General features: G+C 37.2%; 3 protein-coding genes, 1 long non-coding RNA gene, 1 other non-coding gene and 4 pseudogenes across 28 annotated transcripts; 6 read left to right on the forward strand and 3 right to left on the reverse strand.

Moving 5' to 3' along the window:
- On the forward strand, positions 8,360-127,766 carry LOC110260856. 3 transcript variants are annotated; one of them, XR_002344376.1, is made up of 4 exons: positions 8,360-8,642; positions 26,902-27,024; positions 117,375-117,501; positions 127,691-127,766. It is a non-coding gene; the product is annotated as an uncharacterized LOC110260856 (long non-coding RNA). The 3 variants fall into 3 exon arrangements; XR_002344377.1 differs by lacking the exons at positions 117,375-117,501; positions 127,691-127,766 and adding exons at positions 60,585-60,767; positions 61,555-62,399; XR_002344378.1 differs by lacking the exons at positions 117,375-117,501; positions 127,691-127,766 and adding an exon at positions 61,555-62,399.
- FAM19A2 (family with sequence similarity 19 member A2, C-C motif chemokine like) lies at positions 251,190-752,738 on the reverse strand. 3 transcript variants are annotated; one of them, XM_021091914.1, is made up of 6 exons: positions 751,206-752,729; positions 416,952-417,073; positions 411,159-411,265; positions 305,460-305,612; positions 304,273-304,397; positions 251,190-253,352 (listed from the first exon to the last, which is right to left on the reverse strand). In XM_021091914.1, exons 3-6 carry the CDS (start codon positions 411,262-411,264, stop codon positions 253,341-253,343), a joined length of 396 nt encoding a protein of 131 aa, XP_020947573.1. In that variant the 5' UTR covers position 411,265; positions 416,952-417,073; positions 751,206-752,729; the 3' UTR covers positions 251,190-253,340. The 3 variants fall into 3 exon arrangements, with proteins under 3 accessions (XP_020947573.1, XP_020947574.1, XP_020947572.1); XM_021091915.1 differs by lacking the exon at positions 751,206-752,729 and adding an exon at positions 419,009-419,024; XM_021091913.1 differs by lacking the exon at positions 416,952-417,073 and having other exon boundaries at positions 751,206-752,738.
- Positions 434,721-435,993, forward strand: LOC106510316 (annotated as a pseudogene).
- Positions 719,570-727,151, forward strand: LOC110260692 (annotated as a pseudogene).
- USP15 (ubiquitin specific peptidase 15) lies at positions 823,601-941,770 on the forward strand. 9 transcript variants are annotated; one of them, XM_003481646.4, is made up of 22 exons: positions 823,735-824,148; positions 843,153-843,280; positions 852,848-852,978; positions 863,559-863,685; positions 871,208-871,353; positions 876,653-876,714; positions 890,371-890,457; positions 896,996-897,140; positions 918,993-919,166; positions 920,926-921,084; positions 921,164-921,388; positions 927,257-927,340; positions 927,431-927,525; positions 927,623-927,814; positions 928,725-928,840; positions 929,288-929,560; positions 929,919-929,989; positions 930,336-930,451; positions 931,048-931,197; positions 932,462-932,565; positions 935,988-936,076; positions 939,802-941,770. In XM_003481646.4, exons 1-22 carry the CDS (start codon positions 824,060-824,062, stop codon positions 939,982-939,984), a joined length of 2,946 nt encoding a protein of 981 aa, XP_003481694.1. In that variant the 5' UTR covers positions 823,735-824,059; the 3' UTR covers positions 939,985-941,770. The 9 variants fall into 9 exon arrangements, 8 of the variants coding, with proteins under 8 accessions (XP_003126389.3, XP_003481694.1, XP_020947578.1 ...); XM_003126341.6 differs by lacking the exon at positions 890,371-890,457 and having other exon boundaries at positions 823,601-824,148; XM_021091916.1 differs by lacking the exons at positions 823,735-824,148; positions 843,153-843,280; positions 852,848-852,978 and adding an exon at positions 862,213-862,880 and having other exon boundaries at positions 939,802-940,251.
- On the forward strand, positions 985,319-1,105,946 carry MON2 (MON2 homolog, regulator of endosome-to-Golgi trafficking). 12 transcript variants are annotated; one of them, XM_021091927.1, is made up of 37 exons: positions 985,342-985,898; positions 999,928-999,991; positions 1,001,043-1,001,128; positions 1,011,290-1,011,417; positions 1,012,397-1,012,528; positions 1,016,000-1,016,129; positions 1,018,482-1,018,579; positions 1,020,115-1,020,240; positions 1,022,221-1,022,415; positions 1,033,119-1,033,243; positions 1,033,629-1,033,765; positions 1,034,821-1,034,974; positions 1,038,618-1,038,856; positions 1,040,892-1,040,973; positions 1,041,716-1,041,900; positions 1,042,615-1,042,727; positions 1,043,349-1,043,453; positions 1,043,797-1,043,877; positions 1,043,956-1,044,029; positions 1,044,119-1,044,209; positions 1,049,634-1,049,735; positions 1,050,660-1,050,662; positions 1,050,843-1,050,953; positions 1,052,669-1,052,844; positions 1,055,056-1,055,218; positions 1,058,096-1,058,389; positions 1,061,321-1,061,519; positions 1,064,099-1,064,727; positions 1,069,351-1,069,494; positions 1,070,101-1,070,118; positions 1,070,407-1,070,535; positions 1,075,293-1,075,483; positions 1,079,121-1,079,181; positions 1,080,306-1,080,429; positions 1,085,191-1,085,398; positions 1,088,436-1,088,518; positions 1,099,585-1,105,946. In XM_021091927.1, exons 3-37 carry the CDS (start codon positions 1,001,062-1,001,064, stop codon positions 1,099,746-1,099,748), a joined length of 5,061 nt encoding a protein of 1,686 aa, XP_020947586.1. In that variant the 5' UTR covers positions 985,342-985,898; positions 999,928-999,991; positions 1,001,043-1,001,061; the 3' UTR covers positions 1,099,749-1,105,946. The 12 variants fall into 12 exon arrangements, with proteins under 12 accessions (XP_020947592.1, XP_020947586.1, XP_020947594.1 ...); XM_021091935.1 differs by lacking the exon at positions 1,001,043-1,001,128 and adding an exon at positions 1,007,606-1,007,686; XM_021091929.1 differs by lacking the exon at positions 1,050,660-1,050,662.
- LOC102157755 lies at positions 1,018,586-1,019,457 on the reverse strand (annotated as a pseudogene).
- Positions 1,036,427-1,037,627, reverse strand: LOC110260832 (annotated as a pseudogene).
- Positions 1,112,023-1,112,107, forward strand: MIRLET7I (microRNA let-7i). Its single transcript, NR_038501.1, has one exon. It is a non-coding gene; the product is annotated as a microRNA let-7i (primary transcript).

Here is a 1,141,287-nt window from a genome sequence, read left to right on the forward strand (position 1 = left end):
TATATGAAGAAGGATATGAACATAAAACAGAGATCCAGATTAAAAGGGCAAAAACAAAAATTACAATAACAGATAAAAGGAGTCCTCAATTTTGCATGGTATCTTATAAACGCAGCTCTTTGCATTAGTTTCCCATGGCTGCCATAAAGAATTACTGTAAACTCGGTGAAAATAATATAAATTTAGTTTCTCATAGTTCTGTAGGCCAAAAGTCCGTAATCAAATGAATGTTTGTAAATTAAATTTTATGTGAATAATCTAAATACCAATAGAAAAAAAGCCCATTATAGTGGTCAGTACCAAATCCCCAAAATACGAGAGTACTGTGTTTGTAAAATAACTGTTACTTTTAAAATGTGGTAATTAATGTAACCTTAATTTTATGATTTAATTAAGCAAATAAGAACACAATTAACAGAGGGTATTACTCCAGTGGACCCAAGTGTTCTGGTCAAATATTTTTAGAAATTAATCAATCTAATAGCAACATTTCAATGGCAAGAAAAGTTCTGTGAATGGATTTATTTTACTAGTGAAAAATGTCATTCACTCTAAATATAGGAGAGAAGCACACAGATTTAAAGTAAATGCATGAATATTAAAATTATTTGAATCCTAAATTCATTACTTATTAATTCTATGACCATATATAAGTTCTTCAATGTCTCTGTACCTCGGGTTCCAATTTACAATAGAGATAATCCTTCTTTCATCAGGTTATTGTTAAGAGTAAATGAGTGAATATGTTTCAAGCACTAAGAAAAGTAAGGGCTAATAAAACCTTTGTATAATAATTATCATTTTTAAAAATAACCTGTAGGTAGAATCCTCAAATATTTTAGCAATACCTTTTTAGGTATAAAGCAGCAAAATATATCAGTTCTAGTTCTTAGCTAATTATAAGCATAAGAGTCTAGAAGCTAAAATATTGTACCCAATGGCTTCAACTAAATAAACTTTAAAAATATTTATTAAATGCTTTCTTTGTAGCAGTTATTGAGCTGGATAGTAACTGAAAAACAAAAATGAGTAAATATTAATTTCAGCCTTCAAAACTTTACAGTTTATTTAGGAAGACAAATAATTATACAATGATACTCAATACCATATTATAAGTACTACTACAAAACAAAGGCCCTGGAATAGTAAAGGGGGAAGTTATTAATTTTGTCCATGTGGGTTTTGTAGTTCTGTAATAAAACGAATTTACTGACACTCGTTAAGATGGACTTTAAAGTGTTAGCTTGATAAGGACAACGTATGAAGCAGAGTGTGTCCGTAGACCTGGGAGTAGGGTAATTGGAAGCAAAGGGCATGTATAATGGGCTGAGGGTAAGTGAGGAAGGATCATTCACTTGAAGCTTTATGCACTGGGATGAGGCGTCTGTATTTTCTCAGTGATAAGGGGGAATTGTTAACATTCTTTTTTTTTTTTCTTTTTTGAGCAATGGAAACAGCCTATCAAAACTATATTTCAGAAAGTTATATTTGAATTAAAACTGTTTTAAAAAATAAAAGGAAGGCACTCAAATAGAGCACTCTTATATACAAATATCAGTCTACATAAGGAATAATGAGAACCTAATCAATGCATAGGGGAATATTGGGGGGGGGGCAGAAATAAATGACATTATGCAAGTCAAATCAACAGGATTTTTTGGTTGCCTATAGAGGAGACCAGAGACCTCAAAGCTATACCAAAAAAGAGCCAACAGGAAGGAATAAAATCTTATGGGCAAGAATGAAGGGTGGCAATGATGCTAGGTGAGTACAGAGTCACAGAAATAAAAGCAATTTTTTCCCATAAGGGAGAGATTGCCCCTCACTACCTATACCTATTTCAAAAGAGTGAAATCTGACAAATGTTTAGGCAAATGGGTGGATATATACATACACAACACATATATGTTGTAAAAATGATGGAAAGCCATGAACAATAAAGAATCATAAAAGATTAGGAAAGAATTTCATATGGCAGGGATGATTTGGAAAGTATCAAGTCTGCTTGCTCTCAAAAATAAAAGATTGAGAGAATAGGAATTTAGAGATATTTTAGGAAAATGGCAGTAACAGTAAGACAAATTTAATATTTTTGTAAGGGAGGATACAGTGGAACAAGACATGAACCTACTTCCTAAAACAAGAGCTTAAGATTGGAGTAATTATGGGCTTGAATAATAGAGAGTAAGCTCAAGGGAATACATTTAATTCCTCATGTTGGTCAAAAGCAACATGAGCTAAATAAAAGAATTATTCAAATGCAGTGAGGACATAATACAATATATATATTTCTCACTATTTTATGACTTCTAGTTATACTTACCTGCCAGGGAGATGAGAGGAATACAGAAAGCAACGGCAGAATGAGTACCAGGGCTGTGTCACAAAGCAGAAATGGTGGCTATTCTGCCATAAAGTAACTTAGATACTTATAGCAGGGCCATCATGAAAGTGCTAATCATGGCTAGGTATAGAAACAAAAGGCAAACAAAGTGATGGACTAAGAAAGGCAGACGAGTACAGGGAAAACAAAATCAGATAGAAAACTGAATCAACAAGTGAGAAAGAAATGGGAGAAGTCAAAGGAACATTGGGAGTGACTCTTTAAAGGTAAGTTAGATGATGCTTAGGAATTGAAGCTAGAAATCTTTGCATTAAGGGCATTAAGTAACAGATTATTAAAACATATTTTCTCCTGTTTTTTAGCAGAAACAAGATATCAGACCAAACCATGGATCAGAAGCACACAAAGAGCAGGGGATAGTCAGATCAATTCTTTCTACAGAGTACATTAAAGACAATTTTTAAAACATATCACAATTACATGATTTACTTCTTTTAAATAAAATATATTAGATAATCCTGGGCTTATGCACGGTTTTGATTTCCACTGTCATCAGTTAACAAGATGCCATAATTCATTTACTCATTCTTTCATCCATTTAGCAGTTGAGTATGTTCCATATTCAAAGCACTACTCCAGAAAAATGTCTACAATAGGATACAGATGTGGTTGCCATATAGTTTACTATACAGTTACAGAGATAAACACAAACTAAATGATCATAAACAGGGATAGAATATACAAAGTTGCCATGAGAGCTTAAGACAAAAGAAGCTGACTAGTCAATGAGAACATTCCTTAGGAAATAGCACTTGACACATGATAAATGCAGGTGAGCAAGTAATAAATGCATATGTGTATGTTTGTTAGGGATAGGAGAGAGAGGGTGGTCATAAGCAATTATGTATGCAAGACACTGTATGCAAACACCTGTGAATGTAAGAGAAAAAGGCATATGCCAAACATTTCATTTCAGGAACTGAAAACAGTCCCGTACTATTAGAACACAGAAACAGACAGGCAGGGGGATACAGCAGGTTTCTATATGCCGTATTTCTATATTAAATATTTTAGCCTTTATTCTAAAGGCATTTGGATACTAAGCAACTCACATAAACAGGAGTTGTCATAAGTAGATTGCATTAAGATCATTCTGGCTGCAGGGTGGGAAAGAGGTTATATAGAAGCCAGTGCAAATAAAGATTACTTAATAAGATATTGCAATAGACCAGAAGATATAAAGCTGATTGAATCAAGGGTTGGAAGGGGGGAGAAGTTGATGAATTTATAGGAAATTTAGGAGGTTCAACTGACTGACAGGACTCGGTGATGAATGGCATGGAAGTAAAGGTGAGGAAGTTGTCAAGGATATCTTTTTTTGGTACAGCTAGATGAGTAATGGTCTCATTTATTGGGATAGGGAACTCAGGAAGAACACCCTGTTTTGGAGCAAGTGAACTCAAGTGCTTTATCTGTGAGATATCACATCTGATATTCCCTTGAGACTTCTTGGTGGCAGTGTCAAATTAGCAAATGAATATTCTGTTCTGAGCTCAGTGGAAGGGTCTAGGTCTAGGCTGTGAGGTTTCTAATAACAGGATGGAGAAGAATACAACTGCAAAGATGTGGTCACCAAAGTAGTAGGTAGTCCAGGACACCAAATAGCACGTAAACAAGGGAAGGAAGGTTTGGTTTTGCTCCATTTCATTTTTGCTTTTGTTTTTGTTTTTTCCAAAGAGGGAGACTGCAATAAAAAATGCTTATCCCTGCTGAATGGTCAAATAAATTAAGAAGTGAAAAAATGCAAGATGGCTTGGGGGATATAGAAGTCATTTAATAATCTCAAAACTATTCAGCAGAGTGGTAAGAGTAAAAATAGATTAGAGTAGGTTGAACTCAAAGTAGGAGGTGAGAAAACAGACATTGAAAACATTAATAACTTGGTCAAGAAGTTCATCTTAAGAGAAGATGTGGGGGAAGGGACCCTTCTTCCAGCCACTATGAAGTAAATGGAATTGAACACACTCTTCCAACATAAACAACTAGAACACCAGACATAGAATATGGAACAACCATTTTAAGATATTGGTGAGGAGGCAAGGAGACACTGTGAGCCCAGAAGAAAATGAGGTACACCTGTATTTACCTTCCTTTTCAAACTAGACATTCCTTGGCAGAAACAGCTATCCTGCGTGTTCATGAAATTCTGGCAGAGATGATGGAGTTCCCATCATGGTGCAGCAGAAATGAGCCTGACTAGGAACCATGAGGTTGGGGGCTCTATCCCTGGCCTTGCTCAGTGGGTTAAGGATCCGGCGAAGCCATGAGCTGTGCTGTAGGTCGCAGATGGGGCTCGGATCCTGTGTTGCTGTGGCTCTGGCGTAGGCTGGAGGCTACAGCTGCCATTAGACCCCTAGCCTGGGAACCTCCATATGCTGCAAGTTCAGCCCTAAAAAGGGCAAAAAGACAAAAAAAAAAAAAATCTGGCAGAGATGAGGAGATAGAGATGAGCAATCAGCAAAGGATGGTGGTGAAATGTGCAGGACAAATTAACAAAGAGAGAGAGGGTGGAGGAAGAAGCTACACAAGGGAAAAGTTCAAGAAATCTGCATAGGGCTTTCCTCAAACCTTCTGATGACTATTAAGCCACAGATGCATAGGTAGAAACTCCATGAAGTTAACTGAAAAAAATTGCCAGGGAACTTTAAGAAAATTAACTTCCAGAAACTTAAATGTAAGGCCAGATACTATAAAACTCATAGAGGAAAATATAGGCAAAACACTCTTTGAGGTAAACCAGAGCAATAACTTTTTGGATCCACCTCCCAGAGTAATGAAAATAAAAATGAAAATAAACAATGGGACCTAATTAAACTTAAAAGCTTTTTCACAGCAAAGGAAACCATTTAAAACAAAAACAAAAATACGACCCACAGAATGAGAGAAAGTCTTTTCGAACAAAGCAAACAAGAAGGGATTAATCTCCAAATACACAAATAGCTCATGAAGCACCATATCAAAACAAACAAACAAACAAACAAAAAAACCACCCATCAAAAAGGACCTAAATAGACATTTCTCCAAAGAAGACATAGGGGTGGCCAAAAAAACACATGTAAAGATGCTCAACATCACTAATTATTAGAGAGATGTAAATCAAAACTACAATGAGGTATCACCTCATACCAGTCAGACTGACCATCATCAAAAAGTCTACAAACGATAAATGCTGGAGAGGGTGTGGAGAAAAGGGAACCTCCCTAAACTGCTGGTGGGAATGTAATTGGTACAACCACTGTGGAGAGCAGTGTGAAGATTCTTTAAAAAAATAAATACAGAACTACCATATGATCCAGCAACCCCACTCCTGGGCATAAAACCCAGAGAAAACCGTAATTCAAAAGAATACATGCACCCTGATGTTCACTGCAGCAATACATAAAATGGCTAAGACATGGAAACAGCCTAAATGTCCATTAACAGAGGACTGGATAAAGAAGATGTGGTACATATATACAATGAAATATGGCTCTGCAATAAAAAGAATGAATAATGCCATTTTTAGCAACATGGATGGACCTAGAGATCACAGTAAGTGAAGTAAATCAAAGACAAATATCATATGAGATGATTAACATGTGGAATCTAATAAAAATGACAGAAAATAATTTATTCATAAAGTATAAACAGACTCAAAGATTTCAAAACCAAACTCATATTTACCAAAGGGGAAACTTAGGCTGGAGGGATGGATTGGGAGGTTGGGACTGGCATATACACACAAATATACACAAAATAGATTGGTAAAAAAAAAGGACCTATTACATAGCTCAGGGAAATCTATTCAATACTCGGTGATGGCCCATATTGGTAAAGAATCTGAAAAAGAATGGATATAAATGTATATGTATGGCTGATTCACTTTGCTGTACACCTGAAACTAACACAACTTTGGAAGTCAACTATACTCTAAAAAAAAATGCATTTAAAAAAAGAAAGAAAGTAAAACAACTTCCAGAGCTAATATAATACTGGAATACAATAAAGTTCTGGCCAATAAAAAGGAGAGAATTCTTCCAATACCAAACGATTTAGGAGAAACACTAAAAGGGTGATACTTTATTAGTGGTGCGCAACAAATTTTGTAACAGTGGTTCTCAATTAGGGATGATTTTATTTCTCCAGAGACCTTTGCTACTGTCTGGAAACATGTTTGGTTTTCCCATTTGGGAAAGGAGAGACCAGGGATGCTGATAAAAATCCTGCAATGCATGGGACAGTCCTCCACAGCAAAGTATTATCCATCTAAAAAATCAATAGTGGTGAGCTTAGAAATTCTGTAGCAGCGTAGAATTACCGTCCTTACATGTGGAACCTCAGGGGGTTCCCATGTTTTGCTTTTTCAAAGGAAGGTTTCCTCCATTGCCCGGGAACAGCTGAAACTAATAGCAATATATAAGTCAAGTTCCCTTGAGCCTTGCCATAAATTGTGTGAGCCTCAGTCTCTGTGTCTCCCGTTCAGGGCTCTCAGAACCTTGCCATGAGTGGGATCCACTAAATGCCACAAGGAGTTCTGACACTCATGTTCACGGAATTATCCGAGGGCTGCTCCTGAAAGACGGACACAGCCTTCTTTCACAAGCCTGTATGAGACTGAGTCATCGAGGTGGTACCTATGTGTTGATGTGTTGTGATTCTCACTCATGGTGAACACAGGGTGAGTTCAATCATCTCCTGGCTGATGAAATGCTGCCACCAACCCTTGGGCTTGAGAAGCTCTGTGAGGTAGTGGATAGTCATCAGCACCTGAGGGTAGTAAGGTGGAATTAGGTATCCCTGACCCTCTTCATCCTACCATTAACTCTGGCTCCCAATGAAGTTACTTCATCATGTCTACAGGATCATCTGTCAGGCAGTCCTCTAGGTGTGACCCTGCCCCAACCTCCAAAAATTTTCAAACCATTGCTCTTCTGCTTATGCCCTCTCTTGACTCCAATCTATATGCTGAGGGTATGCTTTACTGGGTTGGCTTTATGTTGTTCCAGATGAAGAACGGTCATCCTTTGAGCAAACGACACTGCTATTAACACTCCACCCACAGACCCTTCACCCATACTCCCCATTAATGACAATGAATGAAATGTAAGGTTGCTCTCAACCTTGAAAAAGATTACATTTTAGGAATGTAGTTACTGCAGAATAAAGAACTAGAGGAGAAAAAGGTAGAAAATGGGCTTTTCTACAGGCATGCTATAAAATTCTGACTGGAAAATTTATCATAAACTCAAAACAAATTATGTGCCTTTTCAGCATACGCCAATAAGACATAGATTTGTACTTATCACTAATAAAAAGCATTCCTACAATATTCTTGCACGTCTCTTAACAACTCACAAATGGGGTAAGTAGTACATGTTAGAAAGTAAAAAGTACCATGTAAAATCACATTTGAACCTGGTAGGCATTCACAAATTCACTGTAATCTCACTTTGAAAGAGATTCCTGAATGTAGATCCACTGAGTTTTTGCTATTCTACCTTGCGCAGGTGCCTTCTACAAAAATTCCTCTGTGTGGCATTTATTTAAATTAGCCTCCATTAAAAGGCTGCCCTATTATGTTTATTGCTTAAGGTAGTATTAATGTAACCTGTAGTAGATTCACAATATTGTGTATTGAATTTTAACTAAAAAATTAAATTTCAAGATAATTCGGCACTTTTTCCATTTAGTTTTAAAACATATTAAAACAAAAATGCATATTAAAATTGAAGTCTTAATATTATGAAAATGAATGGCACAAGTAGAGAAAATAGAAAAATGTTTAGTAAACCCATTCTGAATTAAAGAATATGAAGGACGTATTGTCTTTATTTTGAATGCTGCTTTCTTTAAAGAAATCTAAACTTTGGGGTAGAGTGAAAGAGAAAAACAGTAACTAAGTGGAGCTTTATTTTCTTGGATCTTTTGTACTTTCTCCATTATGAGACTTAAAAAAAGAAGCTTCAACTTACATAGGAACTGCGTGGAGCGGCGTCCGGAGCTTCTGGGGCTGCTGAAGAAGCAGGCGCAGGTGTGAAAACACACCCTCCTCGAGGGTAACCACCTGATCCACGCGAGACTCACGGGGCCACAGGGTCAGCAGGCGTCAGGGTGAGCTGAAGCGCTGGTGGATGCCCACCACGGGCTTAGTGCCTTCGAGTGGCCTAGGCTTGCTGGAGCCCACCTCCTTTGAGATGAGCCGGTGGCCTCTATTTGCTGGGGCCTGATAGAGCCAAGGAGCCACCTGCTGGAGTGACAGGTACGCAAGGGGCGAGGCCTGGCGGGGGTGGCGGGGGGAGGGAGACGCAGGGCTAGACAGTTTCTGGATTCATAGATGCCCGCTGGAGACCTGGTGTGATGGGAGCCTCCTAGGGCGGTTGCAGACCGCAGGCGCCAGGTGAAAATGGGGCCTGGTTTTCCAGGAGCCCCGAGAGAGCTCTACTGTGAAATCCATGGGGGTCATGGAGCTTGCAAGCGCTGGGCTAGGTTCTTGGGAGCCCAGAGGGAGCCACCTAAGGCTGTGGCAGTGGGCATGGTGTTGGGAGTAGGCGGAATGTGCAGCGGCTGGGTCAGCAGGGAAGACCAGAGCTCACCTAACTCGGCGCCCTGGGCCAGGTGTCTCTCCGCTTACACATGCGCATGAGCATGCGGACTGCCAGGATTTGGCGGAGGGGTGCGGGATGGAACCCACGTGAATCTGCCTTTCCCATCCTCCGCAACGGGCCGTTTTTTATTGCTGTCCTTCACTCCTTAAAGGGGCCTTTCTTATTGCTGTGCTTTCTCTTGTTGCTGTGCTTTCTTATTGCTGACCTTCACCTGGAATCTTTGGCTCTTGTGAAGATATTTTCTGAGCAGATAGGTGGGGGATTGGGGGGCGGGGGTTGCTGAGGGGTAGAAATCCCTGTGCCGGTAGTTTGCTCGTGTCCAGACAAGAATTTCAAAAAAGTTATTACAACTATGTAATACAAAGGAAAGTTTGCACATAATGAAAAGAGAAATAACAAAAAAACTAAATGCATCTTTTAGAGATAAGAGATTTCATGTATGAAAGTTTTAACCAGCTATGTAGATACTGTAGGAGAAAAAGATAAGTGAGCTTGACAATATAGCAAAAGAAACCATCCAAAATGAAGCACAGGGAAGAAAAAGACTGAAAAAATTGAAAACTTTCAGTGATCCAAGTGACAGTATCAAGCATTCTGAATTATGTAGTTTAATATTTGGGAAATAGAGAAGAATTTGGGGAAAAATATATATATAATAGATACTATATTATATGGAAAAATACTTACTGAAAACCTTTCTAATTCAATGCAAAGTATAAATAGATACAAAAAACACAAAGACCATACTAAAAATATCATTATCAAATTGCTGAAAAGTAAAATAAAACAAAAAATTGGACAGAAGCCACAAAAGTATTTCATTGTCCATGCACAGTGAAACAAAGATAATAGTCACACATTTCTCATGAGAAAGAGCAAGCCAAAAATAATTGGAATAGTATTAATGAGCCTAAGAAAGAAAACTACAAGCCTAGAATTTTTATTCAATAAAAAACCTTCCTCACAATTTCAGGAAAAATAATTTTTTTTTTTCCCAACAGCTAAGTATATCGCCAGCAAAACTGAATGCTTAGATTTTACTTAGAAATGAAAGGATGTGCATATAACCACTGACATTTTGTGTGTTATATTGAATTTCTGCTTGTTTGAGTACATGGAGTTTTAACCTGGCATCACTGCCTTTATGAGCATGATGACTAATCCTTTTTCCTAAACTCCCTAAATGGGTTTCCAGATACATCTCTCAACTAAGGGCAGGTCTTAGTAATCATAGTGTAAACACAGCCAAGACTAAATAGCTGTGTTTAAAAAATTAGTTAATATCCCTCACATTTTGTAAATTATTTTCTCATTCAGATTCATTTAACGAATACATTATTGAGGAACTTGACTTTAACATGCAGTCCAATTTTAGTATTTTATGCATTATTTCAATATATTATTTGGAAGAATTTTCGGTATTTTCTGCCTGTATTTTTTTAATTTTTTTTTTGTCTTTTGTCATTTTAGGGCCACACCCACAGCATATGGAGGCTCCCAGGCTAGGGGTCTAATTGGAGTTGTAGCTGCTGGCCTACAGCAATGCAAGAGCCACAGCAATGCCAGATCTGAGCCGCATCTGTGACCTACACCACAGCTCACGGCGACGCCGGATCCTTAACCCACTGAGCAAGGCCATGGATGGAACCCGCAACCTCATGGTTCCTAGTCAGATTTGTTTCTGCCACACCATGATGGGAACTCCTGCCTTTAGTTTGGTAAAATTGGAATAAAACCAGTTGTTTGGTGGGATAAATTAATATGTGATTTATACTAATTTTAATTTTACTTGAAGAATATCTTCAGGATTATCTGTTTCACCTTGCTCAACCCACAAGAAAGTTAATTAAAATTTTGTAGATTAATTGAGCAAATTTCAAGTATTTTTAAATGTAATTTATCCTGGGTTTTTTTTTTTTTTTTTTTTGTATTTTTGCCTTTTCTTGGGCCGCTCCCGTGGCATATGGAGGTTCCCAGGCTAGGGGTGGAATTGGGGCTGTAGCTGCTGGCCTACACCACAGCCACAGAAATGCCAGATCCCAGGCGTGTCTGCGACCTACACCACAGCCCACGGCAATGCTGGATCCTCAACCCACTGAACGAGGCAAGGGATAGAACCCTCAACCTCATGGTTCCTAGTCAGATTCTTTAACCACTGCACCACAACGGGAACTCCTATCCTGTTATTTTTTAACTTTTTGCTGTAATGTGTAAACCAATTTATTGAATATGCTAAAATACTTATGCATTCTATCATCCATTATTTATTTTAAATGAAATATTTTTTACCTAATAATAAATATGTATAGAAAAATCTTATCTGCAAGAGCTACACCGCCCTTTCTAAGAAGGAAAATATCCTGTTTTTCACTAGAAAATCAGACTGAACAGAAATCTCCTTCTTCTATTTCTATTCAACAAACTCAAGATCATTTTTTCTCTAAAATATGTTGTGTCATGTGAACATCACTTAAATATAAAGAATGAAAAAAGAGCTCATTTCATCCATTCAAACAGTTCTCAGAGGAAAAATTTACTGTCAGCCCAAATGGAAGTAGCTCAACATGATGAATGTTTCTTAGAATTGAGTCTGTCCACCAAAGGTAAATGTATAAATTCAGGAAATCCCATGTACGTATATTCAGATTGCTGCAAGATTTTGACAGCATTGAGTATTGCCTTAAAGATTTCTTCCAATTCAGAGAGTTATTTTTTTATGAGTAGGACTTTACTTTAAAAAAAAGACTTGAAAGTGTTTTCTTATTTTGTTTCCCAGTTGATTATTGAGTTGAGCATATAAAATCCTCATGTTGTATTATGACACATAGGTATTATAGATGTTTTTTTCAACATGTAACACATGAATGACAATAATTTCTTTCATTGCTAATAGTTTCAATGTATCTGGCCAAAGGCTAGATCAAGCCATGGTCACTTGTATGGAAACCAGTAATTGCAGGTAATGACTCCAATAAGAACATGAAAAAAAGTGTGCATATATGTGTATATCACATACATGTGCACAAGCATACACATTAATGTGCACACACACCATTCACACACCACTTGCAATGTAACTTGAAACAATAAGTATGGGAAATAGAAAAAAAGCAGGTTAAGCATGTTCATATACCATTTCCAAATGAAAAGTCACAAAGGGAGTAAGGTCTAAACTCTGTAATTGATGATCAAAAGCACTTATGAGCAATGAGAGAAGACTGCAAAATATTTATATCAATCTTTACAGACATCCTCTCTTACACTGATAAAAACATATCCAGTATTGCCGCAGACATTTCCATTGATATATTGTTAGTAGCATCCATCAATCTACAAGCTGAATTGAGATATCAGTGAAATTTGACAGTCTTCTGATGTACTTTCTAAGGACTGAATCTTTCTGCTTTTGATCTTTCCCACTTCAGTCTCCAGCCAATTTTACCTCAACATCTTGCTCCATTGCATTTTGTAACTACTTGATATATCTTTGTATTTCCTGTTATTTGTAGGTTAGTGTTTCATGGTTTAAGCCTCATAATGGGGAAAGAAAAAATTCGACAATATAAACTTCTAAGTTACTATCTTTCCCTTTCATTTTAACCCAAAGCCTAGATTTCTTTAAAGATAACAATGTTTGGAGTTCCCATAGTGGCGCAGTCGAAACAAATCTGACTAGTATCCATGAGGTCACAAGTTGGATCCCTGGCCTCACTCAGTGGGTTAAGGATCTGGCATTGCTGTGAGCTGTGGTGTAGGTCACAGATGCGGCTCAGATCTGGCATTGCTGTGGCTGTGGCATAGGCAGGCGGCTGCAGCTCCGATTCAGCCCCTAGCCTGGGAACCTCCATATGCCATGGGCTCAGCCCTAAAAAGAAAAGAAAACAATGTTTAAATAAGTCATTTATACTCTTTAATTCAGAATACATGTTTACTTAACATTTTTCTAATTCTTCTAGAATTAGATACCTTTGTCATTTATTTTTATAATATTAAGATTCACCAATTTCTTTTCAATATGCCTTAAAACCAAGTGAAAGAAGTGTCAAATTATCTTGAAATTAAATTTCTAATTAAAATTCAATACACAATATTTAAATCTACTACAAGTTAGGCTAATACTACCTTAAGCGATAAATGTGAAAAGACAGTATTTTAATGGAGGCTAATTTAAGTAAATGCCACTCAAAGGAATTTTTGTAGAAGGCACCTGTGTAAGATAGACTAGCAATAACTCAATGGATCTACATTCAGGAATCTTCACAGTTGGACTACAATGTATTTATGAACACCTATCATGTTCAAATGTGAGTTTGCATTGTACTTGTTACTATATATTTTTAAAATACAATTCATTCCCCATATTGTTAGTAGAATATGTAAGAATAATAATCATAAGAATAATGGCTAATATTTATTGAAAGCTTATATGTGCCTGATCTGTACTTTATGCAGGTTTTTTTTTTTTTTCATCTGACTCTCACAAGGGGAGTTCCCATCGTGGTTCAGTGGTTAATGAATCCAACTAGGAACCATGAGGTTGTGGGTTCAATCCCTTGCCTCACTCAGTGGGTTGAGGATACGGCGTAGCCGTGAGTTGTGGTGGTGGTGTAGGTCTCAGACACGGCTCGGATCCCAAGTTGCTGTGCCTGTGGTGTAGGCCAGCAGCTATAGCTCTGATTCGACCCCTAACCTGGGAGCCTCCATATGCCATGGGAGTGGCCCTAGAAAAGGCAAAAAGACAAAATAATAATAACTCACAAGGATCTTATGAAATAAGTAGTATTATTATACTTCTTTAACATAAAAGGAAACTAAAGTTCAGAAAAACTAAGAAAGCTATCATATGAAGAATACATGAGAAACATTCAGGAGATAGTGAACTAAACAACTTGTCTGAAATAAGTTGATATAGGACAATAGTAAGTGGAAAATAAGGGTGTGTAAACAGTTTTAAGAAAATATAGTTCTTGAGAGTTCAAATAAGATATTTTGAGAGAAAGTAAAGAGTGTTTAACAGCTTAATTTTGGAATCAGACCACAAAGAGTCCCATCTTCATCATTTAGTGATTACATGACCTTGGGCAAATTTCCTTAAGTGTAAAATAAGGATATTACTAATACATCACAGGATTGTTCTGAAGATTAAATGAGATGAATGAGACAATGGATGGTGGAAGCTGTTAGTACATGCTCAGTAATTTCATCATTGATCTGATTCTATAGAAAGAGGAAACCATGTTGCCGAGGTCTTCAGGACATCTCTTTGTTGTAAATAATAAATTAGAAAAGACATACGTTGGGTGGAGAAATGCCTGTTAAAAAGCTAAACTGCATTGATTGCTAGAATTCTTTCTTTTAGGGCCTGGTAATGGCAGTGAAATGGAATATAATGGAAAGTAAGCGGGGGGAAACTCAAGGAAAGGAAATACATTTGTGAAACATCTGCCAGTCTTGGACAAGTTCTGAATAGAGTTCAAGTCTCCAAATTTAAATAATCACAAATTTTAATAGGTGGACTTACATCTAGACTCACCAAATGTTTTAATTTCCTCTGTTACATTCCTGCCAAATAGTTTTAGAATATTCATTGAACAAAATACTGACAGCCTCTTAAAATATATCATTACTTCAAGCAACTTTAACTGTATAAAAGCAAACTCCTCATTATAGGGACTTGGAATATTTCATGTTTATTTGTGTCTGAATCTGTGTAGTCTGATCCCATTTCCATACACGGTGTCCTCCAGATAATCTAGCCTCTGCTAAATTTTCTACAAATTAAGTTCCTCAACCCATTCAATTGTTTGCAGGCTGAGGGGCTTTTTATTTTATTTTTTTACTGTGCTGACATTGGTTTATAACATCATGTAAGTATACATTATATTTCTTCCCTTTTTGGGGCCTTTTTTTAGGGCTGCACCCATGTTATGTGGAAGTTCCCAGGATAGGGGTTGAACTAGAGCTATAGCTGCTGGCCTATGCCACAGCCACAACAATGCCAGAGCCGAGCTGCATCTGCAACCTATGCCACAGCCTGTGGCAATACCAGGTCCTCAACCCACTGAGTGAGGCCAGGAATTGAACCCGCATCCTAATGGATCCTAGTCGGGTTTGTTACCGCTGAGCCAAATGGGAACTCCCATCATGTGTACGTTATATTTCTACTTCCGTTGATACTAACAATGGGCTCACTACCAAAAATTCAGTTTCCATTCATTGCTATACAGTTGACCCCCTTTGCTCATTTCACCCTCCTTCTACCCTTCCCCCTCTGGTAATCACCACTCTGTTCTCCATGCCTATGTGTTTGTTTTTGTTTGTCCTTTTTTTTTTTTTTAAATAGTCTACCTATGAGAGAAATCATATGGTAATTTTCTTTATCGATCTGATTTATTTCACTTGGCATAAATACCTTCAATGTCCATCGATGCTCTCAGAAATGAAAATATTTCATCTTTTATAAGGCTGAGTGGTATTCCATTGCATATAGATAAACACCGTATCTTCTTGATCCATTCATTAAAAAAAAAAAAGGAACAAAGCTGAGTTTTTTAATCCTCTCACTATCATTGCTCCTCTTACTGAGCTTTGGTCTGTCACATCCTCTTTTAAAGAGTGGAGCTCAATATATGGCCCCTCTACGTTAAAGTAGAGTAGGGGAGGGAAGCTAAACCCTTTGGTACACACAGTGTTGTAACAGAAATGTACTTAATGTTCTAGAGATAGAAAAACATCAACTCAGTCGGCCTAGAGAGGAATGACTTTTGTGAAACAGAAATCCTCACCATAGGATATAATATCTGAACTTGGATGGTTAGTAATATCTGAGTTGGAAGAGAATGACATCAGACCATATCTTTCAATGTTCAGAATGTGGGGGAAAAAAATACAGCACGCTAAAGAAAAACTGCGAATCCATGAGGGATGAGTTTGTGAAAAATAAGATTGGAAAACAAAGTTGGCAAAGAAGATGAAAACAGACTGAATACTCCATGTAATATGCTAATATTGTAGCAAAATAACGTATCTGTTCATGAAATGGCTTATTATTATTGTTCTTAAGATCACTAAAATCACTCATTTATTTTGCCCATATTTATTTCTGCTACCAAGCTACATTTTACCCAACCTTCATTGAAGCGCTTAATTCATTGGATCCGACATAAAAGTCATCAGTCACGCATGTTACTGGTTTTTTCCTATCAGGATTCTATTATACGTTTCTCTTACCTTCCCATTTTCCCATGCTCCCTAAATTTGCTTATTGTGTTTTAACATGAAGGTAGTGGTTAGAAGACAGTAAATTAACCCTTGAACAACATAAGGGTTAAGGGCTGTGGCCCTCCACACAGTGGAAAATCTGTGTATAATTTCAAATCTGTACCCTTGAATCTGCATCTACAGATTCACCCAACCAGGCAGACTGTAGATCGTATAGTGGTACACCTCGCATTGAAAAAATTATGGGAATGAGTAGACTCTCGCTGTTCAAACCAGTGTTGTTCAAAGGTCAAATGTGTTAGGAATTCTGGCCTCAAACATGATGTACAAAAATTAAAAGACAATAGACCTAAATATAAAATTTAAAGCTATAAAACAGCTAAATGAAAGCATAAGAAAAAATCTCTGGGGAATTGGGTGAGGAGTTAGTATCTTATATACAACATCAGAAGCAAAAAAAAAAAAAAAAAAAAAAAAGAAAAAACCAACCCAAAACAAAAACCCAATGAGTTAACCATAATTAAAATTAAGATGCTATTTTTTTTTCAAAAATCACGTATTTGGGGTTCCCATCATGGCTCAGTGGAAACAACTCTGACTAGCATCCATGAGGACACAGGTTTGATCCCTGGCCTTACAGAGTGGGTTAAAGATCTAGCATTGCTGGGAGCTGTGGTGTAGGTCACAGATGTGGCTTGGATCTGACATTGCTATGGCTGTGGTGTAGGCCAGTGGCTATAGCTCTGATTTGACCCCTAGATATGCCATAGAGGTTCCCAGTCTTTCCTTTCCCTGAAAAGACCAAAAAAAAAAAAAAATCACATATTCAAACAATAGGGAGAAAATAATTACAAATCACATATCTAATAAAGGACTTGTACCCAAAAAGAAAAGACATAATAAGTAGTCAATTTTATTTTTTTAATGATTTTTATTTTTTTCCATTATAGCTGATTTACAGTGTTTTGTCAGTTTTCTACTGTATAGCAAGGTGACCCAGTCACACATACATGTATACACTCTTTTTTCTCACATTATCATGCTCCATCATAAGTGACTAGATATAGTTCCCAGTGCTACACAGCAGGATCTCATTGCTTATCTAGTCAAATGATTTTAAAAGATACTTCACCAAATAAATAGCTGGAAAATAATCACTTGAAAAGATGCTTAACATCATTAACCATTAGGAAAAAGCAAGTTAAAGCTACATGAGATACCAATGCAAATCTATTATAACAACTAAAATGAAAAAGGCTGACCATATCAACTATTGTTAAGGATGTAGACAAATTGGAACACTCATATACTGCTAGTGGAAGTGTAAAATGGTACAACCACAGTGTGACAGCAACTTAACAAAATTAAACATAAATACCATATGCATTGCACTCCATAGATATTTATCTAAAAGAAATAAAAGCAGGAGTTCCTGTCTTGACGGCGCAATGGTTAACGAATCCGAGTAGGAACCATGAAGTTGCAGCTTCAATGCCTGGCCTCGATCAGTGGGTTAAGGATCTGGCGTTGCTGTGAGCTGTGGTGTAGGTCACAGATGCAGCTTGGATCCCGCGTTGCTGTGGCTCTGGCATTGGCCTGCGGCTACAACTCCTATTAGACCCCTAGCCTGGGAGCCTCCATATGCTGTGGGTGCAGCCCTAAAAAAGACCAAAAAAAAAAAAAAAAGAAAGAAAAGCATATATCTATACAAAGGTAACTACATGAATATTTATAGCAGCTTTATTTATATAATCACCTAAAACTGGAACAACCCAGAATGGATAAATAAATTGTGGTATATTCACATGTTGGAATATTATTAATTAAAATAAATGAAATATATGAAAATACACTAATACATGAAAATACACAGATTAATCTCAGAATAATCATGTTGAGTGGGATGAGAAGAGATGGACAGGAAGAGGCAGAAGAGAAGAATCACAAAAGAGCATAAGGAAATTTGAAAGAGGTTGATGTGCTCATTATTGTGCCTATGGTATGTATTTCACAAATACATACATATTTCAAAATTATCAAATTATACACTTTAAATTTGCACAGTTTATTGTGTGTCAATTACACTTTGATAAAGTTGCTTTAAAAGATATTTCAGATAAATCTTTCAGTTTCAACTTAGCCTCCAACAGTTTGCTGGGTGATAGATGTCCTCTGTAAACCTTGTTTTCGTGTGAGTCATGGAACTCACTAATAAAAAACCAAATTGACATTTCTCAGCCGTTTCTTAAGATCTCAGAGGGAAGGAGTATGACTCAGATGGGCGGCATCTCTTGAAGCCTGGGAATAAGGACTCTATAGGAGACCTGACTAATCACAAGGTAATACATAGGTCTGGGCAATATATTATTGTAAATGGTGTGGTAACTTCATGGATACCTTAAAGTATTTATCATATTTTTCCTAAATGTTTATTTTACTTGTTTACTTTGTTACTTAAACTTGGGGCATCTTTTTTTAGATTGAAGAAGTTGCATTTTTTTTTTATCCATTACCTAGCCTAGCTCCTGGCACTCACTTGAACCCAGTAAATATTGGTTCAACGAATAAGTGAATAGAAATGGATAACATCTCATATGCTATAGGATAAAAAATCATAACAGAAGAAATACTAAGAATTATTCACCGGGAGTTCCCATCATGGCTCAGTGGTTAACGAATCCGACTAGGAACCATGAGATTGCGGGTTCAATACCTGGCCTCACTCAGTAAGTTAAGGATCCAGCGTTGCCCTGAGCTTTGGTGTAGGTCGTAGACGGGTCTCGGATCCAACATTTCTGTGGCTCTAGCATAGGCTGGTGGCAGCAGCTCTGATTAGACCCCTAGCCTGGGAGCCTCCATATGCTGTGGGTGCAGCCCCAGAAGACAAATATATGTGTGTGTGTGTGTGTGTATGTATGTATGTACGTATATATGTACATGTGTGTATATATATATATAAAATTATTTGAATTTGAAATCATAAAATATAGTGAATATTCTTCCTTTGCGATCATTGACCTGGAAGGGATGGAATTGGAATGTCTTTAGAGGAATATTCCCTATTAAAATATCTATTTCCATGAGAAAATACTACAGCCATTTCTACCTAAATGAAAAAAAAAAAAAAAAAAAAAAAAAAAACCACCCAGGAGCATTGTACTCAGGGTTCTAAGACATTACATAAGAGTAACGGGGAACTTTTAATTTTTTGGACACTTATTAAAAGTTTTGGGGCTTTTTTAGCTAAAAATATTATCTGGTAAGTTCTTGACCTTTCTTTCTGAAAACGTCATCTTCTAGAAGATACAAAAATTGATGGTTGAAACCACGAGTGACCATATGGATTCAGATAAAAGGAGATAGAAATAGAGATGATGTCATTGGGAAAGTGTATTACTAACTTCTTGGTTGAATAAGGAGAATGGATATGTTCCTGACACAGATCAAAAAGGTGGGCATCTTTAGAACTTCCATTGTTCCTTGAACTCCAGATTGATTACACTGGGCTGGCCCCAGAATACTGTCTCTTATTATCACCATCTCGATCCACAGCACACCTTGATATTATTATCAACAGTAATTAGTCCATTTTAAAAGGAATGAAGATTGGTAGATACAATATGTACTTTGGGTCTTGACATTTGAAATTGAGGGGGTGAGTAGTTTTGTAATAAGAAATGTCAAGTATATTTATATGTCTAGAGCATTGAAGAGAGTTTTGTTAATGAAGGTTTTGGAACCTTATGTATAGAAAGGAGATCAAAGCTTTGGGGGCAAAAAGAGGTATTTAAGGGAAGGAGTATATACGGGGCAAAGAACAGCAGGCCAGTGATTAAAGCTATTACCCAGGGAGGTGGGGGAATATAAGCAAATATAACAGGAGTCAAGGTATTTGCTAAAATGTTAGTTACCAAGTTTGTATCAACTAGCGCCCACTTTGTAGGTTAAGAATCCAAGAATCCTTTAAGGCTGTAGCCTACCGGAGCATTACTTACATTAAGGCATTATGTTACAGTGTAATTTCTTTAGGTATTATTTTAATTTTTAAGACATGTACCTAAAAGCACAGAAACATTATAACTGGCAAGAATGGTAAAAAGCAAATGTACGTATGTCTAATTAAAACCATGCTTCTGTGGCCACCGATACCACCTTGGTTGAATATCTTTTATATGCTACTTGAAGGAGATCTCTGGCCCTTTAGAGAAACTCATTTTTGGCAGAAGTTTGAAAGCATTCCTGGTATTAAAAAAACAAAAATCAATGGGCGTTCCCACTGTGGTGCAACAGGATCAGTGGCATCTTGGGAGCACTGGGATGCAGGTTCGATCCCTGACTTAGGAGGTTAGGGATCTGGCATTGCTGTGGCTGCAGCTTAGGTTGCAGCTGTGGCTGCAGCTTAGGTTGCAGCTGTGGCTTGGATCTGATCCCTGACCTGGGACCTCCATGTGCCTGCAGGGCAGCCAAAAAAAAAAGAAAGAAAAAAAATCAATGAGGAAAAAAGAAAGATGAGTAAACTCTTATTTAAAAACCTGTGCACTCAATCGATTACCTCTTTGCAACCTTTCAGTGAAACGGGGCTTCTTTAATTTGAACTGGCAAATCCTGTGTTTTATATTTTGTAGCTTGGCTGAAGTAGAGGTCAGAGGTTTACTGTAGGACAAGTCATAATTGCTTACGTATTATATTAAATTTAGATTTGGCATTTTTATATATATGCATATTTTTTTTGCTAAAATGATGAGACGTGAAACTGGTCTACTTTCATCATTTTCTATTTGTGAATTTTTTTAAAAAATCATAAATTGTGCTTAAGGAAAGCATTGACGTTAAGTACTGTCTCTTTAAAATGGTTTAATCATTTATTCCCTCAAGTAGCCCTGAATTGCTTTGAATGACCTTGTGGCATTTCCTGAATAGCCTTTCTTAGCAGGCATGCACGAATATGGGAATAAAATTATGTGAACTGTAATAGTATGCAGTGTGAATCTTTGACATCTCTTTTACGTCCTACCCCCAACTACCCCTCTCAAGGGCATACTCTAGTCATGATTGTCACAAAAGTGTACTGAATTAAGTTAGAGTGTACTTATTGATTATTATAAGGTGAAATGTACTCTGCTGCTAGAAGTGTCCCTACTTTTAAAAAGTTACAGTTGAAGAGGCAAGATACAATTCCATAAAACTTGTAATATAAATTAAATAGTAAAATAACTCAACCAACAATAGACTGCTTAGAAGAGAAAGAGATTACTCTAAGCTGGAATGACTGACTAATTAAGAAACCACGTGACAGTGGAGATCTGGCTCATTAAAAGCTACTCAAGGCTAAAGATTTGATTCCTCCCGGTAGGATATCCCAGTAACTTTTCCCTCAATTCTTATTACAGGGACCTCATTTGCTTCTGTCTAACTACAGATGCTCACCTTTTACAAACAGGCATCTCCACAATTGATTCATAATATACCCCAGTGAACATCCCACAATCAACTCCAACTAACCTTCCCCAGTGGTTTTTTGATTGCACGATATATTTTGGATCACACAATAAATCCACTGAGTAATATATACTAGATGCAAGTTGGAACCTACAGGTATGGCTAGAATGGCTAGAAAAGGCACCACAGAGCAAGCATACCAATGTTTGTAAGGATTTACCCCTGGCAGGGCTTCTGGTGCATAGACCACCTAGCATCAGTGTGCTGACCGTGCAGTGAATCATCCATGAACATTAGAACTAGGAGATAGGTGTTAGCTGGAAGCCAGGAAAAACACAGTTTTGTGGGGCAGAGCCACTATACTCTCTCTAGCTTATCATGAACAGTCAAAGATCATGTGTGAAAAAAGAATCCAACATATAGAGGAAAAGTCCTGGCTTGGTTTTGGGTTCTAAAAAGAGAGCTGATCAAGGAAACTAGGAGAAGAGGGTTTAGAAGTACACAAGGGATACAGGAATTGCCAGGTAGAGCCCAGAGTACCCTAGGAATTCCACTTAAGTGAAGAAAAGGACTTAGGGAAAAGTCTAGGGCTGGCCAGAATATGATGATATGTCAGGAGTGGCAATTTTAAATAATGTGGTAGGGAAAGATTCACTAGAAGGTGCCATTTTAGCAAGGTACTATAGGAATAAGGTCTAGGTCCTTCCTTCTTCCTTCAGTGTTCTGCTAATGAGGAGGAAATTTCATTGCATGATAATGATGATTATACTTGTATTTCTTCCCCCAGTCTACTCTAATCATGAATTCAGGATTTGATTTTGTATTGAAAACGTTCAGAAATAATAAAGCCAGATAAAGTCTGTTCTCTTCATGGAGGAAAGAAATTATTGCTACCAAACAGTATCATAGACATATCCAATCATAGAGATTATCAATAAACACCGATGATTTAGGATTAAGGGGGAACCACATTCATTTATTCATTCATTCACATAGTACCACTCTGTCACATTCTGTACATTGACAGATTCTGGGGAACAAGAGAAATAGAGCCCTTGTTTTATGTAGCTCATACTGAAAAAAGGTTCATCTACAGGGTATGATGGAAACACCCAGTTGCACTCCAGATCCACATAAGAAGTCAGTGGAGTCTTGCCAACATAAAACTGAGGTTAAGAAATGGAATAAATGAGAGATGAAAAGGAGATTAGGGGAGTGAATGCTTCTGTGCTAAAGTGGAACGGTATAACTCAAGGAAGAATTTAGAAAGTTTATTAAAAGAAAAATAGTAGCTATATGCTAAACAAAAAGAGAAGAGTAGTTGGCTATGAGACTTCAGAAGTGCATGAATAGGCAGGAACAAATGTGGCTCATTGAAAGAGTTTGGTCTCTATAGTTCAAGAAATGGCAAGCCAGAGAAGCATTTTAAGCAGGAGAATGAATCCATTTTAGGAAAATCCTTGACTTATATTTGTGAGGTTTCACTTGGCAGCTGAGTTGAAAATGTGTTAGAGTGAGGCAAGCATGGATGTTGGGAGGTCAGGGGCCTTCTACGTAGTTTAGACCAGTTTGTTCAGCGGTCGTGGACAGAAGAGAACAGGACTTATGATGTGGGCAATGAGAGATAGTGATAAGTCAGGGATGAATTTTAGGTTGATGTTATCAACACCTAAGGAGATTGAGAAAGCCGTGTAAGGGACATAGGATTCATTGGAATTAAAGGTTTGGAGGATTCTAAGAGAGAGGCAGAGAAGCTTAATGATGGCTGTGAATGGGGAACAAACAGGCATGATCTGGGCTTAACAGTAAGTTCATAAATACTAATTCCACTATTGCTAGCTCTCATCTCCAGTTTATTTTCCACACAGCCAACAGAATGACCCTTTTGAAATATAAGTGGAACATTTCACTATCTGATAAAATCCCTCCAGTGAATTCTCATCCTCCTGAAAAGAAACTCATGATCTGCATATTCTACCCTCATTCTCAGCCTCTGCAGTCACAACCTCAGTTTCCTCTTAGTCCCCATCTTGCTCACTTTCCTCTATTCCAGTGGTTTCCTTACTTGTCTATGATTAATGCCCAATAATTCCTATCTCTGCCTAGAAAGACTATCCTCCAGTTATCCTCATGAATAACTCCATTACTTTATTAATGTCTCTACTAAAATCTCACAATATCAGAAAAGCCTTCATTCAGAAACATCTAAAAAACACTCTTTCATTCTTTCCCTACTCTTTTATTTTTCTTTTCAGGCTTCATCACATATTGTTTAATTTATGTGGTAATATGTTTATTAAGAATAAAAACTCAGGAGTACCCGTCGTGGCTCAGCAAGTTTAGGACCCGACATTGTCTCTATGAGGATGAGGGTTTGATCCTTGACCTTGCTCAGTGGCATTGCCTTAAGCTGTGGTATAGGTCACAGGTGTGGCTTAGATCTGGTGTTGCCGTGGCTATGGCTAGGTCTCAACTGCATCTCCAGTTGGAGCCCAGGGAACTTCCACATGCTGCAGACTTAGCCAAAAAAAAGTATAAGCTCATTTCCTTTCCTCATGTTACTCTAATGCATGGAACATAGTATGCACTTAATTCATACTTGTGAGTTGACTATAGATTTTGTTCAGAACTTCTGCTCACCAGTTTCCCTTTCTCTTAGACCTCTGCCCTCTTTAAATACTAGTGGAAGTTCTCTGATTAAATCTCTACTAACTCAACTTTCCAGATTAACCAATGCCATTTGTTCCCTCTATAAATTCAGCTGTCCAGAGAATACTGAAATCTCCCAGCTGTTTAGACTACTTGCTAGCATTTTTATTTACTTCTTCTACCTGTAAATCAATAGCATTGGTTTCCAATCTGTTTCTATCAGTTGGACTAGTCAGAGTCATTACATAAAGTAATTTATTCTTATGTAAATAAATATGATATGAGTGTGAAAGGGAAAAACTGTTTTTTCTGTGAAAACTAATTTGAATAATATGGAAAGACTTGATAATGGCATTTATATTTAAAAACATTGCTATTTGCTGTTAACCATAAAAGATGGAGGGAAAAAAGGTCATAAATATCCAGATGAGTCACTCAAGTATTTTTTTTTTTTTTGTATACTTATGACCTTGTTCTATTTTAAACATGTTCAAACTGGAAATCTTTGGTAAGGCCTTATGAGTGTGGTTGAAAAGAATGATGTTGAATGTCAGTGAGTGAAAAAGAAAAGTCTTGGTTAGGCACCAAAAAATTGATAAGAATACATTTATATTTCAGTTTAAAATAAAATGCTCAGGATATTTATGAATGCTTTTAATTCTCCAATTTAATTTTTCTCATTAATTAACACTGCATGTATTAGGTAAATGGATTTCTCACCCTAACCCTATACATTCTCCATGTTCTGCGCTTCCCTCATTCATCTTAGCACAGATCAAAATGAAGTTTCATCTTGTCTATAAACCTGGACCTACCAGCTTTGGTTGACCTTAATTCTATGTCAGAAAGCTACTTGTATTGCTAGGGCCACTGTAACAAAGTACAACAAAGTAAATGGCTTAGACAACAGAAACATTTTCTCATAGTTCTGGAGACCAGAAGTCTGAAATCAAGGTGTCAGAAGGGTTACGCTGCCTCTAAAGGTACCAGGGAGAGAACTGTTCCAGACGTCTCTCCTAGCTACTGATTGTCCCTTGGCTTATGCTAGCATTCCAGTCTAATAGAGGGCATTCTCCCTGCATATGTGTCTGTGTTCATATTTCCCTCATTTTATAAAGATGCCGGTTATATAGGAATATGGGCCCACTCCAGTATGGCCTCATCTTAATTTAACTAATTATACCTGCAATGACCTAATTCCAAACAAGGTTACATTTTGAGTTCCTAGAAATTAAGACTTTAACATATGAATTTGGGGTGAACATAATTCAACCCATAGTAATGCCTAATGGAAAACTTTGAATGCAATAGAAACTTAATAAATTCATAAGAGAGATATTAAAAAGTGAATCAGAAAATATGTGAATAAGTGAAAGTATGAATGCTACTAGTTTTTTTTTCTATTTTCCTACTTCCTTTTTCCATTATTTTGCCGATCCTATGATTTATCCTCTGAAATTCAGATTCACTTTTCTAGCACTAATGGATCTAATAAGCCAACTCTGCAAATATACAAATAGATTCAGCTATTTAAGAACCTTACAAAGCTGTTTTTCATTTCTCAAATTTAACTATACACAATAAATGCTTATCATTTTTTTGTGCAAAACACAAACTTCATTCTACACAGGACTTTAGTTCTTGCCTAAAAATTTAAAGCGATGACAATTTTGGTTCAAGATTATACAAAACACACAGAGTATGTTTGGAGAATCCTTTTGACTAACAGTGGCAAGTACAACATCACTGACAAGTACAAGTATTAAACCATTACTTAATAATAAAACAATAATAAAACAGGTAAATGTGTGAAAATGACAATCTAAATGACATACTGACATGCTGGTGGACTCAGGCAGGCATAACCAAATTAAAGTGAAAGTCTGAGCAAATATTCATTGAACACAGAGTTCATCACATAACCAGTTTAAATATATTAAGTGAATTAAAATATCCAGTTACACAAGCATTTATTAGCCCACTGGTGATCATACAACTCAGCTTTGCTTATAAGCCATAATGACTAGGTCACCTTATTATAGCTTCAGGGGTTTTGGTTTTGCTTTTGTTTTCTACTCATAAGGCCCTTTCTTTTTTAATAGTGAAACAGTTCTTACATTGAAACATTAACAATGCTTACATCTTCTCCTTGAAATAACGTGTAATTCATCATCAGGACAGATTTCTTACAAATGACTCATTTATCTCAGCATGCAGTCTTAATCGTAAAAAATATTCAATGACTTAATATCAGTGATGGCTAAAAAGACACACACATCTAATTTACTTATGCTTTCTTGCCAATTTTTAAAATATTTAAGTAAGACAAGATGATTTTTTTCATCTACTATGAAAAAAACAATTTGTCTTAAAAACTAAGTTGTAGCAAATAATTCTATCCTTACTGAATTCAATTTTGGTAGTCAGTAATAACTACCAGTAACATATGAAGAGACTGCAGTAATATATGACTTTTTTCAATTGATTTGGCCACTGCCTTCCAACTGACAATCTAGTTTTCAGTTTATTTCATTTTAAAAATCTTAACCTGACCTTCAAAGAAAAAATCTCATCGTATTTCTCCCCCTTCATTTCTATTAACAGCATTACCATTCTCTTCATCAACCAGACTGAATTCTGAACTTCATTTATCCATTCAACAAATAGATACCCAGGGACTGCCAACTGAATCTCAGTGGAACTGTTCTAGACTCTGCGAATACAAAGGTAAGAAGAGACAACTTGCAAACAAAAATTATAATCAGACACCATTTCTCACTCGTGGAAAAAAATGAAGAGTATAAAAATGGTAAGTTCTGTGGAGGATGTGGATTATCAGGAATTGTTACATACGCTGGGGGAGTAACTTGATCAACGAGTTTGTAAGACATTTTGGTATTGTCTATTAAAGTTGAAGATTCACATCCCATATACCAAGAAATTCCACTTTTAGGCACATACCCTAAACAAGCCCATAAATGTGCACACTAGGACATATATAAGCATGTATGTAGTCATGGTGTAATGATCCATATGGCTAATGTATGTCCTTGCCTTCCAAAAGTGAAGGACATCCAATGGAATTATAGTGAGAGGTGAGTATTTAGGTGTTATCATTTCTTAAATATAATGATTCCATTGAATGAATTTTTCTTTTCTTTCTTTTTTGCTTTTTAGGGCCATGCTCGCAGCATATGGAGATTCCCAGGCTAGCAGTCGAATTGGAGCTCTAGCTGCCAGCCTATGCCACAGCCACAGTAATTCAAGATCTGAGCCACGTCTGCGACCTACACCACAGCTCAGGGCGACACTGGATCTTTAACCCACTGAGTGAGGCCAGGTATCGAACCCGCAACCTCATGGTTCCTAGTCGGATTCGTTTCCACTGCACCACAGCAGGAGACTCTGCCTTTGAGTGAATTTAATATGAAAAAGTAGTAGTGATAAAGAAACACTGGTGATCATAAAACAGAAACAAAGTCATGAATGATACAAACCAATAAGTAGAAGTGACAGAGAATCCATAAAAATCACAGAAATGAAAATAAAGCTATTGATTTAGAAGTAATTAGGAAAACTTTACACTTGCACAGTCAAGAGAATTAGTGAATGGAAATATAGCACACCCGGAACACAGCTCTGCAAACTGCTGTCTGTAAAATCCACTCCAAACCTACAGCACCATCCTGCACTGAGTTTAGGTGTTACCCACTGGCTTAGGAATTTAAATGAAGCTTCCAGGACTCCAATTTCTATTTTAAGACTAACTCTTCCCTGCCTGATTCTGCCTTTGTGGTGTGAGGCTACATATTCTACCACCAACTCTGTGTGTTCTGACACTAGCTCAGGCATTTATTTGCTCTCTGAATTTGTATGATGAATTAACAGTGTGTTCATGTGTAAAAATGAGGAAAATAATAATGCCTTCTTTGTATTTTGTTAAGATTAAATGAGGTAATATATGCAAAATCCCCAAAGAGGAGTCTAGAAAGAACATGGAATGTTCCTTTTTTTTTTTCTCAATTCATATTTCATTTTGGAATAGTTTCCCATTGCTGATTTTGCAAATGTATCCATCTTTTCTTCTGCAATGTCTAATAGGCTACTGATCTCTTCTAGTATATTTTTCATTCCAGACATTGTAATTTTCATCTCTAGAAGTTCAACATTGATCTTTTTTAAATATATATCTTTCACATTTTTACTTAATGCAATTCATCTTTCGTCTACCTTTTTGAACATACGGGACATAGTATAAAATTGGGTTAATGCCCATGTCTGTTAATGCTATAAATCAGTGTTATTTCTGGGTCTGTATCCACTGATGGATTTTTATCCTCATTATGGGTTTTATTTACCTATTTCATTTTATACCTGCTAATATTTGACTTGGTCTAGAAATAGTGCATTTTTACAGATTGTTAAGCTATTTTCTAGGGTACAGTTTATGCTGTACAGAAACAGTTTCGTCCTTTCTAGGCTTGTTTTTCAGTTTTGTTAGGAAGAACCAGAGCAATCTTTTATTTGGGATGATTTTACTTCACTACTGAGGTGATACCATTTGGAGTACTCTACATAATGCACCTTGATTTCAGGAGTTTATACTCTGGCAAGTGGGATCACCATCCATGGCCCTATGTGAGTTTGTATTGTTTGTTCCTCCTGTTCTTCTCAAGTGGTTCTTTCTCCAGCCTTTGTGTTGTTTCCTGACATGTAATCGGTGCTCGACTGGAGACTCTAGGGAGACTCTGAAGACCTCTGAAACTTCTTCTCTCTCTTCTCTCTCATTCTCTATGAAACACTTTACTCTGATATGTGAATAGCAATTACCTTGGCCTTACTGTGCTTGCAACTCAATCTCCTCAACTCAGGAAAAGCACCAATATCTGAAAACAAATGTCTCATATATTGTTTTCCAATATCTTAGCTATTTCTAGGTAGAAGAGGTAATCTGGTCACTGTTCACCCTCTTGGCTAACAGCATAAATTTTGTAAGCTATTATTAATAAAGGTACTTTACCTTGAATCTTATCTAGCTCTTAATGTGTGACATTGCACTAAGTAAGTGAGGATATAAGTGCATGTGTATTAGCATCACAACTCCAGTCGGGAAAATACCATTGCTTTCAACATGTCTTTCAGCCATCTATCCAGTGACATTGCATTGGCTCACTGACCCTTCACCCACATCATCCCAGAAATGCTCTCATTTAATCAATTCACACTTCCAGTCATCCGTTCTCCCCTCTTCTGTCTCTTCTCTTCGCATTTACCTCCGTGGAAAGATAAAGACAACAATCCTCTCCTAAATTGCATGTGTAATGATTTTGATCTTTTCTTTGCAGATTTTGCTTTTCACCCTTCACTCAGGCTCTCTAGACATTACTTTATAAACAAAGGTAGTTGTTCTTTCACTAAGTAAAATGATTATGTCAAAGGTTGAGATAGTAAATATAGTGATCAGGTATTCAAGTTATGGAATTAAACTGCTTGGTTTCAGCTCTCACCTGTTCTACCACTTGCACCCCAAATGACTTTGAGCATACCATCTCTTGGTGCATCAGCCTTACTGCCTGAAAACAAAAATAATCATACACCATACTTCAAAGAGTTGTTTTGAGAATGGCACAAGTTAATATACTTTAAATACTTTGTATAATGTCTGGAACATAGAAACTCTTCATTATATGTGAGCCATATATATTACAAGTAATATGAACAAAAAAACCATCAAGCTGCTATTTATCAATTCAATTTTTCAGTTGAAAAAAATTAAGTTCACACGTGTTGAGGGACTTACACAAAACTTAATAACCAGTTAGTTGCAGAGACTGAATGGACCTCATCTCTTTTTGAACTTTAACAAAATTCAAAAAGTTGAACGCTAAGACTGTTACCCTCATTCTTATTCTGACTGTACTCTTATAAAAGCAATTGTAATCAGAAATAATATCATTCTTTTTTTTTTTTTTGTCTTTTTGCCTTTTCTAGGGCTACTCCCATGGCATATGGAGGTTCCCAGGCTAGGGATCTAATTGGGACAGTAGCCGCTGGCCTACGCCACAGCCACAGCAATGTGAGATCTGAGCCATGTCTGTGACCTACATCACAGCTCATGGCAACACCAGATCCTTAACCCACTGAGCAAGGCCAGGGATCGAACCCACAACCTCATGGTTCCTAGTCGGATTCATTAACCACTGAGCCGTGATGGGAACTCCAGAAATAATATCATTCTTAAGGCAATCAATGTAAATAAGGCCACTACAGTTACTGTGGAAATGGCGAGGGACCTGTTTCTGCCACCAATATAAGACTTAAGGCCCACTAAGTTTCCTAGGAGTCTAGAAAACTCTACAATAATATACAATGGCTAAACCTGAAAACAAAAACAATACCAATTGTTGATAAAGAGCAAGTGGACCACTCATACATTGGCGGTGGGAATATAGTTTAGTACAACCATTCCAAACATATCCATTAAATTAAATGTACATTTATCATATGACTCAGCAGTTCCACTCCTATGTATTTACCCAAAAGAAATGAAAACTTAACAAAACAACTTATACACAAACAGCCATAGCAGTGTTAGTCATAACTGTCAAAAGCAAAAATAGCTCAAATATCCATCAACATGTGGATGGATAAACAAATTTGTGATATACTTATGAAATGGAATCCTACTCAGCAATGAAAGAAACAAGTATTTATGCACACATTAACATAGATGAATTTCAGATATTTATGCTTCCTAAAAGAAACCAGGGACCCAAAAATGAGTTCATTTCAGTGAAGCTCTAAGACAGACGACATGAATCTCTAGTAAATGAGCAAAGATCAGTGGTAACCTAGGGTAAAGCTGGGGAATTTGAGTAAGAAGGGATATGAGAGAACTTTATTTTGGTAATGATTAAGTAGGTAAATACACTTGTCAAAATGTATCAAAATATGCACTTAATATGAGTTTTGTTATTATAAACTATATCTCAATAAAGTTGATGAAGAAAAGAAAGTGAAATTGGCAAAAGTTTCTACAAAGACAACATACATTCCTAGTGGACTTACCATTTAAACATTTTTCACTTAGCATCCCTTAAAAATTGTCTATTCCCTCAAGGTCTTTTAATTTCCTACCTCTCTTTGTGTGAAGTTCCCTTTCCCGCAAGATTCATAATACACTTCTTTGAGATCTCTGTTGAATGGCGTCTTATGAAAGACATCATCCATGTAACATAGTTCACCTAATTTTTCTTCCCCTCACTCCTTAATCTTGCTGATTTTTCTTCATGAGCAGTTATTACTACCTTCACACTATGTGTGTGTTTATTGCCTGCCTTCTCCCGCTGCTGAAAAAGAGAGAGTTTTTGCTATTTCATTCATCTGTGTGAATGAAAGCCACAGACATGCAAGTGCACACATAAACCTGCTTGATGATATTTGCTGACCAGTTGTTAGCAAGCAAGAACACAATGGCAAAATTAGATATGCGGTAGTCCACACACAAGGTGGTTGCTGCTGCTGCGGGCTGGCTGAAGTTAAAATTGGAGGGAATGGAATTAAAATTATAAGGTAATAGAGCAGTGGTCTTCAACACTGGCTGCAAATTAGTAGTACCTGGAGAGCTCTTAAGGAAAATATGGCTAATATCCAGGCCCTGCCACCAGAGAATCTAATTTAACTGGTCTAGAGTTGGGTCCAGACATTAATTTTTAAAAGCTCCTTGGGTGATATCTATGTGCAACCAGGGATGAGAACCATGGACACAGAAGAACAATTCACCCCGTTCTTGTTCTTTGACTTTTGCTGAGGCATTTCTTCAATATACCCATAGGCCAAAAATTACGGCCACTTTCTTGGCTTCAAAGCTCAACTTTCCCAAGCAAGGAGCAGGGAAAACTTATGATTCTAGGCATTTATGTTAGTGGCAAATGTCTGTGGGTTTTTGTCAGTGTGTGTGTATCTACAAGTATAAGAGAGTATGTCTGTGAGTGTGCCTATCTCTGAGAGAAGGAGGAAGGAGGGAGGGAGAAAAAGAAAGGAAGGAAGAATGTGTGTCTATCCTAAGTATTTGAAACACACTTTTGGATTTGTTCAAAAGACACATGGCACAGTTAGATAATTTGGTCGTTTATCCAAGTACCATGACATTTGTTTGGTTTGCATGACTTCATGATTTTTTAAGTATTCTAAGACATAGCCTCCTGGCCAAAAGCCCCTTCTTTTATAGCTGGAATGCTAAAAGCCAAGTGCCAACTACAGGGGTGGCATCTAGTCTCTAGTATAGGTTGCAAAGTGTGCAGGAATGTTTGCTTCTGAGATAACCTCCTGGTCAAGGAGGAACCAAATATTTGAAGGATGGGATGAGGAGTCAAAAACCAGGCTCAAAGTGGGAGGATAAGTAACAAGGGGACAGCCAATAAGATCAAGTGCATTGGGGAGTTTCTGTTGTGGCTCAGCAGTAATGAATCTGACTAGTATTCACAAAGATGTGGCTTCCATCTCTGGCCTCACTCAGTGGGTTAAGGATCCAGCATTGCTGATCCTACGTTGCTGTGGTTGAGGCATAGGCCAGCAGCTACACCTCTGATTAGACCCCTAGCCTGGGAACTTTGGCATGCTGCAAGTGTGGCCCTAAACTTAAAAAAAATAATAATAATAATAATGAAAGGAAAAAAAAAAGATCAAATACATGGCTTTGAAAAAGAACAAAATAAACTGAAGCTTTAGACACCCTGAATATGATGTGGGCTGTGTCGTATCTGCAGCTTCATTTGGATGTGGACACGACCTGGTCTTATTGCAGCAAGAGTCTATTCATTCAGTTTCGACAGCTTTGAAAAGAAAGTATAGCAGTGAAAGGAGAAAAACAAAACAAAAGAAAGTCTTCATTTAATTACTTTGTCTACATAATACACATATGTTCAGAGTTAATTTTTTATTTCAGTAAACAGACTGTTTATCCTGTCTTTACCCTTTGGCTTTTATTATTTAGAATCAGTCTAGATCATTGGTCATTGTTAAAAAAAAAATAGGTATTACTAAAATGAGTTGAACAAACTACTTACATTTTTATTACATCAAAATAATTTTAATATTAAGTAAACGACTGACTGCAGGTCAGGAATAACTTTTTAATATAGTTGCATAGAAAAAACCTTGAGCTCTCAAAGCATGTACATTACATGATAGTTTTTTTCTACAGTACCAAGAATATCCTTTTGGAAATGGGAATATGTCTTCCTAGCAGGAGAAAAATTCATATATGAGAAAGTTTTGTTACATTTGAAGGCAAGTTATAGTGAAATATACAAAGGAACCATAAAGTATACAGATTTACATCAAAGATTAGAAGAAGAAAACAGGAAGATATTGTAATAGACAATGTGAAAATAAGAAAGTAAGATTTCAATCATGGTAAAATAGCCAGATTTTCCAGTTTGAATACATCTAGCTCCCCCTAGTTTTTGAAAGCATTTTAAAATATAGTCTTATTTCCAAATCATGCCTTTATATTAAGAAATTGAATTCTTCCAACAAGACAATCACATCATATCTTTAATAAAGCTTTCAGTGAACTATCATAATTACCACTAAATTTTTTTCAACCCCTTATCAGTTAGGGTCTAATCAGGAGACAGAAATCACACAATAATTTGAACAAGGAAGGTTTAATATTAAAAAATATAAACGACTTCTAGATAATTAGCTACTCAGAGGCATAAGAAGAAAATTCTAAAGAATACACTGGAGCTGAAAAAGAGTACCTAAGGTAAAAGGGGCTAGGAGAGGGGACCCTTTCCCAAGGCTGGTTTAGTTGTTGTTTGGAAGAGTATGATTAAAACACACTGAAGAACATTTAATGGCATTCCCCAAAGCCAGGGCTCATCATAGTCACTGCTCTGAGGCTGGTAGGTGGGGAACTTCCGGACAGTGTTAATGAAGTTCACTGACTGACACCCCAGGGGGCTGCTTGGAATTCCACAGAATTTGTAGTAGCTGCAGGGATGGGAGGGAGTAAGAAAATGTTGAACTTATCAGAAAGCCATGTGGGACACCGTGGAACTCCTGGAAATCACCCTGGGGTAGAAGGTGGGGAAAGGGGTTCTGAGGAACTAGGAAAGATGCCCGTGTGGGATGCCAACCAGGAAACCAGATGTGGGACCTGAGGAACCTGCAGGAAGGCTTCCCCAGAGACGCTTCTTCCGCGGGGTGCTCTGCATGCCCACTTAGGATCAGTCAGTAGGAAGCCCATCACAGCAGAAAAAGTAAGAGAACTCCCTTCCTCCTGCTGCATCCCTCCTACTCCCTCAACTGGCAAAGCTTAACACTGGGCCAGCTGGCCAGGAAGAAATACAGTACCACAAGCAGGGCAATGAAGGGTAAATTTAGAGCTGAGAGGCAATACATTGATATCCGACACACCACCCCCTCACCAAATTTTTAATACTGTTCATGTCAAACTAGCAGTGGTTTGGAGTTCTATATATATATATATATTTATATATATATATATATATATATATATTTTTTTTTTTTTTTTGTCTTTTGTCTTTTTAGGGCCATGCCCTCAGCATATAGAGGTTCCCAGGCTAGGGGCAGAATCAGAGCTACAGCTGTCAGCCTACACCACAGCTGTAGAAACACCAGATCTGAGCCGTATCTGCGACCTACACGACAGCTCATGGCAATGTTGGATCCTTTTTAACCCACTGAGTGAGGCCAGGTATCGAACCTGTGTCCTCATGGATACCAGTCGGGTTTGTTAACCACTGAGCCACTGGAGTTCTATTTTTGTATAAATGAGTACAATGCTAAAAGGCCTTTCATGACTAATTCTGATATAAGTTTGTTACAACATGATCTATATCTAGCAACTACTTCTCTTTCAAGATCAGTGTCTAATAAATTTAGAAACTCAGAACTTCAGTAGCTTTCCAAAAATATCAATTACAACGATCAATTCATAGTTAATTTTTCTTGGATACTTTGAGGGTAAGACTTAGTGTAATACTTAGTACTTCCATTATCTATCAATGCATTAAAGATTGACAGTAACAACATTAATTTTTTTTCTCATCTAATATGTAACTAGGTGGAATGAAACTAATTCACTCTAATTTCGAATAATTCCCATGTGAATTTTAAAATACATAATTTTTGCTAAAAGTCGTCTTTTTCCCAACCCAAAATATTTGCAGAAATATACTTAAAGCAGTAGATGAATTTAATGCTTTTTTAAAAAGTCACTGAATAAAATAACATTTAAAGAAAAAAAAAATCACCTGCTTTTCTAAATTTTCTTTTTTCTTATAGTTTCAGTTGCAAATACTCTTTATTTGGAATATAGAATGACTGACAAGACAAATGCATTTCTAGACGTCTCTGGCACTACTTAAATGTGAATATTTAATTTTACAGAAATATAGACCTTTACCACAGCTCTGTCAGGACAAGATGACTAAAAGCAAACAACCTCCAGGTCACAAAAAAGAGTCAACCTTCCTAGTAATCTTTCCATTGAACTCAATTTAATACCATCATGTTACTCATCAAACACATCTAAACAAATGAACCTAAATGACATTATTTGTTTCACAACTGGCCCACTTGATAAAAGAGAATTATTTTCCTGCTCAATATTTGAAATGATAATGGAATCTATAATAGACCAAAGTACTGTACTCTATCTTGTTTATAAAAAAATTTCAACATAAACATGTATATAAATGTACTGCAAAACACGGGGATTATTTGTACTGAGTATAACTGCCCACTCTTCTTTCATGTCATTAGGCTCTACATGGATTGTGTACAAAAGGGTAGAAAAAACGAGGAGGGCTTGAATCTACAGCAAATAAAACCTTTGATAAAATTGGTTCTCTTTTGGAGTTCCCGTCGTGGCGCTGTGGTTAACGAATCCGACTAGGAACCTTGAAGTTGCGGGTTCGATCCCTGCCCTTGCTCAGTGGGTTAACGATCCAGCGTTGCTGTGAGCTGTGGTGTAGGTCACAGATGCAGCTTGGATCCCGCGTTGCTGTGGTTCTGGCGTAGGCCGGCAGCTACAGCTCCGATTCAACCCCTAGCCTGGGAACCTCCATATGCCACGGAAGCGGCCCAAGAAATGGCAAAAAGACGGGGAAAAAAAAAAAAAAAATGGTTCTCTTTTATAGCACATTCCCTCACAATATGCAAAGTGCATGCCAATAGATGATCTCATGTATTCTATAAATTGAATAAACACAGGGTCCAGGTTTCCACTGAGTATAAAATCCAAGAGGCCAAACAAGCAGGAGAAAGGACAGATCCACACTGCGTAGAGCCCCCATGGAGCAATGGACTCTACCTAGCACCAGCCTTCAGAAAGAGACACAGGCCCAGTTGCCTGTGAACTGGCTCCACACAGCACCAGTAATGGTGTATCATGAAGTGAAGGTCACTTCATAGGGGTCAGGCCAGTCGCATTTTCCTTCCATATTTGTGGCAAATATCTGTAAGCTGTTTATATAAAGAGGAAGTGGCATCAAAACCCTGAATCTGTCTACCTCCCTTCAGGGACCGCTGACGCATATGTGCTTATCTCAGAGAAACATTTGCTACCATCTTCATGGAGAATTATTTTCCTTTGAACATACCATAAAAATCTCTGACAGTGCTTCTGCTGGAAACTCTACTTGATAAAAGGACATACGTGTAGAACCATTTTAGGTGAATGTCGATTGCAATTCTGAGTCCCCCGGAGATATTTCTTCTCTCGTTACAAAGCCCAAGGAATCAGTTCTGATACTGTCTTCTAAATGCAAAAAAAAAAAAAAAAAAAAAAAAAAAAAAAATGCAAATTCTAGTGAATGTTCAAATCCCAACCAATCACAACTAATTAACTGAATTTTTGTGAAGCAGTGCGACCTAAATGATATGGGAATTATGCCATCCCAAGGCAGAGCAAAATGATGGAAAGATTCTCTCCAAACCCAGTGAAAACTGTCATTTCACTTACATGATCCCATTTACAATGTGGAAAGTCTGGAAGTCATTGTCAAGACCAATCACCTCAAACTTTCTGAAAACCCTGACACTCTCACATCGATTAAATGACTATCTGAGTAATGTGGAAATGCAAGCCACTCTTGGCTGCGTAAGGGTTAGTTTATGAAGGAACTAATTCCTGGAGACCTTACCCATCTCTCTTCAATTGCTATATTAAAAAAATGCTCCCAGGATTAAAAAAAAAAAAAAGAAAACTTTAATTGCCATTAGAACTATTTTAAAAAGATTTTTCTGTCTGTTTGCATAAAATCTGTGTACCAACCTCAGTCACACAAACACATAAGGCATAGAAAAGAGTGGCCACAATCAGTGACAGGTAAATCTGGCAAGATGATGCCAATGTTGATAAAGGCCATTACTTGTTTTCTCCCAATATATGACTTTTTCATCTTTATACTGCTCTCTTTTTCTCACCAAGTACCTTTCTAGATTTCATTAATAGAATCTTGTTCTCAGCAAACTAAACTAGCCATGGCAGTGGTTAATTTCCAGTTTAGCCAATAATGGCAAAATTCAAATTTTTTCAGAAATGCATTTGCATTATAACACTTCAGTTTAATTTTGGTGTTGGTTGTTCCATGTGATATCTCAGGACACTTCTTGTGAACTGTTTCAGATCTTCTCAGCCCCACCTTTTATTCCAGCCACTGGAGCAAACACAAGTTCTGTGAAATTGGCAAGCTTTGATCAGATGAAATTTTGAAGTTCCTTTCCTCAGCTCCATACCATGACCTTTTCATTTTCTGTCCTGAAACTCCAGAATGCTTCACTACAGGACATGTACTAAACCTTCTTGGCATCCATATGTGAGAAAGGCTCTTTGGGGTAGAAGAAGAAACTTGTGAAGAGAGGAATAAACATTGTCTTGAGAAGTGACCAGAGGTATGGCCATCTGAGCATTTGCTTGAAAGGAGGAGGCTAAAAAATTGGAGATAAGGAGGGCTGGTAAAGAAATAGAATGAATGAACAGGAGTTGGAAAATCATGGGCAGACTTCTGTAAAATCAGAAAGCAGACATCAGGGAGATGCAATAAACACCAAATAGACAGAATGATTAGGCTGCTTTCATCATAAGCATCCTAGAAATGGCGCAATGGGTAGATGAATGAAGAGCCCCTTGGTGGCAGATGCAGGGGCCACATATGGGCCCAACAGAAAGGACTCTAATGCTCCTAGGAATAAGTAACTAATGCTGCTGGTTCTCAGTGTTAAATCTACCAAGAATAGAAACCACTATAGAGCCTTTGCTATAGTGGCAGATACATTAAATTGGTTCTCTTCTGTTTGGAAGGGCTAAAAGCTCAATCTCATGGAGGCAGAGTTACCTATTCCAGGCATGTGCTTTCTCTTCTTTCCCTCAGTATCTTAGCCAACACCATGGTCTGAGGGCTTGTGGAACACCTGATCCACAAACATGTAATCCTGTACAACACAGCACCCAACAGGACATGCACTTCACAGCAAAGAAAGCATGAGAGTGAGCCCATTGCCATGGGATCAAATGATTGTATCACATACTACATACTACACATACTAAAGAAGCTAGCCTCACAGAGCACTGTAATTAATGCCTTTCCAAACACACAGCTGAAGTGCTAGGTCAGTACCACATTCTGGAAGGATGGTCTGCTATTCTTTAAGATGGGAGATATACACTCAATCAGAGACCATTGCATGTGCTATTTTCGCAACAGGGAAAAAACATGGGTCCAGGAACAAAAGAATAGAAGCAGGAGAGGGATATTATCTTTAATGAGGAACCCAATATTTTCTAGTCTCACAACTCTCGGCTCTGCCAAGTTAGAGATTCTTGTTTCCAAAAGAGGTGCTATGTTGCCAGGGAACACAATGCAGGTCCTGTTGAACTATAAGCCATGGGGATACTTTGTACTCCTTGTGTCTAGGAACCAAAAGGAGAAGTCATCTTCTTTTGGGGAGTAATTTACCATAACCAACAGGAGGACATAGTGCCCTTTCTGCAAAATGGAGGCAGGAAAGAATACGAATCAAATACAAATGATCCACTTGGGTGCCTCTCAATATTCTCTTATTCCGCTGTAACTATGAATGCAGCAATTCTGACCTAAAAAGAACATGAAACCCCTTTTATGAAGTCCCTAAAACTTCCCTCACTCAGCAGTATTGTAAATCAGAAACAATATACATCCCAAAGTGTGGAAATTAATACCAACATCAAAAATTTAAAAGATTTAGGTGAGTTGTCTATTATATCCTCAATCCATACGTTTGTTGGGCCCTGCAAAAACTAAAAGAATAATGACATTGAGCTCCATAAATTTTGCCAAGTGGCAGCCCCATTCACCACTGCCATGCAAAACGAAGTATCTTCAGTGGACAGAATAATGAGGCACATGGTACTAGGTAAGCAGATATTGATCTGATCAATGCACTCTTCTAAATCTTTATCAATAAAGAGGATCAAAAGCAGTTCTTTATTACTGCATGAGAAAACACATATAGTCTCTTTGGCCCATGATTATATTCATTTTCCTGCTCTGTCAAAATGTAGTCTTTAATGATCTTGACATTGGAAATGGACTGTACCATAGTTACTCTTTTGAAGTATAATTTTAAAAAACCTTCTGGAAATAAATTCTTATAAATTTCATATCCAAATATATAAATCAGAGTTTCTGCTATGGCACAATAGGTTAAGAATCTGCTTGTAATAGCTCAGATTGCTGTGAAGGTGCCGGTTTCATCCCCAGATGGTGCAGTGTGTTGAAGGATCATGTGTTGCCATAGCTGCAGTGTAGGTTGCAGTGGTGGCTTAGATTTAATCCCTGGCCTGGGAACGTCATACATCTCAGGTATAGCCATTAAAAAAATATATATATATACACACACACACACACACACACACATATAGACACACTTTTTTACCTTAATTACCACGTTCTCTGGATTATATCATAATTTATCCAATTATTTATTGATAATGCTTCCAATTTCACTTATAAACAATGCTTCACTGATATCTAGATAATGTGTGATTTGTCTGATAATTCTCTAAGAACATAGGACTAAAATTGAACTTAATAGGCCAAAGGATACATCCTTTTAAAAACCTTAGATACATATGCAATCACCTCATGAACTATTACCCTAGTTTGCATTGGCACTAACATTTCTTGATATATTTACTGACATTGTGTAATAAGAACAGAAGAATTTCATCTAATAATGCTTTCCTTGGGGAAATCTACCCCTCCTTCTCTTTCTGTTTATTTTTTATTTAGTTCTTAGCTACCCTAGGATATTTCAATAATAGAAGAATACCACTGAACTGCTTTCTTAGGTGTCTGGTTTTTTAAATGGAGTGTCCTTTAAAATCTTTGTTAATGGCCCTGATAAATTTGGATATTGATATTTGGAAATAAAAGATGAAGCTGAACCGATTGCTTCATATAGGAGTAAATAAAGAATTATGAAATTCTCAGAGTTAGTGTGAGATCTGGAAAGCAGAAGAGGAAAGTGAGAAGAAAGAACAAAAGCAAAGGAGAAAGAGGAAGAATGCACACTGGATCAGAAGGGAACACACGGGAGAAGAGAGATAAAAAAAGGGTCGGGGAGGGGAAAGGGAGGAGACAGAGAAAGTCGGGGAGGAGAAAGGGAGGGGACAGAGAAAGAGAGAGAGAGGGAGTGCGAACATAGGCAAGTAGTCATAAAACAGCAAGAATGGTAAATTTAAGAAGCAAAGTAGGATTGGCACAGATAATGAGGACATTTGGATGGGAAAATAAAAGCTTTTATAAGTCATCTGTGTTAAGATGTGCAATATAGATATTTGAAAAATCTTCTGTAAAGTCTACCTTTTGCATTAATGTCATTGTTCAAATGGAAAAGAGAGGGGAACTTGGGGTAATGCTGAGCCCCAAATCCTTCATCCACTTGGCAGTGATTTACAGTGGTTTGTTGAAATTTCTGGTGTACTGAAAGGGTAATTCCAGGCAACTTTGGACTAGTGAGAAAATATTTAACCTGGGGTCAGAAGACTAGATCCAAGTTCTGGTATTACCTACTAAGTGATGATGAGAGAGTCATTTAGAGCCCTCCCAACCAAGATTTCTTCAGTAGGAAAATTAACAAGATACTATGGAACATTCTGAGTTATTACACTAGTTAAGTATATAATTTTTGAAGAAAAAAGATTTGCATAATATATTCCACATAGTAAGCAATCAAATGCTGGCTGAATGTAAGAAGACTATAATCCTTAGAAATACAATAGAAACCACTCAGAAAAAAATATGTAAACCAATGGTAATTAATAAGGAAGGAGGCAAAGGTATTTTTACAACTCTAAAAATAAGAACTATCCAAATTATTTGACTCTAATTTGATTCCATCTCTTATTCATAAAAATCATATTATTGAATCAATACAGATCATATATAACTGAAAACATCTTTGAAAATTCCTATAAAGAAAATGTAAAGTATTTTTCATTGATTACCTTTTTCTATCAGTTATTTTAAAAGATTTACTTCAAGAAATATTTGACTAAAACCTAGCAATATTGTGAGTTCTTATGATTATTTAAAATGATTAAACATTAAAAATTATTTATAAAATACAATAAGAATTTTCTACTTTTTGAGTTTCTTCATATTTATTATTTTCATAATCAATCAGAGAAGTTTAGAGGAAGTGAGCTGCTTAATTATCATAGTCTATTTGATTGACATAGAAATATATTGAATTACTTGCAAAACTGCTAACTATGTAAATCTATTTCTTTAGAAGATATTGACTGAGAAAGCCCTAATAATCTAATGTAAAAATATGTACTTTGACTGTTTTTAAAATATAAATTATTGATCCAACTAACAGCTCCAAAGGAGCTATTAATGTCATCATTAAAGATATTTGACGACTTTTTAAAGGAATGATTATTCATCTAATTGACCATACAGTTACTTTGGTGGAGTAATGGTATGACATCTAATATCTACTTAAATACTTTTTTGAAACTACAATTATTACTCTTCATTGTACTGTTACATAAAGGTAAATAATCACAACTATCAACTGTCCACAGAAGAACAGAAGTAAGAGCTCACCCTTGTTCCATGGAGTTATTTTCAACATTGTAACGTCAGGATATCACAACAGAAATGAATTTACTGTCAGGATGCCTTTGGAACTTAAGTTTGAGAATTGCTGTACCCTTAATGAATTAAATCCATTTTCCTAACTTCCTTCACTCTCACTTTGTTTTCCAGTCCTCCTTCTCTCCTTCTTCTCTCCCCATTTTCCTGCATCATTCTCTCTTTTTAATCTTACTAACAATTGTACATGTGCTCAGTATAAAATTATATACTGCTTGAACCTGGTGGCCCAAATTAAATATACCTGATCTTTTCATATTCTGGTGGAGAAAGGAGAAAAGTTGATGAAAATTTCTGGCACAGTATAGTAAATGTTATGATAGACATGTACAAAGGCATCATAAAAAGATGTCTTCTAATTCATATGAGTCAGAGAAGGATATCTAGAAGCCAGGATGATACAGAACCTGAGCATTTTAGAAGTCTATTCAGAAAGATCTGGAGAGAGAGGGTACATGTGTCCATGGCCCATGGCAAAGCATCATATTTGACTTATTCCAACATCAAACCATCAAGTGAATAAATTTTCGTTTTTTGGATTTCCTGGAAGGAAATGTGACTCCTACTGTCTATCTCTTAATTAAGAATGCACATTTATGTTTAACTAATGCTACCTTTAACTTGTTGCAAGAGAATACCATGCCTGCATTTAAAAATAAAAAATAAATAAATAAAGCTCTTCTTTATTTGGAAAGCTTAGCAGACTGTCAGTTTTTGCTCTCTCCTTGACACTGTTGGAGGGCTTCTAAGGTCTTCTATCTGGCCCTTCTATAACTTAGACAAAAAAGAAATCAAAGGCTGGTGAATTTGTGTTGAAGCAACACACAAGTCATCTATTGTTTCTGATTCTGGTGTCCCCTATTGTTTATTAGTTTGAATTAGTATCATGGTTTCTACGGAAGCGGAGGACAATCACTAAAAATGTCCTTGCTTTATGTGGTGAATCAGTTTGCTGACAGAATTTATGATAGCAGGAAAAGTCTGGAATTGGAGTATCCATTGCAAAATTAATTGATATTCTAAAAGGACAGGGGAAAAAAAAAACAACTGCACATGTTAAGATTATCATAGAGCAAAAGGATTATATAAACAATACAGTTCCATTATCATTGGCTAAGACATATCCTCAACATTAAGTTGGACTGAAAATCAGGCTAGCAAGAATATAAATGCTCACTCTTTCTAGGGCAAACAGCAGAGTTGTACTGCAACCTAAGAATTTATAACACCAAATTTCTATTTTTGGATTGTGTGCATGTATTTGCGGGCTCAGGATTTGAAACGGGTTTAACAGAAATGTTACAGCCCTAATAGAATTATATGTAAAAAGATAACCTGATAAATACAGATATCTGTATTTCATTTCAATATGGCTAGAATGTGAAGTATATACTTGTGTGCTAACATATGTTCTTATGTGGGTTTTATGCTGTGTGCATTGAATAGAAGTAGCAAAGTGATGAAACACAAATCTATAGAGGTAAGTAGGGAAATGACCTGTTAAACTAGCCTTATATAGCCAAGAGGGTATTTGGACCTTATCCTAGAGATTAGGTAGAGATCAATCAAGAGCAAGTATGGAGGGAGAATGATGGTTTCTGGAAAATTTACTTTGACACCTCAGTGAAGGATGGATAAATTGGGAATGGATCTAAATGAAATTAAGCAGACCAGTAAGGAGGTCTTGGATATTGCAATAATTCAGTCAAGAGATAATTGTACTTCAATTATCACTGATAGCATTGAGAGGAAATGAAATAAGATGAAAAGAATCATGCAGATGCTTGGTGGTGAGTTGTACAACAATGTGAACATACTTACCACTGAACCGTCCCTTACAATGGTTAAGACCGTAAATTTTATATTATGTGTCTTTATCACAATGAGAAAAGCAGAGAAAAAAAGGGAAAATGAAAGTATATAGAAATATTTGAAGGAGTTCCTGTTGCGGCTCCTCAGGTTAAAAACCCCACAGTATCCATGAAGATGCAATTTCAATTCCTGGCCTTGCTCAGCGGGGTTAAGGATCTGGCATTGCTGCAAGCTTCAGAATAGGTCTTAGATGCGGCTCAGATCTGGTGTTGCAGTGGCTGTGGTATAGACTGGCAGCTGCAGCTTGGATTCGACCCCTAGACTGGGAACTTCCATGTGCCATACTTACAGCCCTAAAAAGAAAAAAAGAAAAAGAAAAGAAATATTTGAGAGGCAGGATTTATTTTAGGATCAACTTAATGTGGGTATGAATAAAAAGAAGGAGTCTGTGGTGAATGGGAAAGGTGGACATTCTCAGATTCAGGAAATACAGGGACATTCTCAGATTCAGGAACAACAGGAAAAAGTACATTTTTTTTTGACTAGAGGAAGGAGGACAGGCTAGATCATGTGTTTATTGTTAGACTTGTTGATTCTGAGATGTCTGTTGCCATCTAGTTTATGATGTCCAACAGGCAATGAGAAATATAGATGTGGGCCTGAGGGGAAAGGTCTGAGTGAGGAATATTGGAGACATAAATTTGAGTCATAAAATTTGAAGTCATAAATAGAAGTCATAAAATTTGAACTCAAAACTACAGGGGTAGCAAAGAGAATGCCAAAGAAGGTTAGATAATATGAGAACAGTTTCAAGCTGATGATTGAACCCTGGTTACCCTGTGTGAATGGGGCAAATGTTGGAATAATAACCCTGGAATAATGAAGAATAAACTGTCAAAAAAAGAGAAAAAAGGGATTAGGAAAGATTGAGATCACAAGATAAAAAGGAGGATAAGATCTCAGAAGAGAAAGCCGTAAGCAGTAGCAAACAGTGGGTGCAGAAAGAGTAAAATAAAGTCATTCATTTATACTTAGGAAATATGAATAGTTTCATCCAATGTTGGGCTCAGAATAAGTCAAGAGAATTGATAAGGAAAACCCAATGACAGAGTGAGGCATATGGTTCAGACATGATCCAGACATAAAGCTCAAGCTTGATGTGAAAAGTTAGTGAATAAAACCAGCAACCACAGGGAGATGCAGAGTGTGTAGACGCAGGATGAAACAAAAGTGTTTATTTATGTTTTCTCTTGTTTTATTTTGGAATGGGAAACATTTCAGCTTATATTCTGCTTAAAAGGCTTCAGTGTACAGAGAGAGATGGAAGGTTCATGGTAGCAGAAGAAATAATGAGAAGAATGGGCTTGTAAAAGATGAGTGATTTATTACCCTGGAACAGAAGGAATACTATCTCTGTTAAGATATCAGGAAAGAAAGATAGGAGAGATTATCAGGAAACATGTGGGATTTTATGCCAAATGATCTCTATCAGGAGGCAGAATAATATTATTGCTATAAGCTGAGGCTATGAAAAAGACAGTATGGGGTTCAAACCCCAGTCACATCACTTTGAAAAGTTGCTTAGGTCTTTTCAAGCTTATTTCCCTATTTGAAAAAAATGGGGTAATATGGAATTAATGGGGAAAACTTTTATCAAGTGATTAATGCATTGCATAGTAAGTGCTCAATTCATGTTAGAAGCTTTATTTCCTTTAGGAAAAGAAAGAGACAATTTCCAATGGCACTAAAGAAGTCAACTACATGATGAAGGTTCAGAGAGAGGGATGGGGATTTGGGATGGTGCTTGACTTCAAGATGTGTTGCATGGCATTAGGATTTTGCTGAATGACATGGGGAGACCAGTAATGCCATTCTTCAAATATAGTAGGCTAAAACACCAATTGTTTTATAGCTTTCAACTCATTCTTTCTCCATACACTCTTGTATTCATAAAGCTTTAATGCTCAATCGAGATATATTTAGCAGCCTGTATAAGGCAAGTACTATCCTAGGCTCTGAATAAAAATGAATAAAATCACCAGATTAAACAGCCAAAACGTCTGCCCTCATGGAGTTTTGGTTAAGTAGGAGAATAATAATGAGCAAGATAAATTAGTGAACTAGACAGCATGATAAATGGTGGTAAATGCTAAGGAGAAAAAGCATGGCAATAGGAAGAAGGAGGGCTACAGTGTTAGATGGGCTGACAGGGAAGGCCTTTCTTAAAAGGTGAATAAAGAGACAAGCGATGAGGAATCAAGTTATGTGAATGACTGAAACATTCCAGGCACTGTTTGACAAACACAAACACAAGTACCCTGGGACAGAAACTCATCGGGAATGGTCTAGAGGGCCATGTTGACTGCACAAAGTGAATGAGAGCATTGTGAGGATGTGTTTTTACACCAAGTGAGAAAGGAAGCCACCAATGACACTTTAAAAGCCTTGCTCTTGCTCTTATGTTCAACATGGGAGAAAATATTGGGCAGGTAGACTAGCGAGGAGGCTATTACAACAACACAGGCATGAAATGCGGATGGCTTGGACTCTAGAGTGGTGGCAGATGAGTGGTGAAAAGAGGTTGGATTCTGGATGCATTTTGAAGGTAGAGCCAAAAGCGTCAGTTACCAAAGTGATATTTTAATGTCCCTTTCTCTGACTGCTGCACATGACTCTCATTTAGTTCTCAAGATGAAGACAAAAGACAAACACTCACTATATTTCACCTCCCCTCCATTCCCTCAAATTACCTTCTGTTCATTTCTGACATCTGACAACATACATTTCACAAATTTCAAGGACAGGGATATTACCGTTTAGACTTCCTCTATCATAAGTTAAAATGTTTTTTGAGTAATTTATTCTGGGGTAAGTGTTCTGAGTTTAGTCTAAACAGTAATATTGAATACTTTGACCTTATGCAAATGAGGACCTTTCTTAATCTCCCCCTTTCCAGTGATGGAATTAGGATATTAATTTCTGCCATTCCAAATTCATTCACAGGCGTATTCAGGTCCAAACTGATAATGTACGCTGTAGAAAATGTCATTTGTTATTTCTATCACCCCTCATATGTAAGCATCTTCCAAAGAACTTTGTCTTTTACAGTTTTTCAATCTTCTCATAATAACGAGGTTAATTTGTATTGATCTCCGACCCTCTATATAGCGAAGGAATTAGTAGAAACTAGAGATTTGATTCTTCCCAAATTACTAGTAATAGAGATTGACCTTAGCTAGGTTACAAATAGAATTTATTTTGAAATAAAATCATAACCAATATATTTTTTTTTGGTTTCTCTATCTAAAAAAAAAATGTGTTTGTCTTTCTTATGGGTCCCCCTGAGTCCTCCTATCTAACTTTAAAGTATAAATATCCAATGTTATAAGCTAGAACTGAAAAACATGCTATTAACAATTAACGTTGATGTTGGAATACCCATACACTCATTATGAAGTCGAAGAGAACCAAGTCAGTAATTCACAGTCCTGTGATTCTATATGGTATACTCAAGAAAACCATTACAGGTATTTATTTGTTATAAATTATACACTTTGGATGGGGGGGAATAAAGCTATGTAGGTAAAAATCACAAGAAGAAACCATCTTTCGTATCACTTTTAAATCTATTTTATTTTATTTATTTATTTTGGTCTTTTTAGGGCCACACTTATGGCATGTGGAAGTTCCTAGGCTAAGGGTAGAATCAGAGCTGTAGCTATTAGCCTACACCACAGCCACAGCAATACCAGACCCAAGCCGCATCTGAGACCTACACTGCAGCTCAAAGCAATGCTGGATACTTAACCCACTGAACGAGGCCAGGGATCAAACCTGTATCCTCATGGATACTAGTCAGATTTGTTTCCACTGAGCAATGATGGAAACTCCTCCATTTTATTTTTAAAAATGTTTATTTTCATAATGAGCTGCATATGCAAGTTAGAGAAAGCAGCTTGATTATAATGCGTTATTAGTTAGGCAGAGTTTTAAGTTGTTACAGGAAGGTTATTACTAGACTGTCAGTTTAAGTAAATAAGCAATACTGTTGAACAATTTGACCTTCAAGTAAAACAAATGGAAATTCATCTACTAGGGTTTTTAAATAAATCCAACTGCAAAATGTTTTAGAACTAATATGATTTTCCCATTTGTTTTGACATTTTAAAAATAAGTCTTACAAAATTTTCTTCCTTTTATATTAGTCCCTACTAATATATATTATTTATATCTTTCTGAACCACATACTTGATGGAAAGTGTTAAATTATATGATACTTCAAGACAATAGGAAGTCACAGAAAATGCATGCACTATCAAAAATTTACTTGTGAAATGAGAGCTTAGCTGTTTTATTATTATTCATCTTTTAAAAGACTTTCAGGAAATACATGTGTATATTTAGAGGAAAGACTATTTATAACAAGACATTACTTATTCAAAAACAATCTGGTTTCTGTCTAAGCACTGTGTCAAGAACTTTAGGTAAGTCCTCTGTCTCATACAGGTTGAGTGACTCATGTAAAATGCAGACAACAATACCTGGTCCATTTAAAGATAGTGTAAAGGAGTTCCCGTCGTGGCGCAGTGGTTAATGAATCCGACTAGGAACCATGAGGTTGCAGGTTTGATCCCTGGCCTCATTCAGTGGGTTAAAGATCCGGCCTTGCCCTGAGCTGTGGTGTAGGTCGCAGATGCGGCTCGGATCCCGAGTTGCTGTGGCCCTGGCGTAGGCCGGTGGCTACAGCTCCAATTAGACTCCTAGCCTGGAGAAAAGGCAAAAAGACAAAAAAAAAAAAAAAATGAACAGTCTTTAAAAAAAATAAAATAAAGGTAGTGTAGAAAAGTGGGGCTGGGATCAGCTTAAAAAACAGATAATCTCACTCAGTCAACAATGCTCTCAGGACCCACTATAGGCTGGGCACCACACCTACATTGGGTAATGTGCCAGGTGACCAAGAGCCTAATGCTGTATTCTAAGATGCATGTTTTTCACATTTTACCATCTCTGACATTGCAGTCCCTGTTGCAGCAAACAAATGGCTTCATATCTTCAATTAAACAGTCATTCTAATTCCCTGTACTAAAATAGAATTTTTTAAAGGACAATAGGTAGAACTAAACTGCCTTGAAGTGAAGAGAATAGAGGTTAAATATATGAGTGAATCGTAATACTTTTAAGTTTTATTCAAGTATAGTTGATTTACAATGTTGTGTTAATTTCTGCTGTACAATAGAGTGATTCAGTTATACATGTACATTTATCTGTTCTTTTTCAGATTTTTTCCTATGTAGGTTATCACAGGATAATGAGTAGAGTTCCTTGTGCCATACAACAGGTCCCCGTTGACCATCCATTTCTTTCTTTTTTTGTCTTTTTTTTTTTTTGTCTTTTTAGGGCCGAACCTGCAGCATATGGAGGTTCCCAGGCTAGGGGTCTAATCCGAGCTATAGCTGCTGCCCTATGCCAGAGCCACAACAATGCAGGATCCGAGCCACATCTGCAACCTACACCACAACTCACAGCAGCACCTGATCCTTAAGCCACTGCTCGAGGCCAGGGATCGAACCCACAACTTCATGGTTCCTAGTCGGATTCTTTTCTGCTGTGCCACGACGGGGAACTCCGACCATCTATTTCTTATACATTAGTTTGCATATGCCAATCTTCAACTCCCAATCTATCCCTCCTCCCACATTTCCTCTTTGGCGACCCTAGGCTCGTTTTCTATGTCTATGAATCTGTTTCTGTTTTGTAAATAAGTTCATTTTATCATTTTTTTAGATTCCACATATAAGCGATGTCACATATTTGTCTTGCTCTGTCTTACTTCATTAGGGATTTAGTATGATAATTTCTAAGTCCATTCATGTTGCTTCAAATGGCATTATTTCATTCTTATTTATGGCTGAGTCATGTTCCATTGTATACATGTACCACATCTTCTTTGTCCAATCCTCTGTGGATGGACATTTAGGTTGCTTCCATGTCTTGGCTATTGTCAATAGTGCTGCAGTGAATATTGAGGTACATGTATCTTTGCAAATTATGGTTTTCTCCAGATGTATGCCGAGGAGTAGGATTGCTGGATCATATGGTAGTTATTAATATTAATTATTATTAAGTAATATTATTAGTATTAGCAATATTGAGCATTTTTTCATGTGCTCTTTGACCATCTGTATGGCTTCTTTGGAGAAGTGTGTCTTTAGATCTTCTGCCCATTTCTTGATTGGATTGTTTGGGTTTTTTGGTTTTTTTTTAATGTTGATCTGTTCCTAGAGTAATGACAATAAAAACAAAAATAAACAAATGGGGCCTAATTAAACTTAAAAGACAACCCATAGAATGGGAGAAAATATTTGCAAACAAAGCAACTGACAAGGGATTAATCTAAAAAATATACAAACAATTGATCCTTTGATCCTTTTTCTTATGCCACTGTGTGAGACATCCTATACTGGCATTTACCTTTTGTGCTTTTAATAATGTTTATGTGTGCAAACACTTTGATTTCTCAAGTCGTGAGCTACTTGAAGCCAAGGATGATATCGTACTTTTCTCTTTCCTCAGACATGTGAAGAATAGGCAATCATTACGCATGAATGGAGACATGATCATTGAGACTTGAGCTACAAAAGGAAGCATTTTTCCTCTTTCTCCCATTTAATTTACATTTGTATTCCACAAATAACAGATACCTTGTAAGGATTCATTTCCTTCGATTACTAACTATATAGGTATTTTTCAAGGAGTATGCATCCATGTTTGTGTATATATATACACATTTTTCTTTATTATGGTTAAAATCCAAATTCAATATTATTGCGTGAATACTTACATTCATTTGGACCTAGTACTATATTTGTATTTTGAAAAATAGTGGATTAGAAGTTATAATTAAAATAATTTCAGACATCTGGCATTTGACCTGTTCAAAATCATTTGACTGAGTCTACCAAATATTGTGACTCTTTATTTTGGGTTCTTTCTTAATATAAAGCACATAATAAGCCACAACTAAATATTTGGGCATCAGCTAAGGCTAGATTTTTTTTCTACCAGCTAGCTAGATTTTTTTTCCTCATGACCCACAACCTCTACTGTGGATCTGTGCATGACACCAGACTATCCTCTCCCCTGTTGTCAAGCATACAGATAGACTCTCACAGGCATGGCTTACACAATTTCTCAAAAAGTCTCTTTTCATCTGTTCTTAGAAGTTTGACTTGGTTTAGGGGAATTTCAACTACAAGAGCCAACAAGCATCTTGCCCATGCTGTTGTAAACAAAGGATCTTGGTTTTGCAACTCAGGGATGCCCCTAGCTTCCAGAACCATGTGTACCACTTGTTCTGAAAACTTGCAGAGATAGTATCCTTTCTCCTCTTCTTCCCACATGCCCTCTCAGGCTTTGTCAACCCTTTTATCATTTTTTATTTTGTGGGTTTAGCTGTCTCCTACCTTCACAAAAATTGATTTGTTAATTTTGTATCTTTTGGTATTCCTTGATGCTTTTGGGTAATTCTCGGGTACGAAAAGAAGAAATGCCAGCTTTACACTATCATTCTTAAATCCGATATTCTTTGGAAATGTTTCTATTAAAGCAGGAACCATTGAATACATTTTTACCATAGGTAAAATAAATTTCTGAGGACCTGCCATTAGAAGTAATTGATGAACATCTAACTGTCCTCCACCTATTTATTCCGCCTCCATTGAGTTATTGCTACTTCCTTACCTCCGGCTCTAGGCTCCAGGGAAGTCACACTTTAAACTGGATTCTGCTCTACCAGGAATTACATAAAATCCCTATTGCTGTCTCCTAAGTTGAAGCAAACAGGTTGACTACCATTAAGGAAGGTCGTTTTGCTATTGGTCCACTCTCCCCCAAGCACCCTGTCAACACAGTAGAGCATTTTTCTCCCTTTGAACCATTACCATTCATCCAGCCTGGTAATCTCTGCATCAATAGTGTATCTGAACTTAGGGTTGTTGTCATTATTGTTTAATTTGGTTTTGTTTATTTCAAACATTCTGCTAATTTGATTTAATTCCTAGTCTAACTTTAGGTACTTATATTTTAAGCTTTTCCAGTTTTGGGGGGATTTACAATGAAATGCATTCTTAACCTCCTTGTGGATGCTCCAAACCTTACTGAACTTCAGAACTGGAAATACATTCCTTTACACCCACTTACTTGGTTCGAAACCTTTAACTCTCACTATCACACCTGAAACCCAGCCCAATATGTGCCTCTCATCAATGTACACTGAATCCATTGCCACTAATTCTCCTCTATCTCAACCACCTTTTAGTGAGCTATGAATGTCCTCAGATATATATATGTATATTTTTAACCATGCAGAAAATAACATTCTTCATAGTCTTTAAAAGTTAAGTAGGAGCTTTTAGTTCTTAATGCTTAGCACTGACTGTATAGGCTTAAAGCAGATAATGTTTCAAGAATCAAGAGAAGCACAACATGAAAAGTAAAGGAACGGTGCCAAATTGTAGCTGAGTGAACAGCTGTGGCCTAGATCGAGAAGAGCTATAACAGTGGTGCTCTCAATTTAAAATGAACCCTGTGAAAATTCTGAATGGCAGATCTCAGAGAAACTATATTTAAATATTCTCATGTAAAATTAACTTCCTTTTATATACACAGCAGTAGGTGATAGGAATTCAAAGCTTGGTCTCCTAAACAAATTCCAACAAGCTCTTCTGTAATACATTTCTTTGTATTTCTGCTTATCTCTCTATACATTAATTATGGATGTTTGTGTATTATCATTTGAGAATTGGTCAACTTAATAATTAGCAAGATAAATGTTACTGAAAACATTTTTTAGTAGGCTTGAAGAATAAGATGCTGAAGTCCCTGCTGTGGTACAGGTGGTTAAAGATCCAGTGTTGTCTCTGCGGCAGTGCAGGTTCAATCCCTGGCAGGGTGCAGTGGGTTAAGCATCCAGCATGGCCACAGCTGTGACATAGACTGTAGCTGCGGCTTGGATTGGATCCCTAGCCCAGGAACTTCCATGTGCCACAGGGTGCAGCTGAAAAAAGAAAAAAGAAAAAGATACTATTTTGTCTTAGAGAGTTGTTATGAACATTTACTAGAATCAGATATATAATATCATTAATAAATGTGTTTTACAGTATACAAAATATTAAAATAAAATTAAGACAAGTTTAATTTAATAAATGGATTGGTTAGTTCATTGTTTTTTTTTAATTGAAGGAATGAGAAAATTATTTACTTCTTGAAGCAATTGTTTGTTTCACTGAGGTCTTCTCCTATGTTAAAAGAAAAGGCAGGAGATAATCAGTGTAAATTTGGAATGAAGAAAATCTTCCTATGAAAATAATAAACCCAAAATATGTAAATACAAAATAAAAAGGAATAAAAAGGGGTATGATTATTATATATTATAAACAAAGTCCAAAGATATGTGATAGATTGAGAAAAATATTGGCAAAATGTGGGGCAGATAAACAGTCAATAATCCAACCACCACCAAATGGCTATACATGGAGAAGAAAAAGACAAACAACCTAAAGAAAAATCAAAAAATGATATGAGTAAGAATTTCATAGAAGCAGAAATCCAAATATTCAATAACTCTATGAATTTCTAAGTTTATTCCTAGCCTGGGAAATGCAAATAAAAGAACAATAAGATGCTATTTTAAAACTATCAGATTGGCAGAAATGTAAGATACACAATCCAGTACTAATACAAATAAATTTACATCCTAATTTACTAGTAGTCCAAGTATAAATTGCTGCAGATACTTTGAAAATTAATCTTTGAATATCTATTAAAATTAATATTAAATGCATATTTTGAACCTGCCCAGCTTAGGAAGCATTTCTATAGAAATAAAAGAATTGGTATATAAGAATACCCATACACACACATGGACATATATTGTAGCATGATCCGTAGGAAAAAATTAATACAGAGAGCAACCAAAATAGAGAACAGTAAGTAAATGATTGCATCGAATGATCTTGCTTTCCTTCAATAGGATAGTCAACAGTTATTTTAAAAGTATGTACCTAATTAATAGCTATTAAATGGAAGGGTACCCAGAATATACTGTTAAAATGAAAAATAAGCTGCAATATAATGTGTGCTAAATGGTCTAGTTTTAATAAAAACAAACAATTGCAAAAATAAGAGCATAGTTTATATGGGTTTATATGTTTATGTATGTTTATATAAGCATGGGGAAGTAGCATATGGACCAGGCCACTAAAATTGGTAATTCTGCACAGAGGAATGAGAGTTCGAATACAAAATCCATTTCCAACTTGAGAAAATAATTTAATAAAGCAAAACCTTAAACGTAAATATTTAATAGAAAACATAGCATTTCTCTTCTTGGCATTTATTTTAGTGTAAGTAATGAAATTGGAATCAAACTTCAATTTATTTTCTCCAAGGTTAGTTAGTTGTCTGAGCACCATTTTTTAAATATCCCATCTTTTCACTCACTCGTTTGAAATATTATTTTTATAAATATCCACATTGATTCATCTCATTCTGTACTACTATTACACTGCTTTAATTTCTGTAGCTTTGTAAAACAGTCTGTTATATAGAAAAACTATCATTATTCTCTATTGTAATTTTGTTAGGTATTATCATATGTGAATTTTGCCATATAAAGTTGTATAACATTTTGTCAAATTCCAAAAATTTCCAGTCAACATTTGATGAGGATTATGTCTAATTTACAGTTTTGTTTAGGGAAAATTAATATTTCACTATAATCAATAGCTCTTTCTCAAAAAGTATTTTTATTTAAGTATTTTTTTCAGGACATCAGAAAAAGTTTCCTTTTCTTCCTATCAGTTCTGCACATTTTTTATCTGTGAATGTATTATGCAACTATGAAATAAGCTATTTGATTCAGCCTTAGTTGATAAAAAAACTAAGTTCACTCTTTAGCCCAAATAATTCAGGAACCTAACAAACACACTTCAGTGGCTCTAAACAGAATTCAGTGTTTGGAAGTGGTTCTTAATGTGAAATATAGTCCATGTCCTTACAATTAATAAACAATGCTTTATTCCAAGTTCTATGTTTTTTAGTTTTATCCTTTATCCTGTCTTACCTCATACTAATAATTTTTCAATATATATGCGGGAAAAGAGCATGGAACTGACGGCAATCACAATTTTTGTTAAGATATTTGGAAAATGTCTAAATAGAATTTATTTCTCAATTTATAGTTTATTGGGTTATAGTGTTTTATATATAAGATGAACATTTTTAAATGCCTTTGTCCATATTTGAGATAGATTCCAAGATAAGTATCTAAAATTTTAAAATATTTTTAAAATCCAAAAGCAAAGAATGATAGTATGGTATAATTAGAATAGTATTATATCCAAAACCAATAAATTATTGTGAATTTTCTTGTTTTTCTTTTCTTTCTTTTTTTTTTTTTTTTTTTTTGCTGCAAAGCAAAATTTATTCAACAAATGCTTAACCAATCATTTATTCAACAACAGTTTTGAATACTTAATGTGTGCCAGGAAATGTGGTAGATTCTGAGCACACATAAAGTAAATCAGTGGAGCATACATAAAGTAAATCAGCAAATACGACACAGGATGTACCATTTACTGCTTTGGTCATAAGCCCAGGGTGCATGACAGACACCTCAACTGTTCAAGGTTTTGGTGAGACGGGGAATGTGGTATTTTAGGGAAGGCTTCTGAGAAATGATATTTAAGTTGAGAATTAAAGAGGAGTAGGGGTTAATATGCAGAAGTGAAAAAAGCGTTCTGGGTAGATACTTCACTGTGAATGTGGTAGGTTCAGACATCTATTCGCAGTAGACCAAAGAAAGTGTATATTTGACTTTGCTGTCGTTTGTTACTTTTTTAACCCAGGAAATAGTAAATAAAATCCAATAATACCTACATTGTACATATAATACTTGCAAATGTTAAAAAAAATAAGTTTATCTTCAGTATCTATTAATGAAATGTCTGTTGACAGAACAGATATAACTATAGTTATCAATTCTTAACATACCAAAAGCTTTAATTTCTATTATATGAACTTCAAAACATCTTTGATTTATAATTTCCTATTTTTTTATCTTTAAAGCATTTAAAGACACTGGAGCAATGTAATAGTTTATTCAAGATTTTAAGAATTCACCGCCAAAGAATGAATCGATATGACTCCTACTGAATAACCAAGGTTTCAATGAAGAATATTTTCTTCCAGATGAGATAAGCTTAAATAGAATTGATATACTTATAATTTCAGCATGTACTAAAATATTTAATATGCAGAGCTTGCAGAAAAAAGTCAAGATTTCAAAAGGTTCAGAGAGGGCAAAACTCTTTTTGGCACAAAAGTACTAAGTAATTAAAATAATATCAATAATACTAAGTACATTTGTGTTCTCTGTAGCAAAGCCTTACATTCTCAATATAAACTATTGTCAATACACTTTTGTCCTCTATGTCCTCCCTGCAAATAGCCAGGCTCACACTGCCTCCATTCCTTTATTTATATAGGTTCAGTGGTTGATGTGTTGACTCACCTCCATCAAGAGCCTCTTCAAGCTCTTCTTCTTCGTGAAGCTTTTTGGTAGCAATCTAACCCCTATCAATCCTCCCATCCTCTGAAGGACCACGTTATTAATACTATGCATTTTGGCATTGTTCCTCAAACAGTGACTGAGTAGTGCCTATTATGTGCTAGGTAGCAGGGAAGTCAATAATAGATGAAGCTTAATGACTTCTCTCAAATTGCTCACTGTCTAATCAGTGAGAGAGACATGGAAAAAATTACAGTGGAAAGTGCTTTTTTTTAAACATATTCAAGAAATGCCATTAGGAAAACAGAGGCTAGAGTAGTTGGTTTAGTCATATTCTATTTTTATTTAGTTGTTTTCATGTGCTATGTATGCTTTCATGCATTTCTTCTTTGCCTCCTGGCTCATAGAAGGCACTATAACACTGAACATCTATTGGTCAGATGAGTAGAATGTTTGAATGTATTTTCATGAAAAAATAACAATGTCTTTGTAATTTTTCTTTAAACATAAAATTTAAAAACATTTTAAAAATAACACTACTATGTCTGTTTAAAGAAAAGTCATATTTGTATATTACTCAAGTTCCCATTCATTCCATATGTATTTCCCCTCTTAATTATTTTGAATCTTGTTCTCAGAGTCTGTTAGCTTTTTCCCACATCCATTTTTTTTTCTCTAGAATTCCCCTGCATTCCTCTAAATTGTTAAAAATCTCTAAGATGATGCAAATTGATTAACATGCAGTAGTTTGAACATGAATGCAAATTTGAACTTTGAAAAATAATTATGTAGCCCCATTTAGGATTATGATGAGGAGAAATCAGCTGGCTACATGTCCATATGGAGCCAAAATGCCGAACGCCTGACTACTAGACCAGTTTCGCTCTAAAAAAAAAAAAAAGAGAGAGAGAGAGAGAGATTTATAGTTCTTTATGAAGGCAACCTGAGATAACAGGATACATCCTATGTTGTAACAATTTTCTTGCACCTCCTAAAATGTGGTTATATCAGTTTCCTATTGCTGCTGTAACAAATTACTTCAAATTTAGTGGTTTAAAACAACACAAATTATCATCTTTCAGTTTGGGATGTCAGAGACAAAAATGGGTCTTAATGGGCTAAAAAAAGCACATGTCAGTAAGCCTGAGTTGCTTCTGGTGGTTCTAGGGGAGATTTGTTTCCTTATCTCTTCCAGGTCTAGAGATTAGCCACCTTCTCTGGCTAATGGCCCCATTCTTCTGTCTTCAAACCAGCAGTGTTAAACAGAGTCCTTCTCACAGTGCATACTCTCTGGTTCTCTCTCTTCCACCTGCCTCTTCTTCTACTCTTCCCTGGTGATTACATGGAGCCCACCTTTGGAGGCCAGGGTAATCTCCTCATTTCAAAGTCACCTGATTAGCAAACAATTCCATCAGCTACCTCGATTCCCCTTTGCCATGTTGCCTAACTTTTTTTTTTTTTTCTTGGCCATTTTTAGGGCCGCTCCTGCGGCATACGGAGGTCCCCAGGCTAAGGGTCTAATCGGAGCTGTAGCCACCGGCCTACGCCAGAGCCACAACAACGCAGGATCCTTAGCCCACTGAGCAAGGCCAGCGATCGAACCCACAACCTCATGGTTCCTAGTCAGATTCGTTAACCACTGAGCCACGACGGGAACTCCATGTTGCCTAACTTTTTAAATCTGGGGATTAGAACATGGATATCTTTGGAAGACCTCTATTATCTCTAGCATGGTGCTCAGAAAATATCTGCCCTGTTCTGATCAGACAAGACAGAACAAACTTTCCAGGGTTCTACAGAGAGTGGAAACAGGACAGGATACTCCCTCTGCCCTTAGAAAATTCAGCACTATGACTTCCCACTCAGGGTGAGTACTGGAAACTTTTATTTTCACATGAGTTAGGGATTCTGTGTTCTTAGGAAGTACACCTCTTGACTCTGTCTTGTGAGCAATAAGCCTCACTGGATTAAGAGCAAAACAACCTGTTTTCAGTGTTCTCTTTAGAAGTTAATTTTAACAACTTTGATGATAGAGATTTTACTATTTGGTCATCAAATTAAAGCTTATCCTGACTAGACATTGCTATTGAGAAAATTCAGGTGCCATGTCTGTATCGTGGACTGGAGAGCAGCATTGCTTTAGTAGCTTTTATACTGATCCTGAATTTAAGCCTCATTAGTTATAGGCTGAGGGATTCATCTAGCCATTCAGCACACATTTGTTGAAAACTGCTTTCTTCAAGGCCATGGGCTAACAAGTGGGGATTCAAGGGAAATAAAGACTGATGTAGTCTTATCTAGATAAACTTAATGTTTTACCAGGAGACAGAGATGTGAAACTACTCTGAATTATACAATGAATTATTTAATTACAATTGTGGCCAGTGTTGTGAAGAGCAAAGCTCTCTATATGTAGTAATTCTCCAACTAGCATCAATTAGGTTAGAAGGAAGAGCTTACAAAAAGGAAAAGAAATCACTAATGAAGTGAAAAAGTTACCTGTTTAGTTCCCCACTGGGTATGTATCACTTTGCACAGTGCATGGTATTTACTAGAACCCTATTAAATATTTACTACATGAAAGAAAATGCTAGAATGGAAAAACCAGAGCATTTTTATTAAGAACTATATTATTAAAAATGTATAATATTTGGACAGCAGAGCAGCCTTACATAAACCACATTTCCCATAGTTTTATGCAGAGGGAAAGGGATGATCTGTATTGAACAATTCATCCCTTCCTGCTTTGTGCTAAGTCTTTGGTTGGGCTTCCTCACAATTTCTAAGCCCACACTGAAGTAGTAGAGTGAAAAGCAGTCTGACGTATCTCAGATATTGCAGTAAATAGAGCCAGCGTGCTTGAGTCTAGGGTTTAGAGTCAAATCTGAGGGCTAGACTCACTGAAATCACACCCCCAGCAGCCAGCCTGAGAAGGGCTTAACAGGAGATTCCCCCCAGGGACAAAAAGACAGCACGGCTGGCAAGTGCTGATGAGAAGGCAAGCACAGAAATTAGGAATATGCTTGTTAACATTTGTCGAATTGCATCTGTCCTTACTATACTCTTATGTCTCAGGGTGTCCTATGAAAGTCACAGAACCCACATCCCACGCTGAGCTTCAAGGATTTCAGGACACTCGTAATCTGATAACTGCCAACACTTATCTTGAGAAAAGGAGGTGTGGAAGGAATAAAAGGAATACTCTTCTCTTCTAAATCACCATGAAATAAAACGGAAAGTGCATATCAGAGGGAGACCAAAAAAAAAAAGTTTTATTCATATTCTTTTCAGAATATGTATCATTTCACAATATAGTATGAAAATTAACCCTATCATCTTCTCACATAATATATCAAAGAGGAAATCAATTGTAACTTATTTCTTCTTCCTCTTCCTTAGTTTTAAAAATCTGGCCTAGAAACATTAAGAAAGGCAAAGCAGTCTCACAATTCTTTCAGTCAAAGAGAAAATCACCTTGAAGTCAAACAAAGAATGTCTATCATCTAAAGCAGAGATGAAGGAGATCTGATTAGAATCAGAATTCCCATCACTACATCTCTACTCGCCATGCCAAAATCAGGAGCTATTGATTCCCTTAATTAAAACGGACCTGATATGGAAATACTACATTGAGACCAATCCCTCATGGACAAATCTATCCGGATTTCTATTTTTTTGGCTCATACGTCAGAGATAGACATGCTTAAATTTGCAATTAAATATTACAGGAACATGATGCACACTCATCCTCTGAAAAAATCCCAGAGGAAAGAGCATCTGACAGAAGGGAGAGAAATGACGGGAAGTGAGAAGAGGAAAAGATGACAAGAGCTCAACACAGAACAATTGAGTCAAAGGAGCCAAAATAGAAAATAAAGAAAAAAAGGGAAAAAATAATCATCAAAATCAAGGTGAATTATGCAATAATCCCTGAAATCTCACAAAGTACATATCCAAACTACTTGAAGTTTCAAGTGGGTACAGACCTGTTTTAAATCCAACATCAAAAGATTATTTGTGTATTAGCCCTAAAAATGTGAATCAACATTTATTCTTACTCCATCTCTCTCTAATACTGTCATTCTATGAAGTTAATTTTAAGATAGACCTTGGCTAAGAAATAAGAGACTGGATAAAGTTTATATTCCTTTTTTGTTGTTATTTTTTTCTTTTTCTTTCTTTTTTCTTTCTTTCTTCCTTTCTTTCTTTCTCTTTTTCTTTCTTTTACTAATAAGCAGTAGTAACTATAATTCAAAGGAAACATCAGCATTCTGAATATATGCAAACTGACATCAATTAATGACTCTCCACGTTTGTTTTTTCTTTCTCATACATTAGTATTCATAACTTACATATGAAAACAAAGTGAGAGATAAGAGAGTAGGAAATGGAAGGATAAAGGCAGGAAAAGAGGAGGGAAAAAAAAGAGAGAAAGAAAGTGTGTCACTTCATAAGTGGACCTGGTCATTAAATTTTCATTGCAAGTTATTTCAGTTTTACATTTCAAGTACTTCAAGAGTTTAAAATAGTTACACTTCTTCTGTTTATTAAATGGCAAACTGGTTTATAATGTTCTTAGGTCTGAAACCATGATGCTGGCATCTGAAGCACAGCCAGTTCTCTATGCTTATAAAACTGTCCTAAATATCTATTTCCTCTGTGTATTATTAATAATGAATTTTTCTTTTCCTGAGACAGACTTTTTTAATATATGCACATGGGATGCTGTTTCAGTGCAAAATGCAGCATAAAAGGAATGAAACCACTGCAGCGACTTGCAAGATTCTGAACAGAGAATGAGGAAGGCATAAAATCATCCTACAAGAAATGATAAAAAGAAAACAGAAGTAAATGAGGTCAAAACCGGTAAAACAGGAGGCGCTACAGAGACAAAAGTGTGGGCCAATTTGGGAGAAGAATGACTAAAAGTCTCCAGACCTTACATCTGGTTACCCTGATTGTTTCCTTTAGAAAGGCTGATTTCTACAGACCTCTGTCAATGATTCCTCTCCCTGAAGGAGGTCAAAGAGAAAAGTCACAGGCCTAAAATGCTGTCCCTTGTGCTAAAGCCCATGATACCAATCCTAGATTTAACACCTACCCTAATTGCGGTTTCAGCCTTCCTCCGAAATGTAATCTTAACCAGTTTGGAAATTTCCACTCAGAACCAATGAGGTAATCTGTCACAAGGAGCCTCTACATCCTCCTTCCCAGAGGAAGAAGAGGCAATCTGCATATTAAGACCCTTCCCAGTCCCTTCCCTCTTCCTCCAAACACAGGAGCAACAAAAGAAAGTGTCCTGGCCTAAAGAAAATCCTCTTTATTTTGCTAATAGCTCCCTTGTGCCACCCTTCTTCCTATAAAAACTCCCTTTGGTACAACCTCTCAGGGAGCCCCCTGTTGGCTAGATGGGATGCTGCCTGCTTTATGAGTCAGTGAATAAAACAAATTGGCTCTTGATACATGCGATTGAATTTCGATTTTTAACCAGGACCACAGCTGATTGATTAATATGTCATGTCATTTAAGCAATAAACATGTCAAAGGCGTTTCTGCTACTGTGTTTGTGGCACCTTGAAGCTCAAAAATATTCATCAATTCAAATTTTCTTTGACATTCTACCCAAATGGTAGAGGGAAGCTATCACCATGCATTGTCAGCCAGTTTTTGTTTGTTTTTTTAAAGGAAAAGTATTTAAATCATTAATTTTTCAGGGCATGGTTTATATATTAAAGAATTGATGATCATATGCAACTCACAATTTTCGCCACAGTAGAGAAGAAACACAGCTGAGAAAAAGAGGAAACAGGAGTTCCCGTCGTGGCGCAGTGGTTAACGAATCCGACTAGGAACCATGAGGTTGCGGGTTCGATCCCTGCCCTTGCTCAGTGGGTTAACGATCCGGCGTTGCCATGAGCTGTGGTGTAGGTCGCAGACTCGGCTCGGATCCCGAGTTGCTGTGGCTCTGGGGTAGGCCGGTGGCTATGGCTCCAATTCCACCCCTAGCCTGGGAACCTCCATATGCCGCGGGAGCGGCCCAAGGAATAGCAAAAAAAGACAAAAAATAAAAAAGAAAAGAGGAAACATTCTTAAATCACAGAATTGTAAGTTTCCTATCTTAGCTGTCATCCTTGAAGAGCTGAGGAAGCCATTCACGATTAAGAGGGCAATGAGCAAAAGAACATGTTCCCCTTTGTTTTGTCAACGACAAACTGGATCTTTTAAATGTCCATGGTCTGGTTCACAGAAGAGTTTATGAAAAACCAAAAGATTAAAATTAGGAGCAAATTCTCCTAGTGGTCTTGTACATTATTCTAAGAATCTACTGTAAGATAAGTGATAAATGTTTAGCCAGACTTATCAAGAAAGAGAAAGACCCCAAATAAATAAAGTCAAGTGGAAGAGGAGAAGTTACAACTGACACCACAGGAATAAAAAGGACCATAAGAGATAACTATGGACAATTATTCAGCAATGAAATGGGCAACAGGGAAGAAATTGGATACATTACTACAACCCACCAAATCTCTCAAGACTGAATCAGGAAGGTGTAGAAAATATTAAGAGGACTAAATTGAATCAGTAACCAAAAATCTCCTCACAAAACTATAGAGGGAACATGCCTCAACATAATTAAGATCATTTGTGACAGTCCCACAGCCGACATCATACTCAGCAGTAAAGAACTGAAGGTATTTCTTCTAAGATCAGGAATAAGACAAGGATACCCACTCTTGCCACTTTTATTCAATATTCAGGAAGTCCTAGCCACAGCAATCAGAAAAGAAAGAGAAATAAAAGGAATCCAGGTTGGAAAGGAAGAGGTAAAACCGTCACTGTTTGCAGACACCCTGATACTATATTTAGAAAATCCTAAAGATTCCACCAAAATATTATTCAAATAAATAAATGAAGTCAGTAAAGTGACAAGATACAAAATTAATAGATAGAAATCTGTTGAGTTTCTATACACTAATAACAAACTATCAGAAAGAGAAATTAACAATCCCATTTACATTGCATCAAAAAGAATAAAATACCTAGGAATAAATTTAAGAAGGCAAAAGGCCTGTACTCAGAAAGGTATGACACTGATGAAAGAAACTGAAGACAACACAAACAAATGGAAAGATGTGCTGTGCTCATGGATTGGAAAAATTAAAATGTTAAAATGACCTTACTCCCTAAGGCAATCCATGGATTCAGTGCAGTTCTTAACAAAATACCAGTGATGTTTCTCACAGAATGAGAACAAATAATTGTGAAATTTGTATGTGTGTTGGGAGCCATGCCTTATGACCAAGAGGGAAACCAGAAACTTTGGAAAGAGGAAAACAGCTCCTTTCTCTTGCGTTGTTCCTCCAAGACCGTCTATCCATTAGGCAAACACTGTGCTTGATGGAAAATGAGAAGCACACACAAAATCCAGCTCCTCTGTCACAAAATGCAGAAAGGGGGTGGGTTTTGAGCTGAGAGTTAATAAATTGACAACTCATATACCCTGTGACTACAAACACTACTTATTTTCAAAATGCATCATTACAGAGAATTTTCATATTTTAAAAAATAATCTAGGGTTAAGCCATTTTAAATATTTAAAAAATTTTGACTATCTCTGCATCTATTTTAATTTGTTTATGTTGGAAAATGAAAAGTTCAGGAAATTACCCAATTCTGTGAAAGAGTTTCATATATGATGAAGTAGGCTTCTGCAAACTCTCTAAAAAGAGTTTTAGGAGAAACTTATCTTTAGACACCACGGGAATGAAAATGACCACCAGTTCTTGCAATGCGCAAGTTATTTCTGCTTTTCTTGGTCTGGAGATTTTGGTCCCTTGAATCCAGGACTTGGGCTAGGTCCTTCAATTTCTTCTCTGCTCTCCTTCCCCCAAACCCAGTTTGTCCCATTATCTCAAGTTGGATGTATCTGTTCCAGCATTTTCATGAGACCTTCCACAGAGAGCTGTTAGGGAGGGGGAAATTCCCTCTTCTTCCTCTCTTAAGATCTTGTGATTGGATTAATAATCAAATTGACACAAGACAGATTAACAGGAGAAAAAGCAGCAAATTTTAATTTGTGTTTCCTGGAAGCCTCATAGAAATGAGACCTCAAAAGTGGTCAAAGCAGGCACAGGTACATAATTTTGAGAGGAATTGAGAAGACAAAGAAATTCAGGTTTGGGTGCTTGATTAGTGAAGAATCTAAACAGAGTTTGGGCTTTGAGCAGAAAATTAAAGACACAAGAATTGTTTATACAGGGTCCTTGGCCCCAAATTCCCTACCTCTGGTGATGAATGTCCTTCTACTTCCAGATGTAAGGAGAGCAACTTTCACATGAGAGATTTATTTCCTGCTTTAAGGAGACAAAGAAGAGAGTCAAAATGTACCTCTACATCAACTGTTCCTTCAGTAATTTTAATTCAAATAATCACTATGCCATTGAAGCATATTTTGGGGTGGCTTGGTCTGGGCCCCAACAAAGTCCATTTTTTGTCCTGGTCTCTCACTTGGGCCAAAGACATTCCTCAAATGATTGAGTGGGTTAGATATTTATACTGAGAGTAGTTTAGAAGTTCTCCCCATACCTGAATAAACATTTGCATCGAGGGATGTACAACACTCTCTTTATCTGCAACTGAGATAACAAATATCCTAATTCCCCCCAAAATTAGCTCTCTTTTTCACGTACAGTCAATAAAGGATCTAGTACCCTAGTTTCTTACTGCTCATGTGCCAAAGGTGGTTACTAATATATTAAAATATTGAAATATAAATATAAAATTATAGAAAAGTTGGTGGAAAATACAGTAAAATATTTTTCAGATTGGGAGACCAGTGATAATTTTCTTGGCTTTTGGAAGAAAAAGTCACAAAGGAAAGACTAGCAGTTTCAAAATTTCAAAAGCATTTTACAATGAAGATCAGTGAAACTGAGTGACATAGGAAAGCACCAGCCTGCTATATGGAAGTGTTCATGTATGACAAAGAATTAATGTTCATATTCTGCATAGGTTACATTTGAATTTATGAGAAAAATATCATATTTTTTAAACATCATGTTTTTAAAAAAATATGATTTTTTTTTTAAATATCATACTTTATCCCAAAGGATATGAAGGCAAGAATTATGAATGGATCATTAGCAACCAAGGAAAAACAAATTCTGAAAAGATGAAAATAGTTCATCCTTACTGCTAAACTTAGAAATGCATATAAAATCAATTAAAATACCATTTTAATCCTACCGAGTTGCAGGGAAAGGAGTTGCACTCAGAGCTATTTATATAGGAACTAAATAGATAGGCTTATACAATGTTTGTTGAAGTTTGAGTTGAAAAACCCTAAAGGTAAGCAATATAATAATATATACCAAGAACAAAAAAATGTTCATTTTGTCCTGGAAAAGTCACCTCAGAAATTTATCATAAAGATAATTGAATGGAAGGAAAAAACTCATTAGGTAAAAAAGAAACTCATCATGGGGTTGTCAAATGCTAACTACAAATACACACAGGCATGCTTCCTACATTTTCTGAATAATACATAGCATAAACCTTGTAAGAAATATTATGCTGTGCATTAGAATCATAATTTTGAAGACCATGAAGAAACTCAGGCAGTTTACATTGTAAAGTAAATGAAAAAATAAACAAAAAGAGGAATTTACACTGTGACCAGTTACATAATATATACAGTTCAAAAGACTGGCAGTTAATTTGTAAAACTGAAAATCATGTTAAGAGGCTGGGATTAGAAATAGTCTATTTTGCTAATATTTTAATAATTTTATATTGCTCTTAAGATTTACCAAAAAAGGATGCTATTTTGTTCTTTCAAGAATGCTATTTATTTCCGTAAGGTAAATCATTTGTCATTTTTAGCAATGCCATAAGAAAATTATAAAAGTTTCATTTGCTATGAATATAATTAAATTTTAGTTCACAATAAACCCTATTAAAATTTTGATCTACAGAGAGGGAAAATTCTTGGAGAGAAGAAGAAAAGCAGGTGAGATTTCCTCCTGTTTAAGAGAAACTCAAACTATCATCTGTACCCTGAAATACTGCATACTCTGCTCATTTAACTATATAAAAGGAAAAAATAAAATCATAAAGACAAAAGAATTGGGACACGTGTGAAATTATTAGAGCATCTGCATGTCACAGAAAATAATCATAAGCTATTTTTCAAGCTAAAGTACTTATGCGTCCAGCTACAAGAAACTGCAAAAACTTCTGATGTTTTATCAAACTAAAGCTCCAGAGACCTCTTTAAGATCTGAAAAAGATTTTGACAATAAAGTGCAAGAAATAGTTATATTAATTCCAAGAAAAATAAGTCACCGAATAGTAGATATGCCTAGGGAATTCTTATTGTTATGAACTGATGATGAAAATATTCAAACAGTTCTCATCTTTTAGGAATCACAACTCAAGAGTACAGTTTTTTTTATTAATTTGGCTTTTATTTTTTTATCAAAGATAAGTATACTGGTAATTTAAGGCATCAAGTAGTTCTAAAGGATTTAAAAAAAAAAACAAACAAAAACAAAAACAAAAAAGCAATCTTTTTGTGCCCCATTTCCTCTCCCCAAAGGATTCATTTTAACTAAAGCTTTTCAAATGCACTTCCTTATCCCTAAATAGTTGCTCATAGTGATACTTTTAAATTTTATTTCCATTATCAGGCACTATGAAGTAAGTAGATAATGCTCTTGCCATCACACCCACATTCACATTTCCCAACCCTCTAACTTCTGAATTTAGTTAAGATAAATATTCTCAGTTTTTCTTTACTCGATACATGGTTGTCGCTGCTGACCTATTCTTTACCAGATTATTTTTGCTTTCCTGGACAAGATTTTGTTTTCCCCAAGGTTAATTTTTTCCACTTTTTTGCTTAGCTTTCTGTGTACTTACCACTGATTTAACCCCCTAAACCTAACAAGATGTGTAAGCCTCTCCTCAATACACTGAAACAATTAGTTATTACATTACTTTCATGTTTTTAAAGACATCTTTTCCAACACCATTTGCCCTGCATTAGCCTGGTTGTTCTCTGAATCAGAGGCATCATTGTTTTCCTGAGAACCTCTCTTGCTGGTATCTTGACATTTTCTTTGCTTTTCTTCTTTTTGGAGCACTGTGTTTTTTCATTCCATATTTTCCTGTATATGGAAATAAAAATTCTAGATAGGAAATATTTTTCCATCAGAATTAAGCCATTGCTCTATTACTTCCCAATTTCCAGTGTAACTATTAAGATTATCTAATGACATTCTGATTATGGACATACTGGATCATCTTGTTGGTAGCATTTCAGAATTTCAGAGTTTTATGGGCCAGTGTGTGTTTTTCATCCAACATGCTATCCACCTGCAGGAGAGATCATGGAAGTAATATTCATTTCTGCATATTTTTCTTCAGTTGTTTCTTAGATGGTTTTCTATTCTATGCTTTCTATTTTCTCTCATTCTAGCTATTGTACTATTCTGAGGTGGATGATCTAGATTAGTTCTTTAATCTTTTTCTCTTTTCTTTCTTGCTTTTCATATTCCTATCTCTTTGTCCTATTTTCTGGAGATTTTTCCAACCTTATCTTCTTATTCTTTTATTTGTTTTTTATTTCTATGAGATCTTAAATTCCAAGAGCGTACTTTTAGAGCTAGATGTTCCTTTTATGACATTTTTTTCTTATGCAATTGATACAGTACATTTTCTTATTGTTCTACAAATAGTAATGATATTTTAAATATTTTCTTTGGCTTTAAAAGTCTATATTTATTCTAAATTGAGAGGCCATATAATATAGTGGTTATCAGCATGGACACCAGTAACTATGTGCCTGCATTCAAGTCCAGGCCACACTACTTATTAGTTAAGTGACCTTGGGAAAATTAGCTAACACTTCAATATCAGTTTCTTTATCTGTAAAAATTACATATAATCGAGTTGTTCTGAAAGTTAAGAGACTGATACATACAAAGTACTCACAACAATGCTTTCCCTAAAGTAAACTCTTTATGTGTTATGTGATATAAGAAGCTGAGAATTTATTTTCCCATTTTTTAGTTTTGGACTTTGCCACTCATACACCATTTCTTTAAATATATTGTCATGTCCACCTGTAAGCTCAGGTCTATTTCTAGAGTACTAAAGAGATGATTGAAAACTGTGCCTGCCAAGGGTCTTTTAATTTGCATTCTTCACCATAGGCTGTTTAGTGAGGAGCCCTGAACATCAATATGTTCATATCAGAGTCCCAGCCGTGGTGCAATGGGTTAAGAATCTGACTGCCGTGACTCAGGTCACTGGGGAGGCTCATGTTGGATCCCTGGCCTGGTACAGTGGGTTAAAGGATCCAGCATTGGTGCAGCTGGGGCATAAGCTGTGCCTCGGATTCAGTTCCTGGACTAGGAATTTCCATCTGCCCTGGGTGTAGCCATAAAAAAATATGTTCATATCTTGGGCTTATCAGTTCCCCTGCATGAATAGTGCACACCTATCTGCCAGACAAAAGGAGATGGCTGAGTTTTCCAACTGTCAGTGAAAATTTTTACTTAAGCCTTTCCTTAAGATTATTTCCTACCCATTACACTGCTTTATGCTTTCAGGAAAATAAACTCCAGTATTCAACCTGTTAGGGATGAGCTAAATTAGGGAGAAGATCTGTATGACCAAGTTCCTTTTAAAACAAATTTTTTCATTTAGGTCATTTCTCAGATTTCCTTGTATCTGGCTAGCAATCATATGCTCTGAGCTTGTAACTTAGTAACTACTTAATCACAACTTTCCAGGTTTCCATGCTCTCAAGAGAAATGGTTTCATATCTTGTTATAAATCCCTTTGCTATTTTTAATGGGACTTTACAGAGAATAAAGGTGATTGTGAATGTTCAATTTACCGTCTATATCCAGAAGTTGAAATGACTAAGACAATGAAAAGCAATTATTAGTGAAAAAAAAATTGTCTAGTTGAACCTAGGCATTTAGCTCTATAAATTTCCCTTTCTTTACAAGCATTGATATTTTGGGAATAGCACTGCTGAATAATTACACCCTGTATCCATTTAAATTTTTTTTTCTCAATAACAAAGCAGGAAAAAACCTTAGTTCTGAATCCAGCCATGATACTCACTCCTTTGCTCAGCCAGCATTCAGAGAAGTTCCCTACAGTAGTGCTAGGATTCAGCATCACCTCCCATGCATTGCATTCTTCTATTTGTGCTTAAGAATGTAAACATATATGAGGTTGTCTCTTTGTGAGGTGTTATATCTCAATTTTTTTCCATCTTCCATGAAAATGGTTCCAAAAGGAGATTTAAAAAAGGCTCAAGTGCTTCAGATAGAGCTCAAAGAAACATTGTCTTTGAAAGTGATTCAGAAAAGCTCAGCAAAAGTGAGTGACAATATGAGAAAGCAGCAACTGGAACATCCAGTTTTTGGTGTATAAGTTATGGCGAGAGAATGCTTACTTTTAAGGTTTGAATTTGCTACAAGCAACACTGTACTTCTAAACAGAATGTGCTTTCTGGTAAGAGTTATTTTAGGAAACATCTTTTTTGCCTCACGCTCCATTTAGGAGAAAACAAATTAAAGGGATGAAATTGGGAGTAGGCGTATTACTTTTGTAAAACAGAGTTTCAGCAATGCTGACTAATATTGCCAAGCTTAGCTATTCATTTATTCTATTTTTTTAATTAAATAAAATTATAAGTGAATGGTCAGACGTGTTATTTCCTATATCCTTGATTGTCACTATGGAGTTTACAAGCAATGACTATCACTAAAACACTACCTTAGTGTTACTATGGTGGCAGCAATACCTTCTGCAGATAAGTATCTGGAGGGCCTTCATTTCTGGGCCATGGAACCTACTAAAGATACAATGTGACAACAGTATCTGGATAACAGCTCAACCCTTGTTATTATCAGAGGAACACAGTGAATGATTTAAGCATATAAGGAACACTAATGAGTGAAAGATTTCCCTTCCTACTTATAGTCCATCTTTTCTGTAAAGTTAGTTCCTGGATTTATCAATAGCTGTAACAGAATAGCTGCTCTGCAAATTTCTCCAGACTAAACAGAATTATTAAATTATTATTTATCTCACTAAATTAAAAAATATATCCAATTATTAAATTTAAGCATCTTCAGGATGTCCCATTATGTACTCAAATTCAAGATAGCCTGAAAAAAAATCTTTTTTAATGTGTAAAATGATTTCTGATGTACTCCTAGAATTTGTTTTATTTGGCATACATTAAAATTAGATCACTACTTACTTATTTCCTTTTTAAAAATTAAATAGCTATTTATAAGTACAAATATATACATTATATATTACTGTATTTTATCTACACATATATTTTTGAGCAAAATAATTAATCCCCTGAGACTTCCCATGTAAGTTTACCAACCCTACAAAAACATCTCTCTCCATCATCCAAAATACCCAATGCCTTTGACTGTGATTATGCTTTGATTTGGAGAGGAATGGAGAATAAGATTGTGACATCATGTGGAAAAATGAATTTAAATTATCATAGATAGGCAACAATATTCATTATAAAATATCAGAAATTTAAATCACTGATTCCCCATTATTTTCTTTTCCTAAATCATACCCAAGCTGTAAAACAGAAATGTGCCTGGTTGCCTGGCTGAGTGATGAGAGCATGTGTCACACACTGCCTATTCAGACACGCATTCCCTGATAAAGATTGAAATTGTAGAGAATGTTAATAACAGAAAGACGGACTCTGGAGTTCTTCTGTAGAGGCTATTACTTGATGCAAATGAAAAATGCAGAGCACAGTGCTCTGGGCTCTTTGGCCCATTCTGCTGAATTGAAAGGGAAAATTGAAAAGGCTCCAATTATTCCATTTATTACCTTGATGAGTTTTTATAACATGAAATGAATTTGTGATTAATGAGGATTTTATGTAGATGGTACCTAAAAGAACTACATCTACAAAAAGAAAATAATATTATTTTCTGGCTAGTGAATGTGAAAATGAAATGCAAAATAAAGTTGATTGACTTAAATTTAATATATAAAAGGAAGCACTGCTTAATAGAGTATTGATTAAAGATATAAAAAGAGATGGTGACAATTCATCAAATATCCTTGTTCTAGGTCCTCAGGGAGGCTGCTTAATAAACATCTTTTCTTATAGCTTATTTATATTTTCACATTACTCCTTTCATATCTTTTTTTCTATAGAAATATCAAAATCATACACTCCCATTACCAGTAGCACATACTTATATGAAAATATTATTTTAAAAAACTCCTAGTTTATTTTAACATCTTAAATTGGATAGATCTCACAGTAGAAGCATGTGCCAAAGGTTTCAGAGTAAATATAATTAAAACACATCAGCTGAATTAGTCAATTAATTCAGGCTCAAAACTAGAATTAAAAGATAGATAAATATATCCATAATTTGTATGTTCTTTACATTTTAATTTTTCAAGTAATTAAATATATATTCATTCACATGTGAAATTTATAATATAATTTGCTTCCATAAAACATTTGTACCTAGGACTATTTTATAATATATAAAATATTAAAATAATATTGATATTATTTAAGAAAATTAGTCTTAAATTATTTAAGAAAATGCTTGGTTTTCTTATTGAATTTACCTTCCCTTTCCTTTTATTAGGTGTTTTACTCTGCACATACAGAAAACTCACAACTTCAAACCACATACACACGCATACACACACACATACACCCCCCTTCTTCCACTCAATTTTTAGCACTGTGAAAGAGAAAAAAATCCACACAGACTCTCCCTAGGGTTATGCAAAAACAATTCTGAATCTTAATTTAAGAAAAAAATTTACTCTTTATGCAACAAATTCATCCTTTGTTTTCCTCTAAGTCTTGACATATAAAGTGATGGGTAGGTCCATAAGGACCACACTTCAGCCCCCATGAGACTACCTCATGGCGTGCATATTGTTATATAACTCACAAATCTTGGAAATGAACAGAATACAGGAAAATCACCCTACTTTTAAGCATTTTCTTCTTTTTTTTTTGTCTTTTTGCTATTTCTTTGGGCCGCTCCCGCGGCATATGGAGGTTCCCAGGCTAGGGGTCGAATCGGAGCTGTAGCCCCCAGCCTAAGCCAGAGCCACAGCAACACAGGATCTGAGCCACGTCTGCAACCTACACCACAGCTGACGGCAACGCCAGATCGTTAACCCACTGAGCAAGGGTAGGGACCGAACCCGCAACCTCATGGTTCCTAGTCGGATTCGTCAACCACTGCACCATGACGGGAACTCCTAAGCATTTTCTTCTTTTTCTTGATCCACTGATTAATTTTGCCCTATGCTTGACAATATGAGCCTACGTGAGAAATCTGCAACTCTGTGTGATAAAAGTGCCCATCAGTACTCTTCCATCCATATGTGGCCAAATAAATGGGCTATGACCCAGTACAGGGTGAATGGCCAACTTAATACAATTGACAGTCTGGTACATTGACCCAAGAAACATATAGGTTGAATCAATAGGTTTGAGGGACACTACATTGAATAATTCTATTATGTCTTATTTGGGTTTCATAAATATATTTCAATATATAAGAATGTGAAAAAATATAGCATTATATTTCTTGATGATAGAAAAACAGGATTAAGAGTAGCATTATTTTTGCTCACAAAAAAAGGACCTAGCAAAGTTGAGAAGACTCTAGGGTAGAATTATACTCTCCTTCTTGAATGTGATAAAAGAGTAAAAAGATTTGCTAGACTCGTATTTTAAAAGGAAGCACAAGATTTTAGACTTGAAGTAATAAATAAACAAAAACTTAGTATATGTTTTGCTCCAAATTTCTCATTTATGGTAAAAAATGTACAGTGCATCTCTGTATGTCTACCTATTTTTATGGTCAAGTATAAGCCTTCCTGCCGTGTACTCCCAAGATAATAGAAACTAAGGGCATTGTGATGGAATAATTTTGAACCCTCATAAAAAGGTGCTGAATATGGTTTAGTATTATTATTAATCACTAGCTATGCTCAGGATCAATATAGCTTCATATTAAGTTGAACTTAGCCTGAATTATGCCTGAAGATATATTTAAACAATTATGTATGCTTCTACATAGCTATGTGGACCATACAACACAAATTTTCCAGCTCAATTCCATTGTTATAATATGATATTTCATTGTCAGCACGTGTCCTGGTTTTTATTTTGAAAAATTTAGTCACTTTATATATTGGTGCTATTCCTTGATTCATGATATTTATGTGGTATATTCTAATTAAAATTTGCTCTTGCTGCTTTACCAAATACAACTCTCCATGGAAATAATATTGAAATATCATATTATTTCCAAAGTTCATGAGCATGTATTTTTCCTTTTATCTATTTAGTCCAAAAGTTGGTGTGAACAATGAAAGATAATACTACATTTTTTTAAATGATTTTTATTTTTTCCATCATAGCTGGTTTATAGTGTTCTGTCAGTTTTCTACTGTATAGCAAGGTGATGTTTGTTTGTTTTTTAGGGCCCCATCTGTGGCATATGGAAATTCCCAGGCTAAGGGTAGAATCGGAGCTGCAGCTGCCAGCCTACACCACAGACACAGCAATGCAGGATCCAAGCTGTGATCTACACCATAGCTCTTGGCAACACCAGATCCTTAACCCACTGAGCAAGGCCAGGGATCAAACCTGCGTCTTCATGAATACTAGTCAGGTTCGTTACTGCTGAGCCACAACAGGAACTCCCAAGATAATACTACATTGTTTGCCACCCTTCCTTCTTCTTTACAGTCATGAAATTACTAAATCAATCTTAGTTGCAACGTGCACAATATCAATCTCTCTTCAGTCTAAAAAAGTGAACAAAGAGGTTTCCCCACAAGTTATAAAAGCCATATCATCACTGAGATATATGAGGAACACAGGTTGCAAAGACATGTAGCTATTCATAACTTTGTAATATTCCTTATGGCTTATGAAGTAATTTCGCATTTACGTTTTTTACATTTTATTAGGACTGACTCTATAAGGTTCCCATTTAAGAGAAACAAAGGTGCTAGATAGAGCAAGATCCTAAATGATGGGGTTTTTGTCAATTCAACTATGTTGTCTGGGTCCTTAGGAAAGATGTTACTACTGAACTAGTAGGGCAGACAACCAACTCCCAGGAATATGTTTCTGCAAGCTATTGCTTAACCATTTCCTCCCTTTTAATATTCCAATAGATGGAAATGAAGTCAAGAACTCAAAGTTGGCCCAAAGAAAGTTGGGTAGAAGTTGAGAGAATAGATGACTCTGAACATAATTTAATGGCGATATTTTTTGTCTTATATTTATGCCTTCTCTGGTTACTCAGATAGGTCAACTGATCGGAACAAAGAAGAATAAGCCAAAAGAGATAAATATACCCTTACAAAAGAGAGTGTAGTTGTTTTAAAACATGAACACAGATTCTTCAACATTCTGACCATCAAGGGAAGGAGGTCTCTGCCCCTTCCTCTGAGATCTGGATGGAACTATGATGACTACAACCATAGAGTAAGATGGACATAACCCTGTATGACTTCTGAGGATGGTTAATATAAAACCATGCAGATTCTGCCTTGTTTTATTGGAACACTTGCTTTTGGAGCTTCAAGCTCCATATCTAATTATCTTGAAGTGTTCATGCCATGAAGAAACCCAAGTCACTGGGAGAACCTTCCAGACATGCTAGTGAAGAGTCTCCAGGTAATTCCAATCACTAGTCACTCAAGTCACTCATAGCCACCTGGGTTTTCCCAGTTGTGGCCCAGATATCATAGTGAAAAGTTATCCCCCCATGTCCTTTCTAAACTTCTGAGCATAAGAAAACAATGGTTGTTTTACATCTTTCAGCTTTGGGGTAACTTGCTACACAGTAATAGACACCAGATACAATGGATAAATTTGATATATGTCAGGACCAGGTTTTATTCCCCAGCTTTTCCTAGGAGGAAGGCTTTAGTAAGATAAGAGGCCGAAAGGGAGAGAGGAACACATTTTGCTTTCTAATGAATACAAAGAGGCTAAGAGAGGCAGTCAGAAGGAGCAAGATATAATTTTGTTGTTTTTATAGCTATTTCTGGAAAATGTGAAAATTCTAAATTTTCTAAAACTCCAGCAGCAGAAGGGCTGGAATTATCTGTTTCCTCTTCTGCTGCAAAACACAGACAAACAGGAGAACCCTGACAATCTATTAAAGAATGTAATCTGGATTTTGGAAGGAGGACATAGTGGTAGAAAATACAAAGAAAAACACTGAAGAGGAGGAGAAGGGGGGGGATGGAGAGAGAGAGAGAGAGAGAGAGAGAGAGAGAGAGAGAGAGGAGACTCCAAAATGCCCATCTGAGGTTGATGCTGTTTGCACCAACAGATGAGCCCAGACACTTTTTGCCCCAATGCTCTAGACTCCCACATTTATAATTCCTTATGATAATGTGTATGGCGGCACTAGGGGTTATATTTTGAAAGGTTTATCTAGTACACTGTTGAATAACCAGTTTTGGAAATGATTCCCCTAAATATCAGGTATAAAGTCAGCAAAGTTGTTGAAATGTAACGGAAGAGTAAAATAAGGCTTTTGACATGGGAAATCTCACAAGGAAATAATCAGAGTAGCCACAACACAGTAGGTGTGGCATCCTTGCTTCAATTTAGGACTCAGAGAGCAGCGGGAGTAAAAGAGGGAAAATAAGTGACAGCTAGACTCAGAGAGGTTATACACACTCAATTGCAGTTTTCTAACATCTAGTTCAGTACTTCCAGCAATCTGGAAACAAGAATAAAATACCCACAGTGAACTGATCTGGACCATCTAGAGGTAAACAGAGTATCTTGAGTTAAAAAAATAGTGTAGGAATGGAAACTAATTTTAGTTGCTTGCATCAGTGCAGATGTACAATGAGCAAAGAGGAGTTTCACTTCTCCACTTAATTTTTGGGAGTTGAGATAGAGTAAAATATATTCAGACAAAATTCGCATTGAAAAAGATAAATGCACTCCTATGTTCATTGCAGCACTATTCACAATAGCCGAGACATGGAAACAACCTAAATGTCCAATGACAGATGAATAGATTAAGAAGATGTGGTATATATACACAATGAAATATTACCCAGCCATAAAGAGGAAGAAAATAATGCCTTTACTGCAATATGGATGGAACTAGATACTCTCATACTAAGTGCAGTATGTTAGAGAAAGACAAATAATGTATCATATTACTTATAGCTGAAATCTACTATATAGCACAAATGAACCTATCTACAGAAGAGAAAATCATGATCTTGGAGAACTGACTTGTGGTTGTCAAGAAGGAGGGGAAGGGAGGGGGAGGGACTGGGAATTTGGGGTAATAGATGTAAACTATTGGCTTTGGAATGGATTAGCAATGAGATCCTGCTGTGTAGCACTGGGAATTATGTCTAGTCACTTTTGGTGGATCATGACAATGTGAGAAAAAAATGTATATATGTATGTGTAACTGGGTCACCATGCTGTACAGTAGAAAAAAAAGTAATATATTGGGGAAATAAAATTAAAAAAATAATAAAAAAGAAAATAAAAAAAGAATCAACCGAAAGCCTAATCCAACAGACTGAACACTATCAGTTCTCAGAGAAAGTGACCATTTTAGATTTTGGAGGCTTTATTTCTTTCTTACTTACCAGGAGTTTATATTTCTTTAGTAATCTCATAATCTTATTTGTAATAAAAATAAATCAGTCTTTAAGCTTTATCTGACCAGTTTCCTACTAGAAATAACAAAAGGAAGGGGTCATTTTCATACTTTCTTGATAAATTTTAGCACAGAAAATTCATGTCTCCCCAATGACAAGACAATATATTTCAAAGATATAAAATATCTGGAATATCTGGGAGGAAGGCAGGAAAAAAAGACATTGTTTATTTGCATTTTAATAGAGTAAGAATCCCATTTTGAAAACTGCTGCAGTTTCATTTTAAACCAAATCATGTTTGAATACACCCATTTCAGCATTTTTAAACACCTCTGTTTCCCATTAAGCCACTACATACATTTAATTTCCTCGGTAGAAACTCCACCGAGAAAACAATATACAGAAAATATCATGAGCACTTTGGGCAATCCACTGACAGCTGTAATAGTACTCGTGTAGTATGTTCCATCTCATTGCCCAGAAAAGTACTGAATCTGACAAAATAGATTTTTACTCTCCTAAATGGACAGCCTCCACTACACTAGCTCTAAGATGACTACATCGTATTACCACTTTTTAAAGGAAAATTTTATTTACATATTCTTCCTTTCTCCTTGGCCCTAAACCAAATGAATTGAGGTAGCTCAAATGTTTTATTTTGTCCTTTGACATTTTAAATCATGTTGAACATCTAAAGAACCTCTATTGTAAAGCTGTTTATTACCAAATATTTACAAAGGTAATGGGAAGGGAGGCAGTGTTCATTCACATAAGAAAGAGACTACAAAATTGGAACCGTTGAACTACTATTTATGTAATGAGTTCTATAACTTCTAATTTTAAGTTAGTGCCACTTATTCCTCTGTTGGTGAAACTAACTTTCACTAAAGTTAATTAGAAATAAATGCATTACATTGAGAGATTATTCTACCCATCAGTAAAACTGATCCTAAGATGTTTTGATGCCGGTCACTCTAAAAGTCATCAATCTTGAAAATAACATTGTCAATTCTTTATTATCTGAAAGTTAATCTCTCTTCTCCTCCTTCCCTCCTGTTTCAAAGGAAGAATTACCCCTAGTCTTTTTCATGGCTAACGTGTCTATCTCTATTATGCTTTCATTTATTGCTGCCTTTTACTGAGAAATCCTTTGCTGGTGGAAAACATTTTAAGACTTGAAAGAGATCGACTTTCAGAAATAAACAGATCTTGGTTCAGACCTTGATAACTTACTGTTTCCTAATTTCCAGAGGTCTGACCTTGGGGAAATTACTCAATCACCTTGCGCCTGTAGGTAAAGAGTTTCCAAAACCCTCTCCTCTATGGCATGGAAATTTAGTCATTGGTTAACTTTAGTCAAATGACTCCTGCATGGGAAATTTCGTTTACACCAGGAGGAACTAGAATTGTACTATGAATACCTTCTGGGAAAGCCATAGGCACGGGCTTCCCTAAATGTAAAGAATCTTGCAACTAGCATCTTCCTTGCAAGGACTCTGCAAACTGTGCTTGTAGAGTTGCTAAAGAGCTACTGGCTTCTGTGGAGCATGAGACTTCTAAGTCAGACACACATTTTATCCCTCTGATAAATCTCATCTCCTAATACCTGAGTTGTCTGCTGGACTGTTGCATCGTCTCCCATAAGGAAAAAAAAAAAAAATGTTTGATGCTTCCCTGCTGACATTTGTGTTCCTGTATATCCTTCTGAGCATTTGGTGTTATGTATGGCCTATGATAGACTTATAAATCTGAATGTTTGAACCGAAGAAGACACACCCCCTTTGAACAATGTAGAAGGATAGTAAAATTTACCTTCTAATGATAATATGAGGATTACATCAGATTTATTATATTGTATGTAAATGCATACACATATAGTGATTTCAAACACACCTATACATGTTTCTTCACATAGGTGGTGAGAGCAAGCTCACTGCATTGGAATTTTATCGCAATTGTACTTTAAGGATGTGTTTGTAATATGTGATGTCAATATTCCCCTGGTAATTGATTTGATGAGGGCAGGGGCCACAGCGTTCCCTTTAATGTTCCTAGCTCCTATCAGAGTGCTGCCACATAATAGGTAGTCAGCTTATGTCTATTCTTTCCTATCACTGCCTTTCAGTGGAGAGATCCCAAATTGAGATCTGCAGAAGGCCAAGTCCTTATAGTTTTAACAAGAGTTACTCCAAATGGGAAAGAAAAAGACTCATCTGGGAAACACCAGGTTAGGTGATGATAAACAAGTTTTCTTTTTATTATAGTACTTTTTGCAACTCTCCAAATTGGAGTGGAATGGGAGAAAGAGGCATATACTTACTGCTTGTGCAATTCCATCCCTCTCTTTTTAGGGCCGTATTTTGAGATGGGTTTTGTGCAGGAAATACTGCCAGAAATTGAAAGATAGGTCCTCTTGGAGCTGTAAGTGTTCCTGAATATAAACAGAGGCAACTAATTCTCTCCAAAAATTCCACAGCAACTAATATTTCCCTTTAGAATTTATCCTATTGTTTATTGAACATTTCTCAAACAGCTTGTCACAGATTCACAGCTTGTTTGATTATACATATGCCCCCCCCCACAGATTAATCATTCTGGATGATAACATACGAAGTAAAAACTAAGCGTAAATCCTTAGATTTATTTAATTTATAAGTCCTTTTAAGGACTATTTATGTATAAGTCCTTAGACTTATAAATCCTCAGATGAGTTCTGAAACCAGAAGAATCCTTAGGTGCTGGGTCTGTGGGGATGATTCCACTTGGTCTGCATGCAGGTAACTATTGGAACATTTGCTTTCCACAAAGTCGAGATGAAGTTTTGAATTAGATGCAGCTGCCTTTCCCGGTTTGGGACTCCTCAGCCCTCAGTTCAATGACAACAAAGCATTACCCCCCTTATGGCTTCTAAAGCTCTCTAACATTTTCAAATCTTGGAAAGAAACTGTATTCCATTTTCTATAGTATCTCTTTCCTTGTTGGCTTTCCCAACTCAATCATAAATACCACAGCAAGGAGTTATTATTATGGCTCAGTGGGTTAAGGACCCAACGTAGTTTACCTGAGGCTGTGGGTTCGATCTCTGGCCCCACTCAGTGGGTTAAAAATCCAGCATAGCTGCAAGCTGTGGCATAGGTCACAGATACAGCTCAGATCCAGTGTTGCTGTGGATGTGGCATAATTTGGCAGCTGCAGCGCACATTTGACCCCTAGCCCAGGAGCTTCCATGTGCTGCAAGTGAGACCGTAAAAAGAAAAAAAAAAAATTAAAAATAAATACCACAGAAAGAACAACTATAAATCACTCATTCTACATTCCCAGGATCAGCACATAGTATGTCCTTACCAAATGTTTTAAAAATTAACAGATGAGGAGAAAGAACTGATCTGAGTAAGGAAGTCTGTAAAATCTAGAACCCAGTATATATGAACACCAAGAATTTTAAAGGCAGGGGAGAGAGCTGTATTTGTCCAGATAATAATTGATCTTTCTGTTTCTGCAAAGAGGGAGAGGGATATTTAATAAAATTCTGTCATTAGCTATCATATCCATATAAGCATTTACTGAGAACTTAGGACCTTCTGATGATTCCTGCTATATTCATTAGGCTTGATAAATACTTGTGGGGTCCTGAGCACGTAAGCTGTCATTAGTTTAAGGTAAATAATTAAATATATAACATTTTAAAAGAATTCTCAAAGAATGTAAATCTTCTCACTCAGGATAGAGCAATTTTCTTATTATTATAAAAGAAGCTATATAACTCTTAAGCCTCAGAAATCTGTAAGAAGAGTGAATTGGGGAAGGGAACCTATTTTACTTATGAAGAGATTCTGGGGAAGAAAAGAGATAAATTCATAATTAGATCCTAAAAGACATGAAGCTTATTAATGTGCCAAATGTACTATACCAAGAACTTTAACACACAGAAGACAGTAAAAATTGATCTTTAGGAAGCATTTAAGGAAATTTTGTCCTATGTTTGTAGTAGAAAGACTGGAGGAAAGGTCTAAGGGTCATAAGGATATGTTGCAAGGAAAAAAACCTTATTTTTACTCTTAGCAAAAGCAAATTGGAAATGTGTTCATGGATATCTGATTTATTTAACTAAGAAGGAGTCCCTTCACCCACAGGACTTTTAACCAACATCTTATAAACAAGCCCTCTCCATTCTAAAAGATCTCAATTACTCTAGCCCTTGAATGAACAGGAAATATGCTGATTACAAAGAACCTAACTCAAATTGAACAAAAGAGGGGATTTGGTTGGCTAGAAACTCCAGTACCTAATGAAAGAGTTGAACAACCAAGTGAACAAATGAGCTTATGTGGTCAGGCAGTGATGCAGACTAGACCTCTACAACTGGAGGAACAAGAGGCCAAGCACACATAGCACTATGCCAGGCCTCAGCTCTGCTGCCTTCTGCATGCCAGTTTCACTCTTCTCTCTCATGACAAACTTACAAACTGCCCACGTAGCAAAAATATGGTTTCTAATACCCCTTAAGTTTATGTTGGAAGTGCTTCAGCATTGAAAGATTCTTTGGACTTACTTTCTAGATTCCGAGGGAGTGTCTTAGTTTGGATAGGGTGCTCAATATAGATCAATGAGGAGTTCCCGTCGTGGCGCAGTGGTTAACGAATCCGACTAGGAACCATGAGGTTGCGGGTTCGGTCCCTGCCCTTGCTCAGTGGGTTAATGATCCGGCGTTGCCGTGAGCTGTGGTGTAGGTTGCAGACGTGGCTCGGATCCCGCATTGCTGTGGCTCTGGCATAGGCCGGTGGCTACAGCTCCGATTCAACCCCTAGCCTGGGAACCTCCATATGCCACGGGAGCGGCCCAAGAAATAGCAACAACAACAACAGCAACAACAACAACAACAAAAAGACAAAAAGACAAAAAAAAAAAATATATATATATATATAGATCAATGAACTGTAATCAGGGGAGCAAGTTCATCTAAGAACATACCAATTCCTTCAGGGTCCCTATGAATGCAGGGAAGAGAAGAGCTATTTCCTTAAGAAGGAGAGTTGCTCCCAGAAGGGTTGCTCCCAAACAAATCAGATTTTCGTAAGTAGAATAATTGCCCCCAAAGATGCTCATATTTTAATCATCCTAATGCCCAGAACTTGTGAATATATTACTTTCTATGGTAAAAGGAACTTTGCAGATATGATTAAGATAAGGTTCTTGAAATGGAGAGATTATACTAGATTGCTGGCGAACACTTCATATAATCACAGGGTCCTTATAAAAGAAAGAAGGGGAGAGGAGAGTCAGTCAGACAGAGATGTGAAGATGCTATGCTTCTAGTTTTGAAGGTGGAAAAAGAGACCATAAGGCAAGAAATATACTCTGCCTCCAGAAGGTGGACAAGGCAAGGAAACATTCATTCTGAACCTTCAGAAGAACACAGCCAGGCTGACATCTTAATTTTAGCCTATCAAAACCCATTTTGGGCTCCTGACCTCTAGAACTGTAATATAGTAGATTATTATATATATATATATATATATATATATATATATATATATATATATATATGACATGACATATATATATATATGTGTGTGTATGTGACATGACATATTGTTTTGAGCCACCAAGTTTGTGGTAATTTGTTACAGCAGAAATAGGAAACTAATTCACAGTCTGTCTATTGTAACATTCCTTCATCTTTAAGCAGGAATGTTACATTCCAACTCACAATTTTCTGTTATTCTGAAAGAGTAATTTAAAAAAAAACTTCACCATCCCTGCTTATAGTAAATTTATAACTTTCGGCAACATAGTTTCTAACGCAAGCCCTCTGAAACTAATATCTAAAAGGCCATCAAAGTACTTCGTAGTGGATAAGTCATATTTCTACTTCTTTGAAAGACAGACCTATCAGTAGAATCCATTGACTGATATTCCTTCTGGAAAAGACTCTTCCACATCTTTAGGTTCGTGTTCTCTCTCGCTCTCTCTCTTTTAAGATTTTAATTTTTTCTATTATAGTTGATTTACAATGTTCTGTCAATTCCTGCTGTACAGCAAAGTGACCCAGTTATATAGATACACGTTCTTTTTCTCACATTATCCTCCATCATGTTCCATCACAAGTGACTAGATACAGTTTCCTGTGCTATACAGCAGGATCTGATTGTCACCCTCTCTTTTATATTGAGTATATTTCACAATTAAGAATTACATACATTTAAAGCATACAATTTGATTATATATATATATGGGGGGTTATAGGACTCTTTTAATTCTCTACTATTGGTTTCTTTTGTTGTTTTCTCTTCTACTGATCCCTTAAATGTAAATACCCTTCCCTCCAGTCTATGATCTGTCTCTTCTCTACATACTTTTTCCAGAGAATCCTGGCTTGGCACATGAAGACATGCAGGTTTCAATCCTGTTTCTGACAATCAGTTATTGGTCAGACTATTTAGCATGACTGCATTTCCCCCCAGTGACCATAATACTTGCTTATATGGGTATTCAATGATCAGAAACAACATCTAGAACACATCTGCACATAGCATAGACAATAAATTGTCACTTTATTCTTTTGCTTTCTTTATTTCTCCTTTCATCCTTTTATAGTTGTCTTTCTCTAACACTGTTCTTTCTTATCGAATTCTAAAACTGCCTACGACACATCTCCATGTGGATGCCCTTATGGCCACATGTCTAAAAACCACCTAATTTCTTCCCTCTTACAAACCACAACTTCTTCGCTTAATATTATCCTAACGGAATCACAAGTAGTCGGTTCTGTCACTTGACTGGAACTTAAATAAATTGCCTTCCAACTAGCTATTTCTTAAGACCAATTATCATAACATTTCTAAACTGACTTCTACATGATATCCAGACTTCTATTTCCAAACACTATTTTCTTTTACCCCTGATTCCCAACCATATCATCTTCACTTTCTGTAATGATACTACCTTATAATTTGAAGGAATTGAGTTCTGATGAGCTACTCATCTTGCCATCTCTTCACCTCAAGTTTTCTTAACGTCTCCATAACCTTTTACCCTTATGCTTCCATCAGAGAAAAAAGAACCCCCTTCCTCTCCATCCACCTTTGAAAGGCAGAAAACCTCATAGCAATTAAACAAAACAAAACAAAGCAAAATAGGTTGAAGACTCAAAAAGACCTGGCTTTGATGCCAAGCTTTTTTCACTTATTAGCTGTGTGATAGCCATCAATCTATCTCTTGTCTTGTTTTATTAGCTGTAAAACAGGAAAAATATCTACCTCAAAAAGCTGAGATGATGATTCAAAATATTAAAGCTATGAATGGTGCCTTTATGCTCTTCCTGATTCCATTTCCTTTAGTAATACCCCTCTACTAACTGCCATAGTATTCTCTCTTATCACTAGACTTCTGACATTAATCAGATCTTATTAAACTGAAATAGTCTTTGAGATGAAATGTGTTTCTTCCAAACCAGATCACCATTCAGGGGTTGCCAGAATCAGCAAATTAAAAATACAGGACAGTCAGTTAAATTTGAATTTCAGATAAACAATATTTTTCAGCATAAATTTTTGGTATAAGTATGTTGCGTTCAATATTTGGGACAGAACTATACTAAGAAATATTCATTGTTTATCTGAAATTGAAACCTAACTAGATATCCCCATAAGATTGCCTGGCAACCTTAACCATATGATATATATCATTTTAGGGGTAGATGGGATCTTAGAAAAACCTATGCTTTACTCCTTTCAAGAAACTTAAATGGAAAGAGTGTTGTAAAAGTTAAATGGGTTAATTTATACAAAGTAACCAGAAAATGCAGAGCACATGTTGTTTGTTGAATAGTTACCATTTACTAAAACTTTTGAAAATCTTACAGGTGCTTCTATTAATACTGACAAATATTACTGTTTTATAGATGATCAAACTTTGACTCAAAAACAGTAGGTGATATTATCAAGGTCTTGCTGATATGTAATGGTGAACAGAGAGAGGGGTAGAGGGAGGGAATGCATTAAACTAAAAATGAACCACGCATTATTCCTCCAGGTTTTTGTGTCTTAACAAAGGTAAGTGCATCATAGGTAAGGCATTAACAGACTTCTACTCCTGCTGAGTGATTCATGCCATGGAAAACAACCTGTTTTTCTTTACTCCTCTCCTGCCAGTGGATAATACTTTATCTTACTAGGAGTCATTTTCATTAGAATTGGTGAAAACAAGTATTTAAAATGAACTATTTTTATTCACACCCTAGCTAAGAGAATTCAATTCTGAGGAAAACAAATTGCTGTCCCTCTTTTTTACAGTGGACCAGTATGTGCCTGATGCCATTTTCTAGGTCTTCAGTTTTGAGATACTACAAACCTAACAGGACCAAACCACTAATGAGTATAGGAACAGAATACTCTCAGGATATCTCATATTTAAAAATACACTGAAATATGTCTATTTTGTATGATCTATAACCTCCCACATATCTATTAATAAACACACACTGTGCTGGAGAAACAAAGTACAGAGGTGTAGTTATAAGTAGCTACAGAAGAAACTAGAAGAAATTATTATTTGTCTTCAAACTTTCAAAGCTATCTTAAGTATCAAAACCTATTTTATTTTGAGTTGGCAGTGTTAAGCCTACTGATCACCTAAAAGAACTCGCAAGAAGCCTAATTTGATAATTCAACTCTTAAAAAGTAGAAAATCTATATTTATTTCATTTTGAAACTAAGTGGCTATAGTACTTATCAGCTTAACAGAAATACAACTTGATTTGAACCTGGACCCTTTGGGTAAGAGCTATGGTAAAGAATAGAACACATCTGAATTTTTTAAATTATCGATTAACTTAATTAAGAGCCAATACTTTGTTTTCCTATTGCATTTAATTTGTCAGCCACACTATCTAGATTGAAAATCAGTAGCAAATATGTGTCTAGACTTTTATTTCATATTACATTTTTTGAGTAATTCCTGGACTGTAGGGGTTACTCAATACTATAAATGAAAAATAAGACCGTGAAAGAAAAGTGCAACATTTTCACTAACCTCTCTTAAAAAAAAAAAAAAAATCGCTTCTAAATAACTGCTTCAATCACTTTTGCTTGGCAAGCAGCAGGGATTTTCTAAAAGTTTTTAGTGCTTGCAGTGACACACACACTTGGACAAGTTTACCTTCTTATCCTTTGTGGTCCCTTTGCAAGAGTGAAAAGAATTAAGGGAGCAAATATACTTTGCCTCAATCAGAATTCTAGGTGTAACCTGCAGGAAACTTTCATAACAACCATTTGCTATAGCCAAATCAGTCACAAGCACTCTTCAGGGGACATTTTGTAAGATGGGTTCACCATAGGTGGGACAACTTCTGATGAAAAACCCTTAGGATAACTAGTACATGGCAGCATCAGTGGGGACCTGGCTGATTCAGTTAAGGATAGTACCTTCCCAGGCAAATATATCATAATCAAAGAACTATTGTGTCCAACCTATAAGGCATTTTAACTTAAATTCCTGAAAATAATTTATGTTGAAGGACATAATTAAGACCCAAAACATCACAGTTGGTGAACTACATAAAATTTATGAAACAGTAAATAATTAATAAGGATCCTGTCAATTATGGTATAAATCTGAAATTTCTTTTTGAAAGTGTCAAATATTGTTAACAAAGGTATATATATAACCAAGTATTATAGGTATAGCAATAATAAAAAAGTGATTCTAGTTTAACAATTATTAGATTCCAATCAATTTTTGTAGCTACAAATGTCAAGTTACAGTTTTTACATAAATTACTTTATTATAATACAGACACAACAATTTATAGAATTTATGTAGGAATTAGCTTTTCTAAACTTATAAAATCTTAAAACAAAAAAAATTATAAAACTATGAAACCAACAGTATAAAATTTTGCATCAGTAATTTAAAAGGTTTTTTTCTTTTTCTTTCTTTCTTTTTTTCCTTAGGGCAATCTATAGCATATGGAAGTTCCCAGGCCAGGGGCTGAATCAGAGCTGCAGCCACAAGCCTCCCACAGCCACAGCCACAGCAACACGGGATCCAAGCCATGTCTGCTACCTACACAGCACCTCATGGCAACACCAGACCCTTAACCCAATGAGTGGGGCCAGGGACTGAACCCAGGTCCTCATGGATACTTGTTGTGTTCGTTACCCCTGAGCCACAATGGGAACTCCAGATTGTGTTATTTAACAAAACTGAACAATTATTTTTTTGTTGTTGTTAATTTTTTTTATTGTTATTTCCCCATTACATTTTTTTTTCTACTGTACAGTATGGTGACTCAGTTACACATACATGTATACATTCTTTTTTTTCACATTATCATGCTCTAACATAAGTGACTAGACATAGTTCCCAGTGCTACACAGCAGGATCTCATTGCTAATCCATTCCAAAGGCAATAGTCTGTATCTATTAACCCCAAGATCCCAATCCATCCTGCTCCCTCCCCTCCTCCTTGGCAACCACAAGTCTGTTTTCCAAGTCCATGATTTTCTTTTCTGTGGAAAGGTTCATTTGTGCCCTATATTAGATTCCAGATATGAGTGATATCATATGGTATTTGTCTTTCTCTTTCTGACTTACTTCACTCAGTATGAGAGTCTCTAGTTCCATCGTGGCTCAGTGGAAATAAATCCAATTAGTATCCATGAACAATTATTTTCAATGCCTATGTGATACATATTGCTGTGATAAAGGTTTTAAATTTAAAAAATGCATGTGTATTTTTTATTGTGAGAATATACATAAAATTTATCATTGTAGCTATTCAGTGTACTGTTCTGTGACATTAAATATGTCCACATTTTTGTGCAACCATCAGCACATCCATATCCAGAACTTTTTCATATTCCCAAATTGAAACTCTATGTCCATTAAATATCAACTCTCCATCTCCCCTTCTGCTCCCTGGCAACCACAATTCTACTTTCTGATTCTAAGAATTTTACTGCTCTAAGTATGAAGATATATAAGTAGAATCACATATTTGTCCTTTTATGACTAGCTTATTTCACTCAGTGAAATGTCCTCAAGGGTCGTCTATATTGTATCATGTATCAGAATTCTCTCCCTTTTTAAGGTTGAATAATATTCCACTGTATGCATCACTGTTTACTTAACCATTTATTGTGGAAGGACACATATTACTTCCATGTTTTGGCTCTAGTGAATAATTTTTTTATGAATATAAGGGTACAAATATCTGAGTCCCAGCATTGGTCTTTAACTGAAGAAGTTGGTTAATACCCATAAGTGAAATTATGAGATCATATGGTAATTTGATATTTAATTTTTTGAGTAATTGCCATATTATTTTCCATAGCAGCTGCATCATTTTACATTCTTATCAGCAGCCAAGTTATATTTTTGGACTGACCATCTTTGCTGCTAAGAAATAATCTCAAAAATTTGAATGGTAGTCCTCATAAATCCTTTATTTTAATGGATTAAGATTTCTCCTTAAAGCCCTGTTAGCATTCTATTACTGTTACTTCTAATTTTGACTATTTTGGGCTCTTTGCATTAGCCCATATGTGTATTAATGGAACAAATAGAGAAAAACATTTCTCTGTGTCTACTTAGGAAAACAAGTCTTCTTTGTCATTATCCTGATTCATTTGAAAAAGATTCAATATCTCTTTTTTCTAATAACTAATCCTTGTGTGCTTCTTTTGCTGTTTCTCAGGACTGAGTTTTCTTTGGATGCAACCTCAGATTTGCCAGGCAGCTAAAGGCTGTTAGTGATGTCCTGGGTCACATTCCCAAGACAAGGAGGATTCTACCCTGGTTTTGGCACCAATAACCTCACTGATGCTGTCTTCTCTCAGGCTCTGCAGGTGGCCACAACTTCCTCTCCCATCATACTTCATCTTCACCATCCCATCTTCTCAATCGCTGTTTGACTTTTGGATTCCAGCCATATACCAGTTTCTGGATTTTCATACTTCCCATTGTTTGAGGCAGGGAAAAAAAAAAATCTGAGCACCATTTTGTTAAAAAAAAAAAAAAAATATATATATATATATATATATATATATATATATATATCACTCATCCAACTCATTCTGATCCTAATTTACCCCTTTAAAGAAGAGTAATTCAGGACATGTCTGGAAGAAAACATAGCAGAAAAACAGGTGCCTTTATTAATTTTAAGAGAGAATTTCTATTCTGAAATATAGTGGAAGTGAAAGAAAAAATAAAAATTTAAAATATCTGTACATAAAGAATTGCTACAACATGGATAGATGGCCCTGGAGACATAATGCTAAGTGAAATAAAACCAGAAACAGAAAGAAAGATACTGTGGTATCTCACTTATATGTGGAATATAAAATATTCAAATCATAGAACAGGAGAGTAGAATGGTGGTTACCAGGGACTGGGCATAGGGTTGGAGGGAGTGGGCAAATGGAGACATGATGGCCAAAGGGTACAAAGTTTCAGTTTTGCAAGAAAAATGGTTCTGGATAGCCACTGTATGCCATGATGCCTATAGCTAACTGTATCATACACTTAAAATTTGCTAATAGAGTAGGTCTGTATTAAATGTTCTGAACACACACATAAAAAAAGGAAAAAAAAGTAATAATAAAGGGGGTGGTGGAAATTCGGGGAGGTGGGGTGATGCATATGTTTATGGCATTGATAGCAGTGATGGTTTCACCAGGTAAAAACTTATCCTCAACATTAAATATGTACAGCGTTCTGCACATCAGCCATACCTCAACAAAGTTTTTTTTTTTTTAAAGAAAACATGTGACCTAGAAAGAAATGCCTCAAAATATTGTCAGTAATTAAGTAAGTATTGAGATGATCAAGTGGTTTGTTTTTCACAGATATTTTTATGTTTTCCTCTCAAAATAATTATCATTCTCCTTATCAGAAAAAATTAAATAGTCAATTCACATAATTAATGATTTAAACAAAATGCAGAGTAGTGAGACCAAGTGCATTGGAAACAGGTCATCTTGAGCCTGGATCTTGCATTCCACTGCAAACTAGCCACATGTGCTTGGTAAATGGCATAAGTTCTCTGAACCTAAGTTTATGCACCTGAGAATCAGGTATGAGACAGTTAACTTTAAGGACTGATGCAAGGACTAAGAGTAAACATAAATATGAAGCACTAAAATGTGGTTTGTGATAGATGCTCAACCCATGAGAGCCAATATTACACCTTGTTGTAAAGTTTTTACCTTTTAAGCATCTTTTTCCCAACCTCTGGAAAGCCAAAGACACCATGTTTAATACACCAACGCTCTGGCTGGTGTTATTCAACTCAGCCTCAACACTTAGAAGTTTCCCAGCCCTGCCTGCACTAATGATTCCCAGCAGGAGGAGACCTGTCTTTTATTCTTCCCTGTGAGGCTCTGGCACCATCACAATGACTGGTTATGTTTCTCACAATCCGTCCTCCACTCAAGCTTTGTTCAGAGTCCTGTAAGAACATCTCAGAAAGCAAATTTGTGTTAGCCCAGGTAAACTTTGCTATCCTGTGGCACATTCTCACTAAGTCATTAAATGCTCTAGAGTAAATCCTGCTGCTCTACAGTTTAATAGGGAGTCACTCAGAGTTGCGGAACCAATTACATTCCTGCTCCCAGCAGCCCTCTAAGGAAAAGGATTGACAGATGACACACAGAGGTCTGGTTAGTGAAAAGAGTTGCTTTTCCCTTAACTGCAACTTAATCAGCATGGTAGTCTCAGTGCTAATGAACATTAGTCCAACCAAATTCCAGCTGGAAGCAACCCAGAGAACTTTTCCAAGGCAATCATTTTCTAAATGAGAAGATTAAAGTCCAAAGAGTGAGTAAACTACTGGGACATAGTAGACACTGATTATGAGCTTGGTGAATGAATTAGCTTTTATGTCAGGGGGCTAGATTATAGTACAAAAAGGGATAGCTAATATACTTCAAGGGATTACTGTTCCATACTATTCTGTGTTTTGCGTGTGTTAATTTAGGAACCTCGCCACAACACATCTTACAAATGAGAAAACTGAGGTGTAAAACACTTTGGTAATTCAACCAAGGCCACAGATCTCTTATATGGTAGAAACAGACTTTGATTTCCAAAAATATGTCCCCAGATCCTGTACTCCTATTAAATAGTCTGTATGCTTCTTCACATTAGGGCTCCTGTCCTGCATTTCTATTTTTAAAAATATCTAAGTCCCTCCATTTCTCTCAAGTTCAGCCATTATCCCCTCTCCCTTCTATTCCTGAAACAGCCCACTAACTAGTTTTCTTATCTCTAATCATCCCCCTCTACTATCCTTTTCAGAACCATCAGACTAATCCTTCTAAAAGACAATATAATCATACCATTCTCCATGGTTCTCCATGGCTTAAGGCTTGCAATGCTTCCTTCTTATCCTTGATATATAAATCAGCTTATCAGCGGCTCATAGGACCCTTCATATTCATTTCCCTTTTGAAACTCCTAGGCCTGTCATATTGAATTTCTTTCACTTTCTACACAGCAATATTCTCTTTAACCTCTAATCTACCCTTTGCCCTTTCTGGCTAATGTCTATTGATTCCAGGTTGCAGCTTATACTTACTCAGCAAAGCAGCCACCCAACCTCTTCCAAGTCTTGCTTGGGTGCTCCTTCTTTGTATGTGCTTCTCTGTCAAAAACATACAAACAAACCAACAACAACAACAGCAAAACTACCAACCGATCATACCATATTGAGCATTATTGTTGAGTTGCCTGTTTCTTCCATTAAATTATTTACCAAGGGAAGACAGACTAAATTTGCCTTTCCATTGCATCCCATTTGCCTAGGAAATCTGGTAATCTCTCTGTACTTCAATTTCTTCAACTAAAATGAAGATGAGGATACTTTTTTCACTGAATTAAATGAGAAAAGACATGTAAAGTGTGTAGTACCTGACACATAGTATGAATTAACAAATGGCAGGAGATGTAGTTTTTCAATATATAGATAATTTATGATATATCACAGGAAGGCAGGACAATTATATTACATTATATTCAATACCAACTAGAGTGGTCTCTGATATGTTTAAAATGATATTCAGATTTGATTTTGAACAGTTGTAAGTTAAAAAAATGCTAAGAGAAAGGATGAAGATGAAGAGGCAGGAGAAAAGAAGGGATTTGAAAAAGCTGGGCTTCTGGTGAACTTGAAGGGTCCAGGATCATCCTGTGCAAAGGCCCTGTGGTCAGGGGAGCTCAGCTCAGCTTCCTAAGGGAAGGAGGAATTTACCAGGGTGGAAAAAGAAGTTCATAGGGCATATTATTTCAATATGGAATATCCTATATTATTTAGGAAAATCCCATTTAAATTATGGGGGAAAAATCACCTTATCTGCTTGCTTGATCTTGCATTTTTCTTAAAAAGAAACAAGACATTTATTTCACAACAATAGATGAAAGACAAACTTTACAAACGATGTCTAAGCTGACCATTTTAAACTCATTCATGCTAAAGTAGAACTAGGCTATCAGCAAAGTGTTTGGCAGTTTTTAGATTCTTCCCATGTTCATTTCTATAGGCAGACGGAGAGCAGGAGAACTTTAGTGACATTAAAAGTTGAAGTGTGCAGCTAAGTCTTTGTGTTGAGGGTGGGGATAGGCAGGGTGGCAACAACCATCAACACAAGATACAATTCAAAGACTTCCTAAGCTTAGCTCAGTTTAGGGCAGCTGTTGGTGGGAATGAAAAGAAATTGTGTATAAAGATGTTTTTGTCTTATTAAACCTGGAACTCATGACGTCTTGCTTTGTATATTTTAGGGACATGTGTAATTGTTTAGTGTAGAATCCCAGTTCCTATGGAAGTTCTTAACCTTTGGGTTGTGTACATAGGAAACTTCCCCCCCAAGAAGTTAGCAACTAACAACAGAAACTACAGTGATGCCTGTGTGGTCTAAATGAAGGGGAGGCTCCATCCACCTGAAAATGCATGGTTATGTAGGGACCTAAACACTTCCCCTCCAGGAGAAATTGTGGGTACAGAATGTGATGCACTTAAAAAAAAAAAAAAAAAGAAGAGATGCGCTTTAATAAGGGTTCTCCAGTGCAATAAACCAGACACTTAGAAAGATTTCACTATATATACATATACCCTGTGTGGATGTATATGTGTGTGTGTATATATATGACAAAATAAATTACATGTTATATATATGATGGAATAAATTACGTATTTTTCCACACATGGCCAGCAAAATAGGAAACAAAGTTCTTATGGTAAGTAATTTGACTTGTGAGCACTAACTACATGACAGCATGCTAAGCATTGCCTTGTATCCTCGTGTATCCTTGTAACAATATTGAGAGACATTCATTGCTATCCTTATTTTACTAAGTAGAAATTGAGGTTGATTGGGGTTAACTAAATAGCCCAAGGCGACTAGGAGTACATGGCAGAACCAAAAGCCAAGACGTGCCCAATCTTCCTAGGCTTAAAAATTAGGTTATAGCCCCAAACCACTGCAAAGATGATCCTCTTCTGGTCTCCAAGTGAATTGCCACCCTTACAGGAGCACCTGACTTGGGATATGCATACGTGTAAGCAATGACAAGGAAAGGCCCTGGATGATACAACTTCAACTCCAAAGGAATAAACAAAATCAAGGTTTGCCTATCCAGAAAGCTGCCCCCTCAAACTATAAAGAATGCTGTTCCTTTTGAAATCCACCCTCATGGTGTCAGGCTGCCAAGCAAGCGTCACCTTGCTGGAAGATACAACATGATTTTCTAGAGGATCCCAGGGCCTCCTACTCCCCTTACACTCAAAACCCCATATCTGCAGCCTCCTATTTGCTTTTTCGTTATGAAAATGCCCTCCAGACCCAGATATAATATCAAACAAAAATAACTTCTTATTTAATTTAGAGATCACTTGAGGCCAGAACAGGATTCTTACAGCTTAATCTTGTTTTTATATCAAACATCTTAGTTGAAGAACAATTTACAGTCATTGATTTCCCCAAATTCCCACTCCTAAAACATATCCCTAATGTATATCTCCCAAGAAGTTCTGCATTAGCAGATTATGTTATTTTAGGTACATTGAATTTTTATCTATCAGACATTTAAAATAAGGTAAGCAATAACTAAAAATACAACTTTCAAATTGTCTAAAGAGAACTTGATAGCCCCGTTTTTCCTATACTCTATAACAGTGAATGAAAGGAAATAAATATATGACTATCAAATCTAGACAATATTCTTCAGAGACAATTGGGACTATAGTAAATCGATCTCCCTATAAACTACGAAGTTACATAGCATGTTACGTACAGTACATCTCAGACATTAAAGTGGGGGTGAGTTACTGCAGGATCTTGTTACATTTGAGAATTCTATTCCAGTAGGTTTGCAGTAGGACTGAGATTCTGCATTATCTAACAAACTCCTGGTTGATACTACTGCTGCTGGTCCAGGTACCAAATTTCTAAGAGCAAGAACCTCATCATTAAGGAGTGGCTCCTGGGTTAAATAGCCTGAGTTTGTATCTGGGCTTCAGCTTAACTATTTTGGGTTCTTATGTGCATTACTTAACACACACCCCCCGCACCCCCGACTCAAAAATCATCTGTTAAGCAAGACTACTCAGAATGTTGTTATATAAGGCAATGTATGTGAAACATTTATCACAATGTTTGACAAATAAGAGAGGTAGAAAAAAAGGAACCAGGAGGAAGAGGGGAAATTAGTGAAGAATTAATGTGTTTTCTCTTAATATGGCTGTTTAACAGGCACTGAGAGACATTCCAGAGCCTCACTGAAATAACATAAATGTGTGTGTTCACTGTTTCACAAATATTTTTAATATTTTTAAATGTTATAGTTAATTTACAATGTCGTGTTTGTTTCAGGTGTACAGCAAAGTGATTCAGTCATGCATAAATATCCATCTCTTTTTTTTCAGGTTCTTTTCCCTTATAGGTTATTACAAATTATTGAGCATAGTTCCATGTGCTATATAGTAGGTCCTTGTTGTCTACTTATTACATATATAGTAGTGTGTATATGTTAATCCCAAACTCCTAATTTATCCTCCCCCCCATCTCCCTTGGTAACCATGTTTCTTTTCTATGTCTCTGGGTCTATTTCTTTTTTTAATGTAAATTCATTTGTATCAATTATTTTAGATTACATATATAAGTGATATAAAATAATATTTGTCTTTCTCAGTTTGGCTTACTTCAGACTTACAGTATGATAATCTCTATGTCCATTCATGTTTCTGCAAAAGACATTATTTCATTCTTTTTGGTGGCTGAGTAACATTCCATGTATACATGTGCCACATCTTCTTAATTCACTCCTCTCTCAGTGAACATTTTGATTGATTTGATGCATTGGTTGTTGTAAATAGTGCTGCAATGAACATTGAGGTGCATGTTTCTTTTTAAATTATGGTTTTCTCTGGATAGATGCCCAGGAGTGGGATTGCTGGATCATGTGGCAACTGGTTTTAGCTTTTTAAGGAACCTCCATACTGTTCTTCATAGTGGCTATACCAATTTATATTCCCAGCAACAGTGTGGGAGTGTTCCCTTTTCTCCACATCCTCTCCAGCATTTATTGTTTGTAGACCTTTTGATGAGGGCATTCTGACTCATATGAGGCAATACTTCATTGTAGTTATGATTTGCGTCTCTCTAATAGTTAATGATGTTAAGCATTTCTTCGTATGTGTGTGTGTTTTTGTTTTTGTTTTTGTTTTTTGGCCATCTGTCTGTCTTCTTTGGAGGAATGTCTACTTGGATCTTCTGCCCAATTTTTGATTGAGTTGTGCTTTTTTTTTATATTGAGCTGCATAAACTGTTTGCATATTTTGAAGATTAATCCCTTGTCAGTTACATCATTTGCATCTGCCTGTCTTCTTTGGAGGAATGTCTGTTTAGATCTTCTGCCCGGTTTTTGACGGAGTTTTTTTCTTTTTGGTATATATTGAGCTGCATAAGCTGTTTGTATATTTTGAAGATTAATCCTTTGTCAGTTACATCATTCACAGATATTTTCTCCCATTCTGTAGGTTGTCTCTTTTTTTATGGTTTCTTTTGCTGTGCAAAAGCTTTTAACCTAATAATTATTTCAGTATATATGCATATATATTCACTATTTCACAAGTATATAATTACATATATGTCCTTTTAGTGTCAACCCACATCTTTACTTAACCTTTTTCCAAAATAATAAAAATGAATAATATATTGATGAGCACCTGCAGGACCTAAAGAGAAGATATAAATAGCTCACTGAATGTGAGCTTCTTGACAAAGCTCAAAATCTTAAGGCTTATTCAAAAGCCAGAAATTTCAGGAAAGTCCTGAGCTCATGAAATTGCCAACACAGGAAAACCTCTGCTACTGCTAAGACTACTGAGAAATTTTGACAGCCATGTGGAGCTAATTTCCCAGCCAGAGGAATTTCTAGTCAGACAGTAATGATAAAAGGTTTTTTAGAAAGCATAAAAGTTAACTTGACTAGTAGGAAGAGAAAATGTTTCCAGACAAGGGAAATAGCATGTGCAAATGTCATATGATAAGATGGAGTATGGTGTGAAAAAAAAATCATTGGAAGAGGGCATCCCTTCTGGTACAGCAAAGAGCAAGAGGCTGTGTGGTATGAGATGAGGATAGATACTGGAGCATGCCAGATCATATCTGACCTGAAAATCATAAAAGGAGGTTTGTGTTTATCTTAAGAGCATTAATATGTTTTAAGCAAGCACTGACATAATCATATTTCAAAACTCACACTAGCTTTAGTATGACGTAAGGTCTGGAATGAGGCCAATGCTGATACTGACTGGTTAGAAGACTATTCAAATCACTGAACACTATGATGATAGAGTGAGAGGTGGGGACAGTGGTGATACATAGGCACTGGAAATCATTAAAGGATTAAAAGCAGTGAATCAGGAAGGTAAGGTTGTCATTTTAGAAATAAGTATGGTAAAGTAAAGATGGCAAGCCCCAACGAAGATCAGTTTAAGGGTTTTGATAAAAGTACAGAAAAAAATATTAAGGTCTGCACTAAATTGAGAGGTTGGAGAGGAGAGGATGGATATAAGCAACACAGAAATTAGAACCCCCCCTTTTTTAACCATGTTTTTAGTGTTCACCCAGGATTTGGTGACATCAGCAAGGGAAGAATAAAGAAAAAGAGAAATGAATTTGAAAGCTAGGTCAGAGGTTTGTGTTTGCATTATGAGTGAATTGAGATACTCAATATACTTAAACACTCAGCATGGTTAATGCTTAATGTATGTCTTCCTTTAATCCTTCCACTTTTGTGCTAATAAAATTTCAGTGTCGCAGTCATTCTCACAAGACTGTAAGTCAAATAATAGCATCCAAGTATGATTTCCCAAATACTTCCATAAAAAGGAATTGTGTTCTGACCCAGAAGTTGATATGCAATGATTTAAAAGCCAGACCTCACTGTCACATTTAATCAACTGTAGCTTTGTGTGTGATTACACTGTATGAATGAAAACCGTTTTGTCAAGGGTCAGTGTCTGAGTCTGTAAACTGGATTGAACCTCCAGTGACGCTGGTCATCACAGGGTTTAGCCATCTGAAACCTGAAACCAGAGAATCAAATCTTACGAACTGAAACACATTGGGAGTCAATAGGTCAATGTAGTGTTGCGCTATTTGCTGTAATGACACTCAGCAATCACACGGATGGATTGGCAGAGCAGTGTTCGTGTGAATCACTGCCGTAGAGTTATCCTGAGTTCATTTTTAGTTTGATCTATAAAAGAGCTGGAAAAGACACCTGGCAATGTCCCTAAAGGAGATGCTGTGACTTAGGAGTAGACAATGCCAAGATGAGTGTCTATTTATCTTTATTTGCAGAGAGCTGGGTAGCAATGCAGCCTGGGAAAGTTCCAGGGACACAGCTCACCTTTGGTGATGAAGAGATTCAGTGCTCTAAAGGAAAGAACCCAGACTTTGAAAGTAGACCAGATAAACCTGGTTTTGCACTAAGGTGCTGCACTTTCTGGCTTTGTGAGCTTGGGAGAGAGAGCTGAAGCACATTTTCACCTGTGAAATAACAGTGACGAATTTGTACCACATGTAAGGACTAAAACGCCAATATGCAGAAAGCACATGGAAAAGTGGCACACTCGTCACGTATAGGTGTTTATAAATGTGTATTCTTTCCCCTCATTTCCCAATAAGTGGTTCAAGACTTTAGTGTGCATATGAAGCCCCCAGGATGTTTTAATAGCGTAGGTTCTTAGTCTCCACTTCCCAGTAACTCTAACTCATAGTCTAGAGTAGTACTCAAAAATATATATCCCAAAGCATACCAGCGACTGATGCAGCTGACTCGTGGACTGACCACACACTGAGAGAGTGTTGTAAGAAAGATGAGACAGCTCCTCAGGGACACAAAGGGGCAGTCCTGGAGCTACTAGGAAAAAAGAACTAAGTTCTGACTCAAAAGACCCTACAAAAAGACTCAAGTTTCCTGGAGGGGTCTAAAATCTCCACGGAAAAGAAAGTCCTTACCTAGGACCAAATGAGTTTTTTTACCCTGTATTTCTATCTCAGAATCCCTAAGGAGCAAAGTCAGTGTTCTCCTCATTACCCCTTCACTTAACATTTCCTTTGCTCAGTTTTGTACACAGAGCTCTCACATTAAGAACAATGAGTCAGTCAGTCAATCCTCTCCATACAGGATATACTACTTAGGTATAATATTTTATATTGTGATCAAACACAGCAGCAAGTGCAATGACATTCTACCTGATTTCCAAAAACTGTTCATCTCCCATTCATTCACCTTGGTGGCCAACTGCCCCCTACCCCGCCACCCCCAGCAGTAGTTAGTTGAATGAACCAGCTATTCTCATTTCCACATATTTTTCCATTCATCTAATAGCCTTGCTCCTCAAGATGTGTGAATACATTAAATCACTCAGTGCTGAATGGTGGTAAATCACAGCTCTACACGCCTGAATTCCACTAAAGCCACTGACAAGAAAACCTCATAAAAGAAGATCACTCAATACAATAATCTTGTTCCAGATATGATTTGGGGGGTGCCAGAGGCCATAAAATGGAGAAAAGGAGGAGAGGAAGAAGATGTGACCAGGCAGCATGAATCAAAATTGGAAAGAAAAAAAAAAGGAGGGGAACATTTTAGATGCCTCCTTTTAAAATAGCTTTGCTATAGAAAAGAATGAGAAAAGATTTTCCCCAAATCACAGTCCTTTGGGAACAAAACTAAGCTGGGCTTTGTAAATAAGAATTTAAAACTTAGGAGGAAAATAGTTTAAAAGTCACTAATCATCAATTTCAAAAGCCAGAGCACTTTCAAAACTCCAAAAATTTTTTTAAAAACCAAACCTCCAAATACCCCTATATTTAGGTCTTTTTATGGTGCCAGAGAGAAATCAAGAGACTGGTAATCAGCACTTTTAAGATTAAATTCTAAGTGCCCCCAGACAATCAGAAAATGGAGCTTTCTTCTCTTTAAAGGTTTATATAGTATGTGACTTGACTGAATGCAATCAGGTAGAGAACATAAAAAACCTTATTCTGAGTTAAAACCAAATTTCAGAGGTATAGGGGAAAAGGAGGACCCCAGAAAGGTGGAAAGATAAAATCATCTCTTACAAGGTTTTAAGACAATATCTTTTGCCATATCTATATTCTTTATAGCTGTAAAAGGCAAGTGGATTAAGGAATTGTTTGTTTTAGTGAAATTATCAACGAAAGGTGTCTCTTGGTCTCCCATAAATAATTAGTTCTAATGAAATGCATTTTTTGACATTTTTTTAGGGCTTCACCTGCAGCATATGGAAGTTCCCAGACTAGGGGTTGAATCAGAGCTGTAGCTGTTGGCCTACACCACAGCTCACAGCAACACCAGCTCCTCAGCCCACTGAGAAAGGCCAGGGATTGAACCCGCATCCTCATGGATACTAGTTGTGTTCATTACCACTGAGCCACAATGGGAACTTCTTCCTCTTTTTCTTTTGCCTGTAATGTACTTTTAACTGTGCTAAAATATGTTTATACGCATCTTTCCCCAGTCACATTTAATGCCTAAAATAAAGTTCACCTGTCTTCTGGTTTCCATAGAAAAGCCTCTAATATACCCAAATTTTAATCACTAAGAAACTCGTCTTGTGAAGGATTAAAGAAACCTTTTGAAAGTTTTCATGTGCGTATTTCCTCTTGAAATATTCCTGAAAGACTTTGAGTGAAATATAATGTTCATTCAGCAAAAATTCATGGAGTAGCAATTGTTCCAGCCTCTCTGCTTTCCCAGTTTGAGCCTGCTTCATTGTGAAAACTGGCTGTGCAGGGTTATAGCACCCACACACCAAGCTGTGCTCCCTAAAGTCCACAGCCCTCCTGGCAGAGTGCCTTTCTTGCATGCCCTGGGCACACCCTTCTGGTTAAAGGGATGGCTACAGGGGGAATACACATGTTAGATTCAATCTCCACCAATCACTAGCCTTAGAACTGCTTCTAACCCCAACATGAGGGTTATCAGGCCACTTGAGCCACACTGTGGCTGTATTTCATCACCAGCCCTAGAAAAATATATAATGTGCCTAAAATTTTTAGCTCTCACTTGCTCAGCTCTCAGGTTCAGCAGCAAGCACTTTGCTCCTTAGTTCATTAGGATCTTGTGAGCTAGATATGGTAACCAGAATAACTAGTTATAAGCCCATCTTGCCCTGCCCATCCTATGTCTAATAATATGGTTTCTACTATCCCTGTGCCAAAGACCCTCATGTGGTCCTAAATTTTCATGGTAACATTAAACATCAGCTTAAACCACAAGGCTACTCACAACCTGTAACACCCACTTTTGTCCAGCCTCCTCTCCTGCCCCTCCAATAAAAAACATATATATATATATATATATATATATATATATATATATATATATCCCCATTGCTACAGGCCTACTCCATCAATTAGAGCTCTGTGACTGAGATCTATATCTCCACACTATTGAATGTTCTTTCTCTCTGTTTATAAACCAAACTCCAACATATCCTTCAAAACTCTACTCAGGCATAGAAACTCCTGGAAGCTTCCCAAGGTCCCCCCTTATCAAATCTCTCTCACCTCTGTGCCCCAAAGATCTTCTGTCTGGAAATCCATAGTAACCTTGTCACTGTTCATTTACTGGTCTGTCAGCCTCAAACAATTTGACTCATTGATTTATTAGCATGTTACCACTTTAGGAGTTCTTTCTACATCTGCTTTCATGCTAAGTACCCAGACTTCTGTTATCTTTTAAGTAGGACATAAAATTGTTTTCTCTATTTCAAAGAGGAAAGCAGTCTCTGGTGGGATAGGGGATGACTTGCTCAAAGCTGAACAATGAGTAAATCAAGTGAATCGTGGAACAAAATTTTGATCCTACAAAGCTTTCAGTTTGCCAGTTTCCAATACTATCTTGAATGACAACGGCAATGCTTAGTCCTTGTTTAAGTAGTGAGTAGACACTTGCTGATAAGAATGAATGAATGACACTGTTGATCAGAAGATGATTAAGTACTTGACAAGAGCTGTGCCCATCAAATTCTCTCTCCCAAGAATTTACAACTGGACTAAGTTCAAAGAGTCCTATCCTGGAGAATTTATTCAGTGACAAATTGGTCACCCAGCTCACAGTCTTTTTCTCCTTCAAAACCTGCCATTATCTGGGGAAAAATTTGATACCCCATCCAACATGCTGGTATCTCACATGTCCCAGAAGCCTCAACAGGCATCTCCACATACACGTACTCTTATCTTGATCACCTTTCCCTGAGAACTGACTCTAGTCTGCAGAGATGACCCAAGGAAGTCCTTAGGAGTATGTAACACATTTCATGGTCATGGTTGATTAGATTAGAAAAGGTACAAGACCAGAACTGTGCCAATCAGATTTTTTTCTGCCAAGAATTTAGAATTGGGCTGGTCAACTGAACAGAGAAAAACATTTAAACTCTGAACCTGGGAAATGGCCTTGTTTGTTCATGTACATGTCAAGCAGTGAAATCTAGTGTAGAGAGAAAGAATATAGAAGCAGATACATAAAGCCAAAGCAAAAAAAGATACAAAATATTGCTTGAGTATTTATTGTTTTATACCTACTTTTACAGCATGGCTTAGTTCCAGGCTGCCCTTGGGTTTGTTCCATGAACTATCCGTATATATACTATATCTCATAAATTTTCTTTATTGTTTTGCTTGAGTTACTTGAAGAGTTTTAACTAAGATAATTCTTCATGTCTAAATACCTTCTCTATCATTTTTATTCAGTCACATGAACCTTGGAAAAACCCCAAATAGCTTTTATGTTACAGAATCAAACTTGGGTCTGCACATCTGTGTGCAGTAAAGCCCGTTTACTGACACCAGGTTGTGTATAGAAAACTGCAGTGTTTATCATAAGGTGACCAACAGGGAGTCCAGGGCAGTTAATGCTCCAAAAAGCCCAAACTCCCAGATGAGTATTAGGAAAGCATTTTCGAAGGCAAAAATAAGGGAGAGTCAAGCTTGTGTGCAATTCTCTGGTTGTTTGATGGTGGGGTAACAGGGACATGTCGCAGGTGTTAACATGATCAATCCTTAAGCTCCAATAGTTCTAGAGGCTACTGTGCTTATGGTCAACATGTAGTTAACTTCTTCCATTTAGGATGAAGGTGTAGCATCCATAAATAACTCGGAAAATGTACATCAGATGCTGTTATCTATGTATTTCAGGGAGGAGCTAAAGATTCTGTGACTGCCTTATGGTTGATTTACTGTTTAAAGTGTTACCAATTTTCCTGGCCCAACTGCCACTTCTGTTACTACATGTTCATAACCTTTGAACCATTAATTCTTGAACCAGGATTTTGTGATTCAGGGGAAGCCCAGGGGACTACAGCTTTTCTACAAATAACAGGCAGGAAGAGGATATGGGGAGAGAATTCTGTCCCTGGAACCCATACCTCCAACATCACTAGGGCCAATATTTCCTGATAAAGAATTTTTTTTCCAACTCAGTTTTTTAACTAATTTCTCTACCTATTCATCAACCTTATTGAATCCTCTATCTCATTGGCACCTCAACCTTCTTCTTTTCCAAAATCATCCCAATCTGTGTTCACTTCCCTCCCTATTCAAATTAAATTTCACGGGCTTTCACTACTACTGCTTGTTAACACACTTAATTTCCTTGCCGCTTTGACCTTCTCTAGAATCATCTAAAAACAAAACATGATGAGCGCCAACCCTAAAAACCAACATGGAAGAATCCAGTTACCACGCCTTTTTCTGTACCTGCACTTGGACATTATATATCTATATGCATCTAAGCCAAGCACTGTTCCACGTGTTTTGCTTTCAAAAACTCATGTAATATATGAAGAACTGTTATTTGTATTTTACAGATAAACTGAGACACAAAAGGAGAAGCAACCTCCCAAGTTCACACATCTAATAAGAGGCAGAGCCAGAAGTCAAATCCAGGCAGGTCAGGCTTTAAAGAATCTGCTCTTATTTCATCCTTCTTCACATTTTACAGAAATTCTCTCAATGTCCCAACAACAAATCAAAATGTAGATAATGTGCCCCCATTCTTTCCACTTTTCTGCCACCCCTCCTATGAGAATAATTTCCCTTGTTATGCCTGGATTCCCACCCCCTATACCCCATATTCTCAGAAATCTTACTCTGGTTATTACACTCTTTCTTCTGTGTCTAAACCCTAAGATTCTAATTTCTGGAGAATTTCCTATTTTTAAATTCCAATTTTTTTTATTTATTTTGCTCTTACATTTTTTTAACAACCAAGAGATATTTCTTGATACTGATATTTCCTTCTTAGTCTAACTCCTTTCTTATTTAAGGCACATAAAAGCTTTTCTTCTCTATAAAAGGACATTGTTTATAATATTTTGAAGATGACTTTGTTTTCTCCATTACCTCTGTGTCATGCATGATTTTTCATCTCTTTGATTATTTTGATCTGTCTTTCATGATTGTGGTTTGAAAGTATGCTGTGTGTTCTTTGGCTATAGACTTATCCTTAAAGCACTGATGACCTAGTAGAATCACTATGTTTATGGAAGAGCTTTCCAGTATTAATTTCTATGCAGGAAGATCTGAACTTGTTTGGAAATTACAAAATATATCTGGGTTGGTTCAGTTTGACATCTGTTAGAGGTTGAATTGTAGCCCTACCCCTCAATTCATATATTGGAGTCCTAACCCCCAGTACTTCAAAATATGAACTCAATTGGAAATAGGGTTGTTGCAGATGTAATTAAGATAAGGTCATACCAGAGAAGAGTGAGCTCCTAATCCATTATGACTGGTGACCTTATAAAAAGGGGGACTTGGGAGACAGTGATGTGTACGCACGTGTGAACACACACACACACACACACACACACACACACAATATCATGTGAAGATTAAGACAGAGATTGAGGTCATGCAGTAGAATTCAAGGAATGCCAAAGAAGACTGTAGGCAAGACACCAAAAGCTAGGAGAGAGGCATGAAATGGATTTTTTTCCTCATAGATATCAGACGGTACTTTGTTGTGGCAGCCCTAGCAAATTAATAGAACACCTCTAAACGAGCTTCAGGAAATTTTGTTTATGGCTTCTGCCACTTAAGGAGAGGGTGATAAATACCAACTGGGATACCCATTTTTCAGTATGTTAATTTTCAATTCCCCTGTTTCTAGTCTCATTTCACTGCACAGTGGAACACACACACACACACACTCATTCATCCTATTGTGTTCAGTGTCCTGAAACATTTTTATTTAATTTCCTCAGAGAAAAAGTCCTCTGGATTGCTGTGTATATGTGAGTGTCAGAGGTAGGGGGGCCTTGGTTCTTCTGACTTTGGCAATTATGGCAATGGCTCAAACACTCCATACGCAGCAGATCTTTAAGATATCTCTCTTTTCTTCCTATGCCTGCAGTTTATTTTTTGTGGTCCAAGGGTTTCTCTAAGACCTGAAACTTTAGAAAGGGTCTTGAGTTATTTAGAAGTACTGACAATTCAACGATGTTTGTATCTCCTTCTGTAATAGCTTAGTTTCTAAATTTCCGTGCTCCATAAATGACATCATTTATCTGTTGGTATTTTCAAAAATGTGTGGCATTCTCATCATCACCATTGTGGATATATATCTTTCTTATTTTAGCCTCATTTTGGTTGGTTTCTAAAAGTATGGGGTCAGCACGTGGGAAAAACTTTTCTCAACAAAACTTCATCAGCATTTAAATGTGTTCCTAAATTTGTGTTTCTTTTAATTCTACATGTCCTCTTACCTACTGTTCTGTCAGCCTCTCGACAAAGTGAATTATTTATACTCTTATCTCTATTTCATTACCTTTCTCTCTATCTTCACACATCTACCTTCTGTCCCTGCCAGCTCCACTAAAAGTACCCACATAGGAGTTCCCATTGTGACTCAGCAGAAATGAATCTGACTAGGATCCATGAGGATACCAGTTCAATCCCTGGCCTTGCTCAGTGGGTTAAGGATCTAGTGTTGCCATGAGTTGTGGTGTAGTTTGCAGATGCGGCTCAGATCTGGTGTTGCTATGGCTGTGGCATAGGCCAGTGGCTACAGCTCCGATTTGACCCCTAGCCTGGGAACTTCCATGCGCCATAGTGTGGCCCTAAAAAGATGAAAGAAAGAATGAAAGAAAAAAAAAAGATAGAAAGAGAGAGAGAAAGAAAGAAAGAAAGAGAAAGAGAGAAAAGAAGGAAGAGAGAAAGAAAAGTACCCATATAATGTCCCCTAAGATTTCCATGTCATTAAATCCAATAGACCCTATTTCAACTTCAAGGCTATTCATTCCAGTCTTATTTGTTGACTGAGTCTCTTCTCCCTGAGCTTTAAATATTGGACTTCCTCAGGGGTTTCTCTGAGGTACATTTCTCTCCTGAGGCTACTCTCTTCACCATGGTTCAGTCTATTCCCGTGGCTACACTTACTGTGCATTCCCTTGTAATTCTTAGAGGTACCTCTCCAGCTCCAACTGTCTGGGAACCACGGACCCATATATTCTACTGTCTATTTGATATCTCATTGTAGATTTATTAGAGGCATTTCAAACTAAATAAAGAAGTTATTTAAAAAGATGATATGTCAGGACCATATGAGATACAGAAAAGTAGGAGTGTGTAAAGGAACTGCCATAGTAATAACCAGAAGTGTAGAGGAAATTAAGGATGCTTGTTGTCAAGAAAAACAGAATAGAGCACTAGAACCTTGGGTTTATAAATCAAGGTATTGTTAAGATCTGGTAAGAATCAACACATAGGGAAAATAGGTATTAGGTGATATAAATTTTGAAGGAAGAATGAGAGTTTCAGCACAACTGTGATTTTGCTAGTGTGGAAGCATTTAGCGAGGGCCTTTGGGCAGCAAAGAAGTCAAATGATGACACGTAGTGCGAAGGAGCCAGACATTAGCCTTTCTATCCTCACAATCTATCCCAATATTCATCCTGATAACAGATTCAATTATTCGTATGCTATTCATGTATAAATTATCTGTATTTTATTATTTCAAATAATTCATTCGCTGTTTTCAATTATCTCTCAAGTTACAGCTATATAGTGGTACATACATAACTCATTTTGACTATGCATCATTTATTCCTTAGTTTAGCTCCACCAGCTAGATCCCCACAACTCATGAATGGAAGCCCCTGCCTCTATAGGAGGGATGAAATGGAGAGGAAGATCAGTGGGAGGTGTGACCTCTGTGATGTCTGTGGAACTATTTCTTGTTTCTCCTAGGGATTCTTAGTTTTCCTCACCAGTGAGGGAGTAAAACCTTTCCACAAATATATTGCTGAGGAACCAAACTTGAGTCCACTTGGCTGGTACTCAGCAAAGTCAATCCATTGACGTCAGGTTGCAGTGAAGGAAAATATAGCATTTATTGTGAGGCACCCAACATGGGGCCAAGCAATGAGAATAGGCCACTCATGATCAAAAGACCCAAACTCCATGATGTCTTTAGTGGAAGAGTTTTTATTTTATTTTATTTTTGTCTTTTCAGGGCCATACTCACGGCATATGGAGGTTCCCAGGCTAGGGGTCTAATCAGAGCTGTGGCCGCTGGCCTACACCACAGACGCAGCAGTGCAGGATCTGAGCCGCGTCTGCGACTTACAACACGGGTCATGGCAACGCCGGATCCTTAACCCACTGAGTGAGGCCAGGATCAAATCCACAACCCCATGGTTCCTAGTCAGATTCGTTTCCACTGTGCCATGATGGGAACTCATAGGGGAAGAGTTTTTAAAGGCAAAGTGAGGGAGAGGGTTGCAGGGTGCCTGATGAGCTCATGCATATTCTTATGATTAGTTGTTGGTGATGTAACCTGTAGTACTTTGGGAATTTCAGTCATCAATCATCTGGTTCCAACTGGTCTGTGAGCTACATGCTGGTGGTCAGCATGCAAATAACTTCTTCCACCTGGTGGGGGTTTTGGTATCTGCAAAACAATTCAAGGATATGGTTCAAGATATTTTCTATAGCACTTGAGGGAGAATTAAATTTCCTTGACTTTGTTTTATGGCCAACTATTATTATTTTGTCTTGCTTGACTGTTTTCCTTTGTCATTGCGTTTTTTCACTTTTCTGATTAAATTTGCTCTTTGAAACTCGGAAAAGGCCTAGGAAGCTAAAGCTTTTTTACAAACAAGAGGAAAAGCCATGAGGTAGAGGGGTGTCTATCCCCAAGAGTCCTACAGAGTCCTGCTCAGTTTCAATATGAGTGTCTGGTGCCACGGTTACTTTCCTACCTGTGTTGTTGTTGTGAAATGAACTGTGCTTGTTTGACACAACAACAAACATGCCCTTTATTCTGCAAGACATCTCATATCAATGGTCTCATATCATATACTGAGACTTTTGCTTTCTATCTCCCATAGCTATGACCCCAAAAGGGTAGAGGTAGCTTCCCCAAGGCAACTGGCATTGCTTCACAACCTCCTCAGGAGCTTTCCAGGTATAATCGGAAACTGTCCCCTGTTCTTAGCTGGGGAACACCAAGGAAAAGGTAAATCACTCCAAGTTGGTAGATGGCAGGTTTTGTTTTGTTTTGTTTTGTTTTTAGGGCTGCACCCATGGTCTATGGAGGTTTCCAGTCTAGGGGTCGAATTGGAGCTACAGCTGCCAGCCTACACCACAGCCACAGCAATGCCAGATCCGAGCCATGTCTGTGACCTACACCATAGCTCATGGCAATCCTGGATCCTTAACCCACTGAGCAAGGTCAGGGATCGAAATCCACAGCCTCATGGTTCCTAGAAGGATTCATTTCTGCTGTGCCATGACATGAACTCCAGTGGCAGGTTTAATAAGCAAGGGAACTTATTTATGATGCTTGTCTTATGTAGCTGCAAGACAAATAGATTTCCACAAATGTCTGCCAGAATCTTAAAAGTTTACAATACAGACCTTACCAGGATTCAGCCAGGTGCTTAGTCCAGCCACCTTCATCTTCACATTTCTAGTTCAAGGATGTATCCTTGGAGCAGCTTCTGGGAGTGGGAAAGGCAAGCTGAGTGCACATTCCAAGGATGGGGTAAGGAGTAGGGAGCCTCCAATTGTCTGGTTCCAGTTTGCACATCAAGTGGTGATCACATTTTCTTTATTACCTCTTCCAACAAGCAGTCAGATTACATTGTTCTACCCTTTGTCATTCTGATTGTTCCTTATTTTCCACCACCACCCCTCACCCCCGCCATGTCTCATCTTAGAGCCAGTTTTTGAAATTGTTGTTCAACATGGACATTCATTTTCACAGGGCAAAAGAGGCTCTCACAAAACTCTAAATTTCAGCCCTAGCCTTTTTCCAAGGAACTGATCTTTTCCCTATGTCTTCTATCTTCCTCGTTCTCTATAGTTTAGTCAGTTGCAACTTGATAATGTGTCTCTTTGGCACTGTAACTATCCATCCTTAAGCTAATATCGAGAAATAGAACCCTTTTTACATTCCTATCTTAAAGATGATGATACTAGTCACTACTTAGACTAGTTAAATTATTTAGGAAATTCATAAAGCTAGTTAAATGAGATACTATCTGTAAAATATTTAGCAGATAATTACACTTCTCACTACTTCCATACCACACCACCTGGCTGAATCATGATAATCTCTCATCCAGATTATTCCAATAGACTCTTCATTGGTCCTCCCACAGTTTATTATTCATTCTCATACAACACCACGTGATATTTTTGAAACATATTCTCCAGTGGTTTCCTATCTAAATCTCTCGGGAGTCAAAGCCAGAGTCCTGACAGTGCCCGATGAATCTGCCTTTGACCTGGTCTTCTATTACGTATCTTACTTGATCTGAAATGGCTTTCCCTTCCATTATCTGCCCCTGCCACATGGTTTCCTTGCTGCCATAGAGTGCACCAAGCATGCAGCTACTGTAAGCCTTTGCACTGTTTGTCTCTGCCTAGATAGCACCTCCCCTCCACCTCCTTCCCTCCCACCCCTGCCACCACCCCGGGTATTTGCCTGGCAGGATTCTTTATCTCCTTAAGGTCTCTGAAGCAATGCCCCTGCAGCTTGCCAAGCCACCTGATTTCAAGTAACTAATTTTTTTTTTGTTACTCAATGAATTTATCACATCTATAGTTGTATAATGATCATAACTATCCAATTTCACAGGATTTCCATCCCACAACCCAAGCACATCCCCCAAGCCCCCGAACAGTCTCTTTTGGAGAACATAAGTTTTTCAATGTCTGTGAGTCAATATCTGTTCTGCAAAGAAGTTCAGTCTGTCTTTTTTTCAGATTCCACATGTCAGTGAAAGCATTTGATGTTGGTATCTCATTGTATGGCTGACTTCACTTAGCATGATAATTTCTAGGTCCATGAATTTTGCTAAAAATGCCAGTCTTTCATTCCTTTTAATGGCTGAGTAATATTCCATTGTGTATACGTGCCACCTCTTCTTGATCCACTCCTCTGTCAATGGACATTTAGGTGGTTTCCATGTCTTGGCTATTGCAAAGAGTGCTGCAATGAACATTGGAGTACATGTGTCTTTGCGAGTCATGGTTTTCTCTGGATAGATGCCCAGGAGTGGACTTCATGGATCAAATGATAGCTCTGTGTTTAGTTTTCTGAGGAATTGCCATACTGTTTTCCACAGTGGTTGCATCAGTTTACAATCCCACCAGCAGTGTCATGGGGTTCCTGTTTCCTCCACACCCTCTCCAGTACTTATTGTTTGTAGACTTTTGGATGATGGCCATTCAGGCTGGTGTAAGGTGGTACCTCAGAGTGGTTTTGATTTGCATGTCTATAGTCATGAGTGATGTTGAACATCTTTTCATGTGGTTTTTGACCATCTGTATGTCTTCTTTGGAGAACTGTCTATTTAGATCTTCTGCCCATTTATTGATGGTTTTTTTTTTTTTTTTCGGTATGGAGCTGCAGAAGGTGTTTATAAATTTTGGAGATGAATCCCTTGTCAGTAGATTCATTTGCAAAGAATTTCTCCCATTCTGTGGGTTGTCTTTTCATTTTATTTAGGGTTTCCTTTGCTGTGCAGAAACTTTTCAGTTTTATTAGGTCCCATTTGTTTATTTTGGTTTTCATTATCAATACTCTAAGAGGTGGATCCGAGAAGATGTTGCCGGCATTTATGTCAGAGAGTGTTTGGCCTATGTTTTCCTCTAAGAGTTTTATAGTGTCTGGTCTTTAATCCATTTTGAGTTTCTTTTTGTGTATGGTGTCAGGGAGTGTTCTAATTTCATTCTTTTATATGTGGCTGTCCAGTTTTCCCAGCACCACTTATTGAACAAGCTCTCCTTTCTCCATTGTATATTCTTGCCTCCTTTGTCGTAGATTAGTTGGTTGTAGGTTCATGGGTTTAATTCTGCAAGCCACCTGATTCCAAATTGTAACTTTCCCATGACTCTCTGAACTCCCAATGTCCTCTGTATTTAATTTTCCTCGATGATATTTTTCACTCTCAGATATGCTCCATGTTTAGTTATTTTGTTTATTGTTTCTTCTCAACACACACACACACACACACACACACACACACACACACACACACACACACACGTTGTAAACCACAACAGTAGGGATTTGTCTCTGTTTTGTTTTCTGTTATGTCCCCAGTGAATTGAAAACTGCCTGGATACATAGTGTGTGCTCAATAAATATTCGTTGAATTAACAATGGAAATTCTACCAGAGTGGAGCTTAATAAATATCTGGTATTTTTATTATTGCTGTTGTTCTCTTGTCACTGTGTTATCACTATTAGTATTAGTCAAAATGAGAAACCGGTTCTTCTGATGTCACATCTCAGTGATCTTCTTATTTATCCAAAAATACTGTGGGTGAGAAGACAAAGAGAGAATAAATTATCACAGCAAAAAGAGTAAATAAATAAATAAATAGAAATAAAAAGCACTACAATATAAGAACTAATAAGTTTTATCAACTGTACACTGAAAATATGAGGGATACAGCAAAACTGTTCAAACATGTTACATATTCCCCCACATTATCTCCCAAAGTAGCATGGAGGTTAGTGATGCAAATAATGATACAGGTGTTGTTATCAGAGAATAAGCATTACATGCTTCAAGATGCATGAATGTGTACGTACTAAGAGTACTTGGAGAAGGCATTTCTTTAGTCAACAGAAGGTGCTGGGAGGAAAAGTTTATAACTCTTTTCCTTAAAAGAAAATATTGAACTTTTTCCTAACCTGGGACTGGGGGGCAACTAAATACACATGCTTTATAGCTGTCAAAAAAATGAAAATAACTCTAAAAGCTGTTCTCCCTAATTTTGAAGGGTATTAAACCATTCTGATGAAGGTAGTCACATTAGAATTTCACCTAAAAGATACCTGCTGCCTCCTGAAAGAAGTATTATTAGCCACATACTGTATTTATGGTTTATGGGCTGTGTAATACAATTGCTCACCTCCTGTCCATGTCACAACCTGCCTCATTTACTGAGACCCCAGGGTTACAGTCAGTGTCTTATACTAGTTGAAGGAGCTTTGCAATGTCATGCAGCCCCATGAGCCTTGTGTTTTCGTCTGTAAATGGCTATCATTGCATCCTTCCCATATGATGTTGTGATAATTCAAGAGGTGGTTATGTAAAGTTCCTGGCACAGTGTCTGGAAAATAGCAGGAAGTTGATAATTGCTAATTTTGTTTCAGTTCCCCCAGATACCCAAACCAGGGGGCTCTTGCTCTGACTCATTCATCTGATCACCTAATCCATGTTAAATATATTACCCTTTACTGATAATATAAAATATTCTTACTGGAAACTGTTCTATATAAATGCCAAAATAAATGACAAAGTTGATAGTAATCTGGCATCTAAAATACATTATAGAAGAGAAATTTTGAAGCAGATGAGACATATGTAGCTGACTGACAACTTTATCTCAGTAAACCCAGATCAGAATTCTCTGTAAATACTGTTATGAGATGATTAAACAGGGTTGTAGTGAACACTTGTTTTTGTTGCCCAGTTTCCATGTCTTCTTCTCTGACAAAGTCTGCATTATGAAAACGGACCCTGTCCTGCTCTCATGCTCTGTTTTTAGGGTGAAGTGACTGCCTTCTTTGGGCCACCACATGGTACACATGGCCTGGGCTAGATCAGGCAATGCATTCCACCCATGTGTTCACACTGTCTCTGAGATGATACTTGCTATGAGTCTCACCAGTCAGAGCCAAGGAGAACAGTCTTTAACTCTCACGTAGCTCTTCTGTTATACTGACTATGCTAAAAATATTAACCTGAAGCTGTGGGTGGCCCCCATGTACAGCCTAGGAATGAAACCATTCCAGAGAAAGTAGAAACAAATAGGTGTTCTTTCGTTATAATTTAACCTTGAATTTAAAAGTATGTGTGGCAGAGATCATTGCCCTTTTCCTTTTAGCACCTACCAATCCCATGCACAGCCTTGGCTTCCTGTTGCCAGCACCTGCAGTTGTCTACCTGAAGTCTGCCTCTGGCTGAATGAGCATGATCCATCTGAAAGCACAGGAGGTTTGAAATGCTTGAAAGATATAGCCCCTTGAAACAGTCAAAAGTGAAAAAAAAAGTGAATGAGAAATAAAAATGAGAGGATAAATAACCCAGCTTCCTCACTCCTTAGAGTTGAGTTAATTCTGAGACTGTTCTGCAGCATTCCCAGGTGAGCCTCACTTTTCCACAGAGTCCTTACCTGGCTTCACTCCTTTCCTCTCTTGCTTTCCAAATTCCCTGCCAATACTTCTTTGGGATTACTTCCAAAATAAAGTACAAAAGTACACAAATCATTCTTTTGGAGTCTGCTTCCAGGATAATCCAACCTAAGACAGTTGTCACCTGAGTAGCCCCAGGAAATAAGCTCTCAAGCTAGAATGCTTAAATTTGGTCACTCATAGGCCACCTGATGACAAGGCTGCCTCTGCTGGTTTTTGCAGTGGAATCTCTGATTTGAGGTAGAATCAAGATTCCTAAGACACTCACCTGTGGCAGACTGGGATAGGGTAGAGATGGAAGGCAATGCACAAGCTTATGCAATGTCCTAGCCTTTAAAGGACATGGGGGTTTTGGCAATTACAACCATTTATAGAGTTGGTAGGCTTCTGTTGTTAGCCAAAAGATCCCTGAAGCAAGAAAACAAACCAATGATCAAAAGAAATTCTTATTTCCTGCAGGCAGAGGGAAGATGGTGCTGAAAATCAGGCCCAAGATTTTATTATAAAGATTTTGTTAGGAGTTTCCATCATGGCTCAGTGGTTAGCGAATCCAACTAGTAACCATGAGGATGCGAGTCGATCCCTGGGCTTGCTCAGTGGGTTAAGGATCCAGCATTGCTGGATCCATCCAAGCTGTGGTGTAGGTCGCAGATGCGGCTTGGTTCTAGCATTGCTGTGGCTGTGGTGTAGGGCAGCAGCTTTAGCTCTGAGTTGACACCTAGCCTAACCTCCATATGCTGTGGGTATGGCCCTAAAAAGACAAAAAAAAAAAAAAAAGAAAAAGAAAAAGTGTTACAAAAAAAGCTTCATAGCCCTGGCTAGTACCCTTGGAAACTTAACAGGGAAGGAATAATGCCCTAAGGATTAAGATGGGGAAACCTAGGGCAGGGTCAGGGGATCTTTCTCTTTGTTAGAGGAAAACAGCCACCCTGCTTGGAAATTCTTAAAAGCCTCACCTGAGCAGATGTTTCACAAAATTATGCTGTTCCTTTCCAGATATACCCCCATTATGCCACTGTTTTAGACCATGGTCTCTCAACAGTGACATTTTGAAGAGAATAATTTTTTTGTTGTCAGCGGAAGTGGGGTATCCTGAGCATGTTCTAGCAGCATCCCAGCCTTTACCCACTAAATGCCAATAGTAGCCCAATGGTGACACCCAAAAACATTTCCAGACTTTGCCAAATGACCTGGGGTGGTAGAGGTAGAGGGAAGAGAGGAACAAAATTACTAATAAGGTCAAGCAGGAAAATATTATACTAAGGTCAAGGAGGAAAAGGATTATTTATTTATAGAAAGAGCTGCAGGACCAGACTTATACATATGTGTCAGCAGGAAGTGGCGGAGGACATCTGGCAGTGGTTCTTAAGGATACTGGCATGGTAGGATTAATAATGCACTCCCCCAAAGTTAATCCATGAATTAATGTTAATTCATTAATCCATGAACTAATCACTAAGCCCCAGAACCTGTGAATATTTTCTTACATTGCAGATGTGATTAAGTTAATGATTTTAAAATAAGGAGATTGTCTTGGGTTATTTTGGGCCCAACATAATCACAGGGTCCTTATGAAAGGGAGGCAAGAGGCTCAGCTAAGAGAGAAGATGTAAGGATGGAAATAGAAATCAGAAAGAGGAGAGAAGATGAGGAGGAAGGAGCCGCAGCTGAGAAATATAGGTGCTCTCCATGAAGTAAATAAAGGGAAGGAAATGAGTTCTCCCTTAGAGTCTCCAGAAGGAAAGAAGCCCTAGCAACGCATTTGAAACACAATCTCCAAATTGTAAGATAAGTGCATGTTGCTTTTAATCTGTGGTAATTTGTTATAGCAGCAATAGGAAACAAATGCACTTGACCAATGAGGAGGTACTATAAACCTGTATAAAGAAAAGTTTGCTTATGTGACAGCACATGGCCTATGACAAAAGTTTTAACTCCTGGAAACAATGCCTATTGCTGATCCTAATTTATTGCTAAAAATGTTTCCTTGGAACTTGGCAACAATGATGATCTTTTTTTTTTTTTTTTTTTTTCCAACAGTGATGATCTTTAGTAAGGAAGGTATGGAGATTACAGCCACCTTGGTGGAAGAACAAGGGAATCAAAATGCTTAGGGAATGCTGCCATGAGCACATGAGTTCAGATACCTCTTCAAGATATCTGTGGACATACACCCAGAAGTGGGATTTATGAGATATGTGTATATATATATATATATATATATATACACACACACACACACCCCATATATATGGTAGTTATATTTTTAAGTTTTTCCATAACCTTCATATTATTTTCCAAAGTAGCTGCACCATGTTATACTCCCAACCACAATGTATAAAGGCCCCAATTTGTCCACATCCTCACCAGCACTTGCTACCTTTTAAAAAATATGGTGGCCATCCTAACAGGTGTAGTGTGATACCTCGTTGTGGTCTCAATTTATATCTCCGTGATGATTAGTGATGTTGAATGCCTTTTCATATACCATTGGCCATTTGTATGTCTCCTTTGAAGAAATGTCTGTTCAGGTCCTGTGCCTGTTTTTTTTTATTTGTGTTATTTGTTTTTCTGCTATTAAGTTAGATGAGTTTCTTATATATTATTGGATATTAACCCCTTATTGGATATATAGTTTGTAAATATTTACTTCCATTCTATAGGTTTCCTTTTTGTTCTGTTCATTGTTTCCTTTGCTGTGAAGAAGTTTTTTAGTTTGTATAATAACTAAGATGTGGAAATGACCTAAACGTTCTTTCAGATTAATGGCTTGAAAAAAATGTGGTATATATTTACCATGTAATATTATGTAGCTTTAAACAAGAGTAAGTCCTGAAATAAGCGACAACATAAATGAACCTTGAGGACATTATGCTAAGCCGGTCACTTAAATGAGGTATCTAATAGTCAAATTCGTAGAAACAGAATAGGATGGTGGCTGTAAGAGGCTGGGGGAAGGGATAATGAGGAGTTGTCCAATAGGTATAAAGTTTTAGTTATGTGAGATGAATAATTTCTAGGGATCTGCTAGACAACTTATTACCTATAGTGAACAATATAGTATTGTGAACCTCAGAGTTCTGGTTGTGGCCCAGTGGGTTAAGAACATTACGTAGTATCCATAAGGATGTGTGTGAGTTCAGTCCCTGGCATTACTCAGTGCGGTGTTGCTGCAAGCTGTGATGTAGGTCACAGATGAGGTCCGGAACCAGTGTTTCTATGACTGAGGTGTAGGCCAGCAGCTGCAGCTCCAATTAGACCCCTATCCTGGTCACTTCCATATGCTGCAGGTGCGGCCCGAAAGAAAGAAAGAAAGAAAGAAAGAAAGAAAGAAAGAAAGAAAGAAAGAAAGAAAGAAAGAAAGAAAGAAAGAAAGAAAGAAAAGAAAGAAAGAAAATTGTGCACCTCGAAATTTAAGATGGTAGGTCTCATGTTAGGTTTCTTACTAATAAAAAAAATGGGCAAGGAAGTGGTCATTTTAAATGGATTTTTTAAAGTCTATTTGACCCATCTAACTTACAACTTATTATTTTCCACAGGAGGGCACAATAGACGTTTTTCCGCTGCTTAGTACTATACTACTGATGGGGCACCAGAATCACGATGGGCTCAGTGGAGGCTGCCATCTGTAGACAAGAAAAAAGGATAGGAGATAATGCCCTGGAGGTGAGCTCCCTAATGTTGATTGAGATGATCAGATTCTGGAATATCAAAGGCCAGCAGGTTACACTTAACCATCCAGGGCATGCAAGTTGAATAGAACTAATGTAACAGGCCAGTAAGATCTAGATAAGAGCCAATGGCCTTAGACACACAGGGATCTGCGGTTATGACGATTAGACCATGATGTTTCTAGGGGCAAGATAGATGTTCAGTCAGTTAAGGAATACCTAATACTTGACTAGTATATCCAAAAAAAAATTGAGATCAAGCAAGCTGACACAAAGGAGAAATCTCATCCCTCATCCAGTTTCTAGACCTGAGCCAGTTCTTAAACACAGAACATTCAGTTCAAGAGCAGACCAATCCCTGTTGAGGAAGGACCCTGAGATTTTATAGGAAGTATATAAACTATCAATTCATCTAATTTTTTCTCAGTGTGACCTAAAACCATCTATCAGTTACTGCCCCACCCAAGAATAGATAAATACCTCAATCTTTTGAGAGCTATTGGACAGCAGATAGTAGCTGTCATTAATACCAAAATGCCATCATGGCCCTGATTTAGGGTGGGGGCATAGAGAGGCCAGGTGACTAATGGCATTCTGGTCCAAGTTTATCTCATAGTATGTTGAGTCCTCTGTGTCCACATGCCTACTCTATGATCATTTTCTTAGATTTTGAAGCAAGGTAGATATACTAAGTGCCTGGTAGGACCCTCACCAGGTTTGAGACCCATGAAGTGAGAATAATTATGGAAGTAAAGACCAAGTGAACCCCTCCACCCCACCCCCCGAAAACCCTTCCACATCCCAACAAAGTAGATACTTAAAAAAATGAGAAAGGTGTGACTATCCCCTAAGATCCTATTACGCACTCTCACGGCTCCTGCAAAAACCACATCTGGCAGTTGAAGTTTTTCAAACCCTATAGGAACTTATTTGCTTGGAATGCAAAAATTCATAGACTTACTCTGGTGCTATGTTGGTTCTCAGGCTCTCTGTCACAGCATAGTCCAAAGGGACCTTGATCATCGTAGACATTGATTTTCTTGATCTTTCAAAAAATCACCATTGCTGGTCTACTTTAGTAATTATATTAGGTCAATCAAAGAGCTAAATAAGAAACTGCAAGTATCTCGGATACTTTGGTAAGGTACATGTGAAATAGAGGGTAGGAGATAAACCCTAAAGATTAAGAGTTTTACAACATCCATAAATTTTTGGGGGATAGAGAGTTCGGGACATCCTAAGACTCCCCCTCCCCCTAGTTAAAGGACACTATCACACCTTGAACCTCCCAACTCCTATTATTAAAAAAGAAGTTCTGTATCTCCATGTTTGGTAGGTCTTTTGAATTTGGTGGTAGCCTGTGTGCATTTGGGAATATTGCTTTAACTAGGTGACTGCCACTAGCTTCAGTAACTTCCGGATGGCTCCCTCCCCTCCTCACCCCATGAATTTTATCCAGTTGCCAACTTGAGGAATCAATGATAAAACAGAATGAATATGTTAATATAAGGAAAGAGTAGGTCTAAGTGGTGCAAGAGTAGACTGTAGGTGAGGCTACATTCCCATATACCCTTTGCAATCAACATGACTGTGCATGCTTGGAGTGTCCAACTTCAAGAACCTACAACTCTGTCCCTGGTTTCTCTCTGCCCATAAAAATGTTCAGCTTGTACTTCTGGCAGCATAGGTGCCTGAGAGTCAATGTGCCTGTGAGCCCTCAACCAATGACAGAAGAGATTCTATCTTTGCATGTCCTAGCTTCTTCTCCTCTTAGGAAGAAAACACACCCAGGAGTCTAGCTAGGTTGCCCACAGTGATAATATGTTCATTTATGCATCCTATATTGGCTCTTCCTCTTGTCTACCCAATTCCCCACTCCACTGATAGTACTCCAAAGATCACATCACAGACAACATGCACTCCAATCTTTGTCTACTTCTAGGTTTGCTTCTAGGTTTGCTTCTAGAGACTACTAATCTAAAGCAGAACCTGCAGTTTGGTCTAACTCAGAACATTTTTGTTTCTGTGAGCTAAAAATTTACCCTGTTTCCATAAACCCATTTGGTCCAGATTTTCTTTCACTGGCAGCTAATGAGTTCTACCTTTTACTAGCTCCATTTACTTTTAGAGAACAAACTCTATTTGCACAGTTCTCTAGATGAACATTAACTTTTCTTAACCATTACCAATCATGATAGAGATTTTCTAAAGTATATACTCCCCAAAGCCAGGAACCACAGCACTGCTTTACTTGTAACCTTCACAATTCTCTGAACACGACCTATATTCCCTTCTGACTCCCATTTTCTAACCACAATTTCCTGTTTTTCTAACTCAAAATTTTAAGAATTAGAATTCCTTAGTTTTTGCTTTTATTTTTCTCATAATCCTCAAAAAAAAAAAACCCACAAAAACCCTACTTCATTTCCCCTTCTCATACAATATGGTTTCAACTTTAAGCTTCTTACACCTGTTTATCTTCTAAGCATCACACTAAATGCCTGCAAGACAACCTGAGGACTGTGTCTCAGAACCCTAAATTAATCTCAGTCCAAAACTAATTATTCGCCATTCCCATCTCTCCCATACTAAAACTTAACTTGTTATTTCTTCTTTTTGTAATAATGATTGTTATTTTTTCCATTATAGCTGGTTTGCAGTGTTCTGTCAATTTTCTACTGTACAGCAAGGTGACCCAGTCATACATCCTTTTTCTCACATTATCATGTCCCATCATAAGTGACTAGATATAGTTCCCAGTGCTATATAGCAGGATCTCATTGCTAATCCATTCCAAAGGCAATAGTTTGCATCTATTAACCCCAAATTCCCAGTCCATCCCAATTCATCCCTCTCCTCCTTGGCAACCACAAGTCTGTTCTCCATGTCCATGATTTTCTTTTCTGCGGAAAGATTCATTTATGCCAGATATTAGATTCCATATATAAGTGATATCATATGGTATTTGTTTTTCTCTTTCTGATTTACTTCATTTAGTATGAGAGTCTCTAGTTCCATCCATTTTTCTGTGAATGGCATTATTTTGTTCTTTTTTATGGCTGACTAGTATTCTATTGTCCACATATATTTTAAGTAATTTTACCAACCATAGAAAGCCTCAGCACTAGGAAAAAACTCTCTCTCCCTTTTTCTTTCTCCCTTTCTTTCCCTCTTTCCTCACTTTCCATTCTCTCTCTTCTTTCTCCATCATCCATTTAACAACTGAGCATGACCCTTCCCCTGCTGCCAAAATTACATCTATAAAAACTGAAGAGAAAAGTCAGAGGGCCAAATAAAACATTTTGTTCTAATTGACCCATTATAAATAGGTATATGAAATAAGTCTGACCATTCAGGGCTAAATGAGAAACGGTTCAGAAATTAATAACTTAAAGTGTTACATAAGTATCTAAAGTCTCTCCCATTCTGTCATTCTTCATATCCAATTAGTCAAGTCATATTAATTTTAACACCTAAATATTTCTCATTTCTATTAACTCTATTCTCCCCCTTGCCCTAATCACTTGTATTGGGCTTCTTAGGGCTCTCTCAGAACTGCCTAGATTATTGCAGCCCGGCACATTTGCAGCCTCTATACTTTTGCTGGAATGATCTTCCTGAAAATCCAAATTGTATTATCTTTCTTCCTATTTAAATCCCTCTAGGTTTTGGTTGTCTTAAATCTGAAATTCAATCTCTTGACCATATACATCCCTTCATAATCTGATATTGTATTCCCTCTAGTCTCAAACCCAGCAGATTTCCACATACCAGTTTCCCAAACTCATCTGGCTCCCAGTATCAACTCAGACATCACCTCCTCTTGGAAGTCTTCCCTAACTCTCAAGGGTGACCTAATTAAGTGCTCCCACTCTACCCTTATGAACTATATATATATATATATATATATATATATATATTCCCATTTACCCTAAGGACCTGAAGGCAAGCAAGTATCCAATCTCCAATTAGTTTCCAACTTTGATTTCCTAATGCTAAGCAAAGCGCCTGTATGCAATGAGCTTTCAATAAATACTTATTGAAGAAAATGAATGAGTGAGCAGATACGTATTGCAGGTGGCATAGCTTCGCTACATAGCATTGAGAGTCTATAGTAATAATTCTAAGTGTTTATTTGCTTTCTCAAAGGGCCTTCAAAGATGCTCCACAGAGTTTTAGAAACACTCCCCCTCTGGGTACAGAGGAAGAATAGGGCAGCTCAAGTCTTCTAATGCAGTCTGAGCAATGAAAGGTCATCTATAGAGCAATGTAATATACTTCTTTGGAGCAAAGCCTTGTGGCATATTTTCAATAACTTAGCAATGCATTATGTATTGTCAATAATATCCACACTGCTGCAGAGTAGGTTTGCATGTGACTAGAGCACAAGGTCACAGGAGAGTTTATGGTGCTTGTAACTGAACAGCATAAAGTCAATCTAAAGTTCAGTGAAGGAAATAACACCACTGACAGCATCACTGTCCAATATGAGACAAATAAATTGCTTTTATGATTAGAGACATGTAACAGAAGTGTCCAGTCTCCAATTCATTTCCAACAATGAGTTCAGCTCTCAACTAACCCTGCCTTCAGGGCCAAGCAGGTTATCATAACACAGCATAACACCATCACATGCCTCTTTCTATAACCCCTCCTCTGCAGTTAATTCAAGCCAAATGCATGTGAGCACATACACTTATGCACATGCACACAGAAGAGCTATGTATTACTTTGTGCCACTATCTGACCCAGGTTTGACGTTATGCTCCTAACAGCAGAAGTCCTCAATTCATATTCGTCTATACTTTCTTCTCTTTCTAGGCATTGCTCTTTGTCAAGCTCAAATATCAATTAACTTTTGGAAGACATCTAGTAGCCCATCTTGTTCAAAATAATCATACCTCCCTCCATTCTATTTCCCCATGACCTATGAATAAAACACATATTAGAATAGATATATCAAAGTTATTCTAATTATTTGTTTCCCTTTATCATTTTTTTCCCACTTGATGGTGAACTCCTACACAGAAGGATGCTGGCACATCTAATGTACTCATTATGTGTTGTTGAATTAATCAATCATTATGTGGCAGTTCTGGCTTTCCCAGTTTTCTTTTAAGAGTGCAGCTTTACAAACAGATAAATAATCCTTCGCAGAGGGTCAATGCCAGTGTAATTCCAATATCATTCATATCTAGAAAAAGAAAACCTAGCTTACTTGGTCTGTCCAAGTGGTTAGAGCCTTATATCTCAAGCATGATAAGTTTTCCTTTGCAGCCAGACTGGCTCACACTACCCTGCATACATTCAATACTAATCCCTACCTTGATTTATTTAATCTAGAGAGCTCTTCCTCCTCTTCTCTGCATATATAATACTTAGCTATCTTGTAAGATCTCATTGAAATCTCATTTCTTCCATAAACTTTTCCCACCAAGTCTGGTCTTTACTTATCTCTTCATCCAGAGGCAAAGGCTATGCTTAGCACCTGACCTAAAGCTATCCTTATGCTATGTTTACAATGCCTTGATTTATATTCTCTACAAGATTCAGCACTTACAAATCTTTTCCCATATTGCTTTTCACCTATTTTTCTCATGTTATCTCCCAAGCCCCCTAAAATTTATAGGACATTCTGATGTTTCCCTCTTTTTAGCATTTAGCAGATAGGGATCATTTACACTATAACCATAAGCCGTGTCAAGTGTGATACCTCCTCACGGGATACTGATTAATTTCCTAGACATGGCTAAATCTGGGACCCTTGAGTTCAAAGATGATATTAAAATAAAATAAAAATTTTATATGTAATTACATTTTTAAGAAAGAGAGAAAATTAGGCCTTTGGCTACTTGACAAATTGGGAAAAGAAATTTTCTTTCCTTAGGCTCAAAATAATTTTGATAAGCACTAAATTAATGCCAATACTATAAGTTTATAGCAATATTTATATGATAAGTATGAAAGAAGTTTATATTCAGGGACACTGAGAAACTGAAAAATCTATCTGTAGCAATGTAACAGAAAACATTACACTAAATGTCTGCAATAAGCATGTACAAGTCGAACTGTACCTCTCAGAATTCCTATAATGATTTTGAGTTCTAATCTCAATGCCTAACACATAACTACATTAGCAAAAGAATAAAAATATATGGGACTTATAATACCTGATACCATAAAACCTGCTATACTAATTTATGTAGAGAGGTAACTTACATAATTTACATTCTCTTTCAAGGAGAAAGTGGGAAGCACAGGAAACATTTATCATAAATGTACATAGCTGGGTCTTTCAAAGCATAACATTTATAGAAAAGTATTTTATTTAAGAAAAGAGGAACCCAGAGTTCCTGCCATGGCACAGTCGGTTAAGAATCTGACTACAGCAGCTCGGGTAGATGCAGAGGCATGGGTTCAATCCCTAGCCCAGTGCAGTGGGTTAAAGGATCCTGTGATACAGCAATTGAGGCATAGGTTGCAGCTGTGACTTGGATTCAGTCCTTGGTTCAGGAACTTCCACAGACCATGGGTGCAACCATAAAAAAAATTAAAATAATAAGTAAATAAATAAATAAGAGGAACTTATATTCCAATGGTTTCCCAATACCTGAATGTTTGACATTATGTAAATTTGGACAACTTGCTTTGTTTTTATTTCTTATTGAGATATAGCAAGTCTGTGGAGACAAAACTGGACAGTTTTGCTCAGTAATGATTTTGTGAAATGTCTGTAGCCTTCAGGAGGAGAAAGGAAAGAAACTTCCTTTATCACCCATTGTGATGCAAGAGCTGTGCTTGTTACTTAACCATTATTATCTCTTGTACTACCTTGTTGATGCCTATGTACAGGCTGATCCAATCAAAAATATTCACTTGGAGGCCATTAATTTTTTAGTAGTGCAATGTACTGTGTATACCTTTAGCAGATTTTAGCATTACAGCTGTACAATTTACTGTTTGTATGACTTCTCTGGACCTCAACTTCCTAATCAATAAAATAATAGCATTAAGACTTCTACCCCATAGGTTTGTTGTGAAGATTAAATTGAGTTTGATATTTGTGCATTTAGAATAACGCCTTGGCAAGTAGAAGTGTTCTCTAAATGCTTACTGATATTATTTAAAACTAATTATGTAATGAATTACTTCCTGTTCAGGATGTAGTTTTTGCTGAAGTTGCTTCTCAGATGTCAGTCTTGAAATGATTCTTGCAATGTCTCCAACATGGAAATGAAACAATAAGCTTAACTTACCTTAACATGAACTCTTTAAAAGATTTAGTAAATTAGGTACTTTGGAGATGGATGTTAGGGGTTAACCAAACCATATTATAAAAGAAATGATAAATACATTTAAGTAGTTTTGTTTAGTAATAAATATTTTCAAAAGTTAGAGCCATTGAGGTGCTGGTAAATCACTCTTTTGGGCACGGAATGGAAACCTCTGATTTTTTGTGTTCAAAGATTTTTTTCCCACAAGGTAACATTCCTTAATACCAGCTAATATAATTCTTAGATAATTTACATTTTGGTTCTTATGAGCTGTCATGAGCCAGCCCCACAGACTGTGGGTTTGGATGTATTATCCACTTTTATTCTTGTTCTAACCAGAAACCTTCCAGGGACAGGGACAGGTACAGGGCATTATCTTTGTCTTGTACATGCTTTTCCATGTAGTACCTGTTTTGGTTCCGTGTGAGGAGGGCTTTTTGACTGCCTATGTATTTACACAATCTCCAGCCATTATGTCACAAAGGGTTTTAATGTGCCAACTGCCAAGTGAGCCCCACACAGCAGGATGTAACATAAAGGTCACTGCCCTGTAGTCACCCAGCTGGATTCAGCCTTCAGTGGCGTTTTGTTTGTTTGATCAGTCAACAGCTTTCTGAAATGCTGAATTAATTAACAGCATCTACAAATTAGGAGATTTCACACAAAAACATAAATTCTCAGTTTGTCTTACGAAGTTTGACGAACTGACAACACCAAGTCCCATCCCACAAGGCTCTGTCTTCTTGGAACTAAATGGGTACTGCCCCCTTTGAAGGAAGCGTCCCATACCCTCTCTGGTTTACCAATGTGTTTTCTACCCCTCCTGCCTCCCACCCTGGCCATTTTTTCTCATTTCTGTTGCCTGCCTTGCCCCTGAAAGATTTTGAGTTGGGATCTGCGGCATAATGTGTTTTTTAAAAAGCAAAATGCCTTTGGAGTTAGACAAACCTGGAAACAGGTCCAGCCTCTGCTACTGACTAATGTGGGAACATAAGCAAGCGATGAAAGTAGGCTCGGTCTGTTTCTTTCTTGAAGAAATGAAAATAGAAATGAAAGTCACCTCATAGGGTTATAAGGAGGACTAATCATTGACAGCATATGACAACACCTCTCCCAGCACCATCAAAGAATGGGGCTCCATACATGTGGCCATTCTCCCATTTCCCCTAAGCTGAACTCTTGCATCCCTTCATATTTTGTTCACATCACTTTGGCTAAACTCAGTTTCTCTTAGGCTGTGCTCACTGAATTAGCCTTTTTTTCTTTTCTTTTTCCTTTTTTTTTTTTTAAATCATTTATTTTGTTCCAAGTTGTGTTTTCTTTGTACAAGTGCCATTTTGCTCAGAAGTGTCGATTATGTCACTGATCTCATTTTTGCACTCTGATCACACTAGTCATTCTAACTCTGCAGGACACAGGTCCATCTGCCTGATCTGACCCCTAGTCTCATCTGTCCATGCACAGTGAAAGAAATAGGGAGATACCCCAGGGATTTAAACTGGAAAGAACCCTTCACTAAGCGATTCAACAACCCCTGCCTGGCTCCACAGAAAAACCAAGTTCAGATTTTTAAAATGAATGGGGTCCAATGTATAACATGATAACTGTAGTTGATAACACTGTATCATATAATTGAAATTTGCTAAAATAGTAGGACTTAAACATTCTCACCAAGTAATCAATCAATCAGTAAAAGATAAGCATGTGCAATACTGGATGCTTTCATTGAGGGGGAATCCTTTCACAATGTATACATATATTAAACCATCACATTGTACACTGTAAATATCTCACTTTTTTTTTTTTTGTCTTTTTTTTTTGCTATTTCTTGGGCCACTCCCGCGGCATATGGAGGTTCCCAGGCTAGGGGTTGAATCGGAGCTGTAGCCTCTGGCCTACGCCAGAGCCACAGCAACACGGGATCCGAGCCGCGTTTGCCACCTACACCACAGCTCATGGGAACCCTGGATCGTTAACCCACTACGCAAGGCCAGGGACCGAACCCACAACCTCATGGTTCCTAGCCAGATTCGTTAACCACTGCGCCACGACGGGAACTCCTATCTCACATATTTAGTGGTCATTTTTACCTCCATAAAGCTAAGGGTGGAAGGGGACAGAAAACAAGTAGCTTTGTCCTCTGTGTGTGCCCTGTTCTTTCAGTTTGAACCTTTTTCCCACTCACTGTTTTTGGATGAGGTAAAAACGGCCAAAAATCTAACTTACAAACCAGTTGCTCATTCCATTCATGTTTTGTTCTCTACAAAGAAATATTTTATCACTTTATCACTTTTACTTTGATAACCCCTTCCTTCCCAACACATATTGCTACCAACAATCTAACTAAATGAAAATACTTGTACTTTTTGTTAATAATAATTGTATAACAGTTTTATCTCCCTTCTTTACTTACTATGACCTAACAAGTTACGGACCCCTGTTGATTCTACCTCCATCACATATCTTGAGTCTTTGTGTTTGTGTCTCTGCTATCATTAACCCTACGCTGAGTCACCCCAATTTCTCGCACGGAAAACTGCAACAGTTTCAGAGAGGCTATGTCAACACACACCTTAACCCACATGAATCTTGTCTCTATCCAGTAGCTAGAATGACCTTCTAAGTTATCAAGTGTTGTCAGGCTTCTGGTTGAAATAATTCAAGGATTTCATTGCCCTTAGGAGAAATTTCAAATTACATGCCATGGCACTGTGAGGTAAACTGGTAGTACAGCAAGGAATAAGACAGACTTAGGCCCTGCCTTCAAGGAGTTTAACTTTTAGTGGCAGAGACAGTAAAATAATAAAAATGTAAGTAGCTCTACGATTATAATTTTGGTTGGTTCTGTAAAGGAATTTTCAAAGATAGCTATTTAAATGAGTTTATATTATTGTTATTTTTATTTTGAAGGTTGCTATGGCAAGATTCTGGTGTGTGAAGAAGATGGGACAAAGCTTTAATAAACAGCACTTTCTTACAACTAAAACAATGTTCTCTAGGTGCTCTGTGTGCATTCCCCATTGAATTTTTTGTAGAAGTCCTCTGTTTATTCTTTTGTAAATATGTATTGACCACTGTGTGTGAGGCATGGTGTGAGGAAAGGATGTTACACAAAAGATTAAGATAGAAAAGAGAGAGGGAGATTAAAACCATAAGGAGAAACAGTAAAATTACAATTAAAATAATTACTGAAAAAGGGCATTTGAGATGTCATGATAGATGTAATAGGAACTAAGATTAGGGGTCCAGAAATCTTTAAGCCAAACCCTAATAGATGCATTGGACTTAAAAAAAAGATAACAGGGAGTTCCCATCGTGGCGCAGTGGTTAACGAATCCGACTAGGAACCATGAGGTTGCGGGTTCGGTCCCTGCCCTTTCTCAGTGGGTTAACGATCCGGGGTTGCCCTGAGCTGTGGTATAGGTTGCAGACGCGGCTCAGATCTCGCGTTGCTTTGACTCTGGCATAGGCCAGTGGCTACAGCTCCGATTCGACCCCTAGCCTGGGAGCCTCCATATGCCGCCGGAGCGGCCCAAAGAAATAGCAAAAAGACAAAAAAAAAAAAAAAAGATAACAAATAAAAGTAAGGAAAGATACAGTGTAAAATGAAGGTATATGCCATGTTAACATGAATTAAGATTAGAAAACTGGAGTAAGATAGATTTGGTGAGCAGATTGTCTCCATTTTACAGATGAAGAAACTGAGACAGGGGAAAGCTAATAACCTGTCCAGGATCACTTAACTATAAACTACTATTCAAAGATTTGAACCCAAGGCTGCCTTACTCTCAAATCTATTCTCTGAACCATATGTTATGTCACCTTCTTGCATTCTCTCCACAAGTTAGAAGTATGTATTTTAGTCAAGAATCCAATATATCTTTTATTATACACTTAAAAGAGCATGTCCATATTATTTTAAATAACTATAGAATTTTAATTATAAAATAGATTTTCACACATTAAAAGCTACCTAACAATTGAAAAACAATGATCCACATGATAGAGTAGGAGGGTTTGTTAATTGCATAATTAATTTCATTGATCTAAAAATCCAAATCGCTTAATTACCTAACTCTTAGAGTTTAGCAGTCTCTATTGACCAAAATAGTTGGAAAATTGCCAAATTCACTTTTGAACTCCAGGTATAAAGCTTTTTCAGGTTTTTTGTTGTTGTTGTTGTTAGTCATTTCAATGCAATTTTTTTTTTTTTTTTTTTTTTTTTTTTTTTTGTCTTTTGCCTTTTCTAGGGTTGCTCCCGCGGCACATGTAGAGTCCCAGGCTGGGGGTCCAATTGGCGCTGTAGCTGCCAGCCTGCGCCAGAGCCACAGCAATGCAGGATCGGAGCCAGGTCTGTGACCCACACCACAGCTCATGGCAACGCCGGATCCCAACCCACTGAGCAAGGCCAGGAATCAAACCCACAACCTCATGGTTCCTAGCTGGATTCATTAACCACTGACCCAGAACGGGAACTCCTCAATACAAAAAAATTATTTTGACAATATCTCTATAGGGATATCTCTCCATATCTTAACATGTTTAAGTAGAAAGATATATGCAAGATACTGTTAATTGAATATCCCCTTCCTGAAAGAATGGAGCGGTTCAACGATCTAGGTAGAATAATTGCCAAATCAAGAAGGATTACCATTTTCCTTAAACCTTCCCATCTCAGAATTGGATAGGATAGGAATGGGATTCAGTCCAGACTACATGTGCCTAAGTCACATGTCAACATTCGCACCTGGTGATTATCTGGCATATAAAGGAAAAGCCCTAGTGATGAGATATCCACTTCTCAAAAAAGTCCATTTAGGAGTTTCTGTTGTGGTGCCATGGGCTAAAAATCTAACTGTAGAAGCTTGGATCACTGCAGAGGCGTGGGTTCAATTGCAGGCCTAGCACAGTGAGTTAAAGCATCCAGCATTGTCATAGCTGTGGCATATGTCACAGCTATGGCTCTGATTCGATCTCTGGCCTGGGAACTTCCATATGCTCCAGGTTTTGCCATTAAAAAAAAAAAAAAAAAGTCCATTTACTCTTCAGAAAACTTGGTCAGAAAATTTTCTTCATCTGGAACTGCAGTCACTTTCCAAGGGCTCACACTCATTCATCCCAACTGTCCTATGTGAGGTATACAGAGCAGATCTCTTTCCACTTGAGTATAATTAGCCTACTGGACGTTGTTATACATCTGTTAAAATACCTATTTATTAACAATTAAAAGCAGAATAACTGTTATGTTACATTGGAGTTTTGCCTCCTAATGGCCAGTGTAACTAACACTGTCTTTCTGATTCTAAATTTCTATGACAAGGAAGCACTGTTACTACAGTGCTGTCTAGCATGCTACCCAAAGGTGTTGCCAGTTGTGGAAATGTTGTCAGTTGCCTCTGTATTTTCCTTCCTGGGCTGACTCACTGGGTCCCTAGAAGCAGTTTTCATAGGAAATAGCTGTAACTTCTCTGAGCATGTCCCTAATTCATTGTGTTCCTCTAGAGATAATGGCTCGATATGAATTCATTGGTAACTATGCATATTTTTCTAAGCTCTTTTGATTACAAAATTTAAAAAAAAAAATACTTAAAGAGAATCCATTGGCTCAAGTAAGTGAAAAGTTCAAGGGAAAATCTTTCTACAGGCCTGATGGGATACAAAGGCTGCTGGCAATGAAGTCAGGGGCAAGTAAGTTGCACTTGACTGTGTATTGGCTTCATTCTGTGGCATCAGCTCTCTCTCTCACATTCCTCCAATATAGCAAAACTGTTGAACCAGAGCACTCATTCTCCAGTTATTCTAGCAAAATTCTTGGGTTGATATCAACTTCCTGGCTTGCTCACATGTCTACTTTGAATCCAAAAGCTTTGGGTTAGTTATTCTGTTCCCTTTGGCCAGGTCTGAGCCATGTCCCTATTCCAGGAGGCAGTATCAATTCCACCCAAGTCACATGGGCTAAAAATGAAAAATAATGTGTTCTTTTATAGCAGTATAAAGAAGGTTGGGCAGGTTAAAATACTGATATTCCTTACACTGTAAAACATGTATTGTCTTGCATGCCTTGTGATCAGACAGAGGCATAGAAGAAATTACTTTTTGAAGTGACTGCAAGATTCTACATGTTATAAATGGCCTATAATTCGTGATTAGTGACTTTAAATTAGAAGGATACTAGTGTGAATTTGTCCAAACTTTGAATATTTTAAATTCACAGGCATATTTAGTGTACTTGGCACAGTGCTTTGGCCATAATAGATGCCCAGAAAACATTTGTAAATTGTTGTTGAGATTTTTTTTTTAATCAAACTTAACTGTATAACACCACAAAATGGTGAATATATTTTCAAATATAAGTATTATAATCAGGACCCAATTATAAATTATGAAGGAGTCCAGAGATCCATCAACAAAATAAAAGATCTTGAACAGCAAAGTGCCATTCAATAGGCAAAGAAATTTACATAGATTTGTTTATTTAAAATAGGTGAGGGGGACTATAAGAAGGTTTGGGGAAAAATACAAGGAAAACTGTGGTATCATGGAAAAAGAGGGAAGGAAAATGTTCATCAATAAAACTTCTTAACTGTGAATAATACATTTAATTATTAAAACTGAAAGGAGAGTAAACATTCTGTTTACTTTGATTTAACACACTTCCTCCTTTTATCTCAAACTAGAAGATGAAAATAGACAGGTTCATTGTAATTTTCTAAGCAGTCAGTCTCGCTTCTTGATTACAGCATAGATTTTTCATGAGTTCACAACAAGGCAGGGAAGTTGTTGATCCAATGAAAAGAATTTCCATGGGTTTTAAAATTAATTTAATGATAGCTTTCTTACCAGCACTGAGTGAATGAAATTCATTTGCAAAACAAAACTAAAAGCTACATTTTTCATTATAACTTTTGAAAAAATAGTAAAATATAAAATGAGAACATTTATCAATAATCATTTACAAATGCATAATTTAAACTAACGGTGTTAGTGATGTATAAAAAGAATAAGCAATTAAGCAAATCAATAAATTAATTTAAACTTAAAAGTCTCAATGACAAAAAAAAGACATAGAGAATGACAGAGATAGTTAGGATCAGTCTTTTTGAGAAGGTAATATTTTCAGACAGAAATGATGAAAAGGCGTCTTCTATACAAAGAATGGAAGAAGCTGTATCCCACACAATGAGAACAGCACGTGCAAAGGCTCCAAGACCAAATGATGTTTGCAAATTTAATGAACTTTATAAAGCCCTGATGCAGCAAGGGCTTAATGTACAAAATAGAAAGATTTCAAACCATGGAGGACTTTAACAGCTATAGTAAAGAGTAAATTTTAAGGACAAAAAATACATCACAGGTTTTTAAATATGGGAATGATATTTGATTTGTGCACATATATTTATATAAATATTAAATTAAAATCATCAGATATATGTTTTATGGGAACATGATATCCCCATCATTAGAATCTCTAGTTCTCCCACATCCTTTGCTCAAAAAAAGGAAATACTTTAACTACTGTAAAAACTCTCTGGATGCACCTGAAGAGAAAATAAGTAAACTCTACTTCTGGAAATGGCAAAGAGAATAATCAGACTTATTAAAGAGAGTTAGAGAAAGTTCTAGTGAGGGATTTGGAGAGGGGAAAATAGAAAAAACTCACTGGAAAGAAAAATAGCATTAACAAACTCAAGAAAAAACACTTATTGAACACTTACTATAGGCAAGATGGTATTAAAAGCCCTTATTTATATAAAAAAATCTAATTCCTGCGGCCATAGAGTCTTTACACAGTTGAACTATTTAATACTCATAATAACGAGATAATTTCCATTATTATTCCTATTTACCAGAAAATAACAGAGTTCTAGAAGTAGTAAGTTCCTTTCCCAAGGTCATAGAGCTATCAAAGGATTAGAGCTGAGATACATGTGAGTCCAAGTGGCCTGGCTACAGAACCAGCACTCTGAACATGTTCTGTTACACAGAGGTAGAGTTGGCTTTGCTTGGAGATGCTTTTTTTTTTAATGAATTTTATTACATTTATAGTTGTACAACTATCATCACACTCCAGTTTTATATCATTTCCATCCCAAATCTCCAGTGTATCCTCCCACCCCCTCAACTTTGGAAACCATAAGTTTTTCTATGGGTTAGTATATGTCCTGCAAAGAAGTTCATTGTGCCCTTTTTTTTAGGTTCCAAATGGAAGTGATAGCATATGTTGTTGGTATCTCACAGTCTAGCTAGCTTCACTTAGCATGGTAATATCTGGGTCTATCCATGTTGCTGCAAATGCTGTTATTTCTTTCCTTTTAATGGCTGAGTAATATGTATCACATCTTCTTTATCCACGCCTTTGTTGATGGACACAGGTTGTTTCCATGTCTTGGCTATTGTATACAGTGCTGCAATGATCATGGAAGTACATCCATATTTTCTTTTTTTGTTTTTTTTTTAATTACTCAATGAATTTATTACACTTGTAGTTGTACATATTCACATTTTCGAATCATGGTTTTCTCTGGATAGATGTGCAGAAGTGGGATTGCTGGATCAAATGGTAGTTCTATTTTTAGTTTTCTGAGGAATCTCCATACTGCTTTCCACAGTGGTTGCACCAATTTACATTCCCACCAACAGTGTAATAGGGTTCCCTTTTCTCTAATAAATACCCTCTCCAGAATTTATTGTTTGCAGACATTCTGATGATGGCCATTCTGGCCAGTGTAAGGAGGTACCTCATAGTGGTTTTTATTTGCATTTCTCTAATAATTAGTGATGTTGAACATCTTTTCCTGTATTTTTTGGCCATCTGATTAATCCTAGAGAGTGTTCCATGTGCGCTTGAGAAAAATGTGTTTTCTGCTGCTTTGGGATGGAATGTCCTACAAATATCTCTCAGGTCCATCTGGTCTAAGGCTTCATTTAGGGCCTGTGTTTCCTTGTGGATTTTCTGTCTGGATGATCTGTCCATTGCTGTAAGTGGGGTGTTAAACTCCCCCCGCTGTTATTGCATTATTGTCAATTTCTCCTTTTAAGGCTGTCAGCAGTTGCCTTATATATTGAGGTGATCCTATGTTGGGTGCGTATATATTTACAATTGTTATATCTTCTTCTTGGATTGATCCTTTGATCATTATGTAATGTCCATCTTTGTCTCTTATAATCTCTATTTTAAGGTCTATTTTGTCTGATGTGAATATTGCTACTCCAGCTTTCTTTTGATGTCCATTTGCATGGAATATTTTCTTCCATCCTCTCAGTTTCAATTTGTATGTGCCCCAATAAGTGAAGTGGTCTCTTGAAAACAGCATATATATAGATCTTGCTTTTGTATCCATTCAGCCAGTCTATGTCTTTTGGTTGGGGCATTTAGTTCACTTACATTTAAGGTAATTTTTGATATGTATGTTCGTATTGCCACTTAAATGACTATTTTTGATTTCTTTTTGTTGCCCTTTTTTCTTTCCTTCTCTTGTTCTCTCCTCTTATGGTTTGATGACTATCCTTAGTGTTGTATTTGAGTTGATTTTTCTTATTTGCATGTGTATCAATTGTAGATTTTTGGTTTTTAGTTACCCTGAAGTTTTGATATAGGAGTCTATATATATAAGAGATTATTTTAAGTTGTCGGTCTCTTAATTGCAAGTGCATCTCCAGTGTCCTGCATTTGTACCCTCCTCTTCTCATGATTTCTGATTTTGGTAGCATAATTGTGCATGATGATTTTGTATCTTTACTGTATATATGCCTTCACTGGTGAGCCTTGTCATTTGTAGTATTTTTGTTTCTGGTTGCAGCCTCTTCTTTTGTGCCTAGAGAAATACCTTTAGTATTTGTTGTAAAGCTGGTTTAGTATTGCTGAATTCTCTTAGCTTTTGCTTATCTGTAAAGCTTTTGATTTCTCCTTCAAATCTGCTGGGTAAAGTAATCTTTGTTGAAGTTTTTTTCCTTTTATCACTTTAAGTATATCATGCCACTCCCTTCTGGCCTGCAGAGTTGCTGCTGAAAAATCTGCCAATAACCTTATCAAGGTTCCCTTGTATGTTATTTGTTTCTTTTCCCTAGCTGCTTTCAAGATTTTCTCTTTGTCTTTAATTTTGGTCAGTTTGAGTAATGTGTCTTGGGGTGTTCCTCCTTGTGTTTATTTTATATGGTACTTATTGTACTTCCTGGATTTGAGTGAGTGGTTCCTTTTTCATGTTAGGGAAGTTTTCAGCTATTATCTCTTTGACTATTTTTTTCTGTCCCTTTCACTCTCTCTTCTCCTTCTGGCACCCCTATAATACAGATGTTGGTGATTTAACATTGTCCTAGAGATCTCCAAGACTATCTTCATTTCTTTTCAATCTTTTTTCTCTTTTCTGTTCTGCATCAGTGATTTCCACTAGTCTGTCCTCCATCTTGTTTATTCATTCTGCCTTCTGTAGTCTGCTGTTGGTTGCTTCTAATTAATTTTTTTATTTCAGTTATTGCATTTTGCAACTCTGCTTGCTTAAGTTTCAAATCTTGTGTTTCTTTGCTCAATGTTTGCTGTAAATTATCAATATTTGCCTCCAGTTTATTTCCAATGTCTTGTATCATCTTCAGCATTATCAGTCTTTTTCCTAGAGGCTGATAATCTCCAGATCACTTAGCAGTTTTTCTGTTTTTTTTTTTTTTCTTCTTCCCTTATCTGAGTTATAGTTCTCTGCCTTTCCATTTTTATAGGTTTTTAGTGTGGTCTCCTTTTTGCAGACAATAGAATTGTAGCCTCTCTTACTTCTGATGTCTGCCCCCCTTGTGGTAGGGAGCTTGCTGTAGGCTTCCTGATGGGAAGGACTGGTGCCTTTGCACTGGTAGGTGGAGCTTATTCTTATCCCTCTGGTAGGTGGGGCTTTGTCTCTGGGTGAGAATAGAGGCCCTGGGGTCTTTAGGCAGCCTGTTTACTTATGGGTGGGGCTACAATCCCACCTGCATTATTGTTTGGCCTGGGGCTTCTCTGCCCCGATAAATGGGTCCAGATTTTTCCAAAATGGCCACCTCTAGAGGAACACTCACTGATGAATATTCCCAAGACCTTTGCCTCCAAAGTCCTTCCCCCATAATGAGCCACAGTCACCCCTTGTTTTCCCAGGATATCCTCTATGAACTGCAGTCGGGTCCAAACCAGATTCCTATGGAGTCTCTGCTTTGCCCTGGGACAAAGTGCACATGAATGACTATGTGCACCTTTTAAGAATGGGGTCTCTTTTTCCCCAAGTCCCATGGAGCTCCTGTGCACAAGCCCCACTGGCCTCAATGCCAGATGCTTGGGGCTCTTTCTCCCAGTGCCAGATCCCCAGGCATGGGGACCCAGTATGGGGCTCAGAACTCTCACTCCTGTAGGTGAGTCTCTGTGATACAGTTACTTTCCAGTCTGTGGGATGCCCACTGGGCAGTTATGGGGTGGCTTATATAAATTTTTCCTCCTACCATCTTGATGTGGCCTCCTCTTTGTCTTCTGAAGTAGGATATCTTGTTGAAGGTTTTCAATCCATTTGGTTGAAGGTTGTTCAGCATTTGATTGTAATTTTGTTCTTTTTATGAGAGAAGCTGAGCTCCATTCCTTCTAATCTGCCATCTTAATCCAGCTATTCCTAAAACTGTTGAATGAATTAATTTTCTGCACTGTTCTATGAGCCAACCAAGCTCACACATCACTTTCTTCCCATAAGAAGGTGTAGTGATTTAGAAATGCAGTCAATATGCAGGAAACTCTAAGAATCTTAGTAAATACTGGATCCCCTCAACCTACCATTGTGCTCCTCAAATACCAGTTATAATATTAGACAAAAAGACTTTCCTTAACCAAACTTCAAGCAGGTTCCTCTGTGTCCTCTTCTCAACCTGCCCTCATCTTCCAATTCAGTTTCCTGCTAAATCAGTTTGCCAAGAATCCTCCTTGATATCTGATTATTTTTGTCTGCTTTTAGCAAGAATCCCGTGAATCCAATTTAGCAAAATCCCCCTACACTTGATATCTAATCAAGTTCCTTTTGTGATTTTCCATCCATGGATCCCTTACTCTGCTTATTGGCTTCAAGTCCCCAGCTGTCTTTGTTGTGTTGGGAGTTAAAATCCATTCTATACTGCATAATCTCTCTCTTACTGCAGTAGTTTAAATAAAATCTGTCTTGCTATTTTTAGCAAATGTTCAGTACATACATTGCTTTTACAGATTCTAACTTTCAGAAAGGTTCTGTTTATACCTATCCATAAAACAAGAGAAAGTGGAAGTTCCCATTATGGCACAGTGGCAAGGAATATGGCTGGCATCCATGAGGAAGTGGGCTTCATCCCTGGCCTCACTCAGTGGGTTGAGGATCCGGCATTGCTTTGAGTTGTGGTGTGGGTCACAGACATGGCTTGGATCCCATTTTGCTGTAGCTGTGGTGTAGGCCAGCATCTCTTGCTCTGATTTGACCCCTAGCCTGGGAACTTCCATGTGCTGCACCTGCAACTCCCCCCCCAAAAAAAAAATTTTTTTTAAAAGTAAAGAAAAGAAAAATAAAAAGTGATCATATCTAAAATATTTACTTTAGCAGAACACAGTGCAACAATACTACATTGTGGAACTATATAAAATCTATCACGACCATCCAAAGAAAAAGAGAGCTCTGGTATACATAAATTTTTATGTTATGTATATACTATAATATGAATTTAACAAGTGCTACCCACCTGTGTATACACGTATAAACCACTTAATGTTGGAGAAGACTAAAAAAAAAAAATCACATTTTAATACACCCGACTAAATCTTAAAATTTTTAATTTGTGTGAATCCATTCAAAAATGATAATTTTATATAGAAAGATGAAAGGGCCCATCAAAGCAAGCTGATTTTTAAAATAAAATTTAAATGTTCATAAGGAATGTCTAAGTGTCTCTTCTCCATAGTATCACTCAAAAGAGTAAAGCATCCTCTTGAAACACTATATGAGCACTCAAACCTTCTCCAGTTTCTTTTATTAATTCTTGATGTTTAGAAACTCATTTTACTCTTATTTCAAAAAGTTATTAAAAGAGTAATTCATTGCAAATATCCAGACTATTTTGAGATATATAAAATATAAAGAGAACATCCTCCTTAATTGCCTCCCACAGAAATAACTACTATTAACAGTGTGTGTATTTTTTCAAGGTCCTTTTTCTCAGTCTCTCTTCATTTATATTTTTATATATATATATCTTATGTGTACATATATAATATACTATATATGTATATAATATATATGCATGTATGGGTCAAATATGGATTTATACTGAACATATTCTTCTACTGTTTTTTAATTTGACTACGTATCAGTATACATTGGGCTTTTCTCTATGGCATACTGATCCCCCACAATCTATTTAAGTGCACAGAAATCTGCTTTTAAACTAGCAGCCATTCAGAAAATGATGTAAGGTGAGACTTCATCAAGATTTCTATTAATCTCCCTATTAATGAAAAAGGTTTCAAGGAGCAGAGGAAATATAAATGAGTACAAATGCCTATCAGTTGAGAAAGGAGGGAAAAACTCCAGCTGGAGTCACTCACCACTGCCCAGGTCTAACGGTGAAATGACAGCCTGAATTTAAAGGCCTTCCATAAGGAAATCCTCCACAATCACATAGCAGTGGAATATAAAATGATCTTATAGCTAACAAAATACATATTGGTAATAGGGGAGTAGGGCATTGAAAGCTGATTTGGGGGCAGGCTATCGTTAGAGGAGAAGGCTGTCATCCTAGTGATGTCCGGGTCCTGAGGGTTGGAGAAATAGACTCCGTCAGGACTGGAGCTCAGGAAATGGAGTGTAACAGGTCAAGTACTGTATCAATTTGGGGCAGGCTACTGGGCAGAAGTGCTCCCGGCATGGGTCAGTGCCCCAGCCAAATGAAAAAGAATATAAATAGATCCAATTAAAAGCAATCCCTTTTTGGAGGTCACTTTGGCCTTAAAATAAGACAGGCAGGCAGATCTGCCTATCTTTGGTTAACATTTGGGGGAAGCAAAAAGCAAAACAAAGCAAAACCTCTCTAGCCTTCCATGGCTAGAAAGGGATAAGTACCTGGGATGGAAGGAATAAAATTAAGTTCCAAGATCACAAATAGATTATCTAAAGAAACTTATGATAGCTACTTGGAGACTGCAATTCAATTTCTGTTGCAGAAGTGTGACCTTAGAAAGTTAATTATTGTTGTAACCCTTCATGGCTAAGTTTCCATAAGCATTAAGAATCAAGAGTTAAAAAAGGATTGTTTAGACAATTAGGGAAAAGACCATTCAAGGAAAATATTTTCTTTATCTAAATTAGCTCGATTGGCAGACTACATAAAATGAATTCACAACATGGGTAAAAATTTCACAAATATTTATGGAACACTCTGTGTTCAAAACACACTCGGTGCATTCGTGTAGGTTTTTTATAATTTAATTGAGGCAACAGTTATGTGAAAGGGTTACTATAAAGAATGTAACTCAGAGTTAAGTGACATATCAGAAATCATTGTTAGCTAACAGAAGAGCACTTTTTGTACCAAATTCTCCATACACCACAGCTTTAAGATTGCTAAAAGTTCTACTTCTCTTAACAGAAGCACTTTCTGCAACACATGATGCCTGGTCATACACCGTGACCCATGTCACTTTTCTTATAGCAGGGTCACTGGTTAAAACGTCCATGAGGTTGCTCACAGGAAACCAGGGTTTCAGCCCTAGAACTGCCCTTAACTGTAATTCCAAGCGAGTCAATTCAACTGGCTTTGATTTTCTACAGAGGGAGTGGGTTGGTAAAAACGAAGGTCTTTTCTAACTCCACAATGCAAACTCTAATGATTGTTAGTATCAATCTTATGAATCTTGATCCAGATTTAGTAAAATGTGTCTTGAGAACCCACTGAATAAAAGGTAATGTGCTAAATATTTTTCAAAAATTAGACATTTTTTCCCTCCCAATAATCCCATGGAGTAGATATTATTGTTCCTATTTCACATTCTAAAAAACAACAGGCTCTCAAAAACTGTAGAAAATAAGCTCTCACTGATTTTAAATGATACAAACCATAATTTATACCTAGGTATTCTGACAACAAGTACAGTTCCTCTATCATGACCACCCAGCTGTCTCTTGGTCATGGTAGATGAATTTAATTTATATCTGCTCCATTACTTTAAAACTCCATATCAGGACCATTTTTGGGGTTGAGGTTCAAGGAAAACAATGTATAAAAGTTCAACAACATAGATTTTTTGGAAAATTGCAGTCAAACTGAAATATATGACACTGACTGTAAATTGCTAACAACTTTAATCAGCCTGAACCATTCACAGGAAGAAAGTCTGTTACTATGTTTGCATTCCTAAAACCAAAATCCTGAAATATAATTTGGCTAAGGGAAGGGAAGTGTGATGACAGCATTTGTGTCCTTAGTATTATCCAAAAGAATCTTTTATAGTTTTATCTTTTACTCAGTTTTTGGGAGAGAACACAGATACCGGCATCCTTTATTAATGTTTTCCTCTTGAAAATACATCTGGTTTTCTACATTTTGAATACTTTCTTTTTGCTGCTTTGCAAGAGACTTAAGCTATTTTTTCCACTTTTATTCAGCTGTAATTGAAATATACCATTGTATTTTTCCAAGATATGCAACACAATAATTATATATTTAAAATTATATCTATCTATCTAGCTAGCTAGCTAGCTAGCTAGCTATACCGAAAAATACTTGCCACATTGTTTGGTTAACATACACTTCCTCAAATAGTTGTGTTTTTTTTTCCTTGTGATGAGAACTTTTATGATCTACTCTTTAAGCAACTTTCAAAAATACAATACAGTATTGTTATCATTAGTTACCATTGCTATACATTATATCCCCATGACTTACGCATCTTCTAATTGGAAGTTTATACCTTTTGATCCCCTTCATCCATTTCCCCCATCTCCCAACTCTCACCTCTGGCAACCGCCAAAATGATCTTTGTATCTATGAGTTAGGATTTTTATATTCCACAAGTAAATGAGATCTTTCTCTGCCTAACTTATTTCATTTAGCATAATGCCTTCAAGGTCCATCTATGTTGTTACAAAGAGCAGGATTTCCTTCTTTCTATGACTGAGTGATACTCTGTTGTATATAAAGACCCTGTTTTCTTCATCCATTCATCTGTCAATGGACATTTAGGGTTGTTTCCATGTCTTGGCTATTGTAAATAATGCTGCAATGAACATTGGCATGCAGATGACTCTTCAAGAGGGTTAATATTTTTTCCTTTAGTATATACTCAGAAGTGGAATTTCTGGATCATATTGTGATTCTACTTATAATTTTTGAGCTGACCTCCATGGTGTTTTCCATATTGGCTGTGCCAATTCACATTCCCACCAACAGCACACAAGGGTTTCCTTTTCTCCACATCCTTGCCAATGTTTATCTCTTGTCTTTTTTGATAACAGCCACTCAAATAGGTGTAAGGTGATAGCTTATTGTGATTTTTAAGAGAACTTAAAATTCTTAAAACAATGACAAAGAATATTTCCTAAGAAATAAGGCAAGATGAAGGTCACGAAATGTCATTTCAATAAACGGTACACATTCATAAGAATAGTCAAACATAACACACACACATACATATACACTTCCTCTTTGAAGAAAAGCACTTTAAAACCAATTATCTGCAACTCTAGCAATCTTTAAAAATAGTAACAATGATAAGGAAATGTTTTTATGACTATGCTCACTTGTCTGGGAAACATATTCAAAGAACTGAGACCCTCAGGAAATTAAAGTCTACTGCCTAGACACAGTGCTAAAAAGTTAAAATCTATCAAGACTAATTGGACCATAACTAGCAAATGCATTAATTTCTATTTTCATTGGGTAAATATTAAAGGGGACTGTTATCTATGTGGCAATTGGCACTCAATGCTGTTGGATAATTCTTATTGGGTAAATTGTAGCACTCACTATCAACAATGAATAGTATCTGGAACATGGAATAAATATACATCGGTCTCAAATGATCCCTTTTTTATTACCACAATTTGTAGTATCATAGATAGATTTTTTTTTTCCTTTTTTGGCCGTACCTGCAGCATATGGAAGTTCTCCAGCCATGGATTGAATCCAAGCTGAATCCAAGCTGCATCAGTGGCAATGCTGGATCCTTCACCCACTGTGCCAGTGGCAACTCCAAAAATCTTTTAACCGAATGAGATCTTATGTAATTTATTCTAGGAATATGATAAATATAATCTAGGAAAATGAGTTTTTTAATCTTTCTATTGAGGATGTGGCACACTGGTAGCACTTTAAACAAATTTTGTGCTTAAAGACTTAATGTGCATTTTCTGATCACCATAGTCATACAGTCTCTATATATTCCTTTCCCTTTTTTTGGTATATTTAAAAAATCCTTCTTATAACAGTTATTTGTATTTATGCAACCTTCCAAAATTGATGAAATTCTCTTAAATAGAGACTCTAAAATATTAGCCCAGCTGCTGAATGGAAAGTGAATTAAATGAGATAGGAAGAAGAGCAGTCAGAAGATCATAACAACTCAGGGCAGGGATAGAGATAGGGCAAGTGAAGTCGATTTCAAATTTATCTGAATCTGGAGTTCCTGTCATGGCACAGTGGTTAACGAATCTGACTAGAAATCATGAGGTTGCGGGTTCGATCCCTGGCCTTGTGCAGTGGGTTAAGGATCCAGCATTTCCATGAGCTGTGGTGTAGGTCACAGATGCAGCTCAGATCCTGCATTGCTGTGGCTCTGGCATAGGCCAGCAGCAACAGATCCTATTAGACTGCTAGCCCGGGAATCTCCATGTGCCATGAGAGCAGTCCTAAAAAGGGACAAAAGATAAATAAACAAACAAATTTATTTGAATCAAACAGATAAGGAACTATGACTAAGCAGGAAGTGTGTGGTGATACTTGTCAAGAACAACTCTTGTTCTTCGCTTTAGCAGTTATGTCATTGGTGGTTGAACTTTCTTATAGGTAACAGCTAGAAGAGCAGTTTAGGAGACAGAGGCAAGGTATATCAAAAGTGTATCTGTGCATATTAAGTTGGGATATCTGTAGAAAATGCTAGTGAAAAGGACAAATTTTGGCTATAGGGGTGAGGAGTGTAGAACTCAGAACAGATGTCTGAGTTGGAAAAACCTGGGAGTTACCACTGAGGTAGGAGGTAGATGGGCCCCTGGGCTGACAACAGGGGGACTTAGGCTGAGTAAAGTGGGTCTTGCGTCTCCTTGACACATCGAGGAGAAAGTTAATGGCAGGAGCTCTGCTGGAATATAAAGATAAGATGACCACTTCAATCACTTCTGAGGTCAAGGAGACCTCCCCAATTGCACATGTGCAGAAAGACTCCTAGGGGTCAAAATGGGAGGGGGCACCAGGCCATAGTAAATCCTGATACCATCCCAGAACCCTTTGCTTTGGAATCCATCTTTGCCAAAAGATGAGCATGCATATCAGGAGGGCCCTGGGTCCAGTCAGTTGTGAGAAATAAAACAAGATAATTGGCCAAAGGAAAACAAAGACCTGGGAGAACTGTCCTATGTAAGTGATTTAAATCACCTCTCTGGTGCCCTCCTCATGGAGGAAGATGCCTGCACCCTCACTTCTCCTTCGGGCGTGTATTACTGCTTTGCCTCTGCAGTAGATAAACTACTTCTCTGTGCTCTCCCACATGTTGTACTGTCTTTCTAACAATAAGTTTTGTACCTGTTTTTATAGTCTTTGCCTTCTTGAAACATTCTTGCTTTCAACAGGGGTCAAAAATCAGGGGAATTCTGCTTCTAGTCCCCAGCTAATCTAGTGGCCAGGATTCCTGGTTTTCACCCAGGCTGCCTAAGTTCAATTCCTGAGCGGAGAATTAAGATCTTGCTCTAAGCCATCACTCATTGCTGTCTCACCAAGATCACTACCACATAGATTCCACTGTAAGCCATGTCTTAAATAGTCTAGGAAAAGAGCACCAAAAAGGAATTTAGGAGCATCTTAGGCCAATTCTGTTTGAACTCTCTTACTGAAAAATCAGGAAAGGGGTCAAAGTCACCAAAGGAGATGCAGAAAAAGATCCAAAGGAAAAAACAAACAAACAAACAAAAAACTAAAAGACTAAAGAAAAAAACTGTTTCAGAGAGGAAGTAATCAATAGTATTATGTTCTGCTAAGTCTAGTCAGATAAATTTTTTAAAAATCCATCCTCTTCTGTACTGCAAGAGTCAGTAACCTCAGCAAGAGAATAGTAAAACAGAAGGTTCATATATGAAGAAAATGAAAAAGTAACTGCAAGAAGTCTTTACAGGAGTTTGATTGTGGGAAGAGGTGGAGAAACGGAGGGGTAGCTCTGTTTACCAGGACTATTTATGCCAGCTGACTCTAACAGACAAATCCAAGAACTTCACACGGTAAGTGGTTATGTCCACACAGTGTTCAGTGATGGCACCTCCACCCCTGTCCTGTAGTCATGCCATCTGGAACATGTGGTCTCTAAGTTCACTGTGGTAGGATCTATGGAAATGGTACACCAGCTCTTAGTGTTACCTATCAGTTTCCACTCACAATCCATGAGCCAGGACCAGTCTTAGGGCCCAGGAAACTCATAAATTTTAAGAGAGCACTTGAAAAAGTTGGTACCCACATACCCCTTTACAATTAAAATTGAAGTAGCATGTGGGATCAAGAAATATTTTATTTGTTGATTGGTTTGTTTGGTTTGCTTTTAAGATGAAAGATATTAGAACACATGTGTTATCTGATGCGAATAGGCTGAGAAGGAAAGCAAGAGTGAAACAGATGCAGAAGAGAAGGAAAATCTCAGAAGACATTTCATGGGAAGGGGAAAGGTAATGGGATCCAAAACACAGGAAGAAACTAGCCTCTGATATTTTATCTGCTGAATTATTGTCATGAAAGGGGGCAATGGAGATTGGTGGAAGAATATTTATCGATTAGGTGATGGAAAGATGAAGTGCCAATTTGACAACTTTTATTTTCTCATTGTAATTTGAAATAAGGTTATCAGCTGAAACTCATGTGCATGGTGGGTTGGAAGGCCAAGAGATTGAGGAACACAGTAAAGACATGAGATAGTTTCCATGGAGAAAAGTCTTTCACTGGAAATCTACTTGATTTATTTCCTGCCGGTTTTCTCTCAAATATTCAGTTCTCCAACTATCCTAAAATATTTAATATAAACTGAATATGCCATATACCTGCTTAGCTTCCATGATTTTATTCTTGCTTTTGCTCTTCCTAGACTATTTTCCCTACCTTTTCTGCCTTGCAAATCTTCAATCATCCTTCAGCTCTTGACTCAAGTAGTGTCTCTTTAATGAAGACTTTTCATTACCTCAGGAAGAGTTGGTCCCTTCTCCTTCCTCTTCCAGTAATCGGTGTCTCCTCATTAGACTCGAAGTTTCCTGATATTATGAAAACTTTATTCACAGAACCCAACACAAAGCATTGTACAAAATGTGGAGATGCTTATACTTGCCAGTGGGCCAGTTATTGACATTTGGTAAAATATATTAAAGATTGTGAATAAAGCTTGTCACTCTAAAAATCTGACAGAAATATAAACTTTAATTGTTTAAAATATAATTCAAAATAGCAAAACAGGACAGAAATCAGCCCATATTTACTAACAGAGAATGGGTGTTTTCTGCCACATAAGCAGCCAGTTCCAAATCAGACACACTGTAAATAACTAATTAAAATATCATTCTGTTGTAATAAAAAAAAATGTCTTAAGCCATCTAACCTGCTTTCCCCAACTCATTTAGCAACTTCCTTACTATATAAACGCCCTTTACAAAATAGACACCAACTTTGCAGAAGGTATTTTTGAATAATTGAAATATGAAAGCAAAATTTTTAAGGCATGCCATCTGTTTTGTTTTTCTTGGAACCCAACAATTTTATCTTTCCTGAGATTCAAAATTCCTCACCCTTTATAGCAATTCATTAAAACTTCACAGCAGGGGAAAGTGAACAGGAGAATCACAGCCACAGGATATGAAATGTAGCTGTTTCTGCTCTGGTTTCTGTATTCATACCCCCAATTAATCCTGGGCATTTCTACCAATTTGAATTATTCCTCTAGCTCTATAGCCTCCATAGGCAGGAAAATTTAGAGACAATTTCTAATTTGGCAAATCAATTTTTAACCAATCTACATTGACATGGGGGAGGCTTCCATATCTCATCATAAATCTAATTAAAATCACCACTATTTACGTAATAAAAGTATTGCAATATTTCTCAAAATCAAATTAAAGTCCAGAGTTCCAAAGTTGTCATCACCACATGCACGCTTGCATATTATTAGGAAGCAATGTATAATGAGTGGAGGAACAGTTTATAGGGAGCTGAAATTTATTTGGCTATGGAAAAATTTGGGAGCTTATTCCTTTACCCTTAATGAAGTTACAAAATTCAGTGTCACCTCAAAAGTAGAGGAAGCCCGCTTTGCATGGAAAATCTGAAATGAAACTGGTACAATGGAACAAACACTGGTCACATTTGTAAGAGCCTCAGGTTTCAGAAATCCTACCACTGCCTAGCTGTGCAATTTAGACTGTATCTAGGTCTCGGTTTCCTGACCTAAGAAATGAGGGCATTGGACCTCATAATTTCTAAGATTAATTTAAATACCACAATTTGAAGAAATGCAAAGGCTACAGATAACATTCATGTCATTGTGGAACCTGTCTCTATTCCTTTCATATTATCCAGTGCTGTGAAACTCAATAGATGTTTAATAAATGGTTGAGTAGTAAATGAATGCCTATAGATAAGCAGGTATATGAAGAGACTTATAAGTCAACAGATTGAAAGAAAATAGAAGAGAGAAGCATGGAAAATGGGTGACTAAAATTAAAAAAAAATAATAATAAGACAAATGAAATGTGTACTTTTATCTAGCACATTGTCCATAGCTTCTTACTTTCTTGCTACTTATTCCTCTTTCAGGTACCGTTTGCTCCAAAGCCAGCAGTGAAAGAGCTTATTATGTATAAAGTATCTGTTTGAGTTAGTATTTAGGTCAACAACCAGCATCAAAAAATCCAAAATAATAGTGGCTTAATTGAGGAAATTTGTTAGTTTTCACTCACGTAAATTATGCTATTCAGAGTTGATGTTATAGCTCCATGACCATCAATAATGCAGGCTCCCTTTGTTCTTTGCTCTAATTCATTTTTTAAAAATAAATTTTATTGTTGAGTATAGTTGAGTTACAAAGTAGTATTATTTTCAGCTATACAGTTAAGTGAATCTGTTGTATATATACATGTATTCATCCCTTTTCAGATTCTTTTCCCACATAGGTCTTTGCACAGTATTGAGTAGAGCTATATATATAGTAGGTCCTGATACTTACCTATTTTATTTATAGTATTGTGTATATGTCAATCCCAACCCCCTAATATATTCCTCTCCCCTCCATGTTTCCCTTTGGTAACCATAAATTTGGTTTTCCAAATCTTTAAGTCTTATTTCTGTTTTGTAAATTCTTTTATATCACTTTAGATTCCACATATAAGTCATCTCATATGATATTTGTCTTTTTCTGTCAGACTTACTTCACTTAGTATGATAATCTCTATGTCCATCCATGTTGCTTCAAATTGCATTATTTCATTATTTTTATGGCTGTGTAGTATTCCATTATACCTCTGTACCACATCTTTATCCATTCCTCTGTCAATGGACATTTAGATTGCTTCCATGCCTCAGCTATTGTAAATAGTGCTGCAATGAACACTGGGGTGCATGTATCTTTTTGGATTATGGTTTTCTCTGGGTAGATGCCTAGGAGTGGAATTGCTGGATCATATGGTAGTTCTATTTTTAGTCTTTTTAAGAAACTCTGTACTGTTCTTTATAACGGTCGCACCAGCTTACATTCTCGCCAACAGTGTAGGAGGATTCCCTTTTCTCCACACCCTCTCCAGCATTTGTTGTTTGTAGACATTTTGATGACTGCCATTCTGACTGGTATTAGGTGATAGCTCAATGTAGTTTTTATTTGCATTTCTTTAATAATTAATGATGTCGAGCATCTGTTCATGTGCTTTTTGGTCTCTTTGCTCTCATTCTTAAAAGGAAGATTCCACCTTGCAGCCAAGAGGGCTGATGAGCTCTAGCATAACTGCATGTAGGAACTAAGGGAATAAAAAGGAAGAAAAAAGACTTGTCTTTCTTTGAGGGACACAGCACCTCTTGTTACATGCAAAGAATACAGCTACATGGCCACACAAAGATACAAAGGCTAAAAAGTCTAATGTTTTTCTGGGAAACAGTTATTACCACTAACATTAGGAGACTGCCTAATACTCTGAAAAAAGAAGGAAATGGATTTTGAGGGATGATGTGTCCCATTGGAATCTTGTGCTGGAGTCAGAGGGAGAGCTGTGAAATAGCTTTTAGATACACCTAACTTCCACTTTCTGGGTCACTCTCACTCTTGTAACAATCGCTTGTTTCCTCCCAATCTCTCTTAACGTGGAGAAAACTAGACAAACTCCTCAATTTTAATCTATTAGATACTCAGTGTGTTATCTCTCTAAAGAATGTTTACATTTTTAAAGAAAATCTCAAGAGGTCAAAACTTAAGCCTAGAATATAAATAAATATCTTATTAAAAACAGTCTCATTGAATAAAGTTCTCAATGAAAGAAGAGTTTTAGGAGGCACTCTCCCCCGAGCAGCTCAAATACTACTATTAAGCACCATCTAGTTCACCTAGCAGTAGGACTAACCTTGAAGCACATTCATTCTTGTTTTTGCTCCAGTAATTTTTTGTACCATTCTTCTGTTGAATCATGGTTTTTTTTCTTGCTATGTTCTTATTAAATGTTACATGGTACATAAGAGAGTTTTGTCATTATTTTAATGCTATAATTAAATTTGATCTTCTAAATCTAAATGAAGATTGACATCATTGAAAACTTCAGATTACAAATTCATCAGAACTATAACTATCAAAATCTTAGTAGATACTAATTTATGGATACTAATGTATTCATACATATTAATATTAGTAATATTAAATTTTAATGGTCAATAACTATGCTAATTAGAGCAACAATAATGAAATTAGTGACATCTATTACTATAAGACATTCCAATTTATGGAAGAAATTCAGCTTTTCATAAGCTCCACTGTGTCTAGCTATTAAAGCACAGGGATCACTTTTGATTCCATATTGTGAGTCACTTATCATTCACTTGCTTTGCTTTATAGCCACTATAGTCTACTGGATGAATTCCAGATTCTAAATTAAATAGCAAGGAACATGACAGCTCTCCATATCTATAGATTTCTTTCTGTTTAAAACAATGTAGACTGCTTAAAATTGGGCTAAAGCATCTGGTAGGTGTTATTTCACTTAAACATGGTTCATTTTTATCCCAAATTAAAATGCTGGAAAATTTTAGGAAGCTTTTAAAGATATCACAGTTATACTGAGGAGTTGGGAATAATCGGGACATGGTTCCATGACCACCTCATCTACCAATATGCAAATTTCTCAGGCAGTATTTGTTTTGGGTCCCTGGGCAATTCAATTCAGACTTGGTCAAAGATAACGGTACATAAAACGAAGAAGAGATGTGCATAAAAATATCTGGGAAACATTTCCAAGTGCAAAGTCCTGGGTTTCAAACTTCTATAGTCATAGAGTACGGATAGAATGCAAAAAGCTTTTTTTAGTTACAGGAAAATCAGGTGATTCTCATAGAGGTTATGGTAGGCAGAATACTCCCCGCTCCTCCTCCTAATCCCTGGAACCTGTAACTTTTTACCTTATACAGAAAAAGTAACATTGTAGATGTGATTATGGCAAAGGACTTTGAGATGGGGAAGAAGAGCCAGGATTACTCTGGTGGGCCCAATCTAATCACACAAACCCTTTAAGATAGAGACCCCTTCCTAGCTGCAGTCAGAGGGAGCCTTGATTAGAGGTCAGAGAAATGCGATATTGCTGGCTTTTAAAGATGGAGGAAGGGAGCCTTAAAGCAAGGAATGTAGGTCACCTCCAGAAGTTATAAAAGGCAAGGAAACAGATTTTTTTTTTTCTCCTCGAACCTCCAGAAAGGAATGCAGCCCTGCTGACACCTTGATTTTAGCCAATGAGACCTGTGTTGGACTTCTAACCACAGAACTATAAGGTAATCAATGTGTGTTGTTTTAAGCCATTAAATTTGTGATAATGTGTTACATCAACAATAGAAAACTAATACACAGGTGGTCTGAGAACCATGCCTCAAATTCCTATTAAGCTTTTGAAAATACTGAAACACAAAATCAAATGACATTTGAGTGGAATAAATGTGGCCTATTCCTCAAAAGGGAAAATGTTTTCTTTCATGTTTGATGATTGTTGCAATTCATTGGTGGGGGTGTTGTTCTTACGATATGGATCTAAAACATATGTGAAATTGCTTTTCAATTTCATCAAAAACTAAAAAAGAGTAAGGATAAAAAAATTAAAGATTCTAGGAGGGAGAAGGGGAATGAGGAGGAAACAAAAAATGAGAGAAAAGAGACTTTCATTGACTTTTATTGGGAAAGTAAACTGATAAAGGATTTTAATGCTTTCCTCTTATAAATCCAAAGTCTTGACAAGCCAAGAATATCATGAAGTGGCCTAACAAATAGCCACAGCTGTTCCATAATGTAGTAGAACTTTTTTCTGAATATGTCAGTGCTGTTATGTCCTGGGAAGCATGTGTGACCAGTAACTTGTGCTCTAAATTTGGCTCACACTCACCATTCCTTTTCAATCAAAAACACTTGTATCCATTGTTTCCAAACATGTTGACTTTTCAAATTTCTGTAATGAAATCTCTGAATCTACTAGATGCTGTAATTTCCCAAATCCTGAATTTACACATTTTAAAACCCAATAACTCAACTTAATTCCTTTGTCTCTTTTCTAGGGCCAACCACAAAGAAAACCATAAAATGGGGAGAAGTATTTCTTTGAGTGAGGGTTTTGCCTTGCTAGAGTCTGCCCTAAAATTTGGAAACCCTAAGGCTATGTAGACGGCTCTTAAATTGTAAGCCCCAGGCTGGGGTAATCTGGAGGGCATGTGGAAGGTTTGAGTTTCCATATTTTAAAGCCAAAGGTCAGATTTAGGAAAAGTGGAAGTTAAAACACGTACTAGTTAATATGATGATGTACAAGAAAATGTGTAGATGAAATAACTCTCCTGCTTGGCGTGAGTTAGGAGTCCTGGTAATTGACCTCAGCCTTGATCTAGCTAAATAGGCCATCAACCCCATGTGAACTCTCTTAGGAAATCCACCTTTTTCCCTTGGATATTTTTTCTTCAGTTGAATACTCTTATTTACCAGAAATAAGTCAATACTTGCTGCCCTGACTTATATCTGCTGACATATTGATCCACAGGAATCTTCGTCTCCTTAAGTTTTCCTTCTCTGTTAAAATCCCATCCACCTTTCAGGCTTTATTTCTCCTCCATACTGCTCATGCCCATTCAGTACTCCAGTTCTCTTGATTGTTATGTCGGAGCATTATAGGTAATCCACAGACCTTCTTTATCACTCAGAGTTTCCTCTCCTGGATTCTAAACTCCCAGTAGGCTCTGATTAATGAAGTAGAGCAAGCCAGAATCCAAGAGAGACCTCTAGTAAGTTACCTTTCAAAATATTACCCAATAATTCACTTTACAAAATACAGTCATATTTGAATTGAAAAAATATTTTAAGGCAATTGATGCAGATGCAGGGAAGAAATTTTAAAATGTTCATCCTTTTGAATTGAACTAAGCATGCACAGAAGAAGGGATTTTTTTTCATGGGATGGACAATTTTTGTTTGTTTGTTTAATTGAACCTGAAACCCAAGCTAAGGGATCTGTAAGAAAATGAATTATACTGAGTGGCCAGGGCAGTATGGCAGCTTCCCCTCAAAGAAATAGATGATGCTGACACTGCTGATAACATGTGTCACCCTCCCTACATAGCCCATGCAAGAGGGAGAGAAATGAAAAAATGGATCAAAGACTTGCATATAAAAACAAAATCATAATTCTGAAAGGAGGAACATAGAATGCTCTTGTAGTGCTTATTTTTTAATAGAGAAGCATTCTTTGTTTTTTACATTTTCATTATAAAAATTTCAAATATATAGTATTGTAGGAAGAATGCTTCCCTAAAGATGTCTACATCTCAATACCTGTATCCTGTGATTATATTACTTTACAAGGCAAAAGGGACTTTGTAGATAAGATGAAGGTAATGAATTTTAAGGAGAATACTTATGGATTACCCAGGTGAACCCAATGTAATCACATGAGCATAGTTAAAAGCAGAGAGCTTTCTCTGGCTAGAGTCAGAGTGATGTGGCAGAAGTTGGAGAGATTAAAAGTGTGAGTGATTTAAGCCATCTTTGCTGAAGGGAGACCATGTGGAAAGCATGAGCAGGAATGTGGCAACCTGGGAGGAGAGACTGGGCTTTGCTGATAACCAGAAAGAAAACTAGGAGCTCAGTCTTACCAATAAAAGGCATAAATTTGGTCAACAACATGAATGCCCTTGGAAGCAAATTCATTCCTCAAAACCCTGCTGACTAATTGAATTTGATTTTGTGATACTGTAAGCAGAGGTCCCAGCTGAACCACTCTGTACCTAGTCTTCTGACCTACATAGTGTGAGTTAACAAATTACAAAAGGAGTAGAAAACTAATTTATATTTTTAAAAAATTAAGTGCAATAAACATCTATGCCCACTGCTTAAATTCAATACCCCTAAACATTGTCATATTACTTAAATATTTATGTTGTGTTTTGCTCAGTCATTTCAAAGTGAGTTAAAAAAATCTGACTTCATCACTATTTTATGCATCCCTCCAAAATAAGGATATTCCAATATAACCACAGTATCATTATCAAAATTAACAAAATTGAAAATATAGTCAGTTTTGTTTATTATTAAAACATGAATTTGCTTCAATATAATCAATACATTAGGAATAATTTGAACATAACAGGACTTTGAATTTGACTTTATAAACAAGCTATAAATGCTTACAGCTTTTCTTTAATTTGGACAAGATCCAATCAAATATAACAGATTGCATTTGGTTATGTCTCTTAAATCTTATCTATTAAAAGCACTTTTTTTGGTAATGACACTGATTTTTAAATCAGATCAAGTTTGTCTTAATAGAATCTTAGATTGTTTCTGGGCTTATCTGATTTTTTCTTCATGATTTAATTTAACTTGTTTATCTCTTCCTTATATTGTCTGTAAAATATTAGTTAGAACTAAAGTCTTAACTATAATCAAGTTGTATATTTGGGAAGAGCAAGTCAGTTGATAGCTGTAAACAAGCCTTCCTTCTTCTCTCCTTTTTTCTTTCATCCACTGGGTGTATTTGTTATTCTGTATAGACTTCTATTGTCAAATCAAGAAAAATGTTTAACTTTTCCTTATGGATTTCCAGAATAAAGGATAGGTATAATAGGAATATGGGATTCCTAAGCATGGTTAATATACTCAAAAGTAGTAAAAGAGAAGATTATATAAATGAGCTACAAATTTTAAAAAAGGATGCATCATAAAATTATGATAAAATTAAAAGAAAAAACTGGAAATATTTATTACTTACTATAAATAGTAACTAATTTCCCTAAAAGAAAAATCTTCTATAAATCAGTAAGAAAAATACATTTCAGTAGAAAAATGAGAAAAACAATTGTCAGTATAAAGAAATGCAAATAACTCAAATATAATGTGCTTAGTATTTACCTCACCTATCCAGTCACCAAAGATCTAAGATGTATCAAAGATATCAATGTACAACTTTTGTTAATGTATTACACATACACTAATGATAAAAATATATTTTTATTGAAATATGGAGAAACAGATGTTCTCACATGTTGCAGCTAAAAGTCAAAATAGGTACAACCTTTATCAAAGGTCACTTGGTAATTGTTAGGTTTGTGGAGGGAGGAACAGATAAAGCCAAATTGGTAAAGCAAGAGAGATTTATTAAGGCATCAGATGGGGATGAGCTGAGCTCAGGATGACACCAGCCCCGACTGTGAGGAAATGCTATGCTTATAAAAGGTTTGTGGCCGGAATCTGTGGCTGGAGTTCATGGTGGGAACTTGTGACAGGAACAATGAAGAAGGAAGAGGGGAAGGTCAAGGGATGGGAGGGGGTCGAGTCCCATGACAGAAGGCAGTTAATCCTTGTAGGTGGTTAATCTATGCAGGGAGTGGTTTCCCCAGGCCATTGTTTCTTGCTGCCCAGCATGAGCATCCACATTCTGGGAAAGGGTAGAGATCCTGTGCCTAGCAGTGCCCAAGTCCATAGCAGGTCTCCAAGGTGAACAGCCACATTTGGAGCGGGGGGATGGGGTCTGTCTCCATCCTCCTAGAAATGATCAAAATTAATTCATATATTCTTTGAATCAATTCTTCTTAAGAATTTAGCCTATGGATATTCTTACAGATTAAAAAACTAAATACTTAAGTTACACTTTAATAAGAATTTGCAAATTCTAAATATCCATTAGTTGGGATTGACTGAATTTGGGCAGGCTTATATAATGGAATACTATGCAATCATGGAAAATGAGGCATAATACTGTTAAATAATTTAGACATATTAAGTAAAAATATAACATGCAGAACAGTGAATATAGGCCAAAACTGATACCTATTAAAAATATAGGTATGTGCAGTTCTCGTTGTGATTCAGCAGGTTAAGAACCTAACACGGCGTCCATGAGGATGCGAGTTTGATCCCTGTCCTCGATCAGTGAGTTAAGAAGCTGGAGCTGGTGTTGCTGCAAGCTGCAGCACAGGTCTCAGATGTGGCTTATATCTGACCTTGCTGTAGCTGTAGCAGAAGCCGGCAGCTGTAGCCCCAACTCAACTCCTAGCCTGGGGATTTCAATATGCCACAGGTGTGGCCCTAAAAAGAAAAATTAAAAAGGTATATATACCAGGGGGCATGCACACATCACATACACATAAGCACACATGTGCATGCACACATCACACACACATTTGCTTATATATGCAAAGGAATCTGCAAAAGTAACTGATAGCAGTCACCTCCTGGGATGAGAATTAAGTGGCTGGAAACGATGGAGAGAAACTTTGACAATGTAATCTCTTATACTTTGTGAATGTTATGCTTTGTGGATATATTACCTGTCCAAAAATAAAATAACCTATTACTGGAAGAGATCATTTAATGAGTGAATCTAGCAGAAGGGAAAAATTTAAGGACTTGATTCTTAGTTCTTGAGGCAGGAAGTTGGAAGTCAAAGTGTCAGATGGGTTATGCTCCCATTGAAAACTTGAAGGAAAAAATTTTCCACTTCTTCTAGCATCTGTTGGTCCCAGGTGTTTCCTGGTTTGTGAAAAAATAACTCCAATCTCTGCCTCTGTCTTTACACCACACTTTTCTTAAATGTGTTTCTCCAAATTTCCTCCTCTTACATAAGAACTAAATCCACCAATTCAGGATTTAAGCCACATACCACCCAGGCCAGGATGACTTAATCACAAAATGCTCAATTAATCTGCAAAGAAAGACCCTATTTCCAAATAAGGTCACATTCTGAGGTTTCAGGTGGACGTGAATTTTGGAGGGAGTGCTATTCAACCCACAACACACCTCTACCAGGGCACTGAGAATTACAGCATTTATTCTGAGCCACGTGGGTTTAATGAAAAGGGAAAGTTCTGTGGCTGTGAGAAAGAAGGCTAAATTGATTTAAAGGGAACAAGCTGTCTCTGCCTCCTTGCACTAGCTTGGTTTTATTTTCACCTCACTGGTTGTTCCTTTTTCAATCATTACAGTTTTCTTTCTTCTTTTTTTTTTTCTTTTTTTTTTAAACTCTAAATGTTAGCATGTCTCAGATCCCAGTTTTTGAATTTCTGTACTCTGACTTCCTTAGGGAATGAGGTTTGTATCCAAAATCTTTAAGACCCTAGCTTCACATCATGCCTTCACCATTGTGTCCAAGCCAGGACCATGGATTGAGTCTCCAAAAAAGGTACCTCTCAGAGCCATGCATTTCACTCTGTGCAGCCTTTTTGGCAGCTCTGGCACTGGCTATTACACACACATCTTTTTGCTTCCACCACTTTCATTCTCATGCCTCTCCCTCATGCTTTTCCTTCTATGCAGAATTCTTCTGCTTCTTCATTGACCTTGTTGCAACTCATTCTTCAATCAGCTAAACACAGCTTCCAAGAGAAACTTTCTTCAGCCTATCACAAATTAGTCTATGCCCCCTATTCTATACTCTCATGGCTCTCTACACTTTTCCATCAAAGCATGGCTTTCCATTAAATTAAATTCATTTCTGCTGCTGTGTACTGAATGAAAGGCAGCATGGTAGAGAGGTGGAGAGCACAGGCTTTGGAACCAGTTCAAATGGGTTTAAATCCTGTCTTATAACTTCCTAGCTTTTTGACCTTGGACAAATTGCTTGACTATGTTCAGCTTCCTCCTGTGTAAAATAGGGTGGATTTGATACATACCTATAGTCGTGGGCATATGGATTAAGGATATGAATGTGTCTAAATGTAGACACATATGAATGATGCATGTGACACATACATGTGATACATGGTTCAGCCATGGAATAATCATATGTAGGCAGAAAGATATTGTCATTTCTGAGAACTTTAGTTACTATGGAAGCTGGAATTGATCATTGCAGATGATTTGAGGTACGATCGCCCATTTGGTTGCATTATATGTTTCTTTAGAAAGGCTCCATGTACATGTGTGGAAGATAGAATAGATTAGCTCAAATATCCAATTCCTATTTTTCCCCTTTTCTTGCCTAAAATATAGGTTCAAGAGCAAAAGACTGGAATTATAAGCTTTCTATTGACCAGAAATGACTAGGAAACAAGGTCTGACCACTGACAAAGTTACAGAAACGCCTAGGAGGGAGGGCTTTTCTCTTGCCAAATCAAAAGACATCCTTACAAGAAGAAGGCTTAAATGGTGTTTACTTAATCTTTTGCTCAGCTTCCCTGCCCAGAATTCTTACATGGGATGCAGCAGACTTTTGTACCCCCAGGGGATCCAAGTACTTAAGAATGGTAGGGTGAGAGAATGGAAAGAGCCACGTACCTTGATGACTTCTTTGTATGATTACATCAGCCCTGGATGCCCATACTGGACTTGTTATTATCTGAGAAACATTAACCCTAGGAGACTGAGTATACAGACAGTGGCCTGCTATATACACCAATAGAAATCTGATCCACATAGAAAGCCCAGGAAGCTAAACCACAGTATGCAGCAATGAGCCTAGAATGCTCAGCAGTCTTTCAAGGGTGACAACTATTTTTTTCTCCCCCTCACAACTCAGGACCAACCAGCAAAAGCCAATGTTTCCCTCCAAACCAATCACAGAAGGTGCCCAATGCCTAGTTAGCCTTCCTCCCACACCCCAAGCCAATAACCTCTAATAATCAGAGCACATGTGAAATCTTGTTTTTTTTTACTATAGAATTTTCCCACTCCTCTAATTGCCTTTGAGTCACTGCCAAATGCAAACGACAATGTCTGACTTCCTTGCTTTAGAAAGTTCTGAATAAATAGCCTCTGTTTTTTCTCATTTGGGTGGTCTTCATTTGTTTCTACAACACCATATGTGTTTAAACATCTGTTTTACCAGCTTTTCTGTTACTCAAAGCTAAGTGAAATCTTGAGGCACCCTTGTGGTTGCTGTTTTTAATGAGCTATTTAACTAATAAGGCAAAGAAATCTATTCTGTAGTGCAGTGCTTCTCAAACTTCAATGTGCATATAAACCTCATGGGTTTCTGATTGAGGAGGTATGGGGTAAGGTCTAAGACTCCAGTTCTAACAAGCTCCCTGGTGATGACAGTGCTACTGCTCTGAGGCCCACATTTCGAGTAGAAGGCTATAACGGGTATCTTCCAGCAAACATTTAGATTTCCACATTTAACAACAATGTTATAATTAAAAATATCAATTTTTCTTTTTAATAGGGGGAGAGGGATGCCAGGAAGGCATGCATCTAGTGATGTAATGAACATGGTTTTTCATGTTCTCCTTGCCCCCATATTAATTCTTTGGGGTCTAAAGCTTCTCTAGGTTTCCCTTCTAGACCCTCTGAGTAGGCAAAGTCAAAGAGTTTATCGAAATTCACTAGAAGACCAAGCATCTAATCTGAATCCCTCATTCAAACACTCTTCCTTGTGAGATAAGATGAGAAAACTGTGCTTGTCAGCCTGGGTGCTGCAGTCCTTGACCACCCATCGGTCACACAATCTGGCCTTCCAATATCAAAATGATGATGCAGCAGTGCTTTGGTAATGAGAGGAAAATGTTTTTAGAATGAGCCTGCAAAAGTGCTGAGTCTCCAAGAGATAAATAGAAGAATGAGAGAGAAGGGAATTCATCAACAACTTCACTATATGCCACATTTTTTTACATTCAAAATGAACATACAGAATTTCCCAAATCACTTCCTTATACAAACACTGTAAGAAAGAGGAAAGGCACTTTACTATTAGAAATAACAAGTTTACTTATTTTTAACAACATGGGAAGGTATGCTCTGAATTTGAGGGAGGTTTTATGTCCTAAAATTTTACTAAGACTGAGCTTGAAACTTTGTTCAGACAAAATCTTCACCAAAGGTCCTGTCAACAGAAGAAATCCTTGAATCCTGTATTTACCATTTTTTTTCTGGATATTTCTGCATGAAATCAAATAAGGGTTAATTTCTATGAGTACTTAGGAGTTGTTGCAATCTTCAGTCTCCACTTTGTGCTAATGCAGTGTCAGAAATACTGTGAATGAATCTACCAAACGCAAGCAGTTTTGAGATTTATAAATCAGACCGGCTGCTCCACTCCTCGAAAATAAAGGCATCATCATTCCCTTCTCCCTAACACCTGGGAGTCACCAAAAGCATGAAAAGCTGTTGTAGTTCCTGATACCTAATAAATGGATATTTAAGTATATGTACTAGTGATTATATCTTATAGTGGTAATTGACAATCTTTGTGTTCTGATAGCATAACAAAGTAAACATAATCTTAAAACATGGTAAATGACCAAGACAGTCTAATGCTTCCCTGGACTAAATTTGCTTGACTTAGTTAAATGGGCTTGACTCTAGTCCTGAGCCCCCTTTTCAAATAGAATTTACATTAGAAAACTTGGCAATTCTGAATTCTTTCCTTGCCCCTTTGTTATGTACATCTTCTTAAGAGCTTTTTACCGATTTTACAACCTAGAAATGCCTTTCTGAAGGACCTGAGTGGTATCCCTTTGAAATGAAACCACTGAGAAAACAATGGCAAGCTTGAACAGGAACCTAGTATACTTTGGGGCTTCAAGGCTCTTTCTGTAGGAGGATCTTCCACTTCACTGAGGGGCAAAGTTCCTCATTAGGATCTTTCAGCCTTGCTCTTTGGAGAGCTCCAGGAAAACCTGAGATGGGAGAAAAAAAAAGAGACAGGTATGTCGTGCTGCCTCCTGTCACTGCAAGTGGATGCAGAGCATATGGACATATTGCACTTTCATATTTCATAGATGATATAAGATGACTTAAAGCTGATTCACCTGCTCCAGAGTGGACAAACAAGAGGCTGTCCTCCTCCAGGCTGAAGCTCTGGATCTACCTCCCGGTGTCTGTGGGACTACAGGAACCTAACTCTTGTGGGTGCCTTACTCCCAATTGTGAAACCCCCTCTGTGAGAAAAATAGAAAGTTTCCTTTTCTTTTGGGTGCCAGTTAGCCAACACAGGTGGCCTCAGACGCTTCCCACCCTAGCTCTTAAAAACTCTCCAGCCCCTTTTTTCAACTGAATTGAGCTCGAAGTGCATTTTGGTTTCTCTCCCCTTTTGTAGTAATCCTGAAAAATGTCCTTGTTTGTTTTATTTTATTCAGTGCAGTTTTCACTTTGACTTAGACGCATGTTCAAGTAGGTAACCTATCAAATGTTTACAATTGAAGAGAAGTAATAAAAGAAGACAATTCTCTAAGTAGTACTTATCAACCACCACAAAATCATGAACCTTCTGGGTTGGAAGAAGACACCGATGAAGTAATTTGTAAAGAAGTAGCGGTATAGAGGGGAAAGACACACTCCCTGTTGACTGTCAAACCCATATTCTGCTGTGAGGGGAGTCTGGCACGTATAGCAACAACTGTGATTCAGTAGGGTAATTGCTTTCAGAGGGGTGCATGCACTGCATCTTTAGAGGGTCAAAAAAGAGTCTCTAATTTAGATTGGGGACATGTTAGAGAGCAAGTGGCATTTTAATTATAGCTTGAAGGATCAGTGAGTATTAACCAGGCAGAAAGTTGAGAATAGTTTATCTAAGTAGATGTGTCGTTTAGTTGATGGCTGGTTCATAGTGTATATGTGGAGCCCTAAATTCTTCCCCTCACCCTATAACACATGTATTAGCAGGCAGCTTTAATTCAACTTGCAAAGGAAAATCTGCCCATGTTTCCTAATCTCTACACTACTAAAGATAAGTTTGAAAAATAGAATACATGTTAAGGTCTTCATTTCAGAAGCTCATTGAGCCTCTGAGGCTTGAGCAAGGTCATAACACTGGTAAAATGCACCGGTAAAATGGCTAGCATAGAATTCAAACTCTGCTCACTCCCTCCATCATTGCGTCCCCATCCAGTCAGAGGTTTCACCTGGGTCATTCCAACAGCTTCCCAACTAGCCTGCCTGCTTCCACTCTTTGCCCGCCTCCTTTTTTCTTTTTTCTTTCTTTCTTTCTTTTTTTTTTTTTTTTTAAATGGGAGCATGAATGTCTGTTCTACCTCTCTGGTTTAATGAAAGGTTTTACAAATATACTTTGAGGCTTTTGATCTATTTTTAAAAACCTTCCCATGAAGTTACCTATAAGTCCTGCATCAATAAATCAGGGAAAAATCTGGGCCGATATGGGTCAGCTTCTCCCTTTTCCTTGGGATCTCTGGACTTGTGAGAACTTGGCCACGGCCTGCTCACTGCCAACCGAAGAAAGGGCCTTGGCCCCAGAGGAGACTTTTGTACTATTGGCTTCCTATTAAGGGACACAGGTCAAATGTCACCCGACTGGCCTATCTAAAGTAAGACTTTCACTCCCATCGCTCTCATAGGAAGCACTGACATTAATTTCTTTATAACATCACTCAGTGCCTGACATTTTCTTCATCATTTGTTTTGGCTTGGTTTTGGCTTGGTTTTCCACACTGGAAAGTAAATCCACCAGAGCAGGAATCTTTTCCTTGTATATTTCCAAAGCCTAGAATCATACTTAGCAAGTAGACAAATAGTTGTTACATGTATTGAATCTACAGAAGTAATGAAACAGGATGACAAAAGACAGTTGTGTCTAGCTGAAGGCCTCAAATTTCTAAGCATAGAATCTTTGTCCTCTTCAAATAGAGGAATTTTAAAAATTAAAACTTTAAAGCATTATGCAAAGTTTCTAAAACTAAAAAAAAACAAAACAGGAATTTAACTTTAAAACAATGATTTTCATAAAGCAGATTAGTAAATAGTTAAAATAACTATAGCTATGCAGAATACATGTTATCTATTGGCTAGCTGAAAAAATATAAATACATCAATAGACAATTTAGGACTTGGATACACCAAAAATTGTCACTTTGATTAATTGCCTAATACCTTAATATAATGTAAATTTTCTGCTTGCTTATACTTAAGACCCTGAGAAATGTAATTGGGTTCTCTATCCTATATGAGTAATCTCTAATTTTCATATTCAATAAATCAGTTTTAGTCTCACAAAAATATGCTGCTGCCTCTAGTTGTCTAAATAGAAATATTCATTTTGTAAATGAAATCAGCTGTAACATGACTCATTAATCTGACATCATAGGTGATTCAAAGGGCATGATTTTAATATAATTGTCTACCTTGTACAATATAAAAACAGTTTTTAATTTGATGTCAATATCTCCTGGTCATTTGCTGGTTGTTTTATGTTTTTATTTTTTCCAGGCTACAGGGTTTATTTTGTTGTTTTTTTTTAAGATTTTTATTTTTTCTATTATAGTTGATTTACAATGTTCTGTAAATTTCTGCTGTATAGCAAAGTGACCCAGTTTTATACACACACACATTCTTTTTCTTACATTATCCTCCATCATGTTCCATCACAAGTGACTAGATATGGTTCCCTGTGCTATACAGCAGTATCTCATTGCTTATCCACTCCAAATGCAATAGTTTACATCTACTAACCCCAAAGTCCCAGTCCATCCCGTTCCCTCCCCCTACCCCTTGGCAACCGAAAGTCTGTTCTCCAAGTCCATGAGTCTATTTATTTTCTGTAGATAGATTCATTTGTGCCATATACTAGATTCCAGATATAAGTGATATCATATGATATATGTCTTTCTCTTCCTTACTTCACTTAGTATGAACATCTCTAGTTCCATCCATGTTGCTGCAAATGGCATTATTTAGTTATTTTTTATGGATGAGTAGTATTCAATTGTGTATATATACCACATCTTTTTAATCCATTCATCTGTCATTGGACATTTAGGTTGTTTCCATGTCTTGGTTATTGTGAATAGTTCTGCAAGGAACATACAGGTGCATGTACTTTTTCAATGAAAATTTTGTCTAGATATATGCCCAGGAGTGGGGTTGCTGTGCATAAACTTCTATATTTAGTTTTCTGAGGTACCTCCGTACTATTCTCCATAGTGGTTGTACCAATTTACATTCCCACCAACACTGTAGAAGGGTACCCTTTTCTCCACACCCTCTCCAGCAGTTGTCATCTGTTAACTTGTTAATGATGGCTATTCTGACTGAGGGGAGGTGGTACCTCATCGTAGTTTTGATTTGCATTTCTCTAATAATCAGTGATGTTGAGCATTTTTTCATGTGTCTGTTGGCCATCTGTATACCTTCTTTAGAGTAATGTCTATTCAGCTCTTCTGCTCATTTTTCAAAAGATTGTTGTTTTTTTTGCTGTTTGGTTATGTAAGTTGCTTATATAACTTAGAGATTAAGTTCCTTCTGTTGCATTGTTTAAAACTATTTTCTCCCATTCTGTAGGTTGTCTTTTTTCTTTTTTTTTTTTTTTTTTTTTTTACAGTTTCCTTTGCCATGCAAAATCTTGTAAGTTTGATTAGGTCGCATTGGTTTATTTTTGTTTTTATTTCTCTTCCCTTGGGAAACTGACCTAAGAAAAACTGCTGGTTTTAATATAAGTCTCAGTTAATGTGTCTAGCTTGATTTAGAAAAATCTAAGGCAGTATATATCTGAAGCAAAGATACTGATCTTCCTGAATGACAGTGTTTAAATTTCCCACAGTCCATATTCTCCAAAATAAATGTATTAATATAAGGCAAAATGCTCAGGAATTACAAAGACAAGAGATAATTTTTTTCTCTTAAGACTTCATTCCATTGATCCTAATTCCTCCTCTCTCAGTTAAGGCTTGGGTAAGGCATCTGGGCGACAAGATTATCATTGCTCCTGTCAAGTGACATTTGATTAAGCCAAGCTTCTAGGACTTATATTTAAAAGGACTAGATTGTGTGCTAAAAAGTTAATCTTTGTGTTTCTGATTCAATTACATTTGTAGATTCAACCAGGATTTTTAATTCTGTCTCTTCTTCCATGGGTGATTACTTTGAAGGAGTTCCGATAGTCTAAGTCACATTTGCTGTTTCTTTTGGAGATCTTCAAGTGCAGTAATATAGGTAGCCTTAGAAAACATCTGCCTGTTTATATTTTTATAAGGTAAGGGGTTTATTTCATTCTTTTAGCTATTGATTATTATCAATCTTGTCAATTTTTCTAACACTTATAATGTTCAAGCTGCTTTCAAAAAACGAAATGTCTTAAAGACTATTGATACTAAAATAAATATTTTGTAAAAAAAAATTATACAAACATAAAGCCAGACATAAAATCCTTGCATTGATAGATATTAACTACTATAAACCTGAAATTAAAGGAAATATTAAACAGTAAAAAATCCAATAGTTATAATTTTATTTGTTGTGATGGATGATATTATGTCACTGGAATTAAATTGCCAAAGTTGAGGTTTAATAGTTAAAAGATAAAACCTCAGGTCTAATTCTATGTGCAGTACATTCCTCAATTCTAACTTACTATTAATTCAGAAAATGGATTTTTTCAAAAATAAGAGTGGGAAGAATACTAGTTTTGTTATTTTAGAAAACTCAGACAACTACCACTTATAAATCATGGCTATTCAGCATATTCTCAACCTCCAATTTTAAAAGTCAATTCATAACCCTGAAAGCTTTCTCATTCAAATTAGCATTAAATTGAATTAAAATCTAATGCTTGATTGAATTGGGAAAATAAACATTCTTCATTTCGTATTTACTACCATAGTTACTGCTAATGAAAAATTGTAAATGGCCTATACAAATTGGATTATTATTATACATCTGGACACAATGTTAATACTATAGTAAGATTTCAGCACAGCTTCTGTGTACTTGGTGGGCCTATATTACTTTGTATGTGATCCTTCAGTTTCTCAGTGATGTTCTCTGAACTACCTCAATACCTTCTGTTATATAGTACATCACAGGATATTCAGCCTTCATCTGGGGCAAACAGGATCTTAAACACAAAAGTAAATGTTGTCACTGTAACTGTGTGAAAATCCTCAACAGTAACTCTTTAACCCCCAAGAATTTATCCCCAGATCCATGGAGGTTTTGACTTTGATTAGGTGATAATTTACCAAACCACAAAAAGTGTAGGTAAAATTGGTGGGCATAGTGTGTGTTTGAAAGGAAAGACACTTCCTTTTCCTTTTCTTTTTTGACTCCCTTCTTCCAGCATACTCCCCCCTCAACCCTAACAATGGAGTAGAGGATGAGGGCTCAGCATAAGTAAAGTCGTTAGCCTTCTTTTGTGTGTCTGCTGATTTCCATATTTCATCTCATTTAATCCTCATGCCATCCTTGGTCAGTCAGGACACAGGATTTCAGAGAGATTTTATAACTTGCTCAATCCCACAAACTAATAATTGCTTCAGTCAGTTTCCAAACCTAGTTTTTTTCTTTCCAAAGCTGAGGTTCTTTCCCCTGAAGACTTAATCTAAAGAGCCCAAACCATCAAATTTAAGTCATCATCATTATTTTGGTTCTTTTATCCCCCCAAATAGAGCAAACTCCTTAAGAAGAGGTGTAGTGTTATATTCAGTATCGTCGAAGGAGTCCAGGCTAGTGTGATGACTCATACTTAGCCATGATGACTTTTCTATGAATGAATAAATGAAAGAACTGATGGAAAAATAAAAGAAAATTTACTCCTTGATATGAAATTTATATCTTCAAATCAATCCACATGTAGATCATTCTCTTTGCAACTGGAATGAGACAACATTCCAGAATGACTAACTTCAAGAAGCTTTCATTGACAAGCTTAGAAAACAGAGAGCAGAGATGGGGACTACGGCCTCGTGGAGCTAACCCTAGAAAATGTATACCTTCTTGAAGATAATGTCGTTTTATTAATTACTAAATAAACTTAAGCACCATGGGATACAAGAATCAGGGCCCGAATGATGCCCTATGTAAATAAAAAGTCTGATAAAAAAGTTCTGTTGACTCTATTTGCCAGAGTTTTTTTAAAAAGGCAGGGGAGGAAAATTCCTAATCAAAGTTCTGGACAGTGGTCTTCCTTCTGGATTACTAAAAATGATGCTTGTATCTTCTCCTATACTTTCCATTCATTTATTTGTTAAGCTAATTATCATTATTATTACCTACTATTTTTAACATTGTGCTGGATTTTAATGAGTATGCCAGGAATGTTTTTTTACACTTTGTATTTGTCCTGAGAAAGAAAGAATATCAGTAGAGATAATAAAATAATAATTGATGCAAACTAAAGCAAAAATGCAAGACAGTATATAGACAAATGCTAAATTAATTGGCTCTCATCTTAAATATAATCAGGAATAATGACTGTTCCACATCTTATAATATATAGTGCAGTGAGCAATCACCCAAATTCTATATTCTCCAATTATTCTTCATTTATATCTTTGACAAGAATAATTCTTCTCAAAGAGTCTTACCAAAAGGAAGTATGGGAAAGCTATGCAAGTATTCTCAGTTGAAATAAATTGTCAGCAACCAGAAGCTTTACAATGGTAGTGAGTTTCCCAAAGATGAGCCCCAAGTGTGTTTTTATTTAGTTTTAAGGCTATTGGAATGAAGTGGTTTTGCCCATAAAGCTCTCATATCTTAGGAGAAGGGAGGCTAAATATCAAACTAATCATCTCACAGTTGCTCTCCATTCCTTCCAAAAATAGCACATTTTAAAGATGGCTACTATATTTTTTCTAAAGTTAGCAAAATAAATTTATGATGAACTACCCAAAAAATGCATGAAAATAAACAGAAAAACAAATTTTTGTTGAGTCTTTTTAGTTATTATTTCCAACAGAAAAAGCATAAAAAGATAAATTTAGATCCCTGTGAAAATGTTCCTACTAATTAAGATTTATATTTTATTTAATGTTAGATGAATACTATAATTTACATGCCAATTCTCTCTAACATGGCATTTATGAATATAAAGTTAAGTTCAAATATCTTGGAAATGTACTATTTAAATTTATTATTTAAATTTTTTATGATTTCCCCAATACAGTTTTTTTCCTACTGTACAACATGGTGACCCAGTTACACATACATGTATACATTGTTTTTTCCTCCCATTATCATGCTCCATCATAAGTGACTAGACATAGTTCTCAGTGCTACATAGCAGGATCTCATTGCTAATCCATTCCAAATGCAATAATTTGCATCTATTAACCCCAAGTTTCCCATCCACCCCAGTCACTCCCCCTCCCCCTTGGCAACCACAAGTCTATTCTCCAAGTCCCTGATTTTCTTTTCTGTGGAAATGTTCATTTGTGCCATATATTAGATTCCAGATATAAGTGATATCATATGGTATTTGTCTTTCTCTTCCTGACTTACTTCACTCAGTATGAGAGTCTCTAGTTCAATCCATGTTGCTGCAAATGGCATTATTTCAGTCATTTTTATGGCTGAGTATTATTCCATTGTGTATGTATACAACATCTTCCTAATCCAATCATCTGTTGATGGACACTTGGGTTGTTTCCTTTTCTTGGCTATTGTGAATAGTGCTTTGATGAACATGCGGGTGCATGTGTCTTCTTTAAGGAAAGTTTCGTCCAGGTATATGCCCAAGAGTGGGATTGCTGGGTCATATGATAGTTTTATGTATAGAACCTCCATACTATTCTCCATAGTGGTTGTACCAGCTTACATTCCCACCAACAGTACAGGAGGGTTCCCTTTTCTCCATACCCCCTGCAGCATTTGTTATTTTTGATTTGCATTTCTCTAATAATCAGGGGTGTTGAGCATTTTTTCATGTGCTTGTTGGCCATTTGTATATCTTCCTTGGAGAACGGTCTTTTCCAGTCTTTTGCCCATTTTTCCATTGGGTGGTTGGCTTTTTTGGTGTTGAGTTGTCTAAGTTGATTCTAGAGATTAAGCCCTTGTCTGTTGCATCGTTTGAAACTATTTCCTCCCATTCTGTAAGTTGCCTTTTGGTTTTCGTTTTGGTTTCCTTTGCTGTGCCAAAGCTTGTCAGTTTGATTAGGTCCCACTGGTTTATTTTTGCTCTTATTTCTGTTGCTTTGGAAGACTGACCTGAGAAAACATTCATAAGGTTGATGTCAGAGAATGTTTTGCCTATGTTCTCTTCCAGGAGTTTGATGGTGTCTTGTCTTATATTTAAGTCTTTAAGCCATTTTGAGTTTATTTTCATGCATGGTGTGAGGGTGTGTTCTGGTTTCATTGATTTTTGCCTGCAGCTGTCCAGGTTTCCTAGCAATACTTACTGAAAGGACTGTCTTTTTTCCATTTTATGTTTGTGCCTCCACTGTCAAATATTAATTGACCAAAGGTGTCTGGGTTTATTTCTGGGTTCTCTATTCTGTTCCATTGGTCTGTCTGTCTGTTTTGGTACCAGTACCATGCTGTCTTGATGACTGTGGCTTTGTAATAGTGCCTGAAGTCTGAGAGAGTTATGCCTCCTGCTTGGTTTTTGTTCCTCAGAATTGCTTTGGCAATTCTGGGTCTTTTGTGGTTCCATATAAATTTTTGGATTGTTTGTTCTAGTTCTGTGAAAAATGTCATGAGTAATTTGATAGGGATTGCATTGAATCTGTATATTGCTTTGGGTAGTGTGGCCATTCTTACAATATTAATTTTCCCAATCCAGGAGCATGGAATATCTTTCCATTTCTTCATGTCTTCTTTAATTTACTTGATGAATGTTTTATAGTACTTGGCATATAAGTCCTTTACCTCCTTGGTCAGGTGTATTCCCAGGTATTTGATTTTTTGGGGTGCAATTTTAAAAGGTATTGTATTTTTGTATTCCTTTTCTAATATTTCATTGTTAGTATACAGAAATGTGACTGATTTCTGATTGTTAATCTTATATTCTGCTACTTTGCTGAATTTGTTGATCACTTCAAGTAGTTTTTGGCTAGAGTCCTTAGGGTTTTCTGTATATGGTATCATGTCATCTGCATAGAGTGACAGTTTTACCTCTTCTCTTCCTATTTGGATGCCTTTTATTTCTTTCGTTTGTCTGATTGCTGTGGCTAGGACTTCCAATACTATGTTGAATAGCAGTGGTGAGAGTGGACATCCTTGTCTTGTTCCAGATTGTAGTGGGAAGGCTTTCAGCTTTTCTCCATTGAGTATTATATCTGCTGTGGGTTTGTGGTAAATGGCTTTGGTTGTGTTAAGGTATGTTCCTTTTATACCCACTTTGGTAAGAGTTTTTATCATGCTGGGATGTTGGACTTTGTCAAATGCTTTTCTGCATCTGTTGAGATGATCATGTGATTTTGACTTTTCTTTTGTTAATGTGGTGTATGATGTTGATTGATTTGCATATGTTGAACCATCCTTGTGAACATGGGATGAATCCCACTGGTTGTGGTGTATGATCTTTTTTTTTTTTTTTTTTTTTTGTCTTTTTGCTATTTCTTGGGCCCCTCCCGCGGCACATGGAGGTTCCCAGGCTAGGGGTCGAATCGGAGCTGTAGCCACCAGCCTACGCCAGAGCCACAGCAACGCAGGATCCGAGCCGTGTCTGCAACCTACACCACAGCTCACGGCAACGCCGGATCGTTAACCCACTGAGCAAGGGCAGGGACCGAACCTACAACCTCATGGTTCCTAGTCGGATTCGTTAACCACTGCGCCACGACGGGAACTCCAGTATGATCTTTTTTATATGTTGTTGGATTCAGTTGGCTAAAATTATGTTGAGAATTTTTGCATCTACATTTATCAATGATATTGGCTGATAGTTTTCTTTTTTGGTGGTATCATTGTCTGATTTTGGAATTAGGGTGATGGTGGCTGTGTATAAGTTGCTCTTTGTATGTTTGGTAGAATTCACCCGTGAAGCCATCTGGTTCTGTACTTCTATTTGTAGGGAGTGTTTTTATGACATATTCAATTTCATTTCTAGTGATCTGTCTGTTCGGTTGATCTATTTCTTCTTGATTCAGTTTTGGCAAGCTGTAAGCCTCTAGAAATTTGTCTATTTCTTCTACGTTGTCAACTTTGTTAGCATACAATTGTTCATAGTATTCTCTCATGGTTTTTTGTATTTCTGTAGTATCAGATGTGACTTTTCCCTTTTCATTTCTCATTTGGGGGGGGGGATTTTTGTTTGTTTTTTCTAGGGCCACACCCGAGGCATATGGAGGTTCCCAGGCTAGGAGTCTAAATGGAGCTGTAGCCTCCAGCCTACCCACAGTGACGAGGGATCTGAGCCATGTCTGTGACCTACACCACAGCTCATGGCAACACCGGATCCTTAATTCACTGATTGAGGCCAGGGATCAAACCTACAATCTCGTGGTTCCTAGTCGGATTCATTAACCACTGAGCCATGATGGGAACTCCCCTATTTTGTTTATTTGGATTGTTTCTCTCCTCTTCTAGGTGTGTCTAGCCAGAGGTTTGTCAATTTTGTTTACCTCTTCAAAGAACTGGCTCTTGGTTTTATTGATTTTTTTCTATTGTGTTTTTTATCTCTATTTTATTGATTTCCTCTTTGATCTTTATTATTTCCTTCCTTCTGCTCACTTTAGGTTTTGTTTGTTCTTCTTTTTCTAATTCATTTAGATGGTGGGTTAAGTTGTCGATCTGAGATTTTTCTTCTTTTTTGAGCAAGGCCTGTATTGCTATGAACTTCCCTCTGAGCACTGCTTTTGCAGCATCCCATAGATTTTGAGTGATTGTGTCTTCATTATCATTTGTCTCAAGGTATTTTTTACTTTCCTTCTTGATTTCCTCATTGACCCATTGGTTTTTTAGTAGCATGTTGTTTAGTCCCCATGTAGTCAGTTTTTTCTCATTTTCCTGTGGTTGTTTTCTACTTTCATGCAATTGTGGTCAGAGAAGATACTCGAAATAATTTCTATACTCTTAAATTTGCTGAGGTTGGCTTTTTGATCAATTCTTGAGAATGTTCCATGTGCACTTGAGAAGCAAGTGTATTCTGATTTTTTTTTTTTTTGGATGTAATGTCCTGAAAATGTTGATTAAATCTAATTTTTCTATTGTGTCATTTAGGATCTGTGTTGCCTTACTGATTTTCTGTCTAGGGGATCTGTCCATTGATGTGAATGGGGTGTTAAAGTCTACTACTATTATTGTATTCCCATCAATTTCTCCTTTGATGTCTGTTAATATTTGTTGTAAGTATATGGATGCTCCTATATTAGTGGCATATATATTGACAATTATAATATCCTCTTCTTGAATGGATCACTAACCATTAAATAGTGTCCTACTCTGTCTTCTTTATGCCCGTGGCATACCTCTCCCCCACCCATGGAGCACTGCTCCTTAGCCCCTCAGACTGTCCCCACACAGCCACCCCCAGTCCTCTCCCCAAGACTGACCTCCAGAGCCTGAGTCTCAGCACCCAGCCCCACCCAAGCATCTCAGGCTATGGTGACCAAGACGGTGGTTCAGATGATCTGTGCGGCTCTCACTCTGCTTTGCTGTTCTCAGTCCAGCTGCAGCACTTATCTTGGAGACTTTGAGGTCCTGCCAACTTGGCTGATCTTTCCATTAGTTAGGTGGCTTCCCAGGATGTGGGTTCCTTTTTTTTTTCACTGCTCCCTCTTGGGAATGCTCATCCAGTTCTGATTCCTTCTCTCTCTCTCTCTCTCTCTCTCTCTTTTTTTTCTTTCATTCTACCCAGTTATGTCAAGAGTTTCTTGCCCTTTTTGGAGGTTTAAGTTCTTCTGCCAGCATTCAGTTGATGTTCCGTGCGAGTTGTTTTACATGTAGATGTGTTTTTTTGATGAGTTTGTGGGAGAAGGTGAACATGACCTCTTACTCCTCTGCCATCTTGCTCTGCCTCTGGAAAAGTACTATTTTAAACAATTAAAATTTTATCAATTTTTTAACAAAATTAGTGTTGTAGTTGCATATAGTTTTCTGTCATTTATTTTTACAATGTTAGGAAATATTAATGAATGAATAAAAACTGCACATATTGATATGCTATGAGGAGAAAAAAATCTTGTTCTTCCTTTTTTTAACCTTTTAATTTAGTTTGAAAATTTCTACTAGCATTTAATACTAATAAGATTTCATGATGTCTGTTGTAAAGCTAAATCATCATTGTTAGAATAGCATAGGGATTATGTTAGTTTTCCAGATCATCTTCTTAGTCAAGAGGGAGATGAACCACACTCTTGTGGATGTTCTTTTAGTTTATTCCCGACAACTTTCAAAAAAACATATCTATAGAAAGGAGACAGGAAGAGAAGAGACATACAATCCACAACAGAGAAATATATTAGTAGATGCCACTATGCCAGTTCATTCAGTGAACACCTCGTGTGTGCCAGGGTCTGCATTAGTCACAAGAAATGCAATGGTAAGCAAGGCTGTCCTCATATACACCATCACAGAACTACATTCTGGTTGGAAATGAGACGAGAAAGTGCCAGGATTCAAGATAGGGCACAGTCAAAAGCATAAATTAGCAAGTCCTCTCACAGAAATGAGATGAAAATGAGCTTGACCTAATGCAACATATAAATAGAAGACAGTGAGATAAGATAATGGAGAGGTATTGAGGATGTGAACGGATACAGCTGCAAATCTAGGATTAATGCCTTTGAATAAAATAGAAAATTGAGTCTTAGACATAGTCTGGAATGATCTGCCTCAAACTGTAAACAGATGTAACCACTCAATGAGTTTTCTCAAAACATAAGTCCATGTATTAGCATTATTTCATCAGGTTGTGTTCCACTGTGTGATAGTTTTTGGTCTTTTGTTTCGGACATTTCCAACATAGTATTTTAAAATGTAGATGTCATGCTTTTTTTGTGTGGTAAATATGTTTTGGAAGAGCAATTTGAAAGATGTAATTTATCAGTGGACAAAAAGAAATAAATTCCCAGGCATAAAAGCATTATAGAAGAAATAACATTCATTCCATTTGTTCAGTACTTTTTTTAATGGCTGCCCCTGTGGCATATGGAAGCTCCTGAGCTAGGGATTGAATCTGAGCCACAGCTACAACCTATGCCACAGCTGGAGCAAAGCCAGATCCTTTAACTCACTGTGCTGGGCTGGGGATCAAACCTGTACCTCCATAGCAACCTGAGCCACTGCAGACAGATCCTTAACCCACTGTGCCACAGCAGGAACTCATTATTCAATACTTTTTTTGATATCTACCATGTACTAGGTATGGTTGGTATTTCAAGTAGAAGACAAGGAAACAAACAAAAAAATGTCTTTACCTTCATGGAGTTTGCATTAAAGTGGGTGAGAATACACAAATTTTTATAGGAGACAATGATAGGATATGTGTGCAATGAAGAAGAGTAGAACAAATATAAAAAGGGATAAAGAGGGTGAGCAGGCAGCATGGATATTTCAGATACAGTGAGCAGATAGGAATGTTATAGGAGGTGACATTAGACCAAAGATCTGAAGGAAGTGAGAAATGAACCGTAGAGGATATGAGTATAGGAGAGTGAAGGAGGTCTTCCAGGAAGAGGGAACAGTAAGTGCAAATTCCCTGAGGTGAGAACTTGACATGTTTGAGAAATGACAGGAGAACACTGGGGCTGTGAGCAAAGACAGAAGTGAAAGGAGAGTTGGACAGAGAGGTAATCACGTAGAACTTTGTAGGTCACAGTAAAACAAATCAATTTTGTTCTAAATATCATGGAAACCAACTGGAGGGTTCTGAGCAGAAAAGTGACACAATCTAGCTTGCATTTTGAAAAGATATCATTTCTGTTTTGGGAATAAACTCTAGGACATGCTACCAGAAACAGGTAAAGTAGTTAAAAGGCAATTAATAATAATCTAGGTAAGAGATTTGGTGACTTGTGTACATGGAAGTGGTTGAGTTGATTACAATTGGCTAGATTCAGACTATAGTCTAAAAAAAAAACCCAACAGAATTGTTAATGGGTATGACTGATGAAAGGAACATATAAGCAGAGTTTATGACAACACCAGAGTTTGGGAAGTATACACTGTATGTAGTGTGCAGTCATGTCATTTATCAAACTGAGTGCCATTAAGAAAGCAGATTTTGTGGGAAACAGGAAAAAAAAATGAGACTGAGAATTGAAGAAAATATTGGAGTGTTTTTCTTAGTCCAAAAACAGAAAGTAAAAGCAAGAAAGAGAATAAAGGTGAAGGCAGAAATCTTAAATGAGACTTTAAATGCAGTGATTGTGTTTGGTAGAAATTAAAACTTTTAAAAGTGCAATTACTTGACTTTGTAATTGACTAGTTCTGTTGTCAATTACACTTTTGTCACATCATTGGCAGCCCTTACATTGAATAGTCATTTTATTATCATTGTATTATACTCCCCTGGAGAACTGCTTTAATGGTATATGAATGTGTCAGTTGCCTGAAGGCTCAGACAAGTAAAGCACTGTAGGTCTGTGTATTCATATCTTCTTGTCGAGCCTGAAAGAGAAGATGTAATAATCTAAGTGTCTTTCTCACATAGAAAGTGATGGCAGCCTTAGAAGATAATGATCTTCCATGGGGTGGACAAACAGCCAGCATGCTGTGCTATGCTACTGATGCCCTCCCAGGGCAATTTATTAGTCAGAAGTTTTGAATTTCCCTAAGGGGAAAGGAAGCCTTTCATGGGCATAGGTTTCTTTAGTGAATGCCTATGACAGAGCATTTCTTCTTCATTCTGTGTCACAAAGCTGCTTATCTATTAGGAAGGGGAAAAGTCAGCTTTGATAAATTGAAAGCTTATTTAAAATTCTCTAGCTCAGAGTCATTCTCTCTCAGTGCCTTTTAAGTTTTTACATTCCCTATTTTCAAGCTAAAGGGAAAATGGGGAGAAAGGTATCCCTTCTAACAAAATGCAGGGCTTTGATGGCTGGAGTTTGGTTGCAAAACAGTTTATAAGTTACAAACATTGATTACATTAACTTCCAACTGCAATTTTTATAGCTATAAAATAAATAGTATCAGAATTGCTCTTAAAAGAAAACTCAGAAAGACCACCACGTGCACTTTAGCCCCTAACCCAAATTCATATTACAGCTGCTCACATTATCCCTTCACAGTAACACCATCCCCATTTGAATAGAAATAACTTGTTTAGGTGTGGGTTTGATCTTCTATCAACACCCTATGGAAGCTAATGACAGTTTTATGAGAACTGTGTTGATCTTAGCCTTATATCTGGGGATAAAAAAAGGAGTATCTGGAATTTGGGTTAATTGTAGGGCTGAAACTAAACCTACTGCTTTTCAACCTTGTCTCGCTTGGAATGTCATTAAGAGGCATGGAAGCACAATTGAGAAATCTCCACAGAGCTAGCAGGCGGGTCACTATGTGACTTAGGAACACAAAATTGCATCCACAAAAGGTTACTTAAACCTTTTCTATTGCTGTTTACCCCAAATCACCTCCCTTATCGGCAAGCTAAATTAAAAGTTTTGAGTTACAGTTTATCTCAGGGACCACTAAGGAACTCTACCTCGTAGAGCAGATGATTCCTCAAACCATTCATCATCCTCTTTGCTCATACTCATCTTTGGGCTCATTCCATGAGGATTTTTTTCTCCTGTTTGTACCATTGCTGTTCTATTGTCTTAGTTCTCTTCATGTTGAATGGAAATATTAACAGCTGACACCCAATACTACCTAGAACAATGTAAGACTTGAATAAATGTGGGCTACATTAGCAAGTTAATTTTAATAACACATCTGGGAGGACATATCATGTCTACCTTTGAAAAGTTCTAAATTTAAGTAGTTGGGTGTTGAGGGTGGAGGTTGCTAAGGAGATGATGACTATCTGAGCAGAGAGAAGCACAAAGGGCCCTTCTGGCCATTACCCAGGATTCCTTAGAAATCCTCACAGTTGAAAGAGCTTTAAGACTAGAACTTTAAGATCAGAACCTACATATTATATAATATTTGGGAAGACCTTCTCTACTAGTTCAAAATTTATCTTTAAAAAGAAATCACCTTTCCCTTAAAATATAAAGCTATTATTACTATTACTACTAGAATCAAATCCTGCTGGCCAGAACTACTTGAGGCAGCATTGGCCTCACTTGGGAGACTTCAGATATATCCCCCCACCCCTCGAGTCTCAAATCCTACCTGGAGCTGCTGGATCCAACTTGCAGTATGGTAAGGATCCCCGGTGATTACAGTGCTCATTAAAGTTTGAGAAGCCCTGGCATGGAGAACAAGCTCTGAAGTCAGAATAATAATAATGGCAATTCAGCATGATGTGTCCAGTACAGTCAAGCAATTTATATTATCACCAACACTTTTTTAAACTAACAATAACAAAACAAGCCAATGAGGAGTAACTTTTCCACATGTAAGTGCTATCATATGATATTTGTCTTTCTCTTTCTGACTTACTTCACTTGGTATGAAAATCTCTAGTTGCATTCACGTTGCTGCAAATGGAATTATTTGCTTCTTTTTAATGGCTGAGTAGTATTCCATTGTATATATATACCACATCTTCTTAATCTATTCAACTGTTGATGGACATTCAAGTTGTTTCCATGTCTTGGCTAATGCGAATAGTGCTGCAATTAACATAGGGTACATGTATCTTTTTTTATTTTGGGGCCACACCAATGGCATATGGAAGTTCCTAGTCTAGGGGTCAAATTGGAGCTGTGTCTGTGACCTGCACTGCAGCTCCTGGCAATGGCGGATATTTAACCCACTGAGCGAGGCCAGGGATCGAACCCATGTCTTAATGGTTACTAATTGTGCTACTACTGATTCAAAACAGGAACTCCACATGTATCATTTTGAATGAAAGTTTTGTCCAGGTATATGTCCAGGAGCAGGATTTCTGGGTCATATTATAGTTCTATATTTAGTTTTCTTAGGAACATCCATACTGTTTTCCATAGTGGTTGTAATATTTACATTCCCAACTACAGTGTAGGATGCTTCCTTTTTCTCCACACCCTTTCCATCATTTATTTGTAGACTTGTTAATCATGACCATTCTGATAGGTATGAGGTGATACTTCATTGTAGTTTTGTATATGACACAAAGGAAAATAGCCACAAAACAGAAACAGACTCACAGACATAGAGAACAGACTTGTGGTTGCCAAAGGGGAGAGGAGAGGGAGAGGAATGGATGGGGAGTTTGGGTTGGTAGATGCAAACTATTACATTTAGAATGGATAAGCAATGAGTTCCTGCTGTATAGCACACAGGGAACTATATCTCTTGGGATAGAACATGAAGGAAGATTTTATGAGAAAAAATATATATATGTATGCTGGGTTATTATGGTGTACAAGAGAAATTAACAGAACACTGTAAATCAACTATACTTCAATAAAAGAAAAAGTAAAAAAGAGTAATTTGTCCAGTCACACACCTAATGCAGGCATACCTTGTTTTATTGTGCTTCACTTTACTGTGCTTCACAGCTATCACATTCTTTTATAAAATTGAATCTTTCTAGCAACCCTGCTTTGAGCAAGTCTATTGGTGCCATTTTATAACAGCATTTGCTCACTTCATGTTTCTGTCTTATGTTTTGGTAATTTTTGCAGTATTTCAAACTTTCCATCAGTAAAAAGATTACTACTCACTGAAGGTTCCAATGATAGTTAGCATTTTTCAGCAATAAGATATTTTTAAATTATGTACCTTGTTTTCTAGACAACACTATTGCACACTTAATAGACTACAGTATTTTGTAAACATGACTCTTATATGCAGTGCAAGAGAAAAATTCATGTGACCTGCTTCATTGAGATATTTCCTTTGCTGTGGTTGTCTGGAAGCAAACCCACATTATCTCCAAGGTATACCAATAAATAGAAGCAGAAAGTAGAGGGATAGTTAAACTCAAGTTGAAGGCTGAGTCTGCTGCTTACTGGTTCTAGGTGACCTTGAACAATTTCCCCAAACCTTCAGGGGCTTTCTTATCTGAAAAATGTAGGTGTTATATACATCCCACAGTTGTTATGTAGATTAAATTAGATTACCTTTATAAAGAATCACACATACATAGATGTTATTTATACTTTAGATATTTCTGATAATCTTAGGGAAAAAAATAGTTATCCTGTTGAAAAATAAATGTATTCAATCATCATGTTTTGGTTTTTTTTTTTTTTTTTTTTTTTTTTTGGTCTTTTTGTCTTTTTTGGGGCTGCACTTGTGGCACATGGAGGTTCCAAGGCTAGGGGTCTAATCAGAGCTGTAGCCGCCTGTTTATGCCAGAGCCACAGTAACACCAGATCCGAGCTGCGTCTGTGACCTACACCACAGCTCGTGGCAACGTCGGATCCTTAACCCACTGAGCAAGGCCAGGGATCTAACCTACAACCTCACAGTTCCTAGTCAGATTCATTAACCACTGAGCCACTACGGGAACTCCCAATCATCATGTTAGATGTGAGATGGGAGTGAAGGTAACTACAACAGACATATGAGACTGTGCTGAAGAGAATGTATTTAATTTTCAGATCTTTGGCTGGGGAAATACATGCTATATTCCAGGGACAGAGACCAGAGAAGAAACTGCAGATCTGAATCCTCAAAGAGGAACTAAAAGAAATCATGGAAGGAAATGTTTAAGTGTGCATCTATTGTTGCCGATTAGCAGTTGATTTTAATCTCAAGTATTTAAGGTTATGATAATCATTTTGTCATGTGACTTGCCGTAGCTTTTCCCATTACTTGTTTTTGCTTTGTTTCCTTTTCTTTTCTTTTCTTTTTTTTCTTCTCAAGCCAGGAGTTTACTCTATAGGATAGACAAAGAAGAAAGACATAGAAAGATGGAACCTATTAAGTGGTAAGGTTAAAATCATGTTTCTAGACTCCTGATACTGTGCTAGGCCTGCCACTCCATGAGGCAAACTGAGCAGTCTCTTGCAGTGTTTGAAAGAAATCAGATAGAAGAAAACAGTCTGGAAACAAGCAGTGTGAGACATGAAAAATATCATGTGGCTGTCAAGATCCTCATTTGCTTTAACCTAGGTGCACACACACTGTATTAGTGCCCAGTTAACCCCTACATGCACACACACACACACACACACAAAACCTATATCCCCCCTGTTTATCTGCCACCAATGCTTTGCTTTGCTAGTGATCAAAGTAGTGTTTCTAAAATTATATTTAAATGGTACCTTTGAAAAAAATTGATTTAAATTTCCTTTAAAATATATTTTTACCTTGAAATCGATCACCTGGTTAAAATATATTTTTACTCTGAAATATATTTTTACCTTGAAAGGAGCATGCTACAGTACAAGCAGGAAGCACTGCTAGAGTTCCTAATACTATTTAAGCCTCCAATTTCCTAATTATCGCTTACTTCCTACTCCCTAGAATGAACCTGTTAGTATATGTTACAGTATTAATAGATCTTTTATTAGCCATTGTGTTTCAGAATTGCTTTTCATATAAAAGCCTCACACTAACTGTGTCTTCCCATTGATCTTACCTCAATGTGCTCCTTATAGTCATTTCAAATGGCTAATAACTTGCTAATATAACTTTACAGGTACATTTTGTCCCTTTCTCTCCACTGATTGTAGACATACGAGCTCATTAAACACTGTGAAAGAACACAGGCTAAGGCCCTTTCTTTTAACAAGCCAGCCGTGTGAAACCAAAGTCTACGCTCTTTTTCTTGTAATGATCTTTCTGCACCACCTCCAAAATACCAGGAGGTGGGGTGCAGGGAGGGAACATTGCACGGAGCCACTTCTACAAGGGATAATTAATTTGGGGGTGTTATTTCTAAAGTTTTCTTTCAGATGTTGCTTTAATCTTCTTGTTGCTATCTTGTGTCACTTCCAAGTCTCATCAGTGCAGTTAGCTGGCTGAATGAGGAGCACGTCAAGGTCATACCGCACAATGAAACTGGTGTTGAGGCAACTTCTGCAATAACATTGCTGATTCCAGCCCAGAGCTACCTCTAATAACACATAAAAGGCAACAAGTTTCTATCACTTTGCAAAACAGCATCAAGGACAATGCGAGTCTGCAGGTTACTAACACAGTTACTAACTAAAACATAGGATTTTTCTAATTCCAGTAGTCCATGTGGTTGCATTTGATTATTTGAGGGGTTAAATTGGAATGGAAAGTGTTTGTACTAGTTCAGACTGTTTAATAAACTGCTTACAGATCAAGGAGAAATATACCTGAAATTTTTATATATTCAGTAACACAATAGAGGCCAGTTGATAATAGAACCAGTAAGGCTTCTGTAGAGTCTCTTGCTGAGTTTACTGTATTATTTATATAAAACAAATATTGCATACCTGCTGGAACAAAATCAGTACAGAGTTTAATTTTAATTCTATTACCCAAGTTAAATTAACGCAATATGACAAAATTGTTCAATAATTGTATTCTTTTATTATACCTACTGCTTATGCTTATGCTTTCAAATAAAATCAGTCAGCTCTTACTAACAGTGTTTTTCACTGGAGACCCTTTTAGTAAATGTCTGCTTCCAAAGTCTTCACTCACAATAAACCCCTACTGACTTAATTCACTTACAGATATTTTCATAACCTCTCTCACACAAACATAAACGTTCATGGGTTACATCCAAGAAGTTAACAGGCCTAAGATAACAGCACTGCCATGCTATGAACTCAATTCCTGCTCTACTTTGAGGGAGAACATAGGATGCTAGCAAAATAATGAAATGCAATACATCAACCTGTCTGCCTAGAGAACTCAACTTGCTCAGAGTAAATTAACTTAAACCACCAATCCAGAGAGTTGAAATGCAAATGAACCAACATGGCTGCACTGCTAATGCCATCTAGTTTTCACCATAGTAGTAGTTTTCAGTGACTGGAACACAGAGATAGTGGCTCTCACCACTGTGGTTTTGTAATGCTATGTACACATTGACATTCTAGCCTTTTCATCCATGTATCGTACTTATTTCTTGGGATGAATTTTTTTCCTAGTGATCTTGGGTCTCCTAAAGGTAGGGAGCATATTGTGGTTTTTAACTTGTCAAATGAATGAACAGGTGAATAAATTAATTGACTATTAACATGTGTATTTTCTTTCAAATGACCTGAGCTCTTCATTTCTAACTTATGTGTTTAATATTAATAGTATTTTATGTTTGCAGATATTTTAAATTGCAAATCTATGATCTCACTTTATTTTACTAATTATCTTCTGAAGCATTTCAAATGCAACTTCACCCATGAAAACTTTACTAATTCTTCTGCTATGATCTCTTCCTCTTTTGAATACCCATAAATGTTTTGGATACCCATAGCACTTGAAATGTACTTCTGTTTCAGAACCTTTCTTACTCCCTTTAATATAATTATTTGTGTAATTCTTCTATTACCCCAAACCCAATATATGCTAAAATTTTCTCAAGGGCAGGCAAGGACCACCTTTTCACAGTTGCTAAGTTCAGTATGCAATCATATGTATAGGGAGGTGTTTGATTCACTGTAACTTAACTAAAATTATTGATCACAAAGTTTGGCTCAATATTACAAAATATAATTTAGTGATTTCAAAAAGTAAACCATAATCCCCACCTATAAAAAGTCTGGCCTTAGAAATAAAATGCATGAATTTTCATGCAATTCAACTAACTCACCAAAATAATTAATTTTGGCCAAAATTGTTATGGATGGGAAAGAAGCAATTTTTTTTTTCCCACCGTACAGCAAGGGGGTCAGGTTATCCTTACATGTATACATTACAATTACAGTTTTTCCCCCACCCTTTCTTCTGTTGCAACATGAGTAGAGAAGAAACAAGAGCCATAAATTTATGAAGAACAAGTATCAGGAGCTATGCTGTAGAGTGGAATGAGCTCTGCTATTTACTATTTCAAGTGACCTTGGCAAAATTGCATTGCCTTTTAGGAGTTCTAGGAAGTGGACAATCATATCCATTTTATTACAAGAATGAGAATATTTCTGAAGCTTCCTTTAAACTTTAAGATGCTACACAAATATGTTTTTAAACACAGAGGATATGGCTTCAGGAATAGAAGGAAATGAAGATGGATGAGAAGGATAAGGTCATATTGAAAACTCTCAAATCAAACAGAGCAGCTTGGATCTGAAGAAGTAGAAAGTAGAGCATATGCATCCATCTTTAATGTGGAGAATGACATTATAAAAGTAGTTTTAAGATGTATAATCAGGAAGTATTCAGAAGTGAAATAAGTCTGACAGAGAAAGACTAATACTGTATACACTCACCTGTGTACAGAATCTGAAAGAGCTGAACTCCTGGAAATACAAAGTAGATTTGTGGTTTCCAGGAGCTGGGGGAAATGAGATGTTGGTCAACAGGTATTAACTTCCAGGTGTTAAATAAATTCTGGGGGGTCTAATGTAAGGCATGTTGACTATAGTTTACAACATTGTATCGTGTACTTGAAAGTTTCCAAGCGAGATCTTGAATCTCTCATCACCAAAAATTGGTAATTATGTGAGGTGTTGGAGGTGTTAAGTTAACCTTATTGGGATAATCATTTTGTAATATATATGTATCAGATCATTCTCTTGTATACCTTAAACTTATTCAATGTTACGTCAATTATATCTCAATAAATCTAGGGAAATGGGGATACAGTGAATTTGTATGTGTAGGAGTATGTACCAGGCATCAACATTTTTTAAAGCATACCACCCGATTCTAATGTGAACCAAATTAAGAATCAGAATATATACAGTGCTTATCATACTGTAATAGGCATAAGCTCTGCTTTGGGACATTTTCAATATGTATATTTTGATGCAATGACTGTGAGTTGTACCTGAGAGTCTGTCTGTATTTGCAGTAAGTCAGTTATAGATCCTACCTAGAGATTATCATACTAAATGAAGTAGTCAGACAGTGAAAGACAAACATCCTATGATATCACTTACATGAGAAATCTAAAAATGGATGCAAATGGACTTATTTGTAGAACAGAAACAGACTTGCAGACTTTGAAAGCAAATGTGTGGTTACCAAAGAAGATAGATTGTGAGGGGGAGGGATGGACCTAGGGTTTGGGATTAACATATGCACACTAAGTATATGGAGTGGTTGGCCAATGGGGACCAGCTGTATAGCATAGAGAACTCTACCCAATATTCTGTGATAACCTATGTGGGGAAAAGAGTCTGAAAGAGAATGGATGTGTGTATATGTGTAAATGAATCCCCTTACACTTTTTTTTTTTTTTTTTTTTTTTTTTGTCTTTTTGCCTTTTCTAGGGCCGCTCCCGCAGCACATGGAGGTTCCCAGGCTAGGGGTCTAATCAGAGCTGTAGACGTTGGCCTACACCAGAGCCACAGCAACTCAGGATCCAGCTGCGTCTGCGACCTACACCACAGCTCACGGCAACGCCAGATCCTTAACCCACTGAGCGAGGCCAGGGACTGAACCTGCAACCTCATGATTTCTAGTCGGATTCGCTAACCACTGAGCCACGATGGGAACTCCACCTTACACTGTTATACAGCAGAAATTATCACAACATTTTAAATCAACTATACTTCAGTAAGACTTTGAAATATGAAAAAAATCATTTTTAAAAATGATCTGCAGTTCTTAGAAGTTAAAATTCTTGTACAGTATGTGACATTTGGGAGAAAACTTTTTGAAGTAGTTTTCTTTCCCCAAGTTTTATTGAGACATATTTATCATAGAAGATTACATAAGTTTAAGGTATACAAAATGGTGACTTAATATATGTATATATTGCAAAATGATTACCACAGTAATTTTAGTTAACATCTATAACTTTATATAGTTAAATCTTTCCCTGATGATGACATCTTTAAGAGTTACCATGTTAGCAACCTTCAGATGTATAAAATGATATTGTCAATAGTCACCTTGGTAACTGTTGGTGTATGTTCCATCCCCGGAACTTACTTATGTTATAACTGGAAGTTTGTACCTTTTGAGCACCTTGACGCTGACTATTACAAATCTGCTCTGTTTCTGTGAGTTTTGTTTTTAGATTCCATATGTGAGATCATAAAGTATTTCTTTCTCTGTCTGACTTACTTCACTCAGCAAAATACCTTCCATGTTGTTGTAAATAGCAGAATTTCCTTATTTTTTACAGCTAAATAGTATTTCACCATATGTTTATGTATGCAAGTATAAGTAAGTACATATGTAAATATATGTGTATATGCAAACATATGTAAACATACATACATTATATGTATATATCACATATAGATATGTAGACGTATGCATATGTGTAAACACATATGTGAACATATATATATATACGTGCGTGTGTATATATGTATGTATTCCATATTTTCTTTACTATTCATCCCTCAATAGATACTTAGGTTGTTTCCATGTCTTGGTTATTTTAAATAATGCTGCAATAAACATGGGAGTGCACTGTCTTCAAGATGGTGATTTCATTTTCTTCGGATAATTACATAGAAGTGGTGTTGCTTAATCATTTGGTGGTACTATTTTTTACCTTTGGAGGACCCTCTGTACTGTTTCATATAGTGGCTATACCAACTTACATTTCTACCCACAGCTTTTAAGAGTTCCCTATTCTCTGTATCCTTGCAAACACTTGACTCGCATTTGACAATAACTATCTTAACAAATGTGAGTTGGTTTTGATTTGCATTTGCCTGATAATTAGTGATGTTGAACACTTTTGTATGTTCCTTTTGGCCATTTGAATATTTTTTTTGGAAAATCATCTATTCAAGTCCTTTGCCGACTTAAAAAATTGCTATGAGTTTTTTATTCCTTATTTGTTTTGGATATTAACCTCTTATTAGATATATAATTTGCAAATATTTCATCTTTTTCTGTGGGTTGAATTTTTGTTAATGTTCTCTTTGTTGCACAGAATCTTTTTAGTCTGATGTTGTCCCCCTTGTTAATTTTTGCTTTGTTGCCTTTGCTTCTGTGTCAAAGCTAAAAAATCAACTTCCAGGACTAATGAAATGAGTTTACCCCCTATGTTATATCTTAATGTTTTATGGTTTCAGGATATACATTCAAGTGGGTTTTTTTAGTTAATTTTTGTGTATGTTGTAAGATAGGGATCTAGTTTCATTCTTTTGCATTTTGAAAATTGGCTGTCCAGTTTTCCTAATATCATTTATTGGAGAGACTATCCTTTCTGCATTGTGCATCTGTGGCTCCTTTATAAGGCAATTGACCATATAAGTGTGGGTTGATTTCTAGGCTCTTTATTCTGCTCTTTTGTTCTGTGTTTCTGGTTTTATGCCAGCATATACTGTTTTGATTACTACAGCTTTGAATATAGTGTGAAATCAGGAAGTATGATGCCTCCAGCTTTTTCTTTCTTTCTCAGGATTGCTTTGGCTATTCAAGATCTTCTGTGGTCCCATACAAATTTTAGAATTTTTTTCTATTTCTGTAAAAAAATGCCATTGTAATTTTGATGGGGGTTGCATTATATCTCTAGATGGCTTTGAGCAGTATGGATACTTTATCAATATTAATTAATCTGTGAACAAAGCATATCATTTATGTGGTTTCACCTTCTTTCATCTACATCCAAAGCTTTCAGTGTACAGATCTTTCACTTCCTTGGTTAATTTTATTCCTAAGTGTTTTATTGTTTTGGTGCCATTGCAAATGAGTTTCTTTTTCTGATATTCCATTATTAGTGTATAGAAACACTACTGATTTTCATGTGCTCATACTGCATCTTTACTGAATTCTTTAGGATTTTCCACATATAAAATCAAGTCATCTGCAAATAAAGATAATTTAACTTCTTCCTTTCCAATGCTAATGCCTTTTTTTTTTTTCTTTCTTGCCTCATTGCTCTGGTTAGGACCTTCAGTACCATGTTCAAGTGGTAAGAGTGAGTACCTTGTCTTGTTCCTATTATTGGCAGAAAAGTTTTTGCCGTTAAATATGATGTTTAGCTCTGGGCTTGGCAATTTTTTTTAAACTTTGAAATAAATCTTTTTTGTCTTTTTTTTTTTTTTTTTTTTTTTTTTTTTTTTTTGCCTTTTCTAGGGCCACTCCTGCAGCATATGGTGGTTCCCAGGCTAGGGGTCTAATTGGAGCCATAGCAACGTGGGATCCAAGCAGCGTCTGTGACCTACACCACAGCTCAGGGCAACACGGGGTCCATAACCCACCAAGCAAGGCCAGGGACCAAACCCGCAACCTCATGTTTCCTAGTCAGATTCATTAACCACTGCACCATGACAGGAACTCCTAAACTTTGAAGTAAATTTTAAAACACACAGGAAAAACACTCAGCAAGCCTCAGTGATTGAGAGACCAGAGTCAAGGAGACTAAGCTAGGAGACAACTGTAGGAATGTAGGCAAGAAGCGATTGAAGGGCAACTAGAACAATGGCACATAGAATGCAGATCAAAAGGGAGAATACTATGAGACATCTTTTTTTGGCCTTTTTAAATTATTTTTTATTCAAGTATAGTCGATTTACAATGTTCTTCCAGTTTCTGCTCTACAGCAAAGTGATCCAGTCATACATACATATACACCAATAAAAAACTTCCACAAGTGATTCAACATGCTTTACTTCTTTTCTAACTGGCTGGAAAGAGATGACCCCTGAGGGCCACGTTGTGAACCACAGATTGAAAATGGTAATGTCACAAGAGAAAGGAACCTAGGTTTTACAGCATGAAGAGAAGAGCCACCCACCAATCAGGAACATCTGTTCAGATGTCATGGGAGAAAAAAATAGACTTCTGATAATCTACTGAAATTTGTAGTTTTATCTACTATAAAAGCTAGTAATATCTTAGTTAATAAAGCCCTATTTTATTTAGGCCTGGATATGGCTGAAGTGACACATTTCTGCTCCTTTGTCTTTATGAGTTAAGTATTTTGTGCTTGGCCGCTCATTGGCTAAGATTTTTGTCTTGGGTTTAAATTTCAAAGCTCTAACTTTCTTTCACTTTCTTCCTCAGCAGTAAACAATTTTACTCTGTCTAATTAAAATTCAAAACCAGAGATTATTTATGCATCTCTTCTCTCCCTACTCCTATTTCTGTGACATAAAGAAGAAAGAAAACAGTAAAGAGAAAACAGGACTCCTCAACCAAGGTTATTCTGTATCAGTGAAGAAAAATAAACTTGAGTGGTGATAAGATGTGTCCAAAATATCTCAGGATGTGTAGGAAGATAAGCAACAAAGTGGACTCTCAAAACCACATTCCAAGTTGGGAAGTGGTCTAGGAAGCTGTTCCGCTTTAGCGTAAGTAGCTCATATGAATATTGTCCACTCAGTTGGGCGAAGTCATGACCTGGAAGACATGGGAAGTAGTATCTAGAAAACTCTCTTAGCTATTGGACCCCCTACCATGTAGGTTTTTATTCCCTTCCACTTCCCACAGAGAGATGCACTATATTTTCTCTGTGCTTTGGGGTCCCTGCCATGGCTGATGGCAGATATATTTCCTCTGGACCCTGTCTCAATACTTAGAATTTAAGACAGGCTTTATGTTTTATCAACACCCTTCTTTGTTGGGATGTGTATACAAGTTCATTTATATATTTGGTCAAGGATAAGTAACTCTCTTATTTCATCCCCTCACACAAGTACCCCTTTTCCTATGCAATAATGTCATAGTTCTCCGGGCTCAGAAATAGAGTCCTTACAGAATGTTTTAAGTAGTAAAGGAGAAGCTATTTAAACTGGTCATTTGACCCCAAACCTCTTTCCTAAATAATACTACTCAACAAACATTTATTGAGCACCTGCTGTGTCAAAGTCACTGTGCTTAGCTCTTCCTATGAACAAAGCAGGCTCAGCTACTGCCCTTGTTGGAGATTGTGGTCAAATAGGCTAGAAGGGAAAAATAGAGAAAGTATATTATGTTCTTGTTGCCATAAATTAGACTTTTCTGATGATTATCTGAATTGAAAACATCTTTGTAACATCATTAGCAATTCGAAGGGCCTAAGGAATGTGTTATTTAAAATACACACATACTATGCCTTTGAGTCACAATGACTGTTGTGAAGTGTTTACCTACATTTTCTCTAGTAAGTTTGTACATACTTCACAAGAACCATATTTTTATATCCTTTTCATTGCCAAGCATACTACCTGGCACCTGGTAAACCCTCAATAAATATTGTAGTGATTTCTGCAAATAGGTCTGTGACCAGAATGCCTGAGTATTATTTTTGCTGGCATGAAAAATATGGCTTCCCTCTCCTGCTACCTCTTACTATTCATATGAGAACCATGAAAATGTGCCCCACTGACTGTGAAAAGAGCTCAATCAATCCTGGAGAAATCTTCATTAAACTTGTTTTCAGTTCAGACTCAAATCTTCTCAGACTCTTGCCAAAATCTCTAACATATTTCTAACTCAGGGAAATGATGTCTGGCTATATCCTCCTACTCAGAGAGGAAAAAAACAGGGCAAGTTTACATGCTTGCCCTTATTTCAAGAGAAGGGGCTGTAAGGTACATTCATCAATCACTCTCTACAAAGTAATGAGAGAAGTAAAATCTTTGGGAAATCAATAATAAGGTGAGTGGGTGTGCAGGAGACAGATGGCAGAATCTTGAAAATCAGAGTAATTTCAATGACAGAACTTCCTTACTCCAGATACTGTATGAAAGTATTACTGGGAATATTTGAAATATCAAATTCTAAAAAAATCCTGAGAGTAGTTATCAGAAAAAGCTTTGGAACTGACCTGACTATTCATTTGATGTTGACAGCAACTCTTTCCAAATGCTTAATTAAAACTTAGTCATTAGGTTTCATAAACTATTTATGTATACATTCTTCATAAAATAGGTATTTTGTGAAAGACAGATTCAATTTGATTTAGTTCTTTATTTTGTGGCTCCATGAGAGGTTACATTTCTGTATTACCATCAAATACTTTAAAAGTGCATGTACACCGGAAAGTTACAAACATATATCATGTCCTGGCATAATTAGAAGTATCTGTAATGTTTTTACTAGCCTGTACAATTATAATAAGTGGCTCAGGTAATAAGTCAGAGTGGAAAAGAGGCTTTCATTCCTTATTCTCCTTAAAACTTTTACTATTATCAGATTATAACAAAGCAAACATAGTAAGAACTGTACATCCCTAAATTTTCATTGGTAATTGAAAAACAACCAACTTCAGTGAAATCCAAAAATTAATCTTATTATTTTGTCTCTGCATCTAACTTTTGCAAACTTTTTGGAATAGGAATAGATAATACCATCAAGTTAGTTGATGTCATAAAGATAAACTAATTAAAATGCAGATACTCAGACTTTCAAATCAAGATTGACTCCACCACATTTTACGGCTTCCCATAAACATTAAAATACAAGGCAATGCTCTTATTAACTATTCAATCACATTGTGGTATCTATAAGATTTTTCAAAGAATGAAATGATTCCATTTAAAAGGGGAGGGAGTATAATATTCAAAACTGAAACACATTGAGAAGTATTATAGTAGGCAATAATAATACATTGATATATCAGACATATCAGGTTTTTATCAAGAAAGACATGATTAATGAACAACCAAAATTAAAATTTTCCATAGAAAATGAGATAGAAGAAAGTTTGTATTCCCCATAAATATGTGTGTATGTGTGTGTTTATATGTGCATGTATATCAACCAAATAAGAGTATAAGGTGAGAGATGAAATCCCCTTAGGAATAAACTTCTCAATTAAAAATGGGATCGATTCTCCAAGGCAACACTGTTACAAGAGTAACCACATGGACTGGGTCGATAACTAAGAGAGAACAGTCTCTAAACCATTCATATCTTAACTCCTGTTTCCATAGTTCCTATGGCTTAAAATGCTAAGTTTGTACACCCCTACAAAAAATTTCCCACTTCACCTTCAAATTTAAGGGTTATCTTATAGGAGGTGATAAATAGAACCTTCAGCTGATCCTGAGAAGAAATTCAATTTGATTTTTCCTGAGGCAGCATCCTGCCACCCACACATTATCTATCCTTTGAGTTGAAATAGCTCTTAACATTCAAATGAACAAAAGTTCAAAATGCAGAAAATAGAGCTTTGGAACTATTGAATTGAGGTCCAGATCAGACTACAAAATTTAGGGAGAGTAAAACCCAAAGCTGGGTCCCATCACAGTGAATACATGAGTTCATACATCTATTGTAAATAGCCCTATTGGAAAAAGTTGAGGGAATCTATGTGCAGGTAGTCATCACACTAGTGTATTTGTCTTTGGTCATCCTTTTACCACCACAATTGTTTTTAGTGTTGAAAGATCATGACAGGGCAATTATAGAGAAATGGTCATCATAGGCACCCTTTCCGCATTATGGAGTACAGTCCATAGTGAGAAGGGTGTTTTTGTTTATTTTTCTCTATCTGGGTACAGTTTTCCTGTTTACAGTCCTTTGTTGGTTTTGTTTTTTTTTTTTTGTCTTTTTGTCTCTAGGGCTGCAACTGTGGCATATAGAGTTCCCAGGCTAGGGGTCGAATTAGAGCTGTAGCATCTGGCCTACATCACAGCCACAGCAATGTGAGATCTGAGCCACATCTGCAACCTACACCATAGCTCAGGGCAACACCAGATCCTTGACCCGCTGAGTGAGGCCAGGGATCGAACCTGCAACCTCAGAGTTCCTAGTTGGATTTGTTTCCGCTTCACCACTATGGGAATTCCTACAATCCTTTGTTTTAAGCCAAGATTACCAAAGTGGCAGCTTGGTGTTTCCAGTCCTTGGATTGGCATGACAACACAAACATTCAAAGGGAGTATTAGCATACCATGCTAAGGACAGGCACTCAGCTCCTCTGGACTGGCTTCCACTTTTGATGCTTCCCTAAAATTATTTTATACCAAGAAGTAGAAATGTGGCCTTGGTTTTTCTGGTATCACAAATCATATATGAAGCAAAGGGCAAATTTCATTCACCTTATAATAGAAAAGAGGCATGAATTTCTACCAAAGAAAAGTCTGATTTTACAAATCATGTTTTCCTTTTAGATGATAAATTCATAAGATATCAAATTAAAAATAAAAATTGCCATTATGTTACCATCTGTATAGAACTATCACTAGGATTTTAAAATATTTTTCATGTTTTCATATAAATTCATGCATGTATTCATACGTATATGGCATTTTTATTAGCCTACATTTTTACTTATCATAGGTACTCCATAATTAAAACACTTCGTAGAAATTATTTTAATGGCTAAAGAATATTTAAACATGATTATATCATACTACATTTCTTTTTACTTTTTTCCAGTGCTTTGAAAAATATTTGACATAACTTATAATTAAGTTGTATAACATGGTTTGATATATGTATATATTCTAATATGATTACCACAAGTTTACTTAACATACATTACCTCACATAGTTACGTTTTTCTTTTTCTTATGATAGAGATTTTAAGATTTATTCTTTTAGCAACTCTCAAATATGTAAGACAGTACAGTTAATGATGGTCGCCATGCTATACATTACACTTCCATGACATTTATTCTTGTAACTGTAAGTTGGTAACTTTTAACCAGATTTACCCATTTTCCACAGCTCCCAAGTCCTGCCTCTGGCAGCCATCAATATGCTCTCTGCTTCCATAAGTTGTGTCTTTGCTTGTTTGCTTGTTTTTTAGATTCCACATAAAAGTGAGATCATACAGGATTTGTTTTCCTCTGTCTGGTAAAATTCTTCTATGTTGTTGCAAATGACAAGTTTTCCTTCTTTTTTATGTCTGTGAATAATATTCCATTGGTAAGCAAAAAACACACTTTCTCTACTCATTCATCCATTGATGGGCATTTAGATTGCTTACATGTATCATTGGTGATTGTGACTAATGTTGCAATGAACATGGAGGTGCCAATATACTTTAAAATAGAGATTTAACTTCCTTTGATGTGGACTCAGAATTGGGATTGCTGGATCATATGGTAGTTCTATTTTTGACTTTGAGAAACATCCATAATATTTTCCATAGTAGCTACACCAAGATACATCCTTATCAACATGTACAGGGGTTACTTTTTCTCCACATCCTCATTCACACTTGTCTTTTTGATGAGAGTCATTCTAACCAATGTGAAGTGATACCTCATTTTGATTTTGATTTCCCCAATGATTAGTAATGTTTAGAATATTTTCATGTATGTTTTTTCAATTTGTATGTCTTTTTTGGAAAAAATGCATATTTAGTTCCTCTGATCATTTAATTAGATTGTTTTTGTATTGAGTTGTTAATGAGTTATTTATAAATTTTAAATATTAACCACTTATCAGATATATGGTTTACATATATTTCCTTCCATTGTTTAGGTTGCCTTTTGATTGTGTTTGTGGTTTCCTTTGCTTCACAGAAGTTTTTTTAGTTTGATATAATTCTATCTATTTATTTTTGTTTTTGTTGCCTTTTATTTTGGTGTCATATACCAAAAAATCATGGCCAGGGCTAATGAAAGGAGCTTACCCCCTATGTTTTCTTCCAAATGTTTTATGGTTTCAGGTCTTTCATTTGAGTCTTTAATCCATTTGGGGTAGATTTTTGTGTACAGTGTAACATAGGGATTCAGTTTTAGTCTTTCTCATGTGGCTGCCCAGTTTTCTCAATACCATTATTGAAGAAGCTCTTTCCCCATTGTGTATTCTTGACTCCTTTGTCATAAATTTGACCATTTATCTGTTAGTTTATTTCTGGGCTCTCTGTTATGTTCTGTCAATCTATATGTTTGTTTTTATGTCAGTGTCATACTGTTTTGATTACTGTAAGCTTTGAAATATAGCTTGAAATCAAGAAGCGTATTGCCTCCAGCTTTCTTCTTTCTCAAGATTGCTTTAGCTATTTAGAGTATTTTGTGGTTCCATATGACTTTTAGGATTCTTCTTTCTATTTATGTGAAAAAATTCCATTGGAATATTGGAAGGGATTGCAGTGAGTTTAGAAATGGCTTTGAATGGTATAAACATTTTAGCAATATGAATTCTTCCCATCCAAAAACATAGAAATTCCTTCTCTATTTATCTTCTTCAATTTGTAAGATGTCAATGTACAGAATTTTTACTCTCGAACTTTTTTTTTTTTTTTTTTTTTTTTGCTTTTTAGGGCCACACGCATGGCATACGGAGATTCCCAGGCTAGGGGTCAAATTGGAGCTGTAGCTGCCAGCCTAAGCCACAGCCACAGCAACACGAGAACCAAACTGCAACTGTGACCTACACCACAGCTCGTGACAATACCGGATCTTTAACCCACTGAGCAAGGTCGGGGGTTGAACCTGCATCCTCATGGATATTAGTCAAATTTGTTAACTTCTGAGCCATGACGGGAATGCCTTAAATTTTTTTCATAATTATTTAAAAGTTTTGGATACTACTGTAAATGGGAATCTTTTCTTTTTTAAAGAAATGTATGTATGTATGTATGTAGATATGTATGTATGGGTGCACCTGCAACATGTGGAAGTTCCTGGGCCAGGGATCCAACCTGTGCCAAAGCTATAGTGACAAGCTGGATCCTTAACCTGCTGTGCCACAAGAGAACTCTGGGAATTTCTTCTAATCTCTTTTGCTGAAAGTTTATTCTTAGCATATAGAAATGCAACTGATTTTTGCATATTGATTTTGCATCTTACAAATTTCCTAAATTTATTAGTTCTAACAGTTTTTGATATTTTTACAGTTTTATGTATGTAATACTATGTTATCTTCAAATAGAAACTGTTTTACTTTTTTCTTTTCAATTTGGATGCCTATTTTTCTTGCCTGATTGCTCTGACTAGGACTTCCAGTAATATGTTGAATAAAGTGGTGAGAATGGGATCCTTTTCCTATTCCTGATCTTAGTGGAAAAGCTTTCAACTTTTTCACTATTGAGTATGAAGCTAGCTGTGGGCTTGTCATACATGGCCTTTGTTACATTGATATACGTTTCCTCTACACACACTTTGTTGAGAGCTTTACTATGAAAGGATGTTGAATTTTGTCCAGGGCTCTTTTGTAATGATTAAGTAATGTCGAGTAATGATTTTTTATCCTTCATTTTCTTGATGCAACATTTCACATTGATATGTGTATGTTGACCAATTCTTTCCTTGGTAGGATAAATTCCACTTATCATAGTGTATGATCCTTTTAATGTATTAATGAATTTGGTGTGGTAATACTTTGTTGAGGGTTTTTGCAACTATATTCATTAGGAATATTTGTCTGTAATATTTTTCTTATGTCCTTATCTGATTTTGGTATCAATGTAATGCTGGCCAAGTAAAATGAGTTGGGAAATGTTCCCTCCTCTTCTATTTTTTGGAAGAGTCTGGAAAAGATTGATATTAATTGTTCTTTAAATATTTGGTACAATTCACCAGTTAACTCATTTTATCATTTTGATGGGAAGTTTTTGATTCCTGATTTAATCTTCTTAATAGCAATTTTTCTACACAGGTTTTTTTGTTTCTTCATAATTAAGCCTTAGTAGGGTATATATTTCTAGGAATGTATACATTTTTCCCCTAGGCTCTCCAATTTGTTGGTGTAAAATTGTTTATATTAGTCTTATCATCCTTTGTATTTCTATGGTATTATTTGTGATGTTTCCTATTTGATTTATAATTTTATTTGAGTCTTTTTTTCTTGGTAAGTCTAACTAACATTTTCTTTTCATATGTGGGACATTGTAGCAGAGAATTTTGATGGCTACCCAAAGACCACTCCCTTTCTCTTTCTTCTTTGGTCATACCTCATTATAAAAGCTGAAAAGAACTATCCATCAATTTCCCAGGCTCCTATATAGTCAGGATACTCAGGTGCCTAAGCTCAGGTCATGAAAAAGACTGGTGGAAGAAATACTCTTAAGGAATTTGCTTTTCTGATAAGAATAGATGGAAGAAGAGAGCTGCTTGTGCCTCCTGTTCCTCCTTCCTTCATGAGCATGATGTTTCAAGCCAAACAGATTTCCTGCAACTATGTAGTGACAAGAGTAAAGATGAAATGCTAATGCAGTATGGATGGATGAACAGAAAGATAAAGTGAACCTGAGATCTTGCTCATGTTGTTTACCTGCAAAATTAACCCTGCCATCATCGTTACATAAACAGTAAATGTGCTTACCATTTGAAAACCTTGTGTAATACCTAGCCATCTGTTTACTACAGCCAATATTTTTTCCCAGCTGATCATTTAGGTTGTTTTTAGGTTTTTACTATATAAGACAATGATGAGTGAAAATTTCATATACAGACTTGTATCCCCATTTCTTTATATAGTGTTTAAAATATAAAATGAAATAAATGTCAATTATGTGTTTATAGAAAATTAATTGATTTTAATTTTAAAATTTCAACATAGAGCTATAGATAACATTATCATTTTGAAACTAACATCTCATATTCAACAATTCTAACATATATTTTTGTTTTAAAGTGATTTAACATAAAATAACATTCTTAAAGGAAATCTTAAATTAGCATTTCCAATGCTTTTTTTCAGACATTTTATCTTTATATTTATAATTATTGCATTCCTTCTACTTTTTGCTTTCTTTCCTTTCTTCTAAATAATAAAAATATTTAGAGCTATAAACTTACCTATGATATCAACTTTGATAAAATCCCACAATTTTTTTTCTATGTAGTACTTTGTTCTATTAGATTTTGACACAATAATTAAGTATTGTGTTTTCCACAGAGGAGTTGCTACTTTGTTGTGGTTGTTAATTTATAAGATGGTACTTATTGTCAGAGTTATTATTTTACCTGCTAACTCTGTTTATACTAAACTGAAAATCTCTGCAATTTCTGCTTTTGCAACCAATTATTTTGCAGAGTATTGCCTCTTTTTTTTTTGCTTTTTGGGGCTATACCCATGGCATATGGAAGTTCCCAGACTAGGGGTCTAATCGGAGCTACAGCTGCTGGCCTATGTCACAGCTTCAGCAACACAGGATCTCAGGCACATCTGCAACCTACACCATAGCTCATGGCAGTACTGGATCCCTGACCCACTGAGTGAGACCAGGGATCAAACCCGTATCCTCATGGATACTAGTTGGATTCATTTCTGCTGCGCCACAATGGAACTTCTTCGTATTTTGTATTTCTTACAGAGACATTTAATAAGAACATAAATTCTCTTCTCTGGATAAGGAGCTTAATATATTTCTATTAATCCAACTTCATTAATACTACTCAAAACTGAGATATCCTTATTTAATTTTGACTATTACTAATCATAAAAACTAATAGTGATGTTAACCTTCTTAATTGTAATTAAGCTTTTTCTCATTTCTCCTTGAATTCCTAAAATTTAGTTCCATATTTTGATTCACATAAACTCAAAAATTTTACAGCTGTTATAATTTCTTTGTGTTATTTAATTCTCAAGTATATGAAAATACCCTGTTTTTTTTTTAATGGAAATTTTATGTTTTATTGTTATATTTTTATTCCTTGAAAAGCATGATTAAAGTAATAACAACTCTGGAGTTCCTGTTGTGGCTCAACAGTAACAAACCCAACTAGTATCCATGAGGACACAGGTTCGATCTCTGGCCTTGCTCAGTGGGCCAGAAGATCTGGTGTTCCCATGACCTGTGGTGTAGGTCGCAGACGTGGCTTAGATCTGGTGTTGCTGTGACTGTGGTGTAGACCAGCAGCTGCAGCTCCCATTCAACCCCTAGCCTGGGAACCCCCATTAAAATACCTTGTTTTCAATTTTTCCTCTTTAGTAATTTTTCATTTGTTCTTAATATAACATTCTGTTTTATTTCTAATAGCTTTTACTTACTGTAGATTTACTTACATTTTTATCTTTCTGATTAAAAAAATAGGTATGTCTATTTCCTATTTTACTCAGTTTTATTATAACTAAAATGTTTGTCATTTTAAAAACATTTGTATTTTCACACTGACTACTATTTCCTTCCTTTAGATTTCTTTTATTATATGGTCTTTATTTGCTCTTCCTTGTCCTGTTATAAACGTACATAAGCTGTGTTTGATTCTATAATGTTTTCCTCAAACTTTTCCAAAAAATGCGCAAACTCTGTGATTCTCTCTCCTTCATAAAGGTTTTCTAAGAAAAAACTAGCTTAGGAGATGTTAACAGGTAGTCCAAATGGTCAAAAAAGCTTGGCGTGTTACAACCCCTCTGACATCTTAGTGGCTTATAATAACAGGTTAGCAGTGTCTCTCCGATCTTTGGGGTGAGTGGGCTCAGCTTGGAGTTTCTGAGTTTGTCAGTTGGGACAGGTTTCCAATCATTAGAACCCACAACTGTGGCAGATACCCAGAGTGACTCACTGTGACAACTGGCAGCTGATCCTGGCTATTGCTGAGACTAAGCTGGGCTTAACCAACTAGAGTGCCCATATACACTTTTAACATGTTACTTTTGCTTCTCACAAGGTTGTGATGACTAAGTTCCAAGATGGAAAATCCTAAGAAAAACTCGTTCTAAGAATCCCAAGCAGCACATGTAAGATGACTTTAGCTTCGGAAATCCTAAGAAAAACTTCTGATGCATTAAATTTCTCAGAAAAAGTTAAGGCCAACCCAGATTGAAGAGGAGGGGAAATAAGTTCCACCTTTCATTGGGAGAACAATAGTCTCATACAAGGATGGAAGGAATTGCTAGAAGCCATCATTTAGAGACTAACAAAACTTTCTCATAGTTACAATATATTTGAACATACTGAAGAAAACCCTTGTGTAACAGCTAACAAAATTACTTATTCTAGGCAAGTCTTTTTCTCACATAAAACTTGTCATCCTTATAGCAATATTCCATATACAAGTAGTTTCAGAAGTGTTGCTTTAGGCCAGTACTAATAGAAATATACTACCAAACACATGTAATTTTAAGTGTCTTAATAGTCAAGTTATAAAAACACAAAATAATTTAGTAGCATACTTTATTTAACCCATTATTTCTAAAATATCATTACAACATGTAATCAACATAAAAATTAATGTTTTCATCTACTTTTGGAAATCCAGTGTTGACATTTATTGTTTCCATGTTGATTTTCTGTCTAGGTGATCTATCCATTGCTGATAGTGGACTATTACTGTGTTGCTGTTTATTTCTCCTTTTACTTCCATTTGTATTTGCTTTATATTTTTAGGTGACCTAATGTTAGATGTTTAAATATTTACAAATGCTATGTTTTTCTTAATAAATTAACCTCTTTATCTTTTCATAAGAACTTTGTCTCTTGTGACCCATTTTTAGCCTAAATTCTGTTTGGTCTCTTTTGGTGAGCATTTGCATGGAATAGTTTTTTTCCATCCCTTCACTAACAGTCTATATATATTATTATGGTTAAAATGAGTCTGTTGTAGGCAGCATATCATTGTATCTTATTTATTTATCCATTCAGTCACTCTTGTATTTTGCTTGGAAAATTTAATCCGTTTATGTTTAAAGTAACTATTGATAGGTATGGACTTACTATTGCCACTGTATTAATTGTTTTCTGACTGTTTTGTATTTCCTTTTATCTTTTTCTCCTTTTCTTCTCTCTTGTCTTCCTTTGTGATATCATGACTTTCTGTGGCAGTTTTCCATGATTCCTTTATCTTACTCTCTTGCATTACAGGTTTTTCCTTTGTGCTTTCTTTGAGGCTACATAAAATATCTTATAGTTAAACAGAGCTCCACAATCATCTCTGGTTGGTTAGGATTGCAATCTGCTTTCCCTAGCAAGGTGGTGCCACTGGCAGGAGTCTGCAATTAGTCGGTGCTACAAATTGGACTCCTCAATTTTTCCTGTCAGATGGGGCCTTAGGCTATGCTCCTCAAGTGGAGCTGTCTGGATTCTGCATTCAGGCAGGGCTGCAAGTAGAGCTTCATGATCAGATAGGGCCTCAGGCTGTGCTCCACAATCAGGAGAACCATAAACTGTGCCTGAGATAAGACTGGCTCACAGACTGGGCTCCACCATCAAGCAGATTCTGATTGTGCTCTGCTGTTATGCAAGGTTACTGGCCAAGCTTCCTGGTTAGATGGGGCATCTGGCAGAGCCTTGCAGTTAGGTGTGTCTGGAGGCTGCTGGGATTCTTGGTTGGACAGGGCTGCTATCTAGGCTCCCTGGTTAGGTGGCGCCATACAGTGTACTCAGAAATCAGGCAGGGCTATAGGTTGCACTCTGTTGTTTGGCAGAGCTAAAAACTGGGCTCTGAGGCTGGGAAATTCCATAGAAGGATTTCAGAGGTTGGCTGGAATTACCGTGTTGGTTTCCTGGTCATACAGGGCAGGCAATTTTGCTCAGCAATTTGGCAGGTCTACTGATTTGCTTCCCTGCTCATAAAATGTGCTCTGCAGCTGCCTGGAATCTATAACCAGGCTTCCAGGTGGGGTGGGATGGGAGGCTGTGGCTCAGCAGTTGGACAGGCCTGCTGCCTTGCTTTCCTGTCTAGATAGGACCATAGAATGGGCCCCAAAGCTGATGTGGCTATTGGCTAGGGACCCAAACCAGGGAGAACTGCTCACTGAATTCTCTGGTTGGATGGTGCCACAGCTGGAATTTATGCTAGGGCAATACTGGTTTCTGTAAGCTGATCTTCCCTTTTCCATCTATCTTATCCATGGTAATCTAGGCACAGTCAGTGATGCCTGTGAGGCAAAACCCAAGTGGCCCTTTTAAAAAGTATCCCACAAGAAGCAAGACGTCTGTCTTGGGCTCCTTTTTGCCCCATGGAGAAGCTGGAGGCCATGAGGGATCCTCTCAATGTGGCTCTGTGCCAGCCTGATGGAGGAGCAATGCAGTCTAACTGAAACCTCCTACCCTTCTAATGTGGTCCTTCTCAGCCTCTGTGGTCCAAAGGAGTGCTTCTGCCTAACTTGTGGGTTCTGGGATTTTCACAAAGGTGTCTTGTCTATGGATAGTTGCTAAGTGGTCTTGTTGTGAGTGGGACTGAAGTTAGGATGCACCTATTCTGCCATCTTAATGATGTCACCTTGTTTCTTTTTAATAAGGACAAAGTAAACTGACTTCAGATTGCCAGTAGAAAGAGTATACAGATGACCCTTCATTTTGCCCCTTGGCTGTTATAAAACAACTGCTGTTAGGTTGAAAATAAACAGATATAGAAAGAAATTCATAGCTCACTTGTGTTGATCCATAGGAATTCATCTGGTAAGACTTTGCTGAAGAAAGGTAAATCACTGTCCACCCTCCTTGATTGTCTATCAGAAACAGAAATTGTTTCAGTGCAACAGGCTGCATTTCTTCCTTATATAGGTATAGTGCATGAAAGACCACATCTTCAAGCATATACTGTATACACATCTTTCATTCTTCCCTCTCATCTATAGTATTTGATACAAGAAAATCATATATATCAGAATTGTGTATTCTACTGTGTACCATCTTCAACTTCCGACTCTACTGTTTCATAGTAGATACAAGCCCCAAAGGATGTAAGAATGCACTAAATGGACGTAGGGAGGCAATATGCTTGATTCTGCTTTAGAAACCAATACTACACAGTAGGGGATTGATTGCCAATTTTCTTGTTGCTGCACAGTCTGCATCAAAATGCAGGAAGTAAACAGCAAGGAAAACTAAACTCACTTCATGGTAGATAATTCTATTTCAAAATGGCAAAGTATGTCACAATGTTATATCTTACTTCAGCTCCATATGCTCTAAGGTTATTGTAATTTATTCTCAGTCTCATGCTTATGGTACTCTTAAATGCAATGAATTTCAGATATCAACCAGTTAATCAAAATGTTAATTTATCCAATGTAACTAAAATGATAACAAAATAATAATACAGCGACAATAGTGATGAGTCCCGTGTTAGCCTTATAAGGGCCACGAGAAAGCGTTTGTGTATTCTCTACCATTTTCTACCTTGAAGAAAAGCACTGCCCAGCATAGGTGAAGTAAAAGGACATTATTTGGTAATGATGCCAGGGTAGATTTTTTTACTAATAGGGAAAATAATTAAAAACCCAATTCTCCATGGCACAGGTTCTTTGCCTTTTTCTGGCAGAGGATGGCCTCTATTTGAAGTGTCACCTTTGGATCTTCTTGTGATCTTGATACTTTGTAACACACTACAGCCAGTACAAAGAAGCTGTTAACTATCTCCCATTTGATAATGGATCTTCTGCTGAAGTGGTCGTTCTTCTCCTACTAGAGTGATAATTCTCAAAAGAAGTAAATTTTGCCACAAGAAGGCATTTGGTGATATCTTAAAGTCACTTCACATGCTATAATGTGCAGGATAGTCCTCCACAGAAAGAATTATCCATTCCAAGATATCGATGTGCTAAAATTGAACAATTGACCAGAATGAAGGCTATGAGGTAGGAAGTGGATAGGAAGCCAAGAGCAGGTGATATAGGTACTTATTATTACATCTATTTCTAATTTTCACTATCACAGTAAGTCTGCCATGTAAGTATTACTATCTCCATTTCACACACGAAGGAGTTAATAGTGTTTGTGTGTGCACACATTTGTAGACATGTAGATACATAAATATAGATATGCAGATACATAGAACATTATAAATAACCCTACAAGAAATGTTTTAATTACCTTTTTTTTTTTCAGTGTTGCAGAAAATATTATGACAGTTCAAATGGGTTACTTTGACCGATAGCTCACAGAGTCAAGACCTAAATCCAAGTTTGTCCCACAGCAAACCGTTCATCTTTCCATGGTACCACTCTGATTCTACTAACAGAAATGCATACTCAGTCATCTGTGAGCCACTGGTGAACACTCACTGAACTGCTCTGCTGGGTAATTGAACCTGGAAAGTATCAGGTAGCCTGTATTCACATTCATGTAATTTGGTGTGGTTGTAGAAAGTGTTTTTTCATATACCATCCCATCCTCAAAACAGACCAGCATATTGTAGCTCTACAAATCAAATCAGTCAATATTCACCACTAGATCTTTCTGCTTCTTTCTATTAACCTTTACTAGAAAAGCCATTCTCACCTTAACTTTTCTCATGTTCATCATAAGTGTTCTTGCAGTGCTTCCCAAACTTTTGAACAAACTGGTAATATTTACTCAGCCACTTGAGATATTATTTGCTCATTATCCTGGGGCTTTAGCTACTCCAAACCCTCTCAGGCCACAGGAGCTGAAAGGATTGATGTTTTGACATACCAATCCACCCACACTAGTGTGTAGAAGACACTGCTTGAAAATATCTGTTTATCCTCACATGCAGGCTGTATAAGATTTCTCCACTTACTCCAGTGCCCACCAAAAGATGGTAAGCAACACTACTAATATGTCAAGAAGAACATGAATTTATAATCAAAATTAAAATGATTACTGCCCACCTCAGATGTCTTAATCTCTATAAACATAATACTTTCGTGTTTCCTAATATTTTAAACATTATAGAAAGATTAATTCAATATTACCTAAATTATTACTGGAAATAGAGTAAAGAAAGTTGTCTTAAGAGAACACAAATAGCTAGGCTCTTTCTCTCAATGTTTTTTGTCATCATCAACAGAAACCAGCAAGAAAAAGTGAATTATGGTACAATTATGTTCTTTCCCAGTGTACCATTAATCCTTACCTTTACATGCTACTATAAGTCACTTTACCTAACAAAAACAACATTTTAATGATATATTAGCTCAAATTTAGTATATGTTAGGAAGTAGAAATACGAATCTCCGACATAAAAACATGTCAATATGAATGAATTTCCTTCTGTGTCCATGTCACTTTTGAGGCTATTTTTGCCCCCATTGGATTTTGATCTCTTCAAGTAACACTTCCCAATGCCCATCACACCATCATAAATAAGTTTTAAGCTCTTTTGAATTAAATAATTTCACAGTTTCCTCTTGGCTAACCTTTTTCTCTAGCTAATCTTGAATTTCTATGATATGTGAACAGATCAAATAATCACATGCATCCACTTTCTTACTTGAATGTGATAATTGTGAACTTCTTGCAGTATTTTCTATTACTGTAAATAAGATCACACTGAGTCACTTCATCAAAGCTGCCGAAAGATTAACCATTTGTAGGAACAGAGTGTATTAAATAATCTAGCTTGCTTGATGGGTTTTAGTAAAAACTGAATTGTGACTGGGAGAGATTGTAGAGTTTTCAAATATAGCATCTCATGTTAGAGGACATTTAGTTGTATTTTTATGGCTACAAGCTTTCACCTTTCTATGCTAATGATTCTTAGTAAATCAGTAATTTAATATCCTAGTGAAAAGAAGGCATGTTCTTGTGGAATTGCAGGAAATAAGACGCCAATCATCTGTGAATTAATTGTCCAAAATATAACCCAACAATTCAAATATTATAAACTAATGCACCTTTTTTCTAAAAACAATATTTATAAATGCTGTTGCTACTAAGAGTAACACCCACACATTTAAACAAACACCCCTCCTCCAAGAAACATACAAATTTCACCCCCCTTCTTCCAAGTAGAGACTTGTTTATGAACTGAGAAAAAAAAAAAACTCAAAAATAATTTATAGATGTGCCTCATAATTGGCTGAATATTAAGAAAAAAACTTTTCAAGTGTAAGTCTGTTTAGGCCTCTCTCCTGCTCAAAGTCTTTAGGGTAAATACAAAGCACTTTACTAGCCACCCAAGGCCTGAGGCTCTCCAGCTTCATTGCTCACCCCTCTTCACCATGCCTTCTGATCCAGGTTTGGTCTACCTAATGCTCCTTGAATTCACACACCAGGAGTATGGTTTGTTATTTTATGCTTTTGCTTAGGAATGTCTTTCCAGACTTCTGCACCTGATGAGCATAATTTTTTTTTTCACCGAGAGTCATCAGCATTCCTGCTTTACCTTGTGCCCGTGGCCCTAATTTGCCACTTCCTTCTTATGCTACCTTGTAGGAACCTCTACTTTGGTTACAGCATGAATTCTTCCACAGAACAAAAATGTGTGACCCTCCTCCAAGAAACATGCAGGAACTTAGAATGTGAATTTGTTACAGTAAACTTAAAACTTGTGGCAACCTGAACTTACTTTCCCTTATAACCACGTAGCTTTGCTTAATTTGTTTTGAACTTGTGGTTTTATATGACTACATTCTCAAATAAGTAAATATAGTTGTCTTAAAAGCTGACATCAGAATTCTTTTAGAGAAAATTGCCTTTATTAGGAAGCACATTTTTTAAGCCACAGGGAAAAGGTAAGCCCCTGAAGGCATGTGTTGGCAGGCTTCAGGAATACAAAAGCTATCATGAAATTGCTCTGCATTAACAATGAAGAGGAATTTGTTCATGGGAAGTGAAGAAGGAAGAAGAGAGGAGGGGGAGAAAAGAGTACAATAGAAGATTTCAGCGAGGGTGTTGAATAGTGCAGAGTGACTTAGGAACAGGATTATCCTGTTATATTAAGTTGATTTCACTGATGTAATGCAGACCTGTTCATCATCCCAAATATCATAATCTGTACTAAGGAACAGAATTCCACCTTTGGGATGTCTAGGAAGTGGCAGCTGGAATCAGGTATATCCATGAGGACACAAGAACTCCCGATATTTGCAGGTGCATTTTCCTAGGCATTGACAACAATCTGTAGAAAGCCTGTTAAGTCGGGAGTTCCTGTGGTGGCGCAGTGGTTAACAAATCTGACTGGGAACCATGAGGTTGCAGGTTCGATCCCTGCCCTTGCTCAGTGGGTTAACGATCCGGCGTTGCCGTGAGCTGTGGTGTAGTTTGCAGACGCGGCTCGGATCCTGCGCTGCTGTGCCTCTGATATAGGCCAGTGGCTATAGCTGCAATTCGACCCCTAGCCTGAGAACCTCCATATGCCACAGGAGCGCCCCAGGAAAAGGCAAAAAAAGACAAAAAAAAAAAAAAAAAAAGAAAGCCTGTTAAGTCAATCTGAGCTATACTTTAAGGACAGTCTGACTGAATCTGATAGCCGGTATGGAAGAAAATCAATCATGGCAGCATTTAGTGTAAGACTTTGTTTGAAAAATGCTTAGCAAGAGAAAGCTCCAATGGATCTTTCTAATTTGAGAAATACGACTGGTAATTTCATAGAATTTTAGCAGGGAGGTTTACATAATTTTCAGCTAACTTTAAGAGCAGTAGAAGGGCAATAAAATGAAAAATAAAACAGTTAATTTTCCCCTTTGAAAATAAAGAGACTTCTTCCTTCTCCCTTTGCTTACAAAATTTATTTTAGAAAATGTGTAAGTTCATTCTCTGTCCTTCAAAATGTATGCAAGTCTTTTTGGAAGTTTTTAAGCCTTTTGCCAACTTTATGACCCAAGAGAGTCTTTCTCAAGGACCTGGGAGCCATCTCTTTGAAGGGCATCAGGGAAGATGGTACCTTACCTCCCCTATGTCTAACGGGAGGGCAGGGAACTAACTTCGGCAAGTGCCTGACTCCAAGTTGCCAAAAACTGCCTCTTGTCATAAAAGATAAGAGAAGTATTTTTATTTTCCTTTGGTGTAAAAACAATGAACTAACGTAGTTATCCCAATTACCAGATGAGTTTAGGATGAAAGGTGAGTGACAAATGATGCTGTCAAGTACTCTGACTTGACTAATCATCATTTATCTTTAGAACATGTATGCAGTGGTTTGTATTTGCTTCCCTATATTAAAGGTTTGAGGTTTCTCCTTGATTTTGCAATCTCTTTGTAAATTTCCTATAGTACCCGTCACATTCTAATTTAATGCTCATTCAACAGTAAAAAATTTTTTCTCTATTATCTTTGTGGTGAGCTTTCTGTATTGGGAGAAGATCTTGTTTTTAATTATTTTTCCACAAACAATTGGTTTCTCCCAAAAGGAGGAATTGTTCTTGTGGATTGGCAACCATTGGGCAATTTGGATTTTATTGAGGGAGAATGGGGAAGAGTGGTATTACGTAGTTAGAGACCAATATCTTGTGCAAAAGAGGGTGGGAGAAAACACCTGTGGGAAGAGGGAGGATGTGAGGACATGTAAGAACCACAGTGGAAAATGCTCATTCGTTGTCTATTACAATGAATTATAGAAGTTAACAACAATTACTTACTGATTTGAATGTTCCCCCTCCTCTATACACACTGACATCAAAGGGATTGTTTAACTCATCTGTATCCTTGCTGTCTAGCATATACTACAATATAATACTGATTTTTTTAAATTGATATATGTGACATAACAGTGTTTAAGGTGTATAGTGCGTTGATTTGAAACTTTTATATATTGCAATATAATTACCACCAAACTTTACCTAACACTTTTATCATATCCCATAATTATTTCTTTTGTGATGGGAGAACATTTAAGATATAGTCTCTTGGCACTTTTGAAGTATGTAATGCCGTGTTATTGATTATCATTAACATACCGTGCACTAGATCTCCAGAACTTACTTATCTACCTTTTGCAAGTTTGTCCCTTTCAATAACATCTTCCCAGTGCCCCTTCCTCCTAACCCTAGGCAACCACTATTCTACCCTGCTGCTATGAGTTTTACTTTTTTAAAGTGATCATACAATGTTTGTTTTTCTATGTCTGGATTGTCTCATTGAGCATACTGCTTTCAAGTTCCATCCTTGTCGTCTATGTCATTCCTTCTTTCATTTGGCTGAAAAACCATCTTTTTCTCTTCATCCACTGATGGACACTGAGGTTGTTTCCAATTCTTGGCTGAATTGGAAATAATAAATAATGCTGAAATAAACATGGTATACAGATATCCTTTTGATATCATGTTTTCATTTCCTTTAGGTATATATTCAGAAGTGAGATAACTGGATCATGTGTAGTTCTATTTTTAATTCTTAAGGAACCTCCATACTGTTTCCCTTGGTAACTGTACCAATTTACATTCCCATCAACAGTGCACAAGGTTTATTTTCTCAGTATCCTTGCCAACACTTATTATCTCTTTTCTTTTTAATAATAGCCGTTTAAAAAAGTGTGAGGTACTATGTCATTGTGGTTTTACTTTTAATTTACATTCCATGATGATTAGTGTTGTTGAGCATTTTTTTCATGTATCTGCTGTCATTTATATGTTGTCTTTAGGAAAATGTCTATTTAGTTCCTCTGCATATTTAATTTACTTAGTTATATATTTATTTATTTATTTTTGCTTTTTTAGGACTGCACCCACGGCTTATGGAAGTTCCCAGGCAAGGCGTCAAATCGGAGCTACAGCTGCTGGCCTACACCACAGCAGAAGCAACACAAGATCCAAGCCGTGTCTGTGACTTACACCCACAGCTCATGGCAAAGCCTGATCCCCAACCCACTGAGTGAGGCCAGAGATTGAACCTGCATCCTCATGGATACTAGTCAGATTTGTTTCTGCTGTGTCACAACAAGAACTCCCCCTCCACATATTTTACATTGTTTGTTTAGTTTCTTACTGTTGAGTGGTATGGGTTCCTTACATATTTTGGATATTAACTCCCTACTGGATATAGTTTGCAAATATTTTCTTCCATTCTTCATGTTGTGTTTTTCATTTTATGGATTGTTGCCTTTGTTGTGCAAAGCTTTTTAGTTTGATGTAGTCCTACTTGTTGACCATCTGATCCTAGGATTTTCTGTGTTGGAAAGTTTTTGACTACTGATTTAGTCTCCTTACTAGTTACTGTGCTGTTCAGTTTTTCTATTTCTTCATGATTCTGTCTTGGCAGGTTGTATGTTACTAGAAATTCATCCATTTCTTCCAGGTTATTCAATTTCTTGGCATATAATTGTGCATAGTAATCTCTTAAGACCCCATGTATTTTCGTGGTATCAGTTGTAATGTCTCCTCTTCATTTCTAATTTTATTCATTTGAATCCTCTTTCTCTTTTTCTCAGTTATTCTAGCTAAAAGATTGTTAATTTTGTTTATCTTTTATAAAAAACCTATTCTTATTTTTCTTCTTTTCTGTTGTGTTTCTGATCTCTTTTTTTCATTTATTTGCACTCTGATCTTTATTATTTCCTTCCTTCTACTAATTTTGTGCTTAGTTTGTTCTTTTTGAAACTAACAGCTGACAAACTTTTGCCAAGTTCTAGATTTCTATTTTGAATTAATTTTAAAACAGGTCTAGCTATTAATTTTAAAACAGGTCTATTCTTAGTGTGAAAAAGAAGTCTTCTTATACAATGCTTGTCTTTAATGACCTATTTCTCTGTTCATTTGTTAGAAAGATTAATTATGCTCCCCAGAATCTAGTTATCTGAATCTGCTTTTGAAATTTGGCTTTTTCATTATGTTGGTTTTGTTTGTTTGGTCTGGTTTTTAATCTATTTTCTTTTAATAGCCTCTTTGTCACTATTCTAACACCTTTTCACTCTTAAATATTCATTCAAAACTTACATGTTCCACAGTATAGTTTTCAAGAAAACTTGGACTTTTAAGGATATGTCATTCTCATTCTTAGTATAGTTACCTTGTGGTACTGGACACTCTCCTCCTTATTACTGCCCATGTAAGCATGCACATGCTGATATATCCCTTGAAAATCCCACATCCAGCCCTCAGGGCTGCTTTAATCAAATCTATAATCTCAAGGGGGATATATAAGCATTTTCTTCTCTGCCTCCTCTACAGTAACACTAATCACTTTACCATAGTCATGTCTAAATCCTGCAATACTTCTTCCATCAGACTGAGAGATCCCAGAAGATCAGAAATATACTCTATTTGTTATAAGCATCTAGTGCCATTTCTAGTGCTTAACAAATTTTTGCTGATTCAATGAATGAATCGTAAGTTCTCCATTACAAATGAAGTTCACTAAATTAGACCAGGATGAGGAAGAAATTTTATTTAATCTCCATCTCTGGATAGCTAGTAGTAACCACATGGGATTATGTTGAGGACTCTGAATATAAATATGTAAATAAATAAGCATGTAAATACACCTAACACTCCTTGACTACTATAATCAATTAGCAATATTTGGTATGAACTAGTAGAATAGTCCTGGCATGAGTGATACATATTAACCATCTTAAGACCAAATTTTAAAAATATGTATTATATTTTATAGTCAGTTTTCAAAGATCGTAATGTAATTTAAAGCATTTGATTTTTCACAGCAAACTTGTTTCCTGCTATACAAATGGGTAAAAAGAGAATCAAGCATGAATTCACTTTCCAAAGCTTATAACTTATAAAGTTAAAACTGGCTAACCTGGGACTCAAATCTGACTATTGTGCACTTCTCTATTACCTGTAATTATACATAACTCATGTGCAGACATTCCCAAACTATGAATGGGTGGCTATCATTTTAGCATCATTACAGCAAGGAAACTGGCTGGAAGGTACAACTGAACAGTTTTACCAAAATGTATCCAAATGTCTCTTGCAAATGTCTATGATATTAAGTTCCTAATTATGTGTTCTTATACCATTCAGTGCAAGTACTACATAGTCTAAGTGATTGGAGGTTATTCAAGAGTAAGTTTAACAACAGCAATGTTCAGATAGTGATTGAAATTTATGGTGAAATTAAGTTGAAGCCCTTCCTATTTGCTTTGTATTGCCTGGAAAAGTCAAATTAGCATAAATAAACAAATACCTCTAACAACTATGATCCAAGCATAATGTAGCTCAGAAATATTTAAGGGGAAAGAATAAGACATGAAATAAAACTCAAGAAGGCAGATGCAAAGCATTAGCCTTTGCATGTATTTGGTATTTCATTTTCTTATTCTATATCTTCATGGTTTTGTTTTGTTTTTTTCCCAGTCCACCTCCTCAGGGATTTAGAATTGATGGTCAGCAAGAGCAATTCCAATAGTTTCTGCTCTTCTTGTAATTCTTCTAAGGTTTTGATCTGTAGTAATATGCCCTGAACTGGGGGGGTAGGTATAAAGAAGTTAGGGGGACAGAGGAGGGGAGTCAGGAAGGTAGTACATAGATGTGGGAAGACGTCTTCTTGTTAGCATTGTGACTGATAATGCTTTGTGACCTGTAGATTTCTCATAGGTCTCTGCCTCAGTTGTCTCACCAAACAGCTGGGATAGTAACATGGAGCTGTGAAGGTTAAATGTTCAAAATGCTTATGAAAATGCCAGGCCTATGCCATTCACTCAATAATTATAAGCCACTAGTAATAAAAGCAGATGCAATTATCAAATTATTATTTTTTTAAATAGAAATAATTTCAGAGTAGTATTAAGACAGAGCTAGAAAGTACATAGATTCTGGCGTTCTGCGTATCTGGCTTTAAGTCCAACCCCCGCTATTTATAAACAAAACTCTTAACCTCATTGGTGCTTAGTGTCATCATTGGCAAAATGTATCTGATAATATTTCATGCAAAGATCTACAGTGAAGATCAGGTCTTTCACATTAAAAAAAATCTTTGTAAATGAAGACTTTTAACTACATAAATGTTGGCTACCCTATTCTCACATATATTCAGCAGAGCCAGTGAGTTGAGTGTGATAAAATTTTCCTGACTAAAACCTCTAACAGGCCTAGTGTAGATGTTTTTTTCCACATTAGAGATTATTTCTGTCCCTTATACAAATGCTTCTAAAGAAAGAACGTAGAAAGCTGTTAGGTCAATTATACCCTAAGATAGGGCTAAATGTATGAGAGATTTATGCCACTCATTTCCACTCTGACAACTACATAAGATCGGATTTGAATAGAGTGTTGGAGATAGAGAGCAGAATCAAAAGAGAGAACCAGAACACAAAACACTGTTTTGGAAGGGCAGAAGTGAGTAATTGATTGTATGAGCAAAGAGAATTAGACTTCAGAGAAAGAAGGCACGGAGTTAGACCTAGCTTGAACTTTCTGTTATTTTCTTTTGATTAAAAACTATGAAGAATATAATATTGTCCAAAACATTTTGCTCATCCATTTTTTGAGTCCATTTTCTTCATTATGTTACTTGCCGGCTTCCAAATTCATTCCAATTAACTACAAACACCACATATACATTCCCATTTTCTCTAACCACTGATGGGAAAAATACCTCCTTTATCCTAAATTACTTGGTGTTTTTTTCCCCAAAGATTCTGTGATGAACAGTGCACAATTCTAATGTGTTCCTGAAACTCACTTTATAGAAATGGTAAACAACATCCTAGCTACCAGAAATCTCTGTACTGACACTGCCATCCTGAAGGAGCAGAGAACAGTAAAAGAGGCCACCTGTCAGCAGGTCTTGGTAAAATAGCATGCCTCCTTTCAGAGCAGGCAGTAGCTATTAGCTCTTTAATATGGAAATGAGCAGTCTCAGCAGCGTTTCAAAACTTCTGAAATGTCGCTACATACATTTCACCACACATGCATAAACCGCAGAAATTGCAGCCACCTTTCCAATCTCATTAAAAACATCACTGACAATTACCTTAACTCAACTATTTTGCTTTGAAAACCATAAACTCTCTCTTCTTCTGTTTCTTATCCTTAGCACATGTGTCTAGACTTCCTTACAAGGAGCAGCCTTACCTTAGCTGTAACATTTTGAGATCTACGCAGAAGGTTGTAAAATTGCCCATGTTCACAATTGCGTCCTGTGGCATTCCTAATGCACAAACGTATTGTGTTCCTCTCAGGATATTCTTCTTTGCCTAGTCATAGCAAAGCCACAGTGAGGTCTTTGTGGACATTAAGAATTAATACTTTAGGTAGTAAGCAGTTTGGGGGCTGAGAGGTAAAGATAAGGTAAGAAATAAGGATTTAAGCAAATGCAGATAGATATATGAACTTATTTCCAAAACAGAAGACTTACAAAGAAAACAAAATTAAGGTTAACAAAAGCAAAAGAGGGATGGGGGAGGAATAAATTAGGAAATTGGGGTTAGCAGATACATACTATTACATATAAAATAGATAACAAAGACTTACTGTGTAGTACAAGGAACTATACTCAATATTTTGTAATCATCTATATGGATAAAGATTCTGAAAAATATATATACACATACACAAACATATACATATAAACATATACCTATAATACACATATATATATATACTGAATCACTGTGCTTTTTGCCTAAAACTAACATGATATTGCAAATCAATTACAATGAAAAATTTTAAAAATTAAAAAAAATGAGGGTTTAAGCAAAACTTAGCCCATAAAACCAGTTCTTCCAAGGTTATAAATGCTTTGGGTGGGTCTTGCATTCATTTCATATTGTACTCAGTGCAATGTCCTACTCAAATGTGCATCAAAAATACCTATTGATGATGATACATAGCCACGGCTTTTAATAATCCCATAGCAAGAAACCCAAATTGCCAAAATTTATTATAGCTTTTTCCCCAAAAAATGCATTCTCTTCCAATTGCCGAGTTATATAGAGTAGTAAAACATTTCAGCTTCCTAATTATGTTCTGGGCCTAAATGCTTTTTTCTAACATTCTCATTGCCCATCTGTATTTTTATTAGGCTCTTGAATCTTGGATGCTTGTGAGTGGACCTGAGCAATGCTCTTCTTTTGAAACTTTGTATTTGCAAGTATTCTCTTCTTGGGAGGTTGAAATGTCTCCCAGGAAAAAAAAAAAAAAAAAAAAAAAAACAGGAACCAGGACCCTCTCTGAGCATTTTGAATACTAAAATATTTCTCGTGGGCCAGAATACGCCTATGAGTACAAACTTCAAAATTAACACAGCGTTCCTTAGAGGGAAATCTGTATAAAGGAAACAGCCTGGATTAATGATCTGGCTATAATGGCAAGACCTAGGCATGTTTGGAGGCGATATCTAGGCTAGAGCAGGACTTGAACTAAGAAGAATCCATGCTGATCCAGTATTCCTGGCAACTTATACATCTTACACATCTTACACAAAGGGCAAAACCCCAACAGAGAAGTACCAACACACTTGGCTCTGAAGATTAATACAGGACACACTTTGATTGAATGCAAGATCATTCTCCGGCTCTGCTAAACCTGGGCATGTACCTAAATGCAACACTCACAGACTTCTGGCGTTCTCAGCAGCAGCACAGCCCTGGCTTCCTCATGCACAGCAATTTCTTGAGCAAGTAATGTACACTCAATGGCAGCAGCACTGCCTCTGGCCAACTCAGGGGTTGATGAGTTCCATCTCCAGTGCATCACTGACTCCAGGGTCACCTATAGGAGAAGCACATTCCTAAATTAATGAGCATCTTTGGTATTTAGAGAAAACATATAAGGAAGTAAACCAAGGAAAAGACTGGGATTTTTGCTAGTTAATATGTGGAATGTTAGAGCTTTGGGACCTGGGACAAAATGTAAACTTAACCTTAATCTACTAAGTTGTCCAACTGATGTACGTAGACTTTTCCTCTCCATAATTCAACCAGCAAGAACCCTGGGGATTATCTGGAAGAAAAACAAGCAAATAAAACTAATGATAATGTAGAATCTACAGAATTACAGTAAATGAAAATGTCATTTCAGTGGTACACATATAGAGCTTGAAATGACATATTTACCTGAACCAGTTTCCCTGCACAGTGTGTGGGAGCTAGTTTAATAGGGTTTAGTACATCAGAGTTTTCCCAACCAAGCTCCCTGCAGCCGAAGCACACATCCCTCATATTGAATACTGATCACCTTACCTTCTCTCCTGGGTAGATGCCTCTCCTCTACCTCTTCCAGCTGATGCCAAAGCCATGGTTCACACATTGAGCAGTCCTGACACACCTAAGGAATTGACTTATCTTCTTGTTTTTAGTCACCATCTTCTTCTCCTTCCCTTTCCTTCATTCAGATAGCATGTCCCTTGACAACCTTGTAGAGCACTCACTTTGAGCTTTCAGCTACCTTTAGCTCATCTATTGACCCTTCCTGACCCTTCCTACTGTAGCATCCCTCTAATTGCATGATGGTCAGTGGATTTTCACTTTCCAGTTTTAAAGGAACATGAATTTAGGAGTTCCCACACTAAATCAGCAGAAATGAATCTGACTAGTGTCCATGAGAACACAGGTTTGATCCCTGGCCTCACTCAGTGGGTTAAGGATCTGGTGTTGCTGTGAGCTGTGGTGTAGGTCAGAGACTCAGATCCGATCTGGCATTGCTATGGCTGTGGTTAGGCTGGCGGCTATAGCTCCAATTTGACCCTTAGTCTGGGAACCTCCATATATTGTGGGTGCAGCCCTAAAAAGAAAAAAAATGGAACATGAATTTAGAACTGTGAAATAAGATGATTGTATTTTAAAATAAATACAGGGTTTCTGATAATCTGCTACTTGGATACTTGAATCTTTATTTTTCCCTGTTTATAATTAATAATTGGATAAAAGCTCTCCTGATTTTTCTATTATTTTGGCAAAATAATCACTAATTAAAAGCATATAAAACCTTATCAATTCTGTTTTGGTATCATATAGGCTTATGTTTTCCTAAGGTATGATAACTTATAGCTTTTGGAAAAGATCTAAAAGAAAAAGAGACCCAGAATATCTACAATCAACTATATCCTACTACCTTATTAAATAGGAAATGTAACATTTTAGCAAAGGAAGTTAAAACAATGAGTAGTGACAGGCAGAGTTCTTCACAGAACTTAAACTTTTCATGAGTCCATTCACTCCCAAGCTAGAATAGTCAATAACTCCCCAAACCCTATTCTCATATGTCAATCCCTGCCAAGACTGAGAGGGAGAAAGGAAATGTGACCTTGAGCTGCAGGACAGTGAATGAAGAGAAGAATGAAGCTACCTTACTTTATTCCAATATCACGTGGATCTGTGCAGTAGCAAACAGGAAAATATAGTTGGTGCTACTTAAATGTAATTGATAAAGGCTCTACAACTGAAAATATAAAATATATATATTTGTAGACAGAGAGCTTAAGAATTGTCTGTGTCTTGGATGTCAAGGATGACACAAAGAAATGATCACATAAGCATGGTGAGCTAACTCCTGTGCAGCAGAAAAGAGGGTTAGAAAACTACCAAATCCATAACCTACATGGAGAGGCAAAAATCAAGGCATTTAACACATGCAGTCTAAACTACACAGTGCTCAAGTTTTCAAGTTAGGAAGATATATTGATTGGTGTGATAGCCAAATTGATGCTGTGAAGAGACCCCCAAATCAGTGGTTCAAATATGATAGAAGCTTGCTTACAGTCAAAGAGTGGCAGGAAGGTTTCACTCCATCAAAATACCTGTGATTCAGAGGGAAGGGCAGCCCTACCATCTTGTGGGCATTGTCATCATCAGCATGGTAAAAATGGGTTTTCAGCCAGGCTAACTAGTAAGAAAGAAAAATGGAGCTTGAAGAAAACCATCTTAAAGCCCAGTCCAAAAGGGAAATTTTTACTTCTGCTTATATTTCACTTCTGCTTACATTCTGCTAGACAGCAAAACATGGTGGACATCTAGCAGAATTTGACTTCATAGATGCGCTGTATACATAGACATATTTTCATTTGGGTTTAAGAGAAACATCTTAGTTGGATGAATGGTTGTTGGATGATTGCCATTTATTAATGGTTTTGTAAATACTACAATTTATATGATCTAGTTGGTGTAAGTTAACTAACCCTTTTTATGTTATAAATTCAGTGTCCTGAGTTTAAGAACTAACGACTTCGCAAAAAAATTCATTGATCTGGATGAACCTAAATTGCAGAGATTACTGCTGAGAATAGGATTTCCTGTAGTGGCTCAGAGGTTAATGAACAAGACTAGTATCCATGAGGATGCAGGTTTGCTCCCTGGCCTTGCTCAGTGGGTTAAGGATCTAGCATTGCCAAGAGCTATGGTGTAGGTCGCAGACGTGGCTCAGATCCTGCGTTGCTGTAGCTGTGGCTTAGGTCGGTGGCTACAGCTCTGATTCAGCCCTTGGTCTGGGAGCCTCCATTTGTCGTGGGTGTGGCCCTAAAAAGACAAAAGACCAAAAAAAAAGTGTTGTGAATTAGCAGAGTAGGTAAGCCACAATATCACTGAATAATGTCTAAGTAAGAATATCTCTAGACCTTCCATTTGCTGTGTTACCCAGGATCTGCATATCTTTTCCCATCCTCAATTTTCTTTATTGAAGCAAGTATTTTCCATCTTTTTATATAGTGAGCAGTGCAATATACATGTACACATATATAATAGATCATTGGGAAATACACTATACCAAAACCCAGTAATAGAATGTGCTATGAGGATGTGAAGAAAAGGAAACCCTTATGTACTGTTTGGGGACGGGGGAGTGTAAATTGGTACAGACAGTATGGTTTTCCTCAGAAAATTAACAATTAAACTACAGTATGATCCAGCAATTTCACCTCTTGGTTTATATCCAAAAGAAGGGAAATCAGGATCTCAGGAAGATATCTGCACCCCCATGTCCATTGCAAATTATTCATAACAACTGAGATGTGAAAATAACCTGTCTCCTACAGCGGATGAATGGATAAAGAAGGGGTGGTGTACATATACAATGGGATATTATTCAGTCATGAGAAAGAAGGGAAACCCTGCCATTTGTGATAACTTGGGTAAATCTGGAGAACTTTATACTGAGTGAAATAAACCAGAAACAGAAAGATAAATGCTTTATTTGGAATGAATTATATGTGAAGTCTAAAAACCATTAAACTCATAGAAGTAGAGAGTAGAAAGGTGTCTACCAGGGGGTGCAGGGTTGGGGAAATGGGGAAAATTTGTCAAAGGGTCCAAAGTTGCAGTTATGTAGGATGAATAAGCCTGGAGATCTAATGTTCAGCATGATGACTATAGTTAATAATACTGTATTGAATACTGGAAATATGGAGGAGTAGATTTCAGGTGCATTATAAAAATGATAACTATGGGCGGAGATGTGTTAATTAGCTTTACTTTAGTAATCATTTCACTTTACGACATGATTTGACATATGTATATACATCTGATATATGTATATAAAATCATTTTGTATACTTTAATTATACATCATTCATATTAAAAGCATTTTAAAATGTGCTATATACTGACCTGAAGACAAACTGACTCCTAGTGTATTGGAAAGAGGAAGACTTTTCAGGGAGCTCCAACTATACGGTCCATAGAACTCCTCTCTTCCTTCAAAGCAAAGGTCCAAGAGGTTATGAAGTGTTGTACATGTACTTAAAGGCCAGACTATCCACTGCTTTTTGAACCATTTATTTTTACCATTTCCCTACTAATATAATAAATATGTGGGAGGGGTTTATGACAACCTCAAGGATTTCCTGATCTGAGAGGAGGAGGGAACATACCTTTATTGTTGTCTATTAAGAAGGTGAGTTTAAAGCATGTATTTAACCTGATCGTCTTGAACTTGATCATTTGAGAGTCATAGAGTTGAAGAGCCACACATTCAATTTCCCATTACATTGATCTCAGAAATATCCAAACAAAGAGAATGGCATATTCTCAAAAATGGAAGGTTTCTACACCTCTTCTGAGCTGTGAGCAGTGGCTGAATCTTCAGAAAGTTGCTTTGAAACAGGTCTACATCATCTCAAAAAAAGCCTCTATTGGTCTTTTCATTTTTATGTTGGCTCATTTCGCTGAAAAGAAATGGCTTCATCCCTATAAAAATATCTTCTAGTACAGTTTTTATTTGTGTATAAGTATTTCTTATAAGAAGCAGAAGATCATATAAGGAAAATGAAGGAGGTAGGTTGTCTTGCATCCTGATAGATAAAAAAGTTTTTGCAGGCAGACCAGTAGATAGCCACCCATAGCTTGCTAGTTTTGAAATGGGCCAAATCATAGGTTTGGGCTCAGTTTCCTCAGCTATAAAAGGGCTATCATGTTTATTTCATGGCCCAGTTGGAAGATGAAGCGAGAGAATATATGGAAAGCACTTAAGATAGGGCTTGGAACATGGTGAGCAGTCATCAAGCATATCACAGTTACCTACTATTATTTATCCTTTGATGGACTTTGGGTTTAAGAATAATATTGACCAGTTTTATAAATTATGGCAAAATATTGCTATGGTCTCTATCTAGATCTGCAATCTGTAGTGTCTTTCATTAGTATTTAAATTGGTGGTAAATAGGTATATTTCCATAGCACTTTGAGATAACGTTTCCCTATATGTTTCAGTGATGACTGATGGTCAAAACATCCAAGACTCAGTATGCTTGGGAAACTGGTAATGAAGCTTATAGAGCTTATTGAAAATGCCATTTAACAAAATATATTAGCCCATTCCAAATGTCATCTTTAACTCTATTGTATTTCAAGTTAAACGCCATGCAAAAAACAGATCTAAAAGGCTTCATTACTTACTTATTTTCAAGGGCATGTGGAAAAGGTCACCAGTTGACAAAAGACAGGGTCTCTATAGTGCCTCTCTGACAAAATGGTAGAAAGCAAGCTAAGCACAAAACAGTCGCTGGTAATGATTCCTCACTTATTAGAAATCATCAGTGTTTTCTGATTTCCAAATCTTCTTTCAAAATAGAATCTGATCATTTCACTCTTTCATGGCATCATTTTTTTTGGTATCCATTAATGTAACATTTCCTTCCACATTCAGTCGGGGAGATTTCTCTCTTGTGAAACGTCACTCTTCATAAATAAGGGTAGTGCAAGTTTTCCATCACTGTAATAGTTAAGCGAGGGCAAAGCTGAGTAATGGAAACAGAAGGAGAAGTCACCTTGACAGGCCTATAACTGGGAAAGCAGCTTAAGGCACCAGAGCTTTTATTGTGAATGAGTGGAGTGAGTTTATGTCTATTCACCAAACAAAATATATTTAAATAATATTCCAGCTTGGAGACAAATCAAGGAAATTCTTCTCAAGTGTTTTCACTGCTCTTTTCGGTTATAAGAAAATATGCATTTGGAAAACATTTTGGAAAATAAAGAAAATTTAACTGTACTTTCTCTAGGCCTTATGCAAATTACTGATGTCACTTTAGGGTCCTTTACAAAAGACTGTGACCTGAAAAATAAATGAAGTGCTTGCTATTGACCCTTCATACAAATACTAGTATTTTTTTAAAATGTTTGGGTTTTGTTATTAATATCCCACAATAGGTTTTAGAAAATCAGTTATATTAGACAACTTAGAGTTTTATTAGCCAAAGTAGATATTAAAAAAAAAAATAGACAATAAGGAATTTACAAAAATAAACATGCTACTTTAATATACAGCTCACTGAGTAGGATCCTTTTCCCTCCCTAATTAAACACACAATTGCATCAAATTGCCATTTGGTATCAGTGAAGTAAATCTCCTTTGACCATTGTCATTATTATTTTTTACACAATGCGGGAAATGGCAGCCCTTCACTTTATGTGACAAAAGTTAGAAGAATGTTTTGAGTTGCAAATATGGAGAATATCCTATAACTTTTAGTTTAGGCAAAGACTTCGCTTTAATGATCTGAGGAGAAATCAAACTGCCAGCTCAATTTTATTGACATTTAAATTTCAGGTAGGAAATAATTTTGTGTGACCCAACAATGAAAATTAGAGAGATTTTGGTAAAACAAGACAAAACAAAACAAAAAGAACACGTAGCCTTTAATGTTTATTGCCTATCAAAAAGATTTTCCAAATTTAATAAAATGTAATGTGTTCCTGCTTTGGTGCATTAACATTTCCCATCACACTTTCAATGGTGTGGTGATCATTGCTTAAAATTAAATTAAATTCAAGCAGGTCTCAAAGTCTAAGTGCAAGAGCCATCCAGTTGCTGCATGACATTTTTCTGGAAATGATAGAAATACAGAGAATGATGCTGATGTGAATTTATCAGGAATATGCCTTGTGGCACCCACTAGGCAAGCTGAGTTCTTCGTGAAATAGTTACAAAATAGCTTGTTTTGATGGAAGCAAATAGAGACCCTTTCAGTGAGTTCAGGCCCATTGCAACTGAGAATTTGTAAAATCCTGCACACTGACTCTACAGTGTACACACTCCTTCACTGTAAACCAAGCAAGCTTTGTCCCAAGTGACCTGGGAGTGACGGCACATGTCTTATTGGACATTCCAGGACCACCTCTTTCAGCTAGGAATCCCTGTCCGATACAGTTCTTCCCCAATAGTGTTTATTGCCTAAATATAGATGCTTATACTTTCTAAGTACACACACACAGATGCTCACATGTGTTATTGGAATATTTTAACATCCTTTTATTTAGAATTTCTATTATCCATCACATAATGCATAATGTAAACAAAAGTTAATACCAGGAGATTTTTTGGTAAAGCCAAGAAAAATCCAGAACTACCTGCTGAAGTATCGAGATGAAATTTTCAACCTTGTATGTGTTCTATATATTTTCCTGGTTTCTGAGCTTCGAATCTTTATTTATGAATGCATATTGGTGGTGAATTTGTTATCAAACTGAAAATCATGCTGCACGGTGTGACACATACAAGTATACTTACGAAGAAAATAGAAGAGTATTTTTTAAAAACAGAATTGTTTCAAGAAAATGAGGTATGTTGTCTTTTGGGCCTTTATTATGTTCCCTGAAGAGATTGCCCATCTGGGCAATATATTGGCAGGACTGGTCTCAGACTAAACTGAAGTCATGACCTTCAAACCCAGAGATCAGTATAAAAGGATAAATGTACTAAATGGGCCTGGGTCTAACTATAGACTTGGTATTGGAAGTTCCATTAGCATAAGTCTTAATGTGCTTTGCTGAAAGGAAATTCTTAAAGGGCCAAGCCTGACAATTGTCTTCATATTTGAATGACCTTTTAAAACTATTACAATAAATCTATAAAACAGCTATATGCTGCTATAATATGATGGAGCCCATGGTTATCCTGCTATTTTTTTCTTAGGCATTATCCTTTTTGCTTCTATAAGCAATGCTATAAATTTTGAGTACAACTACCCTTTTATAGGAGATATTTAACATAAAAATCAGCCTTCAGCACTGTTTGACCTGAATATTACCAAATTATAAATCCCTTCATTCTCAGACAAGTAGTGCTCAGTTTTTTTGATATTCTACATGATCATTGCATTGCCTTTGCCAGGCTGATTTGTACCTGAAAAGCAAAAGATAGAGTAAAGCTACTTCTTACCTTAACCTATTGTATAGTTAAATTAATTCTACATTTTATTTGGCGTGTGTAATTAAATCACTGATAACAATTTAAACCATCTCCCTTTAGGTGACATCCTTTCTTTGGATTCCTGATTGCTGATGAAGTAGCCCCAACATGTCTTCCAATTGCCTTGTCTCTACATGATAAAACAGTTAATCCTTGAACAACAGGGGTTTTAACTGTGCTGGTCCACTTACACCCATTTTTTTTTTAATAGTAAATACTACATGATCTCTATTTGGTTGAATCCCTTCATGTGGAGCCATAGATATGGAGGGAATCAAACTGTGTATAAGGAGGGCCAGCTATTTGTTATAGATGGATAGTCCACTGCATGGAGGGTTGGCTGCCCCTAACCCCTGCATTGTTCAAGCATCAGCTATACAGTGATTCTAAGTCCACTGCTGAGCTGATTTAAAATCCCAGGTGAATATTTAAGCCTATGGTAGCACGTATCTTTTCCATAGACTAGACCGACAAATTGGAAAACCTCGTTTGCTTAAATTGTCAAGATTCATCTATATGATGAATTACTAAAAACATCCATATGATTATCCTTTCAGTTGTTTAACAGGGAAAAATATTAAGGAAGTTTTGTCTCCCAGCATATTTGTTTATAGCCTATCCCTACAAAGTTTTGATAAGGTAGAAATGTGGTAAATGCTTGTATCATCTGATCAAAGCGTGGGGTCATCAAAGATAATCTACTTTCCACATTCCTCATCCAAGCTTAAATTTATCATATTGAATACACAAAACTCAGATTTCTACTTTTCTCAGCTTCCCAAAAGTGATTGTCAAAAAGGACATAAAACTTACTAGCCAATTTACTGGGACCCTGAAAGAAACCCAATGTAAGCTAAAGAAGATACTGTTCTTAGACCTTGGCATTTGTTACAAAACGTTATGTGAACACTTGGTCTTCAAATCTAGGGTTTTTTTCCCCCTGTCACCCATGTCTTAACTGAGTTTATTATTTTTATGAAAACTTTCTGTTAGCATCAGTGACGGAGGGAAGGCCAAGGACTTTAATTAAAGAACTCATGAACAGCAAAAGTCAGAGGAGTTCTTGTTGCATTTTTCAGTAGGCCTTCTTAACCAGATGTTGCCTAACAAAATAGCATGTTACCAAAAAGAAGTGTTTTCTCATAGAACGACTGACAGAAATCATGATTCATACTATAAAAGTAGGTGACAGTAATATGCAACAAATCTTACAAATATTGGAGAGTCAAGCCTCAGGAGAAACATAACAATTCTATTTCAAAATAGTCTGGCTGATTTGAACCTGAATAGATATTTGTTCACACTGGCAACTGTTACTCTGGTGAAAAGATGAAAGTTTCCATTATCTGAATGCCCTCCTATTTTATCCCTTATCCTACTAGGATAAAAGCATTTTTAAAATAATTATATTAGTTGGGAAACTACTCAGTAATAATAATGATGATAACAACTTACCTACCAGAACCCTCTTGACATGAATTATTTCACTAAATTCTCACAACTGTAGAGTTAGATACTATTGCCCTTATTTTACACATGAGGAAATTAGGACTTAGAGACCAGAAATAACTTGTGCCAACCTGTGGAGACTGAACAGAGACCCAGGTCTTTCTGACTGCAGATGCCAAGCTCTGACTCACTAAGCCAAAACACCTCTGTACATTTAATGGAAGTGGTCTACCAGTGAAAGAGATGACAGCTACAGGAAATTCAGCTTTCTCTCTTCCAGAAGAATAAAGACCTCTGAAATTCATTAACTAGACTTTCAATAGTGGAAAAGAAAATTAGAGTGGACAACTCCATGGCTTGGACGCTAGTAAATATTTTATACCAGTTGAAAATCTTGGTGTTTGTATTTAAGACAGAATTATGTCACTCCCTATGGCATAAAAGGACAGCCATGACTATTTTGAGTAAGCCAGTTTGCAGCAAGATCTTTTAGAATATAAATACACTATTATATAGCATTTCCTACCAATAGCATTATGTTTCCCTCCATATGTTCTTCCCGTAGGTGTCTAATGAGTTCCCACATGAAAAATGACAAGGGGATGTGTCTGAGGAGTAATTCCAGCAATGGTAGCATATGGAGGCATTGTTTTCCAGTCCCTTTGCCATGATTTCTAAGCACAGCAGCAAGATTACCTGGTGGTAGAGGCTAGAACAGTTGGCATTCCCCCCTTGTAAGATCCACTGTGTTTTCTGCTGCGAATCTCAGGCCATCCTGTCAGGCTTTGTGCTCTCAGTGATTATGGAAAACAAAGTAAGACTTGTCAGAATTTGAGTACATACTGTCTCTTGTCCATCCCATAGTGAACATTTTTTCCACCACTAAAATCAATCCTATGACCCACAGAAAGATTCCTTTAAGAATCTTAGGACTCTTGTGTTTGGTGCCCTAAGCTCTTTGCCACTCATGAAGCCCTCTAGTGTTTCTGAGCAGTTTAACCTCCTCTGAATACCAGACTGAGGGGTTTTGTTTCTGTAAAGACATTTCCCAACCTAGAGCTCTGCTTTTCCCCAATGCAAATGAAGAAGACCCTAACACCTCTGAGACAAGATGGTAAAAAGATCTAATGTAGTGAGAAGTGACTCTCCATCCCTGTTAAAGGCTTTCCATTATCCTACTAAGATCTTTAAAGACAGTGATCATGGACCTTATCATTTCTCTCGCATTCTAGTTATTTAGACATATATTCATGCCTCTGTTTACTCATTCACAAATAATGAATACAACACTGGATTGAGCAGCTCAACACTGCCTTCCATCACAATTCTGTGTGTTCAGAGTTGCCTAGAGTACAGTCATTTGCTTTACTGATTATATGCTGCTCCCCAGTTTGACATTAACACACTTGACAGTCCTCATGCAGATATATATTGTGATTCAGCTATTCAAGCAAGTAGGTATTCCAGCTTTCCTTTCCCTCCCTCCCTTTTTCTTCTCTTCTCTCTTTTATTTCATCATTTAAACAATAGGAATATGTGTATCTCCTACCTACTAGATACTGTTTTAGGATCTGGAGAAATAGTGCTTAGGAAAGTAAACAAGATCCTACTTTCATGGGTTTACATTTGAGTCCAGAAGGGGAGGGAGAGAGTAAGGCAATGTGTGAGTAAATTAGATGACACAATATTTGATGGAAGCTTTAAGGAAAATGAAATAAAATTAAGTGGTGGTGTAAATATGGCATACTTACAAAAGGTCTCACTTAAGAGGAAACATTTGAAAATATAAGTGAATGGCAAATAGAAAGAGAACTACAGGAATATCTGGAGGACAGAGGCAACAGACAGTGAAAGGAATATGGGGTTTATTCTATTTTATTTGGAGTGATGGGACTTTTCAGGGGAGTGATTTATACAGCTTTAATATAGGCATACCTCAGAGATATTGAAGATTTAGTTCCATATCACCACAGTAAGGCAAACATTGCCATAAAGAAAATCACATGAATTTTTTGGTTTCCTGGTGCAAGTGAAATTTGTGTAGATACTATACTGTAGTCTATTAAGTATGCAATAGCATTATGTATAAAAAATGAATGTCCCTACTTTAATCAACAAATAATTTATTGCTAAAAAATTCTAGCCATCATCTAAGCCCTCAAGGAGTCATAATCATTTTGCTGGTAGAGGGTCTTGCTTTGATATTATTGGATGCTGATTGATAGGTATAGTGTTTACTGAAGCTTGGGGTGACCATGGCAATTTCTCAAAACAGGACAGTAATGAAGTTTGCCACAACAATTGATTCTTCCTTTCAGGAAAAATTTCTCTGTAGCCTGCTGTTGGATAGCACTTTACCCACAGTGGAACCTCTTTCAAAATTGGAATCAATCCTCTCAAGCCCAGTCTCTGCTTTTATCAACTAAGTTGATGTGATATTCTAAATCTTTTGTTGTCATATCAACAATCTTCACAGCATCTTTACCAGGAGTAGATTCCATCTCAAGCAAACACTTTGTTTGCTCACCCATGAGAAGCAACTGCTCATTTTTAAAATTTTTATCATGAGATTGCAGCATTTCAGTCACATCTTCAGGCTCCACTTCTAATTCTAGTTCTCTTGCTGTTTCTACCAGATTATCTAAAGTTACTTCCACTATTGAAGAAGTCTTGAACCCTTCAAAAAATCCATGAAAGTTGGAATCATCTTTCCCTAAAATCCTGTTTTTGTTGATGTTCTGACCTCTTCTCATGAATAATAAATGTTTGTAGAATGGTGAACCTTTCCAGAAGGTTTTCAATTGACCTTGCCCAGATCCATCAGGGGAATCGTTATCTATGACAGAGGAATCATTATCTATGGCAGCTATAGCTGCAAAAAAAAAAATTCTTTTTAAAAAAAATTTATTTTTTTCCATTTTAAAGTGTAATTAAAATATAGTTGGTATACAATGTTGTGATAATTTCTGCTGTACCACAAAGTGCTTCAGTTGTATATGTACACAAATCCATTCTTTTTTAGATTCTTTTCCCAAATGGATAATCACTGAATATTGGGTAGAGTTCCCTGTGCCATACAGCAGTTCCTCGTTGACCACTCAGTCCATGTACAATAGAGTGCATATGCCATTCCCAAACCCCAATCCATCCCTCCCTCCACATGTTTCCTTTGGTAACAAGTTTTTGGTCAAAGTCTGTGAGTCTGTTTCTGTTTTATAAATAAGTTCATTTGTATCATTTTTTAAGAATTTCACATGTAAGTGATATGATGATATTTGTTTTTCTCTATCTGACTTTGCTTGATATGATAATCTCTAGGTCTATCCATGTTGCTGCAGATGGCATTATTTCATTCTTTGCATGGCTCAGTAATATTTCACTGTATATATTTACCACATTTTCTTTATCCATTTAGGTTGCAACATTTATGTTTTTCCATGCTTTAGCTATTATAAATAGTGTTACAATAAACATTTGGGTGCATTTACTTTTTGAATTAATGGTTTTCTCCAGATAGATGCCTAGAAGTGGGATTGCTGGATTATATATGGTAGTTCTACTTTTAGTTTTTTCAGTAAACTTAATACTGTTTTCATTAGTGATTGTACCAACTTACTTCCTACCAATAGTGTAGGAGGATTCCCTTTTCTCCACAACCTCTCCAGCATTTACTGTTTAGAGAAATTTTGATTATGAGCATTCTGATGTGTGTGAGGTGGTACTTCATTGCGTTTTGATTTGCATTTCTCTAATAATTAGCAATGTTGAACATACATTCATGGGTTTTTTCGTCATCTGTAAGTCTTCTTTGGATAAATGTCTTGTTTAGATCTTATGCCCATTTTTTGATTAGGTTGTTTGACTTTTGTTGTTGTTTGTTTTTTTTTTTTGTTAAAGAGTTCGATGAGCTGTTTGTATTTTTATAGATTAATCCCTTATTGGTTGCTTCATTTACAAATATTTTCTCTTATTCTGTGAGTTGTATTTTCATTTCGTTTATAGTTTTCTTTGCAAAAGCTTTTAAGTTTAATTAGAACCCATTTGTTTATTTTTTTTATATATTCAGTACTCTAGGAGGTGGATCATAACAGATATTGCAGTGATTTATGTCAAAGTGTATTCTGCCTATGTTTTCCTCTAGGAGTTATGTAGTATCTATTCCTAAATTTAGGTCTTTAATCCATTTGAGTTTACTTTTATGTGTTGTGTAAGAGAGTGTTCTAATTTATCTCTTTTACGCTTAGCTGTCTAGTTTCCCCAGAACCAATTTTTGAAGATACTATATATACTATATTTTCTCCATTGTATATTCTTGCTCCTTTGTTGAAGATTAGTTGACCATGGTTGCATGGGTTTATTTTTGGGCTTTCTACCCTGTACTATTGAGCTATATTTCTGTTGTTGTGTTAGTACTGTACCGTTTTGATAACTATAGCTTTAGAGTAGAGTCTGAAGTCATGGAGCCTGAATCCACCAGCTCCATTTTTCTTTCTCAGGATTGCATTGGCTATTCAGAGTACTTTTTGTGTTTTCATAAAATTTTAAATTATTTTTTTGTGTTCTGTGAAAAATGCCACTGGTAATTTGATAAGGATTGCATTGAGCCCATAGATTGCCTTAGGCAGTATAGTCATTTTGACAATATAGATTCTTCCAATCCAAGAGCATGGTATGGCTTTCCAGCTTTTTGTATCATCTCTGATTTCTTTTATCAGCATCTTATATTTTTTTCTTACAAGTCTTTCACTTTTTAGGTAGGTTTATTCCTGGGTATTTTATTCTTTTTGACTTGATGGTGAATAGGGTTTTTTTCCTTAATTTCTTTCTGATCTTTTGATGTTAGTGTATAGAGATGCAAGAGTTTACTGTGTATTAATTTTGTATCCTGCATCTTTACCAAATACATTGACAAGCTCTAGTAGTTTTCAAATAGCTCTAGGATATTTTATGTATAGTATCATGTCATCCTCAAATAGCAATAATTTTACTTCTTCCTTTCCAAATTGGATTTATTTTATTTCTCTTTCTTCTCTGATTTACATAACTAAGGCTTCCAAAAATATGTTGAAGAAAAGTGATAGTGGACGTCCTTGTCTTGTTCTTGATCTTAGTCAAAATGCCTTCAGGTTTTCACAGTTGAGAATGTTAGCTGTGGGTTTGTTGTATATGGCCTTTATTATTATGAGGTTGGTTACCTCTATGCCCACTTTCTAGAGGGTTTTTATTATAAATAGGTGTTGGATTTTGTCAAAGCTATTCCTGCATCTATTGAAATGATTATAAGGTTTTTACTCTTCAATTTGTTAATGTATCAAGATGATTTATTTGTAGGTATGGACAAATCCTTCCATCCCCAGTATAAATCCCAATTATTCATATTTTATGATCCTTTTAATGTATTGTTAGATTCAGTTTGCTAATATTTTGTTGAAGATTTTTTGCATGTATATTCATCAGTTATAACGATCTGTAATTTTCTTTTTTATGAAATCTTTGACTGGTTTTGGTGTGAGGGTGATGTTGGCCTTAGAGAATGGATTTGGGGTTTTTTACCTCTGCAGTTTTTTAGAATAGATTCATAAGGATAAGTGTTAACTCTTCTCTAAATATTTGATAGAATTCACCTGTGAAGCCATCTGGTCCTAGATATTCATTCTTGGAAGTTTTTAAATCACTGTCGCAATTTCAGTACTTGTGATTTGTCTGTTCATATTTTCCATTTCTTCCTTGGTCAGTCTTGCAAGATTGTACCTTTGTGAGAATTTTTCCACTTCACCTTTGTTGTCCATTTTATTGGCATAGTTGCTCGTAATAATTTCAGGATCCTTTGTATTTCCATGGAGTCAGTTAAAACTTCTCATTTTTAATTTCAATTTTATTGATTTGAGCCATCTCCCTCTTTTCTTGATAACTCTGGCTAAGAGTTCATTAATTTTGTTGATATTTAAAAAAAAAAAAACAGTTTTTTTGTTTGTTTGTTTGTTTTGCTTTTTAGGGCCACACGCATGACATAGGGAAGTTCCCTGGCTAGGGGTCTAATCAGAGCTAAAGTTTCCAGCCTACACTACAGCCACAGCAACATCGGATCCAAACAGCGTCTGTGACCTACACCACAGCTCACGGCAATGCTGGATCTTTAACCCATTGATTGAGGCCAGGAATTGAACCCACAACCTCATGATTCCTAGTCAGATTCGTTTCCACTGTGCAATAACAGGAACTCCAGAACCAGCTTTTAGTTTCATTGATTTTTCTCTTTAGATTTCTTTGTCTCTATTTCATTTGTTTCTCTAGTTGCTTTAGGAGTAAGGTTAGGTTTTTTGTTTTTTTTTTTATTACTGAAATGAATTTATCACATCTGTAGTTGTCTAATGATCATAACAGTCTGATTTCACAGGATTTCCATCCCACAGCCCAAGCACATCCCCCCACCCCCCAAATGTCTCCTCCAGAGACTGTAAGTTCTTCAATGTCTGTGAGTCAGCATCTGTTCTGCAAAGAAGTTCAGTCTGTCCTTTTTTCAGATTCCACATGTCAGTGAAAGCATTTGATGTTGGTGTCTCATTGTATGGCTGACTTCACTTAGCATGATAGTTTCTAGGTCCATCCATGTTGCTATAAATGCCGGTATTTCATTCCTTTTAATGGCTGAGTAATATTTCATTGTGTATATGTACCACATCTTCTGGATGCACTCCTCTGTCAATGGACATTTAGGTGGTTTCCATGTCTTGGCTATTGAAAAGAGTGCTGCAATGAACATTGGAGTACATGTGTCTTTGCGAGTCGTGGTTTTCTCTGGATAGATGCCCAGGACTGGGATTGCTGGATCAAATGGTAGCTCTATGTTTAGTTTTCTGAGGAATCACCATACTGCTTTCCACAGTGGTTGCATCAGTTTACAATCCCACCAGCAGTGTCATGGGGTTCCTTTTTCTCCACACCCTCTCTAGCACTTATTGTTTGTAGACTTTTGGATGATGGCCATTCAGGCTGGTGTAAGGTGGTACCTCAGAGTGGTTTTGATTTGTATCTCTCTAATAATGAGTGATGTTGAACATCTTTTCATGTGTTTTTTTGGCCATCTGTATGTCTTCTTTGGAGAACTGTCTGTTTGGGTCTTCTGCCCATTTTTGGATGGGGTTGTTTGTTTTTTGGTATGGAGCTGCAGAAGGTGTTTATAAATTTTGGAGATGAATCCCTTGTCAGTAGATTCATTTGCAAAGATTTTCTCCCATTCTGTGGGTTGTCTTTTTGTTTTGTTTAGAGTTTCCATTGCTGTGCAGAAACTTTTCAGTTTGATTAAGTCCCATTTGTTCATTTTTGTTTTTACTGTCATTACCCTAAGAGGTGGATCTGAGAGGATGTTGCTGTCATTTATGTCAGAGAGTGTTTGGCTTATGTTTTCCTCTAAGAGTTTTTCAGTGTCTGGTCTTATATCTAAGTCTTTAATCCATTTTGAGTTTCTTTTTGTGTATGGTGTTAGGAAGTGTTCTAATTTCATTCTTTTCTATGTGGCTGTCCAGTTTTCCCAGCATGAGTTTATTTTTGTGTATGGTGTTAGGAAGTGTTCTAATTTCATTCTTTTCTATGTGGCTGTCCAGTTTTCCCAGCATGAGTTTATTTTTGTGTATGGTGTTAGGAAGTGTTCTAATTTCATTCTTTTCCATGTGGCTGTCCAGTTTGCCCAGCACCACTTATTGAAAAGGCTGTCTTTTCTCCATTGTATATTCTTGCCTCCTTTGTCATAGATGAGTTGGCTGTAGATGTGTGGGTTGAATTCTGGGCTTTCTATCCTGTTCCACTGATCTATATTTCTGTCTTTGTGCCAATACCATATGGTTTTGATGACTGTTGCTTTGTAGTATAGTCTGAAGTCCAGGAGCCTGATTCCTCCAGCTCCATTTTTCTTTTTCAGGGTGTCTTTGGCTATTCAAAGTATATTCAAAATATTTTAAATATTTTGTTCGAATTCTGTGAAAAATGTCCTTGGTAATTTGGTAGGGATTGCATTGAATCTGTAGATTGCCTTAGGTAGTATAGTCATTTTGATAATATTAACTCTTCCAATACACGAGCATGGTATATCTTTCCATCTATTTGTGTCATCTTTGATTTCTTTAGTCAGTGTCTCATAGTTTTCAGAGTACAAGTCTTTTGTCTCTTTAGGTAGGTTTACTCCTAGGTATTTTACTCTTTTGGATGTGATGGTAAATGGGATTGCTTCCTTAATTTCTCTTTCTGCTCTTTCATTGTTAGTATATAGAAATGCAGTCAATTTCTGTGTATTAATTTTGTATCCTGCTACTTTGCCAAATTCATGGATGAGCTCTAAAAGTTTTCTGGTAGAGTCTTTAGGATTCTCTAGGTATGGTATCATGTCATATGCAAATAGTGATAGTTTTAGTTCTTCCTTTCCAATTTGGATTCCTTTTATTTCTTTTACTTCTCTGATTGCCATGGCTAGGACTTCCAAAACTATGTTGAAGAGTAGTGGCGAGAGTGGACATCCTTGTCTTGTTCCTTATCTCAGTGGGAATTCTTTCAGCTTTTCACCATTGAGAATGATGTTTGCTGTGGGTTTGTCATATACGGCCTTTGTTATGTTGAGGTAGGTTCCTGCTATGCCCACTTTCTGAAGGGTTTTTATCAGAAATGGGTGTTGGATTTTGTCACAGGCTTTTTCCACGTCTATTGAGAGGTTCATATGGTTTTTATTCTTCAGTTTGTTAATGTGGTATATCACACTGATGGATTTGCAGATATTGAAGAATCCTTGCCTCCCTGGGATAAATCCCACTTGATCATGATATATATTCCTTTGAATGTATTGTTGGGTGCCGTTTACTAGTATTTTGTTGAGGATTTTTGCATCGATGTTCATCAGTGAAATTGGCCTCTAGTTTTCTTTTTTTTGAGGTACCTTTGGTTTTGGTATCAGGGTGATGGTGGCCTCATAGAATGAGTTTGGGAGTATCCCTTCCTTTGCAATATTTTGAAATAGTTTTCAGAAGGGTAGGTGTTAGCTCTTCTCTAAATGTTTGATAGAATTCGCCTATGAAGCCATCTGGTCCTGGACTTTTGTTTGTTGGAAGTTTTTAAATCACCATTTCAATTTCAGTTCTTGTGATGGGTCCATTCATCTTTTCTATTTCATCTTGGTTGAGTTTTGGAAGATTGTACTTTTCTAAGAATTTGTCCGTTTCTTCTAGGTTTTCAGTTTTATTGGCATATAGTTGCATGTAGTATTCTCTTATGATCCTTTGTATTTCTGTGATGTCCATTGTTACTTCTCCTTTTTCATTTCTAATTTTATTGATTTGAGTCCTCTCTTTTTTTCTTGATAAGTCTGGCTAGGGGTTTGTCAATTTTGTTGATCTTTTCAAAGAACCAGATTTTCATTTCATTGATCTTGTCTATGGTTTTCTTTGTTTTTATTTCATTGATTTCTGCTCTCAGCTTTATGATTTCTTTCCTTCTACTGGCTTTAGGTCTCGTCTGTTCTTCTCTCTCTTGAGCTGCTTGAGATGTAAAATTAGCTTGTTTATTTGAGCTTTTTCTTGTTTCCTGAGGTGGGCTTGTATTGCTATAAACTTTCCTCTTAGAATGGCTTTTGCTGCATCCCGTAGGTTTTGGAGTGTCATATTTTCATTATCATTTGCTGCTAGGTATTTTTTAATTTCCTCTTTGATTTCTTCAGTGATCCATTGGTTGTTTAGTAGCATGTTGTTGAGTCTCCACGTGTTTGTATTTTTTGCAGATTTTTTTCTCGTTGTTGATTTCCAGTCATATAGCATTATGGTCAGAAAAGATGCTTGATATGATTTCATTTTCTTAAAGTTACTGAGGTTGGATTTGTAGCCCAGGATGAGATCAATCTTAGAGAATATTCCATGTGCACTTGAGAAGAATGTGTATTCTGTTGCTTTTGAATGAAATATCCTATAAATATCTATTAAGTCCATCTGGTTTAATGCTTCATTCAGGGCCTGTGTTTCCATATTGATTTTCTGTCTGGTTGATCTATCCATTGCTGTAAATGGGGTGTATCTATTGTAGACTTTTATTTGTTGTTACCATGAGGTTTTGATATGTATGTGTGTATGTGTGTAGATATGTATGTATGTACACAAAATTGTACATACATACATATATACACACAAAATTGTTTTAAGTTGTTTGTCTCTTAATTTCAAATGCCTTGCCAGTTTCCTGCAACCATACTCTTCTCATAATTGATGATTTTGATATCATAATTGTGTGTAGATGATTTCCTACCTTTACTGTATGTTTGCCTTTGCTAATGAGACTTCACATTCGTAATTTTCTTGGTTTTGGTTGCATTCTTTTCTTTTCCACCTAGAGGAGTTCATTTAACATTTGTTATAAATCTAGTTTGGTGGTGCTGAATTCTCTTAGCTTTTGCTTATCTGTAAGGCTTTTGATTTATCCTCAAAATATGAACGTGAGCCTTGCTGAATAAATTATTCTTGGTTGTAGGTTTTTGCATTCATCACCTTAAATACATACTGCCACACCCTTCGGGCCTGCAGAGTTTATGCTGAAGAATCAGTTGGTAACCCTTGGGGGTTCCCTTGTATGTTATTTTTTGCCTTTCCCTAGTTGCTTTTAATATTTTCTCTTTGTTTTTAATTTTAGTCAGTTTGATTAATATGTGTCTCAGGTTATTCCTTCTTGGGTTTTTCTTATATGGGACTCTCTGAGCTTCCTGGGTTTGAATTACTGTCTCCTTTCACATATTAGGGAAGTTTTTGACTATTATTTTTTCAAATATTTCGTCAGACCCTTTCTCTCTTCTCCCTCTGGGTCCCCTGTAATGCTAATCTTGTCCCAGAAGTCTCTTAGACTGGCTTCATTTCTCTTAATTCTTTTTTCTTTATTCTGTTCCACATCAGTGACTTCCACCAGTTTGTCACCTATCTGACTTATTTGTTTGCTGCCTCATGTATTCTGCCATTGATTATTTCTGATGTGTTCTTCATTTCAGTTATTATATTGTTCATTTCTGTTTATTCTTTAAAAATTCTATTTCCCTGTTAAACATTTATTGTAATTTTCAATCTTTGCTTCCATTATTTTCCCTAAGATCTTGGATCATCCTTACTGTCACTACTCTAGTCTTTTTCATGCAGGTTGCCTATCTCCACTTCACTTAGTTGTTCTTCCAGGGTTTTTGTCTTTTTCCTTCATCTGGAGTATATTTCTCTGCTGTTTCATTTTTCTAGGTTTTGTGTTTGTGAACTCCTTTAGGCAGGCTGCAGGGTTGTAGCCTCTCTTGCTTCTGGTGTCTACTCACTGATGGGTGAAGTTGATCAAAGTGCTTTCATAGGCTTCCTGATGGGAGAGGCTAGAGCCTACCCACTGGTGAATGAAGCTGGGTCTCATCCCTCTGGTTGGCAGGGCCATGTTGTGGGATGGTATCCGAGGTGGTTGTGTACCTAGGAGGATTTATGGCAGCCTGTCTGTTGATGGGTGGCTCTGTGTTCCTACCCTGTTGGTTGTTTGGCCTGAGGTTTCTCAGCACTGGTTCCTGTAGAATGTTGTGTGGGGCCCTTTTCCAAATTGGAAGCCTCCAGGACCAAGCATTTTGCACTCATGCACAACTGGCCTTCAGTGCCAAATGCTCTGAGGGCTTTTCATCCCCATGCCAGACCCCTAGGCTGGGGAATCTGACAGGGGTTCAGAACTCTCCCTCCTGTAAGGGAACCTCTGTGATATAGTGATTTTCCAGTTTGTGGGTTGCTTACCCACTGTGTATGGTTTTTTTCTTACATCACAAAAGTGTCCCCTCTACCAGTTCGATATGGCTTCTTTATCTTTGTGTGTAGGATATCTTTTTTGGTAGTTTCCAGTCTATTTTATTGATGATTGTTTAGCAATTAGCTGTGATTTTGTGTGTGTGTGTGTGAGAAGAGATAAGTCATTCTACTTTGCCATCTTGTCTCTTATCTCAGAAAATGTATTTCTTAAAGGATGAGACTTCAAAGCTAAAATTACTCCTGGATGCATGATTACAGAATAGGTATGATTATAACAGGCATGGAAGTAATAATCTCATCATACATTTCCATCAGAACCCTTAGGTGAGCAGGTGAATTGTTAATGAGCAGGAATATTTTTAAAAGAATATTTTTTTAGTGGTAGGTGTCATCAGTGGTTTACAATATTCAATCAATTATATTGTAAATAAATGTGTTGTCATCCAGGCTTTGTTGTCCATTTATACACCACAGATCAGTAGATTTAGCATAATTCTTTGAGCCTAAAGATTTTTGAAGATCCAGGTATTGGCTTCTCCTCTCTAGCTATGTAATTCTTAGATGGCATCTTCTGCCAATAAAAGGCTGTTTCAACTACATTTAAAATATGTTGTTTAGTGTAGCCACCTTCATTAATAATCTTAGCTAGGTCTTTTGGATAACTGTTACAGCTTCTGCATCACCACTTACTGCTTTATCTTGTACTTTTATGTTACAGAGATAGCTACTTTCCCTAAATTTCATAAATAAACATTGGTAGCTTCAAGTTTTTCTTGTATAACATCCCCACCTCTCTCATTCTTCACAGAATTGAAGAGAGTTATGGCCTTTCTCTGGATTAGTCCTTGGCTTAATGGAATGTTGTGACCATTTTGAGCTTATATCAAAACCACTACGACTTTCTCCATATTGGCAATAAAGCCGTTTCAGTTTTTTATCATTCACATGATGAAAGTAGAATAACGCTTTTAATTTCAAGATCCTTTCCTTTGTATTCACAGTGTAAATAGTGTTTGATGCAAGAGGCATAGTTTTCTGCCTATCTTTTTCACATGCCTTCCTTACAAAGTTTAGTCATTTCTACTTTTTTTTTTTTTTTGCCTGCTGTGACCTGCAGAAGTTCCTGAGTCAGGGATCAAACCTGAGTCACAGCAGTGACAATGTAAAGTTCTTAACCACTAGCCACCAGGGAAATCCTCTAGCTTTTGATTTAAAGAGAGAGAGATGTGCAATTCTTCATTTCACTTGAATACTTGGGGGCCATTGTAGGGTTATGGATTGGCCTAATTTCAATATGGTTGTGGTTCATGGAATAGGGAGGACCAAGGAGAGGAAGAGAGATGGGAGAAGAGCTGGTCAGTGGAGCAGTCAGAACACACTCAACATTTAAGTTTACCATATTATAAGGGCATGGTTTATGGTACCCACATACAGTTACAATTGTAACACTAAAGATCACTGAATACAAATCACCATAACAAATGTAATAATAATGAAGAAGTTTGAAATATGGGGGTAATCAATAAAATATGACACAGAGAACTTGAAGTGAGCAAATGCTTTTAGAATAGTGGCACCAATAGACTTGCTAGATGTAGGGTTGCCACAAACTTTCAATTTGTAAAAAATGGAGTATCTGCAAAGTGCAAAAAGCAAGGTTGCAATAAAACGAGGTGTACTCATACACTTGATATACTTTTGTATTGAAGCAATTATACGTTTACATGCAGTTATGAGAAATAATGTAGATAGAACAGATCCTCTGTACCTCTTATCCAGTTTTTCTGATAGTAACATCTTGCAAAGCTATAATTCATATTACAGCCAGAATACTGACATTTATGTAATCCACTCCATTCTAGCTAGCTAACATTTTTCACTTTTGCCACATTAATATATGTAATATTTCATTGTAGCTTTAATTCACCTAGTAGCTAAAAGTTCTGAACATGTTTTTACGTGCTTATTTTGCCATCTTCTTATCCTCTTTAATGAAGCATTTATTCACATCTTTCACTAATTTTTACTGTGATTTTTTTTTCTGTTTAGATTTTTGGTTTGCTTAATTTCTTTATTTAGATAGAATTAACATATAACAGCGTATCGGTCCAAAGTATATAACACAGTGATTTAATATATGTATGTACTGCAAAGTGAGTGCCACAGTACGTTTAGTTAACATTCATCACTACGCATAGTTAAATTGATATTTACTCTCAGTAACTTTCAGATATATACAGTACACTATTAACTGTAGTCACCATGATATATATCATATGCCCAGGGATGGTGTCCTTTGACTTACAGAGACTTTTTAGTTTGGTATAGTCCCACTTATGTTATAATGGGAAATTTGTACCTTTTGACTACCTTCAACCATTTTTGCACCTGCATTTCCCACTCCTAGCAACTACTAATCTCCTCTCTGTTTCTGTGAGTTTGGGAGTTTTTTTAGATTCCAATTATAAGTGAGATCTTATAATATGCTCTGTATGAATTATCCATTTGGTATAATGCCCTCAAGGTCTATATATGTTGTTGCAAGTGATGGAATTTCCTTTTCATGGCTAAATTACATCCCATCTTATGTGTATATACATACGCATATCATATTTTCCTTACCAATTCACTTGCTGATGGGACATGTACATTGTTTCCATACCTGGGCTATTTTAAATAATGCAGCATTGAACACAGGTGTTAAGTTTGATATTTCCTTATTGATTTTCCACCTGGTGATCAATCTATTGATGAAAATGGGGTATTGAAGGAGTGGCCACATGTAGGAAATGAACTCATTGTGTAATTTTAACCTAGCTCTTGCTTGTCTCTCAATATTTGGTGATTGTCCAGGCAGCCTCTTCTGTTCATGGGAGAATCGCAGCACCTAGATGCAGGATTATTAGACACTGGACCCTCAGACAACAGTTTTTAAAGTGCGTAAATACACCTCTTTGAGGGGAGACCAGGGATGCGTATTTTGGTCTACTCCCTCTAGTCAAGCTTGTGGTGGATATCCAGTTAGAACCATTTCTTTGTTTGCTATCATCCTTTTGAACCAATTAATATAATCCCTGCTGGTCCTCAGAGTCAGGCTTCTCAAAGGATGTGTCCTCTGGGCAGCAGACACTTAAGCCAGGACACCAGTCATGTGCACTAGGTGCTTTGGGGAGAAATTGGCAAAATGGCCTGAGTGAGAGAGCCTGAGGATGGTGACTGCCAGCATCCCTATTGGCAAGAGAGAATTGCAGTCAGCCCCTGGAGAACTATGGTGGCAGCTCTTAAGAGTAAGCCAACAGGTCTCTTTTGTGGAAAGCCTGGGTGTTTCAATCAGCTTTCTCTGCAGTGGGTCCTGCCTGGGGAGGATCCTAGTGGTGAGCATGTGAGCCCATTAGGAATGGTTTCTTGTCCACAATGGCCTGTGCATCTCATGGACACAAGACCTATTGGCTTTTAGAGGTAGATATTTTGGGGATCTCTCTCCAAATGGAAGTCTTACAAGTTGGGGCACCAGATGTGGGGTATAAACCCTTCTCTCCTCAGGGAGAAGCTGGGAGCTGTGCCTTCCTTCCCCTTATGGCTTGATCCTATGTGTTTCAATTTACATCACCATGAATGGGGTTTATGGCAAGATTGTATCTCATCTTCTCCTCCCATTTCTTCTCTTTCAGCAAATGTGAACAAGTCACTCCACTAGTTTGGGGATTTCTTTTAGAGGAAGCTGTGCAGTAGGTAGTTGCAGATTCAGTGTGTCTGTGGGAGGAAAGTCATTCAGCAGTTTCCTCTATCAACATGAAATGGAACTCTTACTGTTGAGATTTAAAAGTTCTTTACATGTTGTAGATACTGTTCATTTGTTGAAAATGTGATTTGGAAATATTTTCTCCAAGTCTTTCATCTGTCTTTTCAATATTTTCACATGATGTTTCAGAAAGCAGGGTTTTTTTTTTATTTTAATGAGATCCAAGTTATCTTTTTATGGATCATGTTTTAGTATCAAGTCTAAGAACTCTGATTAACTGTAGATCCCAAATACTTTTTTCCCACATTTTTTTTTCTAAAAGCTTTATAGTTTTGCATCTTACATTTAGGTCCATAATCTGTTTGAGTTAATTTTTGTGTAAGGTGTGAAGTTTAGATTAAGGCTTTTGGAGTTTATGTTCTGTTAATTTGTTTTTTTTTTTTATTGTTTGCCTGTGAACTGTGTCCCAGCACAGTTTGTTGAAAGATAGTTTATAATTTGGAAAGTTTATTTTGGCTGTTTTGTGCAGTATGGATTATGGTAAGTGGGGGTTGGGAAGAGGGTAACCAGTTTTTTTTTTTTTTTTCTTTTGTCTAGATAAGAAATGGTGGTGAATTGTACTAGGGTTAAAACGGAGGTGATAAAGCAAAACACATTCAGGGTGTTAGGAGCTGTGAGGTGAATAGCACTTGCTGATGGGTAGTTGTGGCAGTGAAAAAAATTAGTTAGAGATGAGTAAGTTTTGAACATGAGAAGCTAGGTGCATTGTAATTGTATTTACAAAATTAGAGGAGATGCAGGAAGAAAGTTTGGAGGTTGAGATGGAAGAAGCAAAAATTTTGCCCATGTTCTTTTTGAAACACTAATTTGATATTTGAGTAGAGATGTCAGGTAGATTTTTGAAGTAAGGATCTTGGAGGTCAAGGGTAAGATCAGGGCTGAAGATACTAATTTGGAGAATCATCAGCATTCATAATATTTCTTAGTGAGAAAATCTAAATAGAGAAGATAAAATCATCATTATCTTACAATAAGGAAGTATCTTGAAATATTCACATATGAACATTTTCTAAAAGTGATCAAGTTGATTTAACTAATAATCTAACAATAAATTGCTACTTCTATTTAATTATTTAAACTGGCTGTGCATCTTTGATTAAATATATTAGTATATTTTATTGTTTACTATGTCAGAAATTACTAATTACCTAAATTAAATAAATCTTAGTGGAAGTTGTGTGTTGCTGTACCTAAAAAAATTAAAGTAGTAAAATAAAAGGTCTTAGCTTATTCTAAATAATCATTTATCTTTAAAGAATAGCCTCCATGAACAAAATATGTTGAGATGCTTTAATATTGGCCAAACATGATATATTTCAAATCTCAATAACTATGATAAATGAAGATAATTCTCAAAATTCCAATTACTCCTCACATTTTGTGTGTTTCAAAGGAGTCCTGAGTGGGTGGATTGGTTCTGGAAATAATGAAAATATTCATCTGTTTTGCAGTGGATCAAAGTTTGTTTCTAGGAACCATAGTCAGAGACATTGGTGGGTCCCTATAGACTGAATGAAGAGTTGATTCAAGAATAAATAATAAAAAATAGGTAGAAGAATTTACCTAAAAATATTGATGTGGCTATACAGAGAGGACCAACTACTTAAAAAAAAAAAAAAAGATAGGTGTAAAAGATGAGAACACTTTAAGTACAAGCTGTGCATAACATAGGCTTGAACAAGTATTAACTGGAAATCAGGAACTGAAACATCTAGCAAATTCCTGTGAAATGAAATCTCTGTTTTCTTAAGATTAAAAACCCAAATCCCTGTGTTTTGACTTGATACTGATAGGTGAAATGTTGGCTGAGAGAGAATTTCAAAATATAGTGGAAAGTATAGGTCCTTTGGTATTTAGAAAGACTTAGATTTGATATTTAGCTCTTTTACTTACTGGTTTGTAGCCCTGAGATAGTTCTATCTCTGACTCCTGTAAATTCATAGTGATTCCTGTAAATTCATAGTGATTATGCATATCCCCACATAACTGTAGTAAGTATCAAACATGATTAAATAAGACCAGGGTCTGGTGTTATAGTAGATGGGTTTTAAAATACAATTCTTTTCTTTTAATTTCTGTTGTGTTGTTGCACTGCCTGCTATCTCAAAAGGAGTCACTGTCTACTGCAGACAGGTAATTAATGTGAAGAATAAGTTATTTGATACACATACACACACTTTTTTTCAGTAGATTCATGACTCAGAATTATTGAAAGAACTCATAGATTACAGCACCAAAGCTTTTAATGATAATCGTTGAGTTATAAGAAATAAGATAGAAGCACTGCAAGATCAGGGATAGTAAATGCTACTTTGATTTCCAAAGATTAAAGGAATAATAATTGTTGGTTTATGTCACAAAGACATGGTGTATCCTAGTCTAAGTTACATAATAATTCTGAGAAAGATAGAACTCATTTGACCATGGTGTCAACACAACTACAATAAAACATGACTAAGCCATACAGTTTTAAGCAAAAGACATATAAACCTCTGTACAGTTGTTAATTCAGGTCTGATAGAGGTTTTACCTCCCAACAATAGGATATTTGTTTGGAATAATGAACTCAATGTGGAAGAAACTTGGCTTATGACAGCACCCCATGTGTCTTCATAGCTGTGCAGATATTCAAAGATGACTTCTGGTCAGCAGTGGGGAGCACACAATGGTCTCCTGAGATGCTAAAGATTGGCTCATCTCTTCTTTTACATTTTTCAATCTGGAAGAGACATCAGTTGCATGAATAGTGTTGACCTACCTGGAGAGTTCCTCATGAAAAATCTGGCCTTTAACCTTGGTCTTATTTGTATAGCACTCAAATCAACTAACCTAGAAAGTATAGGCGTCTTTGCATATTACCTGTATGATGTACATACCATGTACATACACAGCTAAAGGAAACACTATGATTGATAACAAGTCAATGTTTAGGACCACAGGCTCTGAAGTCACATAGCTGGGATTTGAATCCTGCTCTACCACTTACTAGCTATGGGACCTGTGCAAATTACTTAACCCTTTCTGCTTCAATTTCCCATCAGCAAAGTGCAGACAATAATAGTACCAACTTCATGATGTGGCTGTTAGGGTTAAATGAATTAAAATTTGTAGCGCACTTGAAACCATACATGATATTCAGTCACCTCCATATATTTGTGAATTAAAATAGTTATTGTTGGCAGTTTCCTGATGGCCTAGCAGCTAAGGATTTGGTGTCATCACTGCTGTGACTCGAGTCACTGCTGCGCATGGGTTCAGTCCCTGGCCAGGGAACTGCTATATGCTGTGGGTGTAGCCAAAAATAAATAAATAAATAAATAGTTTTAATTTTTTTTCTTTAAATTGAGACTACTTAACTGACTTAGAGATGGCCTTTTGAAGAAAAATAATTTAATTTATAACCAGGTCAAATATGATTCAGGGCTTAGAATGGCGTAAGGATGCCATATACATATAACATTTACTCAAATCTATGAATTTTTAAAACATAATGTGCCTCTGCTACAATATTAAAAACTTGTAGGAACCTCAGTGTAATATGACCTTGTTTTAATTAACAATGTAATGTTAGAGCTTAATAAATCTCACTGATAGAAAATATTATACAGATTTCACCAAGAGTGTCGAGTGCCATGTGTTTTTTTCTGGCAAATTCTAATAATGATTGTGGTACTAGAACACATTTGTCTATCACTTTTAATTTTACAGAGTATTAAGCAATCTTACTTAATCTACATAACAGAGTTGGGCCACAGAGAAAACAGATACTAATATTTTTCACAGATGAGAAAATTGTGACAAAAAAGTTAAAAGTACTATGCTTGGCTGGAGTAATAGCTTATTTCATGGCCCAGATTCCCTGCAGTGCCCTTAAATAATGGCTAATTCACAAATCAAAGAGCCTCTTGTCCTCAATATTTCTTTGAAACAAAACAGAAAGCAACTACCTCTTTCAAATGGAGAAATTCAGCAACTGTGTACAGTTGTGCAAGATGAACACTGCACAGCTTAAGGGACTGACATTCACACAATGGTGTGGGTAAGTGATATTCCTTGGATTTTTACAGTGCCCAACATCTATGAGCACATGAGGAATGTATGAAGCAACTAGTCTCACTGATCCAAAAGCTCACGTCAGAAACAGCAAGTGGCACTAAAATTGATTTCCATCTCATTGTATGGTTTCACAGCAAAGAAGAAAAAGATGAAATCAAAAGTTACTTTAAGAGAAGATCTGTCACTCTGGTTGAATTTTCTCTTACATGAAATTCACCCTGTCTATATTCAGTTGAACAGGATGACATTTGATTGAACTGACTGGGAATGAAAGTGACAAGATACATCCGGATTCAGGTTCTCAAATTTGCTTTATTGTTTAGTGCAGCAACCCCTGAAATTAAATGAACACATAGAGGAGATTCATCATAATGCTATCTGTGGAGTCCTGTTATAGGGACTCAGTGCTATTACAAAGTCCTCCCACAGTTACACTCCCAAGATGGACTCGATATTCTGCAAAATAGCACAGTGCATTTAAGTGAGTATGGAACTTATTTTTTTTCCTGTTTTTCCCCACTTAAATTAGAAATCTGGTAATTGGGTTTTTAAAACTCCTTGTGAAGTAATTATCTATAATACATTCTCAAGTATTCTTTCTTAGTAAGTCTATAAGGAATGCAAAGAGATGTCTCATACCTTCCCTTTCACAACTGCCACATGGTTCCCTGTGAAACTGGTTCCAGTAATGAGTTATTTAAAAGGAAAAAAAATGGGACATTTTAACTTTTTAAAGCTAAACAAGAATCATGAGACAAAAGGGGCCTATATGTTTGGCTAGAGGTGAAAGGAGGAGAGTCAAATGAATTTCACATAATCATCTGGAATGTTATCAGATATAATTAAGCCAACAATATTTAAACTTGTATTAGTATTTGGAGATGTGGAAATATCCATCATTAGTTGTCATAATGAAATATTGCAGAATTCAAAAGTATCTAAAATCATCTTTGTAAAAATCAACATAGAATGAGTTAATAAAAAAGCATTGAAGGTGAAAATATGACCAATGCTGGTGACTTTTTAGTAAAATATTTGTAGTGACTGACAATGAAATAGCAATAGATGGTTTGTATACTCCAGGGTAAACAACACTTAAGTTATAATTTGAGTGCATTTCCTAATGCCTTCAAATTTAAAAAGAAATCTTTTCTGTGAGAATTCACCCGCAAAGACTGACAACAGTGATTATCTTTCTGCCAGTTAGCATCATGGAAATTATGAGGGAGCCATTTAATCCCTCAGATTGTTTAGCTGTGACATTTTTTAATGCATAGTACAAGAGATTTAACTATCAGCCAGAAAACAAACAAAGATTAACATGACATTTGCACTGCAAATCACAATCATGCTCCATAGGCCAGAATCTTCCTTAACAACTGATACTCAGCATTTCTAAGTTAGGAGCAAGTTAGTCAATCAATAAGAAGCAAAGTCTGTTACTTCTAAGGGTGCCTATGTAGAGTATATTAAATTATGCAATGATTCATTTAATAAGCAATGTCTTGGCTGCCTGCTGCATCCTGGGCCCTGCACAACTAGATTTTGCGGGAAAGAGTAGGATTGCAGAAGTTAGCTACACAGCAAACAAATAATGATTACAAAAGAAAGCAATGGGAACATGGAGGAAAGGCATCTAAGTTGGCTTGTTGATTAGGGGAAACTTGACAGATACCCACTGTGAAGGAAACATCTTATTTTTTCTGTCTCTTACAATTTTACCGAAAAATAGAGGCTGTGACAATGGGTTGTAGATAATTACCTCACAAACAGCTTTTTAAAGAATCTGTGTAGAATGTCTTCAGTTCAAATTGTAAGATACCAACAGAAAAAACATATATATGTATACAATATATGTAACTATTCAATGCAACCTACCCTGAATTAAGTCCTTCTTGAGAGTTTGGTTCCAGGAAGACTTTGTTTAAAAATTATTTTAACAGTAGTAATCTTGTGATATCGCAATGTTTGCCCACTTAATTTTATAGTGGATAGGTTAATCAATAGAATTTGATAATTTAAACTTACAGATATGAGAAAGAGCTGATTAGGAAGGACTGGGGGAAGATAAAGGGAGGGTCCAATTTGAGAGACAAAAGTGTTTGGAGGAGCAGAGGCTGTTCTAAGAACTACATACAAGAACTTGAGCATGACAGGATTAATAGTACAGGTATAAGAGGTATGAAGTAGGCAGGGGTAAGAAAGTTGAATGCCATTTATATCTGATACAGAGGACAGTTTTCCTATCAGGAAAATGGAGGTGCCACTTAAGAATTTAAAGTTGTGTAGCTAAAGCATAGTAGGATTGAACAGATGATTCTCACAAGTAAGTACAGTTTGTGTTGAAGGAAGTTAAGGCCAGCATGAAATCACTGGTGGTGACTGAAAACGTGGCTTGAATTCTTCATCCTTTCTTTTAGCTAATCTTTCAGTGGGACTTTGCAGCAGCTTTCCTTAAGAAGTGGAGTTTCCTTCTCCATCTGCAGAATGTGAGTTAGGTTTGGGACTGATGTTAGCCATATATATGGTCAGCGTGACCCTGAACCATTTCTGAGGGTGAGCCTATCTTCATTGTCACAGAACCCTGCCTCCTCTGCCAAACTACCGCTAGGAAGTAGCCCAATTGTTCCAGCTAAGATCATCCTGAATGAGCTTCCAACCAGATACTCGCCACACATGTGAGCAAGGCCAAACCTAGCACTGCCTATCCAAACAGCTCCCCAGACATAGGTATGAGCCCAGTTAAGATCATCTGGCCTGTAGACTTGGGTGTGATAAATGAACTTTACCATTTTATGCTTCTGTGTTTTGGAACTGTGTATTACACGGCAGTGGAACTGATACATCACTCTAGAAAATTTTCCTTTGATGCATTATGGGTGAACACAGTAACTTCACTTGCAATAGAAAATCAAACATAGATGCTTAATATAGAATGCAAACCCTGTGTAGAAGCCTTTCTTCTGTAACATACTCAGGCATTATTGAGGTTCCTAATTATTTATACAGCCTACCTTCATCAGAATGATAGGCTTATTTTGGAGCATCGTATTTCCCTTCTCTTCATTTCTGCACTTCACTTTTTTTTTTCTTTTAAGGGCCGCACCCACAACATATGGAGGTTCCCAGGCTAGAGGTCTAATCAGAGTTGTAGCTGCAGGCCTATGCCACAGCCACAGCAATGTGGGATCTGAGCCGTGTCTGCAACCTACACCACAGCTCCCTACAATGCCAGATCCTTAACCCACTGCACAAGGCCAGTGATTGAACCTGTGAACTCATGGTTCCTAGTTGGGTTCGTTTCTGATGGACCATTTCAGGAACTCCCTCATTTCATTTTTAGCCACTTCTTTCTTTCTCTTGAGTGCTGCTATGAAAATTCAGTGTTTTGTGGAATTTATCTGAAGAGTCTTAAGTTCATTTACTAAAAATTCAGTTTATTACCTATCCCAGGAGAGGTATCATTTGAATAGAAGATACAACTTAAATTTTATTCACTACGTTGAACATAGTTCTTGGCACATGGTAGGAACACAAAAATCTTTGTCAATGAATTAATGACTCCTTATTACTTCTCCCTAATAAAGCTGTTGTCCACTCTCAATTCTGTCTCTCTGCCTCTCCCTAGATTTACAAATATTATTCCCTTTTATTTTACTTGCCCTTTGAATTTTCCTATAGCACCATGGTATACTATATTTATAATGACATACAAACTAACACCCTACTCCAGAGGTTAAAATCCTGGCTCTGCCTCTTACTGTTATGTGACACTGGGGAAGTCACCTAACATCCTCTGTACCCCAGTATTCGTATTAGAGTATGGTAAAATCAATGACACTGATCTCAAATAAGGTTAAATAATACACTTAAAGTGTTTAGAAAGACTCCTGGCATGGAGTAAATACTCAAGAGATGATGGTCATTTCTTTTATGTTGCCTATCTTCATCCACGGTTGATCCCAACTATCCAATTTTACGTTTTCTTTGTTCACGCTGCAGTAGTGCACTGATGGAAAAGTCACACATCTCTACCAATTAAATGTTCTGTATTATGACTTGATTGCTTTTGAGCTCTCATTATCTAGAAACATCAAGGTTTGCTTGAAGCATTTTCTATTCTCCTTGGAGATTCCAAACTGAATTTTGTCCCTTGTATACTCAGCAGATGAACCTTGCCTGTATCAGACCTGTACAGACCATGCAAGTACAGGTCATGTGATACATCAGATTCTTTGAGCTCAGAAGTTCCTAGCATTATTTTCCTTGGCCTCACTTGGAAATTTCCCTCCAGCTTCCCCATCTTTCTTTCTTTATCTGACAAAAGGACCATTATTTCTCTCACACTAACTCTTCCGCTTAATATTCACAGCCCACCTCTATCTCCTTCCCCCAGGGTGCCAATCCATCCCTGCCTTTATCAATTTCTCCTTTCCTACTGTCTTCTTGTACTCAGCCTATAAACATTCTCCTATCAGAAAAAAAATATTTCCATTTAGTCTGCCACTAAAGTTACTCTTTCATCTTCCTTACAGCCACTTAATTCCAGAAAAAAAAGAAAACTGATTTAAATGTAATACGTCTACATCTTCCTCTCCTATTTATTATTATACCAGCCAACTATTTTATACAATATATTTTATTATTTTCTATCAACTTGATTTTTATACCACTGCAGAGCAAAGAGAGCTTTCACAGTGACAGAACCACCATTGAGTAAGCACTCTGTACAAGATAACATGCTAAGCATTTTACATGCAGTAACTCACTGAATCTTCACAACAATCCTGTGAGGTAAATATCTTCATTTCACAAATAAGAATCCCAAGAATTAGTTAATTTCTCTTTCATTTATCTATTTATGATTTTGGAGTTACTAACTTTTTAAAAAGTTTTATGGACGTGTAAATGATTTACAAGGTCATGGTCATTTATGCTGCACAACAAGGTGATTCAGTTATACACATACATACATCCATTGCTTTTCAGATTCTTTTCCCACATCGATTATCACAGAGTATTGGGTAGTGTTCCCTCTACTATACAGCAGTTTCCCATTAACAAATAGCTCCAGCTACCTCAGTGTGCATATGTCAGTCCCAAACCCCAGTCCATCCCTCTCTCCACCTGTCCGCTTTGGTAACCATATGTTTGTTTTCAAGGTCTAAGAGTCTGTTTCTACTCTGCAGATAAGTTCATTTGTATCTTTTTTTTAGCTTCCACATGGCAGCGATCTCATATGGTGTTTATATTTCTCTGAATAACTTTTTAAGTCTTAAATAGTTCAGGGACAAGTTGATACTCTTCCTTGTGCTAATCAACTTCAATGTTTGCTCTGACTCATGACTAGCTAACTACCCACACTGCTCTGTTGAAGGTCACCAAAGGTCTAAATAAACACCAGTTGCCTCTTCACTGTCCGCTTTCCTTTAGAATTTCTGTGGGATTCGGTCCTGCTTATTCCTCCTACATTTTATCTTTCATTCCATCTAGGTAGGAACACCTCTACTTTTATCAATTCCTTTATATTTCCACTCCTGGGTTCTTAACCCACTTCTCTCTCTTCCTCCTTCCCTTACAGCATATATAAACATATTCTAATTTCTCCCATGTTAAGAAAACTGCACTTTCAATTCTGCAGTTGAATACCCTTTGTTTCTTTTTTATTCCCCTGTGAAATAGAAGTCTATCTGTTCTATTTCCACTTTCAGATCCCTTGTTCACTCTCCAAGCCACTGAAATCTCAATTCTCCGCTAAGCACTTCATTGCAACTGCTCTTTCCAAGGCCAACCATCTCTAATCACAAGTCCAATAAAACCCCTTCGGATCTTATCCATCATAACCTTTCTGAATGTTTCAATGGCACTTTAAACTAATTAGATTTGAAAAATGAACTCATTGTCTCCACCTGCCATTCAACGTGCTTTTCCTCCAGATTTTTCTAATCTTTATCTAACTCTCAATTATCCCAATTTTGTAGGCTTGGAGTTCTCTTCCACATCTCACACTCACCCACTCTTCCCACCTGGCTCATTTCTGTTGTGACAAATCCTTTCATTAGTAGTTCTTAACCCTGGATGTACATTAAATCACTTGAGGAGATTTTTAAAAAATGCTTGTGCCCAGACTCTAATCCTAGGCCAATTAAGAGACTCTCAGAGAGTAGTGTTGGGCCTGGGTAATTTTCAGATCTTCAAATAATTTAAATTACAACCAAATTTATATCATTTTTCCCCACATTCTTCTCAATGTAATAATCTAAGCTCATTAGCAATCCCTGGATTATTTTAGTCCCCTCTGATTTCTCTTCAAGCCCTGACTCCCTTCCTTAAGACTTTCAATCACATTTTTTGCTAAAATCTGTAAAACAACTTTGTACTACCCTGTTTATATGACTTCTAGAATAAAGTTCAATTTTTTGTATAGCAGATAAGACCTTCCCGAAAAATGTTTGACATAGTGCATACCATTTAGTAATTTGAAACAGAATGAATATTTGAAAAAAATCACAGTAAATATGAGACACAAGTCTTATATGTACCCACTTTCCATTGGTTAGCCTAATGCCCTGAACGTGTGGGAAACTGAAAAAATATCTAATGAATTTATTTTAAAGAACATTTTTAAAGGCGGACTTCAGCTAAAATTTGATCTAGCCAAATATGTTTGTGCCTCGTAGGAATTTAATAAGTCAATTGTGTGCCAGATAATTGTAATGTCTGCACTATTTTTCGGTCTCACACAGTGCATGTCAAAGCAGTGAGGAAATCTGCTTCCTCTACTCTTTTTCAAAGCATTCCACATACAAAATAAAAGAGAAGAAAAGGAAACGTAAAGGGGAAGGGAAGGAAGGATGGAAACAAGGAAAGGGAGGAGAGGCAGTCCGGTAGGAAGGCAGGCAGACAGACAAACCCTTACCTTAATAAAAACAGTAATGATCTACTATGAGATCTCTATGTGGTAAGGGGAAAACAAGAGATGCCCAGTATATGACTTCCCAACCTTTTAGCTTCTCTAAGCAGAGTGTCTTGCATCATTCTATTCCTCTCCATTTAAGTGGGTCAAAATGAGAAAGGACTAGATGATGAAAAATACTACGTGGTATCTTTGCATATATTGCTCTTTCAGATGGATGTATGGTCATGAATTGAAAAAATGATCAAGACTTTGAAAAGATCAAGTCCTATGTAATCACTGTGCTATTAGCCATTGAGTATTATCAAAAGTCATAACCACTTGTATAGCATTATGTTGTCACATAGGCCTTGCTGGGGGAAATGAAGAACAGGATCGAATTCTCTTTTTATTTCAATCACGCTTGCAGATCCTCAGACCTCTTCCTACCCATCAATTCCAATGCCAAATTGGAAATCTTATATGGTACTCTCTGATGTTAAAACCAGCAGTTTCTAAGATCTCGGATCATCCTTACTATTATTACTCTGAAGTCTTTTTCATGTAGGTTGCCTAGTTCCACTTCACTTAGTTGTTCTTCTGGAGTTTTGTCTTGTTCCTTCAGCTGGAGTGTGTTTCTCTGCCATTTCATTTTTCCAGCTTTTTGTGTTTGTGGTCTCCTTTCTGCAAGATGCAGGGTTGTAGCCTCCCTTGCTTCTGGTGTCTGCTCCCAGATGGGTGAAATTTGTCCAAATACTTGTGCTGGCTTCTTGATGAGATGGACTGGTGCCTGCCCACTGAGGGGTGAAGCTAGGTCTCATCCCTCTGGTGGGCAGGGCCATGTGGCTGTGTGCCTAGGAGGGCTTTAGGAAGTCTGTCTGCTGACGGTTTGGTCTGTGTCCCCACCCTGTTGGTCATTTGGTCTCTCAGTTGGTTTGGGGCTTCTCAGCACTGGTGCCTGCAGGGTGTTGTAGGGGCCAGGTTTTTCCAAAATGGCAGCCTCCAGGGGAGGTCACACCAATGAGTATTCCCTAGGACTCTCCACTTCCAGTGTCCTGCCCCTACAGTGAGCCATAGCTGACCCCTACTTCCCCAGGAGACTCTCCAAGATCCACAGGTGGGTGTGGTCCAGATTCTTACAGAGTCCCTGCTTTGCCCTGGCACCCAGTGCATGTGAAATCTTGCGTGTGCCCCCCAAGAGTGTAATCCAAGTTTCCACCAATCCTGTGGAGCTTCTGTGCTCAAGCCCCACTGACCTTCAATGCCAAAAGCTCTAGGGTTTCCTCTTCCCCATGCCAAGACCCCCAGGCTGGGGAACCTGACATGGGATTCAGAACCATGGGGTTTCTCACTCCTGTGGGAAAGCCTCTGCAATGTAGTTATTATCCAGTTTGTGGGTCACCCCCCCCCAATGGGTATGGGTTTTGCTTCTATCCCAAATGTGTCCCTCCTACCTTCTCCTCATGGCTTCTTCTTTGTCTTTGGGTGTAGAATATCTTTTTTTTTTTTCCAGTCTATTTTATTGATAGGTTGTTCAATGGTTAGTTGTGATGTTGTGATTCTGGTGTTTTCATGAACTTAAGAACTTCTATTCTGCCATCTCATCTCTCCCCCCTGGAAGTTTCCATTGTGTTAAGACAACAAGGATGTATAAAAATAAAATAAAGGTATAGGATGTTATTCCATAAATAGAGAAATATGTCATCACAAATCAGTCACTCACTGACCCATATCCTCATACACCATTCTATATTATTACGTACTAGAATAGGTGTTTACCAAATTCATTAAAAATAAGATCATATGCATGCACACAAACTCACAAAGTGCATGTCAAACTAGCGAAACTGGAATAAGGTCTGTATCTGAATGAATAGTATTGTACCAATGTCAATTTCTTGGTTTTTATAAGATGTTCTCACTGGGGTATGATGGGGAAAAGGGTGCACAGAAGTCCTCTGAGATATTTTCATATTTTCTTATAAATCTTAATCTATTTAAAAACAAAAACTATAAGGCCAAGTCATAGCCATATTTGATTAACATTTCCATGTGTGGATGACCTTTGAATAATGCCAGGGTCAGAGAGCTAACCCTCCATGCAGTGGAAAATCTACATATAACTTACAGTCTATCCTCCTACATGTGGTTTTTCCATATCTATAGTTCCACATCCTTGGAGTCAACTAACCTCAGATTGTGTAGTATTGCAGTACTTTTTTTTTCCTTTTAGGGCTGCACCTGCAGCACATGAAAGTTCCCAGACAAAGGATCAAATCAGAGCTGCAGCTGCTGGCCTATACCACAGCTACAGCAACACCAGATCCAAGTTGTGTCTGCAACCTAAACCACAGCTTGAGGCAGCACTGGATCCTTAACCCACTGAGGGAAGCCAGGGATCAACCCACATCCTCACAGACACTATGTTGGGTTCTTAACTCACTGAGCCACAGCTGGGACTCCGGTACTGTAGTACTGTTGAAAAAAATCCATGTCTCTATGGACCTATGCAGTTCAAACCTATATTGTTCATGGGCCAGCTGTATAATGAATTTCAAAGGCTTAAACAGTACATTATCTTTAACAATTATAATGAGTTTTGTATATTGCTAGCAAAATTTTGCCAGTTATGCTCATAGTCAAGATATGGGCAAGTGGCACAAGTGTAAATATATCTATTTTAATTGTTTCCTAGCATGGAAGCAAATCAAATACTGGCACCTTGTGTAAATGGCAAGATTTGCCATGGATTTTTATTAAGAGAAGATTGAAGAATTTATGTCCACTTCCCCACAAACTCAGAGGTTTGCCTGGAAAGTAACTGAAGTGATTTTAAAATAATACAATGGAAAACAGTCTCTGAATATAATTCATGAAAAAGTCCATTTTATATTCCAACTTTATTCACCTTTTCTGAGGAGTCACAACATTAATCTACTGAGGATAACCTAGTTAGTATATTTGAAATTCCATTTATTTTTTCTATCGATATGCATGTATTACACTTGAATATAATACAGAATTTCCAGTGTTGTTTTAAAGGACATAGTTTAAAAAATGAGAGGCATGATCTATAATTTCAAACCTGGGACAAATTCATAATTTCCAAAATAATGTAATTTTCCACTTTGTTCCAAAGAAATTAATGATATTTATCACTAATGCAGAAACTCCAGCACAACTGTTCTTCCTTTCTTTATGAATTCAGGCTGTCTTGAACCATTGCAAAATTCACTCAGAGCCATCTAACTTTATGCATACTTAAAATGGAAAGAGAAAATCACTTCATTCTGTGGACTGTGGGGCAGTATATTTTAGTTCAATGTTAATGGCATACTTTACAAATTTAATTTTTTTAAACAAATTTTACACTTTGAGCCATTCTCTTGAAAAAAAATATTCTGGGTAATGCATTGGTTTCTGAAAGTTGTCACCAACTTACCCTGGAGAGCTTTGGTCTGTCTGACAGCCTCCATCATAGAAAGCAACATATATCTAATTGGCCATGTCAGTGAGTTTTAAAAATACAAAAGATGTCCACACTGTCTCTAACATAATGGAACTTCTAATAGGGCAATTCCTGAAGTATCTTCGTATTAGTCTAAGATGAGTGAAACACAGAAGCCTCTTCCTTTACATTCCTTCAAACTGTACATTTACACAATATTATGATAGGATGGCTATGCAATTTCCATTCTTCTCTCCCTCCACATGGCAAATGAAACAAAACAAAGACAGTATAAAATTATACATTCTGTGAATAACTTAGAAAAAAGGTACATACTTGTTTAAGGCCTTTAAATGTTTATACGATTTTCCTGTACAACTGAAAACCACAAATGTTAAAAGGGCTACAAAAAAAGTGGACAAAAAGTAACCTAAGTAATTGAAGGGGACAACTACAAGCAAATATTTATAAATGTGAGACCAAGGAAAAGAACAATTTACTATACCAACAGACCGAACAAACAAATCAAACAAATAGGTAGGCATTCAAACAGTCATTGGGATCAAGCAAGAGATGGTCTTTTTCAAATGAGATAGAAAGGATGGTTTAAAAAAAAAAAAACTTTAAGAAATCTGAGTAACTTTCAAGCTAAGAAATCAAAACCCACATGCATCCCTGGCAATTTTTTGAAACTGAAGTTTGCCTAAATATTTGACTGCCCACTGCTGATTCTGTGAAGGAAAAGAGTAAAGATAAAAATGAAAGAAAATGTCCAATTAAAAAAAAAAATGACAGGGAGAGTACTCTAGAGGTACCAAGTAGTAGTATATAATGAAAATGGTAATTCAGTTTCTATCTACTACCTATTTAGCTGACAGCTGCAGTAGTGTGTTAGCCTTGGGGAAACATGTCAGCTTGTCTATACATTCTTATATGATTGATGTATTCAGATAACTATTACTTGCCAACAATAATTATTATCAATGGATATATAGTTCCATTCCTTTAACAAAAGCAACTTAAGATGTTAAAACCTGTGGGCTTTCAGAGCTCCAAGATTAGGATACAAATAAAACTGTCTCACTCCACACCATGCCAGAGGAGAAGTTCGCAAAGGAAATGTCACTGAAGCCATGTGCGGTCCTTGCCCGTGAACACAGGACCTGGGAACAGGACTATGACAGAGGCTAGTGCATGTAGGAGAAGTTCAGAAACAAGAAAAGCACTTCTTTGGAGCCAAGAGCTCAAAAGGTTAGTATCTCTAACACCATCCGGAAATGCAAACTCTTCAGACAGCAACTTCAAATTCTTTTTGCAAGTGCAATTATACAAGTTGAACACAGTTCAGATCTGATGAAAGCTTCATAATGTAGAAGTTCATGTCTGACTTTTTAAATGTCTTGTTTCCAAGAAGTTGATTATGAGCCATGAAATCCCCCGGAAATAACAGACTCAAGTGCTTCTTCTGGGCAATATAAAAATCTTCCTTCAAGATCACCTCAGGAGTTATACTTCTACGCAGATGTTCAATGTAGTTGGCCTTGAGGATCACTTGACTTATCCTTGGTTAATGGGTTACCTACAAAAGAAGAAAACAGAATCATTTAAAACTCTATACAACCGAGTATTAAAAACAGGTAACTCCCAATGCTAGTATTTGCTATATCAAATACATTATTGAATTTCAAAGGACTGCCATATTCAAGTATTTTTTACCTTATTAAAATATACCATTTTTTCTCTATCATTTCATATTACTTTTAGAGCCACTTGTACAATTATCTAAATGACTCCAACTATGACCAAGAAGATCTTAACTGGTGATGCTACCCCTTTTCAGACCCAAAGAATGATGCTGGAACCCCTGTTTTTTGCACAGCCTTGGTGGATGTAACCCAGAGATCATACACATCATGCCAGAAGTCAGTGAAGAAAGACTGTTGTTTGCAGGAATATAATCAGGCCACATCTTCAAGAATGCCCTGGGGAAATGGCTTCATAAAATCCATTCTTGAGATAATTAAAAAGTTGAGTGTTTGTTTGACTCAACTGTATTCCAAAGGACAAAAAATATTTGTGGAGAAAAACAATTAAGGGTAGTACAATGTTATACCAGATTTTAAGGGTGCCCCAAGTTTCTCATAAATTGATTAGAGCAGTATTATTAACAGTACTATTAATATTATTGAGACAGATTCACACTGCATTTTCATACCTCAAATGTATATAGGAAAAAAGAATAATAGAGAACTATAATACCTGATACATAGATATATTTCCATATGTGTGTGGAGGAAAGATAATTAGACACAGAGATTTCTGCTGTATTCATGAACTTCTAGTTATACTCTTAGAGTTGCCTAATAGTTCTTTTCCAGCAATGGTTATAACAAAAAGTGAATATTTAAAAACTATTGTGAATAATTTGGTTTTATTTTATCAGATGACATAGTTATCCTTTCATGAAACATTTGCCAAAAGACAGGGTTTTTTTGTTTGTTGGATCAACCATGAAAAAGAGAAATATGAAACAAGATAATAAAGCAGCCATAGACTTTGCTCTTCCATGGCTGGTCTCAAATTATACTACCAAAGGAAGATGTAAGATTCAAGCACATGTGTTCTGCATGGAGGCAACCAATTTATATGTATCTCTTTGGTCAGCTCTCATTCCCAGAGAAGGAGCCTCTGCCTGCATATTTGAAGCTTCTTACTCCTATGTAACAATGGAAGGGACTGGACTGAGGATGGAAAGATATAAGCACATGAAGGGCCCGCCAACGTCTAGAGACTCTGGGACAGGGGATGTCTTAGACAGGACTGTGATTTTATTGTCTGCTATTCAGTGGTCCTTTTACATCAATTCTTTGAAGGATGCCCAGCCTGGGAGTCAGTGTAAGAAGAATATGGGAAGGAAATGAGAACATTTCTATGGACGTTTTGTCACTAACAGAGATGCTGATCATTGTGGGAAATATAGAAATTTAATTTTTATGAGAAACTTACTTGACAAACACTGATTTAACACAATCTTTGATTTCACTGGCTGAGAAAATGCACCTGCCCTTTCTGAAAATTCTCTTCTTAGTAGGAATAATTCCAAAGTGTAATATGAGGACTAGTGCTTGAAATAACAGGAAAAAAACAGAGGCAGAGAAAAAATGGTTTAGCCTCAAGGAAAGACTGAGCACAGGCCACTGGAGGGTCACACTGCAAGGGCTCCACGAAAGGAGTGACATGTCCTCTTGAGCCATTGCAAGCCCAGGTTCTACACAATCTATTGGGTATGGCGGATGCATTCTTACATCTTCACTCCAAGGTCAGTAAGGATTTCTCCACTTCTCCTGCTGCTTTGTATAAAGCTGCTTCATATATAGCTGATTTTCTCAGCTATGTAAAGCTTTAATTTCACATAATTTTAACAACAGATATTAAATTGACAGTAAATACCAAAGGCTTTTAAACCTAGTATACATTTTTTCTTCCAACTTGATAGAGAAAACATAAGTATACACATAAACACATACCACTATATACAATCCATATCCTCAAGAATATCATAAATGTACATTTTTATTATGCTGTGTTTCTGTCACCTAAAATAATTGCTAGAAAACCAAACTTTAAACATGACTAAAAGAAGTGACTAAACAAGCATGAATTGAAACATAATTAAAGCTTTTCCTTATTTTCCAATTTTATGCAATATTACCTCGTTTCCTATTGATTAATTCTAAAAAATATCCACATTTTATAAGATGAGGAGTAATGGACAATTTGTTTTAGGTTTTACTTTTGTAAATTATTTGATTTTGACAAGAGGGCTGTTGTAGTGTGGCATATAGAATTCCGGATTTAGGTCACTGTAGCAATAATACTAATGACACTGGCTGTGTCATCCAACCTCTGGCTCCTCCACTTTCCCATGTGTAAAATGGGGATAATCCTGTTAGCCTTACAGTGTTGCTGTTAGTACTGAATATTGTATTTATGAAAACCTAGCTTTGCTAACTCAGAAGTACTATAAAAATAAAAGTTTTAGAATGGGGATCAGTTTTTTTTTTTTAATGCATAAATCTTTAACGAGAACCACTAAAAGTAGAATAAGAGGATCCCACTAACAGGGATTCAGTAGAGAACTATATTAAGGAATTCGACAAAGGCTAAGTCATAACTGGCTCTTTTCAATGTCGTATAAACATGAACATACATCAGCACCTTCCTTGACAACTTTCAGATTAGTACCAAATGACATGGCAAAGCCAAAGACTTAAAAATACTTAGAAGATAAAAGAAGGTAATTTTGAATACAAGCAGATTATCACCATTTTTAATCACCTAATATACAAGATCTAAATAACATTTTAAAATAAAATGGTCTAAAATTGAACACAGAAAAAAAACCTTTTATTACGATTTATATTGCTCATTAAGTCTGAGTGACTTATGTTTAAATTCGGTCATGCTAACTGGGGCGGGGGGGAAACAATTGCCATTTTATACTTTATAGACAATAACCTGGAATTTCCTCATACAAAAAGTGTTGCAATGATGGAGTTCCCGTCGTAGAGCAGTGGTTAACAAATCCGACTAGGAACCATGAGGTTGCGGGTTCGATCCCTGACCTTGCTCAGTGGGTTAAGGATCCGGTGTTGCCATGAGCTGTGGTGTAGGTCACAGACATGGCTTGGATCCCATGTTGCTGTGGCTCTGGCATCAGCTGGCAGCTACAGCTCAGATTCGACCTCTAGCCTGGGAACCTCCATATGCCGCAGGAGCGGCCCTAGAAAAGGCAAAAAGATGGGAAAAAAAAAAAAAAAAGTGTTGCAATGCTATTTTATCCAATTCAACATTTAAAATTTTGCTTTCATTTAAAAGTAAGTTTTTAATAGACAAAATCAAGTATCACCTTACTTTTAGAACTTAAATATTATTCTTTCACTGGAATTCTATCTTTTGGAGGAGGCCAACTTATACAAGGAGGCTTTTCAGCAAGTTTTCTGACTAAAAGCTGGAGGTTGCAATAAAACCAATTTTACAGGCTAGGAAATAGTGTTTGCTACCGTGAGTTCAATGTCTTCTGGTTCTTAGGGCCATAGATATAAAATACTGCACGAGGGAGAGAAATAGTCCTACGATCATTATGGTTATGACTTGAGCTTCATACGCTATAATCACTATCTCAGTAAAGTTGCCTTTCCAAAGGCAGTATTTTACACAGCTGTTGTTTTTCATGCAAATTTTATGTGTGTGTGCTTCACACTACCCAGTTTGGTGAGACTACTTGGCTGCTGAACACATGCAATGGTAATTATTATGATTATTGTTATTATTTCTAGTCACAAGCACAAAGCCATGTTGGTAATGAGCCACCAGGAAGAAGAAGCTAACCTGTTAACATTGAATAATTTAAGAAGCACTAATTCTTTAGGAGTAGAGCATCAACTTATTTATCCCAGTACAACAAATCTATTATAGGGCCCTGATTAGATTTCTCAGTAATTTTTATGCTATAAATCATGTCTTTTAAGTCCATTTACTGGTTTAAATTGAGAAAATAGGAGTTCCCATCATGGCTCAGCAGAAACAAATCTGACTAGTATCCATGAGGATGCAAGTTCGATCCCTGGCCTTGCACAGTGGGTTAAGGATCTGGCATTGCCATGAGCTGTGGTTTAGGTCACAGATGCAGCTCGGATCCCACATTGCTGTGGCTATAGCATAGGCCAGCAGCTACAGCTCTGATTCGACCCCTATCCTGTGAACCTCCATATGCTGCAGGTGTGGCACTAAAAAGACAGAAAACATAAATAAATAAATAAATAAATAAATAAAATAAAACTAGGTAAATGGCATATATGATACTAAATTTGAAATTAAGTGAAGTCAACTATTTTTATACTTTTTTTCATTTTGTATTTTCAGCATTAAGTTAAATCCTCTATTTTCAAGGTAAGATAAATTAGAAAGGATAAAAAAGGAAAGAGATTTAAGAATTTCTTTTGTTCTCAAATGTGAAAGATGCTTTTACAAGTTTCTTAAAATCACTATATTTGTGGCGTCTACAGTTCCTTTTCCACTTGTCCAAGTCATGGTTATAGGTGGGAGACGACACACCATGGTAAGAGGCACAATGACAAATAACACGGGCTCTGTACACAGACTGCCTGGGTTCAAATCTCTGCCTTATCACTGTCTAACATGTGGGGTTGAATAAATTCTTTAAACTCCCTGAGCCTTCATCTCCCCATGTGAAATATGAAAAACATACTATCAGCCCTCATACATTTGCAGTTGTTATCAGATAATCCCTGCCAAGTGTCTGTCCAGGTAAATGCTTATAAATATCAACAGGTGGTCATAGTAGTAATTCCCAAACAAGACACACAAGGTGATACATAGGGTACCTACAGGAGGGGGCATTACTTTTTGTTTTCCACAAATATGGATTTAATGAATTTCCTGTGTCTTATAGTAACTGATCTTAAAATTACTCATGTCATATATGCTTATTCATCATAAACGTAATATATCAAGAAAGGAGCACTATTGTTGTGGCTGGCTTTGGGAGGGAGAGACTGAGTTTTCAGATAAGGTGAGAGTATGCAGTGGTTAAAAAGCATGCCCTTTGGAGCCAGGGTGTCTAGGTTCTGCATTTAGTTCTGCTGACAACTCAGCATGTGAGCGTGAGTAAAAGAGCTATACTATTAGTACCTCCATCACAGGGTTGTATAAGTTGAGGAAAATAAGTTACTTGCTCAAGTGCTTGACACTTAGATTCTTAGGCACATTATAAGCATCACGTAAGTGGTAACTTATGATTCAGATATGGGTATATTTCCAGGCACCCGAATGCATTGAATTCCTAGTTTTTGCCCTCAATTATTTCTGAACATAAGATACTAGTCTTTACAGGCACAAAATTCCATTCTTTGTCTTTCTGATGGACCAGCTGCTATCAGACTCTGCAGGCAGGAAAAATATTTAGGAAATCAGTACTGCACTTTAACCATCTAGGTTTAAAAATAAATGTGGTATAATCACGCAAAACAAAATGCAGACTTGTGGAGTTCCCGTCGTGGCTCCAGTGGTTAACACATCCGACTAGGAACCATGAGGTTGCGGGTTTGATCCCTGGCCTTGCTCAGTGGGTTAACGATCCGGCGTTGCCTTGAGCTGTGGTGTAGGCCGTAGACAAGGCTCGGATAGGCCAGCGGCTACAGCTTCGATTAGACTTAGACCCCTAGCCAGGGAACCTCCATATGCCATGGGTGTGGCCCTAGAAAAGACCAAAAAAAAAAAAAAAAAAAAAAAAAAGACAAAATGCAGACTTGTAAATTTCCTTATTCATTATTGATGGTTCCTCTGATGCATTTCTTTGGATTCCATCCCATATCCCAGAATTTTTATTCTCAGTTGTTCACTTTGCCAGTCTACATAAATTTGTGAAATCGCTACCAAATCTGTACAACATGAATGTGAATCTTATCATATGAGCTTAATTTACAAAATATTCTTGTTTTTCCAGTGTGGTCATCAAAATCTTGTTAGAAGGACTATTGAACGATATTTCTATTTCTTTGAATATAAAATGAGTCACATATACACAATAATAGAAGAAACAATGTTGGAATTCCCTTGTGGCACTGTGGATTAAGGATCTGGCATTGTCACTGCAGTGGCTCAGGCCCAGTCTCTGGCCTGGGAATGTTCACATTCTGCAGGTGTGGCCAAAAAAAAAAAAAAAAAAAAAAAAAGAGAGAGGGAGAGACAATGCATTATGGACAAGTCAGTTTCATTTTTAAAAATGTTAAATTTTCACTAAAATGCCCATGTTATTAGAGCAACATTTATCTTTGGACTGACGTTCTTTAAACAATTGGAAGTCAAGGAATATGTGACAGCAATTCTGAAAGGATGCAGCAAGTTTAAATGCAGTACAGGTCCGAGTTTTACAATACAGTTATTTAATAACCTCATAGGTAGACAGGCACCATTTCAAACTAACATTCTAGTAAATAAATTTAACTTATTCAATATAGGTAAAAGGAACATTAGAATACCTTCACAATCCTAAATGCTTATTTGAATGAGCTATCCTTGCTTGGAATATAATTGCTGCTTCACTGCAAATGTATTTTTTTAATGTAGCTCTTACAAGTATGTGAATTAAGCTCTTGCTTCACTTTTGTGTACTAAATGTGCAATTAAAACATCATTATTCTCAGTAGCAAGTTTTCTCATTTAAGCTGGAGAAAAGCTGCCCCTGAGTTGGTTATAACTGTACATAAATGCAATTGTCCTTTCTTAAAGCACCTTATGCAATGAAGTATTACGAAATGAAAGATTACTGTTGGTCCAAAATACCATTTAAGAGCAAGCTGACCAGGCAGCTTTTGAGTATAGATGACGGAATATGAGGCAGTGACGTATGAATAACTTTCATAAACACACACACCTATATAAAAAAATTATGCCTATATTTTATTCTCATGGTGATAGAGGCATCCCCATAAGCCCTGAAAACTGTTGTATTTTCATACCACAGTTTAATTTTCCTTCCTAAGCATGGCTGGTGCTATGAATTGGCCTCAACATTTAATATCTGGGGCTCTAAAGTCTGTTTAACTCTTCAGCAAGGGTCAACATTTCCTAAGTGACCTTGTTGTGGGTTTTATGAATTCTCAAAAAATTTAACAGCCTTGGGGGATTGGAGAGTAGTTATTTCGAACAACAGAGCATTCCTGTAGTTAACTGATTAGTGTATCTCAGGGTGGGTTCCTGGTGTGGAAGAAGAAAATGGTATATAGTCTTCCTAGATTTCTGAAGAAAACCAGGGCACCTGACTGAGAAGAGGTAACCTTATTCTGAGAAGAGTTTTAACAGTGTTAATACCTTCTGGTTTCAGAATTTTGGACAAGCACTTAAAAACTTCTGACTCTACAAGGTTCATACCTACCAAACAAGTTGGCTGGACTCACTGAGTTTCTAATTCTCCTCTGTCCCCAAACTACTGTGACTTAATGACTAATTGCAAATGGGATAAAGCCTTATCCTAACTACCTAAGTTTACTGGTGATATAACCACTGTGTAGACTTCCTTTCTAAAAAGTCTATATTAGAATGCAAAGCTGGAGAGATTTATCACCCAAATATAACATCTGTCAGTGGCTTTCAGCTTCCTGTGCTGTGCAAACGAAGATCTTGACTAGAAATGAATCTTTGGAACAGATGGACCCACACCATTTCTTGAAATTTTGAAAGCTGTACAGTAGGCCTGCAGTGAACTCTTCTACATGACTCAGAGGAGCAGATGACTGGTAGTGTTGTCATTTATGCACAATCATCCACTCAGAGGCTGATCAACTGATTCTTTCCAGATAGCATTCATGGTTAGCCAAACAAAACATTCCCTGATTTCTCTTTGGGTAGTTAATAAATGCCTTTGGGACATTAGGAACATATAAATAGACTTTCTTCCTCCCGACCCTCCACCATACACACTTTCCATTCACTCCAGGTGGAAAATGACACACACACACAATTAGATAATTTTGAAAGACAACAGCATAATGGGATTACATTGTTTAAGTTTTATGATGATTTCCTAAAGTTCTTAACCATTATTTTGAATGCTTTGGGGAAATCTGAATCAATGCTTAAAGATGATATTTCACGGACCAGCAGAGTTCACACATTTTTAGAGACAGTTGCGATTTGGAACTCAATTGGAAGGCATTTTTACCTGCTAAATTTAATAGTAGGTTCATTTTTTTAGACTTACCTCTCATTTGTAAAGTAGTAATTTGAATTGATCGTTTCTATCCAATTTCTGTCATAAAACCTTACTTTAAAAGTTTATATCTGCCCAAGTATCACAGTCAAGAATTTCAGCCTCAGTACATATGAGGGCTGATAGAAGGAAGCAATAAAAATTGTGCTTAAAAGGTGAGTTTAAAATAAGTGGAGTTTGGGGAGAAGGGTTGAAACTGAAGAAATCTGTCCTGGTAGCATAGAAATTACTCAGCAACATTGTCTCTCAGCTTCCTGGCTGGTTTGAGTTATGGCTTTCAACTTTCCTTGAGATACTTGTGCAAATAAATATGTTGCTGTCATGTTGAAAAGAACCTGATGTTACCTGTGGAAAGATAAGGCTACTACTATTCCTGAAGTACACACGCTCTCTCCTTTCCATCCCAATCTCTGTCATAAAATTAAGTTTAGAGATGCCCATTCCATATATGGTATCTATATAGAAAAAAATCTCCTTAAATTAAAAAAACTAGAATCCATTTTCTGAAGGTTAATATGTTGGGGGCTTTTGCTTTTTTCCCCCATTTCTCGGATAGATTTCTCCTCTTTTAAAAGAAGTAGTCACAATTCAGGAGTCTTTAATCCTCAAAGTTGGTCAAAATATGAATCTTTACATCCAGTCCATTCTAATTACTTAGACATAGCTTATACAATTATGGGGCAATTTAAGTATAGAAAAAAATGAACCTTCATTTCGTTTATGGAGATTAAGTGACAATTTGCTGGCTCAGTGCTTTTCATGTTAATTTCCAAATTAATAGTCAGATTGAACACAGACAGGTCCACTAATACACTCAGGGTTTTGTATTATCAATTTTCTATTCTGGGAAAAACAATATGTTAGCTTGAGGGTCACTGTAGGAAGCAATATTTGGTTCATCAGTGATGACATACTGGTTATTTGTGACCAGTGGGTAACCTCATATCAAAGAATGATGGCCCCTACCTTTTTATGAAAAATAATTCAGTGCCTTCTTAGCTGACCACTGAGCAGTTCTTTACCTTCTGATTCCTAAAACTGCACCAAGTTCATCTTTGCCTCTGAAACTGGGGGCACCCCAGATGGTAATGGTAACTAAGAGAAAGAGTAGGTTACAGTTAATTCTGTAACACTATGTATACACCTGCTGCTGTGAGAAATAAACCAAGATGAGGGCTCATTTCTGAAGTTGTTTGAAATCTTTACTCCTCAATGAAACTTCTGTCCCTTCCTTAGAATGCAACCAACACTAGGATTCACCACACTAGTGGCCCCAACATGGAGCTAGAATTGTTTTGAGTGTGGAAATATCAAAAACTGTCATCTGGCACAGCAGAAACCTCTTTCTACTTCTCCATTCGAACTTGAAGAGTTTTACAAGTTTGCCTAAGGAACAAACACATGTCAGGTACTCCACTGTTCAACAGATTCTTACAGGAAGCAAACCTGGCAGAAAGGGAATATTTTAACAAGCATAAAGGGACAGCAGGATAATAACTTCCTTCACCTCCATGAAATTCCACAGTGGGGATAGTTTTGCATCTCTCCTGGAGGATTATAAACTCTTAGAACCATTTTTTGTTTGTTTGTTTGTTTGAGAAACACATACCCATAAATGGGAAAGAAACAGCTTTTATAAGAAATTGATAAAAGAATAGTAAGCATTTCTCATGAATATTTTGGGAAGGATTCTGCACAAATGTAAGAAGAGAGTTCACTTAATATCAAGGAAGAGAGAACATAAAAATCAATAGACAACTATTTTAACATAAAAGGGTAAAAGAATTGTAGAAAATTACCATGTAGTAATATTCAATTAGAATGCAAAGATTTAATATTTGCAGTCTTAACCATTCCTAGACTTGCCTGAATGGATATTTGTAATTTATGGATAAATTAATTTGTAATTGTAATCTATGGATATTTGTAATTTTCTAAAGCTGAACTTGAATCATATACACTTTAATGCTGACAAATGAGGCTAAGCTATTTAACCAATGTGTGGATCTAAACACGCATGAGCATTTACTTGTCAAGCCAGCTTTGTTACTCTCTGCTCATCAACTGTGTAATCCTAACAGTCTGAATGGGATTCATGATGTTTTTTGGTCATAATTTATAACATTTTATAGACTTTTAAAAGCTTTCTTTATAATCTGTCTTCCCCAAAGTACTCCAAAGACATAAAACTATGTAGTAAATATTTGAATAATATTTGAGAGTATAAGATGAATAACAATAATGTATAATAAATCATAGGAAAGAATTCCTAATACTTAGGATCAGATAACAGGGTTTTGATAAGATAAAAGTAAAGTAAAACATTTCCTACATAAATGTGAGACGTAAAGATAGTTAAAATCAATATGAGAAAAAGGCTAATCATGTCATAATACAAAAAGAAACTTCCAAATTTTGGAAAAAAACTGGAGTCTTTGAGCAACAAGAACAGACCCCTTTCTCCCCATCATTTGCTAATCTTGGCCTCTCCCTACCTCACCAGAAAATGTGAGACTAAAATTGTTGGAGGAAGAGCAGAATTTTTATTTGACATTATCCGTATATAGTAGGGCCAATACACCCATGAAGTGGGTCAGGGTCATGACTCGCCATGGTCACATGTGAATGAAGACAAAGGGAGCAGCTGGAGAAAACTTAGAGGGGGTTCATCTTTTAGAAAAAGCAAGTAATAGATGGAGAAATACAACACTTAACATTTCCAGGCCTCCATTTTCTTCACATCGTTCAAAAACATGGAAAGCCTTTCAGGAATGTCCTTTAATTTCATTTCTCCCCATTGAATATTTTTAACAGTGATAGCCATTTTCTCTAGACATTTTATTTCTGATAAATTTCTAGACCCTGGTCATCTTTTTAATCAGCTCCCTACTCTTTGTCTCCTGTTGCTTTCTTAATCGAGGCCTTTATTCCATCTGGTTTGTAATAAATTGAAATAACCTCTTAATCTGTCTCCCTGATTAGTCTTGTCCCTTGCCCATTCCTCCTCCTCTTTGCCACCATCATCCTGAAAAGAAAAACCTATGCAAATGTCCTATCATAGAAGGAAATCTAAATTCTTGCTGGTAATATAGGAGGTCCTTGATAATTAGACCTCAACCCACCTGTCACATCTCCCAACCTCCCATTTCCCTCAGAGATGCATACGTTCAATGCCAGTCACACCTCTTTAACACTCCTGGCTAGGACTTGATAGGTCCATTTGTATCTCCTTGTCTTTGTGTATATTTTACCTCGGCCTGAAACACTCTTCTTTCAAACCACAGAACAAATGTTACTACTTCATAAATGTTAAGCCTTTTTGATTCGCCCAGTCATCCCTTTGTCCATACTTCTAAGATATATCACATTATAATTATTTATTAACCTGTTTGTTTCTCCCACCAAACTATGATATATTGGAAAAGAAATATTACTGTACATTTTGCTTCCTCAGTGCTAAGCAGCATTCCAGGTACATAAGTGATGCCTAATATTTATTAAATGAAAGACTGAAATGATGGGGATGAGTGGGTGGATGGATAAATAAATTACTATATGAATATATGGGGAATGTGATAAGTAATTTCAGAAGAGGGAAAACTAGAGGTCCTATTTGGATTCACCATGAAGAGCAAGGGAAATGATTAAGTGACCCAAAAGTTCAGTTTTCTCCATTTAAAAAAAAATTTAGGATTAGTCCCATGATTCTGTAGTTTCAGAATTTGAAATTACAGATATGCTAGGGTCCTGACATCAGCTTCACATTTGCATCTTGGATATTTAAATTTATTCTCATTTGGAAAAAGTCTGATTTTTAAAATGAAATTAATTCAGGAAAATAATAATGCAAGCAGATAATAGCAATCTGTGATGCTTTAATTGGTATTAGACTAACCACATGGGATGTGGAAAATGTCCAAATAGATACATCAAGGTTGATTCTCGCATATTCATTACAGTTAATATTTCAGTTAAAAATTATCCTAATTAAACACACACACACACACACACACACACCTCTCTCTCTTCAGTAATTTCCATACTACTGTTTGACACTGTGAGGAAAATTTTCTCAAGAAATATGCTGTGGTGTCAATTACCCTATACCTAAGAATTACATGTTCACTTGATATCAGGTATGGCAAGTGAACTATCATTAGATTTCCTATAATGGAACAAGGTAGATAGATACCATGATGAGTGACTCCCTGTAAGATCAATAGTGTGCATGCAATCTCCCCACCCCCTCTCTTTCTCATATGGCTATATACACACTTTATTAATTATCAGCCTCTATGTTTAAGTTCAATGTGCCTGACCCCTCCCATCGTCACTTTTTTTTTTTCCCAAATAAAGAAGCTAGCATTTTGAAAGGCAAAGAGAAGTAAATTTTTGCTTAGCAAAATGCAGCAGCTTACATTTTCTGGTCTAGACTCTAATGCCAAAGATAGCTGGTCCTTCTGCTCGTCAGGGCAATGTGGAACCCTCTTCACCTTTCCTTTGCTTTGCTTCCACCTCTCAGGTCATAACTGCTGGCATCAGTTGCCAGCTGAGTGCACATCCATTTTTCTCTTTTAATTCTCACGATTGTTCTGTGAGATTTGTCCCCTTTTACTATTTATCATTACTAGTCCTTGTTGCTAATTAGTATTATCCCCAGTTTGTAGTTGAAGAAACTGAAGCTCAGATGACTTACAAATGAAGTTTGTCAAGAGCATATAAATTAATCCCAAATTTCTAATTTAACATATCATATACATACTACTATATATAAAATAGTTCATCCACAAGGACCTACTGTACAGTGCAGGGATCTCTACTCAATATTCTGTAGTAACATATTAGGGAAAAGCATCTGAAAAAGAGTGGATATATGTATATGTATAACTGAATCATTTTCCAGTACACTTGAAACTTAACATTGTAAATCAACTATACTACAATACAGAATAAAAATTAAATTAAAAGATGCATATAAGCAGTAAGTGATAGTCCCTTGTGGGACTTCAAACCTAGTAAAACAGGCCCTGTATATCTGGTTCTTCCATTCATTTATTTGACTTAAATTTATTGTCCTCGAGGCATTGTCCTTGGTGTGAAAAAGAAACCACTGTCCTGTGAAACTGACACTCTACAGAGCCAGACAAACAATAGATATGATAAGTACAATTTTAAATCATGTTAGGTCATGCCAAGAGAAAAAGTCAAGGGAAAGAAAGGACTTTTTTGAGGGGTATACAATTTCAATTCGCATGGATAGGGAAGACTTCCTAGAAAGTGAGACTTCAGTAAAAACCTACAGAGATAAGAGAGCCAATCAAGCTGACAGCGGGGGGAAGAGCATTTCAGGCAGAGGGAAGAGCATGTGCAAATCACCTGAGACAAGAAAAAAAGTAAGAGGGGCAGGGTGGTGGGATGGAGTAAACAGGGAGAAGAGTGGAAGTAGATGAGGTCATAGGTGTGTGTTCATTCATTTGTTTATGTCTTTGTTTATTCAATAAGTGTTATGTTTGCTCCTATGTTACTTAGGATAGACTGTGTGCAAACACAAAGTCCTTGTTCTCGTGGGAACAGGCAAAAAGAACCACCTTAAAGTTATAGAAACACACATGCCTTCATACCCTCCTCCCTCCAAAAGCCTCATTCCTGGAAATTAGAAGTGGTGAGAGCCTAAATGGATATCTGAAAACGACCACCATGACTTCCTTCTTTTTATAAGCTCTGAAAGCTACTGTTCTTTCTGTTTAGATGGTGAAGGCTTGCAAAATTTTAAAGGAGAGGGTAGTGAGCGAGTGTGTCATGTAAGGGAAGCAGCAGAAGTTTTTCTCCTGGCAAATGTTTTCCAATGATGGGTAACAATTCCTAAATGCATGGCTTATATAAGGTTAGATTCCAGCTAAATGGAGACATCCCCTAGTTCAGAAAACCAGTCTAGAATAAGCTATTCATCCTTCCACTGCAGCATTTAGCTTTGAATAGAAGAAAAGCTTTGAAGGGATGCCCTCTTCCCAAACCATTCAGCTGTTAGAGAGAAATGTGAAGTTGGTCAGTCATGAGAAAAAAAATACTTTGTCTCCACTTTTAGATGATTCTGAAAGGAAAAGATGGAGAAGCACCTAAACTAGTATGTGAGGCACGGGGATAAGAATATCTTACTTGCTACCCCATCCATGGCAAACTGGTTTGAAATGGGTACCAGAGAGAAAACCAGCAATCATTTGGTCTAGTTAGACTTTTCCCATTCCAATGTTTATTTTCATAACTTAAAGCCTAGATTGCCTAGCTTTCATCCCAGCTCCATTGCTTATAATCTATGTAACTTTGGGTAACCTCTTCATTTCTCACTTTCCTCATGTGTAAAATCAAGATAATAATCAAGCCTATGTCATGGGGTGGTTGTGAAGATTAAGTGAACTAATATGTAAGTGCTTATAATACTGCTTGACAATAGTGGAACATACTGTTGTTTTTACTAGTTCTAGGGAAAATGGAAGTAGCATGAAAGCACTAATGTAAGCAGAAAGGCAAGTATCATGTTGTTTCTCCATGAGGAATTAAACCTTTTATCATCAGGAAATGTCCTTCCTTAGCAATAACTTTTGCTGCAAATTCTTTAGTACTAATATTATTACAACAGCTTTCTTTAGGTTAATGTTTACATAGTGTATCTTTTCCATTTAAAAATTTTTTCAGTTTATCTGTAGAGTTCAGTGGCACCTTTGTTAAATAGTATCCACTTGTGTTTTGATTTTTTGATCCAGACTGACAATCTTTGTATTTGCCTTGATTGAGTCATTTAGTCCATGTGATAAATTTGGGTTAATTGCTACCAAGTACTCGCTATTTACTCAACTTGTTCTAGATTACTTTTCCCTGTCCTTTTTTTTTTTTTTTTTTTTTTTTTTTTTTTTTTTTTTTTTTTTTGCCATCTTTTGTACTCAACACTTAGTTACCTCCATGGGTTTAGTAACTCCCCAAACTGGACTAGATAATATCTCTTGGTCTTTATCTTCCCATATATTCTGGACAGGCAGCTCTTCATTTTCTTGCGGCTTTTCAGTGCCTCAAAATAAACCCACTTATGCTTTAATAAACTGTTTGATCCTCTTTTGGGGTAATGGGAAAAGAAGGGGATACTTTCACCATATTACTAAATGCCCATTACTAAAAGTGAATGTGGGCTCAGTTTTGATCATGATCTTGGCACTGAGTAGTCATCTAATTACGTAACACTTGAAATTTATTTTTGGCATTTATTCACATTGTACCTCTGCATTATAATCATGTGCAGACTGAGTCTTCTCCCTACACTGACTTTCCTCTAATGCTGAAAACAGAAATTAATAGATAGTTGCTTACACTCAGGGTGACTATATTTTCCAGCCTGTCCTGGATAGTCCTGATTTGCACCGGTTGTCCTGACATTCTTTTGGGTCTATCCTGGAAATATGTCCTAATATGGACAATATATTATTATCTACATAGAGTAATTACCATTATCATGGAAATTTGAATTTTAGTAAATTACTCCTGAATATTGAAATCTTCAAGCTATAAATAAGTTACTCTCTGATACAAAAATATCAGCCACTGAGATAAGTAAAAAAGGATCATACTTTGACACACACAACACTTTCTGAAACCCATGAAATTACATCAAAATTCTAATAAATTTTTAAGGCTGGCCCAGAAGAAGAGTTCTTCTGTACTAACTTCTTAAACTTTTCCATCATAAAGATGAGACACAGAGGTTGTAATGTAAAAAATTGACTATTATTAGCTAAATTATAACTATATTATCAGTTGGTATTATAATCCAAGGTCATGAACTCAGAATCAAATTAAAGCTGTGGCATATATTAGTACCTTTAAAATAAAAGATTTATTATAATAAAAAGGCAAACAGGCTTCTTATAAAATCTAGATCTATTTTAAAACACTAATATTCTCTTAAATATAGGGTTCATTTACTGAATTTTTTTTTGGTTATTTCTATTAGTTTATAATTAAAGATTCTATTACAGTGGAATTCCCCAATTTTGCCTACAATTGAAAAATGACAATTGTCTATGCAGTTCAATTTCCCCTAATTTAAAAAAATTTTCTTTACCATGAATAATTAAGTCAGCTACTGATGAAGGAGAAAATAATGAATTTAGGATTTTCAGAGGATCAGGCAGAGAGTAATTATAAGCAATGGTTACGAGCATGGGGTTAAGAACATCAACCAGCCATGGGCTTATACTGAGTTAACTCTTTGTTAGCTGTGTGGCCCTGTTATTTCACTACAAAAAACCCTTGGGTTTTCTTTCCCATACATGAAGATAATCCCTTTCTCACCACAGGACTGTGAAGGTTAAATACAATAATGGCTGTAGTGATAATACAATAAATCCTAACAAACACTTCCAATCAGTACTGTGAAATAAATATTTTCAAAAACCTAAGGTTAGGTGCTTAAGACTATTCTGACTATTGTTATAGAATATAAACCCTAATTATATAATGAGGCAATAACTATTAATGTATTTCTGGTTCTTTGACTTATGATTGTCCTTTCCCCTGTTATGTATTTCCTGTGCCAAGTGTGCTTTATTTTCAAAGGTTATGCTATAGTCAGGATACATTATAAAGAAGGTATATTGTGTACATAAGACCTAACACACTCTTTTACTTCCTAAAACTACATATAATACATTTTGTTTGACATGTACTAGGGTTAAAAAAAAGTCACTTAGGTTTAGTTTGTTATACTGCAAATAAGAATTATTGGCCTCTGCTAATTGCAGAATATCTATAAACACTTTCAGCATGAGTTTCTCTGTGATATATATCACATTTTCTTTATCCATTCATCCAGCTATGGACATGATGGATATTTAGGTTGTTTCCAAATCTTGGCTGTTGCCAAACAGCTTACTGCCTATGTTTTCTTCTAGAAGTTTTAAGATTTAGGTCTTACATTCAGGTCTTTCTTTAATCCATTTTGAGTTAGTTAATTTTTGTGTAAGGTGTAAGACAGTGGTTGTTTCATTTTTTGCATGTGACTATACAATTTTCCTACCACTATTTATTGAAGAGATCATCCTTCTCCCATTGTATATTTTAGCTCCTTTGTTGTAAATTAATTGACCATAGATGCATGAGTTCATTTCTGGCCTTCCATTCTGTCCCATTTATCTATGCTTTATGTTTTTATGCCAACACCATACTGTTTTGATTACTATAATTTTTTGATACAGTTTGAAATCAGAAAGTATATCTCCACGTTTGTTCTTTTTTCTCAGGATTGCTTTATTTGAGTCTTCTGTTTTGATTCCATACAAATTTTAGAATTATTTGTTTTATTTATGTGAAAAATACCATTAGAATTTTGATAGGGATTGCACTGAATCTGTAGATTGTTTTGGGTAGTATAGACATTTTAACAATAATTCTTCCAAATCATTAGCATGGCATATCTTTCCATTTATTTGTATCTTTGATTTCTTTTATCAGTGTCCTAGAGTTTTCAGTATATAAGTCTTTCACCTCCTTGGTTAAATTTACTTTAGGTATTTTATTCTTCATGATAAAATTGTAAATGATATTGTTTTCTTAATTTCTCTTTCTAATAGTTCATTATTAATATATAGAAATGCATCAGATTTTTGTATTAATTTTGTATCCTGCAAAATCTTTTATTAGTAGTAACATTTTGTGGTCTTTTCTAGATATCATATCAACTGAATAGCAACAGTTTTACTTCTTCTATTCCAGTTTGGAAACTTTTGTTTCTTATTTTGCCTGATTGCTTTGGCCAGGACTTCCAACATTATATTGAATAACAATAGTCATCTTTGACTTGTTTCTCATCTCAGGAAAAAAGTTTTCAGCTTTTCATTATTGAGTATGATGTTAGCTGTGGGTTTTTTTTTTTATTATTATTATGTTGAGGTATGTTCCTTCTACACCCACTTTGTTAGAAGTTTTTATTATACATGTGACTGAATTTTGTCAAATGCTTTTTCTGCCTCTATCGATATGATCATATGATCATATCATTTCTTAACGTTATTTATTATATTGATTGGTATATAGATGTTGAACCATCCTTGCCTTCCTGGAATAAGTCTCACTTTTATCTTTCTAATGTACTGTTGAATTTGGTTTGCTAATACTTTGTTGAAGATTTTTTCATATTTGTTCATTGAGGATATTGTTCTATAATTTTCTCTCTCTTTTTTTGCAGGGGGCATCCTTGTATGGTTTTGGTATCAGGGTAATGTTGGCCTCATAAAATGAGTTGAAAACATTCCTTTTTCCTATATGTTTTTCAGAGTTTGAGAAAGATTTGTGTTAGTTCTTCTTTGAATGCTTAATAGAATTCATCAGTGAAGACTTCGGGTCCTGGGCTTTTATTTTGGGGGGAGTTTTTGATTATTGATTTAATATCCTAGCTAGTAATCATTCTTTTCAGATTTTATGTTTCTTCATGGTTGTATCTTGGTAGGTTGTATTTTTCTAGGAATTCATACATTTCTTCTAGGCTGTTCAATTTGTTGGCATATAATTACTCAGTCTCATGATCATTTGCATTTCTGTAGTTCAGACATAATGTCTCTTCTTTCATTTCTGCTTTTATTTATTTGAACCCCCTTTTTTGGTGATACTAGCTTTAGGTTTGTTATATGGGTAACATATAATATATATGTGTGTACATATGTATGTTGTTAATATTATTTATCTTTTCAAAGAACCATATCTCAGTTTCACGATCTTTTCTATTGTCTTTTATTTAGTATCTTCTTCATTTATTTTTCCTCTCATTTTTGTTAGTCTTTATTAACTTTGGGCTTAGGTTGTTCTTCTTTTCCTGGGTGTTTGAGGGGTAAAATTAGGTTGTTTGGGGTCTTTTTTATTTCTTAATGTAGGTGTTAATTGCTATGGACTTCCCTCATTGAATTGCTTTTGCTGCATCTCATAAGTTTTGGTTTGTTGCATTTCCATTTCTGTTTATCTCAATATATTTTTTTTTATATATTTTGATTTCTTCTTTGACATGTTGTTCACTGGCATTTTTTTTAATTTCCATATATTTTTGAATTTCCAGTTTTCTTTCAGATTTCTTTATTCATTCCATTGTGCTTGATATGATTTCACTATTTTTAAATCTATTAAGACTTGTTTGTGGCCTAACATATGATCTATTTTGGAGAACATTCTGTGTGCACTTGAGAATATGTATTCTAATACTTTTGGATGAAATTTTCTATAAATGTCTGTTAAGTCCATCTGGTCTAATGTGAAGGTTAAGTTCAATGTTTTGTTGTTGATTTTCTATCTGGATAATCTATTGATTAAAATGGGGTATTGAAGACCCCTTCTCTTACTGCATTGCTATTAGGTCTGTTAATATTGACTTTATATATTTAGGTGCATCTACGTTAGGTACATAACTATCTACAATATTACATCCTCCTGATTGACCTCTTTATTATTATATATAATTATCTTTTTCTCCAATTACAGTCTTTATCTTAAAGTCTATATTTTCTGGTATAAGTATAGCTATCCCAACTCTCTTTGGGTTTCCATTAGTATGGGATTTTCTTCATCCCTTCACTGTCAGTCTGTGTGGCCTCTTATGTCTGAAGCGAGTCCCTTATAGGCAACATATAGATGTTGCCTTTTTTTTCCCTTTTAATTCATTCAGCCACTCTATATCTTTTGACTGGATAATTTAATCCATTTACATTACATTTTAATTATTGGCAGTTTTAATTATTTTGCAGTTCCTCTCTGTGCCTTTCCTCTTCTTTTGCTTGATTCTTTTGTAGTTTAATGGCTTTCTTTAGTAGTATGCTTAGATTTCTTTCTCTTTATCTTTTGTGTATCAACTATAGGTTTTTGTTTTGCTGTTACCATGAGGCTTACAAATAATAATTTATATTTATAACTCTCTGTTTCAAGTTGATAACAACTTCACTACAAATACATTAAACCTCTACATTTTTATTCTCTCATCCTACATTTTATGTTTTGGATGTCACATTTCACATCATTTTATTGTATATCCCTTAACTATTGTGATTATAGTTATTTTTACTATTTTTGTCTTATTAGGGCTACACCCACAGCATATGGAGGTTCCCAGGCTAGGGGTCCAATTGGATCTGTAGCTGCCAGCCTATACCACAGCCACAGCCATGCCAGATCCAAGCCACATCTGCAACATACACCACAGCTCATGGCAATGCTGTATCCTTAACCCACTGAGCAAGGCCCGGGATCAAACCCACAACCTCATGGCTCCTAGTCAGATTTGTTTCTGTTGCGCCATGATGGGAACTCCCATAATAGCTTTATAGGTAATTAATTCGCTACCTTTTCTATATATTTACCTTTTACCAGAGAGAGGTATTCTGTTATGTCTTCTTATTACTAATTAGTGCCCTATCTTTTTCAACTTAAATCGATTCCTTTAACATTTTTTGTAGGGCCAGTTTGGTGATGAACTCCATTAGTTCTTGCTTGTCTGGAAAACTCTAAGTCTTCTTTAATTCTAAATGACAACTTTTCCAGGTAGAGTATTCTTAGATGGTAGTTTTCTTTTCTTTTCTTTTCTTTCAGTACTTTGAATATTTCATGCCACTTCCTTCTGATCTGCAAAGTTTCTGCTGAGAAAACTGCTGATAGTCTTACGGAGGTTCCTTTGCATAACAGGTTGTTTTTCTCTTGCTGCTTTTAAGATCCCCTCCTTTAACTTTTAGCATCTTAATTATAATATGTAAGTACTGAATTTTTTGGTTTTCATCTCATTAGGAACTCTCTGGTCTTCCTGAATGTGAATATCTATTTCCTTCTCTAAATTAGAGAGGTTTTCAGGCATTATTTTTTCAAATAAGTTTTCTGCCCACTTTTTTCAATTTTTTCTCCTCCAGGACCCTATATAATGCCACCGTAGTCTGTGTGACATTGCCCCATAAATTCCTTAATCCACTTAATTTTTTTTTCTTTTTGTTGTTCTGATTGGGCGTGGCCCACTGCTCTGTTCTCAAGATCCCCTGATCCTTTTTTGCTTTCTCTAGTCTGCTGTTGAACCTATGCAGTCTATTTTTCAGATCACTTATTATATTCTTCAGCCCTGTGACTTCTATGTGGTACTTATTATACTTTCTGTCTCTTTGTTGCAGGTCTCTCTGTGTTCACTTATTCTTCTCCCAATATCAGTGACCACCTTTAAGACTATTACTTTGAATTCTTTACCAGGTAAGTTACTCATCTCCATTTCACTAAGGTATTTTTTTCCAAAGTTTTATCTTGTTCCTTCTTTTGGAACATATTCCTTTATTTCCTCATTTTTCTTAATCCTCTGTTGGTTTCAACATGTTAGATAAAACCACCACCTCTCCCAGTCTTGAAGGAATGACCTCCTTTAGGAGATAAGCCTTATCTCTTAACTCTGTTCTAGCTCTTAATTGGTCTCTCAAACCTTTGTGATTGTTAAAGTAGTCTATTTTATCTGTATCAGTGCTCAGTAGCTAATGATATGCCACTACCTGCCAGTGTCCCAAAGGGGGGATCTCAGTCAATATCTAGACTCATGCTGAATGTAAGCCAGACCATAAAAGAGCAGATTTTTTTTCCTTTTTTGGCCACACCCACAGCATATGGAAGTTCCTGGGCCAGGGACTGAATCTGAGCTGCAGACCTACACCAGAGCTGCAGCAATGGTAGATCTTTTAACCCACTGCATTGGGCCAGGGATCAAACTGGCACCTCTAAAGATGAGCTGGATCATTAACCCACTGTACCACATTGAGAACCCCAAAAGATCAGTTTGTAAAGTATATAAATATGTACAGTCCTGTGGACCACAAGTGTAAGCTCTGTTGACCACCAGAGCCAGGTAACTTAAAGGTGTCCCCTGGGTGGCTGTCACAAAAATAGACTGGAGTTATGTTTCAGTCTGCTACCTGTGCAGGCCCCTGGTAGGGGTGAAGGGGAAATGTAAGCCCTGTAGCCTCCAGAGTCAAGTGATCAAGACATTTCCTCTCATAGCAGCAAAAACCAGGACACAAGACACAAGTAAAAGCTGCCTTATAAGAGACGTTGGCACCCTGGAGCATGGCAGAGGGAGCTCATAAAGATAGCATTCATAAGGGAAAAACAAGATGGCACCTGCCAGTTGAAGCAAGGCAGAAGGAGAGTATGAAAATGATGCCAACATTCTCCATCCCTGATGAATATTCCTGCAGGTACCTAGATGTTTGTGTTAAATTAGAGGCTTGCCCCTAAGGCTGACACTTTAGTATAAACAAATGAGCCTCTTTCACTTAAGGTTTTGATGTAATGTGTAGCCTTTGCACTTGGCCTTAGAGCAGTTGAGTCCAAGTGTGCAAGCCCTTTAAGAGCTATTCCTCAGTTCTCTTCAGCCTTCTGGGTCTTATGGATGACAGCCCCATTGTTTTTCAAAGGTCCATGTTTTGAGGACTTCTTTCTCAGGTGTAGGTCTTAAAAGGTGGTACATCCAGTGTAGGGTTCACATATTTTGCTCCTCAGAAAAAAGCTCCAGGGTTTGAGTTCCTTCCCAATTGTGAGTTGCTGTGCTAGGTACAGGATTTGTGGTGAATTTATATCCTAGCCTCTTCTATTCACTTCAATATGGTTTATTTTCATTTACCTAATGGAGAAGAGTTGCTCAGCCAACCTTTGACCTTGGTTCAGAGGAAATTGTTTCATTTGTAGCCATAGACTCAGTGTGTTTACGGGAGGAGGTGAGTTCAAGGTCTTTCTGGGTCAGCATCTAAAACTGAAACCCTAAACATACACTCCACTTCTTAAATCCCCTGTAAGTGAGTGTATTATAGTTTAGACCAAGGATTGTGGTCATATTTTTTGATTCAGGGCTGATAATATAACTGCTAGTGCGAAACCCTTCAGAACTATCAGCTATCCTTCCTTCTACCATAATAACTAACAATATACCAGGTTCTGTTACCACTTCAGCCTTGATTCTAGAATGATAATTGGTACTTCAAGGCCACTTATGATGGAGACATAACCTGAGTAATACACAAACCTTTGTTGTTTTAAACTACTGAGATCTGAAGCTTGTTTTTTTTTTTTTTTTTTCCTACTTAACCTAGTCTGTTTAATACAGAGTCCATCCTATTAGATCATGAGTGAAAATTTCTCCCTGGAAAAGACTATATCTTACTCATACATGTATCTCCAGAGTCTGCATAGAGCCTGACATATAGTAGGGATTCAATATTATTTTAATAACTAGAAAAAATACCTATTCAAGTTATATCAAAACAGCATCAAAATGAAGTACAATACCTAAAATCTTAGGAAATGGAGTCTACAAACAGCATTGGAAAATTTCAGAATTCAGAAATTCCAAGTCAAAATGTTTAACTTATAAATTTGATCAAAAGGGGATATTATATAGATGCCTAAAATGAATGCCTTCAAGTCACTAATTTACAATTATATATAAATGTTGTACAGATTTTCCACTAAGTAAAATCAACAATTGAAATTGTTGTTAATTGAAAGTCCTAGGGAAAAAACTTACATAAGTTATCTACAATGCAGTTTGAGTCTCCAGAGATTCTCACTTTAACATTGGTGGAATCATTATAATTCTGCATGCCTATAGCTGGTTCAAGAGCTCCTTGCTTCATCAAATACATAAGCCTTTTTTTCCTTCTTTTCATCTTAGTACAAAAAGTTCTTTCCTGTGGATGGGTTTCATGGACAGATCTTGATGGATGGTATTATTTCCCCTAAGATGCCAATTCCTCACAGAATACTTTGTGAAAACTACTGTCAACCTTTTATCTAGCTTCTAACTATAAAAATGTCTTGATTCCTAATGGTTGATCTAGTTCTTTGACCCCTGAAATTGTGTAATGGAAGATTATACACACACATACAAAAACAATTTTGAATCTTCACAGCATTTCTTCTGAGTATCAACTATGTAGTCATAATATTTGAAGGAACACCTGACAGTCATATCATTATTAATCAAAACTTCTGAGAAAATATTGTGGAAGATATATCCACATCATGATGATTATATGCCTTCTAATCTTTTTACACTTAGGAAACAATATATTAACTGGAAAGAGTATGAACTTTGGAATCAGATGTGTATTTGACCTCTGTCACTTACTAATTATGTGGCTTTAGGAAAGTTACTTTTCTTTTTGAGCTTTTTTCTCAACTGTACTAAAGAATAAGACTGACAGTGTCAGTTATAGTAATTAATAGAACTATTTTATTTAGATAATATAGCACAGTACCTGGCAAAGGTTATCAGTCAGCAATAGGAATGTATAATTTTTACTAATGTTATTATTACTGCTTTCTTGTAAGTTCTATCTGTATGTTCTATGTTACATATCTATCTATATGTTCACTTGTGCACATATTGAAATACTCAAAGGTATTAGTCAAGGTTCTCCAGAAAAACAGAACTGATAGGTCAGAGGAGGTCGGACCTTTGTTCTATTCAGGACTTCAACTGATTGGATGCAGCTCACTTGCAATATGGAGGGTCACCTGCTTTACTCAAGTCCACCGATTTAAATGTAAATATCACTTAAAAATACCCTCATAGAAACATCCCCTGAAATATTTGACCAAATATCTGGTCACTGTGGCCCAGACAAGTTGACACATAAGACTAACCATCACACCAACTAATACCTTGCCCTTGACTTTCTGACTCTATGAATACACAATTCCTATATTTACTGCCTTATGGTAAACAAGATCATCTAATGCCCAAGCAACAGTTACAATACTTCTTGAACTTCTTTCTAGGAGAACTTGAAAGAGACTCTTTCAATGTGACCGTTCTTCTTGTAAAGCCTATAAAGAGGTAGCGGATTCTGCCTTTTGAACAGGGATTAGTCTGTCTTCATGACTGGTCTACAGATATCTCATTGTGTGCCAGGTAAAAAAGAGGAAAAAAAAAAAGGAAATCCCCTGAGGAATCAGATATGCCTATTCCACAGCAAAAGATACGTGAACTCATAGAAGGGTGAAGAAAAAGGAAACCATCTGCACATTATCAACAAGACTCAACTGGAGTGACATACACTTAATTATGCACAAGCACTGGATGGTGTCACCAGTACCCATCATCCTCTTAGCACATTTGCCCAAGTAGGACTCTAGATGAATTGAGCAAACTATGTAAGGATTCATCATGAGATGGAGTTGGTGCACATCTGTGGGAATTCAGCGAGAGAATCACAGCACAGAAGACATAAGAGAATGCTAATAAGTTTATAAGGTCTTGTGAGACCTTCACAAGCTGGGTAGACTTAATAGGATCACATAGCACAGCAACTACAAGTGGCCATGCTGGGTGAAATAGAGACATCCAACAATGTCTCCATCTTTCAATAACTTTCAATAACTTCCAAAAGGCTAAACCTTTAGTGAGAAGTTATTGTTACTGCCAAAAATACTTCTACTAATAGTGAGACGTTATAGTACTACTAAAAATACAGTTGACCCTTGAACAATATGGGGGTTAAGGTGCCCTCCCCTGTGCAGTTGAAAATCTGGGCATACACAGTTCTGTATCCACTGATTCAACCAACAACAGATAGTGTAATACTGTAGTATTTATTACTGAAAAAAATATACACAGAAGTGGACCTGTGCAGTTCAATCCTGTGTTGTTCAAGGGTCAAGTGAACGTCTACCTTAGGTTTTTTTAATCCATGAATGTGAACACTTTTCTTTCATGTTAATGATACCTTTTGTACCATGTATAGTGATGAGATATTGTTTCACTGAATAGGGTCTTCTTAGACCACTGCATAGGTAAAATGGGAATTTCTCAAAAGTTACCATTAACAGCTTTTTCATAAATTATATTCATAAGGAATTCCCTTTAGCTCATATAAAAATCTTCAAAAGTTATAATGTGTAGGCAGATAGTTCACATCTGTATTGTATATGCAGGGGTGTTCTCAACAAGAATATTTCATTTGTGAAATTTAATCTCAAACAATGGTTGGCTGTCTGACAGACATTTTGCCTTCAATAATCTCACAAATCAATCACATGCTGTAATTGAAGTTGGAGGCAGAGTTTTCTAATCATGATACCTGTTTAAATTCACCTGTCAGCCAAAGTGTCTGTTGAGAATATTTAATTTTATTTCAAGACAGAATAGAAGCATCTCAGTTATGAATCCTAGAAATAGGCTGACCGAATCCACTCTCCCCATAATTGCTCAAACAGCTCTTTCAAAACAAGGTATTTTAAAGTTGCAAGTCAGAGATTGCTTTGGATTATTTGCAAATATCCTTTGAAAATGAATTGACACTGCCTGGTATTACTGAGTCTGTCTCTTTGTCTCACTCCTAGTTTTCCTTTAACAAGACTAGAAAGAGAATAGTAGATGTAAGGTACAGGTAAAATATGTTTGCCACCAGAAGAGAATAAGCAATAAAAGGTTAGGGCAAAATAGCCAACAGTGAGCAGAACCGTAACAGAGGAGCCTTTTATTGACTTTGGGCTAATCCCTCCATAAATCATGGGAAGTCGCCATTGCAACTTAATAGGAGCAAAACACAGTTATATTGGACAACAGCAGCTAAAGGTACACTCAACAGCTAAGTAACTCTTGTATTTAATAAGTTCAATATTAAACATTAAACATCATATAAATGGAATTCCCTGGCTTAGTAAAAACTATAAAGGTTTTTGTTTCTTCATTTTAATTTGGCATTTGGGTTTTCTATAGTAGGTCACATTTCAGTTTAATGGTTGATTTTGCTAAATTATGCTACTCAGATTTTTTAAGTATTCTATAAGCTTAAAGCATAAATATCTACAGTGTTATAAGGTCCCAATATTCTTATTTGCTGGTGGCAATTTTCAGTTATTTTCAGTTTAATTAGAGTTATTACTATGGTCCCATATACATAATCTGCCTGTACCTTCCCCTTTCCCCTCTCTCATATATTTTATAACTGGTAGAAAAAAATGTAAGTGATTTAAAAGTATAATCCAGGAGTCCCTGTCGTGGCTCAGTAGAAACAAATCTGACTAGCATCCATGAGGACACAGTTTCAATTCCTGGCCTTATTCAGTGGGTTAAGGATCCAGAGTTGTCATGAGCTGTGGTGTAGGTTGCAGACAAGGCTCAGATCCTGCATTGCTGTGTCTGTGTGTAGGCCAGCAGCTATAGCTCCAGTTCGACCCCTAGCATGGCAACCTCCATATGCCATGGGTGTGGCCCTAAAAAATAAATAAATAAACAAACAAACCAAAAAGAAATCTTTGGATTTGGATTTTTCTCTATGAATAGTTCATCAGTAGGAAAGTAGTCTAGGTGAGAAAATATTTAATTGGATTTTTTATTTCTTATGGTAGTACAATACCAGATGCAAATGTAGAAAACAATTCAATTGAATCTTGACATCCCAGAACATAATATCTTCTTTGTGCTTAGTCACTATGTACTAAGGAGCCAAATTATTTAATAAATTGCCTTTGAATGGCATCAGAATCTGTTATCCATGAGTGTAAAGATGTTTATAGGCTACGCAATACTTAACTGCCAGTACACTCCAGTGGCACCTACCACTTAGATTTATCAATTTTCTCTCCAATTGACTATTAACTCTTGGACAACAAAGAATCATGATTTGAAAAAAAAAAAAAAATTGAATCCCCAAAGCCTACCACAGTATCAGGCACATAGCCACATAGCAAACAAACAGTTGATCTCAACAGAGGAAATGGTTAAATGAATGGATAAGTTTCCCTTGAATGGAGTTTATTTTTCTAAAGGGATTAGATACTTCATATTTTTTTGAGGGACACACCTGTGGTATATGGAAATTCCCAGGCTAGAGGTCAAATTGGAGTTATAGCTGCTGGCCTACACCACAGCCACAACAATGCCAGATGGAAAAGTTACCTGCAACCCACACCACAGATCACAGCAATGCTGGATCCTTAACCCACTAAGCAAGGTCAGGGATCAAACCCACATCCTCAGTGATACTAGTCAGGTTCATTTCCACTGAGCCAAAATGGGAACTCCCAGCCACAATGGAACTCCTCATATTCTTATTTATTTATCTATTTATTTATTTTTGTTTTGTTTTAACTTTTATAGCATTCATCTTTAATTTTGAATGTATCCTCAAGTTTATATATATATATATTTTTTTTTTATATATATATACATATTTTTTTCCGACTGTACAGCATGGTGACCCAATTACACATACATGTATACATTCTTTTTTCTCACATTATGTGTTCCATCCTAAGTGACTAGACAGAGTTCCCAGTGCTACACAGCAGGATCCCATTGCTAATTCATCTCGAAGGCAACATTCTGCATCTATTTACCCCAAGCTCCCAGTCCCTCCCACTCCCTCCCCTTCCCCCTTGGCAACCACAAGTCTATTCTCCAAGTCCATGATTTTCTTTTCTGTGGAAAGTTTCCTTTGTGCTGTATATTATATTCCATATATGTGATATCATATTGTATTTGTCTTTCTCTTTCTGATATACTTCACTCAGGATGAGGGTCTCTAGTTCAAACCATGTTGCTGCAAATGGCATTATTTGTTCCTTTTTATGGCCGAGTAGTATTCCATTGTGTATATATACCACATCCTTCTAATCCAATCATCTATCAGTGGACATTTGGGTTGATTCCATGTCTTCGCTATAGTGCTGCAGTGAACATGCGTGTGCATGTGTCTTTTTTAAGTAGAGTTTTGTCTGGATATATGCCCAAGAGTGGGATTGCTGGGTCATATAGATAGTTCTATGTATACAATTGCTGGGTCATAAGGTAGTTCTATCTTTTCTAAGATACCTCCATACTGTTCTCCATAGTGGTTGTACCAGCTTACATCCCCACCAACAGTGCAGGAGGGTTCCCTTTTCTCCACACCCCCCTCCAACATTTATTATTTGTGGACTTATTAATGATGGCCATTCTGACAGATGGGAGGTGGTATCTCATGGTAATTTTGATTTGCATTTCTCTAATAATCAGGGATGTTGAGCATTGTTTCAAGTGCTTGTTGGCCATCTGTACATCTTCCTTGGAGAAATGCCTATTCAGATCTTTTGCACATTTTGCAAATGGGTTGTTGGCTTTTTTGCTGTCGAGTTGTATAAGTAGCTTGTATAGTCTAGATATTAAGACCTTGTCAGTTGCATCATTTGAAACTATTTTCTCCCATTCTATAAGCTGTCTTTTTGTTTTGGTTTCCTTTGCTGTGCAAAAGCTTGACCTAATCACTTTGATTAGGTCCCAATGGTTTTTTTTTATTGTTTTTTTTTTTTTTTTTTTTTTTGCTTTTATCCCTGTTGCCTTGGGAGACTGACCTGAGAAAACATTTATCAGGTTGATGTCAGAGAATGTTTTGCCTATATTCTCTCCCAGGAGTTTGATGGTGTCTTGTCTTATATTTAAATCTTTTAGCCATTTTGAGTTTATTTTGGTGCGTGGTGTGAGGGTGTGTTCTAGTTTCATTGATTTGCTTGCAGCTGCCCAGGTTTCCCAGCAATGCTTGCTGAAAAGACTGTCTTTTTCCCATTTTATATTCTTGCCTCCCTTGTCAAAGATTAATTGACCATAGGTGTCTGGGTTTATTTCTGGTTTCTCTATTCTGTTTCATTGGTCTGTCGGTTTTGGCACCAGTACCACACTGTCTTGATGTCTGTGACTTTGTAATATTACCTGACGTCTGGGAGAGTTGTACCTCCTGCTTGGTTTTTGTCCCTAAGAATTGCTTTGGCAATTCTGAGTCTTTTGGGGCTCCATATACATTTTTGGATTGTTTGTTCTAGTTCTGTGAAAAATGTCCTGGGTAATTTGATAGGGATTGCACTGAATATGTAGATTGCTTTGGGTAGTATGGCCATTTTTACAATATTAATTTTTCCAACCCAGGAGCATGGAATATCTTTCCATTTCTTCATGTCTTCTTTAATTTCCTTGATGAATGTTTTATAGTTCTTGGCATATAACTCCTTTACCTCCTTGGTCAGGTATATTCCCAGGTATTTGATTTTTGGGGGTGCAATTTTAAAAGATACTGTATTTCTATATTATTTTTCTAATATCTCATTGTTAGTATATAGAAATGCAACTGATTTCTGAATGTTAATCTTATATTCTGCTATTTTGCTGAATTTGTTGATCACTTCAAGTAGTTTTTGGGTTGAGTTCTTAGGGTTTTCTATATATGGTATCATGTCATCTGCATAGAGTAAGTTTTACCTCTTCTCTTCCAACTTGGATGCCTTTTATTTCTTTTGTTTGTCTGATTGCTGTTGCTAGGACTTCCAGTAATATAGTGAGAGTGGGCATCCATGTCTTTTTCCAGATTTTAGTGGGAAGGCTTTCAGCTTTCCTCAATTGAGTATTATTTTGCTGTGGGTTTGTCATAAATGGCTTTGATTATATTCAGGAATGTTCTCTCTATACCCACTTTGGTAAGAGTTTTGATCATGAAGGGATGTTGGACTTTGTCAAATGCTTTTTCTGCATCTATTGAGATGATCATGTGGTTTTTGATTTTTCTTTTGTTAATGTGGTATATGATGTTGATTGATTTATGTATGTTGAACCATCCTTATGCACCTGGGATGAATCCCATCTGGTCATGGTGTACTATCTTTTTGATATATTGTTGTATTTGGTTGGCTAAAATTTTGTTGAGAATTTTTGTCTCTAAATTCATCAAAGATATTGGTAGATAGTTTTCTTTTTTGGTGGTATCTTTGTCTGATTTTGGAATTGGGGTGATGGTGGCATCATAGAACATCTTTGGGAGTGTTCCTTCTTCTTCACCCTTTTGAAAAAGTTTAAGGAGAGTGGGTATAAGTTCCTCTTTGTATGTTTGGTAGAATTCCCCTGTGAAGCCATCTAGTCCTGGACTTTTATTTGTAGGGAGTGTTTTTATGACATATTCAATTTCATTTCTAGTGATTGGTCTTTTCAGTTGATCTATTTCTTCTTGATTCAGTTTTGGCAGACTGTAGGTCTCTAGAAAGACGCCCATTTCTTCTAGATTCTCGAATTTGTTGGCATATAATTTTTGATAGTATTCTCTTACGGTTTTTTGTATTTCTGTAGTGTCTGTTGTGACTTCTTTTTCATTTTTTATTTTGTTTATTTGGGTTTTTTTCTCTCCTCCTCTTGGTGAGTCTAGCCAGAGGATTGTCAATTTTGTCTACCTTTTCAAAGAACCAACTCTTGGTTTGATTGATTTTGTCTATTGTTTTTTTAATCTCTATTTTATTGATTTCCTCTTTGATCTTTAAGATTTCCTTCCTTCTGTTGACTTTAGGATTTGCTTGTTCTTCTTTTTCTAATTCATTTAGGTGGTGTGTTGTCAATCTGAGATTTTTCTTCTTTTTTAGGAATGCCTGTATTGCTGTGAACTTCCTCTGAGCACTGCTTTTGCAGCATCCTATAGATTTTGAGTGGTTGTGTCTTCATTATCATTTGTCTCGAGGTATTTTTTAATTTCCTTCTTTTTTTATTTTTTTAATTTTATTTTTTCCCACTGTACAGCATGGCGATCAAGTTATTCTTACATGTATACATTTTTACCCCACCCTTTGTTCTGTTGCAAAATGAGTATCTAGACATAGTTCTCAATGCTACTCAGCAGGATCTCCTTGTAAATCTATTCTAAGTTGTATCTGATAACCCCAAGCTCCCGATCCCTCCCACTCCCTCCCTCTCCCATCAGGCAGCCACAAGTCTATTTTCCAAGTCCATGATTTTCTTTTCTGAGGAGATGTTCATTTGTGCTGGATATTAGATTCCAGTTATAAGTGATATCATATGGTACTTGTCTTTCTCTTTCTAACTTACTTCACTCAGGATGAGAGTCTCTAGTTCCATCCGTGTTGCTGCAAATGGCATTATGTCATTCTTTTTTATGGCTGAGTAGTATTCCATTGTGTATATATACCACCTCTTCCAAATCCAATCATCTGTCGATGGACATTTGGGTTGTTTCCATGTCCTGGCTATTGTGAATAGTGCTGCAATGAACAGGTGGGTGCATGTGTCTCTTTTAAGTAGAATTTTGTCCGGATAGATGCCCAAGAGTGGGATTGTGGGGTCATATCGTAGTTCTATGTATAGATTTCTAAGGTATCTCCAAACTGTTCTCCATAGTAGCTATACCAGTTTACATTCCCACCAACAGTGCAGGAGGGTTCCCTTTTCTCCACAGCCCCTCCAGCACTTGTTATTTGTGGACTTATGAATGATGGCCATTCTGACTGGTGTGAGGTGGTATCTCATGGTAGTTTTGATTTGCATTTCTCTTATAATTAGTGATGCTGAGCATTTTTTTGTGTGTTTGCTGGCCATCTGTATATTTTTCTTGGAGAAATGTCTATTCAGGTCTTTTTCCCATTTTTCCATTGGTTGATTGGCTTTTTTGCTGTTGAGTTGTATAAGTAGCTTGTATAGTCTAGATATTAAGCCCTTGTCCGTTGCATCATTTGAAACTATTTTCTCCCATCCTGTAAGTTGTCTTTTTGTTTTCTTTTTGGTTTCCTTTGCTGTGCAAAAACTTTTCAGTTTGATTAGGTCCCACTGGTTTATTTTTGCTCTTATTTCTACTGCTTTGGGAGACTGACCTAAGAAAATATTCATGATGTTGATGTCAGAGAATGTTTTGCCTATGTTCTCTTCTAGGAGTTTGATGGTGTCCTGTCTTATATTTAAGTCTTTAAGCCATTCTGAGTTTATTTTTGTGCATGGTGTGAGGGTGTGTTCTAGCTTCATTGATTTGCGTGTAGCTGTCTAGGTTTCCCAGCAATGCTTGTTGAATAGACTTTCTTTTTCCCATTTTATGTTCTTGCCTCCCTTGTCAACGATTAATTGACCATAGGTGTCTGGGTTTATTTCTGGGTTCTCTATTCTGTTCCATTGGTCTGTCTGTCTGTTTTGATACCAGTGCCACACTGTTTTGATGACTATGGCTTTGTAATATTTCTTGAAGTCTGGGAGAGTTATGCCTCCCGCTTGGTTTTTGTTTCTCAGGATTGCTTTGGAAATTCTGGGTCTTTTGTTGTTCCATATAAATTTTTGGATTGTTTGCTCTAGCTCTCTGAAAAATGTCGTGGGTAATTTGATAGGCATTGCATTGAATCTGTAGATTGCTTTGGATAGTATGGCCATTTTTACAATATTGATTTTTCCAATACATGAACATGGAATATCTTTTCATCTTCTTTGATTTCTTTGATTGAAGTTTTATAGTTCTCAGCACATAAGTCCTTTACCTCCTTGGTCAGGTGTATTCCCAGGTATTTGATTTTTTGAGGGGCAATTTTAAAAGGTATTGTATTTTTGTATTCCTTTTCTAATATTTCTTGCTGGTATACAGAAATGTGATTGACTTCTGAATGTTAATCTTATATCCTGCAACTTTGCTGAATTAATCAGTTCAAGGAGTTTTTGGGTTGAGTCCTTAGGGTTTTCTATGTATAGTATCATGTCACTGCGTACAGTGACAGTTTTATCTCTTCTCTTCCTATATGGATGCCTTTTATTTCTTTTGTTTGTCTAATTGCTGTGGCTAGGACTTCCAAAACTATGTTGAATAGCAGTGGTGAGAGTGGGCATCCCTGTCTTGTTCCAGATTTGAGTGAGAAGGCGAATTTCCTTCTTGCTTTCCTCATTGACCCATTGGTTTTGTAGTAGCGTGTTGTTTAGTCTCCATGTAGTAGGTTTTTTCTGTGGTTGATTTCTAGTTTCATGTAATTGTGGTCATAAAAGATACTTGAAATAATGTCTATACTCTTAAATTTGCTGAGGTTAGCTTTGTGCCCCAGGATGTGATCAATTCTTGAGAATGTTCCATGTGCACTTGAGAAGAATATATATTCTTATTTTTTTGGATGTAATGTCTTGAAAATGTTGATTAAGTGAACTTTTCTGTTGTGTCCTTTAGGATCTCTGTTGCCATATTGATTTTCTATCTAGAGGATCTGTCCATTGATGTCAGTGGGGTGTTAAAGATCTTATTATGATTACATTCTCATCAATTTCTCCTTTTATGTCTGTTAATATTTGTTGTAGGTATCTGGGTGCTCCTATATTAGGGGCATATATATTGACAATTATAATATCCTCTTCTTGAATGGATCCTTTAACCATTAAATAGTGTCCTACTTTGTCTTTCTTTATGGTCTTCATTTTAAAGTATATTTTGTCTGATATGAGTATTGCAACTCCTGTTTTCCTGTCTGGTCCATTGGCATGACACATCTTTTCCCATCCTCTCACTTTCAATCTATATGTGTCCTTTGCCATAAGGTAAGTCTCTTGCAGGCAGCAGAGTGAAGGTTTTTGCTTTTTTATCCAATCTGCCACTCTGTGTCTTTTGATTGGAGCATTCAGTCCATTGACATTTAAGGTGATTATTGATAGATATGTATTTATTGCCATTTAAAACTTTGTTTTCCAGTTGATTCTATGTTTCTCTTTTCTTCCTTTGTTTCTTTGGGTGGATGATTTCCACATTTTTAAGTTTGAATACTTTTCCTTTCAGTTTTTGTGAATGTAATGTTCAGTTTTGATTTGTGGTTGCCCTGTTTTTTAAAGTATGTTAACCCCTTCTTATATCTGTTTGCTTTAGCCTGATAATCATATAGGCTCAAATACATCCTTAAAAAAAAATGAAAAAGAATCTAATTTTTCTCACTTCCTTTGCCCACATTGTATGAATTTGATGTCTTTTTTTCTTTTTCTTTTAACATCTTCATGTTTAGATCAGCATTCTGGCTTATTTAAGTGACTGCTTTCCAATTGTGGTTTCCTCCACCCTAGTTCTTCTTTTTTTTCTTTTCTCTCTCTCTCTTTTTTTTTTTTTTTTTTAATTAGAGAAGCTCTTTCAGTATTTCTTTTAGAATGTGTTTATTTGGAGTTCCCGTCGTGGTACAGTGGTTAACGAATCCGACTGGGAACCATGAGGTTGAGGGTTCGGTCCCTGCCCTTGCTCAGTGGGTTAACGATTCGGCGTTGCCGTGAGCTATGGTGTAGGTTGCAGACGCGGCTCGGATCCAGCTTTGCTGTGGCTCTGGCGTAGGCCAGTGGCTGTGGCTCTGACTGGACCTCTAGCCTGGGAACCTCCATATGCCGAGGGAGCAGCCCAAGAAATAGCAAAAAGACCAAAAAAAAAAAAAAATAGAATGTGTTTATTATTGCTGTACTCTTTTAGCTTTTGTTTGTTGGGGAAATTCTTAATTTCCCCTTCTATTTTAAATGATATTCTTGCTGGATAGAGTATTCTAGGTTGCAAATGTTTTCGTTTCAGCCCTTTAACTATATCTTGCCATTCCCTCCTGGCCTGTAGTGTTTCCGTAGAGAAATCAGCTGATAGCCTTATGGGGTTCCCTTATATTTGACACTTTGCTCTTCTCTTGCTGCCTTTAGAATCCTCTCTTTAACTTTTGCAATTTTTATTATAATATGCCTTGGTGTGGGCTGTTTGTGCTTAACTTGTTTGGGGCCCTCTGTGCTTCCTGTGTCTTGATATCAGTATCCTTTAGATTTGGAAAGTTTTCAGATGTAATTTCTTGAAATATATTTTCAATTCCCTTTTCTTTTTCTTTTCCTTCTGGAATTCCTATTATGCATATTGGCCTGCTTTATATTATCCCATAGGTCTCTTATATTGCTTTCATGTTTTTTCATTTGGTTTTCTGTCTGCTGTCCTATTTGGGTGATTTCCATTATTCTATCTTCCACGTCACTAATTTCTTCCTCTGCATTATTCATTGTGGTCTTTATTGCCTTAGGTTCAGTTTGTATCTCTGCAAATGAATTTTCCTGTTTTTCTTGGCTCCTCCTTATATTTTCTAGTTCCTTTCTGAGGGAATCTTCATTACTGTTCATATCCTCTCAATTCCTTCAGTATTTTCACTATCTCTCTTTTGAACGCAAAGTCTGTCAGACTGCAGAGGTCTGTTTCATTGTTGACTGCTTTAGCTGAGTTCTTCTGTTGTTTTAACTGGGAATGGTTTCTGAGTTTCTTCATCTCACTTGTGTTTTTTGTTTGTTTGTTTTTCTGTGAATTTGGGGAAGCCAAACTGTAGTCTTGCTAAGTCTATTTCTATGCAAGAATACCCCTTTGTACTTTTGGGGGGGGTTGCTTTTTTTTTTTTTTTTTTTTGGTGTGGGAGTTTGAATCTTTGCTGCCTCTTTCTTTGGTGTGAGCAGTCTGTTATCCCCAGAACGCCCAGGGTGTTTTCAGGGAGAAGGGGGCAATGGGTAGGGCCAGCATTCAGTGCCTGATCGTTGGGCTCTCAACAGAAGCAGAGACCTGCAGGAAGGTGGCACAGGTTACTCTTATTTGCAGGGCCCTGGGCAGTGGTAATGAGCTCTAGAAGGATCTGCAAGGTGACCAGAGAATTTGGCTATAGCTACAGCAGGGCATGTGAATTCCCAGGGGGCTGAGAGCAATAAAGGCTTGCGTTTGATTTCAATGCCCTCCTTTGAGGTGGTTGGCACCACAGGTGGTGCCTGTTCAGGAACCCCTAGCAGGCATGGGTCATGATCATCTCTAGCTTCTGTGATAACTGTAGTGGTTTGCCTCTGCCACCTGTAGACCATGTATGAGGTGATCCCTCTTACTTAGCCCACATAGGAGGTGCTACATAGGTTGTTCCTAGTTGTAGGATCCTGGGAAGTGACAGAGATCTGGCATATGGGTACTTCCCTGAACATTCAGCAGTGGCAGCAGCAGGGCTGGTGTATTTGCAAGGGTGCAGGAGCACCAATAGTTGATTCGGTCACAATGCCTTCCTCTGTGATGCCCTTGAGGTGAGTGGGGCTGCAAGTGGTGCCTATTCACCCACCCCTCTGGAGCTAGCCATAGCTGTGGTGGCTTGCCCCTGCCAACTGTAAATCATGCAAGAAGCGCCTGGTCCTGCTTAGCCCCACAGGATGTGTTAAACAAGGCGCTCTTATTTGCAGGTTCCTAAGAAGGGACAGTGATCAAGCATCTGGGCCCCTCCCAGAACGTTTGGGAGTGGCAGCTGCAGTGCCTGAGTGCTCCCAGGGGAGCAAGAGCAACATCAGGTGGAGTTCCATTGTAGTGACCTTTGTGATGCCTTCTGAAGTGGTTGGGGCTGCAAGTGGTTTTTCAGCTATCCCTAGCTGTGGTAGGCCACACCCACTTCCAGAGTCAGGGATAATTGTGGCTTGCTCCCGCCACCTGCAGTCTTCCCACCGCTGGAGACACCAGGTCTACAGTGGGTTAGCAAGCAACTTCTGGTCGTGAGGGGCTGCGCCCAAGAGGCACAATCTAGGATGGGTAGCATGGCTTCTTGTGGGGAGAGGCAGCATGGAATGATGCGGATCGGCACACAGCTTCCTATGGGTCGGGCTGGGCCCAGCGCACTGCAAAGCAGCGCACAGCTTCTCGTGGGGTGGGGTGAGGTGGTCAGGAGGTATGTAGTGCAGCACAAGGCTTCCCCAGGTGGGGGCTGGCCCGGAGCACGTCCTGAGTGCTGCAAAGTGGTGCACGACTTCCTGTGGGACCAGCTGGGGTGGGGAGAGGTGGCCCTGAGTGACGCAGAGAGGCGCAGGGCTTTCCCTAGGTCGGAGCAGGCCTGAGCGCTACAAAGCTGTGCATGCAGCTTCTGGCAGGTTGGGCAGGGCCCGGGAGTGCTAAAACTTGGCTCCCGGCTTCGCAGGGTGGGGTGAGGCGGCCAGTAGCATCTTGGTACGGCACAGGGCTTTTCCCCAGAGCACTGCAAAGTGGCACTGGCCTCTCGCAGGTCACAGGTCGGGGAGCAGCCTGCTTCCTGCTGGTGGGGTGCTGCGCCAGGAAGGCTCAGCTCTCTGCGATGGGGGAGGGGGGGAAATTGCACGCAGGTTGGGGCACAAGGAGTTTTCTATGGTGGTGGCCCACCCCTTCTCCTCTCCCCTCCCTAACAATGGTGCCTTATATCTCCTGTGCCCCTGGACCTTCTCCTGGGTTCCCTCTGCTGTGGCTTTCTATGCCCCAGCCCTTATTGTACCACTTTCGCTGCCTGTGGCACACTGCTCCCTAGACTCTTATGTTGTCTCCACACCGCCAACCCCAGCCCACTCCCAGGGACTGACATCAGGAGTATAAATCTCAGCCCCCAGCCCCCACCTGCCACCCGGGCTTCTCAAGCTGTGGTGTCTGCACCAGTGGTTCAGATGATCTGTGCTTCTGCTGCTGCACTCTTCTTGGAATCTTGGAGATCCCTCCAACTCTGCTGCTCTTTCCAATGGTTAGGTGGCTTCTCAGGGTGTGGGCTGCCTTTCTCCTTCACAGCTCCCTCTCGGGAATGTTTGTCCTGTCCTGATTCCTTTTCTCTCCCTTTGTTTTTTCTTTTGTTCTACCCAGTTATGTCAAGAGTTTCTTGCGCTTTTTGCAGATTGAAGTTCTTCTGCCAGCATTAAGTTGATGTTCCGTGTGAGCTGTTTTACATGTAGATGTGTTTTTTTGATGTGTTTGTGGGAGAGGGTGAGCGTGTCCTCTTACTCTTCTGCCATCTTGCCACCTCCTCTCCATATTCTTATTTAAAATGGATTCATATTCTTATTTTAAAATGTTTTTGATATTCCATTCCATTTTAAATACATGCATATTCTGCAGTATTTACAATGCATTGCCAATGACACCATCCAACTATTAAGCACGTTTTAAGATTATGACAGAGTAAATAATATTTAGCTAACAGATCATAAACCTCCAGTATTTCTTACAAAGATCACCTTCAGAAAGAAACTTAAAGGCTACATAATCTGTCAGTAGGTTCTATGGCCTTGTTGTGGCAACTGGTAGCCCTGGCTCTGTGGAACTCTCTCTGTGTTCTCTCAGACTGCAGTCTCTCTTGGTTTTCCTATCTGTCTACACTTCACCTTCCTTAGCAGGCACCTTCTTATACATTACCTTTGATGCTCTTCCTTTCAATACATCTCTTTCCAGAGAGCCTTCTTAATTATTTCAACACTATCTAGGGGTAAACTATTCTCAGACTTCCATCTTGATTTCTAGAACTACATATCAAACTATCCCCTTAATATCTCCACCTCATTTTGTCTTTATCAATTATTATCACCAAATATGTTAAGCTAGAAATATAGGTCTTTCTGAATTTTTCTTTCATTCATCTCTTATAGTCAATGAACTACCAAGCCCTGTTGATTCTGCTTCCTAGCCCTCGATACCCTTCCTCTATCGCTTTCTCATCTTAGTTCAAGCCAGTTATCTCACACTTCCTTCAGTTCCCTACAGATGATGCATTATGGCCAAACAGACTTTCTACAGTGTAAATCAGAACCTCTCCTTTCCTTTTTAAGGTTCTTCAATGGTTCACCATTGATTAGAGAGTAACATCCCAATCTTTGAGCATGGCAGTTAAAAGACCGTCGTGATTCCCCTCCGAGGGACTCCCCACCACCCCCTTCCCCTCTCCTTGCACACATGAAGTCACCCCATGAACTGATTTTAATTCCAGGAGTAAGTCATCATCTTCTATTCCTCCATGCCTTTGCAAAAACTGTTTGGGTTTGTGGTGGTAAACTGAACTAGTCAACTCTGCTCATGCTCTCAGTCACAAAATGATCACTTTCAGAAATAAGGAACTTACTCTTTCCCAAATTAGTCCATCAACATCATTTTGAGCTGACACCAAGAGAGTTATTTCTTTGCCTTTAATTGTATTCTCTCTCTTTTTTTTTTTTTTTTTTTTTTTGTCTTTTGTCTTTTTAGGGCCGCACCCGTGGCATAAGGAGGCTCCCAGGCTAGGAGTCCAATCGGAGCTATAGCTGCTGGCCTACACTATAGCCACAGCAATTTGGAATCCAAGCCACATCTGCAACCTACACCACAGCTAAGCCAAGGCCATATCCTTAACCCACTGAGTGAGGCCAAGGATCAACCCACGTCCTCATGGATCCATCAGCCACTACAGGATCTCCTTAATTGTGTTCTTCAGTCATACAGAACAAGTCTATTTTCTTCTTTCACTTGATGGACCTTCAAATAATTTAAAACATTTTACCCCTAATGCTTCTATTCTCTGACATAAATATCCACAAAACCCCTTACATAAGCTTATTTATGCTTAAATTTGGTGTTCAGAACTTGACTAGGTACCACAGATGAGGTCTAACCATTAGAGAGTGAAGCTCAATTCTGCTCTTCCTTTTAGGCATACCTCACAACCAACTGGCCATTATTCAGAGATAGATGGCTCAAGAGGGAACTGAGATTCACTCTCATCCTAGAGACACTTGGGAATTTGACCACAGCTATGTTTTCCATCTCAGCACAAAGCATTTGGAATTCTGAGTTTGGGGGGAAATGTACCCCATTTTCCAAAGAAAATAAAGTGGATCTGAAATCATTGATTAAGGGATTTAAATTCCATAGAAAATATGTGAGGAGTAGAAGAGGGAAAGAGCCATAGGTGAATATATCTAGGGAAGATTATACATTTTTCATGAAGGAATAATAAATGGCTAAGATTATATTTTTTAATAGAAAGGCTTTTACCCATGACAGAAAAAGGCATAAAATCCCTACTACTTAGGGCTCCTTGAACTTGCCGTTCTATTCTGCCAAGTCCTGTGAGGGACTGTTTTTCTTTTAAGGCACTCCAGATAACCAAACACAAATGAGTGTTGCCTCTCCCAAGAATACTTGCTGCAGAACAAACAGCAAGCTCCTCAATGATAAAAGAAATCCCTGACAGATTTTTAGCCCCCAGATAACAGAGAGGAATATTATTTAGGCAGTAGCCTAAAGATATACCTCACAGTTGCTGAAACTATATCCCATTACAATGTGTAAACATTCACAATTAATTATAGGATTATAAGCACAAATATCAGAGTAACACCTAAAAACAGACAGCCGGCCCAAGTACTGCAGAGCATTTAAATCTTACAGGAACTTTAAAGCACTCATATGTTGCCCATTTCTCATTTTAATTGTGAAAATAGAAGTCAAATTTTGTACATATAGCCTCGATGACATATTTGCAAAAAGTCTGTAATTATTTCCAATAACTCTCTAAAGAAATGAGAGATACTCCTGACTCTATTAAATTATTAGTAAGTAAGTAAGCAGCTCTTAAATTTAAAATACCAAGTTTAAAATGTTACTTATAATAGTACTATTTCCTGGACACCTTCCTACCTTTTTCGAATCGAGAAAAAAAATATATTAATTCATTTCTGTCCACATCTCTTTTAAAAATTAGTATAGTAAATGCTTCTTTAAGAATGTCCATACTATTAGAGATTTAAAATATTTTCTAATGTGAATTTCACTCAACGTTTCCATTTTTTCTTACTGTAGTCAAAAACTTTTACCTACTCCTTTTAATAAACATAAAATTCAAGAGTTATATTTAATTTTCCATTACATTAAATAACTTAGATTTAGTGGATATTGACATAAAACATAAAACTTGTTCGTCCCACAGTTCTCTTCAACTCACCTAATGACAACTTCCTCATTCTACTTGCTTGGGACAAATCAACCCCGATGTGCCTAATATTACCTTTCTTACCTGAAATTTGACCACTTGCCCTTGCTCACTTCCTCCAGCTATACTAACATCACTGCTATCTCTTGAATAGGATATTCCCAGGGTGGCTTCCTTGGCAGGAACTTTGTGCTTGTCCTTTCCTTTACCCAGATAGCATGTCCTCATGATAACCATATGGCCTATCCCTTCATCTCCTTTAAGATTTCAGCCAAACAGCATGCTCCCTTGGCATAACACTCTCCATTCGCCATGGCACCTACTACCATCTAACATATACTATAAATTTACTCATTTATTCTAATTTTTTGTCTCCCCATTTGGTGGGTACAACTGTAAAGATGCACCAATATTCCTGTCCCCTAGGTATTAAAATAAACACTCATCTAAGTACTGCCATGAAGGGACTTTGCAGCATAATTAAAGCTGCTAATCAGCTAACCTTAAAAGAGGGTGATCACCCTGGACTGGTGGATCTGGGTGGAACTAATGTAAGCATTTGAGCTTCAAAAGTAGAAGGTGGAGGAAGGATGCAGGGAGGGGAGATCAGAGAGCTTCAAAATGTGAGAAAGACTCAGAGTACCCTGGCTGGCCTGAAGATGAAAGAGACAGGTGATGGAGAAGGCAGAAATTCTGATGGAGGTGAGAGAGGCTTCTAGCTACTGGGAAGATAGAACTGCATGCCTACAGTCATGAGGAACTAAATCCTACCAGGATCCTGAATGGGCTAGGAAGGAGATTCTCCCTTAGAGCCTCCAGAAAAGAAACACAGCCCTGTTGTGAAAAGATGAGGCATAACCTTGATTTCATCTTTGTGAAACCCAAAGCAAAGAAACATCAGAGGTGTGCTGTGCCCGGAGGTCTGACCCTCAGGTTTAAATGGATATTGTATCAAGTCACTAAATTTTTGGCTAAGTCATTATGTTTGTTAAAGCAGCAATAGAAAAACCAGTACGCCCTATTAGAATACAGGCTGTATGAGGCCAGGGATTACCATCTCTCTCTCTCTTTTTTTGTTTGTTTTTTTCTGTGCTGTGCTCCAGAACCTAGAATAGCACCTGATAATAGTAGACAATAAATACTTGTTGAATGAAAAGATATACAGTATACACATTCTTTCCCATGAAATCTATATTTTACAAGATCTTATGGAATTTTTATCACCAAGCATTGAGTAAAAATATGCAAAATTTAAATGTAAAGGGTGAATTGACTTAAAAACTGTAGTTTGTATCTTTGCAGGTTGGCAGTGGCTATCACTTCCACAGAGCAGACAGAGGCAATCAAATATTACTTCTAAAGTAGCGAATTTCACTGCATGTTGTAACATATTAGCAGGTTATAAAATCAATTTATGGGGTTGATGAAGAGAGGGAGGAAGGGAGGGAGAAAGGAAGGAAATAAAGCCCCCAAACCAGAATTTTCAGTGTGGGGCGTATGAGTGTGTCAGTTGATGAGTGGATGTTGGATCATAACGTCGATGTATTTCTTATTTAGGTACCATCGAAATAATTTGAGAACCGCAGCCCTAAAAGTCATCATGCTCTGACTTTTAGGAACTGGCCAGAGGTGAGATGAAGACAAAGAATGGGGAATGTCTCTGTTGGAAAGGGCTGATCAGAAAAGGACCACACTACTCTGTCTGTGTTCATTTTGCAAGGCAGAAGAGACCTTTCTCACCACCTTAAGGTGAAAAAAATGAACCATTTTTTCTTTTGCTTTGTTCTTCTTTGCCTGGGGCCTGGAATAACACCCTGACACTGTTTAGACCTACCAACAAGAAACAGTCACGAAGCCTTGATATAAAAATCAAACAGCATCTGGAAGGGGATGACTTGAGGTTTTAATCAGCAAAGCATCCTAAGATGCTATTTCTTTCCTCCCTTAGAGGGAGAAGATTAAAAACCTAACACTTATTTATCTTCTTAGATTAGCTAGTTATTAGTGTCTCATAAATTTAGCTGGAAAGGAAGTTCTAAATGTCCTTGGCACATGGAATCAAAGAATAAATGTTGGTTAGAGCAACTTGAAATTGAATCTAGCTCAACATCCTCATTTTTTTTTTTTGCAGATGAGGAAGCTGAACTAGAGGCTTATGCAATCCCCATTATTATAACAATGTTACTCTTGATTTATATGTACCGGGGATTCCAATGTTTACTGTTAGTGGTCTGCATATGGATAACAAAAGAATAATGCAATTGTATACTATTCATTCCTGCATTCAAGGGCATACTCCTGGTGAGCAGGGTTCATACCATTTATCTTTGTGCTCTAGTTAGTATCTGTTGTGGTTGGGAAATTGAATAAGATAATACCAGCAATGCATTTAGGATAGAGCCCAACACACTTTAAGAACTAAGTAAATGTTCTCATATTTGATTTTGTTACTTTGATTGCAATATGAGCATTCTTATTGTAGGATATTTATGTAAAGAAAATTCTTAATATTTGTTGATTTTAATTGCATTATACAACAGAATATAAAATTTTATGCCATTAAAACTCATTTATATTTGATCAATAAAATGAGAAGTGAAAAAGGAGAAATTAAAACTGACACCACAGAAATACAAAGGATCATAAGAGACTACTACAAGCAACTATATGCCAATAAAATGGAAAACCTAGAAGAAATGTACAAATTATTATAAATATACCACCTTCAAGACTGATAAAGGAAGGAATAGAAAATATAAATAGACCAATCACAAGCACTGAAATTAAAACTGTAATTTGAAATTTTCCAAAAAACAAAAGTCCAGGTCCAGATGGCTTCACAGGTGAATTCTGTCATGCATTTAGAGAAGGGTTGGTGCCTATTCTCCTGAAACTATTTTTAAAAACTGCAGAGGAAGGAATACTTCCAAGCTTATTCTATGAGGCCACCATCACTCTGATACCAAAACCAGACAAAGACCTCACAAAAAAAGAAAGAAAATCACAGGCAATATCATTTATGAACAGAGATATAAAAATTCTCAACAAAATATTAACAAACTTATACATTAAAAGGATCTTGCTATGATCAAGTGAGATTTATCCCAAGGATCCAAGGATTTTTTAATATAAGCAAATCAATCAGCATGATACACCACATTAACAAACTTAAAAATAAAAACCCTATGATCATCTCAATAGGTGCAGAAAAATATTTTGACAAAATTCAACACCCATTTCTGATAAAAACTCTCCAGAAAGTGGGCATAAAGGGAACCTAATTTAACATAATAAAAGCCGTATATGATAAACCCACAGCTGACATTATTCTCAGCAGTGAAAACACTAAAAAGTATTTCTGCTAAGATCAAGAAAAAGACAAGAATGTCTACTTTCACCACTTTTATTCAACATAGTTTGGGAAGTTCTAGTCATTGTAATAAGAGAAGAAAAATAAATAAAAGGAATCCAAAATGGAAAAAAAGTAAAACTGTTGCTGTTTGCAGATGACATGAAAATTGATACATAATACATAGAAAATACATAGAAAATTCTAAAGATGCTGTCAGAAAATACATAGAAAATTCTAAAGATGCTGTCAGAAAACTAATAGAGCTCATCAATGAATTCACTCAAGTTGCAGGATACACAATTAATACAAAGAAATCTCTTGCATCCCTATATACTAACAATGAAAAAATCATAAAGAGATATTAAGGAAACAATCTCATTTGTCATCAAATCAAAGAAAATAAAATACCTAGGAATAAACCTACTTAAGGAGACAAAAGACCTGTACTCTGAAAACTGTAAGACACTAATGAAGGAAACTGAGGATGATACAAACAAATGGAAAGGTATACCATGTTCTTGGATTGGAAGAATCAACATTGTCAAAATGAGTTTACTACCCAAGGCAATCCAGATTCAGTGCGATCCCTATTAAATTACCAATGGCATTTTTCACAGAACACAAACGAAAATTTGTTAAATTTATAGGAAAATACAAAAGACCCCAAATATACAAAGCAATCTTAAGAAAGAAAAGTGGAGCTGGAGGAATCGGAATCCCTGGTATCAGACTTACTACAATGCTGCAGTCATCAAAACAGTATGGTACTTGCACAAAAACAGAAAAATAGATCAGTGGAATAGCATAGAAAGCCCAGAAACAAATCTCTACATATATGGTCAATTCATCTATGAAAAAGGAGGCAAAATTATACAATGGAGAAAAGATATTCTCAGCAGTAAATGGTGCTGGGAAAACTGGCAGCTACATGCAAAAGAATGAAACTGGAACACTCTCTACCACCATACACAAAAAATAAACTCAAAATAGATTAAATACCTAAATGTAAAGCCAGTTACTATAAAACTCTTAGAGGAAAACATAGGCAAAACACTAAATAAATTGCAGCACTGTCTTTTTTGATCCACCTCCTAGAGTAATGAAAATATAAACAAAAATAAGCAAACAGGACCTAATTAAACTTAAAAGCTTTTGCACAGCAAAGCAAACCATAAACAAAATGAAAAGATGACCCACATACTGGGAGAAAGCATTTGCAAATAAAGCAACCAGCAAAGGATTAATCTTCCAAATATACAAACATCTCATACAGCTTTATATCTATATATATCTATACATCTATAGATATAGATATAATTAAAAAATGGTCAGAAGTCCAAGCAGACATTTTTCCAAAGAAGACAGATGGCCAATAAAGCACATGAAAAAGATGCTCATGGTCACTAATTATTAGAGAAATGCAAATCAAAACTACAATGAGTTGAGTCCCCTTCTTGGTTCAGCAGTTAATGAACCTAACTAGGATCCATGAGAATGAAGGTTTGATCCCTGGCCTTGCACAGTGGGTTAAGGATCCGGCATTGCCCTGATCTGTGGCATAGGTCAAAGACATGGCTCAGATCCTGTGTTGCTGTGGCTGTGGCATAGGCCAGCAACTACAGCTCAGATTTGACCCCTAGTCTGGGAATTTCCGTATGCTGTGGTTGTAGCTCTGAAAAGACAAAAAACCAAAAATTTACAGTTTTTTTATCAGCTTAAGGCACTTTTAGTAAATGGAGAGAGATGAAAGAACTCCCATTAGTTAAAAATTACTCAGAAAATGTCTTCTTAAGTACATGGAAAGTACATAGATCAATGATTCCTGATTCATAAAAATAATATTTCTAATGAAAATATAAAACCTTTCATAATATCAACTCAAGTTTACCTTTCCTTAGATAAAAACCAGACATAAGAACTGCATGACCATTGGAGTTTGGAGTCCATACCAACGGCCAAGGGCTGTAAATCCTAAAAGCAGAATGTGACTTCCTTTAGGAGATATTCCACAGAAAAAGAGAATCAAAACATTAAAAGAAATGAATCACAGTCTATTTTTTCTGAGGATTCCAACAATGTTATCAAAGATTTTTTTCCTCAAATCTTACAAGCTCTATAGCACCTTTCCCCCCTGCTATTTTGTATTATATAATTAGCATATAATTATGTGCTCTTTCACACTGGCAGGACTATTCTTTTATTAATGACTCTTTGAAGAGTTCTTTATTATTTATCTTTGAAAGTGAGTTTGAAATAAAAAGGCTTTCATGACTTTTTTTTTTCTTTTTAACTTGGTGTTCTTTAAAGTAATACAGTTGATGGGTACAGATGTTATATGGAGTCATAAGTTTCCACCTTTAAGGTGAGAAGTAGGGTTCAGGAAACAAATGTTGCATCCCCCTTTCTCTCCAGATTAAATGTTTGGGGTTATAAGAACATGTATGCAAAATATTGATGTTCTAACAAGGGCTGTCTATTCTGTGCCTTTTCCCTTGTTAGGACAAATAGAAAATGGGTTAGAATAATAAGCTTCCTAAATCTGTACAAAGACAGAAGGGGGATATAATTAGCATTTATGGAAAGTGCAATGTAAGTTCCAAATTAGTCTTAAATGAGGAATTCACCCAGCCCCTGATTGGTAGTCAGTTCTGGAAAGTACCATGCATCTCTGCTGAAGCCAAACAAGCCTCATTGCTGTTTTTGGCTGACTGCTTTTTTCCTAACATTAGGTTTACCAGAGCACTCCAGATTGGATATGGGTGATTATAAGGGAGGGGGTACATTATTGCAAATTTTAATCATTTCTCAAGCCATTTTGCTGGCAGTGATAATCATACAAGACTAGCAAATCTTGCACAAGGAAACCTAATGGCTTTTGGCTGCTGGCAGCTCTTTAGTTACTTTGTAGCCTCTTCCTGCTTAACTTCTAGACTTTCCAATTTGTGGCTTGGACCTGCCAAATCAGGGCTTCAGTGGCTTCTTGACTCGCCACAGCCATGGCCACCTTATTCTAGACCCAGAAGTGGACGATAATACCAATGATCCACCGTAATGATCAAATATCTTCTCAATAATATTGCTGCTCTTTATGTATGCCAGAACCTACCCCTCTCTGATACTTCTACTGTGGGCAAAGTGATATTGTGCCAGAACTATTCCATGAATTTTTCTTATCTCCTATACTGTTGGGACTATTTCAATAGAGGTGAGAGACAATAAAAATCTGATGACCTTGGAAACTTTTCTTCTTTGGGGCCTCAGGGAAAATCACCCAAATTGTTTTGTGAGCCAAACTAACATTCATAATTGAACATCATTTTGCCCAGCCATTTGAAATGACATCATACTCCCAAAGTCCTTTTGTTGAAAATTCTAAGTAGCTTCATTTTCACCAGCAATCTTTTTCCTTGAGAAGGAAAAAATAGTATTAAGTTGTTTTGATTGTACTCAAGAAGTTCCTTTTCTCAAGCTGCCTTGTCTTCTCTTACATAGAATGATTTTTTTTCTTTTTAAATGAGAATCACAGACTCTCAGAACTGGAAGAAATCTTAAAAATACCTTAATATGGAGTTCCTGTTGTGGCTCAGTGGGTTAAGAACCTAACATAGTGTCCATGAGGAGTTGAGTTCAATTCCTGGTCTTGCTCAGTAGGTTAAGGATCTGGCATTGCTGCAAGTTGCAGTATAGGTTGCAGATGTGGCTTAGATCTGGTGTTGCTGTGGCTGTGGCTTAGGCTGGCAGCTGCAGCTCCAATTTGATCCCTAGCCTGGGAACTTGCATATGCCACAGGTGCGACCCTGAAAAGACAAATAATAATAATAATAATAATAGTAATAATACTAACAGCCACTGTTTCATGAATCCTCTCCACAACATCTTCAAAGAGGTCTTCCAGTAATAGCTGTTATCCAGGGCAAAAGAGATGAAGGAAAAATAGGAAGGGCAGCCCACTATGGATGGGATAAGACCTTATAACTAAAACAAACTAGGAGATCTGGATGGGTCTTCCCTACTCTCGAGTTCTCAGTCTCTCATCCAGCTTGTTTAATTACATTATAAAGAATTTGTATAGCAGAGACTCAATTTTAAGTTTGGACTATAGAGAATATGGCCCAGCAGGGAGTCAACAACACTTCTAAAATGATATATTATTGAGAATTTAGGTCACATGGTCCTGACCTTTTCATTCCAATGATCCTAAAAGTTAATAATATTTTTAAAGGGCTACCTCTTATGAACAGAATTATAGAAAACATTCATCACTATTACTTAATAAGTTAAATAATATAGTACAAACTATAAATTAAGAGATTAGGTTCTGGAATGAAAATAATTTGAATCCTACCTTCCCAGTAATTAGTTATTATGGCCTTGGGAAGTCACTTAATATTTTGAAGCTTTGGTTTACTCAGCTCTAAAAATGAGATAATAATATTGCTTTCTTGGATGTTAATAGGATTAAATGAGCTAATTCACATGACGCACATTGCTCAGAATCTAATACATTTTTAAAGTTTTAAGTATCTAATACCTGTTAGTTCCCTCATGTCCACTGACATAATAAAAACATATGATTTAGATGTAAAAAACTCACTATTAAAAAAATTATCTCAGAACATTAAATCTTCAGGAATTTCCACGAGTGCTATTTTAGATCAAGGATTAATAGTGCTTGGAAAAAAATTTTTCATGCTATAAAAATCTTATAAGGAAATTTTATATTGCCAGAATGTTTTTAACAAATCAGTATGGATTATATCACATGCTAACTGAATAATACAATCGTTCTAAGTAACTGACCATGCACTCCACAGATATTGGAAAGGCTTGTCAGCATTGAACTAATGAGTTAGAGGCATGAATTATTGAAAAAATCTAAAGTTATTATTTATTAGAACCTTGGTTACTTCTGTGTATGTCAGAATAATCAATGTGTTAAAGATATTACTCCACATTATACACCTGATGGGATTTTAAAATAATCCTCTTGAATATCTCCAGACAAGGTGTTAAGAAAACTGCTAAGGGTTAAACAACATTATAAATTAAGTCTCTCATTTTATGTTACTTTTTATAAAACATTCTGTTCTAGTCCCCAATTATCCAGCTCTAATCAATAGTCATCTTTCCCCTCATAGCAAAAAGCAAAATAAGAAGAAACTTTCATTTGCCAATTCTGCAAAGAATTTAAACTCTGCCAGTCCAGAATATCCATGGAGGTAATTAGAAAATCAAAGAATAGAGCAATTATTTTTCACTCCTCTCCTATCCCCCAGAAATCAGGCCTTCAAAGCTGAAATATATCATTGTTTGAAGATCATTCTTTTTATATTGACTCTGAGATTTGGAAACTCCTCTCAGTAACCCATTGCAATGATTACAAATTTAATCATGAGAAAGCTATTTATTGATCCAGAAAGCAGAGAGATCAAAATAATTACTTTCAAAAAATGAAAGAATCTTAGTTGGGAAATATTTATTGAGTCATACATCAATTCTCTTTCTTCAGAATTTATTCAGATTAATGTCCTCCAGAGGGAGGTGGGGGTGGGGTCACCTTTAACTCGCATCCTCAGGAGGGTTCACATTACCGTCAATATCTCATGAAGGAACAAATAATATTTATGTATTAGGTAACACAGCAGTTGATGGCAATCTACAGAAGATGTTACTTTGAGTGAAAATAAAAATGTGCTATAAAAAAAATGAATTAGGGAGAAAATGGGAAACATGTACTATGGAAAACTATACCTTCTCCTCCTACCACCACCACGCCAAGATGTCACTGCACATGCTCCGTGATCTATTAATTGAGAGACTTTTTCCTTCCCAGACTGGCTGTCCACTTACCCTTGTTGTTTTCACTTTATTCCCAGAGGAACAGCTCCATCCTTTCCGATCTGGAAGAACTTTACATTCCTCTCCCTCAAGACACGGTTGCATATGGCACCACCATTTCTGTTCCACTATTGAAGCTACAGGAGATAGAAAAACCAATTCAATATTTTCTATTTGAGCTTATTAATTCTCTGGGGGCACATTTAAAAAGGAACAAAACCTATTTATTTTTCCCACCACTGGGTTGATTGGGTTTTGAAGCATGCTTCTTTTTTTTGTTGTGGTTGAAAGTGAATAAATCTATATTTTCTGACTAAAAAGATTTTTAAGAAGGTATATCTCATGTTAAATGTATAATGCCATATTGTTAATTATAAACACATTTTTTGGAAGGATTTTTCACGCAGACATATAGGCTTCATGGTAACTAATGTCTTGGAGAGGAACTGTGTGGATGTATGCATGTGCTAATTTACCTCAACACATAAGAAAATAAGTCCACAACCCATTTAGAGTCAGTATTTTAGAATCAATGTAATATTTCCTACAGGTAGACTAAAATTAGGAAGGCACTTAACATTTTATTTTTTACTGTGGTCAGTAACCATCATTACGAGGAATGTACAGTTAAAATATAAGCACTTAAATTATTACTTATGATAAAATCAATTATGTAGACCCATATAAATATTTATATCCCATTGTAATTAGGTGAATTTTCCATTAAAAAGTAGTATTTTGATGAATCGCTACAAAAATATTTCACATAAATTCTATCCACAACTATTCACTCATAGGTAGTGTTTATTTTTTCATTATTGAGAACCATCCATGGGTTTAGATACTCATACTATGTAATCATCTATTTTCATCTTTTCTTTGCCAGTTTACACACATATACACACACACACACACACACACGCCCTCCACTGGCAAATCAATATTTTGTGGTATCAAAGTAAGAAACACATGGACTTGTAACCTCATTATGATGCCTTTTGCTACAAAACTGCATACAGTCTCAGACCTCCTTCCAACAGATTTTCAATTTCAAAATGCCCTCCAAATGACCTCATATCAACCACATGGCTTATAGTGAGTCCTCCAGGATTGACCCCAGTCATCAGTATCACAGTGGAATTCTTCTTCTAAGCAGTCCCCAGCTGCACTATCACCAGAAGCAATGGAAGAAGCCTCACCATCCACACAAGATGGAGCAGCCCGTGTGGTGCCTGCCACCTGCCCAGGGAAGCAGGAGCACTTGACTGTTTGTGACCGTTCTTCTATCTTGTTCTTATTACAGCATCTGTGGAGTGCCACCACCTCACAAGTGCCCGTTTTAACATGGTGAGCTGCACAAACAAAAACAAAAGATGAGACAACATTGAGAAAGCTTTGGACACTTCCCCCTTCTTTTTAATTAGAAGCACATTAAATATAGCTCTATAACGGATCCGCCATGCATGAAACTAGAAATACAATGATGCTGACTCCATAATGTAGATTTGATTTCTTTTCTAAATGTAGTAGGACCATTTCTGTCAGTAAATGCTTGGTGAAGCAGGAACAATTAGTGACTAGATTAGAATGAGCTGTTACAACAGTCTGAAATATAGGGCCAATGTACAGTGCCATTAAAAATGTATTTTTCTGAATATAACTATTTTTAAACCTCTTCTTACATCTTTTTGTACAACAAGTTAATCAAGGTAAAGTAACCCCCTGGAAAAGATGCCCTCTCCTGAGGCTCAGGTTAGCCTTAAAAAGTGGATAGAGTTGAAATTGTTATATTCTTCTTCTAGGGGTGAGTGTAAGGGCCAGGTAGGTAACTTCTTTTCAGAAAGCAGGGAGGCCAAGGCTGGGAACCCACATCCTTCTACCCAATTTCCCTGCAAATGAAATAATCAATTGATTTTTAAAATTGCTGCCATTTACCCGAAAGTCCTATCCAGTCTCAGGACCCACAAATCATTCCTTTCAATTATGCCTAAGGGGACACCTGGCACCAAATGACAACAACCACAGCCGAAAATTGGATGGACTTAAGTCTGGCCTGGAAAACCCAGTCCACTAAACCAGGAGGCTCCCTTACCCATTTTGTTAACCTTGCAGGAAGGCTACTGAGCTGTTTCTGAGTGACTGAAATTTTTAGACCTTACTTATCATATTATGATAGGGTTCAAGTTTGCCTTCATTTGACGGGGGGGGGGGGGTTTCCTCCTTTGCATTTCTTCTTCAAAGTATTAACCCTACTGTGAAATAAGGCAAAAGTTTCATCTGCTAAAAATAAAAGCAGCTTAAAAATCAAACATTTGCTGAAACATTATGCTTTCTCAACCCTTAAAACACGTGAGTGATATAAAAACAGAGGTTTAAATAGAAAAGTAGGAGATCTGAAGTTGTTAACATATTGAAGCCCATTTTGTAAATGAGGTCAGTCCATCATGCAATCCCCTTAGAAATGAGGAACCACTGAGTGGTAACTCAGGTCAGATTGCTTAGATTTCTCTTGTAAGAGAAAACAAACCACACATATTGTCCACCCCATCCCTCCACGTGAGACCAGGAAACTCAGGTGTGACATACCACTCTGATACATAATCTTCAAAAGAACTTTCAAGAATCAGATACCATTTCTAATGTCACAAAGATTTTTCTGCCACAATAGAGATAAATGGGGATTTCTCTGTGTGTGATTCAAACTGCTATCTCTATGAAAACTAAAAATTTGAGAGCTAGACTGCTGTTCCTATCCTCTTGTGCTCTAGAAAATATTTTAGCTAAGGATGATTCCATTTGTTTTAATTTATTGAATTCTCTAGGTAACAGTATACCAGTCCGAGTTCTCGTCGTGGCTCAGCGGGTTAAGAACCCAACTAGTATCCATGATGATCCCTGGCTTCGCTCAGTGGGTTAAGGACCCGGCATTGCCATGAGCTGCAGTGTAGGTCGCAGATGCGGCTCAGATCCTACATTGCTATGGCTGAGGTGCAGAGCAGCAGTTGCAGCTCTGATTCATCCCCTAGCCAGGAACTTCTATATGTGGCAGGTGTGTCCCTAAAAAGGAAGAAAAAATAGTATACAAGTCAACATACTGCTTTCACTTAGTCACACGGTAATCAAGTTGATACCACCCGTTAGGCATGGTTCTGAGTACTGGGGATGCAATACTGTAGACCCTACCCTTGAAGAGCGCATATTCCTATGGAGAAAACAAACAATAAAACAGGTGTTAATAAATTAAGTAAGACAGTATTAGATTTTTCTAGCCCCTTGAAGGAGATGCAGTGATGTGACTGAAAGGAATCAGGCAGGGAGGGAAGACAGGTTTTTGTGAGAACCTCAGGGAAGATCTCTGAGGAGGTAACCTGAGTGAAGATATGAGTGATGAGAAGGAAGCCTCCATCGTCAAGAGCTAAAAAGGAAGAGCTGTCCAAAGAGAAGGAGCAGTAAGTGCCAAGGTTCCAACATGGAGAAGTGTGTGGTGTGTTCCCAGGATGCCAAGAGGACCAGCGTGGTTCAACACTGAGAGGCTGAGGACCGTGTGTCAGAAAGGTGGGAAGACAGGGTAGGGCTGCTGTGCCACGGCAAGGACAATGGATTTTACTCTCATTGCAAGGGAGAGCCTTGGGGGTTGGGGGATGCTGTCATCTCACTAATGCTTTAGAAGTTTTCTCAGGCTTCTCTCAGAGATGGGCTGAAGGAAGCAAGAGTTGACGCAGGGAGATCAGTCATGAAGGGGTTGCAGGGGTTCAGGTGATAAAGGGAAGAACTTAGACTAGACTAACAGCAACAGGGTGGGAAGAAGTAGCAGATGAGGGATATTTCAGCATAGAGTTTGTTTCCTTTGCTAATGGAATGTATGTGAGTTGTAAAGGAAAGAGGAATTAAGGATTATTCCTAACCTTGTCCAGAGGAATTGGAAGTTGGTGGTTCTGGAAGACATAAGAGCCCCAAGAAAGGAGAGTCTGGCAAAAGTTGGGTTGGGTCAGAGGTACTGTAGTGCTCTTTTGTCTGTGTTAAGGCTGAAGGAGATTCTTTTAAGACATCTGAGTTGAGATGTAAAGCCAGCAACATTTATGAAATGGCGCTTAGGGAAGAGATCTAGGCTGCAGATATACACTTAAGAGATCTTGGCTGATAGATGATATTCAAAGCCATAGACTGGACTAAATTACCATGGAAAGGCTACCATTAGAAAAGTAGGGAAACAATAGTCCAAAACTTAAATCTGGAATGGGGGAGACAGTAAAAAAAAAGACTGATAAGGAGCAACACATGAGGTTAAGAGAAAAACAGTAGGAGATAAAGGCATGGAAAACCAAAGAATAAAAGGTTTCAAGAGGAGGTATTGATCAGTTACGTCAAATGCTGCCGAAAGGTTTAATAAATGAAGCTAAATTGTCCACTAAAAAAAATATATGATATAGAAGTTAAAAACATAGCCACCAAAACCAGAGTAGGATTCAAATCTAAGCTCCTCCTAATAGCAATGTGACCTTGGCTAAATCACCAAATATCTCTAACTAGCATTTTTTCATTGTTTAGAACTTACAGCAGACACTCTTCTAAGTCTTAACTACAATAATTAGCATTTGATCTTCGTAAAAATCATTTTAGTGGCACGATAAAAAATAAAAGCATGATTAAAGTAAGTTTATTAGGGAATGAGATATAAAACTGTGCAATTATAAAAATTTCTTCCAAGAAGTTTTTCTGCGAAGGGAAGAAGGAAATGAAGTGATAGCTGGAATGAAGCAAAGGGTCAAGGAATGTTTTTTGTTTTAATGGATGCCATAAAAGCATGCTTGCTGGCTGGAATAATGCGGTAGAAAGAGAAACTGACAATATAAGAGAGAAAGTGGGTAATTAAAAAAAAGAACATTCTCAGAAGGAAATAAGGGGTTGGCACTGGATTGATGTGGAGACATTTAATCCATTTTAACAAGAATTGAAGGTGAGATATGAGAATAGAGTCAGGGAGGTGTCAGTGGATTAAATGGTGAGAAGATGATGCAGGTCATATCTGATTCCATCTCATTTTGCTGTGAAATATGAGAGATGTCTGAGTAGAAAAAAATATTCAATGTATCTTCCAAAGACCAAGAGTAGATTTACTGGGAAGGAGTAGTAGGGTTGCCTGGCAGGAGCTGGCCAATGCACACCGTGAGCTGTAGAGGACACAGTGGAATGAATGAAAAGGTGAGGTTACGGAGCAGAATGGAGATAAACGTCTGTCTGATGATAGATTATTTGGGATGCCTGGGCCTCAGATAGTGATTTAAAGAATCAGAGGTGTGAGTCATAATGAGATTTGTCCTGCAAGCCTTTGAATGGAAGCCAAGTTAGAGACAAGGCTTTTAGGGCTTCTTTAGATGGTGACCCTGCTGGCCAGAGCACTGAGCTGAGACAGATTCAGGGAGAGCTGGACAGGGCCTGGGCTTTCTTTTCCACAGACCCGCAGCAGCCAGAAGCACACAGCGAGGTTCCACTGGTCTCTCCCCCAAGAAGTGTTACCATATCAGCATCTACCACAGCGATTTTATCATCTTTGTTATAAGGAGATTTTATCACACCTTGGGAAAGAATGGACAGGTGAAAAATCTGCCTCTGGTTCCCCCTCCCAATGCCAATGTCAAGATTTATGTCTTTGTCTGACAAGAAAAATGGTCCACCCCATTAATTAAATTTAGATGTGGGGATGCGACTTGCTTTGACTAAGGAGATGAAAGCTAAAGTAACTTATGAGCAATAACAAAGGATATCAGTCTGAGTGGACAATTTAATAGCTAGGGTGTCGCTCACCAGATTTCTCCCCACCAGCCAGAGCAACCAATTACATTCTTGATAGCAGAGACTCTGTCAACCTGAGTCCCCAAGAAAAGACATGAAACAGAGTCCCCATCAACCATGATGGACTCTGTGAGTAAGAAAGAAACCTTAAGGTGTTACAAGCCCCCCAGATTTGGTGGGTCGCTTGTTACTGCCACAAAACTCAGCCTACCCCAACTATACAGCAGTACTTTCCATAGCTTCCTAGGTTGTTCAGTAAAATATATTTTTCCAAATGCCTTTGTTGGGGGATAAGTCAGTGAAGCATGATATCTCAAAGCCTGGATTATTCTAGCTTATCGAGTCAGTGCAGAAGGTATATAAGCAAAAAAATGTTATTTTGAAATTGATGTAATTCAAATGATTGTAAAGAGTTATTTTACAATTTGATAATTATGCTGGCTAAGTTCAGTATACTGGAGCTCTGGTGAAGAAAGTGTGCTTCTTTTTCTCTGAGGAGGATGGAGATGAAATGAGGCTCATATGGTAAATTGAAGGGTAAGAGGTGCACTGGGAAGGAGAGAGCCAAGGCGCCTTCAGAGAACATGGACTAAATGTTAAGGGATTAATAAAAAAAGGTGACCCAGAAGAGCCAGCCTCATAGACCTAAGGCTGCCCTGACCTTTGTCTGCACTGCCTGTGAATAAAATGCATAGCCACACAGGTTAAGTTTCCTTGGGAGAAATCAGATTTTGTGAAGAATCTCTATCATCCTTTGTTCTTCTTATTGAAATGGAAGTTGTAAAGCTTTTTGTAGGGGAATGGGAGTGGGATAATTTCTTTTTGAAATAGAAGAGATAATAGGTAGGTACGTAGGTAGGTGGATGTGGGTGTGTGAATGGATGGATGGATAATCCTAAGAGCAAAGAAGTTGAAAGCACGGGTAGGGAGAATATTGACTCTTCAATATTTTTATATATGTCAGTAAATATAAGTAAGACATCTCAAAACAGGGAATCTTCTAGCATAATTTAGTTCACCTAAGCATAGCATATGTATACACATAGGTATTTTTATTTGTTTGCTATGTATCTTAACTCCTTACTATAACCAAATTCTTAGAGACAAAGACCAATTTTTCATGTAAACTGCTCAGTATGTGCTATGTATTTAATAAATGGTAAACAAGCAATTTAAGAAGGTAAAACTAATTCCTGTGGTTTTCCTTTAAAAGGTTAATGAGACTGTAAAAAATTCAAGCAGTTACCAGAATTCTCTACACAGAGTCAGACAGAGCTCATGATAAACTAACCTAATCAACTATTAGGGCTTTCCAAATTAACAAAATAGGCTTCACAGACAATCAGTTAGCATCATACTAAAATGATGCAAGACCCCCTGGAGAAGACTTAAATGGAGAAAAGAACAAACAAACAATATTCTTCATGTCACAATCCCCAAGTCACAAAAGATAAATCAAAGCAACAGCAAAACACAACTTTCTGCTGTTTTTCCCTCCCTGGATGTGATAAACATAAAATGTTGTCTCTGACATTTCTGTAAAATGGTTCTAGAAACACATAGGTTTAATTATTAAGGAAACAGGAATACCAAGTCTTGCCCAGCTCAAATTATTGCCTTCTAAGGTTGTTACCCTTATGTTTCATTTAGAAAATAGGATATGGCCTATTTTCTAAACATGGCCTTAAAAGACTGCCTCTCAAATCATACCTTAAGATTCTTTTCTCTCTTTCTATTTTTTTTTTTTTTAAGGGCTGCACCTGTGGCATATGGAAGTTCTCAGGCTAGGGGTTGAATCAGAGGTGCAACTGCCAGGCTATAGCATAGCCACAGTAATATGGAATCCAAGCCACATCTATGAGCTACACTGCAGCTCAGGGCAACACTGGATCCTTAACCCACTGAGTGGGGGCAGGGATCGAACGCATCCTCATGGATTCTAGTTGGATCCGTTACTGTTGAGCCACAATGGACACTCAGTATATCTTAAGAGTCTTAAATGTTGGAGTTCCTCTTGTGGCTCAGTGGGTTAAGAATCTGGTGTTGTCATAAGCTGCAGCATTGGTCACAGATGTGGCTTGGATCTGACGTTGCTGTGGCCATGGCATAGGCCTGCAGCTGCAGCTTTGATTACACCCCTAGCCTGAGAACTTCCATATGCTGCAGGTGTGGCCATAAAAAGAAAAAAAAAAGATTCTTAAATGTTTTGCAAAATTACAATGATTGGAATATTCTGGCATAAGTCCTATAACAGCATTTTAGAAAAACCTTTGTTTCAAAGTGCTTTTTACCTTCTCCACAGGGAGAAAATCTGAATTAAATAGTGTTTGGTTTGTATCCATGCATAAGTTTTTTAAAAATTATATATGTATATACACACACAAACACATGCATACATATACACACATAGTTACATATAATACAGTTATATACACATGTTTATATATAGTTAATGTGGTCACATTTTATTCATCACCTATGAACCAACTATATATATATAAATATGAAAAATGGGTTCCTAGTAGAATAATATTTATGCAAATCATTTACTTTGAGTAGTAGTTGCTGGCCTTTGGTTAATAAAAGCACCAAGCTAGGCATATCACATTCTGTATCATAAGAATGATGCATTCACTCTGGAAACAATTTAAAGAATAGTAGAAATTGCTAACACCTATAGAGTATTCACCGTATGCCAAGCCTTATTCCATTTTATCATCTCAACAACCATTAAATAAGAAACAATGTTCATCCCCAATTTACAGACAAAGAAACTGACCTGCAGAAATGGTAAGGAAGCTGCCCAAGGTCAAACAGCTAGTACGAGACAAGACCAGAGATGAGAATTAAGGCAGTTGGCTTTCAGAAAACATGATCTTAATCACTATCATGCAATGCTTCTTCTGTAGAGCTCCACACATGTGCAGCAGACTACAGTTCCAGATGATGTAAAGGAGAGCAGCAAGTGTCTCACGGCCCCTACCTGCAATGCTTGGTAGCCTCGAAAGTATATGGGCTCCAGAACTGAAATACCTCACTGCAGGTCTACCCTGACCTATGCTATTCCTGAGTGAACGCTTAGGTCCATTCACCTTTCCAAGAACGTATATGTTCACCTCAAAATTGGCTCCACAGAATCCTTATAAAGACCAAATGAGATAAGGTATGTGAACCTGCTTTTAAATTGTACAGCATTGCTTAAATGCTCTTTTTAATTATTAACATAATATTAAAATGATACAACATATCGATTTAAAAAGATAGAGCTGTTAGAGAAAGGTCTATATTCTATAAAAGTTCTAATTTCATATTTCTAAAAAATCTATATATATATACTTAATCATGTTGACACGAGGGGCATTTAAAAAAAATTAATCTGACACAAGGTACAGAAGAGAGTAAATTTAGCATCGAGTTGTGAATTTGTTCCTACTTGGTTTCCTCTCCATTAGATTTCAGTTCTTATTTATATTCTGATTTGTCTCATTGATTCTGAAATTTTGTTTGTCTACATACACTTCTATTTAATAGTTTTACCCAGCTTGACTAGCTCCCCAGAGTCTGCATTACACCTTCTAAGCAGAAATAAAGCATCACCTGCATGCACCAATAGGCATCTGAAATGCAAGCTAGTTAGTGGATTTAGGTTGCTGTAAATCACTCTGAATGGAAAAAAAAATGTGCTGAAACAAAAACTTTGAGACAGCTAATTTCTCACTTTAAGTCATTTGAATGAAAAAAATAGGGCATATTTTTAGACTTTCATGCTGAGGCAATCTAATTAAAAGAAATGGTCATTTAAAAAGCTCAATGAAATTTCAAAAGTCCACAGAAATTATGAAGTCAAGATGCTCAGGGAGCAAGTAATCAAAAGCTCATGACATTTTTACAGAGCTGGTTTTCTAAGACTGCTCCAGTTTCACACAGAAAAAGCAAACTTATTGGAGAAAAAGTGATTGCCACTAAAGGATAGTAATTCCAATAACCATGCAGTCTCCATTAACAAAAGCAAACTCAGCCAGAGGATGTAGCAGCGTCTATTTTAAGAGAAAGAGGCAGAACAGAAGAAGCTTCACTCTTGGAAGAATTTTAGACTCATGGCCCCTCAGTTCAGTCAAGAACATCGTCTGTGTCCACGTTTTAAATGAGAAGTGATGCTGAGGAGGACAAACTTCAAGGAGCACTGGTCTCTCTCTCCAACAAGTTCTGCTTGTAAGGCCTGCTCTGAAAAAGAGGAACTGGACCAATCAAATCCATTTCTCTAGAAATGTGAACTAAAAGTCAGAGGACAGTTACATGGAAATGGCACTTCGACCCAGGGGTCATTTGGCATCAGGAGTCAGGTGTGGAGAGCTTTGGGCAAGGCTCATGGTGTTGAGAGACGGCAGGGGCTCAAAGGAGGTGGGTAGGAGTGGGACACAGAAAGAGCAAAGAGATAAGAAGGTAGGTAGTGCCACCATCTGCCCTGGTGTCTGCCTTTCCTGAGGTCTTCCTGTATTTTTTCCTGAATTCCTGAAATATTTCACTGAATAGGTTTCAGTGAGCCCCTTTTTGTCCTGAGGCAATTTGATGATGTGTCTGTTCTTGGACCCAAAAATACACAGGCTAGGAAATTTCTTTTTTTCTTTTTTTTTTTTTTTGCCTTTTCTAGGGCCGCTCCCCGCGGCATATGGAGGTTCCCAGGCTAGGGGTCTAACTGGAGCTGTAGCCACCGGCCTATGCCAGAGCCACACAGCCATGTGGGATCTGAGCCGCGTCTACAACCTACACCACAGCTCATGGCAATGCCAGATTGTTAACCCACTGAGCAAGGCCAGGGATCGAACCCACAACCTCATGGTTCCTAGTTGGATTTGTTAACCACTGCGCCATGACGGGAACTCTGGAAATTTCTTTTTTAATTAAAGTTACAAAAGCTAATTATCAATCAGAAGTATTCTCTACCCCTACTTTTAGGAGCAAAAGACAAGTATTCACCCTCCAAGTGAGATATGGGAAATTCATAACTCAACAGTCTCAATTTCTATATCCACCTTATAGTGAAAACTGGCATTTCAAAAGCTGACCATCGCTAATCGCTATGAGGGGGAGATGATCTGTAATATTCTTTGCAATGTTTCTAAAGGCAAATGTTTAAAAGTAGATCTCCTAATTCATCCCAACTTCCACCCCCAAAAGGTGAAGAACGAGAACATCCACAATTCCTAAACTCTATGAGAGTCACACTGTTCCTTTATGATTAATAATCTTCCTCTCGGGGTTCCTAGGAAGGAGGGCAGTGCAGCCCAAGTGCTTCTTGAGGAAAATCACACAGTGAGTAGAAAGAGCAATGAAAAGAAGGATGGGATTTTGTCCCTGAAGAGTGACATGCTGAGTCAGTCATTAAGGTCTCTGGGTCTCGTTTCTTATGTGCAAAATGAAAAAAAGCAGACTAATTTTAGAGTTTAAAGGTTCCTTCCAGTTCCAAAATGCTATGGCTTATGAAATGATTAAGTTTCATTACAATGGGTACAATATATTAGACCCATCAGAAAATGAAAGTCGAAGTAAAACAGATTTTTTTTAATTGCTTCAAACTGACAAATTAACTTCATTAAGTCACTGAACTTAATGAGAAACTGAGAAGAGAGTTTCTGAAATTTATATTTTGGATATAGTTCTTACTGTATGAAGCCATGAATTTTAACTGCACAGTACAATTCACTATAATACACTGCATCCACACTTTGCTTTAGCTACAAAATAGTTTGATTACTGTTGATTCCATGAGAGCAGTCAAGTCCAAAAGGTAATATACCACAGTGGTTGGGTGAAGAGTATGAAGTCAGATGGTCTAGTTTCAAGTCCTACCTTAAAAAAAGGGCATGCGGACAGACTGAACTTTGCAGAACAGATGCTGACTCACAGACATTGAAAAACTTATGGTCTCCGGAGGAGACACTTTGGGGGGCTGGGGGGATGTGCTTGGGTTATCGGATGGAAATTTGTGAAATTGGATTGTTATGATCATTATACAACTACAGATGTGATAAATTCACTTCAGTAATTTAAAAAAAAAAAAAAAAAAAGGGCATGCATCCCTCTCCTTTCCTCCCAAGTACACAACTTGATCACATTTTCTAGTCTCTCTTGCATGTGACACATGCAATAGGAGCAGAAGTCAGTTACACTTCTCCAAGACCAGGCCTATAAAAAGCTCCCACTCTGTCAGCCAGTCTCTCTCTTCCTCTTTCAGACAGATGTCAGTGCCAAAAGTGACCCCGAAGAGCCACTGTCAGCCTGCATCCCTGAATGAGGAGAGATCCACCTCCTGGTACTAACTGGATTCACATGCACAAGGGATAAATGTAGGCTGTGTTAAACCAATAAGATTTAGAAGTATATAGGTTACAGTAGCAAGTGTGAATTAATATGCAATTATATTCCTCGTAATGGACCTAGGAAGGAGTCAGGTACAATTCAAGAGTTTCATGAGAACAATTATGCAGTGAAAAAAAAAAAGAGCAATACAATAGGCCGAATGTTTGTGTCCCCCCCTTAAATTCTTATGTTGAAAAACCTAATGCCCAAGGGGATGGTATGAAGAGGTAGGACCTTTGGAAGGTGATTAGATTTAGTGCGCTCATAAAAGAGAGTTAGTTCACCCATTCTGCAATGTGAGGATAAAATAGGAAGTCTAAAATCTGGAAGAGGGCCCTCACTCTGTGCTGGCACCCCGGTCTCAGATGCCCAGCCTCCAGAACTGAGAAATACATCATGTCTGTTGCTTATAGGCCACCTAGTCTCTGGTATTTTGTTACAGCAGCACCAGTGGATTATGACACATGGAAGACAAAAGATGTGATTTGAAAAAATTATTTTACCCCTCCATGCCTTGACTCCTCCTCTATAAAACAGGAATTACATTATCACCTACCATAAAGGGCTATACCAAGGATCGATTGAGTCAACATTCATATCAACACTTACATAGGATAAAGAATAAATGTTAGCTGTAATTATTATAGTGACCTTACTTAAACTCTTGAATCTATTTATGTATGATGCAAATATCTAAGAGTGAATCATTGATTTTTAGAGACTTAAAGACTAATAAAGTCTTACCTTGCCATTTTGCAAAAAAAAGAAATGGATCATTAGAAAACATAATTCCAATTCAAGATCACAGATTAGTACTCGGCCCTCTTAATTTTAATTCAATGTCACTTCCACTATCAACCCCCCATGTCTTTTCTCACCAAATTCTTCTCATTCTGCCTTGTGTACACCTCCCTCATTTCTCTCCCTCCTCTACAACTTCACTTCTACTATCTTAGCTTAGGTATCTTTAGCATCTTTTCCTTGAGTAATCTTGAGGGACCCTTATTTGCTAGATTGTTTCCTGACACACACACACAAACACACACATTCCACTATGGTAGATCTTTGTAAAATTAAGCCTAGAGTCTCCTTAACTCTTCATTTTTCATAGGATAAACTCAAACTCTCGGGCATAGAACAAGCATCTTTCCATCAGGCCCACTCTGATTTCTCCAGTCCCACCTTCCTGGGCCCTCTTGCTGCAAATTTATATGGAAATAATATGAACTACATTTATGATCTTATTATATCTTTGTTTGGCACCTTTCACTCTTTCTAGATCTCTGGCCCCACTTTTTACCTCCAGGAATCCCCAACCCCATCTTTCAAGTTCAGGTAATTTTAACACCTACTTAATGAAGCTGTTAATCAACCCCTCAGGTAGACTGACTGCTCTGTCCTCTGATTAACATTTTCTTACTTATTTTACTACACCTGGAATAATTTTCTCTATTTACTTTTTATATCTCTCTCCCTCTACTAAATTGTGAGCCCCATACTCATGATTATTCATCTCTGAATCCCCAGCATGAGGCCTAGTTTGAGCTCCATAATAGAAAAATCAATATGCTTGATGAATAAATGAATAAATAAATGGTTTACTACAAGAGTTATCAAGAGAGGAAAAAATTTAATCCTTTTTTTTTCCAAGCCCAGGCTTAAGATGAATTTATCAGTATTTTAAAAAGAATTGACCTTACTATTTTGTGGATATGTGTATATGTGTGTTTCATTTGTTCTATTGGAGAACCGAGGAGAGTTTCAAGAAGACAGATGCACTCATTGAGCCCTGGATTGGGAGGTCAGAAGCCCAGGAGTTCTCCTGTGGTGCAGCAGGTTAAGGATCTCGCATTGTCAATGCAATGGCTTGGGTCACTGCTATAGTGCAGATTTGATCCCTGGCCTGGGAACCTCTACATGTTGTGGGTGTATCCAAAAAAAAAAATAATAATAATAATAATAATAAATAAATAAATAAATAAATAAATAAATTTGAAAAGAGAAGAAAAATGAAGCCCTAAGTTCTGTTTCCAGTACTACCACAAATTGACGATTTAATCTTGGGTAAATCAGTTACTCTAAATCACAATTTATCATCCATAATATGAAAGTTGGACACAGATGATAGAACATTTACTGTCATGTAGCAAAGGAAAAAAATGTGATGTCAGCTAAAAGCATTTCAACCAGGAGCATTTGTACATAACAGAAAAAACTTCCAACATAGTCAATGAAAGCCTGTCCATCAGAGAAGCAGTGTGATATTTTACTCTGACCCAGGAGATCTTGATTTTGGTCCCAAACTGGTCAGGAAAATTCTTTGAAAAATCATTTTACTTATTTGGACTTCAGTTTCCTCAACCACAAAACTGGAAAGATCTCTAAGGTTTGTTTTGTTTTGCTTTTTTTCCACTCTAAAAATATGTTATAATCTATGTACACATCTGGGTAGAGAGAGGCATTAAAATCATTTAATTCTAGGACATGATTGTCCCCTCAGGAAAAGACTTCTGTTTCCTATATCTGACTTTGCAGATTCATAATTCTACACCCTTCCATCTTCTAAGAAGTTTTCTCTCTCTGCAGAATTTTAGAAGCCAGCAAGATATCTATAAACAGAAGGAATTAGTATTATTTAGGAGGGAACAAAATCTTTGCCTTCCACCAAAATCTTTTCTCCCACACGAAGAGTTTTGCTTTGTTCCCAGTGACTGACACAAAAGCAAATTTAGGTTATCTTTCCTCAATACTTTAGCAATTTCAATATGGAACATCCAAGCTCTGAGTGTCATTCTAGATCAAAAGGATAGAAATCCTAGGCCAAATGATTAAGGAAGACTAGATAAGGCTCTTACCAGTTTTTAGACATTAGTGGCTTCTTTGAGAAATTATATTCTATACTGCCCATTTACTGGTTAAGAATTTTACAGTCATATCAATTAAGCTTTTTGGATTGTTGATAAGCTTCTTGAAAATGTGTTTAGAATTTACTTATAATAAGAAGTTCAAGCTAGAGGAGAGAAGAAGCAAAGTGAAGTAGATGTACCGGTTGGTGAGTTGGAAAATGTGTGTCTTTAATTGCATTTTGCTACTAACTAACCCTGAGATCTCTGCAAACTTGTTCACAAATTCTAGATTCACCTAACAGTGATTAAGTTCCAGGCATTGTGCTGTCTCCTGAGAATATAAAAATGAAGAGAAAACGGTCCCTGCTTTCAGGAAGCTTAGAAGGTGTTAGAGGCAGAGAGTCATGTACACAAAAAATGAAATAAAGCAATAAAGGGGCCACTACACACAATGCCACAGAAGGTACTAAGCTAATTTTTAAAATGAATTCTACCCAGGAAGGGGCAGGTGTGAGATGGGAGATAGGACATAATTTGTAAGAAGATGATGTTTAATCTGAATCCTGCAAAAAGCTTAAAATCTTGCCAAGTCAAATCAGCAACATGGGCCTCACTTAGATTCCTGATCTGGATTAGACGATCCCTGAATTTCCTCTGGTTTTAAATTTCTTTAATTCTATAAATATCTTTAATAGCAACAAAGAAAGGTATATAGTTCTGTTTTGTTTATATGTTTATATATATATATATATATATATATATATATATATATATATATATATGAAACTTTGGTAGATATACTATCCAAAAACCTCATACTGAGATATTTCTAACAAAAAATTTTCTAAAACAGTTATTTTGCTTCTTTAAACATTTACCTCCTAAATATCATGTAACTTTTCAGTATGAATCTTGGCCATGATTATAGGCATTCATTCCTTGGGTGCATTGGAAGTGTTGTGTAGCTTTATACAGATGCAAAAACCCACACGGCACAGTGTTAAATGGAGCAGTGAGTACTAACCAAGTGGCGTCCCGGGAATCTTATTCTGTTGAAAAGGTCCCTGGTGTTAATTCGTTCTTTTGGTGATTTGCCTTTTTCTCCTGAAAGTGAAGTGAGCATGTAAGTAACAGGCCCTCCTGGGTGCTGTAAAATGGACACCATCCAGTAAAACTAATTAATGAATCAAAGACTCAAGCAGCCTTCTGCTGGGAGCCAGCAGAGCATCTGGTGGTTTCAAGAGGAAATCAGACAGATGCTAACTTTTACACAGCTATGACTTGCTGTGTAACTTTGAGCAAATTGCTTACATTCAGGCTGCAGTTTCCTCATCTGCAAAACAAGAATAATAAACCTACTTCAAAATATTGTTGGGAAGGTTAAATAAAAGAAAACAGGTAAAACTCTTAGCACTGTGTCTACCACATGGACAGTGCTCAGTGGTTACTGGCTATTATCATTATTATCATCATTATTACAAATCCAGGGGCTCCTGTTATCCTGATAAGAACATTCTTCAGGCTGAGAGGAAGGACAGGTGGCAGTGGTGTTAAGTGAAACTAATTTATGGATCTAGTCCTCCACAAGTTACCTCTTATCTAAGAGCCAGTGGATAACACAATTGCACAGCACATTTTACCCTTGAACAACATGGGTTTGAACTGTTTAAGTCCACTTACACACAGGTTTGTTTCAATATCACAATACTGCATCATCCGTGGTTGGTTGAATTTGCACAAGTGGAAATGTGGATACGAAGGAACCATGTATAGGGAGGGGGGACTTTACGTAAAGTCTAGTACTTACTGTGGGGGTTCGTGACTGCTCCAAGGTGGATGCCCCTCACCACAGCATTATTCAAGGGTCTACCGCAGAGAAGAACACAAATTCTAGAGCTAGACTATTCGGTTTCAAATTCCAGTTCTGCTATTTGCTTGCTGCATAATCTCTGACAGTTTACCTAATGTCTCTACATCTGTTTCCTGACCTGTAAAATGAAGGAAAATCACAGTGTGTGCCTCATGGCACCGTTTTAAGAACTTAATGGATATGTAGAAATCATTTGCAACAGTATCTGGCCATAGTAAGTATTACGTAAATGTTTGCTGTTGATAGAAATGCAATTTGCTTTAGACCTTTGGAGAAGTAGAAGGTAATGTGATTGACAGGGCGTGAGGGTGAAGACGGGGTTCGTCCTAACTTCTCACCTTGGTGGGAGAAGCATTCTTGTGAAGCCCTCCTGAGGAAGAGGACAGCAGAGAGCTCGTCCTCAAGGGTCAGATACACCTGGTTGGAAAGCTGACCAACTGTGCATGACCTCCCTCAGATTACTTTACTCCAACATTGCAAGTCATAAAACGGGAATCAAACTGTGTACCTCATAAAACCGTTGTGAGGATGAAATGGGATCCTGAATGTAAAGTGGCTACATCTCTAATACGCTGGAGGATTTTTTTTAAGAGCTCAACCTATAGGTTAAGTGAATTCAAAGCCCACACCTTGACCACTGCCCTGCACCAACTCTCTAGTCTATGGGGCAAGAAAGCTGCTCAGAAAAATTGTTGAACTGTTCTGCTACCAAACCCCTGCTCTTTTTTTTTTTTTTCTTTTTAGGGCCTTACCTGCTGCATATGGAACTTCCCAGGCTAGAGGCTGAATTGGAGCTCCAACTGCTGACCTATGTGACAGCCACAGCAACACTGGAACTGCTTGTGACCTACAGCCTGCGGCAATGCTGGATCCTTAACCCACTGAGGGATCGAGCCTGTATCCTCATGGATTCTTAACGAGCTGAGCCACAATGGAAACTCCAAAAGCCCCACTCACAAACTTTATTTTTCATTATGTAATCCCTCCATGCTGAATGTACAACTGGGACGCTCAGGGAGCGCTCTCATGACAATTTGTGAACGTTTACTGACAGACAATTGCCACCATCCTTGACTTTTGCCTTTTGGATCCAACCCTGTTCCTCCCACTCACTCTACCTCTCATTCTTATTCCCTTAGCCTCTCATACATGACTTCAGCCATCCACTCATTTAATATTTACTAAATGCCTGTGGTATGCTAAACGCAGGGAGGCGAGCATCTCTGCCTTGGTGGAGAAGATAAGTTGTGAGCACACTATGACAGAGGTGGAAGGCAGCAGGGGGGCAGATTTGGGCTACAGGCTATGGAATGAGATCAGCCCTGGCCCTCTTGCTTATTAGCTATGCCTGAATGAATTATGCAATTGCTCTAAGACTCAATTTCTGCTTTTGGGAAATGTGAACACCAATGTCCACTTGCAACTAGAAGACTGACCCTCCCCCATTAGTACCCACCCTTACTTGCTTTTGGTAATTTGCTTAAGAGCAAAAGAGGAAACGAAATCATTGTACCAGTTGCCCTTTGCATACAAAAGCAGATGGAAAAGGAAACTTGCTTTAGAATGTGATCTGATAAAAAAAGAGGGAAAAAAAAACCCTTGTTTTCAAAGCTCTGGCTGATCTTTTGGTAAATAAAAGGTCACCACCACATCTCTGTTTTTTGAAAACACAAAGCAATAGGCCTTACTGGAGAATGAACTGTGCTTAGCATCATAATATAAAGCTCTGTTTTCACTGGGGGCAAGTATCTTTGCATATTATGTTGTATTTAAGAAAACATTTTTCTTCTTAAATTATGCTTAAAAGGTAGTCAGTCTAAGAAGTAAATTTTTCCTTAGAGGTATATGCCTGTCTGTGTGTGGGGGTGGGGGGTGTGGGTGTGTGTGTGTGAGTGAGAGAATAGAATATAAGAAAGTTTAATCCAATAATTGCACATCTGAAACCTAGGTCGAATGAGGAGTACTTTTTTAATACATTAGTACAGGGGTAGAGGACCCTCAGTAGGAATCATTATTACTTGGAGTGACAAAGTTCAAGTCACTGTATAATTTATTATTCAAGTTAGGACCCATGTGATAATAAAGGGGTTTGCTATTAATGATTATGCCAGAATAATAGGTATTAACTGGAGCTATCTGGGTGCAAACTGAAACATATAATCACAGCCAATGCTCACCCTCAATGGTTTTGCCTTTGCCAAAAAAATGGTCTTATTCTGGGCTAAATACCCAGGCTTTTCAAAATGTGCTGCTATGGATTATTATGTCCTATGAACTCTCAGGGTGGGAATTAGGGGAGACTAAAATTCTAGAGGAGATTAAAATTAATTGGTAGGGTACAGGCTTCCCTACGAGGGGATGGAGATTTTTTTCAGTCTGAAGAACCAACCAAGCTTTCTTTCTCTGAAAAGCCTGTGCTGGCTTGAGGCTTGCCTGGGTGTAATCACATGGTTTCCTCGCTATCAGAAAGCCAAACTGCTGCCTCCATAGTGGTTTTGTACTGAATTTGTTCTTTTCCTTTGTTTTGTTTCTATAAATATTAATACTCAAGATGATAACACCTCTATCAATGATGAGAGTGCAGCTCAAACTGTACTGATTTTAGGCTAAACTTTAAAAGCAAAGGTGTAAATAATTTTGCATTAGAGGTGTGTTTGAGGATATCGGATAAAGACAGTTACAATATGAAAAATCATCAAATGCCCATGAAAACAATGTCATATATCCCAGAACATAATATATATGATTCCAAGGTGCAGGGCATATGCAGGAGATGGCAGAACTCCTATTAAAATCAAGAGAAGGATTGCAACATTCTGAGAGAGGATAAACGCCCACAGGCATACCTGTGCTAGTGCAGGATATGGATCACAAATGGTGAAACCAATGATACAGCAATCAGATCAAGTTTAACCAAATTCACTGAGAACCAGAAACCTCCGTAACTATTTCTCAACCACCGGGAAGCTTAGAGCTGGGGTTAGAAAGGAAAAGAACATGGAAAGTGGATGACAGCTTGACTAAACTTGAGACAGGCTTTGTCCAGACTATAGTCCCCTGACCTTCTTTTTCTTACAGCAATTACTGTAGCAAATTTGCAGTTGTAAATTCTTCCTCTGCCCCTTTGAGATGTAAATCTTCTTCCAATCTCCTGCCAATTTTACAACCCAGGTATGTTTTTCTCAAGGACCCTGAAGCTGTCCCTTTGAAATATAATCATCAAGGAGAATAGAGCCTGTGTCCCAGTCCCTATGGGGTGTGGGGGGGGAGGAGCCTAACTTTGATCTGCAGCAATTAGCAGAGGATGGACACAGATAATCACACTGACCAATCTCCCCACAAAGGCCTCCCAGGTACTCTTCCTCTTCCTCCTCTCCTCCCCTCTCCACCACCCCTCTTTCCCCACCCCACCCCCTTCAGTGTTTAAAAACCCACCTTCCTTTTACTTTGGTGGAGTTCAATCTTTCCCTTGGGCAATAGCCTTGAAGAAAGTCTTCCTTGACATTTTTAAAAAAGTGCCCATAACAATTTTTCTTTCACAGGGGCTTCTATTGTGCCAAGAGATAAGCAGCAGGCCCAAGGACATATACTGGTCACCCCTAGATGGCCATCATCATCTGGTATCCAATGTCTTAGTGCAGCAAGATCCGGGACCCAACTATTGATGGCCCTGTGTCAGCAGGAAATAGCTAGATGGGTCATTGCCAAAGTTCCCCAAAGCAATGGATCTCCAAGCTGTTAAGGGGGGGGCGGGCAAATCTTAGGTAGGATAGGGACTCAGACTCAGGTGATTCAAAACAGGCCATTAATTGTTACAAAAAAATAGGCGGTCTGCAATCGATGAGGACACATGCAAATACGAGAGGCATGATCTTTGGTGCAATTTCCTATACAAATGAGGCATGCTTGTTGGAGCACTTCCCTATATTCCCTATATTCCCCATGCTGATAAGGCATCCCACCGGGAGCCAATTAGAGACTCAAAACATTCTCTCATGCAGAGATCAAACAACACTTAGCACTTACGCACCGTGCAGGGGGTCTCGGACAGGAAAAAATTAGTGGGCCTGGGGAGCGAGAATTGGGGTCCCAAACATGTCTACTATATGAGGATATAAGGAAAGACCCAGTGGCATCCAGAGCCCGTCCTTAACCCCAGATGGCCTGCACTCTCTGAGGGTGTAAATAAAACTCGCCGTACACTGCTGTGAACTTGATTCTTGATTGAGATCAAGATTGTGATGAAGATTGAGATCTCCAAGGCAACCAGTGGGAGCCTTGCCCTCCCAGGAAGGACTGGGAACAGCTCATTAAGAGCGCCCTATCAAGCTACAACTTTCAAACTAAAGTACTATGGCTGAGAAAGGGAATTCCCTTTGATCCAGAACCACTCCTCTTCTGAAGGGAACTCTCCTGTCTGGAGAGACCACCTGCCTCTACCCCTGCATGGCAAGACAGCTGGATCTACCCTGGCACCACTGCAGCAGTTCCCACCCCAAACAATACCCCCAGAACCTCCATATCCTTGTTGCATGTGGGCAAGAATTGAGAGAAATAGCTCAAAGGAACCAGACAACTGTACAGCATCTGCTTGGATACTGAAAGCATCATAAGGTCTAAATCAAATTTGTGTGACTAGGACAACGGTGATTTCAGAAGCTCCCAAGGGCTTCCTCCTACCTCACACTCCAAAAAAAACCAATCACTTGCACAACAAAGTTTTTCTATCCTTTCTTTTTTTTTTTTTATTTTTTTTGTCTTTTTAGTGCAACATATGGAAATTCCCAGGCGAGGGGTAGAATCAGAGCTGTAGCTATTATCCTACCCCACAACCACAGCAAAATCAGATCCAAGTCACTTCTGTGACCCACGCCACAGCTCACAGCAATGCCAGATCCTCAACCTAACATGTGGGGCCAGGGATCAAACCTGTGTCCTCATGGGTAGTAGTTGAGTTTGTTACTGCTGAGCCACCGCAGGAACTTTCAACAAAGTTTTTCTAACAAGGAATAAGCCTCTCCTACAATCAGAGTAAAGTGTAGTTGAGGTAACACTTCAATGTGAAGGCATTTCAGGAGTGATGTAGTCAGTCAATCAGTAGGTATAAATGGGTCATTATAAGATCCTTTCCTGTTTGGACTGAGAAGCAAGAAGCCTGAAACGTAAAGAAGGGCAAAGAGGAGGAATGGGGAAGAAGAAAAAAGTCAGAAAAGCAGGGGTAAAGACAGATTTCACAAGATTTACAGCTTAGTCTAGAGTCTGCCTCATCTACCTCCAACAGGGCTGGGAAAAAAAGAAGTTGGGGGCTGAGATATTTTTGTCGTGCAGCTGCAAACACAGGCAGCCACATTCAACTTGATTAATGAAGATGTTTGGGTTTGTTTTACTAAGCACTAAGCACTTCTGACTTCTTGTAAAGTATCTTAGATTTTAGAATATCACAGCACTTGAAATCTGACACTGTTTTCCCATTTTCCTTTCTCGGGGCAGGCATCAAATTTGTGTGTGTGTGTGTGTGTGTGTGTGTGTGTGTGTGTGTGTGTGAGAGCGTGTACAGCCTTGGGCAAAGGAAAAATGACCAATCACCTTCCATTACAGATAATGGTATTAGGGGGAGTAAAAGCCCTCAGTATAAAAATATTAGAAATAAACCATATATATATGCATGTTGAAGTTGTTAATACATGTTAGAGAAAAATATTGTAACATGATTATATACTGCCACAAAAATTTTACTAAATAACCTATAGCCAACAAAATAACTGAGCTAAAATAATAATTACAATTAAAAATCAAGAAGAGCAGCAGTTTTACTTTTGGTTAGGGATAGTGGCCAATAAAAGAAATAAAAGTGGAAGTTTATGAGATATCATGTCACTCACCAACCAGTAATGCTCATGAAACTCTTCTACGTGTTTGAATTTTTTTTCTTGTACCTCCTAAGCTGGGTTCTCCCTTAGGAAACAGTGGGGTTTGGGCCAGAAGGGATTGTGTGTTTTACATGGTGGGGTAAATGACATCTAAAAAGTCTATATTCCCATGTAAATATTTGAGTCCGAAGGTACAAGGTTAAATTCTAGGCCTAAAAAAAAATAAGTTTGCAAAGATTTTTCTCTATCCTTTTGTTATTTAAGCAGGTTTCAAGCTCCTCTGTAATTCAGGGGCTGTTTAGAAGGGGTTTTAACTAAAGTTGACATCATATGCAATGAAGTATTTATGAGCTTAGGTGAAGAAAATATATTTATTTCCTGTTTATTTAAGTTATTTAGCAAAGACTTGAAACTTGTTTCCCCTAGGAACATTCCCAAAAGCTTTTTTATTTCCTGAGAATGAGGAGCACAGTGGATATTTATAATTTTTTTCTAGGAGGTTCTGGAATTTAATCTTAAAGCTTGAGGAAAATATTTATTCATGAGGAATTTATGCTAAAGTACTTTACATATTTAGTTCTCAATATATTTTTACATCAAAGGGTCAATAAGTTGTTTGAAAACTACTTACATAAAACACTGCTTACAGATCATTAACTACCTGATGGACAGCCCCAGGCAAGGAAGTGTGAAGTGTTTGGAGCCTACAGAAGATCAATCAGAAATATGAAAACAAAGCTATAAAGGGATATGGTAAGGAATACAGAAATTAGTATTCATTTTACATGGACTTGTTGAATAATGCCTTCCTATTTTGGTTAAGACAAGTTCACGCGAATAGGCTTTGATTTCACATGTCTAATTATACATGACTGTATCAAGTGTATTTCTGATAATAAACTTAAGGGCTCGTTACAACTCCTCTTTTGTCCCACCAGTGTATTTAGTTATCAAACTCCATTGTAAGAACTGGCTTCCTCTTCTAAGACAGGATTTCTTGAATGTGGCACACAGTAGGTATTTAATAAACAGTTAGGAATTGAAATTAATGAACACTAAGGATATGTCAGACAAGAAGCAAACAAACAAAATCTTCCTCACTTTCTACCCCAGACCTGTCATTACTTCATAAACAGAAAATTGCTTCAGAAAAGGAAAGTGGACAAGAGGATCTGCTCTTAAAACTAGTAAAGCAGGAGTTCCCGTCGTGGCGCAGTGGTTAACGAATCCGACTAGGAACCATGAGGTTGCGGGTTCAATCCCTGCCCTTGCTCAGTGGGTTAACGATCCGGCGTTGCCATGAGCTGTGCTGTAGGTCGCAGATGCGGCTCAGTTCCCACGTTGCTGTGGCTCTGGCGTAGGCCGGTGACTACAGCTCCAATTCGACCCCTAGCCTGGGAACCTCCATATGCCGCAGGAGCGGCCCAAGAAATGGCAAAAAAAAGACAGGAAAAAAGAAAAAAAAAAAAAAAAACTAGTAAAGCAATAGGTGGTTAGTGTTTTATTTTTAAAAGTTTTTATTAAGTATAGTTGATTTACAATATTGTGCCAATTTCTGCCATACAGCAAAGTGACCACGTCCTACACACACACACACACACACATATATATATACACACTCCCTTTCTATATTATCTTCTATCATGATCTGTCCCAAGAAACTATATATAGTTCCCTGTGCTGCACAGTAGGACTTCATTGCTTATCCACTGTAAATCTGATAGTTTGCATCTACTAACCCCAAACTCCTGGTTCATCCCACTGGTTAGTATTTTAAATTGTTTTCAATTTAATTCATTTGGATTCTTAAGTCCCAAGACAAAAATCATCAATAAGACCCCACTCAAAATTGAAGAATTCAGTACCCTTCTACTTACAATTTTAAAGTAAATTCAATGTCATTGAGAAGGAATAGAAGCATGTTCTTTCAATATATATGTAGCTTGGTGTTTCATTTCAAGGCTTTTACTGATAGTTCACTCGGTCAGAGGAGATTACAATACTGGTATTTTTACATGAGTAACCTAAGATAAACTTTAGATCGTGCATAAGTAGAAGATGAAATGGAAGTGAGAGGCATAAAACAGCATGGCCTCTTTATAAAAGTAGTATACTTTTGTCATCAAGGTTTGTTTGGATGGTCATGCTTTCTCCTGTGAGATGGAGGTGTTTTCTAGAAAAGGGAAGGGAGACAGGAGAGAAAGAAAGGTCATAAACTGATTGTTTTGGAGAGTTTGGAAATTAATCCACTGTATACAGAAAGAAAGGAAAGGAAAGAGGGGAAATAATGTTGATAAGAGACCTAGGAGACTGTCTTTGTCAGTCCAGGCTCTATAACAATAATTCAGTAGACTGGGGGGCTTAAACAACACACACTTATTTCCCACAGTTCTGAGAGCCAGCAAGTCCAAAATCAAGGACAGTGGCTGGCAAGAGCTTCCCGGTTTGTAGACGGCTATCTTCTTGCTATATCCTCACATGGCCAAGAGAACAAGAGAAAGGTTACCTCTCTCCTGTCCATTTTTTTTTTTTTTTTTTGGTCTTTTTAGGGCTGCACCAACAGCATAGGAAAGTTCCCAGGATAGGGGTTAAATCAGAGCTACACCACAGCCAAAGCAACACCAGATCCTTAACCCATGGAGCAAGGCCAGGGATTAAACCTGTGTCCTCATAGATACTAGTTGGGTTCATTACTGCTAAGTCATGATGGGAACTCTGTCCTTTTAATAAATGTGATAATCCAATTCATCAGCACCTCACCCTCATGACCTAATTACTTCCCAACAGCCCCATCTTCTAACACCAGGAGCTTCAAATACATGAATTTGAGGGCTGGGGAGGACCCATGCAGAGACTGCCTCCCACTTTAAATCATGTGACGTTTGGACAACTGGGAATGGTCTGAGAAGTTATTTCATTGCTAAAAGAGTGGTCTGGTGCCTAGGATTAGCATAGCAAAAACTGCCAAGCACACCAAAAGAAGTGATGTCCCCTCAGAAAGATGTGGCTCATGGTTCATGGTCCTTGCGGTGTCTTCGATCAGAAGGAAGCACTTGTCTTGCTCCAGGTTTTATTGGTTGAGCTGCTTCTCACCAGCACACTATTATCTTCATGGAATTGCTTCCAATCCACAGTTTGGCCAAAGAGAGTTTGGAGAGAAAACTTTTCACAGTTCAGTGCGGGGAGTGAGAATGTTTTAGAGATAAACTTGAAGTGCTCGATAATTTTTTCATCAAAAGACAACAAAATGAGTTGAGAGTTCATCACAAGTTCCCCTCAGAATAAATGGCAGGTTCAACTTATAATATCTCCCTCCCATTTTTCAAAAACTTGCATTTCAAATTTATATTACATAAAAGGGAAACTATATATTTAGTCCTTTCAGATTCCCTCATTTTAAATTATTTTTCTTTTACCTTTTATTTTAAAATTTCATTTTCTGACTCTTAGGGAGGGAATCACAGAAAATGAATATAATCACATTTTACTACAGTGTAGCTTTTCCATGGAACCAATGCCCAGATTATTTCTACTTGTTGGCAATGACATACTAACTGTAAATATGAAAAGTGCACCCCATGCCTTTTTTCAGCCCATGAAGTGCCAGTCATGCCTTGAACTTTCTCTAAGGATGTGAATACACTGCACTTTGAATACATGAGAAAATTTGTATTACGTCTGTTTCTTGATACCAACATACTGACACTGATATAGGCAATATGACCTATAAGAAAGAAATATATATGAACAAAACTATTGAAACTGACCCATAATTGACACAGATGTTACCATTAGCAGACAAACATTAAATCAGCTATTGTACTTGCATTTCCTGTGTTCAAGAGGTTAATGAAAAATCGAAAATGTTTAGAGAAAAGATATAAAATTCAATTGGAACTCTGACATATGAAAACTACAATGTCTGAGATGAAACAATACACAGGATAGGACTAATGGTGGCTTAAACATTGTCAAAGAAAATATTAGTAAACATAATGACATGGTAAATTAAACTATTCAAAATAAAACACAGAGAGAAACAAAGACTAAAAATATAAAACATAAGCAGAAGGTCAGTAATATAGGGGTTTAAAATATGTGTAATTGGAGTTTCTTTTATATATATGTGTGTATTTTTCAATCTACTTTTTTTTTTTTTTTTTTTTTTTGCTTTTTAGGACTGCACTCCTAGCATATGGAAGTCCCAGGCTAGGGGTCAAATCAGAACTGCAGCCACCAGTCTATCCCACTGACACAGCTATACAGGATCTGAGCCTTGTCTGAGACCTACACCACAGCTCAAGGCAACCCTGGATCCTTAACCCACCGAGCAAGGCCAGAGATCCATGGGGTCCTCATGGATACTAGTTAGGTTCATTTCCACTGCTCCACAATGGGGACTCCCTAAACTACTTTAATTTTTTTTTCTTCGCGTTGGAATTTCTGAAGGAAGGGAGAAAGGTTGGGGATAGGAAAAATACTTGAAGAACCAATGGATAAAAATACCCCAAATTTAATTAAAAAATTAAACCCACAGATCCAAAAAGTTTACCAAACCCCAAGCACAAGAAACATGAAGAAAACTGCATCAAGAAACACTGTAATCATATCACTCTGATAAACACACAAACAAAAAAATCAAAAGCTGCCAGAGAAGAGATCTTTTAGGTCCAAAAGAACAATAGCAGATTTCTCATTAAAAACAATGCAAGTGAGAAGTAATGAAACATTTTTTCAAGGCTGAAAGATAAAAACTGTAACCGATAATTGCATATCCAGCAAAAATCTCTTTTAAAACTGAGAGCAAAATAAAGACATCTTTAGACATACAACAGCTGAAATAATTCATCATCAGCAGAGCTGCACTACAAGAAATGTTAAGGGAAGTCCTTTAGTCATAAGGAAAAAATACCCAATGAATCTATACAAAGGAATAAAGAGTACAGGATGTATTATGTGGAAAAATATCTAAGATTTTTCTGATAATTTAATTATTATTATTTTGTTGTTGCTGTTGCTTTTTTTTTAGGGCTGCACCTGTGGCATATGGAAGTTCCCAAGCCAGGGGCTGAATTGGAGCTCTAGCTGCCGGCCTACACCACAGCCACAGCAATGCCAGATCTGAGCCACATCTGTGACCTACACCACAGCTCACGGCAATGCTGGCTCCTTAACCCATGAGCAAGGTCAGGGATCAAACCTCAACCTCATGGATACTAGTCAGGATCGTTACTGCTGAGCCACAATGGGAACGCCAATTTAATTATTTAAAAGGTAATGACTTTACAAATAATAACAGTTCAGTTTGAGGTTTATAACAAATGTAGAAATGAAATGTATGCTAGCAATAACACAGAGACAAGAAAGGAGAAACTGAAGTATGCTGCTGTAAGATTTTAACACTACACATGAAACATCATAATATTACTGGCAGATAGACTATTGCCTTGAGTGAAAGATGTACACTGTATACTCTAAAGCATCTACAGCAATAACAGCAACAAAAAAGTTTTAGCTAGCAAGTCAACTAAGATACAACAGAATAATAAAGATGACTTAATCCAAAAGAAGTAAAAAAATTAAAAAGGAGTAAAGAATACAAGTACAAATAGAAAACAAACAGGAAATGAGTGATTTAAATGCAACCACATAAATAGTCAAATTAAATAAAATGTCTAAATATTCTGATTAGATGCTGAATAATTAAATTAGATAAAAGTTTTATAAGACACAACTATTTTCTACCTATAGGAAATCATTGATAAATATAAAGACACAAATAGGTTAAAATAAAAGGATAGGAAAAGCCACACCATGCAAACACTAATCAAATAATCAAAACAGCTGGTGTGACTGTTAATTTCAGACAGAGTTGATTTCAATGAAAAGACTATGAAAAGGAAAAAAGTGAACACAAACATGAGTAAAAAGTTCAGTTCATCAAGAGTGTATAACAAGCAAGTTACACAAAGTATGTTTTCTTTCTTAATGGAAGAAGTCAACAAGAGAGAGATCTAGAAATTGCTCAATATTTGGAAACAAAGTAACACACCTGTAAATAAGTCATGTATCAAAGAAGACATGAAAAGGGCAGGAAAAACTTGCTTTCAACTGAAATTTTTAATAAAAATGAAATATAATCTGTCAAAATTTGTGGGATGCTGGGAAATTTACAGCACTTAGCACCAAAATTATAAGAGAATAAAAATTGCAAAAGCAAATAACCTCAGCTTCTAGCCTAAGAAACTAAAGAAAAAAGGAGAAATTAAATGCAAAGTAAGCAAAAGAGAGGAAATAACAAAGACTGGATCTAAATATCAATAAACTAGAAAAACAGAAAATTAATAGAGAATATAAACCTCTAGCTTGGGTTATCGGGGACAAATGTGAGAAGAAAAAATTGCCCATAATAAAATGAGAGTATGATATCATGATAGATTTTCCAAAGGGGAAAAAAGGAAGATAATAACTTTGGGTCGATAATTTTAATAATTTAGATGAAATGGACAAATTCCTTGTAAAACATAAACTACCAAGCCTTACTCAAGAACAGGATTGCTCAAATAGCCCATATCTATCAAAGAAATTGAATTTTGTAATCTGCCATATTACTGCAGGGAAGATGATTTTGATAGAGAGCAAGCAATTGACTACCTATTCAGGATAAAAATTCTTAGCAAATTAGAAGACAACTTAATAAACCTGGAAAAGATTATCTACGGAGAACCTGCAACTATTACACAGAATTGTGAAAGATGATTTTTCCCTAAAATCAGAAGCAAGACAAAGACGTCCATTGTCACCACATTAGTAACATTTTACTGGAAGTTCTGGATAGTTCAATCAGGCAAGATAAAGATATAAAAAGCATCCAGAATGAAAAGGAAGAAGTAAACCTGTATTTATTGATGAATGGTCACCTCTATAGAAAACCCTATAGAATCTCAAGAAAAGATAATAGAACTATGTGAGTTTAGCAAGGTTTCAGGACACAACATTGATATACAAGAATAAGCTGTTTTATATATATATAAATAAGCTGTTTATATATATGCTGTTTTATATCTATATAAGCAACAATGAGAAATTGAGAAAAATTTTAAATAGCATCAAAAATTATGAAATACTTTAGGGATAAATGTGAGAAAAGATGTTCAAGACATATACACCTAAAATGACAAAACACTGCTGAAAGAAGCTAAGATCTAAATTGACAGAGAGATATATCTTGTTCAAGAGTCAAAACACTTGACATTGTTAATATGTCAATCTCCCCACATTGATCTTAAATTTATTACAATCTTGATGAGCCTAAGGGAAGATTTTGTAGAATTTTATAAACAGCATCTAAAATTACTATCGAAATGAAAAAGACATAGAATATCCAAAATAACGTTGAAAAACAAAGTTAGAAAACAAATACTTCCTTATATTGAGACTATTACTAAGATAGAATAATCAAGACTATATGACCCTGACATGAAGATAGAAAAATAGACAAGTGGAACATAATTAAGAATCCAGAAATAGACCCACACCTATATGGAAAATTGATTTTCACCAAAAGTAACAGACAATTTAGGGGAGAAAAGATACTTCTTTCAACAAATGGTGCTGGAAAAATTGTCTAAACGTATAAAAGGAACATTTCAACAACAACAAAATGAGACAGGTAGCACATAGGCATATCGAAGAATATTCAACAACAGTAGTCATTAGGAAAATTCAAACAAAACCACAATAATGTATTCTTACATTCCTATCAAAAGTGCTAAAATTTGAAAAGACTAAACAAAGTGTTGGCAATGATGTGAAGGAAATGGCAGACCTAGAAGACTCATACACCACTGGTGGGAATGTAAAATGAAATAAAAATATTTCGACAATTTCTTAGAGTACTAAATATATATCATATGAGCCAGTCATTCTACTCCTAGTCTTCTCCCCAAAGAAACATGCACATTCACACACACACACACACACACACACACACACACACACACAGGCACATGCCCACCCATCAAAACTTAAAATGACTCTAAAAGCAATCAACAGGTGAATGGATAAACAAATTGTGATCTAACCATACATAATACTCCTAAGTAATATAAAGCAATGAACTATTGGAGTTCCTGTCATGGCTCAGAGGGTTAAGAACCTGACATCCATGAAGATACAGGATCCCTGGCCTCACTCAGTGGGTTAAGTATCCAGTATTGCTATGGCTGTGGTGTAGGCCAGTAGCTGCAGCTCCAACTCAACCAGTAGCCTGGGAACTTCCATATCCTATGCGTTCAGCTATAAAAAGAAAAAAAAAAAAAAAAAGCAATGAGCTACTGAGGAAAGCAACAACATGGATACATCTCAAATAATTATGCTGAATGAAAGAAGCTAGATTTAAAGAATATATTATATAATACCATTTATATAAAAGTCTCTACAAATTCACACTAATTTATAATGACAGAAAGCAGATTCATGGCTTCCTGGGAGTTGGAAACTGGGATGAAGTGGGAAAGAACAAGTAGGCAAGATTTTTAAAAAGAAGAAAGCAAGAAAAAATTATATTATTCTCCTAATCTAAGAAAGAAATTTCTTACTCAAATGGGAGAAAAAAATCAAGAAATTTGAAAGGTATTATTATTAAAGTTGTGGTTTGACTTGAGAATTCATGAGTGTTTAGCAGTTCTGAGTCCAGCCATTGCCTTTGTGATGACAAGATGACAAAATTAACTTATCTTTAAACTTGTATTAAATTCAGCTTTGAACAATGTTGTGAAGCATCTTCTTATTCTCAGATTATGAGAAATGACAGGGAGTCTTTCTGAACCCAAAATTCACTGGCTGCAGAGTTTAATATACATATAAAGACAAAGACATATCCAACAGCTAGTAAGTAATACAGGTAAAGGGAACATGTATCACTCTACATCTGAAACAGCTGTGTTAAAACGCTAGCTCAGACTACAAATTCCAAAGAGAGCAGTTGTGAATTCACAAGAGGAATTTTTGGTAAATTCCCCTCACAGATGTTAGCCCAGCTAACTTGGAAGAGCCAGTTCCACTGAGTAATTAACCCATTTAATCCAGCTGGATGTGCGCAGAGTTCACAGAGCATCACGTACCAACAGCATCTCCAGTAGCCTTTTAAAGGTAAGGCTAATGAACAGCTTGCCATAGCCACACTGCAGAACATGCCCCACTGCACATGCCAAAGGAAAAAATTCTCATCCATCAGCTTGCTTGCCAGGCACCAGAAACAGCCATCTGTCAAGGAAGACTTTTCCTCTTTGGAAAAAAAAAAATCAAGGAACACTAAAATGTAAGCATTCTCTAGGGAGTTATGTACTCATGACCCAGTGAAATGAAGCCCCAAATAGTGCCAGGACACTGCCCAGGAGCTGCAATGGACAGTTAGATGGATTTATAGCTGCTGAGTCAGGAAAGGTTTTATGTGAATTACACAGCAAAACTGGCCTAGACTCAGCTGGGCACAAAAATCTGTTAAAAAATAAATAAATAAAACCACAGATGGAACACTTCATGTAGAAACTCTAGGACCTGGCCTGTTTTCAGCCCTCTGACTTCAGCTGCCTGCATTTCCAGGGGCTCATTTTATTCAATAAATGCTTCAGCACTCGTGAAAGCATGTTTCCCTGAATAGGTGATCTCATCTTCTACAAAGTCAAGACCCCTCCATGACCACAGGCACAAATAAAGCTTTATTGTCAATGCTTCAACTAAACCTGCAGTTTGAAAATGCACATGCACGCCAATGTTCGAAGCAGCCTCATGTCCACTGACAGAGAAATACATAAAGAAGTTGTGATACATGTATACAATGGAATATTATTCAGCCATAAATAAGAAATAAATAATGTCATTTGTAGCAACATGTGGACCTAGAGATTACTTCACTGAGGGAAGTAAGTCAAAGACAAATATCATATGATATCACTTACATGTAGAACCTAATAAGATAATATGAAAAAAACTCACAGAAATAGAAGCAAACTCTCAGATTTCAAAACCAATCTTATGGTTACCATAGGTAAAACCAACGTGGGAGGGAAGGTTTAGGAGGATGGGAATAAGATACACATACTACTGTATAAAAGAGATGATTAATAAGAACCTACTGTATAGCACAGGAAATTGCAGTAAATAGTTTGTAATAACCTATTCGGGAAAAATATAATGGATATATTTATAGGTATGACTGGTTCACTTTGCTGTACACCTGAAACTAATACAACGTTGTAGTTCAACTATATTCCAATAAAATTAAATTTAAAATGAATGCATAAAGTTGCAGGCATAAGCTGGACACTGGCTCCTTGGACTTGTCCATCAGTGAGTTTGCTGCCTGTCAATTAGACTGTCTCCCACCTGAAAATGACATCTTTCAGTTTTTGATTGTCAACCACAATAAGAAATACATTTTATATCATGATCCACTACACCATACACATACATTCAGAGATAATTTTCCAACTATTTAACAACCAGTGTGTCACAGGCATTGATCTATCAGAACAGGCTAAAACTTCAATCACGTACAACCCCTTACCACCATACTAACACCATGTGGCTAAATTATCGTGAGACACAAGTTGGAACTATACTTACCTTACTATCAGCAACGCATTCATATGTTTTATTCTTTTCTGTTCTCTTTCTTTTGTTTGTTTAAATGCTGAGCATGACCTATGAAGTTGCTGTCATGATCAACAAATACATCATGGCTTGCAGTTTGAAAAAAACAAAAACAAAAAAAAACAACACTGCCCCTGACAGTATGATTAATATTTTTTATTGTGTAAAAATATACCTAACATAAAATCTACCATTTTAACCATTTTTAACTGTAGAGTTCAGTGTTATTAAGTGCATTCACCTTGTTGTGCAACCATCACCACCATCTCTCTCCAGAACTTTTTCATCTTCCCAAACTAAAACTCTGTAACCATTAAACACTAACTCCCCATTTCCCCTATCACTGCAAACCCCTGGCAACCACCCTCCTACTTTCTCTATAAATTTGACTACCACTAGTACTAGTGGCTCATTTTTAAGGCATAATGTTTCTACAAACTAGGAATGAGCATACAACAGAACCATCAAAATGCAAAGTTCTCTCATATTGAGACTTACATACTATATTATTAAATGTCTTGAAGATATTAAAGATCAGTGATACTGAGATATGCTCAAAACATGAGATATTTAAAATGTTCTGTAGAATGGTACCTAAGTTAATGGATTATATGACCTTTAACTGAAAACACTCAGCATCAACTAATTTTATTCTCCATTTTTCCCTCACAGAGCCAAGTGCAGATAGTTTGAACTCAGCAAGAAGCAGCATATTCTAGAACAGCTTTCAGCCAGGATACAAAAGCAGATAGAAAGCACAGCTTCCTTAATTCTCAACTCCCTGGTTCTCTACATACTTGTACCAAATTTGCACAAGCCAATATTATTATCAAACATGTGAGTAAAATGCACTGTTCACTTCTAAATTCCCAGACAAACAATAATACTTTGTGGATAGAGAACGGTATTAAAGAGTCTGTTTGTGAGTCTCACAGCATGCGTGTATTTCTCATTCTTTCATAAAAAATATATGCTGTTCACCGCTTAGCAATATATTACTATTAATATTTTAACTTTGGGGAATAAGTCACACAATGATTTAGACTTTGTCACTAAGGACGTTGGTCCAATCTTGGGGTCAAGTTTTGATAGGTATGAGAGGGCCTTGCATGAGAGACTGAGGCAAAGGATAGAGCCCTTCCAAGAGGGCAAGAGAACCAAAGCCCTAATGGGGTAGGACCATTTATCCAAGGCTCACCATAAACATATAAAGTAAACAATCAAAAAATACATTCATATCTCCAATTTAGAGGTAAAATAAAACAAGGATACAGAGGATAAAGTAACTGACCCAAGTGGTGGGATCAGACAAATAGAGATGATTTTGGGTTTCTAGGATAGTTCTCTTTTTCTCTGAGGAAGTATTACTCTTTCTATTCCTTCTAGTTTAAGATTGCATAACATCAAGTAAATTACTCACAAATAAATGCTATCATTTGTAATGGTAAGTAATGGATTTTTTATAGAAATAACTGTGATGCTATCATAGAATTAATTTAAATGGCACTTAAAAAGCAGAACATATCTGAAGTAAAAAAATTAGTGATCAGAAGATAATATAATTAGCCATAGTCATGAATAATACGTTGACTATCTTTCCTTGTGGCAGATAAAATGTTGGTCACCTTTACCTATGACGTCTCTTTTAGTCTTCACACCAAAGCTAGGAAGTTAGTAATTTTCTTGTCTGGGAGCTCCGTATTCAAGTTTAAAACTTGCTGAAGAAAGAAACTGCATAATTAGGACCCTGATTTCAGAAGATAAATTTGACAGCTTTGTGCAATTTATACTTATTAGCAGGAAACTGCAGGTGAGAAACCTTGATTCAATACCTGAGATCAGGAAAACATGAGGACTTTATTTGATCATGTTGAATTACTGGTAACAGTCATGTATTGGTGGAGAAATTCATCAAGCGCTTGGTTGGAAACGTGGGAACTTGATTGGTCTGAAAAATGAGGTAGGAAGTACATGCTAAAATGGTGAAATCATAAAGTTTTAAGAGTACAGAGGGGGTAAGCAATGATAACTCAGAAGGCAGAATTTTAGAAAGGGAGGAAAATGAGCAGCAAAATCGAAGGAATGTTCAGAGAAACAGAAGAAACAGGATAATGCCATATAAAGACTTACCATTACAAATGATAGAAATGGAAGAAAGATTCAAGAAAGAGGTTGTAGGCAACTGTGCCAAATGTTTCAGAAAGGCTAAAGAGGACCCTTAGGGAGAAAAGTCCTTTGCTGACCTTCAAGAGAACACTTACAAGTCACAGGGTCAGAAAGAGACTCCACTAGAGCAAAAGAGATAAAAGTTAATGAGATGCCATTTATCATTCTCGGTGTAAGACACTGTAAAACCAGCAAGGATCACTGTAGTGCATGTCAGTCATGAAGAATGTCTCAAAGGAATCCACGGGGCTAGGTATTTTCAGTGTCCGAGAGCTCCACGTGTGCATTGTTCCATACCACAAGCATTATAACATGAAACTCAGAGCATCATTTAAAAGCTGTTTTTGAACTTCGAAAAATAATATATTCCATTTATGAAGAATGGATAGCATAAATACAGTAACTAATTTTTTTTCTTCCTGTGGAATATAGATCTGACCAACGTTTTGATCCAGTCAACACAAATGATAAGCAAGACAAACAAATTGATAAGAATCAAAGACATGTTAAATGACAGGAAAGACTTATTAGGGAGCATGGTTGTGTTTTCAGCTCTAAGGCCCAAAGTTCTGTTAGTTCAAAATTTCTGATCAGGGAGAGAAGTCACCTTCGAATTGGGAGTCTATTGTGCAACAGAATAGAAAGGGTAAAAGAGGAATCACTGATGGCAAAATTACCAGATTCACTCTAAAGTAACATAAAACCATGTCTGATTTCATCTAGGGTGGATTTCATTCGGATTCTGCAACTGCCTTCTTTCCTAACTGTAGCATGAATGTTCTGTTCCCTCCACATCCCCTAAATAAGAACTTTCTATGATTAAAAGCAACAAACTATGTTAGTAATTATACATCCTACAAATAACAAAATTACTCTAAATCTGCTTACACATATGTTGCATCCAACAACCCTCTGCTGGCATAAAAACATGAAATGGACAGAAATAGAATCATTTTTTTCTAAGATTTTACTCAATTTTCTAATATATTAGAATTTAATTTATTAAATTTGTTGTTAATTTTTAAAATCTGAAGCATAATAACATCTTCCTTCATGACTAGCTAAATGAGTTCTCAAGAGATTTGCTGTTACAAACCACTGAAATAGGAGTTCCCTTCTTGGCTCAGTGGCTAACAAACCCAACCAGGATCCATGAGGATGCAGGTTCCATCCCTGGCTTCGCTGAGTGGGTTAAGGATCCAGCATTGGCGTGAGCTGTGGTGTAGGTCACAGACACAGCTCAGATCCCACGTTGCTGTGGTTGTGGTGTAGGCCAGCGGCTACATCTCTGATTCAACCCCTAGCTTGGGAATCTCCATATGCCACGGGTGCGGCTCCATAAAGCAAAACAAACAAACAAACAAACAAACAAAAAAACAAACAAAAAAAACGAAAAAACCCTTAAAATAAAAATACAGTACAGACTCCAGAATAAGAATGACACTAGCTAAGATTTACATATCACTCTCTATGTGCCAAATGTAATTGTATGCATATTACATATACTAATTCTTTTAATATTCACAAGAAAAGTATTACCACTAAACCTAGTATTATTCACTCAGTAAATTAAGGAAGAAAGATGGTACTGAATTCACTGCATTTGTTACCCACTCAAAATACTCAACATCTTTAAATGATAATACAAATTCTTCTGAGACTTGAAGTACCAGTCCATAGTTTCCTATCCAAGCTATCCTAATAGCTTTAATAGTTTTTTAAATGAAGAAAACTTCAGACTCATATTTCCCTTTGATAAGCCTTCAATATTTAACAGGCAGCTGACACAAGTGTCCAATTCACTATTAATGTTGCTTATATATAAGATATTATGTCCATCTTCAAATGCATTTGTCACTAATTATAAGCATTCACAAGCATGTCTGTCAAGACCTTGCTGTAAATAAAGCCATATGGTTTATGCTACCCCCTTCTCACAACTTCAAAATCAGGGAGACTTGAATTAGCTCAGCAGACACACTCTTCTTGATCTTCTCCAGGAGACAAAGAGAGGAGAAGGCATTTCAACTAATTCCTACTTATAAACTTGTGCTAATATTACCCAGGAAAAAGATTAAGTCAAGTTTGGAGCAAATAATTGAGTCAGGAAATGAATTTTGTATTTCAATGATTCTAGGTACAATTTATGTAATATATTTGGGTGAAGGTTTTTGAGCCAAGTTAAATTTCTACGAAACAAGCTTCCACAGTAAGTATGCTGTGAAATCATTATTTCTGGAAGTCTTATACCATACCCGTAACATTCCTACACTACATTATAATGATTTGAAGTTGTAAGCCAGACAGCAGGACAAGCCTTACTATATATAATCACAGGTGATCAATTAAGCTTAAAAGCATAATGGTGTGAATGCTAAGATAGTTCTTTGCACTAAATTAACAATTCTATTTTTATCCATTCACAATGGGGTACATATCTTGTATTAATGCATAATAAAATATATATATATTACAGCCAAAATTTTACTTTAAAGATGATTTACTAATTTAATTTGAACTAAATATCGCTTAGAGAAATAAAATGGCAGAATGAAGAAAAAATGCTTTCTAATAGATAACATTTGGCTACAGTATGTAGCCTCTAAATTAAAAAAAAAAAAATCACTTGTCAAACCACATTAGCAGTTCCAAGAAAAGTTATTTTACAGCAACTGAGACCCATAGCACATACCAATGAGATTTCTATAGTTTATCTCATTCATGACCATATGTAGAACCATCCAATTTTAATTCAAAAGCTCAAAGTTCAATGAATATTAAGATTACATAGTGCTAAATTTAGAATAATATAGTTATTTTTAAACAAAATGCACATAAAGTACATTTCAAATTTTGTCACAGATATTTTTAAAAGTTTCTTTGTTTATAACTCGTGTTAAATATTGTTCAATATTTAATTTTGTGGTTGAGATGACCATGGCAACTTTATGCCTATGTTAAGTAATTACTTTGTGCAGGACATGTCCTTCAAGATACCTAAGGCAACACTTTTCAAATTTCCAGAATGAATACATACCACCTACGGGAATAAGGAATTGTATTCACTAGAATGTGCAAATAGCAACTGGTTAAATTTTACCTTTTGAAAGTACAGAGATATCAGTAAGCAGAACTCAGTAGGTTTTTAAGACCCTAGAGCTGAGATGGGATTTACTCTGAATTCTTGATGGTTTCATTTTAAAAGAATTAACAAATTAAAATACTAAATTTTTTATTATTATGTACTTAGCAATGTATAACACTAACTACAAACATACTTAACATACAGTCTCTATAATCAAAACATAGAGAAAAGAGGGAAGGTAATAACTATTAACACTGTTTACTTAGATGTGAGGGATGGAGAGGGCAAAGATGATGGCTTGTTTCAATACTGTGTTTTATTTTTGCAAGGAAAACGTATGACTTTTTTATCTTTGTATTTTATCCTTTCTATATAAATGTATACCAACTAACATTAGTGTACCACTGGGGGGGAAAAAAAAAAAGTGGTTGGAGTTCCCATCATGGCGCAGCGGAAATGAATCCGACTAGGAACCATGAGGTTGCAGGTTCGATCCCTGGCCTCGCTCAGTGGGCTAAGGATCCAACATTGCCGTGAGCTGTGGTATAGATCGCAGATGCGGCTTGGATCTGGCGTTGTTGTGGTGTCGGCCAGGAGCTACAGCTCGGATTAGACCCCTAGTCTGGGAACCTCCATATGCCGTGGGAGCAGTCCTAAAAAGACAAAAAGACAAAAAAAAAAAAGTGGTTATATAATTGTGTGTGTGTGTGTGTGTGTGTGTGTGTGTTTGTGCTCAAGTGCGCATTTCCCACCTCATGGGGCAGAGTAACCCTATGGGAAAACTAAACCTTAAAGGAGGATTGGAATTTAGATAAGCTGAGAAGCAAAGCCACATGTGAAAGCATAGAGGCAGAGATGAAAGATAGGACATGCAGTTCACCAGGATATTAAGACTGGATTGATGTCTTAAAAAACCTTTAAGTTTAAGCAGAAGGGCTTAGATTTCCAGGATAAAAGCAACACTGAAGGACTACTGGTCTGGAAGGAGTCACACAACATGGATTACAGGAGAAAAAGACTGGAATCAATAAATCAACGTTGTTCACAGCAGCCTCACATCCTTACCAAGTGTCTGCAGTACAATATGCAATCAGTGTTTACTGAATGAAGGCATCAATGAATGAACTAGAAAATCAAAACGGAAAGGGAGTCTGGTAAAGACATCTAGAAGTGGTGGTCATGGAAAATACTTGAATCAGAGCTTCATATTTGGGTGTCATCCACCATTCAAGTATTTTCCATAAATCACTTCTAGATGTTTTTACCAGACTCCTTTTCCATTTAGATTTCAGAGTTCGTGGTTTGAAGGTGTGTGTGTGTGCAAGACCACACCTATGGAGAAGCAGAGAGTACAGGGTGCAGTGAACAACCTCAAAAATCAGGCTGCTTTGATCATATCACACCCCTTACGCTTCTTAGCTAAAGTTGGGCAAGTTCCTTCACCACACGAGCCTCAGTTTTTTCACCTTTAAAATACTCATAGTGATAGGAGCTTTCTCATCTTTAAAAAGATACTAGAATGGTACTTTTAAAATTAGTTGGGATAGTAAAAAGTAAAGTACTTAGGAAGCTGTCTCACACATAGTAAGCATCAATAAATGTCAGTTATTCTTCTTAGCGTTATTTTCTTTTTCATAGAGCTCATTCATGTGGAGATGGTTCTTTCAGATGTGACTCAGGTAGAGCTGACTCACTTTCAGGGCATGTGTCATAGTAAATTCAGGCTGTACACAGCTCTTTATTAAAAGAACAGCACGGGCACTGACTGCTGTCTAACTCATGATACCACCAAGAATCATGGTTAGAACACTTTTAATTAAAAAAAAGCATTACTCCTACAATGTTTTTCAACTGATAGTATTACTGGATTTTCTTCCTAGTTTCGTTTCTTGCTTTTTCATAGTAAGGGAAATCTAACTTTCACATAGGGTTGAATGCAGAAAAACTTATGCAAAACTTGTGAACCTGCTTCACCCTACTATCATCCACACAAAGAACCAAGCCCTTCTCAACTTCAGTAGCCACGCCTGCCAGAGAAAGGCAAATGGCAATGCCTGTAAGCACAAGTGACTTAACTTTGATAAGTTCCATCATTTCCAGGTGGTAATTTCCATACAGCTTCCCAATCCCACGGTATTGTCTACAGACATAACAAGCCATCCCTCTACGTGTTAGAGTCCTCCTGGGAACCACATTTCCTCTCCTACCATATTTGCCATCTGATCAGACTTCTTTTGTATAAAAAAGTATAGATTTCCTATTCCTATCATCATCACGTGAAATTCATCGAAATATTGGCAAATGAATATCATAATAGTTTTCCTCAAAATCAGCCCTGCTCAACATTTTAAGAAATTCTGCCTCTGATTTTCTGTATATTAAACTTAAACCTAGCTTCCTAAAATTAGTTCTACTTTTTCTCTACTAGAGGAGAAAAGTATTTCAAAGAAAGCATAGTCATTACTTTATGTTTCTTTTAAAAGAAACCACATATGTAACTTTATGATTCCTATTTTTAAAAAATGTAGATATTTCCACTTATATTTAAGTGCATTAAAAGAGATTCAATGTAGCCTCAGATAAAGATTAGATAATGGCGAGGGAGGTGCTGGCAACCAAGCACTGATTAGAATTATTGTTTCACATAACATGATTCCTATGACTTTAAGGTGACTGATCTAATAACGTTCAAGCATTAATAAAGTTTTATGGCAGAAATAGTTTACGATCTAACAAGCTATCTCCCTTGTACTCCTTTTTCTTATTTCAGAGTTGTTGCTGGAGAGGAGCTGCCTGGCCAGAGGCTACATTTTCTAGCTTCCCTTTTATCTTGGTGGTGCCAAATTGTTGTCAATAGAATCAGGGTACAAGTGAGATTTGCCCCTTCCAGTCCTGGGGCATAAGACTCTCCTATACAATCCTCAATGATCTTTTGTTCTCCCCCTACCAGCCAGCTGGAAGTATTTGCTTAAGGTGACTTTGTAACCCAGGTGTTGAAGAAAATAGATTTTAGTCAGCTTGGGCTTCTGAAAGCTTGGGTGAGAACTAAGACCAACTCAGTATTCCTGACACTGTCAACTGGGTGGGAATAAATTTTTATTGCATGAACCTATTGAGATTTAGTGGTTTATTTTTTAACAGCACTAGAGTAACCATAACTAGTCTATCCAGTCCAATTACTACACAGTAAAAGCAAGTATATTAACCCTATATAGCTTACATATAAAGAAAAACAAAAATTTCTCTCAAAGGGAGATTTCTAAATGGTAATGTCGAGAGATTAACACATGATTCTTATTAAAAATAACACAAAATAAAAATGTATTTTTATAATTTGTCTAACATTTATCAATAGCTAATGATGTGCCATTGTACATGCACTATATTAATTAATTCCAAAAAACCTTACCACTAAAAAATATCAAGCAGAGAGAGGCTAAGTGACTTTCCCAAGATGATATTGGTATTAGTACAGCAAGGATTTAAAATACCCATCAGTGAAAAGATAACCATGTGTCTAGTCTATAAAACAAATACTAAGAAATCCGAACCAATAAGAATAAAGCAATTTTGTAAGTTCACTGTTCATTCAATTAGCAAGTGTTTATGTATAGGGCATGATGATATGCAAGGACTGTGGGAAATAAGAACATAAAAATGGCATGAACCATGACATGAAGCATTTTAAAAAACTAGTTGGGACATAAACCATGTACCAAATAACTACAATAAAATATAGAAAAGGAAAAATGTCCTAATAATATTGCAGAACATTATGAGAGTTTAGGTGAGAAAGGACACTTTAGCAGTGAGTCAGAGCACACTTTTTATAGTAAATGCACTTAGTCTCATCCTTCCTGAATGAGTAGAATTCAATAGACAGAGGTAGGAAAAAAAAAAATCTATCAAGAGTGATAGGGATGGCGTAGACACAGGTAGTTATAGAAGTCCCAATAAAGGACTATAGACAGAGAGGGAAATCTAGGGGACTCTGGGAGATCACTCTAAGTTAACAACTGCTCAAGCAGGCCATCGGAACAGGCAGGCTTGCTTGACTAGTGGAGGTGTGAGATTTGCCTCAGATCATTGGGTGGGGGATGGGATGAGGCCTGCATTCAGATTCAGACAAAGGGCAGGAGTTTAATGACAACCTATCTGCTGATATGAATAAGCACCATGACTGGGTACCAAGGAAGAGCTACTATTCAAAGAAAGAAGAAGGGGGGGTCTTTTCCCACCCTCACCCCCCTTGGATAATAAAACTGTGGCCCAGTGGATCCTGGGGGCAGAGCCTCCTTGCCTGCCCTCCTGCATCTCTCATAAGTGTCCTATCTTAATAAATCTATTTCTTGCCTATCACTTTGTCTCTCACTGAATTCCTTCTGTGCAGAGGCATGAAGAATTTGAACCTCAGTAAGTCAAGACACCAGGTGAGTGATTCTAACTAAAACCTGTGTTTAGGCTGGGTTCGAGTCCTGGCACATGGGTTCAAGTCCCAATCTGGATTCTGGCTAGGTTCAGGCCATTAGCGCTGTTAGTTTCAAAGAGGACAAAAATATGCTATAATGAAACATAGGAAATGAAAGAGAAAAGAGCTAGAAGGACAAAGTGAGATAAGTTCATAGTGACCCTTGAATATTAAGCTAAGTTTTGACTTTATTAAGCACAAAATAGAAGCCATTAGCAGAGTTCTGTATGAGCTAGATATATCTAATGGTCAAGTATGGATTGAACTAGAGGATAGAATCTGAAGAGCCTCATCTCTTTCACCCTGTATTCAGGTAATGGCTATTTTGTGCTTTAACTTTCTTTTTAATAAATACTTACTGCAGACAATTCAGAAAATGCAGATGAATAAAAATAAAAGGTAATCTCATAACTAGGTTGCTATTACTCCTTTCTTAATTTTTCCTTGAAAATATATACAGAAAAATGCTTTGCAAAAATAGGACCAAACAGCACTTACTATTGTATAACCTACTTTTAAAACTTCATCATCATAACAGTTGTATAGCATTCAATCGATCAATGAAATCATCCTCTATTAAAAAAACACCCAATGAGAGTTCCCATTATGGCTCAGTGGTAATGAAACTGACTAGTACCCATGAGGACATGGGTTCGATCCCTGTCCCCTCTCAGTGGGTTAAGGATCCAGAAATTCTGTGAACTGCAGTGTAGGTCACAGACGCGGCTCAGATCTGGCCTTGCTGTGGCTTTGATAGAGGCCAGCAGCTGCAGCTCCAATTCGACCCCTAACCTGGGAATTTCCACATGCTGTGAGTGTGGCCCTAATTTAAAAAAAAAAAAGCACCCAATGATAAAAGTCGTTTTTACTCAGTATTGACTATCATTAATGATTGTGATGAATAGCAGGGTAATACCTCCCCCCCCATAAAGATATCTATATCCTAATCCCCAGGACCTATGAATATGTTACCTTACATAGCAAAAGAGACTTTGAAGATATGATTTAGTTAAAAATCTTCAGATGGGCAGCTTATCCTGGAGGTTGGCTCACAGGATACATAATCACAGGAGTCCTTTCAAGAGGGAGAATGGAGGGTGGGAGTCAAAAAAGGCAATATGATAGTGGAAATAGAAAGATATTAGAAGATGCTATACTGATGGCTTTAAAGATGAAGGATGGGACCATGAGTCAAGAAATGCAGATGCATTTCAGGGATAGAGAAGGCAAGGAAATGGATTCTTCCTAAGAGCTACCTGAAGGAACAAAGCCCTGACTGACAACACTTTGATTTGAGCCCAGAATAATCCATTTTGGACTTCTGACCTCCAGAATTGTAAGATAATTCATTTGTTTTGTTCAAAGTCACTAAGTGTGTGGTCATTTATTACAGCAGCAACAGGAAACAAATACATGAGAATTTTGCGTTAGATAATTAATGTAGAAGATGACAGTATCATGGAGTAGAGTGGTAGTGGCAGAAATAACAGAGAAATGGGTACGTCTGATAGGTATTTTCTGGAAGATCTGATAGGACAGGCATTGGACTGGATCTATTAGTTTTAACTTCAACAAATGCATAGATTATGAAGACATGTATTAAATTGGGAAGATTGTAGAAGAAACACTGGGAAAAAAGGAAAGAGGGAAAATAAACTTTTGTTAAGTTTCAGATGCCTATTACACATTCAACAGGGGATTAGAAGAAGGCAACTGAATATACTCATCCGGGGCTCCATGGAGAGGTAGGGGCTGGAGATATAAATTTTACTTAGAATTCATCAGTATTTGGATGGTATTCAAAGCTATGACGCTGTGGCTCAGTGGGTTAAGAACCCAACATAGTGTCTGTGAGGATGCAAATTCAATCCCTAGCCTCGCTCAGTGGGTTAAGCTGTGGCATAGGTCACAGACACATCTTGGATCTGGTGTTGGTGCGGCTGTGGCATAGGCTGGCAGCTGTAGTTTGGATTCAACCCATAGCCCAGGAACTTTCATGTGCCACAGGTGCAGCCATTTAAAAAAAAAAAAAAAAAAAAAGAAGCTATGAGGCTAAAGATTTTTCCTCCATGTACTAAATATTTACTAGGCATCTGCTTTTCTAAAATTGAGACATAGAGCAGTGACCATCAAGACAAAACTGTCCCTATTTTCATGGAGCATTTATTCTGGGGAAAGGAGAGAGAGAATAAAACAAATGAATAAGTAAATATATAACTAGGAATAAGTGTTATAGTGAAAATAAAATGAGATGGTATGGGTCCCAGGGCTATTTTAAATGAAGCAGTTGGAAAAGTCTTTCTCAGGAGTTGATGAGATGTAGTAGAGTTTAGGGGAGGAGGGCAGCCTTAAATTGGAGGTAAGGAAATTCTTCATTGAGGAAGAATTTAAGCTGAGACTTGTATGACAGGGAAGCAGCCATACTTACTGTTGGACTTCCTGCCTGACTTCTCCAATTTGAGCACTTTGAGAACAAACCTATTTCCTAATACTTAACATTTTGTGTATGTAGAGACTCTGGCATTGAGATAGCTATTATTAGAATATATATTACTTGTATGCCTTTGAAAAATTATGAGCAAATAGAAAGTATTTACTGTGTACTAGATTTGGGAGGCCAAGAGAAATAAAAAGACATTGTGGCTGTTTCCAATAGTTCATACTCTATTAAAAGAGATTATATATGGAGTTCCCGTCGTGGCGCAGTGGTTAACGAATCCGACTAGGAACCATGAGGTCGCGGGTTCGGTCCCTGCCCTTGCTCAGTGGGTTAACGATCCGGCGTTGCCGTGAGCTGTGGTGTAGGTTGCAGACGCGGCTCGGATCCCGCGTTGCTGTGGCTCTGGCGTAGGCCGGTGGCTACAGCTCCGATTCAACCCCTAGCCTGGGAACCTCCATATGCCGCGGGAGCGGCCCAAGAAATAGCAACAACAACAACAACAAGACAAAAAAAAAAAAAGAGAGATTATATATGAAAATACAGCAACTGAGGAGTTCCCATTCGTGGCTCAGTGATAATGAATGTATGAGGATGGCCTTGCTCACTGGGTTAGGGATCCAGCGTTGCCACGAGCTATGGTGTATAATGAAGATGTGGCTCAGACCTGCGTTGCTGTGGCTGTGGTGTAGCCCAGCAGCTGTAGCTTAGATTCAACTCCTGGCCTGGGGACTTCCATATGCTGTGGGTGCTGCCCTAAAAAGCAAAAGAAAAGAAAAGAACAACTGAGATATCAACATGTCAAGAAGCATATTGTGTACATGCTTAGCACATATACATACATACATACTCTGCAAATATATCCTGATAAAGTGAATAAGAAGTGGGCTTATGTGAAGACGAGATTCTTTTTTTTTTTTTTTCTTTTCTTTTTTGGGCCACACTTGCAGCATATGAAGGTTCGCAGGCTAGCGGTCCAATCGGAACTGTAGCAGCTGGTCTGCACCACGGCCACAGCAACGCTGGATTCAAGCTGTGTCTGCAACCTTCACCACAGCTCACTGCAATGCCAGATCCTTAACCCACTGAGCAAGGCTGGGGGTTGAACCCATGTCCTCATGGATGCTGGTCAGGTTTGTTAACCACTGAGCCACAATGGGAACACCAGAAGACAAGATTCTTAAACCTGACCTCACACGTAATAAGATTGGGGACTTTGTAACTTCAGAGGCTTAATTTCCTAATCTGTAAACGGAAATAAACATATTTTCCTGTCCTAACTGCACATGACAGGGCTAAGTGAAAATAATAAAACAGTAATTATTACGATAGTAAAAATAATACACATTAGGATAACATATCCTAATTATTAATACACATTAGGATAACATATTCTGCTTATTATTAAGATAATACTATTAAGAAACCAAAGTGTCAAAATGTGCTCTGGAGATAGTTAATATATGATAAAAAATTTATATTATATGGTTTTGACTTACTGGAAATCTTAAACATACACAGTCAATTCCTAGACAAGAATTTTTTTCCCGTAGGCGTGAGCTCTTTATTTTTTCCTACTCCAAAGGTCATCTTAAAGTTAGAGCTTTCAGGATGTTTTCTGTGTTAAGTGGTGACTAGGTATGCCCTAGGTCTTTAAAAACCAATGCCATAACTCTTTTCAGTTTTGATGCAGATTAGTGTAGCACAGAGCAGCCATAAAAAAGCCACAGTGAGTGAATTTTAGCAAAAAGCAATAACAGTGATATATAAAAATCACCAAAATAAACATAAATCAGCCATCATAACATGACATATTGACACAATTCTGTGGTCTTTTCAACCAACCTCTACCTTTCTCCAGGCATTTTTTTTCCCCCAAATGCTCCAAACTTCATTCTCAGAAAATTTTAAATCACAGTGACGGCCCTGGGGAGACTCTACTATTCAGTTTACCTTTACCTCTTGCTTCTGTCATCCTTCAGCAACACCCAAGGCTGCCACCTAGCCAGAGCAGGGTCTCCCAAGCCTTCCAACATCAGCTGTATCATTCTTAATCAAAATTCAGCAGCAAGATGCCTGCCACCCTCACTGAGAGGATGGAATCCACATCCTCCTCCACTGGGACTTTCAGCTAATTGACTCAGATCATTTTTCTGGAGCCCCAACGTTCTATCTTTTTTTTTTTTTTTTTTTTTGGCTTTTTGCCTTTTCTAGGGCTGCTTCCGGGCATATGGAGATTCCCAGGCTAGGGGTCTAATCAGAGCTGTAGCCTCCGGCCTGTGCCAGAGCCGCAGCAACGCGGGATCCGAGCCGCATCTGCAACCTACACCACAGCTCACAGCAACGCCAGATCCTTAACCCACTAGGCAAGGCCAGGGATCAAACCCGCAAACCTCATGGTTCCTAGTTGGTTTCGTTAACCACTGCGGCAAGATAGGAACTCCTCTCTCTATCATTTTTACCCATCGTTAAACTTTCAACTCATTCTCTCTGGTCTCTATTGTCACATTTCTTTTTTTCTTCACTAAATAGAATCTGCCAAACTCTATTCCATAAAAATTGTGCATTTCCGTGCTCATATTCTTTTACCTATGTTTAAGAGGTAATGTACCCTAAAATTATTCACTTTGGGCAAATAATACAATCTCCCTGGGTCTTAAGGTCTTAATCTTCTCATCGGTAAAATTGGGATGGGATGGACTAGGATGAGTGGATTTCAGTGTTTTATTAAATACTGGAATTCTTTCCTCAAATGCTATTGTATACCAACATATGAAACAAATAGATCCAAACAGAGCCCCATTTGATCTAAAATGGGATTCCAGAATCCTGTTCCCCTGGTGCATCATGACTCTTTCAAATATTTTATATTTCAAAGTCACAAAACTCCAAGGAGCACATGACAGTCTTTGAAATAAGGGATCAATACATTCCCTTTCTAGCTCCAATATCCAAAGATGCTATTAAACAAGGGAAGAAAGATTGAGAGGCAGGAAAATTACAATATTGTTGAGGGCTGGTTTTTGTTTTATTGAAATGCCCCGTAAGCAGCATCTCATTCAGCTCTGCCTAGTTAAGCTATCATATTCCTTTTTACAAATGAAAAGACTCAGAGATTATAATTTAAGTTTACATATTTGTAAGAGGCTAGGGTGGGATTCAAACTCTTGCTTCCCCCATTATTTTACATTAGCTATAAACCAGATCACCTCTTCCTAACCTAGCTCTCATCCACCCATTACCATTGATTAATTATATTCTCTTACTATTGTATAGGGAAGATGGGCAGCTTATCTGTTCCATGGAATATATTTGTATTTATTTATCCTACTGAAAGTAAAGCAATATTCCTGGAAGGAGCAGGTTTATGTAGAGCATTAAGAAATCATCATTTTGACCTAAAGAAAGATACAGAGAAGATAATGTTGATTAATTTATACAGTTACAAGTTTTCAAACTGAAGATTTTTAAATGTGCTCCAAAAACTGTGATGACCTGAAGATGTTACCTCAAAAAGTATATTTTTAATTCCTCTTAACTCATCCAATACCATCTAATTCAGAACATATATTGGATTTCTAGCACTTGTAAAATCTTTCCAATGGTAAAATGTAAAGATAAGCAGATTTCTTTTCATATAATCAGCTAAATTCCATGTCCTTAGAGGCCCTCCTATGCAAATACAAATATCTCAGAATAATTACAAAAATAGTATAGTTGTGGAAAATATACCAGGATCTGAACTCAAACTTGTTAGATACTGCATTATCACTCCCTATTTATCAGCTTATATCTTTCCTCAGATCCTATGCTATCTTTGCTCTTTTTCCTCTGGCAGATGTTCAGGGGTGAATTATGCAATTTAGAATCTAAAATTCCACTTCATCCAGATGCCTAATTTGCTAACTATTCACTTGTCAAAAGCACATGTTTACTATCTATTACATAATGGCGACAGCTCAGAACAGCTTCTGGTTTCCATTTCATGAAATGGTATTGAGAATCTTACAAATGTCCCGGAAGGTATTTTTCAGTGCACATTTCCATGAAATTTTATTAAATTTCATAAGTGCACCAACATCTGGGAGGTTAAAAACTCCCGCCTCCAACAGTTTTAAGTTTCAAAATCACTGTACATATTTCTTTTCAAAATCCATGCACAAATTTGTGGAGTAATAATGAAACTTCATTTAGTCTCCAAATTTTATTAAAAGTTTAGCTGACCTTGAAGAGTGACTCTACCCTATCCAGGTAACATGGGAAAAATGTTTGTCCAAGTTTTTTTTTTTTTTTTTTTTTTTTTTTTTGTCTTTTTGCCATTTCTTGGGCCGCTCCCACGGCATATGGAGGTTCCCGGGCTAGGGGTCTAATTGGAGCTGTAGTCACCAGCCTACGCCACAGACACAGTAACATGGGGATCCAAGCCACGTCTGCAACCTACACCACAGCTCACGGCAACACCAGATCCCTAACCCACTGAGCAAGGCCAGGGATCAAACCCGCAACCTCATGGTTCCTAGTCGGATTCGTTAACCACCGCACCACAACGGGAACTCCTCCAAGTCTTAATAATCGCTGTTAAGTTCTTAAAGAAAACTGCAATTCCATCAGTTTCTCCTGCCCTGATGGTTGCCAATACCCCTCACTGTGTCAAGGATTCCATTAAACTGCGATTGATGATGGCATGATAATAGACAATGCATCTAATTTATTGACTTCAACATGAAATGTTTGTTTATAAGATGGGGGTGTGGGCATGAATAATTCAAATAATCAACACCAATAATAATAATGTACTGTGTTCTAAATTTAAAACTGTCTCAACATACCAAATAATGTGGGAAATGTAAGTCTAGGTTAACTATAACATCTGCATTCATCCCCTCATTGATTTTTCACTTACATCTACTAGGCAATAATGGTATTATTTCTTTCTTCCTATCTGACTTTCTCACTCTACCTAATTGTGAGTTTTAGAAACTTCCAATATCCAGAATAATGTCTGTCAGAGGAAGTAATACAAAAGGAGGAGGAGAAGGAGGAAGGGAAGATAGATAGAAGGAGAGAGAGACAAAGAGAAAGAAGAGAAGAATAGACAAGAACAAAGTTAATTATACTACCTTTCATTTTAGCCCTACCAAACAAGGCACCCCCTAACTATCTGATGACTGTGAACAAATGAATGCGAAACCAAAGTGAAAATCACTTTACTTGAGAAAGGAGATGGATTCTAATCCAAGGACTGGGATTGGGTGACTGGTAATTCTATCATTGACATTCTATGGAGTTTTTGTTTGTTTCTGTTTTTTTTCTAAAAAAAAGGACACACATACACAGAAAGAGGGAAAAAAAGATTCTTGTTCTTTGTTTTGAAATATTAGTCAAGTAATGGATATATCTATATACTGAACCTCGGGAAGGTGTCTGTACCTTCTCTAATTAGTTGGTGAGAAAGATGGCTTTTTTATTGCCTGCACGCATTAGGCATTCATTCCATGATTAGCTCTTTTTCTTCTCTAAAGACTTACTACCTATGGTGTTGACACTTCATTTGTTAGGGCTTACACACACACACACACACACACACACACACACACTATGCAATTAAATGAGGGTACTAAAACATCTCCTTGCAATCTGAATTAATTGCTATATGTAAGATAAACATATCTCTTAACTTACCTTTTTTCTAACTACAGGGAAAGATGTTAATATATTCATATGGATGATTATTTATAATTTAGTTAAATGGCTTGAAAATTCTGTTTGTATTAGATGGAATCAATTTTTGTTGGTTCTTTGGCTAATCTAGGAGGTAGTTAGGAAAGAAAAAGAAAACTCAGATACACCCTCAGTTAAATAAAACTTCTCTTCCAGAACCTAAACTGGAGTTTTCGGATAGCCTAGTGGGTAGTATCTTTTAATAAAGTGGACTGCAAGGAAGAAAGGGAAGAAGAAAACAGGGAAGAAGGAAAGGTGATAGGGAGGATGAAAAAGGGGAAGAGAGAGAGACCCTTAGAAACAGTGTTGAGAGCTGTTCTAGGAAATTCTGTTTGTCATTTGGATTATGACACACTAACAAATTTGCAAGTAAGAACTGTGATAGGAATGTATTTATCCTCCATCCTTAAAAATCCACAAGCACCTCTGCTAGAGAATGTTAATTATAACAATGTATAAATGACTTTACGGGATGTAAATTCAGAGAAATTTTTTAAAAAATTAACTCATTTTCTGCCATGTCTCAAAATGTGTTTCTAAAACTTAAATGAAATTTCTGAACTTAGTTTTCCAAATCTTGAATTATTTTCATTTTTGCAGCGCTTTTGGTTTATAGGGAATTTCCTAGCCATTATTGTCTTTGAGTTTCCAATTCACCTAGAGGGTATACGGGAATTGTTGGCCCCATTTTACAGATAATCACAGTTATATGTGATTAAATGAGTTAATTTAAAAATTAGCTAGAACTTAAAACAGTTATAAAGCATCTAATAAATGCAAGAAATTTAGTAACAACATCTAATAAATGCAAGAAACTTAATAATAGACTTTATGGAAAATCTCTTGAATATATTTTGCAAATGATAATTTCTCATTTGTTCCAAAGGAGTCATTTGCACTAAAGATAAAATTAGTGTACTAATTCAATCTGTGGCTACTATAGGTAAAAGTGTTCATCTTACTCTTCACTGACAATGAAAAAACATGAACTTGAAACATTGAGAAATGGTTCTTCTACCTTCTAAAGCTTGTAAACTTGAGCACAGCATATCTAAAATAAATCACCTATTTATCAGACACTTATGAATGCATGGGCCCCTTTGCCATGAGGCCCGGAACAGCATTAAACTGGGAGCAGTATCAAGTAGTAAAGGAAGTGTATAATATTGCGTTTATCTCTGGCCTCTTACTCCAATCTATTAGAATTTCAATGCCACCTAAATATTTTAAATCAGAATAAACATGCAACTGTGAAGAGTCATAATGCAGATAAGGTTAAAAAAAAAAAAAAAAAGCTAGAAAACTAAGAAACCAGCAGGGAGCACAAAGTATATGCTCACTATGCTCACAAACTATATGTACCTTTGTGATGTTAAATGTCACGTCTCTGAGTTTCTCTCCAACTCCAGTTTCAGCAACTATTCCATCCTGTGGATTTGCTCCAGGGTCAGTGTCTATCACCAACCTCTTAGCCTATTGTATGATAATTTTATTTATGTTTCCTTCTTCCCCCTGAAGACTAGGAAATCCTTGAAAGTAAGAACTAAGTTTTGACATTTGTATTCCTAGGGCCAGTATAATGTCTATAATGCAGTACATACTAAAGTGCATCAATATGTAATTAAATAAACAAATGAATGAGTTACACTGAGAGAAATCCAAATATATTCTCCGAGGAGTCAAGCCTAACCAGGATCAGAAAAAGTGTCAGGAATACAGCCAAGGCTCAGATGAAGGTGTTTCACGTATTCTTAATTGATAATTTCACATATTCCTTCTATATGTGTTCTCTGTGAGTTATATCTAACTGATGAAATACGATGGTAGTGATTTTTTTTAATTTTTTCTCTTTATAAATAAGCTAAGAGCTAGCATGTGCATTGGAAATCTCATTTTAAATATCGTGTAAAATAATCTTTTAATTTTATTCTTTGTGTGCCAAAATAAGCCCACCTGTATAATTTTTCACTATGTTCTACCAATTTTAAAATATTTATAAAATTTGTTTGAAAACCAGCTTCTTTGAATCAAATCCAGTCGTCGTACATCATATTTAACTGAAGTGATTTCAGTGCAGGTGCTCATTAACTTTGCTGCCTAAAAACCCAGGTTCTCCAGGTAGGTCACAAATTTGGCTTCAATCCTAAACAAATCACAACCTCTGACCACTTTTGTTAGCACGACAATAAAATGCGTACTAGACAATTTCTTAGGTTTTGTTCTGCTCATAGCACTCAGCATTAGTATAACTCCTCTTGAGGAATCTTGCTATGAACTCTGCAGTGATTTCAGTCTTTGAAACCAACAGTGAATATAGTCTTCCTTCCCCTCCAAATCCATGAGGTCCTTCAATGTTTATATCCTATCAGTGGGAATCTGGCATAAAAGATTTTTTTAAAAAGAGGCAGGGGTGTGATTCCTAGAATGATACGTACACAGACCCTGAGGCAGGACTTAGGAGGCATGAACAAAGAGGTACCACATGCCAAAAGCCATCATGGTGATGGAAGATTTAAAACTGACCTCTAAAATACCCAGCTACTGGTGTTCACACCTTGTAGAGTCCCCTCTTTTTGAGTATGAGTGTGACCTGTGATGAGCTTCTACAGTGGAAGATGGCAAAAACGATGGGATGTCACATTATGATTCTGTTAAGACAGTCTTGCTAGCAGAGTGGCTCTTGAGTCTTTCTTCCTTGCCAGGTGTAAAGAAGCAAGCTGCCAGGAAGTAAAAACTCACACTACAGGAAACTGCTAGTCTCTAGGAGCTGAGGGCAGTCTCGGTCCCAGACTGTAAGAAAATGCATTTGCCAATAACCCTGAGTGAGGTTGGAAATAAATTCTTACCCAGTTGAAGCTCTGATGAGACTGTGGACCCAGCCAAAACCTGGGCCGTAGCCTGCTGAGATCCTGAAGCATTGAACCCACTTCTATGGTGCCTGGACTCATGACCCACAGAAACCATGAGATTATAAACACGTGTTTTAAGCTGCTAAACTTGTGGTAATTTGTAATGCATCAATAGATAACTAATACAATTGTGAAGGTAACCCTGGTCTTTTCATGCTTGTGTTTTGTGAAGGGTGTTCATTAATGCCACAGACTTAGGTAGTAAAAAGCATTGTGACTCATTTTCTACCCTCTGGTCAAACAAGAGATACAGCTATTTTATTTTTTTAATTGTAATACTTTATTCTCTCAGAAAATTAAAATAAAGCACACCTTAGAAAATGAATGAGGAACTTATTCTCAAAGTAACTGACCAGGTCTTTGGCTATTCTTTACAGTCAGGGTCCACTAATACTTAACAAGTCTTAAATTTATTCACTTATGAATTCATGAAATATTTAATGAACTTCCATTTTGTGGAAAATGTGAAAAGTACTCTGGGGAAAACAGATATGAATAAGACATGGCTAGTGTCCTAAGAGAAATTACAACTTTATTACTCTAAGTTTTGAAAATCTGTTGTCCATACAAAAGAGTTTAAGTTATTTAAAATACTGTATGTCTTAAAGGATCATAATTTCAGAACAGAGAAAAATAAATGCATTACAGGAAAGTATAATTGCTTGTATGAACCTATCTATAATACCTTTTTTTTTTTTTTTTTTTTTGTCTTCTTGCCTTTTCTTGAGCCGCTCCCGCGGCATATGGAGGTTCCCAGGCTAGGGGTCTAATCAGAGCTGCAGCCTCTGGCCTACACCAGAGCCACAGCAATGCGGGATCCGAGCCACATCTTCGACCCACACCACAGCTCGCAGCAACGCCAGATCTTTAACCCACTGAGCAAGGGCAGGGATCGAACCCATAACCTCATGGTTCCTAGTCGGATTCGTTAACCACTGTGCAACAACAGGAACTCCTATAATATCTTTTTTTATGAACTTTGAGGAGTTCCCATTGTGGCTCAGTAGAAAAGAATCTGACTAGCATCCATGAGGATGCAGGTTCAATCCCTGGCCTTGCTCAGTAGGTTAAGGATCTGGCGTTGCCGTGAGCTGTGGTGTAAGTTTCAGATGCAGCTCTGATCTGGCATTGCTATGGCTGTGGTGTAGGTCAGGAGCTACAGCTCCAATTCAACCCATAGCCTGAAAACATCTATATACCATGGGTGTGGCCCTAAAAAAAAGACAAAAAATAAAATAATAAAAATTTTTTAAAAGTTTGATTTCATTTAAATAGCCATGAGTCTTATAGATGGGTAATATTTCAATAACTGGATATGTGGAAGAGAATGTTGTGTGGGAGAAAGTGAATAAAGGCATGCAGAGGTTAAGAACAAGGGGCATGTTCAGATATCAAGGGAATTGGGCTTGAAAGTCATCATGGCTTATCAGAAAGATCAAGAACACAGAACAAAGCATTAGTTAAAAAATAATGAAGGCCAGGAGTTCTCATTGTGGCTAAGTAAAAACAAACCCAAGTAGTATCCATGAGAACGCAGGTTCGGCTCCTGGCCCCACTCAGTTAAAAGGATCTGGTGTTGTCATGAGCTGTAGTGTAAGTCACAGACATAGCATAGATCTGGTATTGCTGTAATTGTGGTGTAGGCTGGCAGCTGTAGCTCCAATTTGACCCCTAGCCTGGAAACTTCCATATGCTACAAATGAGGCCCTAAAAATAATAATAATAATAATAATAATAATAATAATAATAATAATAATAATAATAATAATAATGAAGACCTGATCCATGCTGGGATGGAACAGAAGATCCTGGCAGACAAGAAAGACATTGTGGATATGGATCCTAGAACAAGCAGGACAACTGATTACATGAGACAGATCACAGTAATACCTAAAAATGACCCTGATGTGCCAGGCCTGCATGGAAGGGAATTGAAACATCACTAACAGAAGGAGGAAAGCTAAGAGGCAGTATTGGTCTGTGAGGAAGAAACAGTTGGAGGTGGTACCTGTTGTATTTAAATGGCTAGTGAGAGAGGAATGCTGACAAGAAGTTGGGGAGGAGGAGGTCAAGAAATGAAGAAACCTCTAAAGCAGTAGTTTCAGTTAAGTGTTGGGTTTACGATGAGTCAAAAGATTGGTAAGTGACAATATGCGAAAAATAATATATATATGTATAACTGGGTCACTTTGCTGTACAGCAGAGATTGATACAATACTGCAAATCAAATGTAATAAAAATTTTTTTAAAAAAGACTGGTAAAGAAAAAAATGGGCATAGCAATACATACAACACATTTTCAAGGCAGCTAAGCCACAAGGGATCTTGATTAAGAATGTGGAAAAAATCAGGAGACTGGAGTTACTTAAAATGCTTTTCAGGGTATGTCTTACTACAACTCAAAAGGAAAGCTCTGGTCTATTTTCAAAATATGAAAATAATTTTTTTATTATAAGACTCCATAGAAATATATAAAGCACAAACTTAACCTCTAATTGTTACTTTGGAACATAGCTACTTCCTTTTCTATTAGGAAAAATTAAAAGGAAAAAGGAAAAAAAAAAAACCTCCTGTTTCTACTTTGAACATAGTATTCAGAAGCCACTGATCTATAAAAAAGGAATAAATGTATTACTGTATTAAGTTTGGAAGGAGAATGAAAGTTCAGAGAAATCTGAAGTGATTTAATATATCTTCTTTGGGCAACTTTCTGACATGCTTGCCAATTCTTAATACAGCGCCGTGAGTTGAAGAAATGACAGCTAGATGCAGGATTATAACACCTTTGTTTTCAGCTATGGAAAGCAAGTTATTTCTTGATGAGTGTTAGGTCCAGACAAGCAAATAACACCATGACCACTAGTCCTATAATTTGCATTTTGTTTTAGAAAACGTTCTTGATTTCCATGGTTTCTATTCTTAGAATATATGTAGCACACAACCTGATGGGAACTAAGCGCTGCTCTTTTCCACATCTTCCATAGCACTTAGCACAGTACTATACAGAAAAAGTGCTTAGACTTATCCATTGATCTATAATTATACACATACACACACCCCTGCAAATTTGAAATTGTGTGCTGAGGAAATAGATGTAAAATAGCTGGTAAAGCAATTGCTTATTAAATACTTAAAAGAAACATGCAATCGTAGAAATAGTGAATGACAAAGAAGTTTTGAAATTTAAAAAAAAAAGAAAATTGGGAAGCAGTTCTAAGCTTAAAAAAGAGAATGTATGTCATAAAAATGTGAAGTGTTAACATTACCACCAAGCAAATAATTTATGAATATTTGAGTGGCTATGAGTCAGGCAGCCCATGTGGCTTTTGAGACAGTAAATATTAATTTCCCAGTGGGCAGGGAATCTCACCGTAAATTCAAATTATTACCCTCAGCTTTGACTCACAGCAAGATGCATTATGCATGGTCTAGACTGTGCTCACCTCCTCATTCACTGATAATTTCTCTTTCTCTGTCCCTGTCTCTCTCTCTCTCAGCTCTATTATTAACATTTATACTTTGCTAGATTTTCTTTGGTCTTATAATAAATACTTAATGGAATGAGAGTGTCGATAAAAAAGTAGAGTCAATTTCCACAGGCCACTCCAGGTTTTCTTACAAAGATTATGTTATCAGAAGGATCTGTATGGACAATATGGCTTCCAACACAGAGACTGAAGGTTGCTCTCTAGTATCTACAATATCCTCCTTTTATATTTTTTTCACTTTTTAAAAGAAATTAACTTAATTTTATATTATGATTGCACTCCAAGCATATGGAATTTCCTGGGCCAGGGATTAAATCCAAGCTGCAGCTCTGACCTATGCTGGATCCTTCAACCCACTGTGCCAGGCCAGGGATCAAACCTGCACCTCCACAGTGACCCCAGTCAACATAGTCAGATCCTTTTTTTTTTTGCTATAGTTGATTAACAATGTTCTGTCACTTTCTGCTGTACAGCAAAGTGACTCAGTTATACATCTATATTATAAAATATAATTTTCTTTCTCATATTATCTTCTATCACCTTCTATCACAAGTGATTGGATATAGTTTCCTGGGCTATACAGCAGGATTTCATTGCTTATCCATTCTAAATGCAGTCGTTTGCATCTATTAACCCCAAACTCCCAGTCCAAACCATTCCCTCACCCTCCCCCTCCCCCTTGCAACCACAAGTCTGGTCTCCACGTCTGTGAGCCTATTTCTACTCTGTAGATAGGTTCATCTCTGCCATATTTTAGATTCCACATATAAGTGATAGCATATGGTATTTGTCTATCTGATTTACTTCACTTAGCATGAGAGTCTCTAGTTCTATTCATGTTACTGCAAATGGCATCATTTTGTCCCTTTTTGTGGCTGAGTAGTATTCCATTGTGTGTGTGTGTGTGTGTGTGTGTGTGTGTGTGTGTGTGTGTGTATACCACATCTCCCTAATCCATTCATCTGTTGATGGACATTTAGGTTGCTTCCATGTCTTGGCTATTGTGAATAGTGCTACAATGGACATACAGGTGCATATATCTTTTTGAATGAAAGTTTTGTCTAGGTATATGTCCAGGATTGGGATTTCTGGATCATATGGTAGTTCTATATTTAGTTTTCTGAGTTACCTCCAAACTATTTTCCATAGTGGTTGTATCAGTTTAAATTCCCACCAGCAGTGAAAAAGGGTTCCCTTATCTCCACCCCCTGTCCAGCATTTGTTGTTGTTTGTAGACTTACTAATGATGGCCATTCTGTTATGAGGTGGTACATCATTATAGTTTTGATTTGCATTTCTCTAATAATTAGTGATGAGCATTTGTTCATGTGCCTGTTGGCCATCTGTATATCTTCTCTGGAGAAATGTCTATTTAGGTCTTCTGCCCATTTTTCAATTGTGTTGTTTGTTTTTTTGTTGTTGAATTGTATGACTTGTTTGTATATTTTGGACATTAAGCCCTTGTTGGTTGTATCATATGCAACAATTTTCTCCCATTCTGTAGGTTTGTCATTTCATTTCTTAAAATGGTTTCCTTTACTGTGCAAAATCTTGTGAGTTTTATTAGGTCTCCTTGGTTTATTTTTGTTTTTATATCTATTGCCTTGGGAGTCTGATCTAAGAAAACATTTGTATGGTTGATATCAGAGAATGTTTTGCCTATGTTCTCTTCTAGGAGTTTTATGTTTCTTGTCTCATATTTAAGTCTTCAATTTATTTTTGTGCATGGTGTGAGGGTGTGTTCTAGTTTTGTTATTTTTCGTTACTTTCTGCTGAAGAGACTGTCTTCTTCCCATTTTATATTTTTTCCTCCTTTGTTGAATATTAATTGACTGTAGGTATCTGGGTTTATTTCTGGCCTCTCTATTCTGGTCCATTGGTCTGTATATCTAGTTTTTGTATCAGTACCACACTGTCTGGATTACCATAGCTTTGTAGTATTGTCTGAAGTCAGAGAGTTGTGCCTCCTGCTTGTTTCCCCCCCCCACCCCTTAGGATTACTTTGGCAATTTTGCATCTTTTATGGTTCCATATAAATTTTTGGATTGTTTTTTCTAGTTCTTGAAAAATGACATGGGTAATTTGCTATCTCCTCCTTTTATATTAAGAGAACTTCCCAATCTTTAGCTGGGAGTATAACTACTCAGAATGAATCAAGCCCAGTCCCTTGCAATTGCAGGTAGATTTATAATTTAATTTTGGCCAGTGGGATGCCAGTAGAAGCATTATGTGCAATTGACAAGTTGTGCCCCCAAAAGAAAGTAGCCTGTCCTCTCCTCTGCCTTTTCTGCCACTGTGGACCATTAAACTGAAAGGGTCACACTAGGGAACTGAAGCACCAAGGGAGAAAAATCTTCTCCCTTTTTTCTCCCTTGATGAACTCTTATCACAGGGCTCCAACATCATTTCAGAATTTTATGAGAGAGAAATAACCTTCTATTTTGTTTAAAGCAGTATTATTCTGAATATTATCACATTGCTGAACTTCTATCTTTGTCATTCCAAAAGGCTCATGTATATTATTGAGGAAGTAACTTTTCCACTGTTATTTGTCCTTAGATGTCATGCTTGCTTTATTTTCCTTTCAAATCAGTAGTTTCACTTCAGAAAAAAAAAAATTATATTCAAGTAATCTCAGAGCTGTAAGAAGCTTTATGTAACATGTGGTCTGGTGTCTCCTGATGCGTATTTAATTGAATAAGCAGTAGTCTCATAAGATATAAATAAAGGACATCAAAGTCAAAAAAGTTTGGAAAACACTTAAAATTAATTTCTTTCTTGAAGATTCACAAGTCATATTAGCATATCAAAAATAGGAGTATTCCTGAAACAAAGGAACATATTTAAATCTTTCCCCCTAGCAATGATACATAGAAACATTTTAAACACAGCATATATTAACCTACTTTATAAATACTGTTCTGTGGAACATCCTTTGGAGAGTTTTGAATCACTGGATAATGCATAAGTCCCTATGACATAGTCAGCAGAGGGTCCTTCAATTCTTGCTCAGATATCATCCAATAACAGAAAACTCAATGCATCAAAAGATGGTTGATTTCACCCACTTCTCACTTTTGAAAATAAAGACATTACCTAAAATGAATATTAATTAGTTTTATTAAATTCCACCTTTTTTACTTCAGTCTCATTTGCTACAATGTATTAAAGGTCATTTACCAATTTAATGATGGCATGTGAAAGTTCAATAAGTCATTGGAAACAACTCACATACTCAATCTAGCTAGTGTTTCAGTTTCTCTTCAGCAATGATTCTTTTCTTTTCTTTTTTTTTTTTTTTTTTTTTTTACATCTGCACCTGTGGCATATAGAAGTTCCCATGCTAGAGGTTGAATCAGAACTGTGACTGCCAGCCTATGCCATAGCCACGGCAACACTCGACCTGAGCTGCATCTGTGACCTATACCACAGGCTTGCAGCAACACCAGATCCTTAACCTGCTGAGCAACGTCAGGGATCATACCCTCACCCTCACAAAGATTGTATCATGTTCTTAACCTGTTGAGCCATAATGGGAACTCCTCTTCAGCAATATGTGATCAATTAATTCATTTCAGTTTTGCAAGTATTCTACATGTCAGAGAGGAAGAAGTAAATTGAGTAAATCTTACTTTCACTCAATCATCTGATAACTGAGCAAATAACACTGAGAGAAAGTCAATTATCTTTTCTTTTTTTCTTTTTTTTTTTAGGTCCACACCCATGTCACATGGAATTCTCAGGCTAGGAGTAGAATCGGAGCTGCAGCTGCTGGCCTATTCTACAGCCACAGTAACATGGGATCCAAGGTGAGTCGGCAACCCTCACCACAGCTCACGGCAACACTGGATTCTTAACCCACTGAGCAAGACCAGGGATCGAACCTGCGTCCTCATGATTATTAGTCAGGTTTGTTACCACTGAGCCATGATGGGAACTCCTCAATTATCTATCTTCTGATAACCAATATGACCAGTTTCATTACGTGCCATTTGACTAGAATCTTGAAAGTTGTAAAGCCAAAGAATTATATAACTAAAAGGCTCATTTAGTTTTCCACATCCATCCTCCTAATCAATAATTGTTGCCACAATGTGTGGTCTTAACTTCATATGTGCAAGGGCCTCATTAATTTTTCATTAGTCATGACAATAAGCACAGTCTATTAGAAATTTTAAAATAACACTAATCAGCCGAAATGATATAATTTACAGTATAACTAATTTTATTTATATAAATGTACACAGTAATGTGCATGGTAGTATTAACTGTTTAATGATGAAATTAGAAGTTATTTTACCAAATAATCAATGTTTGAGGAAAAGAGTATCTAAATTATTTGTTTTGATCAACTTTTTAACAGAACGATTGTCTTGGGCAACTTGTTTGTGATCAAGCTGCTTTCAGTTGGATTATTTGCTACCTTTTCATAAATTAACAATATATATAGTTCTCAAGAATTTTTTTAAGCTGCATTCAATAAGTTTATCTAATCAAATTGATTTCAAGCAAATCTCTTGGACCTCAGTAACAGTAGCTCTCAACATTAAATGTCAGAAGTTTAATTAAAGAGAATTAATAGTGACTCCACTGAGCTTTCAGTAATATATAAACATTTGAATAGCCATCTAATGACTCTACATGGACAGTTTGATTCTGAATACAAATATATTCTTGAATAAATTAATAAGGTTCTTGTTTCTTTTCCCAATTACAATTTCAAATTAAGCTTATTTAAATGTCTTGTCATATTGCTAAGATATTCCTGGGTATTAATTAATTCTATTTAAAACTAAAAAGGTCTCAGGATACATTTGGTTCCTGAGCTGTTTGTTGGACACTTGTGTTTTAACAAGGAGACAGGAATTTAATAGAGGCTGGACTAAAGTTTGGCTTCAGCCTTGGTATTAAGCCCAAATCTGCTATTTGGCTTGGCATCAGACATGGCCTTGAGAAGTCAAAAGTCTACTACAGTTTTATTTCTGGTCTCAACAATGATCATGAAATGAATAGGTAGATAACCAGCATTTCTTTTTTTTTTTTTTTTTTTTTGGTCTTTTGTCTTTTTGTTGTTGCCGTTGTTGTTGTTATTGTTGCTATTTCTTGGGCCGCTCCCACGGCACACGGAGGTTCCCAGGCTAGGGGCCGAACCGGAGCTGCAGCCACCGGCCTACGCCAGAGCCACAGCAACTTGGGATCTGAGCCGCGTCTGCAACCCACACCACAGCCCACGGCAACACCGGATCGTCAACCCACTGAGCAAGGGCAGGGATCGAACCCGCAACCTCATGGTTCCCAGTCAGATTCGCCAACCACTGCGCCACGACGGGAACTCCATAACCAGCATTTCTAATCACAATAGTAACATAAATAAAGACAGCAAGTCATTTGGATCCACTGTTAATATAAGAATATGTAACTTGGAGGAAATGTCCTTATGAGCTCTATATATTAAACAATTATTTCAGTTGCTAATGCAAATGTATTGTTCTATGAGTAAAATACTAAAATAATTTATACTTAATATTAAAAGCTGCTAACTTCACATCAAAAGTGATTAAAAACATCCAAAGGGTTAAACGCATAGGAACATACATATATTTAATAAAGGTTTCTTTAAAAAAAAAAACACACATTAGCTAATTTGAGGAAAAACATGTATCTTTTGATCCAACAATTTTTATGGAATGTAAATAATAATAATAATACATGCAAGTAATAAGGTAGAATAGTAAAGATATAATACGGATCATTCTAGAATTATTTAGTTTATAACAACTGATAACATTAAAAAATATGTATTTCAAATCAACTTCAGCCCACATATAAAGAACACAACGTACAAAAAAAAAGGCTTGAGAGAAAAAGGTAGTACCTCAAAATATCTTGCTCCTCCACCTGCTTTGGTGTTCAGTGAGCATCTATTTTATATCATATCACACATAATGCAATAGCCTGTCTACAGGAGCATTCTAAAAGGTGAGAGTACAGAGAAGGTACTGTTTCCACACAGTACTGTTAAACATTTAAACTTTAAGTACTTGACATTTTGATAATCAAATTTAATAATTTTAAAGTTTATAAACTTTAGATTTATTACTAAACTGCAGAATTTAATTCTGTGATTGTGATATTCAACTTTGGCCTTGGCTTCAGTGGGCCAAGTGTGTATTCAGTACACCATTACCAAAAAAATACAAGAAATTTAACATCTAAACAACTATTTTATTCATAACGATCGATTCCAATAAATATATGGTTTTTTCCCTGCCAATTTTTGCTTTTTAAAAGTTTTTGAACTCCGTTTTTGTTAGAACACTGTCTTGGAGAACAAGCAATTTTGAATCACTTGGTGACCCTAGATAAGAGATTTAAATTCTTTGAATACTGGTTTCCCGTAAGTCATGGATAACACCGACACCTACTTTGCTATAATAATGCACTTAATGGGATCACGCATGTAAGGACCTCAGCTCAATAACTGGTATATAATTTTCAACAATTGGCAATTTTCTTTTTCCTTTTCCTTATGCCTTTAATGCTTGGAATTGCTGTCACTGTCAGTTTACAGACCACAAAGGAAATTAGAGACATAGAAACACAAATTTGGAAATCGAAGGGATCTTGGAGAACATCTACTTTATCGTTTTCCATATTTTTAGCAGTAAAATCCTTTCTCCAAATGAAATTCTACATGGAAATCCAATACCAAACTGATCAACTCAGAGCTACTCTGGTTGAAGCAGAGATGGAGGATACTGAATTCACCTCTGCTCCCTTCCTCTTTGTCCTGAGCATAGCAGATTCTTGATTACCTAAAGAGTTCCAGGATACTGTAATGGAATGGAAAGCAGAAAGCATGAGAAGTTATGAATACTACTTTCTGGAAACTGTCTCTACCTCAAATTGTATGCCTTTGTGTGGGTCACTTAACCTCTTTTCTTAATCTTTTTGGTTTTTTAAATTTACTAATGAAGAGTTTGAAGCATCCCATTTTAAGTCTCATCCATGCCATCTCTCTTCTTTCTTTTACCACAAAATATTTTGAGGAGAAATCTACATACATAAATAGCTTTATCAGTAGTTAAAAGATGGCAGCAATGAAATCTCTCTTTGCACATGTCCTTTTGCAGTGTGATATTACCACAAGTCAATCAAGAGATGAAGCCTCATTTCCCTCCCTGTGAGTCTGATGATCCTCTTTTCATCTAAGCTGACCTGAGTTACTTGCTTGTGCCCAACACCAAGCAGCAGCAGAATGAGACCGTGTGATTTCCCAAGCTAGATCAGACAGAAAAGCCCATACAACTTGCATCTGCTTCACTTGGAAAGCTCACCTAACAGATGTTCCCTCTTTGGAACATCTGTTTTGTTTTGTTTTTCCTATGGGGAAGTTGGGGAAGTTTCCTCTTGGAAGCAACCTGGCACCAAGTTGTGACATGCCCAAGCCAGAGGAGATGTCACCTAAAGGTGACCTAAAGGTGTTCTGGTCAACAGTCCCAGATGACCCCCATTGGCAAGTTGTGCCAAACCAGGCAACAGACATGAAAACAAAGTTCCAGTCTTCAAGTCACTACAATCCAATCAAGTGTTCCCAGCTGAGACTTCAAATAAGCTACCACGTCTATGACTTGTCCCAATTCCTAATTCGCAGAATTCATAAGCATAATAAAAGGGTCATCTTTTTGCCTCTAAGCTAGGATGGCTCATTATACACCAAGAGATAACCAGAATATCCATAGCTTTATTATTTAACTAAATCTAGTGTCTTCTGCTCGTTTTTTATCCTCTTCAACCTTGCAAGCATCCAGTTTTTAAATCTTCATCTTACCTTTACATTCATGACATAGTATATTCTGATTCTCTCAATCCCTCAATCTTTTTCAGTGGATTCATTTCCTCCAGCCAATTCTCAAAAGAAGGCATTTCCAGAACTCTTTTTTTTTTTTTTTTTTTTTTTTTTTTTTTTGTCTTTTCTAGGGCCGCTCCCACGGCATATGGAGGTTCCCAGGCTAGGGATCTAATCAGAGCTGTAGCCGCCAGCCTACACTAGAGCCACAGCAACACTGGATCCAAGCCGTGTCTGCAACCTACACCACAGCTCACGGCAACTCCAGATCCTTAACCCACTGAGCAAGGTCAGGGATCGAACCTGCAACCTCATGGTTCCTAGTCAGATTCGTCAACCACTGCACCACGATGGGAACTCCCAGAACTCCTTCTTTTCAGTGCTATTCCCTGCTATGTCTTCTTAACTAGCTCATTCACTGCTAGAATTCAAACAGTAAATTCATGCATTTATTTAATAAATATTTACTAAGAACCTATAATGTGTGTCAGACTGGATATATAAATATATGTATACATATATGTGTGTGTATATATATATATATTTATATATGTATGTGTGTGATTACTGGGCACCAAACATCATCTTTCCTCTGAGAGAATATACATTCTAGTAAGAATATACAGAAAATAAATTAGCATATAATAATAGACTATCCCAAGTAGAAATAAGTGCTATGAAGAAATATAAAGCAAAGTGAAAAGGAGAGGGGGTACTATTTTATTTAGAATGGAAATGTAAGACATTTGTAACAAGATATATTTGATCAGAGACCTATACAAAATGAGGGATCTAGTCCTATTTATATAGAGAGATTATTCCAAGAAGAGGTATATGGTCAGAATGTTCAAAAACAACAAGAAGGCAGGAAAAGCTGGAGTAGAGTGAGGCATGAGGAAAGCTGTGAAAAGATGTAAGCAGAGAATTACCCAGGAAACAGACTGGATCTTTTGGCTATCACAGAGGCTTGAGATTTTATTCTGGGCAAGATGATGTGGACGCATGGTTTATGTTAATGAATCTGTAGTTCTCTCCTTTTGAATCATAGAAAAATATACTTCTCAAATGGGCAAGGCCTTTTGACTGGATGTGACCAATGAAATATGATTGGGAGTAATGTGATACTTTTGATCTGAAGCAGTAAATGTCATTCAGAATTCTTTATCTCTCTTTGCCTGCCTGAGTGACCAATAAGGCTGCATGTTCCCAGGGGTTAAGCTACACAGTGTCCCTAAGGACTGGGAACAGGGTCCCAGGGGACTAGGGGGAACAGAGATCCCCACTCCCTTCCCCAAACAGACACCTAATGTACAAGTGAGAGCTTTGCAGCAGGGGGTGGGGAGTCACCACTAGGATGTATTCCTGTAGCACGGTCTAGCCTACTTTGACTAAGGATGGAAAGCACGGACAGGGTTTGAGCAGAAAAGTGACTGGACTTGTAATTTGCAAAGTTCATCTTGGTTATTGTGTGGCAAATAGACTGTACGGAAAAAGAATGAAATCAGGGAGACCAGTGAGTATCAAGAGAAATAGTCCAGGAGAGAGATGATAGTAAAATGATTAAGGCAGTAACCAGGATGAGGGTTATCCAAATTATGACACTTTTGAGAGTAAAAGAGGATGGTGATAAAAAGTTAAGCAAGCATATGTAATTGTGGATTTTGAAGCTATCAGCAGGATATGCTGATAGACTAGATGTTGAATGTGAGAGAAAGAGAGGTGTCAAGGATGATTTCAAGGTTGTATCTTAGCAACTAGAGAACAGAGATGAGAAAGACTAAGAAAAAGAGTTTATTTGGAGCAAGAGGTAAGGAATCAAAATATGGTATTAGGAAAGTTAGGCTTGGAGTTCCCGCTGTGGCACAGTGGAAATGAATCCGACTAGGAACCATGGGGTTGCGGGTTTGATCAATCCCTGGCCTTGCTCAGGATCTGGCGTTGCCGTGGCTGTGGTGTAGGCCAGTAGCTGTAGCTCCGATTCAACCCCTAGCCTGGGAACCTCCATATGCTGCAGGTGTGGCCCTAAAAAGACAAAAGACAAAAAAAAAAAGAAAAAAGAAAATTTTGGCTTGAGGAGCTCCCACCGTGGCACAGTAGAAACAAATCTGACTAGGAACCATGAGGTTGCGGGTTCAATACTTGGCCTCCCTCAGTGGGTTAAGGATCTGGCATTGCCACGAACTGTGGTGTAGGTTGCAGATATGGCTTGGATCTGGTGTTGCCGTGGCTCTGGTGTAGGCTGGTAGTTGCAGTTCTGATTCGACCGCTAGCCTGGGAACCTCCATATGCCACGGGGGCGGCCCTAAAAAGACAAAAGACAAAAAAAAAAAAAAAGAAAGAAAGAAAAAGAAAAGTTAGGCTTGAAATGCATATTAGGAGAGATGTAGCTTAAGGAGTTGGTTATGTAATTATGCAAGTAAGGGGAAAAGTTAGGGCTGTAAATTAAAAATTTTAGAAGTCATGAATATATAATAGTATTCAAAATCATGGGACTCTACAGAGAAAAGAAGAGGTCCAAGGACTGAGCCAGAAAGATAAAAAGGATCCGTTGAGGAGACTGAGGAAGGATTGGTTACCAAATGAAGTTAAAAGAGAACCAAGAAAGACAAGGTCTCCAAGAAAAGTAAAGTGAAGAAAATATTTTAAGAGAAAGTATGCCTGGTGTCATATCTGCATCAACGTCAAGTATAGGCCGTGCTGGGAATATACCATAGGTTTTGGCAACATGAAGATTATTGGGGCCCTTGCCAAGAGCAGTTTCAGAGGACTGATGGGAACCAAAATATGATAGAGGTGGTGAGAAGAGAAAACGGAAAGATAAAAAGGAGAGAGCACATTCAGACAACCCCTTCAAGGAATTCTGCTCTAATGTGGAGCAAATAAATACAGCAGGAAGTGAATGTGTGCTGAGGAGAATTTTTTTAAAGATATGAGATACAAGTATGTTTTTATGTTAATAAGAATCATCCAAGAGAGAGGGAATACTTGATGATACAAGGGAGAAAAAAGAACAGCTGAAGAAGCCAAGTCCTTGAATTGGTAAGGCAAGATTTATCTATGTAGAGGTTTTGCGTAAATAGAGGCATGGCTAGTTCATCTGCTCTAATGGAAGAGAAGGTAGCGTACTGAGTAAGAAAACAGGCTTGAAGGTTTGGGTTGTATGAGAATGTCAAAGTTTTTGTCTGTTTTAATTTTCTCAAAAAAATCAAAGAAATGAAAACAAAGTCCACAACTCAAAGTCAAGAGACAAGAAAATGAAGAGCTGGCAGAGGGAAAGAGAAATGGTGAAACAGTTTAACAGTTTATAGGTGAATTGATGAGGGCAGAGATTCTCAATCTGGGCTGCATATTGGATTCGCATGTGGAATACTTGCTATCACACCACTCCAGAACAATGAAATCAGACCTTCTGGGATTGGGACCAGGGCACAGTTACTATTTAAGAGCTACCCATGCAATTGTCCATTGCAGCTGAGTCTCAATTGATTTGATAACCATGCCCTTAAAGTTAGACAAGGCAACATGGTTCTTCCCAACCCCCTCCAGAAATGGTCAAGTTTATATTCCTGATTCTCGCATCACCCTTAGTACCTATTCATTCTTCGAAGAGTCTCTAATGCCTAGTCAGTAAAGTCAAACATCTCTGGCATAGCACCCAAGAATTCTTATACAATAGCCCCAAACTACCTTTGGGGAACATATCTCCATCTATAGTGTTTCAGAACTCTCTAGCATAGATAAACTGGGGTGACATACTACTCCAAACACGTCACAAACCTTCAGAACTCCTTGTGTCCATTATGCTGTTTTACTTCATCCACATCTCTCGTTTCAATGACCTCAAACCTAGCTGTGCATCAGAATAATTTGGGGAGGTCAAAATACACATTACATATTCCCATTGTAAGATGTGGGGTAGGGTCTAGAGATTCTCTCTATTCTCATGTTATTTTCATACAACCGAAGTTGGTCTCCAAACCAAGGATAGAAACCACTGCACCACTGAACCCATTAAAATTCTGCTCAGCCTTCAAGATCCAGGGACTATCTCTTTGCCATTATAATGCCATTATAATGGCAAAGAGGGGGAATTCATTGCTCCCTTTCTGAGTTACTCTGTGTTTATTTATTCTATACTTCAGGCACTGATCTAACAGCTTTTCTGCACAATATCTCACTTAACACTCACAAGCACCAAGAATCAATGTAGCTTGGATATGGCTTCCATCCTACTCTCACCATTTTGCTCCTGGGACAGGGTGGACATGCGTCCAGCTTAAAGATCCCCAGCTTCTTCCCACTCAAGAAAATAAGAGTTTGGTAGCATAAGCAGGAAGTCAGTAAAATCAATAGCATCAGGCTGCCAGATGTTGTGACTTGCTGCTGGATTCCTTACCTGCACATAAGCTCTTATTTCTGCCAGGAATAACTCCTGTGATTCACAATGTTGACCCTAGCCTGACCCAGTGACTTTGGTTTCTGCAGAGGGAAATCTGGTAGACTGACTGTGCCTTCAGGACAGTCTGCAGCTCCATTTGCAATAGAGCACACCTGCAGGTTGTAAGTCTCAATACAGTTGTGTGCTGACCCAGTATATGGAGCTTTGTTCGATGTTTTGCAAAGAGGTCAGTACATGTTTTCCCAAGTTTCTTCTTGAGGAAGACATCAACTCATGGGGGATTATTCCAAATTAGGTAACTTCAAACAGTGAACAAACTCTGCAGATAAAAATAAGTGGGAAAAAAACCACAAGAATTTTCCAGCTTTAAAATCCTACCAACAATTGATTGTATCATTTGACTGGATTCTTATTTTTTCTGGCTTAAGTGACAGCCATTTCTCTTTATCATCACTCTCTAGTCAATAAAATCAATAATACCATATAACTTATTAAATCCACAGAAATTATTTTTTACATCAAATCATAATTTATTTCTTTTATGGTTCTAGTCACTCTGAACTTCATTTTTGGAGCATAATCTTTATTTTTTTTCTGTCATTACACAGAATTTTTCTTCCTCTGTGACTATGATCTTCCATAATTGCTTTTGTTGTCTCAGCTGCTCTGTCTTGATTATTTTCTGCATTTCTAACTAAATGCTAATCCATTTCTTCTCATTGCCTAAGGGAAAAATCAGTTCAATCCCAAACTTTACTTTCTTCTTTTGACTATAAAATAAATAAAACCTGTGAACAGGTATCAAGAAGAAAGTAAAAATTATATACAACCCAGACTTAGCTACTGTTGACAATAATGCATGTTTCCTTCCAGCTTTGATACATCTATATATGAATAACTATATTTATTTTAAAAATTAGGATAATGCTACATATGGATTTATTGTAATTAAATTATATATCAAATTTTGAGCACTTTCCATGTTCTTTGGAAAAGAAGACTTAGAATATTAAAAAACAAATTATTTTTAGTGACTGTATAACATTTTACCAGACACTACCATGATTAACTTCATTATTTTTATACTGTTGAATGTTTAAGACACTTTTCATCAGTTGCCATTACAAACAATGCTATGAGAAACCCTACTGCTATTTTTTAAACTGTCAAAAAGAACTTTGAATAAACCTCTTTTAAACATATATCTCTGACATAGGTATTTTTCCTAAGGTTGATTTATAAGAGTGAAATAATACTGAGTCTAAGAGAACATTTTGTTCCTTCCTTCCTTCAACCGAAAAAAAAAATAGGTTGCTGGAGTTCCCTGGTGGCACAGAGGGTTAAGGACATGGCATTGTCACAGCTATGGCTCAGGTTGCTACCGTGGCATGGGTTCCATCCCTGTCCCAGGAACTTCTGCATACCATAAGCATGGCCAAAAAAGAAAACTGAAAAGAAGATTGTTTATCATCTATTTTGTGCCAGACCCTATCATAGGGCTCTAGAAATACAGCTATGGACAGGATGTAGCACTGATCCTTCAGGAGCGTAGAGTTCAGCAGGACACCAGCGCTTTCAGTACTGAAGATTCAATTACTTAGCATCTTCAGTACTGAAATAACAGTAAATACAGTAGATGTTCCTTTAACTAATTTCCATTTAGACAATAGATTATTTGATGTCCTCCATTCCTAGCCTTTGATTAGTGGAGGTCCCAACCCCAAGAGTAGCATGCTCTTGTTTAATGGCTATTTGTTCCTACCGGTTAAATTGCGTACGTACCAAAATTCAGTTGTGTGTGTCCCCAAACAAGTCTATATAGTTGTACTTGTTATGGCACTTACATAATTCAATTAACTAGTATAAAGGTGATGTTATTTCAATATGAAAGGCTTGGAAAGATGCAAGCAAGACAAAAACTAAAACTGCTTTCTGAGGAGTTAGGTGTGAGTGAAACAAAGTATAAAAGATTAGTGAAAATGATGTCAAGGAAGATTCCGCACGCTGATTATCCAGCAAGTGGCTCAGATTCTTGAATCCCAAGCTGGAAATTTAGTTGATGCATTATGAGTACTGTTCATACAGGGAAGATAAGGAAAACTCTATTCTGAGGACCAATCTCAAAGAAAAGGACTTAGCCCCTTGTAACAGCTGAGTGAATGGATGCATATTTTTACCAGTTCTAAATTTTACAGTTTCCTCCTTAAGCCAACTATTAGATTAACTAACCACTGCTAGTCTCAATGACACTGAATAAATAAATTATTCCTTAACAAAAGCAAAGTTCTTACAAAATAGTGGCAAACTGCTTTGTTGAAAATTAGTTAATGATATTTCTCAAAACTAGTTTTTGTGTCTTTTCACCATAAATTAGCATAATACATCACTATTATGCTTTTAGCAAATTAATAGTGAAATGGAACCAATGTTTGTATATTTATATGTTCAGTGGGAATCAGGATCCTTTCCTTTGTGAATTTCCCTATAAAAGTGTTTGCAGGTTTTTCCTTTATTGATTTGTAAAAGATTCTTAAAGTATTTAGGCTGCTATGTCTTTATCTGTCATAGTTTTGAAGTATGTTTCTCGTATTTTAATTTTAATTGTGGTGTTCTCTAACCCACCAAAGTTTTTAATTTTCATATAGTGAAATTGATCTTCCATAACTTTCATCTCTAAACTTATCTATATCTTGTAAATGATTATAATATCCAACAGATTTGGTAGGGACTGCAGTCAATATTCTATCTCAGAGGAATCTTAATTTATTTTTTTCTTTTTCTTAATACTACTATTTCTTTGAGTTTTAGCAATCAGAGAGTATGTGGCACACCTTGTTATTTCTTCATATGATTTGCTCTCCATTCTTTAACATCTCTCTTCACAAGGATAAAAATGAACACTTTTTATTTACATCATAACCTTTAACCCATTGGTGCTACCTGACAGTTTCATAAATTGCAAAACACTTCTGATATATAGGCATTCAACAATATTATTTAAATGTGAATCATGCTCGATGTAGACAGTATGTATATTATATGAAATCCACTAACTTCCTTTAAATGAAATGAATCTAGACTCTTTGAATACTTCCTAATATCTATCATTTTTATGTCTGACATGCTAGTTTAGAAATTTTGTAACGGAGTCCAGGAATTCATTCCTACATTCAATAACTACTAATCAGATACATACTCTTAGCACGATTGTGTGCTAATTGCTAAAAAATAACACAGAACAAACAGATGTGGTTGCTGTACTCTTGAAACTTGCCTTCTACTGGGGAAGAGAGATGGAAAACAAATTATACCAATAAAAAAGTAATTATAATTTTAATAAGTGTTATGAAGAATTGCAAAGTGCTATAAGGGCTTATAATTAGGGTTCTATGAGGAAAGGATACAAGACATGAGCACTGAAGGAGGGGAAATAATTAGCCAATAGAGTAGATAACAATGGACTTGGCTGAGTGGCTCACAAAATTTAGAAGGAGCTATATGTTTACACATCTGATGCATGCAATCTTAGCCCACAGCCAGAGCTGACTAAAGTCAGCATGGACATGTGATCCAAGGTGAGCCAATTCTGGGGACTAAACCTTAGAGAAGAGAACCAGTGCCTCTCTCATCACAGAAGAGTCAGCACAGGAGGAAGAGTCAGCACATCGCTGTGACTGTTCTCTGCACGTGGAGGAAGGAAGTTGTGAGAGCAGAAAAAGAAGTTGCTATCAGAGAGGTATGGACATGAGAGGCAGAGTCTGAAAGGGGATTCAGGCAGCTTTCAAGTTTCTTAGGCCAGTTGTTCCCAAGGCCCGGATCACTTCTGCCCTTCATATAGTCATAGGAGTTGCTGCAGTGAGGATTCAATAAACCCCTCTTCTGGAGTTCCCCTTGTGGCTCAAGCAATAACGAACCTGACTGGTATCCACGAGGATAGGGGTTTATCCTTGGCCTTGCTCAGGGGGTTAAGGATCCAGCATTGCCATGAGCTGCAGTGTGGATCGTAGATTCAGCTCAGATCCCATGTAGCTACGGCTGTGGTGTAGGCTGGAAGCTGTATTTCCTATTTGACCCCTGGCCTGGGAACTACCATATGCTATGGGTGCAGCTCTAAAACAATAAAAATAAAATAAAAGCTAGTTGAATATGAATTCCTATAACTTTCAACCCAAAGCTTACTAAGTCACATATGCAGGTAAAACGGGGGAAGTGTATTTCAGACAGAGGAGACAACATATGGCCCGGCTCAGAGCAGATATTTTTTAATGCTTTTAGCAAATATTTTTGAGCACCTATTATATGCAAGTTCTGGGTGGGGAGGGCAGAAGGGGGCAGGATAAGCATCTGATTTCCCAGGAAACAGGATATAAGAGATACGTTTTTATTTTTGTTTTTATTTTTTGGCCACCCCACAGCATATGGAGTTCCCGGGCTAGGGATCAGATCTGAGCCACAGCTGCAACCTAAGCCATAGCTGGAGCAGTGCTGGATCCTTAATCCACTGTGCCAGGCCAGGGGTCAAGATGCCACTGATCCCATTGTACTGCAGCGGGAACTCCAGGTACATTTTTCAATAATTTTGAAAAAATAAAACATTTGTAAAGCTTATGAAAAATAACCTTAGAGTAGTCAGTGATTCTCAGCTGAGGAAAACCCTCTCACCCACCATCCAGGGACATTCAGTGATGTCTGCATACACTTTTGGTTGTCATGACTGGGGTGGGAGGGGCTGCTTGTATCTAATAGGTTGAGATTAGGGATGCTGCTAAAATTCTGCAAGGCACAGGATAGACCCCCCACAACACAGAATTATCAACAGTGTGAAAGCTAGGAGACCCTGTCTTAGAGGAAGCCAGAGGAGAGCAAAACTATAAGACACAAAGTAACCTACAACTAGAGACTTCACTCAGGCTTATTCTACCAAATGTTAAAACTGGCCTTGCCTCTGGATCACTGAAACAGATCACCTTTTGCATTCTGGAAAATTACTAATGGGGGATACAGGCCAGAAACGTATGAATATGAACAGACAGCAAAACTGTCAACCCTAAAATACTGAGGAGCATAGGACCCTGTAGAGTAATGGAGTAAATATCTAACCCTGTCTAGGAGATTAAGGAACACTTTCTAGGGGAGAGATGCCTTAGTTGCTGCCTAAAAGGTAAGAGAAGGATCAGTATCAGAAGAATGAGAAGGAATTATCCAAGCTTGGTTGGAGTAGGCACGGGTTCAAGACTGCAGGCAGAAGGAGCCTGAAATGCAAAGATCTGGAGCTGTGAGAGTGTATGCAATGCCATTGGGGCTCAGGTCCTCAGGACATCTGAAGCAAAGAGCCCAAAAAGAGGCAAGGCTAGCAGAGAGAGTGCTGGAAAGCTGAATCCTCGCTGTCTTCAGAGGGACAGGAACTCACACTGAAAGCAAGGCTGCAGTAGTCGAGTTAACAAAGCAGAGTTGTGACTTGGTGTATTGTGAAGTGGAAAGCAGTGGCATTTTTAGGTTAATTCTGACTTAATATGCTTCAAGTCTATTTTTGTATATGTGCCTGAAGTGCCTAAGTTCTGTATTTCAATGCGCCTGGATATTTATATCGAGAGTGTGATAAATCAGTTATAATGTTATCTGGCATGTTTCACAACCAGTCAGTTTGACTGACACAAGGAATCAACCTCGCATATTTTAAAACATCTTAAATTTATTTTGGTTATAAGGCTGAATCCATGAAACATCCACCTCCATTGTTCCTTGACAAACCTTCCTTTAATTTTATGTACGTGTTAATCTGCAATATAAACCCTGCAACCAGAGAGCAGACAATAAGCTGCACAGAGTCTGGGAATAGAAGCCTCACTAAAGACACTGGTTGAAAGATGACAGAACAAATAAGTCAGCTGAAAAATCTCAGGTAGAGAGCAAAACAATTTGATACCAGTTGCCAGGGAATTATCTATGTTTCTAAGGTAACTCCCAACACAGCTTGTTGTCTTCAGTATCTATTATACTTTTGAAAATTTTCAGGCTTTCTTCTTTTCTTAAAGGTCTTTTGCTCTTCGAAATATTCAAGATCTCCAGTTAAACAAAAATTTTACTATTTTCAAGACCAGCTTTCTATTAAAGGAGCAAAGGAAAACAATGATCTTTTTTTTTTTTTTTTCCACCTATGAGGTTTTAATTTAGCTTCTCCTCTGAAACTGTCACACCAAGACAGTGGGAAAGTAAGGACACAGATAGACACATAAGAGACCAGAAACAGGAGGCATGAGGGAGATTTGAATTAAAGTAAGGTCAAGACCAAGAGCCAGAAGCCAAAAATTATAGAGGTGCCAGAAATCAAGGCTAAGTAACGTCAACCATCAGCATGAGCGAGTCAAGATGCCAGTTACAAAGAATATCTTATCCTGGCACAAAGCCTTTTCAATTCATTCAACAAAGATTGATGGAGTGCCTAATCCTCCTAGGGCACTATGCATATCCATGTTTCCTGCTGGTGCAAGGGTCACCCCTAGTGAGAGGGCAGGCCATAGTCTGCTTGTACCAGTAGGTTAGTCCCAGTAGAAACATGACTCCTGAGCACTGTCTCTGCCACAGATAGTGTACAACCAGGGCAGGAACAGATCCTGGCAAAAGTGCTGCATTAGATTATGTCAAAAGCTCCCTCCCTTTATTTAAAATGTCCAAAGTCAAAATAGGACTTCTTTCTCCCAAAAGAAAGATATTTTGGAAGAACCTTTCTCAAGCCAGCATACTTCTTAAGGAAATCAAAGAGCAAAGAGAAAGTCAAAAACCCAAATGATAACAGAGTATCCAAATTGGTCAAGAGAGATAAAAGGACAAATAGAGCCCAGATAAGCTGAATCAGGATTTGAGTTTCTTACCCTGAACTTAAAGGCTGGTCAATGCCACATAAAGATTAAGAAAAGTGCCAGGGGGGGTTAATGGCACAGTCATCACAGATAAGCTTTTTTTGTTGTTGTTCATGTTACAAAAGTGTATAAAAAAATAATTATACTTAAAACTAGATCACAGATCTTCTCATCCACCTACAAGGGTTTACAAAATATATAGAGACAAAAGATAGGAGAGAAAAATGAAAACAAAATACTGTCTGTTCACTCAATCAAAGTGTTTCTCCTACACAGGGGAACTTGCTCTTTATTTGGGGGAGGTCAAATGCCAATATCAAGTGCAACTAAGTGCCTATATTCTAAAGGCAGATGCTATTTCAACACAATGTGTTCTTGATTTTTTAAAAGTTGAAGTCTGTTGTTCTTGGAAATGTCATGTACAAATCCTCTGAAATGTCTGACATCTTCAATTTCCAGACAATGGATTGCATAAATTTGTCTGAAGAATAAGACGCCAAGTTAAGAACATGAGTTTATTCAGGACTGTAAGGTTTTTAAAATGAGCCCATTTAAGGATTTTCATGCCAAGTCCTAATGGACTCATGCAATACTTTTTGTAAATTAAAGTAAAATACAGATATTCTAAGACAGGAAAATTCATATGAGACTCAATTTTTCAAAAACCTCAAAGCATGAAGAGCACTAAATATTTTATGATGTTTTAATTTCATCAAAAAATGAAAAAAGAAAAATAGTAGCCCCAGACTGAAACACTGGAGCAAACCAAAGAGCTATTCAACATTGAAGGAGATATTCTTTCTCTTTGAAATGCCCTATACAACTAAGATTTAAACTCAAGCCCCAGTTACTTAGGACAACTCTTTGAAGAATTTTCACTTGGTATTGAAGTAGACTAGCCTCAGACTCCATGTGTGGTTGCAACTGATGTTATGCAAACTGGAGAGTGAATGGGTGGCCATGTGCATTGAGAAACAGAGAAGGTCCCCAGAGGGAAGAAGGTACAAGACATGCAGATGAGATTTGAGATTAATCACCACAGGGAGAGAGAAATAAAGGCCCTGGCTGCCTTTGTATCAGAGTGCCTTCATTTGATCTTGCAGGAGAACAAGGATAAACTTCCAAACACATTTACCTCACTCAAAGTACATGAGGAAGAAAAGGGCCATCGGAAAGGTTATTTCAGAAAAGTCTTTTCTATCTGTAACTACAAGCGGAGACCCAAGTTAGATAAATTATTTGGTTGCTGAATTACTCCATGGTATTCTGTTCTTAAAACAAAGTTGGGATACAGCAGTTCCCCCTCACCAATGGTTTTGCTTTCCTGGTTTCAATTACCCAAGGTCAATGTGGTCTGAAAATATTAAATGGAATATTCCAAACATAAACAGCTCATAGGTTCTAAATTGCCCCCAATTCTGAATAGCATGATGAAACCTCACAATGGTCTGCTCAGACCTGCCTGGACATGAATTATATTTCTTTGTCCAGCATATCCTGCCTGTTAGTCACATAGCAGTTATCAGATCAACTGTTAGGGGGAATCACAATGCTTATGTTGAATCACCCTTGTTTTACTTAATAATGGCCCCAAAGCACAAAGAGTGGTGATGCTGGCAATTTGGATCTGCCAAAGAGCAACTTCAAAGTGTCCCCTTTAAATGAAAAGGTGAAAGTTATTGACTTAATAAGAAAAAGAATTGTGTGCCAGCGTTGCTAATATCTATCGGTAAGAATGAATCTTCTATCTGTGAAATTGTGAAGAAGGGAAAAGAAATCCATGCTGGTTTTGCTGCCATACCTCAAACTGCAAAAGTTAAGCCACGGTGCATGATAAGCGCTTAGTTATACAGTAAGATACTTAAGAGAGAGAAATCACAATCACGTAACTATTATCACAGTGTATTGTTACAGCTGTTCTATTTTATTATTAGTTATTATTGTTAATCTCTTCCTCTGCTTCATTTGTAAATTGAGCTTTATCATAGGCGTGCATGTATAGAAGAAAACATAGTATAATTTAAAAATATAATTTATAAACATAGGGTTTGGTATGACCCATGGCTTCAACCATCTACTGGGGGTCTTAGAACATATCTCCCATGGAGAGGAGGGGCTACAGTTCTGTTTAGAAAGCAGTGGGACTCTAGATATTAGGGAAATTATTATTTGAGAAAATCCAGAAAAGTGAGGTTGACCAAACAATTGCAGAAAAACAATAGAAAAAATTCAGGACACCGTATTTCCTATTTTATTCTGCTTTGAAGAGTCCGTAATAAATGTAATCTGTAAGACATAGAGGGAAGTCCTCGAAGGATCATAAAGGTTAAGAGCCTGATTTTGAAGACTGACAAAGTCGGGGGATATTAAATTTGAAGAAAAAGGACTAAAGGAAGAGAAGACAGGTGCTTGAAAATATTTAAAGGATCATTATGCAGAAGGAATAGTCATGTGATGCCTCGTTATCTATTTTCAGCTGGTTACCATTATGTTGCAGATGTTATTCCTTCTAATTTTGTTGGTAGATGCATACAAACACACATAAATAGGTAAACAAGTCTATAAATATATAAAGACATGAGCAAAATTTTCCAGCTTCAAACAATTTCATATTTTAAAAAATGAAGTTTGTGAACTTGTAAAGGAGCAAATTGTGTCACTACATAGAAAGAGCTGAAGATTGGTCAGGAGTATTAAAAGAGAGAGTCATGCACTGATTAATGGCAGAGAGTATGTGACCTTTAAGAATTGTTCAGTCCTGAAATTTTGGGTTAATTGGTTAACTTGGGAGGAGAAAATGTTCAGTGTTAATAATAATACTGGAAAAATGATACATACTTGACTTATAAGTGGTTCCAAAAGGATTTAATAATTTATATAGAAATGTAGATTATTGGGGCAGGTGATACTTTAAAGAGTTGAGACTTTTATATACCAATACTTTCTTATTATTCATCTAATAATTTCTTGCCTAGAAAAGCCAAGTGAGACATCAGGAAAATTCCACTTTATTTCTATATTTTTGCCAATAAAGAAATACTTCAGCCTTGAGTTTAAGACTGACATGGAGTGGCAGGCATTTCCAGTTTGAAAAAGATTCTTATCTAAGTGGTTTTCTGAAAAATATTCCAAGGCATTTCAGCAAGACAAATCTAGTCACATATAGTTTCAACATTGTAGTATTTGGAACTGAATCATATATATGAAGTCATTTGTTTGTCAAAATAGAAAGAAAATTTTGCTTTATTGTTACAGTAGTACAAAAGAAAGCATTGCTTTCTACATATATTCAACCAGTTATTATTTCTTTGAGATACTGAAATGTATATTACTGAGACTAAAGTCTTTATTATTTAGGTTAAAATGAATCATTTTTACAGAAACGAGGTTTTAAAGCTCATTACACCCAAAGATTTCCATTATGATCTAATTTGAAATGAAAGTAAACAGAAATAACAATTTTGTTCTGCTAAAATAAGAAGTCACTATGCTTCAATAAAGTATCACAAAACACAGTTTCAGAGAGGTAACAAATTGGCTAAAAAGCATGACTCATGAACAATTATCAGCCATGTGAGAATCCATTATTAGTTCAAAGAAAATCATTTTTTTCTAAGAGGGGTAACTGCCTGTTTTCCCATCTGTAGATGGCATATTGTTGCCTGCCTTGAAAACACTCCAGAAAGCAATCTTATCTGGCAATACTACAAAACATAGAAGTATATACACAGTGTATATTTATATCTTAATATAATACATATAGACTATATAAAATTCAAAGTCATGTTGAGCTAGGACCAGATACAGGAATGAGTATAAATCAGAAGAAATTAAGCATGATGAAATAGTCTCCTTGATATGGCAGCTGTGGGTTCCTGGGAAAACTGCAGAAAAGAAACAGAAATTTCATAGAGTGAAGAAAGTCAACTGATACCTGTGAAGTTTCCAAGGCAATTGGTTGAGTTTATATTTTAAATCTGTGGTGTCTAAGAGAGTTCCAGCCTAATCACGCCTTCAGCAGCTGTAGCTCTGGCAAAAAATATAGGAGTTTCTTTATTGTGACACAAGTCATTCAGAGAGACTTTGTAAATTAGTTTTAATTTATGTTTTTAACCTAGTTGAAATAGTTTTAACCTAGACTTCCTTGTTTCCTTGGAAGCATTGTTACTTAGAAACAAGAAAAGCATATGGAAACTCCAAATATGCTCAAGGGCTTAGTCACTCCCAAATTCTGGCTCCCAGTAGCCCAAGCCCAAAGTTCCTCATTGCCTTGAAGGGCCAGGACAACTGATAGAGACTTTGATCATATCATGAAACATTGTGGCTTCACCATCAACCTTTAATTCATTAACAAGAACAGGATCTTTAGCACAGAAATCTTCCCTGTGAGGAGTTGGTAGCAGCGTTTTGAGAGAAACCAGATGAGTATTAAAAAAAAAAAAAAAATCCCCTCAAACAATGAGAAAGGTTAGCATTCTTTGGGGAAGACTACACATTCACCAAAGAGAGTATGTCAGGACTTGGAAATACAACCCTATTTTTGAAGTTTCCCAGTGTGTCCAGAGGCAGAAGTAATCACTTGTAACTCTTAACTCTCAGATCTAAAGCCTATGCCATTACACTCATAGCAACAATCTACAAGACAAGGTTCTATAAAAATACAAAATATACAGCACATCATATGGAAAGAGTGTGAGATGTTCCTATTTAATAGAATGGAGAAATGGTTGCCTAATCTCATTTTATAAAATCATAATTCCTTCATGAATCCTCCAAAAGTATGGCTGTGTTGAACTAACCACAGAATCCATTACATAAAATAAGCTTTTGTTATTGGCTAAAGAAAAACAAAGTCAATCTTGAAAAAGGGCAATTCCAGTACTGATCAATAGTAATGTCCTAGAGTATCTTTATAGGTGCTGTCATTGCATGTCTGATATACCAAGTGGATAGACTATTTTCCTATGCTTATTAATATAGCATAAATATTATTTTGTCTTGGCATCTGATATTCCATGGTATATTTCCTTCATGGAATAAAAATTGGGCTCAATTTTTATTTTGATCAAATAAATATGTTCATTTTCAATAGCACTTTGCGAATGGTTAGATTCAAGTCCAAAAATACCTCTGAAAGATGAGTGGGACTCATTCTAGTACTTCTACCAAAGTGATACAGCATTTTCATTAATGAGACAATTTCTTAAAAGGTTATGACTTATATGAGAATTCTGTCCTCCAATAAAGTAAGGTCACAACCCAACCCCCAAACAAATTCAAGTAAGAAATCTGTCAAGGACAAATGTTTTTAAGTGTTTCCATTATACCAAGGTTGACTTTATTAGAGCCACTGTTTTGGTTTATGTAACTTGAATATTATTTCAATTAAAAACTGGATCTAGAGATTAAATGAGAACCCTAATCGCAGCCTAAAACAACCACCCAGCCAATGGTAGGTAGCTCTGAGAATGACAGTCACATTTGAGAGAGGTGTTCCACTTCCTTCATACAAAGAGATTTCAACAATTGTTAAGTTACAGCGGTAAAAGTTCTGCAATTTCAAAATCCAAGCTGTTACACTAGAAAAACTAGACTTGAGTTTATCTCCCAGAGATATTTTATCAGATAAGTTATGCTGTGATCACAGCTTACAGTCGTCCCTCTCTTCTTATATCCCACAGAGATTTCTTATTCGCTTAGCTGCCTTCCAAACATCTACTTGTTCCCTCACATACAAGTCCTTCACTCACCCACTATACATCTACTTTCACTGGCCCTCCAAGGCTGACACACATTTATGTATTTTCTAGTAATGTTACTTTTTTTTTCAACACTTAGACGGACTTGTCCCTACCATTTCCTCTGCTGTTGTTTTCATATACATATGCACATGCTTTGTCCTTATCTGTCTGTTAATAGGTAAGACATTTACTAAATACTCATTGTGTTCATACTTTTATTACACAAATGTGTTTTTCTTTAAGTCGATGAGTTCCTTGAGCATACAATTACCTAATTAGTTTTGATAGTTTCCTGGTGCCTAAGGAGTATCTGGCAAATGTGCAACACATATTTATTGAATGAATGAATGAATGAATGATAAATTATTAGAAACATTTGGAAAGAAAAAAAATAAGAATTTGATGTTTCTGAAAGTTAACTGTCTTCAATATTTAAGAAATACTTTAAGAAAACTATAGCATGTAAAATGTTTAAGAGAAACATGTTAGGATAAATGTATTCCCATGTCAATATGATTGACCTAAAGAGAGTAAAGTTTCTCCAATTTTTTAAAAAGACTTTATTTACAAAGTGTATTTAACATAAATTTTGGGAATATATAAATTGCAAAGAAAGAAGTGTACTTTATCTTTGACCCAAATGTCCCCAGGGCACACGGGTTCTAGAGGAGTATTTGCTACAGTTTTTCATAATAATGTTAGAGTAACATATCTTTGTTAGGAAACAAGAACAACAGTGAGGGTGATTTTACTTAAGTAACATTTTTTTTTTAACATAAGACATTTGCAGAGTTACAATATAACACATAGGCTATAACTACTACACAAATAACCTAATAACTTATTAAAATGGCATGCTAACATGTTTTCTCCCTGAAATCTCTATTAGTGGGGCTGTCACTTTTATCTATAGTGGATTTTCACTTCTCTTTATAAACTCCAGTGTTTTAAATCAGGAAAAAAAATTGTTCAATTGATTGATTTTCTCAGCACTAACCTTCCAGTGAACTAGTTATAACTTGAAAATATATTATAAAGCAGCTCAATTTTTTTCTAACAGGTAACAATTTCCTCAAAATACTCCCACAGATACACATTTGCAAAAGCAGATTAATTTCATGTATGGGCAAAGAATTAAGACACTGGTATTTCAAAAGAGCAAGAAAATGTTTCCTATGTAACTCACACTTTTATTTCCTAAGAAATGCCTTTCCAAACTATTATTACTTAAAAAAGCATTATTGGTAAAATTAAAAATTTTGTATATAGTTGAAACTATAATAACTTATTGTATGCTAAAAGAGATTTCATATGCATTATCATTTTTTATCTATATACCATCCCAGTGTGTGAAAATGAGCAATTTTACTCCTACTTTACAGATATAAAGAAGCTAAAATCTCAGCCGTAATATATTTCATTCAAGGGCATTCAGCTCAAACCCTAAATATTCCTGACTCCAAATTTTCTTCTCATTTCACCACTCTGATCAAATAAGTATCCTAGGCATCATTTCAAATTAGTCTTTCAAATACTGAGAAAAAGATTTGTTAAATGTAATTTTTGAACAAATTTTTTAAAAGTCACATAATACTTAATCCTAGAACACTAGATCTACCACCAATAAAACAGGAAGAATGCCTGTTGTCACCATTAATTTCTCAAATCCTTTTATAGTATCAGTTCAATGCTTTGAAATCTAAATTCAGAGGATATTTAAAGGAAGAGATCATTTCATAATTTCATTTATGCTAGATACTGTTAACAATAGGAGATGCTTGTATACCTGAATCTACCTTCACAGAGTTTACAGCTACATGGAAATGTAAGCTTTAATAAATAATTATACAAATAATTCATTAGGTATACTTGGGATAAGAGATGTAAAGGATGCATAGTGCTATGTGACCCCATCAGAGAGGAACTAACCTAAAGGATAAGAAAAGCTTTCTGGGGGAGATACTAGACATAAGTGATAGGTTGCAGTTAGCCAGGCAAACAAAGGAACAAAATGCTAAAAGCATATGGAAGAAAATATGGCACAAAAGGGCACAGGGCTTTCAAAAAACTGCAAAAGAGAATGTGTGGATACACCTAGATAAGAGGGGAAGTATCTAAAGAAGAGGACAAGAGACATATCACACAGGGTTTTCTCATGAATAAGTTTTGAACTTTATCTTAAGGGTTCTAAGAGAAATAAAATTATCAAACATTTCTTTTTAAAAAACTCACTTCACCCTCTGTGGGGAGAACTGACTGAAGTCTGGAAATTGCAAATGAGAAGAGAATTGCAACAGTTCAGAGAAGACAAAGGCCACAGAGATGAAGCTGAACTTCAGATTCGAAAGGCAATTGGGCTGTGGCTGTGGTATAGGCCAACAGCTGCAGCTCCAATTTGAGACCTAGCCCAGAACCTTCCATATACTGCAGGTACAGACATAAAAAGAAAAAAAAAAAAGTGACGAAAGACAACTGGGAATTAAAACTGATGGGATTTTACAACTGATTGGATATGGGCAGAGATGGCAAGAAAGGAGATGAGGTTGGTTCCAAAGACTCTGGCTTGAACAACTGGGAAGAGTTCAAAGGCAAGCTGTGGAATGGGGAACCTGGTGCCAAGAAGGCCTTCTAAACCTTCAGAATTAAACAGCAGCTGCTGTTCTGAAAGGCCAAACAGAAAGCAGAAGGATAGTGGTATTCTCCCTTGATTCCATGGGGAACAGGTTCTGGAAGGAGGTGGCAATGTCTTGGGTACCTAGACAAGAAGCCCTTCCAAGTCCAAAATTAGATGCATGTTTTGGTGACTACAAAAGCAACTTCCACAAACACTAAGAAGAAACCAGCCATGTGGCTTCAGAAATTCTATCTATATTCTGAGAATAGAGTTCTAACAGGATATACCTGAGATAGGGAAATTCAAGAGCCACACATCCATAGAAATGGATGAAAACACAGGAAGAAAAAACAAGGACTGCATATTAAATGAAAAGAAGATATTCTAGAATTCCATAAACAATGTGATAGCATCATTAAAAATATTACAAGAAATAAAATCTATAGATCTGCTTTGTCCATCCATATGAATGATGGGACTTGATCAAAGCAATGAGATGAAAAATGAGCTACAACAACAGAATCTGGAGGAAAATTTTGGAACTGGGAAAGAGATGCATGGAAATAAAAGAGAGCCTAACAAGACAAAAGAAAACCGGAAAGAAAATAGCAAAATTACAAATATCAGTAGTATTCTGATTTAAAATGGTAGATTGAAAAAAAAAAAACTGCACTTAAGTAGGAGGCAATAGCACAACATTTTGGAACAGATTTATCAGACTCAAGAAAGCCAGCAGTCAGAATCATCAAAAGGATGGGAATACTGGAATCGTCAGGCAAGTCTGAAAGTGGTAAGGGGTTGAGGGCTATAATTAGAAGCACTGGTGAGAGCTGTCTGAGAAGCAATTACATCTCTAGTTACTCTCAATCATTCCATGTCACTGGGCAGCTGTCTTATCTGATAAACTGGCAAAAGCTTAAAATTTATTTGGGGGGTGAGAAAGACAGAGACGGTCTTCAGAATGAGGGGGAACACAGAATAGGTACTACACTGACTGAACCACAGAATGATGACATGGGACATACCCCCTCACTCCAGCTGCTTCCACCTCTCAGCTCTCTGACATTCTTAGATAAGAGATTAAGGATTCTTCTCTAAGGAATCTGGCCAGTCCAAAAGGGAAAACTTAAGCATACTAACACTCAAATAAAAGCCCTGCCACATCACCTATCATTGAACCTCAAATTCTACAAGCCCCACTAACAATCTCTGAGCTTCCAGAGCAGACAGCTTGGGACTATCACCTGAGGAAAGCTTCCAGCATGGAAAAGTGAAATTTAATAACAAAGTAGGAACAAAAGCTGAGAAGAAAAAGACTTTACAAGAATAAATACTTCTAAATAGAGGGGGGCAGGAGAATACTCAGAAAACAAAAATAGCACACAGAAATTAAAAGGACAATAAAAGATATAAAATTTTATACAGGTTTGCATAATAAAGGTGAAGAAATCTGTGTTCCCCCCCAAAGGAAAAAAAAAAAAAAAAAACTAGAGCAAAAGGACAGAGAAAAAATAGAAAACTATTAGGAGACAAGTTCAGGAGGTCAAATGGCCAAAGAGTAGGAGATCCAAAAATTGAGAGAGGAGGAAAAAAATAAGACAGGACAAAAAGATAAGAATATACATTAAATACAAAATGAAAGTAAAGTTTTCTTTGAAAACTTAAATCTAAGCTTGAGAAGATTCACTCAGTAATTAAGACACAAAACCTAGATATGTATTGGCAATATATTTAAAGTTAAAAAAAAAAAAAACTATGCTAAAAGGATTCAGATACTCCACTCCTCTCACCACCCCACCACATCGAAACAAAACAAAAAACAACAAACCAAAAAAAAGAGAGAGAGAGAAGCAAAGAAAAATTACCTAGAGCTAGGAAAAGAACAATCCTGGATGTAAACACAGACCATCTGGGGTTCTGAAGCTGTGCTCCTGCACACTATATGCTAATGCATTCATTAGGCAAAATGTAAACTACTGGTAACAACAGTAGTTGTTGATAAAGAGCTCGTATAAAAATAAAGAAAAACAAGGTCATCTAATAAAAACAGATAAAATACATGAAAATGTAATTAATAAAAACATTAATAAAAATGTAATTAATTGGTCAATAAACCAATAAAATATCATCCTTAATAATACTTGCAAATTGAAACAGGTGAAATTGACAAAGATTACATAGAATGATAAATCTCAGGAACTTCAGATTGGCCCGGCCAAATGTTGACAAGGGTGTGAAAATCCCCTGTTGGATGGGAATGTGAATTGGGATGTTTGCAACTTAACGATATCTATCAAAATGCATACATTTTAACATGTTTAATATTAATAAAAATCCTATGACTATATTAGATCATTTTAATTTTATTAGTGCTTCATTTATACTTTCCAAATATCCTAAAATGAACACAAATCATTTTATAGTTAAAAACACCATTTCCAAAACACACAATATTTTAAAATTTAAGTCATTTGAACTAGTAATTCCATTACTGCAAACTAGCCTAATAAACACATACGAGGAAAAGCAATTGCACCTATAAACGTTCACTATAGTATTATTCTTACCCGAAAAGAAAATCAACAGCTCTAATACCCAATTTATAGTGTGTTTAAATAAATATTTTCACAGGAAAGATGAAGAAATGCTCATAATATAATAAAGGAAAAAACCTATGGATACAGAATATTCCTAATATTATCATATGAAAAATATTTGAGTTAATGATACATGGGTAGGATTACAGGTGTTTTAAAGTTTCTTCTTTATATATCTATTTATTTACTGACTTATTTTTTCACGGCACCTGTGGCATATGGAAGTTCCTAGGCCAGGGATTGAATCCAAGCCACAGCTATGACCTATGCCACAGCTGTGGCAATGCCCAATTCTTAACCCAGTGTGCCAGGCCAACGATCAAACCCATGCTGCCACAGAGACAATGCTAGACTCTTAACCCACTGCACCACTGTGGGAACTCCTCAAGGTGCTTCTTTATATATTTATATATTTTCCAAATTTTCTCTAACAATGGTGTAGGACACTATGTTCTCAAAAATGTAAACATTATTTTAAAAAAACACTAAATTTGAAAAGGTTGTAAACTGAAAATATACAATGAATGTGACCAAGCTTTAGGAGTTATCTAAGGTTTTCAAACATATCAATTTCAAACATATCAAGAAATATTAAATTGGCAAAGAGATTGATGAATAATTCAAATAACAGAAAATGAAAATAGTAAAAATTATCCAATCACTAGAAAAAATATAAATCAAAATATTAATAAGAGACTATGTCAGGACCTTCTAATTTAACAAAGATATTTATCGGTAGTCAATATTTTCAGAGTGGTGAGATGGGAAGTTTTATATCCCTCTGTGAGGGAATAAAAAGTAACTCAACAATATGTATAAATATCCCTTTGGCAGATACTTGTCATTTTCATCAACATTTATCTTTCTATACTCCTCTCTGTATTGAAATGGGCTGGAAGCTCAGCTACTAGGTTTCTCAGACTTTCTTGCCAGCTGATTTCTTGTCAGATTCTGCCAATGGAAGTGCGGCGGCAACGAAGATGTATGCTTACTTCTCCCTTAAAAGAACCTGCTGCAAAGAACATAGTTGACTGATGGCCTCCAGAAACCCCACCTGTGGATCCATCATAGGGTCTCAGCAAGGACACATTTTCTCTGGGCTGGTACCAGTCAGTGACTGAGTATGGCAGGAACACAAGATGCTGGGCTTTTTGCCCACAGTGGGACTCTCTCCACTGGCAAACTTCGCTCAAGACTCCAATTTGCCATGGCCGAGACTTTTTCAAAACCAGGCTGAAGTTTGGGGTTTTTCCTACTCAAGCCTCCTTCCTTCCTTCTCTTCTTTCACAGGTGTCAACCCTTCATCATGGTCTGAAGACTCACCTCATCTACTCCTGCTCCCTCCCTTTTCATATTTTAAAAGTGTTTTCCCCAGTAAGCTTCTTGCACATTGAATTCTGTCTCGGAATCTATTTCTTGGATGAAGGCACTCATAAGAACGAAAGAGGCTATCTATTTTGTTTCTGGCTTCTGGCTTCAGAAGTGCTAAGGGAGGCTTGTGTGTATGTCTGTGGACTTCGGCAGCATGAGCAGAGTCTAGCAGTGCTGGCAGCATTCAGCCTTCTGGGCTCTTGCAATACCATGAGGGAATCTGGTCCAGGCTTCCTGTTCATTGGCAGTGGAAGCAATTCCTAGGTCAGCAGCAGTGCTGCAGCAATCTCAACAGCAAATACCGCAAATGAGGAGCCCTGGGTAACTCAGCTTTTCATTCTCCCACCAACAGGGGCAGTGACAGCTTTCTGCACTTAACCATCTGGATAGTAATATCACTACTCCCTTTTCCCTTCTCCAACTCTTTCAACACTTTTGCAACCAATTTCTTATTATAAACCATCTCAATGTGATTTCCTTTTTCCTGACAGAATGCTGAATGATACAAACCTAATCATTTCATTCTTTTAACCTCAAAAGTTCTCGTTTGTGTTAACTATGGAAGGAAATTTAAAACAAAATGCATTAATAAAGACATGTAATTAATTGATAACTAATTAATATTAAAAATAAAAATTTTTGCACAAAAAATTTATATTAGTAATAACAAACAAAAAAGTCTCAAAGAAATCTAAAAACAGAATTTCTTAAGCTACTAATCTCCAAAATTTATAAATACCTTCTGCAGCTCAATACCGAAAAAACAAATAACCCCATTAAAAAATGTCCAGAAGATCTAAACAGACAATTCTCCAAAGAGGACATTACAGATGGACAAAAAAACACATGAAAAGTTTAACATCACTAATTATTAGAGAAATGCAAATCAAAACCACTATGAGGTACCACCTTACACTGGCCAGAATGGCCATCATCAAAATATCTACAAACAATAAATGCTGCAGAGGGTGTGGAGAAAAGGGAACTCTATGACACTGTTGGTGGGAATGTAAATTGGTGCAGCCACTGTGGAAAATAGTATGGAGATGCCTCAGAAAACTAAAAATAGAACTACCATTTGATCCAGCAATCCCACTCCTGGGCATCTATCCAGAGAAAACCATGACTCAAAAAGATACATGTACTCTACTGTTCATTGCAGCACTATATACAATAGCCAAGACACAGAAACCACCTAAATGTCCATCGACAGAGGATTGGATAAAGATGTGGTACATATACACAATGGAATATTACTCAGCCATTAAAAGGAAAGAAATAAGGGCATTTGCAGCAACATGGATGGACCTAGAAATTATCATGCTAACTGAAGTCAGTCAGACGATGAGACACCAACATCATATGCTATCACTTAAATACAGAATCCAAAAAAAAAAAAAAACAAAGGACACAATGAACTTCTTTGCAGAACAGATACTGACTTATAGACTCTAAAAAACATGGTTTCCAAAGGAGACAGGTTGTGGGGGGGGGGGAAGGGAGATGGGCTGAAAGTTTTGGAGGGAAATGCTATAAAATCAGGTCATGATGATCACTGTTCAACTATAAATGTAATAAAGTTCATTGAGTAATTAAAAAATAAAATGAACAAAATGTATTAATAAAAACATGTAATTGATAACTAGTTAATATTAAAAGTAAACAAAAATTCTTGCACAAAAGTTTTTATATTAGTATTAACAAACAAAAAAGGCTCAAATAAATCTAAAAACAGGGAATTTCTTAAGTAATTTAGGGTATGTGACTACAATAATTTTTTTACCCATCAATTAAAATATATTTTTATGGACAGTATTTATTCATTTATTTTCTTATTTATTTTTTGGCCACCCCACAGCTTATAGAGTTTCCAGCCAGGGATCAGATCTGAGCCGCAGTGGTGACCCAAGCCATAGCTGTGGCAACACTGGATCCGGAACCCAGTGTGCTGGCCGGGCATTGAACCTGCATCCCAGTGCTCCAAAGATGCCACCAGCCCCATTGTACCACAGTGGGAACTCCTAGTTTTTAGATATATAAGTAAATACACATCATTTACTACCAATTATACCACTAAGTGGTGGGGTGGGGATATAAAGTTGAATATGTACTTATCACATGACCCATGGAATTCTATTCTTAAAAACATACCCTGGGGAAATTCTGCATATGTGAACCAAAATTCATGCACAGCAATGTCCAAAGTAGCATTGGCAATAACAGCCAACAACTGGAAAAACTCAAACGCCCATCAATAGTAAAAAATACATCACATTATATTCATACAACGAACTCCTATGTCACAAACTGGATGACTTTCAAGAAAAAAAATGTTGAGGGAAGAAGCAAATCACACTAAAAATAATGCTGAAAACAGGATTCCAATTTTACAAAATTAAAAACCAGACAAAAGAATATTCTATTGTTTAGGCAAAATAAGTCAGGAAATGAGAACCTCTGTGGAAGGAGGAATTGTAATCAGGGGGAGGGTGTAATCATAAAGAACCTTGCCGGAAGGTGAAAATATTCTGTTGGTTGGTATTTACATAGTTGCTTGCCTTATCATTGTTACTTTGAATATACGTATGTTTTATGCACTATTCTGTACACATGAGCTATCTTAAAATTAAAAAGAGAAGAAAAAAAATCAAGATATGAAAGGATAAACTCCAGAAAACTTTGTCTGCATAATTTAAAGCAGAATCACCAGCTCAGACCAGCATAGTCTCTCACTTACCTAGTCCATGTCAATAAATGTATGAATAATTAAATAAACACTAAGCTCTCAAATATGTTTAATGTGTTTATAATTTAAACCAGACCAAAAATATGCCCACATGCTACCTAATAATGTCTATGTGCAAGAATTATGGGTAATTTGACTTCTCTTGATATTTTTTCTTTTCTACCAAAGATTCTCACACAAACATGTATTACTTTGAAATTCAATAAAATGAATTTTAAAATGTATTGGTAAAAGTCCAAAATAGAGTCAGTTTATGTTATTGCCATTTTTCTTTCTTTTAGGACATTAATCCAATTGTTTTCATAAACAATGTCCTTGAAACACTATGAATTATAAATCGGGGTTATAAATTATAAATTTGGGGTACATCATAGACAGCTGCAGACCAGCCCAAGAGAACCTAGTAATATCCTAACTAAATTGGATCAAGCAATTTTAACTAGCATTCTGAATATGGCCCTAAGGAATTTGCCCCACCCACCTCTCCTAGCAAATTGTACACCACAACGTTACTTGCTTTTTGTCCTTCAGACACAGTGATCTTGTCTTAGTTCCAGAGCATTTTATTCCTTCATGTCTCAGCACCGTAGCACAGGCTACTGATCTGCCTGCATGCTCAACCCTCCGTCTGCTTAACTTTCACTCCCTATCCAGAATTTAAGTGTCTCTCCCCCAGAAAAGACTTCCCTCATTTCCTTCCACTCATTTTACAGTTTATATATTATTATCTCTAAACACTTTAATACCATTTGTAATTAGATATTTATTTGTTTGATTATCAGATGTTTTTCTTGCCAATTATATGGTAAGCTCCATAAGGCATGGACCATGCCTATTTTGGTCACTTATTTATCTCCAGAACTTAACCTAAAGCCCAACATGTAGCAGATACTCAACACATATTTTGTTTACTGGATAGTTGGTTGGAGAAATGAATGAGCTATCAAATGAACCAACAAACAAATGAAAATCTACCAAAAAAATATAAATAAATAAATAAATGGCTGCTCTTTCACCTAGGTTTTGGACTTAAAATCCCACTTTAAATTTGTTTTTCTTCAAAAAAGTTTCATTTAATCAAAGTTCCAACTCAAATCAGTAATCTAATATGACAATGAGAATAACATATATGCAATCTTAGCTGATTAAATGAACTTTTCCAAAAAAAATTTGTGTGTATGTATAACTCTCATCTGTGTATGTCTTTCACGCTAAATACAGATCCTCCACCAACCAAAACATTTAATGACTCATTTTCTTTGGGTTTGGTTTGAATGTGACGGGTAAAGGAAGAAAAAGCGAGAAAACATATTAGCCTTCTAAGATTAATGACTAAGTTTTTCTGCTGGGAACTTGGAGTCCTAAACTGAAATATTTCCTCTCTGATCCCCAATATCTGAAGCTCTACCTAATGTAATTGCTTCCAAGGGGAAATACTGCTTATACTTTTTGACTAGCTGTCACAATGCTCTGAGTTAATCACTACTCTCCTCCCAAAATGCCCAGCTCAAAACAAATGTGAGAATTCAGGACATAATCTCTGTGGAGGTTTGAGCAGTAAGCTTATTTGTCTCTGTGTAAGGGACTCTTAGTTCCCAAAGCTCACATGATTTTATTAAGCAGGTGACAATATTTTCTCATTTTTAGATATGTCATTTTTCAAATACAAATAAATGCTTCAGATATCTACAATGTTTCTACATCATGTTAAAAAAAAAAAAAACAGTAACGCAATTCTCCATTTGGTTGCTCTTGAGAGCAGAGTGCTACTGCACTTATACTTATTCTGTTCTTCACTTCCACTCAGTTAATGGAACAGTAGCCATCTCCTACTCTTACCTGTTCTGTAATGACCCACTCTCTTCCTTACATACCCTGTTCTATGCACATCATCCTTGCTACTCCTCATTGTCCCCAGGCATGCTCCCACTTGAGGGCAATCATACTTATTGCTGCTCTCTCTGCTTGGAACATCCCTCCCCCAATATTTTCATGGCTGGCTCCATTGGAAACTTAAGATCTTACTCACAGTCTTTATTTAAAATTACAATCCCTCTTGAACATGTCTTACGCCTCTTTCTTCCTTTTTTTTTCCCACAGAATTTCTACTATAAAACTGTTTCACTTTTCTTTTTTATCTATTTTCCCATTTCTGACAGAAACTCCATAAGGACAGAATTTATGCCTCCTATATATGTACTGCTACATTCTCAGTCCCTCTTGTGGGCACTTGAAAATTACTGAGTAAAACAAAAATTCCAACAGAATTATCCAATCTAAATATTTCTCTGAAAACTACCAATATACTCTAGGAGTCTAGGAGTCTTGGTTCCCAGAAAGGGAACGTTTTTACCAGGGACAACAGTAAGAGTCCTGCTAAATACACAGCTGCAACGGTTGTCTGGCCAGCCCCACAGACCAGCAAGAAAATCAAGGAGTTAAATACTGATGAGGTAAATGACCTCTATGATCATGAGGAAGAGGGCAACTGATGTGTACTGGGGAAGGGAGGCATAGGTTAGGCTCTCAGATGATCCACTGGGGCATTTCTTAACATCCCAATGCTAGTTATAACTATAAATTTGTAGATATGACAACCCCAGGGTTAAGAACATGATAATCCAGGGCTCAGAACCCACAGGGGCTTCTGACAGAGCAGACATGCTGCATGAAGAAGAGAGGACTCTAAAATGGTTAGGGAAGTGGGATGGTAATGAGTGTCAATAATGACCTTGCACCAACTGCATTAGTGGCCCCAGCATTCCTCCTCAAGTAGGTTTCCTTGGAGATTATAACCAACCAGAATCTTTGATAAGCTATGCCTGGATAGTGTACACTTAAGCAAGAAGCAAGCAGATCTCAAGGGTATGACAGGTGGACAGCAGAGGAATATAGCTGTTGGCTCCTCCTTGTTATCAGCAGTGTGACTTTCCTACACTTGCTGTGAATGTTAGTGGATTATAATTCACAGCCCCTCCCCTGTTTAGATATTCACTCTCTGCTAAAGAGAAGCCACTTCCCCAGGAAGGCTACTCTGGGTAATAGATCAATAGCCAATGATGAAGAAATATAAGCATAGAAGAAGCTATTTATTTCACCTCAAGGAGGGATCAACTCTGTGGAGAAATTTATGTTTCTGAGCCTCCCCATAGGACCTAACCAGGCTATTCTCCAGCTGACACTCTATTTGTGCTTAGCTTTTATCTCCAACTCTATTCTGCTGCACTTGCTCCAATCTCCTCAGAGCATTCCTTTTATAAATCACATAAATAAGAATTCCTGACTTGGCCTTGCTTTTAGACAAACTTACCTAAGACACATGGCATATGCAAATCATCTCCAAAAGAATTCTAAATATAGGCTTTAAAAATTCTCACCAATATGATTCCAATGAACATTAGCTCACAAAATTTTTAAAAATCATGAAACCCTAAAATAAAATATTAGGAGAGTCATCAGGAAGAAATCATAAAAATTTCATAAAACGGAAGCATCAAGTTTTATATACATATGAGATTTGATATATAATGTATAAAAATAAATATAAACAAAATAAAGAACAAAAATATATTAAAAGAAAGCCATATCAGACACAACCTAGAATAGATTTACAAGGAGATCCTGCTGAATAGCATTGAGAACTATGTCTAGATATTCATGTCGCAACAGAAGAAAGGGTGGGGGAAGAAACTGTAACTGCAATGTATACATGTAAGGATAACCTGACCCCCTTGCTGTACAGTGGGAAAATAAAAAAAAATTAAAAAAAGAACAAAAAACAGAGGAGCAAAGAGTAAAAATAGTAAAATGATAAATGTAAACTTAAAAAAAAAAAAAGACAAGCCAATTGGCAAGAAAAAATGATTTTTTATAGCAAGCAACAGATGAAATTAAAACCCAATATACACAGTAAAGAGTAGATTAGACTCAAAAGAACACAGAATTAGTGTGTTAAGAAAAAAATATCTGAATAAATATCCCATAATATAGTACAGAAAGATTTGAAGGTAGAAAATGTAGAATAAAAGTTGAAATATAAGGAGAACATTCACCTAAGCAGATTTCTCATTCAGTAGATCCAAGGGTATAGAAGCAATATTTCAAGAAATAATGCCTGAAATTTTGTCAAAGTTCATGAAAGACACCAATCCACAGAATCAGGAAGTCAATTGAATCCCAAATAGTGTAAACAAAAAGAAATCCACTACTAGATATTTACATTGTTACATGGAACAAGATTTTCTAGTTTTGAATCCTCCTCCCAACAGTTACTAGATAGGCAACTTGGGCCAAATAATTTACCCTTTGCCATTTTCTGACTTATAAAGTAGGTTTTAATACCCATAAAACTCTCAGAAGAGAGCTGTGGGTTTTTTAAATTCACCTGTATTATTTTATCTTGAATGCTTGCACAGTGATCTGGATTAGAGAAGATTTCTTATGAATTATCTCACAATAAAAAATAAAAATAAGTGAATAGGCCTCCATTGCCCAAAGCCTTACTCATGATGAAAAACATGTGGGCTGTGGGAGATAAAGACTCTACTCTTAAAGAGTGCACAAGACATTCAAAAGCTCTGGGGTCCAAGACAGAAGCAGTCATTTCTGCAAGAAGCCTGGGTCAAATCTACATGCTGATCTTGGAGGGTCTCCCAGAGAGGCAGGAGGCAACTAGAGCTTACCCTGGGGACAAAGACATAGGTGGAAGCCATTTGGGGGAGTTTGTTCTACTGGCAAGCACTAATATGGAATCTTTCCCTAGTTTTTTAGCAAGGGGCCTGGCCTCACCCACTAGCCTGTCAGGCCCAGAACTGGGCCGCCTCAGGCCAACCAATTATCTGGGCAGAGACACAGCTCCACCCACCAGCAGGTAAGCTGCCTTAACCCTCCTGAGCCCACAGCTATCCCTGAACATAAGGGACTAGGCCCAGAACCCCCAGAGCTCTGCAGGCAGAAACCCTGGGACTCAGCTCTGCCCATCAGTGAGCCAACACCAGCCCCAGGACCACTGTATCCCCACAGCACACTCAGGCCAACACCAGCTCTAAAACACCTTCGGACCCTGAGCCAGCTGCCCCAAGGATTAGATTTTGCCCTGTAGCAGGTGAGCACAAGCTTTGAGACATGCTGAACTGCCCAGCCAGCTGAATGAGGAATAGACTTTGCTCACCAATAGGCCAACACCAGCCCTAGGACTCCCAGGCTCCTGCAGTCAGAGATCCAGGGACGGGCTCAGCCCACCAGTGGGCTGGCACTAGCCTCGGGATACCCAGGGCCCTGGTCCTGCCCACTGGCAGGCTGACATCAGTTCTGGGAATCCCCAGGCCTCAGCCACACCCACAAGCAGGGCAGCACCAGCATGAGATACCTTGGACTCTTAGCATATGGCCCTGGGATCCACTGAGGCTCACTAATGGGCCAACACCATTTCTTGGTCCACCTGGAACCCAGGTCAGGAACCAGCCCCACATACCAGCTGGCTGATACTAGATGCAGGAACCCTGGCCTTGCAATCACCCATCCCAGAACCCATCTCTGCCCATCAGCAAGCCAACAGTAGCTCCGGTACCCCAAAAGCTTCCACTGCCAGCTGCCTCACAAGTCAACTTCACTAGCCAGCAGCCAGCAGCCTCCACATAAGACAGGGCCTGGCAACAAACCAGACCATGGACCAGCCACATCTACCAGCCTGACCACAACAGAAGGACCTATGCAGTCTAAACAGGAGGCACCACAGCTCTGGTGATCAGAGGGAAGTATGTTGTTGAGGCACATACATCTCCTACAAAAGGCAACTTCTCCAAGTTTCCTAAAAACAACCCACATACCAGATACATAGAAATAAAAATGTCAAAACAAGGTGACAGAGGAACATGTTCCAAATGGAGAATAATTGTAGTGCAGAAGTTCTCCCACAAAAGTAAGAGTTCTGAGCCCCATGTCAGGTTCCACAGCCTAAGGGTCTTGCACTGGGAAGATGAACCCCCAGAGTATTTGGCTTTGAAGCCTGGCAGGGTTTAATTTCAGGAGTCCCAAAGGACCAGGGGAAATAGAGATTTTACCTTTAAGGGGCACACACAAAATCTCACATGCACTGGGACCCAGGGCAAAAGCAGTAATTTAATGGGGCCTGGGCCAGATCTATCTGATTATCTTGGATCTCCTGAAAAGGCAGGTGGTGGCTGTGGCCTCTATGTCTACCTAGGGTGAAACAGCTATATTTGGGGTTTTTCTACCATGCAGACATTGCTGCTGGTGGCTGCCATTATGAGATCCTCCCTCTAGTTCATTAGTGCAAAGACCTGGCACCACCCAGCAGCCTATAGGCACCAGTGCTGGGAGGGCTCAGACCAAACAACTGGTTGAAGATAGCGCGCACACACATACACACAACAGATAAGCTGCCTAAAATTTCATGAGCCCATAGCTGCCTCTAGACACAGTTCTGCCCCCCAGACTACCAAGACCCAGCTCCATCCACTAGTAGGCAGGCACCAGCCCCACCACCCCAGAAACCAGGAATACTGCCCTAACCTCTGGATTAGCCATGCCCACTGGAAGGACAGATACCAGAAATAAGAAGAGCACAGTCCCTCAGACTGAGGACCCAGCCCACTTAAAGCAGGCCTAACCCTACCCTGGGACAGTTGAGCCTTAGCTCTGCACAAGAGCAGGCCAACATAGGATTTGGGAGACCCTGGACCACAAATCCAACTGTTTCAAGATTCAGAACTGTGCATATCAGTAATCTGATACCAGGTCTGGGATCCCTGACTCTGTAGCCAGATCTAGGATTCTGCTCTATCTGCCAGTAGTCCAACACTAACTATAGGAACTGGCTTCATCAACTAGTTGGGAAGCAATAGCCCCAGAGTCTTCTGGATCCTGACTCTACCAATCAGTGGGCCAATATTAGACTCAGGCCCCCTGCGGTTGTTCAGTCATCTGCCTCATGATCAGGCCAGCAGGATCCATACAAGGCAGATCCTGGCAATCAACTGAGCTAGGTGCCAGCAAAGCCCACCAGACTGCCCATACAGTCAGTCCACCACAACAGAAGGCCCCATGCAGCCCTCTTAACAGGATACCCTAGAGAAAATAGCTTGGGTGTCAAGAGGTGAGTGTGTTCCTAGGACACAAAGATGTCTCCTATAGAAGGCCATTTCTCTAAGACCAAGAAGTAACTAGCCTACCACCTACACAGAAATAATATACAACATAGAAATAAATAGCAACTTAGATAAAATAAGATGACAGAGGAACATGTTTCAGACAAAGAAACAAGATAAAATTCCAGAAGAATTAAGTGAAGTGGAGATAGGAAATCTACCTGAGAAAGAGTTCAGAGTAATGATCATAAAAGTGATCAAGAACTCTGGAGAATGAATGCACAGAGCAAGAAGTTACGAGTTTTTAACAGAGTTAGAAACTATAAAGAACAACCAGAGATGAAGAATCTAACAACTGAAATTTTAAAAAATATACTAGAAGGAGTCAACAGTAAACTAATGATAAAAGGAACTGATCAGTGAGATGGAAGACAGATTAGTGGAAATGACTTCCATGAACAGAAAAAAGAATGAAAAGAAATTAGGATGTTTTAAGAGACTTCTGGGATAACACTGAGTGTGTACTAATACGCTCATTACAGGGATCCTAGAAGAAAAAGAAAGAGAAAAATGGGCTGAGGACATATTTAAAATACAGTAGTTAAAAACTTCCCTAACCTCAGAAAGGAAAGTCACCCAAGTCCAGGAAGCACAGAGTCTTATACAGGATGAACCCAAAAGGAACACACCATGACACACTGTAATTAAGATGATAAAAAGTAAAGGTAAAGGGAGAATATTAAAACCACAAAGATAAAAGCAACAAAAAACACACAAAGGAACTCTCATAAGGCTACTAGCTGATTTTTCAGGAGAAACCACAGGCCAGAAGGGAGTGGCATGATATATTTAAAATGACGAGTGAGGAAAACCTATAATCAAGAATATTCTACCCAGTAAGGCCTTTGTTCAGATTTAATGTACAGAGCAAAAGGTTTACAGACAGGCAAAAGCTAAAAGAATTCAGCACCACCAAACTAGCTTTATATCAAATGTTAAAGAAAACTCTGTGGTTGAAAAAGAAAAGGCCACAACTAGAAACAAGAAAACCATGAAATGAAAAAGCTCACCAGTAAAAGCAAACATATGGTAAAAGCAGGAAATCATCCAGACACAAAGCTAGTAGGGAGGTTGAAATACAACAGTAGTAAAATCATCTACAACCACAATAAGTAGTTAATACACACACACACAAAAAAAATAGATAGAAAATATATCAAAAACAGTAATCATGAATAGAGTAGAGCACAAATGCAGGGTTTTTAAATACATTTGAAATTAATCATATATAGATAGATAGGTAGATGGATAGATAGCTATATAAAAAGACTTCATGGTAATCACAAACCAAAAATCTATAATATATATACATATGCAAAAAAGAAAACAGAATCCAAACATAACAGTAAAGACAGTCATTAAATTACAAGAGAAGAGAACAAAAGAAGGGAAGAAAAAAGCCTGCAGAAACAAACCCAAAACAAATGAACAAAATAGCAGTAACCACTTAAATATAGATGATTACTTTAAATATAAACGAACTAAATGCTCCAACCAAGACAGAGTGGCTGAATGGATACAAAAACAAGACCCATATATATGCTATCTACAGCAGTCTCATTTCAGATATAGAGGCACAGAGGCTGAAAGTAAGAGGATGTAAAAAAGTAATCCATGCAAATGGAAAACCAATAATGTTGGAGTAGCAATACTAATATAGACAAAATAGACCACTAAATAAATATTGTTACAAGAGACAAAGAAGGACACTCATAATGATCAAGGGATCAATCCAAGAAGATATAACAATTACAAATATATATGCACCCAACATAGGAATATTTAAATATATTAGGCAAATATGAATAGACAATAAAGGAGAAATCAACAGTAACACAGAAATAGCATGGGACTTTAAATACCGCACTTGCATCAATGGATGGACCATCCAGGCAAAAATCAATGAGGAAACACTGGCCTTAAATGGCACATTAGACCAGCTGGACTTAATAATAAACATAGTGAATTCCATTTAAAAGCAGCAGAATACACATTCTTTTCAAGTACACATGGAACATTCTTCTGGATAGATCACATGATGGACCACAAATCAAGTCTTCGATAAATACAAGAAAATTGAAATCATGTCAAGCATCTTTCTAACCATAAAGCTAGGGACTAGAAATCAAATACAAGAACAAAACAAAAACAACAACAAAAAAAACAAGCAAACAAAAACACACAAAAATGGAGACTAAACAATATAGTAAAAAAGTACAAAACAACCAATGGGTCACTGAAGAAATCAAACAAAAAATTTAAAAATACATAGAGGCAAATGAAAATGAAAACATAAAGATCCAAAACTTATGGGATGCAGCAAAATCCATTCTAAGTAGGAAGTTTATAGCAATAAAATCTTACCTTAGGAAACAAGTAAAACGTGAATAAACCTAACTTTACACTTACAGAAACTAGAGAAAAAAGAACAATTAAAACCAAAAGTTAGTAGAAGGAAAGGAATTATAAAGACCATAGAAGAAATAAAAGAGAGACTTTAAAAAAAAAAGAAAAGATTAATGAAACTAAAAGCTGGTTCTTTAAAAATGTAAAACAAATTGATAAACCTTTAGCCAGATTCATCAAAAAAAAAAAAGGAAAGGGCCCAAATCAATAAAATCAGAAATGAAAAAGGAGAAATTACAACCAACACCACAGAAATACAAAGGATCATAAGAGACAACTATAAAAAACTACACGCCAATAAAATGAACAACCTAAAAGAAAAGGAAAAATTTTTGGAACGGTACAATCACCCAAGTCTGAATCAGCAAGAAATATAAAATATGAACAAACCAATTCCCAGTAATGAAATTGAGTAAGTAATTTTAAAACTCCCAACAAACAAAAGTCTAGGAGCAGATAACTTCACAAGTGAATTCTACCACACATTTAGAGAAAGGTTAACACCTCTTCTTCTCAAAGTACTTTAACAAATTGAAAAGGAAGAAATGGTTCTCAAACTCATTTTAGGAGGCCAGCATCATCCTGATACCAAAACCAAAGCTTCCACAAAAAAAGAAAACTACAGGCCAAAATCACTGATGAACATAGATGCAAAAATCCTCAAGAGAATATTAACAAACCATTTAAAAACACATTAAAAGGATCATACCTTCTGATCAAGTGGGATTTATCTCAGGGATGCAAGTTTGGTTCACAATCCACAAATCAGCCAATGCGATATACATTAACAAATGAATAAAAACATGTGATCATCTCAATACATTTTAAAAAAGCTTTTAACAAAATTCAACATCCATTCATGATAAAACTAGCCACAAAGTGGATATAGAAGAAATATACCATAATATAATAAAGGCTATATATGATAAATCCATAGCTGACATCACACTCAATGGCAAAAAGCTGAAAGCATTTTCTCTAAATCAGGAACAAGAAAAGGATACCCACTCTTGCCACTTTTCTTCAGCATAGTTTTGGAAGTCCTAGCCATAGGAACCAGAGGAGAAAAAGAAATAAAAGGAATTCAAATTAGAAAAGAAGAATGAAAAGGATCACTGCTCGTAGTTGACATGGTATTATATGTTTAAAATTCTAAAGATGCCACCAAAAAACTACTAGAGGTCATCAATGAATTCAGTAAAATTACAGGATACAAAATTAATATACAGAACTATGGTGCAGTTCTATACACTAACAATGAAATATCAGAAAGAGGAATTAAGAAAACAATCCCATTCACTGATACATTAAAAAGAATAAATGTAGAAATAAACCTACCTAAGGAAGTAAAAGACCTATATGTGGAAAACTATAAGACACTGATGAAATATACTGAAAACACAAACAGATGGAAAGATATACCATATTCCTGGATTGTAAGAATTAATATTGTTAAAATGAATGTATGACCCAAGGCAATCTACAGATTCAATGCATTCCCTGTCAAAATACCAATGGCATCTTTTACAGAACCAAAATGAAAAATTCTAAAACTTATATGGAAACACAAAAGGCCCTGAATAGCCAAAACAATCTGGAGCAAGAAGAATAGAACTGGAGGTATCATATTCTCTAACTTCAGATTATACTACAAAGCTATAGTCATCAAAACAGTATGGTCCTGACACAAAAACAGACATATCAATCAATCCAACAGAATAGAGAACTCAGAAATAAACCCATGCACTTATGTTCAAGCAATCTATGATAAAGGAGGCCAGTGTACACAATGAGGGAAAAATAGTCCCTTCAATGAGTGGGTGGGAAAACTGGACAGCTACAAGCAAAAGAATGGAATTAGATCATTTTCTCACATCATTAGTAAAAATAAGGATTAAAGACTAAATTTAGGACCTGAAACCAGAAAACTCCAAGAAGAAAATATAGGCAGAATGCTCTTTGACATAAATGATAGCAATATATTTATCTTCCAAGGCGAAGGAAACAAAAGCAAAAATAAGAAATGAGACCTGATTAAATTTAAAAATTTTGTATACCAAAGGAAGTCATCAACAAAAGACAACCTACTGAATTGGCAAAAAAAATTTTGCAAATAATATGATAGATAAGGACCAAAATATATAAACAGCTCATACAACTTGAGCAAAAGAACTGAATAGACATTTTCCCAAACAGGACATATAGATGGCCAACAGACATATGAAAAGATGCTCAACATCACTAATTATCAGGGAAAGGCAAATCAAAACCACAATGGCCATCATATAAAAGATCACAAATAACAAATGTTGGCAGGGATGTGGAGAAAAGGCAAGGCTGCACACTGTTGGTGGGAATGTAAATTGCTGAAGCCACTATGGAAAACAGGATGAAAGTTCCTCAAAAAACTAAAAATAGAACTACCATATAGTTCAGCACTCCTGGGTATATCACCAAAGAAGAAAAAAACACTAATTTGAAAATGTCAGATTCTCAATGTTCATATCAGCATTATTTATAATAGCCAAGATATGAAGCACCTAAGTATCTATTAACAAATAAATGAATAAAGAAGATGTGGGAGGCAGGTAGATATAGATATATACATATACATGTGTATGTATGTATGTATGTGTGTGGATATATATATATATATACATATATATATCCACATACAATAGAATACAATTCAGCCATAAAAAAGAATGAAATTTTTCCATTTGCAATAACATGGATGGACATGGAGGGTATTATGCTTAGTGAAGTAAGTTAGATAGAGAAAGACAAATAATGTGTGTTATGAAAATAAACAAATGAATATAAAAAAATCAAAACAGACTCATCAATATAGAGAACAAACTACTGATTAACAGTGGGGAGAGGAAAAATGGGGAGGGGAAAAATAGGGGTAGGGAATTAAGAGGTGCAAACTATTAGGTATAAAATAAGCCACAAGGATGTACTTATTGTACAGCACAGGGAACACAGCCAACGTTTTATAATACCTTTAAATGAATTCAATCTATAAAAAATTTGAATTACTATGTTGTATACCTTAAACTAATATAATATTGGAAATCAACTATACCTCAGTAAAAAGAAATACCTTAAACAACTTTATTAGTATTACCACTTTGGAAAACCATTTCACATAATCTGGGGAAGACAGAAGATAATACGCACGCCTGTGATCCAGAATTTTGCTCCTTGGAATGTGCTCTTAAGAAACCCTTGCACAAGTACACCAGGGAAGAAGTACAAGAATATTCATACGAGCATAGTTCATAAGGACAAGAAAATAGAAAATCAAATGTTCATGTATAAAAGGATAAATACATAAAGCTTGGTGACTTCATATAAAAGAAATGGGGAGCAACAGTAAAAAAAATTAATAAATTACAGCTATAGGTCATCAAGTGTAATGAACGTCAAAAATACATCTTTGGTCAAAATAGCATATTACAGAAAGATACTGTATAATACTATTATGTAAATTCAATAACAAAATTAAGCAGCATGCCATTTGGATGTATATAAATACATGGTAAAATTACAAATCAAAGCAAATAAATTACAATCACAAAATTTAGAATAGTGATTATCTTGCGTTAGGAGGCAAAGGAATGAAATTAGAGTGGCAGACACCGTGTCAAGAGAATTAGAAATGTTCCATATCTCAATTGGGCAGTGAGCACACTAATGTTAATTTTATGAGTATGTCCTAAAACACACATGTACATTACACTTATTAAGTGTACAATAGTTTAAACAAAAGGGGCATTTTGCATGGAAAATATAAAGGGAAGAAAGAAAGAAAAAGGAGGAGGAGGGAAGGAAGGAAAGAGGGAGAGGTGGAGAAATCTTTCCTAAACTCTTCCTTCGAAATATCCTTGGCAGGGTAGAAATGGATCAGCAAAACAACACAGAACTGTCTTCTATAATGTACTGGGTTTGGCACATTAAATAGGTTTTCTGAGACAATGTATAATCTCTTATGTTCATGAAAGTTTTTTTGGAAAAAAAGTAAGAAAAGATCTTAGATTTGGAATTAGCATAGAACATAACACAACTTAAAAGTTCTTAAAAGTAGCTTTAAAAAATTGTATTCAATATTCACTGTGGAGCAGCCTTCATGAATGATTCTTCCAGAGACCCCATCACATAACTTTGGAGATGAGAAAGCATCTTTATCACGAACCCTTGCTTTGCCAGATAACACCCACAATTACTATGAATTTCTCCTAGTTCTCTCAATTTTTCTTTTATAGGCTGGGAAGGTGCACTGGGGTGACCAGCCCCATCAATGGGGAGAGTATGGATGGTGTGTCTCCACTTATTAAGCCCAACACAGGGGGCCTGGCCCCAGAGGTTTGCAGCTTTTTGAAAGGTGAGTATTTAAAAAGCAGTTTTACAAAGCAGTTAGGTTCACCATTGTGAATTTGGACGCATGTACGCACACACACGCACACACACACATGCACACATACACTGTAGGGAAGAAACAGGATTGTGAAATATGAAGGACCTCTTCATAAACTTTATATTTTGAAAGACGACTCTTTTTGGTTTTAAACACAGCAGGAAAAGACATTGTCTTAACAGGCATCAATCCCTCACATCTTTTTCCCCATCCTGGTGTTCATGTCCCATGCCATGCAAATTAAATGCACATGTGTAACTATTTTAAGCGTTAAAAAATTCAAGGCAGTCTTAACTCTCTCTTCACCCAAAAATAAAACAAGAAAGTAAGTTGCTAGTCTCTGAACTTTACAGAGGAACGAGAACTGAATTATAAAATCACATTTCACAGAAAAATCTAAGACTTCTCAGGTTATGAATACTTGATTATGGTAGGGGCAGTCCAGAAATAGCCCATTTAATTTATTTGGAAAAGGTATTAATTCATTATACTGAGTCTTATGCTTAGCAGAGAGAATAGAAAGGGCATAATTTTGAGCTGTCAAGCTTAACATGAATATAAAAAACAACTACCATCACCCAGTTCTATGGCAGAATTGAGCCTGCTAAATATCACACCAGGATAGAATCCCAATTGTGGCCAAAGAGGTACTCTGGCAGGAAGAAATATGATTTCCAAAAAGCATTGAAAGGAAATTTACATGTATACATATTAAGATATGTATCATTAAAGATGCTTTCATTACAGGATGACTGCAGTTTGAAACTCATCTCTATTACATGTCAACTCAACACTATCTTAAAAATGGAAATGATAGGGAAAAGGCAAAGCCACAATTCCATACTTTCTGAAGAAGTGTGAACAGCCCTGGAAACAATTCATCATTCGTTCCCTATCGACACCATATTCAAACAATTTTCTCTGCATTTTTACTTAAAGGGAATTCCATGATGGACCCATATCTAGGAAGTTAACAGACCAGTGAAGACAGAATACAATAGTCTGTGTTGAAAGGACTATTGAGCTGAGAGTTGAAAAGGAAAGCAGAAGGGCTTACCTTTATGATGGTTTACACTGGATACGACTTTCCCCCACAAGGTTACAATAAAGATTATTATTAGCAGTTTTCCTTTTGTTGCTTTCTGTAAGTATCTCTTACTCATCCTGAAAATAAAGAAATAATAAAAATCCTAAGTATGCGAAACCATTGCTTTTCCATTGTAATTAAGTTACATTTAAAGCTTTCCATGATGCGTTAACACCTAAACACTGCAGTTTTTATATTTCAGATGTTGTTTGCTGTGTATAAATTATGAACAGAAAAAAAATTGAAGTTTTCCAAACAAAATACCTTGATATAATGCAAAAGATAAGAAAGGCCCTACCTCAGTCAGTCTTGATTTGCTGAACAATAGCCTCAATCAACTGGGAAACATTGCCATTTTTCTCTCCACAGAACTATACAGTCAACTGATTCACAAATCCAAGACACGGTTGTTGAATAATCTTTAAATAAGAGATTTATTTTACTTAAAAATAAATTCCTTCTTCAAGGCCAAGTCAAATGGTCAAAGTAAACAGTTTAGATAAAGTGTGTTTTATGAATTTCTGCACCAAATAAAGTCACTTCAAATCTGTTACTCCTAATGTGTTTTTTAAAAGGGACCTTACTGTACAAAACTACTACTGTATGCACACAGATGTTTCACTATTGTTGGTTTCCACCATCCTATACTTTATGAAAAGTAGAAGAAAAATGGAGAAAGTGGAATAAAAAATATCAAATTAATGTTTTCAAGTTAAAAGTACAAAACTCAGAAAACAAAGTGATATTATAAAATAACAACAGCTACCTATAGTAAGTTTAGCACCCACATTCTGTAGCACCTCATACAATATAATTTCAGTTGTTCTTGAGGACAAATTGAGGATGTTGGTGTGTCTATCCCCGTTTTGTAGATGATGAAATTTCCCTGAGGACATGTTTAATGATAGAGTAAAAAGTCAAACCCCAAATTGTCTAAATCTAAAATCTTTACATTCGGATCTGGTGTTGCTATGGCTGTGGTGAAGGACAGTGGCTACAGCTCCAATTTGACCCCTAGCCTGGGAACTTCCATATGCTATAGGTACAGCCCTAAAAAGCAAAATAAAATAAAATAAAATTTTAAAAAATAAAATATTTACATTAACCTCTACATAGCTAAGGAGTAAGCAGAATTTATATAAAATATATTTTATCTTCATTTACTTATGAGGGAGATAAAATATATATCTATCACCCTGTGCCTTCTCAGATTCAGATCCTATATGGAATTCCATTCTTGTCTGACCTATATTCTTGCCCTTTTTCTAGTACAAGTTCTTAAGGTCTCTTCCTGACCGAGCCTAATTCCTCTTCCTCTTAAAGTCTCTAAACTATCTTTATCCTTCACTTTCAAAACATTTCATTTCCAAAAATATGACTCAGTGGTGGCAATGATGGCTGTATATAATTCTGAAGAGGAGTCATTCATATCAATAAATGCCTAAAAAAATAAATTGATTCATAACGTATATTTAATAGAGATACACATGCTAATACTTCCTGGACTGGGGAAGTTAGGTGCAGTGATTCAGATGTTGAGGAGACTGTGCTGCATAATTAAAAACACAGACTCACTCCTGAGTCAGACTGTTTGGATTTGAGTCCTGGTTCTACTGGCTTCTAATTGCGTGATCTTGTGGGAGTTTTTGGATCACTTGACTCAATTTCTTCTTCTCTAATATGGGATAATTATATGAAAGTCCTGGCCCAAGGACTGGCACGTATAAGGCCTAATGACTATGAGATTGGAAAGTGTTCCGTCATTTGGATGTTTTGCTGTTCCTTAAGTGCACAAGAGGTCTGCCCCATGCATGAGATGATTGAAGGGAATTGGCCCGAACAGCTGCAAGTCCTCCATGGATCTCAGCCTCAGGGACAAATCAAGATAATGTACAAGAGGTGTTTGACCTTTCAGATTAGATTGCTTGATTTAAAATCTGGCTTCTTGCCAACTATCTGTATGACTTTGGATAAATTACTTAATGAGGGGTATTTCTGTTATAATTTAAATGAGGATAATAATATCTACCTCACAGTGTTGTTGGTATTAAAACTAAAGGAGGCAGTTCATGGAAAGAATTTAACACTATACATAGAAAATAATAAATGTTCAATAAATGTTAGCCATTATCATGGTCATTACTTGGTTAGACCAGCATTCCCTAATCTGTGCATTCTAAGAGGCATCAGTTCCATGGTATGTCAATACCATACTAGTGAAAAACAAAGGGCACAAATGGTTGTACAATTCTGGGTTCAACAAATCTAACCAGATTTATTTTCCAGAAACCTTCCTTCACAGTATACTACCAGGATTCTAATGTCATCAGGAAGCCTCTTAGAAAAATAATCTGGTTTAGTAGTTACTCTCAGTAAACCAAATGTGCATTTAAAATCTTCCATTCTACTGCCTCTGTGATTTTTTTTTCTTTTTTTGGCACTCTTACTACCAGTTTTGTTGAGAGATTCTACTTTTTTTACATTTTTGCAGCCATTCTACCCCCTCTTCTATATCCAATTCCTGCAACTGTATTGTACTGCATATCATTTAACAGAATGAACAGTTTAGCAAAATTCATCTGACAAGAAGAGCTGCTTAGCATAATTCTTGATAATAGCTTTCCCATAGCAAATGGCCTCTGCTACAAGGTCAATGACCCATTGTATTTTCCATACCATTGTGCACCCGCCAAATGGGATGACAGAACTGACAGCTGGTCAAACTGATAACTGGACATATGGAAACAGAAACACCCACAAAGTCACCAGGCTGTCAAACTAAAAGAGGAAGGAGAATGCAGGTCAATATTTGAAAGTCTGTAAAGACCCCTGCCTTCTCCCTCTCCTCCATCCCAACCCTCAGTCCAGTCAACTACCACAAACTGGCAATACTGCTTCCTGACTATCTCTTAATTGTACACACTTATTTCTATCCCCAATGCAATACTACAGTTCAGTCCACCAACAACACACAGTCTCCTAACTGGAATTCCTGCAGCCAATATTGCCATCCTCTGGAATAGGAGGGAGGGTCTGTGTCTTCCTTTTTCATGACTACTATTTGCACTATCTAGTACTTAGTAAGTGCCTGATAAATACTATTGACTTAGTGTAATGCATTCTCTATGCTGTATCCAAACATGTTACAGCTACACTATGGTCATCCTATGACCATAAGACACCCTCCATAGATTAAAATGTTCACACCATTCCCTTCTATGTTCAAGGGAAGAAAAAAGGCCATAACCATTAGCAGGGTAAAAAAAAAATCTGTATCAGTATCAGGGTTAAAAAAAAAAAAAACCTTTATTCTTTATATCTCTGATCTCATTTTATGCCACTCCTCCCCATCTCTCCCCCCACCTGCATTCATGGTTAATATTTTAAACCTACCAAATAGCCTCCATGACTCCCAGCTAAACCTCACCTCCATATCACATGAAATGTATCAGTCACCCACCCTCTGACCATTCACTCTTCAAAATGCTAACTTCTATTCATTGGGTCAGGGTCCAGGCTAGAATTCCTCCTGTGGGATCTAATCAAGACCACATTAAGCATCTTACTTTACACACACCAGGCACTCACCACACAGCGTTTTAATTTACAACTGACTTATCTCCATCCTTCACTTGCATATAAGATTCCTAAAGATAGGGACTGTGCACCATGCACCATACATTTGGAAATACCTGGCACAGGTTCAGCTTAATAATGATAAATGAGTATTCGTTGAATGCTGGTCATTTCACATCACAGAGCAAAATACATTGTGTAGTTGCCAACATGGAGGAAGTAAGTATGCCTCATACTTTTTTTTTTTTCCACTTTACAGCTGCATCTGAGGCACATGGGAGTTCCTAGGCCATGAGTTGAATTGGAGTTGCAGCTGCAGCCTGTGACACAGCCATGGCATCATATCTGATCCTCATCTGCAACCTACAATGCAGCTTGAAGCAATGCCTTAACCTGATGAGTGAGGCCAGGGATCAAACCTGCATCCTCACAGGAACAGTGTTGGGTCCTTAACCCATTAAGCCACAACAGAAACTCTACATCACACTACCTTAGGATGAAATTAGGAAAGGACACACAGGAAGAAGAAAATGACAAAGGAGTAGGAGAGGGGAAGACAAAAAAGGGCAAAGTGGACAAGAAGGAAAACAGAAGGGGAAAAAACCAATCAGTCATATATTTTATTCTATCTGCTTTTTAAATAACAACTAAGTTTGAGCAAACTGAAGGGTAATGGAGTGATGAAGGACAAAGGGGAAACCCAAAGAAGAAAATCCAAAGGAAAAAAGGTGAATGGTACACTTCTTCTTAACTTTGTATGAGAGCAGAGAAGGAGGGGGCCTTCACTCCTCATTCCATGTGCTCACCACCAGGTCTCAGTTTAAAAATCTCCACCCATCAATGACCAAATGCACCTTCAGAACTGTCACATCTATCTATAAAAAAGAGCAAAATTTAGGTGAGTTTTATAACAGCAAAAGCTGAGGGAAGAAGAAACTGGAAAGTGAAGGATAAATTCACAGGGAGGCTGAAACCTTGAAATTGCTCCCCAAGCAGCAGCAGCTGGCAAGGAGTACAAGGGAAACAGGATAATTGAGAAATGGTAACCTTGGCAGAGAAGGATGTTGAAGTGAAATGTTGTCAAAGTAGAGGACTGACAATTAAACCTCCAGACTTTCTTCCACACTTCTCCATATTATAGGTTTCCATTATATTCTCTGAGATGTAGATGCTTGAATGGTGTAAAAATCCTTGACCTCCCCACCAATGTTAAAACTGCATTTACTTGTAAATAAACAAGAACTGAAAAACTATTATGCTGCTAGAAAAATCACTTCCCTGTCAAAAACAGAAGGTAAATGGAACTGACCTAAAGAAGAGATGGTGGAAGGAAGAAAGGGTGGGAAATGCTTATATAAAAGGAGACAAAATTTGGGGCACAGAATCCAATCACCTGGCCTTGCCCTGAGCTTAAGGCACCTCTGTGGAAATATAGGTCATATAAGGCTATATATACAAAAGTGTTTTTAGGATATTTTTCTATACTGATCTAATATTCATGCCAACCTAGTATTAATGCATTACAAAGGCATGAACTTTAACAGCTGAATCTAGTACAGGAATTTAACCCTGAGGTAGGATGCACCAGCCGATAAGGCAAGTTCCTTTTCTCCCGAGAGGGACCAGAATAATCCTTATAAAAAGTAAATCAGATAGTACTGCACCCACTCCTTGCTGAAAACTCCAGAATTTGCCTACCTAATACTGCAATTTTGGTGGCTACAGAAACCCAGCAGTGCTTTTGCTTTATGCTTAGTAATGTACAGCCAAAGTGCAGACTTTACACAAATGCCTTTGCCACCCACAGACCATAATGATAGGAAATAGAAATGTATTATCATTTAAATGATTTTTCCAGAAACATACAATATTCTAAGGCTCCAAGCACTAATACCCAAAACAGACAAAAATGCTACAGGCACACAAAAGCAATCATTTATGAAAGATACCTGAAATGTCAAGGGCTAACACTGCTGTTCATCTGTTATTACAACTGAAGCACTTACCCTCCTTTTCTATCTATAAAATGGGAATTCCATTTATTTTCTCAAACAGAAATTGTCATTATAAAAAACAAGAAATCGTGAGACAGTTTGAACTTAAAAGAAAAATACACAGTAAATCAGCAGTGTTACTATTTCTTTAAAGATCCTTCTTTCAGACCATGGGTAAGTCAGAACTACCTACCTGAATGTGATCCTGGCTCTGGCACATAATAGTTAAATGCATTTGTCGGGTTTATTTAACAACTTGGAGTCTCAGTGCCCAGATATGGAATGCATGAATGCTATTACATACTGGTAGGACTGCTGTAAGGAATAAATATAAGGTATATAAAGCATCTAATGAAAAGCCAGAATAAAGGAGACATTCAAACTGCAGTGATTATTATATATTATTAATAATATTTGGAACATAGCCTCGTGGCTAGGAATTAATGGGAAATAAAAAGTCTTTGAGCAACAAATAAAAGAGCTTATATGTTTTAATCATAGGTGAAAAATGAACCTGCTTTTAGGAATTTATCCTAAGTCTGTAGAATTAAAGGTAACACTTTAAAACAGGCTAAAAATGGAAGCAGGGCCAATGAACAGAGTCCTCTGATGGCTTTGCCAAATGAATATTGATACTAGGATATTGGATAACAGACATCACATCTATAAGTGTACAGAATTCTAGGATCATTACGTACAAGGGCAAATACTCCTCAAATGCCTCCAGAGATACCTAAAGCACAGCAGCCTGATTAAAGTTATTAACATCATTATGTATGTTTATAGTTTATACTTTTAAATGTATCAGCACCTATGAGAAATTAATCTATGACAAAGGAGACATGAATATACAATGGAGAAAAGACAGTCTCCTCAATAAGAGGTGCTGGGAAAGCTGGACATCTACATGTAAAAGAGTGAAATTAGAACAGTTTCTCACACCACACCCCATGTAAAAATAAACTCAAAATGGATTAAAAACCTAAATGTAAGACCTGAAACAGTAAAATTCCCAGAAGAAACCATATGTAGAACAATCTACATAAAGCGCAGCAGCATTTTTTTTTTTGGACCTATCTCCTGAGGCAAATGAAATAAAGGTAAAAATGAACAAATAGAACCTAAATAAACTTAAAAGCTTTTGCAGAGCAAAGAAAACCATCAACAAAATGAAAATACAACCTACAGAGTGGGAGAAAATATTTGCAAATGACATGATGGCTAATGGGTTAATACCTAAAGTATATGACTAGTTCATACCACTCAATATCAAAATGACAACAACAACAAAACAAAATTTAAAAAAATAGGCAGAAGACCTGAACAGATATTTTTCCAAGGAAGACATACAGATGGCCAATAGGCACATTAAAGAATGCTCAACATTGCTAATTATTAGAGAGATGAAAATCAAAACAAAAATATTACCTCATACTTGTCAGAATGGCTATCATCAAAAATCTACAAATAAAAAATGTTGGGGAGTTCCCGTCATGGCGCAATGGTTAACGAATCCGACTAGGAACCATGAGGTTGCGGGTTCGGTCCCTGCCCTTGCTCAGTGGGTTAACGATCTGGCGTTGCCATGAGCTGTGCTGTAGGTTGCAGACGCGGCTCGGATCCTGCGTTGCTGTGGCTCTGGCGTAGGCCGGTGGCTACAGCTCCGATTTGACCCCTAGCCTGGGAACCTCCATATGCCGTGGGAGCGGCCCAAAGAAATAGCAACAACAACAACAACAACAACAAAAAGACAAAAGACAAAAAAAAAAAAAAAAGTGTTGGGAAGGATGTGGAGAAAAGGGAACCCTTGTACACTGTTGGTGGGAATGTAAGCCCATTCCACTGGTGCAGCCACTATGGAAAACAGTACAGAGGTTCCTCAAAAATCTAAAATAGAACTACCATACGATCTAGCAATTCACTTTTGGGTATGTGTCTGAAAAATAGGAAAACACTAATTGAATGGATATAGGCACCCCAATGTTAATAGCAGCCCTATTTACAAGAGCTAAGAAATGGAAGCAATTTAAATGCCCATCAACAGATGAATTAATAGAGAAGTGCATATTAAAATGGAATATTACTCAGCCATAAAAAAGAATGAAATTCTGCCATTTGGATCAACATGAAAGGACCTACAGAATATTATGCTTAGAGAAATAAGTCAGACAAAGACATACGATATGATGTCATTTATATGAGGAATCTAAAAATGAAAACAAACAAATGTACAAAGCAAAATAGACTCACAGATACAGGCAGGAAACAAATCAATGGTTACCTGTGGGGAGAAAGAAGGGGAAACACACTATGAATATGGGATTAAAAGAAACAAGGTACGATGTGAAAAACTGATGAGCAACAAGGATATACTGCACAGCACAGGTCATTATAGCCATTGTCTCAATAACAACTTTTCATAGACTTTAATCTGTAACAATACATAGAATCACTAAGTGGTACACCTGAAACTAATCTAATATTGTAAAACAACCATACTTCAATTTTTTAAATTTTAAAAAATAAGTACTGGCCTAAAATGTACTGGCTCATTCAATATATTGCTGACTCCTCATGATAACTCTTTGAACTAAGCTCTGCATGTATTAACATTCCCAGATTACATATAGAATCTGAAAGAGTAATTTGAAGATAAATTGTGGATGGTAGAGGAGGGTCTTAAAAGCCATATTCTGCCCACTGGCTCAGTCTTCATTGCAAAGGTGGTGAAACAATGCTCCAAATACTCTGTAATGGGCCCCCCAAAGTGCATTTTAGACTAAAAAAAAAGCTAAACAGAAGTTCTAGCTCTCAGTTATCTAGAAAATCCAAAGAAGATCACCACATTGCCATGACACTGGATAAAGGAAATACTAATGCTTAATGTGTTCTACGGGCTATAAAATTGATCAGTCTTTAAATGGTGCACCCTTGATTATTTACACACACTGCATGGTATGGTGAAAGTTGAGTTAAAACTTTCAGAGCTGTGTCCACTGTGTACCAGGCAGCAGTCTACAGAGATTAGACCTAATGTATTTGCTACACCACAGGTGGCAGCCTTAGGCACGGTTGTCAGATAAAATACAAGAGCCCAATTTAAACTGGAAATGTATCTATTTTTACAGGTTTGAATAATCAGTATATTAAGATGTTACAAATATTGAATGCACACGATTTGATGCATGTGTACACCCAACACCCATCATCATCAAGGCATACACACATCCATTACCTCTGAAAGTTTCCTTGTGTCCCTTTGTTCTCTGTGTGTGTGTTAAGAACAACACTTAACATGAGTTCTACCCTCTTAACCAATTTGCAAGTGCAAAATACCATGTTGTTAACAATGTTCACTATGTTGTACAACATGTATCTAGAACTTATTCGTCTTTTATAACTGTAACTTTATACCTATTGAACAACTCCCCTTTCCTTCTCCCCCACCTCCTGGGAACAACCATTCTATTTTCTAGTTCTCTAAATTTGACTATCATACAGTATTTGTCCTTTAGTGACTGACTTATTTCACTTAGCATAATGTCTCCCAGGTCCATCCATGCAATCACAAATGCCAGGATTTCCTTCTTTCTTAAAGCTGAATAATATTCCACTGTATGAATACAGCACATTTTTTTATCTGTTCATCTGTTGATAGAAATTATGGTGGTTTTAATACATTGGATCTTGTGAATGATGCTGCAACAAACATGGGAGTGCAGATCTCTCTTCAAGATCTTGATTTCAATGCTTTTGAAAATACAGCCAGCAGTGGGATTGCCGGATCATATGGTATTCCTATCTACAATATTCAGAGGAACCAACATACTGTTTTCCACAGTGGCTTGCCCACATTCCCACATGCATAATACAAAGTTCCAATTTCTCCACATCCTCACTGACACTTGTTATCTTTTTGTTGTTGTCTTTGTTAATAATCAGCTTAACAGGTGTCAGGGGATACCTCATCAGAGGTTTTATTTGCATTACCATGACAGATAATGATGTTGACCTTCTTTTCATAAACCATTTGGCCACTTGTATGTCATCTTTGAAAAAGTGTCTATTCAGGTCCCCTGCCATTTTGGCATATGTAAGTTTCCAGGCCAGGGATTGAACCCACACCACAGTAGTGACAAGGCTGGATCCTTAACCTGCTGAGCCATGAGGGAACTCCCCTTTGCCAATTTTTAAATCTGTTTTGTTTTGCTATTAAGTTAGAGGCTCTTAAAATATTTTAGAAAGTAACTCCTCACCATGTTTATCTAAAATTTATATTTTAACTGGATGTCCTATAATTGTAGTTGCCAAATCTGCCAACTTTAATTTTCAACTATATTAAACAAGAAATTAACAGTGACTTCTCTATGGAAACATGCTTGCATTAAAAAAAAAAAAAGCTTAGAATTTCATAGAGGATGGTAGAGAATAAGACAATGAAATCTCCACTGGTTTTCTGAATAACAATTTTCTGTATACAGACTTAAGAGATATCAAAAAATTACTTCTTCATCTTGCTACAGTTCTGGCCAGATTTAAAAATGTGAATTGTATATTCTAGTTTGAAATGTAGCAAATTTAGTATTAACGGCAACTAAGAGCTCAAGGTTTGAAGTCAGACATGAAATGTTGAGACTTTACTACATATGAGCTGTTACAGACATTCTATTTAATTTCATAAAGCCTAAGTTTCCCATAATATGTAGGCAATAACAATACCTGCCTCAAAGAGCTGCTGGAATGATTAATGATTTTAATTTATGTAAAGGTCTAAGCACAGATACTGACACATAGTAATCAATCTATAAATGCTAGCTATAATACCACAGTCATTTAAAATTCTTTTGTGATTAATCTCTTTTTTCAATAAGGAATAATCAATTGACTGATCTCTGTACCTGACTTAAAATCCCACAAAACACCATGAAAACCTCCTGTAAATACATATCCTTCATTTTTACATGTCCTATTGGAGTATTTTACTCCTTTCCAAGTAGCTGTAGATAGTTTAAGGGTAGTTTATCCAACAGATTTAATTTCATATCTCTTTTCACTTCACATTATTAACCTTCAACTACATTCTTTCTCTGCATTTCTGTTTTGTATTTAATACCACATCCTAACCATTTGCTTATTAATCTTTTTAAATTATGAATTATTGCTTCTAGAATCCAAATCTGTTCTTCTCAAAGAAGAAAATAAACAAAAGGCAGCATGGTTATATGGTGAGATTTCAAAGTGACATTTCATACTGGACCACCTGTAAGAAGCACTATATGGGAGCCGGGTCATTGCTCTCACCTTCTCCAACAAACACATCAAAAAAACCACATCTACATGTAAAAGGACTTGCACAGAACATCTACTGAATGCTGGCAGAAGAACTTAAACCTCCAAAAAGGGCAAGAAACTCTTGACATAACTGGGTAGAACAAAAGAAAAAAGAGAGAGAGAGAAAAGGAATCAGGACTAGCATTCCTGAGAGGGAGCTGTGAAAAAGAAAAGGAACCCACATCCTGGGAAGCCACCTAACCACAGGGAGATCAGCTGACACAGAGGGACCTCAAAGTTGCCAAGAAAAGCGCAGCAGCTGGACTGAGAACAGCAAAGCAGGGTGAGAGCTGCATAGATGATCTGCACCACTGGCCTGGACACCACAGCCTGAGATGCTTGGGTGGGAGCTGGGCTCTGAGACATAGGCTCCAGAGGTCAGTCCTGGGGAAAGGACTAGGGCTGACTCTGTGGTGACAGCCTGAGAGGTTAAGGAGCAGTGTGCCACTGGTGGGGGAACAGTGTGCTACGGGCCGGGGAGTGGAATGCCATGGCAGAGGGAACCATGGAGAAGGTCTGGGCCTGCAGGAGAAGAAGGTGACATTGTTGGGGAGGACAAGAGGAGGGGCGGCCCACCATAGGAATCTCCCCACGCATGTGCGCACAGGCTCTGTAGGTGGGCTGGCTCTGGCACAGGCTACGGGTGGCAAAAAGCCACTTGCTCAGGTTATAGGAGACTGGGCCCTTCTTATCTGGGCTGCGAGTGGCCAGGAACCTCTTGTGTGGGCTGGAGGCAGTGGTGGGGGCTAAGTGTGACATGGTGCCTCTTGAGTGATTTACAGGCGGCAGGGAAAGACTGCAGTGGTCTTCTCAGAGGCCAGAGGGAGGCATGGCCTGCCACCACAGGGGACCTGTGAGTGGGCTCCACTTGTGGCCCCAATCACCTCAGGGGTTAGCGGGGGGCGGGGGGAGGGCACTGCAACCAAGCATCACACATTGTTGCTCTCATACCCCTGGCAACACACCCACCCTGCAGCTGCCACTGCCAAACGCTCTGGGTGACACCCAGATGCTTGACCACTGTCCTATCCTATGGCCCTACAACTAGGAGCAGTTGGTGCAGCACCTCCTGCATGGGCTAAGTGGGACAGGGTGCTTCTTGCATGGTCTGCAAGTGGCAGGGACAAACCACTGCAGTTATCACTGACTCCAGAGGTGGGCATGGCCCACTGCAACTGGGGATCCCTGAGAAAGAACCACGTGCAGCCCCAGCCACCTCAGAGGGCACCACAGAGGAGGACATTGCGATGGAACATCACCTGTTGTTGATCTCGCTCCCTTGGAAGTACACCCACCCAGGTACTGCCACTGGCAAATACCTTGGGCAGTGCCCAGATGCTTGATCACTGTCCCTTCCCAGGAACCGCAAATAGGACAGCTGGTACAGCACATCTAGTGGGGGCTAAGTGGGATGAGGTGCTTCTTACATGGTCTACAGGTGTGGGGGAGCAAATCACCACAGTTATCACTGACTCCAGAGGTGGGCATGGCCTGCCACCACTAGGGTTCCATGAGAAGACACCACCTGCGGACCCCATTACCTCAAGGGCACCACAGAGGAGGGGCACTATGACCAAACATGACCTGTTGTTGCTCTCAAACCCCTGGAAGCACACCGGCCCAGTTACTGCCCCTGCCAAATGCTCTGGGCACAGCCCACATGCTTCATCTCTGTCACCTCCCAGGATCCTGCAACTAGGAGTAGCCTGTGTAGCCCCTCCTGTGTGGGCTAAGGAAGACAGTGTGCTTCTTGCGTGGTCTACAGGTGGTGGGGGCAAACCACCACAGTTATCACTGACTCCAGAGGTGGGTGTGGCCTGCTACCACTAGGGCTCCTGAACAGCCACTACTTATGGCTGTAATTATCTCAGAGGAGGGCATTGCAATTGAACACTACCTGTTGCCCTCACTCTCCTGGGAACTCACACACACTTCTGCTGCCACTGCCAAATGCTCTGGGTACATTGTCAATCTGCATAAGGCTCATTACCACTTCCCAGGGCCCCGCAACTAGGAGTAGCCAATGGCTACTTCCTGCAGGTCCTTGCTACTGTTAAGAGCCCAGCAACCAGGCACTGAATACTAGCCCTACCCATTGCCTCCTTCTCCCTTTAAACACACTCAGCACCCTGGGGATAACAGCCTGCTCACACCAAAGAAAGAGACAGCAAATATTCAAACTCCCATGCCAAAAAATAAATAGTAACCACCCACAAAATACAAAGGGGTGCTCTTGCATAGAAGTAGCCCCCCAAGACTACAGTTTGGCTTCCCTAAAGGAACAGAAAAAGAAAAACATAAACAAGATGAAGAAGCTCAGGGACCTTTCCCAGCTAAAGGAACAGGAGAATTCACCTGAAGCAGCAAACAGTGAAACAGACCTCTGCAATCTGATAGACATTGAGTTCAAAAGGGAGATACTGAAAATACTGAAAGAATGAAGGATGAATATCATTGAATTAAGAGCTATAAAAAGTAACACAGATTCCTTTAGAAAGGAACTAGAAAATATAAGGAGGTACATAGAAAAATTAGAAAATTCATTTGCAGAGATGCAAACTGAGCTAAGGGCGGTAAAAACCCAGAATGAATGCAGAGGAACAAATTAGTGACATGGAAGGTAGAATAATGGAAATCACCCAATCAGCAGGGACAGCAAACATAAAACCACATGAAAAACATGAAAGCAGTATAAGAGATCTATGGGATAATATAAAGCAGGCCAATCTATGCATAATAGGAATTCCAGAAAGACAAAAAAAAGAAAAGGGGATTGAAAATATATTTGAAGAAATTATGGCTGAAAACTTTCCAAATCTAAAGGAAACTGATATCAAAATACAGGAAGCACAGAAGGCCCCAAACAAGTTGAACCCAAACAGGCCCACACCAAGACATATTATAATAAAAATGGCAAAAGTTAAAGACAAGAGAGGATTCTAAAGGCAGTAAGAGAAAAACAAAGTGTTGATTATAAGGGAGCTCCCATAAGGATTATCAGCTGATTTCTCTACAGAAACACTACAGGCCAGAAGGGAGTGGCAATATATATTTATAGTGTTGAAAGGAAAAAATTTGCAGCCTAGAATACTCTATCCAGCAAGAATATAATATGAAATAGAAGTGGAAATAAAGAATTTCTGCAACAAACAAAACCAAAAGAGTATAGCAATACTAAAACCATTCTAAAAGAAATACTCACAGAAGTTCTCTAAATAAAAAAGAAGAAAGAAGAAATAGGATGGAGGAAACCACAATTGGAAAGCAATCACTTAAATAAGCCAGCATATAGATCTAAAAGAGAAAAAAAAAAAAAACCTACCATAAAAGCAATAATAAATACAAGGAACAGCAAAAGCGTACACATGAGGATGTTAAAATGGACTACATTTGGGGAAGGAAAGTAAGAAAATGTAGATATTTCTTTTTCTTTTTTTTTTTCCTTTTTTTTTCAAATAATGTGTTTGAGCCTATATGACTATCAGGCTAAAGCAAGCGGATACAGGAAGGGGTTATCATACTTAAAAAACAGGGCAACTACAAATCAAACCCAAACATTACATTCAAAAAAAAATAAAGAAAAGTTCTCAAGTATAAAATAAATGGAAATCATCCAACCAAAAAAAGAAAGGAAGAAAGGAGAAACATAGAATCAACTGGAAAACAAAGTTTAAAATGGCAATAAATACATATCTATCAACAATTACCTGAAATGTCAATGGACTGAATGATCCAATCAAAAGACACAGAATGGCAGATTGGATAAAAAAAAAAAAAAAAAACCTACAATCTGTTGTCTACAAGAGGCTCACCTTAGGGCAAAGGACACATATAGCTTGAAAGTGAGTGGATGGGAAAAAATATTTCACACCAATGGACAACACAGGAAGGCAGGAGTTGCAAGACTCATATCACACAAACTAGACTTTAAAATGAAGGTCATAAAGACACTATTTAATGGTTAAAGGATCCATTCAAGAAGAGGATATTACAATCGCCAATATATATGCCCCTAATATAGGAGCACCCAGATACCTACAACAAATACTAACAGACATCAAAGGAGAAATTGATGGGAATGCAATCACAGTAGGAGACTTTAACACACCACTCACATCAATGGACAGATCCCCTAGACAGAAAATCAGTAAGGCAACAGAGATCCTAAATGACACAATAGAAAAATTAGACTTAATCAATATTTTCAGGACATTACATCCAAAAAAATCTGAATATACCTTCTTCTCAAGTGCACATGGAACATTCTCAAGGATTGATCCCACACTGGGGCACAAAGCTAACCTTAACAAATTTAAGGGTATAGAAATTATTTCAGGTATCTTCTCTGACCACAATTACATGAAAGTAGAAAACAACCACAGGAAAATAAATGAGAAAAAACTTCCTACATGAAGTCTAAGCAAAATGCTACTAAAAAACCAATGGGTCAATTAGGAAATCAAGGAAAAAATTTAAAAATACCTCGAGACAAATGAATGATAATGAAGATACAACCACCCAAAATCTATGGGATGATGCAAAAGCAGTGCTCAGAGGGAAGTTCACAGCAATGCAGGCCTTCCTCAAAAAAGAAGAAAAATCTCAAATGGACAACTTACCCCATCACCTAAATGAATTACAAAAAGAACAAACAAAACCTAAAGTCAGCAGAAGGAAGGAAATCATAATGATCAGAGAGGCTATCAATAAAATAGAGATTCAAAAAAAAAAAAACTGAAATCAATAGAACCAAGAGCTGGTCTTTCAAAATGTAAACAAAATTGAAAAACCTCCAGCCAGACTCACCAAGAAAAAGTTGAGAGAAAACCCAGATAAACAAAATAAGAAATGAAAAAGGAGGAGTTCCCGTCATGGCGCAGTGGTTAGCGAATCCGACTAGGAATCATGAGGTTGCGGGTTCGGTCCCTGCCCTTGCTCAGTGGGTTAACGATCCGGCGTTGCCGTGAGCTGTGGTGTAGGTTGCAGACGCGGCTCGGATCCCGCGTTGCTGTGGCTCTGGCGTAGGCCGGTGGCTACAGCTCCGATTAGACCCCTAAGCCTGTGAACCTCCATATGCTGCAGGAGCGGCCCAAGAAATAGCAACAACAACAACAACAACAACAAAAAGACAAAAGACAAAAAAAAAAAAAAAAAAAAAAAAAAGAAATGAAAAAGGAGAAATGAAAAAGGAGAAATAACAATGGATACTGCAGAAATACAAAAAACCATAAGAGAATACTAAGAACAACTATATGCAAACAAATTTGACAACCTAGAAGAAATGGACAACTTTCTAGAGATATACAGACTGCCGAAATTGAATCAAGCAGAAATAGATCAACTGAATAGACTGATCACTAGAAATAAAATTGAATATGTCATAAAAACACTCCCTACAAACAGAAGTCCAGAACCAGATGGCTTCACAGGTGAATTCTACCAAACATACAAAGAGAAACTTATACACAGCCTCCTTAAACTTTTTCCAAAAGTTTAAGAAGAAGGAACACTCCCAAAGACACTCTATGATGCCATCATCACCCTAATTCCAAAACAAAGATACCACCAAAAAAGAATACTATAGGCTAATACTTCTGATGCAAATAGATGCAAAAATTCTCAACAAAATTTTAGCCAACCGAATCCAACAACATATAAAAAAGATTGTACACCATGACCAGGTAGGATTCATCCCAGGTTCACAAGGATGGTTCAACATATGTAAATCAATCAATGTCATACACCATATTAACAAAAGAAGTCAAAAAAACATGATCATCTCAACAGATGCAGAAAAAGCATTTGACAAAGTCCAACATCCGTCATGATAAAAACTCTTACCAAAGTGGGTAGAGAGGGAACATACCTTAACATAATCAAAGCCATTTATGACAAACCCACAGCAAATATAATACTCAAAGTAGAAAATTTCCCACTAAAATCTGGAACAAGACAAGGATGCCCACTCTCACCACTATTATCCAACATAGTATTGGAAGACTTAGCCACAGCAATCAGACAAACAAAAGAAATAAAAGGCATCCCAATAAGAAGAGAAGAGGTAAACTTGTCACTGGATGCAGATGACATGATACTATATGTAGAAAACCCTAAGTACTCAACCCAAAAAATACTTGAACTGATTAACAAATTCAGCAAAGTAGCAGAATATAAGATTAACATTCAGAAATCAGTAACATTTCTGTATACTAACAATGAAATATTAGAAAAGGAATACAGAAATACAATACTTTTTAAAATTGCACCCCCAAAAATCAAATACCTGGGAATACACCTGACCAAGGAGGTAAAGGACTTATATGCCAAGAACTATAAAACATTCATCAAGGAAATTAAAGAAGATGCAAAGAAATGGAAAGATATCCCATGTTCCTAGGTTGGAAAAATTAATATTTAAAAAATGGCCATACTACCCAAAGCAATCTACAGATTCAATGCAATCCCTATCAAATTACACATAACATTTTTCACAGAACTAGAACAAAAAATCCAAAAATTTTTATGGAACAACAAAAAACCCAGAATTGCCAAACCAATTCTGAGGAACAAAAACCAAGCAGGAGGCATAACTCTCCCAGACTTCAGGAAATATTATAGAGCCACAGCAATCAAGACAGTATGGTACTGGTACCAAAACAGAGAGACCAACGGAACAGAATAGAGAACTGAAAAATAAAGCCGGACACCTATGCTCAACTAATCTTTGACAAAGGAGGCACGAGTAAATAATAAAATAGGGGAAAGACAGTCTTTTCAGCAAGTATTGCTAGGAAAACTGGACAGCTGCATGTAAATCAATGAAACTGGAGCACACCCTCATGCCATGTACAAAAAATAATCTCAAAATGGCTTAAAGACTTAAATGTAAGACAAGACACCATCAAACTTCTAGAAGAGAACACAGGCAAAACATTCTCTGACATTGACCTGATAAATGTTTTCTCAGGCCAGTCTCCCAAAGCAACAGAAATAAAAGCCAAAATAAACCATTGGGACCTAATCAAACTGACAAGCTTTTGCACAGCAAAGGAAACCATAAAATAAAAAACAAAAAGACAACTTACAGATGGGAAAAGATAGTTTTAAATGATGCAATTGACAAAGGTTTAATCTCTAGAATATACAAGCAACTTATACAACCCAACAGCAAAAAAGCCAACAACCCAATGGAAGAACAAGCAAAAGATCTGAATAGACATTTATCCAAAGAAGATATACAGATGGCCAACAAGCACATGAAAAAATGCTCAACATCCAAAACTACAATGAGGTACCACCTCCCACCTGTCAGAATGGCCATCATGAGTAAGTCCACAAATATCAAATGCTGGAGAGGGTATGGAGAAAAGGAAACCCTCCTGCGATGGTGGGAATGTAAATTGGTACAGCCACTATGGAGAACAGTATAGGGGTACTTTAGAAAACTATACATAGAACTACCATATGACCCAGCAATCCCACTTTTCAGCATATAGCCAGACAAAACTTTCCTTGAAAAAGACACATGCACCTGTAAGTTCATTGCAGCACTATTCACAATAGCCAAGACATGGAAACAACCTAAATGTCATCGACAGATGATTGAATTAAGAAAATATGGTATATATACACAATGGAATACTATTCAGCCATAAAAAAGAATAAAATAATGCCATTTGCAGCAACATGAATGGAACCAGAGACTCTCATACTAAATGAAGTCAGAAAGAGAAAGACAAATACCGTAGGATACCACTTATATCTGGAATCTAATATCTGACACAAATGAACCTTTCCACAGAAAAGAAAATCATGGACATGGAGAACAGACTTGTAGTTGCCAAGAGTCAGGGGCAGAGTGGGAGGGCCTGGGAATTTGGGGTTAATAGATGCAAACTATTGCCTTTGGCATGGATAAACAATGGAATCCTGCTGTGTAGCACTGGGAACTATGTCTGGTCACTTGTGATGGAGCATAATAATGTGGGAAAAAAGAATGCATACATGTATGTATGATTGGGTCACCTCACTATACAATAGAAAATTGACAGAACATTGTAAATCAGCTATAATGGAAAAAATAAAAATCATTATTAAAAAAATAAAAATGTTCATCAGGAAAAAAAAGAAGCATTATATGATGTCAAACATTAAGTCATAAGCAATCTGAATATGCACTAAAATTTAAAATGTAATAACCTTAATTGGAAGTAAACCTAGATTATACAGTTTAATATAAAATATGTGCATACCACCAAATGATGGTACATTGATGATATTTACAAAGGAGAGAGTTGCATAACTGAAATCTAGGACACACAAAATCTCATTTCATGTTCCAGCTTTTCTCTTACAAAATTTCAGGCAAAAACCACTAGAATGATCTAGATTTACCTCCTCTCACCCTCTTACAGCAGTAAGTCTGTGTTACTATATGGCTAGAAACAGGCAATGGGAGACAGGCACTATGTAGACAATCCATACAGCATCCACTCCTGAATGACATAGAGATGGCAACATGTCACAGCTGTTCAAAGGAGTATCACTGAGCAGAATACGAAACAGAACTTCCAATCATGCGTACCCTTTTATAGGTGGTCAAATCAGAAATCTAGCATTTAATTTTGTGATTCTATATGATAAAAACATAACCAGTTCTGCATATAACATCTGAATTCCACATACAAGACTCATAACAAAATATCTTCTTGCCATTTTAAATGGTATTTGTTTGATTATTAAAGGACATAATTTATAGGCATAAAATCAGTTCTAAATATCTGTCCACTCAATTACCATGGGGACTAGTTGAGTACTTTTATTTCTTTTGCTCTAGCTGTGCCTGTTCTCCTGGGAAATGAGGCCACATAAAAAAGTCTCTCCACCCCAGCAAATTCTCTTTCATGCTAACAAAGAAGCAAAAGAATGAGTGACAATGATCTTTAAAAGAATAATAATCTTTCAGGGTTTTTCATTAGGATAACTTTTGCAGTTCAAGGACACATATTTTCACTGTGGCTACAGCTATAGGTAGGAGAGATTATTTGCTCTGTGAATTCAGTCATCCAATATGATTAATATGCCATCCAACACTGGCTACTGAACAGCATATACTCAGTAGAGAAACACGTCTTTACCAATAAACCATTGCCCTCAATACAGAACCCTCCCCTCAATACAGGACCCCCTCAGAGATGAGTAAACTAAAAGGTTAAAGTTGTATTTCTGAAGGCCTCTCCTCACATAACCATCACCCCAAAGGCACCAACACTAACACATTTCACCCTTACCCTCAAAAATTATAAATGCAAACAAACGTTTAAAAAGACATTTCCAGCTATGTGTCGGAAGGCTCACCATTGTATAGCATCGAAACAAAAAAAGAGGAAGAAAAAAAAAGGCAATTAGTGAAGTCCACCACAGTCCACACATTTCTCTATAAGTAATAGTTTGAGCAAAATATTTGGACACCCATGTGTTTCAGCGTTAAACTCAAAGCACAGGAAGGTTGCAACGCACCATAAAAAAAGAGACAGTGGGTGGTTCTGGGACATGTGCATTTTTTATTACTTCACTGTAGACATACTCTTGTCTGTGTCCAATACTTGTGCATAATTTCATCTATCTGAATTAGCCCCTTTTGGGGGAAGTGTAGAACACTATCAGATTTTGACACAGCAAAGTACCCTTCATACCTTTGGATTAAGCAACTGAGAAGTCCTCTGATTAAGAATCAAAGCAGCTTGGCGTTCCCTTCGTGGCTCAGCAGTTTAGGAACCCAACTAAGATCTATGAGGATGCAGGTTTGATCCCTGAAGGATCAAGCGTTACAGTGAACTGTGGTGTGAGTATCAGATGTGCCTTGGATCCTGCATTGCTGTGGCTGTGGCACAGGCTGGCAGCTGCAGCTCTGATTCAATCCCTAGCCTGGGAACTTCCATATGCCATGGGTGCAGTCCTAAAAAGAAAAAAAAAAAAATCAAAGTAGCAACCACTATGTGTTTTAAATCTCTGTCTGCAGTAAGCTGTGTAACATATGTATTGTTTTCCAGCTCATGCCTTTTCCAAAGAGATTTCAGCTCCTTTTAACACTTTTTTAAACTTTCCAATGTCTGGAACTTCCTTTTCTGAATAGAATAACAAAATATTCAGCAGTTCTACCTTCTCTTTGCCATCAGCTGTTGCTTTTTCTTTCCATCCCTAACAATTTTCTTATGGATGAACTTGATTTCTTTGGTCATAGAGCAGGAATGTTGCAGCAGTAGGCAAACCGCACTGAAAAGCAGCAGTTAAGCAGTTTAATGTGCAATCTTGAGAAATTTTCCCAATGATTAGATTTATTAGATGGTGAAATTATATCCCAAAGTGATGGTTGAAGGCTATTACCTCAATCTATTTTAGAAAAATCCTCCCAAAATACCCTGAGTAAATTCCTACATTAGAGAGATAGGTAGCATTGCCCCCAACAACAGCCATTGTCATTTCATATTTGATGAAAATCTACTGACCTATTTCCTCTCAATTTATAACCTCTTACTTCATTGTTGGGAACAATAATCTAAGACATGTTGAATAGACTCATATACAAAACAACTGTGCCAAATACTACTACAGCTTTTCAACAATTTAACCAGTAATTCCTGAGATAACACTCTTACTACCATATACAATTAAAGTACTTTGTAAAGTAGTTTACAAATTAGAGCTATTTCCAAATCATGTTAAAATAGGTAATGGAGGGTAAACATCATGCTATGTATATTTGGTGGAACATCGTGCAGTCTTAAAAAGAAATAAAATTATGACACATGCTACATGGATGAACCTTGAAAACAGGCTAAGTGGAATAAGCCAGATACAAAAGTATAAATATTCTGGAGATCCTGTCATGTCTCAGCGGTTAATGAAGCCAGCTAGTAACCAGGACGACACAGGCTTGATCCCTGGCCTCGTTCAGTGGGTCCCAGCATTGCCGTGAGCTGTGGTATAGGTCACAGACACGGCTCGGATCCCGCACTGCTGTGGCACATGGTATAGACTGGTGGCTTCAGCTCTCATTGGACCACTAGCCTGGAAACCTCTATATGCCATGGGTACAGCCATAAAAAGACCAAAAAAAAAAAAAAGTATAAATAGTCTACTATTGCACTTCTATGAGATAGCTAGAATAGGCAAACTCATAAAAAACAGGAAATAGAATAGAGGTTACCAGGAGCTGAGGGGAAGGAGAAATAGGAGTTATTGTTTAGTAGGTACAGATTTTCTTTTGGGATAATGAAAAAGCTCTGGAAATGGACAGTGGTCATGGCTGTACAATGTTGTGAAAGTACTTAATCCCACTGCACTGTACACTTTCAATGGTTAAAACGGTAAATTTTATGATGTCATGTTTATCACAATAAAAATAAAGAATAAATGGTAATATGGTAAGACTCATAAATGCCACAGCTCTGTGCATCAGCCTTATCGATAACCTATGTTTTATTTTCTTCATGGCACTGAACATATGGGAAATTATAATGAGATCTATGTGCTTCCTTGTTCATGTTGCTCTCTCTCCCTATCAGGACACAAATTCCTTAAGACCAGGAACCTGGGCTTTCTATTTCACCATTATACAGATCCTTGTCCCAGAACAGGTGCAGAATAAATATTTGTAGAATAAATAAATTAACAAATGGAAGAAATATTAGACATGTCCTTTTAATTTTGAGTTTGGTTACATTACATGATCATGTACTCTTTCTTATATCTGGTAACATTTAATGTCTCCATCCCTGTAAACAATGGGACACTTGTAACTGTTATTTACATTGTACGTAAGTCCTGTCTCTGTAACCAGACTCCAAGCTCCTTGAGAAACCATACAGTGTGGCTCTCCTTCCTCAAAAACTATCTTATCTTGCATAGTGCCAGATGGTATACTAAGAACTATCATATCCATGATCACATTTGATAGGCTGACCATAAGGCTAGCAGACACAATCATCCCCTTTGCATAGATAAGGAGACAAGCTGAGAGATATTAAGTGATTTGTTCAAAGTTACCATGTGACAGAGCCAGAACTCAAAACCAGGTCTTCTAGCTCCAGGTCCAAAATTCTTTCCAGTAAAAGTTTGGTAATAAAAAAATGATATTAATGTCATATTTTCTGTATTTTAAAATAGAATATGTACTTTAATTTTTAAAACTTTATTGCAATATAGTGACTTACAACATTGTGTTAATATCAGGTGCATGTCAAAGAGAATTAGTCATACGTATACATATATCCATTCTTTTTCTGATTCTTTCCCCAATATAGGTTATTACAGTATATTAAGCAGATATCCCTGTGCTATATGGTCAGTCCTTTTAGTTGTCTATTTTATATACAGTAGTATGTATATGTTAAGCCCCAACCCCTATTTTATCCCTACATGTCCCTGTTTGGTAACCATAAGTTTGATTTCAAAATCTGTGATTCTGTTTCTATTTTTTTAAATAAGTTCTTTTCTATCATTAGATTCCACATATAAATGATATCATATGATAATTTTTCTTTGTCTGACTTGACTTAGTATGATAACGTCTAGCTCCATCCATGTTGCTCTAAATGACATTATTTCATCCTTTCTATGGCTGAGTAATATTCCATTGTATATAAGTACCACAGCTTCTTAATCCATTCATCTGTTGATGGACACTTAGGTTGTTTCCACGTGTGGGCTACTGTAAATACTGCCACCACTCTTCCTCGGTGCTGCCTACGGAGGTGGCAGCCATCTCCCACCTGGCATCATGACTGCTCTCAGACTCCTCATGAAGCCCAAGATGGTCAAAAAGAGGACCAAGAAGTTCATCTGACACCAGTCAGACTGATATGTCAAAATTAAGCGGAACTGGAGGAAACTCAGAGGCATTGACAACAGGGTGAATAGAAAGTTCAAGGGCCAGATCTCGATGCCCAATATTGGTTAGAGGAGCAACAAGAAAACAAAACACATGCTGCCCAGTGGCTTCTGGAAGTTTTTGGTACACAAAGTAAGGGAGCTTGAAGTGCTGCTGATGTGCAAAAAATCTTACTGTGCTGAGAGTGCTCACTGTATCTCTTCTAAGAACTGCAAAGCCATTGTGGAGAGAGCGGCCCAGCAGGGTCACCAATCCCAATGCTGGGCTGCTCAGTGAACAAAATGAATAGACAGGAGTTCCTGTTGTGACTCAGCAGATTAAGCACCCAACTAGTATCCATAAGGATGCTGGTTTGATGCCTGGCCTCAGTGAGTTAAAGATCCAGTGTTGTCACAAGCTGTGGCAGAGGCAGCTTAGACCCCAAGTTGAAATGAAAAGTGGACCCGTGTGCACATTGTATCTGTGTCAATAAAACCATGAAACTTGAAGAAAAGAAAAGTAAATATTGCTTCAATGAACTCTGGAGGGCATCTATCTTTTCAAATAATAGTTTTCCCCAGATAGACACCCAGGAGTGGGATTGTGGGATTGTATGGTAGTTATACGTTTAATTTTTTAAGGACTCTCCATACTGTTTTCCCTATTGGCTGTTCCAAGTTACAATCCCACCAGTAGTGTAGGAGACTTCCCTTTTCTCCACACCCTCTCAAGCATTTACTATTTGTGGTGTTTTTGATGATGACCATCCTGACTAGTGTAAGATGATAACCTCATTGTAATTTTGATTTGCATTTCTCTAATAATTAGTGATGTTGAACATTTTTCCATGTGATTTTTGGCCATCTGTCTGCCTTCTTTGGAACAGTAACAATGAAAGCATGATGATTCAAAAGCTATAGGACACAGCAAAAGGAGTTCTAAGAGGGAAGTTTACAGCAATACAATCTTACCACAGAAAATAAGAAAACTCTCAAATAAACAACTCAGTCTTATACCTAAAGCAACTAGAGAAAGAAAAACAAACAAAACCCAAAGTTAATAGAAGGAAAGAAATCAAAAAGATCAAAGCAAAAATAAATAAGATAGAGACAAAGAAAACAAGAGAAAAGATCAGTGAAACTAAAAACTGGTTCTTTGAAAAGATCGACAATATTGATAAAGCTTTAGCTATATTCATCAAGAAAAAAAGGGAGAGGGCTGAAATCAATAAAATTTGAAATGAAAAATAAGAAATTACAACTGACATCACAGAAGTACAAAGGACCATAAAAGACTACCATAAGTAATGATATGCCAATAAAATGGACAACCTAGAAGAAATGGACAAATTCTTACAAAGGTATAGCTTTCCAAGACTGAACCAGAAAGAAATAGAAAATATGACCAGACCAATCCAAGTACTGAAATTTAAAAATTTAAAATGTGATTTTAAAATTTCAAAAAACAAAAGTCCAGGACCACATAGCTTCACAGGTGAATTCCATCAAACATTTAGAGAGCTAACACCTAGGCTTCTGAAACTCTTCCAAAAAACTGCAGAGGAAGGAACATTCCCAAGCTCATTCCATGAGGCCACCATCACCATGGAATCAAAACTAGACAAATCCACCACAAAAAAGAAAATTACAGGTCAATATCACTGATGAATATAGATGCAAAAATCCTCAACAAAATATTAGCAAATTAAATCCAACAATATATTAAAAGGGTCATATACCGCGATCAAGTGTGATTTATACCTGGGATGAAAGGATTGTTCAATATCTGCAAATCAGTATGAGATACCACACTGATAACTGAAGAATAAAAACCATAGGTCACCTCAATAGATGCAGAAAAAGCATTTGATAAAATTCAACACATGCTTATGATAAAAATAAGAAATCTCCAGAAAATGGGCATAGAGGGAACCTACCTCAACATAATAAAAGTCATGTATGAAAACCCACAGCTAACATCATTCTCAATGGTGGAAAGCAGAAAGCATTTCTGCTAAGATCAGGAATAAGACAAGGATGTCTACTTTAGCCGCTTCTATTCAATATAATTTTGGGAGTCCTAGGCACAGCAATCAGAAAAAAAAGAAAAGAAATAAAATGAATCTAAATTGGAAAAGAAGTAAAACTGTCGCTGTTTGCAGAGGATATAATGTTCTACATAGAAAATCCTAAAGATGCTAACAGAAAACTACTAGAGTTCATCCATGAATCTGGTAAAGTTGTAGGACAGAATATATACTTTAAAAGAATGCCTACTAAATTTGGGGGGGTGGAATTTATACCCCTAAAATATATCTTGAACATGGATTCTTTTAAAGGCTCAAAAAGATGCAAATTATACATATCTGAAAATAAATTTGGCTATTTACTAATATAACACTAGAACAAAAGAAAAATGAAGGTAGGCGGGGGTGGGGGAGGGAGAGAAGGAGAGAGAGGAAAAGAAGGAGGGGAAGGGAAGGAAAGGAAACTATGATGAGGGCAGTGGGAGTAAATCACATAAGTGACATGAGGGCTCAATCTCACCCTCCAGTTTACACCTGGAATCTACTCAGCTCCAACCCATTAGTGGTACATGGAAAGGGGAACTGAGTTCTGCTAAGCCTCCCACTTGTCATAAAGAACCAGAAATCCAGAGCCATATCTGAAATCTCTCCATTTTTAAATGTTCTCAATTAATTCAATTTTTAGGAACACTCTAAATGCCACATACTGCCTATGGGCAGCCAATGTGTGGCCTCTGATCTAAGCCATCATTTTTCTGGGTAGGTTTTGAATTGAAAGCACTCTCTAGACATAGGCGATGTAAATTCTGTTTGACTTGAATCAGAAAAAACAAAGCAGGGTGAGAGCATAGAAAGACAAAAAGAACTTTATACAAATCGGTTACTTTCCCTGTGGTTCTTATTTAACCCCACTGAAAATTGTGCCTAGATTATGGGCTTCAAAGGAGTGCTTTTATATCAAAGAACTGTAGTTCTAGGAGTGTTTTGAAATGCATAGATTTGAAGATGTTTAGAATATATGAATGCAACATAAAACTAAGTGTGCCTTCCATGGGAGAATCCAGAGGCTAAAAACAGAGTATTTTGTTCTTGCGAGGACAAGATCTGACTCTATACTTTAGCAGTGGCACATAAAGATTATAATTGAGAATGAAAGAAAAGGACCTACTGAAAAGCAGATGTCTTGAGCTAGAAGTAGCAATCACAGCATCTGCACTTTGGCGTCGGGTGGAAAACACTGGAGGAAAACAATAAAGCATAAGGTATAAAAATACCAAATAAGTCAGCTGGTTCTTTTCAGCTGGGAGGAACAAAACCTACAGAGTACAAAGGGATATTCAGAAGACTTTGGTAAAAATCTGAAGCCTTAAATAGCTTAGGGTGCAGAGAAGCTGGAAAACAGAGGCAAAGGAAGTAGAGAATAAAACATTTGTACTTTGTTTTCTCCTGGTGTAAGCCTCAGAGGGAAATTCAGAACTGGCTCAAATTAATTCTTTCGCCAAACGGTAACAGGGCTTCCTTCACGGTGCCATCTTTCACATACCAAATTCGTCTCAATTTATTACACATAAGCACCTTAAAAATGTATCAAACATGCATGTCCTAGCCAACGTTCTATTCTGTGTTTAAATCCTCTACTGACTACCTGAAAACACAGAAAGAACACACAATTTAAAGTAAGAATACTTGGACTCAAGTTTTGGTCACCTGCTACTGCTTAGGTAGATGATTTCTAGAGTCACTTCATCTCTTTGAGCCTCCGTTGATTTTTTTTTTTTTTTTTGGTAAAAAATGAAGGTAAAATATTTGCCTTAACTACTTCCCAAGGTTATTGTGAAGATCAAAAGGGTTAACCTATATGAAAGTGTCTTACAAGTTTTAACCCTAATAATCACATCATCCAAAGCCCAAAAGTACATAATTCAATGAAATTACAGCCTCACTGATCAGCCAGCAAATATTATTAAATATCTGCTGTTACTCTAATTACTGGCTATAATAAAGCTGTGAAAATAATAGACAGGATCCCTGCACACATGGACTCTGCAGTCTGATTAAAGTTGTAAATTCTTAATTTAAGTTTTGACAATAATATAGTAAACAAAATAATCCATCATCAGCTAATAAAAGGATTATAAATAAATTTTGGATAATGTAGTGCTTCTTTTCTGGTCATTTCCATAAAGAAAAGAATATAATGGTATATCAATTCAAATCAGAAAGACACTTAGCCTAAAATCACACAGTCAACATATTGTTTACTATACACGTGTCATTGGTACCTAGTAATTATTAAACAGCACAGCCACACTTTCTGCCACACAAACCTAAGGGAAATGCAGCTGCTTACTCAAAGTCTGGTTTCAGGAAATATCATGTATTCATCCAAAATAGCTACGATTGAGCACTTACTGTATGCAAAGTCTTGTGGTGGACATAGTAAGCAATACCAAAATCAGCAAGCCCCAGTTCCTTCCTTCAAGGGACTCATAATAGAGGATTAGAAGTAAGATTTATAAGACCACATAAGTAAGAGAATGATGCATGGAATATTAAAGACTGTAGAGGTTTAGAGAGATAGTCAAAACACCCCCAACAAAGCACCCTCGTAGAATTTTGACAAGTAGGACAACGTACCACATCAGTCATCTCAGATCAAAACTGAGTTAGAGTCTAATCATGTCTGCACTCAAGTCTGGTTATACCAACTGAAGCAAATTATTTCAACCCAGTTTTCTTATCTATAAAATAAAAAATAAAACATTACCAACCTCTTGGCTTCCTCAAGCCCTTTCAAAAAAAAACAAACAAACAAAAAAAAACGCGATAGAGTAAACAGATTTATCTGCATTATCAGTTACTCTGTAATTTTGGTAGTAGCAGTAAGTAACAAATAGGAAGCATCCTCACTGCTTCTGATAGGAAGAATATCCTCATGAAGTGTTAAACCTGGACCTGAATTAGGAGATGACCTAACCTTGAAGTATGGGTAAGATTTTAATAAGGAGAAGGGATAAGGAGGGCATGCCAAGTTAAGGGAACAGTTTGGGGAAAGACAGGGACCTGGGAAAAGCCAGGATAGCAATGTCACACAATCTCAACTGACTTCACCCTAAAGTCCATGGACTGGAATAATAAGATGTAAATCCGAGAAGTCACTAATTGGGAACTACAAGAGGGAAACTTTTTTTACATAAACACATTTTCTAAATGAAAATAGTTTGGAGTTACTGTATATGCATTAAGAAAGCTAGTAAGTTAGGATTTGAGTGTGGGGTGTTTTTTGGGGGGGTTGTATTGGGGGATGATTTGTTAAGTTTTCTAACAAGTTTAAGCTTATAGCTTAATAGAACAAGGATATTTTAAATTACATAACTGCAGACAAACTGGAGCAATATTGTTTTAAAAGTTTCTCCTTTCCCCTCATTTTCAGGTTGCTAATGTCTTAGGAAGAAACTGCAAAATCCTGTGCTGGCTTTTTCTAAGTTCAATGTTCCCTGTCCAGAGTTTAGATTCTTAGAATAAATGTCTTTGACAGAAGAAAAAACGTACCATTTGAAGCAACATGGATGGATCTAGAGATATTCATATTCAGTGAAATGAGTCAAAGACAAATATCATATGATATCATTTATACGTAGAATCTAAAAAAAAAATACAAATGAACTTACTTACAAAACAGAACTCACAAACATAGAAAACAAATTTATGGTTTGTTTCCCAAAGAGGAAAGGTGGGGAGAGACAAATGAGGAGTTTTGGATAGCAGTTTATATAAATACATAAACAATAAGGACCTGCCTGGCAACTATATTCAATATCTTGTAATAACCTATAATGGGAAAGAATCTGAAAAAGAATACATATACACTCACACACATGACACACACATAACATTATAAATTAACTATGCTTCAATTTTTTTAATAGTTAAAAAATAAAATGTAAAAGAAGCTTTAATTTTAAAAAAGAGTTAAGTCTGGAACAATGTATTTCAAAAGTAAGAAAACAGGGTCAGGGAGATGAAGTGACCTGCCCAATAGGGACTAGAATAAGTGGTAGCTTTAGGATCCACATCTAGGTCTTCTGATTACAAGTATCTTGTTCCTTCCAGCAAATCATTCTATAGTAATTAGTGGGCATATCAGACATGAGATGAAGAGTCAAGAAACAGTTCCTGGCTTTCATACTAGTTTCCGTTTTGCACCAAGGGAGAAAGACAACATAATGCCAGCATCTGGGGAAGCTTTGGTCCTTTTTTATTCCTTGTCTGTGTTCTGCTCATTCCATCCTGAGAACTGTATGAAAATATCAAGTTCACAGAGCCCCCGACACCATCTGCTGACACTACACTGTACAAACATCAAATTTAGATGATAATACAATTAAGTTTTAGTCTACTTGGGGATATAATCCAGTTTGTGAATTATCTGGGGAGCCTGTGTCCTCCACCTCAGTTCACCTTTGCTTTTCACCTGATTCTGGGTCAATTCTTTCCAATGTAAGGCATAAAGAAAAAAACTGGCCACTGTATTAAATTGTATTTGAGAAGGTAACTGTCTGCTGGAAAGCTACTTAATGGTCCCCAGTGGTAAACAGCAATAATTTTGGATTCTCTGTTATTTGGACTTACAGTTATCATTCTTCTCCTCCAACCGTGCCAGGGACTTGACTATTTATGCTGTGCCATGCCTAACACAGGCTTAATTCCCACCTCTGACAAAGGATAACAGTATTGATATACATTCTTCTTCTCTCTTTTCAGAATTTTTATTCCTTGTCAGGCAGCTTATCTAGGGAGACTATCTTCACTCTATCTCAAGAACCAACCAGAAAGGAACCTAGTAAGTACAACCAATGGAATGCACCTAATCTAGAAATGACGCCAACAGTTAGGACAAATAATTGGTTGTTATTTGAGAGAGGATATGAGGAAGGCTTCCATTTGATAAAGGAGAACGCATTTTTCCAAAGCCAGAACCTACCTCCCCTCCTTTAGAATCAGACCACCTTCCAGGAATTACGATCAGCCCTAGCAGCTGGAACAAGAAATTTAAGTAGAAACAATGGGACTCACATCATATGTGTGAGTCTGGCTCTCACAGGGCACCACAGCTCTGGATATTGAATTTCTACCATTTTCCTAGGGCTGACTTCTTTCTCTGGAACCTATGAAGAACCTCTCTATGCTCTTGACATCTCCCTAAAGTTCTGGTCCTGAAGCTAGACTTGGTGCCTTCTGACAGTCTTCCCTGACACCGGGTGCCTGCTTCCACCTCTCCTGCTCTCCATAAGAATTCTCTGGACCATGTTGCTTTTGCCTTAAGCCTAGATACTGTGCTGCGGCTACCAGAATAGACTTTCCCTCAAGGACCCAAGCTGGGCCTGATCCCACCATCAGTCCCTCATAGTAGCAAGGTCTAGTTCTGAGTCCAAGGCCCCAAATGTGTCTACCTGTTGGTATTGATCACTGAGGGCTTATAATCTAACTGAACCAGATATGCATTTTTAAAAGATTGATTCTTGACTTATAATATTTTATAGCTATTATATTTTAAATACCTGTCAGCTAAAGGTATTTAAAACATCAAAGAATAAAATAGTGTGGTTCAGGAATTGGTAGGCAATTAGGCATTCTTCTGCTATAATTAGGTCAACCCAATCTCACAGTGACAGTGTAATGGTAGTGCTGACTTGTGGATACATAATTCAGGAACCAGAGCTTCCTGGATTTAAACCCTACCTTTGACATTTACCAGCTTTGGGCTACTGGACAAAATTAGCAAGTGCTTCAATTGCTTCAACTATGAAATGGGGGAATTGATGCCTTTCTCAAAGAGTTGTGAAAATTAAATGTGTTAATACATTTACACTGTTTAAGACAGGCATCACTCATAATAAATGCTCAACAAATATTATATGGGTGGGCTTCCATAACTTACAAATAATTTGAAGAGTCATAAGGAAGATCAAGTAGAAAGATACACATCTTATTGAAATCAGCTATTAACTCTTCCAAGGAGATTTCTCTGACTCTTCCCAGGACAGGTTGAATTTGTCTCCTCCTTATCAGAAACTGCTTAGCAAGGAGGTTTGAAATGCTAGGTCTGCCCTGACAGCTTATTACCTGTTTGAAATTCCCTTCTCTGTTAAATATAGAAAACAATGCTTCCTACCTGATAGGATTAGCTTTATTATTAAATCAGTTAAGATGTATAAAGTACTTGTAAAACACTTAAGTATTAGCTAACTTCTATTATTAATGTAGCTCACAATGAGAGTCAGGGAGATGAAATGATGAAACTAGAATGTCTCTAAGTGATTAGAGGCAGAAGGTATCCATGTTCCTGATAAATAGGCACTCTATTATTATTCTGGCCCTAATCAGAACTCTTCCCACCAAAAATAAATTCAAATCTCAATTGCAGCCAAAAGAACACACCACATGGAAAAGCTTATTCTTATCAGAAGGAAGCAATCATAACCAAATCCGCCTACAAAGAGAGGAAGCAAGCAAAGTGAGCATAATAAGTACATGTAACAACTCATATTTTGCAAAGCTTTTAAAGGATACAATCTTTCCTAGAAATTCAGTGAAAGGCTGCACTTTAAAAGATCAAGTGGATAAAAAGACTTAGAATAAAAATGAGGGGCCTCAAGCAAGAATGCAACAATCCAACACACACTGGTATGAGGCCAGAAGAGGGTGGAAACCAAGGAGGATCAAAAGAACCTAAAGGAAGAAATTTTCAGAGTGGACCATGCTGTGGGTATTACCAGATTCCTAATGACTGGTCCTAGAAATGAATACCCAAGTTACACTCTATACAATTTACTGTTGCACATAAACATGTTTTAGTCAGTTGCAAAGCAAATTTTAGGGTATAGTTCTTATTCCAAAACACAGATTCCATTTTGTTTGTTTGTTTTGTTTTTTTCAAACAAAGCCCTTCTGATCCTCCTCCAGCCCCAGTAGAGGTCAAACTCCCTCAGGACCATCAGAGGCTTCAAAGCAGAGGTGTCCACAGCTGGTCAGCCTTGATTACTAAGTGCCCTCATGACCGTGGCAAAGTTATTTCCTCTCAACTCTCTATTCAAAGACATGTCTGCAAAGTGGAGCTAATTCTGGAATCTACCTAAGAGGAATACCACGGTTATTAACTTAGCTAACATAAATGAAGCACTTAGGATGGCGCATGACTCATAGAAAACACACACACACACACACATTCTGTTATCCCATTGAGTACCAAAGCTAAAAGATGTTACTATTTGTTGTTTATGAATATCTAGACTAACTAGATCCCACTAAGTATTCCAGGCAAAAGCAGACAAATAACACCTCTCTTAGAATGGTGTGTTCTGGGAGTTCCTGCCATGGCTCAGCAGTTAGCGAACCTGATTAGTATCCATGAGGACGCAGGTTTGATCCCTGGCCTCACTCAGTGGATTAAGGATCTGGCATTGCCGTGAGCTGTGGTGTAGGTAGCAGACGAGGCTCAGATTCAGTGTTGCAGTGGCTGGGGCATAAGCCGGCGCTACAGCTCCGATTGGACCCCTAGCCTGGGAACTTCCATATGCCTCAGGTGTGACCCTAAAAAGATAAAAAGACTAAAAAAAAAAAAAAAAAGAAAAGAAAAAGAATGTGTGTTCTGCCTTATTCCTCAGCGCTCAGTCCCTACACCTAGGCTTAACAAGTTCATTTTCTCTGGCTTTATTTTACGTTATACTCTGAGTTACTAGCAATGAGCTGCCTGAGAACCAGGAAGGTTCCTTTGATCTCTGTGTACCTTCCATGTAATATAGTGTCAGGCACAAACCAGGGTTTCAAAAGAATAAATAATGAAAGATCAACAAATGAATGTCAAACAAAGAAAAATTATTTTAAATCCAGAACTACTTGCTAAAATCAGCAGAATTTCAAACTCTCTAACAAAATGAAATTGTTATCATTTTGTTATTTTAATAATTTACAGCTAAAAGCATCAGCAGCACTTTTGAATGTGAATGGTAAATCCTGAAGACCATGGAGATCTTGAAACGTTTTAATGGATCATTACCACCATTCCTTCTGTCACTTAAAAACTTTAAAAAATTTTTGTCTGCCCCAAATGTTCTAAGAAGCATGAATGTTCCCTATGCATTGGACTTCCTAAACATCAAAAAATTATCTGCTTCCCCATCAACCAATGATTTTTTTCCATTACCAAATGAGAGTTCTAAAGGTCTACAATGACGAGGATAAATCACTCCAATTCTTTTACTCTATTAAAGGAGATATTTTATGTTCCACTGCCACAAAAATCCAAGATGCACACCAAAAATAGCCTGTGAATTGAAGACTCTCGTTTTAAAATGGCACCACAATTTATCCTGTTCCTTACTGTACCATGAGCATTACATTATTCATTAGAAGTACTTGTATTTAAGCAGCTATTATACAGCTTTCACTGAGCACAGCCCTCCCATTACAAGGTGGTGATTTTGAGGGATACCTTCCAGAGCTAAGGTCACTTTGTGGAATTCCCATGTATGTGACCCCAGTGTGTTTGCATACACATGAATTTGCTCTGTGACATTCCTGTCATGTTTGCTCAGTGAGCAAGTAATTTGCTACTCTCATTACTCAGGTACAAGGTACCCTGTGGAAAATCAATCTTCATTTTGCTTCATACATCACAGCTTCCCCCAGACATCCAGTGCATTCTGACTCTGAAATGAAGCTGTGAGAATAAGACACAAATCTGTATCAGCAACAGTATTGTCCAAAGGGGCTAATGAATGTTACACTTCACTGGGAAACTCCATCTTGAGGCAGGAGAAATGTCTATACACAAAGCAAAGACACTGTTTTGTGCAAAGCATTTCCTATACCAGAGGGAGAGAAGTCTTAATAGCAGAACAAACAAGTAGCTAAAGGGTGGTTAGTGAACAGTTTTGCAGAAATATTAATCTACCATCTCTTCAGGTCACAAATCATTTTCTCCACCTCTTGACAGGATGAAGTTTGACTTTGAAAGACAATCCATTGCAGGATCCTGACCAACCGTAATATGTCAAGCTTCTCCCCAGGGACAGAACCTACTCATACCAGCAGATGAAATCATTCTCAGTGTTTTCACTGGGGCCAATTGCTGTTTTTTCATCCACATATCCAACTCAACATCATAGCATAAGTGCCAGTGGGAAAAAGAAGTGGAAATATTTTCATTCTATAACTATCTTCAAAACCAAGAAAGGGTAATCCACGGGAATGTTTATAGCATACTGTGGCTCAAATGTATTTTAGAAAACCACTAATTCAAATATCAACAAATATTTATTGAAGACCTACTATGTTCCATTGTGGGAATTATGGAGATAAAATAATTAACAAAAGAAACTAAGTCATTCCCCCTCATGAAATTTATGTTCCAGGAGAGAGAAAGTACATGAATATTTAAATAAACCAATGTGACTATTTCAAGTGTGCATCAGGGCTATGAAAAAAATAAAAATAAAAGAGAGCCATGTGATAGACAGTGATGGAGAGGTAGAGGATTCAAAGCAGTATTAGATAGGATCATAAAAAAGATATTAGCCAAAGGTACTAGCCATGAGAAATAAAAGTGAAGGAAAGCATATTCTGGGTGAAAAAAAAAATAGAAAAATAGTGAAATAGAGAAGTCAGTATGGCTTGAGTAGGTAAATATGAGTCAGAAAAGGGGTACTGGCAAGAATGAGATCTAGGAGGCCTTGATGGCTATAATCAAGTGTTTGGGTTTATTGAAAGTGCAGTGAATGGCCATTGGAAAGTGGAAGCGGTGGGAGCTGTAAAGCAATAGAGCAAATGACATGATCTCTTTTAAAAAATGTGTTTGCATAGATAAAGAGTTGTAGTGGGTAGATGCAGCAGAATCAAGAGCAATGGCGAGGAAGTTGGGGCCACGGCAGGGAAGTTATGATGATGGCTTGACCTGGGAAGGTATCAGCAGAGATAAAGAAAAGCACACATACTTGTGATATGTTTTGGGTATATATACCTCAGGACTTGTCCAAAGATTTGATGAGAACATAGTATAGAGAATATTGGTGTCATTAGTAAGTAAGGTGAGGGGATGAATAATTATCTTTTGGACATAGAGAGTTTGAGAAAACAGATGTACAAGATGTTACTTAGGAAGTTGGGAGCACAAATCTGGAGTTTAGGGAGAGGTAAATTCTGGGGTACATAGATGATGTTTAACTCCAAGTATCCAAATGAGCTCACCCAGGGTAAGATTGCTAGGTGGAATATAGGACAGCAGCTAAATATGAATTTCAGACACAATGAGCAACTTTTTTGGCATAAGCATGTCCCAAAGAATAGTGGAATGTTCTTTAAGGGTATAAACTTGCAACTAGTAGATTAAAAGTCCTAGAGATCTAATGCACAATATAGTGTTTATAAACAATAGCGCTGTATTATAAATATCAAACTTGCTAAGGACTAGATCTTAAGCATTCCCACCACAAGAAAGAAAGAGTAATTATGTAATGTGATAGGGTGTTAGTTAATGCTACAATGGCAGTCTTATTGCAATATATAAATTTATCAAATCAACATGTTGTATACCTTAAGCTTATATAATATTACATGTCAATTATATCTCTACAAAAGTATGTCCCAAACATTGTATGAAACATACTTATACAAAGGTATATCCCAACAGTTAATGTGATAGATAATGCATAGAAAGGAGGAAGGGAGGAAGGGAAAAGACAGCTACATGTGTGTGTATATTACATGGAACATACGTCACTTAAAAAAAAAAGGGTACATGAAATTCAAATATAACTGGACATCCTGTATTTTTAATTGCTGTATCTGGCAACCCTCACTGAGGGTAAGATTTTAAATAGGAAAGACCAAGACCTAGTACACTCCAAGCTTTAGCATTGGAACAGAGTGAGAGTTCATAAGTGTTTCTAAGGAAACTTAGACAGAGATGCCAGTCAGGAAAGTGTGCTGTCACGGGCACCAAGAGAAAAAAGACATCCCCCAAAGAAAGAGACACCCAACTGAGACCAAAGTTTTGACTGTTGCCCAGAGATTGAATAAGATGAGCTCAACAAATAACTATGACAGTGGACAGCATGGAAGCAAGCCTTGGTCACCCTGAAAACAACAGCAACAGTGAGGTGGAAGGAACAGCAGACCTTTTGGAGTGGGATAAAGAGATGAAGAAGTGAAGACAGCGAATGCAGAAAAAAGGGTAGGAGTTATGGATAGTTGTTGGATAGGAAATGGAGGATATGGTGTATATGTTGGTAAGAATGATCTGGCAGAGAAGGAAAAGTGGGCAACTCAGGAATGAGAAGGGAAAAATGGCAGGACCAAAACCCTGAAAAGAAAGGAGATCCACATGATGAATGGGTTGACTTACAGTAATGGAAACAATTCTTAGCATTTTCAAATAAAGAAGATAGGGAATGTGGATGTGGTTTCCACTGGTTTCAAATTTCAAAAATGACTTCATAGAAATATGTACATAAAATAGCCCTATGTATAGTTGAGTATTTTTCCTAAATTTTAGTTTGTTCAAAGTTAGCTATTATAATTCACATAAACAAAAGTAGACATATTCAAAATAAGTTGCTTGTTTTAAGATGAGTTGTTTCTTTCTTTTTTTTTTCTTTTCTTTTTTACTTTTTTTTTTTTTTTAATTTTCTTTAGGGCTATATCTGTGGCATATGGAAATTCCCAGGCTAGGGATCAAATTGGAGCTGCAGCTGCTAAGCTATGCCACAGCCACAGCAACATGGGATCTGAGCTGTTTCTGTGACGTACTCCACAGCTCGTGGCAACACCAGATCCTTAATCCACTGAGTGGTGCCAAGGATTGAACCCACATTCTCATGGACACTAGTTGGGTTTGTTACTGCTGAGCCACAATAGGAACTCCCAAGATGCTTTGAATTTTTGTTAGATAGTTGTTTAGGGGAAGAAAGGAGTTCACTTTTACTTTCCCATAGTTGACTTTATTTCTGTTTAATATGGGAATTATAAAATAGTCTCCAAACTTTCATAACATCAAGGTTGAAGTTTTTCTAAATGGAAATCAGATATTCTTAAATAGCATTTCCCCTAACAATAGCACCATACCATACATCATTAAGTAGGTAAGTTTTGCTAATACAAAGTGAAAGCAAATACTGCCAGACCCCAGAGAAACAAAGGTCAGTTGCTGTGGGAACAATGCTTTGGACTTCTTGACCTTGGTGTGTATTGCTTAAGATAGATATTTGCATTGCATCTACTCCAAAATAAAAAGAAGGTATTCAAAAATACAGCTATAAAAGCAGCTCAAGCAGCAAAGAGACGGTGCTGCATTGGGGCAACACAAAAAGAAACACTAGAGACATTTTAAAAACAGATATAATATCTTTAGAACATTTCTCTAAGCATCATTTTTCAGTTACCTCAGGTCCTGATATTTGTAAATGAACACCATTATTTGCTCCATAATACATCATGTTCTTGTTAACAAAAGGATGGTAGTCTGGCAAACACAATTTTCTGATTTATTAAAGTTTCATAGTAAGGATTATCTGTATGGTTCCTGTTATTTTTAATACAAAGTTCACAGCTAAAACAATCTCATATCCTTTCAAACATTTAAAGGAATATATCTCCTATCCATATCCCACATTTGAAGGTAAAGTGATACTGCCTTTAGAACTGATAAAGTGTAGGTGCAGAAAAGAATTCTTATTGTTAAACCAACTAACATGTGGTTTTCTATCAATAACACTATCCAGATTAAACAGGCCTCTTTTTCAGCATGGTTACAATTTAAAATTTCCACCTTCCCTGTATTTGGATAGTGTTTGTCTTAGATTCTCTGTATGAACACAACGAACACAAATGGATCAAAATCTAAGCTTCATAAGAGCAGAGGCCTTATATACCTTGCAGTGTCTGGTATCCAACAGAGAGTCAGTAAAGGATGGATGGGTGGGTGGCCAAAGGGAATATGTAGAGAGGATATTATGATATTTATTAAGAAAGATAAAAAAGAGATCATAAATATTTTCTTTCACTCTCAACACTTCTATGTAACATAATATTGGAAGTCATAACCACAGCAGAAAGGAAGGAAGGAAGGAAGGAAGGAAGGAAGGAAGGAAGGAAGGAAGGAGGAAGGAAGGAAGGGAGAGGGAGAGAAATAAAAGGTATCCAAAATGGAAGGGAAAAGATTAAATTGTCACTATTTGCAAATGACAAGATATTCTATATAGAGAATCTTAAAGAGTCCACAGAAAAATTGTTAGAATTAATAAATGAATTTAGCAAGGTAGCAGGACACAAGAGTAACACAGAGAAATATGTTGCATTTCTTTACACTAACATTGAAATATCAGACAAAGTAAAAAAAAAAAAAAATCCCATTTAAAATCACATCAAAAAAACCTAACCAAGGAGGTGAAAGACATAAATACTGAAAACTATAAAACACTGATAAAGGAAACTGAAGGTCATTCAAAGAAATGGAAAGATATCCCACTCTCTTGAATTAATATTGTTAAAATGGCCATACCACCCAAAACAATCTACAGATTTAATATGATCCCTATCAAATTATTCATGACATTTTTCACAGAACTAGAAGAAATAATGCCAAAAATGGTCCAGCATTGCCAAAGGATTCCTGAAAAAAAATAACAAAGCAGGAGGCACAACCCTCCCAGACTTTAGAAAATACTACAAAGCTACAGTAATCAAAACAGCATGATACTGGCACAAAAACTTACAAATAGATCAATGGACAGAATAGAGAGCTGAGAAATAAAACCACACACCTATGGACAGTTAATCTACAACAAAGGAGGCAAGAATGTACAATGGAGAAAACACAGTCTTTTCAGCAAGTGGTGCTGGGAAACCTGGACAGCTACATATAAATCAAAGAAATTAGAACACTCCCTCAAACCATACACAAAAATAAGCTCAAAATGATTTAAAGACCTAAACAAAAGACATGACACAATAAAACTCCTAGAAGAAATCATAGGCAAAAAATATTATTCTCTGACATAAATGGCAGCAATGTTTTCTTAGGTCAGTATCTCAAGGCAAAAGAAGTAAAAGCAAAAATAAACAAATGAGACTTCAAAGCTTTTCCACAGCAGAAGAAACCATCAACAAAATGAAAAAACAATCTATCAAATGTGAGAAAATATTTGTAAACAATGTGACTGACAAAGGGGTTAATATCCAAAATGTACAAACTGCTCATACAACTCAATATCAAAAAAAGCAACTTAAGCAAAAATATGAGCAGAAGACCTAAATAGACATTTCTCTAAAGAAAACATAAAGACAGCTAACAGGTACATGAAAAGATGCTCAACACTGCTAATTATAAAAGAAATGCATATCAAAATCACAATGAAGTATCACCTCACACCAGAATGACTATTGTGGGAATGTAAATTGGTACAACCACTATAGAAAACACTATGAAGATTCCTTAAAAAAAAAACTAAAACCATAACAACTATATGATTTAGATATCCATCCTGAGTATCTATCTAGAAAAGACAAAAATGATAATTCAAAGAGATATATGCATCCTAATGTTCATGGCAGCACTATTTACAATAGCTAAGACATGTAAACAACCCAAGTGCCCATCAACAGACTATAGGCTTAAGAAGATGCAGTATGTACATACCATGCAATTTTACTCAGCCATAAAAAGAGAATGAAATATTGCCATTTGCAGCAATATGGATGAACATAAAGAGTATCACACTAAGTGAACTAAGTCAGAGAAAGACAAATATTCACATATGTGATATCACATATGTGGAATCTAAAAAGTAAAACAAGTAAATTTATATACAAATTAGAAACAGACCCACAGGTATAGAAAACAAACTTATGGTTACCAAAGGGGAAAGAGATAAGAGAAAGGAATAAATTAGGAGCATGAGATTAAGAGATAAAAACAACTGCTCACAAAGTAGATAAGCAAAAAGAATTTACTGTATAACAGAGTGAACTATATTCAGTATCTTATAATAACCTAAAATAAACTGAAAAAATATACATATATAACTGCATCACTTTGCTGTATGCCTGAAACACAATACTGTAAATCAACTGGCCTCAATAACAATAAATAAATAAATAAATAAATTTTCTTAGCAGGTGAGAAAAATATGTCATAAAATATTCTCAATGACTTGCCACCAATCATAAAGCCACAGGTTAGTGACAAAGACTTTGATCCCATTTTAAAAAATCCAATCCTACATCTTTCCACCCTCCATGAAGGACACACACTCTCCCAATCTACACATTCACATATTTGAAAAGTAAAATAGATCTCAAAAATTAATCCAATAATATTCCAAGCTCTTATACTTAGATTTTCCCCCAGCTTAATTAATATATAATTGATAAGTAACATTGTATAATAAGTTTAAGGTACACAATATGATGATTTGATATAACTATACATTGAAAAATAATTAACAATGGCCACTCTGACTGGTATGCAGAGGTACCTCACAGTAGTTTTGATTTACATTTCTCTAATAATCAGTGATGTTGACCATTTTTTCATGTGTTTGTTGACCATCTGTATATTTTCTTTGGAGAAATGTCTATTCAGGTCTTTTGCCCATTTTTCAATTGGGTTGTTGGTTTTTTGCTGTTGAGTTGTACAAGTTGTTTGTATATTTTAGAGATTAAGTCCCTGTCAGTTGCATCATTTGAAACTATTTTCTCCCATTCCGTAGGTTGTCTTTTTGGTTTTTTTATGGTTACTACCTCACACCAGTCAGATTGGTCATCATTAATAAGTTCACCTATAACTAATGCTGGAGAGGGTGTGGAGAAAAGAGAAACCCCCTACACTGTTGGTGGGAAAGTAAATCAGCACAACCACTATGGAAAATGGTATGGAAGCACCTCAGAAAACTAAACTTAGAACTATCATACAACCCAGCAATCCCACTCTTGGGCATTTATCCAGACAAAACTTTCCTTGAAAAAGAAACACGCACCTGTATGTTCACTGCAACACTATTCACAATAGCCAAGACATGGAAATAACCTAAATGTCCACCTACAGACGAATGGATTAAGATGTGGTATATATACATAATGGAATACTACTCAGCCATAAAAAAGAACAAAATAATGCCATTTGCAGCAACATGGATGGAACTAACGACTCATACTAAGTGAAGTAAGTCATAAAGAGAAAGACAAATACCATAGGATATCACTTATATCTGGAATCTAATATATGGCACAAATGAACCTTTCCACAGAAAAGAAACTCATGGACCTGGTGAACAGACTTGTGGCTGCCAAGGGGCAGGAGGAGGGAGTGGGATGGACTGGGAATCTGGGCTTAACAGATGCAAACTGTTGTATTTGGAATGGATCAGCAATGAGATCCTGTTGTTAAGCACTGAGAACTGTATCTCGCTGCTTATGATGGAGCATGATGGAGGATAATGTGAGAAAAAGAATGTATACATGTATGTGTGACTGTGTCACTTTGCTGTATGATAGAAAATTGACAGAACACTGTAAACCAACTACAATGGAAAAAATAAAAATCATTTTAAAAAAATAAAAAGAATTAACCATAATAATATTAACACTTCCATCCCCTCACACAATTACCAGTTTTGTGTGTGTAATGAGGACATTTAAGATGTACTCTCTTAGCAACTGTCAAATATATAATATAGTATCATTAAATATCATCACACCACACATTTGATCTACAGAAGTTGTTCCTCACATAGCTGGAAATTTGTACCCTTTGACAAACATCTTATTTTCCCCACCCCACTACTCCCTGAAAGCCACCAATCTACTTTCAATTTCTATGAATTCAGCTTCTTTGGATTCCACATGTATATGAAATCATATAGTATGTGTTTTTCATTGTCTGACATTTCATTTACCATAATGGGATACATCCATGTTGTCCAGAAAAGGAAGCTCTCCTTTTTTATATGGCCGAAAAATATTCTAGAGCATGGGTATACCACATCTTCTTTATCCATTCATCTACTGACAGACGTTGAAGTTGTTGCCACATCTTGGCCATTGCAGATAGTGTTGCAATAAATTTAAGACTCAATACCTGGGATTTACTCAAGGGTTTCAAAGTCAACACAAATACAAGAGAAAAGAGGGTCAGACAGAGATTTACAAAAACCAGTACTCCCTAGAATAACATGCATGCTTATTTTAAATAACCTCAGCAGTTCAGATATTTGACAGCTTACAACTCCAAATAAAAAATTTGGGCAATCCCTGCATAAAGGGAACTCCTCAGAGGTTGGGACTCACATAGCTGTATCCCAGAAGTCCACAAAGCACTGTCACACAGTAGGTACTCAATACCTGTTTTTAATGGATGACGAGTGATTGAAAGAATGAAGGTATTAGTAGGCAACCTGGGTACCTAATGTCCTAATATAGGGTATTAGAGAACAGATTATGCAAATTCCTCAAGCATTTGATTTTATATAGGAGTTACTCCTACCACACCCCTTCCCAAAAGTATTATCTTGTGAATAGGATTTCATAAGACACACGACTACAAATCCAAACAGCAATTAGAGAGAGGGAAGACAGAGGAGAGATGAGAGAGGAGGCAGGAAGAAGGGGAGAGAGAGGATGAACCATAGGTTAGGGAAGGAGGATTACAGCCATCAAATGTTGGTGGATTAAGAGGAAAGTACCTAAGAATCTATGCTCAGAGGTGAGCAACAGGGAGCCAGTTCTTTTTGCTGTTGTTTTAATTTAATTTTTTATTGAAGTATAGCTAATTTACAATATCATGCTATTTCAGGTGTATAGCACAGTGATTCAGTTACACATATGATCATTTTTTCAGATTCCCTTCCCTTATAGGTTATTTTAATATTGAGCACATTTGCCTGTACCATACAATAAGTCTTTGTTGGTTATCTATAAGGAGCCAGTTCTTTATTTTACTTTTCATTTCTTTCTTTCTATACCAATTAAAGCCTTAAACTTTGCCAAAGCTAAGTATGAGATGCACAAGGAAAGTAATGACTCTGGGGTTGAGAGTTAATAAAATCCTGGAATGAAAAAAAATTAACAAAGGCAGTCAAAAGCACAAACGAAGCCAAGATCTAATTATATTATACTTTCATGAATGTAAAAAACATTATGAAATATTTAATAATCTACCAAACTCCAGGTTTTGTTTTTTTTTTTTTTAATCCACCCAGGGATTCCACAGACTTGCATACAATTATCTCTCCAGTTAAACACAAAGCACTCGACAAGTGCTTGGATTCACAGTCACATCACTGTTCCTGATATTATGGGGCCACTTCAAATGCTAGAAGCTCTTGCCTTGCCAATCGCTGTGCTTAAAGAGGTTTAGCTTACCAGGGTTTCAATTTGCTTGTTTCAATTAATACTCCTACACTATTTGCCTCTACCTTACAGGTTAGCCTTTTGGCAGATGGTTTATTTGATTTTCTTTATTCTTACCTTGCTAGTACTTTGAAAACTGAATGAAGGAAGAAGAGGGAGGGCTTAGCAGGCACTGAACAACATGTCTCATGGTTAACTGTAATGCTAAATATACATTCTGATTTCAGAAAGATTCCACTAAACAAGCTAAGCTTTCAGAGTGATGTAACTGTATTACCTGTGTCCTTTTCTTTTGGTTGGGTCAAGCTATTTGTGATATAAGGAGCAAATGGAGGATATAGAATTACCTGAGGTCATGATAACCTCAGTACTATTTATCTCTGCTGTCAGTCTAGATGATTCCAATAATAACTGATTTCAAGAGATTACCTTTCTATACTATTCGGTACATAGAAAAACAGGTAGTGTAGGTATAGTTTTAGGAAGAATAGTAATAAAATAAATATGAATCACCACCTACTAAACCCATCACCAATTTAAGAACAAAAACATTACCACTGCTCTTAAAGCAATCTATTTTCCCCATTCCCCTCCTGCTTCTCATTCAAAAGTAATCACTAACTTCCTTTTTAAAAAATAATTTTAGAAGATATATATGTAGTCCTAACCCATGTATTAATTCAATTTGCTTGGTTTGAGCTTTGTAAATATGGTATCATACTGTGTGTAATCTCCTGAAATTTGCCTTTTTCACTCAACATTATGTTTCAAAGATGTGTTTGGGTTGTTGCATCCAACTGTAATTCATTCATTTTCACAGTTAAATAATGCCTTGTGTGACTTTAGCAAAATATACTTATTCATGTCTTGTCAATGCACATTTAGGTTGTTCCCAGGGTTTCTATTTTGTATTTTTACCATTGTAAATAGCACACCAGAAATATTTTTATACATGTCTCTGGGTTCACAGGTGTTAAGATTTTGTTTAGGATTTTTTTTTTTTTTCGGTCTTTTCTAGGGCCGCTCCTGCAGCATATGGAGGTTACCAGGCTAGGGGTCTAATCGGAGCTACAGCTGCCAGCCTATGCCAGGGCCACAGCAATGAGGGATCCGAGTCGCATCTGTGACCTACACCACAGCTCATGGCAACACCAGATCCTTAACCCACTGAGCAAGGTCAGGAATCGAACCCGCAACCTCATGGTTCCTACTTGGATTCGTTAACCACTGCGCCACAACGGGAACTCCACGTTTAGGACTTATACATGAGAAAGAATTATTGCTCATAGGGCATGCATGTTTTTAACTTCACAAAATGATACTAAATTGATATCAAAAGTAGCTATCCTAACTTATACCCCCATTATAGCTGCACTGTTTGAGTTTCCACATATTTGCCAACATTCCACATAGAAAAGCTTCCAGAGGGAATTTCAGTTTCAATGGGTATTCTTACAGGAGAAGAGGACATATAAACAATGTAATTAACATTGCAAAAACCTTGATTTTCTCACAAGGTCATCTGAAGAAAGCAGAGGTAGTTGGCCTATAAAAATTATTTTTCTCAGATAACATCAGAAGAAATACAATGGGATTTAAAGTTGAATGGAAGGCACCATACCTATAAAAAATTTAGGATTCCCACAGTTTTGTTACATTTCATCTCCCATAGCTCAAGAGACCATTTTAGATTGCTAAACCTATCAGTTAATGACATCGATTATATAGCTGTACATCCTCCCACAGACCTGCCATGATACTGCTTCTGAGAATGGGGTCTGTTTTTCTGAATATTTTCATGCCTAGGCATCAAATTTTACTTCTTTAATGCACACAACTAAGACAGCAGTACAAGTTCTAACAAACATAGTTTTATGATTTCTACAGCACCTGTGACTATGGATACGGATTCCAGCTCTACACCTCTGCCACATAAACTCTTTTGTTGCAACCTACTGATTTAGCTAAGGGCAGTAACATTTAAGATCCTACATTTTTCTGGTATGGTACTGTAGGAATCCAACCTCTGGGAAACCTAGTAAATCCATGTTGTCTACAAAATAATACCACTGAAGATTTCCAGCAAAACTATGGAATGAGAGAAATGCATATTACCTCAGTTAACAGCTTTACATTTTTAAAACAACTAATTGTCGGAGTTCCCATCGTGGTGCAGCAGAAACAAATCCTACTGGGAACCATGGGCTTGTGGCTTAGATCCCTGGCCTCGCTCAGTGGGTTAAGGATCCAGCGTTGCCTTGAGCTGTGGTGTGGGTCACAGACGCAGCTCAGATCTGATGTTGCTGTGGCTGTGGTGTAGGCCGGCAGCTGCAGGTAGCTCCCATTCGATCCTTAGCCTGGAAACCTCCTTATGCCTCAGGTGCGGCCCTAAAAACAAACAAACAAAAATAAGACTAATTGTCACTACCTTTAAAATAAGAAATCATGCTAAGTGATGTCAGCCATACAATGAGACACCAACTTCAAATGCTTTCACTGACATGTGGAATCTGAAAAAAAGACAGACTGAACTTTGTAGAACAGATGCTGACTCACAGACACTGAAAAACTTATGGTCTCCAAAGGAGACAGTTTGGGGGGTGAGGGGATGTGCTTGGGTTGTGTGATGGAAATCCTGTGAAATTGGATTGCTATGATCATTAGACAACTACAGATGTGATAAATTCATTTGAGTAATTAAAAAAATAAATAAATCAATACCATGACTACATTCTCATCTTAAATTTATTTATTTATTTATATATTTTGCCTTTTCTAGGGCTGCACCTGCTGCATATGAAGGTTTCCAGGCTAGGGGTCTAATCAGAGCCGTAGCCGCTGGCCCATGCCAGAGCCACAGAAACACCAGATCCAAGCCGTGGCTGTGACGTACACTACAGTTCACAGCAACGCCGGATCCTTAACCCACTGATCGAGGCCAGGGATCGAACCCACAACCTCATGGTTCCTAGTCACATTCATTAACCACTGAGCCACAACTGGAACTCTTCTTCTTAAATTTTTTTATTAAAGTATACTTGATTTACAATATTGTGCCAATTTTCTGCTCTACAGCTGAGTGACCCATACACATACATGCATTTCCTTTCTTATATTATCCTCCATCATGGTCTATCCCAAGAGACTGGCTATAGTTCCCTGTGCTGTACAGCAGGACCTCATTGCTTATCCATTCTAAATGTAATAGTCTGCATTTACTAACCCCAAACTCTCAGTCAATCCCACTCCCTCCCCCCACCCCATGCCCTTGGCAACTGCAAGTCGTTCTCTATGTCTGTGAATCTGTTTCTGTTTCATAGTTTCATTCGTGCCATTTGCAACAACATGGATGCAACTAGAGGTTATCATATTAAGTGAAGTAAGTCAGAAAGAGAAAGACAAACACCATCTGATATCACTTATATGTATAGTCTGAAAAAACATAACTAGAAGTTCCCCTTGTGGCTCAGTGATAATGAACCTGACTAGTATCCATGAGGATGCAGGTTTGATCCCTGGCCTCGCTCACTGGTTTAAAGGATCTTGTGTGACTGTGGAGCTGCGGTGTAGGTCACAGATGCGGCTCATATTCTGCATTGCTGTGGTGTAGACCAGCAGTTGCAGCTCCTATCTGATCCCTAGCCTGGGAACTTCCATATGCCATGAGTGCAGCCCTAAAAAGTAAAAAAATAAAAATAAAATAAATAAAATAAAAAACATTACTACTTTCTATATGCCCATCCTATTCAAAGGTAAAGATGGCAAACTATCAATTCTCAGTTTAAAAGACAGAGCAGAAACCACTTCCTGTGCTAAAGTTAACTTCACTGTCCTTATCTTCCAGGCCTCTCTGTGGCATAACTGAGCATACACTTCTTTTTGAAACACTTTTCCCTCCTCTGCACATGAGGCATCGAACACCCTCCCACTCCTGGCTCTCCTCCTACCTTACTAGCCTCTCATTCTCAGGGGGCTTGGCTGATATTTGCTCCCCTGGCTGGCCTCTGAATGGTTATCATAGAGCCTCAAGGCTCTATTGGAGCCTTCTACTGGTCTGCAACACATCCCCAGATGACCTCACCCAGTCCCATGACTATGATATGATCTTTTCACCCTTCATTCACAATTTTTCTCTAACTCTGACATCTTAACCTGAGCCAGACATTTATATTCCACTGAAAGTTTAGCATCTCCAGCTAAATGGCTAATAGATATCTCAAACCTAAAGAGTTAAGTTATACATTTCTATCCTTCTCTCTGATCCACTAATTCTTTCCTTTTTTTTTTTAATAAATTTTATTGGAATATAGTTTAAGTTAGGAAGTTGTGTTAGTTTCAGGTGTACAGCAAAATAAATCAGTTATACATAGACATATATCCATTTCTTTTCCCAGGTGGGTTATTACACAGTATTGAGTAGATTATCCTGTGCTATAAAATAGGTCTTTGTTACCAATTTATTTTATACGTAGGAGTATGTGTCAATCCCAACCCCCTAATTTATCCCTCCCACCCCACATTTCCCCTTTAGTAACCACAAATTTGGTTTCAAAATCTTTGAGTCTGTGTCTGTTTTGTAAGTTCTTTTGTATCATTTATTACATTCCACAAAGACCAACATCATATGAGGTCACTAATATGTGGAATCTCCTATTTTTCATGGCACTACCCTCCAATGAAGCAAAAAATTCAGAAATCATTTGTGATCCCTCCCTTCCCCTCCCTATTCCCATCCTTCCAGCACATCTTATGCTCAACATCTTAAATATACATTAAGTTCCATCTGTTTTTTTCCCCTCCATTCTTGCCCAAGTTTGGCCTTCACTACTATGCTAGCCTCCTGTCTGATTTCTCTGCTTCTACACTTTCACCACAGAGGTTTTTTTGCTCCTAATAACATACGGAGCCATCATTTATGTTTTCCCTTTTTACTACCAACGGACTATTATTACTCAAATTAAAATTTCAACTCCCGACCGTGACCTCGTAGGCTCTCTGTGAAATGGCACATTCTACCATTTGGTCACTAATCCTTCTCCTCCCACCCACCTTCTTTCTACGAATGCCAAACTCAAGTCTTTAAGTCCTAATTCCTCTGCATGGAAGTCCCCCTGATTCGTCAGACTTCTGTTCAAATTTAATCTTTTTTGAGAGGATTTCCTGACTATCACCTATAGCTTAGCACCCAGTTTGTTTCCATCCAATAAACAGCACTATCGTAATAATATATTTGTAATTTTTCTTACATATTTTCTGACTCCCACCATTATCACCCAAGTTCCATGTGAAGAATTTTTTCTACTTTATTCACCCAGGTTCCACACTACTAAGTCAAGAACAGTGGCTGGCACAGAGTAGGCACTCAATAAACATTTATGAAAGAAAAATTTTTATAAAGCCCCCTCCTGATACCTAAAAGCCATTCCTCCACCCCCAAAAAAAGGCCCTGGGATTCTCTTTATTTTCACATTAAATTTAATAGTCTTGGAGAAATGGCTTGCTTTGTGTGCCACTCCCAACTTTTTGAAATAGTCATTTTTAATCTCTACAATCTTTCTGTGTATCAGCTATTACATGTGAGTCAAAATGCAACTGCACTCATGAAGTTGAATATTTCACTTTTATTTTTACTTCTGAGGAAGTTCAAAAGCAAAAGCTCGCTTCTACAAAGTATATTGTAATTTACACTCATTAAATTACCTGCCTTTTAGACAATGGAATAATAATAGTCTAAATGATTTAAGAAAAATACCTGGCTTTTGGCAAGTCCTGCTAGCTTTTCAAGATCCATCATCAGAAATTACTAAAGATTTCAGTAACCTAAAGCCATGCTTTTAGGACACTGAAAAACTGACACGTCATAGAAGTTAGAAATGGAAACCTCAAAATGTCCTTTCATATCAATTATCTTATTAATAGGTGTTTAACATTATTTAAAAAGTTAAAAATTTGAGTGATATCAACATACTCTGGCAATAAATGATGCTATTCTAAAGACAATAAACCCACAAAGAACCCCCCTGGGCTTTGCAGTCACCATCCCAGACTGAAGATAAACAATTGTCAATATAAAAGCTTAGACATTTAGATGAAAAATACTACAGTTGTTTGTTTGTTTGTTTTCCTGGTGGAACAAACTCCCCCCAAAATGCAGATATTTAAGAGACAGAATAGAGAGTGAGAGTATAGATTTTAGATATAAGTTTAAATTTTGGCTCTGCCTCTTACTAGTTCATACTTGAGCATTTTATACATCTTTCCTTCAAAAGTATTCTATACCAGGAGCTATACTAGTTGCTAGGGCTATAAAACAAGCCCTTAGAGTAGTTTCAGGACTGAATGTTGAATCTTCGTTTCACCTAGATAAAAGGGGAATACGACTAACTCGATGATAAACCAAGATAAAGTGGGGAATATCACTTATGCACGGAATCTTTAAAAAGGATACAAATGAACTTATTTGCAGAACAGAAACAGACTCACAGACTTTGAAAAACTTATGGTTACCAATGAGAATGGGGTTGGGAGGGGTAGGGACAGCCCGGGGGTTTGGGACTGGCATATGCACACTGAGGTATATGCAATGATTGGTTAATGGGGACCTGATGTAGAGCACAAAGAATTCTACCCAGTATTCTGTGATATTCCATATGGGAAAAGAATTTGAAAGAGAATGGATATATGTACAAGTATAACTGAATCACTTTGTTGTACAGAAGAAATTATCACAACTTTATAAATCAACTATACCTCCATAAAAATTTTAAAAGTTAAAAAAGAGAAATAAAAGTAAGAAACATATATAGCACCAAAGAAAACAATTCAATAAATAACTTCTTGTTTTTATAATTTACAACCAGGTTACACTAACCCATAGGCTATGTGATTCTCACTGCAACTCACAGCATACATCTGAAATGAAAATTAGACTCATTCAGTTCCATTGGCAAGAAGCATGCTATAACTACTGGCCTGAGCATAAAATGACTGAGACTAAAAAAACAGTTGTACTTACAAATGTTCAGTATGACTAAAGGTTTATAAATAAATGTTTCATTGGCCTCAATTTTTTGAGTCAATAAAAAAAGTACAAAAAGCTACCATGTTGATTTTATTTACCAGCCAAGGTATTTTTTTAATGTAATATCTCCAGCAAGTTAATAAAAATTAGATGCTAAAGTCAGGGGCGGGGGAAGTACATTCAGGACTCAAAAGATAGTTAAGGGTTTGGGTTTTTTCTGTTTTTTTTTTTTTTTTTCATTTTCTGGTTCTCCATTTCATAACAATCGATTGGTTAAATCTAGGAATATAGCCAACAAGTATTATACCATTTCACAGAGAATTACTGTACTTAATTCAGCAGTACATGAGATTCCTACAGAGCAATAGAACTATTTTATGACTGTCTTAAAAAGGTAGTCTCTTATCTTCTCCTAGAGCAAGAAATTATATTATTGTTCAAAAGCCTAAGCCATTACCAGGCCTTTTAATAAGTGTGCTAATTACTTGAAATGACATGAGAAGTACCATGAATGAAAGAGCAATAAATTGTCAGTTCTTTTGAAACCATAATTCAATAATCCAACGTTAGTATGACCTGAACATCAAGATACTAATTTTGAGTTATAAATAGCTATGACAATGATGATCCAAATTAAAGAAAATAAATCATTAGCTTAACTTCTCAATATGTCAGATGGTCTTGATATTATGTCATTAACACTGAGGATCAAGTTTGCTACATAAGTGAATGTGGAAACTGAAATGTGCTAAATAAATGCATAGAATTCATATCACCAGCATCTCCGTGTCAGCAGAATCACTGTTAACATATATTTAAGACTGTGGAAGTCTCTAGGAAAAATTTCCCCATACCAAATTAGTATAAAATGAGATTTTAATTAGAAAAACAGCTTATTGTCCTCAGTTATGAAAGCAAAGCATAATATAGGATTGTCTTCTCACACACAGGGATAATAGCTTTTTGAAAATTACCAAAAGGCAAATACGCATTTTATTAAGTCCCTAAACAAAATGCCTTTGACATGTATGTATTGCTATCAGGCATGAAGATACACGCACACAGAGGCCCCAAAGCTCTGTCTTTTTCAGTGTTTTATCAATTCATCTGTATACATGGGAAAAGCCCAAGTTCAGTCATCATGTTGTTATCATATATCTTCACCTCTTTTCATCTTCCTTGTAACAAAGAAAGAATACCACCTGATTCAGAGAAACTGCAAAGATATGAAATTGGCCCTTGACAGGTTGTCAAGAAAAGTGTAACTATTCTAAACACTGAACGCTAACTTGGAAATATGGAGGAGTCACCTATGTTCTACACTGCAGAACACCACCATCTGCAGGTGATAAAGATGTTGCAAATCTTACTGAAAGGATGTGGATTCCTGGGAGGCTCTGGAAAATACAAAGGATGTAAATTTCAAAAGTGTCAAATCCAGTGACATGGGGTATTGGACATCCTTAAACTTTAAGTCTGCCAAGAACTATGGGCCCAGACACCCAAAATCCAATACCAAAAAAGGGTCTACTCAATATACTATCATTAAAGAACACGAATTTGTTCCATGTAAGTTTGGGAAAATCTGTTTACTGAGCAGCACAGGCATCATTTTGCCTGTATCTGAGAATGAACAAATGAACTAGAGAATACCTCATGCTCCTTTCCGTCCCTTCATTTCATTGTATGATAAGAATGTGGCATTCTTTGCAAATCCAGGTCAAACTGCTATTAGCTTTCCCCCAAAGTCAGTTTATGTCCTGGCCTGAAGAATAATGTTTAATCCTAGAGTGACCCAACAGTGCAATTTCAGGAAACATGAAGGAGTCTGCATTTCACTGTTAGAGAGTCAACTGAGATGACAATCCCACAGACACAATGAAGGATGCTTGTCTATCAGGAAATCTGGAGACAAAGGCATCCAAGGCCCTACGCAGAAGGAATCACACATTTGTGAACTGCACCAAGCACTTTAAACCTTGAAGTCACAACATTTTCAAGATTCTATTCACTTGTCTGTAAAAAGGGAGGTGAGTGACCCAAGTGTAAGAAAAATCATGCGATTTTAGCACATCCTGATAGTGCCTGAGGCTGCAAGGGGAAGTAAGGTAAAGCTGACCAGCAGGACGTTTTTCTATGAGATTCGGAGGCTTGAGGGGGAGACATCTAGATTAGAAATACACATTTGGGAGTCACAACATGTGGGTGGGGGATAGTTAGGACTGAGAGGCATGATATGATCAAGCAGCAAAGACTTTGGCATTGGCAGAGCTGTAGAAGAAGAGCAAACTCCAGAAAAAGGCCAGTATTTAAGGAAAAGCAAAAGAAAAGGTGCCTACACCAAAGACACAGGGGCATGAGAAGTGCCAGGAGGGTGTAAGGGTTAAGTAGCCAGTGGGGGATGGAGAGTCATGCTGAAGGAATTAAAAAGTAGTGGCCAATGTAGCAAAGATTGGAAACCACTCACCACATGTTTATAGAATGGGGGGAGGGGTGGGGGAATTGAGAGTGGTCATATCTAAAGGCTTCTAGTTTTCCATAAATGAAAAAGCCCAGTAAACTGTGGGAAATCAAAGTGGAAGAGTTAAGCAGGGTCTTACAGAGTAGTGAAAGATTGGAACACTCACTAAGAGGAATCTACTTAAGGAAAATATTTCTAGGCTAAAGAAAGGAACGAACAATATACTTACTATCTTTTAAATGTATAAAGATAGCACATTTATTTAACAAATAATTTCAAAAAGTGATTATGGGGGAAGTTCCCATTGTGGCTCAGTGGTAACTAGCCAGACTAGTATCCATGAGGATGCGGGTTGGATCCCTGGCCTCGTTCAGTGGGTTAAGGATCTGTCATTGCCATGAGCTGTGGCGTAGGTCACAGACCCAGCTCAGATCCCACCAGCATTACTGTGGCTACAGCATAGGCTGGCAGCTGTAGCTCCGATTCAACCCCTAGTCAGGGAACTTCCATATGCCATAGGTGTGGCCCTAAAAATAAAAATTAAAAAAAAGTGGTTATGGGAAAAGGCAGAGATATATAAGATGAATCTCAGATGTCAAAAATTCAAGTGTGAAAATAATTTCCAATACTATGCAAAACAAGTTCTCCGAAGTCATGAGTATCCGTGTGTCAATGAGTGTGTGTGTGTGTGTGTGTGTGTGTGTGTGTTTTAGTTGGCGGTTATTCTGATTCATCCGTACTCTTTTCTCTTTCAACCCCTCAGGGCATAAGGCATGCACTAATTAGATGACTCGAGGAATTTAGGGCTATAATCCACAGCATGAAGAGAAAGGTTCTCCTGTTGTATTCAATGATATTACAATTTGAATATTTCTAACACAACTCCGATGACTAAAGAATGCTGGAAAGGGTCACTTCCTCCTGACTTCCACAAAGTATAGGTAGCTGAGGACAACCAACAAATGAAGAAGCTGAGAGCAGGGGGCAGAAAGGCTGTCTTGCCTGTCTCTCAAGGCAATGGACAACCTTCTCCCCAGAGGTTGACTTTGGGATAAACATAGAGATAAGCACCTGCTGGGCAGCACTGGGGGTTAAAGTGATATAAATAACAGCTCTTGTCCTCAAGGAGTTCCCAACTGAGATGAAAAATAAAACATACCCTTGAGAAATCTTAAATAGCACTTAATTAATATTTTTATAGGCTGGTCAAGATAACTAAAGAGCTATCCCAGGGTTATGCACAATTCTCATCAAGTTCAGGCTATAGACTGAAATGTATTCAAAGAAAATAGAATACATTCAAGGGGGATATGTAAAAGAGGCAGGAATTATACTGGGTCTTAAAAATGGTAGAAAGTCAAGACCCCAGGCAGCACAGCCAAAAACATCCAGTCCTGTCATAATTGGTACCCCCTTTGCCATCACTGCTGAGAAGCTCACCCTGTGTAACTCTGAACCATCTGTGTTCCCTCAAAGCCAGTAACCAGCAGCCCTAACACTGCCAAGGATTTGAACAACTCTATTTTAGGAGGCATTTGTTTCAAAGATCAGATGCTTGACTGTTGCTTTGTCTTCAGGACTTGCAAAAATAAGACAAGTAATTTGCCTCCAAGTTTCCCACATGGCTGAAGAGTTACATCATGTACAGATGTTCACAAAGGTTGAATTTATTCATATTTTTGTCCTCCCAATTTTCAGAAGCAAATCATCTTATTTACTTTATGTTATGTTTTCTGGGCCATTCATTTAAGATTGGATTGGAAAGCTTCTTTGAGTTTAGATTTTTTGCATTTAAAAACAAAAGCCTAACAAAAAAAACATAGCAATTTATTATAACTAGCACTCTTAGAATCACTCAACAGCAGGAAGTTCCTTACATCAATTCTCTACTCTCTACTCCCACTTTCACCAAGACTCTGGGCAACATTTCAGGCCAAGAGGCACTGGGATTGGCCCAATCCAACAAAAACCCTAAGCAATCAATAACCCTACCATTTATTTTACACTCATCGTTCCCAGGTCAGGCTAAGTTGTGTTTAACTCTTTGCATGTCTGAGTTATATCATGATACATTTCACTCTCACAAATTGACTTGCAGGGGGTACCAAATTAGATCCCATAAGGATTTTCGGGACCAATACTGAAAATCATCCCACATCTTTTAAAAGTCCACACTGGTCATGCATTCAGTGAGCAAGGTTATCTGCCCTAGTTTGTTTTCTGGGGCTAAACAAGAACTAAACCAGAGTTGGTGCCAGAGAAGCAGAAAGCAAGCATCGGGCCTAGAGCTTGAGTCACAAATAGAATTGGGCATAAAACCAGGATTAATTACAGGGATTCTGAATGAGAGATGTCAAGAACTCGAGAAGGGGAAACATCAGAACAGCAGCCAGGCAACAACAGGCAAGGCTCTGATGAGGAAAGTGAGCAATCAAAATGCCAACGACACAGGACACCAGAAAGCATGCAGACAACCTCAAAGAAAAACCAAACCAAAGCCAAACAGAAGTTAAAGCCTCATCCACACTCACTAAAAGTTCTCATCCAGCTCTTGTTAAGGAAGAACTTGAATATTTCATTGAAACTCCCTAGTGGAACCTAATGATACTGATAATTACTGATTCATCAAGAGCCTATGTGTCCAGAACTTTGCATACATTATCTCATTTAAACCTCACAACAATTCTCTAGACATTAATTAATTCTCCATTTAACACATGAGAAAATCCAAAGTGCAGAAAGGTTAAGTAACTTCTTAAGGTGACCCAAACAGTAAGAGCCAGGGCTGGAATCCAAAGTGTTCCTTTCTCAATAATACGCTAGTTATGCTGAAGCTTGTGCCTAGAAAAATGCATGTCGTTTTCATTCTAGAACTGTTCTGCCCAATACTGTCACCACTAGCCACTTTTAAACCCTTGAACTGTGGCCAGTGTCACATGCTGAAATGATGGTATTTTGGATATACTAATTTAAAGAAAATACATGGTGAAAATTAATTTCACCTCTTGTTTTTTCAATGTGGCCACTATCAAAGTTAAATAGATATGTGTATATTTAAATTTAATATATAATACTTAATCTTTATAACTCACATTTCTATCAGTCAGTGCTATCTTAGGGTACAAATCCAGTCTTTCACAAGTCTTTTTTAAAACAAAATATAGAATCTCCAAAGTTTTCACTGTAGGGAAACAATATCCAGTGGGGTAGAAAGCCCACAAAAAGCCCTAACTTTGCTCCTCCTTTTACCTTCTTTGCTGGAATCACTCTACTTATAGCTGCCACCATCATCCCAGCATCCAAGTGTGGAAACAAACTCTTCTTTTACTTCCTCTTAGTACAGCTAAGAAAGTTTTGCCTCTTCCAAAAGGTATTTTGAATGACAGTGATGAAACAGAAGTGAATCCCAGAAAATTCAAAGGACGGTGAAATAGACCTGATAACAAATCAGAGGTTTCAATTCTGACCTCGGTTAACTTGTATAAGAATGTGGAAGCCTCATCCTATCTCAGAAAGGAAGCAGCCATCTAGGTAGGCATGGAGTCACAGACTTAAAAACTTACAGAATCCTATAATGACTATACAGAAGAGAGGAAAAGTTCTGATGGAGTGGGGAGTATTTGGTAAGTAGGTGATGCATGTCTGTCTTAAAAGCATTGAATTTGAATTTTTTGAAAACACGCTCCAATAAGTGCTACAGAGATAACCATGAACAATCTTCCCTCCCAGTTTTGAGGCTGTAGGCTTTAGTACAGTAGAAAATCAAAGGAAGAAAGAAACAGGAAAGAAAAACAAGTGGGCAAAGAACTTACTAAAAAAAAGTAAACTGAGCTTAAAATGGTCCTGATTACTAGATCAAGGGCCCTTTTGTATAGGACCCAAGAAATCAGCATCAATTGACATTTGTAATATAAAACCTCTTTTTCAAAAGATTTTACAGATTTGTGTTGATTATTATACACACTAATCCCTAGAGATAACTCTAACCTGATAGCTTTTGTTAGCACAGGAAAAAAAAAAAAAAAAGGGAGATACTAGGGAAGAAATTTATTCAAAGTTGTGTGATATAAGATGACACTTGGTTCTTTTTTTTTTTAGCTACACTTTCGATATATGGTTGAATACAAGCTGCAACTGAGACCTATGCCACAGCCACAGCAATGTGTGACCCAAGCTGCATCTGTAACCTACGCCAGCTTGCGCCAACACCAGATCCTTAATCCACTGAGGGAGGATAGGGATCAAACCCACATCCTCATGGATACTCTGTCAGGTTTTTAACGCAATGAGTCACAGCCCAAACTCCTAAGATGATACTAAGAAATCCTGACTACTTTTCTGGTCTTGGTCAAATCCCTCTCTGTTTTACAGGCTGAAAGTCAAGAGAACGTGAGTCTCAGGGAGTAAATGGATAGGGATCATGAGCCTGATTTCCCAGTAACTGTAACATTCCTTATTAATATACATTGTGGTGCTTCACTTTCTCAGTCATTTAATTCTTAAGCAAATGAGTAGGGTCAGCAATAACAGGAGCCAGTGTCCTTCATGCAAGCCAGCCACTGTCTGGTCAGAAAACATACCCCCTAAGTTAGAAAGAAGACTTCAGGATGGTCAGATGACAGGAGATGCTAGATCCATTATTTTCACAACTCTTCAACCCAGCCCAACACCTGAGTCCTGAGGGCTATGGTTTCCTTGTATTCAGAATAAAGGGGACCAAAATAAAATACCTAGCTGCATAAGAACCTTTGGAAGCAGCTGTGTGGTATAGTAATTACAAGCACAGGACTGAAAAAGAGACCCAGCTATAATGTCTCCCCAGCTTAACCTTGCTGGAGTTAGGTTACGTAGTGGCTCCAACCTCTGATACCTCTAACATTCTAGGATTTCTTGATGGAGAGATCTGTTCCTTACCTTTATCCTAAACAATTATAACAACATCATGTAAGAACCAGACCAGTCTTTACTGAAGGCAAAAAGAGTGATAAGATTTGGAGACACCAGGAAATTCACCCTAATCACCACGCTCTCTCCCTACACCTGTCCCTGATGCCTTAATTTTAAGTATAAAGACCCATGGTTAGAATCTGTCAGTGTAAGCAGATAGCAGTGTTAAGTATTCAGCCAGGCGGCATTAAAATCCAACTTCATTTATTTCTTAATTTTGCCATGGGAAATGGCATGTCTAGGATCTAATATTAAAAGGGAGAGGATAAATTACAAGTTTGGAATTAACATATATACACTATTATACATAAAATAGATAACCAACAAGGACCTACCATATAGCACAGGGAACTATATTCAAATTTTGTAATAGCCTATAAGGGAAAAGAATCTGAAAAAAAATCTGAATCTAAAATTCAGTTATACATATAACTGAATTACTATGCTGTACACCTGAAACAAACACAATATTATAAATCAATTACACCTCAATAAAAACAAAAGAATCAGTAGCTAATAAAAAAAAAATTCTATCAAGGGCCTAAAGTTTGCCTCACACAAGAAGCAATGGGGAGACCCTAAATATGAGACTCACACTCACTATTCTGCTCCCCAAAACTTGCTCAGAGGTCCAAAATGTGGCAGTTTGGGCAAGAGCCTTGAGTGTCCATAAGGTTGAAATCCATTATTTAGAAAACTTAGATATCTGACAGGAGTTTCTGCTGTGGCTCAGGAGTAATGAACCTGACTAAGTATCCATGAGGATTCAGGTTCGATCCCTGGCCGCTCAGTGGGTTAAGGATCCAACATTGCCATGAGCTCTGGTGAAGATCGCAGACACAGCTTGGATTTGGCCTTGCTGTGGCTGTAGCATAGGATAGCAGCTGCAGCTCTGGTTCAACCCCTAGCCTGGGAACTTCCATATGCCACAAATGTGGCCCTAAAAAGCAAAACAAAAACAAAACAAAACAAAACAGTTATTTGAAACTATGAGTCACTCTAAGCCCCATGAAAATGATGAGTGGTATTACAGTTAAACACTTAGTCCATCAAAAAGTAAAGACTATCTAATAGAAAATATTAGACACAGGAGACTTTTATTTAAAAGAGATTTCTAAAAGCAGTCTCAATGCTAGACAGTAGAACCTGCCATTACAGTCTCAAGAGTTCACTCTAAAATGATCATGTACCATTCATTGATACATTCAACATGCATTTCAGCATGTGCTTTGTGCTAGGATCTAGAGTTGACAAAGAATTAGACATACAAGGATTTTACTCTCTCAATAGCTATTTTTCTACTTGGAAAGACAGGCTATAAAAAGTTATTCCATGTAGGTGGTAGGAAAAAATGAGGTGGCCCACACTGGACATGATTTGCAACTTGCTCTGTAATTCTATTTCCCAGATTAACATAGTCTAAGATTTGGAAGGGACCACAAACAAGTGTGGCCCCAACATCCATCCAATCCTCTCTGCAAGATCCCCCCCAAGTGGCTGTCCCACATATTCTAGAAATCACCCCCATGTAAAGGACCTCACTCCCACTAATTAGGCGAATTCATCTTTCCAGTAGATCCTGGTCCTGAGCCATGTAAGTCAAGTCAAGAGGCTGCATTCATACATGCTTTTTTTTTTTTTTTTTTTTTTTTTTTTGGCTTTTTAGGGCCACAGCTGTGGCACATGGAGGTTCCCAGGCTAGGGGTCCTATTGGAACTACAGCTGCTGGCCTACGCCACAGGCACAGCCATGCTAGATGCTTAACCCACTAAGCAAGGCCAGGGATGGAACCCAAAACCTCATGGTTCCTAGTCGGATTCGTTTCCATTGTGCCACAATGGGAACACCACATGCATTTTTAAATACTAGAGGACAGCTTTCACCTTCTCTCTGACTGATCCAAGTTATCTCCAGGGCCTTGAGCCCTTCCTTATATGAAAGAGCATGAAAGCCTTTGTCACTGAGATCATGCTCTTCTGAACAGGTTCCAGTTTTTCTATGTCCCTACTGAAAGATGAGATCCTAACTCACCAAAATAAATGGAGAATTTATATCACAATTTTTTTTTTTTTTTTTTTTTTTTTTTTTTAGGGCCAGACCCATAGCATTGGAAGCTCCCAGGCTAGGGGTTCAATTGGAGCTGCCGGTCTACACCACAACCACAGCAATGTCAGATCTGAGCTGCATCTGAGACCTACACCACAGCTCACAACGCTGGATCCTTAATCTACTGAGCGGGGGCAGGGATCAGACCTGCATTTTTATGGATACGAGGAGGATTTTTTTTTGACCCACAATGGGAACTCCCTCATAATAATTTTTTAAAATAGGCATTGGGGCCTGATAGATCTGTGTTAGAACCTCAGCTTTAAAACTGCCAACTGGGAGTTCCCATTGTGGCACAGCAGAAATAAATCCGACTAGGAACCATGAGGTTGCAGGTTCGATCCTAGGCCTCGCTCAGTGGGTTAAGGAATCAGCTTTGCCGTGAGCTGTGGTGTAGGTTGCAGACATGGCTCGAATCTGGCATTAAGGTGGCTGTGGTGTAGGCCAGCAGCTGCAGGTCCAATTAGACTCCTAGCCTTGGAACCTCCATATGCTATGGATGTGGCCCTAAAAAAAATGTCAAAAGACAAAACAAAAACAAAAAACAAAAACCTGCCAATTGACCTCCAGCAAACTAATGAACCTGAATCTGTTTCCTAACTTCTGCGTACTAGGAATCAGGATGTTTCATTATATTTCTCAAAGGCTGATGGCAAGGATTAAATGTGATGTAGTATGTATAATACTGAGCATGGTATCCCACACACAGCCAAGGTTTAATTAATGGTAGTTGTTTTCACAGCAGTATTTTTACTCTCCAGTTGTAATCTGACTAGCCCAAAGTAAAGCATGACTGTTAATTCATCTTTGAGATTGTTAAAATTTACTAAAAGGATTTCTACTGCCTCTTTTCATTTTTCACCTTGCAGTGGCAATTCTATGCTTTTGCTTTTTGATTCTCTGATTTCTTGGCTTAGAAACTCATCTTACCTCTGGCTTTTGCTTTCATCCCACTTTTACTTAGAAAAAATTTCGGAAGGGGAGCATGTGAGCCACATATCACAGTGACTCTGCAGTACAGGTTGAAGATAAGTCTCTTATTCCGAATTAACAGCATCACAGTGAAAATTCCAAATTAATCTAAGATGTGCTCCATTTTGCTTAAAAAAGCAATGAAGGAAAGATATATCTCAGGTGTTACGCTTCCTTATCCAAATTATGTACAGATGTTGCATGGAAACGTACTCTTAATAGCCTCATTAACTATGATAAGTTCACTCACATCATTGCCATTCATGTCTAATTAACCTAAGTGCCCAATGGGGAGTAGTAAGAATTTGCACAAGACAAGGAGAGGGAGTCATGTGGAGCTCACAGCCCCCAGTCCTGCCATTTGCATATACAAGGATAAGAGAGGGAAATGAAGATGCGTGTTCAAGATCAACAGGGGTAACTGTCCGGAGAACCTGGCAGGACTACCTGAACAGCACAGATCAGAAGCCACTGGATATGGAAACTTTCTCTTGACAAGGAAAGCATTCATGAGATAATGAAAAAGTAAGAAAAAGATGACATTGTCCCTATGAACCAAGTCTAGACAGTGTTTTGAAAGAAATGTGTAATTCTTTTGTCATAATTTTCACCTGTGAGAAATTAAACCCTTAGTTTTCTTTAATGATAGAACTGCAATTATATCCAGCTCTTCATGCAGTATTCCTGACGATGAGGCATTCGGGCTGTGCTTGATTATGTCCGCGGGTGAAGACTCACTACCTCACAAGGCATGCCATTCCATGGATGAGCTCTCTTGTGGTCAGATGGTTTTTCCTCTTATTCGATCAAACTCTACACCCTCCTTGCCTCCCCCTTTTAATTCACTTGGGCTCCCTAGAGGGACACGTCAGGAAGCTCAGCAGGTGGGAAATCGAGCGGGAGGACCTATTTGGACAAACGGCGTTTTCCCTGTTGCCTATTAAAGCAGGCCAGTCCACTTACTTCTACTAGGGAACAAGCCCTATGAGGGGCCCAAAAAAATGGGATGAAAATGTTTGTCTGTTATTGGGTAAAGGTCTATCAAAGTCATACAATTCCTATTTCAGGTATGGATCTCAAGGGCCACAAAATCATGTCATTATAAAACCAACCACACAAAAACAAACCTTCGCCAACAGTAGACAGGGCCTAGCCCCAAGAAAAAGAATCAATAACTAAGTTTGGAAATAAAGCACAATATTTTGTTGAGAAGCTTCCTGAACCTTATGAATATGTGTAGTTATTGAGAGGTGGTATTTGGTAGTTCAGGGATTCGCAATTATATTAATGATAAGAACCCTGCAGACTATTGGGTTCCATCCATAGAGATTCTAATTCAGTACCTCTAGTGAGGGGCCCAGGAGACTTCCTATTTAGCAAGGGCAGGCTCCTTGGGAAACTGGTGCCATGATTAAAAGCTCTGGAGTCAGAAATAAATGAGTTAATACCTGGATTTGCCACTACCAACCATATTTCTTCTTTGGTAAAATGGAGACAATAACCAAAGTTCTAATTTCTTTGAAGTGTTACAAGAATTACATTTTAAAAAATGTGTTTAGAGCATATAGCACACTGCCTATAGTAGCCCCTTAAGTTAAGTAATTTGTAGCAATTATTATTTTTATTTTTCATTATTACAAAGTATTGATTTCAATTTCCCCTCAAGGAATTAAACAATCAAGACAACTTTCCCTCTTGGGTACCTTTTTCAGATGCTCAGTTTGAAATTCGGAGGATACTTTTGGAAATAAGGCATAGAGGAATCAATCTGAAAACCTGTTATTTTGATATTCACTATCACTCTCTTATACAACCTTTCTCCCTTTCAACGTTCCCTCTCCAAGACACTGCCCTCTGATTTAGACTGTCATTTCTCCTGTACAAGCCCTATGGCATGTTGCAGTTTTTGCCTAGAAAGCTCTTCAAAATGCCTTTCTGAATATTTGCCATCTGTGAAATACTCAGATCAACCATCACCTCCCTGATGCAATCTTTCTGATCATTGTGTTCTGTTTTCTAATTGTAATTGTATAATGGCCAATTTCTTCATTTATCTCATGTGATCATTGCATCTAAAATATGCAGTAAGAGTAGGAAATCGGGAACTGGGGCCAGGGATGACAGTTAATCACTCAACCCAAAACAATAAAGTCTGTTTCAATTGCTTAATTCAGGCAAATACATTTTTGGCCTAGCTTATCAGTATTATTTCCTCAATTTTCCACTTAACTTTCTTGATGTTGACTGATGCTAAAATTTCTCAGTCTCATGAGTTCATTAGCAAGCTGAAACTATTATAAGCAAAATTTAAAAATAAAGAATCACGAAGGCAATTTTTGAAGTACTTGAAGCATCATCAAGCACTGAAATTAAAATATCTATAGTGTCGGAAAATATATAATTAATGAAACAAATCAGCACTAATTTAGACACTAAATGAGACAGCGAATTGTGAAATAATATTCATTCTTTCCACCGACAAGAGAATAAATCATTAAGTACACTATATGGAGTAGTGTACATTTCTAATAATAGTATAATAATAAGTAAGCTATCATAGACTATTAGACAGTAATGTTAAGATGCTATGAAAAAAAATGGACAAGTGGGAAGTTTCCAGAGAAGCCGTCACTGAGAAAATGAAGACTTAAAGAAGATGAGAGAGTAGCCAAGTGAATGTTAGGGGCAAAAATTCTCTCTGAAAATGCCAGCACAAGGCCAAGAGGCAGGAGGGCGACTAGCAGGTTTAGAGGCCAGTGTGGCTGGAGCAGAATAGGCATCAGGGAAAGTAGGAGGTGCCAACATTCCAAAGAAAATGGCAGACCTAGTCCTAAAGGGACTTACAGGCCACCAGGAGGAACTGATTTTACTCTGAGTGGCAAAGAGAACTACAAGAGTGTTTGAACAGAGGAATAACAAGACCTGACTTAGGTGTTAAATTCATCACTCTGGCTGCTTGATTGAGATTTACCACGGAGTAAGGAAGAGAGCAGGGAGTCACCTAGGAGATTATGTACTAACCCAAATAAGAATGATGGTGACTTAGGCCAGAGTGATAGCAGTGGAGGTGGTGAGAAGTGGCCAGATGCTGGATATAATCTGAAGCAGAGGAAGAAGTCTCACTGATTGAAGGCAGAGGAAGAAGTCCTACCATTAGATTGAATGTTGAATATTAGAAAAACAGGACAAGGTTGACTCCAAGGTTTTAGAGTTGACCAGTGGAAGAACAGAATGGCCACTATCTCAGATGGAAAAGGTAATTACCTCTCCTAGTGGACTTGTTGAATTAAGCAAACTGACATATAACTGAAGAGTTAAGCATAAAGATCTGGAGATAAATAGTAGTTGGGGAACCATTAGTATAATGGTGTTATTTGAAGACAGAATTCGATGGTGTGATGACAACTGAGTGTATATAGAAGGGAGAAGAGGACTGAGCCCAGGGCCTCACAAACACCGAGAACCAAGGCAAAATAAAAGCAACCAGTAAAGGAGAGTGAGAAAAAATGAGGAAGAGAGAAATCAGGAGTGTGGGATGCTATAGGCCAAATAAAGAAAGCTTATCAAGGAGAAGTGTGGATCAAGCAAATCAAATGTTGTTAATACATCAAGGAGGATGAGGACTAAGAAGTACATACTGGCTTTTGTCATGTGGAAGTCTTTGGTTATCTCAACACACTTGGAGGAGAGGTGACACAAAGACCAGATTCAATCTATTATAAGAGAGAAGGGAAGAAGAGCAAGATTTCTGCAAATGGATGTAAAATAATGCAACTGGTGGGGAAGGGCAGTAAAAATAACTTTTTAAAAAATATTGGGGAAATGATGGAATGTTTATATGCTGGTGAAAATGATCAAATGGAGAGATCAATAACTGATGATGGATAGAGAAGGAAGAGTCACCAGTTACATCCTTGCAGGATGAGGGGTGGGGTTCATTGTTCCAGTGAACAAGTAGAGTGTTTGGCTTTAGAGAACAACAGGGATAATTCTTCTATGGGATGGTTAACAATGCTAGGGGGACAGAAATATCCCCTGGCTCATCTCTTAAAAAGGCAAAGCACAGGAGTTCCTGTTATGGCTCAACAGTAATGAACCTGACTAGTATCCATGAGGATGTGGGTTCACTCTCTGGCCTTGCTCAGTGGGTTAAAGATCCGGCATTGCTGTGAGCTATGGTGCAGGTCACAGACAAGGCTTGCATCCCATGTTACTGTGGCTGTGGCATAGGCTGGCAGTTTCAGCTCTGATTAGACCCTAGCCTGGGAACTTCCATATGCTGTGGGTGTGGTCCTGAAAGAAAGAAAGAAAGAAAGAAAGAAAGAAAGAAAGAAAGAAAGAAAGAAAGAAAGAAAGAAAGAAAGAAAGAAAGAAAGAAGGAAGGAAGGAAGGAAGGAAAGAAGGAAGGAAAGAAGGAAAGAAGGAAAGAAAGAAAGAAAGAAAGAAAGAAAGAAAGAAAGAAAGAAAGAAAGAAAGAAAGAAAAACAAAAAGTAAAAGTACAAATCCCAGGCTCCAACTAACAGGTTCTGATTTAACTGGTCCAGTGCAGAAGCTGAGGCATCCATAATTCTTTAAAAGTCTCTGGTTATTCTAATGTGCCCACAGGGTTGAGAGCACTTCTCTATGGTCGGAGGCAGGAGGGCAGATGCTGGTGAGTAGAGGTGCTGATGAGAGTTCTCTGCTGATCCTTCAGTTTTCTCAATAAATCAGAAAGCAAGGTCATCAGGAAAGAGTAAGGATAAGGAAGGGGTGCTGGGCTTTGAGGAGGGAGGAGAAATGGTGAAATAGTCATGCAGAGCGTAAAAGAATAAACAAACCAGTGAAGGACAGCATGATTGCCAAGAAGTACTCACGACCCATTCGAGGTCCAGAGTTACATATTTAAAATAATACCAGTCAACCTGTTTCACTTTAGCTTCAATCCCTGCACAAGTGCAGAAACAGAGAAGTGAGATTTAAAGAAGGTTGTGCTTCTCCACACAAGTATAAAGAAGCAAAAGAAGGCAAGGGAGTCAAGAATACGACTCTAATGACTGACCGTGAGATTAAAATTAGGTAAAGATGGCTGAGAGAATAAAGAGGCTGGAAGATAGTAAAAAGATGGCAGAACTAATGGGTTGAAGCCTGGTATGGTTGCAGGATTAATGAAGGATATTACAAGGATTTCAAGACAGTAAAAGGAATTCAATTGAAAAATCATTGATGGAGTTCCCATCGTGGCGCAGTGGTTAACGAATCCGACTAGGAACCATGAGGTTGCGGGTTTGGTCCCTGCCCTTGCTCAGTGGGTTAAGGATCTGGCGTTGCCGTGAGCTGTGGTGTAGGTTGCAGACGCGGCTTGGATCCCACGTTGCTGTGGCTCTGGCATAGGCCAGTGGCTACAGCTCCGATTGGACCCCTAGCCTGGGAACCTCCATATGCCGCGGGAGCGGCCCAAAGAAATAGCAAAAAGACAAAAAAAAAAAAAAAATTGATGATAGAGAACAGCCCAGTTAAGCTGAAATTATGTGTAAGTTATAGTTATTGGTAGTGTCATGATCAGAGAACTACCAGAGATAAATGGCTGAAGTAAGAAGCAAGGCAAAACTACTAAAGAAAGGGACCTGAAGAAACTGAGCTTCCAAGTGTTAAAAGAATTATGTACATATATGTTAAAATTCCCATGAATTAACAATGACAGAAAGTAAAACCATCAAGGAATGTAGCAGAATAATTCAAGAATCAGCCGATAAGAACAGTGAGAGAGAGAGAGAATGATCTAGTATGTTGACATACGTTTCAACACTAGGAGGTTTGAGGGAGTCCGGGGGGTGAGGGGGGGAACTGATCTAAAAGAGGCAATGAGTAACTAGGAAACCTTCCCCACTTCCAGCCTTAATGGGAGGAGGGCTCCCGGAGGAAAAAAACAAAACAAAAAAACACAAAGGTATCCACAAAGAAAGAGATTCTCTGAAGAACCAAGTTATTATTAGTACAAGAAGGTGCGAGGACTGCTCAGAGAAAATTGAGAACATGGAAGTTTTGTTTATGATGGACATTGAAGGGCCCCGTGGAAAAGTACTGGGAGATGGGGAAGGGTAAAAGGAGGAGGCAGCATAGGAGATAGGCAGCCCAAACGACAGACAATTAGCCCAGGGGAGGAGTCTGGAGTTTCTAGTAGAGAATAGCTTTAAAGGAATAAAAGGCAAAAGAAGTTAGTCCTAATGCACTCAAGGCAAAATGTAATGGTGAGGCTGAGAATGGAGAAAATGGAAAAAGGATCTCTCTTGACCTTTTAGGTGGAATCAAGGAGCTCCAAAGCAACCACATTGTTCTTAGCCCCCCCACCCCCATGGTGGAATGTAGGCTCTCTCTTTAAAATACAAAGTAAAATTTCTTAAGAAATTTTTTAAAAAATTGAAGTGCTGATGGCAACAGTGGAAATGTTTGGAAACAGAATATTTGAGGTTACATTTTAGCATAGTAATTGGTAATCACACCACAGTTGACCCTGTAGGCAATGACGCTGCACGCATTTGAAAATCCACCTATAAGGTATAGTCCCCCCTCCATAAATATGGTTCCTCTGTGTTTGCAGTTTCACATCCACAGATTCAACCAACTGCAGATTGGATAGTATGTTCCTATAGTATTTACAGTTGAGAAAACCTTCATGGACCTGCGTAATTCAAACTTGTTTTGTTCAAGGGTCAACTATAATTGTTTTCACAGATTTCATCACCAGCTGCCCATTGGCTATCATGGCCCTAAAGAAACTTACCATTACACAAGCCGCCCTTTAGTATCATTATTCAGTTCATGTTATCTTCATCTCTACGCTTCTGAAGAGTTGGAAACACTAATAATCATAATGATAAACATAATCTCATTAAGCACAGTTTGCAAGGGCTATGGGGCCAACAGGACTGGATGGGCAATTCAGCATCAAGAGTCAAGGTGGGGTCAAGTCATCAGATAGTCCACTGATCTCCCTGGATCAATCACCGTGCAATTTCCACACAGGGAGAGCAGGCAATATATCAACACAACAGCAGCAGATGGCAAATGAAAAGCAATACAGACCATCTGATACTTCCTTGGTGCCAAAACAATTCAAGGGCCCCTTAGGATCAGCCTTGGGAAGAAGGGAGAGAAAAGGGAAATAGAACCTTGAATCTGACGATTCACTCAAAGCAGACTTGGGTTTTAAACCTGAAGTGATGGTGTAACCTTAAACAGATGAGTCAAAATGACGTCTGGAGAGCTAAACTAAGTTTAGATAGGGAACACACAGAAGCTTACATGTTTGTATCCCCAAATGCTAAGAAGCTTTTCAATAATAGTAGGCACCATGCACTGAGCATTTCATATGTGGTAGATTTCATGCTATCCACTTTACAAGGTTTATCACAGTCCTCTTCACAGAAACCCTATGAATAAACACTCTTATTTGCACTATTGTGTAGACAAGAAAACAGAAACCTCATACCTGCTCAGGGGCAAAACCAATATTTGAGCTGCTGGATACAAAGTACCTGAGCATACCCATCATGCCCAATACTGTTTACACCTTGTAGAGCAAGCCATTTATACATTCAATATTTTAGGACTTTATTTGACTTTAGGACATAACAGTCCGTGGATATCTCCAAAAGACTAACTTCCACACCAGAATTAAGATCCTCAAGACCTTGGAACATATTTTCAGAATTTTCCCCTTATAGGATTCTGCATGAGACATGTAGTAACTAACGCCCATCAATAGCAATGTCTGTAATCCAATTTGTCAGGTGCCATGAGGCACAATGGTCCACCTGGAAGCAGCACTTCCTGATGGCCTTGATGTTAAATGCTAGGAGGATTCCATGGCAGAAACAATTTGGTGCTGATATCTTAATGAATACAGTGAGAACCTGCCTCTCACTTAAGCCTGGTGATATTTAGTTGGTTTGATAAAATACATGACAAGACAGACAGATGAGAGGTTATTATCTCTTACTCCACGTTAAAATAGCTAAAGAAATGATACTGTTCAACACTTTCTTGCTCCTCATGCCATCATCAGCTTAATCATTATCTCAAACAGCTACAGTTTTTCATAAGGCATTCTGTGATTAATTATGAATCCTAAAAATTCAATTTTAGGATGACTGGAAACTCTGATCCACTCCATGTTCCACCTTTCAGCACCTGCAGTTAATCTCTTCTACGAGCAAAGCTAATTCTCCCACTGTATGCCTATATTCAATGGGAAATCTCAGTCACCTTGGTTCATCTGATGGAGAAAAACACTTTAATTTTAGGTGCAAATAGCGCAGTACTCCAATTCAAATCCATGTAACAAAGAGGGCACAATGCCTGACCTTCTGCCCGTGAGCACTTAGCACTGTCCAGCTGCTGTGAAATTGGATACCTTTTAATGCCTTTTTATAACAAGCATATAATATGAAGCCCACAAATGAGGAATCTACACTCCCGCCATGTAATTACTATTGCAGCTTGCCTGTGGTCTTTCCTGAAACTCCACACAACACATAAAATCTTGGATCTGCTCTGCCTCTCCCAGTAGTTTTAAAAACTAAAGAGAAATAAGCTATTTTAATCTCCAGCACAGAAGGTGCTGTTTAGCTGCATGTATCCCCGTTGGTCATTGTCATTTTGTAATGTTACAAGGGCTTTTGTTTTAAAATGCACAGTGCTCTTATACAGCAACTTTATCAGATGAATTATCTTCTTTGAGGAATATTCTAGAACACAAAAAGTAATATACAGCAAACCAATTTTTGTATCAGGTTTCTGCCCGGAAATTTCTACAGGTAATCAAAATTCTGTATGTAGGGCTCTTGCTTGCCTGCAAAAATGTATCTGAAGATAATTCTGCCTCACCAATGTTTTTATTCCTTGCAAATACACCAAAGCATAAATTTCCTCCTTCACCTTATAACTTTTTTCACCTCAGCTACTTCAAATAACATTATAAATCACTGACTCATTTCAAATTAAATTTTGTACCAGAAAACTAATTTCCTTATCCAAAGTAGTAAGGAATGTATATTATTAGTGTACATATAAAAAGTACCCATATGGGAGTTCCTGTCATGGCTCGGCAGTGACAAACCTGACTAGTATCCATGAGGACAAGGGTTCAATCCCTGGCCTCATTCAGTGGATCAAGGATCTTGCTTGCTGAGAGTTGTGGTATAGGTGGTAGATGCGGCTCAGATCTGGCGTTGCTGTGGCTGTGATGCAGGCTGGCAGCTGCAGCTCCAATTTGACCTCTAGACTGAGAACTTCCATATGCTGCAAGTGTAGTCCTAAAAATAATAATAAAATAAAATAATTTTTTTTAAAGTACCCATATGGTATTTTTAAGGGAGGAAAGCAGTTTGTAGACTTTCCTATTTCAGGACTGCTCTCTGAGGGGTCATTACTGCTGGGGAGGGAGCAATTTTCCTCTACCTTCTAGGTTTTTCTGGTCCATCTAAGAATTAAATTGACATGAGATGGATCAACAGGAGAAAATAAAACCAAAGGTTCATAACATGCATACATGGGAGAGATCCAGGAAAACTGAGTAACTCCTCAAAATGGCCAAAAATCTTCACCTTAAATGTCATCTTCAACTAAAAACAAAAGATAATGGTGGGGCTAGTGGTTTTTTACTTCAAAGAGGAGGAAGGCCAATCCACATGGAAATGGAAAAGCAAATGTTCTGTAAACAAATGTTTGCTGGACCTTGCAAAGATAATGGACACAGAGTGGACTCTGATCTCTAAGAGTTTCCCCCACCACACCTCAGCCATATTCTCTGAAGCTATCTCTAGTGATAGGTCTATTCCAGGAACAGGCCCTTTATCTAAATCCTTTTAGGCAGTTAGGGGAAAGTTGAAGTTTCTTCTTGAGTCTTTGAGACCTTGATTTTTTTTTTTTCTTCAGCTTGAAATAATCTGCATACCAAAGAGACATTGGGGTGGCAAATTCTGCTATTTCACCAATTCCATTAGTGCTGCGGCCCTTTACAGTAAAACACAAGGAACTGAGATACACCTGATGCCATATTATTTCCTTTTCTACTTGTGTTCAAGTTTCAAAAAAGTGATGACTCTTTAGTGAGAGTGGCAATAACACTTTCTGACACTGGGAAGTGAACTAGCTAAAAAGAGGTGAAAAGTGAAAAATCAGATGATGGTCCAGCAAGGAGAGGAAAGATACCATACATACCTTCAGTCTTTCAATGTACCAGAATAGCCCCTCAAATGCTTTTCTATTCTAAAAGGCTCTAGATTTTCTGCATTAAGTGGCTCCATTAACCTTCCCATATCTGTCCTCTTTCTGGCAGAGAATTGATTCCTTAATATTTTATGAGAGTCTATTGGAAGTTATTCTATGTGGTATACTTTTTGCTGCATCACAGAGCCATCAAGTCAAATGTTAGATGTAGGCTTCCCCGGGCTACAAGCTGCTATCTCCAGGGACCAAGGTACTGAGGTAGAAGACAGATGGGCACCCCAAGCTGAGCAGCTACAATTGATTTCCTCTTGACACTTCGAGATAAGATAGCAGCATGAGCAGAGCCCTCATTGGATGAGAGACTAAGAGTCCACATTTTTCTCAATCTTGTAGTCAAAGGGATTTCCCACACATGAGCAGAAAAGCTCCTCTATCTTGAGAAGGGGAGAGACACCAGCCCATGATACATCCTGCCAACCTCCCAGAAACCTTCACACTGGAATCCATCTTGGCTGAGAGATACGCATGCACACACACAACACCCTAGGGAAGATCCTCAGTCAGACCAAATATGGGCATAAGCAAAATGACTAGCCAGGGACAATCCTTAAGACTGCTCCCATGTAAGCAATTTAAGCCACTTCTGTTGCATGCATCTCACTCCAAGCTCAGCTGTGTGCTCTTCCACAAGTAATTTGCTCCTAATAAAAGCTCTGTTTCACAATCTTGGTCTCTTTGCTGAATTCTTTCTTCAAAAAGATAAGGACTGAGGTCCTTCTTCCAGCCGACTCCCCACGGAAGCCAGTACAATGAAAGCTAAGCAAGGTTGAAGGGATAGAAGTTGATAGGATTGAGGTTTGCCCAGCGGAATTGAGGTTTGCCTAGCAGACCTTAAAATCAAGTTTCCTGAACTACATAGTGAAAAAGACCTATGGAGGTCAAGATATAGGAGATATTTGTGCTGATGCAGGAGGGAATCTTTATGTGATAACCTATGTATGTTTCATTTCTGGATTTATCTCTGATGTTTCATGGCATCACGGAAGAAATACAGAATTAGGGATCAAAGAGACTGAGGTTAAATTCCAGTTCAATCTCTTAAAGATTCTTTTTCTTTTTTTCTTTTTATTTTTTTGCATTTTCAGGGCTGCACCTGAGGCATATGGAGGTTCCCAGGCTAGGAGTCTAATCGGAGCTACAGCTGCCGGCCTATGCCACAGCCACAGCAACACTAGATCCGAACTGGTCTACGACCTACACTGCTGCTCAAGGCAACACTGGATCCTTAACCCACTGACTGAGGTCAGGGATGGAACCCACAACCTCATGATTCTTAGTCAGGTTCATTTCTGCTGCACCATGATGGAAACTCTTCTTAAAGATTCTTAACAAAAAAATGCTTAATAGCTCTGAGCTACAGTTACTACATTTACATAATGGGTAGGTAGTAACTACCTCATTAGTTTGTCATGAAGATTAAATAAAATAATATATATAAAGTTTCTGGCTTTATATATAAAGTTTTACAGAACTTAATCCAGGGGTTTAAAAATACATCATCTATTTAAAACTGTTCAAAAATAATTTAGCAGTAGTAGCTGTTCTAATAGTAGCAGATATAGTAGGAACAATAACAATAACCTCTTACTGAACACTGTGATAAGCATATGCACATAGTATTTCTAAATCTCCTAAGACTCCCACAACATGGATGTTACTGCACAGAAAAGTATCCCTGTTGAGTGGTACAAACAGCAGGTAGAAAAGTGGACAGAAGAGATTACATTCCTTGATTTGAGTCAAGTTTCTGCCAGCAGAATTAGCATCTAATTTGACTTGAGGAAGGTTAAGTAACTTCTCCAAGGACACAGCTAAGTAGTGCCCAATGCTTATGTTCTTTATGCGTTTGTTTTCCTTTTAGCGCCACACCTGTGGTATACGGAAGTTCCCAGGCTAGGAGTTGAATTGGAGCTGTAGTTGCTGGCCACAGCCACAGCAACACAGAATCTTAGCCATGCCTGAGACCTACACCACAGCTTGTGGCAATGCCAGATACCCAACCCACTGACTAAGAGCATGAATCGAGCCCACTTCCTCTTGGATGCTAGTCAGGTTAGTTTCTGCTGCACCACAACAGAAACTCCTCTAAATGCAATAGTCTTCCCTAGTTTATGCAGCATATTTCAAAACCTAAAAGTACAAGAGATCCTTGAGGCCCAAGTAAATCCATACATACTCCCTACCATTAATCCTGCTGCTGCATTGCCCAAGACTATCGAATAAATACTATTCCCCAGAAACCAGAAATCTGTGGAGTAGTACTATAATGCTAATAGTATTATATCATACCATTAAGAGGAAGAATGTCAGCACCTCCAGTGCAACCACAAGGTCCTCAAGAGGAGGGCTACGAGGGAACCAAGGTCACAAAACTCCCATTAACAAGAGCTCAGACTCATAACTGAGGAATAAAGCCTAACCCTCATCACCACGGATGACACTAATTAAAGTAAAGCTAAGGAGGAAACAATTCTCACTAGAAATTAATGTTGAGTCCAAATACCAACTAGTGCCTCAGAAGAAAACAAAATTACTATGTGATAATGATAAGCCTCTTTCCTGTTTGTTTTTTGTTTGTTTGTTTGTTTGTTTTTGTTTTTTTTTTTTTTGCTGTACCAATATCATGTAGAAGTTCCTGGGCCAGGGATCAAACCCATGGCACAGCTGTAAGCAGAGCCACAGCAGTGACAACACTGGATCCTTCACCCACTGAGCCATGAGGGAACTCCTTCCTGTACTTCTTTATCTTGCTCAACTGAATTCAGATATAATATACGAAAACACCTGGGACCATCAAATATATACCTGGGGAGTTCCCGTCGTGGCGCAGTGGTTAACAAATCCAACTAGGAACAATGAGGTTGCGGGTTCGGTCCCTGCCCTTGCTCACTGGGTTAACGATCCGGAGTAGCTGTGAGCTGTGGTGTAGGTTGCAGACGTGGCTCGGATCCTGCGTTGCTATGGCTCTGACGTAGGCTGGTGGCTACAGCTCCAATTTGACCCCTAGTCTGGGAACCTCCATATGCCGCGGGAGCGGCCCAAAGAAATAGCAAAAAGACAAAAAAAAAAAAAAAAATATATATATATATATATATATATATATATATATATGTATGTATGTATGTATATATATATATATATATATATATATATACACACACCTGGGACATCAAATATATACCAACTAAGTGCTCATTTGTTTGGGAAAACCCTGCCTCACAGCAGAAACTGTCCTCAGCTTCTCCAGACATTCCTTCATTCTGTTTGTGACACTTGACAGAGATACTTTTCTGTATCTCAGTAGCTGTGTCACAAATATTGAAGTTGAATGAGAGTTTCTCTGCAGAGAACTTTCTTTGTGGTCACTCTTGACATTCAGCACACAGTGACTCCAATGGCTAACTCAGGAAAGAAATAAGTATCTAGCCCAAAATCTAAATAAGTGAAAAAATTGATTTTGTAAAGAGTCTTCACTTCTTGAAAGTGCTTATTCTTTAAATAACCATTTCCTCACCCCATTTAATGTGTGACTCTGTTTACATACTTCTACTCATGGGGAAATACATTTACAAAATGAGGAACACCTATATGTCTCAGATCAAATAAGATTCAATTAAAAAAAAAAAGAGAGAGAGAGAGAGTCCACTTGGCTGAGTTCATAAACATCAACTAAGCCTGTCATGCATATGCGTATGAAATAACTAATAATTGACTATATAGCGCCATCCCTTGAATCAGGATGAGAAACAGAACTGCAAAGCAGTATATGCAAAGGGCTAAGTTTTACTAATATCCCTTACCCTGAAAAAAAATGGTAGTTCTCTGAGACTATGTTTTATTTTTAGAACATCTGGTTTCTGACAACATTATCCAGAAATAATTATTCAATACTGAATGCCAAGAAACCCAAGTACCCAAACGATAAGAAATATTTCAAGCTACCTTTCCCAGAAATACAATCTGTTTCTCAATTGATAGAAATTCATAAGCAGCTGCCTATATCATAGTCCTCCAGAAAACTTCATCATGCTCTAATTCATCAAAAGCCACCAGACTGAATTGCCACTTAATAGCTGAATCAATGAAATAATTCATCGAGCTAGTTACAAATTTATAAACACCTTATCAAGTACTTGATGTGCTACACCACACCAATTTTAAACTCTATCTGATACATCAGATACTAATTCTTGATATACACATAATTTCATCTGGAATTTACACGGGCATTGCAAAAATCAGTTTTAAGAAAAACAATGACATTCTTCAGCATATTCATTACCTAGAGGTAGAAAAATTGTAAATATTTATCCAAAAATTCTGTGGTAAGTTGAAAATACCATTTTTGCAATGATCAACTTTTGAACAAAACCCAAAGAGAAGCAGAGACTCAAAAACTTGGGGCCTGGCAGCCCTACTCCCAAGTTGCATGATCTTAGCCAATTTGGATTTCAAATTTCACATATATAAAGTAGGAAAAAGTGCAATTTTTGTCTATTTCAGGGACTTTTTTGTGGAGGGAATGGGATAATTTATGAGCTACATAAAAGTATGTAATGTTATTATCAAGGGCATTTTCAAGTGAAAGGAGAGAAACCATGAGATAGATTTGTTGGCTGCCTCTCCTGGTGGGACTGTTCTCTTCACCCACTCAAAGCAGAACAGCCAAAAATAAGTTGCTGCCTGAAGTAGGACCCAGAGAAAAAGAGCAATAGTCTGGCAATGAAATAGTCACTCTTGGGGAAGTTACTCAATTTCCCAGAGCCTCAGTATCTCTTTGTTTCTAAGTGGAACAGCCTATGTGGCCCCACCTTCACACACATGACAATACATTGAACAGTGTTCAGCCTTCCTCAGCTTTCTCATCTGTAAAATCAGCTTTAGAGACAATATATTTAAAGTCTGTACCTCATGCTTGGCACATCCATTAATCCAACAAAGAATCTGTTTAAGCAGCTGCCTATCTAACAGAGAAACAGAACAGAAAACTCCCAGGCCCCCGGTCAGTTTCTATTCAAGTATGGGAAGAACAAACAATAAACTTGATCATGAGCTTCATGTGTAGCCTCTTCCACCACGGCAGTGCCAACTTTCTGGGCACACGATCTGTGCAATTACACAGGATCTGTGCTTGGTCTAAAGCTGTGCTGGTGTCACCATGAAATTCTTAATACTTTGGAACAAGCGGTCCCACATTTGCATGTCCTACGTGACATGAGATGCTACGGGAAAAACAAAAACAAAAACCCGCCTGGGCACCATTTTGTTACTGACACATTCATTGAGCTGGCAATGGTCCTGCTGGTCAAGAAGTCCTCCCTGAAAGGTGATATTTGTGTAAGACCTGAAGACATGGGCTGATGAGTTGTACAGAATGGAGGAAGAAGAAATGAGGTCAAGAGTGCAGTAAGTGCGAAGGCCTTGGGACAGGAGCCTGGCTCATATTCCTCAAAGAACCCAGAGGTCAGTAAGCCCAGAAGGGGGAATGGGAGACAAGAGATCAGGTCAACGAGTCAAGTGGGGGTATGAAGCAATTATCAGGACTTTAGATATGAGAAGCCATCAACATTTTATACAGAGTATCATGTTACGGATTCTGGGCTGAAAATTGACTGAATGGGAAGTGCTGTCAGGAGGCTGTTGTAATTATCCAGATGAGAATGATGGTGGCTTAGACCAGGACAGAAACAGAAAAAGTCATGAGAAGAGACTAAATTTTGGATGTATTTTTGAAAGTAAAGCCAGTAGGATTTACTGATGGGTTTGTTAGAGAATGTAAGAGAAAGAAAGTAGGCAAGAATGACGCTACAGGTCTTGCAGAGAAGAAGGATAGTTGCCATTAAACCAAGAAGACGAAGGCTGGCAGGACTTATTTGGTGGGAAATCAGGAATCAGTTTTAGAGATATATTACACGTGATCCTTGAACAATGGGGGCTAGAGGGGCTGACCCTCCACACAGTCAAAAAAGCAGGTCTTCTGTATCTGTGGTTGTGTATCCATGTGTTCAACCAATCATGAATCATATAGTACTATAGGTTGTATTTAGTGAGAAAAAAAAATCTGCATATAAGTGGAACCACACAGTTTAAATCCATGTTGTTCAAAGGTCAACTGTATATTGGAGATATGTATTAGACATCAAACTAGGCAGCGGAGTAGATATATGAGTTTGGAATTCAGGGAAAAGTCTGGGCTAAAGATTCAAATTTGGGAATCATCAACACAGGGATGATATTTAAGGTTATAAGATTGGACAGGATCATCAAGGAATGAGTGATTAAGGAAGAAAAGAAAAGAAAAAGGTCCAAGACTGAGATCCAAAAACCTTCAACATCTAGAGGTCAGAGAAATAAAGAGGAAGCAGCAAAGGAAAACTGAGAAGGAACAGCCAGTGAGGTTAAAGCAAAACTAGGAGGGTGTCATGACATGAGCCCCAGGAAAATATATCCAATAGAAGAAGATCACTGCATCACGTACTGCTCTGAGGTCAAGTAAGTGAACAGAGAATTGATCCTGAGCTATAGATATACAGAAGCCACCTCAATAAGTGGTAGCTATTACGGTAACTTCAGAAGAAGAGAAGGGTGAAAAATAGGTCAAATCTATATACCACTTCATGAAGCTGCCAGAATACTACAGCTGTGAGTTCATCATTTAGCTACATTAGAGGAACCATATTTATTTATTTAAGGTGAATATAGTTTAATGCCAGGTTGTTCCAGATAGGAGCAACTAGCCATATATGATTTTTGAATACTTGAAATGTGACTCATATGAGTTAGTAACTAGATTTTTAATTTTAGTTAAACTTAAATGTGAGTTTTAAGACACATACCTGATTCAGTTGTTTTAAAACATGTAAGTTTTGAATAGCTTGTGTACCTAAATCTATTTTTTAGCTGTAACTTAATAAAACTGAAATACAGATGATGTATTTTCCATGAAAATTTAGAATCTGAATTTGAGATGCTGTAACTGTAAACTGCAATCAAATTTGAAGACTTAATACCAAAAAAGAATTTTTAAAATATCTGTAGTAATTTTTATATTGATTATATGTTCCAATAATATTTTAGACATGGGTCATTCATAAATTTTATTAAAACTAATTGCAGCTATTTACTTTTACTTTTTTAATGTGGCTACTAGAAAATGTTTAATTACATACTGGCTCACATCATATTTTATTGGACAGTACTATTCTAATGGATTCACATTGTATACACAATTAGGTCTTACCGAAATTAAGAAATTGGTCGCTTATTTCATCACAAGCATCTCTACAACACCTGAAAAACGATGAAGTACTAGGGTCCACATGATGCTTCCTGTCTAGAAATTCGCATGTACTCTTTTCATTCTGTCCATGAAAAGTCCCACCTTAGTTCACTGAGTCAATTTCTACCCATTCTTTGAAATTCTGCTGCAACAATATGTGCTCTGAGAGGATGAAGTTTCCAACCCCTAAAAGTCAAGGTTCTCCCGGTTTCCTTTGTATAGAGATGACAGCACTGGTGCTTTACCCTTCACTATTTTTGTGTGCTCTGTAAGACTGCTCCACTTCAAAGCAAAGATATCATTCACTTTTGAAACTCGAGAGCTTAGCACAAGTTCTGATACATGGTAAACTAAGCCTCAACAATACTTATTGAATAAAAAAGTGTGCACAAAATATGATGGTAGTGCAAATACATAAGGATATATACAAGCATCCGTGATATATACTTCAGGGAAACTTCCGTTTAACAAGCTGTCAGACTTATATAAATTGTGAACATCTGGAAAGTAGCCACATAATCTGAACGAGGAAGAGGGAAATGATACAAAGATCATTTGGCACAAATGGCACCTATTATGTGCCAGTAGGAACCTTTCAAAATTTAATCTGCACAAAACCCCTCCTTGTTATAGTAAACTTTAGCAGTTATTGAGTGTTACTTTGCAAACACTGTGGTAAATGCTTTATATATATTAACTACTTTAGATACCTCATATAAGAGGAATCATAAGGTATCTGTCTTTTTGTAACTGGTTTATTTCATTTAGCATAATGTCCTTTAAGTTTACTCATGTTACAGCATGTAGCAGGATTCCCTTTTTTTTTTTTTGCATTTTTAAAATTTAATTTGTAATTTATATTGAAGTATAGATGATTTACAACGTTGTGTTACTTTCAGGCACAAAGCAAAGTGATTCGGTTTTACATATACATATATCCCTTTTTTTTCAGATTCTTTTCCACTATAGGTTACTACAGAATATTGAGTAGAGTTTCCTGTACTATTCAGTAGGTCCCTATTGATTATCTATTTTATTTACAGTAGTGTGCATATGTTAATTCCAAACTCCTAATTTGTCTCTCTCCCACCACAGAATTTCCTTCATTTTTAAGCCTGAGTAATATTCCGTTGAATGCATATATCACATTTTGTTTACCCACTCACCTGTCATCTGTCAATGGGCATTAGGGTTTCTTCTACCTCTTGGTTACCATGAATAGTGCTGCTATGAACATGGGTATACAATTATTTCTTAAAGACCCTGCATTCAACTGGTATGGTTATATACCCAGAAGTCATATTGCTGTATCATATGGTAGTTCTTTTTTTAATTTTTTAAGGAAACTCTATGTTTTCCAAGCAGCTGCACCATTTTACAATCCCCCTAAAAGTGTACAAGGGTTCTAATTTCTCCACATCATCACCAACACTTATTATTTCCTGTTTTTTTGATAGTAGCCTAATGATGATTCCAATAAGTGGGAGATGATATCTCACTGCGGTTTTGATTTGCAAATGTCTGATGATTAGTAATGTTATATGTCTTTTCGGACACTTCTTAGCCATTTGTCTATTATCTTTGGAGAAATATTATTTAAGTCCTTTGACCATTTTTAAATCAGGTTATTTGTTTTTTTTATGGTTGAGTTATAGGGTTTCTTTTATGTATTCTACACATTAATCCTTTATCAGATAATGCAATTCCCATTTGGTTTGGTTTTGAGAATAACAACTTTGTCATTTCTAGATGTTTTTCTCCTACTAAGTTGGATGCTCCATGAAGTATTCTCTGTTTCTTCTCTGCTCTCTACCAGAACCAATTACAGTTACCACTAGATGGTAGGCAGCCAGCCAATGGGGATTAAAAAACAAAGAATAAATATATACCACATAACTAGGAGAACAGACACAGGCTTTGACCTAGCTCTCTACCATCACCCCTCTTATCCCATAGGGAAGGTGAGCTCTTCCTTGGATTGGAGCCTACCGACTTAGTGGCTGTACAATTTAGCAATCATATTCGCCTGGCTTTTCCTATACTAGAGTTTTGCCCTAAATGACCCAGAATGAAAATTAAAGCTAAAGGGAAGGGTTGAGATGAGGATGCTGCTAGAGAAGACGACTTGCTGAAATGAGACCAAAAAGAAGAAGTCAGAGGAATCAACTTATTAGCAAACAGCAGATGAGGTGCAGGAGAAAGCAACCTCACACATGTAGATTTTTCCCAAGCACTCCATGGACCGCAGAAGGAAGACTGATGCTTAGAAAAATGACCTTACCAAGAAGAGGTTAAATTATGTGGGGTTTTTTTTTTTTTTTTTTTTTTCACAGATGTTTTCAAAAGGTTTTTTTTTTTTAAACAAAATGGTTAAAGTAAAAGAAGTGTGATATTTTAAAAAGAAGAAATGTCAGCAACATGGACTATTCCTACCCAGAACCCTGCATAGACTAAAAATCACAAATAAATCAAGAGTTAATGCACATGTCTGCAATAAATACGCAAAGGTATGTGTAAATATGGTGGCCATTGGGTGTGAGATAAAAATGAAACAAACCGTAGAAGAGAGAGGGAAAAGGGCAGAACCACAGGGGAAAGCTTTGGCCACTTTGTCTGGAAAACAAAACTATAGCAGGAAAGGAGATGAAGGGCACTGAAGGAAAGAGAAAGGTAGAGATGGCGTCACCAAGGAAATGTGGTTTACCCTTTTTTCCCTCTCCAGATGATGCTGAGGTATATATGGAGAATTTCAAAATAAGTCAGGCAATCAATACACACAGCTTAAATTGTGCCACAGTTTCATCCCTGGGTTCTGGAAGGACTGTCAATAAGGCCGCCTTTGGCACTTTTGAAAGAGAATCGTAAATGAATGACACACCCACTCCTTTAGGCTTTATATGAGGGCAGGACATCCACTGAATAGGATCTGGTGCCAAAGGGAATCTTGGCAGTAATATGTAATTGTATTAACATTTATTATGCCTTCTTTCCTCTGAATAAAGTATATATTCAGATAATTAATACTTATAACTTATATTGAGTACCTGTACCATTTATTAGGATACATCCAGGAAAGCTAGGAAGGGAATATATGTTAAAAATAAAAATATTTCATGGAATAAATGTGCTAGTAAATTCACGTACAAGTACACTGGCGCAGCATTCCATGTATGAAATAGGTTAACTTTTCCAAGCTGCTTGGAATAGTGCTTGGTATATGAAAAGTAAATGCTAAATACAAAAAATATGCAATATGTGTATGTATTATATATACCTTATATTCACTTTTATCAGAATTTTACCCATTTTTAAAATAAATACCTATTTTTGAAAATAGGCAGCAAAGCTCTGACAAATGCTAAATTTTTACTATTTTCCTGTGAGTAAATTTATGGTTTTACAATAGAATATTTTGTTAGCCAAGTTGTTTCAACTTAAATATATTTTCAGAGTTTGGCTTTTAATATTTTGGAAATAAGTGAAGAGTGGGTTAAATGTCTGTTGCAATAACTGATTTTAATTTTGCTACTGGGTTGTTTAAATGCCTGGAAGCAATGGGGAGATACATTACATCGCAAACTATAGTGTTACATCAAGGTGCTATTTGCCTGACTTTAACTTTGAAAGTCTAAGACTATAAAAATAAAATTGAACATACGAAAGAGATTATAATACCATTTTTCAGATGACCAAGTAAAATTTAGCTAAAGCTACAACCTTAGGGGTTAAAATAAACCCCTGGTATTCTCGATGGCTAATAAAAGCTAGGCTCTGTGTGTGGCCAAAAACTGTCCAGAGGAAATAAGCAAGTCTGCCTTAAGAGGATAGCTGGGATTACCTCCACCTGTGCATCTTGAAGATAAATAGATCCTGAACTCCAAGTGTTTTACACTGTTTGCCTTCCCAAATTGATCCTGCTGCCGTAGTCAGAATACCCAGGTCCCCAATTTATAGAGTTTTAGAAATAAAAGAGATCCTAGCTAAAAATTTATACCTCCCCTGTATTACAAAGGAAAAAAACAGAGACCCAATGACTTAAACTACTTGCTCAAGGTCACATAACTGGAGTTACACCCTGAGCACTTTCTTAGTATCACCTTGCAGTGTCACTGATGCTCCAATTTTGTAATCCATCATTATCTCTAAACAATCTTTCAAAAATTCTCCTACTTCAAATAAGCCACAACCCTAGGATCCTGATTATATAATCACTATCTCAGTTTCAAATGCTGGAATTATCAATTAAGACATACCTCTGATGACATATTTAAGATCATTTAAAAATCAAAATGAAATAACTATGGTTGAGGCATCCAAAATGGAGCCTGCTGGCCATTGCGGATATGACTTCAGACATGCTCCTGCATGACTAAGAACTTGAATTTTTTCGAACTGTACCAAACTCAAGGATACTATCAGCCATTTTCAAAACAATACCTGGTAGCAGCTGCTGGCTGTGCAAGCTTGTAATTTCAATGCCCACCCAGGCCCCAACCTTTGCAACTATCTAATCAAATCCCAACCAATTCTTTCTTAACAAACACCCTTACTTTTTGCCAGCTCCAATCCTAACTCTTGACAATTTATGTAAACTTGAGGTCTTTGTCTCCCAGGCTACAGTCCCGACAAACCTCAAATAAAGACTTTTTTTTTTTTTTTGCCTCAACCAGCTCTGTATTCTTGGAATTCTTGGTTAATACCTCTGCCAAACTAATCACTATTTGGATCTGAAAATCAATATTTTCACCTATTAGAGAAATTGGTTGATCTTAATGTTTATGGCTTCAGTCAGATTACTGTAAACTATAATATTCACTTCAAAAGAAGAAAAAACAAGTTAGATGTAGTTTAACACATGCTTGAGAAAAAAATGCAAGAGACTTTAAGTAATAGAGTAACCAAAGATGGCCAAACCTAGGGTTGCAATTTGACTTCTTCTGGGGGTTACTGATGGCTAAGTGTTAAGGAAAATAGATCACCAAAGAAAATATTTCTCATCTCTACTGCCACACTTTCTTCTGCTTTTTTGTGTGTGTGTGTGTACACATGACTAGTCCCAAATCTCTACAAATGCTACTATCTATCTAGGTGATGACTGACAGGAAGGCAGACAGATGGAGGCAAGATATATGTCTGTGCTGCCCATTTTCTACCACAAAAGTAAGCACTAAGGCAAAAATGTCCAACCTGTCAATTCATATTTCAGGGCTTTCATGAGATAATTATTTTCTCCATCTCTTAGGTAATGATGAAGCTATGAGACTTGGGGTGGGGGGAGTGGGTAGGGAACAGGATTATTTTTACAGTAAAATATTAAATACTAAAAGTTTATATATTTTTTTCCAACCTCAATTTGCTTTGCATGCCCCTTTCTGAGGTTTTATATTTTTATTCCTTGTTCTTGTGGTCAAGTTTTTTAAGTTAAATTAATTAATTTATCCTTCCCTGGATTTCTAGTAGCTAAATACTTATCTTACTGACACCAAGACAACTCCAAGAACTGACAAAGACAAGTGCACTGGAAACAGAGAGGCTTTCAGAAACACAGTATTTACACTCTACTATTTACAGAATATTGCTAGATATATGTATTTGTCAACTGAAAAATCCACAACCTAAAAATTGAGAATTATGTTTTAATCAGTGGACTTTCTGAGGACTTCAAGGCTGGAAGGGAGCCTCTCAGAATGGCTCAGCAGGACAGCTCTAAAGAGAAAAGAGAGGAGCCAGCATATATATAGGGGTCTTTGTAAAACAAACAAACAACAACAACAACAAAAAACCCAGGTAACCAGATAATGGAAACATCAAAAGATTACTGTTAATTAAAGAAAACCAGACATCTTAAGTTAACGAATTTAGCTCTTTTCTATGTGTGGGGAGGTGCAAGAGTCTGGGCTCATTATTTTGATATGCACCTTAACTACCTAGTATCCTGCCAGTATCCTGTTCTTTCCCATGTGTGAGTCCCCTCAAGGTGCACTGTGGGTGGCTCCACTCGCTAAGGGCTTGGTAGCAGACAGCCCTTATGTCTGCATCTTGAGTTCCCTCAGGGCTCACAGTCAGGGCAGCCACAGTGGCTTGATGGCTACAATATCCTTTCTTTATTGAAATGGCAAGCAACATTTTTCACTGACACAATCATGTATCTACACCACGTTCTATAACAAAGCAGGAGCCTATGGGGAACTTCCCTGGGACAGACCCCACCACCAAATCCTCTGCTTTAGCTCCTCTCAGCACTAAGTAGATAATAGTATCTGATGCACACTTCCTGAGTTGTTTTACAGATGCTAAAACCACCGCCAAATGGAAGACTGTTAATTACTTGATGACCTTGAGCATACAGCCCCCCAGGCTTCCTGGAACCTAAGGACTGATAATGTTAACCTTTGTGACACTGTTCTGTTATCTCATCATGAACCAATCAGAGAATTATGCAGGAGCTGATCCACACACCCTGTGACTCCCCCCACACCCTAACTTGGCCTTTAAAAATGCTTTCCTGAAATCCTGTGAAATCAGATTGTTATGATCATTATACAACTACAGATGTGATAAATTCATTTGAGTAATAAAAAAAATAAAGTAATTAAGGGGAAAAAATAAAACATATCCACTGTTAAAAAATAATAATAAAATAAAATTAAAATTAAAAAATAAAAATGCTTTCCTGAAATCCATCAAGAAGTTAGGGCTTTTTGATCACTACCTGCCTCAAACTTCTTGATGGGAGCCTTACAATAGAACAGCACTTTCATTCACCACAACCTGCTGTCACTAGATTGGCTTTATTGTTCATAGGTAAGCAGACACAAGCTTGGTCCTCTAAGTTTTCCAACTTGTTAACCTTTAGGATTCTCTTCATTGCCTTAAAAATTGTATATCTAAAAGCTGTAGGAAATTTATGAGATAGATGAGAGTGATACCTTCACAGTTTCCTTGGTCTCTGTCTCACCATAGCAAAGCATTAAAATGGCAGAGGTTTTACATATTTATTAAACCAAAAGTACATTTTCAGAAGAGGAGAGCGAGGACTCATGTGTGCAGGATAAAAAGAGAGCCAGAGTCACTCTGCAGTAGTCTTTATACGCCACAATTCGGACCTGAGTGGAGACCCAATTTGATCTTCTGATTGATCTTGGGCAGGATACCTTATTTGCATGGGGAACAGGTTATATAAAGGCAGGGCGAGGAATGGGCAACGTTTCTTCTCTAGCAGGGAGTGAGCAGCCCAGGCTGGTCAAGGTCGGGGAAGGAGCACTACAATGAGACATGGCCAGAGGCTTTTGGGTTTAATCTTCTTGAAGAGGACTTGAAGCCTATAACAAGAGTTTAAGAAAAAACATTTACATCTCAGAATTAGGCATGCTCCCTTACTAAATATATACATATATATGATTATTTATGTGGATATAAAAAAGTCAAGTGTTTTTGGTGTTTTGCACCCAAGGCAAACATTTTTAGATAATTTCTCCTCTTCTATAGTTTGTAAAAATATAAAAATATGATCTGTTTAAAGTAGCTCAGAGAACTAAGATCAAATTTTTTTTTTTTTTTTTTTGGCTTTTTAGGGCCTCACCCAAGGCATTTGAAAGTTCCCAGGCTAGGGGTCAAAAAGAAGCTACAGCTGCTGGCCACAGCCATAGCCACAGCCACAGCCACAGCCACAGCCACTGAAGATCCAAACCTCATCTGCAACCTACACCACAGCTGATGACAACTCCAATCCTTAACCCACTAAGCAAGGCCAGCGATTGAACCCACATTCTCATGGATACTAGTCGGGTTCGTTAACCCCTGAGCCATGATGGGAACTCCTAAGATCAATTTTTAAATATGCATTTTATGCTGACTAGCACAAGGCTATGTCTTTCACAAGTAATTTTACTTAAGTGAATGTGAATTTTGATAAAATGGTCAATATGACAAGACCTTCTGGAGGTATTTTATGTATGAATCTACATACAATCTCCACTAAAATGGCCATGCCTTAAGTTCTTGTTGCTTCGGTTCTTAAATATATATAATAAGTGGACTCTGTTTTCAGGACCTTTACAGTATTCCAGGGAAAGAAATGAGACAGAAACAAACATAAAGAGTAGATGAGTAAGAATATATGTGTTCATGAGAGATGCACACAAATTATTTTGGGAGTCCAAATAAGAGGTAAAGAACATATCTGATGAAGGAGATAGAACGGTAATCATGCAGGAGGTGGTATTTCAAATTGACTTTGAAGAATACAAAGAATTGTGACAAGCACAAACAGAAGGGGGAAAGATCTATGCTAAATCACAGTATAACAAAAGCAAAGAAGAGTTACATGTATTGGAGGGACTGAGCATGTCCAGGGGGCAGGGGATGGCATTCAGCTGAAACATAAAGTACCAGGAGACTAGAGCAAGACAAGATCAATCTAGCTAGATTTTTACTTAATTTAGTGGTCAGTAATAAAAGCACAAGCATTTACCCAAAGCAAAACTAGAGAGTGCCTCTTCATCCCATCTCCTACTCAAGTCTACCATTTTCTTCATGAAGCCACAAGGCTCTTCTGGAGGTGAGAGAAACACCAAATAAAGATTTAGATATTCTTAGAAGTAAAAACTGGATTTCTTAATTCCAAAAATTAAAAAATAAATAAGTTTAAAGAAGGGTGTCAGGAGTTCCTTCTGTGGCTCAACAGGATCGGAAGCGTCTCTAATTCCTGGACACAGGTTTGATCCTAGCCCCCGCACAGTAGTTTAAAGGATAGGGCGTTGCTTCTGAGGAGGCATAAGTGGCAACGGTGGCTCAGATCTGATCCCTCGCCTGGAGACTCCATATGTCCTGAGGCAGCCAAAAATGGAAAAAAAAAAAAAAAGAGAGAGAGAGATTTAGCTACTCCAATGTCCTGAGAATCCATTGCCCTTACCTGACAACTATGCAAAGGCATTGTGTGTTTGCTCTATCCCAAGAAAAAAAATGACACTCCCCTTAAGAAAGCCCTGTAACTTTGTATTATCACCATCTACCTAGTCTGTATTTTTCAGGTGGTTATTTCAGTTGAATTGCAGGTCTTTGTAACAAGAAGTTAAATGCAAAAGATACTAATCTATAGGAAAATAGGTACAAGTTAACACCAGCTTCAAGTCAGGAAAATAGTTGAGTAACTGTAACTCCAAAAACGTGTAATTTCACTGAAGTGACACTGTAGGATAAAGACAAATGAAACACAGCTATGATTCAGCTTTTCCCTGAGACTAATAACTACTGCCAATCACTCACTGAGAAATTCACATTTCTTCCAGCTTCCATCACCATTTATTTGGTATATTTCTGTGGGATCTTAGCCTATACACCTGTGTGTGTGTGTGTGTGTGTGTGTGTGTGTGTGTGTGTGTTCAGCTAGGAAGTTATTTGTTAGTAACAAGCAGGAAATAACATCTTCATGGCTTCTGTAAAATTTGGGGTAGCCCATGTCCGTGTCATCCTCAACCTGCAAGTACTTCACTCAGCAAACAGGAGGGCATGACTGAACAAAATGTCATAGCACAGAAAGGCATACATCACAGAGACACAGAAAGGACAGAGCAAAGTGTGACAAAATCAGACTCGGGGATATGATATTTCACAGATGACAAGTCACTATCCAAGCATTTTTGAAAAGCCTATTAAAAGAGACATAGTTTCTTAGATCTTACTATTACATGAATTTATTTAGAAATAAAAGCTTAGAAATGAGCTTAAGGGAGATGCTGAAGTTCAAGTATGACCCTAAAGCAACTGCAGAGCCACTAACAAAAATAAAGGTTTTTGAAAAGCCCTCTCGAGATTCTAGAACATTTATTTTACTTTTTAAATCTTTTTATGGTAAGGTGGAGGAGCAGAGTGGAATACCATGTTATGTAGCATTAAGAGTCTGTAATATATAGATTTAAATTCAAGTTAATAGCTTAGAAAACAAGAGTCATTTCATTTATAGGACAGATTCTACCAGGTTGATCACTATTTTTCCTATGTGTATCTCATTTTAACCTTACAAGAAGATATTTTTCTTTCTCCTCTTTAGATCCTGATGGAAGGAGAGGGAGAGAATGGGCTGTGGAGCACCCATGGAGCATCAGAAACAATTCAGAAAACAAAAGAATCAGGCAAAAGCACTGCAGCAGTGACCAATCTTTCCAAAGACAGTCCAGTCTCCTGGAATCTCAGAAGCTCTACAAGGGACAGCCAGGGATTCCTGGGAGGAGCATCCCCTGGGTGTGTGGGCAGGGTCACTGGCCCCCTCCTCCCAGATGCATGTGCCCGAGTCTGGCTACTATCATTTTTCTTGCAAACACCAATGATCCTCCATCCCTCTCCAACACTCCTCACCCCCGTATCAGAGTCACAGTGCCAAAGTGCCTCATCCCAGAACACAGGCCAAATCTCTGAATAGTCTGAGTCCCGAATGCTAAGCAGGTGAGGTAGCGCCCAAAGCCTAAACTGGGAGTGAACTGCACATGCCTAGGCCAAAAATCTACAGCTTTCCAGAAGCCAGAAGAGCCCAGCGTAGCAACAGGGCTTCCAGCCCAGAACCTGGGGGCCCCAAAACCACGTCTACCGAGTTCCAAGGCCACCACAAGCTGAATGCTCCATTCCATTGTACTTTCCTCGGTGCCAATTCTTCCCACCAGTGGCTGCAAGGTGGCTAAAAGGCCCAAGGAGACCTTGGCTGCCTATGCCTTGAGCCTTTCCCCAGAAGAGCACCTTCAGTGCATCAGTCTCTCTTTCTGACCCAGCCCCTCTATTAGCATCCTTTGGTGGGGGAACTTTATACACAGGAAAAATACCTTTGGTATTAATTATTGCTAGGAGATACAGAGATGGGGTGGATTGAGCTGAGAAGACAATATGATTTTGGTGAGTAGAGTGAACAGAGGAGATAATCAGCATCCTTTCTAAAAACTTTGTCCAACCGGTACTTAATTCTTTTTGGATTTGCTACTTACTACAGTGTTAAATGTAATCTCAATTTGGTGTAAAAAGGGGAACTCATGTACATGGATCATACTGGGCAACTTTCGGTTTTAGAAACTAAAATAGACTAGAAAAAAAAAATCTCTAGCTATTACATTACCACACAGATATTTCCACTTGAACTTTTTCTCAGAGCAAGCCCTATTTCAGGGTTCGTTGACCTCCATGAAATCATTAAACCACAGAAAGGATTTATTAACTTGAAGTCTTCATTTATTTTATAACTCTTGGGAGCTCACAACTACCAATATAACTCTCTCCGAATACAAACATATCATCATCCCAGTAAAGAGTATATTAAGGGTCTTGATGTGGTAGACTACAACACTTGGAAATAATATTAGTTTCCCTAAAAGAGGTGTCTGAAATTCCATTGTTAGAGTGATAAAATAATATCTGGATTATGAATTCACTAGCAGATATTTATTGCCTAATTCAGATAAAGTGTTAATACAGATTGGTTGGGCACATGGGTTAACTAAATTATATTAAAAAAAAAAGAGTATAATATTATCCTGTATTTTCCTTCATAAAATAGATGTTTCTAGAAGAATAAAATTTATCAAAATGTTGTGTATCAAGTTAATTTTAAATTTACTACATAGTCAACAGGACTGAATATATAGTCTTTGATCCTTTCCCCTGGAGAGCAGCCTCGGGGCGTCAGTCTCTCCCACCCAGCTCATCAATCAACATGAAATTGGAAATCCATGGATCTCACAAACTGCCTAATTTACAATGCTGCATGGTTCTCACATTGGACATTGGAGAGGTGGATTTGATTGAACCATGAATCAAGCACATATGGTGATTTTATTTACGTCAATTTTCCTGGTGCCAGGAAGCCCTCATAATGTCCCACATTTAATGATATAATTTTAGTGATTTTAAGATTTAAATAGCCCAATAATATAAATTTTAAAATTTAGTCTCAATTACAATTTTTCTGTTAAGATGAGGCCATGAGATTTAGTGGCAGACATTAACATACAAATAACAGTTGTCAGAAAGCCAGGTCCTAGTAGCCTACTCATTTATGAAGCCTAGGTAGTTAGATTTCAAACAAAACAAAACAAAACATAAAAACATGTCCTGCACTTGCTGAAGAGTCTCAGGAAACTCAGGGTAGAAGGACTCCATTTTATTTCATTCTGTCTCACTATATTGTTTTCATAAAAAATTTTTCTGTTTTAATATGTATAACTTTCTTTTGTTGCTGCACCCTGTGTAAGTTCCCAGGCCAGGGATCAAACCCGCACCACAGCAGCAACCAGAGCTGCCACAGTGACAATGCCAGATCCTTAACTGCTGTGCCAAAGGGAACTCCATAGTGAGTTCTTCAGCCATGCACCCCTTTATTGGCTTTATACATGCTCATTTTCAACAACTTAAACATCTTCAACGGAGGCAAATACTTGTCTTTTATAGGTAGATTAACAATTTCATTGACAAAGTAAACAACTCTACCAGTCATGCCTCTTCCCTCCCTCCACCTTCTCAAAGTCCAAAAAGAGAAAGGAAGACACACAGTAATATTGATTAGATGACTCTTGGCCTTGAGACCTCAATTTTTCAAAAAATCAAAAGGGGTACAAATGACTACATTTTCAGTATATATAATGACACCTGAAAATATAGTTGGGTTTGTTTTTCTTAAGGATCTGAAGTTTTGTCTTCACAGAAAACCAGATGGCGTGTTTGGGGTTTGGGGGTGGTAGTGGAATTTGGTTTTGTTTGTTGTTGTTTTTAAAAAACAGGTGTGACAATCATTTTCTCCAGCTCCTGTATTAGCACATTTAATTGCTAAGTTCACAGGCAGCCATCTCAATTCTTTTACCAGCAGATGGTAAAAGAGATTTTAAAAGAGGAGTAAGGATTTTTCAAAAACCATTTCAGAACAGTATGAGATCTGCTCTTTCCTCAATGGGTGTGTCAGCCTCTGATGGGCACTAATGGAAGTCACATAACAGCATCTACAGTGCATTTGCCTTTAATTACTTGACAGTTATCCAGGTTTTGTGAAATTACTCCGCACATTATCTAACAAAGCATTATGTACTTGCAGTAACTTTCTTCAAATGATTTTATAACCATTAGCTAATTAAACTTCACAATACTCCTGCAAAATATCTAGGCAGAAAGTTTTAGAAGCTTTATTTTGCTGAATTCCCAGATATATCACTGACAGAGATGAAAGTTAAATTTAAGTCCCAAACTCAGAAGGATTTATGCTTCATGTCACATTTGCTCCTCAAATATAACTCTCTGGTGTTTAGGATAAGAAGAACTTTGCTGACAAAGACACCATTATTCAGGGCTCCATCCTTCTTCTCTTCTTCTTAGCTAACAGAATCCTTTTCTGTTCAGAATGACCATTGTTAAAGAAAAACCATATTTTGACACTTGTTAAAATAATAAGGAAGGAGTTCCTGTCAAGACTCAGCAGGAACAAACCCAACTAGTATCCATGAGAACAGGTTTGATCCCTGGCTTGCTCAATGGGTTAAGGATCCGGCGTTGCCGTGAGCTGTGGTGTAGGTTGCAGACGCGGCTCGCGGCTCGGATCCTGCGTTGCTGTGGCTGTGGTGTGGGCCAGCAGCTACAGCTCCAATTGGACTCCTAGCCTGTGAACCTCCATATGGTATGGGTGCAGCCCTAAAAAAGACAAAAAAAAAAAGTTTACTTCTGAGTGAAGAAGAAAAATGTGGAAACTGGGTAAAAATACATGAAATCTGTTTAATCAGTTAATGTATTTAGTAAGTGTCCCAGGATAGACATTCTGTTTTTCCACCTCCACACAGGGGCATAATGGCTGATGTTAATGCGATGGACATAAGCTTAGAGTCAAGGCCAGAGCCCATACCGTGGATTTGTGTTATTCCTACTCATTAAAGCATACATCTGGTTTTATACCAAATGAAAGCAACGCATGGAATTAACGGTAAAATTTGGTAATCTGTCCAGATATGTACCACATAAACAAAGTAACTGATTTACTGTCTTCAGCCTAGTAAGACATACCTAGAAACATTACCTTTAGAATAGTGACAAAACTGTAAAATACTCAGAAGTGAATTTAGCCCGAGGAGCAGCAGACTCTGAGCAGCTCAGCGTGATGCTGCGGAGACTGGAATCTGGTCTCGGTTCCCACTCCCGTTTCTCATTGCTGTTACCCAGATGACTCTCAGGTGTGCATTCTCCAGTTATGTAAATTACCATATACTTATATAAGTTATATCTAGCTATATAATCAGTTGTATGATTCAATTATACTACCTTTCCAGATAGTGTTTTAATTACCCTTGTGCTTTTTTTCTTTTCACAGCCATTTAGTCTTGCTTAACTGAAAAACACCTTCCGATCTCAAATGTGCCTTGCTCAGCTCAGCATTAACAACATCTCATGAGCATGTACATCCTGGTGAAAACAGAGAAAAGAGAACTCTTCCTTGTTCCTTTCTGTATTTGCTATTAATTTGGGCCTATAATTTTTACTTGGATATTTAATGTCTGTCCAATGTTATTCTTTTTTTTTTTTCCCCCAGCTGTGTTCCTCAGCATGCGGACGTCCAGGCCAGGGATCAAACCCACACCACTGCAGCCACATGAGCTGCTTGCAGGGACACCAGGTCCTTAACCTGCTGCACCACAGGGGAATGCCTGTCTGTCCAACTCTAATGTTATATAAGTATAGTCATGAGTGGGTGATGAGTTTATATGGCTTCTAATCAAAATTTTATTCTAGTGCTAAACTTTCACTTTTGTTTTCTGGGAGCTTTTAGCTTGACATATTCTATAGTGCTTTTTACATAAACTGAATGTCAGTGGGTAGACCCTCTTCTCCCTCATAAGTTATCCTAAAGAGGATAAGCACCTCATCCAAGGTCACAAAAACTATGAGGACAGAGCAGAGATGCACATCAGATCCTATGACACCACATTTACAAAGCTGGTCTTTTTACTTTTCCAGGCATGTAAAAAGAGCATATTTCCCATTCTCCAAGTGAATAAGCTGTTTTGTTTTGTTTTAATAAACTTGTTTCTATCTCTTCTATAACAAAATGTTTTGCCTAGCAAGATTCCCCCAATTTATTTGGTTTTATCTTGTTATCTACTTGAAGTAAATAGATCCTAGATTTGGAGTTTTTTTCCACAAACAAATAGGAGACAGCAGTTCAACTCCATTTGAATTTCAGAATACTTAATCCTTTTAAACAGGTAAAAAGCTTAGGTATTTATTGGTTTTTCCTTTCACTAGAATTCAATAATTTGAACTTTGCTGATTACAATACTTTCACTTCCTTTATTGATTTACGTTAAAACCACCAAATGCCAATTCATTCTTCATTCATTTATTGGTCATTGTCAAAGATCATGTGTTTTATAGTTAATACAGAACTTCCAGGAATTCCTGTTTATCTTCATATACTTTATACACCCCCCTGGAAAGTAATTTAAGTATGTGCCTCACACCTTAATTCAAAATATAACTCAAGTAGAATAAGTTATTTCCCTGAAAGAGTTCTTATTACATACATATAAGTCTTGATTTGGTCACCTTCTCCTTAAGTAGTGTTCAATCTAGTCCTAAGGAGCTTAAAAGTGGATAATGAAATAGCTATGCTTATAATTCTGAAAAATGCAGTCATGAGTGGATGGAAATCTGAATCATAAAATTATTCTTGTTGCTTATTTGGTTATTTATTTATTTATTTTTGACTTTTTAGGGCCTCACCTGAGGCATGTGGAAGTTCTCAGGCTAGGGGTCGAATCAGAGCTGCAACTGCCAGCCTACACCACAGCTCATGGCAATGCCAGATCTTTAACCCACTGAGCAAGGTCAGGAATTGAACCTGCATCCTCACAGATACTAGTTGGGTTCGCTACCGCTGAGCCACAAAGGGAACTCCTTTAATTTTTTTTTTTTTTTTGTAATCAACCTATGTAGTCTATATTCTGATTTAATTGTTTTCAGATTACATCCTTAAAAAAGTCCTTTATTAGAAAATCTTATCGCTTCTTCCTTACTATATATTTCCAATACCGTAATTTAGACTGTCATTTTAACCTAGATTTTTATAAAAGTTTCCAAAATAATCTCCCTTTCACTGTCTTTTTTCTCCTTTCCATGAGCTGCTCAGTTATGCTAAAGCTTAGCTATCAGAATGCTTTAACCTCTAGGAGATGTGTCCAGATGCCTCACCTCACTACATACTAAAGAGCTCTTCCTTCCCTTTCTCTCTCCCCATAGTCTGCCACTTCCCCACTCAATCTTGGCCCTACCAGCAACATCTCTGATCACTCCCCTTCATTCCATACTTCATTCATTCATCCTTCACAAAACAAATATTTGACCCACTGATTATGCAACAGAAAAAGCTAGGTACTACTCATTTTGTTCTTTTTGCTAGACTTTTCTTTTTCTACCATTTCTCTTCTCTTGTCAAAATTCTATTCATCGTGCAGGACCCAGTCCAAATGACACCGGCACTTCCTATAGGAAACCTCTAATTTCCCCCTTCCTCCCCCATAAGAATAGTTTTCTTATGTGTCCAAAGATTTATTAATTTACATTCTGCTATCACAATACTCAGAGTAGTTTGATTTAAATTAGAAAGTTAGTTCTATGTACCCCCTCCCCTAGATTAGAGAGCCTCTAGAACAGTAAAATGCTTTACTTATCTTTAGGTCCCATTGAGAAGTTCAAAGGTTATCACCAATGTTAGCAGAGCACGATAACAAAATATTTGAGGAAAGGTCATATTTAAGAATCCATGCAGAGGTCCTATTGTGGATCAGCAGTAAGGAACCCGACTGGTATGCCTGAGGATGCAGGTTCCAAACCTGGCCTCACTCAGTGGGTTAAGGATCCAGTGTTGTCCTGAGCTGCAGCGTAGGTCACAGATGCAGTTCAGATCTGGCGTTGCTGTGGCCGTGGTGTAGGCTGGCGGCTGCAGCTCTGATTCGACACCTGGACTGGGAACTTCCATATGCCACAGATGAGGTCCTAAAAGCAACAACAACAACAACACAGAATCCATTCAGACAAGAATCACTTGGGAGAAGGTAAATGGCAAAACTGGTCCCTATCCTAGGAGTAAAGTGATGTACTGGGCAGGTAACCAGGCAAGGACTCAGTCAGCGAGCAGGGCAACCAGTTGATTTTAAATACTAGAGTCCAAGCAAAAACAAACAAGCAACACTACATCAAACTAAATGGCTTCTGCACAGCGAAGGAAACCTTCAACAAAGTAAAAACGCAACATACAGAATGGGAGAAAATGTTTGCAAACCACATGTCCAATTAGAGGTTAATAGCCAACATAAAAAAAGAAATTCATACGACTCGATAACAAAAAAATCAAATAACCCAACTTAGAAATGGACAAAGGACTTGAATGAACATTTTTCCCAAGAGAACACATAAGTGGCCAACAGGTACATTAAAAGGTGCTCAATAATGACTAATCATCAAGGAAAAGCCCATCAAAATCACAACCAGTAATCACCTCATACCTGTTAGAATGGCTATTATTAAAGAGAGAGAGAGGGAACAAATGCTTGTGAGGCTGCAGAGAAAAGGGAACTTTCATACACTGTTGGTAGGAATATCAATTGGTACAACCATTATAGAAAACAGTATGGGGGTTCCTTGAGAAATTAAAACTGGAAGTACCATAGGATGGGAATTACCCCCTTTCCAGGTATATATCCAAAAGGATTGAAATCAAGATCTCAAAGAGGTGGAGTTCCCACTGTGGTTCAGCGGTAATGAACCCGACTAGTATCTAGTATCCTTGAGGATGCGAGTTCAATCCCTGGCCTCACTCAGTGGGTTAAGGATTCAGCATTGCCAAGATCTGTGGTGTAGTTCACAGACACGGCTTGGATCCTGTGTTGCTGTGGCTGTGGTGTAGGCCAGCAACTACAGCTCTGATTTGACCTTTAGCCTGGGAACTTCCATGTGCTGCAGGTTTGGCCCTGAAAAGAAAAAAAAGATCTCAAATCTTTATTGGTATTCACATGTTCACAGCAGTATTATTTGCCATGGCCAACATGTGGAAACAAAGTGTCCACCGATGAATGAATAAGGAAAATGTGACAAATACAGTGAAATATTATTCAGCCTTAAAAAGAAGGAAATCCTCTCATTTGGTACAACATGGATAAACCTAGAGGGCATTTTGCCAAGTGAATTAAGCCAGACAGAGAAAGAGGCAACTACTACATGGTATAACACTCATGTGGACAAATTTTCAGTTGTAAGATGAATAAGGCCTGAGGATCTACCACATAACATGGTAACTACAGTTAATGACACGATACTGTATGATTGAAATTTGCTAAAAGAATGGAACTTAAATGTTCTCATCAAAAAAAAAAAGTGAATGGGGGAAATCCTTTCACAATGTATATGTACATCAAACCATCACACTGTACACTTTAAATATCTTACCATTTTATTTGTCACTTATACCTCCATAAAATTGGGGGGAAAAATTGAACACGGGTGTCTAGGAAGGGACTGAATCTCAGGAGCAACAGGTAAGAAGGCCAATGACCACGGATAGACTAGTTCCAAGAGTATTTGGATATCATTGCGGAATCATTTATTCCTCCTTAGCCACTCATAAATGGCACTGGGAACTGGGAGCAAGACTGAGGCTACAAGCAGATCAGTAGCCCCCCAAGTCTGAGAAGCTAAGGCTTACATGGAATGTGCAACACCTAAAACGCCTAATCAGAGATACATTCAATTGCATTCAGTCAACACCAGTCTTTGGGTTAAAGGCTAAAATCTAAAACATGGCCTAGAAATTTCTGAAAAATAGGTACCCTGCCTCCCTCTCCAGGCTCATCTGATACCACTGTCTACCTAGCACATCCTCTGAGTTTCAGCCACTTTAGCATCTAGTTTCTCCATGTGCCTCTCCCAGAGCCCTCTACCATTTTCCCTTCCCTTCTACGGAGCTAGCTCCTACTTGTCCTTTAGTTTTTCACTCAAGTAAGTATGACACCATTCACTTCATCATTACAAAGAGATTGTGAAGCAAATAAAGGCAGGAACTGTGTCCTAAGAGTGTGTAAAAATTTAATTTTTATCTTTAGCATTTTAAAGTGTAAAGTTCCATGGTGTTAAGTATTTAAATATTTTCACATTGTTGTACAACCAATCTCCAGAACTCTTTTTATCTTCTTCTTCTTACTATTTTTTATGGCTAGCTGCACCTGCAGCATATAGAAGTTCCCAGGCTAGGTGTCAAATCAGAGCTATACCTATGACCTATGCCTCAGTTTTCTGGGCAATGATGGATCCTTAACCCAATGAGTGAGGCCAGGGATTGAACCCACATCCTCACAAAGTCGGGTTCTTAACCCACTGAGCCACAACAGGAACTCCTAGAACTCTTTTTATCTTACAAAACTGAAATTCTATATCCATTAAACAACTCCCCGTTCCCTTCTGCTCCAAGACTCTGGAAACTACCTTTGTATTTTCTGTCTCCAAGAATTTGACAATTCTAGATGTCTCATTTAAGTGGAATTACAGTATTTGTCTTATTTTTGTCTCCTGGCTTATTTCATGTAGTATAATGTCTTCCAGGTTCATCTATGTTGTAGCATATGTCAGAATTTCCTTCCTTTTTAAGGCTGAATCATATTCCATGATATGGATATGCCACATTTTGTTTCTCTCTTCACCCATGGGTGGACACTTGGGTTGTTTCCACCTTTTGGATGTAATGAATAATGCTGCTATGAACACAGGTACATAAAATCTTAAGAGCCTGCTTTCAGTTCTTCTGGATACATAGCAAGAAGTGTAACTGCTGGATCATATGGTAATTCTATTTTCAACTTTTTGAGAAACCACCAAACTGTTTTCCATCGCAGATGTACCATTTGACATACCCATCAACAGTGCATAAGAGTTCCAATTTCTCCTCATCCTCGCCAATACTTTTTTGTCGATTTTGTTTAATCTAATGGGTGTGAGTTAGTATTAATCATCTTTTAAATCATCTACATCATCGAGTTGATGCCTGAGACTTTCACACATGTAAATGTTCAAAAAATACTTACGGAATGAAGTTGGCCAAAAGCTCAGCTCAGTAGCATCCAAGCAGAGTAGATGCCTATCACATGGTATAATTATCTCAAGGGAGCTTGGAGTAGAGCCCATGGTGCTCTCACTTGCAGCTATGCTGACACAACTATCTTCCTACTTTCTCATTTGGGGTGTTTTAAACTATGTGGACACATTTATGACACTAGAGTGGGAGTTTCGGGAATAAATATGAAATTCTTCATGTTTTTCCAGTCAACAAAACTCAATTTTCTATGTGTATTTTTTTTTCTATGTGTATACTCTATTGTGTTAAGTTTACACATGAGCAATAGAAGTGTAGAAGAAGAAGAATACCTAAGTTGACTTGGGGATAAAATGCATCTATTACTACAACAAATTTTTAAATTCTTCCAAATTAGAGGTGAGAAGTGCTGAAGGACTCTATCATAGAGGTCTTGATCTTTCCTTGAGGTTCAGGATTTGGTGAGGAGATGATATTTGAGTGTATCTTTCTCTTTGTGTACATTCCATTAAGTATTCAGAGCAGTAGGTGTACTTTTCTGTAATTAAGCAATAATTAATTCAATCGAGACACTAATTACTCTCCTGCTAAATGTAAATACTGGGCTAGGCCCAATAGGGTTACAAAGAAGAACTCAAGGACTTGACTTGCTCTCAAGAAGTAACAAAGTAACAGAATAACCCATGAAGTCCTATACAGAAGGAAGTTCAAAGTCCTTAAACACAGTAATTTAAATGTAAATAAGTTAAAGACAATCCAATAGCCACCCATTATGTATTCAGTGAGAGGGACTAATTCTCAAGAATCAAAAATCAAATATTAAGCCCTCATTGTTCCTTCTGTTAGTCTGAATGAAACATACTCAGCAGCCCACATATACACACATACAAAAAAAAAAAAAAAAAAAAAAAAAAAAACCTGTTTTTTCAATCCACAATAATGCAAGGTGCTAGAAATTGAAGTGAAAGCTTAACTAACTAGAACCATTCAATGCAGTGTTCATAGAAGTGTCCTCCTCTGGAATATCAAATATTTCATTTCAGAACTTGAAAAGTAATCAAGAATAGTAACAGGAGGAGTGAAAATATATCCATCAGAAGAAAACAAACTCACATACACTCACAGTCAGGATTTATGGAGTGCTGTCTTATATGAATGAGGAGAAAACATACGGATAATCTATTCACCAGTGTCAACCATTCTCCACTGAGGAAGATAACAGTCCATATACCATATCCAGGCAAACCCTATGAACAAGTCTACAGACCCCGCATTTCTGCAGTCTTGGGCCTGGCCCAGTAAGTTCATGGTGAGCAACCAGTCCTTACTGAGGCCTTCTTGTTGATCTAGTGGGTATTCAGCACTTAAGAGACATCATATTATCAACCAAAACATGTTGAAAACATATTCTCTATCTCTTTCCAACATCAGCTGCTCTTCCGGGTAGCTATATAGATGGCTAGATATTTAGAAAATGAAATTTTAAAGAAACCTTCATTTCTGCTGGGCTGACTTCATTTTCCTCTTCAATATACAACTTCTTATTCCAATTTCTGGGTCTTTCCTCATGCTTTTTACCTACACAGTGTATCTTCTATAACCCCTCTACCAGCACTTCTGTTATAACGCTGTCAGTATTCCCTTCTTTTTTTTTTTTAGGGCCACACTCACAGCATATGGAGGTTCCGAGGCTAGAGGTCCAGTCGGAGCCACAGGCCACAGCCACAGCCATGGCAATGCAGGATCCGAGTCGCTTCTGCAACCTACACCAGAGCTCAGCAACTCCAGATTCTTCACCCACTGAGAGAGGCCAGGGATTGAACCCACAACCCCATGGTTCCTAATCGGATTCGTTTCTGCTGCGCCACAACGGGAACTCTTTTTTTTTTTCTTGTCAGTACTCTCAATATTCTCTAACTCACTTCAACCTCCGAACCAAGCATCACTTTCTTTGAGCTCCTATAGTACTCTACACACATATTAAAGTATAATAAGCTTGTGCTTCATGCTTCCTCTACATTTTACATGCCTCAACAATGCACGTTAAAGCTCCTTGCTCATTGTAAACCACTATACAAAAATGTGAGATGAACAGCATGGGCCTTAATCTCAGTGCCATGGCTTTCAAGCCCCACATTTAGCATTTTGAGCATCTCATGTTTGTTTGGAAATATATAGGTATGATTTGCTAGTTTATTTTTTTAGAGGTGGTATGATTTAATCATGATAATTATCACAATAGCTTCAAGTTTTTGAGAGCTTACTCTGTCCCAATCACTGTGCTAATCATTTTTCACACATTTTCTTAGTCAATCATTAAAACAATGTTAAGCTGGTATGTGGATAATTATTTCAATTAACTGTATTAGAGAACTGATACAGAAAAAAAGTTAAGGAATTGCCCTAGAATTCATATCTCACATCTCTTAGAGTTGCTATCTCTAGTAAAGGGTGAAACTAGTGTGGTCTTTAGAGGCACACAAAACTGGCTGACTTCAAATTCTTTCTCTGCCCCTCACAAGCTAGGTTATCCTGGTTGAGTTCCATTAACCACTTTGAGTCATATGGCTTTATCAATGAAATAATGTGGTTGTGAGTACTAACAGGAATCATGTATATAAAATACAAAAAAATTTAACTATTATACAGGAAACATATAGTAAGTGGTATTTATTTTTTCCTTTTCTTTCTAAATAAAATCAGACACTCTTCAAATCAAGAAGCATCTTTCTGACACTGGTGTGCCCTAGCATATATAATGCTACCATAAGTAATCTGTAAGTGCTTTAATATACATTTATTATTATTCAAGGAAAAGATATATTCATATGCCAACCAATTTTAAGATTTAAAAAAGATCTTTATAAAAATACACTTTAAACTTTTCTCCCCTAACTTTAGAGTCTATTATTTCACTGAGACCAGGGAAAGGATACAAAAACCTACACTTTAACACAGGCAATCTGAAGACACTCAATGACTAAAGAGAAGAGTCCTTACCCAGTTTGTAGAATTAGGCTACTTACTGAAGTTCCTGTTGTGGCTCAGCGGATTAAGAACTTAACTAGTATCTATGAAGATGCAGGTTCAATCCCTGGCCTCACTCAGTGGCTGTGACACAGGTCACGGATGTGGCTTGGATCCCGCATTGCTGTGGCTGTGACATAGGCTGGCAGCTGCAGCTCCAATTCAACCCCTAGCCTGGGAAGTTCCGTACGCTGGGGGTACAAACCTAAAAAAAAAAAAAAAAAAAAAAAAAATTACATATATATGTGTATATACACAGACATATAGGACCTGGTCTTCTTGCCCAAATCTTACTTTACACATTGTGTAAGATAGCAGTGCCCAAGAGACATATATTTATAACTATTTCAAGTGAAAGATCTACTAGGTACTAAGTGAAAAGTATAGAAGGCATACACCTAATCACCAAGGATCTCACAGTCTTAATACAGAAAGCACATTTAACATAATGTGGTAAATACTTTTAAAAAGTACAAAAATAGGTAGTTCATTCTGTGGCTCAGTGGTAAACGAACCTGATGAGGACCCATGAGGATGTGGGTTCGATCCCTGGCCTCGATCAGTGGGTCACGGATCTGGCATTGCTGTGAGCTCTGGTGTAGGTCACAGATGTAACTCAGATCCCGCATTGCTATGGCTGTGGCAGGCAGCTGTAGCTCCAATTTTGACTCCTAGCCTGGGAACTTCCATATGCCACAGGTGAGGCCCTTAAAAAAAAAAAAAAAAAAAAAAAAAGATACAAAAATAATAATATAATGGCACAAAGGAAGGAGATATTCACTAAGCTTGAAGGATAAGAGAACTCAATGAACAGTTGAACTTAACCTTGTAGAAGAGTACAAATTCACAGGCAAAGAAGAAGGCAAAGGGATATTCCATACAGAGGAAATTGTGCAAACAAAGGCACAGATGTATGAAAAGGATTACATTGCAATAGGTTCAGAGGATGTCAAGAAATCCAAAATGGCTAAAGTAAAGGGCAAATAAATGTCTATCATCAGAGGCAGGATGGGAGAGGGACATAGAGTAGTCAGACTGTTAAAGACTGCCAACTAAGGAATATCACTGCTGCCTGTTCTACAACGATTAAGCCATTAGCCACTACTGTCCCTGGCCTTCAACACACCCTGAAAGGCTTTCAGAGCAGAGATTAGGAATGAGGTACTGTGTCGTGGGAAAACTGGCAGAACAGTCCTTCAGGGAGTTAAATATATTCAAGAGAAATTTTATGAACCGAAATTCTTGCACCTTCACATACTTAGAAGAGCATTAACTAAGACAGCTCTTCCACATGACTGGCAGCCACCTTCTACAGAGATGTATATTTGACTACATATATCCTCACCAAAGTCGCATATATATTGACTTCCCCCCCTTGACTCTTTGGAACAGTTTCTCAGAGTTTTTTGAGAGGCTGTCTCTTGGTCTATAGACCCTCAGTAAGACACTGAGGAGACTCAACTCACAGCTCTTAAGTTGTATAGCTTTTTTGTTTGTTTGTTTGTTTGTTTCCCAGTTTACAAGACCTTGATAGCCATGCCAAGAAGCACAGACTCAAAGCAGAAGATTGGGCTCTACTATTTCAACGTACAGAATATATTTAGTCTACCATTTTAACCCAGTGTACACCAAATTGTTCTTTTGTTTATATATATATATATATAAAATATTCTTTCTTCTTGACACAAAGAATAAATAAAAATAAATCAATTATCCAATTGATAATAGAGATTACTGGTAGATATCATCAAATGTGAATAGAACTGAAATGGCTAAAATTGCTCATGACGGAATTTGCTAGTGACTAAAAATGGATGGAAGAATCAAATTTTCTTAATAAAATGTATATCTTGATATTTTCCCAAATATTAGACTTCTAAAAAATAATGGCCAGCAAGGAAAGAATATGATGTCAGAAGCTACAATTTGTTAAATATGGTAAGAACAAAGCTGGCCATAAAGGACAGGCAAGCTTTGAATAAAGGAGGGATGACCCATAAGGAATATAAGAAATAAAATAATTTAGCCAAAAGAATGTCTTTTTCTGCAGAAGTTGCGGTGTTAATTAAATGGCAGATCAAGCCCAGAGCCTGAAGGACTTTACAATAGTCGAAGGAGTTTAGTGATAACAAAAACTAAACTCTTCTGCAAGAAAATGACATAATAGAAGCACTTTTTTAAGATAATTAATTAGTTGACAAACCTTCATTAAGTGTCATCGGCCAGGACAGAGAGGTTGTTAAGAGTTGGTTACAAAAACAACAGTCACCAATGAGCAAGCTCCTGTAAAAATCATCATGAATATCCAGACTAGAATAGCTCCATTTTGAACAGAGAAGAAAAATCCAAAAAAGTATTTTAGGAGATGAAAAAAATGGTCCTCAGTGATTATTCTACATAGGTAAAATAAACAAAATGCTATCAAGCTAAAGAATATTTTTTTCTGGCACATCTGCATTTAATCCTAGGAATTTCAAGAAAAAAGACAGTAACCCAGGAAGATTGCTCCTGGTGCAGTGGATTAAGGGTATGGCATTGTAACTGCAGCTGCTTGTGTTCCTGCTGTGGTGCAGGTTCGATCCCTGGCCAGGAAACTTCCATATGCCATGGGGGTGGCCAAAAAGAAAAAAAAAAAAAAAAAAAAGAGGGTAACCCACAATGTCTCATGATGCATTAGCTGTAGATTGAATAGTGACTGAAAAAAATTCAGATATAGTAAAACATGTCACTAGTGGGAGTAATAAAAGAAATGAAAAGAAAGTGGGAGGGTTTGGGAAGGCAAAATAAGGAGTGACAAAATTAGGAAAAGAAAAAATGAGTGGAATCAAAGACAAGCATATAGAATTCTCATTTTAAAATCACATGAGAAAAGGAGATGAGAGATTTCCTTAAAAAAAAGAAAGAAAAAGAAAAAGAAAGGTTTTCTGGGTCTTGAAAGATGGATTGGAATCAGAAAATTGTAAACTACATAGGATGCTTGAATCTACTCAGTCTTGTTATTAACCTCATGAGAAGAGAAATTAATAGAAGTTATGTTCAATAATAAGTCCAGCAGCTGGGCTAGGGCATCAGCATTGTCCATAGAGAAGGACAAGCTGAGAAGAAGGGAGGACTGCCAATTAGCTTAGTTAGGAGATGTACCCAAGGGGTGGTCATCTCCCTCTCCCAGCCCTTCCAAAGTTGTATGGATCCTAAATCCCTGTGTTAAAACCTTTACAGTTAGTATTCACAGAGTGGATTCTGTTTTCTTGGCCAAACCCTAACTGATGGGCAAGAGAGAAGGGTATCAGGTCTGGATAACTTAGAGAAGCTAGAAAATGGGCAAAGAACTAAGCAGTAAAAGAAAAAAAAAAAAACAAAACTAGACAGAATGAAGAATCTGGAATGGAAGGAGAACAAGCAGAATAACTTTTTTTTTTTTTTTTTTTTTTTTTTTGTCTTTTGTCTGTTGTTGTTGTTGTTGTTGCTATTTCTTGGGCCGCTCCCGCGGCATATGGAGATTCCCAGGCTAGGGGTTGAATCGGAGCTGCAGCCACCGGCCTACGCCAGAGCCACAGCAACGCGGGATCCAAGCCGCGTCTGCAACCTACACCACAGCTCACGGCAACGCCGGATCGTTAACCCACTGAGCAAGGGCAGGGACCCAACCCGCAACCTCATGGTTCCTAGTCGGATTCGTTAACCACTGCGCCACGACGGGAACTCCAGAATAACTTTTTTAAAAGATCAAATGATTTGCACCTAAGAACAAACTGCTAACTGGAAATAGATGTTATTGGCAGCAGTAAATTATCTGGAGGAACAGCTGGATATGAGGGAATGCTGTTGCCAAGAGAAAGAAGAATATAAGAAATGCCTGAGGAAATATGTTGGAGGTAACAATTAAAACTGGATCAATTGGATTAGAGATACTTCAGATCCTTAATAAGGAAGTAGAGGATTTATCTTGACACAAAAATCTAGTGACCCAAATGGAGTAACTTGCGCTTTAGAAATTGATTTCCCACCCGCTTCAATACCCCATTCAATTTCTAGTACCAGAAAATACAACACTTTCTCTATTATCATCCGAGGATAAAAATATTCATGTGAGTTGTATAAAAGAACATTTTGGGTTTTTTTCCTTTCAAACATATAGCACCCATTAATATAAATGCATGTCTCGTTCATCTATCAAAGATTATAGAGACTTAGTAAATGTTATTTGGGTTCATCTCTTCTACTTAAGAGCATACACGTGAATGCAAATTAAAAGTACACTACAGAAATGTTATGAGTTCCAAGTGCCTCTAACTCTCTCACTTACATAACATTAACAGTCTAGGGGAAAGTTTATTTCATATCTCATTTTAATCAAGTATCCTCCAAGGATATATGTTACAAGCATAGATAAGTTGTGATTTCCTTAGAAAATACCCTTTAGACTATTATTTTTTAATTACAGGTTAGCACTGTGGTTCCTAAACTTGTCTTCATACTAGAATCACATAAGGGTTTTTAAAAATTCCAAATCCCAGTCTACTATCTAGAGAAATTGAAGCACAACCTCTAGGTTTGAGGCACAGGCATCATTATTTTTGAAGTTCCCCAGGTGATCCCAGTGTGCAGACAGGTTGGAAACCCCTTTGTTAATACAGAGCTCCTTCAAGGAAACCTGATTGGCCCTTGAGAGCAGCAGCTTTCAAGACTTTGCTGCACACCAGGATCATCTGGGGAGTTCTGAAATCCCTAGACCCTTGCTGTGCCCCAGACTAATTAAATTATAAGCTATGGGGGGATGAGAGCCAGCCATCAGCTGTATTTTAAAGCTGCAAATGTACAGCCAAGTTTGAGAACCAATGTGGTTTGTAATACTAATCACAATCATTAGATGCCTGAAAAAGAACATTATTGATACAATAAAAATTCTTATTAAAATTCTCCAAAAAAAAAACTTTAGGAAAAGAACAAGAATGTACATTCTATAAAATAATGATACTCTAGTAAGCAGAAGAGCTATTATGCTAACAAAATTAAAAAATTAAGACAGTGGCAGAAAATGACTAAGCAAGACAAAGGGAGAAAAAGAAATGTAACTTACTGTCATTTAAAGAGGTGTGACTGAATCTTTCGGTCTCTACATAATTAACAAAATATTCGCTACTCTTGCCAAATGTGTAAATTTAAGAAAACTTAAAAAGAAAGAATTTTAGTAGTAGACAAAGTTTTCCAAATACTCACATATGTAAATTGAGTGACAGAATAATCTGAAAGCAAATAAAAGTCATCTCTCTTTTCTCACTTCTATTCTAATCAGTAAGAAGTTCCTGGCCACTCGTTTTATTGAAAATTAAGAACAAAATGGGTATTTTAAACGCAGAGGGGTGGTAGAATTAGGATAATTCAATGATCTAATTTTTAAATGTTTATTTAATCTTTGCTTTTATGTAAATATCTTTCAATGGAAGCTTTAAGTATCATTTAAAACAGATTTTACAAAGTATAATTAGATGTGCTGTCAGATGGGAAGACAAATTAAAAGTGCAATTCACACTCTTTCAAGCAGCAATGCCACCCCAAACAGCTGATCTTTTTGCACAATGCTTACAGCAAAATGTAATCCAGTCTCCAGAGCACACGTGATTGTAGAACTGCAAGGATACTAGCATTTAAATTATTAATCAATGCAGTTTCCTTTGGTGAAAAAACCTGTGTGCTATATAAATGAGGGAAAGGTCTTCTTGTTACCTTTTGCAAATTGACTGCCTGTTTCAAAAAAAAGAAAAGGAAAAAAAAAGCCCTCAGTTGTCAGTTAAATCTAAGTAACAGCTAGGCATGCACTACCAATTCACAGTATACTTCAGACAAAGTTATGTGCAAACATCTATACAGCTGTTGGGGCCCAGAACAGGCTGCCCTTTATGCCTCAATGGCATATTTATTATTCTGAATTAAAGTTACCTGACAATAGCCAGTGGGGAAAAAAAATTAAAAAGAAAAAATCTGACCCACTGCTTTCTCCCAGGTTGCAGGAAATAAACTCACATAAAAATATCCTCCGTGTACCTAGAGGATAGAAAGCATCCTTATCACCAGAGTTAAAGAAATTAAAGCTAAGAAAACTGCAAAGACAGTTACTTCTTTATTAGTCTACTACCCCAAGCACAACACCCCTTCCCTGTTTTTGTTTATTAAATTTGAAACACTGTGACAAGAGTTTTGGGTAAAGGAGAAAAAAACAGCTTCATTGCTTTGCCAGGCAAAGGAGGGTCACAGCAGGCTAATGCCCTAGACTGTGCCCCCCACTAGAAAGAACTGTGAGCAATTTTATAGTAAAAAGGAGAAAAACAGGTTTTCAGACAGGAATCAGGATTGGGACAAATATGCATTCTTCTTTCTTTTGAGGGAATCTTAGTCATCAAAGCTGGAGCCAAGAGATCTCAGTGTGATCACGATGGAGGTCTCCTGGGTTATTGCCTAGAATAACAGTACTTGCGAAAAGGGCATATTGATCAGAGATTCGAACAAACTAGGAAAGTCCTAAAAAACATCATGTGCTGGAGTTCCCGTCGTGGCGCAGTGGTTAACGAATCCGACTAGGAACCATGAGGTTGCGGGTTCGGTCCCTGCCCTTGTTCAGTGGGCTAACTATCCGGCGTTGTCGTGAGCTGTGGTATAGGTTGCAGACGCGGCTCAGATCCCGCCTTGCTGTGGCTCTGGCGTAGGCCGGTGGCTACAGCTCCGATTGGACCCCTAGCCTGGGAACCTCCATATGCTGCAGGAGCGGCCCAAGAAATAGCAACAACAACAACAACAACAAGACAAAAGACAAAAAAGACAAAAAAAAAAAACTGAAAAAAAACAAACAAACAAACAAAAAAAAACATCATGTGCTAATAATCTTTAATCCACAGACAACTGTGCTCAGGGTGCCTAATCTTTAGCTTATGGATGATTGTGTTTAGAGTGCAAATAAGTCAGGGAGAAGGACAAGGAAGGACTCTAAGCTGTTCCATTTTATTTATTTATTTATTTTTTGTTGTTGTTGTTGTTGTTGTTGTTGCTATTTCTTGGGCCGCTCCCGCGGCATATGGAGGTTCCCAGGCTAGGGGTTCAATCGGAGCTATAGCCGCCGGCCTACACCAGAGCCACAGCAACGCGGGATCCGAGCCGCGTCTGCAATCTACACCACAGCTCACGGCAACGCCGGATCCTTAACCCACTGAGCAAGGGCTGGGACCGAACCCGCAACCTCATGGTTCCTAGTCGGATTCGTTAACCACTGCGCCACGACGGGAACTCCTAAGCTGTTCCATTTTAAAAGTATTCATTTTAAAAGAAGCACAAGCAATATCACTTTTCTCTTAGGTATATAGATGCCTATATTATTATGCGTATTCCTTGAGAGGGAACCAGGATCCTGCCCCAAGGCTGTACTATTGTTGTTTGAGTGTTCCCCCCTTCCCTGATCAGCAGCTGTCTGAACCTGTCCCTAGGAACTCAGGGAAGGTCATGGAGGCTGAATGAGCTCATTTCCTAAGAACAAGTGCTGGGGGTCACAGAAAGGCTTTTACGCCCAGGAGCCCCACAAAGCCGTGTCTGGTTTCAAAACCTTCACAAATAACTGTTTATATAATAATGATATATCGACAGCCTGCTTTGGTTACTTTGGAGACTTCTGTGTGTACCAATTAAACATTTTTTTTTTAAACATGTGAATCTGCCTTGTGTTATTTTAATAATTAGAACAGCCAAAAGAACTCAAGAGGAGTAAGTAAAGCAAATTTCCCCCTGCCTAACACAGCCAACCATTTGGGGAGGATTTACCAATTGCTATAAATGTAAATCCCTGGGCTGAAGTCAGATGAACCAAGAGATTTCTAAATTATTTGCAGTTTCTAATGCAGAGGTGGGTGCAAATCTGGATATTGGTAGCCTTACCCGGAAACATGAAAGGGAATCAAGAGGCAAACTTTAGAAGTCACTTTACCTCTTCATTAGCTTGGAAGAATCTCTCATAGATGAAAAAGTCAAAGATGATAGGATCTTCCCTTTAAACCTCTTCATTGGGCTACTATTGGCCTCCCTAGTTACCCAATCAAAAGACAGTCTTTTTCCCAGCAACCTGAGTTGCTGTTGCTAATTAAACATGGATGCCATAAGGCTAAGGTGGCTTAAATGCCATGGGGGCCTAGTAACCAAACCAAAACTGAAGCCTGTAAATACCTCAGGCCAACAAAATTGAAGCTTAAGGACAACCAATCACAAAGAGCCAACTAGACATTAAGCCAGTAATAACTAATCAAATTGTTTTCTTTCTTTGCTACCACACTTTCACTCTTTAAGTCTTTCCCTGGCTCCTGAAGGTAGAGAGCATTCCTAACCACTCGCATTTTGATGCTGCCAAATCAGAAGTGATTTTGCCTCAATTAGACTCAAAAACTTTAATATACTTCAGTTTATCTTTCAACATACATAACTCTGAAAATAAAAATTATCAAAAACAATTTTACAGTGGACCCACCTACCACAGCATGTTAACATCTAAACCAGCTTTTACTTTGAATCTGGTCAACAACGTTTTATTATGAGTCAAACATCATAAAGAAAATAAGATAATTTAAAAGCCATTCTTACTAAGCAGAAAACATTTTGCAACTTTTCACATAAATTGGTTTTATAAGTTATATATACTTTAATCTAAATGAAAGACTCAAACTTTTCCACTCAAGCTTCATTAAATAGTTCATGTGACCAGCATTTCAATTCTCCTCTTAGTGAAATCTACAAATATTTCCTCTCCAAATTTTCAAACAGTTCTAAATTGCTAATTTTAAAAAAGCATTTTTAATTATCTCCTTCCCCGAAAGACAGTCTAGGTTTTTTGCACTCACATTAGGAATATCATAAAAGCTCTAACAAATTACGAAACAAAAATGTCTTATTGTTTGATTTTCCTATTGGGCTTTGTTCACCAAGTGTGCACTGAACATCCTGCCTTCCACGGCTAAGCCCAGACAATGGATATGCTGCTGTCCACAAGGCCTTTCTGACTGAAACCTCTGCTTTTGAGAAACTCATTCAGTAACCCTGTCCCTGGCCTCTAAAAAGAAGAAAATTGTATTTGTATGTCTAACAGTTGGTAGACCAAGGAAGTAAAATTGTCACTCTTTTTAAAAGCCTAGCTTTCTCTCAGTGGCATTCACTTAATTCTACAGGTCTTTGGCATTTCCTAGAGTCTGCGGCCACTCTTTTGCCTTTGTCTCCTTCACCATGAGATAAATCAATGCAAAATGGCCACTTTTGTGAATATCAGTCTTTCTTTGGGTAGGCTTTTTGAAGGCAAACACAGACATCCTTTGACTGTTTTGGAGGGAGGGGGAGCTATAAAGAGAAAGAAAGGATCACAGTACACATTTCAGGAGATTAAGAATGTGCCTCCTTTTTGATTAAGAATTCATTCTTTAAGAATCAAGAAGGAGTTCCCATCATGGCTCAGTGGCTAACAAATCTGACTAGGAACCATGAGGTTGAGGGTTCGATCCCTGGCCTTGCTCAGTGGGTTAAGGATCCATTGCCGTGAGCTGTGGTGTAGGTTGCAGACGCGGCTCGGATCTGGTGTAGGCCAGCAGCTACAGCTCCGATTGGACCCCTAGCCTGGGAACCTCCATATGCCACAGGAGTGGCCCCAGAAAAGGCAAAAAGACAAAAAAAAAAAAGAAATCATGAAAACAACCCTACAACTGTGCCTAGGAGAAGGGTGCTCAGAAGCATGAAGAGGAGCAGCATTTGTCCCCCAAATATGTCTCTTTGGCATAAGGATTATTTTAGGGTGATCATCTCTAAGTAACAGCAGACATAGCAGAAGCTCTGAAAACCAAGTAGCAGTTACCCTTCTGTAAGACATTTACAAGGGAAATCTCTATTTGTATTGGTCTCCTGCTCTGTACCAGGAAGAGGAGGATGTTTAATTCTCTAGCAGCTCTTATCAGTGGAAAAGGCTTGGATTTAAATCTGCATAACAACCCTATCCCTGATCGCTGTGCTCTGCTGTGCATTATCTCCATAACTGGCCTCTCCCTCTCCCCCAACATTTTCTTTGCTCAAGGTATTTAAGGTGGTGGCTTGGGCCATTGTGGAGAATACTCGGTCTTCCTGGGTAGTCCCCTAATACACAGGAGGTGAACATGCCATTAAACTTCTGTTTTTCTCCTGTCAGTCTGTTATTTATTACAGGGGATAGGGAGGGGGAAGCCTCAGTCAAGAACCTAGAAGGGCAGAAAGAAAATTATTCTTCCTTCCCCCAGCAGTTACCCAGGTTTGGCTCAAGAATGTATATTTTTTGAGCTGTGTGACTTTGGACAAGTTTCTTAGCTTCTCTGTGCCACCCTTTCCCATGTGAAAATGAATGTAGTAATATTACTTCTCTCAAAAGGAGATTATTGGAGTAAAATCGATAATGTACATAAACTACTTCATCCATCTAAGTATTGCCAAATTGAATTAATCCTTATTTTGAAAACAGAATTTAATGATGACCTCCAAAAGGCCTTGTACCCTTTATAAATGATTTCTAAAATAAATTGAGGAACCCAGAACCCTTATCTACATTGATCATACACATCATATCCCACATCCCAAGATATACATCCATAAATGTCACAGTATTTTGTGACAAATACTTTAATCGAGGGACTCCATAATTTCCGAAATGAAAATGTATTTTGAAATTGAAAAGAAAGGAGAAACGTTCCTATATGAAAAAAAAAGGGGGGGGGGGGATTAGGCAGTTCCCGTTGTGGCACAGCAGCAAATCCGACTAGGAGCCACACAGTTGCAGGTTCAATCCCCAGCCTCGCTCAGTGGGTTAAGGATCCGGTGTTGCCATGAGCTGGGGTATAGGTCACAGACACAGCTCAGATCTGGCATTGCTGTGGCTCTGGCATAGGCTGGCAGCTTCGGCTCTGATTAGACCCCTAGCCTGGGAACCTCCATATGCTGTGGGTGTGGCCCTAAAAACCAAAAAAAAAAAAAAAAAAAAAAAAAAAAATTTTAAAGAAGAAGAAAGGATTCGCATACATCTCTTTCAAAAAGAAGTACTCGGGCCTGGGCGGTGCAGAGGTAAAGAAGAAACAGCCCAAAAGTCTACACACACCCTCACATGCTTTAGACCTGAGTGTCCTTGATGGTGCTTAGTAGCTTTCAAAGTTCAAGATGCCTTGGATTCATCTAGGGAGCACTTAAGACTCTATGGATAAAATGCAGATTTCACAGCCGCCACCTAAACTACTGAAATGGAACCTTGAGGGTGAGAGGAAAGGGGAAGAGCCCAGAAACTGACCTTAGACAAGAACCCCCTTCTAGGCTCAAAGGCCCTGCCAGTGACTCTGATCCAGTTGCCCACAAACCATACCTTAAGAAACTGGGAGAACTGGAGTCTTGTGTGAGCAGTAGCTCTGCTTACTGATTCTTGCCTACTCTTGCCTACATTTGCATGGCTTTTCAAACTAGGCACACCTGGAGATGCTCAATATTTCCTATTGAATGCTTCTAACTACCTCCCAATCAGAAAAATCAAGAGCCTAGCTCTCCAGTAACCAAGGGAGTGTGTGAAATTCATGTTCCTGGGAGAATCCACTTTGCTTCTTCCATGCTAAACTATAATAGGTTATAATGTGAAATTAAACGACATCTGCTATTTTCCTGCAAATAACTTGGTATTATTTTCTTTCGGTATCAAATGAATTACCATCAGAATGAACTCTGGTCAAACAAACTCCCCCAGACACCACAGTTACTTTGTAATTGTGCAGCAGGTTGTTTAATTTCCCTGCCACTGCATAGCACTTACCACATAATTAGATAAATAGTAATTATCCTTAGAGGAACCAATAACTAAGTGGAATCTGTGTAACAAAAGGAATCACCACCATCCTGGATACACAAGGGAAAGAGATCTTCAATGAAGGTCTAAAAATTAAACCACTGAAGTATACCCCAAAGGTCATGGGCTTTAGATTATATCACTTGGAATAAAAAAAGGAACAAAGTCAAATAGAGAAAATTTAGTGAAGCACTGATTCATTTACTGTAGCATCATTTCAGAATTTAAGCTGGCTGCATGTATTCATTCTTCCCACTTTAAAAATTCTAAAATCCAAGTGGATCTATATAGCCAGGGCTTGGAAAAGTGTGAGAATGAAACTGACAGCACTAATGGCCTGAATCCAGCCAGAACACAAACTGGGACTTAACCCCAAGTGCCAGGACTCAAACCCAGCCTAAACTCAGATTGGGACTTGAACCCACGTGCCAGGACTCAAACCCAGCCTAAACCCAGATTGGGACTTGAACCCACGTGCCAGGACTCAAACCAAACCTACACCCAGATTGTGACTCAAACCCACGGTTTTAAATTAGAATCACTCCCCCTATGTCTGGATCTACTGAGGTTTAGGTTCTTCATGCCTCCACACAGAAGAAATTCAGCAAGAGACAAGGTGATAGGGAAGAAATAGATTTATTAGGATAGGACGCTTATGAAAGATGCAAGTGGGCAGGCAGGGAGGCTTTTCCGGGCTACAGTTTCATGATCCAAGGGGAGTGGGGATCTGAAAAGATCGCCTCTTCCTTTCCGGGAGTAGTAGCTCCTCCTTGGTATCAGGTAAGGTGTGTATTCATATAAGCCAAGGGTGGTCCTCAAACTCCTGCCCTTTGTCCGAATCTGAATGCAAGCCTCATTCCATGACCTGACAGTTCTCATGTCTCCACTAGTCCAGCAAGCCTGCCTTGTTCTGATGGCTTTCCAGGGCAATTTACTAACTTGTAGAGATCTCCCGACATCACCTAGGTTTCTCCATCAATGATATTTTATTGTGACTTCTACAACTACCTGTGCCTACTTCATCCCTGTCAAAAGGAGTAAGGTGACCTATGTTCTAGCAACTCACTGAAGTGCTACCCCCCCCCAATGCCCTGAATTGGATAAAATATCTTTCAAGTTAGATAAAATATCTTTCAAATTGGAAAAGGAAGGAAGAAAATAAGAGAGAAAATGAGAGGACTGAATGGGGAAAAAAAGAAACCAAAAACCAGTCTCAAAGAGAAAAGCCCTATTGACCCAAGGTAAGTGTACAGCATGGCCCCTACCCCCAGGCAGCTCATCACTATAGTCAAGGTGCCCAGAAGGAGGCCAGTTAGTGATAGAGGCAGATAGGGGGCACCTTGACTGGAAGAGAAGTGTCACAAAGGATTCATCATGGAAATAAATCAAAAGGAAAAATTTACAGCCCTGTATATTCATTCCCCATCCATATCCCTTAGGCAAGCCTTACCAACCCTGTATTTTGTGAAAGAATACTTTTTTAAAATTTTCTTTTCAGGGCCACACCTGCAGCACATGGAAGTTCCCAGGCTAGGGGTCAAATCGGAGCTACAGCCATAGCAATGCCAAACCCGAACCACATCTATGACCTATACCACAGCTCACGGCAACGGTGAATTCCCACCCAACCCACTGAATGAGGCCAGTGATCAAACCTATATCCTCATGGATATTAGTCAGGTTCACAACCTGCTGAGCCACAATGGGAACTCCCAGAAAGAATACTTTAAACGCCACACTGCCTAGAGGAATTATGGTGAATGTTTGTTTAGAAAACAATTTCTTTTCTATTATGTAAGTTATCTTTAAAGTGTATTTCATGCTCATGAATTGTTCAGAATTACTTCCAAATACTCTTTATCCCATAGGAATACATCCCTGGAATCACAATAAAAGAGAACAAAAAAGATGATTTGATTTCCAAATAAGAGAGCATGACTATCTTTTGTCTTTTGAACCTCAGGGGTAAGGAAAGAGCACACTATCATGGTAAAGCCTTTCTCTGCTTTTTAATTTCCAGTGTATGCCTAACCCTCCCTTGTTCGACAGCCCCTTTTTCCTAAACTGCTTGCTCTATGTCCTGAAATACACCCATATCTTTATGAAAATGGTAAGTTCATATGAATGAATTTACAAAAGTCAACTACAGGCTAGGCATCTCATTTTTAAAAATTGTGGGGTTTTTTTTTTCTTAACTCATACTAGTTTCTTAATATCTAAGTTTCTCATATCTATGTTGCTCTGTTTGTATCTAGTTTGTTGCCTTAAAGTGCACTTATTAAGCATACATCTTCCACATTTTACCGTCTCAGTCCCCTAGTTACAGATATCTTTGCTGCCTCTAAAGAAGAGAAGAATATGTCACCCCAAAATATGCCACTTTGGCACATTAATTATTTTAAAGTTACTTAAGGAAAGGCCAATGAAGGCTACATGGAACCTTTATCCCCCTGAAAGCAGGAAACGAACCTTCCATGTGAAAAGTACCCTCCCTGCACCAGAAGGCAAAAAAGGCATCCTGATCTTTGACCTTTAGGGTCAAAAAGGTTGTATAAACAAACTTGTTATTTCTTCATTAATTTACGACCCCAAGCCCAAACCCCTTTGCATTGTCAAATCTTCAAAAATATATTGGTTCTTGGTCTGAAAGGTATAAAAGCTGCCCACTTTGGTCACTTCTTTGAGTTTCATATTTGTATGGTCTTCTATATGTATAAAATTAAATTCATAATATATATATATATATATAAAAAGCAGGATCACTTTGCTGTATGGCAACAATTAATACAACACTGTGTATCAACTATGCTTCAATAAAAAAATTTAAATTTGTTTTTCTCCTGTTAATCTGTCTTTCATAAACTTAATTATTAGGCCAGTCAAATTGAGAAAGGAAGAAGGAAAAAGTTTCCCATCCCCACCCCTCTAACTCTTAAGGACCATTCCCAATGCCACCAGACAGATGAGAGAGAAGGATGACACTCAGGTATATTCTTTACCTTTGTTAAAATTTTCTGCAGCGCGTTCCTAGGCCTGAGGAAGTAGACACAGAGCATATGCTAACTTAATTTCATTAAGTGCCACCAGAGTGCTCTCCAGAATGACAATACAGACATATTTTTATTGTGGACTGCTTTGCTGCATTTTGCAGCAATTGTGTGTGTGTGTTCTTTGTTGTTGTTTTTCTTTTTTTTTTTTTTTTTAACAAATTGATTTGTGGCAACCCTGCATTAACTAAGTCCACTGATGTCATTTTTCCAACACCATTTGTTCCTTTCATGTGACCCATTTCAGTGTTTTCATCGCTGTTATATTGTTACAATGGGTGATCTCTGTTGTAAATGTTTTGGGGTGCCACAAAGGACAACCATATAAGACAGTGAACTAAACCAATAAACGTTGTGTGTGTTCTGACTGCTCTACCAACCTATTCGATTGTTCCCCGGTCTCCCTCCTCCTCTGGCCTTCTTATTCCCAGAGACACAATAGTATTGAAATTAGGCCACCTAGTAACTCTACAATGGCCTCTAAGTGTTCAAGTGAAAGGAGTCAGCAATGGATGTGGCAAACTTCATTGTTGTCTTATTTTAATAAATTGCCACGGTCATCCCAGCAACCACCACCCTGATCCATCAACAGCCATCAACACTGAGCTAAGACCCTCCACCAGCAAAAAGATTATGGCTCTGAGCTGAAGGCTCAGATGATGGTTGGCATGTTTTAACAATGAAGTAATTTTTTTTTCTTTTTTTTTTCTTTTTTCTTTTTTTTGCTATTTTAGGGCTGGTATATGAAGGTTCCCAGGCTAGGGGTCAAATCAGAGCTGTAGCTGCCAGCCTACGCCACAGCCACGGAAATGTGGGTGAGCCACGTCTGAACCTACACCACAGCTCACGGCACTGCAAGATCCCCAACCCACTGAGCGAGGCGAGGGATCGAACCCACATCCTCATGGATCCTAGTTGGGTTCATTAATTGCTGAACCACGAAGGGAACTCCACAATGAAGTAATTTTTACTTCAGGTATGTATATTATTTTTAGGCATAATGCTGTTGCTCACTTAATAGACTACAGTACAGTATCAACCTAACTTTTATATACACTGGGAAGGCAAAAATTCATGTGACTTGATTTACTGCAATATTTACTTTATCATGGTGGTCTGGAATTACATCTGCAATATCTGTGAGGTAGGTCTGTATTCTCACCAGCAACTGAATGAAAAAAAGAGGTGTATTTTTTTTTTTTTAATGCTGTCCTAGGTGTTTTTCATATAGTTAAAGGCTCTTTAATTCTCTTCTTCACTCTGTGGATCCACACCTCATTCAAATTTAGTCCATGGCATAGGCTGGCCTATAGTTCTGATTGAGTTCCTAGCCTGGGAACTTTCATACGCTGAGGATGCAGCCCCCGCCCCACCCCACCTCCCCCCCAAAAAAGAAGAGGAAGCATAAAGAAAGGTTCATTTCTGAGAGCACAAGGTCAATAGGTAGCATGTAATTTGGGTAGAGTAGGAAATGAAGTATGTCATGGTTTTAAAACGCTCAGCTAGTATTGGGAAGCTCAAAAGCTACACAGTGCTGGAATATGGTATATTTTCTATAGAATACCCTATTTATCTTCTTATAATACGGTGCATCTCCCATAAGTTCATTCTCCCATTTATACTCAGTGAGATCCAAAATGACACCTTTGGGGCAAAAAACAAAAACAAAAACAAAAAACAAGCAAAAGCTCCATTCAGATTGCCACTGACTTTCAGCATGAGAAATTTTCTGCTATTATCACCAAGTAGTAAAAACAGGGGAGGAGTGGAATTCTAGGACCTAGGTAGCTAGAATTGTTAATCAGCAGTCTAGAAATCAATCTGAAGTCCCTGTATCTTAACAATCAGGGAAGTCAGAGCAGTATCCTGCTTAAAGATTAAAAAACAAGCTTAGCAGCCCCTATTAAACAAATAAAGCTAATAGCCTCAAGTCCTAATACTAACACCTCTAAAGTCTCAGGCTTACTCCTTTTTGGTCACATTTATTATTATTGCTATTCTGTGAACACGTCAAGCATCCCAGGGTCTCTTGCAATTTACTCTGCCCTCAACTCTCCATCTCCACCTGACTGCATGGCTCATTCCTGGCTTTGCTCAAGTATCTAGTTATCAAAGAAGCCTCCCTAACCACTCTTTATAGCACTATGCTTCACGCACACACGCAGGCACACACGCATGCACACACACACATTCTGCTATACTATCTTTCGAGGCACTTATATATGTTCCCACTAGATTATAAACACCATAAAGCCAAGGATTTTGTCACTTTCTATCCCTGGGCTATCACCAGCATCTAGAACAGTGCCTGGCCCAAAGAAGGTACTCAAATATTTGAGAAACAAATCAATTTAGATTATGCTAGATTGCTCAAGATCTAATAATGAACAAGATATCCCAGTCCTTGCCCTCATGGAGGTTACATTCTTATAAGGGAAACAGACTAGTAGGCTGTAAGCTTTGCAATAGAACTCAGGTCTTCCGGCTCAGGCAGCCCTTTCTACCCTGCCATGCTGAAAAAAGTGCAAAAGGTGGGGTTGGATTATTACCAAGTTAAGGGAAAACAATATCTAGTATGAGGCTGTAAAAGCCAAGTTAGTTGCCTTTTTCCATCATGCATCTTTAGAGCTTTTAGTTTTCCAGAGACCCACTCAGATTAGAGGCAACAAAGAGAAAAGCAGCTATGAGGACCCTTCACAGACTGCAATTATTCTAAAGAGCATTTTCAGGGAAATCCAGTGTGGCTCAGAGGTAACAAACCCGACTAGTATTCATGAGGATGCAGGTTCCATACCTGGCCCTGCTCAGTGGGTTAAGGGTCCGGCCTTGCCCTGAGCTATGGTGCAGGTTGCAGAGGCTTGGATCTGGCGTTGCTGTGGCTGGTGCAGGCTGGCAGCTACAGCTCCAATTCGACCCCTAACCTGTATACTTCTATATGCTGTGGGTGCAGCCCTATGAATAAATTAATAAATAAATAAATAGTATTTTCAGTTAAGTTTCTCATACATGGGATAGCATTTACATTTTAGATAAATTATTACAGTAGGCACTTAATCAATGTGCATACATTTACACATACACATAACCGCATGTACAGTTTAACAAGGGGTACAAGAACTGACCATTTGGAAGTGCTTCAGTGATTATATAACTTGTCCCCATTAAGTCATGATGCTTATTCCCTAACAGAATGAAAGCAATATCTACCAAGTCTTTTTAGAATTGCGATAGTGTTCTACCAGGGAGCAAGTCAGAATATAAAGCTTCTGTCCACAGGCAGGGGGATAAGAATAAACATCCTATTTTATATTTTAAGCCAGATGCTCCTTGACTAAACTTCAGGAAAGTGAAGGAACTGAAGTTTTAAGCACTGTCTTAGAATTTAACTGAGAGAGAGGGAGAAGGTGAAAGTTGCTTTGAATGTGAAGTTGGGCTGATTATGCAATTTACCCTCTAGAAGCTACACTTCATTCCTGTTGATGGACAATGCTGTCTGACACGAGAGAAATCCAATCAAACAGACCAGCTTCTGCACTGAGAGCTTAGGGACTCAAACCCCAAGACTGAGGAAGAATCCTGGGCTTGTTTTGATTTATATAATATGTCCTAAATATGGGTGAACAAAAGAATGTAGAAATATTTTGCAAATAATTTTCACTAGAAGTTTATTTTGTCCTGTATATATTTTAGCTTCTGGGAATCATAAAGTATAAAATACTAAGCCGTAGTCTTCTGTCCTAAACTCCTCCGAGGAGGTAAACAAATTGCTTTGTTTTGCACTATCGTCATGAAATACATTGAAATGCTATGAGAATTTTGTATAGTTATTATCGGTTTTTTATTTTTTAGTTATAATTAATATTTTAACCCAACATATCCAAAATATTGTCATTTCAACATGTAATCATGTGAAAATTATTTAAGATATTTTACATCCTTTAATTGCATCAAGTAAAAATAAAAGATGTTATATAGTATGGAAAAAAGTGTGTGTCTGTGTAGTTGGTGAATAGTAATGAAAACACAAATGTAATTCAATCTTCACTATGTAGTATTCATTCAAGCAGAAATAAAATATAATCCTTACAAAAGTCTTTGGTGAAACAACTCCATACACCTTAATATTCAATAAGGTATTAGCAATTTTTACCTTCCTCCTCTCCATGCCTGTTTCTTTCAGACATCCAGGATCAGGATTAAAAGAGATTAAATTTTTTTCTTAATTCCAAGAAATATATTTATAAATGTATAAGCGTCAAAACACACCAATTCTCTTGGAGTTCCCATTGTGGCTCAGCAGAAACGAACCCAACTAGGATCCATGAAGATGCACGTTTGATCCCTGGCCTCTCCCAGTGGGTTAAGCATCTGGCATTGCCATGAGCTGTGGTGCAGGTCACAGATGCAGCTCAGATCCCTTGTTGCTGTGGCTGTAGCATAGGCTGGCAACTGTAGCTCTGATTTGACCCCTAGCCTAGGAACTTCCATATGCCAAGGGTGTGGCCCTAAAAAGCAAAATCAAAGCACACCACTTCTCTTATGTTTGAAAACTAAAGTCATTCAAATTTTGAAGAATTACATAAAAATACGACATTCTATAAGCAGGCCTCAATAGAAGCCAAATCACCAACAAGACAACCAAATCTTCCAGGTAAAGGGCTCGCACCCTTCAGCACTAAAGCTGCCGCCTGCTACAAAGGATTCTCTTAGTCAAAAAAATGAACTTCAGCAGACCCAAATCTTGGGAAATTATTTACAACACCACATACAAATTATTTCCTTTGAGAATCGCATCTGGGGCAGCTGAATTCCCTCCTCCAAAGATAAACCAAGTCATTAAAATCATAATTTTGCTATAGTTCTTAAACATCCCGTTTATAAATGAGAAGGGGGAAAAAAAACACCTCTTTATTCTTTTCAAAATTCTAAGTAAACAAGCTTGCAGTATGATTTTAAGAGTCTTTGTGCTGCAGGCTCCACAACTCATAAATCATAATGTGCTTCCTCACAGCATCCTCTTTATATGTGGCTGAATTAAAAAGCCAGTAAGGGGTGGTGAGCAACAGTACTGCTGGTTTCTATTAGAAGGAGTGCTGTATCTACAGATCCCTGCCTGCTTTTCAAGTCAGTACTTCATCAAGGTTCAGGACAAAGGAATACATGGTTCCAGTCAACTCATCACTGAACAAATGTGCAAATGTACTTCCCTCTGGATCTGGGGGCCATTATTACACAGCCTGAGCATCATGCCTAACTGGTGTTTTGCCTTGTTCAAAACGCAGATGCCTTTGTTAGAAACAGACAGGAAACAATAACCCCCTCCAAGCTGGCAAACTAAAGAGGGTCCAAAGATTCTACACACTTCGCAAATGACAGTTATCCTGTTGAAAGCTGTACTTCTGAGAATACAATAATATCTAAAACTAAAATAGGCCAATCTAAAAGCACCTGAGTTATTATTATGCTCCTCCACCTCAAGTAATTTATCAAAATCTGTGAATAAAAGAATAATGAAACATCTTACAAAAGTTTTCTTTGGAGGAAGGAAGTGAACAGGCACAGAAATATTGCCCCAAACCAGAGTGTGCTCAGAAAGCACAAGAGGAAAATTGACTGGTTCTCCTAAATTCCTCAACTTACATCGAGGTTCTCAACAAATGTTTGCTGAAGCAAATTAAAATCAATAAAGTTTCCTAAGGCTTAAATCATATAAAAGAAGTTTAAAATTATAAATCGTCACCACAGTGAAATCCTTCTTTCAACTAGTATTCTTCCATGGTCAGTGAATTGGTGCTTCTGATGGATACAGTGAGGGTATGGCCAGGTTGGAGGGTGGCCTTGGCAGTGGCACCATGGCTCACTCCTGAGTTCCAGACTGAAAAGCTCCCTCTCCTTCACAAGTCTCAATGGCAGGACCCCTTTATCCCAAGGAAGCCCTCTGAGGGAGATTATTTTGTGGTTGGTTTCTTTTTCATATATTATGCATGTATGCCTGCCTCCTTCCCCAATAGAACTTAAAGCATTTCAAGCAGCAGAGAGGGAAATAAACTAAATGCATCCTAAAATGCTCCAAGATTTAGAGTCTAGAACATTTTTTATAATATTAAAATACATAAAACAGCTGAGCTAAAAATTAAAATGGATCAGAAGCCATTTAGGAGGTAATGAAATCAAAAGAAGTATGTGAATCCATATGGAAAGACAAACTCTGCTGGTAATAAACTCATGGAGAAGTTTCCCACATGATACTTCCTGTGGGGACTCTTAAGAAGCAGAGTACATGATGTCTTCAATCCATTCATTAATTCAACAACTGTTTATTGGCAGAAACTGCTATGTGCACTGCAATTTTGCATACAAACTATTCCTCCAATAGCTATTTCTTACCTTGACCTTTGATCGAAGCCAAGGATGTCATATTTAATTATATATTCGACAGGTCAAATAAACCCAAAACAAAAATTCAAGTTAGCAAAAAAATCCCTCAACACATCCTACTAGAAAACTGAAAATTCAGTTAAGACACGTTGTATTCCAGTGATATAATTCGGCCCCAGCAACACTATTTAGAGCCTATTCAGTTCTTATTGACTAGTTAGTGCCTCTCTTGAACGGAAACATTTCTCAAAATACTGCCTTAAACATGCTGCATCAAGAGGCTGCCCAAGCAAGACTGGGCTCTCTGCTGAGAGATGCGGGATGTGGGAGTCTAAGTTTTTAAGTGATGCCAGACAAGAAGTGCAGACATGATTCTGACACTTAGGAATACAACGTTCATCCTCATTTCAATGGAAACAGACCCATCATGGTATTGAGACAGATACAGGGTGTCTGAACAGGAACAATTTTTTTTCTCAAAAATGAAAAAAAAAATTGTTTCAACTGCTCAAATGCTTCTTACATGAGAGAGATGCCTCGGACCAGGAAAACAAGTTTAAGGCAGCTATTTGTTCATAGCGTGCTGTATTTATCATACCTCTTTAAGATGACACATTTAACATAGCCCTGAATGGTGATGCTCCCCACCAAGAAGAGTTCTCTGGAAGAGGGTCCTGTGCTAACTAGTTTTGTGCAACAGCATAGAACTCTGAACTAGAGTTGCCTGTATCCTCTCATCAAGATGTGGAGGAATGCCTGGCAAACACAGAGGAGAAGGATAATAATAACATCCACCTCACAGCAAAAAACACCAAAGAAACTCATCATCCCTGAGAAAAGGCTCACGCCAAAACATAGTGGAAACCTGGGTCCTCCCATTAACACTCCACTACAGAGCAAAACTTTGACAATTGTACATGACTTTGACAAATGCCTGTAACATTCCAACAGTTTCTTGGCTATGTAAAATCACTCCTGGCTAACCAAGAGTGCAAAAGTATGTGCACCCCACTCTCTAACCCCTTAGCACCACCCATCCTCTGCCTTCCCCATCCAAAAAAAGTGTCACTGCCTGCCTTCTCAGAGGGAAGAAGCCAAAGCAGACTCACAGCTTGTGTTAGAAGAGGGAGTTGAGAACCTGCACGTCTTTATCCAGCCCCAGAAGAGATGTATTTCAAGAGTGGCATCTGGCAGATCTCATCATCTGAAGCAAATGTATAGACATACTCTAAAATAGGATGCCAAAAATCCTATTGCTCTCATAGCCTGTTAAGACAAATGAAGAGAGGGATATGCATAGGCCACTGATTATCCAGGCTGGAGCATGCCCAAGTCAGAACTAACGCAACCCTAAATGTGGAAATGATCACCCTCAATATTTTAATGATTTCAGTCATTGAGAATCATCTTTTCTTCAGCTGTTTCACCTCCAAAACAGCACTCCCTACAATTCAGTTTCTATTAGCAATCTGCTGAGACATTAATTGAATATTGATTGAATAGAAATGTCGGCTACCTGTGGCATCATGGCAATTCTCCAATCGAAAACCAGCTCTAAATTTGAGATACAGCATGTAAAGAATTCCATCTCACCACTTTGATTATATTTTAACTGCTAGTACTTGGAAGCCAAAGGATTTTATTTAAAAATACGGATTAAAAAAAATTCAAGACAACTACAGTATAATGGAAAAAGCACTGGATTAGCAGTCAGGAGTCTTAGCTTTCTATTAACCATGCTGTCCTCCCAAACTCTATGACTATGGACCATATGTCCATTTGTTCTTTTATTCAACTACTTACTAAGCGACTACTCTGAGCTAGGCACTGTGTCAGTTTCTCTGCTTCTTGCTTTGCTTAAAGGGGTGTATTTATATCTACTCTGACTAACGCATCAGGTCGTTATGAGTATTAAATGAAATTGTTTAGGTGGCAGTTCTAAGTAAACAAGAAAGCACTGTGCAATTATGAAGTGGTCATGATTAATAACATTCTAACCTGTTTGAATCAGCATCTGACCACCACAACCAGGGGTGTATATGTATATGAGTAGAATTCTCATGCACTTGATATGCAAATTGTACACAATGATATGTGTATTACAATATATGTGAACTCTAACAAGCAAAATGTAATTTGTTGAATTAATAGGAATGGAGAGGCAGGATATTTAGGTGAGGAAAACAATGAACTCTTTTAGATACTAATAATATAAATGGGGCCAAGTGAAATAAACAATTTATAAGATGATACATGGACAGAGGCAATAGAACACGTTGCATTTGTATTATGCTGTACTCTGGAACCAGATTGTCTGGGTGGAGTTATTGTCTCTACCGCTTGCAGCTATTACCTAGGGGAAGTTGCTTAATTTCTGAGCCTCAGTTTCTTCTTCTATAAAATGGGTCAATAATAGTATCTACCTTCTGGAATTGTGGGGAGGAGGCGTCAATGGACTAGTATATTAGAGTTCAGTCTACCTGAGGATGAGCTATTTACAATGAAAGGATTTTTCCATCTTTTATATTTAAGGGGGAGTTATCAGATAATAATGCTTGTAAATCAATTTGGTGCGTTTTATTACAGGCACATACAGGTTTTTGTGTCATTTCTCTACAAAGAAATTTATTCAGTTATCTACAAAGTCTTCATGTTGCCTACCCTATGCAGTTTCAAGCTGTTCATTGGCTTTTAAAGCCTTATAGTATCATCCACTACCCAACATTTCTCACAATTTCTACCATGAATTCTACAGTTCAATTGTATCAATTTCCCCCACTATTGGTTTTTTCCCATTAGCATAAATTAACAGTACCTCTCCCCTCTTTTAAAAAATAATCTCTGTTGTTGTTCCTTCTTTCATTTCTTGGCTTCCTTTTGTAGACCATTCTTGAAAGAATTGTCTACACTTGCTGTCTGAATTTCCTGGCATATTCTTTCTTGAACTTTTTCCTAACTGGATTTTATTCCTTGCTAGTTTCTCTAAAACAGCTCTTGTCAAGGTCAGTAATGTGACCCTTGTCAAAGCCAAATGCCATTTCTCAGGGCTCCTCCTACTCATCTGTTAGGTAAAAATAAGATTGTAGTGATCACTTCCTGCCTTTTGAAACATTTGCTTCACTTTGGCTTCTAAAACACTCCTCTCTCAATTCCTCTCTTACATTATTTCTCAGACTTCTGTGCTGGTGGTGCCTTCTCTTTGTCCTGACCTCTAATCACTGACATAACTATGAACTTGACCCTCAGACTTCTTTTCCTACACTAACTCCCTAGCTCATCTCCTCCAGTCACAGGACTTTTAAAAACTAACGGCAAATTTCCCTCAAATATATATTTTAGGTCATTCCTCTCTCCTGAAATCCAGACAGACATCCAAATTCTACAAGTTAGCTCCCTCTGGAAACCAAAAAAAAAAAAAAAAAAAAATCTCAAAGTTAAAATGTCCTTCAGAACTCTTGATTATTCCACTTGTGGCTACTACCACTCCATCTCCCTAAATTCAGTAAAAGGATACTCATTCAAAAGAAAGTTTTCTTGATCAGTCTCTCTCTCACTCACACTCCATATTCAAACCATCAGCAAATCCTGCCAACTTGTTGGATACCCAACATCCAACCACATCTCCCAGCTTCCACCACTGTCTAACCCGAAGGCTCTTTTGTCTTACAGTTGCACTTTTTACACGAGCCTCTCTTGGTGCTTTTGCAGTTGTCTCCCTACAGCCTGTTCCTGCACAGCAGCCAAAGTGAGCCTTTAACATAAGTCAAAGTATGACACCACTCCCTTCAAAACATCACAGTGGTTTCCAATTTCAATCAACAAAGCCCCTGTAATCTCCACCACAGACTCCTGTGGTGCCTTCACCAAGGCCCTACATGATCTGGCTTCCTTTCTGACCTCATCCATCACTTCCCACCAACTCCTCTATCCTCCTTTTTCTGCTTCATCTACACTCCTCTTCCTTTTCTTCCAACACACATCCCTCCACAAGAATATAAGCTTCATAAGAGTGGAAAATTGGGCATTTTATAAACTGCTGCAACCTCTGAACCAAGAACAGTGCCTGACATATTCATATATTCACTGAAAGAACAGACTGAATGAATGATGACTCTCTCCCTACTGTTCCATAAATAATAGCTCCTACACACTGAGCGTCAAGCCCAATGCCTACACTATGTCACACCTTCGTGAAACTCTGAAGGCAAGCATTATTATCCCTATTATGCAGATGAGGAAGCTGAATCCCTGGGAAGGTTATATTTCATGTCCCAGATCACACAGCTGGAAAGTGGCAGAACAGAGGTTTTCACTGGAGTCTCTGCTCTTTTCCCTAGGTCTCTCTGCTTATTAAATATTCCACAATCATTTCTACTCCTTAAACAGGTGTCTCTACCATACCTAGAATGCCTTCTTCCAATCCTAAATCTCAGATTTCTACTACAAATCAATGCTTCTCTTAGTAATTTTCTTTTCAACATCCCACTCATCCATATGAATCATTTCAGTTCCTCTCAGTGTCTCCATTCTCAAATTTAAAGTGCTTCAAGTCTGTGAATTACTACAATCCTCTCAAGTACACATGCTTTTGAGGGTTTTCTAATGTGTACGTGTATTAATCTTTTCCATCCAAAGGAATACAAGTCAGGGCTTTATTTTGGAACCTATTTTATTAAAATGTCTTTCCGCCTCATATCTTGGTCATTAAGGACGTTCCTAACAGGTGTTAAATGATGGGTTGACAAGAAGATACACCAGTGTGTATAAGAATACAAAGTACCTGGACGTCAGGAGCTGCACACCTCATTGTCACGGCTCAAATACTCCTATCATTGGACATAAGAGTGCAGGAAGTAGAGGCCCATTTGCTTAGATTAATCAAAGTCTCCCTAGTCAGAATTTTCCTTGCTAGTTGTGCTAACCCTCAGTTTCCCCATTTGTAAATTGAGGGCATTACACAAATGGTTACTGTTAGGTACATATCCCGAAATAGATGCTTGTCTTTTCCTAACACAGAGACTACAGTGTGCATCCTAACAGGATTTAACACTCAGTTGCTTCCATTTTGTTCTCCTGCAACCTACACTAAAAGCAGATGAAAAGATTCATGTTCCTTCAACACCATGTCCCCACCTTGCTTATTCTTTTATGCAACACTGCGCAGCTCTCTACTACCTACAGGATGAAGCTTAGACTCCTCTGTCTCACATCAAAAACTCCTCACAATCAGATTCCACTCTTTACAAATTGGCCCACAATTCTGTAACTAACAGTCCACGCCCATAAGCTTGCTTATTGTTAAGGAATTCAATGAGATATCATATGCACAAAATATATTTACTCTATTTTTCGGCTCTTGCCCAGCTAAGTCGACCTACATAGTACATCTATTCCATCCTCACTTTAGGATCAACATTCTCCCTTTCTTCAGAGTCCAGACATCTCCACCGAGAAAAAGGAAGTCACCAAAGTGGAACTGTCATCATCAGACAGACGAACCTCCAACAGACAAACCTATCTGTTTGTGCCTCCTCAGTCTTCTTCCCTCTGATTACAATGGGTAAAACGCCACTCTTCTGGAGTTCTCTTGTGGTGCAGTGGGTTAAGGATCTGACATTGTCACCTCAGTGGCTTGAATCTTTACTATGGTACGATTTCAATCCCTAGCCAGGCATGGCCAAAAAGAAAATGTCACTATCCATGGCTCGGATTTGTCGTTGCTGTGGCTGTGGTATAGGCCAGCAGCTGTAGCTCCGATTTGACCCCTAGCCTGGGAACCTTCATATGCCGAAAGTGCAGCCCTAAAAAAAGCAAAAAAAAAAAAAAAAAAGAGAGAGAGAGAGAAAAGAAAGTCACTATTCTTATTAAAGACCAGTGCCTCTAGCCAAGCTCAGAACCCCTTACCCTACTGCCTTTTCAAGACCTCTTTCCTGAAATTTCAGTCTCTCCATCTCTCAACCTCTCCTAAGTAGTTCTCACTAACATTCAGGTATATTTCAATACATCCCTACCAGGGCACGCACGCACGTGGTGGGGGGTGATCCTCACCTAACTCATTTACTCCTCCACTAGCATCTCTCTGCTCCCTAAAAGTCTACACAGACTACCTCTATCTTTTCACATGCATTTCCATTTTGGTCCATCCTAGCCACATTTCTACCCATCTTTCCATCAATATTTTTCTGGTCAAAGTTGCCAATGACCTCTATTTTGCCAAATGTAATGGGCTATTCTTTGTCCTTTTTGCCATGCTCACGGTCTGTGACAGATATGCTCACTTTTCCTCCTGGTTTTCACATCTTTAAACTCCCAGCCGTCCTCATACTTGCCTGGAGACTTTTTTCAGTCTCTCTCTCCTTTTCCCTCAATTCTTTTTTTTTTTTTTTTTTTTTTTTTTGTTTGTTTGTTTGTTTTTGTCTTTTGTTGTTGTTGTTGCTATTTCTTGGGCCGCTCCCGCGGCATATGGAGGTTCCCAGGCTAGGGGTTGAATCGGAGCTGTAGCCACAGGCCTACGCCAGAGCCACAGCAACTCGGGATCCGAGCCGCGTCTGCAACCTACACCACAGCTCACGGCAACGCCGGATCGTTAACCCACTGAGCAAGCGCAGGGACCGAACCCGCAACCTCATGGTTCCTAGTCGGATTCGTTAACCACTGAGCCACGACGGGAACTCCCTTTTCCCTCAATTCTTAGTGTTGGTTAAGGATGTGGCTCTAGGCCATCTTCTCTCTCTATGCTCTAAAACTTATCTTGAATACAGTCACTTCTCTGCATCTCCACTGAGATCATCCCTTCCCAGGGCCATCACTCTTGCTAGCCCTCCAATGAAACTCTCTATTCACTGGTTCCTCCGTCTCGTATCTCTTCCATTTGCCATTCAATAAGAATGATCCTCTTAAACATAAATCAGTTCACTCCACTCTCTTGTATAATATCCTCAGTGGATTTCCATACGCAGAGAATCAAATCCAACCTCTTAGAACATTCTCCAAGGCCCTACATCATCTGCCCTGCCCTCCCGCTCTGCCCCAATAGGACTTGAGTAATCAATCTTGGGTCCGTCAGCATTAGCACACTATGCTTCAGCCACATGGTCTACTCTGAGTTTGTCAAATAAGCTAAGTTCTCTACCATGTCACAGCCTTGACCCTTGCAGTTCCCTCTTCACAGAACACCCTCCTCCCATCTTCAGAGGGCCAGTTCCTTCAAGTTGAGCATGAGCATCACCTGCTTAGAGAGGGCTTTCTCATGACCTCACAGTTCAATCAAATGGTCTTTTCCACCATCAGTTTTCTCTATGTGTGTACTATGCCTTCATCAGAGCACATAGCTAATTGCATAGTGCCTGGCTCATATTGGGGACTTGGGGAATACATGTTGAATGTGTGAATGAATCCATGAATATGTGCAAGATTTAAAGGTATATCTGCTTATACACTGTATGATTTCATTTATGTAAAATATCCAGAATAGACACATCAATACAAACAGAAAGTAGATGAGTCAGTGTCTGGGGCTTGGGGTAGCTGACAGGAAAGGAATGACTGCTAAAGAATTATGGGATTTCTTTTTGAAACTATGTCTTCTAAAATGGATTGTGGTAACGATGGCACGACGCTTCAAAAACACAAAAATCAATAAACTGTACACTTGCAATGGGTGAATAGTATAGTATGCAAATCATGTCACAATAATGCTGTGCCCCTTCCTTCAAAAAAAAGAGAACATTTAATTAAACAGTGGGTTTATGGGATTTTTTTTTCCTTGCTTTTTTAGGGCCGCACTTGCGGAATATGGAAGTCCTCAGGCTGGGGTAGAATTGGAGCTACAACTGCTGGCCACAGCCACCGCCACAGCAACTTGGGACCCAAGCTTCATCTGCAACCTACACCACAGCTCACGGCAACATTGGATCCCTGACCCACCAAGCTAGGCCCAGGATCAAACCCACATCCTCATGGATACGAGTCAAATTTGTTTCCGCTGAGCCACAACAGGAACTCCCTATTTTGTTTTGAACATTTCATTGATAAAAGATGTACACTCACCTGCATTTTATTTGTTTTATAGTACTTAATTGTACTATCAAAAGTAAATTAATATGGGATAATGCTAATAAGGCAGTAAAACGGTAAAGAAGCCCTTATTTATTTATTTATTTATTTTTGTCTTTTTGCTATTTCTTGGGCCGCTCCCGCGGCATATGGAGGTTCCCAGGCTAGGGGTCCAATCGGAGGTGTAGCCACCGGCCTACGCCAAAGCCACAGCAATGCGGGATTCGAGCCGCGTCTGCAACCTACACCACAGCTCACAGCAACACCAGATCCTTAACCCACTGAGCAAGGGCAGGGACCGAACCCGCATCCTCATGGTTCCTAGTCGGATTCGTTAACCACTGCGCCACGACGGGAACTCCAAGAAGCCCTTATTTAACTCTTACTACATACCTTGCAATGTATTGAGGGAATCCAAAAAGAAAACCTCTCTTAAGGAGTTTGAAGGATCAGCTCAATCCAGCTTAAAATGAGTAAGAGAGAAACAGTGAAGATTATTACTGCAGAAACCTCTTGTTACCTACACCCATATCCTCATCTGTCCCTTTTTGCTACAACTGGCACTTCAGCAACCAGCTGCGTGCCTCTGTAACCAAATAAGCCCTCGCCTCAGCTTTCTACCAGGGGCTCCCACTGCAGCCACAGGGACACTGCAAAACTGCTCAGCGATTCCAACCCAAGTGCAAACCTGGAGGAGGTGGGAGTTAACTATTGGTACAACCCTGAGAGCTTATGCAGAAATCCTCCATTCTTCTGTGTCTCAGAACTACAGTTCTCAGGGGTACTGCACACCGCTTCTCAAAGTTTACCCAGTGGACTGAGTCAAAGTCCCCTAGCAGCAAATAGGTCAAAAATGCACCTTGGATAGGCTATTGCTGCTTCTCTCTTTCTCTTTTTCAAGCGCTTCACTCCCAGATCCTCAGATCACTTCCCTACATCAACCTCCTGGAAGAAAGCCCTGGTCTGGGTTATGCTTTGAAGAGAGAGGGGTCTCAGTTTCAGGTAATTGCCAAGGTTTGTTTCTTTATCTCATCACCTGAGCAAGAGGAACCAAATACTCTGAATCCAAATCATGGCATAATGTCAATCAGATAAGACAGCGATAAATTCTGCTTAGGTCTATACACTTACCAAGCTAATGGACTCCACAAATCACTTTATTTCATTTCTATTCATTCATTCCTTCATCAAATATTGATTGTCCACTATAAACCAAGCTCTCTTGTAAATCCTGGAAATACAGCAGTGGACACAACCAAATCTACTCTCTCAGGAGTGGGAGATTAAGAGGTACAAGTTACTACATGTAAAATAAATAGGCTACAAGGATATAGTACAACATAAGGAATGTAGCCAATATGTTATAATAACTATAAATGGAATACAACCTTTAAAAATTGTGAATTACTCTGCTGTACACCTGAAGCTTATACAATATTGTACATCAACCGTACCTCAAAAATAATCTATCGTCTCCAGAGGTTGTATGCCAGCAGAACAAAACAAACAATAAACAAGTAAATATATAATATGCCAGCTATGATAAATGGTATAACTTTGTTTTTTTTTTAAGTGATAAAAAGTGATGGGACGAGGTTGTAACAGGAGGAGCACTCTCTGGAAGAGTGAGACTGGCCTGCAGTTAGGAGTGAAGGTGGTCTGTCCTGTCCAAGGAACAGCAAGTAGGCGGTAGAGCTGGAGGCGAATGGCAGGAAAGAGGTGGCCAAGAGAAAAAAGTCAGAGCAAAGCAAGAGAAAGACATGGGAGGGTTCTGGAAAGAGGAATGATGTAACTGAATTTACATTCTGTAAAATCACCTGGCTGCCATGGGGTGAAGTCTCTTTGGGAGGACAGAGGTCGAAGCCAGGGGACCAGTGAAAAGGCTTCATTTTTTTTTTTAAACTTGATTGCAATATAGTTGATTCAAAATGCCGAATTAGTTTTAAGGGTACAGCACAGTGAATCAATCATACATCTAAATATAACCACTCTTTTTTCACCATATAGGTTACTGCAAACTACTGAGCAGATTTTCCTCAGTATATATACAGTAGGAAAGAATATACAGTAGGTTATTCTTTTTTTCCCTTTCCCTTTTAGGGCCACACCTGCAACACATGGAAGTTTGCAGGCTAGGGGTCAAATTGGAGCTGCAGCTGCCAGCCTACAACACAGCTCACGGCAGCAACACCACATTCTTAACCCACCAAGTAAGGCGGGGGATCGGACCTGTGTCCTCGTGGATACTACTCAGGTTCCTTACTGCTGAGCCACAGTGGGAACTCCTAAGATAGGTTCTCCGTTATCAGTCCAAGAGGGAGAGACAGTAGATAAAGATGGAGGGAGGGAGCTCCCATTGCGGCTCAGCAGGTTAAGAGCCCGTCTAGTATTCATGAGGATGTGGGTTTGGTCCCTGGCCTCACTCAGTGGGTTAAGGATCTGGTGTTGCTGTGAGCTGCAGCAGAGGCTGCAGGTGCAGCTCAGATCCCACATTGCTATGGCTGTGATGTAGGCCAGAAGCTGCAGCTCCAATTCAACCCCTAGCCTGGGGAATTCCATATGCTGCAGAGGTGGCCCTAAAAAGAAGAAAAAGAAAGCAGATGGAGAGGGAAGGAGAAAGTATTCAAATGACTTAAGCATCTAAAAGAAAAGCGAACATGTTAATTCTGCTCAAGCATTGTTTTTCCTGCAAATAAACATCTTGACCAAAACTTAAATTCACATTTAACCAAAGAAAATTTCCAATGAATTTTTAAATAAGAAAGTATAAAACTGCTAGGGAATATTATGTAGTGTTCATACTGTTCACAAAGAAAAGCAAAGTCTTGTTTTTGAGCACTTGTTTGAAGGAGAGAACTGAAATCAGCTTTCTCAGCCACGATTACAGGAAATCAAAGGTCAGGTGTAAGTTACACAAGTCAGGAGGGAAAAGAGAATCCTGGGCTCACTTTGAAAATTAGAAAATGAAAAGGAATTGAATGAAGGAATTTAAGGAATAAACCAGCCCAAGTAAAAGGAGAGTGGAAATTTTCCTGAAAAGTGCAATTGCCAATTCCTGTCATTCAGGATATCAGTATGAGGGAAAATTGGAGGTTTTAATTGATTGAAATAAGATTTCAGATCTACCTTTTTTTTTTTTTTTTTTTTTTTTTTGTCTTTTTGCCTTTTCTAGGGCCGATCCCAGGGCATATGGAGGTTCCCAGCCTATGGGTCCAATCAGAGCTGTAGCTACTGGCCTATGCCAGATCAGAGCCGCATCTGCAACCTACACCACAGCTCATGGCAATGCCAAATCCTCAACCCACTGAGCAAGGCCAGGGATCAAATCCACAACCTCATGGTTCCTAGTCAGACTCGTTAACCACTGAGCCATGACAGAAACTCCAGGATCTACAGTTTTTAAAAATATTTCAGACTTTTTTAAAAAATATACTTTGATTCTTCGTTTATATCATCTCTTCCCCTTATATCTTAAAAAAAAAAGTGCTCACATGAAGATTGAACCTAGATGTAACATCACACACACAAAAAAACCCTTTTTATGACACTAATAGTTTCTTTTTCCTCTTTAACACTTCATATATTAATAGCCAACAGTTATACACTAGTTATTACATGTGAAACACTGTTCTAAGTACTTTACAGTGTAAAGTACTTAACATATAAAAGCATTTAACCCTCACAGCTATATTAGGCATATGCTATAATTTGTCCCATTTCACAGATCAGGGAAATTAAGGTCCTAAGAAGTTAAATATCTTGACCTTAACTGGAACTGCAACATATGGAAGTTCGCATATTTTAATTTCAAGACCAGGCAGCCTGGCTCTGTGTTCTCAACCACTATACCATCCCCTGTTGTAATGTGTTAGCTGGTAGTTTGGTTCAGGAAGGGAGAAACAGCAGCAGCACCTGAAGGGTGTAACTGAAGAAAAACAAGAAAAACGAGAGAGAGCTGGGAATACACCTCCTTCCTTAATAGCTAATTCCACAAACATTAAGGAAGATGCAAGTGACATTTTCTAACCCTGCCAAACATCTTACCGAGAAGTGTAAGAGACTCACCATTCATATTGTCGGCAGCTTCTCATATCCTAGCAGGCAAGTGCCAAGCGGCTCTGTAATAATACCAGGGTACTATGCTAGATAAACTGGGATTTTACTCAGCTGGGTAAATAAGACCTAGTTTCAAATACTAGGCTTCCTTACTTCTTATTCTAGAGAGTTCATTTAAGACTGAAAAATACCCTTGCCATAGGAGGATTTTAATATGAGAAGAAACGATTCTATCTAATTTCTAGGGTGTTTTTTTTTTTCTGGACTTCACTGAATGACAAATTTCAAAATTCCATTCTACCCCCTTCTTCAAAAGTGGCCTTAAGATGCTCTCTTGAGAAATCTTCCCAGATATTCCCAAACCATTCACACAATAGCCTTCACGCACAAGTGCAATTGGCTTTCATTTTACAGTACTGAATTTAACCTCATCAAACCCCAACTAAGAAGATCTTCAGATATTATATCCATATTTGCTAAATAAAGAAGTGAAAGGACAAGCTTAATTGTCTTGCATAGGACCATACACCTACGTAAAACAGGGAGCAGATAGATAGATATGGCTTCATAAAGTGAAGATCAGACCCATTGGTGGTGGGTTAGTCATTTAGCTGCTTTACTGAAAGCTTGTCACATGCCCAGTTTCATGCCAACCAACTGAGTTTCACACAGAATCATCTGAAACTCCCAAACAAGTTACTTAACTACCCTGAACCTGCTTCCTTTTCAATATAAAGAGGCTAATACTAGTCTGTATATCTCAGAGCCATTTTGAGTATATAATATATGTCAGCATTTAGCATAGTGCCTGGCTCAAAGGTTTTTAATAAACCTAGAGAAGAACTTACAAGCAAAGCTATAATAATTGCGTGCTTCTCATCAGAAGGGTGATGAAAGGTGGCCTGGATGACATATATATCAGAAATGATGGATAAAGCCTTTCCCTAATCTGCAAGATTGTGGAAAAGAGGTAGCATTTTGGTTAATATAAATTCCTTTTACCTCTATTTGCTGACATAGGAATACTTTCTTAGAAATATTCATACATTTACAAAGAAGAATCTTACAAAAAAATAAAAACTTACTATGAGCTTGAGACATACTGAAACAAATTGATCAAATGTTTGGATTAACCCATTCACTTATTTTTCCATTAAGACTAGTTCTGCCTCCTATTGCTTACACATTTTTAAAAGAAGACAAAATAGCAACCAAAACTAAATCATAAAAAATAATAAATGTGGCTTTTAGCTTAATCCTATAATTTAGCATTTTAGTATATACTGCCTGGGTCATTCTTCAATTTTAGTCATTCCACCTACGTTAGGAAAAGCTCAAAGACAGAAACCACATCATACACTTTATTTCCTGCAACACTTACTATAATTTCCAGTAAGTAGTCAATAGTCAATATCTTGATGTCGTGGCCATACAAGCAGGTAGCAAGGATGTGGAGTACAAGGAACTCTTATGGAATCAGGATTAGTACAAACAAGAGAGAGTCAGAATTAGCCCAAACCCTTTGGAGAAATGTTTGACAGTATTAATGAAAACTGAAAACACACACTATGACCCAATTAACTCCACTACTGGTATCTATTTGGCAGATACACATAAATATGTGCACCCAAGAAGCCGTCAAAGATGTTCAAAGCAGTATTATCTGGACTCGTCCAAAACTGAAAGAACTGAAGTGTTCTTCCAAGACAGAAAAAAATAAGTGAATTATGGCATATTCGTATCATAGAACACCAAGCAGCAATGAAACAAAATGAACCATCCCCTCTCATATCAATAATGGGGACTCTCACAAATGTAATGTGAAGCAAAAGAAACCAGACCCAAAGAGTTTCATTCTCTATGATTAATTTACATAATTAATTTATGATTAATTTACATAAAGGTCAAAAACAGGTAGAAGGAATCTATAAAGACACAAATCCCAAGAGTGACTGCCTTTGGGAGAAGGACGTAAGAGGGACTCCTGGAGTACTGGGAATAAAAACTGTTCATAGAAATAAAAGGCTTCAGGATCCACACCATTATCCTCCACTGCTGTCTTCCCCCTTCCCAACGATATTGCTGCAATTTATCAATATTTTATAGAAATTTTTAAAGGCAGGAGAAAGAATATCAGAGCAATAACATTGGTTCATAAGACCTTCTGGGGCTTGCCTGAACTAGCTGTGAAAATCACTTAAGCTGCTAAACTTCTCTGTGCTCCCTCATCTGGAAAATAAATGTAAAGACTAGGAGTTTGGGGTGAGTAGATGCAAACTACTACATTTAGAATGACTAAGCAATTAGGTCCTACTGTATAGCACAGGGAACTATATCCAGTCTCTTGGGATAGACCACGTGGAAGATACTATGAGAAAAAGAATGCATATATATGTATAACTGGGTCCCTTTACTGTACAGCAGAAATTAGCACATTATACATCAATTATGTGTTAGTAAAAATTTTTTAAAAAAAAGAGGAGGGAGTTCCCGTCGTGGTGCAGTGGTTAACGAATCCGACTAGGAACCATGAGGTTGCGGGTTCGGTCCCTGCCCTTGCTCAGTGGGTTAACGATCCGGCGTTGCCATGAGCTGTGGTGTAGGTTGCAGACGTGGCTCGGATCCCATGTTGCTGTGGCTCTGGTGTAGGCCGGTGGCTACAGCTCCGATTGGACCCCTAGCCTGGGAACCTCCATATGCCGTGGGAGCGGCCCAAGAAATAGCAAAAAGCCAAAAAAAAAATAAAAAATAAAAGAAAAAGGAAAATAAATGTATTGAACTCATATCTTTTATCCTGTGATGAAACCATATGTAGTGAGTAAAATAAAAATGTTATGACTACAACTAATTAACTATTTAAACAGTAGAAGAAACTGTGGGGAGCTACCATTAACTGCTCTTAGGTAATGACGTTGTCAAATGGCTTTAATACAAATAAAACTTGGAATCAAAAGATCCCCTAGTGGTATGAACAGAAGAGTGTCACAGAAAAATAAGAGCCAGATGATCCCCAGCCCAAAGGACCCTAAATCCCCCAACCTCTCCCAGCTGTGTAGAACCTTATCTGATGTCCCTTTGTCCAGCCAATGGGAAAAATCGCCAGGGCCTGGAAATGATGCAACTGGGCAGGTCATTGCAGTGATGTCTCGCCGTGGCTTCTGCTTCACTGTGTTTGCATAGACCACACATGGGATATCATACGGTATATATTATAGGTTCAGTCAGTTTCTATAGATTTGATTCCTTGGGATTAAAAAAGATGCCGTGTTCCGTGAAGCACACACTTCAATCATAAAAGACATTTCTTGGTTTCTTCTTTTAGTGGGAATGGAGCCATGTTGTGATCTCCACCTTCTTCCTCTAACAGGTACCCTGGCTCGTCCCCAAACATCCTGCATCCTCACATCTCAAGTTTTGGCTTTCTCGCCTACATCTAGGCCTGTATGCGAGGGAGGTGACCTCCTTGCTTCTCACTTCAGCTTCCCTCTTTCTTTACATTCTCCTATTACAACACCTATTTCTCATTACCTTTTCCTCCTGTCCTCCATAAAATTTCCTGGCTTGGAATCCCATCGGATTTAATCACCCCAAGCCCACATCTACCAATAACTGAGTCATTTCATTTATCACTGGACAATTTTAGTTCCCAGGTCACTATGACTTTCTAAAACTCAGCTCCTATCTTAACTTTTGGCTGTTTCAATTCATACATAAATAGGCCTCCCAACACCCTGCCCTCTCCCCAAATTTCTTTCCTCAAATAATCATGTCCTACACCCTATCCTAGCCACTCACTCCCAAGTCACATTCCTTACCTTGTTAACTCCTACAAATCCTCCAAAAATCTAATTTTGTGCCTCCCATTTCCTGATGACTTCTCATCTTCAAGTTCATACCTTCTAAGCCTCAGATCACTCTGACAATGCTTAAAACCCCTAAGAACTAGAAGGTTTTTTTGTTTTGTTTTCTTTGTCTTTTGTCCTTTGGGGCCACACCCACGGCATACGGAGGTTTTCAGGCTACGGATCCATTCGGAGCTAGAGTTTCTGGTCTACACCACTGCCACAGCAACACAGGATCTGAGCCGTGTCTGTGACCTACACCACAGCTCACGGCAACACCAGATCCTTAACCCACTGAGAGTTGCCAGGGATCGAACCCGAGACCTCATGGTTCCTAGTCAGATTCGTTTCTGCTGCACCACGACAGGAACTCCCTATCCTACTAATTTTCACTGTCCTTCACCCTCCTAATGCCTCTCCTATCTAGTTTAAAATTCTAAGGAAAATTATTATAGCCACTTCCTTGCATATATTCTTGAGTCCTTTCCTCTCTCACCACCATCATCTCTCACTGGGGTTATTGCATTAGGCTTCTATCAGGTTCTCCAGCTTCTATTTTTTTAAATTGAAGTAGAGTTGATTTAGAATGTTGTGTTAGTTTCAGGTGTACAGCAAAGTGATTTAATTTTATATGTATATTCAGTTTTATGTGTAACTATACATACATATATTCTTTTTTAGATTCTTTTCCATTTTAGGTTATTACAAGATATTGAATATAGCTCCCTATGCTATACAGTAGGTTCTCATTGTTTTATCTGCTTTATATATAGACATGTATATCTGTTAATCCCAAACTACTAGTTTACCCCTCTCCCCCTTCCCCTTTGGTAAATTTGTCCTCCATGTTGATGAGTCTGTTTCTGTTCAATAAATTCATTCATTTGCATCTTTTTAAAATTCCACATTAAGTGATATTTTGTCTGGCTTACTTAATTTAGTATGATAATCTCTAGGTCCATCCGTATTGCTGCAAATGGTGTTATTTCATTCTTTTTTATGGTCAAGCAATATTCCACACACATCTTCTTTATCTATTCATTGTCACTGGACATTCATGTCTCTTCCATGTCTTGGCTACTGTAAATAGTTCCACTACCAACATTGGGGTGCATGTATCTTTCTGAGGGAGAGTTTTCATTTTTCTGGTATATGCCCAGGAGTGAGATTGCAGGATCACATTGTGACCCTATTTTCAGTTTTTTAAGGAACTACCATACTGTTCTCCATAGTGGCTGCACTAATCTCCAGCTTCTACTTTTATCCACCAGCAATCTACTCTCAACAGAACAGCCAGAAGGATCCTTTAGAAATGTAAGTCGGATCACCTCATTACTCTATTCAATATCCTAAATTGGCTTCCATCTCAGAATAAAATTGAAAGTCCAAGCAATGGCTTCCAAGGTCAGCGTGGCAATGCCTTACAAGGCCATGATGGCCTGTGCCCCTCATCTCTGGCTTCTCCTTCTATTAGCCTTCTGTAGACTCACCGTAGGCCAGCAACTGATTCACTCAGTGAATCTCAAACCCACCAAACATGCTGTACAGCAGGGCCTTTGCAATAACTGTATCCTCTGCCTAGAACGCCCTTATCCTTGATATGTCCCCATGATTTTCTCCTTTGTCTTCACGCACTGCCCAACATCAGCTTTTAAATGAGGCTTACCTTGAAATCCTATTTAAAATTATGACCCATTCATCCCATATTCCTCCACAGCCAATTCTCCACATGCTGCTCTCTTTTTCTTTTTACTATTGCACTTTAACCATCTACTATATAATGTATTTATTTATTGCTTATTTCCTTTATTTTGCTCCTCCATTATTAGAGTTTAGATTCCATGAGGAACAAAGGTTTCGATCTGTCTTATTCACGTATACATCTCAAGTACCTAAAATGATACCTAGTACATAGTCAATAAACAATAAATATGCTTAAATAAATTAAACATAAATATGTTTCTGTATGTAACTTGTTGGATTTTAAAAGACCAAAAGCAGACTGCAGTAAAAACTTTGATTCCTCATTTGCAATCTTTCTACAGAAAGTGGATTCAAAAAGATTAGAAAGCAATCAAGTCTAAAGGTTGATTGCTATATTCCCCCCCATTAGTAATAAGTGTCTGAATTATAGAACCAGAAGTCAGTCTATAAAAGCATATTTACAGTTATCTAAAGTGCTATATATTATAAATGATAACAGTGAATAAAACAATCTTGATATCAATGAATTAATGAAAAAACACAAGGAAAATTTGGAGGCAATGGATACGTCTGTAATGTTGATTGTGTGAGGGTATCATAAATGGTATATGCATATGTCCAAATTGATCAAATTACAACATTAAATATATGAAATCTTTCACATATCAATTTTTCTCAATAAAGTTTTTCTAAAAAAGTAAAACAAATATCCAATAAAATGTATTATTTTATCATGAATACCAACACTTAAGAGCAGCTACATTTACTTAAAGAAAGTGAGAAGAAAGATGGAAACTTTTATGTCAATTCTGAAGGATACTTCAAGGCCCTGTTAAGGTTACTAGAAATGGAGGCTTTGTTACATCTATTTTCACTTCAAAGCGTGCCTTCCCTTATCCCTGTTACAAGTGGATCCCCAGCATTGCTCTTAAATTTCTAGACCACATATAGGTTCTTTTCAACTCATCTAAATTAAATAAAAGAGAGCTGAAGAAGGTGAATGAGAGCAGGTGTCTCTGAGATTACTCAGAGCAACAGCTGGAAAGGGGGCAAAAACGTGTCAAAAAGAAGAAAAATTACTTAAGCTGAAAATAGCTATACTGTAAAAGATTTGGAAGCATCTTGTCTCTACTGAGACATGAGTAGAAAGGAAGAAAAAGCAGTGTCTCTGGAGTTCCTGTCGTGGCTCAGCAGTAACGAACCTGACTAGTATCCGTAGGGACATGAGTTTGATCCCTGGACTCACTCAGTGGGTTAAGGATCCAGCCTTGCTGTGAGCTGCGGTGTAGGTCACAGATGCAGGTCAGAGCCTGAGTTGCTGTGGTTGTGGCATAGGCCAGCAGCTACAGCTCCAATTCCACCCCTAGCCTGGGAACTTCCATATGCTGTGGGTGCAGCCCTAAAAAAGAGCAACGACAATAACAAAAAACCAGCATCTCCAAGTCCAGTGGTAAATGTGACAATGTGTAAATGGCCTTTAAGACAAGGAAGACAAGTAAGATAACTGTTCAATGATAACTGTTCAATGAGTGATTCAGTGAATAAGTGAATGAATTCATAAGTTAGTTTATAATTTGAGGGTTGTTATAAACTTCACTCTGGGAAAGGAAGCTGATGGTGAAGAAGTGTCATATCATGATGATCAGACCATCCTGGCTACCTTTTAAAGGTCCTACATTTATTCATCCTGCCTTCGCTTTAGCCTTGCTTCTTTCTCTTTCCAATCACATTTTAAATACAGATTTACTATGGCTTCGGAATACAGATATGCACCTAGAAATCTGCATATAACATAATTTAATTTTTTTTTTTTTTTTTTTTTTTTGCCATTTCTTGGGCCGCTTCTGCGGCATATGGAGGTTCCCAGGATAGGGGTCCAATCGGAGCTGTAGCCTCCAGCCTACGCCAAAGCCACAGCAACGCAGGATCCGAGCCGAGTCTGCAATCTACACCACAGCTCACAGCAATGCCGGATCCTTAACCCACTGAGCAAGGGCAGGGATCGAACCCGCAACCTCATGGTTCCTAGTCGGATTTGTTAACCACTGCGCCACGACGGGAACTCCCGCATATAACATAACTTAATTTTAAAATATGAGGGAAATGCATGCTTTTTTAGTCAATAATATTTGTATAGCACTTTCCATTTTACTAGCCATTTTAATGAAAATTTTAGCACAAAAAGCTTTCAGAGACTGTCTACCACTGGTATTACAGATAATCTAGTCCAAACTGTTAATTTTGAAAGCAGGAAAATGAGGTCCAGTGATGCTCGTTGACTTATCTAAGGTCACAGAGCTGGACTAAAACACAAGATCTATTTCTCTACCTCCCTTTTTTTTTTTTTTTGTCACTTTCACGGCATATGGAAGTTTCAGGGCCAGGGATCAAATCCAAGCCACAGCTGCAACCTATACTACAGCTGTGGCAACACCGGATCCTTAACCCACTGCACCACAGTGGGAACTCCTGTACCTCCTTTCTTTCCAGTAACCCACACAAATAATTCAGGTAGGCATTGCTATCTGCCTTTTACCAATAAGGAGAGTGAAGTGGAGACTGGTCAGTCATATGCCCTGAGGTACTCAAACAGTAAGCACCCAACTCAAATTTGATGTTATTCTGATATGTTGTCAATGGAAAGCTGTATCTGGAAATGAAACAACTGCCAAGCAAGTAAACCTTAGCTAATTTGCCCTCAAATCATTTATTAAAATCTGCATTTTATTTTTTTCATAACAAGCTCAATTCAGCAAAATAAACCTGTTTCCTCTTTTGTCATACCATTACAGCTCATAGCAAGGATTTATTATTGTATTTTTTCTTCTTCCAACTTATAAAAAACAATTTTTAATCTCTCTTGGATGACTTGGAACAGTAAAATCTGGCCTGATAATAGAAGTATTGGCTAGATCCTAATTTTTTTGTTTTGTAAACTACACACAGCGAATTTGAAAGTACATCGTTTTGGAAAAGTTTTATTTATATTTTTTATATCTTCCTTTGTAATTCGTGTGCTTTTTAGTGACAAAAGGAAACAGGGTTGTGAAATGTGCCCTCTGCTGGTAAAAATGAGAAAATTGTCAGTCTTTAAAGAGAACTACAAGTTATGTGAATATCTGGTATTACCCAAAGATCTGAAATATACTAGCCCAGTTTTTAAGATAATCAACATGTTATAGTATAGGCACTTAGAATTGGAAATAAAATATATTTATAAGGCATAAAAACTGAAATTGTATGACAAAAGTTGTATTTATTTCAGTAAACTGTCAATTGCTTATCAGTTGCAAAAGAGCAATTGCAAGCACTGACACTGTCATTTAAATGGAAGTCACCAAATTCTGAGACCAACACATCTTCTCCCCACCTAGTTCCTGTCATTGTTCCTCTGGAATTCCCCATCAACCTTTTCAATATCTGCTTGCAAGACAAAAAAGAGAGATCCCTAGCTTACTACAATTTTTCACTCCAAGTGTGTGCTTTGGACTCAAGCAAGTTAGTTCAGCTGTCAACTATAAACTTAGGATAGTATTTCTTACCTCATCAGGTTGTTTGCAGGCTAAAGGGATAATACATGTCCCTTAGTATGGGGTCCTGAGAAACAGATCTTGCCCATGAAGCATGACAGAGATGCTATGATGACAATCTGTGCTATGTGATGGATAGCATGGATTGTCCCTCACCTACTATGTTCCTTCTGCTCTAGCCACAGTGACCACTTACAAAGCACACCATACCCCTGGGCCTCTGCACCTGCTGACCCTTAGGACTGTATTGGTCTTTACACAGAGGGCCTCACCGCCGTTCCCAGTTCATTTAGGGCTCTATACCATATCAAAGGGATCTTCCCTGATCTATCTAAATACAATCATTTCCTTTAACCCTGTTTCCCCCCCCCCCCGCCCCAGAGCATTTATTATTTCCTATTGTTACTGTGATTTGTTTTCTAGTCCCTATCTTCCCACTAGAAAGAAAACTCCAGGAGACAGGGAGTTTACTTATTTGGTTCACTGCTTTTTCACAGTGAGTGGAAGAGTACCCGGTGCATAGGAGGTAATCAGTTAAAAGTTGATGAGTGCATGTATAAATGAACTTAGGTATATTACAGAGATAATTTCTGCTTTAAATGGGAGAGTAAACTAATGACTTCTGGAGCCCTATTCTATAATTTTATAAGAAAGATCATCTTGAATAAATAGACCCCATCTTCTTTCCACTATTAAGAGATTACTTTCAGAAGTCCTCATAAACAGGTCTTATTTAAACTAAGTCCTTTTTCATTCCTTTTTTGCAAAGGAATAAATTGCAAACAAATTAATGAAATGAATTTTGAGCACACCATGGAAAAAGACTGATCAGATGTTTAGATAATTAAATGCACTCTCACATAAAATATTTTTTCTCCTGGATTCTAGTAGTCTCCCCTTATCCTCAGTTTTACTTTCCACAGTTTCAGTTACTTGCAGTCAAGTAACTGGCTTGAAAATATTAAAGGGAAATTTCCTGAAATAAACAATTCATAAGTTGAATTGTACACCATTCCCAGGTAGCATGATGTAATCTCACGCCATTCCACTCAGTCCCACCCAGGATGCCCACTGGCTTCATCCGCTCCTAACATCCAACCATCCCATCAACATCATCGTGGCTTGACGACCCAGGATCACCTGAAGCAGAGGATCCTCCTGACATATCATCAGAAGGTCAGCCTAACACTTCGCCACAAAGCCCATGTCGTTCATCTCACTTCATCTAATCATGGAGGCATTTTATCATCTCACATCATCACAAGACTAAGGGTGAGTACAGTACGATATTTTGAGAGAGAGAGACCATATTCACATAGCTTCTATTATATTGTTGTAACTGTTCTATGTTGTTCTTAGTTATTATTGCTAATCTCTTACTGGGCCTGATTTATAAATTAAACTTTACCACAGGGGTGTATGTACAGGGAAAAACACAGCATACATAGGGTTTAGTACCATCTGAGGTTTCAAGTATCCACTGAGGTATTTGAGATATATTCCCCAAGGATGAGGGGGGCCTACTGTACTGTATTTTCCTTTTGATCAAGCATTTTAAGACAAATAAAATACAGCAACCAAAAATAGCTATAAAAATATCACATTCCTAGAAATGGTTAAGTGGTTAAACATTAAATGTCTCCCATTGTTCCTATTCATTTTAAAATTAAGCTCATAAGGGGAATTCCCACTGAGGCTCAGTGGAGTAAGAACCCAACATTGTCTTTGTGAAGATGGAGGTTCAACCCCTGGCCTCACTCAGTGGGTTAAGGTTCCAGCATTGCCACCAGCTGTGGCATAGGTCACAGATGTGGCTTGGACCCACAGTTGCTGTGGCAGAGACCTCAGCTGCAACTCCAATTTGACCTCTGGCCTGGGAACTTCCATATGCTGCAGGAGTGGCTGTAAAAAGAAAAAAAAATTTTAAATAAGTAAATAAATAAAATTAAGCTTATAAGAGAATAATTATTCTCAAGAATAAAAAAGGAAAAGTGGTAACAGAAAAAATACGAATTTAAAATATGTGAGCATATGCTAGTAGCTACAGTTTTTTTTCATTATGACACTGCCAAAACTTGTTAAAATAGAAGTATTTTAACATACCATCACACATTATAACGTCTTCTAAGTCTGATCCCCAAATGATATGCTTAGAACTCATCTTAGAGAAATATTATACTGTATTAAAAAGACTCCTACTATAAAAGCTTGACTTTATGATGGACACATTTTGAGTACACTTGGAAACACTAAGAAATAAGCAAAAAGATAGAATTTTTAACTTGTCCAAATATTTCTATCTGGCTTTCTGGCACTACTGTCTATCTAGATGCACAAGGATTACAAAGGAGAAAAATGATTGCATTTATTTGGTGTTTAGAAAAATGTCTGACACTACCCATTTTATTGCCAACATTTTAGGCCCTATGTTGTACATGATGAGAGAAATGACCTTTGAAAGAAAACTGTAGGGTCAAATGAAGAAAAATAAAATGATAAAAATTGACAGAAAGAGCTATTGTTGCAATCATACTTGGATTGTCTTCTCAAATGACCAACTTTTCTAAACCAGTAAATTTTTGCATCATGCTTCTCAATGAAAATCTCCATCCAAGTATGTATTATAAGAAGGGAAACTCCGCAGCATATACAATCAGCTTTCTTAAAAAGAAAGGCAAAGCCATAAGAACTCTGGTATCTAGTCATTTGTAGAATAATCAGATTGAATGCATTATTTCATATCTTCATGACATTTTGCAAAGTAATTAATTATTTAAAAATCAATTAAATGAATTTTAGGGATAGCTTAATAACAAAAGGTGATATATGTCCCCTTCAGCATGAAATCATCATGTTCCCTAGTATCTAACCTTCTTATAAGAGATATCAAGAAGCATGGGAGATGGAGTTCCCCAGTGGCTCAGCAGGTTAAGGATCTAGTATTATCACTGCTGTGGCATGGATTCAATCCTTAGGGCCCCCTCCCCAAAAAAAGGCAACGGAGAAACCTCAAATTGCTTAGACTATTCATGCATGTAATAAGTACTTCTTGAGTGCAAAGGATGTGTCAGAAACATTTATAGAGAATATAAAGATTATATATAGGTCCAAGATCCTTAGATCAGACAGAATTGCTAACATGGCAGAGAAGACTTTTGATTTGGGGAATAACATTATCACCACAAAAAACTCTAAAAAAAAAAAAAAAGACAAAAAGAAACTAAGCATTAGATATGGATCAATTTAGACACAGTCATTTGGCCATTCAGGATATTAAAAAAAAAGTCATGTAAAGAAGTCTGATATTATTTAAAATGACTAAGCCATCAAAACTGATATGTTACGTCATTCCATCCATTTAGCACCCCAGAAGTAATAAAAGAACAATATTCTTTGTTTGGCATGTGAGAAAACCCATATTTTGAAAACTTTGTGACAGGTACAAGGTTAAAAAAATGAGATCTTAGATCTGAACTCTGTTCTACTATGTCTAGTTTGTGGTTTTTCCTTTTAAAACAATTTATCTCACTATATAGAATAAACTCATCTTCCTTCCATTTCCCTCTTCAAACACTGATGGGGATGCCTTAGTGCAAAATACTGTATGTTAAAATAATTCAAGGTACTTTGAAAAGTGCCCCCAAACAGTCCTTCTAATACCATGAAAGCATAAGGGAAAGTGGCCCTTTGAGGTAGCCTCACTATCATACTGAGACATGGCTAAGAAACACACCATTCTCCATCGATTTTTATGTTTTCCTACTGTCTTTTCCTGGCAGTCAAAACATCTATACAAAAGCATCAGTTCGGAAGTGTAGTATAAGACAGCCCATGAGCTCCAAGGTTTGCATGAAGTAGACCAGAGTTAACCTCTTAACTCACCAAGCTCTACTGGAAACCTAAGTTTGTCTCATCTGTAAAACAGAACCAGTACTGAGTACCACATTTGTAAATGCTTGGTTGAGCTCTTGGCCCATGAATGCTAAATAAATCATACATTTGTATGTGATTGCCAAGTGTTCTTAAATCATTTCTTAGTGAATGATCAACATTACAGCTAGAACCTGTAGGAATCTAGAATTTCTAAGGCCTACTTTTTAGTCATATCCAGTAGAAATTGAATAAAATTGAATTAGTGGTGACAACAGGCATCTAGACTACCTGATACACAAAAGTTCATAGAGAATTATCAATAAATGTTAATTATCTGATTGTGCATTATTAAAAGTTGGTAAGTTTGTACCTCTCCTAAGGTAAATATTAAAAAAATATTTCATCTGTAATAAAACTCTTGTTTTTATTACTTTTATTTTCCTTCAGGCTAACATATCACATTGAAACTAACAAGAGGCACAGGTATCTTCCTTGTATCTCATAATTTCCAACAAAACAAACTGCTGGTTTATAACAACATTGTTGTTGTTGTTGTTGTTGTCGTTTTAGCTTCTATAGACGTTTTGTGAAGGCACAAAGATACTGATGGTCAGGAAGAAAATACTTTCCATTTTTATTAGTACCTTTAAACTTCATTGCTTACACACTTACCGAATTTTGCCTAAACACAAAAGTAGAAAAACCTCTATAGGAGTGAAATCGTGTCCCGATTGTTTCATCTCAGACTTTGTCTTAATCCTAAAATTACTCTACAGGAACAAATATTTGGAAATCTAGTGGGGAATAATCCAATCTAAAACACAGTACTTGAAATTTAATTTTACCAATAACAATAGAGAGCCAATATGTCTTGGTACTATGTAATACTGCCTAATACTCCATGGTAAAAGGCACTCAGAGAAGAAAAAATAAAATTCTCTTTTCCCAATTATTGCAAGGTTAGATCTAAATGCTGTAGAAAAATGTAATTTGTAGAAAATAATGTAAATGCATTCATGCTGCAGACAAACACTGACCTGAAATTTGTCCAGTTAACAAAAGAGTTCAGGGCCTCAGTGCACACTTACACACCCTTCTCATTAAATTGCTGGAGATTAATTCCTTGCCCAAGAGGCATTCATGGTCCCATATTTAAAATCACACAGGTTCCCAAGGGGACCATTTAGATCATCTGCAGATGCTGTCATGTGAATTTAGCCTATTAGAGAGCATTTGCAGTTTATGGGCAAAAGATCAGTAAATTCAGTGGGATAGGCTATGTGAGAAGGATTAGGTTATCAGACTATAAATGAGGTAGAGTTTTACTGCATGGAAATCAGTAAGCTAAAGTTAAGATTTTTGGCTCATAAATTTGTGGTATATATGGTAAGGGCAGCACAAGAGAAATCAATGCCTGCCACTACCTACCCACATCTCTAATCATAGCATGTTAACAGGCTTGAGTTAATATGGAATTAAGTGGAACGCACACGTTCCTGGTGAATATATTCTAAAAGTAAGTGTGTTTAGAACTTCCCATTGTGGCGCAGTGGTTAACGAATCCAACTAGGAACCATGAGGTTGCAGGTTTGATCCCCGGCCTTGCTCAGTGGGTTAAGGATCTGGCATTGCCATGAGCTGTGGTGTAGGTTGCAGACATGGCTCGGATCCTGAGTTGCTGTGGCTCTGGCATAGGCCAGCGGCTACAGCTCCGATTCGACCCCTAGCCTGGGAACCTCCATATGCCGCGGGAGCGGGCTTAGAAAAGGCAAGAAAGACAAAAAAAAAAAAAAAAAAAAAAAGTAAGTGTGTTTACTAATAAACACAATGAGAAAAAGGAAAGAAGTCTTCCTGTTGCCACTGGGTACCATCTGAGCCTTAAGTTCATAATAAGTCTAAAATTCCAATACCTACTTTTTCAGGCAAACACTACTTCCAAATATTTACCATCCCACACGTCATCATCACAAAGCATGGTAGCTCTGCTGGACTTACTCTACACCCTTATTACTAGCCCACTACCGCAGTATGAGTAATAAAGTGCACAATAATTTGTATAGGATCACTTAATGAACTGTAATATGAAACTGCATCTCAGTGGACTCTGTTCAAGTCAGGTCATTCCGTTTAATATTCTTCCTTATTCACTCAAATCTTTAAATCTTGACCATCTTCAGTTGGACACTATGGGAGATTCAATATGCAAATATGATAAACAAGTGGTTAAGTTAGACCATGATGTAAGTCACCTTCAAATATAGCACTATCAGGAGCTAAAATACCATTACACTTTTACAATAATTGATATAATGGCAACAAGTTCTGTCCTGCAAAGCCTACCCAACCAGTCTCATCAATTTCAATGCCGAGATCCATTTTCAACCTTAGATCCATTTTTCATGAATAGCCCAGGACATAACAGATGCTCCTTAAATACCTAATAGATTGTTGACTAATAACCTTTGTGAGCTACTGTGAAACAAATTAACCAAATTTTTAAAATACACAGTATTCTACTGGGTTCTATAAGACACATTAAGCTGCAAGACCCTGCTAGCATCACAAATCTTGATTCTATGTTAGGCATCAAGAAGCAAGTAATAAGAAGCTTCATTCTCAAGGTTACTGTGTACATTTAGAATATTAGTGAGTCAAATTTGGCACAAGATACCAGTATGCAGAACTAGTTCAACAGTATATTAAGCCATGCTGCTGAGTAATTAATTTTGTGTTTGCAAGCTGGAAATAATTTAAAGCCATTTTCAGTTCCCAGGTATTTTTCATCTTGGCCGCCATCACTAAAAATATACCAAAAAGCAACTCACAAGCAGATTCAAGTAGCACTTATTAAGTGCTATTTAGCACTTTTAATGCTAAGCAATGGGCTGGACTTTTCCACATAAATTGATGATAGCAACATCCAACCAAATCTGGATACCAATCCACCACTGCTTGAGTATAGTGTTGCCATAAACCATGCTTAACTAAGTCCAGGTATCGAACAGACAACCTGGAAAAGGTCATGCACTTTATCTTTGAAGAGCTCTCTTAGCATAACTAAGCTCTCTTAGCATAACTAAGAATGTTTATCTTACTACCTCTTTGAATCTATCAAAGAAGCCCTCTTGATCTCATACATAAGAACACAGCTCTTCACAAACCTGAAAGTAGTTATCATTTCTCCACTTCAATTTAAAGTTGCCTGCTTAACATCAATCTTTTGGGTAGCATCCCATCTTTCTCCTCCACATAATTTACAACTCACATTATCAGTTGTGTGTTCACTATTTACAGGCTGTACTCTCCACTAAGACTCTCTCTGTGAATTCAAAGATGAAGGCTTTTGTGTGCACCATTGCACAGCCAGCACCTATAGCATAGCAGGTACTCAATAACTATTTGATGGATGAATAAATCAAAGAATAAATAAATGATTTGGGATACACAAGCACAAACTAAATTTTTTTACAAATTTAGAAAGATAGTCACAGAAAAAGAGTAAGAGTGCCTGATATCTTGGTCTCCTACATAGTAGAAAATCTCAGAAAAAAACATTTTTTAATTTTTTTTTTCTTTTCAGGGCCACTCCTGTGGCATATGGAAGTTCACAGGCTAGGGACTGAATTGGAGCTGGAGCTGCAGCTATGGGCTACACCACAGCCACAGCAAAAAAACAGATTTGAAGTTCATCTGCAACCTACGCCACAACTTGCAGCAATGCTGGTTCCCTAACCCACTGAGCGAGGCTGGGAATCGAACCCACGTCCTCATGGACACTATGTCAGGTTCTTAATCTGCTGAGCCACAATGGGAACTCCTTAAATAATTTCTAAGAAAATAAACTTTCCCAATGATGAAGATCAGCAGCATGTGTTCATTCTCTATATATACACTGTTTTTCAAAAATGTACACCAGTGTACCAGACACTGGTGATAGAGTGGTGAACAGAATACAATTCTTGCCCTCAGCATGTGATAACAAAATTTAAGAGGTTTCTTTATAAAGACACAAAGGAGAATATTTACTCCATTAAATTCGCATCCTGGCATAGATCTAGTGGTGGAACATTGATCCCAATAATTGGATAATAACCACAATAAGGACCAACAGAAGAATGCAGACCTCAATTTAAACTAGTCAATCATAGAATTATAAAACTAAAACAAGCAGTCAAATTCACAGAGACAGAAAGCAGAATGGTGGTCACCAGAAGCTGAGGAGAGAGGAGAATGGAGAGTTATTGTTCTATGGGCATGGAATTTCAGTTTGGGAGGATTAAAAAGTTCTGGAGATGGAAGGTAATGATGATTGTGTGACAATGTGAATGTCCTAAGTGCCACTGAACCGTATACTTAAAAAACAGTGAAAATGATAAATGTTATTTATATTTCACCACAATAAAAAAAAAAAAAAGAAAGCTAAAAAAAAAAAAAAAGAAAGCTATTTGAAAAAAAACTGACTCATACCAGACAGTTATACCGCCTGACTGTGCAATAGTTAATCAGGATACCCATGTACAGAAGGGCTGGTCCTGAGTTGTTACTGAGTTACACACACATAAGGATGGAGAAACACCACAAGCAGCAGGGTCTTCAAATAAAGAAAGACAACTGCATTTGACAAATGAGGCATCATTATATGACTAGCAAGGAACCTCGAGGACACTTGACAGCTCATTTTTTACTCACACTTCCTTTGAGGAATTCTCTTCAGGGCTATGAGACTCTGTTATTGTTTTGTTTTTAATTCTCTCACCTCCAAAACACAAAGAAATTTTTACCTCTCAAGTAAAAAAGCCCAACTTTGAAATATCGCAGGACATAACCACCAGAAATAACTTCAGGATAAAACTGAGGTCTACTGGCAAAGCTCACTTGAAAATGTTAACACCTGAATACTTTGTTCCCCAGTCCCTTCTTTACATAAGCAATGAGAGGAACAAAATTTAGAATTAACTTGCAGGTGGTATGTTATTGGGAGAAAAAAAAAATTGTACCATAAAATGTAAGGCATACCCTAACAACATTCCTCCAAGTCCTGCTCAGAATCAAGCATCCTACTAATCATTCATAAGGAAAACAAAACCAGAAACAGTGTCACTGCCAAGCCAGTCAAGCTGTCAACAACATTTATTACCATGCATACATACTAGCAGATGATACAAAGGAAAGTCGCATCCTTTGCCCTTTAGGAGCTCATAACAGGAAGGATGATGATTTATACTATATATTTTGGCCAGGGAGTTGGAACACAATAATGAAAAAAGCATGGGTTCAGAAGTGAGACCCATCAACTACCCTTTAGCCGCATGTCCTTCATAATAAGAGCTAAATTACTGACAGCTCAGCACACGCCAGGAAGTTTGGTCTGTAATCCATCCCTGTTAATCCTCACAAACCCTAAAAAGTAAATACTATTATTATTTTACACATAAAGTCAAGTTATTTCATTTCCCTGAGCTTCAGTTGCTTTGGGGGTGGGAGGACATGGGAGTCATACCAAGGTCATACCATGGTTTTGAAAGTTAAATAACTAAGATATTATAGGATTGTGATGAAAGTTGATACCATCATTTAATTATTATATGTTTATAGAAGTAGCACACATTTGTAAAAGTCATTCTAGGGGAGCGTTTTAGGGAACACTAATTTTTTATACACACTATCTAAATTGACACGATTTCTACTATAAAGATGCTTAATCCAGTGAATGTATTTATTTATTATTTATTTTGCTTTTTGCTTTTAGGGCTGCATGTTCAGCATATGGAAGTTCCCAGGCTAGGGGTCAAATCAGAACAGTGGCTGCCAGCCTACGCCACAGCCACAGCAACATGGGATCTGAACCACGTCTGCGACCTACACCAAAGCTCACGGCAACACCAGATCCTGAACCCACTGATCGAGGCAGGGATTGAACCTGAATCCTCATGGATGCTAGCTGGGTTTTTTACCGCTGAGCCACAATAGGAACTCCTTAATCCAGTGAAATTCTAAGAAAATATATTTTATCTTAAAATTAAGGCAACTCACCAATGGACTGAGGATAAGGGTTTGGTGTGAAATGTCCTTGTTTTGTATATTGCTACATTCACAATCACTGTTTTGTCCAATAAATGCAATTTGACTTTTTCTTCTCTACGAAATATGACTTTGAACAAGTTTACCCAAGCACAGTTGCTCCTTTTTTCCCCACATTAATACATTAATACAGCATATATTTGATAAACACCTGTGCCAACTGAACACATGCTGACTTCCAATGATTATTCTCAATAAAAGAATAATGTGTGGGGCATTCCCATTGTGGCACAGCGGAAACAAATCCGACTAGTACCCACAAGGATATGGGTTCCGTCCCTGGCCTCTCCCAGTGGGTCAGGGATCCGGTATTAACGTGAGCTGTGGTGTAGGTCACAGATGTGACTCGGATCCTACATTGCTGTGGCTGTGGTATAGGCCAGCAGCTGGAGCTCTGATTCAACCCCTTGTCTGGAAACTCCCATATGCCACGAGTGCGGCCCTAAAAAAAAAAAAAGAAAAAAAAGAAAAAGAAAGGTCTGCATTCAGACATTCTGTTTATAATGACAACTTAAACTACCAAACTCAGTACTATCTTCTATAATTAGAACAAATGAAAATAAACGATCAATAATGAAAAGCTTCTTATTCATCTCACATGGCAATGTGCCTTCAGTTTCTAGTAAGATCTCCTAAGATATTTATGGTGATATCTACCCATAATGCTGATCTCAATGGCAAATCTTATAATTTGGGAGAACGCAGGAAATTTCCCCGGGGAAACAGGGAGATGCATGATATAAGGCACTGGTTATTCCCACAGTAAGTACTGAGCATCTATAAAATGTCTGGAAGAATTTATAAGAACACATCTGACACTATCATTATATTTCCAAATGTCTGCTATCTCTTCTAGGCAAACTTGTATCAAAGTAAACTTTTGAAAGCAGTTCCCTTATATGAAATAACATAATCATTAGTCAAAATCCTTTACATTTCACCATGAAATCTCTAGTACTATCAGTGTGCTCCATCTTTCCAGGAAAGAATAGCAATATATGTATATGGTGAAATAATATTGCCATTTATCCACACAAAACCAAGCAAGGCTTAAAGACAGCATTTTTAAATTCATCTAGAGATTTCAGTTCAACTAAGTTTGAAATTAAGTTAGTACACTGATGTTTTATGCCACACACAATGCTTTTAGTTCTTGAGTTTCCAACTTAATCATTTTTAATTTTTTGATAATACTTAACATTTTTATTCATTTTAATTATATTCATTTCAATGTTAGATACTGAGGTTACCTCACTATCAAAATTGAAAGACAGTCTTATCATTGTAGATTAAACTGATGCTCAACAGTGTCACTAGGATATTGGGAATTTATCTATATAAAAATAGCTCATTTTATTAAGTTGTTCCTAAATGACCACAAATGCCACATTCTTCACTGGCACTAAGTATATAATATGACTTCAGAACATGATGAAAAAGAGCAACATACTCAAGGATAATTAATTTTAATTATTATATTACAGTATGACAAGTGCTTCACTAAAGACATATACAAAATTCCATAGAAACCCAGAGGGACGTGAATTTACCAAAGGCTCCATCTCTTCTTTTCCTCTTGGAGAAGAGCTGGATTCTATTTTGAAGAATTGATCTATCTTGAAGAACAAATAACAGCTCACTAAGCAGAAAATTAAAATAAATGAAAACAGAAAAGGACATTCTCAGTAAAGAAAGATGCAAGACACATGGCCTACAGGTAGGAATAGGCACCGTGTTTTCAGAGAAAGTCAGTTACCTGTGTCAGTGAGTGTCAGTCCGCACTCAAAGGTACTGGCTGAGCACCATGGCTACGCCAGGCATTTTGCTAGATCAGGGATAAATCAACAATGCACGGACCAAATTGTGCCTGCTACCTGATTTTGTATGGCCTGCAAACTAAGAACAAGTCTTACTTTTTTAAGTAGATGAAAAAAAATCAAAAGAAGAATACTATTTCATGATACATGAATATCATATGAAATTCCAATTTTAGTGTCTATAAACAAATTTTACTGGAACACAGTCACATTCATTCCTTTGCATTTGGTCTATGGCTGCTTTTGTGCTACCCTGGTAGAAATGAGTCATTCTTACAGTGAATGTATAGCTCCAAAACTATCAGTGTTTGGGGAGACAAACATGGAAGCCAACCTAATCTCAGAATGTTGTAGGCGCACAGAGCTGGGGACACATAGCCCAAATTCCGATAAGGGACTGTGGGTAAGGATAGGTTTATGAAACTGGATGAGATTAAACTAAGAGATCAGATCATGAGAAGCCTTACCTGCCATGCTAAAGATCTCCAATTTTATTCTGAAAGCAATGGCCTGCCTTTGCAGGGTATTAAGGAGGCCTATGACATGATCGACTTTATATTTCAAAACAGCCATCCATGTACCATGTACCTAAGAGTACTTACTGCCTTTTTCTCACAAAGCAAATGCAACCCTAGGAAGTAAGGACTATTTGCTCTAGGGGAGAACTGAGAAGCAGTCTTATCACTTTCTCTCTCTTAATAATGATAATAAGAATAATAGCTAGTATTTACTGAATGTCACTATGTACCAGGCACTTGCTAAATGTTTTTGATGTATCAACTCAATGCTCATACATAGTAAGACCTGTGAGGTAAGTCTTACTGACCTGGAGACATATGATAATATAATCAGATTTAACCCTTTTCTGGATGAAAACACTTCTAGGTTCAAAACCAGTTACTGTTTTCTGTTCCTAGATGAATATGGTGAACCCTTGTAGCATAACTTTAACTCCCTTTGTCAAGCAAGACAGGTAGTTGAGTAATCATTCATTCATCCACTACAACTAGGTAGTGATTGTCCATCATGTATCAGGGGAGGCAGGGGCATACAGCCGCAGGCACTTCGCATTCCCAGGGGTTCCAAGAGCTGAAGAAGAAACTAAACACGCCACGAATCTCAGACCTGAAACCTGGTCATTGTTTATCCCATCAATTCAGGATTACACTGCTGGATACACCTAATCCTTGAAATCCTTCTTGTTAAAGCATCCACTTTCTAAGTAGTTTTGTGGGTGTATGTCCCAGTATGGGAGAGACAGAAAGAGAAAGAGAGAGAGAGAATTAACAAGCATGGGTGATGAGAATGAAGCAAAAAAAAAAAAAAAAAAAAAAAACAGAAATCAATGCTTCACACATGGTATTGTGGGCCTGTTTCCCAACAGTAAAATTATTGAAATAACAAGGGATTGTTAATTGGTGTGTCTAGCATAGAAACAGAGAAAAGGGCATAGGGGAAGGGAGGGTGACCCATGAAAGCATGAACAAGAGGGGGACCTCGCTCAGAGATACAGAGCATTTGCCTTCATTGATATCACAAAAGGTGTAGAAGATGTTTCATACTCTTAAAACATTTTGCTCCTATTAAATCAATTTGCTTTCAGGTTTATATCTAAATTTAGTTATTATGTATACATCTAGCATAACTGAAACTTACAGTGTCATTTCATAGGCTTATAGACTCAATCACTTAGTGGAAATTTAAAGTCAGATAACAAAAAAGAAATTTACCATTTTATTGGAGTACTGCTGCCCACACAGTACAAGATTTACAAACCAAGACTTATGACCATGAGTTAGAAACCACGATTTTGTAACTAGAAAGACTCTAAAGCATATCTGGAATTAAGACTCTAAAGCATATCTGGAATTCCCTCTAGACTTCCAACAACAGCGGCATACCTTTGAGACTCACTAGAAAACAACCCCAAGAGGGAATAACAGCGTTATGCACTCTGTACCTTTTCAATTCACCTGAGAAGGATGGGTCTATTACTGCATTCACTCTTTATATTCTGATCTTGACCTGGTGACAAATGAATAAAAAGAGGGAAAGAGCAAAAATCAGGTAGGGAAAATCCCAGGTCTCTTTCCCAAACTCCTCATCAAACTTACCTCTCATTCAATTTTTTTCCTTTACTGCAAATTATCGTCTTTATTGCCAGAGGGTAACTAACCTCAGTCACTTTATTACAAGATGTATAAAGGATTTAAATAGACATTTGCTAAGATTAAAAGTCAAAAATGTGGATTCATTCTAAAGTGCCTTTTTGTGTCTGATTTAATTAAAAGTTTTTCACGAGTTCCCACTGTGGCACAGTGTGGTGCAGCCATTCAGGTCACTGGGGCGGCACAGGTTCAATCCCCAGCCCAGCACAGCTATTGGTGCAGGTAGCAGCTGTGGCTGGGATTTAATTCCTGGCCCAGGAACTTCCACATGCCATAGGTGTGTCCAAAAAAAAATTTTTTTTTCCAATATAGGAACAGCTGTCTTGCCTCTACTGCTCAAAGAAATCATTGTTCCTATTTCTCTTACCTGCCTTGGATGTGAAATATGTTCTGAACCACGTGGATCCCTCTTTCCCATCTCACCACACTCATTCGACCCCTAGCCTGGAAACTTCCATATGCTGCAAGTGAGGCCTTAAAAGCAAAAAAATAAAATAAAATAAAAATAAATAAATAAAACTGGAGTCAATCCTCTCAAGCTCTGCAGGTACTTTACCAACTAAGTTTAGGTATCAGTTTAAATCCTTTGTTGCTATTTCAACAATCTTCACAGTGTCTTTACCAGGAGTAGATTTCATCTCAGTAAACCACTTTATTTGCTTATCCATATGAAGCAACTCTTCATTTGTTAAAGTTTTATCCTGAGATTTACAGCAATTCAGTCACAACATCAGGTTCCTCTTCTTATTATAGTTCTCCTGTTATTTCCATCACATCTTCAATTACCACCTCCTCTGAAGTCTTAAACCTCTCGAAGTCATCCATGAGGGTTGGAATCAGCTTCTAACATAAACTTCCATTAAGGTGGCTATCTGACTTCTTCCCATGAATTACAAATGTTCCTAATAGAATCTAGAACGGTGAGTCATTTCCAGAAGGTTTTCAATTTACACTTGACCTTGAACAATAGGGGGTTAGGACCCTCCACACAGATCAAAACTGTATATAACTTACAGCTGGCCTGCAGCATCCATGGATTCAACCAACCATGAATCGTGCAGTTCAGTAGTATTTACAACTGAAACCATCTGCATAGAAGTGGACTCACACAGGTCAAAATGTATTATCTAAGGAGCGACTCTACTTCACCAGATCCACAGAGGAATCATAGCATATGGTAGCTAAAGCCTTATTAAATGTATTTCTTCAATCATAAGGTTTGAAAGTTGAAAGTACCACTTGACCCATGGACCTAGAATGATGCTGTGTTAACAGGCATGGAAAAAAACATTAATCTCACAGTACATGTCCACCAGAGCTCTTGGGTGACCAACAGCAATCCTCTTGAAAGGAATCTTTTTTTCTAAGTAGTAGGTCTCAACAGTGGGCTTAAAATATCCAGTAAACCATGTTATAAACAAATGTACCAGGAGTTTCTGTCGTGGCACAGCAGAAACAAATCTGACTAGGAACCATGAGGTTGTGGGTTCAATCCCTGGCCTTGCTCAGTGGGTTAAGGCTCCAGTGTTGCCCCGAGCTGTGGTGTAGGTCTCAGATGCAGCTTGGATCTGGCATTGCTGTGGCCGTGGCTGTGGCATAGGCCAGCGGCTACAGCTCGAATTAGACCCCTAGCCTGGGAACCTCCATATGCCATAGGTGCAGCCCTAGAAAAGACAAAAAAAAAAAAAAAGAGACAAATTAAAAATAAAAAAAATAAATAAATGTACACTCTAAGTAGTAGGTCTCAAGAGTGGGCTTAAAATATCCAGTAAACCATGTTATAAATAGATGTACAGTCATCTGAGCTCTCTTACTCCATTTATAAAGCACAGGCAGCATAGTAAATCCAATTATGATAAATGCAAAATTCTTAAGGGCCCTAGGATTTTCCCATTACAAAGCGAGCACTGGTTTCAACTTCAAGTTATCAGCTGCATTAGCCGTTAACATGAGAGAGCCTGTCCTTTGAAGCTTGGAAGCCAGGGCTTGACTTCTCCTCTCTAGCTATGAAAGTCCTGAATGGCATCCTCTTCCAGTAGATAGCTGTTTGGCCACACTGAAAATCTGTTTCTTAGTGTAACCACCTTCATTCATTATCTTAGCTAGATCCTCTGGATAACTCGGGGCACCTTCTGCATAAGCACTTGCTGCTTTACCTTTAATATCATGGACATGACTTCTTTCCCTAAACTTCATAAACCAACTTCTGCTAGCTTCATATTTTTCTTCTGCAGCTTTTTCACCTCTCTCAGCTTCATAGAAATGAAAAGAGTTGGGGCCTTGCTCTGGATAAGGTTTTGGCTTAAGCGAATTGTGTGGCTGGTTTGTTCTTCTATTCAGACCACCACTACAGCTTTCTCCATACTCACAGTAAGGCTGTTTCATTTCTTTTTTTTTTTCTTTTTTTTTTGTCACCCTAGGTCAAAGCCACAGCAGCACCAGATCAAGCCATGTCTTCAACCCACATCACAACTCAAGGCAATGCCAGATCCTTAACCCACTGAGTGAGGTCAGAGGTTGAACCTTCAATCCTCACAGTTACTAGTCAGGTTCGTAACCTGCTGAGACACAACAGGAACTCCTGTTTCACTTTCTTTTTTAGTTTTGTTTGTTTTTTTTTTTTGTTTGTTTTTTTTTTTTAAATCATTGGTGTGTTTACTGGAGTAGCACCTTTCATTTCCTTCAAGAACTTTCCCTTTGCATATACAGCTTGGTTAATGGTTTGGCACAAAAGGCCTAGTTTTCAACCTGTCTCAACTCCTGAGGTGCCTTCCTCACTAAGCTTAACCATTTCTAGTTTTTGATTGAAAAGGAGAGACATGAGACTCTTCATTTCACTTTAGCATTTAGAGGCCATTATAGAGTTATTAACTGGGCCTGCTTCCTATATTGCTGTTTCTCAGGAAATAGGGAGCCCCAAGGAGAGAGAGAAACAGGGCAACAGCTGGTCAGTGGATCAGTCAGAATATATGCATTTATGGACTAAGTTTTTTATCCTCTGTGAGTGATGTTTGTAGCACTTCAAAACAAGTAACATGGAGGATCAGTGATAGCATTTAACCATAACAAATATAGTCACAATGAAAAAGCTTGAAACATTGTGAGAATTATCAAAATGTGACAGAGACACAGAATGAGGAAATGCTCTTAGAAAAATGGCATCAATAGACTTGTTGGATGAGGGGTTGACACAAAATTTCAATTTGTAAGAGACACAAGGTCTGTGAAGCAACACACAATAAAACGAGGCATGTCTGTAACGAAAAATGTTTTATGAGAAAAACTGTAACCCAATCCAAATGAAAAATGTTTTATGAGAAAAACTGTAACCTAATCCAAATTTTATTATGTAGCTCTGATTTTTTAAAAAAATCAATTGTTCCAACTTAATTGCAAACCAGAATTTTTAACCTAAAGAAAAATTCTAATAAAAAAATTGAGCACCTACTGTAGAAAAATCCACAAGCAGTCTAGACAAGACTCTAAACCTAATTAGTAATACATAATATGACAATCAACTCTGCTTCCTTCCTTCCTTCCTTTCTTTCTTTTTTTCTTTAATAGCCATGGCCACACCCACAGCACATGGAAGTTCCCAGGCTAAGGACTGAATCTGAGACGGAGGTGTGACCTAGGCCACAGCTGTAGCAACGCCAGATCCTTTAACCAACTGCACCCGGCTGAGGATCAAACTCACTCATCCGCAGCCACCCAAGCCACTGCAGTCAGATTCTTAACCCACCGCACCAAAGCAACAACTCCTACTTCACTTTTTATACTGTGTATATTTCAGCACATGCAGGAATTCAATGAAAACCACTAATAATTTATATTTCAGGGGATAAAAAATTCTACTAATAATAGAATAATTAGAAGGGACATTCATATTATCCTTTTTAGATAAATACTAACCATGAAAAAGATTAATTAAAATTAGTCATTTGCCTTTCTCTAACACTTTGACAAACTGCTGGTGAAATGGGAAGGTTGCTTAGGTATTTCTTTTGTGTGATTTCCATTGCTCACCTGTTTTAAAAAGGTTCACCTGAGTAGATGGATGTAGCCAGTGCAAGAAGTCACACAAAGAAAAGAGAGAGGAACCTGTAAGCCCCTCGGCCAAAGCGCCCCACAATTTGCACTGAGGTGAACCCATAACAGATTTGCTTCCTTCTTGCTAATGTGAATTTCCAGCCTCTCACTTGGCAAAGCCTGGAAACATCTCTTGTCACTAGAACAGGTTGGTCTGCTTATTGATCTGCTTTTCTCTTTCCAGCTCCAGCTCAACCTGACCTTTTGTGTTGCACACTCCCTCATTTGTCTCACAGACAGCTCTGATTCCTCTATCAGCTGGCAGACAGGGGTCATTTTGTCCAACTTTGTTCTGGTTTGCAGGGAGCCTAGGAGATGGTCTGTTTCGAATTTGCTAAATAAGACTATTATTCAGCTTATTCTCTGCATCTTCCATTTTTATCAAAGGTTTCCATTACAGAAAAAAAAATCAAAATTGTGATAACTCTTTGGGGGATTTCAAGCTTAAACAAAATGCTTTCAACAAAGGAGAGCACTTAGAATTATAAATTTGCATTTAAATGCTTGACCATGCTGGCATCACTTATGTGACAATATCAAACAGCATGAGATAAATCAGAACACAGCTTGAAATTATAGTCCTAACTTATCTGATTTCATAATAATTTTAGGGTCTTTCCTTGAAAAACCAATAGCTCAAAGACTTACATTTTTTCCCAGGGAATTCTCTCTTCTTTTTGAATAATAGCTCTCCCATGGTTCACAGAATGATATATGTAACAGTACTATTGGTACAGTAATCATTTCTAATTTTTAAATTTAGCTAAACAACATATGCCACATATTTAAAACTAAGAAATTAAAGAAAATCATTGAACTAAAAGCCAACTAATTTAAAATACGTAAATGAAAAAATTCTAAGCTGGACCAGGACTTACATGTAAGTTATTATTTTCAGTTGCATTTTACATGATTGCTAGACAAAGAATTAACATGCCACATATAGCTTTTTAGCATATGGGTAAACACATATGCTAGACAAAGGGTAGGGAGTAGGAAGATAATATTTACACTCGAATTAATAAACTAGAGGGTTGTTCATGGGGCAATAGAGTAAGGATGGAAAAAAAGCTACTAGAGAAAATTATCCTTAAGAGACGTTATATTTTAAATTTCTAAGAAAGTGAAATTCATTCCAATAAGCAAGAAAATATTCAGGGTTGTTTTGTGGGGGTTTTTTTGTTTTTTTTTTTTTTGATTGCTAGTGGTTGCTAATATTTATATTTGTGTACCACTTTTGACATAAGAGTTCAAAACAGCCTAATGAGTTTTTCTTACATAGAACATTAATATTATCCCACTTCATAGAGAGGAAATTTTTAACCCCTAGGCCCACTTCAAAACTCATGGATGGCACGTTGTCATATGCCAGCCCTGGTTCAGTCTATTTTTGTATTCTAAATTCTCTATACAGCTATTTCCATTTTAGAGATGAAGGAACTAAAAGACACAGAGGTTAAGTAATTGGCCAATTTGTCAAAAGTAGAAAATGATAAAGTAGAGATTCTAATCTGGTATCTGTCTGTAGCAATCATGGGCTTAATCATCATGCTTTAATACTTTTCTATCTCCAAGTTCCTTTGGAGAACTATGGGACTAGCTCAGGAGTTCCGAGGTGTGGTGGGCCAAGAATCTCCTGTTTCCCTGTTATCCAAATCGGTCCTCCTTTTTCCATGTGGAAGGATTTTGACCTTCCAGACTAGGAGCTTACTTCCTAACTCATCGGAGCTATAGAGGCAGGCTCTGCTGTCAGATGTGTTGGGTTCAAATCCTCATGGCCCATGAGGCCATGTCATATACATATTTTTATTTTTGTAAGAGAGAAAATTCCCAAAATATTTCTAATTACTAATCCATCACCATATCAAGCTCTCAAGGAATGTATACAAAGGCAAATGTCCATATTTTTTTCCTATGATTTAGCCTGGCCTTCTGCCATGGCAAGCTAGGCCAGGCTTGAGGACCTAGCCTGTCTACCAAGAGCTAGACCAGGAAAGGGTCTCCTCCACCAGGAGTCTACCCAGCTATAACCTCGCACCCTTACCTCTGTCTGCAAGGCGAGAAAGCCAGTAGGTCTTGGGAAAACACCTCTTCTACCTTAGGCTCAAAGCAGGGACATTTATGAAATGATTCTCAGCTGCCAGCTACTCAGTACTCATTACGTGGCCAATGCTAGAGGTCTCCATGGTCCAACATGGCAACAAAAGAAAAGCATTACGTGAGTACCCAGAATCTATCTCAGATTACAAGGAAGTTTACACAAATTGTGTCAATTCAGTTAGTTTGCCTAAGTTTCCTCTCAACTATAGCTTTAATCATAACAGAAGGTTCTCAAAACTCCTGACAGCCAGCAGTAGCAGAGTTGACAACAGCCTGACAGGCCACCTGTTGCAAGGTAGGAGCCAAGAAAAAATGTGAATAAAATCAGCTTTGTTTATTAAGCAGGAAAAGGGACATCTGTCATAACAGCCAGTACAACCACCCCAAAGGACAAAGTATAGACCAAACTACTTCCCAGTTCCTGTTTGCCTCCATCGACCCCTCCTTCACATCTAATGCATATCTAATAGGAGTCTCTGCCATCTATTATCTATATTGTGATAACAATAACATGTCATCAACACATAATTATTTTCAGTCTTAAAATGTATGTACTTAATGTGTACTTAATAGATATACATTAGAAAATGTATAAAGGTGGATATTTTTAAAGACTGAATAATAAATATTGAAAATGCTGTGAAGGTATTTAATAGTTTTAATTAAAAATTAGGTAAGTAACATTTTAACTTTCACTAGTTGGTTTTAAACAACTTTTATGTTTTTTTTACTTGGTTCTCATGCTAGAGGTCTAATCAGAGCTATAGCCACTGGCCTATGCGATAGCCACAGCAACGCAGGATCCAAGCCACATCTGTGACTTACACCACAGCTCACAGCAATGCCAGATCCTTAACCCACTGAGCAAGGCCAGGGATCGAACCCACGTCCTCATGGATACTAGTCAGGTTTATTAACCATTGAGCCAAGATGGAAACTAACTTTTATATTTTTATTCCTAGTGAAAACAGGTCAACTATATCAAACTATTCAGTGAGGATATATAATCTCTAAGGGAAACATCAAGTAGAAGCACTGATATGAGATTGGTTGAGATGATAGGAAGGAAGAAAACCATAAAATTATGGAAGACCTAGCATGTGTCTGATGTGCTGAATAGGTTCACCTCTATGGTATTCTCTTAACACTAATATTATGCTTGTTAGGGAGGTATTATCACCGCCATTTTACAGAAAACAGAATGATATATCTGAGAGATTCATAATTCATCTAAGGTCATACAGCTAATAATTACCATGTCTTCTGCTTAGAGATACCAACTCCAGTAAACTATGCATTATAGTTTCTATATCCCATGCTGCAGAACTTTAATTCATATGAGAAGGTGGCTACATGTCAGATAATATGGCAGAACACCCTGAATTGACAAGACGGATTATTCTTCCCTCTCTCCCACCTCCAAAAAAAAAAAAAAATGTTGACTATAAAGACAAGACAGAGTGTAATCGCCCTGTATTTCTATATCACTTCATTAATTAAAATAGAGGTTGAGGTCGAGGTCTCTCAAGAATAACCAGAATAATAAAACCAGTGAAACTTCTAGAGAAGTTGTTGGAGACTCAAGATTCAGGATGAACATAGCAGCAGCATCACAGCAGTGCAAGAGAATAATGACTTCAGAATTAACATAGGCCATTGCTTTCAGAGCTACCTTTACCTTCCATCAAGGTCTCATCTGGCCCTTTATGTAAATAGACAGCAATCACAACAATTCTTCCATGGTGTCATCCAGGATACTTTAGCAACAGAAATGCACAAAATTTATCCACAGGAAGAATTCACAATGACCATTCCTACCACTCATTCACTGTCGTCATCCCACCGTTAAGGAGATGCTCAGATAGGTCAAAAACACACCAGAGATCTTAGAAACCCAAAGAAGGGTGGTGAGTAAAATGCCTTGAAACTGAGACTAAGGAGACTTTGCAATACTAGTAAAGACAAGGTGCTGGTTATGAGCAAGAAAGTGTCTGGCTGAAGATAGAAGATCACGCAGAAGTAGACTCTTAGGAACTCAGAGGCCAGGACATGGGAAGGGTCACCTAAGTGCAGGTTTCAATGACCAAGAATTAAGATGGCAAGAAAGGGAGAGAGAGCTGTGAGGAAAACTGCTGAGAAATGAGGAGAGTAGACCCCAGGGTTGGAGACTAGAGAAATGAATAAGAGTAGTTTAAAGGTGTTTGAGAGGAGGACAGCAGCATGGCCTGAAAATGCAATGAGGAACAAGGAAGACCTCTACCCTACCCCTGGCCTGGGGGTATGGAGTAGAGGTGGAGGAGGAAAACAGACACCTCCTGTCAGGCCGGAAGTGATAACAGCAACCGCAGGGAAAGCCAGTTGTCAGAAAAAGAAAGTAAAAGGAATATTCAGAGAGAATTCTAAAATTATCACAGACTCTTCCTAAAGTCCATGGGATGTAGAAAGCATAAGGAAAGGGTTTTAGGATTTAGAAAGCACAAGGAAAGGGTTTAATCATTAGGAGCCAGGGAGGAGACAAGACAGAGAATGTACAGAGGCTGAAATAGTTAAGTATAGGATGTGGCGAGGTGTGACCTGAAAGACTCAAAGTTCTTCTCATGACTGACTTACACGGGATTAAGAATACGAGATTTGTCCTTATCAATTCAAGGCAGATGGTGAAAAGGAGGGTGGGTGTCAGAGGTGGGAAGGATGGGTTTCTGGGGCTGCCTCTTCACCTTTAGTGGTGCAGGGAAAAGGCAGAGGGGAGGTGTAGGCTTAGTCTTCTCAGTGCCCAACTCTAGGTAGGATGTACTATTCTGATTCCCATTTTACCCATGAGAAGTAGAGCTCACTCTACTCTGCACTTAAGAGATGGGTCATTTCTGCTTCAGGGAAAAGGGATCTGTACCAGCAGAGAGAGAGAGAACGAAGTTGCAGAGGATGAAGATCAAGGGGTGGGTCCACTGTGAAAAGTAAAGACCCTCTTGACTACCAAAAAGGTCCCTGAGGCCAGACAAATCCACAGACAAATAGTAAAGAATGCACAATGCCTGTGCATATATGCCTTGAGAACTTGGGGAACACAAGGTTAATAGTCTTCTATGCTATAAATTTTTCTTTCAATGAAAGCACAATATATCACCACATTCCGGAATGGTGTCACTTCTGCTGACATATTTTGTAGCATTTGGAACATAATTCAAATATTTATGCTCGCCTACTTTACTATCAGTCTTATTTAGCTTTGAGTGCCTTCTAATACTTTCAGGATGGACTTCCCAGGTCAATTTAATTTCCTATCTGATAAGAAAAATATATCTGATATGGTATAAGGAATATTATGAGGAAAGAAACAGTGAATTATCATTAACATTACCCAAGATTTTAATTAGCCCCTGCTCACATTCTATTATCTGATTGAGAAAATATGGTCCATAATGTAAAAGACATTGAAAAGTTGGCTGGAAAGTGTACTTAAAAAGCAGTTATTGATGGCATAATACCAACCTGGAAATGCAAAACGAGTGTTAGTCCAAGAGATCAGTGGTAAATGATGAATTATAAACATCTCTGCTGGTAATTTTAACAAATAAAATAATGTTGAATACACAAAGTAGGAGATAGGTACAATGGGGGAACAACACACCTGAGGGAGGGAACAGAAAGATCTTCATTCAGCAACATGACCCTTCTCAGTTTCATTCAACTTCAGATTTTTCTGTTGGAATCCATTAATACATACTGGCATTGATAGAACATAATATATTAAGATTTAATCAAACTTTGCCAACATCTATGACAACAGTTCTGAGAACTGTTTTGCAAAGCAAATGCATGTGAAAGGGTTATTAGGGCTAAAATGCATTATATTTCTAATTGTACCTATAATAATAATAATTTCAGTGTTAGTTATTTCTAGTCTCACCTATATGAAGTGGGGTTTTTTGTTTGTTTGTTTGGTTGGTTTTTTGGGGTTTTTTTGGGGGGGGTTGCTTTTTAGGACCACACCCGTGGCACATGGAGGTTCCCAAGCTCTGGGTTAAACTGGAGCTACAGCTGCTGGCCTTGGGATCCAAGGCGCATCTGCAACCTACACCACAGCTCACGGCAATGCCAGATCCTTAACCCGCTGACCAAGGCCAGGAATCTAACCTGCAACCTCACGGCTCCTCACTTCATATTGGAGTTCCCATTCCGTCGTGCCACAATGGGAACTCCAATATGAAGTGTTTTTAGCCTAAGAATCCCTGGCATGATAGGCATTGGCAATCCTATCATTCCATTATCTGATTTTTTTAATTGTTTAAGTTTCATGGTAATAATGGGGCTTGGTTTGTTTTGTTTATCCTTCAAAAAATTCGCATATAAGACTTCTTGATGCATTAAGTAAAAATCTCTTTCAATAAGACAAAAACAACAAACCTGCTTAGATCTACTTATATTTATGAGTATCAAGAGTATTGTTAGTTTCTCTTGTTCAATATTAATCAGAGAAATGGAAACAGAAAAGTATGTGGAAGTTCCTATATTCCTCTATCTAAAAAATAAAATCAGAAAAGAAGGCAGCATTCTTACCTAAGAATATTCTCCCCTTCAGCAATGATTCCCATTCTTCATGCGTTTTTATTATTGTTGTTGTTGTCATTATTATATCCTCAAGGGATTTAAAGAGTAAATAAAAATTTATGACCCAAACTTCTATCTTCCTCGCTTCCAACTAAAGACCTGTGCTGCAAGGAAATACATGCATGAATAAGCCAGCTCACTTCTCTAGCCCTTCTACAGCTGTATCACACTGACACCCGGAAAGTTAGCCCAGCCTATCTGTGGAGCAGAACTGAGCTTAGCTGTTACCCTGGCTTTTCCAAGGCTGAAATTATGGTGTATTACATCACCCTTTGGCAGAAATATCACCCTTCCTGTATCTCCTTATGAAATACCACCATATGCCCACTCTCATCATGACATTCTTTGTGACAATGCATATATTCCCACGTGGATCCATGGGCTAATAAATGCCCAAAACCCTAAGATCAGAAAATAAATTATGACTAAAAATGACTTCATTCATTGCAGGTCACTCATACAGAATGTATCAGCCTCTAGGAAAGAGGCTTGCTTTGAATACTTCCCTACATTTTTGCTACATTCCTTTAGATTCCAAAGACCCAGTTGTCTAGTAAAAAAGGTTTCCAATAATGAGTTAATGCCTCAAGAAAAGGATACATCTATAAGGACACATTATATATCTAAAATATCATTTTTTTTTTTAATGAGGGCCACACAAGCAGCATATGGAGGTTCTCAGGGTAGGGGTCGAATCAGAGCTGTAGCCACTGGCCTATGCCACAGCCACGGCAACAAGGGATCCAAGCTGCCTCTGTGACCAGCACTACAGCTCACGGCAACCCCGGATCCTTAGCCCACTGAGTGAAACCAGGAATTGAACCTGTGCCCTCATAGATGCTATGAGTTTCCAGTGAGCCATAATGGGATCCTAAAATATCTTCTTTATCCATTCATCCAATGGGCACTTAGCTTATTTCTACATCTAGCCTATTGTGAATGATGCTGCAATGAACATGGTGGTGCATATGTGTTTTTGCATTTGTGTTTCTATATTCTTCAGATAAACACCCAGAAAAAAAGTTAAGGCATCCTCCAACAACACTGACTTTATCACCTAAATTCTCTACCCATTCCTAGTTGCTAGTCCTAAACCAAATAACTAGCAAAGAAGTTTCTATCAATGATGCAGTCATAATATAAAGAAAATTCTTATAGATATCATGATTTATGAAACAAATTCATGAATATATTGGGTATCAAATGTTTACATTTAAATTAAGTTTTGTAGTCAACATGCATTTTCCTATAGAATTAATGGCTTAAATAATGGCTCAGTTTCTGGCCAGCCTATAAAAATCTATTATGTACCTAAACAAACAGTACTATTTCAAATTTGTTCTGCTATTACTTAGAACAATGTTTCTATGTGAAAAAAAAAGTGAATTCAAAGTTCATCCATTCATTCCTTTGTATTAAACTGAACCATTGGAAAATGTCACTTCTGTAGGTAAAAAACAACTGAATGTCAATGACTTCATATGATTAAACTGGATACATTGAATCAAGAAAAATTAACTGAATAGCATGGGATAGAACATGGCTAGGAACAAAGATGTATAAGTCAAAGTCCTTATAGTTACAGACCGTCACTCCCAGCTAACACACAAACGTGTGTAACGGGTATAGGACACTAGGAGCAACAAACAATGTGATGCATTTCGACTCAAGGGCTGAAAACAGATCCCACATTTCTTCATCACCAAGCAATAGAAGCAAGAGACACCCTCACCTCTCTTTGATCCCCATCTCCAATTGCCAACCTCACACTCTGAGTAGGGACCGGAGGAAAGTTTTAAGGCCAACCGCTTGGAAGGCAACCACACAAACATAAATCAAATGTTTACTGGACTTTCCCACAACAGGAAAGGCCAGAATCAGTTCATTCTCCACGAAGTTATTCATATGTAAGGCTCTGTAATTCAAATTTTCTTCTTATTCTCTTTAGCTGCAATGTTCATTCAAATTTGTTCCAGATAATAAATAGGTTAATCAATTTAATAAGGATATCCAGTCTGTTTTCTATTTGAAAAATCGAGAGGACGAACACCTCTGCTTTATGTAAGCTGCCTAATTACGTTAACTCTATTTGACTGAGTATGTATTAGACAGTGAGCCAAACAGGATGCCTGGATCGCAACATGATCCCTCATTCTCAACTCTAAATTGCGTAGTTACTCTTCAATTAAATTTCTCACCAATTTCCCCATAGTCAAAATTATGTGTTATATTACTGTTATTAAATTCCTATGAAATTATAGTTTGGGGAATTGGATGATATAATCTTAGAATCCAGTCCAGTTCCAATAACATTTAGAATTTTAATTGTCTTTCTGAATATAAAGTAATATTCAACAATTTTTTAAAAAATCAAACAACAGAAATAAAGTAGAAATTGAGACTCAGCTGTAATTGGAGTGAGGGGATAGAATAAGGAGATCAGAGAATGGTGATTAAAAAGAGAGTGACTTTGCACTTGTATCAAAACAACCACATCCAAAAAGCCATGATCAATATGTCCTACTGTGTATATAACTACTATACAAAAGAGTCTGTGAATAACACCAAATATGGTTTAAAATAAAATATTAGGAGTTCCCAGTGTGGCTCAGTGGGTTAAGAACCCAACTGGTCTCAGTGAGGATGCGAGTTCACTCCCTGGCCTCACTCAGTGAGTTAAGCATCCGGTGTTCCCGTGAGCTGCAGCATAGGTCACAGATGTGGCTCAGATCTGGCATTGCTGTGGCTGTGGGGTAGGCCGGCAGCTGCAGCTTTGACTCAATCCCTAGCCCAGGAACTTCCATATGCTGCAGGTACAGCCCTAAAAAGAAAAAAGAAAAAAAATTAAAATATTTTATTTTACTTGTAACTATTTTAAATAAAGTATTAAAATTGATTACAATGAACTTATTTAATTAAAAATTGTATTAGTTTATTTTTTTAAATAAAAAATGCCATATAAATTTAGAGGAGAGAGGTCCCTTCCAGCTAATGTGTCAAAATAGCAATAGGTCTAATTCTTGATAAATCACTTTATAAATCACTTATGTGATAATTCATTTATTCAGGAGAGAGCTATCGAATGACTGACTACCAAGTATAAAGCCCTATCCTAGCCATGAGGGAAATAACACCAAATTAAGCGGCCCTGCCCTCCCGAAGATCATATTCTAATGAAGGAGGTAAGATGTGAACAACCAATTAGACATTGCATTACTGAGAGCACTGTTAAGTTCAAAGGCACAGGGATACATGGTGCTCCAAGAGCATAAGGTAATGCAACCTATGGGAGAGGCATGGAGGGCATGTTTGAGGAGTTTGCAACATTTGAAGGATTCAGAGTTGATTCCTACTAGACAAGTGGAAGAAGTAAGAAAGGGGTCCATGTGTGAAGAGGTATAAGTATAAAACCCCTAGAAATAGAAAGCAGTAGAGGCGAGTGAAAGAACTGAAAGGAAACCAGTGTGCCCTGGAATAGAGAGTGTAATGAGAGGGTAACCAGACATGAGGAACAGCCAGAGTTATGAACCTTAGCGCTACTCACATTTGGGGTCACTAATTCTTTATTGGGAGGACTTGCCCTGCACATTTTAGGATGTTTAAGAGCATATCTGGCCTCTACCTATTAGGGGCCAGCAGCACTATTCCCCACCCCCACTGCCCAGAAGAACAAAAGACGTCTTCAGATTTGCCAAATGTACCTTTGGGGACAAAATCATGTCCATTTAAGAACCACTGCTATGGAGTTCCCATCATGGTGCAGCAGAAACAAATCTGACTAGGAACCATGAGGTTATAGGTTCAACCCCTGGCCTCACTCAGTAGGTTAAGGATCTGGTACTGCCATGAGCTGTGGTGTAGTCGCAGATGCAGCTCAGATCTTGCATTGCTGTTTCTGTGGTGTAGGCCAGCAGCTGTAGGGGTGATTCGACTCCTAGCCTGGGAACCTCTATATGGCGTGGGTATGGCCCTAAATAGCAAAAAACAAACAAACAAAAAAGACCACTGCTATAAAGCCTTAGAGTATGCTAATAAGTTTGGCCTTTATCCTAAAAGCAAAAATAACATGATACTGAATGGTGTTAAGCAAATGAGTGACTATTCAAACAATCAGGGTAAGGCAAGAGGATATTAATTAAAAGAGCAAAATTCTACAGTTGCCAGAGAAATGCTAACTCCGAAAGCCTACAGAGGAGAAGGGGGAACTATTGGTCAACCAATCCTGAGATGTTCTGAATTAGCTAAGCTGCCTTGTTGGCAGTAGAAACAGGGCCAACGGCTGTACATTTCCTCACTCTCCATTCTTTTATCTGAGACTTTAGGAGCCTTCTGTGCATCTGTGTTCACCATGGAGCCTATCAGTAAGGTTGAGAGGGTAGGGAAGGGGCTTGGGTAAAAATAACCTGGGAAATACCTTGTAAATGAAGATTATAAAAATACAGAACATGTAGCAATGACTATATTTTGTAATCTTTTGAGTACATCCTCATATGTGTATTTTACCACAAAACAGTCAAGTAGCAAAGCCAGAGTAAATATCACATACTGAAAAATGAAGACATTGTGCCACCAGAAGCAATAATTCTTTTTTTCCCTTTTTTTTTTTTCTTTTTTTTCTTTTTGTAGAAGTCTCATGGCTGTATGAACTTGAGACCTTTATTGGTTAGAACAGAATGTCAGTCAACTGTTTCCATCCTTATTAATTCAGTTCCTTCTGCTCTTTAAGGAAAACATTTAATTTGTCACTGAGGTTTCTTTTTACTTTAATTCTGTTGCATTGTTATTTTTATTTTAGTGAGTGCTTGGATGATATTTATAATGTAATTTTAAGGCAGTAAATAAGGTAAATCTGGATGAGCTTCTAAAAGACTTGCTATGTATGCCCTTGTTAAGAACCATACGAAAATGTTTTCTGTCATAACACTGACCAGGTGAAAGTTAATTTTGTTTAGTGCCTCTAGCTTCAGGCTTTGTCTTTTTCTCTCTTGCACTTTTCCATGTGTGGGCTCTGCCATTGAACTTACTGTTCCTTCTCCATCTGTGCTCACAAACCACGGCCCATCTGTACAGGATGAGTTTCATTCAAACCAATAACCAAGAAGCAAGAGGCAATGTCCTTAAGCATACTACTGGGCAAGAAAAACACTACTAATGGAATCCCTCTGACTCCTAAGCCAGTTAAAGTCTCCAATGGCCAATGCTGTCATTAAATTGCTCTCACTGGAATTTTGGCTCAAAGTTCCAAGCAAATTCCTGATTTTTGCAAAACACTATGATTCCCACTACAAGTAAGTAATGCATGTCTTGTCTACTTCTAAGCACTTGTAGCAAGAGTTCATGAGCTTTCGTTGGCATCAGAATTATCTGCACTGCCTTTTACAAATACATATGCCTAGGTCCCACTAGAGAACTATGGAGTAAGATTAACCAGAGATGAGGCAGACCATCTGTGTTTAAAAAAAAAAAATCCCTGCACACACAGAACCTGCACTCCAAATTCTGATGTGTAACAAAATTTAAGAATAACTCCTTTATAGACTAGAGCAATAATTAGTAGTGGTCAAACAATTAATTATGAATTAGTCAGGAAAAATAATTTAACTGACAACATAAATTACTTTACCCAGAGGATTTGACAGTTTCCTCTACTAGAGTGAAATCTCTCTGTACGAAACAAGAGATCTTTATCTCCTTTGACCCCATATCCAGTCATATGGCAGATGCTTAATAAATTTTAGAAAAATACGTATCTACATGCATGAATATGAATTTTAATCAGTTTTCTTATTTCATTTGGTATATAAGGAAAATTTCCAGACATACACAAAGAAAGAAGGGAGAATGAAATGCCAGGACCTCCACCTCATTTTATCACTTAGATGTGTGACAGAACAAATTACAACATATTAGGTTCCCATGAAGGAAATACATACTCCTCTCACCCATCTTTTCCACCAAGAGTGCATTTTAAGTCTCATTATTACAATAAATTCGAATAATCCATTTGTACATTGCAGTCATAAAATTCCCAAGAGGAAATTAGATTACTCCCAAATCCCTCATCTGGCCATCTCCCATATACCCATTCACTGACCTAATTGCTCATCATTGCATTACTCTTTTGCAACATCTGCTTCAGAAGATGCCTGCATCTTTTTCAAAAACAGTGTAACAGTTTTTGTCCTTGCCACAAGTGGCCCACAAAGGATATTCTAGATCCCTTGACATGAGATGTCAGTGGCTCAAATGTGGAGAAAATGAAGAACAAGAAATGTATAACCAGAATTACTAAGGTGCAAAGCCCATTGGACAAAATGCAACAGGTGCAATGGTTTGTAATGATATATAAATTCATCTGATTGTTAAACACTAGGCAACTTACACTATTTCTCTATTTTATTTATTCTGAATCCATCCAAAAATGACAAATATTCTCCCACTTACTGAGCACTCCATGAAAACCACTCAGTAAGGCATTCTAATAGGTTCTTCATTCCTAATAAATCACTATAATTTATGTTGCACATGTCCCCTTGTAGAGAATAATAAGAGGCTGACGTGCATAACATATTTCCTCAAAAAAAAAAAAGAAAAGAAAAGAAAGAAATGCCTCTCACTGGATTCTTACTCTGGACAAGCAGTTGTAAAGGAGAAATTTGATGCTTGAGAGCAGGGCATTAAGCAATGTTGAGAGATATCAGTTGCCAAATGGAGCTTAGAATAAGACTTTTTAAAGTGACTCAGATGAAATTAATGTTACATTGCCACAGTACCAATGCCATCTTTGCCATTAGCATGCCTACAAATTCTGCTAAGAACTCAAGAAAGGGTATATTAAAGGGAGAAGTGGCTCCACCACCTGTTGCTTAGGAAGTCCCAAGATGCACATCCACTTGTGCAGTCCACCTGCACACCCCACTACCGTCACCATGACTAATAGCCACCATGTCCCGTCCACGCCCCGGTGAAATGAGTACACCTCAACTTGCAAAGTGCCTAAAACTCTCCTGCAGCACTTCTTGAAAAAGATGCCTGAACCTACCCCTAGAGGTTCTGATTCAATAGTTTGAGGTGGGGTCCAACTATTTGCATTTCCAAAAATTTCCGAGGTGATGCAGAGGCTGTTCGTCTGTGGACCAAATTTTGAGTGACATTCCTCCAAGCAATTTTTTTCTGATTCCTTTTATACTTGAGAGTTGTTTCTGGGAGTTCAAGTTAACTTGGGAAACTAAGAATACTGAAGGCAAGCCCACTGGGAAATTTGGGCTGTATTATATCATTCTAGGCATTTCCCCAGGAAGGAACCTGAATAGGAAAAGGTCATTCAATAGGTTCCTGTAAGTTTGATATGGATCACGAACCTCACAAGAAAATGAAATACCCAGGACCCACTGTAAGATAGTCTGACTCCAAAAACCATGTTCAGCCCGTTATATCACAGCTGTCATTAAAGTCCTGGAGAAATGAAATGATTTACAGAGAAAGGAAGAACCCAAAAAAGGCTGTAGTCAGAACCTTTGGGAATACCAACTGTTATGGATTGAGTTTTGCCCCCACCCAAAGATATCCTAAGTCCTAACACACACCCACTTCAGTAAATCAGAATGTGGCTTTATTTGGAAAGTCTTGACAAAGTAAGGTCATTAGAATGGGCTCTCATCCATGCATGGTGATCTTATTAAAAAAAAAAAAAAAGTAAATTTGAGCATAGAGACTTTCACAAAGGGAAGATGATGTAAAGACACACAGCAAGAAGATGCCCACGTTACTGTAAAGGTGTATCTACATGCCAAAGAACACCAAGGATTGCTGGAAGCTAGAAAAGACAAGGAAGTGTTCTCCCTGAGAGGCTGCAGAGAAAGCAGAGCTGTGCAGACATCTTGACTTCAGTATCCTGGTGACTAGAAATGTGAGACAACAAATATCTGTTCTTTTAAGACAGTTTTTGATACTTTCTCACAGCAGCCCTAGAAAACTAACACATCAATATGCACAGGAACAAAAGGAAATAGCAGCAAAAAAAGCCACAGGTAGAGGGAAAGAAATGGACCATAGGACCAAAAGGGAAAGAGATCAAATCGAATTTAGATTAAAGCAAAACATTTAGGAATTTCACAGAAATTACCTAGACAATTGTCTGCCCTTTAAAATGACCTTTCTGATCAACTGGACAGCTTTAACTGGTCATGTGATGAATACATCTCCAAATATTTTTGAGACATCGGTTGTTAGCTGGAAAGTTATAATGAACTCTTAAGTGCCTACAGGACTTTATCATTCAAAATATTTTTGTCATTGATTCTCAAAAAAATCTGATGCAGCAGACATTGCCTCCATTGTTTACATAGGAGCTGAGAAAATACTAAACTTTAAGTGAATTATAAAATGTGCAGGCATTAACTGTTTCCTTATTTAATATCTACAACAATGTTCTGAGGGAGATAAAATCCACCGTTCACAGCAGAAATACAGATTAGGTAAATTGTCCAAGATCAGAAAGCTGGTAAGTGGTTTTATAAAAAAGGGCATTCAAATGGATACTGGTTGTCTGCAACACTCATGTTCTTTCCATGATACCATAACAGGTTTCACTGGGACTAATGGATTCTACAAAATAATTCCTAAAATGAGACAGGTACTGAAAGTGGAACTATACTGTTTTCCTATTGACTCCCTTCACTCATTTCTCCTACCTCCCAAGCCCTGCCTCTGGTAGACACCAATCTGTTCTCTGAATCTCTCGCCTTAGTTTTATTTATTTATTTTTTTTTGGATTCCATGTATGAGACATCAAAAATATGTGCCTTCCTCTCTCTGACTTAATTCACTTAGTGTAATGCCCTTGAGGTGCATCTATGTTGTTGCAAATGGAAAATTTTCATTATTTTTTGTGGCTGAATAATATTCCACTTCACAAAAATCCCACAATTTTGGAGGGCCACACCCATGACATATGGAAGTTCCCAGGCTAGGGGTCAAATTGGAGCTTCAGCTGCCAACCTACACCACAGCTCACAGCAACGCCATATCCTTAACCTACTGAGTGAGGCCAGGGATCGAACCTGCATCCTCATGGATACTAGTCAGATTCATTTCCACTGAGCCACAATGGGAACTGCCCCCACAATATCTTTATTATTCATCAATGGACATTTAGGTTGTTTCCATATCTTGGCTATTGTAAATAATACTGCTATTAACAAGGAGGCTCACATATCTTTTCTAATTTATGTACTTGATTTCTTTGGATAATACCTAAAAGTGAAATTACTCTTGGTTTCATTAATTTTTCCTCTTTTTTTGTGTGTTATGTGTGTCTCTATTTTATTCATTTCCTCTCTGATCTTTATTATTTCCTACCTTCTGCTGATTTGGCGCTTTGTTCTTTTTTCTAATTTCTTTAGGTCATAGGTTAGGTTGTTTATTTGATCATATGCTACCCATTTTTAATTGAGTTATTTTTTTTGTGTTATTGAGTTGTATAAGTCCTTTATGTATGCTTGATATTAACCCTTTATTACCATTTAGGTAAATGATTTGCAAATATTTTCTCACATTTAGTAGGCTGCTTTTTTATTTTGTTGATGATTTCCTTTGCTGTGCAGAGGCTTTTTAGCTTGATATAGTCCTACTTGCTTATTTGTGCTTTTGCTTCTTTTACTTTTGGTGTGAAAGTCAAAAAATTATTGCCAAGTCATGTCAAGGAGCTTACCAGCTATATTTTCTTCTAGGATTTTTATGGTTTTAGGTCTTATATTTAAGCCCTTAATCCATTTTAAGTTAATTTATGTGTATGGTGTAAGATAGTGGTCCAGTTTCATTCTTTTGCATGTGGCTACCCAGTTTCCCCAATAATTATTTCCCAATGATTATTATAAGACTGATACTGAAAGTGGAGTTATGAAACTTTATCTTCCTAACTTCACAGAAATAGTTAAAAGATATTGCTCCTATCTGAAAGACCTTTATGGACAGAGTAGCTAAAGAAAATTCACACAGAAGTAACACAGTTTATTGTTGCCAAAATAACATATATCTCCCACCAATAGACTTGCTGGTCAAGTGAACAACTTTCACTGGCGACGTAGTTAGGAAAGCTCAAGGTAGACTGTGGAGGTTACAATCAGAATCATCAAGTGTATACTTACCTATTCTTCTCTTTGATAAAGGGTAGGGAATCAGCTTAGGACACAAACCATACTGCACATAAAAATGTAAAATTTTAGCATTTTAATAACATCATGTTTTCATACCGCAATGAAGACTAAATACAGCTTTATGGTTTAATAAAGATTTCTCACAGGATCTAAGTTTTTTTTTTCAAACACTAGCTACTTCATTTTATGTCAATTTTTCATGCATCTACATTCTAAAAGAAGATTCCAATATTGCTTAAGATGGAAGATTCCAGTAGTGCAAATGATGTAGCATTCTTTCCATTATTAAATGTTTACTTTGGGACTCACCAGAGTTTGTAAAAGATGTCCAAGAGGCACCTAAGTTATCCATGTAGTCTTTTTTTTTTTGGTCTTTTTAGGGTGGCACCCATGGCATATGGAGGTTCCCAGGCTAGGGATCTAATCGGAGCTATAGTTTCCAGCCTACACTACGGCCACAGTGAGGTGGGATCCAAGCTGCAACTGAGACCTACACCACAGCTCACAGCAATGCCAGATCCTTAACCCACTGAGTGAGTCCAGGGATGGAACCTGCGTCCTCTTGGATGCTCATCAGATTCATTTCCACTGAGCCATGATGAGAACTCCCTTTATCCATGCAGTCTTAATACCTTATAGAAATGTATTTTAAATAATAAGAGGACTGACTCCACCATGAATTCCATTTTATATTTGAAAGGAATTCCCAGGAGAGAAGAGAGTCCTTCCTGGGTGATCCTAACCTGTCCCCAGTCTTTCTTCTTCCCACAACCAGAATTACTTCAAGGCTCAACTGTGCCCCAGTGTTTAGGATCCTGACCTTATGGACAAAGACTATGAACATCCCTAGTCCGAAATGTAGGGTCAAACACAATCAGTGTGAGTGTCCTTGGCAGCTAGTTCAATTGAGGTGCTCATAACCAAATTCTGATCAGTTGTATGTAGTTCTATTTTCTACACTCAAGACTTAGTAACCCATAGGGCATGTATTCCTCCAGAATTGAGACTTTAGCTTCATGTGGCCAGTCTCTCTGCATGAATAGAGTCTCTCCCTGAATTCCAATTTAGTGGCTATGAATTTGCAGTTAGCAGAATGGTTTCTCTGGTCCTATCTGCCTACATGTCGGCCTGGATTCCTAAGCACTTAACATTATATCACTTTATCTTACCTATCAAAACACATCTCCGTGATGAGACTTTATTTTGCTGTTGCTACACTTTTTATTTTTTTGTTTCCTTTTTTTTGTGGGGGTTTGTCTTTTTTTTTTTGCTTTTTCTTGAGCCACTCCCACGGCATATGGAGGTTCCCAGGCTAGGGGTCTAATCAGAGCTGTACCCACCGGCCTATGCCAGAGCCACAGCAACGTGGGATCCAAGCTGTGTCTGTGACCCACACCTCAGCTCAAGGCAACGCCAGATCCTTAACCCACTGAGCAAGGCCAGGGATCGAACCCGCAACCTCATGGTTCCTAGTCGAATTCGTTAACCACTGCGCCACAAGGGGAACTCCTGCTACACTTCTTAATAATCAGCTCTTCATCTCATCAACTGTATTAAACCACATATACCATTTGATCATCTGTTCTACTCCAATGAAGTGAGCTTTAGGTATTCTCTATCCTGGCAAGAAGAATTGTGCTAAATCAGCCCAGTCCTATGCAACCAGATTGTAATGACCAGTTCTTGGAGCCACCTAAACGTAGATATGTCAGAACCTTGTCTTTCCTTCCCTTCTTTAGGGTCCTCATCATCAAAACATCACAATTTCTACTGATATCAATAGTTTTATAAAATAGAAATTAAATCCTCAAAAAAAAAAAAAATAGGAGCCAGAGATGTCAGCCATAAAAGATAAAGTAAGGAGGTCTCTGAGAGCCTAGCAGGTTGAAGAAGCTCCTGTGTTCTCACTGCTGTGTCTCTGGTTGCTGCTGTGTGATGTAAGTTCGATCCCTGGCCCAGAAACTTCTATATACTGTCTGTGTGGCAAAAAAAAAACAAAAAACAAAACAAAAAAAAACACACACACAAAAAAACCCCAAGAACCTGAAACTCCCATAGGAGTTCCCATCGTGGATCAGCAGTAACGAACTCAACTAGTATCCATAAGGACACGGGTTTGATCTCTGGCCTTGTGTGGTTGGGTAAGGATACAGTCATACCATGAGCTATAGTGTGGGTTGCAGATGTGGCTCCAATCCCATATTGCTGTGGCTGTGGTGTAGGCCGGCAGCTGTAGCTCCAATTATACCCCTAGCCTGGGAAACGCCATATGCCACAAGCGCAGCCCTAAAAAAAATTTTTTTAATAAAAAATAAATAAATAAAATGATAAAGAAGTATTTATAAGTAGTGTTTCTCATTCCTAAAATAGAAATTTAATACATACCATTTTCATTAATAATATTTCAATGTCTATTTTAAATACTGCCTTATTTCAGAAGGATAATATTTGCATTTAATGAAAATTATATGGTAAATGAACCTTAGGACAATAATCGTTAAATTTTACTTGTTGGCGTTTTGTTTTGCCTCAAATAATTTTGGGAGTACGTCACATATTGGGTACTTTGCAGGGAGTCTCTTCTTCAAAGGAAAGGCCTATGTTGCCTTACAGAGAGCATGTGATAATTCTATCCAAAATTAAACCCATAAATCCCTACACATTGGTTGAAACCATGTGCTGGGGCATTTTGTTAAGATTTGTAAAAGACTTGTTGCCCTCAGAGTGAATGCTATATTAGCAATTATGATAATCACGGGGGAAAATAGAACAAACAAAGGAAAGCACTAAAAAGTAACAAGTGGCACTTGTTCCAGCATTCTCAAGCAAATATAATCCCCTTCAATTAAATCCTCTAGTAACTACTTGTGAGAATTCTGACTGTTCTACACAATTTTTAAGCTTTTTTCATCTTTGAAATGCCTATTTTCATACACAGACGTACTTGCGAATCCACTAACAGTATGTTCCTAAAGTACCACTATTTTCCTTCTGTGAGGAGACCAAGGTATTAAGAAGCTACAGGTTTTTTGTCGGGTTTTTTTTTTAAGTACCAGGAAAACTCAGATTTCAAAGATCTGATCCCCTCTCATGTGTTTTCTGTTGTTTGAATTGACCCAAGCTTTTTAGTTCACAATTAACTAGTGAACTAGTTAAGAATTAATTAGTTCTTAACTAATTTACAAGTGGCAATCAGTGATCTGGGAATTTTATTTGTTTATTTATTTATTTAATTTATTTGCTTTTTAGGACTGCACCAGTGGCATATGGAAGTTCCCAAGCTAGGGGTCAAATTGGAACTGTAGCTGCTGGCCTACATCACAGCCACAGCAATGCAGAATGCAAGCCACATCTGCCACCTTCACCTCAGCTCATAGCAATGCCAGATTCCCGAGCCACTGAGAGAGGCCGGGGATCCAATCCACATCTTCATGGATACTAGTCGGATTTGTTTCTGCTGCGCCACAATGGGAACTCTCAATCTGGGAATTTTAACATTTTAAAGCTGCTATCATGTTTATATAGAGTAACAGAAGCTCTATATTTACAGATGAAGTACTCAGAGTTATGGACCAAGAGGATGCCAGGAATCTGCATCTGGGAATAGGGCCACCAAAAGGTAGCAAAGGGCAATGTATTCTAGAAATAATATAAGGCCAATTGTGTGCATTTCCCATGAGTAGAGGAAGGTTGAATAACCTGGATCAGGTTTATGCCAGGCAGGCATCATCATGGCACAGTCAAGACCAAGCATTAATAAACATGAAGGTGGCTAGTGATTTTCAGCTCAGGCTCGTTTTCCTTTTTCTGGCTCCATTATCTGCTTCCTACATGCTGGTAAATCAATAGTCTTTTGCAGACATAAACCAAACATCCTGGGGATAAACTGCTTTTGGAAAAGTCCATGACAACCATAGCCTTTTATCTTTACCTTTAATCCCTTTGGGGTACCATCATCCAAATGCTGGTTGAACAGCTAGGTTTAAAATCTCTCCCAGGTACAGAAAGGGAAGGCAAACAATCCATCTCCATTAAACTTCCAAACTATGTGAGACCTAGGATGGCTGAGCTAATTTCTGCTTCTCCTCACATTTGGCATAAAAGGGTTTCGATCTGTGTTCCTTGGGCCCTTTGAAAATCACTGTGCCTGATATTCTGTGCCCCTGAAAACCATAGACGGCATTCCTTTTAGAGGGAAAAAAGACTGAACCATCCATCCAGTATAGCAATGGGTTTCATTATAGAGAAACTTGACTAGCCCAACTGGTAGACATTTGAGGCATGGCTATTCTTTACTTAACGTGGATACAGTCTAGGTCATATGGAGTAAGAAATAAGAATATAATTCTAAGGATATATAGTTCCCACAAATTAAATTGATTACATTCATGCTCCAGTTGCCCTGTTCATTTCCAAAGTTTTAATGCTGATAACCTCCTTCCCAACTTCTGTGTTCATGCTTGGGCTCACACATTCTCTTAATCTGTTAATTATCTGTATTAGCTATTCATCAAATACTATATGCTTTTGGTTGTAATTTGACCAAGTAATTTAAAAAAAAAAAAGTTCCCATGCTCTCCTAGAAATAAAAGACACAAATCTGGATTTCATCATACAATGCACATGAGTTAATCCCCAGAGAGATGTCACCATTAAAAACCCAAATGCTTATCTCTTTCTTTCAAAGCAAAGTAATGTGGATTCTGAAATTTTTCAGCCAAACCTAAAATATTCAAAAACAAAAGATTTTTTTCACTTTCAAACTTCTGCTCTACAAACTCTGGCCAAGTCTTCTATTAAAAAACATAAACCTTTATCTGGGATGCCAGATAATAACCTGGTGCTACTTGTAATGTTCCTGTTTTTTAAAAATTGAAAAATACGGGAGGTCCTGTTGTGGCTCAGTGGATTACAAACCCAACTAGTATCCATAAGGATGTGAGTTTGATCCCTGGCCTCACTCAGTGGATTAAGGATCTGTCTAGCATTGCCGGGAGCTGTGGTGTAGGTCACAGGCACGGCTCAGATCTGGCATTGCTGTGGCTGTGGTCTAGGCTGGCAGCTGTAGCTCTGACTCTACCCCTAGCCTGGGAATTTCCATATGCCATAGGTGTAGCTCCCACCAAAAAAAAAGCAAAAATAAATGAATAAGTAATTTTAAATGTTGAGAGATACTGCCTGACTGCCTGTGAGAGACTCCAACATGCCATTTTCCTTTTCCCTTTCCCCTTCCTCAAATCAATCAAATACAATGGCTACCAGAACAGTATGAGAGAAAGCTCATCATTCTCAACACGCAGATAGCAAACAGCAAGGAGGCTTCCCAAACCAGCACTGCCTGCAGAGTCAACAAAAGACAGCAAAGAATACAAACTGCCTGCAGTAAGAAAAACCAGACCAAGGGCTCTGAGAGCCAACAGAGAACTTAAGGATAAGACCTGTGATCCAAAGAAAATCTGAGGGAAAACCAGATGAATGGTGAAATTGGAAAGGAAGAAACCAGCTAAAGCAGGAAGAGGCCTCAGTTAGACATGAATACAAAGGTCAAAGGAGTCATGGCCATAATGATGGATCCTGAAGGCAAGACTTCTATAATTCACGCTTTAAAAATTAAGACTGGATCCAAGAGATTAAAGTCTATTTGTGATATTATTCAACCCCAAAATTCAACCTGCTCGCATGTTTGTTGTATATCAGAGCTAGAAAAATGAGTCAAGATAAGTCAGTTCCTGTGATTTATTGCCATCCAATTAGGGAGCTCCCGGCTCACTGATCAGAAACAAAGATTAAAGGAAAAAGATACTATAAAGGCTAAAACTTCTGCAATCTTCTATCTCAACTGACTACACAAAAAGATATGCAGAACTTAATTTAATATGGGTTATAAATCACTGCAAGTGTTCAAGGAAAAAAAACAGATGTTAACATTTAAACACCTTTCTTCCAAATGCTGGTGTATTGTTATCTAACTTATAAAAATATTTTTAAATGAAGCTAAAAATGCCCTTATTTTGAGAGTGAACATGTCCCATATTAAAAACACTTACACAAATTAAAAATATTTGTACAAGTATAGAATACTGTAAAGATATTAATAGATACTGGCGCTATAATTGTTATTTGGCCCACTTCATTTTAATTGCCCTGTGCCTTACTTAATCAGCAAAAACCCTTGTCAGGATCAATACCTGAGTAACTAACACCATGTGGATTGAGGGATTTGTCTTGGTCTAATGGTTACTTAACAGATTACTGCTCTGTTCATTAGAGGATGTTAATACTTCAACGTATTATTTGCTAAATCCTGAGAATTTTAAGTTATATTTTTACTTTGTTTTCCTTAGACTAACACACATAGAAAAATGCATGTAAAAATACTAAGATCATCTTAAAATTAGTAAAGTAAAACAGTAATTATAATAATTAGGCGAGGAATTGAAACATCAACAAATGTGCTGATTTATTAATACATGATAAACATATTCTCAGCAAGAAATTTTTTTATCAACTCTGATGACTATTCAGCATCTCAGTGGTAGCAAGATCTCTGAGACAGAAATAAGGTCAGGATGGAGGGAGGAAGGGAGGAATGAAGGAAGGTCAGGTGTCTAAATGCCTGGATTTTGGATCCTCCTTTGATAAGCTGTATGATGTTTGACAAGTCATAACCTCCCTAGACCTCAATTTCCCCTTAATATATAAGCTCAACTTATGTCCCAGGAACATTGTGATGATTCAATTAGATGGTATAGGTGACATTATTTTATAAATGATAGTCTTAAATAGAATATAAATTAACTACTACTGCCAATATTCAGCTCAACAGAGGAAACAATAAGGAATAACAAAGAATAAATTAGATTAGATGCTGAGTTTATTTGATCACAGAGTACTATTAAGTTTCATTAATTCAATTTTCAATGTAGATTTTCAAACTTACTTATCCAAAGTGTTAGTCTGGCATTTTTTATAAATACTGTTAAACATAAAAAATTATTTAACCAGATAATTAAGAAATTATTTTCTTTCCTTTAAGTACACATAGCCACGAATGTAAAGCGTCATTTTACTATCTCAGTGAGTTTTTTAAAAAATAAATAATAAATAATAACCTGCTGGCCTTCAAGAACGATCTAGAGTTTTGAATTCCCTCAAATACTAGGATATCTAAATGAATGTTAAAATGGAAAATGGGTAACTACTTTCTCAGTTGGGAAGTTTCTAAATAGAAACTCTTCACAAGTCCTTGATAACTGTGTCTTCAAAATACCACAGGAGGAAAAAACCACAACTACATATATTTCTACTTTAAAGTAAACAATGTGTTATGAAGAGGTGATCTCTGAAGCACATTTTTTTCAAAAAAAAATTTTTTTGCTACTTACCTTAAGATGAAGATTGGTTCCAACCAGGGAAATTATACCTCAAATATCTGCATTGAATAGTTTTGAAAATAGCAAATATAATATAGTAATAACACCCTTGGAATACTAGCAATTAAAAACCTCAGTTAACAGTTCACTTTTTCCTAGTTAAATTTCCCAAATTTCTGAATCTTCATTTGTCATCAGTTACCCCATTAATTTATTGCTCAACATTCTATCATAATGCTCTTATATTAAATTCATTATTACTTTTGCCTCCGCTAGTTTCACTCTATTATTATAAAGAAGCCACACTGTGAGTAAACTCAATATACAAATTATCCAAATAATAAAATTAATAAGATGGAGAACTAAATGGTTTTGCCTAATTCAAGGCCCAAATCTTGTTATCATAATTGAATTATTTCATAGTAGAGGACAGGATCCACTAGCAATGTGTAAATATTTCAGCTAGAGACTACATACATATCACGCATAGGCCAAAAGAGAGGAATGTATCACCACAGATTGATAATACAAACAAAATATCTGTAGGCAGGGCCACACTAAGAAGCTGCAGTTGCTCATGTCACCAAGAAATTATCATTAAATTGGTAATAAGGAGGAGAAAATTATATTTGCACAAAGTTGTCTCAAGGAGAAGCTGCATTAAAGAATGATGTGTTTCCGGGAGTTCCTCTTGTGGCTCAGTGGTAATGAACCCAACTAGTATCCATGAGAACGCAGGTTCTGTCCCTAGCCTCACTCAGTAAGCTAAGGATCCGGCATTGTGGTGAGCTGTGGTGTAGGTCATGGATGCGGCTCAGATCCTGCATTGCTGTGGCTGTGGTGTAGGCAGGCAGCTGTGACTCTGATGCAACCCCCAGGCTGGGGACTTCCACATGCAGCAGGTGCGGCCCTAAAAAAGAAAACAATACCACTACTACTACTACTGGAGTGTTTGTTCCAGTAGTATATGTCTAAGCAGCTCTGGTGATGTGCCTTCTAGGGAGGTAGGCAGGCATTCAATCAGTGAGCCTCTAGGAGCCTTCTTCTACCCATCACACACTCCATCAGCACTCCTCCAAATAAAAGTTGAATAAAGAAATAGAATTCTCTAGAAGAGGCGCCAAATTATTGCCCCATCAGAGCAGCCAGATATCAGATGCTCATTTTAGATGGTGCACTGTGGCTGGGCTGTGGATTGGGGAGGAGAGGTGTAAAGTCAGAGAGATAATAGCAGACAATTGCAAACACCCAGGCAAGAAATGTGTGACCCGTAACTCAGCCAGTGGCAGTGAGGCTGGAGAGGAAGCAGCTGAACCCACGCAAGAGTTTAGATGAGACATCTAGGGAACAAGCAGGCAACAAGGAGAGGAGTGCCCTTAACTAAAACATTTTCAGTTGAATAATGGGCAAAGAAGCTCAACAACACTGAGTTCATGGCAAGTAAGAGATTATGAATAAGAGATGAATGTAAACCCTTTCTCCATGAAGATTGACTATGAAGCGGTGTTTTTTTTTTTCTTCTTCTTCTTTTTTTTTTCTTTTCAGGGCCACACCACTGCATATGGAAGTTTCCAGGCTAGAGGTCAAATCAAATCTGCAGCTGTCGGCCTACGCCATAGCCACAGCAACACCAGATGTGAGCAACATCTGTAACCTGTGCCACAGCCTGTGGCAATTCCAGATCCTTAACCCACTGAGCGAGGCCAGGGATTGAACCCACAACCTTGTAGATTATTAGTCGAGTTCTTAACCCACTGAGCCACAACAGGAACTCCTGAAAGGGCATTTTAAATCATTTTACATGATTTAATAGCATTAAGAGAAAGTCTATATATAGGAAAAATAGAGAGATATGAAAACCAGGTTGCCAGGTGAAGTCAATTTATATATACATATTATGCATATATGCTATTAAGTTTACTGAGTGACATATTAGCAACATAAAGGAAGAGTAAATCAGAGTCTTAAGAAATTTCAAATGGAGGCAAACAGTATTGACTCGGTGCTGCAGGGAAGCACTGTGAGCAATTGCCATAAAAGAAAGCAGCGTCGAAACACTTGCAAGCTGCCACCTAAATATCAAAACCAAATAATTTAGTTAAGTCTGAATCACCTTCAGAAAATGTGTAGATTCACAAGGGTAAAACCAGACTAATGTTCACTAGAGCAAATGCATGGTGCTGGCTCATCTGGGTATAGAGCAAAAATTCCTAAAGCCATCTCTTCTTTGTACCTGTGAGTTAGCCCATTCTTTTAGAAAGAGAATTATGACATGCCTTTACTGTTACCACTTCTGAAGAGCAAAAGAAATGCCTGAGACCATGCCCTCTGGTCTGCCAGAAACACAAATTTCAAAAGTTACAATTGCTTCCCTTGCCAAGATGTCACAAAGACAAAAAGAATAAAAACTTCATCACAAATTTTTCCTCATTCACTCATGTATGTAAAACAAATGGTTTTATACTTGGTAATAACATCTTTCATTTTATTTAATAACATGAAACATCTCTATATAGTTCCTAGCCACCTTGCTATAAATCCCTACCACTAAAAACTCAAGTTTTGTTGTTTGTTTGTCTGTCTTTTGCTTCTTAGGGCCACGCTTATTATATGAAAGTTCTCAGGCTAGGGGTCAAATCAGAGCTACAGCTGCCAGTCTATACCACAGTCACAGCAAAGTAGGATCTGAGCTGCATCTGCAACCTAGGCTGCAGCTCACAGCAACACCAGATCCTTAACCCACTGATCGAGGCCAGGGATCAAACCCGCACCCTCATGGATACTAGTGGGATTCATAAGCCACTGAGCCACAGTGGTAACTCCCAGATCTCAAGCTATTTTAAACAAGCCCTATGCTAGAGCTGGCTAGTACTTGCTCCAGAGAGTCAATTTTGTGTATTTCTTCCCAACTCCATGTTCAGGGAAGTCAAGTCAAAAGCTTAACAGCCATAGTGGGAGTATTTACACCACAGAAACTGGAAAACACTGTAAATCAGAGTTTTGTCTCCTTCTAGAGAGGAGGGGCTAAACCACCTTTACCAGCCAACTGCAACTCTAAGAATCCTTTCATCAGTGCTATAAGAAGCAGGCTTGGATCCCTTCCCATCTCTCAGTCTGGAAGTGTTCTCCAGGATTTCCTAAATACCAACATTTTCAAGTCTGAACGTTCACTCTCTCTAAGAGAGCACACCTTAACAGCATCCTTAGTGTTGCTAAATTATACCAGAGGAGAAAAGACTTTTTTGCTAAATCAGCTTTTGGTATTGCTCTAATATTTCAGTTCTGTGCTTCCTGACAGCTAGGAGTCTAATTACCACTCTTCCATTCATCCATTCAGTAATCCTTGACTATTCAGACCTTTAACTCAGTGAGGCACACAGATATACTCCTCACTCCTCCTCCTCTTGCCTGCTTCATGCAAAAAAGACTTGATCCAGATCCAGAAATAAATGCCCGTTTTTTTGTGATAAGGAACGCCAATCACATCACAAATGACCTTGCTTCACAAGTATGTGCTCTTTGCTCTGTGCCAGGTGCTGACAAGAGAAGGATGAATATGGCACAGTGCCTCCTTATGGAGGGGTGTAAGCTCAAGCCAGCAAACAGACATCTAAACAACTGCTTCTCATGTATTTTAAGTAAGGGTAGGAACAAGAACAGCAAGAACATTTTTTAACAGTAAGAATAGGAACAGCAAGAATATTTTGCAATTCCAGGAGAACATCAAAATGTACAATTTCTCATTACATGGATAGTTCAATCCAATTCAATTCATTTACTTAGTGGCCACAGTGAGCCAGGCACTGTGCATACCCCTCACCTGCCCGTAAGGATACAGAAACACTGAGAAAGCAGACATGCGATCAGTGAGGTTATACCATGTTATGAGCTGCATGTAAAATGCCACTCAGCAATAAGATACTAGTCCTCAAAGCTATATCCTGATCCATCAAAAACAAAACAAAACAAAACAAAACAAGTTTACGTGGGCTAAATAAAACCAAAACACATACAACCTGGCTTTCTTTCAAAAATAATTCTCTGTCCCCTTTCAGAGAAAGTACCAATTTTATGCTAATTAATAGAACACCTCTCTTTCAATAAACTGATGAATTTTATAATGTTAATGGTTGTCAAGTAACATGAAACTTATGTAATCACACATTAATGACATAGATTGCTACCAAGTCAAAGCAATATTCAATTGATATCTTGCAATTTATAATCAACTAAAATCTCCTGCAAATGAAAATGGGAATATATACTAACTCCCATTAACAAAATGTCAAATGAAATAAGCAAAATATAAACTAGTTTATTCCATATAAGCAAATTGGAATAACAAATATACTAATTTCATTAAGATGTGATCAAAATATCCAAATTGCTAAGAATTAAATATACAAAAGTTTATTTCATCCAGAGGAATACACAACATAGGTTCTTAAAACAATTGAATTATATAAATTTTTTTAAAAACTGTTTTTCAAAGATAGCTCCTGAATATATATATTATTATTAACAAATTTAACAATTATTCAGCATGTAATTCTTAAAAGATCACAATACTCAAGCTGCATGATAGTATATCAATTTATATGTATACATACAGTACCTTAAAGGGAATTTGAAAATAATTTTCATTTACAATTAACACCAGGAGTCACCATTTTCTAGAAAAGACTACAGAATAAGTAATTTAGGCTTTTATTCAAGATGGTCTTTTTTGCAACAACTAACTCTGCCTTTACAATATGAAGGCAGCCATACACAATAAAACCAATGATCATGCCAAGAGCCAATAAAACTTTATTTACAAAAACAGGCAGTGGGCCGAAAGTGGCCCATAGGCTATAGGATGACAATCTCAACTTCAATTTTAACAATTGGGCCAACTGAAACATCATAGATGCCTCTAATATTTTTCATTAGCTCCTCCTTGTTTCACCTTGTCTTCATTCTGGGAAGACTGTGCTAACGTGTGCTCTAAGAAATTGGTGATTAGGTACTTTCGTATATTAATGTTTTAAACAGTCCTCTGCCTATGCACCCTCTATCAGTCCTCCTAGTACCTGGCAACCAGTAAGTACATAGTAAACCCTCAGTATAGGCAATTGGTTATATTAGTTCCATTAAAATAATGAAAGTTGCCCTGCCTAAATTCAAATTGTTCTGAAACTTTAGGGTCTGACCAGCTCATCAACGCAAAAGCAGAATTTAAGACTACCCGCAGATTTTCTGAAGATATTAGTTGTAAATGAAGATTGTATCCAAGTACTGCTATTTACTGTTTGCTAAATAAGAAGTAAAGGTATAAAATTGGTAAAGTGGAGTTTCCATTGTGGCTTAGCAGAAACAAACCTGACTAGGATCCATGAGGATGTGGGTTCCATCCCAGGCCTCACTCAGTGGGTTAAGAATCTGGCATTACCATGGGCTCAGGTGTAGGTCGCAGATGCACACACTGCTGTGGCTGTGGTATAGACGGGCAGCTCTCTGATCTGACCTCTAGCCTGGGAACTTCCATATGCTGCAGGTGTGGCCCTAAAAGACAAAATAATATAAAATAGGTAAGGTAATTTCTTTAAAGTAAGTTATTTGAATATTATTTGAAAGTTTACTGAGAAAGTTTACAATTCATTCCTACTTTCTTCATAAAGTAAATTAGCATTATCTCATTTAAAAAGTGAAAGGTGATGGCAGAGAAAAGGTTGAAAGGTTAATGTTTCTTTTCATTGCATAGACATTTCTGCATTGAGCAATAAGCCAAAACATTGGAAAGATCCAAAATGTAACCTTCTAGGACCAATTACTGATGGTCCCATAAGACTTCCAAAATGAAACTTCATTTAATTCACTGGCATCCAAACAATAATTATGAAACTATATAAAAAGCTAACAATAAATTTTCCCTAGGCAATAATTTTTGCATTCTCCAAGTTTCATGTATATCTCACTATAACTCAGATTAGTATTTTCTGAGTTGATTTTCATTTTGGTCAGTACCAGATGGTACTCTGAATACATACATTTAATTTTCTGATATAAGTTTCAGGATATTCTTTCTTATTTTTCCACTATAAGTTTGAAAGAATACCTTTACACACATGGGAAATGAAAAGACCCTGTATGGCGAAACTAACATGCGGAGTATATAAGACTGTTATATGAGTCTAATAAATGGATAATTTACTAACTTTGAAATAAAATTAAACTTTTTGAAACAAGCTATGATCCTTTCTGAAATATTTTATTTTACTTAAAAAGTAATTTTAACATAAAATAAAGCAAAGCACTCACCATGCCAACAAAATAGTTTCCATAATTCAATTTATTAGAAAAAAGTGGAGGAGGACTCTACCCTTTTTCATTCCTTTGCAAATTGAGAAGCTACATCACACCACAGAATTAAATTCTACGAATGCAACATCTGACTCTACTGCTTAGTAACCAAGTGACTTTGGGCAGGTTATTTAGTCTCTTCCGGGTCTCAATTTGCTCTTCTGTAAAATGGAAATAATATTAGAATCTTTTTGTCAAGTTGATTTGAGCCTTATGTGAGATAATATATGTAAGCTGCTATAAACAGAGCTTAATACATAGAAAATGTTGAATAAATGTTAGCCATTATAATATGTTCATTTCTCTTAGTTCTATGTCATTTTACTTACTACAAGTTGACTTCATAAACTACAAGCAAGAGACTATAGCTGCATAGAAAAGACGGACAGAAGAATACACTGGAGGACAATTCAATACGTAGGATACAGCTGTGAGCTTCCAGTGACTAGCGATGGCTGTCAGGTCAATCTAGTGCACTACAGGCAGGATGCCCTTGAAATGTTTTTGTCCAGCAAAAAACAGCTGGAAAGTCCAAAAAGAAAAAGTATATACAATAACACATTTGATGGTTAACAACCCCATCTCAAATATAGAAATCAAGTCTGCATGTGAACAAACTCAAATACAATATTAAAAAGTTTATACTTTGTCTTTTCAGCCCCTTTCATCACTAGTGCCTTAGTTTTAATATAAAAACTTGCCCGTTATGTAGCCAACAAAGCACCATTTTAAAAATAAAGTTGCAGAACACTTAAATCTAAGTCTCAAACTAGGCAAAAATTTGAATTCACCTCAATCTCTTCAGCCTGAAAGAAATGGATACAAGTTACAATACACTTTAAGCTTTAGCCCACTGAAACTTATTAAAAAAGAAAGGGAAGGTGTATTTTATTGTGAACTGCACTTTAAAGCAAGGCAATATAATGGTACTTCCGGAATCTTATAAACTTTGAATAAAAATGGAGCAGTTCACACTTAATGCTTTGTTTTATAAAGCTCTTCCAGATACTTGAAGTGTGAAAGCTGCTACTTTACATAAAACAACATCCTAGTCTGTAAAGCTGCATTCTAAATATACAACACTTGGGGACATTGCATGGTATTTTTAAATGCATTGTTTTCTGGACCTACATTTATTGGTGATAGCAGAATTAAAGAATTATAAAACAGTGTCCCAATTTAAGGCATGGGAACATGATTTCAACACAGAATCTTATTTTTAAAATAGTATTTTTAGCTTCTAAATATAATTAAGGAGGAAAAGTTATTCTCATCATAAAACAGGTTTTCCTGGATCACTCTAACAGTTAATACTTAACCGATATAATCCAGAATGATTTTTTTAAAAAGTCTGTATAGAAAAATACCTCTTGAGAGGGAACTGGATGAAGGTGGTCAAAAGGTACAACTTGTAGGGTTATTTGATTGTTTTTGGTCACAACCGTGGCATGCATAAGTTCCTGAGCCAGGGATCAAACCTGTGCCATAGCAGTGACAAATCAAATCCTTAACCCACTGTGCCACCAGGGAGCTCCAAAAGGCACAACTTGTAATTTTAAGGTAAATAAATCTAGGGATATAATATGTGACATGATTAATAAACCAACACTGATGTATGTTACATATGAAAGTTAAGAGAATTAATTCTAAGAGTTCTTAGAAGGGAAAAATATGTTTTTCTTTTTCCTATTTTTTTCTATCTACATGATATGGATGTTCATTAAACTTATTGCAGAAATCATTTCATGAGGTACGTAAGTCAAATAATGCTATAAACCTTAAACCTACATAGTGCTGCAAAGCTAGGATAAAAAAATAAGAGCCTCTTCATCTGATTTTCCACATACCATTTAGTCAGCTTATTACAATAGTAAGTATAGATATTTCCACATTCAGTTAACACTGGCATTATTTTTGGCCATCAGCAGCAGAATTAAACTTACCAATGCTGGTTATGTGTTATGAAGGTCACAATTACTATTTTGCCAAGGACCAACTACAAGTGAAACCAAGTAGGACCCTGTGGGGGCCCTCCCAGGTACAAAAGCCCTCCATGTCCCTTGTCTCCTGTTTGCAGAAAAGCTGTAGTCTCCCACAGCTCCCCTGAGTCACAAAAAAAATAGGCTCTAGAAGTTAATGACTAAGACAATAGAATCACAGAATCTTCAGTTCCTCCCTGAAGGATGTACATAACCCTGTCTGATGTGTATTCCTGAGTTGTTTTGCAGATACAGTAACTGACACCAGAGGGAAAAACTTATTAATAACTGCATGATGACCAGACTATTGCCATGACATAAACTACTCCAGCTTGAGCAGCACTGAATCTATGGCTTGTATAATTCAAAGAACTGGCCTCAAGAGAATGGAAATAAACTAACCTTGGAATGGATAATTAACTGCGCTTAAAACAATCAAGGCCATGCTCACCAGACTACATGCAGTTTCAAGATGACTGTTGGAGCTGATTGTGCTGTTCTGCACCTAGCCCCCACCTATTGCTCTTACATAAATACCTCCTCACGGCATAAGGCCAATACTGAAAAGATTAGAAAACAGTCCACCAGGCTCCAAAAGATCCTAGACCACCATACTCTGCTATTTCAAGGTGGATGGGATTGGTTTACTAACTTATTTTCTAGGATTCCCTCTGGGATTAGGTCAATGCTTGAAGGAATCCTTAAGTGTGGACTCTTTTTACTAATTATTGTATGGTTTTACCTTCTAGCCAAGGAGGTCATAACTGCCATGATGACTCCTTGTAAAATGATTATTAAAAAGGTTAGTAATGAGATGCTTCTTTTGGGATCTCAACCAGCATATGAGGGAATAACCATCACAGGCTATTTCTTACACTACGTCAGATCCTTTCAAAAATCCTTCATCATCCAAGTTTAGCTTTGAGGAAGATACAGAAGATGGGTTTCTGTCCCTTTTCCATAGATATGGAAAGAAAATGTGACAGTGAGGACTGTAATTGAGGCAATGAGACTGTCACTAGCGACTCAGCTCCTCACTGTTATTCAAACTCTTCTTAGTTATGATGTAGCTCTGATCTTTTGCTTACTATGTCTGACTTCTACCCTAGTTCAGCATTAACTTAGCTTAACTTGCTGCTGAGCTGTTGATGCATATCAAGGTTGAAGACTGACTGTTTTATAGGCTTCAGCTTTGTTATCCTCTAGGAATAGCTAAACAAAGATTTATGGGTCAGATAATGTTCCAACAATAAGCAATAGCTGAAAGCTACTTGGAACCACGTGGTTGAAATAATCATCTCTGAAAATAGAAGTTCTTCCCCACCCCAGCACACAGTCCCTTCCGCTTTTCCTTATAAAATTCCTGAGCAAAACCTGGAGAGTTGGAAGTTGATTCTTTGGGACATGAGTCCACCTTCCCCCCAGGATTGCTGGCTTCCTCAATGATGCTATCTTCCCTTTGACTCAACACTTATCTCTCAGTATTGGATTCTTGCATACTGAACCTAGTGTAGTAATACAAGGACTAGAAAAAAATGATTTCAAGTGCTGTATCTCAATAATGTTCAGTAAGAAAAGAGCTCAATAGTAATCTAAAGAGATATTATCAATATAATTATATCTCACATAGTATTTTCCAACTGTAGGTTGTAACCTACTAATGTGTCCCCAAATCAATTAAGTGGTTCACAATGTGCATTTTTTAGTTAAAATGATAAAAGAGAATAGAAATATTAAAGTACATCACATATGTAATAAGAGTATCTTATCATAAAATGTCTTTTTCAGTTATGTGAGTGTGTGCATATTAGGTTATAATTAATATCTTTTTTATTACAGGTAACTTAAAAACATTTTAAAGTCAATAGAGAACCATCATGTATAAATTTAAATATAAAAATAAAGTGTAAGTCTCTTGATTCTTGCTGACAATTTATTTCTGTAGTTCACTTACCACACAAACCATGAATTTTTTTTTTTTTGTCTTTTTTTTTTTTTTTTTTTTTTTTTAGGGCCGTACCCATGGCATATGGAGGTTCCCAGGCTAGGGGTCAAATCAGAGCTGTAGCTGCTGCCTACACCACAGCTACAACACCACCAGATCCAAGCCGCATCTGCAACCTACATGACAGCTCATGGCAACACCAGATCCTTAACCCACCGAGCGAGGCCAGGCATCGAACCTGCATCCTCATGGATGCTAGTCAGATTCATTTCTGCTGAACCAGGATGGGAACTCCCAAATCAAATATGCTTCCACAATATCTAATGTTCTAAGGAACATAGAAAAATGATTCTCTGTGCTAAAGCCCAAATTTTCCATCCTAATATGACGACCTGCATTTTTAAAAACTTGAAATAGAACTTTTCTCATTTTATTGCTCTATCCACCCCTTCTAACTCTTTTTGTTTGGTTAGGTAGAAACCTGAAGGCAATCCACATATTAGTTAGCTTGCTAGCTTCCTAGAAGTTGAAAACATTCTCTTCTTCAGTTCAGCAATATGTTATTGTGGTTACCAATATGTCCTCTAATTCTCAAAAATGTAAATAGAGTATCATGCTATAAAAGTAACTAACCAAAATGTCTGAACATACCTTAGAAAAGTTAACCTGATGTATATAACCATCAGTGTGACATATAATAATTAGTAACAATAAGTAGTAGTAGTGATACACTATCCAGTGTATTAGCAGAAAGAATTGTTCTAGAATTCAGGGGGACTTGTGAGTTTGTGGTCCATAGGCTCCCCTACCAACCTCACCTCCCTCACAACATAGCCACTTCCCTGGAGGTCCATCTCGGCCTCTTGCAACTTTCTAGGGATGATTTAAGGCAACCACTGGACACTTTGCTCTGCTCTGATACAGATCTTAATACCTAGGAACGAACGATCCCTTTGGCCAGGATCTCCCCCAATCACTGATGTCATAAATGTTTGGCTATCTAGGGAAAATGAAAACCAAGAACTACCTCAGAGATACTAACTCCTGCATTCCCTGGCAGGATAAACAGGTGCTGCCTGCCTCTGATGTAATTAAAAAAAAAAAGGCAAGTCTTTTCTTAGAAGCATGAAGGGGGTGGTTTCTAGTTCTCTGTCAAGACAAGATTAGCTAGTACTTCTTTTGTTTAGGGCTTTTCTATCTGCATTCCTGAGAGAGAAGGGCCTGCAATTTTCTTTTCTCATACCGTCCTTTTCTGATTTTGGTGTCAAGATAGTGCTATACATCCCACGGCTATTCTCTGGAAAAGTTAGTGGTGGAATATTGTAATTATTTGTTCCTTGGATGAAATTACCTATAATTCCATCAGAACCTGGTGTTCTATTTATGGGAAGATGTTTATTAACTGATTTAATTTATTCAGTGCTTAGAGAATTTTTTTTTTCAGATTTCCTATTTCTTTTGAGTTTTGGTAGAAAGTAATTTTCCAAAATGTTTTTCCATTTTTGTCTTAGTTTTCAAATTACTACCATTAAGTTTTTCACAGTATCATTCTGACCTTGTTAATGTCTTAACTGTGTCCCCTTTTTTAATTCTTAACAATTTTTCTTGCTTTCTCTCTTTTTCTCATGATCCATCTTGCTAGATATTTGCTAATTTTGTTAGTTTTCTTCAAAGAAATTTTTACTTCATTGATATCTCTTAAAACTGTTTTCTTTCTAAATTGTGATTATATTGGGGCTTCTTCCTACTACATTATATGATGTTCTCTTTTTGTTTGTTTTTTTATAGCCACACTGACGGCATATGGAAGTTTCTGGGCCTGGGACTGAATGCAAGCTGCAGCTGTGACCTACACACACAGCTTCCATGAGGCAGTGCCAGAGCCTTTAACCCACTGCACCCAGGCCAGGGATCAAACCCACACCTCCACAGTGACCTGAGCCACTGCAGTTGGATGCTTAACCCTCTGCGCCATAGCAGGAACTCCTATGTTTCCTTTTTTTCCTGTCATTCTCTAGGCTTTTTTCTTCCTTTCTTGCCTTATTTTAAACTATTATGTGTCTCATTCTATTTTTTGACTTTACTAATTTGGGAATTAACTACTCTGTCCCTTTTGTCTCTTACCTCCATAGTCTCTTATTCCTTGCCCATACTTTCACTCATCCTTTATTTTTTCAAACTATAGTAGACATGTTTATGAAATATTTTGTGTTTGATGATACTCACATCTGATCTCTTTGAGGATTAGTTATTTAATGTTACAAACAATATCACCAGAAGCTTAGTAACTTAAAACCACACTATTAGTATATCACATTTTCTGTGGGTCAGGAGTCTGGCCAGGATTTAACTGGTTCCTTTGCCCAGGGTCTCACAGGGCTGCAATCAAGGTGTCATCCAGGGCTGCAGACTCTTGTATGAGCTGCTTTAGGGAAGGATTCACATCTAAGCTTCCATGGCTCCTGACAGCATTCAGTTCAGACTGAGGGTCTCACTTTTCTGCTGGCTGGTGGCTGGTGGCTGCCCTCAGCTTCTTGCCTTGGAGTTTCCTACAGGACATCTAAGGACACAGCAGCTTCCTTCTTCAAAGCCACCAAAGGAGTATCTGCTTGCAAGCCATGCAATATAACATTATGTAGCATAATCACAGAAATGACAATCCGACCCCTTTGCCATCTACTCATAAGTCACAGATCCCACCCACGCTCAAGGAGAAAAGATGACCCAAGGGTATAAATGTTGGGAAGCAAGGACCCCAGGGCCACTTTAGAGTCTGTCTGCCACTGGGTCTGATTCTATTAGCTGTTGTTTCCACTGGTTCTGTCATGTGGGGTCTTGCTTCAACTTTGGGGTTTTTTTGTTGTTGCTGTTTTTTTACTCTTTTTTAATTAAAGTATAGTTGATTTACAGTGTTGTGCCAATTTCTGCTGTACAGCACAGTGATGTTTTCTAGTTTAAGGACATTCTTGGAGACACAAAGTAAATCTCCCTCTAGGGAAGATGGACATGTTGAAATTAGCTTCTGGTTTCAGGTTATTTACAGACCACACGAATGGCAAGAATTCAAATTTCAGACTCATGTGAGAGCAAAAATGTCTGATTCTCAGCTGTGACCTTTATTTCCCTTGCAACCCAACAAAAAATGTTAAGACAAACATGTTGCCCTGCTGTGTCTTTCGACACAATGGGCTTTCACTGGTTTACTCTTTCACTGAAGGTGCCACCCTCTGGTCTCTAAAACTGCCCTCCTGGGGTAAATCTTAGGTTTTTGTCTCCTGTCCTTGCCCTCAGCAGCCACTATGTAGTTCTTCTAGGCCGATGCCTTTAGGGATGTTGTGAGTATTCAATATATCCTACAGTGAATGGGGTGGGGAAAGGGCAGTCACAAGATGTAAGGGAGTAAAATATGTTACATTTTTAGTATAAAAATTTTTCTTTATTCTTTTAGAACCACACCTGTGGCAAATGGAGGTTCCCAGGCTAGGGGTCTAATCGGAGCTATAGCCTCTGGCCTATGCCAGAGCCACAGCAACACTAGATCTGAGCCGCGTCTGCGACCTACACCACAGCTCACAGCAACGCGAGAGCCTTAACCCACTGAGCGAGGCCAGGGATTGAACACGCAACCCCATGGTTCCTAGTCGGATTTGTTTCTGCTGTGCCACGATGGGAACTCCTAAAATATTTTAATATACTTTGATTTTATTGCCACTAAGAGGTTTTTCATGTTGTGAAGTACTGGAACTACTTTAGAAAGTTAGAGGCACCATAGGAAGAGGAAAGCTATAAGGTGCCATAAAGGGAGTTCCCATCGTGGCTCAGCAGTTAACTAATCTGACTAGCATTCATGAGAACACAGGTCGATCCCTGGTCTCACTCAGTGGGTTAAGGATCCAGTGTTGCCAGTGTGGTGTAGGTCACAGACATGACTCAGATCTGGTGTTTCTGTGGCTCTGGTATAGGCCGGTGGCTGCAGCTCCAATTCAACCCCTAGCCTGGGCACCTCCATATACCATGGGTGTGGCCCTAAAAAGACAAACAAACAACAACAACAAAAAAAGGTGCCATAGCAAACTAAGAAGGCATCATTTATTCATTCAACAAATATTAACCATCTACAAGGTATCAGATCAGATAATTCTCCAGCATCTAGAAACAGATTTGTAGATACAAATGAAAAACTTTTTGCCCACAGGGAACCTGCATTTTGTTAAGCATGAGGACATTAAGCTATTAATTCTAAGAATGGGAAAGATATTCTGGCACTAAGAGGTCCAAGGGAGGCTCAGAAAAAAACAAATGTAAAAATATAAAACTCTTTTCTACTTGGCCACTTGACAGAAAATCAGATCTGATCCCTCATTTTCAAGATGAAATTTATTATCTTAAAATGTTTGCTAAGTTTGTCCTATAGGAAAGCTTCTTGCATCTGTATAGGGAACAGTGATGGAGGATAAATTTTAAAATAATACTGAAGTTTTGATTTGCATTTCTCTAATAATTAGTGATACTGAGCATTTTTTCATGTGCCTGTTGGCCATCTATATGTCTTCTTTGGAGAAATGTCTATTTAGGTCTTCTGCCCATTTTTTGATTGGGTTGGGTTTTGTTGTTTTTTTTTTTTTTGTGGTTGAGCTATATGAGCTGTTTGTATATTTTGGACATTAGGCCCTTGTCTGTTGCATCATTTGCACAGATTTTTCTCCCATTCTCTGGGTTGTCTTTTCATTTTTTTAAATGGTTTCCTTTGCTGTGCAAAAGCTTTTGAGTTTAATGAGGTACCACCTCACACCAGTCAGAACAGCCATCATTAACAAGTCAACAAATAACAAACGCTGGAGAGGGTGTGGAGAAAAGGGAACCCTCCTACATTGTTGGTGGGAATGTAAATTGGTGCAACCACGATGGAAAACCGTATGGATATTCCTCAGAAAACTAAATATAGAACTATCATATGATCCATTAATCCCACTCCTGGGCATATTTGCACAAAACTACAATTCAAAAAGATACATGCATCCCTATGACCACTGCAGCCCTCTTCACAATAGCCAAGACATGGAAACAACCTAAATGTCCACTGGCAGATGAATGGATTAAGAAAAAGTGGTACATATACACAGTGGAATACTACTCACCTATAAAAAGGATGAAATAATGTCATTTGCACTAACATGGATCCATCTAGAGATTCTCATTTTGAGTGAAGTCAGAAAAAGACAAATATCATACAGTATCACTTATATGTATAATCTAAAATATAGCACAAATGATCCTATCTCCAAAATAGAAACAGATCACAGACATAGAAAGTAGACTTCTGATTGCTGTGGGGAGGGGGGAAGAAGTGAGATGGACAAGGAGTTTGGGGTTGATAGATGCAACTATTACATTTGGAATAGATAAGCAATGAGGTCCTACTGTACAGCACAGGGAACTACATCCAGTCTCTTGGGGAAGAACATGATGGAAGATGGTATGAGGAAAGGAATATATATGTATGCATTGCTGAGTCACTGTGCTAAATAGCAGAAATCGACACAACACTGTAAATCAATTATACTCTAATAAAAATTGTTTCAGTAGATGAAAAATAAAATAATATTGAAATAGAAGTTGGGCTTTCAGTGCAACCTGACAAGAAGTTAGTCCTTTTCTTCTATGGTTAGAGTATCTTTTCACCACTCTGATTTTTTTTTTGGCTACAACTGTGGCATGTGGAAGTTCCAGGACCAGGAATTGAACCCATAGCACAGCAGTGACAATACCAAATCCTTAACCTGCTAAGCCACCAGGGAACTCCTCAATTCTTTTTTTAGAATATTACTCTCTTGACTCTTAGCCTTATTTTGAAGCATTTGCCGCCCTCCAATAAGTGTGGAAAGACAGTCCTCACACTACCTAGATAGCACACCTGTGAGTGTGCCAATTAGACCATCTTGCTCTGCTCAATCCCAGCAAGAAATGTAACAACCTTCCCGACTCATGTGATCATCTCAGAGGTAAGACTACAAGATCAAGTTCAAAGCGTGGGCCTGGGCCAAGGGCAGAGGAGTACAAGGCAGTTGTTTTTAGTCTAGGCCTGACATCAGAAAGACAAAGGAGACTAGAAGTCCACACATAGTCCAGCCCGATTTAGGAGGGCCAGGGGTTTGAAGCCAAAACTTACAATGACAAAAGGAGTTATTACATCAAAGTATCTCACCCTGCAACTTTCCTCATGATATCGAAGGTGTGGTGGGCAGGCTGGTCAAGGATATATCAGGCTAGGTTCCAGGCCAACTCATCCTCTTTTTAGCCTAAAGGTAAATCTAACAAAGATCAAATCCCATGAAACAGAGAATATTATCATCTATCTTTTACAAGTGAGGAAACAAGACTTGAAACTCAAATGAACTGCTCAAGATCACAGAATTAGTGACGAGAAAAACAAGGTTCTGGTATTGACTTTTTGCTCAACTACGCTGATTTATCCAAGAATCTGGCTATTTTCCACTGGTGTTTGCATCATGTACAGTGATTTTTACATATGATCCTAAAAATTACCTAGCAATGTATTGAGCAACTTTTACTATTCCTTTTCACCAAAAAATAAATAAATATATTCCAACACCACTGCCCCCTGTCTTGATCTGCTTAGAATGAGATAGAGCAGTAAACTTATTTGTGTTAGTTTTCCATTGTTGCCATAACAAATTACCGCAAATACAGTGGCTTACAACAGCAAGAATTTATTATCTTACAGTCCTGTAGCTCACCATACTAAAACTGAGGTGTTGGTAGGCTGCATTTTTTTCTCGAAGTGCTAAGAAGAAATCCATTTCTCACTTGTTGACAAAATTCAGTTCCTTGCAGTTGTGAAACCAAGGTCTCCATTTTCCTGCTGGCTACAGGCTAAAGGCTATTCCCAGTTTTTATTTTTTCCTTTTTACAGCTACACCTACAGCATATAGAAGTTCCCAGGCTAGGGGTCGAATCAGAGCTGCAGCTGCCAGCCTAGACCACAGCCACAGCAATGCTGGATCCAAGCCAAATCTGCAATCTACATGGCAGCTCACGACAATGCAGGATCTCTAACCCACTGAGAGAGCCCATGGATTGAACCCACATTCTCATGGACACTATATCAGGTTCTTAACCTGCTAAGCCATAACGGGAACTCCTGTTCTCAATTTTTAAAGGCTGCTATGCTCCTTTGATCATGGCCCCCTTCCTCTATCTTGAAAGCTAGTAACAGTGGGTCAAGTCCTTCTCACAAATCTTTCCTCCTCCTTCTTCAGTCTCATCTCTCTGACCCAGAAAGGAAAGGTGTTCCACTCTCACGGAGTTAAACTGGGCCCATTTAGATCATCCAGTACAGCCTCCCTCCTTATCCTTGATCCTTATCCTTACCCTTGATCTCACATTCAAAGCCTCTTTTGTTGCTATTATTGACTGCATGGTATTCCCCCAAAATTCACATGTCAAAACCCTAACTCCCAATGCAATAGAAGGTAGGGCCTTTGAGACGTAATTAGACCATGAGAGTGGAGCCTTCATTAATGGATTAGTGCTTTTTTTTTTTTTTTTTTGTCTTTTTGCTATTTCTTTGGGCCGCTCCCGCGGCATATGGAGGTTCCCAGGCTAGGGGTCTAATCGGAGCTGTAGCTGCCAGCCTACGCCAGAGACACAGCAACGCAGAATCCGAGCCACATCTGCAACCTACACCACAGCTCACGGCAATGCCGGATCGTTAACCCACTGAGCAAGGGCAGGGACCGAACCTGCAACCTCATGGTTCCTAGTCAGATTCGTTAACCACTGCGCCACGACGGGAACTCCTGGATTAGTGCTTTATAATAGAGGAACCAGAAGCTCTCTCTCACCCTCTCTGCCATGAATGGGTAAAATGAGAAAATGGCCATCTACAACCTAGAATAGTGTCATCACCAGGTCCTCACCAGAGGTTCAGTTCTAGCCTCCAGAACAGAGAAATAATTTTCTGTTGTTTCTAAACCCTCCCCCCTCCCAGTCTATAGCAGCCCATGTTGACCAAGTCAGTCATGTCAGGTAACACAGACAGATTCTGAGTCTCAGGACAGAGACATCTTTGGGGATCCACTATTCTGCCCACCACACAGCTCTAGTAACTTGGCACCATGATGGTCCTTAAGCAGAAACATTGTGCTGGTTACAAACAGGCTGTGTTGGGAATAAGAAGGAAAGTGTTTTATCAATGGCCTCTTTCAGTCACGCACAGCATAAAATTGTTGCCTTCAAATAATTGCTATAATTAAATTACTAACTATTAAATAAATGCAATTTTACAAAGTTTCAAAAGAGGAAATAAGCCTCTTAAGCCATCAGAATAGAATTTTTTATTGCTGTGTACTTATTTTGTGATGCAGAACAAATAATAACATCTCAAGCTATATACTTCCTATTACATATCATTAAGATACTTTATGGAACAATAATAATCCAAAGCCTTAATACCAAACCATGTCACATTAGGGAAATATTATGTGTTTCCATAGAAATTTTAATAACAACACGCTCATTTTTTTTTTCGTTTCTCTAGGTTTAGATTTGTGGTACTTTATCACTTTAGGCCAACTGTCCTTTTTGTGATGCAAGTGTTTTCCATTAATTCAACATGAAATGGTAAATTTAAAATGTTTTTTGTGATTTCAGAGTACGTTTATTTATTCCATTGGAAGATTAATTCCTATTTGAGTATTACTTAGTCATTTTAGTCTTCTTATAAGTGACAGATGCTTTGTAGAAGGTAAATTTGGTTATAATCTCTTATTCTTAGTAAAGTTTTGCCCAAATCTTAACAAGAAATAGTCCTGTAATTTCTAGTGCTAATCTAAGCCAACAGGTAGAATCATTAGACTATTTATATATCTACTTTGTATTATGAATAAATCCAGAAGCCATATCTTACCATAAAATTCTTATTCACTTATCACCTCAAGTTTATCTAAAGAAACAGAAACATGTATTCCATAAATAGTTTGAGTTAACCTTTAGTCAAGTCCCTTGGGATCTTTCTTAAGCAATGAAACTCACTCAGTATGCAGCCCCAGAAAAGGCACCTTTGATCAAAAGACAGATACAGAGGCAAAGAAGTGTTCATCTTAAGGCTTAACCAAATCGTATTTTTCTGTCTCTTCACCCTAAGAATGTTATTCACATCATAAATTCTTCACTACTCAAATGGGAATAAAGTGGCTTGATACATCAAATATTATGGTTAACAGAGCTATGTAAGATGTAGGTTTCTTGCCATCAAAAACCTTTCAGAACAAAACTTCATCATCATTAAAGCTATCCTAGACATGAGTCCAAAGACAAAGAAAGCAAACAGTGTTTGGTTGTCGTACCCAGAGAAGGTGGCTGGGCACACACAAAAAATAGAGCAGATGATCCTAATGTTTCAGGGCGAGAAAAGAAAAGCAACCATGTAGAAAAACAACAAGGAGAGGTATGATTTATTCTTCACTCTCCCTATTCCTGAGACCATGCTCAATATACATTAATATATTCCTAACAACAGCTGTGTGGTTTACATGGCGTGACCATTTCAGAGATGAGGAGACAGCTTCAGGAGCATTTTTAAAAATTTGCTTAATGTCAAGTAATTCAGAAGTGTCAGAGTTAAGAGATTTGAATCTGAGTTCAAAGTTTATGAACTTTCCAAAATTTACTCACAACTTTAGCCAATGGTTATAAACACTATTGTTTTTTAACTTCTTAGAGAAAGGATACTTTTATCTTGTGGGCTTCTGTAACACATTTTGCCATGCTGAACATACAGACAAAAAATAGTTTATATAGGAGTTCCCATCGTGGCTCAGTGGAAACGAATCTGACTAGTATCCATGAGGATGTGGGTTGGATCCCCGGCCTCCCTCAGAGAATCAGGATCCAGCTTTGCCATGAGCTGTGGTGCAGGTTGCAGACACAGCTCAGATTCAGTGTTGCTGTGGTTGTGGCATAGGCCAGCAGCTGCAGCTCTAATTCAACCCCTAGCCTGGGAACTTCCATATGCTGTGAGTGAGGCCCTAAAAAGCAAAAAAAATTTATGTATTAGTCTAAAATATTAGTTGTCAGGCAATAAACAAGTTACATACGCATTCTTTTTTTGTGTGTGTCTTTTTTTTTTTTTTTTTTTTTTGTCTTTTTTTAGGGCTGCACCTGAGGCATATGGAAGTTCCCAGGCTAAGAGCCTAACCAGAGCTGCTGTTGCTGGCCTATGCCAGAGCAAAAGCAACGCCAGATCCGAGCCGTGTTTGTGACCTACACCACAGCTCATAGCAACGCCGGATCCTTAACCCACTGAGCAAGGCTAGGAATCAAACCCACAACCTCATGGTTCCTAGTCAGATTCGTTTCTGCTGTGCCAGGACGGGAACTCCTCCACCCATGCTTTCTTATTATCAGATTGCCAACACAACATTAAGAGGGAACCCAGGACTAGCTTGCAAGACAAAACAATAAAAGGGTAATAAAAGGAAAAATATATATCACCAAATCTGTTGGACTTTGGTTTTCAAATCTGCCTTCAGAGGATTCAACAAAATCATGCAAAATCTTAATTATCCAAGAAAGAGTATGTTTCTGTTCAATCTAGTCATTATTATTTCCATTTGTTTCACACACAATATACTTTTAGAAAAAAAAAGTTATGTATACCACTTAATTGTATTCATTAATAAACTGTAATGCCTAATCCATCTATGTATGGATTCATTATATACTGTCTGTAAGCCTGAAACAAAACCGTTATTGATAACATTAAGTACACATAGTTTCCATATAATTCGCAAAGCTCCCAACTACAAGAATACTACTGACAATTCTCATTATAAGTCTTATATTAAATTTGCTCTACCTTTGAACTAGAAGTTCAGTTTCTGTTCTCTGTATTTCTCTGGGTCATCAATATTAATTTTACTATTTTAACTAACAGTATGAACTCTTGTCCATAAATAATTGAATGCTATGTACAATATTACTTTAATAGCTGTTTTGCTGTATTTTAGCACTAAGCATAAAAATACTCCCTCAGGATTAGCAAATCACATAGCCTCATTTCTCCTCGAAGGAATTTAGTTCCAAAACACCAGTCATGATGCAAGCACTTTTTGCAAGTTATTTTCATAATGACTACAAGCTTTGCATGAAATCAGTACATCCTACACACATATGCATTTTACCAAGAAACTGCTCGTGAAGATGATACACCTCACTTCCAGAAAAAACTACACCACAACCAAACAATATGTGCGGGAGGAATAAACAGGAATTTCCAAATTGTGAAAATCAAATACTCAGCAACCTGTTGCAGGCCAAAGAAAAAATGAGTAACCATAATAGGAGGCTCTTGTTTTCCTGCCTAGTCTTACCCATAAAATAACACATCAATATTGAAAAAATGTGCAACTAAAAACTCCAACTCATACTCCAAAATTGCAAAATCAGTATTTAGACTGAGAAATGTGTATACCTAGGTAAGGCGCAGACCCTAATATATTACAAACTTTTTTCCATTTATTCTTAGTTGGCCTCTGTGTCATAAAAAAGATCATCAGGTGTGACCAATTTTTTTAAATCCTACAGTTTGACTAACAAAGCAGTATTGTGTATGCTGATAAAAAAAAATCTGATTTTGTATGCATGTGTATGTGTATGTATTAATGGCTAATAGGAATAGAACTAGAACTCTGGGTTCTGCTTAAATGATATTTCACCTCAAAATAATATTTACACCTGTGTTCAGCCTTATAATCCACAAAATGATAAAAGAAAAACAAGGTTTTTTTCTGGCATGTCAGTTACAAACGCACCAACACCCTCCAGAACCACACCACTTTATAAAACAATTGGTTACAATGATTAATGTCAGTGTAATCTAGAAACTGCCAATGCATGTGGAAAAATCTTGACATAAACCCTGTCATTTCTGCGTGACAGGGAACAGTAATTTTTCACAGAGAAAGGATACTGCAAATTAGCAACTAGAAAGTAAACAGGAGAATTCCCCTTGCAAATAATCATTTGCTCACCCTTTCTCTTTTCCTGAAACCATCCAATTTTTTTTTCAATGATAAAGCATCAGACAAAATTATACTCCCTTTAGAATATCAAAATGAACTTTCAAGAAATCCTCAGGTGTCTTCTAAATATCCAAGTACCACTGAAAAGGCAAACAAGAGATCAGAATTCACCATCAGATTTGCATTATTGTGATTTATTTAAATGACTTATTTCAACTTGACTCTGTCTCTCATTATTTTCCTTTTCTTTTTAATAATTTTTGTTTTTACTTTTTGATTTGTTCAGGTTCTTCGGAATAGAAAGGGAGATTATTAGTATCAGATTTTCAACCCTCCAAACTCCATTGCCCTAGTTCCACAGTGACTCAATGCTATAGCCGCTGGACTCTAATTCCTTTTCCCTTGGCTTTCACAAAAATAGAAATAATAAGGCTTATTTACCCGCCTCACCTTGAAAATACAAATGCCAATGCAACTCAAAACAGTTCTCTGTATTTTATTCCTTTTTAATACAGAAAACGTTGCAATGAAAATCTTTATAACTACAATGAAAGGAGGCAGGTAGAACTACAAAGTTAACCTTCAAGAAATTTTAAATTACTAACCCCCAACAGGAGCTGGCTTGTGCTCCCAGTGGCCTCTCTTCAGTTCCAGTGGTACATTCTCAGATATCTGTGCAAATCCACCACAGAGACAACCTGGCACTAACAAAGTTGTAGGATGGAGCTGTGGGAGAAAGAGATGAGATGGGATTCTCTCTTTATAACTTCACCTCTGCTCTCTTTTGAAAAGCTGAAAAATATCAAAGCTAAGCTATTTTTCCTGCTGGCACCCTAAGAGCAATTATCTCATCTTCCACCTGCCTCCTCAGAGTAGGTCTTACAATAGTTAGCAAGGGGCTCATCTATCATTCCAGTCAAATTATCAGATGGGCGGCTCACTTTCTGTTAGAATACAGAAATGGAAAAATTCACAGACTCCAAATATTATTCCAAAAATTCAATTTAGAGGATTTCTCCTTCACCAGGCCAAATATTACCTTTGACTTCACATCAAGGATTTCAGCTGTTTTGTACTATCAGGCTGTTGTTCACTAGGAAATGTGAACCTGCCTTCTGCATGATTGCATCCATCAGACATACTGATGATCATTTAAGGCAGAAACAATGAATTTCTACAGATGGAATGCTTCGGTGTTCCCAACACCAATGCCTAGCCCAACAGAAGGATAGGCCTCAGAAACTGTGAGCCTGAATGTCACCCATTTTCTCCACGTCTTAAAAGTTTCTTATGGGGGCCATCACAAAGCATGTACTCTCTAAAAAATAAAAAAAGGGCCCTCTTGAAAACCTCAATTACAAAAGAAGCAGAGTGACTTTCAATCACAATTTCCACAGAAGGGATAAGCATAGGCAATCTCTGGAAGCCACCAATAAAAGGCTCCTGGGCTCCACACTGGTCTGCTGCCCTCCAGGATGGCTCCTTTCTCATTGCTCCAGAACAGCCTGTTAGCCTTTTTTGTTTATCTCTGACCATAACAGAAAATCCCCAGTGGCACAGGGGCAGGAAAGAATCAAAACAGAGATTTCTTTAAAGGTCGGTGTTGTTTATTTTCCGGAAAGCACTGGTCTGGTGCTCTTATTATGAGTTCAAGGGGACAAGGATAGCAGCTTATCCTTTATTCTCCACACACCTAGTACATTACCAAAACTAAGAGCATGCTGAACTGTAGCCTTCCAGGAATCACATTACCTCCTGGCTAGATAGCCACCTTCACAAGCTATGCTCCCTAGGAGTCCACCCAAATTGTATTTTAATAGCATGAACGACTTTCAAAGGAACAGAAACAATAGAAAAGAAATGCCTTAAGCTGTACAATGACACTAACATGTGTTGAGCAATTCCTAAGTGCCAGGCAAATGCGTAAATAGGTTCCTTACATGTGTATGTTGAGTCCAAGTGCTTGTTTCTTACACTTGAAGAAAGCAAATAAATATCACTACTCAGGACTCAATTGCCACCATGGGATGTTTGGAATGGGTTCTTCCATGTGACGATAACAACAAAATACTGGCCATGCACACTGCAACAGCTTCAATGTGGCTGTCCACTGAACTCTTCGTTAACACTGTAAAGATGTGCTATCATGTTTTAAACTAAAAACAAACTTATTTGGATTAAGTATCATGCTTATTATGGCCAATGCGCATATGCTGAGTTCTTTCTAATAATGATGCAAGCTAGGCTTTCTTCCTGAAGGCATTTATGCACTTGCTTGCTTGTCCTGAGAGTAGTATTAATTCATCCATTCATTCATTCTTTCATGAGCCATCTGAGATAAGCTCTCAGCAGAAAACTAGAGGAAACTCCAAAGATATAAGACAGCTTCCTTTTTAAGATATTTATTGCTTGTGCTGCTTTATTTTTAGAACATTATTAGGGATTTGAGTTCAAAAGGTGTATTGAATGAGGTACAATAATAGCAATGGACTGCAGAGATTTTCTGAATCTCTTTCCAACAGTGATACCACTGTTGACTTTTTTTAAGCAAACCTCAAAGGATATAATTCTTTCCATAAGGACAAGAAAGTATGTGTGTGCATGACAGAATGGGAGAGGGAGGGAGGGAAGAGAAGAGAGAGAAAGAGAAGGAATGTGCTACATCACTCACCAAAAACAAACTGAAACATAGGCTTTAAAATATATGAACCAGGAGCAATAACCATAAAAGCAAATATCATCAACAGTTTGATCTTTCACTTGACTAAACTGAAATCCAGAGACTAGTAGTGGTAGCTCTTTGGCTAGGATGTTTATGTTGAGTGTTCCCTTACTGATGGAGCAAGTGGCATAGTTCCAGTCTCTTGCCTCTGCTAGTAGTTAGGGCTCCACCTGCAGTAACCAGTGGGTTAAGGGCGATCCGATAACAAACTCAAATTAACTGTAGTATAAAAAGAATGGCACCACAATTACCAATAGAAAAAACTTCTAATTATTTTGCACTCTGAATACCTCACCAAAAGGTTAAATAACTATAATTTTCATTTTAGTGCATCACAAAGTATCAGTATATACTGTTTTTTTTCTTTCTTATTTTCCATGTCTATGTTTGCAGAGGTCAGCGTATGGTTTATTATAGTCTCATCATCCATCTCAGTTATAAAAAACATAAATGTTTCAGCTATATCAAATTTCTGGTTTTTTGGGTTTTATTTTTAAAAATATTTTTAAATGATGTTTATGTTTTCTATTATAATTGGTTTACAGTATTCTGTAAATTTTCTACTGTACAGCAAAGTGGCCCAGTCACACATACATATATATATTCTTTTCCTCACACTCGCCTCCATCATGCTCCATCGTGACTAGTGCTACAGAGTAATCAAATCTGAACATGTGAAACAGTGACATAACCTATCACTAATTAGTGCCCTCCTATAACTAATGTGAAGTTAAATCTTGTTTAAGATACAAACTGCAAAGAGTGATACTCAAATAAAAAGAAAAAAAAGGTCTTTCAACAAATATGCATTAAATCAATTGTAGACAGGTACTGTTGCAGGTTCTTTGAATACAGCAAAGAAGGGCTTAGAAAGCCTCACAGGTCAGAGGCTGGTAAATGCTATGGATATAGATACTAAGGTTAACAACCTGAAGGAAAGCAACAGGAAAGTCCCCTCTGAGAAGGCGCCATTTAGGCTGAAATTGAAATGTCAAGAAGGAGACAATCTTATAAGATAAGGAGGAAGAGCTCTCCAGGCAGAGGGAACACTCAATGCACAGGATTTAAGTGCAAATAAGTCTGGCACGTGGCTGGAGCAGAGGGAGCTAGGGCAGCACAGGATCACAAAAGAAACTCAGAGAAGTCAGTGGGTCATGTGGGGCTTTGCAAGCCCAAACAAGGAGAGTGGATTTCCTGCATGGGATGGGGAGATTTAAAGTGTTCCTATGAAGAACAGTGACATGATCTTGTTTATATTTTTTAAATATCACTCTAAATGCTCCACAGAGGATGAATTTTGAGGGAGCAACAATCCAAGAAAGGATGCCAAGGAGACACAATGCTGACTTGATTACAATGTTAGCAGAAAGAGAAAAGACAGATTTGAGGTGTGTTTTGAATATAAGGTTAATCATTACCAGCTGATAGAAACAAAGTTAAATCTTTGATATTTGGCTTGAACAAGTACTGGGTGGCTGACAGTGCCAGTACTGAAATGGAGAAGACCAGAAGCGGTGAAGGAAATATAGTTTTGTTGTGGCCATGTTCCGTTTCAGAAGCCTGGGCACATCAGGTCTTGGTGTTTTATCAAGCAATATCCTTCACTATCCTAAATATTTCTAAAAATTCATAATCTCATGATAACCAGGGAAACTAAACTTTTTTTTTCCCTTTGGTCTTTTTAGGGCCACACTTGTGGCATATGGAAGCTCCCAGGATGGGGGTCAAATAGGAGCTGCAGCTGCCAGTCCTTGCCACAGCCACTGCAACTTGGGATCTGAGCTGGATCTGTGACCTACACCACAGCTCAAGGCAACACCAGATCCTTAACCCACTGAGTGAGGCCAGGATCAAAACTGCATCCTCACGGATACTGGTCAGGTTTGTTGCCACTGAGCCATGATGGGAACTCCTGAAACTAAACTTCTTATGTTTTGGACACTATTTTGCTGCATTCATTCTCCAAGTATCCTGCCTTGGAAAAAGTTCATCTCTGGAGAAAGATGGGTAAACTGATAAAATGGGCAAAAGAACAAAGATCCTCAGGCAACAGTATCTTGCACCCTCAAAATTAAAAAAGACCCAGTCCACAGGTTAAAGTACTGAACGACAAAACAATGGAGCAAAGCAAAAAAGAAAATAAACCCCTGGATGAGCTGGCAAGGCTGGTTTTCATTGTGGAATATATCATTCTTATACAATGCAACTGCTTAGTTTGAAAGAGAAATCAGTGGGGAAATACAGTTCTTGTTCTCATCTGAAGCCACTGAGACTTTTAAAATCCCTCCCACCAGAACAGTACAGAGGGCAGGGCAAGAGCTAAAACAAACTAATCCAAAATACTGCTTTTGATACCCACAAGTGCCACATCCCATTTACAGCATTACAGAGAACACAAATAAGCAATGCCGATCAGTGGACAAAAGTAAGCAAAAGAGACAGAGAGGGACTGGAATCAGACAAAAAAATACTACAAATACCATATCCTAAGAAGATTTCCCTATTATGCTAGTATTATTCCCTTTTGCACTAGACATTTTCCATCGTTTGTCTTCCTCCATTTAATCTTTACATAAGTGTTATAAGACAGGCATTATTATATAAATGAGAAAAGTCATGTTCAGAAAAGGTAACTTTGTAATATTACACATTTTAGAGGCTGGATTTGACTTCAGTTGTTTAACTTCAAAATTCATGGTAATACTTCCCAATTATTTTTAGATTAATTTTTTTTTTGGTCTTTTTGCCTTTTCTAGGGCCACTCCCATGACATATGGAGGTTCCCAGGCTAGGAGTCTAATCGGAGCTGTAGCTGCTGGCCTACACCAGAGCCACAGCAACTTGGGATCCGAGCCAGGTCTGTGACCTACACCACAGCTCATGGCAATGCCGGATCCTTAACCCACTGAGCAAGGCCAGAGATCGAACCCACAACCTCATGGTTCCTAGTCGGATTTGTTAACCACTGCACCATGACAGGAACTCCCCAATTATTTTTAGAATGATTTGAATGTATTTGGCCTCCCAATTTTTTAGAATTTGCTAGATACATTTCTGATTACACAGCAGGTACACAGTACACTTTCAGTTATCAGACCTTATAAAGTGACAGGTAGACTCAGGGGGACACTGAGGTCTCCCTACACCTTGAGTATAGAGACAAGAATGAATAGTTCTGTATGATGGTGAGAAAGCATGGACTGTTTACATAAGATGAACCAGCTCTTTGCACATTGCTATAGCAAATTATATCTCTTTCTTCCGGATTATGTTTCTGATACAAATGTCTTTAAGGTATGTGTGTTGGATTTGAAGTTGGGTTGGTGGGTGCAAACTTGCTTTCATTTGACTGATTTGGCTAGCAGAGCATTTTGTAATAGCATCTATTTTTCATTAAGTGTACAATCATTGACAGATGAAATAATGATTTAATTTTATGTATTATCGCCCCTTTACTTCCCAGAGTTCTCTCTCTCTCTCTGTCATACACACACACACACACACACACACACAGGAGAGCTGACATATTGCAAAGTCAAGGCCACTTTAGATTTCTGTGCTCAGACAGTACAGAGACTGCCAGGTACCACAGCATTCCAGCCAGCAGGAGAGCACAGGCATAGAGCTTTTCCAGCATGTCATTAGGTAATTTTTTTTTTTTTGCATTGCAAAAATTCCCATATTTAATCTTGCTTAATCTTTAAATTGATGGGCTCATCTAAAAGGAAGAGTTGTTTTGTTTTTTGTTTTTTTTTTTTAATCCCTCAAAGTCTGGTCTCTAATGGAATTTAACTGCTTAGGGAATGTTATGTCTTATGATGTTATGTCTTATGATCCAATTCAAAATTCATGAAAATTAGTAGATGGTGATGTTTGTTGATTTGGGAACATTTGCAGTAATACATACATCGAAGTTTTTCATAACTAACAAATCCATAGATATAGAACCCTTTGAAAATAAATGCCATTTCCCTCTTGCTTTTGAAGTCACATCCTTCAATCATCAATTTATTTTCATGACAAATAGCATTAAGCAAGCTCATATATGCAATATTTACATCTAATACAACCAGAATACTTTTATCTACATTATTTTTAAATATTTAATGACTACAGAGAATTTGTCATAGGTAAATATGGACATGCACTATTATATTTTCAGAGCCAAGCACTGTATCAAGACTATACTCTTGTTCAATATTATGAAATGAAATACCTGTCTAAAAATAGCAGCTATCACTTGAGTACCTATTATGAAGCAGACACAAATGCACCATTTCCATTGTACCTTACTTAATATGTAAATCATTCGATGTACTAGGGATTCCATTAAAAGAGAAATAGGGAAGAAGCAGTGTCCATCATGGTGAACATGCTAGCTGTCCATCAAACTCAGCTGTCCCTCTGTGTAATGAAGTTCTAGGTGGGATGCAGATGCCAAACTTGACATTGTACATCCCCAGGCTCCCTTGCAGTTAGTGTGGCCACATGTCCAAGCTCTTGCCGATGGAATATGAGTAGATGCAAAGTGTGCACATTTCAGCTCTTTCTTGACTGGCAATCAGTGCAACCGGATAAGACAACCCCCAACCCTTCTCAGAGCTACAATGGCCATTTCAGATCCATTCCTAACTGACTATAAGCAGCCGAGCTGCCAGCCAGATGAAGACACTTAAGACTTTAACCACTATTTTGAGCCCTATTTGTTGCAGCAGCTTAGCTATCCTAATTAATAAATCACACACACACACAGATATGGCTGGATGGATGAATATACATATGTGTGTAATTTATAGTCACTAACCAATAGAGACTTTGTTTTTATATTTCCAGGTTTATTAATCTGTTAAGTTACTTAAGAGTAAGTACAGACCAAAACACCGAGAACACTCACATGAGCTAGAAAGGAAACTATTGTTTTCTGACGATTATTGCTAATGACAACATTTTAACTGGATGGTTTTGAACTTAAATGTTACAGTTTACAAAGCGATTCCAAAAATATTCTCTCTTGATCCTCGTAACATTCCTTTTATTTTGTACTTAACCAAACACTTTCTGAGCAGTTGAGTGACTTACCAAAACAGAACACAGCCCTCAACTAGCAGAGGGGGCGCTAAACCAAAATTTGTGCTCTTTAGACCACACAAACCACCTTTTTTGATGACATCACTAATGTTTAACTGTGTAAATTTAGCTACTTTAACTGTATATTTCAAAAGCGAAGCAAATCTTGGCTGATGTTGTTTTATTAAAAATTATCTAAGCTCAGACTTTCCTACTTCTATATATTTGAGCGTGTCTGATGAAATCTTTATTATTCTGAAAAAAAATCAACAGACCTATGTAGAGAAGTCAAAAAAGAAAAATGAAGAATTTTCAAGTTTTAAATCTCTTAGGAAAAAGTGTCCAAATGATCTTTAGGTTTTGTTAGCAGAGTAATTCAATGAGATTTAAGGCATTAGAAATAGAAATTGATTTTTTTAATTAATGAATATTTTCAGGGCAAAATATGTGTAACTTTTGAAAATCACTTTTTTGTCCCAGATTTCCACAGTCTTCTTACTGATGTGAGAGTTGAGAGAGCTATATTTTTTCTGCCTCCTAAGGTTTCTTCAAGGTTTTCCAAGTATCTTCTTCAATACAATCTAAAATTCTCCTCATGTCTCTTCCAAATTCTTCTTTGGCTAAGGTTAGAAGCCACACATAAGTCTATGTGTATTGGCCAGGGACTTTCCAGGAGCATTCCTCAACCAAGCTCACATCACATCTCCTACTCATCAAAAGAAAGGAGTAAGACAACTTCCACCAGTTCTTTTTTTCCAAGGAATTAACAAGCAGTTTTACCATTATACAATATACAAAGCAGAAAAAATAAAAATATAACTTCTCGAGAGTTCGCACTGCTGTTCAACAGCTTTAGGACTGGACTAGTATCCATAAGGATGTGGGTCCAACCCCTGGCCCCACTCAGTGGGTTAAGGATCCGGTGTTGCCCGAACAGATGTGGCTCGGATCCTGCAATGCTGCAGCTGTGGTATAGGCCAGCAGTGTAACTCCGATTTGACCCCTAGCCTGGAAACTTCCATATGCTGCACATGTGGCCCTAAAAAAAATAAAATGAAAGCTTTATATATATATAAAACTTCTTATATATATATAACTTCTTTATATATATATAAAACTTCTTATCCTCATAAGTATCCTCATGGGCTAGGGAGGATATTATTTAGATTAGATAGTTTTTCTGAAGGCTCTAAAGAAGTAAACAGCTGCAGGACAGCATCAAAGTCTCTGGAGGGAAAAAAATAATATGAAACCAGCACCTCTGAAAAGGAAAAAGTTCAAAAGTGGAATTCTAAGAGAAATAAAGCCTTAATGAATTTTAGATTCCTTCAGTGTACTAGTCTAGATTTAGGTGATTAACTTTCTGAGATATTTAATATAAATGAAAACACTGCATATTCTTCTAATCCTAGATAATTATTTATGGATCCATCAACCATAAAGGGAATTATTCAACACTAGATAAATTATTAAATTCATTAATTACCAACCTAGAGAATTATTGTTGGCTGACTTGATTAGGTCTTTCCTTAAAATCAACAGTTTAAAGAAACTTCAATTAATTTGACACTAGCAATTTCAGAATCTGCAAACATATGAACAGGGTTTAATGAGATGCTTTCATTCGATGTTCCATTTTCATTAATTGACAAAGAAATATTCACTGTTATTTTGGCTCAAAGTCATTGTATAAACTATCTTTAACATAAGAGTAAATTAAAAATTAAAGTTCCTTCTTAAATTAGCAAGTAATGATTGTTTAATTACAAAAGAGGAAATGTTTGGTAACTTCTTTCTGGATTGTTAAAAGGAAAGTAATATTGTTAGTGAAGAAATGAGGATTAGATTGACTGTGGCTGATTTCTGAGAAGAATTTTATTTTAATGCCTGGATCATTAACTCCCCCAAAGGCTATGCAACAGGTATTATAAAGCATGGGAGAAATTTTATAAAGACATAAAACCTCTTTCTCCCTTAGCTGCCAGGATACCACTTTGTCCCAGTACTCTTCCAAATTCTGACAACTTATAAGTATTTTCTGCTATTGCCTGTCTATCTCTAGAGCTTTTTCTTATTATCCCATATACTCCCTCAAGATGATTTCATCCACATCCATGAATTCAACTGGCACCAATATGCCGAGTGTCAAAAGCCACATCTTCAACACAAGCCTCATTCTAAGTTCCCAATCCTATTTTAATACCTCTACTTCTATATCCCAGGAACTGCAAGATCAACATGTCCCAAGTTTATTATCTCTACTCCCTAACCCACATCCAAATAATCTGTTAGCCCCCACTGTGTTCCCCCTCTCATGAATGGTTTCAGTCTTCTCCTGCACTGCTTTGTCCATGTTCCTCTGATACATCCATGAGGACCTATGGCCTTCACACACAGGGATGCTGTGCTTCACCAGGAAGAGGAGAAAACATTACAATTCTCCATTCCTGTTCACGATGACTCCTAAAGATCCATGCAGCCCAGCTTATGCACATATTTCACAAATTTTTCTTGAAACCGATTCCTTAAGCTGAACTTTGGCCTTTCTCTCTAGCAGGTCATATGTAGTCCATTGAGTCAGACAGTTATTTCCAATGTCATGTCATCAAAAATACCCAGAAACATCTGAATCTCTTGAGTTTCAACCAACTCACACTCTTTCTCTCTCTCTCTCACATACAGTCATACACGCACACGTGTGCACACATTTACACACACATCCCCAGATACGCAAATTCAGTTTGCATTTCTCATCTTTTATCACTCACTTTCATCCCTGTCACAGGGGCAGATGGTAAACTGACATAAGAAAAATAGCATGAATTTAAAATGAAGTTTATAAAAATATTTTATCAATTAAGTTCAAATTATTCAGTGTTTATGATGAGTCTATCGACTTGGTGTCAATAGCATGGCTTGATAAAGGTTTAACAGCATGTTGTTACTAAACCTATGATTTAAAAATCTGTATTCCTATCTGGAATACTAGTTGATCTGGTCCAACTTAATCATTTTTTTCAGAAGCTGCACACAGAAGGTAAATCAAGTAGCACACCAATGGCAAAGCCAATCTTTAAATTTCTCTGCATTTAAAATCTTCTACTGCTGCATCACAAATGACCACAAACTTAGCTGCTTAAAAGAATAATTTAGCTCATGTTTCTATAGGTCACTAATCCAAGCACAAAGACACTGGTTTCACTGTTCAGGTCTCATGGACTAAAAATCAAGGTGCTGGCCAGGCTATGTCATCATCTGGAGCTCAGTTCCTCTTCCAAGATATGACTTTGAGGCAGAATTCAATTCATCACAGTTATAGGTCTATAATCCCTCAATCCTTGCTGGCTATTGGCTGTAGGATCTTCAGAGAGCTCTGAGGCCAGTGTCATTCCTTGCCAGGCAACCCTCTCCATCTTTAGAGCAAGTGACTGAGATTTTTTCTCTTTTGTCAAAAATTCCCACTCACTCTTAATCTAATTCTTCAGGAAGAGTGCAGCCCCTTTTAAGACTCATCTGATGAGGTCAGGCTCACCAAGGAAAATCTCCCTTTCTTAAAGCTCCATCATATGCCTAGTTCAGGCCCACATTTGAAGGGAGGGTATTATATAAAGACGTACACCAGACAGTAGCAATTTTGTGGGTCATCTTAACACTCTGGTTCCAACACTACCCTTTCCACTTGTAATAGTTCTTTCCTACCACATAACCATGCATTAGATTGAGTTAACCCCTGGATAAGGAGAGGAGGGAAAAATAGAAAAAGAAACAATAGACATGGGAAGAAGAATGCATGCTACTGTTATAGCTTTTTTGATTTGCCACACATGTGAACTTGACAAAATTCTAAAAATCTATGCATTATTCAATGTGGATCTAGTAAATCTCTAAATTTCTCTGAACTTCAATTTCATTATTTATAAAACAGTAATTCCTACATTGTATGATTCTACTTGCTTACATCACATGTTTACATTTATAAGGTGACCAAAAAAATAAAGTCAACGTCACTTTGCATTAATGTCCATGAAAAGTAGTCTATATACAACCAGTTCATGAAAGAGTAACCTCCTAAGATTTTCAGAAATACTCTATTTGCTCTTAGCATTAAAACCTTATGCTAGGGAGTTCCCATTGTGGCTCAGCGGAAATGAACTCAACTAGTATCCATGAGGGTGTGGGTTTGAGACCTAGTGTTGCTCAGTGGGTTAAGGATCTGGCATTGCCATAAGCTGTAGTGTAAGTGGCAGACACAGTTTGGGTCCCACATGGCTGTGGCTGTGGTGTAGGCCATAGCTACACCTCCAATTCGACACCTAGCCTGGGAACTTCCATATGCCACACATGCAGCCCTAAAAAGCAAAAAATAAAAATAAAAAATAAAAAATTTCCCTAAATATTACTTCTATTTATAAAACGAAACTATATTTTCAATCATTTAATCATTTTAACTCTCCAAGTTACCTTGGCAGCTATTGTTACATTAATTTTATAATTTTAAAAAATCCACGTAGAATAGATAAAGCATGTATTACTTTTCTCATGTCCCAAGCAGAAAAAATCCTGAGTCTGAGAAATGTTCAATAATTTTTCCTCCACTGACTTGTGGAACAGAACCAAGAGCAGATTCCCATGTTCCGAGAGCTCATGAGCTCTTCAAGTCTTTTGATGCAGGCTCTGACGTCAAGAGAAGACAGTAATCACAACATATATTGAAATAATAACCAGTCACAAATTCATCACAGTGGACATTTCAACTGAATTCTGAATGATATCCATTATAATTTAAAAATACAGCCTCTAAGAATAATTTGCATTATTTACTCATTCACTGAAAAGAACAGTTACATCGCAATAACTATGGGTCCACCATGTTTCACAGTGATATTTTTCTCCAAATTAATCCTTGCAACAACTCTTTGACAGTAGTGCTATTATTATTATCCTCATTTTGCAGATGAGGAAACTAAAGCCAAAAAAAGATACTTGCCTGGAATCATACACAGTAAGCGGTAGAGCTGAAATTTAAACTCTCATAATCTGGTTCCAGAATTGAGCCTCTTACCAATAGATTCTGTTGCCTCAATAGACATTTTGTTGAGTGTCTCCTAAACTTTGGACACCGGGAACTTATTTTGTATGGTTTTTTCTTAATTAATGCAGATTATACGCTGAAGCAACAATCAGATCTGATATGAGAATGTTATGATCTAACTACAACACAGTTTAATCTGAACTGTCTCTTTGGGTAGAAAACACATGGCTACAATTTCAACAACTTCCACAAGAGTAGAGCTCACGTCCCTCTCTAAACTTTCTGTTATCAGAGGAGAATTTTTATTTGTAAAGGAGTTACAGAAATTAGGAAAATGCTTACTGGACACCCATCAAAGTCCAATTAATTTCTCCAAGATACACACCAAATTCAGAAAGTTTTATCTTTTGAAATACCTCTATATTTTAATAACATCTTCTCTCCTCCATATTAAAACAAAAATAAAATTAAACAAAGGTGAGCTTTTGTTAATGAGTCTGAATGATATTTTTATAGGTGCAAACTCAAATCACCACTTACAAATAAAATTTTATTCTGCCATTAAAAACTTTGTGTCCCAAAGTCTCAGTGTAAGACAGAGAAAATGTCTTATATGTTTTAAATATTATTTTTATGCAGCAGATAGATCATGGAGAAAACACTGTAGGGGTATCTTTAGTGTACTTGAGTCTCAACAGATTATCTTTGTCATCAAAATACCTCAAACATTTAAATGACATTAACAGCATTAGCATTTGTGTGATTTTTTTAAAAAATTTATCATCTAATTTCAATTCTTCCCACACTGCTACCTGCTGACTTGGATAATGTTTTATTCTTATTGCATGTGTGCTTGAGAGTGTGTGTTTCAAAAGATACATTCAAGAAGAGATGCATTTGTATTCCCAGGGTGTTTTTAAACTGAACTCCAAATTCAAGAGATTTATGGCTTAAGTATGAGGACATAGTACATTTTCCCCCCCAAAAAAGGCCAACCTTTCATCAAAATCTGTACTAGGTAGGCAAAGGGAGACAAAATCATCTGGATATCGCACCACATTTTTCTAATATTTTCTCTCACATTTTTATATTCCTTAACCTCCTACAATTTTTGAATCCAAGTTTACAGGAAAGCTTTTTGAGAGCACAAAACCACATTCCAATTATAGGCTTAATACTTAAATACCTAACAGCTCATCTAATACTTGTTTAAATAATGAACCCAATTATGACAATCATTAGCATTTTTCCATTTGCTCTTCTCTAATTATAAAATACAGTACAAAAGGTAGAGACGTAACACAAATGATGCTAAAAAGAGCACTGCAAAGTCAGATTCACAAAGGGGTGGGGAGTCCCTTGGCATCTGTATCAATGCACCATTGAAAATGTTTGCCAAAATCTGAGAGCAATGTTTGGACATGAGTCTGCAATAATTCTTATGAGAAGAGAAATTCTGTTCTTCCAAAGGGGAAAAGAGAATAGTCAGAGGAAGTTCTTCCCCCAGTGATTCATTTACCTCAGTTGAATTTCTCCTTCCTAATAAGTAGGGCTCATGCTTAGACTGTCATCAACATTCACACCTAAAGGCAAAGGCTGGACCAAGAAATGGTAGAGATGGCAGATATATATCTGAATGATAGAAGCATAAAGAAACAATCTAAAACCCACCTAAATAATTGACTTTGTTTTCTTTTACCATAATCTATAGCATTCAAAAGCAAATTTTATATTTCAAAAAAAATGGTGAGAGGGAAAACTTTAGTCAAGACATTTTGGCATCAGTTATAGCATATACTAAGGCTTTCCTGATACAGTAGTTGTTAATCCACGCCACAAGAGCCAGGGAGTGTACACAAAATTCAGTCGTGTTTGTGATTCAAATTTTCAAAATATCATTCAAGTCTCTTTCTTTCCTCAGAAAGAGAAACACAACCCATTTAAGGTATTTGGAAGCCACTGCATTCATCACACATGACTTCAAGCTTTAGGATCCATGAGGAATTACTCAATTGCTGCTTTCACTACAAACTGAAAAACCCAGCTGCTGGTGGTCTTGTCAGATCCATTTCTCATCAGTCTTCTCCAAGATAATTGCTTCTTTGCTATCTGTTCAAGTTCCCATGCCCCACTCCCTAGCCAAGCAGAGCAATTCTCCTACCCAGACAGAGGCCAGGCTGTTCTCCACTGTCCCAGGATCTCCAACCCTACATCCACCCTTCAGTCCTTCCTACATCCATCCTTCAGTCCTTCCAATCGCTGTCATCAAGGAAACTATGATGTGTCTTCTTATTAGATCTACCTATCTCAATCAGAAGATTCTTTCACAAAGAGTATAAGCAGATTTTCTTGAGTAAGAGGAGGAAAAGTGGTAAGAGTCTTCTCTACCCTCCTATCAATTACTAAGGGGGGAACACCAAAGTTTTTAGCCCATTTCTTCTATTATTGGTCACATAACATGTTAAGAATCATAAATAGGACTGTATTTCTCCAGCTGAAAACAAGAAAATAGCCAAAGTTAAAGTGAAAAGATACATGAGCTTAAAGAATTGAAAAAGAAAATCTATGCTGAAGCTTACTGACCTCATTTCCTCTTTGGACAAAAAAAAAGACTTTCCAATGTTATGGATGTTACATTACCTATGTTATGTTTTAACTCAGTCTTAGTGGATTGAAATAATTTAACTCTGATTGACATTCTTCCAGGAGTATATCTTGTAGGCTATACAGTCACAAAAGAAATAAGAACAGGAGAAAGGAGATGGGATTAAAATGGCAGAATAGAAGGACTGGAGCTCACCTTCTCCCATAAAAACAACAGAATTACAAACAAATTCTGAAAAAGCTTCAACCAAATGGACTGAAAACTTTGAAAAGATAGCCTACTCCAGAAGACAAAGAGGAGACCACATCAAGAAGGAAGGAGGGACAATTATGCAATATAAGCAACCCCATACTCACCAGGTGGGAAGCCCACTGACTGGAAAGTAACTGTATCACAGAGACTCACTTACAGGAGTGAGAGCTCTGAGGCCCCCATCAGGTCCCCATGCCTGGAGATCTAGCATTGGGATGAAGAGCCCCCAGAGCATCTGGCATTGAAGGCCAGGGGAGTTTGTATGCAGGAGCTCCACAGGACTGGGGAAAACAGAGACCCCATTCTTGAAAGGCACACACAGACTTTTGCATGCACTGACTCTCAGAGAAGAGCAGAGCCTCCATAGGAAGCTGAGTCAGATCTGACTGTATTTCTTGGAGGATTTCTTGGGAAGGCAAGGGGTGACTGTGGCTTGTTATTGGGGAAGGACATTGGAGGACAAAGGTGTCAGGAATATTCATCAGCAGGTGTTTCTCTAGATGTGGCAATTTTGGGAAAATATGGCCCTACCCATCAGCATTGAGAAGCCCCAGGCCACACAATATTCCAGGTGAGATCACAGCTCCACCTATGTAAAAAAGGTGGGATCCTTTTTGATCCAGGTAGGATCAAAGCCCCAACATCAATAAACAGGCTACCTAAAGACCCCTGGACACATAGACACCTCTAATCTCACCCAGAGACAAAGCCTCAACCACATGAAGGATAGGAATCAGCCCCACCTATCAGTGGGCAGGCACCAGGACTTCCCATAAGGGAGCCTCAACTTCAGCTGCAAGGGGGGCAGACATCAGAAGTAAGGGAGAATACAACTCTATTGTCTGCAAAAAGAAACCACACCAAAAACATAAAAATGAAAAGGCTCAGAGGAGGGAGAAAGAAGAAACCCCAGAAAAACAGCTAAGTGATCCAGAGATTATCAGCCTGCAGGAAAAAGACTTTAGAATGATGATTCTGAAAATGATGCAAGACCTTAGAAATAAACTGGAGGCAAATATGGATAATTTACAGCAAACACTGAGCAAAGAAGTACAATATTTAAAACTTAAGCAAGCAGAGATGCAAAATAAAATAATTGAAATAAAAATTTCATTAGAAGCAACCAAAAACAGAATACAGGAGGCAGAAAAACAAATAAGTAAAGTGGAGGACAGAGTAGTGGAAATCACTGATGCAGAACAGAAAACAGAAAAAATTTGAAAAGAAATGAAGACAGTGTTGGAGATCTCTTGGAAAATGTTAAACGCATCAACATCTGTATTATACAGGTGCCACAAGAAGAATAAAGAGAGAAAGGGACAGAAAAAATATTCGAAGAAACAATAGCTGAAAACTTCCCTAACATGGGAAAGGAACCACTCACTCAAATCCAGGAAGTACAATGAGTACCATATAAAATAAACCAAAGGAGGAACACCCCAAGACACATATTAATCAAAGTGACCAAAATCAAAGACAAAGAGAAAATATTGAAAGCAAATAGGAAAAGAAACAAATAACATACAAGGAAACCCTGATAAGGTTATTGACAGATGTTTCAGCAGAAACTGTAGGCCAGAAGGGAGTGGTCCGATATACTTAAAGTGTTGAAAGGAATAAACCTCCAACCAAGATTACTTTACCCAGCAAGGCTCTCATTCAGATTTTAAGGAGAAATCAAAAGCTTCACAGAGAAGCAAAAGCTAAGAGAATTCAGCAACACTAAACCAGCTTTACAACAAGTACTAAAGAACTTCTCTAGGCAGAAAAGAAAAGGCCACAACTAGAAACAAAAATACCACAAATTACAAGGCTCATCAGGGAAAGGAATATATACAGTTAAGGTAGGAAATGATCCATGCAAAAATATGCTACCAAAATGAGACAATGTTAGAAGAGGAAGGTACAAATGCATGACACTCAAGATGCACTTGCAATTAAGAGACCAACAACTTGAAACAATCATATTTTATACATATATATATATATATATATATATATATATGTATATATTCCTATATCAAAACTTCAGGGTAACTGCAAACCAAAAATCTACAATAGATATACACACACAAATAAGAAAACTCAACTCAAATACAACACTAAAGACAGTCATCAAACCACAACAGGAGAGAGAACAAGAGAAGGAAGAATAAAGAGCAACAAAAGCAATCCAAAACAGTTAATAAAATGGCAATAAGAACATACATATTAATAATTACCTTAAATGTAAATGGACAAAATGCCCCAACTGAAAGACATAGATTGGCTGAATGGATACAAAAACAATAACCATATATATGCTGTCTTCAAGAGACCCACTTCACTTCCAGGGATACATACAAATTGAAAGTGAGAGAATGGAAGAAAATATTCCATGCAAACAGAAATCAAAAGAAAGCTGGAGTAGCATACTCATATCAGACAAAATAGACCTTAAAATAAAGAATATTTTAAGGGACAAGGAAGGCCGCTACATAATGATCAAACAATCAATCCAAGAAGAAGATATAACAATTTTAAATATCTACTCACCCAACATAGGTTCACCACAATATATAAGGCAACTGCTAACAACCCTGAAAGGACAAATCAACAATGACACAATAATAGTGGGGAATTTTAACACCCCACTTACAGCAATGGACAGATCATCCAGACAGAAAATCAATAAGGAAACACAGGCCCTGAATGACGCATTAAACCAGATGGACTTAATAGATATTTATAGGACATTTCCTCCGAAAGCAACAGAATATACATTCTTCTCATGTGCAAATGGAACATTCTCTGACATTGATCACATCCTGGGCTACAAATCAATCCTCGGTAACTGTAAGAAAATTGAAATCATAGCAGGCATCTTTTCCAACCACAACGCTGTATGACTGGAAATCAACAACAAGAAAAAAAACTGCAAAAAAACATGAGTACATGGAGACTAAACAACCAATGGATCACTAAAGAAATCAAAGAGAAAATTAAAAAATACCTAGAAGCAAATGACAACAATGATACAACACTCCAAAACCTATGGGATGCAGCAAAAACAGTTCTAAGAGGGAAGTTTATAGCAATACAAGCCTACCTCAGGAAACAAGAAAAAGCTCAAATAAACAACATAACTTTACATCAAAAGCAGCTAGAGAGAGAACAGACAAGAAACAAAGTTAGCAGAAAGAAATAAATCATAAAGATCAGAGCAGAAATAAATGAAATAGAAATGAAGAAAGCCGCAGAAAAGACCAAAGAAGCTAAAGCCTGGTTCTTTGAAAAGATCAACAAAATTCATAACCCCTTAACCAGACTTATCAAGAAAAAAGAGAAAGTACTCAAATCAATAAAATTAGAAATGAGAAAGAATAAGTTACAACAGACATCACAGAAATACAAAGGATTATAAGAGACTACTCTATGCAACTAAATGCAGATAAAATAGAAAACCTAGAAGAAATGGACAAATTCTTAGAGAAGTACAATCTTCCAAGAGTAAACCAAGATGAAATAGAAAAGATGAATGGACCCATCACAAGAACTGAAATTGAAACTGTGATTAACAAACTTCCAACACACAAAAGTCCTGGACCAGATGGCTTCACAGTTGAATTCTATCAAACATTTAGAGAACTAATACCTATCCTTCTGAAACTATTCCAAAAAATTACAGAGGACGGGACACTCCCAAACTCATTCTATGAGGCCACAATCACCCTGATACCAAAACCAGAAAAAGATACCACAAAAAAAGAAAACTGCAGGCCTATTTCACCAACGAACATAGATGAAAAAGCCCTCAACAAAATACTAGCAAACCAAATCCTATAACACATTAAAAGGATTGAACATCATGATCAAGTGGAATTTATCCCAGGGGTGCAAGGATTCTTCAATATCCACAATCAATCAGTGTGATACACCACATTAACAAACTGAAGAATAAAAACCATATGATCCTCTCAATAGATGCAGAAAAAGCCTTCAACAAAATCCAACACCCATTTCTGATAAAAACTCTTTAGAAAGTGGGCATGGAGGGAGCATACCTCAACATAATAAAGGCCATTTATGACAAACCGAGAGCTAGTATCATTCTCAATGGTGAAAAGCTGAAAGAATTCCCACTTAGATCAGGAACAAAAGACAAGGATGTCTGCTCTTGCCACTATGATTCAACATAGTTCTGGAAGTCCTAACCATGGCAATCAAAGAAGAAAAAGAAATAAAAGGAATTCATATTGGAAAGGCAGAATTAAAACTATCACTATTTGCAGATGACATGATACTATACCTAGAGAACCCTAAAGACTCTACCAGAAAACAGTTAGAGCTCATCCATGAATTTGGCAAAGTCACAAAATACAACATTAATACACAAAAATTGATTGCATTTCTATATACTAACAATGAAAGATCAAAAGGAGAAATTAGGGAAATAACCCCATTTACCACTGCATCGAAAAGAATAAAATACTTAGGAATAAACCTACCTAAAGAGACAAAAGACCTGTACTCTGAAAACTATAAGGCACTGATGAAAGAAATCAAAGATGACACAAACAGATGGAAAGACATACCATGCTCTTGGATTGGAAGAATCAATACTGTCAAAATGACTATACTACCTAAGGCAATCTACAGATTCAATGCAATCCCTACCAAATTACCAAGGACATTTTTCACAGAACTCGAACAAAATATTTTAAAATTTGTTTGGAAGCGCAAAAGACCCAGAATAGACAAAGACACCCTGAAAAAGAAAAATGGAGCTGAGACTACACTACAAAGCAACAGTCATCAAAACCACATGGTACTGGCACAAAGACAGAAATACAGATCAGTGGAACAGGATAGAAAGCCCAGAGTTAAACCCACACACCTATGGTCAACTAATCTATGACAAAGGAGGCAAGAATATACAATGGAGAAAAGACAGCCCCTTCAATTAAGTGGTGCCAGGAAAACTGAACAGCCTCACGTAAAAGAATAAAATTAGAACACTACCTAGCACTATACACAAAAAGAAACTCGAAATGGATTAAAGACTTAGATATAAGGCCAGATACTATAAAACTCTTAGAGGAAAACATAGGCCAAACACCCTCTGACATAAACAACAGCAACATCTTCTCAGATCCACCTCTTAGAGTAATGACAATAAAAACAAAAATAAACAAATGGGACTTGAGTAAACTTAAAAGTTTCTGCACAGCAAAGAAAACCCTAAACAAAATGAAAATTCAACCCACAGAATGAGAGAAAATATTTGCAAATGAAGCAACTGACAAAGGATTAATCTCCAAAATTTATAAACACCTTCTGCAGCTTAACAACAAAAAAACAAAAAAACCCCATCAAAAAATGGGCAGAAGATCTAAACAGACAATTCTCCAAATAAGACATACAGATGGCCAAAAACACATGAAAAGATGTTCACCATCACTCATTATTACAGAAATGCAAATTAAAACCACTATGAGGTACCATCTTACACTGGCCAGAATGGCCATCATCCAAAAGTCTACAAACAATAAGTGCTGGAGAGGGTGTGGAGAAAAGGGAACCCTATTACACAGTTGGTGGGAATGTAAATTGGTGCAACCACTGTGGAAAACAGCATAAAGATTCCTCAGAAAACTAAAAATAGAATTAACATTTGATCTAGTATTCCCACTCCTGGTCATCTATCCAGAGGAAACCATGACTCGAAAAGATATATGTACTCCACCATTCATTCCAACACTGTATACAATAGCCAAGACACGGAAACAACCTAAATATCCACCAACAGAGGAGTGGATAAAGACGTGGTACATATACACAATGGAATATTAGCCATTAAAAGGAAAGAAATAATGGCATTTGCAGCAACATGGATGAACCTAGATATTATCATGCTAAGTGAAGTTAGCCAGACAGTGAGACACCAACACCATATGCTATCATTTAACATGTGGAATCTAAAAAAAAAGGACACAATGAACTTCTATGCAGAACAGATACTGACTCACAAACTTTGAAAAACCTCTAGTTTCCAAATGAGATAGGTTGGTGGGTGGCAGGATGTGCTGGGGATTTAGGATGGAAATGCTATAAAATTGGGTTGTGATGATCATTGTTCAAATATAAATGTAATTTAAAAAAAAGAAAAAAAGAACAGAAGAAAGTTGACCTAGAAGGTGTCCAATATAAATTCAATAAATAAACTCATGCTGGCGCAAAATTCTATGATTCTGTGAAGTAAAGATTTATTGCCTTAGAAACTTCATTGTGTCTTCTTTTGTTCATTTATTCCACATTTTACAATGTGCCAAGCTCTGATGGAAGGACTGGGGAGAGCAAGCCAAGCATGATCTGGGATCTCACAGAGCTTATATTTTATTGAAGTGACAGAAATCAAAAACAGGCACCATACACCATATACAAAATATGCTATAAAACTCTTAGAGGAAAACATAGAGGAAAAATTTATGACATTGCAGTTGGCAATTATTTCTGGTATATAATATAAAAATCACAAGCAATAAAAGAAAAAATAGGTAATTTGAACATCCTCAAAATTAAAAACTTTCGTGCATCAAAGGATACTATCAACAGAGGAAAAAGGTAACTCAGAATGGTAGAAAATACTTGCAAGCCGTTATCTGATAAGGATACATTTGGAATATATAAAGAACTTCTGTAAGTCAATTACAACAATAACTGATTTAAAAAATGGCAAAGGACTTAAATAGACATGTCTCTTTTTTTAAAAGAAAAAGATATATAAATGGGTAACAAGCACATGAAAAACATGCTCAACATCACTAATCATTAGGGAAATGCAAATTAAAACTACAATGAAATACCACATTAGGAAAACTACATCCATCAGGAAAACTACTATTTTAAAAAATAAACCAAAAAATAAAAATAAAAAACACACAGAAAATAAGTATTGATGAGACTGTGGAGAAAATAAAACCCTGCTCACTGTTTGTTGGTGGGAAAGTAAAAAGGTGCAGCCACTATAAAAAAAAAAAAAAAAACTGTATGGTGGTTCCTGAAAAACTTAAACACAGAATTACCATATGATCCAGCAATTCCCTTTCTGAGTATGTTCCCAAAAGATGTGAAGCAGGGACTTGAACAGGTATCTGTATGCCCATGTTTCTAACAGCATTATCCATAACAGCCAAAAAGTGAGAGCAAACTAAGTGTCCATCGATGAACAAATGGATACACAAAATGTGGTATATTCACATACAATGGAATATTATTCATACTTAAGGAATGCTAACATACGTTACAACACAGATGAAACTTGAGCATTATGCTATGTGAAATAAGCCAATCACAAAAGAACAACTACTGTATGATTCCATTTATATGAGGTACTTCATGTAATCAAACTCATAGAGGCTCACAATCAAATGGTGGTGCAAAGGTTGGGGCAAGTTCAGAAGCACAGGAGTCGGTATGGGTCTCACTTTGGGAAGATGAAAAAAATTTTCCGGAAATGGATGGTGGTATTGGTTGCACAACAATGTGAATGTCACTTAATGCCACTGAATTGTACACTTGAAATCAGTCAATTTTATGCCAGGTGTATTTAATCACAACTTGAGAAAACAGAATAGGATAATTTCAGATATTGAGAAGTGCTGAAAGGAAATATTATATGATAGAATAACAGAGAAAGGGTGAGGAGAGCATTAGAATGTGTTACAGTACTCTGAGGAGGTGACATTTTCCTGAGATATGAATAAGAGTCAGAAAGCTAAGACCTGAGGGGCAAGCATTTCATGCAGAGAAGAGAACAAATGCAAAATCCTGAAAGCTGGCATTAGCTTTGTATTCAAAGGACCAGAAAAGCAGACCCGTACAGTGAGTCCTAGGAATATTGATATGGGATGACCTACAAGAGACAAGTAAGACATAACTGGTCATGGAAGCAGTGTTTTTTTTTTTTTTTCTTTTTTGGCCATGCCCATGGCATGTGGAAGTTCCCAGGCCAGGGATCAAACCTGAATCACAGCAGCAACCCACGAGACAGCAGTGACAACACCCCCAATCAGCTGAGCCACACAGGAACTCCCAGTAGTGAACTTTTTTAAGGACACTTTGAAACCTTGGGAGATTTTGAAACAAGGGAATTATGTGATCTGTATTTAAAAGATCACTTTGGCTGCTGTGCTGAGAATGAATCATAAGAGGGCACAAATCAAAGCAGATCAATTAAGAGTTGTTACAACAATACAGAGTATACATGATGAAGGCTTGGAATAGATGATAGCCATGGAAATGGAGACAAATGAATATATTCAACAGGAGTTCTGAAGGCAAAGCCAAAAAATCTTGCTGGTTTGCTTATGGGCAGGGAGTCATATGTTCACCATTCACCTGGGACAAAACTGATTTCAATTGTCCTAGTGCCCTGAAAGTTAGTGCCTCTTTCACTCAAAACATTTCCCCAGTTTGGACAATAAATCATGTAGATGCCCTAGCTACAGAGCATAAAGAAAAAAGAAGAATCAAGGATGACTCTTCAGCTTGAGCAAGTAGAAGTTTGCTGTTTTGCTGTTTCAAAGATAGTCTAAGAAGAATGGATGAAGATGACCTGCCATATATATATATACTATATCACACACACATATGTGTACACACACACGCGGAGTATTACTTAGCCATAAAAAGAATGAAATAATGCCATTTGCACCAATATGGATGGACCTAGAGATTATCATATTGAGTGATGTGAGACAGAGAAAAACAAATATCATGTTATCACTTATATGTAGAATCTAAAAAAAAAAAATGATACAAATGAACTTACAAAATGGAAAAAGAATCACAGACATAGAAAACAAACTTATTGTTACCAAAGGGGATAGCAGGCAGAAGTGAGGGAGATAAATTAGGAATTTGGGATTAACACATACAAACAATTGCATATAAAACAGGTAAACAACAAGGACCTACTATATGGCACAGGGACTATACTCAGTATCTTGTAATAAGCTAAAAGAATCTAAAAAAGAGTATGTGTGTGTATGCATATATAAAACTGAACCCCTTTGCTGTACATTGGAAACTAACATTGTCAATTATATTTCAATAAAGAGACATTCTATTAGCAATATCATTAAGGAAAGCAAGAATATAGTTAGAACTCTGTATTCCCTTTGTTTCATTCATGGGTTCTTTTTGTCCATGATCATTCAAAAAGCCCATGTTCCTTGTTCCATCCCGATTCAGCAGATATGTATGCATCTCAAAACTTCAGTGGAAAAAAAATAAGGCAAACTGAATTAGCCAACTAAATGATAGTTCAAATAACTGGCCAGAAAATAAAGGAAATAAAAGCCATTTCCAGGAGGAGAAGCATGTACAGGCATACTGCTCATGGTGCCCTTGGACCTTCTCCTCGGACAGAGACAAAGATTATGGAGGAGGACGTTTGGTCTGGCAAGGCTGATAGAATGACCTCTCTCCTGGAGCCAGCAACTCATTTACCCCATTAAGTGAACATAAGGAAAGACTGAAGGGAAGCCTCATGGCAAAAAGCCCCCAAGAGAAACTCCACAGAAAAAAACATTGGCAATGGGTTAGAAAACACATCAGAAGTGAGGAAATAAGGCTACATAAGAATTCATCCTTACATGGAGAACAGACTTGTGGTTGCCAAGGAGAAGGGGGAGAGAGTGGGATGGATTAGGAGTCTGGGGTTCATAGATGCAAACTATTGCCTTTGGAAGGGATTAGCAATGAGATCCCGCTGTATGGCACTGGGAACTGTCTAGTCACTTATGGTGAAGCATGATAATGTAAGAAAAAAGAATGTATATATGTATGTGGAACTGGGTCACCATGCTATACAGAAGAAAATTGACAGAACACTGTAAACCAGCTATAATTGAAAAAATAAAAAACATTATAAATGAAAAAAAAAAAGAATTCATCCTTTGAAGGAGGTAATTGGCACAGGACACCTTGCATCTAAAAAATGGGAAGTGATGGAGTTAGCCCTTTATGAAGCTGGAAGTCAAGAAATAGGTTTGGACATGCAGAAGTTGTCATTTCCTGAGATACTCATAATGAGGACCAGATTTATTATTTTTGTATTCCGAAGGAAAAAAAAAACAGGCTGATGTGGCCTGAAGAAATACCTATTATCTTCTTTTCTCATACATACACACGAAAAAATTCTTTAAAAATAATACTGTTTTTTTCTTTCCCTTTATCCAAAGGAGAAGCAGCAGCAATGGAAAAATTCTCTAGAGTTTTCTTCTTAATTCTAAAGTTCAACAGATTTCCTCAAGGCCAAAATAGGACTGCAAACCAAACCTGAGACTACTTTTAAACCAAAAAAACACCAAAGCTTGGTACTAGAACTGTTCTCCTTTATTAATATTTGAAGGTCAGTTAATTACAATTAAAAAACCTCTTACTGCAAAATGAACCAACATACTTTTTAAAGTGACTGATAATTGCCTGGGGACTGTCACTGGATGTGATCTGGATAAGAGAAGCAAACAGAAAGATTAGTTGTGTTTCTAAGGGAATTGTTGAACTTCACCTGCTACCCCTAATTTCTAGCCTATTTTAAGCCTCAATTTTGTGAACCATCTACATACTATGATTTCCACTATTAAACTAAATGGAAAAATCCTAACAGTGCTCAAGGACTCGATACTGATTTTTTTTTCATAATTGATTTTGTTATTCCATACGTTTAGGATGAGCCAAACAGGATAAGAAAAGCAGCAGAGCTGAACTAGAGTCTAATGCAAGCTCATGGCAGGGGCAGAGGGGTGGAGGTAGCAGGGAAATCAGGCTTGCGGGAATGGGGAAACACACCAGGGAGGGGGCAAAGGTGTGCCCAAGGAGAGAATATAAATCCCTTTAGGCCAACTGAATCTATCCTATATTCCTGTTAACCTGGTCTGAATATGGGCTTCACAGAAGTATCTGAAAGCTCTTTTATTCAAATCATTGTGAAGGATGCTGCAAGGAACACACAGATACACGTGTCTTTTTCAAGAAAAAATTTTCTCCTTTGTTCCTTTCTCTTTTTGGGGGGAGGGTGGATGATTTCCATTTATTTTATGCTTGTGTACTTTTCTTTTAAAAACCACAGAGTTGAAACAAGTAATTGCTAAAGAGTCATTGGAATTGAAGCTTAGGTAAAGTCTGCTACTTCTTCGGGTTTCCAAGACCAACAACTGTGGGTACTCTATTTGAGGAGGCTTTTGCCTATGCAAATATCATGTATCTTGCCATCCTCATTTGCTTTACTCCCTCAACAGAGTTCTCCAATCCACAGGTTCATCACACCCAACTCATCATTCTATCTTGTACTCTAAAATTAAGAGGGATATCATGGTGATGTTGTCCTTTGTGAGTTAAGTGCTACCTATTATCAATTCTCACAAGACTACCTGTACATTATCCACACATAGGTACCTTCAGGCTCTTGCTCATTTTACTTAACATTAGATTTTTTTTCCCTGGGTTTCGGTTCACATTCAGATCTTGGCTTTTCAATGGATAAAACTTCAACATGAATTCAAAATCATCTCTAACCTCTAGTCCAGTAGAGTTCAACTCTCGGGGAATTTATTCAAGAATTTCAATTAATGGACGGAATTGAAAGCTTTTTCTACAAATCGGTGATGAGCTATAGGAAATTGACATCTGAACAAAATCTCTTGGCAGTCATTTATGCATCAAGGATTTAATAAAAATTTTTCAAACCCTACCACAAAGCTATCAAAATTATACTGCAAAATCAAAGAAAACAGAAAATAAAATATGTTTCTACTTTGGAAAACAGAAGCACACTTTTTACAGTTTGAAGGATAGTGAGGTTTCTAAACAGAACAGTTGGCATCACTTTGAGCAATCTGTTGATTTAGAAAGAGAAAGAGCTTGCCTAAGGACTGTGAATAAGACATTCTTCTTTGGCAACTGAGGAATAATTGGAGGCTGAAATAGAGTCACTACTAATTCTCGTGCTAGAGCCTCAAGGTCAACTGAAATAGTCGCTTCTCTACTTCCTTTCCACAATCATTTAATTACTCCCCTTTCTTTCTTTTTGAACTTGGAAAATATTTTTCCTAAAGAACAGATAATCCCAATTGCTGTCTTAATTTTCCACGGAAAATATCCCCAGTCAGATCAAGATGAATGAGCAGAGTTCTCTCTTCTTTGGTTCTTTAGTCCTTTCCAGAAATCTGCCACTTTTGTTAAAACATTTCATAAATCCTTCAGAATATAGCCAATTTGGGCCCAAATTAGATTTCAAATAATTAAAACTGAATAATGCTGGCAAAGCTGTATTCTTTACTACATAATACAGTGATTTATACCTATCCTCCATTGTTCTCCCACTTTTAAGAGATCTGATTCAAAGATTTGAATATTCATACATGTAATACAGCAAAATTAATCAAACAGGCATTTTTAAGTGCTTACTATGCACCGAGCATTTTCCTAAGTGCTGATCCACCCTTTTCTTATCTCAGGTGCCAAGGAGAAGACTTGGCTTGAAATCCAGATACAATTTCTACATTTCTCATCCAAGTTTTCTGCAACTATTTCAGCCCATGAGTATTATTTTTCTTTCTGACAAACTATAGCATTTATGTCTATATTTCTCATTTTAATTCAAGGCAGTGAGTGTCCATTTGACATTAAATAACATAATTACAGAGCTTGGAACATGCCTAGCATACAGTAAAAGAATATTAAATACATGCTTCTTTCTTTAACATAATATACATAGTTACATAAACACATAGAAATGCATTATGTCTTATGCAGAGCTCTTACATTTGTATGCTAGGTATTTTACAATCTTCCTATCAGTAAAATGTGAGCGGAGGAGGATCACTAAACTACCCATGAAGAACTGATAGATCAGTTGACAGTCTGACCAGGTAATTCACATCTCATACAGCTATTTGCCATCTTTTCTCATTACTCATATCTGCAAAGCAATCATTTTAAGCCACATTTACATCAAGAGTCACACTTAGGTAGGTGCTCCCTATATATTCATTCAGTGATTTGTCAAATTGAAGGTGAAGTTTAAGCTCAATCACAAGACTGTTCCATAACTACCTCATACCTGCTCTTGGAAAGAGATTTTGGTGGGATGGAAATCCTGTGAAATTAGATTGTTATGATCATTATACAACTACAGATGTGATAAATTCATTTGAGTAATAAAAAAATGCAAAAAAAAAGAGATTTTGAAGCACCTTTTAAAGTGTTTTGAAGTAAGTTTCCAATAAGAATAAAGTATTCTAGTGACTATCAACCGAGTATCAAGATGAGTGACACATTCTTTTCAGCTGATCATTATCGGGGCAATACTGGGCAAAAATACTGAATCCTTTGAATATCTAAAATTATTCTTAAAAGGGTAAATAATTCTGATCGTTATCTGTGCCCATACACTCTAACTTCTTTCTTGATAACATGGAACCATCGGTGTTTCTAGCTCAGACCTTCCCTATGTGCACGAGATCACATCCCTTCACACCTACCTAGGAAGATGAGCCCCTCTTCTCCCCTCACTCTTACATGAGCAGACTGTCCTCTACTAGACCACTACCACAGACACACAAACATGCTATGATGTCTCCCATTCTTTTTAGCCATACCCATGGCATGCCGAAGTCCCTGGACCAGGGATCAAACCCCCGCCATAGCAGTAACTTGAGCCATAGCAGTGACAATGCCAACTCCTTAATTGCTAGGCCACCAAGGAACTTGGTCACCAGGGAAGTTCTCCCATTTAAAAAAAAAAATTCTTGACGCCATCTGCCCATATCCTCATCTTTTATCACTTCATTTCTCTCCAATTCTTTGCAGCAAATATCCTTTAAAAAGTTAAACTCCCATCTCTGGTGTCTAGCCTCCCATACTCCACAATTAGGCTTATCACTTCCACCAAACCACTTCTAACAAGGTAACAAACAACTCTCCACCTTGATAAACTCCACAGCAGGTTTTATCTTATTTTATTTTTGGCCCTCCCCACAGCATGTGGAAGTTCCTAGACCAGGGATCAACCCCCCACCCCACAGCAATGACCCAAGGTCCTGCAGTGTCAACACTGGGTCCTTAAACCACTGATCCACAAGGGAACTCCTATGGCAGGTTTTCTTTGTATTCAGCAGTATGAGGACTAGTCAGCCCAGTTTCCTTGAAATATCTTTCTCAGTTGACTTTCAGAGCCCCATACTCCCTTGGTTTTCCATTCCACTCCCTCTCAGTCCCCTTTACTGATTTCTGCTCAACTCCCTACCTTGTAATAACCCAGTATCTAGAATAGGACCTGGATTATGGTAAGTGTCTATATATAGGTATATATATTGAATAAATTAATTAATCAATCCATCTCATTAACACATGTATTGAAAACCTACAAAAGCAGGTTGGGAGATGGCTCTGAAGTCAATGGTGTGATTTTTTCTTTTAACATATCTTCTTGTTGTAGGAATATTCTATCAAGGAGAAAGGGCATAATGTTTAAATTTCCTTAGACTGTTTCAGAGACATGGACCCTGCAAATCATCTCTCTCCAAATCCAATATAATTTTAAACTATTATAATTAAATGAATAATTACCACTTATTATTGCTCAGATATTCATTTCTAGTCAAATTTACACTTCCATAGAGGTTTTGTTTGCAGTGTGAAAACGTTATAGTCCATTCATATCTTCTTTATGAGGATCAATATGTCCAGTATATTTATGGATATTTTATGGGACTTTATTGTTTTAGACTATTATAAAGGACTTGGCTGTTATAATGTTGCATTTAAAATGCATTATTGAAACATCTCTGATTTATTTGATTTCCTGCCATTGGTTAGAAGCACAACCTCCAACAATATTGTTCCTTTGGGAAAATATTATCTGCTTTATAGAACTATTTTCTGAAATGTGTTGAGATGAAAAGGACTGAATGCATTTATATATATTTTAACATAAGCCCCTCTTGTGTGCATGCAATGGGTTTATCAGGGTGATATTAATGATGGAAATGAAAGTATCAGATATTAGTAATTTGAATTATAAACTTTGAATGTAAGATACAGCGATGACAAGAATAGATTGTGTATTGGCAAGACTAAAGATTTTTTTTTTCACTAACAATTCACACATTCAAATAAATTTTGTCATGTATCTCAAAAGTAAAGAATCAACAAGATCCTCTGGGGAGTGTAAATTTTAGCTATAAAGATGATAACTGCTAGCAAGTACACGTGTAACTAGGTGTTGTTTTCGTCAAAATGATAACCTTGCAAGGGTGTATGATCTTCCAATAACTGTGCCATTGGCTTAGAATGTTTTTGGAGCACCACCTTTCAAAACATCACCAAAGCCAACTTGTCCTCAGAGAGCAACACATCCACACTTTGAGGGTGGATTTTTTTTTTAAGAACTAAAATCATTTGGTGTCATGTCCAATAAATCAGGTGAATAAAACTGAGAAATGCTATCTTGAATCTCAAACAAGAATTAACCACCAAATAAAAAGGCAGATGTCCTTGTAAAGATTGTCAAATTTGCTCTGAAGGCAGTTCCAAAAGTGGAAGAGATTTGAACATGTATTAAGCAATTGCAGCAGAGATGAAATGTATGCAGTCTCTAGGAATGAATACTTTGAAAGATATCAATCACTTTGATTGTACATACAGAAACTCTGTGTTTTAAAATTTCCTTCCTGGGGATATTTGCCAATTTAGACACCTAAGTGCCAAATTTCTCCATCCTTCTAAGGGTTATTATGTCTCCCAAAGCTAAAAAGATCTACATCAATGACTAAAGTAGCTCTTGGCTTTATTAAGAAAGAATGTTAGAAAGAAATTATGTTATCTCTTAAAATTTCTAGCAGAGACAAAATATAGGGGGAAACAGAATAAATGTAAACCTGAATTTTATTCCCAAATTATCTAATACATTTATTTGGTTTAGCTAATATTCAACATTTACTCTCTTACAGATACTATTCTAAACACATTGAATATAATAATTTCATCTTTATAAGAACTTTATAAAATACATTTTATTATTTCAAAATGGAGCAGCTTAAATCAGAGAGAATAAGAAGCCATCAAAAACCGCCTAACTCAAAAGAGGGAGAGATAGGACGGGAACAAAGACAATTCTCTGAACTACAGCATTATGGTGCCTAGAATACTGGGCATATCATGACAAGTAAGGAAAAATGTATGCTTCACAGGTGATAAAATTTGCGAGAATGAGGAGATATAAAAATGAAACATCAGCCATCAGCAAGTTCCTCTTAACTGCCCAGTCTTCCAAATACTAAGGATGTTTGTAATAGTATCATTTTACCTGCTTACCTACCCCCAGATTCCAGACTTCATAGATAAAGTGAAAGTGTCTGGCTTGCAATCTCTTACAAAACTTTCCTACTTCATGATGCTGATAATCACAAGAGCATCATAAGCGTGGTACTATGGGCTTATGAAATGCAAGGTCTTTAAAATGTTAGGCACTGTGCTAGGCGCAAAGGCTGCATCTGGAAGATGAGATATAATCACCACCCCGCTGGAGTTAAGGGGTAGATAGTTGAGAAACAAGTGAACAAATGAAGTAAATGAGTGGTATTTGAATTATGGTGGAAATAAGCATGGCACTGTGGTAGAGCATAAAGTGGAAAGGTCTAGCAAACTAGAGTCAAGCTCAATACACTGAAACCCTGAAAGGCCAGATGGCACAGCAGTGAATAAAAGGTAGAAGTGCCAATGCAAGGAACTATAAACTCAATATCCATACCTGAGTGACATAGCTCAAAAGACATTTTTTAATAAGATAGACCCCTATGAGTTGATATGCCCAACTCTCACACTAGCCTAGAAAGGGTTAAAAGGCAAAAATCCCTCTTACCTGAAAGGTCCTTCACAACCCGCCATTACCATACTTTGGATGAGTCTCTGAGAAACACAGGAGGTTCCAGGAATCTGCACCCATCCTCACCATTGTGTTATTAAATTTGCATGTATCCTGCATGGCTTACTGTCTCATTCACAGTAACACACACACACACACACACACACACACACACACACACAAAACCCAGATCTTGCTCAAAGATAAGAATCATTTTTCTTTTTCTTTTTTTTTTTTGGCCAACCCTCACAGAGGAAGCAGTCTCTGTGAATTGGCCTGCCTCAGACAAAAGCTCTCTGAGGATATAATATTTAAACTGAAATCTGAAAGATAGACAGAGACAGTTATGCAAAGTTCCAAGTAAAAGGGCGTTACAAATCTGGTTCAGAGAGTAAACTTTTACAAAGACTATTAGGAAAATGTCTCTTTGCATTGCTGTATCTCCCCTAATTCCTTTCTACATTACCATTTCCCACCTCCATGAAACCAGCATCTTCTGGAAGCCATTATCCAGGAAAGCAGAGGGGTATTTAGAATGGAGAAACAATGAGGTTCTGCTGTATAGCACAGGGAACTATATTCCATCGCTTGTGATAGAAACATGACAGCAATGAGAGGACATGCCGTCGTGGCTCAGCGGTTAAGGAACCCGACTAGCATTCATTGGGACGCAGGTTGGATCCCTGGCCTCGCTCAGTGAGTTAAGGATCTGGCGTTGCCCTGAGCTGTGGTGTAGATGGCAGACACCTCTCAGATCCCCTTTGCTGTGGATGTGGTGTAGGCCGGTGGCTGCAGCTCTGATTCAACCCCTCGCCTGGGAACCTCCATATGCCGTGGGTACAGCCCTAAAAAGACCAAAAAAAAAAAAAAAAGATAATATGAGAAAAATAATGTATATATATGTATAACTGGGTCACTTTTCTATACAGCATAAATTGACAGAACATTGTAAATCAACTATAATAAAAAATTAATTTAAAAATTAACAGGGAGTTCCTGTCATGGCACAGTGGAAATTAATCCGACTAGGAACCATGAAGTTGCAGGTTTGATCCCTGGCCTCATTCAGTGAGTTAAGGATCTGGCGTTGCAATGTAGGTTGCAGACATGTCTGGGATCTAGCATTGCTGTGGCTCTTGCATAGGCCGGAGGCTACCGCTCCGATTCGACCCCTAGCCTGGGAACCTCCACATGCCGCAGGTGTGGCCCTAAAAGACAAAAATAAAAATAAAAATAAAAAACACTAATTCAAAAAAAAAGAAAAGAAAAGCAGAGAGCCTGGTTCTTTTATTTGGGAGATTTTATCTGCTGGTGGGCTCTGAGTATCTTTCAGCACAGCCTAAGTCCCCAGATGAATCCCAGGACACATATCTTGATGCCAAAGGTATTGGTTAGATTGAGATGGGCTCTTTCAAAAGTTAAGCATCACACATCACTACAAACACTAACATCACAAACACTAAAGTACCACAGAGAAAAGAGGAGGAAGGTGAAGGAGCTCTGCTGTAACTACACCCGAATCAAAAGGAAACTGCTAAAAAAAAATCTAAGAAATATTTTTTTAAAAAAGCATGGAGCACATCATAATGTGATCCTGTTCACAGTTAAGGAAATACAAAATACTAGCTGAGGAAGCAGGGGAATTAAGTTTATTTAAAAGAAGTTTATTAAATTGGTTATCCAGGATTATAAATCCCAATTTCAACTGAATCTCCCCTTTTGTAACTACATCTTCCCAGGAGAAGGTAAATGGTCAAGTCTTGCCTTTAAATTATTTCTAATGAAAATACTTCTAGAACGTACAGTGCAATTTCCAATATTTCAATAATGAAATCTCAGTTACAAATAAAGCCAAATCTGTCAGTGGAGCTAAGTGTTGACACACAGGCACAAATGGCTTAGCTTGTCACTCAGAGGCAGTGTGCAAATCGTTTCCCAGACTGCTAAACTGTGATGATCGCCAGGCCTCGCAAATGTCATCCCGATTCACACAGGGGCTGTTGAGCAGAAGGCACATGTGCCTGTGCATGTCTTCATGGGGCACACGCCTGAAATCACACTATCCCGTGCCCCTGGCTGTTCTGTGGGCTTTTTACACCACATCTCTCTTGAACTCCACCATCAGAATATCTACTGATTGTTACAACCCCATGCTATTTCAAGCTTTGTAGTCAGCTGTTTATAATCACTATTCTCTTTCCATTTCTTCACTGATTATTCAAAAAGCACTTAGTAAGAAAGAATTATGTCCCTGAGAATGGTATTAGGTACCAACTGAACAATGCAAATATGGTACCTGATTGCACAGCGCCTACAATGCAAAATAGATGTTAAACAAACACGTGAATATGTCCTTACAACTTGCGGTAATACAATACTATCAGGGAGAGGGACAGAAAGGAGTTCATTGAGACTTCGGCTCCAGAAGGCCTTTCTGAGGAAGGAATTATTAAACTTTGCAAGACCTGAAGGATAAGCAAAAGTGAGCCAGGGAAAGAATGTGGAGAGAAGACTTTCAAGAAGTAAGGTACAACATGGTTAAAGACCTAAGATCAACAAGAGTTGGCACAAAGGAGGAACGGAAAGAATGAATTGTGAGGCATGGAAAGCCAGTCCAAGGTCAAGGAAAAACTGATGGGCGGAGGTGGGGAAAGAAGCAGGAGCCAGATCATGGCCGCAGGCCGTAGTAAATATTTTCAGCACAAGAACTGGCTAATATTGACATGGACTGCTTGATTCTATTTTAAGTGATTGCTCTGCCTATTCCCTGGGAAAGAACCAAGAAGACAAGAGTGGAAGAAAGGAGACCAACAACAGAGGCACTGCAAGAGTGCAGGTGGATGCCATCTTTTTTCAGTGAGTTTCTTCTCTCTTCCAGTCACTTATACCCCACTGCACTTTTCTGCTGAAAAGCTTGACATGTTAGAGACACCAGGACCTTTTTTCTATGTGGCAAGTCAAATAATCAATGTAAGAAAAGTTCTGACTTTTCTCAGCTGTTCTTGAAGCTGTTCTTCATCATTAAAGCCCACAGTTGTTTTAAGATTGTGAAGTTGATCCCCAAATAAAAAAGTGTTTACATCCCCCTTATGTCACAAGGAGATAGTTCCTAGAATTCTATTGGAGACAGTTCTTAGAATCCTATACTGATAGCAGAATATATATATATATATACACACACACACACGAGATATATATATATATGTATGAGATATAGATATATCCAACTCTATTGGAGATAGTTCCTAGAATTCTATTCTAATAGCAGAATTCTATTCTAATAGCAGAATTCTATTCTAATAGCAGAATGTATATACTATATACAGTATACATAGTAAAAAAATATATTACAGGTATATATTACTTACATATCTTTTAAAAGAAAGAATTTACTATTCTGGAAGTATAAAAACATGTACCAAAATTTAATTTCAATGATGAATCACCTTGTCTTAACATTTTATCACAGGGGTTCTTAACTTGAAGTCCATAAGCCTCTAAGGAGAGACTGTTAACTAGCATCCTGAAAGTTAGCAAATACTTAGGTGCATTTGTGATTAGAGATTTTCGCACAGAAGTCTACAATACTCATCAGATTTTCAATAGGGTTGCAGAGTGAGTGACTGAGATTAATTTACTTGTGCCTAGAAGTGTTCCCATCACCATGGACACATGACCAAGGCCTAGCCAGAATCCACCCCACCACTAACATAGGAACATGAATAGAAAGAATCCATGTTCCTATGTCAGTGGCAATTCCAGTGGATTGCAGCTACACTTGGGCTGCAATGGCTGTGTTCCCTGAAAAATGAAAAAAAAAATCCTTCCAAAATAGAAATAATATGTCAAGAAATAGAAACATGGGTTAAAAAAAAAAAAAAAAAACGGCAGATAGATTTCTGCCATCATTGAGTCCCTGATTTCACTCACTATGGTCTAGTTCTTGCATCTCTTCTTCCAATTTTGAGCTCTACCCCAGTATTCTTCCAAGCTATTTGAGCTGATCAGTTCTTTTGGTTAAGCTAGTCTGAGTTGGAGCTCTGTCACTTCCAACAGAATTAGTTCTGGCTTATACATACTCCTACACAAAGCGTAAGAATTATCTCTTTAATGTAATGATCTGATATCAGAATCCAACAGAGACTTAGAAATATTACAGTTGAAGTTGAACCAAAATACAAATTTGTATTTGACCAGCTAACATTGAGAGACATTGCTATGACTTAGAGACCTACATACTTATAATTGGATGTAATTCTAGTGGCAGAAATTAAAGCCCAATTAGACACCTGTGGAAAGCTTATAAATTATATTTACACATTAAATGTTGACTTAATAAATCTAATAAACCATAAGATCACTTGAGGTTACAAAGTAGATGGCTTTTTTTAGATAAATTTAAAGGAATTAGTCAGCTATCATAAACTTATTTAATCCATTACATGTTATAAAATGCTCTAAAAAAATTCCATGGGAGGAAAGGATCTGCAAGGCTTTTCAATTTGATTCTCTGGTAATAATGATATAAGCAGCAAAAACTGGTAAATAACAAAATATAGAAACACTGCCCAATCAATAGTGTAAGTCTCTAGAACATCCTTCAAATCAATAAGATACATAATAATGACAAGAAGCACCTAAGAGCAAATTTTTAAAAAAGTGAAATGTAACACAGCCAAGAATTATTATCCAAACTATATTATATGTGCATTTACACAAGAAAGTGATCAGTCTTCTTAACTTCAATAGCACAGGCAATAAATAAAATTTATCTTTTCTCCTTCATACTGGAGTCATAACATTCCATAAACCTCACAAAACTATGAAACAAATAGTTTTGAGACTTAGACCACCCTAGCACTTTGCTACAGACCCACACCTGTAAGTTTTCAGCAGAATCCAGATGATTCAAAGTTTGTAATTATCAAGTTCAATACCAGTTATTGCCTGAGATGTGAATTATAAATTTAATTTCCAGTCAGAGAAATAGCAATGTAATGAAACCTCATTGAAAATGGGGTGTTTTAGATAACATAAATTTCACCCAACAGATAAGGAGGCAAATAATCCATTGAGAGGCAGCAATGTACCATTTCCTTGCTGGCTGCACTAAACGTATGATGTCATCCCAGCCTCACTTTGGGAAATAAATGCCTGTTGTTGATGCTGCCCAATCTGTGGTACCTTGTTATGGTGGCCCAAACTCAGACAATAACCTCCCAACACAGACACATACACAAACACTCACAGTGGAGAAATGGCCTAGTTTAGTAGCAAATTATCTAATAACAACTTTGAATCAGAGTCTGTTTCTCAAGAGCACTCTGAAATAAAAAAAGACCCAGGAAAATCTTGAAGATTCTAAGCAATCTCTCAAACATAAGAGCAATTTGAGAAGTCTGCACTCCACAGACTAGGTTCCTTAATTAATAACTCATATTCACTAAGATTCACAAGAGCCAATACATATTTGAGTAATGAACTTGACTCACACACTGCCATGGCTTACACCCAATTTTCAGACCATCTCCTAAATAAGTCTAAAGGTACAAAGAACTGACATATCTCTAGCCTATAATCATGCTTATCATGAGTTTGAATTTACATTAAGGTATTTTGTATCCATTTGGAGATGCACAGTCATCATACAAGGCTCGGTTACCAAATTTCCTTATGTTGAGAATTAGTTCTTCCATAAGCCAGACATAGTTTTTATCCTGAAAGACAAAGCAGTGTAGAATGCAAGGAAGTTTCAAGGTCAGTCTGTAGCTGATGAGCTGCAGGACTCTAGGAGCAGCTACTACAAGGACAATCCATTGGAGGACATGTACCATCACCCCATACATAGAAAGTTCTTCTTCAAAACAGTTAGGATGAACCATTTCTTAGAGCTGTTTGAGAGCCAATTCATTCTTCTCACTTTTTCATTAAGTGTTTATTGAGTACCTACTCTAGGTCTAATACTAAGTTTACAATTAGACAATAGTATATTGAAATGATTAAGGAACAGTTCCTGTCCTCAAGAAACTCATAATCAAGGGAAAGGAAGAAATAAAAGTAAATTCCAAAATACATAGCAGTGCTAACAAAATATGAACAAAGTTGTGGAGAACAATCAGCTCTGCTTGTGGGTAGTGCAGAAGGTGGGGAAGTATCCACGGGGGTTAAAAAAAAAAAAAAAAGGGAGTTCCCGTTGTGGCGCAGTGGTTAACGAATCTGACTAGGAACCATGGGGTTGCGGGTTCGGTCCCTGCCCTTGCTCAGTGGGTTAACGATCCAGCGTTGCCGTGAACTGTGGTGTAGGTTGCAGATGCGGCTCGGATCCCGCGTTGCTGTGGCTCTGGTGTAGGCCGGTGGCTACAGCTCTGATTCGACCCCTAGCCTGGGAACCTCCATATGCCGCGGGAGCGGCCCAAAGAAATAGCAAAAAGACCAAAAAAAAAAAAAAAGGAAATTTACTAATGGGTTTTGAAGGACAAGTAGGAGTTTGCCTGGTTAAGTAGCTGAGGTGAAGCCAGTGGGAGCAAGCTTCTTCTTCCTGTGTAATTAATTACAAGTGTGTAAAAGGAGATTTTTCTTTCAGCTCACATTATGCTAGTTTGATTACATATTCTTTTAAAGTAGGAAATCCAAGAGATTCACTAGGTTGTTATTTGGATTAAAACGGGATAGGCTGAATTCAAAATATTTAAATTGGAACTGCTACATTGAAAGTATGTTTCTAGGTCCATTTAAAAAAACTCAGTATCTTGACTTTACAACAGTTCATGTTGTGAAAACCTGAGGTGTTTTTCTTCAAAAGTATAACTTAAAGGTCACAATTAAATTAAATATCAACATTTATTAAGATCAAGTTAATACTCCCTGAAAATTAGATTAGTCTCCCCAGAGTAAATGTAAATTGGCAGTTGATGACTAGTATAACATGTTCCACATTGTTACACCATAGCAACACAGAAGTCATTACACAGGCGTAAAATTATTGCTGAGATGGTGATTCCTGATATCTTTTCCAGTCAACTCCAAAAGCTGAGCTACCTATTAAATAATAGTGTCAGAACAGTTCTAAATTACCACAGCTTTACAGAACTCCAAAGCTATTTCCGAAATCTCAACAATTAATAACACAGCCTAAAACAAATGGGCCCCATCAGCTTAAAGTGAAACAAACATAATCAGATATATTCTGGTAGAGAAAAACTAAGTTATCAATTCGTGATATTTAGACAAACTCATAGCCACCATGTTTAATCCTCATAGATTTCATTTAAATAAGAGTCTGGGGCTATCCTGAACAAAGATGTTTCATCACCTTTTTATCAGTCTTATCCACAGTCCACCCCAGTCTAGCCAAGGAAGAGATTAAACTACCCAATTCCTATGTCACTCATATCTATTCTAAATGCTACTAGCCTTGATTTCTCTTTCTACGGCATACCCTTATGCTCGTGCTACCTCCAGCTCCATCAACAATAGATGTGTGAACTCAATTACACAACTTCTACTCATCCGAGCAGAATTCATACTTGAAAAGGTTGAAGAAAAGCATCTGTCAACACCGTCATCTCATGCTTATAACAGTCAAAAGCAGAAGCATCAAACCAGAGGACTCACTGACCAAAATGTTTGCTGCTCATTCACAAATGCTGCTTGCCCAGAACTGCTGGCATGGACCTTGCCAGTAAAAACAGCTTCTTGGAAGCTGTAATATTTAGCTGCACACCTTCAGCTCTGACCTCATCCTAAGGTCAAAGACACACACTTATCCCATCAGAATCTAGAAGCAATGATCTGGTATTGTCCAGTCTAATAGATGGAGGATATCTTCAAATTAAGAGAGCAACTAGGGTTGTGCAGAATGGCAATTTACAGATTCCATGCTTCCTTGTAAACACCTGGGGGCCAGTGGGGCAGGATAATATGCACTGATGGGGAATGATACAAAAGAGCAGTATCTAATTATTCCACTGCTACAGACAAAGGCAAGAAAAGGAGAGTTAGGAATGAAACCCCATCCTCCTCTAACCCTATTGTGCTTGTACACTGCAGTACATATTAATGTAACATCAAGCCCTATTTTTAGACCTCTACAACTCCACAGGCATAAATCATTCCTGTGCCACAAGTCACCTTTGAGTTAGCAATGCCAAGTTTAACATTTTGCAGGATCCTACAAACAATATAATTGAAAGCAAGTGATATTTAAAATGAATAGTGATAACTTTAATAGAATAAAATTAGCCTAAAAATAGATTGTTGTAGAGAATTTATTAAGTACTAATTAAACGAAAAAGTGACAAACGTGCCACTTAGCTAATTCCATCTTCACAATAGATTTCACAGTTGAATTTGGAATGCTGTTCTTCTGAAAAAAAAAAATGTTAATGAAACAGTCTTGTTTTCTTTTTATATAATTCAGTGAGTTTAGCCAAGAGGGGTCTCTCTAAATTGAACATCTGATTAAAGAAGGAAAGATACAGCACAACGGCACAAGTTGGTCAAAGTGTTTGTTAATTTTTTTTATAATAGTCCATGACCACTGTTGGGGAAGTATAATTAAAAACAATCTTTCCCCAACGTAGAAATCTTCTCCCCAAAGATGATAGAGAAAAAAAAAAACTTTTATTTTTATTTTTGAAGAATTATTAAACCAGAACATCATGTGCATCACATGAAATCCGCTAAGTTTGCAAAGATGGAAGGAAAGTTCGTCTTTTTATGTAGCCAAGCAGATACAAATCTTTACATACATATTTTCAAGATAATCAATAATTTGTTCTCAAGCGAGAGGACTTACCAGTACAACTAGTCACACACAGTTCATCTTAAATTTACCTCGAACCAGGGAGGGGATCATCTTGTTTAGGTAATTAACTTTATCCAGAGCAGAAGCAAACTTTTCATATCTCTAAGACAAGAGATAGTTTTGCAACCTGATGAAACGCTCCCACCGAAGTTAGGCTCCTACCCTCCCAGAGACACAAGGATATGGGGGCTCATTTCTTCCTCAGTGTTTATATTTCAAAGGGATGCTGCCTAGGTCCTTGCAGAAGATATTCCAGGGTCACAGAGCTGAGAAAAGGTGTATCCAGTTTTCAAAAGGATGAATATACATTTCAAAGAGAGAAGAATGTACCTACAATTACAGGTTTTCTAAAGTAACTGTTCCAAAAAGGGAGGGGGGGGGAGAGAAAGTCTCTTTCCTTATTTTTAACAACTAAGCCTCTAAATTTTTATTTGCCCTTAAACCATTCAGGTTCAGTGTGATTGCCATAATCCAAATTCTGTAAATACAAACTTCTGTAAATACAGAAGATATGTGCCTACTGCAAGTCCCCTGACAAGAAAATGTAAAAAAAGAAATTGTTTCTGCACCATAGAATCACCCCAAATTAATACCTCATGCCAAACCACATACATTATGAGCTAAAATGATTAGTTATAATATATTTCATCAGGGGAAAAGCAAATTCTTCATAAGACTTTATTTTCTTGCCCATTCCTGACAGATTTGATGATTTCATTTTTAATTTGTTCAGAAGTAAATTTATAATGATAACCAAAGGGAAACATTTTTGCTCCTCATATGAGATTATCTATACAATCATTAGCCATTAAAAATGCATTACATTGAGAACAAAAGGGAGTTTTGCATTCATCTAAATAATGCATGTTACCCTACAAAAGACAAAAAGCAGGGCAGAGATAAGTTAAATGAGTCAACTTACCAAAATTCCCAATCAGTCCTATAGTTAGAACATATATCTGGCTGATAATGCATCCTAGACACGTAGTTCAAACTATTTAATGAACTTTCTACCTATATACAGTAATTTTCTACTAAGTGCTCTTATAAAGCATCATCCAATGTTAGCATTAAGAGGGATGTATAATACCAATCAATAGCCAAATAAAACAAAACCACCAGAAGTCAGAAGGGGATAATAGAGTAATGCTTTCTGATGAGACTTTTAGAGGGCAACATCAAAAAGAAGCACCCAGAGGCTGTTGCCATTAGGAGATCACATGCAACACTGATGAAGCTGCTAACACAGCTTCTATTTAATGAAAAATAGGTGCAATCTTAGTTCTTGCCAAATGTGCTTCAACTCCTCTAGGAAGATGCTTCAATAAAAAGGAATATCATAAAGACAAGAGGAAAGGCTCAGTGAAAACATCACATAGAGTCTCACATTCAGACATCCTCCAAAAAGTTTGCTGGGTTTTGGTGTTTGGGAAGGTGCGGGAAGAGGCAAAAGGCAATGCTGTCAAATCTAAAATCTGTTCTCGGATCTGATATGTTTGGCAAATTAAAAGAAAGCATAAGAGAATCACTAAAAATGATGCTCTGGCCTGCTTGCTGAGAGTCTGTAGAGTAACAGTAAACTTTCCTTTAGTATATTCTCCTTTAATTTACATGAAAAGAGAGCTGTGTCTGCAACACTCACCCCTAACTTCCTACTGTGAAGGCAGCTGCCTTATTTGCCTTTCAGTAAATTAAAAGTTAAAATAGCTTCACTTCAGGAGCTGCAGCAACAGTGGAGAGACTTGCAAAAGACCTTCCTTTTACTGCTGTAGTGTTCTATTTCCAAAGGATCACAGCTACCTTTTGACTCTGGCAAAGAATCTCAGAGCCAGAAATGATGCCCTTCCTTTACTAACTCACTCTTACCCTCTCCACTGCTCCTTAACAAAGATCAAGGCAAAATCCCTAACAGGAAAGATTTCTTAATCCTTCTCATGCATTGATTTTTGCTTTCATATTCTTAACTGTTAAGATCCACCCATCGCCGATAATGACAGTAATTAATAAACATTTAAAAGCAAACCAAAAATTTAGGTCACTCTGCAACTCAGGTACAAGTGTAAAACAGCTGTGGTATTTTCTTTAAAAAAAAAAAAAAAGTTGAGAATGGAGACCCATCAGTTAATAAAGCTACTAGAAAAAGATAGAGACTTCATTTCTTCAAGGTGGAAAAAAGCAAAATAGGAAGAATTACCAAAGGCAGTATCAAATATATGCAGCCTAAGTCCTAAGTTTGACTTGAAATTTATTTTTCCAAATAAACCAAATTCTTTCTCAAACTGAAAATAGATCACTAAAGCCATGTTTTCCTAATTGTAGTCTAGGGAATCTCAACATTTTCAGGATTCTGACTTAATGAACTAAAATTATTCCCTTAAGGAGGGCTTTGCAAACAGAGAGGAAACAGAAACAGAAGGCTAAAAACAACAAACTATCCAAAAATTTATATGGAACCATAAAAGACCCAGAATTGTCAAGCAACCCTGAGGGACAAAAACAAAGCAGGAGGCATAACTCTCCCAGACTTAAGGCAATATTACAAAGCCACAGTCATCAAGACAGTGTGGTACTGGTACCAAAACAGACATACAGACCAATGGAACAGAAGAGAGATCCCAGAAACCCAGACACCTATGATCAATTAATCTTCAACGAAGGAGGCAAGAATATAAAATGGGAAAAAGACAGCCTCTTCAGTACATGGTGCTGGAAAAAACTGGTCAACTGAAGGTAAATCAATGAAACTAGACCACACCTTCACACCATGCACAAAAATCAACTCAAAATGGCTTAAAGACTTAAACATAAGACAAAACACCATCAAACTCCTAGAAGAGAACATAGGCAAAACATTCTCTGACATCAACCTGACAAATGTTTTCTTAGGTCAGTCTCCTAAGGCAACAGAAATAAAAGCAAAAATAAACCAACAGGACCTAATCAAACTTACAAGCTTTTGCATAGCAAAGGAAACCATTTAAAAAAAAAAAAAAAACTTACAGAATGGGAGAAAATAGTTTCAAATGATGCAACTTACAAGGGTTTACTCTCTAAAATATACAAAGAACTTATACAAATCAACAGCAAAAAAAAAAAAAAAACCAACAATGTAATTGAAAAATGGACAAAAGACCTGAATAGACTTTTCTCCAAAGAAGATATACAGATGGCAAACAAGCACATGGAAAAAAGCTCAACATCACTAATTATTAGAGAAATGCAAATCAAAACTACATTGAGGTACAATCTCACACTAGTCAGAATGGCCATCATTAACAGGTCAACAAATAACAAGTGCTAGAGAGGGTGTGGAGAAAAGGGTACCTTCCTATGCTGTGGGTGGGAATGTAAATTGGTACAACCATTATGGAAAGCAGTATGGAGGTACCTCAGAAAACTAACCACAGAAGTACCATGTGACCCAGCAATCCCACTCTTGGGCATATATCCAGATAAAACTTTCATTGAAAAGGAGACATGCACCTGTATGTTCATTGCAGCACTATTTATTCACAATAGTCAAGACATGGAAACAACCTAAATGTCCATCAACAGATGACTGGATTAAGAAGATGTGGTATAAAGACACAATGGAATACTACTCAACCATAAAAAACAACAAAATAATGCCATTTGCAGCAACATGGATGGAACTAGAGAATCTCATACTAAGTGAAGTAAATCAGAAACAGAAAGACAAATACCATATGGTATCACTTTTATCTGGAGTCTAATATATGGCGCAAATGAACCTTTCCACAGGAAAGAAACTCATGGACTTGGAGAACAGACTTGTAGTTGCCGAGGGAGAAGGGAGGGAGTGGAATGGACTGGGAGTCTGGGGTTAACAGATGCAAACTATAGCATTTGGAGTGGATAAGCAATGAGAGCATACTGTATAGCACAGGGAATTATATCCAGTCATTTGTGATGGAACATGATGGAGAATAATGTGAGAAAAATAAGATATATACATGTGTGTGACTGGGTCACTTTGCTGTACAGTAGAAAACTGACAGAACACGGTAAGTCAACTATAATGGAAAAAATAAAAATCATTGAAAAAAGAAGACCTGAAAGAAGAGTTATTTCATCAGGATATTCACTGCCTTCTCGGCTCTTCTGCATTTAGATTTTCCTCAGCACAAGCTCATAAAAACCCCCTCTTCTTTCCTCAATAAGCATGTAAAGGTGGTTTCATTTTGTTAAAATCTCCCAGATGACTGAAATAAGAATGCTAATAAATAGCGCATAAATTATTATAGTATTTATTACATTAAAATTATTACTAGTATCTGCCAGAGGCCATTAAAATTATTTTCTCTTTTTCCATTTTGCTTAAGCCATCAACATTATCTAAAGAATTTATTCTTTCTTTCATCTTTTCATGGCTTTTTTTGCCCTACTTTATGAAAAGCCATATGAAAGCTTTTACCCATGTATCAGTGATTTCTAGTGTGTAAAAAAAATTAGTTTAGGAAATGAAAAAAATCATAATGTCTCAATTATTAAAGTTATTTTGTTAAACCAATAAAAAGCAACATTTTATATCATGGGTCCGGCTACCAAAAGCTTCCAATTAGCAAAACTTTTAATATAATATAAATTATTACCATTGTCAGGCACATTAAATACATGATCAGATTTGATATCTACAAAAATACTATGATGTTGTGCTTATATTCCCATTTTACAGGAAGGCAAACTGCATTGCCCAGGTTCACACAGATACTAAATGATAGAGACAGCCTTTGAATAAGAGTCTGCTTGAATCCAAAGCCTGGGATTTTAACCACTACTTATATTACCAGACATATTTACTATCAGTTGTCACACTGTTATAATTATATAGATTGTTTTTCTTGGTCTGATTCATAACTCTAAGAGTCATCAAAGATTACTCCAAGAATATTATTTTCGCTAATAATTTTTTTCAGAGTTCTTATATGGAACATTTCTTCTTTTTTAAAATGATTTTTATTTTTTCCATTATAGCTGGTTTACAGTGTTCTATCAACCTTCTATAGCACAGCAAAGAGACCCAATCACACATACATATATACATTATTTTCTCACATTATCCTCCATCATGCTCCATCATAAGTGACTAGATATAGCTCCCAGTGCTACACAGCAGGATCTCATTGCTATGGGACATTTCTAATTCAAGGGCATTATTTAATTGAACATGAGCTGATCTAATTATGGATTATTTTAAATGCAGTGTGATTCTGGTCATTTAGGCCAAGGCTAATTTCTAAAACTAACACAGCACCTTTCTTTTTAAATAGTCTCTCAAAATAGTGACCTCCTTTGAGTAATTCCTCCCCTATAATTTGGCTATTTTCCATTTTTATGGTAATCTCAATCTTGAAGAAAAACTAATCAATTCATCCTGATCAGAACATCAAACTGAAAACTAACAACAGTTACTTTCCCATTTGTACTAAGATTGTATATACACCCCCCCACCCCAGGCCCCCATTTTCCAAGTGTATATATCAGATTATCTTCATACTGTTGCAGAAGGCCAGTATTTCACACTGTACTGGTTTCTTTCAATTTATGACAGCATATTGCAGGAGCTATGATAAGATTTTTACAGCTCATGATTCTCTAGCCTTGGACCAAGCCATGCTGCTGCTCAATCTTTTTTAGTCCTTGTTAGCAGAGGCCATTATAGCTAAACTGAAATATATAGAATGTACAGTGCCAGATTCAAATTACAGACCATAACCTCAGGTGGGCAAGAAAGATTACCTTTTGTATATTGATGTTTCTATAACTGTATGATGGAAATGCCATCTCAGTAAATTTAAAGATGCATCTCCTCATCTACTCTCACCTGCCCTCCCCACAGTCCTGGTTTCCCAAGGTTAGGTCAAATTTCTGCCCTGTGGTGGGAACGTAATTTTACCACAATCCAAAGGGTATGGAGTGAATCTCATGCCATTTATCTGCAGTGGAATCTACTCAGACATCCAGTTTCCATTTTCATCCTAGGTCATTGACCCAAGGTATTCTTTCTTACTCATCCACTATAAATCCATCATGTCTAGAGGCTTCAACTTCAATAAAATCATTAGACTCTGTCATTTTTTTGCATCCTTCTGTGGTCTAGCCTCTCAGAGCAGAGTCAAGGGAATAATAGAAAATAGTATGGAGGGAGGAAGGATGCATTAGCTAATCTAGGAAAGTAACATCTAACCACATTTTTAAATAAAGTGAGATATTAGTCCTTTTCTCTGTGTCTGAAAACATGAAAATCATTCATCAAACTTTCACAAAATTTAGAGGGTATTCCAATGGCATTTTTCACAGAAATAGAACAAGCAATCCTAAAATTTGTGTGGAACCGTAAAAGACCCAGAATAGCCAAAGCAATCTCGAGAAAAACAACAAAGCTGGAGGCATCACACTCTATGATTACATACTATCAAAACTATAGTAATGAAAACAGCATGGTACTGAAATAAAATCAGACACATAGATTAATGGGAGAGAATAAAGAGCCCAGAAATAAACCCATGTATATATAGTCAGTTAATATACAACAAAAGAGCCAAGAATATACAACAGGAAAAAGGAAAGTCTCTTCAAATGAGAAAATTGGATGGCCATATAGAAAAGAACAGAACTGGACCACTATCCTACACTTTTCATAAACATTAAAGACTCAAATGTAAGACTTAAAACCATAAAACTTCTAGAAGAAAACATGAGCTTTAAACTCCTTGATATAGGTCTTAGCAATGATTTTTTTAATCTGACACCAAAAGCAAAATCAACAAAAGAAAAAAAAAAAAAAACAAGAGGGACTACATCAAACTAAAAATCTTCTGCACAGCAAAGAAAATCATCCACAAAATGAAAAAGCAACCTAGTGGATGAAAGAAAATATTTGCAAGTCATATATCTGATAAGGAGCTAATATGCAAAATATATAAAGGACTCATACAACTTCATAGAAAAAAAAAATCCAAATAAAAAACAGACAGAAGATCCAAATAAACCTTTTTGCAAAGAAGACATACAGATGGCTGACAGGTACAAGAAAAGATATTCTTTGTCACTTACCATCAGGGAAATGCAAAGCAAAACTTCAATGAAATATCGCCTCACACCTGTCAGAAGGGCTATTATCAAAAAGACAACAAATAACAAGCGTTTGAAAGATTATTGAGAAAAGGGAACCCTCGTGTACTATTGCTGGCAATGTAAATTGGTGCAAGCACTATGGTAAACAGTATGGAGGTTCTTCAAAAAATTGAAAATAGAACTACCACATGATCTAGCAATTTAACTTTCAGGTATTTTCCAAAGAAAATGAAAGCACTAATTTGGAAATATGCGTGCACCCTTATGTTCATTATTTACAATAGCCAAGATATGGAAACAACATAAGTACCCATCCATGGATAAATAAAGAAAGTATATATGTATGTACACACACACAATGGAATATTATTACGCCATAAAAAGTATGCAATCTTGCCATTTGTAACAACATGGATGGACCTCTAGAGCATTATGCTAAATAAACTAAGTCAAAGAAAGAAAGACAAGTACCCAATGATCTATATTAGATGTGAAATCTAATAAACAAACAAACCAAGCTCATAGATACAGAAAACAGATTGGGGGTTGCCAGAGGCAGAAGGTTAGGGATAGGAGAAATGGATGAACAGTTTTTGTCTTACTTCAAATAAACTGAAAAAAAGACACCAGTCAAGGTTTTCCTGGGGGATTCTGAGAAACTTTTGCTCCCTAATTAAATTTGTGTTCCCCCAAAATTCATATGTTGAAATCCCAACCTCTAGTACCTCAGAAAGTAAGGACATTTGGAGATAAATTCTTTGAAGTGGTGATTAAGTTAAGATGTAGCCAACGTTAGGAGGTAGGGGATTAACCCATTATGACTGGTGGCCTTATAGAAGAAGAGGAGACAACAGGGAAGTGGGTGCACAGAAGAAAGACTTTGAGATGACACAGGAAGAAGGCAGCCATCTGCAAGCCAAGTAGAGAGGCTTCAAAAGAAATCAGACCTGCCAACAGTATGATCTTAGACTTGTAGTCTCCAGAATTTAGGGGAAAAAAAAAAATTCTGTTAAGCCACCCAGTCTATGATTTAGTTATGGTAGCCCTAGAAAACTAATGCAAATGTAAATAAATATCTGGGATTCATTGCAAGAGAGTATTTCCAAATCTTAAAAACTGCCATTTGTTTCTATAAGCTGAAATTCCTATCCCTTTTATTGATTAGTTCTCTTATATTTTTGGATCTTGGATATGCCACTTTATATTTGTACGTATTATAGTTACAGTAATTCACAATAGATTTAATTTTGCTATTCTGAGATGCTTCCCATTTGGTTTTCTAAATTTAACAAACTGTATTTTAGGAAATAAGATATTTTAGATCTGAAATTCTACATACTGACCCAGTGTATTCAGCTCAAGACCCCACATCTTTCTAACAGTTATTTTCAGGCTGATTATTTAAATGCTTAGCACTTCAAATGTTTAAAATATATCACCTTTAAGAGGTTGAAATACTTCTGAAGTAAAAATTGGTTTCAGATACTGCCTTAATTTTTTTCCTTTAAGAAACAGATGAGGAGTTCCTGTCGTAGCGCAATGGTTAATGAATCCGACTAGGAACCATGAGGTTGCGGGTTCGATCCCTGGCCTTGCTCAGTGGGTTAAGGAGCCGGCGTCGCTGTGAGCTGTGGTGTAGGTTGCAGACGTGGCCCGGATCTCACGTTGCTGTGGCTCTGGCGTAGGCTGGTGGCTACAGCTCCTATTGGACCCCTAGCCTGGGAACCTCCATATGCCGTGGGAAGCGTCCCTAGAAAAGACAAAAGAAAAGAAAAGAAATAGATGAAATATAACTTAAATGAGCACAAAGAAATGGATGATTTTCATGTTTCCTTTTTTATGGGATAGTAATAAATAATCTGGAAAAAAGGTCAAAAAATGTTTTTCGTGTAACATGTAAGGAGTTCCCACCATAGCTCAGTGGAAACGAATCTAACTAGTATCCATGAAGACACAGGTTCAATCCCTGGCCTCGCTCAGTGGGTGAAGGATCAAACATTGCGGTGAGCTGTGGTGTAGGTCACCGATGCAGCTTGGATCCCACGTTGCTATGGCTGTGGCATAGGCCAGCATCTGTTGCTAACATTCATCCCCTAGCCTGGGAATCTCCATATGCCATGGGTGCAGCCTTAAAAAGACAAAAAAGTAAGATAAATATTTTTTAAAATGTAAAAAAATAAAATGCATACATAAATAATATAAAAAACAGTAACATAATATAGTCTGCCATGTCAACTCTGAAAATATGGTTAAATACTGAATTTCTTTAATAGTCATATTTTAGGAAAATATGGTTAAATACTGAATTTTTTTAATAGTCATATATTTTAGAGTTCATCTTTTCCTTTTTGTACCTCAGGTGCATACGTTTGGAGTAATCATAATCCTTAGCTCTTACCATCTTCACACTGCTGGTAATTGGATGACCCACTTTCATTTATTTAGCCACTTTTAATAATGTAATGAAGAATCACAAATTTCCCCATCCAAAAGAAGTAAGAGGATTTTGACAGCAACCCAAATTCAGCTACATGGTTCTCTCATCACATGACAACCCTTTCAATTCCCAGATCTGAGGCAATAACCATATTCATTTCCATATTCATCATTCCCTTGATGTTCTTTTTTAACGGAATTATTACAACTATCTGTATTTTAAGAGCTATTTTAGTTACTTTAACTTTATAAAAATGGTACATTGTACATAATCTTTTAGAACTTGACTTTTTTTTATGGCCACACCTGTGGCACATGGAAGTTCCTGAGCCAGGGACTGAATTCGAGCCACAGCTACAACCCCTACACCACAGCTACAACCACGCTGGATCCTCTAACCCATTGTGCCTGGCCAGGGGTTGAACCTGCCTCTTCAGTGACCCAAACCACTGCAGTTTGATTCTTAAACCACTGTGTCACAGCAAGAACGTGTAGAACTTGATTTTTTTACATAGTATTCCATGGCTAAGATTCACTCATATTTTTAAAGGCTAAATTTTATTTGACCACTGTGTCATATTTTACTATGAGTATATCAGGGTTTATTGATCCACCCGCCTAATGATAAGCATTTGGAATTGTTTCCAGTTATTCTTTAAATATACTGCTATGAAGATCTTTGTACATGTTTTCCATTGCGCATGTAAAGGAGTTTTACTGAATGCCTAGCAGTGGAAGTTCTGGGTAACAGGGTATGTGAATGTGCAATTTTTTTCCACCATGTTTAATGTTTTCTAACATAATTGTACTAATTTGCACTCTGACCAGCAATGAACATCTAGTGGATCCATATCCCAATAATTAATATTAACAGATTTTTAATTTTTTTGCCAAAAGAGTTAAAAATCATATTATATAATTGCTTTATTTGTATTTCCATGATCACTGTGTTGTAGGCTATGATGTAATGACTACCTCATCATATGTTTGTTGCTCATAGGAGTTTCTCTTCCGTGAAATGCCCTTTAGGGACCTTTGCCGATTTTTCTTATGATTTATAGGAGGTGTTTCGGTGTTCCTGACACCAATCCTTTGTCAGTTGTGTATATTATGAATATCTTCTGCTGGTCTGGGAGAGGACTTTTTTCTTTTAAAGGTTTTTTGAACTAAAGTTTTTATTTTAATATAGTAAAATATGTCTTTTATAGTCAACATACTTTATGCCTTATTTAAGGAATATTTTCCTACTTCTAGGTCTAAAATACATTCACCTATATTTTCTATTAAATGTTTAAAGACTTGCTTTTAAATCCTTAATCCATCTGGAGTTGACTTTTTTATATACTGTGATGTAAGGGATTGAATTTCCTAATTTTCTTGGCAATGAGCTATTTATTCTTCAAGCACTGATCTCTAGTTATAGGAAACTGTTATTGCATGATTCTAAAATAAACTATCACAAAATTCTGTTACTTACTTTTCAATACCTTCCTAAATGAAAGAAAACCTTACACAGTAGGAATTTAAGTTGCTAATTCCATTATACACAATTAAGAATTTTAAAAAGGAGAAATATATGAAGGTGATTTTCCTGAAAACTAAGCATCCCCAATCCCTTCATCAATGAATATTTAAAGATCTATTTTAACTCAGTGGAACACACGGACCCACATATACACACATCATAAACAAAAGGTAGCAGTGATGTGGAAAAGGCAAGCATAAGCATTGTTCCACATTATCAGCTTCCATCGCCATGTCTGCATTCCTGCTAGGATTTAATTTGTTTTACAGTCATTTTGTATATTGGTTATTTTGAATTCTACTCTAAAAGGAAATTGAGCTAACCTCTACCTTATATAAAACTGGTTTATGAATAAAGAAATGGCATACCAAAAAGTAAATTAATTGCCCTATCCCCTATCTCCGAGGAGCTCTTATTTCTCTGTTTCTCCATTTTATAAAATTGAAAGGATTTAACTTCCAATCCATTTAACAAACATCTATTAAACATCTACTGTGGGCAAAGCATTGAACTAGATGATATAAAGGACACAAATCGGCTCCATCATATAATCAGAGAGACACAAATAAACTTAAAACAGGACTTACGGCCTCACTAAATAGGCATTTTTTATTTATTTTTGAAGAGTCCATTTGGTTGTTTCATGATGTTGGAAATTTAGAGGAGAAACAGTCAATAGTAGTAAAATTTGTTGGGCAAAACCATTTCCAGGCATTCCTCAGCCCGTAACATAAACACTGGCACAGAAGATGATGAAGGCTGCCAACGTATTTGATGAAGGCAGAAACCAAAAGAAGAAAAACTGAAGAAAAGGGTCTTTCCAAACTCTCTGGTCCTTTAGTGTACACAGCAAGACAGTTCCAGCCTACTCAGTTACTTGGCTTTAGGTTTCTACCTGACCCAAGAGCAGGACTAACTCTATGTAAAATCACGACTATTTTTTATTATTATTATTATCATTGATTTACACTGTTCTGTCAATTTCTGCTGTACAGTAAAGTGACCCAGTTAATCATGATGATTTTTAATGCCTGCACTCAGTCCTCGATTTTTCCAGTCTTCCTTCCGTGTCTTATCCATTTTCCACACTCCTGCTGCCTTTCTTTATTCAGAACCTCTAGTGGAGCACCCCACAGGGACCTTCCAGTTCCAAAGGATACATCAAGACTTCTATGAACCACCGAAGGCAGAATCTAACTTCCTACTACACCTCCCACCTCAAGACTCTGTTCAGTATCACACTCCCTGAGAGCTCTGGGTACCTTCCAAGGTAAACCCAACCAAACCCCACAAATAACATGCACCAATATGAGAAATTTAGAGAAGCACCATCTTTCCCAGGGTAGTGAATATCCTCATGAGGCTTTTAATTCAGGTAGAAAAAAATGTGTGGTGCTGTAAAACGTTCAAGAAAATTCTTCCGAATCCAATCATCTGTCGATGGACATTTGGGTTGTTTCCATGTCTGGCTATTGTGAATAGTGCTGCAATGAACATGCGGGTGCACGTGTCTCTTTTAAGTAGAGTTTTGTCCGGATAGATGATTGGATTCGGAAGATGTGGTATATGTACACAATGGAATACTACTCAGCCATAAAAAAGAATGACATAATGCCATTTGCAGCAACATGGATGGAACTAGAGAATCTCATACTGAGTGAAATGAGCCAGAAAGACAAAGACAAATACCATATGATATCATTTCTAACTGGAATCTAATATCCAGCACAAATGAACATCTCCTCAGAAAAGAAAATCATGGACTTGGAGAAGAGACTTGTGGCTGCCTGATGGGAGGGGGAGAGAGTGGGAGGGATCAGGAGCTTGGGCTTATCAGACACAACTTAGAATAGATTTACAAGGAGATCCTGCTGAATAGCATTGAGAACTATGTCTAGATACTCATGTTGCAACAGAAGAAAGGGTGGGGGAAAAAATATAATTGTAATGTATACATGTAAGGATAACCTGACCCCCTTGCTGTACAGTGGGAAAATAAAAAAATTATTAAAAAAAATTTTTTTTTAAATTCTTTGCATCTGTAGTCAAAAGACCGCAGATCACATCTAAAAGTTCACAATAATCATGTATGCGATTGAGCCATTTAACTCCACTGAGACTCAATTGCTCAGTGTGTTCAATAGCAAAGTCACATGAATGCTGTAGAAAATGAACAAGAAGGTATTTGTAAACTATAAAGTGATCTAAAATATACGTGATTTTCATTTTATGGCAATGATTAAATGTCAGGAAAGATACTGAATTAGACATCCCTCAAGACATTCTGTAGTAATGCCTACTTCACCTATGCTAGGAATAGGATTGCCCACACATTTGTAGAAGACAAAGAGAATTCTCAAAAGCATACCTTCATGCAATCATTGACACAAAATAAAAAGTGAATGCAAGGTACAAGAATATAAAAGAGTAACCAAGGTAGACATGGTTCCTGCTCTCATGGGGTTTATATTCTGTCTGCAGTTCAAAAACCTGGAAAATAGGGAGACACTGGAAGCACATGCAGGCCCACTGAATTCCCAGGTGAGCATCACTCTTACTGAAATGAGTGTCATCTTTGTCCTTTGCTAAAACAAGAGAGGCCATGCTATCCAGTTCCATAAATCAACCTGTGAAACCAGGCATAATCTTAAACCATACAATCTGCTTCATCATTCCTAACCCACAAAATACAAAGCAGTCTAGATGAGACCCAGGATTTTCATAACAAAAAGCCTAATGAAATATTTCTGTACTTGAAAAAGTAGGATATTTGCTTTCTGAGTCCCACATTAGCTCTTCTATAATAATCGCTAACCCTGAGGGCTCACTAGGCTCCAGGCACTGTTTGAAGCAGATAACATTCTGTCTCATTTAACCACTTCGACTTCATGCAATAGATGCCATTATTTTCTTGCCATTTTATGGATGAGGGAAATAGGCGTAGAGAAGTTAAGAAACTTATCCTAGGTCACACATCTTTTTTTTTTTTTTTTTTTTGATAGGCAAGAAATAGATTAAGATAGGATGCTTGTGAGAGATGCAAGTGGGCAGGCACAGAAGCTCTGCCCCGAGGATCCACACACATCTATTTTTTGATGCATGCAGGATTCAAATCAGGGCTGATTATATAGTCCATCTGTACCTACTACCTCTTTATAGATTGCTCTCAATAGACTGATTGGTGGTTATATTAATGTAATACACAAAGGGTGAACAATCAGTGTTCAACACAACCCAATCACTCCAGAACTCATTCTAAGGTACTGGATACCTCCAGGAGCACTATTCACATAGTCCTGGTGTGAATGGCACCTCCTAGGAGTACGCAGTACGCAAGCAGCGTAATCCCTCACTGTGGTCCCGTAGCTCCATCATAACCATACTTTCTTGCTCACAGTCTTTCTTGTGTTGCTTCTCCACCAAGGAAGGTGCTGTTGCCTCCTCTCTTCTGCTCTCATTAGTGAGAGCCATTCATATCCTCACTGAAGTTTTCCTGGGCTCTTCCATCTCCCTTAAGGAGCTGCATGTCTCTCCCATGAGTGCTTACTTTATGCTCAGGTTACTTTGTGGGCACTTGGAACTACTGCTTAACATCTGGTTACATAATGTTTTGTGTCTTACTAAACACATTTATTTACTCAACTACATGGAAGTTCACTGAGCACAGAAAATGGTTTTGATTCTCTTTTCTGTCTGTACCACTCCTCCATATACACAGATGCACACACATTCTGCACCTCCTATGGTGCTCCAAGTTCAACAGCTACTGTTTGCATAGTTGATGGACTAATTGATTATCTATTGAATACATATTCACCTAAATTTAAAGAGCCTCCAAGATTTACTACACTCAGACATGGATGCACACACAATGTGTGGGGCAGTAAGGCAACGGAGTAAGAAAGGGAATTTTAAAAAAAGCTTTCCCTGGGCAATTACCCTAAATATAAAAATCACAAGAAATGGAAAATGTATTAGGATTCAATCTAAAAAGTTTTAAAGGAAGAACTGGCTAACAACTGGAAAAGTAGGAAAAAGTAGTTTTATACCTTAAGCATTAAACTACCTTCTAGGGATCTGAAAATCAAATGCTTCTCTCCATCAATTCTGTCATTTCCCTTCAGAAGATATCATATATCATCCACATTTCAAGTACATCTTAAAATGCACATGGCCTGCACCCTCTATTTTACTTCTTCCTTCTACTCTCTTTCTAACACACACACACCCCATATATCCTGACCTCCCTCTCCCCCTCGAAAAACTCCTTTGACCAGGAGATACTAGTTGAAGTCACAAAAATAGTTCCAGAGAAAATTTCGTTTGTTAACGTGGGCTCCCTCTGCTGGGTCTGCAGCAGTAACACATACAACTCTGCAGAAGTGGAGGTTATGGAACTCATTCCCCACAGAATTTCTCCTGTCTTAACTAAATATTAAACTCAATCTCCAACAAAACATAATCATTTGAAAATAGAAAAGATCTAGGACTTGGATAAATTAGCAACAATCAATGAAGACAGTGGCTTTTTTAAGTACTCCACAAATCAGGAATTTTGCCTCTGCTTGTTTTCATTTGGGGTAGAATGGTGGGATTCAGCAGGGGATCTTCAAGATGGCAGAGAAAACGCTATTAAACTGTACAGAAGAAAATTATCGCAAGAGATAAGATTCAGAGTACATGGGTGTTTATCAAAAGCAAATGCAGATGAATATGACTCAAGATCACAGACAGTCTCTAAGTTAAGGTTTCTGAGGAAGTAAAGAAAAAGCAGCAAGGAGATCCTGCTGAATAGCATTGAGAACTATGTCTAGATACTCATGTTGCAACAGAAGAAAGGGTGGGGGAAAAACTGTAATTGCAATGTATACATGTAAGGATAACCTGACCCCTTTGCTGTACAGTGGGAAAATAAAAATAAAAATAAAAATAAAAATAAAAATAAAAAGCAGCAGCAGCCAGGTAGAATTACAGAGGTATTACACATAGTAGTTTTGATAACATCACTGGAATATACTAGCAAATCTGATGGTATAAAGTATTTTAAGCCCACACTCTCACACATTACACAAAACAAACCTAAAATCACAAAGTGCATTCACGTTTATTAAAGACAATAGAAACGTAAGATACATCAAAATGGAAATGATAGATATTGATTCCTGTTAAAAGGAAGTATGTCTCATTTAATTGATTTGGTGCTTATTATGAAAGAGAATCATTAAATTGACCTAAAACAAATCTCAGACCAGGAAAAAGAACTCAAACAGATCTAAGCCCACTGAAACTCCAGAAAATACTGTCTGTGGTATATTTTTTCCCCTTAAAATAGACCAGTATCCTTCAATAATTATCTTATTTGATCCCAGGGTGATCTTGTAGAATCATTAATACTCAGGGAACTGGATATTCTGCAGCCTAGAAATTCAAGGCCTGAGCTTTCCTATCCAGGGTCCAGTATAAATAGTAGCAGAATCTGAGGCCTTTACTAGCAGCTCTTCTAGTGTTGCCTGTCCACATCCCTTCTCCACTGCCAAGCAATTAGCTGCTTTAAAGGGTTAACCAAGACACCAGTCCATGACTAGTTACAAAAATGGAGATGCCCAGTATAAAATAAAAATGCAGGACCCCTCATGCAAAAAGTATTAAGAATTTCACGACCGGGATAGCGGAGCATGAAATCGACAGGAAAAAACCTTCAAAGCACAGCCGTTCTCTGTGCAAGGCCCTGTGGGACTGCATTGGTCACATGCCCATGACACGGATCCTGCTCTAGCCTGGATTAGTTGAAGGTTAGCAATACTAATGTCTTCATGGATGCGGCTACTCTTGTCTTCCTATCCTCAAAGAATTTTCTTTACAAGAAAGACATCTTTACAAAAACAAACACGGTTCTGTTTAGCTCACTAAATGCATACCAGAACTTGCTTTTTGTTATTGTTATTATCATTATGATTATCATTATTATTACTATTATTTTTTATTTTTAGGGCCGCACCTGCAGCATATGGAGGTTCCCAGGCTAGGGGCTAAGCGGAGCTAGAGCTGCCAGCCTACACCAGAGCCACAGCAACGTCTGCGACCTATACCACAGCTCATGGCAATACTGGATCCTTAACCCATTTAGCGAGGTCAGGGATCAAACCCACCTCGTGGTTCCTAGTCAGATTTGCTTCTGCTGCACCAAGACAGGAACTCCCAGAACTTGTTTTTTGTTCTGTCTATCTAAGTTTGGTTTTGGAGACAGAGCTTCTGTTGAGAGAACCTAAGATAACTTGTGCTGACTTTTTCTTCCCTTTCCTTTGAAGGGCTGTACAATTGAAGTGGTTAAGAACACAATCTTCAGGAGTTACCACTGTAGCTCAGTGGAAATGAATCTGACTAGCATTCATGAGGACGCAAGTTCAATCCCTGGCCTTGCTCAGTGGGTTAAGGATCTGACATTGCCGTGAGCTGTGGTGTAGACTGCAGATGCAGCTCAGATCCTATGTTGCTGTGGCTGTGGCATAGGCCCCAGCTACAGCTCCAACTGGACCCCTAGCCTGGGAATGTCCGTGTGCCACAAAAAAAAAAAAAAAAAAAAAATCACAATCTCCAAAGTCAAACTACCTGCGTTCAAAACTCATCTCCGCCACTGACCATCTGTGTGACTGAACAAGTTATATAACCTTTCTGAATCTCCATTTCCCATAGAAAATGATAGTAGTACCACTTCATAGGGGCTGCTTACTGACATATATGGAGGCATAATTTATAAAGGGTTTATCTAAGTGCCAGGCACATAACAAATGATGAATTTGGTATTATCATTATATAATAAGAAAATTTTTCAAATATATTAGAATCTGGATTATGGAAAACCAGTAGGCTACCTATAAGCTAGCTGGCATTTAAAATTTAGTTGTTATTAGTGTGGTTTAATAGATTGTATTATATAAAATAACTTTTGGTATAGCCCCCATGTTCTCCAGATTTTAAAAGCCTTCAGTTATTCATTTACATCATAAACATATATTAATTCTCTATTCTTTGTTAAGCACTATGTTGGATATTAGGAATGTAAAAATTCACAAGATTAAATTTCTGCTGGGAGTTTGGGGTTAGTAGATGCATTTATTACATTTAAAATGGATAAGCAATGAGGTCCTACTATATAGCAAGGGAACTATATCTAATCTCTTTGGACAGAACATGATGGAAAATAATATGAGAAAAAGAATGTACATATATGTATATATGTGTATATATATATATATATATATATATATGACTCAGTCATTTTGCTATACAACAGAAATTGGCACTCATTGTAAATCATCTATAATAAAAAATATATGCAAGGAAAAAAAAGATTAAATGTCTGCTCTAAATGAGCTCACCGACCAGAATCCTAAATGAATAGTTGTAATACAATGTGCCAAGTGCAACAACTGTTGGGAGACAATTCTCCAAGAACCTCTCCTGTTTCTGCACTTTATGAGCAATGGCATTAACAGCTATTTAATTCCAGGCCAGATATTCAGGAAGGTTTGTATACCACACAGTCTTTCAAGATATACTGACTCTCTATCCAGGGCAGAAGGCAGGTTCATTTTTTGACCAGAATAGTAAAGATCCTGTGTCCTGCCAGGGCAAAGTTTGAGCAGATTGGCTGGCTGCTCCCTTGAAAACACTGTGGTTTCCAAAGTTCCTCAACTGTGCCACAGACCTGCTATGTATGTACAGAAGGGAAAGTGGATATTCCATGCAGAGGGAACCCAAGTATGAAACAGTATCATGTAGAGGCATACATGTAAAGAAGGCAGTAATGCCAACAAGTAAGGTCTCAGACAGAAAGTGGGGAAAGATGAGGGTGGGGAAGCATGCAAAGGCAGAAACTTGAGGGACTTTATGAACCAAGCATAAGCTTATTTCATCATAGTTGTTTAGCTAACAATTTTTCAGCATTATGGCTCTTGAAATGTTATGCCATTTTTTGGGCAAATCTTTTTTTTTTCCATAGATCAACACTGTTTCCACTAAATAAATACAAGACATGATATACTGATGTTATTATTTTAGGGAAATACTCTCCAATTTATTTGACTTACCAGTTTTTAGGCAGTATCTTATGAATTAAATACCACAACTGAATGAACCAAAAAAATTCTTTTTGAGAGCAATAAAGGGAAAGCATCTGTCCATTGGGTCCATGCATGTACTGATTTCATCAGGGGTTCCCATATTAGATGTAGTCTCAGGCTTAGCCTTTGTTGGGTCTTAAAGGTATTTTCATATGCTACCATTAGAAAATGAAGCTTGAGTACAAGATAATTATAAATAAATAAATAAATAATGCTCAAGAATTGGTAGAAGCAATGTGTCAGAAAGAAGACTGCACCTTCCAAAGACTGTTCAACTTCATCGCTCAAAACCCACTCCCAGTCTTGTCTTCCTCCTGTTGGAATATGTAATAAATCTTCACTTTATGTAGAAATTGGATTGACTTTCAAGTTGTTGTTTATTATTTACATGAACCTGTCTTCATCATTCAGTTGCTATCTATTTTCTACCTGTGAAGGCTGTTTGAGTATCTTATGCTGGGATGGAACTCATTGTAATTTTTCTCATTAAAATGAATGGATTTCTTTGAGTTTTTCAGTGAGCAAGAGGTTTTTTGAAAATGAATTAAAGTTGTTAAGTGAGAGATAAGTGAACTTTGAATTCTGTGGTAGGCTCCGAGGAGACAACAAACGTCTTAAACAGAAGAGAGTAGCCCAGCACTTGTGGTCCTTCCTCCCAAGTCAAAATACAGGGATTTTAATCTGGCTCTACCACATACTAGGTATGTCACTAGACCAAGTTTCTTCTTGTGCATTAGTTTTCTCATCTGTGCATTAAAGGTAACAATAATTCTGATGCCATACTGCTGTGAAAATTGAGATTTACTGTATACTGAGCACTTAGAAGAACACCAAGTACATAGTAAGTACCCAGGTAAATGTCACCTGAAACTATTATTCCCTTCATACTTGTGGTTTCTGTGGATCACTCTGACGCCGAATGTGGAGAAGAAATTTGAAGGTGTCAAGACTGGAAAGGAAGAAATCCACTGGAGGCACAATAAAGGCAAGAAAAAATGGGGAAGGAGTAAGAAGCAAGAGTATGATAGAAAACAATGCATCCTATTTTGGACATGTTGAGATTAGTTGCCTGAATTACATTCTCCCTCCTTCTAGCTCAATGGTTTATTCAGTTCAATTTTATCACTCTTTTCTAGGACAAAACAAAAGTATGTAAAAGTTGAATTAGGATTACACTTTGAAATAGAATCTGCAGAATATATAGGCTCAAAATTTTTCATTATTTATTCAGTGTTAATCAGTTTAGAGAATAGCCCTAGAAGCCACATGTTAAGCGTGACAAAATAAATGCACTGAGTTTGCACTCAGAGAATTCCGTTCCTGGGAATCTCAGAGATTGTGAAACATATTAAGTGTATGTGTTCCCTCCCTTCCCAAGGCTTTTTATTCAACATAGCTCAGAGTTTAAAATGTCTAACAGAAAGAGTTAAAAACAAACAAATCCAGGGGAAAAAAAATAAGAGGTGTAAATGATAGATTTTTGTTTCTTTCATGCTTTCTTTAGCTTCTTACCACTTAGAACACATTACTACTCATATAACTCCTCACTGCTTCTGTCCCACTCAACAATCTCAATACTTCCCTGTCCAGTGCTCTCCTCCTTGGCCCCAGCACCTCCTTCTACAGCTACACAGAAGGGCAAGGGACTATTCCTGATTGATGTTTAAGTCCCTTCTTCCCAGAAAAGCACAGCACATATTAGGTGTTTGATGTGTGCTTGGTAAAAAAGGAATCATTGATTGCATAAGCCCACTGACTGCTGATAAGCTACTTAATCACCTCATAACTCAAAGAGTAGTTTGGAGGATAAAACTAGGGTCCCACCAAAGGTGTTTTCTATTATTTAAGTCTCTGCAGTTATAAATCCCATACATCATATCTGAATCCTTGTATGCAAGAAGCTACTAGAGACGTGCAAAATGAATTTCAGTCTCATGCTTGACACTTTTATTATTTTCCAAATAATTCAGTAAATGACATCATAAAAGGTCTTATTGGGAGTTCCCGTTGTGGCACAGTGGAAATGAATCCAAGTAGTAATCATGATGTCGCGGGTTCCATCCCTGGCCTGGCTTAGTGGGTTAAGGATCCAGCGTTGCCTTGAGCTGTGGTGTAGGTCACAGATGCAGCTCAGATCCCAAGCTGCTATGGCTGTGGCACAGGCCAGAAGCTGTAGCTCCCATTCAGCCCCTAGCCTGGGAACTTCCATATGCTGCGAGTACGGCCCAAACAGGAGGAGGAAAAAAAAAAAAATTTTAAGTCTTACCTTATTTTCTATGTTAGCCCCAGACTGAATAACACAGTCCTTCATAAATATTTAATCACAACTAAAAAACAGATTCCTTTGTTTTTCTCTACCCAGAAGCAGATATTTTCATTTTCCATTTGTTGTGGATTGTGCACACAAATAAACTTTAACCACATGATAAAAGGGAAAATTTCCTTCTTACGTTCCCCTAGTAGGCTTGAAATAAAAGCATGGGGTATTATAACAACAGCTGTGTTGACAGTATTCTTCCAAGACTATGTCACCTATTATTTTTAAAGTATATTTAAAACACATTAGCAGAGAACAAGTTATATTTCAAATTTGTTGTAATGTGAAAAGTAAACAGTCCACCTTATAAGAAGTAGCAATTCTAACTCAAGTAACTGTTAACGACACAAGAATTAATTGAGCCTCTTCAGATAATTATACCACAGCATAACATCTTTATCCATCTAGCAACCAGGAATCATCATAAACCAACACTTCCACACTTCACCAAGATAGTGGTAATTGATGTTGATAAAGACACTGAAGCACTGTAAGATGCTAAATTATCATCTAAATCACCAAAAGTGCTCTCTGTCATCTTTCAGTTTCACTGAATTTTGTTGAATTCTAATTTGATAGTAAGTGCTAGCCTGCACAGCAGAGCTTCTGTAGATGTTTTGGACCAGATAATGTTTTGAGGACTGTCCTGTGTATTGTTGGATGCTTAGCAGCATCCCCGGGCTTTAACCGGTAAATGCTGGTAGCACTTCCTTCCCCATCACCCTGACAATCAAAAATGTCTCCAGGTACTGCCAAATGTCCCCAAAGGGACAAAATTGCCCCCAGTTGAGAGCTGTTGATTTTAGCAGGCATAATGCATGGAAACTCATGAAAATCAAAAATACCGTAATATTCCATTTCCCAACCATCTTGGATAAACAAGAAATCTCTGTTACACTTTGGTAACACCCCATTAACCAGCAATTAGACTAACCCAGAAATTCCATTTCCTTGTTATAACAGATGATAAACATAAATCTAATGCATTTGCTCTATTCATGAACTTAACCTTCTTACATTTTAACAGCTATTTTTAACAATAAATAAGAAGATAAGAGGTAGTTCTTCAGGTAAATTGCCTCCATTGTCACAAGTAATTGGGAGGCTTGAGGGACTTTACAACCATAATTGTAGCCTCATACATAATGTCCCCCTTAGCTTTTTCTTCTACTCGGCAAACCAAACGAGGTAATTCATGTCTTTTCAAGGGCTATCAGGAAGTCAGGAAATCTTTAGTTTCTCTTCCTAGTGCTGAAACTAACATGAAGGAGGAAAAGCATTACATTTTAGCTAAAAACTAAAGTGGTAAAAACATAATACATGACTCAAGGGGGTAGGAATAAATAAATATATAAACAAATATTAGAAAGACCAGTTCAGGGAGTTCCCGTCGTGGCGCAGTGGTTAACGAATCCGACTAGGAACCATGAGGTTGCGGGTTCGGTCCCTGCCCTTGCTCAGTGGGTTAACGATCCGGCGTTGCCGTGAGCTGTGGTGTAGGTTGCAGACGCGGCTCGGATCCTGCGTTGCTGTGGCTCTGGCGTAGGCTGGTGGCTACAGCTCCGATTAGACCCCTAGCCTGGGAACCTCCATATGCCGCGGGAGCGGCCCAAGAAATAGCAAAAAGACAAAAAAAAAAAAAAAAAAAAGAAAGACCAGTTCACAGCGGCTGTAGCTCTGATTCAACCCCTAGCCTGGAAACTTCCATATGCCACAGGTGTGGCCCTAAAAAGAAAAAAAAAAAAAAAAGAGTGAGAGAGAGTAAAGAAAGACCAGTTATACTGTGGTAGGAAAATGAATAAAAATGAGAGTTTCTGCAGCAACATGGATGCAAATAGATATTTATCATACTAAGTGAAATAAGTCAGAAAGAGAAAGACAAATACCATATAACTTACATGTGGAATCTAAAATATGGCACAAATAAACCTATCTATGAAACGAAACAGACTCATGGACAAGAACAGGCTTGTGGTTGTCAAGGAGGAGAGGGGAGGGAGAAGAATGGAGTGAGAGTTTGGGGTTAGTAGATGCAAACTATTACATTTAGAATGAATAAGCAATGGGGTCCTATTGTGTAACACAAGGAACTATATCCCATCTCCTGGGATAGACCATGCTGGAAAAGAGTATAAAGAAGTTATAGCAAACTATTGCCTTTGGAATGGATTAGCAACGAGATCCTGCTGTGTTGCACTGGGAACTATGTCTAGTCACTTATGATGGAGCATGATAATGGGAGAAAATAGAACGTATACATGCATGTGTAACTTGGTTACCATACTGTACAGTAGAAAAAAAAATGTACTGGGGAAACAACAATTTAAAAAAAAGAAGAAAAGTCATGTGCTCCAGACCTAAAAAAAAAAATGTTATATATATAATTGAGTCACTTCGCTGTACAGCAGAATTTGGTACAATGCTATCAATCAACTAAACTTTAATTAACAGTGTTTTAGGAGTTCCCGTCGTGGCGCAGTGGTTAACGAATCCGACTAGGAACCATGAGGTTGCGGATTCGGTCCCCCCTTGCTCAGTGGGTTAACGATCCGGCGTTGCCGTGAGCTGTGGTGTAGGTTGCAAACTCGGCTCGGATCCCGCGTTGCTGTGGCTCTGGCGTAGGCTGGTGGCTACAGCTCCGATTCAACCCCTAGCCTGGGAACCTCCATATGCCACGGGAGCGCCCCAAGAAATAGCAACAACAACAACAACAACAACAAAAAGACAAAAAAAAAAAAAAAAAATCACAAGGCCACCAGGGAATTCCTGGATTAGCATAATTCTGATAGAACTAATTGAATTCTTGGAGTTCCCTGGTGGCTCAGTGAGTTAAGGATCTGACATTAATGCTGCTGTGGCATGGGTTTGATCCGCATGGGAATTTCCGCATGCTGGGCGCAGCCAAAAAAAAAAAAAAAAAACAGTGTTTTAAAAATGAAAGTAAGAGTTTCTTATTATTTAAACCATAAAGCGATTATTTGCTTGTGTTCCTCCTTGTGTCTGATGTGACACTTCCTGAGCATCTACTACGTGCACATCCACCCACTGCACTAGGGACGTTCACAGAGCTTGAAAGCATTTCCGCATGTAGATGAATGACATGGTCCACAGAGCGATCCTCTGCCAGCACTTGAACTCGACTGATTCATATTTGATCTGTTCATATTTTCCCAACACAATATGTTATCTTTGAGAGGGACATCCCTATGTGTAAGCGAGGGTCAAGAAAGGGAAGAGAGAAGGGAGAGAAAATGGTATGTTTGGAAACATTTTATTAAATGGGAAAAAATCTTTTTCTAAACAAGAAAGTGACAATCATGTCAGGGGTGAGCAAACTGAACACCTGACAAGGGATAAGCATCAACAAATTGTTTAACAAAAGGGTAGCTCCCAGTTACAACGTTGATGCAAAACCAAAAAAGCCAGCTGACATAAAATAACACCCTAACATGGAAAACCTCACTAATGAAAAGGGACAGTGCTGTAGAGCTCACTGGCTTTTGTGCAAAGAAAGTCACATATGAAGCAATGCAGTACTGCCGTTCACTAGAGGAGCTAGAAATGTCAGGCATAAACGCAAAATGTCAGAGCCAGTTCCCTGCTAAGTAATTATAATTAAGGAGTCACCTCCACCCCTGAAATTGTAAAGACCTTTTGGTTGGCATCCATACACACGGGGAAGTAAAAGGAGGTAACATCTGCGCTTTCTCTGTACACTTAACCTTAACCAACAGCAAATAGTTAACTCCCACATAGTCAGAGGAAGTTTGATATATCAATCAATTATTTCATAGAAACTTAGAAAGCCCTTGAAGTGAAGAGCTTTGGGAGTATTCCCTAATAACTCTCTCCAAATCCCACTACAGAATTCAAATGGTTCTCAGCTGTGTTCCTGGAACACCCCAGTAGCTATGTGTGCACTGTACCAGATACGTTATGACCAAAGCAATAGAAACACTATTTGGTTTTTAATTTAATTCAAGGCAACAGATAAGGAGTTCACTTGGGTGTGAATTTTGTAGCAGTAGGGAAAAAGAAAAATCTATTCCCACTACTGTAAATGGTCATTTTCAAATGTTCTATCTTTTTTAAACCCAGCTTTAAAGGAACCAGGTATGGTTGTCTAACTCTAGTCTGCGTGGTTATCTCAACTGTTTAGCCTGTTAAATAAACCAAGCCACTATTCTGCATTTTTTTGTACTTGCTGGCTTCCATTTCTACCCTTCTATTTTTTCTATGATGGTTCTTTTACCAGAAATTAGTATTTCAGTCATTCCTCTTTCACAACTTCACAGCCAGGTCAGGTTTTACATTACAGAACCCTTCCAGATGCCTGAAGTGTGCATTTAGTTTCCAATGTTAAAAACAAGATTTTTTTTTTTTTTTGGCTGGGCCTACAGCATGTGGAAGTTCCTGGGCCAGGGATCGAACCTGGGCCTACTGCAGTGACAACGCTAGATCCTTAACCCACTGCACCACAAGGGAATTCCCACAACATTAAAATGGAAAATGGTATGTTAAAACAACAAATGAAAGATGCTTACACAAAACTGAACTGTCAAAAGCAAGAATCTGAAATCTACACTGACAAAAATTTCAACATGAAATAAAATTTGTGTCATTTCATCCCAGGTGAATTTGCTTCTCAAAATAAACATTTGGGGCAGCAAGCAGTTGCCTTATTCACAGCAAGAAGTTACCTTAACCCGGATTTTCCCTGAGAGTACATTTAAGATTGAAAATAAATCATGCCATTTGTAACAACATGAATGGACCTAAAGATTATCGTACTAAGTGAAATAAGTCAGAGAAAGACAAGTACCACATGACTCATTTATGTGTGGAACCTAAAAAAAAAAAATACCAATCAACTTATTTATGGATAAACAAGGTCCTACTGTATAGCATAGGGAACTGTATTCAGTGTCCTGTGATCACCATAATGGAAAAGAATACGAAAAAGAATATGTATATATATGCTGTATATATATTCAGTATAACTGAATCACTTTGCCATACGGCAGAAATTAACACACTGTAAATCAACTATACTTCAATAAAATAAAATTTTCAAAATGTACCATCTGAAAAAAAGAAATTTATTTACAAAATGGAAACAGACTCACAAATATATAGAAAAACTAATTTATGATTACCAAGGGGGAAAGAAAAGGAAGAATAAATTAGGAGCTTGGGATTAGCAGATACACACTACTGTACATAAATGGATAAACAAGGACTTATTGTATAGCAGGGGGAACTATGTTCAATACCTTATAATAAACTATAACAGGAAAGAATCTGAAAAAGAATATGCGCACATACACACATACATAACTGAATCACTGTGCCATTTACCTGAAACAGACAGAACATTGTTAATCAACTATACCTCAACTTAAAAAAAAAAAGAAAAGAAAACTTAGTTTCATACTAGACATCAGAATGGTACTTCAGGTGTCAGAGGTATTACAGCTCTTACTTCTTGGTATTCGTATCTGGGATTCACATCCTTGCACAGTCTCACATTGTGCCAAAGTTGGCCTGTGTAATCAATGGAATATGGCAGAAGTGATGGTATGTTACTTATAAATAGTAAAACACACAAAAATATTAAACTCTAATCACTTCTGTCTTTTAACTATAAAAAGCAGCTCCAGTGGACACTGTAGGTATTCCCTAACAGCCATTCCACCTTTTCCTTAGTGTATATTAACCAGGTTGTGCAGGTATTGACCCCAACCCCCAAGTCCAGGGGTGCATGTTGACTGGGGGGGAGTCTAAACAAGTGATTTCAGATCTATCAACCCCTTTGCATAACAACAATTTTGAAATATACATTTCTATACTAAAAAAATTAATGCATAAATATAATTATCTTCATAATTTCAAAAATCAATATGATGCTCAAGAGAAAATGTAAAGCAGAAATAAAAGGGTTTTATAAAACAAATATATTTCAATATGTAAATACTTAGACATGATAACACAATCAAATGTCCATACCTTTACCTGGAACCATCATGAAATGAGATACCTGCAAATGTAAGGGATAAGGTGTATTGCACAGACATCTCAAATACCAGACCATCATAACCAAACATGATGCAACTTTTTTCAATGGATGAGAAAATCTTGGAATAATTCTGAACAAAGTAAAATATTCTCACAACATACCCAATAGCTATTTTTCTGAGAGATTCGGTATATATTAAAATATTGTCCCCCAAGCCCCACTTTGTGTTTAAACGTCACACAGCTAAGCTCTAGGTTCTGATGATTATGTACCATTCTTCACCTATGTATTGTCCAGAAGCACATCCAAAAGGTATGCAGAATAAGGGACAGTTCTTTGTGGTACAGACCTCTCCACTGCCTTGAAGGACCTCTAGCATCCCTGGTCCTCATCCACTAAACTCCAGTTTTGAACTCCTTCCCTTCACTGTGATAGCACAACACTTCTCATAAATTTCTGTGGACACACACCCGAGGGTTGCTATCACTCCCCATTAAGAATCTCTGGGAATATTCTCACCACAACTATGACCTCAGGAATAAACATGGAGCCCAGGCCTAAGCCACTCAGCATGAATGTGATCCAGGCTCTATCAAGGTCAACCCAACTAGAACAAAGCTCAGGACTTATGACACAAGCTCTGGGACTGTTTTTCTTTTTGGACAGTGTGGTATGTGGATACAAAATCTGGAACGGTGCAAAACTGAATCACAGAAGAGAAAAAAACTAAGAGAAGGACAGGGAAAAAAATAGAGGGAGATTTATTCAATCACCCTGGAAGCCTCATTTCAACTACAGAAGCAAACAATCTTCCCTTTAAGTCATAAGCCTTTTTTTTGTGGCTGCACCCTCAGCATATGGAAGATCCTGAGTCAGGGATTGAATTCCAGTCACAGCTGCAACTCACACCTCCATAGCAATCTGAGCCACTGCAGTCGAATTCTTAACCCACTATACCATAGTGGGAACTCCCCATAAACCATATTTAATCATTGTTTTTCCATTACTTACAGATGAAAGTTCTTGTTTTCCCCTTGCCCTCCAAGGATGCAAACATAAGTCAGAGAAAACAGCAAAACATAGCTCCATGAAGGCAAAGATCTTGAATATCCAATATAATAACGTGTCCCTGGAGCACACATGATGCCTGGCTGCCAATAAATATTAATTAGTTTAATAAACAAACAAACAAACATGGGCATGAACAAACAAATATGGAATATAAAGTCTTCAAAGCTTTGCCATTTACTACCTGGGAGAATCCTGGGCAGATAGCCTCTCAGATTTCTTTCCTGTAAAACCGAGAACAAAGTTCTACCTGCTCACCTCTCCATCTTCATCTCAAAACATTTTACCCCTAGATTATTATGTTTAACCACATTAGCCTCCTCTCAAAACTCTGTTTCCTGAGTCTTGGGCTTTATAAAGATCATCTCCTTTGTTGGAATTCCCTTTCTCCTCCCCTTCTCATGGTTGACTTTTCCTAGTGCTGTTTCATGATGCAATGTAAGGATCACTTCCTGTACCAAGTCAACTCTGTAGCCATATCCACATTTCTATCACGTACCATTAACTTTTCTTCACTGCACTTATCACAAACTACATTAATTCCGATTTTGATTTGTTTCCTTATTTACCTAGCGTCTGTTTCACTAGAAGGTAAACTTGGTGAGGACAGGAAGCACCTCCACTTAATCTATCACCAGCACCTAGCATATAAATGTAAATACGTAAATGTCAAATGAATGATTCCTCTATCTCTAGACTACCCAATACCACTCAAATTCTATAATCCGTAGCTATCTGGACTTACTTATATTCCTCAAACATGCTTTTGCACATGTTATACCTCCTGCCAAAAGTCATCTTCCATCCCAGCATTACAATACTACCTAGCCCCCTCCTGATCCCATCTCTCATCACCTGTCTAATTTCTACTAATTTCCATCAGGACTTATCTTAACATTATTTTTTTCCAGAAGGCTTCTCTTGCCCAAAATACTAAGATCTCCCTCCTGTCCACTGCAATAATGACATATCATAATAATCACATGTACTATAACAATCATTTAAATATCTCTTTTCCCTGGTAACCTGTAAGCTCTGTGGAAATAAGTACTATGTCTTGCCTACAGCTGCAGGTACATAGTAGATGCTTAACAAAACCTATTCCCTTCCCTCTCCCAATAAGACTGGTACTCGATCTGAGGCTGTGAACAAGAGTCTGTTGCAAAAGGGGCAGGGCAGGGGGTAGTTCCTGAGTTCCAGCTGTGATTCAGTGGGTTAAGGACCTGATGTTGTCTCCATGAGGATGCAAGTTCAATCCCTGGCCTCACTCCCTGGGTTAAAGAAGTCACAGATGTGAACCTCTGCTGTAGGTCACAGATGTAGCTTGGATCCAGTATTGCTGTGGCTGTGGAGTAGGCTGGCAGGTGCAGCTCCAATTTGACCCCTGGTGTGGGAACTTCCACATGTGCATGTGTGGCCGTAAAAAGAAAAAAAAAAATCGTGGGTTTTTTCCCCAAGCAAAGCCACATTCGTAGCAAAATCTGACTCCTCTAACTTCCTATCAAGCAAAATGCCAGTTCTGAAGGACTGGCTAGTTCAATAAATTGCTCAGCAATCCAGTGACAGGCATCACAAGATTGCCGTCAGATTTATGATTTGGAAACTCAGCTGCTCAACAAAAGTAAAAATCTCTTCATCACAAGGTTATAGAACCAGCAGAGTGTTCCTACTACAAGGTGAGAAAGATTTGGAAAATTCATTATAGATATAAAGTAAAGGGCGGTTTGAAAATGAAAATAAACATGAGAAAGGAAAAAAAAGAGGATGAAAAATAGATTTTATATATCATAGTGAAACAACCAAATTAAATCAGAAAATAAGCTTTTCTTTTAGAAAGAAAATTTAGAGGCTGATTTACCATCTCTGAATTATCCCACTTATGGATATCATCAGCTCAATTAACTTGGTAACAAAGCTTACATTAGGCAATAAAGTAAAAAATCATATGAAGTGCTATTAGAAAAGCACATCTTGTGACTGGTTAGTAACTAGCTAAAGAAAGAGGATTTACTTATTGCGATGTGAACTATCTGATAAACAATGTAAACCTCAGGAGAAATCATCTATGTATAGAAGGAATGCCTGGCTCCTTCACCCTGATTGACTTTTCCCTGCTCTCTCTGTGTCTCAAGAGGAGAACGTTCTTTTTCATGCCAGAGGCATCATGATGAATGTTGATGAGACAATATTTGACTCATCACTGCCTAGACACTTATTTTGCATGCAATTTTTCAACTTTGTAAATTCACTGGCTTGCACACACAGCATTATCTAGACTATGAGATTTCGTTAACAAGTGGACATGGTTTTTTTTTTTTTAAACCATAGAGATTTCTATTAGGAGAAAAAGGATATGTCATCAATTTAGAAGATCAAAGAATCCTAGAAGTTATTTTATTGAATACAGTGATCCACATTTGTTATGAATCATGTAATGTAAGTATGGATACAGATGGGTTACATAGATACAGATCTAGAAACAGACAATGTGGCAGTTTTCATCTCTTCTGTGATACTTCCGTCAACTCTGATAATTTTCAAAGATATCTGTTTTACCCTTATAGGAAAGTGTATCATTCCAATATTTAACAAATACAAATAGCAAAGGACAAACCTTTCAGAATATGATTCCCCCACCCAGGTTTGGGGGGAATGCTGCACAGAGAAAATAAGCTATCCTTGTAATTCACAATAAGCTTAAGGAAAAAAGATCACCTAAGTTGTTTGTTTGGTTTTTTTAAACAGTATATACACAGAAAAGTTTATACTTAGCAGTGGTCAGGGAGTCAAAGACAGAAGATATTGACAGTCTGAGAAATATAAGAACCCAGGATAACATCTTCTAACCACAAAGTGCTTGGTGTTGAAATATTTGTTAAGAGAATTAGCGAGAGCAGACAACAATTTTTCTTATGTGTGGGGTAGAGGGCGGGGAGGCAGTATTTAGAACACTGCCTTTGACAGAGTCAAGCTTTAACGAACAGTGGTTGGGAATATTTTGGGGTTCATGGGCCTCTTTAATTATAATCTTCAATTCCTTACTTCCAGGAAAAATATGCATATGCACAAAATTTTCATAAAATTCAAGGGAATTCCCCTGAACTCCTTAAGTTTGTCCTTAGATATCATCCCCCATTCCTCAAAGGAAGCTTCTGCTTTGAAGAGGACCTTCTCCTTAAATATGGGACTGAAACTTAAAAAAGCATTGTATTAGGAAGTTGTCTTCAATATAGTTGCAGTTATTTGGCCAGAAAAGCTCCTTTCTCACCCCTGCCACCTCAAGGATGAATGTACTAGGAAATGCCCCACACAGATTCTTCCCCAAGAGTCAAAGTAACATATTAATAGTTTGGGGGTAAATAAACCATAATCTATTGGGTTTACACTGTAAATGACAGTATCTAAGTTAATGAAGAATTGAAGAAAACTGACACTTAGAAGCACTTAAGTGGGCTAACCCTTCTACAAGTTCTTGTCACCCTATCACCCTAGCAAAACTTCCTAAGAACCCTGGGGTTGGTTATGATTCCCTGTCTTAGTTGGTTCAAGATGCTATAAAAACAGATCACAGACTGGGTAGTTTAAAAACAACAGAAATGCTTTTCTTGGGAGTTTTTGTTCTGGCTCAGTGGTAACAAACATAACTAGTATCCCTGAGAATGCAGGTTAAATCCCTGGCCCCACTCAGTGGGTTAAGAATCCGGAGTTGCCATGAGCTGTGGTGTAGGTCACAGATGTGGTTTGGATCCTGTGTTGCTGTGGCTGTGGTATAGGCTGGCAGCTGCAGCTCTGATTCAACCCCCAGCCTGGAAACTTCCTTCCTTATGCCATACATGCGACCCCTAAAAAGCAAAAGAAAGGAAGGAAAGAAGAAAGGAAGAAAGAAAAGGAGAGGAGAGGAAAGAAAAGAAAAAAAAATGTTTTTCTCACAGTAATGTTGGCTGGAAGTCCAAGATCAAGGCACAAGAACTATAAGATTTTCAAGTGGAAGCATATCCAGTCTCCACATGTCACATCAAGATATTAACAATGGGTGTGTTCTAGCCAGGACTCTCTTCCTGGTTCACAGCCAGCACTTCTCCTCATGGTGGAAGGGGTGGGGACCTCCCTGGAGCCTCTTTTACAAGGGCACCAATCACAGCTATGAGGCTCTACCCACATGATCTAATCACCTCCATCTCCTAATACCATCATCTTGGAGGTTAAAACTCAGCACATGAATTTTTAGAGAACACAAACGTTCAAACCACAGCATTCCCATTCAAAGATAGTGGTTCTATAAGATTAAGTAACCTGCTAAAGGTCACACTCTTGATACATAATAGAAATTGGGTTATAACTCAGATTTCTCTAATTCCCAAGCCCACACTCTCTATTATATTCCATTACCCCACAGCTCAGTTTATGGCATGGTCATCCACAGTGCTTGAAACACAGAGCCCAGGGCCTCTTTTTTCTTTTCTTTTCTCTCTTTTTTTTTTTTTTTTTTGGCCGCAGCTACAGCATATGAAAGTTCCCAGGCCATGGATGGGACACACCCCAGAGCAGCAACCATAGTCACGGCAATGACAATGCTGGATCCTTAACCTGCTGAGCCACAAGGGAACTCCCAGGGCCTCTTTCTTGGAGCACACACCTCATCTATTCACAAGATTCCCAACTCTTTCTCATCACCTCTACTGCAAACACTGACATAAGTGAGCATCATCTCCATATGTGTTACGGTAATAGCCTCCTGTCAGTAGTCACCCAGCTCCTCTATACCTTCTATTCTCAACACAACAGCCAAAGTGGTCCTTTTAAAGCATAAAATAGATTATAGCATCACTCCTCTGCTCAAATCCTGCAGTGTCTCCCCAGCATACTCTGAAGAAAAACTGTATGCCTTACAAAAGCCTGTAAAGCCAAATTCCACTCTACCCTTGCCTCTCTGATCTCACCTTGAATCTCTGAAATCTCTCCGTATAGATCACTCCAATCCAGGTAAAATGGCCTCTTTGATGTACCTCTTGATTTCCATACCTGCTTATTCCCTCAGCCAGAAATGTTCTTTCCCCAGATTCCCATCACAAACCCCCACATGTCTTTTAAGACTTTGTCTCAAGGGCCACTTCCTCTGGGAAGCCTTTCCTGATCACACATCAACTTCTACCTGGACATTCCTTACCCCACCCTTCTTAACTTTTCTCTGTATCACTTACTATCATTTGACACACCATTAGTATTACTTGCGTATGTTCTGTTTTCTGCCCCCTGTAGAATATATGTTTCCTAAGAATAGGAATTCTTGCCTGTTGACTGCTGCAGCTCCAGCTGCTAGAACAATTCCAGGCACATAGTAGGTGCATCAACACTGACAAATGAGTGAGTAAATAAATGGTCACGGGCACTTCAAGTCTCAGTTGACAGACCAACCAAAGGCATTGAATTGTGCAGTCTTCTAGAACCTACATGGATGATGGCTGCTGTAATGGGAGGACTGCCTTGCCACACTCCACCACACATCAATTAAACACAGCCTTTGAGTGCGTGCACAGTGCTCAGCAAAGTCTGGCTTCCCCTGCTACAACCAAATGTCTGCTTCACGTCTCTTTTCAGCTCAGTGCACCACTTAAGACACCTAAAGCAATGGAAACAGAAACGTTCATTTTAATTTAAAATAACCTTTTTCCAAAGAGGTGTGAGCTTTCCATTTTAAGCAGGCTTGCCAATTGAATCTTTAATTCAATATTGAGTGCCACAAGAATTAATAGATTTCATGCCACCCAAAGACCAGAAATAGGGTAAAACAAATACTTTCTGTCCTTATCCATGGAGTAACTGGGTGAGTGAAAGAAATCAAAATATTTTACAAAATTTTTAGATGTGTTTCAATTGTGGGGACTTGGAAGGGGGTACTTTTTCAAAGCTTTAATACTTTTCATACCAACCTAGGCAGAGGTCTTGTCAACTGCTTGTTAAGAGGTAGGTTTGGGGAAAATAGAATAAATACAAATAAGAAAGCCAATGTGTTTAAACACTCCTGAAGCAACTCATTGTCAGCAAAATAGTCATTATTATTTGGTGCTGTCACAACCAATGCATCCACTCTGCAAAATGACTGCTCTTTACAGGATTCCTGAGTGTCATAAAATTCTTAAGGGTTTTGAGGATTCCTGCCCCTATTTATGGACTGTAATTTATGAAGAAGTAGGATCAGCTGAAACATTCTACCCCTGAGAATTAGCACTTTAAGTTGCTCTTACCTGAAAGGGAAAATACAAAATTTTATGATAGAATATGAAGATTGTGCCGACTGTTTTACAATTGACTCATTGGCTTAACATAAGATTAAACATCAAGTCGAAGAATTAATAAACATATCTTCTCCTGGTTGAGGATAGGAAGGCTATGTTAGCCAAAGTCTACACCAGAGAAACATATTCCCCAGTGAGCAGATTATGTGACCTTAACAAGCACTGCTTGAAACCATAGCATGTGATAAAAAAATAAAAATAAAAATAAAAAACTAAAGAGCCAATACTACTTTGGAGAGAAGCTTTTTTATTATTCAAAAGTCATAACATGCCTGAGCTGGAAAGGATCTGGCCCAACTTCCCATTATACAGACAAGATAACTGAGGTTTGGATTTGAGAAGTGATTTATCCATGGTCACACAGTGACTGAGCCAGGATTAAGATAAAGTCTTCTAACCCATAAACCAATCATCTTTTTACTATATTGTGATTACTCCAATCATACTGGTTTCCCTTCCTTTCTAGCAGCAAGAGGAATGACAGAAGGACATTGTCATTTACTGGTATTTTTTTTTTTTAATACCAAGACTTTAGAAAGATAACATTAGAGTAGTGGTGTGTATTTCATTTCCCCAGAGCATATAAGCTCTTGGGTGAATGTGTTTTAGGAAGAGATTTGTCCTGAGAACTTGGCAGATTTTGCTGTAAATATTCTAGCAGTTTCCTATTATTTAGTTGTGGGATTAAATTTTTATCCCAGCCTCCCTAGAACAATGTCTGCAGGTCAGAAGCACTTTTATAAGGGGGCACCCTACAACAGCAATGACAGCTTTCTTCATTTGTGAATGTTCCAGTAAACCTTCAAAGAAGAACTTTCTCCTGCCCTCCAAGAACAAACAGCTTCAGCTGTCAGATCCTCCATCTTCCCCTCAGCTGCAAAAACCATCTCATCAGAGCTCAAGCCCTCTGGTACCAGTGAAATCTGGAGTCCAAGCAAGGTTGGGAGGATAATCCTAGACAGGTGAGTCCATGCAGGACCACCCTGAGGGATGGGCAATGTTGGCTCCAGAGCTCACTGCACAGGTGCTGATCCTAAATAAATATCTTGCACCCTGTCATATACCGGCTTCCATTCAATCCAGCCTACATCAAATGATTACTTTGTTTCTCAGGCAGATGCCCTAAACCAGGAGCTTTCAGCCAGCCCAAAGTGGTGCCTAGTCACCAACTTCCTCAGGGCTGATCGTGCCCTCGTGCTATCAGAAGTGGGTTATTTTCTGTAGGAACAGGGAAATTTGAGAAATCAGTCAAAGACTATAGGCATTGCTCACAGCAGATCAAAAAGTCAGCACACGGGCTGAGTGAAAATAGCCTAGACTATAGAGAGTTGAGATGGATCCCTGGGGAAGTGGATACCAGGGAAGGACTTTCTGTTCACGTTTTATCATGATCCGATTTCTGGCCCGGCACATGCTAGGTGCTTTATATATTCTGTCCCTTTAAATCCTCACAACCACCTTCTGCTCTGAGGTGGGTTTTATCATCCCTGTTTTACACTTTTGGAAACAGTCTCAGAGAGGCTAAATAAATTCTTCAAGGTCAACAACCTGATCAGAGATGTCCTTTAACAATCAACCAAGTTCTTTATTCCATAGACAGAAAGTAGTTCTAAAGCCCTGAAGCATCTTTGGAGATGGAGAGAATGATGTCTGAGTTCTGGGGCCTGCATGTTCTGTGCAGCCTGACGTAAGAGCTGACCTCAGCTAACGGGTGGTACCCTTCTTTCTGAAGTGGTTCAAGGTCGTTGGGGCCAGCCTGAAAGTTTCCAGCTCCTAGTGCTGTTGGATGGGCTCTCACCTAAGCCTAAACCTTCAAAATCTGTACTTGAAGTCTCCCACAACTGCTCCCCACTTTGAGGATAAACATCAGATGTGCTACTCACAGCATTCAAACAAAGAACCCTGCCTGGTCCTTTGGTATTTCAATGCTTAAATTTTACCGTATGTTGTAGTTTGACAGTTTCATCTTTTTTAGTGAGTAATCTTTTGATGTACTTTACAAATTTTCCTTTTGACATTTTTAAATCTGTAAACACTAAGAGATAATACAAGCAAAGCAACTGAGAGGAGAGCCGTACCCCAAACAAAGGAACCAAATGCTTCTTTTCTATAGTTAGTTCTGCACAAGCCTTTCTATAGCCCTCAGGGAGATTCCTAGGCAAGCCTCGATAAACACTAAATTCAGCCGACCAATTGACAGAGCCACGCTCATCAGTGGTAGTTTAGGAAACTTATAATCTAAATTTTTCCTATGGAAATGCACTGAAACTGGCCTTCACACTCAATTATCATTGTTTCTATTGTTGTTATCAACCATTTACTGAGTGCCGAAAATGCCAGACTTTACATGTTATGCTCATCACGCAGCACAGAAGGAATTTTCTTCTCCATGTGTGCCGTCTACTCTTAGGTATTATTTTCCCCTTTTTATAAAAGAAACAGGGGTTCATAAAGGTTAAGTAACTTGTTGCTTTACGAGCTTGTAAAGGGAAGCTTTAGGGAAGCTATTTAACCTATTTGAGCCAGTTCTGGCATGTATAAAATGGGGACGATGCTAACTACTAGAGCCCGTATGGTACCCACACCCCTGATGCTCCACTTGGCCCACACTAGGCCCTCATTAGCATTTGTTGCCTAAATGAAATCCACAAGGTCTAAATGTGATGAGAATTAGAAATACTGTGTGAAAATGGGCTGGGACGTTCTGTGGCGAATGGTGACTCAATCACTGTCATCCAGAGTTACACGGTAACTAGCAGGCCAGGAATTCCAACCCTGTCTCTCAGTCTCCAAACACATCAATTCCTCTCACTACCCTGCCTCATGGTTCACATCACGACACTGTTATGTTTCCGGAATAATTTGGAGACCAAAGACTCTCCCTAGCAAAAATTCAGTGTCTGCCAAGCACGACCACCCAATATTGATCAGAGACACTGAGAAAAAAGTAGGAGAAAAGTTCTACCCAAGTCGGACCTTTTAATAAAATTCCTCAGCAAAACTTCAAGCAAAGTTCCCTATGCCATTTTCTAGAAAAATGATTAACAGCCTATAATTAGTAGTAATTCCCTTTAAATTTAGGTGGATTCCCAAAGAGATGCAATTAAACAGATCCACCTCCTGTCAAGACACAGTATCTGAGAAGACTCTTTTTTTTTTTTTTTTTTTTTTTTTGGTCTTTTCAGGGCCACACCCTCGGCATACGGAGGTTCCCAGGATAGGGGTCTAATCAGAGCTGTAGTCACCGGCCTATGCTAGAGCCACAGCAACGCCAGATCCAAGCCAAGTCTGTAGCATACACCACAGCTCACAGCAACGCTGGATCCTTAACCCACTAAGCGAGGCCAGGGATGGAACCTGCAACCTCATGGTTCCTAGTCGGATTCATTAACCTTTGAGCCACAATAGGAACCCCATGAGATGATTTTTTAAATGATTAATATTAATTGAATTGTAACTATTTTCCAGGAAAGGTTTTACCACTCCATGTTAATTAATATTCTTAACCCTTATGACAACCCTATTGTGTAAATACTACCAGTGTCTACATTCCGCCCCCACCCCTGCTTTTTTGGAGCCAAACTTGCAGTACATGGAAGTTCCCAGGCTAGGGGTCAAATTGGAACTATAGCTGTCAGCCTACACCACAGCCATAGCAACACAGGATCCAAGCCGAGCCTGCGACCTATACCACAGCTTATGGCAATGCTGGATCTGAAACCCACTGAGCAGGGGCAGGGATCAAATTAGCATTCTCTGGATACTAGTTGGGTTTATAATCCACTGAACCATAACAGGAACTCCCAATGTCCCCATTTTCCAGTGGAGAAGACTGAAGAACCCAGAGGTCAATAAACATGCTCAAAGTAATACTGCAAGTAAGGGCTTAGCTGAGATTTAAACCCAGGCATTCAAGTGCCAGAGACCACTATGCTATTTAGTTTCTCTATACCTTCCTTTCAAAACACCTTTGCTTTTAAAGAAATTTAAGAAATGACTAAGTTTAAAATTGTGCCAAACAATTTTTTTGTTTGTTTGTTTGGTTTTTTTTTTTTTTCACTTTTTAGGGCCGCACCTGCAGCATATGGAAGGTCCCAGGCTAGAGTCGAATCGGAGTTACAGCTGCTGGCCTACCCCATAGCAACAACAATGCTGGATCCAAGCTGCGTCTGCGACCTACACCACAGCTCATGGCAACACCAGATCCTTAACCTGCTGAGCAAGGCCAGAGATCAAAACTGCAGCCTCATGGATACTAGTCAGGTTCATTAACCACTGAGCTACAAAGGGAACTCCACAACAAGTTTTTTCAATACCAAGATGATTACCCTATGTTAGGTTAACTCCCATCTGCCTGTGACATAACCCCATAGTCTTCCAAACCTACCAGCCTTTTTTACCTCCCTGAAAATACTAAGCCTGTTTTGTAGAAAAAAATCTCCCATACACGACTGTCATCTGAAGAGAGTCTTTAACTGCATTTGCAGACTTACTTAGGAAAGAACCGGGTACTCTTAAGGCATGCCCAACCTTCTATACAGCCAAATGATCAGTATGCAGAGCTTAGATCTTAGGCAATCATATACAGAAAAAGAACCCACAAAGAGAGCTGATCCCAATGTGGTAACATACAGAAGTTGTACGATCCTTGTTTAGATACAGAACAAAGAAGCACAAGAATAATCCTTTACTGATTCACATCTGTAGGTAACTAGATTTGCTTCTTTTTTTTAATTTCAAATATATGTTAAAATTAGCCCCCAAAGAGGAGTTCCCGTCGTGGCGCAGTGGTTAACGAATCCGACTAGGAACCATGAGGTTGCGGGTTCAGTCCCTGCCCTTGCTCAGTGGGTTAACGATCCGGCGTTGCCGTGAGCTGTGGTGTAGGTTGCAGACGCGGCTCGGATCCCGCGTTGCTGTGGCTCTGGCGTAGGCCGGTGGCTACAGCTCCAATTCGACCCCTAGCCTGGGAACCTCCATATGCCGCAGGAGCGGCCCAAGAAATAGCAACAATAACAACAACAACAACAACAACAAAAAGACAAAAGACAAAAAAAAAAAAAAAATTAGCCCCCAAAGAGATGCCCCTAATATTTGGCATCAGTTAAAGCAATACCTCAGATCATTTAGTAGAACACCAGCGATATCCAGTGCCATGGAATGTCATTGCATTGCCACGTGGTTGGCAAGTTTTCATTAAGCCACTGCCCTCTCAAGATAGACTGATCTGGGAAGCCTATATTTTCGTCTCATGAGAAATTGATCTCGGAGTTCCCATCTTGGCGCAGTGGAAAGGAAATGAATCCGACTAGGAACCATGAGGTTGCGGGTTCAATCCCTGGCCTTGCTCAGTGGGTTAAGGATTCAGCATTGCTGTGACCTATGGTGTAGGGTGCAGACACAGCTTGGATCTGGCATTGCTTTGGCTCTGGCGTAGGCCAGCAACAACAGCTCTGATTAGACCCCTGACCTGGGAACCTCCATATGCTGTGGGTGCAGCCCTAAAAAGACAAAAAAAAATAAAAAAATAAATTGATCTGGTAGTTATGCCTCAATCAGATGGACTTGGCCTTGACGTCCAACCTGAAAGTGCTCGTCAACCATCACCTACACGCACCAGTTTACTTAAAAGTCTCTTCATAGTGGAGTATAAACATAAAATAATTTTCTCTTTCTCTCTAAAGCCTCCTAAATGGCTCCTCCCTTCCCCAGTGTAACAGAGCATTTAACACTGTCCTGTGAAGGCTCCATAATTTCTTAAACACTTTGTTTTCAATACTTTATACAGTCTGATTCCCAATCTCAATCAGATTCAAAGATTTCCCCACTCATCACTGCTAGTCTGTGGCAGAAAGAATGTGAAAGGAGTGGAGGAAAACATATTCTTTTTTTTTTTTTTTCTTTTTATAGCTGCACCTATGGCATATGGAACTTCCCATATGAGTGAGCCACATCTGCAACTTAACACCACAGCTTATGGCAACGCCAGATCCTTAACCCACTGAGAGGGGCCGGGGATCAAACCTGCATCATCATGGAGACAACATCAGGTCTTTAACCTGCTGAGCCACAACAGGAACTCCAGAAAATATATTCTTTATCTTCCTCCTTTAACTACATCATCAATATCCCCGCTAGGACATTCCCCCTCCCCCATTCAGTTCCTTTCCCTTCAGATGAAAGGGGAAGGGGTCTCTTCCTTGAATGGCACTACTGGATACCACTAGCCATGGATGTGCCATCTGAAGAAAATGTCCAACGCCTCACTCTCTTGTCAGGCTCATGTGTGAATCCTTCAGCTGACTCTGCAAGGCGTCTTCCATGTACATTCCACGGACAGGAGGCAATCTGGTAACAGCCTGACCTCTTTGCTGGCCTGCTCTCAACAGGGTGGTATATCTCAAAGCCCTTCTTGTGGGGATGCCCCTCATACTCTCTGGAGCCTGGGGAAGATAATTCTTGGTACCTATGCAACCAATGAGAAATTCATACGTCCTTCCCTGCTGTGCCAAGTGGTGGGAACGGCTACCCTCCCTCCACCTCCTCTCAGCCCTGCTATTTTACTCCACTTCTCCTTTTCCCTGATGAGATGAGCACAGCGATGTACCAAGCCCTTTGCCAAATCTAGCATCTATCCTCAAGTGAGTTTCCCATTCTTCTAAGAGGTATTTTCTCAGGTCCTCCACATCTCACCTTGAGAAGTTAGAGCACCTTCCTTCCACTTAGCATCATTCTCTCCCTACTATCAGCACTGCACTCACAGGGGCTACACTCTGTGTGCCTGCAAAGCTCCCCCTTCCTTCATCCCATCTTCTTTTATAGACAAGAACTGGGGACCAAAGGGCTAGGGTAATGACTGGAGGTAGCAAGGTTCTGCCTCTTAGCCCAGAGTGAAGTGTGGGGCTCCTGATTACGGTGGCTCTCTTAAGAACAGAGGTTTAACCTCTCTGTCCCTAGCTTTGAGATCTAGTCTCTATACCCCAGGCAAAAAAAAAAAAAAAAAAAGCCACTGAATATCCTGCTACATGTAGAAACATGATTCAAGGCTTGAGGGAGCAAAGGGCTGCCTTTTCCATGACCTCTGGAATATATCCAATAAAGACTAAAAATCTATAGGATATGACAAGATAATCAAAACCAAATACAGACTCTGACCTGATGATCTTTATGTGGGGGCGGGGGGGGGGCAGTTACAACCTTGTTTATACAGAGCCTGAGATCTAGAGAATAAATTTCTCTTGTTCAAGTTTGGGTCCTTTATTAAAGTAGGATCACTGGTCAGTGTAGATACAAGGAGGCTTCATTTCACTGATCTTGGTTAACATTAAGAGAGACTTTTCTTGGCCCACGTGATATAACCAATTACAAGTCATTCCTTCTAATGGCAATATAACCTCCTCTCCAATATAAGAAGACTAAATGTGTCTTAATGTATATGCTGGGCTCCTCCTGTTGAGGTGTTCAAGGATTTGTTTTTAGATATCCTGAGAGTCTTTCAAAATTTTTATTTTCTATGACCCCATTCCTTGACATTATAATCTTAGGATGCCTTAGAATTCTTTTGTAGACCATGCCTAACTGGTACACTTCAGCATGACCCTGAGCTAGGCCTTAGCACAGACCTATAGCAGTTGTTAATGTATCATTTGCTTTTGATCCCAAGGTAAAAACATTCATTAACCTATATGGGTTCTTGATACAAAATCCTAGTAATATTCCCTAAGGTTCTTTATTATAATGTCTGAAGAATCAGCATGGATAGGAAGTGGCTCTTGAGACTTAACATTCAGGTCCTATAAATGATGGAAAACAAGGGGTAAGATGTAGATCTTTAAGCAACTTTCTAAGCTTTTAGAAAGGGTTCCCACTGTGGCACAACAGGATGGGCGAAGTCTTGGGAGTGGGGTGTGGATTTGATCCCCGGCCTGGCACAGTGGGTTAAGGATCAGGTGTTGCCACAGCTGCGACTTTGGTCATAAATGCACCTCGGATCTGATCGCTGGCCTGGGAAGTCTATATGGCATAGGGTGGCCGAAAATGAAGAAAAATAAATAAATTAATTAATTAATTAATTAATTTACAAAAGAGGTTTTAAAACCAGGTTCTGTAGAGCCCTGGCAAGTGCACAGAGGTATAACAGGAACCTTCAGGATGGTGGCTCTCCCCTCTCTCTTTCTTAGTTATTCACTGTCAACCAGATTTCATCAGCTTTGTATATTAGGCTTAAGATTTTGTATGGGGGAAAAATGGTTTTGGTACCCCCCAATAAACATTTTCTACATGAATTTCTTTAGATCAACCGTATACATATTCTCTCGCCTTATCAAATAATAATAAAAACTGCTTAAAGGAGACCTACTTGATGAAGCGTTCTTCACTCTAGAAAGGAGGACCACCAGAACCAGGCCCCCAGGCCACAAAACAAACACCAGCTTGGAAGAAGGATGCAAGTTTGCCTCTCCCCTGATCCTTATCTGTGGCCCTATTTTCCACTCCCAAACTACAAGACCACCTCCTATTCTCTTACAAAGGAGGGCAGTCTTTAGGGCATTAGCCTGCTGTGACCTCCTTTGCCCAGCAAAGCAATAAAAGCTATTTTTGAAACAAACAAACAAAACTGCCTGAAGGAGCAACTGAACTTGTTTATCAATTACTATCATAAAAAACAGTGTGTTAATCATTATGCCAAAATGCAGTCATTTCTGCGGGCTATCCTCTTCAGTTTTCAGCCATACCAGTAACTTCCTTCAACTCTTCCTCAGCCACAGAAATGTCTTCACAGAACTACACTTAGAACTATACTTTAACAGCATATCTTCCATGGATGGAACTGGAGACTCTCATACTAAATGAAGTAAGTCAGAAGGAGAAAGACAAATACCATACGATATCACTTATATCTGGAATCTAATATATGGCACAAATGAACCTTTCCACAGAAAAGAAACTCATGAACTTAGAGAAGAGACTTGTTGCCAAGGAGGAGGAGGAGGGAGTGCAATGGACTGGGAGTCTGAGGTTAATAGATGCAAACTATTGCATTTGCAGTGGATAAGCAATGAGATCCTGCTGTATAGCACAGGGAACTATACCCGGTCACTGGTAATAGAACATGATGGAGGACAATGCGAGAAAAAGAATGTGTGTGTGTGTGTGTATGTATATATATATATATGTATGACTGGGTCACTTTGCTGTATGATAGAAATTGATAGAACTCTGTAAATCAACCATAATGGAAAAAGCAAAAATAAAAATAAATACATCATATCTTGGCCTTTATCAGGGACTCTGTCATGTCCCTTACATATAGCTATATGGCAAGAATTCCCCTTAGCGCTAAAGGCTAGAAAAATCTTCTATGTTTCTTTGTCTAAGACATCAAAGAATTTTCACTTTAGATTTGGCTTTAGCTGCCAATAAACTGAAAGTTAAATGTAATGTTTAAAGGCACGGTATCAGGGGAGAGGACTTATATTCAAGATGCTGTGCTTTCTGACCTAATTAGCAATTATCACCCGCCTCCTGAATGATCTCACAAACTGAACCTCTCTTCCAATCCAACCTACAATCAGATAAATTTTTCTAACAAGTCTTTTCTGATCACATCACTCGCCTATTCAAAAGTATTAACTGGGAGTTTCCATTGTGGCTCAGTGTTTAACGAATCCAACTAGGAACCATGAGGTTGTGGGTTAGATCCCTGGCCTTGCTCCATGGGTTAAGGATCTGGCGTTGCTGTGAGCTGTGGTGTAGGTCGAAGACACGGATCAGATCCCACATTGCTGTGGCTCCGGCTTAGGCTGACGGCTACAGCCCTGATTAGACCCCTAGCCTGGGAACCTTTATATGCCGTGGGTGCAGCCCTAGGAAAGACCAAAATACAAACAAAAAAAAAGTATTAACTGCCACACCACATTTGCCCCTAAAATATAATCAACAAAACAGTAGCAAGTCAGAGGTAGTCTTAGTGCAAAGAATATGGAACCTGCTTAAATGATTCATTCCTCCTATCCATGGATGGGAATAGGCAACCCATTTCAGGACTAAAACAGGCAAATCCAGATGCCTAAAGCCTTGTCACAAAAAAGAAAAAAAGAAAAAAAAAAAAACAGATACATGTATACTTGCACCTAAAATTCAACTTTTTATCCATTTGGGATCTTATAATCACCGTGTAAGTTATTGACTTTATTTCCCAGTTTTGCTCACATTCAAATCATCACCATCACCAAAGGGGGAGGGGGAAATGATTTTGCAGCTTCAAATTTAGTTGTTGTTGTTTTTTTTTTTTATTTCCCCAATACATTTTTTTTCCTACTGTATAGCATGGTGACCCAGTTACACATACATATATACATTCTATTTTCTCACATTATCATGCTCCATCATAAGTGACTAGACATAGTTCCCAGTGCCACAGAGCAAGATCTCATTGCTAATCTATTCCAGGATCTCACTGCTAATCCATTCCAAAGACAACGGTCTGCGCCTAGTTTTAAATGTGCTCCAAATCTGGCTCCTGGAGCCAGAGGGGCTCTAAGAGGCCCCTTGAGACACAGACTGGTTTCTTTGCTTTTGGCAGGAAAGGTATTCTTTTTACCCTTTACAAATTCAACAACTTTAGCAAACCAGGGTTCAAGGTCATCCAGCCAGTCAGTACCTACCTTGCTGATTTCAGCTTCCTTTCTTGATGTTTCCATGAAGAAGAATGCCAACCCATGAGCCAACACTGAAAACGATCCATGGTGACTGTCCACTGTCCATGAGTGCATTCCTCTTGGAGATTAGCCCTTAGTTGAACCTCTCCACAGAGAAAGATCATGTTCCTAGATTTTGTTACTTGCAGAGAAGCCCAAGACATGCTCTCTATATAGGTTTCCTCTACTTTAAATGCAGAAGACTGCCCAGAATGACAATATATATATGGCCCACTTGCACTGTCTGATTTGTGTACATTTATATGTGTGTATATATAGTGTCTTATAGGAAAGACCTGTAGTTTCTGTCATGGCTCAGCATAAATGAATCTGACCAGAATCCATGAGGACACAGGTTTGATCCCTGGCCTTGCTCGGTGGGTTAAGGATCTGGCATTGCCATGAACTGTGGTGTAAGTCGCAGATGTAGCTCAGATCCCGAGTTGCTATGGCTGTGATGTAGGCCAGCAGCTATAGCTCTGATTCAGCCCCTAGCCTGGGAACCTCCATGTGCCACTGGTGCAGCCCTAAAAAGACAAAAGACCAAATAAATAAATAAATAAATAAATAAATAAAAAGAACTGGTACTTTATAAGATTTTAGTAGCAATTTCATAACACAATTATATATTATCATTGAGAAGAAAATCCTTTAGCCAGTTTACTCTGATTTCCACTGTCATTTCTCCACCTTCAAGCCAGAAATAGTGTTAAGAAGCTAATTTCTTTCTCCTCCAGATTTGTGTATCTGGTACACAGAAATCTCTATTTCTACACACCCTGGAGCCCAACAGGGCTTCTATGTCATATGTTACAATAGACTCTATTATTTAGAGAAGTATATTTATGGGGTTAGGAAAACTAACAAGACTTAAGAAATAAATTCTTCAGTTACATTTCATTTAGTTATCAGATAAAGTTACCCAGTGAACTAGAGAAACAAAATGATGTTAGCCTTTAGATGTTTATGGTTCTAGGGAGGAATAGGAAACACAATGCAAGTCTATAGTACAAAATATTTTCAATAAAGCAGGAATTTCTGATTTAGTACATTCCTCTGGAACAGCAGGCCTATCTATAAAATAAACAGCAGGACGATACTCTTTGAAAAACGTGCAAACACCTCACACTGCAATCAGCTCTATCTAGAGGGGGAAAAGATGATGTCTGGAAGGTTTTTCCTGCCACGCTCATTAGAGAGCATTTTTTAATTACATTCACATTCTCAGATTACTTATTTGTATGCACAGTGAACAATGCAGAGAAAAAAAAAAAAAACCCTTAAAGTGGGTATGATTTGCTGCAAATGACTAAGAAAAATGTGAACTTACATCAGTTCCTTACACAGGATGCAGCAGCTGTGGAAGAATATCCCCATGAAGATAAGGCACCCTGACACCCCTCAAACTCAGGAATTCACTCTTGACCCAAAAGATAGCACTAAAATGTAACCAAACATTCACTGCTGGAGATTTTACTTATTTGTTGATGGCCTGTGACATAAAGAGGACTCAAGTTGTCTGGAAACTTGAAACCCAAAATTGTCTGATCTGGATCTGAAGGGAAGATACAAACATTCTGACAATGATTTGCTCTGCATAGTAATTTGTCTCCTGTTTAAAGATCTGTGTTATGCTATTCTGAAATTCAGGGTCACTCTCCCACAGAAGTGAGGCATAGAGCTATGACGGGGGCAGTGAATAATTTTAGGCTATTTGTATACAGCTGCAGCTACTTGCATGGGTAATTGCTTTTGCCCAAATCACCAGCATAATTGTGGCTCTAAAGACATAGATTTGAAAGCCATTGAAGTGTCAAATTATATTACAACCATAAAGCCAGTTCTCCAGAAAAATATCCATGTTTTAATTTTAATCAAGCTCCAAGAATATGTTGAACCCTTGCTCTAGGGCAAAAAATGCCAAAATGTTGTGATATGTTGATGTCTAGCATGACAAAGAGAGGGACGCTAGCTGCATAGACCTTAATAAGACTCTATTAATAATTCTAGTACCACCAACTCACCCAGTTCTTGGCGTTCAATAACCTTGTTTTGAATGAATTAACACAACTTCTAATTTCTACAGTTTAAATTACAAATTTGGGATCTGAAGGTAGAAGGCCCAGCTATGGTTCTTCTGAGAGGTGACTGGTGATGGCTATCCAAAGCAGGGTGATGACTACAACAAAACTGGATTTATCTGCTTCCTCTGACATATGTTTGGCACACTGATCCCTGACCTATCATATCACATAGTATCCAGTGAAGAGGAACATTAGTCCCTGGTCTAGAAAATACTCCAACCAATTGGATAAGATTTCTGAGAAGAACAATAACAGTAATATAAAGTCAAAATGCTAAATCAGGAGTTCCCTGGTGTGTCAGCAGGTTAAGGACCCCAGCATTGTAACTGCTCTGGTACGGGTTCAATCCCTGGCCTAGGAACTTATTCATGCGGCAGGTGTAGCCCCCCAAAAATGCTAAAATGAACAGTGTGATACAAATAAAGCAATGTAGGATACTGAAAAAGAATTTAAGATACAGAGTAGAAAGTCTTTTGTTCAAGTCCCAAGGACTGTCATTTATACAATATGCACTCTTAGTCGAATCACCAAAACCCCAACGTAGATTACAAACTTTTTTTTTTTTTTTTTTTTTTTGCTATTTCTTGGGCCGCTCCTGCGGCATATGGAGGTTCCCAGGCTAGGGGTCTAATTGGAGCTGTGGCCGCCAGCCTATGCCAGAGCCACAGCAACGCAGGATCCGAGCCGTGTCTGCAACCTACACCACAGCTCACGGCAACGCTGGATCGTTAACCCACTGAGCAAGGGCAGGGACCGAACCCGCAACCTCATGGTTCCTAGTCGGATTCGTTAACCACTGCGCCACGACGGGAACTCCCAAACATATTTTTATTAGCAATGAATTGCCTGCAGATAAACAGCTGTGGTGCTGTTTTCGACACAAGAAATCCAGGAGTACAGAGCTGTTGGAGTTGATTTGGTGATTTAAGGATGCCAGGGTCATGGTCACTGGAGTTCTCCTGGCTTTTCCCACTGGTCCTAAGAAAAGTGTGATCGTTCTAGCTCTAAAAACTGTCTGTGATCAAAGGAGGAAGAGGAACTGGAGCGGGGAGAGGTTTGATTGGACAAGAAAAAGCTCTTCAGATCCATGTCAGACTTCTGTTTACAATTCAGGCTACAACTATATCACATACCACTATAGCAAGGTAGATTAGGAAATGTATTTTCTTCTTCTTTTTTTTTTTTTTTTTTTTTTTTTTTTTGGTCTTTTTAGGGCTGCACCCACGGCATATGGAAGTTCCCCAGGCTAGGGATCGAATGGGAGCTATTGCTGCCGGCCTACACCACAGCCACAGCAATGCAGGATCCAAGCTGCATCTTCGACCTACACCACAGCTCATAGCAACACTGGATCCTTAACCCAGTGGCGGAGGCTAGGGATCAAACCCACGTCCTCATGGATACCAGTCAGGTTCATTACTGCTGAACCACGACAGGAACTCCAAATGTACGTTTTTTAAGTTGGACATGTTTCCAGTCCAGGCAAAATTGGGGTTATATTGGTAAAGAAGGGAGAATGGAATGAATAGGTAACCAGCAACATCTGCCTCAATAGTCTTTACAGAGTTGGTGTTAAGAAGTATATGAGATAACATATTTAAAAGTGTTTTGTTAACCATAAAGCTAAACAAAGTTGATTTTTTAAACTGAGGTTTGGGGCATTCCCATCCTGGCTCGGTGGAAATGAATCTGACTAGCATCGATGAGGAAGCAGGTTCAATCCCTGGCCTCGCTCAGTGGGTTAAGAATCTGGAATCGCCATGACCTGTGGTTGCAGGCACAGCTCAGATCCGGCATTGTTGTGCCTGTGGCTTAGGCCAGCAGCTGTAGCTCTGATTAGACCTCTAGACTGGGAACCTCCATATGCTGCAGGTAGGGCCCTAAAAAGACAGACAGACAGACATATTTGGTTGTTACACAATGTTATTTAAGTTTCAGGTATACAACATTGTCACAATTTTTAAAGGTTATATTCCATTTATAGTTGTAAAACATTAGCTATACTCCCTGTGTTGTACAGCATATCCTTGTAGCTTATTTATTTTATACATAGTAGTTTGTACCTCTTACTCCCCTACCCCATCTTGCCCGTCCCCCTTCCCTTTCCCCAGTGATAACCAGGAGTTTGTTCTCTATATCTGTGAGTCTGTTTCTTTTTTTGTTATATTAACTACTTTTATTTTTTTAGATTCCACGTCTAAGTGATATCACTCAGCCTGTCTCCCTCTGCCTGACTTAGTTCAATTAGCATAATACCTTCTAAGTCTATCTATATTTGTTATAAGTGGCAAATTTTCATTCTTTTTGTGGCTGAGTAGTATTCCAAAAGTTTTGTTTGTTTTTGTCCTTTTGTCTTTTTAGGGCTGCAGCTGTGGCATATGGAGGTTCCCAGGCTAGGGGTCTAATCGGAGCTATAGCTGCCGACCTACGCCAGAGCCACAGCAATGCAGGATCCCAGCCAAGTCTGTGACCTACACCACAGCTCATGGCAATGCTGGATCCTTAACCCACTGAGCGAGGCCAGGGATCGAACCTGCAACCTCATGGTTCCTAGTCAGATTTGTTTCTGCTGTGCCATGACAGGAACTCCAAGGTTTTTTTTTAGTGCAATAAATATTACACTATTTTTATGTATATGCAGTATCACTATATTTTTTATTGATATATAAACTATTACCTAATATATAGTATATTAGGTCACACACATACCCCTGAAGCAAATGGAGGGAATGAATTTCTTTTCCTTGTGTATTTGAAATAATGTTTAATAAAAACATATGTGATTCAGTTATGGTCTATAACATTAAGGCAAAGTATAGGAGTTCTTAGTTTTTTATTTTTTTATGTAAATACATGATTTACTTTTGATGACTCATTTTTTGTCGAAGAATGGAGTATATTATGTCGTTACAACATTTACATGTGATTAAATAGTAATTATTCAGTTTGTGAATTAAAATGCCTTGAAACACTGTGCTCCCTCTCAAAAAAAATAAATAAAAGGACAAATATAAAACATCTTTAAACATAAAATTTTAAATACTTTATCTTCAGTATCCAAGGATATATAGCAAACATTGTATTTTTTTTTTCCTTCAAGAAGTCTGAATTTTTTTATATCCTAGAAAATGGCTTGGGAAAGGGATGATTTTTTTTAAGTACGTCAATGCAGGAAAGAAGAAATTAGGAAAATATTCTGTCTCATGACAATATAATTACAGTGCCCTGTGAAGAAGTAGTTAGCACAGTTACTTGATTTTTTTTATGGAGTATCAGAACATAGATAGACATCAAAGAGCAATTTGAATATGCGTGATGCCAAAGTAGTGAGTGATGTGAAGGCGTCGGTCGATGTTTAGGAAGCCTCAGAAACCACTTTCCCTCCACCTAGCCATTCCAACAAGACCTCTGCAGTCAAGCCTGCCTCCCTCAGTCTCACCAGTTCACTACCACCTCAGGGCTTCTGTACTTGCTGTCCCCTCCCCACTTTTCCACATGACTGTTTTCCTTCTCGTCATTCCAGTGATGATTCAAATGTCACCTCCTGAAAGATGCCTTCTGGGAACCACCTGCCTAAACAGCTGACCTCCTCCAGTCCTTCCCACCCTGAAAGAGTCACTCACCACCATTCTGCCTTTATTTCTTCGTAGCTTTGACAATCATCTGACATATTTTATTTGGTTTGTTTATCCTACACTTCCCCCCTAGACCTAGAGGCTCCACAAAAGCAGGAGCACTGTCTTGTTTATAGCACTGACTCCAGTACTGAGAACATGGCTCATCACAAAATAAGTGCTCCATAAATATATGTTGAGTGAGGGAAAAGATACAGGTGTATTCTATAAACCACAAATTTATAAAACCACATTTAAATATTTGGAAAGGACTAAGCTGCCTCAGATAGGTGCACAGAGTAGCAGTATCTCAAATCACAATGTTATTTTCCTATAATAACATAAATAATAATAAATAAATGTAATAAATAATAAGTTCATGAAAACATATTCTAATTAGTATAGTTCTACCGAGGGAAGGATTCTAAGGACCTAAAGAAAACAACTAAAGAGCTGAGCCAGACATTCTCCTGGTGAATTCTTCACAATTTATTAACATATAAGAACATATTTTTCAAATGTGTGTGTATATATATATGTATATATACACATATATATACGCACATATATATATGACTGGGTCGCTTTTCTATACAGCAGAAATTGAGAGAACAATGTAAGTCAACTATAATAGGATAAATAAAAATGTAAAAAAAAAAGGAAGTATTTTTCCAAGCACGTCAACTCTCCATGGGAACAGACCCATAAGCTAAATTCCTTAGATTAAGGACATTCAAAGTGCTATGTCCCCTCAAATCTGCACCTTGTATCTTGGACCTAGGTCTCTGTTCTTCAGATTGATTTCTTTCTGACCTAGCCCCATTATAAAGACATAGTTGCGAAAATACAACCAGTCTTACTTTGAATTTTTCTTTTTTTTTTTATTATGAGATATTCTCTCACCTTTAGTGTCCAAGACAGGATGGTAAAGGTAAGATATATAGTTAAAAGCAAGACAGAATGTTAACTTTCTTAATTATCTCCATTACTTAAGGTTCATGTATTCCCAGTACAAATGAAAAGGCACTGGAAGATAGGAAACATTCAATCCCTTCCTCAACTCATTTAAAGCAGCACAGAGGAAATGTTCATCTTTCATGGAAATACTCCAGTTTAGAAGTAAAAGGTAATAACTTCACATATTCTACAGGTATGACAACTGTATTCTAAATCAAATATGGAGTTCTAAAAAAAAAATTATTAGAGTTCAGGCTGTCAAAGGACTCATTATAGAAGAAACATAATTTCTTCCTTTCCCATGGTATAACTTGACATAGCACTGAAGAACACTTCTGTTTCTGTAAATGCACTAGATGTGGCTACAAGACATGTTTTAAATGCTCAAGTTGTTTCCTTAAAGTATTGGCTCATGCAGTGTTATAGTCAATCACTTGCCAAAAGGTGGGTTCAGGGGAGAATAAAACAGAAACAAATAACTAAACGAAGGATTTTAATAATCCTGAAGAAACTAACATTCAATGTAATAGCCATTAATAAAAATATTCATGCTATCATTACCAGCAGAACTGCCACCATAAACTGAGTAGACTATGGTGAATTATGGAGCATCATAAAATTCTTAAGTATCTTGTAGGATGTATTTCCCCCATTTAGGAATTATAACTCAGGAAGAAATATTCTAAAAAGAACAGCTTGCTCCTTTGAGTGTCAGAACTCCAAGTTGTTTTCATAGAAAGCCCTAATAAATATTTTTTATGGCAGACTCTGAGTAATAGGTTTGCATTCCCTATCAAGTCCCAGCTTTTGAACTAAGCTCGGGGCAAACAAAGTAAAGTAGTAGAAGAAGACAAGATGCTCTTAATCGGCCCTGTGCTGTACCCAAACCTACATGCCCAGATGTCCTACCCCTAGAGCTGTGCCTTCAAGTATCTCCTCTTACCTCTATACCCTTTTCCAGCTCATTCGGCGCAAGAAGTAAGACATTCTCTGTTTATTAGAGCTCATCCCATGTTTTTAGAGCTCAGAGGGCAAAGTGGTTGGAGGTAAGGATGTATCTAAAGTCCTTTTTGAAAATCTCCTGGGAACCTAGCCATGCAGCTGCCCTTTCCCCATCTAGGGATCTCTCTCTTGACCTTTCTTCTTTCCCTAATAGCTCTATGATTCTAGATGATGATTAGGTATAAGAAAAAATCTGTATGTCAATGAGCATGCATGTAGGCAGTCAATAGGAGAGATTTCTACCAAGGTTGAGTGTCACTTCCTGTATTAGTCAGGGTTCTTCAGATGAAACCAGTAAGTTATAAAAGGAAATTATAATGAGGAATTGGTTCCCGTTACCATGATCTGCTGTCTGCAAGCTGGAGACTGAGGAAAGCCAGTGTGTGAATCAGGCCAAATTCAAAGGCCTGAGAACCAGAGGTGCTGATGAGGGAATTCCAGTCCCAGTGCAGAGGAAGATGAGAGGAGATGTTCCAGCTCAAGCGATGAGGCAGAAAGAGGGGGGCAAATTTCTCCTTCCTCTGCTTTTTGTTCTATTCAGGCCCCAAAGATTGGATGACACCCACTCACACTGGAGAGGATAATCCTTGTCTGAATCCACCAGTTCAGGTGTTAATCTCACCCAGAAACACCCTCAAAGACACACACAGAAACAACGCTTCATCTGGGCAACCCATGGACACGCAAATTGATATATAAAATTAACCATCACAACTCCTAAGAAAGTTTTTCCAGAATCCTTCAGGTAGTTACTCCTCTTACATTTTATTCACACACTTCTCTTAAAGGCCTTAGACAGTTGATTTCAAATTACTTGATGTTTCATAATAAAGTGTTATGTCTTCATAGTCGTCTCTGTGCCCGGAGCCTTAGCAGAGTACCCATGACAGAAAATACTGAATAAACGTTGCTAAATACAAATGGGTTAGAAAACTAAGAAATTGTATTTTTGCCTGCCATCCAGGGGCTCCAAGTCATGCAAAGGAGATGACATACGCGTACAAATAACTGTAATACATGACAGAAAGCAATGTGTCATAAAAGAAAGGTATAAAGATTTACTGCCAATTTTTGACTTCAGTGTGATCAATTACAAGTGCTCATGAGTGTAGAGGCAGGCCTGTCTCCTTTAGGTATGGCCCTGACCAATTCTGGGTCCTTGACTTTGAAAGGGGTCTGAGGATGGTATTGTAAGGGCAAATACAAATAGAAAATAAAAGATTTAATCACTATCTCCAAGAGGCATCTGCACTATCGCAGTGGCTGAAGCATCATTCACAAGAGTCAAGATATGAAAACAATCTAAATGTCTGTCAACAGATGAAAAAGAAAATGTGATGTACATAAACAAAGGCATTTTATTCAGCTTTTAAAAAGAAGGAAATTCTACCATTTCTGATAACCTGGATGAATCTTGAGGACATCATGCTAAAGAAAATAAGCCAGACACAGAAAGACAAATACTGCATGATCTCACTTATATGTGGAATATGTGTGTGAGTGTATTCTGTTTAAGCCAAACTCATAGCAACAGAGAGTAGAATAGTAATTACCAGAGCCTGAGGCACAGGGGGAAAGGGAGAGTTTAATTGTTTAATGAGTATAGAGTTACAGTTTCATAGAATGAAAAGAATCCTGGAGATGGATGGTGGTGACAGTTACACAAAAATAAGAATGTGCCTAATACTGCCAAATTTTACACTTAAAAATGGTTCAGGTCATAAGTTTTATGTTTTGTGTATTTTTACCGCAACAGCAACAACAACAAAAACTAATACTCGAATGTATAAAATACTACCAGAAAAGAAAATACTTTAAAGAATGCCTGAATGTTTATCTACAACAAATGCACAGTGAATAAGAGGATCACGCTTCTGTACCTTAAAGACAGTTAAAAATTGGGGGATTATTTTTAAGAAGAAAAGGAGCTCTCTGGTTCCCTAGTGGCCTCACAGTTAAACATTCGATGCTGCTACTTCTGTGGCTCAGGTTCCATTCCTGGCCTGGGAACTTCTGCATGTCATGGTACAGAAAATAAAAAAAAAAAGAAAGAAAGAAAAGAAAAAAAGAAGAAAATAAGAAAAGACACATCCTCCCCAAACCGCCTCCCCCAACTATCCCTTTCCTTAGAGTATTTATTTTAGAAAATACGTAATTACAAGTACTTTCTTTCTTTGAAATATATATGTACATCTTTTTAAAAGATAATTCAGTCTCTTGCTGGCTTTAAAACCCAGGAATATCTTCCTAAGGACCTGTGAACCAACTCTTTAAAATGTAATTATCTAGGAAGACAGCACCCTGATCTTCCCACATCTGTGGGAGGGCAGGGAACTAACTTCAGTGAGAACTTCATACCAAATTGAAAAAAAAAAAAAAAAAAAAAACCTGTCATGAGAAGTGTATTTCTCCTCTGGATAGAGTCAATTAGCTAATATAGACGGTCACTTCAATTAGCAGGTGGATATACACTAAACTATGCTTCACAAGTGGTACTATTCTTGACAAGTGGTTCTGTCCAGTCTCCTTACTTGCGGACTAGTTATTATTTATCTGGAGAACATGTAGATTGAGATTTGTAGCTGCTTAGCTATACAAAAGGCTAAGATTTCTTTCTGTCTTTCTCTCTACCTTTTTGGAGAGTTTTCCTAAGTTGGAAGGAGATGTGTTATTTCCCAAAGAGCATCCTGCATGAACGCAGAAACTGAAATGCCCAGTCCATTGCAGCCTTTCTCTAGTTACCAGCAAATTTGCCTTATTTGACTGGGATTCCTCTTTGGTTTCTTAAGTCACAAAGTAATGAAATCTTATCCTTTAAAAGGAATTTAGATGTCAACTCAGAGAATTTTGTATCTACTATATGAATGTCTCTAAGTGGCATTCAAAAAAAAAAAAAGCTCAGCTTTTTTTTTTTAGTATCTTAGGTCTTTTAACGTCTAAGGAAAGATTTCTTCAAAAATAAAAATGAAGGAAGATGATACTGCAAGTAGAAGACACAGCATGAACAAAGTACATGGGAGGAAAAACAGAGTTTGGAGAATCTTGGTCACATTGAAATGCTGACTGCATGTAGGAGCTGGGGAGACAGAACCAATAATGGAAGTTATAGGACAATAGTGCAGAGATGTGCATGCCTAGAGAAAGAGTTTCCACCTGATTATCAAAACATAAGCCAGCTTGACTATGAAGGGAGCCACATATGATTTATCAAGGATATTTCATGAGAAATATAAAAGGGTATGTTCATTGCTGCACTCTCATTTTATTTTTTATTGAAGTATAGTTGATTTAGAACATTTCAGGTGTATCACAAAATGATTCAGTTATATGTGTGTTATATATATATACTCTTTTTCAGATTCTTTTCCATTGCAGATTATAAGATATTGAATATACTTCCCTGTGCTATATAGCTGGTCCTTATTCTTCATTATTTTTTATTTTTTTCCTATGCCTTCCTCTTCCTTATTTTCTTAGCCATAATTACATTACCCACCACTGCATTTGTGCTATCTTGGGTTTCATCCATAAGGCGGTGCAGTTTAAAAGGTAAAATCACAGTTTGTTAGGGGAGGGACAGGTCTGGATCTTAGCTTCCTTTGTGGTGACGATGGTGGGGGAGAGTCAGCAATCTCCGGAAAAGAATGAGACCTGAGGGGATTGCAAACTCCAGTTCTGGTTGAGGCACAAAAACCCCAACAGCTACAGCAGTGATTGGGGATAACACCCAGGTAGTTGCAGTTGTGTATTGCAGCATAATAAACATCCCAAAGCTAATGGGGAAAAACAAAAGTTATTTATCATGATCATGAGTTCTGTGCCTCAGGAATTTAGAAAGGGCATGATGGAGATGGCTTGTCTTTCATCCACATTGTTGGGGACCTAGCTTGGAAAACTTGAAGGCTGGGGTATCTATTTTATACAGAGTAGACTCTGTTAATCCCAGATTCCCAAATTATCCCTCCCTTGCTTTCTCCTTCGGGAACCATAGGTTTGTTTTCTGTGTGCGAGTCTATTTTTGTTTTGTCAATAAGTTCATTTGCCTCATTTTTTTAAGAGTCCACATATAATTGATACGTATCTGATTTACTTCATTTAGTATGATAATCTCCAGGTCCACCCATTTTCCTGCAAATGGCATTTCTTTCTTTCTTTTTTTTTTTTTTTTTTTTTGCCAAGCAGTATTCATGTGTGTGTGTGTGTGTGTGTGTGTGTGTATCACATCTTTATCCATTTATCTATTGGTAAACATTTAGGTTGCTTCCATATCTTTGCTATTTTAGTCTTTTTTTTTTTTTTTTTTTTTTTTGTCTTGCCATTTCTTGGGCCGCTCCCGCGGCATATGGGATGTTCCCAGGCTAGGGGTCTAATCGGAGCTGTAGCCACCAGCCTATGCCAGAGCCACAGCAATGCGGGATCCGAGCCGTGTCTGCGACCTACACCACAGCTCACGGCAACGCCGGATCGTTAACCCACTGAGCAAGGGCAGGGACCGAACCCGCAACCTCATGGTTCCTAGTCGGATTCGTTAACCACTGCGCCACGACGGGAACTCCTCTTTGCTATTTTAAATAGTGTTATGAAGACTGGGACAGTACTACATTCCCTTTACGATTCTATAAAAATTAACCTCGATTCCAGACAAAATCTCCAAACACTACAAGAAAATATGTATCTCAACTTTTCATTGCTCTTTGAAGCCTGTCTTTTATCTGACCACAGTTATCAGTTTTATCTCCAAATCAGTTAACAGCAGTTCAGGATGTTTTTATTAAATGATGGCGTGGCTATTGAGAAGAACCATTTCTTTGTTCTCAACTCCTTATCTTCTGGGCCAAAAGCAACCACTGCTCTTGCTCTTCCTACACTACCACTCACAACAGCTAAGGCCAGTTATTCCAGGTTTTCTTTGACCTTCCTTCTCATTTTCAGAGAGATCTTACCTATTTAAAGATGATTTGTTGAAACCAAATGAGCAGTCACGGAAATGTAAGAAGCCACAGAACGTCCTCTTTCATTTACAAAATCTGCATTCAAAGATAGATGCTTTTAGAGAGAGGCTGTTACTTAAGTATAGCAAATATATACCTGTTTGTTTTCCAAGTAATAAAAATTTCTCACTGGCCTATCATAATTGCAATGGATCTTCAAAAAGCTGGGCAAAGTGAGAAATGGGCATCGGCAAGAACCATTCGTATTAACATGTACCTCTTTTGATAGTTTATTAAAAATACAAAGATTGAGGGTGGGGAGAATTGGAGCTGGGGGAGGCAGTTGCATTTTAACTCTTTCCTATGACTTCATTAAAAGAATTTTCACTTCAACAGATGTTTCTATAATCAGAGCTGAGATCTAATTTATTTTTGGAAAACAGAGAAAATGAAACTGTTATGAATAGTCTTGTTTCAGGCAATCAAAAGAGAATGGCACAAGAAATCTAGAATTTGATTTGTTTTTCATAGGAACGGTTCAAAGAACATCTGTGTTTATGCCATGAATCCTTCTGTATAGGGCTCTCCCTTAGAAGTTTTACTTAGAGCTGAGTCCATTGATCTGCAATTTGGTAAACTTGAGGTTTTTGAAGGGCAGCCAAAGTTCCACTTAGTTTCTCAACAGCTCTCTCTCTCAAACCTGAGAACATCTATCTTGTTCCTAGAGAACTTAAGATACATTTTAATACTCAGGACAACACTGTGACTTGCAGACAAATGCCAGGCCGCTTTATTGAGACACTTGAGTTCTTTTAAAGAAATACTTCATTTAAGGAGTTCCCGTCACGGCTCAGTGATTAACGAACACGACTATCACCCATGAGGGCATGGGTTCTATCCCTGGCCTCGCGCAGTGGATTAAGGAGCTGGCATTGCCATGAGCTGTGATGTAGGTCGCAGATGCAGCTCCAATTCCATGTTGTGTGGCTGTGGTGTAGGTTGGCAGCTGCAGCTCGAGCTGGACCCCCAGCCTGGGAACTTCCACATGTTGCAGGTGCAGCCCTAAAAAGACAAAAAAGAAAAAGAAATATTTCATTTAGTTTCTTAATGAGCATGTCTGTCTTTAGTGGAAGAAATATGCCTAAAAACACAAGTGCTATGTCCCATGAGAATATCTAAGTTTTAAATCTAGCCAGGGTTTGGGTCTTAGACATGCATATGTGATTCACTCAAGACTTAAGAGAATAACTATTTTTTTAAAAAAATCCACCCAGCTGTTAATCAACTGGAAAAATTAATCAACTGGAATATTTTTCCAACATAATCTTGGTTATTTCAGAGTAGTTTCCAGGTGGTAGTGCTTCTCATACATTTCCAATTAAACAATGAAATTTCTGATAAAGGGAACCTTAAATATCACATAACATGAAAGAATTAGGGATAAAGTAATTAGTACAGGGCCTGGCACAAACAACTCAATAAACAACAGCTGGTGGTTCAGGAGGGCAGTTCTGGTAGCAATTACAGTAGTCATCCACCCTCTCCTCCCCAAAGCCGTTCATTTTACAGATGAGGCCCCCAGATTAAATCATTTGCCCAAGGTCACAAAGCTGCCTAGTGGCAGAGTTGAAATTGGAATGCAGGCCCCCTTATAAGTTTAATACTATTTCCCCAATAGCTTGGGGGGAATAATCTTTTCAATTATAATGAGCTATTTTGTCATATAAAAGGGCCTCATAGAGAAGGGCTAACCTTCATTTCTATCTTCGGGTGACAAGCCTTCTCAGTTTCTATCCCAAGTAACTTGTAATTTCGGAACATGATGGGCTTTTGCTCAGTGCTCACCTCCTTTTAACCTCTTTTCACACCATCATGACACAGTCCTTTAGTCTGAGGGACACCACAGTAAGCCAACTCCTCTCTCTCTCTGTTTACTCCTTCTGTGTTTACTTTTTCCCTCCTTCCTGGTGTACTCAAAGCATGGACATTTTCAGAGCTGAACCCTTGAATCTCTGTTCTTTCTTCTTCAGAGATCACACATATCCCCAAGTATCCTCCCTATGAAGTTAATTCTAAGAGGTCTTCAGCCCTCATGTCCTTCTTGAAACCTAGCAGCAAATTTCATTTCCTATTGGTTGTTACCACCTAAATGTTCCAATATGATCTCAAAATTACTAGGTCGAATCAACATCATCATCTTCCCCTCCAAAGGCACTCAAATCTTCACTTTCAATGTTTATTAACAATTCCGTAATTGTCCCAGTCTCCAAACCATGAAGACATGGTTGAGCCTCCTCACCCTTCCCAAATGATTCATTACAAGTTCAATTATACCTTGTCTATTTTTCCTTTCTTTCCTCTCTCACTAATATCACTTTAGTTCAGTTCCTCACCAGCAAGGCCAGAACTACACCAAGAGCCTGTAAATGGTTGGCTCTGGCTTTCTTCCTCACCATCTTACAAACTCCCTGAGGGTAATTTACCTTCCTGAGTCACATTCTACCATAATGTTCCTCAAATCAAATCTATCCAACTATTTCACTGCACCTACGAGACAGGATCTAAATGCTCTGACTTTGTAATCAAACTCTCCACCATCTTTCCCTGTTCTCCATGTACATTCAATTTCTCAGCAAAATGCAAAGTTACATTATCAAGTGTGTGTGTTTAATGCTTCTCATTAGTGAGGCAATGAGAAAAGGAGTCCCATGCTCAGAATTAATGTGATGGTATTTCTTTCTTATGAAAACAAATATTAAATTTAAACAACCTAATACTTTTTTAGAATTGATGTCACTATAACATTTTCCAAAGGAAGAAATTCACTTTCTAGAAAGGTTTTTTATAGTTATCTTCCACAGATAATTCAGACTAAAATTCAGTCTCAATAATTGTACTAAGTCTGTTTCATTTTTCCCTAACAAAAAGTTAAGGAAGTCTGTCGAACACCTACTGGTTAGGGAACACAGAATTTAACAATTTGCCAACTGAGCTGTTTTTTGTTGTTTCTTTTTTTAAATCGGTGGTTACTTAAGTTTACTAGAGTCAGTCTCTCCCTTTCTTCCGTATTATTAACAAACACTAAATGAATTCTAACACTGTGTTGAGGGGACTAGTATCACGAATACTCTTTGGGGAAGGCTATTAGTTAAATCCCTCTGCAAAGAAACACATCCACAATAACAACTGTTTGATTTTCTCATCTTTTGTTTTTCTTTTAAGTATCTCTTGTTCTAAAAAAAAAAAAAGAAAAACAAAAACCTCTCTCTAATGCAAATTAAATCTCCACATAATCACCACTTCTTAACTATTCGATTGACGTGCACTGAAAATTTTTCTATGTTCTTTCGGCAGTTTGGTAGACCAGTGTGCACTTCAATCAATGCTGGTGTTAATGGAAAATGGTAAAACACTAGGGAAAGAAATGTGGCAAAATTACATGTGATTTTAGCCTATAATCCAACAATTTCACTTCTAAAAGTCTATTCCAAAGTAATACTGGTTAAAAAGACAAAAGCCCCTTTTTGTAAGACTAGTAATAGCAAAGGAATGGAAATAACTTGTAAGTGAATTAAAACATCTTTCTCTTGCTCAACATCTACTTCCTTCCTTTAAAAAAGAAAAAAAAAAAACAAAAAAAAACAAAAAAACTCTTCTCTTTTTCCTTTTTCCCTTTATTTGCTACTTTCCCTCACTCCCACCCCTGGACCTTTACAAACTACAAGGATTCCAAAGTCCTTAAGAACTGCTCTGACAATTGTTTGCTAGGAGGAGATTCATACCAATGACCCCAACATGAGGCATGAAGAACCAAAACAATCTTCAACTGTCCCAACCACAAGTTCCCCAACCACAGAGGTAAAGAAACGACATGGTCAGACCACCAGGACACCGTCACACTGTAAAACTTCCGTCCCAATACAGGTCGGGGCATGACTTGGTTTTCAGGTACTTCTCAATGCACATCAGCTGAATAAAGCCTGTAATCTCTACTTGAACCATTTTAACTATTATTTTTCTTTGACAAACCCCAATGTCCATCTATAGGTAATGATTAAATAAACCACATTACACCCACCAAATGAACACTAATGCAAGTGTAAAAAAAAAAGGCTTAGGAATCTCTATATACTACAATGGAATGATTTACAGAAATACTAAGTTAAAAAAAAAAATGGAATTCCTCATGGTTGCGGCGGTGTCTGGTTGGGCGCGGCACAGTGGTGACTGAGCTTCTAGCCTGGTAGGTGGGCGACAAGCTCCAGCATAGCCTCCGCGTGCCCCTCAGGGCTCCTCTGCGCTGACGCTGCATGGGTGCTGAGCCTGCCCAGGCCGGGACGTTGATGAAATATTTCCTGCACCAGGGCGTGTTCCTGAGACCAAGTGTTCGCTGCCTTGTGGCAACAGTACCCGAATCCCTATAGCAAACACGTCTTGATGAAAGACAGAGTGCATCGGGAAGTCACCCCTGTCCAAAAGCTCCTGTCCCGGCGACTCCTGACCAAGAGGAACAGGATGCCCTGCTGGGCTGAGCGACTGTTTCCTTCCCAAGGTTGCTCACTCAGTGTACATCCTGGAGGAGTCTATCGTGGACTCACAGAACCAGACCATGACCACCTCCACCTGGAACATCAACCATGCTCGGCGGATGGTGGTGGAGGAACAATGTGTTTACCGTGTGAACTCTGATAACAGCTAGACCGACATCCGCCGGGAAGCCTGGGTCTCTTCCAGCATATTTGACGTCTCCAGAGCTGTGCCGGAATTTGGTCTTGCCCGGTTCAAAAGCAACGTGACCAAGACTATAAAGGGTTTTGAATACATCTTGGCCAAGCTGCAAGGTGAGGCCTCTCCCAAAACCCATGTTGAAACAGCCAAGGGAGCCAAGGAGAAGGCAATGGTAGCTACAGAGAAGGCCAAGGCCAAGGACCTTGCCAGCAAGGCAGCAACCAAGAAGCAGCAGTAGCAGCAGTTTGTGTAGCCAGCCCAGGCCCTAGGGCAGCAGCAGAGCAGACCACCCGCTCCAGTCCCTGTGCCCTCTCCCCCTTGTACTTATTAAAAGTCAACTTCCAGCCCTACTGTTTGGGTGGTGGACTGGGGGTCGAATCAGAGATGCAGTTGCCGGCCTACACCACAGCCACAGCAACCCGGGATCTGAGCCGCAGGACCTACACCACAGCTGGTGGCAATGCAGATCCTTAACCCACTGAGTGAGGCCAGGGATCAAACCCACATCCTCATGGATACTAGCTGGGTTCATTACTGCTTAGCCCCAATGGGAACTCCCCAAAATCTTAATTGAATATGACAATGCTTCTAGACCAAACTACCAATTTATCAAAAATACTGGGAACAAATAAATGAGTTTAAAAACATAGCAAGGATTCAATAAACAAAATCCAAGACTATGGGAAATTTAATGGACAAATGACCTGATTTCTCCCACTGAAATATTATAAGGAAGAATAAAAGAGAGGGAAGGAGCAGGTTTAAAAATATTTAACAGGGATATCAGCCATGAATGTATGGACTTCTTTTGGATCCCAATTCAAGCAAACTCTCTCCCTCTCTCTCTCTCTCTCTCTCTATATATACACACACACACACACACATATATATATATATCCTTATCCAAGATATCTATACATATTCTTTTAAGATCCTGATCTGAGAAGTTCTCATTGTGAGAAATTTTAACACTGACTGCTGGCTATTTGGTAATATTTAGGAATTAATGTTAAATTTTTATGTGTGATGATATCATCAGGATTAATTTTTGACATATAACACTGTATTAGTTAAGACGTACAACAGAATGATTTATGTTTCTATTGTGAAATGATCGCAAGTTTTGTTAATATCCATCATCTCACATAGTTATAAATTCCTTTTTCTTGTAATAAGAATATTTGAGATTCACTCTCTTATGAATGTACAATACAGTCACCATGCTGTACATTATATGCCCAGAACTTATCTTATAACTAGAAGTTTATATCTTTTGACCTCCTTTGTACATTTCCCCCACCCCCTCCGACAACTGCCTATCTGCTCTCTTTCTACAAGTTTGTTTTTTAATTCCAAATATAAATGAAATCATACAGAGTTCGTCTTTCTCTGACTTCACATAGTGTAATGCCCTAGAGGTCCATCCACGTTGTCTCAAATGGCAAGGTTTCATCCTTTTTTATGGCTGAAGAATATTCCATTGTATAAATATACCACATTTTCCTTATCCAATTTATCCATGATGGACCCTTAGGTTGTTTCCATGTCTTGGCTATTGTAAATAATGATGTAATGAGCATGAGGGTACAGATATCTCTAAGATAATGATTTCAGCTTCTTTGGACATATATCCAGAAATGGAATTGCTGGTTCTAGTTTTAGTTTTTTAAAGGAAACTCCATATTGTTTTCCCCAGTGGCTGTACCAATTTACATCCTCATCAAAGTGCACAAAGCTTCCTTTCTTCCACATCCTTACCAACTTGTTATTTCTTCCTTTTTTAATGACAGTCATTCTGACAATATACGGTATATATCACTGAGATTTTGATTTGTATTTCCCTAATTAGTGATACTGAGTACATTTCCACGTACCTGCTGGCCATCTGTGTGTCATATTTGGGAAAATGTCCACTCAGTTCTTCACCATTATTTAATTGGATTTTTTTTCCTTTTGAATGGCAGGAGTTCTTTGTATACATACACATAGATATATACATATATACATATAATTTATATATTTATACATATATACATATATGTGTGTATATATTACATATATTCATTGCACATATATTTGTATATGGTAAAAGTATTCTATATAGTCTATGTCTTCTATATAGTATACAATGCCTTACATACTATAATACAATGATGAAAGAAATTGAGGAAGACAGATAAATGGAAAGATATTCTATGCTCATGAAATGGAAGAATTAATTTTATTAAGGTCCATATATCCAAAGCAATATACAGATTTGATATAATTTCTATCAAAATTCCAATGACATTTTTCCATAGAAATAGAACACAAAATCCTAAGATTTGTATGGAACCACAAAAGATCTGAATAGCCAAAGCAATCTTGAGAAAAAAGAACAAAGCTGGAGTCATAAAACATCCTGATTTCAGACCATATCAAAGTTACAATAATCAAAGCAGTATGGTATTGCTATAGTGACAGACACACAGATCAATGGAATAGAAAGGAAAGCCAAGAAATAAGCCCATATATAGTCAATTTATGACAGAGCAGCTAAGAAAATACAATAGGGAAAGGATAGTCTCTTCAATAAATGGTACTGGAAAAACTGAAGAGCCATATACAAAAGAATGAAACAGGACCACTATCTTACACCATACTCAAAACAACTCAAAATGAATTAAAGACATAAACATAAGACCTGAAACCCTAAGACTCTTATGAAAAAAACATAGTGGGTAATTTCTCAAACTGCAGTCTTGGTAATGATTTTTTGGATTTAACACCAAAGGCAAAGACAAAAGCAAAAATAAAGCAGTGGGATGACACCAAATTAAAAAGTTCTGTCTAGCTTTTTGAAAAAATAAAAAGATAATCTATGGAACAGGAGAACATATTTGCAAATTATCTATCTAATAAGGGGTTATATCCAAAATACTTTAAAAAAATTTAATGTCATTATCTTTTAGAGACATGTTAAAATGCTTTCAGAAGAAATGTTGTTTATCTTGGACTTTCTAATCTAGGCGTAGAGGAATAAACAGAGGTATACAGCAATAAAACTGGTCATAAACTGGTTTGTGAAAGCAGGGTGATTTGGCCAATATCATATGTCTAGTAAGCAAAAGAACTCTTATCTTAGTTGTCTAATGCCAAAGTCTATGATCTATTTAATACACTGAGATGTCTCTAAACACACCACACAGACACCTGCACACAACTATGTGTAAGTTGATGACTACCTGTATTATCTACCTTCACCGAGTTTTCTGTACCTTAAAGAGGCATTTAGTAAGAGTTCCATAACGTTATATGTATTATAATAAACAGTGAGACCTGCTGGAAGAGTGGTAAATTAGACAACAGCACAAGCAACAGAGGTTTTAAACTAAGTAAAAGGTCTTTTTAAATGAATATTTGTATTAACATATTCTATTCATAACTGACAGCACCTGTATTGTAGATAGGAGCCTGGGGTGTATAATAAAAACAAGTTTACAATATAAGCTCATATCTAAAAATCAAGGAAGATTCTAAGACCATGTCTATATTGTATGGCTCTCCACGCTCTTTACAAGCATCATAACCATCTTGTCTGTGTTGAGCCAGTGATTTATGAAAGCCAGAAGAAAACACTGCGGTCCCAAGGACCCTGGGGCAAGACTTAATAGTACCCTTGAGCATAAAATAATTGTTATCCCTTTTTTTAATGCCAAACAAAGGAAACTGTATGTTACAGTCCACTGTTACCATCATTATAATCATAAGTAAAAGTACTTTTAAAGTCAGGTAACTCATTAGCATTGCACTGGGTGAGTACTTTATAGACAATCTCTTTGAGGAAAGAAATCTCCTAGTGATATAATGAGTGTAAAGATGTACATTCTTCTGAAATGGTGCCAAAACATGAAAGAAATGCTAGTTTTGAAACTTGTCCAGCTTGTACATCAAGTCACCCAGCTTCCTGAGATAGATAACTCTGCTTTTATGTTCTTCCATTTCTGCCTTTGCTCTACTAGAGTGATGTAGTTGTTTATGACTTCTCTGTAGGATTTACTCAAAAGGGACCACCTAGAACTATAAACCCCAACTGCAAAGTGGGTTTTATCAGATAGAAGATGACCTTGGCTGTTGGCCCATTATTACAACTCTACTTGCCAACATTTTGTATCCACAATTTTTAAAACTATGTTTACTTTTACCTTTATATTTAGGCTGCTGTTATCATTTCTTGATTTACCTCTATCTTGAAACTAGTAAGTGGTTTGCAGCCTAGAAACATTATTCACTTGGCTATGACCCACCATACTTAAGGTATCACATGGTGTCTCTGATTATATATTGTATTACTGCTGTTACAATTAATTCAGTATTAATCACTGTTATCATTGCTTTATTGTTAATCATTGCTTCAGTACTGATAACCAACTCATGCAGATGCTCTATAGTATTTGAAGAGAATAGAGAGAACCTAAGTAAGCAAATTCTCAGTGTACAATTTTTGAGCTCCACTCTGAAAAAACTTTATATTATAGAATCATTCCAAATTCTGGGTGTTCCCTGGTGGTCTAGTGGTTAGGATTTGGTGCTTTCAGCACTGTGGCCCGGGTTCAATTCCTGGTCTGGGAACTTAAATCCCACATCAAGCTGCTACATGCCATAGTCAAAAAAAAAAAAAAAATCAAAATTCTGAAACATGGGTCCTGAACCTTAATGGTATTGAAGGAAACTATAGCTGTGACTAGAACAAAGTTGGAAAAATAACAAGAAACTTCTGCTGCATGACATTCTCTTTATAATGAATCACTTGGAACAGGCACCCCACAACAAGAATTTCACAAGAGACTTTCAAGGACCTCTTTTCTTCCTTTTTGATGAACTGCATACTGACAAAACTGAGCTCAAGTAAGAATATACAAATCTATCACAATGCTAAGAAACTGGCCACAAGCCCACACCCATCATTTTCAAAAATTCATAGAGGATTAGGAATACGGTCAGAATGTAACTATATTGTATAAATACATGTAAATATACATAAACATATATTTTTTATGTAACTGGAAACCTACCAAGGCAAATCATCGTTAAACCTTTGTCACCAAGAAAAACAGTACAGATCATGTAGTAAAACAATTCTTTAAGAAAGAAAACATTTCCAACAAATTTAATATAAGTTCTGGATATAGAAGACAAGGAGACTTTCCTTCCTTCATCCTCCACTAAACATGTATTATGGAACAACAACGTGTCAGGAAACAGGCAGAAAACAGTCCCTATCATCAAGAATTACATAACCTAGTGACTAAAGCAAACAAAGGGTTTGCTTTAATTTCATCACAACAAGGTAGATGCATTAATGGATGTAAATCAAAGTTTTATGAGTGCCTGAAAAAGAGCCCCAATAGCTCCAGCTAGATGGAAGACTCTCTTGACATGACTTAAGTGATATATACTCATCAATATACCAAAAAATACTTCCAAGATCATATAACCACAACAATTCAGAAAAAACTTCCAAGAAAAAAAAAAAAAAAATGAAGCATCCCAGGCATTAATCTTGGATCTAGAGTGGTTTAAATTATTTTCGACAGCCTCCATGATGGACAAGACAACATGCTTTGTAACATGGCAGGCAACTCTGTCAAAAGCTCTTTCAAAGCAAGCGCTGATTTCTCCCTCTTTTTACCACATAAAATACTAATTTCACATTCGAAGCTTGAAGAACATGCAAAGTGTGCTCATGTATAAAGATGGAATTAAAATGCTAGTGACCTTGGTAAATTGACAATAATCAACAGAAAATAAATGAAGGCTAGAGCAAGTCATTGTCTTTAGACACGAATAATCTGGGTTAAAATTTGAATTCGGTCACCGAATAAGTTTAGGGACCTTCAGCAGGGCTACCCTTTAACCTCATTGACAGTCAACTATTTAGCCATAAAATGAGGATATTGATACTAATTTCTTGGGGCCTTAGGCCATTATGAGGAATAAATGAATTCATACATATATAAAGGTTCAGGTACACAAATAAAGGTTCCAGAGTTCTCATCATGGCTCAGCAGTTAACGAACCCAACTAGTATTCATGAAGACACAGGTTCAATCCCTGGCCTTGCTCAGTGGTTTAAGGATCTGGTGCTGCAATGAGATGTGGTGTAGGTAGCAGACATGTCTTGGATCCTACCTTGCTGTGGCTGTGGTGTAGGTTGGCAGCTACAGCTCAGATTCGACCCTTAGACTGGGAACCTCCATATGCCACAGGTGCAGCCCTAAAAAGACAATAAATAATAAATAAATAAGTAAATAACAAATGTTCCTACAAAGGTCATGACCCAGTGTACCTAATGAACATTAGTCTCATGTCCTCACTACATACATGGAAACAAAAGGTTTCCTAAATGGAAAAGACCTTGAAAGTTCTCCTTATCAATTTTCCTTTAAGATATTCTGAACTGATAGTATGTGAAAAGGTCACTCCACAACTTTTCTTATCAAATGTTTTAATCTCCTTTAGGAGCAGAAAAAGACAGCAGCCTTGGTATCAAGCATAAACTTTATCCGTTCATTTATTTGACAATTATTAAATATCTACCACAGGCCATGGACCTTGCCCTAAAACAGTATCTTCTAAACCTATGTCCAAGTTTTTGATCTCAATAACCTGGTGGATGATAAGTATCCCCAACCTCCAGTGTTATAAATCCACCACTTTCTGAGATAATTTTTAGTCTTTAGACAGATTTAAATATTATTTGGTGACAAAGGAAAAAAAAAACAGAAGACTTTTGAGAGAGCAGAGTACATTCAAGCTGAGACATCCAGATAGGGAGGCCTGGCATACAGTTGGAGTTGGACATTCAGACTGAAAAAAATCTTGCTAGGAATCTCAGATTTGGAAATCATCAGCACATTGGCACCAGTTAAGTAATGAGAGTAAAGAGAATCAGTGAGGAACTATGAATATGTAGATACTCCAAGGACAGAGACTAGGGAACACCATCATTTCAAGGAGATACTGAGGAAGAGGAGCCAGCAAAGAGGTTCTAAAGAACAATTAAGGAAGACGAGAACCACGAATATTGTTTAATAAGCCTATGGGGGAGGGAAGTTGAGTTGGAAAAGATGGTCGTCTAAATCAAATGTCAGAAAAATCAACTAAAATGAAACCTAAATAAAATCCAATAAAAATCCAATAAAATCCAATAAAATTTAATTTTACCCATAAAGAACTTCAAAGAAAACAACTTCAGAAAACATCCATTTACCATTTGAATGCCTCTGAAATAATACTCTCCCGGAAGCTGTCCAGTTGCATGTTTATGAACACCCCAATGTTAGAAGTTTACAGCCTTTTTTAAATTTATTTATTTTGTCTTTCTGGGGCTGCACTCATGGCACATGTAAGTTCCTAGGCTAGGGGTCAAATCCAAGCTGTAGCTGCTGGTCTATGCCACAGCCACAGCAACGTCAGATCCAAGCCCCATCTGTGACCTACACCACAACTCACAGCAATGCCAGATCCATAACCCACTGAGCGAGGCCAGGGGTTGAACCTGTGTCCTCATGGATACTAGTCGGGTTCCTTACCGGCGAGCCATAATGGAAACTCCAGAAGCTTACTGCTTTCTAAAACTCTTAAATCTTTGGACAGCTGTAAATATTACCAAGTTTTCTCCTTTTGAATCAACATCTTTCTCTTTATAGGTGTGGAGAAAAGAGAACCCTCCTATATACTATTGGTAGGAATGTAAATTGGTGCAACCACTATGGAAAATAGTATGGTGATTCCTCAAAAAACTAAAACTAGAACTACCATATGATCCAGCATTCCCACTCCTGGGTATATATCTAGACAAAACGATAATTCAAAAAGATACAAGCACTCCTATGCTCATTGCAGCACTATTCATATTAGCCAAGACAGGGAAACAACCTAAACTTCCACTGATAGATGAATTGATAAAGAAGATGGGGTACATACATACAATAGGACACCACTCAATCATAAAAAAAGAAATAACATTTGCAGCAACACAGATCCAACTAGACATTATCATACTAAATGAAGTCAGAAAGAGAAAGACAAATTCCATGTGATATCGCTTATATGTGGAATCCAAAATATGGCACAAATAAACCTATCTGCAAAACAGAAACAGACTCATAGACATGGAGAACAGACTTGTGGTTGCCAAGGGAGAGTGAGGAAGGAGCGGGATGGAGTGGCAGTTTGGGGTTAGTAGATGCAAACATCACATTTAGAATGGATAGATAATAAGGTCCTACCGTATAGCACAGGGAATTATATCCAGTCTCCCAGGGGTAGACCATGATGGCAAATAATATTTAAAAAAAGTGTGTGTGTGTGTATGCGTGTATGTGTGTGTGTGTGTGTGTATGCGCCGTACAGCAGAAATTGGCACGACATTGTAAATCAACTATACTTTAATAAAAAATAAAAATCTTTCTCCTTGTATGTCTGTCCACTGATATAACTCTATATTATAAATATTTGAAGATACAGCTTGACCCTAAATGTGCAAAGATATTTGTGGGTGTAAATTTATATGCACATGTACATTTTCATTTATTGGCTACCTCTTCTACTAGACTATAAACTCTAAGAAGTAAAAACACTCTCCTTTACCTACTAAGTATCCGCAGCACATAGCATAGTGCCTGACACATAGTAGGTGCTAGATAAACAATGATTAAATGAATATTGACAAACAGGGTATTAAGCTCTAGAATAAACTATTGAATGAAATTTTAGCATTTTTTTCTCTGTAGAATATTTTTCTTTAATTGGATCAATGTTCACATAACTTTGTACATCAGTGTAAGAAAGCAAGACAGATTGAGTGCCTTCTGAAACTCCCTTCCAGAACTTTGATTCTATGAAAAGCTGACAAAGATTATTTGTAGTGGAAACATCCCACTGAAAAATCAGAAAAACTAGGTTCCAGACTTGATCTACCACTATTTCTGTGCCCTTCAACTTATCTGGCTACAGCTCTGGGCATTGAGACTTCATTTATAAAGTGAGGCTTTTGGATTCTATATCCTCCATGTTTTTTTCCTGATTTATGGCAGGGGGAGGGGTGGAATCAGGTGTAAATGTTATAATAAAATGTATAAAGAAAAATATTTGAAATGCCTACTTATTGCTCTGATTATACCCTCACTTCTTTAAACTCCACATTTTTTTTTTCATTTCTAAAGTTACTATGTATCTACAATAAGCTCCTTTTATACCACATTTTCACTTTGTCATATCCCCAGTCATTTGAAATAAAACTGCCCTGTCAGGAGTTCCTGTCGTGGCGCAGTGGTTAACGAATCCGACTAGGAACCATGAGGTTGCGGGTTCGATCCCTGCCCTTGCTCAGTGGGTTAAAGATCCGGCGTTGCCGTGAGCTGTGGTGTAGGTTGCAGACGCGGCTCGGATCCCAAGTTGCTGTGGCTCTGGCATAGGCTGGCAGCTACAGCTCTGATTGGACCCCTAGCCTGGGAAACTCCATATGCCGTGGGAGCGGCCCAAGAAATAGCAAAAAGACAAAAAAAAAAAAAAAAAAAAAAAAAAAAACTGCCCTGTCAGCTTCAACAAAGTGGCTCTTCAAATGAAGGTATATTATTGTTTGTTATGATTTTACATTTTATCTGTCACAAGAGGACTTTCTCTTATAACAAAACTTTCTGGCTAGGGCTATTTATAGTTTTAGAGTATAATCCATATGATACTTAAATTATTGATGATTAAGACAAATTATTCCCACCTACTAATCTATTCTAGAACCAATAATTATAATTCAGACAAAGAAAGTAAAGTGTACAAAGAGCACATTATATATTACAAATAGATATTATGAATAGATATAACATAGACACACATATATATGCTAAGCATTCCATATCTTTCATCAAAAAAAAAAAGATTCAGTATGTTCCCATCCTTTTCCAATGTGTTTAAAAACAGATTCAAAAGAAAATGCAATGTAACTATAATACAGTATTCCTCCTTTGATTTTGCCATCATTTAAAAACATCCATAACCTCAAGAACAGGAACCTACTATTCATATTACCATAGAATACCTACTACCTGCATTATCATATTATTAGGAAAAAAGTCCATTTACAGATATATTTTCTGTTTTACTCAAAAAGGCATTGTCTGAATTCTTCCAATATAATTAATGTTTTCATGAAGCTTTGTCATTAATCAGAAAATTAGAAGATTGCATTGTTCAATACTCAACAAGCATTTAGCATCTAATTAGTCTTATATTGATGTTCTACAGAGGCAAGTGAGTTCTGCACCAGCACTGCTGCGTAGGCTACTCCCACCCTACCCTTAAGAAACCCATGTCTTACACAGCAAAGAGCCCCAGAGATATTTTCATAAGATAAATGTAATAGACTACTTCAGCCTGAATTTAAATTCCAGAAAAAGACCCACTTTAGCTCACACATGCTTAGGAGTTGGGATTTTACTTTTTCAATTCAAAGGAACAAGTATTTGAGTATATGAATAATTTTTCAAATTTTCTTGAATGCTAGGTCTTTATCTCATTACTTAATAAAGTTTCTTATTAAATGAAATTGGAGGACCACGGCACGCTACATGCTACATATGGGAAATCTGAGAGATATGCAAAGAATGATATGGATGTTACAGCATAATTTAAATGATATAACTCTAAACTTAGAGAGAACTTAGGATGTCTAGATAGAAATAACTGATACCAAGACAATTCTTTATCCAGCATTCTATTAAGCAGAATAAGTCTACTTTTCCAACGAGTATGATTGAGATGCAGTACTGTATGGTTTAAAACTCAGCTCTGAGGCAGGATGTACAATTGAAGACTTGTCTGCTTTTTACAAGCTGTCCAGCCATGGTCAAGCCACTTATTAATAAAATAGGGATAAGAGTAATACCTTTTTCTGGAATTACCGAGTATATTATATAACTCATGTAGAGTGTTTGGCACAGTGCCTGGCACATTGTGAATGTTCAGGTTTTAACTTTTTTAAGTATCAGTAAATCTCCATAGAGAGTAAAGACCATAGCAGCTAAGTCTCTACCCCCTCACAGTGTGCTTGTCCAGCACAGCTCTGCAGGAGCACAGCCTTAATACACAATGATATCCAGGAGTAGCAGTAGGGAAAATCGAAATAAGGAACTCCAGGCATGCTCCCCACTTTCCTCTTTTGCTCTCCCTTCCTGCTATCATCAGCTTCTCTAGACAGCAGGTCATTACAGCAAAGGTGGACTTCATGGTTTATGAGGCCAAGTTGCAGCAAGCTGAGCAAAAACCCAGAGAGAAAGGTGACTCTTCTTTTTGACATTAAAAAGAGCTAAGATTCTTTTATATAGGCTACTGTTCCCCAGGGGTCTCTCTCTCCTTGGTGTTTGTTCAACACTCTTCCTGGAGATCTCTCCTAGTTAGAAGATTTAAACAGCAACATGTACACTGATGACTCCCAAATCTTTCTCTCTAAACCCTAATTCTGTCCTGAACTCCAGACCCATACTTGCCACAACTTGTACAGATTTCCTCTTGTGTATTCCAAGAGCACCTCAAACTCAAAATGTTTAAAATTAAACCAACTATCTTCATCTAGACAGACTAGCTTTGGGGATCTCCCTGTAAAAAAACATCATCAGTCACCCAAGCCAGGACCTTCAGTCTCCTTGACTGATTGGTTCAATTTCCTCCTGGCTTCCTATTTTGGACTCCATAGAATCTACTTTCTACAGTGCCACCAAAGCATCTAATTATCACAGGAGGATGGGTCTCAGCAGGGACCCCAGAACTAAAAGCCTGGCAGCATATAATGGGTCATTCATTCTGTTACAGTTCTTCTTAGAGTGGCTATGGAAGTGGACATATACTCCGTAAAGACAGAGATTTTTCTTTGATGTAACAGAAAGATATACTGTTAATAACTACATGGGTTCTGAGAGTCTTTACCCTACTTGCAAGCCTGCTGAATTTTATGGATAGTAGCAAAAGGCACAAGACTCTTGGGTCAGAAAGAGAGGACTTATTTCATAGCCAGAAGTATGAACATCACTTTTGAGTCACCTCCCTTTGTCCCCAAGTCCCACACGTGTGATGCAAAGCAGCCCATGTGGATGTTGCACACACACAGGTTTGTGGCACGTTGAGCTTAGGAAACCCAAATCTTTTATAATGGGCTACAAGCAAACATGCCCTTTACCTTGGAGGAAGATTTGTATGTGTGCTGAACAGTAAACAGATCTTTCCTGTGATTCAGAGAGAGATCTGATCTTCTAAGACTGTTCGCCTTTTAAACTTTCTTAAAAAGATATTATGGAACAAAGGGGTACTTAGTGTCTTGAGAGACCCACGGAGAAATTTATCGCAACAGATGGGCTTTGTGTGCAAATCAGCCTCTTGGCACTTGCTAGTTGTATGATTTTTAGCTGTCTCTATCAGTTTGCTCACCTCAAATTGAGGATAGCATTTATCCTCAACTTACAGCCATTTTAAACATGAAATGAAATCACATTTATAAAGTATTTTATAAAAAATACAGAAGAATGCAAATGTGGTTATTATTTATGCTTATGGAACACACTTTGTTGTTTATTATGAAGATAAAAGGGAAATAATCTGGAATTTTAGAATAATAAAATAAATGATTTATTAATAAAATGCTTATTAAATGCCTAAATATGTTCTAGTGTAGGCTTAGGTAGTACAAAGTGAAGAATAAAACATCTGGAGTTCCCGTCGTGGTGCAGTGGTTAACGAATCCGACTAGGAACCATGAGGTTTCGGGTTCGGTCCCTGCCCTTGCTCAGTGGGTTAACGATCCGGCCTTGCCGTGAGCTGTGGTGTAGGTTGCAGACGCGGCTCGGATCCCGCGTTGCTGTGGCTCTGGCGTAGGCCGGTGGCTACAGCTCTGATTAGACCCCTAGCCTGGGAACCTCCATATGCCACGGGAGCGGCCCAAGAAATAGCTAAAAAGACAAAAAATAAAAATAAAAAAAAATAAAACATCTTTCTTGACCTCAAGAATTTCATAGTCTAGGAAGGAAGCAGACAAGGCAGTGTCTAAGATACAGAATAGAGAAGTTCCCATCGTGGCTCAGTGATTAACGAATCTGACTAGGATCCATGAGGTTGCAGGTTCGATCCCTGGCCTTGCTCAGTGGGTTAAGGATCCGGCGTTGCCATGAGCTGTGGTATAGGTTGCAGACGCAGCTCGGATCCCGCATTGCTGTGGCGCTGGTGTAGGCCGGTGGCTACAGCTCTGATTCGACCCCTAGCCTGGGAACCTCCATGTGTTGCAGAAGTGGCCCTAGAAAAGGCAAAAAGACAAAAAAAAAAAGAAGATACAGAATAGAAGCACAGAAGGATGACCTATGGTCATCATTGACTTACAGAGCTTGGAGGGATCTAAGTAATCATTAAATCCAATCATCTCATTTACCACTGAGAAAACTGATGACAGAAGTGTTTGGTAACTTTTTAAGGGCTGACTATCTGGAGGCAAGGTCAGAACTAGGACCCATTCTTTCTGACTTGGTTAAATTTAAAAAAAAAAAAAAAAAAGTCTTGACAGAAACTTCTTATTCCTGGATAGAGTTTTTACAAGATCAAGGGGAAAAAAAAAAAAAAAGAAAAGGTTAGGCACCATATATCTTTCTTTCCTCTATAACTTTACTTTAGTTCGTTGCTATTTTATGTCTTTATTCTTCAAGAATTACAATGCATTTATTCTTTGTCTAACATTTTTTCTTCTCTCAATGGTCAATAATTTCCTCTATTCATTGTATAAAAATTATAACTAAAACAAACTTCCCTTCTGACCACTTTTCTTCCCTTTCATTTCATTTGGCCCCCTATCTAACAACTTTTTCCCATCACATCCTACAAAATGCTAAACTTGCCACCTTTTCAATCCCTGATTGTCAGTTATTTAGTCTTTTTGCTTTCATTTTGCTTCAGTCTGGTATACCATCTCCCCAGTGAACTTGAAGCAGATTTCACAAAATACAAAGTGAAATATTAGTCTCAAATCCTGAAGTCCATTTTGAAAACTAGATGTAATCAGATGATAGGAAAAGATACCAGGTAAGGAAGACCTTAACTTACATAGGCTTCTACAAGTGTAACAAACTTTTGCTGCAAGGTAAAATTCACCAATATACAATAAGCTTGATTTTAATTCTACTTATTGATTTTGAAAATCTTTCCATAATACACAGTGCCTAAATTTTTCATTAACCTCATATTTGAGATTGAGTTGGGAAGAAGCATAGATTTTTTTCAATAAATTTCACAGTGTACCTAGCTCAATAGCCTTAGATCTTAATTATAAAAGTATGAATGGTTTTGGACAATACAGAGAAAAATCAGATCCATTCAAATTAGAGCCTGTCCTTTGACTCATTAAAGAGTTACAAAAATATGTTTTATACCTCAAAGAGTGAAGACATTATATTTAAGGGTTTTGAGCAACTTTTTAAGTATATAAGGATGCTAATATGTACAGTTTAATTAAATCTTTTAAAATAAAGTCAACACAAAATTCAGCTTTCAGTTTTTAATGATCTAATGAGTTGATTTTTTTGGCTTCATAATACACATGAGTTTCCTTCATATTCAAATATAGTCAGAGAATTTTAATTTTGTGAAATCATCTTTGGTAGCAAGCATTTAAAAGCTTTGCTTAACCCAGAAGGACTAAAATAAAATCAATATTTGAATGCATACTACCTGTACTAAATAGCATTTAAAATTAGAACACCAATAATTTTCAATATCATTGAAGCCAAGAACAATGATATCACAGTCAATAGTGTTCCTGAAGGTGAAATAAGCAAATCTGGTTCATGATAAATTATGAAAATGGTAATTATGTAGATAAGAATAAACGGCTTTAAATTCCCTAATGAATGATGAGTCAGTCACTGACAAGAGCAATCAAAATATATTCCATATGTGATTAACAACACTTAAATTTGACACTGACAAATATTTAATTTATACAACAATGGCATCATAAGCATATGCAGTCTCTAAACCTCCAGCTTACAATAAATTGTGAAAAGAAAGGGAATATCAGTCAGCATATTCATTTTGATTTTGTCCTTGATGTTTTGCCTAGAATTTATTTATTTTTTAATGCTAACATACCTTTCAGATTAGAGATGGAAAGGGCAGGTCAAAATAAATGCTCTCTCACACATACAACACAGACGCAATTAAAATAAATGACAGTTCTTTGTAGAATACTTCCTCACACATTGAAGAAACATACAAAAAGACATTCTATCAATATGAATTGCTGGTCAACTTCCCATTAAATTTATTAAGTGGGTTATACGTCCGACACTATGCTAAGTACCAGGAATCAATAGAAACATGATAAACATGGTTCTGCCTCACAGAGCTTACAGTCTAACAGACTGAGTAAAATCAATGCATATCATTACTCAGCTATAAGCAAAGCTATTCTATAGAAACTTCCAACACTTAAAAGAAACTGAGTAAGATTTAATAGCATTACTATTACAAACTATATTAATCATACAACTTGGAAGAAAACAAATTATTTCACCCTCTCAGATTTATATGCCTAAATCTAATCTCTGTTTAAAATTAATATCCTAGCATAACAAAACATAAAAATTTCCAGAGCTTTGATAAAACTGGCAATAAAAGTTTTATTTGAGCTGAGTTTGTGACATGATATCCAAGGTCATGTCTGGGTAGAATAGAGTCACACACCTGAGCTATGACACCTCTGGCATTTGTAAAACTGGTTTGGGGGAAAAGTACAAATCAAATATGAAGAAGTCAAACTCCCTAAATAAGTTATGATGTCTTCAACCCTAAAGAGATCACTTTTGGAAAGGTATTTAGGATTAGCAGAGCAAAAGCAAAAGAGAGAGAGTCACTTTAAAGTTGAAAGTGCAATAAACATACAAGGAAAACCACCTTTTTTCAACCCCATCCTCCCACATATTCATAACTACTTAAGTAGAAAACAAACTTAATGTTGTGCCCACAACTTTGACATTTAAGCCCTAAAACAAAGCCATTACTGTTGAAGTTCCAAAAATGATTTGGGGAGTTAAACTTGACTTGTATACTAGAATACATCCATGTGTAATATAATGTCTTAGTTATGAAATAAAATTATTTCTTCAAACTGTAGGAAGTAAACAAAACTTGCTTTAATTGTGAAGAAAAGACAACTGACTTATGCTTTGGCAGTGGGGCGAGGGGACCATGTTCTCTAAGACTAGAAAACTGAGCATTAATGCTTATGAATTCTGTGCTCAGATTAAGAAGGCTTTGAGAAAAGTATTTACAATTGATGGCCAGGTTTAGGCTGCTTACTGCAAGGAGAAACCTGTCTAAGAAGTAGGAGTGAGAGGCTCCCAACATGTATGCATGCATAGAGAGAAATTCAGTGGTGAAAAAGCTCTCTAAAGCTTTGCAACTCAAGTCCCTGCAGCATTAGCTTTACCCAGGAGCTTATCAAAATGCATAAACTCCAGGGCCCACTGTAGAACCTGCATTTTAGCAAAATTTCCCAGATGGTTAGTGTGCATAGAGAAATTTAAGAGCCTTTGGCCTAGAGAAATAGGCTTTATATCTGGCATAAATTTAAACTTCTGCATCTTCAGTGCATCTCTTAAACCCTTCAAGGTACCACCAACTTCAAGGTGAGTTTAGCATCAACTGATCAATGAGCCAATAAGAGAAAGAAAACTAAAAACTGGGGTGAGACTGAACCACTCATCATTATCATTCAGCTCCTCCAGCTGAGCCCTTGACTATCAACCACCCTGGCTCCAGAAGCAACTGGGGTTGGAGGATTGTGACAAGAAATGACAGAAGGGCGGGTAAACACTGTCTCCCTCACTGGCTGTCTTCACACATCCCCCTGTTAAAAGTGACACACTCATGGTCCTTAGCCTGCATATGGCTCACAGACATGTCTGCTGGCCCGCAGAGTATTTCAAACTGGAATTCAATGCGGTCATTTATAAATCTGAGATTTTCACATTAAAAAATCTGCACATCGCTGGAGAGGGTGTGGAGAAAAGGGAACCCTCCTGCACTGTTGGTGGGAATGTAAACTGGTACAGCCACTACAGAGAACAGTTTGGAGATACCTTAGAAATCTATACATAGAACTTCCATATGACCCCGCAATCCCACTCTTGGGCATATATCCGGACAAAACTCTACTTAAAAGAGACACATGCACCCGCATGTTCACTGCAGCACTATTCACAATAGCCAGGACATGGAAACAACCCAAATGTCCATCAACAGATGATTGGATTTGGAAGATGTGGTATATATACACAATGGAATACTACTCAGCCATAAAAAAGAATGACATAATGCCATTTGCAGCAACATGGATGGAACTAGAGACTCTCATACTGAGTGAAATGAGCCAGAAAGACAAATACCATATGATACCACTTATAACTGGAATCTAATATCCAGCACAAATGAATATCTCCACAGAAAAGAAAATCATGGACTTGGAAAATAGACTTGTGGCTACCTGATAGGAGAGGGAGGGGGTGGGAAGGATCGGGAGCTTGGGCTTATGAGACACAACTTGGAATAGATTTACATGGAGATCCTGCTGAGTAGCATTGAGAACTATGTCTAGATACTCTTATTGCAACAGAACAAAGGAGGGGGGGGAAATGTATACATGTAAGAATAACATGATCCCCTTGCTGTACAGTGGGAAAAAAAAATTTTTTAAATACATATATATATATAATGAACTCAAAAAAAAAAAAATCTGCACATCTAAGTTCTCTTCTACAAATCAGAAAATCTGGCAACACCAAGCCCACGTTCCAGCACGGCAAGAAGTAGAGCCAAGGCTCAGCTCTCCTATTGGCCAGAATCTCCACCCTTCCCTACAGTCTCCCCAGTGCTGTAGCTGAGGCTGAGTGCCAGTTGCCATTTGTCATCTTCCATTTGGTCTGCTTCATCATTTACATTCCCAGCCTGACTCCTATAGCCATTTAAATTTGCAACCCCTTTAAGAGGCTCTAGGAAGCATCATGTCCCTGATCTCAAAGCATTCAGCCTATCTGAATTTATTCTTTCATGTATGTAACTGAGGAAAAGGAGCTACTGTTTGTGTCACCGTTAGTTTGATCATTCATCTTATGAACTGAATCAGTCCATTAAACTACGTACTACTTCACCTCAAATATACACTGTGATATTCTTCTTCACAACTCATTCCAATGCAGACATTTTAACCATTTCTTTCCATAACTGTACTTCACAATTATAAACAAGAATGGGAGTTCCTGTCGTGGCGCAGCAGAAACGAATCCGACTAGGAACCATGAGGTTGTGCGGGTTTGATCCCTGGTCTCGCTCAGTGGGTTAAGGATCTGGCGTTGCCATGAGCTGTGGTGTAGACCAGTGGCTACAGCTCTGATTCGACCCCTAGCCTGGGAACCTCCATATGCTGTGGGTGCGGCCCTGAAAAGACAAAAAAAAAAAAAAAGAAAGAATAGTAAGGGCAGGTATAGCACAAATACATTGTCGAAACTTTCCTCCAGAATTCATTTCTAAATTTAAAGCATTATACTAAAATGGTAAGTTGTGTATCTGTCTTTTTTGTTTACTAAAATACCCCAAGCACCTAGAGAGTGCTCAATAGTTATTGAATAAATAAGTGAATTTTCCCAAGGAATATAAATTCTTTAAAGTTCATATACAGATCTTGAATGAATGTGTTTAATTATCAACAGGTAGATGAAGATTATTCATTTGCTAACCTAGTTCTCTTTGAGTTAATCGATCAAACCATTTTTATCTCAGTAACTAGGAAAACCAGCTGTAGAGAAATGTAACACCAATGAGCCTAAGATTCATGGCCTATCACAACTCGTTTTGCAGCAAAACAGCATCATGCAAACTAGGCAAAATGGCTACGTTGAATTATAAGATTTAGTCTGATTCAATTTTATGTCCCCACATCTCTAGTCTTTAGCCATCAGCATAATCATCATCCACATCATCATCATCCCCAATATATAAAGCTGAACAACTATGACAAATCGCTTACAGAAAAGCATTTATAGAATATTTACTCGCATGCCAGCAACTTTTTGAGCTAGATGCCCCTAACTGTCTAAATAAAGGTATGTTCTGCAATACCATTATACTTTCTGGGGCATGATGCTTACTAGGTCTGGACATGGGAAAAAAATTACATTCTTAATTGTCTTGAAAACTTGACTGAAGGAAATATATTGCTGAGAAACTGAGGCACAGAGAAATCAAGTGATTTTTCTTGTGGTTACATGGTTATTTATTGATAGAACTACAAAAGCATCTCCAGAGCTCTCACCACTACAACACGTTGGTTTTATAATAGACCTTTTCAAAATTTATCGGCTAACCAAATGCAAGCCAATGAACTTTAACCACTCAACAAATGATGTGATGAGCAAATATATCCTCAAATAGCAAAGTCTCAATTTTGACCCAATTCTGGTGTATTTATAAACACACCAACAATCAATCTAAAAGGAGTTTGCAATACTGCTAAATGCGTATCTTCGCAGGCAACTACTGTGATATAACATTTCAAGAACTGAAGCTGGAAAAAAAAAAATAGGTTAGAATTTTCCTTGAACTTAAAGCTGCCCAAAATGGGGCCTCTGTTTTCTGGAGTATAAGATTTCAATGCCCTCTCACTTGGCCTTTGGATTGCCTGATTGAAAGGCATCCTCCTTCCTCCTTAGATACCATAAAAGAGAACTCAAGTTAGAGCTGTTTCACTCAATTCAACTCAACTTTTCTGAAGACAATACAAACAAAAGCAGGACCAGGTCACTGCTACTGATATGCCTCATGGCCATTCTAAGGAAGAATTTGCTGAACTCGTCAGCACCGACAAATGTGAGTATGCCATGGATTGCACACCTATAACAAGGTAAAACTAAACGAAGAAAGAAATGACAACGATAACCAGACAATTCCACCTTAAATGAATTTGGAGCTGTCACTGACTAATGTAAGTTGAAAATATAAAAGAGTATGTTCTTTTCATCAAATGATGTGAATTGGCCATTTCTGAATTTTTGACTGATCTGAGCAGTCACAAATTGGCTGCAGCTGTACATGAAGCTCTACTGTGTGAGTAAACCCAAGCTGCAGGGCTGTAGAAAGCCTGTTCTCTTGAAAAGCATATCCTAACAAAGTCTCAGTGTTCTATTACTAGGCTGAAGTTTTGTTATTAAGATCCTATGACTACATAACCCTTTCTGTAGTTGCCTGCCCTTGCTTACTCCAATCCATAAAGATAAAAAAATTTAAGCCAGGAAAATGCAGACTAGGACAAAGATGTGTGATTACACGTCTTACTTTTCTCATATGGATGGTCTTTTTCATAATACAGCAAGAGAGAGCAAGCATATTTACTTCCACTAATATTTAAGTACAATTGGAATCTCCAAGCAGGATGTTAAAAAAGATGGAAAAACTCAGCCAGAATCAAATAAAAGTATGGCACAGTTTTTACATATAGATAATAATTTTCTTTTTTTTTTTTTTTTGTCTTTTTGCCATTTCTTGGGCCGCTCCCGCGGCATGTGGAGGTTCCCAGGCTAGGGGTCGAATCGGAGCTGTAGCCACCGGCCTACGCCAGAGCCACAGCAACGCAGGATCCGAGCCGCGTCTGCAACCTACACCACAGCTCACGGCAACGCCGGATCGTTAACCCACTGAGCAAGGGCAGGGACCGAACCCGCAACCTCATGGTTCCTAGTCGGATTCGTTAACCACTGCGCCACGATGGGAACTCCAAGATAATAATTTTCAATGATCAGGCTTTTGCACCAGAACAATCTCTCTCCTCATAGCCCAGGCCATTCTGCTTAATTCCAAAACACAAATACACTTCTCCAAAAATCTTCTATCATAGTCCCTACTATGGATACCTTTAAGAATTTGCTTATAAAGAGCTGCATAATCTGCCAGCTCCATAATCTGTTCTGTATTATTAAACTCAACAGAAAGCTCCATATGCAGCAACAGGAGGTCATAGGCAATTAACACTGCAAATTGTAAGGTTTAGAATCTTTGCATGACCTTTAAAGGTCAACACAGTTGCCCATTCACATGCATGCAATTATACAGTGACTAGTTCATAGCAGGAAAAAAAACCATAAAAATATTGAGTAAAACAAACCTTGTATTCATCAAGAGCTACTTTGCACTCTCCAGGCTTTATGTGAAGAGTTAGCGTTATGTAGCCCAAGGAGCTAAAAGAGCAAAGGAGACTTGTTTAGCTGATTGTCCCCATTTTGTCAAGTACTAAATCCAGCCTACCACCATAATTGCTAAGAAGACAACATTGTCACATTATCCAATCTCTCTGTAAAGAGTTTCCAAAATCTACTGTGCAAAAGGAGCATTATAAATATAAACATAATTGAATAAATATGTTTGTGCTATTGCTAGGGGAAAGGGAGATGTACCTTCGCTAACTGGCCATTCAGGGAAAATCATAAAATAATTAAATGTACCATGGAGTCATTTAGGAGACTGAAGGAAGTGATTAAAAATACTTTTTTTTTTTTTTTGTCTTTTTGTCTGTTGTTGTTGTTGTTGCTATTTCTTGGGCCACTCCCGCGGCATATGGAGGTTCCCAGGCTAGGGGTCGAATCGGAGCTGTAGCCACCGGCCTACGCCAGAGCCACAGCAACGCGGGATCCGAGCCGCGTCTGCGACCTACACCACAGCTCACGGCAACGCCGGATCGTTAACCCACTGAGCAAGGGCAGGGACCGAACCCGCGACCTCATGGTTCCTAGTCGGATTCGTTAACCACTGCGCCACGACGGGAACTCCAAAAAGACTTTAATATATGCATATAAGCTCTGGTTCCTTAGTTATATCTTATACCCCATATAGATAATTGTGAACAAACTGGAATACTCTCCTTAGAGCTTAGATACTCACATCTCATCTGAATCCCAAGTAACATGAAAAGTCTTATCTTTTTCAGTGGTAGTAATAATCAATTGTCTAACTAGGCTAGATTTTCACTAATTCCAATGACTAGCTGGTCTATAGTTACAGCACAGGATAAAATCCAACATATACATGTGGTGTACACATTGGAAGTGGGTGGGTTTAGGAAATTTAATCAATCTGTAGTATAATATCAATATGTTTCTGAAAATTTTGAAGATCCCATTTGAAACCAGAATAGTATGCACTAATATAACACTCGGCTTGTGTTTTGACTGTGGAGGCGCATATTTAATAAAGACAGCATACAGATATATTCACTGTTTAAAATGTGTTGAAATTCCCAGTCATAGTGTCAATAGACACATCCCAAAGCTCCCCTGCATAGAGGACAAAATTGATTTTTTTTCCTTGCATTTGTAGCCTAATGAATAAAAATATCTCCAAAATAACAACTGAAGAGAAAAAAAAAAAAAATACTGCCTGTGACAGTGGCTCAAAGAGTAAAACTCAATTATAAATGACCTTGTTAAACCATGGATACAGTTGCATTATAGGTCAAACCATGCAGAAATAGTGAAAAACTAGGTACCTAAAAATGTACACGTTTTTAAAAGTCCTTCTCTCCCTCTTTAACACAAACCAGTATTTTACATGGGTCCCAATAAAAACATATGTACATATGTATGCATGTATGTGCACATATATGTATAGATATAGAGAACAGATCTATACTGCAGAGAAATGTATGTATATTTCTTCACATTCCAATGAAGTCTAACCATTGCTCTTAAAATCTCTTTTAAGAATAAGCAAAACACAAGAATTGTTAGCTATATTTCATTGACAAGGGCACTGAATCACCATGCCAAATGAACAGAATCAGGCTTTCTAAAAATTACCCAATAAATCAGTGGTCAATGACAACCACAAACCAAAACCAACTTCTAGGTCTCTGTTTGCTAGGCCCACCTTTCCATCTTCCCTGTTTCAGGCTGCACTCCAGACCTAAAGTAAAACTGTTCTCTAGAAAGACTTATGGTACCCACTGTGGGATTACTCATCCTCTTCCAGTGGTACAATTCCTTGGGCTCCAAGTAGTTTAAAATAAACCAAAGAATTTTCCAACAAAATGGCAAATTCACCATATTACACAGCGCTTAAAAAAAAAATCAATGGTTCATAAGCAAGATATATCATGTGCCAATAATGTGCAGGTATATGGATCATATATGAGGTTGATACAGCTGGTTTGGCCTTCATATCTAGCAGAGGCTGTTTTCAATGCAGTTCTTCTCTTTGTTTTGATGGAACCCTACTAATAACAGGTTGATGAATTACATTTGTAAGTGTCAGGTAAAGACCAAAGGGGACTGTGTTAAATGCTTATTTTACTTCAACTTGAGGGTTTTTCACCTAGAAAACAAAATGCATTGCACAGGAAAGTTCCTTATTTTTACTTGAATCTTTGACGAGCAAAACAGCTGCAGAATAATGTGACTTAATGAGGCATCCCTAATAAAATACTGGAGAAGTAAAATCAGGGGCACTGAACTGTCTGCACTCTGGTTGTTTCAGCTTCTCAAATATATTAGAAACAACTGATGACACTTTGGAGCATTCTTAGTTTGGGACATGCATTAAAGAGGCAAATGCCCATCAGTTTGCAGCCCCAGCTGAACCTAGGCAGAATCTGACAGTACCTTTGATTAGGGCCCATGATTAGAAAATGCCTGGAAAGTGCTGGAGAGGCACATCTTACCCCACCTGTTTAGGGTGATCTATAACCTGCAATTAGTGATAAATCAACCCTAAAATGCACTTTCAACATATCAATATTCCAAAACACACTGTAAAAGGATCATCACTCAAATACTATATTGAAGATACAGAATCCAGGGCCACTAAAATTTTCTGATAACATAATTCTATAAAATCTTCTATCACCCCCTGAGTTTCATCACTTGATAAATTTTTAAAAAGGAAGAGTGGCCATGTCTAAAAACAGATCTTTTTGCAGCTGTGTCATCACATTTTATAACTTTGTGGTTAGTAAATACTATAATGCAGTCTCCAAGCAATATGTACCTCTTTTTGACAGAGATCCATGGGATCTCAATGAATCTTCACTCTCCAATTTGTCACTGCTAAAATAGCTAATACTTTTCAGATACAAAATCACACATATTTAGAAACCTCGGGTTTCTTTTGAGCAAAACTTGTAGCTTTGTAGGTGTTTGCTTTCATGTCAAGGTTTTTTGGTTCTTCTTTAAGGAACATATATCATAGCAATACATATAAATATGCAAATTCAAGCATCCTAACTACAAAGACTTCAGTCTCAAAAAATGCCTAATTTCAATAAAGCAACACAATGATACTGTGTTCTTCCTCGTAAAAGTCACTGTGCCTAAACATTCAGTTGGCAGTGACACTGCTCTCATAGTATTATACCTATAAATAATTCAACCTAATTTTTTTCATTGCAAATTAAGAAAATGAAAATAAAATAAGCCCCAATGTGGTTACTAATGGCCTTTCAATGGCTACTGATGGCTTAAAAAGTAAGGACTCTAAAAATGTCAAAATGCAAACTGACCCAGGATGAGATCCAGAACAAAGTAGGAAAAGAGAAGATTAAATGCATCTAATCATTTTTAGGGTCTTAGGTGCCAAATTTGAATTTGTAAAGGATTCGCCAGCCTGAGAGGACATGTGCAAACACGGGAAGACTGAAATAAATACAAATAATCTTAATACTCTGGTTTTTAAACGATTTAGAAGGGGTTTCAGTCTCCTTTGCTACTTACTGCCATTCGGCACCTTACACAGAAATCTTAATCATTTGTCTTACATTTCCTAACAGAGCAGTTTTAAAGTGTTCATTGATAACAGTCTGAATGTTGATGTCTCAAACAATCTAGCTGGGGAAGACGGGAACCAGATAATTATCATGCAGTCAATAGCCGTTGAAATTCACCCTGTCAGGAGTCAAAGACCCTTATACACTGACTGCTTTGGGGGTACTTTTCAAAGCAAAGGTTGCATATAGGTTTGTTTTTGTTTTTGTTTTCCAAGAACGATGTTTCCATAATTCAAGAGGGGATTTAATACTCACAAAAAGAAGATGTTTTCTTTTTTATCCTATTGCCACAAGCCAAACTCACCCAGCACAAGGTGAAGAGAGGCAAGCTAGCCACTGTAGTGACTACACATGTGATGCCACATGCTTCAGGCAATTGTTCAACACTCCATCAGGAAGTGGAATACTGACGAGGAAAGCCTCACGCCTTCCCCGGGGCTCTGCAAGCACCTACAGTTCGTCCTTTTCAAGTGGAACTAGATAGCTGAGCCCGCAGTTCTAGAAGAAATAGGGCGATGGATCTCAAACTTTGCTTTGCAAAGGCAGTTTCTGGAAATAACACGCTCCCCACTGACAAGTGCAGATCAGTAGCCTAAAGAAAACACCTCTTGGTGGAACCTGGCCTTTTGGAATAGAAGGGGGAAGGGACAGGAAACAGTAGGGCAGAAAAACTGTGTATTATTGGCAAGATTCAGAGGCATCTATTTGGAAAGAAATGAAAAACCATGAGTTTCCCGAAGCTGTTCTTTTTCTCAACTCTTTCCAAAATGATCTTTTTTCTAAAGCGCTCCTGTATCATCCTTTACTAAAGCTTTATTTCATTCAGTAGTAGAACGTCTGGTAACAAATCTAAATAAACCTTTAACATAGATGAGGCTCCGGAACTTTGATCAAAGTGATTCTTTATGAGAAACAGTTCGAAGTAGAGATATCAATAGCCTCAGTGAAACCCCACCCTCTGCAGACAGGCCTGAGAATTAACTAATCAGAAGTGGACAAAAGTGGGCATTTCATAAAGGCGACCTGACATATCCCATTGATCCACCCTGGAACCTCCAACTTCTTATTAGGAGTCGAAAATGGTTGCCGACAGAGACTGGTTTGGTTTGGGGATCGAATTAAAACCCACTGCAATACTCGGCCGGGTCGCTCTCTGCGTTAAGAGAAATGGGGCAGAGAAGAAAGAGAGGGCACGATTCTCGGAACCTCCTTCGCTTGCTCTGAGCCCCTCTCGGCGTCTCTCTACCCCCCACCCCTACCCTAGCCGCCTAACCAGCATCTGCTATCACCTCTCGCCTTCCGCGGGCGAGCCCCGTACAGCCCCGGACCCCCGGGGAGGGGAGGGCTTCCGGGCCCCGAGTCCTTCGGCTGCTGCCCGAGTTCCCAGCGCCGGCAAGCGGCGGGAGGCGCGGCTGGCACCTACCTGCAGCCCGGCTTCCTGGTGGCGGCAACACCTAGCGATGCTCCTGCAGCTTCCGCGGGCCCGCGCCAGCCTTATCGCTCTTGCATCGCTTCCAAGAGGCCAATCCGCCGTCACCGTTCTGGGGCATAGGGAACCGAAGTCTGGTGGTGCGTGCTCGTGGAGGGCGTGTGAGTGTAGCCCTGAGCGTGCGTGTGAGCGCGCGCGTGTGTTTCCTCCTCCGATGGCAAAAAGGGTCCAGCAATCTCTTGACAATCCAAACTGGAATCCCCTTAAAGTGGGTGGAAGGTGACGTGCGGGAGCCTCGACTCTTTTCTCCCCTCGTTTTTTCACACGCCCAAGTAATCGAAATACTTGTTTACTGAGGAAAAGCCAAAGTCTCGCAGCCCTAGCCTGCGTCCGCGGTCGCCCGCTGTCCTCGCTGGATGCGCGCGGTGCGCTCAGCTCCCCCGACTGCGAGAATCAAAGCGATCTTGCAGCAATTACCACTCTTGTTCCATCTCTGATTCGTTTGCTTTTAAGGCCGAATAAAGACTTTTCCTCTCCCTACACGTCGTCTCTGTCTCTCACACATACACACACTCACACATCTTCCGTTCCCTCTCTCCCGCCCTCCCTTCTGCTCTCTGGGGAAAGGCAATTGGACAGAACAGTTCACCTTCAGGAAAGCAGCCTTTGCCACGTACTTCTCTAGTTCCCAGGGTCTTGCAGGTCCCGCGTCTCCGATGTACGAGAGTCCTGGGGAGGTTCGGGGTAGCAAGAAGCGACTCTGAGCCTGGCAGTCCTCCGCCTGCCAAAACGCTTAAGTTCCTCGGTTCAGGTGCTCCTGTTCCGGCTTTTAACAGATAGGTCCCAGCTGATGCCCTCTCGGAGACTTTGCGCCAAGTCCACTTAGCAGCAACTCCCGGCCAGCTGCCTCCGCTCAATCCCGCTTCGAAGTGCTGCGGCCAGATCCCCACGCAGCTCAATCGCTGCCCCTGCAGGCATCATGGGCTAGGAGGAAAGGAAATCACCCCCTAGTCCCCAGTATGCTGGCACTGTTATCACCGAGGAGGTGTGAGTTCCAATACTGAACACAGCGAGCAGGTGCTGCCGGTGTCAATTCGCTGAAGGAGGGAAAGGAAAGAGAAGGGGCGGGGGAGGAGGCTGAGGGAAAAAATCCAGATCACCAGAGGAAAAAGTAAGCAGTTTAGTAACCGAAGCCTCCTTTCGGCCTTTTACCCTAGGCGCTGCACTGTCAAAAGACACTAGTGCTTCCTTCTAGAAAGTCATCGTAGAGGGCAGACACCCCTGTTCCACCCAGACCTCTTATTTCAACCCAGACTGGGCATTCCGGAAGTCCGGAATGACTGCCTTCCCTGGCAGTGTACTGCAAGGAGAACGCAGGGAGAAAACAGGTGCCAACACTCCAGGGCGAGTTAAGCAGGAAAATGCTAGGGCAGGACCAGGCGGCGTTGCCTCCCTCGGCCTCTCTCCCAACAGCCACTTCTGTTAGCAGCCGCAGCTGCTTCTGAGAGCAAACTGCGGTCTTGCAGAAAGAGAAAGAGGCAGTAAAAGATGAGGGCGGCAATCGGTATAAAAGCTGGACTATGTCTCCCTCTAGTGACTGACTAGGCTGCCAATTTCTCCACAAAGAAAAAGGAAACAGTATCTGGTTTCAAAGGATCTTGTAGTTTTAGAAATTCCAACCTCTAGTGGATTTAGAGAATGGATTTTCACTGCAGCGCTATGTAACCAGAGTCCTTGCTAAAGGAACCTCGTGATATTTACAGAAATTTATTAGCAACACCCTGGAAGGTTGTCCTCACAGATTTGGTCAAATTGGGTGCTGGTTTAGGCATAATGCATAGAAGTTCAAATAAAGGGTATTCTTAGGCTCACTTTGAATAAATTTGGTGATGAGCAAAATTTTAACTCAGTGATTAGAGGGTTATGCAAAAATGGTAAGGAGTAATAATGAATTTAGAAAAAGAAAAGGAAATTTAAAGCAAAGAAGTAGAAGGCTGATCCAGGAAATCTTACAAGTTCCTTACATCTAGGGACAGCTCAAAGATCTTACTTTGGGGCCAATATTCATGCCTTGCCTGTAACAAAATTAATTGTCAAGGTAACTAAATTCCTTCCGGCTCTGAAGTTTTGTGCTTTTATGGCTCTAATTCACTGAAACCATTGACAGCTAAGTATCATGTGTTCTCTTCATCTGCTATAAAATAAAAGTAACACTAGCCGCCACACTGAGAAAGAAATGTGGTATATGCGCTTCGCTTTTTAGTGATCTTATCTTACTTAACATGATTTGTGATTCAATCGTATTTTGTATCTGAAGAGCATCAAGTAATTTAACTAGGTTGAAGTTGTGGTTTTAATTAAAAGGGTTACAGAACTAACTTGGGTCTACATGTCCTGGTGCAGTAGAGCAAATTTACTAACACCTGGCTGTGGCGAAGAAAGTGCAGCGTTTATTGTCCGTGCCTGTTAAGAAGTTGGGCTTTTTGAGCCTTAGCCATCCATACTCCTTGTCAGGTGCTTACAGTAACACTGCACTTTCATTCATCAACCCGGTGTCAGTAGGTTGGCCTAATTGCACCCAGGCATGTGGACCCAAGTTTGGTTTGGTTAACAGCAGTGTCACAGTTTTATAACGTTTTGTTACTTCAGTCAAGTTCAAGCTATGTACCATCTATAACTTTAATATTTAGATTTTAGGAACTTACTCTTTGAAAGTTTTCACTCAAAATGTTTCTGTATGTTTCAAATTATTTTTAAAATGTATTCAAGTTATGATTAAACATCTTCCCATTCCCATTCATTCTAAATTTTTGGAGTAGCTCCATTTTTACTTGGTAATCTAATTTAGTATAGGCTTAAAGAAAAAAATCTATAAGAAAATCAACTAATTGAAGTCATTTAAGAAAGGATACAAAACTAAATCAGTGTAGGTTTTACTATTTTATTTAATTGCACTATGGTAGATTTTAATCAATCAAGCACATGGCAATCATCTGAGGTCCCCTCAAATGGTCTCTTTCAAAAGGTTCATTTCATAAGATCTTGAAAGATTTTCATTTCATTCCTCTCACCTAGCAACTTATTTCCCCAGGGAGCAAAGTTTACGTTTTAAAACACCTGGCACTGCTTCCTTGCAAATCTTACAGTAATTCTCAGTCTGCTATGTTAAGGAGTAGGAATGACTGGAGATTTGGGCTGGGAGGAATAGCCATTTACAAAATCATTTTAGAACACTGGGCTTCCTTCCTTAGAAGAAATGTAACATACACTTTATAATCCTTCTAGCTTCTACTTCAGTAGCTCTCTGTGATTACAGGAAAATTAATCATCGTATATTGTTGACATTTTATTTTTATTGTTAAAAACATATATTTTCATCCTTATTTTCCTAATTAAATCCATTATGTTTTGGCAAAAATATGAAAGTAAAGAGAACAGATGTATAAGTTAATTATAAAATATAATTGAGGAGTTCCTGTCGTGGCGCAGAGGAAACGAATCCGACTGGGAACTCTGGGGTTTCGGGTTCGATCCCTGGCCTTGCTCAGTGGGTTAAGGAGCTGGTGTTGCCTTGAGCTGTGGTGTGGGTCGCAGACACGGCTCAGATCCTGCGTCGCTGTGGCTGTGGTATAGGCTGGCGGCTGTAGCTCCAATTGGACCCCTAGCCTCATATGCTGCAGGTGAGGCCCTAAAAAGCAAAATAAGTAAATAAATAAAATAAAATAAAATTGAATTTCTTACCAGAAGTCACAGGATACTGAAATTCTGTAATAACCTTTGTACTCTTTGTAAATATCTAGATAATCTCTAATGATTTTTAGGTCAAGGCCTCCCTATTTCCAGCACCTCCTAGGTTTTGAAATCAAATATTTTGTTTTCCCTCCAAAACAAAATGGCAAATACCTCCCTAGTTTAATAGAAATCTTCAGATGCTACTTCTTATCATCTGTTTATTTAAACTGCCTGCCTGCACCCATGTAAGCAGTAAAAAATAATTACTTGGAATGCAGAAATTCACTGATAGTAACTCTCTGTTGCTCTCCATGTTCTGAGGGCTAAGAGGTCACTTTGGGGCATTTTAAGCTTCCTGCTAAAGGCTCTCTTATATAATAACCTCAAATTCTTCTCAAGACCTCACAACACCCCATCAAGAACTTATCACCCCATGTTACGTATGAAAAGAGTAAGACAATTTCACCATGACGAAGCGGCAGAGCTGAGAACCAAACCAGATCCATCTATGTGAATCCAAAGCTAGTTTTTTGTCTGATTTGACTTTGATTTTTTTTTTTTCCTACCTTCCCCAGCACCACCACTAAAATATGCTGTCTTCTATATTACAGGGAAATAAAATCATTTGGACCTGGCTGTGGAAAAAACTTAGCCAAAGAACATGGGTCTATTAACGATAATCTTTCTATTGAAAGAAGTTATTTATGGGGAAAAGAAAAATTAACACCAGCCCCCTTCAGCCCTCTGCCACGGTCTAGGGTATTGAAACACATGAACAAAAATCCTGATTCCTAGTGTTTAAATGAAGAGGAGTGCTCCCCATTCCCCCTCGTCTCCTCTTGTTTTGTTTATTTGGTGCTAACCACCTCATCTCTTTTTTTTTTTTTTTTTCCGGTCATGTCTCTCTCCCAGTCACTTTGTTTTCATGTAGTCAGGTAAACAGAAGGAAGCACAGAATCCATTTCCTACAACCTCGGGTGGCCAGGGATCAAACCCACATCCTCAAGGACACTGTCAAGTTCTTAACCTGCTTAGCCACAACGGGAACTCCACACATTCACTTTTTATACAGCTTTAAAATAAGATAAACTTCAAAATACGGGACCTCAAGATAACAAATTTTATCACACCAAATACGGCCAAAGTGCTGATGTGTTCTCATTTATTGATTTTACAATGAGTAAAATGTATGAGTCTTAACGTAGAAAATACTTATTTTTATATGTATTTCACAAATGACATCTTAACCTTAAAAAAAACTATGAAACCACTAACCTAATCAAAACTCTCACTTGATCCCTAACTTTTAGAATCCCCATCACCTAGCAAAATATCTAACATACAATAAACACTTGATGGGTTTTTTTGTTTTGTTTTGTTTTGCTTTTTAGGGCCTCACCTGTGGCATATGGAAGTTTCCAGGCTAGGGGGCTGAACTGGAGCTGTAGCCACCGGCCTATGTTACAGCTGAGCAGCATCTGCGACCTACACCACAGCTCATGGAAATGTTAGGTCCCTAACCCACTGAGTGAGGCCAGGGATCAAACCCACATCCTCATGGATCCTAATCAGGTTCATTATCGCTGAGCCAGAGGGGAACTCCTCAATAAATATTTTATGGTCAGTAATCAAAAAATCAAACTGGTCAAGTGAGCAGACACGACATTGAGATAAACCACAAGAACCACCCCAAAGAGTGGTATGAAAAAGTACTGAGGCAGACTTAAATGGAATAGGGAGGCAATGAAACAAACCACCGCAAAACTTAGTTTCTTAACGAGCAAGCATGTATTCAGTTCACTCTTCTGAGGGATTGGCAATTTTGGTTGAGGCTCAGCTAGGCTGAACAGTTCCTCTGGATTCAGCCGAGCTTACTTTTCTATCTACGGTCAAACAGCAGTATAGCGTCTCACTCAACATCAGACAATCGGCTCACTGTAAGCTGGACTACTGGGGAGTAACTTAGCTTCTTGTCCTTTATCATCTAACAGGGTAGACCGGCTGTTTAACTGGTGGCAATCACAGTCTACCAAGAGTAGCACTAGGGGAAGCCTCAATATCCAAACACTTTCCAAGTCTCTGTTTGCATCATGTTTACTGCAGTCCCTTAGCTAAGTAGTTCAGGGGCCAGCCCAGGTTCAAGGGGTGAAGAAAGACCCCATTTCTTAATGGGTAAAGCTTCAAGAACACATTCAAGAACCTGGTACAGAGGAAAAAATGTATTTGTTTTCATTTATGCAATCTAGTACTATAGCTATCCCAGAAAGCGAGCATCTTACACAGTAGCTTCATCTACCAAGTGTCTCATGGGCTGACTTGTAGACAGCAGAGTATTCCCATTGCAGATTTAAGGACACCTGTCTTTTGGGTAAGAATAAGGTTTATCCAGATTATTGCATTCCTGGACTGTTTCCATCATCAATTTAAAAGATATAATCCATCTAACAGCTTTCACCAATACAGTGAAACCTGTTTCTATAATGCTTTGACTCACCACAAAGCAGAAATTTTCCAAGATTTAATATACTTTCCACATTAGTCACTGAAGTCATCCCATGGCTTTGATTTATAGTTCAGATTCATCAAGAGTATTATAAAATCTGACTTGTTAAGCTAGAAATGACTAGCAGCTTTTACATGACAGTAAATCATCCCATCTTTGGTACGGACCTGACAGCATTTATCCTGGTTCCTCAGAGACTTTATTTGTTCACTCCCTGAATTTTACCATACTCCAAATAGTTGAGTAAAACCTGGCTTTATTGAAGCAAGCTTCCCAAAGGGACTTGATTGAAGCCCTTGGCATCACCAAACCACATCTCTAAAACAATCTCTACCTGGTTAACTCCAACTCACTCACTAAGGCTTAGGACAAGGGTTATCTCCTCTAGGAAATCATCTGTAACTCCCTTAATCCACTGAATTAACTGTTTCTCCTGTGCGCCTTCAGACACCTGATACTTCCCTCTATCTTAACACATCGCATTGTATTGTAACTGAGTCATTTTAAAAGATGATCCCACATTAGGATACATACCTCTTGAAGGTACACAGTTCTGTGAATCTTTGTTTCATCTTGCAAAGCTACAGACATGAATGGGTGAGCAAATAACATATCACTTCATGAGATTGTGGAACATTGTATGGGCACAATTATTACAATATCTAATAATAATGACTTTTTAGGCCTCCATCTTACTGCTCAAAGATTAGATTCATCTAGACAGTAGATTCCCAAGTGGCTATTGGCAATCTAACTGAAGAAAGCTGGCATGATTTATAAAATTATCCTTATTACTGTACCCACACACACACCAGAGACTGGAGCTCAAATGCACTCCTTAAGGTCTCTCTCGTCCTCCTGACCTTCAGAGCCGCACCTGCTTGTTTCTATTTCCTACATTCAGCTGCTTCTATGCACATACTAGCACTAAGCCTCACTTTAGAATAGTAACCGAAGTTCAGTTTGCTGCAACAGCTGAACCACAGTGGTTCCTAGAGTATAGGGAAAAATTCACTTCTTCACAATGTTATACTTAGTCCAAGATCAAAGAATAATAGCCGGACTCTCTAGAAGGCCCATCTCTGGATGATCAACTTGTTTAAGTTACAAGCATATAGACATTCTCTCCAAGATGTGCCCACATTGTCAGAGTTCTTAGACTAGAAAGAGAACTAGTCTCAGCTTCATGTACCCAGCATAAGCCCTTCCCTGCAACAGCTTAGATACTGGTGTTGAGCCCAGGTCTCTAGTGTCTAAACATCCTCATTCCCTGTGAACCAGATGTTGGCCACAGGGAGGGGTGAGATGAAATGGGCTTTTTTTTTTTTTTTTTTTTTTTTGGTCTTTTTGCCATTTTTTGGGCCGCTCCCATGGCATATGGAGGTTCCCAGGCTAGGGGTCTAATTGGAGCTCTAGCCGCCGGCCTACGCCAGAGCCTCAGCAACGCAGGATCTGAGCCTCGTCTGCAAACTACACCACAGCTCACAGCAATGCCAGATCCTCAACCCTCTAAGCAAGGCCAGGGACCGAACCTGCAACCTCATGGTTCCTAGTCGGATTCATTAACCACTGCACCACGATGGGAACTCCGAAATGGGCATTCTTCATCTCACTCTTTGGCTAGATGTTTGCTGAGTTGCAGAGACCAGAGAGGAAAAGAGCCTTTAGAGGAATCTAACATTTTTTTCCCCAGTAGTTCGCAGGACAATGTGAAATTAGAGATAAGGGCATGCTCCTTGTCTGAAAAATTTCAAACATAGGAGACTGGCTGAAGAGACCAAGAACAGCAGTACAAAAAAGAGGGTCATCAGATAGTCAAGAAGCAAATCTATCATTCCACAGACAAAGATTACTAGTTTCAGGACCCAGTACGTAGTCACACAACTTGCATGTAGTTAGTATGTACTCACACAAGGTAGTGGCCTGAGACATCAAGGCAATAAGAGAAACATAAAACTATTTATTGATTGTACTGAATTTGTGCCCTTTTTTATTAATGAGATGAACATATATTCTTTGAATATTGGCCTTTGGGACATGTTAGTTCTAGAGTATAAGGCAGCAAGAAACTATAGATACTACGTGCTAGTAGAAAGAAACTATTAATATCATAGTAAACTGAGACCTCATGATTTCTAGAACTAAATAGGAAATGAGTAGCTATAAAATCATCATGAACAGCTAGCATGAAGCTTGGATTGGGCAGAGACTGACAAACTCTAGATCTATGAGAAATTAATGGCCCATGGAATGAATATATACAAGCCTCAGCAGTACAGATTAGAAGGCAGGATTACCTGGATTAAGGATCTTGTCTTACTAAACTGCTCCCTTCCTCCATCGAAAATAAAAATCTCCACTGGTTTGAAGTAGAAGTCCAGAGTCTTTTAAGTCATCGGCTATCTTCATTCATAAGATTTTTATAAGTTACTAAGAGTCCTGAGATGTTATACATAGCCTCCTGGCAATACTACCAGCTCCAGATGATCTCTCCCCTGACTTTATCTCCCTTGCAGTAATCATGGACAATTAATGCTTCATCTTATGCTCACTCTTCCAGGCTGGTTTACTGGGTTAACAAGATTGCTTTTGTCCTCTCACTCCCTTTTTGCCCTCTTTCCTCCCCTACTTCCCCACTGCAAGGTTGTGGAAGCAGATAGACTCTCACTATATCAGGGAACCAAAGATTTCACATAGCAAGATACATTCTGAAGGAACAGACCAAGGCTAAAGTCAGTTTTAGTACAATGCTGAGAGCCTGGTCCTCCTCATTTTAGCTCAAAGCTCCATTTCCCTGCATTATTTGCTAACTAGATGTTAATAACCCATAGTATTGTTCATCCACAGAATGTGGCTAAGAATGGGGTGAAGGGGAGTATAATCCCTGAACTAACTGACCACATATCAAAGACTTTTTTTTTTTTTTTTTTTTTTGTCTCTTTAGGGCCACACCCACAGCACATGGGAGTTCCTAGGCTAGGGGTCAAATTGGAGCTGTAGCTGCCAGCCTACACCACAGACACAGTAATGCTGGATCTGAGTAGCATCTGCGACCTATACCACAGCTCACAGCAATGCCAGATCCTTAACCCACTGAGCAAGGCCAGGGATCGAACCCGTGTCCTCATAGATAATAGTCGGGTTCGTTAACCACTGAGCCAGGACAGGAACTCCTCAAAGAATTTTTTTTTTTTTTTTATTTTCCCACTGTACAGCAAGGGGGTCAGGTCATCCTTAGATGTATACATTGCAGTTACAGTTTTTTCCCCCACCCTTTCTTCTGTTGCGACATGAGTATCTAGACATAGTTCTCAATGCTATTCAGCAGGATCTCCTTATAAATCTATTCTAGGTGGTGTCTGATAAGCCCAGGCTCCCGATCCCTCCCACTCCCTCCCCCTCCCATCAGGCAACCACAAGTCTCTTCTCCATGTCCATGATTTTCTTTTCTGAGGAGATATTCATTTGTGCTGGATATTAGATTCCAGTTATAAGTGATATCATATGGTATTTGTCTTTGTCTTTCTGGCTCATTTCACTCAGTATGAGATTCTCTAGTTCCATCCATGTTGCTGCAAATGGCATTATGTCATCCTTTTTTATGGCTGAGTAGTATTCCATTGTGTATATATACCACCTCTTCCGAATCCAATCATCTGTCGATGGACATTTGGGTTGTTTCCATGTCCTGGCTATTGTGAATAGTGCTGCAATGAACATGCGGGTGCATGTGTCTCTTTTAAGTAGAGCTTTGTCCGGATAGATGCCCAAGAGTGGGATTGCAGGGTCATATGGAAGTTCTATGTATAGATTTCTAAGGTATCTCCAAACTGTTCTCCATAGTGGCTGTACCAGCTTACATTCCCACCAGCAGTGCAGGAGGGTTCCCTTTTCTCCACAGCCCCTCCAGCACTTGTTATTTGTGGATTTATTAATGATGGCCATTCTGACTGGTGTGAGGTGGTATCTCATGGTAGTTTTGATTTGCATTTCTCTTATAATCAGCGATGTTGAGCATTTTTTCATGTGTTTGTTGGCCATCTGTATATCTTCCTTGGAGAAATGTCTATTCAGGTCTTTTGCCCATTTTTCCATTGATTGATTGGCTTGTTTGCTGTTGAGTTGTATAAGTTGCTTGTATATTCTAGAGATTAAGCCCTTGTCTGTTGCATCATTTGAAACTATTTTCTCCCATTCTGTAAGTTGTCTTTTTGTTTTCTTTTTGGTTTCCTTTGCTGTGCAAAAGCTTTTCAGTTTGATGAGGTCCCATGGGTTTATTTTTGCTCTAATTTCTATTGCTTTGGGAGACTGACCTGAGAAAATATTCATGATGTTGATGTCAGAGAGTGTTTTGCCTATGTTTTCTTCTAGGAGTTTGATGGTGTCCTGTCGTATATTTAAGTCTTTCAGCCATTTGGAGTTTATTTTTGTGCATGGTGTGAGGGTGTGTTCTAGTTTCATTGCTTTGCATACAGTTGTCCAGGTTTCCCAGCAATGCTTGCTGAATAGACTTTCCTTTTCCCATTTGATGTTCCTGCCTCCCTTGTCAAAGATTAATTGACCATAGGTGTCAGGGTTTATTTCCGGATTCTCTATTCTGTTCCATTGGTCTGTCTGTCTGTTTTGATACCAGTACCACACTGTTTTGATGACTGTGGCTTTGTAGTATTTCTTGAAGTCTGGGAGAGTTATGCCTCCTGCTTGGTTTTTGTTTCTCAGGATTGCTTTGGCGATTCTGGGTCTTTTGTTGTTCCATATAAATGTTTGGATTGTTTGTTCTAGTTCTGTGAACAATGTCATGGGTAATTTGATAGGGATTGCATTGAATCTGTAGATTGCTTTGGGTAGGATGGCCATTTTCACAATATTGATTTTCCCAATCCAGGAACATGGAATATCTTTCCATTTCTTTACATCTTCTTTGATTTCTTTGATTAAAGTTTTATAGTTCTCGGCATATAGGTCCTTTACCTCTTTGGTCAGGTGTATTCCGAGGTATTTGATTTTGTGAGGTACAATTTTAAAAGGTATCATTTTTTTGTATTCCTTTTCTAATGTTTCATCGCTGGTATACAGAAATGCAACTGACTTCTGAATGTTCATCTTATATCCTGCCACTTTGCTGAATTTATTAATCAGTTCAAGGAGTTTTGGGGTTGAGTCCTTAGGGTTTTCTAGGTATAGTATCATATCATCTGCATACAGTGACAGTTTGATCTCTTCTCTTCCTATATGGATGCCTTTGATTTCTTTTGTTTGTCTAATTGCTGTGGCTAAGACTTCCAAAACGATGTTGAAGAGCAGTGGTGAGAGTGGGCATCCCTGTCTTGTTCCAGATTTGAGTGAGAAGGCTTTCAGTTTTTCCCCATTGAGGATTATATTTGCTGTGGGTTTATCATAAATGGCTTTGATTATATTCAGGAATGTTCCCTCTATACCCACATTGGCGAGGGTCTTGATCATGAATGGATGTTGAACTTTGTCAAATGCTTTTTCTGCGTCTATTGAGATGATCATATGATTTTTGACCTTTTTTTTGTTAATGTGGTGTATGATGCTGATTGATTTGCGTATGTTGAACCATCCTTGTGAACCTGGGATGAACCCAACCTGGTCATGGTGTATAATTTTTTTGATATGTTGTTGGATTCGGTTGGCTAAGATTTTGTTGAGAATTTTTGCATCTATATTCATCAATGATATTGGCCGATAGTTTTCTTTTTTGGTGGTATCTCTGTCTGGTTTTGGAATGAGGGTGATGGTGGCCTCATAGAATGTCTTTGGGAGTATTCCTTCTTTTTCAACCTTTTGAAAGAGTTTAAGGAGGATGGGCACCAATTCCTCTTTATATGTTTGATAAAATTCACCTGTGAAGCCATCTGGTCCTGGACTTTTATTTGTAGGGAGTGATTTGATGACCTCTTCAATTTCATTTCTAGTGATCGGTCTGTTCAGTTGGTCTGTTTCTGCTTGATTCAGTTTTGGCAAGCTGTAAGATTCTAGAAAATTGTCCATTTCTTCCAGATTGTCAAACTTGTTGCCATACAGTTGTTCATAGTATTCTCTTATGGTTTTTTGTATTTCTGCTGTATCCGTTGTGATTTCTCCTTTTTCATTTATAATTTTGGTGATTTGGGTTCTTTCTCTCCTCTTTTTAGTGAGTCTGGCCAGGGGTTTGTCAATTTTGTTCACCTTTTCAAAGAACCAGCTCTTGGTTTTATTAATTTTCTCTATTGTTTTTTGAGTCTCTATTTTATTGATTTCTTCTTTGATCTTTATCATTTCCTTCCTTCTGCTGACTTTAGGACTTTTTTGTTCTTCTTTTTCTAATTCGTTTAGGTGGAGGGTTAAGTTGTCAATTTGGGATCTTTCTTCTTCTTTGAGAAAGGCCTGGATTGCTATAAATTTCCCTCTGAGCACTGCTTTCGCAGCATCCCATAGATTTTGAGAGGTTGTGTCTTCATTATCATTTGTTTCAAGGTAGTTTTTAATTTCCTTCTTGATTTCCTCATTGACCCATTGGTTTTTTAGTAGCATGTTGTTTAGTCTCCATGGAGTAGGTTTTTTCTCTTTGCTTTTCCCATGGTTGATTTCTAATTTCATGGCATTGTGGTCAGAGAAGATACTTGAGATAATTTCTACGCTCCTAAATTTATTGAGATTCGCTTTGTGTCCCAATATGTGGTCGATTCTTGAGAATGTTCCATGAGCATTTGAGAAGAATGTGTATTCTGCTTTTTTTGGATGTAGTGTCCTGAAGATATCAATGAAGTCTAACTTTTCTATTGTTTCATTTAGGATCTCTGTTGCTTTATTGGTTTTCTGTCTAGAGGATCTGTCCATTGATGTGAGGGGGGTATTAAGGTCTCCTACTATGATTGTATTCTCATCAATATCTCCCTTTATGTCTGTTAATATTTGTTGTGTGTATCTGGGTGCTCCTGTATTTGGGGCATATATGTTGACAATAGTAACATCCTCTCCTTGGATGGATCCCTTAATCATTAAATAGTGTCCTTCTTTGTCTTTCTTTATGCCTTTTGTTTTAAAGTCTATTTTGTCTGATATGAGTGTTGTGACTCCTGCTTTTCTGTCATGTCTATTGGCATGAAATATTTTTCCCCACCCTTTCACTTTCAATCTATATGTATCTTTTGTCCTAAGGTGAGTTTCTTGTAGGCAGCATATTGAAGGTTTTTGCCTTTTTATCCACTCAGCCACTCTGTGTCTTTTGATTGGGGCATTCAGTCCATTGACATTTAAGGTGATAATTGATAGATGATTATTTATTGCCATTTGAACCTCGTGTTCCAGTTGATTCTATGGTTCTCCATTTTTTTTTTTTTTTTTTTTTTTGGTTGGATGGTCTCCTGTTATTATCTGCTTGAGTGGTTTTTTTTTTTTTAATTTTTTGCAAATGCAATATTTGGTTTTGGCTTGTGGTTGCCCTGTTTTTTAAGTATGCTAACCCCTTCCCATAAATGTGTGTTTTAGCCTGATGGTCCTGTAAGTTCAAACACTTCATTACTATATTAAAATTAAGAAGAGGGACATACATATAAACAAAAAGGGTTATTTACCTCCTGACATCCCTTGCCCACATTTTATGGTTTTGATGACTCTTTTTTATTTTTTTCTTTTTAATTTTATTTTGTTTGAAGCATGTTCATGATTAAATCTGTATGCTGGCTTATTTGAGTGACTTCTCTCTGATGCAGTTTCCTCAGTCCTAGTTCTTCCTTTTCTTCTTCTTCTTCTTTTTTTTTTTTTTTCTTTTCTTTTTTCTTCCCTTTCCTTCCTTTCTTTTTGGTTTAGAGAAGCCCTTTCAATATTTCCTTTAACCTGGGTTTTGTGTTGCTGTATTCTTTAAGTTTTTGTTTGTTGGGAAAAATTTTTATTTCCCCTTCTATTTTAAATGATATTCTTGCTGGATAGAGTATTCTAGGTTGCATATTTTTTCCTTTGAGCACTTTAAATATCTCTTGCCATTCCCTCCTGGCCTGTAGTGTTTCTGTAGAGAAATCAGCTGATATTCTTATGGGGGTTCCCTTGTAGGTAACATTCTGTTTTTCTCTTGCTGCCTTGAGGATCCTCTCTTTATCACTAACTTTTGCCATTTTTATTGTGATGTGTCTTGGTGTGGGTCTGTTTGGGTTCAGTTTGTTTGGGGCCCTCTGTGCTTCTTGTATCTTGAATCCAATATCCTTTAGATTTGGGAAGTTTCCAGCAATAATTTCTTCAAATATATTTTCCATTCCCTTATCTTTTTCTACTCCTTCTGGAATTCCTATTATGCGTAGATTGGTCCGCTTTATATTATCCCATAGGTCTCTTATATTGCTTTCCAGTTTTTTGATTCGGTTTTCTGTCTGTTGACCAGATTGAGTGATTTCCATTATTCTATCTTCCATATCACGGATTCGTTCTTCTGCATTATTCATTCTGGTTTTTACTGCCCCTAGTTCAGTTTGCATCTCTGCAAATGAATGTTCTAGTTTTTCTTGGCTCCTCCTTATATTTTCTAGTTCCTTTCTGAGGGTATCTGCATTACTGTTCATATCTTCTCTTAATTCCTTCAGTATTTTCACTATTTCTCTTTTGAACTCCAGGTCTGTCAGACTGCCAAGATCTGTTTCATTGTTGACTGTTTTAGGTGAGTTCTCCTGTTGGTTTGACTGGGAGTGGTTTCTCAGCTTCTTCATCTTGCTTGTTGTTTTCTTTCTCCTGAGGGAGTTGTACTCTCCGTGACCGGGCAGTGTTTGCCTTGTCACTGCCGTGGAATATTTCCTGAGGGCTGGCGTTGTTGGTCAATCTTTTTTGAGGCAGTGTGGCTTTTCTGGAGTGTTGATGGGGCTAACAGTGTTTCTTTGAAGCAAAGGAGGACTTCCTGAGGGCAGACAGGACTGAGAGGTCCACACCGCGATGGTAGCAGATTTCACTTGGCCATGCAGAGCTTGCTCTGGTGTTTTTAGGCTGTGGGGTTCTTGCAGGGGGTTGGCGGTGTTGGGCAGCTGCTCTTTAGGGGTGCATCACCCCCTGGGGGCTGGAGCAGCTATCTGGGGCACTGAGAACCTGAGAGGCTCTTCCCTAGGGCAGCCCAACTCAGAAGGACAGCCTGAGAATGTAGGCGGATCTTTTCACAGTCTGGCTGAGCTTGTTGCAGCTTTTCTGGGCTGCAGGGGGTCCTGCCTGGAGCTGGCAGTCCTATGCAGCTGGTCCACTAGAGCATCCCCTGGGGGCTTGGGCGGGTAGCAGGGCCTTTGGAAACCGAAGAGGCTCCTCCCCGGGGCAACCCGACTCAGAAAAACCTTCCGAGAATTTAGGCCGATCTATTCACAGCCTGGCTAAGCTTGTTCTAGCTTTTCTAGGCTGCAGGCCTTTTCTCGGGGGCTGGTGCTGTTTGGTGCTGCTCTGCGGAAGTGTAGCCCCTCCAAAGGGCCAGCAGGCCTGTGTAGGGACAGCCCCTGCGGTGGTAGGCTTCAGGCAATTGTTGCGGCCAGCCCTCCTGGATGGCAGGCAGCCCCAGGTCCGTGAGAGCATAGGGCGTGGCGGGGGTGGGGGGAGGGGATGCACTGGGAAGCAGAGTTTTCAGCTAGCTAGAGGGCCTGTAAGCTTGCTGTGGCGTGGGGGGTATTCTATGGGGATCCACCCCTTCTTCTCTCCCCTCCCCAGCACGGGCGCAGACCAGGCTCTTCTCCCAGGTTCCCTCTGATGTGGCTTTCCCCTTCCCCACTCCTGGAGTATTGCTCCCTTCCTCTGTGACAGCTTTGTTTTCTAGTCTCCCAGGCAGTCTCTGCCCCGTCAACTGGTTTCTAGACCTCCCAAGCAGTTTCCGCTCTGCCCCGCCCCTCTAGCCCGGGGACTAATCTCTGGAGCCGAGGTCTCGGTGCCCAGCCCCCCTCCCAGGCGTCCCCCGGCCCTTTCTCAGGGATTAACCTTCCCTTTCTCAGGGATTAACCTTCGGAGGCGAGGTCTCGGTGTTCAGCCCCCACCCAGGCGTCCCCCGGCTCCCTCTCGGGGACTAACCTTCGGCGGCGAGGTCTCGGTGCCCAGCCCCCCTCCCAGGCGTCCCCCGGCCCTTTCTCGGGAATTAACCTTCGGCAGCGAGGTCTCGGTGCCCAGCCCCCCCCCCCAGGCGTCCCCCAGCCCTTTCTCAGGGATTAACCTTCCCTTTCTCAGGGATTAACCTTCGGAGGCGAGGTCTCGGTGCCCAGCCCCCACCCAGGTGTCCCCCGGCCCCCTCTTGGGGACTAACCTTCAGAGGCGAGGTCTCGGTGCCCAGCCCCCACCCAGGCGTCTCAATTTTTGGTGACTTTGCCCGTAGTTCAGATGGTCCGTTGGGTTCTTGATCGGCTTTTCCGTACTCCAACTTACTGCTACACTCTTCTCTGCATCTGGAGATTCCTCCGGTTCGTTTGATCTTTCGCCCGGTAGGTGACTTTCCAGGGTGCGGGATCCCTTTCTCCTCCGCAGTTCCCTTTCGGGAGCCCCCGTCTCGCTCGGATTCGCCTTCTCTCACTCTCCTCTTTTCTCCTGTTCTGCCCAATAATGTCACGAATTTCTTGCCGTTATTGGAGTTTAGGTTCCTCTGCCAGCGATTGGTTGCTGTTCTGTGCGAGTCATTTATTCTGTAGATGTGCTTTTTTTGTTGTGTTTGTGGGAGAGGGTGAGCGTGTCTTCCTACTCCTCCGCCATCTTGTCCTCTCCCCTTCCAGAATTTTTTTTTAATTTAATAAATTTTATTGGAGAATAGTTGACTTACAAAGTTGTGTTAGTTTCAGGTGTACAGCAAAGTAAATCAGTTTTACATATACATATATCCATTCCTTTTCAGATTTTTTTTCCCATAAAGGTTATTACACAGTATTGAGTAGGTTAACCTGCACTATAGAGGTCTTTGTTACCCATCCATTTTCTATATAGTAGTGGGCATATGTCATTCCCAAACCCCTAATTTATGCCCTCCACACACATTTCCCCTTTGGTAAACATAAATATGGTTTCAAAATCTTTGAGTCTGTTTCTGTTTCATCGAAGACTTTTTTATGGCCACATCCACAGTATATGAAAGTTCCCAGGCCAGGGATTGAATCTGAGCCACAGGTTCAGGCAACACCAGATCATTTAATCCACTACGCAAGACCAGGGATCAAACCCATGCCTCCACAGCAACCAAGATGCTGCAGTTGGATCCTTAATCCACTGTGCCACAGTAGAAACTCCTGTCAAAGACTGTTTTTAACTTAAGCTAAGTAGAGGACAAGGTTTATGAGTTTTTAACCACAGATGAGAAAGAAAAGAAAGAAAATGCATTTCTTTCTTTTTCTAATAATTTTATAAAACAGATATTATCTCATTTTATGCTTTATAAACTAAGGCCCAGAGATTAAGTAAATTGCCCAACAATTCAGTTAAAAAACGAGAGCAACCAGAATTATAGATGTTTTTGACTCAAGAGCATAAGAACTCCTGTCTCCAAATTCTCAGTCCATTGTTCTTCTCACTCTATGTATTGTTCTGATTTAATTATTTCCAGAAGGATCAAGCTCAAACTCTGAAATTCCTCCAAACTCTCTTTGATGTACAAAATTTCCTCCCCTTTTTAATATAATATAAAAGGATTTCTGTCATCTAACATGATCAAAATATTGCCTGCAAAGGTTTAAGTCAGAGTTTCAGGAAACTTCTCTATGTATTTTGGCCACCTGGTGTTAAAACTGAGCAACTGCAGGAAGATGGTATTTCTACAGACAGGCATGCTAGTACATGCTGTCTGTTTTAGAGCAACAAAAATAAATCACAACAGTGGTTCTGGAATCTTTGAATGGTACAGATTGCACATATAGAAGACAGTCCCACAGCAGAAAGAAGCAGAAAAGGAGAAGCCAATTTTTTAAGTGAAAATGTTAAATAGTATAAAGATAAAGGAAATGAGATAATAAAATGTAATCGTATGTAAGGAAGCAGTCAAAAATAAAAGGAGGTATATTGAGTTTTTAACACATTTTTTAACATACACGTTAATTAGACAGTGTAATGAGCCACAAAAAAGAATTAGTGAAATTGCCAATATTGGAGGTATTCAATGAAATCCCTAGGTAGACAACTGATGGGAAACCTATAGAAATCAAGCTCCCTCAAGTTTTAATGACAAACTCAAGGGAACAACATGCAGCAAGAGATCTATTAAGACCAACATTAGAACAACATCATCACCTAAGTGGATTTAATACACACTTAGCTGTACGTAGACAGCACCTGCCCTTTCCAGAACATTGTCTAAAAGAGCAAAATGATGACATCACTGCAGATGAAGCTATTAGCTCATTAATCCAATTACATGAATAGCTAACAGGAGGGAATTTTAGAGATGGGGTATAGTTTAATTTAAAAAGTAAAAAAAACTAGGCACACTAAGGCACAGTGGGTTAAGAATCTGACTGAAGCAGCTCCAGTCTCTGCTGAGATACGAGTTTGATCCCTGGCCCAATATAGTACAGTGCAATGCTGTAGCTGTGGCGTAGGTTGCAGCTGTGGCTCAGATTCAATACCTGGCCTGGGAACTTTCATATGCCACAAATATAGCCCCCCCCCCCCAAAAAAAAGGGAAAAGTAAAAAATAGCCATAGAACTCTGCATAAGATAAGGAAAGTATTTTTAATGGTAATATGTCTTCTTTCATAATTATCCAAGGTTTGCCCTTGGGCTCTCCGAGTCAACCTGTATTGTGAAGTCCTAACTCTGTTAGGATATCGGTCCTAACACAGTATCCAAGTACATAAAAGTTACAGACTGGACTAGTACCTCTCCACATTTTGATCAGTTTCCATATGCAGGATAAAAGGCATTCTCATAAATGCTACCAGGATTATTCAAAATTCTTGGCTTCTTTCCTGTAAGTCTTTTCTCTCCCACTGACAAAACACAGCTAATACAAGCGATTAAAAGGGCAATTTCTAAAGAACAGTCATAGGTATAACTTTCCCAGATTATATTTCAAAGTAAATACTCCCCAAAGTTTGGTGCTTTATTAGTGGTAACTTTATTATTAGCGACTAACGTCACAACAAAATCACCAAATTGTGTAAAGCCAGCAGTCAAGCAATCAATTATCCCTTTGTTAAAAATTATAATTCAATTATCCCTTTGTGGTTCAAGCCACCACTAGGTGCTTTACAAGGGGACAAGGCATCAAAGCTGAGCCTGTCCAAGTTTTCTGACGTTCATGGAGGAAAACGCATTCTACCCCTCTCTGCTTGAGAACCATTCTCTAAACACTGGTTCTTCTCTCCTTGGCAGAACTGCTTTTCTTTAAAGGCCTGTTAGGTATAATTGAAATTGTAATATGCTCTACCACCGAAAAAAAAAAATTCTAATAAAAATGAAATATTTGAAAATTCTTTCTTATTCATTCAGCATTCTAAATTATCAAAGGCATAATCCAGTTCTCAGGAGAAAAAAATAAATTGCAACTGTGCTGATGCAATAGGTTTCTCAACTATTGCATTTCTCTAAGGAGAACAAAAAGTACACTTAGCCGCTTGAGTCCAAAAAATGTAAATTCCAAGGTAAAAAAAAATATATGTGCAAAAGATTAAAACTTTTAATATCAGAGCTCCTGAAGATGCCTGAAAATAAGGCCAAATAAATGATTAAAAGTTGAAGTCTTTGCTTCATAGTCTCTTCTCTTGGTGGAACTAATTATATTAAAGCCTGTGACATAACTGTATTAGTAGAACTTGTACTGGCAACCAGGAAGTTTTGAGGTCACAAAATTTAGCTCCTGTTTCTGAATCAATTTATATCCAGAAGCTACTATAAATGTCTGTCTTCTCTTTTGACTTTAGACCGGGCAGCTGCTGGTACACCCCACATCCCTCAACCACTCCTTACTACGGTAAGGAGCATAGTCAGAGAAGTAGTAGAGTGTGTTAGTGCCCAGGGTAGGCTGCCTCAAAATGTACCGCAATGCATGCTAATTATTTTAAATTAAAGTTACTTAAGAAAGAGCCAATGCAAGAGGGACAATTTGACCCTCCTCTTTGTTCCTTAAAGCAGGAAATAGATCTCTCATGTGAAAGGTGCAATTCCTGCACCTGGAGGTAAAAGGTCACCCTTATCACCAGAGACAGGGAATTTAGGGCCAAGGAGCCTGTATAAACAAACCTTCTTGCCTCTTTAATTTACTACCCCAAGCCTAAACTCTGTTTAGATTCTTCGCTAATAAAGCACCCAAAGGCTACATTTCTTTATCCTGTCCATTCTTCACAAATGTATTGTTTCTTTGTCTAAAAAGTATCAAAGCTGCCTGCTTTTGACCACAGCTTAGGTTCCGTTTCTATGAGACCTCCATATACACGAATTAAAATTTGTTTGTCTCCTTTTCATATGTCTTGTGTCCGTTTTATCATTAGTCCAATCATAAGAACTCAAGATGGGTAGGGAGGGAAATCTTCCTCACTGGACAACTGGTGAGCCAGCCAGGAGCCTAGCTGGACCCCACTTCCCACACTGAGACTGCAGCAGCTGAGAGAACCTGGGACATCTAGCAAAGTTAGGTAGGAGCTAAGATTTCTTACCAAGTGCCTGCAAGGTCTGAAAAGGGAAGGGAAGGAAAAGGAAAATTGGGAGAGTCCCACCTCTCTCTCTAAATTTAGATCAGCAAGAGAAAACATTTGTGGAGCTGGTTCCTTGGACTTTGTGCCTCTTGAAGATCATTTGCCCCCTAGACATAGTCTGTTTTTCTTTTTTTTTTTTAATTGAAGTATAGCTGGTTGACACTGTTGTCTTAGTTTCTGATTGATAGCTATGTAATCCAGCTATATATATTCTTTTTCATATTCTTTTCCACTATGGTTTATTGCAGGATACTGAATATAGTTCCCTGTGCTATATAGTAGGACTTTGTTGTTTATATATTTTATATATAGTAGTGGGTACTTGTTAATCCCAAGCTCCTAATTTATCCCTCCCTCCATGTTTTCCCTTTGGTAATCTAAGTTTGTTTTCTATGTCTGCAAGTCTGCTTCTGTTTTGTAAATAAGTTCATTTGTACCATTTTTTTTGAATTCCACATGTAAATGATATCATATGGTATTTGTCTTTCTCTGTCTGGCTTACTTTACTTAGTATGATAATCTCTAGATCCATCCATGTTGCCGGAAATGGCATTATTTCATTCTTTCTGGTCTCTGTTTTTCTTTGTCTCTCTCTCTGTTGTGTCATTTGTCATAAGGAGGGAGAACCAGAAGGCAGAATGCAGGCATGGGTTCTATAAGCCTGCTTCCAGCTGGTCTCACAGACTGGTAAATTAACAGTTCTCACTAGACTAGCTTCTATTTAGACAAATTTTGCTGTGGGTCCTCTATGTAAAAACGGATGACATTTTTCCTTCCATCTTGTTCTGTCTTGAGAGTTTAGCTCTGTATCCAGTATAATTCTCTCTGCTCTCTGCCATCTAGAAGGTGCATTTATAGGGGTGCATCTGGTAGCCAGTCAAATACACTGGGGTTCCAGGGCAAAAAAGTCAAAGCAGCACTCTTGTGTCCAGCTATACCAGCTCTCAGGGGAACTGGTCATAAGGAATCTCCATCCAAAAGAGGCCTCTGTTGTCTCAACCTTTACTGCCTTTCTTTCTTCAACTTACTCTGGGAATGAGCTTTCTGGATCTTGTGAGGGCTATATACTCTCTTGTGAGATTCCTCTTTGCATCTTTAGTTAGGTTTATTGTTTTGAGTCACTATTTGAAATTAATATAAGAGCCTACTCAACAATGGCCAGACAATGGATTCTTTAAATTGGTTATATTTAAAAGGAGAACATTTTGAGAGCTCTATGATAAACAGGTGTCATATTAGTACTTTTGGGGAAAATCAAATTGAAAGGAAAAAGAAATTATAATGGCTGGCCCTAGGAATCCCTTATTCTGGAAAAAAAAAAAAAACACACACACAAAAATTAAAGATTCAACATAAATTCCCTTTCTTAAAAAAAAAAAAAAAAAAGAAGTAGTAGAAGAAGAAGACCATCTCAAGGTTCTCCTGCAAATAATGAAGAAATAAATCAGGTGGAAGCCAATATTCAAGGGCTATTAGAAGCAACTGTCTTTGTCTTACCTATCTGTACAAAAGAGATTTGTAAGAGAAAGTAGAGAAGTACTACTCTGGAAATAAGTCAAGACCCACCTACCTTTACCAATTCCAAAACTTCACCTATTCCTCTCAAAGTGCTTGTTGATATTATAAAAGATCAGGATATTGAAGCAAAATTATACCACATTTAAAAATTTTTTGTCTTTTTTGTCTTTTTTGTTGTTGTTGTTGTTGTTGCTATTTCTTGGGCCGCTCCCGCGGCATATGGAGGTTCCCAGGCTAGGGGTTGAATCGGAGCTGTAGCCACGGGCCTACGCCAGAGCCACAGCAACGCGGGATCCGAGCCACGTCTGCAACCTACACCACAGTTCACGGCAACGCCGGATCGATAACCCACTGAGCAAGGGCAGGGACCGAACCCGCAACCTCATGGTTCCTAGTCGGATTCATTAACCACTGCGCCACAACGGGAACTCCTAAAATATTTTTAAGATAATAATTCCTCTAAAACTTATAGTAGACAGATATACTCCAAAACTCCTAGGAGAAAACTTACATTTTCTTTCTCTGCCCCTTAAAGTTATAAATCTTAGGTCTTTGAAATATAAACACAGTCCACACTGCCTGAGACTGATCCAAGATTAGCTCAATTGGTAGAATCTGAATCAAAATTTTTTTAAAAAAGGGGCTTTTTAAATACAAACCGCTAAAAGGATTCTCTTGCTCAAACTCTCATAAATCCCGGCCTCCTGAAAATTGCTTGTCAAGGGCAAATACAGATCTTAAAAGTGTTCTCCACAAGTAACAGAAGACTTTAGCCATCTGAACAAGTAAACTTCATTTATTCCAACTGTTATTTATAAACTAGTGAGTTTTGTATTGTACTTGATTTATGACTATGGTTTTAAAATGAAAACTATGAGATCTCTGGTTGTGCCTGTCTATATGTGTTCACTGTAAATATGGCATTTTTCTACCATTGGATGATTTGACAAAATTGATTTGTAAAAGAGCTCTATTTATTTGGCCTAAACAAACAAGCACTTTTATAAAAATTCTCAAAAATATGATAAAAACTAACCCAAATATTTTTCAAGTTCACATGATCTAGGGTAATCTTTGGTGAATAAAAGCTAACTTTAAACTTTCTGGTTTAATTAGCACAAGTATATCTTCGGAGTTATCAGCATTAAATACAATGCAGAGAAACAACTTTTGTTCTACCTGGGTATACTAGTCAAATGGGCTTATGTAGTTAGTATCTGATGCCGCTTTTCAACAACAACAAAAAAACTTAACATAATAACCAATTGCTTTTGTGTCTCATGAAACTGTCATGAGTAATTTAAATATGACTGTTAAAAACAAATGATTTAGATATAAATGAGAAGAGTTTTTAGATAAAATTTTTAACAATAATTATTTTATGATATATCAACCTAAATATTTTCCTAAATCTCTTTGGTAATTTACACCCTTAGAGTTTTACAAAGTTAAATTAAATGTGAAGATCCATTGAACATCTAGCTCTTTTCCCAATAAGATAAAACACTGGAATATTTATTGCTAAACAATTCTAAGCTTACCTACTTTTGACCTCTTATTACAGAGACTAAATATGTTTGGGTTTACTAGTAAACATATCTTGTGCTTTATTGAAAAATTATACTATGAAATAGCATGTTTCTAGAAATTATAAAATGTGTTTATAAGTTTGTCAAGCCACAAAATGTTAATTCAGTTCACAACTGTTTTCTTCGTTCTCACTTAAAATTTAAGATTTCAAAGGATTAAGAATTCTAATTAATATATGCGGTTAAAGCTACCAGAAACAATAAGTGAAGTAAGATGTGTTTGGAGGTTAGAAAAAGTAAAAAGTATGGAGATGTTTTAGTTAAGGAAAAAGAAAGTGATTCTCCTAAAGATGGTTATTTCGAAATAGGAAGCACATGACAAATAACATGGCTATTTTAAGTTGTAAAAGGTTTGTGAAAAAAAGAAACCTTTAGAAAGGAATTTTATGTGTGCTAAGGACTGTCTAGGATTGGAATGGATTTAATTAAGTAAATGAATTTTAATATCAAAAGTAAGCTGCTGCAAAATTGTTTTTTTCTCTGTTAAAAGGACAAGGTTTTATTAAATTATTGGTCTGTTCTTTTTTTTTTTGTCTTTTGTCTTTCTAGGGCTGCACCCGCAACATATGGACATTTCCAGTCTAGGGGTCAAATCAGAGCCAGCTTACACCATAGCCATAGCAACATGAGATCTGAGCCACATCTGTGACCTACACCACAGTTCACAGCAATGCTGGATCCTTAACCCACTGAGAGAGGCCAGGGATCAAACCTGAGTCCTCATGGATACAAGTCGGGTTCAAAAACCACTGAGCCATGATGGGAACTCCTTTTGATCTATTCTTAATGAAAAATTGTAAACAAAGATTTTCTTTACCTTTAATATAATGTCTAGGAGGACAAAGATTCTATATTTTGTCTTTAGCAGATCTTTGTTTACTCAGAAGAAAAGAAAAAACTGACTTTTTTCAATATTGAAAGTGCTAAGGCTTTTTACAGATATCTTTCCCTATTTACCTGTGAAGTCTTTGTCACTTTGATTGAAAGAATAACTACGTATAGGAGAGTTCCCTGGTGGTCTAATGGTTAGGACTTAAGCACTTTCTCTGCTGCAGCCTAGGTTCAATCCGTGGTCTGAGATCCCACATCAAGCTGCTACTTACTGCAGCCAAAAAGAAAAAGAAAAAAAGAATAACTTATGTATTGTTTCATAGTCACCTGTGATCCTATTTAACCAAATGTTTCAAAACTTTTGATGTTTTTGAAAAACTTCCCCAAAATCATATTCTAAATGAAGAATTACTGATTGGGAAATAATTTTGGGGCTTTCCAAAGGCCCCTAGAATGCCTCAAAAGATTTATCTTCTTTCTTTATAAAATAGATATTAAATTAATTAGGCTTATTTATAAAATAACATATTAAATTACACAGGAAGCACTGTCAAATAAATGATGGTAAAAATTCTTAGGTTACATCATATGAGTAAATGTTATAAATGTTCTAGAAAATATATGAAATTTCTAAAATTTGGATATGTCCTAGTATAATGTTACCAATCATAATCCCGGTTATTATCTTAAAATGTGTGTCACAGAGGTAGCTAAATTTCCTTGTCAATTTCATCACAGTAAATCACATCTTTAATAATAAATATTTTAAAGTTTTTTATCATTTACAGATACTGTTTTACTCATATATGTTTACAAAAGCATCTTGCAAATGTGTTTTATCTTCAGAGAAAATCATGGAAAGGAATCTAACAAGTACTCTAGAATACAAGTTTCTGCTGACTTTCAAATCAAACTACTGACCTGGGTAAGATTATATAGGATCCCGGAGTTCCCGTCGTGGCGCAGTGGTTAACGAATCCGACTAGGAACCATGAGGTTGCGGGTTCGGTCCCTGCCCTTGCTCAGTGGGTTATCGATCCGGCGTTGCCGTGAGCTGTGGTGTAGGTTGCAGACTTGGCTCGGATCCCGCGTTGCTGTGGCTCTGGCGTAGGCCCGTGGCTACAGCTCCGATTCAACCCCTAGCCTGGGAACCTCCATATGCCGCGGGAGCGGCCCAAGAAATAGCAACAACAACAACAAAAAAAGACAAAAAAAAAAAAAAAAAAAAAAAAGATTGTATAGGATCCTAAAGGAGAAACTGTCTTCAAAATAATCTAACAAAAAATTAAGCAAAACAAGAATTAATGACATGGGACTAAATGAACTGAAGAATATCATTATAAATGTTTCTAATTTTTTGGAAAAATTGCTGATTTTTTAAATGTTTTGCTTCTCCAGATTTAAGGAAATCTTTTTTCTTTCAAGATAACTATGACTTAGAGCAATTTGGTAAAATATACACTTTGTAAGGAAAATCAAAACGTTTATCTGTTTCTCTCTACCTGAGTCCTCCAGAATTCAGAAATTCTCAGTGAGCATTCCTGTTTTCTTGAAAATATAGTTGTTTGCATATGTTCAACAAGAATCTGTTTTCCTGGGAGTTCCCGTCATGGCGCAGTGGTTAACGAATCCGACTAGGAACCATGAGGTTGCGGGTTCGATCCCTGTCCTTGCTCGGTGGGTTAAGGATTCGGCGTTGCCGTGAGCTGTGGTGTAGGTTTCAGACGCAGCTCATATCCTGTGTTGCTGTGGCTCTGGCATAGGCTGGCAGCTATGGCTCTGATTAGACCCCTAGCCTGGGAACCTTCACATGCCGAGGGAGCCGCCCAAGAAATGGCAAAAAGACAAAAAAAAAAAAAGAATCTGTTTTCCTTAAACAGGACACAATTGGAACCATTGATTATATTACCCAAACTTTGACTAGGATGTCATATTTGAGAGAGCTATGCATAGACTCATATATGACCAGAAAGTTTTAAGGAACTAAGGTTCCGTCTGGCACCAATGAAGCCCCTTGGAAAAATAACCTGGTACCTTGTTTACAGGGTCCCCAAAGGTCTTTCCAGGAGATTAAGGAATGTCACTTCCTGACTGATGCAGGAGCATCAAAATATTTGGGGGACTGAGAATAGAGGAATTCACCCAAATCTATACCTATTTCAAACAAAGTCTAGTGACAAATATCTGGCTTGGGATTCTTAACCTTGAGAGGTTATTAAAAGTTCAGTCTGACATTCCTTATAAAGTTCTAACGAAGTAGATTTTTAAAAGTCTATATTGTCAATCACTCATCTTGCTGTAATTATAAAAATACCCAGGCCAAGTTTATTGAAACTAGACTTATTTTACAAACAAATTTGTCTTAATTTTGGCTATCTTTGGTAAAAAAAAAAAAAAAATGGGTAAGTGTGGAGAGAAAAGTACATGTTTCAGCAGAAACTGTAATATACAGTTGTACATAACAAATTCTAGTTCTATTAGCTGTGTTTGAGGTTTGTGATATTTACTTGTAAACTGAACCGGATCCTCAATTCTTCTAGTTTCCTCTAACATCTGGTTAGAGGACTAACTAACTAACTAACTAACCTTTCCAAACCAACATTTCCAAATTCTCTTATCCTTTTCATTTGAAATATTTGAGAACTAAAACTACCCTTTTCCCTGAAACCCTTCAAGCTGAAGCTAGATGACTTGACATTAAACTCCAGAGAAACTGCAAAAACAGCTCATATTTAAATAATCCTCATGTCTGTTACTACATAAGCCATTCAGAAAGTTTACTGATGAATCATCAGAGACATTTCAAACTGTAAAAGATGCTTCAACCCTGATATCTAGAAATCTTTTGACTCACCGCCCTCTGGGCTCAGAAACTGGTTTATAATCAGCTCCAATCATAAGCTGCTGTTTTCCTTTCATTTTGATAGACATGCTTGTTAATTAACACCTGATGGCTTGAACCATAAGCCTAACTTTGGGAGCCCACCTGCATCACCACTCACTCAAATGAGTTTAAGTGAAGTGATCTATTGTCAAGACTAAGAGACGGTTTAATGAGATGGAAAAATATACCAGGTCAACTTTTAATACATGAAACTTCCAGGGAAGTTTCAGAGCAGGGAACTGTTGAGGCCCAGGGAAGACTGGCCCAAAATGTGCCTCAATGGCACACTGATTACTTTAAATTGAAGTTACCTAACAAAGAGCCAATGCAGGAGGGACAGTTTGATCCTCCTCTTTGTTCCCTAAAGCAGGAAATAGACCTCTCCTGTGAAAGGTGCAATTTCTACATCTGAAGGTAAAAGAGTACCTTTATCACCAGAGACAGGGAATTCAGGGCCAAGGAGCATGTATAAACAAACCACCTTTCCTCTTTAATTTACTACCCCAAGTTCAAACTGTTTAGAGTCTTTGCTAATTATGCACCAAATGCTACTACGTCTTTGTTCTATTTTCCACAAATTGTTTCTTTGTCTAAAAAGTATAAAAGCTGCCTGCTTTTTTTAAAATTACTCAATGAATTTATTACATTTATAGTTGTACAATGATCATCACAATCCAATTTTATAGGATTTCTTGATGACATCTTAGGTTCCATTTCTATGAGACCTCCATACAAATTAAAAATTGTTTTTCTGAGACAAATACCATATGACATCACTTATATCTGGAATCTAATATATGGCATAAATGAACCTTTCCACAGAAAAGAAAATCATGGACTTAGAGAATAGACTTGTGGCTGCCAAGGGGGAGAGGGAGGGAGTGGGATGGATTGGGAGCTGGGGGTTAATAGATGCAGACTATTGCCTTTGGAATGGATTAGCAATTAGATACTGCTGTGTAGCACTGGGAACTATATCTAGTCACTTATGACGGAGCATGACAATGTGAGAAAAAAGAATGTATACATGTATGTGTAACTGGGTCACCATGCTGTCCAGTAGAAAAAAATAATGCACTGAGGAAATTTAAAAAATTAAAAATTAAAAGAAAAAAAAGAGAAAAATAAACAAACAAATAAATAAATTTTGTTTTTCTGGAGTTCCCATGGTGGCTCAGCAGCAACAAACATGACTAGTATTCATGAGGACTGGGGTTCAATCCCTGGACTTGCTCAGTGGGTTAAGGATCCAGGGTTGCTATGAGCTGTGGTGTAGGTCACAGATGGGGCTCAGATCAGGCATTGCTACGGCTGTGGCAGCTGCAGCTCTGATTTTACCCCTCACCTGGAGACTTCCATATGCCACAGGTGCAGCACTAAAAAACAAAAAACAACAACAAAAACTGTTTTTCTCCAGTTAATCTGTCTTGTGTCCATTTTGTTATTAGTCCAGCCACAAGAACTTAAGAGAGGGGTTAAAAAAAAAAGAAGAAGAAAAAGAAAAAAGTTTACCTGGCCGGGGAGATACCATGATCATGGGACGCATACCCTATGATTCCATCTACATAACATTCTTGAAATGACAAAATGATTGAAACAGGGCAGACTGGTGGTTGCCAGGGTTGAGGAAGCAGGGATGTGTGGAGTTGAGAGAAGTGCAATTACAAAAAGGAAGCTGGAGAGATCCCTGTGGTGATAGAGATGTTCTGTATCTAAAGTGTATCCATGTCAACATCCCCACTGTGTTATTGCACTAGATACAGTTTTACAAGTTGTTTCCTTGGAGGAAACTGGGTAAAAGGTACCTGTGATTCCTCTCTACTATTTATAACTACATGTAAATTTATAACAATCTCAAAATAAAAATTTAATAATAGTATTATGAAGGAAGGAAAGAAGAAAGAAAAAGAAAGAAAGAAAGAAAAAGAAAGAAAAGAAAAAAGGGAAAAAATGGAGTTCCCACTGAGCAGTGGGTTAAGGATCCTATGTTGCCACAGCTGTGGCAAAGGTCTCAGCTGCAGCTCAGATTCAATCCCTGGCCCAGGAACTTCCATATTTCCATATGCCATGGGTATGGCAAAAAAAAATAAGGAAAGAAAAAGAAAAAAAAAAGAGGAGGGTAGGGAGAGAAATTTCACTCTTTTCAGCAAGAGGATGAATAAAATAGTTCTAAGTCATACTTTAGAATTCAGAAGAGAAATTCCCAGTTGTAATCTATTTATAAACGATCTATCTAAATTTCAGTATGAATTCTTGAACAATGTAAGTTGAATTTGTTTAATAACTATTAAAAGTACAAGTTTCTTTTAGGTATTCCTTTGTGTAGTTGGGGGCTTTGTTAAATATGCCTGGTCTAGTCTTTTAGAATCTATAATCCAAGCCAAAGAATAAAAATGCTTATCAGTTGCTGAAATCCTTTAAAATCAGTTATTTTTTATTTCATTGTAGATAGCTTCAGCTTATGGATGGGATGTCTTTCAAGGCTTTATATGTTAACTGAAACTCAGAATGATCCTATCCCATGGAAATAATGATTTAAATGGAGATTAGGTTCCCAGACTTGTGTACCAAATTTAAAAATTCAGGAAAAAAAAAAAGTTAAAGAGATACTGAATAAAATCCCAGCTGTTATCGCTACCAGAATGTAAACACCCTTTGGACTCTTAACTTTTGGGGGAACCAATAAGAACCTGATGAAAGTACATACTTCTAAAATTTAATAAACCCTTGTTTCAAGGAGTCCAGTGATCCCTTGAACTACCCAGGAAACCCAGGTTGAAAAGAGCTGATTTAAGGAGTTTCCATTGCGGCTCAGTGGGTTAAGAACCTGAGTAGCATCCATGAGGAGGCAGGTTTGATCAGTGGGTTAAGGATCCGGTATTGCCATGAGCTGTGGTGCAGGTCACAGATGTTGCTTATATCTGGCATTGCTGTGGCTTCCATATGCCTAGGGTGTGGCCCTAAAAAGGAAGGGGGGGGGATGATTTAGACATTTGAGTGACATCAGCATCAGCAAGATGGTAGCATAGAAAGTCTCAGCCTTTGTCTACCCCCTCACCCACACACATACCCTGACATCATAGAGACATCAATAAAATAACAATACTTGGGTCAAAATACCTTTATAAGGCTTACAAATCCAATTAAGAATTTGCAACACCCCAAAAGAGCACAAAAACAAGAAAATATGCTCTGAAATGGATAACAGGAACATTTTCACTTTATTCATGTCAAGCCACCCAGTTAAGGGCTGAGATGACTCAGCCCACAATTTCTTCCTCAGGGGAGGAATGAGTGACATGTCCATCCAGCATATGCAGCCTTTCAGGAACTGCCCAAGAGACTTACTTCTGTCTCACTTCATTGGGAGCACTGAGGCAATCAGCATCATTAGAACAACTGGGGGCAGCGAGGAACATAGAAAATATGGCTTCCTTAATGAATTCTACCAAACATTAGAGAATTGCTACCAATCCTTCTCAAAATCTTCCCCAAAAATTGAAGAGAAAGGAATACTTCAAACACATTTCAAGAGGCCAGCATTACCCTAATACCAAAGCCAGACAAGGATACTACGAGAAAAGAAATTACAGGCTAATATCTTTGATAAGTATAAATGCAAAAATCCCCAACGACAGCAAAAAAAAGCAGACAAAATTCAACAGCACATTAAAAGGATCATATACCATAGTCAAGATTTATCCCTGAGATGCAAAGATGGCACAGCATAAGTATGTCAGTGAATGTGATGCACTGCATTAACAGAATGAAGGATAAAAATTATATGATCATCCCAGATGGAGCAGAAAATGCATTTGACAAAAGTCAACATTCTTTCCTGATAAAACTTCACAACAAATTAGGTATGGAAGGAATGTATCTAAACATAGTAGAGACCATATACGACAAGCCCACAGAAAACATCACACTCAATAGTGAAAAGTTAAAAGCCTCTACTCTAAGATCAGGAACAAGACAAGAATGTTCACTCACACCCCTTGAGCAGTGCTGAGACCTACTCTCCTGATTGAAGGCAGAAGAGAGAGCATAACTAGAAAAGGAAGGATGCTATGGAATTCTCATCTAAGAGAGATTACTAAAAAGCTAAATCATTTTTACAGAATATATCTTTGTATATTCACACAGAACACTGAAACTTTCTAAGTGTTGTCACTTTTCATAAAGTATTTACTTAATGCATGCAGATATTTAGTGAATAAAAGAATCTCTAAGTACAGTATACCTAGGTCATTCAAATGTTCCCTTCTCAGTAGTTGCCCTAACAGTGGGAATATCCTGAAATGAAAAAAAAGGCCAGGATTTATCCATTTCATTTCATAGGACACAAGAATGACAAACTTAAGAGCACATCCCACAGCCTAGGGAAGTACTGACATTTTCACCTAATCTTTTGCCTTCCAACTTTGCTTTTCCTTCAAACACCAAGAATTATCTGAATACAATCTTATTCGGGTAAGTTTATTGCAGCCACAGTCTCTCCAGGATAGTATTTGGCTTAAGAGAAAGAAGTGTTTCACAAACAAAAAAGATATGTGTACACACATAGGTTTTACAACTTAATATTTGTGTGACCTAAACTCCCTGAACTTTGGTTTCATACTTGTAGAGAGAGGGCACTTATACTATAATAGCTAGTCTAATCACAGGGATTGTTGTGAGGGTTTAAAAGTTATATGATCATAAAGACTGGCACGTTTTACCTATTGAAAGCAGGACTGCCATGGACCTGTATCATCACTGCAACTGAATAAGTTAATGATTTTCTCAATTCTTACCCAAAGGGACCTGACCTAAGACCATTTAGCCAGCTAAGAAAATATGCAAACGTTTGGATGGCTTTCGAACATAGGGTTTAAGGAAACAGAAGCACCACCATGTTCCCCCATTAGAATACCAGAATATGAGAGTTAAGTAATAAATGCAGCCCTGGCAAATTCCTGCTAAGAGTAGGTCCACAGAGCCCTCCAGAGCCTATCTGTCCCCTCTCTTGTTCCTAAATACATAATTATTATTAACACACTTAGTAATTAGCAGAATCCCCATATTAGTTCCTCGGCCTGTGGGATAGAACTTATGCAGCAGAGAAAGCCAATTAAAACTTCTAACCACCCCCAGTAAGATGATAATTTTTTTAAAGTAATTTCATCCCTAGTTGGGGATTGAGGGCAGTGGCAGAAACTAGTGCTACCATTAAAGACTTTAAGGATGTCTGGTTGCTGGTTCTCATCATATCCCCATTTAATTAACCAGCATGGGTCTTACCCAAAACAAGCAAACAAACAAAAAAACAGATATATCCTGGAGAATGGCAACCTCATTTATAAATCAACCCCAATTTCAGCTGCTATGCCAGATGTGATCTCTTCACTAGAACAGATTACTATGGCCTTGAGTGCACACTCACACGTGCAGACATATAATAGGCTTGGTTTAACAGGTGTTTCAAAAAGTGGGAGTTAAATCACATGAAAATCCAGGGAGGGTTTTTTGTTTGTTTGTTTTTTTGTCTTTTTGCCATTTCTTGGGCCGCTCCCGCGGCATATGGAGGTTCCCAGGCTAGGGGTCGAATCGGAGCTGTAGCCACCAGCCTACACCTGAGCCACAGCAATGCAGGATCCAAGCCGTGTCCGCAACCTACACCACAGCTCACGGCAATGCCAGATCGTTAACCCACTGAGCAAGGGCAGGGACCAAACCTGCAACCTCATGGTTCCTAGTCAGATTCCGCTAACCACTGCGCCACGACAGGAACTCCAATGGAGGGTTTTTTGTCAAGCAGCAGGTTAAAGATCTAGCATGGTCACTGCTGCAGCTTGGGTCACTGCTGTGGGGCAGGCTGGATTCCTGGCCCAGGAACTTCCCTGCACGCCATGGGCACAGCCAAAAAAAAAATTAGGGAAATGCCATGTAAATAATATGCTCTGGGACAAGACATGATGTTCTTTCTAAACTAAAGAACAAATTATTGCATCTTGTCTCTCTCTGCACAGAGAAGGATGCACAGTGCCTTGTATTTGTCTTTTGGTTGTGGAAGTAACATGTTACATACTACTAAACACTGCTCTGAGGCACTTACCAGAGAGCATGAAAGTTTGGATGGGACTCAAAGCAAGAAAGAGACTTGCAGCAGGTACAAATTGAGTGCTTAACCCAAATGATTTGGAAGACCCTTCAGGATTCAAGGTGTCAGTGATGGGGAAAGACACCATGTGGAGATTATGATAAACTTCCAAAGAGAAATCACAATGTACATTCTTAGGGCTCTGATCAGACTATGCCATCTGTAGCAATGAGTTATACAGCATTAAAAAAAAAAAGAAAGAAAGAAAAGAAAAGAAAGAAAGAAAAAAAAAAAAAAAAAGCTCTTTGGAGTGCTGTTGGACCTTGTTAGAGACAGAGAGCCTGACTATGGGAGATTAAGTGACCAGTGAGCCAGAACTGCTCATTCTGGGGTGGGTTCTGCCAGACTTCCCCTAGGTCAGCTCAAGAGAGCCATCTGCCCAGGATCAAACCTCTTCCCTGGGTTCCATCACCTCCAGTGTCTAGTCCAGATGCAAAGGTATAAAAGCTCAGCACTTCCTTCAAAGGGGAACACCTCTGAAGGGCCGTACTAGTTCCAGAACTCCTCTTGTGGCAGCTGAGGCCATTGTCACAACTTCATCATCACTCAGCTCCTCCCTCTTGCCATTTTTACTTCCTTTGATTCTCCTATGGATAGTGAACCCAAGGATATTTTTCAAAAAACTTCTTGCAAACAAACGTGCATCTGAAAATCTTTTTCCCAAGAAAACTTACCTAAGATATACATACCAAAATTCTATTAGGTTAGGTGAAAGTGAGGAAAGGGAAAAAGATCTTTTACTTCTGAATTTTTCTAAATAAATATGAATTGAATTGATTTCTAATTTATAAAGAACAAGAGTGGAAGAACAAGAGGAAAAGAGGGAGAAAAGGAAAGTTAAAAGAGACTTCCCTCCTCATTTTTTTTTAAAGTTAAGTGGTCTCATTTCATTTCATTTTATGTTTGCTTTTTAGGGCTGCACTCGCAGCATATGGAAGTTCCCAGGCTAAGGGTCAAATTGCAGCTGCAGCTGCTGGCCTATACCACAGCCACAGTAACGCGGAATCTGAGCCATGTCTGCAACCTACACCACAGCTCATGGCAACGTCGGATCCTTAACTGACTGATGGAGGCTGGGGATCAAACCTGCATCCTCATGAATACTAGTCAGATGCGTTTCTGCTGCACCACAATGGGAATTCCCACCCTCCTCATGTTTGATAAACACATCTTCCTCATTACTTGAAAAGCTGTGTAGTCAGTTGTGTAGCCTTTCAATTCCTGAGTTACTAAACTGAAGAATAACATCAGCCCAGAGAAACACTATCATTTGCTATTCAGCAAAGAAGCTAATCATTTCAACCCACACCGTACTTGTTTTTACCTCCTGTGAAAATTCTGAATTTCACTCATTCGCTTAATAAACACTTATTTAGTACCTATAATATGTCAAGCACCGTTCTATATTCTATAAAACAGTACTACTATCTTTACATACACTGTTAAGTCTATAAGCCAAATAGCTGTTTCAAATATTATTGGATATAATGTTATTCCTACCCACTTATTTCCCTTCTTTTTTACATTTTGTTGATTCCTCATTTCACGTCACAAAGTCAGTAAACCAATGATAATCAGAGTAGATTACAAAAGGACACTCAAATTGGAATCATTTTCAATTTACAACAGATATCCAGAAGGACTTTTTTTTTCAAGCAGTTACATATCACATAGGACACTGAATCCTATCATACTTGCAAAGTAGCTAGACATTTTGGCATTTTAGATTTGAGATGATGAGATAAAAATGGCAATATATGAAAACTGTGATTTGGACTAAATGAGAAAAGATGAGGATAAAATAATATTGTACAAATGGATGTGTCAAGGTGAGCATAGCGAAAGAAAAAATTTTAATGGAAAATATTTTTGAAAAATTATAATTTAAAAATTCCTCTTATCAGGAGTCCCCAGAGTGACTCACTGGTAACAAAACCGAGTAGTATCTATGAGGATGCAGGTTTGATCCCTGTCCTCACTCAGTGGGTTAAGGATCCAATATTGCCATGAGCTGTGGTATAGGTCAAAGACATGGCTCAGATCCTGCATTACTATGGCTGTGGCGTAGGCTGGCAGCTGCAGCGCCTACTGGACCCCTGGCCTGGGAACTTTCATATGCTGCAGGTGCAGCCCTTAAAAAAAAAATCTTCTTATTAATATTATATCTCTGTAAACCAATGAATAAAAATATTCTTTAGCTCTAAAATCTAGGTTGATTTATAAGAATTCAAATACAGAACTAAAAGAAATTAATTTGGTTAAAGTGTGAAAATGAAGAATTAGTCTTAGTTAAAATTATAAGTGAAACCACTTTTTACTTGTCACAATTTTACTTGTATTTAATAAAAAACTTGAAGAAGTTGCTAACACAAGTGCTTTGGGGAATGCAAAGCATTGGTAGATACAAGAGAAAACCAGAGAATGTCTACAAACAGTAACTATAAAATAAATTAAATCTACATTCAGCCTAAACCAATATAAACCTTAAGTTCTGTATACCAAGACAAAGAGTTGTTCTAAAATATTCATTCATTAACTCTGTAACAGTAAAATTCCAAGGACTGTTGACTTGAAACTTCAAGAAAATATGCATTTTTATAAAAGACATTTTTTGCTAACAAAAAAAATTCACTTAAAGTTGTAATCAATATTTGTCATAAGGGACTGAAATTGGTCATTAAAATTAGGACAATTAAATCACTAAATATAACCTCAGTGCCCTTATCATAAATGGTCCACTTAGTCCATAAAACTGTGCCTCCTTCTATTAAATTAGAATTGTAGTAGTGAGTCTTCATCCTTGAATAAATAAATGATTCTAATATGTCAGCTTCAAAACACAACACAAAAATCTCATTCTGTCACAGGAGTTACTCAACAAGCTAACCTACAGATTTGGGATTTTTTTTAAAAACCTAGTCATCAAAGAGAATGTGAGATGAAAACTGAAAACACTTCAGTTTCAGAAAGTAAACAAAATTATGGAGTGTTATTAAACAGCTAAATTATTAAAATGTCATTTAAAAAAAAAACTGTTTAGAATGCCTCCACTATGGAGTTCCCGTCGTGGCGCAGTGGTTAACGAATCCGACTAGGAACCATGAGGTTGCGGGTTCGATCCCTGCCCTTGCTCAGTGGGTTAACGATCCGGCGTTGCTGTGAGCTGTGGTGTAGGTTGCAGACACGGCTCGGATCCCGAGTTGCTGTGGCTCTGGCATAGGCTGGCAGCTACAGCTCCGATTCGACCCCTAGCCTGGGAAACTCCATATGCCGAGGGAGCGGCCCAAGAAATAGCAAAAAGACAAAAAAAAAAAAAAACAAAAAGAATGCCTCCACTAAAGCCAAAACTTAATGAGAGGCAGAAACAAACTATCAAAAAAAAAAAAAAAAAAAAAAGAACTAGAACAAATTTCCAGAGTAAAGATTCCTAACCCACATTAAACAAAAAGTTTAAGTCCAATAAAAAGATGGAGTGGGGCTAAGCAAGGATTACAACAAGCAAGACTTAACTTTAGGAAGTAGTCTATGTCTGTGACAGAAGGGTAAAGAGAGACATTGCATTGTGAAAATCTCTACCCCAAGGATGTACACACCTATTTCCACTGACTGGGGAGAAGTAAAAGTTTTAATACACACACACACACACACACACACACACACACACACACACACACACACACAAACATTCTATATTATAAGGAAATTTCACCTAGCTTCAACATGACCCTGGCTCTTTTCCAACATGAGCCACCTACTTGTACCTTGTCCAGCAAAAACTTACTTCCTCCAAAATGAGTAATCCATAAAGAAGTGGCATGAGATTTGTATAAAGATTCTGCCAGAGTGAATGAATAGGGAAAGCTAATGAAGAACATTCTCCAGAAAATATTGCTGAGGAATAAGTAAAAATTGTGACCTAGACATTTCACCATGAAATTAATATGTATTCAAGGATGCTATATTTTCTCCATGAACTGAAAACAAAAGAATTCATATATATATACTGTGATCAGTTTTTAAATGTTAGGAAAAGATCTCACCAGTAATAAAAATAAAAAAGAACAAAACACTTAAGATTTTATTAAGTAAAAAGTATGTGACATCTATATAAAGACTTTTAAAATAATACTAAAGGATACAAAAGAAAAAATAAAGAGGGCTCAAATCAATAAAATTAGAAATGAAAAAGGAGGAATTACGACTGACACCACAGAAATACAAAGAATCACAAGAGACTACTATAAGCAACTATATGCCAATAACATAGACAACCTAGAAGAAATGGACAGATTCTTTCAAAGATACAATTTACCAAGACTGAATCAGGAAGAAACAGAAAATATGAAAAGACCAATCACAAGTACTGAAATTGAAAATATGATGTAAAAACTTCTAAAAAACAAAAGTCCACAACATGATGGCTACACAGGCAAATTCTATCAAACTTTCAGAAAGAGAAAGACAAATACCGCATGATATCACTATCTACAGAATAGAGACAGACTTACAGACATGGAGAACAGAACTGTTGTTGCCAGTGGGGAAGGCGAGAGGGTGGGATGGAGTGGGAGTTTGGGGTTAGTAGATGCAAACTATTACATTTAGAAAGGATAAGCAGTGAGGTCCTACCATATAGCACAGGGAACTACATCCATTCTCTCTCCTGTGATAGAACATGGTGGAAGACACTATGAGAAAAAGAATCTGTGTGTATATATATACATATGACTGAGTCACTTTACTGTAAAGCAAAAATTGATACAACATTTTGAATCAACTGTAATTTAATAAAAATTTAAAAAGAAATAAAGGACATGAATGAAAACAAACAAATGAAGAAGCATACCATATCCTTGGTTGAAAAGACTCAACATTATTAAGATATAAATTCTCCTGAAATTAATCTATAAATTCAATGCAATCCCAATAAGAATATTAACAAGACAGATACAGAGAAAAAATGGCTGCAAGAGGTGGGGGATGAGGAGTCATCAAAATGAGTGAAGGGAGTCCAAGATAAAAACTTTCAATTATAAAATAAATTAACATGGTACATGTACACAATGGGATATTACTCAGCCTTAAGAAAGGATGAAATAATGCCATTTGCAGCAACGTGTCTGGAACTAGAGATTCACATACTAAATGAAGTAAGTTAGGAGAAAAACGAATACCGTATGATGTCACATATCTGGAATCTAAAATATGGCACAAAAGAACATATCTACAGAATAGAAACAGACTCACAGACATGGAGAACAGATTTGTGGTTGCCATGAGGGAGAGAGGAAGAAGTGGGATGCCTGGGAGTTTGAGGTTAGTAGATACAAACTATTACATTCAGAATGGATAAGCAATGAGGTCCGACTGTACAGCACAGGGACCTATATCCAATCTCTTGGGACAGACCATGATGGAAGAAAATATAAGAAAAAGAATATATATATAATATAAATATATATAATATATGACTAGGTTACTTTGCAGTACAGCAGAAATTGGCACAACATTGTAAATCAACTATAATTTTAAAAATAAAGTCATAGAATGTAAGGCACAACATGGTGACTACAGTTAATAATATTGTACTGCATAACCGAAAGTTGCTAAGAGTTAATCTTTTTTTTTTTTTTTTTGTCTTTTTTCTATTTCTTGGGCTGTTCCCGCGGCATATGGAGGTTCCCAGGCTAGGGGTCGAATCGGAGCTGTAGCCACCTGCCTACGCCAGAGCCACAACAACGAGGGGATACTAGCCACGTCTGCAACCTACACCACAGCTCACGGCGTTAACCCACTGAGCAAGGGCAGGGATCGAACCCGCAACCTCATGGTTCCTAGTCGGATTCGTTAACCACTGCGCCACGACGGGAACTCCCTAAGAGTTAATCTTAAAAGTTCTCACTGTAAGAAAAAATTCGGGGAGTTCCCATCATGGCTCAGTTGTAATGAATCTGACTAGCGTCCATGAGGACACAGCTTTGATCCCTGGCCTTGCTCAGTGGGTTAAGGATCCAGTGCTGCCGTGAGCAGTGGTGTAGGCTGCAGATATGGCTCGGATCTGGTGCTGCTGTTGCTGTGGCAGAGGCTGGTGGCTCTAGCTCCGATTTGACCCCTAGCCTGGGAATCTCCACATGCCATAATTGTAGCCCAAAAAGATGCAAAAAATAAGAAAAAAAAGAAAAAAGAAAAAATTCTGTAACTACGTATGGTTGACAGATGTTAGCTGTACTTATTGTGGTGATCATTTCACAATATGTAAAAATATCAAATCATTAGGTTGTACACCTAAAACTAAATAATGTTTTGTGCCAATAATAACTCAGGTAAAAAAATATTAACAATATTTTTCATTAGGCAAGTTGATTCTAAATTTTATGTATAAAAACATAAACAAGTAATACGTAATCGAATGATTTTTGACAAGGGTACCAAGTCCATAATAAGGAAAGGACAGTCTTTTCAACAAGTGGTATTGAAGAACTGGATATCCACACACACGCAAAATGTGAGGTTAGATTCTCTCATTATAGCATATACAAAAACTAACTCAAAATAGCTTAAGACCTAAGTGAAAGAGCTAAAACTATAAAATCCTAAGAAGAAAACATAGGGGGAAGTCTTCATGACATTGGATTTGGCAATAATGTCTTGGATATCACACCAAAAACACAGGCAACAAAAAAAATAGATAAATTTGGCTTCATCACAATTGTAAAATTTGATAGGACATTATCCAAAGAGTGAAGAGGTAATGCAAAATGATGTAGCCATTGTAGAAAACATTATGGTTATTCCTCAAACAAAGAAATGAAACAGCTACCAAATGACTCAGTGACTTCAATATTGAATTCAATAATTCAATTCAAAATACGTGATAATAATAATTTATCATTATATATCATTCAGCCTTTTAAAATGAAAGAAATTTGGACATACGCTATAAAATGTTTGATTCTTCTATTTTTTTTTTTTGCCTTTTTTTAGGGCTGTACCTGCAGCATATGAAAGTTCACAGGTTAGGGGTCAAATTGGAACTGTAGCCACCAGCCTACACCACAGCCACAGGAATGCAGGATCCAAGTCATGTCTGTGACCTACACCACAGCTCACAGCAATGCTGGAACCCTAACCCACTGAGCGAGGCCAGGGATCAAACTGCTGTCCTCATGGATACTAGTTGGGTTCATTATCACTGAGCAACAAAGGGAACTCCAAATGTTTGATTCTTAAGGACATTATGCTAAGTGAAATAGGCCAGAAACAAAAAGACAAATACTACATGATTCCACATATATGTTACCAACAGTAGTCAAATTATAGAGAGAGAAAGTAGAATCATGATTGCCAGCAAATGAGGGAAGGAAGGAATGGAGAGTTATTGTTTAATGGGTACAGCATTTCAGTTTGGAAAGATTAAAAAGTTCTGGAAGTGAATGGTGGTGTGGTTGCACAACAATAGGAATAGACTTACTGTCACCATATTATACACTTAAAAATGGTCAGAACAGTGATTTTTATGGTTTGCCACTATTTTTAAATGAAAATTGAAATTTAAAAAATAATAGCCAGGAGTTCCTGTCATGGCTCAGTCAGTGGGTAACAAATTCTACTAGGAGCCATGGGGTTGTGGGTTCGATCCCTGGCCTTGCTCAGTGGGTTGGAGATTCGGTGTTGCCGTGAGCTGTGGTGTGGGTTGCAGACACAGCTCGGATCTGTGCCTGTGGTGTAGACTGGTGACTGCAGCTCCAATTCAACCCTTAGCCTGGGAACCTCCATATGCCATGGGAGCGGCCCAAAAAATGGCAAAAAGACAAAAATAAATAAATAAATAAATAAATAAAATAAATAAAAAATAATAGCCAATACATTTCTGAAAAGAAGTATTAAAAAAATCAATCCATTAATTAAAACAGTGTGGTACTAGCATAATAATAAACCAACAAATAAAAGAAATAGACTAAAATATCCAGAAATAGGTCAAATATAATGAAAATTTAGACATTTTTAGTCATTAAAAAAAGATGATTATTTAATAGATGGTATTGGAACAATAAGTAGCCTTTTGGAAAGTAATGAAATTTGATTCATATTTCCCAGCTTGTAACAATAAAAATTCCAGATTAATAAAGACTCAAATATGAACAGATCATAAACGAACTATAAGAAACCACATGACGCACCAAAAAACATACAACAAATACTAACAGACATAAAAGGAGAAACTGATGGGAATACAATAATAGCAGCAGATTTTAACACCCCACTCACATCAACAGAGAGGTCCTCTAGACAAAAGATGAATAAGGCAACAGAAATCCTAAATGACACAACAGAAAAGTTCGACTTAATTGACATTTTCAGGACATTGTATCCAAAAATATCAGCATATACATTCTTTTCAAGTGCACATGGAACACTCTCAAGGACTGACCACATACTGGGGCACAAAACTAACCTCAACAAATTTAAGAGTATAGAAATTATTTCAAGCATCTTCTCTGATGACAATGGCATGAAACTAAAAATCAACCAAGGGAAAAAAAATGAGAAAAACGGACTACATGGAGACTAAACAACATGCTACTAAAAAATGAGGTCAATGAGGAAATCAAAAGGGAAACTTTAAAAAATACCTTGAGACAAATGATAATGAAAACACAACCATTCAAAATCTATAGGAGGCCACAAAAGCAGTTCTTAGAGGGCAGTTCATAGTAATACAGGCCTTCCTCAAAAATGAAGAAAAATCTCAAATTGACAACTTACATACACAATGGAATACTACTCAGCCATTAAAATGATTAAAATAATGCCATTTGCAGCAACATGGATGGAACTAGAGACTCTCATACTAAGTGAAGTAAGTCAGAGAGAGAAAGACAAATACCATATGATATAACTTATATCTGGAATCTAATATATAGCACAAATGAGCCCATATACAGAAAAGAAACAAACTCATGGACTTGGAGAACATATATGTGGTTGCCAAGATGGAGAAGGAGGGAGTGGAATGGACTGGGAATTTGGGGTTAGTAGATGCAGCTATAGCATTTGGAGTAGACAAGCAATGAAATCCTGCTATGTAGCACAGGGAACTATACCTAGCCACTTGTGATGGAAGACGATGAAGAATAATGTGAGAAAAATAATACACACACACACGCACACACACACATGCGCACGCATGCATGTGTGCATGTATATATATATATGTATGTTTGGGTCATTTTGCTGTACAGTAGAAATTGACAGAATTTCAATTCATTGTAAATCAACTGTAATTAAAAAAAGAATTTAAAAAAATAAACCATGTGAAAAAAATTTTTGTGATCTTGAACTGAGGAAATTCTAAGCATGTCCAAACTGAAAAGCTATAAAAGACTGATTAATTTGACTAGAATTTGTTTTTACTAAAAAAAAAATAATAATAATACTTTTTTTTAAACTAGAGGTTTTTTTAAAGAGCAAAACTGGGAAAAACTTGCAACTTATTCATAAACAAATGAATAATTTCTCTTATATAGTAAAACTTTCTCCACATTAGTATTATGAAGAAAATCTGGAAAATGGGGGGAAAAATCCTAAAGAGACGTTCCATGGGTTTTTGGACATATGAAAAGATGCACAGATTTTCTCACAAGAAGAGAAATGTATATAAAGATACACTGAATATCAATTTTAATCTATCAATTTGGCAAAGATTAGAAAGTTTAATATCATACCCTTGGCAAGAGCATAGAGAAGCAGGCATTTGTACATATTTACTGGTTGGTATCTCAATGAGTTTAAAAATCAGTAGAGGGCAATTTGGCACTATTTATCAAAACTTCTAAGTTCCTGTATTTTGACCCTGTAATCCTACTTCCAGCAACTTACCCTACTGGTGGTCTCACTCAATCAACATACACCCTATTCCCAAACATGTATTGAGGTTTTGCTCGCCAGGTTATGTCTACTGCCTTTGAGGAATTTACTCTGCTGGCTCTTTCTACAATATTCATAAAGGTTTGTTCTCTCTGCTTCCTCCCAAACTTTTGTTTAATTTCTAAAGCTGTCATCGTCATTTCCACCTAAGTGGTGGACTGGGTTTTATCTCTCTCCTGGTTTGTGTTCTTTTATTTTCTCATTCTCCTTGCTGCTTTCAGATGATTTTTAGAAAAAGGAAAATACCAACTATATATGCCTCCATCATCAAACCAAAAATTCTCCTAAGTCCTTAAATTCTCTAATCCCTTGGCTTCTGAAATTTTATTCCTTCCTGCTTTTCCTTTTCCTGTCTGATCTATCCTTCTCACTCACCTGCATAAATTCTTCTTCCTATGCCCTCCCTTAACTGCTGTTGCATTTTAGGACCCCCTTCTTGGTCCACATCTTTCTCTTGACCTACTCTCTTCAAACAATCCCATCCAACTCTGGGCCTTAGCTACCATCAATATGTTAACAGCCCCTCTCAACCAAAGTTTTAGCACTGACCCCCCACTTCAGACTTTTACCTCAATTCATCTGTCTATTATTTAAGCACTTCAAACAATGCATACCTAAGACACACCCAGTAAAGGCTGAATGACTCAAGCAATTTGAAATAACAAGTACTGCTGCTTTGATACATTGCACTATGATTTCCTGTTTCCTATGTTGTGTAATTTTTTAGTCAGCAAATACTAAATTGGCTCTCTAATTATTAGGCCTGGAAATATATAGTAACTAAGGTGACTCTCATTTCAGAGTTGTTTTCTGACTAGGAAATTAGAAATTGTAGACTTGGGCAAACCTTGAAGATGTGAATATTACTTATCTTTGTTTTAGAAATATTATTGTTAGCCAGACTTTTACTGCTTGAAACCATCCACTCAAAGGTAGAAGAAAAAAAAAAAATCATTAATCCTGACCTTCCAATGACTATGCCCTATTTTCACATCCCATAGACTTTTCATCTCAGCACTTCATCAAAGTCTTTTGAATTATTCAGTGTAACACATGCTTACTGAGTATCCACTTATATGCAGGTCCCTGTCCTAAATGCTTTGAAAGATGTAAAAATGAATAAATAGAGGATCCGTCCTTTGAGGGACTTACAGGGTAGGGATGACAGAAGCAATAAATGTCATTCCTCCATGTGGAAGAATATAATATGTGCCAGAAGAAGTGTACAAATAAAGAGCTACAGAGGACCAGTGGAGGAAGTCATAATATCTGGATAGAGCAATGAAGGATGGGGAGGATCAGGAAGAGTTTGATGTGTACCTTAAGATGACCAGAAACAATGAGTAGAGTTTTACTACAGAAAAAAAGCCTGAGGGCAGGAGAGAAAATGGGTGGTGAGGACATTCTAGATGAGTGGGGGTTTTTTGGGGGGGGCAGGAGCTGTTTTTGTTTTTTAAGTTTTTATGGCCCCACCTGCAGCATATGGACAGTTCCTGGGCTCAGGGTTGAATCAGAGCTGCAAATGCAGCCTATGCCACAACCACAGCAACACTGGATGCAAGCCACTGCTCAACCTACACCACAGCTTGTGGCAACGCTGGACCCTTAACCCACTGAGCAAGGCCAGGGATCAAACCCGCATCTTCACAGAGGATCCTTAACCTGCTGAGCCACAAAAGGAACTCCCAGACCAGTGGTTTTTTAACCTTAAGTGCATACTAGCTCACTTGAGGAATATTTAATTCTCAACATCCCCTCCTGACACACACAAGCCATGGTTGAGAACGGTTATTCTATGCGGAATAGAAAAGCATGTGTCCTTAACAAGAAGAAATGAAACATAGACATATTATGATCAACTGAAAGGACCATTTTTGTTTAAACATGAGGTACATGTAAGAAAGTGGTGAAAGATAATCCTGTAAAGTTAGATTTGGTCATATCATGCAGCAAACTTGCCTTATGTTGGTACTTACGTATAAGCACTGAAGATCCGTCCTGCTTCCTTCTGTCTTCATTGACGTGGTTCATTTGTTCTTGGATACAAATGTCTCTAAGTTTCACCAAAGATAAAGTCTGAGTTTCATTTTTCTCTTTGTTTTAGGGGAATTTTGAAGGAGGACTCAGAAATACCTTTGCCATCTTGAAAAGGGGCCACACTTTCTTTTCTTTTATCCGCTCAATTTAATTTTCCAACATTAAGTCTTTTCCCTGCAGATATTTTATCTATTTTTTTACAGGTTAATTTCATTCCAATTTATTCATGTCTCAGTTGAGTTTCTAATTTAATTCCAGCAAGAGCCACCACAATAGTTATCGGGAATGTGGAAGTCTAACTTCTGGGTCCTCTGCAAAAGCAGTATACCACAGCAGAAGGAACAGAAGACATTTCTGACTGCTTCCCCATTTGGAAATTATCTCAAACAATAAGAAAAAGAAACATAACAAACATTTTTGCCTATATTGGGAGAAACAAAGACAAGCAAGCCACCTTAACCCTTAGAACTCTGGAATGGCTCAGGTACTGGAGGCACTGATGCAGAGACGAAGCTGAAAAACAGAGATTTCTTCTAAGACTGTACAGCTTGCAACTAGACTCCCAAGTCCTCATCCAGAAAGAAGCCATGCAACTGCCCTTTCCTAATCCTTGCAAGGAAACAAGTGTTTGTTTTCTGGAAATACAGAGAGGTACCAGTTTACAGGTTACCAGCCACAGGTGAAGGTGGTAAAAGGGTTCAGACTGAGCAGAGGAACCCTTCTCCTCTTTCCTCTGTTCAGCTCCAGAAAGAAGATAGAAGGAAAGAATGCAAAGAAAATTCCAAAACTGGTGATGAAAGAAAGTTCCAAGACAGCAGTGAACATCAAAGCAGAGAATGTAACCAGTTCAGACCGGCAAGACATCAGATATGTCAGTGGTTTCAGATATTCCCAGTGGGGAAAAGAGAATCAATAAGTTGTCTTAAAGATTAGGCATGATGAACATTATGTTGAGATCTATATATGGAGGTTTTGGAACTATAGGAAAACGTTATCTAAATTTTCAAAGAAAAATAGTGAATGAAGATAAAAAAGCAAGCAATTATTGACTTCAAAAAAAATAACAAGGAAATAAAAGCATAGTTTTAACACTTGGCTCAGGAGTGATCAATATTTACATAGTCAAGCAATGCAGACACAGATAGAGATTTAAAAATCAAAAATTGAAATTACAAAATTATATAGAAAAGCAGAAGGAAGGAATGAGAAGCTATGAATGAGCTAAAGTCTTTATGTTTCAAAGCAGGAAGACAATACATGTTTACAATTAATAATTGGGCATAGAGTTCCCGTCATGGCACAGTGGTTAACGAATCCGACTAGGAACCATGAGGTTGCGGGTTCGATCCCTGGTCTTGCTCAGTGGGTTAAGGATCCGGTGTTGCCACAAGCTGTGGTGTAGGCTGCAGACTCAGCTCGGAGCCCACGTTGCTGTGGCTCTGGCGTAGGCTGGTGACTACAGCTCCGATTCGACCCCTAGCCTGGGAACATACATATGCCACGGGAAGCAGCCCTAGAAAAGGCAAAAAGACAATAAATAAATAAATAAATAATAATTGGGCAATGGAGACATGTGCATATTATATTTAATGGAGTTAAATATCAGAATAAACTTTTAAAACAGTTGAAGGTGGTAGCTTCCAGGAAGAAGCATGAGAGAAGGCAGAAAAAGGGACTACATTTTTGTGATATACTCCATAGAGCCCATTGAATTTTTAACTATTTGGATATAATACTTCAGCAAAAAGTAAATAAAGGGCATGGAAGTTAATATGAACATACTGTAAAACTCAGTATTTCCACTTCAGATATACATTCTAGAGAAATTCTCGCATGCTTATAAGAGGATACATTTGCAAAATATTGACCAAAACTGAAATGACCATCAGAAGGAGAATAAATAATATGTGGTGTATTTAAATGACAGAATATCATATGGCAAGTAAAAGCAATCCACTAATTATAATTTTATATATATATATGTATATACACAGACACACACACATACAGGATTTATATATATACAGGATGAATTCATTTAAGTAGCTTAAAACATAAATCAATACTGTATATTTTATCTGAATATACATTTGTGTGTGTAAAGGCATAAAATTTGAATGAAAAGACACTGAATTTATGGGGAAGGGGGAAGGAAATGGGACTAAATTGGGAGGACAAAGACTCAAACATATCCTTAATGTTTTAGTCACTATATTATAAAAAGATAAACAAATGTGACAAAATGTTAACTACTGAGGATGCTTCGTGGCCATTATACATGTGAATGTTTTATGACATTGTGTAAATTCCTATATTTTAAAAATATTTCAAATTTTAAAATTTAATTTTATAGGAGTTCCTGTTGTGACTCAGTAGGTTAAGAATCTGACTAGTATCCATGAGGATATAGGTTCATCCTTCACAGTGGGTAAAGGATACAGCATAGCCTCAATTGTGGCATAGATGGCAGAGGCAGCTAGGATCCCACATTGTTGTGGCTGTGGCATAGGCCAGCAGCTGCAGCTCTGATTCGACCCTAGCCCAGGAACTTCCATATGCTGCAGGTGCAGCCCTAAAAAAAATTTAATTTTACGCACACCCAGCTTTATACATGGGGAAGATTAAAGTCTTTTTTTCTTTGAGAAAACAACAGTACTTTGGAGTAAAGTTCATATAGATTGGAATTTACATTCCCTTTATGAACATAATCTGTAACAACTAACCAAATTTTGTAAAACTCAATCAAAACCTTATTATTTAAAAATAAATACTTTTTGGAATTCCCACTATGATGCAATGGGATCTGTGGTGTCTCTGGAGCACTGGGATGCAGGTTCGATCCCTGGCTTAGCACAATGGGTTGCCACAGCTGCAGCATAGGTTGCAACTGAAGCTCAGATCTAATCCCTAGACCAGGAACTCCTGGCCTGGGAACTCCATATGTCATGGGGCAGCCAAAAAAGAAAACAAATATTAAAATATTAAATATTATTATTAAATATTAAAATATTAAAATATTAAGAAAATGAAAGCACCGAGTTATGAAAGATTTATATAGTATGAGGATATTATATAGGACACAGGATATATAAATAGGATATTGGTTTTCTGTTACATATTTTCATATAGAAATTACATTTGAATGCCAAGATGCTTCACTTAGTAATATCACTGATAAAGAAAGCATGGCCAGAAACCGCTTTCATACTTATGATGCTGGACCTGCAATGTAGCACTAGCAAATTTGGTTTTAAGAGCTGCCTGATTACATATTTATAAATGCATATCATGTACCTTCAGGCTGGAATCGAGCCCAATAGCCATTTCAGTTTATCAAGTAAATGAAGTAATTTTTATAAAACATTATGCAGTCTATTAAACCAAGAAACATGTATATACTCAAGAATATTTGTAAAGGCTATCATTTATGGACTGAATATTTTTTTTATTGTATAGTTAAATGCCAGGGACTTGAACCAGCAGAAACTAAACACACTGTGTAGAAACTGAGACAATGGCTTGGTAGCAGTCTTCTCTTAATGATTGTAGCTATTATTTACATTCATGGTATATAAGCAGCATTCCAGTCATTTTATAAAACATTCCTCCCTTTTCAAAGGACCAGATTTGGGCTGGTTTTCATCCTTTTTATTTCTGTTTTCTATTTTATTAATTTCTGCGGCTTATTCTGTTGTACTTTTTTCAACATTTTAAAATGAAATTTCAGCTCACTAATTTTCATTTTTTCTCATTTGTGCATTTAGACCTTAAATGTCACTTTTGATTCTGTTTTAGCACTAGACAATTTTCATTGTTATTCCTTTATTATTTTAGCCAGGAATGATTTAGTTTTCAAACACAAAGTATCTAGGGTCATCTTTTTCTTTAGATTTAGATTTCTAATTTTGTTCAGAAAAGGAGCTCTTTATGACATGGATTGTTTGATATTTTTTGACATTTTCTTTATGGCTTCGCACTGTTTGATTTTTATAAATGTTTTATCCTTGTTTAAAATAATCTGTATTCTCTAATTGTTGGGCAGAGGAGTCTATACATGACTATTAGATCAAGCTCATTGATTATGCTTTCCTAATATTGTATACCTTTACTAATTTTTGCTTGATCCATCAGCTTTAAAATAGTTTGTAAATTTCTACTTAAAATTCATTTTGAGGTAATGTATCTAGATACAAAAAGAATCAAGATGTTACATTCTCCTTATAAACTGCTATTTTTATCATTAAATAGTAACTTTTTCCCTACATTTTTGCCTCAAAGTCTATACTAATAGAAATTTGATTGAGAACAGGTAGTAAGAAAAAAATACAAAATAAGTTTTGATATACCAGCGAAACCAACTTTCCTTGGTATTTTCTTGGCACATTATTTTCCATCCTTTTATGTTCAACATTTCTTTATGTCTTCATATTTCAAGTACCTCTTATAAATTGCTTAAGGCTGTTTTATTTTTCAAGTAGGTATAAAACCTCTGATTTTTAACAAGTCCAATTACTTATATTTATTGTGATTCTATTTGGCCTTATTTCTACTATCATAGAAATACTATATGCTATATTTTCCACTGTTGCTTTTTTTTTTTTCTTTTTCCCTCTTTGCTACTGTTGCTATTGTCATTGCTGTTCCCATTCATCTTCCTTTTACTAGATTGGCTTAGTTTACTGTGTTGTTTCTCTCCCTTCTACTATTTTGGAAGTTATTAATTTTAGTTTTGATTTTTTTTTTTTGCAATAGTTACCACCCTTAAATGTTTAACATGCTTGTCTTAAAAAGGTCTAAAGTTAACTGATAGTGCTATACTTAGGCCATTTATTACATTTGTTAAAGTTATTTCCTTTCAACTTTCTTGTTTTAATTTTAAATGTTGTAAAATGTACAAATTACTCTCTTAACCTTTTTTTTTTTTTTTTTTTTTTGTCTTTTTGCTATTTCTTTGGGCCGCTCCTGCAGCATATGGAGGTTCCCAGGCTAGGGGTCGAATCAGAGCTGTAGCCACTGGCCTATGCCAGAGCCACAGCAACGCGGGATCCGAGCCACGTCTGCAACCTACACCACAGCTCATGGCAACGCCGGATCGTTAACCCACTGAGCAAGGGCAGCAACCGAACCCGCAACCTCATGGTTCCTAGTCGGATTCGTTAACCACTGCACCACGACAGGAACTCCTCTCTTAACCATTTTTAAGTGTACAGTTCAGCAGTGTTAATTATATTCACATTGTTATGCATCCAATCTCCAGAACTCTTTTCATCTTGCAAAGTAAAACTCTAGGCCCATTAAGCAACAACCTCCATTATTCTCTTTCCCCAGCCTTTTGTAATCACCATTATATTTTCTGTCTCTATGAATTTGACTGCTCTAGAGACCTTGTGTAAATGGAATCCTATAGTATTTGTCTTTGGTGACTGACTTATTTCCCTTACCATAATGTCCTCAAGGTTCATTCATACAACTACTTTTTACAACATCCCTCCTACAAAATCAGTCTGGTTATGTGTCTTGTCTCTTGGTTTCCTGCTTTTTGCATGAAAACAGGACTCAACTAGCTTCTAGCTTGAGGAAGATGAAATACATGTGAAGCAGACTTAGACCGAACCTGCAGAAGTTGAAAACCAGGCGGGTCCTGTCAAGATCTGCCAAACTGCATCTAACCCCTAAATACATAAGTAAGAAAGGATGTTAAATGGGTCTGGGGTGTCACGAAAGGCAGAGAAATTTGACTGATACAGAACTGAGTAATTAAAGCGCTGCTGTAACAAAAACCTAAAACATGTAGAATTGGCCTTGGAAATGGGCAACAGGCAATGATTTGTCAAGGAGAGTGGAAAAATGGCAGCAGTGTTATGCAGTGGCAAAAAGGTTTTGTGGGGTTTTTTTTTTTTTTTTGGTGGGGAGGGGCAAATTGTCACCTACAATAACATGGAAGGAAGAACATTTACTTAATAAACTTGTGAAGTTAGGTGAGGGGATTTCAAAGCAGAATGTTAAAAAGTGAACTAACTGCACTTGAAAAGGCATAAGAAGGAGGTGAAGTCAAAAAGAACTGTCCTAATTACAGAGTTGAGAAAAAACATAGAATCCAGGAATTCTGAAACTTATAAAAATCAGACTATTTATCACCAAATTCCAGCTTCAGAGAAAAAGCAAGTCTAGGCTACTCTCAGTAACACATGACCTCAGGGTAAAGACCAAATTAAGGGTGTAACTGCAACACCCTTTGTTAAAATCTCAGCAAAGATACAGGTGGTACGGCATGTCTAAGTGCCATGAAAGTTGACTCTGAGATGGTGAATAGATCATAAAGAAGTGCTCTCAGGATCAACACCTGTGGAAGAAAGGAGGTAAGCAAGACTGGGCTGAGAAAGAAGGTAGGCTATAATGCATTAATGCATTTACAAAAGGACTCCCACCCACTGAGCCTAAATGGCTCCTCAGAGACCTTCCTAATTGAGGCACTGAGGCCAGGCCTTTACAACCCCACGTTAACCAGTCACTACATACTGGATGCCCCCCTGGAAGAGAGCATGACCTATGAATGGCCCTTCATTTGATATATTATGAAAGATCCTACATCATGTGATCAAACCCTCTTTAAACCCTTTGATGGTGGAGATGGTTGAGACACTGTTGGCAGGAAAGGAAAATCCACACCTGTAATGTCAATTCTAAAGATGAATCATTGCCTCTTTCAGAATAGGGTCCAGGGTACTTAATTTGCCACTATTCATTTCCCCTGTAAGGATGCTCCATATTACAGGCTCAGCATTGGTCTCTATTCCCAGCAGGTTGGGCATTTGGCAGCAGTAACAGATCAGCCTTGGTAAACAGGAGCCTGTGCTGGGGGCCGCCTGTATAGCTACCATCCCTGCATCTGTGGCTGTGCATTCATGTGCTCATTGTTCCAACTGTGGGGACAGAGGCTATGTGATGTCAGCTGTTGGTGTCATTCAGTGTATTTGTTCAACACCTCTTGTGTGGTGTATGCATTATAGTTGGTGCTCATATGTAATACAAAGATCTTCACACTTTTGCCCATTTCCCTAGGTCCATCCACACAACTTTTCCTCAGACCTCCTGGCTATAAATCTAACAATATTTCTCCTTTCAGGCCCTGGACCAAACTTGTCTTTTCAAAGCTCTGCTCATTGGGAGAATTTCCTCTCCTCACTCTCTTTTAAGTTCACTCGTGAATGGATCTGCAGTGCAGACACCATCCTTCTCTTTGCTTTTATTCATATTGTGGTCTGGACCATTCATAAATCAACTTCAACTTTTTTCTTTTATTTACATTACTCATTAGGTATCCATCATGCAGCCACCGAGATGAGCTTAGTCAGAGTGTCTGCTACAGGTGTTATCTACTTAAACTTTTCACATGGATAAAAGGGATCTAATAAAGTATAAGGATATGGTCCAAGAAAATCCTGACTTACTCGAAGTACCTGTAATTGTCTATAAAGTGGGATGACCATATCTCAATGAGAATTGTGGGTGAGGCTTCTGGACTGGATTGACTGGAATCAATCCATACAAATCCATGACTATTTTTGAAAACTCTTCTAGCAAAAATACCATAGGCCTGAATTAAAAGGAACAGATTCTAAAGATATAAAAATAATTTTGGGCTCCAACTTTCTATAGGCAGGGACTGGACCATGAAAACATCTTAGCAATTAAGCAGAGCCCTATTCAGAAGTGGTTAAGGAGGAGGATAAAAAAATAAAGATCCTCCCTCCCTCCCAGAGGAAGGAAAAAAGAGCCATGTAGAAGCATAGATGGGAAGTGTTTTCCAGGAAAACAGAACTAGGACTTCATCAAGGAATATTCCACACCCCTAATGTAGAGGAATTTAGAAATATTTGCCTAGCAAGATTTTGGACATTGCTGTGGCTCTGGCGTAGGCTGGTGGCTACAGCTCTGATTAGACCCCTAGCCTGGGAACCTCCATATGCTGCGGGAGTGGTCCAAGAAATGGCAAAAAAAAAAAAAAAAAAAGATTTTGGAACTGCTATGATTCAGGGACTCCTGTCTGTATCTCATTCTTTTCCTTTCCAAGTGGAAGTGTCTATTATGGTTATCCTGTGCTCGTTCCATCATTGTATGTTGAATGTGTGAGAACAGATACCTTATCCTTTAGGTCTTTCGGTCTTTGAATCACAAGATACTCTAAAACATATATAAATCATGTGCTCCTCAACTTTAAATCTGATGTCATGATTGAATGAGACTTCTACAATGTCTTGAAATGGAGGTGAGTGTATTTTACATATGGTTGATAAATGAATATTTGTGATTGAAAAAAGCAGACTGTAGTAGATTATATTTAAAATACTGTTCAACAAATAGACATTCTTCCCCTTCTTTCTCCAGAGAGGAGTATATTTTGCTCTTATTTGATTTTAGGCTTGGTCATATAAAGTTAATGACTTTATATGACTTACAGTCATATAGAGGCTTACAGTGTTCTTATGTGACTGAGCTTTCTCTCTTTTCAGCTTTTCACATTAAAAGAATATGCCCCAGATAGCCACTGATTCTTATGATCACAGAAATGTAGGGCATACTTGGGCCTAACTTGCAGCTTAAAGCAGCCAAGTTTAAGCCAAGTTGAGTTTAAACAAGATTTGCCAAGCTTTAGAAACAATAGGTGTGTAAAAAAGAATGAAAACTTATTTTCCGTATGCCTCCAAGTATATGGGTGGTTGGTTACATAGCAAAAGCCAAGTACTATAGGGAGATTTTCTCAGAATAAGAATTCATTTTGTGTAGGGATAGGAGATTAGGAAATTCATACTATTATGTATAAAACACGTAATTAATAAAGACATATTGAAATGCACAGGGAAACATAGCCATTATTTTGTGATAACGTTAAATGGAGCATAAGCTATAAAAATATTGACTCAATATATGGTACACCTGAAACTAATATTAAAATTTCAATAAAAAATAAAATAAATAAATTTTAAAGGGTTCCATTTGAGTTGTTTATTCATTTGAATCTTATTTGTAATTTAACCTGTTGCTATGAGCTGAATGTGGTGCCCAACCCAAATACATATATTGAAGCCCATGGTACTTGGAGGTGGGCCTTCAGAGGACAATTAGGATTAGATTAGATTATGATGGGGTTAATGTTCTAATAACAGAGGAGGAACAGGAGATGACTCTGACTGACTGACTGACTACTTGAAGGAACCATCAGTCTTTACCTCTTTGGACTGAGACTTAACCATCTGCACCTTCATAGCTTCTCAGGTTTTCAGACTAAGACTGGAATTTATACCACTGGCTCTCCTAGATTTTCAGCTTCCAGACAGCAGATCCTAGGACTTCTCAGCTTCTATAACTGCATAATCCTATATCTACATCTATATCTACATCTATATCTATATCTATTTTATTGGTTCGCTTTCTCTTAAGAATCTTGACTAATACAAGAATTGGTACTAAGAAGTAGGATGATGCTGTGACAAATACTTAAAAATGTAGAAGTGGCTTCAGAACTGGGTAATGTGTGAGGGAGGCTGGAAGAATTTTAAGGTGCATGGTAGGAAAAAGCTCACATTATCATGAAAGGCCTGCTAAAGGTGATGCTGGTAAGAGCTCAGGAATAAAAGGAGAGTTAGAGAGAAAACCTTCATTTTCTTAGAGAATGCATAAATAATTATGAACAGAATATTGGTGGAAATGTCTACTGTAAAGGCCATTCTGGTGGGAATGAAGAACAGATTATTGGAAAAAGAATTTGGCTGACTTGTGTTTGTGTTCTAGCATGCTGTGGAAGGTAGAATTTGCAAATGATGAAACTGGATATTTACCTGAGGAGATTTCTAAACAAAGTGTTGAAGGAGTGGCTTAGTTCCTCCCGACTGCACATAGTAAAATATTAGAAGGGTGATTTGAATTGAAGACAGAATTATTGAGCAAAAGGAAGTATAACTTAAATATTTGGAAAATTCTCAGCCTGTCCATGAAAAAATGAGCAAGTATGTTCAGAAGAGAATGCTAAGGGTTTGGCTGACTAACCAGTCCATTAGGAATTTAACACAGGTGTGAATCATGGATCTAATCAACCACCCCAGCATCAGCACTACCAGTTCGAACTGGAAGAAATGGATATAGGAAAAAATGAAGGAAGGCTGTCAGACTTCTTAGACCCTATAAGACCTGAACCATAGAGCTATTAAGCTGTGGACATACCCACGTGACAAGGGAAGAATGGCCCTGGGGGTGGTTCAGAGATCATCAGGGCCAACATCTTACTTTAAACAGGCCAGACACTCTCCAGAGGAAGCCATGGGATGGAGCTGCCTGCAGGTGCTGGGGCACGATGCCCACTGGCAGAGCTGTGATATAGATGCGTGTTCCCGCCACACCATGGGAATGGTATCACCACTCCAGGAGATTTGCAGGGCAGAGTATTCCCACCAAGATTATTATTTCACCTCAAGATCGACTGAGATTTCCCTTGCTAGAGTTTAACTTGCTTGGTCACCCATTCCTTCTCTCCAATTTCTCCCCTTTAGAATGGAAATGGCTATCCTATCCCTATTTCACATCGTATTTTGGAAGCACATAACTTGCTTGGTTTCACAAGTTCACAGATAGAGAGGCATTTCTGTCTCAGGGTGAATCATACCTTGGTCTCACCCATATGTGATTTAGATTAGACTTTAGACTTTAGAGTTGGTGTTGGAAAGAGTCAAACTTTTGGGGCTGTTCAGGTAGAGTGAATATATCTTGCATGTGGGAAGGATATAAATTTGGGAAAGCCAGTGGCAGAATGCTATGGACTGAATGTTTTTGTGTACCCTCACCTCCCTGCCACCCAAATTCAAATGTTGAAGCTCCAATCCCCAGTGTGTTGGTCTTTGGAAGTGAAACCTTTAGGAAGTGATTAGAGTTAGATTTGGTCATGAAGGTAGAGCCTTCATGATGGGATTAAAGTCCTTATAAAAAGAAGACATAGGAGCATTATTCCCATTTATGGAAAAGTGATAACTCTAGCTCCCACTATCATCTCCAATTTTCAGCCAGCAGAAAGGAAGAACAGGAGAGGGAGGTGATAAATATGATCCATCCTTTTAAGAGCATGGATAAGAAGTTTTACACATCACTTTTGCACACATTCTATTGACTACATCCTAGAACATGACCACATGAATTAGCAGTAGAGATTAAGAAACCATAGTGTGGAACTCCCACTGTGGCTCAATGGGATGGGTGGCATCCTGGGAGTGCTGGGACGTGGGTCTGATACCTGGGCTGGCACAGAGGGTTGGGGATGTGGCATTGCTGCAGCTGTGGTTTGGGTCTCAACTGTAACTCGGATCTGATCCCTGGCCCAGGAACTCCATATGACACAGGGCAGCCGGAAAAGAAGAAAGGAAGGAAGGAAGGAAGGAAGGAAGGAAGGAAGGAAGGAAGGAAGGAAGAAAGAAAGAAAGAAAGAAAGAAAGAAAGAAAGAAAGAAAGAGAGAGAGAGAAGGAAGGAAGAAAGAAAGAGAGAGAGAGAGAAGGAAGGAAGAAAGAAAGGGAAAGAAGGAAGGAAGAAAGAGAAAGAAAGAAAGAGGGAAAGAGAAAGAAGGAAGGAAGGAAAGAGGGAAGGAAGGAAGGAGAGAGAGAAAGAAAGGGAAGGAAGGAAGGAAGAAAGAAAAAGAAAGAAAGAAAGAAAGAAAGAAAGGGAAAGAAAGAAGGAAGGAAGGAAGGAAGGAAAGAGAGAGAGAAGGAGGGAGAGGAGAAAGGAAGGAAGAAAACATGGTGTGATTCCATGTTCATAAATTTGGAGGCAACATTATTAAGATGGCATTTACTCCCCAAATTGAACTTCAGATTCCAAGCAATCTTTATCAAAATCCCAGCTGACCTCTTTACAAAAAATGAGAAGCTAATTCTAATATGCGTATGGAATTTCAAGAGTCCCAGAATAGCCAAAACAATCCTGACAGAAAAGAACAAAGTTGAAGAACTCACACGTCTTGATTTCACAGCATGATGCAAAGCTACAGTAATCAAAGCAATGTGATACTGCCATAAGGATAAGCACAGAGATGGATGAAACAGAATTGAGAGTATTCATAGTTATGGTTAATTAATTTTCTAAAAGAGTTCCAAGACAATTGATGGAAGGAACGATGTTTTTAACTAGTAGTGCTGGAATAACTAATTCTAAATGCAAAATAATTAAATTGGACCCTTTCTTCATACCACAAACAAAATTACCACAAAATGGATCAAAGACTAAATATAAGATACAAAGCTATAAAATTCTGAGAAGAAAATTCAGGTATAAATCTTTAGGACCTCAGATTAAGCAATAGTGTCTTAGAAGACCAAAAGAATAAGCAACAAAGAAAAAAAACAGATAAAACTGGACATCAGAATTAAAACTTTGGTGTTCCCGTGGTGGCGCAGCGGAAACTAATCTGACCAGGAACCATGAGGTTGCGGGTTCAATCCCTGGCCTCGCTCGGTGGGTTAAGAATCCGGCATTGCCGTGAGCTGTGGTGTAGGTTGAAGACACGGCTCGGATCCTGCATTGCTGTGGCTGTGATATAGGCCGGCAGCTATAGCTTCGATTTGACCCCTGGCCTGGGAACCTCCACATGCCATGGGTGCAGCCCTAGAAAAGGCAAAAAGACAAAAAAATAAAGTAATTAATTAATTAAATGTGGTAATCATACAATTGCATTATTATTAATAAAAAGAAATGATATACTGATACATGTTACAATGTGGATGAACCTTGAAAACATTATGCAAAATCAGTAGCCAGTCACAAGGGATTCTATTTAAATGAAGTGTCCAGTTAGACAAATCGATAGAGACAGAAAATAGATTCATGGTTGCTTGGGGCTGAGAGACTGAGGGGCTTTGTGTGACACCTAAGGGGTGTGGGGTTTGAGGCAGGGTGATGACAATATGCTAATGTTGATTGTGGCAATGGATCCACAACTCTGTAAATAAACGAAGAGACATTACAGACTGTATACTTTAAAGGAGTCAAGTGTAAGGTATACGAATTATACCTCAAAGTGGTTTTAAAAAAGAAAAACATCCAGCATGTTTGGTTGTGTAGCTGTGTGTCAACCTGAAACGTCTATTGCTATGAAAGAAAAAGAGAGTATACGTTTGGGGACAGTAAGTAGTTGCTGCCACAGGGAGTTCTATGACTTTTGGCACTGTGAGCACAGCTTCCAATTGAGTCACAAGTCATGTTACATTAGGAATGCCCTGTATCATCAATACAGTGACTTACTGAATTAGTATGATATTATAGCAAGAGCAATGACATCAGAATAAGGTTATTTGGGCACTTGATCCTGACCCTACCTTATTACTAGCTTTATGAGCTTGGTAAGTCACAACCTCTCTAAGTATTAAATTGCTCATCCAAAAGGTACAGATTAAATAAGATGATTGCTAGGTCCACTGAGTTCTAAGAATATTTTATTTCTACTCTACTAATGTATCTTTTCACAGATTGTTTCCTCCCCATTTGTCATTTCAAGAGTAAATATTGTTTAAATAATATTTACTCTCATTCTCAAATAGTGGAATTTTCCCTTTAAAAGTTTGTGTTTTACTATTTGAGGTACTGAAAGTGAATAAGAGATTTTCCTTTTTTTTTTTTTTTGTCTTTTTTAGGGCCTTAGTCACGGCATATGGAGGTTCCCAGGCTAGGGGTCCAATCGGAACTGCAGCCACCAGCCTACGCCAGAGTCATAGCAACGCTGGATCCGAGCCTTATCTGTGACCTACACCACAGCTCAAGGCAATGCCAGATGGTTAACCCATTGAGGCCAGGGATCAAACCCGTGTCCTCATGGATGCTGGTTGGGCTCACTAACCGCTGAACCACGACAGGAACTCCGAGATTTTCTTCTTAATATTTATTACACACTCTTAGGGCTGAATTAGATCTGGGTAACAAATACGAACCCCTGATTTTAAGCAGGAAAATATTCAACTACAATTGTAAGTACCATTAGTAAAGGAGATTCCTTGGCAGTAATTCCCAAGTAGAAAATCTTGGTTATAGCTAAACCAAACCTTTCAATTTCATCTGTCTCCAGTTAAGGGAAATGCATCTCTAAATAGCATTTCCCTGGATGTTTTGTTTTTAAATTTAATTACATTTAATCATTTTTAGTTATTTCAAAGCCATTTTCATATTGCCATTGTCTCTATGTGTTATGTAATTGTTTACTTATTCAAGATTCCTTTGATTCTCATGTTGTGTTATTTCTTAACTGTCAAAATATGAGTCCAAAGGAGTCAGTTTTATAAATCAGGCAATTTCAGTACTTTCAGAGAAGTCATGTTTTCAGTCCCATGGATCCCCAAACTGGTCCCTAGGCATGGCATACTCACTAAAGGCAAAGGTCCAGGAAGAAAAGATGATTTAGACTCTTTTTGGGGTATGGTGAGATAGGAGAGGGGTGGGTAGTCAATGCCGCAATACAAAACATGGAATGTTGTGAAATAAAAAAGATAATTACTGATGCTTTCATTTTTAACATACACTGTAGTCTCTCTGTAATTGAGATATCTCAAAGGACTTCTTAACTTCATAAATTCATCTGGGGGGGCTTCTAACACTACAGATTCCTGGTTCTGACTCCTGATTTTCTGATTTGGAAGGTACACAAGAATATGCCACTTTTACATATCCCATACCTTATTCTTAGATACATTAAAGTTTGAGGATGACACTAGCCTACAAAAAGATCTTTTCCTCTTTTCAGTGTTTCCAAAATAAAATTCATTTTAATAAGATTTTCTAATGTGATGATCTTTAAATGCAGTAACAAAGACTATGATCCTGAAACATATAAAGCAAACAAGATTTTGATATAGAGTCTGCAGATTATTACACATTGAGAAATATGTGTGGTACACCATACAAGCATTTCATTTTCTCTCCTTAAAGATTATCTAAATATATATAAATATGTAAAAATATACATAACTATGTGGCATGGCATATATTTGTATTATATTTATATTTACCCATTTAAGGCTTAACAATGTTTTTTTTTTCTTTTTAGGGCCACTCCTGTGGCATATGTAAGTTCCCAGGCTAGGGGTCAAATTAGAGCTAAAGCTGCCAGCCATAGCCACAGCAATGTGGGATCTGAACTGCACCTACGACCTACACCACAGCAACACTGAATCCTTAACCCACTGAGTGAGGCCTGGGATTGAACCTGCATCCTCACGGATACCAGTTGGGTTCTTAACCCACTGAGCCACAGGAACTCCAAATTTTTTTTTTTAACAAATCTTAAATTAGATATTTTTATATAGGCAGTACAACTCTTAACATAAAAATAAATTACCCTTACATTGTTTACTAATAATATTTATTATTTAGATACACAATTCTTATCAGTTTATTGAATTTTAACTGAAATATGATTTATCTGCTATAAAGAGGAAGCCCAATGGACTATAAATGATTAATACAGAGACATCAAATAGAAGAAACTATTGAATATAAAATCAATCCACTGATAAAAGCCAGAATCTTTATTAAAGAAATTGCCAATTTTTAAGAAGGAAGAAAAAAATCCTAAAGTAACGCCAATTACAGTGTATGAGAGTAATACTAGAGTTTGTTCATTTAATTTACTGAGACTACATGTTCCCAGAGGGCTGGGGATAGAAACTGTTGTATCAAGAACTGACAAACTAGCCTTACAGCTACAATATAATTTTGCTCTTATCACAAGGTCATTGCCTGAATCTGGGCAAAATTAATTCAAGAAACCAGCCTGTCTCTTAACACTAATGCTTCCCAAACTTTGGAGAGTTTAAGAATCATGTGTGAGGTTGTTAGTATGCAAAATTCTAAACCCTATCCCTCAGAGATTCTGATTCATTGGATCTGGAGTTGGGCCTAATAATCCACATATTAAAATGTACCTTAAGTGTTTGTGATATAGCTAATTTATAAGCCACACTTACAGAAATACTGCCTGAGGCTGAAATCATTTTCCTTTTTAACCCTTCAACAATTAACAGTCCCTGGATAAGTAATGTATTTCCAGCAGTGGGAAGGAAGAGCAAATTCTAGATGAGTTCCATTATATCTTTCTGAAGTTCAGATGAAGAATTGAATTCTCTTCTTAGATTCCTTGCTCCCTATTTTAATAGTTCCTTTTTTGAGGGGGCAGCCCTAGAATTTAATTTGAGATGCCCAAGTCAATTCTTAATCAGAGATTACTATTTCTACATTTTTTAAAGAAACACCTAATTCCTCAGTTGATTTCATGATAAATGTTCTTCCACATCATGACAGCAAATACATCATAAAATCAAGGTTGGTAAAACTTCCTTCCTGGTGAATTCTCATTTCCCATAGATAAATCCCTCTATATTTTTAAAAACTTATTTCCTCTCCTTAACATAGTTTTAAAGTTCAGCCTTGAAAAGAAGTATTCACATCTTTATAAGTTGTTATTGCTTGTTTCCTCAATTAACTTATGCAATATGAAAACAGAAAGCTTGCAAATGCAAATCTTGTTAACAGAAGAATTTGAGGGAAACTTCCTTTATTTTGGAAGTCTTTCAGTTCTGAACCTTTTTTCAAATTTCTTTTACTTCTTCAAAACTCATTTTTCTCTGAAAGGGGTAAAAGAAACTTGCTGTATAGCACCATTTACATGAACCATTCAAGAGGAGTTAGAGCGTTATAGAGTCTAAAGGGCGTTACTTAAAATCACTCAGCTCTTGCTCTATTAACAATAGGGCATTTTCCTCCTTACCTTGATCTACTTCTGTTTTCCATTAGCCACTGAAAGTAGTCAGTGTAGGTGGGTTTTATTCTTAGCTTTAATTTGCCCACAAAGTTATTCCATTCAGTAAGTACTTACCAAGGAACCACTGTCTACGTAGACCTGTGGCAAATACCCTGGGAGATAGGAAGGAAGACAGGTAATGAGGAAGGGAGGAAAGATGAGGAGGGGGGTTTCTAGAAGGAGGATAAAAGGAAGGAAGGAAATGAAGTTTTGGCCATGTGTACTGATTTGTAATCTATTTTGGCTACCAGTTATATGCATTATCCAGCTCATACGTATTTACAGCTCTACTCCTCATAAGTTATTTGCTAGGTTTGCCAAGAGAGGAAAGAACATGCAAGGCCTAGTTGGTAAAGCAAAAGAGATTTATCAAGGCATCAGAGGGGCAAGGGGCTGAGCTCAAGATGATGCCACCCCTGACCGTGAGGCAGTGATAAGCTTATAAAGGATCTTCGGCGGGAATCTGTGGCTGGAGTTCATGGCCGAAAGGTGGCAGGAACATGAAGAAGGGGGGGAAGGTCAAGGGAGGGATAGGTGGTTGAGTCCCGTGACAGAGGGCAGTTAATCCCTGTAGGTTGTTAATCATGCTCCACATTCCTGGAAAGGGTATAGATCTTGTGTTGGGCCGTACCCATGTCCGCAGCCAGTCTCCATGGTCAATAGTCACATTTGGGGGGTGGGGGTCTGTTGCCATCCTCCTGGGAACCTATCATTATCTTGACTCTGTTTCTTCTGATTGTAATATATGAGGTTGGCTTAACTGCTGCTCTTGCTTTCCTGCACTGTTTCAGGGTCTCTATTAGTTGAGTCTTTATAACATTTCTTCTGCAGAGTATGCCAGTGATTATTCTACTGCAACTGGTCTAGAAGCTGTTGATATCTACTGTCAACTATCCATGGCTTATCTAACCCAGTGGAAATGTAATCAGTATAATTTATAAGCTCCAGGTCCTCATTCATGATGGATATTTATTAAAATTTCATGTTAAGAATATGATGACATTGCCTAAAAAGTTAAAATCATCTCATAATCACTGAAGAATTTAAGATGGCTATTCCTTTCTATGTTGTGTCAATTTTATACTTCATTGCTAAAAACATCTTCCATACTTTTGTGATCTGGCAGTCTAGAGAATATATCTTATTGAGCCCAATTTCTTATGTTATCAATGACATATCTGTGTGGTGTTATAGTATGTGGATACAGTGATCAATTTTAGGTCTGAAAATATTTTGTCTTAATTTCCTCAGGACAGGCTGTTCTACTACCTGTTTGTATTAGTTTTCCACTGCTACTGCAAATAGTCACCACAAACTTAGTTGTTTGAGAATAACACACATGTTTTATCTTACATTTCTATAGGTTAGAAGTCAAAAACAGATTTCACTGGGCTAAAATCAAGGCATTAGCAAGGCAATATCCCTTTTGGAGGCTTCATTTCCTTGCTTTTTCCACTAAGAACCATCTACATTCCTTGGCTCATGGCCCTTTTATTTCATCTTCAAAGCTCTTCCTTCATTGTCATATCTACCTCTGACCACAGCCAGAAAGTTAAGGATTCATGTGGTTAGATTGGGCCCAATTGGATAATGCAAGATAACCTCCTCGTCTCAGGGGACTTAACCTTAATAACATCACAAAGTCCCTTCTACCATGTTGCCCTATAAGGTAACATATTCACAGGTGCTAGGATTAGGACAGGGACATCTTTAGGGAGCCACTCCTCTGCCTTCTGTGCTATCAGTCTCGGTCCATAGATAAGATGACTATAACACAAGTATTTGATCTATCATGTATCTATTTTATAATTAGAGGACATTTGTAAGCAGATGAAAATATTTTTGTATCATATTCCACTTTTGGCTTCTAAGTACATTGTTTTACCCTTAAGAACATCTTCACAGAGAAGAGTATGAGTAAAGCTGGACGTTCATTATTACACTTCTTAAAGCCCCTTTAATGATTGGGTTTCTTTGACATGGGACACTACTAATTGTGACAGACTGGTTTATATTACTGCATAGGAGCTTTGCTATCTTAATGAATTTGTTTAGACATTCAAATTTAGTAGCTGCCCAATAGAAAACAGATAATTTGTAAATAATAATGGCTACTATATACTGAGCACTATTATGTGTTTCATATTCATTACTTCATTCTCTTTTGACTGAATGCTATAACAGACATCTATTATTCCCGTTTCACAGATGAGGAAAGTAAAGTTTCCAATATCACAGAACTAGCAAGTAGCAGAGAAGGGCATTCAAATACAGGTCTTTCTGATTCTAAAACGTACATTCTTTCCACTACAGTGTATTACATTTTAAAAACACTAAGTGAATAAATTTATAAGTAGAGGTATATTGTTATTTCCTGCACATATCATGAATCCCTCATGCTAGAGAAATCACATCCAATGTATTACACGGTAGTCTTGGGCCACTAATAATTTTAGAAGTGCACAATTGACATAGTTCAAAAGGGCTTAGAAGTATGCTAGCAACAAAAAGCATAGCATTTATTTTTATGATAGTCGCTAGATTTGTTTTACCTTCATTGTCGATGTCCTCTAACTTGACTAAGACTGCCCTGTGGTCTGTAGTGCCCTACTGCTTAGAGATACCTGGAAGACAACATCATAGAAACACCTCATTCAATGTTTGTATCACTCCCAGAACATAGATATATTCTTTAAGACCTGCTATTATGTTATCCTAAAACTTTTTGAAAGCAGTTTATATCTTTTTGCTATGTAAGCCAAAATGAAGAGAAGGACTGTACAAACAGAAAACCTGAATAATTCAGTCCTCTCTTGGGAAAAATCAAAGTTGATCTCTCTGGAATCGATATAGCTGCAGAATCACTGAATCATTTCACAATTCTCTACCTCACTTTGGATGTGTAGATTTCCAAGATCCATGTTCATGGAAGAAAACATTTATAAAAACCTGAACAAAACTGATGTAAAGTGTGAACGATCAGGTATATAATGTTAAGATCGATATTTTGTTTAACTTATCCTTTAAAACAAAAGATCAACATGCTTGAAATGATTTAGCTTTCTAAAGCCCACACGTTATTATGAAGTTTGGGAAAGGACCCAGACATTGCCTAACATTTCCATTTTTTCATGAAGTGGTTCTTTATCAACTTTGAAATTACCAATAAATATAATAACATATTCAACTTTGAAATCTGTCAACATAACCAACAAAATAAAGAAAAAAATAAAAAGGGCAGATTTTCCCTCCTATCACCTTTGATTTAATCTATATCACTTGGTTGAATAGGCTAATCTGACTCTTTTCTTGGAAAAGTTTCCAACCGTACATTTCAATTTGAAATAGCAGAACACACAGAATATACTATGTCCATTAAAATTTTTTTTGTTGTAATTCTAGAACTATAAAATTATTTGATTTGTTTATTGATTCAATTCAGTTTGGTTTTATGATCATTTAAGAATATCTACTTTAATGTAGGCTCACATCACCCTACATAGTAGTGTCAGTTTTCACAGTATTTTGTGTGTACTTCCAAAATAGAGAATATGAAATAGCAGCTCAGTTTATTAAACTGGCAGATTTCATGCTCATGTTAAAAATGAACTTTCTAGATCCTTTAGGGTAGAAAGTATGATTTCATTTGTTCTAATTTTTTAAATTTAAATAACTTTATTTAGGGCAGATCATTCATCAGAGTTCCAGCAACTCCTTATTATCTTACAACAGCTTGGCTTTGCCCATTTATATTAGCTATATCTAACCCTTGCAAGCATTTGAGTTTCAACCCCGGAAGAGTCTAATTACCTTATTTTTTAGTGATAAAACTAATGTTCACAGAGATTAAATAACTTGGCTGTTACTGTACTAGTTAATGGCACTGAGCCAGAGTCAAAATCCAAGCATACTGGCCCTTGGTATAAGACACTCTATTGATTTTACTACTCCCCCCCCCGCCTTTATCAAGACCTAACATTTATCTGAAATAAGAAGCCTCTGTGGGTTTTTGTTTGTTTAAGTTTTAAAAACCTCATCGAGGCACTTACAATTTTTATTCATATCTCAAGTTACAAAATGTCATTAACAGATTAAGCATTTTATTACATGCTGTTTTGGTGTTTGCACTACGCCCCCACCTTTCTACTGCCTTTTAGCTGTTCAGAGAGCTAGTAAAGGGAAAAGGGAGTTACAAAATTACAAAAGAGAAAAGAATGAAGAGTTTAGAGAGGTGAACAGGCATTGGGGAGTCAGGAGTTATCAAGGGGCAATAACCGCTGAGGAAGGACAAAGATGAAGGAAAAAGTGAAACAGTGGTTCCTGAAGATCAGAAATAGAAGCGTCAAGAAATAAAGACATCAATCATTGTTTCTTTCTGGATGTGCTGATTTTCACATATTTTTCCTTAGGCTCTTGTAGCCTGCACCATACAAAATTGTGTCGTATGCAAAGCTCCTTTTGGAATTCTCCTTTGTACTTTCTTGCATTCAGCTCTATTAACAAAATACAGTGCCTTTTCTTCTTTTTCTGGTCCATATCAGGCTGAAAATCAGCTCTCATTGACACCTTAATTTTACGACTTACCCTCTTCTGGAATGTTGACATTTGAAGTCCTATGTCTTAATTGCTAAACACAAGAACCTTTCTGAAAGGGATCATTTAAACATCCAAGAGCAGAAGAGGGGGTTATTTGAAGATGAAGGTATCCTGCCTTTATGTAAGCTGCGCTTTATTCACATCAAGTGTAATATCTAAAGTACACAGTATGCCCCTTTTCCCTATTCAAAACCCTAAGTTAAATTTTTAGTGGACAAGAAAGGTGCAGAGTCAAAAGGTTAATGACAATCACCAAGCAAACACTACATTTTTCTAAAGTTAACTAAGGAAGCATCAATGAAGACAATCATTCCAAATAAGCAGATACAACCCCTGGCTTATATTCAATAATCTGTGTGATTCAAGGGAAAGTAACATTTCTCATCATTTATCTACTTAGTTATTCAGCAGAGAAAATACTCAGTAGTGGAATTTCACTAGTTTAGAATTAACAGACAATATCTTAGTATACGTGCTTCCAGAGCAGGGGCAATACATACAGTTTCTTATTTCTCGTCATAATTGAGAGTAGAAGCATAAGTACAATAAGTAGAATTTCCATAAATTAGTAAACTGAGGCCACTAGAAAGTTGATTGCTATAATCAAGACCATCAAGCTTAAAAAAACGACAAAATTCACAACTAAAGGCTGAGCAATCTCCACCCAAATGGACTGGAAAACTTAAAAAAGATATCCTACTCCAGAAGAAAAAGAGGAGGCCACATCAAGAGGTAGGAGGGGCAATTTCATGATATAAACAACCCCATACCTTTGGGGTGGGAAGCTCCACAGACTGAAAACTAACTGGTTCACAGAGACTAACCTACAGAAGTGAGAGTTCTGAGCCCCACATCAAACCCTCATGTGAGGGGATCTGGCACTGGGAGAAAGAGCCCCTGGGGAATCTGGCATTGAAGGCCAGTGGGGCTTGTGCAGGAACTCCACGGGACTGGGGGAAATGGAGACCCCATTCTTAAAAGGCGCACACGGGCTTTCACGTGCACTGGGTCCCAGGGCAGAGCGAGGTCTCCATAGGAATCTGGGTCAAACCTGACTGCAGTTCTTGGAGGACATCCTGGGAAAACAGGGGTGAATGTGGCTTGTTGTGAGGGAAGGACATTGAAAGCAAAGCTCTAGGAATATTCAGCAGCCATGCCTTTCTCTGGAGGGGGCCATTTTGGGAAAATCTGGCCCCACCCATCGGTCAGTTCTGAGAAGCCCCAGGGCAAACAACAATCCAGGTGGGATCACAGCCCCACCCCTCAGTAAACAGGCTACCTAAAGACCCCTCAGGCACACAGCTGCCTCTAATCCCATCCAGAGACTAAGACCCACCCACCAGAGGGATTAGAATCAGCTCCACCTGCCAGTGGGCAGGCATCAGTCCCTCCCATCAGGAAGCCTACAGCAAGCCCCCATACTGACTTCAGCCACAAGGGGGGCAGACACCAGAAGTAAGAAAGGCTACAACTCTATTATATGTAAAAAGGTCACCACACCAAAAACCTATAAAAATGAAAAGACAGAGAACTATAACTCAGATGAGGGAGAAAGGAAAAACCCCAGAAAATCAGCTAAGTGATGAGATTCTCAGCCCCAGGAAAAAGATTTTAGATTGTTGATGCTGAAGATGATGCAAGACATTGGAAATAAACTGGAGGCAAAGATGGATAACTTACAGGAAACACTGACCGAAGAGATACAAAATATCAAACTTAAGAGATGCAAAATACAATAACAAATAAAAAATTCACTAGAAGCAGCTAACAGCAGAATACAGGAGGCAGAAGAACGAATAAGCTTTAGGTGGAGGACAGATTAGAAGAAATTACGAATGCAGAACAGAAAAGAGAAAAAAGATTGAAAACAAATGAAGAGAGTTTCAGAGAACTCTGGGACAACATTAAATGCACCAATATCTGTATTATAGGGGTGCCAGAAGGAGAAGAGAGAGAGAAGGGGACAGAAAACATATTCCAAGAGATAATAGCCGAAAATTTCCCTCACATGGGAAAGGAACCACTCACTCAAATCCAGGAAGCACAACGAGTACCATATAAAATAAACCCAAGGAGGAATATACCGAGACACATATTAATCAAACTAACCAACATTAAAGACAAAGAGAAAATCTTGAAAGCAGCTAGGGAAAAGAAACAAGTAACATACAAGGGAACCCCAATAAGGTTATCAGCAGATTTTTCAGCAGAAACTCTGCAGGCCAGGAGGGAGTGGCATGGTATACTCAACGTGATAAAAGAAAAAAACCTCCAACCAAGATTACTCTACCCAGCAAGGCTTTCATTCAGATTTGAAGGAGAAATCAAAACCTTCACAGATAAGCAAAAGCTTAGGGAATACAGCAACACTAAACCAGCCTTACAACAAATACTAAAGGAACTTCTCTAGGCAGAAAAGAAAAGACAGCTCAATAGGAAACAAAAATTCCACAAATGACAAGGCTCACCAGTAAAGGTATAAAAACAGTAAAAATACTAAGTCATCCATGCACAAATATACCACCAAAATCAGAAATCATGAGCAGAGGTGTGTAAAAATGCAGGACACTGGAGATGAAATTGCAATTAAGAGAACAACACCTTAAAACAATCTCATATACATATAGACTCTTACATCAAAACTTCAGAATAACCGCAAACCAAAAATCTACAATTGATACACAAACAAGGAATCTCTGGAGAAGAAATATATCTCATAGTAAATAAGTGCATAATCCACCGTGAAGGGGGTCATTTGACATCATTCTTGGAATGCTGAAGTCTTCTTAGATCTAATTCTGATTTCCTCTCCATCAAAGAACTTATGATAATTATAATTAAATAATGCAACTGTATAATTAAATAATACAGTTCTCCAATTGTATTATTAATAACCATTTCTCTCCATGGTACAATGTAAAGTCTATAATGTCTTGCTTATCTCATCACCTAGAATGGTATAATGCCTATATTGAAGAATCAATAAGATGTAACAAATTGAGAGGACATATTTATATAGTTACACTGTTTTTTAACCAATTTATGCATTTTATATTTTACTTATTTTCAGAGAGTGTATTATTTTTGTTATTCTTATCAGTTGTTATTCTTTTTATTATGCTATATAAAATATTTAATGGTATATACAGCTTTCTTCTCTATAAGTTTTAGTTGCCTAACATACACAATTTTAATATAATGCTAATTTTTAAAGAAAAATTGAAATGTAATAGATAATACTAAATTGTAAATATGAAAGCCATACAAAATGGGATAAAGTATAGAATAAATTTCAAAAGAAAAAAAAAGACCATCAAGCTTAGTAGAAAAATAAAAACCCACCCAACTCCTAGATTGTGGAGCTAGAATGCTTGGTTTCAAATGTGGGTTCCGCCACTTGCTTCAATTCCTCATCTACAGAATGGGAATAATAATAATACCTACCTCATAGAGTTGTGAGGATCAAAATAATACTTTAAAGTGTTTAGAATCTGATTTAGCACTTTATAAGTGCTCGTTAAATAAAATATTGTGACTGTTATTTCTTTCTTGACTCTGAAAGCAACTAGTTAGGTCTACAAAATGACCTCATCAATCTGACATATAATTCAAATTGACATTGAACTTTTATACATCTTATCCTTTTACCTCATTACCTTGAACACGGTGCAAATGAAGAAGAGGTTATTTTATTTTGTTTCATGGATACAGATTTCGACATATTACCAATGCACTTTGAAAGGGAACTGAACAGCATGAGTGTGCCTGAGGTATCAGTCCTCAATTATATTTATAAACAATAGAGTATGTTTACCTTCAAAGTAACTTCTTCCAACAGTTTTATTGAGATATAATTTACACACCATTACAATTCATCCTGCCAACAGTGAAAAAGATTAGTTGTTTATTGATTGGTTATTATGTTCCAGGAATAGACACCATTGTCTTGCTTAATCTGCAGAAAAATTCTTTAACATAAGTATTACCTAATGACTAAACTATAAGTTAAATGCTTTGCAACTAGAGGTTGAAGTGAAGTTTTGAACATGAAGTCACTATTCTTCCCATACCATGCTGCCTCTCTTAGGAAAATACTACGCTCTCTTTCAGAGGTTGAGTGGGAAAGAAGGGAGGTGTGACCCTTTGATGATACTCATAGTTAAACAAATTATGTTTATTTTAACCTGTCAAAAGAAAAGTCAAATAGTACAAGCAATACAGTACCTGGAAGCTGTTTCAGAATTTCAAATCAAGGATAACACGAAAGTGCAAAATAGTATTATTTTAAAGGAAATAAGCAATCATAATGTTGCTATATGCAAATTATAATGCCAATATACATTACCGTAACTTGGAAGGGGTCAGCACTTCTTACTAGCATATTGCACCCATTTACTGCATTCCCACCAAATGAGTTATGGTAGAGGTCGAAAATAAGTAAAAAAAGAGAGATTATGTAGGAATTCTTATTCATCTTTAGCCTTTTCACATCACGTTATCTTAAAGTCAAATCTCTGGACATCTTCATGCTTGGAACTACTTAAGCAGTTTGCCACAATTCATTAATTAAACACATATTTAGGTAGTTCTTATGTGTTAGGCAGCATTGTGCTAGGCACCAGTTGTAAAAGGTTAAAAAAAAAAAAAAAAGCTAGCATAACCCAGTTTACCTTTTAGTTCAAGCTTTCATAAGGAGAAGTAATGGGTGTATTATAGTGAATAGACAGCCGACGGGTTGGGTATAAACTTGCCTGTCCACTTACGGCATGACCTTAGCATTTGATTTCTGAGACTCGATTTCCCCATTTATAAAGTAATTGGCGTCAAATAATAGGTATTATCTAGCTTCAGGTGTATACATTATGGGAAGATAAGAATATATGACTTCATAACATTGAGGAGAGTTTCTCGCCCATCTTTTCTCCCTTTAGTACCCGGCATTATTCGATATATATTTCACACCCTGTTCACTGAGGAACTGGAACATGTTTTTCATTGCAGCTTAGCTGCCAGGGTGTGCCTGGGGAGGCGTCACAAAGAGCCTATAAAAGGTCTCCACCTACAGCAATAGTAGAAGCGCAAGGAAGAGCCCAGAAAGAGCACTGCGGCTAAGCGTTCGGTTTCGGATTGTTCTCCATTTGGTCCAAAATTCATTGAGTTTAGGTTCTGCGACTCGCAACGAAAGACTCGAGTCACGGAGTTGCTGAAATCCTCTGCCATATTTTAGTCGTCCCCACGCCCCCCGCCTCGCCCCACCCTCAAGCGTGAGTGAATGCGCAAATAAGGGTTTTCAGGCGTCTGTGGGAAAGAGGGAGGGGAAGGCAGAAGTCGAGGATGGATCGGGCGGTAGCACCGCTCAAGCGAGAGAGGACCGAGGCCCTAGAGAGGAGACTTAAAACCAGGCGGTCCCCGGCCGGAGGAGGCCGAGGCGAGCTGCTGGACGGCGGGGGCCGATGGGGAGCAGCAGACCATGGCAATGCACTCACTCCGCCCGGAGCCAACTCTTGTCTGCAGGCGCACCCCCCCACCCTTACGTCTCTTTTGGTTTCGACCTGCTGACTGGGAGGGGCCGCGGGACGCCATTCCCACAATGCTCTGGAGCGTGCCGCCGCTGTCGCTGCCGCCTCCGCTACCGCTAGTGGAAGAAGATGGCGGAAGGCGGAGCGGCAGATCTGGACATCCAGCGGTCTGACATCGCGACGCTGCTCAAAACCTCCCTCCGGAAAGGAGACACCTGGTAAGGGAAAGCGACTGAGATGGCTGTGGTTGCCCGAGGGTGGTGGAGAACTGGGCGGGAACTGCGGGCTGGTGTCTTTCGCTGGTGACAGGTGCGGGCAGGTCCGGCGGCGGCCGCCTTCGGGCAGCAGGATTTTGGCCGCTCCGGAAAGATTGGGGCAAAGATCGGACCTGAAATGAGGGCCGGGGTTCGTGGCTCGTCGGGGCATGCTGGGAGCCTTGCGGGGAGCGGCGGCGGCGGCTCGTGCAGTTCTCTTCGTCCTTTTTCCTCTGGTAGTGCCGCTCCCACCTCAGGCCTTCCCAAAGGATAGGTTACAGTCGTTGGGTGCGAGTCTCTTAATGTTTGACAGGTCTTGGTCCCACGGTGGATCGCGATCTCACCCTCTTTACTTCTTTAGTCATTTCCTTTCCCGGCATTGTCGACATCCAAGTTCCCTGTTCTGATTCTCGTATTCTTCCGGGAGGCCGACTGCAGGATGTCTGCGGTTCGTACTGCACAGGTGGCATGTGTCAGGGCGCCACTTAAGAGAGAGGAACCTTAGTTTCTGGTTCCTTGTCAAAAGGAGGGAGAGGAGTCGGGAACCTTAGGCTTCTGAGTGATAGATACCACGTGGTCCTGTGCTTTAGTGGAGGCTGGATAGACTCCGGCAGCGTTTCTTTTAGAAGTGCAGCCTTTCCCTCCGGTTTGAAGGATAACATAGGCCTGCAAAATGTAGATAAGTCTACTTGAGGCTTAAGTCACTTGCTAACATTCAAACTTATGAAATACGAAATGCTACAGTTTGAAATACTGAACGAAGTATTTGGTGATTTTAATGTTTGTGGGCCATATCAAGTGATATCCAGAATAACTTCAGTTATGTGAATATGTAACACAAATGCTGTGTTTTATTAGGAAGGCTAATGTACTGCTTTATTACAATAAAAATTTTCACTTCCCATCTTCACCGTAACAGTGGCATATAATTTGCGGAGTGTTTTTTCGTTTACTCAATATTGCTTAGTGGAAGGAGCCTAAGATTTAGACCCGCGTTAGGTTACCTTTCCACCACTTAACTTGCAGTATGACTTTGAGGAAGGTTAATTTAAACCATTGCACCTTCGTATCTTCATCTATGAAGTGGACAAGAATAATTTCATTATAGGAGTTTACTTGACTTCAGTGAAATGTTCTAAAAGATTTTCTGTTTATGAGAAATTAAATCTTAGTTATCTTATCACTGTCATTTCTGATAAAATGCCAAGGTATTAGGATCATTTTCAAGTAAGCTAAATAGATGGCAGACATGGGACTTGAATTTTAATACTTTGATGTAAGTCTTGGTACTTTTATCCTACTTTGTTAGGCTGCATACTATGTTTATATGATCCCTGAGGGTGTAAATATATTTTTGTTGCATTACAGAAAAAAAAAAATCAGACTTAAAAATCATTGTTGTGCATATTGGAGTGTTCTTCCAATGTGTGCCTCCAGGCGTTTATTACTGTGGGGAAATTGGACTTTTCCTAGGACATTTATGTTTGCCTTGCCCTATGGATCCTTACAGATGAAATGAATGCTTGCTTCTTATTGTTTGTTAAAGGGCACTTTAGGGAGTTCCCTGGTGATCTAGTGATTAGGACTTGGCACTTGCACTGTTGCAGCCCAGGGTCCAATCCCTGATCTGGGAATCCCACTGAATGCTGAAAAAAAAAAAAAAAAGAACTTAAAAAATTTCAGATTCTTAATTTACTTTGCCTGTTACCACCTCATAAAAAGATAAATGTAGATTTCCACAAAATAGAAATCTAAAATTTAGAGATACTTATTTGGATATTACTTATGTTTATTGGGTTTAATGTTGTGTTGACATTAAATGTTGTATTAACATTGGTATACTGTGTAATAATTGGTGGTGTTGACACTGCAGGATGTTAGGAGTACTATGTGTATTATGAACATTAAACTTTAAAATTCAGCATTTTTGTTTTTTGCCAAAGTTACTGTAAATCATTTTAAAGATCTCTTTAAAAGAGCAAATACAAGAAGTCTATACATTTGAGTCATTTCAGTGCTTTCATTTGAAAGAAAAGGAAACTGAAAACCAGATATTTAGGTAACAGCAGAATGTGCAAATGTTGATCCTCACAATTAATTTCCCCTCTTATTTAAAGGAAAAAATGAATAAACAAGATGATACTGGGATGCTGCAGAAACTAGTTTGGTTTATATATGAGCCAGTTACTTGGAGGTGAAACCTGCCCAAAAAGGAATTATCAGAAGTTTGATTCAGAGTTTAAGAAGAGTAATTTGATAAGCACAAATTTGATAATGTATCCATGAGTACAGAACTGGTAAAGATGCTTAATAAATTAGTTGTAACTTGGGCTCATGTTTTTTGAACTCATTAAAACTTGTTAAAAACTTCTTTCTGTTTTTAATGTCTTTTTAAAAAATCATTGGATTAGTCATTTGGGGGTATTTGAACAAATCCTGTGTGCTACTCTTGAAACCAGCCATATGCAAATGGAACATTGTTTTAATATCTGTATATAACCATCTTGGAAAGACTGATTAGACTATTGAGGAAAAAATGGTAGGTTTACCACGAGTTTATTCTTGAAATTTTAATACTCATATTTGATGTTATAGTCAAATGTATTCAAATGAATGAATTTTCTTAATTAGGTTGTGAGCACTTCGCCGATAAGGGCTACCTCTTAGTACTCTAGAAATTAATGCTAACACCTGGTAAAGGATAATGATTTGATTCTGTGTGAATAACAGAATTTCTCTTTATCTGTAAATAGTGAATGATTTTTATCTGCAAACTGACTGTCTAAGATGAAAATAAGTTAACACATGTCTCCGATGAGGAGAAACAAACCTTATATTTGGTAGTAGGCTTCATGGTGACAGAAAGTCCAAATTGATGCAAGAGAGTTATACTTGTTAAAAAGATTAGGTGTAAAAGTAACACTGATCTGCATCAGGAGTAAAGCAGTGGTCTTATAATGCTGTATCTTGATCTGTGTTTCAACTCCAAGGAGAGATTCAGAAAACCATGAACAGACTGTTAAAATGTAGGACCCGTAGAAAAAGGATAAAGGAACTAGAGATGTTTAGCTTAGAATGAATAAAAGATAATTTTCAGATACGTGGTAATTTCTCCTAAGATAAAAGGGAAATTTGCTTAAAGTACATTGCATGTAAGTGTATTAGGGATGGAGGGACCTATTGAAGGGAGTGATGGTTAAATGAATAAATGTGCAAATGTACAAAAACAAATTGTGGCTTATAGAATACTCTGAAAATTTCTTTAAAATAGATTTATTATGAGTAAATAGATGATTATGAATCACCAGAATTACTGTTTTATTTCCCTATTTTCATTAAATGTTATTCATCTACTAATCATTTTCACTAACTTGTATATTCAAAACTAATTTTGTAAAATTTGCATGTCATTTTTGTGTAAACCCTCACTCATAGCTGTAGTAGGTTTGGAGAGTAGCTTTAATTTGCATTTATAGTCACTTAAAATATGTATATTTTTGTTTCAGTAAATTACCAAGGTTTTTAGATAGGAGAGACATTGATTTCAGTTTTAGAGCTTTCCTTCCATTCCTACTCTTTTACTTAGAAGTCTTTGAGGCTTTTTTTTTTTTAATGGCTGCACCTGGGGCATATGGACGTTCGCAGGCTGGGAACTGAATCTAAGCTACAGCTGCAGCTGAGCTGTGGCAATGCAGGATCCTTAACCCACTGCATTGGGCACTGGGAGGGGATCGAACCCATGCCTCCGAAGCTGCCTGAGGCACTGCATTCATATTCTTAACCCACTGCACCACAGCAGGAAGATGAAGACTTTATTTTATATGGTCCCCTATGTTTGTGCAACTTTGATTCACACTAACAGAAAATAATCTTACAATAAAAAGTCAGTTAATAATGTAAATGAAGACTGTTAATCAATAAAAACATCAAATTGTTTCGTGTGTACCTGCTAAGAAGTTTTTATGTTACTGTTAACTTTAGTTGTACCAAAGTGTTTACCACTAAATTAGGATATGTATTACATCATTTGCAGGAAATGAAACTAGAAAGCAAACTGTTTTTTAGTGTTGGTAGATTGGTTGAAAGTAAGGACAGAAAAAGAGACTTTAAAGCATATTTTTCACATTTTAGCTGCTTTTAAAATTGAGAAAAGCAGTTTTTCCTAATTTAATCCTTTCCATAAATTTTAAAATCCGTAAGTTGTTAGTGAAGCCAAGATTAATGAACCCTACTGGCCAAGAATATCCAGAGGTTTAGTCACTGATTTCATTTATCTACTTGGTGACTTTTAGGCTTTATTTTTTCCTAAGTCATACCATTTTTTTTTCATTAGCACATAATTAGGTATTAAATAGATGGCCTTTTTACAAAATATCTTTGTGACAGTTATTAATCTTGCTTGCATATAAGTATAATAAGAAAAAATTAGTTTGTCAGGGCAGGACCTATCACATTACATTTAAAAACACTGTGCTAGGTACTGTTTAAGTACTTACATATGTTAACTTACTTACTCATCACCACAATTCTAGGGCATTAGAATGTAAATGTGCTCTAATGCACCTTTGCGAGAATAGGGATTTGCTCTAATAAGCTCAAAGAGGTGTCACCTAGTGGCATAACTGGAATTTGAACTCAAGTAGTCTGGGGCTTTAATTCAGGCCTTAAAATTACTGTACTACACCGCATTTTAGTTTAAAGATGAATTTTAAAAGGTAGTTCACTTTTTTTTTTTTTTTAATGGGCATTCTTTTCTCTTTAAATTGAGTCTCTTTTATGTTTAGCAGCAGCATTCTACCATTTGATCCCACACTTCTCTCTTGTGGCTCTTCAGTTTAGATATGGTAGAAAAGCTTAACATCTTGCTTTTGGAAATCAAAATAGGTGATTGAATATAAAGAATTAATTTATTAATAGGTGATTAACTGAGTATATAGAATAAATGCTATTTTCATCCAAAAGCACTTTTAAACAAAAGAAACTAGGGTCATTTATTGCTTAGATTTGGTGGTTTTAATTGTTTATCAGTACTCATAAGCAGTTATTAGAGGCCATATGGCCCCTTCTCATATAGTTTTACAGAAACAGCATATCACGCAGATAGAAAGAGCTTATAGAATATTTTGTTTTAGTTCTCTGCCCATATTTTAGAAGTATATGCTTTACAGTAAACCACCAATACATAAGGCTCATTTTTCCAATGAAGAATTCATAGGAACAGCCCAGCTCAGAAAATACGAATATGAAAGTTTGGTATTTTTGTTCTATGTTTACTAACTTTCTGTAAATTTTCAAAGTACATTTGAATGAAGACAATAGAGGGTACATAACCATGTTAATACCTCTTTAACATCTTCCTGAAAACTGACAGTCCATGTATGTCACTGCTGATAAAACAGTTTTGCCATGTTAGTCATCATATATATTCATTTTATTAAATGAGTTTAGAGTGATTTCTCTTTTCCTTGCTTTGAGAATCACTTCACTGAAAACAAAAATTATTATTGATAAAAAATTGAAACCAAGAAGTGTATTGGCAGGATGATAAAGGGCAGGTTGAGAACTACTAATGAAAGTATTTACGTTCATTATCTGGTTGGATTCTCAAAATAAGGATCAAATTAGGTATCTATATTCCTTTCTTATAGATGAGAAATCTGAGCTCAGAGAAATCCGTTGGTTTGTCTGTGGTTCACAGGTGATAATACCACCACTAGTGAACACTGATTGAATGCGTACTCTGTGCCAGCCACTATTCTAAAACTAAATGTCTTATACTTGTGCAGCCATTAAAAAACAAGTGCTCTTATTTACCTCATTTTACAGATGATTGATGATTTCAGAGTTGGTGTTTAAAATATTATTTAAGTATCTGGTTTACAACGATATAAAATACTGAATTCTACCAGTATCTCCTTAGTATTAAAAGTGTTTTGTGCAGTTTCTACTCAGATGTAATTGAAACAGTATTTCATAGCCATTAAACTATTTCTTCTTAGTCTCCATGTAGAATTTTTCAACAGTTACTAGTTTTTTTCCTTTCCTGAGTAATGTCAGTTCAGTTTGTGCCTTTTGTTTTCATTTCTTTTAGTCACCGCTGTCATTCACACTCTGTATCTTACATTTATCCCTTTGAAGTTGTTTCTCGAGAGTCTGCTCTGCCTATAAACAAGGGACCATAGTTGCTTTCAGTTTTATCGTCCAGTTTATGCAGAAGTCACTACTGAAAAAAACCTAGAATAAGATTGATTAGAAGTAAGTGATCTCAGTTTTGGATACAGATTAAAATGATGTATCTGAGGGAACTATCAAGAATGGCTCCACAAAAAGAAGTAAGGAAGCTCAGATTCTAATATAAGAAAGAAAACCTCTGTAGGATTAACCTATATTTGGTTATGCCTAGAATACTTTTACTGCTTTCGTCAGTAAGATTCTGCATGGTTTCCTTGTAGCTCTCCAGCAAGAAAAAGGAGGGTAATGACTACTTTTTCTTCTTCATGCAGAGGAGAGCTAAGAATGCTGTCCCTTCCACTCTCCTTTTAGAAGACCCAGATATTATTACTGTGATAATTCCTCTTAGTTTGGGAAAATTCAAGTGGCCATAGAAAGGACTTCCTTTGTGAAAGAAGTCAAAGGCTCTCACAAATCCAAAGTGGCTTTGAGATGGGGCTATTCTAAATTTTAGAGAGCCAGTTAAGTCAAAACCTGGGAGCACTAGAGACAAAATTACTTGAGTGAAAAGAGCATTAAGTTCTTGTAGTAAAAAACAAAAAGATTAAGAATGACAAGGTGGAGTTCAGTCATGGCTCAGTAGTAATGAGTCCAGCTAGTAAACATGAGGACATGGGTTTGATCCCTGGCCTTGCTCAGTGGGTTAAGTATCCAGCATTGCTGTGAGCTGTGGTGTAGATCGCAGATGTGGCTCAGATCCCTAGTTGCTGTGGCTGTTGTATAGGCCAGAACCTGGAGCTCCTGTTTGGCCCTTAGCCTGGGAACTTCCATATGCCACGGGTACAGCCCTAAAAAAGACCAAAAAAAAAAAAAAAAAAAAAAAAAAAGAATGATAAGGGTGATACTTATATATTTATCATGTTGTGCATTACATCCCTAGTGCTTATTTAATATGAGTTTGTTTGGTTGGTTGTTAATGAAGTATAATTGTCCTACACTATGTTACTTCCTGTTACACAACATGGTGATTTGATATTTCTGTATATTTCAAAATGATTACCATGATAAGTCTAGTTATGATCTTTCACCATACAGGGATATTACATAATTATTGACTGTATTTCCCGTATTGTGCATTTCATACTCGTGACTCATTTATTTTGCAACTAGAATTTATACGTCTTAATCTTCCTCACCTATTTGTTTCCTGCCCCCCCCCAACCTTCTTTCCCTTTACCAACTAGGGGTTCTCTGTATCTGAGACTCTTTTTCTGTTTTGTTATGTTTGTTCATTTTTTAGATTCTACGTATAAGTGAAATCAAACATACTTGTCTTTCTGACTTATTTCTCTTAGCATAATACCTTCTATGTCCATGTTGTCACAAATGACAAGGTTTAGTTCTTTGTTGTGTCTGAGTAATATTCTACTATAACATTGCCATATGTTATATACAAAAGTTGTTAAGAGGGTAACTCCTAAGAGTTCTCATCATAAGAAATTTTTTTCTAATTAATTTGTATCTATATGAGTAATAGATGTTCCATAAACTTATTGTGGTATCATTTCATGATATATGTTAAGTCAAATCATTACACCGTACATCTTAAACTTATTATTGCTGTATATTAGTAATATCTCGATAAAACTAGGAGAAAGAAAAAAGAATGATAAGGGTTAAATGATCATGGTAATTTTGATTGCTTTATGTTGTTTAGCAGTGTAACAGCTTGACAAAGTTAACAGTTTAATCAGGGGATTTATCTTTGCTATAGATGGAAAATTTATTTTTATAAATTTGAATGGATTTTAAGCTGAAAAAGTTTTTGATTCTCAGGAGAGATATAGCTGAGTGTTTATATACATTGTATAGTTGTATCTGTGATTACAAGAAATACCACCTAGTTATCATGTTAAGAGCTTTTTGTATGTATAAGTGAAAGTGTTCTCATTTTACAGGTTCAGATTCTGAAGTACAGTGTTAAGTGCACATTGTGATATTCTTAGTGGTAGAGCAGAGATTCTGACTTAGGCAGTCAACTGTAAAGCCTGCATTTTATTTAATTTAATTTAATTTTATTTTATTTTATTTTGGCTTCACCTGCACCATGCAGAAGTTCCCAGGCCAGGGATTGAGCCCAAGCCACAAGGCTGGATACTTAACCTGCTAAGACACCAGGGAACTCCTAAAGCGTACATTTTAAGCTGTACTGCCTGCCTATGAGTGATAAGCTATATACCATTTTATGGAAGCAATTTTCTGAGGGGCGAATACTTGGAAGTATTAAAATCAAGAAGTGACACCTTTTTTTTGGCCTTGCCTGCAGTATATGGAGCTCCCAGGCCAGGGATCAACCTGCAGAACAGCAGCCACCTGAGCTGCTGCAGTAACACCACCAGATAATTAACCTGCTACACCACAAGGCAACCTCCTAAAGAGTGACAGCTTTGTCAAATTAGTAAAACACTATGTTTATCTATTATCCGTATGAGGTACCCTATAGAGTTTTCTAGGTCTTCCTGGTTTAGCATTCTAGTCTTTCTGATTAAGCTCTTTGATAGAAATGGTGGTTCCTATTTCCTGCAAATTATTCCTGCCTTATAAGACTTTGCGCATCATTCATATTATTTCCAATATGTTTTACAAAGTCCTGACTTTAACTCACTGCTAACGCAATCTCTGTAAAATCATCCCTAGTAATCCCATCTGGATATATGGCCCTTTCACCCTTAAGATAAAAACTTTATTGTGATATAATTCATATATAATTCACCACCAACTTGATCTATACAATTTACTGGATTGGTTATACTCGCAGAGTTGTGCAGCCATCACTGTAGTCAATTTTGGAAAGTTTTTATCCCTGAAAGAAACCCCATATCTATTAGCAGCCTCTACCTTCCCCCATTTTGCCCCAAATCTCCATTCTTGGCAGCTACTAATCTATTTTCCATACTATAAATTTGCCTTCTGTATATTTCTTGTAAATAGAATCATTTAATATGTGTGACTCTTTTGTCTGCTTCATTCATTTAATACATGATTTTTTGTGTGTATCAGTACCTCATTTCTTTTTATTGCCAAAAAATGTTCGATTGCATAGGTATACCACATTGAATTTATCCCTTCATCAGTTGATAGACATCTGGGTTATTTACACTTTTTGGGTGTTACAAATAATCCTGCTCTGAATATTTGTGTGCAAGTTATCGTCTGGACATAAGTTTCATTTCTCTTGGGTTTATACCTAGGAATGGAATTGCTGAGTCTATATATATATTTTGAGGAGCTGATATATTCTTTTACAAAGCAGTTGCACCATTTTATGTTGCCACCAGCCGTGTATGAGGCTTCCAGTTTCTCTTTATCCCTGTAGTACTTATTGTATGTCTTTTTAACTATACCCATCTTGGTGGATGTGACGTGGCATCTCATTGGGGATTTGATTTGCATTTCCATGGTGGCTAATAATGTTGCACATCTTTTTATATATGTTTATTGGACCTTTGTATATCTTTGACAAAATGTCTGTCTAGCTCCTTTGCCCATTTTTTAATTTGGTTATTTTATATTATTGAATTTTAAGAATTCTTTATGTATTCTAGATACAAATTCCTTGTCAGATAGATGATTTGCAATTTTTCTTCAATTCTGTGGGTTTTCTTTTCACTTCCACAGTCTTATTTGGCCTCCTTCCTGAGTTCTTTGTCTCTTAGTTTAGATGTAAAAAGAGGTCATGAAAATTAGTTCTTGCCAACTGATGAATGTAATATGCAGAGCAGAAAATAGGTTGGAAAGGTTTCACATCTAAAAATTAAGCTATAAAGGGATGATTAATCAAGTCATTGGTTTATTTGAAAGAACTTTATAGCTTTGGTTTTACTGAAAAGTTTTAGTTTTAGTAAAATATCTAGTTTATAATGATTTAAGATACTAGATACTATTAATACCTTTTAGTATTAAAAATGGTTTTATGCTTTTACAACTCAAATGTGATTTAAACTATTTAATTAAATGAGATGATTAGTCATAGAGTGAATTAACATCCAAAATTTATGCTGTTATTTCTACACACATAGTTATATGTGTTCTCAGATTGAGTGTCCCACATTGAATTAAGCTGCAATTTTTGTGTAAATTTCTTGGTTATAAGAGTGAGTGTCTTACATCTACTTTGCAGAGAAAAAGGTAGGATTTTTTAAAAAGTAAATGTTATATTTATGTCAGTATTAGGCAGTTAAGGAACTGCTTTTCTGAAATTTGTCAACGTAAGCATGTACCAATCAAAAAAAAAAAAAAAAAAAAAAACCCAAAATAAAAACCCAACAACTATGCATTTCCTAGCTCTATGGTTTTCTAAATCCATCTATTGGGATTTCCCCATTTCCTCATACTGCTTTCAAATTCTTTGTATTTAAGACTATTTCTGAATCATTTATTAGTCTCTTTATATCTTTCTTAAATTTGTTTCTAATGTGTATAAAAACACTAAACAAGTTTTGAGACTTTCCTGTCTTTCCTCACTACCAAAACAAACAAATGCAACCTGACTTTTTAGTTCTTCTGGTAGCTTTTCTGCATTTTCTGTCTTAAAATTGACTCATAATGTATTTTGGGCCCTAAAATTGACCCCGCTTTTCTGGAGCCATTGAAAATTATTCTGTCCAAACCACAATACACATTCTTTCTCTGGATACCTTTAGAGTATTTAGTGCCATACAATTTAGACCTTTTTGAAGTGCTCATAACTTTACATAACTTTTTGGTTTATTAAACATTTCATGCATATTTGAGCCCTAATGATGCTGTGAGATATTCCCTGTGGTCTTCATGAAATATAAATCAGATCATATCAATGGCTTTTGTTGCACTTAGGAAAAAATCCTTAATTTCCTTAAAAGCACTGTATAGTCTGGCCCCAGCCTACCTTATGTAGCATTTCTCCTCCTTGTCATAAACTCCAATTGCATTTAGTCACTTTCTCTAACTTACCTAGCTCCTGAAGTTGTTCTGACCCTACCAAGTGCTGTTCCTTCAGTAGAGATAGCTTTTTGTCTTACTCTTCATGAAATAACTCCTATTCATATGCGAAAATAATACTTTTTCAAAAAGGCTTTCCTTTATTCTAAGTAGGGACCCCTGTGTGTGCTTTCGTAGCTCACTATGTTTCACAGCACTTACCACAGTATTTTACTGCATGTCTTATTAATTCCATGAACATAAGGACCTTGGCTATTTTGCTAGCACTGTGGAATGGTGTATGCATAGACCTCCAATAAATATGTTCTGAATGAATGTATTTACATTTCTAAGATGAACAATCTAAAGGTTTAGCATTGAGTAACTTCTCTGAGATCTCGCAACAAGTAATGTCAGAAAGAACTTTGATCTAGTACTTTTTCTACAGTAAATTGAGAATTCATATCCACTCAAGTTTGATTTCAGGAGGTGAGAAAATTTTATAAGCAGAAGTAATCATGAAAACAAATTGCTATTCGGTGTGAAAAAATTCATCCACAATTTAGTACTTATCACAACTCTAGAAAATCCCTTAAAGATAGTGCTTATGTTTTTGTGCGTAGTCTTAGTTGATGGTGAAAACGTGTCTCTAACATTAACATAGGGTGAATACTCAGGCTTTTTCCACTAAGTTCCTGATAAGCAAGGATCTAACATTTACCAACAATGCCTCCACTTTAAAAGTATGTATTTATCTTCTTTATGAGTAAAGTGGATAAAAATTGCTAGAAGATGCCTTTAAAATAAATAAATTTCGATTCTTCTTGATAGCTTAGTAATACCATTATGATATCTTTCTGCTCCTTCACTTTATTTTTTTCATTACTCAATGAATTTTTTACATTTATAGTTGTACAGTGATCACATTGGGGTGAGCTGTGATGTAGGTGATCTCTGCTCCTTCACTTTAAAAAGAAAACCTCATAGTTTGATGAAGAGACGATTGCGTTTATGATTTTAAGCATCTGTTATATCTTTAGGTCTCTGTTAAATAAATGGGATTTAAAGTAAGGTTAATGTAGTAAAAAGAGCACTGAACTTCAGAGTCTGAAAACTAGAATGGATACTGAAAATAGGCCCTGCAAACTCACTTAGTGTTGTGTAACGTGAATAAGGCACATGACTTCTCTAGGTTTTGGTTTCCCTATCAGCTAAATAAAGAGGAAAGAAGAGTTACTCTAATGATAGACTAATTACTGTGAAAACACTTTATATAGAAAACTTTACGTAAATATAAAGCATTTCTATTCTGTTACATAATACTAAATTTTAATAGAGGAGTGACATGATCATATTTGTGTTTTCAAAATGAATGGCAGCAGAATGGAGGATGAATTGAAAGCGTACAAATTTAAAGCAGAGTTACAGGTTTGGCAGCTATTACAGTACTCTATGCCACTTAAAAATGATGGGGATGGGGAGGTACAGAACTAAGGTACTTTTCAGAGAATGAAGAAGAGAGGGGCAGACTTGGTTACTAGATGTTCAGGGGTGAGGGAGAAATATAGGACAATCTGACTCTGGCTTGGGAAATAATTGAGCAATTTTTTAAAAGAATATTGGAGAAGGAGTACATATGAGGGTGTGAAAATGCTTGATGACTTGAGGTTGAAATGTCTGAAAAATCTAAGTTGTGGATGAGTAGGAATTGGAAATATGATTCAAAAACTTAACTGGCCTTAGGATGCAGATTTTGGAATCATTGGTATGAGTTACAGTATCACTGGGAGTGTAACAATGAGAAAAGAGGAAACTAGAGAGCAGCTCTGTGGAATACTAACATTTAAGCAGAGAAAGAGAATGTTGTTATGTAAGTAAGTATAAGTAGTAAGTTTTCCAGCCCTTCAAAAAAGTAGAGTCAGAGGTTAACTTTTTAAAAACATTGATAAGGTACATAAAATTATGAATCCTTTCCATTTGTTAGGGATGGCTGTTGTGTGACTTTGTCGGAACCTCTCTGAGGGCCCATTGGGGTAGGAAGATCTGTTGTACTAGGTTGAAGAGTAAGTGAGGGTTGAGAAAGGAGAAGCTTAGCTGCAAGGACAAGTCGGAAAAATGGGAGAAGATAGAGGGGAAAATGATTATGTGAGTTGGGTGGTAATATGGGGGGGAAACGGGAAAAGATTGGCCTTTCTTATAAAAGAGAAAAGGTGTGCCGGGAGAAACAAGAAGGTAGTGGCTGTTAATGAGGGAAGTCTCCAAGGAGGCAGTAGGAAATTAGAGCCAAAAAAATGGGAACAAAAACTATTAGCCTTGGATTTAAGGAGGGTTATATCTTCCACTGATATATAAGGGAATGAGGTATGATAAAGTGAGGAGCTAGAGAGTTAGAAAATTGGGACTTGTAACTTCCTTGAAAAGTAAGCAGCAAGGCTGTCTCTTCAACCGTTTAAAGGGTTAGAGACTTAATGAGACTACCAAAGGTTTGAAATACTTATTGGAAATAGAAAATGCTAATCTGCAAACCTACTGGAGGATTGCCGGTCATCTCTCAAGGACTTAAGAGACTGATCAAAGACCATAGATCTTTAACCTCCATGAAATTTCCGTTAGTAATTTTTGAACCCAAATAATGATAAAAATATTTTCCATATTTTGGAAAAGTGATTTCATTTCCTAGTGTTTGAGAATCATGTGTAGTGACCAAGTGGAGGCATTGTCATAAAATCTCTTGTGATCCACTAAAACAGAAGGGAATGGTAGTGATTAAGCTATAGCCACAGGTCTCAATGAAAAGTCAAATGATCTTGAGTATATTTTGTACTTCAGAGCTTTTTATATGGGAACACTGTCTGATGGCTCAGCATTATTTGGAAATATTTCTCCTTTAGTTTCATCTATAAGGTATAGACTCCTTTATCAAGAAAATTAAATTAGTCTGTTCATCACAAAGCAATTAATAACTACTCTGTACTTTGGGCTATCTAGATGTTTACACATTAGTATTTATTAAATTTTAAATGGTTGCAAATCTACAGTTAAATATAATATTGGGTACTAAAGCTTTATCAGCTTAAAATCAGTGTAGATGTCATATTTAAGATTTTTTGTTTGTGTTTTGGTTTTTTAGGGCTGCACCTGTGGCATATGGAAGTTCCCAGGCTAGGGGTCTAATGGGAGCTATAGCTGCTGGCCTACGCCACAGACACAGCAACACAGATCTGAGCCATGTCTTTGACCTACACCACAGCTCATGGCAGTGCCGGACCCTTAACCCACTGAGCAAGGCCGAGGATCGAAACCTCAACCTCATGGTTCCTAGTCAGGTTCGTTTCTGCTGTGCCACAACGGGAATTCCATATTTAAGATTTTTGATTGCTTGGCTTATCCTCTCAGAAATCAAGGGTAATATCTGTACTTTCTATATTTCGTGTTTCTCTTTTCTAATGAAATGTCACCCAATCATTTTTACCTTTTGGCTTACTTATGAGTGCTCTAGCTACCAAAAGCAAATAATTTATTGAAATGAATAAATTACTGTATATCAGAATCATAATTTGATAAATTGGGAAACAAATCATGTTTTTCTAGAGAAAATTATTTAGAGCTTATGTGAAATTTTTTTAAAAATTTAATGCAAATTCATCTGTTGGATTTGGAAGAGATAATACAAAATATAAAGGCTAATCACAAGAGATAATAGAAAATTACTAATTTCTTTAAAAAATAAGCAGTAATAAGGAGTTCCCATAGTGGCTCAGCAGGTTATGAAATACCCAACCAGTGTTTATCCATGAGGATGTAGGTTCCATCCCTGGCCTTACTCAGTGGGTTAGGGATCTGGCATTACCTTGAGCTGTGGTGTAGGTTGCAGATGTGGCTCAGATCCTGCATTGCTGTGCCTGTGGCATAGGGTGGCAGCTACAGCTCTGATTTGATGCCTAGGAACTTCCATATGCTGCACATGCGACTATAAAAAGCAAATAAATAAATAAATAAAATAAAAAAGTAATAAAATTGCATTTTATACATTTTTTGTATAAATTTTATGTACTTTTATGCTTAAAATTTCTTTTGCTCACTCTATCAGCTTTGCATACATTTTTCATAGTCTGTACATTTGACTCATTTTGTGTATGTATATGAAGAAGTATGTATAAGCTAATCTGTGTTAAATAGAAAATATATTAGTCATACTAAATAAAACAAAAGAATACAAAGAAAAATACAACAAAACACCTCTGTACACCTCTCTTAGTTTAAAAAAAGAAAACATTACAGACACAGTTGAATCTTTTTGTATGTATTTCCCTAGTCCCAATCCCTCCTCTCCTTTGCCAGAGGGATCACCATCCTGAAATTAATTTTTATTATTCTCTTTAGTTATACTTTTAATATATATGCATGGATCTAAAATAATGTTATTTGTGGCATATTTAAACTTTTCTCAGTTGCATTTTGTGTGCATATCTGTGTTATCTTAATGTATTTTTGTTAGATTTATCCTTTTGCAGCTGTTATATTTATCCTTTTGTTATATTTATCAAAATCACAGTTTTAGGATTTATCCATGTTAATACATGTAGTTGTAGTTTTTATTTCAGTTTTCATGTAATATTTCTTGGTAGGAATAATGGATATTAGGGTTTTTCTCCCATTTTCCATTTGCAGATTCCCTCCATTATACATTATTAAGTTATATTCTTTTTTTTTCTTTTTTTTTTTTTTTTTTTTTTTTTTTTTTTTTTGTCGTTTTGCCTTTTCGAGGGCTGCTTCCCGTGATATGGAGGTTCCCAGGCTAGGGGTCCAATCGGAGCTGTAGTCTCCAGCCTACACCAGAGCCATAGCTATGCGGGATCTGAGCTGCGTCTGCAACCTACACCACAGTTCATGGCAACAGCGGATCCCTAACCCACTAAGCAAGGCCAGGGGTCAAACCCACAACCTCATGGTTCCTAGTCGGATTCGTTAACCACTGCGCCACCACAGGAACTCCTTAAGTTATAGTCTTGTAAATATGTGCAAGAGTTTCTGTAGTGTAAAACTTAGCAGAGGCAATAATAACATGATTCTATAGGATTATGCACATCTTCATCTTTAATAGAAACTGCCAAGTTATTCTCCAAAATGAGGATTCTAGCTTACATTCCACTTGGCAGTTTACGAGTTCCAATTACTGCACATCTTCTCCACTTAATATTATTGACACTTGTGCATGTGCTTGTGTGTTCACCAATTTCATAAGAATATGATATAGTGTTAATTTGTATTTTCCACATTGCTAATGAGATTGAGCATCTTCTCACATGTATAGAGGCCATTCTGATTTTCCGTTCTGTGAATTGTTTTTTTTCTTTTTTAAAAAATTAATTTAAGGAAATTTTTTCATGTGTTCTAATCCTTTGTTCATAGGCATTATAAGTGTCTTCCCTAGTCTGTATCTTTCTTCACGTGGTGCCTTTGTGGAATAGAAGCTTTTCATCTTAACCTCACAGTTTTGTCAGTCTTTACCTTTAATATTTTTTTTTGCTTTTTGTCTTAACTCTTCCTATATTCTAAGGTAACAAGAATTTTCTTCCATATCTTTTTGAAAAAATATACTTTTGCTTTCACATTTATGCTTTTAATCCAACTACAATTTATTTTTGTACAGTTTCTGCTATAACACAGCATGTGTTCCTAAAAATCACTGTGCTATATGCAAAATCATGCAATAAAAAGCACCAGACATAAGGGAAAAATAGGGTTGGGCACAGTGCTTTAAGAATTTTGTCAGTGACATTTAAAAAAAAACCATTTAAAAATGGTAGCATGGTTTTATACATGTTAAATGGTTAAGAAATATGTGGATACCCCAGTACATATGATGCTTTTATTTTGAAAAAGGTGAGGTTTGCTTGTGAGAGTGGCATTCAAATGGGTTTCTGCTTGTGAGTTATTGTGAGGTGGTGGAAGGAAGGTTATCTGAAATTTGCCAGGAAGTTGTAACAGCAGATATGGGGAGTGTGACTCATAACACACATGGTGAATGTAGGTAGATGTTCCAAATGTATGTTTTGTGCATACCTGTGCACTAGGTGGGTAGTTTTCCACATTTATCTAGTGTTTGCTTCAGAGTTAGGACTAGGGTGAGACAAGCAAGGCACCAAGAGTGTCAAATTTAAGGAAATACTCCCTGTTAGGGTCCCTAGACATCTCACTTGCCTCACCCTAGTCCTCATCCTGCTTATAGATGACGTAGTGCTTAAGCACACACTGAATTTGTGTTCCTGTTCCCTTATATAGCAGTCATGTTTTACACATTCAAGTAAGACGTTTTAGAGTGGAACTGACTGCATATGTGAGGTAGAGCTCTAGTTTTTTCTCATGTACATAGCCAGATCTTTCTCTGCTGATCTGTAATAATGCTTTCAGCGTGTAACATAGTTCCACATATACTTGATCCTGGTTCTTATTTCTTTGTGTTCTTTTCATGAGTCTTTTTGCTTTCTATGCTGATATCATTTTCTTACTTACAGGTCTATCATTAACTTTTTTTTTTTTTTTTGCTTTTTAGGCCGCACTCGCGGCATACGGAAGGTTCTCAGGCTAGAGGGTCTCATCAGAGCTACAACCGCCGGCCTATACCACAGCCATAGCAACGGCCAGATCCAAGCCGAGTATGCGACCTATACTACAGCTCAAAGCAATGCCAGATTCTGCAACCCACTGAGCGAGGCCAGGGATTGAACCCGTAACCTCATGGTTCCTAGTCGGATTCGTTTCCCCTGCGCCACGATGGGAACTCCTATCACCAACTTTGTAACCTCAGACAAGTTAATTATAATAGTGCCTACTTCATTGGGTAGTTAAAGGAGTAAATTAGTCAATATATTAAAATGCTGAGAAGTATGTGCCTGTCCCAGGAGTAAGGCTCAAATATTAGTTATTTTGTTATTATTAAAAGTAATTTCTGGGAGTTCCCGTCGTGGCGCAGTGGTTAACGAATCCGACTAGGAACCATGAGGTTGCGGGTTCGATCCCTGCCCTTGCTCAGTGGGTTAACGATCCGGCGTTGCCGTGAGCTGTGGTGTAGGTTGCAGACGCGGCTCGGATCCCGCGTTGCTGTGGCTCTGGCGTAGGCCGGTGGCTACAGCTCCGATTCAACCCCTAGCCTGGGAACCTCCATATGCCGCGGGAGCGGCCCAAGAAATAGCAACAACAACAACAACAAAAAGACAAAAGACAAAAAAAAAAAAAAAAAAGTAATTTCTGTAACTTAATAAAGAGTCTTAGTACCTAGTAGACTGAGATTGCCTTCTTGTTTTTCCTTTTCCAAACTAAGAGAAAATACAGAAGAGCTTGCGGAAGGATTCCCTGAGAAAACGTTTAGACTAGATGAAAGACGATAGGAGTTAACCAGGTGTTGAGAGCAATAGGAGAATACTGAGGGAGAAGGAACCACTGGGCAGGAAGTAGTGTGTCCAGGAACAAGATCTCAACATGCAGCTGGGATCTGGCGTGGCCATGGCTGTGGCGTAGGCCAGCAGCTGTACCTCCGATTCAGCCCCTATCCTGGGAACCTCCATATGCCAAGGGTGCAGCCCTAAAATGACAAAATAAATAAATAAATAAAAATACTAATTGTTTTTAAGTAGTAGATATTTTATGTAACAATAGAAATAATACTTTGCACAGGTAAAATATTTTCCTTTTAAGACTGTGACAGTGCCATTATTCTCAGTAATCCTTTGAGGTAGGCATGTGCTTTGATATAAAATGAAATGTAAAAAATAGTTTTTCTGCTCTTTCTCTAGTTCCAGCTACTTTCCCTTACTGATTTTTTTTTTCTTTTTTAGGTATCTAGTAGATAGTCGCTGGTTCAAACAGTGGAAAAAATATGTTGGCTTTGACAGTTGGGACAAATACCAGATGGGAGATCAAAATGTCTATCCTGGACCCATTGATAACTCTGGACTTCTTAAAGGTAATATTTGCTTCTTTCAGTCAGGTCGTAAATGAGTTCGTTTCACTATGTTAAGTGTCAATATATGTAATATGGAAAATGTTAATGTGAATAAATTGATAGATTAGAAATGTCTGTATGATCATCCCTTAGTGTCCATGGGGGATTGGTTCCAGACTCCCCCTTCCCAGATAGCAAAATCTACAGATGCTCAAATCTCTTCTATAAAATGGCATAATAGTAGTTCCCACTGTGGCTTAGTGGGTTAAGAACCTGATCAGTGTCCATGAGGATGCTGGTTCAATCCCTGAACTTGCTCAGTGGATTAAAATCCAGCATTACCACAAACTGTGATATAGGTAGCAGATGCAATTCAGATCTGGTGTGGCTGTGGCTGTGACATAAGCTGACAGCTGCAGCTCTGATTCAGCCCCTAGCCTGGGAGCTTCCTTGTGCTGTGGGTGCTGCCCTGAAAAGACAAAAGACAAACAAAGAAACAAACAGTGAACTGTAACGTGCCTTCACTGATCAAGCTCTCTTTAATTGTTTTTCCAAAAACTTGCATATCCTCCAAGCTTCATATAGCATAAACAATAAGATGTTTGCCACAGCAACGCCAGATCTGAGATGCTTCTGCTACCTACACCACAGCTCACGGCAATGCTGGATGCTTAACCCACTGAGCAAGGCGAGGGATCGAACCTGCGTCCTCATGGATGCTAGTCAGATTCGTTAACCACTGAGCCATGAAGGGAACTCCTACCGCTAATTATTTATTAAGCAGGTTTAATAGAGTTAACTGATGAATACCTTCGCTTTCATTCATATGGTGAATGCCAAGAATAATGTGTTCACAGCAGCCGGAGTGGAAAACCTCATAAATCATGGGGTAAACTGTAGAGGATGGGTTTGCCTCTGCAGAAGGACATAATTAATCCTCTTGTCCTTCTAAATTGAAAGCGTCAAACTATTTCTAAGTAACTTAACTGCATCTCAGGACAAAACACAAGAGTATTTATAGGAATACAAAAATATCCAGCCTCCAACAAGATAAAATTTAATAATGTCTTGGTTCCATTCAAATTTTATCTGGAATGCCAAGAATCAGAAAAACATGCTTAATGAGAAATAGCACTGTGTTTTGGGTTTTTTTTAATATAAGTGGAAAAGAACAAATGAAACAAATACAAAATGAATAGCAAGATGGTAGATTTAAACCCAACTCTATCGATAATCATATTTAATGTAAATACCCCAATTTGAGGTTTAGACTGTTAGAAATGGTTAAAAGTCCCAACTGTATACTGTCTACTAGAAATCCACCAAATATAAATACAAATAGATTAAGAGATTTAAAAATTCCAAGACTGACCTCTAATGACCCTCACTCTTACATAATCATCTCCCTTTGTGGATAGGATAAGATATTCCTATGATTATTTATGTGAAATAACAAAAGGGAGATTATCCCAGTGTGCTTAGTCTAATCATATATGCCTTTTAAAAGCACAGTTTTCTTTGGCTGGCAGCTGTAGAAGTCAGGATTCAAAGCAAGAGAAGGACTCTTTGCTGGTTTGGAAACGGAGGGGATCAAGTAAGAAGAAAGACAGGCATCCTCCAGGAGCAAAGAGGCGTTAGGGCCCACAGCCAACAAGGAAACAGGGACCTCATACCTGTAACGATGAAGAACTAAATTCTGTCAGCCACCTGAATGAGCTTGAAAGTAGATTCTTTCCCAGAGCCTTCAGATGGGAAACAGCTTGTCTGACATCTTGGTTTCTTCCTTGTAAAACCCTAAGTGGAAAACCCAGTTGAGCCCACCATAACTTCTGACCACTATGGTTATTTGTTATGTTGCAATAGAAGACTAATACATATACTAACACTAATCAAAGGGAAGCTGGACTGGCCCTGTTAATATCAGACATTAGGTTTTAGAACAGAAACATTGCTAGTAATAAAAGTTCATTTCATAGTCATAAATAGGCTAGGACAATTTCTTAAGAGAACATTAATTCTAGATATATGCCCACTTAACGGCATAACTTGAAAGTAAAAACTGATAGAACTGCAAAGAGAAATAGAGAAATATCCATATTTTTATAAAGGATATTTCAATACTCTTTTCTCTATAAATGATAGAAAGTGTATAGACAGAGAAGTAGTGATGAAATAAATCAACCTAACTGATCTAATTCACATTTATAGAACACTCCGCTAAACAACAGCAGAATGAGTTCTTTTCAAGTGTGACACATGAAGCATTTAGATTAATTATATTCAGGGCCATAAAACTTGTCTCAATAAAGTTATAAAGATTTAAATCATATGAAATATGTTTTCTTACTAGAGTGGAATAAAGTAGAAGTTAATAACAGAAGGATATGTGGAATACTTTCAGTTATCTGGAAACTTACTTCTGCATAACCCCATGGGTCAAAAATTACTCAAAGGGGAAATTAGCAAGTATTTTTAGCTAAGTGAAAGTGAAAATGAAACATCAAAATTGTAGAAGGCAGCTAAATAGTATGAACATCTATAAAGAAAAGAAAGGTCTCAAATCAGTGACCTTGGTTTCTGACTTAAGAAACCAAAAATAAGAACAAATTAAATCTAAATCAAGCAGATGAAAGGCAATGCTAATAAGCTCATAATAGGAGTTCCCGTTGTGGTTCAACAGTAACAAACCAGACTGGTATCCATGAGAATGCAAGTTGGACCCCCGGCCTTGCTCATTGAGTTAAAGATATGGTGTTGCCGGATGTGGTGTAGGTTACAGACATGGCTTGGATCCTACATTGCTGTGGCTGTGGCATAGGCCAGCAGCTGTGGCTCAGATTCATCCCCTAGCCTGGGAACTTCCATATGCTGCAGGTGTGACCCTAAAAAGCAAAAAAAGAAAAAATTCATAACAAATTAAATAAAAAGAAAACAAAAATAGAGAAAATCAATAAACAAAAAACTGGTTCTTTGTGAAAATAATAAAATTTATAAATGTCTAGTTTGAACACAAGAAAAAGGGGAAAGACCTAATTATCAATATCAAGAATAAGAGACAACATCACTACAGACTTGATAGATACTAAAAAAATAAATAAATAAAGGAATGCTATGAACTTTATGCTGTTAAACAAATTAGATGAAAAAGACAAGTTCCTTGAAAGATAAAAACTGCCAAAGCTCATTCCAAAATAATAGATTCACTGAATAGCCCTATATCAATTAAAGAAATTATAGTGTAAAGAAAATATCAGACTAGTGCCACTATCAATATAGTGCCACTAGTGAATTCTGCCGCACATTTTAGGGAAAATAATATCAGTTTTACAAAATCTCTTAAAAAATTGGGAGAAAATACATCCCAGCTCATCCTTTAAAACTACCATTACCTTGATACCAAAATCTGACAGAAACATTTCAAGAAAAGAGAACTGTAGAGCAATAGCCCTCATGAACATAGATGTGTCAGTTATTAACAAAATTTTAGTAAATCAAGTCCAACAATAAAAAAATGTACATTGAAATAAATGTTAAAAAGATTACATATGATGTAAGATAAAATAGTAAAACACGAGGAAACTTCTTCAACCTCATAAAGGGCACCTATGAAAAACCTACAGATGACATACTCAGTGGTGAAAGGCTGAGTGTTCTCCCTCTAAAATCAGGAAAAAGACAAGGATGTCCACTCTCAGCTCTTCAAGCTAATATTGATTGTACTGGAGGTTCTAGGCAGTGTAATAAAGCAAGAAGAAGAGATAAACGGTGTACAGATTGTATAAGAAGAAGTAACAACTCTGCCTTTATTCGCATATACTTATGTCTATATAGAAAATTTGATGGAGGAGTTGCCATTGTAGTGCAGCAGAAATGAATCTGACTGGTATCCATGAGGATGTAGGTTCAATCCCTGACCTCCCTCAGTGGGTAAAGAAACCGGTGTTGTTGTGAACTGTGGTGTAGGTTGCAGACATGCCTCAGATCCTACGTTGCTGTGGCTGTGGTATAGGCCTAGCAGCTGCAGCTCCGATTCAGCCCCTAGCCTGGGAACTTCCGTATGCCATGAGTCAGCCCTAAAAAGCAAAAAAAAAAGAAAAAAAAGAAAATTTGATTGAATCCAGAAAAAGATGACTTCTAGAACTAATAATTGAGTTTAACCCACAGGATACAACATTATTCAAAAGCCAATTGAGTTTTTATACACTAAAAATGAACTAACAAATTGAAATTTTAAAAATGCTTTTTGTAATAGCATCACAAAATATAGATAAATCTGACAAAATATGTGTAAGACATGTACACTAAAAGCTACAAGACATTGCTGAGATAAATTAAAACCTAAATAGAGAAATTATGTTAGTGGATCAGAAAACTCAATGTTGTTAAATTTCCCCATTCAATCTACAGATTCAGCATAATTTGAAATCACATTGCTAGTAGGCTTTTTAAAAAATGAGATAGAATTTACATACCACAAAATTCATCCTTTTAAATTTTGCAGTTCACTGTTTCTTGGTATATTCACAAAGTTGTACAACCATCACCACCATGTAATTCTACAAAATTTTAATCACCGCAGAAAGAAACTTCGTATCTATTAGCAGTAGTTCTCCATCCCACTTTAAGACCCTAGCCCTAGGCAATCACTAATCTACTTTCTGTCTATGGATTTGCCTATTATGGACATTTCATTAAAATGGAGTCATACAATATGTGGCCTTTATATTGACTTCTTTCACTTGGCACAAAGCTTCCAAGTGTCATTCATATAGCATGAATTAGTACTTTATTTCTTTTCATGGGTGAATAATTTTTCCATTGTATGGAAATATATACCTCATTTAATTTATCCATTCATCAATTGATGGTCATTTGGGTTGTTTTCACTTTCTGGCTAATGAATAATGTTTCTCTAAACATCCATGTACAAATTTTTGTGTAAATGTATATTTTCCTTTTTTTCATGGGTTCATACCTAGACATGGAATTAGAGGTCATATAGTTAAATAAGAATTAAAGCACAATTGATAAAAGACAAAATTGATGACATGTATTTCTTCATTAATAAAAGCTTATTCAAATGACAGTAATGAGAATGAAAACCACAGTGTGTGGGAAAATAATTGCAAATCACTGATAAACAGAATAAAGAATTCCGTAAAACCCAGTGGAAAGAGTAGACAAAAGGTTTGAACAGATGCCTTATCACAGAAGAGAGTGTTTTCAAAAAGCACATGCAAAGATACCCAACATCATTAATCATTAGAAAAATGAAGATTAAAACTACATCAAGGTCCCACTATACATGTATTAAAATTAAAATTTAAAAGAGAGATCCATACAAAGTGTTGACAAGGATATGGAGCAAGTAGAGCTTCATACACTGTTTGGGGGAATGAAATTGTTCTGCAATTTCTTAAAAAGCTAAATGTATATTTACCATAGGAATCAGTCATTTCACTCCTAGTCATTTACCCAAGAGAAATGAAAGCATCCATAAGCAAACTTGTACACGAGTGTGTGTAGCAGTGTTAGCTGTAGTAGAGAAATTTGGAAACAACCTAAAATTCCCATAAACAGCTGAATGGGTGAACAAATTATAAAATATCCGTATAATGAAATCCTACTGAGCAATTAAAAGAAATAAACTATTGATACTTAAAAACATGGATGGATTTCAAGATAATGATGCAGCGTAAATGAAGCCAAACAAAGCATTATCTCATAAAGTTTTATATGAGATCTAGAAAACACAAATTAGTCTTTAGTTACAAAACACAAATAAGTGGTTTGAGGGGGACAGGACAGTGGATCTGGATGGACAAGAAGGAAAGATGACAAAGAAGGGCTACAAAGGGAGTTATGAATCTGACTAGTATCCACGAGGACTTAGGTTCCATCCCTGGCCTCGCTCTGTCAGTTAAGGATCCAGTATTGCCATGAGTTGTGGTATAGGTCGCAGGCATGGCTCAGATCCTGTGTTGCTGTGGCTGTGGTGTAGGCCAGTGGCTACAGCTCCAATTCGACTCCTACCCTGGAACCTCCATATGCTGCAGGTGCAGCCCTAAGAAGACAAAAATGGGGGGCGACCACAAGGCAATCTTTGGGACAACTGCATATGTTTATCATTTTAGTAGTGATGATAGTTTCACATTTCATTTGATGTCCAACCTTCCCAAATTTATACTTTAAATCTATACAATTTATTGTATCTAAATTTTATATCAATAAATAGAGAGGTAAGAAAAATCAGCTATTCTGTGTTTAAGGGTCTTCTCCTTAAAAAAATGAATTGATCATTTTATTTTTTCCACTGGATATAAATTGCAATTTGGATTCTGGTACATAATAAAATCATTTACTCACACTCTTGAATTATTGTGGAGAATAGCATAGCAGTCTTAATTTTTAAGTTTTTTTTTCTTTTCCTAAATTTACTTGGGGTAGCCTGTTATGGAAAGGGAATGGTTGTTAGCTTAAACAGATACGTATTTGAATCTAGTTCTACAATTTTCTGTTTGTATACTTGGGCAAATTAATCAATACTGGAATCTATTTACTAATTTAAAATGGAGATATCTGTTGTTTAGTATTACTTTGAAAATCAACTGAGATAAAAGGGTTTTCCATAATAACACCTTTCATAGTTTTTTTTTTTTCTTTTTAGGGCCACACCCACAGCATATGGAGGTTCTCAGGCTAGGGGTCATGTTGGAGCTGTAGCTGCTGGCCTACGCCACAGCCACAGCAACACAGGATCTGAGCCGGGTCTATGACCTACACCACAGTTCATGGCAATGCCGGATCCTTAACCCACTGAGTGAGGCCAGGGACCGAACCTGTGTCCTCATGGATGCTAGTCAGATTCATTATCCATTGAGCCATGACAGGAATGCCACTTTTCATAGTTTTTTTTTAAAAAAATTATTATAGTTGATTTATAATGTTCTGTCAATTTCTGCTATACAGCAAAGTGACCCAGTTATACATATGTATATATTCTTTTTCTCATAGTATCTTATCATCATGTTCCATCACAAGTGATTGGGTATAGTTCCCTGGGCTACACAGCAGGACCTCATTTCTTATCTACTCCAAATGTAATAGTTTGCATCTGCTAACCCCAAACTACAATCCATCCCACTCCCTCCCCCTGTCCCTTGGCAACACAGGTCTGTTCTCCAGGTCCATGAGTTTGTTTCTCTTCTGTAGGTAGGTTTGTGTGTGCCATATTTTAGATTCCACATATATGTGATATCACATGGTATTTGTCTTTCTGACTTCACTTAGTATGAGACTCCCTAGTTCCATCCATATTGCTGCAAATGGCATTATTTTGTTCTTTTTAAAGGATGAGAAGTAGTATTCCGTTGTGTATATGTACCACATCTTAATCTAGTCATCTGTCGATGTACATTTAGGTTGTTTCAATGTCTTGGCTATTGTGAATAGTGATGCAGTGAACATAGGGGTGCATGTATCTTTCTGAATGCAGTTTTGTCCAAATATTTGCCCAGGAATGGGATTGCTGGGTCCTATGGTCATTCTCTAGTTTTCTGAGGTTATAGGGGTTATACCAGTTTACATTCCCACCAATAGCGTAGGAGGATTCCCTTTTCTCCATACCCTCTCCAGCACTTGTTATTTGTTGACTCCCTGACTGGTGTGAGGTGGTACCTCATTGTAGTTTTGATTTTCACTTCTCTAACAGTTCATGATTTTTTTTTTTCCGTTGAGTTGTATTAGTTGTTTGTATATTTTGGAGATTAAGCCCTTGTCAGTTACATCATTAGCAGTTATTTTCTTCCATTCTGTAAGTTGTCTTTTTTTTTTTAATGATTTCCTTTGCTGTGCAAAAGCTTGTAAGTTTGATTAGGTCCCATTTGTTTATTTTTGTTTTTATTTCTATTGCCTTGGGAGACTGACCTAGGAAAACATTTGTGTGGTTGATGTTAGAGAATGTTTTGCCTGTGTTCTCTTCTAGGAATTTTATGGAATAACACCTTTCATAGTGCCTGCAATTTTAGGTATAAATGATTTGGGGAAAGTAACTCAATTTTCATGAAGGTATATTCTAATCTAAAATAGTGAGATACCCGAAGTTCACATTGTGGCACAGCAGAAACAAATCTGACTAGGAACCATGAGGTTGTGGGTTCGATCTCTGGCCTCAATCAATGGGTTAAGGATCTGGCATTGCCGTGGGCTGTGGTGTAGGTCGCAGATGTGGTTCATATCTGGCGTTGCTATGGCTGTGGCGTAGGCCAGCAGCTACAGCTCCGATTTGACCCCTAGACTGGGAACCTCCATATGCCATGAGTATGGCCCTAAAAAGACAAATAAGAGAAAAAATAAAATAAAATAAAATAAAATAGATACCTGTCTTACAGGATTGTTTTGAAAATTGATTGAGATGACATGGTTATCTGCTGTAATATGTCTCATAGTACATGATGCATATAGGGGGTTAGAATTTCACTTTCAGAGGGTTCTGAAAATTTGTTTCAAATTGCTAGTTTTCATCAAGAATTTAAAAGATACAGCTAAGATTTTAAAAAATAAAATTGAGCTTAATATTTAATACTTTGCATCTGTCGAAGTTTCGTGTTATAGATTCAGTGTTTTCTCATTTTTGTTCTGTATGGAACATAGTTTTCTCAAAATTTAATATGATTCTGTGACCATAGATTGATCCTAGATAGAGTAAATAACTTTCTCTTAATCCCTTCAGCATTTTTCTTGCTTCCTGCTATTATATCTAATTAGGAATAGTACATTCTCCTTATTGAAATGCTATCAGGAACAGTTTTTCTCCTGATGTTTGTTAATTCAAGGCTGGCTTGGAATGAGAACATTTTTATGTTGTAAATAACTCAGCAAACTATTTCTGTTTCTTTTTCTGCATTTTGGCAATTCAAGGACCAGATAATAATAAGTGAGCTTCATGACTATCATGAAGTCAAGGTGTTGCTTCTAGACTACTTTGTACACTACATTTTCAGTTTAATTGGAATTTTGAAAATGGGTCATAAAATTAGAACCATGTCTGAACAACCTCTACTTGAGATCTTAGAGGAATCTAAGGAGGAATCTAGATTGTGTGTCCTCCGGAGAAATAAGTTGATTGACAAGATGTCTTTTTGTGTTTTCCATCATAGTTCTCAGCCCAGTGCTTTGGAATCATTATAAAAGATTGTTTATTTCCTTCTGAATTTTCTTCATCAGCCATTATATTACCATGTGAGGGATCTCTGATACTTAAAATATTTGGGAAACACTCTTCATTCAGATCCTTTGGCTAACAGTTACACTTTAGTATTTTTTTTAAGCTCCCCCCCAAAAAAATAAAATAAATGCTGTTGATTGAATAATGATAGACATTGAAACTTTATAAAGCAACAGTTTATTTTGGACAGTATAGACTTACATGTGAACCTTTTCAGAGCTTTATTCAAAACCCTAAATACTATTTAAATACCTAAATTAGTATTCATGAGTTTAAGTAATTTGCAATGTATACAACCAAAGTGTTTAGGAACATGTAGTACTGTTTCTTTTTATGTATTGAGTTTATTTTTCCTTTTGCAGATGGTGATGCCCAGTCACTCAAGGAGCATCTTATTGATGAATTGGATTATATACTATTGCCAACTGAGGGCTGGAACAAACTTGTCAGCTGGTACACATTGATGGAAGGTCAGGAACCAATAGCACGAAAGGTACATGTTGAGAATTACTGAATAAAAATAATATTTTTCCTAAACAGTTCACATTTTGTTGTTAATTCAGTGACTTATGCAGCCTCATCAGTTATCTTGGAGAAAAAGACCATCAAATGTTACTGTACACCATATTATAGTAATAATAATAACACCACCTAACATAGAGGGTATACTGTATGCTAGCCATTGGTATAAGCACATCATGTGTAAACTTTATAAAATTTCAAGTGCTGTTAATTAGTTTAATCTTCATTAAAAAATCTCTAAGGTAAGTACTGTTATCCTTATTTTATAGATGAGGAAATGATGCCAGAGGTAAAGAGGCTTAGGGTCTTTTAGAAAGTCACATGAGATTAGAAACTTAAGTAGCCTGACTCTGTTTTCTTAACTACTGTGCTGCACTTTTTTTTTTTTTGATTAGAAAATTAAAAAAAAAAAAAGAACTAAAAGTAGAAATATTTTACAACATAAAATTTGGTTAAAACTTGAAAATGCAGATATTTTTCTCATCCCTATTTTAAAGTTTTACAGTTATAGTCTAGAAACATTTAAAATGACCTGCTTTCTTTGCTTTTTGGAACTGAAATGTCATTTATAAAAGTATCAGTTTTGCCATAGTAGAATAAAATCCTAAGTGCCTAAAGTAGATCTGGCAACCTTACATAACTGTTTGGTAGTTATTTGGGTGGAGCATGATTATTTATCTGATTTTAGTTCCACATAAAGACAATTAAAAAGCCAAATTATATAACACAGGGGTATGAACATGGAGTAGGCTGAACTATTTTTGGAATTATTTGGAACTGATGCTACAAAGTTGGTGTATTAATTTGTATTTGTATATCTGTTGTTTAGGTATAGGATTGAATTTTGTTTTCTAAATAGAATGTGAATGTGCCTTTGATTTAGTCTAGTGTAGTTTAGTTTTGTTCATTAATTTCCCTTAGCTTTTTCTTGCAGCCATTTCCTAAAAGATACCTCTCTCCTAGGAATGGTAGTCATGTATATTTATAAATGTATACAAAATGGCTTATTTTATCTATAGTTGCCACAGAATTGAGTTGACCATTTGAAAGATAAACCAGCTATAAAACTGTCTAGATGAAGATTTTCATTCCTGGGATAAAGGGAAATCTGTGTCTTGAATATCTTCAAATATGTTAAACTGTATTACTTGAATCTTAATGGCATACTTAAAAAAATAAGTGTAGCATGTTATATAGTATGGTTAAACAGATCAGCTGACAATTCCATTGGCATTTCTTCTTGAAAGAGGCCTTATTGGCATTTTTTTAAATCTGTGTCTAATAAGCAAATTAAATTAAAGCAGATAAAGAATCATGAAAATTTCACACAAGGAGAAAAAAAATGTTGAGAAGTTTGTAAGGAGGTCATATATTTTTAATTAAGGTAGTTGGAATTTACTCAATATGTAAAATAATTTTCAAACAAGTGGGCTCAAAACTACCTAGAGTACTTACTAAAATGTGTCTTTCTCCAAAATTAAATCAGTAAGTGTGGAAATTTCCATTTTTTCCTATGCCTCTGCTGCCAGTGGACTCAGAGAATTCCACTCCCATGCTGGTGGAACTTACTTAAAGAATAGACTTGTCTTCTAGACAGTCTGAAGCCCAGCTTTGAATTTTGCTAATTTCTGGTTGCATTAAGGAATTTGAAATTGGTAGTACCACTAGCTGTCATGGAGAAACAAAATTAATCACCTTCCTGGGCCTCAAATCATCTCTAAAATGTCTCATTGTGTCAGGTACTCAATTTAAAACAAAAACAAAACAGGCAAATGAGGACATACAATGGAACCAAAATCCAAGAGAAACAATAGATAATAGAAAGAGGCTTGTGGGGAATCCAGATAATGGAATTATCAGACAGAAACTTTAAAAAACTGTGCATGTTAGGTTCAAAAAATTTAAAGATAGTTGAAAAGAAGTACAGAACTGTTAACCAATTCTAAAACTGAATAATACTATGAAAATTAAAAATGAAGGACTTACCATTTGGGTAAAATACTAAAGAGAAACAATTTGTAAATGACATCAGTAGAAAATATATAGCTAAAGCTTAAAGAGACTGAGTAATGGGAAATAAATAAGCAGAGGAACACATGGGATATAGTGAATAAGTTTAACATAAATTTAAATGAACTCCTGAAAGGAAAGGAAAGACATAAAAGGGTAGAAGTAATATTGGAAGTAATAGCTGAGACTTTGCAAAAAATGATGAAAGATATCATGATACAGATTCAAGAAATGCTATGTATCCCATGCTGAAAAAATACAAATAAAACAAACACAATAAAACTGTTTAAAAACAAAGATATTCCTGATAATAGCCCAAAAAAAGATACATTACCTTCAGAGTACAGGTAAGATAGAGAAATGATTTCTCAAGAGAAATGAAAGCATATCAGATATAGGTGATAAGTTTCTGAAATGTGAATTGATGCTGTAATGGAATAAGACTAGTGGGAGCCTTTGCAGGGGGCAGGTATTTTGCATTTTGATAGGAGGGATTGTGACTTATTGGGTACCAGAGGATGGACTGTGGTAGACAGCCTCAAAGGTGCTTCCAAATTATCAACCCCTCTGGTAGTCTTACTCATGTAATTTACATTGTACCACTTTGGCCTCTGTGACCAGTAAGATATGGCAGAAGTGATAGTTTATCATTTCTGACATTAGTTTATAAAAAATACTGGTACTTCTAACTTGGGAATGCTCTCTTCCTCTCTTTTGGGTCAGTCTCTCTGAGTGAAGGCTTATGAAAAAATATACATGATGAAAAACTGAAGTCTCTGCCCATAGTTGGAGAAGAAAGAGCTGAGGCATGCCAGCAACATATGAATGAGCATGGAAGCAGATTTAAAAAACGCAATTAACCACCATGACCTAGTGGACATGCATTTCACTTAGTGCAGAATACAAATTTTTCATAAGTGGAATTTTTACCAAAATTAATCATATGCTAGACCATTAAGCAAATTGTAATATATTTCTAATGATAGAAATTATTCGGTGTTTTCTGTCCCCCAGAGGAGTTTAGAAATCAGTAACGAAAAGATAACTACATGATCTCTCAGCTACTTAGAAATGGAACAGTATACTTCTAAGTAATCCTTAGGTCAGAAAGATACAAAAAGTAAAATTAGACATATTTTGAACTGAATGGTAATAACAATAGAGGAACTTTATAGCTTAAATATAAATGCTAGAAAAGAAGAAAGACTTATTTCAAGAAGAGAAGAAAGGGAAATTAAGTCTAATTAAGAAGTAATGTAAATAGATATTAATAAAAAATTACACTAAATGAACAAAATTGATTCACTGTAAAGAACATTGAAATTAGACCAGTAAAATAAAGATGAGTTCTAGCAAGACTGGATCAAGAATAAAAAGAAAATAAGCACAAATCACCCATATCAGAAATGAAAAAGGGGACATCATAGCAGAGTCTCAAGACTTTTTTAAAAGATTAATTTTGAACAATTTTATGTAATAATTTGAAATTTTAGGTGAATGGATACATTTCTAGAAAAATACAATATTGAAACAAGAAATAGAAAATCTGAATTACCCTGTCTGAAAAAAGAAATTAAATCATTAAATGAAAACCCTTTCCCAAAGAAAACTAGTTACAGAAGGTGTTAGCAGTAAATAGTCTACCAAATATCTAATAATATAGTATTAGCAAGCAAAATTCAGCCATGTGCAAAAAGGGAATTGGGAATTAAACAATGGTCAAGAAAAAGAAATAAAACATATCAATTTGGAAGAGAAGAGGTAAAATTGTCACTATATGCGAATGCCATGATACTATATGTAGCAAACCATAAGGACTCCACATAAAAACTACTAGATCTGATAACGAATTCAGCAAAGTAGCAAGATGCAAGATTAACATTCAGAAGTCACTTGCATTTCTGTGTATTAACAATGAAATATCAGAAAGGAAATGTAAAAAAAAAAAATACCTTTCAAAATCACACCCATCCTGGAGTTCCTGTTGTGGCTCAGTGGAAGCGAATCTGACTAGCATCCATGAGAACACAGGTATAATCCCTGACCTCATTCAGTGATTTAAGTATCCAGCATTGCTATAAATGTTGGTGTAGGTCACAGGTGTGTCTTGAATCTGGCGTGGCTGTGGCTGTGGTATAGGCCAGCAACTATAGTTCTTATTCAACCCCTGGGAACCTCCGTATGCCGTGGGTGCAGCCCTAAAGAGCCAAAAAAAAAAAAAAAAAAAAAAAAAAAAAAAAAAAATCACACCCATCCAAAAATAAAATATCTAGGAGTAAACCTGGCCAAAAGATGAAAGACTTATACACTGAGAATCATAAAACATTAATAAAGGAAATTAAAGAGGATTCAAAGAAAGGGAAAGATATCCCATGCTCCTGGATTGGAAGAATTAATATAGGTAAAATGGCCATACTACCCATAGCAATCTACAGATATAATGCGATCTGTATCAAATTACCCATGACACTTCTCACAGAGCTAGCACAAATAATCAAAAATTTATGTGGATCCAGAAAAGACCAGAATTGCTGAAGCAATCCTGAGGGGAAAACAAACAGGAGGCATAACTCTCCCAGATTTCAGACAATACTGCAAAGCTGAAGTAATCAAAACAGTGTTATTGGTACAAAAACAGACATGCAGATCAATGGAACAGAATAGAGAGCCCAAAAATATACCCACACATCCATGGTCAATTAATGTTCAGCAAAGGAGGCAAGGATATAAAGTGGGGAAAAGAGTCTCTTCAATAGGTGGTGCTAGGAAAGTGCATGTAAATCAATGAAATTAGAACACACCCTCACAACATACACAAAAATAAGCTCAGAGTAGCTTAAAGACTTAAGCATAAGACGTAACTCCATAAAACTCCTATAAGAGAACATTGGCAAAGCTTTCTCTGACATAAACCATACAAATGTTTTCTTAGGTCAGTCTCTCAAGGCAATAAAAACAAAACCAAAAATAAGCAAATGGGACCCAATGAAACCTACAAGCTTTTGCACAGCAAAGGAAGCCATAAACAAAAAGACAATCTACAGAATAGGAGAAAATCCTTGCAAATGATGCAACCAGCAAGGGCTTTATCTCCAAAATATACACAAACAACTCATACCACTCAACAACAAACAAAAAAACCCAGTCAAAAAATGGACAGAAGACAAGATGCTCAACATCACTCATTATTAGAGAAGTGCAAATCGAAACCACAATGAAATGAAGTACCACCTCACACCAGTCAGAATGGCCATCATTAAAAAGTCTAGAAATAACAAAGGCTGGAGAGGGTGTGGAGAAAAGGGAGCCCTCCAACACTGTTGGTGAGAATATAAGTTGATGCAGCCACTATGGAAAATAATATTGAGGTTCCTCAGGAAACTAATACTAGCGTTATCATATGATCGAGCAATCCCACTCCTGAGTATATATCCAGACAAAACTGTAATTCAAAAAGATACATGCACCTCTATGTTCATAGCAGCACTGTTCAAAACAGCATAAATGTTCATTGGTGAATGGATTAAGAAGAGGTGGTATATATATATAGTGAAATACTACTCAGCCATAACAAAGAACAAAATAATGCCATTTGCAGTAACATGGATGCAACTAGAGATTATCATTCTAAGTGAAGTAAGTCTGAAAGAGAAAGACAAATACCATATGACTTATGTGTAGTCTAAAATATGGCACAAATGATGCTATCTACAAAACAGAAATAGACATAGAGAGAAAACTTGTGGTTTCCAGGGGGTGGGGGGGGGATAGACTGGAGTTTGGGGATAGTAGATGCAGACTGTTACATTTAGAATGGATAAGCAATGAGGTCCTGCTGTATAGCACAGGGGAACTATATTCAGTCTCCTGGGATACATATGATGGAAAAGAATATTTTTAAAATATATATATGACTGAATCATTTTGCTATACAGCAGAAATTGGCACAACATTGTAAATCAGTCATACTTCAATTAAAAATAATTTTTTAAACAGCCAGGATATTTTTTTTCAAGTGCAATTTTTAATTTTCTTTGAAAATCACTAATTGTAATTTTCATACCTGTTGAATAAACTAGGAAAAAATTTCAGTGGATGCAGAAAAAGCATTTGATAAGTAAAATTCAATATCTAGATGTGTTTTTAAAAAAAAAAAACTAAAAAAGAAAACTAGAAATAGAAACCCCCTGCAAACATATTTAGTGGTAAAATATCCAAGATGAAGTTAACTATGTTAGAGGTCTTAGCTAGTGTGGTAATGCAAGGAAAAGAACTAAAAGAGTAAGAGTTGAAAATGAAGAAATAAAATTTTGTAATGTTCTAGAAGACATGACTATTTATGTTGAAAAGTATACTAATAAACCATTAAAATTAATAATTAAGTTTTACAAGGTAGCTGTATGTAGGGTAAATATAGAAAGAACAATTATATATCAGCAACAAGTAAAATTGAATTTTAAAATGTTTACAACAAATCAAAGTACTTAGGTATAAACCTTACAAAAACTACTTTTCTACAATGAAAATTACAAAACAAAAGTGAGCAAAATTAAAGAAGACCTGGAGTTCCCATCGTGGCTCAGCGGAAACAAATCTGACTAGTATCCATGAGGACACAGGTTCTATCCCTGGCTTCACTGGCTGTGTCAAGGATCTGGCGTTGCTATGAGTTGTGGTGTAGGTCGCAGATGGGGCTCAGATCTGGCATGGCTGTGGCTGTGGCATAGGCCAGTGGCTACAGCTCCAATTCGACCCCTAGCCTGAGAACTTCCATATGCCACAGGAGTGGTCCTAAAAAGACCCCCCCCCCAAAAAAATAAAGAAGACCTAGTAATTTAATTATCAAGGGGTCATCAAACTTTTTCTGTAGAAGGCCAGATAGTAAATATTTTCAGCTTTGTGAGCCAAAGTTGTCACTGTGGAAGCTACTCTTCTCTGCTTTTTTGGTTGCAAAAACCGCCATAGGTGATGCATAAATGCATGGAATTAACTGTTGCAGAAAAATGCTATCTACAAAAATAGATGATTAGTCAGATTTAACCTGTGGTTCATAGTTAGCCTGCTTCTGACATAGATGCTGATTAATTAACATCTACCAACATCATGAAAAGAGTAGCAACTAGATACTATTTGCATCTTGTTTAGAATATATCTCACCATCTATGAAGTAGTCTTAGTAGAAATTGCAAGAATAAAAAGATGAATGATGAACTTTTTAGTTAAAAGACACCTAAGAGACATCAGTCAGTTACAGTGTATGGGCTTTATTTGGAATCTGATTAAAACAATATATTAAAAATGACGGAGTTCCCATTGTGGCACAGTGGAAATGAATCCGACTAGGAACCAAGATGTTGCAGGTTCTATCCTTGGCCTCGCTCAGTGGGTTAAGGATCTGGCGTTGCCATGAGCTGTGGTGTAGGTCACAGATGTGACTCGGATCTCGCATTGCTGTGGCTGTGGTGTAGGCCGGCAGTTGTAGCTCTGATTCGACCCCCTGCTTGGGACCTCCATATGCGTTGGGTGCGGCCCTAAAAAAAGAAAATAAATAAAAATTAGAAATTGAAGTACAAATGAGATAGCAGGGACAGTTTTAATATTGACTGGACATTTAATATTAAGGGATTAATTTTTAATTTTTTAAGTGTGAAAATGTTGTTAGTGGTTATGTTTGAGTCCTTTTTTATGAAGAAGTACATCCTGAAATATTTGTGTAGAATATCACAAGAAAGATTTGTAATGAATTAATGCCTATGATTTCATAGTTGTGTTTTACTTCTCTACTAGTCTGTTTGTCTTTACCACTAGGTAGTCTCACCTTGATTCCAGGAACTAGGTCTGATTCACTTGTGTATTCCTAGCACTAAGTATAGGTGCTCAGTAAGTGCTTCAGAAGTCAATGTAGCTAACTCCTCGAAAATAGTAAATGTGACCATTAGGTCAGTGTTATCAAATTGTTTTAAAGTACCAGGTTTCTTTAGAAATTACTTTCTCTTCTAAGGGGGGAGAGGTGGGCACTCGGAATGAAGTAAAGTTTCTGTGAAACTTTCACATGTTGGTAAAAGAGTGGATCATAATAGGTTTACCACAAATTTTATAGTTTTGGTCAGAATGCTGTCATATTCACACAAAATGAACAAATAGAAATTACGTTTATTTTAATTCAACATACACATATTTCACTTAGTAACTCAGTAACGAAACTTAACCTTTATTGTGGCCATGAATTAATGGATTCAAGCACAGATTTTATCTTGTGCTTGCTCCTTATTCATAATGTAGACATTGCAATTCACTTAGAAAAAGACATTTTAGCTGTCATCTAATTCTAAAACATAACAATTATTTCTGATTATTTACCTTCCAGTATTATTTCAAATGAATATTTTAATGATTACAATAATTAGGTAAATATAATTTTGTATCCTCTTTTTTATAAGCCTGTTTTTTCCTTTTACACAGCCATCATAGCCATCATTTAAAATGATTATTTTCAGCACAAACATTTTTATTGAAGGTAGGATACTTTGTATAAATAAAAATAGATACAAATACAAATATAGAGATGCTATATAAGCAAATAATATACATATGATCATGATACTAATATATAAATATGCTAATTATTTTTTTCTGCCATGATGTTGTTGTATTCAAGCTTTAATCGTTTATATAGTATGGTTCTTTCAAATGAAAATTATTGGAGGACAGACACCTTTAGAAAGACTTGCTTTTTAATACACTACTTTTGGAAATAGTGAAATATCTTGTAAATATAGTAGTAGAATTCTGAGTAGTGATAATGAGGGTTTTAGCAGTGTAAAATATTGTTGAAGAAATAAATGATGAGAAAAATTCTGAATCCCAGTAAATAGTGGTTTCTGATAATCATGATGGTTTTTCACTGTTAATGGTGATTTCCTTACCATTAAAATCCCGGGTTTTTTCCAGGAAAGTATTTATTAGAATTATGAAAGTTAATTCTCATTTTTTAAAAATATACTTGGAAAAATTTTTTTTAACTTGGAAAAAATTTTAAACTATACTTACTTAGAAAATATATACCTGAATATAAATCATAATGAGGTATTTTCTTTTTTGTTCTTTTATCCTGTTTCTTTATCCTATTACTTGGTATTTGCTCTGTTGTTAGTCATTCCATTTTTTTTTTTTTCAAGTAAAAATGAGGCCTATAGGTACCTCAGTTTTGGCAAACTATCATTGCTTTTGGCAAACTAAAAATTGCTTTATTAATATTGTTATTATTTTAGGATTCTTACTCAAATATTGAGTCCCAGAACAGAAATTTCTGATTGATAAAAATATTTGATTCCTATCTTTTCTACTTAATTATACCTCTAAGTAATCTTATAAAATTAAATGATATATCCTTTGCTTCATTCTTAACTTCAAATAAACATAAAGCAAAATCCTTCAAATAAGATATAAAACAGAATTAGTTAAGGGTTAGTTTATATATTAGTTTGTAAAATAGGTTAATTAACAGAAGTACAGACTGCTGTTTGTTTTAGAAATGTGAATATAACAGGTATAATTAGAAGAAGATGTAAGACAAGTATCTTAAAAATTAGCATTAGATTGGACATTAAATACCAGACAAACTATATTTGAATTTTTTGAGCTAAAGCAATTTCCCTGCAAGTAAAGACAGATTTGTAAGTCCCTTACTGAATTGATGCTAAGCTTGTGAGTCCAACAGTCACTTGGAGCCTCCCTTTTGCCATATTTGTCGAATGTATCACATATCAGGCTGATTACTATTTTCAGAAACAGTATTCATGACTGAAATCCTACTGTTAACCTTTCCTTAGAAGATCAAAAGGAAATATACTTATTCAAAAGGTGACCCTAATATATACATATTTTCTCTTTTTCTGCTTTATTGCTTGCATGTTTAACAGCTTTTTTTTCACATGGTATTTGCTCTGAGTGCACACTTAAAGGTCAAACAAATTCGTCTTAGGATGAAAAACTAACATGTCAGTTACAGGGCATAACTCAATATTTTGGCAGCTATAATTTGAAGTTATCATTTTAAAAGATTTGTTTTAACATACAGAGTAATTATAGCTGTTGTTAAGTGAAATTGTATAAAACTTAAAATTTTTAAAGATTTTCTGCTTGATATCAAGTACTGAAAGCTAGAAGTATGTCTTTATCTGTAATTAGAGCTGTATTTACATTTTGGATGCATTTTATCATTGTAAATACTAAATGTAGTCATTATTTTTAACATACCAAAGTGAATTCTTAGAGTAGCATACTGCCTTTCTAAACTATTCATGTGATTATTCGTGTTCTTTTAAAAATTAAAATTCTGCAATATTACTTGCTTTTTAGCTATCCAGTGTCTTTTATTTTATATTGATGTGTTTAATAGTTACTATTTTTTTTTTTTACTATTTTTTTAATTAGAGATCTGTAGTTTTTTTCCTAAAGCTTCTTTAGAGAAATATGTTGCTATTCAAAACAGTGAAATATATTAAGCTATAGCTGACACTGATTTGTTTTGTTTTTTAGGTGGTTGAACAGGGTATGTTTGTAAAGCACTGCAAAGTAGAAGTATATCTCACAGAATTGAAACTCTGTGAAAATGGAAACATGAACAATGTTGTAACTCGAAGATTTAGCAAAGCTGACACAATAGGTAATGCAAGATCCTGTCTCTTTGTTAAACCTTTGCTTTTAGAAATGTAATTACAGTTCTATTTGCTATATAGAAATTTAAGGATTTATCCTTAGATATTATAGATTTCCAAGTTTGATACAATGTATCTTAGCTTAGAATTGAATTATTTATTGTTTTTAGATCTACTTTACATTATTAGATGAGTTTAATATTTGTGGGCCATTTTCCTTTTTTTAAAAAAATCAAATAATAATTGTTTTAATTTAGCATTTGAAAATGTGGGTCATGTTTGTAAGGGAATGTAAATTAAAGTAGAACTTTAAATTAAAACTTGCTTAGTGCTCTCTTTGGCAGCACATATACTTAAAAACTTGCTTAGGTAGAACTTTGTCAGGTAATATAATAAATAAATATCAATAATAATAATGCATACCCTCCTTAACATGGAAAATGGCAGTCGTTTATTTCCTTTTTTCTCTCACTTTATCCTTTGGCCTCTAAATACAATTAAGTAGCTACTTAAACAGATAGCTTATTAGCATTATAATGACTCACTGATTTTTTTTTTATAATGTGTAGATGATGGAATTACAGTATCAAATATAAGTGTGCCTAACTTCTGTATTTTTATATATCTGCCTATTTTTATATAGTTGCACATCTGTACATATAAATGTATACTAAAGTGTATGTAAATTTTTAAAATTCTGTTTAAAAGCCACATTTTAATTTTAAGATCAAGAATGTATTGAACAAAGAAAACAAAACTCGGAGAGGAGTTCCCACTGTGGCTCAGCAGTAACCAATCCGACTTTATCCATGAGAATGCAGGTTCGATCCCTGGCCTCGCTCAGTGGGTTAAGTACCTGGTGTTTCTGTGAGCTGTGGTATAGGTCACAGATGTGGCTCTGATCCTGCATTGCTATGGCTGTGGTGTAGGCCGTTAGCTGCAGCTCTGATTTGACCCCTAGCCTGGGAACTTCCATATGCTGCAGGTATGGCCATAAAAAGCAAAACAAAACAACTCACAGATGCAGAGAACAGACTGTTGGCTGCCAGATGGAAAGGGCTAGGGGGTTGGGAGAAATGGGTGAAGGGAATTAAGAGCTATAAACTTCGAGTTATTAAATAAAGAAGTCATGAGGATGTAATGTACAGCATGGTGGCTATAGTCAATAATAGGGTCTTAGACATTTGAAAATTGCTAAAAAAGTAAATCTAAAAGTACTTAAATGAGGTAAAAAGTTTTTCTGATTTTGTATGGTGACAGATGGTAACTAGACTTATTGTGGTGATCATTTTGTCATGTATACAAATGTTGAACAATTATGTCATACACCTAAAAGTAATGTTGAATGTCAGTTATATTTCAGATTAAAAAAAGAATGTATTGAATAAAATGTTTTTTAAATAAATGATTATGTATTTAATAACAAAATTGCAGTACGTTTGCAACTCAATAAAAATTGTAAAAGGTAGTTATTTTCAGATAAAGTTTTTGGAAAAGAAGATTAATGGTAACAACATTGATCTTGTTGGAAAATGTAAATAGCATAGCAATGTAGAACTCCTCAGCAAAAAAGAGATTAGCAAATTTATCAGTTATAGCACTATATATCCTTGTTGGAACCAGTTATTAAATGTACTTTGTTAAAAGCAAATAAGTATTTCTGAATTGATAAATGCATTTGACTTTCACCATTTAGCCATTTCACTGTAGGAAAATACTTTTAACCAATAATTTTCATGAAATAGAACCATTTTTCAATACCCAATGCTTAGTTAATCCTCTTGTTTTTGCCAAATATTATGTGTGAATTTTTTATTTTCCCTTTATTTAGCTAGAACATTTATAAGTTTAGTTGCAGTCTCAGTAAACTCATAGGTATCTTTCTAAAATGAATGCCTAAAATATTAGCATTTCCATATATAAATGTCATTTTATTACATTAATGTAGGTAAAATACTTCACTTTTGTGCTTGTAGATTTTTGGAACATGTCCAGTAAAGTAAAACATTTCTACATGCTAAGAACAAAGTTTTCAATATAATGTAAAATTACAGAGTTCCCCATTGTGGCACAGTGGAAACAAATCTGACTAGGAACCATGAGGTTGCGGGTTCAATTCCTGGCCTCGCTCAGTGGGTTAAGGATCCAGTATTGCCATGAGCAGTAGTGTAGGTCACAGATGTGGCTCAGATCCTATGTTGCTGTGGCTCTGGTGTAGGCTGGCAGCTGTAACTCCGATTGGACCCCTGTGGCTCCTAGCCTGGGAACCTCCATATGCCACAGGTGCTGCCCTAAAAGGACAAATAAAAATAATAATAATAATAATATAAAATTACATGAATCACAATATTAAAACGTACGCTTAATTCAGAAGCTAATTTCTGAAATGTTCAGCTAAATGAAATATAAATAAGCTACCTCTTAAATGCTTGATGTGTAGATAGTGTTTTCTAGTTATTTTTAAAGTTATTTTCTTTGTTCCTTACCTCATTTCTATAAGAAAATTACATGTATATGTAAGTTATTTGAGACAATAAGAAACCTTGTTTTAGGACATGAGTTCACTGCCTAATTTTTAAAAATGCATTTATATGAAGATTTAAGCTTTAATTTCTGAACTCAAAACAACCATTTTGGGTTTTTCACATCAAGTACTAAATAAGAATTTATCAAGGAAATAATTTGTAAGATTCTCTGCTTGAGGAGTTCCCATTATGGCTCAGCAGTTACAAACCCGACCTTATCCATGAGGATGAAGGTTCGATCCCTGGCCTCGCTCAGTGGGTTAAGGATCTGGTGTTGTCCTGAGCTATGGTGTGGGTCACAGATGTGCCTCTGATCCTGCGTTGCTGTGCCTGTCGCATACGCCAGCAGCTCCAGCTCTGATTTGACCCCTAGCTTGGGAACTTCCATATGGTGCGGGTGCAGCCCTAAAAAGCAAAAAAAAACAAAAAACAAAAAAAAACCAAAAAACTCTGCTTGAAAAAGTTTATGATTTGCATAATTTTAATGAGCATGGTTTAAATTTACTCATCCTAAAAAAATATATAAATTTACTAATACTTAAAAACACAACTTACTTTGGATATATGCCTTTAAATTGATTATGAATAAATTTTTGTATAGATAAAATTTCTTATTAGAAAAAATTTTTCAAATGGTGTCATCAATATATATTTTCATGGATTAAACAGTTTTGGGGGTAAAGAAAATGGAATGGAAAATATCATAATAGAAAATAACCTTTATGTTTATACCAGATCATAATTTCTTACTGTGAGTCCTAGTTTTAAAAATTTGAAAATCTGTATTAAAGCTAGTTTGTTTTCTAAGCAAAAGTTTTGCAAAAATTAAAATTTCTAGTTAGGAGTTTTAGAAACTTCATGGTTATCATTTAAAGACTTCATGGTTATAGCTAACAACTGTAGTTAGCATTTGTTGAATATTTACTATGTTTTAGGCACTTTACAGGAAATTTCTTACTTAAACCTCAAAATTACTGTACCCTCATCTTAAAGGTGATGAAGCCTAGACTTGGATTAAGTAACCTACCCAGGTTCACCTGATACCAAGTGATAGAGCTAGTATTTTAACTCCTTAACCAGGGCTCTTGTACTAGAGTCTCATTTTTTAATTGCTGCCTTATACAATCTGTGCAAGTGCTAATCAGGTTGATTTTGTTTTTCTATAGGAAATGAGTTTTGAAACAATAAAGAATTTGATAAAGGAAATATGAGATGTATATTTTCCCTGTGTTTTTTAAAAATCTTCATTAAAAATGATCAAAATAGCTATGTACATGTCATATAGCTATACAAATTATATAAACAGAATTAAGAAATATAAGTACCTATTTTTTGTTTTTACCAAATTAATGAAATGTTCCATTTTCGCCTAGTAATGCATTGATTTATAATAAAGGTGATAATATCCATAGGTAGCATATAAATAATTTACCATGTTCAGAGCAAACAAAACACTTTGCTTTTTTTTTTTTTTTTTTTTTTTTTTTGGCTTTTCAGGGCTGCATCCATAGCATATGGAGGTTCCCAGGCTAGGGGTCTAATCGGAGCTGTAGCCGCTGGCCTACACCATAGCCACAGCAACGCCAGATCTGAGCCATGTCTGCAACCTACATCACAGCTCATGGTGATGCCAGATCTGTAACCCATTGAGCAAGGCCAGAGATTGAACCTACAACCTCATAGTTCCTAGTTGGATTCGTTAACCACTGAGCCACGAAGGGAACTCCAAAGTACTTTGTCTTTTGATATTTTTCTTCCTAAATTGATATGTTTGGGAACTGAACATGTTCCAGTATGAAAGATAAAATTTTTTTTTTAAGGTATCACTGAAAAAATAATTTTTAGAAAATTTGAAAACTGCTTTATGTTTATAAAATTTATTAATAGAATTGCTTAACTTAGTAAATATTCCTACTAGAAATGTTTGTCACAATAACTTTATTATCAGTGTTAATTTTTTTTAACCTCTGTATGCTTTTCATTAACTGCCTATATAGAGGCAGATTAATATATAGAAAATATACACGTGTTCTCAGTACTTTGACATTCTCACTCCAGTGATCTTGATTTGTACCCTAAATCAATCCCCAGTTCCTGTATATATAACCTAGACTGTTATTATCTGTAACTGTACTTGCCAAATCTCAATTTAAGCTAACTGCTTTCTGGCTACCACTTCCTCTGCTCCTGTTCTCCCTTGAGCCCACTACACCTACAGCTCCCTTGGCTCTGCTTCCATGTTGGTCTCTTAATTACTTCTATGTTGATAAATCCAATGGTCAGAGCCCTCTATTTCTTAACTTGCCATACTTACTTTTCCATCTAGAAGTATTTTCACATAGCTGCCAGGGCACAAGTTCTCACTGACTATATCAGCTTAAAGTTCTTTATAAGATCCTCTTCATATTTCTGACCTCAAAATATCAGTTATCGTAGGCTTAGTCCTTGAATCTCCTTTCTTTCCTTGGTGATTTCTATTAGTCTTGAGCCTTTTCTGGATGTATTCATATCTTACATTTCCCACTTAAACTCTTCCTTAATTCCAGTTTCCACCATTCCATATTTTCACATGTCTGTTAAGAATCTAACTGCCTTCCCCCTAAAACCTACTGCTCTGTCATTTTTTTTTCCCTGAGTAATCTTTACTTGCATTCTTCTATTTGCTCAAACCAAAACCCTTAGTATCATGCTGATTCTCTTGTATATCTCACCCTGCTTATAGTATAAGCTTGTAAGCAGTTCCTTCAGAATCTGTTCTCAGTCTGACCATTTAACATCGCTTCTTCCACCGTTACTACCTTGGTTCGGGTTTCTGCAGTAGCCTAGTCTCCCACCCTTGACATCCTGCAGTTTGTTCTTCACTAACAGTGAAAGTAAATGTTTAAAATGTCAGTTGAGTCATGCTACTTCTCTGTTTAATATTTTTCAATGACTTCCCTTCTTACTCAGATAAAATAAAATACTTTCGTAACTCGCTAAATTCTATATGATCCTTAATGAGTGTGTTTATGGTCTTATTTCCACCTTGCTAATTCCACTTCAGCCACGTTGGTGTACCATGTTGTACTCAAACATGCCAAATACATTCCCATCTCAGACTCTTTGCATCACCCTTTTCAAAACTCAATGAAAGGAATATTTCCATATGTGTTTGTATATATTATGTATATAAATATGTAGGTATTAATAGAAAAAAATGCCTAAAAGAAGAAATATCAAAATGTTACTGGTGGTTATCTCTAGGTGGGCATTATATTTGTATTTGTATTTTCTGAATTTTTGCGATAAGCAAGATTTATTTCTTTAATCAGGAGAGAAGTATTTATTTTTATAGAAAGACTAAAATGACCTCCCTTCCTTGGCTTCTTCCTCCATCCTCCTTCCTAAGTAATTTCCTGGTTTTTGTTTTTTTTGTGTGGTTTTTTTTTTTTTTTTTTTTTTTTTTTTTTTTTTGTCTTTTTGCCTTTTGAGGGCCATTCCTGCAGCATATGGAGGCTCCCAGGCTAGGGGTCCAATCAGAGCTATAGCCACCAGCCTACGCCACAGCCACAGCCACAGCAACGCGGGATCCAAGCCGCGTCTGCAACCTACACCACAACTCACGGCAATGTCGGATCCTCAACCCACTGAGCAAGGCCAGGGATCAAACTTGAAATCTCATGGTTCCTAGTCAGATTTGTTTCCACTGTGCCACGACAGGAACTCCATTTTTCTGTTTCTTGCACTGAGTACTGCTTACACGGGTGCATCCACTTTGGAAATTTATCATTGTATACTGATGACTTGCGCATTTTTCTGTGCGCAGTTTTCTGTACACATTTACACTTCAATTAAAAAATCAACCCCAGTAAAACAGGAAGCAGTACTGTCAGCATATTTATCTAATATAGCTATTTTAATATTATGACTAATTTGCTTTAAGTTTTGAGATATACTGTAATATTTACCGCTTATTTAATGCCCTTAGCAAACTCATTGACTGTAAGACTATTTAAAAATATAAGATGCTAAGTAGAATATAAACAGTGTTATTGGATTAAGTTTATTTATGTAGGATAGGTGTAAGTTTTTCTATTTTTTAAGAGAAGATATTATCAGGTTTAGGTTTTTTAAAATAATGTTTTGTCCAAAACCAACCAAGGAGTCTAAAATTTAAAGTACTTTATATTTCTTCATATGTTATGAAATATTTTAACTATAGTTTTCTCGAGTAAGTTTTCTAAGTTATTGACCAGAATTTGACAAATATAGTAGTATTTTCTAATACCTCTTTCTTGATGTTTAAGTATTTCAAAGATTCATCTCAGTATGGTACTGACACTTAATTACTTAATTACTCACAAACATGTAGATACTCTGTTTTATGTCATAGCAGATTGAGCTGTTCAAGTTTAAAAAAAAAAAACCCAAAGATAATTGGTTCAGAAATAAGGAAAATACGTGGATTTTACTTGGAAACAAGAAATTTTGTCCAATACAGACAACTCTTCAAGGAAGGCACTTTTCTTTATGTCCCTATATTCTATTTAGTTTTAGTGAGCTCTTCAAATTGTAAATTGTATTCAACTTAATATAAATTATACTTAAATTGGTTATATTATAATTGAAAATTTTTTCCATCTGTGGCATCTCTTGAGTCATACTTTAATTCCTAACGGCAACGTATCATGACAAAATTGATTGTATAATGTGTAAAAAGTTAAAGTTCATCCTGTACACCGTAAATTATATTTTAGTGTTATATGATTGAACTCTTACCATTTGAGATCTTAATTTCCCCAAGTAATCATCTGTCAGAGTTATAATTATTGTTTTGTTCCTAAAAGGTATACCTGGTCTTAAAAACTTTATTGTTTTTTATATTTTTCCTCTGTAATTGTTCATCAATTCTTGTTATTATATCAGTATTTTAAATTTAGAATTCTTATGCTAATGAGCAGTTAGCTCTGTGTGGTAAATTTTAAAATATTTATTATATTTATATATCTTTCCTCCTTAAATCTAGATACAATTGAAAAGGAAATAAGAAAAATCTTCAATATTCCAGATGAAAAGGAGACCAGATTGTGGAACAAATACATGAGTAATACATTTGAACCACTGAATAAACCAGACAGCACCATTCAGGATGCTGGTTTATACCAAGGACAGGTATTGTTTAGCAGTACTGTTTATTTTAAGCATACTATACATGAAGCTTTTTGGAGTCACAAACTTTATGGCTATCCTGACAGTCTATAAGGGTTCTACTGTCTTAGGTTTCCTCTTTTTTATTTTATTTTTTTTAGCCATGCCCCCATCACATGCAAGTTCCCAGGCCAATATCGAACCCACACCACAGCAGTAACCAGAGCCACAGCAGTGACAATGCTGAATCCTTAACCCACTGAGCCACCAGGGAATTCCCTTGGTTTCCTCTTTCTACCTCATCTCTTTGTCCCTGCTTGTCACTATTTATAACTTCTTCTCTCCTTAAGCTTGAGAATAACCTACTTTTTAAAAGAAAATTATTTTCCATCGGAAAAAAATAGTATAAAAAGGGGTCAGCAAACTTTTTGTAAAGGATTAAATAATAAATATTTTGGCCTATTGGTCCACATGGTCTCTGTCTACTACAACTTAGCCATTGTCGTAGCAAGGAAGTAGCCATAAACAATATTTAAACAAAATGGATATGGCTCTGTTCCAACAAACTTTATTTACAGAAGTGGTCAATGAGCTAAGTGAGCTGTAGTTTGCCAACCCCTTCTAGAAGTTATCAGCCCCCACTTTGGTCTGTCTTCATAATAAAATCCAAAGAAATGAATGTGTTGAGAAATGAAGATGTTTAGACACAATCAGCAAGTCCTACTTTTTAGCTTTTAAATATCTCTTTAATTAATGTCTCTGTTCCATTCCCAGTCCTTATCTTTCTTTAACCTGTGAATAAATTCCTCTGCTTGTTTTTCATGTCCACTCTCAATCTTCCATATTTCTGTTAGAATACTCTTTCTAAAATATAAACCTTATTATTTCCTTTTCATAAACCTTTTTTGGCTCCGTAACAATTGTAAAGTCAAGTCCAGCAACCTTAACACAGTATGCAAGTGACAATTTATCCTTTTGCCTAGGCTTCCAGCATCTTTAGATTATCCCTGCTTTGTGATTTACACTCTAACAGTACCAAACTGAATAATTTAGAGTCCCCTAAGCCTGCTGTGCTGTTCCATACGCCTGTGCTTTCATATATGTTGTTACATCTGCCTGTTGTACCCTTCTCCCCAGTCCCTGTGTTCATCCAGAAAAAAGTCCTTTTAAACATCCTGATATTTAAATTTAAATTAAGCATCCCATCCTATCATGTAATCTAACCAGATCAAATTATTCATCCTTCAAATTCCAACTCAAATGTCACATCATATTTCTTTAGCCTTTCTTAATCTGTTTATCTCAATATCTAGTTGAAATACAGGATTTCTTTTTTTTACTTTCGAGAAAAAATTTCTTTCTTAACTTCCATAATTATTTACATATATATGTCTTTTGTATTATTTATTATACTTCAGTTATTTATACATTAAGCTCCCCAACTAGACTATGAGGGTCCTTGTTTTGGTTGGACTTTGTGTCTTGTTTATTTTTATTTTAGTACCTAATACACAGGCTGCTTCTCCAATATATGGAAGTTTTTGTTCTGTTTTATTTAGAACTGCTATTGACATGTAATACAAACTATTTAAAAATTCAGAGGGAAATTAATTTTTAGCAAATGCCTACTATATATCAAGTATCATACTAGGCTATAAAACAGTGATTTTCAGACTTTTTTTGTAGTTCTAGTCCTAAGTGAAATCTTATAAAATCTATTATGTATTACAGTTAAAATGAATTATCCATTCTGGTTAGTCAATACTCCCCTCCCTAGCCAGCCAACCGTCTCTCTCTCTCTCTTTTTTTTTTTTTTTTGTCTTCTTGCCATTTCTTGGGCTGCTCACGCGGCATGTAGAGGTTCCCAGGCTAGGGGTCTAATCAGAGCTGTAGCCTCCAGCCTATGCCAGAGCCACAGCAATGCAAGATCTGAGCCACATCTGCAACCTACACCACAGCTCATGGCAACACCAGATCCTTAACCCACTGAGCAAGGCCAGGGATAAAACCCACAACCTCATGGTTCCTAGTCAGATTCATTAACCACTGCGGCACGACGGGAACTCCCAACCTTTTCTTTCTGTCTTCTGATAGACATACACTTCTTTGCTTGGTTATCATCTATCAGGAGTACAATTCAAAATATTCAGGATTACCTCTTTAAATCTTGCCAGGAATCGAGTCTATGTAACGGCTCTTAATCTACCTGTCACATACACTAGACAACCAAGGCTTAGAGAATATAAGTAATTTGATATTTTTGATATGAATGCATTAATCAGGATGCACATAACATTATTAAGTATCTTTAGAGGCATTTGATATTTTGGAATAGGAATGGTTCAAAAAATATTCATTAAATTTTCCAGATTTTATACCAGTTCTGACTGATGATAAATGAACTAAACTATCTTGGACTTAAAATTTTTTTTGTTGTTGTTTGTTTTTTTTTTTTTTTTTTTTTTTTGCTTTTTTAAGGCTGCATTTGAGGCATATGGAAGCTCCCAGGCTAGGGGTCAAATTGGAGCTACGGCTTCTGGCTTATGCCACAGCAGCATGGAATCTGAGCCACGTCTGCAACCTACACCACAGCTCACGTCAATGCTGGATCCCTGATCCACTGAGCAAGGCCAGGGATCGAACCCACATCCTCATAGATACTCGTTGGATTGGTTTCCACTGAGCCACGACAGTAACTCCCAGAATTTTTATTTTAACTGAGATTGAAAATACCCTCTTCAGAAAGTGAGACAAAGATACATTATTGAAGAATTTGCCTCCCCAAATGGGTGGTCTTTAGCTCTCTTCCTGTGTGTGTTGAATTAAAGTCTTAATCATGAGCAAGATTTTATCAGAAAATAATATATACAAAGAAAGGAATAAATTTTAACATTTCTGGTAGCACTCAACATTAATATCTGTGACTGTAAAAACAAAGGGAATTTTAAGTACAAATACAACTAGGAATTAAAGTGTTATAGTTACACTTTCTTTTTTTCCTTTTTTTGGGGTGGGGGGTGGGGGTCGCACCTGTAACATATAGAAGTTCCCAGGCTAGGGTTCAAATTGGAGCTGCAGCTGCCAGCCTGTGCCACAGCCACAGCAATGCCAGATCTGAGCTGCATCTACGACCTATACCACACACAGCTCACACCTACACCACAGCTCACGGCAACATTGGTGAGCTGAGTGGGGGCAGGGTTCGAGCCGGCATCTTCATGGATCCTAGTTGGATTCATTGTTGCTGAGCCACAGTGGGACCTCCTATAGTTAAACTTTAAAGTCACTGATTTCAGCCTAGAACCTTTCTTTAAAAAAACAAACCCAGACACTGTTACTAAATGCATAACTTTGAGGTTTTCTGTAGCTAAAATCTTCTCTTTTAAGTCTTCCTAGAGAAGTAGTTCATATATATGTATGTGCGTGTATGTGTGTATATAATGTATATAAAGTTTCTTTGTAGAGATGATTGTATAGTTGTAGTATAAATTTAATGTTATAAATCTGTAAAAAAAAATATAGATGTGTGACTATATCAGAATGGTATCAGGAGTTACTATTGTGGCTCAGCAGGCTAAGAACCTGACACATAGCATCTTTGAGGATGCGGGTTTGATCCCTGGCCTCACTCAGGGGATTAAGGATCCAGGGTTGCCACAAGCCATGACATAGGTCGCAGATGCAGCTGCAATTCAATCTCTAGCCCAGGAACTTCCATATGCCCCAGATGTGGCCATAAAAAGAGCAAAAAGAATGATATAAGAAAATTGAGCATAATGGTTAATTATCTATGTTAGGTAGGGAGAGGAATATGATCAGAGAGGGATAAGGATGCCAGGTGTACAGTGCACTTATTCTTTATATGTTATATATACTTCATGTATGTTTTTTGAATGTAGGAAATATTAATTTTGTTAAAAATACAACTTTAGTATTAGCACACTTTTTCAACAGCACAATTCCATCAGTTATTTAAATCAGTGTTTCATTGTTATATGTGTTTTGAAACTGTCTTATATTTTACATGGTTAAGATCCAGATGCCAACTTATAAATTGCCTGAAACATAACAGTCCACAAAAGTATATTACTGAGATTATGTAAAGTATATTACAAAATTGCAACTAAGAAAAAAGAATTAATGAAACTGAGTATATTCAAATATAGAATATATTCAAATTTGTAATGCCTTGACTTCAAGGCATATTTTCTGTATTATAGTTTTCCTGTGGAAACTTAGATACTAACTCGTTGAGATTATCACATATATCTTTTGAAAATTAATTATTTTGGTTAGTTTTCTTTGCGCAGACTCACCCCTAGTAAAAACTAGAAGAAAGCCCTCTTTTTTAGACTGAAAGATATGAAAAAAGATCCTGGGATGTTTTAAAATAAATAAAGTATGGAGTTCCCATTGTGGCTCAGCAGTAACAAACCCGACTAGTATCTATGAGGATGCAGTTTGATCCCTGGCTTCGTTCAGTGTGTTAAGAGCTATGGTGTAGGTTAAGAGCTATGGTGTAGGTTGCAGATGCAGCTTGAATCTGGCATGGCTGTGGCTGTGGCGTAAGCTGGCAGCTGTATCTCTGATTAGACCTCTAGCCTGGAAATTTCTGTATGCCACAAGTGCAGCCCTAAAAATAAAAATAAAATAAAATATAGTTCACCTTAGCCTTTACTTTTCATTTATTAGGGGCATCTTTTGTTTATGCTTACTGTGCTTCAGTGGAGAACTTCATTCTGGTTCTCACACAGGTGTCTTTAACATTTATATATTAAAAGATTTTATAATTTTCACCTTGATAATGTAAATAGCTTTTCAAAGCCCCAATAGACTATGTAAAATCTATAATTTGGATTACCTTTGTCACTGTTCCTCAGTATTTGCATAATAATAGCTGAAATCATACATCAGTATGTTTAACAACAACTCTAACCATTTATTCAGCATCTGTTTTTTTGCAGAGTATTTTTACAAGCTAAAAATATAAAAGAAATAGCATAATCCCTAAACTTGAGTTTATAGTCCATTTACTTGTTTTAATCTTTTTTATGCTTGAAGTCATAGAACCTGTGATTTTCCTCATAGTTCATTACTGTCTTTCCTTCTGACTGCCATTGCTGACTTGTTTTATTTAAGGTCTTTTTGTCTCTCTTGCCCATCTTTGTAATCAAAATGCAAATACCTCTTCATGTTGTCTTCTGTGTCCTTTAAGTAATCACAGAGTTACTTTGCTTTCTTAGCATATATAACTAATCTTCTGAAGCTATTTTAACCTCAGGGTTGAGAAAAAAAAAAAACTCTTATTGTGTCATATTTGCAGGTGTTAGTGATAGAACAGAAAAATGAAGATGGAACATGGCCAAGGGGTCCTTCTACACCTAAGTAAGTGCTCCCAGTTTTTATGGCCTAATGCATGATTTTGAAGCTTTGTTTTCAGATACTAAAATCAAGAATGATAGAAGAACCTAATTGTATATTGCAAATATATAACTTGTTTACATATATAACATATATGTTATATATACATATATGTTTTGTCTTTTTAGGGTGACGCCTGTGGCATACGGAGGTTCCCAGGCTAGGGGTCAAATTGGAGCTGTAGCCACCGGCCTACGCCACAGCCACAGCAACGCTGGATCTGAGCTGCGTCTGCGACCTGCACCACAGCTCATGGCAACGCCGGATCCTTAACCCACTGAGTGAGGCCAGGGATTGAACCTGCATTCTCATGGATGCTAGGCAGGTTCGTTAACTGAGCCATGATGGGAACTCCACCTTCTTTATATTTTAATATTCTCAGTATAGAAGTTATTTAAAGTTGCCCTTAAATTAATATGCTATTTATTTAAAAGGCTTTCAATTCTAAGCTCTTTTAGAATAAGGTACAGTATAAATACTTTATAAATGTGGTTGTGCATTATCTAATACAATCAAATTACTATTAAACATTTTACTTAATATTTTTCAAACTTTTTTGTGATACTTGTAAAGTGTCTCTTAAAGCTCTTTATCAAAATGAGTCTGATGTGAAAGCAAAACTTTTATTTATTTAATTAAATATTTGGAATATGAAAGCACAAATAGAGATAGAGGAGTTTATGAGTTAACTTTTGAAGTAGTAATGAAGAATAAAGAAATGGAAATCTTTTAAACATTGTTTTGTTCAACTGTAGGAAGAACACTTATCTACCCTCTTAACAATTTTACATATGTGCACTTACAGTCTTGTTAACTATAGCCATGTTATTGTAGAGCACGTCTCTAAAATTTATTTATTTTGTATAACTGAAACATTATTCTTGTTGAATAGTAACTCCGCATTTCTCTCTTCCCCCAGCCTCTGGGAACCACTATTCTACTCTGAATTCTCTGAGCTTGACTAGCTTACATAACCTCCAATAAATGGAATCATAGAGTATTTGTCCTTCTGTGATTGGCTTACTTTACAAAGCATAATATCCCTCAGTTTCATCCATGTTATCACATATGGCACAATTTCCTTCCTTTTTTAAGGCTGAATAATATTTCATTGTGCGTATATACCATATTTTCTTTATCCAGTTATCCATCAATAGACATTTAAGTTGTTTCCATTATTGTGGATATTGTAAATTTTACTGTAAAGTTCACCTTAGGAGTGCAGATGTGTCTTCAAGATACTATTTTTTTTTTTAAATTATATACCCAGAAGTAAGATTTCTAGATCATGTGGTAACTGTTTTAATTTTTTGAGGAATTTTCGTACTTCTTTTCGTGGTGGCTGCTCCATTTACATTTCCACCAATAATGTACAAGGTTTCCAGTTTCTCCACACCCTTGCTAGCATTTGTTATCTTTTGTTCTTTTTATAATAACCATCCTAACAAGTGTGGGGTGGTATCTTATTGTGGTTTGATTTGCATTTCCCCAAACATTACTGTTACTGAGCATCTTTTTCATAGACCTCTTACCTGTTTGTATGCTTTTTTTGTAGAAATGTCTATTCAGATAAGTTGTAGGCCCATGTTTTAATCTGGTTATTTGGAGGTTTTGCTGTTGAATTGTAGGAGTTTCCTACATATTTTGGATATTAGCCCCTTATCAGATAGGTGGTTTAAAGATTTAAAAATAAGACCTGACTCTATAAATCTAGAAGAAATCTTAAGGGGAAGCTTCATGACATTGGTTTAGGCAGTGATTTCTCAAATATGACACCAAAAGTAGTAATAGACAAAAGGGACTGCATCAAACTAAAAAGTTTCTGTATAGTAAAGGTAACACTGGAAGGCAGTATACCAAATGGGAGGAAATATTTTTAAGAGTTTTAGGATTATGAGAGCCACACTCCATTATCAAAAACACTTAGAAGTAGTTGTATTTGAAAATTTAGACTTTGTAAACCTTTAAGAAGTAGTATGGCACATGTGCCACCTAGAGTTTACTTTTTCCATACAGTCCAAGGGGACGCTCATAATTAAGTACATTAATATTCAGCAAGTATTCACACTGAGTGGGATAAATGAGAAAGAATATCAATAGCCGTGTATCAGTTCAGGTTAGATTGCCCTCAAGTGAATTGTGAAAATTTTTTTTAAATTTTTAAAGTTTTTTTTTTAGACCTTTTGGAATTTCAGACTTTCTCTCTTATTTTGTTTGTTGTTGTTGGGTTTTTTTAGACAAAGAGCACTTTATTTAACCAAAAAAAGAGGTGGCGGGCAGAGTTAGGAAAGCACAATGGGCCTGTAGAAAACTATTTTATTTTACAATTCTGTTTTCTTTATTTAAAAAAAAAAGGAAGAAAAAAAAAAAAACCAAAACAACACAAAGATTGTAATTTCCAGTCATTACCAGGCTTTTAAAACATTTATGAAGATCAAATATCTGCTTCAAAACTCTATGGGGAGAGAGAGACAACGCCCAGCAGACATGGGGAGGTTTTGTTATTTATTTGTCAAGTTAAAAATGAGCGATAAAAAGTAAAAACTGTCATACAGTTTTTTGTTTGTTTTGTTCTAGTTTGTTTTTAGTTTCAATATCCTCTTGAGTAGATGAAGCACAGTAGACCAGTCCTGGAAATGAGGCTTGCGGAGGGACCGCAGGGGAGGAGAGCTGGGGTGGAAGGAGGAGCGAGAGAGGAGGAGCAGAGAGGCTGAGGGATTGCCTGATGAGGGGCAGGGGCTCTTTTTCCTGCAGTATCAATCCTGGTCCAAGCAGTGTTCCAACTCTAACTTAAAAAAAATATATCAAGAGTGACTTTTTTTTCTTTTTTTAAAAGTTTGTTTTAAAAAGATGAAGAGGGCCAATTATGGTAGTAAGAAATGAATGAATTGCTTTTTCCTGAAAGAGGCAGTTTCAGGAAGGGTTGGGGGGACAGATTTTCTGATAAGAGATTGTGAATTTATGTTTTGAAATCCTTAAAATAATGATTCTTAAATAAACTAAATAATTTAGTAATTGCTAGCCTAGCTAATAAAAGAGAGAACGACCTGCCTCTTGATTTTCTTCAAAACTAAAATGCACCTTTAGTGAGTGGTTCTCTGCTTAAGTTTTTATGGGAATATGCCCAAGTATATTAATTACATTTTATTTGTACTCCACTTAGTTTCAGTCTGTCAGTGCGGTAGGTAGAAATAATAGTGGTGAGATCTTTAAAATGAGATAAGCTTTAACACATATAGTTGAGAGAAAAATAAGAAAATGAGATTTAACTCAATATTATTTAGGTAAACTTAGAACATACTACACAAAAATATAATATTTAGGAGCATTAAGAAAGCACCTACAGTGGAGGAAGATGCAAATTAAGAAGAAAAAAGTTTGAAGAGTTATCATTTGCTTTTATTTATATGTATAAAATTGAAGTAAGGATGCAGGTTCTTTTTTCTGGATAAATGCCAGCTTTTTTTTTTTTTAAAGTGGCATTCTGTGTATTCATTGAAGTCACATTATATGCACATGTAACTTAGACAAATTCATCTCCAGCAGAGTGCATGTAATTTTAAGATCCTCAGAAAGAAACTTAAAGATACTAAGATACAGGACTGTCTGTTCTATATGCTTACAATTGTCATATTTGTCAGAAGGCAACCCTTGATCTTCAGCATGTTATGAAGATGCTAGTTCTAATAAACAGCACTAACCTTGGAGCTGTCCAGTGCTCATACTACTTAACACATACCCGTTTCCTACACAGAGCATCAAAAGCCAAAGAAAAATCATTAAAAGCTATAAAATGAAGGAAGAATCACCTGTTGAGTTTGTTGAAACACTGTTTCCTAAGTCCCATCCCCAGAATTTCTGATTCAGTAGATCGGGGTAAGGCTGGTGAATTTAAATTTCCGATAAGCTCACGGGTGTTTTTAATGTTGTTGGTCTGAGTATCACACTTTGAGAAATTCTGTAGGTAATGTTTCTTACTATGTATTATGTGAACCAATATAGGCAGCAGCTTCCAGAGTCCTCCCCTGAGACCATCAGAATATAGATCTTTATGAGGGGCTCAGGAATCTGCTGGGGTTTTTTCGTTTTTGTTTTTTTGTTTTTTGGTGTTTTTTTTTGGTGCTGCTTATGAATAAGAAAATGGAAGAATAATGCTACAGTAGTTATATGTTCACTAAAAGAAAACGTGTTAGAATCTAAGTGTCTGACTTCTCTTTATCAATGAAAACAAATACCTTTATTGTTCTGAAGGCCCTAAAATCATACTATGCCCATTTCTAGTATGGAGACCATAGAACCTCATCTGAAGAAATGGTAAACATATTTTAAAATGTTAAGAGTAAAATACAATTTTGTTAAAACATTTAGACCTATTTATAAGACAACACAAAATCTATTAGAAATCTAAGAACTTACCTTAAAAATATTCAGAAGTTTTCTGTCTGAATTTTTCTGCTAGATATCAATATATAGCTTGAATTTTTCATCTTTATATTCATGCTGTATTTTTTAAATACTCAAGTGCTTAGTTTTTTCTGAACTTATATTTATAATCTAGAGTACAGTATCTAATCTTAAGTATTTAATTTCTTAAAACCTCTCAAAACATGTTTTCTAACGATACCTCAGAAAAGCTTAAACCACTCTAACTTTTTTCTTTTCTGTTAAATTTGACTGTTTTCCAAAGATGTTGGTATTGGGTGGAGAGTGTAATTATTCACTTGAGAGGTGTGGCTAGTAACAGCTTATATTTCTAAAAAACTTTTAAAATAGACTAGTTATAGAAGCCTAGAGGTTCCTTAAGAGAGGAGAAACCTAATCAATAGATTATCCCTTACTTTCCAGAAAATTTGTTTAATATTAATACCCTATTCCTCAGTTAAAAGCAGTATAATTTTATTGGCTAAATAGTACTATTAATTTTTTCTGTATGGTTTCATTTAGGTGTAATTATTTCAAAGAATGCCTTTGTGATTGCTAACATAGCAATAAACAAATTTTGCTGCTTTCCTTAAGTAAAAATTCTTGTGCGGATAGCATGAGAAGTTGATTTAATTCAGACATTTTTCATTAATTGCTAAAAAACATTGACAAGGGCCATGTGATTAAGAATCTGGCAAAAAAAAAAATTAAGGGTCATTGATGATTGTGAAGAGGTAGCTTTCATGGGCTAAAAAACATTCAGAGGAAAAATCCAAAATCAATCAGATAAGGCATGAGAGGCTAAAAAAATATTAAGTGGAAAACTAAACCAGTAGTTCTTAAATCATACTTTGTACCCTCTGCCATCTGTGTTCTGATTAACAGAATTCCAAATTGGTGACTGAAACACTAAGTATAAACTTAATCTCGTGGCATATTAATATTTTGACAGCACTCTGTCCTTGAGTGCTCTGCTTGAAGAGAGGAAGCACTTTATAAATAAAACTGTTGCATACTACTTTTTTAGTTAGGAAAAATAATAAACATCTAGGTGACTTTGCATTATTCTGTTTTTGTTTTTTACACCTCCATTTTGATTGTACCTGTTTAAATACATGAGAAAAACAGCATATACTTCTTTAAAGTTTTTGAAAGCATTATTAAGCCCAGTTTGCCTAGTAATTGCAAGGTAAGCTGTATAAATAGATTCAGAAATGATAGATAGACCTTTTAGGTTAAAAATTATTAAAATATTTATTGGGAAATGCCTGTCAGATAAAATACTGTTTTCATTTTAATAATAAACTGTACAGAAACTTTTAAAGTATTTATTATAAGCAGGATAATCTCTGCTTTTTGAAACATTAGTAGATTTGGTTATGACAGTTTTACCTTGGTATGATTATTATAGTTCACAAAAAGTATTCTTAAAGTCCTATGAAAGTATACAAATTTGTTACCAATTTTAACCTTCTTCATATACTGGAAATGGGGAATTGAGTGATTTTTGGATTGTCAGAGTTGAAAGAACGTCTCAAGAGCCAGCTTTTCATTCCTTGTCATTCATTCATATTCATATATTTAAAATTAATAACATGTCTTCAATTTGAAATGCAACCTGTGATCCATAAATAGGGTAATATTCCAAAATCTGCAATTTGTTGTCATTTTTAAAGACAGTTTGAATCTTTATAAATTTTCTTTCGTGCTTTATCTCATTTTATATTGTTCTTATTAAGAAAAAGACATAGAATGACTTCCTGAGACTGAAGTTTGAGGTAATGAAATGGCCAAATAAAACTGCCTAGGATGCAGTTAGATAGGCAACCAAAACTTGGAGAGTAATGAGAACTGCAGATATGGAGTTATATTCCTAAAGTGATAAATGTTAGGCATATGTGAATTATCTAATTAAAAATGTAAAGAACCATATACTAAATCTTAAAGGGTGTCCCTAAGTAATGATATAAAACAAAAAGATCAAGTAGAAGAATAATCCTAAAGGTTCAGGAAAACTTGAATCCCATTTTATCATAGAGGCCAAGGTAAAAAAGAGCTTCAGAAGAAAGGGAATGATAACCATTGCTAAAATGAGGCAGAGCTTGGGGAGAGAACAGAAGAGATTCAGTGTATTTGATAAATGGAGATAGCATGATGAGGAAGAGAAATAGATTATAGAAAGGAAGGGTTGAATACCTAGTCAGAAAATGGACGAGCTGTTTAATGATCACTCATCATTGAAATGTATGGAAAGAAAAAAGATACTAAGGTGTACTTGGTTGGTAAGGCAGGATTCTTAGAGAGAAAAAGAAACTATATATACATCTGCTTGTTATTTAAATATGTAATAAGTGCTTAGTTTTTTCTGAACTTATATTTATAATCTAGAGTACAGTATCTAATCTTAAGTATTTAATTTCTTAAAACCTCTCAAAACATGTTTTCTAACGATACCTCAGAAAAGCTTAAACCACTCTAACTTTTTTCTTTTCTGTTAAATTTGTTCTTTTCCTGGGTATTTGTTCCCTAATGATAAAGGTAGCATAATGATAGAATGAAGTTCCTGTGTACAGCTCTTTACTGGTAAACTGTTTTTTTTCCCTGGTTATTTTGTTTTAGTGGTCCAAACTCTAGATGTTTTCTGCTTGTTAAGCACACACTCCCCATAGCTCTGTACTTTGAGGTTCCTCAATATAATATTCATTAAGATCTTGAATGTGTATACAGATTTTCCTTTGAAATGCTAAAAATGCACATCGATTAAATAAATGTCAACACTGTACTTTTCTTGTGCGAAATGTATAACCAACATAGTACTATGTCTCCAAGTTTTTTTTTCTTTTTAGGGCTATACCTGCGACATATGGAAGTTCACAGGCTAGGGGTCTAATCAGAGCTGTAGCTGCTGGCCTATGCCATAGCCACAGCAAGACAGAATCCAGGCTGCATCTGCAACCTTCACCACGGCTCACGGCAATGCTGGATCCTTAACCCACTGAACGAGGCCCAGGATTGAACCTGCATCCACATGGATACTAGTCAGGTTCGTAATCCACTGAGCCACTATGGGAACTCCTATGTCTCCAAGTTTTACCAAAGAGAGCATGGTCACAGTCAGGCTTATTAGCTAGTGTTAGATTCACTAAGTCCTGAGGTGCAAATTTAATTAAAGTTAGGACATTTAGATAGTATATTTCTTGAATACATGAATGTAACTTAAATATACAGTTCAGTTAAGTAAAATAGCAAGAATACTCATGGTATTCACAGGTACTCACAAGTGTTTATTGGCTATTTATTTTTTCCCTTTTCCCTTGTTTTGTTCCAAAAAGGATTTGAGCAATTTACAGTAATATATGTAAGTCAAGGTTAACTATATGAATAGATACAGAAGTCATGATAAATTAAAAATAAACATAGTCATAGTGAGATGAAACCAGAGGAGAAATTAGTTGGTAGGAGTAGTAAGGGCTTTTGAAGTTACTAAAGTAGATCTGGAAATGTATGTACTTATTTTGGATCCTGATTCAAACCAGGATCAAACCATTTTTGGCTTTGGTCTTTTTTGTCTTTTTAGGGCTGCACCCATAGCATATGGAGGTTCCTAGGCTAGGGGTCGAGTCAGAGCTGTAGCCACCAGGCTACACCACAGCCACAGCAATGCGGGATCCAAGCCACGTCTGTGACCTACATCACAGCTCACGGCAGTGCCAGATCCTTAACCCACTGAGCAAGGCCAGGGATCAAACCCATGTCCTCATGGATACTAGTCAGGTTCGTTAACCACTGAACCAAGACAGAAACTCAAACTAATTTTTGAGACTAGAAAAAAATCTGAACATGAACTTAATATTAGATTGGGACAGAGAGTAGTATCAAAAAAGATCTCTTACCTGCTAGGGATGCATACTCTTGTGTTTACAGATGGAATTATAAATGTTTAGGATTTGCTATAAAATAGTCCAGCAAAAACATGCAGGAACAAGGAGGGTGAGGGGATTGTAGATAAAACGAGAGTGATGGAATGTTAATAATTTTTGAAGTTGAGTAACTGATACTGAGTATATGAGGACTTGCATTAAGTTTGGAAGCTTTTATAATAAGATCTCAAAAATAAAAATGAGTTGTAGTTTTGGTGCTGAGGTTCATAATGGCTAAAGAAAAGTAACTAATTCTATTTTTTTTAAAGTGGAATATTTTATCAGATACCACATATAGCAGTCAAAATAAGGAACAAAAATTAAGTTATGAGAAGCAATCTATATATAAATTTTCTTAAATTCTCTTTTGTTTATCTTTACGTATTTAATGCCATGCCTGACATATCAGGAGACACACAGCATATTCCTGTCGAACTGAACTAATCTATATTGCACAACAATAAAAGTGTTTAATTTTCAAGAGATTTAAATTTCTCTTTTTCTCTTAGGAACTTACTTTAGGATGATTGTTAGAAATGGGAAAAGGAAGATCGGTCTGGTTTTCATAATAAGATTTTTTTTTTTTTGCCTTTTTGAGGGCTGCACCTGTGGCATATGGAGATTCCCAGGCTAGGGGTCTAATCGGAGCTGTAGCTGCCAGCCTACACCACAGCAACACCAGATCCGAGCCACATCTGCAAACTACACCACAGATCAGGGCAACACCGGATCCTAAAACCACTGAGCAAGGCCAGGAATCGAACTGGCAACCTCATGGTTCCTAGTCGGATTCGTTTCCACTGAGCCATGACAGGAACTCCTAATTTTTGTTTTATAATGCTAAATTTTACAAATTTGGGTTTTATGTCAGGTTTAAAAATAACTAAGTTTTTAAATACTTGTTTTATTATATAAGCATCAGACTTAATTTCCCTGTATTTTTGATTGCTCAGTATGGTGTTAGATTTCCATGTATGTTTAAATATTTAGGTAATTTACTAAGTATAAACTGTGTTTTTTGTTTCAAAGAAGAAGTTCAGCTTAGCTGAATTGCAAGCTTTTAATTGAAACTTTGGGACTAGGGGGATTAAAATGCATTAATTTTTCAGAGATGAAGTTTAATTTTTTTTCTCTTCATGAAATGATTCAGCTAAACTGATGTTTTATCTGGTTCTGGCTTTTAAGACTTGAATCACTGCCTTATATTACACTTAGCCCAAACTAGCCAAAATTAGCTTAATGCTAGATAGCAGTCTTAGCATCTAGTCTATGTATAATATTCTAAGCATTGTTTTTCACTCATCTCCTTAGAAGCCAACTAGTTCAAAGTTACTAGTAAACTGTGTAATTTCCATATTATATCAAAGAGAGCTAAAAAGTTCAAGTTATAGCTGGCAGATTGTCTAGTCAACCCCTAAATTAACTCTACAAATGTTAGATTGGGCTATGTGTAATCTAGGTCAGAGGTTGGAATCAGAATAGATAAGTGGTCTATTAATAATAATGTCTGTAATATCATTTTTAAAGTGTTGTCATACTTCATATTTACCTCTAAACCACATCCATCCTTCTCTTACTGATCTCCATGCTATTTAAGGACAATTTCTCTACCAATGGTATTTATCCCAGTGCTTCCTAGACCACTTTTTCCTTGATTATCTCCTCTCTCCTGCATATATATATAAATGCCTGGCATACTGTCACACATAGAGTAGACACTCATTAACATTAGTTCATGTTTTTGTTTCTTTTCCAGTATCATTTTCCCTGCTAGCCTATAGATACAAAAAATCTCTCCCATCTTTAAAAATGAAAACAGAACTGTAAACTTCTGAATACCATTTAGTTTTTCTTCGTTTGACAGCTAACTTCTTTAAAAAGGCAGTGCTTAGGATGCCTTACCACACATTCAGGATTTAACAAAGTCTTTATTTAGCTTTTTTAAAAAACCAGTTTATTTGACCTCTCTTGATACTTCTGTTTAATAACTGTCTCCTTAAGAATTTCTCTTATTTTGGGAGTTCCCGTCATGGCTCAGTGGTTAACGAATCTGACTAGGAAGTATGAGGTAGCGGGTTCGGTCCCTGGCCTTGCTCAGTGGGTTAAGGATTTGGCATTGCCGTGAGCTGTGGTGTAGGTTGCAGATGCAGCTTGGATCCCACGTTGCTGTGGCTCTGGCCTAGGCTGGTGGCTACAGCTCTGATTCGACCCCTAGCCTGGGAACCTCCATATGCCACGGGAGAGGCCCAACAAATGGCAAAAAAAGACAAAAAAAAAAAAAAAAGAATTTCTCTTATTTTGAATCCATGATACCAGTTTTTCCCACACTGCTTTCACCACTCTGATTAATCCTCTGGCTGGCTCTCTTCCTCTCCAGGGCTGCCTGTTTAATTGTGCAGGTTGTATACTGCACAGCTCTTGGGGGACATCATTCAGGTTGTAGTCTACATAAAAGGCCCTCTTGGCACTGTGTGGTTTTACCCACCATTGTTTTTATACTGTTAGTGCAAATATCCACCCAGTGAAGGAGGTTAGATAACCCATAAATAACACATTGGTGTTTTTATGAAACAGTTTTGACCTCATGGATAGGCGCCATGAAAAGATCTTGTAGCCCCACCTCACCCCCGCCCAGTGTCCATGAACTGTACTTTGAGAACCACTTCCTGAACCTCCAAGATATATTGCCCTTGTCCTCTCCACTCTTAGTCCCAGCCTTTTTTCTTACCTTTGTTGTTTTTATAGCCTCCTAAATGATCTTTCCATCTTTGGTCTCTTGCCCTTCTATGAGTTACCTTTTTAGAATATAAATCCGATTATGTTGATATTTTTAAAAATCTTTCAACATGCTGCAGCACAACTGGATAAAATCCAAATTTCCTTCAAAGAACATAAAGGGCCCTTTTTTTTTATACCTACTTTACTAACCTCTATTCCTATCACTACATATTTCCTACTCTTTCAGCCAGTTTATAAGTAGTTCCCTAAATACATCATGATTTCTGTAGTCCTACATTATTTTCATGTGCTAGTCTTTCCACCTGGAATACTTTCACTTTCCAATTCCCACCTACCCCTGCAACTGTGCACATCATTTTAAAATCACCTCATGTTACTACCCTCAAAGTTTTATATTTTGTTATAATTTGAAAATTTGCTTTAGGACTTAACACTGTTTGATGATTATTTTGCTTGTCTCATTTCCCCCATTAGATTATGAGCTATTTGAATCAGGGACTATTTCTGTCTTTCTATTCCTAGTACTTAACAAAGGGAAGGCATAATATAATCATTTAATACATGTTTGAGTGTTTTAATGAATTTCATAAAAACTTGTAATGCTGTCCTGGAGTATAGCTGCTAATTAATAGTAAATAGGCCACAGATGGGCAGAAAAAGATATTTATGTATATTTTTTCACATATATGCCTCAGCCACTTTGTTGGATAAAGTAATCTTTATTTTCATAATTTTTACTGTAAGTAAAATTCAAGGGAATGTTTCAGTTTCTGTGTTCCAAAAAAATTGTAGTTATTTGAATTAAACTGTAGTCAAATTGATCATATTTTCAAAAATCAACTTCCTTAATTCATTATAACTTAATCTCAGTGTTTTTAGATTGTTTTCCTAATTTAGCATGCTTAAAATGAAGGCCAAAAATGCCAGATTGTTTTCCTAATTTAGCATGCTTAAAATGAAGGCCAAAAATGCCAGAAGTTAGTACCTTAAAATATTAGGGTATTTAAGTATTATTTTAGGAGTTCCCATTGTGGCTAATCATGTTAAGAACCCAAGTAGTATCCATGAGGATGCGGGTTCAGTCCCTGGCCTTGCTCAGTGAGTTAAGGATCCACCCACCATTGCCACAAGCTGCAGAGTAGGTCATTGATGCAGCTCAGATCTGGCGTTGCTATGGTGTAGGCCAGTGGCTGTGGCTCCAATTTGACCCCTAGCCTGGGAACCTCCATATGCTGTGGGTGTGGCCCTAAAAAGACAAAATATGTATGTATTTATATAGGTAATATAAATATGTATATAAATATATTCTTTTAAAATGTGTTTTCTGTGTTTTATATCAAAACTTGGCTGTATGGTTCTGTTTTGCACTTAGTACAGTTAAAATCTTGTAAGGGTGTTCTCAGAAAGTGACCTATGTAAATAGAAGACCCACTTAACATAATCTACCCATATATAGCTTGTATCAACAGCAGCAACCAAAAAAACACCTCCTTTAAAATTCAGGGGAAACAATTACCAAAATTTGGTAATATATAAAACTTCAAAAGTTAAATAAAAATTTTACATGTAAGAAATTTTATTACCCACCATTTAGTTTAGCAAAATCCAAGTTACCTAAAAGCAGATTTTGTAAATGATACTTTCCTGCCCATTGACCATTTCTCTGTTCAATAGCACCTGAGTAGAGTGGAAAAAATAACTTAAAAACTAGTTACTTTGGCCCTTGGGAGGTGAATTTATGATGAATGGGATATTGAACTACAAATATTGCTTCTTATAGCCCATGGACTGAATGTTGCCTTGTAAATTAAAATTGTGTACAAAATTACAAGAGATTAAATTAAGTAGTTTAAAGTAATCATTCCTATAAAATGGATTTGTTTATAATAAATCATACCTTTAAGACAGATTAGTTGATTAAAAGTCATTAGTAATTGAGACTTCTCCAAAAAGATTCTGAATTAGTGAGGTATGTAATATATATAGTCAGATTTATATCCCCGTTCAGTTTTTGCAGGGATAACTTTGACCAGAATTTACTTCTTGGGGATTATGTTTGGAAATCTCTTTGCTGTTTTATCCCTCTTGCCTTGGCACTTTAAAAAATTTGTAAATCTTTAATATCTTTGTCAGTTGTGTGTTTAATTAGAATGTCATGATAACTACTAAGAAACAAAGTGGATTTCTTTTACATGCTTCCTTAAAAAAATATTTTAATTCCATTGATTTAAGGAAATTATTGATTATAAAATATTAATAATGGTTACCTGAACTTGGATATATTGCATTAGTAAATTTATAAGAATAATATCATTTTATATTTAATTTGATAAATTTCTTTTGAAAATAATTCCCTTGGGCCATTATTTTTTATATGAACAAATACATCAGAAATTGAAAACCAATGATGATTTTGCTCATAAATCTGTTTTCCAGCATTCATTTACTACATACATTGTCATCTGTTAGTTCTTTTCTTTATTTCATAATTTCAAAATTCAGCATTTTTATCTAATTTGACATTTTCATATTTTTAAAGGTCCCCAGGTGCATCCAATTTTTCAACTTTACCAAAGATCTCTCCTTCATCTCTATCAAATAATTATAACAACATCAACAACAGAAAGTAAGCACTGAATCTTAAAAACTCTTTGTTTAATTGATCGCCCTATTGTGGTTGCAAAAAAAATTTTTTGTATCTAAAATTTAGGATAAAAGTCTTAATGCTTTAAAATTTATTTTCTTTTAAATCACTGGTCAGTATCTAGGACCAGTTTCACAAGAAAGCAAGCCGAGATATAAACTTAATTGATTTAATATATATATACTATAATAATTTACTAAAAGAGAAATAAAACACTTTCAGAATTTTACATTTTAAACAGTAATTTTTAAAATGTATATTAGAAACCTGTTATAATTCAAATTTTTAGGAAGAATATAAACTTCAGATGTCATTTTAGAACTAAACATATAATATAGACAATATATTTTTTAAATGCATATCAGTGATTCCCAGCATACACAAATTTTTATGTTTATCAAATTTTTATGTTTATCAAAAATTTTTTTAATTTTATCAAAAAATTTTATGTTTATCAAAAAAACTTTAAAGAGTTTGGAGAAGTAATTCCCTTGCACTATCATGAATAATATTCAGAATCTTGGGATTTATAAAAATTGTGTTAACATGTGTACCATACTGTTAAAATAAAAAAGTTTGAAAGTTTCTTGGGATTCACTGTAACATCTGACATGAATGCATTACCTTGAAAATTGGCCTGTTTAATAAAAATAGATAAAAAGAAAACTTGAATTATTTGTAATTAGTCCAGTCAATTATGGGAAGAACATTAATCCAGAAATGATTGCCATCTTTTTACTTCTTGGATATATACATGGCAGTTTATGTATTAGGTTTATAGTGTTTATGTAGTTAAATATTTACACTACTTGTCCAGTTCATAAATGACATCTGATTTTTCCAAAGAGTAAATTTAAAAAGACTAAAAGTATTTGCGAAATAATCTTTTTAGAAATGCTATTAATTGAATTTATCAATTTAATAAATTTTCCCTTAAAATTCATATGGGGTGGTGGGGCTTGACAAAATGATTCTAGTTTTAACGTACATCTACATTATAAATATATTATAATAGCCAAAATAATTTTGGAAAGGAAAAACAATGAGAAATGATTAATCCTATTAAATATCACAACCTGTTAAAAAGATATAAGAGTTTAAACAGCATGGTACTAACTCAAGACTATACCTACAGATCATTGAAATAGAAAAGACACAGAAAGATACTTATATATATAAATAAAAGAATTTAATGTGATCAGAAGACATTGTAGACTAATGGAGAATGGGCAGATTATCCAGGAAAAGCTGTTGAAAAAGTTGGTTTGCCATTAAGAAATTCTCTTAAGGGGGAGTCTCTATAGTAGTTGCAGCTCGGATCTGGCATTGCTGAGGCTTTGGTGTAGGCCAGAGGCTACAGCTCTGATTCGACTTCTAGCCTGGGAACCTCCATATACTATGCCATGGGTGCGTCCCTAAAAAGTTCAGGGAAAAAAAAAAAAAAAAGAATTTCTCTTTAGGGAGTTCATTTGTAGCACAACAGGTTAGGTATCCAGCATTGTCACTGCAGCAACTTGGGTCACTGCTGTGGGGCAGGGACTTCCATATGCCACAGGCCTCCCCCCCCCCCCCAAAAAAGAATTTCTCTTTAAAACTTTAAATTTTTGTCAGGCAGATAAAAATTAAAAGGCAAATAAATGGACAAAAATTCTTGCTACAAATGACAAATGAAGGGCAAATATTCTTAATATACCAAGCTCATAAAAGTTAGTGAGAAATTTTTTAAGATGGAGAAGTGGATAAATGATACAGCTGGGCAATAAAAATTAAAGAATTAAACATTTTAAATGTTCACACTCACTACTAACTAGAAATACATAAATTAAAATCATAAAAAAAACTCCACTTCCTCTCACCTCAGTGTTATTGGGAATAAGTGAAGATAGCTGTTCTTGTAAGAATTCTGTATTGAGTGGTTGGAACATTAGTCCAGCTTTTCTAGGAAAAAGTTCGAAGAGTTTGCTGTATGTACCAAGATGATTTAAAACATTCTTTTATTTCGGTAATAACAAGATATGTGTACTATACTGTAATAGTGAAATACTGAAGACACTGAATATCTAAAATTGCAGTGTAATATGTTCTCTTCTATTTAAAAATGTATATCAACAGACTAAAAAGTGAAAAGAAATACCCTTCTATAATCTGGTTTGTATTTTACATGGTATCTTTTACCTTAATTCATCAAAAGTAATTTTCTCATAGGAGATAAAATATTATTTGTTTCAGCCAGTTACAGATGGCTCCCACATTTATGATAAAAGAATTTAGTTCTAGGTATAACATGTATTTGTAGTTAGTTATTCTTTGGAGCGATACGTTTTTTAACATTGTATTTAGTCTATGTTGAACATAGACTGTATTTTGACCAGTCATCTACTAGTATATATAATCTGCTGCTTCTGTTTTTGTCTTGTTTCTTTCTCATAGTAAAAGTACAATCAGGTCTCAAAATCTCTGACTGCAGAGAGTATTAAGAGAGAAATTACAGTGTTTTTTTTTTTTAAGTTTAGAACGTGGTTAGCTAATGATTCTACTCCTATGACTAAATTCTATTTTAAGCTGTTTATATTTTTCTATTTTAGACACTGAAATAGTCCTTTCCTATTAGGAAATTTTAATAGCAAATTTCTGCTGGTACCACCTTACTTAAAAGTAAAACTTAGCTTTTTCAGTAATAAACAAAATTTAAACATTTATAAAATGGAGAATTTTTTTTACTTTGAAAAATTTGAATTAATATCATCATATTTATCTAAACAGTTATTTCACATAAAATTTATTTCTTGACTTTCTCTTCAACTTGTGGAAATAAGTAGCTGCTTAAGACTTCAAATGAAAATGGATTAAGTATATTTTTGAAATTTCACATATGTGGAGATATCAAGTGTAAAGTATTAAAATCAGTAGTAATGACACAAGTTTATATAGCATTTATTTACAAATTCAAGACAGTTAAACATTAAGATATGAAGTTTTCAAGAAATAAGAATATTCGTTATAAAGGTAATAACAAAATGTACTTAGAATTATTTCATGTGTTTAATAAGGTTTTTATTAAAGACTGTTATTATGAAGAATCAGATGCCAGAATATTGCTTGTTTACCCTTATATAGTTATTTTATGTGTTAATCCATACAGTATTTGTTTGTCTCAATTATAATTTAAGTACATTTTTAATATGTGCCAAAATATTCCTCTTCCTACTCTCTGCGTTTTTCTTCTGTCCTGCTACATTTAGTTTGATATAATACTGCCTTTTAAAAATGTTTTTAGTATCTTTATTGTCTCAAGTCTTGTCTACATCAGAGCACATTCTATTTTTCTGTTAATTTAAAGTTCTTTTAATTTGAAATGGATATAACCCCCTGCAAGAGATTAAGAGATAAAAAGGAACTGGATTTTGGAGATTGCCAAGGCTAGCTAGTCATTTGGCTTTTGACAGGTTGCTTTTTGAAAGTACGATTTCATTAACTGCACAGTGAGTGTAATTATGACGATTAAAGTATAGATCTGTAGTGTTTATAATGTTAAATGTAAATGCTAATTGAAATCAATTTCAAATACACGTATTTAAGGGCTCAATTTCACTAAAAAATAATGTTATTTTTTTAATGTATCTTCATTTAAGATGATAGATTTGTAATGTAGAATTAATCTAGTATAGCATTAAAATTCCCATTAAAACTACTGGCAAATTTATTTTTGCAAAGTAGCATAACCTTATAGGATCAGGACTTGCTTATAATCTTTAGAGGAAAAAAATAGCAGAAACAGTCCTGATAGTAGAGGCTGTCTTTAGGGCCTAGGTTTCCATGTACTTTGTCAGAGTGTATAAAGAGCTGCTGGTTTTGGTATTTTCCATGACAGACTTTATTTGATTTAAAGGTCACATAAGCTGTGGATTATAAGTGACCACTCAAGATAGTATTAAAATATTTTTAATTTGTCAGTTTTCATTATTACCATTGAGCATCTGGACTGTCTCAATCTTCAGGCAAGGTTTATACTTATCCTGTCACTTAAACTAAAATATAGGTAATCCTTTAAGGTTTTCAGATCTTCAAAGGCAAAAGCAAACACTGCTTTTGCAAATAAGTTTTTTGTTCATTTCTTAGTAAATAGAAATCCCTATCCCAGCAAACTCCATCCTGTTGCCACAACCAAGAGTAGAGCTTCCAGCATTCATTTCTGTTATATGTGGGGAGAGAGAAAGCTCTGAATGTATACTTACAGAATAAGCATGTGAATGTGCTTTTAGTCTTCATTTGCATGGATGTCATTGTGGGTGTGAGAGTATGATGAGTAGCCCTTTGAGCATACTTTCCCTCTGTAATCTGACGTAAGTTTTAATTTTACATTCAGTATATAGGATTTTTGTGTGTGTGTGTGTGTGTGTGTCTTTTTAGGGTTGCATCCGTGGCATATGGAAGTTCCCAGGCTAAGGGTTGTATTGGAGCTGCAGCTGCCAGCCTATGCCACAGCCACAACAACATGGGATCCAAGCCGCATCTGCAACCTACACCACAGCTTGTGGCAAGGGATCAAACACACATCCTCAGTGATACTAGTTGGGTTCATTACCACTGAGCCACAGTGGCAACTCCAGATATTTTTTTAATGTGTTGAAAGTTTAGGTCTTGTGTTTTTGTAATATATAGCAGACCTTGATTTTAAGCACTCCTTAAAGGAATAAAAGAAAACAGGATTCAAACTTTTTGCTTCATGTCCTCAAAGTTAGATTCATGAATCAGTTCTTGAGGAGTTCCCGTCGTGGCTTAGTGGTTAATGAATCCAACTGGGAACCATGAGGTTGCAGGTTTGATCCCTGGCCTCGCTCAGTGGGTTAAGGATCCAGCATTGCCACGAGCTGTGGTGAAGGTTGAAGACGCAGCTCAGATCCCACATTGCTGTGGCTCTGGCGTAGGCTGGTGGCTACAGCTCCAATTCGACCCCTAGCCTGGGAACCTCCATATGCTGCAAGTGTGGCCCTAGGAAAGACAAAAAAAAAAAAAAGAAGAATCCAGTCATTAAATGAATATAGTTGCCTAGCACTTTGTTAGTTACTAGTTAATTTATAAAATAATATATGAATTATAAGGCTACTAATCTGCACAATCCAAAAGATACTTTTTTTTTTTTTTTTTAGTTTAAAGCAAGTAAATAGCTACAAGTCTGAATTGATCAAGGCTGCATGTCTTTGGGCCCTACTATTTTTGTTTAATTTGGGGGTAGACTGTTTTTTGAGTCTGAGAGTTGGTCTTTATTTGTGATTAAGGAGGGATGTGTTCTTAAAAATCCAAAAACATTAGTCAGTTAGCATTGTGTGTGTAATTTTTGGTTGATAGGGTTTTGTGTGTTTTACCTGTTGGTTTGTTGGAGTATTTGTGTGTCTATAAAAGACTTTGTTAGAATAGGGGGTAGTATAGTTCACTTAAACTGTTAAAATAGTAAAATGAGAATGTAGAAGCTACAATAGAAAGTATTTGAAATTGTAAAAACTGTTTTTTTTAAATAATACTGGGAAAAAATTATAGCCAGTTGAGATTGTCAGTTTCTGACGTATCATGTTCATTTGTAACACTGTATTCTTTCATATACATCATTATTTGCTTTTAGCAGATGATCTTGATTCTTGTTCAGGTTTGAATTAAAAATGATTGAAAATATGCTTTTGAATTATATGTGAAGCATCTGTCATAGGTATCATAACTTACTAAAAATTAAGGAGGAATCCATCCTTTTCCATAAATTTTTAAAAATTATACGTAAAAAGAAAGAGAGATCTAACTTATTGATTGACTTTTCTTAGTTTATTATAAAATTAACATGATTCTCTAAGGTTGAATATTATGTTGGGTTTTTTTTAAGATTAATACTTATTATACTCACGGTACAAATTATCTCAATATTATTTTTATCTTAAGTAAACTGCATTAATCTAACAAACTAGAAGAATAAAAAGCCAAATAATACTGGAATGTACTTGCTTAGAATCATTTTATTTTTGCATTCCTGATCACCCCAGGCTGTTTTCCACATTTGAATACTAGATTTTGCTGGTCTAGCATAGAATACTATAAATAGAATCTTCAGTGCATCACAACAGTGATGTCACAGAGGCCCTGGACATCTCTACTCTCACGTGTAACTGAAGCACAATTCTTTTCCTCTTTCTACAGTTCTCTATTATAGTAGCAGAGTGTAAAAGGGACATAAATGAGATGATTTATTGCTGCGGATGGTGTTTAAAATCAGAATGTTTTAAATTTGGTGGAACAGTGAAGAATGGAGCAAGCTATGAAGCTGCTCCAGTTAATCAAGGGTGGAAAGATATACTGTGGTTTGTATTGGTTGGTGTGGTATATGGTGCAGTAATTTTGTTGATTGAATGAGGAGTATATTAATTAGGGGGTTACTTTGGTTTAGGTTCACATTAAAAATACTTCCTATCTGAAATAGGTTTAAAGTATACTATTCATTATAACTGTATGATGATAGTTTTTTGTTTTCTTCCAGTGTGAAAAACTCAAATTATTGTCTCCCATCCTATACTGCTTATAAGAACTATGATTATTCAGAACCTGGAAGAAACAATGAACAGCCAGGCCTCTGTGGCCTTAGTAACTTGGGAAATACATGTTTCATGAATTCAGCTATTCAGGTAGGTCTTTTCAAAATGAAACTCATATGTTTTATGGAAATCAGTTACACAAAAGGAGTATAGTTGGGTTTTACAGGTCAAAAAATGAGTATTATATTTGTTTTGAGAGTTTCTGTTTTCATGGATCAATTTAAGCATACACATTTGACTCACTCATTCCAGTGCTGGTAGTAGAACACCCTTGGTTAGGTGGCATGTGATTAATTACCACATGGTAGAAGGTTAAATGTATAAATTCATGTAAAAATATAATTTCAAACAAAAAACCTAGGCTTTCTCAGAAGAAAAAAGCTAGTGAGATCTTTCCTTTACATGAAGTCTCTTGCTTTTTTTGGACATTGGTGAGAATGTTAGTAATTATTTTCATGGTCACCAATGTTCTCTTAAATAAAATTATTTTTAAATCTTTCTTTTCCACCTTAATGTGAAATCAGGGTTTTAAAAAGAAAATTTTGAGAACCTTTTATATACATATTTTAACACCTCACTCTCCTATAATGTTCTTTCAATTTGGGGATATAAGAGATCACTGCCCTTTTTTCCCCTTTGTCTCTCTCTGGAGTTTCCCTTTTCCTTCTGCTGTCTCTGTACCCTCTTCCAAATTAACTTGTAAAATATTTATGTCTTTGATTGATAATAAAGTAACAAGATCTGTATATATTTCACTGTCACTGTCACTATATATAAAATCAGAGCTGGTTATTTCATTCCCCTTTTATAAATAAAATTCTGTACTTCGAAAAGCTCAAAATTATGAAAGGGAACTCATCTGAGAAGAGCAAGCCACACATATTGTTATTCTGACAGATAACAAAGTAAAATGCTTGGGTGCTCAGCTTTCAGAGATAGGGACAGGACATATCTGTTGGACCACCCTACCTAATCACTTAAAAATCATCTTAGCACTATCTCTGGCAAATGTTTTATGTAAACTGTGTTTATTACATCAGTATCAGAAAACCTTTTCTCATACCACCAAGTCATAATTTTTATTAATATGACTTATCCTTGTGCTTAAATTGCTTACCCTTGCCTTACTGAAATTACTATGGATCTGAGCTTCATATCTTGAGGTCTTTGAGTTTTGCTTTTAATAGTCTAGTATAGAGAACCAATTTGACGCTTTTTTATAAGGATCAAGAATAGGATTTTTATAAGAATTTTAATAGCATAAGCATAAAAATTTTGAGTCTGTTAGAACAGTGGTTAGTGTCTATGCTAATCATTCATGAGAGGCTCTGGCTTCCATTCAGATTAAATTCCTTCTAAGGTAATATTACATTCTAGTTTCCTGTGCCTTTGTTATAGTCTTCTTAGTGTTTGCCTCCATAGAGTTAACTCAATGTCTCAAAAATGAGTTTCAAAGTAAAATCTTCTAATCAGCTATGTTGAGCTAGCTTTCGCGTTTGTTGAATTTTCTGGTGTATAGTTTAATGTATCAGAAACTTTGTTGTATTAGTTTTTGCTTCTGTTCAAAGCAATTTTATTATAATAAATTGATAGATCTAGTGCTTTTCTAATGCTTCTCTTTTAATATATTCACCTTTACATGTTTCATTTCAACTAAGATATAGCCATGAGGATAAGATTTAAGGTGATAGTTTATAATTTTCTGATAATATTCATAAAGTAAGAAAAAATTTAGTAAAAATTTCAGCAAAGTATTTTAGGCAGTGGATATTATTTTACATCTCTATCTTGGGAACTGTATTTTCTATAAAATATAACTAGTCAAGCTGGGGAAGAGAAAAAAATTGTTTTAATTTTTGCTCTTTTTCAACACTTTTAATCCAAATCCAGAATTAGAAAAACTGGTACTTTAGTTTTACTTTCTTAAAGCTTCCATGATTTTTAATTACTTTGGATATCAACTCTCAAGCTGAAAATTCACCATAAGAATGAATACAAAATGGTGGCAGTAGCCTGTATTATTGTGTTCCATGAACTTAGGTCCACAGATGAAAAAGATAAAAGATAGCTAATAGAGTAGATTTTTTTAGTGATTTTTTTTTTAGATAATATTACCTCAGTTACACCTTTTTTCAAGTTTCTTTGTAACTACTGTGAAAATGACACTATTCATGAATTTCAGAAGATATTATAAAGTAAAATTTCTACTGACAATTTGAATTTTAATATAATTTCTTTTATACAGCAGACCTAAAAATATGAGCGGGCATTAGCACATCAGGCAGTATAATTATTGATGTATCATTAAAAGTATGACTTGAAAGGCATACCTATTTTTTCCCTGTGGGAATGGGTTGTTCTAACTCATCAGTAGCCTTGAGATAATGAAATTGCTTGATTTCTTATGATTAAAAACTAAGCACCAATCTAATGCTTTTAGTGACTTAATATTATTATTATTCAATTTAATTATATTGGTATTCAGCATTTTCTCTCATTTAGTGATATGACTATTAAGTTTTCCTGATAATGTAGTTTCAGTTTATCAAGTTAACTTTTATTGAAGTTATCAAATATGAGATACCTCTGGACACACATCGTGATTCGTAAAAGTTATAGTCCTGATATTGTGATTTTCAAACATTTTACTGTTTAGCATGAAAATATTTTTTAAATTATTACTTCGAAAAGTTTAAATATATCCTCCATATTTAAACAGAGGGAGTAAAGTTGCTTTGGTGGTGTGAAGTGCCCAGAGTCCCATCTGCTTTCTTCTACATTCCTTAATGGCCCCAGAAACATTTTTACGGGATTCCAGAACTCTAAGGAACAGTTTAAAAACCATTTTCCAGCTAGAGAAAAGAAAAGAACACACTAAAAATTAACAGTGTAAATGAAAAACACATTTTTGAGTTACACTATTTGGATTGAAAACACGTCCTTGTCCTTTCTACCGATTAGCGGTGCTACCCTATATAAATTATTTCTGTAACTCATTTTTCTCCTCAGATGAGGATAATAATAGCACTCATAATTTAGGAGTTTGTGGGGATTAAGTGAGTTGATGAATTTAAAGCTCTTGGGCTAATTGACTGGCACATCATAAACAAATAGGTATTAGGTTGATACTATTTGGTCTCTTTTTAAATTGAAGGAATTAAGCAGAGTAACTGTGGGAAAATTCTACCACCCACAGTCCATGTATTTATTTATTCTCCTTTCCTGCAAGTCATATTCTTCTTTGGCTTGACCTAGTGAATGAAGAAAGAATTGAATGTACTTTTAATTCTTTTTCACTTAGTACTATTGCAATAATGGCATTTATCATCTGCTCCATTTCTGAGCTGTGTTAATTTAACTCTCCTAGGCAAACTGATAGGCAAGGGAAATAGCACCATAGAATTGATCATCAATAATGAAAATTCTCGAGTTCAGATTATCCGTGACCTCAGTCCCCTGAGAAGTTGTGACTGCAAACATTCGCCGCCATGTCCCAGGGTTCAAATAAGTTGACAAAATTAGTTTTCTAGTGCCCTAAATGTATTACTCCATTGAGAGAATGTCTAGTTTTTTAAATTCGCATTATTAGAGGTAATTTTAACTAGCATTAGTTGAGTAGATTTCAGGAGCACTCCAACCCTTGTCTTTTTCATTGTCAAGGCCTAGGAGGCTCATGATTGGCTTCCTGGAAGAAGCAAGTCTTCAGATGGATTTGAAGCAAGGGAGTGATATGGTCTTTTCCACTGGAAAGCAGCATGGCGTAAGACAGTTGTTTTCAAACTCTTTACTTGAAAGTAATAGGGCTCCTTAAATAGACTCTAGGAGATCATTGAAAAAAATGTTATCATTATCCCTGTCATGCAGTGCAAAGTCAGTTGAGATTCCAAGTTTTGGGGGGTTTTTGTTTTTTGGGTTTTTTTTTTTTTTTTTTTTTGTCTTTTTGGGGCCATACTTATGTCACATGGAAGTTCCCAGGCTAGAGGTTGTATCGGAACTATAAGCCGCTGGCCTACGCTACAGCCACAGCAACATGGGCTCTGAGCCACATCTGTGACTTACACCATAGCTCATGGCAACTCTGGATCCTTAAACTCACTGACTCACTGAGTGAGGTCAGGGATCAAACCCACATCTGGGTTTGTTACCACTGAGCCAGGAAGGGAATTATTTATTTATTTATTTATTTATTTTAAGATTCCTATGATCCTAAGGGGAAATTTTTCTTCAATAAATTCAGAAGAATATTATATAGAAATGTGAGATTTTTGTTAAGACTTAAAGAGAATGAGTACTGCTACAACACAGGAATAACATTCTTTTAAGAAACTAGGTCCTCATTATAATGTAAAACAGTGAAAAAGTCATCACTAAAACTATTATTTCTATGTTATAGCTTTGAATGTGACTAAGTATAATGCTTTTCTGCTCTCTTTCACCTTCAGACTTTCTTTTCGCATTCATTGGAACAAATTCTTAGAAACCCAGTTTAACACGAAGCTTTCTAATTTTATTCAAATTAACCAATTTTATAGCAGAATACGTGAACATAGTTTCAATTATGAAAAGAAACACCTAAGAAAATGATGACTTCTGAGAATGTGACTGATTAGAAATTCAAATACTGTTCCTAGGGCAGCTTTTTATCTATCCAGGCAATTAAACTCCATTATTTGAGTTCCTTACATGTTATATGCTAAAAATTACATGGCAAACCGGCATCAAAAATATGTTTAATCTTCTATCAAATGACAGCTCAATCAGATCTTTTCCATTTTGATAAATGTAAAGAAATGGAAGCTGTCTTATATTAGAGCTATTCGCTTTCTCAATACAAATACCATGGTTTTTAACTTCTCCCTTGTGGGGAGAAGTATCTGTTCCCTTTAGAAAAAAAAGGGGGGGGGCTGGGAAAGAGAACTTGAATTCTTAGGCAGATTATTTAGACAAAGAGTATATATAGTTATACTATGTAACTAACTATAGCTTAGTTTTGTTAGTTTTCATAACTGGGGCAGAAATAGTATCTCTGAAAGTATACCTTGTACCTGTGTAACTTTTCCAATAGTGATTTCTAGTCATGAAAATAGGTCTTTCTTAACTAACAATCTTACTTGTCTGCTCTTCACATTCTTCCAAATTAATATTACAAGTTTCTCTAGGATAAATACTTCTATTTATGAATTAATATAAACTTTGTTTTGTCACTCCTTAATTCTGTAGTAGGAAATGACGTTAGTACAGATAACAGGGAAAGACAAAGGTTATTTCAAGGAATTATAAACAATTACATCTGATTTTAATATAGAATTGTTTTGCATTATACTCATTAAGTAAAATTACTTGCAGTACTCACATTTGTAGCAATAGTTATTAAATAATTACACCAAAGTATCTTATATTGATTTTACTAATTATTCAAAGTATTTGTAATTGAAAGGAAAACGTAAGAAATGTCGGTCTTTAATTTATAATAGTAGCTACAAATTTGCCCCTTCTAAAAAAAAGGGAAATAAAAAGTGGTTCCAGTTTATTTCTATTACCTAAAAATAAAAAATAGTTCATTTTCTAGATGTCAAAATCTTTTCTAAGATACATTTTCCTCCTTTATTAAAGGTATACATATCATTCAATACAATGACTGCAGTATTCTACAGTATGTTAGGCTTATGTTCTAAATTTTATAAATTGGTATAATTGAATTATGTTGCTTGAAAATATAAGGTGCTGGACCGATAGAACCTTAAAAAAGGGAAAGCCGTGCTACATTCTTTTTAAAGGCTTGTTGTTTTTTCCTATTTGCTCTAATGTGTACATTTAAATTCTGTTAAGTTGAGGTTATGCTGTTTTAATTACTGAAAGGCCCTCATCTATTGGATTTTTTTTTTCTTTTAATGTCATGCTTAAAATCATCTTTCTGTTTTAGTTGATTAGTAGAAATGGTTTGTGATGTTGCATGTTAACAAATATCAACTTTATTAGTGTTGTCACTTTGCTTAGTTCAGTATTTTTTTAGTACTGTATATATGGAAACCAATCGCTAAATATTATCAGTCACTTTACAGTGCTTTATAAACTGTACTATACTGGGAGAGGGTCAGTGATTGGTTACTGAAAACCATTGCTTAATTAATAACAATATTTAAAGTAAATTACTAATTTTCATAAACTCATATGAAAATATTAACAGCCCAGTAGTGAACCTGCAGCCTCTGAGAGTAACAATACCTTTCTTTGCATAAAGTAGTTTTTCATATTATTGTCACTTATTTAATTTCCTCTTCACAGATATCTGAGTTAGGGCATCAGGTATCCTTATTTCACTGATGAGGAAATTGAGACCAGGAAAGTTTAACTTATCTTGCACTGAGACAAGTTGCTAAATGAGTTTTAACTGGGCTGTTATTCAAACTTTGAGATAATGTATCTTTCATAATTATACTAATCAGCTTGTAAGAAATGCTTTTAAAATGTTTTATTGTAGTCAAATATACATAACATTTACCATTTTAACTGTTCTTAAGTCTACAGTTCAGTGGTACTGAGTATATTCATATTGTTGTGCATTCATTAAAAATGTTTTTATGGGAGTTCCCAGTGTGGTGCAGCGGAAACGAATCCAACTAGGAACCATGAGTTGCAGGTTCGATCTCTGGCCTCGCTCAGTGGGTTAAGGGTTTGGTGTTGCCATGTGCTGTGGTGCAGGTCACAGACGCGGCTCAAATCCTGTGTGGTTGTGGCTGTAACTGTGGCCAGCAGTTGTGGCTCCGATGAGACCCCTAGCCTGGGAACCTCCATATGATGCGGGTGTGGGCTTAAAAAGCAAAAAAAAAAAAAAAAAAAAAAACAAACTTTTTATGTTTATGACTTGGAGCTCCCATCATGGCGCACTGGAAACAAATCTGACTAGGAACCATAAGGTTGTAGGTTTGATCCCTGGCCTTGCTTAGTGGGTTGAGGATCCAGTGTTGCCATGAGCTGTGGTGTAGGTTGCAGATATGGTTCCAATCCTGAGTTGCTATTGCATAGGCCAGCAGTTGTAGCTCCAGTTGTACCCTGTAGCCTGGGAACCTCCATGTGCTGTGGGTGTGGCTCACAAAAAAAGCAAAGAAAAAAAAAAGTTTTTATGTTTCTGATAAATATATGACCCCCCCGTAATACAAGATGCTTCCATAAGGTGGTATTGCTGTTACATGATTTTCCTTGGAGATTATATACACACTTACTCATTTGAGAATGTGTTCAGAATAGTTTAAGAACTCCTTTTGGAATTGCTTTGATTCTGAATATCACTGATGGATATTTCTCTTCCTTTGATGATGAAGTCTATTTTCATACATCTGATGTTATTCAGAGCTTTACCTGCAGAATATTGTAGGGGTCCAGCTGGGTACTTTTTTTCAGATAATAAATATACTCGGCAAATATTTTTTGATGACCCACTAATGCCTTTCAATCTGATGGACACTAGCCATGGTAAACAAAACAGTATCTATTTCTTTGAGTTGTAGTCTAGTAGGGGAGATATACATCAAATAAATAGTGAATATGATAGGCATCGTGAAGAGAAAAAATCATGCACGGTAATGTGTATATAACAAGAACTGGCATAGCACCTGATTTATACTGGATGTCATGCTCCGCAGAAGTAATATTTGTGCAATGACCAAAGAATAGGTGTTAGACACGTGAGAATTGAAGTTGGATTGAGCCACAAAATGAGTAAAGCCCCTAAGACAGGCAATTTTGAGAAAGTAAAGATGAGTAACCTGTGGAATAATATTTGAAGAATAGAATAAAATGAATTTGAAGAAGTTAGCAAATGCCAGATCATGTAAGGGGAATTTGAGTTTTAATGTATTGCAGAGGCAGAAGGTTCGAGACTGCCATCATCTTTTCTGGTTTATTGCATTTCTCTTCTAGCTAATTTCTCTACTTAAACCCTTAACCCCTGTGGTCCATCTTCAGTGAAGAGCCAGAGTGATCTTTTTAAATGTAAGGCATTTTCTCTTACTCCTTGTCCATGTCACTAAATGCCTTCTCCTTTCACTGAACAAAAGCTGGAGTCCTTCAAAGAAAGTATAAGGCCCTATATGATCTGGCCCCTCCTATCTCATTTCCTACTACTTTCGTCCGTGCTTACTCTGCTCCAACCTCACTCACCCCCTCACATATACAAAGAATGTTCCTACCTTAGGATCTCTGAACCTATAATTTCCTATACCTGGAATGTTTTCTCCAAATATTTATATCCTTGCCCTCTCACTTCCCATAGGTCTCTATTATTAGTCAGATCCTTCCCCACTCATGCCATATACATTGATAACTATCCTCTTCCATTCCATGACCACCTAATAGGCCATATATATATACATACAGGTATATATATGTCTGTATATGTATATACACCTGTATGTGTATGTATAGGTATATATATCTCAACTCATGCTGCATGAGCACAGGGGCTTTTTTTAGTCACACTATGGCTTCATTACCCCAAACAGTGTCTGGCAGATAGAAGGCATTCAAATTAATGAAAAGTGAAGGAAATCACAAGTGTGTGTTGGATTTCTGGCTTGTACATCTTAATGTTAGCATAATGATAACAGTGAGAGGAGAGACACAGAAGTAGATTTGGAATAGGGAAAAGATTATGAGTCAATTTTAGGCATATTCAGTTTGTTCAGCCCATGAAACAGCCACATGGATACATCATAGGCAGGTGGATATTCTACTTGGAATACAGGCCAGAGGCCTAGGGTAGAAGTATAAGTATGGCTGTTTGTAGATGGCATTTAAAATCGGGGAAATGATTACATCTGAAGTGAGAGCACCTATGAAAAAAAAGATCCCAGGACTAAATCTTAAATATAACATTTGAATGAAGGAGACCCTACTGTTGCAACAGGAAAAAAAAAAAAAAGGATTATGGATGCAAGTAGTTTGTAAATTTTGTGATGATTTCCATTATCCTAAAATTGGGACAAGATCATAAGCTAAAAATGAAAGAGTAAGATTGCTCAAGATTATCAAGATCTCATTTGAGGTTGGAAACTATCAAATTAGAGTGGCATAAATTTATTCACTTGAGATTTTCTCTAGCAGTGTTTAGCTACATGGTAGATAAAATAGGTCAGTAGGTTCATACAATAAAATAATTGTGTTCACCTAGGATTGTAGAGAGAAATGGACAAAAGAATTAAGAGCAGCTAAATTTGTTTTCTTGTTTTTATTGGGCTAATTTATTTAACTAATCCAATAAACATCCATTGAGTCTCTACTCTGTGCCAAGCATTGTTCTAGACATTGGTGATACAGAGTTGAAAAATACAGTTCCTCCTCTGGAACTTTGGTATAGTGAATGTGATAGACATATAAATAAATATGATATAATATGTGATATGATAGAAAGCATAATCAATGAAATATTTTGGAAGCAAAGAAAATAGAGCCATGGGGAAATAAGTGAGGCTTTGCCAAGGAGACGACATTTGATTTGGGTCTAGATTTCATTTGATAGAGTACATTTTCATTTGATAGCGTACATTATTGTTCAAATATCAGTGAATTACTAGAGGTGGAACTATAACATAGCTCATGCTTGTTCCCATCTTGCTCCGCCACAGAAATCTTTACATCAGAAAATTTATTTTACCGTAGCAAAAAAACACATTGTTCATAGACTGAAACACATATTGACACCTCCTTTATGCTAGATAGCAGTGCTTTTTCATATGCCTGTCAGCTCTAAAAAGACAATTACCTAAAATATTTTGAGCAGTGGCGGTATCAGTAGAGCAAACATATAGCATCCTAAAGTAATTATATCAAAGATAATGTTCATTTGAATTTGAAGGGTTTACTGGAAAATCATCCTTTGCTTTATAATCAAGTCTTGTATGTAATTAAAACTCTGTCTCTGGTTTTCATTTAGAGATTTTACTTTGAGTATAAACTGAATCATTGACACATGCTAATAGACGTAAACACGTGTATTTATTATGTGTATATGAATAAATACATATATTTTTAATAATTTGGTATGTAATTGAGGTATTTTGTATAATTCTTCAGTAATTGTCCAGGGCTTGTCTAAGCATTATGTATTTGCCTGGAGAAGGCTTTCAGTAACTTTTTAATAGAAATTAAAAACCTAACTTTTTGACCATAATGGTACTAATTGTTTATAAGGAAATTCTTAATAGTAATGTATAGTTTAGGATTCTTCTTATATTCATTGAATACCATACCCAAAGTATCTCTATCATCATGATTATATCACCATCTTCTTGAGACCTCTGTTACCTTACCTGAGACTTGTTCCATTAATTGTCTCTTCTTTGCTCTATGCCTTTAACCTCACTTCTTCACTGTCTTCCTTTCAGCTTATATACATGATCAAGTCTTCTTTTTAAATGGGATGGGAGAGAGATGGAGTGAGGAAGACCTTTGACCTTGAAAAGGATAGTCTGGGCTTTCTCGCTACTTTCTCATGTTCCATTCAGTTGTCCTCATGTTTGCAGCATAGCATCATAGTTTAAAGCTTGGATTTTTCAGCTTGATTGCTTAGATTCAAATTCTAGTTCTGTTACTTGTAAGTTGGTGTGACCTTGGATAAGAAACATTTTTAATTCTTCAGCTGTTAAATGAAGATAAAGCACTTACGAAGTGCTTGGAACATGACAAACACTATGTATCAACTGCTATTATAGCATCACTGTGACCATCATACCTCTCATAGAAATTGTTTTTGGTAAGGTCATTCTTGACTCCCTCTTTGCTAGGCTCTTTATAGCCCCTTTACCTTTGAACGTTGATATCTGCTTGTAAATGACAAGTCCCAAGTCTGTCTCCACCATAATTCTCTCTCCTGAGAGTTTCCCTCCAGTGTATAACTGTTAGTTGGACATTCCTGCCTGAATAATATTACAGATTAGTCTAATTCAACATGCCAGTGACTGATCATATTTCCCAGATACCCAATGCTTTTTATTCCTTAAGTTCACACATAGGTGCAACCACTGAACCAAGTCAGAATGTGAGACTTACCCCAAGTCCTGTTCATTCTACTACCTCTTAAATATCACTTATATCTGTCCTCTCCTGTCAGTACACTGTTTTTAACACTTGAGCAGTATTTTAAATGAGCTATTGAAATACATCTCTAACTCATCTCTTTATTCCATTATTTATCCCCTTCTAACCCATTTAATACACTGTTTCCAGAGTCACTGTTTTTATGCAAATACATTTATGTTACCTCCTTGCTTAAAACTCATTTCCTGTCACCTAAAGGATAAAATCCAAAATGGACTCTACATATTTCTTTAACCAAAACTAAAAATTCATTAAGTTTCAAATCTCTATCTACATTACCTCTTACCTGGTTGCCTTTCACACATACATACACACACACACCCTTTCCTCCTCATCTCCTCTGGACAGATATCTTTTACACAGTGAGAATAATGAAAGTAGAGACTGTCTTTGGTTTTCTTTTATATCCCCAATGTTTGGTGTAATGCCAGATAATAGTAAGTACATTAGAACAGTGTTTCTCACAGTGTGTTTATGGATAAAAGTGCTGGTCAACAATAAAATAGGTATAGAAATTACTATAAGTGATCCAAAAGTTTTATAACAGACAGGGTAATTTCATATCTATTAAATATAATACTTTTTTAAATGGAGCTTTGGTTTTGGTACTTTTTTTATTTCATTTTTCTAGTGGTTCATTTTTATTAAAAAAAAACCTTATAAAATATCAGTCTGTGACAATTGAGAAATTTTTTAAAATGTTAGTCCTTACACACATGGTTTGAGAAACACTGCATTAGAATTTACCTGAAATATTTAGTGCTTGTCCTATACCAGATTAATGACATTCTGGAACCGTCTAAATCCCAAAGAGCACAATAATTTTTAAAAGAGTTATATATAGCATGTGGAGTTCACATGGTGGCTCAGGGAGTTAAGAACCCAACTACTATCCATGAGGATGGGGGTTCGATCTCCATCCACAGTCAGTGGGTTAAGGATCTGGCATTGCCACAAGCTGCAGTGAAGGTCACAGATGTGACTCGGATCTGGTGTTGCTGTGACTGTGGCATAGCTGGCAGCTACAGCCCTGATTCTGTCCCTAGCCTGGGAGCTTCCATATGCCGCAGGTGCAGCCCTTAAAAAACGTTATACCACATGATGTATGTATTTCTTGCAAATAACCAACTTGGGAATGCTGGGACACAGGTTCAATCTCTGGCCCGGCATAGTTGGTTAAGGAACCAGTGTTGCCGTAGCTGTGGCTTGGGTTGCAATTGCGGCTCATATCTGATCTCTGGCGGGGGAACTCCATATGCCACAGAGTGCCCCCCCCCACAAAAAAAAAAAAACCTACAAATTTATGTAAAGTCCAATAAATACTAGAGCTTATGTTCAGCCAGTGTACCTAATAACACTTGAATTCAAGTCTGATAGCGCTTGAATTGGGCTGCCATGTTAATCACAGCTTGGCAGAGCATACCGGTACTGCTATTATGCAGATAGTTTCTTGATTTTCACAGAGAATGATATGAAAAAAAATCACTTGAGAACATTATTTCCATCTTCTGTTCTTCATAAATATCTGTTGAGTGATTAATCAGATAAATTCGAAGTCTTTTTTATTATGAAAACAATCAGAAACCTTCATAGTTCATACTGTCAGATAGTCCTTAAACTTCTGTTTCAGCTCAGTTTAAATATTAACACTGTCAATTACGGACCTCGTGTAATGAAATTATGCAGAGAAGTATATGACTTGTTGGTTCTCTTGAAAAATGTAGCAAGTCAGTTTAAACTTAAAAAAAATTTTTTTTTTCTTTCTGTATGTCTTAGGAGAACTAAAAGATGAACAAATCACAATTCCCTTAATATTTAATCTAAAAATATTTCTTTACGCAATATTATGTGCAAGAGACTGAACACACTAAATTATAAAGGACTGTTGTTTTTTCTTAAAAACTTTGTTTTGCTTGCTTAAAACATTGACATTCATTTCATTGTAAACCAGTCTTGAATTATTAATAGGGTAGGAGATAAGATGTTAAACATTAAAATTGAATTCACAAATTTTTAATTATTTAAAATAAATATAACTTACATTGATGTTTGTTAATGCTGAACCTTTTGGCTTTAGCATGCTTCCCATAAACCGAGTATCTTATCATAGAATCATTCAATGAATAGCCTATTGATTAAAAAAAATTAGACAATTGCTGTTGTAGTCTACTAATTTTAAAAGTCAGTGAAACACAACTGCCTGAAGCTTAGAGCCGTGTTGTTAATGTAATCATTACCCAGAAGCTTTCAAATTTATCTGTATTGCAAGTGAATCTTCTATCCAGTTTCATCTTTTAGCTGTCAGTATTAAAATCAGTGGTCTTTATATAATCATGCTCTTGTTTTTTTTACGCATGACATCTCTAGTTCCAGAACTTGCTGCAAATAACAGGGAAGTCTTTTTGACAAAATTGTCGTTCCTTAGTCCTAGAGGTGATAGGAGATAAAGGCATTGAGATTTCTTTGCTAGCCAACAAAGTTTTCCATTAGTTCTCATACTTCCCAGAGCTTTCATAGTAATTCATAGTTAAATTCAAGTAATATGTGAAAAGATTCCATAGAATCTGAAGGAAAGGGTGACAGAGGGACTCTAAATGAAGTTTAATTTTATTCATGTCCTAAGCATAGTGACCAGATTAATGATAAATGTTAGAATGTTAGAACATCCTTGTCCAGTTCAAAAATGCTGCCTTTAGAACTACTTTATGAAAAATTATAGTTTAAGCAGAGTTATGCCAGTTCTCTCTTCACTGACTAGTTGGGGGAGGAAAAAGAAATACTTAAAAAAATGTTCTAAAACGAAATAAATTTATATCCACTTATATTTTGCTTAGATAAATTTGTTCTTTAAAGAAAGCGTGAAGAGAGAACGGAAATATAAAGCAAAATACAGTGTATTTGTTTTCCCAAAGTATATGGAGAAGCTTCAGAATTGATCTCTCAAATATTTCCTAGGGGGAAAAAAGCATACACACCACACACAAAAGAAATTAAGTGTTTTAAAAATATTTCATTTTTCAAATCTTATTGGGGAAGAGACAGGCTTATCTTTGTAGCTCTTCATTGTAAAAGTCTACATCATAGTTTTCTGTCTTATCCACTATTTCATTACAGAACTAGAACCAGTATCCCAGTTTTAATAGAATGCTTTGGAATTATGCATTACCCTTTCAGAATGTTTAAACTGTCATCATGACTAATTGAAAAATGATAGCATGACAAATCTGAAAATTGTTTACCCGTCTAATCTTAAAATCCAAAGAAAGATATTTTGCAGTATTCTAAGGTTACTTTAACCATGGATTACTTTTATTTTTCAAATCACAAGAAAATAAAATGGTTTCCTCATTTTAGATTGGGTTTTTATTTTTAGTATTGGTCAGTTTGAAAGTGTAGCTGCTTTAAGAGTTTTGAGTGGCGTTACATTTTGATCAGTTACAGAATGAGTTACACAACTCAAAGGCTTTAGGTAATCAAAAATTAAGTTTGTTTTCTTTCCTGTTCTAGTTACCGGTTTACTAAAATAGTGAGCATACATGATCACTTGAAAATTGGGCTTCTGGAGCACCTGAACAGAAAGGGAGTGGTTCATATTCAGCATTACAAAAGACAACTTTCTCTTTTTGAAGGGGATTACTTTGACTATTTTCCAGGTACTGGGGAAATTCCAGATTCATTACAAGTTATTGGGATGGCTATTAATTATTCATTTCCTAAAATATGTTGATTATAGACTTGAGATTTGGTTATATAGTAGAACTTTATTCACTTCATCAATTTTAAAAAGCTATGTAGAAGTTTATAGTGAAATACAAAATTCATACTCTTAGATGAGTCACTTTTTCAGAGAGCTCTAGAAACATCAGTTCTACTGATTAGAACATATTTAATGGAAGAACTTTTTGAAAGTAACCTCAGAGTAATAGGATTTTTGCATGTGTATATAAGGAAAAGCTATGTACAAAGCCTTATAGTCTTTCCATGAAATTTAAATAATGAGAGAAAATCATACACACATAATAATCCAATTTTAGGATGTTGGATTAGGATGAAATCTAAACCAGAGAAATTTTTTTGTAGATGATACTTTATAAATAAATCATTGAATGGTATGTGCATTCTTTTTAAAAATAGTCTTCATGGTGGCAGTGGTTAAAGATCTATGTACATTGAACCACATAGAATGTCCACTGGATGAGATATTTGATTATTTAGAAGAATTCTCTTACGAATTGTTGTGTCTAGTTCTAGGTTTATTTGGGGGAAAGAGTCTTCATAAAAATATATTACCAAATATTTTTCTTTCACCTATCTTTTACTTATATGGATTTATCTTGATAGTTATTTTCTGGAGTATTCACAATAGCTAATTTTCCTTAATTAGGAAAGCCTCTTTGGGCATCTATTCGGACTTTTAGTTTTGAACTTGTAGAACTTTTAGATAGGTTATAGTTATGTAACAAGATACAATTCAAATCTTAGTCAAGTTTTTCCCACTGCTCTCAGTCTATGACTACTTCCAGTCTTTCTACCACATATGTTTTTATTCATTCATCACATCTTTATTCAGATATATGCCAGGCATTGTGCTAGATGCTTAGTTAGAAAAGTGAATAATACATGGAATCTGCTTTCAAGGACTATACAAGTGAGTATAAGGTATAGAATTAGCCCAGAGGAAGGAATATTAGTTCTTCATTAGATGCCGAGATATTGAGATGAGTGTTAAAGAATAAATAGGAATTTCTGGGAGTTCCCATTGTGGCTCAGTAGGTTACGAATCCGACCAGTATCTATGACTATGTGGGTTCGATCTGTGGCCTTGCTCAGTGGGTTATGGTCCTAAAAAGGAAAAAAAAAGTAGAAATTTCTTATAGAGTAGAACATTTTAATAAGGGGAGGCAGACATGCTAAGGCTCAGTCTTAATACATTAAAGTAAGGAGTATATCTTAAGACTCCTACTTCACATTCACAGTCAAGAGTACTCTTATTATTTGCGATTTTTGTTGTAAATGTGTATGTGAGCAGAAGTAGAAAACCAAGTCACTGTGAGGAATAGGTAGATATACTCACAGTATGATTGGCATACACATACACTCTTCTCATTATTCCTCATGGGTCACTATCTTTTTATGCTAGCTTTTATCCTGAACCTTCCAATTAGCCAACTAGATGCTTTATCACAAAGACTAAATTCATGAATGCCTAAGGTCTAGAATATACTAAATATGAAATATTGTTTTTAATGCTTAGATCTTCAAATGCTTCAGTTTTGCATACTATTAACTTGCCTAGGGAACATAAAAAAAATTTTTATTTTTTTCATTTTAGGGCCTCACGTGCAGCATATGGAAGTTCCCAGGCTAGGGGTTGAATCAGAGCTGCAGCTGCCATAGCAACACCAAATCCGAGCCACATCTGCGAACTATACCACAGCTTATAGCAACACCAGATCCTAAACACACTGAGAGAGACCAGGGATCCAATCGAACCCTCATCCTCATAGATGTTAGGTTCATAACTCTCTAAGCCACAACGGGAACTCGCAAAAGTTTTAAATAAATATTTAGCCTAGTTAACAAGTGCATTTGCCTACTTATTAATGTAGCTTTTTTACTGTTTCTTTTTTGCGCTAAGAATTGAAACAATATTTTTCTTCAGTCTAATTATTGCTTTATTTTTTAACATGATATTTACAAAATTCTACCCAGTCATTAAGACTGATTCTGGACACAATTATGATAACAAAATGTTGTCTGAGATATGTGTTTTATGATCAGTCACATTACTTCATATTTGGACCTCATTTTTTGGTGATGAATTGTAAGAGCTAGTTCTTAAAATATGGAAGTGTTGGCCTTTGTCAGTGTCAGGCAGTTGAAATCAAATTAACAAAGATGAAGCTCAAAATAGCACACGATTAGTAGAATGTCACAGAACTCCTAAGTAGCCATAAAAATAACATACTGACATTGTGTATATAACCTTTTTGTTTCATGATACATTTACATATATTCTCAGTGGGTTTTTTTTCTCAGTTTTTGCTAAGAAAAACCATGTATGTTAAGGATGAGTTTTTGTTTTTGTTTTTTAATTTTGCAATTCAAGAAACATTGAGAATAAGAGGTATAGGAGTTCTCTTCGTGGCTCAACAGTTAAGAAAGCCGGCTAGTATACATGAGGACATGGGTTCGATTCCTGGCCTTGCTCAGTGGGTTAAGGATCCGGCATTGCCATGAGCTGTGGTGTAGATCACAGATGCCACTCAAATCCTGCGTTCCTGCTGCTGTGGTATAGGCTGGCAGCTGCATCTCCAATTGGACCCCGAGCCTGGGAACTTCCATATGCCACTGGAGAGGCCCTAAAAAGAACAAAAAAAAAAAAGAGAGAGAGAGAGAGAGAGAGAGAGAGAGATGGCCACATAGACACAAGCCATGTATGATTTCTAGTTCATGTTATATCCCTGAGCAAAGTATCTTACTAGTTAAAAAGGATATTTCCTTATGTCTCCATATACAGGACTTTTAACATATATATTTGCCTTAAGAAAGGAAGTGTTTTGAAACAGTCCCAATCAGATAGGAAAGTGACTTTTTTATAGCAGAAGAATCTTTGAGAGAGATGCTTCAGAACTCTAGTTATAGTTTTTAATGTTGAACTAATGAAAATCATCTTGTTTTCTTTAGAACATTATATTTAATGGCGTCAAGTCCAAGTATCCAATTTTCTTGTAATTGTCAAAGATACTCATGTTTCTGAGTTAGGCTTACTTTAAAAGATTGAATGATGAGTTGCATAAATTACAAGTCAGAGTTTCTCTTGTGGTACAGAGTGTTAAGGATACAGCGTTGCCACTGCTGTGGTATACGTTTGATCCCTGGCCTGGCAACTTCCACGTGCTGTGGGTGCAGCCAAAAAAAAATTACAAATCAAACTGCATTATGACCAGCTTTAATAAACAGGCTTATTTCCTCTGCCAGAATGATTGCATTGAAACTGGTATCACCTGGGGCATGGAACTATTTTAGTTGCTTGACCTCTATTTCAATTGTGCCTTGAAATTTATACCTAAAGAGAACTTTTAATATTTAACTGGTCTTTATATTATTTCAAGAATATTGTAACTCCTATAGTAACAGTATTTTCAAGGTAAGGGAGGAAGTATGGTATTTTCAAAATGAGGAGGAAAAATCCGATATCAGATTAGTTTTTAAACTATTATGATCTATGTATTAGGACAATTAAACTGGCTGTTGAATTTCTGTATTTATATGTTTGTACAAATTTCTTGCAAAATAAAGATTGTGAGTTCCTTAAAACATTATGTTCAAACAAATAGGATTCTTTGGGGGCCCATTGAGGACTTAATGGTTTAGATTTAAATATAAAACATATATATCAAAATATATTGGTTATGATATCTTGAAAAGTAATATAAGCAGTTACTTATTAAAATTATAAGTGTTTTGTTGTTTAATTTGTTATCAGTGAATTAAACCGTTTCAAACTGGCATGAGTCACTATGAAAATAAGCACTGGTCTCTGTGTCATTGACTTTTTAAAAATCCACGTAGAGGTCCTCTACAAAGCAGATGATAGATTGATAAAAATCAAATAACAGAGGGCAGGGGAGTTTTTAATAGGTCTCTCCTTTTGGATTAGTGTTCAGGTAGAAGTGTTGGAAGAAACTTTTGAAATTATTCATTACAAACAAAAATATTTTTGCCTAATATTGTGATATTTCATCGAACAAAATTGGAGTACACTGTGCCAAACAATAAAAGAGTAAAAATAAATAAATACATTTGTAGATACAGGCAAAAACATTTCTGTTAAGCATATATTTATTGTATACATGCTAAGTGCTACGGGACATTGTGCTTAGTGCTAGAGATATGAATATAAAGGATATGATTCCTGCTTTCATGGAAGTCTCAGTCTGTTTGGCAACGCAGACAACCTAAAAATTAAAATTATAATATGTTATGAAATAAATGCTGTAATAAAAGTAAGCACTGGAGTTCCCTTTGTGGCTCAGCTGTTAGCAAACCTGACTAGGATCCATGAAGATGTGGGTTCAATTCCCTAGCCTTGCTCAGTGGGTTAAGGATCCGGCATTACCATGAGCTGTGGTGTAGGTCACAGACGCGGGTTGGATCCCATGTGGCTGTGACGTAGGCCAGCAGCTGTAGCTCCTATTCGACCCCTAACCTGGGAACTTCCATATGCCGCGTGCGGGTGCAGGCCTAAAAAGCAAAAAAAAAAAAAAAAAAAAAAAAAAAAAAAAAAAAAAAAAAAAAAAAAAAAAAAAAGTAAGCATGTACAGAGGGGGAACCACTGTTAGGGAACCTGGGAAATCTTCCCAAACAGGATACCGGAATGGTTTAGTAGAAGTTAGTAGAGCAAAGAAGGTATATTTCACATAGATAAGGTGAACTTAAAGTGAGAGACTGTGTGGAGGTCAAGGAACCACAAGTAATCAAATAGGCTGGAATAGAGTTTAAATGTTTGTTCTTTTCAAGTATTGACAAGGGATGGGGCTAAATAAGTGGTCAAAAGGCAGACCCTTATAAAGATTTGAGATTTTAATATGAAATTTCTTTTAAAGGATTTATAGCAAGGAAGTGACATGATTAAGTCACAAACTTTAGTGACAAACTTAGATCACTCTGAATACTGTGCAACTCTAAAAAATTTTCAGTTACATTTGGAAGCTCTATGCAAAATAGGGGTAAATGTGAATAATTAGAAACAAAGTTCAAGGGAGTTCCCTGGTGGGTTAAGGATCAGCATTGTCACTGCTGTGGCTCGGGTTTGATCCCTGGCCTGGGAACTTCCACATGCTATGAGTGTGGCCAAAAAACTCAGAGTTCAAGAATTATTCATGTTTGCACAACTTGATTCTTTGAAGTGTTTGGTAAAGCACTAGGTTCTTTATATAATTGTGTTATACACAGTAGTAGACTATTCTATTATTAATACAACCCTGAGCTGATCAAATATTGGGATTTGAAAACTAATTGATAATTGTTGTAATGCTGTCTGACCTCCACTTTGCCTCATTGACAGTTTGCTATAGATTTCATTTATACGGTGATACTACTGAATGTTGACATTTGTGCCCTGTGTAGCCATGGTATCTTATAGATTGCCTAGCCCTGCCTCCAGTGCGGGGTTTATAATTAAAAGGACATACATTACAAAAAAAGAAAGAAAATGAAACTCAAAAGGCCTGTAAGATTATAAGGTTGAGATATAAAATGAATTAAGAGGAAAGGTAGAAAAAAAAAAATATTTTCCCATTTACCTCCTACATGCACTGTAGCCTACCTCTATCTTCCTTTGTTCACATAAAAATTTTTACTGTAGCCTACCTCTATCTTCCTTTGTTCACATAAAAATTTTTACTCTTGAGTATTACTTGTAAATAACTGTACAGCCTGAATAGTTCACCTCAGACACTTTTTAACTATTCATATTATTTCCATAGCTTAAGAATAATAAGTTACAAGTTCCATGATATTATAAAAAATTCTCCCTTTTACCCTGAGGTGAGGGCCAGACTAACAATTTGAACAGTATTATTTTTGATTGAAAGTTCCAGAATAGGTATTGTGTACACATAAACTGATTTAAAATTGAAACCACAAAATGTAACACTGTAATTTATTTTTTAACTGAATATGCTTAATTTTGGAGTTTTAACCAAACATACGCATATATAGTCATAGCTTATAGCATCGACGTTATCAGCATCAATGCAGCAGGCTGAATCTTTCATAGTTAGAAAAATTTTTTAACTTAATCCATATGAGTGGTCAGTAAGCTTTGAAAAACTTTTATTTACATTAATATAAATCCAAAATCTTGTAAGAATGGGTTTCTACTACTCTAAATGCAAGCAACCAGCTTCAGTTAAAGCACTTTGCCACTTGTCTCCAACACAGATATCTTCCTGCAGCCAACGAAAAGGTTACCTATATGACCATATGTCTGCATCAATCATTACATATTCTCCTTAATGGCTGTAGACGTCTAATTGATAAAGTAATGTTGGGTTCAAAATGAAGTCACATTATATGGTATTATCCACTTAAAATTATTTCATCTTGAGATAAAATATTATGGAAAAACTGTACTTCTGTAATCTTTTATTTTAAATCCTAAATTATTTAATTCAAAATAGAACAGAGTTGGAGAATTAACTTCTTTATAGTTTCAGTCTTGCTAGAAAGGAAAATTAGATTGTTGTGATATTCAAGAAGAACTGGAAGAAGTAAAAATATAGCCAGAGTGTGTATAACAAAAGTTTGTTTTCTTAGGCTCAGCTAATCTGTACTGTCCCATCTAAAAATGGTTGACCCAAAAGGAAGGTTTAGAAGGCTGCTCTTTCATGATAAGGAATTGACAATGGAAGCAGTAAATACCTCCTTGAATTTCAATTCTCCCACGTACTCCATGTCAGTTGTTACCTACTTAGGCTAATTTGCAGATGGACGGGATGATTAGGCAAATCCATAATTTCTACCAGCCAAGTGAAAGAAGGAAAGAAAATTCTGAGCTTCTCACCCCATTAACAGGTAGTTTGCTGTGGTTAAAATTAAATACAGATCCTACAGCAGTGAATAATTAGTATTTTCATTTACTATAAGTCATTTTAAAATTTGGGAAATAAATAGTTGAGTACATCATTTGAATGTTTATTGGATCAGTTACTTATTAGTGCAAGAGACCATCATGTAAATTCGTCTCCATGTATTATGGCAAATCACTTTGTTAGTTTTTTCATTTAAACATGTTTAACATGTGTGGTTTCTTTTACTTGAAAATATATTTATTCTTTGCAGTGTTTGAGCAATACACCACCACTTACCGAATATTTCCTGAATGATAAGTATCAAGAAGAGCTGAATTTTGACAATCCCTTAGGAATGAGAGGTGAAATAGCTAAATCTTACGCCGAATTGATCAAGCAAATGTGGTCTGGAAAATTTAGCTACGTTACACCAAGGGCCTTTAAGGTAAGTATCATAAACACATTTTCAACAAGGCCTGTCTCACCCTCAAGAGGACAAAATATTTGGGAAAGGGGAAAAAAAATCATAGCTGTTACAGTGGTTTATGACCCCCTAAAGGGACATGACACATAAATAGATACACGGCGTATCTGGTATTAGATTTTCAGAGTGGGGCTTGAAATAGATGATTAAATGTCCAGGAAGAGTTGTGGGGGATAGTAAATGAAATTGTGGAAAAAGGTTGAGAAACACTGGTATGGTTCAGAATGACTATAGAGAGACAGCAGTGAACATTTACAGGTTATTTTATTTTATACAAATGCAGAGACTGAATTTCAGCATGTCATTAAACTCTAAGAACTAAATTTATTTTGAGAGTCATTGTAAGTTTGAAAATTATTGAAATGAAACTACTCTTCATTTAAGCACAAATATTAAATGTATTTTCAATATAATTCTTAAACCTTTAAGATTATTCTTGTGAAGTGGTTATTTCTTAGAATCAATAAAATTTCAAGTAATTATTTTGTCATTCAGATAAAATTGAACTGAAATATAGTTTTATATTGTTAAAAAAACTTTTAATTATATAGATAAGATTTATGAAAAATTTTAAACTTTTGAGGAGAATAAGTGGTTTTCAGCCATTTTTTAATACAACTTAAATGATGTTCATATAGGGCATCTACTAGGCAGCATTTTATTAACATTATACTAGTTCTTCAAAAAACAAAAACAAATCAAAAAACTCCTGTGCTTATCTTCCTTAACTTTCTAAGCCTTGGACAGACTAGTTTAGACAAATCATTTCTTAACCATTACCCATGATTCCAGTTAGTTTCAGTTTGCAAGATGTTCTGTTTTAAAATTAGGTGTAAATAGGTTCTTTTTTTTTTTTTTTTTTTTTTTTTTTCCCCTCCTTTCTTTTTAGGGCCATATTTGCAGCATATGGAAGTTCCCAGGCTAGGGGTTGAATCAGCTGCAGATGCCGGCCTACACCACAGCCACAGCAATGCCAGATCCTGGCTACGTCTACAACCTACATTGGCAGCCCTGGACTGGATCCTTAACCCACTGAGTGAAGCCAGGAATCAAACCTGCATCCTCACAGACACTAGTTGGGTTCTTAACTGGAGCCGCAATGAGAACTCCAAGTAGGTTCTTGTTATTTGACGTTGTTCTTTCACATCAAGAAAGTGAAAAAGAATGTATGTATATGACTGGGTCACTTTGCTTGCTGTACAGCAGAAATTGGCACAACATTATAAATCAACTATAATTTAAAAATACCAAAAAAACAGTGCTGTAAAGACTAGGAAAATATATGTGAACATTGATATTCCTTTTATCTCTATGAGATTATCTTCTCTTTACACACAGAAACTAAATGAGAGCATTGTCTTTTTTTTCCAGTGACTCAAAAAAATTACGGAATTTTAATAGTGTTTAGTGTTTCCCAATCCTTAGTACAAAACTGTACTGTGTTTTCTCCTTGTTTTCTCCTCAGGTCAACTGTTCTTTTCTATTTATCATTTTTAAAATGCTTTTAGGTATGCAGTTATTTACATGTATTTATCCATATGTAATCATCATATCTGTAAATGACTGCAGAAATGCCACAAGTTGATTTTGAGAGTTATAAGTAAAATTTTAGCAAGTAGCTGAATTCACAAACATGGAATCTATAAATGAAAGTCAAGTATATATTTTTGTAATCAGTCTTGTCCCTGGAACTGATTTTATGGTTTTGTTTTTCTTACAGACTCAGGTAGGACGTTTTGCACCTCAGTTCTCTGGATACCAGCAGCAGGACTGTCAAGAACTATTAGCTTTCCTATTAGATGGACTGCATGAGGATTTGAATAGAATTAGGAAAAAACCATATATACAATTAAAAGATGCTGATGGAAGGCCAGATAAGGTAAATTTAACCATATTATTGTCACCATTGATATAATAATGTGATACCTCTGTGTAATATGTGTCTGTTTTCTTTATAGGTAGTTGCTGAAGAAGCCTGGGAAAACCATTTAAAAAGAAATGATTCTATCATTGTAGATATATTTCATGGCCTTTTTAAATCAACTTTAGTTTGTCCTGAATGTGCTAAGATTTCAGTAACATTTGATCCTTTTTGTTACCTGACACTTCCATTGCCCATGAAAAAAGAACGTACCTTGGAAGTTTATTTAGTTAGAATGGATCCACTTACCAAACCTATGCAGGTAAGAAATGATTCTTTTCTTTTCTTTTTTTTGCCTTTTCTAGGGCCGCTTCCCATGGCATATGGAGGTTCCCAGGCTAGGGGTCGAACTGGAGCTGTAGCCACCAGCCTACGCCAGAGCCATAGCAATGCAGGATCTGAGCTGCATCTGCCACCTACACCACAGCTCACAGCAACGCCAGATCCTTAACCCACTGAGCAAGGCCAGGGATCGAACCCACAACCTCATGGTTCCTAGTCAGATTCGTTTACCACTGCGCCACGACGGGAACTCCAAGAAATGATTATTTTCTTGGCATTTGTTATTTTTATGAAAAATTTGTGATGAGTCCTTATGCCTCAAACACAATTAGATAAAACTAAGCTTTTTTGCATGAGATTTTTATAAGATAAATACTTTGGAAATCAGTACAACTTTTCAGGATCTTGAAAGGGTGAGCAGTGTGCAGAGTATCATTATTTGTCATGTAGAAAAAAATTTCTCAAAGGCTTTTTCTTATCAAAGAAAAATGAGAGTGGTTTGACTTAACAATGTTGGTATGAATATTAGCTTACAAAGATTAATAATGTAGTGTTATTTTCCCTATTTCCCAACTTGAACTTTCTTTAATGTTAATTGTAATTTTTTTCCTAGTGGCTATGGAAGTGAAAATAGGACTGTACATTTTGATTCATGATATGATAAAATAATGGTAATATTTAAATACCTGTAATTTTTAGGCATCTAAAGAATGTGAAAGAGAAACATAAATTTAGTTATACTAAAAATACTTGCTTCAGGAATTCCCCTTGTGGCTCAGCAGGTTAAGGACCCAACACTGTCTCTTTGAGGATGCAGATTCAATCCCTGGCCTCCCTCAGTAGGTTAAGGATCCAGCATTGCTGCAAGCTGCAGTTTAGGTCACAGCTGTGACTCTGATCCAGTGTTGCTGTGTCTGTAGTGTAGGCCCAGCTGCAACTCCAATTCAGTCCCTAGCCTGGGAACTTCCATAATGCAGTAGCTGTGGCTATTTAAAGAAGGTGGGGGGACTTGTTTCACCAACGTTCTTACCTTTTAACTGTTGAGAGTATCAGTTGTCTGCCTGATTCCATTGCTTAGGGTCATAATTGGATTATTTTACATTTTAGGGAGCAAAACACTATTCTCTCCCTTTATTAATCAATCAGTCCTTTTTGACACTTGACCCCCCCTAGTAAAAGTATTTCTTATCTCCTTCTTTTCCCCTAAATTCTATTATAACACTTACCAGGTTTTATTATGACCTTTGGTTTACTTTAACTTTTCTCCCCTAGACCATGAATTCTTTGAAGATTTCAAAGAATTTGAAAACTTTGTAAATCTTTGTCCAACCCTCAGGACTTAGAGGTGTTTAGAAATTTTGTTCATTCAATATGTATTAGGCACCTACTGAGTATAAAGCTCTGGTAAACAAAGTAGACATGGCTCCTGCTTTAGAAGATTGTTTACTAAAGGTCCTAGTTGAAGGTTCTAAATAGAAGCGCAGTTTGTTAGAGTGTGTTAGTTGCTTCATTCTGCACAGACTGGTGTAACAAAATGCCATAGACTGAGTGACTTAAACAACAGAAATCTGTTTTCTTCCTGTTCTAGAGGCTGGAAATCTAAGATCAGAATGCCAGTGTGGCGGTTTCTAGTACAGACTCTCTTCCTTCATTTACAGATGGCCTCCTCCTTACTGTGTCCTCAGACAGCAGAGAGGGGGAGAGAGAGTGTTGAGCACAAGCTCTCTGTTGTCTCTTCTTAGAAGGGTCCTGATCCCATCATGAGGGCCCCATTTGGTTTTTAATTTATTTTTCCAGCAATGTGAATTTCATGATCTCATTAAACTCTCTCTCAAAGGCCCCGTCTCCAGATATCATCACATTGATTAAGACTTCACATAAAGGAGTTCCCGTCGTGGCGCAGTGGTTAACGAATCCGACTAGGAACCATGAGGTTGCCGGTTCGGTCCCTGCCCTTGCTCAGTGGGTTAACGATCCGGCGTTGCCGTGAGCTGTGGTGTAGGTCGCAGACGCGGCTCGGATCCCGCGTTGCTGTGGCTCTGGCGTAGGCCGGTGGCTACAGCTCCGATTCAACCCCTAGCCTGGGAACCTCCATATGCCGCGGGAGCGGCCCAAGAAATAGCAACAACAACAACAACAAGGCAAAAAAAAAAGACTTCACATAAGAATTTTGAGAAGACAATTCAGTCCATAGCATTATTCATAAAATCTACATGAAAGGTATATGCTTTGGACAAAATTATGATCTTACCATTCATTTAATGGAAATATTTGAGTTTACCATCAAGTGTTTGAGTTTACCCAGAATATGAGGAATTAATAAAAAATATAGTCCTTTCATTCAAAGTAATAAGTGTAGTAGAGACTGGTCATGTACCCAGTTATGCAGATTTCACCCACTGCTTTTGCTGTCTGTTTAATATGTCTCCTTCATGAACTCATTAAATCTGCTACCCTCCTGTCAGTATTTGATCCCGTAGTGCTGAAGATATTATAGAGAGCAAGAGAGACCTGGCACTTGCCTTTATCTATGAGCAGGATTAATAAACACCTGCTTTTATTTTTGGCCAAGGGAATATATGAACATACTTCTAAAATTACATCCTTTACTCACTTATTCACTTATTTATAAGTATAGGATTGTTAACATTCTTTTTAAAGGAGAGAAAGTATAGCAGTATTAAACTACACCCTTACCTCTCTAGTTTGTAACTTTACAAATATATGCCAATAAGTATAAGGAAATAAGAGGAGTATTTAGAAAATGAGTAAAAAATCTAAAAATTAATGTACTGTCTCTCTACACTCATTTGCCAAAAATAGTGCTTTCCCATGCCAGTAATATAATCTGTATTATATAGAGGCAGATTGAATTCAAGTTACACATTAGCCCATAAGGTTTGTGTTATTCTCCCATAATTTGGGTTTTAATTTATTTTTCCAGCAATGTCGATTTCTTTAATTTACCTCTATTTTGGTGACCAGCAATAAAAATGTATGGATAGTAGAACCATGGTCAGCATAGGAAATTGGATTTTTTTTTCCACTTGGAGGCTGTAACAACTCAAATCCAAAATAATCACCTCATTAACACTATGCTTTAACCAGCTCAAAAGGAAAAGGAAGTTAACTAGGTTAGCCTACTTGAGTTTTCCTGTCACTGAAGTTGATTTAAATCATAGAAGTTTATTAGTAGTTGAACTGAAACATGTGTTAGGAATTGGACTCACATACTCTGCAAGGTGCTGGAATTACAAAGGTGTTCCTAGTCCTTGTTCTCAAGAAGCTTATATGGTGTGAAAAGTGCTCTGACGGTGCTATAGGAGCATACAGAAGGAATAACCTCAAACCAGTGATGACACCTGTGTTAAATCCTGAAGGATGACTAGGGTTATTTTGGGGGAAAGGGGTGTCTTTTAGGGCCACACCCACAGCATATGAACGTTCCCAGGCTAGGGGTCGAATTAGAACCTGCAGCTTCCAGCCTACACCACAGACACAGCAGCGCAGGATCCAAGCTGCATCTGCAACCCACACCACAGCTCACAGCAACTCCAGATCCTTAACCCATTGAGTGAAGCCAGGGATTGAACCCACATCCTTCATTGGTTCATTACCACTGAGCCACAACAGAAACTCGGGATCATTAGGTTTTAAGCACGTGAAGGTTGGGAATAAAACATTATAGATCAAGAGAGGGCTGAGGCAAAAGAGAACATGGTCTGCTTATGGAAACTATAAGTAAATAATACGGTAGGCAGAAGCTAGATCACAAAGAACCTTAATGCTAAGATAGGAAGTTTGGACTTCATCCTAAAGAATGAGGGAACCATGTAAGGTTATTAAGTAAAGAGATTATATTGTCAGATTTGTATTTTAGAAAGAATACTCTGGCTAGTGGAAAGATTGGATTAGAAATGCCTAAATCAGAAGTACTAAGACCAGGTAGGAAGCTTTTGCACTGACAAATGACAGGGGACTTTTAAGGTATGTGTCAGGGTGGCAGTTAGATAGAAGAACCAGTTGAATGTAGGAGTTGAACATGTTTAAGAGTATTCAGTTCATTCAACTGGAAAACAGGAGAGAGTGGAACTGTTTGTTTTATTGGAATATATAGGAAGAAACCTGTTTTAGTTATTGCTATGTTGACCTAAAATGACCCAAATCTCTGTTGCATATGGACATGTTGAGATTCATGAGGAAAATTTAGGAGCGATATCAGTAGGCATTGATTGACTTTATCTATGTAGGCTAGAGAAGAGAGATCTGCCCTAGAAGAATGTCTTAGAAGAATGAGATCACCTAAGGCTAGGGTGATCCTTTAATGTATCATATAGACCAGAACTTTTTAAAAAAAATAAGTAGGGCCTTTATTAATAGTTATGCCAGGATAGCAGGCTAATCCAGGACTATCCAAAGCAAACCAGAATAGTCACCTAGTCTAAGAGCATATAGAATCAAGAAGGCTAAGGATAAAACTCTGAAGGACAACACTAGAGGGTCAGTTATTTCCTCAAAAGAAGGTATGACCAGGGCATTAGAAAAGAATAAGTAGTAGTAGTGCTATAGGGAAAGAAAAATTTTAAAGGAAGAAGTGGTCAGCAGTCAGGCTACAGAGAGGTCAGTAAAATAAGGACTGATGAAGATTTGGTTAAATGACAGTATAGACAGCTTTGGTAGCAAGTTAAATAAAGAAGTTAAGACCGAATCCAGCAGTGGATTAATAAGTGAATGGGAAGTGAAGAAATTACCAGTAGTCAGTGTAAGCATTAACGAGGTTATTTATAAAGCCTAAGAGAAAGGGAGATAATTAGAGGAGAATTATAAGAAAGCAATGAGAGACTGTTTTGTTTTTTCAGACTTGTATGCATTTCAATATTTATAAAAGAGTCAAGATAAAATGAAATAAAGGATGATTGCTGGGTTTATGTTCTAGAGGAGGCCAAAAAAGGATAGGATTCAGAGTTTAGATGCTAGGGTTAGCTTTGAATGGAAGGAATAACCCCTGATTCTCTTTCCATATGTGGGAGGAGACAAAGAAAGGAACCTTTCAGACTCAAGTTTGTAGGGGGAACAGGAAATTAGAGATTTTCCTATCCAGTAGCCACTTATTTCCTCAGTGAAATAGGTATTCTGCAAATAGTGAGGGGAGAAGTGGTGAAATAGGAAGCCTAAGGAATGGTGAAGATTTTAAATAGTTATCATGAAATAGAGGAGAATAAGCAAATAAAGGACACACAGAAGAATTTCTGGCTAGTGTTGAAGAATCAGTTGATACTGGGCACTATGAATTTGTAGCACACTAACCTCTAAAGTTGGGCAGTTTAGCATATCTAAACAACTCTAAGAAAGTATAGCAAGAAAAAAACTATTGACAAAGTAGTTTAAGATTTACGGTAGAATAGTTGAAGTGATGAATCACATCAAGTCTGGATGGAAGGCCATGGGGATGGTAGGGAACTAGTAAGCTAGGGGAAAGTTCAGTCTTTTAATAAAAGGACTAGATATCTCAGTGCAGGCCAAGAATAGGAAAGCATGAGTTTCTAGGAAAAGTAAATAGTGGTTACACAGTTAAGAGTTTAAAAATGATATCAGGAGGGGAGCAGGGGATGACAAGGCCCAAGAAGTGAACTACAGTTGAGTGCAAGTATAGGTCTTTGAATTGAGGTGTCAAGAAACAATAAGGCTAAGATAAATCATCCACATGGACTTCATTACCCAGAATGATGACAAGATTGGAGATGGACAGTGTGAGCCAGATGCCAACTGTAGCAACCAGAAGGTTAGTCTTACCTAGTGAATATTTTTTCCAAAGTAAAACATTTGTTATAATTTTTTTGTTTTTTAGTACAAAGTGGTTGTCCCCAAAATTGGAAACATACTTGATCTTTGTACAGCGTTGTCTACTCTTTCAGGAGTACCTGCAGATAAGGTAGGGTGTTTTGGGATTTAAAGTATGTGAGTTGGAGTTTAGTTTTTCAGTGTTGTAAAACCAGCTTAATAGAAATTTATTTTCTTTTAGATGATAGTTACTGATATATACAATCATAGATTTCACAGAATATTTGCTATGGATGAAAACCTTAGTAGTATTATGGAACGGGATGATATTTATGTGTAAGTATAAAATTTATTGTGGAAAATATTACTTGAGAAAAAATTTAAAGGAAATATCATAAAATTTTCAGAGTTATAGTCAGTTTTATCCTTGTAGGTTTGAAATTAACATCAATAGGACAGAAGATACAGAGCATGTGATTATTCCTGTTTGCCTGAGAGAAAAATTTAGACACTCAAGTTATACCCACCATACTGGTTCCTCACTTTTTGGTCAGCCTTTTCTTATGGCTGTACCACGAAACAATACTGAAGATAAACTCTATAATCTTCTGCTTGTGAGAATGTGGTAAGTGCGAAACAGTTCTCATTTACAAAATAAAATATTAAATAACTAATAAAAGTAAACATGCAAGGTACTCTCAGAATGTCATTAGTTGTCTATATTATCTCAACACTGTTTAGACAGGTAGCAATGAAAGAAATCAAATTACAGTCTGATTCATTTCTTGATCATGAAAAACACATTACTGAGGTAATTTCACACCCAGGAAGCATGAATTCTTTTAGCTTTTTACACCACAAGTTTACAGTTGGAAGAAAATAGGAATTTATCACATATGCACTCTGTAATTATAACAAATGTCAGATGCTTGATTTCTTCATACACACTGCTCATACTAATATGAAGAACTCTTACAAATAGTTTTATTTAAAAGGATAAACTTTGACAGTTGATCCTTTTGTGGAACAACCCCTTTTTGTCTTAAAACCTGGATTTGAATGACAGTGTAATCAAGAATGCCATTTGCTCCCTTTCTTTTATCCTTTATAGCTGACATATTTAGCATTCTTTGTCACATACCTATTTTAATCATTATAGTTTCATAACCTATATGTATATATCACATTATAAACTATGTGTGATCTTAGCAGTAATATATATCATCTAAATGAGAATCTTTATAAAATAATTTTATATTGAGAAATAATTTGTCACAACTTTTAACATATAAAAGAAAGATGTTAAAACCCTAGAAGTAACAAATTAACTTATTTTTATAAAGGCAACCAAACCAAATGATTAGTCACTTGTACTTATAGTACAGTATCTTGAATTTGAGTTTTATCTTTGAATCCACTAAATGACCACTGTTAATTGCATTTAAAAGTTTGGTTTTATTGAAAAAATGGTAAACATTTTTAAAAGTTTTTACCTTTATAGAACTGACCTTATTTGATTTCTGATTTTATTTAAGCCGATATGTCAAAATATCTACTGAAACAGAAGAAACTGAAGGATCCCTACACTGCTGTAAGGACCAAAATATTAATGGGAATGGCCCAAATGGAATCCATGAGGAAGGTTCACCAAGTAAGACTTCCCAGTTAAATTGTAAAAATGTTTCACTTGGGGTATTGCTGCAGAGAAAAATTAAGAGGATAGGGATTAAGGAACTAAACAATATTTACAAACCTGGGGAAAATGATGTTAGCATTAATAAGTTATAGATAGTGAGTTCCCATTGTGGCTCAGTGGGCTAAGAACCAGACTAGTATCCCATAAGGATGCAGATTTGATCCCTGGCCTTGCTCAGTGGGTTAAAGGATCTGGAGTTGCTGCAAGCAGCAGCATAGATTACAGATGCAGCTGGGATCTGGTGTTGCTGTGGCTGTGTTGTAGGCCTGCAGCTGCAGCTCCAATTCGACCCCTAGCCTAGGAAATTCCATATGCCACAGGAGCAGCCCTAAAAAGAAAACAGTAAATAAGTTTTAAATGTATCATTGGGTGTATTTAAAGACTTCTAATATCTAATATTAGGTGAAATGGAAACAGATGAGCCAGATGATGAATCCAGCCAGGATCAAGAACTTCCCTCTGAGAATGAAAACAGTCAGTCTGAAGATTCAGTTGGAGGAGATAATGATTCTGAAAATGGATTATGTACAGAGGAAACTTGCAAAGGTCAACTAACGGGACACAAAAAGCGATTGTTTACATTCCAGTTCAACAACTTAGGCAATACTGATATCAACTACATCAAAGATGATACCAGGCATATAAGATTTGATGATAGGCAGCTTAGGCTAGATGGTAAGTATTTGTGGAAAATGGTTTAAACACTAAACTTGAGCAAAGCCGTGTTATTTTTTAGGTGAAAAACATGAAATTCAACACTATTATGAAATATAACATTTACTTATCAAGATTTTTAAATGGAAAGCCTTCATTTCTATGTTTATTAAATGGAAGTGGACTTATGCTTGTGTATCTTTTTTTTAAGTCTATAATATTTTAATGGCTTAGAAACAGCAATTTACCATGATCACCTAGTGCAAGTAGAACAGATTGCTATTTGTTAATTCTGGTATATATCTTAACATTAAAATGTATTAATTTTTAACATTAAGGCATATTAAATTTTAAAGAAAAAATATGTTTTCCACCTTAGAAAGATCTTTTCTTGCTTTGGATTGGGATCCTGATTTGAAAAAAAGATATTTTGATGAAAATGCTGCTGAGGTAAGTCATCACTCATTCCTTCTTTTTCTCTCCCTTATTGATCACAGTTTTATTATTATACTTATTTGCTTCTACCAAATATGTTTGGCCAGTAAAAAAAAAAAAAAAATTGGTTATATGCTAACAGAGAAAAGGTTTGTTTTGAAACTGCTTTCTGGTTGTCTGTATAGGAGTGTTATACAGGAATTATTACAAGTGTGGTGTAAATCTCAGCTGAGATAAGCTTTATGATTTTTTTTTTTTTAGAACATTTAGGAGTTTTTCATTACTATTTATAGTAATATGGTATCACTAAAATGAGTTTTGTTTCATTTGTTTTCTTAACTCAAGAAATACTTCTCTTTAGGATTTTGAAAAACATGAAAGTGTGGAATATAAACCTCCTAAAAAACCCTTTGTGAAATTAAAAGATTGCATCGAGCTTTTTACAACAAAAGAAAAGCTAGGTGCTGAAGATCCTTGGTAAGAGACGAAATTAAATAATTGTTTCTAATTATTTTTAAGAATTTTTACTGAGGTATGTGCTACATCAAAGTAAAAAAGTGATAAATTCCTCTTGATATTTTTAACAGTAAGCATTTCTTTATATGATCTATTAAGAGGAATGAAAATGCTTCAAAGGTGTTATTGTATGTTAAGCTTTAATCTTGTTACTATGTTTTCCATAATAGCCACTTTACTATGAATAATTAATTTTACTTACTTTTCCCCAAGAATTTTTAGCCGTGCAAGTATATCAGGAGAAGCTTTTTTTAGGAAGATCGCAGTATGTTTTGTAGTGTTACTAATACCATCAGAGTCCAGAAGTTTTGAGATTTTTCTAATACCTGTACCTCAGCACAGTGTCATGGTATATCCATGTCTTTGTAGCATATTAAAATATAAATAATCTAGCCCTCATTATTTCTTTGAGTACTTACATATTCATTTATAAGTTAAATCTATTTGGAAAATGTATTGATGATAAAAATAATAAAAGTTCCTGTCAGTCTGATGTATATTAGGCATTACCTAACATTACCTCTAACAAGCTTTGAAATATTCCTCTTTATTTTTAGGTATTGTCCAAACTGTAAAGAACATCAGCAAGCCACAAAAAAATTGGATTTATGGTCCCTGCCTCCAGTACTTGTGGTACATCTCAAGCGATTTTCTTACAGTAGATACATGAGAGACAAGTTGGATACTTTAGTTGATTTTCCTATCAAGTAAGTTTTGATTGTGCTTCATAAACATTGGACACCTCTAGCTTTTTTAAAACATTAAATAGCATTGCATCCAAATTTCAGGGTTTTTTTTTTTCCATTATTACATATAGTCCACTTTATATATTGTGTCAGTTTCAAGTATACCACATAGTGATTTGATATTTTTATACATTACATAGCATACAAGATATTATAATATCATTGACTGTATTTTATGTTCTATCCTCTTAAATCCCTTTGACTTACTTATTTTATACCTGGCAGTTTGTACCTCTTAATCCCCTTCACCTGTTTTGCCCATCCTTCCACCTTCTTGCCCTCTGGCAAATGACCAATTTGTTCTGTGTATCTGTGAGTCTGTTTCTATTTCATTAAATAGAAACAAAAGAATAACCAGAAATAATAAGCTGAAAAATGTTCCAGTTTCATACATGATAGATTATAACGGTTGCATTTCAGAGAATATGGCCCATTTAGGATACTTAGATCATCAAAACCTGGAAAACATAGAATAAATATTGGGGTTATATTTAAATGTGCATTTATATTTAAATTATTTTTAAAAATTCTAAGACAGTTGTTTTTCAGCTGACTTTATTCTTCCTTAAATAAGTCATTTCTGAAAATGACTTTAAAAAATAAACGGACCCAGGAATTCCTTTTGTGGCACAGTGGAAACAAATCCGGCTGGTATCCATGAGGATGCGGGTCTGATGCCTGGCCTTGCTCAGGGGGTCGAGGATCCAGCGTTGCCGTGAGCTGTGGTGTAGGTCACTGAGGCAGCTCAGATCCTGCATTGCTGTGGCTGTGGTGTAGGCCGGCAGCTGTAGCTTCTATTGGACCCCTAGCCTGGAAACTTCCATATGCCTCAGGTTCAGCCCTAAAAAAAAAGCATAAATAAATAAACAATCAAACCCAGATGGTAAATAGTGATGTCTGTTTTTCCTCATATATTGAGAGAAATTTTATATTATAAATCTAATTTTATAAGTTTTATGTTAGTATGAAAACATCAATCTGAATAAGACCAATCAGAAATTTAAAAATTCTCAACCTCTAAGAAAACTTTTGCCAAAACATCCTTAGCTCAAGGGTATTTGTATTATTTGTTTTATGAAGTTATTTGACTCTTAGTAATTTCTTTAGTGAGAGATATATATATAAATTGGAGTATATATCAATGAGAGCCAAACACTGACAGAAGGAATTGAATTCATTACATTTAGGGAAAACATAAATCTAACTTGATCTCTTTTTTAAACAGTGATTTGGATATGTCAGAATTCCTAATTAACCCAAATGCAGGTCCTTGCCGCTATAATTTGATTGCTGTTTCCAACCACTATGGAGGGATGGGAGGAGGACACTGTAAGTTGACAGTTTACCTTTTTACTAAAATCATGATGTTTGATAGCTCCAGACTTTTTTCCTGAAGATACTACCTCTTAGAGAGAAAATGTGAGATGTTTCTTATATAGAGTAGTTGTTCAGTAGATACTGATTAAAGAATGAGTCAGCTTTGGAACCTTTTTGTTCTTCCCATCAAGAGTAGAGGACTGAGTTAATCATACTCCTCCATTCAAAGCACAGGACATCACTGGTCCATTCAGGGCTTCTGTCCTTCCCCATTCTCCTTCTTCCTTTTCTAACATGTATGTTCTCTCATAAATCACGCATCATTGTTAATTTACATGATTGTTCCTCTACTATAGATCTTACTTTTCTTTCTTGACACTTAAGACTTTTCTATATTGAAGTTCTCTTATGGCACAGCAGGCTAGGATCTGGCATTGTCACTGCAACAGCCCAGCGGCTGTGGTGCAAGTTCAGTTCCTGTCCCAGGAACTTCCATATGCCACAGGTGTGCTCCCCCCCCCAAAAAAAAGACTTCTCCGTATTACTTTGTGTCAATTTAAATCCATTGCTTCTAACCACTCATGACTTATATCTACCTTTTTTATTTCTCTACTCATTTCATGGTGGATTTCCAAATTGCCTTTAACTTTCTACACCACAAAAGCAATAAACATCGTCGTTTATGGTCCCCTATGTGAGAATTTCTTTGAGCTGCATACCCAGACGTAATACTGCTGAGTTATAGAATATTTAAGTGCTTTGAGATGGCTGTCCAAGATGGTTATACCAGTCTTTGCTCTCCAATTGATAGGTGGTTTTTTTTTTTTTTTTTTTTTTTGGTTGAACTGAAATTGTATTCTGGGTTAAATAATACTTGAGTATTTTTTATATGCCTTTTGAATTTGGCTGATTTTATTTAGGGCTGTTAAAATTGAATTCACAAGTGAAATAGTCTTGTAATCTTTTTATATTGTTCTTACTTTGTAATCAAGATTACAGAGTAACCTAATGAAACAGGCTAGGATATTTTACTCTTTTTCTGTTTCCTGAAGCAGCTGGTATAATATAGAAATTAACTATTCATGAAAGTCTAGTAGAATTTCATCTCTAAAACTATGTGGACTTTACAGCCATAAATTTTCTATTTATGTCATGATTATTGAAGTATATTCAGTTTCCTTTTTCCAATGTGTATACATTTTGGCATTCTCCATTTTTCTAAAAATGTATATTTTCCAATTTATTTGAGAATAGTTGTTGATAACATTCTTGTGTTATATTTTTGTTCTTTATTCTTTTCTCTTCAAAGAATTAGCTTTCCAGTTTATTAAAATTTTCTTTTTGTTTTACATGTACGTATTCTGTCTCATTGATTTCTTCTCTTCCCTTTGATTTATTTTTCTTCTTGAACTTAGAGTTTGCTCTGTTTCCCTTTTGCCAACTTTTTGGGTTGAATATTTATGAAGTTTTTGGTTTCCCTTTTTTCCTCTCTCTTAAAAGCTATAATTAAAGCTATAAATTTACCTTTAAATACTCCTTTATTTCTACTGCATAAATTTTGAACTGTAGTATTCATTATCATTCAATTCTCTATGTGTTTATATTTTCCTTTATGACTTTCTAATAATTATTTCAAGATTATTTCATCATATGGTTTTTCAAATACATGGTTTTTGTAAACTCTTTTTTTTCTTAATTTTTATTCCATAACAGTTGGGGGAGTTATCTATTTATATTAATCCTAGGTGTTTATTAAAGCTTCTGTGTGGCTTAATACATGGTCTGTTTCTTAAATGTTTGTGTACTTGAAAAACATATGTATTCCCAGTTCGAACATAAATTCTATATTTCTATTACATCTCATCTTAACAATTGTATTCAAATCATTACTATCTCTGGTTATTTTTGATGTTGATTCTTTTTCTGAGAGGAATTTGTCAGGACTTCTACTAAAATGTTGATTTATCTGTTTCTCCTAACAGTTTTATTAGTCGTTTTGCATTATTAGTTGCAATTATGTTTAAAATAGATAGCTCTTTCTCTGTTGTTGCTTTTATCAGAATTGGATATTCTTTTGTTTTATCTTTTTATCAGGATTACAGATGTTAGTTTAGCTTTCTTTTGATGTCAACATTTAATTTGCAAACTCTTTGTGCCTTTATTTTTTAGTTCTTATATTTTGTGGACAGACTTACTGGTCTGAAAATATGTTTCTTTATGTTTGTAAGTGCGGTGGTCTTGACTCAGATTGACAGATTTATAATGGGTTCCACCCAGAAGAACAATAATCTTATTTAAGAGGGGTAGAACTATTTAGAAGACATAGCCTATGAAGTGTTACTTTTTAGAAGCTATGACAGCAGATAATTGTTTTGAGGACATTTTGAAACTTTTTTCCACAGTTACCAGGTAGTTTATACAAGGCATGGGATAGGAAAAGGGGGCTTTTTATTTTAACTTAAAGATAAAGCAAATCTTTAATATTTGTGCAGATTAATCAATCATTTTTTACCTTTCTCTTGCTCTGTACTTCCACGCAGACTGAAAAAGATTCTGGTATAAAAACCACTACAGAACAATCAAAGAGTATTGTTGGGAAAATATTTGTCATAAAAAATTTAAACCATGGTTGAAAATTCCAACTTTGAAATCAGAAACAGATCTGAGCTTTAATCCTAATTCTGCTACCTAACAGCTGTGCTGTTGGACAAATTAAACTTCTGTTGGAAGTTCCCGTTGTAGCTCATCAGTAGTGAACACAACTGGTATCCATGAGGACACGGGTTCAATCCCTGGCCTTGCTCAGTGGGTTAAGGGTCTGGCATTGCCATGAGCTGTGGTGTAGGTTGCAGACGTGGCTCGGATCCCGTGTTGCTGCAGCTGTGGTGTAGGATGGCAGCTGCAGCTCCAGTTCAGCCCCTAGCCTGGGAACTTCCATATGCCACAGGTACAGCTCATAAAAAAAAAAAAATAAAAGAAAAAAACAACTTCTCTTGATGCTTCACTTTCCCTATGTCTAAAATTGCAAGAATAGTAACAATAATACTTTATAGCACATGTAAAATGCATAGCACTGTACCTGGCACACAAGAAGTACTACATAAATGTTAATCACCATTCATTGTCATTAGTATTGTTATTCTGTGAATTTAAAAATAATAAATCAAATAACTTATGTTTGTCCCTGAGATGAAAAAGGTCACATAATTGAAGTTAATGTGAAAGTATTGTAGGCATCTAGATGGTAGGAAATTATTCTAAAAACCTTTATTCAGTGGAATCAGTTGAATATATGATAGATAGGCCTCATGTAGATGGTCATATAATTTTAATAGATATTCCTCATATGGATGGTTTTAAATTTTTGAGAGGTCTCTCCCAGGAAACCACAGATCATTTAAGTCACAGAGCGATTATATTTTTTTTTTCATTAGATACTGCTTTTGCAAAAAATAAAGATGATGGGAAATGGTACTACTTTGATGACAGTAGTGTCTCAACTGCATCCGAAGACCAGATTGTGGTATGTATGTCTTTTATTCCTGAAAATCAAGGGATCTGCTGTTTTAAAGGGAGGTCCATGGAACAATGCAGTCTATATTCTAGCAACTGTAGCAGTTGAAAGACTTGTTCTCATTTAAAGAAATGTGAAATTACCTCTAAGAGGAAATTTGTCTTCTAAATTTGCCTGTTAGCAGAAGCAGACGTTGTAATATGAAACTTTTTCTGGTAGTTTTCAACATGAAAACTGGAGTTTTCTCATGAAAATGTTATATTTTCCCCTGAAAAATAGGCTCAGACATTCTAGACGTTGACTACTTAGTCAGAATGCTAAAATAGAAGAAAACCCTTTAAGGGCCTTACCATACCTATGATCTTTAAAGTAAAGTTTTATTCTTTGTGACAGTTAACACATTTAAACTCTAAATGATATTAGATAAAACAAATAACAGATTTTAAAAAATATTAACCCTGTGTTCTTGTCACTTTGATGTTTTCTGAGTAGTAGAAAAATCAGGAAGTTAGATCTACTCACACTTGCATCAGTTTATCAAACACAGCTGGAGCCAAAATATTGGCATTTGTTTCACTCTGCATTTTTATGATCAGATATTGATTGATGAACAGGTAACTAATATGTTCCAAGAAGAAAGCTAAGTCTTGCTTGATGAGAATTTATTTTTCTATAAACTTTGACTTCCTATAAATTTTACTTATTAATCACAGTATTACAGAGAAAGAGTATTTGCTTATGTGATGATATTTCCTTTACAGTGGTTTTCTGTTGATGTAGGGGCACTGACTGTTTATTTTTATTTCATAATTTAAATTCTATACTTCTTGAGGGCAGAGACTAGTTTTGTTTTTTTTTTTAATTTATAGTGCTTTAAAAGTCTTCAACTTAAATTGTTGTACTTAATAAATTAATGAACTTCTGAGTCCAGTTACTGGCATAATTTTAATCAGTCATTGGGTGAACAGATATAATTTTGAATTGTTTGTAGATGTTTTATATTTTTCATCTAGTATACATATGTAAATTTATATATTTTTATATATACATTATGTACTGTTGCTTATCTCCCTATAGCTATAACAAAGAACAAAAAGAGACTTGAACTCTTACTATTTTTAAAATGTGTATATTCCAAGTTAACTACATTTTCAGTTTATATTTAGACTTCTATTTTCACATCCTATTCTCCACTTTTCAATTCTGTTCTTCTCTTTAATCTCCCAAACAAAACATCTGCAAGTTGCCTGCATCCTCTTTCAAAATCTGTTAGACAGCATTGCCCTATTCTTGCTTTCAAAGATAGCTATCTCTGACTTTAAGAGGCCTATAATCTAAAATTGACAAAGAAGTGAATTAACAATTATATATAAGTACTATTAAATATATTGGCTTTATAGAATGGGGGTAGTAGCTGTCTCAACTGATTTGAGGTTTAAGGAGACAGGATCAGTGCAAGGAAGTTTGCATAGAGAAAATAGTGTTTGACCTGAGTCAGCAAATGCAAATAGTGGTAAATTAGTCAAAAGAAGCAAAGGTTTTTTTGTTTGGTTTTTTTTTTTTTGGTCATTTTGCCTTTTCTTGGGCCACTCCCACGGCATATGGAGGTTCCCAGGCTAGGGGTCAAATCAGAGCTGTAGCCGCCAGGCTACGCCAGAGCCACAGCAACAGGGGATCTGAGCCCAGTCTGCGACCTACACCACAGCTCATGGCAACACCGAATCCTTAATCCACTGAGCAAGGCCAGGGATCGAACCTACAACCTCCTGGTTCCTAATCAGATTCGTTAACCACTGAGCCACGACGGGAACTCCTAGAAGCAAAGGTATTCTGAGCAAAGAGAACAGTACCTACAAAAGCAAGGAGGCATGACAGAATATAGCATTTAGGGGAACAGCAAATAATTTGGTATTACTGAAAGGAAAGAATCCTGTTAGAGATATGGAGCAGAAATTAGGCTGGAGCTAAACTTGGCACTCAGATCAAGAAAAATTTCATTCTTCATTGTTTAGACCTTTTCTTAAAGCTGTAAGAAGCATTGGACGGTTCTTAAGTAATAGCAGAACATTATTAAATTTGCATCTTAACATGTCTTGAGAACACTTCAGAAGACAGATTGGAAAGCACAGAGTAAAGAATCAGAAAAGCCATTATTCAGCCTCCAAAGGAAAAGAGCTTTTAAATTTAAAGTAAATGGTAGTAAGTATATTAGACAAGGGGAGAATGGATTTATGAACTATTCGCTGAATAGAAATAATAGAACTTAAGATTAGATATAAATAGGAATGCCCACTATGGCACAGTGGGATCAGTGGCATATCTGCAGCACCAGGACGCAGGCTTGATCCCTGGACTAGCACAGTGGGTTAAAGTATCTGATGTTGCTACAGCTGTGGCATAGTTCGCAGCTACAGCTTGAATCTGATCTAGTATCCATGAGGACACAGGTTTGATTCCTGGGCTCACTCAGTGCCATTGCCGTGAACTGCGGTAGGTGGCAGATGTGGGCTGGATCCCACATTGCGGTGGCTGTGGTGTAGGCCAGTGGCCACAGCTCCAATTCAGCTCCTAGCCTGGGAACCTCCATATGGCAAGGGTGCAGCCCTAAAAAGACACACACACACACAAAAAAAAAAACAAGATAATAAATATAGGAAGAAAATTTGCTGCAAAGTTTGAGATACCTGTATGTAATAACCATGTGGAAGTTTTCACTAGGTGGTTGGACTAATAGGACTAGAGTTCAGGGACGAGACCTGGTTTAAGTTATAAATTTGAATTGTCTTTCTTAAGTAACATAGGTGAATCATTCAAACCATAGATCTGAATGATTCCCCCAGGGGAAGATACAAATTGAGGAAGAGCCCACAAAACATGATTTTTTTTTTTTAAGGTCAAAATTTAATGTGCCTACAGAAAAGTCAGAAGAAACTATAGAGATGGAAGATCTAAGGAAAAGTGGTGTAACAGAAGCCAAAAATACTTCAGTGCAGCAAAAAGGAGCACTAAAGCATTAAATGCTACAGAAAAATTGGCTAAAAGAACTAAAAGTGTCCATTTAATTTGCTTTTAGGATGTTTTTGAGCCTAGTGAAAGTCATTTCGTTGGAATGGTTGCAGCAACAGTTAGTTCACATTGAATTGAGGATGTGCATGAGACTGAATGAATCTTAGTCTCCCAGCCTGGCTGTGAGAAAGAGGAAGGGGGGTATATAGCAGCTAGAGGAAGAGGTAGAAAGGAGAGGGATTTGTGATGGGAAAAGACTTTTAAGTATTATTTGTGCTCAGAAGTCCACTAGCTAAGGACTCATTAAACATACACAGTGATGATTGATGGCACAGTTATCCTTAACACAGTAAGAAAAGTTAGGATCTAGAGCAAATATAAAATGAAGTTATTAGTGTTAGAAAGAAACTTAACTGTTTCCTCAGAGATAGGAGAAAAGAGGGCATAGAATTCTATTTCATGTTAGAGTAACTAGGTTAATTAGCGATATAGTTGCCTTTGTCTGTCCAGCTAACTTAAAATAAGAATGGTAAATCCAGTGACCATTCTTCCTTCTATATAGAAGTGATCTTATATTTAATCAGTTTTAGTAACCTTCAGTTGACCAGGTGTGGTTTTTTTTTATGATTTATGCCTTGTCACAAAAATCACTTACCAGCTAAAAATTCATCCTGTATTTAATGTTATCTTTAAGAATCATAACCATTTTAACATTCTTTGTTTAACAGTCCAAAGCAGCATACGTACTCTTCTACCAGAGACAAGACACTTTCAGTGGAACTGGCTTTTTCCCTCTTGACCGAGAAACTAAAGGTGCTTCAGCTGCCACAGGCATCCCATTAGAAAGTGATGAAGATAGCAATGATAATGACAATGATATAGAAAATGAAAACTGTATGCACACTAACTAATGAAAGTCCTAGAAGCCATAAAAGAGAGACTTTCCTGCTGGTGGTATCTATTGAAATGATGAAGTCACCCACCACATTAAACAAAGTCTGAGATGGGGAGTTTCAGATAACCGAATGTAAATCCTTTATCAGATTTTAACTTGTGCAGTACTTGAAGTGAAATACAATGAAAACTTTAACAGAAATTGTCTCTTAATACATTTACAGTCTTGTATTTACAAGCTAAATATATATAGGAAATCACAAATAAATCCCTTTTAAGTTTGCTGCTGTTTTGATGAATTATGTTTTCTTTAATTTTTTGGATGTGAGTTAATTGATGACAAATGTTAAATTTGTGGATGTTGGTCATTTATTTTGCTCTAATAATACTGCAAGAAAACTATGGCTGAACTTAGTTTTTGGATAATCTAGTTCATGTGCATTAGGCTGCCACATACACTACTATGATATTTAGCTGCAGTATCAATGTGGCATAAATACTGCAGTAGTAGTTTTGGAAAACCAAATTTTCAAATCTTTACCTGGTAATCAGTGTGGGCCTATTATAAAATGAAATCATGATACAGGAAACAGTCTTGAAAAAGTTACTTCCCTTTATAGTATCATTTTTTAAAAATCCAGAATATTATGTTCCTCTTAACTGCTACTGTGGAAAACAGGTTCTAGATTTCACATTTCATCTAAAGTCACTTTTCAGTTACATGTAAGTATTTTTACTGCTATTGGGATCTGTTCCTTAGACATTCAGATTATTTTTAACTTACTTTAAAATGCATATCTTTAATCTGGTATTGGTCCAAAATTAAAATTTTTGCTGTCTGTTTTTCTCTACCCCATTTTTTGGTAATTTGGCAACTTTTAGCTCTCCTAAATATGTAATATAAAGACAAAAATAGTATTCTGTATCCATAGTAATAATTACATCAAGCTTTGATGAGAAATTTTTTTCATCTACTGGCCTTTAAATCATTAATAGACAATTGGCTTTAAAGGTAGGTCTGTTAACTTTCTCTGTGTGTTCCTGATGGAATTCACCATAGCCTTACAGCTTTTCTCAGAAGGTAACTTGTTACAAGAGAATTGGCATTTGCATGTTCCAGAGTCAGAACCTGTACAGTATATAAAGCATACAAATCTTGAATTTTACTTTCCTTCACCACATTCAAGGATCCAGGATGCCAAAAATATGTGTGAACATTGGAAACATTTTTCATTTGCTGCTTTTTCCCTTTGATCTAGTTGAAAGAATGTATTGTCAATTGGCATACAATACTGCCTTTAATAGAAACTCTAAATGCTGGGGCACATTTCACATATCGACTACCTGAGCAATTGCTTTGTGTCCCACTCTTACTAAAGCAAAAAGTATGATGTTCTTCACTTGAACTAATCAAATACAATAGATTATAAATTGTGTATTGTAAATAAAAGTTCACTCTGTGAGTGCACATTTTGGTAAATTATTTATTTATGTTAGCATTTAAAAGTAAAAGAAAAATGCATTTGACCAGGATAAATGAGGTATGTTGATCATGGCTTTGCTTTATACCTTGATATTAAAGCTGGTTTTTCATCCTGGTATTTTTAAAGCTGCTTTGGGTTTTTCCTTTTTTTTTTTTTTTCTTTTTTTCTTTTTTCTTTTTTTTTTTTTTCTTTTTTAATGTAAACTAACCTCCTGCATGACAGAGGTTAAAATTTTGTCTGCACTTGAGTTCACTTGAGTTTACATTTGAAATGTGCATGTTTATTTATACAGATTTCAATAAAGCTATTCAAGGCCTTATTTAGTCTTTTATTTCTTACTCTGAATCTTTTAATAAAAATCCCCTATTTGGGGTAGGTGATTATATGCTAGACTTTTTAGTTATCATATAGTTAAAAATAGAAAAGCATGTCAGATCAAAGTGAATCTTGTTATGGACATGTTTTTAAGTTCACTTTTTAAATTTATTTATTAATTTGTTTATATACCTGTTAATCACTGTTGTAGGATCTTGAGATTCAGCAGTAAACAAATATCCCTACACTCAAGAGAGCTTGCAATTTTTCTGCTACCTACCAACTAAAAGACTGTTTCCCTTTTACTGAGATTTAAAGCAAAAACAAAACTATAGCTCTAGATTATAGTCTCTACCTTGATTGTCCGTAGAGACCATTCCTTTTTAACTCCTGTGATTAACTTCTGTTCCCGCTAAAAGAAGTGTATTTTAAAAGGAAAATGATGTTAATATTACCATTGAATTCGTCAAACTCAAATGGCGTTATCAGCTGCAAAAAATAAACTATAAAAATAGTGCAAAAGCCAATCCATACTCTTAATTGGTAAGTAGATATTCATAGGGAGTTCCTGTGGTGACACAGCGGAAACAAATCCGACTAGGAACCATGAGGTTGCGGGTTCAATCCCTGGCCTCACTCAGTGGTTGAGGATCCGGCGTTGCCGTGAGCTGTGGTGCAGGTCGCAGATGCAGCTCAGATCTGGCGTTGTTGTGGCTGTGGCATAGGCCAGTGGCTACAGTTCCGATTTGACCCCTAGCCTGGGAACCTCCATATGCTGCAGATGCAGCCCTAAAAAGACCAAAAAAAAAAAAAAAAAGTAGATATGCATGGGTAGTACAAGGTGGTAGGAATGTGCTTATAGCTTTGCTACTTAGTAATCACATGACTTTGAATTAAATCTTTCTTAGTCTATTTCTTCACCTGTGAAATGATGATAGCAATAACAGCAGCATTTACTGAGCATTTATCATGGACCAGGTATCGTATTAAAGTGTTATATGTATTATCTCATACCATCCCTGAGTAGCTTTGAGGAGGGATATTCATCATCCCCATTTCTTATATGGAGAAACCAAGGTCCAAAGCAGTTAAGTAATATTCCCAAGTTCACGCAATTGCTATATAAGGTGGATATTATGTGGTGGCCAATATTCTATCTCAGATATATGTACTGCCTCCCACAGGATTGTGTAGAGCTCAAATAAGATAATGTATTTTATGGGAAGGTGCTTTGTAAACTAACTTTTTCAGTCTAAATAGAAACTCATCTTGAAGTCTAATAATTTTGCTCCCAGAAGTATCTTCAGGTCAGCATTTGCGTATTGAATAAGAAAAATACCAGCTGGAGTATTGACTAACCATTCCCTTTTAAAATCAATTTCATTCAACTTACATATATTTATTACAATTTTTATAAAATTTTAAATATGGCATTTTTTCATCTTGTTCATCTGACTCGAGTGTGCCCTTCTTTATATTTCCTGAAATGCAACCCTGATTTTTCAGAGCTTTTTTCTTCACATGTGATTTAGTTTTAATTAATCTCTATGAAAAAGCTGTGGCCTGATGCTTTAAATATCTTGCTTTTTCTTATCATCTTTATTCTTTTAGCAGTCCTATATTTGCCCTTGCTTTTCTGGCAACTAGATATAAAGCCACACAAAACATTTATTTGGTCGTGAAGAAAATTAGTGCCAAAGCCATGACACAGTATAAAGACAGTGTTGTTTCCTAAGCTAATTTTATTGAGGTGAGGACAACTTATGAGAAATAAGCCAGGAAACTGTAAGATAAAGTGAGTAGACTCTCCTTCAGTGGCTTACCAAAGGGGTTACGCCAGGGGTTGGGGGAAGCACACCAGTAGGAACCTTTCACCTAAGAGAAGAATACACTACCTCTGCCACTAGTGTGTGGTGATAATAAAAAATAGGCCACCTTTAGGAGTTCCTGTCATGGCTCAGTGGTTAGCGAACCTGATTAGCACCCCTAGTATGCAGGTTCGATCCCTGGCCTTGCTCAGTGGGTTAAGGATCTGGTATTGCCATGAGCTGTGGTGTATGTCATAGTTGCAGCTCTGATCCCACCTTGCTGTGGCTGTGGTGCAGGCTGGCAGCTATCTTTAAGTTTTTTTACAGACAATATGTTCAATTATTTCCTGCTTCCCACCCTCCCTTCTTATAGGTTTGCTTCTGCTCTTTGCTTGAGCACATTCTTTCCAGTTTAGTTTTTATGGCAGAAATGTGAGAATTCTTGTACACTAGGGAAAGGAACCAGAAAAATCTCAGAGGAGTGAGAAGGAAAGGAAAATCAATTTTATTTCTGAAGCCAAAGAATAATAATGGAAATCTTTGTTCATATTTTTTTAATCTAGAATAAAATAAATTTTTTATTTTTATTTGAAACAGCTTCTCTTGAAAATACAATTATGTTGATAGCTTGCAAATACTGTTTTTAAGTGCCAGAGGATAGAGTAAGGGAGAACAAGAGTGTATATTCTTGCTGACTTAAAGATAAAGTTGCAGTGAGAGTTCCCATCGTGGCTCAGTGGTTAACGAATCCGACTAGGAACCATGAGGTTTTGGGTTTGATCCCTGGCCTTGCTCAGTGGGTTAAGGATCCAGCGTTGCCATGAGCTGTGGTGTAGGTTGCAGACATGGCTCGGATCCCGCATTGCTGTGGCTCTGGCGTAGGCCAGCATACAGATCCGATTCTACCCCTAGCCTGGGAACCTCCATATGCCGTGGAAAGCGGCCCTAGAAAAGGCAAAAAAGACAAAAAAGATTAAGTTGCAGAGCTATATACTTTATTTCATCAGATTTTTAAAATGAGAAATATATATAATTTTTCTTAAAAGCATTGTTTTAGGTTAGTGAGCATTTCATTTCAATATGTATGTTTACCATATGTTTAATTCTGTAAAAAGAAAGGAATTTCCATATAGCTCAGATAACACTTTCATTTAAAACTGGATTAAGTATATTCAAATTTTTATCTGCTACGTAGAATAGGTTTTTAAATATATCAATTGGGAAGATAAAATGTACATGGTGAAAATTCAAATATTGGTGAAGCCTTATTTGCACTAATGATGGGGTAAAGAGTTTTTAAATGGACAATATGAAACAGACAGTACAAAAATTGTTTTTGGCAAATGTATGCATGGGGACCCTACTCACCCTACATCATACCATGGTCTAGTTATAACCCAGCTCTGCCTCTGGGAGCCTGAAAATTGCCAGAATAGTGAAAGGAAAATCTTTAAGTTACTAAGGAAATTCAGAAAGTGGATAAACTATTCAGGGAAAAAGCAAGAGTTGACATAATTTTGTGAACTAAAGTTTCAAAGGAAAAAGAAAATCAGCAAATGGGTTTTGATGTCTTTTTTTTTTTTTTCCTAGAAATGCCTATTAAATCTGATTATACAAAGCAGCTAAAAATACAGCTATCTTTTTGGAAATTGTTCTTTTAAATGGAAATGCTGTAAAACTAAGATTGCACATTTTCAGTATGCACAAAATCAAATATTTTAAATGTTTAAATTGTTTTGATAATTATGTTCTACTGTAGAAAATCATGGTTGACGTTGGTGCTCATTTTGCTCAGTTTTCCCTCATACCAGGAACTTGTAGCTTGTTCTATATAGTTTGATGAAACAAAAAATAGTTTCACTTGCTGTGTCCTTCAAGTCCATTGCTAGCTGGAGTTAAATCTACATACGTAAAATTAAAACAATAAATATGAAAACATCCCAACAATCCCATAATGTGTATTCTTACATTTTTCTCAGTAATGACAAGTTCTTAGCATTTTAAACTATTGCTTTAAACCTTAAATATCACCTTGTTTTTTAATTCTTAGTTAAAATCTTTCAGGATTCTTAAACTCTGTAAATCACCAACAGAAGTCTCTCATTAAAAATTATTTTGCGGCGTTCCCGTCGTGTCGCAGTGGTTAACGAATCCAACTAGGAACCATGAGGTTGCGGGTTCGATCCCTGCCCTTGCTCAGTGGGTTAAGGACCCGGCGTTGCCGTGAGCTGTGGTGTAGGTTGCAGACGTGGCTCGGATCCCGCGTTGCTGTGGCTCTGGCGTAGGCTGGTGGCTACAGCTCCGATTGGACCCCTAGCCTGGGAACTTCCATATGCCGTGGGAGCAGCCCAAGAAATAGCAAAAAGACAAAAAAAAAAAAATTATTTTGCTTTTAAGCTTTATGAAAGAACATAGTAGGTTAACAGGCATTGCAACTCCTTATTCCTACTCTGTTCTTTGATTCTTTGGTGTGCGAGATTTTGAATAATTTAGACTCATATATTAAAAGTGTTTTGTTTAGTCTGCCTTACATGTATGCCTTCACTCTTTCATAAGTAGTGGAAGTATTTCACTTTCTCTATAGTGAGAGCCATCTTTTCATTATATGGACAGTTTTAAAATTCTCTGAGTTCATCAGAATCTCATGACCTTTTAACCCATTTCCCAAAGGAGCTCACGACAGCCAGATCTTTGTTCATCCGCTGGGCTCCCTAATTCCTGCAGTGAATTATCAGTGTCCCGAAAACTACTTAAGACAAAGCAATCTACAAGCATATATTATTTTAGAATTGCCTTCATTTAATAAAATAAAAAAATAAATTGTAAATATGGAGAAATTAGTCCATTTTCTTTACTGTAAGAAGGAATGAATACCTGTAGAAGTCAAATATTGAGTGTCTTTAGTAGAATAAAAAATTCTTTGATTTATGAAACAATTACATTCCTTTTTTTTTTTTTTTTTTTTTTTTTTGGCCGTGCCTGTAGCATGCAGAAGTTCCTGGGCCAGGAATCAAACCCACCCCACAGCAGTGACCCAAGCCACTGCAGTGACAACACTGGATCTTTAACCCATTGTACCACAAAAGAAATCCTCATTTGTATTTTCCAAAGACATTTTTATTGTAAAGAAATCTGTCTTCCTACCCAGAATTTATCTGGTTTCCATGGCAAAGTAACCATTCTATGACTAGGCTAATAGCCTCCATACCAGGTATCGCATATACAACATTCTGAGGTCTACGTTTTCATAAGATTGTGCATTTTACTTGAGTCCAAGATTTTCCAGGAAAATTAACAACTACCATAAGATCTAGATCCTTTACGCCTCTGTATTGACTGACGATGTGCTTACTAAGTTTGTCTTCCTGGGTCCTCTGAGAAGGGTCACAGAGTTACTAAATGCTATTGAGTTACTAAATACTAATTGCTTCTAAGCAGCTGTAAAGTGGTATGTGTTTAAACCAATACTGCCTTGAAACCTCATCCCCATGAGAGCCCACAATATGTATAGTATGGATAAGTCTGGATAAGTTGTTACTGCTGTATTGGAATAGAAGTCCCTAATTCACCCTCAAGCACAGTGAAATAGTAAAAATACTGTTTGGTTGGAATATGCAAAGGTGTGCAAATTACTAATTTGGGAAGTGAAACAGTCCAGTATTTTCAGACTTCCCATTTTAAAAAGTTGTGGTGCACCAGAAAAGAATCTGACTAGGAACCATGAGGTTGCGGGTTCAATCCCTAGCCTCACTCAGTGGGTTAGGGATCTGGCATTGCCGTAGGCTGTGGTATAAATCTCAGCTGTTGCTTGGATCTGAAGTTGCTGTGCCTGTGTTACAGGAAGCTGTAGCCCCAATTCGACCCCTAGCCTGGGAACACCCATATGCCATGAGTGTGGCCCTAAAAAGCAAAAAATTAAATAAGACCTTACTTTTGAGGCAAAAAATTCTTGATGGCCAAGGACAAGGTTCAGTTTCCTAATGGGGTAAGTTAATTTTGGAAACAACAGGAGTGAAATGTTGAGAAAGAGGAAGGTAGGCATTCCCTTCATGGCTCAGCATGTTAAGAACCTAACATAGTGTCCTTGAGGATGCGTATTCAATCCCTGACCCCACTCAGTGGGTTAAGAATCAGGTTGCCACAAGCTGCAGCATAGGTTGCAGATATGCCTTGGATCTGGTGTTGCTGTTGCTGTGGTGTAGGCCTGCAGCTGCAGCTCTGATTTGACCAATAGCCCAGGAGCTTCCATATGCCACTGTTGCAGCTCTAAAAAGAAATGAGAAGATAGTCAAATTTGATTGCATTGCTTAACTTGTTCAAAATCTGCTTTTTGAAGCACATGGCAAACCATTTAATTGATAAATATTCTGAAAATAAGTAATAGAGATGTTTGTATGATTTTAATATGTATGAGGCTCAGAATGAGATGAAAGGTGCTAAGACCAAGTGTTTTCTTTGGCATTAGTCAACTGTTTGAATGCTGAAAACCGAAAATACTTTCCTCCTACAATTTTTTTTTTCTGGTTACTTTTTTTTTCATTTTAAGAAATTTTATTGAAGTATAGTTGATTTACAACATTGTGTTCATTTCTGCTGTACAGCAAAGTGATTCAGTTAAACATGTACACAGAGTTAATCTTTTCCAGATTCTTTTCCATATTTTATTAGCAAATAACAGAATTTAGCTTCAGAGTTTAGTGTAGTCCTACCATCCCTTTTTGCCCTCAAAATGAGACAATCTAAAATCAAGGCAGAAAGAAAACACTAAGTCTTAGATGCTAGCCATTATCTCCCTCTCCCATCACTGGATCCACACATTCTTTCCAGATTCTGAGACACTTCTATTCACGATTTTCTGACTTTACACTTAGCTGGTATCTTGGTAAACTTCAACTTTGTCATCCTTCTGTTACTGCTGTTGGCACAGCTGCATCGGATGTCCAAGGACATGGTTTATCTGTTTAGACTACGATGCTTGCTCATATTCTGCAGTTTGAGTTTGGTTTTTTAAAATGTAATGTTAGGATTTATTTCTGAAATCGAGGCTACTGTTTCATCTTCTCTATCTTTGCCTAAGATATATCTTATTGGACTCTTTAAAGCTGCCTATAGGAAAACTATAATGGACCTCACCCCCTGTAATTAAACTGTTAACTTCAAGGATCAGGGATGTTCTTCTAATGTAAATATTTCATTGATATAGTTCGGCAGCAGTCATGTTGTTGTTATTATTGTCTTCATGTAATTTTAAATACAGAAAAAACAAGTTCGGGGGGGAGTCAGGATCAAAATACTTCCATGAAAATTAGTATATCATTAAAAAGGGGAAATATATTCCAAGGGTATTCATGAAAGTGTTCATTTCAGTTGCCCTAATGAGCCATTGACATTGTTACATTGCCCCCATATGTTGCAAAATAGAAAACAACATATAAAGAAACAAAAATGTAATTTACGGTCAATGAAAACAGATCCAAAGATAACCCAAATGTTAGAATTGGTAAATAAGAGCTTAAGATAATTAAATATACTAAAGAATCTACAGGAAAAAAAAAAAAAACAGAATGAGGAAGAAATAGGGAATTTCAGGAAATATATGAAAACCATAAGAAAAAACCAAATAGAAATATTAAAACTAAAGAATATAACAACAAATTAAAAATGTATTACTTGGATAGGATTAATGCAGAACACAAAAATAAGTCCAGAAATTTTCCAAAATAAGGCATAGAGGTTTTTTTTTTTCTAAATTAAGAGGAACACAAAAACTTGTGAGAGAGAACCAAATGAGAAGAATGGAGTAGAAAAAATAATTGAAAAAAGATGACTGAAGTCTTCCCAAATTTCACCAAAAATATCAGCCTATCCAGAAAGCCAGTATACCCCAAACAGGATAAAAAGAAAACAATATCCATACCCTTAATAGTCAAGTTAATAAAAATCCAGAATAAATATTAATACTCAAAAGCAATCATGGGGAAAAGTCACAACACTAGCAAATGATGTAACAGCTGACATTTCATTAGAAACAATGAAGGCCAGGAGAAAATAGAGTAATATCTTTGAGGTGTTACTACTTGGGGTGGGGGGGGGCCATGCTGTCAAAATTAGGTTTGATCCGCAAGACAGTACCTTTCAAAGTTGACAGCAGGAGTTCCCTTCGTGGTGCAGCAGAGATGAATCTGATTAGGAACCGTGAGGTTGCGAGGTTGATCCCTGGCCTCGATCAGTGGGTTAAGGATCCAGCGTTGCTGTGAGCTGTGGTGTAGGTCACAGATGCGGCTCATATCTGATGTTATGGCTGTGGTGTGGGCCAGCAGCTGTAGCTCCAATTTAACCCCTAGGCTGGGAACCTCCATATGCATGTGTGCAGCTGTAAAAAGCAAAATAATAATAATATGCAAAATTGACAGCAAATTAAACATTTTCAGATTAAAAACAATTTCTGTCAGTAACCCATACTACAGAAATGCTGAGGGAAAGGGTGGAATAATTCCCAGGTAGAAATTCAGATCTACAGGAAGGAATAAACTCTGGAAATGGTAAGTAGATTATAAGGATAAATATAAAATGTTTTCTTTCTTATAAAAAAATAATTTTTCAAAGCAAAATCGTTGAAAATGTGGGGTTTGTAATCTGTAAAATATTTGATATCAGACAAAGAGGGGTATATGTACTGTTATAAAATTCTTATATGTGAATTAGTATAATATGAATGCAGAAGATGATATATTAAGCATGTATATCATAAATCCTAGAGCAACCAAAAAAAAAAAAAAAAGAGGCATAACTACAAACCAATAGAAGAGATAAAGTGTAACAATAAATAATGCTATTGTCACCTTCCCACACACACACACAAAACAAAGGAAAGCTGGGGAAAGGAGCAAAAAACAAATGGAAAACGAAGATGGCACATTTAAATCCAACCATATCAATAATTAAGTTAAATGTGATGGACTATACTTTCTGAATAAGACAGGAGGGGGAAAAAAAAAGATCCAACCAGATGCTTTTTCTAAGAGACACAATTTAAATATAAAGACCAGACAAGTTATAAGGAAAGAAAATGGAAAATGATACACCATACAAACACAGGAAATTTAGTGTGGTTATATTCATATAATTGACACTTATAGAAACTTTAAGTTTCAGTAAATTGCACAGGACTGATGTCACATAGAATATGCTATCTCAACACCAAATAATTAGAAATACTGTCAGCTCCCTCTGTATCCATGGGTTCTGTATTAGTGGATTCAGCCAACCTAGGATACAAAATATTTGAAAAAAAATTCCAGAAATTTCCAAGAAGCAAAACTTGAATTTGCAGTACACCATCAAGTATTTACATAACACATTGTATTTACAACCATTTACATAGCATTTACATTGGATTGAGTTCTACAAGTAATCTAGAGATGATTTAAAGTATACAGGAGGATGTGCACAGATTATATGCAAATACTGTACTATTTTATGTAAGGTACTTGAGCATTTGTAGAATTTGGTATCTGTGGGAGGCCCTGAAATCCCCAGCATATAACTAGGAATGACTGAAAATTAACATGGGCCAATGAAAACTTGTGGGCTGGTTAAAACAGACTATAATAAAGTTATGTTTACACTATGCTGTAGTCTTTAAGCGTGTTATTTAGCATTATGTCTAAAAAGCAGTGCACATACTTTAATTTTAAAATACTTGACTGCTAAAAAATGCTAACCATCATCTGAGTCCTAATCTTTTTGTAATAATATCAAAGATCACTGATCAAAAAGCACAACAAATACAATAATAATAATGGAAAAAGTTTGAAATATGATGGGAATTACCATAATGTGACACAGACAGGAAATGAATAAATGCTGAAAAAATGGTACAAATCTTGCTCGACCAAGGGTTATCACAAATTTTCAATTTGCTTTTGTTAAAACTGCAAAATACAATAAAGTGCAATAAATTAGCAAAGCTGACTGTATTCATTTGCTAAATCTTCCCTAATGAAATATCATAGAATGGGAGTTTAAACAACAAAAATTTATTTTCTCCTGGTTCCAGAGACTGGAAGAACAAGATCAAGGTGCTGGAAGTGTTGCTTTCCTCTAAGGCCTCTCTCCTTGCTTGCAGATGGCCACCTTCTTGCCTTCTCTTCACATGGTCATCATTCTGTGTACCCGTAGTGTTTCTGTGTGTTCTCATCAGGACACCAGTTATGCTGGATTAGGGCCCTTTCTAATGGTCTCATTTTAACCTACCATTTCAAAAGCAGATTCTCCAAATACAGACAGGTTTGAGGTACTGTATTCATAAGTATTCATACTGTATTCATAAGCCTTGAATATGTGAATTTGGGGGAACTATAATTCTGTCATAACACTGATAGAATAAATTATCAACATCAGGAATGAAAGTCAGGACATCACTACAGATTTTACAAAGATTAAAATATAGTATCATGAACAACTTTAACAATAAATTCAGGAACTTAAATCAAATGGATAATTTCCTTAAAGAGCACAACTTAACAAAAATACATTATCATTGGGAGTTCCTGTCGTGGCTCAGTGGCTAACGAATCTGACTACGAACCATGAGGTTGTGGGTTCCATCCCTGGCCTTGCTCAGTGGGTTAAGGATCCGGCGTTGCCATGAGCTGTGGTGTAGGTCGCAGACGCGGCTCAGATCCCCCATTGCTGTGGCTCTGGCGTAGGCCGAAGGCTACAGCTCCAATTCGACCCCTAGCCTGGGAACCTCCATATGCCGCGGGTGCGGCCCTAGAAAAGGTAAAAAGACAAAAAATAATAATAATCACAATTGACACAGAAGAAATAGAAATTCTGGAAAAAGCTGTATCTTAAATAAATTGACTTTATATCTAAATACTTTCCCAAAGAGAAAAAAAGGAAAGTTTTGTTTGCATCAGGGCACTAAAGTCCACTACAGCTTATCTCTTTTTGAACTACAACTAAAATCTCTTGAGAATATTCTTTTTTTTTTTTTTTTTTTTTTTTTTTTTTTTGTCTTTTTGCCATTACACCACAGCTCAGGGCAACGCCGGATTCCTAACCCACTGAGCAAGGCCAGGGATCGAACACCACAACCTCATGGTTCCTAGTCGGATTCGTTAACCACTGCGCCACGACGGGAACTCCGAGAATATTCTTAAAGCAACTACCTGAGCATTCTGGAAAGTAAACAAGCAGATGGACTGTGGAAGGAAGTCAGAAGTTGGAAAAGCAATTCATAAAGGAGTAAACTTCCTGAGTTTCTTTTGTCTCATAGAGATGCCCCAAAGGACCAGCTCAGTTGTAAAAATGGGTGATAATGTAGATGGCTAACCTCCAATAGAACCTTGTTTTCCTGTCTAAAGGAACCACTAAAAGGGAAACTTGAAGGTCAGAAAATGCAGTAAGAATTCTGGATTTGAGGAAGGAGTTACTTAATTCAGCATAACACTTAGGATGACCCCTGAGTTGAGCATGTACAAGACAAAACTTTTTTTTTTTTTTTAGGTGAAGTGGTTTTTTTGGCTTTTAAAAAAATTTTTAAGTATAGTTGATTCACAGTGTTTTGTCAATTTCTGCTGTACAGCAAAGTTACCCATTTATACATTTATATATATTCTTTTTTTCAAGTTATCCTCCATTATGTTCCATCACAAGTGATTAGATATAGTTCCCTGTGCTATATAGCAAGATCTCTTTGCTTATTCATTCCGAATGCAATGGTTGGATCTAGTAACCCCAAACTCACAGTCCATCCTACTTCTTCCCTCTTCCTCTTGACAACCACAAGTCTGTTCTCCATGTCCATGAGTTTGTTTCTTTTCTGTAGATTGGTTCGTAATCAAGGAAACTGAAGAGGATTCAAAGAAATGAAAAGATACTCCATGCTCTTGGATTGAAAGAATTAATATCATTAAAATGGCCATACTCCCAAAAGCAATCTACGGATTCAATGCAACCCCTATCAAATTACCCATGACATTTTTCACAGAACTAGAACAAACAATCCAAAAATTTATATGGAACCATAAAACACCCAGAATTGTCAAAGCAATCCTGAGGAAGAGGAATAAAAACCAAGCAGGAGGCGTAACTCCCCCAAACTTCACACAATATTACAAAGCTACAGTAATCAAGACAGTGTGGTACTGGTACAAAAACAGACATAGAGACCAATGGAACAGAATAGAGAACCCAGACACCTATGATCCAGTAATCTTCGACAAAGGAGACAAGAATATAAGGTGGGAAAAAGACAAGTCTCTTCAACAGTGGTGCTGGGAGGAGTTCCCATCATGGCTTAGCAGTTAACAAACCCAACTAGCATCCATAAGGACACAGGTTCTATTCCTGGCCTCACTCATTAGGTCAAGGATCCAGCACTTCTGTGAGCTGTGGTGTAGGTTGCAGACATGGCTCAGATCCTGCGTGGCTGTGGCTGTGGCTGTGGTGTAGGCCGGCAGCAGTAGCTCCGATTGGACCCATAGCCTGGGAACCTCCATATGCCGTGGGGTGCGGCCCTAAAAGACGAAAACAAACAAACAAAAGTGGTGCTGGGAAACTGGACAGCTGCATGTAAACCAATGAAACTAGAACACACCCTCACACCATGAACAAAAATCAACTTAAAATGGCTTAAGGATTTAAACATAAGACAAGATACTGTAAAACTCCTAGAAGAGAACACAGGCCAAACATTCTCTAACATCAACCATACAAATGTTTTCTTAGGTCAGTCTCCTAAAGCAATAGAAATAAAAAAAATAAATAAACAAATGGGACCTAATCAAACTTACAAGCTTTTGCACAGCAAAGGAAACAAAAACAAAACAAAACAAAACAAAAAAAATGGGCAGAAGACCTAAATAGACATTTCTCCAAAAACATACAGATGGTCAACAGGCACATGAAAAAAAATGATCAACATCACTAATTATCAGAGGAGTTCCCATTGTGGCACAGTGGTTAACGAATCCGACTAGGAACCATGAGGTTGCAGGTTTGATCCCTGGCCATGCTCAGTGGGTTAAGGATCTGGCGTTGACGTGAGCTATGGTGAAGGTCGTGGACTCGCTCAGATCCCGAGTTGCTGTGGCTCTGGCATAGGCCAGCAGCAACAGTTCCAATTAGACCCTAGCCTGGGAAGCGCCATATGCCATGGAAGCAGCCCTAGAAAAGGCAAAAAGACCCCCCCCAAAAAAATCACTAATTATCAGAGATGCACATTGAAACTACATTTAGGTACCACTTCACACCGGTAAGAATGGCTATCATTAGTAAATCAACAAATAACAAATGCTGGAGAGGGTGTGGAAAAAAGGGAACCCTCCTACACTGTTGGTGGGAATGTAAATTTGTACAACGCCTATGGAAAACTGTATGGAGGTACTTCAGAAAACTTAAGTAGAAAACTGAATAAACTAAATAAACTAAACAGAAAACTACCATATGACCCAGCACTCCCACTCCTGGGCATATATCTATACAAAACTTTCCTTGAAAAAGATACACATGCACTTTATGTTCATTGCAGCACTTTTTACAATAGCCAATGCATTCTTGACAGAAGAATGGATTGAAAAGATGTATATGGAGTTCCCATCAGGGCGCAGCAGAAATGAATCCGACCAGGAACCATGAGGTTGCGGGTTCAATCCCTGGCCTCGCTCAGTGGGTTAAGGATCCAGCATTGCTGTGAGCCATGGTGTAGGTCGCAGATGAGGCTCGGATCCGGCATTGCTATGGCTGTGGCATAGGCTGGTGGCTACAGCTCCAATTAGATCCTTAGCTTGGGAACCTCCATAAGCCACAGGTGTGGCCCTAAAGAGACAAAGGACAAAAAAAAAAAAAAAAAAAGATGTGGTATCTCTACACAATGGAATACTACTCAGCCATTAAAAGAATAATGCCATTCAAAGCAACATGGATGGAACTAGAGACTCTCGTACTAAGGGAAGTAAGTCAAAAAAAGAAACAAAAATACCATATGCTGTCACTTATATCTGGAATCTAATATAGAACAAATCTAAAACATCACAACACTTAACATTTAGATCATTGCTCAAGCCTCATACTGAGCCCCAAAAAACAGAGGTGGAGGACAGACCCAAAACATTATGGCAAAGGTTCTACAACCTGAACCAAGATTTAAGTCATGGCCAAATTTCAGACTAATCCTGAGTGATGGTTTGTGGCAAGACAGAACTTTTGATCTGAGCCTAAAATGAGTCAACTAACTGGCCAAAGGAAAAAAAGTTAACATCCTTCATAAAATTATAAGAGAGCCCAGAGTCTACTGCAGTCACAATTTCCATAATATGATCTAAAGTTACTTGGCATATCAAGAATGATGAAAGTGTGACCAATTTAACACAAAGAAACCAACATATTTCAAGACATATAGCTTTGGTAATCAAGACTATGGTATAGGGAGAGGAATAAATACAAAGATCAATGGAACAGAAGAAAAAGCTCCTAAATAGCATCACACAAGAATGGCCAACTCATATTTGACAAAGTAGCAAAAGTATTTTGATGGAGAGAGGATACTCTTTTCAACAACGGGGCTGGAGTAATTAAATATTCCTGAGTAAAGAATAAGCCTAGACCTAAAACTGACACCTTATACAAAAATGAACTTAAAGTGAATCACGGATTTAAATGCAAAGCATAAAACTATAAAACTGAAAGAAGATAGCATAGAAGAATAAAACATAGTGACAATTCCAAATGCTGGTGAAGATACAAAAAATTTAGATCTTGTACATTGCTGGTAGGAATATAGACTATTCAAGATCATTATAAAATATTAGTTGTATTTCTCTATATAAGCAATTAAAATTGGAAATCATTTTTTTGCCATGCACACAACACGTGGAAGTTCATGGGCCAGAGATTAAACCCGTGCCACAGCAATCACCCAAGCCACTTCAGTGACAACTCCAGGTCCTTAACCTGCTGTGCCACAAGGAAACTCCTAGAAATCTTTTTCAAAGGACCATTTGTAAAAGTATCAAAAAACTGAAGTATTTAAGTATACATCTCACAGAACTATGTGCTGAATCTATTTGGTGAAAACAATAAAACACTGATAATCCATGATCCAATTAAATGAAAGAATATATTATATTTATGCATTAGAAGACTCAATATTGGTATCAGTTTTATCCAAAGAGATCTATAGAATCTACACAATCTTAATCAAAATGCCAGCAAAATTCTTTGTAGAAATTGACAAGATCAGGAGTTCCCGTCCTTGCTCAGTGGCAATCCTAATAGGAACCATGAGGTTGTGGGTTCAGCCCCTGCCCTTGCTCAGTACATTAATGATCTGGCATTGCCTTGAGCTGTAGTGTAGGTTGCAGAAGTGGCTCAGACCTGACATTGCCGTGGCTGTGAAGTACGCTGGCGGCTTCAACTTTGATTCAACCCCTAGCCTGGGAAACTCCATATGCCGCAGGTACGGCCCTAAAAAGCAAAAAAGGTAAATTGACAACATCATTATAAAATTTATATAGAAAATCAAAAGAAATAGCTAAGAAATTTTGAAAAAGAAATAAGTTGGAGGACTCACACAACCTGATTGTAGAACTTACTATAAAACTATAGTAATCAGACAGTGTAGTATTAGTGAAAGATGGACACAGATCAAATGGTACAGAATAGAGTCCAGAGATAGACTCACACATATATGTGGTTATAACTGATTTTTTACATTAGTTTAATAGCAATTTAATAGAGAACCGATAGTCATTTTGACAAACACTGCTGGAAAAAGCAAATATTACTCTGCAAAACAGTGAATCCCAACCCATACCTTCTCCTTATGCAAAAATTAACTCAAAATAGGTAATAGATCAAAAGGCAAAAATCTAAAACTATAAATTTTGAGAACAGAAAATCTTTGTGACTAATGGCTAGGCAAAGATATAGTTATGACACCTAATGCATGATACAAAATGGGAAAAAAATGATAATGAATTAGAAAATCATTTTTCCTGTCTTCTTACAATAGAGTGAAACAAATCACTGCTTGAGCAGGCTATTTCCGTGTAAGAACATGGACAGAGAAGGAAGAAATGCAAAGTATTATGTGTCTTATCTATTCTGTCTCTGGGTTTCTCTATCTTTGTCTCTGTCCTTCTCTTCCTCTCTTTGTCTCTCTGCCCTGTCTATGTTTTTGTGTTTATGCCTCTTGAAGGAAATAAACTAAGAAATTTCCTAGCGCACATAGAGAAAGAACTTATTGTGTGAGTACAGTAAACCTAAGAGACTCTGTTGCACTCAAATCTAGCCAGCAGGGGGCAGGAGTGTTCCACTGAATAAATCAGTGCCCTTAATTAAAGGGACTTTAAAGTGTTTTTTGCTCATGGAATCCTTTCATTTTTTAAGCTGTGTAATTGGTGCATAGCATACTGAATTACTATTGGTATTACCATGTTAAAACAATTCCAATTTAGCAAATTGGAATACATTTCTACTGATCATGACTATTGATTTTGTTTTCCCACAGGATTTTGCCTCTCCTTAGACCTCTAAATAACAGCATTTTTGGAGTTCCCATCGTGGCTCAGTGGTTAACAAATCCGACTAGGAACCATGAGGTTGTGGGTTCGATCCCTGGCCTCACTTAGTGGGTTAAGGATCCAATGTTGCTTCGAGCTGTGGTGTAGGTTGCAGATGCAGCTTGGATCCCACGTTGCTGTGGCTCTGGTGTAGGCTGGTGGCTACAGCTCTGATTAGACTAGACCCCTAGCCTGGGAACCTCCATATGCTGCAGGAGCGGCCCTAGAAATGGCAAAAAGACAAAAAATAAAAATAAATTTTTAAAAAATTAAAAAAAAATAAATAAATAACAGCATTTTCTACTTTTTTTATACTCAGTAGATAATTTCAATGGGAAACAGGGATGGATGGAAAAACTTATACTCTCAAGATAATAGGCATCACCAACATTCTTGGGCTTCTCATTTAAGTTCCCTGAGTTTTTGCTTAAGAAATTTGCAAAGACCAGGTTGAAGGCTATATTGGACTACCCAGGGAACTATTCCCTTCAGGGACTATGGACATTGTGAAGACATGTCCAGTTGCCATTGAAGGGTTAAGCCAAGGGTATGAACTTTCTCTCTCATCTTTCGGCTTTCTACACTCAGAGCTGTCACAACAAAGGGCCTTCACAAAAGTCAGACCCACCTCAACTGGGGTAAAAAGTTGGGTTTCTTGAACATTCCGAGGAACTTTGCATTTTATCCCTTTGTTCGACATTTGTTTTATAAAAGATATATTTTGAGTTACTTTACAACATACAAATTATCTTCTAGCACTCATAGGGTTTTCCTATACCCTTTATTGGTGCTTTCTTTTTTGTTGCCTTTTGTTTGTTTGTTTTTGTTTTTAATGGCCATGCCTGCAGCCTATGGAAGTTTCCAGGCTAGGAGTCGACTGGAGCTGCAGCTGCCAGCCTACACCAGATCCACAGAAATGCAAGATCCGAGCTGCATCTGCAACCTCTGCCGTACCTTGCAGCAACTTGGGATCCTCATCCCACTGAGTGAGGCCAGGGATCAAACCTGCATCCTCATGGACACTATATGGGGTCCGTAACCTGCTGAGCCACAGCAGGAACTCCCTATTGGTGCTTTCTAAACATTCCTTAAAAAAGCAGACCTGGCACAGAGAACACCACTCTTCAATTTTCTTGTTTTTATTATTTAGTTTTTGCTTAATCCTATTTTATTTTGTCTTCCACTCTATTGAGTATTTTATTTTAATGCTTAACAATGATATATGTTCAATGTAAAAAGTTTACAAATACAAGGTTGAAAGCAAAAACTTTCCAACATCCCACCGATTACTGACAACTGGCATTAATATTTTGCTATATGGATCACAGGGGATTGAGATGGCAGAGTAGAAGGACTGGAGCTCAGCTGCTCTCATGAAAACAACAAAATTATAACCAAATGCTAACAACCTTCAATAATATAGACTGGAAACTATAAAAAAAAAAAAAAGAAGAAGATATTCTACTTCAGAAGATAAGGAGGTAGCAACATTGAGTTAGTACGAGGGAGGGGCCACTATGTGATATAAGCAACCCCATACCCACCAAGTGGGCAGTCCACAGACTGTAAAGTAACTCTATCTCAGAGGTTCACCCATGAGAGTGAGAGTTCTGAGTCCCATGTCAGGTTCCTGTGCCTGGGGATCTGGCACTGGGAGGAGGAGGTCCCAGAGCACTTGGTGTTGAGGGCCAATGTGTGTTGTATGCAGGGGCTTCATGGGACTAAGGGAAACAGAGACTCCACTCTTGAAAGGCGCACACAGGGTTCTGTGTGCACTGAGTTCCAGGGCAGAGCATAGACTTCATAGGAATCTGTGTCAGACCTGACTGTGGTTCTTGGAGGCTCTCCTGGGAAAACGGGGTGGAGACTGTGGCTCAATGGGGGGAAAAACAATGGAGGAAAAGGTCTCAGAAATAACCATCAGCATGAACTCCTCTAAAGGGGGACATTTTGGAAAAAAATTGGCCATGCCCATCAGGGCTGAGAAGCCCCAGGCCAAGCAAAAAACCAGGTGGGAACACATAACCACCCATCAGTAGACAGGCTGCCCAAAGACCACCCAGGCACACAGCCCCTCTAATCACACCCAGAGACAAAGCCCCACCCACAAGAGGGATAAGACTCAACTCCACCTCCCATCAGAAAGCCTGTCCCTCCCATCAGGAAGCCTGTAACAAGCCACCATACCAACTTCAGCCACAAGGGGGGCAGAAGTAAGAAGCAAGAGAGGCTATGATCCTATTGTTGGCAAAAAGGAGACCACACTAAAAATCTATACAAAATGAAAAGGCAGAGAATTATGACTCAGATAAAGGAACAAGAAAAAAAACAAAAACAAAAACAGCTGAGTGAAAGACTTTAGATTAATGATAGTAAAGCTATTTCAAGATCTTGGGAAAAAAACTGGAGGCAAAGATTGATAAATTATAAGAAACACTGAATAAAGAAAGAGAAGATTTAAATACTAAGCAAGCAAATATAAAATACGATTAACTGAAATAAAAAAACTTACGAGGAGGAAACAGCAGCAGGATACAGGAGGCAGAAGAATGAACAGCGAGGTGGAAGAAAGGCTGGTGGAAATCACTGATGTGGAACGGAAAAGAGAAAAAAGATTTAAAAAAATGAAGACAGTCTAACCGAATTCTGAGACAACTTAAAATGCACAAACATCCATATTATAGGGATGCCAGAAGGAGAAGAGAGAGATAAAGGAGCAGAGAGAGTATTTAAAGAGATAACATGGGGAAGGAATCATGCACTCAAATCCAGGAAGCACAATGAGTACCATATAAAATAAATACAAAGAGGAACAACCCCAAGACACACTTTTTTTGTTTTTTGGATTTTTTTTTTTTTTTTTTTTTTTTTTTTTTTTTAGGGCCACACCTACAGCAAATCAAAGTTCCCAGGCTAGGGGTCAAATCTGACCTGCAACTGCTGGCCACAGCCACAGCAACTCAGGATCCAAGCCACATTCTGTGACTTACACCATAGCTCACAGCAATGCCAGATTCTTAATCCACTGATCAAGGCCAGGAATCAAACTGATGTCCTCACGGATACTAGTCGGGTTCATTACCACTGAGCCACAATGGGAACTCCCATGTTCTCTTATCTTTAATTTTGGTCAAACTGACCAAAATTAAAGATAAGAGAAAATATTGAAAGCAGCTAGGGAAGAGAAACAAATAACATACAAGGGAACCCTGATAAGGTATCAGCTGATTTTTCAGCAGAAACTCTGCAGGCCAGAATGGAGTAGCACTATATATTTAAAGTGATAAAAGGAAAAACCTCCAACCAAGATTACTCTACCAAGCAAGGCTCTCATTCTGATTTGAAGGAGAAATCAAAAGTGTTATAGGAAAGCAAATCTAAGAATTCAGCACCACTAAACCAGCTTTACAACAAATATTAAAGGAACTTGTCCAGGTGGAAAAGTAAAGGTCACAACTAGAAACAAAAAATTACAAATTACAAGGCTCACAAATAAAGACATACAAATAGTAAAGGTAGAAAATCACCCACACATAAATATGCTACCAAAACCAGAAGTCATGAGAAGAGGTGGGTATAAATGCAGGATACTATAGATGCTTTTACAATTAAGGGACCAATAACTTAAAACATTATTTTGTATATATATAGACTCCTATATCAAAACATCCAGTAACTGCAAACCAAAAATCTGCAATAGATATAGACACAAATAAGAAAAGGTAATCAAAACTAAATACTTAAGATAGTAATCAAACCACAAGAGAAGGGAAGAAAAAAGACCAAAAAGCAAATCCAAAACAATAAAGTGGCAATAAGAACATACATAACAATAATTACCTTAAATGTAAATGGAATAAATACCCCAACCAAAAGACACAGACTGGCTGAATGGATAAAAAACAGGACCCACACATATGCTGTCTTCAATAGACCCACCTCAGTTCTAAGGACACACACAAATTGAAAGTGAGAGGATGGAAGAAAATATTTCATGCAAATGGAAATCAAAAGAAAGCTAGAGTAGCATTCTCATATCAGACAAAATAGACCTTAAAATTAAGAATATTAAACGAGAAAAAGGATTTTACTTAATGATCGAAGGATCAATCCAAGAAGAATATATAACAATTGTAAATCTATATGCACCCAACATAGGATCACCTCAATATATAAAGCAACTAACTGCTAACAACCTTAAAAGAAGAAATTGACAATAACACAATAATACTGGTTGATTTTAACACCCCACTTACAGCAATGAATAGACCAGCGAGCCAGAAAATCAATAAGGAAACACAGGCCTTAAATGAGGCTTTAGACCAGAAGGACTTAATATTTATAAAATATCCCATCCAAAAGCAGAATATACATTCTTCTCAAGTGCACATGGAACATTTTTTAAGATAGATGACATTCTAGGTCACAAATCAAGCCTCAGTAAATTTAAGAAAATTGAGATCATGTCAAGCATCTTTTCTGACCACAACACTGTAAGATTAGAAATCAACAAGAAGAAAAAAATTCAAGAAACACAAAACACATGGAGACTAAACAATATGTTACTAACCAACCAATGGATCACTGAAGAAATCAAAGAGGAAATCAAAAAATACCTAGAAGCAAATGACGACAAAGATACAACACTCCAAAACCTATGGGATGCAACAAAATGGTTCTAAGAGGGAAGTTTATAACAATACAAGCCTACCTCAGGAAACAAGAAAAATATCAAATAGACAACCTAAGTTTACACCTAAAGCAACTAGAGAAAGGAGAAAAGCAAAAATCCAAAGTTAGCAGAAGGAAATAAATCATAACGATCAGAGGAGAAATCAATGAAATAGGAATGAAGAAAACCATAGAAAAGATCAATGAAACTAAAAGATTGTTCTGTGAAAAGATCAACAAAATTGATAAACCCTTAGCAAGACTCATCAAAAAAAAAAGAGAGCGATAGGACTCAAATCAATTAATTAGAAATGAAAAAGGAAAAGTTACAACAGACATCACAGAAATACAAAGGATCATAAGAGACTGCTACAAGTAACTGTATGCCATTAAAATGGACAACTTCTTAGAAAAGTACAATCTTCCAAGACTAAACCAAGATGAAATAGAAAAGATGAACAGGCCAATCACAAGTACTGGAATTAAAACTTGTGATTTAAAATCTTCCAATAAAGTCCAGGACCAGATGGCTTCACAGACGAATTCTATCAAAAATTTAGAGAAGATGGGGGTTCTCATTGTGGCACGGTGGAAACGAAGCCAACTAGGAACCATGAGGTTGCAGGTTTGATCCCTGGCCTTGCTCAATGGCTTAAGGATCTGGCATTGCCTTGAGCTGTGGTGTAGGTCACAGACATGGTTCGGATCCTGTGTTGCTATAGCTGTGGCATAGGCTGGTGGCTGCAGCTCCAATTTGACCCCAGGCCTGGGAACTTTCATATGCCATGGATGTGGCCCTAAAAAGCAATAAAATAAAATAAAATAAAATAATAAAATAAAATAAAATAAAATAAAATAAATAAAATAAAATAAAATAAAATAAAATAAAATAAAATAATAAAATAAAATAATAAAATAAAATAATAAAATAAAATAATAAAATAAAATAAAATAAAATAATAAAATAAAAATAAAATAAAATAAAATAAAATAAAAATGTAAATTTAGAGAAGAGTTAACACCTATCCTTCTGAAACTACTCCAAAAAATTGCAGAGGAAGGAACATCCCCCACTCATTCTATTAGGACACCATCACCCTGATACCAAAACCAGATGAAGATACCACAAAAAAAGGAAAATTACACTATCACTGATGAACATGTATGCAAAAATCCTCTACAAAATACTAGCAAACCAAATTCAGCAATATACTAAAAGGATCATACATAATGATCAATTGAGATTTATCCCAGGGATGCAAGGACTTTTCAGTATCCACTAATCAATTAGCGTGATACACCACATTAACAAATTGAAGAATAAAAACTATATGATCCTCTCAATAGAAGCAGAAAAATTTCACAAAAATCCAACTTCCATTTCTTTCTTTCTTTCTTTTTTCTTTTTCTTTTTTTGTCTTTTTTTTAGGCCCACACTGGCAACATATGGAGGTTCCCAGGCTAGGGGTCCAATCAGAACTGTAGCCACTGGCCTATGCCAGAGTCACAGAAATGCCAGATCTGAGCTGCATCTGTGACCTACACCACAGCTTATGGCAATGCCAGATGCTTAATCCACTGAGTAAGGCTGGGGATCAAACCCATGTATTCATGGATGCTAGTCAGGTTTGTTAACAACTGAGCCATGATGGGAACTCCCAACATTCATTTCTGATAAAAACCCTCCAGAAAGTGGGCATAGAGGGGAAACTACCTTGACATAATAAAGGCCATATAGGACAAACCTACAGCTAACATCATTCTCAATGGTGAAAATTGAAAGAATTCCTGCTAACATCAGGAGCAAGACAAGGATGTCTGCTCTTGCCACTATTATTCAACATAGTTTTGGAAGTCCTAATCATAACAGTTAAAGAAGAAAAAGAAATAAAAGGAATCCAAATTGAAAAGGAAGAAGTAAAACTATCACTATTTGCAAATGACATGATACTATACCTAAAGATGCTACCAGAAAACTGTTAGATCTCATCAATGAATCTGGTAAAGTTGCAGGATACAAAATTAATACACAGAAATAGACTGCATTTCTTTTTTTTTTTTTTTTTTGTCTTTTTGCCATTTCTTGGGCCACTCCCGCAGCATATGGAGGTTCCCAGGCTAGGGGTCGAATCGGAGCTGTAGCTGCCAGCCTATGCCAGAGCCACAGCAACGCGGGATCCGAGCCACGTCTGCGACCTACACCACAGCTCACGGTAACGCCAGAACCTTGACCCACTGAGCAAGGGCAGGGACCGAACCCGCAACCTCATGGTTCCTAGTCGGATTCGTTAACCACTGCACCACGACGGGAACTCCTAGACTGCATTTCTATATACTAACAATTAAAAATCAGAAAGAGAAATTAAGGGAACCATCCCATTTACCATCACATCAAAATGAATAAAATACTTAGGAATAAAACTACCTAAAGAGACAAATGATCTGTACTCTGAAAACCATAAGACACTGATGAAAAAAATCAAAGATGACACAAACAGATGAAAAGACATATCATGCTTTTGGATTGGAAGAATCAATATGGTCAAAATGACTATACTACCCAAGACATCTATGGATTCAGTGCAATCCCTATCAAATTACCAGTGGCATTTTTCACAGAACTAGAACAAAATTTTTTTTTCTTGCTTTTATTCTTTTTCTTTTATTTTCCCATTGTACAGCAAGGGGATCAAGTTATCCTTACATGTATACATTTTTTCCCCACCCTTTGTAGAACAAAATATTTTAAAGTTAGTTTGGAAGGACAAAAGACCCAGAATAGCTAAAGCCATCCTGAGAAAGAAAAATGGAGCTGGAGAAATCAGGTTCCCTGACTTCAGACTATACTAAAAAGCTACAGACATCAAAACCATATGGTACTAGCACAGAAACAGAAATATAGATCAGTGGAACAGGATAAAAAGCCCATAAATAAACCCACATGCCTACAGACAACTAATCTATGACAACGAAGGCAAGAATATACAATGGCAAAAAGACAGCCCCTTAAACAAGTGGTGCTGGGAAAACTGGGCAGCTACATGTAAAAAAATGAAATTAGAACACTCCCTAACACCACACACAAAAATAAACTCAACATGGATTAAAGATCTAAATATAAGACCACATACTATAAAACTCTTCGAAGAAAACATAGGCCAAACACTCTCTGACATAAACCACAGAAATATCTTCTCAGATCCACCTTCTAGAGTAAGGACAATAAAAACAAAAATAGACAAATGGGACCTAATTAAACTTAAAAGTTTCTGCACAGCAAAGGAGACCCTATACAAAACAAAAAGACAACCCACAGAATGGGAGAAAATATTTGCAAATGAATCAACTGACAAGGGATTAATCTCCAAAATTTATAAACACCTCCTGCAGCTCAATACCAAAAAAAAAAAAAACAAACTCCATCAAAAAATGGGTGAAAAACACATGAAAAGATGTTCAACATCACTAATTATTAGAGAAATGCAGATCAAACTGCTGTGTGGTACCACCTTACACCAGCCAGAATGGAGAGGGTTTGGAGAAAAGAAAACCCTCTTACACTGTTGGTGGGAATGTAAATTGGTGCATCCACTGTGGAAAATAGTATAGCGTTTCCCCAAAAAACTAAAAATAGTTTGATCCAGCGATCCCACTTCTGGGTATCTGTACAGAGACAACCGTTGCTAGAAAATGTACATGTACCCCAATGTTCATTGCAGCCCTACACACAATAGCTAAAATATGGAAGCAACCTAAATGTCCATTGACAGAGGAGTGGATAAAGATGTGACACATATACACAATGGAATATTACTAAGCCATAAAAAGAAATGAAATAAAGGCATTTGCAGCAATACAGATGGACCAAGAAATTATCATGCTGAGTGAAGTTATACAATGAGACACAAACATCATATGCTATCACTAATACATGGAATCTTTTTTTTTTTTTGCCTTTTTTTTTTTCAGGGTCGCACCCATAGCATATGGAAGTTCCCATGCTGGTGGTGGAATAAGAGATGCAGGAATCTAAAAAAAAATGATACAATTACCTTATTTGCAGAACAGAAATTGACTCACAGACATTGAAAAACTTACGGTTACCAAAGGAGACAGGTTGAGGGGGGAGGGATGGGTTAGGGGTTTGGGATGGAAATGTTGTAAAATGAAGTTGTGGTGATGGTGGTACAACTATTAACACAATAAAATTCATTGAATTTAAAAATATTTTGCTATACGACTTTCCAATCTGGCTGTTTCTGTCTTTAAGAATAGTGGAATCACAGTGGATATGATAGAGAATTATTTCCCAGGATTTGTTCTCCTTTTCTTCCTAAGTAGTAAGATCCCAAGCTTTTAGCTCACCTATCACCTCAACTTGCAGCCTGGTGTGGCCATAGCAATTCAGTTTGAGCCAATAGGTTACAAGTACATGAACAAGAATGGAAAGTTCTAGCAGCTTTCCCTGAAGAGAGGGTAAACCCTTCTAGTGCCTTCTCTTCCTTCCCCTGATTAGAATGCAAACATAATGATTAAAGCTGAAGTAGCCAGCTCAGACTGCAGGAAGCCCCATGCTGAAAGTTGCAAGATAATACCATGCAAGGAGCCTAGGTTTCTGATTACCCTCAAATGACCAGTCCAGTCTGGAATTCTATGTTTATTTGAGGGCAAAGTAAATCTCAATATTGTTACAATCACCTTTTTATTTTTGTAACTCACAGACATGCTTCATCCAAATGAATATACTAAATCTATATCTAGTTCTCTAATTACATGCAAATAGCCAGTCTCTTTTCCTTACGTATGTATAATAAAAGTGTCATCCTATCACATAGCGCTATCACCTAATGTTATAAGGAGAGCAGTGCCATGTAAATAGCTTTGAAAACATGCGTTTAAAAATTTTTTTTAAATTTTTTTCTTTTTATGGACACACCTGTGGCATGTGGAAGTTCCCAGGCCGGGGGTTGAATTGGAGTTGCAGCTGCGGGTCTATGCCACGGCAACACCTGATCCGAGCCTTATCTGTGACCTACACTGCAGCTTGCAGCAACACCAAATCCTTAACCTGTTGAGCAAGGCATCCTCATGCACCCGCATCCTCACATACACTACGTCAGGTTCTTAACCTACTGAGTCACAGCAGGAACTCCGAAAACATTGTTTCTAATGGCCACATAATATCCTATTGTTTCATAGCTTAAATATTCCTCTACTTCCCCAATGTATTACTGGTGAGGAAGAGGGAATATCCTTGTATATAAACTTTTGTACACATTGCTAATTATTTTAGGGAAAAGTTCTGCACTTGGTTTTTTTATCTCCACTTTTATCTACTGTGGGCATTTTATTGTTCTCTTTATGAAAAAAGTATGTAATGTTTGAGACTTATAAAAGGATATTTATGTAATGACTACATAAGTTTAAAGAAAAAGAATAAAATAAACAAGATGGAACACTTCATCCCGTCTCAGAACTCAACCTCCATGAATACTGGAAGCCGCCTGTGGGCTCCTCCCTAATCTCAACCCTTCCCAACATCCAGAGAAAAATAATTGAAGTTGGTTGTTGTCATTTGTCCTACACATATGTATCACTCAGCTCCTGAAGCCAAAAGTCTTGGAGTTATTAATTCAAGACTTCATTTCTTATTTCTCTTACTTCTCATATCTAATTAGTCAGCAAATCCTATTGGCCCTGCCTTTAAAAATATATCTAGAATTCACCAGCACAGCAACATTTTACTCCAAGCCACCACCTCCACTTCTTTTTTTGCCCCCCCCTTTTTAGGTCAGCAGGTGTGGCATATGGACATTCCCAGGCTAGGGATCTAATCAGAGCTACAGCTGCTGGCCTACACCACAGACACAGCAATGCCAGATCCAAGCCACGTCTGTGACCTACACCACAGCTCAGGGCAATGCCAGATTCTTAACCCACTGAGCGAGGCCAAGCATCAAACCTGCAACCTCACTGGATACTAGTTGGGTTCATTTCCGCTGAGCCATGGTGGGAACTCCCACCATCGCCTTTTACTTGGATCACTGATGGAGCCCCCTAACTTGGTTCCCTGTTTCCATCCATACCCTCTTTCAGCCCATTTTTCAAACCCAGGTCCAACTGTGAAAGACCTTTGCACAATGGCTCTCTCTGCCTTAGAGTAAAACCCTACGATATCTTACATGGGTGGTCCCACCCCTCTCTCCCAACCTTGCTTCTCTGAACCCACCTCCTTCCTACTATTTTTCCTCTCACAGGACTCCAGTGTTAAAGAGAATATTTAGGGTCCACTTGCTATTCCTTGAACCCACTCCAAACACTCAGAACTTGGAGTTTTGGTAATTGCTGTTTCTCTCCATCTGGAAAGCTCTCTCCCCTTAGCACAGCATGGCTACATCCTTCACTTTGTTCAGGTCTTCCTTTAAATATTTCTTTTCAGCAAGACCTTCCCTGACTACCCTATCTAATTATTCTCCCTATCACTTCCTAGCCACTTCCTTTAATAGTTCTCTTTAACACTTGCCACTGTCTAACATATTATGTATTTAATTTACTTGTTTGTTTTCTTTTCTTTTTTGTCTTTTTGAGGCCTCATTCACGGCACATGGAGGTTCCCAGGCTAGGGGTCTAATCGGAGCTGTAGCCACCAGCCTATGCCACAGCCACAGCAACACGGGATCCAAGCTGCATCTGTGACCTACACCACAGCTCATGGCAACGCTCAACCCACTGAGCAAGGCCAGGGATCGAACCTGCAACCTCATGGTTCCTAGTCAGATTTGTTTCCGCTGCGCCACGACAGCAACTCCCTACTTGTCTGTTTTCTGTTCTCTCACTAAAAAATAAGCACCTTAAGGGCAGGCATTTTTGTCTTTTGTGTTTACTGCTGCCTCTAGGTTTAGTGCCTAGAACACTGCCTAGAATATAACAGGTACACAAAAAATATTTGTTGAATCAAAACTGAATTGAGTATATATACTGTTTACCTTTGTAGCATCTGAGTTTTATGCAAATGGTATTCTCCCACTATGTCTACATCTATTCCTTGCTTTATCTCAATATTAAAGGTCTGATTTACTCATGTTAGTCTCTAGGAATGTAATTAATTAATTTTCACAACAGTGTGATATTTCACTGTGTGTCTGTCATCATTTAATTAGCCATTCTTCACTTGATGAATATTTGTGTTGTTTCCTGTTGATTTATATATACTTATGCACAAACGCATATATAAGCATTTGGATAAAAGATCCTGTTAGCATGTCTATAGGCTAAAGTTCTACCCACAGATTTTTTGGAGGAAAGGCTATTCCTGTTTTCTTGATTTAGAATTAGGAGTGAAGCCTGAAGATGTGACTGAATTATTGCAATCTCATGATAAAACTTGGATGGATGAGGATCTGCTTCCTATGGATGAGCAAAGAAAGTGGTTTCTGGGAATGGAATCTAATCCTGGTGAACATGCTTTGAAAACTGTTGAAATGACAACAAAGGGTTCAGAATATTACATAAACTTAGTTGATAAAGCAGCGGCAAGATTTGAGAGAACTCTCACTTTGAAAGAAATTTTCCTGCAGGAAAAATGTTATCAAACATTGCAAGCTCTTGAGAAATCATTTAAAAAAAAAAAAAAGAGTTCAATTGATGTTGCAAACTTCACTACTGTCTTATTTGAAGAAATTGCCAGTCACCCCAACACTCAGAAATCAATACTCTGATCAGTCAGTAGCCATCAACAAAAAGGTAAGACGTGTCGCCAGCAAAAAGATTATGACTCACTGAACGCACAGATGAGGGTTAGCATGTTTTAGCAATAAAGCTTTTTTTTTTTTTTTTTTTTGGTGGTGCCCACAGCATACTTTTCTTTTTACAGCCACACCTGAGGCATTTGGAAATTTCCAGGCTAAGGGTCAAACCAGAGCTATAGCTGGGCCTCCACCACAGCCATGGCAATACTGGATCTGAGCCACATCCGCGACCTACACAACAGCTTGCGGCAATGCCAGATCCACAACCCACCGGGGAGACCAGGGATTGAACCCACATCCTCATGGACATTACGTCGGCTTCTTAACCCACTAAGCCACAATGGGATCTCCTCCATAAAGGCTTTTTAATTAAGGTACGTACATTGCTTTTTAGACACAATGCTATTTCATACTTAATAGACTACAGCGTAGTGTAAACATAACATTTTCATGCATGGGGAAACCAAAAAATTCATATGATTGACCTCATTGTGATACTTGCTTTATCGTCGTTGTCTGGAGCTGAATTTGCAATAGCTCCAAGGTGTCCCAGTACAACATTTAGTTAAAGGAGAAAAACAGAAAATACAAGACCTGTACTCACCTGTATTCATTTTGCTGATTCCAGGACAGGAGAATTTGTTTCCTTGTCTTTTCCAGCTTTTAAAAGTCATCTACATTCCTTGGCTTATCATCCCTTTCGTGCTCCCTTAAGGCTGGCAACACAACATCTTCAAGTTTTTCTCTCTTGCTGGCTCTCACATACCTTAACTTCGGTTGTCACTTTTCTTTCTGGGACTCTAACCCTCCTCCCTCTCTTTTATAAGAACCCTCGTGATTATATTGAGTGCACCTGGATAATCCAGGATACTCTTCCCGTCTGAGGAGCCTTAATTCAATCCCATCTGCAAAGCCCCTTCTGCTCTGGAGGGTAACATGTTCACAGGTTCCAGGGTTTAGGCTATGGACATCTTTGGAGGACCATTTTTCTATTTACTGTACACGCCTATAAAATTCTAGGCAAGTTGGTGACATCCTAGGATACTCATGTAGTTAGGACGTACCAGGATACCAACAATACCGTACTTACTGTGTAAGATTTGTGAACGAAGTTTGTATCATATCATCACCTGGGGAAATGACTACAGGAGACAGGGATGCAAAGCTGAGGAGACTTGCCTGGTTTAATCTGATGCGTTGGCAGATCAGGTCCTTGAATTGGTGATCTGAGCAAAGGGACTATATTTGAAAGAGCTAGGCTGGAGTGAGACTTACTTGATAGGGATATTCCTAGTTGGTGATCACAAACCTAGGCACAGCTTAAGATGGAGAGAGCACTTTCTGTGTCAAAATTTCCCAACTATACTGAGGCAATCCAGTTCAACATTAGGAAGGTTCAGTTAGGGGGAGATGTTAAAGGCCCTCACCATACTGAGAATAAAGAAGACTAGTAATTCTGTCATTGGCTGTTAGTGTCCACTGACATAAGGGCTGAGGGGGAAAAGTACCTTAGGTACCCATGCACTCAGTAGATGGGTGGATTGTGGTGAAAATACATCTTAGTCAAACGGTGATTATGCTGTCAACATTACTGCTGAGAACAGGTGGATCCCATGAATTGTAGAGGAGGTAATGAGTGTTCTAAAGTGTAAAGGATCCAGATAGAGATGCTAATGGGTATAGTACATACTCTGATGAAAATAATCAGGGTCACACACAGTTTGCTTTCTGGAATTTATCATTTTGGGACTTGGGCAGTAGCAGGAAAATTTTCTAGAAAGAAAGTTTCCAGATTGCATAATTGGCCAGTGTATTATTATCACTTGTGCTGGGTATTTTCTTTTTTCTCTCCTAAATCCACTCTCCACTGTTTCTTCCCTTCTCAGTAATCTGGGAAAGTGAATGTAAGAGATTGTGTCCGTGAGATTCCATACCCTCAGGCTTCCTGTTTGGTTTAGGAGGCACTGGCAAGAGGGCAGAAGGAGGGAAGAGGGTGAGAACAAAGCGTTATGCCTCAGCTCCTTGCCTGCAGACTCGCTTTACACAGGCCCCAACTACTGCAATTACAACTGCTCTGACCAGGTTCCAGTGGCTGGCCTTCTCCTTGTCTCTTGCGAGGGGAGGGAGGAAGCAGGGGGCATGGTTGTTTACCTTCCCTTAAGGATTCTTTTCATTCTCCCCAAACCTTTACAAAGAGCCCTTTAATAAACAATCTTCCAATAGCCCTCTTAAGAGTGCCATCCATCTTTATCTCTGCAGCAAGTTAAGGATCTGGTGTTGCCACTGCAGTGGCTTGGGTCGCTGCTGTGGCATGGGTTTGATCCCTGACCTGGGAACTTCCTTATGCTGCAGGCAAGGCCAAAAAAGAAAAAAAAAAAGAGTGTCATCCATCTCTTGCTTGCCTCCTGACTCAAACATCACTCAAACTAAGGAGTAAATCCTCTACCGGGGGGATTCTTTACAAGTCTGAGCAGTTAGGGATGGCTTATGTGTAATGAGAGGTGTTTCTTTTTTTTTTTTTTTTTTTTTTTTTTTGTCTTTTTGCCTTTTCTTGGGCCGCTCCTGCGGCATATGGAGGTTCCCAGGCTAGGGGTCGAATCGCAGCTATAGCCACTGGCCTACACCAAAGCCACAGCAGCGCAGGATCTGAGCCGCGTCTGCGACCTACACCACAGCTCACGGCAACGCCGGATCGTTAACCCACTGAGCAAGGGCAGGGACCGAACCTGCAACCTCATGGTTCCCAGTCAGATTCATTAACCACTGCGCCACCACAGGAACTCCTGAGAGGTGTTTCTGAATAGCATAATTTAGGGTTTTGCTTTTTATTTTATTTATTTATTTATTTATTGGTATTTTTTTAAGGCCACACTGGTGACATATGGAAGTTCGTAGGCTAGGGGTTGAATTGGAGCTGTAGACTCTGGCCTACACCACAGCCATGGCAACTCAAGATCCAAGCCGCATCTGTAACCTACACCACAGCTCATAGCAGCACAGGAGCCTTTAACCCACTGAGCTAGGCCAGGGATTGAACCTGTGTCCTCATGGATACTATTTGGGTTCGTTCCCACTGAGCCACAACTGGAAACTCCCAATTTAGTTTTATGATTTGAAGGAATGCAGCAACCCCTGCCATAGGAAGTTGTCTGCTTAACACCTTGGAATTCATTTATTTAACAAATGATTATTAAGCATATGCTATGTGCCAGGCATTGGTGATACAACAGTGAAGAAAACAAACACCCCTGCGCTTGTGGACTCCTTTGCAATTGGAGGAGACAGATGATGAACAGAATATATAAATAAAATATATACCGTATGTTAGATGCTCTGAAGGGAAAATAAAAGCAGGGAAGAAAGATGCGGGAGTTGGAAGGTGTGCAATTTTAAAATGGATTTTCAGTGAGAGCTTTACTAAGAAAGTCATGTTTGAGTGATGACTTCAAAGAGAGTTGGCAAAATATTTGCTGGGATGTACAAATAGGATTCAGGATGTGAGGCAGGTGCCTGAAACTTTACCTATCAGATATTTGCAGGCTGAGAGGTTTTGCTGTTTCTGTGACATTTCATGAAATGAACTATTTGCCAAGGATAGTCCAGCCAAATGTTCAATATAGCAGCTGTCAACTATACTGCTGATGGTGCTGAGAATGAGCTGAGGGAATATGGCCATGCCTGGCATCTTTTACAAAATTAGGCTGCAAAATCACCCTCTCCCTTTCTAATCCTCAGAACTAGTACATTGCAGTGTAAGGAACTGAACTCTTCCTGAGCTGCTTCTTTCAAAGATGTGAAAAGAGTCTCTTAAGAACCACCTAAAGAAGTGGCAGGAAAAGAAAGGGGTCGATAGAGGGACATCCTGCTCTGGAGGCTCATCCTTTTTTCCTCCTTCCCTTCCCCCAGTTTAAAATCATCAGGAAGAATCAAACCTGGGGCAGGGCTTTGGCCCATCCTGCAGTAGGGGAGCTCAGTCTAGGTAACTGATACCTCCAAGGAAATGAGTTCATGGGCCTGAATAAGAAGATACCTGGATCAGTTAGGAAGGATGTTCAGCTGCTGCTAGTAACAGACACAGAAAGATGCATATTTCCTCCATAATGGGTTGCCAGAGATATAAGTAATCAAAGGCTAATAGAGCAGCTCTACAAAGGCATAAAGGAGCCAGACTTCCTTTTCCACCATGCCTAGCATGGGGTTTCCACCCTTAAATCACAAAGTGGCTGCTTGGAAGTTCAGCCATCATATCTGTTTTCCAGGTAGGGAACAAAAAGAAAGACAGAATGGCCAAGACCACACCTCAGCTAATCTCTCCCAAAGGCCTACCTTCCATTTGCACTTGGTTTTAAGGTGATCAGGAAGTGACACTGTAAGCATTTTATAGCTTTAGAACTTAGGCCTCTTTCCCCACCTACAGGTGCTATTTTCTTGCTGTGTCCTCAAAGGGTTTTCTCTCTGCTGGTGTCAGTGTCTTAACTTCCTCTTAGTTTTTTTCTGAGGACTCACTCTCTTAATCTTTCTGTTGTGTGGAATTCTTCCTGGCTCTTTTCTGCTGAGTGGAATCCCCCTAGATCGTTCATGAGGTCTTTTTCTGTTTATTTGAGTATGAGTCTAATCACATGAGTAATTCTCATACCACCAGGCTGCTCTCCTTCTGATTATATGTTCCATCACTACAGCACTCATGCAGTCTAAGACGTCCAAACACATCAAAAATTTTACAAAGGGTAGTTTTGAGCTACAGTGTCCTTTCTCTGAGGTTCTTGGGATCTTCTCAGGTTGGTTCATCTATGCGAGGCCCAGGCATCCTAAGGATCAAAAAATCCTCTAGCTAATGGTCTTCTTATTTTTCTTGGTATGAAGAAACTGAAAAGTAGCTTTCTCAGTCTCACTTTTATCAGGACATTCAATGGTCTCAATAAATTTGTCAGTAACTATTTAATCTCTCAAGGTTCACCTGTGCTCCTCAACAATTATAACTTCATCTAGTCCAACCTCAGAGGCACTCAAACCTGCCTCCTCCTTTTCCTCTTCTTATCCACCTGCTCCTTCAGATTTCTTCCTGTCCCCCTCTCCACAAATCTTGATTCTCCTTGTGTCTACCCACCATTCCCCAAACCTGATTCAGTTTCCTATTCAAGACTTTGGCTCTATCTCTCTGGTGCTTGGACTTTGAGGCAGGAAAGTTGAAGGACCTCAGTGGTCCCCCCTCATTAAGTCATTTTTGAACATTGGTCTCAACTTGCCTTAAATCTTAAAACAAAGGACTTTTCTGAACCATGAGAAAAACAGGAAATATCTACATAACTCCGATTCATTATAGTCTCTAGGGCTTCCAAACTTTTATCAATTAGCCAAACTTCTTGTGGGCCCTGGAGATGCCAGGATCCACTTATAGTTTGAAAAAGTCAATGAAGACTCATAATTAAATCAAAATTCAACCCAGGTTGAGCATACAGATAAGAAGACTGGAGAATAACCCTTGAATTCCATCCATATAGTATAGACTGGTCAAATATTCAGGGGTATAGATAATAAAGAGACAAATCAGTCTCTAATTATAGATGTATCTAATTATGTTATTAGAAAATATCTGGAAGGACTAGTCAGGCCTGCCCCTGATGACCACATGGTATGTGCTTTAGATGCCAGTTTGAAATACCAGAAAGCACAACCTTTAAGATGAAGAAATTGGAGTTCCTGCCAAGGCTCAGCAGAAATGAATCTGACTAGTATCCATGAGGATGCAGCTTCAGTTCCTGGCCTCAGTCATTGGGCTAAGGATCTGGCATTGCAGTGAGTTGTGGTGTAGGTCACAGAGGCAGCTTGGATTCTACATTTGCTGTGGCTATGGCATAAGCCAGGGGCTACAGCTCCGATTTGACCCCTAGCCTGGGAACCTCCCTATGCCACAGGTGCAGCCCTAAAAAGACAAAAATAAATAAATAAATAAATAAGATGAAGAAATAAGAAAAAATAATGAAGACCCCTTCTCCAGGACCTAGATACATTTGACTTTATAAAAATTAAGGATTTCTTTTCAATAAAGGATATTATGAACAAAGTTAATAAACATACAGCAAATTAGTAGAAATCACTAAAATTGTTTAATACAAACAGGATGCTGATATGTAGAATACATGAGAAATGCCTCCAAGTCAACATTGAAGAGGAAACCCAATGGGAAAAGGGAAACTCACAGAAAAGCAAACCCAAGTGTCTGACCTGTTCATGAAGAGATGTACAAAATCATTAGTAAGTAGATAAATACAAATTTTGGGTTTTTTGGATGCAACCATGGCATGTGGAACTTCCTGGGCCAGGACTGAACCCGAGCCACAGCAGTGACTTAAGCCCACTGCAGTGACAATGCCAAATCCTTAACCACTAGGCCACCAGGGAACTCTGATAAATACAAATTAAAATAATGAGATAAGGAGTTCCCTGGTGACTCAGCAGGTTAAGAATCCAGCATTGTCACTGCTCTGGCTTGGGTCTGTGAATCTCTAGTTGCATCCATATTGCTGCAAATGGCATTATTTCATTCTTTCTTACGGTCGACTAGTATGCCACTGTACATATGTACCACATCTTCTTAATCCATTCATCTGTTAATGGACATTTACGTTGGTTCCATGTCTTGGAATTGTGAATAGTGCTGCTATGAACATGTATCTTTTTGAATTATAGTGTTGTCTGGATAGATGCCCAGGAGTGGGATTGCTATATCATATGGTAGTTCTATATTTTGTTTTCAAGGCACCTCTATACTGTTTTCCATAGTAGCTATACCAATTTACACTCCTACCAACAGTGTAGGAGAGTTCCCTTCTCTCCACACCCTCTCCAGAATTTGTTATTTATAGACTTATTAATAATGGCCATTCTGACTGGTGTGAAGTGGTACCTCACAGATTTGCATTTCTCTAATAATCAGTGATGTTGAACATCTTGCCATGTGCCTACCCACCATCCGTATGGTCTTTGAAGAAATGTCTATTTGGGGCTTCTGCCCATTTTTCAATTGAGTTGTTTGTTTTTTGTTGTTGTTGTTGATTTTTCTTTTTTAAAGATAAAGAGTCAGTGGAATATCTGAGTGGAAATGTTCAGCTGGTGGTTGAAAGTGTTCTTGAATCTTGACCTCAAAAAGAAGTGAGAAAACAAAGAATTAAGAGTCAGCTGTACAAAGGACACCCCATAGTTGATGAAATTTTGTAAGCGGAGAGTGGGAAAGGAAAAGAAAACCTTGGGAATGAGTATCTTCCCAAGGCAGGAAGAAGAGCAATAGAGAACGGACAGTCAGAAAACGGGAGAAAATTGGAGAACTAGGTGTTCTAGAAAAGTCCTCAAAAAGTAGGGAGAGAGTCTCATCAAATAAGGGAGTGATGTATGGTGGCAGGTACATGGCGGCCCTCATGTCAACAAGATTTGTCCCACTTCTGTCTGTGGGAGCAGGTTGCCTAGTGTCCATACCTTTGTCCCTTGTTTTGTTTTGCTTTGCTTGAATTCTTGTCTTGATAACTTTCTCGGTGCTTTTGTTCTTCTATGATAGATGACAAGAATCCATATACTTAAAATGAACATTTATTGAAGCCTAGTATACATTTGTCAGTTTCCAGGAGAATAGCTATGAATAACTCAAGGGCCTTTCCACTGAAGAACTTGTAGGATAGTGGGGAGACAGAGAAATAACCTTATAGTTAAATGGGACATATGTTATTTCTCACAGGGAAATGTACTGAGTGTTATGATAAAGTGTTTTCTTTCTCAGCAAATAATCAGTCTGAAAGGAATCAATAAAATTTTCAAGAAATAGATTAAGAGAGGATACAGCCCTCAAGCTTTACCAGATCTTTCATGAGACATGTTGTTTCTGAAATAGAGATGAAGGAGGAGCACAAGTTTTACAGTCAAAAAACCTGAGTTGGAACCCTGATTCACTACTTTCTATTCTGAGGACCTTTAGTAAGTGACCTAGCCTCTTGGAGCCTGAGTTTCCTCATCTGCAAAATAGAAACAGTAATTTTTGTTTTCTTTCTAAGGCTGCATACAAGGCATATGGAAGTTCACCAGCTAGGGGTTGAATCAGATCTGCAGCTGTGGTGTACACCACAGCAACAGCAGCACTGGATCCGAGCCACAGCTGTGACCTACACTGAAGCTTGGGGCAACGCCAGATCCTTAACCCACTGAGCAAGCCAGGGATTGAACTTGCATCCTCACAGACACTATGCCGGGTTCTCAACCTGCTGAGCCACAACGGAAACTCCGGAACAGTAATTCTTAATTCACAGGATTCCTTTGCAAAGGTTAAATTAAAGGAGATAATAGATGCATTTATTATACAGCTTCCCATGCAGCTGGTCTAGAAATGGTAACTGTTATCTCCCTTCAGACTTAGGAGAGGACTTAGATGATACATCTAGTCTGGATGCTGCTTTGTGTGAACCACTTCTCTCCTGACTTTTCCAGTTAGGAAACATCGAGCTAAACCAATATGATCTCCTATTTCTCTGTGGGACATGTCTTTTAACTCTAAAGCATATTTTGAGGTGTCTAGTCAAGCAGCTGGACAGAGACGTGTGAACTGCCATGAGGTAGGGCTAACCAGGAAGGATGCGGATGTGATGCTGTAGGTGCCCATCTGATGAAAGAGCAGTAGGTGGAGAAGTCAGAAGAATCGGCCAGAGGAGAACACATTCAACTGAGGCCATAGGAAGAAGTCTAGACAGGTAGGTGGCATTTGATATTCAAGAACAGATTAACAAACAGCAGATGCCATTAATATTCAGGGTGGATAACTGAAGTTCCAGCAGAGGAACTGGTTGTTCACCAATGTGGGCAGAAAAAGCTCTAGATACAGGGACCTAGAAGCAGGTAATATTCTGAGCGGCAGGCAACTGAGCATGACATGATGCTGGGACTTGAGGACTAGCTCTCATTCTGAGGAGATGCCTGGAGCTTCATAGCAATAATCCTAGAGAATTGGTGTACCAGACAGGTTATAAACCAGATTTCCAAACACAGGAGAAGAAAGCTCTGATTTAAGTACTGAAACCGATGCTAGAGGCAGGCTTTCGCAACCTCGGTCAGACATTTTGGGTCAGATACCTCTTTGTTAGGGGGCTTTGCTTTGCAATGTAAAATGTTCAGTACCAGCCCTGGCTGCTATCCACCAGATGCAGCTAGTATCTCCTCCTCTGGTTGTGACAATCTAAACTATCTCCAGACTTTGCCAAATGTGCCAGGGCAGGATGCCCCTAATTGCGAACCACTGCAGGTAGAGTGTGCCTGGTAAGAGAGCTCTGCTCCCACGGTGAAGGCTGGAGTGAGAGGGTCTCAGGAGGTGGTATTGACGGCCAGATCTGTCCCTTTAATCATTTCTGTGTAGCCTGTCCTGTTTGCTCTACTTCCTTTCTTTCAGTGTGCTTTTTGCCTCTTGGGCTGCCCTTGGGCTTCTGGTCCCTTTGCCTCACAGGAATGCAGAGCCAAGAGACCTGGGTGAGCCTTTGGTCAACTGCTGATGTGCTGAGATAGCGCCCTTGCCCAGAGGGTTCCATATTGCTCCCCTGTCCTCCTTGGGGCTTTGCCTGATTGGCCTCTTCCATATCTCTGCTTCCTCCACTCTCTACTGGTTTCTCCTGGGAACATGCCCTTCATAAATTACTTGCATGCAAAGCTCTCCTTAGAAGCTATTTCCAGGAAACCCAGCTTAATACAGCCAGGAAGTTGGGGTCCGGTGTGAGACACAAGTCCAGGAGAACAGCTCAGAATGAAGATGACAAATGAGCAATCTGACTTGAACTCTGAACTTTCAACCCATTGATTGAAGCTTCCAGCATGTGACATGCAATGAAAGAAGTGACTTAAAGGAGCTGGAAATGACCAGACAGTGTGGCCTCTGTCTCAGGAACAAGAGTGAAAGCAAGAATAAAAACAAAACTTTAAGGTGGTATAAAAATAAAAACTATTAGATGAAAGATACCTCTCCAATGATTTGTTGTTAATGTTAAATATCTCCAGAGAATTCATCACCACAGAATGAAAGATTCTTTAATCCTCTGGACTATGAAAATTGTGGAGTATTCAATCTCTATTTCTACAACACAGAAATAACTTGGCAAATCAGAATCCTGACAACTCCTCCCTTGGCTGGTTAAAACATTCTGTGAGCTGCTAGGAGTGAAGGACACTCTCAGGGATGACTGTTGCTTCTGCTTTTTCACAGCAGAACTATTTCTGCACCATTTGCACTCTGGTAGCTGACTGATACAATTTTGGGAAGGAGCATATAAGAGAAGTTTTGTAGTAAAAATGGCTATCTTGTTAAAAACTTATTCCTGGAGTTTTCATTGTGGCGTCATGGAAATGAATCCAAGTAGGAACCATGAAGTTGTGGGTTCGATCCCTGGCCTCACTCCGTGGGTTAAGGATCTGGCGTTGCCATGAGCTGTGGTGTAGGCCTGCAGTTGTAGCTCTGATTGGACCCCTAGCCTGGGAACCTTCATTTGCCGCCAACGCAGCCCTAAAAAAAAGACCAAAAAAAAGACCACCCCCCCAAAAAAACAAACAAACAAACAAAAAAACAAAACCAGTAAGTAAGGTCTGAGCATTTGGAAAGTTTAGAAGCTTGCACTTTCATCTCTTAGCTGACATTACAAGTACATTCCTTACTATATTCCTTACACAAGTAAATCCCCAAATGGTGTCTCTGTTGCAGTGTTTCATTAATCTGGACATTCTATTGGGATTTGTTACAATGGAGGTTATACAGGATGACATCAATGGATTGGTAGTAACCAAGTCATTGGTGTGCATAGGATCACTCCGGGAGAATAAATGAAGAAGGAAAGAGAGCAGAGAATAGAATCCTGGGAAATACTAATATCTAAGGAGTAGGTGAGAGAAAAGTCCAAGAGGAGACTAAATGAATGATGGTGAAATCTGAGGACTGAAAAAAGGTAGATTAAGATCCATATTTCATCATTAAATCAAGACAGATATTTTAGAATATTAGACAAGTTTTCTTGTCACACATGAATATGTGCTCATCAGAAAGTCATAAAAAAGGATCAGAAAAAAGATGGGTTTCCTCATTTTCAACCTGAAGTTTAAAACTTGCTGATAATTAAATCTATTTAGAAGTTACAAAGGCTTAACATGAATAATAATCTCAAGAGTTATCTTTTTCTTCTATTTAAAACATTGACTCAATAGTTAATGTGTGCCAGGCTTTGTGCTTTACCTGCAGTATCTCACTTAGATATTAAAACGACCTGATGAGGAAGGCACTTGTAGTTTCTTCTTTTAAAGAAGTAGTAACTGAAAATTAGAGAGGTTAAGTAATTTGCTAGAATCATCCATGTAGTAATTAACAGGATGAGATTCAAACTTTAGAGCTTTTTAACTTGAGAGCCTGAGGCTTAAATAGTACTTGATAATGCTATGAGAGCATTACTTAGGGTAATAAAAGGTTAAATTTATCAGGCACTTATTAGCGTCATTTGCAATGAAGATAGATTTTATAGGCACATTACACTTATACCAACATTTTCAGGTATGCTACAATTTTAAAAGTACCTTTTGAGATACTTGAAAACAGTAATACATATTTGAATAATTTGTCTCTGGTGCTAAAAGAAATCATTCTATTCAGAATGCTAATTCATGAGCTTAGCTGATTTCTGTTTTCTTTCCAGTTCTTTTGTGGGATCAAAAATTATTTTTACCTCTGATAACTTGTCTTTTTGTTTGTTTTTTCTTTTCTTTTTTGGCCGCCCCCAAGCCTGGACCTAAGCCATAGCTGCAGCAATGCTGGGTCCTTAACCCACTGTACCTGGCCAGGGAGTGAATCATTGTCTCCACAGAAATAAGCTAGATCATTAATCCACTGCACCACAGTGGGAAATCCTAACTTATTTGGTTTTGGCATAAAGTCACTCATTGTTTCTGGGGCAGTACAAGCTCTCTGGGTATATGTATGTGGAAAACCGATAGTTTTTATTTTTCAAAAGAAATTTACAGAATACTAGATATAGGTAATTGCTACACATTAAGAAAAATTTGGGAGTTCCCTGGAGGCTTAAGGGTTAAATATCTGGTGTTTTCACTGCTGTGACTTGGGTTTGATTCTTGGCCTGGGAATTTCCACATGCCTTGGGTGTGGCCAAAAAAGTTTTTTTTTTTAGCTTTTCAAGTAACTATAAATGTTGTTTTTAATTAATGAATTCCGATTGCATTTCCCTAACTATGTATAACAGAGATGTAAAAGATTCTAAGATGATTAAGAGTGAATCAAGCCAAAGTTACTAGTAATAAAAAATTAAATTTCTATATAAAAATTGGCTACATGGGAAAAGGCATTGGATGGATCTTGATTACTAGGCCAGTTATCGGAGGTTTCATTTTTAAAAGCTCCCCGGGACCTCAGGAATAATGTCTGCAGCATATTCATATATTCTGCCAAGGTTTTTTTTTCCCCCCTAAATTCACATCTTTTTTTTTTTTTTTTTTTAATTTTACAGCTCTGGAATTCCCGTTGTGGTGTAGTGGTCAACAAATCTGACTAGTAACCATGAAGTTGTGGGTTCGATCCCTGGCCTTGCTCAGTGGGTTAAGGATCCGGCGCTGTCTTGAGCTGTGGTGTAGGTTGCAGAGGTGGCTCTGATCCTGCGTTGCTGTGGCTCTGGCATAGGCTGGCGGCTACAGCTCCAGTTTGACCCCTAGCCTGGGAACCTCCATATGCCGTGGGAGCGGCCAAAGAAATGGCAAAAAGACAAAAAAAAAAAAAAAAAAAATTTACAACTCTACCCATGGCATATTGTAGTTCCTGGGCCAGGGATTGAGTCCAAGCTTCCGCCAAGACCTATGCCACATCTGATTCTTCAACCCACTGGGGTGGCCCTGGGATGGAGCCACTTCTCTACACGACCTGAACTGCTACAGTTGGAGTTTTTTAATCTACTGCCCCACAGCTCAAACTCTGAAATTAGCATTTTTTTTTTTTTTTTTGTCTTTTTGCCTTTTCTAGGGCCACTCCCATGGCATATGGAGGTTCCCAGGCTAGGGGTCAAATCAGAGCTGTAGCCGCCAGCATACGCCATAGCCACAGCAATACGGGATCCGAGCTGCGTCTGCAACCTACACCACAGCTCAGGCAACACCAGATCCTTAACCCACTGAGCAAGGCCAGGGATCGAACCCACAATCTCATGGTTCCTAGTCGGATTCATTAACCACTGAGCCACAACGGGAACTCCAGAAATTTGCATCTTTTATACAGCTGTCAAGTTTCCCAGAAGTCGTGAAAAAGGCACCAATGATCCAAACTACTGTTTTAGGACCTCCCTACTATTATTTCATCTGCCACCTTAACCCATCATTGCTTTGCTTTGTGTCAAGGGGAAAAAAAAAAAGAAAGAAATTAGTTTACGAAGTACTTGTGCAGCAAGGCCTTCTTATTTTACAAACACACATCACTGCTCACCAACAGTCTCAGAGGTCCCTGTCTTCCATCTTGCAAAGGTGTCATCAGTTCAGTTGTCTGAAGGTTTTCATTTCTTCATCTCCTGCCTCTACCCTGGTTCAGGCTTTCCATCGACTTTTCTTTGCTTCCTGCTCAGTATCTGCGAAATCTGTGTACTGACCTGAATCTTCAGGGAAGCACAGACGATTTTTTTTTTTTTTTTTTTGGTCTTTTTGCTATTTCTTTGGGCCGCTCCTGCAGCATATGCAGGTTCCCAGGCTAGGGGTCGAATCGGAGCTGTAGTCCCCGGCCTACCAGAGCCACAGCAACGCAGGATCCGAGCCGTGTCTGCAACCTACACCACAGCTCACGGCAACGCTGGATCGTTAACCCACTGAGCAAGGGCAGGGACCGAACCTTCAATCTCATGGTTCCTAGTCGGATTCGTTAACCACTGCGCCACGACGGGAACTCCGATTTTTCTACTTATCTTGGCCTCACATGTATTTGGCACTTCAGAGCTAATGAAGGCTTTTATACGGATTCCTTATTTGAGCATCAAAACTCGGTTTTTATTAATTAGAGTAGTTATTCATTCAACAAATATTTATTGATCACCTATCATATGCCAAGCACTGTTCTAGACACTGGAGATAGAGCAGGGAATAGAAAAAAAAATTCCAACATTTCTGAAATTTTCCTTTTAGCGGGGGATACAGATCTTAAGTAAAGGCGGTGGGACTGATCGTGAAGAGCGCCAAGTAAGTGAACGGAGGAATTTTGGCTTTTACTTTGAGTAAAATGGAAAACCACCGGAGGGCTTGGGCAGTTTAATTTTCCATTTTACAGATTAGGAAAATAAGTGAATGCTCCTTAGTAGGTGCGCCAAGCATGCTTTGTACAACTCTGTGGAGGAAGTGCAAAAATTTAACGGTTGTTTTGGGGTGGGCCCCTAGCCCCGAAATTCCAGGGAGGGCAGGAATGAAGAAGGACAAGACATATGAAGATTAATCCAAAAGGAAGCAAACCGTTTAAACCGAAATACAATTTAACACAAACATGCGCAAAGAGATACAACAAGGGGCAACCGGGGCTCTGTTCAGACGCTTGTCACGGAAAAGGAAGCGAATCTCGAGGGAAATTGTGCCCTAAGCCGGTTATGTTGCCAGGAGAGGTCGGGAAAACCGTCCCCGCCCTGATCTTGGCCCGCCCAGAGCGTGACCACGCCTCTGGCCACGCCCATCCTGAGGCTCGCCTCTCGGGTTGGCCGCCGCGGAGGCGGTGGCCACGGTGCCCGGAAGTGCAGCTGACGTGTCCCGGCCGCGCTCGGAATTGTGGGCGACTCGGCTAATGGCGTCGGCGAGTCTCGGGGCTCTTAGGAGCCGGCGCTGAAGCTTCTCGCCAGGTTGGCTGGTGACAACCCGTGTGGCCAGTCCTGCGTCAGCGAGAGGGACCTGCCCGCCTTGTGGGCTCCTCGGCCGGAGCTGGCGGAGACTCACGGGGCAGGGCGACTGCGGGGGCCCCTCGGGTAAGAGCCGGAGGAGTTGCGACGAGGCTGCGGGGGGCGCTCGGCTCGCAGCCCAGGCCCCGTCGAGCCCCGTTGGAGCCCAAGAGGTGGACTGCCCCAGGGCCGGAGGTGCCTGGACGGAGCTGCCTGTGGTTCCAAAGAGCTGACGGTGTCGGAGTTGGTTTGCGCCTTTCAGAAATTGGCACGGAGCTTGGTGGATCATGTCGGGCACTAACAGCCCCGAAGCAGTTAAGAAGCTGCTGGAGAATATGCAGAGCGACTTACGGGCCTTGTCCCTGGAATGCAAGAAGAAATTCCCACCTGTCAAGGAGGTAAGCTTCAGGCGACGACGGAGCAGGCACGGTGAGCATACCCGGTCCTGTTAGACCCAGCCCTTCACTCCTGTCCTCCAGTCCTGTGTAATTCTCATTTGGCCCTCACCTTTCCAGATTTTCGAGCGGGTGGGTTATTTCACAAGCGTTTTCAGAGTTTTCTTTGGCGAGCTCTGAGGTGCTTTGATTTTCTCTGCTGCCCTAGCCACCAGATTTAGGAATGAAGTTCGCAGAGTGAGCCAGTTCAGAGAATTCAGCTAGGTGGATGGTACCCTCCCCTTTTCTGGCTTTTTTCGACTCGAAACTGGCCAAGCCAGGATTGATACTCTTATGCTTGTGGCTTCCAAAAACTAATAACCATAGTTGTGGTACAGTCTCTGCCCCTCACGTTTATAGTATGTATCACTCAATCGGAAGTAGCTTTCCTTCTTGTCGTGTGTCATGCAGCTTGAACTCTGTATCTGTATCATGAAGTATTTATAAATTATACAGAGACACTTAGGACAAATATTGAAGAGTCACAGTAACCAAGTTAAGCCATGTTATGAGCAGTATACTACTGGGAAGAATAGGCTTAGAGTCAAATAGAATACACCTGAATTTAAGTGCTGTCAATACGGCAACACAGCTTAACCTCTTTGAGCTCCAGTTTTCTTTCAGGTGTAAAATAGAGTTAAAGGCTGGATTTATTAGATTATGATGAGAAGATAATTAGAGCAGAAAAGCATATTATCAAAGAGGCCCAAGTTAATAATATATACGAATTAAATTCTCCAAATATTTCCTGAATTGCAGTGGTTAGCATTAGTCACTCTTGGCTTTTTCTCCTAGATGCCATTTTATTTCTCTTAAACTTCAAAAACGCTGCTTAGTTTCTTTTCTCATTTCTAAAATAAGATATTTCAGTGACATTTTTTTAAGAACAATTATTTTATTTTTATTCCTATTTGATGTAGTTTGTGGTACCTGCAGTTTCTTTTACTTTTTGCTCTAAAAGTTGACCAAGGAATTTTGAAATATTTTCTTATTAAATATTTTGCCTCTATTATTATAAAGATTGTGTGATTAGAACTTACACAATAAAATTTGGATTTTAGGCTTCTAAGGAACCTTAATTTTTCCGTAAGTGCTTGGTCTTAGCAGTTTTCCACGGACTCCATCTAATATTTTTTTTTTAGTAGTGTAAGCAAATATTACCCAGTGTTGAAACCGGATGTGCCACTTTTGGAAAGATGACTATTTTGATGTTTTATTTCAATAGTTTATTATGATGTTTTACTTCAATAGTTTATTTAATAGTTTGCTTTGATACTGATTTTCATTATTTTCTCTAAGATGGAAGTTATAACAAGGAATTTTAAGGAATTTGGTTATTTGGCTGTTTTAAAATTTTAAAGAAATAGTCTGGCTGTTTTAAATATAAGAAAATGCTCTCTCATTTAGAAAATGTCAAATCCTATTTGTAATTTTAATAATAATTTATAGAACTATTCCCAGTTCTTGTAATCCATATAAAAACAATGATTTCTCTATATTACAGCCTTTGTGGGCTAGCTTGGGAATTTAATTGCTGTTTATTATTTGTATGGAAAATGCATTCCAAGTTAACTGACAAAATTCTAAAACTCAATCCATTTCTAATCTAGAAACTTTAATAAAGCTTGTTAGTTTTTTACATGAACCTTGGCTAAACAAATATTTAATAACTGCATCTATCTTTGAGGTTATGGCAAAGTAATTTTTGGTGTGATTATCTCTGATAGATAATTATGTGTACAGTACACTCTCCATGAGAATTTGTTGGATGTAAGAACTTTGACTCCTTAACCAATGGTACTTCTTATATGTTAGGGCGCTCCTTTAGAAATTGAAAAATAACCTTGACTGTCATAAATTTAAAGCAAGAGTGAAGTAATTGCCTAATAGTGATGGTTTTTTAGGAGGGAAGCGTGACTTTAAAGAAATATTTTGGTTGGATTAAGTTTTCCCTGGTAATTTGATAGCAATTCTATATTTTGGGTTTTATTCTTAAAAGAATTGGTAAATTTTGTTTTATTTATTTATTATTGGGGGGGTGGTAGATACTAAGGCAAAGCCTTTTAAGTATAAGAAGCTTTTCCATCTGTATTTTAGTTTGCTAGTTAGCACTCTCCCAGTATCTTTATAAATATCATCTGAGAAATACTCATTCTGAATTACTGAGATGCCTACTCAAGAACTTAATATACTGCAATGCTAACTGCGTATGTGCTTTGGAAGTGTTGTCTCCTTCTCCTTTACTTTTTCAACAAGAGAGAATGAAGTGAGACATTCTGTGTTTAGTCTTTAAGTTTTAATAATTTCTATCTTTTTGGCCATAGTGCTAGACTCTTAACTTTATTCTTAATGAATGATAAGCTGGATTTATAAAGATTTCAAATCTATTAGAAAAACAGAAGAATATTGATAACAGATAATGCTTTACTGATGTTTATTATCTTTGGATTTTCTACATAGTTTTCTTTATGTTAATTGTTTTCATTTGCAAAACAGTTTGTATATTAAATTATTTTTATAGTGGCTTCAATTCTATTCTGTCATTTTATAATGAAGGTAGTAATTAAATAATAATAACAGCAATACATTCCTTCCTCTTTTTCCCCCATTCTTGTTTTCCTTAAATATAAATCTTCATGTTTCAGCGGTGTAACTTTTTTTTTTTTTTCCCAGCACAAGTGCACTAGCTAATTTATTCTGGAATAGTTATTCGAAAACTTTTTTCTTTATCTTAAAAATTATATTAAAGCTTTGTAATATCTCTTCTATGTAACTGGTATTCATTTAGTGGCCTTCAGAGGCAGTAACCTCTGAGGTTTTATGTTTATATATTTATCAAAGAAAGCCTTTTTGGTCATTTCTGTTTGCAGGCAGTACTTTGTAGGAACAAATGAAGGGCATCTAATTGAGCCTAGACGTGTCATCAAAGAGAGTTATTAATTCTTGAGCTGAGTCTTTATGAGTAGAAGCTAGTCAGCAGAAGAAGGGAGGTCATTCTAGGCAGAGGAAGTAGCACATGTTTGTATTCCAAGTAAAATAAATTTCAGGCTGAAAGTGATTGGGAACTGTTAAGGATTTTTAAGAGGAAGTAATATGATCAAATTGATATTTAGTAATATTGCCATAATAGTACTGGTGGGAGGAATTAGCAGGAATTGAGATTGAGGCAAAAAGAGCGTATTTTATAAAGAAATGGTTGTCCGCATTGAGGTAGCAGTGGAGGTAGACAGAGTTGCTAGTATGGTAGTAGACATGGGTGAAAGAGAGAGTATAGAGAGGTTTAGCAGGTAAAATAACCAGGACATAGTGACCTTTCTTATAATCTATAAAGGGAAATCTGTGATGCCTCCAGGTTTCTGGCTTGGGAAACCAGGTAAATCACCAGAGGAGGAAATGTTTTGGGGGAAAATGAGTAGTCGTGAATATTGTTTGAGATATGTGTGTGACATCCAAGTGGAACTGCCCTATACGTGTTTGAAAGTGATGGTTTGGTACTTAACAGGGAGGTTTAGAATTTCAGATTTAAAAGTATCAGTTATACATGTTAGTAGAAACCATACAAGTAGATAAAATATACCAAGAAAAGTGTGTAGAATGAGAACATCAGGGCTGAATGAGGAACATTGGGAAATAATAGCATTAAAGGGGAAGAGACTAAGGTTAAGGATATGGAAGAGAAAGGAAATACATGACTAGAACAAGGTCTCTGAGAAAGCTGGAGTTTCAAGGGCCTAAGTGTATGACCTGGCTTTCTATCTGAGAAGGGACACATCATCTTCTGATTGAGGAAGGGAAAAAGAAAAAATGGATTTGAATGTGATAAATTTGAATGAGGGGCATATTGGAGGGATAGGAAGTTGTGGAAAATTTGGCTTTATGGCTTCTGTTTTCTTGTTAAGATAGGAAACAAGCTTGTTGCTAGGAGTAATTAGCGATGAAAGAAGTGATGGGTGGAAAGTTTGAGGGGAACAGTGGATCACTTTGGAGAAGTGGAGGAGTGATTCTGCCAACAATCTTAGCAGGAAAAGTGGTTGAAATGTTGATGGATCCTGAGATCTAGGTTGGCTTCCCAAAGAAGGGGATCCAAGACAACTTTGATTGATTGAAAGTAAGGTTAAGAGACTAATAGCAGATTAATTGAATTGGACCAATTTAATCCAAGAGCAGTGGAGTTAACGTGAGAGAGCTAGAAGGAAAGGGACTAGGACTAAAGTGGGGCTGTTGGATTTCATTTTGCCAAGTAGTGCTGCCCTGGAGGATGATGACGTTCGGAGAGTGGGTGGTAGAAGAGGCAAGGGAATGAAGGTCATTGAGGTGGTCCGAATTAAGATTTTGGTTGGATTTTTTCTTTCTTTTTTAATGAAGTGGAATCGATAAGAGTGTGTATAATAAAGTACAAGTAGTCTTCCCAGGCTATGTACCTTAAGTCTCTTCTTACCTGTCAGTACTGATAGAAGTTATTGGTAGGGATTTTTGCCTAAAAAAGCAAAAGTGTTTGTAGTAGAGTTCCTCGGTGTCTGGTGTTTTTATGCATTAGCTGGCTGCGGGTGGGGTGGGGAATCCTTGGTGAGAGATGCCCTCTATTTACCATGAGAGAGTACTCCCTTTAACTAGCTTTTGGGAACTGAGGCCCAAGTCAGCTGGCTCCTCTGGCAGGGTAAAGATCTCATTTTCCCTACCTTATGACAATGAAGAATGAGGGCTAGATAATGTTTACATGTTTAACTGGGAGCTGTTTTCATTTAGTATTCTCTAAAATACTGTAGTTTTTTTCCTGTTGACATGGGTTAGGGAAATTTGCTCAAGAATTGCATTCTTTCTCTCATTAGCATAAAGAATAGATCTTTGTTTTTTATACTAAAATAAATTAACTTTCACAATTTGTTTAAAAAATGTCAGCACTAGTCAGAACAGTATAAGTGTCTTAAGGAATTATAACTCATTTTGGTCAAGACTTTTCTACGTAATGCAATTTTAGATAATTGTGTAGACATGCTAATGATCTTTGATTTTGACCCTGCTGTTTCTTTTTATGCTGTTGTTGACTTTATTCTAAAAAAGGTACATTAGATTCCTAAGGTCCCATTAAATTCATTTTCTTCTGATAAATATTTTAGATAAGTAAATATAAATTATACAACTTCAAGAGTAATATAAGCAGTAACTTTTTCACCAGGACTTCTGTGGAAAAAATTTTAAGCTTATTGGTATAATCTAAGAATATTTTTTTTTACAATGAGAGTTTTTTAAAAAAACTTTTGTCTAAAACATGTTTTATGTATTTATGAAAGTTAGTGTCATAACCGCTGAAATTTATTGTTAAAGTGTGAAACGTAATAGTTTATTTTTTACTAAGTTTTTGACCATTTTTGTACTATCATGGAAATGAGTAGAGAACAAAGGTCAGTGAAAACATATTTTATTCAAAAAAGAATGTACTGTCTTCTTAGCACTGTGCTTTGGTGACATAGAAGAAATAAAAAATGTTGTTTCTCTTAATATCTAAAACCGAAAAGGAAGGCATACTTCAAAAATGGAAGAATTTTCCTTTTTTTCTTGTATATAAGTATAGCTTATTTTCAACCATGTAGAAAATAGAGGGTTTTTCTAGTACTCTTATAATTTAATATAAATTTATTAGTTTCTTAAGAGTAAAGCATGATAGGAAATACAAAAATGGGTGAGAAAGTGCCCTTATCTTTTTGAAGTCACAGTTGAATAAAATATTGTCTTTCTACTATATTAGGAAGGTTGTATCCATTGACTATTGCAACATGCCATTTCAGTTTTACAGATCTGAAGAAACTGGTTTAGAGAGGTTCAATAACTTGCAAAAAGTAGTAATCCTAGAAAGTGGAAGAACTGGGATGTGAATCCATGTGCATCCGTCTCTACTGCGTCTGGTCCTGCTGCAAAGCCTTTAAAGCATACTTATTTTTATCATTGTTCCCATTTGACTGCCTTGCCTCATCATTTGTTACTATTGATGGTTCCCATTTTAACTTGTATAACACTCTACTTTCCTGTTTCTCCTCCTTCTCTCAGTATTCCTTCTCTTTTTCTTTACATAGTAAGTGTAACCCAAGTTCTGTTTTGAGACCTTTTTCTGTGCTCATCTCCTTAGCCAAGTCATGAAATCCATTGCTTCTGGTTTTACTACAATGCCGATGACCCCTAAAGCTACTGAATTAACTTTGTTCTCTTTACTGAACTTAGAACTGTTTTTCTAGCTGTCTGTTGAACACATTTACCACAGAATCTTGCAAATGCTTCAGACAGAACTTCTTGTAATTGAACTTTTTTTTCCTCAAAACTTGTCCTATCCCCACGTTTCATTTGTTCTGTTATTGGTAGTTATCACTGTTGCTTACTTTAGTCTCCTTGGCTATCTTTCCTCTCTCCACTCTCTCTACTTTGTATTCTTTGTCGGATGTTCCGTCCAGCTCTGTAATTTCTAACATACCTCTGCTTTTTTCTATTTTTTTTTAATATTATTCTAGCTCCCGGTTTTAATTTTATGCCTGCTTAGTCTTTGGTATGCATTAATGGCACAAATGTATGTTGCTACCAGATTAATATTCAGCTCAGAAACCCTCAGAAACTCCTCAGCATGGCATTTAAGACCTTCTTGATCTTTTAAACCTTCCTTTAACACCCTCAACTTCTCCTTAAATGTCTTTATACTTCAGCCAAACTCTGCTGCCTGCTGTTTGTTCTCCAGTGTGCTGTACTCCTTTCCCTATTCCATGTTGTGGCTTTTGGAATTCTTTTTGCTGGCTTGGAATCACCTCCCATCTTTTAAAAATTAAAATCCCACCTTTAATTTAATTCCACTCTAAATGTTGCGTATCCATTTGTTGAATGAATAAACCAACTTTACAGATAATGTTCTCATTTCTTCCTTCATTTCTTCATTCATTTATTTATGAAATAATTTTTGAACACCTGCTGTGTGCCCTGTACTAGCTGGTTTTTGGAGCAAGAAGAGTTGCAACTCCTGCCCAGGCTTTTCAAGCTAAGGTTTATTTTCCTCTGCTTTCTTAACCTTCATTTAAGCTTATTTTATAAATTATTTACTTATAACTCTTATATTTTACCTTCTGTTATGGTTATTTTAGTATTTTCTTCTTTCCTAAAAGGTCAGTTTTGCATCTTGTTTATCCTTCTGTTCATCATGGTTCAAAGCATTTGTATATCTGAGAGTTGCTGATTAGATTCTTGTTGGAGATTAAATTTTTAAAGAAGGAACAAAAGGGGTACTGTATATCACAAATATATTTTTAGCTGCCCACATGTAATCCACAGTTTAGTCTTTCAGATGTCATCATAGAATGTTTCCTAGAAGCCAGAGGTTTTTTTGTTTTTTGTTTTTTTAGTCCAGAGGTTTTAAATAGGATGCCATATAGGTATATATTTTTCAAAGCTTTGGGGTATTAGACTAACTTCATGTTACAGAAGAAAATATTATAGGTTTCACTATAGTATTTTATGAGCATATTATCCTCTAGGGAGTGTTCTAGGTCTATTAGGTATTCCCAAGTGAGGACTTGACTTTAGGTTTTTTTGTTTTACCTGACATCTGAAATCATAGGTCTTCAGTCAGCTTCATACCTCCCTAGTGTCTCTTGAGTACATTATTCTCCTTAAGTTGCTATTAAGTTGACTTTGACATTTCTTCTTTAGCTTTTGTTCTGTACTATATCCTGTGAATAATTAATTTGGACCTTTGGTAAATTTGTTCTCATTTTGAGGCTTTACTCTCACAGGTGTGGTTTAATACACACACACACACAGAACATAGAAAGTTTGGTAAGGAGGAGTAGTATTATTACTTATTATTTTAAATAATTTGTATGTAGTTCTAATAGTGGACATTAATTCCCTTCCTAGCATCCATTCCCTCTTGCTTCCTTTAATGGTAGGCTGCACTCTTCCTTCATTTTCAACCCTATGAATTTAGATGAATTAATCTCATTCCTTGCTTCAGGGTACCTTGAATAGTATAATTTTTTTTTTTTTTTGTCTTTTTGCTCTTTCTTTGGGCCGCTCCCGCGGCATATGGAGGTTCCCAGGCTAGGGGTCGAATCGGAGCCGCAGCCACTGGCCTACGCCAGAGCCACAGCAACGCGGGATCCGAGCCACGTCTGCAACCTACACCACAGCTCACGGCAACGCCGGATCGTTAACCCACTGAGCAAGGGCAGGGATCGAACCCGCAACCTCATGGTTCCTAGTCGGATTCGTTAACCACTGCGCCACGACGGGAACTCCCGAATAGTATAATTTAACCCTCCCCACCCCAGCCTCTATTTCTGCCCAAGTCATATAATGCCAGTGAGTTTTGGAAATGGAAAGCTTTTTCTTTTTTCCTCTGGAAGAGACTTTTTCTCTATTTCTGGATAGTGTCAAATGAAATTGTGAGGCATAGAATGGCTGAAATGCCAAGATTGGAAGCAGCCTGAGGATCAATCTAGAATCAACCTACTCATGGATCAGGACAAATGGAAGAGAAGTAAAACTACAGCCCTGAAGACCTTGTGAATCTCTGGATCAGATTCCCTCTGGATTTTTCAATGAATGGGCAGTAAAATCCTTTCTTCTGTTTAGAACTTTTCATTTGTTTATTTAGGAACATTTATTATATAGCCACTGTAGGCTGGGCACTGTGATAGACATTAGGAATATGGGGAGATGAATGAAATATATTTCCTATCCTCATGGTGCTTTTAGCTAGAATGGAGAAACAGACATGTAATGAGAGGAATAGGATAAACCATAGGTACAAACCATAGACAGCCCACAAAGATGGAAGGGATTTTTGATACTTGCTGTAGAAAAAAAAAAAAAAAGGTGATGGAAGAAATTATTTCTCTCCCTGCTCTTGGTACTACAAGAATGCCAAAAATCAGAAAAATCTACACCGTCTTCACGTTGTTAGCAGTTGATTAATCTCAGCAAAGATTAAAAAAAATCTCATATTGAATTTATTGGCTTTGTAGTTTAAGAGCTATAAACATAAGGAGTTTATTCCCACTTTTATTCATATATACTTTAATTTGTCAGTGACTGGGTAGGTCCATGAGATTTTTGTTTTCCCTTTTAAAGCTATCCTTCCACTACTCACTTCAGAGGAACATTAGTAGAGGTGGGTCTGGGGGATCATTGTAGAGTTGAGACAGTTGGTGGGCGGAGGACAAAATTGTAAGTGGAGAAATTGCTTAGTTTAGGTAGATGAGAAGTTTGAACTAAGATGTAGAAGTGAGATTTGAGAACAAAAAAAGAGTACACTACATATCCTTTGTGGATGATTTGTTTTTTGGGATGATGGAGGAATGCCAGATGTCTGGTCAGTGGATAGGTGCTGCTGCTGCTGCTGTTCAGAAAAATAGAGATTGTAGGAAGAAGAAACAGGTTTTTCTGGGGCTGAGGTGGAAGTTGGGAATGTATGTGTGAGATGATAACCTGTTTTGAATATCTTGAATTTAAGGCGCCTTTTAAATATATAGGTTAATCCTATAGTTTAGGAGACAGATAAGGAAGAGGAATATAATTTAGACTCTTAAATGTTTAGGAACTAATTGAAGTGAGAGGATTCAGTTTGCCTAGGAAGAGGGCTTATTGAAAAGTGAGGCCGAGGATAGTCTATGTGGTCTTGAAAGAGGAGTCAGCATTCTTTCTTGTCTCTGCCTTTCTGTATCACTAACTTCCATATTCAGAGTCCCTGGTGGGTGTGTCTATATGAGTAAGCAAAAAATTTTGAGAAAGAGAAAAAATATTTCTTGAGAGATACTAATTTTAAGACTAACAAATATTAAATGCTGCAACATATTGAAAACTTCGGCTTTCTTTCCCAACTCATAGATTGCCATCAGGAATGGGGATGTTAGGAGATGTTAGATTACCCACTGTAACCTGTATCATGCCTATTCAAGTCTACAAAACTGGAACTTTTTTTTTTTTTTTTATGTGGATCAATTCAGGAAAAGAAATAACTGTGTTTACAAGTGAGTAGTTACCCTGCGATTATATAAATGTCTAATCAGAGTAGGGAATACTTTAAAGACTATTCTTCACAAGACAGTCTTTGATAGATAGAAGGAAATCTGAGTTTGAATACTTCTATTTATACAGGGCACTCTTGAAGATGTTGGCTAGTCCTAGGTGTGAAGTAGCACTGCAATGATGGGGGGACAAGATCTATCAAACATTGATTTTGAAACTTTCCAGCAACACAGGGTACCTGTGAGAATAAGATGGTACAATTTCAAAGGTTGACAGTGGAAAGTTGGATGTAAAAAAATTAGGAGCCGTGAAATATTTATAGTTATATCTGAGGTAACAGTTCTTTTGGGCATTTTTTGAGTTGAGGAACGAAAATACTGCTTAAGGATCTTTTAAAACGTGTATTACTTTGGAACTACTTAAAAAAAAAAATGGTCATTGGAGCTCCTGCTGTGGCACAGTGGGTGAAGAATCCAACTGCAGTGGCTCAGGTTACTGTGGAGGCATGTGTTTGATCCCTAGTCCAGCATAGTGGGTTATAGGATCTGGCATTGCCGTAGGTGCAGTTCGGATTCAATCCTTAGCCTAAGAACTTCCATATGCCAGAGGGGCAGCCATGAAAATTAAAAAAAAAAACAAAAAAAAAAACCCACCAAAAAACCACTCATCATTTTCTTTATTGTGTATATGCATAAAAACATTTGATAAACATATACTTCTTTATAACTTATTTATACTTACATATGTGATACATACTTGGATCAATTCTTGTTCTCTTATGTATTTATTTATTTATTTAGGTTGCAACCACAGCATGTGTAAGTTCCAGGGCCAGGAAACCAACACCTCTACAACTGTAACCAGAGCCACAACAGTGACAATACCAGATCTTTAACCTGCTGAGCCATAAGCGAACTCCTCAATTCTTAAATTATCTCAGGAAATCAAAATAGTGTCTGGCAAATTTGAAATCTTTTACTGACAGCATGCTACAGCACTGATTTTGAAAGCAAATGCAGAAGGAGTTCCTGTAATGGCTCAGTGGTTAAAGAACCCGACTAGTAACCATGAGGTTGAGGGTTCAATCCCTGGCCTTGCTCAGTGGGTTAAGGATCTGGCATTGCCGTGAGCTGTGGTGTAGGTTGCAGACGAGGCTCGGTTCCTCTATTGCTGTGGTTGTAGTGTAGGCTGGCAGCTCTAGCTCTGATTAGACCCCTAGCCTGGGAACCTCCATATGCCACAGGTACAGCCCTGAAAAGACAAAAGACAGGGGAAAAAAAAAAAAAAGAAAGAAAGAAAAGAAAGAAAGTAAATGTAGAAAGTTAGGACAGTTACATTGGTATTTATTATGATGATTCAGTTTGACCAACCTCGGTTGATTCTGAAATATAATGAAATGTTGAATTTGAGCATATGCAGGGTACATAGGGCTGTAGTGAGGAGGAAGAGAGATTGAACATTTGAAAAAGATGTGGGAAAAGAGCTCAGGAACCACAGATTAATTTCACTTGGCTCTGTAAGGCAGTACCTAAGAGTTTGAGATGGAGTGTCTGAATATAACAGAGTATACTTAATAAATTTCAATGTTACTGTGTTTTTATAGCAGTAAATTTGTTACGGTTTGTACACCTTCATAGTGTATCCCAGAATCTGAGCACTCTTTACCGTCTCAGTCACTATCACCTCAGATCTATTTACCATCTTTTGCTTACATTATTATTTGCAGTCATTCTGATTTAATTGCAATGGATTGCAACCTGGGCATCAGGATTTTTTTTTTTTTTTAAGCTTCTGGTGTTTCTAATATGCACTGCCCCCAAATAATCAGAAAGTCAGTAATCTTTACCTGAAGTAATTTATTTTAACTACATTTTTCTGCTAGTAGCCATGTTCATTTAATTGGAACATTTCCATTTCTTAAAGCTGTAGGAGTAAGTCCTGGTGTATCCATTAGGCTTCTTAGTTGTGAGCAGTGAAAGTTGACCTGCTTTAAGCAGAAATGAAGTTTACTGGTAGAATAGTGAGAGACTTGCAGAATTGGTAGAAGGCTGGATGGAGCCAGCCTTAGTACAGGAACAAAGGGAGACTGAACAGCTAAGAACCACAATAAAACACATGCCACTGTTTCTGCTGAACAGTGACTGGGTGCCTCAGATTGTACAACAGGTTGGGCTGGCTACTCTGTGCCACCTCTGGTTCTGCTGCCATCACTGCCCTTGGAAACAAGATGTTGCCTCCACTATTGCTGTCAGGATTCTGTTTTGTTTCTGTTCTTCTGTACTACTAGCCCATGTATTCAAAATTTCTGGTGAGTGTGCCTGTTTGGATAAGCATAGGCTGCCAGGGTATATGTGAAAACAAGGCATTTTTAATTTTTAACAATGGAAGATAGGCTCTGTGTTGCATCAAAACTGACGAAGCTGGGAGTTCCCGTCGTGGTGCAGTGGTTAACGAATCCGACTAGGAACCATGAGGTTGCGGGTTCGGTCCCTGCCCTTGCTCAGTGGGTTAAGGATCCGGCGTTGCCGTGAGCTGTGGTGTAGGTTGCAGACGCGGCTCGGATCCCGCGTTGCTGTGGCTCTGGCGTAGGCTGGCAGCTACAGCTCCGATTGGACCCCTAGCCTGGGAACCTCCATATGCCGCGGGAGCGGCCCAAGAAATAGCAAAAAAAAAAAAAAAAAAAAAAAAAAAAAAAAAAAAAACTGACGAAGCTGAAAACTCTCCAGTCATAGGCAAGGGGTTCAGATGCTTGGCAGCCAACAAAATGACAAAAGCCTACTATAAATTGTACAGCCTACAATGTATTATTTGTTTTGTACATTAATCCACTGGTTCTCAGCCTAATAACCCATACGACTCTTAGTTCTTCCATAATTATTTTTTAACCTTTTAAGAGCCTGCTACCACTTGTCCCTTAACAAGCAGTAAGAGATACAAAATAAATGAAAAAGTGGCAAGCACATTAATAGGAAAAACATGAATGTTTAACTTATGAGTATTTATGTACTGTTTTTGGAGGTATGGAGACCAGTATAGGTGTAAAATAGGTATGTTTCTTAATAACAAAAATGTCCTGAATTTCTGTAATGGAAGTTATATATAAACATTATATGTCAACACTGTCAAGTAGAAGTATAATGTGGACCATATATGCAATCCATATATGTAGTTTTAAGTTGCATTTAAAAAGTAAAAAAGAAACATTTGATTTTTATAATATGTATTACTCCACTCAATATGTTCAAAATACAATTTGAATGTATAATCAGTATAAATAAGGGATAGTTTCCATTCTTTTTTTTTTTTTTTGGTACTAAGTCTTCTAAATCTAGTGTAGATCTTATACTTAGAGCACAGGTTATTCAGACCTGCCACATACAGAGTGCTTAGTTAGCCACGTGTAGCCAATGACTACCATATTGGACAGCACAGTTCTACGGCGTACTGTAAAATGCTGTGTGGCTTTCAAGTACTGCCAGCTAAACATACTTATGTTGAAGTGTTTTAGACACATTATGAAAACCAAATGGGTGTTTAAAAAAGTGCAACCTAAAAGTAATGACAGAGTTCGTGGTTATCCATTCTCTTCTAATACGAAAGAGTTTTACTTGATTTTGCAGTGTTGTGCAAAACAAAGAGTTTTACTTGATTTTGCAGTGTTGTGCAATTTATTTATGGTTGTAAGAGAGCTGTGAAATGGGAAAGAGAAACCTAATTTTTTTCATTAAGGCTTTGTTTTTGTTTATTAGTTTTTATTTTCTTAAGATTTAAATATGAAAAATTAGGGTATTCCAAGGCAATATACTGTAGTGCAGAGTTTGCATTGTGAAAAATCAAATTAGTTGTATTTTATTACATTTAATGTATGTTTGACTACTAAGCTTTAGGGTCTGAAGTTTTGAAAATAAAAAAGATAATAGTGACTGACTCTACGCTCGATATTTTATCATGTGTGATTTCTTTTCCATAGATAATTCATGGTGATAGTAAGTTTTATGTTCTAATTATTTTTATTCTTGCAGGCTGCTGAATCAGGAATAATAAAAGTTAAAACAATAGCTGCACGAAACACCGAAATTTTGGCAGGTAATTTTTTGCATTAAAAATTCAACAATTAATGAAAATTTGACGAATAGTAAAAGTAGAATCTCAAAACCCATCAGGTTTTTTTTTAATAGCCTCTTTTCCTTATGCCCTAACATGCTGTCCATAATGATAAAGAACATGTAAAAGTCCCTAACTTATGAACTAATTGGGTTTCCCAGAGATAAATGTGATATGCTTCTCTGAAATTAGAAAGCTTAAAACTACTAACTCCTCAAAGGCAAGGATTTTTCTTACTCATCTTGTATTCTCCTCTACCTCTTGTTAATCTCCTAAGACACACCTTATCCATAAAAGGCATTCAGTTAATATTTGTTGTATCGAATTGAATGGGAGATTGGTTCTCAGACCACCTTCCAAGATCTATTTTATCTTTACTACAAGTAGGTCATAATGTAGTGTTATAAATTTAGTAGTACTATATGAATTGCAAGTCCTAAGACCTAGACAACATCGTTGTGAAGAAAGAATGGGAATGGTATGGAGAAAAATGTTTTCTTATATTCTCTTGATTGCCCCTGGTTTTCAGGGAGGAATTTTCTCTGCACCCTCTAGATACTTAGCTTCCTTTTTCTTGTCTCAGTAATGAACAAGGAAGAGAAGGAAACTGGCATTTTTTGAGAATCTGTTACATGTTAGGCATTTGTGCCACTCTTATATAAGACAACCTTGTGGAGAAATACTATGCTTATTTAATAGTAGAGCATATTGAGATGCAAAGAGAGGCCTCAAGTCACAAAAGAAATGGAATCAGATTCAAATCTAAGGCCGTTCAAAGCCCACGGTCTTCCTATTGCAATGTGCTGCCATGGTATTGTGAGGTTTCCACACTAGCTACTCTCTTATAAATGTTCGTACTTAATCACTGCTTACTTCACTGGTCCTTCAGTCTGCATTTTTAATTCCAGTAGTGCTATTCATCTCAGTAAGTCATAGGAGAAAATCAGTCATGTTAATTTAATTTACAAAAGTCCAACTAGTAATGAATCTCTTTAACTCTTGTTAAGTCTCTTCACATTTTTTTTTTTAAAAGGATACCAATAAATCCCTGAATGGTGGGATTTCAAAGAGTATTACAAAATGAAATGAAGACTTTAGGGGGCAGTTTAAGGGTGACAGGTGAGAGTGAATTTTACTTGCCAGCTTTGGGTTAACACTGCTAAGTTACATATGTTTCTCAAAGCTTCTCTGACTTTGAACATTCTGATAAAACACCAAAGTTTTTTTAAATAACATTATTCACAGCATTGAATGCTCTGTGTGCATGTTGAGAAAAGGGGTGTAGTGAAGTGGTGGGTAAAGGCAAAGATATGTATGGATTGGGAGGATGGGCAAGTGGATTTGGGAGATGCATGTTGGGTGGATTAGCTACATAAAGAAATATTTCAGGATAAACTATGGGCCTGGGTATTTTTAAGTTGGAGACATCATAGGCCAATCATATTAGAATATCATTACAAATATTTAACTTTTCTCCTGTCATTGCTGATATCACAGTAAATTTTTAATTATTCTCTAATAATAGAAATTTTCATTGAGTTTGTAGTTGATGGAAGATTTTTTTAAAAAACTGGTTTCTTCAGAGGATCACTGTTATCAAATTCTGTACCAACTAGAATGTCTAATCAGTTCATATTAAGGATGAGTGAGAAAAATTTTGTCTTAGCATGAGTTTAATATGTAAGTGGGCTATTAACTTCATTTTAATCCAATTAGCTTTATTCAAATCAAGCTAAAACATTTTATGAACATACAGTTAATAGTTTATGCCTTAATCTCCATAGTATCCAGCACCATGTACTTGAGCAGCTGTATTAGCATTTAAACTTTTTCCTAGGTTTTTAACCAAGTATTTATAATAATTGATACTTAAACATTTATATATTTTAGGGAGTTCCCGTTGTGGCTCAGCAGGTTACGAATCTAATTAGTATGCATGAAGATGCAGGTTCCATCCCTGGCCTCTCTCAAAGGGTTAAGGATCTGGTGTTGCTATGATCTGTGGTGTCACAGACATGGCTCAGATCCTGCATTGCTGTGGCTGTGGCGTAGGCTGACGACTGCAGCTCTCATTTGACCCCTAGCCTGGGAACATATATATGCTGCGGGTGTGGCCCTGAAAAGAAAAAAAAAAAAAAGTGTGTTTTGCACCACTGTCATCTTGAAAACTGAAAGGCTCCTAAGAAATAAGAAAGAGTTTAAATTAGTCAATATGAAATTTCTAAAGTATGTAATTCAGAGTATAGTTAATATTAAAAAATTTCAGTTACCTTTTTTTTTTTTTAAATTTCCTGAGAAGTGTTTACTTCTCTATAGTTCTAAAGACTATAGATTACTGCTTCTTGACTGTAATGGGTGTTAAAGATACCATACAATTGAGGAGTCTGAAATGAGACATTGAATTCTCAGATATCTCTCCATATTCAGAAAATACAGAAGACTGCTGTAAAAATCAGAACCATTAATTAGGATTGACTAGCCTGATTAAACAGTAGTTAGCATAGGTTTTAACCAACTTTAGTTTTCTTAGATTTATTTTCCAAGGGAAGGTTATTTGCATTGCAGAATAAATCTTTACATCTCCCCTTCTTTTAAGCATCCTCCTTTAATGTTTATTTTTCTTTGTTTTCACTGCTGTCATGAATGCTGACATAAGTGGGAATGCTATGCCAGGTAATGTCAGCATTGATTCAAATATACAGATGATTATCTCAAAATTTCCTTTTTCTTTAAAGATAAAACTGCAGATGAGAGATAGCAACATAAAGCTTTTCATTTACAAGGCCAAATGCCTTAATTTTACATTTGACTACCATGTATTACAAATTGCTTTTATTATCCCAGCTTATAATAAATATACTTGAAAGTGACTACAAAAGCTTGCGTTACACAAAATTACATAAACAGAATTTGCTTTTGGAATAAATGTTTGAAATGAGATCATTGAAGTTGTGATATCTTATAAAAGTGTATATTTAACCCCTAACTCAAAACCATGATTGTTATATGCACCTATGACTGCTTTCAGTGACTATCAATATAAATAGAGAATTTTTACATAATCAATTATGTATGATTTGTTTTGTTCTTTACTCACAGTTTTCCTCATCTTTTTCATATCTACATAATCTTATTACTAAAATGTCTCTAAGTAAATATACCTTGGAATTTTTTTCTAATATTAAAGGGTAATTTAACTGCTGATTTTATTTAGTATGTTCTCTTGTTGGTACATATACCTGTGATACTTTACAAACATCTATAGGATACATCTTATTAATTAAGAGATAATTATATAAGAATCACTAGAGCAGATACAAAGATGGGTAGTATAATTAATCTATAAGTTAATACAATAAATATATTTGAAAAGTATGTTTGTGCCATTCATTCTGTTTAGCTTACTTGCTCCTTCATTTACTTTTTGTGGTTCTTTGCTAGAAATTTTCCCTTTCAAATGACATACTTCCTGAAGTCAGGCTCAGTATCTTATTCCTTATATTGCTAGTAGTTAGCACATTACATGGGAAATAATAAGCCCTCATTAAATGTAGGCTAATAGATGAGTCACTACAAAATGCAATAAGTCTCTGAGTGCTTCCTCTAGTATGTTTTTCTACCTGTCTTTAATTTTACATGTTATGATTATTTGAGTACATGAATTTTGTCATATTTAGTTAAAATCAGCCAGTTAATAGAGTAATGAAGGAGACAGACCCTGAACAGAGAATTCTGATGTTGTATGGTAAATGACAAGATAGGAGTATAGGCAGGCTTGTTGTAAGAGCAGAGGGAAGGCATCTAACCCATCTTGGGAATATGAAGCTGAGTCTTGAAGTTTAGGAGTTAGCCAGGCAAAAGGTATAGAAAAGTAAAGGAAGTTACTTAAATACAGAAAGTATAAAACAGTTTGGTCTGTTTGAATACACTCTTCAGGTATTGCCATTGTGTGACATCCTGAGTAGCGTGATGGAAAGAATTCGAATCAGGGAAGTGACATTCATATTAATATTTTTATGCTCTGTATACGTTACACTCTGACAACAGTTTGGAAGGTGTATTTCAGTGCATCATCAGAATGGTGGGGGTCTGTTGGTAGACTATTCCTATAATCCCAGCTAGAAGACACAGGGAGCTATACCTAGTGCCTTGCTCACAAACTGACCTAGTGGGCGAGAGATTTCTCTACCATATAATGTGTTCTTATTTATTCTTTTCCCCTTTTTAAAAGAAAAAAATTGAAAAAATTTTAATTTGTGGAGTTCCCTTGTGACACAGTGTGTTAAGGATCTGGCATTGTCACTTCAGTGGCTTGGGTCACTGCAGTGGCTTGGGTTTGATTGCCAGCCTGGAAACTTCCACAAGCTGAGGGCATTGGCCAAAAAATTTTTTAATTTTCATTCTGTCTTTAATTATATCATAAAGACTTTTTCTTTAATGCCATCTTTCCTAATTTTTTAAATTGTTCCATAGTATTTCAGCAAGTAATTATAGTTTATTTAACAATTCTTTTATGTTAGGCCTGTTTTACTATTTTTTAAGGTACATTTCTAGAAATGAAAATTTTTTTTTTTTCGGTCGTTTTACCTTTTCTAGGGCCGCTCCTGTGGCATATAGAGGTTCCCAGGCTAGGGGTCTAGTCAGAGCTGTAGCTGCCGACCTGTGCCCTGCATCTGCAACCCACACCTCAGCTCACGGCAACGCTGGATCCTTAGCCACTGAGCAAGTTCAGGGATCGAACTCGCAACCTCATGGTTCCTAGTCGGATTTGTTAACCACTGCGCCATGATGGGAACTCCTAGAAATGAAATTTTTTTTTTTTTATTTTTTTATTTTCCCACTGTACAGCAAGGGGGTCAGGTTATCCTTACATGTATACATTACAATTACAGTTTTTCCCCCACCATTTCTTCTGTTGCAACATGAGTATCTAGACATAGTTCTCAATGCTATTCAGCGGGATCTCCTTGTAAATCTATTCTACGTTGTGTCTGATAACCCCAAGCTCCCGATCCCTCCCACTCCCTCCCCCTCCCATCAGGCAACCACAAGTCTCTTCTCCAAGTCCATGATTTTCTCTTCTGAGGAGATGTTCATTTGTGCTGGATATTAGATTTCAGTTATAAGTGATATCATATGGTATTTGTCTTTGTCTTTCTGGCTCATTTCACTCAGGATGAGATTCTCTAGTTCCATCCATGTTGCTGCAAATGGCATGATGTCATCCTTTTTTATGGCTGAGTAGTATTCCATTGTGTATATATACCACATCTTCCGAATCCAATCATCTGTCGATGGACATTTGGATTGTTTCCATGTCCTGGCTATTGTGAATAGTGCTGCAATGAACATGCGGGTGCATGTGTCTCTTTTAAGTAGAGCTTTGTCCGGATAGATGCCCAAGAGTGGGATTGCAGGGTCATATGGAAGTTCTATGTATAGATTTCTAAGGTATCTCCAAACTGTTCTCCATAGTGGCTGTACCAGTTTACATTCCCACCAGCAGTGCAGGAGGGTTCCCTTTTCTCCACAGCCCCTCCAGCACTTGTTATTTGTGGATTTATTAATGATGGCCATTCTGACTGGTGTGAGGTGGTATCTCATGGTAGTTTTGATTTGCATAGAAATGAAATTATTAAAGAATATGAACATGTTCTTAGAATTTGTTGCCACACTGCTTTCTTTCTTTCATTTTTTTTGGCCACATGGGCAGCATATGGAAGTTGCTGAGCTAGGGATTGAACCTGAGCCACAGCAGCAACCCAAGCTATTGCAGTGAAAAAGGCTGTTGTGCCACAAAGGAAATCCACCATACTGCTTTCTGAAAAGATAAAGGTTATATCTTTATCAACAATATGTGTGTTTGGGTTTTTTTTTTTTTTTTTTTTTTTAGGCCACACCTGCAGCATGTGGAAGTTCCTGGGCTAGGGGTCGAATTGGAGCTGAAGCTGCTGGCCTTCATCACAGCCACAACACCACCAGATTCAAGCCATGTCTGTAAACTACACCGCAGCTCAAGGCAATGCTGGATCCTTTACTCAGTGAGGCCAGGGGTTGAACCTGTATCCTCATGGATACTAGTCAGGAATACTACAGCGGGAACTCCTGTCTGTTTATTTTTATAGCATCCTTGTCAGATTATTATTTTAAAAAGTATTTTTTGGACTTGAACCAGCAAATGATTTCTCATTTTAATTGACACTTTTTAATATTGAACATTTTTCTCTGAAATAGTATTTCCTTTTTTCATTTTACTTTTTTTTGGAGTTTTTGTGTTTATCAAATTGTTTGAGCTATTTATATAGCAAAAATATTAACTTCTTGACATTTCCTTGGTGGCACAGTGGGTTAGGGATCTGGTGTTGTTATTGCTGTGGCTCTGGTTGCAGCTGCGGTGTGGGTTCGATCTCTGGCCTTGCAACTTCCACATGCTGTGGGAGCAGCCAAAAAAAAATTTAACTTCTCATCATGTTTCTGTAATACTATCTGTGTCGTTTATCTTTTAATTTTTTGTCTAAATGCTTTTTATTTTTGCATAATCTAACCAACTTTTCTGATTTGTTGCCCTCCTCTTAGGAAGTCCTCTTTCCACATAGTTAATAGTCATTTTTTTCTTCTAGTTTTTCTATGGTTTGATTTTTTTTTTCTTTTTCTTTGTCTTTTTAGGGCTGCATTCATGGCATATGTAGGTTGGCTAGAGGTTGAATCAGAGCTGTAGCCGCAGGCCTACGCCACAGCCACAGCAATGCCAGATTTGAGCCACATCTGCAGCCTACACCACAGCTCATGGCAACACCAGATCCTTAACCCACTGAGCAAGGCCAGGGGTCAAACTCTGGTCCTCATGGCTCCTCGTTGGGTTCGTTAACCACTGAGCCATGACGGGAACTCCCTGATTTTTTCTTAATAATATACAGGGTGAAGCAAGGACCTAGATTTTTTTTCTTTTGCAAAATTACTGATTATATTTACTACAAAGATTATTAAACTAACATCATTTGTTGAATAATCATTCCTTTTTCTATAGTGTACTTTTAGGATGAAATTGTGTATAATTTTATTTGTCCTCATATTGAATAATTTAAAATATATTCAGATATTTTAAACCATTAAAAATTTTAAGAGGTTTCTCATAACTAGATTTTAAGGTTTCTTTTGTTTTTTTTTTGTTTTTTTTGTTTTTTTTTTGTTTTGTATTTTTAGGGCTGCACCCACAGCATATGGAGGTTCCCAGACTAGGGCTCTAATCAGAGCTACAGCTGCTGGCCTACGCTATGGCCACAGCAATCCAGATCTGAGCTGCATCTGCAGCGTACACCACAGCTCACATCAACCGCCAGATCTTTACCCCACTGAGCGAGGCCAGGGATCAAACCTGCAACCTCATGGTTCCTAGTCAGATTTGTTTCTGCTGCTCCACAACGGGAACGCCCAGATTTTAAGGTTTTAAGGATCATGTCTACATCACATTTGATTTCTTTCATAAGAATTATGGTATTATTTAATGACCATTAAAATTTATCATAATAAAACTTTTATTAGCCCCTATCAGTGTGATTCATAGTGGGGTATCCTGGTTTAATTCTCTTTTTCCAGGATAAAAACTGCAGTTTTGCAGTGAAAATGCTCAGAGCAAGGAAACCCTTGGGTTTTGGGGACCTGCTGGACTTCTTTCAGGTGTGTGAAAGTATATCATTTACTCTCACAGTTATAAAATTTGGAAATAAAATATATTTATCAAACACATAGCATTATTCTATTAAAGGACATTTGCTTCCTAAGGGACTTAGAAAATAAACTTTTTTCCTACCAAGTTTTGATTAAAAAGATTTGACCTTTTCATCTTTTTTTTCCTGGAATGATTTTTAAAAGTGGTAAAGCAAGATGTCTTTATATTGCTGCACAGCCTTTTCCTCAATGTGATTTCTAAACTCTAAACCTAAAGTCACCCTTTAATAGCATGTAATTAAAATTTTTATTTATAAAGAGAGCAAAAATCACTCAATTAGAAGAGTAAGATTAATTTCTGCATCTTAAGACCATTGTGACATTTGAAGGAGAAGCATAATTAGTGACTTTTTAAAATGATCTTCATTTCATTGCAAATCTAGATATGGTAGATATGTTTTCGTTTTTCACATTATGCTTCAAAAAACAGACTAGATCAGTAGGTTTTATTTTTTGGTTGTTGATCATCTACTTTGGATAATGTAGAAATTTACTTTGATCATTATATTTTCATATAAACTGGGAGGGAAAAAAAGGAGGAGGAATACCTTTGATTTACATTAAAATACAGCTAATATTTTTATTACCATTTTTAGTTTAACTGAGTTTCAGAGATCTGGATAACTATGACTGACATGTATACAATATTTCAGTAAACTCACCTTATTTTATTCATTCTAAGATGCACAGTTTTTTCATATGTTAATATTCCCCAAATTGTTAAGCATCTTACAGTTGATTGCGTCTTAGAATCACTGTGGGCCAGGTAATGTTGAGTTGTCTTTATTGGTACATGTATGTTTATAGTTGTTTGTACTATCACATCAGTTGTGTTACATACATTGTTGAGATCATGGAAATTTCTTTGCTATTTGAAATGTTACTCTAGTTTTTCTGCAAAAACTTTGTTCATATCTATGGTAAGGTCAAAAAAGCACCAGCATCAAAGCATGAAAAATGGGTATCATTGGCTTGCAAGAGTATCTCAGAGACAGTAGTAAAGTACTCTGAAGCAAGGAGACATCTCAAGCAATTTAGTTAAAATATGGGCAGAAGATCTGAATAGACATTTTTTCCCAAAGAAGACATACACATGGCCAACAGGTACATGAAAAGATGCTCAATGTTAGTAACCATCAGGGATATGCAAATTAAAACCACAACCAGTGAGTTCCCACTGTGGCTCAGTGGGTTAAGAACCTGACTGCAGTGGCTCAGCTCACTGCAAGGGTACAGGTTTGTTCTCTGGGTCAGCATAGTGGGTTAAAGGTGTTGCTGCGGGTGAGGCTCAGATTCATTCCTTGGCTTGAGAACTTCCGTGTGCTTTGGGTGTGGCCTTAAAATAAACCCCACAAGAGGTGTTTTATCACCTTATACCTGTTAGAAGACTCTTGTCAAAAAGAGAATAACAAAGGCCTTTTTGGCCTAGAGGATGAAATTGAGGAAAAATTATAAGTGATTAGAATGTGTTGTGTCATTTTTTAATTGGAATAGGTAATTGGCACTGATTTTCTTTCTGTTGTTATTTTGGGGGTTTCCTTAAGTCATTGTCATCAGAAACTATGAAAGTACATTGTTTTTCCTTCTATCAAGACTGGATCCCTTCCCTTCATTCATCTGAATATTTCAAGTAGATGACTTTAAAGTTTCACTGGTTCTTCTAGATACTTTTAACTCTTTATTTCTATTTGCATTGGATGCTGTTTACCTTAAAGAGTGGCAGCATAATGTGGGAAGAGTGAACCAGAAATTAGAAGACATATTTTCAGATTCTGGTTTTACCACCTACTTAAAATATCCCTTGATCCAAATCATGCCCCTGTAAACTCTATATGAGTATTGTGATATGCAAATGAGAGACATATTAATGTCATAAAAATTTTAAATGCAACTGGTTATATTGAAAACTTTATTTACCTGAACAAGATTTAATAATTAGGAATATTCAGAAGAGTTAGGGGTAGCTTCCTACTTCAGTATGAAGGATTGAATACAGCAGAATATTTATTGCTTAGAAGTAGTAATTTTTGAGCTTTATTGTCATCTTGTAATCACTCATATAAATGTTTTGGGACATTGTTATGGAAAATTTATGATTCTGGTTTTGAATCAAGACTTTTATGCACAAGAAAGCAAGGAAATGAGGCAAGTGAACTTTTTTGGAAACATTTTTCTTTGCCAGTAGTATTTGCCATGTCTTAGCTGTGCTGAATCAGTAATTTATTCTAGCACACTGAGGGACTTCGCAGAGCATGCTGTAGGAAATGGTCATCTTTATTTGCCATACCATAAAAGGAGCTTTGGGAGAAGAAAGGGATTTAGGTAATAACATTAACACTAGTTTTACACTTTTAGTGGTGATTCTGGATGGGTTTCTCAGTTTCTTTTGAAAAACATGATAAAACTCAGATTTTTACATCTTTATTACAAGTCTTAACCTCAAAAGATAATAGGTGGATGTAGTACATTTGAAAATGAATACTAAACACATGAGTTTAATGTTCTTTTGGCTTGGAATTTTATGTTATTTAAATTCCCTGAGGTTGACAAACCTGCCTTATCTTTGTGTAGCCATTCAATGTATATTGATTTTTGTAAATTTAATTATATAAAATTCAGTTTGTGTGTTTTCTAATCTTCTATTGTTGTCACTTTACAACTTCTGAAGAACTGGCTTAGTAGAAGGAGTTAAGGTTTGGAATTATAGCATATGAGCATCCAATTAATTTAGAGTAATGCTTCAGTAATAAGGAGAATAATGTCATTGTCTTTAATGAGTTTTCTTCTTGAAGAAGAAATTAGAGCCAGTGAATTCAAGGCATGTAATAAAATTCTAGAGAGTTCCTAAATAGTCATTCATAAATGTGGTATGGTTGGTGTATACTATTTTTAATTACTTTTCTGCTGTAGTATATGAATTCTTTTTTTTTTTTTTTTGTCTTTTTGCCATTTCCTGGGCCGCTCCCACAGCACATGGAGGTTCCCAGGCTAGGAGTCTAATTGGAGCTGTAGCCACCAGCCTGTGCCAGAGCCACAGCAATGCGGGATCGGAGCTCTGTCTGCGACTTACACCACAGCTCATGGCAATGCCGGATCCTTAACCCAGTGAGCAAGGCCAGGGATGGAACCCGCAACCTCATGGTTCTTAGTCAGATTCGTTAACCACTGCGCCATGATGGGAACTCCATAGTATATGAATTCTTAACTCCTGTCTTCCCTTCTGCACTATTGTAGAAGCAGACTCTTTCTCTGAGGTAGGATACAACTTCTAAGATGTTTCCCTTAAAGAGTATAGAAAAGATGGGGGAGAACCAAAGGACAAAGTGTCAGGAGAAAGGCATGGGAGAGCTCTAGTTAAGAAGGTAGTTTAGATACATCATTCATAGTATTTATTCATCTGAAGTATTTTAACTCTTACTGCTTGATTTTTATTTTGGTGTTTATTTTACATTAAGTGACTTGTATTAAGATTGTCACGACTGGTTGTACTTATATTAAAATGTATTCTTATAAATTATATTCAAATTTTATTTTTATGTGTTCTAAATAAAGCACTGAAAGACAACAGCTCAGAAGTTGTTCAGCCTTTTCTAATGGGTTGTGGAACCAAGGAACCGAAGATCACTCAGCTATGTTTGGCCGCCATTCAGAGACTCATGTCCCATGAAGTTGTGTCTGAGGTAATGAGAAGATTTTGTCTGAACTTCTGAACTATGCACCTATGAACCAAATCAAGAGTTTTCATAAGGAGAAAATAACACATACCTGATACTTAATGTAAAACAGTGCTTGAAGGACATGGCTTAATTATAAAAGGTTACCAAATTGTCTCATTATTAACACTCTCTGAATAAAGATGAAGTACATTTTGTCCAATCATGTGTAATCTAAGAAGTCATAGTTCAGTTATATAGATAATTTTGGGAACCAAGCAAATTTTTTGTATCATTGAAGGAGAATATTAATCATAAATTATTTCTTTAAAAAGTAGGAGAGAAAATCATGACTGTTTCTTAGATTATCTGAAGTGATAATTTGTTGTTCATTAACTTAAGTGTATTGTTTGTATATAACCTTATAATAAAACAAGTAAAATCATTTCATTAGTATGAATCTGCATTGTGCTTGCAAATGTAGGGGTGTAACCTTAACTTTGTACTTTATATGGTACTTTAAGTGGTAAATTCCTTTGCCTTTGGTATAGCATTTTAAACAATGTCAGATTTAATCAAGTTTGTAAATATGTTGTTAATTTGAGTTGCATTTTGTTTTTTCTATAACATATTGTCAGTGGACTAGTAGATAAATAGTAGCAGACTCAGTTATGTATGTCCATATTCATAAATGTCCAAATGAAATATACCCGTATTGTTGTAGAAATGGGCTTTGATTTGGGTTAGTTTGGAATTACACTCTGCTACTTTTATGTGCTCAAATGGTATGTGTTAAAGAATTTTATTTTTGAGAAGAAAATTATTTGGTTGTAATTCTCAAATTGGTTAAAGAGACGTGTTTGGATCCATAGATCTAGAAACAGGAGGTTTTGTTATTGTGATCAAGAAATTCTCTCCAGGTGAGACAATACTTGTACACTTTTTTTTACTTAGGGACCCAAACACCTATATTTTGTTGACAATAATTAAAATAATTGTTTTACAGACTGCAGCTGGAAATATAATTAACATGCTTTGGCAGCTAATGGAAAATAGTCTTGAAGAACTTAAGCTACTTCAAACTGTTCTTGTTCTCTTAACAACCAATACAGTAGTTCATGATGAGGCACTCTCTAAGGTAGGAAGCCTGTTTATCAAAGTATATAAGTGCTTTGAGATAGTATTTGAATAAGCTGGCTGGAAAAGAAGATCCTGGTGCTGTATGAATCAAAAGCAACTTTGCTGTAGCTATTGTGGTAATGCACATCACAGGTTAAAAGCCATCATTGTCCTATTTCTGCAGATTAGAGTTGAAACCAGGGTGATTAAGTAGAGCCCTTTGGATATAGCTGACAGGCTTAGTTATGAATAGGATATGGAAAAAGAAAAGTAGCTGAAGAATAGGAATAGAGAAAGAGGAAAAGAAAAAAATGTTTTGAGGTTTCAGTGTTGTCCACAATTGCCTTGGGTATTCGCTATAATAGCTCTCCTTTTCCTCTTTTAAAAAGTAATTTCATATGTATATCTTATGTAAGCCAGACAATTTAAACTGTCCCTTAATTAGCTAGCAAAGTGTCTTTATGGCATTTATACTAGATAAGACTGCATGTATGATAGCTATTTTTTATTCCTTTCTCATTCCCACCCTCTTTGAAACATGTAACAGCTGTTCTAAAACTCTTTAAAAAGTTATTTTAATTATGAAGTATTTCTAAAAAACAAAGTACAGGGAGTAATAAAAAGAAGAGTCTTTAGGAAGTTCCCGTTGTGGCTCAGCAGAAGCGAACTCGACTAGTATCCATGAGGATATGGGTTCAATCCATGGCCCTGCTCAGTGGGTTAAGGATCTGGTGTTGCCATGAGCTGGGGTGTAGGTCACAGATATGGCTAGGATCTGGCGTGGCTGTGGCATAGGCTGGCAGCTGCAGTTCTGATTCAACCCCTAGCCTGGGAACTTGCATATGCTGTACCTGCGACTCTAAAAAAAAAGAGTCTTTAATTAATGGTTTATTATTTAGGGAAATTTTTGGACTTTCAGTAATAGTTGTATTATAATTTGTATGCCCTAAGGATGGATGGCTTATAAAGTAGAAAAATATATTGTCCCATTAGACTATGTATACTATCTCTAGACTAGAGAGTCTATATCTGTCTGTCCTTTCTAGTTATTTGATGTGCAAGATATAGGATGTTTTACTTAATTTTAATAGCTTATTCTTTTAGGCTTATACCCGCTTTATAAAATATTAAATGTATTTATATATATTTTTTTGTTGTATATAGTTCCTTTTGGTTTCTAGCTGTCCAGTTACTGTTCTGAGTACATTGAAAAAGTTTTAAAAGGTTATCATTTGAACTAACCAAACAGTAAGAACTGACTATAATTTTATAAATAAATATTGGATTTATTTTAATATTTTGGTTAATTTGGAAACCTAATATTTGGGGATGAAAAATGAAGTATAAAAAATAATATAAAATTGGGTAATAAAGTTTTTCCATTACATGTACCTTTCCTTTATGTAGAAATTTTATTTTATTTTATTTTTTTTGTCTTTTTAGGGGGACACCCACAGCATATGGAAGTTCCTGGTCTAATGGTCAAATTGGAGCTGCAGCTGCTAGCCTGTGCCACAGCCACGCCATGGCAATGCCAGGATCCAAGCTGCATCTCTGACTTATGCTGCAGTTTGTGGCAGTGTCGTATCCATAACCCACTGAGTGAGGCCAGGATTGAACCTGTATCCTCATGGACACTAGTAGGTTTCTAAACCCACTGAGCCACAATGGGAACTCCATGGAAATTTTAAAAGTAGTAATGGAATCAATGGCTTGTTCTCTAAGAACGGCTTCTTTTAAAACTGTAAAACTTGGAGTTCCCGTCGTGGCGCAGTGGTTAACGAATCCGACTAGGAACCATGAGGTTGCGGGTTCGGTCCCTGCCTTGCTCAGTGGGTTAACGATCCGGCGTTGCTGTGAGCTGTGGTGTAGGTTGCAGACGCGGCTCGGATCCCGCGTTGCTGTGGCTCTGATGTAGGCCGGTGGCTACAGCTCCGATTGGACCCCTAGCCTGGGAATCTTCATATGCCGCGGGAGCGGCCCAAGATCAAGAAATAGCAAAAAGACCAAAAAAAAAAAAATAATAATAATAATAAAAAAATAAAACTGTAAAACTTTTAGAAAAACACAGAGGAGAAAAATCTTTGTGACTTTAGGGTAGGCAGAGATTTCTTGGGTAGGGCACAAAATTCCATGAACCATAAAAGAAGCCATAGGATGGGGGGAGATATTCAGAAATACCTGACAAAGGACTTGTATCTAGAATTTATTAAAAACACTCCTAGAACTCATTTGTATAACAACCCAATAAAAAATAGACAAAGGATTTCAACAGATATTTCACAAAGTGAGAAATTCAAATGACTAATGAATACGTGAAAAGTGCCTCAGCATCATTAGTTATCAGGGAAAAGCAAATTAAAACCACAAGGAGGTATTATTACATACCCATTAGAATAGTTAAAATGAAAAAAAGACTGAGCATATCAAGTATTGTTGAAGATATGGAATAATTTTGAACTCACACATACTGTTAGCAGGAATGTAAGGTTATAAAGCAACTCTGAAAAACCAGCAGTTTTTTTAAAAGTTGAACTTGTATTTACTGTGTGATCCATCCATTTTACTTCTAGGTGTTTGTTTATCCAAGGTAAATAAAAATACATGTCCTCACAGAGATTTGTATGTGAATGTTCATAGCAGCTTTATGCACAGTACCCCCAAGACGGAAACAAGCCTAATGTCTATCAGGAGGTGAATGGATAGATAAAGTGTGGTATACTCATACTATAAAAAAAGTACAAACTGCTGATACAAAGAACAATATGGATGAATTTCACAAATATTACAAGTGAAAGAAACCAGACAGAAAAGAGTACATACTGAATGATTCTGTTTGTAGAAAATGCCAGCTAATCTATAGTGGAAAAAAACAGATGGGTAGTTACCTGGGGCCAGTGGTAGAGGTAAAATATGGACTGCAGAAGAGCACAAGGAAACTTTAGGGTGGTGGAAATGTCTTAAATCTTGATCGTGGTAGTAATATCGTAGGTGAATATAACTGTCCGTGTTCATCAAATTATATATTTTAAAGGGATATAGTTTAGTGTATATAAATTACACATTATTAAAGTTGATTTTTAAAATGAAAGTGGTTTCTTTTAAAAAAATTATTTTGTTTGTATGCTTAGCAAGTTTATATAGAATTTCTCCAGGTGATTTAGTGATACAACAAAGTTTGAGTACTCGCTGTTTGCAAAGCCAATCATTATGGGGTAATAAAAACTTAACACATTATTATGTAATTGTTTAAAGAACCAAATTGTAAAAGATGTACTTCACATTACCTTAGCTATCCTTGTATCTATATACTAAGAGTTTGAAGTATTTAAAAATCCAAGGCTTTTTGTACTTTTGTTGTATATAAGTGTAGGTGGTTGAAATAGCAAACATAAATTATTTAACCTTGGGTTGCATCAGATGAAATAAAGATAATAACCATGTTCCTCAGTCTTATTTTATACTAAATGAAAATTGGTTTTTTTTTAAGGCAATTGTGCTTTGTTTTCGACTACACTTCACAAAAGATAATATTACAAATAATACAGCTGCTGCTACAGTACGACAAGTTGTTACTGTTGTCTTTGAGAGGATGGTTGCTGAAGATGAACGACACAGAGGTAAAGTGATAAAAGCTGTTTTCTTTTGACAGTGAGTAGGTCCTGTGATTTTTTTCTTTTACTGATTTTCAGCCCTTCCCCTATGAACTTAAGGTACCTAAAAATTAGGGTACTTTAAAAAATGTATTTATTTTAACCTCTTTGTTACTGATAATGAGAATTCAAAAAATAGATCCCCCATAATTTTGTCACCCTAAGACGTGGACTCTGTTTTCTTTTTTCCTTTTTTTTTTGTCTTTTTAGGGCCGTACTCACCGCATAGGAAGTTCCCAGGCTAGGGGTGGAATCGGAGCTACAGCCGCCAGCCTATGCCATAGCCACAGCAACATCAGATCTGAGCCACACCTGCAACCTATACCAAAGCTCATGACAACACCGGATCCTTAACCCATTAAGCAAGGCCAGGGATCGAACCTGCAACCTTATGGTTCCTAGTTGGATTTGTTTCCACTGTGCCACAGTGGGAACTCCTGGACTCTGTTTTCTATGTTTGTTTCTAGTATATGAATAATTTCCTGTTAAAGATGACAATTTCACATTTTATTCTAAGTATTGCATTATAAGTATTTTTAGCAAAACATTACATTATATGAATTTTTCGTGTTACTTTATTTTTGTCATTTAAATTTTAACGGTGCATAACATTTTGTGACTCTTCTATTTAATGAGCTACTTATGTTTGATATTTTAGTATTTTTTTGAGTGTCTTCCTACATATATATTTCCATTTGAATTATATCTTTATGGTAAATTCCCAAGAGTGATCTTCTGTGAATCTTTGTCTCAGCCTATTAACATGTATTAATCAAGAATATTTCTATAATGTAAATTTTAATCTTTTCATATTCTTAAAAAATACTTTCATTAAAGTTTTTCTTTATGATTTAAAACATTCCTAAGAACTTAGAAACATATCCTCTCACAGAGCTGACAGATACTATTTCTGTTACAATTTTTACAATTTGATAACTTTTAACTTTTTTTATTTGTTATCTTTATTGGATGAAAAGTAAATTTTTTCCTATGATAAGTTGAAAAGATCATAAAAGGTTATCATCAAGAGCAACCTCCCCGCTCTATGGAGTCAAGAAACAAAAGATTAAACTTTTTTCCTCTTTGCATAGTCTACCCCCCCCAAACTCTTGATATTATACAATCTTTCACGTCATTTTATGTACTTTTGATAATACTGGTAAAAAAATAGCAATACTGGTAAGTAATTATAGTGCTGCCTATTCTAATAATTGTTGCATTTGCTGTGATTAATCATTGGTCAGATTTTCACATTCTGTTTTAGGCCTTTTTTTTTTTTTTTGCTTTTTAGGGCTGCACCCGTGGCATATGGAGGTTCCCAAGCTAGGGACTGAATTGGAGCTGTGGCTGCTGTACTACACCACAGATCACAGCAACACTGGATCCTTAACCCACTGAGCAAGGCCAGGAATAAAACCCACAACCTCATGGTTCCTAGTCAGATTCGTTAACCACTGTGCCACGACAGGAACTCCTGTCTTTTCTTTCTTTCTTTTTTTTTTTTTTTTTTCCAGTCTTTTTGTCTTTTTTAGAGCTGTACTTGCGGCATATGGAGGTTACCAGGCTAGGGGTTGAATCACAGCTGTAGCTGCTGGCCTAAACCACAGCCACAGCAACCCTGGATCTGAGCTGCATCTGTGATCTGCACCACAGCTCATGGCAGTGCTGGATCCTTCACCTGCTGAGTGAGGCCAGGGATCAAACCCAGGTCCTCATGGATGCTAGTCGGGTTTGCTAACTGCTGAGCCACAACAGGAACTCTGAACCTCTGTCTTTTCAGGTAGTAAATATTTATTCAAAACAGGCTGTCCTAATTTATAGAGAATGATATTTTATTAGTATTCAAAGAAATTGTGAAGCCCCATTCTAGTTGAGTCTTACTAGTCAATACCTATAACTGACATAGTAATTGTGGCAGATCAAGAAGTTAATTCTCTTGAAGATGGTGAGATGATAGGAGGAATTAACCATGTGGTAAGTAAGGTTTTATATGTTTGGTGTGTAAAGACACATTCAAAAATCATGTGAATTTCAAATCTATGAAGTAAAGGGGCTAGAGAAAAAGGTACTCGGAAAATCAAATGTATGGATAAAGATATTAAGCTTATTAAAATGAATGTAAGATAGTGATGAGTGATTTTTATGGCATTTTGTATAAAAATGGGATTCCCATTTTTTCTTTTTCATTTTGGAGGCATGGTTCTGAACTTATAAAGTGTATAATTCTATAAATATTTATTTTATACATCTTTTAAATGGTATGTGTAATTTATTAAAAGTCATTATGAACTCCTAAAATCCTTCGTATTTTGATTGCAGATATTATAGAACAACCAGTACTAGTCCAAGGAAATAGTAACAGAAGATCTGTCAGCACCCTCAAACCTTGTGCCAAAGATGCATATATGCTTTTCCAGGTATTTCAATTGATAAAAACAGTTTTATTTTAGAATATAGTTTTGTGTGAAATTTTTTAAACCAGAGTCCATTGAGCCATTTTATTTGCATGTATGTATTACATCCCTAGAAAAAGAATCCAAGGATTTTTCCCTCCTGTGTCTTTTTGCCTTGCTTGTTCATGGTCCATGATGCCAGCTGAGGTTGTCAGTACAATGAAACCAAACTGATGGGACAGGAGCAGGTTATTCTGCCATTTTTCCAGATCTTTGAGTTGTACATCAAACCTGGAGCTGATAACTCCACACTTATTTGACCTGCCTGTGAGGTTCACAATTTTCCCAGCTCTGTGATCATTGATGATTTCAAATTCGCCAGTGTTAACTGTGCTTTGTCATCACAGTTAGAAAGCTGACGATGACTGCAGCACAGCCAAATAAGAACCTGGCATTTGCCTCTCTTTTCGGCATTGTTGATGCTCTTGAGGCATTAGCCAGGACATTTCAGGTGCACAGTTATGGCACTATGGAAAGATGGCAGAAAGAACAGTTTTGTGTGAATGTTTGGTTTTGGAATTTTGTACCTGATTTAATTTTTTTGTGTCATTTTTTTAAATTGTCAAATTTTAAAATGTTGAAAGTAGTACAGTGGTTTCCCCCACTATCTGAAAGTAGAGCAATTCTGTGGGAAAAAAAAAGGCCTAATGTAAAGAAAGTTACTTTAGGACACAGTTACCTAACAAATGCACCCAATAAATTGAGATAAATCACAGATGCTCACAGATATCAAAGCTATGGCAGTCGATGCTGGGATGCTGAGTGTAGTTCCCTTGGAAAGTAGTTGACAGTACCACTCTTGCTGCCTCTGTAATGGGCTTGCTGCAGAACAAACGCTGCATGCTATTTTCACTTTAGCCTTTTTTTTTTTTTTTCCTTCGTAAAAGTGAAAATCCTCTTCAGATTTCTTGTGATCAGAGTAAGTGCTAATGTAGATCTTTTGTAAAAAGCTAAGTGGTAAAGCGAACTTTCAACAAGTGCATGATACCTGTATTTAAAAAAACTGTAAAACATTAAAGAGCATCTGTAGCTGAATAACATGATAAAAGGTTGCTTTACCAAAATGAATTAAACCCTGAAGTATTTATTTTAGAGATGACTAGTCATATAAAATAATTCCTTTATTAAGAAAATTAAAGTACTAAATTTCTGTTTCTACCTAATATATTTGATATACAAGTACCTGATTTTTATATTACTTCTCATGTAAGTAAAATAAGATTCACCTACAGCCAAAGTTTTATTAATTTTGATTACAGAGTTTTTTTGAATTAAAAGTGTTAGATTAACAATTTACCTGTGCACTCTATATATAAAGTTTACTTGTGTAATCAACTATACAATTAGTCAAAATTTGAATTACCAGCACTTGGTTTCTAAGGAGTAAAATCTTCTATTTAAGAAGAGATCCTTTAAAAAAAAATTATGAACTATGAATGTTGAAAAGCATGTGGAATGTTTTATTCATTTCTTACTTATTGTTTGACTTATTTTCCCAGGACCTCTGTCAGCTGGTTAATGCTGATGCCCCTTACTGGCTAGTAGGCATGACAGAAATGACCCGAACATTTGGCCTAGAATTACTTGAGTCAGTCCTGAATGATTTTCCACAAGTCTTTTTACAAGTAAGCCATTTGGAGTATTTTGCAACAAAACTAATCTTTAGTTTTTTTAGATATTTTTCAAGAGAGCGGTATGTATTTTTTCCCCACATTAAGAAAGGCAAAAAATTATAGCCTCACAGTTTAGACGTATAATAATTTGGTGTTATCTCACATTCTTGTTGTGCACAATAGTTTTAGTGGAGATAGGGTGGCTGATGGTGGTTGTGGAGGAAACCCATTCATAGTTTTGAGTAGTGAGGGGGAAAAATGAACAGATAAATGTTTTAAGAGTTGTCTGTAATATTCATGAATTAGCAAGTACCTAAGATTACTGAAGAAAGTATGAAAATGGACTTAACTTTGCTTTTCATTTTGACAGTCCGTGAAACTGCTGTAGGTATGGGAGCAGAATTTCAAATTAATTATAACTAAGATTCCATTTTTTGGAGAGAAGAATTAAAAGTACATTAAAATAGATATAAAAGGCTAGAAAGATATATATTTTAAGTCAGTAGTGACTCACTTATCTCCAGGAGGTGAGTTTAGGCAAGGGTTTTTTGTTTTGTTTTGTGTTTTGCTTTTTGGGGCCTTACCTGCAGCATATGAAAGTTCCTAGGCTAGGGGTTGAATCCAAGCTGCAGCTGCTGGTTTATGCCACAGCCACAGGAGTGGGGGATCTGAGCAGAACATCTGCTACCTATGCAGCAGCTCATGGCAACATTGTTTCTTTAAGCCACTGAGCAGAGGCCAGGGACTGAGCCACATCCTCCTGAATACTAGTCTGTTTATAAGCTGCTGAGCCCCAATGTGGAACTTCCAGGCAAGGTTTTGATTTATTTTTGTCTTTTGCCTTTTCTAGGGCCGCTCCCGCGGCATATGGAGGTTCCCAGGCTAGGGGTCCAATTGGAGCTGCAGCCACTGGCCTATGCCAGAGCCACAGCAACAAGGGATCCGAGCCACGTCTGCGACCTACACCACAGCTCACGGCAACGCCGGATCCTTAACCCACTGAGCAAGGGCAGGGATCGAACCCGCAACCTCATGGCTCCTAGTCGGATTCTCTAACCACTGAGCTACGACAAGAAATCCATGGTTTTTGTTTTTATTTTTTTACTCATCTGTGTTTTCATTTTTCTCTTTTCTCCAGTGAAACTGATTTTTTTTAAAGATACATTTTATAAATTTTGTGATTCTGAACCAATAAATTGCTCTGTGCTTTTTTTCTTTTCTGTAAGATTAAAGGATTAGATTGGCTGACTTTTATGATTGTTTTTTGTTCTTAACCTCAGTGAAATTGTGATGATTAAAACAATAGAATGTTTGAAGTTAAGACATAAAATGTAGAGTGGACCTTATGTTGTCAGTAAAATGGGACTACTTTTAGCTGATACAGGCGGAGAACAAAATAGGTTTTCTGCATCGTATGCTGTGCTTATGAGTGAAATTTAAGAATTCTTTGCAAGATTCCTAGACTTTAAAATAATTATGCTTGTTTGTCATGGTGCTTTTATCAGGTCATTGTGTTCTGTTGAAGAAGTCTAAATAGAACAGAAAATTAAATTAATCTTTGCATCAATAGAATTATCTTTGTGAAATAAAATCATGAATTATATAATATTATACTGTATTAATCAGCTTTTCTCTCAGCTGCCTATTTAACTGCTTTACGTTTGCATTTGTGTGATCTATTTTCTTTCTTCTGTTCTTTATATTTTTAATTGCCAGTATCCTACTAAAATTAAAATTGCTAGTAATAAACATTATTTTAATTCCAAAATCATCAAATGCTCCTTTTTAAATTTAGATTCTTTTTAAAACTTATTAAAATATCATTTGACCTTATATTCTCAAAGAGAAATACTAATTTCAAAATTGTATATTAACTATAAAATAATAAACTGTATGAACTTAAAGCAAAATTATTCATTCTGAGACTATTTTACAAGAATTAAGTATAAACTAATTTTCTTTTCTTTTTTTCTTTTTAATCTTTGCAAATAGCATCAAGAATTTAGTTTCCTCCTCAAAGAAAGGGTATGTCCTCTTGTGATAAAGCTCTTTTCTCCAAATATAAAGTTCAGACAAGGTTCCAGCACTTCATCTTCTCCAGCACCAGTTGAAAAACCCTATTTTCCTATATGCATGCGTTTGCTGAGGGTCGTATCTGTTCTGATTAAGCAATTTTACAGTCTTTTGGTAAGTGCTAATTTTTATGTGTTTGTGTGTTTAAGTGCATGAAGTCTCTTAGAAAATGATACATTATAGTATATTTAGCTTTTTCAATTCAGTAGACTTTTTTTTGGAGTAACCTGTAGGTGGTCTCCTAGGTACTCTAAAGGTTCATTCTTTCCTTTCTTGAATCTTTTACGTTTATATAGTATTTTTATTCTTATTTAAACAATTTTTTTAACTAAAGTATAGTTGATTTACAATGCTGTGTCAATTTCTGCTGTACAGCAAAGTGACCCAGTCATACACACACACACACACATATATATTCTTTTTCTCATATTATCTTCCATCATGTTCTATCACAAGAGTTTGGTTGTAATTCCCTGTTCTATATAGTGAGACCTCATTTCTTATTCATTCTAAATGTTATAGTTTTCATCTACTATATATAGTAGTTTTTAATGTATATCTAGGTGAGTCCTGGACTCTAGGATTTGACGAATTTTTGGATTAGAGAACAATTTTTAGGAGTTCCCGTCCTGGCACAGCAGAAATGAATCCGACTAGGCACCATGAGGTTTCAGGTTCGATCCCTGGCCTCACTCAGTGGGTTAAGGATCTTGCGTTGCCATGGGCTGTGGTGTAGGTTGCCGAGGCGGCTTGGATCCCGTGTTGCTGTGGCGTAGGCTGGCAGCTATAGCTCCTATTGGACACCTAGCCTGTGAACCTCCATATGCCATGGGTGCGGCCCTAAAAAGACAAAAGAAAAAAAAAATCAATTTTTACATTCAGTCCAATATCCTACCTATTTTGAATCAATTTATAGATGCAGGATATGTTGTAATGTTCCTGATCATATTTCTGTAACTGTAATGGTTTACTTTTAAACATTCAAATAATATTTATCAGAGAAAAGGGTGTATTTCTTTTTAATTTTATACAAATTCAGCATTGTATAATTGTTTAACATATGTCTTAGTTTTAATTAATAAAAGGAATAGGTTTCTGATCATCTGTGGAAAGTTAGTATGCTAAATGTTAGTGATAACCAACAACATTATAATGTTAGAGATAACCAACATTGCAAACTATTGGATAGTTTAGGTAGTTTATACTAAATCCTGTGCAGACCTTTTCAAAATAAAGCTTTTTACTGTATTTATGATAACACCTGTCATAGATTTTCTTTTCATATTCCAAGTACATTTATGCAGAATGTGTTCAGAAATAATTTTTATAAGCATTGTAGTTATAATTATTTTTGTCCATACAACATGTATCTATAATACACATTGATATATTTATACATTGTTTAGAAATACCTGTAGGAAAGTATGTCATTTCAGAATGTGCTGCTATTTAGGGAATTGTAAGCCATTAGGGTTTGGTGTCAGTGGTTTAAGAGTCTTTGGTATACTCATAATTGTTAGCTTCTTTTGTTGTTCTAACTTTTTAAAAATTATAATGTTCCCTACAATATGTGTGATATTTAATATAACTTCCAATAATTATGTTTAATTGAAGAGCCAAGAATTTGTTGTCTAGTTATATACATTTACAGTGGAGGGAAATTCTGAGAGTTTTTTTTTTTTTTTATTTTGAGGCCAAAAATGGATTTATTTGGGGTTTGTTAGGAGTGTAGGCCAGATCCAAGAAATTTTGAATTATGTTCCCTCTGAGAATCTTTGCATTGATTAACTTTTGGGAATTCTGAAATATCAGTTGGCCTTTGCTGAAAATAAATGGAAATAGGTTTATTTATCCAGTGATGTAAAGTTTTACCTGTCAGCTCTTATATTTTTTTGTATTATGTTTATTTATAGTCTGTTTTGGTCCACAAAGAAACTTTAAAAAATGTAAACCAGAGTAACAAGGTGATGGAATAGGAAGCCCCAGGCACTCTGTCCTCCATGGAGATAGCAACATAACAACAATATACAGACGAGATTGTCTTTCTGAGAACTTTAGAAACCAGATAAGAAATTACAGCACCCAAAGCAAGTGCAAAGCCAAGAAATGATTCATTAGAGTGGGTAGGAAGGCTAATTGCATTTACCTGCCATACCTCATCCTACTTCTGGCAGAGCACTGCATAGTATGAAAAAGAGAAAATTCCCAACTTATGGTTTCTCCCAACTTCTGGTGGTGAAAAAGGGTGAAATATGCAACCTACATTCTGACTTTTGGGGTTGCTCCCCCAGGGACTGATTTTTGTCTTATCTGACTCCTGGACATTGAAAGAAAAGGCAGCAACACATTCGGTTGCTTGGGGCCTGCTGAGAACAAAGGTAATCCTTGTGGCTTACTACAGCACTAGAGAGATTATAATATCAGAGACACCAGGGAAAGCACCATTGCCTTGGTGTGGTACAGCACCACAGTTGCAGGACTATAGACAGAGACCAGGAAGAGCATCTGAGTAAAAACAGGCAAACCTCTTTTGCTGTGAAATTGCACGCAGAAGCCCAGAGAAGACACATTGACAGAAAAGGTTTGAGGAGACCCCACAATCTCTAGTTGGGCCGATTGATGAAGATCTTTCTCTGTTCAAAGCCAATCCATAACAGCTAAAAGAGTTGGCTGTTTTGTCAAGTGTCCAAATTTCAACAGAAAATAACGAGATATGCAAATAAACAAGAAAACAATGCTCAAAGAAAGGAAATCTCCAAAAACTGTCCTAAAGAAAAAGAGATCACTGAGTTACCACAGAGAATTCAAAATAACCATCATAAAGGTGCTCAGTGACCTAAAAGAGAACACAGACAACCACTGAGGATATGTGAACAAAATGAGGACATCAACAAAGAGAAGCTATATTGAAAAAAAAAAAAGCATTCTAAAGCTGAAGAATGTAACTGAATTTAAAAAATTCACTAGAGGGCATCAGCAGATTGGATCAAGCACAGAAAGAATCAGCAAACTTAAAGACATGTTATTTGAAATTATCAAATCAGAGGAGCAAAAAGGAAAAAAAAAATGAATAGACCATCAAGCAGACCATTATACACATTTCTGAGAAAAATGTGCTGTGTTTTACTTTCACATTCACAATACTTCCATAAACACATGTGGGTATTTTTCCTACATGTTACCAGGTGGCCTACATTTTAATTCAGTTCTGACAGCAACCAGAGTTAGCACTGGCCTCACAGGTTAAGGTCTCAGACCTACAAGACTGCCTCCTATTTTAGATGCCACTTCAAGTAGTGAATACCCAGGTTACCCACAACTTCTGTCTTGGCTCCAAACTAGATGGTCCCATGACCCGCTCTTGGGGTTCAATAACTTGATCAAGTGGCTCACAGAACCTAGAAAAACATTTTATTTACTATTGCCAGTTTATTACTAAGGGTATTTTATTTTATTTTTACTTTTTTTTTTTTTGTCTTTTTGTCTGTTTTAGAAGTGCACCCACAGCATATGGAGGTTCCCAGCCTAAGGGTCTAATTGGAGCTATAGCCGCCGGCCTATGCCACAGCCACAGCAGTGCTAGATCTGAGCTGCGTCTGCAACCTACACCACAGCTCACGGCAATGCTGGATCCTTAACCCACTGAGTGAGGCCAGGAATCAAACCTGCAACCTCATGGTTCCTGGTCAGATTCATTTCCACTGCACCACAACAGGAACTCCAGCTAAGGGAATTTTAAAGGATACCAATAAATAGGCAGATGAAGAGATACATAGGGTGAAATCTGGAAAGGTCCTTAGAGCAGGTGCTTCTGCCCCTGTGAAGTTAGGGTATGCCACTCTCCCAGCATGTAGATGTGTTCACTAACCTGGAAGCTCCCCAAAGTCCATATTTTGGGGATTTTTATGGACATTTCATCATGTAGGCATGATTGGTTATTAACTCAATTTCCACCCTTCTCCCCATTCTAGGGAATGGAGGGTGGGGCTGAAAGTACCAAGCTTCTAATCATGGCTTTTTCTTTCTGGTAACAAGCCCCCTTTCTGTAGTCCACCGAGTGTTGCCTCATTAGAACAAAAGATGCTTCTATTACCCAGGAAATTCCAAGGACTTAGATCTGTGTCAGATTTTTTTTAATCATTCAGGAAATGACAAGGATTTTAGAAGATCTGTGTCAGGAACTGGGGCAAAAGACCAAATATTAGAAAAAAAACCCACTCCTAGCCATCCCTATTTCCAAGGGACTTAGGAGCTCTTCTAAAATTGGGGGCAGAAACCAACATATATATTTCTTATTATTTTAAATGCATTATAGGAATCTCAAATGAGAGAAAGGGATAGAGAGCCTATTTAAAGAAGTAATGGCTGAAAACTCCCCAAATTTGAAGAAAGAAATGGGCATACAAAGTCATGAGGCTCAAAGAATTCCAACTGGAATTAATTCAGGAGACTTAGACCAAGAGAAACATCAAGCTGTCAAAAGTCACAGACAAAGAAAGGATCTCTAAAGCAGCAAAAGAATAGTGACTCTTCATGTGCAAGGGAGCTTTCATAAGATTGTCAGCAGAAACCTTTCCAGCCAGAAGGGAATGGGGTTATTGAAGGTATTGAAAGTTTTGCAAGAAAGAACTGTCAACCACGAATACTATATCCAGCAAAACTCTCCTTCAAAATAGAGAAATTAAGACTTTCCCAGATGAACAAAAACTGAGTGTATTACCTAGACCAAATATATATCACTTCACTGCTTATCCCCTAATTGTTATCAGAGTTGTCTTGGGATGGCTTCTCTCTCTAAAATACTGGTTTAATTAAATTAAGGCTATGGGAAGAGAAGACATTTCTCCTTTTCTTTTATTTCTACTAGTCAGTAGTGGAAAGCCAGCCTTCTCTTCTCCACAGTAATGCAGCATGATTACATCTTTACCACAACAAATGAGGAATTCACATTCTGTTTCTGTTCCCAAATCAAGAATTAACTTAATTATCTTTTATTTATTTATTTATTTGTAAAACTTGGTACTGAATTGTGTTCCCTCAAAATTTATATGTTGAAGCCCTAACCCCCACTGTGGTGATATTTGGAGATGGGATCTTTGGGAGATAATTAGGTTTAGATGAGGTCCTGGAGGTATGGCCCCCATGGTAGAATTAGTGACCATATACAAAGAAACACTAGAGAGTGTCCTTGCTCCTCTGTCTGTCTCTCACTTTCTCTGCAGTGTGAAGTCACAGTGGTAAGGCAGCCCTCTGTAAACCAGGAAGAGAGCTCTCATTAGAACCCAATCATGCTGGTACCCTGATCTTAGACTTTCAGTCTCCAGAACTGTGAGAAATAAATTTCTGTTACCTAAGCCACCCAGTCTATGATACTTTGTTATGGCAGCCCAAGCAGACTAGGACACTTGGTTTCTGTCCACTAATTCTGTTATCTAGCAGTTCATCTAATTAACTTTTTTTTTTCAGAGATACAGATACCCTATTCCTTAATAATTTCAATTTTAGATGAAATGCTAAGTGCTTTACATTTATTAATTCATTTAGATTTTACTATAACCCTATAAAGCTGGCATTTTTATTTCTGTTTACAGCTGAAGAAATGAGGCTCAGGATGTTTATGTGATTTGCTTGAGATCAAAAGTTCATAATCTGCAAAGCTTAGATGTTTATTTTAGACCTTTAAGTCCACACTCCTGACCCCACTGGGTTTTATACGTCACAGTTTTCTTAGTTTTCTTATTCCTTCCAAGCCTGCCAGTGCCAAGTTTCTTGTACTGCTGCTAAATCAATTTTCATATTTTGATTTTAGGCTCCTCAATTTGGGGGGCAAAATGGAAAGAGATAACAGCACAATCAACTACATAAAAGATTGAATGTTACTTCCTCAAGGAAGACAAAGTCCTACTTCTGTCCTTCACTCATCAATTCAAAGTGATTACCGACTGGTAAAACATCCCTTCACAGCAGCACAGCTCTAGGACTGTGTTGCAAAGATGAATTCTTCAGATGTGTACAAGATATATACAAGATATTAATTCCTCAGTGTTATAATTTGTTACACTGAGACTTTAGTATGGAGCAGGTCAGACATTCAAGTTTCTTCAAGGGCACAAGTTAAAAGTGCAATAGCGTTATGGGGTGCAATACATGAATGACGTTGAATGCTTCCCTCTTATTTAAACTTGAAAATGATACATCCCCTAAAGGATATACTAGAGTAGTAATTCTTAGACTTTTTAGTTGTAGGACCCTTTTATATTCTTTAAAATATTGAGGCACTTTCATTTGCATGGATTATTTCTATCATTATTTACCCTATTAAAAATCAAGTCTGGAGCTCCCATTGTAGCTTAGGCAGATTACGAACCCAACTAGTACCCATGAGGATCCAGCTAGTATCCATGAGGCTGCAGGTTCGATCGCTGGCCCCACTCAGTGGGTTAAGGGTCCGGCATTGCCATGAGCTTTGGTGTACATTGCAGACATGGCTCGGATCTAGCATTGCTGTGGCCAGGACATAGGCTAGAACCTGCAGCTCCAATTCAGCCCCTAGCTTGGGAACTTCCATATGCTTCAGGTTCAGCCTTAAAAAAAAAAAAAAAAAAAAAAAGTCTGAGATGATACTAAAACCCATTACATGTTAACATAAAAATTTTGTGAAAAATGACCTATATTTTCCAAAGATGAAGAACTGCATTTGTATTTTTTTGCAGCTCTCTTTAATGTGTGGCTTAATAGAAGGTAGATGAATTCTTACACCTTCTATTTTCATTATTTTGTGATTTGTTGTTTTGGTCAAAGTGTATAAAGAAAATCTGTTCTTTTAATGACATGTAGTTTAAAAAGGCAGAATTATTTTAATGGCCCTTTTAGGTAACTATATATTCCTCACTGTTAAACCAAACTGAACCAGTGATACTTTCTTAAAGGTGTAGGATATGAAGCTATATTAATAACATTTTTACGCTATTAAAATTCATCGATTCATCTTGCGCTTCAGTTGTCTTTTTTATTCATACATGATTTTGTAGCATCATTTATTTTAATTGTGCACATGTTCCAAATATTAGTATATTGTGCAGTACCAAAACCCGCACATGTTAATATCAGTGACCATTATCAGAAAAGTCTTCTGTTACTAAGAAGCTGTCAAAGTCATGGCAGCAGAAACAAGTTTTCCAAAATTCTAATTTTTGTTTGAAAGATTGAACATTATCATTGGCAATAAATACTGTCATTTGTTTCCCCAAAACTGAGAGGGTTACTTTGTTATTGAGAAAATTTTTGCAATATATACAAGTCTAAATAGTCATATTTTGGAGTTTCCATCGTGGTTCAGCAGTAACTGAGCTGTGGTGTAGGTTGCAGATGCAGCTTGGATCTGTCATTGCTATAGCTATGGTGTAGGCCAACTGCTATAGCTCTGATTTGACTGTTAGCCTGGGAACTTCCATATGCTGTGCATGTGGCCCTAAAAAGACCAAAAAAAAAAAAAAAAAAGTCATAGTTTGCCATTTATTCTTTAAGTTGAAATGGTTTCCCTAGGAGAAAAAAGTGACTAAGTCAGTTCTCAGCTGTGCTTTTGCTTCAGACAACCGGGCAACCATTGTACTTTGAGACACAGCAAGACTATTTCATGTCTAGCTCCCATTTTGTCACAGGGAAATTTACAAAGACATGTATGTATGGATCAGATAAAATCAATAGTTGTATTTTATTGTTTTATTTTTGTTCATTGTGAGTGTGGACCTTAAGTGAAACAGAAAGAACCTCCACCCCTTTTTACAAATTGTGTATGATGGTGAAGAATACAATGATTCTAATACATTTTGGTGCTACTGCCTTGAGTCTTGCTAAAGCAAAAGGTCTTTTACCCATTATTTTGAATCACCAGTAAAAATGTCAATGCATTAAAAATGGCAAATAGTATGTTAGTATTATTATGAAAATAATTGTGACATTACAGATTTCCTGAAATGGTCTGAGAGACTCACAGGGGTGGGAACCAGTGCACTGGAAAATCAGTTTTCCCCCAGTAATCAGCAGCTTATCTCTTACTCTATCAAGTAGCTCTGGGAGGGGGGTGAAGATAACTAATCTTCTGTTAATATATCTAGAGTGACTAGAGGAAGTTAGAATGCCCCAGTCATTCAGATATAGATATCATATAGCTAGGGCACTATATTCTTTCACTTTCTTTTGTCCAAGCTAGGTGCCTTTTTGCCCTTTGATACACTTAGGTTCCATGCTCAGATGTCTTTTTTAGGAAGATATCTTTAAGGAATTTATTAAACTTAGTTGTAAGTGACTATCTTATCTCTCTTCTGCCTTTGACTAACAGCTTTGAAAAAGGAGTGAATGGACTAAATTGATTTGTGCAACTTAGTCTTCCACTTCTTTACATGTATTTCTCTAACAAAAGATCTTATCACTAACAAATCCACTAGCTATAAGGTTAACTCTAACCAGCCCCTTAGAAAGAAACTCCTGCATTTAAATATTCTACCAAACTTGCTTCACTGTCTCCTAAGCCAACAGTTATCTTGGATGCACGATTCCTTTTCGGACATCCCTGTGATATTTCGATGAGAATTTCTACCAGGATGACTCTGGTCTCTTGACTATTATCTGGTACCAAAGGATTGTAGGAACATTCACCACCCTTAATGCTAGTATAGTGGTGTTCTTGAAGAACCTCTGCATGTAAGAATTGGACTTAGGTTATAGATACCTGTTGATTTGAGTGGAGCCTCTTCGGGGAAAGGCTTAACTTAGATTTACAGTAGGCACTTTCCATGGATAGCCTTGACAACCATTCATTGTCCTCCACCACTAGCCTGATCAGACTTTCACACTTGACAAGGAGGAAGGAAGCAAGAGCAAAGCTCCAGACCTCAGGAGGGAGGCTTTCTCTTTTACCCAGGTCACAAGATTTTAGTAGCTATGTATAAATTGAGTGATTGTTTGATTTGTACTGTAGTCACCTTTTTTTCTAGGAGAGGAAATGGGAGAAAACTCTTCAAGACAAGTTTTGTAGCATTAGTTCCTATGGGTACGGTCTACTTCATGCTTCTGAGAGCCTTTATTTTCTGGCCTCAAAACCTAACCGGTGACCATTCAATTTTACCACCATGTTTAAATTCCACTTTCACTCTAAAGCAGAGAGTAGACGTTTTGAAGGACCTAACATATTAAAACTCCTCAGTAGATAAAACTGTTGCCCAGTGAATCTCTACAATGATTCTTTCGTCAGTTCTTTACTAAAAAGGAATACTTTTTTTTTTTTTTTTAAAAAGGTAACAAGCTCTCTGCATTTGCATGTCACTTCATCATGTTTAGGGGATTTTTTACTCTAGATTTTTCTCATTTGATTTTGCAGGGGGGTGCAGGTACTTTTATCCTGTATTTATAAGAAGGTCACCTAGCTTGTTGTCATTCATCTACAAAGTTGGTGGATAAAGAAGCTGAGCCATGTGATTTTTAATCTAGTGCTTCTTAACGATATCAAGTCTAGGACAGTGATAAACCTGTAGTAGTAGCAGTCTAAGGATAAAATTGTTTTTAGTCTATCCTACTTTATCCTCATGGTTATGTACTATTTTTAAGCATTTATTTAAAAGGCTTTAGAAAATACCAGCTGCTAAAATTTTGGGCTAAAATCCTGAGGGCTACTCTATTCTCAAAATTCCTTTTCCCACATTATGTTCACTCCTTTTGGGGCATCCCCATTTAGAACATCCAAAAACCTGCCATACCTGACGTAGAAGATTCAGCTTGGCCCAGCAATCACAATGTCAGATTAATTCTTATCTCCCAGAGGTCCTGCTGTGTCCTCAGTCTGTGACTGAAACAATCCATTAACCTTTAAATAAACTAGTTTCTTTTTATTTTCTCATTCATTCAGTCATTAGACGTTTAATGAATAATGTCAAGAATGTGCTTTAAATATTATTTATTTGCAAAGAGCTTGCGGAGGAGATGGTTTATATTAACAATGAAAGTAGTAACTAATAATAAAGCAAAGCTATATACCAACCCTTGTTCTAAGTACTTTACATATCTTCTGCTATCAACTGCTAGAGATTCCTTCCTGTTTTTCTATAAGAAGATATATGCTCTGCATTCTCTGGCTTATTACCTCTGTTTCTTTTCTTTTTTGGATACGCCTGGATCACGTGGAAGTTCCCAAACCAGGGATCAAACCCACACCACAGCAGTGACCCAAGCCACAGGAGTGACAACACTGGATACTTAACCCTCTGAGCCACCAGGGAACTCTGCCTCTTTGTTCCTTGAGCCGAATGAGAACATATGTAAAAAGTGCTATGGTATTCCTGAAGGGTACAGTGTACCTGATATACTCTGCCTTCCAGGAATCAGGATGGCATGATGGTGCATAGTGCTTTCTAAAGAGTAGGGATAAGGAGTTCCTGCTGAGGTGCAGCACGTTAAGGGTTTGGTATTGCTATTGCTGTGGTGTAGGTTGCAGCTGCAGCTCAGATCTGATCCCTGGCCCAGGACTTTCCACATTCTACTAGTACAGCTGGAAAAAAAAAATAAGGATCAAAGATTAACTATGTTGGAAGATCATTAGTGTGTGTTTTTGAGTGTATATTTAGAGAGACACTGATTATTTTTACTGTCTTTCCATGTGTTTACTATTCCCTCCTTTTCTTTTTCTCCACTCTCAATTAAGAATGGTAATTTATTTAAAAATAAAAGCTTTTATTGATTTGTCCATACGACTAAGTTAAGAATAAGAATGTAACTTATAATGCTTAGGTATAAAGAAAATTTTAAAATCTTATAATTTTTAGGTAACTGAATGTGAAATATTTCTGTCACTTCTGGTGAAATTTCTGGATGCAGATAAACCACAGTGGCTACGAGCTGTAGCAGTGGAATCAATACACAGACTCTGTGTGCAACCTCAGCTATTGAGGTAAAACCTCAGCAATATTTTGTTAAATGGATAGGTTAATATTTATGCTAGTCAGAAGAGTTTAAGTATTTCTAAATATTAATGATTTCTGCAAAGAAGATTGTGTATTGTATGTATATTAGAGGGGTGTAAATGTGGGCAACATATGTGATTAGTGATTGCCCTCGATCAGATTTACTGAGTTAATATGGCCAAGATAATTTTTTTTAGAACATTGACCTCAGAATGAACCTTTGTCCAGAGTTAGTAAAATCACTCAGGTGTGATGAAGATATTTTAAGTATAACACTGAGACATTTATCAGCATTACTTGCTATTTAAAAATGTTTAAAATTTTTAATATATTAACATATTTTCTCCACAAATATTTAAAATTATTTTACAGGTCATTTTGTCAGTCCTATGATATGAAACAGCATTCTACTAAGGTGTTTCGTGATATTGTGAATGCTCTGGGATCTTTTATCCAGTCATTATTTCTTGTCCCTCCGACTGGAAATCCTGCTACAACAAACCAAGCTGGTAAGGTTTAGTCATATTTTGGTTTTTATATTCTGCCATAATTTTTAATATTCACTATTCTGAGGAGATATTTTATAGAAAGCCTGTGACCAGAGAAATTTGGGTTATTGTATGCATTATGATAAAATATTTTATTATACTTCTTTATAATATTTTGTATATAAGTGTAAAGACACTTAAAGAATAATGTGATTTCATTTAGGTAACTTTGTTAATTTTTTTCCAGAATATACTTTCTTCTCTGTTATACTTTCAGTTCCTCTAATCATATAAGAACAAAAGTTAGATGCTAATCTTCATTTTGGAAGAATCTTCATTTGATGCCTCTCTTTAAAGAATGGTTACTACCTTAGGAAGTCTGTTAGTCTTTCATTAACAAAACAGGTGAACATGATTTAATTTTGGAAATCAATATCTAGCTGCTTATTTCCTTTAGCTTCTTTGTCTTCCACTTTTTACTTTCTAAATTGTGGTCTTTTTTATTCTTTATTCCCAGCTCTGATAAAAAGTGAATTAACAAAAGCTATGTTATAGGGTTTGTTAATATTTGTACTTATTAATACCCTTTTTTTTTTTTTTTTTTTGCCATTTCTTGGGCCACTCCTATGGCATATGAAGGTTCCCAGGCTAGGGGTCGAATCGGAGCCCTAGCCGCCGGCCTATGCCAGAGCCACAGCAACATGGGATCTGAGCCTCGTCTGCAACCTACACCACAGCTCACGGCAATGCGGGATCCTTAACCCACTGAGCAAGGCCAGGGATTGAACCCGCAACCTCATGGTTACTAGTCAGATTCGGTAACCACTGAGCCCCGACGGGAACTCCATTAATCTAAAGGTATTAATAACTAAAGGTATTAAAGGTATTAATCTAAAGGTGTTAGTACCTTTTATCTAAAGAGACTCTAGCAGTCAAAATAAGATTGATAAATTTCATTTATATGTGCAATTTCCATTCTTGTAGCGTAATTAAAAACTTGACCAGGTGTTTGGATATTACGGATTTGTAATTAAGTAGTAAATTGGTATCTTTGCTTTCCTTCCCTTATCTAACAGGAAACAATAATTCAGCTGGCCCTGTCTCAGCACCAGCTAACTCAGGAATGTTGGGGATTGGTGGAGGTGTTACTTTGCTGCCAGCATTTGAATATAGAGGAACTTGGATACCTATTCTGACTGTAACAGTACAAGGCAGTGCTAAAGCAACCTAGTAAGTAGTAATAGCATTATTTTTTTTTTTTTTTTGTCTTTTTGCTATTTCTTGGGCCGCTCCCGCGGCATATGGAGGTTCCCAGGCTAGGGGTTGAATCAGAGCTGTAGTTGCCAGCCTACACCTGAGCCACAGCAACGCGGGATCCGAGCCGCATCTGCAACCTACACCACAGCTCACGGCAACGCCGGATCGTTAACCCACTGAGCAAGGGCAGGGACCGAACCCTCAACCTCATGGTTCCTAGTCAGATTCGCCAACCACTGCGCCACGACGGGAACTCCGCATTATTTTTTTTAACGAATGGTATTATTAGTGATTATATTTTATCCTAAAATGTTTCCTGTCTTTTTAGGGCTGCACCCATATTATATGGAAGTTTCCCAGCTAGGGACTGAATCAGAGCTGCAGCTGCTGGCCTACATAGCAACATCAGATCTGAGCTGTGTCTGCGACCTACACCGCAGCTCATGGCAATGCCAGATCCTTAACCCACTGAGCAAGGCCAGGGATCAAACCCATATCCTCATACATACCGGTCCTGGTCGGATTCTTTACCACTGAGCCACAATGAGAACTCCCAGTTCTTTATGGCTTTTTGATTTAAGTATGTGGTTTGATTTCAGGCCTAGTGGACTTAGGTCTTCTGGTACTGAATTAGCTTCAGCAAACTAGTTTACCTATTTAGAAATCTCAGTTTCCTCAATGGAAGTAGTGATGTATCTACCACCAGGATTCTATATGTGAAAACAGTTAAGTGTTTAGCTAATTACATCGTTAGGATTTAACACATGGAACTTTTAGTTTGATTAATTAAAAGTGTTTAATGGCTTCCATGTGTGTTATTTAGCAGTATTTTGTTATTAGCCATTTCAGTGTAACAAATACAGATTCTGCAGTGTGTTGTTGATTTTTCTTAGGTCTTGGCGAAATATAGTGCTTTCAGCACTATATTAATATATTTTGGGTAATAAGCATAATTTTTTAAACAAAAGTTTAATGTTAAATGTACAGTAGGTTCTAAGACAACACTTCATTCTAGCTATAGATGGCAACAGATGTTATGACGGGGAATCCAAATGTTTAAACAGGAATGAAATTAACGGTCATCATTGCCTCAGGAACAAGAAACATATTACTTTTTGCCAGATTTCTTTTTTTTTTTTTCATTTTTAAAAAGTTTTTAGATGATTTTTATTTTTTCTGTCATAGCTGGTTTATTTATTTTTTATTTTTTTTTATATTTAATTTTATTTATTTATTTTTGTGGTCTTTTTGCCATTTCTTGGGCCACTCCTGTGGCATATGGAGGTTCCCAGGCTAGGGGGTCTAATTGGAGCTGTAGCCACCGGCCTATTCCAGAGACACAGCAACGTGGGATCCAAGCCGCGTCTGCGACCTACACCACAGCTCACGGCAACTCCGGATCCTTGACCCACTGAGCAAGGCCAGGGATCGAACCCGCAATCCCATGGTTCCTAGTCGGATTCACTAACCACTGAGCCACGACAGGAACTCCATATTTTTTATTTTTTTTTAATGATTTTTATTTTTCCCAACTTTTTGCCAGGTTTCTTAATTGCGCCTGTGACCAAGGGACCTTTCCCTGCAGCCTTTGCTTTTAACTCCTCCTCTCTTCTTCTCCTCCTTCTGTTTCTTGAATGCCTTATCTTTCTCATCTGTCTCCTTGGGCTGCTTCAGGGGCTTCTTGTCACCTTTGTGGCCCAATAGGGCACCTGCTGCCCCTTCCCCAGACCCACCACCAGATGCCTACATACCTAATTAAAACACTATTCCAGTGACAGTAAATTAAGAATTAAAGTGTGAAGCAGAATCTCTGACTAGTTTAAATCATGAATTTGTGTATGTCAACCTGCATTGTAACATCACAATGATATTTTACTGTGCAGCTTTTTGTTTTGCCTAAAATTATTAAAAAGTCATAGAGGACTGAAATATTGTTATTCTTAGTCATTCAGAAGAATTGATATCACTGATTTCTCTTAAGCTTTGCCTTGCTATAGAGGCAAGTATACTAGGGTGTCAAGGTGTTGGCCATTTATATATCGTCTTGGGAGAAATGTCTCTTTAAATCCTATGCTCCTTTTTAATTCGGTTGTCTTTTTATATTGAGTTGTGAGAGTTCTTGTATAGTCAAGATCTGTTCCTTTATTAGATACATCATTTGCAAAAGTTTTCTCATATTCCGTGGGTTTTTCTTGATAGTATCCTTTGGAACACAATAGTTTTTAGTTTTGATGAATTCAATTTATGTTTTTTCTTTTGTTGCTTGTGCTTTTTGATATCATACCTAAAAGAACATTTCATATTTTGAAGTCATAAAGACTTTCGTCCCTGATTTCTTCTAAGGGTTTTTGGCTTTAGCTCTTACATGTAGGTCGTTGATTCATTTGGAGTGAATTTTTGTATATGGTAGGAGGTGGGGCGTCAACATCACTGTTTTACATGTGTATATCCGTTAGTTCATTGAATTATCCTTTTTGCATTGAATTTCTTTGACATTTCAGTTTTAAGTAATTTAAAATCATAATTCCCTGTTTCTCATGATTTAAAACAAGATTTGTTGTCTTTCCTTATGAAAGCTATGTCCTAATTATGGAATATAACTTACTCTAAAATCTGAACACAACATACTGATGCTCAATGTATTATTTTAACTCTGTTGGCACATTTTATCAGAGATGATAGGATGACTGGATATCTCACTACTTTTCACCAGTGCAAAAGCATCTATTCCTCTTTATAGGATTGATTTGATTTTATAGCACCTTATTTTATTTTATTTATTTTTCTAACCTTCCCCCCGCCCCCTTTGGGGCTGCACCTGTGGCTTATGGAAGTTCCTGGGCTGGGGTCAAATCAGAGCTGTAGCTGCTGGCCTACACCATAGTCACAGCAACGCGGGATTGGAGCTACATCTGCAACCTACACTGCAGCTTACAGCAACTCCAGATCCTTAACCTACTGAATGGGGCAAGGGATCAAATCTGCATCCTCATGGATACTAGTTGGGTTCTTAACACACTGAGCCACAACAGGAACTTCCTATTTTTCTAATTTTTTAAAATCAAAGTATAGTTAATTTACAATGCTGTATTAGTTTAACATGTAAAACAAAATGATTCAGATATGCAAGTATATATACATTCTTTTCAGATTTTTTTCCGTTTTAGGTTATTACACAATATTGAGTATAGTTCCCTGTGCTGTGCTATACTTTAGACTGTGTGTTTTTTTTAAACCTATTTTACATAGCACTTTTATTTTAAAAGTGCCCAAGTTAGAATTTGGACAGTTTATAATCTTTTTCCATTTTGAATGTGCCTTTAATTTTCTAATATCAACAGTGAACATATTGGCACAGCTTGGGGGAGAGGCAAAAAGTAAATTATTAAGATAATCAGTTATAACCCTGCTCAGGCCTTAAGTTTTCTAATCATTTTCTTAGAACAACATGAAGGATACATCATCCAAAGGAAGAAAACTCAGCAGTGGCCATTTACTTTTGCTATTCTGTTCATCTTCATTTCTGTAATCTATAAATTATGGAAATAGTTATACGTATTTTTATCACTGTGGCTTCTCATTGGGAAGTATCTGTTTTTTTTTTTCATAATTTCAGCCTAGAGATGTTGGACAAAGTTGAGCCCCCAACTATACCAGAAGGTTATGCTATGTCTGTGGCATTCCATTGCTTGCTAGACCTTGTACGTGGAATCACTACTATGATTGAAGGAGAGCTAGGAGAAGTTGAAACAGAATGTCTGACTACTACCACTGAAGCAGTTTCTTCACCAACACAGTCATCATCAGAACAGCAAGAATTCCAGTCAACATCAGACCAGATGGATAAGGAAATAGGTATATTATTATGATTCTGTATTTTTAATTTTTATTTTGAAATAATTTAAAATTTACAGAGAAGTTATAAAAATTGTGATAGTTTCTATATATCCTTCATTCTTATATCCTAACACTATCATACTCGCGTTATCCTTCCTTTTATATATATGTCACTATACTTTTTTTCTGAACTATTTGAGAATAAGTTAGACATGATGCCCCATTACCCCTTAAGAGTTTAATGTGAGTTTTCTAAAAATAAGGACAGTTTCCTACATAACAACAGGACAATCACCATCAGAAATTTAGCATCACTTCAGTATGTCATCAAATCCCAGATACCCTTCAGATTTTGCCATTTCCCCCAGTGATACCCTTCATGGTCTGGGATTATTTGCAGATTTAGTTACATGTCCCTATACTCTCCTTCGGTCTAGAACAATTCCTTAATTTTCCCATATGTTTTATGTGACCTTGACATTTTGAAGAGGACAGACCCATCAACTTGGGTTTATTTTTGTTTCCTCATGATTAGATCCAGTATGTTCACTTTTGGCAGAGCAACCACAGAAATGTTGCTGTGCTATGTACATTGGTGACATTAACTTTTATCATTTGGTTAATGTTTTATTTCTTCAGTATAAAGTTAATTATTAATTTTTTTGTGGAGAAATGCTTTGAGATACCTTCTATAAAAGAGAGCTTTTCCTTCCTCATTTATTTTGTGTCATTTATTTATTTGTATTAGTACAGACTCTTGAATTCCTATTTTATTCAAAAGGTTACAGTCTGTGGTTATCATTATTTGGTTTGACATTCATTATCGCTGACATGGCCAGTTGGGATCCTTTTCAGTGTGACTCCTGTATCCTTTTATCATCCCATGTCATTTTCTGAGCACTACCTTACTATCTGATACAAAAAAATATACTAAGCTCATCTTGGACTTTTCTTTTCTAACCCAGGAATCAGTTATTTCTCCAAGGAGCCTTAGTTCCTTTTAGTGGAGAACAGTATTTAGAAACTATCACATGGGGAGTTCCCGTCGTGGCGCAGTGGTTAACGAATCCAACTAGGAACCATGAGATTGCGGATTCGGTCCCTGCCCTTGCTCAGTGGGCTAAGGATCCGGCGTTGCCGTGAGCTGTGGTGTAGGTTGCAGACGCGGCTTGGATCCTGCGTTGCTGTGGCTCTGGTGTAGGCCAGTGGCTACAGCTCCAATTCGACCCCTAGCCTGGGAACCTCCATATGCCACGGGAAACTATCACATGGGCACTAGGTATGCTTCTTGCTATTTGAATAGGAAATACACACATACACGAGCACACATATCTCCATATTAAAAATATATATGTATATTTAAAACATATATAAATACAATGAAGTCACATCACCTTCTCCAGCTCTAGTTTAATACCGCAAGGTTTAGTTTAGTTTTTTATTTAAAATGTGTTGTCTGTGCCTGTGTCATGCAAAAACGCCTAGGCCAAGGATCAAACCTGAGCCACAACATTGACCAGAGTGCAGCAGTGACAATCCCGGGTCCTTAACTCATTGTGCCACCAGGAAACTCCCACCTCAGGGTGTGCTTTTAACTTACCGTATTTGTGATTTCCTTCAACAGCAGTGCGAAACTTGATCCTCTTTTACTCAGTGTATTTATTTACTTGCACAATTCCCAATGTTTATAACCAGTCTCCTTAGTGAGCCAGCTTATTGCATTGTCTCACTGCCAGCTGAAGTCTGGCCTGGTGAAATGGAAGGGAAGAGGAACTATTATATATTTATTTTAAAGATGTCTGTCAGTTAATTGGTATTTTAAAACAACTTAGTTTTAAGACCTCTTGAATTCTGAAACCATGGTATGGTTTTAAAATTTTCATTTATTTGGATTATACATTAAATATAGGAACTTAAATATTTAAAAATTGAGTTGTTTTTGGAGTATTTGATACATTACCAAGTGATGAGGGAGATTTTTGATTTTCCACATATTGTCAAGTGCTAGAACATCTGAAAGTATCATTAAGTATTGTATGTTTTTTCCTTTAAGTTAGTAGAGCTGTTTGGGAAGAAATGGTCAATGCCTGCTGGTGTGGTCTACTTGCTGCACTCTCACTCCTTCTTGATGCCAGGTATTAAATCTTTGGAAGTTTTATATTGCATGTGGCAGTTAAAAAAAAAAAAAACAAATCATTAAAATGATTTACTTAAATTTGTCCTGAGAATTATTTCCTAGTATTAGCTTTTTATGTGCGTAGAATATTATTCTTTTTCTACTGTCCTTCTTCCCCATCCCGTTGTCACATATTATAATGGAAAGTACAATCCTAAAATAGTAGAATGCCTTTTTCATTTTAAGCTTTATTACTACTTTTACAATGATGATGATTATATTATTCAGTTTTTTTGATGTTTTCTTTCAGAATCTTAGAATTTACCGATTTTAAATTGCTTGCTATTTTTAAGTTAAATCTTTGAATTCTTTTTTTTTTAAAGTTTATTTTATTTTACTTTATTTTGTTGGCCATGCCTGAATCTTAGGTCAGGGATCAAACCTGAGCCACAGCAGCAGCCTGAGCCACTGCAGTGACAGTGTGGGACCCTTAATCTGCTGCACCACAAGGGAACTCCCAGTCTTTGAGTTCTTGAATGTTTTCTTCAATAATGAATATATGTGTCATAAATTGCTTATAGCCAGTTTAGATTTTCATGTTATATGCTTATTAGTTAAAATTCCTTCTTAAGCAAATTGATTTTGACAAATTTTTAAATAGATTTTCTTGAAACTTCACTGAATACCTAATTCCACATTATGTTTGCAGCATAATTAAAAATTAAATTAGTCATATTAAATAAAATGCCTTATCTTTTCAGCACAGATGAAGCTGCCACTGAGAACATTTTAAAAGCTGAACTGACGATGGCTGCTCTTTGTGGAAGACTGGGCCTTGTAACTTCAAGGGATGCCTTTATAACTGCAATGTGCAAAGGTTCCCTGCCTCCCCATTATGCTCTCACTGTACTGAATACCACCACTGCAGCCACACTTTCCAACAAATGTAAGACTTCAGCTTCTTCAGGGTTTTATTTGTCTAGTACGGTGACTTGGCCTAGAGAAGAGATTATGAAATTCATTTCCACTCAATGATTCTATGAGATGTTAATGTTCCTGAGCCTCAGTTTCTTCCATCTTTTAATGACGAGGTGGGGGTGGGAGAGAATAATGCCAATTTTAAACAATAATCATGAGGGCGAAAGAAGATAAATCTAGAAGTCCTTTGTGAACTCTAACATACTTTGGGAATGGTTAGGTTATTATTTTTTTTTTTAATGAAACTAGTAGAACAGTAATGTTTGCCACCACTTAGAGTTGACATTCAAAAAAATTTATTTTTGAATACTGTGAAAACATACAAGTTTGTTACATGTAATATAAGTCAATTTCAATATGATATACAAACTAAAAATGTGAGTATTGGTCTCTAAGTGGAAAAGTTTACTGGGAATACATGTTTAAAATAGTGTGTCCTAAATTCTGTTTTGCTTATGAAGAAATCTACCAGTTTTATAATTTGTTAAAGTTATAAGGAAAATTATTTAATATTTGCTTAATTCATCTTTGTACCTCCTGAGTTTTCAAAATGTTTGCCTATGGATAATAGGTAACTAAATAAGTGTCATAGTTGAATTTAATTTAGTCAAATTAATGTTTTAAATATAGCATTTCTTTGAAAAGTATACTTTAATTATTTCGGTTTTCCTTTGTGTTCTAGCATATTCCATTCAGGGCCAAAATGTTATGATGATCAGTCCATCAAGTGAATCTCACCAGCAGGTTGTAGCAGTGGGTCAACCACTAGCAGTCCAGCCTCAAGGAACAGTGATGGTACTTTTTCTTTTTTTGGTTACCAGTTAAAACCAATTAACTATCAAGAAAACCTTTTGTACATTTTTTTTGTTTTCCAAAATTTGTTATTATACTTACTTTCTTTTATCTGAATGACACTTTTAGATGAAATTAGATAAATATGCAGTGACATTATCATAACCAACTATTGTAACAGCTTTTAAGCAAATGAATTTGATCTATACAAAACCATCCATGTATGTTTCCTTTTTTTTTTCTTTTCTTTGGCTTTTTGCCTTTTCTAGGGCCGCTCCCGTGGCATATGGAGGTTCCCAGGCTAGGGGTCTAATCAGAGCTGTAGCCGCCGGCCTACGCCAGAGCCACAGCAACAAGGGATCCAAGCCACGTCTGCAACCTACACCACAGCTCACGGCAACGCCAGATCCTTAGCCCACTGAGCAAGGCCAGGGACTGAATCCGCAACCTCATGGTTCCTAGTTGGATTCGTTAACCACTGCGCCACGACGGGAACTCCCCATGTATGTTTTCTTAATATTTTTGTTTTTTTATTTAAAGTATTTGAATATAATACTTCTTTATAAGCGTTTAATTTTCAGATATTCATAACAGTTCTTGCAAATATATCCTTTTTTAATATAGCTAACTTCTAAAAATATCCAGTGTATGAGGACTTTACTTAACTTGGCACACTGCCATGGGGCTGTTCTTGGAACATCATGGCAACTTGTCTTGGCAACTCTACAGGTATGTTATAGTCTCTGGGTCAGAGGACAGTGTTGTTTTTATATCTAAGTACTAACAGTTAAATTAAGCAGTACCTATTGGTGCTTTTGGCAGGCCTCAGGAACAGACAGTATGAAAAGGGGGAAATTGGAAAAAAGAAAAGATATGGCTCATATTGTACAAAACAATGGGATGTTTCTCATAATGTCCTGTTCTACTCCCTCTGCTTGGTGTAATAAGTATTTTGTATGAATATTACTGATTTAAATTTAGTCATTAAAACTATTGCTAATTTTAATTTTAGTTATTAGAATTTTTGTAAGTTTATAAATTTGTTTTGATTTTTTTAAATTTAATTTTACAGCATCTTGTATGGATTTTGGGATTAAAGCCTAGTAGTGGTGGTGCTTTGAAACCTGGGAGAGCTGTGGAAGGACCCAGTACAGTAAGCTCTAATAATTTTTACTCAGTTAGTACTTCCTCAAATGTTTATATGTTACATTTAAGTTTGTTCTTCTCTCAGGTCCTAACAACAGCAGTCATGACAGATTTACCAGTGATTTCTAATATTCTTTCAAGATTGTTTGAAAGCTCACAGTAAGTGTTAGTTTCTTAAATTGATACAGACATTATTGTTAACTGTGTATTCTAGATCAGAATGTTTTATTTCTTCATTTTAATTTTAGGTATCTTGATGACGTATCACTGCATCATTTAATAAATGCACTTTGTTCCTTATCCCTTGAAGCAATGGATATGGCCTATGGAAATAATAAGGTATGATATTCTATCTTTCTTTGTTAAATATGGTACATTATTTAGTTAAATAAGGTGTGTATTCATTATGATCTTGGTGTTTTACAAATGGGACCAATAGCTACTAGACTAGCCCTGCTTTGTTGGGTTTTTACATTTATGGTTGTTATTTGTTTGTTGAAAGGGCAGTGAAGAGGATGTTTTTAGGCTCGTAGTATATCCCAATATGTATTATGATTTTAAATTGTATACTGAATATTTTAAAAAATATTTTGATATAAAAATAATTTCTGTAAGGAATAATTCTACATCACATTTATAAATGCCATAATAATCTTTATGATTACAACTTATGATTGGGACAATACAAGTTTTAAATCAAGGAATATATGTCTCAGTTTCTCTTGCCTTCGTTGGGATGGAAAATAAGGAGCTAATCATTTCTTTCTGAAGGTAATGATTCTCCCCACCTTGAAAATTAAATTTTTGCTTTGTTTATTGACTAAATGAATAGAAAAGTACTTTTGAGAACATTTCTTTCTATGCTCAAGAGTATTATTTTCTGTTAAACTTGGAAAGCACAGGATTATTTGGGTTTATACCTTAGAAATTATTTAAAATGCTTTCTGCATTTTAAAATGAATAAATAGAATAGTTGGACCATTTACAAATAACTGAAGACATCTAGGAAATGTTTTAAAAGACAGAGAATGCAGCTTGTATTTGTTTAATATCCAAGGGTAGAATCCAAAATTATGTTTTCTGCATTGTCTTTAATAATAATTCTATGTATGGCTTGTTGTCTTGGCTCATGTGACTCATTTAAAGATTGGCCAATAAGATCTTATTAGGGCAAAGTTATGTGTGTTTGTAGCTCATAGCTAGAGAATTACATAAACATGCAGGGGTTTGAAAAAGTGTATTATAGTTTACTCCAACTCAAGGCAAGATAATATAAAATACAGTGAAGTAATCAAATTCTTGATACTTTCAGTAATCTTACATCATTGAGAAAAGTATAATATTTTTAATAGAGTGCCCTAATGAAATCTGAGCAGGTTTATATGTTAATGGCTTGAGAATCTATGTATTTACTAACAAGTATAGTATGTTTACTATGTACATGACATTCTGCTAGAAAAATATAAAGGAAATATAAGATTTCTACTTTAAACGAACATATAAACCACTTGGCTCATGGATAAGTGGCAGTGAAGGTGGTAAAAGAGTCTAAACAGTATAGATATTAAGTGTTATGAGACCTATTCTCTGAATCCTTATTGCTTTGTTATGTAAGACATTTTTAGTACATATTTTTACTAAAGTGAATTAAGACTAATCAAGATAAATTTGTGTGATTGGAGCTGAGTATTGAAGGAGTGTTAGGATATAGATGGTAGGAAAGGGCAGGTTAATGAAAGTCAAAAGAGAAAATGTTATAAGAAGTCAAGATCAATGGGGACTGAGAAAAAAATAAGAGATTTGAGTATTATTAGTATAATGTTCACTTTGAAAAGTAAAGTTTCAAGAGAGTTGAATGAGTAGTTGTGATATTTCAAGGAGACTTGGAGGGAACAGATGTTGAAAAAATATACACTGGAATAGAGATGGCTTTCCTGAGAATGGTGTCACATCTCTCCATTTTAGGATTTAATTTTATAAAATGATGTGGTGAATATGGAATGGAAATAAAAGTTTTTAAAAGTATTCAATTATAAAGTTAAAAATATTTTTATGATGGTCTTAAACAGTTTATTATTCAATTGTACTTTCTATAAAGTTATTGTAAATATTCAGATATAAAAGTAAGTAGAAACTTTCAGATATAAAAGTAAGTAGAAACTTTTGTAATTTTTTATAGATTTTTAAAAAATTTATCAATGTGAGTTGTTCTCAGTGAGTTAAATATCTTAGGGATTAAAGAGTGTAGTATTTGTCTTTTAGGTGTAGATTTAAAGTGACCAGTCATCTCATTTTTGGTCTTCATTTCAGGAATTTGGTCTTCATTTGTGTTAAAATTAATTTGTTGAGGAGGTAGCTGATGGTAAAGCTTGCAAATTCTTTCTTAGGAAAGGGTAGTGTTGATGATACTTGTGCAGGCGCATTACCAAGCTCAGTATAACAAGAAAAAAAATAATAAAACAGCTTTTACTCATTTTTTTACTCTATGTCAGGTACTTATACTGTTTTATTTAATCATTTAAGACAGATCTGTCAAGTTTAGTACCAGTACTCCCTTTTCACAGATGAAATATAAAAATAGCTTAAATAAATTACTAAGCTAAATAACCAAGGGTCACCTTTTAGTAATTGGTAGAGCTTGAATTGAACCTACATATGTCTCATTCAAGAACTCCATTCTTAACCACTTCACTAGTGGCTCTAACATTTGTGTGCATTAAAATCAGCTATGGTGCCTTTTAAAACTTCAAAAAGGGCCACATCCTAGACTTCATGAATACAAGAATCTTTGGGTATGAAACCTAGACATATACATTCTTTTAAGTGCTACATGATTCCTTTGTATATATATCCTCACTAGAATAAAAAGAAAGAGGGAGAGGGGGAAATAATACTAGGCAGTTTATGAGGACTTATTATGTGCTAGGCCCTTTTCAACATGAGCTCGCTTTTGTATTTTTATCTCCATTTTATAGATTTGAAAACATTTGCAGCCATAAAAAATAATGAAATTTTGCCTTTTTCAACAACTTGAGTGGACCTGGAGGGTATTATGCTTAGTAGAATAAGTCAGACAGAGAAAGACAGATACTGTATGTTATCACTTACATGTGGAATCTAAAAATAAAGCAAACTAATGAAGAGAGAAAGAGAGAAAGAAAGAAAGAGACCCATAGATATAGAGAACAAGCTAGGAGTTACCTATGAGGAGAGGAAAGGAGGAAGGGACAAAATAAGGTAAGGGAATGCTGTGTACCTGAAACTAAAGTAATATTCGAAGTCAACTACACCTCAATAAAAAAATTAAATTACTCAAAGCTTACATACTACTAAGTAGTAGTGTTGAGATTTAGATATTCACATGGAGTTCTCTGGTGGTACAGTGCATTAAGGATCCATTGTTGTCACTGCAGTGGCTTGGGACACTGCTGTGGTGTGGGTTTGATCTCTGGTCTGGGAACTTCCACATGCCATGGGTGCAGCCAAAAAAAAAAAAAAAAAAAATTCAGGCATCAGTTTTAACTACTGTATCATATTGTCTCTAGAATAATAAATTTTTCTATCACAGAAATTTTGGGGGAGTTCCCGTTGTGGTGCAGCAGAAATGAATGTGACTTATATCCATGAGGATGTGGGTTTGATCCCTGGCCTCACTCAGTGGGTAGGGGATCTGGCATTGCTGTGAGCTGTGGTGCAGGTCGCAGACCCAGCTCAGATCCCACATTGCTGTGCCCTGGGCCAGCAGCTGTAACTCCATTTTGACCCCTAGCATGGGAATCTCCATATGCCACAGGTGCTGCCCTAAAAAGCAAAAAAAAAAAAAAAAAAAAAAACCCAAAACTTTTTTTTTTAAGGATCCTATAGTGTTAGCACATGCAGAAGGGGTCAGCCTGACCATATTTATCTTAAAACCCCAAAATGTACTCGGTACAGCATAGTGTTAGCACATGCAGAAGGGGTCAGCCTGACCATATTTATCTTAAAACCCCAAAATGTACTCGGTACAGCAGCTTCCGCTAGGAAACAGAATTATATCCCATATTTCCATATTAGATTTTTATCAGCACTCACTGTAAAAAATGTTGAGTATAGAATAATTACAAAAATTTCTTTAAGATTATAAAATTAATGTGTTCATAATTTGCTTTTTTACTTTCAATTGCCTTTTGTATTTTCTAATGCTTTGCCTCCATTTGAAGCATCACAGCCACTCATCAGAATATTCCCATGGTTTTAGTCAGCTGAGTTTGCATTTAAGTATATTTTACTACCTCTATTAATATTGGATTAGCTATAGTTGTCCTTTATTCTTTTCATTTTTTCTTATAACAAATGGGCCAAGTAGTCTAATTTAGCCACTTATGAGGTACATTAACATACTTTCTGTTGTTGAAATGCCAGCAACTGTTGGGTTGTGGGATGGAAATCCTGTGAAATTGGATTGTGATGATCATTATACAACTACAGATGTGATAAATTCATTGAGTAATTAAAAAAAAAGAAAAAAGAAATGCCAATACCTGAAGAGTAGGGTTTGTCTTCTGTCTCTGCAACTTTTCTGTTAGTGTCTCAACTGATAGCCCTTACCTCTGCCTGTTCTTAACATCATACTTCTTTCTTCTGGTCTCCGTTGTCTACTTTTTTTGTTTGTTTTTCACATTTCCTGACATTTCACACGTAAAACCTATGCATTTGAAGACTTCACTAATAAGAATGTATATTGGTCAGCTCAGCCTGCTGTAACAAAGTACTATAGAATGGATAACTTAAACTGTATAAAGAATTTTCTTATAGTTCTTGAAGCTGGAAATCCAAAATTAGGGTGCCAGCCTGATCAGTTCTGGTGTGAACTCTCTTCCTGGCTTGGAATATTGCTGCCTTCTCACTATGTTCTCACTTGGCCAAGAGAAGGAAAGGGAGAAGGAAGTGGGAGGAAGAGGGAAAGGCAGAGCACATGTGCTTGCAAGCTCTCTGGTGTCTCTTCTTCTAAGGACATTAATCCTACTATATTGGGGCCCCATCCTTATGACCTCATTTAACCTTAATTACCCCCTTATAGGGTAATTATATTTAATCTATAATCTTATAGACCCAATCTCTAAATACTATCACACTGGGGGTAATAATTTTAACATTTCAAGTTTAGGGGAAGCACAGTTCATTCCATAACAAAATCCTTACCTTCTGGTCAGATGACTAGCCATTCTGTGTGTCTGGTATATTTTATGAATTTTCACTCTTTTTCCACTAAGGCATTCTCTTTCCAACCAGATTTTCTGGTGAGGGGCTATTATCTAGATACTTTAAGTTGGACAGGAAGGCTTGTCTTTTTTTTTTTTTTTTTTTTTTTTTTTTTTTTTTGTCTTTTTGCCATTTTCTTCGGCTGCTCCCACAGCATATGGAGGTTCCCAGGCTAGGGGTCCAATCGGAGCTGTAGCCACCGGCCTACACCAGAGCCACAGCAGTGCGGGATCCGAGCCGCGTCTGCGACCTACACCTCCACTCCTGGCAATGCCGGATCCTTAACCCACTGAGCAAGGCCAGGGATCGAACCCGCAACCTCATGGCTCCTAGTCGGATTCGCTAACCACTGAGCCACGATGGGAACTCTGGAAAGCTTGTCTTTTGATAACTGAGGTTTTACTGTATTTATGGGTAATTAATCATATATTAATTATAAGCATACTTTTCACAGTACTCTCAGTTTTAGTTGAAATACTCAAATTCTCCTTATAATATCAAAATGTATTGTTTTCTCTCTAGGAACCATCTCTTTTCGCTGTTGCCAAATTGCTAGAAACTGGTCTAGTTAACATGCACCGAATAGAAATTCTGTGGAGACCTCTTACTGGCCATCTACTTGAGGTAGCCTCTTTTTCTTAATTATCATATTTACTTTCTGTTTAAAATACAGACATTCATAGTGAATTAATGATTCTGGATAACCGTAAGAAATATGAACATTAACATTTTTTTCCCTTGTACTTCTATCTGTATGTTTTATCAGGGACTAAAGTTTTACGATAATTGTTTTGGCGAAGGAATAGATTCCCTTTTTTTTTTGGCCAAAAATGGGTGATATATCAATGAAATCTCCAAAGTCTCTTCATCTGCTAGTGTGGAACCCCTTTCTTTTATTATATAATCTTTTGATCCTCTCAGCTTCAGCCAGTTCTCAAACTTCGAGGCAGTTAGGGCTGAAACTCAGTATTAAACACTGCTCCTTTACAGCCTTTCCTGTGATTGTGGATTAGCCCTTTTACAGAGGAAAAACCTGTTTGGTATCACTAATTATAGGTAGCGCCCAGGAAATTTTATCTGGATGTTTTCTCTTGTATTCAAATTGGGGTGGATCTGAGTAATTAGCTGCTTCTTAATAACAGCTGCTTCTATCAGAATACATGTATATGTGCAGTTTAGGTTTAGGTTGCCATGTTCCATATTATTTTAGTAACCTAAGAAAGGCATTGTCCTTAATAAGAAAAAAATATAGTTGTCTTTTCTTCTCTTTTTTTCCTCCATTTTATTGGGATTACTTTTATGAGCTATTAATGAACATATGCAGATTCCTTCATTATGGATGTTCTCATCAAATGGCAAAAAACTAGTTTTTAAAATTTTAGCTCAGTATTTGATTAAGAGGATAGACCTGATTAGGAACCACAGTATCAGCTTTTTTCGTTTACTCCGATGACATTTATTTTTATGAAATCCTTTCTTTTCCATGACTTGTTTAGTTTCATCTTTTATCTTCTCTCTCTTTATTGCTTCCTCTTGCCTCTTATTCAGAAGGTAAGCTTATTTACATTTTGGATATAATATTTTCTTCAAATGAACATTTGATATAATTTTTTATATGTGAAAGAATAGAAAATGTGATGTTTTAATTTTTTTTTTCTCAAGTCGATGTGGAAGGCCTAGCTTAAGTATACAAAATAAATATTTCATTTTGTTCAATGTATGTACCTTTAGGTGTGCCAGCATCCAAACTCTCGAATGAGAGAATGGGGCGCAGAAGCTTTAACTTCACTTATTAAAGCAGGATTAACATTTAACCATGATCCTCCACTTTCACAAAACCAGGTAAAAAAAAACTTACCTCTTTCTTGAAAGTACTTTATATAAAAATCATACCCTCTCATATGTAACTTTTTCTTAATTTATCAAATAGATGATATTCTAAAAGTGGGTCTCATCGCTTAATATTTTATTTCATTTGTAGGCCATGGATCTCTTATGGAAGGTCGATATGCCTGGATTTTTAGGATTATCTATGTTAACAGTTTTTGAAATTTTCTTGTTAATGACACTGAACTAAATTAATTAATTACCTAGAATTGGTCTCCCAGTCTAGAAGTTTGCTTCTTCATGCAGTGCTAATGCCCCATTATTAGCCTGTTTTCCTCTGGTCCTTACCTGTCTCTACTTTTTTTTTCTCATTACCCTCACATGGAGAAAAGCAAGTGGTAGAACAGGCAAGCACAATAAAATATTTTTATTTTCAAATAATGTTAAAGGTTATTTTATACTTTCAGAGTTTACATTTGTCATGACTCTTTTGTCCTTTCATAAACATTCACATATATCTTAACATAGTTTTTAACAAGTCCACAAAGTTTTACTATTTGAAGATTGAGTAGGGATGAGGCATTTAATAGTCATTCCCATTGCCCTTATTAGCATCTTATATTGTATGTAGTTGTATTCTACAAATTTCCTTAACACATAATTATTGAGTACATACTATGTACAAGGCAGTATTTTAGCTCTTGAAATGGAATAATAAATAAGAAAGATTTTTTTTTTTTTTTTTGCTTTTTAGGGCCATTTCTACGTATATGGAAGTTCCTAGGCTAGGAGTTTAATCAGAGCTGCAGCTGCTGGCCTGTACCACAGCCACAGCAGCGTGGAATCCAGACTGCATTTGTGACCTGCACCACAGCTCATGGCAACATTGGATCCTTAATCCACTAAGTGAGGCCAGGTGTCAAACCTGCATCCTCATGGATACCAGTTGGGTTCATAACCCTCTGAGCCACAACAGGAATTCCAAGATCTTCATTTTTATAGAGCTTACATTTTAGTGATTTCATAGTTTTTTCTACTATAATTTAAGATTTTTGTAAAGTAAGTCCTTGTCCATGTATATACCTGCAACATCCAGCTTAATATCTGGCATATAGAGTTTAATAAATGTTCAGTCCATGAACTAAGTAAATAAATCTTTGAAGAGAATTAAAAATGACGCAAATGTTTTTAAATGCTGAAAGGAGTAGAACAAAGTGGGTTTTTTAAATTGCTTCCAACAGTAATAAAATTTTGTGGTTTTATGTCATCTTTGCTAATTCATTTTTAGAAATATTGATAATTTAAAATTTAAATATATGTGATATATTTTAATAGAGCAAATGAAAGATAATTTTAGAAATGGGAGTTGTTTTCTTCTCTCCAAACAGAGCTAGATATGAATAGATAGGTAAATATCCTTTAGTGAGATTCACTTCTATATGGATGTGTAATTAATACTTTTCAACGTAAGGTCATTCCCTGTTTATCCTGAACTGTAGCATCTTGAAGATTGATTTTTATTTTCTCTTATTAAAAAAAAAAGACAGATGATAAAATAATCCTAATGATTACTGTTAGAGAAGTCATTTTCAATGCTGCTTTTATTTAAAAAAAAATTCTCTTTACCATTGTAGTCTGAGTGGAGGTGAATTTAAACTTGAAAGGCAATAGCAGAGCCTTTCCATGTTTTGGAGCTTCTCTTTCTAATTAGTTTCTTGCTCCCTTTTCAGAGGCTGCAGTTGCTTTTACTGAACCCATTAAAGGAGATGTCCAGTATTAACCACCCGGATATCCGACTCAAGCAGTTAGAATGTGTGTTGCAGATTTTGCAGAGTCAGGGAGACAGTCTTGGGCCTGGATGGCCATTAGTACTTGGAGTTATGGGAGCAATCAGAAATGATCAAGGGTAAGTGTTTAAAATTAACATTCAGGAGTTCCCGTCGTGGCTCAGTGGTTAACCAATCCAACTAGGAACCATGGGGTTGCGGGTTTGATCCCTGGCCTTGCTCAGTGGGTTAAGGATCTGGCGTTGCCATAAGCTGTGGTGTAGGTTCGGATTCCGCGTTGCTGTGGCTCTCGCATAGGCTAGTGGCTACAGCTCCGATTGGACCCCTAGCCTGGGAACGTCCATATGCTGTGGGCGTGGCCCTAAAAAGGACAAAGAGATAAAATTAACATTCAAAAAAATGGCAGAAAAAGGGAATCCGTCCAAAAATCTTGAGGTGACGGTAATTTTTTATGTATACCCTTCCTGATTAGGTTTAAGATCTAGAATAGATCTAGACCCTTTTCTTAACCCTACCCCCAAGTAGCTGTAGGGAATCATTAAGCCGTTTGTTTGGAAGGATGGAAAAATTGCTGTTTCTTTGCTATTTATACATGGATACAAGGTTCTTACTTAGAAAAAGAAAAATGCACCAGTCTGACACACTTTGTAACACACCCATTGGTTGAGTTTTCTTTTGGTAACTATTTGATAAGATGCGAATGAGCATTTAGGGTTTGACCTCTCTGGGTATACTGTGCTTGCTGGTTAGTCTGATTACATGGACAAATAGTTCCTGCTCTAAAAGTAGAAACCTTTGGTTTTAGAAGCAAGGCCTATAAGTGGGATCTTAGTAACTTGAGTACTTTATTACCCCACAAACAGAATAGGACTCCACTGAAAGCGGTGTATGCCTCTGGAGTGGGGCAGAGCCAACACTGTAAAAGACTTCATATGCTTTTATAAATTACTTGGATTTATCCTGAGTACATTTGGGAGGCATTTTGGGATTTTAGGTAGAGGAATTATGTGATCTCATATGCATTTGAGATGTATCATTATGTCAGCAGCGTGGGGGGGAGGGGGAATGGGAAATCCTGCAGTGCCCTCTAGAAAGAGAAAGGAGGAGATGGATTTGAGCTACTTAATAGACAGACTATAGGGGTGAAGGGAGAAATAGGAAACAGAATCGGGGCTGACTCCCAGATTTATGACTTAGGCAGCTTACTGGATTGTGGTATCATTAACTAAACAGGGACTACAGAAGGAAAAGCACATTTATAGGAAATGTATGAACTTTAATTTAAGGTCAGACATTGCACTGGAGAGATTTAGCAAATATTTGAATATATTTGTAATTTGGCAGTAGGACTCATCTTGTTTTGATGACTAGTTTGGGAGTTTTACATGGTTGAGGTGCTTGAGACTATTATGGAAAATTATCTTATTTACTTGTAATAACAAATTTCCTTAAATACTACAAAATATTGAGGTGATTAATGTGGAAAGAGATGAGCCAAAGCCTAGATCAGCTAAAGTTTCTTCTCCCAACCTACAGTGCAGTTATAAAATAGAGAGTACACAAAACTACATAATATAGTAAATGCTCAGTGTGTTAGCAATTGTGTTTCCTTCCTTTCTTTCTTGGCTGTACCTGTAGCATGCAAAAGTTCCTGGGCCAGGGATCAAACCCACACCACAGTAACAATCCAAGCTGTTGCAGTGACAGTGCTGGATCTTTAACCCCCTGTGCCACAAGGGAACTCTTATAATGTATTTTCATTATGTTTTTCACTGCTAGAATTTCTTTCCAAAATGATATACTTCTTGTTCTCCTCATTTGGAATACAGAATTACTCTTTATTTTTATACATCAGATGTAGAATTTTAAATAAAAAACACTATAGATACAAAAGAGTAAGGAACTCATTTTCAGTCAATAAGTGAATTGTGTGGCACCATGCTAGATATTGAGGATGCAGTGGTGAGAAAGTAGCTGTAACCAATTCCCTTTTCTCATTCAGTGTCTAAGTTTTGTTTACTTAGTTAATACATAACAGAAAGAATATGGCATTAATACATATTTTCTTTTTCTTTTTTTAGTCTACTGTTTTTATTTCATATTCCTATGAGCTTCTTTATCTGTTAATTATTTTTAAGCATGTCATGTCTCTTTTTACATTTATGTAAATGTTGGTAGTACTGTATGATCTTGTCTGTGTTAGGGAAGGTTTTCTTATTTCAACTTTAAAGTAAAAGTTTGCTTCTTTTATTGTAAGGTATGTATTTTTCCTTCCATTTCTGTTAAATACATGAGTATAAATCTCTTTACCTTTTTTTTTTTTTTTCCAGAGAATCTTTGATACGAACTGCATTCCAGTGTCTTCAGTTGGTTGTGACAGATTTTCTACCAACGATGCCTTGCACTTGCCTGCAGATAGTTGTAGATGTTGCAGGTAGCTTTGGACTTCATAACCAAGAGCTTAATATTAGTTTAACTTCAATAGGTTTATTAGTAAGTATCATTGTCTTTCTTAAATCATCTAGAAATTACTATCTACAGTTGAGAATGAATGCTAAGCAAGCATCCTTTTGACTCCATTGAAGTCATTTAAGTGACTTTGAAGTACCAAACTTATCTCTTGCATGAACGGTTAAATAATATCACTTAAGAAATAATGCTTTAAGAGAAGAATATTTGGAACAGTTTTGATATATTGAGCTGAAATTTGGCTTTTGTAAGGTTTGTTCTGGGAGGATTTAGTAAACAAATAAGATTATATACAAGAGAAATATTCAGTTGACTCTGAACGGTAATTGATTTTCATTCAGCATTATTTTGGTAGTAACATTTTTATGTGCTACTTGTTTAGTAAATAAAGCTTTGGTTAAAGGCTTTACTATTTACATAGTCTTGTAGTATGTCAACACTCCTTTGTTAGCTGTTTAGAAGGCAACGTATGATATTGGAAGAACCTAGATTGTCAGGTATACATGTACTATTTTAATTCTGTCTACCTCTTGTTAATTGTTAAACTGTTGACCTCTTGAGCCTCATTTTCTTTAACTTGAGTATGGAAATAGTACAGTTTAATTTAGGGTACAGGTAAATTTTTTTATTTTTGCTTTTTAGGGCAGTACCTGTAGCATATAGAAGTTCCCAGGCTAGGTGTCAAATCAGAGCTGCAGCTGCCAGCCTTCACCACAGCCATAGCAACTCAGGATCCGAACCATGTCTGTGACCTACACCACACCTCACAGCAACGCTGGATTCTTAACTCACTGAGCAAGGCCAGGAATCAAACCCATATCCTCATGGATAACAGTTGGCTTCAAAACCCATTGAGCCACACTGGGAACGCCCTGGGTGTTAATATTACATGAAGTAAACATATAGAGAAGTAAACAGTATAAATTTATTTAAAGGCAATTATTTAGACTCTTTTAAATATATATTACAATTCAGAAGTTTTTAAAGTCAAACTTAAATTTCCCTCACAAGCTGGGTAAGTTAATATTTTACGATTAAAAATATAATCATGGGGAAAAACGTAGGCATGTTGAGTATATAATTGCTTCCAAAGAGTGCTTGGTTAATTCACTATGGATTAAACATTAACATTATGTTTATGTTCATGTTTATGTTCATAAGACATATTTGGAGATATTAATTACTTTTGCATGAAATTACAAAACATTGTTAAATGATATTAAGGAATTGATAATTTTGGTTGGGTAATAATGGTGTCATTGTTATGTTTTTTAAAACCTTTTTTAGTAGAGATTATCAAATATAGGCATGAAGTAAATATGACAAAATATTAACAATTATATTTAAATGTTGGGTATTTCTGTGTATTGATATAGTCTCCCTGTTTCTCTGTACTTTCTTAAAATTTTTCATATTAAACATTTTTTTCTTTTTCATTAGTTCTTCATTTCTTTAACTTTTAATGTGAAGTAAAGATATATCCAAACAATGATGTACCCATCACTCAGGCCAGGAAATGGCACATTACTGTACTTAAGACTTTTTATATTCCCCTCTCAGATTGCACTGATCTCCTCTGTCAAAGTCAATTCTATCCTGAAATTTCTGTTACTTACTTCCTTGTTTTTCTCTGTGGTTTTTTTTATCACTTTATGCTTTTGTCTTTAAACTGTATATCATTTAGAGTTGTCTGATTATGAAATAGAATAAGTAGAATCATACTTTAATCTTTTGTTGTTTCTTTTTTCTTTCTTTTTTTTTTTTTTTTTTTTTGCTTTTTTCTGACCACACTGGTGGGTATGGAAGTTCCCAGGCTAGGGGTTGAATTGCAGCTGCAGCTGCTGGCCTACACCACAGCCACAGTGGTGCTGTATCTGAGCTGTGTCTGCAACCTACACCACAGCTCACGGCAATGCTGGATCAGATCCTTAACTCACCGAGTGAGTCCAGGGATTGAATCTGCAACCTCGTGGATACTGGTCTGGTTCGTAATCCACTGAGCCACAGCAGGAACTCCCCTCTTTTGTTGTTTCTTGGCTCAACATTTATTTTTTGAGATTCATCCATGTTGATGTAATCATGTAGTATTTCATTGTACTATTAATTATACCAGAGTTTAATGATCCAGTCTACCTTTGGTCAACATTTGGGTTGTTTCTCACTCTTTGCTATTAAGAGCAGTGCTGCCATAAGATTCTTGTATCTTTGAGTGCACTCATGGAGGGAGTTTTTGAGGGCATATACATTGGAATCTGTCCATCTCCTATACCTTCTTTATCCATTCATCTGACACTTAAGTTGCTTCAACATCTTGGTTATGGTAAATAATGCCATTGTTCACATGCAGATTCATGTATCTTTTCAAATTAGTGTTTTCCGAAAACTTAAAAAAAAAATTGGTTTTTTTTTCCGAATATGTACCCAGGCGTGGAATCACTGGATCATATGGTAGTTCCATTTTAAGTTTTTTGAGGACCCTCCATACCGTTTTCCACACTGGCCGCACCAATTTTTTAAGTTTTTATTCATTTATTTTTTTTGGCCACACCTGCTGCATGAAGAAGTTACTGGGCCAAGTATCAAATCTGCACCACAGCTGTAGCCACAGCACTGACAACGCCAGATCCTTAACCTCCTGAGCCACCAGGAAACTCTGGCTGCATGAATTTTTTTAAAAAATATTACTGTTAGCACAAGATTGCCCCTTCAAATTCTCCTGAAACCAGATAGAGACACTTGACAGAGGAAGAGATGTTTCTATTAAACCCACTCTACTAGCAAAGGAATTTCTGAAGTAATTGTTTTTAAGTTTTATTCTGAAAAACTATGTGTTACATATTTATTTATGTATTTAAAATAAAATCTATGAGTAAAGTGGTATTTTTCTCCTTTGCTTTATAGTGGAATATTTCAGATTATTTTTTCCAAAGAGGAGAAACTATTGAAAAAGAATTAAATAAAGAAGAAGCAGCACAGCAAAAGCAGGCAGAAGAGAAAGGAGTGGTTTTAAATCGACCTTTCCATCCTGCACCACCGTTTGACTGCTTGTGGTTGTGTCTTTATGCAAAGTTGGGTGAACTATGTGTGGACCCCCGTCCTGCTGTCAGAAAGAGTGCAGGGCAAACCCTGTTTTCAACAATTGGTGCACATGGAACTTTATTACAGCATTCAACGTGGCACACTGTTATTTGGAAGGTACTGTAAAATAGCTTGAGTTAACAGCTCTTAATTGAGACATGCTTTTGTACTTTTCAATTCAACTTGTTCCTATTCAACTTGCTCCTATTGAAGTATAGTTGATTTACGGTGTTCACTTTTGTTCCTATTGATTTTTAAAGAAGAATTTCCATACATTTGTGCATTTGACAAAACAGAAAATGTTAGCTTTGTCCTATTTTTTATTGCACCTCACAGAGAACAAATTAAATATTGAAAGACTCCTCTTTTTATCTGTCTTTAATTTCTGCCTTTGCAACACAAGCCCCCCCACCCTAGTTTTCCCCATTAGTAAAACCAGTAGTTGCTAAACCACTACCTGTAATTCAGATATAATCAAATGAAAATTTCATAAATAAAAATAACAATAGTGAAACTTACTTGTAGATTCACCAAGCAAAAATCACCTCTAATTTGTAAATTCAACATTTATTCATTAATTATACACTTTCATTTTTTTTCATTTTTCATTTTTATCTTCTTTTTGAAAACATCCTATCAAAGGATGTTTTAGTGAGCATCCCTTTTTTTGCTAAAAGGCTCTCTCTTTTCGTTTAATCCATTCCGTTTTAATAAAATTCTATTTATAATCATTTCACTGTTTTTGTTAATTTTTGAAGTCAGTAAGTTTGACAGTAAGCAGTATGGTAAACCTTAATTGTATTTAACAGTTTTCACTTTAATAAGAAGACCTCAAAATGTCTTCTTAAAAAATCAACATTAAATGTTCCCTAAGAAGAATAATTAAAAGCCCTGCTCTCTCCTGTGTCTTCTATTTCAACTCCTACTCCTGCTTTCTCCTCATATCACAAACATACTTAAGAGCCCCTTACTGCTTCAAAAAACAAACTGATGTTTTCTTTGTATTAATTTTTTTTTTAATCTTTTTGTCTTTTAGGGCCGCACCCATGGTATATGAAGGTTCCCAGGCTAGGGGTCTAATTGGACCTATAGCTGTTGGTCTGTGCCACAGCCACAGCAACGCCAGATCTGAGCCACGTCTGTGACCTACACCACAGCTCACTGCAAAGCCGGATCCTTGACCTGCTGAGTGAGGCCAGGGATCAAACCCGCAACCTCATGGTTCCTATTCCGATTCTTTTCCACTGTGCCATGACGGGAACTCCCTTTGTTTTTTCGTTTTTTTTTTTTAATATGTTTTCTGGTTCCTGTCTTCTTCGTTAATCTTTTTTCCCCCTTTTTGTCTTTTCTTCTTTTTTTTTTCTTTTTTCATTGTTAATCTTGCTGCCTAAATCTTAAAAGGTTTTTTCCTTCTCACCTCTATCCTGAATTCCCTTACACCTTGTAATTAAAAAAATTTTTTTAATCATTTATTTATATGCTCTTTCTACTGGACAGCATGGTGACCCAGTTACACATAACGTGTGTACATTCTTTTTTCTCACATTACGTGTTCCATCATAATAGATTAGAGTTCCCCGTGCTACACAGCAGGATCCCATTGCTAATCCATCCTGAAGGCAACATTCTGCATCTATTTACCCCTAGCTCCCAGTCCTTCCCACTCCCTCTCCCTCCCCCTTAACAACCACAAGTCTATTCTCCAAGTCCATAATTTTCTTTTCTGTGGAAAGTTTCATTTGTGCTGTAGATTAGATTCCAGATATAAGTGATACCATATATGGTATTTGTCTTTCTCTTTCTGACTTACTTCACTTAGTATGAGAGTCTCTAGTTCCAACCATGTTGTTGCAAATGACATTATTTTGTTCTTTTTTATGGCCGAGTAGTATTCCATTGTGTATGTATACCATATCTTCCTGATGCAATCATCTATCAGTAGACATTTGGGTTGATTAAAGTGTAGTTGATTTACAATGTTCCTTCAATTTCTGCTGTACAGCAGAATGACCCAGTCTTACATATTTATACATTCTTTTTTTTTTTTTCATACTGTCTTCCATCACATTCTAACCCAAGAGATTGGACATATTTCCCTGGGCTGTACAGTAGGACCCCATTGCTTCTCCATTCCAAATATTATAGTTTGCATCTGCCAACCTCAAACTCCTTGTCCATCCCATTGCTTCCCCCCATACTCCCCTGGGAACCACAAGAATTTGATATCCAGATTCTTTTACTTTAGAGTATCTTAAATGTTAGAGTGTGACAGAGTCTCTTAGAGGTCTTGTTAAAGAGCAAATTGCTGAGGCACTGTCCCCAACCCCCTAGAATTTCTCATTTCCTTCTCCTGGCCTAGGGACTGAGAATTTGCATGTCTTTGAGGCTCCTGATACTACTGGTTCTGAGAACATATCTTTTAAACCACAGAAATCGTTCATAGACTCTACAGGTGGTCTTTTAATGGTCTTTTAATTTCCAAGTCTTTTGCCCTAAACCCAATCCTTATCCTTTTTTGTAGCACTTAATACTGCTGACTATTTTCTCCTCAGAATTTCTCTTCCTTTGGCTCCTCTTCCACAGCATGTGTCTGCATCTCTAATCAATTTTTATTTTATTTTATTGGCCCCTATTCTTTCCCCCGAATCTACATTTTAAATGTAAACATTCCCTGAGTCCTAACCACTTCCTACTTGATTTTTTTCAAGCACCCTCATCCACTCCTGAAGCTTCAGTCATAATCTCTTTCTATCTTGCCTAGATCTCTCTTCTTAGCTTCATTCTCTTCTTGTACATTACCCCATAGATGCTCCATTGGCACCTCAGCTCAACAAGTCTTAGACAATATTCTATCCAGTTTTTTTCGTATTCCATGACCTTACAGATAAACCTAAGAATAGAAGGATACTTCTGTTGGTCACTTTCCTCTAATATATGGGGATTAATCAGACTGTCAGGTATAATTCTTTATAACAATGCCTAATTTCTTATGCTCTTACTTAAGCTGTGCTATCAATACTTTTTATGTGCATTTTTATAAATATTCAGGTTCTCTTTCATCTGCTGGACCGAGTTCGAGAGTCTTCTACCACTGCAGACAAAGAAAAGATTGAGTCTGGAGGTGGCAATATCCTCATTCATCATTCAAGAGACACAGCAGAGAAGCAGTGGGCTGAGACATGGGTTTTAACACTGGCCGGCGTAGCGAGAATCTTCAACACTAGAAGATATTTACTGCAACCTTTAGGTAGATAGACTTTTTTTTTTTCTGAGTGTGTAAGTAATTCATGTTAAAGGAAATTTGGAAAATACAGAAGATTCTTTTGAAATTCATAGACAGGGCTGCTTCCCAAGAATATCTGATCTTAACTGCCAGTCTTTGTGTTATGTGTGCTGTGTGCATGAGCATGCATGTTTTCATTTGCTTCACTGAAAAGATATGAAATGTGTACCTATCATGGCTAAGTCTCTGGGGGATACAATGATGAGCCATATATCTACCATCCTTGCTATTTCATGAGTATAAGGGAGAAACTATAATTACACACATAAATACAGGATTGCTACAGTGATCAGTGCTACAAAGGAGCTTATAATAGATGATGAGCTTATCATAGCTAATTATCCAGGCCAGTGAGGTATATATAGGCTTCCCTGAGAAGGTAATATTTTATCTAAGTTCATCAGGCAAGAGTAAGATGAACTATGAACTGGGAAGAGCCTTACAGGCAGAGAGAACATGTAAAAGAGATGAGAAGATTGAGGAGGTGGGGATGGTAAGGACCTTGGCATGTTTGAAGGCCTGGAATGAAGAGATCAAGGAAAAGTGTGACTCTAGATAAGGTTGTAGAGGTGGAGAGAGGCCAGACTGCAACACTATGTAGGTTATGTTCAAAAGTTAATACTTCATTCTAAGAGCAATGAGAACCACTGAAAGGTTTTAATCCATAATGTGATGTGCAGTTCAGAAAGAACACTTTGGATCGTATGTGTAGAATGGAATGGCCACAAAGAAGAATGGTAGGATACTATTAGACCGTCTAGGAAGCTGTTGGTGGTATAGATCTCAGCCAGAGCCAATTCTGCCCAACCTCCTCCCTCCCCTACAGGATATTTGACTATGTCTGGAGACATTTTTGGCTGTCACACCTTGGGAGGGACAATGCGCTACTGGCTTCTGAGGGAGTAGAGGCCAGCAATGCTGCTACACATCTTACAATGAAAAGGATAACCCCTACAACAAAGAATTATCCAACTCAAAGTGTCAGTAGTATTGAAACCGTTAAGACTCTGGTATAGATTATAGTACTTCCATTCTGGTGGTAGGGATGGGGACGGTTGAGAAAAATGAACAGAAATATTTTTATACATATGTGAGCAAGCTGTACATATTATTTTTAAAAAAATATTATGTTTATGCATATTTAGCCTTTTCATGGGCATTTTTTTGTGTGGTGTTTATCTTGTTTACCCAGGGCTCACTCTTTCTATAGATAGATACATAGATAGAGATACACACATGCATATACATTTTAAATCTTAGTTTTTTGTGTTCATTTAAAATTTACACAAGAGAAATAAATTTAGACTCATTATAAAAAGATAGTCTATTCTTCATTTTCTCCTGACAACTCACTGTTATGTAGAAAAACTGTTTTAAGAAAATTCTACAACTGTAAAGTTATTTAAATATGAAAACAAAGTATAAAGTTAAGGTTTTATGGAGTATGACATATAGCTTATTTTAAACATCTAGAGAGGAGTTCCCATGGTGGCTCAGTGGTTAAAGGATCTGGTGTTGCCGTAAGCTGTGGTGTAAGTTGCAGACTTGGTCTGGATCTAGTGTGGCTGTGGCTCTGGCGTAGGCCAGGGGCTATAGTTCCAATTGGACCCCTAGCCTGGGAATCTCCATATGCTGTGGCTGCGTCCCTAAAAGACAAAAAGACCAAAAAAAAAAAAAAAATTAGACAGTTAAAAGACGCATCATATTGTTACAGCTTTTCTAATATGCTTAAGAATGGGAACATCCTAACATCCTACTTAATCCTTAATAAAGGTAGATGGGTAGATTGAAGATGTTACTTAAAAGGTTTTTTTGTTTGTTGCTTTTTTTTGTTTTTTAGGGCGACACCCATGGCATATGGAGGTTCTCAGGCTAGGGATTGGATCGGAGGTGTAGCCACTTGCCTACACCACAGCCACAGCAATGTGGGATCTGAGCCATGTCTTCGACCTACACCACAGCTCACAACAGTACCAGATCCTTAACCCACTGAGCAAGGCCAGGGATTAACCTCTGAGCCAAGACGGGAACTCCCTGAAAAGTTTTTGTTTTTGCTCTCTTCTTATTTTCGCCTAAGTTAGAGGTACTAGGAAATAGTGTAACCATGTATACGTACATGATTGTTTGTTTTTAAGATCAAAACCTTGCTTAATATACTTCATTAATCTCTTCTTGATACCATTTATTCCTATATCAGAGAACAATGTTTTTTAGTGGATTTTTAGGTTGTAATGATTTTAATCCATGCTGTTAGTACCTAAGCATTTTTTTTTCCTAGTTCTCTGTGAATTTAAGCCAAAAAATAAAGCAAATAAACTTTTTTTTTTCTTTTTTGGCCATGCCTGTGGCATTTGTAAGTTCCCGGGCCAGGGACTGAACCCGCACTACAGCAGCGATCCCACTGCAATGACAATGCCAGGTCCTTAACCTGCTGAGCCACAAGAGAACTCCAAAAGCCAATAGACTTAAAGTATCTAAAAGCAATCAAAAATTGGATCACTTTTATGGTGATATATATTTTTTTCCATTTTTTCCTAATATAGGAGATTTTTCAAGAGCATGGGATGTTCTTCTTGACCATATACAGTCAGCAGCACTCAGCAAAAATAATGAAGTATCTTTGGCTGCACTGAAAAGCTTCCAAGAAATTTTACAGATTGTGTCACCTGTCAGAGACTCAGATAAGCCTGAGACACCACCAGCAGTAAATGTACCTGTGCCTGTCCTTATAGGGTCCATATCAGGCCCAGGCCTGAACAGGCCATTTGTAAGGACAGATTCCATTGGAGAAAGACTTGGAAGATATAGCAGCTCTGAGCCACCCATAGTGACTGATGAGCTTGAAGATTTGAATCTCTGGTGGGCTGCTTGGAATACCTGGTATAGAATTGGATCTGAAAGCACTAAGCCTCCTGTTACTTTTGATAAACTAACTTTCATTCCCAGCCAGCCTTTTCTTACAGCTTTAATTCAGATATTTCCAGCTCTCTATCAACACATAAAAACTGGTTTCAACATGGATGACTTGCAAAAATTGGGAGTCATATTACACAGTGCTGTTTCAGTCCCAATAAGTTCAGATGCATCTCCTTTCATTCTTCCATCTTATACTGAAGCAGTTTTGACCAGTTTACAGGAAGCTGTACTTACAGCTCTAGATGTTCTCCAAAAGGTAATAGAATTTTAGAGGCTGTCTTAAGTATTAATGCATATGGTTTTCTGGGATTTTTTTTTATTTTGCTGTATATTTTTTGGGATAAATTCTGGGTCATCAAGATCATTGTGTATGTATACTTTGAGATGGATGCAGAATTTTAAAGATTCAGTTATTTTTAAAACTTGAGTTTTTAAAATATATTTTAAAAGGTAATTCACATTTGTTTTGAGAGTCTTTAAGAAACTGCCTGCATTCTCTTGTTTCTTTTCACCAGCTCTGGAATTGTTGGAAGCCTATATTTTTTTAAAAAAAGAGAAAGAGTAAATTTATAAAGTGTTTTCTCACGGAAATTTTAAAAAGATATATTTTTAAGCTATGTATGTTGTGTTACTGCAAAAAAAGTTATTAAATAGACCTAAAATTTATTGAGCAAATTCTAATTAGCAAGCAAGATCGGATCAAAATCCAAGAATTCTTTAAATTGTCAAGGTAACCATTAGTTCACAGCAACCAAAATGCTGGGGAAAAAAAAAAAAAATCCAACTGAAGAGCCAGCAATCCCAACAAAGTAGCTACGATAGTTTAACAAAATTAAAATGGAAGTAGATTCTAATTACACATGTGTTATCAGTAGCCACTTGTGTACTGCAGATCATGTTCTCTAATTAAATGCATTATGTACCACTAGAGTGATGAAAACTTTCACAGTAAGAATGGCAGTTCCTGCTACACTGTAATACACCTTGACTGACTCTGGAGGAAGTCTGGATGAGTAGTTATCCCTTGATTGCTTTACCCCTAGTTATGCTGTGCAGAGAAACAAATTGTGTAGAAACTTAGAATTTCTACAATTATAGGGTAAGAGGACCTGGCATTTAAAAAAAAAAAATTATTATAGCGAATTTGGTGGCCTAGCAGTTAAGGATCTGGTATTGTCACTGTTATGGTGCAGGTTTGCTCCCTGGCCTGGGAACTTCCAATGCCAAAGGTGCAGCCCCCCCCAAAAAAAAAATTGAAAAAACAAACAGTTTATTGCAGGGATATCATTTTTCCATAGTTGAAATCAAAAGAGCTGCCTTTATTTTCAGTGGGGGAAAAAAGGAGCCTGTCAATAATAACTTTTTTCTCTCTGATTGACTGTGAACATAAGTTGCTTATATACTGCCGTAGAGAAAATGGAAAAGATATTCTATCAGAAAAGGAAAACATAAAGTCTTGTGGGATGCCCATAATCTAGAACTCTCATTCAGATATTTAAGTCAAGATTTTACATATGTGTAGAGGATACTAAAGAAACAACAAACTCCCAAAATTCTTTTCAAGGAAAAAAAAGTATGTAATTTTGTTTTGTTTAAAAACCCTGCTTTGGCAATAAGAAAACAAATTGATTCATTTATCTCAACCACTAGGAATTTGTTCTGATCAGTGAGCTTTTAATGGCTTTAAAAGTAACATCTGCCCTCAGTTAGAAGCTTAGAAAGCTTTATTATTCATTTATACCAATTGGTATCATTTCACATTACTAATTTTCTCTCTAGTCATTGTTTATTACTTATGTGATTTTCTAAATGATGTTTCATAATATTTGAATAATTCAAACATATAGGGTCTTTAATATTTTCTAACAGAAAACATATTTCATTATTAATAAGAATGTTTTTATATTTTCCTCTTCAGGTGTCAGAAAATTTTTTCATAACCAAAATTTACTTGCTTTGGGACTTTATTCTTTAATAAGCTATTCTGCAAAACATTTTATTGATTAAAAGCTGTTTTCCTTTCTACAGGAAAAAACTCATTTCTAATTTCATGATTATCCTTATGTTGTTTAGGGCTTCAGGGTCATAGTCTTCTCTTGGCTTTCATTTCATGAGTTTGCAACCAAAATGACTTGGTTGCATATGATGTTTTTTTTTTTTTTTTGCCAAGGTATTTTGACATACGAGGGGACCTGAAAATTTGATTATCTCCTTTCTCCAAGTTGTGAGTTCAGGAAACTGCATCTGTCTTCTGTCTTATTTATTGCTAAACTTCCTAAAGTCACATGGCTGGTTACCATATCTGCCCCCATGATCAAGGCTGCTGGAGTGGTATCCAGAGGCCACCATTGCATTGTATATGAATGGTGCCCATGTAGGGTTTCCCAGTGAAACTGTCTTCCTCTTAGTTGAGGTAGGCTTGAAACTCTCTGTGATTCAGCTTCCTCATGTATAAAAGGCAAATAATAAGTCTACAGCTTTTATTCTTATTAAATAGGATAGTATTTTTACAGCATTTTTGTGCCCTGCATGGTTAAACATTCAGTCAACGTTAGCTCTTACTGTCTTCATTATCAAATTCTTTAGCAAAGGATTAAGTTCTTGGTAGGCGCAGAATGAATTATTTAAAATGACTTAGAGAAACTTTGAACCATGTCAAAAGTTAGTTGTCCAGTTTCTTTCTTTTTTTTTTTTTTTTAAGGACTGGTAGGAAATATTATCCAGATTGCTTATTGATTTGTAGCTTTTGGACTAAAATCTGTTATCAGATTTATACTATAGGCTTTTCTGATAAAAATTAGAAAACTGAAGAAAAGTCAGTAAGGTATTTTTTCTTAAATGAAGTTTGTTGCAAAAAAAAAAAAAAAAAAAGAAAGAAATGTCTGTTCTATGTCATGCTTTTTTTTTTCCTTTTTTGGCTGCTCCCACAGCATATGGAAGTTCCCAGGCCAGGGATCTAAGGCAACCTAGATCCTTAACCCACACCAGGCCAGGGATTTAACCTGACCCTTGCAGAGACAATGCTGGATCCTTAACCTGCTGTGCCACAGCAGGAACTCCTTCCTATATTAGGCATTATAAGATCTCAGAATTCACCATCACACTATTAGTATGTGGTTTTTAAAGGACCATGAAAAATCAAAACATATAGTCCAGGCTATTATTCAGTGTGAAGACGTTTCCTCAAAAATTTTGATACTTAGTTTTCTAAGGTCTTCACACAGGCTTTTTCTTTTGTTCTTTCTCGCTTCCTTCCTCCCTCCCTCCCTCTCTCCCTCTCTCTCTCTTTCTTTCACTGAAATAAAAGAATTCAGTTAGGATAATTATCGCTTTTTCCACAGCAGTTACTGTTTACTTCTAAGAGTTAAGACTCAGCAAGAGAGCAATAAAGAAGACTGAAGCTTAGAGGTAGTTAGAATTTTTTTAGGTTGTGTATCTTTCAAGTTCTCCACTATCTCTAAAAAAAGGTAATCAAATAGAGATGGTATTAGGGTTTTTTTTTTGTTTTTTGTTTTTTTTTTGCTTTTTAGGGCTGCACATGTGGCATATAGAAATTCCCATATTTATTGGAGCTGTAGCTGCCAGCCCATATCACAGCCACAGCAACACAGGATCCGAGCTGTGTCTGTGACGTACACCACAGTTCACAGCAATGCCAGATCCTTGACTGGCTGAGCAAGGCCCATGAATTGAACCAGAGGCCTCATGGATACTAGTTGGATTCCTTTTTGCTGAGTCACAACAGGAACTCTAGTATTAGATATCTTTATTCTCCTTTTTTCACATTGTAATTATAGAATGATCTAATGTACGTATGGGCAGCACTTTGCTTTATCTACTTTGTATCTCAAGATAGTTTTATCTAAAACTTCAGCCAAAGCTCTTCTCTGAGGGAAAATAAAACTGGTCTGTTTTAGACAGATTAAAACCATGACTGGATGAACATATAAATCTTCTTAAAGAAATTCTTTAAGATTTTGAAATGCGTTCAATTTTGATTTTGTATTTTGAGGGTGCCTCAAGTATGGAATCCTCATTCCTTTTGTATATTTCAGATACTTCACAAATAATAGCATTAAATATTTTTCCCACAGAGGAAAATGAACATTAAAACAAAAAAATATGAAAGAATGGGAGAAGAAAACACATTTGTTGCTAGAAAAAAATAAAAACATATAAGTGCTTTCAACATATTTGAAGTAATTAAAGTCTGCATTGTCAGAATATACATTTTATTCTTTGTTTTATGAAATTTGTAGCATTAATTTTAATTTCTGTTAACTTTTTAAATTTTTCTTGTTTTAAAATGTTCAGGTACATTAAACCCTAAGTATTCAACTGTCCTGTGAAAAATTAATATGTACATTTCTTTTAGAAACAAATTTTCATTCATAATTTGTTTTCCCAACTATAATGAACATGATTATTTATTAAAGTCTGTGGACCAGGCATGATGCAGGAATCAGCTGTCAGTTCAGTGAATTGATGTCCTCATTTAAGTAGAAGTCAGTATCATCTTGGTCAGGGAAGCATTCTAAATGGCCTAATGGCTATATTACTGAACAAATGATCAGATTGTGGAATCTCAGAACTGTCTAGAACTTCTCTTTAAGTGATTGTCCTTTGTTTATTCTGCTAAGTAATGAGCCACATTTTTAATTAAAAAGCATTTTTAGCTTATTAATATATTTAGCCTATACTTCATTCAGTAGTAGTTTAAAATAACTTAAATGTCCTTCAGGGCCTAAAAAAAAATGTATAATATTTGACATAAAATAGGACAATCTTTAAGATTCTTTGGTTAAACAAATGAATATACAGTAAAGAACTTAGTGGAGTTCAGATTATGCATTCTACTGTTCATCTATTGTTTTCATAGGCTATCTGTATAGGACCTGAAAACATGCAGATAATGTATCCAGCTATATTTGACCAGTTACTGGCATTTGTAGAATTTTCCTGTAAACCTCCACAGTATGGACAACTGGAAACAAAACACATTGCAAATGCGAAATATAATCAGGTAATTTATTGTAAATTATACTTTATAAGTATGGCTTATAAACATAGTTCCACTTAAGATGGACTTTGATGATCTCAGAAATTTTTCATTCACAAACTTTCATTTGTCTTAACAGTTTACGCTGAAAAGAAACACTATTTGGAAGACCTTTTCTTTTTTCCTTTTTTATTGTTCATTACTTTCCTTTTCCTAGTGGTTCTCCAGAAAGTTTGGCCTTTCATGTTACTCTGTAATACGTCTTTCTTCAAAGTTCCTTTCTTGGTGTCCCTATCCCACTACAAAATGGACTCTAAATCCCTAAGCCTAATCGCATCTGAAATAGATACCTGCAATACAAAATGAAGAAATCTGTATGTACTAAATAAGAAGTCGTCTACTACTGGTGTGAAATTTAGTTGGATTTTATATAAAAGATTTTTATAGCCATAGTTGGCAAATTTTAACTTTGTTTTGGCTTAGGGGAAAAGTAAATTGCTGAATGCATGCACATGCTGATTTTGTTCACTCAACATAAAAATTACAATTTAACATGGTCCAAAAAGTAGTTTTAATGTGTATTAACTTTTCTCATTCTATTTGTCTTGCAACACAATGGAATCACAATAGATCCAACTATTTGCACCGGTGAGTTAAATTTCCTAAAATTGTCCTAACCTATTGGCAACAAATAAAGTACATCTTTCCCACTTCTTAATAGAATGCTCTATGTATTTTTTCTGATAGTTTTAAATTTTGCCTGGCTGAAAATTATTCTTTCATGAAGTACATATCTCTTGGAAAACTTTGCATGTAATACAGTCTGACCTAAAACCAAGGCCTGAACTTTAAGACAAAGAAGCTTTCTCTTTGAAAATAATGATTTCATTTAATCTTATTTTTATTTTAACTACATGTAAAAATATTATTTTCTAGGCAGAATGGGTTGCCTTGAATTATGTACCATTTGCTGAAAGGTCTTTAGAAGTAGTTGTGGATTTATACCAAAAAACAGCCTGTCACAAAGCAGTGGTGAATGAGAAAGTACTCCAAAATATTATTAAGGTATCTTTTTAAAAAAATTTCTATACTTTTATTTAATGATGACAGTATTATTAAAAATATTCTTTAGGTAATAATATGCTATATATTGAGATAAATGAAAAATATCATTTATGTTATTTCTAATGGCTTTTCTTCAGCATTCATGGACATTATTTAGGAAGCTGTTTTTCTAAAGTATGAGAAGGTTTTTTAATGAAAAATATTTTAAGGTAAGTATGCATTCGATTTTTTAGGATTCTTAAATTTTGCCTCATAGGACAGTGAGGCCCCTGTTTCTTAGGGCAGTACTCCTCATATTTTAAGGTTGATGAGCATTCAGGGAGAAAGTTACAGTGCAGCCTATTGATTTAACTGATCATGCAACTGACTTTTTGGAAGCCAGTTCCTTAGTACATGGATAACCATTATTAAAATTCACTCTTGTTGACTATGTCTCACTCCTCTAAAGCTTATTTCCTGTTTTTTTCCTCATTTTGAAGGACAAACCTAAATCTTACTCTTAACCTAGTATGTAGACATGCCTTTTATTTACTGGACAATTACAGGCCAATCTAATTCTCTTTCCCCAAGGAAGACGGTCTTTGCTGTTCCAAGGCTCATCCTTCTCTTTGTGCTCATCCTTTTTTCCTCCTGCCTTTCTTTGTTGATAATTCTTTCATTTTTCTTTCAGCCTCTTATACTTTATTCTGGGAAACTGATTAGGCCTTTTATGTAAGAACTTTCTCTCAGTTGACTTGCTATTCAAGTTGCTATTCTCTTTCAGCTTTCCTTTACATCCAAACTCCTTGAAACAGCTTGTGGCCTTCACCTAGTCACTACTTAATCTAACCTGTTGGTTATGCTGGTTCACTTCCATATTGTAAGCTACAGAAACTACTTACTGAGGTTATGGAAGACCAAATCTTCAAATTCTAAGCCCTTTTCTAATTCCTTATCTTTCCTATAACATGGTACTGCCTTTGCCCTCTTAAAATTCTTTGTTCTCTTGATTTTTGCCATACTTCTTTCTACCCCTCAGTATTCATCCTGTCAAAACTGTCCTCCCTCTCCTCATTTATTGAGAATAATTTTTAAGCATGTCTGTTGCCATGTACTAACACATAGTAGAGATAAAAATAAGATAATCCATACATTTAGTAATTCAGTAAAGGATCTACAGAAAGACAACCAAATAATAATACAGTATATTAAGTACTAAGTAAAGAATACTGAGTGGAGGCAGCTTGTTGTTTAGATAGACTTGACTTAGCATAGTGCACTGCTATTTCTTGCTGCTCTCTGATTTTGGGCAAATGAACCAGAGAGTGTTTCTCATCTATAAAAGAATGATAGTATAATACCACTTTAATGTTTTAACCATTAAGAGAATCAGTTGATTTACTGCATTTAGTGATACTTGACAACTAGCTAGTTCAGTTCCCCCTTCCTTTAATAGATTAGGAGATAATTAAACTGCCTAGGGGATCTTGGAGAAGGAGTAATGGAGTTTTCTAGGTAAAAAGAGAGAGAGAGATATTATAGATAGATTAAGCAATGTGTATCGTGTATTTTAAAGAAATGTTGAGAAATCCCATTTAGGGAGGTGACAGGTCCTGAAATAGGTCTGAAAAAGTGGCTATGGGTCTTATCATCATAAGGAATCAGACTTTTTTTTTTAATCATTGAAAGGTCAAACATGGAATAGTACATGCATCAGTTTGTATTTTTATTTATTTATTTATTTATTTATTTATTTATTTATTGTCTTTTTTGAGGGCCGCACCCAAAGCGGCATATAGAGGTTCCCAGGCTAGGGGTCAAATCAGAGCTGTAGCTGCCAGCCTACGCCACAGGCGCAGCAACCCTAGATCCGAGCTGTGTCTGCAGCCTACACCACAGCTTAAGGTGACACCAGATCCTTAATGCACTGAGGGAGGCCAGGAATCGAACCTGCAACCTCATGGTTCCTAGTCGGATTTGATTCCGCTGTGCCACGACAGGACTCCTCAGTTTGTATTTTTGGAAGAATTAAATACTCCCTTTTATGTACTCCTGAACACTTTGTCGGTGCTATTTACTACATTGTATTGCGGAATTAACCACAATTAAGGAAGGCGCTTCCTTCCTCGAAAATGGTGAGCTTTATAACAGCAAGAACTGAATTTCCCAGTTCCACATAGATTTACTGAGTATATACTATATACTAATCTCTATATTAGTTCCTTATAAATTTTAAAAAACAAATGTATAAATCAAGTATATCTGCTGTGTTTAACATCCTTGACATGGTAAAATATTACAGTAGTAACCCATGCTTTTCTTTTATCTAGCCTTGAGTTATAATGTGTTAATTCAGAGTGGCCGGTATATAATTTAGTATTCTTTTGTTTGCATATGATACACATTCAGGCTCTGACTTGTTTAACAGTAAAGGGTATATTTATTAGTATAGTTAGCTGGGAAATTGAGAGATAAATGGAGCACTTTAGGATTGGTTGATCCAGCAGTTCTGCACAATAACCAGAAACCAAAAATTTCTTCTTTCTTCTGCTTTCCAAGGGTTGACTACATCCTGTGTTTCTCCTTATACTTGTAGGCTAATAAAGGGATTATATGTCAGTGGCAGGTGTGTATGTTTATTGCATTCGTCTTAAGTTACTAAAATTAACCTTAAGTGAACTAGCTTTAGGGCTATGCCCAGTCTTGAATCAGTAATTACGGCCAGACAAATGGAGTACATGAATTGGTTTAATAAGCTTATCATCCAGTTACTCTGGTTCCCAACTGGCTGTGGGAAGGGGAGAGGGATAGATTGTGGATCGGCTAATTATCTGTTAATGGAAGCCCATTTCATGCTAATATGTAATGGTACATATGTTCACTATGTAAGAACTCAGTAATAGTGTGGAGGATGATGAAATTGGGTTTTACGTTCTCTCCATAGCATTGATATATGAAAATGTATCTCTTCTACTCTTTATCTTTCTCAGACTAGAATTTTTATGTAAAACAATTTTTGCTCTAATGCGCAGTATCAGATGGTATGCTGGTGATGGTGCTCTGGGGTAGCTTGCTGTGGTAGTTTGATCGGTCTAGTCTTCTAGCTGTTGGACAGAACTATGATCAGAGAAATTCATTTTGAACCACCAAATTATTTCTTTAATGATTAACAGCGGCCTGTCTCAGAAGTTTACCAATTAAAAACTCAGTCTCAATATTTTAGTCATTATACATAGTTCAGATGCTCTACTGCTATATCCTCAAAGGTTAAAGATAAACTGTTGTTCTTTTTTTAAAAATTATGGTTGATTTACAATGTTTCTTCAATTTCTGTTGTACAGCAAAGTGACCCAGTTATACATATATGTACATTCTTTTTTTTTTCTTACTGTCTTCCATCATATTCCAACCCAAGAGATTGGACATAGTTCCTTGTGCTGTACAGTAGAGTTTCGTTGCTTATCCATTCCCAGTATAACAGTTTGCCTCTACTAACCCTAAACTCCCCATCCATCCCACTCCCCCACCCCACCCCCAAAATGGCAACCACCTGTCTGCTCTCCATGGTTGAGATCTGTTTCTGTTTTGTAGATAGGATCATTGGTGCCATATTTTAGATTCTGTATATGTGATATCATATGGTATTTATCTTTTTTCTCTGACCTACTTCACTTAGTATGAGAATCTCTAGTTGCATCCAATCTCTAGTTGCTGCAAATGGTATTATTTTGTCCTTTTTATGGCTGAGGAATATTCCATTGTATATATGTACCACATCTTCTTAATTCATCTGTCAGTGGACATTTAGGTTATTTCCATGTCTTGGCTATTGTGAATAGCACTGCAGTGAACATAGGGGTGCATGTGTCTTTTTTGAATGACTGTTTTGTCAGGATATATGCTCAGGAGTGGAATTAATGGATCATATTATTCTTCACTTAACAATTTTTCTCAAATATCTGGAAAAGGAATAAATGTACATTAAAATAGTAGTGTATGGAGTTTCTGTTGTGGAGCAGTGAAAACAAATCCGACTAGGAACCATGAGGTTGTGGGTTCGATCCCTGGCCTCTCTCAGTGGGTTAAGGATCTGGCGTTGCCTTGAGCTGTGGTGTAGGTTGCGGACTCGGCTCAGATTCCGAGTTGCTGTGGCTCTGGCGTAGGCTGGCGGCAACAGCTCTGATTAGACCCCTAGCCTGGGAACCTCCATATTGCCACCGGTGCAGCCCTAAAAAGATAAAAGACAAATAAATAAATAAATAAAATATTAGTGTAGGGTATAAAATTTAGAGAATTTTAATGGTAAAACATAAGATTTCAAAGTATTGATGCCCTATGCTCTGTTTACCTAACCATTAGCTGAAAAATGTAAGCAGTGTTGATCTCTTTTGGATGTGAGAAACCCCATTATTTTCTGCTAGGAGAACTATGACAGAGTTTTCTAATTTTATAACCTCAAGTTAGAGAAGCTGCAAAATTGTAAGTTTCCTACTTTTACTCTTAGCTTTTCAGAAAACATCCCTATTTTTATGATGAGAAACTGAGATTCAAAAAGATAATTACTTATTCAGGGTCATTGTTTATAAAATGGACATAGGGCTTAAAAGTATATCTTTCTAGACAGTATGATTTGAGGACCATGTCTGAGAATTGGCTTCCTAGAAAATAACATCCTATTTAAAATGAAAATACCTGTTTTTTTTTCCTCTCAGCTATAGTTTTTAAAAGTTGTATATGTTTTAATGAGTACTTATTTTAGACTATGTTTATTTTCACAGACTCTTAGGGTTCCTCTCAGTTTGAAGTATTCCTGCCCTTCTGAAAGTACATGGAAACTAGCAGTATCTTCTCTCCTCAAAGTTCTTTCTATTGGGCTACCTGTTGCCCGGCAGCATGCTTCTTCCGGAAAATTTGACAGTATGTGGCCAGAACTAGCCAACACTTTTGAAGACTTTCTCTTTACTAAAAGGTCAGCTCATTAATTTTTACAATTAAAACAGTCTTTTAAGAAGTGAACATTATACCTTTAATTGCTTTAAAAACAGTATTTCTCATTATTCACTAACACAGTAATTGAATATTAAGATTCCTAGATTGTATACAAAGAACAAGTGGATTAGTCATTTATCCAGTGGGTACTTTATCTGTGAACAGTGGACAGTTTTGCTCTTTAGTGTGTTGTTCATTGTAAGATAGGAATTTATGTATAAAACCATATAAATATATCTTAATTAAGGAGCCATGGTTTTAACTTGATGAAGCTAAGAAGATCCATTAAAAAAATGTGATGGCCATTTGGCATTACGATAGAAAAACAATTCCAGAAAATCTTTTTTTTTTCCAGAGTAAGTAAGATTATCAATTATAATGAACAGCTCTTTAAAATGTCTAAGTTTAGCAAAGAAAAATGGAATTTTCACCAAATAATCTCCAACTGAGGACGTATTTTAAGGATGCTATTTTTGATCTCTCACTGAATGAGAGTAGGATAAGTGGAACATGGACTAAATTTTTTGGATGAGGAGTCTGCTGTGGTCCATCTAGAGCTGTACTATCCAGTATAGTAACCCCTGGTTAAAATTGATTTAAAATTTTAATTAAGTCAAATTAAAAATTCAGTACTTTAGCCTCACTAGCTGCATTTCACCATTGCCATGTGTAGCTAGTGGTTGCCTTAGTGGACAGTGCAGATCATTGAATATTTCCATCATCACAGAAAGTTCCGTTGGGTAGCACTGATCGAACATGTGTCACTTTAATAAAGATGCACTTAGTCAGTAATAGCTGTGATAGGTAGTCTTTAGTGTTCCTACAGTCTAATTTTCCTTTGTGCTATAGTGGTGAAATTCTGGGACAACAAAGATTTCTCTATTTTTATATATTGTTTTATATCTAAAACAATAGTTTTTTCTATTTCTATTTTTAACCATTTTTTAAAATTATGGAATGATGAACATGCCATGCACTACCATGTGAACTTATTAGTTTGAAGCCATTTAAATTATAAATTTGGTATACTTGAAAAAAAGCTGCACTGGCACATTGTTAATGATCAGATGAGTCTATTTAAGAGTGATTTAACTGAAGAAATTTCTGTCTACCTTTCTAATGTGGTTTAGTTATTTAGCAAAAAAAGTTGTAGAGTGCAGAATGTTAACTCACATTTTTCTCTATAAAAGCTTATCTGATATTTCAAAATTGAAAGTAATGACATGTGATCTTAATTTCTGTTTCCTTAAGTGGTGAGACTTTGTTTTGGTTTTTTATATATTTCTCACCTCTAGAAATTTTAGTGATACCAATGCAAGCATGCTCTTTGTATTTGCAGGAAGATCATAGTGACTCACAAAGCAGAGTCAAACAAATTATGTTTTCATCTTTAAAGTAACCCTGGATATTTGAGTTCTTTGTGGACTTTGTTCCCTAAATCACTATGTTGATTTGCATGAAGCAGACAGATATAGGAGTTCCTATTATGGCACAGTTGGGTAAGAGTCCAGCATTATCTCTGTGTCAGTGTAGGTTTGATCCCTGGGTGGACACAGTGGGTTTAGGATCCATTGTTGCCTCAGCTGTGGCATAGGGTGCAGCTGCAGCTCAGATTCAGTCCCTGGCCCAGGAAATTCCGTATGATATGTGTGTGGCACCCCCCACCCCCCAAAAAAGGAGACTTTTTTGGTGTATGAATTGTATCTCAAAAAATAATTTTAATGTACCATACAGAGAGAACTGATTAAAAAATACAAATAATACTTTATCAGTTTGAAGCCTCTTATTTCAAATAAAAATTCATGAAAAAAATGTTGTACTCTTCAAACTTAGAAATTTTAAGGACCTTGTATGCCCATTTGTACTTGAAATATTGACTATCTCCTTTTATAATTTATAGGTAAATTCTGTTAATCATCTGTGTTTTTAAAAGTTCAAGTAATGTTTATTGATATGCTTAGGGTATCTAGTAAGGCCAAACTTTAAAATTATTAACTATAAAGTAAAATTGGTTTAGGTTCTGAGATCCCTGTGTAAAATCAAATAAATTCCTGATTTTATTGATCATTAGGATTAGGAGGAGTGAACCTTTCAGTTTTTAGCTTTGTATGCTACTCTCTTCCCTCTTTACAAGATATTTTAAAAATACAGTTCAGTGTTTCTGATATATGACCCCAATAACATTAATATCATTACTGTATATTCCTGAAGAGCTTTTTAAAAAAATTGGTAGTTAGCCAATTGGTGATTGTGTGTATGGGTGTATTTTAAGACCTGTGATTAGATAAACCAAGTTATACCAAGTAGAGCAAAAAGAGCTCTAGATACAAAACTGTATACTATTTTTACCTCTAAATGTAAATGTGATATTACTCTTTACATTTATAACTTTCACAAAAAGAAAAGAACCTTGGCTCAAATATCATCTAAGTCTAGGTTAAGATTATGGTCTTGTCATTTATTTACAGTGTGTTCTTGGTATTATTACCTGCCATTCAAAGCTTTAGTTTCCTATTCTGTCAATTAAATGGTAGTCCTGTGGCTACTGTGGAAACATAGGAGTTAATACAAATAAAGCTGTTAATACAGTGGCTGTCTGTCTAATTTTTGTTGTTGTTATTATTGTAATAATCATTACCATCTTGTTTTCAGGTGATTTAAGTGCTTAATATTTCACTGTTTCATAAGTTTAATAGCATTTTATTTCTCATTCTTATTAAGAGCTACAGGGTCTAAAATTCTGTCTGGTTCCTTCAGAACTGTTGATTTATTTTGATCCTATTGGAATAACTTTCTGCTGTAGAAAAATCAATAATCAAAAATTAATTCTGTAGAATTGAATCAATTCTCTTATTTTCAGATGTTCTCTATATTTAATTTTAAAGATGTTTAATAGATCATATTTATTACACATTAATTTAGGAGTTCCCACTGTGGCTCAGTGGTTAACGAATCCGACTAGTATCCATGAGGATGTGGGTTCAGTCCCTGGCCTGGCTCAGTGGGTTAGGATTCAGCATTGCCATGAGCGGTGGTGTAGGTTGCAGACTCAGTTTGGATCCCGAGTTGCTGTGGCGTAGGCCGGCAGGTGTAGCTCAGATTCGACCCCTGGCATGGGAACCTCCATATTCAGTTGGACGCAGCCCTAAAATAGACAAAAAGACCAAAAAAAAAAAAAAAAAAAAACCCACACCAAATTAATGATTAATGGACCATCTCTGAGTGAATGATTCAGTGTTTTGTCCAAAGCTCTCTTAAATCTCTGGCAATTTAAGTGAATTTAGGTTTTTTTCACAGTGGTAATTTTTGCTGTAACTCAAAAAAGTATCTTTACTTTTCCTTGTTTTTTACTGAAAGATGTTTAGTCCTATAGATTTTGTTTAGTTCAAGCTTGGACCAAGTATTTTTGTTGCTGGAATCTCATGTTTGTAATTAGCTTTGTCACTTATACTAATTACTTTAATTAAAAATACCATTCTTTTAAATAAATGATAATTTCCTAACTTGGGTGAGAAAATATATTTTTTTGATATCTGAATCATGTTTGTTTACTTTCTGTTTGTATTTCCAGGAAATATTTCACCTTTATCAAATCAGGTCTTTTATTTATTTTTTAGCATACCTCCAGATAACCTCTCTATTCAAGAATTTCAAAGAAATGAAAGTATTGATGTTGAGGTGAGGAAGCTTTTTTAAACATTTTCCTGTGATTTTTTATAAAAACCAAACAGTAGAAATGGTGAAACTATAAATTGCATAATAGGTTGAGCTTGTACCTAAAAGCATTAAAACTCTCACAAAGGTAAAGTTTAATTTTTCAGTCATTGACATTTTAAAAATGACTTCCTTATAGTTTTTCGCTTTGTGCTGAATGCATATTGTCTAGTTACTTAGTTGTGTCCATTTAATAATTCTAAGATGGAATTGATTTAGTGAAATAAATCCATCATTCAATAAGCATGTATTTGAGATCATATTTTACACTTTGACAAAGCAGATATTTGTAATCAAATTAACCAGTAAGTTTCTTAGATTCTGTTTTTAGCCAGCTATAGAAGCAAATAATGAGTGTTTTTAAAAGAATATATTTTGCTTATTATAAATGAAATTTAAAGAAATAATTTTTCAAAAAAAACCCTCCAAAAACAAAAAAACACCCCACACAAAAACAACAAAAAAGAAGATTTTTTTTGTTGGGGGTTTTTAATTTTTTTCCTTTAAATGGGGTGGGGAATTTTATATAAATCAAATCAAATCAATTAAAGTGTACATAGAAAACATAGGCATCATATATAGGTAGAAAATATTGCCTTTTGTCCCATTGCTGTATTAAATCATAAACTCTTCTTCAAACTTTTTTTCCTTTGGAAGGCAGAATCACATTGTATGTTAGAAATAAGCTATTTAACAAAAGTGAAGTAATATTACCTCTTAATAGTTCATTTTTGTGGTTCTAAAAGGTGATTTAGATTTTATTAATCCTATTTTGAATATTCTAACGTGTACTGTTATGCTGACTTTTTCTTCAGAGGACTCTTTATCATGTTGAAGATAAAAATTTATTAAAGTTGTATACTAAATAGTTTATAGTATTGACTCTTTTGTAATAAAGTTGTTTACTAAAACATGAGGGAAACAGTTATCCTGCATATTAACACTAAAATGCTTGTGTACTGCCAGTAAGAAAGATTCTTTAACTGATTTTCTTTTAAAATAAAATTTAAATTTTACTCTAGAAATTATCATTTGAGTCAGACTCTTTCAAAGAAAAGAGTATTTTATATTTGCCTCTTTTGTTTCAGGTAGTTCAGCTTATCAGCACTGAGATACTACCTTACGCCAATTTTATTCCTAAGGAATTCGTTGGTCAGATAATGACTATGCTTAATAAGGGCTCAATACATTCTCAGTCATCTTCATTTACAGGTATGTTATTTTAATGATTTTTTTAAAAAATGTTAGTAAGCAGTGAAGTACTTTTGAAGAAACTGACTTCTAATAGAAATGTTTATTCCTATCATTGTTGTAAATGTAAATTGGGGAATGGTAAGGTAATTTTTAAGAATGTGATATATAACATTAAAGTTTATGAGGGGAAAATGTAAGTATTCTGTGAACTATGTGTAATGAATCCAATTGCAAAACACTTATAGAAGCTGCCTAAATCTTTGCAGACAGACGTAAATTACTGGTTTTGAGAAGTCATGGATTACTGAGAGGTAATGAGAGTGTATTCTGCCACCTTAGTAATTGGCTAATTTGTTGGTTAACTTATTAGTTGGTTAGCTGTCACTTTTGTCATCTATAAAATGAAGATATTAATACCAACCTCTCAGATAGTCCATTAAAAAAAAAAAAAAGCCTTAGTATTTGTCAAGGGAACTAACATTTACTGAATGACTACTATGTGCAGGGTATTATGCTAGAATATTAATCTCATTCCTTACAACAATTCTTTGAGGATGGGTTCTGCCATATTACAGAAGGGAAAAAATTTGCCCACAAACTTAAGGCTGGAGATCAAAGTTCATACTTAAAAAGAACTGCATGCTTCTTTTGATTATATCATGCCACTTTTTTGGGAGATGTATATAAGTTGCTTTTGCTATTATTTCTTTCTATTTTAAAAAAAGTAATGGAAGTACAGTTGATTTACAGTGTTGTATTAATTTCTGCTGTATAGCAAAGTGACTCAGTTATACATGTATGTATATTCTTTTTCATATTCTTTTCCATTATAGTTTATCACAGGATATTGAATATATTTCCCTGTGCTATATAGTAGCACCTTGTTGTTTATCCATCCTTTATATACTAGTTTGCATCTGCTAAACTCAAAACTCTCAATCCTTCCCTCCTCATCCCCCCACCTCCCCGGCCTCAGTTACCACAAGTGTGTTCTCTATGTCTCTGAGTCTCTTTCTTTTGGTAGATACATTCATTTGTGTTCATTTTAGATTCCCTATATGTGATATATGGTATTTGTCTTTCTCATTCTGATTGAGTTCACTTAGTATGATAATCTCTAGGTGCATCCATGTTGCTGCAAATGACATTATTTCCTTCTTTGTTATGGCTAAGATCCCATTGTATGTATATGTATATATGCACACGACATCTTCTTTACCCTTTCATCTGTTGATGGGCGTTTCAGTTGTTTCCATGTCTTGGCTGTTATAAATAGTGCTGCTGTGAATATAGGGGTACATGTCTCTTCGAATTATAGTTTTGTCTGAAGTGGGATTGATGGACCATATGGAAACTATTTTTAGTTTTTTTTAAGGATCTCTGTACTATTTTCCATAGTGGCTGCACCAATTTACATTCCCACCAACAGTGTAGAAGGTTTCCCTTTCCTCTACATCCTCTCCAACATTTATTATTTATAAACATTTTAGTAATGGCCATTCTGAGTGGTGAGAAGTGATACATCATTGTAGTTTTGATTTGCATTTCTCTAATAACTAGCAATGATGAGCTCCTTTTCTTTTTGCCTTTTGGCCATTTGTATGTCTTCTTTGGAGAAATGTCTGTTTAGGTCTTCTGCCCATTTTTCAATTGGGTCGGTTTTATTTTTTTCCTGTTACTGAGTTGTACAAGCTATTTATGTATTTTGGAAATTAAGCCCTTTTGTCAGTCATAGTACCTTCAGATATTTTCTCCCAGTCTGTAGCTTGTTTTTTCTTTTTCTTTTTGTCTTTTTGCCTTTTCTTGAGCCACTCCCACAGCATATGGAGATTCCCAGGCTAGAGGTCTAATCAGAGCTGTAGTCACTGGCCTATGCCAGAGCCACAACAATGTGGCATCCGAGCCGTGTCTGCGACCCACACCACAGCTCACAGCAATGCTGGACCCTTAACCCACTGAGCAAGTCCAGGGAACAAACCCGCAACCTCATGGTTCCTAGTCAGATTTGTTAACCACTGTGCCATGACGGGAACTCCTGCTTGTTTTTTCATTTTGTTTAAAACTTATACATTTGATTTGGTCCCACCTATTTATTTTTGCTTCTACTTCTTTTACCTTGGAAGACTGACCTAAGAAGACATTGATATGATTTATGTCAGATAATGTCTTGCCTAGGTTCTCCTCTAGGAATTTTATAGTGTCATGTCTTATATTTAAGCCTTTAAGTCATTTTGAGTTTATTATTGTGTATGTTGTGAGGGTGTGTTCTAACTTAAAAGCTGTGCTCAGGTGTTAAATGTAATTGTGGCATCATAATGAGATATATATATATATATTTTTTTTTTGGTGAGATGATTAAAAAATTCTAAATCGGTACCATGCATCTCCTTAGTCCCCAGAATTATGACTAATTTCTGCCGAACTATGGTGAACACTTTAAAGAGGATTTCTGTATACAGTTTGACCACTAGATGCTCTCATACTGCTTACTTCACAAACTAGTTCTTTTTCCTAGCCAGACAATTTTTACAATTAATCCAGTAAAGTGCAGGTTTAACAAACATAAGAACCTCAGAGAAAAATTTTTGAAGGCTACTTAATGTATCAACTTTTTATTAAGAATATTAAAAAATTGGGAGATCTCTTGTAGTGCAGCAGGTTAAGGATTTGGCATTGTCACTTCAGTGGCTTGAGTTGCTGTTGTGATGCAGGTTCCATCCCAGGCCTGGGAACTTCTGCATGCCACAGGGGTGGCCAAAAAAAATTAAAATTAAAAAAAAGGCTATTAAAGAAATATGGATAAATTTTTTAAAAATATATTTTAAGAACCCTATTTATAATTAAATGTAAATATTCTAAGCTAAATAAAGACTGCCAAGTTACCATGTATACTTTTTCTAGCAGTTTTCTGATAATACCTCCTGCCACTTAAAATATTAAATATATAAAGATAAAGTATACATACATTCTTCCAGTGACTTTACTATAGGACACAAATTTCTCAGCTTTAACTTGGAGTTTTCTGTAAACATGTACATAACAAAGTCTTTCTTGCTAATAAACAAGACCAATCACAGAGATTCCAGTGATTATTTTCAGTCCCCTGCTCTTAAGTATGTTCTGATAGCCAAAGCTCACAGACATTTGAAGAAATCCTCTAATATGAAAGAGAAAGACCAAAACAAATGAAGATGGAGTAAAAGAAACTGGGAAGAAAGAGAGAAAATGTTGGGTCATATTAAGCATTTTAAAAAACATGATTAAGATGCTCAAAGAGATAAAAGATTTTACATTCATGAATCAAGAAAAATGCTTTTAAAAAATAAAATTGTTCCTATAGCATAGGAACAATCAGATCATGAAAGAACTCATAGAAACTAAAGATAGCTGATATAAGTTCATTGAAGGGTTGGAAGTAAACATTAAGGATATAATCCAGAAATAGAGCAAAGACAAACAAGTAGACAGAGTGAGAAGAAAGAAAGAAAGTGAATTCGAGGGATCTAACATTTGACAGATAATAGGTCTTACAGAAAGAAAAAATAATTACGAGAGGAAATTATCAAAGAAATAAAACTGAAGATAAAAATCTTCAGATTAAAAGTGGTCACTCAGTACCCAGAAGAGTGAAAGAAAAAAGACTCAGAATAAGGCATGTCATCATGAAGCATCAGAATATTTATTAGGGATAAAGAAGAGATGCCAAAAGATTTTGGAAAGAAAAGAAAAAAAAAGTTCAACACAAAAGAGTTGTATCAGGGAGTTCCCTGGTGCTAGCAAGTTATCTGGCATTGTCAATGCTGTGGCTCTGGTCACTTCTGTGGTGCATGGGTCACCAGAAACTTTCTCATGCTAGAGGCATGACCAAAAAAAAAAAAAAAAAAAGCTTTATCAAAAGGACATTGGAATTCATTGAAGCTATGGTTTCAGGGTCATAAATGGAAAAGATTTTTGACAAGGGATTCTATACCTAGTCCCAGGGCTGGCTAAGTAGGAATGTAGACTGGTACTTCTCAAATGTCAGTATGCATTATATTCACCTGGAGGGAAGCTGTTGCTGGGCTTTTAACCCAGGAGTTTCTGATTCAGTAGGTCTGGGATGAGGCTTGAGAATTTGTATTTCTCAGAAGTTCTCTGGTGATGCTGATGCTGCTAGAAACCACTTCAAGTACCACAGTAAAATGATATTTCAGAAATGTATGGTCTCAAAATTTTTACTTCCCATTCACTCATTGTCAGGTACTACAGAATATGTCCTATGAAAACAAAGGATTAAATAAAAAAAAAAAAAAGGAAGGCATTAGATCTAGAAAGTGAGATATAACACGAGAGAGAATAAAAACAACTTGTAGGGTGATGACAAAGACCATTTCTGGAATATAGCTGGGTGGCATGTCTGGAGAGCAACTAGTGCAGACTGGATCAGGGTCCAGGGAAGATGTTTCCAAGAGAAAAAAAGAAACAAACTATTCCAAGTTGGATCATGTGGAAGACTATTGAGAGGTATTCTATAGTGCTGTTGAAGGTTTAAAAAGACCAAAGACAAGAAAAAAGTTGAGTTGAAGCAATGAGATTGGGCAGTCTTGCCTTATTTTTGCTCTTGGATGGGAAAGAATTGTTCATATATTGCATGTATTTATATACATGCTCTTAACTAAGTTTTTCATAGACATTCTTTATCAGTTAAGGAATTTTCTTCTATTCCTAGTTGTCTAAGAGTTGTATCAAGGTGTATTAATTTAATGTTCTATTAACCATCAAAAATTATTAATTCTGCAGAAGCAGAGATTGATATTCGTTTGAGAGAAGAATTTTCTAAAATGTGTTTTGAAACATTGCTCCAGTTTTCCTTCAGTAATAAAGTCACAACACCTCAAGAAGGCTACATCTCACGAATGGCACTCTCAGTGCTTCTAAAGAGGTCTCAAGATGTACTGCATCGTTATATAGAGGATGAAAGACTAAGTGGTAAATGCCCTCTTCCAAGGTATATATGTATGTATATATGTATTTAAAAAAATTAATAATTTTTTTAAAAAGCTCTGGAAATCATATATTTTCATAAGTGATCTGAACTTAATTTGAGGCTATTTATAATTTTATTTATCCTGTGTAATGTAAGTATTCATAAGTTTTGCTGCAATTATATTAATGTTTTTTATTATGAGATGCTTTTTTGGACTACTAATGGAAGGTAAGTAATATATGATATAGATACCAAATTACTTGTTTGAATTTGAAAAAAAGCTGAATTCTGAACTATATCTTTGCAAGGATTTTGAGTAAGGACTTATAGATCTGTATGAACACGTGATTATAGATCTCTCTAGAGAAGAAAATAATAGATAAATCATACTCTACAAACTTCCTCATTTGTTTTATAGTCATTTCTAGGCTTTTCTATAAGTTATCTAGCCATATCTTAGATCATCTTTTTATCTAATTTGCATAATTAAGCCCTCATACCTAAACTGATTTGCTTCTCATTTAGTCAGGCTATACCAGTTGAAGGGGCTTTAGGTCTCTGTCATGTAAAGGTTAATTGAATTACAGATCAGAATTTATCAAAAAATACAATCATAGGGAGTTCCCGTTGTGGCGCAGTGGTTAACGAATCCGACTAGGAACCATGAGGTTGCGGGTTCGGTCCCTGCCCTTGCTCAGTGGGTTAACGATCCGGCGTTGCTGTGAGCTGTGGTGTAGGTTGCAGACGCGGCTCGGATCCTGCGTTGCTGTGGCTCTGGCGTAGGCCGGTGGCTACAGCTCCAATTCAACCCCTAGCCTGGGAACCTCCATATGCCGCAGGAGTGGCCCAAGAAATAGCAACAACAACAACAACAACAAAACAAAAAAAAAAGACAAAAGACAAAAAAAAAAAAATACAATCATAAATTAGGGTTATGTTGCCAATCTACTTTTAATATGGAACTTAGTGTTTAGGGCAAAACAAATGAATCAAATAGAAAATAATATTGGAAGACAAAATAATATTGAAAGTCAGGAAAATCATTATAGGTCCCATCTCATAAGGTAGTATTAAGAGGTGAACTAGGGAGTTCTCGTGGTGGCGCAGTGGTTAACGAATCCGACCAGGAACCATGAGATTTGGTCCCTGGCCTCGCTCAGTGGGTTGAGGATCCGGCATTGCCATGAGCTGTGGTGTAGGTTGCAGACACGGCTCAGATCCCACGTTGCTGTGGCTCTGGTGTAGGCCGATGGCTACAGCTCTGATTGAACCCCTAGCCTGGGAAACTCCATATGCCGTGGGAGCAGCCCAAGAAATGGCAAAAAAAAAAAAAGTGAACTAGTAACCTTAAAAGATAACAGACATTCTACAATGTTTTGATTATATTATATTACTAATTGCCCATCAGAGACTTCTACCAATTTACCATCTCCCAGGAATGTATCACCTTGTAGATTTATATACAAAAACATTCCCATGACAGGTGTTAGTTACTTGGTTATTGTCATGATTGAAAACCAATTTATTAAAATTGATCTCTGATGTATACTTGGAAAAGCAGTAATAAAATTGCTTTGGAGTATTTTTTATTTCAGAAAGCAACTTTTCCTTCTTTTTTTTTTTTTGTATTTTAAGTGTTTATTGCTTTTATTTAATTTTTTTTCCTTTTTATAGTTGCACCTGTGGCATATGGAATTTTCCGGGCTAGGGGTTCAATCAGAGCTGCAGGCCTGTTCCACAGCCAGAGCAAAGCCAGATCCAAGCTTCACTGGAGACCTATGCTAAAGCTTGTGGCAATGAGGTATCCTTAAGCCACTGAGCGAGGCCAGGGATCAAACCCGCATCCTCATGTATAATAGTTGGGTCTTAACCTGCTGAGCCACAACAAGAACGCCTTTTTAATGCTTTTAAGTTGAATCTTACTTATGGTTGTTATATTGTATCATCCTGTGTTTGATGCAGTATCATTACATTATTTTCTAAAAAACTATACTGTAACCCAATAAAATACTCATATACTTAAAAAGGGAGACTTGAATAGTACCATGTTGTAGTAGTAGGAAAACCTTATCTGTTGCATGAACACAGATTCATACCAGGAGTAGAATGAGGGGGAGTAGAGCAGAACCAGGTTTCTGCAGAAGAAAGAAATGAACTACTCTGATTGATCTTTTACTCCAAGTTCATTCTTCATCGCTGATGTCTCCAAATAATGTCACCTTGTGGTTGATTTTGAGCATATTTCTTATTTCTTGTATTAGAATGTTAAGACTACTGTAATTTTAAAAATACTTTTAACAGCATGACAAAATATATGCTGGGGGTAATAGTAATCTTTATTTCCATTTAAGCTTTGACAAATCTCTTTTACTACTAATTAGTCAAAAAGAAAAAAGAAAAACTTTTATAGAAGTTTTAAAAACATATATAATGTTTTGGCTTTAAGTAGTTATGTGAAATATCTCACAAATAAATTTAGATGTATATATTGCCTTTTCCCTCCATTTAATGTTGATAACTTATATTTAGAATAAATAAATCTTATTTGCACATTGAAGTGTTTGTGTGTGTGTGTGTGTGTGTGTGTGTGTGTGTGTGTGTGTGTGTATATATATATATATATATATATATATAGTCTTTTTAGGGCCACACCTGCGTCATATGGAAGTTCCCAGACTAAGGGTTGAATCAGAGCTGCATCTGCCAGCCTACACCACAGCCACAGCAGTGTGGGCACAGCAGTGTAGGATCCAAGCCACATCTATGACCTACATCACAGCTCACAGGAGCACCGGATCCTTAACCAACTCAACAAGGCCAGGAAACCCACATCCTCATGGATACTAGTTGGGTTTTTAACATGGTGAGCCATGACGGGAACTCCTGAAGTATATGTTAATGAAATGATTTTCCTTTGTAAGAACTTAAAACTAACATTAATTTCACATTGTTCTATGTTCAGTATTTTCCAAAATATGTCTATTTGTAGAATTTAGTAAAAAACACACATGGCATATCTTAAAATCCTAATGGAAATTATTTCCCATCTATTTTTTAGGCAACAAGTAACAGAAATCATATTTGTTTTAAAAGCAGTCAGTACTCTCATTGATTCACTTAAGAAAACTCAGCCTGAGAATGGTAAGTGCTTAGAAACCCAGTTATTCTAAACTAATAACATTTATGTTTTATTTGTGATATATTTTGTATTATTATTAATTTAACTGAATTTTAGGAACATAACAGCTATAAGACTTTTTTCTCTGGGCCTTATGACAGCAACACATCCAGTTCATTGGGATGTCAATTAAGTAAAACTACTTTGTAAATTTTTCTTTATTTTAAGCATATTTGGCTGACTCTAAGCTTTGAGATGTAGTTGACATATAACATTTATAAGTTGAAGGTATGCAACTCGTTGACTTGACTGACTTTTATATTGCACTGTGCTTACCATGGTAGTGTTAGCTAACACCTTCATCGTGTCACATAATTACTGCTGCTTTTTTTGTGGTGAGAACATTTAAGATTTACTCTTAACAGCTGTCAAGAATATAATGCAGTGTTATTAACTGTAATCACCATGCTGTGTATTGGATTCCATAATTTATCATCTAATCCCTGAAATTTATACTCTTTGACCAACATTACAACATTTCTCCTGCCCTCCCAGAAACCACTGTCTGGGTTTCTATGAGTTCAGCTTTTCTAGATCCCTCATATAAGCAATATCATTCAGTATTTGTCTTTCTCTGTGTGATATTTCACTTAGCATGATGCCTATAGGTCCATTCCATTGTCCTAGGTGGCACAATTTTCTTTTTTCTCATGGTTGAATAATATTTCTTTGTGTGTATCTGTGTATATGTATATCACACACATGCATACCATGTCTTTATCCATCCATCCATTGATTGGTTGTTTCTGTCTTGGCTATTGTGAGTAATGCTGCAGTGAACATGGGGGTGCATATATCTCTTTGAGATCCTTTTTCCATTTTCTTTGGATGCATGTCTAGACATGGGGTTACTCAATTTTTTGAGGAACTTCCTACACTGTTTTTCATAGTGGTTGTACTAAATTACATTGCACCATATAGATCACAAGGGTTCCCTTTTCTTCACATCCTTGCTAAAACTTGTTATTTTTTTTTTTAATGACACATTCTTGAACAGGTTTGAGGTGGTAATCTCATTGTGGTTTATTTTTACTTATTGAAGTAACACTGGTCTCTAACATTATGTTTCACACATAAAACATTATATTTTTACTTGTGTATACACTAACTGGCATGCTCACCACTGTAAGTTTTTACCCGTCACCATGCGGTTGTCCCCCTTTACCCATTTCATCCTTCCTTCATCTCCCTTCCCCTCTAGTGACTAGTACTCAGTTCTCTGTATCTGTGTTTGTTGTTTGTTTTTGTTTGGTTTGTTATTTTTTTTAAAAAAAGTTCACAAATGAGTGAAATCATATAGTGTATGTCTTTCTCTGTTGGATTTATTTTGTTTAGCATAATACCCCTCAAGGTCTATCTATCCATGTTGTCACAAATGGCAAGATTTCCTTTTTTTTTTTTTTTTTTTTTTTTTTTTTTTTTGTCGTTTTGCCTTTTCTAGGGCCGCTCCCATGGCATATGGAGTTTCCCAGGCTAGGGGTCGAATTGGAGCTGTTGCTGACAGCCTATGCCAGAGCCACAGCAACGCGGGATTCGAGCTGCGTCTGCGACCTACACCACAGCTCATGGCAATGCTGGATCCTTAACCCACTGAGCAAGGCCAGGAATTGAACCTGCAATCTCATGGTTCCTAGTTGGATTCGTTAACCACTGCGCCATGACAGGAACTCCAAGATTTCCTTTTATGACTGAGTAGTATTCCATTGTGTGTGTGTGTGTGTGTGTGTGTGTGTGTGTAAATATATATTTATATACACACACATATGTGTGTGTGTGTGTGTGTGTGTGTGTGTGTGTGTGTAGTATTATCTTTGTTATTTCATCCATTGATGAACACTTAGCTCGTTTCCATAACTTGGCTATTGTAGATAATGCTGTGATGAACATAGGGATGCATATATCTTTTCAGATTAGTGTTTTTGTATCTTCAGGTAGATATCCAGAAGAGGAATTGCTGGATCTTATGGTAGTTTTATTCTTAATTTTTTGAGTAACCTCCGTACAGTTTTTCATAATGACTATACAGCTTTACATTTTCATTGATACCGTATGAGGGTTCCCAGTCACCTCCACATTCTCTCTATCGTATGTTATTTGCTTGCCTTTTTTGATAATAGTCATCCTAACAGGTGTGAGGTTATATCTCATTATGGTTTTGATTTGCATCTCCCTAAAAATAAGTGATGTTGAGAATCTTCCCATGTGCCTATTGTCCATCCGTATGTCTTCTTTGGAGAAATGTCTCTTTAGATTCATTGCCCATTTTTTAGTTGGGTTGTTTATTTTTGCTGTTATGTTGTATGAGTTTTTTATGTATTTTGGATATTAACCCCTTATCAGATTAGTGATTTACAAATATCTTCTCCCATTTGTTATTGTAACCTTTTTATTTTGTTGATAGTTTGCTTTGCTATGCAGAAGCTTTTAGTTTGATGCACTTCCATTTATTTATTTTTGCTTTCCTTTCTCTTGCTTATGGAGACATATTCAGAAAGATATTTCTTTTCTTTTCTTTTTTTTTTTTTTTTTTTTTGTTCTTTTCTTTTTACAGCCATACCTGTAGCATGTGAAAGTTCCTGGGCTAGGGGTTGAATCAGAGCTGCAGCTGAGGCCTGTGCCACAGCTAGGGCAATACCACATCTGAGCCACATCTACGACCTATGCTGCAGCTTGCAGCAATGCAAGATCCTTAACCCACTGAGTGAGGCCAGGGATCGAACCCGCAACCTCATGGTTCCTAGTCGGATTCATTAACCACTGAACCACGATAGGAACTCCCCCCCCCCTTTTTTTTTTTTTTTAAGATCTTCTTGTTCCTCTTCTACCTGTGTCATGTCTTGATTTCTATCTTTGAGCTTGCTCATTTGCTCTTCCATAGGGTCTACTCTGTCTCCAATATGTTCTTATGCATTCTTCATCTCACTTACTGAGTTCTTCAGCTCTAGAATTTGGTTGTTTTTTAGCATTTCATTTTCTTTGGTAACATATTCCTTCTGTTTATTCATTTTATTCTGATCTCATCAAAGTACTTATTTGAGTTTTTCTGTAGCTTGTTGAATTTCTTTTTTTTTTTTTTATTTCTTTATTATAGCCACATCTGCAACATATGGAAGTTCCCTGGCTAGGGGTTGAATCAGAGATCCAGCTGCAGGCCATGCCACAGCCACACCAACACCGAATCAGAGCCAGATCTGTGACCTACACAGCAATTTGCAGCAATACCAAATCATTAAACCACTGAGCAAGGCCAGGAATCAAACGTGCATCTTCATGGAGGGTATATCCGGTACTTAACTCATTGAGCCACAGTGGGAACTCCCTGTTGAATTTCCTTATGATGGCAGTTTTGAATTGTATCAGTTAGATTGCAGTATTGTGTAATTTTAATTTTAGTTTCTGGATAACTCATTTTGTGGTAACATGTCACTGTGGTTTTTCATGGTGCTTAATGGATTGTTCCTCTAACCAATATATTTGAAGTAATAACAGCTTTTTTCTTTAGTAAAGCTTCTTTTTTTTTTTTTTTTTCTTTAGTAAAGCTTTTTTCTCTGATTCTGACAATTTAACAGGTTAGTTATTAGAGGCCTTTCTTTTGTTTTTCAGCAGATGGCACTGTAGTACAAGTTTTTGTTTTTTTCTTACCTGAGTTGCCTGTGATTATATTTGAGGATTGACACTTTCCACTGTCCACTGCCCCTGCTAGAGGTGTTGCTTGTTGCCCTTGTTATCACTGCTCATGCTTCTGGCATTGCTGGGTACCTTCCTGCTGCTGGTGTCACTGTTAGAGCAGTGGGATAGCAGGTGTTGCCACTACATCCAGGATCTCTTAGGTCCATGCTGCTGAGTCCACTGCAGGGGGGCAAAAGGATGGATGGGCTAGGGAGCCAGAGTCTTGGGTGCTTTTGCCACATCCAGGGTTATCAGTTTCATGGATGCTGCTGCTGTGGGCAAAGGAGCCAGAGTCACTTGTGCCTCCGTGACTGGAGGATGACATTGCAGGCCTGTTGTTGCCTGGTTCCCTGTAGCCTTAACCACTGCTTTGGCCAAGAACCCAGAGTCACATACATCACCTATTCTGCTGCTACCACCAGGTTTTCTGAGGTGGTGGGCTCACCTGTTGTGTCTGGGGATCAGGATTGCACGCACTGCCTCCACTGTTTTTCTCATTCTGCCTCCTCTGTGTTTTAGTCCATCCACCTTTATGTACAGGTGCGTGGAATTCTCTAGAACCTTGGTGTATTGGGAGAGACATTTTTTGTTGAGTTACGGATTTTTACTGCTTTTGGATTGAAGGGAAGAAACAAATGGAGCTTCTCACACTGCTATGATGCTGACTTCACTCTCTGACTTTTTTTAACTAAATTGGTCAGAATTTAAGTATTGCATCTAGATAATTTATATATATATATAATGTATAGGCAATTTTACACACACACATATATATAAATTTGGCCGCATCCATGGCATGCAGAAGTTCGTAGGCCAGGGATCAAACACACACCACAGCATTGATTCAAGCTACTTCAGTGACAATGCCAGATTTTTAACCCATAGCACCATAAGAGAACTCCCTATTTTATACACACAGACAGTTGTTTTTTTTTTTTTTTTTTTTTTTTTTTTTGGATACCTGCAGCATATGGAAATTCCCAGGCCAGGGATCTAATCTGAGCCGCAGTTGCAACATGCACCACAGCTGTGGCAACACTGGATCCTTAACCCAGTATGCCAGGCTGGGGATCAAACCCATGCCTCAGCAATGACCCAAGTCACTGCAGTCAGGTTCTTAACCCACTGTGCCACAGCAGGAACTCCTTACATATTTTTAATATAGAACATGACTGACTTTTTTGGGGTTATAGGAGGCTTTTGTTCTATATTTGTACTTATCATTTAGATATAAACTGTAGAAATAACTGAATCATTTTTATAGCCCTTCCTCATTTGTTTCCCCTGTTACTCATTTCTTTCCAATTCATTCTTTACATTAATTCCAGAAATGATTTTTCCAAAAGCGCAACTTTGATCATTCATTTTCCCATTCTAGTAAAACAAAATAAAGTAATATTTTTATTTACCATAACCTACCAAATACAAAGAGCACTACTGACTCCATTCTATTCATGCTTTATTTCCCACTAGACTTTGTGTACCCTACTCTCCCACCAAACCAAAATTCTCAGTCTACCCAAGTATTCCCAATCCTTTGCTCATTCCATTCTCCTGCCTATATCCACCTTGTTCAGATATCACACCACTTTTTAGCCCTGTTTCTGTTCCTTAAAGGTGAGTGATTCCTATTTTGGTGAACTTAGAGCTCTTTTCTGTGTGCCTTTTTCTATTTGTATTACAGTTATACATGTACATGATTCATTCCCTTTAACGTAAACTTCTTGAGAGGCTTTTTGGGTCATGTTTTAATCTATCTTGAATCCTTCGCAACATTACTACTCACAGTGTGGTTGTTTTGGACCAGCCACTGGTCTTAAGAATTTGTCACTGGCCCAGGACAAGATAAAAGGCTGGCATCAGAGTATAAGTCAGTTGTGTCACTATGCACAATGGTTCAGCTGACTGAACTGTTTATTTATGAAACAAGACTTTGTTATAGAAGGAAATGTGTTCATTTATATTCTGGTACAAACATCCTAGCAGATTGGTGCTTTAAGCAGCATTACTTTTACTACCTAAGAAAAAAGCAGGTTCCTAATAAATGAGTCACAAGATATTTGTTCCTGTCAGTTGTTATATAATTACACATATTTTTCTGTTTTCAAAATTCACTGATTATTACTTTGGCCTGGAAGGGTGAGTATTATACTAAATATTAAGAGGCAGTAGACTAATGTGTATTCAACCTAAAAGAAGGGCTAAAATTTCTAAGAATAATCTTAGAAGAGTCTTCTTAATTTATCCCATCAAGTTCAAATTTGAGTTATCTTAATAAAATGTTTCAGTTGACTTTTCATAGAGGGAAACCATGTGTTAACTTCCTAGAGACCAGAAATCTAATCTTCATTAGATCACAGGATAGAATTTGATTCCTAGAAATATACTTAAAAACTAAATAGGAAATTCCCAATTTTTCATGTTATTGCTATAGATATATTAAATACAGAAATATATATCAGTACATAGACTTGCATTACTTTTTATGGTCTTTATATGGCTGTCAGTAATGTAACTAGAAGTTGTATAAAGGAAGAAAAGGGAAGGAAAACTCAGTAACCTTTTTTTACAAAGTCATTGCGCCATGGATAGGGCAGTGGAGTAATGATAGATGATCTAACTAAATTGTGTTAAAAATCGTTTACAAGAGGGAGTTCCCATTGCAGCTCAGTGGTAACAAACGCAACTAATATACGTGAGCATACGGGTTCAATCCCTGAGCTTGCTCACTGAGCTGTGCTGTAGGTCGCAGGCATGGCTTAGATCCGGCATTGCTGTGGCTGTGATGTAGGTTGGTAGCTGCAGCTCCAGGGGCCCCTAGCCTGGGAACTTCCATATACCACAGGTGCAGCCTTAAAAAGAAAAAAAAAAATTGTTTTAGAAAGTATGAATATATGCCTCTGGGCATATAAAGTGAAGATTTAAACTAAATGTAATCATAAATGATGATGATATAATAATGTATGAAAATGGTGTGATAATCGTCACTAAGAAACAGAAAAAAAGAAGCAACTTAGAGAAATCCAGATCTTCCCAGTAAAAATATGTTGGACGACTTGTAGCCAGTACCAAATTAATTCAAGGAGATGGCTGTAAGTTTTGGAACCAGCCTAAACCCAACCATTTGTTTAGAATGTTTGCTATTTGTTTTAGGGTTTTCTGGTGGGAGAGGAGGCATTTGTTGAACCTATCTTTAGTTTTGAGGAATCTTGTTTTTTATCATTTTACTTGATTGTTAATTAAAATTTTGAGTAGTAGTAAACATACACATGGTTCAAAAATTCAAAATTATAGAAATATGTGCGGGGAAAAGTTTGGGTTTTTTGTGGTGGGTTTTTTCCTTTTCTTTTTTTTTTTTTTTTTTTTTAATCTTTTTGCCTTTTCTAGGGCTGCTTCCTGCGGAATATGGAGGTTCCCAGGCTAGGGGTCCAATCAGAGCTGTAGCCGCTGGCCTATACCAGAGCCACAGCAATGCAGGATCCAAGCCTCGTCTGCAACCTACACCACAGCTCACAGCAACGCTGGATCATTAACCCACTGAGCTTTGAGGCCAGGGATTGAACCCGCAACCTCATGGTTCCTAGTTGGATTCGTTAACCACTGTGCCACGACAGGAACTCCAGTGGGTTTTTGTTTTTTATGGGTTTTTTTTTGGCCATGCCTGCAGCATGTGGAAGTTCTCAGGGCAGGGATCAAACCCATGCCACAGCAGTGGCAATACCAAGTCTTTATCCACTAGGCGACCAGGGAACTCCTAGGGAAATGTTTTGAGATGGTCATTCCCCTGTTCTACATCTGCCCAGCTCTCTCACCTTACCATAGTCAACCATTTTTATTAGCTTGTGGGTCCTTCCCTAAGTTTTTTATGTAAGTACAAAAAATATATATAGTTGGCCCGTGAACAACTCGGGGATCACTGATGTCAGCCTTCCAAGCAGTCAAAAATCCATTTATAACCTAGATGGTTCTTCTGTATCTGGGGTTCTGTATCCTTGGACTCTATCATCCAGGGATTGTGCAGTGCTTCAGTGTTGACTTTTGGAAAAAATCTGTGTATAAGCAGACCCATGCAGTTCAGATCTGTGTTGTTCAAAAGTCAGCTGTGCTCCAGTACACCCCCAGTTTTTAACATGAACAAATATGCACAATAGCTCCAAGTTATACCTACTGTTCTGAATATACTTCATTTTTTCCACTTCCTAAAATACCATGGTGATACTTCCATACTCAATACATACAGCTTTTTCATATAGCTTTTTTGTTTGTTTGTTTTTGTCTTTTTAGGGCCACCCCTGCAGCATATGGAAGTTTCCAGGCTAGGGATTGAATCGGAGCTACAGCTGCCAGCCTGTGCCACAGCCAAAGCCACACCATATCTGAGCCTCATCTGCGACCTCAGAGCGAGGCCAGGGATCAAACCCGTTTCCTCATGGATACTAGTCGGGTTCCTTACCACTGAGCCACAATGGGAATTCTGCCTTTTCATTGTTTTGATGGCTAAGTCCAAAGTGACCATGAAAATCTATGGTTAGTTTTTATTTTTTTATTTTTTATTTTTATTTTTTGTCTTTTTAGGGCCACACCCATGACATGGCGAGGTTCCCAAGCTAGAAGTCGAATCAGTGCTGCAGTTGCTGGCCTACACCAGAGCCATAGCTACTCTGGATCTGAGCTGCATCTGTGACCATCACCACAGGTCACGGCAACGCTGTATCCTTAACCCACGGAGCAAGGCCAGGGATCAAACCCACATCCTCATGGATACTAGTCAGGTTCATAACCACTGAGCCACAACGGGAACTCCCTGGTTAATTTTTAAAACATAATTTATTTTAAGAGATTTGAATGTGTCCCTGAATTTAAGATGTTATTTAAGATAATATATTTTTATATTTTCTTATAATAAACCAAGACTAAGTTTGGTCGGTTGATTGTCTGGGCCAATGTAGATAGCTTTCAATCTCTGCAATCTTTTTCCCAAAAAATTATTGTGATTATACATATAATAAAACTTACTATCATAACCATTTTTTTAGTGGTATTAATAAATACATTCACAGTGTTGGCAACCATCACCACCATCCATGTCTAATGCTCTTCATCTTGTAACTGAAACTCTAAACAGAAACTCCCATTTCCTACTTCTCTTATCCCCTGGTAACTACCATTCTACTTTCTATCTGTGTGACTTTGACTACTCTGAGTACCTCATATACATTGAAATATAGAGTATTTGCCCTTTTTGTGACTGGCTTATTTCACTTAACTGATGTTGTTAAGTTCATTCATATTTTAGTATGTTGCAGAATTCCCTTCTTTTGTGAGGCCAAATAATAATCTCTTGTGTGTGTATATGTCTCTATATCTGTCCATCCATTGGTGGACACTTGGGTTTCTTCTATGTAGTAGCTACTGTACATAATGCTTCTGTGAACATATGTGTACAGACCTTGCTTTTAATTCTTTTGGATATGTACCCACAAGTGGAATTCCTGGATCATATAAATTCTATTTTTTTTCTAGTTGAGTTACAGGTAAATTCTATTATTTATTTATTTATCTATTTCTTATGATAGCACCATATGGAATGCTCCCAGGCCAGAGATTCAATATGAGCCACAGCTTCAGCAAAATGGATCCTTTAACCGGCTTCTCTGGGCTAGGTAACAAAACCACTCCTCCGCAGCAACCTGAGCCTGAATTAGGATTCTTTTTTTTTGTCTTTTTGCCATTTTCTTCAGCCGCTCTCGTGGCATATGGAGTTCCCAGGCTAGGGGTCCAATCGGAGCTACAGCCACTGGCCTACACCAGAGCCACAGCAACGCAGGATCCGAGCCACGTCTGCAACCTACACCACAGCTCACGGCAACACCGGATCCTTAGCCCACTGAGCAAGGGCAGGGACCGAACCCACAACCTCATGGTTCCTAGTCGAATTCGTTAACCACTGCGCCATGACGGGAACTCCTGAAGTAGGATTCTTAACCTTCTGTGCCACAGTGGGAACTCCAATTTTTTATTTTTTGAGGAGCCACCATTCTATTTCCTTCAGTGGCTGTACCATTTTACATTCCTACCAGCAGTGAACAAGGGCTGTTTTCTCCACATCCCCACATACACTTGTTTTCTGGTTGTTGCTTTTTTTTTTCCTTGTAGCCATTCTATTAAGTATACTCATTGTAGTTTTGATTTACATTTTCCTAATAATTAATGGCATTGAGCATCATTAATCATTACATGATTTTATCAGGGACACCCAGCAGTACCTTATTTCAAAAAGGTTTTGAGAATTTTCTTTTTAGGGCTGCATGTACGGCATATGGAAGCTCCTGGGCTAGGGGTTGAATTGGAGCTGCAGCTGCTGGCCTATGACACAGCCAAAGCAATGCAGGATCCAAGCTGCATCTGCAGCCTACAGCAGTGCTAGATCCTTAACACACTGAGTGAGACTAGGGATTGAGCTGGCATCCTCATGGATACTAGTTGGGTTTTTAACCCACTGAACCACAATGGGAACTCCAGTTTTTAGACTTTTAGTTGACACTCAGTAAATTGGAGTGAAAAATATAGAATCAGAGTTGCTTATGTATAGTCTAGTATTCTTTCTTTTATTCTACACTGTCTCCCAGATTTGAGATTTGTTCCACTAAGTGCCGTATTCATAGACTGTCTACGAAAAAGCTGTCATCAGGTTTTATTGTGTATTGTGCTCTCAAAAATACGCATAGCACATATAGGAAAATAGAAATGTAATATGTGATCTCAGAGTATAAGGAACTTAACATTTTGTCCATTCACCAAATAGCATTTAAAAATCCTAGTTGTTCATAGTAGTGATGGTTAAGGCAGAAATGTCTCTGCTCACTACAGCTTAAATCTAGTCGTATACATTAAAGATTAGCAAACAGTATAAGGGAAGAATGGGTCTATATGCAGTCATTTAAAGTTAAAATTGATGTTAAGGATATTACTGGGAAAATGCAATTGCATAAAAACTGAATTATTTTCTAATTCTTGCAAAGTACATTTTCTTTTCTGGTTATTATAATGAAAATGACAAAGACTTGAATTATTCTAAGTTATTTTGTTAGCTTTCAAGGTCTTCACAAATCGAAGTATCATTTAAAATGTACTTTATCAAATTCGTTGGTACTTTATCGAATTTGTTGTGACTCTTGCACACTGATCATATATTTTTCCCTCATACGTTATTAAATATTGCAGGAAGTATTCCAAGTTTTAAAAGAAAGAAAAAGTGTAAGCTTGTGGATTCTCCATATTTTAGAATTTCTTTTCTTTGCATTGTGTTTATGCTAACTGGATAATCTACTATTTCAGTCTACTTCTTTTTGCATTACAGTTGATGGAAATACCTGGGCACAAGTAATTGCCTTATACCCAACTTTAGTAGAATGTATCACCTGCTCATCCTCAGAAGTCTGCTCTGCACTTAAAGAGGCACTAGTTCCTTTTAAGGATTTCATGCAACCACCAGCATCCAAAGTTCAAAATGGAGAATCTTGACCAGCTACAATACATTTAAAGAAGGAAGATAACTGAAGAATGTAACTCATCAGTGAGTTTTCTATGAGAAGGACATTTCTTACAACAAATAATTCTTGGCAGCTGTTGTTGGCCTCCTTTAAATTTTACTTACCTGAGTTAAGTAATTCATACTACAGTCTTACATGTCAACAAAGGCTCCTGAATGAGTAGCAGTATAAGCCTTTAATAAATTAAACTGATGAGAGAGATGGTTAATACCACAGCATACCTGCTACCATATCTTCAGTTGGTGATTTAAAAGTGAGCTTATGTACAGTTTGTGGTAAATGTGTTAATGATGTACTTTTTAAAAAGAAAGAAAAGATATTTCCTTTAGTCAGATTTATTAGGCTGGTCTTTTTGCGCCCTTTTTCTAGTACAAAATTGTACTAAAATTTTATGCAAGATGGTACTGTAACATTCCATATTGTCTATAACCAGCCTTTGTAAACAAAGGGAACTGATATACTTGTGTGTATAATAAATGGTACAGTTCTGTATAAAACAGTTGCATTTATTATTTAAATTTTTAAAAATATTGATAATGTTAAATGCTTGAAGCTGTATTTATTGTTAATACAAAATTGTTTGCTTACATTTTTACTTATAATTTGCCTTCTTAAGTGGCAGATATGCTCACCATATGATCACGCGGTTAGCTTAATGTCTATTTTAAATGTATTTACTAGTGACTATTAAACATCTGACCAGGAAGGTCATGTGAACACAGCAGAGCAGATAGTATATGATTTGCTGATTTTGCAATTTTGAAGTATAGGTCATTAACTTAATATATTGTAGCACTATGACTCCATCATACCTCATTTCTTTAAATATCTTTCCCAGATTTCACATAAGTACATCTTTTTATATTTGCTGTCTTGATTTTAAAGACTTTTCGTATTTTATATTTCTACTTATTTTTTTCCCCCACTAACAACACTTATCACTGTCTTTGAAATATAACCCAGGTAAGATGATTTCAGATTTCCTAAAATTTTGCTGTGAGGTTTTGTTCATTTCAGTGCTTCATTTTGTAATATATTTTCAAGAAGAAAATTATTATGGTAACCCACAAATATAAAATATGTGTGTATTCTAAAACAATGAGAAGTGTATTTTTGGAGATAGTGAAGCATTTAGAAATGCAGTAAACTTTCTGTCATGGAGTAAAATGCTAATTTTGTTTCATTTTCCTATCTTAGTGAAGAAGAAAAGTGCTCTTGAGTACATTAACGTGTTTCTTAAAAAACTGACTGCCCTAGCTACCGTATTTTTTCTCTAATAGATTATGGTATTATCATATTTTTCTTGACTTAAATTTTCCTAATTATGTCAAGACTCAAAGATGTTTAAAACAATGATTATTCATAAAAAAATCATAATGGTCTTAATACTATTTTAGTGTTCTAGGAGGCTTTTGTTGTTGTTGTTTTCCGCTGTGCCCATGGCATATGGAAGTTCCTGGGCCAGGTGACTGAACCAGCACCACAGCTACAACTCAAGCCACTACAGTGAGTGACAACACTGGATTCCTCACCCACTACACCACAAGGGAACCTCAGGAAGGCCTTTGATTTTAATAGAATTTATAAATTTTAGCCTCTCCAGAATAATTACAAAAATATGAGAGGATATTAGAATTGAGTAATGTATACAGTTTTGAGGCTGCTGTAATTGTGTATTTAATTTGCACTATTTTCTGTAAACATATGGTAAGATCTTTTTTTGAGAGGGTATTATTTTATTTACATGAATTAATGAATTTCTATTTTATAATTTCACCTAAAATTAAGGTATAATATGGCATTTCCTAGATTCTATCTTTAGCATTTTCCTTAAAGAAAGTTGTAAAAAAAAGAAATTCAACCTGTGTATTTATTTGGCCATGATAAACTGGGGATTAGAAAAATCTACATATTACTGATAAAGTATTGAAATAGAGTAAAAATTCCAGTTCAATAACACGTTAAAAATATTGGCATGAATTTACATGAAGTAAAAAAAATATGTCTGTTCTTGGGAAACAACAGATCAGTTGCAATCAGAGTAATTATTCTCTAGTAAGAATTAAATGTGAGTCAAGGGTATGCAGTGAATATTTATATAAACTGAATAACTTTAGCTAATATTGTATTAGTTTTCAATACTAGGACCATACTTTACAGATAACAAAACATAAATGTGGCGAATGTGTAAATACCATGTAACATGGTAATCATTGCCAGTCTTAGTAACAAGCAAAGTTGTCTGCCCCCTTCATAGTATACTTTGACAGGTTTTTCCTCCTAGAATATCTCCTGCTAGCCCCAGGAATCATCACTAGCAGTTAATTCCCTTGAGTCAAGTCTGCATTTTCTAAAATAAATTCTGATGCCTGGAGAGGTTAGCACATTGCCCTTCTCTTGTTGGTATGAATTCCCTTCTTTAGTAACTAGAAGAACTAGGCCATGTGAGATTACTGGATGCTGTGAGATTCAAAAAGGAAGCTTCCAAAGCTAAGACCATTTTATGGCATATTTGAGACTATGACTAGTCTTTGAAACCATGGTAATAATGCCATTTGAGATACATAGTATAATACACTGAGTTAGGAGTTCCCACTGTGGCACAGTGGGTTAAAGATCCAGTATTGCTGCAGCTGTGGTGTAGGCTGCAGTTGCAGCTTGGATTCAGTCCCTGGCCCAGAAACTTCCATATGCCGTGGGTACAGCTATAAAAGAAAAATAAATTAAGTAAGTAAGTAAATACATAAATACAATGAGTTTTGAGCCTCATGTAGTCATTTTTTGTCACTGACAGTGCCTGTCTTACATAGATTGCCCTACAGCTGCATATGCAGAGAGGTGGATTAAAGTCCTTTTCAGACTATTTTTCCATCATAAAGGAAACAAACTAATTTTCAACTTAAATAACTTACTAATGTAATGTTACTATTGCCAAAAAGAATAGGTCATGTTGTAGTTTTTTATTTAATATATCTTTATAACTAGTTTTAAAGTTTTTTGTTAGTTTTATTATATACATTCATAGCATTTATATATTAGGAGCTTGCTAGGTGCCAAAAGAAAAAAATGCATGAAGGTCTGGCTTAGAGTGAACCACTTTTCACTTGCTTTCATTTTTTCTTTTTTTTTTTTAGGGCCTCACCCGCAGCATATGGAGGTTCCCAGGCTAGGGGTCAAATCGGAGCTGTAGCTGCCTGCCTAAGCCACAGCCACAGCCACACAGGATCTGAGCCTTGTCTGCCACCTACACCACAGCTCACAACAATGCCAGGTCCTTAACCCGCTGAGCAAGGCCAGGGATCAAACCTGCATCCTCATGGATGCTAGTCAGATTCATTAACCACTGAACCAAGATGGGAACTCTTCATTTGCTTTCATTTTATATTTTATTATATTAATAGCTATGTTGTTTCTTACCTGTTTTCCCCCATATATTGATTCAACTCTAGCTATATTATTTAAATTACATGTAGTTCCAGAAGGAAGATAGGAACAATTTAGCATACATATTTTATTCTGATGAATAACATTCAGTTCATTTAATTCTGTAGCTGGCCAATAACTCAAGTTATTTGTCCTTTCTCAGTGTCACCAGAGAGTATTTTATTATCACAATTTGGTATCTCTAGCCCTAAGTAACCATTGGGCCGAAGGGTCAGTCAAGAAACAGAGAATGAAACAATAATATATTTCATTAATATAATGAAAATATTAATGAGATTATCATTATTACATTTGTGTTAATGGATGGCAGTGTAGTTATTATATAAGACTACTATATTCTTCCCATATATAGAACAATTCAGGCAGGCAACCAAATCTTTGAGCCTGCTGTAGGTGATGTGATGTCTTTCTAGCCAAGGCAGAATTCTTTCAGGAACCCACCTACCTGTGATTGCTATAGATATTAATAGTGGAAATTTACGAGCCTCTGGAATTAATGTCGAAGCAGAGAATATTGTGGATTATTTTTTTTTAATAGAAAACTAACACAAATGTAGATAAAAATGGTCTCATGAAAGCATTGCCAGCAGCCTAGTATGTTCTTTAGATTTCCACTTCTCTGGTTTGACCGTTTTGGCAGATAACGCTGATCTTGTGTAAACAACAACATTTTACTATGCTTAGTGTTCCAGGGTCGTATTTATCTAAATTATTAGAGTGAATTATGCTTTTTTTTTTTAATCATTTGTGAGAAGAACCAGGAGTTCATACCCCATGGTGAGTTTCCAATTTATATACAATGGGAAAGCAGTTTTTAATGTTTCAAAATCACTTGAATTAAATCTTTTTAAATCTCTGGCAAGTGGACTGGTGCTTTCAGTTTGAGTGAAGAGTTTTTATAGATTGGGAAAGAAAGTTATGCCTTTGTGTCTTATATAAAAAACTATTCCAGAGGAGTTAAATATCACTTTCTTATAAATCTAGAAATTTAGAATGCATTAGCAGTTTTGGCTCTTGTTAAGGGATTGAGTTGTGATCCTTTTGAGAATCTAAACAATCTTAGTAATCCTGACTAATTGTCAGGCAGTGAGGACCTGAGGCCCTTCCTCTTACTCAACTTCAAGGATGTTAACTTTTCTTTTCTCTTTTCACTTCTCTCTTCTTTTTTCTCCTTGACTTTTTGGGGCTGCACCGTGGCATATGGAGGCTTCTAGGCTAGGGGTCAGATTGGAGCTGTAGCTGCAGGCCTACGCCACAGCCACAGCAACTCCGGATCCAAGCTGTGTCTACAACCTACATCACAGCTCACAGTAATGCCAGACCCTTAACCCACTAAGCTAGGACAGGGATCAAACTGGAGTCCTCATGGATACTAGTCAGAATTTGTTTCTACTGAGCCACAACGGGAACTCCAATCATGTTAACTTTTCAAAGTATCTGTTATCTCTAAAACAGAGACAATAATCAATGAATTACTTACTCATTCTTTAGGGAAATCATAGTTTGAATTTTGAATTGATTTCATAATGACCTTCTTAGGATAACTATTGAAGTTGTTTGATAAATTTATTACAATTAATTGAGACCTTTGGCTATATATTTTTTCCTGCATCATTTTCTTCCCTTCTCTCTCTTAAGAAATTATGTGTTTATTCCCTTTCTTAGGCTTTCCCTTAATTTTTCTATTTTTTTCCTTTCATTTCTCTTTCGTTCTCTTCCTCTTTTCCAGCCTTTCCTCTAACTTCACTATACCTGTTCAGAAGAAACAGCTATTAGTGGTAGAACCACTGCCATTCTATTAAACAAGTCTCTGGAAATACCTTCTTCTTTGGCCACTGTTGCTTATTTACAAACGTGAAGTCCCCCTGCTATTACAAATAGCTGAACAAGTTGAAATAATTTGTGGCTATAGCTCCTACTGTCTTTCTCAGTCCACAGGATTCAGCAGCCAGGATGCTCACAAAATGAGATTGCTATAAATATGATGAATTCAGTAGCTAAACTTGGAACAGTCTTGTCTTTTATGTGGATAGAAAGACTATACCACTTTTCTCAAAAGAGAGTCTTTAATAGTCTGTTTACATGAGTTTTTGTTTTTGAAGTTTTTTTTTTTTTTCCCCCCCCTTCAGGAGGAGGAAAGGGTTTTTTAATTTGTTTTTGGAGGCAGATACTGTGAACTATTTTATATTTATGTTATCTAAATATTATGTATTAATGTATAATATTTGCATGGTGCCTATTTTCAAGGAGGACTTGAGGCAGCATATTGCCCATGTGTTTCAGCTGTTTTCATTTTTCTGTTAAAAGCAGTCTTCTTTGATAGAAGACCTAGAATGTTATATTCTTCTTCTCCAAGTCTTTGTTGGGTGTATTTGCTATTCATGTACTTGGTACTTACAGCGACACAGAGGTCAGTTGAAACCTTCTTAATTGATTCTAGCACCTCAGAAAGGAAAAAAGAAACTATTGTACCCTTGAATTTTGAGATCATTTTTAGTTGCTGCAAGTGTGGTTATATTAAATTTTATTTTAAACTAACGTTCAGTTAAATAGTACAACCAGGGAAGATCTGCTAAACCATGCCATTATTTGGGAAACTATTGCAATATAATACCAACTGCTCTTTCTGTGAAGTTTAACTAGATGGGAGAAAAATTCCAAAACTATAATGCTGCAATCATATTCTTTTTATCTAGAAAAATAAAATATTAGACTTCAGCCCCAACCGTGCAAATTGAATTTGCTTTCCAGCCTTTACTACCTCTGTGTCATAATTTTAACACATAACATACAACTCCTGTCTCTTAAGGCAGTTGCCATATGGTGTTTATGTCAGACTGGATATATTTATCTAATTTTGTGAGATTCTTTTTTAGCTCCCAACACAGTTCTTGAAAGTAATACTGCTGTTGTTACACTTTCTCACAATTTTTATGTTGTTGAGATGTATCAGTTATGTATTATAGTCATGAAAGTCTCTTGGCCTCAAACCCAAATTTCCTTTGTGGCCTAGGATAGATTTTTCACAAGAACTGTATAGTTATAGCTGTGATTACATAGATCCTGTTCTTTACAGTTGCCGCTCAGCATGGTTTTTAATTATATTCCAGCAGTATGAGTTTTCTTAGTGTAACTTAAAGTCATAACCATTTTGAGAATTGATTTTCAAATCTGATAAATGATTCATTTACTCCTTTAATATACTTTGCTTCCTCATTCCCACTGGGTTCAACACTTTGGCGACATCCCACATCACTGACTCTGTTTTAAAGACTTCGTTCAGTAATCAAATATTTGTACCAATTTGGAAATACTTTTATAAAATACAGTAATGAAGATGTATTTTTGAGACCTCTGTTGAAAGTATTAATATATAAAATGAAAAAAAAAGAATATACAGTAAGAGGGACATTATGAAACATCTCAGCAGTTTGGAAAGAAAGATTTGGAACTTTGTGTAAAAATTTTAGGTCAAGTGAAAAACACAATCCTCTTGTGGATTAGGTAGACTCTCTTAATTATCTCTTTTGTTTTATGAGCATTCCTATTTATTCTTAATTTAGCAAGGTTAATTTTGAAACTGCCTATCTATAGCAATACCTGACCACTCCTCCACTTCTCAAAGACAGTTTCTTTTTTGAAAACCTGAGTTTTATAATGAATGTATATATTGAAAAATTCCTCCACAGTATTTTTAGAAGTCAAGTGTAGTTGTAACACTTTTCTATTTTCTAATTTTAATAATTTCTGGAGGACCTAGGATGTGTTAGCTAGGGCTTTGCTTATATTATTCCTTTTAATTCTTACAGCAGTTCCTGCAAGGAAGGTATTACAATCATTTTACAGAGTTGGCAGTCAAGGTTTAGAGGGTGGAGTGACTTACCTAGAGTCACAGCTAAAGTCTGTGAATAAGCATCTCATTTCAAAAGCAGTTTTCTTCCATACCATGCTAGATTCACTTTTTATAAAAAAGATTGGTACTTCATTAAAATCCAAGTCTTACTGAAATCAATTGGAAATGCTTTTTAGACAATTGCTATTTCTATAACTGGGCATTGGGACAAAAGCACTTGAACATAACAGAGAACTTCAAATACTCTGAAAAGATTTATCTAATGACTGTGACCTCCAAAGCTGCACTGGGTTTTTTAGTATTGGTCCAGGAGAGTTTAAAACACCTTACTGATTTGCAGTTTGTTTTTAAGTGGTTAACAGCCCAAAGTTTGGGGCAAGACTACTAAGCTACTGATTTGTAGTAGCTTAGTGGTTAACAGCCCAAAGTTTGGGGCAAGACTTCCTAGATTCAATTCCATCATGTGACTAGATGTGTGACCTTGGGTTAATTAACCTGTTTTGACTTTCTCATCTGTAACACAGAGTTGTTCATTAGAATTTTAAAAAGGAGTGTTGTAAAGAACCATCCTGGGCACATGGTAACTGGTGGATGCTACATTAAAAAAAATTTTTTTTTAAACACATATCATTCAAGAAATGGGCAGAAAACCCATACCTTCTCCCAGAGGGAAAGGGATTTTTTGCCTTTTACCGGACAACCAGTATAACATGTATATTCATAATTGTGTCCTTGCTGTATGCAACAGAAGTTATTGGAGCTCTCAGGTGCTTGTAGCTAGTTGAGGAAACCGCATACATACAATACTAACTACAAGACTGTATGTAATTGAGTTTTCATGTGATATTAGCATTTTAGTTCCCATTATGTGTTAGTCATTGGATTCGTCTCTGTCCTCGTGGAATTTACAGTTGTGCAGGAAATATGAAGTGCAGAGTACTTTGAAAGACTAGTACAGATTAATATGGGATCACAAAATCAAAAAGCTTAGCCTAGTCTTCTGTGGTTCAGGATACTGTTGTTAGTATTCAGAAGGAAGATTAAGAAATGAAAAAGCTGAGTGATAGAGATGGAACTAGCTAGGTAGGTTTTAGATGGATCCAAAGGATATTGGAGAAATCTCAGGCAAAGACAAAAAATGTAAGAAAGACGTATCCCTGACATATGAGGAAATTGGTAGACTACATTTTGGTGTATGGTATGAAACAAGGTTGACAGTAAGGGATTGAGGCCCATTCATGAAATTCCTTGAAAGCCAAGCAGAGTAGTTTAGATTTGAAGTGGCAGGAGTTTGGAGTGATTTTTTTTTTTTTTTTTAGGAGTAAATTATGAAACAAGGAAGATAAACTTGAAGTTATAAGCTGTTGCAGTTTTCTGCTATGAGGTCATAGTAAAGGATTGATAAGCTGAGAGTGCTCACATTTGGAAAGTAAGCTTAGATTCTGGATATTATGGGTGGAGGAAAAGAGCTGATAATAGCACGTTGTGTCTGAAAGATGAGTATATTGGTGTCAACATTGTCACAAAAAGGCCAGTTGTAGAAAGGAATCTGATACAATTATAGTGTAATGACCACATTTATTTGGAAATGTTACTGCTCTAAAGTAATGTACCTGTATACTGTAGACCAAACAACTGTCTGATGATCATTTAAAAATCTGTAGAGTTTCCCGTCGTGGCGCAGCAGAAACAAATCCGACCAGGGACCATGATCCCAGCCTTGCTCAGTGGGTTAAGGATCTGGCATTGCCGTGAGCTGTGGTATAGGTTGTAGACACGGCTCAGATCCCTTGTGGGTGCGGCCCTAAAAAGGAAAAGAAAAAAATTAAAAAATAAAAATCTGTACCATTATGACAAGTGACATTTTTTATGGTGCAGGATAATGTGGTCAGCTGTGCAGTGAATGAGCAGTGAGGGATGATGGCCATACCAGCCCAATCATTGCTTCGCCAGACCAGGTGGTGTGAATCATAATGAAACTATTAGTGAAGTTTCTACAGATTTTGTGATAAGCATCACTGTGATGTATAGTCAGTTTTATACTTTGTCAAGGCATTTAAGAGTTCTGTTGTGGCTCAGCGGGTTAAGAACCCAACTAGTATTCATGAGGATGTGGGTTTGGTCCTTGGCTTCGATTAGTGGGTTAACGATCCAGCATTGCTGCAAGCTGTAGAGTAGGTTGCAAATGTGGTTAGGATCTGGTGTTGCTACGGCTGTGGCTGTGGTGTAGGCCAGTAGCTGCAGCTCCAATTCAACCCCTAGCCGGGGAACTTCCATATGTCACAGGTGCGGCCCTTTAAAAAAAAAAAAAAAAAGGAAGGCATTTAATTGTAAATATGTCTGTATATACACAAAAATATATTGTTAATTAGAAATAGTTCAGATTAGACATTGCAGGCAAACTACCTTCAGCAGTTGCTTTAAAAATGTGTACAATAAGCATAACATTGAGATATGTCAGTGGTCATACCCAAGTGTATTTTATTTTCTGAATATGCATATTACAAATTTTATTTTGAAACATATCCGGCAGGATGCTTCCTTTCCTCCCTCCCTCTGTTCTTTCTTTTCTTTCCTTTCCTCTCCTTCCTTCCTTTCTTCCTTCCTTCACAGCTGCAGCAACACTGGATCCTTAAGCTGCTGCACCACAAGGGAACCTCCCCAGGATGCTTTTTAATTTGAAAACTTGTTAAAGAAATTGTGTCCCATCAGCAGTAACATATAGAAATGAAAAGACAGTGTTCAATAATCCTTAATTTTCAGTGAGATCCTTTGGCTGAGAGGACATTATCAAAATTGGATTCGTTGGGTAAAAATGGGAGGGACTCTTTTCCAAAAAGTAATTATATATGTATGTCTTGCAGGAAGGGGAACCCCTGCTCTGTCACAGGGCTCAAAGCCTCAGGTTTCATCATAATGGGGTTAGTTTCCAGGTTGTCTCTGGCCGGGCATCTTACTTGGCTCGTATTTGACTCAGGGTCCTTCCGGGTGGTGTGTGCACCCCTCAGCCACAACAGATTTCAGCACCAAGGATCCTGGAAGGTTGGTTATCTCTTCCTTCTTTTTGGCCCAACCCAACTTCTTCAGGTTTGCTCTATCAGGACCGCCTCTGGTGAGACTGCTCTTAACGCCTGGCCAAGGCAGGTGGTTTCAGTCAATAGTTCCCTAACAGCGGACCTTCGTGCACTGCTTGCTTCTTAGCCCTCTGGCCTTCGTGAAAGGATCAAAGTCTCCGCCCGGAGTCACAAGTCCGAAGAGTTTCCTGACTTTTGCTACATGGTCTGGATTTTCAGAAGCATGATGAGTAATAATATTGCCAGATTTAGCAGATAAAATATAGGACTGCCAGTTAAATTTGAATTTCAGGTGATCTTTCTTTAGCATAGGGGACATAGCTATGCCTAAATATTATTCCTTTATCTGAAATTCGAATTTAATTGGATGTTCTGTATCTTAACTGGCAACCCCTGCTTACATTCTCTTCAAAATGATTTAACTTAAAAGAAAAACTCAGAACGGTAGGCAAAAAGTTGCCTTGCCCCAAGGCAGATGACGCTCGTTGCAGTCGGCCTTTTCCCAAACTTGGCCTTTAAAAGAAAAAAAAAAACCAACCACCTCCAAGTCCCAGGAGCCTGCGCATTAAAGCGAGCAGTGCTGCAGCTTTCCCGCCGCTTTCCTGCGGAATGTAGCAAGGCGCCGCCGCGGGGTGGAGTGCATGTGGCGGTGTCCTTGCCGGATGGGAAGGAGGTGCCGGAAACTTTAAACCCGGCCAGAGTACAACGTGTCCACTTAGACGGCGGTAAGTGCCGCCATTTTCTTTGCGGGCAAAGGCCGGGAGAAGTTAGGGGCTCCACTCTGTCCCCCTAAGCGGGCTGGGGGAGGGCGTGGCCCGGGGTCTCAGCACTTCGGTGACGTGGAATCGGGGATCCCCCCTTTGGGGACTGATTTCTAGTGACACGTCGAAGTTTGCCAAGGCGGGGAAAGGGGATGCCGCCTCTGCCCCGGATGTAAGATGGCGGCGCGGGGGCGGGGGGCGCTGCCTGGCGGAACGGTCACGTGGTGGGGAGTAGCGCGCGAGCCTCCTTAAGTGATCTCTATGGTTCGTCCAGACTCACTGGAGCAGCGGAGCGCGAGACGGGGCGTGTGTCCGCGCGCGCCGAGCTGCTGCCTCTACCACCCATCCCGCCGTCCGGCCCGGTTTCAGTTTTTCGGGGTTTTTGTTTGTTTTCCTCGCCTCCTGCGGAGGTGCACGGGATTCCCCGAAGGGTGCTGGCGAGCCGGTGGCCTGGGACTTCCGGGCTGTGCCCTGGTTTGTGAGCGCGGCCCGGGAGCTCATGTCCGCCTCTGCGGGGAGAGCCCCGGGGCGACCTCCCGCGCGGAGAGCCGGCCACGCGGCAGGTGTGCGAGTGCGGCGCTGGTGGGGGCCCGGCCGCCGCCCAGCCTCCACGACGGGCCTGGGCGGGGAGAGGCGCGAGCGGCACAGCCCGGAGACGTGGCGGGAACGCGGCGGGGACCGCCCGGAGCTCTTCGCTGGCGACTAGCGAAGCGCGGGAGCAGCTGCTCGCGGTCTTTCGGGGGCCGTCCGGGTTCCGTAGGCGTCTGCTGCGCTTCTGCTGCCCATTTCCTGCTTTCCGGCGTCCCCTGGGGCGGTGGAGGGAGCGATGACCTCCGCCAGGACCCCTCCGCTGCTTTTCTCTTTCCAGAGCGGTTCGTTACGTAGAGGACGCCAGCCAGGCCTCCCCCGGGCGCCGGCGCGGCTAAGATGCCTGGAGCTCCCGGGGGCGCGCCCGGTGCGGCCGAGCGGCACGGCGCTGGGCGGGGTCTCCGGGCGCGGCGGGGAAGGGCAGGGGCGCGGGGCCGACGTCGGCGGCCGAGGAAGGACGGAGGAGAGAGCCGGGGCGGTTTCTGTCGCCTCAGCGTGGTCCGGTGCCTCCCCGACACCATGGCCCTGGCTGAGGTAGTAGTTTGTGCTGTTGGTCGGGTTGTGACATTGCCCGCTGTGGAGATAACTGCGCAAGCTACTGCCTTGCTAGTGCTGGTGATGCTCAACGCCGCGGAGGACAATGGCTGGGAATCCCCTTTGTTTTCCGGGGCGCGGGGGCAGCCCGCCGGGGCCCCGGCAGAGCCGGCACCGCGGAAACCGTTAGTTCTCCGTGTTCCACGAGGAAAGAGGAATCGCGGGGAGAGGGGCGGACGGGTACGTTTTTAGAGCTGGGGGAAGAGCTCAGTCTTTGGGTTCGCCGTTTGCTTTTGAAGGAAGGAATGAAATTGTGTGAGATAGGGACACATAACTTTTCCACCCTAAATAATGTTAACGCTTCTTTCAGTAGTGGATGCAAGAGTGAGTTTGAACCTGTTTTCCTTCAGTCTTTAGCTGTAGGTCGGAGTGGAGTGAGGTATCTTATGTGGAATTGGCATTGGGGGCGGAATAGTAGACCTATTAATTAAAAGTTTATGCCTTACCATGTTCAATCTTTTTTTGATATGTCCCCTCGTAAATTTAAGAGTTTTGAAAATGTAAAGCAATTAAAAGTTTCTGTTTAAACTTGGTTTGCAACTCCTCGAATGAGAAGATTGAATTCATAGTTGAATGCACTATTGAGATTTTTTAAATGTATGAGGCAAATAAATTCTTTCTACAGTGTGCTGTGGTTTTCTTTCTTTTTAGTCTAACTTCGGCGGCTCGAGTTCTGTTGCTGTGGGGGTTTTTAGCCTTTTATTCTCGTGTTATATGGCAGTTATACCTTTGTATTTCAGTGTGGGGGAAGGAAGCTAAAAGTGTGGTTTCTGAATACTTTTGAGTTTAAAATTTAATGTTGCCCATTTTGATTCATGAGGTACCACTACTCCAAATAGGGCAATACAATTTTTATAAAGAAAATATAGTTTGGATAACAGGAAAACACTGTTGAGTCTGGGAAGAAAATACTATATTTTAAAAACTTTTGATTTCTCTGATATAAACTGGTGGTAAATTTTAGTACTTTTCTTGAAAACCTGGTTTTGATTTGTGCAGAGTAATTAGGTTCGAATGTGATATAAACATGGGTTTAATTTTTGATGCATAATTGAAAAAAATACGGCAATTCTTTACTAAGGAAAAGGCACAATAATTAGAAAAGATTTTAAAGCCAACTGAATCCTTTTTCTCCCCTTCAGTAGGAATTTGATGCTTTTGTAATTCAAAAGTGATCTAATAAGTGTGCCTTGATTCGGTTTGGTTTAATTTAGAGAGATAACCTTACTCAATCTGATCCCAGCTGCCTCATTGTTGGGAAGGACAGTATAGAAGCTTATGTTGAATCTTAACATGCAGAAAGAGCTTGAATGTTGGCTCTTTGAGTTTGCTTTTATTAAGTGCCAGCTCTTTTAAATGATGAAAATATCTGGGTGCTATGTCAAATCTTGAGTTATGGAGAAACTAATAAAATTCTAATCATAGTATAATTTTCATTTTCCAAAACATGCTTCCCACATATGTGGAATATTTTGAGTTGTTAGATCTAAAGGTTTGTTCTTGTTTGCTGAATCACAGAAGAAAATACTGCCCCCAGCCAACTTGGTTTTAGCACCTTAGTTATATTTCTGCTCTCATCTCCAGTTTCAAAAGTTAGCCTTTCACTTTTGCATTTCACTTTTACATTTCTCTACACACCGACGAAAATTACCTACTGAACACTTTCTGTTGACAGTTTCTTACAAGATGAATTTGCCTTATCAAAAGCATAACTCGATGTTTTTGACATTTAATTGGCACAGTTAACTTTTTTGTTGACCTGTTGTCAAGCATTTAATTTGTTTTTGCAAAAGGTCATTGATTGGAGTAAGGCATTATTTTAGGTGTCTTTAATAAGGACCAGACCAAAGGAAAGCTGAGATATGGCAATAACATTTTAATAAATGTTATCCTCAATTATATAGATGTTATTGTGTATGGGATACCTGGAGAAGATTCTTGGGTAATGGTTTTTCTTCATGTCTCAAAGTCAGAACTCCTGTTAATCATATATAAAAAAATTTTTTTAAATAAGCTATTTAAACATAAAATTATCTTTTGGCAGGTGGGCCAAGGTATACACAAGACATTGTGTCTGGTGGAATAGTCCCAAAAGAGTTCTTGCCAGGGGAACTTGGGGATTAGTTCTTCAGTGAGTGGAGGAAGGTGCCAAGAAGGCTGAGATTTCTTGATAACTACCCAATTTTTTTCCCCTGTTGTGTGTTACACCCCCACCCCTTCTGTAATAAAAGAAAAAAAAAATCCAACCAGAGAGGTACTACTATTTTACTTCTGCCAGTGAACACTGTAATTTCTGTAACCGAAGGAAAACGGGACAGTCTTCAAAAGTGAATTAGGCTACGCTGCTATTACTCAAGAGGAAAGTTAAGACCATTGTCATAAAATCTAAAAAGCTTTTGGAGCCACTGGTATCTAGATGATTGAGGCAAAAATATTAAAATCACTTGAATAATTGTCTAACAGTTCATTAAGTGTTTTGTTAGAATATCACTGTTTGATGCCATGGGGAAAGCAGAATAATTATATGGCTAGGTCACTGCCCCAAAGGTCTAAGATAGAACATGAAGTGCCTAAGAATCAAAACAGGGGCAGGTGAGAAAAGCATTAGTTGACCTAGGTTACCGTTGAGACACGGCAGGAAAAAAGTGGATGAGGGAGTTCCCATCGTGGTGCAGCGGAAACGAATCCGACTAGGAACCATGAGGTTGCATGTTCCATCCCTGGCCTTGCTCAGTGGGTTAAGGATCTGGCATTGCTATGAGCTGTGGTGTAGGTTGCAGACGTGCCAGGCTTGGATCTGGCGTGGCTATGGCGGTGGCGTAGGCTGGCAGCGACATCTTGGATTGGATCCCTAGCCTGGGAACCTGTATATGCCTTGGGTGCTGCCCTAAAAGAGACAAAAGACAGAGAAAAAAAAGTGGGTGAAAGAGCTGAAGAGAGAGAAGTATGAAACACTTAGATAATGTAACTTAGGAGTTTTGACATTACTTGTCTCTGGTAGTCATTCTAAAAGTGGAATTGGAATGGTGGAGATGAGCATTACAGTTGTGGTTGATACTGAGTGATATTCTGTCTGGCTTACATTTTAGCCTTGTATTATCTGCTGTGATATGTTGAGGTGTGATCTGAATTTGAAGAGAAATACTGTTAATTTTACATGGAATATAGTGTGACTTTTTTTTTTTTCTTTTTTTAACCTGAAGTTTTGACTTACTTTTGTGTTAGATTTTTTTTTTTTTTTTTTTTTTTTTTTATTGGCACTCCCTTGGCTTTTGGAGTTCCCAGGCCAAGGATCAGACCTGAGCTGCAATTGCAACCTACCCCTTTAACCCACTGGGCTGGGGATCAAACCTGTGTCTGGGTGCTGCAGAGATACACCATAGCGAGAATTCTATTGTTAGATTTTCCATAGTTAACTTTCTTTAAAAGTGTTGTTCATGTTATGGAATTAGCTTATATAGACTTCTGGGCACTAAATTTGTGAATAGGATCCTTTTAAACTGAACCATTGATATAGATTTGGTTATGCACAAACCTAAGATAGGAGTCTTTGGTTGATTTTTATAGGGTAAGATTCTGTTTCTCCTTATTCCACCTCAGACAACTTTCTGAAAATACACCATTTGCTTTTAACTAAGTTTCCATTATAGTGTAATAGTGTTTATCATGAGGGTCACAGTTCCTCAGAAGGCCAAATAGTGTAAAATGTCACAGAAGAGTAAACGAGGGACTAAAAAGTGTCCACAGATATTGGCAATTTAGATCATCCATGTAGTTGTAATGCTGTGTTATCTGATATAAAAGAAGAATCTTTACTTGCTCCCTGGTTGAGTAACAAACCACAATTATATGTGTTTCATGTCACTTTGAACTTTAATGAAAAAGTATTAAGATTCAGAGTTTGCTATTTCAGTGTTCTGTACACAGTACATTTTAGAACCCTTATTAAACAGAAAAACATCAGTACTTAGATACAGGGCATGGGTAAATCAGAGCAGTAGTAACACTGTTACCAAAAATGATGGCAGAAGGAGCTGACTAAACTAAAATACATAGGCAGATGGAAGCATACTTTCCAAATTTTTAAAAACAAATTTACACACTATTTAATGAGACTAGGTTAATTGTCAATGAGAACAAGAATCCAGTCTGCCTTTAATTTCTTTTTTTAGTAACTGAAACTCAGAATAAATATGTTCCAGGTAAATCTATATGTTTTATTTACTTAATAAATACATTGAGTACCTACTGTGAACCAGGTACTGGGGATACACAGATACAAAATCTACAGTAGAACAGATCCCTGCCCTTAATGAGATGTATATTCAAATGGAAATACATTTGTCTATCATAATAATAGAAAAATATAAGGAGCAGTATCTATGGCCATTTGGGTAGTTTTCAAACTTGAGTTCCTCAGCATCTACCCTTGTTCTGGGACCACTAGTGGTATTGTGGTTGTGTGTGTTTTAAGCCATTTCCCAATGATTTTTGTTATAATTGTACCTGCATTTAAAAAAAAATTGTAATAGTTTAGTCCTGATAGAGCATCACCAACTATACCATCTGGCTATACAGAGTCATTAGATTTCTCCACAAGATAGATGTCACTTTTTTTTTTTTTTTTGTCTTTTGTCTTTTTTGTGTTGTTGTTGTTGTTGTTGTTGCTATTTCTTGGGCCGCTCCCGCGGCATATGGAGGTTCCCAGGCTAGGGGTTGAATCGGAGCTGTAGCCACCGGCCTACGCCAGAGCCACAGCAACGCGGGATCCGAGCCGCGTCTGCGACCTACACCACAGCTCACGGCAACACCAGATCGTTAACCCACTGAGCAAGGGCAGGGACCGAACCCGCAACCTCATGGTTCCTAGTCGGATTCGTTAACCACTGCGCCACGACGGGAACTCCAGATGTCACATTTTGTGATGTACATTTTCAAAGTTGTGAGAGTTCAAAGAAGCAAGAGTGTACTGTGATTAGGGTGTTGAGTTGGCCTCCTAGAAAGTGCCTGTCTAGAGCGGAAGTGTCGGGATCTTGTAATGTTATAAGCAATTGAGAGCCAATTATTGGGACTGAGTACAGGAGAGAGAGTCAGGTATTTATCCTGTCTTTACAAACTACACCTCAGGATAACTGGTTGTGAGGGAGATTTTCTCATTATAAAGTAATTCCATGCATAAAAAAACGGATGGTATGATAGAAATAGGACATCAGCGTTGTGTAGCAGCTAAAGAAATAATCAAGCTAAGCCTCCACAGTGGCTGTTTAAACTGTTAAGTGAGTGCTGGTGGGGAGCGATTTAATGCATGGATCTGGTTATAACGCCTGAATCCACTGATCAGTCTTAATAGTACAAAAACAGACAAGTAAGGTTCTGTGCCTCCTGAGGTCCTGCCTTAGAAACGCAGAACACCATCTGCGAAGTTCAAATAATTGAACTTTATTCTCCTCAAATTTTTTTTTTTTTTTAGGGCCACACCCTCAGAATATGGAAGTTCCCAGGGTAGGGGTCAAATCGGAGCTGTAGTTGCCAGCCTACACCTTAGAAACGCAGGATCCGAGGTACACTGCAGCTCACGGCAACACCGGATCCCTGACCCACCGAGGGGGGCCATGCATCAAACCTGCATCCTCCTGGATACTCTTCAGGTTTTTTACCACTAAGCCGTGATGGGAACTCCTCCTCAAACTTTTGATCTAACTACCAGTTATAAGAAATGTAAGATGCAAAGGAACATGATAAACTACTACAGGATGCAACTGGCAAAATCCACACTGGAAAATTCCAAAATGACTTGATCTTTTTAAAAAATGTAAACTGCAAGGAAAAAGACTGAATATTGAGTATAGTTCCCTGTGCTAACCCCAAACTCCCACTCTGTCCCCTTCCCCCTTGACAACCACAAGTCTATTCTCTATCTCTGTGAGTCTCTTTCTCTTCTGTATATAGGTTTATTGTACTATATTTTAGATTCCACATACAAGTGATATCATACGGTATTTGTCTTTCTTTTTTGTTTTTTAGGGCCGTACTAGCGGCATATGGAAGTTCTCAGGCTAGGGGTCAAATTGGAGCTATAACCGATGGCCTATGCTGCAGCCACAGCAATGCAGGATCCGAGCCTTGTCTGTGAACTACACCACAGCTCACAGCAATGCCAGATTTCCAGACCCACTGAGTGAGGCCAGGGATCGAACCTGCATCCTCATAGATACTTGTCGGATACGTCTCAGCTGAGCCATGACAGGAACTCCATTCTTTTTCATGGCTGAGTAGTATTTGATTCTGTGTACACGTGTACACACACATATATGTATACCGTATTTTCTGTGTCCATTCATCTGTTCATGGACATTCAGGTTATTTCCGTGTCTTGCATATATTGTAAACAGTGCTGCAATGAATGTAGGTGTGCATGTGTCCTTTCGAATTACAGTTTTGTCTGGGTATATGCCCAGGGTAGGATTGCTGGATCATATGGCAACTCTTGTTTTTAGTTTTTGAGAAACCTTCATGCTATTTTCCATAGTGGCTGCACCAGTTTACATTCTCACCAAGAGTATAAGATGCTTCCCTTTTCTCCAACTTATCATGTATAGACTTTTTAATAATGGCTATTCTGACCGGTGTGAGGTGGTACCTCATTGTAGTTTTGATTTGTGGGAAGGTTGTCTTTTCTCCACCCCCTCTCGAGCACTTAGATTAATGTGGACTTTAAAAGAAAAAATTACAGCTCTTGTAATAATTCACTATAGCTTTCTGATATACATACAGCGTAAGAAATAGCATGATTATTAACATGTCACATTAAAACCAACAAGAGCTTATATATCAGCAAGATGTGGAGAATAATGATCTTTACATACTTTCTCTTTTTCTCTGGTGCTTCTCTTCTGGTCCCTCTGTATCCACACAGACTTTTTTCTTTATAGTTGAAGGAAAAACCTTTGTGAATTAAGAGCTTTATCTTCAAATGTGAAGAAGACACCATATGAAGACATGACTGGTGTCAATATCTGATTCCTTCATACCTGCAACTGAAAACTCTCTGATTAGCACCTCAGATGTTCTGTGCTGAGATCATTACTTGGTGGACTCTTGAAGGTGATTTCCAGCCTCACTCTCATGTCTTTTTCTTAATTAATAGCTCACCAATTATGACTTTTATTTTTCTGTATCATTCATCTTATTAGCTCAAGTATCACCTTGTATATTCAGTCTATTCTGTTTGCTTTTTAAAAATTGGGATATACTTGACATTCGTTTCAGGTGTTCAACAAAATGATTTGATATTTATATGTACTGTGAAACGATCACCACAGTAACTCTAGGTAACATCCATCACCATTTATAAATTTTTTTCGTGCGATGAGGACTTTCAATATCTACTCTTAGCAACTGTCAAATGTGCAGTATAGTATTATTAACTGCAGTCAACATGCTGAACATTACATCTTCATGATCGCTTTACTTTATAATTGGAAGTTTGTACTTTTTGACCCCTTCACCCATTTTGCCATCCTCCCACCTCCTGCCCCTGGCAACCGCTAGTCTGTTCTCTGAATCTGTGACTTAGTTTTTGTCTTTTTTTTTAATTTAGATTTTACATATAAGTGAGATCATGTGGTATTTATCTTTCTCTGTTTTATTTTACTTAACATAATGGCCTCAAGGTCCATCCGTGTTGTTACACATGGCAAGATTACATTCTTTTTTATGGCTGAATCATATTCCATTATATATATACATCACCTATTTATCCATTCATCCATTCATGGACAGTTGGGTTGTTTTTGCATCTTGACGGATGTATCTTTTTGTTAGCACTTTCATTTTCATTAAAATGCTTAGCAGTCTTGAGTTCCCATTGTAGCTCAGCGGAAATGAATCTGACTAGCAACCATGAGGACGCAGGTTCGATCCTTGGCTTCACTCAATGGGTTAAGGATCCGACATTGCTGTGAGCTGTGGTGTCGGTCGAAGACACAGCTCGGATCTGATGTTGCTGTGGCTGTGGTGTAGGCTGGTGGCTGTAGGCCTGATTTGACCCTTAGCCTGGGAACCTCCATATGCTGCAATTGCGGCCTTAAAAAGAAAAAAAAAACAAAAACCAACCAAACAAACAAACAAAACCCTTAGTAGTCAATTGCAGTGTGTAGAACTTGTTTTGATCCTGTTTTGATCAAAACCAACTGCAAAAAATATTTGTGAGACAAGTGGAGTGATTTAAATATTGGCTATTTGAAGTTAAATATTTATTGCTCTTTGATAACAGTATTGTGGTTGTGGGTTCTTTTTAAACCTTGATTTTTTCACATGCCTACTGAAGAATTTACCAGTAAAAGGATATGTATAGAATTTGCTTTATGTTTCAGAATAATCCATGGTCAGGAGGGGGCTTGTGTATGGGTGGGAGTATAATGAAGATTGTCCTTATGTTGTGGAGTTCCCATCGTGGTGCAGTGGTTAACAAATACGGCTAGGAACCATGGGGCTGCGGGTTCAATCCCTGCCCTTGCTCAGTGGGTTAACGATCCGCGTTGCTGTGGCTCTGGCATAGACTGGCAGCTACAGCTCCGATTAGACCCCTAGCCTGAGAACCTCCATATGCTGTGGGAGCGGCCCAAGAAATGGCAAAAAGACAAAAAAAAAAAAAAAAAAAAAGATTGTCTTTATGTTGGTATTTGTTGAAACTGGGTGATGGGTACCTGGTCTCTTTATACTATTCTACTTTTATATACATTCAGAATGTTGCATTATAGAACTAAAAACAAGCAAACAAAACTGGAGAACTGAAGGGTTAGAGAGAACCAATGGAAGAATGAGAACCCATACAAAAATCACACAAAGATTAAAAGGATAAGTGTTCTTAGGGTGTTCTCTTAGACTGCTTTGAAATGTCACCTTGAACTCTTGTCTGTCGCAATCCATTTTCCTTGTAATACAGATCAGATTTGTTGACTAATATAGTGGAAATTCACATGTGCCCACAGCATGGATACTATTGTTTCAATATATCTATTATAATTAAATGTAATAATTAGGGTAGAATTTATAAGGGATATGCTTAGAACCTGCACTATAAAGTACTTTGTGTAATATACTTTTTTTTTTTTTTTGTCTTTTTGTCTTTTTGTTGTTGTTGCTATTTCTTGGGCCGCTCCCGCGGCATATGGAGGTTCCCAGGCTAGGGGTTGAATCAGAGCTGTAGCCACCAGCCTACGCCAGAGCCACAGCAACGCGGGATCCGAGCCGGGTCTGCGACCTACACCACAGCTCACGGCAACGCCGGATCCTTAACCCACTGAGCAAGGGCAGGGACCGAACCCGCAACCTCATGGTTCCTAGTCGGATTCGTTAACCACTGCACCACGACGGGAACTCCTTAAACTACTTTTAATAAGCTTAGTTCTGTTTTTCATTTAAATGATTAACTATAATAACCGCTCTAGCATTTTATTAGATTTTTATGTTTCTGTTTACTCAAAAAAACTATTCCTTAGTTTTTTCTTAACCGTCAATGTCTATATATTTTATCAGTACAAAATACTGTGTTCCCACTAATATATGTCAACTCTTAGCCATTAGCTGATTGTGCTTCTATGTATAGTACTGTTATTAATCCAATAATCTGAATATCTGAGGGCTGTTCTTGATTTGTATATACTAACACACTGCAGAGGCTAAAAAATAGAACCAACAATTTGCTTTGGGTTTAAAAGAAGCAATGATTTTGCATTTTACTAGCATAGAAATCCTATTATTGAATGCTTACTATGTGCCAGGGATCTACACACATGTATGAATAATATAACTATTGAAAGAAAAAAAATTCATGAAAGCCTTGTAGGTACGAAATCTTTAAATTTAGAAATTACAGTACTATTAGATAGGATGTATACTTTACAATAAAAACTAATGGCATTTTAATTTAGTACCTCTTACTCTGTGAACTAGTACAGGTTTCCCCTGCTGTCCAAAAGTAGAGCTTTCCTTTGAAACCTTTTATAAGCCAAATGGCATAAAGCAAAGAAACAATTTTCTTTTTTGTAAGTGAAAATCCTCTTTGGATTTCTTTTGGTTATTAGCAAAAAGGGATATTCATTTAGGCCTTTCATAAAAGCAAAGTAGGGTAAAGTGAACCTTGGAAACGTAGGGGACAGCTGTATCTGGGCTCATTAGCTTTAGACATCAGACTTCGCCGTGACCTCATCTACATGGACATTTTCTTTTTCTTTTTTTTAATGACTTTTCAGGGCCCCACCCATGGCATATGGAGGTTCCCAGGCTAGGGGTCAAATCAGAGCTACCACTGCCAGCCTACACCACAGCCACAGCAACGTGGGATTGGAGCCAAGTCTGCGATCTATACCACACAGCTCACGGCAATGCCAGATCCTTAACCCACTGTGCGAGGCCAGGGATCGAACCCACATCCTCATGGATCCTAGTCAGGTTGGTTAACCACTGAGCCATGGTGGGAACTCCTACATATGCATTTTCTATTTTAACCCTGGGATTTCTGGGAGTTCCCGTTGTGGCGCAGTGGTTAACGAATTCAACTAGGAACCATGAGGTTGTGGGTTCGGTCCCTGGCCTTGCTCAGTGGGTTAAGGATCTGGCGTTACAGTGAGCTGTGGTGTAGGTTGCAGACGTGGCTCGGATCCCACATTGCTGTGGCTCTGGCGTAGGCCGGAGGCTACAGCTCCGATTCGACCCCTAGCCTGGGAACCTCCATATGCCATGGGAGTGGCCCTAGAAAAGGCAAAAAGACAAAAAAAAAAAAAACCAAAAAAAAAAAAAAAACAAACCAAAAAAAAACCCCCTGGGATTTCTGTTATATTAATGATAATTACTACAGCTATAGATATTACAACCTTTAGTGTGCTCTGGTGACGGTTCATGAGAGCTATGGAGTTCACTTTGCTTGAATTGACTAAATATTCTTTAAACTCTTCCTATTCTCCATTATGACCCCTTGTTAATTGAATTTGTCCTTACAATTTCATTTTACAGAATCAAAGCCACCATTTCACCAGTTAGGGATTCTCCAGGAGTCTAGTCTGACCGTAAATGAAGGTTGAAGAAGCAGAAAGGTCCGCCACCTGCTTCTCTTCACAATTCCCAAGAAGTCACACACCCAGAAAACATAGTATCTCCAAAGACAGCATGCAGATTCTAAAATGACCTGGGGGCATTTTGGTCCAACATCCATCTTTTTTTACCATGGGCCTCTTTCCCCCCCCCCAATCAATAGAAATAATTTCGATGTCTTTCTGTGTTACTCTAAAAACAAGTAATATTCCTCTTCTCCAAAAGTCGTAGTCAGGTAGATGTAGTATAAAAGTGGTTGTGATGAGATGTCAGGTCTTCTGTATTTTATTTTATTTTTTTCTTTTTAGGGGCACATCCATGGCATATGGAAGTTCCCAGGCTGGGGTCAAATCAGAGCTACAGGTGCCAGCCTACGCCACAGCCTCAGCAACTTAGGATCGGAGCTGCGTCTGTGACCTACACCACAGCTCACAGCAATGGAGGATCCCCGACCTACTGAGCGGTGCCAGGGATTGAACCCACAGCCTTATGGATACTAATATGGATAGAATTTGTTTCTGCTGCGCCACAATGGTGGAACTGCTGTATTCTTTTAATGTGAAAAAAAAATTCTTGTAAAGCAAGAAAAATAAGGTGGTGGTGTTATAGATGTACACGTAGCTTGTGCACTGTTAGACTATTGGAAGGAGTTACGATGATGAAATGCATGCAGTTGAGTGAGGCTAAGTGGAAAGTCATGTTAGGGGACAGATGGAGTTTTGAAGTGCTAAGAAAATGATTTAGTAAAACTGGGGCTATAAAACTGAAAGAATGTGGAGCTTCAGAATTCAGGAGCTCTGGGAATAGAAAAGCCATAAGAGCAAGAACAAGAAGAGATTAGCTGGAAACCAGAGTGCACCCCCAAATGAACTTTGGAAAAAGGATCTAGAATCATCCACTCAGTCATTTTTTAAAACAGTTTATTTGTGTATTTTTCAGGTATCAAGATGAATAAGAAGTAGTTCCTGCCCTTAAGGAGCTTTTCTAGTTGAGGAAATAAACATAGATAAATAACAAAACAAAAAAACAAGTGCTCTGTGGATCCGTATACAGCAACATGTCATGGGGAGGCAGAACACTGAGCAATCAGTTTCCATCTGGATCGTGATCAGGGTATCAGTACAAGAGCCATGAGGAATAAGCATGTTTTCAATATGACAAGAATGAAGGAATGGGCATTTATCGATATAAGAGCAACATGAGAAAAGTTATGGGTGCACTAGAAGACATGGACCTTGAGAATTCTCATTGTGGCATGGCAGAAAGGAATCTGACTAGTATCCATGAGGATGCAGCTTCAACCCCTGGCCTGGCTTAGTGGGTTAAGGATCTGGCGTTGCCGTGAGCAGTGGTGTAGGTCACAGATGCAGCTCCGATTCAACCCCTAGCTTGGGAACTTCCATATGCTCCAGATGTGGCCCTAAAAAAGACAGAAGAATAAAAGTAAAAGATGTAGACTTTCAAGGAACATATATGGTCTAATATAGGTGTTACATAGGAATGTGGGACCAGGGCATATGTGGTGATGAAGTCAAAGAGGCTGGAAATAGAGTGACCTACAAGAGTAAGGAATTTTGACCTTTTTTTTTTCTTTTAAATTGAGATATAATTTGACATGTAACATTATATTAATTTCAGGTATACAATAGAATGATTTGATATATGTATATATTGCAGAATGATCACAATAAGTCTAGTGAACATTCATCACCACACAGTTAAAATTTTTTTTCTTGGGATGAGAACTTTTAAGATCTATGCTATTAGCAACAGTATTGTTAACATCACCGGATGTACATTACGTCCTCATGATGTAATTATTTTGGAAGTCTGTACCTTTTGACCACCTTCACCCATTTTGGCCATTCCCCACCCCTTGCCTCTGGAAACCACCGATCTATTCTCTGTTTCTATGAATTTAGTTGTTATTTAATTTTATGTTTTAGATGCCATATATAGGTGAGGTCATATGGTATTTATTTTTCTCTGACTTAACTTCACTTTGCATAATGCCCTCAGGGTCCATCCATTTTGTTACATATGGCAAGGCTTCATTTTTTTTAAATGGCTGAGTAATATTCCATTGGATTTATATATAATCACATTTCCATTCATCCATTGATGAAGACTTAGGTTGCTTTCATATCTTGCCTGTTGTAAAAAAAGCTGCAGTGAACACGGGGGGTTCCTGTATCTTTTTGAGTAAGTGTTTTCGTTTTTTTTAGATAAATACCCAGAAGTGAAATTGTTGGAATTGGCAGTTCTATTGGCAGGAACCTCTAGACTGTTTTCCATAGTGGCTGCATCTATTTACATTCCCACCAGCAATGCACGGTGATTTTCTTTTCTCTCCGTCCTTGCTAACACTTGTTATTTCTTATCTTTTTGATGATAGCCCTTCTAACAGGCATGAGGTGGTATCTCACTGTGGTTTTGATTTGCATTCCCCTGATGATTAATGATGTTGAGAACCTTTTCAGGTACCTGTTGGCTATCTTCTGTCTTCTTTGGAAAAATGTCTGGATCCTCTGCCCATTTTTTAATTGAATTGTTTTTGCTACTCAGTTATATGAGTTCTTTATGTATTTTGGATATTAACCCCTTATCAGATACATGATTTGCAGATATTTTCTACAGTGTGGTAGGTTGTCTTTTTGACTAGTTTAGAAATAAGAAACATTTCTGTCTTTTGAGGAGAGAAGTTACACAAGGACAAAAGAAAATTACACATACAAAACTTGAGGGAAGTGGTAGGGGAAGAAGGGCTGCTTCTGAATGAGATGAGAGTGTTGGTAAGTGGAAAGAGGAAAAATGAGAGGAAATGTGAAGATTCAGGATTGAATGAATACATAATAGAAGAGGGATAATCGATAGGGCAAGATCTTGTGTTATTATAGCATCGACTCTATTTTTGTGTGGAAAATGTGTATATTAAAAGCATCCTAGAAATATGTTTGCTATTTGTCTATAGTAACATCTGAAAACACATTTGAAAGTGCTTTAGAATAGGCACTTAAAGAAAGGGCCAGATATTAAATATTGTAGGCTTTGTGGGTCACATGTGGTCTCTATTGCATATGCTTCTGCTTTTCTTCCTTTGCTTTCTTCTTTTTCCTTCCTCTTTAAAACTGTAAAATCATTCTTAGCTCATTTGCCATACTAAAAACAGGCCATTGGCCAGATTTGGCCTGTAGGTCATAGTTTGCTGACCCTTGCTTTAGAACTTAATTATCCTAATAGAACATTTGGTTCCACCACCCGACCAAAAAAAACCCTTTTCTCTCTCTCTCTCAATAAGTGAAGACAGAAATAGGTCTTTCTTTGAGAATAAAACATTTTAATACATTTGAATGTATATGACCCCTGACCATCATCACTCAGATTTGTGAAGATAGTCTGTTTCCTTCTCTGGACCATAATGGCAGGTGTAACAAATAATGTTTAACAGAACAAATAATGTTTAACAGAAATAATACTGCGTGACATCTGAAAACAGGATTATGAGAGGTGATACACCTTCTGCCCCTCTCTCCTCTCTTCTTCTCTCTCTCCACATACATTTGGAGCTCTAAGGTGCCGTGTAGTAATAGCTACCCTGAAGTTTCCGTGCTGAAAAGACCATGGGGAGATCACATAGACATAGGGAGAGATGTCTGAGGAAACCCAGCTGTTCCTGCCCCCAGCTATTTTAAGTCTTCCCAGAGCAGGCACCATGCATATGAATGAGCAAGTCCCAGATGATTTCAGTACCAGCTACCATCTGCTGCAAGCTCATGAGACACCCTAAGCAAGAAACTTAGTCAAGCCCCAGAACCATGAGAGACAATAGTAAAACTGTGGTTGTTGTTTTAAGCCAAAGTTTTAGGGTAATTTGTTACATAGCAATAGATAATCAGAAATGATTTTGAGACCTGGAAATGGAGTGTTATTAGAACAAAACCTAAGACATATGGCAGTGGCTTTGCAGCTGAGCTGCCTGCATACGTTGGAAGGGCCTTGAAGAGATTAACAGCAGAAATCTGATGGATCTTGAGGTTGTCAGTAGGGCTTAAAGGAAAGTGAGGAGAAAAGTTATTAAAGCTGGGGGAAAAGCCCTTGTATGATAATGTAGAAATACAAAATACACTTAACGAACTTATAGATAAGCCTGAACAGTTTTCAGGCTAAAGTTTTAAACTTTTACCTGGTTTAAAAGAGCTGATATGAAATACTAGTAATGATGAGCTAGAGAAGAAATTACTCCGTTTTCAAGCAAAATTTTGAGGAAATACATTAAGTCAAAACTTGCTGGGTTAGAAAATAAAACCCTTTTCCGACTGCCAGTCTCTTGCAGCAGCATATTCCCAAAGTAAGGAAAAGGGTCTCAGGACAAAATCAGATTCACATCTCTGTTATAAAAAGTTCTCAGGGTAAAGATGAAGCTAAAGATTTGATTGTGAAATCCTTTTTTAAGACACCAGAAGAGGGAAAAATTTGCAATTTAGGATACTCTACCCAGCAAAGTTATCATTTAGAATAGAAGAGATAATTTCTCAGATAAATAAAAACTTAATATGGCAATGCTAAACTTTTCTAAAGGAAATATTGAAAGGTCTTCTCTAAATAGAAAGGAAATAAGAGTCTTTAGGAAAGATAAAATCACAATTGCAAAAACAGTACACAGATTTAAGAAAAGAAAGAAAATCAAAAAAGACACCAGAAAAATTTAAGGTGGTACTTTACAGGGAGCCCCAGGTAGACAAGATTTGTTGGTGCAGTTTTGTCTAATGAATAAACCTCAATAAGATCAATAATATTCATAAGAAACTTACAAAGCTTTTGAGAAAATTATATTGTAGAAATACTATCAGTTTGAGCTGTAAGGAACAGAGATGGCTTCAAAAATGAAAAGAGGCTTTTAGACCCTAGAACTTCTACAGGCAGGAAGTAGACTTATCAAACTACCGAACTTAAATTTGGGCTATGTTTTATGGGATAGGAAGAATAACTCAGAGGTTGGAGCCAGGAGTTAAGGAGAATCATTGCAGGCAAAAGACGTAAACCCTAATCAAGGAATTGGCAGTGTACGCCCAGTTGGATTTGCTGTGGTCGAGAGACTGCCCCATGCCTTTTGTTTCTCCTTTTGAAGGGGAGTATTTATAGTAACTATCCTATGTCTGTCTACCCTACCATGATATTGGTTGTGTATGGGACAGATAATTTGTCTCTCTAGTTCATAGGTTTCAGACCTAGAGGAATGATACTTTTCCCTCTAGGAAAAGGTACTTTTCTCATTACTTTTCTTCCTTCCTTTTATTTATTTTTTGGTAATTTTAAATCAAATAAACAACAGAAAATATATTTGAATGTAACTTGAATGACTGTAAATAAGCAAAAAAAATTCTGGAGTTCTCATTGTGGCTCAGCAGTATCCTGACTAGTATCCATGAGGATACGGGTTCGATCCCTGGTCTTGCTCAGTGGGTTAAGGATCCGGCATTGCCAAGAGCTATGGTGTAGGTTGAAGACATGTCTCAGATCTGGCATTGCTGTGGCTGTGCCAGCAGCTGCAGCTCCATTTCAACCCCTAGTGTGGAAACTTCCATATGCTGCAAATGCAGCCCTAAAAAAAAAAAAAAAAAATTCTCTTGAAGCTCATATTTTCATATATGCTAGGTACCTAACATAGGGCCTGCCTGATGCAGAATTTTTTTTATAGGTGCTTGATTGCTTTATCATTCTCTTACCCTGTCAGTGGCATTATCTTTATCTATGATGTCCAGTTCCTGCATGCTGACTTCTAGTTCACCAGGGCCCTCTATTCGCACCACCCCTCCTGCACCCCAATCAGGCCTCTCCATGTGCTCCAGACTTTGGCTTTTTATTGTCATCTTAACTCTGAACTTGCTTATGTTACTTTTTCAAAAACTTACAGAGTGACTAGATAATTAACACAAATAATACTAATGTGTTGGAGTTCCCGTCATGGCGCAGTGGTTAACAAATCCGACTAGGAACCATGAGGTTGCGGGTTCGGTCCCTGCCCTTGCTCAGTGGGTTAATGATCCGGCGTTGCCGTGAGCTGTGGTGTAGGTTGCAGACGTGGCTCGGATCCCGCGTTGCTGTGGCTCTGGCGTAGGCCGGTGGCTACAGCTCCGATTCAACCCCTAGCCTGGGAACCTCCATATGCCACGGGAGCGGCCCAAGAAATAGCAACAACAACAACAACAACAAAAAGACAAAAAAAAACCCAAAAAACTAATGTGTTAACACAAAAATTTTACTTGGATGATTGCATTAGCAACTTTTTTTTTTTTTTTTTTTTTTTTTTTGTCTTTTTCTAGGGCCATACCCACGGCATATGGAGGTTCCCAGGCTAGGGGTTGTATCTTGTATCGGAGCTGTAGCTGCCAGCCTACACCACAGCCACAGCAATGCCAGATTCAAGCCGCATCTGTGACCTACACCACAGCTCACGGCAACACCGGATCCTTAACCCACTGAGCAAGGCCAGGAATCGAACCCTCAACCTCATCGTTCCTAGTAAGATTCCTGAGCCATGATGGGAACTCCCAGCAATTTTCTCAACGTTTACCCTGTGGAGTTAGTTGAAATTTCAAGCACTTTTGTAGATCTCCTGAGTCTCTTATGGGTAAGGGCCCTTAAGTTGATACTCAAGTCATGACATTCATGTTCTTTTCTAATAGAGAGTTGCCATTTTTTAGGGATATAATATAGTATAGAATGCTGTGCTAAAAATCTGTCCTGGCTCCTCTCCATGTGATGGGCCATCTGTGAAGCTTGGAGTCTAGGTCAAATGTATCTTTTGTCTCCTCTTCCCCAGCATTTTGTATAGGATTCTAATCTAATTAAAATTAATGTCAATAGCAATTTGAAGTGGAAAATCTAACAGGAAGAGAATTTTTAAAAGAAGGAGTATGGGAAAAGAGGAAGGTAGTTTTACCTGAACTGTTTTGTCTGGGAAAATAAATGTGTTTGTGTAATTTTGTGAGCCAGTGAATATGTGTACGTAAATACACATTTCTTTCTTTAACCATTATTAATGAGCATCACTGTGTGACTCCTTCAAAATACTAGCTTCTATGGGGATAAGATAAATTAGAGAGATCACTTATTCTGAAGGACTGGTTCCAACAACAGTTGGGTACTGCTCTGTGTGGGGCCTGAGAGAGGCTCTGATTTATCATACCTTACGGAAGATTTTTGCATGATATTAAAATGCATATGTATTCTCAGATTTAAAAATAATACTAAGTTCTTAGGAAAACTGAATTCCATCAACAGCAATGTCTTTCTTTGAACCAAAAGCTTTCTAAGCCCTCATAAAAAGAAAACCATCTAACCTTAGAAATGAATTTATTACCAAGTGAATTGAATTCACGAAAGGAATTTTCTCTAATATTTAGGCTTTTGTTGGTTTTGGCTTTGTTTTTTTATGAACATTTTTAGTTGTTTGGTTTGGTCAAATACTGAATTTGAGTTCTCCTCTGAGAATGCAGTCTAATGAGGCCAAGTAAATAATGGAAAAAGCAGTTTATAAGTTTTGCAGGGCAGTGCTCTCTAGTCTTTGCATGGCAGACAGTATTTGTGACTTTTTAATGGATGTACAGAATTGAGCTGCTCATTCCTACGCAAATGAATGTGCTGATTTTGTCATCATTGTCGTCCTCCCTGCCCCCACCCCCGCTGCACGCACATACTCAGTTTCGTCATTTCTTCCCTCTTCTTGTTTGCCTCATTTCTTCCTAAGTAATGTATGACTGTCTTTAGGGAGAAGTGATGTGGCACTAGAAACGAGGGGTGCACTCACAGTTATAGCCTGCTGACTTATCATGGGACTTGAGGCAAGTCACTAATTAGGAAATTGGGAGCATCAGCGCTGGCTACGGAGTTAGTTGATTGAGGCAGCATGGACAAATGTGACTTCAGGGCCTTCTATGTATTTTCATTGCCACCGCTTACCTTAGAGGTGTAGATGATTCAAGAGTGAGTTAATCTGTGCAAAGGGAGCAAGGACTTTAGGTGAGGTGGCCAGAGGGTTATTTCCTCTCTGCTATTTGATAGCTCTGTGATCTCAAGAGAATTTCTTTATCTCATTTACCCTCAGTTTCCTTGTTTATAATACCTACCATGAAAGGTTTTTCTGAAGACCGCAGATAATATACCTAAAGTGCCTGGCAAAGTCCTGACACAAGGAAGGTGTTCATAAATGGTAGCTATTGGAAGTAGTCTAAAAGGCCTCTTTCACATGCTTAATACACCCATATAATCTCAATCTTGATCTCTCTCTTTCACACAAACACACACACCAAGCAGTTACCATTCTAAGCTCTTGAAGTTGTGTATACACCCTATCAATTTGAGAATAGGCTTTTGTCATCAGGGAAGTGGTTCTATTGCCAGTTTAAAGGAATAACCAGGAAATGGCCCAGGAAAAGAGAAAAGGCAGAATGTATTATTTTCTTAAAAAATTATGCTTTGGTAATTTTAGCTCTTTATTGCCCCTTCCTAATGGTGATGTCTACCAACATTGTCAAAAACAGTATCCAAACAAAGCCTTTACTTGTTGCTTAAAGTCTCTCTAGCCTGTCTAGGACTAGAGTATCCTCTTAGTTTGCTAGCAATTGTAGCAGCAATTGTATTACATTGCTCGGATCGACAAATAAGTGGCCAGGAGTCACTCTATATGACAGCCTTTCAATTCTACAGAAACTGTAAAACTGATCCAAATAAATGGCCGGGCCCCCTAGGATGGTGGATCTGTATGTGCCCCTTCATTAGAGTGCCATAGCCTCTAGACTGCCCTCTGGGGCAAAGATGCAAGACCGCTGAAAATGGTGCAGCACTGGTAAGAGGGTGGGGCCAGGTGACGTGCTAATAGCATGCTGCAGCCCTGCCAGAGGGGCTCTGTCTTTGCCGAAGGGTATAGTATTGCTATTGTGACAAATGTCTCTTTAGTCAAAAGCAATAAATCTTCCCTTGTTTAAATGATGGATGGTTAGGTTTGTTACTTCTGTTTCCAGCAAACCCATAAGAGGAAAAAGAAAGAAATAACTGACATTCAGAGTTCTTAGGGGTTTTCAGGAATACTAGGAAACATTTGAAACAGTGTTTTTTCAGTAAGGTTATACAGTGTTTCAGGCCAACAGAACAACCCCACCCTCCCTCACCCCTTGATGTCCACATCCTGATCCCCAGAACCTATGAATATGTTAGATGACTCAGCAAAGGAGAATTACAATTATTGGTGGAGTGAAGGTTGCTAATTAGCTGCCCTTAAAATAGGCTATCCTGGATTACCCGGTGGGCCCAAGACAATTACACGGATTAGGGAGGCAGAAAAGTAGAATCAGAGATTCATTTCTCAGACTTGAGGTTAGAGTGATGTGCTATGAGGACCTGATCTGCCATTGCTGGCTGTGAAGAGGAAGGAAGGGAGCCATGAGCCAAGGGATGCAGGCAGCCTCCAGAAGCTGAAAAGGCGAAGAAGCGCAGCCTCCCTTTCCTTCAGAAAGCCCCACCGACACCTCGATTTTAGCCCAGAGACAATTTCAGACTTCTGACTTCCAGAATTTTAAGGTAATAAATCTGTATTGTTTGAAATCATTAGGTATGTGGTAGTGTTATAGCAGCAATAGAAAACGAATATGGCATTTAACAGTGAACAACTAAATATCCAAAGTTAATGAGCTCAAATGTCTTCTCTCTCTTTCCAAGAAAGGTGCTACTACCAGTGAAATGACAAAGCAAAAGTAAGGGAAAGTCAGCAAAGGGCCAGGGTGGCTGGCTGGCTGCCCATTAGAGTGAGTTAATCTGTGCACTTCTCTTCACTTCTTATCTCAGTCTTTATCCCCTGGGCTAAGCAGGCTCTTCCCCAGATTGCCTGGGTCCTCATTTTGCCTCCACCTCTCTTTCCTCTCGGGGTCTTCTCTCCAATTCCCCTCTTGTACTCTGATGAGAGCTGGCAGTGGCCCAGGCTAGCAAGGGGAAAATGGACCTTCCTGCTAATTCCCTCCCTTCCCCTCCACACCTCCATGGTTCCCTGCGAAGAATCTTGAATGAAAGTGAGCGGAGAACAAAAGGAGTGGACAGGAAAGAGGCTCCTGCAAACAGGCTCCTGAAAACAGTAACGGGAAGAGTGACAAAGAGGAGAGGCCACCTCATCTTTCTGACTTAGCTGTCACCATTTTCCTTACCAAAGTTATTCCAGCAAACTCGATACCAGGGCTTGGTGTAAATATTATTCCTGGGTAGTGTGGTAGAACCTCCTCCTTTTCCCTAAATAGTTAAGTGCACACTAAAAGCTCTTGGCAGAGTTTAGAATATGGAGTTAAGTACGTAGCTCCATTACCATCTGTGATCTGTACAAAATTTGATACACTTTTTAAGCCAGTCAAATACTCACTGATCCTCCACTGTGCGTTTGATGATGCACGAGTGGTGGGCAGCAAGAGCAAGTGGAGCCTGCTTTCTGGTAGAGAAGGATTTCTCTGGGGTTATGATAAGCAGTTCTTTTTCCTTGGCATAGTATATAAGGAATTTACCACAGGTGTTGTCCTAAAGACACAAGCTTATCTAATTTAGACAAGAACAAAAACACCAAAATTCCTTCCCTAAAGGTTAGTCTGTGACTTTCTGTGCCTCCAAGAGTACAATAGGCTCTTTCTTCGGAATCTGGGAGGTGCTTCCAGGACATGAGAAAGAATGTTCCACTCCACTGCCTTTGATGTGATCTCCCAGGTGGGCCAAATAATGCCTTGGGATCTTTCCAGCCACTTCTTGTTTTACAAGTTTTATCAGATGACTTTGTGTAGTTGGGCAGAGCTAGATCCTTAAAACGGACAATGTGATCATTTTAATTTTACCCATCACACTCTAGACACACTCCTTGTCAGGGCTGCATCTTCATTCATTAGAGATGGAGGAGATTTAATTACCTGTCCTGCGATAGGGCTCTAATTGATCTCCTTGGCCTCTGTCTTTCCCTCCTCCTCCCTCCAGTCTTTCCCAGGAACTTTTGTTAGAGGGATCTTTTTTAAAAAAGAAAAAAGAAAAAACATTGGGTTACCCCTCCTCTTCCCTCCTGCCTCTTTATCTGAGTTAAATGCTCTCCTAACACCCTACCCTTTCCCCTTTTTTAAAGTCATCACATTGAACTGCAGTTGCGTCTTTATCATGTGCATCTCCCACTGAACTTTGATCTGTGGCAGCTAGCCCGTGCCTGCCTTGTGTGTGTTTGTATATACACCACTCGGCCCTGATGCCAGGAGGCAAACAGTACTTGTGGGTGTGCCCAGTGAATAAAAGCCACTTTGCTTCCTAAGAACTTGCAGTGACTCCCCAGTGTTTACCAGATCAGACCCAGACTCTTCCTTTCAGTTTTCAACTACGTGGATTTTTCTCGTACACAAGCTTTCAGATCTCCTTTTGGCCCTCATCTGGTTCTTGCATCTTCGTGCTGTGGGTTGCTTGCCATGCCTGCCCATCTGTGGTGGCTTGTCTCCAAAGATGGCTGCCATCAGTTTCTTCTCCTCAGTGTACACCTGCCACTCCCCCACTGAGAGCTGGAGTCTGTTGCTCTGCCCCCGTGAACCTGGGCGGGCCTGTGACTAATTTCACTAATAGACTATGGTGGCAGTGACACTGTGCCAATTCTGGGCCTACTCTTTAAAAGGGCAGGCAGTTTCCTATCTCTTCGAGCTCTGAAATGTCATTAATAAATCCAGGCAGGGAGTTCCCATTGTGGCACAGCAGAAAAGAATCTGACTAGGAACCATGAAGTTGCGGGTTTGATCCCTGACCTTGCTCAATGGGTTAAGGATCTGGTGTTGCCGTGAGCTGTGGTGTAGGTCGCAGATGTGGCTTAGATTCCGCATTGCTGTGGCTGTGGCATAGGCTGGCAGCTGTAGCTCCGAATGGACTCCTAGCCTAGGAACCTCCATGTGCCACAGGCGTGGCGCTAAAAAGCAAAAAAAAAGAAAGTCCAGGCAAACAAGCTATGTGGAGGAAGCTAAGGCACTGGCATGTGAGTGAGAAGCCATCTTAGACAACTAGCCCAGCAGAGCCTTGAGGGCCCCCCAGTCTCAGCTGCTTCCTGACTAACCACATGAGCCATCTCAGGCAGGACCATTCAGTTGAGTACAGTCAGCTACAGAACCAAGAGATAACAATAGTAGTTTTAAGCCACTAAGTTTTGGGGTGGTTTGCTCTATAGCAATACATACCCTAAATACCACCCTTTAAGGCCTCAAACCTAGATTTCCTGTAGTCTAGTTGACATCTGTCCATCCCTTCTCTAATTCCCATAGAACTTCTCAGTTCCACACATTTTGTTATTCAACTGTACGTACTATTTTCCACTTCCTGTGTGCTAATCTGGCCTCCATGACCAATTCTATGACCTTTGAAGATACCAATAATGGAAATACGACTTTTGCAGTCCTGTCAGCAAGTCCCAATACTGGACAAAATCGTAATTAATAAGCCAAAGCATTCTTGGTCCTTTGAGCTCTCCGCCAACTGTATCAGTTGCGACTCTTTTCGCTATCTTTTGGAGCATTCTTTTAAGTCTTGGTTATGGCTGGATGGCTGATGTGTGGCTGCAGGCAGCCCTTGCATCCTTCCACCTGGAGACAGTCTGTGATAGCACAGTGGTTCTCCAAGTCTGGTCCCAGATCAGCAGCATCACCATCGCCTGGGAACCTGCTAGAAATTCGGATTCTTGGGCCTACCCCAGAACCTATGAAATTTAAAGTTCTGGGGGTAGGGCCCAGCACTCTGTGTTTTAACAAGATTTCCAGATAATTCTGATGCATGCTGAAGTATGAGCATCCCTTTTGTATTGGAAAGAATTCTGGTTTTAAGGTCTAGGATTCTTTCATTAAATGACATTTACTAAATGTGCATCTGCTTGTGCCAGGTGTTGTGTCAGAGGCTGGGATACTAGGATGGCTACAGGTTCATCTCTGCCCTTGTGGGTTGAGGAAGAGTGGCTGCAATATTTACATACATATAAATGTGATCTACCGCAAATTACCTGTGCAAGACCTGAGCACAGAACAAGACAGTCCCAATTTTTACCTTCACTTTTCTATTTAAGAATCAGATGCCAAAACAGAAAAAAAAAAAAAAAAGAAAAGAAAAAAAGAATCAAATGCTGTTATCATGAACTTAAATAAGCTTTAGGAGCCTTTTAATAGGATATGTTTTATTAAAGATCACTCAATTAGTATCCCATTAAAAAGTTCATGTACAGGTATTCTTCATGCTCAGTATAGAGTAGGAAATCTAGATCAGTAAAAAGAAGAAAACTAAAATAACTCATAATTCTACCACCCATTGCTTATAACATTTCAGCATGTTTTCTTCCCAACTTATTAATGCCTGGGTCTTTTTTTTCTTTTTTCTGTATCTGTCTTATGCTCTTAGTAACACACTGTGTCCACTCTAAGCCATTCATTCCCTGAAGCTTCAACATCTTTTGGTGAAATGGATATAATATAGTCATAACGGTATTTGCCCTGCGAGTGCACCTGGCTGTTTGAGGCACAGGTGCAGCTAAGTAGTGGTGGAAAGAATTACTTGTTCTGCTTTTCACACCGGTGTCCATCTTTCCCTTTGTTTATTCTGTCTTCTAATCTACACCATAGACTCCTCCCTGCCTTTCCTCTCCTCCTGTCCTACTTTTCCTCCTGGCACTTAAGCTTTGATTTCCACCCATAGCTAGCATGACCTTGCACCCCTTCCCCTCTTCATCCTTCCTGACCCAGGGCAGTGACCACACATGTGGGAGACATTCCTTGCAGACTCTTAAACTTCTCTGATTTTCCTTAGCTCTCTCTGCCCACTTCTATCCTCGAACACTCTCATATGAGCGTTACACATTTAGGGTCTACTGCCCAGGACCAGAGGCTTCTTATTCATCTCCACATCCTTCTGTAAAGGACTTCTATAAAGTTTGCCAGATGAATAAATAAACCCCAAGGCCTGTCAGTCACCTAGAACAACTGTAAGACCCATTGGCAAGCCCCTGGGCTATACAGGCTTCTGACCTTGATACACAGGCACTGTGATTCCTTCAAGAAAGCTTCTGAAAAAGTTCAAATCCAAATCACAGGTAAGTGTTGAAACAATACATCCAAAAGGAAAGGAGCTTCCTTCGGGTAAGTTAGGAAATGGATAGTATCTGAGAGTATAGGACTTGAGGGCAGAATCCACGGCTAAGGGAACATGGATTCTCTGAGACAATATTAGTACCACCTCATCTTTCCAGAGAAAGACTAGAGCTGCTACAAGACACACTGAAGTAAGACAAAAGAGGTCTTACTTTTTTCTTTAAGTGAGGGCAGCAGTCAGTTCTGTAGTCATAATTCTGATACTTAACAGTATGTGGTTCAGAGGGAGGAGGAGGAGACTGGGAGGCTGATGAGGGAAGAAAGAGCCTCTACCCAGTGGCCTGGGAGCGAGCTTCCCAGTGAGCAAAAGAATGCAAATGAACGGAGCTGATTTTTGTTGTGATGACAGATGAGTTTCCTGCAGTGTCCTGAGAGCAGCCCAGCGGGGAAAGGCAGAGGGACAGAGTCAGACCTTTGTGTGGCTGGAGGGAAAGCTGCTGCTTCGCTGCCAGCTTGTCTGTCCTTAGAGATGAACATACGGGAGAGTTCAGCTGGAAAGCTAGGGAGAGAGCACTTAGTATATGTTTCTGGGTCACGTGTCAAATGAGTGGAGAAGGATTATTTTAAGCTAAAAACAATTATACTGGGAGTTCAGAGTTTAGTTCTCTTCAGTGGTTTTGGCTTGCTCTGCAGTCATGGCTAGATGTGCTTAAAGAAACATATGATTTTACATTATGTCCTTGAAAAACTTAGGAGATGCCTGACTACTAATCTCTCAGAGGAGAGGAAATTTCTGGCATCTTATACTTAGTTTCGCAAAGAGATGAGATGCAGCTTGAACTCACACATGTAGGGTCCTCATCAGGCACTAAGCAGGGTTGTTCTTTGCTTCCTCTCCATTATGCTCTGTAATTGACCCATGGCTGGCATGACCTTCACCTTCTATCCTGGCCCAGCTCCTTCTTATCATGCTTCCTGAGCCAGTGCAGTGGTCAATACGGAAAACCTTCCCTGACCCTCCTAGACTTATAACCTCTGATTCTCCACAGCACTCCCCCGCATGCCTCTGCTACTAGACTTATTTCACACTGAGTGTTACACATTTAGGGAGCTGGATGCTGGCCCTGTGTGTCTTGTGCATGTGCTATGTATGGCCCATGGCGTCCAATCCATTTTTGTTATTCTGGGAGGTAACCCTTACCTTTGTTGCACTTTGCTCTTGTAATAGGACTAAACAGGCTACCTTCATTTCTACTCAAGCAGCATTTAATGAGATTAGTCAACAATGACAGGCGATCCTCATCCCCCACCAGGCCAATTTTCCCTGGCAGGATGGTGCTTGCCCACCTTGATAGGTGGCAGGACAATTACTGGGCGCCTTCTCGACCTGCTTCAAAGCTTCCTATAACCTGGCAGTGAATGAAATGCACAACCTTCCAACTCAATGACATTTAAGGCAACCACTCATTGGTTCAGGCAGCAAAATAAATTGGTACTCAGCTGCTCCCAGTCTATTTTTCTGGTTGGAGCAATAAATAAAAGAAATGATTGTGCCACTGCACATGTGACACAAACCTGCCCCCTCCCCAAGCAATCACATTCTCTCACTCTCTCTCTGGCTTTGTTCTGGTCCCCTTTAGGAACAGAGTGTTAAGGATTGTATTTGGGTTGCCCAGGGCTGTGTGTCTACATTTGAGTCCTACACACACAAATATAATAAATGAATGTGTGTACATTTGAATTGCATACCCACTCCTACTGAATTTGTAGTGCATTCATATGGAAATATTTTCTACTAAATATTATAACTCCCCCAATATTCTTATTTAGTCCCTTTTATTCAAGGGACTAAGTTGCATCACTCAAGGGTGACATTTAAATGACAGTTACTACAGTAACACAGAGTAATGACCTTGTGAAGTGCCATATATTGGTGTGCTTATCCAGTAATTTATATACCCCATAAATACCAGTTGTGATGTCTGAAGAGAACTTAAAAAAGACAAGAAATCTCTTTTCCCCACACAAATGGTTGTGAAATATAACATTTTTAGAAGCACGTTGGGGATACTTTTTTACCCCATAATCTCCCCCGCCCCCCAGATTCCTTCCCTTCTAAGCAGTGAGTGTTGCATCCCTCTGCCCCTCAAATATTAAAAATAAAAACCAGAAGATAGTCTTCTGCTCTCCCTCCCACCCCAAGGTCTTTACAAACACAAAGAGAAAAAAAAAGGAATCTATCAAATCACAAGATCCTTACCCTCTCTCAAACTAAATCTGCTTTAATCAGTATGCTAGCACATTCTGTCAAACTCCCCAACTTTTTAAGCAATACATTATTCCTTCAGTTTCTGCCAAAGCTAAACCTTTGCCAGGCCCCACGGCTTTATGAAGAGGCTGTTGCCAAGTTGACTTCTCTGTCTCAGTCAAGAGGCTGCTCCCCAGCTCTGCTCGAAATTAATAAGGCCAATCAGATATGCACAAAGCCTGCGCAGCCAATCATTCTTCTCCAAGTATTTGCCATCTCCTCTGCGGTCAGATAAATCACGTTAAAGCTATTACACCAATGACCATAAATTAGGGGGCCTGGCGGTCAGTCCCTCCCGAGGACACAGCAGGCTAAGATTATTCCAGCGCAAGGGAGGGGAGGTGGGCCCGCGGGGTGGTGAGTTATCTGTGGTTACAGAATCCTGGGCCGGCGCGCAGGCTCCCGGAGGACCGTGTCTGGGCTGCGCCCAGCTGTGCACCAGCGCTCGGACGGAGATGGCCCCATCCCCTGGTGCGCGGACTCCATCTGCGCCGCTCTGCCAGACTATTTACAGCCGAGGTTCGGCCGGTGATTGCTGGCATGGAAAACTCATTTCTCAGCCCGGCTTTTATTTACACTCTTATTAAGGAGCCTTCACTCACATCGGAATGGCAGCGAGTGGCTGCAGCGAGCCCTTGGCCCCCGGCCAGGCAGCCGATCTTGGGGCGGGTGAGCCCCCGGGGCCGCCCTCGCCGGCGACCTTCCGCCCAGGGAGCGCAGTGAGCGCTGGCACAAAGGCACCAGAAACCAGGGCGCAGGAACCTGAGCGCAACACCCTGGAAAAATTCAGTGGCCTGGTGGCTGATTTCCCCTTGCGGTGTTGGCTGGTTCCCCGCCCCCTTGCCTGGCCATGCTTCTTGCAAACGTGGACCGTGAGAAAATGAAGGGTTGACATGCTTTAACCCGCATCCAAAATCTTAGATCAAGATTCCACCCTCCCCCAGACCCCTCTCTACCCGCCCAAGCCTCTGCTGCTGGGTTGTAACCCAGCCTTCCAGGAGGGATAGACTCCCAGTAATGACTCCCAGGAGGGAAACTTCCTGGCTGTTCTTTCTGTTGGCACCGCATAAAACCCAAGCAGGCCAGCGCATGTGCGTGTGAGCCTGCAAGTCCGGAAAACCCGCCAGAAGCCTCTGCACATCTGGGGCTCCTAACCATGCATATTCATGACTGAGAGCAGTAAAACCCAGGTCAGCTGCTTGAAGACAATGAACTGTGTTCTTAAAGGCTAACCAAGCCCGAGAATTGAATAAAAATAACAACCCCCCAGCCTCCTTTCTGAATCCTGTGCAAAGCGTCTTAACACTTGAGACTATTTTTTTTCCCCCTAAAATGGACAAAGGAAACAGGGAGCAGTTTTGCAAGGGGTCAGTTTCTACAGTTTTCCTTAACTATAGAAATCTTGATTCTACCTTTTCCTTAGTGTCCTCAGCCTCTGCAAGAGTAGGTAGTATCTTCACATCTTTTCTTCTGCACATGGTCCCTCTTGGTTTAACTTGTTTCCTTTCTCTTCCTGTTACTCATCCTGCCATCTGATGGCATCACTCTTAGCCTTTCTTCCCAGAAAGGATGGATCTTCTGCCCTCCTGACGCTCATTTCTATCACTTCCATGCTACTCCCACAGACCCCCCCCCATCCCCCATTCCGGGTTTGCTGTTATGGGCTGAATTGTGTCCCCC

Source organism: Sus scrofa, chromosome 5 (assembly GCF_000003025.6).
Source record: "Sus scrofa isolate TJ Tabasco breed Duroc chromosome 5, Sscrofa11.1, whole genome shotgun sequence".
NCBI lineage: Eukaryota > Metazoa > Chordata > Mammalia > Artiodactyla > Suidae > Sus > Sus scrofa.

Excerpts from the sequence above, each read along its gene's own strand:
- FAM19A2 (XM_021091913.1), bottom strand. The coding sequence starts at position 411,264 with ATGAGTAAGAGATACTTACAGAAAGCAACAAAAGGAAAACTGCTAATA. Across the intron at positions 305,613-411,158 it reads CAGTGTAAACCATCATAAAG|CTCACCATGTTAAAACGGGC; the intron begins GTAAGCCCTTCT and ends TTGTTTGTGCAG. Across the intron at positions 304,398-305,459 it reads TGCTCCATCTTGTGTGGATG|CTTCAATAGTGGAACAGAAA; the intron begins GTGAGGCTTCTT and ends TATCTCCTGTAG.
- USP15 (XM_003481646.4), top strand. The coding sequence starts at position 824,060 with ATGGCGGAAGGCGGAGCGGCAGATCTGGACATCCAGCGGTCTGACATC. Across the intron at positions 863,686-871,207 it reads TAGCAAAGCTGACACAATAG|ATACAATTGAAAAGGAAATA; the intron begins GTAATGCAAGAT and ends CCTTAAATCTAG. Across the intron at positions 890,458-896,995 it reads AACAACATCAACAACAGAAA|TGTGAAAAACTCAAATTATT; the intron begins GTAAGCACTGAA and ends GTTTTCTTCCAG.
- MON2 (XM_021091923.1), top strand. The coding sequence starts at position 985,757 with ATGTCGGGCACTAACAGCCCCGAAGCAGTTAAGAAGCTGCTGGAGAAT. Across the intron at positions 1,038,857-1,040,891 it reads CCAGATGGATAAGGAAATAG|TTAGTAGAGCTGTTTGGGAA; the intron begins GTATATTATTAT and ends TTTTCCTTTAAG. Across the intron at positions 1,055,219-1,058,095 it reads TAACTTCAATAGGTTTATTA|TGGAATATTTCAGATTATTT; the intron begins GTAAGTATCATT and ends TTTGCTTTATAG.